General features: G+C 38.4%; 200 protein-coding genes, 7 long non-coding RNA genes and 3 pseudogenes across 317 annotated transcripts in view; 108 read left to right on the forward strand and 102 right to left on the reverse strand.

Annotated features, from left to right (window-relative positions):
• The window catches only part of LOC140789575 (trans-resveratrol di-O-methyltransferase-like), a 1,782-nt gene extending 1,680 nt beyond the window's left edge, over positions 1–102 (forward strand). The window contains exon 2 of the mRNA XM_073139334.1: positions 1–102. This exon is cut by the window's left edge and continues 397 nt beyond it. The gene's annotated coding sequence lies outside the window, so the exon portion shown is untranslated.
• Positions 103–8,774: 8,672 nt separating this feature from the next.
• LOC140788144 (trans-resveratrol di-O-methyltransferase-like) lies at positions 8,775–10,502 on the forward strand. Its single transcript, XM_073137279.1, has 2 exons — positions 8,775–9,606; positions 9,975–10,502. The coding sequence occupies exons 1-2, from the start codon at positions 8,809–8,811 to the stop codon at positions 10,272–10,274; spliced, it is 1,098 nt and encodes a 365-aa protein (XP_072993380.1). The 5' UTR covers positions 8,775–8,808; the 3' UTR covers positions 10,275–10,502.
• Positions 10,503–16,778: 6,276 nt separating this feature from the next.
• Positions 16,779–20,308, forward strand: LOC140787937 (uncharacterized). 2 transcript variants are annotated; one of them, XM_073136976.1, is made up of 5 exons: positions 16,841–17,220; positions 17,959–18,093; positions 18,512–18,598; positions 19,807–20,013; positions 20,104–20,308. In XM_073136976.1, exons 1-4 carry the CDS (start codon positions 17,092–17,094, stop codon positions 19,966–19,968), a joined length of 513 nt encoding a protein of 170 aa, XP_072993077.1. In that variant the 5' UTR covers positions 16,841–17,091; the 3' UTR covers positions 19,969–20,013; positions 20,104–20,308. The 2 variants fall into 2 exon arrangements, with proteins under 2 accessions (XP_072993076.1, XP_072993077.1); XM_073136975.1 differs by having other exon boundaries at positions 16,779–17,220; positions 19,807–20,308.
• Positions 20,309–20,934: 626 nt separating this feature from the next.
• On the reverse strand, positions 20,935–25,578 carry LOC140788258 (uncharacterized). The gene is made up of 7 exons (XM_073137437.1): positions 25,086–25,578; positions 24,474–24,701; positions 23,156–23,229; positions 22,689–22,848; positions 21,793–21,912; positions 21,594–21,702; positions 20,935–21,248 (listed from the first exon to the last, which is right to left on the reverse strand). Exons 1-7 carry the CDS (start codon positions 25,308–25,310, stop codon positions 21,067–21,069), a joined length of 1,098 nt encoding a protein of 365 aa, XP_072993538.1. The 5' UTR covers positions 25,311–25,578; the 3' UTR covers positions 20,935–21,066.
• A 534-nt stretch (positions 25,579–26,112) lies between these two features.
• LOC140789243 (transcription factor VOZ1-like) lies at positions 26,113–30,902 on the forward strand. The gene is made up of 4 exons (XM_073138857.1): positions 26,113–26,620; positions 26,695–26,874; positions 29,116–29,638; positions 29,747–30,902. The coding sequence occupies exons 1-4, from the start codon at positions 26,408–26,410 to the stop codon at positions 30,346–30,348; spliced, it is 1,518 nt and encodes a 505-aa protein (XP_072994958.1). The 5' UTR covers positions 26,113–26,407; the 3' UTR covers positions 30,349–30,902.
• Positions 30,903–31,583: 681 nt separating this feature from the next.
• Positions 31,584–34,427, reverse strand: LOC140788259 (uncharacterized). 2 transcript variants are annotated; one of them, XR_012108995.1, is made up of 7 exons: positions 34,064–34,427; positions 33,903–33,987; positions 33,324–33,432; positions 33,122–33,210; positions 32,980–33,044; positions 32,633–32,889; positions 31,584–32,141 (listed from the first exon to the last, which is right to left on the reverse strand). XR_012108995.1 is itself a non-coding variant. In XM_073137439.1 (7 exons), the coding sequence occupies exons 1-7, from the start codon at positions 34,306–34,308 to the stop codon at positions 31,995–31,997; spliced, it is 819 nt and encodes a 272-aa protein (XP_072993540.1). In that variant the 5' UTR covers positions 34,309–34,419; the 3' UTR covers positions 31,584–31,994. The 2 variants fall into 2 exon arrangements, 1 of the variants encoding a protein (XP_072993540.1); XM_073137439.1 differs by having other exon boundaries at positions 32,811–32,889; positions 34,064–34,419.
• A 319-nt stretch (positions 34,428–34,746) lies between these two features.
• LOC140788260 (uncharacterized) lies at positions 34,747–39,038 on the forward strand. The gene is made up of 9 exons (XM_073137440.1): positions 34,747–34,780; positions 34,855–35,045; positions 35,723–35,760; positions 36,476–36,550; positions 36,668–36,751; positions 37,025–37,059; positions 37,608–37,693; positions 38,136–38,201; positions 38,752–39,038. Exons 2-9 carry the CDS (start codon positions 34,979–34,981, stop codon positions 38,784–38,786), a joined length of 486 nt encoding a protein of 161 aa, XP_072993541.1. The 5' UTR covers positions 34,747–34,780; positions 34,855–34,978; the 3' UTR covers positions 38,787–39,038.
• A 2,436-nt stretch (positions 39,039–41,474) lies between these two features.
• On the forward strand, positions 41,475–53,445 carry LOC140788602 (probable E3 ubiquitin-protein ligase ZFP1). 11 transcript variants are annotated; one of them, XM_073137925.1, is made up of 9 exons: positions 41,483–41,723; positions 41,805–41,951; positions 44,004–45,024; positions 45,126–45,266; positions 49,522–50,472; positions 50,799–51,136; positions 51,918–52,013; positions 52,185–52,352; positions 53,074–53,445. In XM_073137925.1, the coding sequence occupies exons 5-9, from the start codon at positions 49,614–49,616 to the stop codon at positions 53,218–53,220; spliced, it is 1,608 nt and encodes a 535-aa protein (XP_072994026.1). In that variant the 5' UTR covers positions 41,483–41,723; positions 41,805–41,951; positions 44,004–45,024; positions 45,126–45,266; positions 49,522–49,613; the 3' UTR covers positions 53,221–53,445. The 11 variants fall into 11 exon arrangements, with proteins under 11 accessions (XP_072994027.1, XP_072994026.1, XP_072994017.1 ...); XM_073137916.1 differs by having other exon boundaries at positions 41,484–41,723; positions 45,126–45,473; positions 50,781–51,136; XM_073137915.1 differs by having other exon boundaries at positions 41,484–41,723; positions 50,781–51,136.
• Positions 53,446–54,049: 604 nt separating this feature from the next.
• LOC140788143 (ras-related protein RABA1f-like) lies at positions 54,050–56,546 on the reverse strand. The gene is made up of 2 exons (XM_073137278.1): positions 56,175–56,546; positions 54,050–54,739 (listed from the first exon to the last, which is right to left on the reverse strand). Exons 1-2 carry the CDS (start codon positions 56,390–56,392, stop codon positions 54,307–54,309), a joined length of 651 nt encoding a protein of 216 aa, XP_072993379.1. The 5' UTR covers positions 56,393–56,546; the 3' UTR covers positions 54,050–54,306.
• A 1,478-nt stretch (positions 56,547–58,024) lies between these two features.
• Positions 58,025–60,957, reverse strand: LOC140789029 (WUSCHEL-related homeobox 9-like). 3 transcript variants are annotated; one of them, XM_073138608.1, is made up of 5 exons: positions 60,837–60,957; positions 60,370–60,704; positions 59,376–60,170; positions 58,404–58,600; positions 58,025–58,317 (listed from the first exon to the last, which is right to left on the reverse strand). In XM_073138608.1, the coding sequence occupies exons 2-5, from the start codon at positions 60,500–60,502 to the stop codon at positions 58,306–58,308; spliced, it is 1,137 nt and encodes a 378-aa protein (XP_072994709.1). In that variant the 5' UTR covers positions 60,503–60,704; positions 60,837–60,957; the 3' UTR covers positions 58,025–58,305. The 3 variants fall into 3 exon arrangements, with proteins under 3 accessions (XP_072994709.1, XP_072994707.1, XP_072994708.1); XM_073138606.1 differs by having other exon boundaries at positions 58,404–58,606; positions 60,837–60,953; XM_073138607.1 differs by having other exon boundaries at positions 58,025–58,311; positions 58,404–58,606; positions 60,837–60,952.
• Positions 60,958–66,184: 5,227 nt separating this feature from the next.
• LOC140789051 (uncharacterized) lies at positions 66,185–75,380 on the reverse strand. Its single transcript, XM_073138645.1, has 19 exons — positions 74,945–75,380; positions 74,410–74,484; positions 74,152–74,302; positions 73,411–73,479; positions 73,150–73,322; positions 72,374–72,511; positions 72,111–72,236; positions 71,585–71,683; positions 71,110–71,233; positions 70,861–70,924; positions 70,104–70,158; positions 69,900–70,024; positions 69,309–69,382; positions 68,908–68,957; positions 67,990–68,076; positions 67,849–67,899; positions 67,675–67,758; positions 66,807–66,857; positions 66,185–66,525 (listed from the first exon to the last, which is right to left on the reverse strand). The coding sequence occupies exons 1-19, from the start codon at positions 75,293–75,295 to the stop codon at positions 66,442–66,444; spliced, it is 2,031 nt and encodes a 676-aa protein (XP_072994746.1). The 5' UTR covers positions 75,296–75,380; the 3' UTR covers positions 66,185–66,441.
• A 103-nt stretch (positions 75,381–75,483) lies between these two features.
• Positions 75,484–77,569, forward strand: LOC140788556 (glucosidase 2 subunit beta). The gene is made up of 5 exons (XM_073137834.1): positions 75,484–75,659; positions 75,748–75,861; positions 76,788–76,883; positions 77,024–77,209; positions 77,292–77,569. The coding sequence occupies exons 1-5, from the start codon at positions 75,536–75,538 to the stop codon at positions 77,402–77,404; spliced, it is 633 nt and encodes a 210-aa protein (XP_072993935.1). The 5' UTR covers positions 75,484–75,535; the 3' UTR covers positions 77,405–77,569.
• A 760-nt stretch (positions 77,570–78,329) lies between these two features.
• Positions 78,330–80,721, forward strand: LOC140788558 (large ribosomal subunit protein eL20z-like). Its single transcript, XM_073137836.1, has 4 exons — positions 78,330–78,670; positions 79,836–79,914; positions 80,073–80,187; positions 80,510–80,721. Exons 1-4 carry the CDS (start codon positions 78,457–78,459, stop codon positions 80,567–80,569), a joined length of 468 nt encoding a protein of 155 aa, XP_072993937.1. The 5' UTR covers positions 78,330–78,456; the 3' UTR covers positions 80,570–80,721.
• A 1,156-nt stretch (positions 80,722–81,877) lies between these two features.
• On the forward strand, positions 81,878–83,766 carry LOC140788557 (large ribosomal subunit protein eL20). Its single transcript, XM_073137835.1, has 4 exons — positions 81,878–82,020; positions 82,121–82,236; positions 82,358–82,421; positions 83,254–83,766. The coding sequence occupies exons 1-4, from the start codon at positions 82,006–82,008 to the stop codon at positions 83,593–83,595; spliced, it is 537 nt and encodes a 178-aa protein (XP_072993936.1). The 5' UTR covers positions 81,878–82,005; the 3' UTR covers positions 83,596–83,766.
• A 421-nt stretch (positions 83,767–84,187) lies between these two features.
• LOC140788199 (beta-1,3-galactosyltransferase pvg3-like) lies at positions 84,188–87,487 on the forward strand. The gene has a single exon (XM_073137365.1). It carries the CDS (start codon positions 86,294–86,296, stop codon positions 87,248–87,250), a length of 957 nt encoding a protein of 318 aa, XP_072993466.1. The 5' UTR covers positions 84,188–86,293; the 3' UTR covers positions 87,251–87,487.
• A 2,072-nt stretch (positions 87,488–89,559) lies between these two features.
• On the forward strand, positions 89,560–93,273 carry LOC140788856 (3-hydroxyisobutyryl-CoA hydrolase-like protein 5). Its single transcript, XM_073138331.1, has 16 exons — positions 89,560–89,665; positions 89,778–89,855; positions 89,994–90,077; positions 90,195–90,263; positions 90,362–90,425; positions 90,600–90,673; positions 90,763–90,846; positions 90,995–91,079; positions 91,295–91,380; positions 91,518–91,642; positions 91,749–91,809; positions 92,091–92,189; positions 92,483–92,584; positions 92,707–92,748; positions 92,826–92,935; positions 93,026–93,273. The coding sequence occupies exons 2-16, from the start codon at positions 89,826–89,828 to the stop codon at positions 93,090–93,092; spliced, it is 1,182 nt and encodes a 393-aa protein (XP_072994432.1). The 5' UTR covers positions 89,560–89,665; positions 89,778–89,825; the 3' UTR covers positions 93,093–93,273.
• A 1,053-nt stretch (positions 93,274–94,326) lies between these two features.
• On the reverse strand, positions 94,327–104,012 carry LOC140789604 (protein VACUOLELESS1). The gene is made up of 15 exons (XM_073139372.1): positions 103,098–104,012; positions 102,582–102,872; positions 100,900–101,039; positions 100,140–100,245; positions 99,961–100,053; positions 99,663–99,752; positions 99,471–99,584; positions 98,021–98,128; positions 97,811–97,884; positions 97,642–97,696; positions 95,795–95,973; positions 95,440–95,569; positions 95,248–95,350; positions 94,941–95,038; positions 94,327–94,691 (listed from the first exon to the last, which is right to left on the reverse strand). Exons 1-15 carry the CDS (start codon positions 103,872–103,874, stop codon positions 94,530–94,532), a joined length of 2,520 nt encoding a protein of 839 aa, XP_072995473.1. The 5' UTR covers positions 103,875–104,012; the 3' UTR covers positions 94,327–94,529.
• A 694-nt stretch (positions 104,013–104,706) lies between these two features.
• Positions 104,707–106,943, forward strand: LOC140788990 (thioredoxin-like protein CITRX, chloroplastic). The gene is made up of 4 exons (XM_073138557.1): positions 104,707–104,991; positions 105,072–105,194; positions 106,395–106,475; positions 106,556–106,943. Exons 1-4 carry the CDS (start codon positions 104,755–104,757, stop codon positions 106,670–106,672), a joined length of 558 nt encoding a protein of 185 aa, XP_072994658.1. The 5' UTR covers positions 104,707–104,754; the 3' UTR covers positions 106,673–106,943.
• Positions 106,944–110,658: 3,715 nt separating this feature from the next.
• LOC140788103 (cytochrome b561 domain-containing protein At2g30890-like) lies at positions 110,659–112,598 on the forward strand. 2 transcript variants are annotated; one of them, XM_073137229.1, is made up of 6 exons: positions 110,659–110,809; positions 110,901–110,997; positions 111,106–111,318; positions 111,531–111,692; positions 111,827–111,975; positions 112,074–112,598. In XM_073137229.1, exons 3-6 carry the CDS (start codon positions 111,175–111,177, stop codon positions 112,378–112,380), a joined length of 762 nt encoding a protein of 253 aa, XP_072993330.1. In that variant the 5' UTR covers positions 110,659–110,809; positions 110,901–110,997; positions 111,106–111,174; the 3' UTR covers positions 112,381–112,598. The 2 variants fall into 2 exon arrangements, with proteins under 2 accessions (XP_072993330.1, XP_072993328.1); XM_073137227.1 differs by having other exon boundaries at positions 110,673–110,809; positions 111,100–111,318.
• Positions 112,599–114,658: 2,060 nt separating this feature from the next.
• Positions 114,659–117,558, forward strand: LOC140789314 (uncharacterized protein At4g18257-like). Its single transcript, XM_073138974.1, has 3 exons — positions 114,659–115,073; positions 116,199–116,507; positions 117,183–117,558. Exons 1-3 carry the CDS (start codon positions 114,799–114,801, stop codon positions 117,382–117,384), a joined length of 786 nt encoding a protein of 261 aa, XP_072995075.1. The 5' UTR covers positions 114,659–114,798; the 3' UTR covers positions 117,385–117,558.
• A 580-nt stretch (positions 117,559–118,138) lies between these two features.
• On the forward strand, positions 118,139–120,333 carry LOC140788932 (GDSL esterase/lipase At4g10955-like). Its single transcript, XM_073138475.1, has 2 exons — positions 118,139–118,546; positions 119,029–120,333. The coding sequence occupies exons 1-2, from the start codon at positions 118,377–118,379 to the stop codon at positions 120,026–120,028; spliced, it is 1,170 nt and encodes a 389-aa protein (XP_072994576.1). The 5' UTR covers positions 118,139–118,376; the 3' UTR covers positions 120,029–120,333.
• A 627-nt stretch (positions 120,334–120,960) lies between these two features.
• LOC140788934 (tobamovirus multiplication protein 1) lies at positions 120,961–130,679 on the reverse strand. Of its 2 annotated transcripts, XM_073138476.1 has the most exons (12): positions 130,230–130,679; positions 129,307–129,357; positions 128,327–128,360; positions 127,314–127,400; positions 127,141–127,192; positions 126,252–126,429; positions 125,991–126,086; positions 124,958–125,083; positions 123,834–123,908; positions 123,653–123,728; positions 121,942–122,108; positions 120,961–121,323 (listed from the first exon to the last, which is right to left on the reverse strand). In XM_073138476.1, the coding sequence occupies exons 1-12, from the start codon at positions 130,329–130,331 to the stop codon at positions 121,300–121,302; spliced, it is 1,068 nt and encodes a 355-aa protein (XP_072994577.1). In that variant the 5' UTR covers positions 130,332–130,679; the 3' UTR covers positions 120,961–121,299. The 2 variants fall into 2 exon arrangements, with proteins under 2 accessions (XP_072994577.1, XP_072994578.1); XM_073138477.1 differs by lacking the exons at positions 129,307–129,357; positions 130,230–130,679 and adding an exon at positions 128,793–128,892.
• A 10,557-nt stretch (positions 130,680–141,236) lies between these two features.
• Positions 141,237–143,405, forward strand: LOC140788114 (probable WRKY transcription factor 48). The gene is made up of 3 exons (XM_073137244.1): positions 141,237–141,905; positions 142,448–142,591; positions 142,734–143,405. Exons 1-3 carry the CDS (start codon positions 141,463–141,465, stop codon positions 143,113–143,115), a joined length of 969 nt encoding a protein of 322 aa, XP_072993345.1. The 5' UTR covers positions 141,237–141,462; the 3' UTR covers positions 143,116–143,405.
• Positions 143,406–145,532: 2,127 nt separating this feature from the next.
• Positions 145,533–148,842, reverse strand: LOC140788619 (transcription factor bHLH144-like). 4 transcript variants are annotated; one of them, XM_073137958.1, is made up of 4 exons: positions 148,591–148,842; positions 148,044–148,135; positions 147,764–147,944; positions 145,533–147,294 (listed from the first exon to the last, which is right to left on the reverse strand). In XM_073137958.1, the coding sequence occupies exon 4, from the start codon at positions 146,987–146,989 to the stop codon at positions 146,213–146,215; it is 777 nt and encodes a 258-aa protein (XP_072994059.1). In that variant the 5' UTR covers positions 146,990–147,294; positions 147,764–147,944; positions 148,044–148,135; positions 148,591–148,842; the 3' UTR covers positions 145,533–146,212. The 4 variants fall into 4 exon arrangements, with proteins under 4 accessions (XP_072994059.1, XP_072994061.1, XP_072994062.1 ...); XM_073137960.1 differs by having other exon boundaries at positions 148,513–148,758; XM_073137961.1 differs by lacking the exon at positions 148,591–148,842 and adding an exon at positions 148,277–148,505.
• A 3,542-nt stretch (positions 148,843–152,384) lies between these two features.
• Positions 152,385–156,238, forward strand: LOC140788935 (cytochrome P450 CYP72A616-like). Its single transcript, XM_073138478.1, has 5 exons — positions 152,385–152,867; positions 153,955–154,172; positions 154,303–154,547; positions 154,714–155,098; positions 155,638–156,238. Exons 1-5 carry the CDS (start codon positions 152,552–152,554, stop codon positions 156,064–156,066), a joined length of 1,593 nt encoding a protein of 530 aa, XP_072994579.1. The 5' UTR covers positions 152,385–152,551; the 3' UTR covers positions 156,067–156,238.
• A 1,488-nt stretch (positions 156,239–157,726) lies between these two features.
• LOC140789275 (cytochrome P450 CYP72A616-like) lies at positions 157,727–160,377 on the forward strand. The gene is made up of 5 exons (XM_073138914.1): positions 157,727–158,377; positions 158,678–158,895; positions 158,985–159,229; positions 159,311–159,695; positions 159,764–160,377. The coding sequence occupies exons 1-5, from the start codon at positions 158,077–158,079 to the stop codon at positions 160,196–160,198; spliced, it is 1,584 nt and encodes a 527-aa protein (XP_072995015.1). The 5' UTR covers positions 157,727–158,076; the 3' UTR covers positions 160,199–160,377.
• An 857-nt stretch (positions 160,378–161,234) lies between these two features.
• LOC140789315 (cytochrome P450 CYP72A616-like) lies at positions 161,235–164,979 on the forward strand. The gene is made up of 5 exons (XM_073138975.1): positions 161,235–161,610; positions 162,668–162,885; positions 163,034–163,278; positions 163,440–163,824; positions 164,379–164,979. The coding sequence occupies exons 1-5, from the start codon at positions 161,307–161,309 to the stop codon at positions 164,799–164,801; spliced, it is 1,575 nt and encodes a 524-aa protein (XP_072995076.1). The 5' UTR covers positions 161,235–161,306; the 3' UTR covers positions 164,802–164,979.
• A 371-nt stretch (positions 164,980–165,350) lies between these two features.
• Positions 165,351–168,029, reverse strand: LOC140789318 (ribokinase). The gene is made up of 4 exons (XM_073138979.1): positions 167,277–168,029; positions 166,269–166,454; positions 165,723–165,918; positions 165,351–165,628 (listed from the first exon to the last, which is right to left on the reverse strand). Exons 1-4 carry the CDS (start codon positions 167,889–167,891, stop codon positions 165,534–165,536), a joined length of 1,092 nt encoding a protein of 363 aa, XP_072995080.1. The 5' UTR covers positions 167,892–168,029; the 3' UTR covers positions 165,351–165,533.
• A 2,222-nt stretch (positions 168,030–170,251) lies between these two features.
• LOC140789316 (uncharacterized) lies at positions 170,252–175,504 on the forward strand. 2 transcript variants are annotated; one of them, XM_073138977.1, is made up of 8 exons: positions 170,300–170,440; positions 172,095–172,306; positions 172,700–172,830; positions 172,943–173,045; positions 173,740–174,132; positions 174,229–174,267; positions 174,455–174,792; positions 175,073–175,504. In XM_073138977.1, exons 2-8 carry the CDS (start codon positions 172,132–172,134, stop codon positions 175,229–175,231), a joined length of 1,338 nt encoding a protein of 445 aa, XP_072995078.1. In that variant the 5' UTR covers positions 170,300–170,440; positions 172,095–172,131; the 3' UTR covers positions 175,232–175,504. The 2 variants fall into 2 exon arrangements, with proteins under 2 accessions (XP_072995077.1, XP_072995078.1); XM_073138976.1 differs by having other exon boundaries at positions 170,252–170,440; positions 173,740–174,267.
• A 286-nt stretch (positions 175,505–175,790) lies between these two features.
• Positions 175,791–177,400, reverse strand: LOC140789317 (serine carboxypeptidase-like 50). The gene has a single exon (XM_073138978.1). It carries the CDS (start codon positions 177,264–177,266, stop codon positions 175,938–175,940), a length of 1,329 nt encoding a protein of 442 aa, XP_072995079.1. The 5' UTR covers positions 177,267–177,400; the 3' UTR covers positions 175,791–175,937.
• A 578-nt stretch (positions 177,401–177,978) lies between these two features.
• On the reverse strand, positions 177,979–179,551 carry LOC140788263 (serine carboxypeptidase-like 50). Its single transcript, XM_073137445.1, has one exon. It carries the CDS (start codon positions 179,442–179,444, stop codon positions 178,110–178,112), a length of 1,335 nt encoding a protein of 444 aa, XP_072993546.1. The 5' UTR covers positions 179,445–179,551; the 3' UTR covers positions 177,979–178,109.
• Positions 179,552–179,898: 347 nt separating this feature from the next.
• Positions 179,899–186,265, forward strand: LOC140788261 (uncharacterized). Of its 3 annotated transcripts, none has more exons than XM_073137441.1 (10): positions 179,899–180,188; positions 180,283–180,449; positions 180,582–180,716; positions 180,999–181,109; positions 181,696–181,971; positions 182,306–182,505; positions 183,140–183,428; positions 183,679–183,792; positions 185,130–185,318; positions 185,668–186,265. In XM_073137441.1, the coding sequence occupies exons 1-10, from the start codon at positions 180,023–180,025 to the stop codon at positions 186,013–186,015; spliced, it is 1,995 nt and encodes a 664-aa protein (XP_072993542.1). In that variant the 5' UTR covers positions 179,899–180,022; the 3' UTR covers positions 186,016–186,265. The 3 variants fall into 3 exon arrangements, with proteins under 3 accessions (XP_072993542.1, XP_072993543.1, XP_072993544.1); XM_073137442.1 differs by having other exon boundaries at positions 183,140–183,362; XM_073137443.1 differs by having other exon boundaries at positions 183,233–183,428.
• Positions 186,266–186,332: 67 nt separating this feature from the next.
• On the reverse strand, positions 186,333–192,548 carry LOC140788262 (mitogen-activated protein kinase 10). Its single transcript, XM_073137444.1, has 10 exons — positions 192,157–192,548; positions 190,495–190,903; positions 189,861–189,988; positions 189,641–189,700; positions 188,876–189,025; positions 188,617–188,772; positions 188,247–188,458; positions 188,031–188,132; positions 187,583–187,749; positions 186,333–187,493 (listed from the first exon to the last, which is right to left on the reverse strand). The coding sequence occupies exons 1-10, from the start codon at positions 192,178–192,180 to the stop codon at positions 187,054–187,056; spliced, it is 1,848 nt and encodes a 615-aa protein (XP_072993545.1). The 5' UTR covers positions 192,181–192,548; the 3' UTR covers positions 186,333–187,053.
• Positions 192,549–203,442: 10,894 nt separating this feature from the next.
• On the forward strand, positions 203,443–206,689 carry LOC140789554 (S-adenosyl-L-methionine-dependent uroporphyrinogen III methyltransferase, chloroplastic). Its single transcript, XM_073139291.1, has 6 exons — positions 203,443–204,277; positions 204,360–204,437; positions 205,163–205,232; positions 205,320–205,389; positions 205,594–205,801; positions 205,990–206,689. The coding sequence occupies exons 1-6, from the start codon at positions 203,723–203,725 to the stop codon at positions 206,158–206,160; spliced, it is 1,152 nt and encodes a 383-aa protein (XP_072995392.1). The 5' UTR covers positions 203,443–203,722; the 3' UTR covers positions 206,161–206,689.
• Positions 206,690–207,064: 375 nt separating this feature from the next.
• On the reverse strand, positions 207,065–210,535 carry LOC140789553 (pentatricopeptide repeat-containing protein At3g62890-like). The gene is made up of 2 exons (XM_073139290.1): positions 209,827–210,535; positions 207,065–208,470 (listed from the first exon to the last, which is right to left on the reverse strand). The coding sequence occupies exons 1-2, from the start codon at positions 210,523–210,525 to the stop codon at positions 207,277–207,279; spliced, it is 1,893 nt and encodes a 630-aa protein (XP_072995391.1). The 5' UTR covers positions 210,526–210,535; the 3' UTR covers positions 207,065–207,276.
• A 3,425-nt stretch (positions 210,536–213,960) lies between these two features.
• LOC140789320 (glycerol-3-phosphate acyltransferase 1-like) lies at positions 213,961–216,266 on the forward strand. The gene is made up of 2 exons (XM_073138980.1): positions 213,961–214,899; positions 215,229–216,266. The coding sequence occupies exons 1-2, from the start codon at positions 214,171–214,173 to the stop codon at positions 216,123–216,125; spliced, it is 1,626 nt and encodes a 541-aa protein (XP_072995081.1). The 5' UTR covers positions 213,961–214,170; the 3' UTR covers positions 216,126–216,266.
• Positions 216,267–219,253: 2,987 nt separating this feature from the next.
• LOC140789369 (uncharacterized) lies at positions 219,254–220,352 on the forward strand. The gene has a single exon (XM_073139037.1). The coding sequence runs from the start codon at positions 219,267–219,269 to the stop codon at positions 220,059–220,061; it is 795 nt and encodes a 264-aa protein (XP_072995138.1). The 5' UTR covers positions 219,254–219,266; the 3' UTR covers positions 220,062–220,352.
• A 2,100-nt stretch (positions 220,353–222,452) lies between these two features.
• Positions 222,453–225,091, forward strand: LOC140787981 (uncharacterized). Its single transcript, XM_073137040.1, has 4 exons — positions 222,453–222,594; positions 223,263–223,871; positions 224,467–224,497; positions 224,603–225,091. The coding sequence occupies exons 1-4, from the start codon at positions 222,537–222,539 to the stop codon at positions 224,766–224,768; spliced, it is 864 nt and encodes a 287-aa protein (XP_072993141.1). The 5' UTR covers positions 222,453–222,536; the 3' UTR covers positions 224,769–225,091.
• LOC140787982 (uncharacterized) lies at positions 222,512–226,163 on the reverse strand. The gene is made up of 5 exons (XR_012108939.1): positions 225,828–226,163; positions 224,592–224,966; positions 224,415–224,505; positions 222,792–223,782; positions 222,512–222,651 (listed from the first exon to the last, which is right to left on the reverse strand). It is a non-coding gene; the product is annotated as an uncharacterized lncRNA (long non-coding RNA).
• Positions 226,164–226,623: 460 nt separating this feature from the next.
• LOC140789219 (major pollen allergen Ole e 10-like) lies at positions 226,624–228,235 on the reverse strand. Its single transcript, XM_073138823.1, has 4 exons — positions 227,347–228,235; positions 227,241–227,269; positions 226,919–227,153; positions 226,624–226,780 (listed from the first exon to the last, which is right to left on the reverse strand). The coding sequence occupies exons 1-4, from the start codon at positions 227,420–227,422 to the stop codon at positions 226,749–226,751; spliced, it is 372 nt and encodes a 123-aa protein (XP_072994924.1). The 5' UTR covers positions 227,423–228,235; the 3' UTR covers positions 226,624–226,748.
• A 445-nt stretch (positions 228,236–228,680) lies between these two features.
• LOC140789218 (chlorophyll a-b binding protein, chloroplastic-like) lies at positions 228,681–230,116 on the reverse strand. Its single transcript, XM_073138821.1, has one exon. It carries the CDS (start codon positions 229,606–229,608, stop codon positions 228,808–228,810), a length of 801 nt encoding a protein of 266 aa, XP_072994922.1. The 5' UTR covers positions 229,609–230,116; the 3' UTR covers positions 228,681–228,807.
• Positions 230,117–230,729: 613 nt separating this feature from the next.
• Positions 230,730–231,765, forward strand: LOC140788017 (chlorophyll a-b binding protein 40, chloroplastic-like). The gene has a single exon (XM_073137098.1). The coding sequence runs from the start codon at positions 230,809–230,811 to the stop codon at positions 231,607–231,609; it is 801 nt and encodes a 266-aa protein (XP_072993199.1). The 5' UTR covers positions 230,730–230,808; the 3' UTR covers positions 231,610–231,765.
• Positions 231,766–233,959: 2,194 nt separating this feature from the next.
• LOC140788111 (chlorophyll a-b binding protein 40, chloroplastic-like) lies at positions 233,960–234,983 on the forward strand. The gene has a single exon (XM_073137241.1). It carries the CDS (start codon positions 234,027–234,029, stop codon positions 234,825–234,827), a length of 801 nt encoding a protein of 266 aa, XP_072993342.1. The 5' UTR covers positions 233,960–234,026; the 3' UTR covers positions 234,828–234,983.
• Positions 234,984–238,100: 3,117 nt separating this feature from the next.
• LOC140789245 (chlorophyll a-b binding protein 40, chloroplastic-like) lies at positions 238,101–239,147 on the forward strand. Its single transcript, XM_073138867.1, has one exon. The coding sequence runs from the start codon at positions 238,183–238,185 to the stop codon at positions 238,981–238,983; it is 801 nt and encodes a 266-aa protein (XP_072994968.1). The 5' UTR covers positions 238,101–238,182; the 3' UTR covers positions 238,984–239,147.
• Positions 239,148–239,169: 22 nt separating this feature from the next.
• On the reverse strand, positions 239,170–245,463 carry LOC140789244 (uncharacterized). 8 transcript variants are annotated; one of them, XM_073138866.1, is made up of 9 exons: positions 245,244–245,463; positions 244,113–244,167; positions 242,977–243,694; positions 241,439–241,627; positions 241,224–241,315; positions 240,866–240,925; positions 240,706–240,775; positions 239,801–240,004; positions 239,170–239,707 (listed from the first exon to the last, which is right to left on the reverse strand). In XM_073138866.1, the coding sequence occupies exons 3-9, from the start codon at positions 243,685–243,687 to the stop codon at positions 239,324–239,326; spliced, it is 1,710 nt and encodes a 569-aa protein (XP_072994967.1). In that variant the 5' UTR covers positions 243,688–243,694; positions 244,113–244,167; positions 245,244–245,463; the 3' UTR covers positions 239,170–239,323. The 8 variants fall into 8 exon arrangements, with proteins under 8 accessions (XP_072994967.1, XP_072994966.1, XP_072994959.1 ...); XM_073138865.1 differs by having other exon boundaries at positions 244,040–244,167; XM_073138858.1 differs by having other exon boundaries at positions 244,113–244,199.
• Positions 245,464–246,108: 645 nt separating this feature from the next.
• LOC140789793 (carboxyl-terminal-processing peptidase 1, chloroplastic) lies at positions 246,109–254,013 on the reverse strand. Of its 3 annotated transcripts, none has more exons than XR_012109251.1 (14): positions 253,429–253,968; positions 252,558–252,677; positions 251,369–251,506; positions 250,270–250,374; positions 250,014–250,182; positions 249,405–249,481; positions 248,317–248,361; positions 248,047–248,167; positions 247,548–247,586; positions 247,402–247,464; positions 247,158–247,287; positions 247,029–247,089; positions 246,882–246,922; positions 246,109–246,505 (listed from the first exon to the last, which is right to left on the reverse strand). XR_012109251.1 is itself a non-coding variant. In XM_073139631.1 (14 exons), exons 1-12 carry the CDS (start codon positions 253,876–253,878, stop codon positions 247,034–247,036), a joined length of 1,476 nt encoding a protein of 491 aa, XP_072995732.1. In that variant the 5' UTR covers positions 253,879–254,013; the 3' UTR covers positions 246,109–246,505; positions 246,882–246,922; positions 247,029–247,033. The 3 variants fall into 3 exon arrangements, 2 of the variants coding, with proteins under 2 accessions (XP_072995732.1, XP_072995733.1); XM_073139631.1 differs by having other exon boundaries at positions 248,084–248,167; positions 253,429–254,013; XM_073139632.1 differs by having other exon boundaries at positions 248,084–248,167; positions 251,369–251,541; positions 253,429–253,443.
• A 755-nt stretch (positions 254,014–254,768) lies between these two features.
• LOC140788320 (uncharacterized) lies at positions 254,769–264,102 on the reverse strand. Its single transcript, XM_073137527.1, has 10 exons — positions 263,754–264,102; positions 262,345–262,388; positions 261,828–261,939; positions 261,599–261,716; positions 260,329–261,026; positions 258,549–258,822; positions 258,202–258,481; positions 257,075–257,233; positions 255,421–255,906; positions 254,769–255,343 (listed from the first exon to the last, which is right to left on the reverse strand). Exons 1-10 carry the CDS (start codon positions 263,938–263,940, stop codon positions 255,062–255,064), a joined length of 2,640 nt encoding a protein of 879 aa, XP_072993628.1. The 5' UTR covers positions 263,941–264,102; the 3' UTR covers positions 254,769–255,061.
• An 821-nt stretch (positions 264,103–264,923) lies between these two features.
• On the reverse strand, positions 264,924–269,172 carry LOC140789967 (pterin-4-alpha-carbinolamine dehydratase 2, mitochondrial). Of its 10 annotated transcripts, none has more exons than XM_073139910.1 (7): positions 268,918–269,172; positions 268,724–268,839; positions 268,221–268,306; positions 268,016–268,139; positions 267,195–267,263; positions 266,255–266,346; positions 264,924–265,393 (listed from the first exon to the last, which is right to left on the reverse strand). In XM_073139910.1, exons 1-6 carry the CDS (start codon positions 269,064–269,066, stop codon positions 266,258–266,260), a joined length of 633 nt encoding a protein of 210 aa, XP_072996011.1. In that variant the 5' UTR covers positions 269,067–269,172; the 3' UTR covers positions 264,924–265,393; positions 266,255–266,257. The 10 variants fall into 10 exon arrangements, with proteins under 10 accessions (XP_072996011.1, XP_072996006.1, XP_072996012.1 ...); XM_073139905.1 differs by having other exon boundaries at positions 268,221–268,312; positions 268,706–268,839; positions 268,918–269,166; XM_073139911.1 differs by having other exon boundaries at positions 264,924–265,390; positions 268,918–269,164.
• Positions 269,173–269,364: 192 nt separating this feature from the next.
• LOC140789321 (aspartic proteinase oryzasin-1-like) lies at positions 269,365–274,027 on the forward strand. Of its 2 annotated transcripts, none has more exons than XM_073138981.1 (14): positions 269,365–269,607; positions 269,757–270,119; positions 270,217–270,277; positions 270,519–270,613; positions 270,706–270,818; positions 271,485–271,653; positions 271,787–271,826; positions 271,898–271,962; positions 272,351–272,464; positions 272,577–272,641; positions 272,757–272,913; positions 273,043–273,162; positions 273,642–273,730; positions 273,816–274,027. In XM_073138981.1, the coding sequence occupies exons 2-14, from the start codon at positions 269,763–269,765 to the stop codon at positions 273,898–273,900; spliced, it is 1,530 nt and encodes a 509-aa protein (XP_072995082.1). In that variant the 5' UTR covers positions 269,365–269,607; positions 269,757–269,762; the 3' UTR covers positions 273,901–274,027. The 2 variants fall into 2 exon arrangements, with proteins under 2 accessions (XP_072995082.1, XP_072995083.1); XM_073138982.1 differs by having other exon boundaries at positions 269,420–269,607; positions 269,734–270,119.
• A 2,546-nt stretch (positions 274,028–276,573) lies between these two features.
• Positions 276,574–277,649, reverse strand: LOC140789740 (uncharacterized). The gene has a single exon (XM_073139545.1). The coding sequence runs from the start codon at positions 277,504–277,506 to the stop codon at positions 276,850–276,852; it is 657 nt and encodes a 218-aa protein (XP_072995646.1). The 5' UTR covers positions 277,507–277,649; the 3' UTR covers positions 276,574–276,849.
• Positions 277,650–280,421: 2,772 nt separating this feature from the next.
• On the reverse strand, positions 280,422–282,504 carry LOC140789739 (large ribosomal subunit protein bL31c). The gene is made up of 3 exons (XM_073139544.1): positions 282,307–282,504; positions 281,902–282,222; positions 280,422–280,640 (listed from the first exon to the last, which is right to left on the reverse strand). The coding sequence occupies exons 1-2, from the start codon at positions 282,379–282,381 to the stop codon at positions 281,908–281,910; spliced, it is 390 nt and encodes a 129-aa protein (XP_072995645.1). The 5' UTR covers positions 282,382–282,504; the 3' UTR covers positions 280,422–280,640; positions 281,902–281,907.
• Positions 282,505–282,611: 107 nt separating this feature from the next.
• Positions 282,612–284,907, reverse strand: LOC140789736 (putative pentatricopeptide repeat-containing protein At3g47840). The gene has a single exon (XM_073139542.1). It carries the CDS (start codon positions 284,905–284,907, stop codon positions 282,778–282,780), a length of 2,130 nt encoding a protein of 709 aa, XP_072995643.1. The 3' UTR covers positions 282,612–282,777.
• Positions 284,908–285,171: 264 nt separating this feature from the next.
• On the forward strand, positions 285,172–287,889 carry LOC140789737 (SNF1-related protein kinase regulatory subunit gamma-1-like). Its single transcript, XM_073139543.1, has 7 exons — positions 285,172–285,358; positions 285,460–285,623; positions 285,701–285,790; positions 286,078–286,239; positions 286,360–286,442; positions 286,710–286,901; positions 287,202–287,889. The coding sequence occupies exons 1-7, from the start codon at positions 285,172–285,174 to the stop codon at positions 287,581–287,583; spliced, it is 1,260 nt and encodes a 419-aa protein (XP_072995644.1). The 3' UTR covers positions 287,584–287,889.
• A 306-nt stretch (positions 287,890–288,195) lies between these two features.
• On the reverse strand, positions 288,196–295,476 carry LOC140789741 (uncharacterized). Its single transcript, XM_073139546.1, has 8 exons — positions 294,987–295,476; positions 291,206–294,419; positions 290,986–291,061; positions 290,769–290,836; positions 290,607–290,672; positions 290,422–290,511; positions 289,289–289,465; positions 288,196–288,446 (listed from the first exon to the last, which is right to left on the reverse strand). The coding sequence occupies exons 1-8, from the start codon at positions 295,322–295,324 to the stop codon at positions 288,411–288,413; spliced, it is 4,065 nt and encodes a 1,354-aa protein (XP_072995647.1). The 5' UTR covers positions 295,325–295,476; the 3' UTR covers positions 288,196–288,410.
• A 1,578-nt stretch (positions 295,477–297,054) lies between these two features.
• LOC140788612 (adoMet-dependent rRNA methyltransferase spb1) lies at positions 297,055–304,006 on the forward strand. The gene is made up of 11 exons (XM_073137943.1): positions 297,055–297,637; positions 298,237–298,284; positions 298,372–298,527; positions 298,625–298,671; positions 298,962–299,118; positions 299,208–299,269; positions 299,952–300,144; positions 300,222–300,311; positions 300,939–301,087; positions 301,220–301,349; positions 302,688–304,006. The coding sequence occupies exons 1-11, from the start codon at positions 297,164–297,166 to the stop codon at positions 303,705–303,707; spliced, it is 2,526 nt and encodes an 841-aa protein (XP_072994044.1). The 5' UTR covers positions 297,055–297,163; the 3' UTR covers positions 303,708–304,006.
• A 755-nt stretch (positions 304,007–304,761) lies between these two features.
• LOC140787940 (bifunctional protein FolD 2-like) lies at positions 304,762–307,993 on the forward strand. 2 transcript variants are annotated; one of them, XM_073136980.1, is made up of 5 exons: positions 304,762–305,092; positions 306,092–306,411; positions 306,655–306,894; positions 306,960–307,127; positions 307,605–307,993. In XM_073136980.1, exons 1-5 carry the CDS (start codon positions 304,867–304,869, stop codon positions 307,776–307,778), a joined length of 1,128 nt encoding a protein of 375 aa, XP_072993081.1. In that variant the 5' UTR covers positions 304,762–304,866; the 3' UTR covers positions 307,779–307,993. The 2 variants fall into 2 exon arrangements, with proteins under 2 accessions (XP_072993081.1, XP_072993082.1); XM_073136981.1 differs by having other exon boundaries at positions 306,658–306,894.
• A 1,084-nt stretch (positions 307,994–309,077) lies between these two features.
• Positions 309,078–313,494, reverse strand: LOC140788966 (putative glucose-6-phosphate 1-epimerase). The gene is made up of 10 exons (XM_073138524.1): positions 313,307–313,494; positions 313,097–313,210; positions 312,247–312,360; positions 311,893–311,944; positions 311,298–311,435; positions 310,238–310,336; positions 310,033–310,130; positions 309,722–309,829; positions 309,554–309,635; positions 309,078–309,468 (listed from the first exon to the last, which is right to left on the reverse strand). The coding sequence occupies exons 1-10, from the start codon at positions 313,384–313,386 to the stop codon at positions 309,403–309,405; spliced, it is 951 nt and encodes a 316-aa protein (XP_072994625.1). The 5' UTR covers positions 313,387–313,494; the 3' UTR covers positions 309,078–309,402.
• A 244-nt stretch (positions 313,495–313,738) lies between these two features.
• On the reverse strand, positions 313,739–316,127 carry LOC140789047 (laccase-11-like). Its single transcript, XM_073138641.1, has 6 exons — positions 315,988–316,127; positions 315,744–315,895; positions 315,418–315,662; positions 315,195–315,323; positions 314,147–315,070; positions 313,739–314,057 (listed from the first exon to the last, which is right to left on the reverse strand). The coding sequence occupies exons 1-6, from the start codon at positions 316,081–316,083 to the stop codon at positions 313,927–313,929; spliced, it is 1,677 nt and encodes a 558-aa protein (XP_072994742.1). The 5' UTR covers positions 316,084–316,127; the 3' UTR covers positions 313,739–313,926.
• A 1,079-nt stretch (positions 316,128–317,206) lies between these two features.
• On the forward strand, positions 317,207–319,604 carry LOC140789813 (CBS domain-containing protein CBSX3, mitochondrial-like). Of its 2 annotated transcripts, XM_073139659.1 has the most exons (6): positions 317,428–317,638; positions 318,099–318,360; positions 318,462–318,543; positions 318,982–319,055; positions 319,150–319,210; positions 319,305–319,604. In XM_073139659.1, exons 2-6 carry the CDS (start codon positions 318,106–318,108, stop codon positions 319,445–319,447), a joined length of 615 nt encoding a protein of 204 aa, XP_072995760.1. In that variant the 5' UTR covers positions 317,428–317,638; positions 318,099–318,105; the 3' UTR covers positions 319,448–319,604. The 2 variants fall into 2 exon arrangements, with proteins under 2 accessions (XP_072995761.1, XP_072995760.1); XM_073139660.1 differs by lacking the exon at positions 318,099–318,360 and having other exon boundaries at positions 317,207–317,638.
• Positions 319,605–319,809: 205 nt separating this feature from the next.
• LOC140789815 (anaphase-promoting complex subunit 10) lies at positions 319,810–322,059 on the reverse strand. The gene is made up of 6 exons (XM_073139661.1): positions 321,849–322,059; positions 321,647–321,707; positions 321,429–321,521; positions 321,152–321,222; positions 320,282–320,386; positions 319,810–320,196 (listed from the first exon to the last, which is right to left on the reverse strand). The coding sequence occupies exons 1-6, from the start codon at positions 322,025–322,027 to the stop codon at positions 320,127–320,129; spliced, it is 579 nt and encodes a 192-aa protein (XP_072995762.1). The 5' UTR covers positions 322,028–322,059; the 3' UTR covers positions 319,810–320,126.
• A 4,034-nt stretch (positions 322,060–326,093) lies between these two features.
• On the forward strand, positions 326,094–327,045 carry LOC140789291 (protein RADIALIS-like 3). The gene is made up of 2 exons (XM_073138945.1): positions 326,094–326,446; positions 326,794–327,045. Exons 1-2 carry the CDS (start codon positions 326,203–326,205, stop codon positions 326,796–326,798), a joined length of 249 nt encoding a protein of 82 aa, XP_072995046.1. The 5' UTR covers positions 326,094–326,202; the 3' UTR covers positions 326,799–327,045.
• Positions 327,046–327,587: 542 nt separating this feature from the next.
• Positions 327,588–328,335, forward strand: LOC140789603 (uncharacterized). The gene is made up of 2 exons (XM_073139371.1): positions 327,588–327,804; positions 327,906–328,335. The coding sequence occupies exons 1-2, from the start codon at positions 327,611–327,613 to the stop codon at positions 328,243–328,245; spliced, it is 534 nt and encodes a 177-aa protein (XP_072995472.1). The 5' UTR covers positions 327,588–327,610; the 3' UTR covers positions 328,246–328,335.
• Positions 328,336–328,498: 163 nt separating this feature from the next.
• On the reverse strand, positions 328,499–330,335 carry LOC140789180 (uncharacterized). Its single transcript, XM_073138788.1, is given in 2 exon segments — positions 328,499–329,990; positions 329,992–330,335. Coding segments are annotated over 2 exon segments (1,836 nt in total).
• A 1,761-nt stretch (positions 330,336–332,096) lies between these two features.
• LOC140789181 (sugar transporter ERD6-like 4) lies at positions 332,097–335,566 on the forward strand. The gene is made up of 16 exons (XM_073138789.1): positions 332,097–332,378; positions 332,467–332,556; positions 332,643–332,702; positions 332,775–332,840; positions 332,942–333,007; positions 333,103–333,178; positions 333,418–333,482; positions 333,559–333,651; positions 334,045–334,122; positions 334,206–334,290; positions 334,843–334,889; positions 334,964–335,026; positions 335,101–335,160; positions 335,269–335,343; positions 335,390–335,492; positions 335,562–335,566. The coding sequence occupies exons 1-16, from the start codon at positions 332,097–332,099 to the stop codon at positions 335,564–335,566; spliced, it is 1,314 nt and encodes a 437-aa protein (XP_072994890.1).
• Positions 335,567–336,221: 655 nt separating this feature from the next.
• LOC140789629 (uncharacterized) lies at positions 336,222–339,564 on the reverse strand. The gene is made up of 4 exons (XM_073139399.1): positions 338,595–339,564; positions 337,941–338,030; positions 336,689–336,756; positions 336,222–336,502 (listed from the first exon to the last, which is right to left on the reverse strand). The coding sequence occupies exons 1-4, from the start codon at positions 339,261–339,263 to the stop codon at positions 336,367–336,369; spliced, it is 963 nt and encodes a 320-aa protein (XP_072995500.1). The 5' UTR covers positions 339,264–339,564; the 3' UTR covers positions 336,222–336,366.
• Positions 339,565–340,242: 678 nt separating this feature from the next.
• On the reverse strand, positions 340,243–341,990 carry LOC140789023 (GATA transcription factor 15-like). Its single transcript, XM_073138600.1, has 2 exons — positions 340,825–341,990; positions 340,243–340,614 (listed from the first exon to the last, which is right to left on the reverse strand). Exons 1-2 carry the CDS (start codon positions 341,227–341,229, stop codon positions 340,348–340,350), a joined length of 672 nt encoding a protein of 223 aa, XP_072994701.1. The 5' UTR covers positions 341,230–341,990; the 3' UTR covers positions 340,243–340,347.
• A 4,831-nt stretch (positions 341,991–346,821) lies between these two features.
• LOC140789628 (3-ketoacyl-CoA synthase 4) lies at positions 346,822–349,191 on the reverse strand. The gene has a single exon (XM_073139398.1). It carries the CDS (start codon positions 348,721–348,723, stop codon positions 347,146–347,148), a length of 1,578 nt encoding a protein of 525 aa, XP_072995499.1. The 5' UTR covers positions 348,724–349,191; the 3' UTR covers positions 346,822–347,145.
• A 9,612-nt stretch (positions 349,192–358,803) lies between these two features.
• On the reverse strand, positions 358,804–362,102 carry LOC140788646 (uncharacterized). The gene is made up of 6 exons (XR_012109048.1): positions 361,963–362,102; positions 361,670–361,885; positions 361,240–361,482; positions 360,414–360,604; positions 359,516–359,670; positions 358,804–359,395 (listed from the first exon to the last, which is right to left on the reverse strand). It is a non-coding gene; the product is annotated as an uncharacterized lncRNA (long non-coding RNA).
• Positions 359,019–363,020, forward strand: LOC140788644 (polygalacturonase At1g48100-like). Its single transcript, XM_073137991.1, has 7 exons — positions 359,019–359,369; positions 360,006–360,137; positions 360,722–360,922; positions 361,181–361,225; positions 361,324–361,531; positions 362,036–362,226; positions 362,364–363,020. Exons 1-7 carry the CDS (start codon positions 359,019–359,021, stop codon positions 362,754–362,756), a joined length of 1,521 nt encoding a protein of 506 aa, XP_072994092.1. The 3' UTR covers positions 362,757–363,020.
• Positions 363,021–363,846: 826 nt separating this feature from the next.
• LOC140788645 (peptide deformylase 1B, chloroplastic) lies at positions 363,847–366,976 on the reverse strand. Of its 2 annotated transcripts, none has more exons than XM_073137993.1 (7): positions 366,703–366,976; positions 366,475–366,613; positions 366,213–366,405; positions 365,926–366,036; positions 365,278–365,340; positions 364,184–364,304; positions 363,847–364,053 (listed from the first exon to the last, which is right to left on the reverse strand). In XM_073137993.1, exons 1-6 carry the CDS (start codon positions 366,905–366,907, stop codon positions 364,203–364,205), a joined length of 813 nt encoding a protein of 270 aa, XP_072994094.1. In that variant the 5' UTR covers positions 366,908–366,976; the 3' UTR covers positions 363,847–364,053; positions 364,184–364,202. The 2 variants fall into 2 exon arrangements, with proteins under 2 accessions (XP_072994094.1, XP_072994093.1); XM_073137992.1 differs by having other exon boundaries at positions 363,847–364,085; positions 366,703–366,970.
• Positions 366,977–368,241: 1,265 nt separating this feature from the next.
• On the forward strand, positions 368,242–373,270 carry LOC140789303 (1,4-dihydroxy-2-naphthoyl-CoA synthase, peroxisomal). Of its 2 annotated transcripts, none has more exons than XM_073138961.1 (9): positions 368,242–368,654; positions 369,293–369,415; positions 369,740–369,841; positions 370,501–370,539; positions 370,636–370,734; positions 371,052–371,099; positions 371,370–371,465; positions 372,131–372,253; positions 372,854–373,270. In XM_073138961.1, the coding sequence occupies exons 1-9, from the start codon at positions 368,397–368,399 to the stop codon at positions 372,968–372,970; spliced, it is 1,005 nt and encodes a 334-aa protein (XP_072995062.1). In that variant the 5' UTR covers positions 368,242–368,396; the 3' UTR covers positions 372,971–373,270. The 2 variants fall into 2 exon arrangements, with proteins under 2 accessions (XP_072995062.1, XP_072995063.1); XM_073138962.1 differs by having other exon boundaries at positions 368,244–368,654; positions 372,169–372,253; positions 372,854–373,088.
• A 354-nt stretch (positions 373,271–373,624) lies between these two features.
• LOC140789304 (iron-sulfur cluster assembly protein 1-like) lies at positions 373,625–376,206 on the forward strand. Its single transcript, XM_073138963.1, has 3 exons — positions 373,625–374,162; positions 374,930–374,984; positions 375,769–376,206. The coding sequence occupies exons 1-3, from the start codon at positions 373,847–373,849 to the stop codon at positions 375,887–375,889; spliced, it is 492 nt and encodes a 163-aa protein (XP_072995064.1). The 5' UTR covers positions 373,625–373,846; the 3' UTR covers positions 375,890–376,206.
• A 2,002-nt stretch (positions 376,207–378,208) lies between these two features.
• On the forward strand, positions 378,209–379,935 carry LOC140788140 (galactinol synthase 1-like). The gene is made up of 4 exons (XM_073137272.1): positions 378,209–378,753; positions 378,849–379,169; positions 379,263–379,397; positions 379,506–379,935. The coding sequence occupies exons 1-4, from the start codon at positions 378,433–378,435 to the stop codon at positions 379,716–379,718; spliced, it is 990 nt and encodes a 329-aa protein (XP_072993373.1). The 5' UTR covers positions 378,209–378,432; the 3' UTR covers positions 379,719–379,935.
• A 2,011-nt stretch (positions 379,936–381,946) lies between these two features.
• On the forward strand, positions 381,947–383,419 carry LOC140788163 (MYB-like transcription factor EOBII). Its single transcript, XM_073137305.1, has 3 exons — positions 381,947–382,211; positions 382,291–382,420; positions 382,844–383,419. The coding sequence occupies exons 1-3, from the start codon at positions 382,076–382,078 to the stop codon at positions 383,139–383,141; spliced, it is 564 nt and encodes a 187-aa protein (XP_072993406.1). The 5' UTR covers positions 381,947–382,075; the 3' UTR covers positions 383,142–383,419.
• A 1,009-nt stretch (positions 383,420–384,428) lies between these two features.
• LOC140788890 (large ribosomal subunit protein bL12c-like) lies at positions 384,429–385,243 on the forward strand. Its single transcript, XM_073138395.1, has one exon. It carries the CDS (start codon positions 384,525–384,527, stop codon positions 385,089–385,091), a length of 567 nt encoding a protein of 188 aa, XP_072994496.1. The 5' UTR covers positions 384,429–384,524; the 3' UTR covers positions 385,092–385,243.
• On the forward strand, positions 384,980–391,097 carry LOC140788889 (uncharacterized). Of its 2 annotated transcripts, none has more exons than XM_073138394.1 (2): positions 384,980–385,117; positions 388,448–391,097. In XM_073138394.1, the coding sequence occupies exon 2, from the start codon at positions 388,451–388,453 to the stop codon at positions 390,920–390,922; it is 2,472 nt and encodes an 823-aa protein (XP_072994495.1). In that variant the 5' UTR covers positions 384,980–385,117; positions 388,448–388,450; the 3' UTR covers positions 390,923–391,097. The 2 variants fall into 2 exon arrangements, with proteins under 2 accessions (XP_072994495.1, XP_072994494.1); XM_073138393.1 differs by lacking the exon at positions 384,980–385,117 and adding an exon at positions 387,523–388,279.
• Positions 391,098–392,287: 1,190 nt separating this feature from the next.
• On the forward strand, positions 392,288–394,213 carry LOC140788713 (small ribosomal subunit protein uS12). Its single transcript, XM_073138111.1, has 4 exons — positions 392,288–392,433; positions 393,330–393,485; positions 393,593–393,719; positions 393,931–394,213. Exons 1-4 carry the CDS (start codon positions 392,429–392,431, stop codon positions 394,069–394,071), a joined length of 429 nt encoding a protein of 142 aa, XP_072994212.1. The 5' UTR covers positions 392,288–392,428; the 3' UTR covers positions 394,072–394,213.
• An 872-nt stretch (positions 394,214–395,085) lies between these two features.
• Positions 395,086–396,848, forward strand: LOC140789532 (scopoletin glucosyltransferase-like). The gene has a single exon (XM_073139259.1). It carries the CDS (start codon positions 395,254–395,256, stop codon positions 396,652–396,654), a length of 1,401 nt encoding a protein of 466 aa, XP_072995360.1. The 5' UTR covers positions 395,086–395,253; the 3' UTR covers positions 396,655–396,848.
• Positions 396,793–401,662, reverse strand: LOC140789533 (cinnamoyl-CoA reductase-like SNL6). The gene is made up of 5 exons (XM_073139260.1): positions 401,268–401,662; positions 400,132–400,307; positions 397,977–398,177; positions 397,574–397,727; positions 396,793–397,440 (listed from the first exon to the last, which is right to left on the reverse strand). The coding sequence occupies exons 1-5, from the start codon at positions 401,527–401,529 to the stop codon at positions 397,130–397,132; spliced, it is 1,104 nt and encodes a 367-aa protein (XP_072995361.1). The 5' UTR covers positions 401,530–401,662; the 3' UTR covers positions 396,793–397,129.
• Positions 401,663–408,454: 6,792 nt separating this feature from the next.
• Positions 408,455–409,673, forward strand: LOC140788714 (uncharacterized). Its single transcript, XM_073138112.1, has one exon. It carries the CDS (start codon positions 408,474–408,476, stop codon positions 409,407–409,409), a length of 936 nt encoding a protein of 311 aa, XP_072994213.1. The 5' UTR covers positions 408,455–408,473; the 3' UTR covers positions 409,410–409,673.
• Positions 409,674–410,971: 1,298 nt separating this feature from the next.
• LOC140788715 (phosphoglucan phosphatase LSF1, chloroplastic) lies at positions 410,972–418,323 on the forward strand. Its single transcript, XM_073138113.1, has 10 exons — positions 410,972–411,449; positions 411,575–411,681; positions 412,119–412,581; positions 413,874–413,945; positions 414,932–415,053; positions 416,060–416,275; positions 416,621–416,729; positions 416,811–416,923; positions 417,315–417,462; positions 417,972–418,323. Exons 1-10 carry the CDS (start codon positions 411,138–411,140, stop codon positions 418,089–418,091), a joined length of 1,782 nt encoding a protein of 593 aa, XP_072994214.1. The 5' UTR covers positions 410,972–411,137; the 3' UTR covers positions 418,092–418,323.
• Positions 418,324–418,401: 78 nt separating this feature from the next.
• On the reverse strand, positions 418,402–422,626 carry LOC140788716 (AMSH-like ubiquitin thioesterase 2). Of its 5 annotated transcripts, XM_073138114.1 has the most exons (10): positions 422,171–422,560; positions 421,225–421,299; positions 420,807–420,844; positions 420,453–420,735; positions 420,195–420,284; positions 420,042–420,104; positions 419,830–419,904; positions 419,623–419,685; positions 419,134–419,186; positions 418,402–418,755 (listed from the first exon to the last, which is right to left on the reverse strand). In XM_073138114.1, the coding sequence occupies exons 1-10, from the start codon at positions 422,186–422,188 to the stop codon at positions 418,575–418,577; spliced, it is 939 nt and encodes a 312-aa protein (XP_072994215.1). In that variant the 5' UTR covers positions 422,189–422,560; the 3' UTR covers positions 418,402–418,574. The 5 variants fall into 5 exon arrangements, 4 of the variants coding, with proteins under 4 accessions (XP_072994215.1, XP_072994216.1, XP_072994218.1 ...); XR_012109080.1 differs by lacking the exon at positions 421,225–421,299 and having other exon boundaries at positions 419,134–419,412; positions 422,171–422,530; XM_073138115.1 differs by lacking the exon at positions 421,225–421,299 and having other exon boundaries at positions 422,171–422,626.
• An 874-nt stretch (positions 422,627–423,500) lies between these two features.
• Positions 423,501–429,017, reverse strand: LOC140789851 (peroxisomal membrane protein PEX14-like). 2 transcript variants are annotated; one of them, XM_073139710.1, is made up of 12 exons: positions 428,802–429,017; positions 427,959–428,170; positions 427,777–427,825; positions 427,405–427,595; positions 427,063–427,249; positions 426,822–426,980; positions 426,105–426,169; positions 425,974–426,016; positions 425,818–425,885; positions 425,433–425,477; positions 425,267–425,335; positions 423,501–424,420 (listed from the first exon to the last, which is right to left on the reverse strand). In XM_073139710.1, exons 1-12 carry the CDS (start codon positions 428,821–428,823, stop codon positions 423,944–423,946), a joined length of 1,587 nt encoding a protein of 528 aa, XP_072995811.1. In that variant the 5' UTR covers positions 428,824–429,017; the 3' UTR covers positions 423,501–423,943. The 2 variants fall into 2 exon arrangements, with proteins under 2 accessions (XP_072995811.1, XP_072995810.1); XM_073139709.1 differs by having other exon boundaries at positions 426,105–426,172; positions 428,802–428,959.
• A 1,308-nt stretch (positions 429,018–430,325) lies between these two features.
• Positions 430,326–432,418, forward strand: LOC140788283 (carbonic anhydrase, chloroplastic-like). Its single transcript, XM_073137474.1, has 8 exons — positions 430,326–430,381; positions 430,487–430,546; positions 430,634–430,682; positions 431,143–431,259; positions 431,530–431,583; positions 431,674–431,759; positions 431,909–432,014; positions 432,170–432,418. Exons 2-8 carry the CDS (start codon positions 430,491–430,493, stop codon positions 432,302–432,304), a joined length of 603 nt encoding a protein of 200 aa, XP_072993575.1. The 5' UTR covers positions 430,326–430,381; positions 430,487–430,490; the 3' UTR covers positions 432,305–432,418.
• A 105-nt stretch (positions 432,419–432,523) lies between these two features.
• LOC140788280 (protease Do-like 1, chloroplastic) lies at positions 432,524–436,713 on the reverse strand. Its single transcript, XM_073137469.1, has 8 exons — positions 436,222–436,713; positions 436,034–436,156; positions 435,009–435,180; positions 434,556–434,593; positions 434,201–434,399; positions 433,923–434,075; positions 433,347–433,481; positions 432,524–432,795 (listed from the first exon to the last, which is right to left on the reverse strand). The coding sequence occupies exons 1-8, from the start codon at positions 436,620–436,622 to the stop codon at positions 432,718–432,720; spliced, it is 1,299 nt and encodes a 432-aa protein (XP_072993570.1). The 5' UTR covers positions 436,623–436,713; the 3' UTR covers positions 432,524–432,717.
• Positions 436,714–437,019: 306 nt separating this feature from the next.
• On the forward strand, positions 437,020–442,544 carry LOC140788281 (uncharacterized). Its single transcript, XM_073137471.1, has 14 exons — positions 437,020–437,396; positions 437,732–437,876; positions 438,721–438,788; positions 438,877–438,930; positions 439,027–439,110; positions 439,573–439,658; positions 440,181–440,261; positions 440,345–440,475; positions 440,617–440,658; positions 441,056–441,132; positions 441,224–441,311; positions 441,394–441,475; positions 441,809–441,881; positions 442,036–442,544. Exons 1-14 carry the CDS (start codon positions 437,296–437,298, stop codon positions 442,202–442,204), a joined length of 1,281 nt encoding a protein of 426 aa, XP_072993572.1. The 5' UTR covers positions 437,020–437,295; the 3' UTR covers positions 442,205–442,544.
• A 471-nt stretch (positions 442,545–443,015) lies between these two features.
• Positions 443,016–443,984, forward strand: LOC140789182 (uncharacterized). The gene is made up of 3 exons (XM_073138790.1): positions 443,016–443,513; positions 443,589–443,719; positions 443,915–443,984. The coding sequence occupies exons 1-3, from the start codon at positions 443,151–443,153 to the stop codon at positions 443,982–443,984; spliced, it is 564 nt and encodes a 187-aa protein (XP_072994891.1). The 5' UTR covers positions 443,016–443,150.
• Positions 443,985–445,005: 1,021 nt separating this feature from the next.
• On the reverse strand, positions 445,006–445,377 carry LOC140788284 (uncharacterized). The gene is given in 2 exon segments (XM_073137475.1): positions 445,006–445,173; positions 445,175–445,377. Coding segments are annotated over 2 exon segments (240 nt in total). The 5' UTR covers positions 445,301–445,377; the 3' UTR covers positions 445,006–445,059.
• Positions 445,378–446,217: 840 nt separating this feature from the next.
• On the reverse strand, positions 446,218–448,295 carry LOC140788282 (CASP-like protein 4A3). Of its 2 annotated transcripts, none has more exons than XM_073137473.1 (3): positions 447,814–448,295; positions 447,596–447,731; positions 446,218–446,904 (listed from the first exon to the last, which is right to left on the reverse strand). In XM_073137473.1, exons 1-3 carry the CDS (start codon positions 448,293–448,295, stop codon positions 446,713–446,715), a joined length of 810 nt encoding a protein of 269 aa, XP_072993574.1. In that variant the 3' UTR covers positions 446,218–446,712. The 2 variants fall into 2 exon arrangements, with proteins under 2 accessions (XP_072993574.1, XP_072993573.1); XM_073137472.1 differs by having other exon boundaries at positions 447,542–447,731.
• Positions 446,752–448,493, forward strand: LOC140788285 (uncharacterized). Its single transcript, XR_012108997.1, has 2 exons — positions 446,752–446,892; positions 447,472–448,493. It is a non-coding gene; the product is annotated as an uncharacterized lncRNA (long non-coding RNA).
• A 3,016-nt stretch (positions 448,494–451,509) lies between these two features.
• LOC140788717 (BURP domain-containing protein 12-like) lies at positions 451,510–453,873 on the reverse strand. Its single transcript, XM_073138119.1, has one exon. It carries the CDS (start codon positions 453,678–453,680, stop codon positions 451,767–451,769), a length of 1,914 nt encoding a protein of 637 aa, XP_072994220.1. The 5' UTR covers positions 453,681–453,873; the 3' UTR covers positions 451,510–451,766.
• Positions 453,874–453,975: 102 nt separating this feature from the next.
• On the forward strand, positions 453,976–459,887 carry LOC140788719 (protein NUCLEAR FUSION DEFECTIVE 6, mitochondrial). Its single transcript, XM_073138121.1, has 4 exons — positions 453,976–454,312; positions 457,731–458,052; positions 458,502–458,620; positions 459,564–459,887. Exons 2-4 carry the CDS (start codon positions 457,901–457,903, stop codon positions 459,581–459,583), a joined length of 291 nt encoding a protein of 96 aa, XP_072994222.1. The 5' UTR covers positions 453,976–454,312; positions 457,731–457,900; the 3' UTR covers positions 459,584–459,887.
• A 437-nt stretch (positions 459,888–460,324) lies between these two features.
• LOC140788718 (uncharacterized) lies at positions 460,325–463,806 on the reverse strand. The gene is made up of 9 exons (XM_073138120.1): positions 463,504–463,806; positions 463,342–463,397; positions 462,954–463,056; positions 462,292–462,389; positions 462,013–462,143; positions 461,796–461,904; positions 461,398–461,589; positions 461,183–461,319; positions 460,325–460,975 (listed from the first exon to the last, which is right to left on the reverse strand). Exons 1-9 carry the CDS (start codon positions 463,652–463,654, stop codon positions 460,699–460,701), a joined length of 1,254 nt encoding a protein of 417 aa, XP_072994221.1. The 5' UTR covers positions 463,655–463,806; the 3' UTR covers positions 460,325–460,698.
• A 1,277-nt stretch (positions 463,807–465,083) lies between these two features.
• LOC140789782 (serine/threonine-protein kinase 52-like) lies at positions 465,084–469,106 on the forward strand. Of its 2 annotated transcripts, none has more exons than XM_073139614.1 (6): positions 465,084–465,575; positions 466,392–466,513; positions 467,211–467,407; positions 467,607–467,781; positions 468,452–468,586; positions 468,670–469,106. In XM_073139614.1, exons 1-6 carry the CDS (start codon positions 465,323–465,325, stop codon positions 468,877–468,879), a joined length of 1,092 nt encoding a protein of 363 aa, XP_072995715.1. In that variant the 5' UTR covers positions 465,084–465,322; the 3' UTR covers positions 468,880–469,106. The 2 variants fall into 2 exon arrangements, with proteins under 2 accessions (XP_072995715.1, XP_072995714.1); XM_073139613.1 differs by having other exon boundaries at positions 465,178–465,590.
• Positions 469,107–473,798: 4,692 nt separating this feature from the next.
• On the forward strand, positions 473,799–478,449 carry LOC140789580 (uncharacterized). Of its 2 annotated transcripts, XM_073139340.1 has the most exons (9): positions 473,799–474,290; positions 475,137–475,261; positions 475,465–475,502; positions 475,735–475,845; positions 475,939–476,018; positions 476,859–476,895; positions 477,688–477,729; positions 477,965–478,099; positions 478,184–478,449. In XM_073139340.1, exons 1-8 carry the CDS (start codon positions 474,000–474,002, stop codon positions 478,045–478,047), a joined length of 807 nt encoding a protein of 268 aa, XP_072995441.1. In that variant the 5' UTR covers positions 473,799–473,999; the 3' UTR covers positions 478,048–478,099; positions 478,184–478,449. The 2 variants fall into 2 exon arrangements, with proteins under 2 accessions (XP_072995441.1, XP_072995442.1); XM_073139341.1 differs by lacking the exon at positions 477,688–477,729 and having other exon boundaries at positions 473,809–474,290.
• A 1,055-nt stretch (positions 478,450–479,504) lies between these two features.
• On the forward strand, positions 479,505–483,299 carry LOC140789579 (proline-rich receptor-like protein kinase PERK8). Its single transcript, XM_073139339.1, has 8 exons — positions 479,505–480,950; positions 481,137–481,541; positions 481,689–481,775; positions 481,864–481,934; positions 482,036–482,112; positions 482,236–482,383; positions 482,716–482,877; positions 482,968–483,299. The coding sequence occupies exons 1-8, from the start codon at positions 480,152–480,154 to the stop codon at positions 483,151–483,153; spliced, it is 1,935 nt and encodes a 644-aa protein (XP_072995440.1). The 5' UTR covers positions 479,505–480,151; the 3' UTR covers positions 483,154–483,299.
• Positions 483,300–484,052: 753 nt separating this feature from the next.
• Positions 484,053–488,068, reverse strand: LOC140788938 (uncharacterized). Of its 4 annotated transcripts, none has more exons than XM_073138488.1 (9): positions 487,454–488,058; positions 486,488–486,571; positions 486,231–486,378; positions 486,027–486,118; positions 485,683–485,808; positions 485,295–485,566; positions 484,922–485,035; positions 484,799–484,838; positions 484,053–484,488 (listed from the first exon to the last, which is right to left on the reverse strand). In XM_073138488.1, exons 1-5 carry the CDS (start codon positions 487,561–487,563, stop codon positions 485,772–485,774), a joined length of 471 nt encoding a protein of 156 aa, XP_072994589.1. In that variant the 5' UTR covers positions 487,564–488,058; the 3' UTR covers positions 484,053–484,488; positions 484,799–484,838; positions 484,922–485,035; positions 485,295–485,566; positions 485,683–485,771. The 4 variants fall into 4 exon arrangements, with proteins under 4 accessions (XP_072994589.1, XP_072994586.1, XP_072994588.1 ...); XM_073138485.1 differs by having other exon boundaries at positions 485,977–486,118; XM_073138487.1 differs by lacking the exon at positions 486,488–486,571 and having other exon boundaries at positions 485,977–486,118; positions 486,231–486,345; positions 487,454–488,068.
• A 293-nt stretch (positions 488,069–488,361) lies between these two features.
• On the forward strand, positions 488,362–492,222 carry LOC140788940 (probable isoprenylcysteine alpha-carbonyl methylesterase ICMEL2). 2 transcript variants are annotated; one of them, XM_073138489.1, is made up of 12 exons: positions 488,362–488,690; positions 488,821–488,897; positions 488,987–489,056; positions 489,149–489,229; positions 489,324–489,421; positions 489,500–489,617; positions 490,087–490,224; positions 490,473–490,538; positions 490,651–490,791; positions 491,288–491,378; positions 491,544–491,709; positions 491,861–492,222. In XM_073138489.1, exons 1-11 carry the CDS (start codon positions 488,416–488,418, stop codon positions 491,703–491,705), a joined length of 1,317 nt encoding a protein of 438 aa, XP_072994590.1. In that variant the 5' UTR covers positions 488,362–488,415; the 3' UTR covers positions 491,706–491,709; positions 491,861–492,222. The 2 variants fall into 2 exon arrangements, with proteins under 2 accessions (XP_072994590.1, XP_072994591.1); XM_073138490.1 differs by having other exon boundaries at positions 488,367–488,690; positions 489,324–489,398; positions 489,516–489,617.
• Positions 492,223–492,449: 227 nt separating this feature from the next.
• Positions 492,450–493,029, reverse strand: LOC140788941 (uncharacterized). The gene is made up of 2 exons (XR_012109116.1): positions 492,806–493,029; positions 492,450–492,660 (listed from the first exon to the last, which is right to left on the reverse strand). It is a non-coding gene; the product is annotated as an uncharacterized lncRNA (long non-coding RNA).
• A 1,008-nt stretch (positions 493,030–494,037) lies between these two features.
• On the reverse strand, positions 494,038–498,236 carry LOC140788197 (kinesin-like protein KIN-8A). Of its 2 annotated transcripts, none has more exons than XM_073137363.1 (7): positions 497,059–498,236; positions 496,307–496,580; positions 496,053–496,103; positions 495,879–495,971; positions 495,441–495,803; positions 494,527–495,204; positions 494,038–494,288 (listed from the first exon to the last, which is right to left on the reverse strand). In XM_073137363.1, exons 1-7 carry the CDS (start codon positions 497,850–497,852, stop codon positions 494,247–494,249), a joined length of 2,295 nt encoding a protein of 764 aa, XP_072993464.1. In that variant the 5' UTR covers positions 497,853–498,236; the 3' UTR covers positions 494,038–494,246. The 2 variants fall into 2 exon arrangements, with proteins under 2 accessions (XP_072993464.1, XP_072993463.1); XM_073137362.1 differs by having other exon boundaries at positions 494,038–494,355.
• Positions 498,237–499,149: 913 nt separating this feature from the next.
• Positions 499,150–501,105, forward strand: LOC140789184 (pentatricopeptide repeat-containing protein At3g49170, chloroplastic-like). The gene has a single exon (XM_073138791.1). It carries the CDS (start codon positions 499,150–499,152, stop codon positions 501,103–501,105), a length of 1,956 nt encoding a protein of 651 aa, XP_072994892.1.
• A 485-nt stretch (positions 501,106–501,590) lies between these two features.
• Positions 501,591–504,622, reverse strand: LOC140788514 (single-stranded DNA-binding protein, mitochondrial). Its single transcript, XM_073137780.1, has 4 exons — positions 504,212–504,622; positions 503,887–504,113; positions 502,703–502,803; positions 501,591–502,027 (listed from the first exon to the last, which is right to left on the reverse strand). The coding sequence occupies exons 1-4, from the start codon at positions 504,470–504,472 to the stop codon at positions 501,948–501,950; spliced, it is 669 nt and encodes a 222-aa protein (XP_072993881.1). The 5' UTR covers positions 504,473–504,622; the 3' UTR covers positions 501,591–501,947.
• Positions 504,623–504,724: 102 nt separating this feature from the next.
• On the forward strand, positions 504,725–505,921 carry LOC140788512 (probable transmembrane ascorbate ferrireductase 4). Its single transcript, XM_073137777.1, has 4 exons — positions 504,725–504,877; positions 504,963–505,014; positions 505,100–505,272; positions 505,355–505,921. The coding sequence occupies exons 1-4, from the start codon at positions 504,725–504,727 to the stop codon at positions 505,697–505,699; spliced, it is 723 nt and encodes a 240-aa protein (XP_072993878.1). The 3' UTR covers positions 505,700–505,921.
• A 394-nt stretch (positions 505,922–506,315) lies between these two features.
• Positions 506,316–509,770, forward strand: LOC140788513 (transmembrane ascorbate ferrireductase 2-like). 2 transcript variants are annotated; one of them, XM_073137779.1, is made up of 5 exons: positions 506,316–506,554; positions 507,150–507,198; positions 508,579–508,778; positions 508,902–509,193; positions 509,344–509,770. In XM_073137779.1, exons 1-5 carry the CDS (start codon positions 506,411–506,413, stop codon positions 509,358–509,360), a joined length of 702 nt encoding a protein of 233 aa, XP_072993880.1. In that variant the 5' UTR covers positions 506,316–506,410; the 3' UTR covers positions 509,361–509,770. The 2 variants fall into 2 exon arrangements, with proteins under 2 accessions (XP_072993880.1, XP_072993879.1); XM_073137778.1 differs by having other exon boundaries at positions 506,360–506,554; positions 509,482–509,770.
• A 3,170-nt stretch (positions 509,771–512,940) lies between these two features.
• Positions 512,941–515,963, forward strand: LOC140789684 (auxin efflux carrier component 3a-like). The gene is made up of 6 exons (XM_073139473.1): positions 512,941–514,267; positions 514,345–514,663; positions 514,750–514,835; positions 515,045–515,202; positions 515,410–515,486; positions 515,574–515,963. Exons 1-6 carry the CDS (start codon positions 513,121–513,123, stop codon positions 515,638–515,640), a joined length of 1,854 nt encoding a protein of 617 aa, XP_072995574.1. The 5' UTR covers positions 512,941–513,120; the 3' UTR covers positions 515,641–515,963.
• Positions 515,964–518,693: 2,730 nt separating this feature from the next.
• LOC140789387 (homeobox-leucine zipper protein HOX3-like) lies at positions 518,694–520,171 on the reverse strand. Of its 3 annotated transcripts, none has more exons than XM_073139065.1 (4): positions 520,027–520,171; positions 519,738–519,940; positions 519,553–519,632; positions 518,694–519,283 (listed from the first exon to the last, which is right to left on the reverse strand). In XM_073139065.1, exons 2-4 carry the CDS (start codon positions 519,903–519,905, stop codon positions 519,004–519,006), a joined length of 528 nt encoding a protein of 175 aa, XP_072995166.1. In that variant the 5' UTR covers positions 519,906–519,940; positions 520,027–520,171; the 3' UTR covers positions 518,694–519,003. The 3 variants fall into 3 exon arrangements, with proteins under 3 accessions (XP_072995166.1, XP_072995164.1, XP_072995165.1); XM_073139063.1 differs by having other exon boundaries at positions 520,022–520,165; XM_073139064.1 differs by having other exon boundaries at positions 518,825–519,283; positions 519,738–519,937; positions 520,022–520,149.
• Positions 520,172–521,274: 1,103 nt separating this feature from the next.
• Positions 521,275–524,447, reverse strand: LOC140788728 (protein MOTHER of FT and TFL1-like). The gene is made up of 5 exons (XM_073138133.1): positions 524,439–524,447; positions 522,159–522,359; positions 521,984–522,045; positions 521,809–521,849; positions 521,275–521,549 (listed from the first exon to the last, which is right to left on the reverse strand). Exons 2-5 carry the CDS (start codon positions 522,351–522,353, stop codon positions 521,329–521,331), a joined length of 519 nt encoding a protein of 172 aa, XP_072994234.1. The 5' UTR covers positions 522,354–522,359; positions 524,439–524,447; the 3' UTR covers positions 521,275–521,328.
• LOC140788726 (uncharacterized GPI-anchored protein At4g28100-like) lies at positions 523,524–525,936 on the reverse strand. The gene is made up of 2 exons (XM_073138131.1): positions 525,182–525,936; positions 523,524–524,210 (listed from the first exon to the last, which is right to left on the reverse strand). The coding sequence occupies exons 1-2, from the start codon at positions 525,719–525,721 to the stop codon at positions 523,875–523,877; spliced, it is 876 nt and encodes a 291-aa protein (XP_072994232.1). The 5' UTR covers positions 525,722–525,936; the 3' UTR covers positions 523,524–523,874.
• A 1,044-nt stretch (positions 525,937–526,980) lies between these two features.
• Positions 526,981–529,378, forward strand: LOC140788727 (uncharacterized). Its single transcript, XM_073138132.1, has 4 exons — positions 526,981–527,226; positions 527,315–527,396; positions 527,568–527,684; positions 528,907–529,378. Exons 1-4 carry the CDS (start codon positions 527,108–527,110, stop codon positions 528,955–528,957), a joined length of 369 nt encoding a protein of 122 aa, XP_072994233.1. The 5' UTR covers positions 526,981–527,107; the 3' UTR covers positions 528,958–529,378.
• A 414-nt stretch (positions 529,379–529,792) lies between these two features.
• Positions 529,793–534,585, reverse strand: LOC140788725 (uncharacterized). 3 transcript variants are annotated; one of them, XM_073138129.1, is made up of 6 exons: positions 534,283–534,585; positions 533,530–533,783; positions 533,155–533,365; positions 532,540–533,055; positions 530,286–530,390; positions 529,793–530,145 (listed from the first exon to the last, which is right to left on the reverse strand). In XM_073138129.1, exons 1-5 carry the CDS (start codon positions 534,308–534,310, stop codon positions 530,317–530,319), a joined length of 1,083 nt encoding a protein of 360 aa, XP_072994230.1. In that variant the 5' UTR covers positions 534,311–534,585; the 3' UTR covers positions 529,793–530,145; positions 530,286–530,316. The 3 variants fall into 3 exon arrangements, 2 of the variants coding, with proteins under 2 accessions (XP_072994230.1, XP_072994231.1); XR_012109081.1 differs by lacking the exon at positions 529,793–530,145 and adding an exon at positions 530,971–531,153 and having other exon boundaries at positions 530,152–530,390; positions 534,283–534,482; XM_073138130.1 differs by lacking the exon at positions 530,286–530,390 and having other exon boundaries at positions 534,283–534,482.
• Positions 534,586–535,281: 696 nt separating this feature from the next.
• On the reverse strand, positions 535,282–542,298 carry LOC140788729 (mitogen-activated protein kinase 9-like). 2 transcript variants are annotated; one of them, XM_073138135.1, is made up of 11 exons: positions 542,131–542,298; positions 541,241–541,646; positions 541,030–541,157; positions 540,785–540,844; positions 539,791–539,940; positions 538,246–538,401; positions 537,992–538,129; positions 537,835–537,908; positions 536,750–536,851; positions 536,353–536,599; positions 535,282–535,474 (listed from the first exon to the last, which is right to left on the reverse strand). In XM_073138135.1, the coding sequence occupies exons 1-11, from the start codon at positions 542,155–542,157 to the stop codon at positions 535,400–535,402; spliced, it is 1,563 nt and encodes a 520-aa protein (XP_072994236.1). In that variant the 5' UTR covers positions 542,158–542,298; the 3' UTR covers positions 535,282–535,399. The 2 variants fall into 2 exon arrangements, with proteins under 2 accessions (XP_072994236.1, XP_072994235.1); XM_073138134.1 differs by having other exon boundaries at positions 541,241–541,649.
• An 845-nt stretch (positions 542,299–543,143) lies between these two features.
• LOC140788652 (cyclin-H1-1) lies at positions 543,144–549,468 on the reverse strand. 2 transcript variants are annotated; one of them, XM_073138008.1, is made up of 13 exons: positions 549,264–549,468; positions 548,872–548,922; positions 548,640–548,718; positions 548,393–548,511; positions 548,241–548,314; positions 547,852–547,972; positions 547,709–547,777; positions 547,517–547,558; positions 544,750–544,827; positions 544,382–544,440; positions 544,184–544,268; positions 543,533–543,621; positions 543,144–543,450 (listed from the first exon to the last, which is right to left on the reverse strand). In XM_073138008.1, exons 1-13 carry the CDS (start codon positions 549,321–549,323, stop codon positions 543,375–543,377), a joined length of 1,002 nt encoding a protein of 333 aa, XP_072994109.1. In that variant the 5' UTR covers positions 549,324–549,468; the 3' UTR covers positions 543,144–543,374. The 2 variants fall into 2 exon arrangements, with proteins under 2 accessions (XP_072994109.1, XP_072994110.1); XM_073138009.1 differs by lacking the exon at positions 547,709–547,777 and having other exon boundaries at positions 549,264–549,413.
• Positions 549,469–550,508: 1,040 nt separating this feature from the next.
• LOC140788651 (protein CHUP1, chloroplastic) lies at positions 550,509–555,587 on the forward strand. Of its 4 annotated transcripts, none has more exons than XM_073138004.1 (9): positions 550,509–550,742; positions 550,859–550,947; positions 551,023–551,790; positions 552,494–553,873; positions 553,956–554,087; positions 554,339–554,520; positions 554,644–554,755; positions 554,890–555,033; positions 555,116–555,587. In XM_073138004.1, exons 1-9 carry the CDS (start codon positions 550,646–550,648, stop codon positions 555,212–555,214), a joined length of 3,003 nt encoding a protein of 1,000 aa, XP_072994105.1. In that variant the 5' UTR covers positions 550,509–550,645; the 3' UTR covers positions 555,215–555,587. The 4 variants fall into 4 exon arrangements, with proteins under 4 accessions (XP_072994105.1, XP_072994106.1, XP_072994107.1 ...); XM_073138005.1 differs by having other exon boundaries at positions 551,026–551,790; XM_073138006.1 differs by having other exon boundaries at positions 550,862–550,947.
• Positions 555,588–556,056: 469 nt separating this feature from the next.
• Positions 556,057–556,856, forward strand: LOC140789235 (oleosin-like). Its single transcript, XM_073138843.1, has one exon. The coding sequence runs from the start codon at positions 556,160–556,162 to the stop codon at positions 556,643–556,645; it is 486 nt and encodes a 161-aa protein (XP_072994944.1). The 5' UTR covers positions 556,057–556,159; the 3' UTR covers positions 556,646–556,856.
• A 1,422-nt stretch (positions 556,857–558,278) lies between these two features.
• On the forward strand, positions 558,279–560,611 carry LOC140788146 (uncharacterized). The gene is made up of 2 exons (XM_073137280.1): positions 558,279–558,458; positions 560,114–560,611. Exons 1-2 carry the CDS (start codon positions 558,351–558,353, stop codon positions 560,393–560,395), a joined length of 390 nt encoding a protein of 129 aa, XP_072993381.1. The 5' UTR covers positions 558,279–558,350; the 3' UTR covers positions 560,396–560,611.
• Positions 560,612–562,624: 2,013 nt separating this feature from the next.
• On the reverse strand, positions 562,625–563,535 carry LOC140789835 (uncharacterized). The gene is made up of 2 exons (XM_073139686.1): positions 563,187–563,535; positions 562,625–563,107 (listed from the first exon to the last, which is right to left on the reverse strand). The coding sequence occupies exons 1-2, from the start codon at positions 563,499–563,501 to the stop codon at positions 562,826–562,828; spliced, it is 597 nt and encodes a 198-aa protein (XP_072995787.1). The 5' UTR covers positions 563,502–563,535; the 3' UTR covers positions 562,625–562,825.
• Positions 563,536–564,329: 794 nt separating this feature from the next.
• Positions 564,330–568,483, reverse strand: LOC140789185 (U-box domain-containing protein 45-like; annotated as a pseudogene).
• Positions 568,484–568,532: 49 nt separating this feature from the next.
• LOC140789186 (amino-acid permease BAT1 homolog) lies at positions 568,533–572,284 on the forward strand. The gene is made up of 7 exons (XM_073138792.1): positions 568,533–568,706; positions 569,171–569,313; positions 569,403–569,663; positions 569,935–570,163; positions 570,244–570,423; positions 570,710–570,987; positions 571,699–572,284. The coding sequence occupies exons 1-4, from the start codon at positions 568,533–568,535 to the stop codon at positions 569,954–569,956; spliced, it is 600 nt and encodes a 199-aa protein (XP_072994893.1). The 3' UTR covers positions 569,957–570,163; positions 570,244–570,423; positions 570,710–570,987; positions 571,699–572,284.
• Positions 570,910–572,046, forward strand: LOC140789187 (amino-acid permease BAT1 homolog). Its single transcript, XM_073138794.1, has 2 exons — positions 570,910–570,972; positions 571,699–572,046. The coding sequence occupies exons 1-2, from the start codon at positions 570,910–570,912 to the stop codon at positions 572,044–572,046; spliced, it is 411 nt and encodes a 136-aa protein (XP_072994895.1).
• Positions 572,285–573,425: 1,141 nt separating the features above from the next.
• LOC140788793 (zinc finger CCCH domain-containing protein 9-like) lies at positions 573,426–575,721 on the forward strand. Of its 6 annotated transcripts, none has more exons than XM_073138249.1 (3): positions 573,426–573,499; positions 574,087–574,799; positions 574,902–575,721. In XM_073138249.1, exons 2-3 carry the CDS (start codon positions 574,095–574,097, stop codon positions 575,235–575,237), a joined length of 1,041 nt encoding a protein of 346 aa, XP_072994350.1. In that variant the 5' UTR covers positions 573,426–573,499; positions 574,087–574,094; the 3' UTR covers positions 575,238–575,721. The 6 variants fall into 6 exon arrangements, with proteins under 6 accessions (XP_072994350.1, XP_072994352.1, XP_072994349.1 ...); XM_073138251.1 differs by having other exon boundaries at positions 574,905–575,721; XM_073138248.1 differs by having other exon boundaries at positions 574,090–574,799.
• Positions 575,722–576,722: 1,001 nt separating this feature from the next.
• LOC140788795 (uncharacterized) lies at positions 576,723–578,562 on the reverse strand. Its single transcript, XR_012109094.1, has 2 exons — positions 577,945–578,562; positions 576,723–577,513 (listed from the first exon to the last, which is right to left on the reverse strand). It is a non-coding gene; the product is annotated as an uncharacterized lncRNA (long non-coding RNA).
• A 126-nt stretch (positions 578,563–578,688) lies between these two features.
• Positions 578,689–581,498, reverse strand: LOC140788794 (probable 2-oxoglutarate-dependent dioxygenase AOP1). 2 transcript variants are annotated; one of them, XM_073138253.1, is made up of 3 exons: positions 580,877–581,343; positions 580,060–580,381; positions 578,689–579,283 (listed from the first exon to the last, which is right to left on the reverse strand). In XM_073138253.1, the coding sequence occupies exons 1-3, from the start codon at positions 581,248–581,250 to the stop codon at positions 579,269–579,271; spliced, it is 711 nt and encodes a 236-aa protein (XP_072994354.1). In that variant the 5' UTR covers positions 581,251–581,343; the 3' UTR covers positions 578,689–579,268. The 2 variants fall into 2 exon arrangements, with proteins under 2 accessions (XP_072994354.1, XP_072994353.1); XM_073138252.1 differs by having other exon boundaries at positions 578,738–579,377; positions 580,877–581,498.
• Positions 581,499–581,888: 390 nt separating this feature from the next.
• On the reverse strand, positions 581,889–587,065 carry LOC140787958 (uncharacterized). Its single transcript, XM_073137002.1, has 9 exons — positions 586,858–587,065; positions 586,294–586,354; positions 586,114–586,212; positions 585,349–585,443; positions 585,024–585,137; positions 584,683–584,750; positions 583,664–583,774; positions 582,981–583,224; positions 581,889–582,263 (listed from the first exon to the last, which is right to left on the reverse strand). Exons 1-9 carry the CDS (start codon positions 586,987–586,989, stop codon positions 582,153–582,155), a joined length of 1,035 nt encoding a protein of 344 aa, XP_072993103.1. The 5' UTR covers positions 586,990–587,065; the 3' UTR covers positions 581,889–582,152.
• On the reverse strand, positions 586,858–590,272 carry LOC140787957 (uncharacterized). Its single transcript, XM_073137001.1, has 3 exons — positions 590,063–590,272; positions 587,855–589,311; positions 586,858–587,033 (listed from the first exon to the last, which is right to left on the reverse strand). Exon 2 carries the CDS (start codon positions 589,188–589,190, stop codon positions 587,856–587,858), a length of 1,335 nt encoding a protein of 444 aa, XP_072993102.1. The 5' UTR covers positions 589,191–589,311; positions 590,063–590,272; the 3' UTR covers positions 586,858–587,033; position 587,855.
• A 3,267-nt stretch (positions 590,273–593,539) lies between these two features.
• LOC140789302 (indole-3-pyruvate monooxygenase YUCCA1-like) lies at positions 593,540–595,362 on the reverse strand. Its single transcript, XM_073138959.1, has 4 exons — positions 594,639–595,362; positions 594,281–594,529; positions 594,044–594,166; positions 593,540–593,864 (listed from the first exon to the last, which is right to left on the reverse strand). Exons 1-4 carry the CDS (start codon positions 595,254–595,256, stop codon positions 593,598–593,600), a joined length of 1,257 nt encoding a protein of 418 aa, XP_072995060.1. The 5' UTR covers positions 595,257–595,362; the 3' UTR covers positions 593,540–593,597.
• Positions 595,363–598,472: 3,110 nt separating this feature from the next.
• Positions 598,473–598,895, reverse strand: LOC140789188 (protein CHLOROPLAST VESICULATION). The gene has a single exon (XM_073138795.1). The coding sequence runs from the start codon at positions 598,893–598,895 to the stop codon at positions 598,473–598,475; it is 423 nt and encodes a 140-aa protein (XP_072994896.1).
• Positions 598,896–602,291: 3,396 nt separating this feature from the next.
• On the reverse strand, positions 602,292–603,872 carry LOC140788823 (molybdate transporter 2-like). The gene has a single exon (XM_073138294.1). The coding sequence runs from the start codon at positions 603,829–603,831 to the stop codon at positions 602,464–602,466; it is 1,368 nt and encodes a 455-aa protein (XP_072994395.1). The 5' UTR covers positions 603,832–603,872; the 3' UTR covers positions 602,292–602,463.
• Positions 603,873–604,028: 156 nt separating this feature from the next.
• Positions 604,029–606,319, forward strand: LOC140788822 (putative pentatricopeptide repeat-containing protein At3g05240). Its single transcript, XM_073138293.1, has one exon. The coding sequence runs from the start codon at positions 604,140–604,142 to the stop codon at positions 606,249–606,251; it is 2,112 nt and encodes a 703-aa protein (XP_072994394.1). The 5' UTR covers positions 604,029–604,139; the 3' UTR covers positions 606,252–606,319.
• Positions 606,320–606,687: 368 nt separating this feature from the next.
• On the reverse strand, positions 606,688–610,008 carry LOC140788821 (pentatricopeptide repeat-containing protein At1g15510, chloroplastic). The gene has a single exon (XM_073138292.1). The coding sequence runs from the start codon at positions 609,933–609,935 to the stop codon at positions 607,299–607,301; it is 2,637 nt and encodes an 878-aa protein (XP_072994393.1). The 5' UTR covers positions 609,936–610,008; the 3' UTR covers positions 606,688–607,298.
• Positions 610,009–610,535: 527 nt separating this feature from the next.
• Positions 610,536–612,075, reverse strand: LOC140789066 (uncharacterized). The gene has a single exon (XM_073138666.1). The coding sequence runs from the start codon at positions 611,899–611,901 to the stop codon at positions 610,717–610,719; it is 1,185 nt and encodes a 394-aa protein (XP_072994767.1). The 5' UTR covers positions 611,902–612,075; the 3' UTR covers positions 610,536–610,716.
• Positions 612,076–614,203: 2,128 nt separating this feature from the next.
• Positions 614,204–618,243, reverse strand: LOC140788420 (ADP,ATP carrier protein 1, chloroplastic-like). The gene is made up of 5 exons (XM_073137668.1): positions 617,309–618,243; positions 616,198–616,467; positions 615,973–616,116; positions 615,521–615,868; positions 614,204–614,861 (listed from the first exon to the last, which is right to left on the reverse strand). Exons 1-5 carry the CDS (start codon positions 618,140–618,142, stop codon positions 614,478–614,480), a joined length of 1,980 nt encoding a protein of 659 aa, XP_072993769.1. The 5' UTR covers positions 618,143–618,243; the 3' UTR covers positions 614,204–614,477.
• Positions 618,244–624,572: 6,329 nt separating this feature from the next.
• Positions 624,573–629,849, forward strand: LOC140789768 (uncharacterized). Its single transcript, XM_073139586.1, has 7 exons — positions 624,573–625,226; positions 625,979–626,286; positions 626,455–627,171; positions 628,168–628,296; positions 628,414–628,617; positions 628,974–629,174; positions 629,454–629,849. Exons 1-7 carry the CDS (start codon positions 624,959–624,961, stop codon positions 629,577–629,579), a joined length of 1,953 nt encoding a protein of 650 aa, XP_072995687.1. The 5' UTR covers positions 624,573–624,958; the 3' UTR covers positions 629,580–629,849.
• Positions 629,850–631,393: 1,544 nt separating this feature from the next.
• Positions 631,394–643,694, reverse strand: LOC140788579 (structural maintenance of chromosomes protein 3). The gene is made up of 29 exons (XM_073137868.1): positions 643,549–643,694; positions 643,264–643,310; positions 643,112–643,187; positions 642,428–642,466; positions 642,247–642,314; positions 642,091–642,162; positions 641,689–641,768; positions 641,526–641,604; positions 641,311–641,428; positions 641,046–641,221; positions 639,180–639,425; positions 638,983–639,104; positions 638,735–638,879; positions 638,169–638,341; positions 637,977–638,076; positions 637,243–637,379; positions 636,924–637,125; positions 636,466–636,553; positions 636,237–636,387; positions 635,629–635,779; positions 635,317–635,508; positions 635,054–635,237; positions 634,898–634,968; positions 634,674–634,825; positions 633,175–633,343; positions 632,931–633,077; positions 632,376–632,468; positions 632,079–632,253; positions 631,394–631,850 (listed from the first exon to the last, which is right to left on the reverse strand). The coding sequence occupies exons 2-29, from the start codon at positions 643,276–643,278 to the stop codon at positions 631,660–631,662; spliced, it is 3,612 nt and encodes a 1,203-aa protein (XP_072993969.1). The 5' UTR covers positions 643,279–643,310; positions 643,549–643,694; the 3' UTR covers positions 631,394–631,659.
• A 2,201-nt stretch (positions 643,695–645,895) lies between these two features.
• On the reverse strand, positions 645,896–647,335 carry LOC140789189 (UDP-glycosyltransferase 73C6-like). The gene has a single exon (XM_073138796.1). The coding sequence runs from the start codon at positions 647,333–647,335 to the stop codon at positions 645,896–645,898; it is 1,440 nt and encodes a 479-aa protein (XP_072994897.1).
• Positions 647,336–649,895: 2,560 nt separating this feature from the next.
• LOC140789548 (uncharacterized) lies at positions 649,896–653,715 on the reverse strand. The gene is made up of 6 exons (XM_073139279.1): positions 653,529–653,715; positions 653,420–653,459; positions 653,234–653,314; positions 652,954–653,143; positions 651,441–651,708; positions 649,896–650,418 (listed from the first exon to the last, which is right to left on the reverse strand). Exons 1-6 carry the CDS (start codon positions 653,586–653,588, stop codon positions 650,203–650,205), a joined length of 855 nt encoding a protein of 284 aa, XP_072995380.1. The 5' UTR covers positions 653,589–653,715; the 3' UTR covers positions 649,896–650,202.
• A 2,045-nt stretch (positions 653,716–655,760) lies between these two features.
• On the forward strand, positions 655,761–662,417 carry LOC140789542 (3-ketoacyl-CoA synthase 11-like). The gene is made up of 2 exons (XM_073139272.1): positions 655,761–657,287; positions 662,391–662,417. Exons 1-2 carry the CDS (start codon positions 655,761–655,763, stop codon positions 662,415–662,417), a joined length of 1,554 nt encoding a protein of 517 aa, XP_072995373.1.
• LOC140789543 (uncharacterized) lies at positions 658,365–662,608 on the reverse strand. The gene is made up of 8 exons (XM_073139273.1): positions 662,444–662,608; positions 662,147–662,380; positions 661,216–661,301; positions 660,358–660,504; positions 659,566–659,689; positions 659,129–659,415; positions 658,946–659,040; positions 658,365–658,814 (listed from the first exon to the last, which is right to left on the reverse strand). Exons 2-7 carry the CDS (start codon positions 662,331–662,333, stop codon positions 658,948–658,950), a joined length of 924 nt encoding a protein of 307 aa, XP_072995374.1. The 5' UTR covers positions 662,334–662,380; positions 662,444–662,608; the 3' UTR covers positions 658,365–658,814; positions 658,946–658,947.
• Positions 662,609–664,171: 1,563 nt separating this feature from the next.
• On the reverse strand, positions 664,172–665,382 carry LOC140789071 (putative EG45-like domain containing protein 1). Its single transcript, XM_073138671.1, has 3 exons — positions 665,106–665,382; positions 664,698–664,998; positions 664,172–664,370 (listed from the first exon to the last, which is right to left on the reverse strand). The coding sequence occupies exons 1-3, from the start codon at positions 665,203–665,205 to the stop codon at positions 664,364–664,366; spliced, it is 408 nt and encodes a 135-aa protein (XP_072994772.1). The 5' UTR covers positions 665,206–665,382; the 3' UTR covers positions 664,172–664,363.
• Positions 665,383–665,603: 221 nt separating this feature from the next.
• LOC140787959 (potassium channel AKT1-like) lies at positions 665,604–671,266 on the reverse strand. Its single transcript, XM_073137003.1, has 11 exons — positions 670,814–671,266; positions 669,995–670,360; positions 669,710–669,767; positions 669,308–669,625; positions 668,960–669,205; positions 668,771–668,869; positions 668,631–668,660; positions 668,356–668,541; positions 667,892–668,089; positions 667,726–667,801; positions 665,604–666,815 (listed from the first exon to the last, which is right to left on the reverse strand). The coding sequence occupies exons 1-11, from the start codon at positions 671,008–671,010 to the stop codon at positions 665,908–665,910; spliced, it is 2,682 nt and encodes an 893-aa protein (XP_072993104.1). The 5' UTR covers positions 671,011–671,266; the 3' UTR covers positions 665,604–665,907.
• Positions 671,267–673,939: 2,673 nt separating this feature from the next.
• On the forward strand, positions 673,940–674,797 carry LOC140789190 (subtilisin-like protease SBT1.7). The gene has a single exon (XM_073138797.1). The coding sequence runs from the start codon at positions 673,940–673,942 to the stop codon at positions 674,795–674,797; it is 858 nt and encodes a 285-aa protein (XP_072994898.1).
• A 2,024-nt stretch (positions 674,798–676,821) lies between these two features.
• LOC140789935 (subtilisin-like protease) lies at positions 676,822–679,245 on the forward strand. Its single transcript, XM_073139853.1, has one exon. It carries the CDS (start codon positions 676,841–676,843, stop codon positions 679,151–679,153), a length of 2,313 nt encoding a protein of 770 aa, XP_072995954.1. The 5' UTR covers positions 676,822–676,840; the 3' UTR covers positions 679,154–679,245.
• A 1,893-nt stretch (positions 679,246–681,138) lies between these two features.
• On the forward strand, positions 681,139–683,657 carry LOC140788239 (subtilisin-like protease). The gene has a single exon (XM_073137418.1). The coding sequence runs from the start codon at positions 681,189–681,191 to the stop codon at positions 683,589–683,591; it is 2,403 nt and encodes an 800-aa protein (XP_072993519.1). The 5' UTR covers positions 681,139–681,188; the 3' UTR covers positions 683,592–683,657.
• A 2,791-nt stretch (positions 683,658–686,448) lies between these two features.
• On the forward strand, positions 686,449–689,537 carry LOC140789616 (protein DUF642 L-GALACTONO-1,4-LACTONE-RESPONSIVE GENE 2-like). The gene is made up of 3 exons (XM_073139384.1): positions 686,449–686,621; positions 688,184–688,681; positions 688,756–689,537. Exons 1-3 carry the CDS (start codon positions 686,549–686,551, stop codon positions 689,289–689,291), a joined length of 1,107 nt encoding a protein of 368 aa, XP_072995485.1. The 5' UTR covers positions 686,449–686,548; the 3' UTR covers positions 689,292–689,537.
• Positions 689,538–690,165: 628 nt separating this feature from the next.
• On the forward strand, positions 690,166–693,544 carry LOC140788592 (GTP-binding nuclear protein Ran-3-like). Its single transcript, XM_073137890.1, has 8 exons — positions 690,166–690,437; positions 690,545–690,614; positions 690,787–690,843; positions 690,940–691,057; positions 692,439–692,528; positions 692,615–692,794; positions 692,885–692,962; positions 693,191–693,544. The coding sequence occupies exons 1-8, from the start codon at positions 690,435–690,437 to the stop codon at positions 693,258–693,260; spliced, it is 666 nt and encodes a 221-aa protein (XP_072993991.1). The 5' UTR covers positions 690,166–690,434; the 3' UTR covers positions 693,261–693,544.
• A 411-nt stretch (positions 693,545–693,955) lies between these two features.
• Positions 693,956–696,249, forward strand: LOC140789191 (cytochrome c oxidase subunit 5b-1, mitochondrial-like). The gene is made up of 4 exons (XM_073138798.1): positions 693,956–694,094; positions 694,198–694,268; positions 694,367–694,417; positions 696,190–696,249. Exons 1-4 carry the CDS (start codon positions 693,956–693,958, stop codon positions 696,247–696,249), a joined length of 321 nt encoding a protein of 106 aa, XP_072994899.1.
• LOC140788591 (uncharacterized) lies at positions 693,964–701,151 on the forward strand. Of its 3 annotated transcripts, XM_073137887.1 has the most exons (12): positions 693,964–694,094; positions 694,184–694,280; positions 694,367–694,417; positions 697,812–697,868; positions 697,984–698,098; positions 699,097–699,133; positions 699,313–699,382; positions 699,573–699,677; positions 699,883–700,033; positions 700,169–700,251; positions 700,606–700,699; positions 700,780–701,151. In XM_073137887.1, the coding sequence occupies exons 4-12, from the start codon at positions 697,838–697,840 to the stop codon at positions 700,850–700,852; spliced, it is 759 nt and encodes a 252-aa protein (XP_072993988.1). In that variant the 5' UTR covers positions 693,964–694,094; positions 694,184–694,280; positions 694,367–694,417; positions 697,812–697,837; the 3' UTR covers positions 700,853–701,151. The 3 variants fall into 3 exon arrangements, with proteins under 3 accessions (XP_072993988.1, XP_072993987.1, XP_072993989.1); XM_073137888.1 differs by lacking the exons at positions 693,964–694,094; positions 694,184–694,280; positions 694,367–694,417 and adding exons at positions 697,471–697,502; positions 697,599–697,705 and having other exon boundaries at positions 697,809–697,868; XM_073137886.1 differs by lacking the exons at positions 693,964–694,094; positions 694,184–694,280; positions 694,367–694,417 and adding an exon at positions 697,298–697,502.
• Positions 701,152–704,955: 3,804 nt separating this feature from the next.
• On the reverse strand, positions 704,956–707,067 carry LOC140788040 (uncharacterized). 2 transcript variants are annotated; one of them, XM_073137131.1, is made up of 2 exons: positions 706,914–707,067; positions 704,956–706,278 (listed from the first exon to the last, which is right to left on the reverse strand). In XM_073137131.1, exon 2 carries the CDS (start codon positions 706,210–706,212, stop codon positions 705,226–705,228), a length of 987 nt encoding a protein of 328 aa, XP_072993232.1. In that variant the 5' UTR covers positions 706,213–706,278; positions 706,914–707,067; the 3' UTR covers positions 704,956–705,225. The 2 variants fall into 2 exon arrangements, with proteins under 2 accessions (XP_072993232.1, XP_072993233.1); XM_073137132.1 differs by lacking the exon at positions 706,914–707,067 and adding an exon at positions 706,498–706,897.
• Positions 707,068–707,635: 568 nt separating this feature from the next.
• On the reverse strand, positions 707,636–711,466 carry LOC140788782 (pyruvate decarboxylase 1). Its single transcript, XM_073138229.1, has 7 exons — positions 710,859–711,466; positions 710,618–710,781; positions 709,071–709,632; positions 708,723–708,811; positions 708,510–708,627; positions 708,086–708,274; positions 707,636–707,986 (listed from the first exon to the last, which is right to left on the reverse strand). The coding sequence occupies exons 1-7, from the start codon at positions 711,285–711,287 to the stop codon at positions 707,816–707,818; spliced, it is 1,722 nt and encodes a 573-aa protein (XP_072994330.1). The 5' UTR covers positions 711,288–711,466; the 3' UTR covers positions 707,636–707,815.
• An 896-nt stretch (positions 711,467–712,362) lies between these two features.
• LOC140788783 (signaling peptide TAXIMIN 1) lies at positions 712,363–713,038 on the reverse strand. Its single transcript, XM_073138231.1, has 2 exons — positions 712,791–713,038; positions 712,363–712,665 (listed from the first exon to the last, which is right to left on the reverse strand). Exons 1-2 carry the CDS (start codon positions 712,901–712,903, stop codon positions 712,542–712,544), a joined length of 237 nt encoding a protein of 78 aa, XP_072994332.1. The 5' UTR covers positions 712,904–713,038; the 3' UTR covers positions 712,363–712,541.
• Positions 713,039–717,488: 4,450 nt separating this feature from the next.
• LOC140788781 (uncharacterized) lies at positions 717,489–723,106 on the forward strand. The gene is made up of 8 exons (XM_073138228.1): positions 717,489–719,364; positions 719,444–719,545; positions 719,660–719,812; positions 720,564–720,727; positions 721,196–721,343; positions 721,862–721,984; positions 722,270–722,357; positions 722,637–723,106. The coding sequence occupies exons 1-8, from the start codon at positions 717,556–717,558 to the stop codon at positions 722,801–722,803; spliced, it is 2,754 nt and encodes a 917-aa protein (XP_072994329.1). The 5' UTR covers positions 717,489–717,555; the 3' UTR covers positions 722,804–723,106.
• A 639-nt stretch (positions 723,107–723,745) lies between these two features.
• LOC140788224 (phospholipase A1-II 1-like) lies at positions 723,746–725,230 on the forward strand. Its single transcript, XM_073137393.1, has 2 exons — positions 723,746–724,377; positions 724,461–725,230. The coding sequence occupies exons 1-2, from the start codon at positions 723,790–723,792 to the stop codon at positions 725,067–725,069; spliced, it is 1,197 nt and encodes a 398-aa protein (XP_072993494.1). The 5' UTR covers positions 723,746–723,789; the 3' UTR covers positions 725,070–725,230.
• Positions 725,231–726,330: 1,100 nt separating this feature from the next.
• Positions 726,331–729,034, forward strand: LOC140788044 (phospholipase A1-II 1-like). 2 transcript variants are annotated; one of them, XM_073137137.1, is made up of 3 exons: positions 726,350–726,609; positions 726,712–726,987; positions 728,075–729,034. In XM_073137137.1, the coding sequence occupies exons 1-3, from the start codon at positions 726,397–726,399 to the stop codon at positions 728,684–728,686; spliced, it is 1,101 nt and encodes a 366-aa protein (XP_072993238.1). In that variant the 5' UTR covers positions 726,350–726,396; the 3' UTR covers positions 728,687–729,034. The 2 variants fall into 2 exon arrangements, with proteins under 2 accessions (XP_072993237.1, XP_072993238.1); XM_073137136.1 differs by having other exon boundaries at positions 726,331–726,987.
• A 748-nt stretch (positions 729,035–729,782) lies between these two features.
• LOC140789866 (protein INCREASED PETAL GROWTH ANISOTROPY 1) lies at positions 729,783–733,279 on the forward strand. Its single transcript, XM_073139740.1, has 6 exons — positions 729,783–731,060; positions 731,458–731,589; positions 731,674–731,855; positions 731,932–732,043; positions 732,758–732,892; positions 732,995–733,279. The coding sequence occupies exons 1-6, from the start codon at positions 729,927–729,929 to the stop codon at positions 733,124–733,126; spliced, it is 1,827 nt and encodes a 608-aa protein (XP_072995841.1). The 5' UTR covers positions 729,783–729,926; the 3' UTR covers positions 733,127–733,279.
• A 2,297-nt stretch (positions 733,280–735,576) lies between these two features.
• LOC140789263 (UBP1-associated protein 2C) lies at positions 735,577–741,985 on the reverse strand. Of its 2 annotated transcripts, XR_012109136.1 has the most exons (3): positions 740,509–741,905; positions 736,021–736,116; positions 735,577–735,938 (listed from the first exon to the last, which is right to left on the reverse strand). XR_012109136.1 is itself a non-coding variant. In XM_073138891.1 (2 exons), the coding sequence occupies exon 1, from the start codon at positions 741,821–741,823 to the stop codon at positions 740,510–740,512; it is 1,314 nt and encodes a 437-aa protein (XP_072994992.1). In that variant the 5' UTR covers positions 741,824–741,985; the 3' UTR covers positions 737,165–737,587; position 740,509. The 2 variants fall into 2 exon arrangements, 1 of the variants encoding a protein (XP_072994992.1); XM_073138891.1 differs by lacking the exons at positions 735,577–735,938; positions 736,021–736,116 and adding an exon at positions 737,165–737,587 and having other exon boundaries at positions 740,509–741,985.
• A 302-nt stretch (positions 741,986–742,287) lies between these two features.
• Positions 742,288–744,720, reverse strand: LOC140789264 (U-box domain-containing protein 45). Its single transcript, XM_073138892.1, has 2 exons — positions 744,083–744,720; positions 742,288–743,375 (listed from the first exon to the last, which is right to left on the reverse strand). Exons 1-2 carry the CDS (start codon positions 744,508–744,510, stop codon positions 742,520–742,522), a joined length of 1,284 nt encoding a protein of 427 aa, XP_072994993.1. The 5' UTR covers positions 744,511–744,720; the 3' UTR covers positions 742,288–742,519.
• Positions 744,721–745,304: 584 nt separating this feature from the next.
• LOC140789268 (uncharacterized protein At1g03900) lies at positions 745,305–748,996 on the forward strand. Its single transcript, XM_073138898.1, has 8 exons — positions 745,305–745,559; positions 745,650–745,681; positions 746,549–746,649; positions 746,754–746,826; positions 747,029–747,060; positions 747,277–747,367; positions 747,767–747,878; positions 748,521–748,996. The coding sequence occupies exons 1-8, from the start codon at positions 745,458–745,460 to the stop codon at positions 748,821–748,823; spliced, it is 846 nt and encodes a 281-aa protein (XP_072994999.1). The 5' UTR covers positions 745,305–745,457; the 3' UTR covers positions 748,824–748,996.
• Positions 748,997–749,842: 846 nt separating this feature from the next.
• LOC140789266 (uncharacterized) lies at positions 749,843–752,675 on the forward strand. 4 transcript variants are annotated; one of them, XM_073138894.1, is made up of 7 exons: positions 749,843–749,967; positions 750,201–750,276; positions 750,436–750,884; positions 750,971–751,023; positions 751,148–751,185; positions 751,291–751,720; positions 752,209–752,675. In XM_073138894.1, the coding sequence occupies exons 2-7, from the start codon at positions 750,245–750,247 to the stop codon at positions 752,425–752,427; spliced, it is 1,221 nt and encodes a 406-aa protein (XP_072994995.1). In that variant the 5' UTR covers positions 749,843–749,967; positions 750,201–750,244; the 3' UTR covers positions 752,428–752,675. The 4 variants fall into 4 exon arrangements, with proteins under 4 accessions (XP_072994995.1, XP_072994998.1, XP_072994997.1 ...); XM_073138897.1 differs by having other exon boundaries at positions 749,863–749,967; positions 750,371–750,884; XM_073138896.1 differs by lacking the exon at positions 749,843–749,967 and adding an exon at positions 750,033–750,107.
• A 176-nt stretch (positions 752,676–752,851) lies between these two features.
• LOC140789265 (acyl transferase 9-like) lies at positions 752,852–754,551 on the reverse strand. Its single transcript, XM_073138893.1, has 2 exons — positions 753,985–754,551; positions 752,852–753,815 (listed from the first exon to the last, which is right to left on the reverse strand). Exons 1-2 carry the CDS (start codon positions 754,390–754,392, stop codon positions 752,973–752,975), a joined length of 1,251 nt encoding a protein of 416 aa, XP_072994994.1. The 5' UTR covers positions 754,393–754,551; the 3' UTR covers positions 752,852–752,972.
• A 1,710-nt stretch (positions 754,552–756,261) lies between these two features.
• LOC140788377 (ketol-acid reductoisomerase, chloroplastic-like) lies at positions 756,262–760,743 on the forward strand. The gene is made up of 10 exons (XM_073137610.1): positions 756,262–756,627; positions 756,732–756,824; positions 757,736–757,801; positions 758,452–758,592; positions 758,724–758,951; positions 759,102–759,219; positions 759,289–759,428; positions 759,502–759,669; positions 759,894–760,049; positions 760,135–760,743. Exons 1-10 carry the CDS (start codon positions 756,331–756,333, stop codon positions 760,501–760,503), a joined length of 1,776 nt encoding a protein of 591 aa, XP_072993711.1. The 5' UTR covers positions 756,262–756,330; the 3' UTR covers positions 760,504–760,743.
• Positions 760,744–764,647: 3,904 nt separating this feature from the next.
• Positions 764,648–768,507, forward strand: LOC140788376 (TPR repeat-containing thioredoxin TTL1-like). Its single transcript, XM_073137609.1, has 7 exons — positions 764,648–765,752; positions 766,129–766,330; positions 766,427–766,611; positions 766,700–767,033; positions 767,137–767,341; positions 767,590–767,696; positions 767,784–768,507. Exons 1-7 carry the CDS (start codon positions 764,872–764,874, stop codon positions 767,934–767,936), a joined length of 2,067 nt encoding a protein of 688 aa, XP_072993710.1. The 5' UTR covers positions 764,648–764,871; the 3' UTR covers positions 767,937–768,507.
• Positions 768,508–771,527: 3,020 nt separating this feature from the next.
• On the reverse strand, positions 771,528–772,537 carry LOC140789192 (uncharacterized; annotated as a pseudogene).
• Positions 772,538–773,857: 1,320 nt separating this feature from the next.
• On the reverse strand, positions 773,858–776,893 carry LOC140788378 (nuclear transcription factor Y subunit B-4-like). 3 transcript variants are annotated; one of them, XR_012109016.1, is made up of 6 exons: positions 776,628–776,783; positions 776,300–776,551; positions 776,071–776,200; positions 775,923–775,991; positions 775,745–775,822; positions 773,858–774,393 (listed from the first exon to the last, which is right to left on the reverse strand). XR_012109016.1 is itself a non-coding variant. In XM_073137611.1 (6 exons), exons 2-6 carry the CDS (start codon positions 776,524–776,526, stop codon positions 774,388–774,390), a joined length of 474 nt encoding a protein of 157 aa, XP_072993712.1. In that variant the 5' UTR covers positions 776,527–776,551; positions 776,628–776,783; the 3' UTR covers positions 773,858–774,387. The 3 variants fall into 3 exon arrangements, 2 of the variants coding, with proteins under 2 accessions (XP_072993712.1, XP_072993713.1); XM_073137611.1 differs by having other exon boundaries at positions 775,923–775,955; XM_073137612.1 differs by lacking the exon at positions 775,923–775,991 and having other exon boundaries at positions 776,628–776,893.
• A 5,933-nt stretch (positions 776,894–782,826) lies between these two features.
• LOC140787918 (uncharacterized) lies at positions 782,827–788,887 on the forward strand. 2 transcript variants are annotated; one of them, XM_073136945.1, is made up of 21 exons: positions 782,827–783,261; positions 784,012–784,091; positions 784,240–784,326; positions 784,870–784,920; positions 785,034–785,151; positions 785,328–785,384; positions 785,481–785,545; positions 785,692–785,775; positions 785,881–785,931; positions 786,026–786,088; positions 786,185–786,231; positions 786,347–786,416; positions 786,500–786,562; positions 786,848–786,937; positions 787,018–787,056; positions 787,191–787,418; positions 787,511–787,596; positions 787,715–787,763; positions 787,925–788,005; positions 788,099–788,192; positions 788,368–788,887. In XM_073136945.1, the coding sequence occupies exons 1-21, from the start codon at positions 783,144–783,146 to the stop codon at positions 788,559–788,561; spliced, it is 1,815 nt and encodes a 604-aa protein (XP_072993046.1). In that variant the 5' UTR covers positions 782,827–783,143; the 3' UTR covers positions 788,562–788,887. The 2 variants fall into 2 exon arrangements, with proteins under 2 accessions (XP_072993046.1, XP_072993045.1); XM_073136944.1 differs by having other exon boundaries at positions 782,851–783,261; positions 785,280–785,384.
• Positions 788,888–789,083: 196 nt separating this feature from the next.
• LOC140787919 (membrane-bound transcription factor site-2 protease homolog) lies at positions 789,084–795,268 on the reverse strand. 4 transcript variants are annotated; one of them, XM_073136946.1, is made up of 10 exons: positions 795,076–795,268; positions 794,640–794,705; positions 793,677–793,743; positions 793,017–793,085; positions 792,811–792,914; positions 791,870–792,017; positions 791,505–791,585; positions 790,973–791,425; positions 790,352–790,681; positions 789,084–789,807 (listed from the first exon to the last, which is right to left on the reverse strand). In XM_073136946.1, exons 1-10 carry the CDS (start codon positions 795,171–795,173, stop codon positions 789,640–789,642), a joined length of 1,584 nt encoding a protein of 527 aa, XP_072993047.1. In that variant the 5' UTR covers positions 795,174–795,268; the 3' UTR covers positions 789,084–789,639. The 4 variants fall into 4 exon arrangements, with proteins under 4 accessions (XP_072993047.1, XP_072993048.1, XP_072993050.1 ...); XM_073136947.1 differs by lacking the exons at positions 792,811–792,914; positions 793,677–793,743; XM_073136949.1 differs by lacking the exons at positions 793,677–793,743; positions 795,076–795,268 and having other exon boundaries at positions 794,640–794,658.
• Positions 795,269–799,801: 4,533 nt separating this feature from the next.
• On the reverse strand, positions 799,802–800,704 carry LOC140788686 (uncharacterized). Its single transcript, XM_073138062.1, has one exon. The coding sequence runs from the start codon at positions 800,647–800,649 to the stop codon at positions 800,404–800,406; it is 246 nt and encodes an 81-aa protein (XP_072994163.1). The 5' UTR covers positions 800,650–800,704; the 3' UTR covers positions 799,802–800,403.
• A 343-nt stretch (positions 800,705–801,047) lies between these two features.
• Positions 801,048–805,695, reverse strand: LOC140788685 (isocitrate dehydrogenase [NADP]). The gene is made up of 16 exons (XM_073138061.1): positions 805,408–805,695; positions 804,416–804,459; positions 804,186–804,295; positions 803,801–803,838; positions 803,612–803,689; positions 803,477–803,530; positions 803,295–803,396; positions 803,113–803,198; positions 802,913–803,016; positions 802,722–802,790; positions 802,521–802,636; positions 802,314–802,348; positions 801,850–801,992; positions 801,569–801,691; positions 801,367–801,456; positions 801,048–801,276 (listed from the first exon to the last, which is right to left on the reverse strand). Exons 1-15 carry the CDS (start codon positions 805,454–805,456, stop codon positions 801,372–801,374), a joined length of 1,236 nt encoding a protein of 411 aa, XP_072994162.1. The 5' UTR covers positions 805,457–805,695; the 3' UTR covers positions 801,048–801,276; positions 801,367–801,371.
• Positions 805,696–809,169: 3,474 nt separating this feature from the next.
• Positions 809,170–819,149, forward strand: LOC140789612 (histone-lysine N-methyltransferase ATX4-like). The gene is made up of 23 exons (XM_073139380.1): positions 809,170–810,493; positions 810,581–810,636; positions 810,714–810,924; positions 811,761–811,871; positions 811,963–812,031; positions 812,136–812,201; positions 812,301–812,392; positions 812,493–812,585; positions 813,270–813,405; positions 813,736–813,829; positions 813,959–814,058; positions 814,194–814,318; positions 814,673–814,818; positions 814,950–815,054; positions 815,261–815,325; positions 815,546–815,747; positions 816,661–816,747; positions 816,893–816,949; positions 817,038–817,127; positions 817,942–818,028; positions 818,181–818,255; positions 818,345–818,445; positions 818,837–819,149. The coding sequence occupies exons 1-23, from the start codon at positions 809,531–809,533 to the stop codon at positions 818,925–818,927; spliced, it is 3,222 nt and encodes a 1,073-aa protein (XP_072995481.1). The 5' UTR covers positions 809,170–809,530; the 3' UTR covers positions 818,928–819,149.
• A 1,057-nt stretch (positions 819,150–820,206) lies between these two features.
• On the forward strand, positions 820,207–824,865 carry LOC140788254 (probable plastid-lipid-associated protein 14, chloroplastic). The gene is made up of 13 exons (XM_073137434.1): positions 820,207–820,595; positions 820,696–820,739; positions 820,815–820,893; positions 820,988–821,104; positions 821,356–821,538; positions 821,629–821,715; positions 821,790–821,896; positions 822,014–822,101; positions 822,847–822,927; positions 823,012–823,088; positions 823,373–823,508; positions 823,792–823,854; positions 824,109–824,865. Exons 1-13 carry the CDS (start codon positions 820,401–820,403, stop codon positions 824,739–824,741), a joined length of 1,890 nt encoding a protein of 629 aa, XP_072993535.1. The 5' UTR covers positions 820,207–820,400; the 3' UTR covers positions 824,742–824,865.
• A 535-nt stretch (positions 824,866–825,400) lies between these two features.
• On the reverse strand, positions 825,401–834,051 carry LOC140788255 (splicing factor SF3a60 homolog). The gene is made up of 13 exons (XM_073137435.1): positions 833,774–834,051; positions 833,572–833,679; positions 832,941–833,045; positions 830,855–830,997; positions 830,365–830,461; positions 829,792–829,953; positions 829,244–829,315; positions 828,179–828,328; positions 827,899–827,976; positions 826,736–826,864; positions 826,354–826,500; positions 825,761–825,910; positions 825,401–825,662 (listed from the first exon to the last, which is right to left on the reverse strand). Exons 1-12 carry the CDS (start codon positions 833,945–833,947, stop codon positions 825,764–825,766), a joined length of 1,512 nt encoding a protein of 503 aa, XP_072993536.1. The 5' UTR covers positions 833,948–834,051; the 3' UTR covers positions 825,401–825,662; positions 825,761–825,763.
• Positions 834,052–836,838: 2,787 nt separating this feature from the next.
• Positions 836,839–846,710, forward strand: LOC140788836 (long chain acyl-CoA synthetase 4-like). Its single transcript, XM_073138309.1, has 19 exons — positions 836,839–837,014; positions 837,317–837,380; positions 837,496–837,585; positions 838,268–838,324; positions 838,568–838,616; positions 839,178–839,254; positions 840,105–840,144; positions 840,225–840,319; positions 840,695–840,862; positions 841,012–841,122; positions 841,207–841,294; positions 843,249–843,315; positions 843,590–843,665; positions 843,767–843,884; positions 844,267–844,512; positions 845,113–845,252; positions 845,684–845,866; positions 845,968–846,087; positions 846,313–846,710. The coding sequence occupies exons 1-19, from the start codon at positions 836,872–836,874 to the stop codon at positions 846,346–846,348; spliced, it is 1,968 nt and encodes a 655-aa protein (XP_072994410.1). The 5' UTR covers positions 836,839–836,871; the 3' UTR covers positions 846,349–846,710.
• Positions 846,711–847,846: 1,136 nt separating this feature from the next.
• On the forward strand, positions 847,847–849,643 carry LOC140788331 (large ribosomal subunit protein eL33w-like). The gene is made up of 5 exons (XM_073137543.1): positions 847,847–847,959; positions 848,035–848,070; positions 848,165–848,393; positions 848,470–848,512; positions 849,413–849,643. Exons 1-4 carry the CDS (start codon positions 847,928–847,930, stop codon positions 848,509–848,511), a joined length of 339 nt encoding a protein of 112 aa, XP_072993644.1. The 5' UTR covers positions 847,847–847,927; the 3' UTR covers position 848,512; positions 849,413–849,643.
• Positions 849,644–850,516: 873 nt separating this feature from the next.
• Positions 850,517–852,003, reverse strand: LOC140789222 (probable protein phosphatase 2C 8). Its single transcript, XM_073138826.1, has 3 exons — positions 851,240–852,003; positions 850,997–851,102; positions 850,517–850,915 (listed from the first exon to the last, which is right to left on the reverse strand). The coding sequence occupies exons 1-3, from the start codon at positions 851,876–851,878 to the stop codon at positions 850,581–850,583; spliced, it is 1,080 nt and encodes a 359-aa protein (XP_072994927.1). The 5' UTR covers positions 851,879–852,003; the 3' UTR covers positions 850,517–850,580.
• Positions 852,004–852,931: 928 nt separating this feature from the next.
• LOC140788332 (probable protein phosphatase 2C 7) lies at positions 852,932–859,123 on the forward strand. Of its 2 annotated transcripts, none has more exons than XM_073137544.1 (9): positions 852,932–853,249; positions 853,435–853,732; positions 856,318–856,445; positions 856,528–856,626; positions 856,728–856,886; positions 857,596–857,682; positions 858,191–858,282; positions 858,600–858,674; positions 858,821–859,123. In XM_073137544.1, exons 2-9 carry the CDS (start codon positions 853,455–853,457, stop codon positions 858,983–858,985), a joined length of 1,083 nt encoding a protein of 360 aa, XP_072993645.1. In that variant the 5' UTR covers positions 852,932–853,249; positions 853,435–853,454; the 3' UTR covers positions 858,986–859,123. The 2 variants fall into 2 exon arrangements, with proteins under 2 accessions (XP_072993645.1, XP_072993646.1); XM_073137545.1 differs by having other exon boundaries at positions 853,071–853,249; positions 853,420–853,732.
• A 5,347-nt stretch (positions 859,124–864,470) lies between these two features.
• Positions 864,471–865,738, forward strand: LOC140788974 (ethylene-responsive transcription factor ERF061). The gene has a single exon (XM_073138535.1). It carries the CDS (start codon positions 864,702–864,704, stop codon positions 865,440–865,442), a length of 741 nt encoding a protein of 246 aa, XP_072994636.1. The 5' UTR covers positions 864,471–864,701; the 3' UTR covers positions 865,443–865,738.
• A 432-nt stretch (positions 865,739–866,170) lies between these two features.
• On the reverse strand, positions 866,171–876,784 carry LOC140789409 (ATP-dependent zinc metalloprotease FTSH 9, chloroplastic/mitochondrial). Its single transcript, XM_073139100.1, has 17 exons — positions 875,825–876,784; positions 875,173–875,326; positions 874,775–874,867; positions 874,584–874,672; positions 873,763–873,886; positions 872,503–872,622; positions 872,269–872,319; positions 870,689–870,750; positions 870,267–870,324; positions 869,511–869,636; positions 869,353–869,433; positions 868,734–868,863; positions 868,051–868,199; positions 867,623–867,904; positions 867,452–867,541; positions 866,977–867,030; positions 866,171–866,877 (listed from the first exon to the last, which is right to left on the reverse strand). The coding sequence occupies exons 1-17, from the start codon at positions 876,373–876,375 to the stop codon at positions 866,740–866,742; spliced, it is 2,352 nt and encodes a 783-aa protein (XP_072995201.1). The 5' UTR covers positions 876,376–876,784; the 3' UTR covers positions 866,171–866,739.
• Positions 876,785–877,172: 388 nt separating this feature from the next.
• On the forward strand, positions 877,173–879,407 carry LOC140789193 (pentatricopeptide repeat-containing protein At3g53360, mitochondrial-like). Its single transcript, XM_073138799.1, has one exon. The coding sequence runs from the start codon at positions 877,173–877,175 to the stop codon at positions 879,405–879,407; it is 2,235 nt and encodes a 744-aa protein (XP_072994900.1).
• Positions 879,408–879,944: 537 nt separating this feature from the next.
• Positions 879,945–882,148, forward strand: LOC140789664 (protein WHAT'S THIS FACTOR 1 homolog, chloroplastic). 2 transcript variants are annotated; one of them, XM_073139443.1, is made up of 2 exons: positions 879,945–881,818; positions 881,959–882,148. In XM_073139443.1, the coding sequence occupies exon 1, from the start codon at positions 880,137–880,139 to the stop codon at positions 881,730–881,732; it is 1,596 nt and encodes a 531-aa protein (XP_072995544.1). In that variant the 5' UTR covers positions 879,945–880,136; the 3' UTR covers positions 881,733–881,818; positions 881,959–882,148. The 2 variants fall into 2 exon arrangements, with proteins under 2 accessions (XP_072995544.1, XP_072995545.1); XM_073139444.1 differs by having other exon boundaries at positions 882,011–882,148.
• A 258-nt stretch (positions 882,149–882,406) lies between these two features.
• On the reverse strand, positions 882,407–885,535 carry LOC140789665 (RNA polymerase sigma factor sigE, chloroplastic/mitochondrial-like). The gene is made up of 5 exons (XM_073139445.1): positions 884,903–885,535; positions 884,554–884,700; positions 883,910–884,146; positions 882,966–883,229; positions 882,407–882,808 (listed from the first exon to the last, which is right to left on the reverse strand). The coding sequence occupies exons 1-5, from the start codon at positions 885,485–885,487 to the stop codon at positions 882,614–882,616; spliced, it is 1,428 nt and encodes a 475-aa protein (XP_072995546.1). The 5' UTR covers positions 885,488–885,535; the 3' UTR covers positions 882,407–882,613.
• Positions 885,536–887,462: 1,927 nt separating this feature from the next.
• Positions 887,463–892,927, reverse strand: LOC140789466 (uncharacterized). 2 transcript variants are annotated; one of them, XR_012109184.1, is made up of 4 exons: positions 892,483–892,922; positions 891,947–891,964; positions 889,133–891,865; positions 887,463–888,556 (listed from the first exon to the last, which is right to left on the reverse strand). XR_012109184.1 is itself a non-coding variant. In XM_073139175.1 (4 exons), exons 1-3 carry the CDS (start codon positions 892,844–892,846, stop codon positions 891,681–891,683), a joined length of 567 nt encoding a protein of 188 aa, XP_072995276.1. In that variant the 5' UTR covers positions 892,847–892,927; the 3' UTR covers positions 888,982–891,593. The 2 variants fall into 2 exon arrangements, 1 of the variants encoding a protein (XP_072995276.1); XM_073139175.1 differs by lacking the exon at positions 887,463–888,556 and having other exon boundaries at positions 888,982–891,593; positions 891,681–891,865; positions 892,483–892,927.
• On the forward strand, positions 888,283–889,935 carry LOC140789465 (probable WRKY transcription factor 41). Its single transcript, XM_073139173.1, has 3 exons — positions 888,283–888,578; positions 888,677–888,805; positions 889,111–889,935. Exons 1-3 carry the CDS (start codon positions 888,283–888,285, stop codon positions 889,715–889,717), a joined length of 1,032 nt encoding a protein of 343 aa, XP_072995274.1. The 3' UTR covers positions 889,718–889,935.
• Positions 892,928–893,069: 142 nt separating the features above from the next.
• LOC140789464 (protein trichome birefringence-like 26) lies at positions 893,070–896,444 on the reverse strand. The gene is made up of 4 exons (XM_073139172.1): positions 896,064–896,444; positions 895,347–895,433; positions 894,418–894,695; positions 893,070–894,081 (listed from the first exon to the last, which is right to left on the reverse strand). The coding sequence occupies exons 1-4, from the start codon at positions 896,248–896,250 to the stop codon at positions 893,296–893,298; spliced, it is 1,338 nt and encodes a 445-aa protein (XP_072995273.1). The 5' UTR covers positions 896,251–896,444; the 3' UTR covers positions 893,070–893,295.
• A 4,709-nt stretch (positions 896,445–901,153) lies between these two features.
• On the reverse strand, positions 901,154–905,303 carry LOC140788905 (jasmonoyl--L-amino acid synthetase GH3.5-like). Of its 2 annotated transcripts, none has more exons than XM_073138425.1 (5): positions 905,021–905,303; positions 904,481–904,780; positions 904,288–904,389; positions 903,135–903,952; positions 901,154–901,931 (listed from the first exon to the last, which is right to left on the reverse strand). In XM_073138425.1, exons 2-5 carry the CDS (start codon positions 904,759–904,761, stop codon positions 901,387–901,389), a joined length of 1,746 nt encoding a protein of 581 aa, XP_072994526.1. In that variant the 5' UTR covers positions 904,762–904,780; positions 905,021–905,303; the 3' UTR covers positions 901,154–901,386. The 2 variants fall into 2 exon arrangements, with proteins under 2 accessions (XP_072994526.1, XP_072994527.1); XM_073138426.1 differs by having other exon boundaries at positions 904,481–904,785.
• A 6,528-nt stretch (positions 905,304–911,831) lies between these two features.
• On the forward strand, positions 911,832–916,320 carry LOC140789904 (mitochondrial adenine nucleotide transporter ADNT1-like). Its single transcript, XM_073139810.1, has 8 exons — positions 911,832–912,270; positions 913,251–913,299; positions 913,750–913,913; positions 914,213–914,250; positions 914,520–914,632; positions 914,769–914,882; positions 915,401–915,745; positions 915,859–916,320. The coding sequence occupies exons 1-8, from the start codon at positions 912,104–912,106 to the stop codon at positions 915,940–915,942; spliced, it is 1,074 nt and encodes a 357-aa protein (XP_072995911.1). The 5' UTR covers positions 911,832–912,103; the 3' UTR covers positions 915,943–916,320.
• Positions 916,321–916,603: 283 nt separating this feature from the next.
• LOC140789902 (uncharacterized) lies at positions 916,604–923,567 on the reverse strand. 4 transcript variants are annotated; one of them, XM_073139806.1, is made up of 4 exons: positions 923,504–923,567; positions 923,307–923,349; positions 921,436–921,643; positions 916,604–921,169 (listed from the first exon to the last, which is right to left on the reverse strand). In XM_073139806.1, exons 3-4 carry the CDS (start codon positions 921,530–921,532, stop codon positions 916,788–916,790), a joined length of 4,479 nt encoding a protein of 1,492 aa, XP_072995907.1. In that variant the 5' UTR covers positions 921,533–921,643; positions 923,307–923,349; positions 923,504–923,567; the 3' UTR covers positions 916,604–916,787. The 4 variants fall into 4 exon arrangements, with proteins under 4 accessions (XP_072995907.1, XP_072995910.1, XP_072995909.1 ...); XM_073139809.1 differs by having other exon boundaries at positions 921,436–921,665; positions 923,504–923,552; XM_073139808.1 differs by having other exon boundaries at positions 923,307–923,373; positions 923,504–923,542.
• Positions 923,568–926,343: 2,776 nt separating this feature from the next.
• On the forward strand, positions 926,344–936,424 carry LOC140789806 (protein SUPPRESSOR OF PHYA-105 1). 2 transcript variants are annotated; one of them, XM_073139653.1, is made up of 9 exons: positions 926,344–926,533; positions 927,050–928,657; positions 929,920–930,077; positions 930,993–931,836; positions 933,821–933,967; positions 934,340–934,657; positions 934,741–934,800; positions 935,609–935,782; positions 935,898–936,424. In XM_073139653.1, exons 2-9 carry the CDS (start codon positions 927,179–927,181, stop codon positions 935,907–935,909), a joined length of 3,192 nt encoding a protein of 1,063 aa, XP_072995754.1. In that variant the 5' UTR covers positions 926,344–926,533; positions 927,050–927,178; the 3' UTR covers positions 935,910–936,424. The 2 variants fall into 2 exon arrangements, with proteins under 2 accessions (XP_072995754.1, XP_072995753.1); XM_073139652.1 differs by having other exon boundaries at positions 935,609–936,424.
• Positions 936,425–936,795: 371 nt separating this feature from the next.
• Positions 936,796–938,774, reverse strand: LOC140789292 (low affinity inorganic phosphate transporter 4-like). Its single transcript, XM_073138946.1, has 2 exons — positions 938,131–938,774; positions 936,796–937,868 (listed from the first exon to the last, which is right to left on the reverse strand). Exons 1-2 carry the CDS (start codon positions 938,647–938,649, stop codon positions 936,843–936,845), a joined length of 1,545 nt encoding a protein of 514 aa, XP_072995047.1. The 5' UTR covers positions 938,650–938,774; the 3' UTR covers positions 936,796–936,842.
• A 905-nt stretch (positions 938,775–939,679) lies between these two features.
• LOC140789327 (uncharacterized) lies at positions 939,680–940,639 on the forward strand. Its single transcript, XR_012109151.1, has 2 exons — positions 939,680–939,993; positions 940,115–940,639. It is a non-coding gene; the product is annotated as an uncharacterized lncRNA (long non-coding RNA).
• Positions 940,640–940,774: 135 nt separating this feature from the next.
• LOC140789194 (uncharacterized) lies at positions 940,775–941,398 on the reverse strand. The gene has a single exon (XM_073138801.1). The coding sequence runs from the start codon at positions 941,396–941,398 to the stop codon at positions 940,775–940,777; it is 624 nt and encodes a 207-aa protein (XP_072994902.1).
• Positions 941,399–942,037: 639 nt separating this feature from the next.
• On the reverse strand, positions 942,038–946,522 carry LOC140788562 (ubiquitin-conjugating enzyme E2 5B). 2 transcript variants are annotated; one of them, XM_073137844.1, is made up of 5 exons: positions 946,402–946,522; positions 946,181–946,268; positions 944,471–944,598; positions 942,708–942,812; positions 942,038–942,457 (listed from the first exon to the last, which is right to left on the reverse strand). In XM_073137844.1, the coding sequence occupies exons 2-5, from the start codon at positions 946,248–946,250 to the stop codon at positions 942,314–942,316; spliced, it is 447 nt and encodes a 148-aa protein (XP_072993945.1). In that variant the 5' UTR covers positions 946,251–946,268; positions 946,402–946,522; the 3' UTR covers positions 942,038–942,313. The 2 variants fall into 2 exon arrangements, with proteins under 2 accessions (XP_072993945.1, XP_072993944.1); XM_073137843.1 differs by having other exon boundaries at positions 946,181–946,261; positions 946,402–946,517.
• LOC140788563 (uncharacterized) lies at positions 945,292–945,809 on the reverse strand. Its single transcript, XR_012109035.1, has 2 exons — positions 945,684–945,809; positions 945,292–945,514 (listed from the first exon to the last, which is right to left on the reverse strand). It is a non-coding gene; the product is annotated as an uncharacterized lncRNA (long non-coding RNA).
• Positions 946,523–947,764: 1,242 nt separating the features above from the next.
• LOC140788684 (uncharacterized) lies at positions 947,765–951,955 on the forward strand. Of its 3 annotated transcripts, none has more exons than XR_012109062.1 (5): positions 947,917–948,251; positions 949,062–949,380; positions 950,972–951,030; positions 951,376–951,480; positions 951,854–951,955. XR_012109062.1 is itself a non-coding variant. In XM_073138060.1 (4 exons), the coding sequence occupies exons 1-4, from the start codon at positions 948,005–948,007 to the stop codon at positions 951,414–951,416; spliced, it is 666 nt and encodes a 221-aa protein (XP_072994161.1). In that variant the 5' UTR covers positions 947,765–948,004; the 3' UTR covers positions 951,417–951,708. The 3 variants fall into 3 exon arrangements, 1 of the variants encoding a protein (XP_072994161.1); XR_012109061.1 differs by lacking the exon at positions 951,854–951,955 and adding an exon at positions 951,623–951,708; XM_073138060.1 differs by lacking the exon at positions 951,854–951,955 and having other exon boundaries at positions 947,765–948,251; positions 951,376–951,708.
• A 1,601-nt stretch (positions 951,956–953,556) lies between these two features.
• LOC140788683 (sphinganine C4-monooxygenase 2-like) lies at positions 953,557–955,800 on the forward strand. The gene is made up of 2 exons (XM_073138059.1): positions 953,557–953,919; positions 955,178–955,800. Exons 1-2 carry the CDS (start codon positions 953,698–953,700, stop codon positions 955,721–955,723), a joined length of 768 nt encoding a protein of 255 aa, XP_072994160.1. The 5' UTR covers positions 953,557–953,697; the 3' UTR covers positions 955,724–955,800.
• Positions 955,801–955,941: 141 nt separating this feature from the next.
• Positions 955,942–961,096, reverse strand: LOC140788682 (putative glucose-6-phosphate 1-epimerase). The gene is made up of 8 exons (XM_073138057.1): positions 959,973–961,096; positions 959,684–959,758; positions 959,478–959,534; positions 959,170–959,333; positions 957,944–958,078; positions 957,660–957,762; positions 956,846–956,945; positions 955,942–956,411 (listed from the first exon to the last, which is right to left on the reverse strand). The coding sequence occupies exons 1-8, from the start codon at positions 960,081–960,083 to the stop codon at positions 956,215–956,217; spliced, it is 942 nt and encodes a 313-aa protein (XP_072994158.1). The 5' UTR covers positions 960,084–961,096; the 3' UTR covers positions 955,942–956,214.
• A 2,463-nt stretch (positions 961,097–963,559) lies between these two features.
• LOC140788547 (common plant regulatory factor 1-like) lies at positions 963,560–970,068 on the reverse strand. Of its 2 annotated transcripts, none has more exons than XM_073137821.1 (13): positions 969,742–970,068; positions 967,933–968,011; positions 967,290–967,334; positions 967,120–967,212; positions 966,563–966,643; positions 966,353–966,412; positions 966,098–966,255; positions 965,929–965,986; positions 965,759–965,807; positions 965,210–965,475; positions 964,662–964,739; positions 964,452–964,577; positions 963,560–964,144 (listed from the first exon to the last, which is right to left on the reverse strand). In XM_073137821.1, exons 2-13 carry the CDS (start codon positions 967,990–967,992, stop codon positions 963,911–963,913), a joined length of 1,308 nt encoding a protein of 435 aa, XP_072993922.1. In that variant the 5' UTR covers positions 967,993–968,011; positions 969,742–970,068; the 3' UTR covers positions 963,560–963,910. The 2 variants fall into 2 exon arrangements, with proteins under 2 accessions (XP_072993922.1, XP_072993923.1); XM_073137822.1 differs by having other exon boundaries at positions 966,107–966,255; positions 969,742–970,030.
• Positions 970,069–972,259: 2,191 nt separating this feature from the next.
• LOC140789841 (V-type proton ATPase subunit E-like) lies at positions 972,260–976,733 on the forward strand. Of its 2 annotated transcripts, XM_073139694.1 has the most exons (6): positions 972,260–972,623; positions 973,208–973,308; positions 974,283–974,439; positions 974,797–974,993; positions 975,581–975,680; positions 976,502–976,733. In XM_073139694.1, the coding sequence occupies exons 1-6, from the start codon at positions 972,522–972,524 to the stop codon at positions 976,535–976,537; spliced, it is 693 nt and encodes a 230-aa protein (XP_072995795.1). In that variant the 5' UTR covers positions 972,260–972,521; the 3' UTR covers positions 976,538–976,733. The 2 variants fall into 2 exon arrangements, with proteins under 2 accessions (XP_072995795.1, XP_072995796.1); XM_073139695.1 differs by lacking the exon at positions 973,208–973,308 and having other exon boundaries at positions 972,403–972,623.
• Positions 976,734–977,128: 395 nt separating this feature from the next.
• Positions 977,129–979,252, forward strand: LOC140789842 (cytochrome B5-like protein). Of its 3 annotated transcripts, XM_073139697.1 has the most exons (7): positions 977,144–977,294; positions 977,438–977,659; positions 977,767–977,852; positions 977,939–977,976; positions 978,474–978,551; positions 978,654–978,745; positions 978,994–979,252. In XM_073139697.1, the coding sequence occupies exons 3-7, from the start codon at positions 977,771–977,773 to the stop codon at positions 979,058–979,060; spliced, it is 357 nt and encodes a 118-aa protein (XP_072995798.1). In that variant the 5' UTR covers positions 977,144–977,294; positions 977,438–977,659; positions 977,767–977,770; the 3' UTR covers positions 979,061–979,252. The 3 variants fall into 3 exon arrangements, with proteins under 3 accessions (XP_072995799.1, XP_072995798.1, XP_072995797.1); XM_073139698.1 differs by lacking the exon at positions 977,438–977,659 and having other exon boundaries at positions 977,129–977,294; XM_073139696.1 differs by lacking the exon at positions 977,144–977,294 and having other exon boundaries at positions 977,625–977,852.
• On the reverse strand, positions 979,203–980,439 carry LOC140789840 (uncharacterized). Its single transcript, XM_073139693.1, has one exon. The coding sequence runs from the start codon at positions 980,353–980,355 to the stop codon at positions 979,441–979,443; it is 915 nt and encodes a 304-aa protein (XP_072995794.1). The 5' UTR covers positions 980,356–980,439; the 3' UTR covers positions 979,203–979,440.
• A 6,901-nt stretch (positions 980,440–987,340) lies between these two features.
• LOC140787961 (BON1-associated protein 2) lies at positions 987,341–989,753 on the forward strand. Its single transcript, XM_073137006.1, has one exon. It carries the CDS (start codon positions 988,711–988,713, stop codon positions 989,422–989,424), a length of 714 nt encoding a protein of 237 aa, XP_072993107.1. The 5' UTR covers positions 987,341–988,710; the 3' UTR covers positions 989,425–989,753.
• Positions 989,754–993,500: 3,747 nt separating this feature from the next.
• Positions 993,501–996,345, forward strand: LOC140789881 (F-box/kelch-repeat protein At3g61590). Its single transcript, XM_073139771.1, has 2 exons — positions 993,501–993,943; positions 994,830–996,345. Exon 2 carries the CDS (start codon positions 994,869–994,871, stop codon positions 996,072–996,074), a length of 1,206 nt encoding a protein of 401 aa, XP_072995872.1. The 5' UTR covers positions 993,501–993,943; positions 994,830–994,868; the 3' UTR covers positions 996,075–996,345.
• Positions 996,346–997,938: 1,593 nt separating this feature from the next.
• On the forward strand, positions 997,939–999,055 carry LOC140789816 (acidic endochitinase-like). The gene has a single exon (XM_073139662.1). The coding sequence runs from the start codon at positions 998,004–998,006 to the stop codon at positions 998,883–998,885; it is 882 nt and encodes a 293-aa protein (XP_072995763.1). The 5' UTR covers positions 997,939–998,003; the 3' UTR covers positions 998,886–999,055.
• A 1,441-nt stretch (positions 999,056–1,000,496) lies between these two features.
• Positions 1,000,497–1,001,278, reverse strand: LOC140788242 (disease resistance response protein 206-like). The gene has a single exon (XM_073137422.1). It carries the CDS (start codon positions 1,001,226–1,001,228, stop codon positions 1,000,674–1,000,676), a length of 555 nt encoding a protein of 184 aa, XP_072993523.1. The 5' UTR covers positions 1,001,229–1,001,278; the 3' UTR covers positions 1,000,497–1,000,673.
• Positions 1,001,279–1,007,869: 6,591 nt separating this feature from the next.
• LOC140788241 (ABC transporter C family member 13-like) lies at positions 1,007,870–1,013,898 on the forward strand. 2 transcript variants are annotated; one of them, XM_073137419.1, is made up of 6 exons: positions 1,007,870–1,007,979; positions 1,008,133–1,008,173; positions 1,008,307–1,008,391; positions 1,009,891–1,010,055; positions 1,010,171–1,010,305; positions 1,013,573–1,013,898. In XM_073137419.1, exons 1-6 carry the CDS (start codon positions 1,007,950–1,007,952, stop codon positions 1,013,765–1,013,767), a joined length of 651 nt encoding a protein of 216 aa, XP_072993520.1. In that variant the 5' UTR covers positions 1,007,870–1,007,949; the 3' UTR covers positions 1,013,768–1,013,898. The 2 variants fall into 2 exon arrangements, with proteins under 2 accessions (XP_072993520.1, XP_072993521.1); XM_073137420.1 differs by having other exon boundaries at positions 1,010,174–1,010,305.
• Positions 1,013,899–1,021,229: 7,331 nt separating this feature from the next.
• On the reverse strand, positions 1,021,230–1,022,000 carry LOC140789375 (dirigent protein-like; annotated as a pseudogene).
• A 5,291-nt stretch (positions 1,022,001–1,027,291) lies between these two features.
• LOC140789869 (uncharacterized) lies at positions 1,027,292–1,033,341 on the forward strand. 4 transcript variants are annotated; one of them, XM_073139749.1, is made up of 2 exons: positions 1,027,292–1,027,492; positions 1,030,799–1,033,341. In XM_073139749.1, exon 2 carries the CDS (start codon positions 1,031,059–1,031,061, stop codon positions 1,033,042–1,033,044), a length of 1,986 nt encoding a protein of 661 aa, XP_072995850.1. In that variant the 5' UTR covers positions 1,027,292–1,027,492; positions 1,030,799–1,031,058; the 3' UTR covers positions 1,033,045–1,033,341. The 4 variants fall into 4 exon arrangements, with proteins under 4 accessions (XP_072995850.1, XP_072995847.1, XP_072995846.1 ...); XM_073139746.1 differs by having other exon boundaries at positions 1,027,299–1,027,492; positions 1,030,796–1,033,341; XM_073139745.1 differs by lacking the exon at positions 1,027,292–1,027,492 and adding an exon at positions 1,027,751–1,028,439 and having other exon boundaries at positions 1,030,796–1,033,341.
• A 702-nt stretch (positions 1,033,342–1,034,043) lies between these two features.
• Positions 1,034,044–1,039,107, reverse strand: LOC140789870 (plastidial pyruvate kinase 2). The gene is made up of 12 exons (XM_073139750.1): positions 1,038,737–1,039,107; positions 1,038,246–1,038,533; positions 1,037,632–1,037,797; positions 1,036,887–1,037,021; positions 1,036,626–1,036,736; positions 1,036,432–1,036,520; positions 1,036,146–1,036,208; positions 1,035,558–1,035,733; positions 1,035,231–1,035,333; positions 1,034,987–1,035,135; positions 1,034,731–1,034,839; positions 1,034,044–1,034,456 (listed from the first exon to the last, which is right to left on the reverse strand). The coding sequence occupies exons 1-12, from the start codon at positions 1,038,983–1,038,985 to the stop codon at positions 1,034,349–1,034,351; spliced, it is 1,746 nt and encodes a 581-aa protein (XP_072995851.1). The 5' UTR covers positions 1,038,986–1,039,107; the 3' UTR covers positions 1,034,044–1,034,348.
• Positions 1,039,108–1,039,552: 445 nt separating this feature from the next.
• LOC140789691 (uncharacterized) lies at positions 1,039,553–1,049,670 on the forward strand. Of its 2 annotated transcripts, none has more exons than XM_073139479.1 (18): positions 1,039,553–1,040,009; positions 1,040,097–1,040,249; positions 1,040,338–1,040,497; positions 1,041,378–1,041,696; positions 1,042,323–1,042,460; positions 1,042,557–1,042,749; positions 1,042,832–1,042,962; positions 1,043,198–1,043,416; positions 1,043,993–1,044,159; positions 1,044,651–1,044,729; positions 1,044,967–1,045,530; positions 1,045,625–1,045,980; positions 1,046,131–1,046,244; positions 1,046,343–1,046,447; positions 1,047,156–1,047,407; positions 1,048,595–1,048,711; positions 1,048,858–1,048,971; positions 1,049,125–1,049,670. In XM_073139479.1, exons 1-18 carry the CDS (start codon positions 1,039,904–1,039,906, stop codon positions 1,049,351–1,049,353), a joined length of 3,516 nt encoding a protein of 1,171 aa, XP_072995580.1. In that variant the 5' UTR covers positions 1,039,553–1,039,903; the 3' UTR covers positions 1,049,354–1,049,670. The 2 variants fall into 2 exon arrangements, with proteins under 2 accessions (XP_072995580.1, XP_072995581.1); XM_073139480.1 differs by having other exon boundaries at positions 1,048,598–1,048,711.
• A 116-nt stretch (positions 1,049,671–1,049,786) lies between these two features.
• Positions 1,049,787–1,050,521, reverse strand: LOC140789693 (3'-5' exonuclease-like). Its single transcript, XM_073139484.1, has one exon. The coding sequence runs from the start codon at positions 1,050,510–1,050,512 to the stop codon at positions 1,049,883–1,049,885; it is 630 nt and encodes a 209-aa protein (XP_072995585.1). The 5' UTR covers positions 1,050,513–1,050,521; the 3' UTR covers positions 1,049,787–1,049,882.
• An 825-nt stretch (positions 1,050,522–1,051,346) lies between these two features.
• On the reverse strand, positions 1,051,347–1,054,387 carry LOC140789692 (aluminum-activated malate transporter 9-like). Of its 2 annotated transcripts, XM_073139481.1 has the most exons (6): positions 1,053,995–1,054,387; positions 1,053,750–1,053,890; positions 1,053,366–1,053,635; positions 1,052,773–1,052,915; positions 1,052,513–1,052,659; positions 1,051,347–1,052,038 (listed from the first exon to the last, which is right to left on the reverse strand). In XM_073139481.1, exons 1-6 carry the CDS (start codon positions 1,054,290–1,054,292, stop codon positions 1,051,457–1,051,459), a joined length of 1,581 nt encoding a protein of 526 aa, XP_072995582.1. In that variant the 5' UTR covers positions 1,054,293–1,054,387; the 3' UTR covers positions 1,051,347–1,051,456. The 2 variants fall into 2 exon arrangements, with proteins under 2 accessions (XP_072995582.1, XP_072995583.1); XM_073139482.1 differs by lacking the exon at positions 1,052,513–1,052,659.
• Positions 1,054,388–1,055,162: 775 nt separating this feature from the next.
• On the reverse strand, positions 1,055,163–1,066,669 carry LOC140788879 (uncharacterized). The gene is made up of 14 exons (XM_073138367.1): positions 1,066,008–1,066,669; positions 1,065,838–1,065,924; positions 1,062,998–1,063,104; positions 1,062,786–1,062,836; positions 1,061,770–1,061,941; positions 1,061,326–1,061,646; positions 1,061,001–1,061,204; positions 1,060,394–1,060,879; positions 1,060,079–1,060,288; positions 1,059,213–1,059,401; positions 1,057,874–1,058,037; positions 1,057,221–1,057,373; positions 1,056,387–1,056,465; positions 1,055,163–1,055,809 (listed from the first exon to the last, which is right to left on the reverse strand). Exons 1-14 carry the CDS (start codon positions 1,066,425–1,066,427, stop codon positions 1,055,372–1,055,374), a joined length of 3,081 nt encoding a protein of 1,026 aa, XP_072994468.1. The 5' UTR covers positions 1,066,428–1,066,669; the 3' UTR covers positions 1,055,163–1,055,371.
• A 1,487-nt stretch (positions 1,066,670–1,068,156) lies between these two features.
• Positions 1,068,157–1,069,094, reverse strand: part of LOC140789427 (uroporphyrinogen decarboxylase 1, chloroplastic) — a 4,475-nt gene continuing 3,537 nt past the window's right edge. Inside the window, exon 5 of the mRNA XM_073139128.1 lies at positions 1,068,157–1,068,588. Coding sequence (XP_072995229.1) covers positions 1,068,420–1,068,588 — 169 coding nt within the window. The 3' untranslated portion in view covers positions 1,068,157–1,068,419. The remainder of the gene's footprint in view (positions 1,068,589–1,069,094) is intronic.

Consider the following 1,069,094-nt stretch of genomic DNA (forward strand, 5'->3'; position numbering starts at 1 on the left):
ATGTAATAAAGATTGACGTTCGTGAGAGTTGTGGTGTTCTATCATTGTCTTTGCAATTTTTATTAAGTAACGAGTATGGGTCGATATTCATTTTTTTTTAAATATTTGTGTGGCTTCTAGATTCGCACATGGGTTGAGATTAGGTGCCCTTGGTGTGGAGTAAACTCTGCTCCGCCCCCCGCCCCTCGTCCCCACCCCCGCGTCACGTTCTTCCTGCTTGACAAGAAAACAAATTCATCTGTCACGTAGTGTCTCCTTCCTCCCTCTCTTCCCTCTTCTCCCACGCAGCGTCTCCTTCCTCCCCCTCTTCCCTCTTCTCCAAGAAACTTAAAAGATCATATTATATATCTATTTCCTAGAGGTTAGAATAAATCTTTTGTAATAAGGAGTATTGATGTGGTCATAAAATTATATTCGCATCCAGTAGGTATAACCACATATGTAGATTGAATATCAAATATATCCGAACCAATTGAGAAGAAAGCCTCATAGTACCAAGAAAATGTACAGAAATTCTACTTTGATGATGCAAGGTGACAAATGCATTCTGAAGTACTGGTTTCACGGATAAGAAAAAGATGTTGCTGGTCGTTGCAGAATCATCTATCCAATATCTTGAAGAATGAAAAATAGGATTGATGGAAAATTGGAAATGGACAAACAAGCACCTGTAGCATGAGAATGAGGTATTAACATCTGCACCATACTTAGAATCAGAAAGATGGGTATTCAGCATTGCCATTGAGTGAGAATATTGAGATGGATTGAGTATTTGAACAAAATTGCTCATGTGATTGGCATTAGAAGACATTTCAATCTCAGAATCATGGTTTGCAACCTGAGATACATCGGTGCTAGAGGTAGTAGTAGAATTAGGCTTTTGTTTAAGCTTAAACTCAGGAGAATATCCATGAAGTTTGTAGCACTTATCAATAGTGTGCCCGGAATAGCCACAATATGTGCAAACAGACCTATCTTTCTATTGATTAGCTCTGTCAGAAATTTGATCACCACTGGACTTAGTAGAATCAGATTTAACAGCAAAACCCATAGAAGAAGGTTGGCTAGAAGTCCTAGAAATTTCACTAATATATATTTATTTTCTTCTTGAGAAACTAGAACAAAAACTTCGTTAATTAGAGGAATTTGATCCATAAGTAGCAGCTGGCCTCTAACTTGAGCAAAATTATCATTCAAACCTATCAAGAAAGACATGACATGCTTTATATGATAGTGATCTGCAAGCTTTTATTTCCACCACAAGAGCAAACTGGCCTATAATTGCTAAGTTCTTCCCATATTTAGTAAAGTAGGCATTAACAGATAATTGTCCCCGAGTGTGATGCATTAACTTTCTTCTAAGTTGGAAAATATGTGGTCCAATTTTTTTGTTGAAATCCGGTCCAAATTTCATTAGCAGGTTGGAAAAGAATCATTGAAGTTGATATCTCTTTGGATACAGAATTAAGAATCCAAAATATAACAATATTGTTATTATGGATCCATGAATTATGAAAAGGATCAGTGCAATCACCATAGCTAAGAATCCTAGCTTGGTTTTCACGGACAGCGCAATCACCATAGCTCGGCTCCATGAAGTGTAGTTGTCAGTTGTCACCGGCGACTTGTGACTTGTGAAACATGAACTGGGCTAGGATTATCAGAATGATGTAGGAAATAAGGACCGGGTCTATCTTCATTGGCGGAATTGCTCATTAAAGATCCAGAGGATTCAGAATGTAGAGTATAGACTTTATTTTTGATTAGTTAGTTTCGGTTTTTAGTCTTTATTTTTTAAAAGTATAGACTTAATTAAATAAAAAAAATAAAAATATGTTTAATTATTGAACTAGTTTAGTAGTTCTCAAACTAATTTAAATGGAGTTTTAAACTCAAAATAAATAAGGCCTAATATTTAAAGAATGTAGTGGTAATATTGGTATAAAGTTTAAAAATCTCAAATTACATTTTGTTTGCCTCTTATTTGTGTGGTTAGTGATAGAGAATCTTTTCTTACGTTCAAAGTGATCAGAATGATATTAAACTTTAATTTCTTCTTGATATCTGAATTGGATGTAAAATTGATGGGTTCTCATGCAAGACTAATGGATGAATGATTGCCTAATTAACTATATACATTGAGAATGATGTCTTTCATATTATATAATAATAACGAGGCAATCATACAAATGTTCCAAAATACGAGAAGTCGGCGTGGGCATTTATAATTAATTTTTGGTATGCGTATTTTGTTAGATTTTACATATTTATACATACTTCTTTATATTCTCGTTAAGATTTTATATTTTATTATATTTTGGTTCATTATAATTTAATAATCATTTGAGATATGTATGAAGTAAATAAATGTCTTTTTATAGAAAATAGTGTTAAGTCCAACTTGCACAATCCGAGCTAAAGCAATCCTGGATTGATAAAAAACCACAAAATTTTTGAGAGTTTGGGGGCATTTCAATTCCCCCCTAAGACTTGATCAAACTGCCCAGCCCGCCGGTGCTCGATCCGACCTAGCCCGGTTTGGACCGGGCTAAGTCCGGCCCTAATTCGGTTTAGGCCCGGCCCGTTCCGAGCTCGAATATGCCCATGGGCGGCACGGGCCAGCCCTTTGCACGCTCGACTCGGCTCAGCTCGCCGTTTGGCCCGCAACTAGGCCCTCCGTTACGCTACGGTACCATGTACATGCCTCTACAATAATTTATCATTGCTACGGTAAAAAATTTAGTATTGTCTGTTTTGCATTATTTTAAGCACACTTTTAAAAAAATTTAATTTATTTTAATTATTTTTAAAATGAAAAAATATAAATATATATTTTTAAAAATAAGTTAATAGTAAAAAAAATTCTAAAAATAGCTAAAATATGGGTTGGGCCGAATGATTAGTGGGTCGGGCCGGCCCGGCCCGACTGACTAGCCCAATCTCTCACGGGCCGACGGGCGATAACGGGCTAGACTATTCTAGCCCGTCCCGAACCTAGCCCGGCCCGAGTAATTGGTGGGTCGGGCCGTGAACAAATACTTAAGCCCGGTTGGCCCGAAAAGCCCGGCCCAAATCCAGCCCGGTCCGCTGTCTACCCCCGGCTATATTTGGTTGTTCAGTCAGCGGCCATATTAACTTGCTTATATATATGTACTATTTTAGCATTTATAAAAATTGATAAGATGCTATGACAATTTTAATTGATATCCTTCAGACCGAGTGGGATATTCGCATTGTTTTAAAGAAACTTTACGAATTTAGCTGAGTCCAGCTCCAAGAGCACGATTTCCACTCCAAGTCTAGCTTACATTCCTCAACCCGTTAAATATGAAATAATTAATTAACTATGATACCATTTTTATACGAGAATCAAAGCTAATTTGTTGAGCGATAAGTATACATGTAAGATTATCTATGTTTTTACTAGAGCCATTGAAATTGTCGGAGCATGTGGCCCACATGATCAATAATATCAACTATCAATAAAATGTACCCACATGCTCAATAATTTCAACTATACCTTTACTTTTTTGATTTGATCTTTGTACCATTCCTTTTCCTCTTCTTTTTTATTTCTTTATTTATTTATAGAAAAAAGAGCTGTTTTATTCAACTAGATATTTCTACCACAGTAGATTATTCAAATTAAGAACATAGATCCGAGGGAATGGGACATTTGTAAAGTTTCCTAGTTTATTGTAAGAAAATATGTTTCATTGCATCCTAACCACATCCCTCTCGCTGATGCTGTCCTTCTTAAGGCTGTAAGTGCTGCGAATTGGTTGGCTAAGCATAGTCGGACGATAGCGATTGGCCACCGGTGGGGACCGATAGATTATTGACCTTTAGAGCTTAATGATATTGTTGTATGTGATAGTCGCATGATAGAAATAGTTATAATTAATAAATTTTTTTGTGATAAAAAAATAATTTCACAAGTCACATTATCTATCATATGTTTTCTTATTATTTTTTTGATAGATCATAATCGTAAGTACTGTTGCTTTTCTTTTCTTTTTTAATATTTTAATATTTTTATTTTTAGAAAAGAGTATTCAACTAGATATTTCTACCACTTGACATGGTAGAATATTCAAATTATATGGGGAATGGGACATTTGTAACGTTTCCTTTTTTTTTTTTTTTGAAGAAAAGAGCTAGATTCACTATTTTTAAAGGTTCCCAGATGGACAACTATCCATCTCGACCAATGTGTACAACTCTGGTGGCATTGGGTCCCCCTCTCGGATCATTCCGGTCTGGGTTGCACCCAAGCCCTGCTGCGCTGCCCAATCAATAGCCCTGTTTCTTGACCTCCGTACATGGCTTATGGTGCACTCAGCCAGTTTAGCTAAGGTGGCCTTACATTCACGTACAATGCCTGGACTGCCATGGGCAAGGACTCTCATCTCTCAATATCTTCACCGGTGTTTAAAGTCAGATTTAACCTCAACATACTATTCTCTGCTCAGCAAGCCTAATCCCATTTGCATTGCCCAAGCCTCCGCGTGAAGTGGTGACACCGTTGGTGTGGGCTCCCACCGGACCATCACCATTCTTCCATTATCATCTCGGATGATAGCCCCAGCTCCCGCCTGGCACGCACCCAAGCGGAACACTCCGTCAACGTTCACCTTCACCCGTCCTCTCCGAGGTCGGCGCCACCCGACCTTCTCCTGCGTTACCTTCGCTGCTTCGACGTTCCTGGGGGACTTGTATTCCTCGGTCAAGAGCTGAGCGCATATGGCCACCACGCTAACTGCCTCCACTTGCTCACCGAACACTACTCAGTTTCGCTGTTTCTAGATGCCCCAGCATGTGGCCGCTATCAGTGCCCGGATGCAGTCGTTACCCCTCCTGCACCTCCTCCAAGCCATGGTGATCCACTCCGATCCAACCGAGCCTCCCATCTCCTCTAGCTCCGGTTGCACCTGGCATAATATGGTCCATATCTCTTTCTTTGTCTGAGACACACATAGAATAGATGTTCTATGGTTTCGGTGAACAGTCCACAGAGACTACATTTGTCGTCTTCGCCAATCCGTAACGTATGCAACATTCCTTTAGTTGGCAGTCTACCCCTCAGGAGCTTCCAACATAGCAGCCTAACTCGTGGCGCCACGTTCAGCTTCCATAGTTCCTCCCAGCCCTGTTAGGTTTCATCTTCAACAGGCCTTAGGAAGCAATAGATGGCGGCCGCCTTGGAAGCCCCAATGGGTGTGGCCACCAGATCAGTGTCCTTCGACTCTATATCCCCGGTGTGATGGAGGCCATCTCTCTGACCATCTCAACACCTACTACCTCCACCATGTTATGACCATTGCCCTCCCTCCTCTTCAGGAGCTCAGCCACTGATAGATCCGGACTTAGGAGATACGGGTGCATGACTCGCGGCTACCACCTCCACGGCACGGCCCATTTGTATTGTTTCCTAGTTTATTAGTCAGCCAAAACGTTAAAATCATTTATGCACAGAAGCCTGCAGTTCCAGGTGCATGAATTTGTTGCAGTCTATCCTTCTATTAATAGTTATATATAATCTAATCCGACTATCAAGTTCACTTACTCATATAATCTAATTAAGCATTTAAAATAATTTAGAAACAAATTGGAACATAAACTTATAATAGAATAGAATGAAATAATGCATACGGAATAATAAAATCGCAATTAAATACCGAATCTCACAACATAAAATCCAAAACTATTGTTATCTAATCTCATATATTATATTAGAGAAAAAAAAATAAAAATTAATTTAAGAATAAAAAAATATATGATTTTAAAGAGACTACGTATTATATATTTTATTTCGTCCACTGTAATAATAAAACCAAATGATTTAATATTGTAGAAATATAGGGTTCTATTTGTAATATATGGATTGAGCATTTGAACGAAATTGCTCATGTGATTGGCATTAGAAGACATTTCAGTCTCAGAATCATGGTTTGCAACCTTAGATACACCAGTGCTGGAGGTAGCAATAGAGTTAGGCTTTTGTCAAAGCTTAAACCCAAGAGGTTATCCATGAAGTTTGTAGCACTTATCAATAGTGTGCCCGGAATAGCCACAATATGTGTAAATAGATCTATCTTTCTATTGATTAGCTCTGTCAGAAGCTTGACCATCACTAGACTTAGTAGAATCAGATTTAACAGCAAAACCCATAGAAGAAGGTTGGTCGGAAGTCCTAGAAATTTTACTAATATGTGTTTATGTTCCTCTGCGAATGAGCATAGAAGCTGTGTGGTTTGTCTTGTCTTAATGTTTTATATGGCTATCGTCTTGTATCATTTGAGATGGTGTTTAGTTGGCTATTGTGACCTGCAAGCATTTCTTCACCTTCATCACAGAGTGTTGAAAAAAAAAATATATAGTGAAGATAAATGAGATCAAATGACAAGGCTCTTGTAAGAATCAGATAATAAATCTAGAAAAGATAGTGAGGTTTATGATAATTTTAAAGGTTTCAGCACAATTATGTAAAAATCTCAAATAAGTTTTTGTTCTGCCTCTTATTAATTTGTGTGGTTAGTCATCGTATCAATATCACTCTTTCTTGACCCATATTATTTGTGTTAAGCATAATAAGTAATCTTCAGATTTGGTATCAAACTCAATCTTACCTTCAAAATTCTCTTCGTACCGTTCAAGATAATAGAAGAAAGCAGAATATACAGCATTATCAAAATTCTCTTACATGCTTCATCGACTCTATAACCGTTGGGGATCGAATTAGACCGATTCGTAACAGCATTGTGTTTAATACATAATTTTCTAAGATTATCCATCTATGATATTTAATATACTATAACTATATAATCTACTATCTTATATTTTTTTTATTCTTCATTTCGTTGCCACCGTCTTAACTTTGTAAATAGACGGAACTTTAAATCATAACCGTTTAAAATACACATTAGGTATTAGTAATGAATAAATAAGTCTTCAAAATTTTGGTTTATTATAATTTAATAATCACTTGAGATATGTATGAAGTAAATAAATGTTTTTGATAGAAAATAGTCCAAGTCCAACTTACACAATCCGAGCTAAAGCAATCCTGAATTGATAAAAAAACCACAAAATTTCTGAGAGTTTGGGGGCATTTCAGAAGAGCCACTTTCTCATTCATTGTTTCCCAGTAACGGCTATATTAGCTTGGTTATATATGTGTACTATTTTAGTATTTATATAAATTAATAAGATGCTACGACAATTTAAATCGATATCCTTGAGACCGAGTGGGATATTGGCATTGTTTTGAAGATACTTTACACGAATTTAGCTGAGTCCAACTCCAAGAGCACGATTTCCACTCCGTCTAGCTACATTCCTCAACCCGTTAAATATGAAATAATTAATTGATTATTATACCTTTTTTTATACGAGAATCAAAGCTAATTTGTTGAGCGATATGTATACATATAATATTATCTATGTTTTTACTAGAGCCATTGACATTGTCGGAGCATGTGGCCCACATGATCAATAATGTCAACGATCAATAAAACGTACCCACATGCTCAATAATTTCAACTATACCTTTTCTTTTATGATTTGATCTTTGTACCATTCCTTTTCTTTTTCTTTTTATTTATTTATTTTATTTATAGAAAAAAGAGCTGTTTTATTCAACTAGATATTTCTACCACAGTAGATTATTCAAATTAAGAATATTGCATAGATCCGAGGGAATGGGACATTTGTAAAGTTTCCTGGTTTATTGCAAGAAAATATGTTTGATTGCATCCTAACCACATCCCTCTCGCTGATGCTGTCCTTCTTAAGGTTGTAAGTGCTGCGAATTGGTTGGCTAAGCATAGTCCAACGATAGTGATTGGCCACCGGTGGGGACCGATAGATTATTGACCTTTAGAGCTTAAGAATATTATTGTATGTAAATAGTTGTAATTAATAAAAAATTTTGTGATAAAAAAATAAAATTTCACAAGTCACATCATCTATCATATGTTTTCTTATTACTTTTTGGATAGATCGTAATCGTAAGTACTGTTCCTTTTCTTTTTTCTTTTTTTTTAATATTTTAATATTTTTATTTTTAGAAAAAGAACTGCTGTATTCAACTAGATATTTCTACTACCTAACATGGTAGAATATTCAAATTACAAGGGGAATGGGACATTTTTAACGTTTTCTAATTTATTAGTCAGCCAAAACGTAAAAATCATTTATGTACCGAAGCCTGCAATTCGAGGTGCATGAATTTGCTGCAATCTATCCTTCTTTTGATAGTTATATATAATCTAATCCGACTATCAAGTTCACTTACTCATCTAATCGAATTAAGCATTTGAAATACTTTAGAAATAAGTCGGAACATAAACTTATAATAGAATAGAATGAAATAATGCATACTAACTATTAATTTTTCTCTTCTAATCCAACAATTAAAATTAAATAATAATAAATAAAATTAATTGGAAGTACTGGTGATATGAACGGAAAGTGTCGCTCATTTTTTAAAATTATAAAAATAAATTAGTCATACTTATTTTCTCTCTATTAGCTATTTATTTTTTTATAAATAATAATAATAAATTATTAGAAGTTTACACTCCTATTATTAAGAAAATAATTATAAGAATAAATAATAAGAGAATATTTAAATTCTGATTTATCTATCGGTTAATCTGAGTCACATATATTAAAATATCTTATTATATACCCTTTTATTTATCAACAGATAAATATTATTTTTAATAACCAATTGGAGTGTCGACTATCGAATCATTACTTATTTATAGATAGGAAACTGCAAACTAAGAATAGTGAATCACTGAGATGGAGCTCATGACTAAAGTCAAGAATTTTGAGAGCCATGATCTCCTCCAAGCTCAGGAGCAGCTATGGAACCACATCTTCGTCTACCTCAAATCCATGACTCTCAAATGCGCCGTCGAGCTCGGCATTCCTGACGCCATCCACAACCATGGTGGATCCATCGCCCACCCCGAGCTCCTCGCCGCTCTCTCCCTACCACCCTCGAGATCTCCTCACCTACGTCGACTCATGCGCATGTTAACCCACTCAGGCTTCTTCGCCACGCGAAGAAGCCCGGGATCCGGCGACGAGGAGGAGGAGGAGGAGGAGGACGTGTACCTCCTCACACCTCTCTCTTATCTCCTAGTGAACGACAACAATAGCTTGAGCTTATCGCCGTTTGTGCTCGCGATGCTCGACCCTTACTTAGTTGATCCATCGTCCTCCATGAGCTCTTGGTTTAGAAGCTGCGAGCGCACGCCGTTCCAGATGGTGAATGGATGGGGATTCTGGGACATGGCCGGCCGCGACGGCAAGCTAAATCGGATCTTCAACGACGGGATGGCGTCGGATGGACGGTTCGTGATGGATGTCGTGGTGAAGGAGCATGGCGATGTTTTCCAGGGTGTGACGTCGCTGGTGGACGTCGGCGGAGGAATCGGCGCCGCCGCGAGAGCCATCGCCGAGGCGTTCGAAATTCGGTGCTCTGTGTTGGACCTGCCTCATGTTGTCGGGAATATAGCGACCGATGGCGTCGTCGAGTTTGTTGCAGGAAATATGTTCGACCGCATCCCTCCCGCGGATGCTGTCCTTCTTAAGGTCGTACGTGTTAATTACCTCACAAGTCACATCATCTCTCCTATTCTTTCCTTTCCTTCTTTTGATAGATAGCAATCATAATTTAAAGGTTAATAACGAGCCAACTCAAGCAAACACAAGCACAACTTTTTCTAATTTTTTCCACAGAATATTTTTCATGTGCAATCTACGTTCATTTATATATGTCTATTATTTAGTAACAATTCTATGTATAAGTTAACATAAATTTGTATTAATGCGGTATGGGCATACATATTTCAGAATAGTAGTTAATTTGAATCAAGAATCTCTAAATTAAAATCTAGATCTAGCAGATAAATCATTGATCTAAAAATCTATAATTATTAGCTTTCATATGTGGATTGCAGTGGATCCTTCATAATTGGACTGACGAGGAGTGCGTAAAGATACTACAACAGTGCAAGGAGGCAATTCCTCCAAAAGAAGCGGGTGGTAAAGTGATTATACTAGACGTGGTGATTGATTTTAACTTAGAGACAAAGTCCAAGGAGACACAGCTGTTGGTTGACTTATTGATGATGGTGGGGTGTGGGAGCTTTGAACGTAATGAGAAAGAGTGGCGTAAAATAATTTGGGAGGCAGGATTCAGCGATTACAAGATCATGCCGGTTCTTGGATTTAGGTCAATTATCGAGCTCTATCCTTGAGTCATAACTCATGAGTTGGTGGGTCAAATATATATAATACTGCTTATAGTTGCAGTCCTTATATCCGGTATATCTAAGTTAAAGTTTGATGTATTAAAGATTGCCGTTTGTGAGAGTTGTTGTCTTCAAAATTCTGGTACGTACGCCTTTCTCAAAGTGGCTATGCTTGTAAAACAAAAACGGGGTCATATGCAATAAACGTTTGTTTTCTTTGATAATTAAAGAAAAGTCGGCTCTGTGATATAGATAGAAATTTAAACTTGCAGGCAGCTAGGTAGGATGTCAACCATTAACCACTGTTATATTCATAAAAACCATTAGTTGCCCTGGGTGCTTATAATATTTAAAAACAATATAGTGACGTTTATGATATTTTATAAGGTTTCAGGACAATTATGTAAAAGTCTCAAATAAGTTTTTTGCAATTTAATAGTCATTTGACCCGCATAATGTAAAATTAATTATAATATTTATATAAAAATTTTAAATTCGCCACAACTTATCATTATAGTATTATAGTCTCCAAATCTCCTCAAGTTGACAAAGGTTGACAAAGATCACAGTCTATTAAGAGAGGAGTATAAATATAAGATTATCTACGTTTTTTATTGCGAGGACCTTTGACATTGTCAGAATATGTGATCCACGTGATCAATAATTTCGACGATCGTTAACTTTAGTGATCAATAATTTCGACGATCAATAAAACGTTTCTATGTACCTTTTCTTAATTAATTCTTTATTCTTTTTTTCTTTTTTTTTTTAAATTATTCATCAACCAAATGGCTAATCCTCTCTAAATATAGAGGCACTTAAATTCAATTAAATATTAGCCAATATAATAAATTGGCTAGTCTAGGTTTCAAACCATGTGTGCCGCTAAACAATTACTCCGAATTAAACACTGTAGAGATTTGCTCCAAGCCGTCGTGTTGCCGAGATGCTCCTTCAAGATTAACCGCACCTTTGTCGAGCTATCAACCGAGTCGTAGTGAGCTGCTCCTCCAAGAGCAAATTACATGGAGAATGGGACATTTTTAACGTTTCCTAGTTTCCTAGTTGATTAGTCAGCTAAAACGTAAAAAACATTTATGTACCGAAGCCTGTAGTTCCAGGTGCATGAATTTGCTGCACTCTATCCTTCTTTTGATAGTTATATATAATCTAATCCTGACTGTCAAGTTCACTTACTCATATAATCGAATTAAGCATTTGAAATAATTTAGAAATAAGTCGGAACATAAACTTATATATAAGCTTTGGATCTTCTAAGCTCTCAAACATTCTAGTTAGATGATGTGGCTTTTCTAAATTGAGTAAATGAGCTTAGGGACCAAATCTACTATATATAGCTTAGCTCCTATCAAGCTTTTTAGCTACGAGTTACCATATTAAAAATAAATATTTATCTCATGAGAAAACTTTTATCTTAATTAATAAAAAAATATCCATCTCAATCAATGAAAAAATATTTATTTCAATCAATGAAAAAACCTTCGTCTAATCAATGAGAAAATATTCTAACCATTATGAATGTTAGGAATAAGAGAGGGAAACGCTCGTACCATAGTAAACTAGATTAAAAGACAAAAAATGGTTACACTATCCCCATTGGCTGACAAGCTTGTTTGAATTGGGGATCCTTCCTGATGGTTCAATACAAAATTGTCTTACAAAATTATCTCAAGCGGTGGGGCCAGCAGCTCTTCCTTTAACAGGGACTTAAGAACTCTCTGCAAGGTCATTTGAAAAGGAAAGACTATCCCTTTGCTGGACGATAGAGAGCACTTTGGTACACCAGCCACCTTTGACTCCGTCTAAACGATACTCTTCTCCAAGTGGATACTTGGTTTCTCTTAGTAAGGAAAGACCTTTCTCGGGAACATCTGCTTTATTTGTTTTCTATTATGTAGACTATTTGGAAAGCCTGCAACTATTGGGTGTCCAGAAGAAAGGAAATCACCCCTATAGAAATTCTGGTTGACGCTAGGAGTATTTCCTGCCTAAAGCTCGAACGCTCTTCTCTTGAACAAGCCAGCTCTTCTATAGACCACGAGCTAGTATTAGACGAGCTGGACAATAGAGAGTGAACAATTTTATGCAGGGTGGATGCTTCATGGCAGGGTAGCCATGAAGAAGGTGCAGACATTTTCCTCAGTGAGTACCCTAGCAAATTCATCTTGGGTAGAGCCATCCACTTGCAGTAGTGCAAAAGTGCCACAATAGGCAAGGTTCTTACTCTTCTTAAAGGATTGAAAGAGCTGAAGAGTAGTAATATGATAAGTCGGTGCTATATTTTCAGTGACTCTCAGTCCTCAGCCAACATGATGAAGGGCGGCACAAACTGTGTGTGGACAATTGAGCACATAGTTCATAACTATATCCTTGCTAACCTAGACTTGGTGAGGGTTTGTTATATGAGTCTTGCAACAACTCTATCGCTAACCCGCTTAATAGGCTTACTGGAACTCTATCGCTGTGTGTGGACAATTGAGCACATAGTTCATAACTATATCCTTGCTAACCTAGACTTGGTGAGGGTTTGTTATATGAGTCTTGCAACAACTCTATCGCTAACCCGCTTAATAGGCTTGCTGGAACTCTATCGCTGATTCCAGCTTATATGAAACTTGAGAATGATGTTTTCCATACTTTTAATGTCTTCCATACAAATGTTTTAAAATATGATGAGTCGGCTTGGAGACTTGTAATTACTTTTCGGTATGCGTGTTTTGATAGGTTTTATATATGTCTATTTATTTGTTGCAATTTAATAGTCATTTGATATACATAATGTAAAATTAATTATAATATTTATATAAAAAATTTAACTCCGCCACTACTTTATCATTATAGTATTATATACTCCAAATCTCCCCAAGTTGAGAAAGATCACAATCTATTGAGAGAAGTATAAATATAAGATTATCTACGTTTTTTATTGCGAGGACCTTTGATATTGTCAGAGCATGTAATCCACGTGATCAATAATTTCGACGATCGTTAAGCTTAGTGATCAATAATTTTAATGATCAATAAAACGTTTCTCTGTACCTTTCTTAAATAATCCTTTGTACTTTTTCCTTTGTTTGTTTAATGATTTCTTTGTACTTTTTCCTAATCTAATTAGTCAACTAAAAATAAAAAAACAACAACTAATTAGTTAGTGAAAACGTTTATAATTTTGTGTACCGAAGCATGCAGTCCCAAATGCATGAAGTTGGTGCACTCTACTCAGAAGATCTGTTCATCTCCAAGAGAACCAACAATAGTTTTTGGATTAATTACGCTGAAATATCCTGAAGTATACTCAGTTTTTACGGGACCCCCTAACCTTTTTTATGTCAATGTCACTTTTTTGTTAGTATGCCATGAGAAAAATTAGACGAGTCAGCTTACATAACAGTCATATTTCCCAGAAATAACATAGATGTCCTCATAAACATTTTAATTATATTAGAATAAAAAAATATTATTATAATTAATTTAACTTATTATCAAAATTTATTGTCTTCCTCCCCATCCACTATCACCTACTTAGACATGATCATTAGGCCCGACCCCGCCCAACCACGCCCAAATCCGCCTGTTTTAACAGGGCTAAGCCCGGCCCGACCCAAGCCCAATATGGTAGTGGGCGGCATTGGCTAATAGCTAAGCCTTTGCCAGCCCGACCCAGCCCGATCCACTACTCTCATCTATAGACTATAGCCCAACCCATAATGTATGCATATTTATATAATTATTTTAGTCCCACATTGGATATTTAGTAAATTATATATTAATATATAAGTATATGAATGATAACTAAAATATCTTCATATAAGCCCATTAAATTGGGCCCAATAAAATATACTAATTTTTATATTTAATGCATTATGTTAGAGCCATTATACCCAACCCAAGCCCAATATGTAATGGGCTAGTGGGCGGTAACGGGTTAGAATATTCTAGCTCGACCCTAACCCGACCTGGCCCGAATGATTGGTGGGTCGGGTCGTGAACAAATATTTAAGCCCGGTTGCCCGAAAAGCCCGGCCGAACCCGGCCCGACCCGCTTAGATGATCATGTCTACACCTACTTCTCCCCTTCACCGTTGACCGCCCCTTTATCACCGCCGACTACCCCTTCACCATCGCTGGCCACCAACATCGCCTCCCCGCCATCGGCCTGTGACAACAAGGAACCAGCTAGCCAACCTCCCTGCTGTCGGCTTGTCTTCCTCCCTCTTCCCTCATCTCATCGACGACAACATCAGCGAGGGGCAACGCCGACGGATCTGTCGACCGACCTTGAGGAGGAGCTTCCACTTGCAGTTTTGGGCGAGGGCAAGGGTCGAGCTAGCCTCGTCCAAGCCTTCCTTGAGCCCGATAGGTTGCCCCGCTCACTGTGAAATCCAATAGTCGAGAGGAGTCCGATGACACTAGCGAAATCCTCCCCCTTCCCCTGTCTCACCGTTGGCAGCATCGATGAGGGGCAACGCCGGCGGATCCGTCCGCCGGCCTTGAGGAGGAGCTTCTGCCTGTGGTGACAACAAGGGCAAGGGCCGAGCTAGCCTCGTCCAACCCTTCCTCGAGTCCAATAGCGTCGCTCCACCCGTCGCGGAATCCGACAACGTCTGAAGAGCATGATGACAAGCAAAATCCTCCCCCTCCCTTTGTCGGCGGCATCGACGAGGGGCAACAGAGCGGATCAATTTCTTTGGCCTTGAGGAGGAGCTTTTACCGACGATGAGGGTGAGGGAAAGGTCGGCGGCATCTTTCAAGCCTTCCTCGAGCTTGATGACGTCACCTGGCCAGCCATGGAATCCTACGACGTCCAAAGAGCGGCGATGACAATGCTTTGATAAGAAAGTTAACGCCGAGTCGGCAGCAACTAAATCGCCACCTCTATCGGAGTACTCCGACGAGGTGATCTGCGTGGGTTTGGTGGAGGAGATCGATGGTTTGAGATTACTTGGGTAATTTGTTTATTATTATTATTTACTGAATTAATGAATTTGTTAACTTGTTATGTATATAGTTGGTCATTATGCGTTTTCTGTCGTCACTGTTATCCATTTCACTTTGCCCCAAAGTTTAGGGGAGACATTATAACCTAAAAAAATTTAGAAAATTCCTACGGAAACCGAGTATACTTCATGGGGTGTCAGCGTAATTAATCTCTTTTTTTAACGTCTCGTGCTATAATGAAAATTTGCACACCAAACATTATATCTATTATCTACTATGTACTGTCTAAAGAAGTGACCCATTTTTTTTTTGCATCTCAAATAAAATAATTTGTATTAAATTAAACTGGTAACTCAGATAGACCTTGGGTGTCTCCTTGGCTTGAGGGATCCGAAGGTTGTCCTTCCTCTCGGAATGAGATAGAGATGGAAGCGGGAGCGGAGAGCCCCAGCTGGTCTTTGATGCCAAGAAGGAGCTGTTTGATTTTTCTAATTATATACACACCTTCTTACGTAGAGTTCATGTGGACTAAAATTGCACTAATGATAAATAAGTTTGTAACTCACCTACTCATATATTATTTATTATGCAGGAAAAATCCTCCTTATGTTAATTTGTTAGTTTCAACTATTTTCAGGATCATTAGAAACAATTTTGCGGTGGCTTTCGTTGTGTCTTTTTCTAAACAATTTCGCTGTGGTAAAAGAGTTGTAATTTGCCAGTGTTAGTTTTGCCTAAACTTTTGGTATGAGTCAAAATCAAGTATGCTACATAATTCAGACGAGATCGAGTCGCCTTGAATCAAAATGAAAGATCGAGAGACTCTTCTACCTGACCTACTGTTTAGTTGGTAGACTTATTACATTCTCGGAAAACATAAAAAAATTTAACTTAAAAAAAAACTTAAGAAGGATAAAACACTCTAAAATAATATTCCTAGTACGCCAAGAACTGGCGCCATTACGCATGATGCGCATTAGCTCCTTAGAATCAGACTCGAGACAGAGTCAATAGCCTGATCTAACAAGTCTCAAGCCAAGCCCAAGCAGATACCTGACACATCTGTTAGTAAAGCAGACGAACCAGGAGGAGGCTCCCACATAGCTATAATGAGAATGCCATTCTCAAATCGAAGAATAGCTACTGCCCTGCCCTGGCACTCTCCCAAGACGAATGATCTATTAGTGTTTAGTTTGACCCATTGGATTGTCTGCAGTCGTGAGCGCATGAATTTTCTGTAGTCTAGTCACTTGCTAGCCTTCCGGCAAGCTAATAGTACGTTGCCAAATACCCTGATTGTTTAAAAAAGAAGAAGGATAGTTTCATTTTTATCCCTTAAACTATAAATATATATATATATATATATATATATATTAGTACTGTTTATAATAGCAGTCATTATATATCGTATATATAAGTTAAAAGTTTAATGTAATAAAGATCGACTTATATATATATATACAGTGCTGCTTATAGTAGCAGTTATATATCGTATATATAATTTAAAAGTTTAATGTAATAAAGATGACGTTTGTGAGAGTTGTGGTGTTTGTATCATTGTCTTTGCAATTTTGGTAAGTAACGAGTATGGTTTTTTGCTTCGAGATTCGTGCATGGGTTGAGATTAGGTGCCCTGGGTGTGGAGTCAACTACTCTGCTCCGCCCCCGCGTCCCGTTCCTCCTTCCTACTTGTCAAGAAATCAAATCCGTCTGTAACGCAGCGTCTCCTTCCTCCCCCTCTTTCCTCTTCTCCAAGAAACTTAAAGATCGCATTTGCGGTATTAAAAGAATCTACTCCTAATTGGTCGTGGAGATCGAACACGAAAATTGATCGAGATTCTTGAAAGAGAGGAGAGGAGAGGGGATGATACTGCCCGTGATAAAGCTCGGGTCCCTCGCGTTGAAGACCCTCAGTAAACCCATCGCTTCCAGGCTCAAGCAGCAGGCCGGCCTCCACCCGAAGTTTCGGCAGCTCATCATGAGCCTTGCCCAGGTTTCCATTTGTTTTCTGTTCTTCCTTCTTCCATTCCTTGTTGGGTTTTGATTCAAAACAAGGTCTTCTTTTTTGGGGGGGAGGGTGGTGGGGGCATGGTAGAAATGTTGGCAAGTGACTCAAAAGTCAAAAAGACGTGCTTTTAATTACTTTGTCATGTGGATTTTGGTGTTACCGGATCATTATCTCTGAATCTTGAATTCCTGACTGATCAGAGTCTGGCAACTTAAAATGGTTTACATAATTATAGTTTGAAACTTGAAAGATAAGAACTTGCAAGCTAGAACTGACTGATGGAACATACACTGGTAGATTAGTTCCAGTAAATCTAATTGCGAGTATGATTCGTGATCTCAGTGTACATCAGTCATGATACAATCTACAATATGTGACTATTCAATACAAAGACGATACTGCAAATTTAAGCAGTAAATTTAGGAAAAGGTTCACTAATATTCTCCATCATTCCTGTAAATGACTAATTTGAGGCTGTGAGCTTGTTGCTGTGAATACTTAAATATAAGATCTATAGAGCCAAGGTATCAATATCCAGGAATATTAATTTTTGAATGTTGTCTTTGTAATATCTCATATAGGTCCCCCATTTGCAAGTTTAGGAAATTGTGATGCTGTGCATTGAGATCAGTTATTTGTCTCAAGTGAGACAAGCTGCATGCTTCTACTATTCTGTTGGGTCATGTCACTTATGAGATGTGCTCGTATGTTTTTTATGATCAGGGAAATCATCGCTTCACAACAAATATGCAAAGGCGACTTTATGGCCATTCAACTAGTGTTGAAATTAGACCTCTAAACGAGGAGAAAGCTGTTCAAGCTGCTGCAGATCTTATTGGGGAGCTCTTTGTGTTCTCGGTATAATTAACTATTGAGTATCTATCTTTTCTCTTCCATCATTTGTTGGTAGCAAATGGAGTATGTATTCATGAATATGCAGTATTATTTGTTATCAGTTATCAGTATTTGAGTATGTCTGGGTGCTAATGAGCATAGAAAATGTATGTTTGTCTGTCTTATGTGGCTATCATCTTGTTTCATTTGAGGTGGGGTTTAGTTGGCTATGGTGAAGGTGCGGTTAACATATGGACCTGCAAGCATTTCTTCTTGCTTTCATCATGAGCATGTTTTATCTTGAAAATATGCACACATTTGTCTTCATGCATGAAAAAACTTCACCAGAGGGTAGCGTTTAGTATAGATTTTGTGTCCTCCTCACTGTATTTCCTTTGTGATGTCCAAAAGTTTGAAGTTGTAAGAAGTGGCCTCTTTTCAGGTTGCTGGGGCTCTTGTTATTTTTGAGGTGCAAAGAAGTGCTAGGTCAGAAGCTAGAAAGGAAGAAGTACGCAAACAGGAAATTGAGGTAATACATAATGGATCTCTATGTTTTTACTCGTCCGATATTATGCTTTTGTTTTTTCATTCTAATAGCAATGCATTGTGCCAACGCACTTTCACTTATCTGGTTTTCCTTCCTTTGTGGATATTTATTGTGGAATATCCGCAGATTCATTTGTAGGTCTTTTTATGGCTTTCGGCTAAATTCTATCTTGAAATAAGCTGGCTAGAACAAGAGTTTTGTGTGGATTAGTTAAACGAGAATATAAAGTGATAAAACACACTGTTGTAAGCTTATGTTATATGATACATGCAATAGACAAGAATAAGTAATAAATGATATTGCTCAAATCCTACGTCACCCTCAGGAGAGTGAGGCAGTTGCAGAAGACAGATAACTAACAGCAACAGTTAAAGAAATAGACCTAGTTGTTAGCTCTAACCAATGGTATACTGCTTTTAAAATAATGTCCATCAACTTATGATTGATTGCTGGATACATGAAATAAGCGAATATTGTGCAACAAACCCAATAAAAATCAATCTAGCTCAAAAATAAAAGGTTAAAATCTGATAGGGGATAACTGGGTAAGAGATCTGTGTGTGAGATTTAATAGACATTCAGATTTCCTGAAGAACATAGGAAATAACCAGCAGGATAACTACAAAAGTATTTGTTTCTCAAGAACTCATAAAACTTGGGCGTTAATAACATGTAATGTGGTTTACATGCTCCTTAGAGTTTTCTTATGAATCTAATTATTTTTGTCTTTGCCTTCCATCTAAGCAACCAATCTTCTATCAAACTAGCTCACAAATAGAAATTGTAAAAGAAATATGACGATATCAAAATTTTGATGCAAGGAGTAGCCAGATGGCTGGTGACATCATTATCAGGCCAGATTAGTACCCTCTGAATTTCATATAGATGCACAAAAAAAAAAACTATTAATAAATTTCAGTAGAAATTTTGGGAGCGGAAAATGGTAATACATATGAGCAAATAAACCATTAAGTACTTATGAGTTTCTTGTCATGGGTCTATGTGAATAGCCAAATGCAAATATCATAAACTCAGCATATTGATAAAATGTTAATGGTGTTGCGGTCTCTAATTTCTTGTCAGATGGGTTTAATTCCTAAATCTACTTACTTGACTGTTTGCATGCTACTAAGGGCTATCGTTTGAATGTTGATATCATAAAGAACTTGTTTCTTTGATCTGAATAATAGGGTATGAAGCAAAAGGAGGAGGATTTAAGCAAAGAAGTGGAGCTGCTTAAGCAAAGGATCAGGGAGTTAGAGCACCTTTCCAGAGGAAGGGGCCTTTCAGGTATTCTCAACTTCAAGCCTTCCCAGGCAGCGGAAGCAACCACTCAAATAGCAGCTGCTTAATTGATTCAGAGGCTCGGATGACAGTTTCTCTCAGTTTCCTTCTAGGTGGGTGACTGGGTACTTCTTGTTTATGTTATGCGGCTCAAACTACGCCTTGCCCATTTGTCTCTTATCATTCCATTTTGTTGATGTTAGCATTCAACAAGATAGCTGCTGGTGGATCCTACACCCATCTCCTGTACATGAGTGTAAACAGAAGCAGGGGATGTAGTGCTGATTTTTATTTCATTCTCCTTTTTATCATCTTCTCAGCCTGAATTTCCTGAAATTGAATCAGGGCCATGTTGTTGCTTTGCTGCACATATTTTCAAAATATTAAAATTTGATTTTGAGTGATTTAGATGTGGATTGAAATTGGGTTACTTGTTCTGAAATTTTGCGCGTTCTTTCTTTCTCCAAGTAACTATCAGAAGGATGTTTGCCACCTGCGAGGTCATAACCAATTGTTGATGTAGTGGCGATTGGAGACTATGTTCCCTAGTTAAGTAAAGCATCAATCACCAACCATTAGAGGATTCAAAATCCTGAACTCAAATGTCCACCAATCGGTGGCCTCTTGGGGTACAAGATCCTTGGCGGCTTGAATCTTTTTTACCTCTTTACAGTTTGCAGTATAAAATATCATCAGAGATGAGAAGATGATAATACCCAATATCAGAGTTAGCTGTTTTACCACTAAAATAGGCTTCTGAAATTTAAACGTGACAGCATGTCTCTAACTTCGGTTAGCTTTTTTTTTTGGATTATACAGCTTCGGTTAATTTGAACGTAGTTGTTCGTCAGTCCTTAAATTGCATGAATATTTATAATTCAATTATCAGCAGGTGCCCTGCACATGTATGCTTGTGTGAAGGAGACTGAGCATTCATATAACGTTCATATAAACGAATAGATGTCCCTGAAAAAGGGTTTATTCTTTTCCTTTTTTTCTTTTTCTTTTTTAATCGACCATGAGTGGCACTAGAATTTAGAGAGAGGAAGAGATTGATTATTTCAATATCAATAGCAATCAGTTTCAGGTAAAAAAAAACAATCTATGATTTACAGCGTACACCAAGATTTCTTCCAAATTTATTGTGGAAAGAGCTCCTGCAGGTATTAGTCAACTTCCAGCACCACCTTACCAGGTATTAGCCTCTTCTCCTTGACCCTGTGAGCTTCTCTTACTTGACTGAGAGGGAATGTCTTCTCCACTGGTATCTGCAACTTCCCAGATCCAGAGAGTCTTCGGATCTCATCTAATCCTTCAGCATCGGCCCTCATGTAGGTCCACCAATACCCTAATATCAGATAATGAATCAGAAGAAGGTTTCTGTAAATATTCTCCTTTTAAGAATAAATTTAATAAATCAAAGACGTAAAGGAGAGACCATCTTGTTAGTTTTAAGGCGACACATAGACTACTCTGTTATAGCATGGAAAACCAGTTTAATAGATCGAAATATGTGATCCACTTTTCAAGTATGTTGAATGGTAATGAACCAGAAATTTCATCTACCAAGATGACATCGGCTTACAACTTAAAACTAACACAGATGTGTAGAATGTCGTCAGTGATCACAGCCTTCTTTTAGTACTGATACTTTATTTATAAAGAAACTAGAGGAACACAAAAGAGTGGTTACCAATTCCATGAGAATAACGGTACTGAATTTGCTTCTTCAGTAAAATAGCTGTAGCTGAAGGAAGACCTATAGCCAATCCATATCTGTCAGCCAGGGATGCTGCTTCTCCCTAACAAAGTGAGATAGAGAAGAATGTTTAAGGAAAGTATCCCAACAAGAAGGGCTGACACAAAAACCAGCAAAGAAGATATTTGACTACCTGAAGTGTCATGTAGTTACCACCTTTCTTCAGAAGATTAATTCCAATTCTTTCAGTTTCAGGTACCCCTATAGTGTCTAGAGCAGCATCAAATTGACCTTCAATTGCTGACTCAACATCCTGCAAAATGAAGTACATGATGATGCATGTAAAGAAAATAAAGATTTAAGACAAGCAAAATCATAAAGTGTAACCAATAAATGTGTCCAGAACTGTAAACTAGGTAAGGAGACTATATCATTCCTATTAAAAATATAAAGTACTTTAATTGAACTTTCATTACTTATACCACTGTCAGAAATTAAATCTCAGCTCTTCAACAAATCAAATCACATTGTATTATTATGTATCTGTCTTTTCAACTCCTGACTATTATCCTCACATGTCTATGTTTTGATATCTAATAAGAAAAAATCATCTACTTTTGCATTAAAAAGTTATATAACAGTTTGCACGGTTCAGTACAAATAAATCACATAAAAAGAAAATAAGTACAAAAGTGTGGTGGAAGACTTGAAGCTTATAAATAATGGAGCTCCAGTGAAATTTTAGAACATTATAAGCTAACAGTAGCTAGACTTTTAAGCACCTTTGTAATTTAACAATTGATGGGAATTTGAGGAATATAAACCTTTTCCCATAAGAATTTCTTCTAATAAGTCTCACCCCATTTGTGTTGGATTCCTCCTATCTACTTCCAATCAAATGTACCACCATGCAAAGACAACGTTGACACCAGATCAAGTCATGCTAAATGCATGGACACAGTTCTGAATCATAATGGTGCTTCAAGAGAGAAGATGCTCCACCAATTTATTATGATTGTCGAGGAGCAACAAAGAACAACCCAAATTATTATGCTTGTTGAGGAGCAACAAAGAAGAGTGTTTCATTACCTCCCTCGTATAGTCAACAGCTTTCTCGGCACCAGCTGCCAGAACTCTTTCAACACTTCCGCTTCCACATGTAGTGGACACACTGCACCCTGCAGCTACTGAAAGCTGAATTGCAGCAAGTCCAACTGCTCCTCCTCCACCAATCACCAGCACCCTCTGCCTGTAGAAGAAATAAATCAATTTTTGAGAAATATACTGAAACGAATAAGGCAAGTATGGATCAGGTGCCTTTATTTGAAACCTCCAACTTAACCAATCTAAATTCCCAGAAAGAAGAGGGAAAAGATGTAGATCAATAATCTGATATCCTTTTCAACATAATTACAGAATTAATACCACGAAGGAGTAAGCGAACTCTTCTCTGGAAAGGTGGAATGCAATAAAGTATAGGCAATACATTAACCTTTTTTTTTGGCTACTTGTTTCCTATAATGTGTTTTCGAACAATGATGTATCTATACACATACCCTTTAGATATTCGAGCTGTACTGTGTAATGCACGCCATGCAGTCAAAGCAGCGAAAGGAATTGCACTAGCCTCCTGCAACATAACAAATATTAAGATTGTTAAGGAAGTCGACCTTGTAAAATGGATGCCATTAATCGAGGAAAACTGACTGACAAATAATTAGCTGTTAGCAGCTATAGTCAAAAAAATCTCAATAGCTGGGGAACTCATCAATAATACCCAAACAATAACTTAAGAAACTCCTAGAGAACTTGGTTGATAACAATCAACTTCTATTAGATTTATCAAGAGATTACATAATCATAATGTTGTATGAAGATCATCCATAAAATTACTAACACTTTACCATAAATACTCTATGCAGAACCAGCTTGTTTGGGAGGTTTCAATACTCTAGGATATAGCTTATTTAGCTTACATTCTCCAAAAAAATTCAAGATATAGACAGAAGAGAAATTAGCAGATTTTGACATTTTTGATGTAAGGTGTTGTCATAGATTTCAACACCAACCACCAACTCCTTAAGATGCTAGGATATCTAGTTATCTACAATTACCATACCATATGATGCATAGAGCCTAACACCAGCCCCCTCTAGTTAGTAGTTATAAACTTATAGTAACTATGGTCTTCTATTTTAACTGTGGAGGACTTCTAAATCATTGTCTGATGGAAAATGTACTCCCTGAATGATGACTCTCATGACTCTCACTATCTTTCACATTCTCTAGGATGAACCCCTTGAAACCAACCATAGCAAGAGAACACTAGAAAGCTGCTCATATAGATAGCCTTGTGTACTATTAGGATGATCTCCCAAATTTTCAGAGAGAGAGAGAGAGAGAGAGAGTTTAAAATTCGTCCCAATATATCGATGCAGAAAATTTAAGGTAAATTGCTTTCTTTTGTTTTTGATGGTCTGTTGAGTTCTTACCGTGGATGTTCCTAACAGTCTTCTCTAAGATTCAATAGTAGTAATACTCTTTTCTTTCCTTCCATGAATAAACTTGCCCTTCCTCCCATCTTGGCTCCGAATTGAAATGAATGAAATAAAAAAAAAAACTAAGAATCACACATGACCAAAAAAGGAACTCCCATTGTAAGAGACTATAGTATGAATGAAAATGAAAGAGTTAGAAAACAACAGATCTCAAAAGAAATACAATCATGTGCATAACTTACAATAAAAATCCTCAGAGTACATGGAAATATGTTAACCACAATAAGCATCAACCAGAAAATAGCAAAACCTTCTACTCTGAGAAGATAAGAAAAAAAACTACAATATGACAAGGAAACGGCAAAAATTTACTTACAACATGTGTCAGGGAAGGTGGTTTAAGAGTTAGCTCATCTTCTGAGAGAATGGCAAAATCAATGTACGTGCCTCTCACAGCTGTTGGATGGAGTGCACCAAATGCTTCTTGTCCAACAGTAAATGAAGAAACCGAAGACCCAACAGCTGCAACTTCACCACTAACATCCCGACCAATAATTAGTGGTAAAGCTGCTTCAAATATTGAGCGGCCATAGCCAGATCGCACCTGCAGATAGTAAATGTTAATAACTTTAATAGCACGATAACAAACTATTTCCACTGCTACTAATAATATATTACGTTACCAAAATTAGCAATCAAGTTTAGCTGCAAATCTAATTGGTATAAAGATCTGAAAAATCTCAGCTAACGATTCATTTCTCTGGCGCATTACAATCTTTTTCTTTCTCAATTCATCCACCAAACCTGCTTGTGATTATACTTGTATATCATTGGAAGAAAATCCGAACAACCTGCCCTTACCTTTAATCTAGCAAAAGACAACACCAATCTATTTGATTTATTTCCAGAAGATAAATTCCGTCTACACTTAAAGCAATCAAACTACTAGCATCGATCCAAAGAAGAAGGAACGTAATAGAGAACTCACTCTCAAGTCCAACGGATTCACAGAGACTGCACGAGCTCGTACGAGCACCTCCCTGGGCTTCAGATCGGGGACGGCGACGCCATCGCGCACCTCAAGGACCTCCGGTCCGCCGAACCGTGGCACCACCACTGCGCGGCAAGTCATCCCCGCCGTCGTGGAGGCCGAACGGAACCCTAGGTCCGGATTCCGTCCGGCCGACGCCCGGCGAACTACGAGCCCCCACATCGCCAGCGATCCGAAGACGCCTTAAACCCTGAGTAGGAAGACGACGCCTAAAACCCTGGAGGAGGAGGTTTCGAGAGATGCGTGCATGAGAGAGAGAGCGAGCGAGAGAGAGAAGTGACGGTTATTTAGGCGGCGATGTGTTCGTCTCCCATCCACGCGCTCGTTTTGCGCTATGAAACCAGTTCAGGGGAAGAGGAAGGTGTACGGAGGCGAGAGGCAATCAAAGCCGTCTATTTGACGTGAACGGCCGTCGATGCGTCTTTATGTGATGATTGGGTCGGCTGCGGGCTTTCTTATCTGAGGTATGCCTTACGTGTTAGTCAATTAATCAAGGATATTTTGCGTAAACGCTCACATTTTTTTATTAATCGTTACCTTAGTACAATCTTAGAGATAGATTTTTATTTTAAGATTATAGGGAGTTGATGTCTAAAAGATACAAATAATAATAATAATAATAATAAATAAATAAATAAATAAAATAACAAATGTTACAAATTCTAGGATTTCGTAAAATTAAGATTCTAGTTCGACCAGTTCTGGCGTTTCAAAATGCCCTAGCTGGTGAATGTTAGTTAATTTGGGATGACTTGAGAAGATTTAGTTACTTACACATAATAAACATAATTACTAGATATTCTAATATATGAGTAAAACTATACACTCTGCATTCAAATTCAATAAAAGCTTTAACAAACTTTTAATTTTAGATAAGTATTCCAGTAATAAGTATTTATTTTAAGTCCCACCTTATTCTTTTATTTTTGGATTAAGAAGCCTCATTCCTAATCATCCCCCTCTCTACCCCTTAAAACTCAAAAGTGACTCACAAAAGAGAGAGAGAGAGAGAGAGAGAGAGAGAGAAGAGAAGAGAAGAGAAGAGAGGGATACTAAACGGGAGCAAGAGCTTAACATTCTCCCCTACCTCCTCATCCTACTCTCTCCCGTCTTTAGATTTGGATTCGATCGTATCCTCGAGCACTTTTATAGTCGTCTCGATCTCGATCCTTTCCCTTCTCCTCCGTTACCAATCTTGTGCAATTCCAAGCGACTTGGGGGCGATCGGAGGGATTTGGTGTAGAGGAAAGTTAGGATTGATGGGGAAGGGTTGCCGCTCGGGGTCGCACAAGCTCTTCAAGGACAAGGCTAAGAACCGCGTCGATGACCTCCAGGAGATGTTCTCCGATCTCCAATCGGCGCGGAAGGAGAGCCGCACCGCCGACGTCGCCGTCCTTGAAGAGCAGGTCCACCAGATGCTCCGCGAGTGGAAGGCCGAGCTCAACGAGCCCTCGCCGGCCTCCTCTTTGATCGTAAGTTCATTGATTCCTTTGGGCTTTAAGTCAAAATTTGTAACTTGGTGATGGATTCATTCGATTCTGGGCAGGGAAGCGCTCGTGTCTCGTCGAATCCACCGTCGGACTTTTTGAGGCTTTTGCAGCTCAGCGAGGAGGAGGATGATGCCACGAGTAAGATGTCGGTGGGGAATCTGAAGCATGAAGTGGAGGATGTGGGACAACCTGATCGTAGTGGCGTTGGAGGAGGAGGAACTGCTGATTTCCATGAGGTCTTTTAAGTTGATCGCGATTTAGTTTCAATTCAGTGTTCTCTTATCGCATGCTTGTGATCTGTTTCGCGTAAGATAACTTCTACAACTTAATTCTGCTGTTGTGGTCTTTAATTATTGTTGACTCCAGTTCTTGAGACTTCCCAATGTAGGACTTATACTTATGCGATATGTTTATTTGGTCCTTGAATTAAACTTAGGGCACATCATTTTTATTTTGTTATAAGAATCATGTTAGGCTTTGCTGTTACTATTTATTAGAACAACCAGGTGACTGATTACACTGGTTGAGGGAAGCTCCTATTTGAAATGAATTATTGTCTGCAAAGTTCTACATTTTTTTTTTTGTTCAAAGGTGGGCGCCTAAGACCATTTTACAAGTTATTTTGTAGGATATTCTACGTAAGGGCATAAACCTATAAGCATTTGGACTTTCCTTCGTACTCGAGTGATTTGTGTTAAAACAATTATATTTATTTGCCTTAATTGTAGGTGCATTGGCTTATCATGAAAGATACTCCAAATGCTAAAGATTCTCTTCTTCTTTTTCTTGGGATGATACAACAAAAGCACCTGCTTTCAAATATAATCCTTTGTATTCTTAAGTGGATCTTTAACTTATGGGTTCTTGAACCTTTTGGAAGGATCTAAAAGAATTTTCACGTGCGTATATCTAGATGACCTTGTTATTGGCTGTGAAAGGATGAATTTTTGGAATCAGCAAATTTCACATCCATGATATCGTATTTTTGAGATTCTTATTTTGCTCTTTTGTGATCTTAAACAAGGGTCGTGAATGTTGTGGAGAGGTCTACACGATAGGGGTGTAAACCAAACGAGCTTGAGCGGCGGCTTCGGCTCGAGGCTCGGTTTGAAATGAATTTCGAACCTAAGAATTGGGCTCAGGCTCGGCATCTCAACTTGAGCAGAGCTCGAGTCTGAAATGAGTCTATTATTAAGCCTCATTCAAGCCGAGCCGAATTGAGCTGGACCGAGCTAGATCAAGCCGAAGCCGAGCACCGCGGTAGCTTGAGGACGAGGCAGCCGGCGCCGCAGCATCACCGCCCTCTGGAACGTCAATCCGATCGCCCTCATTCCCTCGTCTATTGCCGTTGTCACCTCGGCAGCGAAGAAACGGATCCATCTCGGCGGGCGAATCAAGGAGCTCTCGCATCCTCGTCGCCGCTGGAGGAGGCAGCATCATCGCCCTCCAAAACGCTGATTCGATGCCGAAGGAGGAGGAGGCGGGTCAGGGACAAATATGGGATTTAGACATTTGGAAATATGGTTTTGTAAGAACCCTTTCATGCGAGCCTATCAAGTCGAGCACAGGCGAGCTAGCTCCGATTCGAGGCTCGACTTGATATTAATTTCGAGCCAATTTCGACGACTTGAGCTCGGCTCATCTTTAACCAAGTTGAACCGAACTCGAGCTTCAGGCCGAGTCCGAGCCGCTCGTTTATTTTGACAGCCCTACTAAACAGTAATTTGTTAGGAAATTCACTAAATGTCAAAGCAAAGGCAGATATCCATAAAGTTTCAAGTTGATTTGATTTATTAATTTTTTAATTCTTGATACAGTGGAATGATTTTTTCTTCGAAAAGAAGAAAATAAGGTTATCATATTGTTCAAACTGTGATTTCATAGTAAAAGAGTCACTGTTTTCGAATATGTATGAAGTTTAAAAGCTTATAAATACGTGGAATGCAATCTTATTGATTCTAGATATCAAACTAATGATTAGCTGAAGAAAAAATAATTTATTTTCTTTTGATCTATCAACAGTTCAGTCATTAAAAAGAATATTACATATAGAGTAAGAATTTATTAGGACTTTAAATTTCTGCGTTTCTCTTCAGAGAGAAATTTTAAGATGGTGCTTTATTGTCTTGTACACATTATTTTGCATTTGCTTTGCACATATAAAGTTTTACACTCTAGATTCTGTTGTGGTGCTTTATAATGTTTATTTATTCCATGAATGTATAAGGCCTATAAATTGAAGAATGCAAAACTAATTTTTCTTATTTCCACAATTTATCTGGCACATTTTGCCAGGTATACATAGCATTCTTACTTCTAGATCTTGTTGTAAAAAAAATTTGGTAGCTGAGAGCAAATTAGTACTTCTTATTCTTCAGAAATGGTTGGTGATTTACCAGCTCTTTTCTTGCATTCTTGTTCAATTTCTTGCTCTTGTATTTATTACAATTTAGTTATGTAATTTGCTCTCCTTTCAGAACTATTATGTGAACCAGGAGCTTAAGGAAGACACGTTCCTTTTTGCTGAAAACAAAAGCAACCTTCCAACCGGGCAGCATGGGGATGTCCTAAATTGTCTGGATGGGACTACTTATCTGGAATATCAATCACTCAATATGCATCAAGAAGTGTCCCATAATCTATATCTCAATTTCAATACCGATGAACAAAATAATGGTGATGTGTTTCCCCATATGTCGGACTTGCTACCCACAATATGTCCTCCACCTTCTGCATTTCTGAGGCCAAAGTGTGCTCTCTGGGACTGTCCTCGTCCTGCACAAGGATCAGAATGGTGTCATGATTATTGCAGTAGCTTCCATGCTAATCTTGCATTTAATGAAGGTCCTCCTGGAATGACACCAGTGCTCCGCCCGGGAGGTATTGATCTCAAAGATGGTCCATTGTTTGAGGCTCTTGTTGCAAAGACACAAGGAAAAAATGTTGGTATTCCAGTATGTGAAGGCGCTGCTACTGCAAAGTCTCCATGGAATGCTCCTGGTATGGTTTTTATCTTCAATTTTTTTGGTGTCAGCTAGTTAACGATGTCTTTTAGATTCTATTAGCAAGAAAAATCTTTAATAATTGGCCTGTCTTGTGATATTGCAGAGCTATTTGATCTTTCTGTTCTTGAAGGTGAATCTATTAGAGAATGGCTTTTCTTTGACAAGCCAAGAAGGGCATTTGAGAGTGGGAATCGAAAGCAAAGATCCTTGCCAGATTACAGCGGTAGGGGTTGGCATGAATCTAGGAAGCAGGTAATGAAGGAATTTGGAGGTCTGAAAAGGTCTTACTACATGGATCCGCAACCGCTGAGCCACTATGAGTGGCATCTCTTTGAATATGAGAGCAATGATAGTGATGCCTTTGCCTTATACAGGCTAGAGTTTAAGCTGGTCGATACAAAGAAAAGTACCAAAGCAAAATTAGTCGGTACTTCACTCGTTGATCTGCAGCAGCAGATGGGAAGGCTTAATGCAGACAATTCTGTTGATAATAAACGAAATTCCAGGAGCAGGGGAAAGAACAACTACAACGATGTCAATGAGAATATGTATTACGCTTCCAACATGGTTAATCAGAAGGAAAATTCTCAAAATGCTTATCATGTATTAGATCAGATGGTTTCTTTAAATGAGAACTCTGGATATGGGCCGAATCTCCAATACCCTTATTCTTCTGAGAGCAAAAATGACTACTATGCTACATAAGTTAGGAGAGTTGAGGCAGCTGGATCCGCTTCCTTTTTCATTCCAGATTTTGGAACTGATTCAATCAACTTCAGTTGACAATCTACTGGCTGCCAAGTTCCGAATGTTATCTACCTCAGTTTTCTGTCTTTAACAAGCATGACTATTGACTCTATCCTTTTTAATTATATTATATAGGGTCAGCAGGAGAGCTTCATTTGAAGTAGGTGGTCTTTGCTCAACATAAACTTCACTAACAGTACCATGCAAATTGTAATTGAAGTGAGGTCACAACATCTGGCCATCTACTTGGTGCATATCTTTAACGTGATGCCAGGTGACATAGTATAACCGTGGTTGTATAGAGATTGGCATGTGCCTCCTTTCCTCTTATGTATAGGCTATTAGGGGAATCAAAATGAGAATGATTGTAATCATATTAAGCAGAACCACTATTGTAGTTGACAAAATGCCATGCAGTTTGGTGGCCAGTTGAGGCCAATATCAAATGTAAGTTGTTATATGCTCTAATTAAATTCTTCTTAAGGTAAACTACTTTAATATTGTTCCTCTCACTTCTTGTTGTTTTTAGCCTCTACAGCTAGACTTTGTGTTCTTGTTACAATGATAAAGTTATGCATTGTGGTTTATTAGTTCTAATACTCGTGAAAAACTTTGGGAACCTAAAAATTCAATTATGTTAGGTTGGGATATTGTTACGAATGCTTGACAGTGCCCATATACATGAATGGATGTTCTGCTCTACTGTAATAAAAATTACCTACTATTTGCGACATTTTACATAAATTTGGTTGTCATTATTTCTACTTGAATGATTTGGCTTCTTTATACGGCTCCAAGTTTATGGCCTTATGGTTGTCTTATTTGTCAGTTATAAAATTCAGATTGAGCTGCTGTTGATTGATATATTGATTACTCTATATTTTTTAACTACTTAAGCTGGCATCTTTGTATTGATTTGAATTTGTGTTGCCTCTTAGTTATCTTATGCCCAGTGATTGAAGTTCAGTACATACTGCCATGGATGGAGATCTAGATAATTTCTTATAGTAGCTAGTTAAATGAGCAAGCCCCAGCTGTCAGGGGCTGTTCGAATGTCTGAACCTGGTTAAAAAGAAGATGAATAGAACTGATGAGCTGATTCATGAATGCCATGCATGTAGCAAAGATTAATCTATTATTTTGTTAATGAATGAATAAGTGATCAGCTTGTTTGGTAAAGAACAACTTACCACTGGAAAAGCATCATGACTGTCATTTCTCACATCACCATACAAATATTTGATCGCTAAAGCATTAATTTGCCAATCCTCCAGAACATAAAAGCAACTAGGGAAAACTTTAATGATTTGCTGTGTGCATAAGTTAAAACTGTCAAAATTTCATTTCCTTTGGAAAGCTGAGAACAACAAATATTAAGGTCAGAAGCCATGCAGGAATGGCTGATTTCCTCCTCTGCATTCAGAAAGTTGTGCTCTGGCGCTCTGAAACTAAGGTAGGAAGAAAATGCACCTTCTGAGGAGAAACAGGCAGTATATCAGCAGCATGCCCATTCCAGTTACTACTCAAAAGTTTGAAATTGGTATGTGAAATGCTGGTGATTGCATCAAATGACAGCTCCCATGCTGTCTTCGAACAAGAGTTGGCTAAACATCAGCTTTCACCTCCTCTGTTGGTTTGTTCTTGCGCCTGTTCGATAACTTCCTTTTGGACCTGAACAGTGATTTGATGCTCTTTTCCCACTCTCTTTTGTGTTTGTTATAAATGAACATTGCAGCCTGGGCATCCTGAATCTGCAGGAAACCAAATTGATGATTGCTAAGACATGTTAATAGCCCAGATCTTTCTTGGTTGCAAGAGCAATAAACTTCTCACAGCTTGTAAATTCTCAATTTGAGGACAAAAAGGGCTTTTTAAAATGTCAAGAAAAATTGTCTTATGCAAAACCAAATAAAAAGAACAATACAAAAGGGAAGGGAGGAGAACAAGATCACAAAGTACAGAGAGTAATTGAGGTGATTCTACTATGCTAAAAATTAATTCCACAATATATGGAGTTCTGATTTTCTGACCATAGTGATATCATTCTTAAAAGTACATACAATAAAAGATGCTATCATTATCAAGAGGGATATACATGTTACAGATAGACATCATAGCCAGACAATCATAGTTTGTCATAGACAGCATATGTGGTGACGGCAATCATTGTGAGGATAACGACATATGTGATGGAAACAGTTGTAATAGTTAACTGATCGAAAAACAGAGGTTAAATGATGACCTTATAGCAACAAAGGATCATGCTGATGATCAAGATTGTGAACTTTGCGGTCATGCACGAGCAAAAGGAACAAAATGCCTTGGAATGACTAGCATAATATTTTCCAGCCATGCAACACAAACTTAATATAGATTTCAATTCTAGAAGTACCAACTACAGAAGGTACTACAAGACATACAGGACAATGCTCATTTTGTTGGATCTTGACACCAAGAATTTGAGCTGCAAGATCCTTCAAAGCTCTCTTCCGTCCCTCCCTGATATATTAGCTGTATATGTCAATACATGCTAATGAAAATCTTAAAGCCTGCAATACAGTCATTAATAAGACGAAAATAAAGCCTAACCTTTTAAAAGGCTCATATAATGAGGTATCCCTTATGTCCTTCTTTGGATGACTTAGTAATAATACCTAGAAATTGAATAGTTTTTTCATCGGTTAACCACCAGACTGTACTGGAGAAAAAATAAACTCAGGCGATACTCAACCTTAAGATCATTGTGCAAAGCATGGCCCACAAGAATCCGCCCTTTAATCAACTCACCCACTTTCTTCTGGACAGCCCAAAACTCCTTCGCTGCAGTCACAGAATTAGAGATCAACATGCACATGCTAGTTGCATCCACAAAAACCATCAAAAAATTATATCTCCACTAAAAGGGGGGAAAACAGTTATAGTGGATTGTCAACCTTTCTTCATGTGCTTAGGGCGAATTCCACTGATATTTGTTCGGAAGTCAACTATATGCTCTACTGCTCGCACATACTCGTCATATACAACATTCCCCCATGAATTCACCTGAAATAATATAGAGTTTCGATATATATAAGAATAATCAGATAAGTCTGTAAAGATGATAATGATAGTCATTTCCTGTCTTGGTCATGTTGTTTGAAGTTCAGGTATGGATTCATCTATTTCAGTATTTTGAATCTTTTAGATTAACTTTTCCTGCATCCTTTTGCGACTCTTATGTTTCATAAAGTATGATTTGATCTTAGGAACATAATGTTGCCATTTTCTGATATGTCATCCATGAACCCAACAATTAATTCATACACATAACGAGAACTCAAGACAGAGAGCCGGAGAATAAGGAAGAATCCAGGGAAGTAGAGAAACATTAACAATTCCTACTCCCGCCCAAGTTGAAAAGCACAATATGGTTAAACTACTTATAAACAATATGCCAGTCATAAAGTAACCATCTTTCACCCAAAAAAGGCTACCGAAGGAGACCAACGAAATGGAAAAGAAACATTACGCACCAGAGTGACCCTTCCAAGGGCGCTCTTGTTCCCAAGCGGGCCCACGCCAACCATCTCGCAATCCATAGCCAACGCCTGCGTCAAGCTGCATCGGAAAGCGACTGAGGTAAGAAGAAATCGAGCTAGACCACAAAGCAGAGGAGGAAGAGGAGGAGGAGCACCTGGTGTCATCGGAGGTCGGCGATAAACCGGAGGAAAGAGGAGGAGATGGCTCCGCTTCCGGCCTCTCCTTGCGCTTCCCTAAGCTGGGGAGAGCTGGGGTTCTAGAATCTGGGTCGAGGGGTTTTGGCAAACGGCGGCTTCTGAGCTTTTCTTGGAGTTGCGCCCAGTTAGGGTTTAGGGAGGATGGATTCTTCGGTCTGGACTTAGGATTACAGTTCGTCGCCGGCGCTCCTCCGTTGGCCATCAGTTGCCGATGGTTTGTGGAGGCGTAACCTAATACAGGGTCAAATTAAACATAGTGAGAATATAGGAAGCAAAATATAATATTTTGACAAGGCAGGGTGCAAACTAAAACAATCCCTTAAAGGACCAATACGGAAAACAAAGAGACACTAAGTTTCTGTCACAGAAAATAAATAAATAAATAAAAAGAGACACCGAGTTGACCATACTTAGAGCCGGCAGATTCGATATTAAAAGTAATAGAAGTGTTAGATTCGGCAATCAAGGACTCAATTCCCCTCCTCAAATCATGAGGTTATAATTTTCTTTTCTTTTTTTACTTTTTTTTAGTGGAAAAGTCCGTAGATTGACGTTAGAATTCATTCTCCTCCCATGAAGCCACTTGTACTCGAATCAGATGCAAGCAGCCACGAATACACCACCTTCTGCTTCGATTGGGCAGATCCAACGGCTCAGGCGTAATCAATCACCTGGTAGGATTCGTTTTCTCTTCCTTTTTTTTTTCCTTTTTTGATACAACTCCGAGTCTAACAATAATTCCTAATAGATTTACCCGATGAGAGAGAGATATAAATATAACTAGAGTCAGTTGTAGGGTTCTGGGAATTCGATAGTTGATTTCTCCGGTCGTGCTTGCGAGTAGAGGCTTTTTTCTCTCTGTGCGTTCGATCATGGGGAGAGGAAAGTTTAAGGGCAAGCCTACGGGTCGCAGGAATTTCTCGACGCCGGAGGAGATGGGTGAGCACTAATTAGCCTTCTCCGTCTCACTTTCGAGTCAAATTTGCTTCTTGGATTATTTATCTAGGGTTCGATTACCAAGCTCGTGCTTTTTTCTCGCTGTGTGTTACTCCGTGGATTTCGCTCGAATCTTGTTCTTCTTTGTCTACTAGGGAGTAGGGTTCAGTTCCAATTTCGGATTTCACTCTGTAGATTGATATTTCTGGACAAAAGGACTCTGTTCTAGTGTGACTTGTTCATGTTATATCTGTTGCAAAGTTTTGATTTTGCTAATTTTGTTGGCTTTAAAAGGACTGTAGCAGCATCAATCGGTTAGAAGGGTAGATTCATGTTTCAAAGTTCAAGCTAATGTTGCACCAAACTTAGTTGGGTTCATAAAATGAACAAAAAGAAGACTGCGAGTAGAACTATATCAGCATTTGGTAGTTCTTCTTCTTTAGGTTTTAATAACCGAGAGAGTCTTTTCCTGTGCTCGAATGGTTGTGATTTTGGACAGTCAAGCTCGGTGATAATTGGATAGTCTTTAAGGAATGAGGATTACCATGATGTCCTTGGTCCTGCATATGTTGCTTTTGCTGTTCATTCTATGTTCATCTTGTAAAAGTTCTTTTCTTTTTGTGGATTACATTGACACGTAGAGTTTCTTCTAATTGCTATCTTCCCTTCAAATGCTGCAGCTGCTGGTACATCATCTCGTCCACGCAGCTTTAAACAGGTTTGCACTTCTTTTTATTTAAATATATCTACTAAAATAATTCACCTGCTGATATTTTTTCCATCAACACGCATATACTATTAATCCTCTTAGTGCCACGCCCTCTTCTAGAAATGGAGGCAGCACTACCGTGGTTCTTATATTTAAGTAACAATATAAGAAAATTTCATGTTGTCATTCCTTGTAATGAAATTGATTCAGCATATATATGAAACATATTGTTTCTCCTCTCTCTCTCTCTCTCTCTCTCTCTCTCTCTCTCTCTCTCTCTCTCTCACACACACACACACACACACACACACACACAGATGATCAGTTGCAATTTCTCCTTAACTGATGTTCAACTTGCTGTTTCTTTAAATGAAGTTGGTTCAACATGGTGTTTCTTGAATTAATTTGAATGAATTTCTCCATCAAACCTCAATGTACAATTCAGATGGTATGCAGTGAAAAAGTGAAAATAGGTGCTTTTCCAGCCAATGTTTATCCTATGGTATCTAGCTCATTAATTCACAGTGTGCCATCATGTCTGAATATCAAAGTAATGATTGTAGTCCTACTACCAATTTATGCCTTTGTTGTTAGTTTCTTGGAAACTTAATTTATTCTATGATATGTTAATATGAAATACCATCTGTTGTTTACTGGCACGGATAAGTTTATCTGTGTGATATTACGATTGTACTTAAGGAACCTTCACTTCTTATTAATTCAGCAAGAGGAAGCTGAAGATCTGGTAAGGGAAGAATCTGAAGAGGAACATGAAGATGATTCTGGAGAAGATACAGAGGTAGTTCTTTCTTTCTTTTCTGGTGCTCCTCGACCTTATCTGATTTTCAATTACATAAATTTTTTTTAATGTTTCGGCACTTCTGCATCTAAATATTTTCTGTGATACTTTTGACAGAAAAAGAAAGGTACCCAGGGCATTATTGAAGTCGCAAATCCAAACTTGGTGAAACCGAAGATGATGAAAGCTAGAGAAGTTGATGTACGTCAAGCAGTTTCTTTTCTATTTTTCATTACCATATGCAATTCTTCTTGACTGACAAATCAAACTCTTCTTTAGTTTTGTTTGCTGGAGATCAATCTAAACAAGTTTTCTTTTTCCATCAGTTCACATACATCTATCTTATGAACTCTTCTTGACTGACAAATCAAACTCTTCTTTAGTTTTGTTTGCTGGAGATCAATCTAAATAACTTTTCTTTTTCCATCAGTTCGCATACATCTATCTTATGAACTTTTCTACATTGTGGTGCAGCTCGATAGGACAACAGAACTCTCAAGGCGTGAAAGGTGTGTTCGGCTATCATTCAGCACTTCATGGCTTCTTGCTGATAGGCATATAACTTATTTTCTTCTGTAATTTACTTACATGTGAGCACATTTATGTACATATTCCTATGGACGTTCATCTCTATTAGGAATCTAGGATATAGTGAAGCTCCTGCTTTTATCTAATCTGAGAAGTTCATTTATTTTGCTCTCTATAAGCATATCTATGGTTTTTTTCCTCCCTTCAAGATGAAGTAGCTTTCTTTTGCTTGTAATTATTCTTAGCATGTCTCGTTGCTGCATAAACATACTGACTTCTCTTATTTCAAGATACAATCCATGGTGCTATTTCTTTTTCTTCTTCTTCATGTGTTAGTTTTGGAGATAAATGATTATGTTGCTTGTATATTAGTAAAGTTGCCAAAATTCATGTCGGCTCTATTAAATCTCAGACTTGTTGATGTATATGTCATTTGGATTTTTAGCTCATTATTGCATGTTTGATGTTTTTGTCCCACATGATTTTATTTTGTTTTATCAGCAATATTGTTATGACCTTAACCTTGTAGGGAGGAGATTGAGAAACAAAAAGCTCATGAACGTTACATGAGGCTTCAGGAGCAAGGGAAAACTGACCAAGCTAGAAAAGATTTAGGTAAAAATTTAGAAAACCTGTCTTATTTCTTTGTCTCACTATCTTTTCTTCCTCTTTTTATGTGGCTATATGATTATTATTCCTAAGAACATGTCAAGAGAACCTTCTTCCTATAAATGGCTCCTTTTGCAATGTTAAATGATCTTAATGCAAGCTTAATGTTGTATAGTTAATGGCATTTCTTATAATATTCTTAATTGCCTTCATATTACTATTCCGTCTTGTGTTTCTAGACAGAACATGCATACAAGTATTTTTAAGGTACCTACATGCATTTACATCCAGTAGTGTGACCCCTAGCATCCTTAAGTGGAATTATCATTCAGATCAAGTAGTTTGTATAAATATGCATGTGATGCTTCAATATCATCTCTCATGAAGTGCCTTTTATTTTCTGTATTGCATAATACCATAAGCTTCCTTCTACTATTTTTGTTTGCAGAACGTCTTGCTTTAATACGACAACAAAGGGCTGAAGCAGCAAAGAAACGGGATGAGGAAAAAGCTGGTACAATATTCTTCTATTTACCTGCATAGTTACCAGGATATGAGTACAATAATTACATATAGTTGTTATTGAGTGAAGTTTTCAGACATTCAACAGTAATAATGAAAGATCAGGCAACTGTAATCATGAGCAGTAACATAAGGTACCTATCATAAGCAATGCCTATCGTTTAGCGATATCCTACAAATCCTCTTGATTATTCCATTTTACCAAGGGTTTTGCTTTTGAATCCAGTTTTTCTGCCATTCTTTTAAAAGACCCGATAAGTTCTTGAAGCCCAATACTCTTTCAGACCCTTGCAGGCCGCAGCCATGGGGACAAATCCATTGTTCTCATGTGCTTATGCAGATATTCTGTAACCTTTGCTTATATTTTTCTCATTTCTACCTTCTAATATAGTAAGATAGTAAATCAATATTCTCGTTTTAGGAGTGCATCTCGCAAATCAATATTCTGAATTCTTATGCCCACATAGTAACATGGCCTTCTTCCGGTCCTTTCATGTTCTGACTTGAACCATATACTGAAATTGTTCTTTCTTATTTTGCAGCCAAAGAACAGAAGAAGGCTGAAGCACGGAAATAACTTAACAAAGATGGTTCGTTAGCATGGAAATTTCCTCATAGATTTGTGAACTATATTTGTTGGTTGTTCAACAAGAATGTCAACATTTGTATTTTCTAGTATCTTTTAGTACTCTATCATCAATTGATTACTGATGACAGGAGAAAACTGTAAAGCAGTAATTGGTGCATAATTAGGGTTGTAACTTACGCCGTAAAGGATATTTATCCAACGTGATATTTCTATAGATTTCAATATAAATTCTGTTTGATATTGCTTTGAGGCGAAAATGCTATACATTCATGTGAAGCAAAACAATAGGATTACAGGTAAGATGGCATGCCTTGCCATGAAGGGCAAGGCAGCCACTTGGTAACCAAACTCTTTGCTGTCTACAGTACATAGATGTTGAACATTGTAATTTGCTAGTTGCCATGTTCTTTTCCAGGCAAAATAAGCTGGCAAATTTTAGATATACAACAATCTCCAGCTGATTTCTGAGGGACTGAATGCCGAATGAAAACCATTTGACTTTGAACTTATTATGCCTAGCTATTTCTCTTGATTATTCTATTCTATATGCTGAGACAGTAATAAAGTCCCAGACAAATGGACCTGGAATTGGTCGTAATTTATTCTAAGACATTCTTGATCTTGACTTTTGATCGAGTTATCTCTGTTCTCCTAGAAGAAAAGGAAAAGTAGAAATTTGAAGCTAAGATATAAACTTAAAGCATGTTTGGTATGACCTCGGATTACTTGAGATACTAATTAGCAATTTGTGGTGGGCACTCAACTATAATTTTGTTCTTCTTCTTGGTTGACATACCAAGATATAGTTGAAACCACCTTCCACGTAGAATTTCTTCTTGGAATTGGTTCTTCTTCTTGGTTGATCTAATTTAACTCAAGGTGAATAAGAGTTTTAAGCTCATCCAACTTCCACGTAGAATATAGTAGGACTATGATTTGACATCACAATCACTGGGGAGAAGAAGCAAACATCATCAACCTCATTACATACCCAACATTTTAATTATTGCAACACCTCTCATTTCGTCGCGTTACACCCCACACGCTTTAGCTGTCTTGCTTGTCTAAACGACACTATATACTAATTACGTACATTAATAAATCTCTCAGACTACATGCCTATGCCTCCTCAACTGCAAACCACATCATATTAACCCAGAAAATTTCGCCAACTGGTTACAGATCATACGATAGTTCTGGATATATTTATCCAGTGAAATATATATTATTCATCCTTTTCTTTTCTTTTCTTTTCTTTTCTTTTATTCATATAATTTATCTAAATTCATATCTTAAAACAATCTTCTATCTACTATTTAGATAAGCTTTTAAACACATCAAGCTTGAGAATTACTGGAGTTAGAATTGTAGGTAGGCATTTGACTAATAGTACTAGGAAGAAAAGTTACCTCAGACTCACTTAGCGCACTGAATATCGTGATCATCGACTACATTAAAAGCAGTGAGCCTTGACCCAGTTGTCCAGAGAAGCATGGTCTCGCTCTTACCGAGAAAATTAGTTCTTACAATAATGACTTGGTATCCACCGCCCAACTTTTAATTAGATTACTAATTACTTAAAGTTATTCTCACAATTCTTTATAAATATATATGGATTATGCGATAAGCGATAAACCCTTTAAGTATATAGATTAAATGATTAAGCTATTTTTTTATAAATATATATATCACAATTAATTTAAAGATAAATTATAAATTATCCTTATAGTTATGCCTAAAATTAAATTATATCTTCTAAATTTTTATTTGTATCACTTTATCCCATCCCATATGGTTTAACCTACTGCAAAAATTAACAGCTTAAAATATCAGAATTGTTCTTATCTTTTTGTATTAAATTTACTTATCATGTTCTATTCATCAAAATAAAATACACTTTCATAAATGTTTTATAGTAATTTATGTTTTTCCCATTAGTTATATGAAGATTTTAATAATTTAATATTAATTTAAATCACAAAGGGGGGGAAAATGATATAAATAAATAAATAAATTAGAAGTAGTTTAATTTTAAACATAATTACGGCCGAACAATTTGTAATTTGTCATAATTCAAAACTATACTTATATAATACTTTAAGGTAAAATTCGACACGTAACCCCAACATCAAAGAGGGAATTTGAAGGCATAATATTTGTTATATTTGCGGATAAAATTCGACCAGTGGACTACAGTCGATCTAATTCTTGCGAGTCTTAAAATAAGTAGTCTTAGATTACTAATTACTTGAAATCAAGCAGCCGCGTGCTGACTTGGCGCCTGCTCTATGGAACGCTTCGCCATCTGCTACGTGGACAAGCACGTGGGAATCATGCGGCTCGGCCCGCCGAAACGTGGGCCGCGCCATTCGACCCTTCCCCTTGCCCTCGACCACGCGCCATCTGACCACACGAAACACATTTCTCTGGGCCCCACGACTCCGGATCAGTGGGTCCCACTCCGTGGTAACAGTTTCGGGTGCGTGTGGACGACGTCGCTCCCGCCCGACCCCCATGGCTCACGTGCCGCCTGCGCTGACGTGGCATCCGGGTTCCGTTTCGGCTCCCGATTGGGGGGGTTATCCTCTCGGATTACCGGACCTCCTGTTTCTTTCTTTCTTTTATTTCTTACATGCGAATTAATACTTTTTTTTTTAAAAAAAAAAAGAACTTTGTTTCCAGGAATAGAAAGGGAAAAATTATTACTCTAAATCCATCCTCCCGTTTCCCCTCATCTCCCCTCTCCTTCCTCTCACCAAACCCACCACCCTCTTTCTCTTCCTTCCTCTTCTCAGAGGAATTGCTTCGATCCGTGGCGTAATCGGAGGGGATCCTGAGCTCCGGAAGCCCGTGTTTGGATTCCTTCCTTCGTTGCTCGGTCAAATTTTTTTTGGCTGCAAGTTGGGGGAATTTGGGCCTTTGCAGGCAATGATCTGTTCTTTTGTTTCTGTCTCACTAATTTTAGGTTAAGCAAATTTTGATATCTTGCTTTCGGTGGATGAAAAGGTATCTTTCCATGTGCATTTGGCGGGGGAGAAGTTCGTTTTTCTTATAAAAATTTGATTTTGGTGGGGATATTAGAAAGATGAGATGATGATCGGGTTGGTGATGTTGGATTGCGCCGGGGCGCTTCGGTCGGGAGATGATGGGGAGGTTTTTTTTTTTTTTAGTAGTTCCTGTATGATAGTAGAATTGGAAAGTTCAGCACAAAAAGAAACACTGCGATGCTTTTGACCATGGTAGTTGTGGTAAACGTTAGAATGGTGCAATTTTATCTTGATTATTTATTGAAGCGAGTCTGATAGGTCTGAATGAGGTAAGAAGTTATTGAGACTGGAATAGGTGCGGATTTCTGTAGAGAGGGGCTTCCGTTTGAGCCAAAAAAAAATGGGAATGCGATTGACAGAAGAAGGAAAGAATGAATTCTAAGGACTTGCTGAAATTGACAGTATTAATTTTGCAGTGCAATCGTACATGCCATAAGGTGGCGTTGGTTTTGAGTGGACGATGTTTGAGAGCGGGGTAAGCTGGTGTCTTCTGCACAGATTCCACCCTCGGAGTGTCTCTTTTAAAAAAAAATAAACTTTTACGAAGTGTGTGGAAATGCTCAGAGGAAAATTGCTTATGTTTCATCTTTGTGCTCTATATTAACAAATTTCAGCTGGACTTTTACTCAAGTACCTTTTGCATCAAAATATTTAAACCCAAAATTTTCAAATTTTTATCCAGCTATCTGATGTAGCTTTGATGTTCTATAGTGATTGGATTACAGAATTTTAATAGACATACACAGAGAATGCTTTTAAGAATATCTTCTCAAGATAATCTTTTACTCATTTATGGTGGTCTCTCATGTTCCCCTCTTTGTGAAGTTGCCTTAGAATGATTTTACTCTCCTCTTTCTTTAGTTTTAATTTGTGCAATCTTAGGGTATTCAACAAGTTTGTAGTGCTTGTTTGGTAATGGTAGGTTATTGTTCATTGCTGATGTGCTCAATTTCATAATTTTATGTTTGTCATAAAAGTTCATTTAGGGGGAAAAACCACAGGTGGCCATTCATCATGTCCACTTTACATAGATTAACTTGCTTAATCTGGAGGAAAACATGGTTTTGAATAATAAATGTCTTATAATATTATAATCATGGAAAGGCCACTCAAACAAGCGATCTTGGTGCACCAAATTACTTTTCTTTTATATACTTATAACTTGAAAGAGAGCTGCTCTCCACTTCCCAACTATACGAGGTCATTTTGTTTGTAATATTCTATCTCAAGTGCACATGCATGCCCTTTTAACTAGTACCATGAATATGTCTTCTTGTGTTGCCTTAAAAAGAAATCTTCATGTACTTCCCTATCTTCTACGTCAGATTTGGAAGTTGCTGATCCATTCCTCTCCATTCTATTCCTTTTCACGTAAATGGAAGGAGTGATGACATTGCTTATCTCAAGAGCTTGAACTCAGTTGGCATAGATGTACTTCTATCATGAAATCAAGCACTCCATATATCACATACAGGAAGACTTCCCCCGTTTCTTTTCTTTTCTTTCTTTACGTTGGTGTTTATGCACCATGTAAATAAATTTCAAGTACCCGTGCACTAGATGGAGCTATTTCTTGAGAATGATATGAGGCATAAATATTTTCTTCATAGTTTGGATAAACCCAGTGTTCTCCTCATTATGCTGCACAGCATACTAGTATAGTATTTTTAGGCAATTCAGTGCATAACCATGTAATTGTTATTAATCCTTCACCTATTCTTTCTTTCAAATACTGTATCCGATGTAATTGTTGGTGGCTGGTGACTTTATTTTTATTCCCTTATTGTGGCCTTACTTACACTGAAACACAAACTTACTAACTTGTGCATGCACAGAAATAAGGTTCAGTTAGCATTTTGAGGTGAATCCAGCCTGTTGTGGAAATAATGCACAAGGTCATGTTCCATACATATAATAAACTTACTTTCATGTAGACATGCTAATTCTTTGAGATGATGTATCGCATCTCTCTTCTGGCAAGCATCTACTCTTTCCATTTGACTCTTGTATTCATAACCTTATAAGTGGTATTTCATCAGTTCTACTATCTTGCAAGAATATTAGTTTTTTTCTCCCCATGATTTTCTTGTTATTTTTAATCAGCATGTTCTCTATTTTCAGAAGAAAAGTGAAACGAACTTATGTTTCTTTGTCACAGGGACACAGACAATTTCTCGTCAATCTAAGTCAAAGGCGCAAATTGGGTCACCTTGTTTACACAAAATAGTGACACGATATGATTTGCATAGAATTCTTATTACACCCTTGCAGATGTCCTTGTAGTTAGTTTTATATAGTTGGAATCATAGTTCCCAGTTTTGGCCGATTCGGGCCGAAACCAGCTGGTTGGCTGGTTTCGGCCCTGCTGCAGCAGTTGCAGAGAGAGAGAGTGAGAGAGAGGAAGAGGAAGAGAGAGTCAGGGAGAGAGAGAGAGAGTGTGTGTGTGTGTGTGTGAGCGAGGGAGAGAGAGAGAAAAGATAAAAAGAAAAGAGAGTGAGGGAGAGAGTGGGATAACTCAGACTAACAATTAGAGGGATAGGAAAGAAGAGAGGGAGAAAGAAAGATTTTTACTTTTTAGGCTTTATATGTGAGTAATTATTATTTCTAATTTTCTTATAATTTTTTCTAATTTTTTAGAAATTTCTCAACATTTTTAAATAATATTTAGAATTTTAATTAATTAAAATAGTCCGATCCGATACAGGCGGCCGATACGTATCGTTTTTCCGGATGGCTGATTCCGATCTCGATACCGATTTTTGGAACCTTGGTTGGAATCTCTTCTATATTGGTAGTTTTTATTTGTCATTTGTCCATTTTAGTTTGTGGTATCCCAGGACTCTTGGTAGATACTATCTTACAATAGTACATTCATTTCTGATGAATTGTGCTGAAAAAACTTTGAAATAGTTCACTTTTAATTTCTTAAAATTTTCTCCCAGGGTTACAAGTTGGTCAACAATACTTGGCTGCACTTCTTGCTTCCTCTCAGTGTGAAGTTTTAGTTTCATCAACTACTAACCTTCATTTCTGCTGACACTAAGCAAAAGAATTCAGCTGCCTGAAAGATTATGACTACTTTGGCTTTGAGAATGAGCAACTTGGTGCTTTTGAGTTATCTTTGGTTTCTTCAGCCACATGAAGTTCAATGAGAGATCTTAGCTACCTGAAAGATTAATGTAAAGATTTTAGCTGTCAATTCGAGTGGATCTCTCAGCTCTCTGTTTCGAATACTTATTTTGTTTTTTTGGTCCTATTTCTTGATATTAATGGTATACAGATCAAGCTCAATTTTAAGCAGCAATAGTGAAGTCCATCTGGACGGAGCTGTTAATCATTCATCAGTACATATGATCTATTAGTGGATTTCATTGTATACTGAATTCTCTTGATTCCCATCAAAATACCAGTACTGCCTTGTGTAAGTTGATCTCCATTACACACCTTTCAGATCCACCAGCTTTTCCAGATGAATGCTTAATGTCATAGTATCTTTTGTTCTGTTCCCTTGTGCTTATTCATGTCATTCATCAATCTTTGATATGCTCCACAAATCTTTACTTATCCCTCCATTATGAACTGCCAACTTGAACTCTGACTCATGGAAGTGCGCTTTCATGCCTATCAGGTTAAGACAATTTTATTGTTGTGATACATTTTCATAAAATTGCCAATTATGTTCTCTTTTTGTGTATCGAAATATCTTTTTTGACCATATTCACGTTTCTCTCATCTTTTTCCGTTTCTTTCCTGTAAACGTTCTTTTGCCTATATTATTTTCTTCTCCGTGATAATATAATCAATGAACAAAGTGAAATTTTACCTAATTGAAAATGTATAGAGGATTAATACAGGTTATTGCTGCTATTTTATCAACTTCCTTTAGGTTAGGAATGCCACATTTAGCTTTCTTAAGCTGTTTGTTGCGTTAGTTGTTCGAATACTTTGTGACTTAACCTTCTGGTCAGAACCATATAGATTAGAACTATTTCCTTGAGGGTAACACAATACTCCTCCCTTTTTGTGAATGCATGATGATTACCACTGCTGATCTCCCTCCTTTTTGTCGACCAATCTGCATATGTAGTTGACCACATCTTTCCTATTCAGAATTAATTAGTTTATCCCATTTATTATGCCGCCAATTAATAGACATGTAGAAATCTTTAAAGGTTAACATGGGTAGAAATATCAGGTTCTTATAGATGTTTAGCTTTCTTTAGCTGTTTGTTGCATTTAGTTGTTCGAATACTTTGTGACTCAACTTTCTGGTCAGTAACATATAGATTAGAACTAATTTCTTGAGGCTAACACAATTTTCCTCTTTTTTGTGAATGCATGTCAAACAATCTGCATGTGTAGTTGACCACATCTTTCCTATTCAGAATGAATTAGTTTATCCCATTTATTACGTTGCCAATCAATAGACATGTAGAAATCTTTAAAGGTTATAGATGGGTAGAAATAGCAGGTTCTTATAGATGTTTAGCTTTCTTAAACTGTTTGTTGCATTTAGTTGTTTGAATACTTTGTGACTTAACTTTCTGGTCAGAACATATAGATTAGAACTAAATTCTTGAGGCTAATACAATTTTCCTCTTTTTTGTGAACGCATGATGGTTACCATTGCTGCTGATCTCCCTCCTTTTTGTCAACCAATCTGCATATGTACTTCCCCACATCTTTCCTATTCCGAATGAATTAGTTTATCCCATTTATTACGTCGCCAATTGATAGACGTGTAGAAATCTTTGAAGGTTATAGATGGGTAGAAATATCAGGTTCTTATAGAAACACCATGATCATAAGTTGATGAGTAAAAATCTAATTTCTACACTTATAGTAATGCGGAGACAGATGATTACTGAATGAGTATGATTTATCAGATTACTTGAATTCATCAGGAGGAACTCCCATAAAAGTGGAGCTTGCTAGTAGTATATTCCACATAATCAGTGGGTGAATGTAAAGCAAAATAAGGGCCATTGCACATTAACATGAGAATAGGCTAACTGCTGATTTTGAGACCTTTACATGAAAATTTTACGATGAACATGGACCATGGATGAGGATGAGACTGCAAGTGACCTACAAGATGATTGGTCTTCTTCTCAGGGCTGTGAAACTGTTAGCTGGGCTCATAGCAACCTTATTTGTTAGCAAGATCTTCTGGGAATATTGCTATTATAAACTGTCAATATATAATTAAGGAAAGAAAGCTAGGCAAGGAAGCATACTCTCTCTTTTCTTAGAAAAAGAAAAGATGGAAGTAGTCTTTCCTTCTTGGTTGTTCTTAGTAGCCTTCTTTAGCAGGAGGTCGAAATTAAGAGTGTTGCATTAAGTACAACCTCATCTCATCTCTCTCTCTCTCTCTCTCTCTCTCTCTCTCTCTCTCTCTCTCTCTCCGAATTCACGTGCGTATGTATGTATGTATGTATATCATGTTAAAGTTTACATAACTGTCTTCATCACTATCAAATGGGCTTGAAAATTTTAAGGGATCTAAATGTTAGTCCTCCTTTCCCCTTCAAGGTTGACACAAAAATTCTTAACTAAGATTTAATTTGTCTTTGTGTAATTAATCATCTGCTGTTAAAACAAGTAACTCATACCTCATAGTTTTGTCAAAAGCTCGCCCACTTCAAAGGCTCAGAACATACCGGTTTCTTTGATCAATAAGAGGGATCGTAAGATTATCAGTGTTAGCAGCATTAAGGAAAGGATTAAATGTATGCATTGATTCTATAATATCCCAACTCTTTCTTGTGGATTGCTTTTTGAGATGAGATTTATTCCCTACTAAATTGGGAAATCAGTGCTCAAGCCACAACTTATCCTTCATGTCTCTTATAATTGTTTGGTATATCTCATCTTTTATGTTCTCTTACATTCAAATCATTAAAGGATTTAATGAACTTTCTTGTGGAAGGCGACTTTTAAAACTCTTGGAAGAAAAATAGATGTCTTATTTGCATTCACAATTTCAAGATTAGGGCTTTTATTATTTATTAACATTTGTTGTACTAGTATAATTGTGGAAAAGCTTGAATTTTCTAATCATGTGTATTTAAGTGCTGCAATTTTGTTCCAGATAGGAAGCACGAACACTTCAATAGCACTTGTTAGATGTCAGACATGGACACCTGTCAGACACTCGTTAGACACGTGTTGGACACTTTTATGAAGTACTGACACAAACACCTGTCAGATGTCGGACATGACACTTATCGGGTGTCAAAAATAGACACCTATCAGACACTCGTTAGACACGTGTCGAACACTTTTATGAAGTATCCGATATTTAAGAAATTATAGAATAAATTCGGCCATTATTCAAACACTTTTTTGACATAAGATTTATCACATACTATAAAAGTTTATAATAGAAATTATCTATTACAGGAATTTCTTGTATATGCTGCAGAAATATAATGCAGCAATCATAAGTTAGTGCATCCCAGAAAATTAATATTAATGCAAATTAGTGTAAAATCGTAGATTTGCCTATGCCATCCACCATAATTAAGTTATAGTAGTTAGTTATTTATTTTTATAATATTGAATTGTATTGTCACGTATTAGTACTATCATTTTTGACTTTGTGGTATTGTATACATTTTGTTTTTCTCTCATTAATAATATTAATAATTTATGCATGCCTATGTATTTATATTATAAGTTCTAGAAAAATATTTTTTAAGCATATCAATAATATATATAACACTTTTATTTATTTATTTTGTCGTGCTGTGTCCTATTCTTTTAAGAATTATTGTATCCTCATGTCTATATCGTATTGTATCCGTGTCTCGTGTCTGTATCCGTACTTCTTAGTTTTCTCGTAGTCTTTTACTTACAAATTCTGAGGCCATTTTAGACTTGCCAGTTCTATATTGCTAGTCTAATTCTTGAGGGAAAAGGATCACTGTAAACAGTATGCTTCAATTGCTAATTCAGTAATTATCTGGGGTGACAACTAAGAATGTTGCATTGACCCATGAACTTCTTTTGTGCTTTCATTTGTCCAAGGACATTGATAGTTTTCCCTCACTGTGTAAACAAAATCTGAATAGCAGTTTACCCACATTGTGTACTGATTTCATCATAGGGCCTGACAGCCTGAGAAAGCACTTGCAATGTTAAAAGTCGTGTAATGACCATGTTGTGTAGGACAAAATAGTAAGAAAAGAAGTCGTCTAAGAATTTATTGTGGAATAAAGGCCCCTTATAGGTTGTGAGACGTAGGTTCTTGAGGAACACTTTACTGACATAAATCAGAATGCAAGAAATATAAGTTACTGACAATTCTGGGTATATATCATTAAATGTGTTTGTTTGCTGCATTCATGTGATCTTACTACAAAATGCATCAGTACTTATTGCAATACACCCATACATATATTCTAATTCAACTAAATTCCAGATATTCTAAAACATGTATGATGGAGTTGAATTACAGAATGTAGTATCTGTGCTTTATGTATTTTCTCAGTTTTATAGTATTGGATGTTTGTATGTTCATGATTTTATGTAGTATGTCTTTCAAATATTTATGATACTCTTGTGAATCATCAAGCATTATAATTTATCCAACTATTTATAGACACGTGTCGAACACTTTTATGAAGTATCCGATATTTAAGAAATCTTATTTTGTTACTCATGCTTCCAAGCAGAGGCATATGGCTAAAGATGGTGATTGAGTACAGTTATTGAGTTCAACCAAGTTTACACTATTCTCTGAAGGGGTGGAAGAGTAAGTGCAAACATGGCACATAGGAAAATGGTGTGCACTCATCAGGTCATTAATCTTGAAGCAGATGAAGACCACAATCAATTTCATACTGACAACTGTCCTATTCGCAGCAGCACTGTTAATTTCCCAAACCAAAATATACAGCTTGCTGTGGCAGCTTCAAGGAATGCGTCAGATGTTGAAATCCACCATTATCAAAATTATTATGACAGGAGAACACATCCTGGAAACCAGGATGATCATATTCAGAATTGTCATCTGCTTGCAAACCATGATTTGGGTTCTGCTATTACACCTAATTTTTACAATCCCTGCATGTTTCCCTCATCTTCTGGCAGATTTTTCCAAGTCCCTTGGAATTCTGGATCTGCTGACCATATGCCACCTCCCATTGATCACCAAGCTGTTGCAACTAATATGTATAGCTATGGCAGAAATTATGATTTTGTAGAGACTACCAGCGGATCAATCAAAAGGAAAAATGTTGAAGTGGTTCCAGGCTACCATTCCGTTAATGGATTTGTTAGCTCAAGTTCATCTTCCTCAAATTTCTCTCAGAACTTTGGATTGCAACAATGGGAATCTCCCTACAATGCTGAAGTTTTACCAGATGCCACAACTTTTACCCCGGCAGAATATCTCAGGAATGGAATTTTACCAACTTCAGAAGGATCTTCTAGAAATGCAAGGAACAGATCTGCTGCCATCAGCCTTCAGCCTGAATCTGCAGGTCATGCTAACTATGTACAACCGTCAAACTATGTGGGCCAGTTTTTTCCTTCTCCCAGCAATCCATGGGTGACACAGAGTGGGAGCAATATTGCTGGAGGAACACATCAGAACTACGTCAATGCAATTACTAATCTGCAAGGTATGCCTGTGATATTTCGCTCCATCTTTTATGTTGAATGAAGGCAAGAAACTAAATTCTTGTTACTGCTTTACACTGGTTAGATACATCTAATGTTTTCTTTAGGAAACAATAGATTAATCATTTTTCCATGAAGAGTTTGATCATATTTATTTTTCCGTGTATGTTCCTTCCATTAAATACTGAATCAACAAGCCAGATGTTAACTATTGAAAGAACTTAATATTTATGTATGTTAAAGACATGCATAAAATATGAATTTTGGATCACTATAAAATGATTTTTGTGTGTGTGTGTGCTCTCACTAGGTAGTTTCCTCGGTTCAGGAACTGTGGATATGGCAAATGCTGTTGTCCAGGGGTGTCAGAATGGCTTATCCAGCTTGCATCATGGATCTTCCCCTTATTTTTATCAACATCAGCGATCTGTGCAAAACATGCAACCTCAGACTCTTATTCATCAGGCACAAACATCCGCCCCTTACCAGTATCAATTCAACAACTTGCTTCCTGGTTGTCTAAATCCTTCAAGCAGTGGTCTGCTTTTAGGTCCTAGAGTTCCATCCTTCCTGTCCAATGGTGAACATTTCTATATGCCTTCTCGCCATCAAATCCAAGCAAATGCAGAACATTTTCATGGAAGTGTAAGGACTCTGCCACCAGAGGTAATTATCTCTTTCCTTTTTTATCTGTTTTTTTTTTGGTAAGAATTCACATGAATGCAGAATTAAATGATTCATTTGTTCAGCAATTATTTTGCACAAAATAATGAACCTTGTTGTGGAATCTTCAGAATTGTTCTAGCAACTTTGTCTGCCAATAGAATGTAGAAGAACATCTACTTCATTGTACCTGCAGTTACATTTCCTTTTCTGTGGAACATGAGGATGCTATTGTGATAAGCTCCTTTACATACTGGTGACATGCCATAATTGTCATATGTTCATCTACGTGATTCCTTTTTTGGCTTTTATGGGTTAATAGTAATTCCTTTATTCATATGATATATGTTTTGAATAGGAGCTACAAAATGTATCTGACAACTTCTGTGGACTGCAAGAACATGCTGCCAGGTCTTTGTATACTCATACATCCAGTGAGACTCTAATACAAAGATATCTTTCCCCTGACCTTCATAAGTCTATTCTTGAGATGGAGTACCTTAATAGTTATCTTTTTGGCTCATGCAACTAGAGGCGATCTTCTGAAAGTTTGCTGTAGACAATAAAGGAGTCTAAATGAAGAGCAAGATAGACTTCAAATTGGGTTGTTGTCATTATTTCTTGGGCACATATGAGCCAATTAGAACATGATCACCATATGTACATGCATGTATGCTGTCAATGCTACTTCTGACAGAAAACAAAACCTATTTTTCTTTTTTTCAAAGATAAGCAAACATTGCAAAGTGCAAACTGATTTTACTAATTTTTCATATATGTATAGCATGCTGCTTTTCTGGAGTTATCAGGCTTGTATGGTGCTGGTAATGTTGATGAGCACAGAGACATGCGACTGGATATAGACAGCATGACTTACGAGGTAGATGAAGTTTGTGACTTATTGGAGGCTTTTGTTTCTTGCAACGTCAACAAAAATTTCTATCATCATTTGCATTCTTAGAGCATTCTGCAAGCATGGTTGCAGGCTTTAAACTAGTTACTGGCTTAATGTTCTTTTTATATCTTATGAGTCCCTTAACATTATTTACAGGAGCTTCTAGCTTTGGAAGAACAGATTGGAGATGTCAACACTGGCTTGACAGAAGAATCTATCTTAAAGAACTTAAAGACGAGTTTATATGTAACTGGAGCAGTATCTTCGTCCTCAGACTGGTTGGCCGAATTTGCTCCTGAGGATGAAGCTTGTGTTATATGCCAGGTCCATTTTCTTCTTTCTATGCTTGATTTATTTTGCTTGTTGGTACATTGAATATTCTTTAGATTGAGATTATCTTTGCAACTGGTTGTATTTCCTTATCAAAGCTTCTTTGACCAGAAAAAGATTTACAAGAAAGTTGAAATGCTGACAGTCTGGTAAGAAAACCTAGCTAATTGGTCACAAAATTTGAACTCATGCAATCAAGGAGCGATGCTCCTGGGTCCTTTTAATAAAGGGAAAAAAGGAAAATTTCTGGTAGGATGTTGCTTCTTATCCAAGGGTACCAATTGTAACCCAAAATGCTAAAGTAGATCTAGATCCACGTATCTGTTTTATGTTTGGTTGCTCGTGCTAATGACTTTGCTAAATGGTTAGATGTTTACTCACACTTTAGTACTCTGAAGTTCCCTAACAATAACTTTGCCCTCTCCCCACAGTTCCATCTTAGAATGATATTATTCAAGTTCTTTTTGCATGAGACTATCATTCTAGGAGAAAGAACAACTGATAGAGGTGAATGCATGATGTAAATAATCACAATTAACCAATGTGTGGTGTTTGAAATTTCTCATGTGATTAGTATGAATTATCGCAGATTACTTCAGCCTCCCAAGAAAATCGCCTTAATGTTCTTGTATCTGAACATTTTGTTAGTATTTCCATCTTGATGAATTGAATCGACTTACACTGTTCATTGATAAGACTTTTATGGATTTTGCAGGTGGAGTACAAGGAAAAAGAGACTATAGGGGCTCTAGATTGTGGTCATAAGTACCACGCAGATTGCATAAAGCAATGGTTGCTGTTAAAGAACTTATGCCCAATCTGCAAAATATCAGCTTTATCAACAGATACAAGAACTGGCTGAGGGTTATCGGAGTAATATCACTAGTTATTGCATCAACAAACATTCAGTTTATTCTCTCAAAAGAACAAATGTTCAGTTTAGTTTTGTAAATAGGGATGATAGATATCAGTACACCTGTACACCCATATATTTGTCCTTTTGTCCTAAGGGCTAAGTTGCTTCTTTTCAAACTGTATAGAGACAGGTCGCATCATTTTGTGGAAATGTAGAATAATTCTTCTGATATATGTTGTCTGATGAACAACAATTCCAAGATACACATATTTCTCCACCTAATGTTTGATAATTCTTCAAGGCGGATATGCGGTTCTAGGTCGGTCCGAAAGAATACAGAGACTGTAGGATTTAAGGAGTCAGGATGCACACAATTGATGAGTGGCGTGCATCGAATAATCCCACTTGGATGCCAACCTTCAATATCTAAGCTAAACATCTCTCTCTCTCTCTCTCTCTCTCTCTCTCTCTCTGAGCTTTCGAGAGGGGATCCGCAGCTTAAGATATAAAACGATAACATGACTCATCATTTCTTGCCTCATCAACAGCAAAGAGTTGGTGATGGGCGATTGCCTCGTAGTAAAGATATTGATACTTTTCTGAACTTGTCATATAGCTCTGTCAAAGATTGCAGGTTCACAACATTCAGATAACTTTTGAACAGTCCAGCGGTCAAATAACATGGAAAGTGCAATACATCATTAATCTGAAGTGCTTGAAGAGACGTTGGATACAAGCTTTTCAGTTTGTTGCCCAATAAGCTCCAGAGAGTATCTAGCAAAGCAGAAACAGGATTCTGAATTACAATGAATCACCAAAGAAAAGAACCAAGCAGTTATCTAGCAAAAAAAATATATAATAAGCAATAAAAAACAATGAGATACATTGTATTAAGTACAATGCTTGCATCAGAGTTTGTGCAATAATTCAACTAAGAAACAAAATATAGTGTTTACTGTAACAAAAACATGACCCATATTTTAAAACCCTATAATCTTTTCTCATCTCAGACTGTATAAGCTGTGGTTTGACAGTTATGGAATGGCACAGATGGAAATGGATTTTGTATGATCATGAGCTCAATAACTTAAGCTACCCAGAGCAGCAACCATCTTTCTTCACGGCAGGCACATCATCCTTGGTTGTTATATCGATTGTCTGCCCTCTTGACGGAGCAGCTGGGTCATCACCGATGTCAAGTCCTTTCCTGCTTACCACATGGTAAATTTGGCTAAGCACTTCGGTGAAGGAATTTTCTACATTCAATGATTCCAGAGCAGATGTTTCCATGAAGAAGATTCTCTCCCTTTCAGCAAAAGCCTTCGCATCCTCAGTAGGGACAGCCCTAAGGTGGCGCAAGTCTGCCTTGTTCCCAACAAGCATGATAACAATGTTGGCATCTGTGTGATCCCTAAGCTCCTTCAACCACCTTTCCATGTTCTCAAATGTGATGTGCCGAGTAACATCATAGACAACAAGTGCGCCATGAGCTCCTCGATAATATGCACTTGTGATTGCTCGGTACCTAACAAGAATTACACATCAGAAACCAATTTAACAGTTGCGGAACAAGGACAGAAATTTTTAGATCACAAGTAGTGCCCATATATATATATATATAGGACTTGTTATATATAACCAACAGGATAATTCCAAAGATATAACTGAAATATATAAACCAGATATATCTAAAACTTCATGTGAACACATTTTCTCCTGATATTATCTGACAAATATATAGGTATCCTGATATGGACCCATAAGTATACATATATTGAGTTACATGGATCAACAATCTTAATAATAAAAAGACCTGTCACAATGCTTATAGTTGTCTTACTCTACAGAACAGGAAACATGAGTAAAACCCGAATATATTACTTAAAACCATTCGTTCCATGATATTTTTAAAAGAAATGGGGAACGAGGAAGTGGCATGGGTTATAAAATCCGAATATTGGGCTGGTTAAATCTTGTAAAATATCCTCAAGGACATCTAAAAGATTGAAGCAATGGGACATAAGATGGATCACTAGTTCATTTTGTCAGTTCAGGAGCATCTAATATCAGGAAGGGAAAATGCCCGTCTTTCCAAAATGATCTACTATGCTTCCCTGGTCCACCATGCCTTAAGTGGTTAAAAGTGACTAGCTATTTAAGCAGCTCCTTGAGTACTTAAGAGGCAAATTTGACAACATAATAACAAAGCATCAAGTTGCTATGCTATCTCAGCATCATAAGAAATTGATGCATATACGAAAACATTAATTTCCATATATAGCATAAACCCGTCCAATGTATAGGCTATTAATGATGACGATCAAACACTAACATAAAGAACAATATAAAAGATCAGCATTCTTAAAGCGTCATAAAAGGGAACCTTAACAAAGACTATAAATAGAAACCATTCACTAGCTTGTTCCTACTTTCTAGCCACCGAAACTACCCAATACCAAATTCTAATATATCGCTCAAATGACACAGAGTGGAAAAGGTGCAACTCTATCACCAATATCAGAGCAATTATGGAAAAATTAAAAGTTAGTACGAATAGAAAAGTTGCAATAATGATTGAACAAAACTAGTCATGAAGATTATGTAAGCTAATCTTTTGCCCGTCTGGTTGTTTTCAATTAGGAACAAAAGCTTGTGCATGATTGTAGCAGGGAAGAAAAAAAAAGAAGGATATTGCAATTGCCCTGCTCGAAGAATGCAAAAGAAGGCATCGGATCATTAAATCGGCCTCCAAATTTTAATGAAAAGGAACCAAACAGCAGATTCTACGACCACTAATCTCTTTGCATAAAAAATGTGAACTTGATGAATCCTTCAAATTTGTGATAACATATGTGATCTCCTAAACCCTGCATCTCCAATTAATCACCGATTAAACAATAGATGAAAAACTCTAGCATCCAAAATCTCATCCGAATACAACATCAAGAGATAGACGGTACCTTTCTTGGCCGGCGGTGTCCCAAATCTGGGCCTTGACGACCTTGTCATCGACGTGGATACTTCTGGTAGCGAATTCGACGCCGATGGTGGATTTCGTCTCGAGGCTAAACTCGTCCCGCGTGAACCGCGAGAGGAGGTTGGATTTCCCCACACCCGAGTCACCGATCAATACCACTTTGAAGAGGTAATCGTAGTCGTCGTCGGCTCTATACGCCATGCTTCCTTCTCCTCCTCCGCCGCCGCCTCTCTCTCTCTCTCCCCCCTACGATAGAGGAGAAGTGGATCGCCTGCCCGTTTGCTTTTAAGAAGAAAATTCAGAGAACTGGGTCGTCGTCTTCTCGAGGACTGGGCATTCACGAAGAGAGGAGGAGGGAGTTTATTTTGCATATCACCCCCCTATAATTGAATCAATTGCAAAAGACTACGTCCTTTTCGATACTTCAAATTAAACCCTCTCTTTTAGATTTATTTGCAAAAAGATAGAAACTTCTTTAGCTATAAAGAAAAAATGTAGGCATTGATATGCAAAAATAAAATACAAAAAGAAGAAGAAAACGTGAACGTCCTCAGCCGTCAATAACGTAGACGAAAATGTTTTATTCCCTGTTATGCTTAACTTGGACTCGTTCACATACCTACTAATGAATAGAGTCAATAGAACACGTTCATTTTACTTGGTCCAAATTATGAATTAAGATCAGGTCAAACTCGGATAAGATTTCTCCAAATTCAAGCATCCAGTGTGCACACGTAACTTTCAAGTTAATTAAATTTCTTATAAGTATAAGCAAAAGATAATATATGATTATATGAATCTTCTTAAAAGGATCTTTTTCGAGGCAAAAAAAAAATATATATATATTTTCTCAATTGCATTTCTATGTATCTCCATATTTGTGTGTATATATATATGTGGGCTTTTGAATCTGTGGCCTTGGAAGGAGGACCAACATGCTGGTCCATTTACTTGGTCTCCACCTCCACGTATCTCAAGCGTAAACGTAGAAGTAATAAGTGATTAAATATTAATTAGCAGATTAAAAATGGATGCAAGTAGCTGTCTGCAGTTTTCATATCTAAAATAATAAAGCAGACAAAAGATGTAGAGAAATATATGAAAAATGCTTCACCTTTTGGTTTTATTATCACTAACACCTAGCTATTTATTGTTTGACTTATGAGTTGCCAAAAAAGAAAAAGAAATATTACTGATATTAGTTTGCTGAAAGTCACCGGTTAAAGTAACATAAAGATATGTGTATGCTTTGATAACTTATTTTTTTGAGAAAGTTAGCTTAAATATTCAACTTAAGTATAGGAAAGAACTAAACGAGCTTATATTCAATAATGAATGCAGTAGCTTTATGTGAGTTAATCTATTCCAGTCATAAGGATATTTTAAACATTTTCTATTTTGAGATAATAAAATAAAAATACTAGTCAAATGATTATTACTTACCTGATCGGGCAGTAATGGTAATAAGATAAGATATTAAGGTGTTATTTTTGAGAAAAGTTTCCGAAAGATCTAACCAAAGAGTAGCATTTAAAGAGACAAGACCCGGGCCAGGCCTAAGACGTGTGATGTCGTGATCCTACGTGGTGGCCCACATTAAAACCTCTCTTTTTGACGACAAACTTATCCTTTTGACGACTCTTCTTGTCGGTCAAAAACCTCCTCTTTGTCTACCTACTGCTGCAGTAGTAGTTGAGCTCTGTTCACCTGCTCGTGTTTGTCGAAATGGTCTTCCCGTAACGGCAACCCAAAATTTAATGGAACAAGAATTGATCCATCCGTAACGGCGTAACGTAAATATCTAAAGTTTCCTTAAATTAATGTAGACTAAAGTATATTTAATAGGTAATATTGCCACTGTAACGCAAAGTGCAATTAAGCAATGCAGGAAGTCTCATAGGTGAGCAGTTAATTACAATATTAGAGAACTTGATAGTTAATTCATATAACTCAACTTAGACAAACAAGCTTATATTGTCCATAAGCACCATACAACATGCATGATATCTATATATAGATATAGAGATAGAAGAAACTTCAAATTAAATCATAACAGCGCATCAGCAGTACTTCTGCATCTTTCTCCCCAATTCCTCGCTATTTTGGATCCTTAATTAGACCTGCATCTAGAAAACCAATCTAAATTAATTAATTACTTGATGATATATAGATTGTTGAACAATTAATAAATACAGTGAGGGTGAGAGAGGACCAGGTAGTAGGAAGCTCCGTGCTGCAGAGAGTGGAGGGTGACGCCGAACTCATCGGTGAGCACCGGGTGGCCGGAGGAGTGGAGAAGGACGGCTTCCTCCCCGAACGCCGCCCGCAGATTAAGAGGGCCGGCTCCGACCTCGAACGCCACCTCGTTGATGAACACCGCCAACCTCGCCGCACCACCACTAGCCATCCCTAATCCTGATCCAAATGTTAATTAACATCTTTGAGTAATTGTTAAGTAGAAGTATGAACAGGTGAAGCATGCATGGCAGTGGCATAATTGCATGCATGATTAGTGTAACAACCTATAAATTAGTATACACTCGATCGTATTTTAATTAAGAGTCTTTTCTAATGACATGCACACGTCCAAAGATATATATTTATAATGTAGGTAAAGAGCGCGCTAATGGGAAGGAAGACTCATAGGTGGGAGTAGAACTGTAGAAGATAAATTTAATTGATCACCTTAACATCTTCTCAATCTATTCAACAACGTACGCCCTCGAGAATCTCCATATGACATGACTAAACAGCACGATTTACGAGGAGTTCCCTCTTGACCTAATCCCCCCATAACTTACTTCTTATTAATTATCCTTCTACTTATCACATAGCATTTTAATTTTGATGCCTAACTTAGGATATTCAACAAGAATATATCTATCTATATATATATTTATATATTAAATGTGAGGAGGACCACATGTAAAGCTAACACAAACAAGACAATCATTCAGGATCATTCAATTACACCCAATTTTGGGAGGAAATAAGCCTGGGCATTTAGACCCACATGTGGGTAAAAACAAATTTCGAAGTAATGAGTGCAAGCATCACTAGACATGACCATGATGAGATAGATGCATGAGAGAAACTAGATAGACAAGTGAGAACCATCACATTCAATGTTACAAATCAAGAAATAGAACATATTGTGGGTGATAAGAATTTGGATGCCACATACCTTGGATCTCATTGACAGGACCAGCAACAGTGGCAGCTGAGGTAGCAGGACCTATTGTTGTTGCACCACCATCACCAACAGCAGCAGTAGCATTAGTTGCAGTAGCAGTAGGATGAACAGCAACACCATAGCCATGATGTAGTTGCATCTTAAACTTGGTGTCATCTTCTCCACTCTTGCATCCTTCTTGCCCCATGAGCTCACTCCACAGACCTAAACAAACTCCACTAGATTGCTCGGGTAGCGCGGGGATCCCCGACAAGTCGGGCGCCGCCGAGAAGGAGTATCCGTTTGGGTTATGGTTATAGAAAGGCTGATCACCACCACCAATCCCCCCAAGAAAGTACATTGGACTCACGGGAGCCGTCGGCAAAGTGGACGTGTCCATGACGCAGCCAGTGAGCGCATCGCCTATCGACGTCAGGGGCTTATCGGACCCCGTTGAACGATCGGAAGTTGATGAAGTTGATGAAGCTGGATTGGTAGAATTGACCGGCGATGTCACAGTCGGAGTGGAGGTAATAGTGGCGGCGGTGGCGGCGGCGGAGCGAGAGTGAGATCGGCTGGATTGAAGGTGTCTATGCTTATGCTTACTCCGCGACTTGCGGTTCTGAAACCAGTAGAAGACGTTTGCGTCGCCTACCTGGCCGTACTCTTGGAGCTGCGCTCGGATCTTTCTGATCTCGTCGCGCGGCGGATTCACCATGCCTGAGTTGAAGATGGCCTCCAGTATCCGGATTTGCTCCGGCTTCGGATTCCACCTGGGCTTCGGCTCCGGGCTCCGTTCCTCGCACCCTGCTACCCATGACATAGTCTCACTTCTCCTTGAACCGTGCAAAAAACCCTAACCCTACTTGGATACACATACATATATGTATATATGCACTTCTAGGAATCAAACAGTGGAAAGAAAGCTTTGTCCTAAGAAGAGATGAAAAAGGCTACTAATAATTAGGCCTAGCAGACACCGATGTAATTATGAAGGCATGCATACCTGATGTGTAAGAGGTCTTCTGGTAACCGCCTGATAAAAGAGATGATGAGTTGATGTCATGCTGCCATTGGTGGTGGGTGTTGCAAGGCTTTGACTTGAATAGGCTAGGCCAGTGCCTGTTTGATGAAGCCATGATGGTCTTTTGATACGATTATGATGATGGCGGTGGTGGTGTATGAGATCACCCAGTAAGAGTCAATATGGATACTGTAGATAGATAGATAGATAGATAGAAAAAGAGAGCTCTTTGTGAGATATCTTTCTCCTAATGAATCCAACGTCTTCTACCTTCTGTTACTGGGACCTCCCTCTCTTATAATACCTTCCACCTACCCCTGTGTGCAAATTTAATTTATCACAGTCAAAGAAATCAAACGCTAAGCTACAAGAGGAATTGAAAGGAGAGTAAAAGTGAAGAGGGATGAAGCAAAAGGCGAGAAGTGGAAAAGAGTTGTACTCTCTTAAACCTGCATTAAAACCCAAACACTGATGCCCACTGCTCAAAAGTACACTGAGAATTCCCTCGTACGCCAAGCAAGAAAGACAAAGAAAGACCCATCTGCTGGTGCTTTATTAGTACTACAATCACAGGGAGGAAAAAGGAGAGAACTTTTCAGTTTGCAGAGGAGAAATATATAGACGGTCTTTCTAGAGAGACGGGAAGAGAGAGAGAGAGAGAGAACTAGAGATAAACAGCAAACCCTAGGGATTGAGCTTCACAATAGACAAGAACTAGAAAAGGGGCATGGAAAAAAGAAATTTTACGAGCAACAAAGGTCCCTTGTTACTTCTTCCTTTAAACCAACCGAAAAATGAAAGATAAAGACTTACCTAGAAAACTAAACAATTATCTAAAAACCTCTTATAACAAAAGATTCTCTCAAAGTGTTCTTAGGCAAGAAGAAAGGTAAGAGATGTTGTCGGTTTTGGGTTCTCTAGCTTCTTGTAACTCTCACACAGTCATATGAAGGTTGAATGAGGCTTTTTATCTTTATCTATCTATCTATCTATCTATCTAGCTAGCTATCTCTCTGCCACCTTTTTTCCTGCTTGGTTTTCTATTTTTATTTTTATTTTTATTTTTATTTTTATCTATCTAGTAGAGGAGTGCTGAGAAGCTTGGGTCCTCGTTCGCTTGCACAGGAGCGGGGGGTAATAAATGGGAAGAGGGTGAGAAGAGCCATAAGTGTGGGATTATTCTAATGGGAAGAGGTTGTTGCAAGAATAAATAGGAGGGAGGGTTGGGGGATTTTGGAAGTCAAGAAGGCATGCACGAAAAGGGCGTTTGATTGGAAAACGAGGGTGGGGCAGTAATTGCGAGTTTTGGGGTTATTTCGGGCATGGTGAGGTGTGCAATACTTACAATGGATTGACTCGAGAAACTCCCGAGTCATCTCTCTCTCTCTCTCTCTCTCTCTCATATCTCCTCCATCCATCCTTCCATCCATCCATAAAAAGATATTAGTTGAATGCTTGAGAATCCTACACTTGAGGTCACTCTTTATCCTTCTTCTTTTTTTCTTAAATTAAAAACAAATTGTATTAACTAAAGAGCTCTTCTTCGGTGCCCTTCGTATACGATGATGGTTAATATACTTAAAAATATAATAGAAACATTGAAAATTTAAGTCCCACGACCTTAATTACTTATAATCTCTAAGTTGGCACTATTTAGCGAGTTTCTTTGCATATAAACCTCAACTATTTTTATTTACGTATATTTTCTTTTAAATTATATATATATACCCTTCATATTATAATTTACACTTTTTTATATAGAAGAATGCTATTATTTAATTACAATAATTGCTTACTTATATATTTTACCAAACACAGAATAAATTGTGGTTAGTTATTAAAATTGACTTTTACTATAAATTTTCACCGCTTTTTTTTTTAATACTTCCACTCCTCGTCAATCAAACACATCTTTACACGGATAAATTATGATTTTTTTTGCTCATAACATAACAGTAGTGTTCTTTTGTTTTCTCGTTAAATAGTAATGAGATAACAATAAAGGGTCATTTAAGCTACCTTTAAATACCCATTAATTCATCTTGACTTCCCCATTTCGATTTGTATGTCTCCTCGTGGGGGACTCTGACAAATCACACATCGGAAGGCATGCTCCTCATCACCAGAGAGAGAGAGAGAGAGAGAGAGAAGAAGAAGAAGAAGAAGAAGAAGAAGAAGAAGAAACGAAAGAGAGTCTCTCTTGCTATTTTGGGGCAATAAATCATAAGAAGCAGAGGAGAGAGCAGATGGGAGGAATAATAAATACGTGCAGGCTTTTAATAATTATTTCCCTGAAGCTAAACGTACGGTGGAGCAGAAACTGCGGAACCCAATCCCATCGCGCACTGGGAGGAAGGAGGTGGAGGTGGAGGGTGGAGGGTGGAGGGTGGAGGTGGAGGTGGAGGTGGAGGTGAACTGCTGAAGCAAGCAACCAAACAACCACAGTTTTTGACCAAACTACCCTCTCTTTTTTTATATGCATATATTTTCTCCTGCATCTCAAACTTAATAACAAAATACTAATAAGTTTAATATTTTATGTCCTATTTTTCTCCACGAGTTTAAGCATTTTATTAGAAAAATATAAACAAAATTAATTAATTTTAGAAGAGCCAGGCTCCTTTTTTTTGTTGTCGTAATTTTGAGCACAGTTAGTTACAGACAACTACTAAATAAAATATTTTATAATTAAAATAGATAACCAAGCATAAAATTATAATATTATAAATTTTTTCTTTATATTTTTTACTCAAATCTTTCTTGTTCAGCGTTTTACCGGTTTAGTATTTTATACAGAGACACAGTAAAATAAAATCTGTTTAATATTAAGTTCAGAGTGAAGATTATTTTGATAAATAAAAATTGAAAAATATGTCTAATTTCGTCAAAAACTCAAACAAGCAAGCAGAGAGGTGGGGGACGAGACAAGGGTGGGTGTGTGATTTGGGTGTGTACGGCTTATTTTCCCATTGTATATATGCATGGGATCACATCACACATACAGTCCTTTCAAGAGAGAGAGGGAGAGTTTGGTCGACTGAACGAACCATCATACTACTATTTAAAGCATCTGAGTTGGGAATCTTTCTTGCCGTGTGAAAGGTGACATCATTTATTAGGGAGAGAGAGAGAGAGAGAGAATGTTTTTTTTTTCTTTGCCTTTTGATTTAGATGAGCTAGATCTGCTAACTAGATGGATATAGATTCATATCATTATGAGATAGCTCGTCGAGTTTTTATTTTTATTTTTATTTACCAATGTGAATTTGGGCACTTTAATTAAATGTTATATTCGCATAGGTTTGTTATTTATTTGATTTAAGTGGCTCACTTCCATATGGATTCATGTAAGCCTGTAGATAATATCAAAATGAGTTGGTAATTGGACAAGCGATTTTAATTCATTCAACAATTTAGTAGGATGCAATAAGAACCATTCGTGGACTTCATTTGTTGGTAATATTATCTCATGTCTAGCGCCTAAAATTTATTAATTGGTCTCGTTTACTTTTTTAATTTTTGAATAAATTATTCTCAAAATAAAATATTTATTTCTTATTTTTGTTTATATTTTAAAATAAAGATGTAATAATTATATTTGATGTGATATAAAGTAAATAAAAAAATAGGAAGAAGGTATTTTTTTTTATAAATTACTATGAGTACTCTTTGATTTAATATTAAGTAGGTTGATGAGATAAATATTAAAAATAAATTAGTAATTTGATTAGTATATGGTATAATATATAATTTTGATGAAATAATATTTGTTTTCTAGAATGGAATTATTACGGTATTTAGTTATTATTCTAAAATAAGTAGTCGTATTTCATAATAATAATAAAAAAATTTATAAAGTGAATTGGGGCAAGTAAAAAAATAATTTATATCTAAAGGATAACTAACTTATATGAACTTAAAATTAAAATTAAATTAGAAAATCTCACTAGAAATAAGAAGACCCTTCCCCTCCTGTTAGTATTCAAAGGCTACTAAGAAAAGAGCATAGAGAGGTTGTTAGATTACTCTAAAAGAGAAAGAGAAAGAGAGAGAGAAAGAAAAAAATTCTAGGAGACCGATTACTATTATTCTATTTCTTCAAAATTACAACAAAATTAAAATTAAACTAGTAAAATAAATAAATTTGTAACTCTATCTCTCTAATTATATTACTTATAGTGTTCATCAAAAACTTCTCGTAGTCATGAGAGTGTGGTCGATGTCACTGAAATAAACTGTATACTATATCAATAGATTACCATCATCTAAAAATTCCAATCAATACAAATATAAATCTACCAAAGAGAGAAGTCTAGTGAATGGATTCATACTAATAATAATAATAATAATAATAGACATCACATCGATCAATCTGGCCTCAATCTCATCCTGCTTGAGTAGTCTCATGTATAAAATAATAATAAGAAAAAAATTGGATAACTTATTTTCTCATTGGCATATTGTGGTGATTAGTCTCAAATCTTATCATGAGATGTACGTGAGAGTGGAATGCCCAATTGTCTCAAGTTGTGTGTGATTTGACTGACAACACTTGACCATGCATCATACTGTATTGGAAGATGCGATCATGCTCAACATCAGATGTTTGTAATTAAATAAATTAGATTTCGAATTTATTTATTTATTTTTAAATAAAATTTTTTACTTGGAAGAGATGGTTAATTAGTGATGAACCACTGCACCTAGATTTCACATAGGGAGGGGGGGTCATATTAATTATTAAATGCATACATGACTACATTTTACCATGACATACAGACATACATGTCGCTATGCTACTGTTACGTATGTATGTCTCTCCGGCCATCGCGCTTGCAACAAACATCCAGATCGATCACATGCTCACGTGCATGACGTAAATGCACCAACATGCCATGCTTAAATGCACCAACCCACACATCCACATGCAAGCCCAAAAGAGTATTTTTATTGTGTTTTTAACTATACTAAGTGTCTAAGTACCATAAATCTTATTTATTAAAAATAAACTTCATCCTAAACTTAATATTAGAAAGGTGTCTATATTTGCCGGTGCAATAAAACGTTGTTTATTTTTTTTTTTATCTTTTATCATATCTAATCAAATTTACTCTTAAAAAAAATTAAGACTTATAAAATAGAGTTTAGGATGGAGCATTAATCAGTTAGGCATTTTTTATATCAAATAAAATACTAAATTATTCAGTAATTTTTACAAGGAGGCGCTAATTATAACGACGTCTAATCTGATACTTAAGTCCGACATAGGAAGCTCATATATAAAAACAATAGTAAGATCAATATATTGACTCACGCGGTTCATCTTCTAAATAAAACGCTCATTATCATTTTACTACCTACTTTATGACATAGATATTATGTAAGGGAAAAATATGAACCTTCTCCTGATATTAAATTTGGGGTGCGATTTAATTTGTTCAAGTTTGGAACTCCTTTTTATATATATATATATATATATATATCTTACTCTGCAGGGTTTCAAAAAAGTTTCCTTTTAAGTACGTGAGTTAATTAAAAATGGCACGGAAAAGTTTGGCATTACCGTACATTATAGATCACTCACCGTGTAGCCTATCAGATAAAAATACATTGGATAGCAAGTTGACAAGTAATACATAAATAATGAAATATGAATGCAACCATATTTTGTTAGATTAGCATCAGTACCATTATTAATATATGAATCTGCATGCTGATATAATATTGCAACTCAAACTTCATCATATAAAACCACTAGCATCCCAATTAATTATATATTAAGGAAACTTCCACGGAGTTTTTCTGAAGAGGAGGATATTTTATAGCACTTGGAAATAAGATAAGAATGCCAACATCAGCCTGGAGATGCTGAATCTTATTACACCAATTTCTTTGTATGTCAATAACTTGCAAAACAAAATTTTGGAACAAAATTTTTTATCTCATACAATTAATGTTACACTATCAAAATTATGTGTACAAATAAAATTATATGATGTATCTATTGGTGGTAAGCCAAGCTTGTGTGAGGCTAAAAAGTTCCTCTCCGTGACTTCAATCTTTTGGCTTATTTCTCATCATCTTACGTTTTGTAGCATCAAGATATCTTTTCCTCAATCGGACGGCCTTTGGTGTTACCTGGATGAAATTTTGTACATTGTTAGTAAGGCTACAAATGATTGAACAACACGGGCTTTGAAGATAAGGAATTGATATTTACAGAACAGTTTTTATTATTTACAGAGCAGTTCATATTGTTATTTGCACGTTGACTACTCTTTTGCTCGACTCATTGCTTAGGTGAACGATTTTATATCTTCTCAAATGACTTATTAAGATGTAAAAGGAGTTACTATAAAAATAAAGATTTAAATTGCGCTGTAAATATCAATTCCCTTGAAGATAACCAGAAAACTTGCCTCAATGAGCTCATCTGAAGCAACATATCCAATTGCCTCTTCCAAAGACATCTGCAAAAATTGTTTAATTTAGTACAATCTAGAGAATTAGCTGTAAAGACTGTTTTGCAAATATGATATAAATATATTTGTTGATCCATTATATGGCTCCCCAATAATGCAATTAAGATCTACAGAACATAAATAGCAAACATAATTAGCAGCTTTGGTATCAGGAGTGACCAATATTTGGCCCTCTTCTTCAGTATGTATCACATTGAAACAATAATGCAACAGGTAAGCCCTTAATAACTTCTTGGGGTCAGCTAAATGGCTCAGTCGGAACCCCATAAATAAATGACAGCATTAGCCCTGAGCCAAATTCCGTAGGAAGTACGTCAGCCATGCTAGGAAAGCAAGGGAAGATTAACACCCAGTGTTGGAATTCCAGTAAATTAAATACTTATTGCCTAACGTGAGTATATGGCTGGTATATTAGCTCTGAGGCATAACATACATTTGCTAATCTGCTCTAAGCCCCACCCCCAAAACCAAACCAAACAAAGAATATAACTGAGGGCTCTTAACTGAGGCTGACAGAGTTGAGTCAAATGCAATCAAGTTGGCTGAGTAATTCAGCCCAATGCAGTAAAAATTGGACCACTCAAGTTTTGTCAAAACACTTATAAACAGGTAATGCTAACAAATTTATGGACTCCAGTAAAAAGAAACAAAAGACAAAAGTATCTTTGGGGGATGATACATCACTATTATTACATATTGGCTCCATATAAAACTAAATTGCATCACTGCCAGGATATCCAAAAAAGAAGCCGCAATAATAGTATAGACATTCAATTTCGCTGCATTGGCTTAAAAAGAAACATACCAAACGAGGTGGAGACAGACGAACATTCTCATCTTTCCCGGGAGCTCGGATGTTCGTCAATTCTTTTGTTCGCACAGGATTCACCTGCCCAATGAATTAATGTTAAGGTAAGTTGTAACGACAAAAATAAACCTAAAAACAGAAAAATATATCTTTAAACTTCATTCTACTTACATCAAGATCAGAATCACGGGAGTGCTCACCGACTATCATGCCCTCATATGCCTGCATACCAAAAAAAAAATGAGAAGGCAGAAACATATCTTTATTCAGAAGCTGCAGATGGACTAATTATTGGTGACAAGAAGTAGGCACCTCCATGCCGGGAGACACAAAGAGAGTCCCACGAGCTTCTAAGCTCATAAGTGCATGTGAAGTGATGATTCCCTTTCCCGTCGATACCTGGTTATAAAGTAAATAAAGATAATAAAGAAAGTCCAAGGAATAACATCAGTCCATTGCATATCAAGTTTGTAGAGGAAATTACTTTAGTTGTGTACACCTCGAAAGTTATTAGATGCTAATGTGAGTGTCACATGTCTAAGCAATATTCTTGATACCATGACCAATAGTGATTCAAAAAGAATGTAAGACCTATAAAGTAATTGAACTCTCATGGAAAATCTCGCATGCTGAAAATTTTCATTAATATGAACTTTTTTTAGCCAATTATGGTGAAATTTAAGCAAGGATGATCGCAGAGAGACCATATGCAGAACAAACAATTTAATTTTATGTAGTTTAACCATTAGATAGATCATAAATCTACACTAGAAGCATAAGAATAGATCTTCAGCAGAAGGATATGATATCACATCAGAGGATGATCACCAAGAGAATATACAGAACAAACAACTGAATTCATGTAAAAATAGCAGATAACAAATAATAAGTACAAAAAAGCCATCAATAATGAAAATTATATGCAGTTAGGTCTACCACAAGCTCTTTTCTATTTATGCACCAAACTCAGGCACCTCCATAAACAGGGAATTTTATTGAAGTTCATTAAAATCTTGTATTTTCAACTTAGAAGCACATTTTCTCCTTGGTATTACATGAGAAAACAAACCAAACCATAAATTGAAGTCTCTTAACACCTATTTCAACATCTAGAACATGTAAAAAGTAATAACTTCTGCTATATAAAAGACAAGTTATCTTTATTTGTCCTCAATCAAGTAGATCTGTCAAATAAAAGAATCCTAAACAGGCAACAGAAAGGCTACTTACCAGAACCCCTTTCCTAACATTCCCAAGTAAACCTCGATATTTAGAATATGCTGCACATAAAGAGAAATGTAGTATCAATTATCATTAAAGTGCCCTAAAATTGACATCATCAATGGAAGTTCACAACCAAGAAAGCATATAGCATTTTGCTTAGTCCATCTCCCCAGGCAATCATAGTACCCAATTAATGTCTGTTCAAACTATACAAATAACCGACTCTATATGAACTGGTGTAGAAAACTTTCACCAAGAAAGCATAACATTTTGCAGATTCTATCTCCCCGTGTGTATAATACATAACATAACAACATATTGCTTATATATACATGTATTGCATGTATACATTAACACATATGAGCATACATATACAACTGTATACATGAGGCAAAGTAAAAGCATACACTGAAAAGCACGGTGCATGAACCCAGTTCCTCGTGTGTCGCTGCTAAAAACACTTCTGTAGCCAACCAGACCTCTGCACACAAGTGAAAACAAGATTAACCAAGGATAACTGAACATTGTGCACATGCAGGATGATAGAAAGAGGAAAGGTCCAAAGCAAGGATGTCTAGTCTCTGAGGTATTCTACGGAGGAAAGAATATCTTGAGAACCCAAAATCTCCAGAAAATAACCAGTAACCTTGATCTTAATAGAAGAAAATAGCACCAGCTACCAGCCAATTAATAGGTTGGAGTATGTAAACTGTCAACAGCTTTAAAAAATCAAGCGAGATCCATTTAACTGGAATTCTAAACTGCTCCTTCCAATAGATGACTAGCTGCATGCACAAAATGAAACCAAAAAATCCAGCAACTATGTAGCTTCTAATTATTTTTACAGAACTAAAGGATGACCTTGCACAAAACACTGTCATACTGACCATATAAGCAAAATTATAACCAATACGCTGTATATGCTGCATACTTTAGGTTGCCAAAAAACATGAAACTAAAGGGATCAGCAAATAACAAAAGAATAATCAGTTACTGACCTAGATGGACAAGTCAAAGACATTCGAGTCCTTCCAGTAGTCCCAGCAACAGGGCCCATGTCAACTACTTCAGCCTTTCTGTGTGAAAGGGCTTCCATGACAAGGCCCACATGCTCATCATTCACCTGAAATACTTGAGTTATTAACAAACATATTGCCCATTAAAGAAAACAATATGGGATTCCTGTGAGCTTCTATTGGTACCTCAATTGTTACTTCTTCTATAGGCTCTAGCTTTTCATTACCCTCAGTTTTGTACCTAACTCCATAAAAAGAAAGTTACAATCAATTCAAGAAAACACAGATATAGTATTTTATGACCAGGAGACTATTAAGTATACAAACAGCACAGCATACACTCAAATGGGAGAAAGAAAGTGATAATGCAAATTTCACAGACGAGAACATTAGTGAGGCAGTAAAGAGAACAAGAGTTGAGATGCGGACAGGAAAAACGCCAATGTATGTTCTTTTAAATTAGAAAAAAATCAATATTTTATGTTGCAAACACATTGGACATCATGCCAGAAGAGTTCTTATATAGCAATCTTAAGAAACCATTTGAGTTCAATCTTAAAAAACATGTTAAGTTTTACTCTTCATGTAAGATAAAAAAGACTAAAGTTGAGGGAGAACAATAGATAATTCTTTTGGCGAATGCTATCTAGATGTATATATGCTCTGGCGAGTGATGATCACAACCAAAGGAAAGTTGTTGATTTGTATATGAGAAATTAAGATGTAAATGAGAATGCACAAAAAAAATCAAAATCCTCACAATAATAATTTCATATCCCTACTAAATTATCTGCTTAATGATTGTTGCTCCACAATTTGGATTTGAGGCATCATCATGATTTTAGCTTTGCTGACATTACCTTCTCAGACTAATAAAGGATCATGATTGTAGAATAATCCTGAAAGGAATCATGCTATAAGTTGCAGAACACTGAAAACTCACATGACTCTTGGGGGTGAAACAGAAAGCTCAAAACCTTCACGCCTCATGTTCTCTATCAAGATACCTGAAAGTTCTGCAAACTGTAAATACAAAAATCCAGAGTTGTGACCTAAATAGCTAAAGCAATAACTGCATTTTATAAGCAAGGCCTTATATAACTAAATGGATAAGAGAAAATGAAAGTAAAACCAGTTTCTACATTAATTTCAAAAGTCTAAAGATTTAGAAAGTGAGTCAAATAGTACAGACCCAACTGAAGCTCGCCCCTCCCTTGAACTTCATAGGATTCTGATAATGGTCCAGGAAGAACATTAATTGCCAAGTTTGTTTCCGATTCTGCTGTCAGACGGTCACCTATTTTCCCTCCAGTCAACTGTAAATTAATTTATACATCATATAAGAATTAGCAAAGGACAGGAGAAAGTTGATCCAAGATTATGACCAACTAATCAGTGTAAGACACCTGCTAACAAATTTACACTTCAAAACAAAAATAACTATAATAAAGAAAATAAACCCATAAAAGAATAAGATGTTGCTTAAACTCGCCTCAAAGAGAATTCTGACCATCACATGATTTTAAGTCAGAAAAAAATTAATGAGTGCAAAAGCACATTTACAAGAAATATATAAGCCCCTGTACATCGACATAGAAAAAAGCTCCCCAAGGGCTTACATCAAGGAAAAAAACGTAAATCCCCATTAGATAATTATTACTACTTACATGGGTTCCATCACGGCCCGCAAGTGGAGAGTCGTTGACTCCAAAAGTCATGGATATTGTTGGGGGATCCAACTCAACAGTTGGCAGAGCAGTCATCACCTATGGTTTGTAACCATCAGAAAGTACACAACAGTCACATCATCTATCTTTTGAATTATGGTTAAAGTACATTAAATAACTAACATCTAATTATCACATATGGGGACGACCAAAGAGGCATGCAAACACATGCTCGTGCCCAAATTCAACATCTACATTACACACAACTGCATTATAGCTACATGCACAAATACAAAATACTGATGATGATTGCAATATAAAAGGTGCAGGCAATTAGGATTTCTATTTATGAATAAAACTGAATGAGGTAAGCACCTAGAAAAATTATACTAGGTGAAAGAACACTTTTTTGCTGCAGAATGAGAAAAAAAGTCTAGCAGCTTTATTTTTTTCACAAGCGCACAACAGCAAATGAATAAAATGGAGGAAAGACATAATGAAACTGTACAAAAGTAGGTCTATCTACCTCCACATTTGCCACTGTGTGACCAATTGATGGAGTCATTAATCCAGCCATTGAAATTATATCTCCGGCGCCGGCACTGTCAATCATTACCGTGGTTGTGCCCTTCTTTTTCATAAGCTTCACAACCTACATCAATTAACTGATAATTATAGGTGGACTTGAATGATGATATCAAATGTAGGATATTTTTACACCACCTAAGACAGGACTGCAAGGTACTCCCAATTTTTTCTGAATAGAGATTTTGGTAACAAATAACAAACCTTTCCTTCCTCAATCTTCTGAACTCCTTCATCTGTGTGACGGAGACCATGCACTCGGTCTCCAACTTGAAGAACGCCTGATGATATACGTCCTGTCAATATTCGACCGAGATAAAAATCTTTCTCCATCATGGAAACCTACGAGAGCATAGAAATATGTTCCTTTAGGATAGGCAGATAAAAATCAACTAAAACAAAAAATTTCATTCACACTAACAGTAGTTGCTCTCAGAAGCAATTTGGAAGTAACAAATGTATTAGTTGCAATAGTGTGCCCACATGAAAAGGAGTCCTAAAGTTTGATAACAAAATAAATCAAATATAGAAAAAGAACGAGTATCCTCCAATATTATAAAGCTGAGCTAATATCACGTAACTAAAGGGGAGAGCAAATCTATTAATCAGAAAATACAGCACAAAGATCGAGACTTGCAATGATGAACATGAAAGCACTCATCAAATGAAGATGATAACTCCATAGTATCAAACTGAGCTTCATGTTGTTCAATGATTCAAATCAATGATTTATCTATCAAAGATAAAATACAACCATGGCCTTCATTCCTACTCTAGTAGATTCTGCAAGAATCAGAATAAAAAAAGAACAAAGAGAAACAGTAATAGAATGTGAAGAGTCAGAAAAGGAAGATATTCTAGGTTTGTCATGCCTGATATACATCCCTGATGAAAGACGTAGTCAGGAATTAATATTAAGTGAAGTAAAACCTCTGTATCTTTATCACAATATATTATATCAATAATAGACTTGTACTAACCAACATTTGGAAAGGAGCCTCGAGGCTTGCTTTTGGAGGAGGAACATGTTCCAAAATGGCGTCAAGTAATGGTGACATACTCCTAGCATCATCAGGAGGATTCTTAGTGAATGATAAGGAAGCCCACCCTTCTTTCGCAGATGCATAAAGAACTGGAAAATCAAGCTGTTCCTCTGCATAGTCAAACAAATCACTGAGACTCAACAAAGAACCCAACTACAATAAAATACAATGTAAAATGAATTGTTTCCAAATTTACACCTGTAGCACCAAGGTTTGCAAAAAGATCAAACACCAAACTCTCAACCTCATTGCATGTCTCCTCTGAAACTGCAAAAATAACATGCAAAAAGGTAAAAGGAAAATATTAAAATACTCGATTGCATTTGAAAACTCTACTCATGGTTCATCTCATCACAGGTAGATTTAAAACCTTGCAACCTATAGAGTTCATCAAATTATGATTCAACATAATTTATTTATAAGTTTCAGTATTGCATAGAAAATCTAGATTTAGATGGATTTTTTTGTGCTCGAAGGTGCTATTTATTCTTTACGATTTCCAAACCAATATTCAGTGACAGAATCAATTAAACTCCAAAAATCATTTAATCAGGTATAACTTATTTTTCCAAACAAATAGAGAAAGAGCAGTTAAAAGTGGCTTGGAAGGTTTTCTGATCATTAGGGACTTAGTGTAATATCCCCTACTGTTTGTATCTGTGAATAATAGTACTTGCTACAGTCTATGCTTCTAAGGTATGATAGGTTGGCACTTTGACATGGAATCTGAAAGACTAAATCGACTATATGTGTTTTCATCACTTCAATTCCAGGTAACCAAGAAACAAAAAAAGGAGTTCCTGAATTATTTAGAGTAGAAAAAAGAAAGAGAAAAGAAACAAAAGATCTTTTCCTTTTACACACAGATCAGAAATTTGTAATGTAGCTATTCTGATGATAGAGCATCTCAGTGAGCACAGAGTAAGAGAAACTGCATACCAGAAGGCCTGTCGACTTTGTTCATGAGGAGAATTGGGCGTAGCCCATACCTCAAAGCTTTCGCAAGAACAAACTTTGTTTGTGCCAGGGGTCCTTCTCCAGCATCAACAACTAAAATGGCTCCTTCTACCATGCCAACAACTCGTTCAACCTATCCAAAAATACCATGTAAACAAATGGCACAAGAAACGTAAGCAATTGCATATTATTATTTCGTGCATCCATAAATGATCAAAGTATTCTAAATGGGTCACATACTTCACCACCAAAATCAGCGTGGCCTGGAGTATCAACCATGTTGAGCTCATTATTTCCCCATGAAATAGATGTAACCTGACGACACAAAGAAATGAGAATTTATAGTAAGCACCACCACAACAAATTAATGAGAATTCAACAAAAAGAGCTCCTAACAAACTTTACCAAAAGGACACCAAATTCCTACCTTTCAGGTATAGGTTCAATTCGCTAGACTCACAGATGCGATCTTTCGATAAGACATTACACATTAAACCATTCTAGCTCTAAAGATGCATAGAAGGACCAGTACTACTTCCTAATTCGATGGCAACGTCACCACACCGAAAAAAAAAATTTGAGCACAAATTGTTTGCCAAATGAATGCCTAGCAGACTGTATCTGAGTACCATTAAATTCTCACCATTTGTAGATTTTCTTGATTCCCGACGCCGAAAGACGCTACTCTAAAAGATAGTGAGGGTTACTACTCAGAGGCTACTTCCTCTATCTCTAAAGAACGAATACTGCTCACTTAATACTTCGACCTGGTTACCTTGGAAGCGATCGTGATGCCGCGCTCGCGCTCGAGGCTGATGGAATCGAGGGCACGCTCGTGGGGGAGTTCGGCACCGCATTGGCGGAGGAGCCGATCCATGAGTGTCGTCTTCCCATGGTCGACGTGGGCTATCACGGCCACGTTTCGAAGCCGGCTGGGGTCAAGAAAGCTCCCGGCGGCTGCTACGGCAGGAGCGGCGGCGGCGGAGGAGGAGAAGCGGCGGAGGAACTGGGAAGGGGAGAAGAAAGAGGAGGTGGAGGAAGACAAGGTTCGAGAAGGAAATAGCGAGACAGGCGAAGAAGTTCGACTACCCGTAAGCAGGCCGCGGAGAAGCAAACCGGCAGCCATGCTTCCGGACTTGCGGCGTTACAAGGATCTTAACGCTCTTGCTCGGAGTCGGTCCGAGTAAAGAGGTATGAATGGTCGAGGCCTCGAGGGTTTATCAATTAAAATGGGTTTATTTTATTATTGATAATTTACGGGCTCATTGGTGGTAAATAAACTTATAGGCTTGAACAGGCTGGGCCAGACCCGGCCCAAAAGCTAACGAATAGCCTAACTTGGCAGCAAAACCATTGCATACTGGAAATGGGAAGAACGACGACGACGACGACTCTCCTCCCCATCGTCGTTCCCGCCTGCCTCCTCGTCGTCACTTCCCTCGCATCCTCGCTCTTCCCCGCTTCGTCTCTCCTCGGCGTCGCGCCCCAAGGTACGTGGCGGATCCGGATGGTCTTTTTTCCAATTCGATCGAGTGTCTAGAGATCTCCTCCATGTCTCTTTTCCTGGTGGATTTGTAGATGAGAAGTACTTCTCCGGACCGGTGATTGCGTGCAAGGACGGGTCGAGGTCCTTCTCAAGAGATCGCCTCAACGATGGCTACTGCGATTGCCCTGACGGGACCGACGAACCCGGTTTGACCCTAGAACTCGAGTCGACCCCCTCAAGTTTCATCTAGTTTCTTGCTTCAATATGTACGGATTTGCTTTCCTGCTGGAAATCATAGTATCCATTGAGTTAGCTTTGATGTACAATGCAAATTGCACAATCTAACCTTGGATACGATCTAGAATGACAATAGTAGTATGCATTAAGCTCACCTCGAACTCGAAGCTGCATAGATTATGTGAAATGATACTTTGATGACATGGTTCTATTTGATTCTTGATTTACTGATTGCTTGTAAATACGATACGTTGAATACAAGTTGGATGGGATATACTCAGTGCCATCTTTAACTCTGTCCTGTTGAGGAGAATCTTTTATTTCTTTGTATCGTGCCTAACAAAACACGAGATTGGTCCAACTTAAGATAAACTGTGAATGGATAGTGGCTAATTTAGCTTCAAGTTGGCATCAGCCTGATGAGCAACCTGCTATCTAGATCAAGCTTAACAAAGAGGATATTCCAAAGCCCAATTTGTCCCGTGACTTTGGTCGGCGAATTGTGTTAGATATCTTGGTTTGCATCAAGTTAAAAGTCAAATGGAACAAATGATTTTAATTTGCCATTAATGTCGACAAACTAATTTTGTAATCCACATTTATTTCTTTCGGCGTATATGAATCATTGTAAAAGATCACACAAGCTCTAAAGGAAGGTCTTCTTCTAATGACCAGTTAGACTAGATATTTTTTCTGACTGTAGCAGCAAATCATTTTGTGTCTTACAGCGAGATGTTGATATGTTGTGTCAATTCATTTATAAGGATGGCATTACCTCAAAATCCAGCCTATTTCTATATCCCTAGCTGATAGGGAAAATCTTTCTAGTTCTTCCCAGAATATCAACATATAGCCTGACTTATCCCCTCATCTCCATTATACCAATGAACTGCAGGAACTTCTGCTTGTCCTGAAGGCAAATTCTACTGTAGAAATGCTGGAGATTTGCCTCGCTTCTTGTTTTCTTCTCTGGTGAATGATCACATTTGCGGTATGTCATCTGTATTGAAGGTCTTATGTTCTATTTATTTATGACTACTAAATACTGAATCTACCTTCTATATTTGGTACTGTAACAATTTGCTTTTCACTTTTCAGTTATTAATGATGTCATTATTATACATATCCTAGATTGTTGTGATGGTAGCGATGAATATGGCAGCGGCATCAGTTGTCCTAATACATGCAAGAAGAATCAGAATACTTCTGAAATTAGGACAGGTGATCATGATTCCACAGAAGAAAATATGAACAAAAATGATGCATTAGCAAGTAAAAGCCAAGTTGATTTGGAGGACCTTTTTCTGAAGTTAAGAGGTACTTATGCATATACCGAGGAGATCTATTGGTGAGGATAATTTTATTATTATTAAAGTTGCATATCCTTTCTTGTTTGCAGGATTGAGGATAGCTGTAATTATGGAGTTGGGTTTTGCTGCCTGTGTTGTGGCTTTTTGCCTGTTTTATAGACGCACTAGAACTCGGAGAAGACACTATATGTGGAAGAATTAGTAAACCTGAAAACTAGTCATGTTTCGATTCCTGTAAACGTATGTATTATTTTTCTTGTAGTTGTCACAGATTAACAGAAGTTGAAGACTTCTCGATGAGTCTATAAAACTGCAACCTCATACAAATTAATTTTGATATGCCAATATAGTGGCACATGATACCTTATCTTGGCCTTTTCTTATTCCTGCTAAATTCAATAACTTTCTAGTACATATTCCTGAAGTATGCTAACCCTAACTGATAATGCAGGATTAGTTCATTGATATCCACATTGAGCTCCTCTTAAGATCATTTTCTGCTAACCTGGCGTGAAGTAATAGACTAATAATCTATAGATGGTCAGGTACTTTGTATTCTATTGATCAAATCTTGGATTTCTGGAAACATACACAATTATATTTTTGAAGATTGGGCTTTAGCATATGTCCAGGGATTCTGTTATGCATAGGGGAAATTACATTTAACTAGTCAACCTTGCTGTTTAACTGATGCACACAGAAGGATTAGAATTCTAGTCATCTAGTTCATTTTTGGGAGTCCTTTATATAATTCTGAGGACCCCAAGTATATTCAAGTATAATATTCAACACCCATAAGTCTTAAGAAAAGAAAGAATAATTATATCTAGTAGGCCTTTCAAAATGTTTCTGTTAATTGTCTCTTTACTTTTATTTTTCGTTAAAAAATTTTTTGTTGAGAGGCACTTAAAAAATTATTTCTCTTATTTTAAAGGAAGAAATTTTGATAATAGAATGGTTACTCGATGTTTTTTTTAATACAATCGGATGATAAATATTAGACAGTAAAAAAAAAATCAAAGTGTCATAAACAAAATTAAGAGGATTGAAAAGTCTTAACTGTAATTAACCCCCAAAATATAATACCCATAAAAAGCTGCCACGTCACCCATCTCACAACCAAACAGCGTATCCGCTCTTCATCGCGAGAAAACCGTGACCCTTCCCTTTCTTCCACGACCCGAAGTCCTTCCGATCTCCTAATCGACGACTCGCAAAGCCCTAGAGAGGATAGCGAAGAAGACAAGGCCAAAGATGAGTGAGGAGGAGGGGAAGAGCCGCGGAGTCTCAGGCGATCCTCGCCACCACTACGGTACATTCCAGGGCGGGGTCCCCGACTACTCTCGACCGGCGATCGGCTTCCCTCAGCCGGCTCCGCCGCCAGGGATAGGGGCGCCTCCGACGTCTTATCCCCCTCCTTATGCTGCCGGTGCTGTTTACTACCCCCATGGCTACCAAGCCGTCCCAGGTACCACCTCTCGCCCTTCATTTCTAGAATTTTATATCAGTTTTTATTTTACGATAGATTATCTCATGGATCGTGTTTATACGATCATTTTAATGTAGTTTTATTTAGAAAATGTTGCGATTTTGTTGGTTGACCTTTGTATCGTGGCTAAAGTTGGGAAGTTTTTGTTTCTCCACCTCTAGGACGCAAAATATGTGATCTTGTACGATAATTCATAGGCATTTCATTGGCGAACGTGTTGGAGATTTATTCTGCAAGAGAGAAGGCAAAGCTGGGCATTTAAGCTGATATATAGTTGGTGAATTAAGAAGAAATTGATCCCCTTTCAGTTAATATAGTTTTATGGGATGGCAACTTTTCAGCTGCTCCGATGAAAAGTTGTCAAAGTTTTATTATACATATGGCTTATCCTCTTTTGTTCGACTTTTGACCTAAGCATTCTTATTGACAGGAAAGTTGTGCTTCCAAAATAAAATTTACCTCATTCATCTGACCTTATTAATCATTGTGGGATCCTTTTAAAATCAATATGTAAATTTCACAATGAGTGCAAGCATGGCTATCCCTGAATTATGCGATATGAACCACTTTAGTGAGCCAATCGAGAAAGTTTAGGACTTAATCCAATATTTGCCAAGGATAAGTGATCCTTGACTTGAATTGTAAATGAATGACATTTTTCTCAGAGAAATAGATGTATGAACCGCCAACATGCTGCCCAGGAAGAACAATTTTGTTTTCATATAAAATAAATCATATCTTCAAGAGATGGCTATACAAATGTGTTTGGATTTTTATTTTTTGGACTCACCATTAGTTAGCTAAATGCCATCCAGCCTTTTCTTCACATAGGTTGCTTGTTCCGCATAGGGTTCCAGATAAGTTAGCAGCTTAATGTGACCTAAAAAATTGAGTTTTCTACATGATTGCCTCTTAAATGTGTCTTCTGTGCTTCTTAAGTTGCAAAATGGGATACTCTTCCTTCGCCTCCATGAAGAAAGCTTTTGCACATATTGCTCTTTGGAGTAGGCCTTCTTCTGCTTGCACCTCATCATGTCATTTTAGATGAAAACTTATTAAGTGAAAACTTCTCTATATTATGACTTGTAAGAAATTGACTCCTAGCAGCTATTGATTTTTCATATTTCGTTTTCTGATGTTCAAGGTTATGCCGCTGTTGCTGAAGGAAGACCTTTAAGAATGCCACGTCTTCCATGTTGCGGAATTGGTATAGGATGGCTTTTGTAAGTTTCTAATCCGTCATACTAAAAACATGGAACCTTTGTTGTACTTGTTAATCCATTGTGCAACCTATGTCAACTTCTCATTATACCCTGAAGCATTCATGCTATTAGTTTGTCAAATAAAGTGGATTCTGATGCAAAAATTCTGTCTCTGGAAGGTTCATTATTGGCTTCTTTCTTGCTGCTATTCCCTGGTATGTTGGGGCTTTCATCCTGCTCTTTGTCAGAGTGGACTATAGAGAGAAACCAGGATTTATTGCTTGCACAATTGCAGTAAGTAGCTTGTATTATCTTCTCACATGCTTTTTATTACAGTAAGTAAAAGATGGTAACAAAACATTATTCATATTATCTTGTCATTATATGAACTGACTCCTATGGACTTCTCTGTTGCTAACTACTTGGATCTCTGTATGCTATGCTTCTCGTCATTGAACTAATCGCCAAGTTAAATATGAACAATTCTTATATTGGCCATCTAGTCGATTCTTTGGGCCAGCACATTCTGTCTTAAGTTTATACTGTGTTCTCTTGGCAGAAGGTGAAAGTTCAGAAAATGTTTTAATTGCTGTAAACATTTGATATTCATGAGCAGGCTATTCTTGCTGCAATTGCTATTATCCTTGGGTTGACAAAAGAATCCGATGTTTGGTGAATCCTTGACTCTGCAGCAAGACGCCATGATGTATATGTTCATCCTGATTTCTAAACCCTGAATACTGTCGGGAGATATGTATTTGATGTATGTATTGTAAGTTGATGTTTACTATTATTTTCTTGGAAGAAAGAAATGACTTAACAAATCAATTCTATCTGCCTTGTTTTTACTTAAAAGAGTGCGCTGATTATTTTAAATTCCTCATACTGAAACTACTACGAGATTGTGATCCAGTCCTACATTATTACTTTGTTTCATATCAAGATGTGGGTAAACGACTGGCTAATGACGAGGGCTTTGATGTCGAAGTTGTGTGGCTTTTCTAAATTTTCCTCTCATTCTTTTCATCTAACTATATGAATTATTAGCAGCTTTGCTACTAGGAAAGAGCTTATTTCTCATATTGTATACTTAAGGTCTCATTTGGTTCATATATATTTTATTGTTTGTTTGTAAAACGTATGAATTATCTTAAATAAATTTATATAAAAATTTGTATGTTAATCGTGGTAGAAATTCTTCTTAGAAAATATGCATAATTTTATTACATTTTTTACCTATAGTAAGATTTTATGTATAACTTATTAAGTGACTTAACTTATGTAGGATTTAACTAAAATATATATAAGTGAGTACTTTGTTATAAAATATATTTAAGAGAGTTGTAATTTATGAATAAGTTTCTGCCAACAATGCCACCCTAATATTAAACCACAAGGCTTATATATTCCTGATTTGGAAGGATACCACCTGGGAATAGTTGCACAACTATGAAAACAGTTGATCACGACGGTTTGTGTCTTGCTTTATTAGTTGATTTTTTTATATTTAAAACAATATATAACTGGTTAGCTAAGTGGAATAGACAATATAAGCACAGACCACTCTTCAAATACAATGTCTAAATAGCTTCATCATCTGCCTCATATTGTGAGTTTGTGACAACACTCTACGTTCTTTTACTATCATGCTAACTTTTTAATAAAAATGTGAAGCATACTTGCATATTTGAACTCACAATATGGGCTTTATTGTATTAATGTTCTGTTATTAGGGTAGGGTGCCGGATGGTTACGTACAAGTGAAACAAGCAGCATGTTCTTAAGAACAAACAATTATTATAATATATTTATTCCTACTCAAAAATAATATTTGATTTCCAATAAAGTTGATATATAAGTACATCAAAGCCTTCCTATGTGATTAATTAGAAAATTAACCACCCTTTTAGGGAAGTGAAAAGTGGGCGTGAGTTCCCAAAAAGAAAAAAAAAAGTTAATTACCGGTTTCAATTTGGGCTTTAGAGGCCCATTTAGTGGCCCATTAGGGTTTAGCGCCATTCGGTTCCGCCCTCGCATAAATACCCTGTTTTACCCAGCCGCCTGTGCTTGCAAGGGAGGAAAGAAGGCAATCTCTGGGATTGAGACCTCAAGATGGTGGCATTTAGGGTTAGTTGTTACCTTCGTGATGTATTCTTAGCTCTTCTTCGATTTTAGATACTTGCTGTCGATGTAAGCGTTCGATGTGGTTTGATCGTTTTGTGCGCAGTTCCATCAGTACCAGGTGGTAGGGAGAGCGCTCCCATCGGAGAGCGATGAGCACCCAAAGATCTACCGGATGAAGCTGTGGGCCACCAACGAGGTCCGCGCCAAATCCAAGTTCTGGTAAGTTTTATGAAGAGAACTCGGAGTCTTTGATCTTTTGGTCTGTTCTGGATTGCTTTCGATGTGTAAAGGAAAAAAAAAAGAATTTAATGATATATGCAACTTTTCTTTTGGTTCATAGGTACTTCTTGAGGAAGCTCAAGAAAGTGAAGAAGAGCAATGGGCAAGTTTTGGCGATCAATGAGGTTGATTTCCTTTACCTTTTTCTTTTCCTCGTATCTAAAATATTTACGTGATTTCGTTTCGAAAATAACTTGTACACTAGACAATTTTTAGATTTTGCTACCATTATTTTCATTTGTATGAGAACAGCAGAAGATTCCTAGAATCCTACTTCTAGCATGATTGACTTTGCATTTGTCTGTTGAGTATGAAAGTGACCGTATTTTTTTTCCCTTTTGGTCTACTTGGGTCTGTCATTTTGTTTCATTGAATTGTAATTTTTTTCTCCTTTAATACATTGTATGATTCTGGTGTTTTCTATATGGTATGCTTTATTTAATAACGAAGTGCTTTATCTATGATAGCTATCATATGAAGCCTACAATGACATCTTTAAGTTTGATTTTGAAAATATTTGAGGAGGCTAATTTATGTAGTCAATAAGCTGTAGATGATTAATGCTTGAAAGTGGTACATATTCCTGTTCCCGGTCTAGTGGAAGAGTTGTTATAGGCTTTTAGCTTTCACTTACTATTCAGTTTTATTTAGTTATGCAATATAACAGGAGCACTCTATTTTCAGCTGCAATTGTTACATAATGGCAAACAGTGTAACTAAAATCATAAAAAAAGCAGATGTTTCCTCATTTGTTTGTAATATGTAATTTTAACTTTTTAAGTTTACTCTATCCTAACTATTTCATGTATGTTAACTTCACAATCATTCTACCTACTTTGTGTATACAAAGTTCTGGCACTTTGATTTTTCATTTGCAGGGCACTAGATATATTTAAACTGCATTCTTTTCTTCTGTTTGATATTAATTTGTGATGGCTAGTTGGCATTATAATGCAGATTTTTGAGAGGAAGCCAACCAAGATCAAGAACTATGGCATTTGGTTGCGTTACCAGAGCAGAACAGGCTACCACAATATGTACAAGGAATACCGTGATACTACACTAAATGGTGCTGTTGAGCATATGTACAATGAGATGGCTTCTCGCCATCGCGTAAGGTCTCATTGTATACAAATCATCAAGACAGCTACCATTCCAGCTAAACTTTGCAAGAGGGAGAGCACTAAGCAATTCCATGATTCCAAAATCAAGTTTCCTCTGGTATTTAAGAAGGTTAGGCCACCTACAAGAAAGCTGAAGACCACATTTAAGGCATCAAGGCCCAACATGTTTATGTGATTTAGATTATTTCTGTAATTGGAGTTTGTTAGACCACCAGTTTTGAGGAAAGTGGCAATCCAGATTGGCCTTAAACCATATGCACTTTATTTTCAAGATCTTCCATTCTAATCTTTATTTAGTGAACTTTTTTAAATTAGTAAAATGTGCTAGAAGGTTTGCTTTGATTTATTTAACAAATTTTATTATATTTTTGTTAAGCTTTTGATCACAGTTTTTGCACAAACTTTAGATGGTGACTATTTCTTATGCTGCATTTGTGCATTTGTTGTGGGCTTATGGAACGTACATCTTTATATTATGACCTCATGAAATGGTTTTTAACTTAATATACTTCCTATTTGAGCTGCTACATTATGCGTCCTTTGTAGCTCCGTACCAGTTATTTTGGTATCATATGTATTCAATATCTGATTTTTGTTCTGAGTTGTCTTTATTTAATAAAGTCAACACATGAGTTGTAGTTTGTATGGGCATTATACTATATATTGTCAGATCATTCATTCTAGTGATATTTGTAACTTGTAAAACATTATCTAAAACCTGGATGATGGTACACTTCTGCTGACATAGTTAAAGAAGTATAATTCATTTAGGAAGGGCAACTTTGCCAAGGTTACCAATATTTTATTTGGTTTCCTTTTTTTCCCTGTTGCCTATATCACTTGGCTGTTGGGTGTTTCAGTTCCATTGATCTGTTTGTTAGATCTCTGGAAGACATCCTTGCCGACATCTAGTTAAGAACTTGACATGTTGATGTTGTCTTAGATATTCAAGTACTTTTGTTTTTTATAATGCATTTGGTTCTTACAAGTGCATTGTGGTCTATGATTTACTTGATTTTAATTATATGTTATGAACATTCCAAGTGTATCTAAAATGTATTTTTCAAGTTTTCCATTTTCAATGTGTTTGTTACTCAAAGGAATGTCGATATTGATTCAGATGTTGTTTGGATTCATGGATTTAGTCACCTTATAACTGGACTTGTTGCGTCTGGTTCTTCCAAGTGCACCACGGTCTAAGATTTACTTAATTTTATTATATGTTTTGAGCATTCTAATTGTATCTAAAGAGTAATTTTCAAGTTTTCACTTTTCAATGTGTTTGTTACTCATATGAGTATTGATATTGAGCCAGATGTTGTTTAGATTCACAGATTTAGTCACATTATAACTGGACTCGTTGCATTTAGGTTTCAAATATCTTTGCCGGAACAAAAATTTGATAATTTTTTCCGTAATCTTCTATTATAACTGAATTCATGATTTCTTGCTTAACTTTGCTGCACAATTTTCTTACATTCTGTTGGTTGTTTGGTCCAGATTACATGTCCCTTTTCTGTTTGTGCATTTGTCGTGAGCTCATTGAATGTATGTCTTTATATTGTGACCTCATGAAATGGTTAGGACTCAATATATTTCCTGTTTGCATTGCTATGTTCTGCTTTCTATGTATCTCCATACCAGTTATTTTGGTACCAAATGGATTCTATATCTGATTCTGTTTGAGTTCTTTTTTAATGAAGTCAAAGCATGAATTTCAGTTTCAGGAGGCATTAAACTATAATATTGCCTGATTGTTCTTTCGAAACAGTTTCATTCATTTGGTAAGAAGGGCAACTTTGCCAAGGTCACCAATATTTTATTTGGTTTCCTTTTTTTCCCTGTTGCCTATATCACTTGGCTGTTGGGTGTTCAAGTTCCGTTGATCTGTTTGTTAGATCTTTGGAAGACATCCTTGCTGACATTTAGTTAAGAAGTTGAACTGCTGATGGTGTCTTAGAGATTCAAGTACTTTCGTTTGGTTCTTGCAAGTGCATTGTGGTCCAAGTTTTACTTGATTATTTTGTGTCATGAACATTCAAGTGTATGCAAAAAGTAATTTTCAAGTTCACTTTTCAATGTGTTTGTTACTCTGAAAGGAATGTTGATACTGAGTTGGGTGTTGTTTAGATTCACGGATTTAGTCACGGTATAACTGGATTGTTGCATTTGGTTGTGATTATCTTTGCAGAAACAAAAAATTGATAATTCTTTTTAATTTACTTGCTTATCTTTGCTGAATAAATGTCCCACGTTCTGTTTGTTGTTAAATTTTGCTGAAATGACCCCACTGCTCTTATTTCATATTTCTTCAGCTGACTGTGCTAATCATTTATTCAGGTAGTAGTATATATTTAACTGTTTCCTAAGCCTTCTATTATTTATGTGACGAGTAGTCATCAAGAGTTTGGCTCATCAAATTGAATTACGGAATGAGACAATGTATAGGTTTATATGTTATGACCACCATCTTTATTAAAGAGAACTATATTACGTGGTTGGTCCAGGATCAGATCAAGTTGTGCCACCTACTCGGAAGTTCTTATCCGGTTGTCATAGAAATCGATAGAATCTTTGATTAGCACTCTGACTGTGCTAATCTATTCTACGGGATGCCCATACTAGTTCCCCATTTTTCCAAATAATTGTGCAGAGAAGTGTCAAACGTTATACATTGATCGAGTACCTCATTCTTTCATCCTCTTCAATCATAAACGATGTGACCCATCAGCCTTTGACCCAATCCGGGATCCATATTCATATAACGACTACTTCCGTCTCCACAAGCAATTGCTGAATTATTGTTATCGTATAGAGTTGGAACGCATCCCTTATCCTTCCTCCCCCACTTCAGCTGCCTAATTAACGAAAATATGATGTCCTCCTCCCCTTGCAGCTTATCTCCTTCCACCATACCTCTCCTCCTCCTCCCCCTTGTACTGCTTGCCCTGACGCTCTTCGTCATCCACCCTTTCGACTTCCAGCTCCAGTCCGTCTTCCCTTCCACTTCCTGCCCTCCTTCCACGAATGATAACTATGTCGCCCCGACGGCGAGGACGACAGCTGCGGCTACCCCGACTCCCGACTTCCGGCTGCTTATGGGCATCCTCACCCACCCCGATAACTACGAGCGCCGCCACCTCATCCGCCTCGCCTACTCCCTCCAAGGCGACTTCTCTGCCAACCTCGACATCCGCTTCGTCTTCTGCAACCTCACCAAGGAGGAGCAGACCGTCCTCATCGCCCTCGAGATCATCCGCTACGACGACATCATCATCCTCGACTGTGAAGAGAACATGGACAAGGGAAAAACCTACACCTACTTCTCAACCCTTCCAAAGATCTTGGATGCAACTTACGACTACGTGATGAAAACGGACGACGACACCTACTTCCGACTCGAAAACTTGGTCGGATCGTTGAAGAACAAACCGAAAACGGACATGTACTCTGGTCTCGTGATGCCCTGCGACACCGAGAATTTTTTCCCTTTCCCTCCTTACATGTCCGGGATGGGGTATATCTTGTCGTGGGACTTGGTGGAGTGGATTGCGACGTCCGAGCTAACGAGAAAGGAGACGGAGGGGCCGGAGGACATGTGGACGGGGAGGTGGATGAACATGGCGAACCGGGCGAAGAATAGATTCGACAACGCGCCGGCGATGTACGACTTCAAGGGCCCGTTTCCGACCAACTGCTTCCGGCATGACTTCATCCCCGACACGATTGCAGTGCACAAACTGAAGGACAACTCGAGATGGGCGAGTACGTTGAAATATTTCAACGTCACAAAGGGGTTGAAGCCTTCTAAGCTATATCATATTCCTTGATAAAAAAAAAAATTTCTTGTTAATTCTTATTAGTCCAAGATTTGATGCTTATTTGATTCTTGTTAATAATGTATGATTGCTAAAAAGTAGGCTAAAGAGAGAGATATCCATATGGAGGAAAAGAACACGTGTGGAAGAAAAGTCTCCATTGGTGGTGTCTTGGAACTAAACTTTTGTACGTCTTTCTACTTTGTTGATTTTAAATGAAGAAAAAAAAAAAAAAAACGATTCGCTGTATGGTGATGAAGGTATCCCAATGGAGCTAGCTACTCCACATTAGATGTTTAGTTCCCATTGGTTGATTAGTTGGTTCATGTGGTTCCCAGCAAATGGCCTGATGGACTACTGGTCTGGTCTTGGGGTTGAAATCTATCTCACCTTATTTTTATTAGAAAGTTCCTTTTTAACAAACTATGTTCAGCTATACCAATATTAAACTATTTGCAAGTCACGCTCGCATTTTGCCACAAATTGGGAATAACCATCCCTAATATCCATTTAAAATAAATAAATAATTATACATAGACCTTCTGAATTATTATTATTTTCCTGAACATGTCATATTTTGGTAATCTTGATCCGTCACAGTGAAATATAACACTTTAAAATTAACTGCTAATTTAATAGGTAAACTAAGACATTGGATTAAATTTTAATAGTTAAATATTTAATTTCATAAGTTTATTCGTTTAACCTTATTTAGAAACATTTAAAATTAGCTAAGAGACATTTAATTTATTTTATGCAACCTTATTTGATTATTTTTATATTTTATGAATCTTAGTCCACGCCAACCTTTGCTGCATATGAAAACTGGATAGTCCGATAAAATCCGACCCACTTTGGCCCCCCCTATCATTGACAGTAGTTGAAATTCATATAGGCGCAAGAACGGGTAGCCCGGCCCGTTCCACAAGATCCGCTTGACCATTTCTTATCGGGCCGAGTTGGGAATGTTGAAGCCCAATTAAATATTGGGTTAGATTTGGGCTTGTTTACAATTTTATAGACCCGACCCGATCCAACCCATCTTTATAAATTTTTACCGTTATGTCACTATCTTTTCCATTAGGAAAGAGATACCGATTGGCTCGATTAGCTCTTTACCAAGCTATTAATTTAAGCGATTAAAGAATGATACTTTTTATATTTTATATTCTAATCGTCATTATATTATCTATCATGTCTTCTCATTAAAGTACTTCCTTGACAGTTTACTTAGTTTGTGTAATGTGTTTAAAAAAGTTATTTTATTCTTGGAAGTTAAGGAGACTCTTTGGTTGTACCTACTTGTCACCATATCAGAGACTTATAGTTTTAATATGTGAAGATATGAACATACCAACCAACGACCAACCGTTACCTCCAACGAGTTAAAAGTGGAAGTAGATGATGGTCTATATACTATGCATTTTATGGTCGATTGCTGTGTCTTTATAAATGCATAGTATAGTATTCTATATAACAGGAGTAATAATATAACATAAAGAAAGATTTTCATTCAAAAAAGAGCTCGTAGGTTATATAATTTTCTCTAAGAAAAGAATCATAAATTAAGTCAAACTAGATGCACATTCTTAATATATTTTAGTTTATAAGTTTTAAGTTAATATATTTCTAGCATCAGTAATCAATATTAAAATAAAAATAAAAAATATAATATATAAAATAGTAATAGTAATTATTTAAATTAGATAGTCAGCTAGAAATTATTTATACCAGGCATGTACTATGGTTCTCCAGGTTTTTGACCAAACTAATGTCTCAAACTTCTTTTACAATCTAATATATTTTAAAATTTTAAGTACAGAACTAGATGTCTTTTGCTTACCGACTGAGATGATAACTTTCAAATGTAGACTTTATAAAAAATTTAAAAGTCATTCAAACATATTACCCGGTCTTAGATACAAAATTTTTAATCAAAATATATCACTCCCAAATTTACCTATTTTATTATTGTCCTAACTAAAATAATTAAAAAAATTATTAGCATTTTTAATTGAAATGCTTGTTTCATATTCCTTAGTTTAAAAAGGTCTTTAATTAGAAAAATATTTAACAGTTAAGTATTTTAATTACAGCATAGTGAAATAGATCCCTGCTAATATAAGGTGTTTCTATTTTAATAAATAAAATTTAAAATAGAACTAATTTAGTCCAAAAAAAAAAATTAGTAAAAGTAACTCGCGGTTCTAAATCCTAACCTAATCATCTCTTAAATCACACGTGGCCACGTATCTACCTCTACCGACTACTCCAATTGCCAACCACCAACAACTCTCTACCTAAAACATAATAATAATAAAATATTAGCCAACCTACCAGCAGCTCGTACCCAAAAAGAACCCCCCGCGCGCACTCTCCTTCCTCTCGCCCCTCTCTCAGTCTCTCTTGTTCTACCTCCTCCCTTCGGTAAGCTCACCTCTCTCTACACTCACTGCTCCATCTTTGTCTCAGTCTAGTTAAATTTTTATTATTTTTATTATTATTATTGTTTGGCGGTATAAACTCAATTCGATTTCAGATAGAGTTTTGTTCCAAGTCGAATTGGTCGTCTCCTTGCGTGCTTCAAATGGATCAACAACCATCGAACGCAGAAGAGGTACTCTCTACACTGGTATTCTCTCGTGGGTATCTGCAAAGAGATTTGGGCAAAAGTTGATAACTTTAACAATATGGCTATGCGATTGGTCTCGTTCTCATGGAGGTAGCTAAATGAACTGTGGTTGTCCTGCTACAGGTTGTGATCGGAGAAGAGATAAACCATGCGAGGGTGATCACCTTAAACCGGCCCCGCCAATTGAATGTCATCTCCTCCAAAGTGGTACTTTTCGTCCTTATATTTTGGGGTGGTTTTTGTTGCAATTTGTTAGTTGCATTCCTAGCACTAGGAAGAGTCTGATTCTTATGGAGAATGAATTGGGGGTTTATTTCATGGCAGGTTTATCTTCTAGCTCAGTTCTTAGAGAAGTGGGAGAAAGATGATGATGCCAAGTTGGTCATTTTTAAGGTGGATTTAGTTTCTAAGATAGCAAGAAAGTAGTGCTTTTTTTTTTCCTTCCCTTTGTTTCTTGTTGTATTGAATTTTTTTATTTCATTCATAATCAGGGAGCTGGGCGTGCTTTCTCTGCCGGTGGGGATCTAAAGATGTTCTATGAGGGGAAGAAATCAGGTCTAGAAGAACGGAATAGACAGCTTTAGTTCCTTTTTGTTATGGATTTCTATTCCTACTGCCAAATTTACTCTTTTATTATTTGCATCCTCCTTTTAGTTGTTTAATTATTTATGTGCTTTATTTACTTATTTAGGAGTTTCTTCTAATATCATCTTTTCTTTTTCTTTGCAGATGATTCCTGTCTCGAGGTTGTGTATAGAATGTACTGGCTTTGCTACCACATTCATACATATAAGAAAACCACGGTAGCGTTCCTATGAATTGCTCGTGTGAAGTCCTGTGTTCGTTCTGCTCAACTCTTTTTATGTGTGTGATTAATTTAAGAAGTATGCAGGTTGCCCTCGCTCATGGTCTTGTTATGGGTGGAGGTGGAGCAATGGTTGTCCCATTGAAATTTTCTGTTGTCACAGAGAAGACGGTGTGTATTTTCCTTATGGAAAATTTCATCGCTTTACGATATAAAATTTTGATTCTGATATAATCTTCATCTTTGAGATAAAAATGCCGAATGCTTCACTAGACTAATCTATTAGATGCTGGTACTTATTTTATCTTCTGATCTATAGGCTTTTGCAATGCCGGAAGCAAGTGTTGGACTCCATACTGACTGCAGCTTCTCATACATTCTTTCTAAACTTCCTGGGTATTTGGGTGAGCATCAACTAGAGATGGTATTTGCAGCAGGGAGAATTTCTCTTTATTCTTAAACTTTGGAGTCTCAATATAAAAAGAGAACCTGTAACTTTGTGGAAGAGTAGAATACTTCCTCAAAAAACTATTATTTAGGTGTAAAAGTAGAATATTAAATAGTTCAGTGGAGCAGGAAAGTACTCTGAACACTTCTCTAATAATTGGTATACTTATAGGGGAGTATCTGGCTTTAACTGGTAGCAGATTGAATGGGAAGGAAATGGTTGCTGTTGGTCTTGCAACTCATTTTGTACCTTCCGAAGTAAGCTCAACACTCACTGCTAGTTTTCACACTCAATTTTGTCAGCATAAAGAGGATCCGATTCATTCCTTCGTCGTATTTGCATTAGTTCGGTATACATATTTTACAAATAAACTGGCGCTTGATTTACATGGCAGAAATTGGATGAACTTAAGAAACGCTTATTATGTCTAAACTCTGGTGATACTAGCCCCACAGTCCAAGCAGTGATTGAAGAATACTCTTTTGATGTCCAACCTGATGAAGGAAGTATTCTAAACAAGTAAGTATTTAGCAGTTATATCAATAATGGAGAATGAGTACTCTTGATAGAGAAAAGAACTATACTCATAGAAACTGACACAGGCAAGCTCACGTTGCTTGTGCAGACTTTCAACAATTGATAAATGCTTCTCTGGAGAGTCTGTGGAGGAGATCATAAAATCATTTGTGAGTTTCTTGCTTTACTCTTGCATAGGGTTAGTTCTTATGACTTATTCTGCACTGGCTTCTTGACACTACATATTTTTGAGTCTCAAAACCTCAATATCGTTCTTTCTCTTCTGTGCTACTGATTTATATTCCTCCTCCTTTTATTGTAATTTCTTATGTTTGGGCATGCTTTCCTTTTATTATACAAATCTACCTCTAGACAAATCAAGCATCAAAGGAAATGAGTAATGAATTTGGGCTGCATTGCAGTTACAAAACATAGTTCATTTTCTTTGCAGGAAGATGAATCAAGCATCAAAGGAAATGAATGGATAGCACCAGTACTGAAAAGTTTAAGAAGATCCTCTCCCACTGGGTTGAAGATCATACTAAGATCGGTAACAACTCTTTGAAACCTCTGTAGTTGCTATGAAGCTTAAAATGTGAACTTATTATGAGATGTTAAAGATCAAACTGAAATAAGAAATTCCACAAGCATGTCCATATTTCTACATTTTTGGTGGGGTATATATGTTGGGAAGAATCATTTGCACCTGCCCATTGTCTAGTATTTATTATTTCCTCCTGTATTATGTTGGGAGGACTTTACAAAAGGAAGAGCTCTTGTTTCCTGGACTTCCACTTCTATTTAGGAATAATGTCATAAAATTTGGATATTCTTGTTATTCAGGTTAGAGAAGGTAGGAAGCAGAGTTTACCTGAATGTCTGAAGAAAGAGTTCAGAATTACCATTAACTTGTTGAGATCAGTTATCTCTGGTGATGTATATGAGGTAGGGATAAGATTATAATAAATTCTTCACCTTCTGAATTCCTATCTGTACAACAACACAATCAAGCTCTTAATTCCCAATTACATGGGCTATTCCTTACTATTTATCTTGTTTCACTGAAGGGCATCCGAGCTCTTAGCATTGAGAAGGACAATGCCCCAAAGGTAACTACCCCCCCTCTCTCGATACATACACATATCCACATACACGTCTCTAATCTATATTTTATGCAACAATGCAGTGGAATCCTCCAACACTTGAAGAAGTGAGCAAGAAGAACGTTGATCTTGTTTTCCAGCCATTCAGTGACGAATTGGAACTCCCAATTCCAGCTGGGGAAGAATCATGCAGGTCTTACTCTTGAGATGCTTCCTCTTGTATATTTTATTTTCCATTTATTTCCTAGCTTCATTTGCTGATTGCATTAATGTCAACCTACAGGTGGGGTGGCAAGTACGAGGAGTCTGTCTATCCAAAACTGATAGGAAGGCAGTTAACGCAATTCTAATGCTTGGCTGCTACACAATTTCATCTTTCCTTTCCACGTAATTCCCGCACCTAGATAAGGTTATATCCACAATTGAACTGTCTGAGTTTAGATACGTTCAGCTGATATTTTACTACTATCATGATCTCTAGTTATTATGTAGCAATGCCAGATGATAATGGAAGGAATAATCACCTCTGCAGTGTCAAGTGTCTGTTTAGTAAATTGTTTGCACGACTTTGGAGCCAGAATTCAGGGCAATTTATACCACATTGGGGAACTCAAGGATATCAATAAGATAAATTAGTGGAAGTTTAAATTTTGTAAGCAAGTTCTGTTGGTTATTACCTAGCAACTGGAAAAGACGCAACGAATCCAAAATAAGCATAAGCTAATAATAGGCAGTAAATCATTTAACGTTAGAAAGCTTACGCCACCATGCAGCAGCCTCGTATGTGCTGGATTTTTCTGCACACTCGTTTGGATCCTCTGTAGTATAGTGAACCGTAAATTAATTTTGCATGCAAACACTAGTTTAAGGTAAAATAGATTTAAAAGCAACCTACTTAAAATCCATTATCCTCTCTCCTCTCATCCATTTAGTTGTTTTACATTTACCAATAAATTTTATTATCATTTTACTCTTAAAAAGACATTTTAATTCTTCTCTCTCTCCTCTGAACATCTCATTTTAGTTATTTAATATAAAATCTCTTAAATCTTCTACTAATTCATGTCACATTAAGTGTAACTGAGCTGATTTACAATCAAACACCAAGCTTTCTCATTCAAATTAAAAAAAATAAAAGTAACTACTCCTATTCAAGTTTTAAAAATTACAAGAACCAGGTTAGACTTAAAACTACATCCAAACTCTTTAACTCTATACCTACATCCAAATACCCAAACGCCAGACTTCATAAAACTCGTCCGCCAGAAATTTCTCCGCGGATGATGGATAGCCAATACAACTGATCACGTTTTATGTTTGCTTCGTCCAAAATATGCAACAATCATAAGGTGTATATGTAAACTAACATCACGTTAGCACGTTAAATGTAAACTGACCGTGCAAAGACTCTAAAATTGAGTTAAATGTAGTTACGTACATCACGTTAGCAGCCTAACTGCAGTCAAAAAAGGCAACTTTCAAACATCATCCTTTATGTTGTCATGCAGTAAAATTATCGCATGCATTATTTGAGCTAATATAATCACGACTTTTATTTCGAAAGTAATATGAACATGACCACCATCATCAAAAACCTTGTGATTACAAAAAGATTAGTTCACCGAAACAGGGGATATCTTTAAATTACATTTGTTATGCAAACAAGCCATACACAAGAGAGGAAAAACAAAACAAAACAAAAAGAGTACATATTGACATGAGTAAGATGTATGCCTAGAAGTATTAATCATGCTACATGAATATGCAGCCAATGAAAGCCTTCTTATTTAAGCTCCCTGGAAAGACAATCGATCCAGCAGTGTGTCAAAAATGGAGGAAGCAGCTGCATTTTGTGACAAAGTTGATTTTAAACGACTAAAGAGTTCCGTATCTTTAGCCTGAGAAGCAACATCTGCAGCTTCCTTTGCCATGCCAATTCGCGCATATGCCTGTCCAAATAGAAATGTGAAATGATCAGTGATATGTGGATGCTAGTTATCAAGCTAAACTATTGATTCTGAATAATTTATACTAATGCCATGAAACTAGAGCTTTTTGGAATTTGCAAAGGCAGCAATGCATAAATCTGCAACTTAATTCTTGAGCACAAAATAATTACTTAACCAGAGATCCTTCTGAATATTCCCACATATGGATGGATGTGCAGGTACAACCAACCAGAAAGACTGAAATTATACCTCTGATCTTTCACGGGGTTCCGTAAGCTTTGGAATGTATTTAAGAGCTTCTTCTTTCTCATCAGCATCAATACATGCTTCCACAAATGGTTTATAGCCTAGAGTCCAAAGAAATATGGAGTTATGTACATAATTATTAACACATATTATTAGTCTATAAAAATGGAGCTCCAAAACAGTCTTTTGTTCTCTTCAGAAAAACTAATAGTGCGATAAAATCACCAAGTATTATTCTTTTCAACTGCAAAGTTGAAACCCAAGGGCACCAATACAAGTTACAAGATAATGTAAACTCTGAATATCTTACCACCAGGTGGTCTCTTCTCCTTTGAAAACTTCTCCAAACCCTCCCAATCTCTGACAGTAGCAAGTGCAAATGCTTTGAGCCAGTACCACCTCTTCTCAGAAACCTAGAAAAGATCTCGATTAGAAAGGATCAAAAGATGGCACATACAGCATATATTGCAGGACTTGTTTTGAGTGAAGCACAGGTAAGAACCTTGAATTCTGTTCTCACTCTCATCGCAGCACGATGATTTCCTAGAACAATGCATGTTCTGATAGTGTCACTTATGCTAGAGTCCACAAATATAGCCTGCTTTGTGGAGACTTCTAATTCATGCTGCAATCTGATAACAAGATTGGTAAACAATGTTCACTAGATAGAACCTCTGGTCTACCATAAGAAAGCAAAATTTGTCCTTTTTTAGGCCACTGAGGCCCCTCAAATGTCTAATGTTTTGGACATGAGAAGAAAACCTTTTTTAAATTCATCTTTGTCACTTTACTAGAAATCATCAAGGTACAAGTAAATAAACATAAGCTCCAAAACAGTTCATCAAACATTTCATTACCTCAACAATTTAGCATGCTCTTCACTAGCTTTCATTTCGAATGTAAGTTCCTTGGTCTCAGAAAATAGCTTCTGAGCCTGCTCTATTAGCCTTATTCGTGGACCATGAAGAGGAGATCCTTTGCTTGCCATTGGATTTTCTGAATTCCATGATTCCTTTAACAGAAGGAAAGCTACCTCCTGTAAAAGGCAATTATTTGGGATCATCATTAATAAACTAAACAATTAGTAAGAAAGGCAGAACCCTACACATAAGCTAAAGAACAACTTGTGCTGCTAAGGTGCTAGATATATATCTTAATCATATAAAAATCTTAAGGAAAAACTGAAAAAAGCAAACATTCTGACATAACATGTCGTTATAATACCACCAAAAGTAACCTTATTCATTTTTAAATTTTCTAGCAGTTATAACATATAAATAACAGGCAATTTAACATTTACTTGATTCTTTATATCAATTTAAAGGAAATTTTATATTTAATCCCCTGCTTTTTGGAGTAATGAAGTTTCTCTAGTTAAAATAACCCAATTAGTGAGTTAACTTCTGTTTCTAGTTGAAAATAGGGAGTTACTGGAAATTAAAGTCAAAAGAAAGTCATTTTGGATAAAAGCAAAGAGTAGGGCGTGAAACAACATAAGGCCATAAAGCAGGGAGATAAGTACATTTGAAATTAAATAAAAATATGCAAGTTAGAACATGCATGTCTCGTGTCTACAAAAGCACAAGCAGTTGAACAATGTCACTACCTTCCAAATGTGCATATCTGTATAAAATTTAATATATCTCAAAACAATACAAGACAAGTGCACTATCAGTTGAAAAAAGTAATATAATTTTGTATTCAATTTTCTTGCACGATGTATTTGAACTACTAAAGAGTAGTTCAAATACAACAAAATTATTAACAGTATTATTACACCAAAAAGAAGAATTACAACGATCAAAAGCATCTTAGAAGTTTTTCTTTTATTAACAGTATTATTTCAACACTGTGCCTATTTATATCTGGTACCTTGCAAGTAAACAGAAGCAACTATCAACAGTTAGTTCATCTATTGTTACATGAATTATCCAAACAATAACACTTCACTTTGGTCTATTATAAACTTTTTGAATGATCACATGGATTTCTTTTACAATGATGGGATTAAGCCTCATCTGGCTCTTTGGCTCAATTGTTCCTGAGAGATGAACACAAATCCCTAATTAAGAGTTTTAGTTTTCCCATGTCTTCACTATTTTCACATCTAGAGTATTTTTTTGAGGGTTGTTCCTGTATTACGGGAGAAAAAATTGTAACCAAGAAGGTAAATTATGCTATTCAATAACTGATCTTGTTGGTTTTATGGAATTCTTTTATCACTTGATTTTTCTTTCACGAAATCTGGTACCAGTATCTAGAGGGCTGATGTCAGGTTGATACCTACTTGTGAGAAATCTGCAAATCAGTTTGGAGCCTTCTCATCTATTTCAAGTAGTTTAATTGACTTAATATCTGAGTTTCAACTTAGAAGTAACTAATGAAGAAGATAGTCTTGCAGCATATACAGGGAAAATGGCAACAATTGTGACCGTGCGTGGAGAATGTAAAGATCAAGAAAAAATTATTACCACTGTAGAAAATGAAATGACCAACATTGGTATGATAATAATCATCAAAACTGGTCTGTAGGCATGTCATCTTCCATCAGAAAAGATTAATAATATTTTTTTCATACAAATAAAGGTCAAACTACTTAGTCCAATTGACCAGTGATTCACATTCAGAAAGTTCTACTAGAACAAAAGACTTGCTTGAAAAATCACATTAAAAGTTATAGAATGTTTCAATTAACTCAACATACTTGAAGTCGACCTGTTGACAGAAAAAAGTCCTTCAGAAATTCATGCTTATAACACCTACAAAAAGAGAGAACAAAAAAATTGTATTTAAGCTCTTAATTTTGAGACCACAGTTCATGTCCAGGAGGGTAATAAGAAAAAGGCAATCATGAATGGAACTTTTTGAGTTACCTTGCATATGTGATAAACAGATCACGAGCCAAAGGTCTTGCATTGATTGTGCCAAAGAAATCCAACGCAGGCTTCTGCAATAATATGACTTAAGTAATGTGGAACATGCATAGACGTCCATTAAGGTAATGTGTACAAACAAGCATACATTGGCACATATGTGTCACATAGAGAGATAAGGAAGTATGCTTTAAAGTTTGTAGACACCACCTTATGCCAGATGTGGAAGAGAACAAGATAGACGAGGTCAGTATCGCCACTTTCAGTTGCCTTTGCTAGTGCAGAATCCTCCTCTTCAATGCTTAACAACAAAGGCACCTAATAAAAATAAATTGCCATAATTACTCATAGTTTATCTTTCAGATATTGCAAGGAGGCAATTGCTCAAAACAAATAAAATGCTTTGATGGTGCAACAAAGCAATAATTAGTAGCTATTCAAAACAGCAAGATCTGATTGAGTTTTACAAAATAAGCTTCTCTATATGTATCTCTATTAGTAACTTCATACACCTTTATATGCTTGGCTGTCAGCTGGAAATGCCACTGAAGAGACATCGGTGTGGGGAATTGGTCATTTGGGGTGACAAGTTAGATCAGTCTCTTCTCCATCTGAAGCGCTTTTCTTTGCTCTTAGGCATGATTTTCATTGTTAGATGCTTACCTCAGCCTCAGGAGTGGGCCATACTCGAAGGCTTGATAGTCACTAAACAATTGTCTACACAAGGTGTTTGGACCAAGCAGTGTATTTGAGCCTTCTTGAGCATATAAGCTAACTCTTGGCCAATACAAGTGGCTCAGCGCACTAGGTTGGGCAGTTGATCAGGTCTAGTCTGCACCTCCGAGACCTGATTAGATCCTATGTGGCCTTGATCGATCAGAAATGATTTGATACAACCTGGAGGTAAGCTAGCAGGTGTGTTGGTCCATACTGTAGATATAAAGCCTGCTGAATTCTTTTCTAGATGTTTAAGCACATAACCTTATGGTTATAACCACACATATATAACCAATATGTGCAGCTGTGGTTGCCAGACGACCTATTAGCCTTCAAATCTTTCTGTAAAACTTTATTCTGAAATAATAGCTTTGTAATCCTTCTCAAAACTTAGTAAGATTTTTACAATTGATGCGCCTAACGCTAATATTACCCAATTTTGGGGGCTGAAATCATGTGGCCTATAATTCAACCAAGAAAAAACTCCATGTGGTCCTGCCACAAGAAAAAGAAAAGAAGAGCAAACGAGAATAGGATTATCATAACTATAATTCATTCCCTCAGATACACATACATGGACAGTTCATTACATCTTATGATCAGCTACAGGTGAAAATGGATGCAAAGGTAGACAAACAAAATCAACAATTGGCATATCCAGGGTCATCATTTACCAAGAATAATATGAAGTATAACCTATGGAAGAATTCGCTAAATAGTACATACTAGGTCTTTTCTAGTAAGTAATAATAGACTACTCAAAATTATCAAAATAAAGAGAAACAAATCAAAAGAACGTTCTTTTATCTAAAATATTTAAAATGGAATATAACCACCTATTTCGTCCATAGATTTCCACTGGTCCTGAACTGGTCATTCTAGTAGGTGCAACGGGTATTAGCTAAACATATGGAAAAGATTTTGTTTGAGCAATTTAACACACCTGCTTGGAAGATCGTGGTTCATGATCTACAAGCAGTGCTGCTAACTTTCGCCGCCCAATGTTATCTGCATGAGCAGCTACTGCTGCATAAGATATGCCTTTGCATAATTTCAGCTGTAATTCAAATACTGTTGCTCAGAAGATGTAAGATAAATACAGAGAATATATGCCCATCGTATGGAAATCGCAAACCTTGTCAAGTAAACTTTCGAGAAGGGCAGCATCTTCAATAGCAGATGATGATGTTATCTTTGCACAAGCCCAGTGCATAATAACCACCTCCTATACAAGGTTCCAGAAAAACAAAAATTATCTTTGTGAATATGGATAATCATTCACGTACTTGGAATATATATTCACATTTATTACAAATACAATGAAACATGAATGAAAATGCAATCATGTCTTTGCAACATAATTGTATAGATGTATTGTTCACTATCAATGCAAGATATAGCCAAGCTAAATGCAGGAGGCGGAAGAATATTACAGGGTTCAGGTTAAGGTACTCTGAGATTCGAAGAGCCAGGAGGTGCTTCTGAGCATTAACCAATCGCCCAACAAGAACTGGTGCAGTAAGCAACTGAGGTAGAGACTATGGTTACAAAAAAAGATAAAGGAAAAGATTTCACAATAAAAAAATAGTTAAAGTTCCAAGATGATAATTACCTTGTACTGTTGAATACTTAGTGGGATACCAATCTCAGGATCGCGAACAGCGTTTAACACTCGAAGTGTTTTGCACATTTCTTGAAAGCGATCACGTGGAAATTGACTGCCAAAGCCAACTGGATATCATTCCCGAGATCAAAACCAGAAAGAAGGTGTTCTTTCTAAACAAAATAAACTATGATAGTGTTGGGTGCACTAAAAGAAAACAAAAGACTAACAAACTTCTTTTACCAAATTAAAATAACCCACTAAAGAAAAAAGAACGAGAGGTATTTTTGACAATTATTGTGACAATCAGATCAAAAGTCAACATAGGAAGAAATAACAGCAAAAACGTAGTTTTCAACTTTACTCACAAAAATACATGCATCCACACCGTGTCAATATTTCCAACTGACCAAACATTTATGGACACCAGTTTTAACAATTAGTGCTCTGAAATGCCATTTAAGCACCCATGTATGTGCCCTACATGTGTACCAGAGTCTCCTGAGAGCACCTAAGAGAGCCTAGTTGCTCATGCAATTAGACTGTTAATTTGCTACATCAGCAACTCAGCCTCTAGTTATAAATATCTATGCTTCTCACATTGAAGAGTCCAAGGAATCTTCATGTTTGTGATGACTTGATAGAGATATCAAAATTATACGATGCACCTCTAGTGAAGTTACTGAAGACTTGAATGAAGCTAGTTAAACCCCAAAATATGATTGACATTTGACCAAATATAAAATTTAAAAAATAAATAAAACCTAACCTGCAAAAAGTATGACCATAACTAGCAGCTCTCATTAGTGTCTGCTGGCGCGAAATATCAAATTCATGACCGGAAGCATCTACACAATTCTCAATTGCTTCTGGCAGTGAGGACCGAATCAATCGTAAGTTTTCATCAGCCTGTCAAGGATCACAGCATTCAGAGTATAACTAAAGGTTAACGAGAAGGAAGTTGAGAACTCATGAGTTATATTCTTTCAACATATGGTGGAAAAATCCTCAACTTCAATAAAAGAACAAGGAAAAGTAATAGAAAAGTTACCAAGAAAGGAAAAACAAAAGAGTTCAGTTAGGAAGTTTCAACTCATACACTTGGAGGTCAAAAGCACAGTTATATGCATCAGATACATTTAATATGCTCAATTATCAATCAAGTTATAGGTTCTTTATTGCAAATAAAAAATTAGAATAAAAGAATACCTCATGGTTGGACACAATCCTAAAGGAACTGTTATCACCATATTGTATCCACCAATCAATCTTAGCAGAAGTAGGAGGTAGCAAAAGTCTCCTCCTCAATTATCAAAGTGCTGGATCCGAACAACATATCATAGAACACAAATCCTTTAACTGAATAGAAAAGTTAACTTTGCTCTTCGCTAGTTAGCTTTGGTTTATGCTGTTCTCCCTATTTTGGATTCCTCCATACTCTTGTAGCCATGTTCAAGGGATGCTGAACCTTCGATAAGACCAATCCATTATTTCTACCCTTCTTGTATGCTAATGATTCTCCACACACATCCATAATGTACCATATCTCCTTACGCATGATTCATACCAATCCATGCATCAATCCATGCATCTTTTTCTATAACCAAATCGACTACCTCAATTTCATAGCATGACCAACACAAGCATATAATCTCTTTCTATTTCTTTACCTTTTAACTTTTAAGTATAAATGCTACATTAAATCTCATTGCAAGATCCTCATGTAGCATTTAGTGCTAGGTAAATGTGTCTAAGGCACTAGTTTTCCTCCAGTGTGGGTTATGGAAGACAAAGCATACATAGGCCTATGACTATAACCGAAGAGGTTCCTTGCTGCACCACCAGTGTGCATAGAGACACCCCTCCATAATGCCTCTATCATTGCAGCAAATTCTAGCAGATCCCTGCATGAGGCATGAGCAAATGTCTACTATTGCAATAAGCTACAACAAGAAGACAAGGGAGTGTAATCTTTAAAGACAAGCTGGAACTACACATTCTCCTAAATACAAGCATGGTGAGGTGGCTTATATCAAACCCCCACATAGGATATTAAGGCCTTGTTTGGTTTGAAATTAAGTCTCGAGCTTGACTCTCATTCTTAGTTTTGATTTCTCGAAAAGTGAACTTGGTTAGCAAAAAAATATATTTGGTTACTGAACCAGTTCAGGGAATCCCTAAATTCAAAGCAAATAAAGCCTAAGATTCTACTGCGACGAAGTTCAACAATGCTACAACAAGAAGATAAGGGAGTGTAATCTCGAAAGACAAGCTGGCACTATGCTACACATTCTCCTAAGTACAAGAATGTGAAGCTGCTTATATCAATCCCACATAGGACATTAAGGTTCTATTGCCGAGGAAGTCTGAAAGCATATGCCCACTGGCCAGATGATATATCAATGAAGAGAGCCTATATGTGACTTCAGGATAATCAACTAAAGAAGATACCTTAGCGCTGCGCATCTCAAAGTGATCCAAAGCATCATACAGCAAAGCTGCTGGCGACGTGCTTCCAGTTAGAAAGATCGAGACAGTAGAATCGGGAACTCGTTGCAGAAATTCCATACTTGAATTTGAAAGTATTCTTACTCCATCACATTCAGGAATAAGTTTTATTGGTTCATCACATGGATATTGTACTGGATCTCCAGTCGGCCCCACCATCAGAAGCGTTTCATCCCAGTAAAGAAGCACACTGTCAAGTCCACACCAAGCCATCTGCTCTGGAGGTAGTGCTGACTGCAAAACAAGGGGGAAAAAGAAGAAGAAAAATTAATGTAGTTAAGAGTTCCCGAACTACATCATTACTCCAACATCTGGTCAAGAAACGTCAGCATTCACAGCTACAGCTATGTTATGATAGACAATAAACTTAAGGATACCAAAAGGTGTATAACATCAATATTAGGTATGAACTCTGAGTAACTGCCATATGCTTCTACAACTACAAAATCGAAAACTAACCTCGCAATTGTACTCCAACATGATCCTGGAGAAATCCGTGGGGATGACCAGAAGTCGTCCATCATGCGTAAAGGCTGCCAGATATTTCCCATTCTGCGACACTGCCATTCTCTGCAGCGGCCCTATCCCGAGACCGAGCTGTTGCACCCCGTCTTGATCCACCGCGAGCACGTAATCACCCACCCCGAGCAGCACCTCCACATTTCCCGACATCGTGTACTGGGGTTCGATGACCGCCACGCACAGAGGGTACTCCTCGATCCCCGGGTCGGCGAGCTTGCACGGCGTTGGGTTCTTGAAGTCGGGAATGCAAAAGATTTGATTCCCCTCGGTGACGCAGATCATACCGTTGCCCCAGAATACGCACTCAACAATGCCCTGCTCGAAGCACTCCTTACCGAGGGAGATCTGTGGGCCGACGAGCTCCGCACGGAGGTCAAAGCGGTAGACGGAGCCGTCCTGGACAACACAGACGAGAAGGAGGTCGTCGGTCCAGGCCATGCCAACGAGGCGGCCGCCGGGGCGGTCCCAGGCGGTGGAGGAGATGGGGACACCGGCGGAGTTAAAGATGAGGAGCTTGCGACGCGCGGACTCGGCGTAGAGTTGTACGATCTTGGAATCATCTCGGATGGCGGCGATAGGGCCGCCGAACGGAGCGCAAGCGACGCGGTGGCGGGAGATGTCCATGCGGGCCCATTGAAGGGAGTAGATCTCCGGCTTGCGGTAGTAGCGGTCGTAGAGTTGCTGCCACTCCGCAGCGACTGCCACGGCCGCCATGGCTAGGGTTGGGAGGGAACGAAGGAGAAGATAACGGAAGCTAATAGATCAATCGCAAGAGAAGCTGGAGAAGAAATAAGAGAGAGAGAGAGGAGGAGGAGGATTACGGAGGAAGGAGGGACCCGTACACCCTGTTTTGTCGAGAAGAGGAAACAATATTCTTTTTCTCATTTTAAATGTCTTAATATTCTTTCTTTTCTCCGTTAGAACGAACTATAATTCTACAACCAATTTTCTATAGATCTTTTATAACACCTCAATTCGTTAAACTATCTAATATTTCTTCGCTCACTAATAAATTAATAATCTAAATAATAAGAGAATCTATATACAAGTAAACAAAAAGCTTAAGAGATGTAGGCTTAATTCTATAAATTTCATTTGATTGTTCAAGTTGTAGGTACTATGATAATCTGATTAGTTTGGATCACACGATGTTAGAGTGATAAGTAAAAGTCATAGATAATTTAATTTCAGCATAATTATACAGGGGTAATTTAAATTTCCCCTTACATTCAAGGTTACTTTAATGATTGATCCGAAGACGATTTGACTTCGACTAAGAAGATCTAATTATTATCAAATGGGATACGATTCACCAAATGTCCAACCAGCTTGAAATCTATGTTCCCAAATCACCTACTCTTGCCGCCGCTAAGACGGCGGTTATAAGGCACGAGAGTGCGTGAAGGAGATTTAGACAATAGGAATCCATTTCAGCGATTAACAACACAGGGACAAGGTGCAGTGTTTCACATAATATTGGGCCGGGTTAAATCTTGACCCGGCCCATTATCCTTTACTGCTACCTTCAAGATAAGACTCGCTTAAACCCCCCCGCAAAGAACTCGTCACCGTCCCCCCCTCTCTCTCTCTCAGCATGGTGGGGGTACTTCAGAGCTCCTCCTTCTCGTCCTCTACCTTTGCCGGTGTTGGTCTAGCGCATTCGTCTCTCTCGGTACCTCGGTACGGTTCTCTTGGCTTCCCCAACAACTCGCACAAGCCCCTCTCTTCGTCTACTTTCCGTAGCCGCAGGAACAGCATTCGCAGCAGCAGCAACGGAAGTTTGGTGTCCAGTCCCCCCTCCGCCCAGTACATCAGAGAGGATTATGTCGTGGTATGGAGACCCATCTCTAGTTTTTGGCTATTTCTTTCTCTCTCAACGATTTTTGAGGTTTTGGGTGGTGGGGGTTGCAGAAGAAGGTGTCGGCCAAAGAAGTGCAGGAAATGGTTAAAGGAGAGCGGAGCGTTCCCCTTGTTGTCGACTTTTATGCGACCTGGTGCGGACCATGTATTATGATGGCTCAGGAGCTTGAAACGGTATGCATTCGTTTTATTGTTCTCTCTTAGTTTTTCTTCATGATTGGAATTTGTAGTTAAACGAGGGATTTTATAATTTTTAGTTCTAATTATCGTAGGTAAGTGAACTTATGCTTCAATTTCAGTCCTTTGGTTGCTGACTGCTTAGCTAGTTGCAAAAATTATTAAGACCATGTAAAATTTTATGTCTTGGAATTGTGGAAGTTTCCATGGTTGCTTGGTTATCTTAGGGGTTTAATTGTTTGACAATGTACCTCCAAAATGTTGTTATTGCTTGCAAACATGGACTTGACTAGCATGCTTCTCGCGTGGTATTGATTTGTTTTTCTGGTTTGCTCTTATATTTGATTGCTGAAGTTGCCATCCTGTTTTCTTTTGTCACTTGACTATAACATGTTTGAATTTAATTTAGTTTTCAAATGTGGATGATTTCTATCTCCAAACAAGGATTACTAGGAGTTGAGGGCTTACCTAGAGGAAAATGTTGGAAATGTATTAATGTTAGACAGGATACGGAGTTGTCAGGGGGAAGGGGACCTAAACCCCTACTTAGGAGATGGAAAAAAAAGAAGCAATTGGCAATCTACTGAATTGTAATTTTGAGGTTCCGAGAATACGGAATGCCAGCAAAAGATTGATCAAAGTGAGGACAAGGGGAAAGGTTTTTGTATACTTTTCTTTTTTGTTCTTCTGCAATAGAGTTCCCCAATTTCTTCTGTACTTGGATGAAAATTGAAGCATTTTGGTAATTTTCTCCTTAGCCTTTTTCTTAGGATTTGCGCAGATATCAGTTAAAATGGTATTTGTTCCACATTTCTATCTACTTGGGAGGAAAGGGAAAATAATGTACCAAACATAATATATTATGTCAATCCTTTGGTATCTGAGGTTTCCTATAATATATGGGCTGTTGGGTAATTGGGTGATCAATAGTCAGTGGATGGTCAAACCTCATTGTGCTCATGATATGAAAAAGGAAAAACCAAAAACTATGTACTGGGTTGTCCATATCCTTTTTCCATCATGTCCGTTTCCATTAATATTATTATTGTACATGACTGTGAAGCTCATCTCTTCCTGATTCATTTGTAGGATAGTATATTGTGCTATTATTCTGTACTTTTTGGTTTAGTATTTCAGATTACAACCTATTGGACAGCTATCAGGTTTTGACTCTTATCATATTTAAAATTTCTTTAGCTTGCTGTGGAGTACGAGAGCAATGCTCTATTTGTCAAGGTAGACACTGATGATGAATATGAATTTGCAAGAGATATGCAGGTACATAATCTGCTATCGATACACAATATATGTAGTTTTTATTTTCAGGAACCTATTGAATCTCAGCATTTTATTGATAGGTTCGCGGCCTCCCAACACTATATTTCATCAGTCCAGACCCAAACAAAGATGCTATACGAACTGAAGGACTTATCCCACCAGAAATGATCAAGAACATTATTGATAATGAAATGTAAAAGTCTGCCTGCGAAGCTTGTTGTTGTATCAGGTTTTGTCTGAGGGTCTGCTGTTTTTTCTGTTTAAGTAGTAATGGCATGTGATTATAGGATAGAAGATATTTAATTCTTCCTGTTGGAAATTAGTAGATTCAGTTGCACCTTTTAAGCAGTAAGGCTCCAGTCTCTTTCTCCTTGTTGTAGGTTTGATTATTATGAGGGAACAACTCCAATGAGTCATGTACAACATTACAGTAGATCAGCAATAAGAATTGTTCTATTTATGTCCTAATATCATATCACGAGGAAACTTATCAACAAATAGACTGAAACTCTGATGAAACATTCTATTATCATTCTAATGATCAATTACCAAGCTAGGTTTTCGGGATCTTTCATTGTGTCCTCTTGGCTTTCTTCCATTGAAACTTTCTTTAGTATTTGGAGTTACCAAAGGGGAATTGAAATCCAAACTCCGAATGGTACCAATTTCTGGATGAAGCCAGTATGAACTATTGCGGTATTTTGTATGCGGTATAGAAGATATGCTTTGCAGTGGATTATTTAGATCACAGTTATTCTTTTTAGGTTCATAATTTGATGACCTTGTATCCTTCTACATTGTTGAGATGATGAGACATCAGTCTGGTTGAAAGAATTATGCCTCTGTTACTCCTAAACAAAGTCATGTCAAAACAGGTGAAACAATCTAGCCAGGGTCATATTTCTACATGCAAAAGATTTTCTTTTATATAAAAGTTTCCAGTCCTGTTTCATTGGAACTTAAAATTAATTAACCTCCGTACAAAGATTAACAAACACACTAATAGTATCCCTGTGCACTATGTCGACTCTCTAATAATGGAATTACCACAACATTCAGACCACCATTAAATCCCAAACCCAAACAACCAGGAACTAAAACGATCTCCCAGAATCAAAAGGAGAGGTCAGCAGCTATCCATGATCACTTGGTCCTCCTATTCAGCTCCTTGCACCAGTCTCCTAGTCTTCTTGGTAGTAGCCTCTGCTGTCCAGCATAGGAAAAGGGAAGTTCCAGACCAGTTTTTCATCAATATATTATACCTATTTAATATTCTGTTGTGACACACTGAACACAGAATTGCTTTCACATTTAATGAAAAATTTCAACTTCCACATTTTAGGCAAAGCTCTAGAAATTAACCCTCTATTATTTAAAACTTGATAAGCAGATTTTTGCAGTAAAAATACTATCAGCAGAGAACCTCCATTTAGCAATATTTCTCGTCTCTCATTTGTACTCCTCTGTTCATTACTAAGCTCGCAGTTTGCTACTCTTCCAGCTTCAGCGTATCAGATATCATTCTTCTGTACTGTAAATTCTAATTTTACCCATCTCACACATCCGAATTTGAGACAGCCCCATCTCAAATAATTTCAAAAAGATTAGGAAAGATGATAGTTAAACTACGCTCTCTCAACCAAATATTGATCCAGAATTTTGCAACCCAAATTGGCCCAACTTTAAACACATTCCCAGTTTGAAGTACCACTCCTTGAAAAGGAGAAATTCTAGAAGAATTTACCAACCAGAGGGATTCACTTTGACTCTCCTATAATAACTTTACATTACCACATAAACCGACAACTAATTTTCAGAATTTAAAAGTCTCCCCTACTAATTCTTAAGCAGAGCTTTCTTTCTTCGTAGCCTGGAAATTAGTAATCTTGTACGTGCAAAGGTTACTACTTAATCGTTCCTATCATTGAGGGGAGAAAGGTTCTGAAAGTGAGTGGATTATTGTATCATCTTTATGTCATGCAAAAGTTTGCTTCTTTAATTCGACAAGTCGCTATAAACGGAGTAGGATTTTGTTTGACGCAACAAATAATCTAATTTCTTCATACCCTGAGAAGATAATTCTTTATCTTTTTTCTTTCAGAATTCAAATCACGTTTATAATATTCAGGGTATGTCCATGTCTTGCAAAAGATTAGTCCCCTCATTTCCAGAGACTTCAAAAAGCTCCACCACACTAAGTTCTCCTTTACCAAAAGAAAACAAGCTACTAACTCCCATGGTTTTCTCAAGCAAGAAAAAGCAGAGGATGACGGCAGGATAATGGATTCTGTGAAACCAACTTATAATCATTAATTCTTGACACCCTCAAATGAATCAGTGTATTTGTGGTCACATCATGTACACAATATGCAAGAGGGCCCCTTTTGGATCTATAAATCAATGCCTTGGAAGATCAAGAGAAAAAAAAAAGATTACTATATATTGGAAGGAGCAACAACCATTAGCAAAGTCAGAGCTCCCCATAATGCAGCTTAGTCATCCATGTAGAAGGTGCACCAGAAAACTGAATCTTTCTTGCAGTGCAATGATCATAATTTGGACATGAGGCATCTGAGATGTCAACTTCAGCACTGCAAAAAGCTAGTGTGGACCTTCTCGGAGAGATAAGGTTGACATTGTTTAGCCACAAAGGGAGCATATAACAGAAGCAAGGATTTAGTTGTTCATTTCCACTGTTTTTTTCATCATTACAAGGCTTCTAGTCCAAGATAGGTTGTTGGCACTAAGCCCTCAAGAACAAATCCTGCATTAAATTAGTCTAACTATAATTTTTTTTTTCAATTGTTGTTTTCTTTAGCTCATAAAGTGATATTCTATAACCAAAAGAAAGCATTCTAAGTGTCTAACCACTATGGTAGCTTTAGAAAGTAATTGAAGTGAAATTTGCATGAGAGAATTTTGAGGGTAAATTATAATTCACCCCTTATTGTTTGGCCTGATGTTAACTTACACCTCTATATTTTAAATCTAAGTATTTAACCCTTTGCCATTTCTACTAAGTTGCAACTGTTAGATATTTAATCCAAAATTAACGGTATGAATAACCCAACTATCTTATCATAATTGACACTAATATTTTTCATCGTAGGCAAATTGCTAAATAAATAAACTACTCGTAATATCTTCAAATCAGATTATATCTCTATGAAAGTAATTAAGTATTTTTATATTTAAAATTTAAATTTATAAAGTATACAGAGGTAAATGAAACTGGACTATATGTAAGTTACCCAAATTTGCATTATTGCCTCTGCCCACTTACCTACAAGCCAACAACTAAGTTACAAACCTACGTGGTTGAGATTTCCACTCCCAGACTTTGATGTGAATGTGACTTCTGGGCAGATCTCCCGCATAACAACTGAGAGAAACCTACGTGGTCAATTGTTGGAACCCAACAACCAGGCTAATTTGATGACAGCTCTTCCAGAAACGACAGTATGATTCACATTGTCAATGCCATACAACTCTTGTGAAATCTTTTGAACAATTCACTCCAGCCCTCTCCACTAAATAACCTTCCACACTTCAAGAACTAGCTTGTGATGCTCCTGAAGTTGAACATTCTTGACCAGCATACCACATAGATTTGATCATAAATGCCACCATGATATCACCACAAAGTTAGTGTCTTGTTCAGAAACTAGTTAAGTATATTGTTCTTCTGTTGCTGTTTCTACACCACTTTCTATAGTGGCCCCTGACAGCTAGGTAGCAATGGAAGAGGATCACAGATTATAATTCCACTTCCCTCACTTTTTAAATTTTAAGATATTTCTTTGCATATTATGAACTGTACTTTAGTATTATTATGGAAAATGACTCCATTTTAACAAAGAGGTGGTTCTCTGAAGAGCTGCAGAATATAATTCTGTCATTAATTGCAGATATACTTCAAAAAGAGGATTACTGTAACTAAGTCAATTTGAAGCATTTAAAAAGAGTGGTTTCCTGTAAAAAGTCTAATGTATGTGCCAATATGAAAAAAAAGAACTTTTTTTAAAAGTTTCTCACTAATTGAAGATTCAAAGAATGGCACCTTCTCTTTGTGCTTTCTGCAACTCCACAAAACTTACCATCATACCGGAAAGCTGTAAAAGCTCGGCATAAAGCCTCTTATTCCATTCCCCACATAAAGCTCTCTCTCTCTCTCTCTCTCTCTCTCTCTCTCTCTCTCTCTCTCTCTCTCTCTCTCTCTATGTTCAAATCATCCAAGGCCAGCTCCAATCTATTTAAAGATATCTCTATTTGTCTTGTGGGATTCCTTTATTGGCCTACAAGCTATGTTAGGATTCTTTGCATATGTGTTTCAGGTGTTTCTTTCTCTGTTCTTTTTGTTCTAGTGTGTATCTTTTATGTGTTTAATACCATTGTACTAATTAAGCTGTTAACATACTTTGGAAGGCAAGGATTTCTTGTGAAAGATCTTGAAAGGGTATTGCATTTTATAATGAGAGAGAGAGAGAGGTAGAGAAAGGGATGAGTTTGCTTGCATGATGAGGTATTGAAGCTTAAAGGTGGCTCATATGCTAGTCTTTTCTGAGTTCCGTGCAGCATTAGAAACTTAGAGAGGGTGGTTTCTTGTTGGTTATTTCATTTTAAGTCTCAGATGCAAACTAAGCCACAACAGGAACTTTTAGAATTGCTGTGGAAGAGAGAGATCCTCTGATTTGTAGCAATGGTAGCATTTGGAAAGAGAAGAAACTTTGCTATGCTTGCAAGTTTTCTGGTTCTTGTTCTTCTTACACTGTCGGTGGATGCATCTAAAAAATCCTCCAAATCAACTCAAAGTCATTGGACCAACCAGCCTAAACCCCTGAAGGTAATCAATTGGGTTGCATTATTTACTTACATTTCAAGCTTATAAATACTTTGTTCTCCTTGCTGAAATGTTATTTCAGAAACAAGTATGATCACATCTTTCAATGCTTTTCTTTTCTTGTATAGTATTATTTTGATCAATCTGAATAGATATGAATTCTTCCACACATGCACAAGTGTGAAGGTTGCTTGATTGGTGCTCTTTACTTGCAGTTGACCCCTCAACTTTCATTCCAAATAAAAGTCCATGCATTCCTCCTCTGGGCTTCCATTGGTTTCTTGATGCCGGTTGGAGTACTTGTCATCAGAATGTCCAACAATGTTAGATGTGGCAAGAGCCTTAGGATTCTCTTCTATTCTCACCTTATTTTGCAGGTACTGAGTCCTTTCTCTTCATGTTACAATGAAGTATGTTGGACACTATCCAGTTTGCTACAAGATTTAGTCTTATTTGTTACTAAAGAAAAGCTTTTTTCATATGCTAGACTCATCAATACTTGATCTGACAGATAGTAGCAGTCATACTTGCCACTGCTGGAGCAGTTCTGTCCATCAAAAACTTCGAGAACTCATTCAACAACACTCACCAAAGAATAGGATTGACACTCTATGGATTCATATGGCTTCAACCACTGATTGGTTTTCTTAGGCCAAATAGGTACATTGAACAAAATTGACTCAAAGTTAAGAGACAGCAATTTTTGTATTGCTTGTATGCTTAAATTGTTCACTTCTTCCTTTGATTCTTATCCTCAGAGGTGTACAGCTAAGGAGCATATGGTACTCTGTTCATTGGATACTTGGAACTGGAATTTGCATAGTAGGGATATCAAACATCTACATTGGTTTGCACACCTACCATGAAAGAACCACAAGAAGTGTGAAGCTATGGACACTTCTATTTACTGTGGAGGTCTCAATAATTGCTTTCATCTATCTCCTCCAAGATAGATGGAGTTATATGATCAAGCAGGGAGTTACACTAGGCGATGAACAGATCAGACCAACTGATCATATAACATCTCCAAGTAGCAAGCAGAGAGAATTAGCAGATATGTCTTAAGTGAGGGGCAAATCTCAACACTAGTTTGTGGCATTAAGTCGAATAAATTTTTTTCTCATGAACACCGAAGTTATGAGCACCTCCAAGATCATGATACTCTGGAATAGTTTTCAAGTGTTTGAGAAGTACTAGGTTTGTTAAAGTGGAGATATCTGTTGTAGCATAAACTAAAGATCTCTGTATACTGATCAAATTGGAAGAAAAAGTAGTTGCATGCCCTTCGCTTTTGCTTTCGTATCTTTTTTAGAGGTAATTTCATCGTTTTGGCAGATATATGCCTACTTTTCGACATTCGAGCTGTAGTTCAAGAAGGTAAGTAATTTTTGTCTGAACTATAAGGCAGTAAAGTATATTTAACACCGAATCAAATTTGGTGTTCCACTATATCAATACTTTCTCGAGTATATCAACGGTACGCTTAGCTTGAGGTCCATTAGCGGAGAGGATCCTGGCGCCAAAGCAGACACTTTTGAAGCTCGTCTCTGCACTAGCAAGCATGCCATGCCTAGTCCCAAGAAGTGGTGGCGGTCCATGGAGAATCCGTTCGATTGGATACTCCACAAGTGTCAGAGGCATCACTATTCAATACCTCCCTTGGAGCTGGATTTAGTACTTCTGCCAATGTCTGGTAGTTGCCTTATAAATGCTCGACAAAATGCCCCATGCGAAGATTACCGCTGCAAAGGCCATAACCAGCACACTTGGCAGAGCATTTCATACCGTCAATAGTCAATCAATTTGTAACGGCAGTAAGAATCACAAAAAATCCAGATGGGTTGAGTTGCCATGATAGCCTGTGATGGCTACCATTCTGAAGGTCTACAATTATTTAGGCAATTCCAGAGATGGACTTGCGACCCAGATGAATTCATTCTTGGAATGCAATAATTAACGGGTATCAGAGAGAAGGGTGTGATGAGATGGTTAATGAGATGACATTTGCTGAAGTTCTGAAGGCATGTACCTACCTCCAGCAGCTGGAGAATGGTAAGGAACTTCATGGTTTCATGGACAAAATTGATGGCTGCTTATGTTTCTAATATTGACATCAATGAAGCTAGTCATACATTTGATAGGATGCCAGAGAAGAACCTAATTTCTCTACCTTCAGAATGATAAAAGCTTAGAAACTGGCTTTGCGCTTGGAGCGAACAATCTATCAACAACATTCATGTATGAGATGGACCATTTTGCGCTTGGAGCGAACAATCTATCAACAACATTCATGTATTAGATGGAACAGTCAGAGATTAAACTTGACCACTACCATATAACTGAGCTCTGAGTGTTTGCGCTGGTGTTGGAGCTCTAGAGCACGCCAGGGCAATTCACTGCAGAACTAACAAAAGAAAGTTTGAATCTGATTTGGGAGTAGGGAATGCATTGATCTCAGTCTATATATATATGCACTGCTTGGTGCCTGCAAAATTCATGGAGATCATGTCATTGGTAAAATAGCAGCTGAAGAAATCTTTCATGTAGAACCAGATAATTCCTCTGCTCATGTATTAGCATTGGCTGAGACATATGCTGGAGCTGGAATGTGGGAAGATGTAGCTCAAGTGAGGGCAATAGTAAAGGCAAAGAAGCTTCTGAAGTAGTTGCATTCTGAAAGATAAACTGTAGTGTCATTGAGATAAGGTGCCAAAAGCACTTGTTTCTCTCAGATGATAGAGAACACCTCCTACTGAACTCAATCTATGCAAAATCTGCAGCATATATGATAGATGACAAAGATATGCATTCTTTTTGGGTAAATTACAAAAGAGTAATACTAAGCCTATAAAACACTCTCCAAATACTCTATAAACAAGATGATGTGATATAAATTTGTCATTGCCATCTTATAACTATTATTTTTAATAAATAAAATGATGCCACATCAAAATATTTGCATTGTGTTTGTGAACATAGCATCATTCATTATCTTCTCGGTTCGCAAAAGTGAACTGCTCCTAAGTGTTCATCTGTGTCACTATATCGAGTTGGAAATTTGTTAGGCCGACATTGTTAGTTCGAATGGGCATTAACGCATTAGTTATATACATCCGAGGGTTATGATAACGCCATGGAGTGGCAAAGTGACACAAAAGATAGTTTAAGAAGTTGTTTGATTTTGAGCATAACCAACGTAGTTTGTAATTAATCCATTATTTTCTCATGGATTATTAATGGGTCGGGTATATATTTACAATCTTTTACCCGACCCGAATTTGACCGAATCTGAGCACGATCCTAGGCCTTATAACCGAATAGTAACCCGACTCCGATTCAGTTGCCCTAATTTTCTTATTCTCTCTTCTCGCCTGGAAGTCTTCTCTGCGAAACCAGGACAAACACCTCCCCGGCATCCATTCTCTTTCTCTTCTCGGAAGCAGATATCAACACCAAAGGGGAAACGTGGAGCTCAGAGAGGAGATGGCGGCGAAGGAGGAGATGCGGAAGCGGGTGGATTCGCTGGGATGGCTAACGGAATCGGTGGTGATGCCAAAGAAGCGCAAGGCCATTGAAGGGGTGGGTGCTTCCTCCATCGTCGAGCTCAAGGCTCAACTCTACCGTACTCAGGAGGAGGCTCGCAAGGCGAAGGAGTCCGCCCCCGACTCCTCGGCCGAGTTCCACCGCGCCAGGAAGAAGCCCCTTGTTTCTGACGTCCTCTCCCAGAAGAATTCTGGAGTTGAGAGCCGCGCTCGAAGGTGCGAATATCACCCTCTTCTTCCTAGTGTGTTTTGGATTTGGCAGTGGAAAAGATTGGATTATACTTGCGAAATTGCACTCGCTGATGAAACTTGTGCTGCTTTAGTAATAATTTAGGAATAGATAATAATAGAATGTGTTTTCTCAATTTATAGTGCTATTGTTTCTAAATTATAAAGGATAGTTGATTGCCTCAAGGGGATTCAGCATGCGAAGGAAACTATAGAAGGCAAGGAGGTTCATGCATTAATTCCTTCAGCCCTTATTGTTTGTTTCAACGTGTAAGGGATAGAATAATCCGAAACTAGATTAATGGAATGAATCATTCATCCAAATTACTATCAAATAGCAGAGGTTCTTCAGCAAAAGGGATATCTGGATTCATGATTCGACCCCAATCCTATGTCAAAATTTGTTCCATTCTCCTGTTTATTAGATCTTAACCCTGTCCTTAATTCCCCATCACATCTAAGTCATCTATCATCTAGGTTCCACCAGACATAGAACTCATTTTTTTGGGCTCTGACAGTACTGATAGTAACATAAGCGAATCTTTTATGCCGCTATGAAAATTCCAAGGCCTGTATGCGTTCTTGTAATTTATTTCAGAACTTTCTGTTTGAAACTTCTAGTTAATTTTTTTCTATTGTTTTGAAACAAACAGCATAGTGGCATATGTCTTTTGTCCGCTTTCATCAGGGAATGCATCCCTGACTGAAAATCTTCAAGATGACAATTCAAGTTTTAGAAAGAAAATTCAAGGTAGTTGAAGAACTTGGAGCTAACATTAGTGGTTCTTCTTAGTTAGTTTCAGTTACACACTGATTTCAAGGCCTAAGTTACTCTTAGTTAAACTTACATCACCAAGGAGGCAAGGACTGTAGGTAATCTCTTTGTAAATGTAATATACTGGTTCTAGGCCATATAACCGTTTCCTTTAGATTATATAAACTACATTTAAAACTTATGAAGCATATTTTATTTGATTTTCTGTCAATCTGCACCTTGTTGAATTTCTTAAAACTTTTCTTTTTATTGATGCTTTCACATCTACAGATTATTGATAAGTTTTGGTCTCCAAGACCCTAAAAGTGATTTATGGTGTGTTCTTTATTAAAATCCAGGGACAAGTTGGAGATGAAGGCTATAAAAGATGGCTCAGTTAGTTACGCAGCCTTAGAGAAGAAGGCAGAGCTATATGAGAAACTAAAAAGAGGTGAGCTTCCTGATGAGGAAGAGAAAGAGAAATATTGTGTAGATTTCTTCCGTAAGAGTCTTGAGCAGGATGAACCACAGCAGCCAGAAGGTCATGACACCAATAGCAATGAATTACAAGAAAATGGAGATGCAGATGATGCGCAAACTGCTAAACCATTTGGTCTTGGTCGAGCAAGTGCCACAATCGACAATGATGAGCACAAGCGCTTCGTAAGGTATGACTCCCTCTAGAGTCTAGATTACTCTTTCAATTAATTTTTATTGTGATATAACCTTTGTGACGTGTAGCTTTTTTTCATGAACAATTGTTGATGCTTACTTGCTTAGTTTCTGCAATTTGAGTGACACTGGCTGTGTCAGGGTGAAAAAGTATTATAGAAAATAGATCAAAGGATGATGATTTTACAGGAAAAGAAATTGATTAGGTCTTTATTTATGTTCTTCAGAGAACTTCCATGTGCAATCGGTTCCAGTAGTTTCTTTTTCCTGCTACTGGTACTTTGAAAATTGAAACAGACTTGCTTCCTCTTAACAATAGAGGCAGAAGGATCCAACTTCTGCAAAATATATGATCTCTAGATATGAAAATTTTAGTCATGCATCATATTAATTTTATTTTAGTCAACTGAAATAACAAGCAGATTGATCCCTTTTTCCTGGGTATGTGAATTCAGTGTAATAGCCAATATATTCAAGTCGCTGCTGTTATCCCTGTTCTTTTCTCATTTGGCACCTTTATTGTTTTCTCACAAGTGCAGTACTTAGCTCTGGCTCATGCGGCAGCAGAAACTGTTGTTTTTTGTAGCTTGACACAAAATGCATGCATTCTTTCTAGCAGCAATCATCACTAACAATCTTCTGATTGTTTTGATGTATATATCTGATATCAGGGAAGTTCATGAGGAGGCAAGCCAGGCAAGGCAGAAGGCGACATCGCTCAAGTTGCGCCGACAAGAGCAGGAGGCTGCCCGCAGAGAGAAACTACGACAGGCTTACCTCAAAAAACAGCTGGAGAAATTGATGGCTGCCAAACAAACAGCTGCAGCCAACAATATCTCACCAACTTTAGATTCAGAGAGTTTCCTGATCTAATTGTGCTGTACTACTATGTTCTGCTGTGTATTTTGATGTACTTAGTTTTGTTTGCTCAGAAGAGAAAGTTCTCTGGAAGAGCAATTCAATTGACAATGGTGTAATGCCCATGTGCAAATGGAATTTATCACTCAGGAAAACTCAATAAAATCACTCACTTTTCGATTTCCTATAGTTCCATATTTGCTCATTTTCTCTTCCAATTCTTCCTTGAATATTTGGAATATCTTAGAAGAGGATGATGAGCCATGCCACAGAAGGCTCTATTTCTAATAATAATAAGCTCATTTAAGGCAGCCAAAGGTGAATTATTTTTTTGTTCTTACATTTAAAACCTGTTTAAGTCCCTGATATAAATTGATGTTAATCAGCACAGGTTCAAGGCTTTTACAATTTAATTATATTTAATTTATTAGTTAGCATATAAAATTGAGTTTATATATTTTTTATAGTTATTGCACATTTTATTATAATGATACGTACATAATTTATATATACGGTATACATTAGAATCTATTATATATATATAAAGGAGTAATTTCAAGTAACATCCAATATTTTAGTAAATTTGTGATTAGCACCATCTACCACCGGGTAATCTATTGGATCGGGTTTAGATCCTAAATTCTAAATGCCCGGTTTGTTGCCGTCCGTGTTATCCTCACAAAAAAAAAAAAATATGACCGTTGCGATGCACCGCCACAGTCAGAAGAAGCGAACCAAGAAAAGGACATCTAGTTCCCCTCCCACGGCTATTCTTCTCTCCTTTCTCTTTTAAAAATTCCCCCTTCCACTTGCGATATTCCAGTATTCCACTCGACCGTTGCATGCTCTCCTGCTTTTATTCCCTCTCTCTCTCTCTCTCTCTCTCTCTCTCTCTCTCTCTCTCTCTCTCTCTCTCTCTCTTCGCTCTCTCTCCTTTGCTCTGTTCTCCTCCTATCGAGAGAATCAAGTGTTGAAGACGAGAGAAGAAGAAAGATCGTTGAGTTATAATGGCAAAGAGATCGATGGAGGAGAATAGTGGCACCGGCGGCGGAGGAGGAGGAGGGCAAGGGATGGGAAATGGTGCCTTGGAAGTGACGGGGCATCCCTACGACTTCCACGTCTCGGGCCCTCGCAATCTCTCCTCGCCCAATTGGAGGGACCTCATCCGATCTAGCTGGTTAGTTTCCTCCTCTGAAGCGATCTGCATCATTTTTTCTTCTTTCATTTCTTCCATTCAAGTCAAGATCTTGATTAATCTTGTATCCAGCCTCTAATTTCTGTCCCAATTTAGTTGTTTTTTTTTTCGTTGTTCTTTAATAGCCGTTATCTTGGGCTCTCCTATAGATGCTATTTAGGGTTTTAGTATTTGATATGAAAAATTAAGAATGTCAACCATTATACCACTGATTGTTGACTACTTGATCATGCAAAGATTAAATTGGTGTTGTTTCCATTGAGCTAACCTCGACCTTCAAAATACCTTTTTTATACTACAAGTGTTTGTTTTCAAGTTCTTTTATAAATCTTTAAGTTGTTCAGCTTGGCCAGGAATGCTTTTTTTACACTCTTTCAACAAATCTTGAGGACATTTAATCTAGAGAATTTATTTTTTGTTTGTTCTTTAACATTATAGCTGTGGTTTTAATTTGGATTATGCAGGAAGGATCCAAATTACAGAAGAATGGTCATAGCATGCTTCATCCAGGCAGTCTACTTGCTAGAACTAGATAGACAAGATAAAAAGAATGGAGAGGAAGGTCTTGCTCCAAAATGGTGGAAGCCCTTCAAGTACAAGCTAGTTCAAGCACTTGTGGATGAAAGAGATGGTTCCATATATGGCGCCGTCCTCGAATGGGACCGTTCCGCCGCTCTATCTGATTTCATATTGATGAGACCAAGTGGGGCACCAAGGGCTGTTCTGGCCCTCAGAGGAACACTACTGAAGAGCCCAACTATTAGGAGAGATCTAGAGGATGACCTTCGCTTCCTGGCGTGGGAAAGCTTAAAAGGTTCAGTCAGGTTCACTGGTGCTTTGGAAGCATTGAAGACAATGGTAGACAAGTATGGCAGCAGCAATGTATGTGTAGGTGGGCATTCCTTAGGAGCTGGATTTGCTCTTCAAGTGGGCAAAGCACTTGCTAAACAGGGGGTATTTGTGGAGTGCCATTTGTTTAATCCACCTTCTGTTTCTGTTGCCATGAGTCTGAGAAATATCAGTGAGAAGGCTAATTACCTCTGGAAGAAAGTTAAAGCCAGCTTGCCTTCAAGAGGTGAAACTTTACTTGCTGGTGGAGAGGACAAAGTTTCTGCAAGTGAAGGGAAGAGATTATGCACAGAGATGAACAAATGGGTGCCACATCTGTATGTAAATAACAGTGACTACATTTGCTGTTATTACAATGATCCTGCTGGTACTGCTATTGCAACTGATGTTAGCTCAGACAAGTTGAAGAGCAATAACAATGTCCAAGGTGATGTGGTGGCAAAGCTCTTTGTGATGTCAAAGGGGCCACAGAAGTTTCTTGAAGCCCATGGGTTGGAGCAATGGTGGTCAGATGATATGGAACTCCAATTAGCTCTACACAACAGCAAGCTCATAAACAGGCAGCTAAGATCTTTATACACAATTCCACCACCCCCGTCTCCTGGAAAGTTATAATTGAAGCAGTTGAGGGGAGTATTGAGGATTCCCTTTTTCAGTTTCTTTCATTACGTTTTACTACATATGCTCTTCTCGAGTATGACTCCAGAAACTTGATTGAAAATAATAATTGTACTTAGCATTTCGCGGCAGAGTGGAATGGTGTAACTTGAAAGGAATCTCCACTTAATTTTAATGTTCATATGCTTTTTTTCAGTGAAAAAAACAGTCCTGTTCAGTGAAAAATACAGTCCTGCTCATCTGTATGTCAGTATGGTTGCTAGCCCTTGTTCGAAAGAATAATCCAGAGTTTTTATTATTGATTTCGATGGTTTTGCCATATGACTTTTTTGTTTTCTTTCCCAGATATACTTCTGTTCCAATTTGGTGCAAGCTAATCTCCAACCAATAAAGTGTGGTTATTGAGTTGGCCCGGATATATCCAAATTATCATAACGTATAAATTCCCAATTGCCGTGTAACAAAAAATATTCTCACTCCCATCAATCAGTATCAGATGAGAGAAATAGCTTTTCTACCAACTCTGATCACTATCAGGCATCAAGAGCACAAAAATCTTGGATAGAGAGCTTAATAATATGGATATGATTTTTATTTGAGATCTATACCATCGTAATCTGATGGAATCCAATTCTTCCCACAAACTGAATTAATTAACTCCCGCCTTTCCTCGCGTTGGTGTTTTTTGTCATGAAAACATGCCATCACACTTGACAGATATGAAGAGTATGCAATGTGTTTGGTAAGGATAATTTTGACACGACTTGAAGCTTGTCCAAATGGCCAAGTTGGAGAACACGCTTCTGTAACAATCTAAATCGTGAAACGAAGATCACCTGGAAGCTAAATTCTGCGAAACCATCCATGGCTTACTTATGCCACAATCATTTAAAACTGCACTGCAGCAATCTTTAAACAGAAGCAGGAGATACCAAAGAAAGCAGACTCGAAATCTTTATTAAAGAAGAGCTATGATCGTAAGCACCAGTTGTTCATACTATGCTGACATCTGAAAGTATAGCTATTTACACATGCTGAGAACAAAACGATTCCCAGCACCTCTGCTGTGGCATTTCCATCTGCAAGGTACAGAGTACATCAATTGGCCTTTCCATCGTCTCGTGAGCTGATCTTGCAACACTCAGTCATGGCGGCACTTCTTGATTGCGCCCTCGAACAGTTTGTCAAACCAGCAGCAGCTTGTATTGTTAAAATTAGGCCGGAAGCATATCAAGGGAACATGCATGCCGTCAGTACATTGTTATCAGTTAAATCGGACTTGCTTTAAGGGCCTGCAATGAGCATCAATGTCATGGATCAATTAATGAATAGCATTACGGAACGTTGTCATAGTTTTACATATTAAATTCAAGAAACTTCTTGAACAAAGGCGGTAAGGAAGTAAGATCTAAATTTTGGCATCTAAAGAGTTAAAAAGCATAGAAAAATTAGAAAGCAGTGACTTACATAATAATTAGTTCCCAAAAATTTCGACGATTGCCATACAAAAATGTGGAGCACAAAGAAATATTCCATATCATAGTCAGATGAATGGGAGTTCATGAACATAAGAATCTAAGATTGATCATCATAAGCTCAAACTAAAAGCAATTCTTAAATCGGGCACTTGTATATTATTATCATACAAATGATCAAGCTGTTTTTCTCAGAAGTCAGGTATTCAACGGCTTAAGTTGTGTCTATAGCAAGAGAAGCTAAAAATATATAACAGGGCAATCGGTCCATGATCTGAAAGAAAAAAATTATCAGCTAATTCTGCTCTGGAGTATGAACAGCAAGAGAGCATGGATGAACTAATTTTCCTCCCAACCCAAGCAGTAGATTTCCATAGTTATTGACATTTGGCTGCATAGGATTATAAGAGGTAGTGCAAAATATTGTCTGGGTACCTTATTCTGTGAGGATGCAACAGCAGTCCTCCACTGAGGATTTTGGGTAGCTGTCGTTCTATCTCTGACAAAGGTTACAACTGTTGATTGCACTGGTCTATCAGTTGCTAGCTGAGGAGGCATATCTCTCATGACCCACAATACAAAGCCGGATGGCACCGATGAGCCTGCCAGAATTTTCACAAGGCTAAGGTTCAGAAAGTACAAGTGCCATCAAAAGTACAATAATTTATTTAAGTTAATGTATTTCCAAAAATTGATTAACATATAAACATGAGCATACATCCAAAGCTAAAGAAATAATGAAAATATAGTAAGTGGATGCACACATGGGAGGAGTAACCATTAATGAAGAAAACAGGAACTAGGAGGAGGAGAATATACATGGTTGAACAAAGAAATTTACTCTGAAGCATTTAGCACTCAATGATAACTGGAGCTACATACAATAATGACACTTGGCTTGCACTAGCAACTGGAAAATGTAAGAAGTTTTATAAAGTAGTTGAACTGCATTATTCTAGTGTAGAAGACATGATCAACAAAAATGTAGCTGCAGTACTGAATAGCCAAGATACTGCATATGCGACCACCGGGTAAGAAGGAACATGTCCGGTCCATGATGGGCCAAAAATGAACGAACTTTGTAGAAGAAAATGAAACTGGTTCAAAGTTTACCACGATTTTCTAAGTATTTTATTTTACTCTCTAGACTGCATATATAAAAGAGAAGCTCATTAAAACATCAATATTAAATTTATATGAAGAGAATGTAAGAGAAAAGATCATATTGCATTTCCATGTATTGCCCTAAATATCTAGGGTGACCATTGTTCAACATGAACATCACACAGTTTCATGCAAATGTCTGGCACAAGGGTACTGCACAGATGAATTCGTGTACTTAAAAAAAAAAGGAGCCTTAGCGTATGACCTTACTCGACTCAGACCTCTACTGATATGTTGTTTGGGATCATATAGTGATCACCAACCAATCTGAACAAAAAAAGCAAACTGACCTATTAGCTGTTGGTGGAATTTGGTTGAAATTATTCACTACTCTAAAGTCCAAACTTATCTAAATATGCCAACATCGATCTAAGGAATATAATACTTCATTGGGTCTTAGTTAGTATTTTGTTAGTACCATGTGTTCTCCTCTCATTTCAACCTCTTAAAGAATTAGAGGAAGGATAAGATGAAAAATTAAGAACAGATGAGATAGGAAATATGACTTCAGTTGTAGTTCAAGGTCTCTAACTTAATTACATCTATTGATTCTCTTTTTTTTACAAAAAAGAAAAGCACACGTGATGGTGCAAGGATTACAGTTACAAGAATTATCAAATTAATCATCAAAGATTAGATTTAAACTCAAGAACTGAGCTAGTAACAGGATTTTTCTTTCCTTTTTTGTGCATTCTACTGTCCAGAACATGCAAGTAGATTTCATATCTCAAATGCATCTTGATGTCCGCAAAATTTTGAGCTTTTGCTAATACACAGAAACTTGCCATAGATAAAAATTCGATGTATCTTAAGGGAAGTCATAACTTGTCACATCATAAGACTGCAGAATCAAATTTAGAATCAATGAAGTAAATCATATATCAGCATTAAGGCAGTAACTAGAAGAAATTCATCCGTTTCATGATACACTGACAAAGATCATTATTCTATTTATTAAAACATGTGTAAGAGATAGGATTACCTATAAAATAGTATAAGAACATAAAAAGGGAGCAGCTAACACTGTCAGAATGCACCGAGTACCAATGTAAAAACACCTGCAATAGAAAGACATTTGGAAGTCTAAAAGCAGTAGATTGACGGTTGTCATTTGATTTACTCTAGAGTACAGTTGAATAAATGTGAGAAAAACAAGAACATACAGGAACACTAGTAACAAGCGCTAATACAGCAGAGGATGTGAAACATATGAGGGATACAGCAGCTAAACTTGCAACCTGCAGAGTACAGAGAGAAAATAGGTGATGTATTAAACCATTTGTTGTACGATACTTGTATCTCTCCATTATTACGACAAAAGGGAGACAGGCAAAATACTAACTTCAAATTGCACATAATCCTCATCTATGTAAAATGTAGGTATATTTAAAGAAGAATACATTCGGAATTCCATCAAGTTGGACTTCAGCTGTCCAATTTTCCATCATAAAAGCACTACATTATTAAAATTCTAAAGTATCATATAACCACAGAAATGTGCAATTTCATCTTTACGAGATCTTTAGTACTTCAAAATTTCAAGTATATGTCAATCACTCGTTCAACTTATTTTGAACAGTAAAATTTTCCTAAAGTACACCAATAGCCTTCATTCTACAATTTGTCTCTAATTTTCTCCATCCTCAATCATTCCACCGGTCTCAAGCAGCCAGCAAGCATCTACTGTCTTACCAACTACCTTTCTCCTCTCTACTTCCTCTTATCTCCTTTTCCTTTACCCATTCCAGTGGCAAATATAGAGATGCTCCCATCAGTACTGTTCTATCCTATGCTCCTCATACCAAATCCTCTTCTGAAATTGCCTCCTTGCCCATCTGATTATTACCGATAGTTCATCCTTACTCTCTTCTCTCATCTAGTTGCCTCATGGAGAAGAAAATGAGAGGATTCGCATCCTTCAGAAAACATTAAGAGAAAACTCAAGTGGCATCCATGCAAGCTATTAAAGATGTTTAATAACTTTCAAATAGCATAAATCCATGACACTTATCAAACAATTGGTACACTAAGAAACTAAATTTTGGCAAAGCTTCACAGTATAAGGAAAATTAAATCAAATTCTCATGCCCAAGTCCTGTGGCGTTGACAATATTACAGTTGCAAAGATAATTTTACTACTTATTTGTGCCAAAGACATGAAAGGACATATCAGTTATTGAGGTTCACACTCTCTGAGTTTCTCAAAACTTTAGTCCACTCAATAAATACAGCGAATAATGGAAAAAGAAATAATAATGATGTGATATGGCCATTACAGAATAAATACCTTCCACATTTCAGCTGAGACCATGTCAGACCTCACTTTTCTCATTTTTGAGAATAGCAATAGACCATAGCATGCCAAAGCACCACCTAATAAAAGATTAGCTACAGAAAAGATGTCCAGGTAGACCTGCAAAATTAACAAGTTAGATTAGTAAATATTATCTTACTTCCAAATGTCTGAATGGAATATGGAAATAAAATTCTAGAACATTGCATATACGGTATAAGATAACTTTCTGATAAGTATTTCATTACACTTGATGATATATATTAACTCTTCAAGGACCATCATGGTCCAAAACCTTTTGAAATTGAATATGAAATTCTCATAAAGCATAAGTACCATGAATCAAGTAACAAACAAGCCATTTGCATCATCATGCCACTAACTTGTGAACTGATAATGCATAATGGATGAAATTGTATGCTAAGGCAGATGTAATAAATTATATCACATCATACACCCAAAATAGAAAGGAAAAAGCTAGAAACAGAGGAAGATGAGAACTTCTCTTTGGGGATACTCGTACCAAAACAAAAGAAAAAAGTTCTAAAAGGATTACACAAGCAAATCAAATAAAAGTAGCAGCAAACTTTCCTAGGTTGTATGATTGCTAACTAAATCATGCAAGTAACGGGGGAGAAACAAATCATTCTCATTGTAGGTTTGCGCAACTCAATGGTAGCACCTAATACTTGCACTATTTTAGAATAAACAGCCATATTTAGAATGAAAATCGTCGTTCATGATATTGAAAAATGACATTGTTTCAATGAATAACAGCAGAGTAGAGATATTCAGGAGGTCACATATGGAGAGAACTTCAAGAGCTGACACTAAGTCTCTAACAAAAGTACAGGATGCATCAAATTCTGCCTTTCAAATATTGTAAGTTTTAAATGCCCTTAAGTTAAACCTATCACTACCATGGAGATGAAAATAATCTAGCAACATAACACTCAGAGGCTTTGACAACACTAGAGATGTATGAAATGAGACCAAGTACTCAATATCAATCTTAAAAGTAATGTACCCTAGCCATGAGTGAAGAATCGATGGGATTTTTCCCTCTACCAGCCCAGATCAGAACAGCAAATGCAACCATAAAGACAAACGTCAGCATAATCACCTGCAAAAAAACTTAAGATGTATCAGTTTGGATTATAATGTAAAACATAAAAGAAGAATCTTTTCTCCTCATATAATGTGTCTCAGTCCGAATGTGTATTCAAAAATTTATGTAAGAAAAGAACAAGAAAAGACAGGGTTAAAAGTTAAAATAACTGTCAATTACCAAGATCACAAATTTCTGACGGCTCCCCACATGAATGGTTCGGAATGAGCAGCACCGTCTGCGAACATTAATATGTGACAGACCTGGTTTACTTTCTGACTTATCCAACAAAGCTTCGTTATAACTACGTTCATCATCTTCCTCATCCTCATCATTTGTTTGATGACACAGGTCAACCCTGTAAGTTTTGGAGAAGCAAGGCCAAGGAAAGTCTTATATGACTGCAAGGAGAAGCACATAATTCTCTATAGAACACACTATGAAATTTAAATTATGGAATTGATAATATGGAGGGAAAACTAGAAATCTTACAAATGCTTGATCCTAATCTAGAACACAAGGACAGCAAGTGCTGATTACTTCAACCTACACATAATATCACAAACAATTCCAGAAAGTAACATGAAAGTGCTAAACCTTCTTTGGAATGGTACTACTGGGTTTAGAGCTGTTATATAACTTATATAATCCATTTAGATCTCCCACTTAGAAAGAGTGAAGAGTTCTAGTTGGAAAGGTTTAAATAGGTATGGATTAAGAACACAGTCAAGAAAAAGAACAACAAGACTCTCACATCAGGCTACTTTGGGGCCCTCAAAAGTAGAGGGACCAGCCACTTTAAAAGAAAGTGATGGGCTATGAATTTTCCCCACAGTCAATTGTCTATGCTACTATTAAATTATGTTTTTACCAGATATACTAAATATGTTCTTCAATCAGATTATATTTTTACTAGAAGATTTAATTATGGTCTTTACATAAAATAGGATGAAAACGAAGTCCAAAAAAAGGGAAAATCTACAAAGGAATGACCTGAACATTCAACCGAGTCATGTATAAACTATAAAGGCCATCGCTAGAATGAGAAAAATGACAGTAGAAAACTCACCAGAATGACAAAAGAAGAAGAAATGCTGCCAAAAATAATATTTGTGGACAAGCTGCAAAATACCAATCAGAAACTCCATTCTAAGTTCTGTATATAAATCTGAAGATGGTAAATGCAGCCTGAATAGTAGAATGGAAAAACAATCATAAAGCTCAAGATCTAAGATGACATACCCATGAGAACAAATCCACAACCATGTGACCAACATAGCCAACCCTCACAAGTAGCAAGAAGAGTACACACAAAATAGACAAAGAACCCTGCAAGTATTAAAGAGATAACCTAGCATGTTAACAAATTCTCCTAGAGATTGCATGTCAATCACAAAGTGCAGTGTTCTACGGTACGAATTGAGCTTTTCATAATCAAGAATATCGAGGGAAAAAGTAGAGTTTTACACACATTATAGGTAAGGATGCAAAAAGTAAGGATGCAGAAAGATAGCAATGCTAAGCAATGATTTGAAATCAGTTACTCTTCTTTTCCAAATGATAGCAAAATATATCTCAAAACCTTATTGTCATAAAGAATTTTATCAATTAATAAATAAATATTTTTTATAGGATAACAAGTCTGATATTCTGATGTAGATTCATATTCTACTATATCCTTGATATCAAATAAGGAAGCAAATTTATTCTTCTTCACATAAAGAGTTATTACTTATTTTACCCTTGAATTTTAATCCTCCAGAACTTTCCTCCAATAGGTGTAAGATTGCCCCCAGATGGAGCAAGATGAATATCTTCTCTAATTTGTATTATAAAATAATCAACTATAGCCTATCAGTTAGACAGCTCACAGAACAACATAATGAATGCTTTCATTTCCAATTGGTAAATCACCTTTCTTCTGAATAAACTTCTTATGAAAATCAGATCTATCTCTATAAGATAAAGAATTAACAACAAAAGGAACACAAACGAGGAGGACAGAGAAAGTTGACCAGAATATGGTGTTCTTATCCAAGCATGCAAGAAACAAAATAGAAGGGGTAATTTCCACAGTAATTAGCAGCAGCACACTTAATAGATAATAATCACAATATGCAGCATCTAAAACTACTGAAGATGATTAGGTAAAGCTTATAGCCCCTTAGAAGTAATAACTTATCAAAAGATTAAGCAGCAGGAAGTTTCAAAAATCTAAACAAAGAGCATTCTATCATCTTAATTACATGGCTCACCTATGTTGGACGAGCCAATCATGAAATGGAATATCTGCAACAAATTAAGCATTCTCCATTAAAGATCAAGAACTAATAAAACAAATATTGAAGTATATATGCAATGTGCACTAAATTCTTAAATTCACAACTCCACCTTATAGAGAGGTAAGAAACTTATTATTCATCGAGTTACTTACAGGCTGGGAGAATTGTGGAAAACTTGAGGTAACACAAGACAATCAGGTCAGACGCAAAGCAAGTTCATAATACTTGGCACAAATGTATAGCACCTATTATATTGTTACAAAAAAGGTAGGGGATACATATAGCCAGCCAATACAGAATCAGAGCCAGTTCGTGTAACTTCATATAGTATGTTTCTCAGGAAATGACGGTAGACAAAAGCCATGACAAAATAAAATTGCCTTAAACTTTAAGATATGAGCATGAAAGTCCTCATCAGAAGATATGATCATATTATCACCTCAAACCTATCAAACACTTCCATGAAATTGTTCCATACTTAATGAGGTAAAAGCAACTCCACCATAGAAGTGTTTATGGACATCACAATTTAGCCACTCCCTTCCTTCAGCTGTTCAGGGCCAAAAATTCATGTTGCAACCTTGCAGGAACATTAATGATCAATTAACACTTTCCAATTAGATACAAAAATTACCTCAGAACACTATAATTCATCACCTAGGGGAGGAACAGACCACAAATGATTGGTAGATTAAAGAGCAACTAATACATAACCAGATTTTACAGAAATTGCTTAATAACTACTCAATTACGTTGCTTAAGCAGATAAACTTCCATTAGCGCCCATAACAAAGAAATTCTTTTGCAACCAACATGAGAAGAAATGGCCATTCAAGCATGGTGGATATGTAACTACTACTAATATAAACAAAGAGCATCCATATAGTTTAGATGACAATCTGAAAATAATTGGCTAACATGTAGATTTTCCGATTATTCATAATTTCCCATACCTTTTGACGAGTCCAACCAAGATGTTGATTCCGTAAGTGAATTCTGAGTAACTGATATTAAGAATAAGTTAGTGTCATAGTGAAGTATGAATTATTGCAAGAGAAAACAAGATTATTATTCTTATGTTCAGCGTAGCACACTGCATCTTATGGAATCCATGTCAAAAAAACTGCAAGGAAAAAATTATTTCCGAAACAGAACAGCTAATTTCTTTTTAAACTCTTCATGATGTGTATATTACAGTTTACAACCTATCTCTCCACCACAATTTTAGTAAAATACCAAAGAACACCCTGAGCCACCATTGTATTTGTCGCTGGATTTCAAAAGGCAACCTGAGTAGGGTACTTTCTAGGGTTTAATGAAAAATTAAAATCAAGGCCGAATTAAGAACAATGAAAAGATGGGTATAAACTCGAACAGGCACATAACGTATGGTGTGAAATGAAAAAAAGAATCCCAAAACAAAGTAACGGTTCCTTTTCTTTTCCTACTTTTGCCACAACAACCTTAGACAATACTTTTCCTGAATAATCTAACTGCTAGTGCATTACTAAACATTCAAGCAGGAAAGCAAGAAAAGCTGCCAAGGTATAAACATATATATTGAGGAGTACTAGCTGATAAAATTGCGTACTGCCCAGATATTAAAGAAACAAAGGAGGCATTCCATAAAGAAGTGGTACTATCGTTCCTAACAGATTGAGATTTTAAAAATAAAAAAGTAGGAAGAGGTAGACAAATCGACAACCATATCAATAACCCATACATTTAAAACACCTTAAAAACTTTAAGCGGTAGACTGTTATGGTGGACCCAAGAACAGTTCTTTTTCTCATCACACAGCTTAAATCACCCAAAAACACAATAGGTACTCGCCAATCCATAAATAAATGAGACCGATTCGAGAAGAAAGGGCGACCTGCAAGAAGGCGAGGACAGCAATGCCTCCATCGACGGCGGCGAGGACGGCGTCCGCGGCGACGGTTGCCGGGGGCAGGCAACTCCGACTAAGGCGCAGCATCTCCCTCGCGCGACGAGCGAATCAAAAGGCATACGAGATTGCTAATCCTCCCTCCTGCCTCAATCTCCTCGCGACTCCCTTCCCTGCTGGGATTCGGAAGTGGATCAGGGTTTTCCTCTTTTGATTTTGTCTCTTCCTTTTTCTGGCCTTGGAAAAGGGGGAGAGGGGGAGAGGAGGACGACGAGGAGATTTGGCGTTGTGCGAGTCAACGAGTGGAGAGGAGGTGGCGGAGATTGGGTGGATCTGGGCCTTTGAGCCCTTTGACTCGAACAACAACAGCTGTTTGATCCAAAAGCGCCTGCGTAGGATTTCGGATCCCACCGCCAGGAAAATGAGATTGGGATCATCGAGTGATCTATCCTAAGTCCTAACTCCTAACTCCTCCTCCTTCAGGTGGTGGGGTCCCTCAATAATAAAGGATTGGTATTTATGAATTAATTCTTCAGTTATTATATTATACGTTTTCGTTTCTTAAAGATAAGAGATAAAAGATCGATCTAACAAACACACTTTATAATTTTAATATTTCAAAGTATTATATATATATATATATATAGTAATTAAAATTCATTTCCACTTTAACCACATTAAAATTAAGGCATGTTTTGTTCTCTTTCTTCCATATTAACTTGTCATTAATTGAAACTTTCGTTCTTTCCAAACTAGCCGCCATAATTAATCCCAAGCAAGTCTGATATTGGAAGGTTCAATCACAAGACCACAAAGACAACGAGTTTGAAAATCCATCCACAAGATTCATTTCATGATAGCACAGCTACAAGGGATTATTCTAAATTGCCAGACATACCGACAAGTTTATGAGCTATCGAGTTGTTAATCCTATCCAAGTAGATGAAAACCTCTTATTCCTGACTAGTACTGGATATCTGTCGGTCGAATACTTGTCGGATTGTCATTAACTACAGTGAGGCGATCATTGTAGACGATACCACCACCCTCATGAGTTTTGTATCTTTAAAGCTCCAATGCATGGGCTTCATAGCAATCCTAAGTTCAGATATCTTTAAATCTCCCTATTTTTATACTTATTTATTTCGCTCCTCAATGATATCCAAAAGAATGTTCAAACTGTACAAAAAATTCTATAAGAAATGTGCAAGACTTAAAAGACGAATATGTTGATTGACTCTAATGTAAATCAATTCATTTGGAAATCTCAAATTCCACATTTAAATACATTAAATATAACAATTTATGTTTAAAATTTTGTTGAAAATAAAAACCTCTTAAGAGCATCTCCAATGCTGGCTCCATATTTGGAGCCCAATATGGAGCCAAAAATAGAGCAAGAGCCCGGTGCACTCCAATGCACCGAGCTCCATATATATTATAAAATAATATAATATATATTATTATATTAGCTATTTTAAATTGCTTAATAGATTATCTTAGCGTTATTATTTTTTATTAAAAAATATATGGTTAGAAAACTCTCATCGAGATCTTTAAAATAAGATTAATATTCAATAGTTTTAGAAGTAATTTTAAATTATTAATTTTTAATTAAACGCATCGAAATTACATTACACGAAATAAACATCGAAATAAACATTACATATCATTAACTAAAAATATCAAAATTACATTACCTAAAATAAGCAAAAATTAACCAAACATCATAAAAACAATAGATGTTTAATATTCTGGTAAGTCATCTCCGTAGCCACCGGTTCCGGTTCCGTAGCCACCGATTCCAGTTCCGTAGCCACCTTCTCTTTCTTGACTGTGTCCACCTTCTTGCGATGAACCTCCGACTTAAAAATGAATATTGCTTCTTCTACAAATTTCTTGTCTTTTTCTTTGAAAGAAAGCACGTTTATTTGGATCTTTAATTTTATTTAAATCTTAATGTAATTTTAATTTTAATGTAATTTTTATTTGATGTATTTTATTTTTATTATATTTCATGTTTGATGTATTTCATATCTAATGTATTTTAATTTTTAATATTTACATTGGGGATAATTTTGAGTAATTATATTTTAGGATACATAATTTATTAGACTCATTTTTATAAATAATAAAAAAATTTAAATTTAAATTAACTCAAAAATAATTTAATATTAGACTCATTTTTATAAATAATAAAAAAATTAAAATTAAAATTAACTCAAAAGTAATTTAATATTAGACTCATTTTAAAGGTCTCGATGAGACCTTTCCAATAGTATTATTTTTATTAAAAACCGATTAGTAAAACTAATTATATACTTAGTTTAACTAACTAAATTATTTAACAAAGGATACAAATGGAATTAAAATTATTGAATATAACACTTATTGGGCAATTTTGGCATTTATTTTTGTTAAAAACCGATTAGTAAAACTAATTATATACTTAGTTTAACTAACTAAATTATTTAACAAAGGATACAAATGGAATTAAAATTATTGAATATAACACTTATTAGGCAATTTTGGCATTTTCAAAAAGTTGATGTGACAAATAGAGTCCGGCTCCATTTTCATGGTAGGGCTCCAAATTTGGAGCCCCACTATTCATGGCTCCAAATTTGGAGCCCCATATAGAGCCCGGTTAGAGCTCCACCGAGCTCCAAATTTGGAGTTTTAGAGCCCGGTTGTTGATGCTTTAAGAGAGCAAAAGCCACTATAAAAGAAGTAAGTTTTGAATAAAAAAAAAAAACAGCTATATTAATTCATAGGGTTGAGTGGCATACTGAGAAGCTCCTTACATTGGTTCGGTCAGACCATGATCGAACAAATTTGCTTATGTAAGCTTCCTCGTTACCTCAGTCGTGATTCTTAGTTGTGGGCGGCAAACCCTAAGGGTATTGCTTTAGTTAAGAATGCTTATACCCTATTGGTGGTGCAGTCGAAGCCTCATGTGAAGACTAATCTCAAATGGGAACTTTAATGGAAACTGCAGATTGCCCTAGAATTAAAACCTTCTTATGAAAGCTCACTTGGACCGTCTGCCTACTAACGCAAGACTTCTTGGTATTGATCTTGAAGTCGCAAATCATATCTTTTAGAATGTACCAATACTAAGCAAATTTGGAACATGAACATAACTACTCTTGGTATTCATATCTCGTTCAATGGTAGCCGGTTGAAGGGTGACTAGTTAAATGAGGAGAAACTTACCAAAAGAAAAACCTAAATTTATTATGGCCCTAATTGCAAACTCTTTGAAAGTCTGGAAACTCTATCAATTTCAAGGCTCAGTAATTCTTCTCTTATAATTGTTGGCAAACTATTATTACTATGACTATGAATTATTTTAACTCTAATATGAGTTCTAACTCTCTCGAAAAGTAACCTCCTCCACCTCTAATTAGGTGGTCTCCTCCTTTGCATCCTTGGGTAAAGCTCAACTGCAATAACTCTTTAGGTGGTCTTCTCCTTTGCATCCTTGGGTTGCATCCTTGGGTAAAGCTCAACTGAAAGACCCGACAACTAGTAAGGGTGGAGGAGGCTAGCTTTTCCGAGATACTGATGTCATTCTTTCAATAGGTCATCGCCAACTACAAAAGTGCACTGACTATTAAAACTTAGGCCTTGCGTGAGACCCTGGAGCAAGCCAAAAATCTTTGCATCAACTATTTGATCATCGAAACGGGCTTCAAACAGCTCACTCAGCTTTTGGTGAAAGGAGTTAGCAACCAGACTACAAAATTTTTTAATAAGAATATTATATACCTCTTTCTTTCTCCTTTATCAGGTCATTTTTGTGGACTGGCTCAAGGATGCCTAGTGAGATCTCCTCTATCTTATGCCTCAATCAAATTATCAAAAAAAAAAACAAAAAAAAAAGGTTTGTATTTACGTGCCTGAAAAAATAAATAATGGCCTTAGATTACATGCAAAGCAAAGAGACTAACACAAGATTTATTTGATCATAATTTAATCTAATTTACTTTGGTATGCCGTGACTAAGAGTGCTGAAAATATTTCTTCAAAGAATCTATACCAAAACAGATTAGTAGCTAAGGTTGGATAAGATGTAGTGCTCCAAAAATTTGCAAGATACTAGATCTTATCCAATCTTTCAATTAATTAAGAATATGCAAGACATGTTCATACAATTTTATATTCGACAAGGCATGTATCAATCAGCACAAATTAAACTTCATTTCAAACATCTTTAAGTACTTTGTACCAAAGGAACCATCAAAATCTCAAGATCCAAGCGGTTCTCATTAAAGAAAGAAGCAAGCATAATCACAAACACTTTGCTCCCAAAATTCCGAACCAACTAAAACGAAAAGAGAGAGAGAGAACATACGAGGAAAAAGAAGAGATGGATTGGGTCCGGCCAAGATCCATTTTTTAGTAAAAAAAAATGGGGGATTTTGGGATAAAATCGATGGGAGAAGAGACACCAACTAGATCAGATACGGCATCCGCAGCAAAGGAAGAAGCAGCTGAGAGCAACGATGAGGACGACAGCTTCCACGGCGTAAAGTATATGGAAAATGACGTCGTCAAGTAGAGCAAACCGTAGATTAAAGCTTTTCCACCGCCAAGAAGAAGAAGGGGCAGAGGAGGAGGAGGAAGAAGAGCCCATCTTGAAGCGCCAAGGCCAATGGTAGTCTCTGGTGTTCAGCATCCGAAACCACCCATTCCTTGCCGTCGCCATGGCTAAAGATCGGGTGGTTTTTGTTGTTGGGTATTTGGAAGGGTGAGGCGGAATTGGGATTGGATTTCAAAGTTTCAAATTTTGGAATAGGAAAAAGGACAGAGCGGCGTGAGGCAGAGAGAAGTTTTGGAAGGGTATTTAACAGGGGAAAGGTAATGGCTTTGGGAAATGGGAACTTTCGTTGGTGCGTATTTTGGCTGGAATTGGACTGGCCGAGGATTTACAGCATTAGGTTGTAGGTTAAGTTATATAGCCTAAAATCTATCTTAGATTTCCTTTCACGGCACAAAGGATTTACAGCATTTGTTCAGGCTCAGACTCATCTATTACATTCTGAGCTGAGTCTTAGCTCGACATGTAAACAAACCGAACCCAATTCAAGTTGTAAACAATTTTTCCTCCTCGGCCAAATGCTATTGTGAAACCCAGAGATTACCAAACCCTAGTAGTTCAGCCCTCTCCGGAATTAACTCATCCCTCATCCCTCATCCCTCATCCCCTCTGCTAGCGACGACAGCGACCTCCTAGTTGAAACCCTAGCTATGTCGATGGAGGATGTTGTTGCATCCTACATCTATCTTTGCATTGTCTGTCATAACTCCCTCATGTATTCCAAGCCGTCATCAATGATGATATCTCGTCTGCGCCTCGACCACAATGATGCGAGTCTCTTGTCTCCATGTAGAGGTAATGAAATAGTCTGGCTAGCTAAATCAAGCCTAAACACACTCAAAAATGAACTGAGCTAAACTCAACCTGATCTTAGCCAGGTTTAGTAACAAGAGATACATGCCATAACTTTGTCTGCTCAACCTAGCCCGATCTAAAAGCTTGACCCAATTAACTCACTTGTTGATCAGTATGTCAAGCTTGCTCGTCTATTTTCTATGCTTATTTAATTTTATATCAAAAGTTCAGTGATTGAAGATTACTATATTAATATATTTTTTATCAAAGATAATTAAAATATTTTAGTTGTATAGTAATATTATAATAAAAAAAATGGGTGCATGGGCCAACAAATGAAAGCCTAGCTCAAACTTGACTCGACTCCTCTGTTATTCACCTCTATAGATTATGAATTATAAATAGTATATATAATTTTGATATCATGGAGTCGATCTGAATAAGCCTTATCTTGTTAAGATCAAAATGGATTTTGAGTTTGAAATTTTGTTCGAGCTCAACGTATTTACATTCAAGCTAAGTCTGGCCGAGCTCAAGCTTGAGTTGCTCGTTTATTTTGACAACAATACATATCAGACAGACGATCCACTTATTTTTCTAATGAACCTTTCCAGTTTAATTAAACGAATTTGTATCGGTCGGCAAACATTGTTGGTAAACAAAATTAACTTCATCAGTTTTGGAAGAAAGGAAAAAAAAAAAACTAGTCTGCTGACCACCTCTACTTTGTCACCAACTCATGAAATCTCAGCACTCTTTGCCTCTTTGGAAAAAAAGAGAGAGAATAATATTTTAGCAGAAGAATCTACTTTCCAGATTTATGTCTCATTATGTATTTGTCTTAACTTTCTCCCCGACTTTGCTGAAGAATAAAATCCTAAAAGGCCTTGTTCCCACCTCCTTCTGCCCTCAGAGGCATCTCTTTTATCTGAAAGCATGGCATGAGTGAGGTGATATACTCATACAGAGAATTTAATCAAACATTGGAGCATGCAATAAAGGGACCAATTGCAAGTCATGAGAACAATTGTAATGGCTTGTCGAAAGACAGCCAATCCTCCACACTTCTCTAGATATTGCTAATAAACATAGAGGCCAACTTATGGAACACAATCATGGTAATCTTATCCCCATGCATAACAATATTATTTGATAAAAAGCTAATGGCCCTTCAAACATGGAAACAACATGATGGCATTGCAACTTTTCTTTTTTTTTTTGTTGTTGTCATTGATTGCTGAAACATCAAGGGCCTATTGATTCCACCGGTGGTAAAAGTAGACAGATGTTGCTCAATTTATGCCTTGATCTTGCTCAGCATGAGGCTGATTGATGGAACCACATGATAGCTTTATTATCCCCATAATTGCTTTGATTAAGTTAATGAACCTCTTTGTCTTGGAATGCTCATACATAACAGAAACAGGGGAAGATATTGAATCAGTCCCATTGAAGATTGAAACTTTTTAGAATTCTTTCACATGGCGATATCTTTTCAGATCCAATTTTTGCAATCATAAAAAATGAAAGACTAGTGGAAGGTCTATGTCCATACAAGAATCTCACACTTCCCCTTCTTGAAAGATTGGAAGAGAACTAGTTGTCATATATACATCTGCAACAATTTGATAGGTGAAGAAGGGGGACTTCAAGCACTTAGGCATCATGGGCTTCATTCACAGAAAAGGGATCATCATGGGCTAAATCTAGCTAATTGGCCCAGCTAAGTAGAAGTGCATCAATCATTAGAGAGATACATACATAGATATATATATATATATACTTCTATACTTTAGAAGGACATGCACCAACTGATACAATATTAGTCAACACCTTTTAACGCTCTTTGACATGCAAGTATTGTGTAAAGCTTAATACTAAGGCCTTCTATTTCAACCACATGAGGTTGAACACTAGCTAAAAGCTTCCAATGGCCATAAGCTTTTGAAGGCTGTAATGGTCCAGAGGAATAAACAAAGGAGAAAGAGATTTATCTACTTAGACCAAGTGCTTAGCTAAAGGTCTTATCTCTTGACCAGACTGACCTTAGTGTGGAACTTGACCAAAGTGGGGGGCTCAAATTCTAGGATGTCCCAAACAATAAGATAATGGTTTTTAACCAAACTAGCCCTCCACTAAATTTTATATACCGAATTAGATTCCACCCTAACTTAATATCAAAAGAGATTTAGCTTTGCCATATCAATATCCATGTCAATAAATATTAGTGTTTTACTTGGAAGATGAATCACTGATAAATTCAATATTTTTCTTATAATTAAGTTGTTGATTTTATTGTGGCTTGTCAAATATACTGTCGGGTTATTTACATGGGCGTTGAGCTTGCAAAATAAACACATTTTAGTATTAAATTTAAGGCGTGATTAATCTTAATAAATAAAGTTTAGAATGGGTAAGTTTGGCAAAAAAAATATATATACAAGTTAACCCTACTTGATTCCTTTTACCTTTATCTTAAAAGACCATGGTAGAATATATTAATTTGTCTTAATTTGGATGCTAGCTTTTTGGTGTTCTAGACCCAACTGACCAAGTCAGTTGCCTTATACTAATTACCACCAAGTCATACAAACCTTTTGATGATTTCTTGACTCCTTGATGGCTTCTAAGCACCAAATTCTCTTTTAAAAATCTCTAGCTATGCATGCAGCAATTATATTAATTAACCAAGCATCCTAGCTGGGCTGGTAACGTAAAGCAAGAGACTACTGAAGAAGGATTAGTAATCTATCATCCCATTGTATGAATTAATTAAGGGTTTCTTTCTAAAAAGAAAAAGATCTAATTACGTTTGCATGCACGTACAGTATTGTCCTGCAACTAAGATAAGAAGGTTAATGAAGCCACTATGCATACCTTAGTGCTTGCTTCTTACAACATAGTATAATTTAAGCTCGAGCCCATTTCTTAGAAGGGTTAATCGAGTTATCTAATCATCTAACCTATGGCTTATAAGGAAGTTAATTATATATACATAAATAATATTGTATGATATATTCCACCGACTAATTACCCAACCACTGCAAAGTTTGGTGGCTCCTCATTCCAATGAGTCGTCTTTTCTAGTAGCTATTAACGAAAGAGGAATGAATTAATGTTAATTTGCACATCCGATTAGCTCACATGCTAATTAAATTTGCGTAGAATATTAATTACTTTGGAGTCGATAATTATAGCAGAATATAATAGCGATCAACTCTCAATTCTTTAATAGTTTCTTTGAGATCTTCCATGCCACAAATTATTACCCTTCGTGTCGCTTTGCCATCTTTGACAGTTCAACTAACGACCAATTAAGACCAACACTTTTGAGCAGCTTAATTTGACATTATGAGAAGGGTGTTTTAAGTAGTGTTACACTCATGCTGACTACTATATTTCTATTCAACTATAGTCTAAACTCAAAGGTGATTTTTGTTGCCAGATCAGCCTAATTAGTGATGCTCCAAAGATGATTATTTCATCAAGTATGTACTAATTGTAATAGAAGAACCAGTTTAAAGTTTAGATAATTAATTAGCAGTGTTATTTTAGTTGGTGCTGCTTATATACTAGAGAGGATTCATTAGACGCGTTAATCACGGTGTTAGTTGAGACTCCTGCTCCCATGTCATCATGGTCATGGTCATGGTGTTTGCTAGGACTCGTCTCGTTGATAGGAACGCTACTTCGGATTCTCTGCAAACCCGGTTGTACCAATCCCCCAAACTTATACTTCACTGTAACTATCGGTAGAATATTGATAAGTCAACGAAATAAAATACTAATTTATCAGCAAATAAATTGTCGATAGATTCAACTAAAATACAATATATTTATTATGGTAATCTAATTTGATTATATATATTAAAAAAATATAAAAAAAAACTAATTTTGTTCTCCCCAAATGCAGTAACAATAACTCATATACATGAAGCCATTTTCGTCAAAGCGACGCATGCACACAGTCATCAATGCATCTCTCTATCTCCTCTCTATGAAAAGAAATTAATTAGAAAGTAGTCGTTGTCTCGTAGAGATTAAGCAACCATTAATTCCATATATCTTTATACCACCAACTCTCGTCCTCCCTTCCCCTTTCCCTTTGGATTCGACACCGTCGCCCCTCCATTTTGCCCACGTAGTTATTATTAATTCTACGTAGTTAATTTTGCAAGTAATTAACCTACGGATAAGCTAAAGGATTCTCTTCGTGAGCAATGAATACGGATCATAGTGTTACGCAGTTGAAAGGCGTCTTCTCATACGACTAAATTAATTAACACCAAATAGGAAGGAACACTAACCTCATTTATTAATTATATTTTTTATAAATATTTTTTAAAACTTTGACTTGAGTGTCGTCGTGATCATTCTCTCTTTACTAGTTTTGTCTGAAATTGTCAAAATATCTACCACTTACCAAATATAACGACAAGATTCCTACTATCATAATTCATAAATGACGAGGAGTCGATCTCACAAATGTATACAATTAATGTGTATGTATACACGTGGTTCAAGTAACACCATTTGTAGACTGGCAAAGTTGAGTAAGAACGAGTACAAAAACACAGCTTTCACCGAAGTAATCTTCACGAGTAATAAATGGGTTCAACTCTAATTTTAAAATAATATTGTAGAGAAATTATTTAGTAGTTTGGTGGCTTGACTTGATTCAGCTGATGATTCAATAGTGTTATTAGCTTGGAGGAATAGCTCGATAGCGCAACGACTTCGAGCAGATCTCAACGGCGTTTGATTCAGAGTAATTTTTCGGTAACGTATATGGCTTAAAGCCTAGACTAGTCAATTAAAAGCTTAGTGAAATTTAAGTGACTCTGTATTTAGAAAGGATACAGATTTGACTCTTTGTCCAGCTCATGTCTGTTCGCTGTCATGAAAATAATAACCTCTTTTAAAAGGAATCAAACACCATCTTCACATTAAACACTGAGCACCAAGCCCAAGCTGTTTAAATTAATTGGTACACATTTATAAATACGGATTAGACTAGTCATGAACGAAGCCAAAGCTATCACGTCTCGATCCCCCACCACATATAGATGATTAATCTTTTGGTCAAACACAAACCATTAATTGGATACGATTAGTCTCTCATTTCACCTAATCCTCCGGTGTCGACCAACCATTAAAATTCGTACACAAAATTTAATGGGTTTTACAACTACGTTATCAGAAGATACGAATAGATCGTGGTCGGCTAAAACGCAGCAGCTTTCGTCACCGACTCGTACTATATACTGCGCCGATTTCACACCTAGCCTGAAAAGCTTTAGCCACTGGTGCACGTATCCTTCGCTGTGCCATCGCGCTCTCACCGCCATTAGATGTAGATCGGACGGACAGAGGCGCACGGGGCCGACGTTTTCTTTGCCGGGCTTTTAATCTCCCGCACGTGCCGAGGTGCCGGTCAAAGCGGCGTGCGCACGTGTCGGAAGCATCTAAGGGTTTCAAAGTTTGACTGCCGTTTTCCGTTCTTTTTTTGGTTTTTAACCACGTGACCGACTTCTGCCGGTGATGGTGGTGTTTGTCTGACTCATCACCATATATACGAAAAATTAAAATTAGTTTATACGTAATTATTAAAGAAGAGGTATCGAGAAGTAGTCCATTCTTTCACCCAACCAATGTCCAAAACATTGAACCAAAAGAAAGACCAAAGCCTAAGCGTTCCTCTTCTTCTTCTTCTTCTTCTCCCTTTCCTTCGTTACTACTAACTACACCTCTCTCTCTCTCTCTCTCTCTCTCTCTCTCTCTCTCTCTCTCTCTCTCTCTCTCTCTCTTCCTACCACACTCCCCATGGCAGGAGAGAAAGGAGAGGTCTACCAGAATGACCATCACCGCTTCCTCCGAGAGCGCCTCGACGACTTCCCGCTGTTCCAAGACGATCTCCTGTCCCTCTTCTCGCAGAGGCCGGGCGGAGGTGAGGCTGGTGATCACGAGACGACCCAAGAAGGCGGCGGCGGAGGACATGCGGCTTACGCGAGCTTCTCCGAGGTCTTGCATGGCTTCAACATGCCAAGCGCTTTGGCGACGGATGCTTTCGGTGGCATCGCCATGAAGAGAGAAATGGCGGTGGATGTTAACAGTGGTGTTGGTAGTAATAATATGATCATGCCGTTGACGCCGAACTCGTCGGTGTCGTCGTTGTCCGGGGAGGAGGACTCAGTGGGGTGCAAGAAGGATCAGGTGATCAAGCAGGAGAAGCAGCAGCTGGAAGAGGACGACAAATCTAAGAAAGGGTAGGTTAATTTGTACAACCTTTAATTATTATTATTATTATTATTATTATTATTATTTCGTTTTGAATAATGAGTGTAGGTCTGTTTTATTAGCTAGCTAGCTAAATGGTTTCTTTCCATTTTTCTCTTTTTGATGCATAGAAGCTGGGACTTGTATTCTTTGATCCCTTTTTGCTTATTGATTCTTACTCCCTAGGGTTTCTCACCATGCCTAACAAACAAAACTTTCCATAAATTCCCTACTTGCTTGCTAATTAACAAGGCTTTCTATATGATTATATCTATCAAGATCGCAGACAAGTCTTGACATGTTGTGAACTAAATTTCTAGCATCCCTTTTCAACCATCAGGATGGATATATGCGATCTTATATCATGATAGGATTTTCTTAATTTTGGATGATTAATTCATCTCCTCATGAAATGAACTACTAACAATATATAAGATCACTAGCTAAGAATAATTAGGACTAATAATAATCACCTATTCTGGAGTAGCTTGTAAATTATTCTGATGGTTAATTGGAATCCAATTCAAATCAGGAACAAGCCGAAGAAGAAAGGAGAGAAGAGGGAAAGGGAGCCTCGCGTCGCTTTCATGACCAAGAGCGAAGTCGACCATCTGGAAGATGGCTACCGGTGGCGCAAGTACGGCCAGAAGGCAGTCAAGAACAGCCCTTATCCAAGGTGAGCCACCACCAAATTCTCCAACTCACAGCTCTCAATATATATATAGCTCAATCCATTAGTAACTCAATACATATATATATATATATACGTACATGACTTTCGTAACGGAACATCGATCTCGATCATTAATGGATCGCAGGAGCTACTACCGGTGCACGACGCAGAAGTGCCCGGTGAAGAAGAGAGTTGAGAGGTGTTACAAAGATCCGACGATCGTGATCACGACGTACGAAGGGCAGCACAATCATCAAAGCCCGCCGACGATACGAGGAAGCACGCATGTGTTTCCTCCAGTGCAAGCAATGCAATCAAGCTTTGATCATCTCCATCATCATCATCATCATCAACTTCTAATGCACCAAGTTCCCCTTATGATGAACAGCAATAGGCAGGTAATTGGCACAAACCCTAGCATGTACCTGCCAAGCCTACCACCTCCTCTTCATCAGCAGCAACAGTTCCCTGACTATGGCCTCTTGCAGGATATCGTGCCCTCCTTCATCCATACAAACCAACCATGAGAGAGTTTAATTAATTAGGTTACATATAAAATCTACTCTTGTTCTTAATTAGGTTATATATACATACATATATATATATATATATATATACGTATATGCATATCTATCTATATGAGTCCACTCTTCTTGTGCATGTACCTAGTTATTTTTGGGCATGTGATGAACTTAACTAGTATTGTATAGATGGAGTAGTTAATGGATGTATCTGACTCATTCTAGAGAAGAATATTCTCCGTGTTTTCTGCTTCAGATAATGGAGAAATTTTATGCACAGTAGGTTATATCTACCACACGATTGGTCTTGTTCCTTGTTTGATTTATAGTTGAGAGTTACTTATTTATTGGAAAGGAATTCGCAGTTATGCTTAATTATTTGATGGGAAGCAGCAGGATGTTTCCAAGAGTAAAGTACAGCCATTAGTCTAACCTCCATAACCTCACATCATCACTAAATGAAATATAGAAATTAAGAACATTCCTCATTGCATACGATTATTGTTATGGTATTGGTATGCTTAGTTGAATAATTATTCGTAAGAAAGATTTGAATTAATCCTAGGATGGATGATGAATCAGCAAGCTAGATATATATATATATATATATATATATACACACTGTGTGGAAGTCTCACAGGTTACCAAAGCAGGAACCCACATATACCTAATCTACTATTCAAGTAAAACGACCTTGACTTAAATGATCGAGATATGACTGGTCTCGTAGATTCTTCCTTCAGAGTTGCAGCTTTCATCGCCTTCTCTTCTTTCTGCATGCGAGTTGTTTGGCAAGATAGAAGATAATGTTTTATATTATGAGCAAGAGAGAGAGAGAGAGAGAGAGAGATGCTGAAAATTAATTTCTTAAACGATTGAATCAGAAGCAATCCGTGAAATTAAGAACATCGGTATTAGAGATTGATTGGGTCAAGTTCTCTAAGAAAGAAATAAGATCGGATGCTGCATATTCCCCGGTGCATAATTGAAGGAATACAAATTGCCAACCCTCGTGATAAGCAATTCCATCAAATGGGCCATCAAAAAGACGATTCATTGAACCAAAATTGTGGGCTTTTGCAGCTTGCTACGCGTGCAATGTGGATTCCTAGGTGACATGACATTCGATGAGAGAGAGGGAGAGAGAGAGAGGGAGACAGAGAGAGATAGATAGAGATCGAATTAATCGTGTCATTGAGCTAACGTGGATGTAACAAGATGCTATTCAAGCACATGCAATGGAATAAATTAAAAGTATTGACATGCGTAGGATTTGAACGAAGGTCGGCTGAAAACAATTGCCATCATATAAGTATCAAATCTTGAGGCAATCTTGTGGTTAGAAAAGTATTGCACTCTTTGCCAAAGTTTTTAGCATAAACTTTCTAGTTTAATATATAAAGGTTAAGGGTGAAAATGATCATCATATCAGTATTCACATTTTTTTCACTCTAAAATAATTTTGAATTCATAAAACTATTTTGAAAAGTAGATTAGAGTTTCACGTAAAGGTATAAAAGAACCTGATTTCATAAAAGGTCAAACTATTCGGATTATTTTTAGCTTATATTCAGATCTGCGTAGACTATTCAGATATGAATTCAAAATTCTGATATGAAATAGAATTGGATTTTATCTGATACATTTATACCGTCCTCGCATTGTAGAGTTCAGCAGAGGTGAAGTTTATTCCTCCACTTGTTCTCGAAAAAGGAATAGCTTCATTGAGTTGTCGTACTTTCTCCTTTTGCCCAATTGATGATTAGATGTCTCACAAGAGTAAGTTATCCATCACTGTCGGAAGTAAGAAGAGCCAAAAGTCATTTAGGCAGCAATCACATCTTCACCCGTTTTTGGCTAATTTTCTCTCCTCCATTCACACAATAAAGTGTTCAAATTAACCTCCAAAATGTGAATTTTACGGTCCTAATTTCGCACAAGATTTCCAGATAATTTCATTTTAAGAAGGTTAGAAAGTAGGATTAGAGAAGGATAGAAGCCTAATTAACCCACTAATGATCACATGCAAGGAGTAATTATGAGTACGAGTCTATCCGGTTACTGCGGCCTCCATGATTGGAGAAGTCTTGAAGCAAAACTAATGTTTTCAAATGCACAAAGCAGCAAGCTATAATTTCAAACCTCTCCTCGAGTGAATTCCACGCCAGGGATTTGTTTTTAATTTTGCAAGTAGCTTCGCATGCTATTAAGATAATGTTAATCTTAATATCTAGATCAAATTAAGGAGCTGCAATCTTTACTCAGTCGCCTACTCTTTTTGTGCACCGATGGTTTGATGTCCTTAAAATTGAAAGAGATTAACAGTTGACTAAAAAAGTAACCTTTTGTGAGCACGTTATGTAGAAACATAACAGTAATGATGCTCTTTCGAGTTTCGAGCTTGCAATAAGCTAGATAAAAGGTTAAAAAAAATTGACAAAATAATCTCATAAAATCCTTACAAACTACAATAAAAGTTCTTTACTTTGGAAAGACGATACTACAGTACAACTATCAAAATATAGCCGATCATAAGTTGTTATACATAATCCCCAGATATGTGGGCATAATTTACATCATATTTAAACAGAAGAACAGAGAGATGAGGTTACAAAAAGCAGACAAAGGTAACCTTTGACAAGAGTATCATATTGGGGTGCCCACTAAAGAGAGGTGGAGATAAAGAGAGGTAGTGCTATGCTCAGACATCACAAAAGATAAGGACGACATAATAGGATCATGCAACGGCAACCCCTCCACCCACCACACCTATATATGAAGAGGGAAGCAGAAAAGCACAGCTTCAGGGAGTCCTAACCCCACACTTTAAAGCGGCGAAATCCCAAGAGCAGCACTAGAAAGGCCCATTGTGAAAGCAAAAGCTGGATTTTTCCTGCTCCCACTATACTATTTATTCCCTTTTGCTGCTTTCCACTCTTCAAATAGAAATGAACCTCTCCAATGAAGTAATCATTCACACCAAGTAGTTGTAGTACATATGGGACTAGCAACAATAATAATTACCTTATTAGAGACACTACTATAGTGTCTTCACCTTTATTTATCTGATCCCCTGCAAAGATCATTATGAAGCCAAACAATTCTAGTCGTCGAAGCTCTGTATTCCAAGCTTCTTGACTTCCATTTTGAGGTACTTCAGATATTTAACAGCCTCATCAAGAACTGCGGAAGTATCCAACAGTTCACCACCAGGAATGATTTCCCTAAGAACCCTGACCATATCCCTTGCTCTATCTCTAGTATCTTGATTGCTGATTGATCCATTGTTGGTCCAGTTCCCAGCAGAAGAAAAGCTCGACATGCTATGTTTCAGAACTTTTGTTGAGCAAGAAGAACCAGGGGAGCGGGAGCTGCTTCCCCAGTGATTAGGAGTTCGGCCAGTGCTGACAACATCATCATCTTCTTCATCTTCTCCTTCTTCGTCCGAGCTAAGCAATGCATCAATATCTTTTGTATCCTCCTTAAAAGAAGAAGAATACTTATCATGATTATCATTCCCCTGGCTATTGTTCGTTCTGCTTGAACTTTTTCTATCTGCATCAGGTTGGGTGGGATACATGTTGTTTTTCACCGAACTGAATTTGTGGACCAAGGCAGGATGAAACATGACCCGACTTTTGTCATCAGTCTGGTCAAAGATGATGAAGTTCCTAGGGCAGTTTTCAGAAGGTTGTAACTCAAATCCACCAAGTGGGCTTGGCAATTGAGGATTTATCTCTGCTAGATTGACACTAAAGGCAGGTGAAGCGGAGACACCATAAGTGTAGTGACCACCCAAAGGTGTGTCTTGGGCAAAACCACCCGCTTCATATGCATGAGCATACCCATTTCCAGTAAAGTTTCTAGGATCCCTCTGCATAGATCCCTAGTAGTGTACCGAATCACTGGGATATTGTAGCAGAGAATAATGAACGCCCTAATGTGAAGTGGAAAGTGTATGTTTTCGGTTGTACGTCTGAAACAAAGCTATAGAATGTTCTGATTGGCAATGCTGGACAGAATAGGATTTTCTATCCCAAGCTAGCCATCTTCCTGATTTAGTGACTTCTATGAATCGTTTGTTTGCAATAGATCAAACTTAATAAGTAGGTCTTGCAGTTAACTAAACTTGTGTCAAACTTCAAACTACGTGACAGGCTTAAGCAACTGACGGAAGTATTCAGCCTGCCATTTCAAAAGAGAGAAATAATATGTCGGTTTAGTAACAAAAGAATGCAAAACAAAGACATTAAAGCAATGTACATATACAAATATATGTCTGCACTTACGAAGTAGAACCACAGTCTTAAAGAAAAAGGAAATAAGCTTTAATCTCATAATTGGATACCTTATGATCATGTCAATCTTTGCAGTTGATGAGAAAATAAGGGAGGTAGTTACAATACCAAACTCCATATAAGATGTAATATTTGTACATCAATGCAAGTGCTCAATTTTCTCCTTGTCAAGATCTTGCAACATTCTATACAAATTATTATCTCACTGATTTGCAACTGATCAACTATTTAGTATTTAATTTTTACTATCGCCACTTGTTGTGATCATTATATGAAGAAAATATGCCATGTCAACTATAATCTGATGAAGAAGATAAGATAGAAGCACACCATAAAGATGAGAAATAGTTGGTCACCTGGCAAACTTGCATCAACTGATAGTAAGCACTGATTCTAACATCCATTATGATCTCCCCAACTTCCATCACAGTACGATATCTCTTCAGCTCAACCTCAATGAACATCTCACTTCTCCAAAATAAATATAAACGAAAACTTGCAACACAAGAACCCTTCAAATCGGTTGCTTCACTTTACCTGCACAATAACAAGTAAAAAAACAATAACCTCCAAAAATACTAAGAAACAATCTTACCTTATATCAAGTATATATATTACAAAGGGCAAAGATCATACACAATAACCCGGAAAAAGACAACCAGGCAATAATTCGAGTACAATGGTGCCCACGGCATGCTGTTCTTCGATCTTGCAAGCTTCTTTTGATCCTGAGGCCACGATTGAACGTAAAGTTTCTCAAATTAACACAAAACATGACATAAGAGAACCCAATGACTAAAAAACGGTAAAATAGAAATAGAACAGACGAATGAAGATGATTAAAAACAAAGGGATGAAAAATTACTCACTGATCATAATTTAACAAAAAGGAACCTACTTTAATAAACACAAACACTGGATTTTATAAAGAAAAGCTCGTGTAACAATTAAGAACCAAATTTTATAGCTGTAAAACGAATCAAGCACGACATAGCAAATGAGATCACGGGATCTAAAAGCACCCCAGATCTAGACAGAATTGAGGAAAGCACTAAAGATTCCCAAGTTTCATAAAAAAGAAACGGAAGCTTGTCTGTCCTTAAACCTGTAGAGGCAATAAAGCTAGACGAGAGAAGACCCGGAATCGGAGCGTGACACAAGAATCCGAGAAGAGTGTTCTTACGAGAAGGACGTGGATTCGACGATGGCCAGATCAAAATCGAAACTTGGAGGCGCTTTCCGGACGAATTCGAAGGGCTCTGACACCAAGAAAGCGGCAGCACGAGGAAAGGAGAAGGTAGGAAAAGGCAAACACCAGTTGAGACACAGACCTACCGCTTTCTAAAAAGAAGCTAACCCTAGAGTTAAATTTCTTGCCCTCTCTCTCTCTCTCTCTCTCTCTCTCTCTCTCTCTCTCTTGAGAGAGAGAAAATAAACTATAATTTTTTTTAACAAAATATTTCAATATATTTTTAAAAAAAAATATAGCAATAATCATAAGTAAAATGATATCTTATACGTGTATTCGTATCATTTTAGAAAGATTGTTACCTATATAATAATGTTTGTTCTATAAATATAGTTTTCTAAAGATCATCAACCCCTTTATTAGGTAATCAATGAGCTTAATGCTTAAGCAAGCCAATAATATATTATGTCATAACATTCTAGTAGTTAAAAACTACATAATACCATATTTGAATTTAAGACCCTTTTTTTAATTTTTTTTAAAAAATTAGCTCTTCTTATCATATTATGTTATACCCATCTTATGGGTCAATAATGACCAACTCTGACATGCATCCAAACCGAGTAAATTATTTCAAAGCATCAAAGTGTGAACTAATTGACAAGTTATGCATTGGATGATTGATGTGTAAATGAGTACTGAGTAATAATGCAGTGGCTTCACTGTTTCTGGGAGGCAAGTATTTCCTTTGTGAGGGTGACCTGCTACCAACTTTTGATTAAAATGTTGACTGTTGAGGCCTCATCTCTGTGGGCAGAAATGAGACAATTTATAGACATTGACTGATTGTGATCTTATTATTTAGTAGAAGCCTTTTTTTTAAATTAAAAAAAAAATTGCCATGGACTATTTTGTGCACTTCACTGTTGTGTTCATGATGATGAATAGTTGATCCCAAATGCTGTGGGTGCATGAGCATAGGAGGGTGACCCGAATGCACATCTTATTAGCCTCTAGCATTGTGAATCCTTGGCCGCCGGCGAACGGTAGGAAGGTGCCTGAGACCTTCGAGGCTTTGGACGCTCCGGCTTGAACTCACGGGCATCGTCTCCGGTGATGTTGGTAGGATGAGCAGTACTCCAGGAGGAAGTGTGAAGGCTCCCAAATTCACTTCTTTGGTTGTTACTCTCCGGAGCATAATGACCGAAGGATACAATCGAAGGACTTGGTGCAAAATTGATGTTTTATCTGCAATTTAGAAGAGCTTGCATTCTCCGGTGACATCCTCTGTGGTCAATTGGATCCTGTTGGCCCTTCAGATTTGAGTCCAAAAGCAAGCCTAATAGGTTATCATTTTTGTCCCCTCCCTTCCTTAATGCCTCCTCTCTTTTCTCAATCATCTTCGTTAAGAGTGCATCGATCTCCTTAGAGATTGCCTTCGTTCTCCTGTTGTTCTTCGTGGGCAGAAACCTGTCTTAAAAATGAAACTTTAGTTGCTAAGTTTACTATTGTAAAAAGAAAGAAATTAAAATAGAATGAAATAATTGTGTGTTTTATTAAGATGAATCAAGTAAATAAATAAGAGGAGATTACAACAACCTCTTATATAATTAAGCTTATCTATCCAACATAGATGTGATATATGAATAGTTTGCTACTGTATATATAAAGCATCCTCACCGGTAAACATGGAGGAAGAAATTTTGGATGTCTTTCAGAATCAGGTCTCCTAGCTTTGTTTGGAGTTGAAATATGGGCTGCCCTTTCTCGAACGCTAGACATCTCCAGTAAAGCTTTGTAACTTGGGCCATGTTGCTGATTTCAGAATTTTAATTATATTTAAAATTAGTAATTAAAAAAATTTAAAAGTTTTGTAACTATCACAGCGATCATTTTAAAATAATTGATAGGCTGAATTTATTTGGAGTTATAAATTTTGAAAAAATTCAAAAGTCCTCCGATACCTATAAACCCCATTTATTTATGAGAAAAAAAAATAACAATAATATAAAAATTTTAAGTTAAATAGAAAGCTTTGGCTATTTTTAATTTTCACTTTTTTATATATATATTATTTATTAGAATTGGAGAGGTACGATTCTCGTAAAGACGCGTTGAAAGACTGTGTTATCCGGTGACGCGGTAGCGAAGTTTTAGATTGTTTTCTGAAGGAAAGATACACAGAGGGTGTCATTTTTCTTTAAGGCAATTACGCTTCGGTGTTACTTGTAGATCAGAATTCCTTGACTTTTTATTATTATTTATATTAAATAATAATTATTATCTTATTTTAAAGTATAAAACTAGATTTATTATGTGAATAAATATTTTTTGTTAAAATTATTAGAAATAAAAACTAACAGGCCACACATCAATATCCTGAGGGGGCCAATGAGCTTCTCCCATTTATCAATCAGCTCATGGCAACACATAGAAAACGCAGGCAATATCCATAATTAGTAATAAAAACTTAAGCTGATACTTTGAGCTTATCAAGATGAAAGGCAGGGTTAATAATCCTCCAGCGTTTAGCCTAGCCCACTTTTCACCTCGATGGCCTACAAGTCCAGTGACCAGCTTCTTTAATGGGCGGAGCTTGTTCCTCTCAAAGTGTCCCAACTTGTTTCACCAATTCTGGATCCATAAGGATGACCACTGGATTCGGCCCAATCCCAAATGAACAGCTTCTTGCCTAAAGAATATATATATATATATATATATATATAAATACTAATACTATGTTTGAAATTAGATTAGCGTGTTGTGCCATGGCATGATGGATGAGTGGAACAACGCGAGGGGTTGCCTTTCATCCCTTGAGCTCGAAGCATTCGTTCCAGCTTCCTTGGCTTCCACCATAACCAGTCTACTGCTCTCATGGCCATGATCACCATTGATCCCACCCCCCCTATGGAGAAGATTAAGCTCACAGTAATGCCCACTGAGGAATATTAATTCGATCGCTTTAAGAGTACTTAATTATGGAGTTAATACTAATCGATTCTTGCTTCCTTTATATAAAGAGAAGTGATGATCATTTGCCTGGAAGCAAGCTTCTAGTAACGGGATTTCTCTACAATTGAGACGTATATAATATATAAATAGAAAAGTCTACGATCGATAACTACAGTTATGTTAGTCAATGCACACGAGGCTTAAGAGGTAACTTTCTTTCTTTTCTTTTTCCTTGGAGGCAAAGTTACAAGGACTAGTAGGAAGAAAACAAATTGAATATACCGTATTAACTCGTCAACTATTAGAAAATAATATATCTTTTTAATTTTATATTATAACTCTGTCTTTCATTTAATAAATAGGCTTGGAGAATAATCTTTTAAAATATTATATTTTAAACGACAGATGTCCAACATCGGGGAGGGGTAATATTTTGTCTACTCTATAAATTAAGCATACCAGCTTAGTTACACCGAAAACTCCCTAAACTATTTTCAAGTGAAATTTTTTGTTTAACCCTGTTATTTTGTGTCTTTTAATTAATAGACTCCTTTGTTACTATCTAAATCGATCCATATTTTTCGAAGTTAATATCTTCATTAATTTTCCTCTACACTAATTTATAAAATAGGGTATAAATAATAATAATAAAACAAAACACACGATATTTTTATCAATTTTTCTTAAAAATAATGGTTTTTATTTTGTGTGGAAAGAACCTTAACCTTAACCTTAAAAAATAATGTTTGAGCTTTTCAAATATCTATTAGGTTGAAAATGGACAAGGAGACCAAGTATCATCTAGAAACTGGCACAAGTTGCAATAATTTTTTATTGTTTATGTGGACCAGACATTGAGATAGAAAAGATAGATTCTGAACGCAGGAAATTCCTACAAGGTAGGCCACGTATGATGAGTATATGACCCCCTCCAACAGCGTCTTATTTGCTCACTACCTCCCTTTCTCTGGCTCTTACCATCTCTCTAACCATCGTGGCCATGGCTGTCAGTATGGGTATGGGAATGGGTTCACTGGTAGAGATGCCATGGAGCTTGGTACTGGGCCTGGTAGGCCTTCTTCTACTACTCTCGTGGTGGGCCTTCCAGATGCTGGAGTGGGCGTGGTTTAAGCCCAGGCGGTTGGCCCGCGCGCTCCGTGCTCAGGGACTCCGCGGGACACCTTACCGCTTCCTCTCCGGGGACGTGAGGGAGAACACCCGGCTTAGCCAAGAGGCCAAGGCCAAGCCGATGCCGTTGTCTCACGATATCGCCCCCCGCGTTGCTCCTTTCTTTCACCGATCCATGAAGGAGAATGGTAAAAGTTCAAATTTTTTCCTTTCTTTTCCTTTAATTTGATTCAGATTCGCTAGTTCCGGAGTGGAATTTTTTTAAGTTCGAATTCTAGGTATCATCTATTGGGGTTAATTCTAGTTAGACAGAGGAGTGTAGTGTGGAAGCTCCTCTATTATATAAGGATCATTTAAACATTTACCCCTGTAATTAAGGTTGGAAATTTTAATTTTTGTTTCCTTTTTATACTTTTAAGTGATTGTGTTTAGAATTTGTGCTCTATACTTTATGTGACTGCAGAGTGCATTGCAATATGATGTTGAACAATATAGTAAAAGGTTTCTGTGTGGTAATAATATGGTAAAAGCCAGATTCCATCATAATATGAGTGTTTTTATTGCAATTGTCTTATTTTGGTTGTTTGAGATGAATATACTGGGAATTTATAACTCTCTTTCTTGATGATCATCGCCTGCGAATAATAGTTGTTGGGTGGACCACACGAAACTATCGTTTCCCCTTTGACCTCTTATTGTGTTCTGCAGTCTCGTGTACTGCCTTTGTATTTTCCCCTATATTGATGTGTTTGTCCTGACGTGCGTGCTTGAAGATGAATGCCCTACGTCTCTTTCTTTTCTTATGGGAAAATTGATACACTATTATCAAGATATCCAAAGTAGCTCCGTAGATTATTAGAGAATCAATTTGTATTATTTCACTTGCGGCTCTTAATAATATGATCCAATTGGATAGGGACCCTTTCGTCTTATATATGAGATGATTCCCTGGATTCCTTTGAAAATTAATACCCATTTACGAAACAGTCCTGACATACAATTCTTCAGAAATAGCAGAAACAAAGTTTTATGCAAAGTGCACATACTCAAATGTTTCCTCAATTTCTGTACCTGTTACCTTAGATCTTTTCATGTTCTTCTCCTTCTGGTTATAACTATTGATAGAATAGCATTTGTACAGCTCTTTTAATTACTAGAAATGTAGAGCTTTTCTGTTTAGAGTACATATCTACTGTAAAGGGAATTGATTGATCGGTTCTGTGCCTTATTTATACATATAAAAGAGTATTTCTGATATGGAAGACTGAAATGCAGGTAAAATTTCTTTTACTTGGTTTGGTCCAGTTCCCAGAGTGACACTTACAGATCAAGAGTTAGTAAGGGAAGTCCTGTCTAACAAATTTGGCCACTTTGCTAAACTAAAAACCCCACTTGGACGTTTGTTAATCGATGGGCTTCTGAACTATGAAGGTGAAAAATGGGTTAGACACAGGAGGATTCTCAATCCTGCTTTTCATATGGAAAAGTTAAAGGTAATTTATGCTCAACAAATATTACATATGATTGAATCTAGATTCTACCTCTCGTATTTACACAATAGACACTTATATATGCAATTACAGTGTTCTTCTCAATCAATATAATCTTTCTATTGTTTTGCAGCGCATGTTACCGTCATTCTCAACCTGTTGCACTGAGTTGATTAGCAGATGGGAAAGTTCAGTTTCTTCTCATGGACCATTCGAATTAGATGTTTGGCCTGAGCTCCGAAATTTCACAGGAGATGTCATCTCCCGAGTAGCATTTGGTAGCAGCTATCAAGAAGGAAGACAGATTTTCCTACTTCAAGCAGAGCTAGGTGAGCTAGTTATTCAAAGTTTCAGGACGGTCTATATCCCAGGATACAGGTGTCTTCTTTATCCTTTTCCTTGCTGCTAGTGTTTTTTTTTTCTTAAAGTTCTACTGTAGTTTCCTTTTCTTTCCATGAAATGATATTTCTCCAGTAAAGGCATAATCTTTTGGTGAGCATCCAATTGATCTGCCTTTTGAGACTCTTCTTCATTGTTGTGTTAGGTTTCTCCCAACCAGAGACAACAGAAGACTGAAAAAAATTGCCAGAGAGATCCGAGTACTGCTAAGAGGCATTATTGGGAAGAGAGAGAAGGCCATAAAGGATGGTGAAGCGAATAATGATGACTTGCTGGGGTTGTTGTTGGAGTCAAATAAAAAATATTTTGAAGAAAATCGGAAGTCCAACCCTATGATGACTACTGAAGAGGTGATTGAGGAATGCGAGTTATTCTACTTCGCAGGACAGGAGACAACATCGGTGTTGCTGACATGGACAATGATTGTTCTAGGCATGCATCCGAGCTGGCAAGTTCGTGCAAGGGAAGAGGTTTTACAAGTCTTTGGGAAAAATAATCCAGATTTTGAGGGCTTAAGTCGCTTAAAGATTGTGAGTACCAATTCAACTCAGACTTCCTTTTCCTTTTCATGACGAAATTAGACTTTTATACTCGAGAAATTTAAGCACTCATACAACTAAGACATAAAATTCGTTTCTATGAAATATTTGTTATTTAATGAACTAATGTTAAAGCCAGGGTTAGAGAGGCTCACACAATATCCCCAGGTATCACTGTGAAAACTGTTGTGCTAACCGACATTAATAACTCCATTTCTGATAGCCGTTACTCGCCTAGTCATAAAACAATTATGGCTTTCAATACGAAGCTAGAATTTGTTCTCTGATAGGTATAATAGCAAAAGTCTACTTGTAGATCAATGCCTAATAGCCAAGAACTATTTTAGTCTTTCAACATACTAGATCCAAAAGATAAACATAAGATGACATCAGTATTTGTAACTAGCATGAATACTAATTGAGATAATTTGGAAATGCAATTTTTACTTTTAACACAGAAATTGTCTGCATTCTATCATAATAATCTGGCATAGACAATCTTCCTGAATAATTGCAACTTCATTTGGCAGGTAACGATGATTCTATATGAGGTTCTTAGGCTGTACCCACCAGCGATTCTGCTTAACAGGATGACATACAAAACAATGCAGCTTGGAGGCATAGTTTACCCACCTGGAGTACTCCTCACATTGCCTATAATGTTCATTCACCATGATCCAGACATCTGGGGAAAAGACGCCAGCGAATTCAAACCAGAGAGGTTTGCAGAAGGGATCTCAAAGGCATCAAAGGATCATCAGGGTGCCTTCTTTCCATTTGGTTGGGGGCCGAGGATTTGTATCGGCCAAAATTTCGCGTTGCTGGAAGCAAAAATGGGACTGAGCATGATCCTTCAACATTTCTCATTTGAGCTCTCGCCGTCTTATATCCATGCTCCGCACACAGTGTTAACTCTGTATCCTCAGCATGGTGCGCAAATTAAACTGCAGAGGCTCTGATTATATGAGCGCCATGGCAATGCGCAATTGTCTGTAAATAAAGTCCACTGTTCTATGGATTGCAAACCTTTCTCAGTAACGCATCTTAAGCTTTGTGGCTTCCAGAAAAGCACAATATATACTTTGTTGAGTATCAAAGATTCAAGATGGTTTTCTTCCATCTTTGTTCTTATACAGTATACTTGCTATGCGGGACTGATGCTTGTACATCGCTAGACTAGTATTTTCTTATGCACAGAATTTTGATAGTCTGTCCAAAGAAAAGTATTACAGGCTTCAATCCTAGATTAATTATATAGGCTAAAAAAATTCAACCCAAAAGAGGACATTGTTCATGTGAATCGACTTTTTTATAATCAAATCTATTGTGTTACTTTTGATTTACAATATTGGATTTTGTAATATACTACTACTTTACACTATTATATACCAGGTTAATTACACCTAGATCTTTTAAATTATAGCTTATATTGTCTAGGCTCTCTTATTTAACTCACTTTAACTATTTAACATCTCTCATTTGCTAACAGTGTTAATGAAAAATGTTAAAGGATCATCTTACCCTCAATATTTTTCGCTTTTTTCTATTCTCTAAGGTAAGAGTAAAATGTCCTTAGATGGCCTAAAATTAGATCATCTAACAATCAAATGATATATTATAATGGAAAATTCTAACGGGTAAGTAGGTAACTAATATATATTATTATTATTTTGATAGAAAATAAGAAAGAAAAGTAGCGCTGTGATCCTTTGACATAAGTTAATGAAATATAATATCAAGTCAATATGAGAAGAATTCATAGAAACAAAATGTCTAAAGTTAGCTTCGGTTTATCTTGACAGTCAAAGAAATATAACCTTATAAATTTCTAAAGGAAGCAAAAACCTCCAACCAATAACAGAAATAAAAAAGCTAGTTTAAAAATCAAACGGAAAGGAGGAATCTATCTAATTTTCACTATACAATTACTTTATCTAATTTTTATTTTCTTTCTAAAATCCTAGCCACAAGTATAGTTTCGAGTATAGAGTAGAATACGAGTTATGTATATATTTATTAAGTAATTAGTTTAGCCTCTAACTCTTCTAACTAAGAATTCTATGTGGTAAAAAATGGTGATAGTTCAGATGGGATTAAGTATAATTATTATATATACAAGCACAAATCAACTATATTTTACTACTTAGAATTAGGCCAAATTTAAATTTTCAATTATTTTTTGGAATTTTCATCTCTGTTTTTTAATTTTCTTATAGTTGTGATGCATGCGTAACGTTAATTTTTTTTCCGTTAAAAAATTAGTGGTGAAAATAAAATTTTATTAAAATGGTTAGATCTTTAACCAATTTACTATTTATGTTATCTTTTTAGAATACTTTTAATATCCAAGATATAAAAATGAGAAAGATTAAAATGAAATAAGCATAAGACAATCAAACAATATAATCCCATGTAGTTTTAAAGTCAATATTTTGTCTAGTAAAACGCATCCTCATTTGATGCCGCCTATGTTTACTACCCTGGTCTAAAAGATAGCCGCTGGGCAAATTACTTAGAATATACGTCATTTATTTATCTTGAATAGTTGAACTCTCGAACCCTCGAGGAAACTGAGACACATTGCAATCCAAATTACCTACGTAAGTGACGATTGACATTGTCGGTAACGTGTAGCATCAGGTTCTATTTTTAAACTACGTCTCCTTATCGAAGGAAGACAAAAACTTTGAGCGAAGTGCAAACGCCAGCGGATATCGATCGGTCTAGTCTGCACGCAGACAAGATTGCAGGAATTCCCTGCAGAAAGGCATACACCTGATGACTGCAGAACGTTCCTGTATCCTACCCCGCTGATGATCCTCTCCAACAGCTTCTTATATAAATTTGCTCACTTCCTCTCTTTCCAAGACTCTATCTCTATCTCTCTATCTATCTATCTATCTATCTCTTTGTAGACCACCATCACGACGAACTTATTGGAGCGTTAGCGAAGCGTCATTCGAATAGCTATGGGTATGGGTGTGGGATCTCTGGTTGAGATCCCATGGAGCTTGGTACTGGGCCTGATAGGCCTTCTACTGGTCTGGCGGTGGGCCTTCCAGATGCTGGAGTGGGCGTGGTTCAAGCCCAGGCGATTGGCCCGCGCGCTCCGTGCCCAGGGACTCCTCGGGACACCTTACCGCTTCCTCACCGGGGACGCCCGGGAGGACGCCCGGCTTAACCAGGAGGCCAGGGCCAAGCCCATGCCTCTGTCTCACGATATCGTCCCTCGCGTTGCTCCTTTCTTTCACCGATCCATGAAGGAGAATGGTGAAGTTCCAACCTTTTCTTTTCCTTTTAATTTGATCCAGAATTTCTAGTTCTAAAATGGATTTTTTTTTTTTTAAACTGAAAATTTCAACTTTAGGGACTTATATATGAGATGTTTTCCTGGATAGTTTTGAAAATTTACTACGCATCCACTAAGGCAGTCCATCTGACATACAATTCTTTGCACTGGTGTTTGCATCTCTTCGCAATTACGTACTAGAATTGCAAAAGGTTTTTGGTCTAAAGTTCATATCCAAGTATAGAAGAGTGTATTTATAATCTGGATGACTTGAGATGCAGGTAAAATTTCTTTTACTTGGTTTGGCCCAATTCCCAGAGTGGGACTTCTAGATCCAGAGTTAGCAAGAGAAGTCCTCTCTAACAAGTTTGGTCACTTTGGTAAACTAAAAACCCCACTTGGAAGTTTGGTAGCCGATGGGCTTCTGAACTATGAAGGTGAAAAATGGGTTAGACACAGGAGGATTCTCAATCCTGCATTCCATATGGAAAAGTTGAAGGTAATTTAAAAGCATATGAATGAATACAAACTTCTATATGCAATTGTAGTGCTCTTCTCAATCACTATCATCTTTGTATACTTCTGCAGCGGATGTTACCGTCATTCTCAACTTGTTGCACTGAGTTGATTAGCAGATGGGAAAGTTCCGTTGCTTCTCGTGGATCGTTCGAGCTAGATGTTTGGCCTGAGCTCCGAAACTTCACAGGAGATGTCATCTCCCGAACAGCATTTGGTAGCAGCTATCGAGAAGGAAGACGGATTTTCCTACTTCAAGCAGAGCTACTTGAGCTAGTCGTACGAAACCTCGCGACAGTGCATATCCCAGGATACAGGTGAGTAAAAGCAGAATCTTTTGATGAGCATCCAATTGATCTACCTATATATTGAGACTGTTCTTCGTTGTGTTGCGTTAGGTTTCTCCCAACCAGAGACAACAGAAGAATGAAAGAAATTGACAGAGAGGTCCGATTACTTCTAAGAGGCATTATTGGTAAGAGAGAAAAGGCTATGAAGGATGGAGAAGCGAGTAATGACGACTTGCTGGGCTTGTTGTTGGAGTCGAATATGAACTACTTTGAAGAAAACGGGAAGTCCGTCCCTAAGATGACTACCGAGGATGTGATCGAGGAATGCAAGTTATTCTACTTTGCAGGACACGAGACAACATCTTTGTTGATGACGTGGGCGATCGTCGTCCTCGGCATGCATCCGAGCTGGCAGGCTCGCGCGAGAGAAGAGGTTTTACAAGTCTTTGGAAGAAATAAGCCAGATACCGAGGGCTTGAGCCACTTAAAGATTGTGAGTATCATCAGTTTAAGTGATCAATACTTTGTAGAGATTAATTGTACTGCAACTTCATTTGGCAGGTAACGATGATTCTATACGAGGTTCTTAGGCTGTACCCGCCGATCATGATCCTTAACAGGATAACATACGAAGCAGTGAAGCTTGGAGGCATAGTTTACCCAGCTGGAGTACTCCTCACATTGCCTATAATGTTCATTCACCATGATCCAGACATCTGGGGCGAAGACGTCAACGAATTCAAACCAGAGAGGTTTGCAGAAGGGATCTCAAAGGCATCAAAGGATCATCACGGTGCCTTCTTTCCATTTGGTGGGGGGCCCAGGATTTGTATCGGCCAAAACTTCGCATTGCTGGAAGCAAAAATGGGACTGAGCACGATCCTTCAACGTTTCTCGTTCGAGCTCTCGCCGTCTTACATCCATGCTCCCCACCAAGTGGGAACTCTGCATCCCCAGCACGGTGCCCAAATTATACTGCACAGCCTCTGTCTCTGATTATAATTTTATACAGTGGCAAGTGGTCGTATTGAGGGTTTTGTCAACCTTTTCTAAATAAAGCATCTAGGCTTTGTGGATTTTTTCTTCTTCTTCTGGCGGGTACAAAAGTCTGATCTGACATCAAAATCTGTAATAGTGCAAAAAGATAATCGCTATCCTAAGTACATCTGAAGCAAGCTAATATGCAGCTTGAGTGACTTTGAAATTATTAGTTAGATTTTTAATATCTGATGGTAATAAACCAGGGCCCTGTGGACTATAGAAAAAGCACAATATAAATTTGTATATCTTGTTTAATTAAAATATATATTTTGTACTCAAGTATCAAAGATAAATGACAAAAGCTTTCACAACATTTTGAAACAGAAACTTTCTCGTAAATTGAACAGACTATCAAAAATATAAATCTTCATTCATATAATATCAAATATATAAAAATTTCAGGATTTACTTAGCACGGTGCTCTGTTTTTTTTTACCATTAATAAGTCCGAAAACTAAATATGGACCGAGCAAAAGATCAATCCTCTCTAATAAAGAGACGCTTATGTCCCATTAAACTTTTAGTAATATAGTAAAACTGTCTAATCTAAATTTTAAGTCATGTGTGCCATTGAATAATTACTTCGAATTAAACGCTATTAAGATTTGATTCAAGTTGTTGTACTGCTGAGCTGCTCTTTGAAGTTAACCGTATAGTCGAGCTATCAACTGAGTCGAACTGTTGAGCCAAACCACTAAACTACTAAATATTTTTTTATAATAAATATTTAATGTTAGAGTCAATCTCATGCCCTCGTAGTCATGGGGCTCTGTTTTTGCTACGTTTCCTTTTTTTAAGACACATAATACTGCCGTATACAAAGACTGCAGCAATATTCTACAACCTATCCTGTACCGCTTACGTGAAAAAAAAACCAATCAAATGGATACCACGTTCTCTTGATGCAGTAAAATCCTATACTCTATCCTGCAGATAATCCACTCCAGCGCAAATTTTCTAACAGCCTATAGTCTTCTCTTCTCATCTCAAAAAAATATATTCTTCTCTTCGTTAGTCTACTCTCTAGCATTTCTCTTCTCCTCCTCCTCCCTCAAATTCCACCATGGCCATGGCCATGGCTATAGGAGCGCTGGTTGTGACCCCATGGAGCTTGGTATTGGGCCTGGTGGGCCTTCTACTCTCGTGGTGGGCCTTACAAACGCTGGAGCTGGTATGGTTTAGGCCCAGGCGATTGGACCGCGCCCTCCGTGCTCAGGGACTCCGCGGCACACCTTACCGCTTCCTCTCTGGGGACTTGAAGGAGGGCGCGCGGCTCAACGAAGTGGCCAAGGCGAAGCCCATGCCTTTCTCTCACGATATCATACCTCGCGTTGTTCCTCTCTTTCACCAAGCCATGAAGGACTATGGTAAAAATTCAACCTTTCCTCCTCCTCCTTTTTTCCCCCTTCTCTTTCTCTTTCATTTAATTTGCTTTTGTCAAATATTGCGATTATCTTATTCATCGGATGAGAGACAGAGAATTGTGGTGTGGAAGAGTTGGAATGGAAAAGTCAGACAAGTGGTTGGATGTTCTTCATTCATTTATTTTTAATTTAATTTTTTGACTTTTAAATGATTGTGTTTGAGATTTCCTGCTACCAGCTTCTCTCATTATGTGGTAATAATATGGTAAATCCTAGATTGCAGAACATTAATATAAGAGCCATATTCTCTCATAATGTGACCTCTCAATTGAATAATTAATAAACTGCCACAACTGCAAGATGTTACTTGTTACGATTTTTGTCTTGTATTCATAACTGTTGGTTCTAATTCAAAATTTTAGAGTTCCCTTGAATTCCAGGTTTTGCTTTTGACAACCTAGAGGAGTTGCAATGGACTTATTTTGGTTCTTTGAGAGGCATACACTGGAATTTTATGAAATCCTTATCCCCCGATGATCATCATCCACGAATAATAGCCATTGGCTGGACCATAGAAAACCAACGTTTTCTGTTTGATTTTTCTTGTGCTCTACCTTCTACTGTCCTGCCTTTCTGTTTTCACCGAAATCAAAATATTTGTCCTAACTTGCTTCTTAGTAATATAATTCAATTGGATAAGTATGCTTTCGTCTTATATATGAGATGACTTTCTGGATGGTTTTGAAAATTATTACCCATCCATAAAACAGTCCATCTGAAATACCATTCTTTGCCATTACCAGAAACAAAGTTTTGTACAAAGAATTACGGTTTCAATAATTTCTATACTGTTACCTTAAGTCTTTTCATGTTCCTTTCCTTCCGGTTATAAGTACTAATAAAATAGCATTTGTGTCTGCAGCTCTTTTCAATTATTAGAAATGTAAAGGATTTCAATGTAGAGTGCATATCTAATATAAGGAGAATTGGTTGATCGGTTCCATGCCTTACTTCAACGTATAGTAGAGTGTATTTCTGATTTGGATGACTTGAAATGCAGGTAAAATTTCTTTTACTTGGTTTGGCCCAATTCCCAGAGTGTCACTTACAGATCCAGAGTTAGTAAGGGAAGTCCTCTCTAACAAGTTTGGCCACTTTGGGAAATTAAACACCCGACTTGGACGTTTGTTAGCCGATGGGCTTGTGAACTATGAAGGTGAAAAATGGGTTAGACACAGGAGGATTCTCAATCCTGCTTTTCATATGGAAAAGTTAAAGGTAATTTACTCTCTGCAAATATGTACAGAAAAGCATGTGAATGGGACTAAATTCTCGCTTTGACATGTATATAGTAGACTTTTCTTATGCTTAAGTTAGTAATTACATGGTTATTTTCTATAAATATCACCTTTCTATTGTTTTGCAGCGCATGTTGCCATCGTTCTTGACTTGTTGCAGTGAGTTGATTAACAGATGGGATGCTTCAGTTGCTTCTGATGGATCATATGAATTAGATGTTTGGCCTGAGCTCCAAAACTTCACAGGAGATGTCATCTCCCGAACAGCATTTGGTAGCAGCTATAAAGAAGGAAGGCAGATTTTCCTACTTCAAGCAGAGCTAGCTGAGCTAATTATTCAAGCTTTCAGGACAGTGTATATCCCAGGATACAGGTATCTTCTTTATCCTTTTTCTTGCTGCTGCTGCTTACTTTCTTACTTTCTATTTGTAGCTTTTTTTCTCCATGAAAATTTACTTCTCCAGTAAAAGCAGAGTGTTTTGGTAAACATCCAATTTATCTACCTGTTGAGATTATTCTTCATTGTTGTATTAGGTTTCTCCCAACCAGAGACAACAGAAGAATGAAAGAAATTGACAGAGAGGTCCGAATACTTCTAAGAGGCATTATTGGTAAGAGAGAAAAGGCTATGAAGGATGGAGAAGCGAGTAATGGCGACTTGCTGGGCTTGTTGTTGGAGTCAAATATGAAATATTTTGAAGAAAACGGGAAATCCGACCCTAAGATGACTACTGAGGATGTGATTGAGGAATGTAAGTTATTCTACTTTGCAGGGCAGGAGACAACATCGGTGTTGCTGACATGGACGATAATCACTTTAGGCATGCATCCGAGCTGGCAGATTCGCGCCAGAGAAGAGGTTTTACAAGTTTTTGGGAAAAATACGCCAGATTTCGACGGCTTAAGTCGCTTAAAGATTGTGAGTATCAGTTGAATTCAGGCTTACTTTTATTTCATGAGAAAGTCCTCATTTAGACTTTTATACTCGAGAAATTGAAGTATTTTTACAACTAGAGACATAACATTGAATTTATAGGAAATATTTGTTAGTTGATGAACTACTTGTGTTCAAGCCAGGATTATAGAGCCTTGCACAACGTTCCAAAGGTATCACTGTGAAAACTGTGTTAGCCGACATTAACAACTCCATTTTCGAATATTCAATGGTCACCTAGTCATAAAACTGTTATGGCTTTCATTACAAACCTAAATTAGTATATTCTTTCTCTGATAGGTATACTAGCAAAAATCTAATAGTAGATTGAGGCCCAGCAACCAAAAACATCTAATCTTACAACATACTAGATCCAAATGTTTAGAATCACAAGACGCATCAATAGTAGTAAACATGAATCCAATTGAAATAATTTGGAATGGAGTTTTTACATATAATACAGGAATTGTCTGCATTCCATCATAATAATCTGGCATTAAGAGACAATGTTTCTACATAATTTCTACTTCATTTGGCAGGTGACAATGATTCTATATGAGGTTCTTAGGCTGTACCCACCAGTGACTCTCCTTACTAGGACAACATACAAAACTATGGAGCTTGGAGGTATAGTTTACCCACCAGGAGTAATCCTCTCATTGCCTATAATCTTCATTCACCACGATCCAGGCTTCTGGAAAGACCCCAGCGAATTCAGGCCAGAGAGATTTGCAGAAGGGATCTCGAAGGCATCAAATGATCAGGTTGCGTTCTTTCCATTTGGAGGGGGACCGAGGATTTGCATCGGCCAAAACTTTGCATTGATGGAAGCAAAAATGGGACTGAGCATAATCCTTCAACATTTCTCATTTGAGCTTTCACCATCTTATATTCATGCCCCGCACACAGTGATAACTCTGCATCCTCAGCATGGTGCCCCAATTAAATTGCAGAAGATCTGAATATACGATCATCATGGCAATGTGCAATTATCTGTAAGTAAAGGTTATTATTAGACAAATTGTAAACCTCATTAGGTAATACATCTTGTCTTTGTGGTTTGCAGAAAAGATACATAGAATATGATAAAGGACAACTACATTTTCTATTTGATGGCATAATTGACTATTTCTCCTTTTATCTGCATGGTGAAACTAGCTTTTTGTGTTCCCCAAGTATCAGAATTGTAGTTCCATCTGGTATCGTAATTAAACATGCATCGCTCGATGCTTGACATGGTAGAAGCCAGGATGTACCTGGCGTTGGTAGAATTCTTCAAGATCCTTTTGTTCTTATGCAGTAATTTTCCCATGCTTGATGTCACGGTAGTTTAATACTGGAATATACCACTCAGATAGGCAGATACGTCAATTTTTACGAGCTAGAGAAAGTGAAAAAAGAAAGATTATTTAGGTTGATCTCATATTATTTTTCTGTCACTCTTTTGCCACTTTTACCTGACCGGCAGATCATGTTATAAGACTTGTTTTTTTTTCATTATAAAGATCATATAAGGGGAAAAAAGACAAGAACATCTTCCAAATGATGTTCTCTTTTATTGATAATATCACACAAAGATGTTAATGTTAACTCAACAAAAAAATAAAAATTCTAACAAGTTAAATAAAACGTTTTTTTTGAAAAAAAAATTCTAACACATTTATTTTCAAAAGAAGGCAAATCGTTCGATTCAGTTATTGGACGGATTGGAGAAGCTCGATGACAGAATTTCTGTCAGGCATGCTTGGGATGGCGCCCTTCACTTGGACACACAGAGAGGCAGCTGCAGCTGAGATTGGAAAATATGGAACATTTGAACAAGTATAAGAATCATGAACTTAGAAATAAATGAGTTTTCCATGAATGAGATGATTCAATTGTACCTGCGAATCTCAAGCATTCCTTCTCGGACTTGCCCTCGACCATAGCCACAGCAAACGCAGCAGTGAAAGTATCGCCGGCTCCAGTTGTATCGACAACTTCTGCAGCAGGAATAGCTGGTTGTCTAACTGGTTCCTTCCCTTCAACAAATAGAGCTGAACCTTGAGCCCCAAGTTTCACTAGGACTTGTTTGACACCCTGGTAAAATTACAAATGTGATGGCTTACAATCTTTACAGTCAAGGAAGTTCTTCGACATCACATTCCCAGTGATTGTATGAAGAAACTAACTTGTTGTTGGCATGTCTTTACTGGTAAGACAGATTGATGGAAAAAAAAAATCCATGCACACACCCATAAATATGTATCTTACATTGCAATTGTATGGATCTATTCTTGAAACTATGGCACATATATATATTCACTACTAACTAAACCAATGTAAAATAATTTGGCAAGAAAAAAGAAAGACAATTTTGAGTTTCAGGTAATATAAAGTTTCACAGAGAACTTATTACAGGATAGGCAAGGAAATGTGTTGCTTCTCACCATTTCATGGCACTTAGCTGCAGCCTGACTGATCTGTTCAAATGTATCTGTTGGCAATGCAGTCAAACGTGCCAGCTCTGTTTCATTTGGACTGAAAAAATCAACATGAATAAGGAGTTCTTTCGGAATAGGAGAATCTACCCCTCCAGCATCCAAGATAACTGGCACACCAGCACTTTTAGCAGCCTGAGTTGATTGAAGGTTAATTGTCATTAAACCAGTCAAATACTTCTCATAACTATGGATCACATTTGTAGAAAGAACTGCATAATTTCTCAATCAATTAACCATAGAGAAACTTAAGACAAAATCCAACTAACTCAAAAGGATGACCTGCCATGGCATGGGTGTGACCTAGTCAGCTGTAGGAATGACAAAGAAACATTATACCTGGTGGTAAAAATCAGCAAGATCAACATATTTACTCTGAGTGGCTTATCGTATTAATTTCATCTAAAAATCATCAATTGAATACTCTCTCCACAACAAGAGTAATCTATGTGACCCTACAGTATAGTAGATAATCGAATGGATTATTCCTCTAGCTCATTTACTCAATGGGCATATGGCGATAAACAACTTACTCATGCACCCTTCAAGATCAACTACATCTTAACTCTATGCAAGGAGTCCTCGAACACGTGGAAATATATCAAGTACATGTACCAGATTTATATAATCGAAAATCATTATATGATATGCTTTAAAATTGCTACAAACTCGAGATGTTGAATGCCGAGCTATGAGAAAATATAGGTCTTACTTTAGTGGAACTGAAAGATTAATATTCTTCAAAGCAGAACAGATTGCCCATTACACGTTCTTTCTACAAAAACGCATTCAAGAGAGAAAAAAAAAAAAGAAACGAAAATCTGATCTTCGCAATCCTTTGTACGAAAACGGAAGAAAATTCTAAATGCCCTTCAAATCAAGTAAAGTTGCAATCTTTCCCACTCAATAATTCCCAAAATCCAAATTTTATTTTAAAACCAGAAGCAATCAAACTACCTGAGCGACCTGGGTGTTTACCCAATCTGGGATCTCCCTCTGCAGCAGCAGGATTCCAGCACCCCTAACAAGCTCCAGGTCTTCGCCGCGCGGCTCCTTCGGCCACCCGCTCATGTTAGCCCCACCGACGATAATTATGGAGTTCTGGCCGGTGGGCTCGAGCATAACAACGGCATGGCCGGACGGCGCGGCGGGGACCCGGGCGATGCGGTCGAGGCGGACGCCGCCGCAGCGGAGGGCGTCCTCTATGAGGCGGCCGTGGGCGTCATCGCCGACCTGGCCGACGAAGTAGGTCGGGTGGCCGAGGCGGCCACCGCAGCACGCCTGATTGGCGCCCTTGCCGCCTGCGAGGGTCCGGCCGGAGCGGGCGGCAATGGTCTCACCAGCAACTGGGAGGCGATCGATCTCGACGTAGATGTCGGCGTTGGCGGAGCCGACGACGACGACGGGCTTCTCCGGGGAGAGGGAAGCGGCGATGATGGCGGCCGCGGAGGAGGATCGGGTGGAGGCGCAGGAGAGGTGGGTTAGTTTAGGGTTGGGGTTAAAGTTATCGGGTTTGGACCAGCGGCGGCGCGAGGGAGGAGAGGGGAGAGGGAGCCGAGACAGTGCTTTCATCGCGATCGGATCCCGAATTCTTCTTCTCTCGCTGTTCACTTGCGATGTGAGAGAGTGGGTTAATCTTCGAATTAGATGACTTGAGTGGATTTAAACTTCATTTGAAGGTTTATCCGTACATTATCTATATTCATGGATAAGTTCTCCGGTAAATTTAGTAGATTAATAAGCTATAGTTTTACTAATACGACCATTGAACACTTTCACTATAAATATTTTTTTATTATATATAAAACTAAAGATTTCGGAGTAGTTATATACAAAACGGATGCCCAAAACGGGTGGGAATGGGTAGATCCGACGAACTATCTCTCTTTCTCTCTTCTCTTTCTTCTTTCTTTCTCACCGGTGACCGAGTAAATCTCTGACAACCTCAACCTCTAGTGACGTTTTCCGACGAAGATCTAACGACCTTGACCTCTGGTAACCTCCGATGAATTTTTTTCATTTTTAATTCCTCTCATTTCCTCTCTCTTTCTCTTCATGCGGTGAAGCAGCACTACTACGCGCTCCTGAGAGAGAGAGGGGGTGGAAATCGGAAAGAAGTAAAAAAAAAATTAGAAAAAAAATTCAAAGATTTTTATTTTTATAAAATTTAAATTATTTTATATTTTATTTTAATTTTTGTTTCTATTTTTTTAGTTATATAATTACAATGAAAAATATAAAATATCAATGACTCTACAAAAGAAGTCATATGATATCAATATTTGGTGACAATATTGTAGCATTATTGGGCAAGATAAAAAACGTATTAACTGCAACTGATATTGAAAGAAAATAAGTTATGGTGTCAGATAGTTTGAAATAATATTTGGTTAGAAGGCAATAAAATATAGCAGCTTGCATTCAAGTGTCATTGGAAGTTAGAAAATAGATGTTGGCTCATCTAATTAGTAAAAAAAAAATCTACACAATAGAGAGAGTCAAATGGTTTATAAAGAATTGATGTATAATTCTGTACACATTGATGATGATAACAGTGAGCAAAGTGAGGAGGATGATAATGAGAGACAAATGAGAAGGGCAATAAAAGAGAGTAAAAATATATGGAGATGATGAATAAATGAGAACAAATACTATTGATAACTTTTAGAGATCTAAATCAATTCATATACATGAAGAGAAAAGAATATATGGACAATAATTCTACCCTTATGACTCTTGGTGTTGCAGTAGTCTGAAAATATTTGACTAATATATATATATATTTTTTAAAAAGAGTCGTACACAAACTTATATCAAGACAACTCTAAAAAAAATTGGTGTGAGAACCTTGGTTACACCTAAATAATACATCTCGTCTCATCCGATAGGAGCCTCGGTGCCCAGTGTGATCAAACTTAATATCGACGAATCTTTTAATGATCCATTGGCCTCGGTTTCCTACTTCACTTCGACCATGGCACTCCTACCATTACCGATTATCATCATGTCATCTTCCATTCATCTCTCGTGGATAATGCTGTTTGAGGCACTCTTGGTCGTCGGAGGATGTTAAAGCCTTCTCTATTATTGTGGAATTTGATTCCTTATTCTTGGTGAGCATATTGAATGGGGGTGTACCGCGCCTCTTAGATGGTGGCCTCCCTGATTAAAAATTATCGTCACCTACTTACCCTCTGATTCAATCTCTCATATATATATATTTATCACGAAGCTAATAAAGTTGCGGAGCAAATTACGCTCATATCACATGAGCGTCCTAGGGCCTAGACTACTTTGTACACATTTGGAGGCATTTTGTTACGTGGCGATTAATTAATTAAAAATGTTACTGTTTTATAAAAAGAAATTCAAACGTCATAAAAAGTAATTAAAACAGTTTATATAAAATAATAATAATTCAAGGGACAAGAAATCTAGCTGTAATTACCTCAAAATTTTATATGGATTCACATTTTACTCGGTGACCAAATATTGACCATGTACCCCTCTCCACTCTCCAGACATAATTAAGATTAGAACGATAATTAATGTAACCGGCCGAGTTGGGTAAAAGATTTGATGCAATAAGAGAGGCAAAGGAGGCTCTCTAATCCTGTTTATAAATCCTAATCTTCTCTCCACATCCACATCCACATCCACATCTAATCTCCATATTAATCGACACGTGCCCCTTGAGGGGCTAAACAAATCAAATCAAAAATCCTTGCAGAACCAAAGTAAACGTGTCGCCCGATCGTGCACCTACAAGTACATCGAGCCCAACACCTAACGATTCAGTGAGCAGCTTCGTCGGCGCCCACACGTGCCGGATATCGGGTGCTGACTCGGACAGAAGTCATCCACGAGTCCTATGCTGAGAGGCTCGAGCCCAATGATTCGAGATCAGATCCTGACCGTCCATTAGATATCTCGCAGTTCTCGTCCTTTCCCCCTTTTCCGACGTAGGTCTTTATAGGAAGACACAGTCCGCGATCTCCAATTCCGCACTTCTCCTCCCTCCTCTTAACTCTTCTTCTTCTTCTTCCCTTCCTCTAATTATCGACTCCATAATTAGATAGATAGAGAAAGAGGAGGAGGAAGTCAAGAGAGCTGCGATTTTGGTATGTCTCCCTTCTCGTTGTTTGATGTATTATGCAATTATTTGTCGAGATAACTTTAAGCCTAAACTTAGAAAGTCTCGTTTCCGTAGTAGACCAATTCGTTAACATACCACCGGGACTTCGTTGGATTTCGTTGTTTTTTACTAGTGGTACTCTCAATTGGTCTAAGGTTTGGGTTTTTATAAGGGTTGTGTTGTGGATCTTCTGCTTATAGCTACTGATTATTGCCTGGTAATAAGATCCTTTGATTTGATTTATTATTTTCCTACTATTTCTATGGCTCAGTTGAGAAAGATCATAATTGTGCTCTCTGATGCTTGAATTTTAATGGAGCTGTGTATCTTTGAGTTACTCGCCCAGAAAAGTTGTTCTTTTAATGATTCTTTGCATCCTTTGCACTTTCTTCCTTTCTTTCTCCCAGTCGGTGGATTTGCAATTTTGTTAGCTTTTCTAGAAATCTGACGTTTCCTTATCCTTTGCGCATTGTAAGGACTCTAAAGTTTTGCTAGTTAGTGAATTAGTACTGATGAAATGAAATTGCTAAATAAGTTTTCTTCCAAGCATATACTTTTGGACCCATCCTTTGAAAGAGTAAGTTTGGTATGGTGTTTGTAGAGATCTAACATGGGGGTATTTACGAACATATAGTGATGCTACATTTGCTGTTATCATCATATATTGTGTGGAAGTAGATCAGCCTCCTTTCGTATATATTTGATGTCTTTAGTTCATTCCCTCTAAAATTTTCTATATTCACCTAGGTATATGAGATAGGGGAGCATATAAAGAGAATTGACCAATGTGTAAGTGTAGTGATATATTTGCAAAAGAATAACAGGACATAGAAAGAATGGAAAAAGAGAGGAAAAAGAAATAATGTAGCAATATGCTATATGTATGAACAATGACTCACTATTTCAGAATACAAAATGTAACTAAATAAGTGAAAAAGGCTTATTCTTCCTTATCGAAGCCCTTCTAAGGGCGCTTGAAAGACCTTGGCTTTTAGCTACTGATGACAGCACTGCATCTGGGACCGGAATAGGACCACGAAGCTGCTCTGTGATATTGCAGATGAGTTCAGAGACTATGATCCCCTCCCTCTTGACATCCACTCGTCCCAATGAATAAGCAGGAGAGAACTCACAAGCTTTTATCGGCACCATGGCCTGACCATGGTAGAACCATGGGATGCTTTGGGAGAAAGGTTCTGATGCCACAGCTGAAAGAGGATCTTATGTATGCCTCTCATATTTTAGAATACAAAGTGCAACTAGGATCTAGATACACGATGTTATTTTCTTATTGAAAATGACGGCAAGGCAAGATCTATTAAAACTTTCAATCCCTGCTTGGTATGTTTAGGCTAGACTTTCTTCAGACCCAGGAGAGGCAGCAAGCCCCATTGCTACTGTGGCCCTTTAACTGGATGCTGAATCAGTGCACATAATTACAGAAATGACTATAAAGTTGAAAAAAACAACCAAAAGTTGTTAATGTTCTGCTACCGGTCTAGTTGCTTGCTAAAATCTTATGATTTATTGGGCTTCTATGAGTTCACTGATGTAATTTTCTATTGTAGCTATGAATTTGTTGTTACATATCACATTTTTTGCTAATTCTGAATGGAAGCTGTGTATTAATAATTTTGCAGTTAATTCTTCTGAAGTGGTAGTGCATAATTGCACAAAATGCCAGCATTAAGGATGAAGAGCAAATTAAGCACGGAATGTGTAAGACAGGGTTCACTCCATGTGTGTCACAAGTCCAATAAAATATCCAAAGTTTCACACTCTCAAGTCAAAGCATTTCAACAACCAGAAGAACTGGACTCTTCAACTCGAGAAAATTGGATTTCCCAGAAAAGTAAGTGAACAAATAACCATATTTAATTTTCTGTACCTTATTCGACCTTCTAAAAATGGAACCTCCATTTGTACCTCTTGCACATTGCCTACAATATCAATCCTTGGAAGTTTGAAATTGTTGATGCATCAGTCATTTCCTGAAAGTTCTTTTTATATGAAGATTATTTTCTGATGTTTGATTTGACATTAGTTTAGGAAGTCAGAAAAGCATGATCAAGTAAGACTCATGCAGATATTGTCGGTAGACAATAGTTATCTAGGATTGATTATGAACATTTACCTTTGTGTCTGTTCTGTCTACAGAAAAAGTTTAAGGCTGTAAAACATAGTTTATGACTTTATTCTGCATTGATTCTGTGTTCATCTCTAAAGCTATCATATTTTACTGCAGTTTATTCCACCAAAGAAGTGTCTGGAGAGATTACTGGAATCATTGGCGCCAATGACTTCCAGGAGAATGGAGCGTCTACTAATTTGCTGATGGTGTCACAGTTATCTGATCCTATAAGTACTATGATAGAGGTACATGTTCAGTTACATTGTTCTGTTGTATATGATATGCCTTGTTGTGTATGAGTTTTCTACTAAATATTTGTGACATGCATGTTGTTTTCTCTGTGGTTTATATATCTAGGGTCCAACATCAGCTGCATCCCCTTGTGACATGGAAACGATCTTCTCACCTACTTTAGAGCACAACGATTCACAGTTAATACCAGCAAATAACATTAATGCAGGTAATCAGAACATCATATCTTTGTCCTTACTTGCAAACTGTGGCCTCCTTTCCATTGGCTTAGTTTTGTATAGTATTTAAAACCATCAGTACTTTTGATTTTCATTAAAACAAAGAATCCCTGGGAAGATGAAATTTATTTGTAAGTTTGTATGTTCTTGATAAGTATGGCTTATTGCTTCAATGTCAAAGGACAGCTTTCTTTTGGTGATGTGGACCATCTTTCTGATTATGAAAATTGGAAGTTTGCTTCTCTTTGAGCAAGACAGATAAGCTCTCTGCTTATGCAAGGTGAAAGATGAAAGATGAAACTTAACTGGGCTCTGTACGAGCTGACATTGATCAACAACATTTGATCTTTTGAGAGAAGATATTGGTAACTCTTTTGTATTGAGTTGCTATGCAAATATTCTAGATTATGTTGGACATTTAATTTAAATTGTCCCAGACAGTCAGTTTCCCTATATATCTTCCTTCTATCAATTCCTAAGGTCTAGTTTTTTGTGGTAAACCTTATATTTGTGGGACCATACGGGTCCGTCTGTTGTTATTGCACTAATTTGTTTCCTCAGGGATAGTTGATAGTATACAAAATTTCTTATTGTACACTTGGGTGCGGAAATTTAAAGTTCTCCAGATACTTGTGATTGGTTAATACTTTATTATGATTTTCTTTCTCTCTTTTTTTTTGGCAGTTAGAGATGAAAACCAAGAATTGCCACTTTTGATTGCTGATGACAGTGATGATGGCAGTTGTGACTCAAGTGATCTTCTAATTTGTGACGAACTGGATTTCTACATTTCTGAGAATGTTTCTGCTTCTCCCTTTGATAGTATAATGGGATTTACAAATGACGCCTCCACAGTTTTACATGAATGTATGAATTCAGAGTTTATTATTGATATGGCAGAGAGATGTATGATACTCCCATTCCTAGAGAAAACAGTGGAAACCTGCTATGTCAATGATGAACCTTCACTTGAAGAAATTATAAACTATGATGATACATACTTGTATCTTGCATTACATCAGATGCAATCTTCCAATCAAGAAACTGAAGAAAACTATGTGCTTGATGATTTGGAAGGTAACGAATGTTCTGATCAACATTCACTGTTCAGAGATTTACCTGAATTGTGTGAGACAAATTCATCCATTATTCCTATTTGGTTACCAAATGCAGAAGAAAGGAGGCCCATCACCCTTGTACTTGATTTGGATGGTAAGCTGATGGAGGTTTTCCGCGGTTTCTTTTATATGTGAATGTTTATCCTATATATAACAATACTTCTTTGCTTGTTTTCCAAAACAATCAACTATTTCAGTAGCTGTCTCAAACTGCCTTGCTATCTTTTCTTAGTTATCTCTTGCACCATGTTGAAAAAGTGGCCACTTTTACTTCTGTTCAGAAACTCTTGTCCATTCAACTCTGGAGCACTGCGACGATGCTGACTTCACTTTTCCAGTTTTCTTTAACATGAAGCAGCATGATGTTTATGTAAGACGGAGGCCTTACCTTCAGATGTTCCTTGAGAGGGTGGCCGAGATGTTTGAAATCGTCATTTTCACAGCTAGTCAAAGCATCTACGCAGAACAGCTACTTGATAAACTGGATCCATATGGGAAACTGATCTCTCAGCGTATTTATCGTGAATCGTGCATGTTCTCTGATGGAAGCATTACCAAAGACCTCACAATTCTAGGAGTTGACCTGGCAAAAGTAGCCATAATTGATAATTCTCCACAGGTGATGTTCCTCCGTAAGTTTCTTGTACATAGAATTAGATAACTAGTATAGAACTAGTATAGATTGTACATGATATGGCTTCATGGTCCTACTAACACTACTTTATCACATATATCATTGTTTTGGACATGTTGTTACTAGAACTTTATCATTGCTAAATGAGTCCAGAGCAGATCCATCTAGATATCAGTTGCATACTTATGTTACTTTAGTCTTTTGTCCTATTCCAAAGACTTCAGACAAACGGTGACTCAGTCTTCCCTTTTCTAACTTGATTCAGGTTTTCCGGTTACAAGTGAATAATGGGATACCTATAAAGAGCTGGTTTGATGATCCAACAGACCAATCATTACTTCAATTGCTTCCTTTCCTTGAGACCCTTGTTGATGTGGAGGACGTTCGACCAATTATAGCGAAGAAATTTGGCAAAAAAGATTGACAATTTCTTCGGACAATCATTCACATAGCTTTATTAACTCCATTCCACTCTCTCATTCTTAAGGTCACTCTTCCTTGCGGAATCAGAACATTGATACAAAATAATCTATTGATTTAGATTTGAAATTTATGGCAAGTTAGCTATTGTAAATTGTAGCATTTGGTTTTACAGCTAACTGCCTTGAGTTTGTATTCTAGTATCCTTCTTTTGTTGATGTGTGTGTATATAAAACACATTGATGAAATAAAATTGTGTGCTTCCCACTTTTTCCAACATATATTGCAGAGATCGCAACACTGCCAGATAATTTGACTTTACTCTTTTGGCCAATTATTTTCATATGAGGACTTATGACAGAGCAAGTGTGTTCTCTGGTGTCCAATGTCACTTTATACCTGCCACTCTGTAGCATTCTATAATGCAGAGATTGTAGATTTTCCTAAGCAAGAAGTTGTTAATGGTTTCATGGCATGCTTAATTGATTTCATCTATCCTGTATACCATTTTGAAGCAGTCTCAGTATGATTTCTTCAGCCAAAGTCAGAACATGCAACAAGAGTGTTACAATATGAAGTTCACATTAACTGTTTTCCTCTGCCTAAGCTTACAGAAATGATTGACAATAGTTATGACATATGTATGATAAGTTCTGATAACTTACCAAAGATAATTTCTAGCCGATAATAAGCGTGGTGGAACATTTATTTCAGTATGATCTCCTCAATCTAGGCATCTCCTTCTTTGCCTTACTGAAAAAACCAGTCTCCAACACCCAGTCCTCAATCATCACCTGAGAACTAGCCCCTTGGTCTGCCGGCACAAGGTGCCCCGCGCCGGAGATAACGACGTGGCTTAAACTCCCCGACCGCTGCACGTAACCAGCGAGTTCCCCGTCGACCTTCCACACCACCCTCTCGGCCTTCAAGAAGCTCTCCAAGCCCTCCCAGTCCATCTCCTTCATCCAAGCCTCAGTAGAGACTACCCCATCTCTCAAGTCATACACCCCTTGGTACAGCAGCACCCTACTCTTCTTGATCAATTCCTCCACCTCAAACTTAACACTCTTCATCACATCCTCGTGCATTACCGCCCCTACTTCAATGCTGCATTCCTCCCAAGTTACTCCTTTTGCGACGCCGAGCGCTTCCCTCACCTCGTCGTTGTTGAGGAACACCGCCACCGCTTCGGCCTGGTAAGGCTTCTTCTTTGTAAGATCGTACAGCGTCGCCAGCCCGGTCGCGTTCTCTAGCCAATTCAAGACCTTGCTTCTCGCGTCCGATGCCGCTGCCCACTTCTCGTCAAGCGTCAAGCTGATCGCCTCGCTCTGTAGCTGATCAAGGTAAGCCTTTTGCCTCTCGTTGATCAATCCGGTGAAGTATGCCGACGCGGCGTGGGTGCCCACCTGGGCAATCGGGTGCGTCAGCCCGTTCCCGATCGCCACACCCTTCAAATTTATCCGGCGAGACTTCGGGAGCTGAGAATTCCGATTAAGTATGTAGTAACCGGCGGCGGGGATGTATTTCCCTGCATAGCTCTCGCCAGTGAGGTAGAGCGATCTCGCACGGAAGCTGTTCGACGAAATGAACGAGTCGATCGCGGCAAAAAGATGCGCCGCGATGGTGGGCTGGTCGCGAGGAATGAGGGTGGAATTGGCGGCCACGCTGAAGCCGGAGCCGAGGGGGTTGTCTATGAAGAGTAGGCCGAAGCGGCGGTTCCAGGAGAAGGGGTTCGATTGGAGAGTGGGCGGGGCGCCGGGGGAGACGAGGAAGGGGCCGAGCTCGAACAGGTTGCCGAGCATCGAGGAGCAGCCGGGGCCGCCCTGGAGCCATACGAGGAGAGGGGTGGAGGAGAGAGGAGTGAGGGGGTGTTGGGCTTCGTAGAAGGCGAAGAAGAGGGAGGAGGAGGAGGAGATGGGGAGGTAGCCGGATTTGGTGGGGAGGGCGGAGGAGGGGAAGGGAGAGGTGGGGGTTGAAGGGAGTGGGAGGGAGGAGAAGAGGAGGAAGAGGAGGAGGAGATGAGTGGACTCCATTTCCATGGGGAAGAGTGGTACGTTGACTTGGAGAGTCTTGGATAATGTGATGCAAGAAGATAGGAGAATGGCACAGGTGGTTGGGTGTTTTACGCTGCTACTGCTCCCAAAATTTATCACCGTTCTACTGTAGTCTATAAACTACTTATCAAATTACTACAATTTGTACCAAGTAAGTAGCCACGTAAATTTTTTAACATAAATTACTCTTACAAAAAGTGGTTTTATAACATTACTCTTCTAGATTTCTATTACTTTAGCACAAGATTTTCTTTTAAGGTTTATTATTTTATAATTCGATGTCTTAAAAACCTATTTATTAAATTGCCTTTTAAAACAATGATTTACCTTACTAACATGGCGCTTATATTATAAAAAGTATAGTAGTTCGATAGATAATTTAAAAACTATAGTATAATATAAAAAAATTAACCAGGAATAGTAGATCATTAAATAGAAAAAAGTTTGGAGGAGTGCTAATGAGAGTATTGTGCTCTTTAGTTACTCACTAACATATATGACTATATGATATGGATCTATATAATACACACTTGGAATAAAATAAAAGTTATTTATATAAGCAACATGAGTTTTGCCTCATGTTTATTATCGTGATAATTAAGGTTATTTCATTGCCAGCATCAAACTGCATCAAATGAAAAGTAGTAGAAGAATTTGAATCAGTTTGACGTTTCAATATGGAGTAGGTGTATATCTATTTACCGCGAAGGTTTCTTTTTTATTTTTATTTTCTTTTTTTTACAATCTCCGACAACTTCCTGATGATTTCTAACATTAATTGTAACATCATCGAACACACACAATAATCCATGCCATACACAGGAGTAGTCAGTAAGATCTCCTTAATCTAAGCACTTCCTCCTTTGCATCAATGAATAATCCAGTCTCCAACACCCAGTCCTCAATCATCACCTGAGAAATAGCCCCTTGGTCCGCCGGCACGAGGTGCCCCGCGCCGTGGACAACAACGTGGCTCAAACTCCCCGACCTCTGCACGTAACCGGCGAGTTCCCCGTTGACCTTCCACACCACCCTGTCGGCCTTCAAGAAGCTCTCCAACCCCTCCCATTCCATCTCCTTCATCCAAGCCTCGGTAGAGACTAACCCAACTCTCAAGTCATACACCCCTTGGTACAGCAGCACCCTCCTCTTCTTGATCAATTCCTCCACCTCAAACTTGACACTCTTCATCATATCCTCGTGCATTGCCTTCCCTACTTCACTGCTGCATGCCTCCCAAGTCACCCCTTTTGCGACGCCGAGCGCTTCCCTCACCTCATCGTTGTTGAGGAACGTCGCCACCATTTGGCTCTGGTAAGGCTTCTTCTTTGTGAAATCATAGAGTGTTGCTAGCCCCGTCGCGTTCTGTAGCCAATTCAAGGCCGTGGCTCTGGCTTCCGACGCCGTCGCCCACTGCTCGTTGAGCGTCAACCTGATCGCTTCGCTCTGTAGCTGCTCAAGGTAGGCCTTTTGCTTCTCGTTGATGAATCCGGTGAAGTACGCCGACGCGGCGTGGGTGCCTACCTGGGCAACCGGGTGCGTCATCCCGTTCCCGATCGCCACGCCTTTTAGATTGATCCGGCGAGACCTCGGGACCTGAGAATTCTTCTTTAGTATGTAATATCCGGCGGCAGGGATGTATTTTCCTGCATAGCTCTCGCCGGTCAGGTAGAAGGGTCTTGCACGGAAGTTGTTCGACGAAATGAACGAATCAATCGCGGTGAAGAGATGCGCGGCGATGGTGGGTTGATCGCGGGGGATGAGGGTGGAATTGGCGACGACGCTGAAGCCGGTGCCGAGAGGGCTGTCGATGAAGAGGAGTCCGAACCGGCGGTTCCAGGAGAAGTGGTTGGGGCGGAGAGTGGGGGCGGAGGGGGAGACGAGGAAAGGACCGAGCTCGAAGAAGTTGGCTAGCATGGAGGAGCAGCCGGGGCCTCCCTGGAGCCAGACAAGGAGAGGGGTGGAAAGGAGAGGCGTGAGGGGGCGTTGGGCTTCGTAGAAGGCGAAGAAGACGGAGGAGGAGGTGGAGGAGATGGGGAGGTAGCCGGATTTGGTGGGGAGGGCGGAGGAGGGGAAGGGGGAGGTGGAGGTAGATGGAAGTGGGAGGGAGAAGAAGAAGAGGAGGAAGAAGAAGACGAGGAGATGAGTGGAATCCATCTCCATGGTTACGTTGAATTGGAGGTGACTGTTTAGTGGGACTGAGAGTAGCTATAACCGTGTTTAGCCCTAACACCCAAATTAATTAAATCCAACAAGATGTACAATATTAAAGCATTAAAAATAAAGAGTAAATATAATCATATTTATCCTTAAATTGCAACCAAACGCTACCCATATATTTTTTGCAATAAGGTAGAAGAAAAGGTGGGCCTTTTGTTTCTTTGTTAATAAGAGAGGGGACGTAGAAAATTGGGCAGAAACTATATTTGTACAAATGAAATAAGAGCAAGGTTGCATTTTTATTTTCTTCTTTTATTATTCTTATCAAAAAGGGAAGAAGACAAAGATAAATATTTCCCAAGATATTAATTATAAATAAATATGGATCAAAACCTATGTTGCTATGTTAGAGATATCTAGCAGGCGTTATAAAAGCGGGATAACGGGGCTTATCTGCGTCATAAACGGATAAACCTTGAAATATATTCCATACCTTATCCAAGGAAACCCCGAATAGTCAGTCAGTCCATTCCCTTCCTCCGTTTCCCTCTCTTTTTCTCTACCTCCTCTTCTCGTTCTCGATGCCGCGGCTGCCCCTGCGCCCCTCGCTCCTCTCTCCTCCCTCGCCTTCTCTCTCCCTTCTCCCCTTCCACCTTACCCACCTCTCAAAGTCCGCTCCTTTCCGGATTACCAAGACGCCTCTCGTTTACTCCACTTATCGCCATTATCCCGTTCGCTTGAGCTCAGGCATGTCCCATTTCGCCGCTTTGTTTAGCTTTAATGGGGTTAGGTATTGTTAGTTTTGTGGTTTCTTCTTAACTCTCTGTATTTCTCTTTCTAGTTGCACCAGTCGTTGCCGAAGCGGTTACTGGCGCTGAGGACGATGAGAAAGATGAAGAAGAAGAAAGGAATTTTGTAGAGGTTGGATATATTAGTAGTGCCCATGGGCTCAAAGGGGAGGTCCGAGTAATGCCCAGCACGGATTTTCCGGAACTTAGATTCGGCGAGGTATGGTTGTGGTTTGCAACATTGATGAGGAAAAGGGGAAAAAGATAAAGAGTTTTTGAGAACTTTTTGTTTGGTTTTGATTTCACGTTTGTTTGTTCTCTTCTGTTGTATGGTGGGTATTGGATGCTTTAGCCAGGAAGAAGATGGCTGAGAACACGCGTCGCAGGAAAAGAGTTAATATCAGAACTGGAGCTAACAGGGGGTAGGGGCCATCCTGGGCAGAAGAGTTGGATTATCAGTTTTAGTGGAATTGATACTGTGGACGAGGTCAGCTTATTTCCTCGCCAATTGTGTTTATTTTTTCTATCATAGGGATAATGAGAATTCTAAATTAGCTAAACAATGAATTCAGGTATTAAATTTGTTTGATCTTTGAAGTATAATCTAGAATGGGTAACAGAAGAGTATTACATAAGCTATTGTTCATGGTGTCATTAGAAACTTTGCAAGGGCCAGTAGCCAGTCACTATAGTTGCAATCAGTTAATCAATTTTATTTCATGTATTACATTTCTAAGTAGCCTTGCCTACATAAAATGTTGCCTTGCAGGCTAGACAAATAGTTGGTTCAACTATACTTGTGAGGGAAGGAGACAGACCGGAATTGGAGGAAGGCGACTTTTACACTCTTGACCTTGTCGGCATGAGAGTTGTTCTTAAGGTCCATGCTTGTTCTTCTCTTCAGTCATTTTGTCATGTGCCGAGTATTGTACTTAATACAAATAAGAGACAAAATATTGTTTCCAAATCTTGTCATTCCCTTGTTCCTTCTTCTCTTCTCATTTAACTTTTGACTAGGTTTTGTATCTTTTCAAGAAAGATACCTTTGTTTGACCATAAATGATGCAATCAACTTTGTGAGCAATGGTTGCATGATTCCCAATTTGATAAACACAAATTATGTAAGCTTAGTTATTGAGCTGCACTTATTTTACTTTGATCTTTGGCAAAAGTTATTGGTAATAGTGGATGCATTATCTTCCTAAATGGAGCACACTCATATACTTCTTAATTGTGGATTGCTTGATCAGGAATTCATGATTTTGCATATCCATATTAAGCTGTTTGACCAAAAAAGATTATGATTTTATATTTATACTAACTTTAATTGTTTTATCAAAGATCATTTTATTATAACCATGAGCTCTTTTGATTTCCAATTGCATTATATTATTCCATTATTTTCCAGTCTTAGAGATATTTGAATCCTCAGTAAAGTAAACATAATATATTATATTTTCTTTCAGGATACAGGCAAACTGGTAGGAACAGTCACCAATGTTTTCAACTTTGGTGCTGGTGATCTGCTACAGGTGATGCTTACAACTGTAGACGACAAAAATCATTCCAGCACATCAAATCTGGATACAAGTTCTGGTCAGCATATATGGATTCCATTTGTTGAAGCAATTGTCCCTGATGTTGATATGGATACAAAAGAAATGCTGATCACTCCTCCAAAAGGACTGTTAGAGCTGAATGTACGATCTGATGTGAGAACTAAGAAAGAAAGGCGTCTGATGGTTAGGTCTGCTCCTTCTTAGTGCATATGTAATTTTAGACATTTCCATCTGAAATATTGAGCTGAAATTTGTCAGTGATATTCATGACTGCCACCTCGAAAGGAGGTCAAAAGTTATACATGCGCAGAAACTTTGTTGCATATCCTTCAGTTTCCATTTTTTATTATGGAACTACAGTTTCCACATGCTAAAGATAATAGCAAATGTTTGGTAGTGGTTTTCTGAAGCTACTCCATTTTCTATATGGGAATAAACTTTTTGTACTTAAGTTAATACACAGATGATGTAGCAATTTCAGTATTTGATGAGCAATCTTCCTTGTGAATTCTTACAGGAGTGGAAGCAGAAAAAGAAGTTACAGCAACGTCTTATTGCAGCTAAAAAGGTACTGTCGGAGATTGGCCAGAAACATGTTCTGGAAGGATTAAGATTTGGAGAGAAAAATCAAAAGACTTCACTTGCAAAACAGATTGCAAGCATTGACTTCAAATTGTTTCAACTTGCAATACAGAGTATCAACAAACCATTTGACAGGTAGACTTACAATTCCCTCAGTGTGATTTTTCCCTCCATGTCATAAGTGAGTCTTTACTTTCAGGGATATATTGCAATGTTGTATAAATTTTTAAAAAGTTACCCTTTAATAATTGCTAGTTCTTTTAGTGGCTGTGCTTGTTCTTCACTTTTAATAAGATCCTCCTTATTTGATTCATTCTTTCCTTTTTATCCACCTCCATTTGCACAACCTTTTTGTTTTCAAATGTATTATTCCTACAATACATTTTGTTGTTTTGAGTGTCTTCCTCATGGGTCAATTAATGGCTCAGTTGAAAATGTCAAAAAGTGAGGTGTCTTGCTTCTTGCGTCCAATAATGCTAGAGGCCATGAGTTCAAGTTATAAAACAACCTTTGCAGGACTGTAGGCAAGGCTATATACAACTTCCATTTCTTGCCCACATCAGTGGGACACTCGTGCACCTGGCCACCCTCTTTTTAGTTCAATCATGTGAAAGAAAATTTTAATACATACCAATGTCGCCCCATTAGTGAAATGATTTTCTATTGCAACTCATGGGCTTTCTTTCATGATGTGAGATTCTATATTCTGTTAGCTGACATTCATGAACAATTTTGTGATCTAATTTGTGTTTTTGGAAAATTTGAACAGCTGCAGCTTGTCAGAATATAAGGATACCAATTCACCTGAATTGTTGAAGAATGTAATTAAAATATCTCGTCATAACCTCATTATTTTTGAAAGTGAAGGGAAGGACAACTTGAACTATGAAGTATACAAACTGGGTGTACAACTCCTTGCAAAATCTAAAGCTGCTATCGTTCTGTTTGCAAATGAGAAGAACTGTGCTGGCAAGGGTCTTGACACTGATTTGGTTAGAACTGAATCTATGGTGAACCAGTTTCAGAAATTTCTTCGTGATTTCAATAAGCTTTTTAAGGTGTGTCTTGTGAGTAGATATGCATTATTGTTTTTGCTGAAGCTAGTTGATAAAATAAACCTTCAGTAAGGAAAACTATCGAATTATCATTATAATCTTTGTTGAGAGGTGTTGCAAAGTATAGTTTGTTTATTATATGATCGGATCTTCATACCTTTGCTATTTCATAAAATCATACTCATATTCTATCTCAAGATTCATGAACTTGCTTGCAGAAATTGTTTTAATGGGTGGTATTTGTGCCACACAGGTGGAAGGCCATGATAAAACAGTTCCTTTCATAATGATCTCTTCAGATCCAGAAATAGAGTCATGTAAAGAGTGTTTATTAGAGAATGACTACTTCGGCTTAAATAGTGAAAGGGTAAATCATCCTATTACTGAACTTATTCTCATCAGTCTTCTTAGAAGCAATTTACCGTTATGTATAATATTTATGTGTTTCTATTCTCTCATATTGCAGGAACATTCTTTAAATATTCCTTATCATGATATCTTGGATGCAATTATAATGTTTCTCAAAATAGCACAAACAACTAACTGTTTTCCTTGCTCACTTAGTCAATTCATTTTTCATTCTTACAGACAAGGAAAGCAATCCAGACTAGTGAACATATTTCTATTACCACGGCATTACTCCATCAGGCTTTCGCTCATTACTTTTTAGTGAACAAATCATGAGCTAGCAATATTTGTTTAAATCTTTTCTAGTATATAATAAAGTGCATTTGAGGCCTTAGTTACCCCTCTATGAGTTGCAAGGTTGAATGTTTCTCTAGTTCCTAATTCTAATCATTCCTAAGTGAACTTTTGTTTTACCTTCCTATTATATATCGGCAGGCTAAGGGAGTATTGTCTTCTGCACGCTCCTTTCAGGTTTTGTGCAGCCTAGGATTTGATCTATTAGTGCCTTGTCCTTGGTAAAGTTGATGCCTTCATTATCGGCTGCCTACCTTGATCAGAAACCTTATGTCTGCTATCAAGGGGATGGGTAGTAGTGGAGAGTGAGAGATAGGCTGGATCAAGAAGGAGATAGGAATGGAGGCAGTGAGAAGAGAGAGAATAGTGGTGTTTTGGTGCATGAAGGAGAGAGAGGATAGGTTGCGACAGGCTGGGGGAGCGGAGGGAGGAATAAACCAAGCATTGATAGATAGAGTGAGCTAAACATGTTTGCAACTTCCAAAGCACTTTTATTGCTCTATATTTTGGAGTTTAATGATAACTATTGTTATATGTTATATATATGTTGTATAGTCTTTGATCTTCATATTATTGTTAGCTTAATGATGAATTAGCAGTACATAATGAGAAATCTGATAGAATGATTGACGGAATAGTTCTATAGTAACATGGTAATCAGCCTATTTTCCATGCTTTTGCTTGTGGTGTTGTTAGATGTCTGTCTTGAGAAGCTGGGCATTTGATGCCTGTTTCTCAAAAAACACACCAAAAAAAAAAAAAAGTTCTGTCTTCCAGTCTAGGTCATCTGATGCAAAGCCCGTATGTAATCACTCATGACCCAAATATGGGCTGGTAAACCCACTTTCATGATTTATAATATCGTCATATTTGCAGTCTAATTTTTGTTTCACGAGTATGCTGTTGTCCATTAACTCCTCTGTTCTTATTGTACAGTGTAATTTCAACCACGACTCCTTTATGACAATGTCAATTGATGTTCCTTTCTGCCTCCATTGACAGGTCTGGGTTTTAGAAGGAGAGAAACTTCCAATTGTCAGCATTTCTACAGCCCAAAGTGGAAACCAAATCTTGTTAAAATCTCCTTGGGAGATACTCCAAGCACCAATAGGATCTGGAGGAATTTTCAACTTACTTTCATCCCTTAAAATAAATGATGTTCTTAACAAAATGGGTGTAGAGTATGTGCAGGTTAGACATCTTACTATCGTCCATTCTTTGCTCTAGCATATTTTAGAGTACATTTGTTTCCACTATTACTTTCAGAAGATAATAATTCCAATAGGAAATAATTTATCTTTATTTTTTCATCCAGCACTAAAGAAATACTTTGCCAAGAACTTGATATATTCACAACTTAGGAAATTGGTCTGCCTGTAGAACTTTACATTGAGTTAGTTGACTAAATCCACTTCCACAAGTAGAAAAGTAGACCCTACGCTGCCGGTTCAATTTCCTTGAACTACCAAATCTAAAGCCTGGTCATCTTTCTACTTGAGTCTTGAATCTCTACAACTGGCTTCTTGATTCTTTTGTGCAGTTATGCAGCTTGGATAACCAATCCGCTTTTGGGAATCCATTGTTCTTCGGATTGGTTAGTTCCCGCAATGCAGACGTGGGAGTCAAAATCTCTGAGACCACTGGACTGGATGATCACTTCGACATGATCTTTTCCATGAAGCACATAAACAAGATCTGCAAAGAAATCAATAAGCTCAGGTTCCATGCTCTCCCTGAGCAGCATGCACATGTCATCAAGCAGGCTGACAACGAATTCATCACTGTTAATGCAGAGACGCCCAACTCGTATCACCTTCATTGTTCATTGTACGGCTTCTTGAACACTTGTTCACTCGAGAATATGTGTGTTATGCAAGTTCTTGATTAAACTTCTTTCTTATAAATTTTATTCCACCTTTTTCCCTTCAACTCTATCTAAAAAAGCTTTTATCATTCTGATATTTGATCTTTTTTTTTCTTTATTCTTTTTTGTGTGTGGCTTAATTGCTTTTCTTGAAGCATAGTGGCCGGGGACAGCTTGTTTTGAGACAAACGTGCCTCAGTCACAGCCCCCTGCATGCATTGAGAACAGTGTACTCTTCAGTCAGATGTATATGAAACTTTATACCTTGTCTTAAGTGTTATACAAGTACTTTAGAAATATAAGATCAAACACGTAATGGCAAACATCATGACGACTTGAACTTTCACATATTAATCACTTGCCATCTTCTATTAATACAATTAATCACTTTACAACGAAAACAGCTCAAGATACAGCTTTATGCCCAGAATCTTACAACAGAGCAAACAACACAGAGAAATTTGCCATCACATTATCCAAGAAAGGGAGCTAAGGTAAATGAAGGCACAAGGATTAGTTCTTTACTTTGGAGTACTTAGCAATGTGTCATGTGAAGCTGCAAATACACATGGAGAGTTTCTGTACAGAGCTTTTCTTTTCCGGGTGATGGTAAATACGACAGCTGAAAAGACTCAATACCAGCCACTACATTCTCCTGCAATTCTAATCTTGGAAAAGGCCTAGCAGATCAAGGAGCATAGAGAAATTCCTCCAGCCTCCTCACTTAAAAAGAACTTAACAGGAGCTGATACATTTGGTAATGCAGAAAGGGCATTTGCAGTAAAGCTGACAGAAAAGAACCATCTTAACCCACATGATTGTTTTGGTAAAGACCCTTCTTAGGATAAACAGTGTCCTCCATCAGAATCTTTAATGGCAGGTGATGCACAAGTCGAGGTATCACGACGCATCTCTCTTGCGTTTCGCTGCTCTCTGGTTACCCTATTTATCTTGACATTTTCTGCCACTTTTATTTTATTTTTTTTCTCCACCTCGCGGCATTTTTAGGTTAAGTGGCAAAAGCAGTGGCCGTGGATTATGAGAAACCGACCACCTTAGCAACTAATACATCCTTGAAATGCCAAAATTAACAGCACCAACCTTCCTATGAGCACCTGCAGCAGCTGCAGCTGCTGCAGCAGCAATTCCATTGAATGGTGAACTTGCATGCAGCAGGTTTGCCCCCATTGTTGAATCAACCTTTGGCCCACCTGTAAGATAGAAAGGGGAGGCTCTCATGTCAAGAGCTATCTCTGGCGCCATATTGCTGTTTGCACATGGTTGGGATGGTTTCTGCTCCACATAGTTCGCCCCTGCCATTAATTGGTCCCTCTCAGAACAGTCCAACTTGTCCGTGCTTCTGTGATAACAGTATGCTGGTTGTTGAATTGTGGGCTGCTGCGGAAGCACCGCATTCCTTATCAACCTTCTTGGATCGTAGGGATCTTTCACACTCCCGTTTTCATATGGTATAACCGGTCCAATAATTTTTCCTGGTCTAGCTGAAAGGAATTAAGAACAAGATATACATCACTAATATTGCAAGATTAGGAAAAAGTTGGTGACTACTTCATGCACTGAAAGCACGTACCTGTTGGGATCCTTTGAGGTGCCTGTGACGCCCTTCCCATATTTCCATTAAACCGCTCCATATCCCGGGTATTCTTACATGCCTCATCTGATATTGTTCTATCTCTCAAGGAACCCATATTTGACTGTTCCTTGGGAGGGATTGTAGTGGAGTGAACAACTGTAGATCTGCAAGGGTACAGCTTGAAGATTATTCAAAGATACGACAGACTGCAAACACTAGGCTAAAGTAACACTGAATAGGTAGAAAACCATACTAATGATATAAACTCAGTTGCCAAAAGACATAAGCACCAAAACTGAACACATTTTCTAATGCAACTTAAACAAATTGTAAGGGACTCTGAGCTAAATGATGTACTCGCATACTGCCTGACCATATTGTTGTCAACATCGCATGCAGAAAAAAGATGGCAACCACAGACTAAACAAGTGATAAGATAAACTACCTGGGAAGAGAGACATGCTTCCTGTCTAATGGAACGACTGGACCACCTTTACTACTGTTCTCCTCAAGGTGAGTAAATTGCTTCCTAAATTGATCGACAGCACTGCAAAATGACAAGAAAATTTTGCTGCTGACAATGAATATGAGCAAAACAGGAAGAAAATAATAATAATGAACAGTCAGCACAGAGGGAGAGTTTTATTTGGTGGGTGGGAACCTTGGATATAGAAAAGTTGTCCTTTCTGTGCCATTGACATAGTCTTTGAGCAATTGGGGATGATATTCCAATATCTCTCGAAATATAAGTTCCCTAATGTCTTCTTTTGTTACTCTTCTACGCTCAAATTCAAACTCCATTTTGCTGATCGGTTGACAAGATGGTTCTCTCTCCACCTTGGACAGGCCTTTGAAGTACGGATCTGCCAATGCCTGGAAATTTGCCATGTATGAAGCATCACAACAAGATTAAAGTTTACAAGGATAAAGACACAAACTACCAGCTATACAGTGCAATACCACTAAAATGATATGATGCCATATAATGGAGAAATTCGAAAGGGGAAACTATCACAGAGACATGTGGATACCTCTTCAGCAGTTGGTCGATCTTTAGGATCAAAAGCTAAAAGTCTTTCCAATAGCTTAAGTGCTAATGGATCTGCATTGGGGAACTTCTGTGAAAATGGTACGGGTTGTTTTTTCCTCATGCTGCTCAAATACCTCCTTGCCTTGTCATTCCGGACCTGGGAAGAGAAGACCAAAACATGGTAGATAAATAAACTTGTTCTTTCTCATTGCATGGCAAAGTGCACCTTTTCCAAGGAAAATCAGATTCACTTGCTATACCCGAGAAATTGTATCTAAGGATGGTGTCCCCAGAAGGTCGGTCATCAAATCCAACTGGTGAACCACATTTTTTCCAGGAAATAAAGGCTTCCCTGTTAAAACCTCAGCAAAGATGCAACCAATGCTCCAAATATCTATAGCCGGAGTATACTGCAATTTGAGGATTACCACATTAACATCCTAAATATAAAGTAAATACACCATACTCAAAACATAAAGTTGTCAGCAATTTCATCACAAGTACCTGAAAAAAATGATATTTCAGCTTGTAGACAAAAGTTCTACCTGGACAAGCATTTCTTTCATTACTTGAAATTTAATGTCCTTTAAAGTTAATGAAGAGACCCCAAATAAAAAAGAACCAAATGTATCATGTATAAAAACCCTTATTCAAGAGACTTAGACTTGACACAAATCACAAGGATGCGTGATAGCTTTACTATCATACTCAGTCACATGTTCATATACAGAAAATCAAGACTAGCACAAAATTTTAACAGCAACTGAAAGGCAAAATATGGCGATAAAACCATTTTATGCAATAAAATTTTCATATGAAGCTTCAAAAGAAGAGTAGACTGCAAAAGGGACAACCAAAATTTCAGGATAAATAAAATAATAAAGTACACTTTATGGCATTTTGACCATTATAATGAGGCGCTAATACTTTTTCATACAGTGTGCAACATTCCTTAAGCACAAAGATGACATAAAGTTATGTTTCTAAACACAGTAAGACAATCAGTGGAGCACTTAATAGTGTACCTTGGAGAAAAAGGATCCACATAGCTCAGGAGCTCTATACCATCTGGTTGCAACATAATCCTGCATAATGTTTCAAAGCTTAAGAATGTAAAAGAATAAATAATAACCATTTATTTTTAATAAGATGAAATAATTTGACAATGGAATATACTCGATAGACAATGCAACCAACAGTAGATATTGTTGAAGGGGGGAAAAAAAGCTCATCCTCTTGACATACCGTCCAAAAAATTGTTGTCGGGGTATCGCTGAATGCAACCCTTGCTAGTCCAAAATCACAAATTTTAAGTTTGCAATTTGCATTAGCTAATATGTTCTTTGGCTTTAAATCCCTGTGATAGACATTAGCTGCACCCACATATGCTCAATATTAACATAATGCGCAAGGTGGTTAAAAGAAACTACAGCAAATGTTTGTAACATTTTTATCCAAAATCAGATCAACAAGTCAACTAATAGAGAGGAGTAAAAAACATGGAAAGTAAATTCACATGATCAATTAACAAGGACATCTTGCATGGCAAAGAGTACAGGAAGATAAACAGTCAATCAAGAAAATAGTAGACAGATGTGAACAACTAAGACATCACATGAGCACTGAGGCTATGAAACCATTAAGAACTTATGAGCCTACAATCCATGTATTTGCATTAAGATGCAGGTTTAACTTATCCTAGTTTCTTAACAAAAAAACTGAAGCAAGCTAGTAGCAAGGAACCACCAATTAGAGGAAAGAAACAGGCATATCCCAAATGCATTACAAAATACAATGAGGAAGTACGACTGAAGGACTACATTACGGAACATCACTTCATGAAAGCAGATAAAACTGAAGATAGAATGAAGACCCCTACCTGTATGGATGTATTTCAGTGCTCGAAGCAGCTGATAAAGAAAGAACTGATAATGCTCTTTAGTTAAATCATCATTAGCCTTGATGACTTGGTGAAGATCTGACTCCATAAGCTCAAAAACAACATAAATATCCTTGAATTCTCTCCTTGATGGGGGCAACATTATGTGTTTGATCTCAACTATGTCAGGATGTCTTAGAAGTCTGAGAAGCTTAATTTCACGGAGGATCCGGGCAGCATCAGAAATGTGCTCGAAGATATCATGTATTTTCTTGATTGCCACCTTTTCTCCAGTATGCGTATCAATAGCTGAACAAACAACTCCATAGCTTCCCTTACCAATGACTTCCTGAATTTTGTATCTATTTGCATCACCATACTCCGTGAAAAAATCCATCTCTGGTGAACTCTGAGAAGGATTGATCAATTGCAATATATATAGTCAATACCGTGTAGTTCATAGATGATGGTGATCATAGATAGGTGGAAAAGAAATAGATATCTACTGCTGATTTCATTAATTGCACCACACACAGGGTCTTAATAAATTGAATATAGTAACAGAAATATTTTATGCGAACTACATGTTACAAAGTGCTCTAATTAAGATGACATAAATCAGAACAAGTAACAGAAATAATGCCAAATTATCGTTTTTACAAATCCAACCAGATCTAAACAATTAAGACAACTTAGAACTGAAGATTGTTAGATGTTCATTTAAAAGAACTGTAACCCCTTGTAGAAAGAGGATGTTAAGAAAAAGAAGCAGCACAAGCATCAACCATAAATTTTACATACAAATAATTCAAAATTGACATGTTTCTAAATCATCTGAAAATTGCAAACTATATATAAGCCAGGCTGGCAGACACTCGCATATTGTTTCTTTGTTTCTCCTTTATCATAGTTTAATCTTATCTCCATGTTATATAACTTATCGAGATAAAAGAAAATCCAAGAGAAACCACTCCTACCAATTTGGAAAACAGGGAGAAAAGGTAACTAAATTTGATTTTAAATCCAAGAAAATGAAGAGCCCAAATCCCATCAAAGGCGGACTATGAAGCAGCAAAGAAAAGCTCAGCCGTAAAGATTAGGCAAAACAAATGGTATATGATTGATGATATTTAGGTCATGTTGTAGCATGGAGAAACATGAAGATAAGTCATACCAATAAAAGTAGGAAGTGGGTATAGAACCAGATTCAGAGAAAACAACTGCGCAATAAAATTGAACATGTCAAGATAACAAAGAGGTAAAGTCGTATATCTTTCAAGAGAATTGTACCTTCTACCGCAAAGATAGAGGACAATAAAGAGGGAAGAAAGGCGAAGAAAGGCATCTAGTAAGAAGGTATATTCATAGAGAATAAATGTGTCCACAAAGAAAAGAAAATCGTAGCAAACTGATATAAAATCAACGTGATTCACAAAGAAATAGCTAGCCTTGAAACGAAGAACAAAGAGGAGAACCAAACGAAAGAAAGAACAGACGAACAAGACGAGAAAAAGACGAAAGAGAAAAGAAATGGGGGAAATAAGATCGAATTCACACACAATTTCTTAATCCCGAATAATCCACCATCACCAAATCCACAAGCCAAAACAGATCTCGGACCCCAAAATCCAATAACTCAAGCTTGGATCGAGAAATCCTCACCTTCTTCCTTTGATCCTGCTGCATTTTCCCGCAGATCTCCAAAACCAACGAACCAAAATGCCACCTTTCGCTCCCCCCTCCACTTCTCCAACCCTTTCAACTCGAATTGAAGACCAAACCCAACAAATCTACTCTCAAATCATCCGCATTGGCCACGCCTACCCTCTCCTCCTCGATCCTTTCGGCTCACCTCACTAGCCTGCAACAGCAAGGGCGAGGGCAGAGAGAGAAAAGAGAGGGAGAGCAAATAATGGAATCGGAGAGGAGAGGAGAGGAGAGGAGAGGAGAGGAGGAATGGGGGAGGGGGAGGAGAAAGGTGAGTTCTTGCCATGAATCTAGGGCGTTTTATTTTCCTTATGGACGAAACTGCCCCTCACCTTCCACCGCGTGCCGCATGCCACCGCAGTGGTAGCGCGGTAATTAATGAGCGGTTCGGATCTCGGTTTCGGGTCGGGTCTGGCAGGTACTTTGCGTGCGTGTTGGGGTTCTGGGTTTGGACTCTGTGAGCAGCCTGGAATCTTCTGTTACCGTTGCCATAGATAGTAATAATATTTCTTTTTTCTCTATTGTTTTATATCATTTTATTTAATTTATAAGTTGCATGGTGGGTTAAAATAATGGAATTAATCAAAATAAAATTTAAAAAAGTAATGGAATTGATATTGCAACTACAAATTGGGTTTATAAAAAAATTAGGTGCCAGTTGCCACTACTGTATCAAATTGATTTCTTGAAATATTGCAAGAAAACAAATTAAATTATTGGTTATTATTCTGAGGGATGGTATTTTGATCTTATCATGTTTTTTTAGTTTATCTTCTTACGGAAAGACCAGCGCATTGAAGATGGCCTCATATATAAATTAGGAGAACAAATATGATAATATCTCTTTTTAACACCGGTCTTACATTTGGCTACAACGGCAATACAACACTATAATAAAAAAATATAATATCAAGTCCTACGACACAAATAAGAAACAGTATGAAGCATGGTCCTAAGATTTATAGGATCAAAATGTTTAAAGTTAGATGCTGCTCTATCGCGATTCGATAACTAAAAGCACATAGTCCTACATATACTTGAAAGGTTGGATAAGTGAGATCCCCTATCTACAATAAAAATAGAAGAAAAGGAATGTTCCGAGAGGAGCACAACTTGCAATGTGAATCTTAAAATTGTCGGCATGCTAGCTCAGAACTACAAAGGCGATAAAACGAAAACATGTAACTTCATCATCGCCCAACACTAACACGCATCCAAGCACCATGTGCATTGGTCGACATCTCCATAACAACCGTCGATTATCACAGTAAGACAGGCAAGAGGATGAGGGGGGGCCCTCCTTGACCTGCACCACACCCATCAGATACAGTCTAGCAAGGGGAACATGCTATGCAGGACAAAGCAAGCCCTCTATAGATTAGAGAGAAAGGAAAGGGGGGAGAATCACCATGCCGGTGAGGAGAAAAGGGAGGCAATGGTGATGGTGTGTCTGCAACAGCAGTACGACAATAAAGACAGTGATAGGCGATAAGAAGGTGACACGGAGGAGGTAGATGTAGGCGGAGAGAAGGGAAGTGGCGACGGATCTAATGATGATGAAGCAACTAAAGAGGAGGACAGTGACGATGAGTGCAATGGAGATTAGAGGAGAGGGAGGAAAGAGCGATGACAAGGCACATAATCAACAGAAACTAGACGTATACCTCGAAGAAAACAACTAAAGGAGGACGGTGACAAAAGGAGGAAAGATGGATAAGGAGGAAATAAGAGAGAGAGATGCGATAGAGAATGGAAGGAGGAAAACTCTTAGGGCTTGTTTGATTTGAGGCTAAGCAATTTGATTAGTTGGTCTTATTTCTTAGTCTTAATTTTTTAAAAAGTAAACTCGGTTAGATATAAAAAAGATAAAAAGATATTTAATTACTGAACTAATTCAGGAACTCAAACCAAATGGGCCCCTAAAGAGGCGAGAGGGGAAAGTCGTCTGCAGTGATAAGGAAGACCATCAAGATGAAGAGAGAAAAAAGCTAAACCTAGCATAACTCTCAGTTAGGGCCCAAAGTACTTGATTTTATCATATATAATGTGAGATATTATGTATGTAGGTGCTAAAATTTAAAACTTTGCACTAAACTAATTTTAATATATATATATATATATATCAAACAAACATATTGAACGTTTCCTCCTAATTAACTTTATTTTAGTTTAGTAAACTCTTAATCACATTTCCCTTTCAAGAAAACAACTTTGTATCTGTAAAACACTTCATGATGGTGATTGAAAGGAGTGGTTCAATTAATTAGATTCCTAATCGGAGATAAATAGTAACTATGGGATTTATAGAAGTAACCGTCTCTTCATTAATTCCAATATAAGAACTCTATATAAACATATCAATATATCATCATGCTTCCATCACAACAATTTTGCCTCATGGAGTATTGTAAGGCTTTGTTATTTAAGTAATTTAGTTAGCTAAATTAGGGGCAAATATAAAAATATTCATCTGATAGTGTCGGTCCACGTAATTAAATGGTAAGACTTATGTCATTTAATAATTAAGTTAGTTAAGATAATCTCAATAGCATATCTACCAGTATCTCTGAAATTATCAAAAATTAATTTGACTTAGTTGTTCAATATTAATATATAAGACATACATAAGTAACTCCTTTTCTTTTATTTAATTTATAATTAACCTACGAGTTTAATTTTATAAATATATATGCAATTAGAGATTAAATCAGCAAAATATAAGTTAAAAGGCGAGCGGATTGAGTAATTTTGACCTTGTGGTAAAATGAGTGCCGTTGTTTTGAACCAAAATAAAATAAAAATAGACCGTGTTGACCATTTAGATACCCTAAAATGGTCTATTTTCTTAGCTATTTGGAGACAGGCCAACTACAATTTGGCCGTTCGGTTTGACCACGACATGCTACCAATTTGATCGTTGGTGCCGTAGTCGTTCTCATAGGTTAGTAGTCAACCTCATGACTTTTGATCAACAATCTTTGAAGGGGATAAATTCAATTAGTGAGCTTAACGAGCAAAGCCGAGAAGAAGAGAAATAATTAATTCTAGTAGAGAGGAGAGAGAGGGAGCATAGTTTAGAGCCTACTTATCAAGTCTAACATATAATACCTTTTTTTTTTTTTAAATAATAAAAGTTGCCATCACAAATATACTTGAAGCCCAGTGTAGGGATTCGATCATATCATATACTTTACCATTGACGAGCACTTAAAATCATACTAAAACGACTACCTCTTTTATGTCCATTATATAGTCATGATCACTCTTTCCATTCAAAGTTACTCCCAGATTATTTCATACTGCCCTGTTTTAGATCTAAATAATAAGACAAAAATATACATAAATAAATCTCTCTCTCTCTCTCTCCTCCCTCCTCAAAAGTGTGTGGTCTTCAGCACTCTGCATGCCCCTCCCCATATTGAGTCACGTGCCGAAAGACCTGGCATGCACGTCAAGCACCACATCCACATACCTACGTGATGTTGCTTTACCGCCACGTGCCACTTATCACCTCTCTCTCTCTCTCTCTCTCTCTCTTCTTCTCCTTCTCCGTTGAAACAAAACGTAAGAGTACAAAAAAAAAACCTCACGTAAACGTTGGCGAAACGGTTGTTGTGGTTATTGACACGCCTACGTTTTCTTATATAATTAAATGCAATTCATATATGTATATGTAATTAGCTGTGATTTGGAATAATAATTGGGTTCCCTCGGTTACACGTGACGTGAGTCATCTCACTGGGTGTCGGTGTCGGTGCCTCCGTCCACCGTCTCACGGATCAACGACGACCATTGCTTTTTTTTCCCTCTTACCTCTTTTAAGCTAGCGTTGGCCTCTCACTGTTCCTTGGGATAACATAACAGTCCTTTGAATACTATTACTGGTATTATTTAATTTGGAATGGCTCGGCTTACTGTGGGGTTATTATTGCCATTTTCTATGGTAGGTGTATGGATTGGTACACCTCAAATGTTGCTGCTATGTTAATATCACTATCCACTACTCTGTCGTAGTAATTAGAGTCTTAGTGTGAGGTCACCGAGTTAATTAAGGAGCTAAGACACGTGTATGTTCCATAATCACCGACGAAATTGGGATATAGATGTAAGGGATCAATCGATGGAGACCGGTGTTTAAGCTTCAATGTTCGAGCGAGTGGTCTAGTATACACACACAAATAAGTAAAATAAATAATTCTAACTTGGATGACATGTGAAGCACATGCCCACATGCCTTTAGGCTAATCGAATAAGAGACAATCATCATGTACCCATGCATGATAGATGATGATATATATCATATATATATATATATATATATATATATTTATCTCATGCATGTCCCTATTGTACCTAATAAGCATTACTCTTGTACTCAAGTGTGTCCTTAATTTCGTATTAGCTTTGTGATAAGATTAATCAAGAACGTGTCCCACGAGCCGAATTCCTCCCCAGTCACGTGAAATCGATATTTTACCGACCTGGCAACCTAGCAAGCATTAGTTTAATCCAAAAAAAAAATAATATTTCAGCAGTTGGTACCCGTTCCGATTAGAATATAAATATTTGTTTCGGAGGGTGGTTTTGGTCAAATTTCAAAGGGCCTAGATTTTGGACTTGAGATGAGACATTTTTATGCCGATTTCCACTCTCTCTCCAAATGGGATGTCTCTTTCACTAAAAGCTAAGTAGGACCTAATTGTATTACAGCGGGCAGGCAGTACTGGATTCTGGTTAGGGACCCAACTGCTACATTGGGGGCCAACTGTTGGGTGGAATGAATGCTCCAATTCAGTACATCTGGAGGATCGTCCAAAATTGGATTGGGTAAAGAGATAGATAAATAGGCCTTGCTTGAATGTCGGTCATTGAATCCTACCAGCTTTTTGACCATCCACCCTAGATTAATTCTTAATTCTAACGGTCCTTAACCGAGAGATATGGCTTGTTTCGTTTCAAGCTAAGCCCCCAACTCTCATAAATTAATCTCATTTTATACTCTTGACTTTTTGAAGAGAAAATCTAGTTAGATATAAAAAAAATATACTTAATTACTAAACCAGTTCAGAGAGAGTCTAAACTCATAGCAAATAAGACATAATAGATTTAGAGCTTTCTCTTCCCCTTTTCTCCTTCGATTCTCTTCCTCTCTATTTATTTCTCTCCATATGTTTTAACTCTCATGCTATTGTCTTTTCTTAGGTTCCAGTTAGTTATTGACGGTTTGATGTCTTATCGCCACCCTTTTTTCTCATTCTGTTGAGATCATTCAATCTTTATTGCATTTGTCATCATCGACCTCCCCACCATTGGATCTATCTCCCATCTTTCACCTCGTTTTTGTCCAGCCCTTTATCGAATGATATCTCCTCACTGTTCACTGCATCCTCACTACATGACTCCTATACGACTTCTACCATGTTGTGCTTGCCCTTCGTTCTTACCATTCCTTCCTTGTTGCTCCTAACTTGTTATCGCCCTTCTTGATTCAAACTCATCATCTCGCTGCATCATCCTCACTTCACTCCGATGAGAATGATTGTTAGAGGTGGCCTTTGAGTGGTTGATAATTATTTTATTTTCCTTCTTATTTTCTACCGGGTCAATAGTCATAGTAGCTAGACTGCTTCAGTGTTACTTTATATTATCTTTTTTTTTCTTTACGTATCAAACTTGTAACATATGTCCATTCCTATCATGCTTTCCCTCCGCTCTCATCACTTCTCCCTTGCTATTCCTAACTTGTCGCCCTCGTTGTTTTTCTCAATTCAAACATGTCGTTCTTGCCACATCATTCTTCCTTCTCTTTGATGAGAGTGGTTGTCGAAGATAGTCTTTGGTTAGTTCTTATTTTCTAGAAGGTCTCAATTGCTAAACTATCTCAAGATACTTGTCGGTTGTGACGAAACTCAAAAATACTCGTCAGTTGTGATGAAACTATAGTTAGCTGATCATTATGTATATTTATAGAGTGTTATCTTACTTAGATCTTGTTTGCCCATTGAACTTGTTGCTCATTTATTTAGAAGTGGGACTACTTCTAATTATTATTATTATTATTATTATTATTATGAAACTTATAATATCTATTTTAGAGTTAATAGAATTGGAAGCCAACAGGCCTTTTATTTATATTTTGTTTAAAACAAAAGTGGTCATTTATAGTTCCTAACTAGTGATTCGGGCCATTTTAAGCTATTTTTCTCTTGATAAGATTACTAGCCGACATCTAACCCCTGTTCTTTTGGTGTCGGTAGGATTATTTTTATGATTGCTCGTATCCCAACATAACTATCTACGAACTAATCGACAAGATAACAATGCGAAGTCCACGTCTAGAGTTTATTAAAATCAATTTTAAGAAATAAATGTACTATTTAACAAGCTTATAATAATAATAATAATAATAATTATTATTATTATTATTATTTTAAAAAGCATTGTGAAAATTGACAAGCCTCGGCATAGACATCGTGAAGCTAGTTGGCGTCACTGTCATGCAATCCAACTGGATTTTTGGCTCGAGTCATGTGTTCGTCTAAAGCCAGCTCATGCATCGACTCATATTGTCGGGCATTCGACTATCAATAATAATAGTAAGGCTCGTAATAATCTGGTCAAATAACCTTTGGTTCATGCACACGACCTAACTCGTCACTTAATTTGACCTAACTAATCAATCTAGATTCAATTAATTTGCTTCTCACTTTACCCCACTTACATGGAAAGCTAATTAATTTCTTTATTAATTACATAAGAGCTAAGCAACAGTTAACTTTAGACGAAAGGAAACAAGAAAACACCTAATATATGTATGCATTACAAAAGAGGGTAAACTGGTCTGGTGATTAACGTGGGAATCACTTTTAAAGTAGAACACAAAGCATATACTTCGACATCGAAGCCATTTACGCACCAAAGATCTCAAACAATTCGTAATGGAATATAATTAGGGTGGATTGGTTAGTGATGGAATCAGCATGGAGCCCATTTTTGAGTACATGAAATGGACGTTACCCAATCCTGCCTCTTTGTACATAACTTTGATGAGCTTGGAGAAGTCTCCATCATCTCCTCCAAGTGGGAGAAATGGTTCCTTTCACCTACCAATTTGCTCACCAAAATCTATCAATCTTCATTATTATTCTTCTTCTTCTTCTTCTTCTTCTTCTTCCTCATCTTATTGTTATTCGTAGTGACGTATGCACAAGGGATCGATCCTTTCTTTCTCCAAGTGGAGCAGCCGAAGGAAAGGAGAGCCACTGACCATGGCCACTAGTGGGCTTTTCTACTTGCCATGAAATGGCCTCCTTTGGTGGGATCTATAACCTAAGCTACTAAAAGGAGACAAGAGCTATGCTAGTGGAGGCATTTCATATTAGTTCTTACTTTAGGTTATGGAGTCATGGTCCTAACTTTGGGGTTCAGGGAAAGCAAAGTAATATAACATCCATAGGAAAGCAAAAGGAGTGGAGAATGGAGATGCACTCATGATAGAAATAGCCTCTTCCACTACAACTACAAATAGTACCATTAGGAACTTCAAAAGTTTAGGCCCTTGGGATGTGGACCCTGTAATGTAAGGAACTATTGTTACAAAGAGAGGTTTTATAAATTTAGTTTAGCTATTTTAATTGGGCCAAGCCCACTTTGAGGTTTTCTTGATCCTTGGACAACTCTCTTATGTACATGGTAATGTGTTATAACATGCATCTCTAGTAGCCTAGTATGCTTTGTTCTATTAGTCAAGCTCTTGGTGCCCCCAAAAATGCTACAATGGGATGTTTTAATAGAAAGAAACCTTGTTAAGGAATTGTAAGAAAATTGTAGTACCAACTTCAAATATAGGGAAATATAATAATTTTAGGTTGCGAATCTATGGCGAAGTTCGAAAAAGAAATAAAACATTTTTAATGAAAAATTTGGAAATGAAGCATCCATATGCGGATTTCTATTGCTTAAGAATTTATTATTATTATTATTTTCAACAAAAGGTAGATGCCCTGTTTCATTTGAAACAATTAAAACAGTTTTACACAGCAACAAATAAAATTGCTATGAACTATCCAAGTTATAGCAACACCATCCTGCATATCCCCTTAGCATATTAAAACACAACTACTACAAAACAACAAACAAACGACCAGAGTACACAAAACAAAACAAAACAAAACAAAACAAGCAAAAGGATCCATCATATGTAAGCAGACAGCTCCTTTGCTAATTAGTCCTCAAAATTCTGAGAAGTTCTCCGAATAGTCCAGGTCCTCTACCTCAATCGGCAGAGCCATCATCTATTGATAAATAAGAAGATCATTCTAAATTCTCTATGGCTAACAAGATAGAAGCTATATATATATATAACTTTAAGATTAATTTTCTTTGGCCTAGTAGTTCAGTCTTTTCTAAATTTAGCTTATGAGATGTCCTTGTCATACTGTTGCCTGTTGGTAGAGGAGATTAAAGTAAGGATTTCTTTTAGTACGATGATGGTAAGTAGAAGAGTGCACTTTAATTTTTTTTTTTTTTTGCAATGGCTGCTTCTCCAGGAAGATTTTGCATAATATCTATCCTTCATCAAGTTGATGATGTGTGGTTCATTCTTGTTCTCTATTAATTCTCGCCTTTCTATAGTTTATAGAGATGTTTTTCTTGATTGGAATGTGTTCTCCCTTTGAATTTGTCATTGTAAGTAACACCCTCATTCCCTTTGTTATGATTCCATTTTAATGTTTTAGCTCTACAAATTACTCAAAAATATATCATTGCAGACCCATACCTATGATTGTAGGGGAAAATTAAACTATTGTTGCATTGACCCAGAAAAGATGCATTTAAATTCAACTCATTTTTCCCTTGCATTTATTAATTCACACACTGTTCTTTTTAGATTGCTATTTGGATCTTGAAATTTGTTAAACATTCTCTATTTGCTTGACCCCATTAACGCCATCTTTTGCGATTTTTCTAACAAAAATACAAGTAGGACCCACTTAGATCAAAGATTCCCACACATGCATGCATGACTTCTTCCAGTTCATCATAAAAAGGAATCCCACAAGCATCATCCCAATTCCAGCTGAACAAATTACTTTCTTGCTAATTTTTTCATCTACCACTCTTCGCTGAGGCATACTCACAAACAGAAACAAGGCACGTCAACAAATTACGAAAGAAAAAGAGAGAGAGAGAGAGAGAGAGAGAGAGAGAGAGAAGTAAATCTCTCACCCACCCATCATTCTCTTCTTCCTCTCCAACCCATCGAGCAATCCGGCGAGGGTTTTCATCACGCTCACCTGCCCTTGGAGCGCCTCGATATAGTCAGCGGTCTCCTCGAAGAGCCTTTCCAACCCCAAGCCCTCGCCGCCGGGGACCATCCTTTGTAGCGCCCTCACCCTCACCTCGATCTCCTCTGCTTCGCTCTCCCCCTCCTCCTCCTCGACCAAATCCGCCGCCACCTCGGAAGGAGAAGGTGTCTCCTCCTCCTTTTGGGGTCTGTTGCGGCGGCAGGGGAGGGAGCCCGACAAGTGGCGGCCGTCGGAGGTCTTGATGCGTTTCCTTCGCTCGAGGATCGGGGAAGAGGGGTGGAGGAGGAGGTGGTGATGGGTTTTGGCGGCGGCGGTTGCGATGGTGTCTCTTTGGAGGCCCATGGAGAGTGGAGGTGGAGATGGGTCATAGGTGTGTGTATGTGTGTATATATATATATATATATATATATATATATAGAGGAGGGAAGGAGGTGGGAATAGGACTTGTGGTTACTTTGTTGATCATATAATCTGTTACAAGTGACACCAAAGTGGTATTACTTAATAAGCGCTTGCTTAAATGGCATCTAACTAACTTTCTATTTGTCTTTACTGACATTTTACCACATGAGCGATGGACAAAGCCCTATCATGTATGCATGTACCCATGCAGAGGACATGACAACTCCGGGCCTGCAATTAAGCACATGGAAGCATGTTAGCCCACTGAGGTAGTTATGGATGATGTGCCACGTGTTTGCAATATCCTGGACCTGGAGGCATCATAATACTCCCCCCCCATCCATGGCAATTTGGCACAATTATTGTTGCAATCTTAGTCCTCTAAATTAATCCTTTGCAATCCAAAGTCAGCCTTCTAATGCAAACTTTTTCTTGAGCATGCTAGTTTGATGGTAAAGCTTTTCTTCTTCTCTCTATAACTTCGTGCATTATTGGAATCAGACTACTAGCTCTCGTTGTTGCAAAAAAGTCAATATTGAGCTACTGGAATTATTGCAAACATCCAAAGCAACCCATCACATGAGACATGCACGCGTCCAACTCTACCATGCATGGATAATGAAATGAAATAAATGAGGATCCTACAGCAGCAGCGGCTACCATCTTCCACTGCCTCTAATTTCCAAACCAAACACACCATCTCTCCATGTGCATGGCATGGAAATATGGCATCCCCCACATGATGCCATCCCAGGCTGCGCAACATTGAAAAAACCAAAGCTGTGAACTATAACTTACCAGGCCATCCACGTCACCGTCCAGTACACAAGGGGATCCATTTCGTACGACTCGAATCCCTATTCCCCTCCCGAGTAGAGTTCAGTTATGAGGGGGATTCCTGTGGCAGGGGTTGTACAGGATCCGGTATGCGCTGCCCCTTGTGTGCAAATGGGTCCCCACCACGTGTCGAATGCGGCAATTTCGAGGCAAGACCAACATTCCCATGTACCCTGTTCAAGGGCATGTGGGGGAGATCCCCCTCATGTGTGGTGGTAGTCTTTGACAACGAGATGTGGGACTATTCCTTCCTTCCTAGTTCCTACTACTACTACTATTACTAGTTTGTGATGAGAGATTAATATTAGCAAGGAGGTATGAGGAATGGCAAAGGAGTCAGAGGTTGTCTCATGGTGGTTGTTCCCTGAGCTTCTTCTATATTCTTCTTGCCTTCTTGGTTCTGATGAAAGGAAGACATGATGTTGATGTTGCTCTGGTGATGTATGTATATGGGTCATGGGTGAGAGGGAATTCCATGTCATTCAAGCATGTGCATCACAGCCATGTGCCATCGATCGCCAAGTACAGCTTGGAATCGGCACCACCACTGCTAGAGATTTTGTTTGCTTGATTAATTCTTAATTAATCAACCACCCAGTCTTCTTATCCTTTGAGGGTAACCAGCCCACTTGGCTCATGGGCTATTTGGGCTCGGACCGGGCTGAAAGACTTTAGCCCGGTCTTTTTGTTTCTCAGGTGGGCATAGGCCGGTCGTTGACATAGGGGGAAACCAAAAGGGCAAGAGGTTAGGTTCATTGAACCTGGCCCTTTCACGACCGGAAGAGGTAGACAACTCGTTCTCTCTCTCTCTCTCTCTCTCTCTCTCTCTCTCACTTGTGGGTTCTGGCCCTTCACCCTCACCAAAAGTGCATCATCCACTCGCCTGCCTCTCTCTTGGCCGCCTCTTTGGTCTTCAATAAATATCTTCCGCGCTCCGTCTCTCTCCGAAAGTCACTTCCCAAAACTCCTCTCTTATGGCTTTCGCCGCCACTTCTTCTACCTCCTCATCTCCCATTTCCCGAAATCTGCGCCACTTCTCTCCGTCGCCATCCCATCACTCTTCTCGGCCTTCGTTTCCTCTTCTTCTACGCCATTGGCGTCGAACTACCATCTCCTCCTCCTCCTCCTCCTCTCCCTTCACGGAGACGAACTCTTTGGAGAGATACCAACGCGAAACCTGGGTATACGATTCTTTGTTCTCCACCGCTCCCCGCGGTGGTGTCTGCGATAGGGAAAACGAGATCGCCGTCCAGTTGCCCGAGCTTAAGAAGCTTCTCGAAGCGCTGCGAGCTGCAAGGAGCAATCTTGGTTGTGGGAATGGAGATTGCGGTAGTCTCGGAAGAGTTGCATTGGTGGGGACCGGGCCAGGGGATCCGGAGCTGTTGACCATTAAGGGGGTGCGGGCGATCGAGAGGGCCGATCTCATTCTATATGATCGATTGGTTTCCAATGAGGTGTTAGGGTTGGTTAAGGAAGACGCGAGGCTGCTTTATGTGGGGAAGACGGCGGGGTACCATAGCAGGACACAGGTAATATATTTGCGATTTGACGGTTTCTTTTCTGTGGATTGATGAGAAATAAGATTATTGCTATTGGATGTTTTGTGTTTAGGAGGAGATTCATGAGTTGTTACTGAGTTTTGCTGAGGCGGGTGCGAATGTGGTGAGGCTAAAGGGAGGGGATCCTCTGGTAAATTATTTGATGTTTTTGCGATACATTAGTGATATTTTGATTGGAGAATTAGGAAAGGTGTGATCTTTGGCATACTGAAAGTATCTAGTAATGTTCTTCTATCTGTCCGAAAATCATAATGCAATGATGGAATGAATTAGATCAAGTTACGAAGAGTACATGGGATTATTTAGAGAATATTATCTTGGATCTGATTATTTGCTGGAAATAAGTTGGGTTGACTACATTTATCCTAGTTAGTGGGCTGAATAAGGACTGTATATCGGCAATTTGGCTTATCAATGTATTACTAATTAAAAACCATTTGTTGGTAACTACTACACGTACTTCGTATCCTCAGTTGTTTACTTTCATTTCACACATGCATGTATTAGTACTGACATTGACAGATATAAAGCATAAGATGGGTAAGGGTATAAATGAATCATACTTCTATGAAAATTGATATGCTGTTCGTCAATGGATAACAAATTAGGGATATAAAACTTTGGCGGAAATTTTAATGTAGAGTTTCACACAGATAAATATTAACAACATATACTGTGCTTAAAAGTGATGGTATGTCCTACTAATAACATCAGATCTTATTCTTTACACTTGAGAAAGATAGTTATATTTCCCTTCATTGTGAGTAACATCACTGATATTTGTACGTCAGCAGGGGATTAATAGGTGATTGATGAGCATCTCAAGTGTTCTAACATATATTGTTGTATCTCTAGGTATTTGGCAGGGGTGGAGAAGAGATGGATTTCCTACAGCAGCAAGGAATTAAAGTTGAGGTTATTCCAGGTATAAACAAGTTCATATCTCAACAAGACAGAATGTTTTATGACTGGATATCATTAAATACAAACTAATCATTTTCAACATATGTAGGTATTACTTCTGCTTCAGGGATAGCAGCAGAGCTTGGCATTCCACTGACTCACCGAGGTGTTGCAAACAGGTAACATATGATCTGATGAGCTCCTTTCTCTGTGTAACCTCAGTTGTCTTTTATAGCTGCAATTTTTTAAAAAGTTTAATAGTTAGATGCTGGATATTCAAATATTCTGAGAATTTATGTATCAAAAGTTCCATTTCTTATTATGAACATACATTGGTGGAACCGTACAATAGATTTTATTTTGATATATGGTCCTTGCTGCAGTGTTAGATTTCTGACTGGGCATTCAAGAAACGGTGGAACAGATCCTCTATATGTGGCAGAGAATGCTGCTGATCCTGATTCAACTTTGGTTGTCTATATGGGTTTGTCAACTCTCCCAGCTCTTGCTCCAAAACTAATGAATCATGGCTTACCACCGGAAACTCCAGCTGTTGCAGTAGAACGGGGGACTACACCTCAACAACGAATGGTAAGCAATAAAATGTCGTCGTACTTAATTTGATTCTTATTATAAGTCTTCTAGAAAAATCCATGTCTTGTGTGCTTAACTCAAATTTCATGTTTTGTAAATCTTTTATATTTGATCAATGAACATTTTTTTGTTTGTTCCAGTAGCTATATATTACCTCACTGTTCTAATTATATCATTCTGTGCAGGTATTTGCGAAGCTAAAGGATCTTGTGAATGAGGTTAAATTGGCAGAGCTTGTGTCCCCAACATTGATAATTATTGGCAAGGTTGTTGCATTGTCACCAATCTGGTCTCAACAGTCTGAGCATGATACTTTGAAAACAAAACAGCCATGTGCCATGCAGACAAAAGGATAGATGTGTGTGTTTTGTGTGGGATTCCTGACTTCTGAACATGGAGAGATAATTTTACTGTACTCCGCAGGATTTATCAATTAAAATAAAAGCGGAAATGTCGACGGAGGCATTACTTGAGACAAGTGTGACAATTCTTTTGTTGACAGAAGACATTACCAAGAGAGCTGGATACAGAAGAAAAGGGTTTATGTTGCTCTGGCCCAATCAACTAAGACATGTATCTGATGCAGACAAAGCAGAGGCAGGGCATATCATGCACCATCTTTGCAGTCATGTCTGGCTTTTGCCCTAGTGATATGAAGATGGCATAGGAAAAGGTCTCACCCAGTGGTACATTGTGCTGCACAGCCTTCAGAAACACCTGGGCTTTCTGGAGTACTTAATTATATTCAATGATTTAAGGCTTATTATCTTTCCAGGCATTGGAGGGGGACAGGATTTCATTCTTTTATATTAAGGGATTGTGAGTCATTAACATTTATGCCATCTAATGTGCAACTTCAACATAGTGGATTGTTATTGGGTGCAATTTTCTATTGGCTATTGCTATTGTTGCCCTTCCACAAGGACCACATATCCATGCTTGTGAGATAACTAGCACCTTGTGTTGATTTTTCTCTTTGTTAGCAAGCTCCATGACGGTTACACTGCAAGATTCACAATGGTTTGATCTTGAATTTTCACATCTCTGCCAAATGTTTGTTCTTTATCCTCAGTGAACACTATGATAGTTCATTGTGCATTCGGTCTTTCTGTACAGAGGCTCTCAGTGCACTCAACGGTTTAATTTGAACTTTCCTGAGGAGTCCTAGGATGAATTGGGTTACGTTGTTGCATAGCATATTAGCATGCCATTATGTTTAGCTAAACCAAGATCTCTGTTTCAGAACACAACAATGAGTAGTTGCTATGAATCTAAGAATTTTAAACCAAAATTTTATTTGCTTGAAGTCGTCGCATAATTCATTTTACAAACTCTACATGAGCTTGTCATGAGACAAGTTATAAAAAAGAATGACCACTGAATAAAATCACAGTGATTGATTACCATCACTTTGTCATTGAAGGATGGTGCAGGAGTTGGCCGTTGGTTCTTCCTCCTTTTGAAGTATTTATCTACCAGTAATCATTGCAAGAACAGCTTCCATCTCTGAAGTGATGAAACCTTATTCTGTCCCGCACTATAATCTCACGATCATAAACCTTGGAGATGAATTTTGTGGCACGATGGCAATCCCTACAGACCCTCAAATTCTTTACAATTCTAATTGAGGTCCCTGGTGCTGTGTTGATTAGTCCAAAAGCAATGGCCAACTTCTCACTATGCTTACGAAGAGCAGTCTCCTTGTCTTCCTCGTCAATGTCAAGCAGCACTTCACCAACTTCAGGAACATAGCCAGCTTTCTTCAATTTTATAGCCATCTCATCCAAGAAAGAGTAGATCTGCTTAGTTTGCCGATGAGACCTATCACCAACAAGAAATTGATGGAACATTCCATCTAGTTCAATGGAGCTGCAGCCTGGGATCTTTCTCTCACCAGCTACCTCAATGTTCTTCCTGACATCCTTTGCATCACTCCATCTCCCAGAACCAGAGTATATATTTGCCAATAGAACATGACATCCTACATGCCTTGGTTCCATCTCGTTAATGAGTTTCCCAATCCTTGCTCCCATTTCTGTCTCTCCATGGATACGACAAGCTCCTAGTAGTGCACCCCATATGGCAGTGTCTGGAGCCATTGGCATAGTAGAAATTACCTTCTCTGCCTCTTCGAGGAGCCCAGCACGGCCGAATAGATCCACCATGCATCCATAATGCTCAATCTCCGGATCAACACCATAGACATTCTTCATCGAGTTGAAGTATGATCTTCCCTTATCCACCAACTTTCCATGGCTACATGCATTAAGCAAGGAGATAAATGTTACTTTATCAGGAGGGACATTGGCTGCCTTCATCCTTCCAAAGAGGTTAATAGCTTCAGCAGATCTCCCATGAACAGAAAATCCATTAAGCATGGCATTCCAAGGTCGAACAGTATGTTTCAGACTATCTTCAGTATTGAAAAGTTTCCATGCTGATTCTATCTCTCCACACTTAGCATACATGTCAATGAGACCAGCAAACAATCTGTCATTCATTTTGATCCTAGACTTATTCATGTATATGTGAATCCATCTTCCTTGATCCAATGCTACTAGATTAGCACAGGCTGAAAGAACAGCTGTTAGTGTGAATTCATTTGGTGTAACACCAGCTAGCTGCATCTTGCGAAACAGATCAATTGCCTCCATGAAACAACCCATCTGAATAGGAAACATCATCCATTATGTCTACCTAACAAACTGATCTAATTACATGAAGCAGGACGTCTCTAATAAATTTGGCATAAGAATACACAATAATAGTACTCCACTTGATGGAGGAAAATTTGCATGATATGCAGACACAAGGCTTGAATTCATTTAAATATTTGTCGGCTAAAATTGTGTGTGAACTCATGCTAATTGATAAAATCACATCCAGGAACTTGCTAGGATAGTAGCAATTCTATCGTCGAGAAAAGAGTGAGCCACTGATAATCAAAGAAAAATCCTGTTTGAACTTATATGGCAAAAGATATAGTGTCTACAGGTAATGTATAAGATTTTGCATGCATAAGATTAGGTTCTCAACATAATGCTCCGTTAAATATTTCTAGATTTTCATAGAGGAAAGGACACTTATGTAGCTAAGACTGGAAAAAGGATAACTTCAGAGCAAGAGTGAATATTGACAGAGCAAACAGAAGCTATTTTAGGGTAGAATGGCAATTACGACCATGCTTTATCCTTTTAGGGTTCTCCATTCCAACAGATATAAAAGGGGCAATTTCATCACTTAAAAATCACTACCCATAAGAAAAGAAATAATAACTTAATATTGGTTTTAGCTCAAATTAAATATGGGTGTTCGAACCCAACATCAAATTTGTGTTTTGTCGTTCTTGCATTCGAACAGGGCCACGACCATTCGAACAAATCACAATCAGAGTCTTGAGGGGCCCAATGTTTGAAGTTCGTTTGAAAAACGTTCAAACGGAGCGATGTTTCTTTGGATCACTTCGTCATGGGTGTTAGAATAGGCTCGAAGTCGTTTGAATGCGTCGTGGGTTTCTTTCCTTCAAGTCATGCCTATAAATACATTTATACTAGCTTTTAGGGCATGAAAAGAGAGAAGTTTTATAAGAGAAGATGTCTCTATTTTATTAGAGAGAGATTGAAACTTGAAAAAAAATTATATTTGCATCTTTTACTAGTGGATTGAAGCTTTACAATGACTATGAATATAGGTACATTGCTAAACCACGTAAATCTCGTCTCCCACTCCTTTTTTTTTTTGTAGTTTGTTTGAGTTTATATTCTTATTTATGGTTAGCTTACGTGATTAGTAGTCATTTACTTCTAGCATTTTTTGTTGTGCATTTCCTATTTAGTATTGCTATTATTTCATTAAATTTGCTATTTCTTGGTTTAATTTTTTATTATCCATTGCTATTCTATTTTATCTTATTGTGAGTTCACGTCCACGTCTTTGCGCAATATTTAAATCACCTATATTAGGAGATAAATGCAGTCTGACAAATACTACGATGGGAAAGAAGAATGTGGCTTAAGAGCTACCTGAATATATCCAGCAATAACCGTACTCCATGAAACCACGTCCCTCTGTGGCATTTCGTCAAGCAATCCCCTAGCGCTTTCTACATCCCCTGCAGCCACATATGCCTTGACAAGCGAATTCCACGAAAACAAATCCCTCTGTGGCATATCATCAAACATCTTCCTCGCCTCCTCCACCAGTCCACAGTTCCCATACATCCCGATCACAGCATTCGAAACAAACAAGTTGGTCCCGAACCCACTTCTAATCCCATGAACCCGAACCTGCTCGCTCTCCGCAAGCGCCATACTCGCCGAGAGGACGAAGGTGAAGGTGTACTGGTTAGGGCAAGGGGCGGAGGGATCGCGGAGCATGGAGCGGAAGAGGAGGAGGGAGGAGGGTGAGGAGTGGGCCTTGATGAGGGTGTTGTAGGAGAAGAGGGGAGGGGAAGGGGAGTAGTGGAAGAGGAGGTCGGCGTAAGAGAGGGGTGGGTTGGGGGAGATGGAGAGTAGGAGGTGGAGGAGTTTAGATGGGGGGAAGGGGTGGAGGAAGAAGCCAGAGGTGAGGAGGAGGGCGTGGAATTGCTTGATGCGAATGAGAGAGGAGGAGGAGGAGGAGGAGGAGGAAGAGAGGAGGGAGAGGAGTGGGTGGTCATGGGAGCTCAGGAAGGTGGTGGTTAGGTGGTGGCGGATTTTGGCGGGAGAGACGCTTTTGAGCATGGCGGGAGATGGAAGAATGGAAGGCTAGATGGAAAATCTTGAGGGTGATTATAAAATTGAATGGGATTTTTCTATTCCACACCCTAATTTTATTTTTTTTAATTAACCCCTGCATTTATATTAAATTATAGCAAGCCTCTTAATCCGGGCTGTTTTTGAAAATATAATGACAACTAGAATGCTTTCTCAAGATGATTTTGGATAGTTGAAAAGGTCCCAAGTGTCACAGAAATTAAAGGAGACAAACATACATAAAAGGATTAACGTGAAAGACCTTCCATTAGTAGAAAAGTGACAATAAGAAAAGCTACACACCAACTGCCAACTAAACTTCCTGTACGCCAACTCTAATCGAAGAGGATGTTATACCTACCTACTTATTAATAAGTCGGCTAATTGTACTATTCACTCCCATAACCTCGTATATATACATGCCATAATATAATCCTTGCAATAATTATACCTAAACCGCGTGATATATGTTATATGTTATTTAACAATTTAAACTTTATGTTAACTGATTATCTAATATGGTATTAGAGCTAATCTTTTAGATGTCATAGATTCAAACTTTGTTAGCTCATTTTTATTCATCAGCTGTCCACATGGCGGTAGGGAGATTGTAGTGTGTTAAATACATTATATGGATTATTAGTTCTTATTAATAGCTTAAGCTTTTAGATTAACTGACTGATTACTAACACTCACGATGTCAAATATGTATAAAAATTAACTCTTTTTAGAATTTATAATCAACAAAAGGAAAGAGGAATATGGAACTAATTTGGAGTGATTGAAAGTTATCTACCTACAACTATCATCTAATTAGAGCGTGTCTGCCTGTGCCCTTCCCTTCTTCTTCGTCTTCTCCTCTTTAGATTCTCTATCCTTTTTCTCATATTTGTGCACAAACCAGCATTTGTCGAAGGAATGGTGCTCGCGCAACAGCCCTTATGTGTGTCATTGGTCTTTTATCTCTTCTCCTCCATCATCTCCTCCTTGGATGCTCAATCTAGAACATTCTTGACTGCGTGGAGAGGTTTGAAGCTCTCCGCCTTCACTTACTCTAATCATACTAACCTTATGTTAGATTGGGGCAATAGAGGTAGGTTGGAGGGAGGCTGCTTTTTTCCTCTTTTCTGTCCAATTAGGCCAGCTCTTTGTATGGTTTCAAATTATTGTAAGTTATGAGATTATTTGTGGGGGTTCCTCTTTGCACCACAATTTCGAAGGTTCTTTAGGAATTTACCTTCTTCCCTCCTCTTTGTTAGGAGATTATCTATGTAATATTTTGTTTCATGTTACTCCTCTACAGTGGTATGTGATGAACACAAGATTGTGCGTGGCTAGGGCAAAATGTCACAATAGAGCTACTAAACATCATATATTTCTGTTCTTATATTCATGCGATGGCTAGTTTAATTATTTACAAATTTTTTATGCCAATCAAACCTAATGGCATATCATTTTTTATTGTAACATGAGTTCCATCCATGTTGTAGGGGCTTACTCAAAGAGTCGTTGTTCTACCTCGTTTATTTTCAGTTGGTACTATACTTGCATTTTTGAGTTGTTAGGTTTTGATATTGTTCTTTTATTATGTTATTTATTCGTATAAAAATCAGAAATTTTACTCATTATCTCTCCATATATCATTCTTTAATTGTAACTCTTAGATATTATAAATAAATTATTGCTTACCGGCTTTTCCAAAGGAAAAAAAAAATACTATCATCTAAGGCCATGTTTAGTTCGAGGCCAAAGTCCCGAACTCGATTAATTAGTCTTATTTTTTAGTCTTAAATTTTAATAAAATAAAATTAATTATATAAAAAAAAGATATTTAGTTACTGAACTAAATTAGAGGTCTCTAAACTAGTTCCCAACGAGTTACTAGACTTAAAACAAATAAAGCTTAATGTAATAAAGTGTAGACAGCGCGTTCTTCAATAACCTCCACAACCGTACTGATCTTATGCGTTCAGATAGTACTTGTGTTGCTTTAGGCCATAAAATATAACCTTATCAATATATCTTGAATGCCTTCTTAAACTTTGAACTCAAGCTTCAGTACGTCTCTAATTGAAGAAATCTAGCTAATTGGTGTATTAGATCTACATCACTGACTTTGACTTAATATGGAGTAGGCCATTACTTATTAGACCAGGCAGAGAATGTAATTGGCCAAAAATGGTGCAATTTCCAAGCTTTCAAAGTTCTAGAAGATATTATAAAATTTTCATCATATTAATTGTTCATTTCACTAAGAATATGTACACTTATATTTTTCTTAAATAGGAAGTCAGTGTCTTAGACTACTACTCTACCATAGATGATAGATGGATGCACGTCTATGTTTATACTATGCCCCAATTAATGGTGTGACACCATCAGCCTTATATCTTGATATATAACCAACCATCATAATGAAATCGGGAATTAATACAAAGACAGCTAGGTAATTGGAAGGTCATACTCTTTAATAATGGGACATATGATCATGTCATCATAATATTAATTAAACAGTAGTATTTAATTTATTGACTTTATTAGGATATATACAAAAGAAGAAATGAATGAATGTAACGAAGCATTTAATACTCCAAGAGTAGTCATATTGCTGCACCTTTATAGCTCATATATACTTAGTGATTACTATTAAGTATACCATGTGAATGATACAGGCGGAAGGTATGGTACATTTAAAGGGATAATGTAAAATAAATTTATCTACTATTTTATAGCTCGAGCTCTTCATACCTCTCTAAGTGATTAGGTACCTTCACAAGTTCATATTGATTTAAATAAAAGAAGAGACTTGGAGGCATGCAACACCACGATTCGTGTTTGTTTATTGGAAATATTCCTCGCATTTAGTGGCCATTAAACCCTCTCCAGTAGAGAGGAGCTCAAAAGTAATATTATTATATTTACGTTGTAGAGGTTTTCTTTTCTCATATATAGATTTGTTATAATACGAAGGTAGAAGATAATATTTATGCTCATGTGCAATTCCACCGGAAACATTTCCAAAGTTGCCGTGTTCAATTAATCTGATGCATAGAAAGTAGTGAGGCAGCTAATTTATGAGCTCGTTGCTCACAATACTAAGTTACTAACTACTACCCATATATAGGAAGCCAAACTGGCATGAAAACTCTAGCCCGAGATATTCCCAAATACCCAATTCGAAAATTTAAAACAAGTCCTCCTACATATAAATATAATATCTAATTTGTTAGTTTTACTATAACAGATGTCAGTATGCATAAATTGATTTACATAGTATATAGTTGTGGCTCTACGTGTGGACCAAATGCCATACACCCATGTATATGGCTAAGAGTAGAATCCTTTTTAGGGTTTGATGTTTGTGGGCTATCCATCTACAATATTTATTAATGGCAACTGTACACAGAACCAAACATGTGCCATGGAGTCGGTCAACGTACTCTACAACTTTCTCACCCACCGCTTTTCACAATCCTTTATTGCTTATATATATTGCTACCCTGCGGTGCTCTTTCTCTCTCTCTCTCTCAGTGCATTACTGACTCCACCATCCTTACTACTGCTGCTGCTGCTGCACTTCATGTCATCGTCATCTCCAAGGGCAAGTTAAAGTAGTTAAAGAAGAGGAGGGAGATGGTTCTTCCCAAGGTTCTACTCAAAGTAACATCGCACTGGCTGTTGACATGCCACAAGGCAGCCAGGAAGGTCAGGAGCTATGGCTTTCTCCATAGGAACCCTTCCAGATTGCATCAGATCTCTTCTTTATGCTCCAGTGTTACAAAGTGCCCTTTGGAAGGGAGAGAGGACCTGAGCTTGGTGTGTGACTTCCAAGGAACCCTGCTGAGATCTGCTTCTCCCTTCCCTTTCTTCATGTTGGTGGCCTTTGAAGCTGGTGGTCTCTTAAGGGCTCTCCTTTTGATGCTCTCGTTTCCATTGCTTTTGGCTTTAGGCCAGAACGGAGAGGCTAGTTTAAGAATCATGGTTTTTGTTACCTTCTTTGGGTTGAGAACGAAGGACGCAAAGCTTGTGGCTAGGGCAGTGCTGCCTAAGTTTTACTCCGAGAGCCTCCACCTCCATGCATATGAGGTGTTGGCTTCTACCAAGAAGAAGGAAGTGATTACTAGTATGCCAAGGATCATGGTTGAAGGGTTTCTAAAGGAGTATCTCTCAGTTGATAGGGTGGTGGCTTCTGAGCTCCAAGTTTTCATGAGAGGAAGATACTTTACTGGACTCATGTCCGAGTCCAGCCTCCTTGGTGTGAAGCAGAAGGCTCTCAAAGATTTCTACGGGGAAGTCAAAGCTGATGTCTGCCTTGTGAGCCCTTCCAATCCGCATGACCATCTCTTCGTCTCTTACTCCAAGGTTAGCCAACACTTGTCTCATCACTCGTCGCTTTCAATTTAATTTCTTTTCCCCCTTCTCTCTTCAAAGAACGAGTAAAAGAAGGGGTAGTTGGTAGTATGTATTATCATGAGAAGCCAATCACTTCCTAGTTATCTAATTTCGTATTCTACAAGCAAAAATAGACAGGACCACAAGATCTACACCAAATTAAGAGAAATTAATTGAATATGTGCATTTCGGGTAGTGATGTTGATCAGAGCAAACGCATGCATGACCTAAATGTAAATTATGTAGTATATATATACATGGTACAGTACTATGGTATAATTCTTGTGTAACTATTCCAGGAAGCATACGTTGTGAACAAGGAGGAGCCCATCAGTGGCAAATGCAGCAGTACAAGCACAATCTTACCAAGAGACAAGTATCCAAAGCCCATCATATTCCATGACGGAAGGCTAGCTTTCTTTCCCACCCCTTCAGCTTCCCTTGCTCTCTTCCTCTACCTCCCACTTGGGTTCGCCCTAACTTTTATCAGGATCACTCTTGGTGTAATAATCCCTTACCAAGTATCACTACTCATCGGTGCACTCACCGGTGTAAGATTTAGAGTAGGAGGATGCAAACCAAATAAAAAAGCTAGTACTAGTAAAGGAGTGTTATATGTTTGTACACATAGGACTCTGTTAGATCCAGTGATGCTAAGTGCGGCGTTAGAACGCTCGGTGCCGGCCGTCACCTACAGCCTCAGCCGCATGTCGGAGATGATCGCGCCGGTGAAGACGGTAAGATTAACCCGCGACCGGGAACGCGACGCGAAGACGATGAAGAGCTTATTGGAGGAAGGCGACCTCGCCGTTTGCCCCGAGGGGACGACGTGCCGCGAGCCGTACTTATTGCGTTTCAGCCCGCTGTTCACGGAGTTGGCCGACGAGATGGAGCCGGTGGCGTTGGACGCCGAAGTGAAAATGTTCTACGGCACGACGGCGAGCGGGTACAAGTGGCTGGACCCGGTCATGTTCATGATGAACCCTATGCCGGGGTATAAGGTTGAGTTCCTCGGCCGGGTGCCGAGGGAGATGACCCGGGCAGCCGGGTGGAGCAGCGCCGAGGTGGCGAACATGATCCAACGGCGGCTCGCCGACGCTCTTGGGTTTGAGTGCACCGGGCTGACGAGGAGAGACAAGTACATGATGCTCGCCGGAAACGAAGGGGTGGTCGGAGCGATCAAGGGCGGGAATTAGTAGTAGTACTGCATAGGATGATAAATCTCTTTCTGTCATTCTTGATTTATATATATTTGGAGTGCTATATTTGTTGTTTTCTACGCGTGTTATAGATCGATTAACATCAGTATAAAGAAATAATTTGTTACCAGCGGATTATATCTACGTTTGTAATCCATCTCACCTGTGATTTTTGTTTGGTTTGGAAGTTTGTTAAGTAAAAAAGATTCGTTTGCCGGAGAACAGTGATGATCAATATGAATCACTGTAACAAAGAACCTACTTAATTGCTAGTATTTGTAATGCTCTCGGGCGAAAGAAATACAACTACTTACTACAAGTTCCAATTACTCAACTCGTTTGTGTAGTCATTTGAAAATTTCTTATTTATTTGTACGACTCTCTAACGTTGATAATTATTTGTACACCCATCATAATTATTTTAAACAATTTGATACATGAATATATACCAGCTTATTGTAGTTAACTAACCATTAGATTTTAAATAAATTAAATATAAACAAATAAAATATATATTTATTTTAGTTTTAAAGTAATTTTTATTAAATTATTCATCCTTATCTTGAAGAATAACCAGGAAATATCTGTACTACGAACCAAAAAAGAAATCTTTACGTGGATATACACCGGAAAAAACTCTTAATTAATTTAACTACTAGCTAGTACAATGACTTCCAAGTACCCTACTCTTAGAAATTCGTACAGTAAATCTGAATACAAATCTATCCCAGATTGTCGGTCCTTCCGTCGATAAACTCCATGAAAACTGGGTGCATTGACTACTTTTTAACGTATCTAAGTAAAATTAAATTAAGCTATCATAAACTAACTTGTCATTAGTATAACTATTTCTTCGTATCTTTGTAAAGCTCCAAATACCCAATGTGCTGTGGAAAAAAAATAAAATAAACATGAAAACACTGGTTGGTGGAGAGCAATTACTCGTTCACATCCAAAGCGTACGTCTTTGGTGTAATTATAGGCGTACAATGGAGTGGATAGCATTTAATATTGACCGTCAACTCCGTGATCTTGCTGTCCTTATATTGCGGCATTTATTAAAAGTGTAGGTGTATTTATACAACGGGAATACGCTGGAACTTAGTTCTGTTTGTGATCCTCAGTAAGGATGTATAAACTACATAGAAAGTTTTTTTTTTTTCCCTTCTTTTCTATACATCGTATGAGTTAACAAGGATTGATTTGTAGAAAAAAGCCGTTCATTTTTTTAATTAGTAAAAATAGATTTTTCTATTATTGAATTATAAATTTAGATTTTTTTTATTAATTTAGATTTGTTTACTCTAACTCTAATTCAACTCAACCGTTTTAATGCGCATTGTTAAAAATTAAAGTGTTCTTTTTTCATAAGCGATGCGTATAAATTATATATGTGATGCGTGGCATTTTTCTTTAAATCTCAATGCACACATCGTTAAAAATTACAAGGTATATTTTGTATAGGCGATGCGTATAAATTACATAAGTGATGCATTACTTTTTTTTAATATCGATACGCATATTATTGAAAATTAGAACGTATATTTTATATAAACGTTGTGTATAAATTACGTATGCGATGCATGACCTTTTTTTTTTGTTGTAAAACACAATAATTTTTTTAAAATTTTTATTAGGGTTAAATTAGTAAAAAATAATCCAAAATTACATTTTCATAATGAGATATGTATCTTACTATTAAAAAATTAAAATATATTTTATTGCAAATCATCCGTTAATAGGAGCTAAACAAAATATTAAAAGGACTCACTAGTCGCTGCTGAGCAATAGTGTTTGTTTCTTAAAAAAAACAAGTTTAATATTTATTTTTTTCTTCTTTGAATTTTGAACTAGGGGATAAGATTAATTGATAACGAGGTATGAATGCTCTTAATATGACAAATAGTGATGCATCCTGTTGCGTCTAAATCTGGGAAAGTGAACTTGGGCCATGCGAACGGCGAGTTTCACCAGATCTGAATTGTTTACTAAGGACTATTTTTGTTCCACGCAACCAAAAACCTAGAAAAAAGATTTAAACTGAGTTTAAATTCAATTCAATTAAAATTAAAAGGATGAACAGGTAGCGAGGAACAACTAACATGGATCTCTGCACATAGAATTTATGGGGCAATGTCAATTAATTTCGCTTTCCAGAGGTGCTTTAAATTCATATTTTATCTTTAGATTTTTATAACTTTCCTTTCTTCTAGTAATGAGGCAATTACCGACGTTATAATATTTATGAAGAGAGAGTGAGAGACGACCAATATGACCTGTAAACAAGCAGCAATATTGTTGATCCTACTTGTAATCAATTAATAGAAAAAAAATAATATATATCCACTTAAAATACATTTTTGAATCAATTAGTTCAGATAGCCTTCCCAGGCATTTGCATATAGAAATGTGAACGAGATAAATACTGATTAACATACTTTGTGACTAAAATGTAAAATGTCATAAAGGATGTCAGGTTAAAAAAACGTACGAACGATTTGTGTAAGTAACTAATGTTCATTTACTATCTCTCTTCTACTGAGCCTAAATTACATTTTATCTTTCGAAAGATGTACTTTTGATGGGAATGTTCTACTGACACAACCTGTTTAACTGGAAACAAATGTTGCAGGAAATGGAGACATTGCGCACCTCTCGCAACCAATATTTATGGACACTTATGATGTTAGGCAGAAGCATACTTTAATTAGGGGTTGCCACGCGCCGGGTCGGATTTGGGCCAAAAATATCAATTCCCAGCCCTAGCTCGCGATGAACCCAATAGCCCTTTAAAACGATTTTAATTTGAGTTTCGAACTCGATAACTGGGCCGAGAGCATACGTCGGACGGGCCGAAGCCCTACCCTTATTAGTTCGAGCACAGTCGCCCGTAAGTACTAGTCATAATTAAATCTTTAACTACTCATCCATTCGTCCAAGTTATTAGTATAATGAACAAGATAAGTAGGAACTAATTGTGATTAGTTTAGCCAGAGATGAGACATTACTATAAGTCGTCACAACTTGCTCTTGTTAACAATGTTTAAACTTGTCATTAGCCTCCAATCATTGAACTATAAAAACTAAAACTAAAAAAGTTTATTTTTTATACTTCTCGTCTCTAATTGGTCAGTCTCCATGGAAGACCCCCTCCTTCCCATCCACAACTCTACCACATCTGACGTCGTCGACGGCACCTCGGCCGCCGCCTTCTCGACTACCAAAATTCTCCTCCGCCTATCGGCGGTCGTCGCCATCGCCGCTGTCTCCCTCTGGGCTAATTACGAGGCTTCGAAAGGGTTTGAATTATCCATCGTCAATGCGGCAGGCGTTGACTCCCACGCCGGCCGCCGCTTCGACCTCATGTTCGTCTCCAACGGCGAGGCGGATCGCATCGTTTACCGCGCCAGCCAATTCGTAGAGAACGCGCTGTACCCCGACGAGTCCTACCCGCGGAAGCCGGTCGGCCGCGTCAAGCTCCACTTCGCCGGCCGTGATCTCGACACCGTGGTTGACGTCATCGCCGGGAGTGACGCCGGAGACTTCGTGATCTACTTGAGTCCGAGTCTGATGTCGGCGCCGAACGCCGCCACGGCTTTGGCCGCAGCAATGCACCGCGGGATGGCACGTGTCTGGCTCTGGGACGGGCGGGGGACGGCGCCGGGGGAGTTCATAGATGCTATGGTGGAGTACCTTGCTGTGGCGGCGGGCTTCCCGCCGACGTTAAAAACCGTGGGCTGTGACGTGACGTGCTGGTCGGAGGGGCTTTTGAGGGATTGCGAGAGCCGGCGGAGTGGGTTCGTCGCGGAGTTGAACCGGGGCATGAGAGAGAGGTGGACGGAGGACGCCGCGGACGGAGAGTTGGGCTCGGCAGCGCGGCGAGCTTGCGAGGCGTTGACAACTCAGCGGATGGAATCTAATCATGCCGAGTAGGATTCGAGGCAGGCCGTTTGAGCTGGATCGAGTGGCTGTTTCGGAATTCCAGGTGGATAATTATGAAGGGTCGCTGGGAAGCGGGCCCAAGCAACGTGGCCCAAATGGAGCCAATCGTTGGTGCATCTGGGTGCCTCATTCTTGATTCGTTGTTAGAATTCCGTCTTTATTTATATACATATATATTTGAATGATCTGGAGATAAGGAAGGTGGTATAATGATATGTGTGGAATAAATTAATACAAGTTGTAGATATTCCGGTATATAATGGTAAGATGAAGCTACCAATTGTTACCGACCAAAAGTTATATTGTTAATTCTCTCTTCTCCTTCTTTTTTCCTCTTTATTACACACCTTCTAAGCCCTAGATGATACTTATTAGTTTTAATAGCTAGATTAGGCTAATGGCTCTTCGTGGAAGCTACTTATCTTGGTAATCTCTTGCATTAATTTGGGAAGATGAGCAACGGATTAGCACACAGAGATGAGGATTAGATTAATAGACGTAATTATTCCATGCACATTTGGAGCTTATCCTAGTGCTTAAAAGTGTGCAGACACGTGAAAGTGATGCGATTAAAGCTAATAATGACGGAGTTCGTCAATCATGATGGCTAGGACAATGATACTTTTTTTTTTTTTTTTTTTTGTTTCAAATTATCTGATCACCTCTTGTTGTAAGGAAGCAAATGGGTTGCGAGCTCACTGCTAGAAATTTAATTTGGGGTTAATTAATGACCAAATTGACATGAGAGATTTTACTAAAGCTGTCCTGATCTTTCTTCGCATCTCTTCAGAGTATTTTAATTTTTTATTCTCTCTCTTCTTCTTCTTCTTCAGAGTATTCTTCATAGACAAGTAAGCCAGTGAAGTAGTTGAATTCATGTGAAAATTGATGTTAACAATTTAGTCATGGAAGGAAGTCCATTATAAACAGAGGAAAATTATATGAATCCAATGGAACATTGCTTATATGGTTAAAAGAGCTTCATATGAGTGTTTTCCAGTTCAAATCTTAGCAATATCAGGTTAATTGAGATACTATTAAAGCCCTGTTTGGATGTGGTTTAGTAAGTTTAAACCAATATAGTGAGCACTAAACAGTATACTTAATTCTAAACAATGGTTTCTCGCAAAACTAGTTTATAAGAATCTACTTAAGTATATTTTTTCTCCCTCATCCACTCTTCTATCTAATCATTTATATTTACCAATAAAATTTTAATTATTATTTTACTCTTAAAAAGACATTGTTTTAGTCGACTATTATTTAAATCATTCTCTCTCTCTCCTCTTCTCATCAATTTATTATAAAGGACATCTTAGTTATTTAATAGTATTTCCTAAATTTATTATCTTGTTAATGTAACATCAAGTGTAATCATGACATTACTAAACTGATTTATGATTAAACACTATTTTCCTAAATCGATTTAAGTCATCTTTTAAAACAAATAAGCTTAACTAATTAGATTTAGGAGTTATATCACGCCCAAACACTACCTTAAGTTCTCACTTCTGGTATAAAATAAAAATGATATGAACTGATGACAAATAAAAGATTAAGAAACCATCATAAAGACTTGAACATCGCTTTTGGAACAGTAGTCTGAGTCTAATTAAAATTTCTCTGTCAAGTATAGGGGAATAACTTCTTAGGCACAATATTTATCACAGGATGTATCAAAACTAAGCTGCATGGAATTGTCAAATAAGCAATTGTCCTAAAGAAAGGTTGTAAACCAATGGAATATTTTAATCTGGGTTATTTTGTTTATTCATAAACCTACAGTGTTTGACGATTCAAGTTAACTTTCTGTGTTGACTCAATCACAGTGGAAGAACAGTGGGATCAAGCATCTGAGACTTTAAATCAACACCACTACCAGGGTTGTAGTCTTAAAACCTAGCCTAGGGAGACAAAGGAAATCTGGACACCAATCGTAATAATAAGTTTTCATATTAAGAGCTTCAAAAAGAGGAAAAGAGGCAGCAGCACCTTAGTAAAATGGGTCTGTTCCACTCACCACCTTTTTCTCCATTTGATTTAGTCCCATAAAACAGTAAAAGAGGGGCATAAAAAGAGAGGTTCCCACCCACCACCCCTCAAAGCCAGCATCAGTATCTCATCACCAAAATCCACCATCATCACCCTTGCCCATAGGAGAAGCCTTCATCACTTCCAGACCATCAACTTTGCTGCTGCAACATCTACATGTTCTCTTTCCTTTTGCCTTCTTTTCACCACCTCCTCTCTTGCGTGCACACTCAAAGCTTCTATGCTCACTTCCCAAGTTTCCTCTTATTCTCCTCCCTCATCTTCTTTCTACTACCAAAGAAGGAACCTATGATTCTCTCATTATATATATAAGTAAGTGAGAGAAAGGCTCTCCTTTTCAGTTCTCAATATTAGCTTCCTTCTTTAGAACCAAAATACTCCAGAACAAGCAAACAGAGGAAGGGATCAGGTCAGATGGGTGTGAGGGCAATCCAGTGCTTAATTTTCCTTCTGGTTGTTCTCTTCTGCTCTGGTGAGTAATAACTCCTTTTTCTTTAACGCAATTACAGTAGTAAAGCAAGCTAGTGATCTGCACAATTATGGTGAGAGGTGAGAGATCTAGTGCAAGTTTGGAGTATAGAGCTACTAATTACCAACATGGGAGATTGAGAAACTTCAATCATGATGAGGTCTTTCGTGAACCAGAGCCAAAAGTGTAGGTGAGCTTACTAGGAGTTGGTAGAACTTGGGACTCCACATCCTTGTGGATGATATCATGAGCATAAATAAAGCACCTGACAGATGTCCACCACCATTGTATCAGGTTTTCTTCAAGTCAAATTATTTGCTTTCTTCCTCTGATTACAATGGTTGAGTGACTTTCTGGAAACATGGTTATGATAACGGTGCACCAGATAGGTCTCTCAGACTACTAATTGAATCATCTGCTTTAAGAAATCCATTTGCTCTTTCTACTCTCCTCTCTGTTATTTCTTTTGGAAGTTGTCATAAATACAACATTAGGTTTAATAAAAACCCTCCCTTTCAACCTTCCAAGACCTTCATGTTGAAAATTTCACCCCGGTGAAAATTTAAACAGAAGCTTATAAAGTTCACACATTAATTACCTTTCGCCATTACAAGCTGATATCTACAATTTCATTCAGAATTCTAACAGAATGTGAGTTCACTGATGCACAGGAACACTAGCTAAAGAGTCAGATGACACCTCATCAACTTCTCCAGCATCTCTACAGACAACAAAATTATATGATTCAACAGAGAAGCCTGTGATTCAGCGATCTGAAAGGAAATCCCATAGGTTGCTGTCTGCTGGAACAAAGCTAGAATCAGAAAGTATGCTACCACAAATGGATGTTGTTACCCCAATCGCAACAGTCCCAGTTGTCAACCCATCAAATTCAAACCCCACCGTGTCAACAACCCCTACATACCCTTCATATAATCCAATTTCTACGCCTTCAAGTCCAACTCCTCCAATGATGACTCCTGTTACAAATCCATACTCGACACCGAGTACACCATCTATGGTGCCTCCATCTTCATCAGGCCAAAGCTGGTGTATTGCAAGTCAAACTGCCTCTGAGACGGCATTGCAGGTTGCTCTAGACTATGCCTGCGGATATGGAGGTGCAGATTGTTCGGCAATACAGCAAGGTGGAAGCTGTTTTAACCCTGATACTCTTCGTGACCATGCATCCTACGCATTCAATAACTACTATCAGAAGAACCCAGTCCCAACTAGCTGTGATTTCGGTGGAACTGCTGTAACTACCAATATCGACCCAAGTAAGCAGATACACCTTTTATGCCATTTGTCAATATTTAAGTACACCATTTATCCTTGTTATTATAAATCTAGTTATCTATTCTTTTTCAAAGAAATAAAGTTTTTTTTGTGATGTCTTTAAGAATATAGGCCAAAAATCTGTTTTTCAAGAATTAGGATAATTTGATCAAAGCTACCATAAAATTGAATCTGTAAAGTTCCTGCAAGTATGATTTAAGTGATAAACAACTTCCTTCTCTCAATTCAATTTAGACATTTGCTATGTTATATATATGTTAATATATGGCTGATAATTGAAAAATAAAAGCCTTCGCCTCTACATGGTAATTTAGATTCTTTCCAACTCCATGAAATAATTTCTAGCACAATTAATTTGAGGTCATATAAGCGATTTATGTTTTTATCTAAGAAATAAGCATTGTATAACATTTATGCATTATGACAAACACTTTCGCAATATGCTTAACATATTCAGATCCTCAATTATATTGTCTAAAAACAATGGATAAGCTATAAACAGCAATAATGCAGTGACATTTTACCATGCCGCTGTGATTGCTATCTGAGTGAATATTTTCTGTTTGCATGATGCAGGTAGTTCAACATGTCAGTATCCATCAACGAGGTAGGCATCTGAAATCATACTAGCTTCATGTCAGTGATTAAGTTATCTATAAATTTTACAAAGACTAACAAAAAAAAATATTTTTTTCTGGCACCTCAATAACAGCACAAGTTCATCGGTCCTGAACACAACCAACCCAACAGGATCAACAGTCTTTGGATCGGTCCCTCCAGCTACTACCAGCAGTGCCTTCAAGCCTAAGAGCATGATAATCTTCATTGGACTCATGCTTCTCCTAAACCCATTGATTTCATTAAATGTCCATAAATAGGGATCATCAAATGCCTACAGGAAGAAGACTTGAGGTCTGACTCATGTCACTACAGCAATTGCAGGTTCCCAACTTCCCATTTAGAAAAGGTGGAATCTTCAGCTAGTTGTTCATCTTCAGAGCTTGTGTTCACTGTTGTGACACTTTAAGGAAGCAGGAATGCATTTTGCCGAACCACCAGCAAGACAGTCAACAGTTCTGAATAGGTTTTAGTGGCAGAATATGTTAAGAAGTATAATATTTTTCTACCCGATCTAGGAAAAATAAATATTTCTTTTCTTACAGATCTCATAAATCATTTATACATACCTATTTATAGGCCATTGCATGTGTTTGATGATGAGGTGTCATATTCTACTACTAATCTTTCAAGTAAGAAACAGAATCTACAGCATATAATATGAGATATCGGACCGGAGAGAAAACCAGTTAACAGAGCTAACGGACCAAAGATAGTTTTTTGTAAAAAAAAAATTATATCATTGTTATGCCGGTGACATTACAACAAACATCACTCTATTCTGATACTATTTTGGAAGGTACAAGAGGATCAATTTCATTTCTTGATGCCTCATTCAATTCCTACATCACTATAAGGCTTCTTGAATCTTGTAGACCATGGACCCTTTACAAAACGCCCCTCCCTTCACAAGCTTCCGCCCTTGACAAAATGACAAAGGAAAAGAAGCATAATGCATATGGTAGAGTGACATTACCATACCCCAAGCTGATAATGAACAGTGGATCTAACGTTAAGCCGGTACCAATTCAATGTCATCACTAGTCCTTAGACAAGAAAGACATGGATTTGAGTTAAAGGAGCGGAGATCTTTAATATGAGACCCGTACAAATATTCTTCCTGTAAAAATTTCAACTTTTTCTTTCAGGCCGTCGGTGAATACCGATCAGAACCACAAACTTTAGTAATTACGCAAAGTGGGCTCTTGAGATGACCAGATTAAGCACAAATTTACACACAGGAAGACAAAGTTCTCCTATTTGCGACTCTCCTTTTAAAGTTCCGGAGGGATTGCTTTCCTGTTCTTGGGAGAACTCACCTGGCAAAAACGGCAAAAAACCATTGCGGAATTCGTGAAGAGTTCTCTGCAGCATTACAACAAACACTCCCCGGCATTCCCCTTTCGAAGCTCCCGTCGCCCAGACAAACCCGTGAGCGTAAAACCAACAAATTATGTAGAGATTAAAAGTAGGAGACTATCGGTGAAACGAAGGGGTTGGTTTTGGGTGGCGTGGAGGTGATTAGGCTTTCTTGCAGTTAACTCCCGGTGGTAATTAATAATTGTGTACAAGACCCTTGGTGTTACACTTGGACTATGATATAAGATGATCGCATTACTCTACTTTATCATCTTAATTTTATCCACTGTTAGCTTTTGAAATTATCACTAAAATTAACAGCAAAAGGGCATCTCAATGAGTTGTTCTTCATTATTGGAGATAACGTTTCTATATAGAATAAATCATCATCCTTGTATTAATTTTTGTGTATAAGGAATTGAGTTTGTTGCTAAGAAAACAATAAATATTTCAAGGAACATTTGACATAACGGGTTGATCATGCCATAAATAAATAAATAAATAAATAAATAAATAAATAAATAGGGCCTTCTCAAATTTTTCCTCTTAATTTCAGGTATGTCATGCATTAATTGTTATAAACATCTTTATATCTACGAATCTGCATTACTAATCTACTATTAAGTTTGTATAACAAGAATTAGTTGTTTTTAGGACATAAACTGGCATCCATAATCCATTCTAGCTTGCCATCTAAAGTACCATTCAGCATTGAAACAGAACTGCGGCATCATACATCATACACGGGGGTCAGTCTGATAGAATTTTTAGTTATCCAAATCTCAAACATACTCTCACTGAAGAAGAAATTTGATAGTCAGAAACAAGTAATCTAAACTAAATTGAAAGTAGAATCTAAGTAAGTAACTCTGCACTCCTCTTCAGTTGCATCCATAAATACAACTACCAAAACCTGCAAAGGCCAACAATGTAGCAATCATCAGCAGCAGTACTGGTTAGACACTGAGGCTAAATTCTAGAAATTTTTTTCCTTTTTCCAAGATTCACAGGATCATATTTATAAATGAAGAAACTTTAAATGAGAACTTACTTGGGTCTGTCATGACGATCAGCCCAGAGTTCTTGAAGTAGCAGTTCCAGAACTTCCTGCCCCTGGACTGGTAGTAGAGGTTCATGGCAACTGAAGCATGGGAGACAAGGCTATCTGGGTAGAAGCAGGGGCTACCTTTTTGCAGCACACCGCAATCCACCTGAGAGCATGCGAAGTTTATGTTCGCTAGCAGAGTTGCTTCATCTGATGAAGGTTTTGCTACACACCAAGTTTTCTGCAACAAATTTGAAGTTTAACAATCTCTTTTTTTTTTTTCTTCTTTGTCTGAAAGATTTAACGGTTAGATGTAGAAAGATGGTACCTGTCCCTGCACCAGATTCTTGGTCCCCCCTGTGAAATTTCATCAAGCTAGATGAGTGCCAAGTTAAATTAGATAAAGGCTAGAAAACAGTAGATTATGTTAATACCTGAGATGAGGCAGAGCATTAGGAAGGCTAGTGAGAGGGGCAGGGAAATGAGAGATGAGCCTACTCTTCTTGCCATTGCTCTTTTTTGTTGAAGAGTAGTGAAGTGGTGAAAGTAAAGAGGGAGAAAAGGAGGATATATAGGTGGGTATTTAAGGTAGAGGAAGTGAAAATGGCGAAGGCAACGGCTATATTCGCATATTTGTCTTGGCGCATGGTAATAGGATAAAAGACTGGCGAAGGATTCCGTTTGGCAGAGCAACGGGTGACAGCATAAAAAGGTTAAACGGAAGAAGACAAAGCGTCTCAGCTTCTTCTAATACAAAAATAAGAAGACAAAACGAGTTCATTTCGGGTTCGGATCTATTAAAGAATCCGATAAAGATAAATTTGAGTAAATATTTAATTATTTACTGTCTCTATGAAGAATGAAGATACAGTCAAAAATCAAGCCGGCTCAAATTTGAAACGAGTCAATAAAATCAAGCCGAGTCCATAATGCTCGATCAAATATTTTCACATCTTTGATATGAGAAAAAAGAAAAGGTCATATAAAATCCTCAACCATCTGCAGTACATATGGAGAACTCATTGCTCGCTGTGCAGTCACAAAGAGAAGCCAAAACAGAGGAAGAAGCAGCAGAGGGAGGCGACGATGACGACGACTTCAAGAACCCAGAGAACGTAGAACAAGACGTATTCGTAGAAAAGATCAAGCCAATTGCGATTTGGGCGATCGAGTCGTCCTCTCCATGCCCTCCACGCCGCCGAGGAGAAGGCTCGGATTCGATAACCCCAGCGCTGCTCTCCTCGCATCAGCATCTTCTTCTTCTTCATCCATTCTCGCTTCCTGCCTGACATCTCTCTCTCTCTCTCTTCTCTACGTGATGTAGAGAGAGAAGGATTCCATGCTCTCTTCTTAACCTGTCTATGTTGTTGGTGCGCTGCACGCGGTTTCCGGTTTGGTATGCTGCTTACGACTCACTCAGAGAGAAGAATAACTCAAAGTAAGCAACGAGAGTCGTTTGTTGTATAGCAATTGGGCGAAGAAGAGGAAATCGATTCGAAGGAGGTTAGAGAGAGAGTGAAGACTGACAATAGAGTGGTCAAATTCCACGGCCAAGAGGTATGTTTCTACGGGCTGTTTTTAAACAAAGCCCACAAAAATATTTCTGAAGTCAACTGGCTGATGGGCGAGATGGGCTGACCCTTTGTCTACCTGGCCTGACCCATGAACGTCTCATCTCCGCTCCAAAATAAGCTATAGCCTTGGTCGAGGGTGAGGTCGTCTATATGACTAGATCAGAGAGAGAATACGCAATCGACAACCATGAACATAGAAAACGATTAACTCTTGTTGAAGAGAGAAATTGCCAGTACAAGCTCATCAATCTCCACTAATTTACACCATTTTACAACGCCAACATCAACCAAATCCCATCGCAGAACCCATCTCTCAGACTCTCACTTGCCAGGGACGAAGTTGGTGGCGTATGCCCACGCGTTGTTGTTGACTGGGTCAGCAAGGTGGTCAGCCAAGTTCTCCAACGGGCCCTTGCCAGTCACAATAGCCTGAACAAAGAATCCAAACATGGAGAACATGGCCAATCTTCCATTCTTGATTTCCTTTACCTTCAGCTCAGCGAAGGCCTCGGGGTCATCGGCGAGGCCGAGGGGGTCGAAGCTGCCGCCGGGATAGAGCGGGTCGGTCACCTCTCCTAGCGGCCCACCGGCGACGCGGTACCCCTCGACGGCGCCCATGAGAATAACTTGGCAGGCCCAGATGGCCAAGATGCTCTGGGCGTGCACCAAGCTTGGGTTGCCCAAGTAGTCCAATCCACCCTCGCTAAAGATCTGGGAACCGGCCTTGAACCAGACGGCCTCGCCGAACTTGACACCGTTGCGGGCTAAGAGCTCGGGGAAGACGCAGCCGAGCGCGCCGAGCATGGCCCAGCGGCAGTGGATGACCTCGAGCTCGCGGTTCTTGGCGAAGGTCTCGGGATCGGCCGAGAGGCCGGCGGTGTCCCAGCCGTAGTCCCCGGGGAATTCACCGGTGAGGTAGGAGGGCGCCTCGCCGGAGAATGGGCCGAGGTACTTGACACGGTCCGGGCCGTACCATGGGCTGCCGGAGGACACGGGCTTAGGCTTGCCGACGGTCTTGCGCATGGTGACGCGGCCTTCGCCGAGGATTTCAGAGGCGGAAGGGGCCAGCTTCACCGCCTTGCCAGCGAGTGAGGGGGAGGAGAGGGCCATGGTGGCAGCCATTGAGGAGATTGGAAAGGAGTTAGGACTACCACTAAAGGATTGGAATTGAGTTGTTGGTTTGAGAGAATTGCTTGTAGTTAGAGGTATATGAAGAGGGGCCGAAGGTTAGAGTTCTTATCCATAGAAATCTCTATCTTTGATCTCATTGGTCAAGCGGATTTATGGCAATGGTTGGAGTCGCAAGCGGTGGCGAACTGAGAACCACTACTGCTTGAGATACTTTGGTGGCCTGGCTTTAGTCAGAGTGAAAGAATCTCCTTAAGAGAGTGGTGATTGGTTGTTGTAGATTTTTGCTCTTCCACCTAGCGTCGCCTCCGAGTGAGTCAGCATACGAACTGGAATTGCAACCCTCCTCTGATTTTTATCTGCAAGCATTAGGAGATATTTACTATCAGAGATATTACGGGGTCAGTTCTTTGGCCATAATACGACAGTGTATGGTATCAGACAAGTTTTTTTTTGTGCTCTTTCCTTCTTTTCCTTTGCGAAATAATATCTGCGGTCTCTTGGATAACTTGGATTTTTTATTTTAGGGGTAAAGTCAATATATAGTCTAATTGATGTCCACCACTTATATTCATATGTATTACTCTTCACTGTTAACATAAAAGAATATAATGATTATCAAGTCTTCGGGACCTTTGAGAGACGAATAATAATGAAGATGGCCATGAGAGGGCAGATACTTAAACTGCAATTCCTGTGTAACAGTTCACAAGTAATTTATGTAACGATTTCCAAAGGTATAATTTCTCCAAATCAATCAGAGAAGTTTTTGTTTTTTTGAGAATAATTAATTACACAGTGAACCTTGGCATGGCAAATATATAGATACAGGTACTTGGAGAGCACAGTTGTTAAGGTCCGATGTGGATCGACCTATCTCTGATTCATCCGCAGTGTATATGTGTCATATGCTATTTGGTAGAACCCAGATGCAATATTCCACTTCAGATTGCTGATATCCCAAAATCAAAAATCGATTGCCAAACAAAGGATCCAACGGCTGGACGAATGATAACTCCAACTTATCTAGTCATCTGCCAATGAGAAGATGCATAAAGATATAAAACAAGATAAGAACTTATATCCATATCATCCTTCGCATCCTATATAATTCCATGCACGTTCTACCTCCACTCCATCTCCAACACCATCAAGCTCAACCAATTTAGGAGACAACTACTTCCAATCTCTTCAATGGCAGCCACCATGGCCCTCTCCTCCCCTTCCCTCGCTGGCAAGGCGGTGAAGCTCGCTCCCTCGTCCACCGACATCCTCGGAGAGGGCCGTGTCACCATGCGCAAGACCGCCGCCAAGCCCAAGCCTGTCTCCTCTGGTAGCCAGTGGTACGGCCCAGACCGTGTAAAGTACCTCGGCCCATTGTCCGGTGAGGCGCCATCCTACCTCACCGGTGAATTCCCCGGGGACTACGGCTGGGACACCGCCGGCCTCTCTGCCGACCCCGAGACCTTCGCAAAAAACCGGGAGCTCGAGGTCATCCACTGCCGCTGGGCCATGCTCGGGGCGCTCGGCTGCGTCTTCCCCGAGCTCTTGGCACGCAACGGTGTCAAGTTCGGCGAGGCTGTCTGGTTCAAGGCCGGCTCCCAGATCTTTAGCGAGGGTGGATTAGACTACTTGGGCAACCCAAGCTTGGTGCACGCTCAGAGCATCTTGGCCATCTGGGCCTGCCAAGTTATCCTGATGGGCGCCGTCGAGGGGTACCGCGTCGCTGGTGGGCCACTCGGGGAGGTGACCGATCCACTCTACCCCGGCGGTAGCTTCGATCCCCTCGGCCTCGCAGAGGACCCCGAGGCCTTCTCAGAGCTGAAGGTGAAGGAGATCAAGAATGGAAGATTGGCCATGTTCTCCATGTTTGGATTCTTTGTTCAGGCCATTGTGACCGGCAAGGGCCCATTGGAGAACTTAGCTGACCATCTTGCTGACCCCGTCAACAACAACGCGTGGGCATACGCCACCAACTTCGTCCCTGGAAAGTGAGTGATCTCCGGCCCCTGAGAGTTGAGTTCTTGCCTGCTCCCTGCCAAGTTAAGATCTATCGGCAGGGGGTGTGTATCAGTATTGTATCTGATAAAAGTTCTTCCTTTCTTTAATCACTTTTCCTATCCATGAATTCAAGAGTGTGTCTGTGAATTACATAGTGAGTGCTGTTGTGGACTGCATAACAAACTATTATTTCAAGATACAAAATACGGTAAAAGAAAAGATAAAAATGAACAATTTCCAATTTTGAGTTCTTATCCCTAAATCTGACTGAACTTCACCTAATAACTCTCAGGGAATAAGAAGGTAGGCCTTTCTCAGGGATCACACCAGAAGCAGAGGAAGAGAAGTCATGCATTGCGATACCTTCTCTAACCTTTGCATGAGTTTCTGCATCATTCTAAAACGTGGAGACAGTTCCAACTTTCTCATTTGAACCTTTTATTCAGTGAGAAGATTTTGTAATCCCGGATAAAGCATTCCAGCTCCAATCAGGATAATTCATAAAACAGCGAATAAAATTCCTGCCAACAAGCCAACGTCATATGGAGAATTTTGGGCCCCTGTTATGCCGTCCACATTGATCCCAAAAAGACCTATATTTATGGAAAGAACCAAAAAACAGTCAAATTTTCTCCACGTCGGACCTTTACCGTGCTTCCGTAACAACTGGTTCTTTCAGTAGGCTCAGCAGCATTAGAGAATTAAGCTTTTGCTTTCTATTTTAAAAAACAATTTTACCTCGTCTAATCCATCTTCTATTCTTAATCACTGCCAGATTAAGGTGTCTCTGCCTACTATCCCTGAGGTGCTCGCTTCGAGCTTCTGCGATGTTCCCTTAGATGAAGACATTAGATCCATTCTCACGGGTCTTTCTCCAGACAGAGCAACCGATTCGGATAGCGTTCGGATGGCGTCCATGCCGATTCTTTCAGCTATTCCGGTCCGACCTCGAAGCCGCTACATGTAATGTTGTTAAGGACTTAAGTCCTTCTCCGATGACATAGACTTGTCTATGAACGAATCCGTCATTATTGAAAGAAAATAAGAAAGAGAGGGTCGGCTGCAAGGAAGCGATTCCTCATATATGGGCGAGTTGCAAGGAAGCAATTCCTCATGCATGTGATGTAAAAACATTCCTTTGGCGTTGCTTAGTCAATGCCCTCCTTCCTAGTGTCGAGCTCCACAAGCAGCTTCCTACTCTAGAGTCTAGACGACTTGTGTCCATCCTGTCCTGGAAGCTCTATGCCGGAGTCCTTTTAGGCTACCTTGTTCACCTGCCCTGGAAGCTCAGGCTCGACTCAAATGCTCCTTGTCTCAAATGGTTGATTCTATCAATTCGAAACCTACGCAGCTAGCCTGCTCTTTTAGCTTGATGTAGTTTTTATGGAGTGAAAGAACTTGCATACTGACTGCAAAGATTTGCAACTGAATGCTACACACTGGGGAGATGTGTAAAACCTTATCCAATTAACATTTTGAGCTGAATTTCGATCGATAAAGTGTATATATGGGACATGGACTTACATGTTCAAAACCTCCCAAGAGATCCTCCACCAGATTTTCTGTCATAACACAAAATTAAAACACACTTCCGCATTAGTCAAAGAAGAAATTGCGTTATAGCTAGTAAGTGAACTAAGTAGGCGTCTGAACTATGAGAACGCTCTCTCTCTATGACGAATCACTAACTTCTTGAGGGGTTAAAGCCTTAAAGCCTTAGAGGAGTTAGGAGAATTTCCTGGCAACAGGTTAAGCTCCTAGACCCACTTGTCTGAGTCTCTAACCCATTCAAGAACTTGTCCGTAAAGAATGGGCAAATCCACCTCCGGGTCTCTATAACCTTAAACTTGAATAAATCACATTTGTTTATGGATTCATCAAACAGAGAGAGAGAGAGAGAAGAAAACACATAAACTAATGTTAATAAGGTGACCATGAGAGGGCAGATGCTTAAACTGCAAATTTGTGCCCAATTATTCACAAGTATTTTATACAATGATTTGCAAAGATTAAATTTCTCCAAATTATTCAGAGAAGCTTGGTAGAGGTCCGACGTGGAGAAAACTCAGCCTGGGCCCAGAATCGATCGACCTATCTCTGATTCATCCGCAGTGTATATGTGTCACATGCTGTTTGGTAGAACTCAGATGCAATATTCCACTTCAGACTGCTGATATCCCAAAATCAAAAATCGTTTGGCAAACAAAGAATCTAACGGCTGGACGAATGCCAACTCCAACTTATCTCGTCATCTGCCAATGAGAAGATACATAAAGATATGAACAAGATAAGAACTTATATCCATATCATCCTTCCTATCCTATATAATTCCATGCACGTTCTACCTCCACTCCATCTCCAACACCATCAAGCTCAACCCATTTAGGAGACAACTACTTCCAATCTCTTCAATGGCAGCCACCATGGCCCTCTCCTCTCCTTCCCTCGCTGGCAAGGCGGTGAAGCTCGCTCCCTCGTCCTCCAACATCCTCGGAGAGGGCCGTGTCACCATGCGCAAGACCGCCGCCAAGCCCAAGCCTGTCTCCTCTGGTAGCCAATGGTACGGCCCAGACCGTGTCAAGTACCTCGGCCCATTATCCGGCGAGGCGCCATCCTACCTCACCGGTGAATTCCCCGGGGACTACGGCTGGGACACCGCCGGCCTCTCTGCCGACCCCGAGACCTTCGCGAAAAACCGGGAGCTCGAGGTCATCCACTGCCGCTGGGCCATGCTCGGGGCGCTCGGCTGCGTCTTCCCCGAGCTCTTGGCACGCAACGGTGTCAAGTTCGGCGAGGCCGTATGGTTCAAGGCCGGCTCCCAGATCTTTAGCGAGGGTGGATTAGACTACTTGGGCAACCCAAGCTTGGTGCACGCTCAGAGCATCTTGGCCATCTGGGCCTGCCAAGTTATCCTGATGGGCGCCGTCGAGGGGTACCGCGTCGCCGGTGGGCCACTCGGGGAGGTGACCGATCCACTCTACCCCGGCGGTAGCTTCGATCCCCTCGGCCTCGCAGAGGACCCTGAGGCCTTCTCAGAGCTGAAGGTGAAGGAGATCAAGAATGGAAGATTGGCCATGTTCTCCATGTTTGGATTCTTTGTTCAGGCCATTGTGACAGGCAAGGGCCCATTGGAGAACTTAGCTGACCACCTTGCTGACCCCGTCAACAACAACGCGTGGGCATACGCCACCAACTTCGTCCCTGGAAAGTGAGTGATCTCCGGCCCCTGAGAGTTGAGTTCTTGCCTGCTCCCTGCCAAGTTAAGATCTATCGGCAGGGGATGTATATCAGTATTGTATCTGATAAAAGTTCTTCCTTTCTTTAATCACTTTTCCTATGCATGAATTCAAGAGTGTGTCTGTGAATTACATAGTGAGTGCTGTTGTGGACTGCATAACAAATTTTGGGCCCTCTCTACTAGGCGAAATGTAGAAGGTCATATTCAAACTATTATTTCAAGATACAAAATACGGTAAAAAGAAAAGATAAAAATGAACAATTTCCAATTTGGAGCTCTTATGCCTAAATCTGACTGAACTTCACCTAATAACTCTCAGGTAGTAAGAAGGTAGGCCTTTCTCAGGGATCACACCAGAAGCAGAGGAAGAGAAGTCATGCATTGCGATACCTTCTCTAACCTTTGCATGAGTTTCTGCATCATTCTAAAATGTGGAGACAGTTCCAACTTTCTCACTTGAACCTTTTATTCAGTGAGAAGATTTTGTAATCCAAGATAAAGCATTCCAGCTCCAATCAGGATAATTCCTATAACAGCGAATAGAATTCCTGCCAACAAGCCAACGTCATATGGAGAATTTTGGGCCCCTGTTATGCCGTCCACGTTGATCCCAGAAAGATCTATATTTATGGAAAGAACCAAAAAACAGTCAAATTTTCTCCACGTCGGACCTTTACCATGCTTCCGTAACAACTTGTTCTTTCAGTAGGCCACCACCTGTGAGTGGGCTCAGCAGAATTAGAGAATTAAGCTTTTGCTTTCTATTGTAAAAAACAATTTTACCTCTCATCTAATCCATCTTCTATTCTTAATCACTGCCAGATTAAGGTGTCTCTGCCTACTATCCCTGAGGTGCTCGCTTCGAGCTTCTGCGATGTTCCCTTAGATGAAGACATTAGATCCATACTCACGAGTCTTTATCCAGACAGAGCGCCCGATTCGGATGGCGTTCGGATGGCGTTCGAATGGCGTCAGTGCCGATTCTTTCAGCTATTCCGGTCCGACCTCAAAGTCACTACATATAATGTTGTTAAGGACTTCAGGCCTTCTTCTCCGATGACATAGACTTGTCTATGAACAAATCCGCCATTATTGAAAGAAAATAAGAAAGAGAGGATCGGCTGTAATAATCTAATGTTCACCAACGACCTCTTCGTCTTTGGCAAGACCTCAATCAAAAAAGCCTCAAAAGTTGAAGGCGGTAGTTGACCTTTACTGCAGGATCTCAATCAAGCCATAAATTTCACGAAATCCGCTATCCATTTCAGCAAGTGCATGGGCACTTCCTGTCGGGATAATGTAATTGCTGTCCGTAGAGTCAAACCTCTAAAAATCCAAAATTTATCCAAAATTGGGTGGCCAAAATCTCTCTCATGCCGGCCGCCCTGTTCTCATAAAGTCAGTGCTATGCTCAGTGCCTATCTACTACTTGCCAAGCACTATCCTGCTTTGTAGCATTCTTGCAAAGCTGAAGCTCTCTTTAGTAATTTTTGGTGGGGATTTGATGATGAAGAATGCCACATCTACTGACGGAGTTGTGACCCATTTGCAAACTTATTTCTAATCGTGGTCTCGGCATTAGATCTCCCTCCTCACTCCTCAGGCAATCAAGCGCTGGTTCTCAAGCTAGGGTGGCATCTCCTCAATTAACCAACTAGCAACCGGGCTTCCATTTTGCTAAGTACTTACTTCTCAAGGACCTCATTATCAGAAACTAGTATGAATCCGAGAGCGTCATGGGTTTGATCCTTCCTCACCCGAATGAAAGATCTCTTTAGCGCTAATGTACGTTGGCTTGTCGGCAAAGGTTCAACAATCTCCATTTCTCAAGGATCCATGGTTCCATGGATGCGAACCTTAGTAGCATCTCCCTCTCGTGGCGTCTTATGTAAAACATCTCATGCAGGAGCCTTCTTGGAACAGTGACCGTGTTCGTAACCTCTTTACTCCGACTTTGCGGAGGCATCTTGTGCATTGACCCTGCAACTACTTCGACACTGGACAGCTTGGCCTAATATGGTTTTAACCAAAGGAGACTGGGCTAGCTCTGCGCCATCCAACATTAGTAGTCTAGTAGATCCCCCTTTGTATAAGCTGATATAAATGGGGCTACTGCAAGGAAGCGATTCCTCATGTATGTGCAAACATTCCTTTGTCGTTGTTTGGTCAATGACCTCCTTCCCAGTGTCGAGCTCCACAAGCAGCTTCCTATTCCAGAGTTGTGTCCATCCTGTCCTGGGAGCTCTATGCCGGAGTCCTTTTTTAGGCGACCTTGTTCACCTGCGGATTTTTCGGGATCAGGCTCGACTCAAATTCTCCTTGTCTCAAACGGTTGGATTCTATGAAAATGAAGCCTACGCAGCTAGCCTACTCTTTTAGCTTGATGTAGTGTTTATGGAGTGAAAGAACTTGCATACTGACTGCAAAGATTTGCAACTGCAAGCTACACACTGGGAGATGTGTAAAACCATATAGAATTAACATCTTGCGCTGCATTTCGATCAGTAAATTAAAACACACTCCCACATTAGTCAAAGAAGAGATTGCGTTATAGCTAGTAAGTGAACCAAGTAGGAGTCTGAACTATGAGAACGCTCTCTATGACGAGGCGCCAACTTCTTGAGGGGCTAAAGCCTTGGAGGAGTTAGGAAAGTTTCCGGGCAACAGATTAAGCTCCTAAACCCACTTGTCGAGTCTCTAGCCCATTCAAGAACGTGTCCGTAAAGAATGGGCAAATCCACCTCCCGGTCTTTATAACCTTAAACTTGAGTGAATCACATTTGTTTATGGATTCATTAAAAAGAGAGAAAGAGAGAGAAGAAACCACATAAACTACTGTTAATAAGGTGACCATGAGAGGGCAGATGCTTAAACTGCAAATTTGTGCCCAATTATTCACAAGTGTTTTATACAATGATTTGAAAAGATTAAATTTCCCAGATTATTCAGAGAAGCTTGGTAAAGGTCTGACGTGGAGAAAACTCAGCTTGGGCCCAGAATCGATCGACCTATCTCTGATTCATCCGCAGTGTATATGTGTCATATGCTGTTTGGTAGAACCCAGATGCAATATTCCACTTCAGATTGCTGATATCCCAAAATCAAAAATCGATTGCCAAACAAAGAATCCAACGGCTGGACGAATGATAACTCCAACTTATCTCGTCATCTGCCAATGAGAAGATGCATAAAGATATAAAACAAGATAAGAACTTATATCCATATCATCCTTCGCATCCTATATAATTCCATGCACGTTCTACCTCCACTCCATCTCCAACACCATCAAGCTCAACCAATTTAGGAGACAACTACTTCCAATCTCTTCAATGGCAGCCACCATGGCCCTCTCCTCCCCTTCCCTCGCTGGCAAGGCGGTGAAGCTCGCTCCCTCGTCCTCTGACATCCTCGGAGAGGGCCGTGTCACCATGCGCAAGACCGCCGCCAAGCCCAAGCCTGTCTCCTCTGGTAGCCAATGGTACGGCCCAGACCGTGTCAAGTACCTCGGCCCATTGTCCGGCGAGGCGCCATCCTACCTCACCGGCGAATTCCCCGGAGACTACGGCTGGGACACCGCCGGCCTCTCTGCCGACCCCGAGACCTTCGCAAAAAACCGGGAGCTCGAGGTCATCCACTGCCGCTGGGCCATGCTCGGGGCGCTCGGCTGCGTCTTCCCCGAGCTCTTGGCACGCAACGGTGTCAAGTTCGGCGAGGCCGTCTGGTTCAAGGCCGGCTCCCAGATCTTTAGCGAGGGTGGATTAGACTACTTGGGCAACCCAAGCTTGGTGCACGCTCAGAGCATCTTGGCCATCTGGGCCTGCCAAGTTATCCTGATGGGCGCCGTCGAGGGGTACCGCGTCGCCGGTGGGCCACTCGGGGAGGTGACCGATCCACTCTACCCCGGCGGTAGCTTCGATCCCCTCGGCCTCGCAGAGGACCCTGAGGCCTTCTCAGAGCTGAAGGTGAAGGAGATCAAGAATGGAAGATTGGCCATGTTCTCCATGTTTGGATTCTTTGTTCAGGCCATTGTGACCGGCAAGGGCCCATTGGAGAACTTAGCTGACCACCTTGCTGACCCCGTCAACAACAACGCGTGGGCATACGCCACCAACTTCGTCCCTGGCAAGTGAGAGTGATCTCTGGCCCCTGACAGTTGAGTTCTTGCCTCCTCCCTGCCGATTTAAGATCTATCGGCAGGGATGTCTATCAGCATTGTATCCGATAAAGTTCTTTCTTTAATCACTTTGCAAATCTACTACACTTTGCATGAATTCAAAAGTGTGTTTATCCATTACATAGTGCTGTTGTGGACTGCATAACAAAGCTTGGGCCCTCTCTATTAGGTGAAATGTAGAATGTCTTATTCAAACTTCAAGATACAAAATACGGTAAAAGGAAATGATAAAAATTATCTATATACAATTTGGAGCTTTTATTGCCTAAATCTTTCTGAACTTCACCTAATAACTCTCAGGGAATAAGAAGGTACCCCGTCTCAGGGATCACATCAGAAGCAGAGGAAGGGAAGTCATGCGTGGAAAGACCTTCTCTAACCTTTGCATGAGCTTCTGCATCATGCTGAAATGTGGTGACCAGCTGTTGGAGTTCCAACTTCCTCACTTGAACCTTCGCTTCAGTGATCGGATTTTGTAATCCAAAATAAAGCATTCCAATTCCAATCAGGATAATTCCTATAGCGAATAGAATTCCTGCAAACAAGCTGAAGGCATATGGAGTATTTTGGGCCCCTGGTATGCCGTCGACATTAATCCCAAAGAGACCTGTAATTATGGAAAGAACCAGCCCACAACCTCCAAAAATAGTCAAATTGTGGGTCACGCGGAGACTTCTATCCTGAATAGCAAAATGGTCAAAGTATACTCAGCTCGTAGCTTTGTTTCTCAAGAAATTTAGATGAAAAAGGAACTATAACTGATAGCTATATACCTGCAACCATGCACGAACAGTGCTCTGCATAACATCCTGAACAGTGAACAATCGGCCGCGCACAGCTTCTTGCTCCTCCAACATTTCCCTAGTACTTTTTCTAATACCATTCAACATATCTCGAGTGGCATTTCCCCTCAAATGTTGGAGAAGCTCAAATATGATTTCTTCCCTCGCATGCAGTGACCACTTCACTCTTATAACCTGGTATGGAGAATGCTCAGATAATCAACACCAGAACAATTGGAATATGCATACAGGCATAGATTGCCTTCTATACATGAATATTTGATGATAAACTTAATCAAACTAAAAGTAGTAGACATATTACTCCTTTATAAACATAATGATCAATAACAATAGAATAATCTGAAATTGACGCAACAAATTTATCAGAACAATAAGAGAAATACCTGAATTCATTTTCCAATAGAAGCTGAATAATTCCAGTCATTAGATATGCTATCAACTGATAACTGATCTTATGTAGTGTACTAACTCCTTAAATGATATACATGTCAAAAAACATGAGGTCTCCAAGAATACAAGGATCAATAGCATTTGTCAAGCATAATATATAAGTTGAGACATGTTCTAGTTGGCATATAATAGATAATCACCGTTTAATATTTTTCCTGCAGATTTAAACTGCCCACAGAATCCATTCAAAATGACATGCAGCGAAAAGCAGAACACATACAGAAGGGTTGCGAAAGTGGCACTTCACAATTTATATAATGAAGCCATAATTTATTTGTCACAATTACCCGAGCACATTTGATGCATGCCATAGATATGAAGAGAATGGTGCCTTCCCAAGTTAATGAAATCTAGCTAAAGTATTACATTAAGTGTCCTACGAATAGAACAAAGGCAATAACATTAAGAAGTGGTGTGACCATTACCTGTGTTGCCAACCTCCTTATTTCTTGATTCAGTATTAAACTGAGTAAATTCAAATCTTCATAATTCCTCCTGGTCATGAATGCAATTTAGGTAGTTAGCTTAGCTAACTGTGAGCGGCATAAAAGGCCAAAGTATTCAATATCAACCATAAAGTAGTACCTGTTGACAAACTTCAACTCAATTTCATCTGCTTCTCCAAACACATATTTGCGAAACAATCTGGAGAAAAAAATCATGCATCAGAACAGAATTCATATGATCAAATACTGACAAATTAGACTAGTCAAGTAAAATGTCTTTTCTTCAAATTTGCTGCTAAGTTGCTAACCTGATAAAAAAACTGAAGATATAATCTATAATCTACATCAAAACTAACATCAACTATGTGAACATTCCAGAATTTTATTCAACTAGAGAAACAAACTTATAGTAAGAACCCCTTCAGATCAAGACATAGCATAGTTTTTAATTATATTATGAACTAGAAGGAGGAGAAAAAAGACTATATTAAGGTCACCTATCATCCCATCGAGAAAGACGACAAGCCAAATGTGCTATGACTTCATGAACTGATTTAGGAGCTTGACTTCCGCCAGCAAGAAGAAGCTCCTGAACATAATTAAACCACTATAATAAGCAATGAGCTAAAATCCATGGATTTGAGGAATCATCTTTTAGATGGAATCATAGAATAGAAATATTATACAACTTATGGAAATTTGTTACAGATACCTGAACTTCAGTTATCCCCAACACATTTATGTTGGATGGAGAACCTTTGACATGCAATGCAGTTATTAAAAAATTCCGTGCTTGCCACGATCGAAGCACAATCGGTATGTCATCTTCCTCCTTAAATGGATCACCAGCAGATTGACCAAGGAGCTCAAAGAGTAGCCCACCTGCAACTCTAACTGGGACCTGAACAGTTAATGCAGCCATGCCCAATTAATCATACTGGGATATCCCTATCAAATAGTGGTAAGACATGAACATAATTAAAACAACTAAACTGGAGAACATTGTAGATGAATTAAGAAATATTCTTTCAAGCAGTACCACTCTATGATATGCAACCACAGATAATTGCTTACTAGTTACATATGAGGATTTTAGTAAGAATGAAACCTATTCTTCAGATGATCTTTTCTGGGAAAAAAAAACACCCTCAAAATCCCTACTAGTATTGTCTAATAAATAAACTTCATGAAGTCATTCTTAGTCAGATTCCCTGTCTACAATGCGAAAAGGACAAGGCACCTGCATGAAGCAACTTCTCCCACTTGCCAAAGAGTATTCTTTGGTGGGCTTGTGAAAAGAATTCTCACTTTGAATTAATGGTTTGTAATGACATATAAGGTATGCTTCAAAAAACTTCAAATATTTTGTACAAATCAATCAAATAAATATTCCTGGGTCTATTTCAACAGCATACAATTCTCTAGGAAAATTTTATTCAGCTGAGTTCCTGCATTACTGAGCATCTCAAAGGAGATTCTTTCTAGTGGAAAAGGATACTGTATCATGCTACTTTAAACTTAAATATTTTAAATTAAGAGGATCTAGTGACTCTAATCTAGCAGAGTTATCCTTCTTCTTCCTATATGGTTTCAGATCAAATTTCAATCTCAATGGTGCCAACTTAGAATTATGAAATCAATAAAAAAAATGCATGCTATTCTTCTTGTTCTACAGTTTTGATATGTCTGTTTTATTTGTTTGTCTTTCAACAAGAATTCAATGGAATAGTCAAGCAGGTAGATTGACGTAATCATGTAAAATTGTGCATTCATAGAAAGAGAATAATATAATATGTGGAGGATATTCATCCTCCTAGATCTAATGCAAGCAACAGAATGCCAGGATCCAAAGAATTGGTGGTATAGATGCAAAATGCATAGCCTTATCAACAAATTCATTTTTAATGACGGATAAGCAACTACACTGTGAATACTCAAATCCCAAAACAAGCAACGCAAAGATATGCGAATAGTACATAAACATTGAGTATCAAAAGCCCAACTACATAAGATGGTTTGATTCAAGAAAGATAATCAATGCTGTGCTGGGAATGATTAGAATAGATTACGCTTTAAGATTTGCATTGTGAAGAATGAAATGATGCAGGGGAAAAGAATGAGATGGTCCAGCATGTGTGTTGCTCGTGTCCACAAGAGAGTGTGAGAATGTGAGAGCGAGTCAATGTGTATGCATGTTAGAACTGCAAATATAACCACTCCATGAAAATGGTATTATAAGTAATAGATCACCTCATACAGGAGGTGTTTCATCCGATCACTGATGAGCCGATTCTCATCTCTCAAAGCAGTGCTGATGGCAGGATGCAACCAGTGAGCATTACTTAACCATGCATCTATGGATTTATGACCTGCAGTAACATGACACCACCAAGTGGGCCCTGCTGGACGCTCCCAGTAGGGAGCTGCAACATCAGCTACGGTGTAATCATCCTCATCGTCAGTAAGATCTATTTGCTGGGAGGCCCAGCTAGCATCAACCTGGACCCTCTGAACCAATTCTGAAATCCTAGACCATCCAATAGGAACCCAATGGCTGTCTGAAGTTGTCCTGTTATATATAGGGTTTCCTTTAATGTCATCAGGTTGAGAAGCTTCATTGGCATTTAACTTGGAAGAATTGTTGTTAAGCTGTATAAGTGATGTGGATTCTGATAAGCTGTTCTCATTTGAATTAATCACAGAAAGGTTACTGGGTCCACATCTTAATGTTTGTTTCTTCGGATTCAGACCTTCTCTCCGGTGTATATGATGGATCCTTGGGAAGATTTTATCTGAATTTGGTGTCTGCTGACCTCTAATAAACTCAAAAGCACAGATGAGCCCATCGGTCCAAAGCTCATTGGCTGGTGGAGCATCCTTGCTCAAGCTGAATTTGCTGACTTCTTGCTTCTTACATCTATTGCTTATATCATCTGAATGTAGGTCATTTGTCTCGCTCATTCTTTATCTGAAATGAAATGTTTATAAGGCAATAAATTAGTCGCTATATGAATAATGACAATCCAGAGAATGAAGATCCTTCTGTTGCCTAAAATTATATAGGAAATCTGCCATAAGTACCCATTTTTAGATAGTTATATGACAATAGAAACACAAGAACTTATCCAGAAATAATAAGGACAACAGCAAATGATGTACCTAAACTCAAGAATATGTGAAAAGGAACTGGAAAACAATATGTGCAATGATCACTTCATATTAACATACAAGAAAGCATCTTCACCTATTAGGAAAATTCATTAGGATAGTGAAAAAGATACTAAAATAGAGCTGAACATCAAAGGCAGTTAACCTGTTGGTCCATTATGTATGCAAGTCAAATCTTCCTGCTAGAAAGTCACCTGATATTAAGAGCTTAGACAAACCTATTCTGTTTCTTCTTTTCCGTCTTTCCTCTTGTTTCTCCAGTGATGTTCAGTACTGAGTTGTGGAGTAGATGTCACAAAATGTTCCTACAAAAATCTCATGTTATCTAGCATTTAAAGGTGCTACCTTTACAATAAATAAAATGAAACAAAACATAAAACTTGGCATGTCTGGCTGCACAATTCATATACGCACAATTCATATATGCACAATTCATAGAACAAGACATAAAGAGTGATGACAGGACGATATGCACAATTCATATATGCATATATCGTCCTGTCATCACTCTGACTAATAGTGGTATTCAAAATATCCGCAACTTTACCATAAATTTACATAAAAGCTATAAATCTGCAAGATCTACCCAGGTCATCAATTTTACTTGCATATGCATTGAATTTTTTTTTTATTTTACTTTTTCCTAATTTGTCACAAGATTTCACCCCAAACTTGGGGACACCCCCTACAATATTGAACATGCAATATAAGCGCCAATATCACTTATTTATATTTTCAAGTTTCACATAAACAAATTGGTAGTTCCACATTCCTGTGCATGACGTAAAATTTCAACCCAAAAATTAGAGAACTTCTAACCACTGAAGATAGTTAAAAAAATCTGTCCTTCAATTTACTGAAACTGACGAGCCCTTACTTTAAACATCACGCCTGAGACCTCTAGATTCTCATGGAGATTAGGTCCCAAAAAACTCATTCGATCTTATCTAGCAAGGACATTTCAATCACTTCTGCAAGAAGACGAAAAGTACATTGTTTGCGAGTAGAAAGCTAGGGTATAGGATACCAACATCTCTCGCGCGATAGCTCCCAACTCCGAGACGTCATCGTGTAACCAAATTGTAATCAACACCAACCAAATGGGGATACCAAAGAACAAAAAGTAAAAAATCGCATAGAATTAATGAAGAAACTGCAGAAATTATATAATAATTGAAGCTAACGGCCGGTATTTCTGATTTCCGAGAAGGAGATTGTCCTCCAAATAAAAGCACTTAGAAAAACTTTAAAAAGAAAAAAGTACGATAACACAAGAACAAGGATTCTACTCGAAATTTTCGAAAAAACAAAGGTAAAAAAACGGAACAAGAGACAGAGAGAAGTATTACAGATTGAATAACATCTGGAGTGGCTGCTGCTATTTACTTTTCGAACTTTTCGTCATTCTTTTGCCTAGGAGGTAGAGCCAAATATATACAGTCGGTTAGGCCACACCATTACTTGGCGACAGAGAAGAGGTGGCTAGTTCCGTGAATGGTACATCAAATGAAGGCAGCTGAGGTTCGACAAAGTTCGCCGGGACCAACCCAACCAGTAGGATTAGATACCCTTAATGATAAAAAAAGAAGGGAGAAGATTAGATACCCTTGCTAAAGAGGTTATAAGATAGAGTTTAACCATAAATAATTATTATTAAAATAATAATTTAATAGTTTAGTAGCTTAATGATTTAGTTTAATATCTCGACTTAGTTGAAATTTTGATGAAATTTCGATCATCCGATCATGCGGTTAATTTGCAAGAGCAGTTCAACAATGCGACGACTTAAAATATTATTTTGCTGACATTTAGTTTGAAACAATAGTACGACAATACATCCAATTTAAAACTAAAATTAAATAGTTTAATATATTAATTAAAATTTACTAAAACTTAAATGTATCTTAATCTCCGTAAGTCTTTGGATTTTTAAATAATAATTTTTTTTTAAAAAATCCGTATAGTGGAGATCCCGAGTTCAATATCTCGACTTTGTCTGGCCATCGTTCCTCGACAGATCTAGAATTGACGCAAATACGTAGGGGAGAAATTGGACCATTATCGGGTACAGAATCGGATCGCGTTCGAATCGTAATTTGAAAGTGAGCATCTTGCAGAAAGAAGATAATTTCCCAACTAATGTAAATAAAGATGTTCTCTGGAAAAGGCTTGCAAAAGGCACAGTAGGAAGGACGCGACAGGATAGTAGAAAACTTCCAAGAAAACACAAGGCTCAACCTGATTTCATTTAGATCTCACTGTATATTTTCTCCTACTCAACAAATTTGAACGATCAACTATACAGTTTATCAGATTTATCAGATTTACCGAACGAATATCATTAATCACTATACAGTTTATCAGCTCATTATTACATGAAAGAAAGCATGATGACGTTTTCCACGAATTATTTACTGATTACTCAACCAAATGCAGCTAGTGGGCAATACTTGTAAACCAACCAGCTTTTTCCGATAGCCATTAGAGGAAGCTATGATTCAATTATCATCTTCACATTGGAGTTCTCCTCAATGCCGGAAAGTCTGTATCCATGAAGAGCTTCTGAATAGAAGGCAAAAATGCGTCTTCTCATCTTAGGAGAATATCTTTCCTGCATAAAAGAAAGAAAAAGAAAAGCAGAATATTACTTTTCATAAGCATTTCCCTGTATAGTGGTGCTAAGATATATTCGTTATCTACCGACAATTACAGTTTAGCATGTCGAAGCCTATCTAGTTAGTGTAGGTGTCCTTAACGCTCCATTTTGCCCATGTATTTGGATTTATCCTTCAACAAGCTACATGCAGTCTAGTAGCAACTTTTTTTCCTTGATTGATGAATAACCTTTCTAAAAGTTAGATATGATGCATCTCCCAGCTTTCTAATAATGTATCAAATCTAAAAAACATGATCAAATGATTAACCAAATAGTTAAGACTTAAGAGGTCATCTCCACTTGCTAGGATAGCCATTTATTGAATGGATACCTTGATGGGGCTGCCGAACAGGTCCTACAGCAATTGGACACCTGGAAACTCTCCCAGAATTGACGGGAAATAGCCAATTATAAGAACATAGAAACAAATCAGTAGATAGAGGCACTGACAAGAGTAGATGAATGAGATATGACATACCTGGTTTATCCCACCCCTCGAAATTGGCACCGTGAAAAATAATGCGTGACTTCATTTAGAGCTGCAACCAACAATCAATTACTACCGAATGCCCAGATTTTATTCTCGAGTTTGACAAAGAAAGAATACCTGGAAGACGAAGGAAATCAGGTTCTATCCCATTTCCATTGATGTCCCTGTGACTTGGTGTGACATACTTTCCAATAGTGACCACCACACCAGAACCATCATGAAGCTCAAAAACCGATTGTATCAGACCCTTCAAAGATTCTCACATATAAAGGCACAAAAATAAGAAAAATCAGTCTTTCAGCACTTCCCATACAATGCAGATAAGATGATCCACAAAAGATGAGATAAGTATCATTCATACCTTGCCAAAAGTCTTTTCTCCCACAAGAACAGCTTTGCAATTATCATGAAGTGCTGAAGCTACCTAAGAAGAAGTTTCACAAGTCATGATTCCTTACAACAATGAAAACTTTGATAAATAAAAAAAAATTTGTTCGCAGCACTCACTATCTCACTTGCACTTGCAGTCCTATTATTCACTAAGATCTGCATAAGAAGAAGCAAGTAAATAACCAGGTCAAGATTCTATTGTGGCAAATGTCTATGCTAATACTCCTCTAGCAATACATGAGAACTAGCATTAATAAGTCAATGATTGTGACAGCAGAAAAAGTTTTCCACTGTATTGAAATTGAAAGTATTTAACTGTTTCCGTCTCATTTAGCACTTTTAACTAATTTGGTCCTCAGAGAAGAGGGTATTCCTACATATTAAAATTCTTCTTCCATGACCCAGAGAAACATAGCAGATAGCTGCTTGGTAAATCAAAATTTTAAAATAGAATAAAATAAAGTAGATAATGCTGACAACCCTCTAGTTTGTTACTATAAACAAGGATTGCACATATTATGTATTGCAGCTTATATTTTAACCATGATGCTCAGAGCCAAACATTTCTAATTTGACTTGGAGGACTTGGAGTTTAAACATTAAGCATAGTCCTTACATGTAACAGGAACTAAATAAGTGCTATATTTGCATACTATGAGAGGAGTGGTAACCAAAGGTCCAGTTTCAGCAACAATACTATTTTGGACCTGGCGATCCCTTCCAACTGTATAGATGATCTGCAGATATATGCCAAAGATAAGAAAGAATGAGAACTGCAATGTCATTAACGACCAACATCTAGGAAATGTAAAGGAAAGTATTCAGTGTACGAAGCATCACAAAATTACTGTATCTACAATACTATCAAATATTGGGAGAGTCATACTGTTTCTCCTTTGGTTAAGAAGAGCTTCGAAACTTCTATCCCAGCCTGTTAAAATGAAGCTAAGATTATGAGAAGCAATTAAAAAAATGTAGAAGTACAAGATAAATTTTTTGGGAGAAAAAAGGGATCTTTGAATCATACAGTCAATGTTCCTAAATTGGAATAACAAGTAATGAGCTACATTTGGCTCTCTGGTTTACTATTAGCCATTATTACACTTGTTTCACATGTGAATCCACATCTACACAAAGTTAAGGGTTCTTTCTCTTCACCATTCCCATATTTGAAACTGATTATTAGACACAGTACAAATTATAACATTTATTCTTAAAACTTTAGACTCCTCTTACTGAACTAAATTGTCGCCTCTATTTTATTTTTTGACCTCTTTTATCAATTTCCTTCTAACTTTATTTCCTTTTGTTTCTCCATCAATGATCTCAAATTTTGGCAGACTAGTGAATTTCCCTGGATTCACGTATTTAACCCTACAAACTTCCATAAAATTTTGGATCAAAATTGAAATAAGTTTTGATGCAAGAAGCTTTTGGTGTCAGTGTTGAGGATGAGTAAAGGTGGTCCATGATGTATAAAGGGGAATATCCAGATCTCTTATAATCCTAGAAACATAGGCAGGATTGTTAAATTCATTTCTAAAGTCAACTGACCATTTCTTTGTATACTTCAAAGCTCAAATATGTTTACTCAAAGTGCGTCATTAAAGTTGCTTACTTTCTCATATGCTTAATAGTTAATAGTTAATAATCCTTTCTATATTTCTAAATTCTGTCTTCACGATAAGTCATTGTTTTTCCATCACAGTTATTGGCAATTTGGCATCCTTTCAAGTGATTTTTGCACTTGTTTGCTGAGGTCCATCAAATACTAGTTGGTGGGTGCAGTAACTGTTTAGACTATCATGTCAGCAATCCTGATGCATGATATTGCTTAAACTAGAGTTCAGTTATTCAAGCCAAAATAATTCAGTTTCTCTATTCTGGACTCCAAGTGTTGCTCATGACATTTAGAGAAAATTGTGTGTCATAATTGATAACTGACGAAAGACAATCAGCAAGTTATCTACATACTTGTACAAGTCCACCAAGATTATCCCTTAGATCCAAAATAAAATAGGAGGCACCAGAGCTCTGAAGGCGTCTCAGTGCTGCAAAAGTCAAAAGCATGTCTCAGCAACAAAAATAAACCATGTTGAAGCGACTTCCATATCAAATTCTTGCAATGTGAGATAATTGAATAAGTTTTCAAATATGAACTTGCAAGCAGAAAAGAGTTTCAAAACTTGGGTCCTAGACTTTCTGAACTACAGAGCACAACATAAGGGGTCTTATGGACAAATGAATATTACCTGTCTACGTTCTCATTATTTATCAGGGTTTCAGGAATCAAGCTAGCATTTCAAGGTTAGAAATCATCATCTTACTGTTACATATATATATGCACACTTAAAGAGTCAAGACCACTGCACCGAAATTGAAGAGATGGAGCAACAGAAAACGGAGAAGGATGAGCATAGTTGGATGCATCACATTTAAGAAAGAAAATTGCTACAGACAATTAAATGACTAAATGAGGACAACTTGCACAGGGAACATTATTCTACTAACAGGATTCGGTGAGATTCTCACATCAGGAAATGAAAAACAATCAATATCAAGGTTAAGCGGTTGGAAACATACCGGTGACCAGATCTTTCTTTGCTAGCGCATTGAATTCTTTTATATGAATATATCCAGCTGAAGAATCTCCATTCTCCATTTTCTCCAGGCGGTAAAATACAGGAGTACGGGCAACAACTTGTCTTTCCACTTTGATAGACTGGACTGGTCCACAATCACCATGTTTAACCTAAAGTTGGACATGTTAAATTTGAACATTATAAAACAATAAAGAAGAATCCTCATGCTATACCTAACAAAATTTCTCAAACACAACCTCAATAGTCACAAAAGTTTCCTTCGGACCTTGTAGAAGAGATGATACATCAAATGCTGACTTGCCCCTTACATCTATGCCATTAACTGACAAAAGCTCATCCCCCTAACAAGATAGATAATAAAAAACAAAAGCAAAGCCATTACTTGGCAAGTATGACAACAGAAATTTCAATACAATTGAGAGCAACAATTTGAACTGGAACTAAATTTGAAAGAACATCTACTACAGAGACAAAACTCAAGAACTTCAACTAATGTGGTCAATATAGATCATATTACATAGAATTAATACATAATAAAGCACTACACAACTACATTATGCAAATTTTCTGATACAATCATAAATATTTAATTAAGATGGTAATAAATGAAAAGGGAACATTCTTTTAGCCAATGATTTGAGGAGCATTTGTCAGATAAGAAGATAGATAAGTAGTTGAAAAAAGTTTCTCAGAACCTAAATGTCTGAGGCATCCAGAATAACAAATATATGAAAAGTAGAGTATGCTATGAGAAAGGTAAAGACTTCAAAATACATCATAGAATTATAAAGATAGAGAGAACGAGTAGTATGATTTGTAATAATATCACTTTAGCTATAAAATCTAGCATTTTATATATTAGGTCCCAACGCTCAAACAATAGCATTAACAAATATAACAAAGCAGTAAAAGAGCATTTAATGAAACTGAAAAGTATTAAAAAAAGAAAAAGAAAAAGAAGAATAATGAGCACACATATACCAAGGCAAGGGAAAAAGAAGAGGCTGAAAAATCAAAACCAGTTATATTGATTATCACCCTGCAGCTAGGGTGGCTTCCAAATTATCGAAGAGTGAAAAGACAATAACCTGAACAAATATCTAGCCCCCTTATTAACATAAATTCTTGTTAGAGGCATATACACCTCCACATGTACCACATCAAATGACCACCTTTATCTAATGCATGTACGTGCTTTTAGAATCACTGGTATAGGAAGTTCACAAGAACAGCCCAAAAGCAAGGAATATTGGCAAAAACAAATTTTAACAATAATAAATTTATATGATTATTGAGTTCAAAGCGGGGTAAAAAAAGTAAAAAAGAATGAGATACCTGTCTAACACCTGCAGAATGAGCAGGTCCATCTAATATGATCCCTAATACCTTCAACTTGATAGACCCATTATCATCAGGAACCTCTCTCAAGTTTACTCCAATCCCAGTGACATCATACTTCGCCATCTTCGAGAACTTTCCTCCAAGATAGAAGAATTACATGATGAAAACTGCAACATTATTGAGTACTTACAGCAACGAAACAACTCAAACAAGTATAACCAGGCAAGATATTAAATTTTAACCAAAAGAGTAAGAAACGTGCAACCAATCAGCAGCACTGAGCATAGATATATTATTATAGGTGAAAAGAGAGGATATTGGATGAAAAATCAATTCAAATATATACGCAACCTACAAATTTATAATAGAATCTATTAAGTACTAACCAAAGGAGTAAGAAACCTGCATTCAATCAGCAGTATGAGTGTCAGAGATATTAGTGTAGATAAAATGGGTGAATACTAGATGAAAGAACAAAACAAATATATTTTTAACATGTTCACAATATAAGAAGAATATTGTAGAAACTCTGGAAAGCTATATGCTCAAACAAAAATAGTTTACAAGTATCTCTACATATTAATGGAAGTTGGAAGAAGACTAGAACACAGAAGTCCAACTATGAAATACCAGAACATTTTCGAACATATTGATGGATATCATGGGAGGCTAGGAGCATATATCCAACATATTTTCTCTGTTCCCACTAACTTTTTTTTGACTGACTGAGTATCAGTCTATCAGACTTTTGGCCCTGCAGTGTACAAATGACCACCCACATGACCACCTTTTTCATTTCACTATTGACAGGTTTCTCTTCAATATACTTATGAGAGCCAACCTAACTTGGTTGCTTTAACTTAGTGTGAAAGCAAAATTTTGGAACCTCTCTTTATCACCAATATCCAAATAAATAACTAATTGTTCTGTTGCTTGACTTGCTTCACAGAAATAGAAATTCTATGTGATACATCAATATCCAAATATACTTCCATTTCCCTATCAGTAGGCAATAGCTACAATACATGTGAAACAGCAATTATGAAGGTTTAGAATTCCACAAGATCAAATATCACTTTTCTCATGAAATGACAAACTAAAGAGTGAACCATGAGAAGGCAAGAAGAAACACCAGTTACATAAATCCCTTATCACCTTTGAAGGGAGTTAGGAATCAACTTACTTCTGCGGGAGGAAGAAACCGGGTATACGGGTCACCCAAGCTAGCCAACATTTTCCGAATGATTTCATGAGCTTTAGATCTTGTTTGGATTTTTCTTTGAAGGATATCTTGCTTCTTTTGCTGCAACATTTAAAGAAGAAAATCACAATATAGAAACAACTGGAAGATATATATAGTTAACTAAATAAAAATCAATATCAGAAGATGCTTCAACCTATGAGAAAATACAGATAATCCAAGTAAAATGCCAATGAGACAAAATGAACACAATGCTTCATGAAGTAATCACAATAATTCCAAATTATGGAAAAAAATATTAGAATATTGCTTTTCTAAATTCTAACAAGCTGGTCATCTGTTTATCTATTTCCACTACCAGAATTGCAATCTCTTTATGTCAGATAATTGCATGATCCTCTGCAATTTAACTGTCTCTAACATATTTTGGACAGTGCTAACAAGATCCAGACAAATTTCCTTGACTCAAGGCTGAACAAGCATAACCTAATCTCAATTCATTAGCTCTTCACAGTTCACACCACAATCTTCCTTTTTTTAATGCATCATGATTCTTTTACATACCTTTCATCTTTTCTATAATCATCATCTATGAATAATCTGTGGAGTGCTCTGCTTCGTCTCTGTAATAATAATTCCAATCCATGTCCTTCTCCACTAAAACAAGCTCCACATCAAGCAGCAAGAAAGGATATTTCCCAAAGATACTAGCGATGTAACTCAATAAACTGTTCCAATTTACTCTTACACACTAAGAATTTTTACAATCTCCGATCAATTACTACCAAAAGAAAACAAACAAACAAATAAACAAATTGACACGGATTCATGTAATCAAGAAGACAACCAATACCATCCACATCTCAGGCGACCAGGGGCGCCGCCCTGCGTCAGGGAGGAAGCTCTCGTAGACGACCTCCCAAGCCTCCTCCACGAGTTCCTCGTTCGTCACAGGATGCGGCGATTCCCCCACTGGCGTAGCCGCCGCCTCCTCCGCCCCGGCCGCCTCTTCACTGCAGAGCTCCGACGGAGGAGAATGGATTGGCTCCTCCGACGCGGAGGCGAAGGGAACAGGAGCGGAAAAGAGGAGGGAGAAGGAGAGAGCTCCGGCGAGAGCTCGGAAGAGGAGGTTTTGGAGACATGGATGGGTGCCGGGGAGGCGTTTGATGGCTTGTGGCTTAGAATAGTTGGTAGTGAGATTAAGAAGGGAGGAGGAGAGTGTTTTGGGGCGGTGGTGAGATTGGTGTCTTGGTGGGAATGAGAAGACGAGTGAGGAGTGGAAGCAGCAAGAGACGGGAGGCATCCTCTAATTGGAACGATAACACCCTCCTCTTGAGCTTTCACTATTGACGAAGGAGATGAGCGGCGATTTTATTATCCGGCTCTATTTATTTCCTCTTTTTTGGATGGTGATATTTATTTGCAGCGGAGGAAAAATGAAGAAGAAGAAGAAGCAATGTTGATATAGTTTCTTCTTATTTTTCAAAGATATCTACAGAATTTGTTAGAATTCATGAAGAAGATATGATAGAAATTAAATTAAATAGCTCATCTTTGTGTTTTGTCAACATTGTTATTTTTCTCTGTATATAATTTTTTTTAGTAGTGATGCTACCATAAGTCTTTCCAGCTATCACGGTGTATATGTCAGTGTTTATTTTAATATAAATATTTTAGTAAATAATTACTCATCATAATATTAGTATAGAAATACATATTTCTCTCTGTTCTCCCCTTCTATCCATTCCACCTCTTCCCTCTCCTCCTATCTTCATTATAAAAACTATTTTAATCATTTATCCAATTATCATTATAACCTTATATTACATCAATTATTACATATTATATTAATCTATAAATAAAAAAAATAAGTATAGCTTATACATAGAAAACGAAACCTAATAGGGAATCAGAAAATATCAATATCATGTGCAGACCATTTGAATTTTTTTTTAAAATAGTTGACAGGTGAATTAAAATAGTATGCACTAGCCTGCTTACATGTTTCGTGCGTTCTAGATTATTTTGCAGCAAATCTATGTAAATTATGCTGACATATACTTGAGAATACTGATATGGAAAACTTTTATTAAGTTGGCAAGACATCACAGGAAACTATTAAAAAGAAGACATCAGCAAAGAGAACACCACCGGAGTAACTATTTCTTACGCTATTACATAAATTCTGCAAGATTAGGAAGCAACTCTTGTTAGATAATTTAGGTTAACTGTTACATGAGAGTAATCTGCAGGAAATGCTCTATCAGAATAAATGAAACCACATCTGAAATCATTCCCAGATACACTACAAGTTAAAACACATCGGAACCATAGAATACATGGGCCTCAGTTCTCGAGGGCAGCAGCTAGTCTAGTACTGCTGCTACATGCACAGTTGAGCAGGCGTAATGTGAAAAACATGTGATTGAACGATATCGTGTAGAGGCCACTCATTGAAACACTAACAAGCTGATGAAGGGTGGGGCTCAATAGCTGTGTTGCCAGATCTGGTGACTTGGCTGAGATGCTGTAGCCTGAGAACCATTCAGATTCACCTCATTGGAGTTCTGCTGATGTTCCTGTGTCAACCCTGCCTGAGAATGGTACAAGTTAGGATATCCAAGAGCAGCAAATTGTGAGGGTTGTTGCTGCGCCTGACGAGTGCCACTTTGCTGCCCCTCCCTCTGATAGCCGTAAAAATTGCTGGCTGGAAGAGCTGACATCGTTCTTGAACCAGCTCCATGGAGCCACAGACCAGGGTTCTCACTCTGGCAAACAATGCCAATTAATACTAAGAGGATATGATTCAAAACAGTCAAATACATATAAAGAGTCATGCTATTACCTGGTGAAGAGACATGTAATGATTCGCATCTCTGTAATGTGAGCTCAAAGCTTCATCAAACCCAAGTGTAGTGCTAGCAGAGGCAGTACTAGAGTTCAAGGAAAAACTCCCAGGAATGTTGCTCGAACTTCCATAGCCACCAAAACCAGAGACCATCGAAGCAGGCTGAGGTAAGCTCACAACAGGAATGTTGCTTTTGTACTGAGGTAATGTATATTTCATGCCTGCACTGGGTACTGTAGCTGCAGATTGGTGGAAAGGGCCATTGCTAGAGTATGGTTGCTGGAAGGCAGCTGACGGCAGGTATGTATAGCTTTGAGGCAGAAATTGATAGCCAATCATGTTGCCAAAAGGCCCCAGAGGAAGGGTTGGTTGAGAGTAATGATGGACTGGCAGATGCTGGGGGAGTGGAGCACCTGTCGGGGTGCTGGTGCTAGGCAGGGATTGAGGTGACTGAGTGTTGGAGAAAACCCCTGGCTTCAAACTCTGAAAGAAAAGGTGCCAGCAAAATAATAAAAATTGATACGTTAAAAGAATTGTTTGGATCTAGAGTTGCATTTTCAAGACAAAATGTGAAACAATTTCAAGTAAATGATATTCACAATTCTGCATATTCAACTAGCTGATAGGTGGCACCACAAATTCAGGGAAGATAGATGCATAACTGTCCAACCCTGACAGCTAGACTCAGTTTTTTTTTTTCAGATTAGTCAGTTAATGAGATGTATTGCTGCCACTGATACATATGAAATCTTACTGAAATGCAATATTGGGATAGGATTGGTATCCATTATGGCCAAATGAGCAAAGGCAACTAATGTGACATTTGTGCTTGAAATTTCGATGTGCACTAGGGCTTAAAAAAAGTTCTGCGAAGTACAATGCTGGAAGATCCATATATCATCTTCTTGCATTACAGAATTCAATGTGGGAAGACTCTTATAGGCTTCATCCACATGGACAGTTCCAACTTCCAGAACATTGATAATACACAATAGTAATGTCCAAGACTATTTTAATGTATAGATGAATTTTATCAGGGATGCACCTAAGTTGCATGCATAATAAGTACATCATATGAGTTACCTAATTCCATCCGTCAACTAATCTATGATGTTCATGCTAGATCTCTCTTAATTTGGAAAGTAGCCGGCGGAGGGTTGTATCAGGTTAACAACAATTGTAAAATTATGTTGATTCATTCCTAGCCAATCCCAAGTTGAAATGGCTACTGCATGCCCAAGTAGATTCCATGGTTAAATATTAGCTCTTGAACCAAGAAACAAAGATGCATCAACCACACCACTTGACTCAGTGAAAAAGGAAAAAGGCACATAGATAGGCAGGACAAGTAATAGATGTAGGCACACACTTAAGATGTGCAAACTAAGCCAAGATGATAGATGTGTTGGTATAATTAGGTTGCTGATGATCCAACTTAGTAACTTAGTCCAAATGGCAGACATGTGGAATCAGTGCATGCAGCAGGACATGACCAACACTTATGCAATGCCTTCCTAGTAAAACATATAGAAGCTTGAACTTCCAATTGAAGAACTCAAAACATAAACTGGGAAAACAGTCAAATCAAGCAGGTAATAGATCAGACATCATAAATACACTAGGTTTAAATGTTCAAGAGAGTTATAAGTACCTCTTGCATGGAAATGGTTGGTCCACTGATGGATGAGACAGCTGTGCTATATTTTGTAGCCATAGATTGGGTTGTAAGCAAGGGTGAGAAGGATAAGTCAAAATCCCGCAGAGGCGGAACATTTGGTGCTAGTAAGCTACTTGGTGAAGTATTCGCTTGCTGTAGACAAAAATGCAATGAGGGGGTAAAATTTTAAATTATAAATCAAATACTAGTAAATGAGATTACTTAGGTACTTTGTACTCATTGACTAGAAATTAAAAAGTATATATGCTCAGGTGAGTAGCTACACAAGTTTAGAAGACATGGAGATTTAATCCTAGCTTTGGAAAAGTACAGCTTTTGAGATGAATTCAATTAATAAAGAACAATATTTTTAAGAATAGTACCTACTGGTGTTTATCAACATGCAATTTGATATGGCAAAATGATTCTAGATGTCCATGATGGAGGCTCACTTGTTGACATGTAGGGGACAGGGATCAACAGTCAGGAAAGCCAGTGGTGTCAGGATGGCTGGAATAAAAGCTGACAAGGCTGGAATCTGAGTTATCCAGGTGCTTAGGCAGGATAAAAGATGGCTTGATTGCTTAACAGGCAAGGCTGGTGCTACGAATAATGGGTTTGACCAGAGAAGCGTAGCATAACTTCCTTAAGTCAAAATATTTTTAATCAGAGAAGGAAGAGGGAAAATCTGAGACTGGTGGCCAGGATGAAAATGGGATAAGGAACAAGTGTGGTTTTAACTCAAAACATAGAAAATTAAAGAACAAAAATGTTATCCATGGTACATGGTAAGAATCTGTGACGGAAATGTTAACATTTCTATAGCACATTGTGATTCATATTGTTGCACCGAAATTCACAGGAGCAGAAGCATTGTGGTGCTTTGGATGGTGCACAGTATTTGCGCATCTTGCCGCACATATGCACAAAATGTTGGCTGTTGTTTATCATTGTTATCAACTATGGGGACTAATACATTACGAAAGCAAGGCATAGCACAAAAGAGGCAAATGTCAAAAAGACTTTTTCTTTAAATGATCGCAAGCATAACAATATTAAAAAAGTTAGCAACACATCAAAATCTCACATATTTATATGAACAGCAAAAGAACTGAATTTACCAGCAGACTTGAAAATGGAGAGAGATTTTGCAATTGTGCATTTGCTTGTTGATAAGTGTATACTCCAGCATTTGGCTGTGAGGTGCTTTGAAAGGCATAACCAGAGACAGACGGAAAGTTGTAATGAAGCCCAAGTGTAGCATCCAGTGAGTCTCCTCTTACTATTTCAGGCTCTGAAGCTGAAGGCATATGAAGATTATCCGGGCTTGTGCCAGTTCTAGAAGTAACATTCTCATCCGTTGCAGGCCTAAGTGGCACATTATTATGGTACTCCTGATTTCTGCAGTTAAATGCATATATATTACATCTCAAAAGCAAAACTGAGAACAAAAAACAAAAGGTTATACCTGCTATCTGATTGATCTACAGAAGAAGCATTCTCAGCAATTGGAGCAATATCTGAACTACTTTTCAGGGGCTTTGATGGAAAAGATCCAGAAAATGTGCCCGATTCAAAACTACCAAAGCTCAAATGTGCACAGTCCGCATTTGTAACCTGCAGATGGTTAGGAATTATTACGGCTGGGTTATCTTCAGAAGATCTTCCTACTAGCTCCTCCTTATGTAGATTTAATTGGTGGAGATCTGCTGCAGCTGATATCTCCAGATTGACATCCTCAACTGAAAAGGGAGGAATAATCCATGAAGTAAGATACGGATATCATAACAGAAAGAAAAAGTGATGAGACAAAACTCAAAACTCAAAATTTACACTGAAACAAAAGATCAAGCATATGTTCTGACCTAGGATTAGATTAGTCATGCTTATGATTAAGATAGAAATGGCACATACTTACCATTATGGCCAAGACATTCTCCTTATTATTATAACATTTTTCTATACAAGATCTACGTTGTTTATCTGAGTACTTCTATTTGTGTTCTAAGATACATCTAATGGATTTGGGTGCAAGTGCCAGTTATGGGCATTCAGTAAGGCCTCACAAAGGTATAAAACCAATCTGATTTGGAAATCATGTTACTTGTTAGTCTGGATAGGTTAAGATTTACCTGAACAAGATATTGTGTATGTCATACAAATTATCCAAAAAGACAACTAACCTCAACTAAATTCTGGAGACACTAAAATACTACTTACCAAAATTACATTTCATAGACATGAAATCAATATCATCCTGCAACCCTTTCCCTAATAGCATGGAGTTAGTTGGAGCAAACCTCAAAGTCTAGAGAAAGAATTGAGCAAATTATTACGATGAGCTGCTCAAAAATGCAACGATAGTCGTGCCACAGGCACAGACCGTGCCAGCCACCGTGCCGCGGCACTTGCCGGTCGTGCCGTAAGAGGAGAAGAAAAAAAAAAAAAATGAGATACTCACCTTCGTCGTCGCCGACCGTCGCTCACCTGCCGTCGCCGCTCCCCGAGTGCGTCGGGTGCCCTAGTCTCTCTCTCTCTCTCTCTCTCTCTCTCTCTCTCTCTCTCTCTCTCTCTCTCTCTCGATCTCATCTCTCCCTCGGGTTAAGGCACCTGACGCGCTCGGGCGATGGTAATCGACAACGGGTAGCTCGACGGCGAGCGGCGAAACTATTAGGAGGGGTGCCGTGAGGCACCCCTCGTGCCATGTGCCGACACAACAAGTGCCGACCTGCACGCCTCGTGCAGGTCGGCACGGCCATCCATGCAAAAATGGACCCAAAGCCCTCTGCTAAAGCAAATAGGCAAAAGAAGGGATGGCAAAAATTGACCTCAAATATCTTCATTTCATAGTGCTAGAAGGTTCATTTTTGCAAAGCATGATTTTCCTCGTGTTACACTAAAATGGATTCTTGAACAGTTAGGAATGGATACAGACAAATTGACATTGATCATAAAAAGAGAACAATAAACAACCATGGAAAGAAGTATCTTTCCTATTAAAATAGTGAAGAGATTCTCACTAATGACATTAAAAGCTATAGAATCAATTTCCCATCTTTTTTTCCTTACGCATAAAAAAGCAACCAAGTCTATTTCACACATGCCTGCAGAAATAGTCTCATCAACAAGAAATCCACAAAAGATTTGTGATTTACTTCCAAATAATATCACCAGCATCCAATGCATCTTGCTGTACTAGCAGCAATTATAAGTTAAGCAGGATAAGGAAAACCATCATTCAATAGTACCTTCAGAATGCTCAAACGGATGCCTTTGAGAGCTATAAGCATTCATGCTTTTCGATGAGCCATCATCCAAGTAAGAACTATCTTCTGAATTTTCCACTTGTATTTGTCTCTCAGAGACAGACAGGGATCTAATGGTGTGTCCTGATAGACCTCTACTTTCGACATCTCCCTCAAGTGACTCAGTTTCATCTAAAGGAGGTTCTGCATGCAAATTAACTTTACCACCAATCAAAGTTGATGATTCTGATGGGTCAGCATGGACCAGAGAGCCACCAGATGTTTCTGGCAATGTAGATCCCCTTCCTCCAGATAGCTCATCAACAAGAGACCAATCATCAGCAGATATATGATGGGTGGCAGCGATTTCAGCATCATTGCTGATATCTATAACCTGAGTTACAGGGCCATTAGAAGCAGCCAAGCTCTGATTCAGTTCTAATGACGAAATTGTGCTAGAAGATTGCATCGGTGGCATGTTGGACATGCTTGCATTTTGTGCACTGAAGGATCTGTCACTTTCCACAATAGACGTGTTAGAAGGTCTTCCCTGAGGCTTTCCCATCTTTACAATATCGGCCATCGAGACATGGCCTGGCATCCCAGACCACTTGTGGTGAAATCCATATGAAGGATGCAGGGGCATGGGTCTTCCATCAGCTAGGCCAGTTGACAACATGATATTTTTGTCGGCAGCAGAACTAGTAGGACAAAAGAAGAGCAGAATATGATACCATGACATTTTTTGTAGCTCTTACCAATTAAATTTGAAAATAAAATTACAAGCATTCATGCAACAAGCATATATATTTGATTCATGGAGATTGGTTTGAGGAGTTGGAAATTGCTTGCTTAGCTTTTCAACAACTATCTTATAGTGATAGAGGTAGAAAGAATATACAATATCTTGAAAGATACTTCCATCTAGTGATTACAAACTCCATTCATTAAATGCCTTGTGCTCTAAGTACCAGTTCACGAAAGAGAGAAACAAGATATTACAGAACCAGCAGAGTATGTCCTAAACATTATAAAGGATTCATCCAACAACCCTTTAAAAATTGGAAGTGACCAAAATTATTTAGATATATATCAAAGAATATCAAAACCTCCTTCGCATAGCACCTAGACACATATTTCATTTCATAATCCATTCAATAATAATTACAGTGATTAGCAGTTAATTCATAAAATGCAGGCAGTTAGTTGATTCAGTACAACACACAGATTTCAAATTTCTGGAAGAACATAATGAAGATTAGGAAGTATTAACCTTGGTGCTGTTGTCTTGTGATTGGAATTGCTTGCTGCCAAGCCAGACCCCAAGATTGATGAGGTAGGTAAAGTGCTTGTTTCGATCTCTTTCTTGTTTGAAGTTTTAACACGAGTAACTGGGTAACAAGATAATTAATATGAATAAGAAATACATTTAGTATGCAATATATTTCAATCAATTTTCTTGAAATCATATATAGTAAGGATATAATAGCTAAAATGCGCACCTCCTGAGCTGGACAGAATACTGCTACGTACACCACGATCAGTACCCCCCCTAGCTCCACGACTCGAAGAGCTATTCACTGTTCGAGACCTAGGCTCCGGATTATCTTTAATCTGAATTGTGTATAATGAAAATTTAGAAAATAGAAGTTTAATGACATTAAGCATTAATTTGCGAACTGATTGAATTTTATAAGAGAACATGGATTATACTCAACAAGATTAGCAATTTGTAGCCCAAACAAAATTTAAAAAAAAATGAAGAACAAAACATAGCATTTATCTCAGAAAATAAGTCTTAAAGCACATATCCTTTGAGAGGTCTGTTTAGAAAAAAGTTCATGAAGCCATGTTGTTAGAGAGTAATCCAGAATGTTGTAATGATAGCAAGAAAAAATAAATCTTCAAATAAAATGTGGCACAGAATGAAATGACCAGAGATTAAACAACATAATAAAGCAGCCTGAGTGGTTAGAAATATGACTTAGCAACATAAGTGTATCTAATAAGTGCACTCACCTCCTTTTTCTTATCACGTTTGCTCCTCACTTCATGAAAAGTATCTGCGATGTTAAAAAGAACTCATTTAGATACACAAACATTATTGAAGAACCAAAATTTTGTAATCCCTAATGATTAGCGAGTTACAAAGATCTCATAACTGAAAAAGAAAATGACTGAAGCATCAAGGATGCCTTGGGTGTACTATTAGACAAATTCATCCATGGGTAACCAACATGTAGATCATGAAGCATAGAGGCACCTCAAATAAAGTCCCAGTACGAGCCCACTACAACAAAAGAAGTAATATCTCAATCATAACAAAGGCCCATTCACAGTCTCAGCAGTTGGTAGCCAACCTTGTCAGGTCCATTGGATGTTGCAGAAGTATCAAACTAGAAGTTTATTTACAAGGAAGATCCCTTTCTTATTTTAATTATATTTCAAGTCAAGACAAGACTAATTTTCCTAAAAGTTAATTGTGTATTTGAATACTTCAATGAATAATACAAAACTAGTCTGACCAACACAGAAAGCAAGTGCATCTTTAAGAGCATAGCACTGCTAGTAGTTTCACTCAGAATAGCATAAATCATAACATAGATCCATTCATTAATAAACCAAAATTGTAACCACCTAAAAATTGCACCATGCTTAATAATGAGTAAGCTACATACATATCCCAAATGTTCCAGAATCTCCATATGAGAATGTTAGCATATAAATACCTAAAGGAACAAGTGCCAACAGATCAATGCAATGGAAGAAAGATATATCAGAAGTGCACTATGGATTTACATATTAATAGCAAAAGATATTGTCAATCAAAACAAGGAAAATAAATCCTAAGAAGATGAGATATATCTACTGAACTCAAAATACTTTGACCAAACATTCTACAATTAGACCAGTGCTAAAGCATCTACTCAAAAGACCAAGTACAGCAAAGATGATTGTTGCTATTCCACTACCAAGACGAATTCCCTGACAAAAGAAATATAGCCAAAAGATCTAGTGCAATTGTACCTAGCTTGTAAAATGTTTAAAGTTCTTTCTTTCTTCTCTGCTTGTTCTTTCCTTAATACTACAATGAAATAATGGATGCAGCAGCTTTGGAATAAAAAGTTACATCAGAAAGAAACAACACTACTATGCTCAGTTTATCTCCTTTCAGCCGGATAAAAGAAGGGGGGCCCAAATAACCAAGAAATTTTTATTTTTCGTCAGATCAGAACACGGACAAGCCCAGTCATGCACCGTCATTCCACCGAAATCACTCTTCCTACCAAACGCAGACCTAATAAACCCCCAAAGATGCCGCCTTTCTAACAATTCCTCTTAGGTTACGCTATATAGGAGCAAACCACTAGCAAGAGACAACTTATCCTACACGTGGTGGAAAAATACCAAAAGAGGAGAAACCTCACCTTGGGAGAGGAGTCGATTAACGGCCTCGTCGGGGTCCATGTCGCACTCCTTAAGCATCGCATAGATCTCTGCCTCGGGGCTGTTCACGATCTCTTTCAAGCTCTGCACCAGCTTCCTTGCCGCCGCCGGAATCACCCCCGACGCCGGGCCGCTCGCCTTACTCCCCCCACCTCCTCCGCCGCTCATCCTAGAAGAGGAAAATTAAAACCCTAACCCTCTCTCTCCCTCTCTCTCTCTCTCTCTCTCACCTTAAGAAGAAGAAGAGCGTCGATAACTTTCCCCCACGGCGGCCAAAACCCTCCTCCGCTCTTTATCTACCAATATATAGCCTCGTTCTAAAGTAATATTAACGCTATCTTTACTTGTAGAGCGAGTTTTGTGGGCTTGGATTTGGGTTACTATAGTGGGCTTCTAATCCATAGATTGTGTAGTCTACTACTAGAAATCCACGTGATTAATCATTAATTAATACAGTATTAACTCTAGATTTAGGTGTTAATTGTAATTACAGATTAGGAAAATTCAATGTTACGTAGGTCTGAATGTCTGATTTGGTCCGGATCGGGTCAAAGACAAGTATTTGATCCAATAGCTCAGATTGTGTAGTCTACTAGTAGAAATCCACGTGATTAATAATTAATTACTACGGTATTAACTCTATATTTTAGGTGTTAATTGTGATTACAGATTTAAAAAGTTCAATGTTAGGTAGGTCTGAATGTCTGATTTGGTGCGGATCTGATCAAAGACATGTATTTGATCCAATAGCTCCATAATAAGATCAACCTTAGGATAAATATATTCGAAATAATATGGATTAGTACAGGCAAAATACTTGAGCACTTTTTAAACTTTTCTTTTAGATTGGCATGATATAGATGTGCTTCTTTTTTAAAAAAATAGACGAGAAGTCTTTTTTTTTATATACTTTTTTTGTTATATTAAGAATGAGAAGAGATACCAAGTAAAATTTGGATAAAATTGGTTAAAATTTCACATCTAGGTCCAGATTAATGTATAACATTGAGGTGAACCAATGATTCTGCATCAACTTTTTGATAGTTTTCTCTTATTTTCCAACATCAGATGCGAAAATATGCAATGCTGCATAAACTTAGACTCCATGATATTAATATTACAGCTAACTACAAAGTAATTTATACTCGATGTTTCAACAAAAACCTAAGCTTTCACATTATTGCTTCTAGAGAAAATCAACATACAAGTCATAGATTCTTCTTTCGAAATATACAAGGATGGCATCTAGTTATAAACGACCTTGATTAAATGCTGAACTTATCAGATGGAGTATTCCAGTAAAATCATATCCAGATAGATCGTGCCGCACCCAGAACCTTGATTTGTAAAGATCAACATCAGAACTTAATATCTGCTTGGGATTGGCCCAAAGTTAAAAGGTGACTATTTTGGCTCTTTGACACTTCTAAATAGAAGCAACATTCCACTGCTTCCAAATTTAAGTGCTATTGTGAATTCGTTGGATCAGGTGATTGCTGCAGATATTAGCTTTTCAGCACAAAACCATTTTTGTTTGTATATACCTTAAAGACAGCATTTTATGCCTCGTTGATAAAAAAAAAGTTCCTGATTTCCAATGGCAACTCCATCAACAGATCTGCTGCAATCACAAATGAACAAACAAATTAATTAGCGAAGGAAGAGTCACTGATAATTTTGTAAGTGGTGCGAAACATCATCTAATAATCAACCCTGGAAGTAATTAATTCGGCTTCACACTAGCTTCTTGCAAGCAGAAACCATACAGTTGGCTTCAACTACTTATGGATCTGTGGTCCATAAACCTCAAAAATGTTCAGGACCTTCAGGTAATGGATGGCCAAGCTAAGACACTAGAAGGAAAACTGAATAACTTAACTTCTTAATTTCACACATGAGCAGAAATTTTCTGGAAGACTATCAGGATCACAATACAAAAATGCAGCATGAAGTTGCAACTAAACATTCTTAATTTATTTCATTGAATGTGGACGACTCTTGGCACACTTCCCATGTCTAACTCATGGACAATCTGCTTCATTTGAGCTCATTTAAAGACTCTCTCCATCCACTTTATCTCAATCTACTTGTGAATTTCAACTCCTCCAACCAGCCCTTTTTTTAACGCAGATAAGACAAAAGCACATACCAGCGAGTGTCAGGGAAATTACGGTCAGTGAGGTGTTAGCGGTAAACTGACCTATATCTATCCTGAAGCCAATTTGAAGCTTCTGGCAAAGGCGCCCATTTTTGTCAACTTCTCTCTCATCTAGTAAAGTAGTTTGATTTTAAGAATTATGCATATAACTTGCAAAAGTCAACAGATAAAATGCTAGAACATACCCCAAAAGTCATGCTTGTGCTAATGTGCAAGAAAATTGTTTTTTGAGATTCTAAGAATACCCTGACATGTACAAGTTCTAACAGCTAAAATACTAGTTCCAGTGAATCTCAAGTCAATGCAGGAAAAGAATGCACATACTTTCTAAGCAGAAGCTTTATTCCTCAGAAGATGTTCTACGTTGAGAGAATTGATCTTTGCAGCAAGAATGAAGTCATTTTCAGTCAATCCTCCTGCAACAGCAAGGCAATGACAAAGTTCAGCGGGAAGATGGCAAATAGAAAGAATAATGCATCTATCAGAAACTTCAATGTTGAGTATCATGTGAAGCGACAAAAAAAAAGGAATTACAACAGAAAACTTATCTCTCACAATATTGAAGAATATAATATGAGACGGTGAAAAGAGAATCACGAGAGAAAACAGTCCTTAAATACCAACTAACATATCTCCCGATAGTGAATATGGAAATCCTGATTTTTGGGTGGTTTAAAACTAAAGCCCTATGTTACTAACATATCTTCCGATAGTGCATATGGAAATCTTGACTTTGGGTGGTTTAAAACTTAAAGCCCTATGTTGATCATGGGCCTTTACATCTGCATATTAAGTAAGAGGTCCTATCAGGACTCATGCTACAAATAATCTCTTGATAGAACTCTAATTCCTCTATATACTGTTCTCTCTCCACCTCTCTCCTAGCTCAATCTTTACCTTCTGAGTTCTGACTTCATTTCAGAAACTGATATTGCACAAATATATCCTCCCTGTCTATATTGCAAGACAGATCGTATAAGATGACATGTAATTTAATAGCAATTATTGACGGTTGTTGAGTACGCATATTTGCACCATTAATCCAAAATATATCTGTAATTGTTAAAGTTTTCAGTTAGACAGCTTTCAGAAATCATTAATATAGGATTGATAATGTGAACACCTCAATATGTGTGGTGAAGAAAGGGAGGACCAACATTTCTCCTTTTTCGCTCAAATATCATACTAGATTGTTCCTCTTGGAGCACTTTCCAAAGTAAAAAAGGATTCAAGAATAGAACATGCAAATATAGCAATTTCTTACCAACTGAATGAGTCCATATCTCAATTTTCACATTATTCCAGCCAACCAGATGAAGGTCAGGATGATGACCTGAGAAGTAATTTGCCCATATTTAGAGTTGACCAAACCCAAAATTCACTACCATTAAACAAGCTATCATATTCTAGCCTTGATTTCTAATTTTAGTGTGGAGTACAGGGATCATTCTAGGTTAGTAGCACTATAGAATCTCCTTTTTTTCCTCTTGCATGTAAAGAAACCCAACAATTAACAAGATACAAGAATAGACCTTTCATCATGCTAACAGAAGATAGTGGATCTATGTTAAGACAAAGATTAAGACAATGAAACAAGTGTTGAACAAAATAACCAAGTTCAGCGACCCATCTTTATTTGACTCAAATAGACTTACTACATACTGAAAATGGTATTCTAAATGACATCAAAAGTTTCTAATTTCTCGATAGTACAGATTTCTCACACTTATTCTAGAACCCAGCAATCTAAATGAAATGAAGCCAAATACAGGTGAACTTATGAACTGATGAACCATTCTATAAAATATGTATTTCCCAGCTTGTAAGAAACTATGTAAACACAAAACATAAGTTAGCTTGATACCTATTCCCTAGCCAATAGGAAAATTATGAACTTCAAACATATTGTGATACTCTAGTAAGGTTACTTAATTTTAAACACACATCGTCATCCAATTCAAAGGGAAGGGAAAAGTTCCTACAAAAGGTTAGTCTCAGCAGTAAGACGGAACTACTTAATGAAGAAAGCATGAGTCTCATGTATTCATAGTTTTCATAGTTTTACTCATTTATGCTGTAATTTACCCTCTGCCTCAGCAATATCTGCTACCAGCTGAAAGAACTCCAATCCTTTCGTAAAATTCTTCACTCTCCACGTGCGCTGCAACTTCATTGTGCCATCCTCCATCAACAAGTTCCAACTTTGTATCTAGATTCAAAATTTAAGATCAGAAAGATCTACTTGAAGTAAATGAAGAGAGAAGAACGAAGCAACGTCTCAAAAGTGAACCTGTGGAAGCAGTTCATTTGCTGATTTTTCAGACATTGGATGAATATCTTTTGAGTTACAAGGAACACATTTCTTGCCAGCCAGATCTGAGACTTTCATCAATGATTTCAGATAGAAAGACCAAACTTATGCACAATTAGACCATGACCTCAACATGACAGAAGAATAACCTAAACCTTATCAATCGGAATTGATCCACAGACAAGATATATAACAAGAGAAATGTTACTATTATTGTTATTAAAAAATTTATTTACTCTTTACTTCCTGCATATGTACAGATGTAATGAAGAAAAAAAAATGATTAGCAAGGTTGAATAGATTCCCCACCCAAACTCCATAAGTTAGCATAGTCTTCTAGATAAAATCAACATACTACTGAAATTACCCAAGAGAGAGACGAAGACAACGTTAGGTTGAGAAAAAGAGAAGATTTTGGAGAGTATGAGTAACAAAATAGAAGGAAACACAGGTACAGATGTTACCTAATTCTCCGCACTCACCTTCTGATGCATTGGAACTAAAACCATAGCAAAATATCCTACTTGGTAATACTCTAATACGACCTCCATGCATCTTTAACATCCAACAATTTGAACTGTACAAATGTTGCATACCACTGTCATACAAAAAAGGGAAATATAAGAAAAAATCGAACTTAAAAGAGAATAAATTGGGAATAGGGATCTCATGATACCGTCCATGGCCTCTTGATGCCCTTTGGGGAAGAAGAGGAGTAAAGGCAAAAGCCGCTCTTTTACTAGGATTCTGCGAAGAGGAACGGGGTAGAAGGGAAAGCGAATGCTTGGTGCAAGAGACGACGGACTGCAGCACTCGGCTCATCATTCTCTTTTGCTTTCAGATCTTTCCGGCGATGAGCTCCTGCGGCGGAGGAAGAGAAGGATTATTTGGGCCTCTTTCGTGGATTAAATGGGCCGTAGCCCGTAAGCCCAGTAGTAGAAAGTGGATAAGATATAGCTAAATAAAAATACGATAATATGTTCAAAAAAATTTCTCTCTCAGCTCCTGACTCCTGTTATATTATTACCCGCGATAAACGACAATATATGGCGTCACAATCCTGCAAGAAACCAACCGTCTTTTCTTAAAAATAAATATGAACATCGTGACCCCGGCCAGTTTTGCGTCACGTAAAACCCAAGAGATGTCATCCAACTGATGAGATTATCCTAAGAAACGATTCGACGGATGAGAAAAAAAGTATGCGGCCGCGCCCAGTTCTCTGCGCACCAACTTGATATATTACTTTCGCATCGGATGGTGAGCTTTGAGTGCTGCGGACGGTAGGTCAGCTCCTTTGCTTCCTTCGGACGAGGCCTCTCTCCTCTCCTCTCCTTTTTTTTTCTATCAACGCATTCTCTCATCGGTGAGTCCTTTCTCCATAGATTCGAGTAATTTTTTGGTGGTTTCTTGGGTTTATTCGCTGAGATTCTTGTTTTCGCCTTCAATTATCGTTGGATTTAGCGATCTGCACTGGATTTCTAATTTCTAGGTTTCGCCGTTTCTGATTGGTAGCTTTCAATGGGGATGAGGCATGGAATTCTCGCGATCTCTCTTCTTCTCTCGATCCTCTTGCTTCCGCTTGCATCGGCCGATGGATTGATCAGGATCGGGCTAAAGAAGAAGACGATGGATGAGAATAGTCGGATTGCCGCACGAATTGTTGCTGGAGAAGGGAAACAACTCATGGCCCGAAAGAATGGAATTCTAGGTGGCTTCCAGGATGGAGAGGAGGCGGACATCGTAGCGCTCAAGAACTACATGAATGCTCAATACTTTGGGGAGATTGGAATTGGCTCTCCGCCGCAGAAATTTACCGTGATCTTTGACACGGGAAGCTCGAACCTGTGGGTTCCTTCTTCCAAATGCTACTTCTCGGTGAGCGATTCATTCTGTGTTAAGTTTGGAATGATGCATGCGGTTTAGATTGAGTTTGGATTGGTGGATTGATAATTAATTTCATTCTGGAATGCAGATTGCTTGCTTTTTTCATGCCAAGTATAAGTCAAGCCGATCAAGCAGTTACCACAAAAATGGTTTGTGTGCTTCAAAATCCTTACTTTCACAAGTTTTAATGTTGGACTATTTGTGATTTGACTGTCTTTAATCACATATACCGATTCAGTATGTCACTAATAATCTTGAGTAGAAAGCGAATACCTTTTAACTACTCTTGTAAAGAAAAAGTACTTGTTGACTTGCACAGATGGGTCAGAAATCTGTTGAAACTATACAATTATCATACACTTTACTTCCTTATTTCTTCGTACTGACCAGGAAAATCTGCATCTATTCACTATGGAACTGGATCAATTTCTGGTTTCTTTAGCGAAGATCATGTTCTGCTTGGCGATCTAGTTGTCAAAACTCAGGTCCTTAAATCCTGCTCTTCACTATGGAACTGGATCAATTTGTGATTTGACTGTCTTTGTGGAGTCCGGGTTGATATGACGTGTTTCCGCAGGATTTTATTGAAGCCACGAGGGAGCCAAGTGTCACTTTTGTGGCAGCGAAATTTGATGGCATTCTTGGACTTGGATTTCAAGAGATATCAGTCGGAGGTGCTGTCCCTGTGTGGTATGCTATTTTCTCTTGACTTATCTTTTTAGACATTTTGCAACGTGAGAGTGTAAATATTAGCATTGAAGAAAAGACTAGTCGTTGGGACGAAAGTCTTTTTTGCTGTTTTGAAGCCCATGGAACCTGCACTTCTTCAAAATCTAGCAAGAATAGGCAAGTGCATGATTGGACTTTTGACATCGTCACAACGTGTTAAGATCTTTTCCATCACCGCAAAAAAAAAGTGTCTTGACTTAATCTTAGAAAATCAAATTCTGTTATTGGTGATCTAAGTTGATTAGTTAATTATACTGACTTGTCTCATTACTGTTGAAGTAAATGCCACTTGTAGCAGTAGTTTAGATTTTGTATTTTGCAATTTGATTATTTATTATCTGGAGACACCAATGGTGATCAGCTTAGGTGTTCCATATTATTTGCTCCCATTTTTCCTGTATGCATGAAATACTGCAAGTTTGCTTTACTATCTGTCTGAAACTTCCAATTGTCAACAAATTCTGGAAAGACTACCAGGGACAATCATGGGGTTTTCTTTGGCTTCATCTATGAATACCATGTGCACCATAAGAAAATGCCTAGCTACAACTGATTACATGTTATTCTGCCTGTTTATCTTGGCAAACTATGGTTTGGACAGTATTGCTCATATAACGGCCTTTTCAGGTATAACATGGTTAAACAGGGTCTTGTCAAAGAACCTGTTTTCTCGTTCTGGTTTAATAGAAATGCAGAGGAAGGGGAGGGAGGTGAAATTGTTTTTGGAGGTGTTGATCCTAATCACTATAAAGGCAAACATACGTATGTACCAGTGACCCAGAAAGGTTATTGGCAGGTTGATCTCTATCTTGTTTTATGTCGTCCAACTTGTTGCATATTGAAACAGGCATTCTAACTTGGTGCAACTTTTGACCTTTCATTAAAAAATTCTGTTGGTTTAACGATGTTCCTGAAATTACTTGTTGCAGTTTGACATGGGAGATGTCCTTATTGGTAGCCAGACAACTGGTAGCACTTTATTCTTGCTGTTTGTCAAGTTTTCCTTTCTCAAAATGATTTCTAACACGCTTCGCTGTCAGGTTTTTGTGCTGGAGGTTGTGCGGCCATCGCAGACTCTGGAACTTCATTGATTGCTGGTCCAACGGTATATTCAGACATACGGAGCCTTAACTTGTGATTTAGAGTTTTTGCATTTCTGGTTTTACTTGGTGTGAATCCTAGTTTAATTGAAATAGGTGATATACCCATCATGTCATACTATTGAGCTTTCCTATTCTTATCCTAATCATATTTTCACGTCCCTTTGAAGTTAGGATACATGTTTTAAATCCTGCTATGTACAAACATATATACATATGTGGGCTTTTATGATACATGTATATGAAGACATATAAGACTATTCTGATCCAGTTATCATAGTAAGCTGATGGTAATTACATTTGATCCTAGGGGATCATTCATAATTGAAATGTTTCGCCTTAATTTGGTGCTACTTCTCATCTCTAAAAAACTCTGCTATATTTGTCATGCAGACCATAATTACTGAGATTAACCAAAAGATAGGGGCTTCCGGGATTGTGAGCCAAGAGTGCAAAACAGTTGTTGCTGAATATGGACAACAGATTCTAGAATTGTTGTTGGCAGAGGTTTGGGCATGTGCTTATCTTTTCTGTAGGTTAGGTTACCGATTTTTCTTGCATCTTTTATGCTGTCTGGGTGCATAAAATTGGATTTTGTTTCTTCTGGTTTATTTTGCAGACACAACCATCAAAAATCTGTTCTAAAATTGGACTCTGTGCCTTTGATGGAACTCATGGAGTTAGGTAAGTCAACAATTTGCATTGTTGCCTATCAATAGCTTCAGATTAGATATTTTGTTATTTTGATCATTTTATTGTTCTGCATATGTAAATTATACCTTTACTCAAATTGACGCAGTCTTGGCATCAAGAGTGTGGTTAGCAAAAGTGTTGAAAGATCTGATGATGCTCTCAGTGACGCCATGTGTACTGCTTGTGAGATGGCAGTTGTATGGATGCAAAACCAACTCAGGCAGAACCAAACCCAGGATGTCATAATGAATTATATCAATGAGGTGAAGTCCTTGTCGATGTTTGTCATTTGTATGCCATAATATAAGTGAATTATATCAATGGGGTGAAATCCTTGTCAATGTTTGTTATTTATATCCAAGAATAAGTCATGTATTGAGTTTACTTTGCAGCTATGCGAGAAACTGCCAAGTCCCATGGGAGAATCAGCTGTGGATTGTAGAAGCATTGCCTCCATGCCTGATGTCACTTTCACCATAGGTGGCAAAAAGTTTGAGCTCAAAGCAGAACAGGTAGTGTGCCTTTTCATGATTATCACTAGTCACTATTTTGTGTAATTTTACATTTGCTATGTCTGCAGTTTTTTGGCAATAATTTTCATTAATGCTACATTTAGTTGCATACATAAACCTGCTAATGTGTCTATTGGATTATCAGAGCCGACATGTGGGTCTAGTCCCTTGATTTTTTGACCTGATATAATAATTTCTCTACTACTTTTCTGGCCTAGTAATTGCTTTGATAGTACATGTATAACTGGCTGCCTGTGAAGTGATTGAGTCATTTGAATTTTCTTCTAGTTTCTTCATCACCTGTATCTATTGCTGCCAAGTGGTTGTCTTTCTTTTTTTCATTACAGTCAATGAAAAAGCAGTGGTTTAAATGCATAATCCAAAATTCGTGTTGCTATTCTGGTGCAAAATTAGTTCGGGTTTATGCTCTCATGCTCACATAATCTCATAATCTTTTGCCCTGCTTGTCAATTGTGCAGTACATCATGAAGATTGGCGAGGGCCCCGCAGCCCAGTGCATTAGTGGATTCACAGCCATGGACGTTCCTCCACCTCGTGGTCCTCTCTGGTAAGCCAACTCCCTTCTCCAGTCGTCCTTTGTTTCCATTGCCTGGTGAGTTTCATGTCAAACCATTTATTTCCAACTGCTCCAGGATTTTGGGTGATGTCTTCATGGGAGTCTACCACACTGTCTTTGATTATGGTAACTCGAGAGTTGGGTTTGCAGAGGCAGCTTAAGTTAAATCACTGGGACACTGATGAAATCATATGGATTCTGCTTTACTTTTCATATGAAGGTAAAGGAAAAAAAAACCAAAGTGTCTGTATGTATATATATATATGCTATATATGCTGGATTTAACAAGCTCTATTCTACTGGAGACTTAGCAAACGTATCGGTGTACCTGAAGCACCATTTCCTATATGGAAAAAAAAGGCATTCCCATAAACGCTTTATAAACATCTAGAATCATTCTATAAATAGTGTAGGCGTGGCATCATAGGGTTGAATTCTATCCGGTTTATGAATTGGATAGAGAAACTATCAAGGGTTTGATTAATGAATTGCCACATGTAGACGTATTATTATTTGAGTTTGATTCAAAGTAGTCTTGGATAATTCAAGCCGGGCAGCCGGCCCTGTTTGGACGTGGTTTAAGCATAACTTTAATTCAGTTTAGTGAGCATTAAATTGGTTAGTATTTAAACAATAGCTTATATTAAAACTAGTTTAGGACAACCTATTTAAATCTATTCTTCTCTTTCCTCTTTTTCTTTCATCTAATATTTTATATTTACTAATAAAATTTAATTATTGTAATGTCTCTTAAAAGATATCAATCAAATACTAAATTAACTTATTTTATTCAAGTTTAAGAGATAACTGTAGCTAATCAGATTTAAGAGGTATGCCATATCCAAAGCCACCTTAAACTTAATCAGATATATTCCCATTCAATTTTGTCCCTATCACATCCATGATGATCTATCCAAATATCGATCCCCAGTATAGTAACGCTTATTATCTACCAAGACATCAAAGGCTCTTCCCAAAGCTGGCTAAAAGCGAGCTCCAACAGCGTGAGTCCTACTAAATACTAATAATGCCGGTGGCGCTGACAAGGAGAATAAATTCTTGTGTTTTTCTAGAGGGATACATGTTATCAGTTAACTTTCACCATGGGAGCAAGAAGAGTATATGCCATGGATGAGTGGATGTCTGAGACAAACGAGTATAGATTCTTTACCCTTTTGGAAGAAACCCCCTGTAGAGAATATATGACTTTTACACACACACACACTATCTCTCTCTCTCTCTCTCTCTCTCTCTCTCTCTCTCTCTCTCTCTCTCTCTCTCTCTCTCTCTCTCTCTTAATACTTGATCATCTCTATAATCCAACCAATAAAGTAAAATTAAGAATAGTTAATCCATAGACAGTTCTTGGATTACCTAAGATATGGTGTTTAAGGTCTGCAACGTTATCTTTTGAGCTAAAATCGTATACGTACACTCATGGTCCTATAGGAGATTTGATATAGAGGACGATTTGTTTCCAATTTCCAAGTTATCAGGGACATCTTAGAAAGTGAGATATATTATTGCTTGGAAGGGGAGGTCACAAGTGTTTGCATGTTTCAGGGATGTGGCCTCTACTTTGTCTTCCAAAAATCCAGATGGAGGAGTTGACTTGTAAATATCGTGTAATTGTTGGTAGCATGTCAATTTTCCACAACTAAAGACAATCCAAAAATAAAATTAATAAACTATGCTTCAAAAATTCCATTCTGAATACTGTCTTGATGAAATTGTCCGGAAATAAGCTTGGAAAAAACAGTCAACATATTCGCTCATTTATGAGGGCGTGGCGTACGTGCATGAGAACAAAAAGGACCTAATTGTTGTATAATTCAGAATCAATTACGACAAGATGCAAAGAACTAAAATTATATTAAGTCCTCATCCACTAAACCATGCACATCCCAAAATTTGCTCATTTCTCTCTTTTTACAAGGGCCCTCTGGATTAATATAAGATGGAGGTGTTTGGAAATGATGAGGAGACATAAGTATGTTGAACTCCTCCTTTTATGTGGAACAATTAGAATCCTACATGGATTGAAAGGTGTCGTCGCAACTAGGAAAAGTAGCATCTGATGAGTGGATAATATTCTCTCCTTAGCCACTCCATTATCTACTCTTTGATCTTAGTGGAGATAACTATGTAAAACCAAGCCAAAAGGAAAGGGCAATAATAATAAATGTATGTTTATAAATGCACTTTAAAGTGGCTTTCTTTGAGCAATATGGAAAGTAGACTTTGCCCCAGTGATAATCGATTATAATGGTGAATCACCTAATAAGGAAAAAGAAAGATGCCATGATTACCTCGAAATTAAAAATAAAAATCAAATATTGCACTAACGAAAGATGTTTCCAAATGGTTCTACCTTCTCTTCTACTATTAGTTCCTCATTAATTTTGTTATTATGTATGGAACTCAAGGATGTGAACAAGTGAAGCAGACGCCAAAAAGGGCAGGCTTGGAGCTTATAGAGGAAGCCAAGGATACTGTCCCCACGACATGGATGGATCAAGCCGAGGATTGTTTGCTGAATTGCCCAACATCTCTAAAGTTGAAATTGTTTCGAGAGAGAATAAGGAGCAGGAAAAGGAAACGCTACGTGGGCTTAATAGAGAGAATATATGACATTGGTGAACGACGAATATAGAATTAATTCCCTTCACTCCTTTCCCACCCTTGTTGTATGTATTGTCCCGTGAATCGTGTGGGCATACTCGACTGTAATTTAAAAAATTATAAATTTAACGTGAGGATTAAAAATTTATGAGATTATGAGAGAGGATTAAAAATTTATAAGATTGTGACTTTAATCAAGTTTATAAGAGCAGTAGAATTTAAGAGAATGTAATTAAAATTTTATCATATATGTACGACTGATCACAGCCTGCACTAAATACCATCTTGGTGGATCCATCATCCGTCCGACCAACCCTCTTTCTTTTTTTTAATTTTTTTTTAATAAAACTCCCACGGGCATTTTCGTCCATGGTGGAAGGAAAATGGGTAGAAAAATATATTTTTGGGTGGTGGGAGTAGAAAAGTGAGTCGATAATAATTAATAACACAGGAAATTTCACTTTTATATAATTTTATTATTATTATGATTATTTTCCAAGAGTCGCTTCTGGTGCCCCTGCGGAGGAGACGATCGCCATCGACTCCTCGCGGTGGAACCTCGCCTGCTTCGCGATGAACGCCTCTATCGTGCGCCGGAACTCCTCCGCGTCCTCGGCGCTCTGAATCCAATCCTCCGGTCCTTTCGGTTCCTCCTCGTTCTTCCTCCCGATCTCCGTCTCCGATCGCCGGAGCTCCGGCGACGCCCGCCGGGGCGCCACCCTCTCTGACTTGCTCCTCCGGTACTTCCCCCGGGTCTCCACGCGCACGGCCTTCTTGTCCTCGAACGCGACGTCCGCCGCCGCCGGCACCGCCGGCGTACGATAGAGGTGATCGAGGTACTCGTGGTTGAGATCTCCGGTGGTGGCAGAGGAGGATGAGGACGAGGAGGAGAGGTGGCGGGAGTCGGCGAAGAGGAGGAGGACGATGGCGTTGCCGAGGAAGAAGACAAACCGGGGGCTGAGGAGCGCGGCAGCGAGGCGGCGGAGGAGAGCGGCGGCGTCGGGGAGGTGGAGGGAGGACCAGGAGAGGAGGAGTAGGGCGGCGAGGGCCTCGAGGAAGCGGAGGAGGCGAGCTAGTGTTTTGAGGCGGCGGAGGAGGAGGCGGGTCGAGGAGGAGGTATCCTTCTCCGCCTTCACGGATTCCATCAGTGGCTCGGACGGCTGGGAAGAGATCAAAGAGGTGGAAGGAGAAGAAGAAGAAAGAAGAGGGGAAGAATGAGATTGGGGTGCTTCGCGGTGGATGTATCGAGCTTTGAGCGGGTGGAGAAGAGTGAACTCTCGCAAGTGTGCAGCTCGGCTTTTTATAACAGCAGATAGGGATAGATGGCTTTTATTTCCTTTCCTTCGTTTTATTCCATGCACTTTTTTAAAATAATTATTTATAGGATTTAGAGATTTATACATTAATTAGTGTAGATTATCCGTAGAATGCACTTATATGACAAAAAAAAATTAAAAAAAAATATATAAACGAAAGAAAAGATTAAAAAAATGCAAGAAAATTGGATGCCAATCAGGACGAGAGACAGACCTACAGCCGATCTATAGGCACCTTTTCTGAGTCACAGATTGACATGGATGTGGGAGAAAGAGATGCAGGTAAGGTAAGTAACCTCTCTCCTTTTCTCTCTCTCTCTCTCTCTCTCTCTCTCTCTCTCTCTCTCTCTCTCTTATAATTTCTTTTTTCTTTGAGTTATTGATAGGTTCAAAATTTTCCAAAGACCCAAACTTTTGTTCTTTGTTTTGATAAGACTAAGACCCAAACTTACAAGTGGAGTTGCTAGTTGCTACTGTGAGATGGACCAATCGGAGCTCCTCCAAGTCCAGTGATCCAGATAGGAGGGGCCCCTACCAGTTTGTACGGCCGGGATCACGTGGATCTTGACGGGGGGACAGAACCCAGCCTGTACGGACGAGGGAGGCAGCGGGCTCGTGAGCCAGAGTTAGAAGACTAATGAGACGGAGGAGCAGAGCAGGTCGTCTGCAGACCTCCCCCCCTGCAGGAAATTTTTACTGCATACCCGTTAACTCACCCGATTCAATTTACTAGCTACACATTACGCAGCTGAACCCAGTCTTACGATTCAATTTTACTAAGAATTAGTTAAAATAGCATTCTTTACACACACTTCTGTGAACTTTAAAAAAAAGAATTGATCTTAAACAAGATTACCACGTCCTCAGCCCACATAAGAAGCCAGGCCTAGAACTAGAAGTGGTCGCTTTGACAAATTTTGTCCACGTCAGACCCAACAAGCACGTGCAGACACGTGTGAGGTGTGACGAGACAAGTCAACCTTCCAACAAACGTGTGAAGACGAGGCAACGATTAATTACAACGAGGACAAGAAAAAGAAAAAAAAAATGGAGATTAATAAATGTCGGTGATGAGTCGACGGGATCGGAGCTCGAGGCTACTGACTCAGAGAAAGCACTACACGCCACACGGGCAGTCGAAAGAGAGGCGGAAGAAGGATCGAGAGCGACATTTGAACGGCTTGGCCTCGGCAAAGCTAACTTTTGGCGCCTCACAAACCTTTTGCAGCAAAGTGAGGTTAGGTAGAAGAACTCCCCAAGGCCAATCTTATCATATAATGCACTCATAATTGTCTCTAATTATGAGCTTAACCTTTAAATACTTTTCCACGATTTATATTCAATCCACTAGATTTAGACACCTCTTCTTAATCATCAAATTTTATCTTGGCTTCTCTTCTCTATTATCCAACTAATTGATAGATGCCACTAAAGCACCATTAAGGTTTATTCTTTCACTAATTCCTTCTTTTTTTTCATTCCGTTTTATCTTTATCCAAATAGGATAGGATATATACCCCACCCCAAGCCCTTAAATAAATGGGAATCAGATCCCACAACCACGATAATAATGTCTACTTTGTGAGCCACTTGCTTGAGGAATCATGGCATAAAGACAGGATCCTAACTCCATGTTGATCGATCTCTAGTCACTATAACAACTTCGTCTCTTATCTCAGGAGGAATTGGGAGACCTTATAAGATGAGACATGAAAGAAGAAAGGGGGGTTTTGGTGGGCACTACTTTTTTTTCTAGAAGGTTTTAGTACGCTTTTATGGGATTTTAGGATTGGATCCTTCTAGTTTGTTTATTTGGGGTAAGTGATTCCTACTTCAATGATTACAGAATGGTTGTGATTCGAGTTATGCCTATGTGGTTCCTTATATTGACTTCCTTGTCATAAAGGCTTTAAGATGGATAATGCCTGAAAAAGATTGTCGCGGGAGATTCGAAGTTGTTTAAAGTGCTAAATAACACGGTATCTTAGTGGGCAAAGGATAGAACCAAGCTACGAGGTTCCTGTAGCACTTTGCTGAAGAGTATTATGGAAGAAATCACATGAGATTCGATAATGTCGTAATTCTAGATTAGTTCTGTATTATTTAGTACACTTGAATTGTATACAAGCATAGCTATATAACCCTTCATTTGCTTCAATTTATCTCTATCTCTTTCCTTCGTGATGTTGATTTTACTCAGATTGACTTTGTTTTTGAGAAGGAGAGAGAATCCTAATTGATAATTATCGAAATTATATGAACCTCTGCTTGCTTAATTATAATTCTGGGATCATTAAATAGGCCAAATAAGTCATTTTTGTCCCAGTTGGTTCAATCTGGAAAACAAATTCTAAATTTCTCTGTCCAAATCCTACTTGATCTGCCTCTCCCAATCTGAACTGAATCATAACTCACCGAGAAAAAAAGAAGTCTTTGATCAAACACATTAATAGCGTTTTAAATTATTCTCTCGCATATATTCTTCAGAAAGTACAATACCCAACTTCTCAGAGACTCAAGCATAAGAAATCCACGAAGGGAAAACCATCTTCCGGTTGCCATTCAAAAACTACTAGTAGCTCAGAACAGAGTTCTTATCAACCAGGCTCAATACTAATATAGTTGCGTTGTGGCCCAAATAAGGCTGATCGTGTCTCTGGATCCCGCATATAATGCCCATTCAATCACCAATATTTCCAAGATTTATATATAATTTGCAAATAACTGCATATTAACACAACATATTTGCTGAAGGATTCCACTGCATGAATATCATGACACCATGGTTTTAATTAAATGGCAAATCTTTCTCTCAGTATATTTTTGCTCTTTTTTTAACAAAGAGCATTAAATGGAAGTTACAAGGAACTAAGCTCTAAGTAAGATAACATAATACTGACACTTTGTGATCATTAAACACCGCCATATGAGTTGATCAACATTATCTGTGATTCATCTGGAACCTGCTTAGGCAAGCGACAATATCAGAACACATCACAATCATTAGAGAGGAGACATGGCACACAACTATCGTATGGAAAAGGAAAAGATACTAACATGGTCCCTCTTGTAAACAGTTCATGAAAAGAACTTCCACCATCATACTGAATAAATGACACCTCTATCAGATGAACAAATTTCCGGCAGTACTTGCTTAAACTATTGCATATATGAAGATAGAACGCTTAAGAAACATCATGACCCACATTGTCACGGCATTATACATACAAAGAAATACTTGCATATCAAAATTCAAATAATTTAGAGAGGTCTAAACAAATTCTAGAGAAATATTTTTTACATCTCAAAGGAATTATTCACTTGTTTCATTCACTTAATATTCTATCAAGTGAATGAAATAACAGGCATCCTAATGCATCAGGCCTCTGCAAATGCAGGGTCTATGACTACAGGGCTAGATATCTATAGCCTTATCCCCATCAATGGGGAGATTGTTTCCATAATCAAGTGAATGGAATAGAATATGCCAAACTAAAGACAAGAGGAAATAAAATGAAAGCAAGCTAGTGAAGAACAAATAATATAGATGATAAATAGGGTGCTTTCACCTATCCAAGGAGCACCCCTTAATCCAAATCACTCAATGGCTCCCCATTTCAGGAGCAAGTTTTATGTCAGGATATACTTTCATCATGGTCTTTCTAACAATTCCAAAAGCATTGTGATTTTCCAACCTTTTGTTGCGTGTAAGACTCTCAGTTGTAAGAATTATATTACTCGAAGCAGGATAATTAGATACAAGACATGTTATACTACTGCTACTAACTTCTAGGAGACGCTATGTATGAATTAATAACACTATTTTACTAGATTTGATCAATCTATGACAGAGCCAAGTGGAAAAGATTTTTACTGCAACTCAATGCCCTTTCCAGCCCACATCTGTGGTAGATAACATGCATCTCATAACTATCTTTCTAGACATGGTACTATCCGACTCACATCCCACCTACTGGAATCAAATTTTATCCGACCCAAAAAAGAAGATTCATATATAGTCAACAGTTCTCTACCCAGTTGAATCAATCTTAAATTGTCAATTGTTATTAGTCAGTACCACGTGTTCGCCAGGTGCAGTCTAACCTGCAACTTCCCATTAGGAAACTAGGCAACCAAATCTAGACATTTGGGAGATCAAATTGCCGAGAAACTAAATCAGGACATCCGTATAGGAAAAACAAATAAAAAAGATGGAACTTTTACCGGTGATTATTTCTTGCCCTTGCCCTTGGCGGCGCCCTTCTTCTTCTGGGGGAGGACGATCTCGCCGTGCTTGAGGTCGGGGATCTGCATGAGGGAGGAGAGTTGGCCGTACTTCTTGCGGAATTTCTCGACCTGGTCGGCGTCGACGAGGAGGGCGGAGCGGCTGCCGAGGTAGAAGGGGTGGTTCCCCGACCACACGTCCACGCTGTACTCCTTCTGGGTCCCGCCCGTCGTCATCACCAGCTCACCATTGCAATACACCTTCGCCTCATCGTAGAACTCCGGGTGCACCCCATCCTTCTTCCGGCAACTCCACCGACCCTTTAAATCCAACCAGAAGAATTAGCCGACCAGAGAGGAGGAGATAAAGATTTGTAGGAGGGGGGGATAGAGTTGTTCTTATACCTGAGAAGGGCGAGGGAGTTGATTTGGCCTCTTGGTGGTGGTGGGAATGAAGGAGGTCTTCAGGGATAGAGCCATTCTCGACTTCTCTTTGTTCTCTCCCTATCTATCTCTCTGCCTCTAATTCTACGGCTTATCACAGCGGCAGCGCCATGGATTGGGTTTCTTATGTTTGTTGTATAGGAAATGACACAATTGGCCCTCAAAAACAAGTCCATGGGTACGATGACAAATATAGGCCCAAAGAATGCTGTCTGGGCCCAGCCCAATGGGTAAATGAGTAATGTGTTTTATGACAATGTTAATGCTGTTGGTCTTCAAAATATAGTTATTTATATTTATATACATGCTTGATCCAACGGGAATCAAGCTTCTCCAAATAAATTGGGGAGTGTTCCTCTTGGTAGTTGACACTCCAAAGAATAATAAGAATCATCAATAGATTGAGGTCTCTCTAACAACTAATAATTCAATTCAACTGTTAACCGCCAATTCTTCTTCAGTTTCCAACTCCCAATCCAGCACACACCCGGCCATCCTAGCCCCAAAGTCCACCAACCTTAACATCCCATAGATCTCCTCTCCTCTTCGATGCCTCCGGTCTCCGGCCACAAACACCCCGACTCCTCTCTCTTCCCCTCCGACCGTAACTGACGACCAGGCCGTCCCCTTTACTATCCCCTTCTCCCTCATCCTCCGCCGCTCCTCTGCGGCCTCACGCCACCTCCCCTTCCCTGCGTAAAGATTCGCCATCGCCACGTGCGCCCCGTCCCCCCATGGCTCAGCTGCCATTGCCCTCTCCGCCGCTTTTTTTCCCACCTCCTCCTCTCCTCTCGCAGTGCACGCCCTCAGCAACGCGGTCCACACCACGCCGTCTCTCTCACTCTCCGGCATTCTATCGATCACCTCCTCGGCCTCTCTTATTCTCCCCGCCCGCCCCAGTAGGTCCACTACGCATCCATAGTGCTCCTTTCTAGGCTCCAAACCGTACTCTTTCTTCATCGAATCAAAGTACTTCAATCCGAGCTCCACCATCCCGGCATGGCAGCACGCAGTGAGCACGCCGATGAATGCCACCCTGTCCGGCTTCAACCGGACGCGCTGCATTTTCTCAAACAATTGAATGGCCTTTTCGCTTCGACCATGCTCCGCGTACCCATTGATCATTGCTGTCCACGACACCACGTCCTTGGTGCGGCAATGCTCGAAGATAGCTTCCGCCTCCTCCATGATCCCGGTCTTCGCGTACATGTCGATAAGCGCGCTGGTGATCATGGCGGCACCTTCAAGCCCGTCTGCAACAACACGCGCATGGAGCTGCCGCCCCGCCTCCACCACCGCGGAGCTAGCGCATGCGCTGAGGAGGCTGGCGACCGTGAACTCGTTCGGCCTCAGTTCACACTGCCGCATTTCTTCAAGAAGATCGAATGCATCCTTGACGCGCCCCTCTTGGGCGTACCCAGAAATAATTGCGCTCCACGACACAACGTCCTTAGCTTTGGTGTCTCGGAATGCCGCGTCCGCTGCGGCAAGGTCACCGGCACGTGCATAAAGCGTGACGAGCGCATTGGCCACCGACCTGGCTCCCGTGAATCCAATCCTCGTCACGTGTCCATGCACCTGTTCCCCCAGATCGACCCGTCCGAGCCCCACACAAGCGGCGACCACGGCGGCGTAGGTGTACTCGTTCGGCACGACAACGTCAGATGGGTCCCTACGCATTTCAACAAACGCCTCAAGAGCATCGCCGTCGCGGCCCGTCTGGACGTAGGAGGCGATGGTGGTCGTCCACGCAGCCACGTCACGCGACCGCATTCGACCCAATGCGGCGAGCCCTTCGTCCCTACGGCCGCACCGAGAGTACATAGATGCGAGCGTATTAGCAACGAAAGGGGTGGCATCGAGTCCTAGCTTAGCTGCATGGGCGTGTACTTCTCGTCCACGAGCAAGCAATCCAGCATCCGCGCAAGCCTTGAGAACTGTCGCGTACGTGTGCGAGTCGTACGTGACCCTAGCGCGACCCATATCGGCAAATTTGCTCACAGCCTCGCGGCATTGGCCATCGCGGACGAGAGCGGAGATGAGAGTTGTCCAGGACACGACGTTCCTCTGAGGCATTTCGTTGAACATCTTCAGAGCGAGAGTGGTGAAACCCAACTTAGAGTACATGTCGACAAGGGACGTGGCGACGAAGACGGAAAGGATAGAAGAGGACTTGAGGGAGAAAGCATGGAGGGCGGCGCCGTGATGGAGGAGAGATCGGTCGGATGCGCAGGCCTTGAAGGCGAGGCTGAGGACGAAGGTATCGTCGGCGGTGATGAGGGACTCATCGTAGCGCATGAGGGAGAAGAGAGACAGCGCGCCAAAGGGGTCGGAGGCTCGAACATAGCCAGATATGAGGATGGTGTAGGAGACCTCGTCTCGGTTGGGCATTCCGTCGAACAAGAGACGGGCATCGATGAGGCGGTCAGAGTTGACGAGGCTTTTGAGTCTGGTGTTAGCTTCATAGGGTGAAAGTTGTGGACGGCTGAGCTGAATGGGTTCGCTTGAGATGAACCGAGTGAAATGGTGGGTTCGGAGGCGGGCGGTAATGGCCGAAAGCATTGGGGTGGAGTAGGGAGGAAGAGACGGCGGCAGAGAAGGGAAGAGCCGTGGGATCCCGAGAGCATTGACACAAAAGCTGGGCCAAAATTTGCCAAAGCGGGCCGTTGACTGGGCCGCCTTCTTATGTCGTTACTTCAATCGACACGTTCAACGCACGTGCTATGTTCACCCTTGTTCCACGGCCACGTGTACGGGGTTCTCGGAGGTGGCGCGGTGGCATCAACCGTCGACCCGCGCGTCGGATAGGAGGGTAGAGAAAGAGTGATGGATCTGAGGAAGGTAGAGGAAGTGATGGAGTTACCAACTGAAGGTAGAGTGGTCGAGAAGAAGGAAGACATGATGGAGAATAGAGAAGGCAAAGAACAGCAAGTCGATTCCGGCTACGCCCTCAAATCCTTTCTTGATCACATCCCCATCACCTCCATCCCCAACATTCCTAATTCCTCAACAGGTTCGCATCTTTTGACTCAACTTCATCTATATCCGAAGTTAAAACCTGGGGATTTCTTGTCAAGTGGGGATATTTTATTACTATCATTTTGGAACGTGTAGTTTTGGAGATAAAGCACGATCACTGCGTATTGGATGCGATCAGTTTGATGCACAACAACAATGTGGGCGGTGCTATTATTATAGATTGGTGTGATTTTAAGAAATCTGTCGATCGAGATATAGGCTTCATTGAATTCTCGGCCATGGTCTTATGGTGTCTTGAGGTAAATGATACTTCTTTATATGTGCTAAAGTCTCTGGCTTCCTTCCAGTTCTATGTGTTCCTTTTGATCTTTGCTAGGAGTTAGATAAAGTGAGAGCTGAATCCAAGATTAGTGATCATGGGTTTCTTTCGGTGCTAGAACATACGTCTTCAATCGCGCAAACAAAGGTATGTAACATGCAATCAACCTTCATCCTGATCTAACTCTTTCTGGGAAAAATAAAAAATGTATTTGTCTTAATTTACAACAGGATCATAGTTCCATATATTTGGAGCTCAATATGAACAGATTTCGTAAATTAGATGATACATTCGTCGTCTGCTTTGGATGGAGATGTTGCTAGTCCTTGAATTGATTTTCCTTGATAAACTTGTATAACTTTGCATTGAAAACAACAGGGGCACTGCACTACTAGAAGTTAACAGTTTGGTATACTTTGTGGCTATTTAAGCAGATAGGGGAGTTGGCCAAGTTATTTTTATGGGAACCCTTCTTTCCCATTCACATACATGAGACACTCTTTCATGCGCTGCTGCTATTCGCTAAGCACAACAGGTTAAATGTTATACCAGTTGTTGAGTCATCGAACTCCGTCGTCGTTGGCTTTGTCACACAGGTAATTTTACAAAAGTTTCTAGAGCTATTGAAGAAATATTACGCATGTTTAGATGGTGAAATAAAGTCTTCTAAGAAGCGCTTCTTTTTAATAAAGTTGACGATGTTACTGTTGTCGTAGGATGCAGTTTTGCAGTTGCTCCTCCAGTCCAGTGGACTGGCTTGGTTTGATGAAATTGCAGAGAAGTCCTTACTGGAATTTGGGTGAGTATGGGGATGAAAGAGAACTTAGGGTACTGTACTATAGCTTTTGGTCATTTGATTGTAAAAATTCGTTAAGGATAACACACATAATGTGAATCCATGAATCAATTTTATTTGCATAACAAATTATTTCACTCAATTCAGCAAAAAGTGGATATAAATAATTGAATCTTAGTCAGTGCAAAATGTTACAATGAATATTCCCTGAGAATAGTAATCTAATTGGCAAAGAGGTGTATGGGTATTAACTTATATCTGTCCACTCAGGTTCAAGCATGCTGGTCGGGTGATTTCTGCATACTCTGATCAGAGTCTAGCTGAGACATTGCACATCCTGAGGGAGAATCAAATAAATGAAGTTGCCGTAGTTGATCGGAAAAGTGGAACGATGGTTGGCTGTGTGAGGTCTAGGGATCTTTATCTTCTATTTGAGGATGATATTATATTCAGCAGCAGAAAGTAAGTTAGATCATAAGATGGCCTTTTATCAAAATTGACATTTTCTTAACATGCTTTTTTTCTAGACTACTTGGAGGTCAACAATTAAAGTCTTAGTTCTTCTCAATTAAAAGAAAAGAAGAAGAAATTGTTCAAGCCTCTTGGCAAATTTGAAGAACATCAGAACTTTATTTTTGCAATTTAAGTTGATAGGTTATAATATGAATTTTCAAAGAAATGCAATCATGCTGTTATGTATGTGATTGCTACTATCGATTAGACAATGCTGCTATTATGCAATTGGAAACATTGTGTTTCCAGGGCTCTCACTGCTGAAGAATTCATCAATTCAAGAACGCAAAAAGGCAATCAGAGAATCAAAACATCAGCAGAAACTGATGTCTGTCGCAATGCTCTCTGCCTGAGAAATGACCTCCTTGCTGGCTTTACTACGCCGGCAACCAGTCAGAAGTCTGACAGCCTCAAGAAAGCAATGGAAACTTTGGTGGCTTCTAAGAGTGATTGCATCTTCATGGTTAATGAGTCAGGGCACGTCGAAGGTGTCATCACAATTAGAGATGTCATCTCTGTGTTCTCGCCACCGTGCATGGATTCCCGGATCAATGGAGGTGGCTTCTTCAACTCAGCGCTGGAGCAGGTGGGCTGTCGCGTGGAGAATGGAATGATGATTCAAACTTCCTAATTTTCCTCAATCTCAGGAGGTATCTATCGAGGACTCTTATCTGAAAAAAGAAATGCACCAGCGACACCTTGCTTTTCTGTTGACTGCTTCTGTGGATTTCATATAGAATTTTTGTTCCCTGCATTGAGATTGACTTTTGGAACTTCTTTATGAGAAGTTCTCGTCTATTAATTGTTAACACAAACCAGGAAAATCCGGAAGGAGAGCAGACAAAATCTATTTTCCATTTAGGTCCTTTCCTTCAGATTTTCTTTTTATGTATTAAAGAAATTGAAACATTCTCCGATTTGTTATGCGATTTGTTTAGGCAATTCCCAAGGAAAGGCCATCGAGAATTCAAACTCGCTTCTCCATCAGAATGCAGAATATATGATGGAAGAACAGGGGATCCTTTTGAACAGCCGGTTCTAATAGGAAAATCCAGTTGATCGTCCTGATCTCGTCCACTATCAACGAAACTAGACTCCACAAATTTGGGCTTACCGAACAATCGTGATTCTTTGGGATTCTTCCTTTCTTTAGATTGATTCCGAAATGCCTTCTTAATCTTCCTCAGTGTCCCAGCTATTCACGGATGATACATAAGTTAAATGATATTATAAGTGACAAACATTAAATAAATATTAAATATTAAATAAAATATTAATAATGGAGTATTGTCTTCCATACTAAATTACCTTCCTTTAATTATACATTTACAGAGAAAAAATAATGCAGATCATCCAAATAGAGAACGTAACTTGCTGTATGCAAAATTACAAATACATTTCCCGCTTATAATCCGCGAACTCTTAAATGGTGAAGAGTGACAGTTGATATGCTATTTGCTATCGCTCTTCGGAATTGAATCTGTTCCAAGCTTCCTGCAACATGCAGCCTATTGATAAGTATTTGTACGATATATTGAAGCTAAATCAAGCATGAGATGAATAGTTTGTCTGAACTAAAACAATAAAGTTGCAAGGCATGCATGATAATATGCACTTTTCTGTTGATGCACCAGCAAATGCATACCAGTAAGCACTTTTTTCTCCATGCAGGAAAATTGTAGGTGCTAATATCATCTACTTTCACTAACCGAAGTGAATATATAAACTCAGTAAAGCATAGAAAATAAAAGTCGTACTAAAAAAAACTACACATCAATATAGTAAATGTGAAGCAAATATAGATTTTTTGAAAGAACTTTAGGAACTCAACGGTGGAAAGCTTGGATTTTGAAAAAATGCATCATCATATTGTGGGATGGAAAAATGCATCATCATATTGTGGGATGGAAAGCTTTTGGAACTCAATGGTGGAAAGCTTGGATTTTGAAATGACCTCTTGATCTCTCTAAATGCATCATCATATTGTGGGATGGAAAAATGCATCATCGTATTGTGGGATGGAAAGAAGCAAGAACATACAGCTCCACTCCACTTCTCGTTAAATGAGAATGCAGAGAGTATTTAGGCCCAGTCATCCCCAGATGAAAAGCCGGGTGTAGACCAATCAGCCATACTATTATCAAAGTAAATGTATATCTAGTAGAGTTAACTGATAAAATGTATGCTCTTAACAGACTATATTTCTTGTACTAAAAACTTTTTATCAAGTACCAGGAAAGAAAAAGATGAAAGATCAACAATTGTGACTATTAAAGATTAGAGGTCCCTTCAATAAAATTAAAAAAAAAATAGAGGATCCATTCAAAGGAACCCACCTTAAGGAGATCAAAAACCTTCTCACAAATGTACTTCTGTTGGATGCTAGCACCCCTTTGTTGTAGCTTATCAGGATGAACACAAAGAGTAGCCTTCCTGTAGGCTTTCTTAACAGCAGTAGCTGTAATAACATCCGTAAGTGGGACAGGTTGCCAACCACTTTCTGGCCCAAGGATCTGTCAAACGATAGAGCAGATATCAGGTGAAATACCTACCAGAGAACTTGCATGTCCAGATTTTGTACAAATAGCACAACTTTTTCAGTTCAAGTTCCTTGAGGGAACAGATATTGACCAGAAGAAAAATTACCATCATGAAAAATTACTCAGCACCACCTTATAATTTTTATATTTTTAGTAGCAGAGTTCATTAAGACAAATTTATCATAATGTCAAGAAAAGCCAAATGAGAAAGGGGAATCTTAATCTTATTCAGACAAAGAACTATCTTATATGATTAAAACAAGATAAGAGTGGCTGAACAGTTGAACAGTTTGGTGCTCTATAATGCAGCTCGTAGGTCATAAGCCAAGCAGTCACCAAGACTAATTGGCCAGTCAGTCACCAAGGATAACCTGTTAAATTTACTTGGTCGAGAATCTAGGTGACTAGATGGTGCCTTAGCGAATCCTAAGTTAAATAGAATACATGTTGAGAGGTCGCATTCGATGAAATGGTTTATCTGAAAAATTATCCTACAATTTGGAACATATTCTGAACATCTAAACAAACAGTCGTGGTTGCCATGCACATCTAAAAAATTTAGATGAAATGGTTTTTCTGAAAAATCATCCAACAATCTAGGTACTAGATGTTGCATGAACTTGTTTTATATGCATAAAATATTTTAAAACCAATGAACAATGTGGATATGTAGCTTTGAGAAAAGAGCTTGACAATCTGGATCCTTCATATTCTGTAAAATGGCTATATTTCCAAGGAAATCCAACAGCTAACAACTACACTACATGTCCTATTTCATGATTTTAACTGCAATAGTAATTTGGTTTGTACTTGTTTGGTTTAATAGATAAAAGAAAACTGCTGCCAATGTAAACTATTAACGAGCATAAAGCTTCATTAGGATCACTTAGTTAGATCCAAGAAAGAGTTGAATAAACTAAAACGCCTACATATTGCAGCGTCGATAGCAATGCCCGCAGATTTCCTTCTTTTCCATTTGACCATCTCCTGATATCAGCATCCAGATACTCTGCCAGCCTCTGCAACCACAGTTTTATCAAGGCAAATCAATATGGAAAGGAGATCACAATTACAATTAGCCGAATATTTTCTTAATCATGACCCAGAATATTACATGTTTCTCTGCTTGTTCTCTTTGGGCCAGCATATCCCGCATATTCTTTTCTGCAAGAGCTTTTGCCTGGAAACAGCAACAAAGTGTTAGAGAAAAAAATTATGATAAAGAAATACCGACATTCAAAATTGCATGGAAAGCAGTTATACTGGGCACACATACCGCACGCTCAACTGTTCGTTGATGCCTCTCCAGTCTTGCTTTACACCTTAAAGCTGATTCACCATCACCTGCTTCAAACTACTATTAGAACAGAAACATGAAACAACTTCCTGATTTTCATATGGATCCACCATGGAAGATAGAAATCTGATAGTATTTAGAATATTTATATAGTAAGGAAAATGTAAAGAATATGCTTCCAGAAATTATTTATTACCTTGGTTACTAGAATCTCGGTAATTCTGAGAGTTGCTAGAAGATGCCTTTTGAAACTGTGGAACTTGTTGAACATCCTGCTAGTCCAATCAGAATTCGAGGAGTCAGCTAATGTATGACATACAATCACAGAGGACATTGGAAGTGTACAAAATGTAATAGCATTATTCATGTTACACCGATTACATCAAAGTATATTATAACATAGTCCCAAAATATACCTGATCACTACCCCTGGAATGCTCCTTGAAAGAGGAATTAAATCTTTCCATGCGTTCTCTTGCATCCACAGCAGCCTTCTCAGCCATTGCTTTTTCTATGGCACGCTCCCGAGCTTCTGCAGTTGCGCGTTCAACTGCTGCACGCTCTGCCCTCAATCTAGCTTCTCTAGCAGCTTTCTCAGCTAATGATTTTTCAACATCTTCAGCAGAAATCTTCTCTGATTTCTCCCTGGCTTCTGCAGATGCTCGTTGACGAGCCGCAACCACCCTCTCCATTGCAATCTTTTCTGCCCTTTCTCGAGCCTCAGCAAATGCCCTTTCATGAGCTTCACGCGTTGCTCTTTCAACAGCAAGTCTGTCTTTTTCTCTTTCTCTCTCCCTCTCTTTTTCTTCTTCTAGTTTTCTAGCCCTCTCTTTCTCTTGTTCTCTTTCTCTTAATATTTTTCTTTCCCTTTCTTTCTCGTCTTCTCTTTTTCTCATCCTCTCTTTCTCCTGTTCTTGTTCTCTTTCTATTTTTTTCCCATTGTTCTTTTCTTCTGTTCTCCGAATACCAGAATTAAACTTTTGAGATGTCACAGTACAACTTGATGCAATATCTTGAGCTGACCTTAGTACTCTCTTTTCCAAAAAAGTAGCTTGCTGATCATCCAGATTTGTATTTACCGCCATCCTGCAGATATTAGTAGCTGCATCCACCTTTTCTTCTTCTCTGAAATCAAGTGTCACTTTACCTTCTGTGAGTTCCTCATTTCTTTCTTTCTCATACTCATTTGGAGGCACTATTTGCTCTACATAACTTTCCTGCTTCGGTGGCTCCTTTTCTGCTCCTTTCTTGTGCTTATCTTCAGATAGGGCTCCCTTTGCTTCCTTTCCATTGTAATTACTCATGAAAGTGTCGGCTGTTGCCTCAGTTTTTTCCTCTAATTCTCCAGACCATCGTGCTGCTTCAAGGTTGTCCAAATCCTCTTCCAGTTCAACATCTTTCGGAGTCGCTTCAACTTTCGCAATGTTTTCAGTTGACCTGGATTCCATCTCCGTGAAATTCAGTTTTTCAATTTCTTCTTGCTCATACACCAATCCAGTGCTCTCTAAATTAACAACATTCTCTTCCTGGGGACATTCAGCTTGTCCCATTTCTTTTTCCTTAGCACAATAATCGCTATGTCTAGCTACTTGAGTTGTTTCTAGTTTCTCTTCTTCCCACAGGCATGATCCACCAGGTCCGTTATTTACCTTTTCACACTCATTCTGCATAGCAGTTTTATTAGCCAAACTACCAGTTAAATTTGATCCCTTTTGGCTGTCTTCAACTTCCCAAGCCTCTTCAGCAACTTCCAGCTTACTTTCATCCTTGACACTTCCATGGATCCCATCATACTTGCTAGCTTCTGAAGGTTCCAGTATTTTCTCACTTCCTCTGTATTCAGGAGGTCCATCACTCGCATATTGTTTCTCTATCTCCTCTCCAGAATGAAGGGCCTCTTCAGCTGTTCCTTGAAAATCAATTTCCTCACACTGAGGGTCATTAACCTCTTCTACTTTTCTGATGTTTACTTCATGCACACGAGCATCCAGCATTGTGTTTGACATCTCCTTGATTTCTTCCAATTTGGAAGGAACCTCTTGACTTGAATAAGTCTTATTTATGTCCGTTTCAGTATATTGGTTCTCTTGATTACTTCCTAGCCTCACGCCTTCCTCACACTGAAAATCATGAACCTCTTCTACTTGTTTGCTTTCCACATGTACAGAAGCATCTAGGACTGCGGTTGGATTGTCCATGAATTCTTCCTCGCTGCAAGGTGCATTACCAACTTTTAGTTCCGTATAGTTGGCATCCAGCTTACTTCTTTCATTACCTTCCCACAGCTTCTCATTCCCTTCTACCTCATGTCCCACTTCAGAAGATTTGTTTTTATTTTCTTTGTCTTTGATAATCTTTGCCATAACTGCTTTTTCAGCAATATCTTCCTTCTCGGATACCTCTATGTGTGTTCTGTACTTCTCCTCATTGTTAGTCAGCTCATAGAACTCATCATCTGATTTCCATTTCCCAGATTTCTCCAAATTATAGGATGCTTGAGACGATCTAGAACTACCTCTTTGTATTGTCTCTCGAGAATCATTGCTTGACGGTGCTTGTTCTTCTTTGTGATAGTATGGGGCTGGCTTGGCTGCACCAATGACTTTATGCTTTTCCTCTAACATAAAATCATGAATCTTGTGCTCTTTCACCAATTTTTCTGGTGAAAATGCTTCTTTTAAAATCTCTACTTCTTCAGTAACTTGACTTTCCTTATTTTTCGCATATTTGTTACTTCCTTGACCCTGATTCCTTCGGCTTTGAAAACTGTCACGTTTTCTTTCCATCAACTCTTTTGCACTTTTCAATCTAGCTTGTGCCAATTCCATTGCTTCTTTCATAGCAGCAGCAGAAGCAGCGGCAGCTGAACTAACATCCACCTCAACATCAAAGAAATAAGGTGAATCAGACTTTGAAGCCTCTTGGAGGGAATGACTTTTGGAAAAGGAGGCAGCAAAACTTGTTTGATGATTATTTCTGAGTTTCACCGTAGTAGCATCAGTGTTCACTCCCAATCCTTCCAGGTTCTGTAATACTTTTGGTGGTGGTCTTGATGGTGGTGGTACTCGCAAGGGACGTGTACGTAGATTAATCTCCGATACACTGAGAAGCGGAACATCAGGAGAAAGCACATCATTGCTGGATGCTGAATGATTACTGGAAGAACGATTGTGATTCTTTACATTTGCATGACCATTTGCAGAGGTAAGATCTGTAGCCTTATACTCTTTCCAATCTGCTTTAGAATCACTTCCTGAACTCTTCGCACTATCACTGGAAGATCTGGGAGGGCATGTCTTCCCTTGCTCCCCATTGACCATACTGCCATTAGAAGCTTTAGGAGGATTATCTTGAGGTATATTTTGTAAGGGGTTACCAGAATCCACTACATAGGTGGCCTCTGTATGAGGTTGAGCTCTGTAAGTTGCTCTGCTTACTGGATCATCTCTTCTTTCTTGGCTTGTCATATTATATGGCTCATTGAATTGTCTAACACCTTCATCTGAAGGATAGGAGTGAGATGAGAACTGATCCTCTTCCGAGTATGGCACACCATCTCCTTTCGGGTATTCTGGAGGGAAATCAGATGATACTATCTTCTGCTGATTCAGCCCCTTTTTGGCCGAAACCCTATCATTTTGTAAAGAGCAGCAACAGAAATTTAGTCAAGCAAATAAGGTTCTGTACTTTTTCCAACTACAGTGCAATAAGAGATCTTCCAGTGAAAGAAAGAAAGAAAGAAAGAAAGAGCTCAAAGAGAAACCCATTTGCACTTATAAACCAAAAGGAGTGTAGACCTGGTTGAAGTATAGGAAACAACAACCATGATGTCTCAACTCTTAATCTACTTTGTACCAGCAAAAAAGGCCTATAGAGTACTTGCACCATCTCTCATCATCTATTGGATTTCATTTTTAGATAGCACCCACTCGTTCACTTCGTCAACCAAATTGTGCATCATCTAGACTGCAACCATCAGTTACCTAAGAAAACCAACAGTCGGACACTTATAAATGCAGTAATCAAGGGTGGTCGCGAATGCCACCAAAGCTTGTCACTTAACCTTATCTCCAAACACACAACTTATCTACTATCCAGAATTGCTCTCGAAAAGGAAAAAAATGCTACTAAAGGGGTCAACTTTCCTACCAAAAAACAGCAAATAGAGAAAGAAATCAAGGGTTTCAGCAGACAAACCTCCCATTCGACGACGGAATCTCCTCCCTCTTGCCCTCGCCGAACAACTCCTCGGTGGAAACCGCGAAGTCTTCAAAGTCGAACCCCCCAAAGATCTCGCCGTAGTCCACGCCATTCCCAACGCGAGCATCTGAGCCGTCCATCACCGCCGGAGGCAGATCGAGGAAGGGGATGGAGCAAGAGCTCGCCACGTCGCCAAAGATCTCGGCGTAGTCGTCCTGCCGCCCAGCGAACGGCACGGCGTACCTCGGCGGCCCGCCAAATACGTCATCGTACGCCGACCTCGCCGCCGGTTTCTTGGACCGACGAGCGATGCGAGAGGTGGGCAGCTCCTCCATGGCAGAGAGACTTAGGGTTTAATCTCTCTCCCTCTTCGACTCTCTCTCTCTCTCTCTCTCTCTCTCTCTCTCTCTTTCTGTGGCTTTGGTCCTCGGAGGAGGAGAAAAAAAAAAGAAGTGCCAAAATAGAGCTCTTTGGCTATGGTAACAGTACGAACAGTCAGCAGCGCCAGCTTTTCTTTCTTTTTTTCTTTTTTTCTTTTTTGGTTATTTCTTAGCTTACAGGAATGAAAATAACAGTGGGTCCCAGAGATAGTGGTTGGTGGGGCCAAGATCTCTTTCTCGGAAATCGTGCTATCGACGTCGATTAATATTATCGAACGTCTGTGATCAACACACTGCCATATCCGACGGTGCTCGTCCCAAACCGTACTGATTTTTGTTTGTATATTTTGCAACCCAAAATGCCACAATAATTTTGGATTAGCTCGGCACAAGTTTTAAATAATTTATGATTAGGATTTACAAGATATCTAAAAGTAAATCAATTATTTCCCATGCTACCAATGATTAACTTGAGACGAGTACCATCATAAGATTAAATGTCATCAATGTGATTAGTTTGCATTCTTCCATCTTGCACTAATCATGTCCGTTTGTTTTCTCTTATATATCCTTTCCCCATAAGCATGGCCCCAGGAGCCTGAGGTTTCCTTTTTCTATTTAAAATCTTGCTAATCACTCACTCAAATATATATATCATTGCATAGATCAGATGTCCTATAAAGTGCATGCTTACCTAGCCTAGTGATGTTAATTGTTGTATTTATTTTAATCTTAGCGAAGGGGTTTTTTTTTCTATACAAGCATACCTGCATGCGGTTGGTGGCTTGTCTCACTTGAGTCTCCTCCTAAACAAGGATTTGAGCTTCCTGCTTCCCTCCGTGTTGGTTGGCACCAACTTTTCCTTTCGGTGGCAAATTTGTTGTCATGCATGGCGGAATTATTTGTTGACCTCATCGATCGAACACCTACACGGTGATATTTTGTATGACAAGTTAGGTGGTAATATTGACAAAGACTCATTAATAAGGGGTTTGTTGAACTCGAGTTAGTCACTGTCATGCAATAATATTGTTAACTATGCCAAACATTCCTTAAGTAATAGTCTCTTTCTTAAACGGGAAAAAAAGAAAAGAAAAGGTAAGCAAAATTATCTTTATACATTTCTCCCAAACTAGAGATTTTCTATAACTTGGGATTTGATCTTCCTTCCCTTCCCTTGCTGTGGAGCTTTTCGAATTAAGCACAAGAAAAGAAACAAATCGTCCTTAGCGACCTGGACCGAAATCCTTACGACCTACAGAAGATGATGACAAACGACATGACGGTCCTCGGGACGGTTGTGTCTGCTTGTCAGCATTTTCTTTTCTGTAGCTACGCTTCGCTTCCTATTTCTCCATTTGAATATGTATGTAGGTATATATATATATATATATATACATATCCACGTCATGCATTATTTACTGGTGGACATGTACATCCGACCAATCAAGCACCTCGTAGAATAATACCAAAAAGAAGTGTGATGATGATGCAACATAATGCTTGGATTCGTGGGCAGGGGTGGACGAGCACTGCCGTAGAATATACCTCTCAAAATAATGCTTTAAATAATGTGCATAGCTATGGTCGGGCCCGGTCGGGTCGGGACCAATCGAAGACTACTTCTCTTGGGCCTCGTTGAGCTAAACCAACTATTTGGGCTTAGTCCATGGATCCAATCAGTCAGCCCAAATAAACCTACAGCACCAACAAAACTGCAAAACCCCAAAACCCTAGCTCTTTTACTTCTCTTCCGCCAATCCTTCTCTCCCGCTGCTCTTCTCTTTCGTATCCATGGGGAAAGCGAAGGGGAAGCAACGCCAGGATAAGTTCTACCACCTCGCCAAGGAGCAAGGCTACCGATCTAGGGCTGCCTTTAAGCTCCTCCAGCTCGATTCCAGGTACCGATTTCTCCCCTCCGCTCGCTCCGTCCTCGATCTCTGCGCCGCCCCTGGTGGGTGGCTCCAGGTCGCCGTCCGCCACGCGCCGGTGGGGTCCTTCGTCCTTGGAGTCGATCTATGCCCGATCCGCCCTATCCGTGGCGCGCTCTCCCTCACCGAGGATATCACCACCCCAAAATGCCGTGCTGCGATTCGAAGGCTCATGGATTCGAATGGGTGTGCTGCGTTTGATATCGTGCTACATGATGGGTCGCCTAATGTTGGTGGTGCGTGGGCGCAGGAGGCTACGTCGCAGTCGGCACTTGTGGTCGATGCGCTTAGGCTCGCGACTAATTTCTTGTCACCCAAGGGCTCCTTCATTACAAAGGTACTGATTTGTTTGTGTCGGGACATCAAATAATGAGAAACAACTAATCTTTGTCCATTGTGTAGTAAAAAAGACTTCTTTTAGGAGTGTTGATAGTTGAAACAATTTGTATAATAATATGAAAGTAGATAGATGTATTTCTTTTACTTCATCTGGTTTCATGAAAGAAGTTTTTCCCCGGCCACTAGAAATAACCTCTTTTTTTCTGTAATCCGAAGGGTCTAACTTGGCATAGAAAGAAATGAACTTCCTTTCATTCTTAATTAAGATAAGATAAACAATTTCATACACAGAGACCAAGTAATCTCTGTGTGGGGGATTAATTTCTTAGGTTTCAATGAAACAGGGCTGTGCCCTTTTGTCAGAAAAAAGACCAAGTAATTTGTTCAAAGTCCTGTTGGACATCCAAACTATCTCTTTTTTATTTAGATTCATTTAGTTTGATGGAGGCTCTGCTTAGACTCATAACGTATGATGGATCAGGCAGTTAATTTTTTTCATTTGCAATTGTGGTTGTTCTCTGAATTGTTACAGGGAACTCATTACATTTTTTTTCTTGATGTTCAATAATTTTATCTGATTTGTTTGATTGGTAATAGGTTTTCAGGTCACAAGACTACAGTGCAATCATCTACTGCCTCAAACAGGTGTAGTTTACATTTCCTGCAGTGCCAAAATGTTGTAGACTTTCCAACTACTGACTAATGTTCCTGACTCGTTAATCTGGCTAACAGCTGTTTGAGAAAGTTGAGGCAACTAAACCCGTGGCCAGTCGTTCCACATCTGCTGAAATTTATGTTATTTGTCAGAAGTACAAAGCACCTGCAAAGATTGATCCACGTCTTCTTGATATGAAGCATCTGTTTCAAGGGGCTTCAGACCGCCCTAAGGTATTAGGGATATTTTTCTAGTAACTCTTTCAGATATCTTTTATCTACAATGACATTTTTTGTTGTTGTATAATATCACTCTGAATCCAATGTGCAGGTTGTCGATGTGCTTAGAGGATCAAAACAGAAGAGAAATCGTGAAGGGTAAGCTCTGTGGTAGACCATATTGGTTTTATATGCCACAATAGTTGTGAAATGCATGATAGGTTAACAGCAACCAGTGTATCTTTATTTTAATTTTGAATTGGTATGGGTCTTATAGCTGAACCTATATGATGTTGTTGGGGTTTAAGTTTTAAAGGCAATTTAGGGCAATCTAATATTCTAATTGGACTAATGACAGGGCCAAGAACAATGCTACAGTTTATAGTGTTTGATGTTGTAATGCTTCAAATGCCATATCACTATCTTATGACTTGATTTCTTCTCAACAGCTATGAGGATGGAAGTAGCATGCCATGGAAAGTAGGTATAGCTTCAAATTTTATATGGTCAGAGGCACCGCTAGATTTTCTTGGTTCAGTCAATGCCATATCATTTGAGGATCCAGCATGTTTGGCTATCAAGAACCACGAGTTTACGACAGATGAGGTAATGCTATCTTTGATAGCTTGTGAATTAATTGACTATTTGTTTTGCTTTGGTGTGTCATCTGACCAAGGTTTTCATTTGTTTCTCAGGTTAAATCTTTATGTGAGGATTTGTATGTCCTGGATAAGAATAGCTTCAAACATCTTTTGAAGTAAGTTCATTCTTTTCATCCACCTTTTATGTAGCATTATGCATAGCCTTTCTTGTAAGTTGCAACATTTTATGTTTATTTCCAATCAAGCGCATGCAAGGAACTTCAATCTTTTGCTTCAGAAAATAAGTTAGATTTGGAATCTTGGGTTATTTTAACTGACTGATAAGTTTGCTATTAGTACAAGTGAAGAGGTTCAAACTTTTTTTTTATGTTCTTAGATGTTTTGAGTTCATATTATAAAATCTGAAGAAATCTAATGATTTTTTATTCAATAATGTGATTCATGAGTTTATGGTACTAGAATGGATAGTTTTTCCTATTTGAAGTAACATACTTTATCATAATGAAGTGGGTCGAAAGGGTTGACTTGATTTCTAGATGCAAGTGAGGGGGCACTTTTTTGCCCATCTTATTTTAAGTGCTAAGAGATCTAAGCAGGTTCACTTCTGACACATTGGACCAAGCAGCATTTAAGAATTATATGAGCAAGAGCTCGCTTGGGATGGATTTAACAGCATCAAGCTGTTTCATATTATTAGGCATGTTCAATCAATAGCATTCAGTAGTGAATTATACATTGGTTTCTGAGGCACCGGAACATGTCAAATATATAGAAGTAAGATTTGCAAGTAACTATCCTTTCCAAATAGTGAATTATATTTACCTGTTGTTTCATTAGGTGGCGATTACGCATAAGAAAGGCTTTGTCATCTACAGAGAAAATCACTTCAAAGGCTGATGACATTGAAGTCGACTCAAAAGCAAAAGGCAATGAGGATGAGCAGCTGTTGAATGAAATGGAAGAGTTAACAAATGTTTTAGAACGAAAGAAAAAGAGAGCAAAAAAGCTCTTAGCAAAACGCCGAGCCAAGGTTCACTCTTATTGATGTTTTTGGCATGCATTTAGATATTTGTATTGAGCTCTTTTCATGCTTTAATGGGATTTCAGGATAAAGCACGCAAGGCATTGGGAATGCAAATCGATGCTACAGAAGATAGTTACTTTGATCGCGAGTTGTTTTCTCTGTCCTCCATCAAGGTTCACAGCACATCCATATGATTGTAATTATTTAAGATATTTTGCATTATTCTGAATGGTGTGGGTTGGTTAGTGGCATAAGTAATTCCTGCTTTCTTTTAAGAGAAAAAGGGAAAAAGGGAAAAATAGCTTAAGCACTATAGTTTGTAATTTTAATTGGGTAAGAGAGAATATGGATATTATGTCAATATGGTTTAAGAGAGTATTATTTGTTTTCCATCTATAAGCGAAATTAGTGGGGTTACTTGGTACCTTTGCTGTCTCTTCCTTGTTCTCACCATCACTTGTCTTAGGTAATGACAACATTAGTTGGCCTTTCCTCTAACTGGCTTGGTGCTTGTCTTTTTGTTGGTGTTTGGCTTTTGTGTTTGGTATATTATATATAGTTGGTATCACTTAGGTGATAATTCTGCTAGCTACTGCAAACATTAGCTGTTTCCACATAACTTTTCCTTTATGTTCATTTTCTACATAAGTTACAAAAAGAGGTGCTGGAACTTACTGGAAAAGTGAATTACATGGAAGTGCACGTCACCTATATCATCTTTTTCTCATGAATTATTGCTTTAGCTCAATATCTTTCTCATTTGTTAATGCTGCCAAAAATACTTTCCCTGTCTCATACAGGGAAAGAAAGAACTGCTAGCTGTCAATTCCGCAGAGCTTAATGAGGAAGAAGGTGCTGGTAATTTTGGAGACAGTGAAAATGAAGAAACACAAGCTGTACCCCATGAAGATTCATCTGATGAAATGGACTCTGATGAAGAACAGAGACGGTAAATTCAAATTCTTTAGCCAAACCTTTTGATGCTATGTTACTATTTAATGTTGGCCAAACTCTCTTTCGTTATGCTTTTCTGTTACAGTAACTAATGTATCTAATGTGATTCACTGAAATCTTCAACCAGGTATAATGATCAACTTGAGGAGATGCTTGACGAAGCCTATGAACGATATGTAACTAGAAAGGGTGGTAATGCCAAACAATACAAACGCCCAAAAAGGGATGCTTCAAATGCTGATGCAGACTTGCTGGAGGTGTGGTCTTGAACTTTCAGCTGTGACCATATTGAACATTATTTTGTGAAGTTAGAATGATAGCAGACCTTTTTATTCCTTGAACTATATGCACAGTACACTCAGGTAACTGAAATGATTATTGCTTTGTTAAACCTACCAATATCTTGGTAGATACCAGAGATGGATAATTGATTTCACTCGTGACTTTCCTGGCCGAAATTTTCTGCACAAGTTAAGTAAAAAAATGATTTACTGCCTCTAAAACTATCATATCATATTGCAACTCCATGAAACTGAATGTAGATATGAGATGAAGCATAGTTCTCTAATTAAATAGGTGTTGGTTATTGTTAATTATTGCCTGGTTAAAGCTCGTATTCTGTTATAGTAATATCTCTTATGTATTTAACGGAGAACTACTTGTATTTAGCCCCCTTTTTTCAGTGGAAGCATGATAATTTCAGCTTTGATGGGCATCATAGACATGTGCATTGATATTTTGATGCCCCTTTCTGAGTTTTTGGTATTTAAAGTCATGCATTTGAGTTCAGTGGGAATGTTACAAGTGCAAAGTGAAGGAAAAGAAAAGAAGATAGGGGTGAATTACGAAAAAGGAACCTTGGATAAAATTGTCCATTTTCCATCCTCCTTAGTTTTGCTTGATATTGACCTTAGTGGTACCACGGGAAATATTTGCATAGCAGTTCAAAGGAACAAACTGAGAGAGGAAACTATGTGATGAAAGAGAAGTAGAGGATGTTACCAAACTTGGCTGCCTCTTTTTTTCCCCCTTTGAACCACCACTCCCTCCATGTCTTCCTGCTTCTCCCACTAAAAGAGAACATTTCATTCTACCATTTAATAAGATGTCACCATCTTGTCTTCCCTGCAACCGTTCTTTTTCTCTTCTGTAAGTACCTGTTTATACTTTATGTATCACTCTCTCTGTCCACTTCTGATTCTGTCTTGTTCATGGGAATGAAGAAGTACCAAACCTTTCTAGGCTTCGCTTAAATGATGTTGGTTGCCATGTGCTGCTTGCGCACGAGGATGATACATTTCATTGCTGACATGGAAACTACGAGACTATGTTTAACATTTTTTAATTTCATTATCTGTTCTGGATCATTATTTGGGGCAGCTTCTGATGTCTTTTGAGAAATTGTTTTTTCCTCAACTGTTCATCCTGCAAAAACATTGGCATAAATGGTCATCTCTATACTTTTGTTCATATTGACACCTTCAACTTTTCTAGTTAGTGGGAAGTTATTCTTCAAATGTATTTTTGTCTCTGTGCAGGGTTTTTTTTTTTCACTTCTCTAATATTTTGGTTTCTTAATCTGATATTCCTTTTAGGGAGGTGAAGATGATGACAATATCATTCAGTCAGATCATGATTATGATCAAGATCAGGATAAAGAATCAAATCCTCTTGTGGTACCTCTGGATGAGGGAAATGAGCCAACACCAAAGCAACTCATGGAAAAATGGTTCAGTCAAGACGTCTTTGCTGAAGCAGCTGGGGAAGGTGTGTTTGAGGAGATTGACAGTGATGAAGAACGAGAGGAGAAACTGCTCAACAAGTCAAAAAAGCAAGAGAAAACAACAAACCAAAAAGATTCTAAACCCCCGAAAATTCAAAAAGTAGATTTTAAATCTTCTAAAGCAGCACGTACACAAGCAGATGATTTTGAAATTGTTCCAGCAGAGCCTATGGAAGCAAGTGACGAATCTTCATCCTCATCCTCTGATGAATCTGAGGAAGAGAATGAAGATATGAAAGCTGAGATCTTAGCTTATGCAAAGAAAATGTTGAGGAAAAAGCAGAGGGAGCAAATTCTTGATGATGCCTACAACAAGTACATGTTCGATGATGAAGGTCTGCCGAAGTGGTTCGACGAGGAGGAAAAGAAACACTGCCGACCTATGAAGCCAGTGACACGAGAGGAAATTGCTGCCATGAAGGCACAATTTAGAGAGATTGATGCTTGCCCAGCAAAGAAAGTTGCAGAGGCCAAAGCCCGGAAGAAGAGGGCTGCGATGAAGAAGCTGGACAAGGCTCGCCATAAGGCAAATTCCATTTCTGATCAGACTGATATATCAGAACGCTCAAAGAGGAAGATGATTGACCAGCTTTACAAAAAAGCAATGCCCAAGAAGCCTCAGAAGGAGTATGTAGTTGCTAAAAAAGGAGTCCGAGTAAAGGGTGGTAAAGGGAAGGTGATAGTGGATCGGCGGATGAAGAAGGATGCGAGGTCTCGTGGTACAGGAAAGTCTGCAAAGGGCGGGGTTAAGAAAGGCAAAGCTGCTAAGGGGAAGGGAAATAGTCAGAAGGGCAAAAGGACGAAGGTAGGGAAGGGGAGGAAGCATGGTTGATCCTCGTAAGGACACAATTTTCTGCTAGCAGCAATGGCTTTCTCTAACTTCTCTGGTGGTTTCCTTGATCATGTCAATTTTTGGTAGGAGAGATAAAGCAATTATCTTAGGAATAGTAGCTGTTATGGGATTGAGGGTGGAAACACAAATTATGTTCGATGTTTTTTGATTCTCTTCCCTTCTTTCTATTTTGTATTTTATTTAAGCGTCGGTGCGCATGTTGCAGAGAAACTACCGACTGATGTATTTCTTTTTGCCCTTTTCAAGCTTTACAAGTTTACAGTGCAAACATTTGAATCCGCACTTTGGCCACAGTAATTAGTCCCGCAAGTTTTGCGAAGCGCACCACATTGTATGATGGTCAAATTGGTGACCAAAGTATTGATCGAACAACTGTAACTATCCAAATTAACATCCTTATAATAATATAGTTTAAAATATTACCGAAGTAGGGATTTTCTATACTTTTGCTGCATACAATGCTATAGATTTTTTTAAAGCAGCCCCCTGTACGCATGCAGTGCGAGATTTTATTCCCAATGCGGGGTTATCCTCCAAAACCCTGTGCGGGGTCACGGATATGCGGGTTACAACATCGCAAAAAATTTATTCAAAATAAGATTAGAAAAAAATATTAAATTAGTATACTAAAATAAAATAAGATGTTTAGTTAATATACCAGAATAAGAAGCTTATTATAGAATAAACTTATTCCTATTCCACGAGTAAATCGGGCTAGTAATTAGTCATACAAGTGTTGCAGCTCCACATTCTAACGAAGAAGCAATTGAGCGAAGACTTTAGTTTGAACATTAATATCTTTATATTAATATAAATTAAAATTTAATGAATATAGTTGGCTTTTTATCTATATGCTTATTAATTATGCTATAAATTTCAGTTATAAATTTGAAATATATAGATATATTTGATATATGATCCATATGGATATGATATTTTTAGCCCATCCGTAATTTATGAGTAATATTATACTTATTTTTTGTCCATAGTTTAGATTTGTGTTTATCCAAATGACCAGCCGGCCCAAAGGCCCGAAACGGAAAAGATCCACACTTTATCCCAAGATTTATTACAGGCTACGACAGCCTAAGAAGTTAGTCCGACGCCCAGGGAGAAGGTCGGTCGTCGGCGAAGAGAAATGAGAACCCTGGTCTTCTCCAGGATAAAGAAGCAACTAGCTGAGAAGCCGAGGGTAATCCTAACCCAGTCTCTTGGCTCTCTCTTTTCCCATTACTACCGCTACCACAACCTAACTAATAGGGAGAAGAAGAGCAGCCACTACATCCTTGGCCCGGATCTCCCTGACGTCTGGCGACATCCTCACAATTCCGTCCATCCTCCTCGCCTGACCTCAAAAGTTGAAGGTGACCAAAAACCGGTTTGCAAATCTGGTCATTTCGATTGTTTGTTTGGCTAAGAATGCGGTGATTTGTTGGTTTTTGTGAGGTTTTAGGATTTTTGGTGGGTGAAAGTTTGCAACTTTGGTTTGCTGGGGATGGATTTTCTTTACTGCGTAGGATATTTCTTGGAGATACCTATCTTTTAATTTTTGAAAAGGTCCTTTTTTTGTATGCACTTCACTGGTGTTGAAAAGTTTTATTCTCGTCAAGAATAATTAATTTACGAAGCTTCATCAAATTTCACAATAGAGATCATTATTAACTTGTAAGAAACTATGAAGTAAGTACCGAGATTATCTTATATTCATGAAAGGCATTAGCGAAACTGCATTATGATATTATTATCGTTCTCTGCTGGGGTGTAATGGCTTGAATCTAATAGTATATTTGTTAGATCCACTCCACTAATACTATAACTATCCATGAAAATACTTAGACCATTTGAAGGAATACAGAGGTATTTGGTAGCTCTTTCTTTGCTACATATTGAAGGTGAGAGCGTTATTTTAGGTAGAAATAATGTGGAAGCAGATATATCAAAACTCGGAGACAGAATAGTTTCTATTAGTAAGATTTGGCATGGACTATGCTTGTGCAGTCCTGAACCTGTGGTTGATGATGATAGTTTAGTTTATTCTTCTGACACCATGAATAAAACATGAACAATGTGTTTTAACTTGTATCTCATGTAAAAAAGTTTCTTCTCTTCTCCTTTTGTGTCCGATTCTGAATCATTTGATCCAATTTCTTAAAATCTCCTAGGAGTGGAACTTGTAGTATCTGGGAACCAAGAATTTTATCCTCGATGGCTTCAATTCTAATCTTGACTTATGTTTTCTTGTGGTATATTCATAAAGCTGACTAAGAGTGGTAAAATTTTGAAACTATTGACTTCTTAACTGAGAGATCCATGTTTTTAACTTTTCATCACGTACCAGTTTCAGCTAATCTTTGTTCATACAGTGAATCATGAGCTAATCCCAACTATTATTGATGGGAAGTCTATTGCGGAAGAGATAAGATCAGAAGTTGCTGAAGAAGTTTGCCAAATGAGGGATACTAAAATGAAAGTTCCTGGGCTAGCTGTCATATTAGTTGGTCAAAGGAGGGACTCTCAAAGTTATGTACGTTTCAAAACAAAGGCTTGTCAGGAAGTTGGAATAAGATCTCTAATGGCAGAACTGCCTGAGGACTCCACAGAAGATGATGTAGTGAATGCTGTGTCAAGCTTCAATGAAGATCCATCTGTTCATGGTGTCCTAGTGCAATTACCTTTACCACAAGTAATTTCCTTTTCTTCCCAAGAATTATCATTTTCGAGCAATTTCAGTTTCCTTTCTACTGCTATTGATTGATTTGTGCATAATGTTGATGTTCCAATAAGTTTATTGGATTACTTATTTCTTAAGTGGTAATTAAGCAATGAGTTTTCTTTTATTGAGATCTTTATCAAGCAACCTGGAATTCAATTTTGAGTATTGTTGACTTGTAAGCATAATCAAAATTATATCTTAATACTGGTAAAGCAGCATATGGATGAGGAGAAAATTTTGAGCGCTATAAGTTTAGAGAAAGATGTTGATGGTTTCCATCCCTTGAATGTGGGGAATCTTGCACTGAGAGGCAGAGAACCTCTATTTATACCCTGTGCTGCAAAAGCCTGCCTTGAGTTGTTGCTCCGATCTGGTGTTGAACTTATGGGGAAACATGTGGCCGTGATTGGAAGGAGCAGGGTTGTAGGTCTGCCTACTTCCTTGCTATTGCAGGTAGAGAAGTAAAGCTCATTGTCCCTGTAATTTTGAGGAAGGAAATTGATATCTTCTTTTGTCAGAGGCATCATGCCACCGTCAGTACTGTGCACGCCTTTACAAGGAACCCAGAGGATATTACTCGTGAAGCTGATGTTGTGGTCTCAGCAGCAGGAGTTGCCAACCTGGTACGAGGGAGTTGGCTAAAGAGAGGTTCGGTGGTAATTGATGTTGGGACAAATCCAGTTGAGGTAAAATATATTTCTTTGCCACTGTATTTCTATTCCAGATAGTTATGCCTAACAAGCTTCCATGTACATAATATCTGAAACAGTAGCTGATAAGTTTGATGTGCCCATTAAACTACATAATGAGACAATAACTTCCAAGATACTATTAATGAGACAATAACTTCCAAGATAACAAGCAACAGCACATAAACAAGGGACAGCGTAGGTGTATGGTTGGTAAATCCTCACTATTATTTATCATATTACTTTTTGCAAATTCTCCTCTTTTAGTTTGATTGTTTTTACTTTTTAGTGAAAACTTTCAAGCACAATCATTTGATTTAAAGCTTTTCTTACGTCAGACTGCCTCCCTCACTGTCAGTGTTAACAAACCAGAGCTAATTGCACCATTACATAATAAAATCTATGTAGGAGATTTTAATATGCTTGGGCCATATCTTGTTTAACTTTTATGTCGATACTTGAATTATCTTGCAGGACCCTGACAACGAGCATGGTTACCGCCTCACTGGGGATGTTTGCTTCGAAGAAGCATTGCAGGTAGCCTCAGCTATATCCCCAGTGCCTGGTGGAGTTGGCCCTGTGACAATTGCCATGCTCCTTTGCAACACACTTGACTCAGCCAAACGGGCATACAGGTTGAGCTATTGATTTCTCGGACATTTCCATTTTGCCTCTCTTTTCTCATTCATCAACGATCTGTCTTTGCAGTGTTTTCATTTGTATATTTCCATTTTGTTTCCCTTCGCTTTCAACTTATCCCATTTGGGTTCATATGTGAGGCAGTTAGAATTAACTGTACATCTTCAACTACAGTAATTTTGTTAATGTTTGGCAAAATTACTCTGGCCTGTTAGGAAGCTGCAGCTGTTTCTTCTGTGGGACTGATGATTTTGCTCTTGGTCTATTTATGGACAATATTAACAGGAATGGGTTTAATGGTACATAAATGATACAGTCCTGGTTGAGGGGTAATCCGAGAGCAAGGGATGGTAGGCTTGGCTTGGGGCTAGGCTCGTGTGCAAGGGCTGAGGTTGATCTGGTCTAGTGGGTTGTCTCGGGTCTGCGGGGTTGAGTCCAATAGGTGGCTAATTGGAGTTAAGTCAATCCTTTAAAGGGCAGACAGGCGAACTTAACGGCTACACGATACGCTCGATCTAGCCTCGGTGATGCCCGGGGGTGCACGGATTAAGGGAGAAGGTTAGGGCTTGGCTTGATGAAACCCTAGCACGCGGAGAGAGGGAAGATGGACGACTACGGGGTGGAGGAGCCAGATGGGGATAGGGAGGCCGAGAGCATTTGGTGAGGGAGGGGGTTCGAAAATGTATCAAATATATTCTTTTTAATGAATAGATACGCCACTTTGAGTTCCAATTAAAAGGGGTCAAATAGGTAAAAGGATATTGCAGATAGAGAGAGAATAGGCTAGATTAAATTCAAACATAGTTGACTAGATTAGCTCGACTTAACTCAGTTAGGAACTGATCAATATAAAACATAAATTTGTTCGAACTGAACTATATGTAGATTCACCCTAATACAGTAAGTAAATGACTTAACTAAATACAATAAGTAAAGGATTAGATTCAATTGATCCACAAACTTTGGCTAGTTAAGACTCGGCCAGTGAGCTTATAGATTAAAAAATGGTTGCAAGGGTCTAACACTCTTGGTTGAGCCGGACTGATGGGTATTAGAAGCAGCAGAAGTGATCAAGATGATGCTCATAAAGTTAAATGCTCAAATTCGGTAGCATTATTTGATGCTTATTAGTTCATCGTGGACGTCAATCCAACAGCCTTCTCTTCATTTCAAAACATGGCAGCACAAACGCTGCTCGTAGAATCAAGAGCTGTATGTATAATTCCTCAGGAAATGCATAGTCCTGAACTAACAAGAAACACCGTCTGTAATATAAAGATCTGAGATTATTCATTCGAATTGACAATATTAACGAAAAACTACAGTCACGTAGGATGACTTTGTTTTCGAAAGAAGGCGGAAGGAAAGGAACAATATCCAAGTTCCTAAATTCATCGGTACAATTAAATCATATACTGGATTTAGTAGTGTTTGCTTTGTGAATACTTCACAAATACAAGAGCCAGAGAAAAAACTGAATAACATATGCTACAAAAGTTTCATTATGCCGACTTCGAAAGAAAAGGTTCTTCCTTATTGGACTCCTGCAAGCAAACTTTATGGGGATAAATTGAAATCGATATCATCGAATAAAAATTATCTGCTACATAAAGTCTGCATCAGCAGCCAGGCTTCAGCTAACAGCAATATGTTGCTCGGCCACCCAAGATTGCTCAGGCTGTAGTTGGACTTCCCTAATCTGACAATGGGAAAATAATATATAAGATAAACAGGATTAGATTTTTTTCTGAACAAAAACAAGGGTTAGATTGCCATTTGAGTACCTTTGCATTTTCCACACAGACAAAATCTCTGTAACAGGCTTCCATCTGCAAGTGTGGATTCCATAGCACCGCATCTGACCAACTACATCCACAATGCCACATAAATCAGTTTCATGCAAGCTTAGAAAATGTTGAAAAGTAAAGAGACATGGAAAATCAATAGGATACTTTGTATTTTGGATAGTTATTTTGTCACCCAATCCATTATCGAGGAGTAGCTCTTTGGGTGCATCAACATAAACACAGTCGACAAAGCCTGGAAATGTGACTATTTCCCTGCATCAGAATGAAGTTGATTAGGACTTGGGCAGTACCTTAAAACCAGTAGTACCTTATAAACAATAGGGTAGTCAACAATGTATCAATTCAATAGGGAAGTAAATTTTCCTTAAGTTCACTGAGCAACAGAAAAATGTAAGATTTTTTGTTTCCTTTCAAGAAAGTCTTGTAAAATCAATGGAAAGAAAGCTAATGCAGACCTCTCCTCCTCACCCTCCAGAGGATTAGAAGGGTCTGGGTCTTTATTTAGAGTCTTGCAACCTTTTAACCCTTTTACTAATGCTCCAGTTACAGAAGCCTGCACAAAAAGTCGTATGTTTTGCACGACAGTCAGACATTAAAGTTCCCAAATATTAAATCTAGCAAATGGAGAGCCTGTATTAATTGAAGCTAAATTGTTCTTACACTGAAGTAAGTATGGAGCGCAGTACTGAACGAGAAAGGATTCTTGTCAGTATTAGTTATAGTAAGGGATGTCGACAGACTCTTAGAGTGCAGTGTGACCTACATGACAATTTTCCAAATATAATCAGCAATAAGAACTACTTGATAACATGGAAAAAAAAAGACGAAAAATAATCAGTGCCAGGGATTGCAGCAGTGAGTATGATCACATCAAAATTGTTCAAATATAATCTAAAATGTAGACATCTAAAGAGGGTAAATCTAACCAATATGGAAGAGAATATAAAACTAGAGGAAACCAGCAACGCAAGTCAGTATTAATAGGACTCAATTATGCATCTCAAATCCCAAATCGCCACCTAATTCTGTAAATACTCCCTTTTTCTTATGTAATACATTGACATGACGGATGAACTCGATTCTTCTATGCCTTCAAATTTTTCCTGGTTTTCTAAGTCCGGTGGACTCCTCTCCTTTCATGGAGGATCCTACATGCGTTCAAGAGAGAATATGTAGATATTGTGCAAATTGATAGAGCATGGTGCTCTCCAAATTTATGAATAGGTTTGGAGGTAGCATGAAGTTGTGAACGCATGCCTAGTTATTTTTGGCCATCATGAACTCCTTTCACTCAGTTCTGTCTTTTGTTCCAGATTATTTCCTTCTCTTTTGTGATTGCCTGTGGCTTCTTGGAAAAATAGCCCATTATTAATCAATTTCTGCAACTCTTATCCAAGCAATCATCACAGTCCAAACTCCAAAGCATTTGTGCAAACAAATACTAATGCATCCATGGATGCACAGTTTCTTGAAATGATGGATAAGTGTTAAAAGCCTACTGGTCCAACCTAAGAATTGGAGAGCATTAATATTTTTGGATCATCATGTTCAAACAAAAAGCAGAAGGGGATTGAACTAAGTTCAGTTGTTACGTGACAGTGCAATGCACAGAATATCAGCGGTGCTATTTAATGAAATGTGCATGAATGCCATAACCAATTAACTTTTCTCAAAGAAAAAAAGGAATGGTAAAAGGTCTGAAATTTAAAACTTATGCAACCTTGTATAAAGCTTGGAAGCTGAAATCCCACATTGAGCGGCTATAAGAATCATCTTTTAGTTCCAAAGTAACAACTGGATCTTCTTCACTGACTTCAGAGTTAGCAATTGACCAATTCATATTCCTAGCAAAACCATGCTGTCAAAAAGAACGATGAAACTCTATTAAGGGAAAAAAAAAGATCCTGGACAAACCTCCATCTGACTAAAGAAAGGGAAAAACACATTAAGCACAATGAATAAGTATCAAGAAAGAAGAATGTAAGTCTTTTGCTTCATTTAGCTTATAAACACCCAAAAAAAACCAATTATTTGACATAATCAATACAACAAAAATTTAGAACGTTCATTATCTAATATTTCACTTCTTAGTGTGAGAAGGCTCATTTTTATGATTAAATTCTCTAGACAAATAAAGAATAAAAATATCTGTTTAATTTTTAAGCTGGCATCTCAAAGATTTCACTTTTTTATATACGTGTCAATCTATCTTTTACTAAGATAACATGACATAGAAAATGACAGAAACAGGTTCCTTCTACTAAATGAAGTTCAGTGTCTAGAAGACACGAGATGGAATGAGAATGAGAAAATACCTGCTGCATAGCGCCAGGACCAAATTGTGGGAAACAATGTGGGATTCCTCCACTGGTGAAAGAACGAATACCATCAAATGATTTTTACTCAATCAGAATCCAATTTTGACAAAGATTTTCTCAATTACAATGCAATGACTCACTTTTCAAACTACAGGTATGCAAATTAATCACATAAACAGGAAAAACGGATAAAAGCCTTATTAATGTTCATATTTTGTGCCATCAAAAGTGCACAAAGATACAGGCCTACCCCACTACTTATCAACTGAACAATTAAACAAAAGTGAAAGTAATAAGAAAAAGCAGGCAATGCTTAGAGCTGTGAACTTGTAGGTACGTAATTCATCTAACCTGATAGGCTTCTTCCCATTAAAGACAGCATCTGGTCGAACAAAGAGAAGGTCCTTCCCGTTTGAAACCTTCCAAGATGTGACACAGGCACCGAACAGATAAATCTCAGCCTCACTGCACGTAGATAAATGCAGTACTATCAAGTATCAACCTCTTGGAAGCTGGACAAGTTTCATGAACAAAGAAGCAGTTGATGGTACTCTAATGCAGCACAGAGAAAATTAGGAGCAACAAACCTATTCATGTAGGAATAAGAAACAAATTTGTAAATATCGTTGTACAAGGTAAGAGTGGAGAAAATATATGAAATGCGCATAGCCCTCGATTCCTACCCCACTTGGAAAAATGGAAGTTTGGTTGGAATAAAAACCAAAATTTTGTGATAAAAATACAAGTCCTAAATGGCTGGAATAAACCTCATGCAAGACCTTATTCCAGCCTTATGCTTCAAGAAAGCTGAAACAGTTCGACATGTACACAATTAAAACACGCCAAAATTATTGTCCCACTCTTATTAGCCGTAAGCTACAACGTAACGTTACCCTGAAATAAATAAGCTTGTCTTCCATCCAACTCGTAACAGAATGGAAAAGGAAAAGCCACCTTTTGGGTCTCAACATTTTCATAACTAAATCCCAATATTCATACAATCTAATCCTACACATCCATACTTCAATCCACATTCACTTCAATCATCTCCATTTCACCCATTGCCCAATCCAAATCGATAAAGTTCCCCTCTTTACGACATAATTGCTCTAATTACTCCTTTCCAGAAAGTGACAAACCCAAATCGCGAGCGCAATCCAAGATTTGAGAACATAGAAGAAATCAGATAACAGAGACTTACCTGCCATGGGGCGAGCTCAAAAAGACCTTCGGAAGCCCCCCGTTTCCTTCGGAAACCTGTACACCTGGGGCATAAGTTTTCTGCCCCAAGCTCGCAAAAGCCAATCTAAAGCTCCTGCGAGGAACCAATCAAGAAGGAGAACTTCAATCTTTTGCATTTTCCACATCATATTCAGAAGAATCGCAACACCTCGGATTGCTTATCGCTTACCTCCGGTGGCGGGAGCAACTGGAATTGGAGAAGGGTAGGGCTGGGAAGGAGGAAGACGACATGGTGATGCTTGACGCCATTATCGTGGTTGGCTTGAAGGCTTCTCAGAGTCCGAGAGGCCAACAGAGACGATGCCTTCGTTCTTTTTTATTAACCGAGGAAATGATAGTTAAGTTGGTCGCGCGGGTACTTTGGAAGATTATCTTGATCCGATGATCTTTATACAAATTGGTTTTATTCTGGTATATGCCCTATGAGTGGCTTTCCTACGTAAGGTTATCCAAACTCTATTAAGAAGCTTTGCCTCTTAAATTTTTTTTATGATTTTAATTTTGATATATAACTTTAAAAAATACTACTAATGAGTCAATAGTATAAAGTAACAAAACTACCCTATAAACATATATAGATTTAGTTTAACAATCAAATAAATTTATAGGATAAAGCAAACAGCCCATCAAATAATTGGGCATCTTATTAACACAAATAGCTCATTCTGGAGCTGTAGAGAAAAAAATAATAATAATCAGGTACAGGATCTTGATCACATCCACAAACTTCCTGCAACTTTTTGCAGGACATATAAAAAATTAAAAACAAACACTTGCATTCCTTGCAACTCAACAAGGTGGCAAATCTTTTGGAGGTGGTAAGATCGACTCTTCTGGCCCGTTTCCATTCTCCACAACAAATGCCATTTTTAGCCCCCACGTAGTGTGCAGCTCTAGATGGCAATGCATGAACCAAACACCTGATAGGATCATAGCATAGGATGGTTAAATGTAATTACTAGCATTCACTTGTTCTTGTTCATGATCATTAAAGTATATGTTTTCTCACCTGGATTGTTAGCTTTGAATCTTATTGCAGTCCAACCGCCTGCAGGAACTCCAACTGTGTTCCTTTCCGGAGGATCAACCAAGTTAAACTTAGCCGGATCTTTTGCCGGATCGAAATTTCCGATCCCCCTGCCGACGACAAAAAAGTTGTATCCATGAAGGTGGAAAGGATGGGACTCCGCGGCGAGAAGATTAGTATCTTGCAACACCAATTCGACCGTCGAATTGAATGCAATCTTGCTGAGTCTAGTCCCGAGCGACGTGCCTAGGTTGGCGGTCAGCGGTGCGCCGGTGTAGTTGAACGCCGTCGAGGGCTTGTCGGGGAAGTCTAGCCTGAACACTCCCTTGATATTGAAGTAATGTGCTTGTAGTAGCCCAATTTTAGGCATGACGAAGGTGATGTTGTTAAGTGATGCAGTGAGTCTAGTTCCATTCAAGCAAGTCGTGCATGGATTGACGCCTAGACCAATGGTGTAGAAGAGATGCCTATCAACATTGAGTGGCACATTTGCAGGAAACTGCGGAGAATTTAGGCTCCTGAGCTTGTCATGGAAGTTGCTAGCAAATGTTGTGTCATTCGATGTAGGCAATTGAGGAAAGATCGGTAGCACCGTATTTGGAATGCCTTTGTATTGTAAAATGGCAGTCGCCGTCTTGTTGTCGACCGGAATTGCCGCGTCGTTGAATGGCCTGGCCGCCATGAAGTACCGGCCCGGTGATCGGTCGGCGGTAACAAGTACGTTTGTGGTTTGGCCGGGGGCCACGAGTATGGCGTTGGTAGCAAAGGGCTTGCAGTAGACTCCGTCGATCTCGACGACTGTCAGGTTGTGGCCGGCGACCGCGAAGAAGAGCTCATCGTTGAGGGCAGCGTTGACGAGGCGGAGGAGGTAGGTCTTACCGGATTCAACTTCTAATGCATATGTATCTGAGATAAAAATGAGAAATAAGTTACGTACCGTGGGACTCAACCTCAGTACCTCACACACACACACACATATATATATATATATACGAGAATTTTTTTTATAATTTAGACCCAATAATCTTACGCTTCTCAGAGCATGGAAAGAGAGGCCCTGGCTTTCCATTGATCGTATGAGCATCTGACATGTTTGGTGGCAAACCAAGCATATTGCCTTGCTTCTCAATTGCTTCGACATCCGTATGCCACCATTCTCCTATATATATTTATCATCACATCAATTAGCCCAAAAGTTTGAAAGAAATCAATTAACTCGTGTTCTAACATTGGGAAATTAATTAACTACTCACCCAAGACTAGTTCAGCTTCTCCATTTGGTTGTGGAAACGGGTAAGAAACTCCTTCCTTTGGCATGATAACTATGGCACCATGAACAGTGGCTCGCAACCACAAGATATGTGCATGCCACCACAATGTTCCTCTTTGATCAGTAACATTGAAGTCATAAGTGTAGCTTGCACCAGTTTGGATTGGGCACTGTGTTATGTATGCTGGACCATCAATCCATCCATTTCTGAACTGCTTCAATCCATGCCTAAATAACATGTACCAACATAAGCCTTCAAGTTACCAAGCTTCTAAGTTATGCTTAAAAGCTTAACCCAAATGATCATACCAATGGATGGACATGTTGTATTGCGCGTAGTTCGTAACGTTGATGATCACTCTATCTCCTTCGCGAGCGTAGATCGTCGGACCGGGGAATCTCCCGTTAACCGTGACGATCGGTTTAGCATGGCAAAGCCTACTCACATTTTTCACAACAATCTGCAATAAAGAGAGAGAGAGAGAGAGAAATGTCTTTAATAAAGAGTAGTTAAGATACAAAGCTATGAGAGCTTAACTGAAGTACTACTCACATCAAACTGGTAGCTCTTTACAGCAGCTTCAGTAGGAAGTGTAACGAAGGCAACAAACAATGTGAGCAAGAGAAGACTATAGAAGGAGAAAGCCATTGTTGTGTTGAAGACGAATAGAAGTGAATGGTAGTGAGATATCCAGGTTAGGGTGTTGTTGTCTTATATAAGTAAAGCTGTGCGTGTTTGCTATCAGTTTGTTAAGGGAGAAGAGAGTTGGTGAGAACTTTTATATATTTATGAACAACTACAGGTTTCTGATGATGCTTTGAAGGAAATTGTGATGGAGACCTTGGAGGAAAGAAAGGTAGAGAGCTTGTAAGGCTAAAATGTACATGGCATTCGCCTAACAGAGTGGAGGTGTATGTTTGGCCATGACCTAACAACACTGGAACTTTACCGTTAAGATGAAGGAATAATATGTTTCTCTTTTATAATTTATACTGTAAGAGAGAGAGAGAGAGAGAGAAGGGAGAGGTGTGCAGTGGAGAATACGGATGTACTCAAAAGCATTGAGTCACTTGGAAGAGTAGACGGGATTTAGGTTGTTGATGGGTCTCTATCCTGTATTTGTTCCGAATATTCATGGAACTTGTATATATTCATAATTATTAGGATAAATTTTATATTTTACCCTATTTTGGTTCATCACAGTTGCACGTATTTTAATGTATTTTTTTTAAACTTAAGTATTCAATCCTTCCTACCTACCATTTGGATTAATGTGCAATTCTTATTGTTTTCTATCATATTTAATGGTGCTTACTATTGACCAACTTCTTCCACCGCAAGAATCCCTTCTGCCAAAAGAGACTATATTCGATCCTGACTTAATAGATAGAAACAAAATTAATATTTCATTTTTCTGTTAATAGAAAACTGTTACATTTTAATTTGGACTATAGAGGAGTTAAATACTTAAATTAAAACTATAGAAGGGTTTTATGTAATTAGGTCAAACGACATGTTAATTCTAATGCCAACGAAAAGTTGAACCCATTATCTCTCTCATGAGCTATGCCTATGCAGTACTTGGCAGCCCATGGTCGGCTGTCAAAAGTCTATTCACACCAACAGTTGGAAAGATTGAATAGACCAAGCCAGTATAATAGATCTCTAATAAAGACATACCAGAACCTTACCCAACTCAGAAGTTTTAACATTATCCTTGTAGGTTATGTGCCCAAGAGGTATAATTCCATTTTGTCTAAATGGAACTCTTCACACAAATCTTAACAAAGGCATCAAATTTTTGGACTCCTAATGAGGAGTTCCACCATGAACAGAACTCCATCCACTGCCTCTTCTGTTTTGATGAAGTAACGATTCACAATCATGAATACTTATGTTCATAAAATTTTCCAAAAAGATTCTTTTGCTTCTTCCTTAAGGTTGGTTGCAAGAGAGTTAATATGGTGAAGTAACAATACTTGGCTGAAAGAAGTTTAGCACCCTTGTATTCCTTACCTTCTTCTGAAGACAAAGCCAGGAACCATTTCCAGTGCGCAGGGTAAGGGATAGCCTTGCATGCAATAGGAATAGGAGTTCTTAAACTTCTATGGGAGAGGATCCATGGCCGCTGCAACCATTACAATTGCAAAAGGCAGGAAGTACCACTCTGCAATCTCTGCATTGGCCTCTGTTGTCAGTCACGGTATGCTTTCAATTGCGCATTATGACTTAAATAGCTCTTGTCAACTCTGAATCACCATATTGAAAATTTTGCTTTAGCCAATCAACCTGAGGAAGAGATTTTGAACAAAATGTTTGTGCCACATACTAGGATCCTCTTACTGGAATCATTCTGAGAAATGAAAACATTAGTTGGCGAACAGAGATCACAAACCATGTTACATATACTGTCTAATTCAGATCGCTGATCTTTCAATAAGCAATAACTTCAGATGACCAAATTCACCATCCAGAAAAGAAGAGATGAAAGAATAAATTTTCCTTTGCTGCAACATGTCTTCGTCTAACCAATAAAGAAATAAACAACAAGAAATGCAATTCCCAGCACAACCAATTTTGAATGCAAATTCTTTCTACAATCTGACTTATCATAGATAGGGAACAAAACACTATAATCTTGCCAATGTGTTTGATGCCAACAGGTAAGAGATGCAAGGAGTTGCTAAAGCCATACGTATTCATGGAAACCGACTTAAATCTGCAGTTCTGCAGCACATGAGCACGAATGACACTTTTTTGAACCTCATTATGCATTTCCGGAGTGCTTCTCCAACTCCATTCATACCATATAGAGGATTAGAGAACACAACTGTTGCAGAGATTTTGAAAATAAAAGGAGAGGATGAGGCTGGAAGAGTATACTGGTGTAACACCAGTGACACAGTATATGATGCAGTTAAACATGTAAACAACTTCAAATAGAAGAAGATAAACAAGAAGGCATGATTTGCATGTGCATAAAGACAGACTGCAACAATACTGACCAAGGAATATCTAATTTGCAGATGACACAACATCATATTGGAGCTCTGGTTGTTATTAAACCAGGGGAACAAAATTTGCTTGCAGGAATTGTGACTGAGAGAGGTAATATTCATTTCACCCTGCTGTAAATTATTTAACTTCTCTTTTCATAGTACTCACTAAATAAGAAGATTGATTCTAATTTGTTTCATACCATTATATTGTACAAAGTTTATTTATGATACATCTTAAATCTATTTGGTTACATAATATTGCACATTGAATCCTGCAACATACAAGATTGGTGAAGTTTTTTGGTTAAGGAGGTAATTCCAACAGTATCCTGGAAGAACAGTAAAACAAATATTGAAGCAATTGACAGTAATGAAACTAATGGAGATTATAAATGTACTTAACTAGTGATGATTCTCTGCAGTCCAATTAGTTATATATAAGTGTAAAGCTTGTGCAAAATATTAAAGGTTAACCAACATATACTCTGATTCTGGCTCAGCAAGAAGTCACTGGCCTATCTGATATTCTAAATTAAAACTGGTGCAGATTATCTCCAAAAGATAATAGTGCAAGGAAGATCCTCCAAAATCACAAGGGTCGGAGAAATTATGACAGAAGAGGTGAATTTTTGCACTTAAAGTTCCATATCTTTTGAATTGGATTACAAAGTTTGAGATTTTATTTTCCTTATGCTTATTTCAAACTGGATTACAGAACAAGCTTATTGCAGTTTCCTCTGATACAAAAGTTCTCCAAGCAATGGAGCTAATGACAGGTAACCTTGATTATTTCTATACCTATCTATTACATTGATCATCAATTAAACAAGCAATGAAGAGGGTGATAATTTTGTTATTTGGAATTGACAGACAAACATATCCGACATGTCCCTGTCATAGATCAGAAGGTAGTCGGCATGATTTCTATCGTAGATGTTGTCCGAGCAATTGTAGAGCAGCAGCATGAGGAAGTGAAGCGTATGAATGAATTCATCAGAGGAGATTACTATTAGAAGTTTCGCACATAGATAATGAATAGTCAAATCTATTGATTCACAAAAGAAAACTTTGATACTGAAAATTGTAATCTACAGATCTGCTCTGTATATTAACAAATTGTTATATGAACTCTTTAACCAAATTAAGAAGAAAAACAAGATATTCAAATCCTATCACCACTCTCATACGTTCATACTTCATGCCTTATCTGGAACTTCAGATTCCAGCCAGCCTTCCCAAAAAAAGTATCAGCCATAGATAGGTATTCTAATATGTAAGATGTCGTAAATTTGGTTTAGTCAGACCAAATAAACATAAGGTTAAGAGTTATTTCAAGCCAAATAATAGTCAATGTTAAAGACTCAGAGAGTAGAGCTACAGTGAAAATATATTTACCATTATATCAACACAACCAACACAAAAGGCCACATTACCCGCTGTAGATCACCAAGAATTGCCTCTGTACATAGAATGACCATGAATACTCAAATGAGAGGACCTCTGTTTTATAAAAAATTACCATGTTTATCAAGTTCTATTATAGCATGTCAGTTATGGACTAGTTAGAGATGAGGACAAACTGCTTGCTTATAGTAGAATCTTGTGGCTAAAGATTTCTTCGCACCACAAGTCCTACTTGTACTTGTCATGGCCCTATTTGAAGGCTCTTCAGGTAACTGATGCCTGTAACAACTACCTAAGAGTTGAGTAGGTGGTAAACTCTCTTGAAGTAAAATGAAATGGTTGATGAGGAACAGGGTTCCTGTAACAGACCACAAGAAGAGAAGACTCAGTCTGAAAATTCATAAACTTACAGGAAAAAAAATACCAAATAAACTATGACTTACGGTCGAGGCCCATATATTTTAATCTGGCGCACATGAGTGTCCCTCCCATTCAGGTGATTGGACAGCACGGCAAGTTGGAGCATAAAGGTGTGAATGAATGTCTCCCTACAAGATAGAACAAAAATAAAGATAATGTTTTGTTCTGATCAAATAAGATCCATTAATTACATGATTATCTCTTCTCACAGACTAGACCAAGTCATTTTACAGCAGGCAGCCAAAATGTGAAATCCTTAAAGAACTTAATAAATGGATAGGGGGAAATTAATCAGTTTTAAGATCACAGCCAAGGTAGCTTCAAGATCAACCTCTCCTATTGAAGTCCAACTTATGATTTAGTAAATAAGAATATAAGATCTCATACAACACCAAGGATGTGTAGCAGCCATAATGAGGCTTGAGTCTGTTCCTACAGTCTAGAATGTACATGATACATACAAAGATGTAAAGGGTTCTATGAGGTATACATTATAAAAGTGATACAGTTAATTTTTGTTTCATCCAAATGTTGTGTCCCATGAGTTTGTCTACTGCAGACATATATTTGAGCAATTGAGCCAAATGCTGTCTTGGTTCAGACTTGTGATTAACTAAGAAGCACTCTTCATGCTACCACTCGAAAAAATAAATATGTGCTTCCTTCAAATAAACGTCATTTAGCACACTTAGTTGGATAAAAATTAGAGCTTTCCTCAATAATCAAAATGTGGTACTAAACATCTAAAGATAAGAAGGATATAAAGTTCAAGCACAAATATTTCCAGCTAAAAGAAGAGTTCAGCTTAAATGATCCAAAAAGCTAGAATATCCATGTTCACTAGCATAGTACCAGCACATATAAAAGTAGAATTCTGCAATTAAAGATGATACCGGGGATCGGTTCCAGATAATGATATATGCACCCAACCAACTGGCTTTACAAGCTCCACAGTTTTTATTTCCTAAAAACACCAAAAACAAAAACAAAATAAATTTCAGAAAAGCAACAAGCATGAAATCAGATGCCAATACAACAGCCCAAAAAATTGATCACCATAGATGAATTCCAGAAAATTATATCATACTAGATATGTTCAGGGTCTCCAGAATCCATCTTAACACTTCAACTAATACACTAGAAAGTCTTACACAAGAAACAAGAAGCCACCTTGAGATTGTGGAAACCATCTCCTGCCCGAACAGAGATCTTGCTCGGCGTGTAGCTCTCATCGAGCTTGAAATCGACATAGAGTACCACAAGCTGCAAATAGAATCCTGCATCACATTAATCACCAAGAAAGAAGAACACTACATACAAAACCAAACAAATGGGTCCATTCGATCTAAACATCAAGAAAGAGAAGGGGAAAAAAAAGAAAACCTTACCTGCAGCTTGACCTTCTTCTGGAACTGGATATTCACGAGATGGGGCTGCGCTCCATCCGATCTAAACATCAAAAACCATCATCATTTGATCGACTTTTCCAAAACCCAACAAAAAAGATTCCACCTTTCTGCAAAATATCTTGTAATTTAATCGATCAATAGATATTTCTTTCGATAAACAGTGGGAAAAGGAGAAAATAACTGCCAATAGGTGTCGATGTTATCGTCCCGGAGGGAGAGCACGCCATTCCCGGGCTTGCAAGAGCTCACGCTCCAAGCCGCCTTCTTGGCCATCTCGCGAAGGTCGTCTTCCACCGTGAGTTGTGGGCTCCCCGTAAGCTTCCCCGCCGTCTCTTCCTCCCCTTCCGACTCCGTCGCCATTAGAGAACAAAAGCCCTTCTCTGAAAACCTTTCAGTAGAAAAAGGGCTTGTTTTGCATACTTATCATTTAAGCCCAACAACTACAGAGGCCCTTAAGACTAGCCCAATTAAATTGAAAAGTTTGGGCTTAAATAATAAATGGGCTTTAACTAAATCCATCTCTTTTATCTCAAATGCTTCCGTTCTTCATATCTACGTAATATCTTTGACCATTCAAAAGATAATCTTTATAAGCAATAGTATCGACCACTTATCAATCAATGCGATATACTGCTCCGGTAAAGCAGCCTTCCATTCTCAGATTCCATATATCTACCACTTAGTATTGTTATATACTGCCTATGTAAAGTACCGTTTGTTCTCCCAGATTCCTCCCCAACATCGATCAGTTGTTAAACTCCAGTGCCTGCTCTGGCGGCTAGTTCCTAACAACTTTATATAGATTTCTTTTGGAGGATCTAAAAGCTAAGGGTTAGATGCGAAGACCACCATAGATTCCTACAACTTGTGAGAAAGGATACCATCTTAAAAGGGAAGGAATCAACAGCCATTAGCCCATTACTGTGTGAGATATATGATAAGGATCTCTGGGAGGATAGATTCTTCCATTTGCTTGAATCTTGTCAAAGAAAGGTTCAACTTGATGGGGGGAGGCGGGGACCTTCTTCTTTCAGTGGATCTTAGCCTTCCACATCTATAAAGGGTAAGGGAGCACCTCATGATGTCATGATCGCAAATCGTGATAGATTCCATAGCCGACTTACGTTATTGTCATGGGATATAATTGCGTAAAATGAAACAAATTTCTTTTTCCTAGGTCACAGGAGAAGCAGCATGTACGCCTTTTTTCATCTTTATGATTTTCTTCTTCTTCTTCTTCTGTCTCATGGGATGTTTACCGTATGTATGTGCGATTATAGTTGCCCATGTTGTACATGAAATCTAGGACTAGCAGTACCTGTATAACTCGTTGGTTGTTAAGTGTTTAAGAGCTATATAATATGGCTGCAAAACTTTCCTCCAGCCGGAGCTGCAGATGATCTCTGTATGTTACCGTCGACAGCCAGACAGGATCCGGTTGACCAGTTGACCTTATCGCTTCCTTGAAGGGAGGAGACAGATATGGTTCAGAGAATGAAGCTTTCTTCTAAATAGAAAAGTATTGTTTAATCCCATGTGAAGATTCTTTTTCCTATATATATATATATATATATATATATATATATATCTCCTATAATGGAATCCCAACTCTCTTAATTACCGTCCGATATAATCCACCTAACCAAACAATTTGGATTACTATATAAAAAAAGAATTAAAAATAAAAATTATCTTAATTCTTTACGTGATCACAGGCTTAACTGGCTATTTCTCTCATTTAATATAGCCTTAAATTTATTCCTTAACTGGTCCCACCTAACGCAACACACCCTAGCCTTCGGTTTATAAAGAGCCACAACCTTGGCAACTACCTTCTCATCTCAATCTCCTCTTTAGTTTCAAAACTCCTTTCCCTCCCTTCATATCCACTAGCTAGTAGCTCTTCTCCTCTTCTCCTTAAATAGGAAAAAGAATGGCATCTGGGTCGAAAAGCTCGTCCCGCAACTCGAGCTCCCAATGGACTCAGAAGCAAAACAAGCTGTTCGAGAAGGCCCTCGCGTTCTACGACAAGGACACGCCCGACCGGTGGCACAACGTCGCTCGTGCCGTCGGCGGGAAGTCGGCCGACGAGGTGAAACGCCACTACGAGAAGCTCGTCGAAGACATCGAGAAGATCGAGTCGGGCCGAGTACCATTCCCACAGTACAACTCCTAGGAGGAGAGGTATAACTAGTTCAGTACTACTCCTCTGTATGTTACCGTTACATTCCCATTTAATCTAATACTAGCATGCATGCTATTTAGGGCCACAGTCAACTAAAACGCTTGTTGTACTTTTAATTTTCTGCCTTAAAAGATGCGTGTATTTATTGGTTCTGAGTAGATAAGTTTAATGAGCATTAACTATGACTGCTATGTATTTGGCAGGGACGTGAAGCATCTGAAGCTATACAGAAGAAAAGCTACAAGTGCATTGTGTGGATTTAGTTACTGCTACTGTCAGTGCCTGGGATTGAAAGTCTGAAGTAGAAAGAAGTAGATGTGCTTTGTAATTATAAGATTAGATACCTCTGATCTTATAGAAAGCCTTCTTATATCTCCTCTCGCATCTAAGTTTCGATGTAAATTATATGAAACTATGCCATGGAAACCAATTAATGGCTACTACTTCTAGCTATTGTGCTTGTTTCTCAATGAGAATAAGAATTATTGAACTCAATATTGGCCTTTATTATCATAGAAATCTGTTTCGCATATTAACTATATTTGGTTTGTGCGTACTAGTGAAAAAAGTTAGATGGGTTGCCCTACTTAATACTTTATATTAACTGCATTATCAAAAGTAAAAAAGAAAAGAAATAGAAGCCTTTTCATGCATATCTTTCAAGGCAAAGGATTAATTCTATCTTGCATGGGCAATATATACTTCATTTCTGACACCTAAAAGGTGGACAGGCGAATATTTTGCAACTATATAACTCCACAAATCAAATGCTATTTCCTTCAAACTTATTCGTTAAATAAATGGCCTAATAGCAAAAATCGAACGATTCCCTGAATTGATGTACTTGTAGTTCCTAAAAAGGCTTTGATTCTCCCAATAAAGCGAACAGTGGTACCATCAGAACAAGGCTATATCAACTAGTTTGTATAATTTCATGCACTAAAGATTGCTTGTCGCTTATATAGAACGATTTGTAGAATATAATCATACATATTGCATCTAGAGCTAGATTTACTAGGATATATATATATATCTAGCTCCATGGCAAGCTTATAGGTATTTCCAAGAAGAGATGAGCAAATTCTAGGGGCTTGGAAACATAAAACAGGCATCAACTTATGGGAATCAGGATTTGACATGACCCCAGGGGTTAGGGCTCTTTAAATCAAGTGGCATAAGAATTCCGGATCTATAATAAAGGAATTGCAACACGTAAGAATTGCATCAATATTCACATCGTAAAGATTCCAGTTTGATTTTTAAAGTGAAGTGTATCTCATGTAAGTATTACTACAAAGTACACAGAATATACATGTTGAATTTAATGCTTTATTCTGTCTCTTTTGTCTAGCCAGTGACGAGGCCAATTTTTACTTGACAGGGCACGATCGATGTTGATATGGCATGCACTATCTCTTTTGACAATATTTTCCCTTCTTTTTTTTATCTCATTTGTTTGAGAAATATAGGAATGCATAGTGGCTACCCTCTCAAACTTTTTGACTCCCTTAAAAGTGGGAGAGAAAAGTGATTAGATTCAACAAAAGATAAGCAGGGCACACGCTAATTGCCATGAGTCATTATCATAAGTTTACTTAGGATTAGAAAGCGAATTAATTTTAAACTACAAACATTTGTACTAGGTTGCGGAAATAATATTAATTTAAAGAGCATGCTTGTAAAATGAGTAGCTTCATTACTAGGCTGGGCAGGGCATGCCAATGTTTCCTAGGACTATTTTTTGTTATGGTCGATTTTATTGTGAAGTAAAAAGGAGGTACGTTTTATTATTTCTCTTAATCTTATTCCGTGGTCCCTGACTATCAAATTGATATTTAGTATGCTATGTTGGTTAATTTATAAACTTAAGTTATTAGATAATTATTTGACTCAAAAGCTCGGTATTATACTATTGTTTTGATAATAAGATACGTAAATGAAGCAAGGATGGCAAATTAAGAAAGGACGTAGACAAAAAGAAATTCATGACTGTGTATGGATAATCTACAGATAAAAAGATCCCCCCACTACCCTGGACAAAATCTTGTTCCTTCTCCACACTCTTCGTGGCTCTCCAAAGGCCAGGAGTTGTACCTTATTCCTTATGTTCCCCTCTTCCTCCTTTACACCTTTTGCAAATATACCATTCTCCCTCTCACCACCATCCCCATTTGGCCCTAGATCTCCTTTCCTCCCTATAAATACCAACCACAGCAAACTCCCTTCTCATACAAACCAACAACAGCTCTTAAGATTAAACAAACACCTTGCCTTCATCTCTCTCTCTCTCTCTCTCTCTCTCTCCGCTCTCCATCAATTACCTCCTAGGTAGCCTAGCTTCCACTTGACAATGGCATCGTGCTCGATGAGCTCCTCACGCAATTCAGCGTCCCAATGGACGCCGAAGCAGAACAAGCTTTTTGAGCAGGCCCTGGCGGTCTACGATAAGGACACGCCCGACCGCTGGCACAACGTAGCCCGTGCCGTCGGCGGCAAGTCTGCGGAAGAGGTGAAGAGGTATTATGAACTGCTCGTAGAGGACGTGAAGCACATCGAGTCAGGGCGAGTGCCATTTCCTATGTACCAGAGCAGAGGTAGTAGTTCTTTCTTCTTCTGCTATTTTTAGAGTTACTGTTTCATTCCTTTCTCCGACTCGGGAAACTATTCTTCTTAAAAGATGATATATATATTTTTCTCTCCTTTTGATTCTCTTACGTAAGCTTATGGCAGCTTGACCTTGGCTTTGTGGATCTCTCTTTAGATCACAACTGTAGCACTTTATTCTTTCTAAAAGATGCTCTTGTCTCGTAGCATCTACTCATCGTCATCTACCTTTTCGCGATACCGCCAATTAAAATATATAGCAAAGATCGGTCACTTTATATATTCAGAGGTAGCTCATGGTTGGTTCTTTGTTTTTGGGGGGTGGTTTCTTTGACAGGTTGAAGCACTTGAAACACAAGGGAACGAAGCCATGGAAGACGGGGGGCTCTGCTGAGATGACCCTGATTTCATCAAAGTGCTCATGTGGATATATCCATGTCCTTAGCCTGTAATTTTATCCTCCTAGCATACATATATATATATATGTCTGTATGTCAAAAGACTATGCTTTGAGTATCAGAGCTAGTCATTATGTGATGTTACATCTCTGTAACTTGTACTTATTTATATAGTTTGGATGCTTGCATAATTGATTTGCATTGAGATGCCCTGTCTAGTAATTATATAATTCAAACTTCGAAACCCAGAATAATAGTAAGTCATTGGGCTAGAACTAAGGCCTAATGGTCCAAGACTAGGCCCAAAACATGGGATGCAGCCTAATATTTTCGGCTTCTGGACCATTGGGCTTTCGTGTTTTATCGTAATTTATACTCTTTTTATTTTATTTTTCATTATTTTTAATTTAACCCCTGCGCTTTTATTAAAACCCGAGTAGAGTGTTTTCAGGAGTAAACTGTATATAAATATATGTAAAACAGGGTGTGAAATGAAAAACAAAATCTAAAAAAATTGTTTCCTGGTCTCCTGGGCATATGCTCGACCTCTGGTCGAGCTAAGGAAGCGGCCAATACGGCAATACCCGTGCAACGTGCCAGTCTCTGAAATAACTACCCCAGCCCACATAGCCACGTCTCCCTCGTTCCACTACTCCACCGCCACGTCTCAAGTTTACGTTACTATAAGTATCGAACGGAGCCTTTGATGAAATCAGTGATATCTGAACCCAAATACGAGAGCAAAGAGGAGAATTAATGGCTACTTACACGGCGAGCCTGCTGCTTTTGGTGGTAATCTTATCTCTATGGATGCCTAAGCCGGTGCTAACATCTGGTTCGACCGTAGAGAACGCCATGGATAGAGCAAACGTAGCCAAAGACGAGGCCATGCAAGATGCCAAGGAAAAATCCGAATCTTGGTCGGATTGGGCTCGGGATAAGTTAACCGAGTACGTTTCTGATCTCTTCCTATCGCACCGTATCTTATTAGCTAGCAAAACGGAGAAGCTAAATTCCTAAGTATTGACATGGCTAACATTATTGTACGCAGTACGCACTATGGTAGTGGGCTGGGACTCGGTCAGGATCAAATGAAGGACGAGGCCGAAGACATCGCCATGAAGACGAAAGAGAAGATGGAAGAAGCCAAGGATGGCCTCAAGAACAAGGCAGAAGGTGCCGAGGACGAGATTGGTTATGGACCTAAGGACGCCACCGGCACAGCGGGGAAGGCGTTCGAAGGCGCGAAGAAGGCCGAGAAGGCGTATGAGAATGCGAAGGACACCATGACAGGAAGTGCGAAGGCTAAGTACGAGGAGGCGAAGGAGAGGGCTTCGCAGGCTACTGGTGATCTGGGGGCTAAGATGAACACGAAGGCGGGGGAGTTGTGAGAAGCTGATGGAGCTGAAAGTTTAATTTCCCCCTGTTTCATTTTTTGTTGCCCCAATTATTGCGTGAGATCTTCTGCAACCTCGTGTGGCGTAGTGTCGATGTAATATTTCTTTGTTAAATTGTTTGTTGTTTTATAATAAAAAGTATTCTATACTGTGGAAAAATAGAACCACAAATAAACTCCCAATATTAGCAAATTTATTAGGCAACTCGATCCTGGTACAATAGACAACCTTAATTCTGATAACTTTTTTAAAGAGATGAGAGCAACGATAATCGTCGATTTGAGCTCCCAGAACACGAAGCAGCTGATTCCCCTTCCTCTCCTAGTCCCACTCTCACCTCAAATACCACACGAAATTTCCCACCCAGTAGTTTGTCCTTCGCTTCCCACCTCTTCAACTTCCCGGAAGTCGTCTTCGGGACACTCCCACTTTCCACCAACACAACCCACCCAACTCTTACACCCTCTTCCTTCATCACTCCCTCTCTTATCCCATCGCATATACTCCTATACACACCAATCTCTACACCCCTCTCTCTTCCTTGCAGCTCTGCAACCACCACAAGAACACTACTTCTCTTGCTCAAACTCGACGAATCCAATCCAAACGCAGCTATGCAACCTCCTCTTAGATGACTCGGGCTAGTGTAGTACGCTGCAGTCTCGATATAATGTGGGTGCACTCGGGTTCGACCATGATCGAGCCCAATCACATCTGTGGTCCGACCAAGTACGTATAGATATCTCTCCTCTCCCTTGACAACTCCACAATCGCCAGTTCGAACGAAGCATTTCCCTGCAACTCCTCTTGGCCTTCCATGGAATACCTCACGAGTTAAGGAAGGATGCCCGAGGTAGCCCGCCGCGTTGCTCGTCGAAGACACCCATATCTCTCCCTCAACGCCATCCTCCACAGGCTCGCTGGTCTCCTCGTGTACCACCATGATCTGTACCTCTTCATCATCATAAGATAGCCTGGCCGAGGGCAATAGCTTCTTGTAACATGGCAAATTTGTACCCCAACGCCACGCCGTCGACACGAACGTGCAGTTCTCCGCGAGGCCATAAGATGGAGCGATCGACGACAGGTTAAGTCCGACGCAAGCAAATTCTTTAACGAACTCGACGACCGGAGATTCGTTTATCGGCTCGTTGATGAGTACAAGGTTCTTCAAGCTACCTAGCTCAAGTTGTAGCTTACCATGGCTAAAATTGCCTCTTTTAAGTACTAATGGTATAGCAAAGGAAGGAACTGGCGTGCAAGTGGCTTTGAACTTGGAGACGAGCTCGAGCCAAAGGCGAGGTCGGCGCAAGAAGGCGGCGGGGGATGTCAAAACGCACGTCGCTCCGGTGATCACAGTGAGGAGAAGGAACATTAGGCCACAGTCATGGTATTGCGGAAGCCATGAGACAATTATACTACTGGGCTGGAGGTCATAGGCCTTTCTTGCGGCCCGAACGTTATGGGCTGCAGCGCCGGTAGTAACTACGACGGGCTTCGGTATCCCGGTGGTCCCCGAAGTATACTGTATTAGATAAGTTTCTTCTGGGCCACAGCCCATATAGGCCCCATAAGGAGAGTTGCATGTCTTGTCATCAAATTTGTCGGTCGGTAGCCACCGGAGCTTATTAAGCATGTCAATTTTAGACTTTGTGACGGCAGTGATGTACCATGTATCGGCGACGGCAGCTTTTGGGCTTGTCTGCAAAATGGCCCGGAAGAGGTGGTGGTGAGCCTTGGTTCGAAGGAGAGAGAGAGAGAGAATCAGGCGGTATGATGGGGACGGCAACAAGGCCGGCGCGTTGACATGCGAAGAGGAGCTGGACGAGCCGGAGCCCCGGGGAGCAAAGGATGAGTAGAGTGTCTCCTCTGTGGAGAGTGTGGAGGAGCTTGGAGGCAATGCATTGTACTGATGAATTGAGCTCAGAGTAGGTTATGGAGGCCCAAAATATACCTTCGGGTGAGTCACTGGCCCATATAAAAGCAGGCTTGGATTGGAAACTTGGTTGCTTGCCCCAAATGGGGAGGTACATGTCCACCACTGGTTGGTCTGGGAAACATGGGTCGTAGTTTTCATGGGCCATGGTTGCTCTCTTCAATCTTTGTAGGCTTGTAGCTCTAAGATGGCAGTAAGGGATTATTAGAATGGCTGTGAGTGTATGTGTATATATATATAGAGAGAGAGTAGTTTCATCTCCTATAGAGAATTAGAGACTGACGTTGGAGAAGACGAGAGCACATTGGATATGCTCAGAAGAATATCCCACTGTGGTAAAGAAATACTATTAGGGCGATGATGTCAAGGAAATTCTATCCTTCGTAGGTTTAATGACAGAGTATATGCGGATAAGACGTAGATTAGATGCTAGAATAAATTGCATAATTCGTATGAAACAAACATTACCTGAAATGTTCTTTGTATGAGACAAACACAAGATTTTGACCTGAAACCAGAACATGCACCAGATATTCCGCAAGCCCACGAATCCTCGCATATATATATATATATATATATATATATATATATATATATACATATATATATATATTGATTAAGTAATCAAATTAGATCTGTAATCAATGTGATAGAATTTATTAACTTCATGAATAAAGAAAATAAATTACCTAGTGAAAGAAAAATTTGGGATATAGCACACAAAAGAAATCCAATTTCGGTAATTCAAATCAATGTAATTGCAGTCATGTAAATTTAGTGATTTACTCAAATTGTTTATTAGAGCTCCAATTGATAAGTCACAATTGGATGGGGTGCTTGTTAGATCTGGAAGTCCTTTCAGAGGTATAACCTTTTTCTTTTATCTTCACAACCATTATTACTTCCAACCATCTATCATCTGCTGGAAGACTACTTGATACAGCGATTAATTCTTTCAGTTTTCTGCTACTCAAATCAAGGCTTAGTTACCCAGAAACCCAAATTAATCGTAAATACTCTTGTGTAACTTATATCTTATCTTCCTGTTAGAGGTGACGTCGTCATCTGGGTAGATGATGCTACGGACGAGGCCGAGGAAGGGGGGATCTGGGCAGTGGAAATTAGGAGTTTCGAAGGAGTCAATGAGAGGGATGATGGCGGCGGACGGCGGCGGAGACTTCCCCGTAGGCGGATAATGGGCGATCAGATGAGCGGAGGGAAGGGACAGGCCGGAGATGATGCCGGGGGAAAGGGGGTTGTTTGAAGTCGGTGGTGGTGGGAGGAGGAAGGGGACTACGGAAAGTGGGAGAGGAGGCGGCGGTGGGCCATGGGTGTGAGTGCGGAGAGTAGAAGAGTCTTTATTTATTAAAAGGTTCTTAAGCTTAGCGCCAAAATTAAAATTGCACTAAAATTTGAAAAATATTAATTAACAAATTGGTGGCTTCCTTTGTATCTCACACTTATTCCCACCCCATCTTTTACTTTTATTATCATTACCGTCCTATCGGTATCTATTTTTCGATCCTTGTATTTATAATAATTCGTTTTGTCACATTATATATTGCTAGAATTTTCAGAACATGATTTAATATTGAGCAACAGCTTAAATAGTTAAATACGCTCTGTAGAGAAATATTTTGGGAGGGTGTTATGTGATATTGGTTCATATTCTGAGGATCAAAGTGCAATTAAGTGGAAAATTTCCAACCAGCTCATGTAACCGTCACGGGCCCGCCCCTTCTCCATAACAAACTCCTATAACAACCTTCGTCCCAACCCTTCTCCTACGTCGTCTCGCTCCCTCTTCCAGTGTCCCCACTCACTCCTCCACCCTCTTCTCCACTCTAAGCTTACATCTAGAGCTCAACCAATAACACGATCCATACCATACATTGGAGTAGAAGAAGCCATGAGCTCTCGAGGAGACGACGCTGAAAGGGAGGGTGGCGGCCCCGGAGACGACAGTACTGCGAGGAAGCATGGCGTCTCCCAAGACGAGACTGCACAGGAGGATTGCACAACTGATTTGCAAAGGCCGTTGCTCGACAGTGGGATCCGCGGCTCCTCCAGTCACGCTATCTTGTGCACTCTAATCGTCGCCCTCGGCTCCATCCAGTCGGGTTTCACCAGTGGCTACGCCTCGCCGACCCAAGACTGCATCCGTGAAGACCTTAATCTCTCCGTTCCCGAGGTCTTAATCCCAATACACACCTTAAATCTCATCTTTCTAGTGTAAATCTTGAATTGAGCTGGTCTAATTTGCTTTAGGTTTCTGTTAGTTTTCGCGCTTTGGGTCGTTCTCGAACGTCGGAGCTGCGCTTGGGGCTCTTTTGAGTGGGCTGATTGCTGAGTCTCGAGGGCATAGAGTAGTAAGACATTTGATGGTTTCTTTAATATGTTAAAGATCTAATTACCTCTATATGGATGAGAAGTTTGATGGCTGTTTTCTTTATAGTCGTTGTCGATCGCGTCGATTCCTAACATCATCGGTTGGCTTTTGATAGTCCATGCAAAAGTGAGCTGAATATGAATTCTTAGTTTCCTCAGATATTGCCCAGTTCTGCCGTTAAAATTTTGATTTCTCCAGGACTCTTGTTTCTTGTATATTGGTCGATTGCTAGAAGGATTCGGGGTTGGCATAATAGCCTACACGGTTGGCTAAAACTTTCTTTTACCTCATTTACACTGAGAAGATTGTGTAATCATGGCGATTTTGCAGATTGTTTTACTATGTTTTATGGTGTACGCTTTCAGGTGCCTGTGTACATAGCAGAGATAGCTCCTCTGAACATGACAGGAGCTCTTGGTTCAGTGCATCAGGTCCGCTTCATGCTTTCCAGTATGTCGATGTAGCCCTAGGAATCAGAATGTAATGGCTTCTCGTTGCATTTACGATGACCGACCTTGGTTTGTAGTTGTCAGTGATGATCGGTATCTTCTTGGCTTACCTGCTGGGGATGTTTGTCCAATGGAGATTGCTTGCAGCGATCGGTAAGTAGGAAATTTCTAAGAAAATTGATGTGGAATTGTTGGTAGTGTTTTGGTAGAAACTAATAACTTATGCTCGACTAAGCTTATGATATACAGAGAGCATAAAGAAATTGTTTAGGCGATTGCATTATTATCTTTCGGTGATTTAACTGATGTTCATGCCAATGGATAAGGAAGAGAAAGATGTCAGTTCTGCTATATTTGGATTTCTGATCAAGAATCTCTCTGTTGTACCGCAGGATGTCTACCGTGCACAGCTCTGCTAGTCGGTCTGTGCTTTATCCAGGAATCTCCGTGGTGGCTGGTGAGATTCAGGATATATGAGCTCATTTAAAATAGGTGGAGCTCCTTTGAAACAATTTTGTATCCTCTATATTCAGGAGAAGCGGAACAGGACGAAAGATTCCGAGGATTCTTTACGAGTCTTGAGAGGAGATGGTACTGCAATTTCAGATGAAGCTGCGAAAATTAAGGCGAGTACTACCTTTCTTCTCTTCTGAGTTCTGATCTAGAAAAATCATGTCATATATGTATGTTTATAAGTAGAACTCTTTGGCGTTCTTTGTAAGATATACTGATAATTATATCTACTTCCTCTAAACTATCACATTTTTTTATATACATCTTTTGAAATTTTTTATTATCCATATAGACATCTCAATTGAGAATTAATTATAAGGACCTTTTGAATTAAGAACTTTCTTAGTCATGTCTATAAGGTAATATATATATATGAAAAATAATAATAGTTCAAAAGGGCAAAATGTAATTAACTCTAAGATATCTATGCATAGATAATTGAAAATCTACAATTTGTTCAGCTATAAGTAACCTTGTCAGACTATAATGTGTCTTGTTTTGTGCAGGAAGAAGTAGAAAAATCACAGAGAACCGTGTTTCAATTTGCAGATCTCATGGAAAAAAATTATCGCGATCCTCTCACGGTTCAGCAGGCTTCTGTTCTTTCTTCGTCTATTTACGTATGAGCCAGCAGTGCATTCTAATATTTCATGTTTTGAATGTTCAGATAGGAATTGGCCTACTTGTACTGCAGCAGCTAACTGGAATCAATGGCATCCTATATTATGCTAGCACAATTTTCAAAGATGCAGGTAAGCCTCCAAGGTCATTTACATTTTATCTTCAATATAATATTCATTCCCAACAATATGTCTCCAAATATTTTAGCTATTTACCATAACCATTAATCTGTGGTAAGTTCTTCATTAGTTTATTTCATTTGTCTGATTTAGGTCTAGTCATCAAATTATGCTATAATCGATCCTCTAGTAAAATGTTGCAATTTGCACCAGGTTTTGCCTAATGTGTGTTCTCTTCAATTTTTTTACTCGATAGAATTCCAATCATATTATGATCGTTTATATTGTTATCCTCTTGGTCTTCTCTATTTTCTGTTCTTTCGTGTTATGTGAATCTCATGGGGCCCTTCTGAATTTCATATTTAAGAACTAGCATCTCTTGATGTCAATCCTTAACTCCTGATGCCCTTATATGACAAGTCTATTTCCCATGCAATAATAGATAATTGGTCAGCGTATCATACCATTATTTTACTGCAATCTTCATATGCGTCCTTAATCCCTAGACGGTGGGAATTGACTCCTCAAACAAGTCTAATTCTTAAAATTTTCTCTGTTGAACAGGGTACGAAAATAGTAACGTTGCAACTTGTGTTCTTGGAGCCATTCAGGTAACGATCAAGCCCCTTAAATGTGATGATCTATATTTACTTATATATACTAAAAGATACTATATACTGTTCAGGTTGTTGCCACTGGGTTTACGACTTGGTTGCTGGATAAAACTGGTCAAAAAAAGCTTCTTCTTGTAAGTACTGGCATTTTTCTTTGTGCAGCTGCTCAGCGACTATTAGATAAGTAAACTTGAGTCCTTGGTTTCAGATTTCTTGTGGTGGAGCGACTGTTAGTCTTTTCCTCGTTACACTTGCATTTTTTCTGAAGGTCAGATTGTTTGTTGTCGTATGGTTATTTAAATGAACAATCTGATTTTTTCCCTTTTGCTCTTATTTTATGTTCTTTCATGTCTCTTCAATCTTTTATATTCTACAGGACCAGTGCATCGTTCCTACAGATTCTCACTTTTATTGTGAACAAATCAGTAGTCTCTCATCGGCTGGAGTTGTGGTATGTTTTCCATTTAATTCCGTCTTCTTTAAATTCTGTGTGCTAGAAATACTTCCTTCAATCCATTCGAACTGCTTATGCTCCTCCAGCTTTACGTGATCGCATTTTCTCTTGGGTTGGGAGCTATTCCGTGGATCATAATGTCCAAGGTAAGTAGTCGAAATCGAGTGCATTTTCATCAAGATTTAGCTGTTGAATTTTGATTGTTGCACTTGAAGGATAGCCTGGCTGAATTGAACACCCCCACTCTAGTGAGCTGGTCCAATTTGGACGGTAGCATTTTCAAATGGTTTTCTTTTTTATGATCAAAATGTTGTCTTTAATCATTGGCATGAATGGTCTTCAGCCCAGTAGTTTTAAGGAGTCTAGGACTGCTTATTTTCACTAAAATGCACTTTTATCTTACCAAAGGGTGCATTCAATTTTTTGTCCTAATATGTAGTAAAACTCTAACTCATCATATACTGCCCATACTAGCTAGTCTAAAACCAAATTCATGCATTTTCGAGTGTTTATTTGTTTTCCTTTTTTCAATGCGGAGCCTTCACAATGCAATATTTTTCAAGTTCAGATACTTCCTCTCAATATTAAGAGTTATGCGGGTAGTCTTGCAACCTTCGCACATTACTTGGCATCATCGTTGGTTACCATCTCCTCAGGCACGATGTTGAAGTGGAGCGATAAAGGTATCTATCTATCTATCTATTTATCTATCTATCTATCTATCTATATGACTATATGCAAACAGATAATCTAGCTTTCCTCCTTCAATAGGAACCTTTGCCGCATACTGTCTTTTTAGTGCCTTAACTCTGGCGTTCGTGATGCTGTTGGTGGATGAGACGAACGTAAACACTCTCAGACAAATCACAGAGCGCTTCCACAGAAGGAGGAATAGTCAATTGAGCAGTCTCCATGTTACATGATTGATCCCATGAATTGGAACCAGACCATAGTGAGCTAGCTAGTAGCAGTATTAATCTGCAAGATATAGTAGCTCTGCGAGATATATTGTATATACGATCAATCTTGGGAGACATCAGCATGAACATTTGCCAGGAATTCCTTAAGGTGGCGGTTAAAGACACAAGGTCTCTCCAGGTGAACAAGGTGGCCTGCCTTCTTTATGCTTTGAAGTGCTGTCTTCTCTCCCAGTTGCCTATATCAGGAAAAATAAAAAGCATAGAAAACTAAGAATTGTTGATTGTTAGATGATACTGTAATCTGCAAGATGATCAAGAATTTCAATGTTCGACTACTGGATTAAATATTGGTGGACTAGAGTTTTTTCTTTCAGGTGATCATAAGCCCACCAAAAAGAAGATTTTTAGTGTGTTGGACTTACTCTTTCATATCCTCGGCGTGCTTGATCTGGAATACCTTGTCATTCTCTCCCCACAGTAGGAGTATCCTCTGCAAGCAAAACATGAACCATTTAATCAAACGAGTTATTGACATAATGCAGCAATGTGATATAATATAGCTTTCATGGAATCGTATCATGTTGATTGGAGCCACACTAGATAATAAATTGCTAGCCTTTCTCAAAACAGAATCCCATATTGTGGCCTTGGATGAATTGTATCATATGCGGCCCCTTTAACACTAAAGGTAGAAAATATTAAAAAAAAATCATTTTAATGTTTTATCTTTTTAAGCTATAAAATCATTAATTAAATATTATGTATTCATCTCTTTTTAACATACCTGACTGGCACGACAAGAACACAATTGCAAATTTATCTAAGTTTTTTATTTTACAGCCCAATGAAGAGCGGACAACAGCTAGGAAAAGAAAGTTAAAAAAAAAAAACAGGATAAAAGAGGATAATTGCTCATTTTAGTCATGAAAATATATAGCAAGGTTTTTTTCATCCCTAACACTGGTTAACTCTTATGTTTAGTCTAAATAGGAGAGATAACTCATGATTGCTGGTAGGACAAGCAAAGCATAGGTAGAGAGATGGCTAAAAGCCAACATTAAAGTAATTTTAGAAGCGAGTTTGGTATGACCTAAAAGTATTTTGCACCGGTTGGACTTCCTCCTCAAGAGTACGCAATAGGGCAGTTGGATGAGTAAAACTATGACCAATTAATGAGGCCCACATAATGATATTTCCCTTCACAAGGGTCCAAATATGTCACAACTTGCACACTTGTAATCCTAATATTTAAGCCCCCATTTGGTTCATAATTAGGGTTTTTTTTAGTTTAGATTAAGAAACACTGCTCTAAATTTATAATTAAATATTAGATTAAATTATTTATACTCTAATTAAAAATAGTATTAATAGTAATCCTTTATTTGAGTGACGACTATGGAGACCCTCCTCAGATCTGTTGTCAAAATGAACCATAATATTATCTAATTGCATGTCTACAACTAAAACAAATACTGCATATCGTACTGGTTAAGAAAGAAAAAGACGAGATGTCATGACATATCTCCTGTACCTTTTTGTAGCCAGAGAATTAACAGTTAATTAATGCAAGTAAAAAAACTTGGTTGGACAGAAGAAGATGTAGCAGATCCAAGGAAAAATGCAGCTCCAAATGCTCATACACACAAACACACACACACACATATATATATATACCTGCGGCAAGATTGTGATTTTGCTATCTTTATCATTGATCAACAACCCTTTCAATAGCTCCAGCTTCTCCTTCCTGTTCTTAAACATCACCTGCCCAATTACCAGCACCATGCTGTGATGATGTTTTATTGTTTCAATGAAACAGGTACTCTCAATTAAGATTCAGATTTTAATAGATGATCATCAAAATGCAAGCATAAGTGTATAAATGCAAAAGGTATGCACTCAATTATGAAATTTAGAAGTCAGGGAAATACTTCAATACCCGGTTCTAATTCCTAATTTAAATCCGACGGACAATATAATTAGTTTCAATTTATCTCTTGAACATAAGGACACAACCATTCAATTAGTATTGTATTCAAAATAGCTAAATTCAAATCTATCTTATCGGATTAAAAATTGATAAGAGTCTGCTTTAAATCTCTCTCCTATCAATACACATCTCTTTTATCTCATGATATATTTGAAAATCGAATTTTCTTTATCTAAAATATATTAATTTGAAGTTAACAGAGAGCTTAATATAAATAAGTTAATGTCTCTCAATGTTCGAAATAATATCTAAAATAACAACTTTTCTTTAGACTCTCTCTCTCTCTCTGTGTGTGTGTGTGTGTGTGGCTGGTTTAGGAGTTACTTAACTTAGCATACCTTGAGGAAGTCCTTATACAAGAACTTAGGAATCCACCAACCCTTATAAGTCGTGATCAAGAACAACGCCTTGACTCCCTCCACAGTCTCAGGCAAGAGCAACTCCGCCGACGACGAGACCCCAAGCCGGTCCATCGTCTCCTTATTGATCGAGTGGGTCATGTCAACGGCCGATCCCGACACGACCACCGACCGGACCAAACCCGGCCTCGCCTCCGCCATCTTAAACGCCACGAACCCACCGTAGCTAAACCCGACAACCGCACACTTCTTCACCCCAAGCCTCCCAAGCGCATCCATTATGCACTCAGCTTGGAACCCAGGAGTCCTATCCGAGCACTTCGTCGTGGACCCACCGAAGAACAGCAAATCCGGCACGTACACGTCATACTCCTTCGTCAAAGCTCCTACCTGGAAATTCCAGGTCACGATGCCATCGGTTGCAAACCCATGCACCAGCACAACCGCTGGCTTAGGCTCCTTCCCTTTGCTCCTCCCTTGATCTGGTGCCACTTCATTTTTGATAGATTTGTTTTTTGCCATCTTCTCCTTTGGGATCCAAAAGTTTATGGCAGTGTCGGAGTCGAGCTCGACTAAGTGCTGCCGGAGTCCTGCCTTCTTAGCGAAGAAGTGTATCAATGGCTTTTGTGCTTCCACCCAGTTCACCATCTTCGTTGTTACTTTTTTTCTCTACTCCAAGCTAGAACTATTGCACTACTAGTAGTAATACTAGTAGTAGTATATATATGGGCTTTAATTTAGGTTCCAAGGAAGAGTGAAGCAATCAATGATGTGACTGGAGCTTACTTTCTGCATGGATGAACCATTTGTATATCTAGTAGTGCGAGAGTGGGCAAACTAATGGGTTCCACTATCCTACCTCAAATTCTATTTATACAATTGATACGATGGTGATTGAATCCAAAATTAGAAGAACGCTGACGGGAGAATACATTCCTAGAGAAGAGCTAATGTGAAAGTTTGCAATGATATCCTTGTAAAAAGAAATAGAATTGGTATATGATATAAATTAAAGAAATTAAGTTAGGTAACACTCACCCTTGCTTTTATACTCTCACTATACTTTCAGACTTAATATATGTTTATCTAATTGATATAAAATAGTAGTAGCTGCACGAAATCTATAATTTAAAGTGATTTGGATCAACCGCTGTGCCTACTTAAAAGCAATCCAAGCCCACCTACAGATTGATGCCACGTCTACATCGATCATTGTAGAATGTTTTAAGATCGATATTTTTTCTATCTTAATTTGTCCAAAATTCCAGCTGCAATAAGATAAAAATAAAATAAGACAGCTGTGGAATTCACGGTACTGAGAGAGGAATCTTATATGCAAAACAAGACACAAAACTCCTGCACAGCTCTGAGTTGGCACGTGAGAGCAACACTACTACGTACCATTGCCTCATCCTCCTCACATTATAATAACACCTTTCTATATAGCCTTCTTCTATCACTACAAGTCATCATAATTATGCCCAATCCAATCAATCAAATAGCCAGACGAATGATATCAATAGTAGTAGTGGTAGTAGTCGTAGTAGAAGTAATTAGTTAAAAAGAAATGGAAAGAAGAAAACATTAATTTTAATAAACAAAAGGTATTCGGGTAATAGACTAGTAGTAGTAGAATATCAAGACATGAATACATAGATATATTAATTAGGGTGTCACAAAAATAGAGACCGGCTAAAAACCGGTTCAGCAGCAGACCAAAACTGTTTGTGATCTAGTTGTATTGGAACAGGCTATGCCGGTCACGAACCGGGAACGGCTGCGGGGGAACGACGTTGAGCCGCCACGAGAGGTAGGGCACCTCTCCGTCTTCCGCCGACGAATCCTCACCGTACATCGAGACGGATGGAGCCTTCCCTGCCGTCGATCCGTAGCAGCCCCACTGCTGCGCCGTTACCGCTGACGTGGACGCCGTGGAGGTCGTCGCAGCAGCTCTCCTCTCTTCCTTCTTGTACCGGATCCCGCAGGCGTTGCAGAGCGACTGCATGCCATTGCCATATGGTTCACGTAAATTAAGAGTTTGACCCGGTAAAAGGGGGGATTACAGTAGGGCGATTTGCAAATAACACCCTGTTACGTTTGCTATTTACAACATCGACCACTTTTCCGTAGAATGATGGGAAACGAAAAACTAAATGCTGAAATGTAGAGAGTTAAATGCAAATATCTCATTCTAGTGTTATATTCGCACCTTTGGCCCACGTGGGCCGTTCCTCCAAAGAGGAGTGGAGGTGGTGTCGCAGTTGGCGCAGCGGCGAGCGAGGAGGTGCGGATCTGCGCCAAGATTGGATCCGGATCCGTTGGAAACGGCAGTGGATACTTTGGATCCCATGCTCTGGTGCTTGTTGGAATTAGCGATCACATCCCAACAGAAGGTGGAGACGTAGGACGAGTGCTGGGCCATGCCGGCCTTCGGCTCCATGGCGTCGGTGTGGCGAGTGGACGGCGTACCAAGAGATAGAGTACAGTCTACAGAAGAGGAGGTGAAGGAGTTGTGGGTATTGGAGGCTTCTTCTATAGGTTGTTTATCAGACATGGGGAAGAGAATAGAGAAAGCCATGCCTCCGTTGCTATGGGTTCTGCACTGGTGCAGCATGTTAACGCTGAAGATTTGGAGGAGAGGAAGAGAGGAGAATGTGGGGTTTTAAAATAGAAGCACAGCACGTAGTGGTACGTTTTTATTGGAGTGCATCGGGATAGGGAAAACTAAGATAGGAGTTTAGTGAGTGGAGTTATGGTAGCAAACGAGGGACAAACAGTTTAGTAGAGCAGATTAATGGAGGGGTTGGGAAGTTAAATAGTGTTTAGTAATGGCGGGTGTGGGAACTAGGGAAGTGGGAGATCGCAGTTTGTCTGTTTCTAGGAGAATATGGATCTAGCTTGAACAAAGTTTTTGAAATGGAAATGGTGATGCTGGTGTGATAGATAGTTAATAGCCGGCAGTAATAAATGCTAGTATATATAGGGGTTGGAGGAGACCAGTCAGCAATAGGACAATGGTGGTATCATGCAACATGACACACAAAATTAAGAGAGAGAAGCAGAGATAAGAGTTCCTCCGGGATGGGTGCAATCTGAGTCGGTGAGCGGTTTGGGATATGTGTTGATGTTTGTACTCTCTATCTAGATCTCTATCTAACTCTAACTCTAAGCTCTATAAGTATTGACTACTCCTTGGAATTGGCAAGGTCACCAAGTTGGTGTTGGTGTGTATTATTCGTTGGCACTGCTCTACTACTTAGATATATATAGAGAGAGAGAGAGAGAGAACAACGTCATATGAATGGTCTGGCTTATATGATAGCAAGACGATGCATTAGAGAGAGAGAGAGAGAGAGGAGAGAGAGAGTGGGGCGCAGGAAACCAAGTGGGTCAGAGGAGACAGATGGGTTTGGTCATAGGGCGGTCAAAAGAGACCACGTGACTCATGGAACACTCTCCCATGCAATCTCACACTTACCCGATCACGAGGCACGTAGAGGTTTTTAGGGACAGGGAAGAGGAGGTGCGAAACCAGACACGAGGCACGACCTAATTAACCGTACCCAAATCTATGTAGAGCCATAACGTCACTCGCTTACGTGTCAAACCGGTGGACCCCAACTACAACTCCAAACCAAAGGATTAGTGAAAGAGAAGACTGGTCATGGACCTTCAGGGTAAGCATACCATGACCGGCCAGGAGGAGCTATATATATATATATATATATATATATATATAAAATAGATCTCTGATCCGCACGTGCCGGGCTCAGTGTAGACACGTGATCTTCTCTAAAGAGCAGTACATTACTATCTGATGGCAGTAGCTATAAGCTAAGCTAGGCTTAGTAGTCATTAAGGAAAAAGAAAAAGGGAAAACTAAAAATAAAGAAAAAGAGAAATATGATGGCCACGCGATGGATTCCGTGATGATTACCGATGCTTCGGTTTTAGAAGATCCCGTCTTTTGACAGCCAAAAGAGATAGATAGATAGATGGATGGATGGATGGATAGATAGATAGATAGATAGATAGATGGATAGATAGATCTACACAAATATGTGCATGTTGTTCTCGATCTAGAGCTAATAAAGTAAGAATAAGAAAGGAATAGCGGGACCCAAACAACTCTATCCATATGCTTCCCTATCGATCTACGTATCAGACAGTCTCTATCTAAACAGAGAAAAGGGTTAGAGAGAGAGAGATCACTGTGTTTAAACTAGGCAGTGTTTCCCAGGTCAAAGGAGGGTCAGATGAAAAGAGAAAGCGAGAGTTTAAGTGGAGCCCCCCCCTCATTCCATTTGTAGCAGGCCAACAGCCAAATCTAGCTTAAATTTGTGCCCATTGGGGAGCCACCACGTGGCACTAAGGTATTAACATGCTGTGTTGGTTCGAGGGGTGGAGCAGCAGATCCAGCGGAGGAGATCTTTGCTCAAAAGGTTGCCCCGACACGACCAGAGGTAGTAAGCCCAGAGATTGCCGTCCATTATTTGGAATACAAGCTCCAGATTTAGAGAGAGAAGCATCTTTTGGAAAGCGGTAGTCGCCCATATACTTCTCTCTCTCTCTCTCTCTCTCTCTCTCTCCCTCTCTCGCGTCTTGCAATTAAAAAAATCTCTAGCAAAAATACGAGCAAGCGCCGTCCCCGAAAAAGGAAAAGAATTAACCACTTGAGAAGAGGAGAGAAAAGACCAGACCCAAAATAAAAATGGCGTTCAAAATTAATCATACCATCCGTCTCTTTCTCATCTCTCCTTCTCCCTCGCTCTCCTCGGTCTCGTCTCATCCAGTCACCCTCCTTTTCTTTATCTTTAGAACCGCCCAACGAGAAGCTGCCAAGTAAGCACAAAAAACAACGGTCGGGCACCTGGGCAGCCCTCATTGGATCTAGCCGATGTTGTATGTACCACCTAGAAGGCTACGACGTCCATCATATCTACGATAAATCCAGCGTTACGATCGAAGACGCTGTCGTAGCTTTACGTGCAACGTTTAATGGACCAAGATGATATGACCCATCCGACGTGGGCCCTTCTCTCCTGGGCCCACATCATATCTTTTTCCCCATGGATCGCTGGTCCGAAACGGCTTTTTAAAACGGGTACAACTATATGGGTGAAATCGAGATTGACCGAGATCTCGGGCCGCGGGGATGCAAACAAGTGAAACGTTGAATTATAGGGATATGCTCCAATGACAAAAAGTTTTTTCGTTGCCAAATTTCTTTTCTTTTCTTCTTTTTTTTTGATTGCCAAAATAAAATAAAAAAAGTAAGCAAAGAACATTTTATCTGATTTGAATTCGAACCGACACAAATCTAAGATCTCGATTTATGGATCCACACAAGCCCAACTACTAGAACAGCAGGTTACTCAAAACATACTAACACAACTGGCTTGGCTTTGTACTCACTTTCTCAACTTTTAAAAGATTATGAATTCAAATCCCATAAATTGTGCCACATGCAGGGGAAATGATTTTGAGAGGAATGATTGATTAGCCTCGAGCTCTTGGAATTGTAGGGGAAATGAAGAATCTAGACACAATTTTACTGGCTATCCAAGTGAGAGAGCAACATAGTTTAGGTTATTAGGCATCATCAATGAAAACGTCTAGAGATCGTTTGATTTTACGTAAGATTTTATTTTATTTTATTTTTTAAAAATGTACTTTTAATGTAATTAAAACTGATATCTGTGAGCTCCCGACGAGGATCTATTTCCAGCAAACGCAGAATGAACTCGTCTTTGCACTTATAATTATGCAGTTGCAGCACTAACGAGAAATAGCAATATAAAATTTATAACTTGATCCTAATGAAGGCAAAGCATCAATCACTAAATAGTAACATAGGACCTAATTGATAAGAGATATTCGACACGACAGAACGAGATTTGATAAGCTTCGCACAATCACCTAAATCTGTAGACTGACACGTAGTCCAATTATACGTAAAGTAGAATTTAATTCGATGTAAAACTGATAACAAGGACTAAAGCAAGCACCTAATGACAATATCATTGCCGATTCCAAGATAGCATATAGGATACTATTGATTCTCTAGCATCAAACAAACTTCTTCATATAGATTTCAGTATTCTGCATATAAGAAATTCTAAGTCTTTGGAAATTTTATTACTCTGCTTGGATTCTAAGTAATAAGCCAACTCAAGCAATCTGAATCACTCTCTCATGACAACTTGATTCTCCAGCTCTTCAGCTTATAAGTATTGTCTTAAAGATATGGGATCCTCAACTCTTTACTTTGTCCATCAATGTAGTCTTATCATGTCAGCGACATAAGTGAAGACATTATGGAAGTAAGATCCAAAACTGATATGCAATTCCGATGGCCTTTTAATCAATTTTCATGCACTTATCTCATGGCATTATGTCGTGAAAATGGACTTCAAGACATAAAAGGATCTGAAAAGAGGACAGATGTGCAAGACCAGAAAGAAGGATCTACAATATAGCACAGTAACACATAAAAGAAGGATCTGAGGCCATACCCATCATGTCATTCCAACTCTCTTTTCCCAGTTTTCCTTGGCATCATGTAATTCTTCATGGCTTCCTTCCTGGACCTCTGAAAACTACAGCGAACATTGAACACATGGGAGGTAATTTTAGCATATATCATGAAGATGATGTTTAATAGCCCTCTGTTTGCTTTTACAAACCAAATCTGTTGCTTTTAAATCTACTCTAACAAAATTCCACATATCGTGTCACAATGTCTAGTCAGATAGTAGGTATGAAAGATACAACATGAAAACTAGAGATGCAGTAGGATTGAGTTACAAGGGACCAGAAAAAAGAAGAAGCAAAACTCGAGAAACTGAAACAAAATTACGATTTCATTACATTACAACATTTAGTAATTTGAAGCAATATATAACTTACATAGTTGAAATGCACATCTCCTAGATATCATAACAAATGAATCGAATTTAGCATATATCCAGGGAGAAACGAGCACCAGTATAAATAATTATTTTGATTCTAATAAATCTAGTTCATTGTTTGCATCAACAAGCCTAAAATGCAGCTTCTGGTTACTTTAAATGAATAAAGCATGAGCACTGAACATCAGAAGTCAACATAAATTAGTTTTTGTCAAGGCAATTGAAGCAAAATGGAGGCCTACTGGGTTAAATTAAGTATTAAAGTGGAGAATCTCATGATAGAGGATGCTTTGCCCTCTCAATTATTAAAGAAAACAATAAAAGAAAAATGTGGAGCATCTATCAACAGTGGACCATGATTGGGAGGTAACCTAATAAAAGGTAAAAAGAACTAACATGCTGGTCTACATCCACCTTAATGGTTTGTATTTTTATAAGCAATAAAGCAAAAGAACAAGTTCAGACAGCCTGAATAAATTGGAGCATCTAGTTCCTGTGCAAGAAGTATCATATGTACATGCATCTCAAGAAATTCTATATAATAATATGAAGGAAAAAGGCAAACTATGACAAAATATTATTTTCTTATTGCTGCATGACCATTGTCGGTAAGTCATCACCATTGTATGTATTCTGTCATAAGTCAACTGGGAGATCAAAACACTCTATACAGAACAGCACTGGTGTCAGGGACTCAGGATAATAAAGACAAGTAGGCACAGGGCAAGACACACGAGTATCATCAACTGACATAAAAGGACTAGGACAGTATGCGGCTATGCGCCAACTGGAAATCCAAACCGTGATTAAAACCATGTAATGTTAATGTTCACCTGAGAAGGAAATCCTAATAAATAAGGAGATTAATTCAAAAGGAAAAAAATTGCCAAAATTAGTCGGCCACTTTGGTTGATACACCACTAAGAAAACACTTGGATTCCAGCTAGCATACAATCATCAGAAGCATGATTGTGGCGACCAGTCCAGTATATGATGACAAACAGTTGACTGGGGATTGCAAAGCAACTGGTTCCACAATGCTACATAAAAGTAAGCATGGTTTTGGACTCTTTCATGGCTTAGTTGTCAAACCATAATAATACCAGGGATTTCAAAAAATAAAAAATAAAAAAAACATTGGGCCACAACAGCTAGCATAGAATGATCACGGCAAATATCCAAAAACTGATACAGTTAGGAACAGAGACTCCAGGTAATCAAAATCACCGCCATAGATAGTCCTCAATACATAATAACAAAGGGAACAATAAATAAACATCACACACACAGAGAGAGAAAGAGAACAAATTAGCTACTATTCATTTGCATCGAGAAATTTCAATAGAAATTTACCAGGTGAAACATGAGATAGTTGCCACCAGAGAACTTGCATACTATCAGGAGTACATGAATAACAATCCGCTATTCTCTTGCACAGACACATAAAAGACGCTACAAGAGAAACAGACGTTATATAATTTCCACGATCAAATTGACAGATCAACTAAGAGTGGACGAAATTAAAGAGAAGAATAGCCCCAATTGCATGCTATAGGTAACAAAAACCATTCTAATTAGATCACAAGCAATCAGTTGCAAACTAAAATTTCCAACAGCAACTATTGCTGTTGCTGCTGAGAAGGGATCCCGTCGACAATTTCGACAGGGTACCTATCAATGCAATCCCTCCACGGGCTGTTTACCGACGGCTTAACAGTGCGAAGTGCCTGCCACACAGCACTGTTGCATTTGAAGCCACTACCGAAGGCAATCTGCCAGATCCGGTGGCCGCAACGGATCCGGCCCTTAGCCTCGATGTAGCCCAGCTCATACCAGATCGAGCTAGAGGACGTGTTACCGAATCGGTGCAGGGTCATCCGGGAGGCCTCCACATGGATGGGCTGGAGCTGGAGGTTCTTCTCCAGCTCATCGATCACCGCTCTTCCGCCGGCGTGGATGCAGAAGTGGTCGAACGCGAGCTTGAAGTCAGGGATGTAGGGCTTCACCTTTGCATTGAATAGCTTCTTGGCGACGAGGGTGGCAAAGAAGAGTACTTGCTCGCTTATGGGTAGAACTAGGGGACCGAGGGTGGTGATATTGGTCTTAAGCGCCCCTCCGGCGATGGCCATGAGCTCCTTGGATAAGGAGACACCAACCTTCCCCTCGTCGTCCTGCTCCTGATAGACGCAACGGAACGCCCTGTCGTCGGCGCCGCTGTGGGTGCGAACGACATGAACGAGCTTGTACTTCGCGCGGCGACGGTCTGCGGAGTGGTTTGAGAGGAGCATGGCGGCGCCGCCGACGCGGAAGAGGCAATTGGGGATCAACATCGACTTCCGATTCCCAAAGTACCAATTTTGGGTGATGTTCTCCGTGCTGACGACGACGGCGTAGGTGGCGCGGTGTACCTGGAGGAGGTCCTTGGCGAGGTCGATCGCGATGACCCCGGCGCTGCAACCCATCCCACCTAGGTTAAAGCTCCGGATGTTACCCCGGAGCTTGTACTTGTTGATGATCATGGCGGAGAGGGAGGGGGTGGGATTGAAGAGGCTGCAATTGACGACGAGAATCCCGATGTCCTTGGTCTTGACATTGGTCTCCTTGAACAAGTTGTCTAGGGCACCGAACATGACTTGCTCGGCCTCCGCGCGGGCGTTGGCCATGGACGGCTGCGGCGGGAGGGCATGCATCGCCTCGGGGACGTACGTCTCCTCTCCGAGACCGGACCGCTCGAGGATCTTGCGCTGGAACTCCAAGGCGGATTCGTCGAATCCACAGAGCTTGGAGTGATCCATGAATGCCCGGTACTTGACCTGCAACTCGGGCGGCGGGAGGTAGCAGGAGTAGTCGATTAGATAGACGGGGCGGGGCCGGGTCATGATGTAGAGGGTACAACCGAAGACGAGGAAGGCGGAGAGGACGAGGACGGAGACGAGGTTGTACTGGAGGTGGAGCCAGAGTTGCCGGATGTCGTCGGGGTCGGTGCGGCTGGCCTCGAGGAGGATGACGGCCATGAGGGGGATTAGGGTTAGGGTTAGGAGGTGGGTGATGAGGTGGTGGTACCCGAGCTTGACGTACTTGAGGTTGACGCTCTGGAGGAAGTCCGGGAGCCGCCGGGAGGGCGAAACGGGCCGGACTCGGATCCTATCACCGCCTCCGCCTCCGCCTCCGCCAGATCCATCTCCGCCTCCGCCCATGGTTGATGGTTTGGATTGGATGCAAGACTAGTATTCCGTGTTTGTGATTGGTCAACTGGGCGGGGGTAGTTGGTTTCCTTTCCTCCCCCCTCCCCTTCCTCACGCACGACTCTGGGGATTTGTGTTCAACTGGGTCTGGGGATGATAAAATAGAGAGGGACGGGGGGCGAGGGGGTGGGGGTGGGGGTGGGGGGGTGATAGGGGACCCACCGAGAAAGGAAAGGAAATTGGAACCGCCTGGAAATAGCAGCTGTCGCTGTCGACGAGGAGAAGGGGATCGTCGCCCTCCGGCACACCGTAGCGTCGTGCACCAGAGAGAGAGAGAGAGAGAGAAACGCGGGGGAATAAACGAAGGAATAGAAGAGAGGATTGGGATTGGACCAGCGATCCACAGGCTGTCCCTCGTGATCGCGGTTAGCAAGCAGGAAAGACGCCTCGTTTTCGGAAGGGAAGGAATGAAAAAGAAAAGCACGTATGCAACAACCCGGTATACGTCGTTTTCTTTAATCAAATCCCATCATGCTATTACCGTAACAATTATTATATATATTATCTCATTGCTCATGAAAATTATTAAATTTTTTTAAAAAATAAATTAATTAAACTTATGATCAATTAAATTGGAAATCAAATCTCACGAACTATACTCAGGATGAGTTTTTCTAATAAATTTGTGAGATGAATTAACGCTAATGCTTAGTATTATTCTCCCCCCAAAAAAGAGAGGGCCCTCAATTTTTCAAACTTTTTTTTTTTTTTGAGCCACTGTCATACTTAATAATACTTCTTCTTATCTTACCCTTTTCAAATCCATGGAATCTGAATGACCCACATACATTAATTGTGTGGGGGCCCACCTACTCTGAAATCCTCGAGTTTAAAACATCTATCTTCATCATCCATTTTCACTCATTCTAGTCAATTAAAACAACAAATTTGACACTGCATCAATGCAAATTGCATCAATCTTCTTCTGATCACCAGGAGAGGAGCCAACATCATAAATTAGGACATTTTAATGAGTTACTTCCAGAATGTTGGATTTTCTTTGGCTTCCGTAGATAGTGAAAAAAATAGTCAGCAGGTTGGTGATATCAACAAAAGAAACCAATCTCTCATATAAATTTATCCTCCCCATCTTTCTGGGACCCATAAAGGAGGAATCCAAATGACTTACGTTCCACGAATGCGATGGCGACCTCCGTGTCATCGTTTATCATAGCTGATAACATTATTATATAACGATGATATGGTGGTCGAGATTTAAATTGGAATCCAAGTCAATAAGGAATGCTCGTAACAAGCTGCAGAAAATTTTGATTTATTAGAGATTATAATAGAGTAGTCATATACATTGAATCCAAATCGAGCTACCAGTAACTACTTTTTTAACACAATTCTTATGGTAAATACTTAGTCTATATTATATAATATTATATATAAAAATTAGATAATTATTTTAATATTTATCTAAAATTTATAATCATAATATAACGGGTATAATAGCCTCTTATAGGTTACGAGGTTTTTTTTTTTTCTTTTAAAATTTCTCTCGCTTAGATATTATTAGACTTTAATTATAGGAGGAGATATCACTTAATGTTAGATAATTTAAATTTGATATTTTATCTTTATAGGAGATAGATAGATAGATTTTAATTTAAATATGTTAAAAAAATATTTTTGAATTTTGGTGAGCTATAATTAAGTATTTCTCCTAAAATTAAATAGGATACACATATTTATCAATTATTCTCTCAGTTGGAGGATTATAAACAAGTTACGTTTTCTTATCGTATAAGAAACGGATATCTGAAATATATTCTATTTAATTATACAATAAGATTAAAGATATACGTGAAAATTTAAAAGATCTATAAAATAATCCCTTAAATGCTAAAATAATAATGGAGTGTGTGAATCGTTTAAGTCAACTAACGCATATGCAACCAGTTTATATTAAGAAAACCCTTCAAACTTGGCAAAATACATCACCAATCACTAAATTAATTGTCATAGTTACAAAAATAATTTATAAAACATCCATTGGACTCTCTTTTTAATGGCCTATGATATACTATTTCTAAAGAATATTTTTTCTAATCTCAGTGACTCTTAAAGGTTAAAATTTTTATCTTTGAAGTACTCTCAACTAAGCCATTTAGTATATAAAGTAAAAAAATATTTAGCATAATTCATTCCGAAACTTCTCAAAGTTACCACGAAGATATTAAAATATCTCTCAAAAATGACGAAATAAATACCATACTGTTAGGGTATAACCCTCTTATATATTAGTCCACAATAAGTCCATACATTCTTTCAAAATTATCAACTATTTGATTTGTTTTCAGGACTGCTAGAACTATTCTTTCAGAAGACGGCAACTAAAATACCTCAGACTTTCTTGTTCGAACCATAACCTGAAATTTTAATTTTCACTTTAAATTTTTTTTTATAAAACTTGTGCATATGGTAATATAAAAATTGTAGACAATTTTTTTTACACATTTATCACATTTTCAACCATATTATCAATTACATAAAATCTTACGGTGCGGTTTAAACTATAGGGTTTCATTAAATATACTAATTCGCAGTTGTAGCCTATTAGTTAGTTCTATCAATTGATAACTGAGGTCATAAGTTTGATCTAAGCTAGTCTTAATTTTTTGTGAGTATTTTGCTATTGCTATGTATTACCTAGTTTCACTCTCTTAGTTATGTGAGATATTTTCAAATTCAATTGAGCTTTTCTTTTTCCAATTAAAATAAATACATAATTATTTTTTGTTTTATAAATACATTTATTAGAGAAAAAAAATTGAGAACTCACTAGGCCCCTTTAAATATCGATACAGCTAGAATTCCAACTCGGTTGCCCTCGTATACTTCCTTAAATATAATTTAAAAAATAATTTAGTGTCCACCAACTGTCATTTAGATTAATTATCCAAATCTCATGAGATCTTCTAATGTGGAAATCATCTTAGAGTTGGAAGAAGTTTAGCTCATAATGATCTTGACATTGATATGGACACTATACCAACATCAATTTAGCGTACCAATTACAATAATTTGAGTATGGGTTAAAGCATATTTTACGTCCGTACCTCTACTCAAAATTACTTTATTTTTAAGCTTCAAAAAGTTTTAAATCAGTCTTTATACTTACAATTAAAATAAAATTTTTAGTTTTTTTCATCTAAATTAACAGAGCGTGCCAAAAAAATTTAAAAATTAAATGACGGGCTGAATAATCTCTATTTTTTTTATGGACAGGAATATCATTCCCCTCTTATATAAGTATTCAAAAAATACCCACATATTTAATCTCTTCCTTTCTAGATTGTGTCGATTATATAATACATTTTATTAAAATAAATTTTTTATGAAGTTTAATAGTTGTATCGCATCTATGAACAAGACAAATATGGGTTTAAAAAAATCTGATAAAAGCCCATCTATTTTGCCTAATAAACACAGCGATGATAATTTGATCGTTTTGACATAATTTATTAATTTTGACAAAAAAAACTGACGATTTTACTTTAGTTATAAGTATAAGGATTAGTTTAAGTAGTTTGAGACATAAATACAGGAAAATAAAATATATTTAACCCTTTTGAGTATTTATAAGTTTCTTAAGGTAAAAATAAAGTTGGAACCATATTCTAATGTCTAATTAAGAGTATTTTAGGTATTTCATTTTTTTCAAGTAACGAAAATTTCTTTATTATTTTAGATGCTATTAGGTAAAAATTAAAAGTAAAATACTATTAAAGAACTATCTTAAATGATGTGGCAGAGACTATCGCATTCAATTGCTCACCAAATGGTTTTAAAGTTTTAGAAATGGATTAGGTATTAAGAGTTACGTGACACTCCTCTTTCGTGCTAACAAAATTTTGATTGCTTTCACTTTCTAAATATTTGCATTGCATGATTGCTGTAAGACATCGAGTTCATTAACTTGTTCTAGTTGCGTTGATGTCGACAACTAACAGCAAAGAAACAAATTAAGGTCTTAATTCAAGTTATTAGTGTCGTTAATTAGTTAACAACATGCAGTTAAAACAATATTATATAATAGAGGGTTTCTTCCGTGCAATCAGATTAATTCTTTATCAATCAATTTGATGAAGATCTAACGGTTAAGATCTTTAAGGGTATAATAGGAATGAAAGATATTACCGGTTTAGCAGGTAATTTTTTTTAGATATATAATCTTGCACATTATTTTTTAACAATTATATTATCTTAATATTTTATTAAGTAAAAGACATATATATCATTAACTGAGAGTAATGTATATATATTAAAATAAGGGTATTGATGTCTTTTATAATTAACTTGATGAAATTTTAATTACATTTTATGTTTTTAATTATTTTTTATTATTTACATATATCTCCCATTAGTTTAAGATTGATTTAAATTAAATTTAATAGATAGAGATAGAGAATTATATTTAAATTAAAGTTTATCTCCAAATAATCAAATTTAAATTATTTAATATTAAATGATATCTCCTATAATTAAGGCATAATTATATTTAAGAGAGAAATCTTAACGGAAGAAAAAAAACGTGTAGAGCGCTTCTTGCGTACCGTAAAGTTAATTGTTTATCAATCACTTTGATGAAGATCTAATGGTTAAGATCTTCAAGGGTATAACAAGAAAATTGGAAAATTAGGCACACGTAATTAATCTTCTTAACTGATATACTCTTTTTCTTACGTAATGTGATTTTGGATTAAGATTATAATTTTTAAAGGTGCATTGAAGTATTTGCCTATATAATAACTTAGCCGAATCATCTATCTTAAGAAGTAAAGTACCTCTATCAATCTAAATAAATTAGATATAAATTTTGAACAAATAATAGTATTTGGATTAGGTCGAGGAAATTAATTAATAGACCCACAGCTTTCAGTGAGCTTTAGAATAGACTTTGAGGCCCATGAGCCCATGGGCCTCTCAGGCCCAGTAGGATGGTTTGGCCGAATTAATTAGGCGCTTTTAAAATTTAAATCTAATTAATCATGATTAAAATATAACTTAGATCTAAAAAGACCATTTTATCCTTAGATAAATTATTAAAAATTGTGTAATAGCTATCTAATATTATATCCAATACTATAGACAATGGAATATATCTTATTTTATATGAGACAAAAAAAAATGATAAACATTTTGCATTCTATATTTAAAAAAAAGGAGTAGTTTATCCATTTACATATGCTATTAATTATAATTATAATATGTTAAGAATACTCTATTAAAAATAAACTATAATTACAGATTTTGAAAGAGTCAACTGATATATTAAAGAATGTAACAATAAGTTATAATGACAATTTAATATTTTTACATGTATATCCGTCTAAAAGTTTCTTATTGGCCTTCAAAATTTATAGTTTTTAATTTTTCCAGGATATACTTCCAGTTGCTTACCTTTTGACATCTATAAGATGAAATCTTAGCAATTCAATAGACAAAATGATATAAAAGTATTCTTGTCATTTTACAGTTAAATTGACGGTTGGTAATACTTATATATATATATTCTATTATGGATAACAAGGTAGGTAGGCCCTTATAAATGGAATATTTTCGTGGTGGTTAAGCAAAACAAAACAAAGACGTGACATCAACTCGATCAATCACAGCATGCATGCATGCATGCATGCGTATTGAATACTTGGTTTAATTCAATCACCAAATATCACAAGCAACCAATGAATAATTTGAGAGAGTCCCCACTTGGGTCTTCTTGGGATTTGGGCTTTGACCTATCTCGGCCCACAAAAGATTCATATTCCCCCATGAATCCCCCCTTGTAGCTAGCTAGGGTTTATATTAATTAGCTTAATTGTAACCCAAAGTATATATGCAACTTGATCTAGGGCGAAAGAAAAGGGGAAGGTAGATATTATTTTATTGGTTTCCTAAGTTGGAGTTTTCTTATTATTGGATGTTCCATATTAGCTTGTGTCATTTTCCCATTGAATGAGGAGGAGGAGGAGTAGTGTCGTTTTTAATTTATCCAACATAACTTATGCACACAATCTGAACTCCCTAAGCAACATATAGATGTGTGCAAATTTAATATTAGGCAGGTCAACTTATTTATGAATATTGTCACCCTTATTTATGTATATATATATATATATATACCTACATGATTGGTCCTTTATCTACTAACCCTTTTTTTTTTTTTAAGATCAACCAAACTTTCACATAGGAAGTAATCCAACCAAACCTTAAAGAAAAAAAAATAAAATAAAGTGAAGATTATTTTAAAGAGAGATGGAAAAAAAAAACCCCACTAAATTACTACTACCAACCCTTCTCTCCTCTCCTCTCCTCTCCTCTCCTCTCCTCTCCTCTTCGCAGCATCTCATCGCCACAAACAAGAGCAGGAGCGAGAGCAGCCAAAACGATGGTCGGAACATTCACGTGCATGCAGTACACGAATACCACCTATTATTGCGATCCATCCATCCATCCATCTATCCATCCATTCCAATGTCGACAGACAGGTGGTGGTATTTAGATCACACCACCAATGGCGATAGCAATAGGAATAGCGATGTATATGCATGGAGAATTTAAATAGGCCAGAAGAGTACATTATTAGTGCGTGATTGGTCCAACCCTTTCTCCTCCTCTACTTGCTTTCCCAGCTGCATGCCATCCCGTGATCGTTAAACTCCATATCCCAACAAACCCAAGTGGGGACTGGGGACTACCTAACCCCCCTTCCCTCCCTTCTTTGTCTCCTAAAAAAAAAAGTTTATTCCAAGATACCTTCTATATCTATCTATATTACCATCCATTCATATATGTAGGAGACTCAAAGTTAGAGAGAGAGAGAGAGAGAGAAGGCCAGGAATCACATGAGCAACAATAGCCATTAGATGCCATCGGAGAAACAATGAGAAGAAGACAACAGCAAAAGTTTGTGCGGTGGAAAAAATGCCTGCCTGCAGTCTTGTTTACAAATTACAACTAGTAGTAGTAGTAGTACTACTACTACTACTTGGATGGGGAATTTCTAGAAAGATCCGTGACTACTCCCCCTCTTACTTTCACCTTAATTAATTAGCCAGCCTTTGGGTCAATCAATCACTTTCCATAAGAAAAATGTTGATGTGTATATTATATGTATACTGGGTTTGTTGTTCTGGCATGAAAAGTATGCAAGTGTTGGATATCTTTTGTTTCTGGTCCTCCTCACTCCTCAGGTGACAGCTTGGCATTTTAAGAGAGAGAATCGAGGGGGGTGTATATATATATATATATATATAATATACGTAGGTTAATAATGAAGAATTAATTGGATGAGGGGACCAACCTCGTTTCCAGGAGTTCTTGGATTGCTATTTAATTCTGTGTCTCTCTGAGTTCTTCACCATTGGCGACCTAGATGAGATTATAGACTCTAGCTAGCTTTATATATAAAAGACTCAGGAGTAATATAAACTTAAGGGATTTTTGTTTTTCTCTTCTCCCATATAGGCAGGATCGATCTTGTCTTTAATTTGTTTTTATCAATTTTGTCAAACAAATTTACCCAAATAATCGTTGAAAGTCTCAAGAGAAGATGTACCTAGCTACTAATTAACTTCTAGCTGGTCAATCTATTTTTCACCAAGATCCACATGCATCTTTTAAAACAAAGATGACTAATTCTTAACTTATCCACTGTCCTTTATCGCTTAATCCAAGATTAAAAAGAGAAAAGAAAAGCTAACCACCCCTCTTTGTTTTTATTCTCTTCAAGGTTGCTTATTTTCAAACTACTCCATGTCTTGAGGCCAGAGAACAATTAATCAATATATATATACATGCATGAACAAGAGCTGCAAGTCTGCATCCCTAGCTAAAATTCTTCTATGCATGGCTGTTCACGAGATTTGCAGTGTTCACGAGCTCACCAATTGTACTATAAGACGGCTGCATTGCTCTGTAAAAAAGACATCCATATCTTATTCATTAATGCTGGTAACCACCAACCACAAATCCAAATTATTACAATCTCCAAAGCAACACTTACTCTCTACCACTAAGAATCATTAACACATTTGTAAACATTTAAGCTCATGGTGTGGTAGAGAATGGTAATAGATACAAAGTATCATGCAAGACAAGCTTATAAATTGGAGTCTTCTGTACTTCAGATTAAACTAATTCACCTAACCAGTACAATACAAGTCCAGTGATCTAAGGATTGGCTGCCACTCAAAATTCAGAGGGCATTGTTCTGCGAAAAAATTGGCGGCTGCCGCCCGGTAGGAATTGACGACTGTGTCAGAAGGATTATAACGGTTTTTCGAAGAACATATAGTTAAAAATAAAATAAAATAGGTATAATAAGAACAATAAGAAGAACATATAGTACAGCCATGCATGAGCTAGGAGATTCGATATATATCCCTATCTATTCTAGAAATATATAAATTTTTTGGTTGTTTGGGTTGCCATCTACCTTTGTCTTTGCATCAATTCGCTGACACGCAAACGATTCTATATCTTAAATAAAAAGCCAGAGAATTAATGAAGTTTTATATCGAGTTCGAGAGATTATTAGGGTTTAGGCCGTGCACAATATCTAAGATAGAGCTGGATGAAGAAATATAACTTATATATATATAATACTTCGAATAGTTTCATAATTCATCAATAATCAATGAGCAATTGTCTGAAGGTGGGGGGTTCAATCATAAGGGAATTTTAGATTCAATTCATATTGAATCTAGAATTAATAGAGAATAAAAACGTATTCATTACAAAGTTAGACGATCTTTTGTACATACATTTGGAAGGTACATTTAGACAAAAGAATTGGATTTATTTTTAGCCACACGTACACATCGACGTCCACATAGAGACACACACACACACACACACATATATATATAGTTACGTAATTATTTCTTCATATGATTATAAACTACTATGCGTCATTAATCATATATTATAAATTAAGTAGAGGATATATCTTGATACGTACAAATTGCTGGGTTGGAGGTTAGGGATTTAAATAGAATATTTATCAGGGAATTATGCATTAACAACCGAAGTACCAATGTATAATCATATCAATCAAATGTTAGTCTGTCATGTAAGCAAGACAAACGAATGGAACTTAGCAGAAGCATCGTCACCACAAGATTCTAAAAAGAGGCTACCAGAATATATATATATATATATAGAGAGAGAGAGAGAGAGAGAGAGACGTACACAAATTGCCAACTTAATGTGCGAAAATATATGATTAATTACCATTAGTTTGGTTTCCAGTTGAAAGATTCACCCACATTTTGAGATCCTAATTCTCGCACATGCTGGCGATTAAGAGTAAGAAGAAGTAATTAAATTACTTAAGTGCGAGGTGGTGGTGACCGGAAGAGTCTAAAAATTTGAGGTGGGAAATACTTGGTACGGTGGGTAGGTGGGCCCCATTTATTTTTAATTAATTAATTTATTATTATTATTATTTTCTTCTTCTCATCCTCTGTGTTTTTCTGGCAGTTGCTTGGGAGTAGACAAAGTACGGTACTCCCCGCCCGTGACCGTTGCATGTGATCAGGAGGAGCTGTTGATCGTCTGTGATCCCTCCCTCCCCCCCCTCTCTTCCTTAGACCCACTCACTCACGTGTCTCTCTTCCATGATTTTTTTTTAAAATTTTTTTTTTAATTTTTAACATTTGAAATTTGGGTTTCAAAATTATCCACTACTATTCAACCCGTCGTTCCCCTTCCAATAAGTTTTCTTTCTTGGAACCTTTTGCTATGTCGCCAACTGTATTTTAGACTTACGTGCAAAGCTTGTTTTATTTTATTCTATATCGTTTATCTTTATGCAAATGAGTGTTTAAATTTCTGGCGAAAAAAAGAAAAAGGAAAACTGGTTACCTTTTGATTCAATTGTTACATTAGCTGCTGTCTTTATATTTGTATTATTGGATAGACAACTTGGTCTAGTGGTGCAAAAGCATTTGGGACTAAATTACTCCAACCACCAATCACAAAAAGGGATGGCAACAAAGGGCTGATGATAACAGAGCAAAAGGCAATAATGGGACGTTTAAATTCCTTGGCAGTTGTAAAACTTAAAAAGAGGGAGGAGGAGTCAGGGGTTTGAGGTTGGTTATTTAAACCCAAGCTTCCCTCCTTTCTCACCACTCACTCAACTCGCTCACCCTCTCCTACCTCTTTTCCGCATACACACACACACACACACACACACACTCTTCTCAATACAACACACAGAAGCAAACAGCAAGATGAGAAGATTGAGGCTAAAAGGCTTTGGGCTGCTCCTTCTCTTTGTCCTTGTTACCCTGTGCTCCACCTTTGATGTCTGTGATGGAAGGAGAGGCAAGCATTGGAACAAGAGGAGGTTTCCTTATACCTCCATGGCGAAGAAGAAAGGGAAAGGAAAGGCCGGCGTCGGCAGCCACCACCATAGTGGCAGCACTCGGGTGAAGCCATCGCCGAGTTTGACGCCGACGCTGGCGCCACCTCCGGCAGCATCGAAACCAGTGAAAGGAAGCCCGCCGTCTAAGCAGGCTGCGGCAGTCTTTGATGTGGTCGACTATGGAGCTCAGGGGGATGGAGTCACAGATGACACTAAGGTTGAAAATATTATCCTTCAGATGATCTGTTTCATTAAAAAAAAAAAGAAGCGAACTTTTTTTTTTAGATAGGATACTTTTGGTCATTGATACAAAGATGCATGGATAAAAAGTAGGAAGATCTCATAAGAAATGCTCTTTACCACCTGCATTGTCCTCTTCAGAAATTCAAGTGTTGAACTTTGAGTAGATCAAATGCTCTCTCACACATAGAGAAAGGAATATTTTTGTTGCTCTGTCTTGCTCTACTGGCATCTGGCAGTCATAAGCTGGAATTCTGCTAGTACTTTCTGTTTCATTACTGCATAATAGGTAGAGAACAAATGAGCCTTTTTTTATAAATGAAACGTTTTAAGAGAATCATGTCACACTTCGTAGTACATTGTAGAGGGAATAACATGCTTGTATAAAATGCCAGTATCATGCCCATTTTGTTCTCTTATGATAAAAAAAAAGAAGGCATTTCTCCTGGCATCCTATAAGGAACCAATTTTAAAAATCCTAGCATGCAATAGACAACATCTAAGATGCAAGATCTGGATAGAAGCATTTATTTTATCAAATATTGATCCTTATCTAACATGTGCAAGGAATTCTCTTCTCATGCTAACAATTCAAGATCACTGATGAATCTAGGCATTTCAAGCTGCATGGGCTGCTGCTTGCAAGGTGGAGGCATCTACCGTTCTAGTGCCTGCAGAGTACGAGTTCCTTGTTGGTCCAATCTCATTCTCTGGCCCTAACTGCCAACCGAACATTGTTTTCCAGGTAATCCTGCATTCCCACGCCTCTAAGTAGGCAACCAGATTTTACCACAAAATGTTCCTTCTATAATACTGGGTGGGTGATGACAAAATAATTTGTTCTAAACTTTCTCAAAGACAAAGGAAATAGTCTAATTAGAGGCTATATATAATTATGGTTGGGCATCGAATACTTGTACTGTGCCATTCTGATGGTACGGTTCAAGAAAGGCATGAAAAAGGTTCTCCAGTAAAAAGTATTGAACTACATAAATCTTTCTCTCTCATGAGCTAGGCATACCTTTTTCAAAACAATTTGGTGGCAGTGTGCAAATTTATATAGGCCTAAGTCAATATTGGTCTGTCGACAGCTCTCCAGTTTTGCCCATGGTTCAGGTGCACTTAGCTAACCTGCACCATTTTGTCGGTTTAAGCTGATCTTTGCAACTTGCATGCATAAATATGTTGAATTGAGATGATTTTCTATGCCACCTGAAAATAAAAAAGTCACAATTTCAAATAATAGTGACAGAAAAGAACTTCTCACCTGCATGTCAAATTCAAGATTGCAAAGAAGCATCATGAGAACAAACACTCTGTATCTTGCAGTTGGAGGGGACGATCATTGCTCCAACAAATGCCAAAGCATGGGGTTCAGGCTTGCTGCAGTGGCTCGAATTTACCAAGCTAAGAGGAATAACAATTCAAGGCAGCGGCATCATAGAGGGGCGAGGCAGTGTCTGGTGGACTTACTATGATTATGATTATGAATCAGATATTTTTTCAGATATCGACTCAGATGTTGATCCGGTAGGCCTTAACATCTCCATCATGTTTATTTTCCTGGCTGTGAAATTAAAATGAAGGGCTTGTTTTCATGTACTCCACTCCACTAACTAACCCCATAAAGTACCAAGTAAAAGTGTAAAACCAATCCTCCGCTACTTAGTAATTAGCTGATACGTGTGTACATGCCATAATTCCACCGTTAATTATGCATTTATGGAGATAATAACTTGAACTGCTATATTAGTAAACTTAAAATTTTACCTCTTTTATTTTGTACAGGTAAATGCAGAGTTGAGTGGAAATATGCCACACATTAAACCAACGGTAAGAATTCTTGCCTGATAAACTTCCTGTGAGCAACTGAGACACTTTTTTGCCATCATGATTTAACATTAAAATCTGTTCACCTTTTTCTCTTGCAGGCTCTAAGGTTCTACGGCAGTTACAACGTCACAGTGACAGGCATCACAATCCAGAACAGCCCCCAGTGCCATCTCAAATTTGATAATTGTGAAGCAGTTGCTGTCCACTATATGAACGTCTCTTCCCCAGGAAATAGCCTGAACACTGACGGAATACATCTGCAGAACTCCAGAGATGTTAACATACATCACACTAACTTGGCTTGCGGTAATTCTGTTACCTTGCTTGTTTAAGATTTTACATTTACTCAGGCAGGTCTTCCATCTCAAATATTTACATCAAACAGATTGCCATAAAATAGCTAGTAACTAACTAGGAAAGTTGGTTGGTAAAAGATATTGGAACCTGAACCTGGCACCTTCTGTTGTTGTTAGCACTGCAGATCCAGTCTCAGGACTTTTACCATTGAAATAGTCAGGTTTTTCCTGCCTTCATCAAATATAATAGTTCTGGAAATTGTCTAGGTCTTTAGGGCCCTTAGAAGAACTGAAGTTCCCACCCACCAAAGATCAATGAAGTTTGATTAACTCTCAGTGACATATTACATTGGCCTGCAAAAATCTAAATTAAAAAAAGAGTAAAAGAGAGTAGTTAGAAAGCAGGAAAAATTAACTTTTGACATAAAGCAGTAGAATTACCTTTACATGTCCTCCATACAGTTGGCAGATAATGCTCGAAACATCTGCTGATAAGAGTTGCTTCTTTAAGCAGGCGACGATTGCATCTCTATCCAAACAGGATGTACAAATATAAACATACACAATGTGAACTGTGGACCAGGCCACGGGATTAGCATAGGTGGACTAGGGAGGGATAACACCAAAGCATGCGTCTCTAACATTACAGTAAGAGACATCAACATACACAACACTATGACTGGCGTCAGAATCAAGACCTGGCAGGTAACATGACTGTTTCTCTCTGAAAATATCCTCCTCCAATCAACCATTGTCTTGCTTATAAACATAGAGATCCTTCAAGTAATTATGCTACAAGACATGCTAAAACCTGAAGTACAAAATAAAAACTCTTGCTGCAGGGAGGCTCAGGATCTGTTCAAAGTGTAAGATTCTCAAACATCAAAGTGTCCGAGGTTCAAACACCTATCATCATAGACCAATTTTACTGTGACAGAAGCTCTTGCAAGAATCAGACATCAGCAGTTGCACTAGCAGGCATTGCATATGAGAACATCAGAGGGACCTTCACAGTTAAACCAGTCCATTTGGCATGCAGCGACAGTTCACCTTGTTCAGACATCACACTAACTCAGGTAGAGCTTGAACCACTGAAAGAACAGTACCACATGTATGACCCCTTCTGCTGGCAGGCTTATGGGGAGCTGTATACCCCTACTGTCCCTCCCATTGCCTGCTTGCAAAATGGAAAACCGGCGAGCAACAGAATTCTGTCGGATCACGACACTTGCTGAGAACACCGCAGGCCAATGATATTGGTGTTAAGCTATGAGCGGTCGTGATTTTTCGACCCCTTCTCACCATTGCTTCAGCGTAAATATATGTAATTATACAGCTATTGTCATAATGCTATTATGACAGTTTATTCAGCTTCCTTTTCAAGGGGTATACAGCATTATTGTTACCTAAGGGAAGTGCTGGTCAGCATCTTATAAGATGCATGCAGATAGGTGAACTCCCTACATATATGAGAAATTCATAGATATGATTTGGATAGACATCATTTATCTCAAGTTCGTAGAAAAACAAATTACATGAGCATAATCAAAGTATAAAATTTGAACAGATGCACGCAATGCAGCTCATTCTACATCAATTGATTACTAGTAAGTTTTCATGTCAACCATAGTAATCCAAGATCATGTACCAGTGCAGAAAATTCTCCAATAGCAGGAAAAGGCACATCAGAAGAAAAAGGAGACTTACAGGCAAATATGCCATCTCAAGCCTCAACAGTCTAGCTAAAATTAAACTAGAGAATGACATGTCAGTAAAACTGTAACAGGGCATTAACTTACCAACAAAAATGAAATTATGTGTAAAAGATTAGCAATGTCATAAGAGGAACATAAAATATTTTCCAAGAACATTAATTTTTGGCCTTTGGTTTTGAATAAATTTCAGTTGGAACAGTTCCATTTCAGAGGATTAGACCAACAATTGACTCTGATTCTGATAGCACTCAACATATGAATGAACAGGGACATTTCCTGACTTAATATTTATAATTATTAAGATTAAATTATTAAGTGATACCTTATTTTTCTAATAGCATTCTTGTGATAAGCTTTCTACTCCACAGGCCAATTCATTGAAAACCACAGGTAGTCAATATTCCTAACTAGGGTGTTAGGATTTCGATAAGCTTGTTCTCCAAAATGACCAAGAATTTCCCACCTTACACAATACAATCTTATAATATTAGCATTTTGTTTCATATCAAAGAAGGAAAAAAGAAACAAGCAAGACAAATGACTTATTTACCTATACCAACTTCAGGGAAGAAAAGGAAGCCACACATTATTGTAAAGAAAATTCACGAAATGAGAAAGCTGATCACCATTTGATTTTCTAAAGGAAAGTTCATTAACTCAGAGCAGAATATGCTGTTTCAATAAATACATTTGCATCTTCATATGCAGGCAGAAAATTATGGTCAGCAAGGCTGGCATTCTAAAGAAGAAGACAATTTGTGGAATCAATTCTCTATCGCTCCAGACGCGTCCAAAGCAGCAGGATATTCAACAAGCTCTGAGATAGGTTTAACAGAAGATATCAAAATCCTGCAGGTAAAAATCCTTCAAGAACATCAATACCACAAAAGACAAAGTAAACATAATGAGATAACAAAAGGTACAATATGTGACCAAGTAGAAGAAACCTTTTGGTCGAACAGCTCGTCATCGTCCAGAAAAACCAGCAACTTCTTTTCTCCTTTTATAGTTTTCAATTAGTTCAGGGCTTGGCAACCCAGTTCTGCTTTCATACTTCTTTTCCAAATCCTGTTGATAAAGTACTGAATTGGTAAGGTAAATTATTGAACAACTACATGCACCAGGAGAAGCTGATAAACCAGAGGTAGGCACATAAATGCATATCTGCTCATATATATACATTTATGTATACATATTTTTACTGCATAAAAGCACAAATAGGACCCAGCAAGACATTTTTTCTAACACTAAGTCCCCATTTGGCTCTAGGTTATCTTTTTTCCTGTTCTAGATTAGAAAACAATACTCTAGATTTGTAACCAAAAATTAAATTATTCATATTTTAGATTAGAAACATTATTCAAATGATTCCACACAAAAGTCCAATTATAATTTTACCCTTAAATTGACTAAAGTTATTTAAAAAACTCTCTCATTTTTCATACCATCCACTTATCGCATTTCATAAACCAAAAGTTTCTGCTCGATTTTTTCACCTATCACCCCTCTCCTACTACTCACCAATCTCATTTTTTACTCAAGTATGCAATACATACTTACAAAAATGAAAATACTTTCCACTTATTATTTTATATGTTGAATCAAGGATATTTGAATCAATTTCCACTTATTATTTTAAAATTATACCTCAATTTTATGTCACATCAAATATAATTCTTACACTACTATTCTAATTTACAACCAAACATCTACCCTCTTCTAAATTAGAGGTAAAATTTTAATAGTAAAATATTAGAATAGCTACTCTAGATTTTCCCCTAATCGGAAGCCAAATGGGGAGTAAAGGTGTTGAGTGACAGAAAGCTCCTATCTCTATTCCACCCTTTATGCAGATAGTTGTAATACGTTGCAATGTTATCATTCTAATTCTCTCCAATACCATGCATATAGTATACTTGCCTACAAACAAACTGTACCAACTTCAATTCGAATTCAAGCAGAGTTGATACAGCCAAGCAAATGGCACCTTAGTAGCATAAAACCTGATCACTAATATAATTTTACAGACTTGTTTACAAACCTTTAGTTGTACACGAATGCTGTCAAGAACATCTTCAGTCATCCTGTCAAAGAAAAGAACTCCCTGCAAATCCACATAAACACACATTTGAGAAGAAACCAAGTACATATGACAGATGCATGCTTGATATATCCCACCAAATTTGTACAGATTCGATATGAAAGGGAGAATATCTTCTCACCAAATTTATGCACACACTGTCAAGTATGAATGACGAAAAACATACCCTTCTAAAAGAATCGATTGGTTTTGTGCATGAAGATGTGTGGATTGTGGAAACGTTTGGCAACCGTGAAATATATGGTGATCCAAGAGTTTAAAGTAGATAAACCACAAAAGAATGTGATAAATTCTTTGTAATCCAGAAGAGTATCAGACAAATCTCACTTAGTCTCATTTGAAAGTCCTTACCACAAAAAATCTACCCAGAATGAGACGCTGAAAAGCCCCTCAGATCTTCAATTTCATCAATTTGCACATAAACATGGATGAACCTAATACCCTATAAGAGGTGGTAAGTGAGCAAAAACATAGTTTTCTCACCAACGCATTGATTTTGACCTAGAAATTATCATCATTTTTGCCAAGTAAAGATGTGAACTAAGTTCGAGAAAGTAGTGGGCAGCGGATCATGATTAAATAAAATACCTGCAGATGATCAAACTCATGCTGGAAAACTCGAGCAGGAAGGCCTGCCAAATTAACTTTGAACTTTGCTCCTGTTATATCACGAGCATCAATCTTGACAGTTGCAGGTCTCTGAATGGATAGAGCAAGAAATGTAAAGAACTTGCTTGTCAACCCTAAACTAATAAAAAAAAAATTTAAAGCGTAGAACAAAAATGATGGGAGTGGAAATATAGAATTGCCAGTCTTCTCATCTATTGCTTTCTGGTATCCTAGCAGCGCATAAAATTGATCACGGTGACTCTCACCTCTACATCCGCATATATTCCTGGAAACGATAAGCAACCTTCATCGAAAAATAAAGTCCTTTTGGAGGCCTTGTACAACACCGGGTTCACAAGAACAATTTCCTCTCCTTCGCCACGCTCACCGGCAGGATTAAACACCATGAGCTGAACATTAATTCCAACTTGGGGAGCCGAGAGACCAATTCCATCAGTCCTGCGGAAGAACAAAATAATAAATTTTCCTCACTCAGTCCTAATTAAACATCACACGCGAAATCCTTACTTGTACATAACATCAAACATCTCTTCGACGAGCCTCTTTAAGTTCTCATCGAACGAATTAATGCGTTTATTTCTCGCTCTCAAGATGGGATCGGGATACTCCACAATCCGCAGAGGTGATTCGAAGCACAAATCGGCAGCTGCGTAAGTACAAAAATTGAATTATAGAAAACAAATTCTAAGAGAAGGATTGGAGTGGAGTGCACTGGGAGGTGAGATGAATGCTCACGAGAAGCGAAGTCGTCTTCTTCGAGTTTGAAGGAGAGGCCGCGTCGGGCATGGGCGGTGAACTCCATGGGAAGAGGTCTTAAAGGCATGGAGAAGCGGTGGAAGGGAAGAGAGGTTCTGTGGAAGGGGAAGGCTGAGCGACGAGAGAGATGAGGGAGGAGCGTCGAGAGGGAGAAGGCGGCCGAGGCTTGGAGCCGCGCTGCCATTAGTTTCTTGTGTCCCGAGTTCTTCTTCGTGGCCTCTTTGGCTACCCTGGTGGAGTTCGAGAACAATTTTGCATTAATAGAAGTCCTAAAATGCTTATCTTATCACTGATGAGTCCTTTTACCGATTTTTTTTTATTTAATACTTTAATAAAAATATTTCTTTTATTTTAATAGGCGGTTTAAATTTATAATTTTAGAGAAACTAAGTCATTGGACAATTTAAAAAAGACGAGGATAAAAACATGGTAAATACTTTAATACCCCTTAAAAATTATAATATTAATTTAAAGGTTATAATAAACAGTTTTTATATTCAGTACTGATTTTAAAATCACATTATGTAAAAATAAAATAGTTAAAAATATTTAATTATGTGTGTCTAATTTTTAGATTATAAATTTTCTTTTTTCGTTAAGAGTTCACCGTTAAATATGAAGCGCTATAAAAACATAATAACATTGATTTGAACTTTTGGAAGAGAAGGGAGGGAGCTGATTTCCATAGTGTATGGTCGTGGTACCTCTCCTTAATCCTGGTGGAGGAGGTGACGGCTAAGGATGTAAGTGTGGAGATGGCCGGCTTGGAGAAATCAAGGGCTATGGCTTTAGTAACTGCTAGCTGTGACATCAAAGGTGGTAAAGGCTATAGCTAATTGGGGAGCTTTCCGAGGCCACAACGAAAGCAAGTGTGGCCACTACTGCAATGCAGAATGGAGATAATCTTATTAAACTTTGAGATAGTTAAACTAATGATCTCCTTGTTGTCGAGCTTACAAAGACTCCTCTAAAACTTCAGATGGTGTTGATGTTGGTTGTGCGAGAGCCGGAAAAGAAGTAGCTCAGGATTACTGGATAGAGCTCTATCTCGGATTGCCATATCCATCTTTGAATACCCTATCAGATTAACTATCATCCTTTGCTTATTTTTGAGTCAGTTGAATGATTTAGTGTCTCTAAAAATGCTAAAATACCATTTACAACCCCAAAATTGTGTTAATTGGTATGCCGACCTTTTACTCTCTCTCCTACGTGAAAAATCGAAATCCTCAAACTATAAATATTCTAAACAGACTATTAAAAATAATGTTAAATAAGACAATTCCCTTTTACCCGACAAAGAGTTTGCATCTTCTTTAAAAGAAAGAGACAGAGAGCTTGCATTATTCCTCACAAAAAAACCCCCAAGATTCACGGAAAATTCTATCTCGTGATAAATGGGGTAGTTTGTGATGACTTGTCGACCTTAAGCCTTTTTGTAATAATACAAAATACTCCGAGGTTGTATATGTAAAAGATGAATTTAATTCAAATCACTTTCTTTTTCTCCCTCAATTCGCACTCGAGCCTTGGCTTAGCTTATCCCTCTTCATCCCCATACCGACGACCTTATCCAAAAACCTCCGTAAACCCGTCTGTACTTGTTCTCTTTTCTTCTTGTTTGATAACCCAACTTGGTTCTTCCACCGAACCCCTCGATCGAAGCTTCTCCCATGGCGGACAACCAAGAGAAGGAGCTCACGTCCGTCGAGAGAAGAATAGCAACCATCGCTAACCACCTCATTCCTCTCCCTCTCCCTTCTCGCTCGCCTCCAATCACACGATCCGTAGCTTCGTCGGACGACAGCTACCACCGCGTTCATGGTGAGGTCTCGACGAAGCAGGCCACGTGGAGAGCAGCGTGTGATGAATCCGGAAAGGAATTTGTCGACATTATCTATGAGAAAGCCGTCGACGAAGGCATCGCCAAGGTAATTTGAGCGATGGGGTTTGCATTAGATTTTAAGCAATATTGTTCGTACGATGATTTTGATTTGTAGCAATCTAGTGAGAATCCTACAAAATTTGTTATAATCAGGTAATATTAAGGCCTCGATCCTCCATTGATCAAGATTTATGCACACAGACATAAGTTTTATTCTGTGGGTTAATGACATCAAAGTAAGCCATACTGGAAGGATTAAATAATTTTTATTTTGCGACCAAACATTAACCTTCTAAAAGTTGGCTAGTTCCTAACCAGGGTAAATGTTGGTAAGCAGGGGTGTACCTTGTAAACTAATCCCTCTAATAGAAGTTGCAAAAAAAATACCACTCCTTATAACAATTAACTTTAAACCAACTCTATTGTATTTCAGTATGATGGAATTCTCTAGGGTAAAAAAATGAAGTAAAAGCATTTGTAGGCTTACTAATTGCCCAATAAGCTGGAATTAGATTAAGATTCCCAGAATATGATTGCATTATTAACTTATATATCATAATTATAGCACGTTTTATACCTGGGAATGCACATTTTTGTGCATTAATTGTTTGTGATGTGGCTCTTTTAGCTTTGTGGTGCTCTGGAGCATGATACATATTTTCAGTGTTTAAAATTTTTCTGCAGATAACAATCAATCGTCCAGAGAGAAGAAATGCTTTTCGGCCACTCACTGTTAAAGAGCTTATCAGAGCATTTAATGATGCTAGGGATGATAGTTCAATAGGAGTCATAGTTTTAACAGGAAAGGTATATATCCCACTTTATTGTTTTTCAAATAGATGTCTTAATTCAGACAAAATTTCTGTCCCTAATTCCTCTTATCTTAGCTTCTTGCTATTTGACACTTCAGGCTCTCATATATGATCATCAAACTATATAGAAAGTATTAATTGCCTTGAAGTTTTGCATAAGCATCCTGTGATAGTTGATATTTAATTCAGCTAGCTTTAATGTTGCCACTCTCGATATTCTGTGTTCCTCTTGTGAGTAGGTATTGAAGATAAAAGACATGAAGAATTTTCTCTTTCTTTTTATGCAAGTACTTTGATCCATATCAATTTGTTATCTTAGGGAACCAAAGCCTTCTGTAGTGGTGGTGACCAAGCATTGAGAAGCTCTGATGGATATGCTGACTTTGAAAGTTTTGGACGTCTAAATGTGTTGGATCTCCAGGTAAATATATTCTCATTCACTGCACCTTTCTAAATCTGAATGAGATTCAAAGCATCTTAACTATTAGCATGTGACTTGTGAAAAAAATATGTTTACACATTATGATCATATGCTTTCAAGTTTCAACTTCATGCTTCAGTCCATCAAGTAATACTATATTGAAATGCTGGTAGAATTTCCACTTTTCTGATTGTTCCTGATACTTTTTGGCCCCAGAAGCTGGCTTGCTAGTGTGAAGCAAGTGTTTGTTGCCTTTTGTGGCAGAACAACAAATAGAGGCCTCAAAAATCTTTCTTAAGTAGAATGTCCATAAGTAAATCAAAGATGTATCTTGTGTTTTAAAATTTCTCCTAGTTGGTTACCCTCCAGCGGCAACAATCTTTGTAAGTGGGTTAGTTTCTCTATCCTTTCTGCAATAATAAGGAAAAATCTACAACAGAAACACAATTAGGTTAATTCGTAGAACGCATGTAATTCTGCTACTGCTACAAATATTAAGAGAGTAGGTAGTTAACATTGAAATCCTCATTGACGTCTGCCTTCAATACATGGTTGTTGTTGGTATACCATTATTGTTGGTCATTTTATGTCAAAGACAAGCTCCCATTCATTACATATATCCAAGTCATATTTTAACCCATTGCTATTTGTTTCTTCAGGTGCAGATTCGCCGTCTTCCTAAGCCAGTTATAGCAATGGTATATATAGATCCCTGGTTCCCTGCTATTCTCTCCTTGAATTCACACACTTTGTTTTTCCCTTGAAGATAAAGTATACATGCTATTTATTATCAGGTAGCAGGTTATGCTGTTGGTGGTGGGCATGTATTACACATGGTCTGTGATCTAACAATTGCAGCTGATAATGCAATTTTCGGTCAAACTGGCCCTAAGGTTAGTATAATTACCTTTTATTTCTTGATCCTTTATGAGTATGACCGTGCCAGATTTATTCCTGTAACATGTGAACTTCTTGAAATCCCTCGAGGTTAATATTCTTCTCTCTCTCCTCTCTTTACCTCATTTTCTTATTCTATTGTCAGATTAGGTTAGCTGTATGATCATTGACTATTCTAGCTTATCATATTGTAATTTCTCCCTGACATTCTGATCCACCAAGTCCTTTAAGTCTGATGCTGAGATTTTCTTCTTCTTTTTTAAGGGAATCTCAAGTAACTATATTATCCATAATCTGTTCTTATATATTGCAGGTTGGAAGCTTTGATGCTGGTTATGGTTCCTCGATCATGTCTCGCTTGGTAAGATAAACATGTTATGTAGGAAAATTTCATAGCTTGTACTACCTCTTGCAACTAAAAGAACAGCATTATGATTTCTAGCGAGTCTTCTTTTGGTATCCTAATAGATGCTGGAGACCTTTTAATCTCATTGCACACAACCCATTATTTCCAGAGGTTGACGCACTTGAATTTGTTAATATTTTTTAATGAATTACTTAAACTTAAGTTTGATCTATGGACTGTAACTAACTTCTGCCTTTTCTACTGTACTGTTTTATGGTTGACTAGGTCGGACCGAAGAAAGCACGTGAGATGTGGTTCCTGTCACGATTTTACACTGCTTATGAAGCAGAGAAAATGGGGCTCATAAATATCGTAGTGCCGGTAAGTTTAAAAGGAAAAACTAGTTTTGCCAAGTCTTTCAAAGAATACTAGCATTTCTAGGGGCTCTTAACTAAAGAAATGCAAATCAGGGTGTTGTGAGATTTACCAATTATTATTCTGCTTCAGAATAAGTCCTCAAATAACTGAGAGTTTCGACTTTATCAATTGCTATTTCACTCAAAAACAATTTTCTTCTGTTAGTCGATTTTTCCAGCTTATCCTCATGATATGATCCAGATTCTCTTTTTTTTCTCTACTAATTTGCAACATAATAGTCAAGCTGGAATTTGGACCTAGTTTGTCTTTCTGTCTTAAAAGGTTTTCCCTCACATCCTCTCTATCAGCATATCAAACAAACCCTTGAACAGTATGAGCTTTAGCAGTATCCTTTACTTAACCTCCTCTTCATATGCTTTGTTGTCTTTTGGCAACTAACAAGAATTGCAGATTCTTGAATACAATTTCATTTTTTGCTTAAAAAATGGTGACTTTATACCAAAAGAATAGTCACTTCTTGGAGCCACTTTTGCATTAGGAATGTTATTGCCTATTCTTAAAACTGACACAACTATCTAATAAATGTAATTTCACTGTGTGCGATGACGGGAATGACTGGCTAATTATGTCTAATAAATGCCAACTAATGATATCATTTATCTCTGTAGCTCGAGAACTTAGAGACAGAAACACTGAAATGGTGCAGGGAGATCTTACGCAACAGTCCAACAGCCATTCGAATTCTGAAATCTGCTCTTAATGCCGTAGATGATGGCCATGCTGGCCTTCAGGTAATATATGCTATATATAAATTAGATATTTTGATAAAAAAGACACTTCTGGCTTCTTGTTTCATTAAAAAAAATCAGTCAAATATTCTTTATATGAACTAATGAAGCTGCAATATTTTGGGTGGATTCTTCAAATCTGGGCAATAGTTTCTATCCCTTCATAACCAATTTAACATCCGCACTGGCCAAACCTAGGAAATTATAGAAGTGCAAATGCTAAAGAATGATCTCATCTTCATTATGGTAAATCACAAATTCAAACAGCACAATGATAGAGTATGGTTGAAGGTTGGAAAAAAAAAGTATTAGTGTTTGCTTTAGTGTCTTACACGCGATGTGTACTGTTTGAGCTTATGCTGGTAAGCTGCTGCATGTCTGACCAGTATTTCAAGATATATAACAGACATGATTGTGCAAAATTTTCTATTAAATTCTCTCTCGTGTATGCATCATCAGGACTTATTTTTTTCTTAGTATAACCACATGCGAGAAATGCTGATGATCTTAGCTGACCAGATATTTACATGAAACCCCTACAACCCTTCGCGTTCTTTCTTCTGGATTGAATTCTTCGGAAGGTAATCATAATCATTGTTTCAGGAGCTTGGTGGAAATGCAACACTGGTCTTCTATGGCACAGGTGAAGCAAACGAAGGAAAGACTGCATATATGGAACGCCGTCCTCCAGATTTCTCAAAATTTCCCCGAAGACCTTGATGTGACTTTCTGATATCCTTTTTATTTTATTTTTTTTCCTATGCCTTCTGTTTTACTGCATTGGCCATTTGGCCGTGAGAATAATAATGGTCGTAAAGGAATTGGGAGTTGGTGCGAATGAATCAGCATCGATGGTGAAATGACTGTCAGACTGAAATCAATCATTCGCAAATTTCAAGCAATTGCACAGCAGGAGGGAGTCTTATGATCTTATCAAATAGAATTAATCGTTACGCTTAATTGCTGACAATTTGCTTTTGGATAAGTATAATTTATCATACAACTTATTCTCAGGCCTTCTACCTTGTGTTTCTAAAATATCTCTTATTTGAAATGGCAACAAAGAAAAGAAGAAATAGAGGTAGTCATCTGGATACCCAATAAGCCTCCTTACCGGGAGGTTTATAAAAAAACCTACACGCATCTTTGTTAAATAATGCTTGTAAATAATCGCAGCTGTGATAGGATTCTTCATTCATAAATAATATAATTCAATGTCAAAATTTTAAAATATCTTTTGTTTAAGTTGATGAGATCTGCTGCATCATCATGCCACACCAGCCATCGTGTCAACTGCAACTTCGTCGCGCTATGGGATCTATATCCACTTCAGAGTTTTCTAACCGCCTTTAGCTCCGGATGTAAAGGCTATTTGCCACGTATCTATTCCTAATAGAAAAAAAAAACATCAACGTGGCTGTCCAACAGTCGTCAATGATTTATTTCATGTTCTACGTAAAACAGGGGATCGCATCCTCCCATTCCACCGCCATTTCTTCTCCTCCATCTATTTATAAAGCTTCGTCCACCTGCTCGTAAGAGCAATAAAAGTCATTGATAGAAATATAGTGGATACTAAGAAAGGAAGTAATAGTAATGATGCTTCGCTTTGCGGGAAAGAGATTTCTGGGATTAGGATTAGGGCATCGGTCCTCGGCTTCTCCGGCGATCGCCGCGGCGTCTCCGGCGGTTCGATGCTACCACGAGAGGGTTGTGGATCACTACAACAACCCGAGGAACGTGGGATCCTTCGACAAGAACGATCCGGCGGTGGGGACAGGGCTGGTCGGCGCGCCGGCCTGCGGCGATGTGATGAAGCTCCAGATCAAGGTCGATGAGGAGTCCGGTAAGATCGTGGATGCCTGCTTCAAGACTTTCGGGTGCGGCTCTGCCATCGCCTCCTCTTCCGTTGGTTCGTCTTTTCTTCTTCTCTTTTATGTTCTGAATTCTTTCTTTTATTGTGGATGTTTGATAGATTGTGTTTTACGCAGTCCTTGTTGGAAGTCTATCCTCTAGATTACAGAATTCTTTATTCATCCTGAAGCTTTGAGCGAATCAAAATATATGTCATATGACCATCAATTATCCAATGACGAAATTGTTATTAGTTTGTTACCTGATATTAAATAAGATAGTAGGGAATAAAGAAAGAAAGAAAGAAAGATAGATGAACTACCTTCTAATTTTCCGTCCCGCTCCTTGAATAGTGTTCTGTTTTTCTTCTGTCCTGAATTTGATTAAGAAGAATATTTGATTGGATAAGGATGGTTTCGAGAATTGCTATGCTTTCGAGCACGATATGACGGGAGCATGAATTTTAAAATCAGGACTTTTGGAGAAAGAAGCTTTTAGCTTCCTTCCTTGTAAATTATGTGTAAATAATCTCAAGATGAGCTCCAACCAAATTAGGAAACCTGTGATTCTGATTTGCTTTATTCTCCTATGGACTTTGTTCTATGCATTAGTATCTCACTATAAACTCCAATCAAATTAGGAAACATGGGGTTATGATTTGCAGTGAAGAAAAGGAAAAGAAAGAAGAGGATTTGTTATTTAGAGTTTCAGAGATATAAGAATTCTATTTTGTTTTAGTGCATATTCCCTAGTATTCCCTAATTGAATTGCTACACAGTTTAAATTGCGTGTTGGCATAATGAGCCATTTTTTACTTTGATGCAGCTACTGAATGGGTGAAAGGGAGACAGATGGAGGAAGTAGTATCCATTAAAAACACGTAAGTTGTGCTCTTGTATTATGCTTTCTCTTACATAAACAATATGTCTGTGATTCCGGCTACTTCATGTCGCACTCGAAAGTTCATATCAGATTGAATATATTTATGCCACGAGTTGAAAAGAAAATGTAGGGACTATATCCAGTTCATTGTGCAATGCGTTTAAGGTTGTAATAAGTTTTTAGACTCGAATAGTTGTCAAATTGAGATGGTTTGAATTTGGAGAGGATTCACGGAGATAATATCATTCCAAGACAGCAAAACACAGAAAAAATGGAGTAACCTCAAAATTTCAATGGAACAATAGATTTGTTCCATGCCCTGTTTGCAACTATTGCTATAATTTCAATGGAGAAAATGGAATATAGATTCATCAAATTGGCCAAAAAATACTGAGATGGTATGTTCACTACAAAAGTAGGGGGTCTTAATCTTTCAGAAGGTATTCAGATTGCTAGCCACTTCTTCAACCATATTATTTTGCGCACAAAGAAAAAAGAGAAGAAATTTTTTATGATGAATGTATATTTGGTTAATAGGAACCATTATCTTTTTGCTATTTTATGATATTGAAAGAAGTGCAAGTGTGAGTAGTGGTTTTTATGGCAGCTGTTATTGTCTGTAAAAGTGATTTGGAATACTTGGCTAATCAAAAATGGTATTATGGTGCTCTTCGATGGGAGTCACTTCTTTATGATCTCTAAAGATAATGAGTTTCTATTACATTTTCAGAATATATTGTTCTTATAATCTGTATCATATCTCATGTTGCTGTATGATGCAGAGAAATTGCGAAGCACCTCTCACTTCCACCAGTGAAGCTCCATTGCAGTATGCTTGCAGAAGATGCAATAAAAGCTGCTGTGAAAGACTACGAAGCAAAGAAGAGGAAGTCTCAAAATTGAAATACCGCGCTTCCGGATAGCGCATGCGATGCATGAAAATGATTTGGCTTGTAAGAAAGAGTTGCTGCTCTGTATGTATGTTTCGGACAATAGCTAGCAATTTATTTTGTTGAACATGTCTGTCTCCCATTGTTACCATTAGACTTTGTCGAGTATGTGGTGCAACAGGGGATGTGATTTAGGTGCCTCCTAACCATAATATTAATTATGGTAATGCTTGCAATTTTAGCTGTAGTAAGCTTTGTATCCTAATGACTGAAATAAAAGAGGTGCACCAATCGTCAACGTAATAATGGAGTATGTGATTTGTTGTTGCCTGGGCAATCGTTCTAATGCTCGTTTCTTACCTCTGTGTAGTTGTGATATGTCATGTTTGGATCTCTTGACGAGCTTGTTTTTCTGGCTGTGCGAGATATCTGTCGTTCGATAATACTGTTGACAATTTGCAATTGCCTGTTAGAGAGCTTGTATTTATTTTGTTAATTGTGGCAAGAACTATACCAGGTGCTTGATCAAGGAAGAGTATAAATGTTTGCACTAAATTTTTATGCTGTGATTGCTGCAGAAGCTATGCCCCGGATGAAGTTGTACTGTCCCAATGCTTCAGGTTTGATTCTTCAGTATGCAAGGTCTTAAAGTTTATATCTGAATCTGGGGTTTACACAGGTCATAAAGGGTCAGATGGATAGTCTGATTTTTTTTTTTTTCATCCATAGGTTTAAAGGTGAGTTAGTTATCTTCGTTTACGTTATCTTTTTTTCTTGTATTTAATTGTTAAAATATAGAATAAGGAGCATGATTAATGCGAAATATTCGAAACGGGCATTAATAAATATTTAATTTCCATGTTTTTTTCTCTGAAACCGTAGCATTTCCTTGAGATTTATTATAGTATATACTCCATACTTTACGAACTTGCACGCTTCTTGATTAATTTGATACCCTTTATCATGCTGTCACGATCTAAGTGCAATTAATTCATGCTGATAAATTCAATTGCTACAAGTTACTTGCCGAGGAATTTGGACAAAAACCATTGACAAGGAAACTCTCAGATATTATTTACGGGCCAAGAGAGTTCATAACCAAAGAGTGCTGCAATAGCTATGGCTCTTCTACATCCACAAGGACCACAACTGGATTCTCTGGCCTCAAGCGTCTCTACTTTGGAGTTCGGATTCTGGTGCACAAACAAAAATCTTATCGTATCACCTTGTGTTCTTTTCCCATGGAAGGCAACAAAATGTCCATATGCAACGTGGCATTGTGACTGTGACGCTTGTTAAATAAAATATAAAATGGTTTTTTTTACACATAACCTTTAAAAATATTAATCTATACATCTCTCTAAGGTTGATATATATATATATATACCTCATGAAACATACGGTTTTTGCATGTATATATTCTTTAAACCTCATTTTTTTTATATGGATATCGCTTAAGGTATCTAATTGTTAAAATTTAAACAATTTAGTCATAAAAAAATATAGTTATTTTAGTTTTTATAAATTCCTTTTGATTGAGAGTATTTTTGTTTTCTTTTTAAATTAATCGGGAGAATATTTATGTAACTAATATATATTTTAAGAGATATACACATAACTTTAAAAGAGCATATAAGCAAAAAATTAATAATAAGAATATATATATATATATGTAAAAACAGCTTAATTTAAAAATTATTATTTTCTAATATTTTGAGTTTTTAGAGTAATTTATGAGTTAACATAGTATTAAAACAAAGTTCTTAAGTTTGTTTTATATCTTAGAGCGCTAGCTCTTTTTTCTAACTCATCATGATTAATTATCAAAAAAATGTAAAAGAAATAAAAATTCGTGATAGAAATTCTTCCTAAAGAGGGCCAAATAAGATCCATAAATGTTTCTTTCAAATCTCTAGAGTATGAGTTTAAATTTGTTTCCTGACTGCATGTTCTTTTAACAAATCATTAAACTTAAAACCATGTGGAGCAATTTTGCTATCAGTTTCTTAGGAATCCTACTACTCCGATGTGTACCCAATGTAATTTGTTTGTTAATTTCTAGGACTTTCGAAAACGACTTCATTTTTGGAACTTAATACTACCAGCCATTAGGATTCCATGGAGGGTGTCTAATAAACTCCCAACCTCTTATAATGATGGGATATATCCTATTTAAATATTCACACTTTCTTTAGAACCACCACATTTCGATTTTCTCATCCATTCAGTGGATTTTGATAAGCCTTAGTCAACAGCCACTCGCTTTAATTTCTTTGCTTTGCATTTTTAGTGTTGGAAAACAAATAAAAATAACATTCCTTGCAGTAATGTGCCACGAATCCTCATTTGGGTTTCATTTGCCCATCATGTCAACCTTATTTCACATATAATTCGAAGCCTATAAAACCATGAATAGGCTTTCAACTCCCAGGATCCACTGCAACAGAATCTTTCATTCCAGAACACCACCTTTCTCATAGTTTTAAGCCTTCTTTTTGTCTCTCTCTCTCTCTCTCTCTTTCTTTCTTTCTTTCTTTTATACAATTCGCTCCAAATATGGCATCTCGAGATTCAGGCAAGCTGTTTGCCGGGACGGCGAAAGGCCAGCCAAAGTCTAGGGCATACGTCACGTTCCTGGCCGGCAACGGGGACTACGTGAAGGGGGTGGTAGGACTAGCCAAGGGTCTACGGAAAGTTGGTAGTGCGTACCCTCTTGTAGTGGCAGTGCTGCCCGACGTGCCGGAGGATCATCGCCGGCTCCTCGTCACGCAGGGTTGCATCGTCCGGGAGATCGAGCCGGTGTACCCTCCTGAGAACCAGATAACGTTTGCCATGGCCTACTATGTCATCAACTACTCAAAGCTACGTATTTGGAACGTAAGTGATATATATATATATAATAGTAGTTTGTTAGTATTGCAAGTGTTTGATGAGCTATATGTGTATATATTCATGATTTATAATGTATATAGTTTGAAGAGTACGTCAAGATGATGTATTTGGATGCGGATATCCAAGTCTACGATAACATCGACCATTTATTCGACACCCCTGATGGATACTTCTACGCCGTGATGGATTGCTTCTGTGAGAAGACCTGGAGCCACTCTCGTCAATACTCCATTGGCTACTGCCAGCAGTGCCCTGATAAGGTGACGTGGCCAAAGCAGATTGGACCACCTCCTCCTCTCTACTTCAACGCAGGCATGTTCGTGTTCGAACCGAGTCGAGTCACGTATCGTAGTCTACTCGAGACTCTACGTATCACACCACCAACTCCTTTCGCCGAGCAGGTAAAATTTTTATGCTCATCTTTTGAAACTTACTAATTACTAGTAGAATTTATTCATAATTTCTAATTTCTTTTGTTTTTAATCATTTGGTAGGATTTCTTAAATATGTTCTTTGAGAAGGTCTACAAGCCAATTCCACTGCTCTATAACTTGGTTCTAGCCATGCTCTGGCGCCACCCCGAGAACGTTGAGCTCGATCAGGTCAAGGTGGTTCACTACTGTGCTGCGGTAAATGCTAGGATTCGGACTCACGACCTCTTAGTTCTTCTGTTCCAATAACATAATTAAATGTCATAATTTTATTTTAATTTGTTTATCTTGTAATAATTGTAATAGGGGTCTAAGCCATGGAGGTACACTGGAAAGGAGGCTAACATGGATAGAGAGGACATCAAGATGCTAGTTGCAAAATGGTGGGAGATCTACAATGATGAGTCGTTGGATCTCAAGGCAGAGGATGGAGGAGAGAGCTTCTCACATTCTTCAATCATGGCAGCAATTCCTGATCAGCCATCCATTAACTACATCCCTGCATCCACTGCAGCCTAATAGATAGATAGAGAGAGAGATAGAGAGAGAGAGAGAGATAGAAAGAAATATCTAGCAGATTGTAGTGATAAAAATGGACATAAATTTTGTCCATTAATTGGATGACTTAGAGTTCTCCAATCCCTGTAGAGATAAACTCAAAGGGTAGCTAATCAAGTATTAATCATGTAATCTTGCTAGTATTCTCAGTAAGATCAAGAGTTATTAGTTATATACATATATCATGCTTTGACTCGTTCATAGGTATATTATAGTGAAGCAAGAAAAATGATAATAAAATTAAGAGAAATTTATATTTAACATCTTTGTTTTTTTTTACCTATTTATGATTTACACTGTGCAATTTTAATATTCCCAAATTTGATTTAGTCATTTTAAAATACCTTGTTGTCAGGTATATTAACTTAACTGTACTAATAAGATTATCAAGATATCCTTAGCTTAGCTTAAAATATCTTATGCAACCCAAAATAACTCTACCCAACTCAAAATACCAAGCCCAGAATTTTTTCACTCGGCTTAAAGTTGGACATAAATTTTGCCCAAATGATGCTAGTGTTAATCTAATCTAGAGTAATTTTTATACATATTTGATAAAATGGTAAATCAAAACAAGGTGAAAATATAGGGTGTTAAATATTCCTAAAAAAAATATCAAAGATTCAGATGGGTTTTCTTCTTAATTATGGCAAAACCTTTTCACACTGGGCTTAGCCCAAGAAGCTCTTGCCTTTGCGAATCCATCTCACATACATTAATTGCTAGATATTACCTCAATTAACCAAAATAGTTTATGAGAAGATCCAACTTTGGCAAGAACATTCTCTGTCACACAATAAACCTAAAAGTAGGCAGTAATTAAGTCACACAATTAACACAACTAATCCCATTGAATCATGCATGCTGCTATAAATTTGATACAAATTAATGACCACTTTCCAAACTATACCAACTTGGTTCATTTTACTCAACTAGCTATATATGAAGTGCTCTAAATTGGGTTAAGTATAAGATGTGAACACTTATATCCCTTTGATGCTCACTTATAACCCTCCAAATGATTGCTAGATCTTAGACATGCATCTAGCTAGAGACATGGGTTAGTTATTAATCACACTATATTGGATAAGATGACTTGACTTGTTTGATTTCTTCTTTGCTTTATTCTTGTACTTTGTTCATGAGGAATCTAATCATAAGCTCTGGCTAATAAACACCTCTCCAATGAAAAGTACCATGGTGACCAGGACCTTACCAATATATAGTCCTATTTTTTCAAACCTTCGTGGGCCAAGCCTTCTTTATTTCACATTGGCTTCTAACTCAAAATGTGATATTATACTTTGAGTTGCACCACTCATAAACCCCATCCTTGCCCTAAGAATTAATACAAGGGCCAATAATTCCAGGAGCTAGAGCTAGGTAGCACAACAAAGTCTTCTCCTCTTAAACATTGGGGTTTTCATTTTTTTTTCCAAAGTTTTCATATGATTTATCTTGATCTAATATCGATCGTCTAACATCTTGCTCTTCTAAAAATTGCATTGGTAAGAGACTCGTGCACTGGGACGCCCTTTTCTACTTGATATGTAATTTAGATTTTTAGAATTTATCGATGAAAAAAATAAAGTAGTTGCACAAATCAATGAATCAATTAATCTAGGCTAGCCCATGTTGACCATAGTTTTGAGCAAATGATCCTGATGACCATGTTAGTGTGTCTGGCCATAAAACCCTAAAAGGAGTAGGACACTTTGGGTGCTAAATTATGCTTGTGTTGTCATATATGAACTCATGACAACTAACTCCGGCTTTAATTTTGCCCTATCAATTACATGCCTCCATTAGTCAAAGTGGTCCATCTACGCAAACGCACCTGAGTTGCTTCAATATATATATATATATATATAGATTATATATTACATCATTGAGATTGAATGTACAAAAGGGATCAATGCCTTTTTCTCAAGACCAAGCACAACGTTTCCTCTCTTTTTTTTTTCCTCCTTTGTTTGCTAATAAATTAAACTAGACCAAAGGCAGGCACATAAACTAGATCTTGGGGATAGGCCTTATTTACATATCTTAATTTAATTAGGATATGGCAAAGCAAGACATAATTAAAGTTAGTTATACTATTACGTACGTCCATTCTTTTGTAGGAACTCATCAAAACACATATGTTGAAGAATATATACAAACCTCTCATTAATTATTTTTTTCACTATAAAAACCACACCAACTTCTCACATCTCTCCCTATCCTATAGAATACTCCAACATCTCTTCTTCTACTACTTATCTCCCCCTCTCTCCCTCCCTCTCTATCTCTCTCAGAGGTTGGAGGAGAGCAACACCATGGATAAGAGAATAAACAGCAGCCAAGAAGCTGAGGTGAGGAAAGGGCCATGGACTATGGAGGAAGACCTCATCCTTATCAACTACATCGCCAACCACGGCGAGGGTGTTTGGACTAATCTTGCTCGCTCTGCGGGTAATTACTTCAACAACCTTCTCCTCAATTTCTCGCCTAGCTTGAAAGCCTCTCTCTATCTTATACTTTCTTTGTCAAGGTCTCAATCGCACCGGGAAGAGCTGCCGCCTCCGGTGGCTGAACTACCTGAGGCCGGACGTGCGGCGGGGCAACATCACGCCGGAGGAGCAGATGTTGATCATGGAACTGCATGCTAGATGGGGAAATAGGTGAGCTTAAGTTTAAGAGAGATATTATATATAGAAAGACTAGGGTTTTTGTTTTTTTGTATCATATTATGACTCGAATTGTTAGCAACTTAGCAAGCAATCTATCTCTCTATAGAACTTTGTCTTTCTAGATCTCAAGAGAGTGAAAAAAAAAAATATACGTATACGTGCAATATTATTGCAAACCCTAGAACGTATACAAAGAATTATCGCAAACCTTATAATTTATTATAAATTTATATTAATTAATCACATGTGAAGGTGATATTTTTCCCATGATACGGCATACTAAGTCATTGTATACCATATGCAACCATGCATTGCATGTGAAGGATATATATATACATATACATCCTTTTTCTTTTTCTAGCTATGGCTTATCTCTGCAAACTTTTTCTCTTTTTGCTTCTTTCTCGCAACGAGGTGGTCCAAAATTGCAAAGCAGCTCCCCGGGAGGACGGACAACGAAATAAAGAACTACTGGAGGACTAGAATACAAAAGAAGCCCAAGCACCGCGAATCCTCGTTGCCTGCTGACGAGGCGAGCACCAGCACGAGCCAGACCAATAGCGTGGAGGACGGCGGGACCCATCCTATCCACCCGGACTGCCACGTGGCTCCTGACCCTAACGCTCTCCCGCCTCAATTCTCCGGCGAATCCAGCGACAGTTTCTGGACCGTTGAGGACTTCTGGTCCATGCAATCACTCCATGGTGACTAGATACATACATGCATTCATAGATCATGACCCATGCATAGACGATGATGTTGGGGGGTGTCATGCATGCTTGCTAGCTTATGGGCATCAAAGGGGAGGTGGTGATGGTAACTTCCTTTGTTTTAGTACCTATATATATATATATATATTAATATAGTTTATAATTAATTACTGCATCCTCAAGTATTATATTATTCCAAGTAAGCTTGGCTGCTGTACAAAATACTTGTGCTGATCTTAATTAGCCATATGTAATAATTAATCAGGGGACTTTCTGGTCATATGCTTATGTTAATTGTATGAGTAGTAGTGAATCCTCCTCTTCAGGAAGTATTCTCATTAATTAATTAATTATTAATTCACAAAGATTTAACAAATAAAAAGAAAAATTATCCGAGCTAGTCGTGACTCGTCACACACGTCAATCCAACCCATTAATTTACAATGGCCGTATGATTTGAACACCGCTTCCCTTTTCCGAGTAAGAGACCTCACCGCTTTAGCTTGTGGTAGAAGTTTAATCACAACTTAAGAGATATTTCTTTTTCCAATGTAATTAATTCATCTAGCTCTCCTAAGTCCTTTGGCGAAACATATACGCATGCATGCACATGCACACATGCATGCATGTCTCCTTGAACAAAGTCGCATTGCCAAAATAACCGTTTAGGGCATACCAGATCTATCCTTTAAGAATCTCTCAGTCAGTTTTATGCCAAGCGATGCATAGTTACTTAGCTTACTATTATGTGACAGAAGCCTAACTGTTAGGTAAACTATGGAGGTTTCGCCTGTCCACCTAACTAATCCTGCAGATCTCGGCCACACGAGGAGATATATCCGTGGAGGTAATTTATTGTAACCCTAGAAATTAAGGGGTTTGTGAGCTTTAATTTATGGCGGTGGGCAAAGGCACATGCTGTATTTGGGCAATTAAGGTAGAATTAGGTATCTATTTTTCCGTAAGATAGAGTTGGTACAGGATTTTTGACATGGCATGGCATGGCATGGCATCATGCTAATTTTAGAGGTTGTGTTGTTTCTTATGAGTTACGAAGTGTGATGTAAATTAATTAAAAGCTAACACGTGGGCAGTGTGGTCATTTTCTTGGTCACGTTTTCTGGGTGGGCAAAGGTCCCCATCATATGATGATTGTTGCGTACGGGCGAGGACTATATCGATGGGCTTTTGATTAAGGGGTTATTTAAATAAAGAGCATTTAGTAATGGGCCACTTGGAGGCCCAACAGTTGATTGCAAAAAGGAGAGGCCCAGTTTAGTGTGAGAAGACAAAAGCTCGCCTTATCTTATCCCCCTCGCTCTTTCTTTCTCCTCTCCTCTCCTCTCCTCTCTTCGCTTCTTCTCTCGCACAGCAAGAACTAAGAAATGGCGGCAACTCTTTCCTCCGCCCTCTCCCTCGTCACCTACCGCTCTTCCTCCTCCTCCACCTCTTCCCTCTCCCCTCCTCAAAACCTAAGATTTCCATCCCAACCCCTCCCCCGCCGCAGCGCCGCCGTCTTCTTACCCCCCGTCGCAGCCTCGTCCGTCGCCGTGTCCCCCAAGATCGAGGAGCTCGGCGCCGCCATATCCAGCCTCACCCTCGAGGAGGCCCGCGGGCTCGTCGACTTCCTCCAGGACCGCCTCGGCGTGTCCGCCGCCGCCTTCGCCCCCGCAGCGGTCGCCGTTGCTCCCGGAGCGGCTGACGCGGCCGCAGGCGCCGCCGCGGTGGTGGAGGAGAAGACGGAGTTCGATGTCGTCATCGATGAGGTGCCGAGCAACGCGAGGATCGCGACCATCAAGGTGATCCGGGCGCTGACGAGTCTGGCGCTCAAGGATGCGAAGGATCTCATCGAGGGTTTGCCGAAGAAGTTTAAGGAGGCCGTGACGAAGGAGGAGGCAGAAGACGCTAAGAAGCAGCTCGAGGAGGTCGGCGCCAAAATTTCTATTGTATGAGATGCGGGAATTTCTCCAGTACTTAGGTTTGTCCAATTTCATCTCCTTTGTGTACTCTTTATCTGTCATTTTTGGTTTTATCAGTTGAAGCTATGAATTATTGTGCTAGTTTGTGGTATAACATTCTTTTCAATATATCTTTGTCAAAATTATATGGTACTTAACTTGGTTCGATTATGTTTCATTATATGTTACTTATGATGCTAATCTTTGTAGTTTTTGCTGCTAACCTTGTACAGAGTTTAGTATAATATCTACATTGTTCATAAAAGGGAGAATTGAGGAAAGCTATCAGAATTGGATGTGCATTTTCCTCTAATTGCTATTATAAGTTTGTCAGAAACAATTATTTGTCTGAAAAGTCGCCTGTTTGTGACAATGGATCTGGAAATTACATCAATTTCCTTGGAAGTGAATCATTACCTCCATTGTAGGTTGGTATATCGATTTCATTGACAATTTTCCTCTTCTTTTTGGTGAATTAGGTCTCATCACTGTGAGCGTATGTTTTTTTTTTTTAATCGATAAATTGGGGAAATGGGGCAAAGATGCAGAAGAAGTCTTATTGTCTTTACGAAATAACATCCTCACAATATCTTTTTCTTTTATTTTTTGAAAAAAATAATCAAAACTTAGCTAAAATGTATCCACCTGTAGCATATTAGACATCCTCACAATATCATTGTAATCGATATACCAGCTATGCTTGTGGCAATTGAAAGATTATATTCAAGGTTGCCATTGAGTAGTTACAGATGAAGCATCTGGATTGTTAGTGTTAGTGGCACGATTAGTTTGGTAAACTATCCAGTCCTTCTCGTTTGCTTCAAAACCTGGTTTATTACATTACCCCCTAGGTATTTGGTTAAACGGCTTCATATGATTTTAAAGGCAGCAGATATACAGCACAGATATGTTGAACAAAAATTAATTTATTTGCAGAAACCTTTAGAATTGGTTTCTGAAATAGATAAAAAAAAGTGTTTGTTGGAAAGTGTTGTAACCTAGTTTTCTAGTCAGCTAACTCTGTCACAAGCTCGTTGACGGTAACAATTTGATTCCATTATTCATAAGAAATTCGATCTAAAATAAGTAAATAAATTAAATAAATTTACAGATTACATAATATAAAATTATGTATAGTTAAGTCTAGTGTTAGACACTATGTCCTTAATCCACCACCTTCCACCGATTGCTTCTGGAATAGTGAACGTCGGTTTCTCAGAATATAACAACTGTTTTGCACTCGAAAGAAAACAGTTATTCGTTATCAAACATGAACTGTGTTGTACTCTTTCTCAAATGCAGACAGAAGACTCGAACCAAACTTGAATTGAATGAACAAAATTTAGTAAAAAATAAGGCAAGTTGGCAGCCTATTTATAGGATTAAATAGACTTAATGAAGGGATGTGAACGGTTAGATCTGATCACGAATAGATGCACTATTCGGATCTTAGCCTGAATTGATTAACAATTTTATCAAGCAAAAAATCATTTTGGGCTTGACTCAAATCGAGTTAGGTTGGGCGGCGTCTGTGTGTAGTTAATTTGCATAATATCATTTATCCACAAAATAGGTACTCATTTTAGAGCCCAAAGTCCATAAGAAGTTTAGCACTTATATACCATACTAATATTTTTTTAAATATCTATTATGATACTAAATTTATTTTTCTTTATTTTTTATTATCATAATACTCACTTTAGAGCTAATTTTTATTTACTTCTTTTCATAAATTTGAATAGGTGAATATATGATAATAAAATACTCTTTGAACTAAATTAATTTCACTATTAATTCATCATTAATAATGTGTAAAGTCTACTTATAATTTAGTTCAAAATTAATAAAAATTCATGTCAATTATATGATATTTTTAACAAAGCTTTCCTTTTGTGACAGTCAATCTAGATCAAGAGTCTCAGTCATGGTTTAATAATTTACTAGGATTTAGGCTGGAAGGAGTCTTTTAAGGAGCGTGCATTTGTAAGTTGCATTATCTTAATTCTGCATTTTGCAATAGTAATTTTCATCATCTGCGACACGGTATAAAATTATGACAAAGCTATTGCCAACAAGAGTTTCATACCCATCAGTATCATGTTCTGTTTTCGTCTAAAACTCTCAATTAGTCACCATGTATTCCAAGGATCATCTCCATCAAATTGACATGCTATATGCTTCTTGCGTGCATCATGCACTACAAAACTGCCTCTGTTGGGGTAAGCCAGCATGTTGTATATAATCAATTTTATCACCTAATCACAGACCTTTATTATTATTATTATTATTATTATTATTTTATTCTTCTTGTCATTTTCTTGTTCTGCTTTCTTGCGTACTATCATTTTCACGTTGCCGCTCGCCCGTTCTTTCAGTTTTGTACCGCTGGGCGTCTTGTCTGATAAGATTTTTTCTCTCCTTTAGGATTATCCGCTAGAACTAATTGGCCGCAAGCCAAAGGAGATAAAAACTTGGAAGTTGAGAGATGTAGTAGATGTTGATGCTTTCCTCGCAACTGTTCTGTTGGTATTATTTTCTGAGGAGGAGGATAGGTCTTCAATACTAAATTTTCGTTGAACTACTACTGTCTAATGCTATTCCTTGACATGAATTTGTTCATCTCCTCATTATTATTATTTATGTCTCCTTTGGAATTGCAAAACATGGTGCATTTTGTCGACAGCTTTTCCTTCGCATGCATCCTAGAGTACAATAGAGTCAAGAGACCAAGCTCTCATACTAAATTAATCCACCATCCAAACCTATTTCTTCTTGCGGCATGAAGAAGAAGCGGCAAGTCAGCAGACCTGAATGCTGTTCGGATGTAATTGCTGATGTCTTTGTGGGTCCCGCGGCTGTTCTATTGTCTAACGTGGCGAGGACACCGTTTCTGGTTATTGCGCGACGCACACGTTGCCCTCGCCTTCCGAGAATGCTTTTACTAAACGCACCGATTTGTCTCACAGCCCCATTCCACTTGGCTGTTTTGTGTAATGTTATATTTACTCGTTAAAACGTGGTCTCATTCGCGAGTCACAAGTTGGGTTGTATCGACAATTACCTTATATATTTGTGAATGCTCGGCTCTCTCTCTCTCTCTCTTCCCTTCCTGTCGGCTCTTCTCACCCGCTCTCGCTCCTCCGCTCTTGCTCGCAGGAGAAGAAGATAAAACAATTTTGCAGGTATTTTTCCCCTTTGCCCCTTTCTTTACCTCAGTAATTTTGCACTTTAGTCCCTCAATCCCAGCTCCTTATACTCGTAACCTCTCGTCTCTTCATCTATTCACTTCTCTTCTTCTACCATCTATTGTCTACTGTACTATAACCCTTTTACTTCCACATGACTTTCAGGAAATGGAAACCCTAGAAGTGGTAGCCGGCGCCGCTTCTTCTCCTTCTCGGCGACGGCGGAAGGCGGCAGCTAGCGCTTCGAGATTAGGGTCAGCTCAAACCCTAGTTCCATCAGGGTTACCTTCACATGGGCCTTCTGCGGATTCCAGTTTAGGCTCCGGAGAGAACCTATTTCGTGTTGGGGATTTCGTTTGGGGCAAGGTTAAGAGCAATCCGTGGTGGCCTGGTAAGGTTCTCGATACGTTGGAGAATGCTACAGGAAGCCAACGAAAGACTCGACACCTTCTTGTGTCCTTCTTCGGTGATGTAGCCTCTGCTTGGTGTGAGCAATCACAGCTCAAGCAATTCAGAGAGGAATTTGAGCAGATGGTGAAGCAGAGTAGCTCTCTGAGCTTTGTTGGCGCCGTGACGGATGCTTTGGATGAGATAAGAATATGTTTGGACTCGCAGAACACTTGTTACTGTGTACGGGAGAAGAGCCCAGCTAAGGTTGGAGAAAGTTATGCATTTGGAAGATTGCCCATTACTAATTACTCGGTTGCCAAGTTTCTTGATCATCTTTGCAACGTTGCACGAGATGTTATGGTTGCTGATGCGCTTGAGGTCACTATGCTCCTGAGCTGGGCCATATCCTTCCGTCAGTCAGATGGGTGCTCCATCGACCTAGTAGGGGACAATCAGATTGATGATCAACCTGTTGATGTGGCTAAGGACAAGATGGAAGAAGAGTTCCCTCTTTCTGATAAGAGAGTGATGAAACGGCCAGAGATATCAAAGGAGTCAAAACCGAGGAAAGAGAGAAGCATTGCGGAGCTCATTGCTGGACCAGATATTGGAAAAGCAGAGCATTGTGTTGACAGTGGGGAGAAAGTTGTCGACCCGAATAAATTCGATGCATCAACATCATCGTCATCACATCGGAAGCGAAAGAAGAAAGGTGAGAGTAGTAAGAACTCCATTGTGGATAATGGTGAGTATAAGGCTGTACAGAATACTGGATCAGGTGGATCCCTACATGACAGTGTGGAGACAGGCTCACATAGGCGTGTACGTAAGATGAGCAAGTATTTATCGCCTCCCTATCTTTATTTAAGTGGATATAGCAAACGCTCATTTTTAACTGATGATGCCACTCTCGGGATACCAGAGGAGTTTAAAGCTTCTGAAACCATGCCTACCGAGTCCCCACAAAATTTGGAAGGCAGCCAACAAGTCTCTAGAAAGGAAGGGGATAAGATTGGCCCTTTATTCATTGATGATGGCACATCCACTGACAAGATCTTAAATGAGTTACTTGCCACTGCAACCAATCATCTTCATCTGAACTGGAACCTTTCAGCAAATAAAGTTAGGAACTTCTTCGAAAAATTTAGAAGCTATACACACATTGAGGGTTCATACTTTGCGATGTACCAAAAGTTCCTAGATAGTTTGAGCAGTGTTGATAGCAGTTCCATAAAGCATCATGACTTAGGTGATGGATCTGGAAAAGGTAAATTATCATGGAGAAGAGTAAAGAGAAAAATTGATGCCAATCAGAAGACGCCATTGGAGAAAAGCAATGAGATTTCCAGGAGATCTCCAAAGACAAGATATTATGATGAGAAGGATAAAGTCATTGGAGAGACTCATTTAACAGTAAACCTTGGTTCTGTGAATGGTGGGAAGGAAGTTTATGAGAAGAAGAGGCAAAAAACTAAGGCTAACGCTCATGGTCAAAATCTTCCAGAACCTAGTCATGTGCTTATCGATCCTTTAAAAGAATGTATTACTAGGAATACGACAAGTAGAGGCAAGATGGTAGACAGTGTTAGTACTCCAGTATTTATAAGTAAGAAACTCGCCAATCATTCTGAAGCGAGTAACATGGATAGGAGGAATAGGAAAGCACTGAACGGCAGTTCTGTAGGTGTGGTTCAGAAACCTGCCAATGGATCGGAAGAGAGTAATTTGAAGCAGAAGAGAAAGACAAAAGGCAGGGCCAACTCTGAAAACCTTGGTGCTCTGAACGTGACATTTGCTCCGGGCTCTACTCTGCCTTCAAAAGATGAGCTTGTATCTGCATTCGTAAAGTTTGGGATATTGATCGAATCAGAAACTGAATTACTAAAGGATTCTCACTCTGCTTGTGTAATGTTTGCGAGAGCAATTGATGCTAAAAAGGCATTCAAAGGTTTGGGGGAAGGTGGCGTTTTGGGAACTTCTGTTGCTAATTACAAGCTTTATTTTCCACAAGGAAGCACCAATTCTCCATCACCAAAATCACCTGTTCTAAAGACCCCACTTCCATATATAAAGAAGAACCTTGAGAAAATGATTGCTAGGTTGACTGGATCTACTGGGCCTGATAAAGATATGAGATCTTCCAATCAGTTGAGACCAGAATTAGCATCAAAGCTGCTTGGTGATATGGAGGGGATGCTCAAGAAGGTTAACAAGTTGCTGACTGAACCTTCTTCTGGCACTCTTGTTTAACTAGGATACAGAGATATGCTCCTTATGCTCTCTTAGCTATAGATACTCTTGAATTCGGTGACCTTTGTAAATCTATTTGAGAATATGTTGTGTGTTAATGTCGGCTAGCAACATCTATATCACTGAGAATGTTATCTGAGCTAATATATAGATCCTTGCCGATTAACCTTCTGCATATACTCTGTTAGTGATCAAAGTCCTGCGCATTCATATGTTGCGACTGTTCTTGATGACGTAATTCTGTTAACAGATCATAAAATATAATTCTTAATAGTATATGTGCATCAGAGCTTACATTTGATGTTCTTGATTTGGTCCACGCGCTAGGAGCTGGCATATAAAACGATGTATTCATTGCCTTGGTCTGTTCTGCTGAGTTCTGATATAGAAATCTGTTATCTGTTGATTAACTGATCGATTCACACAAAAGGAGCTCTTCAGGTTGTACTTGTAAAACGCATTTGAGTTTTTGACGGCCTTAGTCTTGGATTTGTGTTTCCTTAAATCTGTGTTTCATAAATTATGTACTATGCTGCGTTAAGAACATTTTGGTAACAATTTGGTCATCTGGTTCTTGTTAGTTTCAAAAGGTTTTTCTTTAGATTGTTACTCGAGGATTCTTTATTTTATTTTTTTTAAAGAAAGAAATAGAGCTTCCATTTTGGTAACACATGTCATACCCGTAAATCAACTACAAAAAGTCATGGCTAATTTATATTTTTTGCCGAAAAGAAAAGCGTGTGCTAAACTTATTATGGCTCATTGTTTGGAACTATTGACTTAGTTATTTAATTTATATATTACGAAGATTAAGATTTTGTCCGAGTTATTCTCGTATCGGTTGCTTTGAATGCACCGCCGGATGCACACCTACAATTTAGTCATGTATGGCTTCAATTTTACCAACTTATATTCTATAAATTTTTATATTTCCTTCTGAGCATAATCATAGTTGTGACATTTGATGCATTATCCCTACGTTTTTTATGAACTTCTATATTTCTTTTTGAGTGTAATTAGAGTCATTACGATTAATGCATTGGCACTTATATGGATTAATCTGCAATGATTAGTTAGGACGAAAATCGGCTAGCTCATTTAGCTAATCAATAAATAGACTACAGGATTAAGCTCTTAATCCTCTCTCTATATAACATAATCCGATTCTAATTGGCCGAGGTATAAAAGTTAGATCTCGATCCGAATCCAGCAACGCCAACCAGCTCCAGAGTCCAGACTCAATTTCACTAACTATCTGTCCCGGATCAAAAGGCCAAATCCGATCCATTCCGGCAACGGCCGTAGTGCACCAAGGGGATAGGGAGAGCGAATTACAGATATGCCCCTAGACGGGGATAGAATAGTAAAAGCATCCTAATATAAAAGGCCGAGGATTTTGTCACGCCCTCTGCCTCTGTAAACCCTAGTCACCGCCGTTCTTCGTCTTCGCCGCCTGAGAGCCAGAGAAGGAAGAGAGAGCGAGGAGATCGCCGGAGGCAGAGCAAGATGGGGTGAGTCTCTGCTTTATCTTCTGAAATACGTTTTCCTTTCCTCTTCTGGTTGAATCTTTTGATGCAGCTGTTGATCTACTGGAACACTAAGCGAAATTTATATATTCTGTTTCTTTAAATTTCTTTGTTGATTGGTTTTGGGATCTTTCTCTGCTATTTGGAGTTTGCGACTGGAATACTTACTCTCGCGATTTGTTCTGGTGGGGAAAAGAAGATGTGAGAGATTGAAAAGAAGAGCACCGAGAAGGTGCTCTTTAGGGGAATTCGATTCGCTTAGTATATTCTACTGGCGGGGTAATGTTAATGAAAGAAGCGTGAAATAGTTAGAACATATAGATTTCATAGTACATCTCATGCTTATTAACTATCTCAGGCTTCTTACATAGTCGTCATCACACCGGTAGAATACATTAACAGCACCAAGGAGTTGCCTTGATTAGGCGTTGAGATGTTTTAGTTCAGGAACTTTTAGCTTATTATTTAGATGTTCACCATTGTAAAAAAGTTCTCAATGAAGAAAAGTTTGGGCCTTTATGGTTTTTTGAATTATAAAATAGTGTAGTCTATGCATTAATTAATCTCCATGATGTTTAGCTTAGATTGGGGGAGTGCTGGGTGTTTAATTTTCTTTAATATTGTGTTTGAATATCTAGGCACTCATTAGTAGACTAACATTGTTTAGCCTTTAATATGCATTATTAAATTTGATATAGTAAGCATATTCTTGTTATATCATTAGGTTTCTTTGCGTCTTTATTGTCATAAATTCCTCTGCATCAAAGTTTATAACTGAAGAAGAGTGAAACTTAAACTTTTATAATTCGTCCAACAATTCACGCTGTCTCACTTGTATACTTATAATGTATGACATGATTGATGATCCTCTTGAATGGCAGGAAGACTCGTGGTATGGGAGCTGGTCGCAAGCTCAAAACACACAGGAGGAGGCAGAAATGGGCAGATAAATCATACAAAAAAAGCCATCTTGGAAATGAGTGGAAGAAGCCCTTTGCAGGTTCTTCACATGCCAAGGGCATTGTTCTTGAGAAAATGTAGGGCTTTGTAAAATATTTTCTTTTTTCTTAATTTGGTTTACCAGTTTATCTTTACTTCTCCTTCTGTATGCACTTTTGGTAGAAGTAATGGATTTTTGTTGCAGAGGTATTGAAGCTAAGCAGCCGAACTCTGCCATCCGAAAGTGTGCTAGGGTCCAGCTTATTAAGAACGGGAAGAAGATTGCTGCTTTTGTTCCAAATGATGGTTGCTTAAACTATATAGAGGAAAATGTGAGATTTTGTTTTCTTATTTGTGCATCTTCTGGTCTATGAGTTATCCATTTAAATCAAACTTTAGTGCACTGGAGAGAATGGTGCATCAGAACTCATTTGTTTTAAGTATATTTTGAACTTAATACTGCAACACTTGTTTTTTGTTTTCTTATAAATGGTGTTGATGATTGTTGATGCTTATAGTTGATATGCTTTTTAACTATATCAGGATGAGGTATTGATTGCTGGATTCGGTCGGAAAGGTCATGCTGTCGGTGATATTCCTGGAGTGCGGTTCAAGGTTGTGAAGGTTTCTGGTGTTTCGCTATTGGCATTATTCAAGGAAAAGAAAGAGAAACCTAGATCTTGAATTCTTTCTTCATTTAGTGAGGCAGATGCAGGCAACTTAATATATTTTTCACTGTGTTAACTGCTAGTTCTGTTGTTTATGAACTTATGTACTCAAGTTGCTGAATTCGTATTTAGTCATTGCCAAAACAGTTTCCTCTTTCTTTGCTTTGATGTAATTATTGCTGCTTGCCTCCTTTTGCTTGCGCTAGATGTTGTGAAATGGGTCGAAAATGCATGATCTCGATTGTATTTCTGATCAGTTAATTTTTTGGTGCAAGAAAATGGGCCAGTTTCTTTGGACTAACCTAAGTTTCTTGTTCACCATCAGTCTACACTGGCTTTCCTAGAGCTTTTTATCATAGTTATTCAGATTTCAAACCCAATGGTTGGACCGGTGAACTAAAACACCCAACAGATTCGGTTTTGTTTTGTTATCAGACGGGATAAGCAGTCGTTGATAATAAAAAAAAATGATTAGCTCAACCGATGAACCAGTGATTTGTACAATCTGATTCTTTTTTTGCGATCTGAGTCACCTAAAATTATCTAATTATTCTATCATATATCATTACAGTATCTTATCTTAGTCCTAAAATTTTGAAAATATTTAGTTCATAATATATCCATGTTTTAAAATTATTATTTTTTTACAAATATATCCTTACAAAGGTTTTTACTTACTTGTCTTTGGAGTAAATTATCATCAAAATTTAAACAATTTAAATGTAAAAATTAAAAATATTATTAACTGATAAATACTTAAAAACTAAATAATAATAATAATATAAAAAGTAATCCTGGGATATCTGTATAAATAACATATGTTTTAAAAGGTACACAGATAATTATACTACTTTTGTAAATATATATTTTTTAATTAAAATTATTTAAAACTATTCATATATTATTTTAATTATTATGTTTAAAAAAAACCTTAAATCAACAATTCAGTGACAACGCTGGTCCATTTCAGATTGCTGGGTTTTTTTATTGTGAATGCAACACCATGAGAATAAAGAGAGGGAAATGAGAGAAGCAGGAAGAACCCTTCTTTATTGCTTCAAGGGATTTGAAACAGTCATCGCATTGAACCTCCTAACGTAAGCAACGACGAATTGGCTGAAAATGCTGAGATATCTGTAGCGTTCATATATCTCTACTTTGCAAAGCAAACTAATTCTCAACTCATTGCTCCTCAGCAATGGAAAAGCATTCCAAGGCTGAACCACTTCACATCCTCTTCTTCCCCTTCTTCGCTCCCGGCCACATGGTCCCCATGGTCGACCTCGCCAAGCTCTTCTCCTCTCATGGAGTCAAGTCTACCATCCTCACCACCCACGCCAGTGCCCCATTGAGTCAACCCACCATTGACCACTTCAATTCCAATTCTACCCACCACCACCACCTCCTACCCATCATCGCCCTCCAACTCGTCCCCTTCCCTTCCGCCGAAGCCGGCCTTCCTCCCGGCGTGGAAAACGTTGTCTCCGTCACCACCCCGGAGATGCGCGCCAAGATGATCCAAGCCATTTCCTTATTCCGCCAACCGTTCGATCAGATCCTCAGAGAACAACTCATCGACGCCGTCATCACCGACAACTTCTTCGTATGGTCTTCCGACGCAGCCGCCGAATTCGGCGTGCTGCGCCTCGTCTTTAGCGGCAGCGGGGTCTTCAATCACTGCGTGGGTGATAACCTTCTGAGGTACGACCCCATGAGTGCTCTCCAAACAGAAGACGAGACGGTAGTCATACCCGGACTACCGCACAAGATCGAGATGCTCCGAACCCAAATGCTGGATCCCAAGAAGAGGCCAGAGCTCTGGAAGTTGGCCCTAGATATGCGTGAAGCAGCTGAGAAGAGCTTTGGGGATGTGGTGAATAGCTTCTACGATTTGGAGTCGCATTACGTCGAACACTATCGGAATTTTATCGGCAGGAGAGCGTGGCTTGTCGGCCCTCTCTCGCTTTACAACAGAGACGTGGCGGATAATTCTCGGAGGGGGAATAAGGTTTCCATCGACTGGGACGAGTGCTTGAATTGGCTAGATAGCAAGCAACCTGGCTCGGTTTTATATGTTTGTTTTGGGACTTTATCTCATATTTCGAATGCCCAATTGAGAGAAATAGATGCATCTGGCAAAGATTTCATTTGGGTAGTTAGAGATACTGAAGGAGGATTAGATTGGCTACCAGAAGGATTGGAAGAAAGGCGAGGGTTGATCATAAGAGGATGGGCGCCTCAAATACTTATACTAAATCATACTGCAGTAGGGGCATTTTTGACACACTGTGGGTGGAATTCTTGCACCGAAGGTGTGAGTGCCGGGGTTCCGTTAATTATATGGCCGCTTTTTGCCGACCAGTTTTATAACGAGAAGGTGGTGGTGGAGATAGAGAAGGTGGGAGTTGCGATTGGTGCCAAGGAATTCGGGTTTTCTCTGGATACGAGGAGTTTGATCATGGCGGACGTGATAGAGAAGGCGGTGGAGAGGGTGATGGGCGAGGGGGAGGAAGCGGCGGCGGTGAGAAAGAGGGCGAGAGAGCTCAGGAGAAGGCGAAGAGGGCGGTGGAAGAGGGTGGATCATCTCCTGCTGATTTGAAGCAGCTGATAGAGGAGTTGAGTGCTAGGAGGAACGCAAAGGTGAAATAGATCTTGACGATGCCTCTATTTCTTGTGTACGTTTAACAGCAAGTTGGGAAATTTGAATATGTTGAAGACTCAAAAGGAGATCGATATGTATACGAAATCCTACAAAATTGATAATTTATCAAATTGCATCGTCACTGTCTCAATCTTGTAAAGGAGTTTGCATTTGATCATGGAACGATCCGATGATGGCGAAGAGCTACTAGACATGGAATTTAATATAAAATAATGAAACTATACTAGCTTACAAAAAAAGATTATGTACAAAGATGCCGATTCCCTAAATTCTCATCATCCCCCACCCCCCTCACTGCATTCTGATGGAAGATTGCTTTACAGCTCATCCAGGTTATGTGATAACCTCAAGAACCAGACTTCACAGATAGCTCTGCAAGCATCTTTAAACTTGATCGCAGATGCTTCAAGTTTTAATCATATGCTATCGAGTACATGTCATATGTGCATCTTCTTCTCAAAGACATTAATCTGGAAAGCTTCCTATTGTGAAGTTCAAACCAGGTTGGGTGGTCCTCAGATGCCTCTCTAGATATCCTGTTTGGAATTCCTAGCTGCCGGGCCAATTCAGCAGCTTCTTCAACTCTTTGGATGACATGATCATAACAGATGTACCGTCCACCTGCAGTGCTGCTCATGGCCTCATAGACGCTAACATGGGCCTCCGCTACTTTGTCAACGGTGACCGTCGCGAGCAAGCCCTCTGAGAACATCTCATGAGCTCCTGCAAGTATTACAATGGATTTCAGAATGATCATGTAATGCCAATCAAGTTGGTTAAGGATGGTATTGCACTTGACACCGATAAGAAGAATAGATATAGGAGGACAAATATGGTACCATCTAAGAGACCTTACCTTTGAGGTAGGCGATTGATGCAGTAGAATTGCGACGGCGGAATCCCGGTCCGGTGACGAGGGCAGGGCATATTGTGACCAGCTTCAAATCCCTTCCTCGAGCAGCCCTCCATGCGGCTTTCTCTGCCATTGTCTTGCCCAGAGCAAACCACAGCTGAAATTGTTGAAGACAAGTAATCAGTTTGCAAATTGAGGCAGACTGCAGCATGATAAACTTAAAGTTGATAGTGCTACAAATTAATTTTACATTTTGTAGTAAACTAGTAAATTTGATTAGAAACCGAGGTATGTAACTGCGCTGCAAACAAATGGTTTCCTCACATTTTTAGAAAAGTTTCCTGCTTACAGAAAAATGAAATGTCTTTCCCTGCTACTCTAGTTGAGATAAACTTAAAAGTCCTACCTTTTTATCACGACAGAGGCTTTCATCACTCCAACAATTCTCATCAACAATAGTGGGAAGACGGCGGTCACGAGGATAGTTTTGCCTCCAGACACAAGCCAAAAGCGATGAAGTTAAGACGCACTTCCTTACAGTTTGGGTTCTCACACAGGCTTCAATCACCCTCTCTGCTGCCTTTGCTTCCAAGTCTGCCATGTGCTTCTGTGGAGATTAACATCACAAACAAGGTGAGAGGTGAGGTTTGTTTTGTGTACAAGTTACTTTCAAAACAAGGTATTGCCAAATTTTTCACTTAATAGCTAGTTGACAGAATCCAAAATGAAATATGCATTTGATTATTCCAGAAGTACCATTAGATCTATAAGATCTTCTGCTCACTTGACAAATAGTTGGAAAAAAATTTTGACTACCATGTAGCAGAATTTGGAATGTCCCTGCTGAGCACAGAGCACATCATTTCAGTTTGTTGAGAGGGAGACATCAGTACCAAACTGAGGATACTACAATCGGCAGCATTGATGAGACAGTTGGGAAGAAAATTTTAATTCGTTTGGCATTTTGCTAGCTGTAATTTTCTTTGTTTACTTGCATAAGGAGAAACTTTCAGGCAGAGAAAGAAATATCACCCAATAGATAGCTACATAACATTAAACAAGCATTGAAAAGCCAATATGAGGTGACACCATTGGGTAGCTCTGTCTTGGTCACTTCATGACCATGCTTGATAATAGATTTGTTCCCCTACAACAAGGATCCACATTAGGACTCCAGAATTTACACTGGTAAATGGTAAAGGTGGTCCATGTCTGAATGTGACGGGTTTGGTAGAACAGCTACCACTAATTTATTGCGGGGTCCACCTGAGAAAGAAACTAATGTAGAGTTGAGGCTAGTAAATAGCCATGTTTATCTTGCTACATTTAACTCTCTATCATTAAATAGCAGAAAATAAATATCGTTCTAACTTCCTCTGTTCTGAGTCAAAAAAAGAAAATGTAATGTTTTCCAGAAAACAATGACTTGGCTTAAATGAGTTGACGTGTGCAGAACAGTCACCACCTACCAAAATATATTCTTACCTTGGACTGGCTTAAAAAACTTGTCCAAAAGTTGATAAGGCAACTGCTGCATTCAGGATTGGATAGCCGTGTCCTAAGGGATGACATTAGAGCTACTATTGATCAAAAGAATTAAATATCATAAACGATTAAAACATTTCATTTTGTTGTTTACCGGTTAAATCAAAACTTGATGAGCTCAGAGTTGGACAATGAGTCACATAATGAGAGGTTCATCAAGCTGACCTAAATAGCTTTAGCAATTAGATTTGCAATTAGCTTCAATGATATCCTCATATCAAATCAATGCATGTCCATGTGAAACTAGTTTGGAACTCAACTCTCAAATGCCTCATTCCTATCTTTTGATATAGGAGAAACTGACCAATTCCTGTTACTAGCTAACTACAAGTTAAAGCACCTACCACCACCTAGAAGCAGGTCAAGACTCATGAGGCTGGAAAGGAAGGGTAGGTTCAACTAAATCAAAAGGCCTTAATTGCTAAGTAGTTGCGTGGCACAAGTATCCTCCAATCTAGAGTAAGTCAAGTAGCACCGTCCAAAATGTAGAAATTTAAGAATGAGACTCTCGTATTTGCTCATAGAGGGTACACCATAATGATTGATGGGGAAGGCACCTATGTGTGCGATTCCAGACCATGCATACTAATAACTAATAAATGACATTTATTAGACAAATGCATTAATAACTATGATGAAGTTGATTAGCCTGAACGTTAAGACAGTGGCGGCTTGATGTCTCTGTTAACATAGATGTGCATCTTTTCTTCATGAATTATATAGCGACACGATGTCTTTGCAATTGTTTCAATTGTGATCCGTGCAAACTTTAAGTTATCACTTTATGAAGCATGATAACAGAATACCTACTCGTTCATCTCTACAGGAAAATTTCTCTCAAAATTTAAATGAACTATTGTCGCCACCCATATATACTCTTCGTATGAATCTTTATAAGTTGTATTGGCATGGCTATGGTCAAGCAAGTACAATTAGATAAAGCAAGTGATGACAAGCAAGTACAAGTGATGATGAGATAAAACTACAATTGGAAAGAAGAGGGATTGATAGATTACCGAGTAGCCCGAGATGCCCCCAGGATCCACAAAAGCAGAAGTGTGGAACACTCCGACGCATCCATCAAATGCTTGGCACAGGCTATCGAGGTCCATGACATTCGCCATCACCGTCCATACCCCATCTCGACCCAGCTCCCCAAACATCTCCATATCTCTTAGCTTGTCTAAATCCTCTGCAATGTTGTTCCATCCATCTTGCTAAAGTCAGGTGTTGATGGCATTAGCAAAAAGGAATTATGCATGCAGAAAAGAGAAAGAGCTGCATTACATCAAAAGATAGAATTAAGCTTTAACCGATCACTTTCTTACCATGTAGAACAACTGGGTTAGATTTCTCACCAGAGAAGCAAAAGATAGAATTACTTTTTTAATCATGCAATTCTGCCCATTGGAAAGAAATATATTTTGCGGTCCCACGTATCAGAGTATTTATTTAATTGTTCTTTTTTTTTTTTCCAAAGACAGAGTTGAAGCTACGGTTGCCCCATTGTTTCTTGAATCAGGGGCTACTGCTTTTTTCCGATTAAAAGAAAAGTATAATATTGCTGCTCCATCTAAAAGTCTAGAACAGAGAATTCGTTCTTATCCACTGAAACGGTGGATAAGAAGTTGTTATCCGAAATTGGGGAGAACTAGTTACAACTTACAAGTTACTAGACGACAAAATAATGAAGGCATAAAGTTATTATTCTGTCGGTAATCTTGTCCGTGTTTTAAGACGAATCAAATTGTACACTGGCTTGACATCAAGCACAAATTGTTGATTAATTTGTAGAAACACCCAAATCTAAGTGGTGCAGATCAAACGTAGTTTCAAAAGGAGAAATAAGTAAAAGATAAACAACAAGGTCTTTTTTAAAGTTTTGACAAATTAGGGAAGAACCACCAAAATAAATTAGTGAAAAAAGTCGCTGCCTTGAAAGCTCATTTCTCAGGCTCAAAATTTCCAATCTACGTATCTAGCGGTAGGAGTGATGTCTTCTTCCAAACAGCATGCCATTGACATCTGCGCGTCTAACATTACTCGAGGCAACGGAAATAACAAAACACACCCGGTAGAAACTAAATATACGAAAACCGCCCATATTTTATCCAATTTCGCAAAACTACGGGCGTTGTTTTGCAGAACTGACCTTGGGTTTCGAGGGCGAGGCGAACGGTGTAGCCGAGGGCGAGGAGGCGATTGACGACGGCGAATCCTACGAAGGAGATGCCCCCTGTGACGCACACCATCGTCCCGTGTTCCGCCCCTCCATCGCCGTCCATTTCCCTCTTAACGGCCCGTGATCGCATCTTCCACTCGCCGCCGCCGAATCCTTCGCTTCCCCTCAGAATCATCGCTCTCATCTCCTCCACCTCCGCCTCCAAGCTCTGCGTACTCCTCAAAACCCCCATCTCTCCTTCTCTCTATCTTCTCTCGGCTAGTGGAGAGGGATGGGTTCTCCTACGGTGAGGGCGAGATATTTAAATAAGACTAGAGATATTTGATATTCTCACTCCCAAAAAATAACTAGTCATACGGATGGTCATGTAAAGAGCATGGGTAGATGGGCGGTTTTTTTGGGAGCTTTGGCTCGGCTCGGCTCGGCATATAGCTCTTTGGCCTTATTGGGGCATGGGTAGATGGGTAGTTAGCTGGTGACATGGAAGTCAACGTATTGTGCTACACGGCAACCGGCAATCGATAGGGAAGTGGCGAGATCCTATGCCAAGTGTCCAGCTATTTTTGTATTAAAAATTAGGGATATTTACCAAAAACACCCTCAAATTTTATTTCTACTATCATTCACACCCTATTATATAAATATAATTTTTTAAAATAATTATCACTGATTTTTTTTTAAAATATCATAATTATCATAAATTATTTTTTAACTAACACCATAATATTTTTTTCAAATCTTATAAGTGTTCCTAAGATCTTTTAACTCTTTTTGAATTGTTATTATGATTAGTTTTTAACGAAATATTTACAAATAGCTCATTGTTAATATATATATATATATATATATATATATATATATATATATATATATAAGATTAAAAACCTTTTTTAAGTTTACGGTATAAAATATTTATTAATAATTTATCTTGTATAAAAGAAGATATTTCCTTTGTACGGGATATTGGATAAATTACTAGGTAGCTTTTAATTATTTTAAATAATTTATACAAAAGCAAATAGTATTCTTTAGTATAATTTTGGTTTTAATCACAGTGATTTAAAATTAAAAAACAAATAATACCATTGAATAACTTACAACTATGTTACAACTTTACCTTACAAATTTAGTTTTCTTAACTTACAATTAACAAATAAGTTAAATTAACTATAGATATAAAAATAAACCTAATACCATTTGAATAATATATATATATATATATATATATATAAGAAGGATTTAGATTTTAAGGTTAAATGAATAGTATGTTAGGTTAAAACTAACTCATTATACTTCTTTATGTGCTAAAAATAAAATACAGTGGCTAAACAATAGGTACACACCCCAATGTTAAGTGTAAATGGTAATAAATACTAAAAAAAATAGTGTTTTAATAAATTCTCTAAAAACATCATAAAATACTAGTGACATGTACAGTAAATTTATAGCTGACCATATATGAATTAATAACCACCATCGATCTCTTGTGCATTATAAAATATTTTGCAAGTATTATTTTCAATGGCACATTGACGAACCTAAAGAACTAGATATAGGGATCAAATTATAGGCACCCACCCCCATATTGTAACTATAAACGATAATATATATTAAAAAAATAAAGTATTTTTTATAAAGTTCTTTTAAAAATATTATAAATGCTACTGACGTGTATAATAAATTTATGATTGACTGCGTTACTTCGCTAATTACTACTATCTCGTGGTATATTATAAAGCATGTTGAGATTATGAATTTGTCAATGAGTTGGTCTTTGTTTGATTAGTACGTTAAACATCACCATCTGCAGGTTATGTGAGGGATTAAAACTGGTCTATGTGAGATCTTCAACTTCAAATTTTATTTCTCCTTCTTTTTATCTAATAAAAATTATAATTTATCATTTATATTATATTTTGGAACCTTCGAGGTTTCCATGGGGAAGTGATGAAAAGAAGGAAAAAGCTAGGAGATTATATTCGTTTTTATTTTTATTTTACGGTACTAATTGGTTGACCATGGTCCAAGGCTAACTCGTGTTCACCTACGATTCAACGGGGTGGGCTCGATTTTGAATCTGGGTTGGTAGATCCCCGCGTGCTCCCACCAACCAACCTCCTGCTTCATTGGCTCGTTCTACCTACCTACCGGCTCGGCTCGGCTCGGCTCCAACGAATCCTTGCGGTTCTAATTGGGTCGCCGGGTATTGTTTAGAATATTTAGATAGGATGTGGTTCCGGCTACCGTGACATCCTCGTGCATCTGTTACTTTGATTATGCTCGTTTAAATTCTATAATATATTACATTAAATGCATTAATAAAATTAGATTTAGACTTGGGATTATAGGTCAAGTTAACTAATATGTTACATTATTTTATTTAAATATATTTTAACTCTATGTACTTATGCATAATAAATTAGTCTATGTACTTCTTCTGATTAAATCAACTTAATAGGTCTATCCCAAGTTATAAATTTGCAGAGTATCCGCATAGAGATGCATCATATGACTTTTAAGTCGAGAAAGTTTTCAGAAGTCAAAATATTAATCACGAGTGATATACTAAGATCTAACATCCCTAATTTTATTTTTATTTTTTGGTCTTGTTCTAAATCACATAGATTGGAATTTCGGATTCGTTTCATATTGGCAGGCTTTAATCTAATCAAAAGTCCAAACTACTCTGAAAGAAATGAATCTAGGTACTCCCACTTGTTCACAAATGAAATTTATTTATACCGTCACTCATGTAGCACATGTAACCATTATGTTTTAGAAAATAATACTACTGACTATTATTTACTGTGAGATATATATTTATTATTATAATTATTATTTTTGTAGCCTATGTAACCATGCGAGGTAACATGTCCCCTCCCAGGTCTCAGATATTATAAAAACCCTACCCAATTCATTATACAACAAGACCCAAAAATAGTCTTTACTTCAGTGGGATTAATTAAATTTTTGGGTCTTGTTGTATAATGAATACATAGTCTAGTTTAGTTGATGGAGAAAATCATTGAAAATACCTTATATTTTGTTTATTATTATTATTATGAGTAAAATTCTCTATTTATGAGGCAGGTCTCGAGTTAAGTCTAAATTAAAAAGCACACAAAGTGAGTGATGGAATAAAATATAGAATATTTTTATCTTTATTAAATAATATATATTTTTCTATTTTCTAATTATTCTTGTCGTGATATAATCTTGGATTCATTAATATTGTCAATAGAGTTTAGTGTTTTAAAGACTTGATTTAGTCCCATGACTAAGTTAGACTGATGGTCAGGTTTTCCTATCTATCAAATATAAAATGCAACTTGACAATAAACTTTTAGCATACTGGGGCTCTATTTGCAAATGAGATGCTTTTATTTGCATTATAGTTAAAATGTAAGATATTATTTCTAATTTTTTCTAGTTTATAATATTATATATATATATATATATATATAAAGTTAATTACACTTAATACTCATGAACTATCATCATTTTTATATTTCTCTTTAAAAAAAATTTGTGACACATAGACTCCTCGAACAATTAAAAATATTTTAAATACTGCTTTCATTAGGTTTTTATTATCTTTGATAAGTTGTCACATGTAAGTTACCTATATACCTATATGATATTTTTTTTTCTTCGTATTTTTTAGGGAAGGAGAATATATTTATCAAAATACCTTTATATTTTCTGTCTGATAAGATATTTTTAATAGTTTATAAAGTTTATGTCACAATAAAAAAATTATAAAAAATAGTAATAGTTTAAGAGTTTTAGTACAATTATTCCTATATAAAATGATAATAAATAAATTGGACAATTTCCTATCTAACCGGAGAAAGGGGTCATTAGATAATTATAAAACTGCAAGTTGCATTAACCTACGTTTTTAATGTTTTTATTATTAAATATTATATATGAATTATTGAAAATTCTTGTACAGTCAAAATAAAATATACACGATCCCTCTCCATCGACGGCACTACCTCTCCGATCTACCTACTCTTGTCAGAGAGAGAAGGCATTAGCTGGCTATAAAATTAATAATTCCATGTCACTAAGCCAAGGTTATAATCTTTTTATAATTATGAGCCCATAAACAGAGCCAATCTCAGCTCGGCTTGGGCTGGAGCTCAAATCTCACCACTTTTTATTTAATATCTATCTGGTTATGAGTTATGACTAGCTTATCCAAAAAGATCCCTTTTGATCTCGTGCTTGTATAATTGGTATTAATTAATAAATGCTAGTATTGTTAATTGTTTTAATAAAAAAAATATATGGGCTCTCATGGACATCGTTAAAATAAGAATAAAGTAAATAGTTTATAAAAGTAATTTTAAATTACTAATTTTTAATTGGATAAATTACAGAAATTTATATTGATATATTTATTAAACTTTTTTTGAAGATATTGATGAGATATTTCTAATAATAGTATTTTTATTAAATTAATTAATGAAACTAATTATATATACTAGATTAAAAATAATTAGTTTGCCCTATTTCCCGTCTTCTCTGCTCTATTTGAAAGAAAAAAAAAAAAACTCTATCGTAAGCTAAATAATCTTTTTGAATTCAATATTTTTAGTGATTAACTAACAAGGTGGTTTACATACAGGGCTTCTACTATTAGGAGAGGGACCCCAGTGGACTATATGTTGGGCCGGCCCTATCAGCGAACTAGAGCCCAGTCTAACCTTTCTTTTGACCCAAGGAAGGAATGTGGACGTGGAAACGATCTCCCGTGTCCGGTCTTCGTTTAGGTAATTGACCACACTTGCCGCCACTAATCTATCTGTTATCTCGTGGTCAACTTGTCACCTACCATTACCAAATACCCGTAATTAACAGTTCTTTATCTTGGAGGTCTTCCATTAAGCCAGAAGGAAAGTCCACTTGTCAAAAATTGAAAAGGTGAAGGGTTCTTCGCGTAAAAATTGGAAGAATTTTTACTGACAGCTCGCTGTGAACTTTTAATTTTTTTTTTGAAATTATTTAAATACAAATACATAAGTTTTGGTATGTCCCAAAAGTTGTTTCTAGAAGCTGGCGAATAATCCCACTCGTAGACGACTCAGGAGGTCTTTATATGCTATCGTTTCTTATTATGAGTTCGGATTCCAACCAGGAAACCAAGTTAGGTGTGCTTCCGAGATTGCTTGGTCAAAAGGCAAAACTAGTTTTCTTAGAGAGGTCAACCTTCAAACATAGATATTCTTTTCTCACATCACAAAGATTTTTTTTTGTTTTGTTTATCTATGCATCATTAATCAAGATTATTCTCGAACACTCTATCCTCCAGATTCGCTCTAATCATGTGAGTATATACATATATATATATATATATATATGTACATAAGAATTAAAGCCTTTTGGCTTTCTAGAAAGAGTAGTGCTTAACCTTTGTTGGCAATTAAAGGTATCAATGAGATTGTCACTGTTGCTTTAAGCAGTGTCCTGCTTGTTTAACTTATCCCTTGGAACTCCAATTCCTCTCCTTGAGCTGTATCCGAGGTTGTTGTAACTTTTTCTGCAAGTATTATTGGTGGATTGGAAGGCAAGGCAATTGCATCAGCAGCTTATACCACTCGTTCCTTATTCAATAAGGAAGTTTATATACTACCAACTTCTTGACCACTTCCAAGCTGTTGACCTTGCACTCTTGCAGGGCCTTATTATTGAAACGATTGCCCAAAGGGTAGTGATAAAGTTATTTGTTGACTGTTGTGTTATTCTAAATACTATCAACTAGGATAATATCTTCTTCTTCTTTTTCTTCTTTTAAAAAAAAACGAATTATTTTTTAATTATAATATTTTAGGATATGGATTTTCTATACGCTATCAATAAAATAAATATGAAAGATAAAGCGTTAAAAAAAATTGCAAATACAAAAACTTTCATGTGGAAAAAATCTAAGACCGAGTAAAAATCACAGATTCAAACTTGAATTGAAAATAATCACTCAAATAATTTAGTAGTTATAAGAAGGTTATAGATTATGCACTAATCTCCACTGTCCAATTTGTAAGAATTTTGTTCTCTAGATTTTGTGATGCATTATTTTTTTTTCGAACTTTAGTGATTCAAGACATTGATCATTTTATTTCAGTAACCCTTGATACATAGTTATTTCAAATTCGATATAGATGCATTGAATTAAAAATGATTTAATATGTTCCATCCAAAGTTACTAGAATTCTTAAAAAGTCTCTCCAAGATAATAATAGATGACTTCTAGGATTAGATTAAAACTCTCCATAAATACTCGATAAAACAAAATTATCCCTAAACATAATTTTATGACATTCTTAAATCTAAAGAAATTTTTTTATACACATAGAATATATTTTCTGTACACATTATCAAAAACCTTATTTATGTGATAAGAATAAATGTAACACATAGTTAAGCGCTATACTTGCAAGTGAAAATGAGATAATTAAAGTCATTTATCCAATTAATCAATCACCAAACAACTTAACCTGCCCGTACTAGTTGAGGCTTCAAACAGTGGACTTCTAGGTTTAGGTTTGGGTATTATTGGTAATTTGGTGGTGCACGACTTGACTTTTTGGAGATCTCTCCCAATTAGTTCATATCAGTGCGGATGGGTCTTCTGTCCCCCCCACAACCAAAACATAAATGCAGCTGTCGTCGTCTCACTCGTTGCCTATCAACAATTAGGTGTTATCTAATATTGACAGGCTATTAGAAGTTTCTATTCATTAACTAGGATTTACGTGGGTGGATTTGATCATTTACTTTGAACTACAATAACTAATTACTAGCTTCTTAAGTCTTAACGAGGTTTGATTTCTTTTGATTTCTTAACTGGAAATAAAAGGAATCAAGCACGTAATTCCTTTTATTTCCAGTTGTTATATTCCTCTACCTTATCTAGAAGACAAAGCATTATATTTTACAGCTTGTAATTAGTAAACATGAAGATTATTTTTCAAATTACAAATTCTCTACTAGAAGTAAAAGATATATGTTTCCTATTAATATTTTGCAGGTAAATGGACGGTGAGATATCGATCTAGAAGCCAAGATCCACGTGTACCTTCTAGAAGCACAACTGACATGCTCCCGTACGTATGTGCTACACGTGTGGCTTCTCCCGCAAGGCGGTAGGGACTTGGGGGTGTTCTCATCTCAATGCTTACGTCAGCAACGCTCTCACACTCTCTCCCCTCGCCCTTTATTAACGCCGATCTCTATCTTAAACTACCCAGCTTAAATTGCCCGGCTTCGTACCCGCAGTGTCAGAGAATGGAGGATAGAGAGACAGCAGCCTTGAAGCTTCTCGATTCAGCGAGCTTGCGAGAAGCCAAAGGCGGGGATGACGACGATCGCGCCACCAGCGCCGTCCATCAGGATCACGACCGCGGCGATGGAGACGACGGCGACGATGACTCAAGCGATGACTTCGAGTTCGCGTTCGTGATCAAGGATCCCGAATCAGACCCCGCGATCACCGCCGATGAGATGTTCTCCAACGGACAGATTCGCCCGATCTACCCTGTATTCGGCCGTAGCTTCCTCGTCGACGAGGAGGCGCCGCGGCTTATGCCGCCGGCGGAGACTTCGGCGGCAGAAAGGTTGCCGCTTAAGCGCCTTATGCTCGAAGAGCGGAACTCGTCGATCACGTCGACCTCGACCCCGTCGGATGTAGGGGGCGAGTTAGATTTAGACGGAGTCCCGCCGGAGACGTACTGCGTGTGGACCCCGGGATCAGTGCCGCCATCGCCGGAGCGGTGCCAGAAGAGCGGATCGACGGGGTCGCTGGTCCGGTGGCGGCGGATAAGCGATCTCGTCATCCGGAGGAGCCACAGCGACGGGAAGGAAAAGTTCGTCTTCCTCGCAGCGAACGGTGAGAGGAAGAAGAAGAACGAAGAGAAGGAAGCGAAGGGGAAAGGGAAGGGCGGTAAGGTTACCGAGGTGGATGTGGTCACCGCCCACCGGGTCTACTACGGGAAGACCACGAAGGGCGGAGGCAGAGGCGGGAGGCAATCGTTTCTTCCGTACCGGCAGGACCTCGTCGGGCTCTTCGCTAATGTGAACGTGTTTAGCCGGAGTCATCACTCGCTTTAATATTCTATCTTCGTCAGTATCCTTTTCTTTTACTACTTTTGGATTGTATGAATTTTTTTTTCCCTCTCTCCCTTCAGTTTACCGAGTTGTTGTTGTGATATAGTCAAAAGGATGGTTGGAAGAACACGAGAGGGATGTGGGTCTCTTTTTGCTTTTTTATTTGTTGTTTTTAAAGCTGTGGATTTGTGTAAGAATACTTGGAATAGAGAGTTGACTGTTCACATTAGGAGTTGATAACTTAATTAAATTTGTAGATTTGTATACCTGTGGGAATTATTTATTTTAACTTCGTTTACTGGATTTCCAACTATTTGACTTTGAGCTCAAAGTGTTCGTTCGCACTTTGAGGGGATGTTTAATTTAGTTGCAGCCTCAAAGTTGAGGTCTATATATTCCTGGACGATCTAATGTTGCCTTGATTGGCTAATGGTGTGAGATGTGAATAGTCTTGAGAAAAGAAAAAGGAAAATCCTTGCAAGTAGTTTGGGCCAACTTTGGATTTGAAATAGACATCAGTGACAATTCCTTCCAACCAAAAGTTTTTTATCCATATTACAAGTTAAATGATTAAAAGCTTATAAAATACTAATCCAAATGCTTCAATGACTTCATACTGACACTTTGTCCCACCTCAATACTGACAAGGGATATGAACAATGAACTATTGGCACAATTATGATCTTTTGAATTTCTACAAACTTTTTGGTTCCTTCTTTGACATTGCGTTTTGGATCGAAGAGGATAGTGGGGTAGATGGAAAGGAGGGTCCATTTGATCACAGTTTCTGGCACACTGAGGTTGCTATCTGCCAGTTTGGAAGCTTGCATACCTTTTATTCATTTGGAGAGGGACATCAATGGATGCTCAACGCCTAACGCGTTCCTTTTTTAATGTTATCCGGGCCCAGGATGTGAGCTCTTTGGAAGCTTTCCTACCTTTATTTATTAAGGTATCCATGGGCCAGGATGGAGGTGATCTAAGCCTGGGCCCAAAATGTTATGCCCAAGCCTCATTGAGCCTAAGAGAACATAGAGAACTTTGCACAATTTTCAAGACATTGAAATATCTGAAGACCAAAAAATAACATTTAATTATTGGCTTTCTTTTTTAAAAAAATTCCTATGTTTCTTCTTTGTGTCCATCTTTCTAAATTATATATTTATACGTATACTTTTTAAAATCTACGGATCAATGGGATGTCTTCGAGATTAACTTTTGACACCATTAAAAGCTTAGTAAATTAGCAGATGAAAAGACGCATATTATTTTTAAATAAGACACGTGAATAAAAATAAAAATATTTCTATCTTTTTTTATATATAATTTGATAAATTTTAAAATTTAAGAGGTATCTATATAGGAGATATCTCATACACATTTCTCAAAAAGTAACGATTTTTGAAGGGCTATGCATGTAAATAAGAGTTGTTGAAGGATATGCGTGCAAAAAATAAAATAAAATAAAATAAAATAAAAGATATTTTCTCCTCACCGTCGGTTACGAGTTACGACCCCACCGATGGGCGATGGGCTTGGTCACGTGGCCTTCTTTATTGGCGTTTGCGAACGACGCTTCTCCGCGCCAAACTCGCTCCGGCCACATCTGGATCAATAAACAGTGGAGAAGTATACTAGTAGCTTCTCTTCTTTCTCTCTCTCTCTCTCTCTCTCTCCCGAAGCAACGAGTATAACGAACAACGCCTACTCCAATTCCGAGAAATCGCATCCATGGCGCTTCTCCATTCTCCTCGATCCCCATTCCGCTCTTGCACTCGTCGCGACAAGGCGATCGAACGATCGGTGGGTATCTCTTCTCTCAGGGGAAGCAATATTGGCTTCGCCTATGGCGAATTGAGGGGTGTAAGGGCTGGGAGGAAGGGTCGATTGGTGCGGGTAAGTGTGAGGGTCAGAGCTCTTGCGGATCCGGGTCTGCAGAAGATGAATCTAAACGAGTATATGGTGACTCTGGAGAAGCCGATGGGAATCCGCTTCGCGCTCTCCGTGGATGGGAGGATCTTTGTCCATTCTCTCAAGAAAGGGGTATTTTTCTTTTTCTTCCTTTTGATGTCTCAATTTCATTGTTTTGATGTGGTTCATGTTCTTATAATGGAAGAATGATTTCCCTTTAAACTTTTCTTTTGAAATTTATGTATCCTTGCTTGAAGGGAAATGCAGAGAAATCGAGAATAATTATGGTCGGAGACACTTTAAAGAAGGCAAGCAATGGATCGTCTGGTGGATTTGTTGAGATCAAGGACTTAAATTATACAGAGTATGGTATTATATTGTCTTCTTTTTTTTCTGCTCGTGTGTCTTAATTACTTTCTTATGGACTATTTGATCTTCGAGTTTCTTGAACGGCCACGTGCCGAATGTGGCATTGTTTTTACGAATCTTTGCACCGTTCTGGAGTGGCATAAGCCACTTCAGCATGAGTTTGTATAGCAACATGCACATCTTGATATTTCCTTAACTTTGTTTCGATCCACTTCTGCTCGTATAACGGTTGACTAAGACTTAAACAACCTTCCAGAACGAATATTTCAATATTGACTACCTAATACATTTCATGTTGTGTCTGGTGTATGTTAGAAGCCCAGGAAAAATAGTTTATTCCAGGTTGCAGAGTGTATGTTTCAACATTCTGAATTGGTTGTAGCAGTGCCTACAATTTTTCTTTCTTTTATTTCTCTCTTATCTCTTATCCAGGGTGCTGCTAAATATGTCAGGATCATGTAGTCTTGTACTTGAAAGGCCATTTTCTCCTTATCCTATACATCAGTTACATCTAAATGGAGATTACCATAATTTATTTAATAGAGGTCGTGTTCCTCTAGCTACTTGGAATAAAACCGTGTTGGCATCGAATCAGTCATCTTCCGAGGGGAGTGGAAACTCTGGATTTGCAATTTTTAGTCCTAAGTTTCTGCAATCTGAAGGCTGGAAGCTTCTCTTGAGTGAAAAAGGTGAAGATATTAACACCCAACTGCGGAAAGGTGCAAATACTCTTCCTAAAAGTACAAGTGAAGTTATTAGCATATTTTCTGAGGAAGACAGTGAAGATGTTGAATGGGCTTATGGTAGCTTTCCTCTGGAGGAGTATATCAAGGCACTTGATCGAGCTAAAGGCGAACTATACTACAATCACTCACTTGGTATGCAATACAGCAAGGTGACGGAAATTTGCATTCTTTATCCTCCATGTTGTGTTAAGTCAAGCCTGATTGATCTTCTTTTTTTTCAGGTCACTAATTTGAGATGCCCTACATTGTGCACCTTATGATTATTATTTTTCTTCTGTAACATGTTAAGATTAAGCTAACTACAAACTACTAGAGCTTTTGATATATTAGAGATGATAGTAAGACTGAACCAGTAAATTAGTTGTTTTTTCCAAAAGAAAAGAATATATTGTGATGTTGAGACTGTTGAGCAACCGACAAATAAACTGAGGTTGCATCTTAGTTCCATGAGTTCATTTTGTAAATGAAGATGGTTGTACACAATGTTAATGAAAATTCAGCGACCAATTTCAGTGATGCACATTATTGCTGCGTGACACATGCATCCTCCTGAGAATTGGTTTATCATCTTTTTATTAGTAATCTATTGTCTTAAAATTATATTCTACTAATCAGAAATACTCATGTAATTTTTGATAGATTTCCTGTAATGGGCCATGTTATATGTCAATTGTTCATATAAGCGATTTTTTTAATCTTTTTTTTTCATGATAGTTGGTGTCAGAGCTTTATCTTGGCAGCCTGGTTGCATTACATGTGTAGGTGCACAACCACTGGATGTTTTGTTTACCTGAAATTGCCAACATCTCTTACCTGATAAGTTGACCAGATATGCAAGGATGCTAGGAGAAACTTCAAGGTTGAAAGAAAAGTACAGCCTTATTATACATCTTATCCTTTTCAGTATCAGACACATTCTATCAAAAGTTTAAGAAGATTAAGCATGATGGAAGTATTCAGAATATCTCCATTTTCCAGAGTTACTAAACAGTGTAAAAAGGAGACTTTATCCATATGGTTATCTACTTTTAGAAACACAGAATCTTTATTCAAATTCTTTTGATGCTTTCTAGCTGATCAATTAACTATGTGTCTTAAAATGATCGATCAATTTAATGTATTAGCTATGATTGGTTAGTGTAATGTTGCTATGATCGTTAGGCTATTAGCTTCAGGCTAATGCACGTACCACACTCTTTAAGTTATAGATTCTTCATTTTCATAATACAGAAAGCTTTCACCTTAAATTTTACAATTTGCATGGTTATGATTTATTTGTTTTTCTTGTGAAATGATTGGTTTTAAAATAAACTTTATTTTATCCTATTTATGGAGAATATAATTGTTATACTGCACTAACACCTTTAGACATTAGTGCCTAGATTTTGTACATGTCTCAGTATGATTATCTTACATTTGTTTATATGCTAATTGTTTGCAGATTACTGAGCAGATATATGTTGGATCCTGCATACAAACAGAGAAAGATGTGCAGACCTTGTCGAATGATGTGGTACTCTAATGTTCAGTTGAATTCTAACTGTCTAGAAATCTGTCACCCAGTAGAGATATTCACTGCTTTAGTATTCTATTATATTCAAACATGCTTTATCTGGATGTTAAGTCAACAGATTTATACATTGATAGAATCTTGAATTTGGCTCATCCGTCTTCGATCAAAGCTGATACGACTGTAAAGGATTTTTGATCTTTATAATTCATGAATTGACATGGGTCACACTGAATATAGGCAAAATCAGTTCTCAAACTTATTGAAGCATTAACATAAATTTGGATAACAGAAATCTGTCAAACAATCAAGCAAACTTTGATTCTCAGAGAAAAAAGGAGCAAATTGACATATTGGAGCTTTTCATTCTTTGGATGTTAAGCTTCTTATGTAGCCCCATATGCATTCATAATTATGGTCTAACAAGCGTAGTTAGCATAGTTTTCCTCTTGAAATCATATGGTTATCAAGATTATCTTTCTATGAAATAGCTCATTAGTTTACTGTTACTTGTTTCCTAGCACTTGTTATTTCTTATGATTACCCATTCATGCATTTCAATTCTTTTGGCCTGTTCATAAACTGATAAATGATAAAAGAAATCCTTAGGCAAAATGCTTATTTGGTTGCTTCACGAATGTTGAATCTCAATGTAAAAAAATGTTTTAGTAGGAATCTGTTCTAGTATTACCCTTCTCTTTTTATCCTACTTTTACTCACCTTTTGCATTTTTACTACAGGAACAATTAATTATAATCTTTTTGTGGACATATTCATTTTTGGTCTACAGGATCTGCATTCTTCAACAAATGTCCATCTGTAGCTCTCTTTTTTTAAAGGCCTTTGTGTTTGTTGTAGTTTTCGTAAGGATTTCCAAGTGATGTCCTGTTGTATGCCAGTATAACCTATCTGGGGGTTTTCATGGTTTTTTTGGGCATCTAAAGAACTTCTTTATTAGATAAAATAATCATTAGGACATGTTTGTTCAGGGGATCACCGCTGTTCTAAATTTTCAAAGTGAAAGTGAGCGAGCCAATTGGGGAATCAAATCAGAATCCATCAACAATTCTTGCCGCGAAAATAGCATCCTGATGGTGAACTATCCTATAAGGTAGAATTTTGTTTGTCTTATTGCTGTCTAAATTGAATTATTCTTATGCATATTTTTCAAGAAATACCTCTAATCCTTTGAACATTTTATCTTCTTAAGAAAACCATCTAATGTTAGCTTCACTGCTTCATGTTGCTTGTGTAGGTTCTATAGTTGACAATGCCACTTATTTCGGTTTCCTTTTTTACCTGGACATTTTAGCTTGCAATATACTTATGTTTTTTTTTTTTGACAATGCCACTTATTTCGGTTTCCTTTTTTACCTGGACATTTTAGCTTGCAATATACTTGTGTTTTTTTTTTGTTTGTTAATCCACCAGGTAACTACTAAGCATGTGCTGCCAGTCCTCAGAGACTGGCCTAATATCTTTGTGCTCATTCATTTTGTTAAAGGACTCCTATAATAATATCCTGATGTTGGCTCTTATACTGTTCTTTTCCCTGGTAGTAGTATTGGATTGAATAAATTTGATGGAATTAACCAGCATTTACTGTAACCATGTGTGTAGATCACAGATAGATCGTACTTCTTTTAAAAGAAATTGTATGTCTCATGTCCATCCGTTCTGTCTATATTATAGTTTCTGTCTACATATCCTTCTTAATATTATTGAAGTTTTTGCAAACTAAGGTATCGTCTAAGAAGCACGTGTACTCCCACACTTCAGCCATCTCTTTACAGATACAATACGTTTCAGATACTTTAGGATATGTATATGATACTTCGATTATTCAAAAAATTTATTGAAATTTTGGGTACTTATAAGATGACCTTAAATGGTATTTAATGAAATTTTCTATATCCATATTGTGGTGTATATATGGCCATGCTTCATAATCTCATTCTTTTGATTTTCATTATTATTATGCTTGAATTTGGTGAAAATAGAGTGATAACTCTTAACTGGTTAAAGGAACTCTAAATTTCTATCAGACATAAACAAAGTTTATCACTGGAGATATTTTTTTCCTACTTTGAATTTTTGATTCTTTACATGCTTTACAGAGAGGTGGACTCCATGGACTTGAGAAAGAAACTCCCTTTTTGTGTGGGGCTTTTACTACGACTTCTAAGGAAGAACCATCGAATATTCGTGACTTGTACTACTGGATTTGATAGATCGCCAGCATGTGTGATTGCATATTTACACTGGATTCAAGATACAGCTCTTCATGCTGCTCATAACTTTGTAACTGGGTTGCACTCATGTAGGCCTGACAGGTATTTTCAGGTTTAAGCTAGCAAAGCAGACTCTTATGTACTTAAATTATTAGCTGTTATCTGTTGTACTAGTATGCAGGCAGTGGCTGTCTGCTTTTACAAAGAGATGATTTAGTGAACTTGAGCTGATGGATTTTCCTCAAATATCTAATCAATTTTTTATTCTCTTGAGACACATATTATTTATGATGTAGATGCACAATTTAGGCACACCTTTTCTTCATAAAGCCAACCAATTTCTGTTTTTCTCAGTTCTTTTCGCAAACCTAGTGCAAGTTGATAGAGACCATGTGATGATTTTTCCTTGTCTGGGAGTCAACACTCAGTTACTAATTTTGAATGCAGAGCAGCAATTGTCTGGGCAACTTGGGATCTTATCGCCATGGTGGAAAACGGAAGACATGATGGACCCCCAACCCATGCAGTGAGCTTTGCCTGGAATAATGGTCGAGAGGTAAGTTTTAAACATATTAAATAATTAATCAAAGAATCTAGTAATTTAACTGAGTGCTTCTTAATTTTACATTTTCTACAGGGTGATGAAGTATACTTGGTTGGAGATTTTACAAGTAATTGGAAAGATACTGTCAAGGCTGTGCACAAGGGCGGATCAAAGTATGAAGCTGAACTTAGATTACGGCATGGAAAGTATGTCACTTTCTCTTCTGTTCCTTGGGTCAAATGAAGTTATTCTATCTTTTCCTTTTCAGTGAGCCATTTTTCTTCCCAATGCTTAAGCAGTAAAATTGCTGAAACCAAAGCAAATATTCTTTATATTTAGTTTATATAACAGCTGAAATATTCAGCCATCACTAAGCAAAAAAATATTTCGACTGAACAACTTTCAAACTGAGCTTGATAGACCCACAAGATGATAGCCTGTTCATGTATAGTTATTATACACCTTCAGTGAGAAAATGCAGGTGACCAAATTGCCAACGTTTTCGTAGAATATTTTTTTCTGAAAACAAGCATATTCTACTGTCATACCTAATGGATTCTTTATGCTGTGATCTTACTATGTCATTCTGGTTTTCAGATATAATTATAAATTCATAATTGGAGGCCAGTGGAAACATTCGACTGCATTGCCCACTGAAACAGATGAAAGTGGGAATGTAAACAATGTTATTAGGATTGGAGATATTGCTCGCATTAGACCTGCTCCTAGCCAGCTACATATAAAGGTATACATTTGCACCATAAATTTCTATGATCAATCTTTTAGCTCGACTCTCTCAGTGCCTTCTTTTAATAAGTTGTAGTTTTCATTTATTGGATATAATTAGGCAATTGTCAATTTGAACTGTAATAATCTAAAATCTGAAAAATATTCTTTCATTCTATTAAAAGAACTAGCTACCATGAGTCAGCACCTTATAGCCCTATGAAGCAGGAAACAGAGTCGCTATTATTGTTAGGGTATAGTTTAACCAATTCTAATGTAAATTAAATATAATTAAATAGATCACATTCATCTTCATGCTGCTTGGCGTACTAATGAATTATTATGTGGTTGACCACCACCATCATCATCCAACCCTGTGTCAACTAGATGACAACCCAAAAGAATTAGCAGATATCTGTGTTTAGCTCTCAAGTCGCATGCCTTCTGTCATACTGCCCTAAGTTACAATTAACAACTACATAAAACTATATCTCAGGCATTAAAATTTGTTGCTTGATAACATGACAGGATCCAACAGTTGTGAAGGTCATTGAGAGATCATTGACAGAGGATGAACGCTTCTTATTGGCCTTTGCAGCTCGTCGCATGGCATTCGCTATCTGCCCAATCAAACTCACTCCGAAATAGAGATCTGGCTCTTGGCTGGATGGCTCATCTTGCTCTAGTCGAGAGGGGAGAAGAAGTTTGCAGTAAATGCTCATTACTCTTCATCAACACAAAGTTACGGGCTTTATAAACATGTTAAAAATATGAAAGTTATGTTTATAGCTCTCTCGCTTCCTTTTGCTAGTATGTTACCAAGCAACACACGAGTTAACGGGCTAATATATCACGGACATAACATGTGGGTACCCTGAACGTGAGCTATCAATTGCTAATGTGTAATAATATGCAACGCAGCATCCTTAGTGTAATTAGATAGGAGTCACAGAACAAATACGCACAAGCATCTTTTACTCCCCATTAACAATTAAAAGAGAACAGTAAATCATCTTAACTCCAAACAAAATTCCGTAGCTACTCGCTTTAACATTTACTAAAATAGATCAGATTACGAAGATCCTAAGAAAAAGGTACGAGATGATTAACTGCGTCACACTTTCATAGTATCTAAGAAGTGCGGAGATCTATAATCTCAAACCTAAGATTAGGATTGATGTAGATGTTCGAGGAGTGTTCGAAGAGAGGGCTCCCATCAGCAGTTTCCTTGTGTGAATGGAATCCGCTTTCTTTGCATTCTCTCAGGACTTGAATCCCTCCTGGGTCTGTCACCCGGAATATTCCAAAGCTCCTGCAGGGGGTTTAGGAATGAAGAGCATTCAAATGTCGTGCTCATAAATTATTCCCAAACAACAAAACCATGAAAGAATTTCCAGTTGAGAAAAACCTAAAAACTAAAGGACGAAAATCAAATTTTATGAACCTATGGACAAAGTCTGGTCAGCAGAACCTCACAAGGGTGATCAAGAACACATGGCGCAAAAGGCTCAAAGATCATGTGCTTTAATATGCACAATCACATCAACAGCAACATAAGGGGTCGCATAATATTAAGTCCGAGAAATTTTCCAAGTATACTAAGTTTTACATTGCTGAACAAAGAGAAAATTTTATAGTATCAAGCATTGGACATGTATTAAACTTTTTTAGCATGGGGAGAAGCACTTGCCTTGTAGTATCTGTTGGAGCCATGACAATAGCTATTGCCTCTGGTAGCATGACCTGCAACAAAGTTGATAGTAAATTGGGGTTTCCGTTGATGAGACCAACAGAAATATCTAGTTGATCAACAGGATAACTGGCGTATAACTACAATGGCAGAGGTGTGAGATTTTCTTTTTTTCCCCTCTCTCAGTTGCTGACAAGTTCATATAACCTGCTATTAAATATTGGTAGTCCCGGGGACTGTTCCACAAGGTTCATTTTGTCTAAATATAGATGATATATCCTGCAACCAGGAATCCCACTTCAATGTGCACATATATGGAAATACAATAAGCTTTTAGGACTAGCAGAATATATGGATCCAGAATAATATAGAAAACTGTATTCTCGTGTCACAAATGAGGACACAAAAATTACTCTCTATAACTCAGTTGAGATGAACATACTTATTTCTTCCTCTTGAAAAAAAATTAAACAATGTTTGATCTCGTACCTGGTAAGAGTATTGCGTGTGCAAATCGATTGATGATAGGAAGCACGTCTGAGAAGGGTGCGTCTGAAATAGAAGTGTTCAGAATATAAAGTAAGACTGATGGAATGTTGATGAGGCATTGAGGCATGATAATTCTATTGTCACAAAGTATGTAAGTTTAACAAAATGCATTTTCAAATTCACATAGATATAGATTGGTATATGTACATGTATCCATCCAGCAGGAAACAGTGATTGTTTGTCCAGTATGGCATGTATCTCCTCCTCATTCAATGCCTGGCACTGTCATTTGATACAAACTAATAATTGCTAGGAGAGTTTATGAAAAAGGAAAAAAGTGAAAATGACAAGGGGATAGTATCACAAAGAAAAAAACTTGAACATCTTACAAACAAATTATCAGTTAAATAGTGACATACCGAATGTGCAGTACTTTCCTGCTTTGGTACTATTAATGTAGTTACATAAAAAGTTTGATTTTTCTGCAAGTCAGTTGGAGTAATGGTGTGAAGATTGAACATTGTACAACCAATACTTCTTGCTACAAAGTCAAAATAGTGTATCAAACTTACAAATGAAGCACCAAGAATCCCACAAGTTTCCAAATTTTTGCTTGTATTGTCTTTTGCAAGTTCCATGAACTCTTCCATCAATCTTCCTGACTGCGGGAAAATCAAATCATCATGAATTTGTCAATTTCAAAGGTAAAAAGTTTCCGTATCTCTATCAAATAAAAATATACCACCTCACATTCTGCTTGTTGGAGATGCAGAGCATTGATATGAAGCTATGGAAAAGTATCAGAAGAGGAACTAGATGTCTATACTTACTATATGCATATCATGGACAGCATTCGAGGTTGAAGAATCAGAACAAGAAGGTTCCAAATGCTCGTTTCTCAATTCAGGGTCAGTGACATGAGAAACATGGCCAACAAGCGGAATGTCCTCTATCCACGAAACAATTGGGGAACTGAAGTGGTGCTTAACAGCACAGACATTTGTATTATGGTGAAAGGCTGGAGCAACGACTGCTGGAGAAAAAGTTTGTGTTGGTGTACGACTGATCTTTGCATCTATTGATGCATTGTCCATGCTCCCATTGCCTTCAAATCTGTCAGTTTTGCAACTAATAAAGACACTTTAGATGGAAATAATAACGATAGACAAGAATGTATAGGATACCTGTGACTCTCTTTTCTGACTGAACGGGAACAGTTGGTCTGCAAAATGCATGGGATCAAAAGATAAAATTCAGTAAATGAAGTAAATACAAAATGACAAACATAATTTAAAATGATAAGATCACATTTCTCTCTAGATAAGTGAAAACCCTGTTAAATTTGATAAAAAAAATAGTTTTGAGTGAGAAGAATGAATTATCCAATTGGAAATGCACCGGAGGAATAGCTGGCATGTGCTATATCGAAAGCATAACCAACCGTGCTGTTTATTGGCGAGGTGTATACCATGCTAGCCTTCACTAAAAAGGATACCTTGCCAGAGCAAGATAATCCACTGTCTTCAATATCAAAGAATGGCTTATATCCAGAGGTGTAAAATGTAATCAGTTACATCTTCAGTTTAAGTCTACATTAATTACCACGGAAGAATGTACTCTTGAAAAGAAACCACAATCGTGGGATCCTTCTGCATAAATACGAAGAAGTATCCCTACCTACAGTTCAAAAAGAGAGAAGTTATTTGACTATTTGAGAAAGACATTTTTTTAGTTTTCTAGATATAGTTTGACTTTTTTCCCTTGAAGTAATATTCAACAATTATTTCCAGCAAGACTCCTGTTGAAATTGATCTGAGACCCGCATCAGTCTATTGATTGCAACCAAAAACTATTCGGTCCTTTGCATACACACCTAACAGAAGTTATACTTGCATATTCTACGTACCGAGACAAGTGCCATTATTAATCCTCTTGAGATACCAAAAGAAACTCTACACATTGATGAATCAGACACCTTCCAAGATAACCAATCACTATTATAGATGAATAAACTCATGGTACGAGAAAACCAACTCTCTTTTTCCCTTTCAAGTGGACATCACAACGGAAGAAAATGGACAAGAACAAGAAGACAAGTAGGACATATTCAAACTTCACACACACACACACACACACACACACACACACACACACACACACACACACAGAAAGAATGCTTTCACAACACTCGGTACTCAAAAAGGTTTACTTTTGCAATTTGAATATTTTACATGGGTTGGCAAGAATAAATCCGAGTGTTCATCAATTAACAGACATAGGTACTCAAGACAGTGCCATCTTTAAGTTAGGTTCGTCATCCATCCTTCTTGTATAATTAATATTCTCATGGATATTTCAGCTCATAAGACTTCAAAACCAAAGTCTCCACAGAGCAATCAGATCTTTCCTCTCCCCAAACCATTTCGTTTTACTGCGCTTCAACTGTATCGACTGTATTTGACCTATTTCGAACAAATCTAAAGAAAACAGACATCATCTAAAGAAATTCCTACTAGTATACTAGACCAGTAATAGCAACAAATCCTACCTTGTTGAGAATAGGCATTTCGATTGCCGTGATTAGCTTCAATCCTTAGAAATTATCTCGGACATCAATCTGTAGAGCAAAAGATCGAATGATTCAAGAAAACCTCCATGGAGATCAGAGAGTACCACTTGCTCGACGATTGCTAGCGATCTCCAGACAAAGGAATCCGATCGTATGCGGATATCGTAAATACCATTCTAATCCTCTTTATCTTAGAAATGAGATATTTTAAAACCAGCTAATATTTCTATATTCTTTGGTATTCTGGTGGCACTAAAGGGAAGGAAATAAATGGACGAGATTGCGCGCGATTGGGAAATGAAACCTGAAAGGGAAAGCGAGGAAATGAAAAAGAGTCGCACGGGAATCGCGAGGCAAGGGGATAAATATGAAGAGGAAATGCGTTACATCGAAGTCATCATGCACGCAAACCACGCACCCAGGGGAACATGCTACGAGCCTACGACTGAGAGAGTCTTAATATATTATAGGGTTGTCATAGATTATCTTAAAGGGAAACTTACATTTCACACCCTGCATGACCAATATCTTCGGATTTGATTTGATGAAATACTCTATTTGGGGTGCGAATTATGAATTCTACGGAACATGAGGCTTAAAATATAAATACCAAAAGGATGGTGGTGTGAATTATAAATTCCTAAAAATTAATGGAAACATTCGAGTTTTTTTTTTTAACCAAAAAAAAATTATCTACTATTCTAGTCTGCCCATGATTATTGGATCATTTGTATAAAAAAGTTTTTTAATAACATTTTAGGTGACTCATGACATGAGAGTTAAATAAAGCTAAAATACAGTGATAATAAATTTGATAGGTGAACTGGGATGGTAAATATTTTTTATGGAAGGAGACTCATTTTAGTGAAAAACTTTAAAAATGTGCCTTTCAAATAATAGGTGTAGATAATATAACATATTCAAAAATAATTACACCGGAATATAGAGGTTGCTATCGATAGATGTGACCGTAAGAATTTTGTGCCGAAAGGCCATCTAAAGACCTAGGAATTGCGTACATACTATAAACAAAGTTGCTTATCGTATTTTCTTTACTCGGTGTCACTGACATCAGAATTTATTTTTATTATTCCTGACATCATCGGATATAAAGACGGAACAACTGACTTTGATTATAAATTTGTCCATCAGCTTCTTAGTTTTCCCACGTAATACATCATCTTTTCTGTAGTATTCTCACAAAATAACATTTGTTACTCTCTCCATTAAGATGCCCTTGCTCAACTTGATGTACAAGTGCTGCAGCATATACCTTCGACTAGCAAAACATCACAGCATGTACACTTCCTACAACTGAAGTATACTTCCAACTAACATTTGAGAGAAAAGGGTTATACCAATTCCTTTCCAACAACATTAAGGAGGTTAGAATGAGGCAGAAAAGGGGATTACAAGAAATAAAAGAGGGTGAATGAAGAGTTACAATTGACACAAAGCGGAACAGGCTTCAAAGGATGAAGTATACCTCCAATTTTGATAACTTACAAAGATATATCCAAGGCATGACTGGATATCTGTTCCTGAGATCCAATATGAGGGATTAGAACGGACAACGGAGCAATTCTCTCACACTTCCGCATTGTTTATACTTCATGAATCTCCTTCAGATTGGTGGTAATATGAACTATCTCACTCATCATCCATATGAACAGGTACCAATATCCTTTTATTTTCCCATCATTGATCTGACTTGTTATAGATGTTACCAGTGACTCTTACATGCTCTCCTCACTAAACTTCGAGGCCGAAATCTTGTTTGTGTAATTCAGTTGGATTGAGGTCCATCAAAACACTACCAGAGCTCTCTGATGAAACTACTAGTTCAGATGCTTTTAGATTGTAATCTTCTCCATTAGAGCGAATGATCAAACTCTCATCACCAGACTGCTGCTTCTGAAGGGATGATTTTGGCTCTCTGATAGAATCTGCAGCTTCTGGCATCAGTGGCTGAAGGGGAACCCAACCTTCATTAAGGTGCTCATTGGATAGCACTGCAGAAGAGAACCACTTTGTTTCCTCTATTTGTGGTTCTACTTCTGTGATCCTCATAGTCTTCTTTCTCCACTGTGGTTCTGAACTATCAATAACATTCATCTTTGAATTATCTTCTCGAACATTAGAATTCAGTTGTCCATTCCATGGGGACTCGAAAACGTAACTAGAACCTTGCTGCTGCTGCTGCTGCTGCTGCTGAATGACCTCCCATGGCTGTTCAACAACAGGTTAATTGGTATTAGCCCATAAATTTTGAAAGAAATATAAAATTCTAGCTTTATACTAGTGTTTTTCTTTAGACAACATTACTGTTGTACTAGGATCAAGATTTGACTACTATATAATTAAGCAGTCAAAAAGTCATCTAAACATCTCCACTCATTTGGTGAAAGCACTTGGACCCTTTTATAAAACCATATGTTACAAATTATTTATTCATTTAACCATCAAAATCATGGTCATATAAACTTTTTTCCATTGCACAAATTAAGGTTGCAAGGACTCCACATTTCAGGGTCAGTTACCAAGTATCAACCATATCGCTGTTGGTCTCACATCCTGGCCAGGCTAATCGAAGAAAGAAAGTGCCTTGTTGGAAACCAATGATGCTAGTAAGAATGTAACAGAGTGCTTGCTTTGTTGGAAACCAAGGATGCTTGTAAGAATGTAATGAGTGCTTGGCTTGTTGGAAACCAAGGATGCTAGTAAGAATGTAATGAGTGCTTCCATTTTGAAGTTTAAATTCATTCAAAATGAAAAAAAAAAAGAAGAAAAAGAGAATTCTTAATCATATGCAGCTTCTAATTCAAAAGATATTTAAGTTACACAAGCACAATTTCAGCATATCTATTTGATTAGTACATATGTGACTTGGTTATGATAACCTTAACAAATAAAAACCACACCTTGTGAATCCTACGTGTTTTATCTTCAAGGATCCAGACATGATCAGCTAAATTTTGTGAACATTTGCAGATGATAGTGAAAAACTGACATAGTAAAATTAAATGCTCACAGAAACAAAATGAAAATACATGTAAAAATATCTGGAGTCCAAACCTTGGGCTTAGGTGCCAGAAGAGGTTTCCGTATTGGCTGATTAGGATCTGGGGGCATGTCGTCGATCACCTGACATCAGGTGAAGGAGAAGAAAAAAAAAAGAAATGGGTAAACCTAAACTATTGAACAAGGACAGAAAATGTATGTAATTATTCAAGCAATATACCCTGATGTTAGGAGGTTTCTCCCCTCTTTGCACCATTTCTATGATCTGCAAAGTAGAATCTGAGGATTAGAATGTCACTTAGAGACAAGTAGAAGAGTTTTTGAGCTTTGGCTTCATGCTTACGCATTTGAAACAATATACTTCTATTAGGCATGAGTTGTAGGAAGCAACACTAAAATTTTAGGACAAAGTTTGTCTAGGTCAGTACTATAAGATAACATGAGTTGTGTCCTAGAACTTATTAGTGAATAAAAAATCATACTAACTGTTTGAACGAGAAGTTTAAATAACTAATATAATTCTAGGCAAGAGGAAAAAGTATAGCCTCTTCAAAATGAAATTTCTTACACAAGAACAATACAATCAGGTAAGATGTGAGAGATACCTCCATACAAGATTTTGAGTAGGGTGCCATCATAGGCTCCATTGATGCAGGTGCAGATGATGTCCTCACTACACAGGAGCATTTATTCAGACAACAGAAGGAAAAAAAATCAATTGTTAAGTGAAATTTACTGAGAACTAAGATTCAGATGATAACCTGAATGAGAGTCCTTGCTATTTGTGTCATTTACTTTCACTAGCTGTAAAAGGACAATTGATCGATAAATTCAGCTAAAAGGAATCCTATATGCATGCACACGAATGAGACAGCAAAGAAGTTAATTTTACCCTGGTAGAAGAAAGGGCTGAATTTGGCAGGCTGACCTGTGGAACTCCCCAAGAATTGGTAGTTGCTGCTGAGATATGCACAGTCAATATACAGTAACCAAAAATGAACATTCTGATTAATAATATAAAATTTAGTTCTATCAAACAAACTTTTCCATAAGCAGAGGAATTTTTAAGGAGAAAAGAAAGTTTTTTTTTTTTTAAATTCCAATCTATTTGACCAAACAAAAATGAGAAAAGAAATTAAATTTTGTTTCTTCCGCTTATTTGTGCAAACTTTAATTCATTTTAATGTGCTTCACAATTAATAAAATGGTGTTGAAACAATAACTTGCATTGTTCCCATACTGCATGCTAGACATCAAGTTCGAGTACTACATATATGAGCCTTGCTTCAAACTACTGTTGAATCATTAGTGGGATTATCTGAATGTCTATTAAGTAACTGACTTGTACCAGTAAAAGGTGGAATGTTTTGTCATGGTTCCAATAAACTTTTACTTGAAGTCGACAGTAGAACCTGACAACTTCATACTTGACTGCTCAAAATTTTCTTTCATAATATTAGAATATAATCTGATAAAATCTTAATCAGTGGATGACACCAGTAAGTATGCCAGAGTTGACATTTTATGAGTGGTATACAACAAAGAAATATAATTTGTTTAGAATAATGATTTTGAATAGAGGATAAGTACTTCTATTCAATTGACTTACTATTCCATGATTTAGACTGAATATACTCTTCTCCTCTAGTTTCCTGTGGGGGTTTTGTTTCCCTTGAATTCTCCAACGCACGGATAGAACTGCCCATCAATTTCATCTCTTCCACTTGGGATTTAATCACACTGAGAAGTGCCTCAAAATATCTCTTCTCTGTAAGAAAATGGAGAACAGGTTTACAAAATTTGGAAGCCAATGAGCATCCACGCATTGACGCAAGAAAAAAAAAATAAACCTTCATTTTTTGCATTCAGGAGTTCTTGAGTAGCTTTAACCACAACAGCAACAGCAGAGGCAGCTTCTTTTGCAGCTTGTGCTGCTGCATCGGCAGAGCTTTGTCTTGATTTATCTTTCTTCTTTAAAGCACCTTCTTCTTCTACAACCTTCTGGATCCATGCTTTTAGTCTATGAATTATCATACTCTGCAAGAATGTTATGCACAAAGAAATGCAAAACAGGCTGATGAGTAATGATATGGACAAATTCAGAGTGAATAACATAATAAACACATCAAAAGCATCCAATAGGTGAAATTTGTCCTGGCAATATCAGAATGGCCGAGGGAAACATCTGGCACCTTAAAAAAAAATGCTGTTCCAGCTACTGAGGCAGAAAGTATCCCAACAGAAAGAAAAGCACGGGACCAGCGAAACCTGGATTGCTGCAAGCTAGGCGCTACAGATAGAGCACTGGGAGGAACAGTTGCAGATTGTTGAATCTGAGCAATTACTTGAGGCTCCAAGACCATTGACGACCTTGCCTGGATATCTGCTCTCACAGATGTTGAAATCATAATAAGGTTATAGACAGAGATAAGAAAGTATCAAAATACCAAGTAGCTAAATGCAAAAGAAACATGGCAAACATTAAAAAGGGAAAACTTGCGAACAATGAAAACTCATCTAAGCTTTTTCAAATATCTGATAAAAATATCATTAAATATCTTTACCTTGATTCTTAGTAGTAGCCCCAGCACTAGTAGCATTTGAAGGTGGATCCTGCCGAAGTAATACATTTCCAATTGATTAGAGAAAAAATGGAATGAAAGAATAGGACCTTCAGCAGTGAGAATCAAAACAAACAATCTAAAGATTTAATAGAACGATGAAAATAAGTATAGACAAGTCTTACAGGAACACGACGAAAGGCTTCATCAATTTCCTCCTTTGTTAGTCCTTTCTTGTCAAGGAAAGAACGTCTGTAAATGACTGGGGAATCCCTTACTTTTGGGTGTGACAAAAATTTAACAGCATTTTGCACTTGCTCCTCCCTCATTGATTTGGATATTGCAAAAGCTGATTTTTCTGTGTCAATCTCGTCCTTGAACTCTTGCTGTGTTCCACCTACAATTTTGCACACCTCAGACCCTAAAGTTACAAAGGAAGATAATATAATACACGTTTAAGTTCTAGCATCTTAGTTAACTAAACAGTGAGCATAGACTGGTCATGCATCTCCAAAGCCAGGACACCAAAAAGATAACAATGTGCCAAGCTAATTCGGTCACAAGTGACTATTTCAACAGACTAATTCTTCCATCAATAGGGCAGGCAATATTGATGCCTTGACATATTAATATATTATCATATATAGCAGAAAGAATAAGCATAGCCCTTCTCTCCCCTGTATTAGTGGCGCCATCATCGAAAGATAAATTACATAAGAAGTGAGAGAATATCATGGTAATAAAAAAAAAGTTATTTATATAAATCAAAATCAACTACCCATCCGTGAGCTAATAGTGTGATTCTCCATTGAATAAGTCTACGACCGCTATTACTATGCTCTTTCTATGAACCCATATCCATAAAACACTGCACAACCAGATCGAGGACGGCATAATTCCAAGGGCAAGAGTGAAAGTAAAGGATTGCATCACGTTAACCGTTCGCAAAGATAAGAAATTGCCCATGAACCCTAGGAGGATCACATCTAGGATTGGAGAATTAGGGATTACGGCGCGAGAAATAAGACCTTGGTCTTTGGAATCGTCCATGGCGACAGCAGGATGGATTAGATTGGCTCGCTATTCCAAACTTCCTCTCCGAGTAGGGACGTAGAGAGTTGAGATCGTTGGGAGAAAACTCGCGGAGAGATTAAGTCATAAATAGGGGGAAAAAAGTAAAGCAGAGAAAGAAAGAGCACTTTTTAAGGTTAATATTAATTATAAATATCTATATAAAAAGATTTGTTGGGTATGAGGAGGGTAGAAGGTAATATATACTACCAAGTATTGAATAAATTAGAAATAAAGTTTTTTCTCCTTGGCCCATGAAATTTATATGGGCTTCTTTTAGATTCGATCCAGTCCATTAACAAACCCAACGTCTCTAAAAATAATATGGGCTTCAGCAATTTGATAACTACTATACTGCAGTTGATGGCTTGGCATTGTAAAAGACTATGTACCTATAACTGCTGAATCGCGATCGAGCCACAATATGATCTTAGATCTCTTTGCATCTATATATAATAAATATATTTACCAGGGTTGTGCTTATTGATGTTTTTTTTTTTTAAACTTTAGGCCCTTAAGTTAGATATCTTTTTTTTTTCTTTATTGTAAATTTGTAATGCTTACTGATATTACTGTAGCTAAGTTGGGAGCTTATGTCAAATGGCTCCTTTGAATAATTTTAGTAATTATCCTAAGAAACATATTATAGCATATTCAAAACAAGGGCACACGATGAGTTGCTAAAAATTCTACTACAAATATAATCATTTTTAAAGGCTCGGATCAGGTCGTATTTATTGAGGGAGATGGATACGGTGATAAATACGAGAATTATCTTAACCCATTTGCATTAATTGGAATCCATTATATAATATGCGACGAGTGCGGCGACCTTTGGGATCTCAGGTCAGTTATTAGGTAATTTGGCCCTTGCATTATTATATTTGAAGGCATACAAATACTTTCTTACTCTAGTTTAGTTTTCTTGTCTCTTTCTGTTCATTAAAAAAAAATGTACATCATTGTTCACAAATGTCATTTGATGTTATCCAAAGACATATAATATAGCCAAGTTATACTTTTTTTTCTATTATGAACACATAAAAATCCTTAGCCTGCAACATCATAAACTTTAGCCTTATTCTATTGCGTGTTGTATGTTTTGTCTCATTAAAAAGGAATAAAGATTCAGTGCAAACTAATCCTGTGTCTGTTAGTCCAAGCTCGCTGTTGAATAGGATTGAATAATTACAGTAGCACCTACTTTAATTCTCTAATGTTTATATAATCTTATATATGATCAGGATGCCACTCTCAAAAGAGTATTATTCCACCACCACCTTATTACCTATCGGCCAATTTCGCCGCCTTTAGCGCCAGTAAAACAGTGAGAAGCTGGAAAGTTTTCACCAAACTCGGCGACGAATACGGGGAAGCTGATACTAAAACATTCAATTCCAGGGAAACCAAAAGGAATATAGTCAGTCATATATCCCCCACCTCCTCCTATAAAAAGCCTCCCAAAGGTAGCACCTTTTGTCCCCAAATCTCCACAGAGAGAGAGAGAGAGAGAGAGAGAGAGAGAGAGTCATACAAGGTACGTGGAATCTCAAATCTTCCAATCTTCCTCCTCTTTTCCAACATAACTCCGATTGTTTCTGAAACGAATCATTCAAGTGAATAAGACTATGCAAATGAGCAGGAGCATGGCCGTGGAGAGGATGAAGTCCGGATTCGAGCACTTCAAGAAGGAGGTCTACGAGTAAGTAGTTGATCGCAGTAAGAGCTTGTGTTAATTCTTTTAGTTTTTGGATCTCTCCTACCTTCGTGTTAATTCGTTTTTTTGCAGGAAGAACCCCGCGTTGTTCGGTAAACTTGCGGAAGGACAGAGCCCCAAGGTTAGTATATGAATCACGGTGACACATGTACATAGGATGAGTGTAGAGATTTTTTCTATGCTACATCAAATTCACCGAATCCGTGAAGAAGAAGAAGAAGAAGAAGAAGAAAGAAGAGAGAGAGAGAGAGAGAGAGAGAGAGAAGGCTCATGGAAGCCTCCAAAGTCCAACCTCAAAGTCAAAAAATAACAATTTGTTTATGCATTAATCTTCTCCCCATCTAGACTCCAAATTGGAACAAACTTTAGACATAACACACCATGTGCAGGCCCTTAGATTTTTCAAAGTCAAATTTTGTCTCTCTTCCATCCATTCCTACCCCACACTCTCACCTAAATCAATTTCTAATGAAGCCGGCTCTGTTTCGTTACGGAATAAACCAAGCATTAGAGTGTGGATAAAATTAGGTTATTCCATCGTTTATTCTTGTGACCGCATAAAGTTTTTTTTTTGTTTCCAGTTCATGGTGTTCGCTTGTGCGGACTCCCGCGTGTGCCCCTCTGTGGTGTTTAATTTCCAGCCTGGAGAAGCCTTCATCGTGCGTAACATAGCCAATATGGTCCCACTTTATGACCAGGTATATATAATTTCCAGCATTATTATTAATTAAAAATTATAAATAACACCCTATATTTTAAATATATTACAAATAAAATTATCTCTTTTTATTAGTTACAAATACAGCCTCAACATTTACTAAGAAAAGACTAAGCCACACCCTACCATTTCATAGATAAATATAATTAATCCAGTCATTACATTAATTTAATTATAAAACTAAATTAAGACCCCCATTTGCTTATCCAATTTATTAATGATATTTTTTTTTCAATCTGTGTCGTGGTAGACGAAGTATTCGGGCACTGGGGCAGCTATAGAGTATGCTGTGCGCCACCTACATGTCGGTAAAATAATCTCATTATTAGTTCTTAGTTGATGTTTTATTTTATATATCTAATTAAATTAGAGTTGGCAATTATTAATTTGACAGGTGGAGAACATCGTGGTGATCGGTCACAGCCGTTGCGGTGGGATCAAAGGGCTCATGTCGGTCAAAGACGACGGAACTATTAACACGTAAGCTTATTTCTTAAATTTACTTATTAATCTGAAAAACTTTTTTGCGACATAAAAATTACAAAAATGTATTCTTTTTAGTTTAAATTTCCGATGCAATTCTCTCTTAGTGGAGAAAAAGTCAACGATAGTTCTTTATTTTGGAGCAGTGAATTCATAGAGGATTGGGTGAAGATTTGTATTACTGCGAAAGAAAACGTGAAGGCTGCCCACGCTGCATTGCCTTTGCCCGAACAATGCGCCAAATGCGAAAAGGTACCCGTATTCTCCCCCATCTTCCAGTAAACAAAGATGACTTTTTAGGGGCTAAATTATAATAAAGAAATAATTCTTGGGGATAAAAGAGAAAATTTCCCTCCAAAGTAGTTAAACTTGAAATTGAATGAATTTAATTTTGCAAATGTTTGCAGGAGGCAGTAAATGTATCCCTCAAAAACCTCAAGACTTACCCCTTCGTCAAGGAAGGTTTGGAGAAGAAGAGCCTGAAGCTAATTGGGGGATACTACGATTTTGTCAATTGTAATTTTGAAGCCTGGGAGATTTAAACTGAGTGCCGGTTTATTGTTTGGCCGTAAATTATAATAAAGTTAAGAGGGTTTGTATGATGCATGATTTTTTTTATTAAAATAAAACATCAATACCTAGTAAGTTTTTTTTAAGGAGTTCCTTTCTAAATTTTGGCATTATAGGCAATGTTTGAAGCTTTATTAAATGTCAAGCACTCAAAACAACCAAAGAAGTTTCATCAGATGGAAGACTACAAATTTGGTAATCTCTGCTGCATGACTATATAAAGGAAAACAATATATACAGAGCTCTGTAGTCTGTTCAATAAGCATCCAAATGATACAAGATATATCCAATATTCCACGGTTTTCTTAAAAAGAATTCTAATATTCCATGGAAGAGTTGTATACACAAACGTAGAACTTAAGAGATTGTAACATATCTTTGATGTCTATGATTCATCAGGCTTAGGCTCGAGGATTACAGGGACTTTCTCCTTGTGGTCGCCTCGTAGGACTTCCACAGTCACCTAGGACAAGGAGAAACAGAGATTATGAGGAATTACTTACCACTATTAGTTTAACAATACTAATCTTACAGATAGTCATTACCTAACAAGTTTAGGTATTGAGACTGGGCGACATGAAGTTTGAGACAGCATCAGTAGGTGCAATAAATTTAAGAATTACATGCTTTATAGACTAGCTTTATTCAGGCTAGAAGTGCATGTAAATATCAGGAAAGGTGTTCAATCTATATTGCACAACATATTATATGTTATACACTTATACTACGGTTGACTATCATCAACTATTTGACAAAGGGATGCAGAGTCGAGCAAAGGCACCTATGCCAATGGAAAGAGTAGGCTTTTACCAGGCGATACGGCGATGACTTTTAACTGAAGTGCCTCCAATAAAGATGGAGTAACACTTTCCTTATCATTTCCAGCAGAAGTAGAAGAAATAAAGAAATCGCTCATAGTCTAAGTAAGAGAATATACTTGGGTTGATGTAGCATGCCAAAAGAATAATTCAAGCATCAATTTTCTAATATATTAACAGAGACAGGAAAGACTACCGTTTCACCAACTTTACACTGGTCCAAGATTCGATATAAATCACTTCCATTTGTAACCTTTTTACCATTCACAGATGTAATAATATCTCCCAATATAAGCCGACCATATGCATCTCTTTTTGTTGATTGGAGACCCTGCAATTTTCAGGAAACAAAGTATTTGAGTGAAAAAGTTGTTGTTTATCAAGTCTAAGTTAAATCAAGCACTTGATGCTTTCCACAACCCAAAGCAACATAATTTGGACTCAGCATAACCTTTGAGAAGTTATACGCTTCTAAAGCTTTCCTGAAGACTTATTTAGGACATTTTCTAGAATCTCCACCTTATCTAGGGCTGGAAACAGGTCAGATCCATGCAATTTATCTGTATATGGGTAGTGCTTCCTGGATATCTAAATCATCCATGGGATCTACCCTTTAAACATGGTATTATTTCCATCATCTGGAATATATGCATAACTTTTTAGAGATATGGCATGCCAGTGGAAAAAGCAGACGAATGATAGCTATTAGGTTAAATATTTGTAAGAACAAAAGATAAAAACAACAGTATTTAAAGAAAAAACTATGTGATACCGCTTTGCCTGCTGGTCCATTCGCAGGAGCATCTAAAACAAGCACTCCACTCACTCCAAGCTGCTCAACTGACTGATCTGGTGCAAATTTAATCCCTAAAATAGGTCTTGTAACTTTTCCATATTTTACAAGCTGGTCTACAATACCACCGACCTGGAAAAATATATAATAAGCACAAATATACGGCCACAAACCATAGAAGAAATGAAAAGCATGGAAGAAATGAGCTAATATAATAACTTATAACAGTACAATATTTTCAAAGAAAGAGGACACACTGTATCAACTGGAATTGAAAACCCAACACCCGAGGATGCTCCTGAAGGAGAGTAGATAGCAGTGTTTATCCCTATCAAGCTTCCGGAGCTATCTAGCAGTGGTCCACCACTGTTACCAGGGTTAATAGCTGCATCAGTCTGTATAACATCTTGTATAGGACGTCCAGTGGCAGCAGAACTGATTTCTCTCCGCAGACCACTGAGAAAGGCAAAGGTATTTAATTATTATTAAGAAGCCAGTTTATCACATAAGTAACTTGCAAACTTCTATTAGCAGAAATCAGGTTTGATACTCTGAGAACATCTAAACAAAAAAACAACTGTGTAGAAATAAGTATACAAGAAGACTGCCAACCTGATAACACCTGTAGTAAGCGTGTGGTCAAGACCAAACTGCAAGTTTCACATAAATATAGAAGAGCATAAGTTCTCTTGTCAATTGTTAAAAATTTATGTTTACATAAATTCAACTTTCTTCTACATTCTAACAACAAAATATAACAGGTAAGCAGTCAAGTGAAAGTCAGGAACCAAATATACTAATGCAGAACTTCATGTTATTAAAAGTTAACTTGTTTTAACCAGCATCAGAATTTTATCATAATTGTTCTACATTATGTAGTAGCTATTTAGTTTTAAACAAGGAATAAGTAGGATAATCATGTATATATACATATAGTGTAGTAATCCTTTTAAATGTATTGAAATAGAGAATAGGATAATCATGTATATATACATATAGTGTAGTAATCCTTTTAAATGTATTGCAATAGAGAATATAATAATCACAGCCAGAGGACATACTTACTGGATTTCCAATGGCATAAACTTTTTGACCCACTAGTAGGTCAGCAGAGATACCTACTGGTATGGGTCTTAACTTATCCTGTGGTGCATCAATACGCAAGACAGCAACATCTTTGTCTTGGTCAAATCCAACAACCTTTGCTTCGTAAGTTGATTGATCAGCAAGCGTGACCCTGTATAAAACTAGCAAGTCTAGCATTACCTTCATTGGGAACTAGACAAATAACAAGAAAACAATATATAAAATTGAATTATGTAAATTATAAATGTTTAATACTAAGAGAAGCATATATGTAGGCAAAAGATATCCACTAACTTTCTTACTTGCGCTTGTAACATTTGAAACACAAGCTAAGCTATGCACCAGGATTCCATGACTTTCTTCTCATCTCGTACTTCCTAAAAGGTAATCTAGTAAATGAGAATGTTGACTTAGTTAGTCCACCTTAAATCCAATCTCCTTATTTCTACAATAGATGTTGTTGCAGGCAAATTCATCACACATCATATGTGATTACCCCAGCTTCATTCTACATGCTATTTGATGCTTAAGATTGCATTAACACCATTTTAATCAAACTAGAGTGTTCCAGTGTCAGCATCCATATATCATCAACTCATAAAATGTGCTGTAGGGGTTGAAAAAAATAGGCAATTCCATTTATTTAGCTAATTAAGTTGCTTAGGTGAATTTATGAAGAGTTACGTAAATATACAACTGAAATAATGTCATTTCAGTGAATAGTTAAACATCATCGCAGTCAGGTAAAAAAAGCATCAAGCAATGTTAATATGAAGCCATAATACTACAATTCAGTTAACACCACGCTAGGTAGAAATTTCTTGCTATTATATAATCTAGGAAAACTGTGTCCATTTTCATACTTCAATGTGGAGATTCTCATGCGACAATTCAAGTCAGTAATGCTCTAATCCCAAGAAACATTCAAATCAACATCATCATGTTTTGCATAAAATGTAAACCAAACGCGATTACTTTCTAAGAGGAATTAGCCTCAGACCAACCTGAGATCAGAGGCTCCTCGGATAACATGGTAGTTAGTGACGATATGCCCGTCCTTATCCCACACGAACCCCGACCCTGACCCTTGCGGCACCTCCAACACATCCAGAGTAAACGCGTCCTGCCTAGAAACCCACAATCCAGATCAAATCCAACCCAAATCCACCAATCCAACCATCCAATTACTCACCGGACGGCGAGGTTCGTGATGTAGACCACGGATGGGGTGTTCTCCTGGAAGAGCCGGACGGTGGCTAGCTCGTCGGTCTGGAGCTTCCTCGGCGACGTGACCACGAACGCCGAGGCGGGAGGGATGTCAGCGATTAGGAGGGAGAAGGAGAGGGACAATGAAGCGAGGAGGACGAAGAAGGAATCGACGGCGGAGGAGAGGAGGTCGGTGTCTAGCTTAATTTGGGGTAGGAGGATTCGAAGGGTGGAAGAGGAGAGGAGTGGGGGAGTTTTGGGGGTAGCGTTGGGTATTCTTGGTTTGAGAGGAAGAGAGATGCGGCGAGGAGGAGAAGGAGAGGAGAGGAAGAAGGAGAGAGGGGAAGAAGTAGAGGCAGTAACAGCAGCAGCACCACCACCAGCCATTGATGGGAGGACAGCTGAGATGCTGTGGAGTGGGGAATTTTGGATATGAATTTTTGGTTTAAATGGGGACTATTTTTTCTGCTCTGGATTGTTCCAGGGGAATAGAGTGGAATGCGGCGGGGTTGGGTTTGATAAATTGCGTGCTGATTGGTTCGATTTGGTTGCTTAATTCTGTCATGTGGAGTAAGTCTCGTGTATAGTTTATTTATTTTTTTTATTTTATCATTGAAGAGGTTAAACAGCTAATCCTCCAAAAATATAAAGATACTAATATTTTCATCAATATTTAGTCAATATATTAAGTTATTTAATTTAGATTTTATTAAGTCATTATGCCATCGAGTTGATTCTCCAAACCAATCGCCTTTATAATGAGTTTGCTAACAATAGCAAAACTGTAGACATAAATTTATTAATCATATACATACGCTGACTACAATTTATTTTTTCTCCCTCGGTAATTTTTCATTTTCCTTTTCTTTTCTTTCATTACAAGTTTATTTTATCGGAAGCGGTAGAACCGCATCGCTCTGCGTTAGAACCGCATCGTTCGGGAGAAAAGAGCGGGATTCGAAAACCAAGCGAACAACCGACCTCCTCCTCTCTTCAGTCTTAACAATTCTCGATTTCTATCTGTCGGAGAAGAAAGGAGGCCAAGACATAGACGACCGAGATGGGCAACATCACAAGTTACTTCTCCAGCGAAGAACCCCCTCCTCCCATGGTTCTCGTTCCTCCTCTCTTCGATTTCCCTCCCCTCGCAGCCCGAACGAGGTATGGATCGACTTGTTCGTCATAATTTTAGGGTTTCAAATGGGATTCGGTTCCGTTTGCTGCTTATTCTCAGATATCGGAAGTAATCCATATGATTATTCTACTTTTTTATGTTTAAGTGAATTATTATGTAACTGTATTTCTGAGGTCACAAGCTTGGATCTTGGTATTTGAAATCACGAGCCTGGAATATATTCATCTCAATGCTGGTCCTTAGTTGATTAAATTGGAATTATTCAAATGTTTATTCAAGGAAACAATTTTTAAGATCTTATTCATGCAACTAAGTCCATTATTGAGGAGACTATATCTAAGCTTTGTTTACTGATGCACAGGATGCTAGTCCCAGCTTACGACTTGCTATTTGGGAAGCTTGCATTGCGTTGTCTTTTTGAGGACTACATTGAGCAAGCAGCGCATCTTAACACTAGGATAATGTTGAAGCCCTTGGAAGATCCTCATGTGGATTTAGTTGCAACTGTATCCTTAAAAACATAGATTGAAGTCAACTTAATATATTTATAGTTTTCTTCTTTTCTGGTCTGTTATACTTCTCGTACACGGCCCTTGCCAAACAAGAATGTGCTTGTGAGTTTACATATTGTATCCTCAACTCCTCATGCATGCCTCTTTTAATCTTCCAAATGATGGTAGTACTAACTTTTTTCTGCTGAGCTAATCACTTTTCTTTTGATCATTGGCATATGCGTACTTGTTAAAATAAATGATAACATGTTCTGCTCTGATTATGTGTATCCCTGAATATGGGCACAGATAATTGAACTTAAGGAGATTATAGTGTTATAAACACATGACCTTTTTATAATCGCTTTCCAATATAACTAAACAAATGTTAGTTAACGTATGATGTATTGATATCTAAATTATCTGGTATACATGTAAGTGTTCTATACAGATCAATTAGTCTTTAATGGGACGAATTTCCTTCGGGACATGTATTGATTGTGGAAAATAATCTTGGAAAATTATTTCTTGCTTGATCAGTGATGCGATAAACTTTTTCAGATAAAAATATGCTCATGCAACTCCTTAAATTGTTGTCGATTCAGAACTTTTTGAAAATTGACACAGGTGGGCTACATGTATGTAATGTCTCTCACCTACCTTTTTCCTCTAACCATGGTCCATAATATCAATAGGATGCTTTATGGCAATATTTTTGGAGATACTTGACTTTGTTAAGTGTGTGTGCGCACATACATATTCAGTTGGAATAAGGGTTCTTGTAGCCCTTTTAGGTGACTAAGAAGAGTGGATGTTGGGTTCTTGGAAGGAAAATATTTGCCTACCTTAATCCTTTCAGGTCTCTGCCCCACTTGATGAAAAAGCTGTGAAGGTTGTTGGAGGAAGTGCCCTGTTTCGCTGGCAGAGGTTCTTGCTTTTATTGTTTATTTTAGCTTTAAATAACCAAAATCATGTTTTCGGAAGTGCATCATTCTTGTTGCTTTTTATATTATAGGGACTTAGATCATCCTCACACTTTTATGGACCTTCTGGTATCAACTTCTGAACCGTAAGAATCGTTCTTGGAAATAATTCCTTCTTTAAAGTTTTCATTATTAATATAATTTGTTGCAGTTTCTTATCCACCTGTTAACTTGCTTGTTAGGATGTTGCGGTTGAGGTCGTGTGCTTACTATCCAAAATATCGATTTGGAGCTTTTGGTGTGTTCCCTTTGCTGACAGCAAAGAGGTATGTTTCTATTACCAAATCTAGATTCCTCTTTTTTCATGTCTTTGCATAAAGATGGGAACAGAATTATGGGAGAATATTAGACCTACATGAGTGCATCTCTGATTAGTTCTTACTTCTTGCTTCCAATTCAAAGCAAAAGTAGTTCGCTTAGGTGTGCACAACAGTTTTCTATTAAACTGGTTGCTTTTGATCAGTCATCTCTCACCTTTTTGGCATCAAATTCATATTATTCTAGAAAAAAGAACATTTTCAATCTGTGTTTGAAGTTTAGAGTTTTTTATTTTATTTATCAATATGCTGTCCAGTGATGTTCTTACTTCCTACAGTTATTTCCTTCCCCTTATAATATAACAATGCAATTTGTGGTTCTATTTGAACTTTTGAAGTGTATCACTTCCTAATTATAAGTTGTCTTAATTACTTAGCAATGTGGTTTTCAAGTTCTGCTCATATATGCAGGGTTCATCTAGAAGATTATGGTATCATGGGCTTAAGATATGGATCAGAGAAGTTATCCTTTGGGACTTCCTTCATGCCATTCCCTAGTATGTAATCATCATAATTGCAACTAAATCTTCGTGTGAGCTTTGTTTTGAGTTCCTTCCGTGTGTCTGATTAAACAGCAAATATCTGTGATTTCTCATGCAAAGACTTGCAATACTATTAGCAAATACAAAGCATTACTTGGATGTAAGTTGATGGAGTTCCCCCTTAAAGTGTTGCAAAGCATATGATAGACCTACATTCACACATTTGCATTTACTACAGTGGAATAGAATCCTTAGGCGATTGCCTACTGGGAAAAGTTGCTCTACAAATACGTTTTTATGGAATTTCCAAGTCACATTGTTTCCATTATGGGGAAAACTTATGTGTAGAATGCCAGTTATTGACTAGAGTTGAACAAGTAATATGTTTGGTAAAGTACATATAGCACATCTGTACATGATTGCAGGCAATTCTTCTTTCTTCTTGTTATAATGGAAAATTCCTGCAATATATATGCGGTTCTCAAATCTCAATATAACATAAATTTCATTCTAGTCGTTGCTATTCTTCTTTTGCAGTATCTGGTGAGAAGCCCATTTGTGCATGGCTGGTTGGTAGAGCAGGAAGGTTATGTGCGGGAGTGCAATACAAGCCACCTCGTAAGTGCCTGTGTATGTTGTACATAAATATGCGCGCATTGCAATTTTTTTTATTGTTCCTTGTTCATCTTATATTTTGTTAGATGATAGCAAGCAACCTATGTGCTTAAAGGATTTAAAGAATTGGAGTTACGCAATCAGTTATGGAGTAGGATCAAGCAGCCCACTATGCCCTTCATTTAATTTTGCCCTTGAGCTTGTTAGAAGTTCACAGGTTTGTCGTTATCATTATTCTATGCTATTTCTCTGGCTTTTGGAAACAACTGTTATCATTTAATTGCCTTTTACCATTCTTATACTATCATGACTCAAGATATATTCTGCAATCATTAATTCATTTTCTTTTCTTGTGCAGTTGATTGCATCCTTCTATCAGCATATTGTGGTTCAACGAAGGGTAAGATTATATGTCATTCTGTAAATGTACTATAGTGGTAACAGTAGTAGCAGCAGAGACAAATATTATCAGAGGGCACTGTAATCATATAAATTCCAAGCATTCACTTTTTCAACCAGAGCTAATTAACTTTATGTGTGCATGCCGTTTAATGAATATCTGGAAATGAGGAAATCCATTTCAGACAAGGCATGCTTACATTTTGTGCTTCTCCTTGTGACCAGTTAAAAATTTAACTGTACTCATGTGGGAAGCACTTTTTTCCGTGCATGTAACATGTCGAGATGTCTAATTTTCCTTATTAGCTTGGTTGCTGGGTGATGAGATTGCATGATGTTTAGAGTCTTTTCTGTGGATGTGAAGTGTCAATTAAACTTCTATTCCTTATACCAAACAGGTGAATAATCCATTTGAGGAAAATCAAATAGTTGGAATTACGAATTACATTGACTTTGGTCTTGAATTGTCAACAAGGTATCTTGCTCTATGGACATATCTTTCTTTCTCTTACATAGTAGTTTATTGGAGTATGGATTCTGAGATTCTATTTGACAATGACCTCAAGGATTGAAGATAAATCATTGGGCAAAGTTGATTCTTCTTCATTTCAGTTAGCTGCGAGTTGGCAAGCTAATAAGAACTTCTTACTGAAGGTAAGAGATTTTCCCTTTGTTACATTTTTTTAATAGATTGAAAGTATGTCGATAAATTACTGTCATTTTTTTCCTATTTTAGGGGAAATTGGGCCCGTTCAACTCTTCTGTTTCTTTGGCATTCAAGTCTTGGTGGAAACCTTCATTTACATTTAGTATTACAGGTATATTGAAGATTTCACACCGATTACAGTAGGCCTTTTTTTTACTTGGATAGCCTTGAGGAGTTACACGCATCACTATTGAAATACACAAAATTTACATTTTTACAACTCAAAATGAGTAATAGTGACTACGTTTTATCATGCTTTGTTTGAAATGTTAGCTGTATTGCTTGATCATTGCTGCTTGGATATCCTGAAAACTGAAAGTCAAGTCCATGTTTCTTGTAACCTGACTTATTTGACACATATTATTTATTCTGCAGAATTATATGTTCTCATTGATATGAGTAAATAACTGTTGCTGAAGTCACCTTTATTTTATCGTCTTTTCAGCTATTAATGACCGCTTGCATGGGACAACATCATACGGATTTGGAATCCGTGTCGAAGATCTAAGGGAACCCAGGTTTTGCCTAACTAATCTTTCTTTAAGCATGTCTACATAAGCTATCATATGTCTAATGACGATAATAGGTTTCATTGATGCTCTTCGCAAAGAGCTGCCAGTGGCTGATCAGAGAAAACTAGTTTACTGTTTACGTCCTTCTCTTTTTTCACAGTTATCAAAGGGCAGATCCAAATTATGTGATGCTGACACCAAGCAAAGAGCACTTGGCTGAAGGCGTTATGCAGAATTTTGGAAAGCGGCCTATGTACCAAGCAGATATAGATTCTGGCAATTACGATCATTTGCCACGGGAACTGAAACCTATTGGAAGAATCTTCTAGTTCTATGCTTTGTTCTTGGAGTTTCAACACCTTGAATACTCCAATACAAAAGCTTCAGTACCTTGAAGCTCCAGAGACGTGACTCTGAAACACCGATGCCCGTTAATAAATCCTACCTGAGGATCAGCTCAAGCAGGATTGTCGTGTACGTGCTTACTTATTACCTACAAAAGCAGCTCAGCTCAATTTTGATCTTCTTATTCACCGTGGCTTCTTTGATACCATTTTCTCTTCTTTTTTTGAGAAGAATTTAAAATATATTGTGAGAAGAAATGTTTCTTTGATACTTATGTAGTAACCTTTTGCAGATTTATGAGAGTGGTCCTTGTTATTCATTTGGGTCCAATCTAACCAATTAACTCCAAATAAACCCTTTTGTTTTCCAACCAAAAAATTAAAATATGCAGATGATATGTTTAACGCACTTTCTTTTCAAAAGATCTCCACTTGCATTAAGCTCTTAGCAGACCATGTATTTGTCCTCTCTAATCTCACCTATTAATCCACTCTATCTCTCCTCGCTTAAACTAGCACATCAAAATCCAAATACCAATCTACCAGTGTATAAGCGCCAAATAATCCACCAAAAAATCCCTGACCTATCTCCATACTTGTCACTATAATCTATTTAGCGATAGAACATGGCAAACTTTCCAGCTCAACTATGCTGGCCCTGCTGGGGGGACGTTCTTTGGCGCGTAGCTTTGAGTGACTACTTATCCAAAAAAACGAACGTCTTATGCTTACAAATGGTCAAACTGCATCCTGTCTCAATCCCTATCCCGTTCTTTCCTCTCCCCCTCTCCCTCTCCCTCTACCATTCCTTTCGCCTCTCTCTCTTACCGTTATAATCTAATTTGAGAACTACCTCTATTCTCGTCATGCTATCTTATTCCTCCTCCTCATCCGTCCCCGGATTTCTAATCCGACCTCTGCGCCACCTCCCATGGCGGCTCCGATCCGTTCATCCGCCGGCGATCTGAGAACCTCCCGCCGCCTCCGCCGCGGACGTGCTTTTTCCGGATGGAGGCGGCGGATCTTGGCGGCCGCCGTCCTCACCACTGCCATCACCGCTCTTCTCACCTTCTACATCCCTTATCCATTGTCCATTGGCTCGTCCCAATCTCCTCCCCCGCCTCCAGTTCTCCAGCCAATCCCGTGGCGAGCCACCTCTGTTCTCGACTCCATCAGCACCAATTCGTCCTTTGCGTGGTCGATTGCTCCTCCTCCTCCTCCAGTCCGGAGTTCTCATTCCTCTAATGTGGATTCTAGTAATGGTGGCAGAAAGGCGACACCGTTGCGTCGAGAGGTAGGTAACCGCTTCAATTTTCTAATCTTAATCGGATAAATATTGAAGGTGACGGATACTTAATTTTCTGCGTAGATAGCTTATTGGAGGATGTCGCCAGATGAGGCGCTTATATATGCCAAGAAGGAGATCGAGAATGCACCTTTAGTTGTTGATGATCCGGATCTTCATGCTCCATTGTTCAGGAACGTCTCAGTTTTCAAGAGGTAATATTAGGAGAATTCAAATGGATGTTAACTTGGAGTATGAAGTCAGTAAGTATTGTGTGTTCTAATACCAAAATTTTGCATGCTAATAATTTAGAATTTTTAGCTGTTTGTTTACTGGACTGCAGTTACAAATTGTAATATTTCAGGAGCTATGAACTGATGGAACGCATACTAAAAGTTTACATCTATCAGGATGGTCAGAGGCCAATTTTCCACACACCTGATCTTAAAGGAATATATGCTTCTGAAGGGTGGTTTTTGAAGTTGATGGAGGAGAATAAGAAATTCGTTGTTAAAGATCCAAGCAAAGCTCACTTATTCTATCTACCATATAGTTCGCGCCAGCTAGAACTTGCTCTTTATGTGCCTGATTCACATAATCTTAGACCACTGTCACTTTTCTTAAGGGACTATGTAAACAGGATAGCTGCAAAATATCCTTTTTGGAACCTCACTAGAGGAGCAGATCATTTTCTAGTTGCTTGCCATGATTGGGTAAGTTTACATGCGTCATCAAATAACATATATCAATTTTCTGATTTGTAGAATAAAATTTTCCTCTCCTTCAAAATGATCATATTTTGTAGGCTTAATTTCTGATTTTTTCTGCTTGTGATTATCATTATTTTGTTAGGTCTTTAGGAATAAAATGCTGAGATACTCTGCTATTAGTGATCAACTATGAACCACTGAGTTATGTATGTAATATCCCTCCCTAGTAATCAACTACAATGAAGAGTTAATCATTGAAAAGAAGGGTATATTTGCCAATCATGAATGCAAATTTGCACAGTATTAGCAAATTCATCAATTGGGTAATAAATCTTACACATAGAACTTCTCTAATTCTGGCCTATGTGAGATTTTTTCACTTTGGTATCCTTTTTGCTGTTAGTATATTCGTTAACCATTCCCACATTCTTTGCTCAATTTTTTCAGGGGCCTTACACAACAACGACACATGATGAACTGTGTAAAAATACCATCAAAGCTCTATGCAATGCAGATAGTTCAGAAGGAATATTTGTTCGTGGAAAGGATGTATCCCTCCCAGAAACAACAATCAGGACTCCGAAGAGGCCTCTCAGATATGTCGGCGGACGACCAGTTTCTCAGCGATCTATTCTTGCCTTTTTTGCTGGGAACATTCATGGCAGGGTTCGACCCATCCTTCTCAAGCATTGGGATGGGAAAGATGAAGATATGAAAATTTATGGCCCTCTACCAAACAGAGTCTCTCGACAAATGTCTTACATCCAACACATGAAGTCGAGTAAATTCTGCATCTGTCCTATGGGATACGAAGTAAACAGTCCTAGAATTGTGGAAGCCATATATTATGAGTGTGTTCCAGTTATCATTGCTGACAATTTTGTGCTACCTTTTGATGAAGTATTGGACTGGAGTTCTTTTTCAGTAGTTATTGCAGAGAAAGATATACCAAATTTGAAAAATATACTTTTGGGAATTTCTTTCAGGCGATATATTTCTATGCACAATCGTGTGGTAAAGTTGCAGAAACACTTCCTGTGGCATGCCAAGCCACTTAAATATGACCTTTTTCACATGATTCTGCATTCAATTTGGTTCAACAGAATGAATCAAATTCAACTCCAGGAGTGACGGTAATGTTTGCATGTTACATAGAGGAAATATTTGTACTTTCAAACTGGCAATACACTTCTCATTTCCAACCTCAAAGCAACTGATTTGAAGAGAAGTTTTTAGTTGAGTTGAAGCCTTCTCTCTGTACAAATGATGAGTCACATTTTTTATGAAAGAAACCCTGTTAACAAGTCCGCTTCTTTTATAGTCTTTTCAGATGGGAAACCTGGATAGCATCCACAATTAAGAATCCTGGAGATATTAGAACATGGATTAGAGGATGCTGTTGGAATGACATTTTTTTTCACTTCGGATATGGTAACCTCTATTTTGTTGCCTTGTTTCTGGTTCTCTTGTTCATAGATTGGGGCCAATTATTTTTTGTCAGCAAAATAGTGACGGCCGTTAAGCGTAGTGAATTTTCAATATTCTCCTGATTAGCAGACTTTATTTTTAGTTTTTGTACATATAGTGGACTCTTTTTGCTCTTTATTTTGAGATATCTTTGGCCATGTTTTTAACTTAAGTAGAAACAGCACCATGTCTAATTGCTACGATGATAGTTTTTGAATTATTGGGCTTCTCACTTACAGGTCAGAATAAGAGGATTGGAAGGAAGATGGTATACAATTTCGTGCCAACTTCACCCTGGCACATATTAGTGTGGAGGAGAATTCAAAGGTTACTCATTTACATGATCTTTTTCTTTTGTTCAAGTAAAACTGCCATTTACTTGATGAAAGATAGGCTAATTATTTTCAAGATTCTGAGTAAATAAAAAACTTCTTAACTGGCATTTGATATTTATATGTAATCTTTTACTCTAATCACATTCATATACCCGTTCAAGTTGTTGTTTTGGAAGTCCCAAGTACTAAAAAAATTCAAAAGGCAGGAGAATCACGTCTATACTTTTATTATCATAATCCAAAGACACTTAATACACCTCTGTAAACAACTCTGAACCTCTTTAATCTGTTCTTTCTCCCAACTGGAAAAAGAAAAAAACAATGAAACAAGTTCACGAAATATTGTGATACATTCATACAACTTGAAAAATAAAGACAACTGAGATAGCCTGACACCTTTAACTTAGGTAAGTCCGAGACCTTTCAGCTTGAAATAGGCTTGCATAACCACATGCCAAATAATATCTCCTTTTAAACTGCACCAGAATCAAGGGTTTGCATCTGCAATGATAATTTGATAAATAATTCTGCATTCTTTACTGGGTAAGCTGACATTGCATATTGCTAGGCTATTCTTGAGTTAGATCACATCCTTCAGTATTCTATGGCCTATTAGGCACAGGTATAGGGATAGGATAAGGAAGTTCTTGGTGAGGAATTCTTAGTTCCTGAACTGCAAATCCATCAAAAAATCACCTATGATTTCCCTCTGAAGATATTATAAGCAGAGATAACCGAGCTAAGAGAAAGAGTGGCAAACGCCAAGAATGACATGGCGACTGAAGCATCAATCATCTTCGTGAAGTCATCAGCTCCAAATCTTGTCACCCATATGCTGTTACGGGAGGCAGCCGCTGACGATGAAGACATTGAAAGGTAAGCGAGTATCTGCAGTTAGATTGATATAGTTAAAGGACTTCTTTTTCCAGTTAGCTATTTGCTAGTACTCTGCATGCAGATGAGCCTTTCAGCTGCCCAAAAGTATGCCCATAGTTATCCACTATCCATCCAAATATGAGAAACTTAAACTTACTCTGAAAGCATTGCAAATTGTAACTAGGTAATATCATGGTGATACATAGGCAAGGGTGATTTCATAGTTATTCAGGGATTGTTGCGTGGATCAGCAACAACAGTCCATGCATACCAAATAAATTATTGATACCTCAATACTCCGGCCACCCATACTAACGCATGAACATATCTTACTTTTAACAAACTGAAATTAGAGACTCTCTTTTGATACTTAATTATATTTTGATGCATAATTTATATAGATTATGCTTTACATTTTTTACTGTTCCGAAGTTTTGTCCGAACTTGGAAGTTCCGAAAAAGTTAAAAAATAATAATGAGATTAAAATCTAATTGCATATATTAAACTATCAAAGAACTTTATATTAACCTTTAAAACCTATTCTAAGGCACTAAAAAAGTTCAATGGTTATTTTTTAGTATCAAGACTATTAGTGCACCAACAGTACATCGGCCCGGCACGAGCGATACCGATACGTGCTTTGCCTACCGGAGATTGGCACGGCCTTTGGCACAAGAATCCTTTAATCAAACTTTGACTTGCCTGGTCCATCGTAAAATCGAGATGGTAACCTAACGAACGGCCGGTGATGTGACTCCCCGTGATCGTACGGTAGACCTCCGCATACACCTGGAACCCCGAATAGGCACACGCCATCACATTCACAACGAGCGAGTACCTGCCCGTTCCGATAAAAAGCATCAATCACCGCTAATTCTCGATCGGACGGTGGAGAAGGAATTGAGGATTTCGTTACGTACCGGTACTCGTCGTAGCGGGCGAAGAAATCGCCGGCCCAACCTTGGGTCTTGTCGGCCGACATGATCGAGAACGATACCAAGGACAGCACCATCGCCGAAACCCTAAGTCCCACCGCGGCCATCCTCACATCCTTCCGCCTAACTGTCGCCGGGACCGGCCGCCGCCAGCGCTTCACGCCGCTGCCGACTCCAACCTCCTTCACCGTCTCCGCCGACGGATCTTCTCGGGCCAGAAGGTTCCCGATCGTCAGGGCCGATTCCACAACCGCAGCCGCCGGTTTCTCGGGCGGCGACGGAGAAGGCGGCTTCTCCAAAGCGTCTCGCGGCGGCGATGGGCTCGGGTTCTCCGGGTAGTAGGTGAGGCGAAGCGGGGATGGAGGAAGCGAGGGGATGGGCTCTTCGTTGGGTGCTAGGGTTTCCGAGGCGAGCGGGTTCGGGTGCTCCGCCGCGTCCTGGGGCGGTGATCGATGAGGGGAATCCATGGCTTCTCGAGTTAGGAGATGGGGATTTGATTTGGGAAACAAGGTGGGTGTTTCTGAAAAAAAAATTTCAAATAGTATTATGAGTCTTAGGTTTTATTCAGTGGGGGGTTTTGGAACTTTGGACCACCTGAGAAGATTCGAATATTATGTTTATTTATTTATTTATTTATTTGTGTTAATAGATTTTCTAATTTAACCCTTCCTTTTTTTCTTATTTTCTAATAAATTGTGCGTTTTTCATTATTAAAAAAATATACAGTTAGTATAAAAATAAACACATCCAATTCAAAGTGTCTAATATTATAATTACTAAAATTTAAGGGTTTTTTTTCTATAAATTTAATCCTGGTGGTCTGGTTTAAAAATTTTCAGTATCTATTGACATCTTAGTTTTATTCTTGAAAGCTTTTATAAATAGAACTATAAAAAAAAAAAAAAAACTTTTTGGAAGGCAGCGAGTAGGAGAGCTCTCGCTTTTCGTTGTGGGGTGCAACGTAGCAGAGAAGACGGACTTTTTGATTAGATTCACCCGATTAAAGCATGAGCCAGTTGCAATCCACTCCCTGATAAGATTCCATTTGGTCATTAACAATTCATCTCCAGTTTCAATTACTCCTTAGCTATTAAAAATTATCAAAGTACAGGATTTCGTTTTACATATAGCTAAAATTCTCTCAGCCAGAGGGAAAAAATGGGTAACTTATAGTTCTACTCCATGTAATTTAGTTCGATTTTAACTTGCGTCTATGTACTTTAAACTGAACTATTTAATCTTCTTGTGATTCATATTAAGTGGCAACTATTCGTCAATCATTAGCAAGTATATAAAATAAAATAAAATTTTCAAATAGTATGAATAGTTAGTTATTTAGCTGTTTAATGATGGCATAAAATATTGATGCTAATGAACTATATTTATTTAAGAGCAAATTTTAAATTAGGCCAAAAACGACAAGTGACAAATATAATTTGGCGAAAAAGGATTCATAAAAGTAGCTGCTAAAAGTGCCACTTCCAGACCCTATGAACTTTGATTTGCCCCCAATGGGCCCAGTTAAAGATAAGGCTCACGGAGGCCCATCTTGTGGCCTAATAGTCTAGTGGGCCCTACGGAAAGCCCATTTAGTGAGGCCCAAACTCCGGGCTCGGTTGCCGACGTGGCCTCCGGGAAGCCAGGGCCCAGTCAGTACTAACCTCAAAGCACCGGTATTTAATTGACTTTGATTGTAGCCTTGTAGGTACTCCTCTCCTGGTTATATTGTAATTCTTTTTTCTTTTTCATAAATTATGTAATCGTATGATAATTGTAAATTAAAATCTTTCGGCTATTTTCTGACCAATTATAATTCTAGAATGAGTTTAACTTTTTCCTAATCTTTTTTTATTTTTTTACAGGGGACAGGGGACATTAAATTCGCACTCATAGGACAGTTCAGATCATTTAATTATCAGAAGCCAAAGAAGTCCCTCATCCATTTCCTCTTTCTGACCTACCATAAAGATAGCATCCAGATGATCCAAAGGAAAGGAGTTAATACCCTCAACCAGAACCAATCAGTACAGTTGAAGAGAGGCATGAAGAGTTGGCATCTCCCCACATTTGTAGCTTTAAATTCTGTGGAAAATGTAACATGTGCCTAAGAACAACACTCCATGTGCTCTGCTACTGCCTTCACCTTATACCCCTCTCTGTCTTCCACTTTGCCTCTCTGTGTGCCTCTTACTCTATATTCTGGCCTGCTGAAATAATGAGATCCAATGATGAGCTTTAAGGCCATTAGAATCTTTTTGCAGTACTATGGTGAAGAGAGCTCAGCAAATAAAGATAGCATAGAAGGCAATAAGAAGACCTTAGATCATGCTTAACATATGGACAAGGGGTCCTTTCATTTGTTGTTTGTTGTTATACTCGTGTTCGATCTTTTGCTTTGTGTCTGGACTATGAGCTGACTTTATTGGCCAGAGCAACAAGAGTCAAAAGCAAGAAAAGCAAAAGAAAAGAGGAAGAGAGATTAGTTGAAAGGAATCATGTTTTTTTTTTTTAAATACTAACTTTGAATTAAAGAAAAATAGGGAGGAGTTATGATTGGAGAAGTTGGAGTTCCACTTTTGCTTTCATGTCTCTTGTGATGATTGGAGAAAGGTCCATTGATGCAACTTGGCACATCATGGTATTTTTATGGATCATCATGACTGGCTTGAGATGAAGAATACAAAGAAACATCCTCTGCAGACTCGCCAAAACATATCCAGATTTGAATCCAACTCTGGCATCTCCAAGGAAAGAGAGAGAGATAAAAGCACCCAGAGTCACTGGCAAACACTCTCCTTTTCTTTTCTTCTTTACCTCTACCACCAAATGTTAGTGCCTGTATAAGTGGGAGGCAAAGTTCTTTGTTACCTTTTCCTCATTGTGGTCAATTCATCAAATGATGAAGAAAATGAACATTTGCTAGTGCAACACAACACATTGTCCTGACACAATGAGTACTGAGGATTATAATGAGCAGTAATTCAGTAGGGCAGGCAGGGCCACATTTAGACAAGTCTTTTAAACAGTGCAAGATTTTGATATAGCTGCAACTTGCAGGTGGAAGTAGGTATATGTGCATCATTCTGATAATTTTCATATCAGGCAGGATTGAAGTTCTACTGGGTTACAGTTTTCAATACCTTCTCATCTTTAGTCATAACAAAAGATTTATCTCTCAAGACTTTTAGACAAGCATCAAAATCATGTTCCCCTGACAGAACCCAGATGAGTAGCTATCAAAGAATGCATCAAGAGCCAATGACAAATACTAGATTACAATAGTTAGTTGGGCCTAGGAGATAATTCTATGATTTCTCGTTTTATCTATTTGTCAAGAAACACATAAGAACATCAGTACGGAGTACCACCTCCCCCCAATAACTAGTATTCTATATATATGTTTTAGATTCTTAAGCAACCTAATTACTTTCATATGTTTTTCAGAACAGAAAAACCAAACCCTCCTTTTACATTACAATACAATACATTTATACATCTGACTCTGTCCGAAGCCACAACGTGATAATAAGAAAAACCTCACAGTTAATGCAAGAATAGCACAAATTAAACCCCACAAGTAGTGATATTGAAGAACAAGATTAGTATTAGTATTTAGTGGCATTTTTAATCTCTGTTTCTTTGTTTTCCTCTAAGTTTCTCTTCTCAGAGCAGAAGCAGTAATTATAGAATGATCATATCTTGAATTAGAATTCATTTCTAAAGATATTTAACATAACAAACAAATGATTGAGATAATCAACCACCCAGAAACCCCCAATTCTCGGAGATTTACACTTCTGAAGTAGAAATGTACCATAAACTCTACCACCCACCTTAAACCCCAAACCCCCAAATCCCCAATTTTCCTCTCCCCTAAATTCTTTTTTTGAGAAGAGAGGAAAATTTGAAGAGCGGCCAAAACGAGATGAGTCGACCAATCAATCGGCGACGGCCCACGTCATATCCCCCTGGAAGATCCAATGGCATACCTCGATCTCCCCTGGCTTCCCACCGAGCGCCACGAATGCCCCGTGATTCGCGCTCCAGTCCGACGTGTCGAGGTGACAGATGGCGACGCCGTGGTTGATCCTGGCCTTCGTTTTGACGTCCAGGATGTCCGCTTCGTATACCCGCACCTTGGGCACGGAGTGGCAGTAGTAGACGAGGTAAGGGAACAAGCTCTGGTGGCACGACACCGACTTAGTAACCTTACCGCCGTTGATTCCTTTCACGTTTCCGATGAGGATGGGCCCCTTCGAGCCGCCGGACGATTCGGTGCTCCGCACAACAACGTCGTTCCCGAGCACCTCCACGGCGAAGTCGATCACGTCCTCCGCCGACGCCGCGCACCGCTTCGTCTCGCCGCGGCTCGGCGGGCGATTGCACTCCGCCACCGTGTCGGCGACGGCCTTCCCCATCGCAGTGTCCGGGAGGATGCCGAACACCCGCTGGACCTCGCTGGCGGAGAATGGGATCCGGCCGGCGATCGATCTTGGGAGGAACGATCTCGCCGGCATCCGGTCGCGAATGTCCGGCATCGGCATCACCGTCCCCTTGGCCAGATCCTTCTCCCGGAAGAACTTACCCGGCTCCACCGCCCACCGGTTGTTAGCCGCCGGCGCCGCCTTCTTCTCTCCGGCGACAGAGAGGGAGGCGGAGGAGGTGGAGTTGTGGTAGTCCTTGAAGCTGACGCCGGACTTGGCGTAGCCTTTGAAGGTTGTATTGTCGCCGAAGTAGCCCTTGAAGGAGATCTGGTGGTTAGGGTTTGTGCCCTCGCCATAGCCCTTAAAAGTATCGCTCCCTTCGTTGAAGGACTTCCCGTAGTTCTCGAACCCGGCGTCGCCACCGTTGGCGTTCTTCGCGTAGGAGGTGAAGCTGTCGTCGCCGACGTTAGCCTGGTCGCGATAGCTCTTGAAGCGATCGGATCCGGCGTTCCCGCCGGAGCCGTACGACCGGAAGGTGTTCTCTGGGACGTTTCCGTTGCTGCCGTAGGCGGTAAAGGAGTCCGTCGCGCCGTTCCCGTTCTCGCCGTAGTTGGCGAATCCGGATCCGATGACGTTGGACTCGTTGCCGTAGGAAGTGAAGGAGACGGGGACGCCGTTGCCGGACTTGCCGTAGCCGGCGAAGGATTGGGATCCGGAGTTGGCCTCGTTGGAGTAGGAGGAGAAGGATTGAGACCGGCCGTTGGAGTTGGCTTCGTAGTTGGTGAAGCGGAGGTCGGGGACGTTGGCGGAGTCGTCGTAGGAGGTAAAGGAGCCGGCACCGCCGGTGGCAGAGGAGCCGTAAGAGGTGAAGTTGGCGGTGACGACATTGCCGTCGGGGGCGTAGGAGGTGAAGGAGTCGTTGTGGCCGGCGGCGTCGCGGCTATAGCGGCGGAAGGTGTCGATGGGAACATTGAGGTCGGGGGAGTAGGAGGCGAAGGAGTCGGCCCCGCCGCCTGCGCCGGTGCCGTAGCTGGAGAAGTTGGAGTTCTCGTAGGAGGAGAAGGCGGACGGGGTCGTGGATTTGGAGAGGGAGGCGTCGACTGGGGCGGAGTAGTTGCCGCAGAGGAGGCGGCCGGCGGAGCAAAGGGCCGGGAGGCGGGCGGAGAGGTCGCCTGCGGCGGCGAGTGAGGAGAATGTGGCGGAGTCGAGGGCAGAGAGTGGGGAGACCTTGGAGACGAAAAAGGAGGGGTGGGGGTAGTTGTTGGGAACCTTGCGGTTCCAGTACCTGATTAGGGCCGCCTTGGCGGTGAAGGGATTCACGGACGAGTTGGACAACGTGGAGGAATGTGAGGCCGCCACGTACCACACTAGGAGGAGCAACAGGAGGAGACGGAGGCGGAGATGGAGGTAAGGACTGGGTATCGCCATTGGAGTGGAGTGGTGGTTGAGTGTTTTGGGGGAAAGCAATTGAGAGGGCTGGTAGGGAGGGAAAATAAATAGATGTGCGCATGAGTCTATTTTTGGTTCTATCTCTCTTCCTCTTGTCTTTTTTTTTTTAAAAAATTTTTTTTTTAAAATCTAACCTTTTCTTTTCTTACCAAATTTTATTTAAAAGAAAAAAAAAGAACTTGTAATCATAAATTTATTATTTTTAATCCGTTACATAAACCACAAACCGTATATCTTTTATGCAGTTAATCCGAACCTTTTGTGCGAGGTCGGTAAGTATTTTGGAGCAATTCCTTTGTTAGTTGTCACGTGACAATTGTAACTTTTGTTAAAAAGTTTAATTAGATTTTTGTTTGGTTTTGTGTTTTGTGTTTTGTGTTTTGTGTTTTAGAAAACGAGATAAGATTCGCTGCGGAAGAGTGCGATCCTCCGTGACCACCAACCACCGTCTGGCTCTTTCTACTCCCCCCCCGCGGCCCCGCCCCATTGTAGTGACTAGTGATTGCGTCTCTCCATCATCTGGGCCCACTTCGGCTTAGCAGCAAGGATATACTACCACTCATAGAATTTGGGCTTCTCTTGACGTAGATGCCTCTTCTCTTTTATTTCAGGTAATTTTTTTTTACATATTTAATTCTCTTAATTAATTCTAGATTCTGTCTTGTTTTAATTATTGCATTGATGATGACAATATTCTTTCTTTGATTGCCAGCATCTTTGTAGTGCTACTAAATAATCCTTCTAAATTAGGTAGTCAGTGTCATCAAGCATGTGTATAATATTTAACAAAATTGACCTTCTGGATTTGGCTAGTTATGAGTAAATAGCAATTAGGAAGGATTGAAGACAGTATAGGTTTCATTGTCATAGGTTTCACTCTCACCAATTTACATTATCCACAGGATAGCCAGCCTCCCTTAAGGATGGTCTAAATAAGACAGTAACATAGTCTTCCTTTTGATTTGACTTGTTGCAACAAAAAAAAAAAAAAAAAAAGTTGCAGAACTTCTTTTTGCTGCAAATCCAAAAGTTTTGTCTCTCTTTACTTCGTCAAGTTTAAGTAACTGACCCATATTTGCAGACATTATTATATATATACTTTGGATACTACTGCAACTAATTTACATTATAATTATACCCAAGAAAAGAAAATAGTTGGCAAATTCCACTGTTTGCAAGGGATCAAACATTTTGGGTCAACTACTTCGTAACAGTTCGTCCTGCATCTTAGTAGTAGAAGTAGGCGTTTGGGTAATCAGGGAACAACCGACACAAATTAGAAGTAGTCCTGACATTTAGAGGACTATACACAACTTATCCAACCATATATTTTATGCTCGATTCCCAATGTTGTTTTAGAACGAGAAATATAGAGAGTAGTTGAGCGAATGAGTGAGTGAGTGAGTGAGTGAGTGAGTGAGCCAGCGAGTTAGATTTGTTTGGTCTCAGGCACAAGAGAATCGTTTTCTGAATCACATGAAGCTTGTCGGTCAGAGAGAACTTTGACTCTCGGACCACAAAGATCACACGGTTGACACTCTTCCCTACAATCTTTTTAATATTGTTTTCACACTGTTGGATCCTACTCTTGTGACATTGCGTGTAGTCAATCCCATGTTCACATATTGAAGAGATTAGGCAGATCATAAACAATTGATTCGAGCCGTGTGATCGCTCATTTTCACCAACCACATGAGCATAAAACTATGTTAAAATTGTGAAGTATTCAAAGAATATTAAGCTATATCTTAAACTTTACTATGAGGAAGTTGTAGGAAGAGAAAGCCAATTAAAGGAAAAAGATAGAGAGGGAGCTTTAATTGGCTATTTAGTTTTATTGGGACCCAGCAAATTAGATAGCCGTAGTGAGAAACGCGTTCCTGGCACTGGTAAGGCATCCGTTATCCCAAGTATGGACGAGTCCCAAAAGCTTGAAAACGCGTTGAAAAGGATTCAGTCTCTTTCTTTGTATTCTTCTCTCTTCGCCGGAACCAATGCCAGCCACTAGACTAAGCCTACTACTAGTGGGATCAATCTACTGTAGCACCTCACAAGGTCTCTCTCTCTCTCTATATATATATATACTTATATATACTTTTATATACTATATATATATATGCATGCTTTTGACTTTAATATTGCACTTCTGCCGACTGAGATATATAAGATAAGTTTTTATCGTCACACCAAGTAATATACCTCTTATATATACTACTAGGAGGTCTTAACTATATATATATATAAAGGCGATATAAATGCTGATCTTATTCTGCTACCTAAACCGCATGTTAGTTGCTTAAAACCTGGCTGTTTTGAACTTTTGAGAATGTCTGGATCTGTGGTAGTAAAAAAAAATGTAGCATTAATTTTAAAATACGGAGCTGTAACTAGGTGATATCTCCGATACTACAGAGGAGAAAAAAACAAGGCAAGGAGAAAGGATGTGACTTAGACTAAATAATAAAGTTTGATTTTATAATAGTTGCTTAGTTAGGAACCCTTTACAAACTTATTATAAAGGGTATATATGTTGGCGTAGCGTTGCTCGTGATAGGATTGTGCGTGGCCTAGCAAACTTCATCTGCCCATATGATTTATTCCAACTTACCATTAAACTCTATTATAGTCCCAATAAGACGTTAGAAATGAATTATGCAATAATTTCCTCTACTCTTTGCTTGTATGGCTATCTTAAATCATATTCTTTGTGAATTGATGTCAGCAATCATCAGGACTTTTTGGCAATGCAAATCAAATTAGGATTTCTTATTCCATTATTTCGTTATTATCTTGACAAATGGAATCTATGACATTGTGATTTATTTATAGAGAATAAAACTGCAATACCCATAGTTTGTTTTCTATATAGGGATATAAGCTTATACGCCCCCTGGAATATAGGAGAACTCTATACTGTAGAATTAATGGCAAATCAATCAGTCAATCAATCAATCCTATAGATCAACTCTTTCTGGGGTCTGGCCATGGTCTCATTCTAACACCCAGGATACAAATAACACACACAGTTGGAAGAGAAAAATTGAAACACACTTGGAATGTATTTTTCTTAAGCGCACCCAGTTCAATAAGCAATCCGATCTTTTACCCATCTTTGTATTCCTCATGTAAGATATCATCTCACCAAGAACAGCATAGTTCATGTGGCTTTTGATCATATATGAGAGAAGATGGGGGTAACTCTAACTCTGTCAGGACTCAGGAGAGTACCCAAAAGCTTCAGACATGCAAAAGAAGGGGTGAGATGCCTTCCAGGAGAATGTTGTAGAACTTTTTGTTTTTCCCCTACTGTCCTCATGTTTGACATGTGAGCCCTCCTTGTTTTTTCTCTTGTCAATCTTCTTGCCCACTAAAGATTGTAACTGGGTCTTTTGCTCTTTTCACTGATCACTTCATTCCCTTCTCTACCTCTCAGTTAGCAGCTCAGCCATGCATGGGGCCAAATTTACAACAACATGACGCTTATGACTTCAAACTACTTACCACTTTTCTCATCTCCAAAAGCTTGACAAGTGCCCACCAAGTATATTTTTCTTTGTACACACAGGCCAAAAACCAGGCAAATCGTTTTATTCTCCGTGGGCTTTTGCACCTTGGGTGACCACTGGGGTGTAGGGTATTATAACAGCCAGTGAGGTTGCTCTTTGGAACAGCGAAAAATACAAGCCAATGTCACGCACATTCTTAGGGTGGTAAGCGTGTGGGGTAGCATCTCTCTTGGAGCCTAAATGGTAACCGTAGCTTGGAGCTCATGCATTCATTTTGGAGAGGATATATATGGCTGCTTATTTAGTTTGCAACTCACATCATCTCTTCTACTAGGTTCTCTCCTTAATTAACTTGTAGTTAGTTTTGAACAGCCACATAGAGACATTGCTCACATGCATGCTTAGTGTTTGGAAAAGGCCAGGTTAATTTGAGGTTTTATTTCCATATGGGAAAAAGAGCTCAAGGGAGAGGGGTTAATATATACTTACTATAATGTATTATCTTGTATTTGTATTGGGCCAGGCCCAGTAAATGTTGTAGGAGACTTGGCATATATGAGCCCTTAACCGAGCCCAATTAGGGGTTTATGATATTGTTCCGGCGGAGTATCATAACAGCGATCGGGACTCGGGAGAGAGCCAGAGAGGTTTATAGCGTTCGAGAGGGAGGGGAATAAGTTTCAAGGGTTAAAGATGGCGGCCATGGGCGGCGCCCGAAGAGCTCTTCTGACGTTCCGCTCTTCTTCGTCAAGTTTCTTTGCGGAGAACTCCAAGTCGTTTACTTCTACGTCTACTTCGTCTCCTGCTCGATTCTTTCTCCGGAGGCGTCCCGTAGCGATCTCTAGGTATAAGCCATCTCTATCCCCATTTTAATTTTTCTAGTTTTCAAGATATCCATTTGAAATTTTGATTGGTTTTTTGGTATCCATTGTCTTCGTGCTTAATGATCTATAGCTTTTACAATCAAAGTCGTGATTTTTATTCTTGGTTGTTATTATTGCTGATATGTATTTATAAAAAAAAATCATTTTTTCACATCTGTGATCTTTGTTGATGTGATTTACTCCTCCGTTTGTTGCCTGTGCTAGCTTTTTGGAACAAGCCCTTTTGATAATCTTTTTTTTTTGGCATTTTTTATGTCCTTTATGATCCGTTTCGATATTTTAGGAATCCGCATAGTACTATAGAATACATGAGTACCATAGATACGCAGGTGGGGACCTTAAGTATGTCGTGACAATTGTTATATACATTTACTTTTATATGATCTGCCCTTCTTTGTTGGAATTTTTAGGCTTCCCGTCGAGTTGGGTTGTTCCCAGTCTTTGATGCCACTGCACAGTGTTACTGCTTCAGCATTGCTCACTTCAATGCTCTCTCTGAAGCCCGGAAGTTGGGCTTGGCTTTCAGAAGGTAATACTCCCTTCTCCATTTTTTGGATTTGGGAACTTGCTTTTTGAATTTCTTTGGATTTCGAATGGGCACTAGTGTTCATGTTCATCCTTAATATGGTTACGGTGTAGTGTACATTGTGTCCTTTACTCAACCACAACAATTTGCAAAGTCATCTTCACACATATCAGTAATGCTGTTGATTGAAAGAGGTCTATATGTTCTTTGCAAGTTTTCAACACTTCAGTATTTGATAACAATTGACCATTTTGTGTTGCTTTCTTTAGAATTGTTAAGTGAAGAGGACATGTTTAGTCAGTGAAAGCATATAAATTTGGAAATGCTATAGTTTCATTTAAATCTTAAAAGTTAATTCCCTTTTGTGATCTTGTAATATGCTTCCCTGATATGCATGACTAATTATACCTACAGGACACTAACATAAGAAAACTAAGCAAATAGATCCTTAGGAAGTTTAATGATAGATGAATGGAGAAAATAGATCTTGTAATATGCTTCCCCAAATAGTTGGATTGAAGACTGTGTAACATATTGCTGACAGGGAAAAAGAATTCTCTACATAAAGTTCAATCTTTATATTCACCTGTAACTTAGCATTCCTGAGAATGAAATATGCCCTTGTTTCGCTAATGTATTATATGCATTTTTTTAACCAGTAGCCAATACAATAACTGTGTCTCATGTGAGTTGTACTGTATGGATATCATACCGAATGCAATTTATCTTTTAGACCTAAACGGTCAGCAAGCCTTTCCTATTTTGGTACTTACTGACGTATTTGCCACTATTTCTGTTGAGTTAATCTATCTACTTCTAGTCTTAAGTTGAAATCTTATGCACACCCCATATAACAAATATATTCTTGTTCACTCAATTTTGAGTGTTATCACTCTTATATTTAGTGAATTTAAAGTTTATTGATTTGATTGGTGATATCTTGTAGGATTCGCAACTCCTCTATAGCAGAAGTATATTGGAGCACTGCAGACTTCCACTTTTCTTCTTTTCAAGATTTCAGGATTTTTCCTGTCCTATCATTTTCCTCCAATTTCATTTTCTAAACAAAGTGGCTGATGTGCTTAACTTTCAACTTCTGCGAGAGCTGGTTAAGCTCACCTCTGTATCTGTTTATCTCTTTTCTGAATTGATAATGTGGCTTAACTTTTCACACTATGCCACTATGTGAGCTCTAGTTATGCTCATCTTGTCAAATACCAGATGGTACTCTGTACAATTAAGGGATGCAATGCCATATCATCTTTGACTATGAATTTGAATCAATGAGCTAAAAGACACTTTCTCAGTGATTGTTAAATTTTAAAACTTAGCTGTTACCTGGTTACTTATGGGTTTCTGCTTGAGAATATGGCATGAGAATTACATTCCATATATAAATTTAACACCCATGCTATTCACATGATTTCAGGTATTTGATCATGATAATCTTTCAAGAACTTTTAGCTTGTATTTTTGCCTGAATCGATGCAATATCTTAATAAAATCAACAAGTTCTTTTAACCCATGGTACCTGGACGCCAATTGTATCATGGCTCAAGTTCTACAGTCAGTGTCATTATCCAACATATGCTCAAATACTAAGCCATAATCATTGTCAGATAATGAAGGAATTCATACATGCAGTCATGCAGACATAACTGTCTATGCATATCACTAGATGGGCATGGAACCAGCACAAGTGCAAAGTTGAGTTAAAATGAGAAAAGGACACTGAAACTATTTCACAATCCGGACTTGTCAATACAGCAAACATGTTAGCAGACAAGAAACAATGATCAACCAAAGTGACCAGAAATAACAATTCACCTAAGAGGTCTTCAGCACTCACTACAGCCAAAGGAACCCAATGAACCAGATGTCTAAGCTACTGACACAAATTGTGGAGCTGCAACCAAACGCAACATTGAGGAAGTTATATGGATTCTAATTCAGCTGCTTGAAGCTTTCTGCAGATTTGCTTGTCATCTTCATGTCTGCTTTGTAAAGTTTAGTATTGCTTCTGTGGATCCTAATATGCTCCATAAGAAGCCTCTAGGAATAAAAGTTGGCATCTACTGATGTCACAAAGCCATTTGAAACTGTTCAGGAACACGAAGCAGAGGTAGCCGAAATTCTCCAGGTTCCCCAAGCTGACCACATGCAGCCATCTGATCATCCCCACGGCTGGGTCGCAAGAAAACAACAACTCCAGCTTCAGCCAGAATGTTGCGGAACTCAATCATCTTCTCGTCAGATGTGGGCTTGAATTGAGATCCAGAATGAGGATTGAATGAGATGAGATTGATCTTGCAAGGAATCCCTTGAACGAGTTTTATGAGTCTCTTTGCATCGTCAATGCTGTTATGTTGGTGAATCAATTAAAAGATATCAGGGAAAAGAAATAAGAATATTACCTTTAAGAAGTGGTGACTATGTGATCAATACAAAATTATGGGAAACCAAATAATACTGTCATTCATTTTATTGAGCAAGTATAAAATGAATAACAAACTACTGCTAGCATTGCCCAAAGAAAATTGTGATAGCAATGATAAGTGATAATACCTATCATTTACCCCAGCAAGCATCACATATTCAAAAAACACTTTATACTTATGCTTGAGGCGTAGCTCCTCCCTTAATGTCTCTAGAAGCAGACTGAGATTGTACTTCCGGTTGATAGGCATAATCCAATTCCTTACCTGCATACAAAGTTGGCTCAATAAATTGCACACAAGTTATTCTAGGGAATTGATTTCTTAAATCACATACACGATCACCTCATCAGTAGTGGCATTCAGACTCACAGCCAGTGCACAGTTCGACTCTCGAAGGAAGCGTTTTAACTGAGGAACAAGTCCACTTGTTGAGACAGTCACCTTACGAGGACTAAACTGAAGGCCTTGCTCATCAACCATTATAGCTGCAGCCCGTATCACATTCTCTATGTTGTGTAGCGGTTCACCCATGCCCTGGAGTGAGAATAGGGAAAGGAAATAGTGAGAGATACAGCGAAAAAAATCTAGCAATGCTGGTCAAACTAACATAAAATACAAGCAGAAAGCTAATTGGAAAGATGGTCTCATTCCTGGACAAGAAAGTAGACATCACTAATACGAATCAGTCCTATCAGGATATACATCCTTTTAATTATTTATAATAAACAAATCATGCTTACCATAAATACTACGTTTGAGATTGATCCAAATTCACTTGAGAACAATCGGCGAGCAAAGACAGCCTGTTCAACTATCTCAGCTGTTGATAAATGCTTCCTCAACCCCATCCTGTAAGATTATCCAGACTACTCAACAACCAACCAGCGTAGACAGATAAAATCAGCAGCATGAACAAAAAAGCCAAAAGAGAAGTAGGTTTTGAGAAGGTAGGCATGCCTCCCAGTGTAACAAAACTGACAATTCATGGCACAACCCACTTGACTTGAGACACAGACAGTGGTCCTCCCCCTATCGCAAGGTATCACAACAGTCTCTATCACTGATTCATCTCCCAAAGCAAATAAAATCTGCAACCTCCTGTGTTTCATCAGTCAGAATATTCTGAGGAACTTAAGATAATCAGCTAAGAAAAACTGGGATTCGTTTTACAAGCTTCTTTGACTGCAAGCAAAACAAAATAAAACAAAATAAAAACTAAAGATCAAGGAAATGTACCTTTCGAGTTCCATCTGATGCAGTTAGAATATCTTTCACTGTTAATGCCTTGAGAGAAGCATTTTCACTTAACATTTTCCTAAATTCCTTATTTAAACCTGCAGAAGTTTAGAGCATTTAGAGTAACAACTATTTATGCTAGTAAACTTGAATGTACTGATGAGACAACAAGCAAACAAGTAGGCTTCAAACCTAGGAAAGCAACGTCAAGTGGTAAGGGTAAATAAACTGAACAGTTTTACAAGAGAATTAGGTCTATACAATGGCGTAAGTCACTACTTTCAGAGTTCAGATGTAAAAACCAATTTAACATTGAAAATACGTAAACCATTTCATATCCTGAAAATAGTCTACCATGTTAACATTGAAAATACATAAACCATTTACCTTTTCCTACTTTAGCAAGTTTAAGGTCATAAAAGAAAACCCAAAACCCAATACTGCATCCTAGAACCAAGACTATATTTATATGTTTATAATGGCTACCTGTTGCTTGGTGCTCCATTAGAAAATTATCTCCGAATCTCTTAACCTAAATTTTGTCCAGTCTACGTTGCTTTATCATATATTATCTTCTTAAAACTAGTAAAAAGTAAAATTGCAAAGGTTCTTGCAAGAAAAGGGCAAAGCGGCAGCTTGTTACAAAACTGATAGGCATATACCTGCCAATTCATCGTGACTATGAGCCCAGACATTGTTCCCATACAGGCACTTCCACAGCATCAAGGCCTGCCCCGACCTAAATCCATGCGATTGAACCCATTTCTGTTGAAATTAGTTCTGCCTAATGTCAGAAATGAAGACCAAGAACTCTCAAGTTCTACAATATGTAACCTATGCATTTTCGCCTCTTCTACATTACATAATAAGCTAGGACAACTTCATCTAAACTAAGAACAAGTATTTGAGTTGAAAAATGCCTTCAGATTTTGCAAGATAATAGCTTTAACGCATACCGCAGTATACATCAAAGTCAATACAAGTACACGCTCAAAAAACTATTCCAAACGAATTAGAATTAGTCAAGGAATAGGCGAAAGTTATTCTTACTTCAAGCTCAGGGAAGTCCATCTCCTTCAGCAGAACCTTCGCGTCGGCAGTATTACCTTAAACCAAAGATCCAAACGTTAACAACAAAAAAACGAAAGAAAGAAATCACATCACAGAATCAAATAAACCAAAGGGCTTCGAACTGAGGGTTCCCAAGAGTACCCATCTCACAACGATTCGCCGAGGGGCGAAGTGGGCGACGGCGGAATCCGGATGAGGAAGATAAGCGAGCGACAGCGAGGCGAGGGTTGGAAGAAGCAAAACCAAGAGTTGTGAGAGACGAAGCGCTCCATCGAATCAGAGGAAGCGCCATTAGAAGAGTTGAAGCCGTGAAGAGGATTTGGAAGTGGTGTTCGGATTTCTTCTATTTTCTCCCGGTTTTATCTCTTTTGGGTCGTCGGGCGAAGAGAACCGAGTTTGGTTTATCTCGCGTATTCGAACCGGTCTACCGCATTCGCGGCATCCGGATTCACGGGTTCGTCCCCATGATTTTTGAGCTATCTGCACATTTATATATTAGCCCCTCTATATTCACTAAATTACAGTAAAAAAAATCTTTTATACGTTCCTTTCTTTTATTTTTATAAAAGTCCTCGTCAATCGATGTGCTAGGTTGCTCTCCTAAGAAAATATCCTCTTATGAAATAATTTTATAGAGAAAAGGACAATATATTAGTCGAACATATAATTTAACTTCAGCAGTAGTTTCAAAGATTGAAACATCTACAAACAAACCTCCCCTAGATAACGATAGAACATCCCCATGCACATATTCAATTATTGGTGTGCAATAAATCCAACTCTTCTCCATCCAGGATGTATACCAAAGAAATTTTTCTAATTTTAAAAGGAAAAGTCCGTAGCCACTTCATTGATTGATTGATTGATTGATTGGTACACATTACAGATTTTGACGGATTAGTCCAAATAATATAGCAGAGTTATATTTTTAAATAACTAGTCTGACTAAATTTTGAACAACAACAATACTACACCTTCTCACGTAAGACATCTTAAGGTTGGCATTCCGGTTATTGGATCAATAGCCCAATTTATGCCAGAAGAAACACCAGTGACTGCCTTGATAAGAGCAAGACAATCTCTAAACACCCATAGTTTGCCATATTCTTTAACTATCCTAATTTCTAAGCACCCAACACCCATACAAAACCTATAGGGCTCGTCCTGGTCAGAGCTTAGTAGTAGTGGTGCCAGGGAGGTCAAGGATTGATGAAACAATTGAGGTTGTGATTTGGCAAGAAGAGACTTTGAGAAGAGGTACAGAAAGCATGAACATACATCGAAATGAAAGAGAATTTGATGAGCACTAGTGTGCCAGTGTGGGAGAGAAGTTTTGTCTTCCAGTTGGCGAGCTTGCACTTACATCTGTGAGTTAAGAGAGATTCTCTTCTTTTCTAGTCTATCTAACCGTGGAAGTTCTTTCATAAGATAATAAGAAAGAAACCATTGGTTACGTTACCAAATTTTAATGGACAAGAAAGGAAGTCGAATTATAGCTAAAATAAAAAAAAAAATGGTAAGGTGCCATTTGCAAATGTTAAAAGTATAGGGTTTAAAATGTAAATTAAGGTGGGGTGGGTGTGGGGGGGGTGTTATATGCGCACTTTTGTAACAAGAAACTAAGAATCCTGGGCCGTGGGGTAAAAGGCAAAAGCCGATCGAAGCCGTGACCACAGTATCTTATCCTTTGTGGAAAAGATGCACTAATAGGAAGGGAAGAAGAAACGATTAAGGAAAAATAGAGGGATTCAATCGAAAAAGGGATAAGAACCCAAGTGGGTCAGCGACATACGTCGCCATGGGCAACCCATGTGGTCACATGAAAATATAATTGTCCGACGAAAAATAGCAGCGGAGAAAGAAGAAGAAGAGTAGAGAAGCAACGCGACGAGCAGAAGAAAAAAAGTAGTCTTTTTGATTACTTCTTCCCTTGTTGCTTCCCCAAATCAAAGGAGAGAGGATGAAGGAAACCGGAGATGGGTTTGTGAGGGCAGACCAAATCGATCTAAAGAGCCTTGACGAGCAACTAGAAAGGCACCTCAGTCGAGCACGGACGGCGGAGAAGAAGAAAGAGGAGGCGAGGAGTGGAAGCAGGGGGAGAGAGAGGGAGGACTGGGAGATTGAACCCTCTAAATTAATCATCAAAGGGGTCATTGCAAGAGGCACTTTTGGGACAGTCCACAGAGGAGTCTACGATGGCCAGGACGTGGCAGGTGGGACTGGAGTAGGTGTTATTCGTGTTCTTTATAACTTTTTGGATCAATTGCAATGCCCATATGTTATCTTGACGAAGCTTTCTTTCTTGTTTTTATTATTTTGAGATACCCAATTGAAGTTTCCTTCCCCAGAGCAAGAAAAGTTCCAATTTTGAGTTGTTTGAGGTTAACTTCTTCTATTATCCTTCGCGCATTTAACATTTTAGTTCTACTTATGCAAGTTTTGATTTTAGATTGCACATAGTTGATGTTGCGTTGGTTTCATGTCTCCTGGAAATAAATCCTCTACGAGTTCCTGATTGACTATTTTGTAGAAATATTTTGTGTATTTCTACATAACGATATTCCAGAATCAAGATGAAATGTGGTCAATATTTGAGAATTGCTTCTTTTTGGGACTCCAGTTGGGGCCCTTTCTCTTTCTATGTTATAGCTTTCATATAACCAGATGCACTCCGTGACTTTTGTTGGATATGTATTCTTTTGGAACTTTCATGTGATCCCAGAAAGCCACTGTTTGATGATGATGCTTGTCTTGTGATACCTTGAGGGTAGTGTTAGAAATAAGTCAGATTAAGATAATTGAACTCTGTGGCACAACGTAATTTAGAATAAGAAATTCTTCAGTTTAGATTATGATGATAGTTAAGACTGGACCTTCTTTACTGGTTTGGTGTTTAACATATCTTAGAGTGCTCTCTAAATCATCTCCATTTAAGCATAAGATCATACTCGTTAATACCTTACAGAGCTTGTTATTGAACAACACATTGGTTGCAATATTGTACTCAAAGTGGAACTTTCTTCTTTCAGTGAAGTTGCTTGAGTGGGGGGAAGAGGGTAACAGGAGAGAAGCCGAAATTGATGCACTAAGGGCAGCTTTTTCTCAGGAGGTTGCTGTTTGGCATAAGCTTGATCATCCCAATGTCACTAAGGTATTGCATATGTTCGTCTACTTCTCAGCAACTCTATTTGATCATTGACTTGCTTAGTCATGATTTTGTTAAATATGTATTCTGTGAATCTGCATCACCGCGTTCTTTTTTATTGATGATGCCTGCAATAAGGATCAACTGCACAGCATTTTGTGTAGGAAACTGCATCTAAGCCACTGGTCAAGTACTTGGAAGTTTGTGTTTTTTTTTTCATCTTGAACGTGGAAACAGTTATATTACATCAATGACTTCCACTTGACAAGATGATATACGGCATCAGGGCTTACCTACAATCAGATGCTATCATCTTAATCCTTCTAGATTACTTGCATGTTTGGAGGGATTTGAGAGTCCACTTTTAAGTTGCATGATCCTAGTTCGATGTGTTTTCAAAGATATGCTTTATACTTTTATCAAAGACTTTATTTTCGAAAATCTTACTCAAGTCTTCTGGTTTGGTGACCCAATTTAGTTTAATTGAATGCAGTCAGCGCCTTGCAGAAGGGCATAAAGTTTTTTTCCCTAGCTTTACAATTGAATGAGAAATTAGTACTGACCTTATATTTCTAATGTGTGCTTGTATCCTCATAGTCAAGTTTTTCATATTCTTTTGATAAAATCCTCATAGTCAAGTACTATACTTCTATTTACTCCTAAATGGAAAACCTAATGTTAGTTTGTATCTGTTCAATAACAGTTTATAGGGGCTACAATGGGCGCAAGAGATTTAAATATACAAACAGAGAATGGATATATTGGCATGCCAACTAATGTTTGTTGTGTTGTGGTTGAGTACCTTCCTGGAGGTGCACTGAAAACATTTCTTATAAAAAACCGGAGAAGAAAGCTAGCCTACAAAGTTGTTGTTCAACTGGCCCTTGATCTTGCAAGAGGGTGAGTATCATCATCTCTGCATTTAATGAACCATTACCTGTTTTCTCACTCTTTTCTTCTCCAATTGATTTTATTATTTTATTTGGGTTGTCTTGCACATAGGGGACTAAATGAATGTGTATTTGTACTTTTCTAGCTTTTGGCCTTACAAGTCCTCCTTGTTAGCTGGAAAATGAAAACTTGCTACTTGTTTCTGTAGATTGAATTATCTTCATTCAAAGAAGATAGTGCACCGTGATGTGAAAACAGAAAATATGCTTCTGGATAAAGCGAGAACTGTTAAAATTGCCGATTTTGGTGTTGCTCGAGTTGAGGCTCAAAATCCCAATGATATGACTGGTGAAACAGGAACCCTTGGTTACATGGCACCTGAGGTACGACACTTCTTGCCCTTCTTTTCTCGGCACTTTGCAACTGGAATTAATCATGCAGGCTAACGATCACTGCGTATCTGATTTCAATGCTGATTGTCTCCTGATTTCCTTTTACCATCCTGATCTTGCACATCCGTTAAGCTCTGGTAACATGTAGTGATGTAACCCAGGGATGCAGTTTTTTGTATTTCGAATCTGTTCTTTTATTTTGATTTACTTTATTCAAAACTTTGGACAATAAATGATGGTATGCCTTAGAGGTCAAGGTAAAGAAGATTGCCTTTATATAATCTCATATGTGTGTTGCACAGAAGTAAAGAACCACCAATTGGAGAGTGAATTTGTAAGTTCAATGGTAAGTTAAGGTAAAGAAGATTGTCTTTATATAATCTAATATTTGTGTTACAAAGAAGTTGAGAACCAGCAATTGGAGAGTGAATTGGTAAGTTCAATGGTGGAGGCTGGGGAGTGCTGGAGATGATATAAAAGGAGATACTAACATAGATATATAGTGAATTTGTGACAGTAAGCTTTGCATCTGCATATCTTGGTAGCACATATATATACATATATAATAGAACACCAGTGAAACTTTAAATTATGGAACTATTACATTCTCTGGATTCTAAAGTTCTGGTTACCAGTGATTCTGCATCTGAACTAATTGCAGGTTCTCAATGGCAATCCTTACAACAGGAAATGTGATGTCTATAGCTTTGGAATTTGCTTATGGGAGATATACTGCTGCGATATGCCGTATCCTGATCTAAGCTTCTCGGAGGTTACATCAGCAGTTGTTCGGCAGGTATAACAATTTCTTCTGTCATATTTGCTCATGATCATTACTAGCAAGAAGAATGCTCTACTATCCAGCTCCTAAAATTGCAGAACTTGAGGCCAGATATACCTCGCTGTTGTCCAAGCTCGCTGGCGAATGTGATGAAGAGATGCTGGGATGCCAATGCTGATAGGCGGCCAGAGATGGATGAGGTGGTGGCCATGTTGGAGGCAATTGACACATCTAAGGGGGGAGGTATGATACCACTTGATCAGCCCCAAGGATGTCTTTGGTGCTTCGGTAAGCGCCGAGGGCCTTGATGTAGTGGTTCTGGTTAATAGAGAAATAAGTAAGTGTAATGCTGGTTAACAGAGCTTACTTCTTCTGTGGTGTAAAGCTTTTGCTTTCATTTTTGTTTTTTAGGCAAATACTTCAATACCCCTCTAAAATTTGTAATTCTAATTTAACAGTCATAATAACCAGCTTCTATACGCGGTATCATTTCCAACACTACATTTTATATAAAAAAGTCAAGAAGATTAGATTACGTGCACATAACCCTCGGGTTATATGTTCTTTTATTCCATTATGATTTTTTTCTTAGGAATACAGATTGATTGTACTTTAATTATAGGAGATATTATTTAATACTAGATAATTTAAATTTAATTTTTATAGGAGAGATTCTCTATTTCTATCTGTTATCAAATTATATATCTTCGATTGTGTTTCAATTGCTTACATTTATCTCTTATTAGTTTACATTTATATAATTTAATTATAAAAAATATCTATATGCTTTATATATATATATATATATATAATACTCTCAATTAAGAGGTATATGTATTTTACTTGATAAATTACTAAGATAATCAATTTTCAAAAAATGATATGAACGGTATATATATAAATATAAATATGAAATATAAAAGAATATATATGTAAATAAAAAAAATTAAGGGTCTACATGCAAAAGAATTTGTTAATAATCTTACATGTAAATATAAATTTTAGAAGAGTATATATATAAATAAGATAATTTTAGAACAATATACCTGTACAAATATTATCTATTTTTAAATTAAAATTATAATTTAGAAATAAGTAATCACAACGTTAATATCTGCTTTCATATTTTTGCCCATCAATTGTTGACTAATCAAAAAACAAAAACAAAACATAAAAAAGTCTAATTTGCCACGTGTCGTGGCCCACTCGTGGGAAGCCAAGGACTGGGGAACGAGGAGGCGAGGCCGCGAGGGCGATCCCAGCCATGTCGAGCCCCTTGGCACCAAAATCCGCCACCGGGACCCACCTCCACTTCCCGTCAGCCCTATCGTAGGACAGCCACGTCATGTCCCACCATTCCTTCCACCTGGACATACAGAGTAGCCTCACGACCCCCTCCCTATCCTCCAAGCACCCAATCACCGCTTCGTACGGCTTTATCTTCTCCACCATCTCCGCCGGAGCCCTCGATGCCAACTCCCACTCCCTCCCCTTCGACCCCATCACCCACAACTCCACCCCTACCACTATCTTCGCACGTGCACTCTCCCCCTCCGAGATCTTCGTCCATCTCACCACCGCCGCGTTCCCATGGCCGTACACGTGGAAGCCGGGAACTTTTGCTGGAGCGACGTTGGCTCTTTATTCTCCGGCCCGGCGCAGACGATGATGCTCTCGTTTAACATGAGACGGCGTTGAGGTATACGCTCCCGTCCTCCGGACTGACACGTTGAGGTGGATCCTGATCCGGCGCGGGTGACGACTGCCACGCATCTGTGTCGGAGCGGTACTCGAGTAGAACCGGGAGGCCTTGGTGGATCTCCGCGAAGATGAACCGGAACTGATCCGATCCAGGTGGCCCGCAGATGAGCTTTAGGGCCGCCCGGCGCCACGAACAGGTGCCATGTGGACCGAGTGTGCTCGCCCGGATCCGACGGGCGGATCTCTTGGCAAGGTTGACTGCGACAAAGTCGCGGCGGCGGTTTGAGACAAAGAGGAGGAAGTCGCCGGAGGCAGCAAGGAAGTAGAGGGCGTCGCTCGGGCTGATCTCCGGAGAAAGGGTCTGGTCGACGAGGTGGAACCAACGGCCGGAGCCATCGCTGAAGGCTTTGAGGACACCGCTGCGAGTGTGGCGCTTCATGAAGGCGAAAATCCAACAGCTGCGGGCGCCGGCGGAGCGGAGGTGGTAGTGGCGGTAGAATTCGTCGCTTGCGACGATGGAAGAGAGGCGGTGGGAGACGGAACGAAGGAGGAGGACATCGGGGAGGGCGAGGCGGAAGAGGATCTCGTAGAGGAGGTCGGAAGGGAGGAGGTGGAAACCGACGGCAGTGGTAGTGGAGGAGGTGGGAGTAGTCTGATCATCTTTAAAACGTAACGAGATCAATCACGATTTTATAGGTAACTGAGCAAGAGCCAAGAGATATCATCTATCTTTCGGGTTTCAGTTCAAACCATGCACGTAACTCTGGCTCACAACGCACAGAGCTGATGCCCGTGATAGAAAATAATCTGGACGATGAAATTCGGGACCTGTCGTGCAAAACCAACAAATCTTGCAATCTAACATTAGAATGGCGAGTTAAATTAAGCGAAAATATTATATATATATATATATATATTCATTTTATTTTATGTCACGTCATTCTAATAATAAAGATATTATAAAATAATAAATAAAAACAAGCATATAGGATAGACAAAATATATTTATCAAAAAATTAGAAATATAAAATATGTAATCTAAGTTTTAAGATTAAAATTATAACTCAATATTAAAGAAAAGGAAGACGATCAAGCAAAAAAGTTATGAAATATATCAAATTGAAGCATAATAATAACACGTTAATATTATTCACCAGCAAAAAAATATATATGAATCCAGTCAGCTCGTATCACATCATAGGGACATTAGACTCGATAGATTGAGTCTAGTTATTTTATTTATTTTACTTATGTAGTTGATTAAAGTTTTAGTATGTTAGAATTTATTAATTTAGCTATATTAAGTTCTACGTAGTTTCGAGAAAATATTCGGCATATATTTATCTGATATCCAAATATTATGAAACTAGATGGAGAAGATCGACGACGTTATAATCTAAAACTTTTATATCCAAAGTTTCCTATTAATCTCGGCAAAAATATTTGCCCTATCTCATCCCTGTGCAACCTCCTTCGTTGGCAAGGTTTTGTCTAACCCACAATCTACCTCGTTTGCCGCACCACCATTGTCTCTAAAGGCTGTCCTCTTCCTCATCTTCTATTCCTCTCGAGTAGTGCATAATTTATCCTAACATTCATTCGCTATTTTATCGATAACTACATATCTAATCTGCTAAATTATAATATCTTTGATCCATTTGAAAGCTCTCTTTATAGTGATAATATATCTAAAATTTAAAAGGATCCAATAATTAGATCGTCCGGAATCACCTTTAGAAATTTCATGCTCAAAATCTGTCCAAAATCCAGTATGAATCAAATCAAGCCAGTTCACATCAATTTGGTGTCAAAGATTTGGTACCCTTAGGCCGGTTCGCATTACTAAATTGATACAAACTAGCTTTATCTGATTCATATTAATTTTTGGACAAATTTAAGTACAAAAATTTAAAAGGTGATTTTGGACGATCTAACCGTTGGATCCTCCAAAATTTTGAATATATTATTGCTTTGGAAGAGAGATTTCCAACGGATTTAAGATCTTAGAGTTTGGCTGATTAGAATAGGAGATATCAACCAAAATGTGATTGAAGATTAAGATAAATTCTGCGCTACTCAAGAGTAATAGAAGATAAAGAAGAGGAGGCCGACGCATAGCGACGAGGGTGGTGCGGCAGACGAGGGTAATTAGAGGCTGAATGAGACTTTACCAACGAAGAGTTGGCGTTGGTTAGTGAAGGAGGATAAACATGACTAAGCTAAATCAACTTTCTTTATCCTTCTGCCGCATTTAGAGTTCGAATATGGAAGTTCTAGATCATGACGTTGCCAATCTTCTTCAACTAGCTTCATAGTATTTAAATGTTAGATGAATATTTTCATAATATCTGCTAATATTTTTTTAAAGTTGCATACAATTTAACTTAATTAAACTTAGCTAATTAAAGCTGCACACAATCGATACGTTGAGCTCAATATCCTTATAATGTGATCATCCGAGGTGATCTAATTCATGTTAATAGTTTATCATAAAATTTTAAACCAAATAATTTTGCATACTTTAAATTCAAATATTAGAATAAGCACGTCTCTCGGTACTCTTTGTCCAAGACTACAAAATAATTAGTTAAATTTCTTTAAGTTGATTTAGCCTTATTTGCTTTGAGTTAACGGGGGATCCCTGAATTGGTTCAGTTACCTTTACCCTAATTTATTTCAGTAACTAAACAATATTTTTTTAATATAGTTTAGTACCCAATCCCTAAATAATATAAATTCTAATATTATTTTAAATTAATTTCAATTTTATCCTTGATATGACTTAAATTTATTAATTTTATATCTTATCAATATTATCTCTCATCTCTCTTTCAAAATATTTATATTTTATATTTAAAATATGTCAAATAATGTTCAATTGAGTCTCTCTTATATCTCTATACCATATAAGAGAGTAAATATATATTTAAGCTCGCAAATGACTATTATAGACATTATATAAATATGTAAATATACACTTAGCTCACAAATGACTATTATAGATATAATATAAGCTAGCAAATATATACTTAAGCCCTCAAATAACTATTACAAATAATATATAAGCTAACAATTATAATATTATAATATATGTAGTATACTATCGACATGAAAATAGTATTCCATCCATCAAATTTGAATTTTATTAATTTATCTCAAAAAATAATTTTTTAAACTTTTTCATATCACATCATAAATAATAAAAACATTCTTAACTATTTTAGAATCAAACACTAAATTACCTTAAGAAATGAAGCTAGCTAATTAAGTTCAAAGCTTAATCACAAACCAAACAATACCCTATAAAGTAGAGTTCATTGTTGAGAAAAAAACTATAAGATGCTTACTGCCGTAGCTACTAGCTACTCGGTAGCCTAAGATGGCTACAAAATTTGTGACGTTTTAAAAAGTTCTTGAATACTTCAAATTTATTCTCGCTGTTCGTTTATTATAAGATTAAAAGGAAAAGTATATACCCGAAGTTCTTGTACTTCTCATCATTATACGTATCTAATTTATTACTTCCAAATGTTTTCCTTCTATTCTCGTTTTTTCACGTGTTCTCCGGTCCTACAGTAGCACGGAGGATGACGACACGACACGGCTCCTCTTTCTCTGCCCTCTATTCCCTCCCTCCTCTCTAAATTGCCTTCAAATTATCAACTCTCGACTGCTACCCCAAGCGTATCGCCTTCGTCACCTTCCTGCCCTTTCTTCTACCTTTGCAATGGCAGTAAGATCACCTCTCTACTCCGCTCCTTCTCGCGACCTCCTCCACCACCCATTCTCGCGATCTCTTCTCGCCCCGAAGTCTCTAAAGCTAGGGTTTCCCACCGAGATGCCGCGGCCTCTCACTGCCGTCTTTGCTCGAGGTGGAAACCCTAGCTCGGATGGATCCGTTTCAAAGAGATCGCTGGAGACGGTGGACGGAGCTCCGATTTCGTCGTCGACGTCATCGATCTCGTCCTCTCCTGCTTCCTCCGCCATCGATTTCCTCACTCTGTGCCATCGCCTCAAGGTACGCATCGATCAGATGCTCGTGTTAATCTAGATTGGTGATAGATTGCTTCTCAGCAATTGCCTTTTATATTTCGTTGAAGTAATTGGAGTCTTTTGAGGGATGAGCATGTGATAAGTATTGTCAATGGAATAAAAGACAAAGGAATAAAGTATGTAATATAGCATCTATCCTTGACCCAAATCCAAACTTTCTGGATTCCGGTCTCCATGGGCCGAAAAATGGACTACAGAGCACTCACTATGCAAGGAATCTATATTTACATATCATACTAGTGTGAAAGCTTTGAGCATAGGATAGCAAGATTCCCTTTTATTGAGGTCAAGTACTTGAATCAGTTAGGTAATATAAGAATTTTGATGACCTATTCTGTTAAAGATGCTTATGTCATAATCTAACAATCTAGCAATGTAACTAATTATTTTAAGTATCGATTAAAAATTAATTAATCTATTTCTCTTCATCCTCATGTTATTGCATGCGTGTGCGTGTTTTTCATGTTCTTTTCCTACCACAACTTTAATTTGCCTGTGTGCCAGGGGGCACTCTTTGACTGAGATGCCATCACACAAAGCCTTTCCGTTGGTCTGCATATATTGGCATATGATATTTTGGTTTGAAAGGGGTTTGCACATCATGAATAATAATTTCTTTTTGTGTTAAATACCCCTTTCTCCACTTGACTCATTTATGGTTGACCATGCATTACTTGTAGTTCTGAAGCATGATGAAAATTTGTCCCTTAATCCTTTTCACAATTAGTTTTTATCGAGTTTATACTTTGGTATGCTCCTGATCAAATCAATTCTTGTTGTTTGGTTTCATCTTTAACCTTATCATGTTCAGACAACCAAGAGGAAGGGATGGATCAACCATGATATCAAGGGTCCTGAGTCTATTGCTGATCACATGTATCGTATGGCGCTAATGGGTTTGATTGCTGGTGATCTTCCAGGTGTAAGTCGGGAAAGGTTAGTTATTTCAAATTTTTTCTGAGCTTTGTTTTCTGGACATAGATGGCCAAGATCTGGTGTTAATGATAATTCAAATAATTTCATTCTTGGATGCGTGCATCTTAGTTGATTTTCTTAATTTTTTTGTAATGGTAATATTCTAATCATTTCTTCTATGTGCACTTGCTGCTGGCTGACTGCACTTTTATCATGTTGAATAGGTGTATCAAGATTGCAATTGTGCATGATATTGCAGAAGGTAGTTAACTACAGTTTTCTTCTTGGTGATCTTTCACTATATATTGGCTTGTACATTTTTCCAAGTGGCTGGAACTTGGGTCTGAGCCATTTGTAGCATATCCATTATCTGCAACTCTTGGCCAACCATTTGCTCATTAATTTGTTGTAAATCTTTCTTCCTTTTAATTTTAAGTGCTGCCTAAGTATAATTCTAGTAACTCAAAGTTGGAGTGAATCTTTGGTATTGGCAGCTATTGTTGGGGATATCACACCATCTGATGGCGTGCCTAAAGCAGAAAAAAGTCGTCTTGAAGAAGAAGCTTTGAGTGAAATGTGTGAAGTCCTTGGTGGTGGACTAAGAGGTTTACATTGATTATGTTAAATCTGGTGACAATAATAGCTGCAGAAAAGTGGTCAGTATTTAGTTGCTAATAGTTGGTAATCTGTATTTGTAGCTGATGAGATAAAGGAACTTTGGGCGGAGTATGAAAACAATTCTTCTATCGAAGCTAATCTTGTGAAGGATTTTGATAAAGTAAGGATACATACTGATTTTCTGATTTCTTTATTTTTACTTTGCCTTATTTTGAGAATCATGTTCCATTTTGCAAAAGGGTGTTTTCAAATGATAAGCTGTGTACTTTTTCATTAATTCAAGATCAGGTGATGCTCCAGGCAATCCTAATTGTAGACCCCTTTCTTTAAGTGTGAGTTAATAAGCTTCTCTATGATTTAGGCCTATTTGTGCTCCAGGCTAGCTAATTAATCTAGCTGATTTTATCCGCAGACCGACCTTTTCATAGATGTTAGTTGGGCTTGTCTATGATTGAGCCTAATGGTGCTTGACCTGGTTTTGGAACTTTATAAGCAGAAAATGAGCTTTTTTCCAGTGGAAGAAGTTCTATATGTAGGCGCGTCATGTTGTCCTAGTAGATCCTCACCTTTTGTTTCGACAAGTTGCTGCACTCCTCCAAGCTCCATCCTGTTTAGAGCATTTCTTTCATTACCATAGATTTCTTGATGGTGTGGGGAAGTATTATCCATTGTCACAATTTAGACTCAGTCATAGTTTCGTTTGGCTTTTATTGATGACCAGGATGAAACCAAAAATAGGAAAAAAAAAGACTTTACTCCTTGGACTGAGAATAAGGTATTCTGATTTGAGCATATTTAATTGGTTTTTTTTGGCTATTATAAATACAGGATTCTGAAAATTTTGTCTCGTAATTTAAACTCAATTTTAGCTGTAGTTTTCTACAGATTTGTCTGACTTTGATGTGCTCCTTTTTGTGCATAAAAGAAGTCATTTTTGTTCTGGAATGATATTCATTTAAACCTTGGTTTGGAACTCTTACCAATGTTCATTTAATTCCAGGTGGAAATGATTCTTCAGGCTTTGGAATATGAAATTGGTATGTGCTTCTAACCCTGGAGATGTCTCTAGACTGGTACCAGAAGAGTAAATTATCATTAGGATTTGCTAAATCTGGGAGTACTTAATGTGTTGGTAGAAGAGCTCCATTTTTTTAATATATATTTTGAACCATATATAATGTCAGAAATACATAAATTGTTGGAGAATACAGATGTAGTATTTGGAAAGGCATTTTGTGGTTATATAAGTACTAATGAGTGAAATACTAAACAATGGAGGCTTCTTGTCTATGCTGTGGACAAAATAGGTAGGGTACTGATGGATCATGTATATAAGTATATTGGAGTTTATATTATCAGCATATAAATGGAGGGTCCACATTGTTGAGCAATATCTGCACACAAAATAGTTGACATGTCTGCAAGAAAAATACATGTAAGCCTGAAGTCAACAATTTGGGTGCTCCTAAACAATATACCTAATTGTCAAGTTGTCAAATCAGATGAATCTTAACTTTTCTAAAATTGCATGCCTAAATACTTTTTCTACTTTATATACTAGCATTCTATGCTCTCTTAATCCATGTACAGTTTTTGTAAAATCACAAAAAAATGTTACTTTCTGGAAATATTAAGCAAGCTGAAAGGTTCATGTGGTACATCAATAAATATTTTCTTTCTATCATTATATATGTTATTTCACCTTTTAGTATTCATTTATCAATTTCTCATGTTTACTGCCTTGCGAGTTACAATCCTATGTCAAAGCATTTTCCTCTCCCTGATAATGGTGTAGGCAGTAGGCCTCATTCATCTTTAATTTCTTGCAGAACATGGGAAGATTTTGGATGAATTCTTTCTTTCTACAGCAGGTAATGTATATAAAATATCTTTCAATAGAAGATAGTCTAAGACATATTTAGGTAGCATCCAATTCATAAATATTTCTACTAAAAAAAGGTTCCAGTTTCTGTGGGACGGAGTTGTGTCTGAGCTATGGCTTTGCGCTCTTGCTGGTTAAGATAATACCTTTTGAAGCAGAATACTGCATTATTCTCAATTTGACTCCTAAAATACTGCAGCAATAAAAAAAATTCCTCCTTGCAGGCAAGTTCCAAACTGACATTGGGAAGAGTTGGGCTGCCGAAGTGACTGCAAGAAGAAACAAGAGATTAGCAGACCATGCATAATCTTTCAATTTTAGCTTATTTTTCAACATATGCTGCCTTCCCTCCCCTTCTGGTAAAGATGGTTTTGCAGTTCATTGGTTGTCTTGCAAGTATTTGGCTATAACTAGTCACCTGAGAAACTGTCTCATGATACCAGATGGAAGCAGCTAATTTTCAAAGACAAACAGAGAGGATGATACCAAGGTCTGATACTCCTGGGATCTGACTTTTACGTTCTCATCTGATTACGGGAGGTTTTTGCCTTTTTCAATTTCATAATAGTACTGCAACAACAAAATGTGATCAAAGTTATTACTTTCACACCCTAAGATGTAGCAAATAAGTGCATAAGCTTGAACACATCGTGGCAGGATATGTTCTTTGAATAATCCTGGGAGAAGCTACACCAACTATTCGATCTCATACTGTTTCTTTCTAATCGCCTCGAATTTAATTTCAACTTGGTTCTATTGCTTTTGGATCCATCGGTTCTGCATAATTGTACCAGTTTTGCTGATATATTATTTGCAACTCGAATCTTCGTGTCTAAAGGTAGCAGATAACAAAGTCGTCCCCTGTTAAAGACTTGATATCATTGGACGCAATTATGATCTGCTCCGCTGTGCACAGCTTATTTTAATATCAGAGCCCAGTTTTGAATTGTCCGCATATTTTTAACATAGAACGAGAAGCTCCCACCTCCCAATATCTCCATCGTTGTGCCCCTTCGTTGACTTGGCCGTAGGCCCGTAGACTTAAACTGAACTTGTTTTCTATTTCTTTGCTGGTGTCGTTTGCATTTTTTGGGACGATGGTTGGTCATTAATTTTATCGAATTACCTCTTCTACCCCTTTTCACAGTACCTCTTCTACCCTAAGTCAAGTCTTTGCTCATATTGTACATAATTACTTTCTTCTTACGTGTGGAGAGGACGTGTCATCAGAAGTGATTCAACCAGATCTCAGTTGACTTTGTATCGACCTACTGGTTGTTAGAAGTGGCCAAACAACAATACCGGTTCACTTGTGGTCCAGCCGTATTATTCGTAGCATCGAAAGTGAACAGAGGAGTTAAGACTTCCGCAGAGAATAGAGATATTTGGGTATCAACACCTTAAAAGCAGTTCGAACCATGTTCTATAAAATGAGCAGAGAAATCTTGGGTCAGTTTGACGAAATTTTTGCGCGTTAACCACCACCGCAAATTCGTCTAAACGTAGGGTGTTTTATGAAAGAATTTTCATGAAAGTAAGGAAACATTATGTAGATTAAAGCGGCGTTGGGTATGAACTCATTCATATGAAGCGAATTAACAATGTCCGGGAGCTGTTAAAATATTGGAAGCATATGAGCTGGTCTTCGTTCCAGCTAGCCTATCACTGTTCACAACTATCTCATCTCAGAGCACCGAAAGACAAAAATAATGGAAAAAGAAAAACTAAGCCCAACTGAGTCGCTGTCACGTTCTCTTTGGTTAGTAGAGAGAGGTAGAAGAAGAGGAGGAGAATGTGAGCGTGGGTCCTTCTCCAGCCCGTGCGCATCTGGCTTGAGTTTTAACGTCCATTGTTCCTTCTTGCTTCAGGAATGCTGCATTCTAACAAGACAAGCTCCGAGGTATAAACCCAAGCTGTTTTATGGTGTGAGTCTTGTTTGTTTTGGGTGAAGTCTGCCTCGTGAAAGATTGGATCTTGAGGCAAGTCAATAGTTTCTGCTGCATTTGTCTGGTTGTCAGGAAAATCTTTCATCTTTTGGTGGTTCTGCCATTGATTCCTGTTGTCAAAACATGGACTGAAGATTAGCTTGGTTGGGTACTGGTCCTACTGGAGCAGTGCAGGGACTCTTGATGATTTGGTTTGAAGAATGAGACTGATTCCTGGTTTCAGATATGGGTTTTATCCCATTAAAAAGGAGTTCTTATGATCTTCCAGGCTTCTTCTGATCACGGATTTTAGAAATCTATTTCTCTGGTAGTGGATTGCACATTGTAGAAGACTATCACTTGCAGTGTCAGTTTCCCTGCAGATGGGTTTCAAGATTGCTGATTTTGTGATCTAATTGGAAAAAAGGAAGCACCTTTAAGGTTCTATTCTGGAAAAGTTGGAAGGCTTGTGCTCTGGAATTGAAGATGGTCACTGGCTATGGTTACTCCTATCTATCTCCTCCGCCGCCGCCTGCTTCCGACGCCTCCCCACCTTCGTCATCTCAACCATCACCTTATCTCTCCGATTCCCCAGTGCCCGTGGCCTCACCGCCCTTACCTTCCTTTAATTCCCCTCCTCCCACATCCTCTTCTCCACTTCCTCAAGCACTATCACCTCTACCCCCTCCTACTGCTTCTCCGCCGCTTCCCGATCCTTATCCGCAACCCTACTATTCACCTCCACCGCCTTCAACGATTTCTCCTCCTCCTCCTCCTCCATCACCACCACTACCACCACCATCGCCACCTCCACCTCTTGTTTCAGCCCCTCCACCAATTCCGAAAAATGATCCGCATATGTACCTGTCTCCACCACCACCACCACCATTTGCTCTCCCACCTATCAATTCACCTCCCCCTGCTGAGACACCATACCCACCCCCAACTCCATTGGCGCCGCCACACAAAAGTCCACCTCCCCCTTCTAAGCCACCGGTACCTTCTCCTCCGTGGCATAGTCCTCCATTTGCTCCTCCACTCCATAAACCACGTAGTCCACCTGCACTGAATTCTAGTCAAATTTCGACAGGACATCGAAGCAGTGGCGCAAATAACATTGTAATTTCCAAGGATGCCGCTGCTACAATTGGTGTTGTAACAGGACTGGTGATGCTTACTTTTATTGGAGCAGCTGTGTTGTTTGTGAAGCAACGGAGAAAGCCGGTTGGCCATGTTGCATTTCCTGGGGGTTTCATGCCTTCTCCAATTGGATCCTCGCAATCGGGTAATGTCTTGCTCATGTCTTTCACCTTCCCAGTTGTGTCGCTATAGGTTTATTATGTGTTGATAATTTGGTAACTTATATTCATTGCAACTTGGACTATTAGATGATTGTATGTTACATCCATAATTAACTTAGATTTTTATCCACCATAGCCATTTTTACTGATCTTAGTTGTTTTCTTACCAGATACATCCTATCAGAGGTCTCCCGTATATCCTCTTGTAAGATACAGTTCGGGAAGTTATGCATTTGCCTCCTCACCGTCAGAAGCAGGGCTAGGCCTTTCAAAATTGTGGTTTACATTTGAAGAGCTATCAGTGATTACAAATGGTTTCTCAAGTCAAAATCTTTTAGGTGAAGGTGGTTTTGGCTGGGTGTACAAAGGAAGCTTGGTAGATGGTAGAGCAGTGGCTGTGAAACAGTTAAAAGGTGGGGCGCACGGGGAACGTGAATTTAAAGCAGAAGTTGATACTATTAGCCGTGTTCACCACCGGCATTTGGTTTCACTTGTTGGGTACTGCATATCTGAAAACAACAGATTGCTTGTCTATGATTATGTGCCTAATAATACACTTCATTATCATCTTCATAGTAAGAAACTATCAATCTTTAACTTCATTTTTTTCTAATTTCCATGATGTTAAGAAATAATGCTGTTTGGTTTGGAAACTCTGTCAGCATAATGATTAATTTTCTGAATCCTAGATAGTTAATGTCTCTTGAAATTTGCATTTGCAGGGAAAGAAAGGCCATTTATGGATTGGCCTACAAGGATTAAGGTTGCTGCTGGGGCAGCTCGTGGAATTGCCTATCTACATGAGGATTGTAATATCCAATTATCCCACCTATGTTTTTACCAGGTTACGCTCACTTTTCATTTTTCACATTTCTTGATGTTATGCCTGTTGACCAGGTTACCCAAGGATTATTCATCGAGATATAAAATCCTCCAATATTCTTCTGGACAATAACTTTGAAGCTCAGGTTTGCTACAAACTGCAAGCTCAGTCTTGTTGCCTTTACTTTTATCCGGTCCTTTTGTTATATTCCTTGAAGATCACCATTTACTCATGGTCATGTGATAGGTTTCTGATTTTGGACTTGCAAGGTTAGCCCTGGATGCTAATACGCATGTTTCTACACGTGTAATGGGCACATTTGGGTAGGTAAACCATGTGAAATCTGGAAATGTCTTGCTAATTTTAAGCAAGATGTCTTGAAGTACCTATTTGATCTTCTCCATAACTTTCAACTTTTCAAAGCTACTCTTCTGTTTTACTTGCAGATATATGGCTCCAGAATATGCGTCATCTGGCAAGTTGACTGCCAAATCTGATGTTTATTCTTTTGGGGTTGTTCTATTGGAGCTTATTACTGGACGAAAGCCTGTTGATCCATCTCAACCTTTAGGAGATGAGAGTCTTGTTGAATGGGTGAGCTCTCTGGTGCCAAATCCCATCTCAAGTTATTTTTCTCTACTGCATGTTTCATTAGTAGCTTAGGAAAGTTGTCTATCCAAAATATACTCAGCATCTATCATAAAATATATATAACCAGATTCAAGAACATAATTGAGAATGTCATATTATTCTTTCATTGGCGTAAAAGCATATGAATATTGATTTCATGGATGGATTTTCTTCTCTCTTTTTTTCCTTAATATGACATATTTGAATTTCTCATGGTAGAGGATAAGATAAGTAGTCAAAGCCAATGATATCTTGAAATCTTGACTGTAGTCTTAATTGAATTGCCAATGTCTCAGGCTCGACCTTTTCTGGTTCAAGCACTTGAAAATCGAGATTTTGGAGATCTACCAGATCCTAGGCTTGAGAGAAGATTTGATGAAGGTGAGATGTATGTTATGGTTGAAGCAGCAGCTGCATGCGTTCGCAATTCAGCAGCAATGAGGCCTCGAATGGGGCAGGTAAGTCTGAGCAATCTGAGTGAACTATATAGATATACAATATTAATTCCCAAGTTTTTGACATGCGAGTTAATATGCTCTAAATATCAGGTGGTGAGAGCTCTTGATAGCTTAGCTGATTTGGATCTAACCAATGGTGTCACACCGGGTCAGAGTCAAATATTCATGGAACCACAATCCGAAGAAATTAAGAATTTCCAGATGAGGTCATACGGCAGTCAAGACGATGACAGTGACCTTAGCCAAACTAGATGGAGGAACAGGAGAGAATTGTAATTTGTAAAGAGGCCCCTTTCACCTTAACATAGAGTTTTTTTGATTTATTTCTTGTAATTATTATTATTTTTAAATATGATTCGAGTGATTCAGCATTCCCTCATTGTTTACTCGGATGAATAAATCATATACTTAAATTTGTCAAATCTCTTTTTATGTTTATATTCCTTGAGGTAGGGAACTGATTGTAGTATTCAGGAATTGACCGACAGAAAAAGAAAGAGTTTCTCTGGATTAAGGTTGGTTGGTAATGCTTAGTTAAATAAGTCCGAGTTTAATGCTATTAATTCTTCTGTTGTGTTCAATACCTTACGGACTCGATGCATGTGAATTATCATCCCATTTTCTTTCAGTTCACTAGGAAATGGGACTTTGCAAGAAAAAACAGCAGGGAATCACATTAATAACCACATAAAAGATTGGTCTAGAGAGTAATCAAACAGATGTATATTTGTGTTTTAATTCTAACCCATTATGAAAAGAGGCACAAATATCAGGTAATCTGATGCTCACTTTGAGGGAGTCATACGCTATTAATCAGCAAAGCAGATGCAAGTTTAAAACCATCATGACTTCTTTGGTTGTTAGAAATTGGGAAAAGAAACGAATAAATTAAACAAGCAACTTCCTTACCTACGAAAAAGATAACTTCATCATTTACTAAAATAAGATACCTTATTAGAATCTATTTTCTAGCAATTAAACATACTTAATATAACCGCAGGATCCACATCATAGAGCAGAGAAGGGTAAGATATAAGAACATGATCTTCAAGGATACTGGTTCTGTGGCTACCAATGAAACAGTTCCTGGTTTCATTATAACATCCTATGCTGGAAACACAAGTTAACGCTATCCAGCACCGATAGTCGGGTACCAGAACTAGAACTGATAGGTCTATCTAATAAGCGGCATCAGCAGTATGTATGATTTTAATTTGTGAAATGGTTACAAAATTGGTCCGTGAGCAATGAATTAACTTCAATCATTGACTACAGCACAAGAAGGAAAAAAGAAAACAAAAAGAAAAAGGATCATCTGTAGAAGGAAAAAAAATTCGAGCACTAGTTTCTCCATTTGTCTTTCCATAGGCGGCAAACACCAGCTTGCAGGTTTCTTCGCATCTTCTCCATCCTTCTTCTACCGAAACCACCATCCATGAATAGAAGATATAGGGGTGTTCAGGAAAATCACCATCCATGAATAGAAGATATAGGGGTGTTCAGGAAAATTATGTAGCGGTATGTGTAGGGGTTAATTGTCCGCCCAATCTTCGCCCACACACTTTGGTGATAACCAGCAGTTACAAGAGCATGGTACATGAGTTTCAGCAGCTGTCCATACAAACACATAAACAACGGATACATTTAAGAGGTCAATCATAGAATGCCTAGAATAAAACACCTTTCAACCCAACGAGCAACGGATGCTAACAGTAATCTGTCATCAAATATGATAAACAATATATCACCAATTGTAAGGAGTGTGGAAACATGTCAACAGGATGACAATGCTGACAGTAGCAGGTATAGATTACATCCTAAAATAAATATGACCCTTATCTCTTTGCACGTTATATCAATCAGATGGAATGAATAAAAGAGAATTAGTTTTTGCACAACAAAAGGGGAAATAGGAAATAACCTGCCAGTACATAGATGTTTAAATTATGTTGCTATGCCACCTGCATCAACAATGATAAGAGTTTTAAATGGAGCCAGGGTCTGAAAGAACAAGATAAAATGACAAAGAACAACATTGACTTACGAGAACAGAGATATGATCAGAAGAAAACCCAGCAGAATCTCTGTGTTGGAATTCAGGATACTGAGTGCAGTGGTGTTTGTCTCTACCCACAGACAAGGTTTCTCCAAGTATTTCCTAAAGATTAAAAAAAAAAAATCTCCACTGACTTGCTCAGAATTTAGAAACTGTAACATGAACACGTTATATATGATGTATTGGCAAAGATAATCTCCACTGCTAGTAATAGATAAACAACCAAACAGCAGGTTTCCGTGCTAGCCTGGTCACTTGATATCTCATCCATCCCAGTATTTTATGACCATAAAATGAAGACATCACATCAAATTTTAGACATGGGCTACCAGTGAACTGCTATTTAATTAAGTTCATGTACCTGTACAAAGAAGATCTTGTAAAATATCTCTTAGAAATTTGGTAACATGTTCAAGCGCCCAACAAAGATCTGGTATCAAAGGACTGCCATGAAAATAAAAAACAAAAGATGATTACACAAAAGGAAACCAAAAATATTCCAACAAGTAGATGTTCTCTTTTTCACGATTTGAAGTGTTAAACATCCAAGTAGACAAAATGGATGAAATCCTTTGCTGTGATCATAGTCTGAAACCATGATTTAATGGCAGACAGATTCCATGCTCTTGGTTTCTGGAGAGGGGAAAAAGGTCAGGTGTCATACAAACATTACACTGATGCAGGGTGTTTCGTCCAAAGAATGTCAAGCAGATAAACTAACAAAAGCTAATGAGATCATAAGATGTTACCCCATAAAGACTGTATAAAGAACATAATGAGGAGCATGTGGTGCCCAGCAATGACAGTCGATATGCCTTGTTCAAAAGATGTCTTGGTACTATTGGGAGGATGCCAAGAAAAGCAACAAGTAATACCTGCCAAAGGCCAAGTAAGCACATAATAACGAGTAAAAATATTTTTACATATGCTATTCACAAGTGAAAGGTCTGCCTGTGAGTATGAGGTTATATCATTGTGTCACAAATACACAGATATATGCACGGAATCCGAAGGCAAAAACATTGAAAATAAGCTCCACATACATAAAATTTTACAACAATATGGGGGAGCAGAAAGGAATGCATTCTTGTACCCAAGCATAGACAGAAAAATGTATTGGCAATTTATCCAATCGCAGTGAACCTGCAGCCTTGCCAGTTGGTGCAGATGTTCCAGCACTAGATCCTACCAGAAATCACAGTTCCAACATAAAAAATACAAAGACACAAAAATATGTTAAGTTTCTTCTAGAAACTAATAATGTAAGGATCAAGAGCGGTTGAGTACTTCCTCTCACCTGATTTATGTGGTCTGACATCTTAAGGTGTTGATGTAGATGAAGATCTTCCTGATGCTCTAGATAACTGAGAAGAACTAGTCGAAGATATTCCTTCAACCACAAAATCAGGATCCTATGGTAGATGACATGAATCTGAGAGCTAGAACTAAAGAGGGGAAAAGGAAGCTTTATATAAGAAAGCAAGTCATAAAGATGAATAATCAAGTAAATAACTGATGGTTGGTCATAAGTATGATCTGTAGGGTTTATATGACCTGTTGGGTATTTGCCTGGTTGGTCGAATTTTTATCTTGTAGTTATTAGAAATCAAAGAAGATCGTTTATGTAAATGGAAGATGCTGCATCCAAACAAACAAAAAGAATTATCTATTATCTAAGGATTAAAAGTTTCTCATAATTTATTCCGAAAGCATAACAACCTTACATAAAAAGAAACAACAGCTAGGAAAACAATTTTCTAAAACAGGAAGATAACTGCCAAACAGTCAAAGACCTATGACATGGCTCAGGCAGGAATATGCCACATTATCACCATATTAAAGTGTCAAAAGCTATCAATTAGTGCCCAAAAAAAAAGAAAAAGATCTTGTAATAGCATTATTATCGTCTTGCTCTATGTTTAGAGGAAAGAAGGAGACAGCAAGCATCACGCAACTATCAGAATCACATTATTTCAAATATGCTCCTGCATAGTGGATGCTTGAATGAGCAACTATGTCTTGTGCTCACATTTGACAGTACCTTTACTACCTACGAGTGTATTCCTCGGCTCTTCTCTTTATTTTCTTTAGGGTCGTGGTTAACTTCATATTTCTTATCAACAACTTGATCGTGTACCAAGTTTCTCTATTTTGAGTACCACTCTGAATCTTGGTTGATGAAGCGACTAGGGATGCAGTCTGTCCTAAAAACAATCCGAGAAACCAAACATCATTCAATTCAACCTACTCAGACAGAAGTCTGCATGGAAATCTAACAGACAAGAGACTCCAAGATTTTGCCGATCATATTGCTTCATCATGACTTCCGAGATAAACAGAGGACTAAAAGGACCCTGAATCAAGCATCAAAATCCAATCTTTTCGACGATTTCAGAACCTAGGAGCAAAACTAGACAAAACCAACGGAGGGAATATTCGAATTCCTTCCCGGACAGAATACACGCGTAGATAAACGATCGGAAGAGTAAAGAAAGACAAGGCTAAGAAGGTGAAGCCTACGATGAATCACTGGTAGAATCTGCGCTTGAATTGGTCGACGACGTCGGATCGAGACTCGAGAGGCCATGTGAGTTGGGATCATCAAGATGTTGGACCAGTACTCCGCCCATCGTGGATCCTTCTCGTAGTCGTACGCCGCCGCCGCGATCCTCTTCAGCCTGTGCGTGTCGGTGTCGCTCTCCTCGCCCATCTCCTCGCTTCAGAGATCACAAAGACGCGCGAAATTTACCAAGAAAACCCCCCACGATTTCAGAAGACTAGGGACTGTCCGTCGAGTACTCGATTCGGCTCTTCAGTCTTCTCACATTCTCAGCGCTCCATTCGGATCGTCGGAATTTCGTAAACGGGTGAGGTCCAGAATCCAAATTCGCGTTTACTACTCCACTAGGTTCCGTAAAATCTGAGTCTTTATAACGAATTTACCAAATCTCGAACAAAATTTCGAATTGAAGCATTGTAGCATGGAGCTAAAATTGCCAGCCTAAGATGCATCGAGAATCTCGTATAATTAAAAGCTGCACTTTTGTAGCAAAATATATCTATGCTGTTTAATTAAATTTATCTTCTAGCATATCCTTGGGCGGTTGGCCCTGGCCCCTTCTTTAACCCCCGCCCACTTCCTTTCGGCTCCACAGCTAATGCCATATTCGTAGGCTGGCCCACCTAGTCTACAACCTTCAAGATGCTTAGCTGGCGATCTTATTACCAACACCGTGCGAGATCTCCCATACGAAATCCTATGCATCCTCAGGATCAACCGTCAGAGTCGCTGGTCGATGCTGGTGCACCAATCTTGATGCGTGTACACATAGACTTCCACTCCCTCTATATACGGATAAATCTATAAAAGCGATAAACGGCTACCTCTTGCCTTCTCCGGCTCCCTCCCTCCAAGAATTCCAAAAAGCGAAGCAAGCGCGGCCACCAACTCCACGTGGCCCCAAATTATACGCGCCTTTTAAATGGAACCCACTCATTTCCTCCCCCTCTCCTCCTCTCCTCCTGCCGCGCCAATGCAGTCGGAGGTCGCGAATCCCGAGGCTAACGGTACCGCGCCGGATGGCGGGAACCCCGAGGCGCCCTTCCTACGCCGGACCTCTTCTCGGAGCCGGCGACGGAGGTCGCCGGAGGACCACGCCGCCTGCGGCCGGCCGTCCTTCCGGCGCGACGTCGGGCACGCGGCCGCGGAGACCTACCTCGTCAGCCGCCTCGCGTTAATTCTCCTCCAATACCTCGGGTAGCGGTGATCTGGCTTTCTTCCTATCCCCCAATTTTAGACATTTTTTGCTTACTTTTGGACATAATGCGTGTATATCCGAAATCGAATCTTTAATGTTCTCTCCCATTTGTTTTCTTTTTCTTTACAGGGTAGGCTACAGGTGGATTTCACGGTTTCTTGCACTCAGTTTCTATGCAATCTTGCTTATGCCAGGCTTTCTACAAGGTATTATGAGAAGATGGTGATGCTTGGTTGGCTTGTCAGTGGATTCAATTTGGTTTTGTACTCAAGATAACTTGTTTTTATTTGTACAGTTGGATATTACTATTTCTTCTCAAGCCAGATCCGAAGAAGTGTAGTTTACGGAGAACAACCAAGAAATCGGCAAGTTATCCTACCTCTGAATGGCATGACAATATGACATGAATCTCTTTTATTTCTATTAAGTTAGACCCGATAAAATTTCGATTTTGTAGGTTGGATTTATATCTACCACAAGAGATCGATAGGCCAAGGCCAGTGGTGGCATTTATAACCGGTGGGGCTTGGATCATTGGGTAAGTTAATAAATGCTGCTATTAAATGGTACTTCATCAGAAAATAGACCTTCTGAGGCACTATTTTTTTTTTTTTTTTGGTTTCGATTTCCAGTTACAAGGCATGGGGTTCTCTCCTAGGGAAGAGGTTGGCGGAAAGAGGAATTATTGTTGCTTGCATCGATTACAGGTGTACTTTTAAGGCACTGCGATGTTAGTATCTAATTTCATATTCATATTTGTGCATATAGACTCTTTGGTTATATCATTCAACTTCATTTGACCTTCTAGTTGAAATTTCTTGCAGAAATTTTCCTCAAGGGACCATAAGTGATATGGTGAGAGATGCTTCTCAAGGGATTTCGTTCGTGTGCAACAATATTGCTAGCTATGGAGGAGACCCTGACCAGTATGCATATGTCAACGCTGCTTTATATTATTAAGAGAAATTTGCATTTAACACCTTGCATGTTCACCTATTTGTGGTTTATACCTTATATTTCAATATTTGTAAATTGAGCCATATGTTTTATTAGAAGGTCAAATCATAGTTTACATTCTGATAGCTAATTGACATGGATCGTCATTGCACCCCATGGTGAGTCAATTTTGGTTCAAAGCCAATTTTGATGTGGCGGTTCTGCACATTCTTTTTGGGATTAATGGCATTATTTGGTGTGCGAATTTCATTCTTTACCATTTGGCACCTTAGAAACCTAATTAGTATTCTCTGAGGATCCTATTCTCAATATATTCTGGATTCCATTTGGCAACTTAAAACTAATTGCTTTAGGAGAAATACTTTATATTTCTAATATTTTAGTTATTTTTCATTGGTATTACATCTTTTAGTTATCTTTCCATTACCTTTGGTGAAGGATCTATTTAATGGGACAATCAGCGGGTGCACATATTGCTGCTTGCACCCTCGTGGATCAGGCAAATAAAGAAGCAAGAGGAGAAAGCACTACCTGGAGTGCGTCTCAGATAAAAGCCTACTTCGGTTTATCTGGAGGGTGAGTTCTCAAGTGCTTAATATTCTCCAGGTGGCCTCATCTTTTGGCTCCATTATTAATTTGTGCGTCATATTTAAGCTGGTAACGAATCCAAGTGATACATTCTAGTTGCTGAAGCAGAAATATTTGGACTTTGGAGTAGTTTGCCTTTCTTGCCTGACTAAGGATGCACTTTATGGTTATTCTCTTTTAAGATTTTTTTTTAATATTGTGATCACAACAAAGCTAACTTACACTTGCATTAACAGATATAATATGCTAAACCTGGTCGATCATTTCCATGAACGAGGTCTTTATCGCAAGATATTTCTCAGGTAGTCATACCACTAAGATTTTTTTAATCACTATTTCTTTTGATGATACATTAATTTTGAGTCAATTTACCATATAGCATTTTAAATACCGTGATTTGATCTTTTGTGTCAGCATAATGGAGGGAGAACAATCGTTACGGCATTTTTCTCCAGAAGTTGTGGTGCAAGAGTCAAGTGTACAAGTAATATCTATGCTGCCTCCTATTATACTTTTCCATGGAACAGGCGACTATTCTATACCATCATCTGCCAGGTTGACCTTAGTGGAACTTTACTATTATAATTTTCCTTCCATCTTCAATTTAATTCAATTTCCGTACATTTTATTATCTCTACTGATTAAGTACAACTTTTCAATATAGTTTGAATGAATGTGTGATGCTACATGATTAATGTCGTGTAAACCATTAGACCCTGAACAGTTGGTTTTAACATTACATAAATTGTATGTTTGAGTTCGCTAAATTAGTCATAAGTAACAGTAACTTCTCAAGTCAGGTTAACTTATGGATTCTCATGTACTAGGGTTTAAGATTGTTAAACATGATCTTCTTATTGTATTATTTGCAAACATCATCTACTTAACTTATTTTATTCCTTTTATTAGTAGTCAACTTAATTTCCCACTCCATTATTGTAATTGGATAGGCTTTTTCTTGGAAAGAAATTGATCTTAATTACATTAAGTTGCTTATGTACTTTTCTTGATATAACTCATACTCGCTGATTACTTCTAATATCATATGTAGCCAAACTTTCGCTGATGTGCTTCAGAGTGCTGGTGCTCAAGTTAAATTAGTCCTATTTGAAGGCAAAACACACACTGATTTATTTCTGCAGGTAGCACCTTTTGTAACTCAGATTGCTAGTTATTTCAAACTTATGTGGTTAAACCTGCTTAAGTTTTATTTTTGTTGTGTTATTATCTAAGGAGAAAGACTACAAAAAATTGTTTGACATGGATGTTTCTTTTAATGCAAAACATTGGGTAATCTGCATTTGTAGGATCCTCTTAGAGGTGGTAGAGATGAACTAGTTGAAGATATTGTTGCTGTCATCCTTGCCAGTGATGCAATTGCACTTGCCAAAGCTGCTGTAGCACCTATACCACAGCGCTTGGTTCCCGAATGGCAATTGAAGTTGGCTCGTCAAATAAGCCCCTTTTGAGAAGGTGGTGATGGTTTTACCTCAGCCTTCCTACTAATCATTTTTTAAATCTTGATGTGACAAAAGCATCGAGGTGTTTGAAGTATAAAAACGAAATGGTGCTGAATTCTAAGTGATAAACTAATTATTATGCACATTTGTGTGGGGTCATGCAGGAGAAGGATAATTTATTGAGTTTGCACAGCTGATCTATGTTTAAAACAAGCAGCAGCAAAGATAGCACATAAAGAATTGGCAAAACTGTACAACACGATAGCTCTGGAGAAAAGTGATGGATGAACAACGGTACAATACCAGAAGACTTCTGGAATTTTTGTTCCAGTATAAGGGATTAGAACTCGGGCATTTGATTAGGTAGTTGTATATATTTTCTTAGCAGCTTCTCTTTCATATAGATTCTCTGATGAAACATCTGAAACTGGTCGAGAAGTTGACGCTGATGTAAGTGAACTGTTATGTCCAGTTTTGTGCAATATTTTGTTTTTCAATATGCGTTAATTTCATTACGATATCATAATGCTGCGTATGATAGTAAGTTTTTCTTAATATCCGTGGCGTCCGTCTGCAGTATATTTCTTACAGATACTGTTGATTGGATTATACTTAATTTCCTATCCTCACTAAGCACCAGTATATAAATCCTGGTTATTGTGGAATATTTGTTGTTTATCCTGCACAGTATTTTTGTCTCTGCTTGCATGATGAAGCCTCTCCTAGAACCAGCTCAGAGTGCTTGCTAGTAAATAGAGTCAATAAGAAGCCACTTTATTTGGCACAGTCAAGCATCCAACTTGGAGTCTTAACATCCAGACTCACCATAACACTGAGAAGGAGGGGGGGGGGGGGAAAAGAAAAAGAAAAACCGAAAATAAGAGGAATTGCAACTCTGGATGCAAGCGAAGCTCCACGTAACCAGCTTCCGTTAATTCTTTACTGTTGCTTTCCTACTCCTAACCTGTTTGAGAGTAAACTATACGTCAATTTGATGCAATAAGTGTCTCCTTTTTCTATCATAACTTTTTTTTTAACCTCATAATTTGTTGAAAAAGTAAAATTATATGGAATTAGAAGAGAAGAATTATAATAATATGAGAGTCTACCTTCTTCTTGGGCTCCTTGGGCTTCAGCTCGGCCTTCTTAGGGGCCGGCTTCGAGGCTGATGCTTTTGGTGCACTCTCACTGGGCTTGGTAGGTTCCTTGGGTTGGCCCATGAGCCCAACTGGTTTCACAGCCTTCAAGGATGCCATTCCTGCTTCCTGGATCTCTCACCTCTTGCACCACAGAAGAAAGAGAGAAGCTTTGGGAAGTGGACTTGTCTTGAGTTTCTCGGAGTTATCCAGGCAATGGTATTTATAGCAGACACCAAGAGCTCAAATCCTCAGATTTGTTTTGAGAATCTAAGAACAAAGTGGCTTGAATTATTGTAGCTTGTGGGAGTGGAATAACTAGTGGCTATTGGAAGCTTTTAACATGGAATTGGATGCATTTTCTCGTATGGGTCTCACTAGAAGCATATGTTCATGAGATCAAGTGACGAAGTGGTTGCATGGCTATTCTTTTTTCACGTTCGACAGTCTCAAATTTGCATACTAGTTGGTTAGGATAGATGAGAATATGAGATACCGCTCATTCCAAAAGCAAATAGGTAGAGATGTAGAGATGGTATAAGAGAATAATGCTCAAAGCTTGCACTTGGCAAGAAAAAGCCATGGCCTGTGGATGTCGATATAGAAGAAAGTGATGATGTTTCAGATTATGATTAATCTAGGAAGCAAGCATAGTGTTTAGAGACTGTTCTGTTATTACTTATGGTTGATTGGATAACAAAAGAATTACAATGGTCTTTTAAGTCCTTATGGATGTTATATTAGAATGTTGATATTTGCTGCTTGCCGATTTGTTGTTATAGGTCTATGTTTTCCAGTGAGAGAAAAATAAAACATTATTTCATGTCATTCTACCTGAAATTGGATAAGCAGAGCACTAATCATGTAAGTAGCTGATTTGATCTCTTCTTTAATCAAGAAGTGGAAGAATATTTTTCTTTTCAAATTTGTGCCTTCTTGCCATAGATCTCATTTCCTAATGATTTGTTTGTCGTCATGATACACGCATGGCTTGAATGGCGAATTATGAATTTCTCATGTAAGCGTAGAAATGATATGATTTCCTGGTAATGTATTTGAAAGAAAGATGAGTTTAGTAGTTACGGGGCACAATAAATTTAGAAGATACACAATAAATTGTGTATTAACTTATATTAAATAATTCAATAAGTTCTTCTGACGATTACTTCCAGAGAGGACATCTCATATAGGTGAAGAATTTGGTGTTTCCTCTTGTAAATGAATGCATTATATTCTGAAGAATTTGAATGACTACAATAATAAACAGAAGAAAAAAAAAAAGACATCCCAGTTTGTTCAAACAAACTGTGCCTAAAAAATAAGAGATATACGTTAATGAACAAGCTGCAGTGTAGCGAATAAAGAGAAGAACAAGTACACCCTCTTTGCTTCTTGCTCCTCCTCATCATTGTTCTTAGAGCTTGAATGGATCAACTCTCTGACGAGTGAAGCCCGGCTGAAAGGAAGTGATTTGCAATGTGAGGCCCCAACAAGAACAGAAACCAGAAACAATCATATGCAAGCTGCATCAGTAGGGGAATACTCACATACAAAAAAGAAAAGACAAAGAAAAGGAGACTGGGAAAGCCTTCTAGGACATACATTTTGTACGAAACATCAAATATTTCCTTCTATGTTAATGCTTATTCTCAAATGCAATCAATGTATGTGTTGCTAATTACAAGAAATTATACCTGAAGTAGCATTGATGGGGCCTTTGGTGTCTCGGCAGCAACATGGCTTCTTGTCTTCCTGCCATTAGCAGCAAGAACCGATGGGCTATTACCAGTTGTTATATCCCAGAAGGTGCGTTTCTTGGCGGTTGGCGCAGGTGATGCGAAACGGTGAATTGGGCTCTTAAGCTCACCATTTTCTACTGCATCCCTTTCTCCTTTACGCAGACTTGCTCTTGTGACAATTCTTTTCTCTCCTCCTTCTGAAGGCTTTGAAGAATTCTTAGTAACCAACTTGCGAATGAACTCATCCTTCTGCTTAAGCTGCAGTATGTGTTCCTTCTTCAGCCTTTCCATCTCAGTCTCTAAATTCTTCACTTTCCTCTGTAGTTCATTCACTTGCACATCATCGGCAGGCTTCTTTTTTGAGTCGGGGGTGAAGCAATTTCCAGATAAGATAGAGCGCTTAGGCTTCCGTTGGGTTGAATATGGCGAAGAGATGAGAGAGGAGGGGACTGCATGAGGTACTGGTGAGGAGTTAGTGGCTAGTGATTGAGCCTGGACTGTCAGTAGCTTCTGTTGATGCCGCATCAATTGCTGCCTCAGCTCACTATTTTCTTTCTGCAGCTCTAGTACTAGTTTTGCTTGATCAGTTTCCGATTCTGGTACTTTGATTCCTTCCTCATTCGCAGCACTTGCCTGGAAAAGACAATTTTGAGTTCAGTCTGCTACTTATTTAGTATGATATATTCAAATCTTGCAAGATTTTATAGCTGCAGTCATATGCATACGACACATGAACAACTTGTACAACAATATTGCATTCTGATCATTGAATGTTACACAAACAACATTAAGATTAGTTCAAGTAAGAAATCGTTTGATATAGAACTATATATCTTTCCTCTACAACTGAAATTTGCTTTTCAACAAACCTTAGTTTTTATCTCCTTGGCGCGGTCTGCCCAATGGAGAGTGTTTTGCGTCTCACTGAATGAAAGATTGCAAGGGCTGATATTGGCAATCATAACAGTGTTACATTGCCCACCAAGTGAATCCTTGAGAAGCTGGGTCAGCTTAGAATTGCGATAGGGTATGTGCTTTTTCCCCTCCACAAGAGCATTAATACAACTGCTCAGTGCAAGGAGGGAACGATTAATGTTGGCACCTTCAAGTGATCTCAGTGTTCGTTGATCGGTTGCTAAAGCTCTCTCTGATCCAGCAAGATCAATGAGTGAAAGCTTCCCGATTCTGGTCACGATGTTTCCTGCTTCTTTGACTTTATATTCTGCAACAACCTATAATATTTAGCAGGTTAATTCAAAAGGTCCATATTCAGCAGGACTAAAGGAATTTTCGTTGGCGAAAACAACCTGAAGTATCGCATGAGAGCGTGAAGAGGTCTCATTTGCTCGAGTTGGTTCAGTCGTTCTATTTTGATTCCCTCGCTGAAGTAATTGCATTACCTGCAAGGAGATAAACAGAAAACCTATCTGTGATTTTTTGCTCCACAGTTAACCTTACATAAGTGATTGAAGAACAATTACTTCATCTGTTGAGTAAGCTCTGTACTGAGTGAGGCCTGCAGCAATTATTCCCTGAAATGATTAACAAAATGTCATTTCCTTTTACTCTCTGAATAAATGTCAGTATGTAGTATATCTTACAGAGAATCCTAGCAGAAAAATATATTCCCAGGAACTGCTGCCGATTATTGAATCAAAACAAAGATATATGAGATAATCTTCATCAAAGCAAAGTATAGAAAGTGTTATTCTGAGAGCATGCCAAGCTGACCAACCTGCTTATCTTCTCGGAGGACGAGAGGTCTACCGGGAGAAAGCAAATCTCTGACAGTTTCATTGTAGACCTCAAGGTAAGAGAGCTGAACAGAGTGGTTCCCATCGTAACTCCTCTGTCTAATCTTAAGGAAGAGGTCCTTGATGGCTAACACCATCACTCCTGGGTTCTCCATAGTTCCCAGCATTGTATATGTTTTGCCAGCTCCTGTAGCCCCATAGCAGAATACTGACCCATTCCGCCCTTGGAGAACACCCTCTACTAGATCTGATGTACTGCAGAACACAAACATGTATAGAATTAATACCATGAAAATTATCAAAGCATGTATCTGTGAACTGTCTAATGTTATTTTAATTTAAATCGATCAGATTATGCTATTGAATTAGTAGAAGTTTTGGCAGCCTAAAATTGTCCCAGAAGTTGCGCATTGAATTGCTTATAAAATTCCTAGTTGTGGATAATTTTCAACAATTTAGCCAAAAAAATAATAATAACGCAACTTTTGTATACTTTTTGGTGGTTTGATCAGGAAAAAAAAGTTCGGATGGAAGATATGGACATAATTACACGAGATAATTTTGTTTTTTTGCTAATATGATTACACCAATCAATTACTTCCAAATAGCAATTAATGCATACTAATTAGAATTCCAATTTACAAGTTGATATGTGCGACTTTAATAAATCTACTACCATGAAGAAAATAAAGATGAATTTAACGAAGCATCGAAGAAGGATGAGAAAAGTTACGTGGTAGAATAAACTTCTCGTTGCGTCGTCGAATCCGGAAACGAGGCATCGAAGCAGAAATGGCGGCCTCGGACCCTCTTCAGCCGGAGGTAATCGGTCTCCAAGGCGAACTCCGTCAAGTAGACGTCTTTCTTGTTCACAATCCTGACGCAGGGCCTCGACCCGGCGTCTTTCTCCTTCTTCGCCATTGGCCGGAGCCTGACGAAGACAAGAATCCTACTTCCCGTCTCGGCATTCTCCGACGGAACTCCTAATTCCCAGCAAACCTTGGTCCTTCCTACCCTGATTTCCGACTGCGTTCCTAATCCTCCCATGGATAACTTCCTCGCCGCCGTCGTCGTCCGCTTTGTTGGGCAGGAGATGCCCAAAATGTGGTTACTTTCTTGGTTCTCTTTTGCGTCTATTCTTGGAAACACAACGTGATTCTTCGCAGCCTTTTGCGGGCTTGGCAGCACGATATTTTCTTTCATTGGCAAATCGATATCCCCATCCGCTTCCTTCCTCCTCTTGGCTACTTCTTCTTGCTCTTCTTCCCTCTTCTTGAGGTTGGAGTTGAGGAGATCGACGCTCGGATGGTGGGAGGCGAGAACTCTTTCGCTCGAAGAGGCTAGTTGCTGCTTGTGCTGCTCGTAGTAGAGGGTGAGGGCCCTCAACTTCTCCTTTAGGCCATGGTGAGGATTGCGAAGAAGCGACGAGCCGGGACACGGCGGCGGCAGTTGGGACCGATCGCCGGCAAGATTTGCCTCGTTGCGGTTGCGGTCGATGGAGACTTGCGACCGGGTGGAGACCGGCATGGTCTCTAAAAATTCCCACAAGAAATGAATCAAGAAGGCCAGAAGAGGGAACGAGAAGCTATTCAGGCATGGAAATTTGAAATTTTTTTCCCCAATGACCCAGGTACCAAAATCCAATTTTTTTGACAGCGAGATCAGATCTTTGGATGGAGGTTGAGAAAAAGAAAATGGAGTTTCTTGAGATGGTGGAGTATCTTCTTGTAACAGTAGAATGCAGGAGATGAAGCAGCTGGGATAAGGAGAAAAGGGGGGGAGGGGAGATTTGAGAAAGGTCACGGTGGACGCAATCTGAGGCGTTGGATGGATGTCGATGGACGGCGGTCAGGGATTTGAGATGAAGAGGTTTGGGACCTTGGATGGTGCAACGGTCGAGAAGATGTCAGGGGGCTCTAACGGTCGGGAGATTTGAAAGTGTTCTTTGACTTTAAAACAATTAGGATCAGGAAAGGAAAGGAAATAAGATGCATATATGATATATGCTATTTGATCCTCTTGGATTTGTGTAACAAGGGAAAGATGCTCTATTAGTGGGGCCTTGAAGAGTTAACACAGCCTCATAAATAAGGACATATGCAAGTCATTAATGGCTTGACTAAAGGTAAATATGTCGTTTGCTTCGTTGCCCTACGTTTAACTATATTCATATCTGTCCAACCACTCTCTTGTAGTGTAGGATTAGCATCTTGCTGTTTGATCAGTGGTATTTTGGTTTTAATTTTTTTTTGTTATTATATGCTTTGTTGAATTATTTTTTTCTCCAGCTTGAAGATTTGCATAGTCATGTCTTCAATTGTCTAATTGCGACGAAGTTGCAATCTAATTTTAGGCATTTTGTGACTGTGTGAAATTTTCTGGATTGTACTTAGTATTATATTTTATTTGTATTTTAAAACTTATTATCTTATATTTTTATTTTTATATTATTTTATATATAATCAAGTGTGAGATTTGTGTTAAAAAATTATAATTTTATTTCTTCTCTTTTATTATATATTAAACTATCGAATGAATAAATCTTGCCAACGGGCTTCTATAAAAATAGTGCAAATATTGTGTTCTTACGAGGGCAACCACTTGCTCCATCAATTATTTCAGATAATGAAGATGATTCAAAACCTATTCACTATTTATGGCATAACTCTCTCGGGTAGTACTTTTATACGATCTGACCCGATACTGCCCGACCCAATTTGATCATACTTCGATACAAATATAGTCTTGGAAGTAAATGACTGTGGATGCCATCTCTGTGTTTGATATTAGTTTCAGAAATTAGTGGGCATCAGAGTCGGTATCTATGCAGAGTAGCAAATTGGCATTCCACGAGAAGTCAATTCATGCCATAGGCAAATTATCATCATGTTCTCTTTCATGTGTAGAAGTTAGGCAGTACACTGCCTTCTCTCTCAATTTCACTATAAGATCTCATCTTAGCTCCGGAAATCCCATAAAGGCACTTACCCATTTCTTGGAATCACAGAAGCGAGGCACTAGACCAGATAGATTCACTGTTCCGTCTTTACTCAAGCTATCTCTAGAGCTTGAAGAGCCTCCTCTCCATGGAGAGCAAATCCATGCTTTTGCTATCAAATCTGGCTTCATGTTTGACCTCTATGTCAGCACCGGACTGATAGAGATGTACTTCAAATATGGCTACTTTCATGCCCCATACAAGTTGTTTGACGAAATGCCCAAAAGGGATGTGGTTTCGTTTACTGCTATGATCGGTGGACTCTCGCAGAATTGGTTTGGCAGTCAGGCTGTGGATTGCTTCTTTAAGATGATGGAAGAGAAAATTCGGCCAACAAGGATTACCATAACGAGTGTATTAGCTGCTTGCTCGCAATTAGCTGAGATTAGAGTGGGAAGAATTCTTCATGGGTTTGCTTTGAGATATGGTCTTCTTGACAACGAGGATATGATATTGCAGACTGCATTTCTAGACATGTACGGCAAATGTGGAAACTTGATTTGTGCTAACAGAATATTTGATAGAATGAGAAAAAGAAACTTGGTTTCGTGGAATTCAATCATCAATACCTCTGTTTCAAATCGGTTGTTTGAGGCTGCTCTCCAACTATTCCGTGACATGGTCTTAGAAGGTTGGCAGCATCCTAAACCTTCTACGCTCGCTGCAGTGTTGAGTGTATGTGGGTTAACTAATGACCTTCGGAAAGGGAAAGAGATACAAGGATTCATCCTCAAATGTACTAACAAGCACAGTGAGCTAGAAACACTGGGGCTCTACAATGCTATCATCGACATGTATGTAAAGACAGGGAATATCAAGTCTTCTATTACTATTTTTGATAGCATGTCCACAAGGAATGTGGTAACTTGGACCACAATGATCTCCGGCTATGGTTCCCATGGCTTCAGTAGAAAAGCTTTACACATGTTTACGCAAATGAAAGAATCAGGAATTAAGCCAGATGGAATTGCCTTTGTTTCTATCCTATCAGCTTGTAGCCATGGTGGGCTAGTTGATGAAGGTCGAGAGCTGTTCCATTCCATGGAAAGAGATTATAACATTGTCCCAGGGATGATGCATTTTGTTTGTATGGTTGATCTATATGGACGTGCTGGCCGTCTTGAGGAGGCTCATGAATTCATAAAGAAGATGCCTATTGCACCATCCAAGTTTGTATGGGGTGCACTTCTTTCTTCATGTAGGACACATAAGAATCTTGAGTTGGGGGAGTATGCAGCTAGGAAAGCCTTAGAGCTAGACCAATATGATGTAGGTAACTATGTGCTATTGTCTCGCCTCTATGCTGAAGCTGGTAAGTGGGAGGATCTTTCTAGGGTGAGGTCAGTCATGCAGGATTTGAGGTTGAAGCCAGATACTGCATGTAGCTGGGTGGAAGTGAAGAAAAAGGTATACAAGTTCACAGTTGGTGATCACTTGAGGACATTCTCAAAAGATATCTATGACTTCTTAGACAAATTAGGTCTAATGATGCAGAGGGCTGGAGTTGTGCCAGATACATCAAATGTCGGTCACAGGGTAAGTGAGAAACAAAAGATGACTGATTTATGTGGTCATACAGAGAAACTGGCTTTGGCTTTTGTTTTCATACAGTGTGGAGGAGAAAGAGTGATCCGGATAGGCAAGAACCTAAGAGTTTGTAGAGATTGTCATAAAGTTTTCAAGTTTGTATCGTTAAATTACGATAAAGAGATTATCTTGAAGGATCCAAATAGATATCATCATTTTGTGCAGGGACACTGTTCTTGTGATGATTTTTGGTAGTTGCTCCAAAAAGTCTTCTAATGTCATTCTGTAAATCATCCAGTAAGTGTGAATTTTATCAATTATTGCACAGTGGTAATCTTTTTCAGCATTGGGTTCTCTTTCTGGTTTAGTCATGTGTTGCGTGGATTGGAGATGAGAGCATCAAAACTTCCAGAAGTGCTTTTGGCTGCATGACGTTCTTGATAGCACACATAAACTTTGTAAAAAATTGTACAGGCGAGATAGATGCTCTATCAAAATCTTCCTATACCTACCAGAAGATATGTATACACAAACAGAAGTACATCCAATTACTAAAAGCTCAAGCTCACCTGGCTTCGTTACTCCCTACCAATATTTTGGACGGGCACTGACTGCAAAACATTTGTTTCATACTGCATCCAACTATTGATAACATTCTGCAATAAAGCTCTTCAAGATGTTACTCGCCTTGCCAATCAAACTTGGGTCTGAATGAACTACCAGAAAGCAAAACCTATATATATATAACACAAGTTCCTTTATGCAACATACCTTCCAAATATAGTTGGATACAGTGAACTCTGAAGGATGGCTAAAGCATTTACATTGTCTTGTAAGAGGAACAACAACATATAATAGTGCATTATCCAATTTTGCTTATGCTCACACTGTAGTAAGAAAGGTACCCCACACTGCAGTTCTAAATCAGTTACAATTGTTCAATTGCAGCCAGAGGCTGTAAGAATCTTCAAGGCTAACTGAAAGTTACAACCGAATCATCTGATCCTGATGACATTTCTCTTGCACAATGAGGAAGAGCTGTCTTGAATTCCTTTATCTCTGTGACAGTGCTTCCTCATCTTTTCAGGCTTTTACCTTTAGTAGTAGCCAACACCCCTTAGCTCCCCTTGTTCTAACTGAGCGGCATTGCAGTCGTTACCAAGAAAGACAAGGCGACCTGCTCAGGAAATGGATATTGTTAGAGGTCTAACTCAACATTGTGCATGCAACAAAACAAATATATGTAGCAAATCAATATGGCAATATCACTATTAGGCCAGCAGATGACATATCCTGACAAAAAGAAAAGGTTAAATAATTGACTCTGCTTTAGTTTTGGTGTGAATGGTGTCTGCAAATGAGCTCCTTTCACTATTCTAATGAAGCTGTTCAACTTGCCAAATACTAACTTTGCAGGAAAATTCCATAATTACTACCTCAAAGATGCATTGATTATTAATAGTCTCAAATTGACCAGCAACCATGCAAAATCCTAACAAGCTTCAAGAAAAGAAACCTTCAAACATATCTCACTGTTTAATTAAAAGTAGTGCCCATATGCTCCTTTATGAAAGGTATACTAGAATTCCAAATACCACACATAAACAGATTAATAAAAGACTGTTGTTCCAAACTCCTCCAACTGGAATTTTCTTATTCATGCTTGATGGGCACTTGGTGACAATCTGGTGAACAAATTTATCAAGCACAAAAGCGACAAATTTACAGTTAAATTGCCTATGTTAGATGTACCATGTTCCTTTATTGTCAGCTCTACCTCAGCATGCTGCACCAAATACAGCACCAGCATGGAAAGTCAAATGGAACAACAAAAGAGCCAGACAATACATACCATCTCGGCGAATAGCTATTTCCCTTATGCGCCTAACAAGCCCAGTAATTGGATCGCTGAACACCTTGGTCTCAAGGTTGCCTTCCAAGTATAGAGTGGATCTGTAATAAAGCAAACAACAAGTGCATTATTATATGATGATGCATTTTTTAACAGGAAAAATAACATAATCAAGAGAACAGGGTCAAAATATGAGTTCTACAAAACAAAAGGGAAGACTGGAAAACAATATGACTTACAACAAGTGCCAGATCATTTTGTTGTTCTATTGCCAAATAACACTTCATTAGTTACCTTATCACAGTTACCACTATCATATTCTACTCATAATTTGTTCACATCATATAATCCAAAACTACTCTTATATTCACTCTAAGAACTATCATCTTATCAAAAGTTGCATTTTAATTATTAATGCACCACAAGAAATATTCATTTCCTAGGTTAAAAAAGTATCAATCATACAGGCCTTTACAAACATAATATTATCCCTGTGTGATTATTTACAAAATTGACATTTTAATCATCTTAGTCTGTCAAAATTATGAATAAGTACATAGCATCATTAACTTTCTCAAACTCTATTTTTCCAATTGTATATAAGTGTCAGATATTGGATTTATTACTTTTACCAAAAATCCTAGCCCACCACCCTTTGCTTATAAATCCCAACATAAGACACTAGTTATGAACAAGAACTAAGTTGTAGATAACCAATTCTGGAGCAATACGACCAATGTTTAGGATTAGCTACTTATAGTTTAGACAACAAAACCAAGCTTAACTCATTTTTCGGTTTCGGATCATAAAAAAGCCCAGCTTGAACAAGCCTGAAAATCATAAGCTAGCCAAATTTGCTCTGTTCATGTTTGATTAACCTCAAAGATCCTAAGTCAAGCCTGAGCAATCTAGTGTTTGGGCAACGTTCTCTTTGTAAGAAGTAAGAACAAGCTTCTTTCTAAAATATGGTTTCATATGATGCTGAAATTTCCGGTTCATTGATCACCAGGATGGCGAAGACTACAATCAACCAATTTGAAAAGGCCTAATGGACCTTGTTCGTTTAGGAAAACGTATCAACACGTATCATTGAACAGGGTAAAAGAAATCTTATGCCTGAAACGAATTAAAGGACCACACACAAAATCCATTCTACAGGAAGAATAATAAGAAGAGGGACTAACCCGGGCTTGACGTGATTGAGGGCAAGGTCGCCAAGGCGCTCGGGGTAGACGCTAACGCGGTGCCACTGCACGGCGCATCGCTCGGCATACTCCCGCGGGGCCTCGTTCTCCAGCGGCCGGCGGTTGTTCCGTATCCCTCCCGTCGCGAGTGAGAACAGGACCACCGCCCGCCCGCTCTTCAGCCGCTTCTGCACCGGCTGCTGCCCCACCTTACCCACCATGATCGCCTTCCGTACTCAAACACATCCAAATCAATCGTCTCAAAACCAATAAGAAAATAAACAAATAGGAGCAAATTATTTGGTGGCGAGATTGAAGTTAATACCTTGTAAACACCGGGATCAAGACCGTTCTCGAGAAGCCGCTGGAAAGGGACTTGCTGCTGCTGCTTCTGTTGCTGCGGGGACGAGGAGGACTGGGAAGAGGAAGTATTCTGGTCGGGTTTGGGAGAGTCCGGAAAGGATTCGTCCCCGGAGAGGTAAGAAGAGCAGAAGCATCGACGTGAGGAGGAGGAGGAGGAGGAGAGGATGGAGCGAGAGAGGAGGAGACGCCTCGAAAGGAAGGAGGAGGACGACGAAGCCGCCATTGTCTCGGCGACAGTGCTCTCACTCACTCTCGTTCGTCTCGGTTAAGCCTCTCTAAAGCCCTAGGCAGGTTCGGCCCATTGTTGAATCCATCGATCGCCCCCCACGGACTCCAATTGTAAAGATAAGAGGAATATTAAAACAAGACGAGGGTAAAATGGGAAAGTAAAAAAGGAGCTGTAAACCTCGATAGAAGTTTCCTTCTCGTCTGCGGGAGAGAAAAAGGACAGGAAGCAACTTGTACGATCGATCGCATGGCCGGCGTCATCGTGTCTCTTGCTCGGCTCGCGTCTCTCCTCGTCGCCGTCCTCGTCCTCGTGTGGTCCCTCGCCTTCCGTAGCACCGTCCTCCTCTCCACTTCCGCTGCCGCCGCCGCCGCTACTACCCATTTCGACCACCTCTATTCCGTAAGTATCCATTCAATCTCTTTCCCGATCGCACCCCGTAAGAGGACTAAAATGCCCCAATTCTTTCATCTTAACTTCCTCCCAGGTCCTCCACCATATCCTCATGGTCGTCGGCTTCATCCTCCTCGGAGGCGAAGGTAAACAAGCCCCTCTTCTTTGATTCAACTCATATTCTCTCTCTGCGGTAATCTGACGGGGAGTAATGAGACTTCGAGATGCCAGCTCTATTGGCGCAGAGGCGGAAGTCGGCGCGCCTGTTTCTCCAGGGAGCCGCCCTCTTGTTCGGGCTTTTCGGGATTTGGGCCAAGTTCAAGGGTAAAAATGGAATCGTGGCCAACTTCTACAGCTTGCACTCCTGGATCGGCCTCCTCTCCGTCTCCCTCTTCGGCGCCCAGGTCTTCCTACTCCATTCCCCTTTTTGCTATTTTATTTTTATTTTTTACTTAATTTGCTCCGCCGGCTAACGTGCGCGCCCAGTGGTTGAGTGGTTTCCTGAGCCTCTTGACCCGATCCGAGGGGCGGCGATCGAAATCAATCGTTCGACCACAACCGTGGCGTGTATTTGCGGGGCTGTACACGTACTCCCTGGCCGTGGCCACGGCCGAGATGGGCCTCCTGGAGAAGATGACCGTACTCCAGACCAAGCGTGGGCTCCCCCGGCGCTCGATAGAAGCGACTCTCGTGAATGGCCTCGGTCTCGTCCTCGCGCTCCTGTGTGGCCTCGTCGTCCTCGCCGCTGTCACTCCGAGGCACCAACGCAACGCCAAGAACAACCACAGAGCTCTAATCTGCCCAGTGGATCATGATCATCTTGATGAGTAGAATCTAGTAACATTGGTCTCATACGGAAAAAGTTTTCTTTTTTATTGTTATCCTTCACAATAATAAAGGACGGATCTAGGATTATTAGAAAATTTTGTCTCGTGTAGTTGTGTATCCTGCAACAGTGTGACCACTCAGACAAAGTTTGTTCTTCTGTTTCCCTACTTTAGCATATCTTGCTGATGTGATGTCTAACGAATGGGAAAGAATCTTGATACAAAAGCTCAATCTAGCTCTGTCGTGTAGTATCCAACGAAGAATTATCCAGCATTTATGCAGAGAGACTTTACCCGGATATTTAGTTTTGTAGTTTCGCATGACAAAATTGAAAGAATTTGGGCCGTCCCAATGTATTGGGCCGTAAGGAGAACTAGATGTAAACATTTTATTCGAGCTCAGAATATCTAATAGCTCAGAAGGTAACCATGCTTCACAAATCACAATTCCATGAGAAAATTTTATACTTGCAGTTCTCTGCACAAAGTTTCAAACAACAATTACAAACAAAAAAAGCATCGCATTTTGTGCTTTTGTTGTTTTATTTGGGGTTGTTTTTGTACGCAAAGTAATTGGTTGTAAGATTCTTTTAATTTTTAAGTCGAGCAGTCAAAAGATTGGAATGGAATTTGACAGTTGTACACAACGCAAACCCTCCCCCCCCTTCTACTTCCATCTCCCTCTCTCTCTCTCTCTCTCTCTCTCGTCGGGAAGATGGCGATTCCCGTAGTCCGATTCCCCATCGTGACCCTGATCCGTCTGATCGGCGCCGCGGTCGCTGCCCTGGTTGTCGTCTGGGCCGTCCGTTTCCGGGGAGGGATGGCCCTCGTCTCCGAGAACAAAGATCTCATCTTTAACGTAAGAAACCATTTCCCTGCCTCTCCATTACTTCTCTTAAAACTATTCATAACAATATGATCTCCATCTTCCATTTCCACGCAAAAATTGTATATCTATTAGTACTGGTTGCTATGCTCATATTGTTTTCCTCTGCACTTTGGGGATTGCAGGAAGCCCTCAATGAAATTAAGCTCTGAATCAAAGACAAATTGTCTGATCCATTAGTTGATGAACTTTTTTAGTACTGTTTTTATATAGCGAATTCAACCAAAATTTTGATAGTCTATGAAATGGGATCCTTCTCTGTTTGTTGGTGTAATTACAATGTTCCCTTAAAGAAGAAAAGAACAATTAAACGACTTAATTTTGAGAAGAAATAGGCATTAGTTGGCTTTAGAATTCTCTTAAGCAGAGATCGACTTAAATATGCATAAGTAATTGTCTGTCATCTAATTAGAATAGACTGAACATATAATATATGCATAGAGTTTTTAAAGCGTTATAATTTTACTATGTGCTAGTTACGGATGCATATATTAGATCACAACAAGCATGCTTAACTATCTAAAAGTGGTCTGCTAAAATGAAATGAATTCGCTTCCCATTGTTGTAGGTCCATCCTGTACTAATGGTGATTGGCTTCATACTTTTGAATGGTGAAGGTGAGTGATTATCTGTCTTTAAACCCTCATTAAAATTAATTCGGAAAGGTTTACTAGGATATTCTTCAATTTAGCAGATTATGCTTTAACGATGTATTAGTTGCCGCTAAAACATGCACCTTGCTGTAGAAAGCATGCGAATCTGATTGGATTTCTGGTACACAAGGTTATGTCAGAATACTCCAATGGTAACCTAATTGATTATCTCACTTATTTGTGAATGCACGAATTATTTTAAATGTTGTAATATGGTTGATTGCACTAAGATTAGATAGCTGCTGCGGTACACTATATATAACACATAAAATTGTCTCAAGCTTCTTTAAGATGTTTATTTGTACTGACAGGAAACATCTGAAATTATTTATTTCAGAATTAGGAATTCCTAATCCAATGGGTATCTATTTATTTCTTCTTCTCTCTAACTCTTGAGACATCTTTTTATCTTGGATCCAACATAATGAGAGTTCCAAAAATTTCTATACAAATCAGCTTCCAATAAAAGCTTGACCGGATTTACTTAAAGCTCTTCTAGATATACATTTCCTAAGATGCCCATGACATTGGGTTGTGAAGCTTAATCTAAAACTAATTAGTCTGTTGAAAATTTCTGAATTTCCTAGATTCAGGGAACTCAACCTTACGTAGCAAGAGAATATGGCAATGAACATAACGTGAAATCTATAGATATGCAATTTGCCTTGTGGATGGCAAGCTCCACTGGTCCCTGTCTTCTCTTCCTCCTTTTCATGCTAGCAAGCCACCTCTGAGAAGTAGTCAGCATGCCTAGTGCTCAAAATGCTTATACCTTTGCTTCTAACTCTAGTACTTCAAAGGTAGAGAATAAATGTTTACATACCCTTAAGTTTGTTGTGTATCAGTAAAATGAATGGACCTCCTGTATGATATGTTTTCTTTAGAACTGTATAATTCTTGAAAACATTTGAAACAAGGTTCACAAGTGAATCTCTGTGAACTGGATAGTGATTGTGATGATACTAATAGAGTGCCAACTTTATAATTTATATAACATCGTTCAGCTAAAACTTGAGAGCATGCCACCAGAGAATCAAGTTCATCGGCTGGATACCATATTTTTCCTATGGACTATAGTGGAAAGTATAAAGAGGGCAAAATCTGCTGGTGCGTAGGAAATGCTAACAGTTTGTCTTCCTTCATATATTTCTAAACAGTGAGGATGGATATTGCATAACACTGTCGAGTTTCCTAGTAGGTTCTCTGAAAGTGTATCAAGTACCTACTGAGTGTAATAAAATACACAGCTAACCTTATTAGAATGTCCTCAGTACACTTCAGTTTGGCTGTTTTCATACTGTAATTAACTTAGTCCTTGGAATCATTGAATTTGTTTGCCTGCAGCTATATTAGCATACAAGACAATGTCAGGGACAAAGAATCTCAAAAAGTTGGTGCATCTTACATTACAGTTCTTTGCCTTGTGCCTGGGCTCAATTGGCATATGGGCAGCCTTGAAGTTTCACAATGAAAAAGGAATAGACAACTTCTACAGCCTGCACTCTTGGTTGGGACTGGCATGTCTCATGTTGTTTGGTATTCAGGTTATTACAGAACTCCCATTCACACACTACAGTTGTATTACTTGAAGATATGGCTTCTTTTATGCTCCATTTTCCACCTGATTGATGATTTAATTTTATATTTATTTTTATTCTTTTGTACAGTGGGGCACTGGATTTGCAACCTTCTGGTATCCTGGTGGTTCAAGAAATGGCAGAGCTTTCTTGCTTCCTTGGCATGTCTTTTTTGGTGCATACATATATGTCCTTGCTGTTGCAACTGCTGTTACAGGCCTCCTAGAGAAGGCCACTTTTCTTCAAAGCAGCAACACAATATTGCGATACTCAACTGAGGCTTTCTTGGTTAACTTCCTAGGCATTTTGCTAGTACTGCTGGGTGGCATTGTAATTCTTGCAGTTGCTTCTTCAGGTTCCTTCAAAAGTGATGCACACAAAGGTACTATACAGTAGAGAAGAATTCTTATCCAATTCTTCTCGATAATTTCTTTTTGGAGATATTTGTGTGCTGCCACTTGATCTTTTTACTTGATAGAATTTTGACATAACTCCTCTGTCTATCAACTTTTTCTTCTATACCTCAACTTAGGGAGTCAAAAAGAATAGGCGGGTAAGCGTGCAGAAAAGATTAGTGATACTTTTTTAAGCCTCTTCAAGTGTGGTTTTCTGAAGTTCTGGTGGATAAATCAAGTGCTGCATATCATGTCATAATTTTTGGATTTCTCAGATTCTGATGCTACAGCAGGTGAAGCATAGATGACTGATGAGTAAGATACTATCAAATTCACCCACTGATAGTGAAAAGAGATTGTATCAAGGTTTATTTTGGGTGTCATCTCTCGACAGAGTCAAACTTTTGTATCTAAATGTTCTATTTACTAAAAGATACAGTTCCTTTTAGGATATGAAAATTCTGGTAGTGAAGAGTATAGGTGTATTAAAGTAAGTGTGATACTTGAATCATGTTTTACTCTGTATCCTTTTTTACTTATTATGAAATCATTATGCTTGGTAAATCAATGTCACTACATGAAGTGAACTAGCTTAATTTTAGACAGTCTGTTTGTATCGCAATATCGTAATCAAAGCTTTTCCGATTTACATGTAGTTGTTATCGCTGCACTTCATGTTTATGCATCATTCTATACAAATATTTGAATTAATGTTTCTTAGTATTATCATATAAAATTAAATATGGGATTATTCTGTTGAGATGATTATGTCAAAGGATTGAAGTCCTATGACCCTACCTAGTGCCATATATTATTTGTCTGTTCATCACAAGACTTAGCAGTAACTTCACTCAAAGTTCAGAGGTACTAATAGATGTGTCATTCCAGGTCTAGATCCTTTAGTTGACATGTAGCCAGCCATGTAGGGTTTCCTACAGTTTCCAATCAAGGACAAGGCAAAAGCACATAAGGGGACCCTCATGGCCCATAGTCCACCCAATGCATTGCATCTGAGTCATTGAAAGAGCAAATATTGGTTGTGATAATCTAATCTACTAAGCAAAATAGTTTCTTCTGAGACATCACAGCTAACAGTTCTGAGCTCAGGCAGCTCAATGGAAAAGAAAACCCAGTGAGACATTGAGACATTTGCTCTGACTCATGTCTCATAGGCAGCAGAGTGACTGGAAGCACCACCCAACTAATTTTGTGTTGGTGCCTATGCCAAGAACTCCAGCCTTTAAATGCAAGGAGTTGTGTCTCTAGTCTTGTTAAATCAAAGGTAGCCCAATTCAAATCCAAGCTATATCTTGAAGCCCCTTGCTATACCATTACTACAATAATTGATATGGTCCTACAAGTCTCAAAAGTGTTCTTTTTTTTGGGGGGGGGTCATGCAGCATTGTTAAATTGAGCCACACATTTCTATTTATTGTGAGATGTGATTATCTATCTATCAGTTGGACGAGTTCTACACACAGTGGTGAGAAATTTTATCTGAACATTAAAAATATTAGAAGTTCTGCTTGGCCAAATTGGTCAATGGGCAAGAGTGGTCAACAAAAGCAGCATCCCAAATGCCAAATGGTTGAAGACAAGGAGAGGGTGGCCATGTGATAATGGGCACCTCTCCTTATTGCCCACAAATGCCAAAGTACTCTTTTATTACAAGTGTTTGGATGTATCAGGATTTGCTCATCTTCATATCTCCTTGGAAATGTAGGTGGGCCCATTGGCTTTTGTCCACTTTTGGGCTCTTTGAATGGTTGCATCAAGGTTAGTAGATTAAAAAGGAAAAGAATTACTAGACTTAATTCCATTAAAATTGTGAAATTATTAACTTTTTGACGATGGAAGATAGGAGTAGAGTAAGTTTGGATGCATTTTGTTTATGAGAAGAGGTTATTCCTGGATCCTCTCCTATCCTTCCAGTATTTAATATGGTAAAAGAAGTTTGTATTATTATGGGGTTAAATAAAAGAGTCTCTCATATGGAGTTATATGGAAAAAAAGTTTGAGTGTGATTCACTACTCACGAGTCATGCTAAGGGGGGCCAAGTGGACTATTTAGTCCTTTAAGATGCACGTGCGACTACATTTTAAATTAGTCTATCAATTATTAGTGGAAGTTCATTGAGCCAGTGGTTGGGACAAATCTAAACGCATAATTAATGCCTACTTGAACATGATTAAACCTGAAAGAATTGACGTAAACTTTGAAAATAAACTCAATCGAAAATTTTAAACTATTAAAATATAAATTCGTAGTGAAGATATAATTTTCTTTTTATGAAAATTATTGTTGTATACTTTTTTAATCTCATTTTTTTCCTTTCTCAAATTTACATTTTACACATTACAATATTAAAAAATAAGACAATATAAATGTTAATTTTTTTTTTCTTTTGATAGGGGACTAACCCTTATATAATGCTCGATACTTAGTAGTGATAGAAAATAATAATAAACTAGAAGGAAAAGTGAACTTATACTTTCTAATAGAACTGGCCAAGTCGCACTTTGGTTCTTCTGTGGTCCTACTAAGTACTAACTAGTCTCTAGCTAGTGGGGGTGCCTCTTAACTTGGCATCTCTTTATCAAATCTTGACTAAGATCAAAACTTTATTATATAAATAATATAAACTTATTAGATTTCAACAACTTAGCTTTAAGTTAAGCTCTAAAAGTAATGGGAACAGTTGTCCTCGTTGGGGCCCATGCATGACGGATGTTTGAGTGGTGTGTTCAAAGCTCGTCGCTTTCGTTAAGACTCTGACTGCATTTTCTAGAAGCTAGCCATCTAGTTAATTTCATCCTTCTCTCTCTGGTTAAGAAAAAAAGAAGTTATCTATCATTAAACATTGAAAACATTCTTATTGCAGACTATATGCCTATGGTCAATTAAATACTTCTAACAACTTAAGTCTTTAGATTAATTGTCACTTTAACTTAGCATCTTTTAAAGGTTGCTGCATTACTTAATCAAAAGTTGATGCGTCAAAAGATGTAGACTAAAACCATATGAACTGTCACTTCTTTGTTAGGTCTATATATTGATGAGAATAGAGTAGAAGTCTCACTTTGTAGGATTCTTTCTAGCTCCCACACTTATAAAGTTTTGATGAAAAGATAAGAGATGGTTAAAAAAGAAAGAAAGCCATCTAATTCTTTTCGAATTGATGGTCCAATTAATCACGTCCAAGTTGCTAAAGCATGTCGCCATGCACGTGTACTCTCATGACTCATGGGGAGTGCATGGAACAAGTGATTGATGGTGATAGGATGGTCCTTAATATGATAATTTATGATCATTAATTCTATATGGAAAAGTTACCAAACAAGTCAATCCAGTTTGATATTTAGGTAGATATGATACTTAATAAAAATCCAAACAAATAAAGAGATGAGATGATTGCAAGTACCTGGAAGAGCCAAGAGCTAAAGAGGTAGTAGCGAGGAATCGATCACAGTGCCAGACTTGTCTCGAGTCATTGGAGTTTAATTATTTGTCAAAGAAATATTCCTTAAATCATTTTGGTTTGGGTTAAAAGAAGTAGATGTCTTACTCTTGGAGTTAGTTCATGGGCCACCAATCTGGGTGTCGTTGAGGCCCAAATCCAACTACCAAGCTGTTTGTTGTTTGATACCGAAGAAAGAATCACTTCCCATTCTCAGTCCACCAGAGGAAGTTATCCGAGTCAGCAATTCCCCACCCAGTAGCTGCTATTCCTCAGCTGGTATATAAATACCCATCCGAAAGGAATGGGTTAACTTCACAGCTCCAGAGTAAAGTAATACTTCTCAACTTGCTTCACTTCCCCACTCCACCACTTCCCCTCCCAACCTTTCGTTTCTTCTTCTTAATGATCGCATAGAAGAGGCCGCAACGAATAGCCATCACCAAGACCGACCCGATGATCTCGTGGCACGACCTCTACACCGTCCTGACGGCGGTGGTCCCGCTCTACGTGGCGATGATACTGGCGTACGGGTCGGTGCGCTGGTGGGGGATCTTCTCACCGGATCAGTGCTCCGGCATCAACCGCTTCGTCGCCATCTTCGCCGTCCCCCTCCTCTCCTTCCACTTCATCTCCACTAACGATCCTTACGCCATGAACTTCCGGTTCCTCGCCGCCGACACTCTCCAGAAGCTCCTCGTCCTCGCCGCCCTCGTCATCTGGTCCCGCCTCTCCCCGCGCCGCCTCGCCTCCTCCCTCGACTGGTCCATCACCGTCTTCTCCCTCTCCACCCTCCCTAATACCCTCGTCATGGGTATCCCCCTCCTCATCGCCATGTACGGGCCCTACTCCGGATCCCTCATGGTTCAGATCGTCGTCTTGCAGTGCATCATTTGGTATACCCTCTTGCTCTTCTTATTCGAGTACCGCGCTGCGAAGCTTCTGATTGCCGACCAGTTTCCTGATACGGCGGCGTCGATCGTGTCCTTCCGGGTGGATCCCGACGTGGTGAGCTTGGATGCGGGTGGGGACATGATTGAGACCGATGCGGAGGTCGCGGCCGACGGGAAGATCCACGTCACTGTCCGGCGGTCTTCGGCGTCGAGGCGGTCGCTGTCGTTGATGACGCCGCGACCGTCGAACCTCACCGGCGCCGAGATCTACTCGCTGAGCTCCTCGCGGAACCCGACGCCGCGGGGATCAAACTTCAACCATGCCGACTTCTTCGCGATGGTTGGCGGAGCGCCGCCTCCTCCCCATCGGCATTCCAATTTCGGCGCCGCGGATCTCTACTCTGTGCAGTCCTCCCGTGGCCCCACTCCGCGGCCTTCCAATTTCGAGCCGATCTCCTACCCCTCTCCGAACCCCGAGATCTCCTCCGCCTCGACGGGCAAGAAACCGCCGCCGGCGGTGGCTCGGACAGCGGCAAATCACGACGCTAAGGAGCTCCACATGTTCGTGTGGAGCTCGAGCGCGTCGCCGGTGTCGGAGGTCGGCGGGCTCCACGTCATCAACGGCCCCGATTTCGCCTCCTCCGACCAAGGCGCGAAGGAGATCCGAATGATCGTTCCCGCCGACCTCCCCGCAAACGGCGCCACGAAAGGTTCCCTTATTTTTCAAATCCATTTGAATTCAAAATATAGCGGAATTATACTCACGCCGATTTCGATTTAAATTAAGGGATGGCGATACCGGAAGGTGAGGATTACGGAGCGGTCGTACGAGGAGGAGACGATTTCAGCTTCGGAGGAGGGAAGGGGTTGGGAGAGGGGGAGGAGGTGACAGGACCCGAGAGGCTAACGAAGCTCGGATCAAGCTCCACCGCAGAGCTACACCCAAAGGGAGCAGGAGGACCGCCCGATGAAGCGAGACTCCATCAGATGCCCCCCGCGAGCGTCATGACCCGTCTGATCTTAATCATGGTGTGGCGCAAACTTATCCGTAATCCCAACACCTATTCCAGCCTCATCGGCCTCACCTGGTCCCTTATCGCCTTCCGGTTCGTCTAAATATTTTATTTATCCTTTTTTCACTTATTAGAATAGATCAATGGATTAGTAATATATTCTCGTTCAACTGGAACAGGTGGCACGTCGCCATGCCGAAAATAATCGAGAAGTCCATCTCCATACTATCTGACGCGGGCCTCGGAATGGCAATGTTTAGCTTAGGTGGGTGGGTTTGGACGTAGGACCCCTCTCCGTATGCTCTGTTCTCTTCTAACCGGACACGATCATTGCCACTAGCTATCCTATCCGCTGTATTTGTTCCGGAATAAGGACGCGCTTTATCCGTTAGAAGATGGGGCCCAGTCTTCTTGCAATGTTATCGGTTTTTTTTTTTATTAAAAAACTGTGGTGATTGGTCTTTTTCTTCGCAGGGCTATTCATGGCGTTGCAGCCAAAGATAATCGCGTGCGGGAACTCGGTCGCCACATTCTCGATGGCCGTCCGGTTCCTCACCGGCCCTGCTGTTATGGCCGCCGCATCCATCGCCGTCGGATTACATGGGACCCTTTTACACGTGGCAATCGTCCAGGTACGCATCCAGAAAACTAATAACTTTTATAGTGCTCTGGCACGTCCGTATGCACGTACCGGTTCCTGTTTAGGAATGTTAGCTCTGTCCTCAATGGCGGACAACGGATCAGCGATGGACAGCAATGCCGTCCGATCCTGATCCGACAGCCGTATGACTACGTGTATGTTATTTCCCTATGAAACGTTTACACTGTTTCTATTTTAGGCGGCTCTTCCTCAAGGAATAGTCCCCTTCGTGTTCGCCAAGGAGTACAACGTCCACCCCGCTATTCTCAGCACCGCGTAAGTCGTTATTAATTATCTAAAACCCTCCAATTTATACATATGGTTATTCGTGACAATGTAAACAATCTTCGGATAAATCTCCAGGGTTATATTCGGAATGCTGATAGCACTCCCAATCACGCTTGTCTACTACATAATCCTCGGACTATGACGACGTTAAACGTACGGCAAAAGAATCCTGAGCTAATGGTAAAGAGTAAGCCGTGTGGAAGTCGGCATGCGAGTAGCCTTCCGGTTGGATAACTAAGCTAACGAAGGAATCAAACTGGTACACAACCGACTTATTTGAAAAGGCAACTAAAGAGGAGCAAATGCAACACCGAATTATTCGACTTGGAGAAAGAAGAAAAAAAGGAGTACTTCCCTCTGTATTAGTGTAAAGTGTGCATCTTTCTCGAACGGGGAAAGTTTTTTTTTTTGGTTTTTGTTTTCTTTTTCGCCTCCGTATAATATAAAAAGTTATTTATTGGATCACCTGTATGCTGTCTACTAAGAATAAATGGCGGATAAGCCGCTGAGTTATCCGGGTTTCAGGTGGATATACAACCGGCCGAGCCTAAAGTGTCTCATCCTCGTTGGACCCACCAGATCATGACACGTCGCATCAAGACGTGGGTCATGCAATTAAAGAGGGTGGTACTGAGGGCCACCCTTAATGGATAGATCCATCAGGTTCTTAGCTGTAGCAGGTGGTCGCTTCGCCTCGTTGTCTCTCAGGACTGGGGTCCCCCAGAGGTGGACCAGATCATGGCGTGCACTTAATTTTGATCGTACGAACGGTCGGTCTTCCGGCTGGCTCGTGGCTGTGATCAAGTACGTTACGCATTGAAGGATTCACCCCAACTCTCCTAGAAATTACACTCATTAATGGTTACTTAGTTTGGAATCTTTCTTTTAATCCCACTGTCATAGAGGACGAAGACGACGATGGATTTACATCATGGCACTGCACATGCATGTACAAGCACGAAAAGCGAGGCATCTTTAGAACGGCGCCTAAAACTAAAAGGAGTTCCCTCGTGTGTCAGCCATTCAAAGCTTTGAAGAGAAAAGAAGAAAAGCGTGAAGCTGGAAGCTACAAAAATCTGAAGAGAAGAGAAGAAAAGCGATCGAGGAAGCGGAAGAGCTTTCAGTAGACATACATCACTTTCCAATGCTATTTCATCTCCCCAAACCCACGTGCTGGTTGGTCTTCTGTTGCTTTCTAGCTAATTAATATAACATGGACTCCATCGATCGCAGCCATATTCTCTATCGACTTTTAAGTTGATAGAATAATTGACAAACTAATTCATATGATGTTAAAATACGATATTATGAGTTTGAATTCCACCGCGTGATCCTCGTATCTCTCTCTGTTTTCTTTTAGTGGTTCCATTGGGATTGTATATTGCGCTCCTTTTTACACACTATATATATATATATTTTTTTTTTTTTTTTTCCCGGGGAATAATCCTATAGATGATTTTGGTGTATGTTTGAAGCGATCGCAGTATGGTATTGGGTTCGATGAAATATTTCCCGGGAATTATGGAGTGGTGCTCCCGGGCCAAAGATTTTCCCCCAAATCCCACCTTCCATCGATTGCCCCATTAGTGTTGGAATGAAGGGGAACATACGTTCCGGCAGATTTAAGAATTGAGGAAATTAATTGCTTAAGGTGTCGCGTTTTGATTAGTTAACAGTGGTCGAGGAGGATTAATTAATCATAATGATTTTGTATCTAATGTGCTATCATCAACGTGTTATTGAGAAGTTGAGCTTAATTATATGAGCTATGGTTTACGTTAGTTTCTCTATTCATTGATAAGATTATACGTCCTCTTCGATGTGACTCAGTGTGATGGAAGATAGTGGAAGACAAAATGTAACAAATGAAGAAGTCAGTGGATCATAAAATTTCTTTTCCGATATGGTAAGCTTATTATGTGGCAATAAGAATGTGACAAGACCCAGCAAGTGACCGTTAAGGTAGTTACCTAAACTGATGTAGCTAATGATTTCTCGGATCCTCCCCAGGGTCAGATGTAGGGATTTTATACAATCCGCCCATTCTTTACTTTACTCTCTTTTATTTTTCGTCCTTTTATTTATCAATTTGAGAAGTAAAGAACGAAAAAGAAAAGAGAACAAAATTTAGTTATCTTCCTATATCTCTCCTTTGGCTAGTGGGCAAAATCTTGGGGAAATCCCATGGATGCCTTATTTTTTTCACACATGGTTCTGTCTTCCAAAGTGGAGGCATCAGTTAATTCATACACTTTAAAGGAGCAAACTTCGCAAAGAAAGTATACTTAGCTTGATCAAACTTCGACCAGGACGAAAGCAGAAAGTAGTGGACCAAAGCACCAAATCCGAAGATTGAGAGATCCCTCTAACTTGAAATTATTTTTTTGATGATTAAAGGTCCTATGATTACAGGCATAAGAGTATTGGAGTTCACTAAGCTGGGCATTGTCCATCTCTCAAGTTTTAATCAAGGGGACCTCTCCAAATCTGCCATTAGATATCATTAATGTAATCGAGTAGAGGTTTGGCCTTCAAGCACTTGCGAAATAGCTGAGTTTGAAAGCGAACCACAAATTATATATAGCTTGGACTGAAGACTTCTGTTCCTATTTGTTGCTAAGATAGTCTGAAGCATCAAACTTTTTATGAAGATCAAATGCCGCAAGGCCTAGGTCACTGCCTCCCTCGTCGAAGTAAAGGCCACGGAATGTGACAGCATCCTGAGGACAACCAATGAATCAAAGTAAGAACCCCAAGCATGGGGATGAGCCAATAACTCCTGACAAATGGAAGACATGAGGTAGTAGCTACAGTGTTGGGTTCGGTGTGGGGTCTTTGTTAGGTAACCATTGCCATGCCGAGTCCATGTGAGTATTGGGTCCAGTTTGGACGTGATCCGATCGCCATACTGATCGATCTTTGTATAATTGAGGGTGAGAGCTTTTTGATTGCTTTTGTTCCAGTTCTTGTCGTTTGACTTTGTACCCATGCAATTAGATCCTTGTAGTTGTAGATTTAGGTGATTTATTTGGTACTCCCATGATTGAGGTAGTTTGCATGCAACAATCATAGGCTCATAGTGCTACCGAGTTCTTCAGTACATTTGGTCCCGAGAGAACTAGGGAGGGGACCAAGCTTCGTCTAGTCTAGTGATCTAGTGTCAGGCTTTTTGACAAACAGATGGAGTCCTCCTGCTTGAGAAATATCAATCAAACTTTATGTAGCTTTCCTGTGCAACTCTCCTCCATAACAACCAGTACAGGAAGTCATCCGATCCTTTCTCCTTCCTTTTCCTATTCTTAATATAGGTTTCGTAGTTAAGAGTGTTGAGTTAGAGGCCCAACCCACTGAATCATCCGTGGGCCTGATATGACTATTTAAAGCTTTTAAGCAATTAACATAGCAACAAGAGAGGAGCAGCATGCTACCCTTAACTCAGCCCACCAGCCCAGTCCAGTCAACATCTTCCATTTACAAAGTTTAATTGTTAACGGAGCGACTTTATTTATCTACGGCCCGATAAATTGCTCGACGGCGAGGGCGGCGGCTTAGTCGAGCAGCGGACAGCGGTGGGCGCCGCCGTCACTCGCTGGCATCTCGGGCACATCGACAGGGAGGACGCCGGCAATGGCTGCCGAGAGTGCGGCGAGAGAACGGTGGGGGGCGCAACCCGCAACGCTCGCAGCTCCTCCACCTCCCGCTGGAGACGGCGGTTCTCCTCCGTCAGTGATCCGAAGCATCTCTTTAAATACTCGCACTCCATCTCCGTCTGTTTCAATTTAGTCCTGCATCATATATTATATAGATTTATTTATATCCTTTACCCAATTTTGAAAGACGAAAACATTTGAAGTTGAGCCAGACTCCTCGTATTCCCTTATTACTCACGAATAAGGTCATTTTATATTAATCGAAACGCCTTGCTTCGTACGTCAGAGATGCCATGCAACAGTACGAAGCCAGACTAATTAATGGTACTAATATATGTGCATATATTGCCAGGATAAATAATGTTGAGAGAGAGAGAGAGGGAGGGAGATGGGCATGCATGCACCTTGCCCTGCGGTTCTGAAACCATACTTCTACTTGTCGTGGCCTCAGCTTCAGCTTCATCGCCAACGCATCCTTTTGCTTCTGCCGTTACACAATATTCCATTCGTTCGTTACTTTTTATTTATATTTTGCATTTCACATATCTCGGCAAATATTTCGTAAACTGACAAGAGATATTTGACTCACAGAGTTCAAGGTGTGGTTCTGCCTAAAGCTCTCCTCCAATAAACGTGACTGCTCCTTTGAGAGACGGAGCTTCTTGGGCCGGTGGGTCCCGCCTTCCTCAACCTCCTCTTCTTCCTCCACGCTTCCCATGGGGAACTCCTCCTCTTCCATGCTCGCAGGCTGGTTCATGTCCAGCTCCCTCACGTTATGGCATCCACCCCCTTCTATTTATCACAATTTACGAAGTAAACCCCCGGGCACATCAAAGTAAGGTAAAAGAAGCAGAGCAAAAAAAAGTTAATTACCAGACCCAGAAAAAGAGCTCAAGCCAGGGACCCCAATGGTAAGCTCCAAACCTGAAGGTGGAGGGGCCCCTCGAAGGTCCCCCATCGCCAAATTAAACTTTACCAGGGGACGGGTAAAAGTAAAATAAAACAACCGGAGGTGGGGAAGGTAAAAGGTAGGGAAGGGGTTATGGGGGTTTATATAAGAACCAAGGAGAGTGAGGCTAGGAGAAAAATAATAGAATTTTTATCTAGGCAGTAAATGAGGAGCTGTGGTCCCCAACAAAGGACTTGGCTCGACTCGTCACGTCAAAGGGGACAAGAGGTGTGATAGCCCACTTGAAGGCGACACGTGTCTCTACGCATGGGGGCTTTTGCAGGAGATTTGCCGGCAAGTCTCCCTATTTGGCGAAGCTGATTCGGCTTGTCGTGTCGGAGGTCAGCCGCCGTAATCATTGGAGAAGACTAAAATGTTGCTATCTGAGTGTGTATATATATATACATATAACCATCATTATATATGCAATGTCCATGTAATCTTGGATTAGATTGTTTATAATACTATCATTACCTATATAACTATCAAATATTGGTATGCTTACAAAGTTTATGAATGGAGTGAGGTCGCATGGCAAAGTAACGCACGAAGAAATAAATGAAGGGCAATTTTGGGAGGGAGGGAAGTGGGGAAGAAGTAACGCCTCACGAGGTTATGACTTCTACGACTGAGACGGGTGAACGTTTTGTCGCTCAGATACCCCATCAAATCATATCTGTTGTCATTTATTTGTGAGTTGTTTCCTCGAAGCCAAATAGTGAACTTGTAATATACTCTTCCTTTTAAAAACTATTTCTCAAATTTTTAACTTTCAGCCACCACCCAAGAAAGAAAGAAACAAAGAAAGAAAAAAAACATTTATTTATTACTGGTCGTTGAGTTTTTTTGGGTTTAATCGTTCGAAAGCCCGTAAATTAAGTTCATGTTTACCAGTGGGCGGGTATCCGCAATTTCACTGAATAAAAGCATCTCATATACCAAATATATACTCCCAAACTTTTATATGTATATATATATATATATATATATATATATATATATATCATGGTTTATGTCTCATACATTAAGTCCACCGCTTAAACTCCATATATAACCATGTTGTATTTGAAGACAAACTGAACGACAAGCACACACTAAATAGGACTCCAGCACGAAGACAAACAAAGACAACTGGACGTACTTAGGTCCATAAACAGACACTTTGACTGGCACCACTGCATTAATTTAGTTCACTCACAGGATGCAGGACTTATTCGGCAAGGCCAGGTCATCAACGGCGGCGGCTAGCCGGCTCCTTCTGGGAGTTGAAGAAGACGGTGGCGACCGGCAGGCCCAGGTCATACTCGGAGGCGAACAGGCGGGTGTTGAAGTGGGCCCTGGTGTGCACCGGGCCGATCACCGGAAAATGACCCCTCTGCTGGAACAGGACGAAGACGTAACGGTGGATGCCCACCGGCGGGTGGGGCCCCATGTATGGGAGGATGTCATGCCCTGTCCAAAGATTTCCTTCCATTTTAGATATATTTAGGCCCATGGGCCTTTTCTTAATCAGGCCCAATAGCTTACAATATTTGGTAGAACCTATACCTAGCTAGGTTACCAAAATTGATAGAATGGCTACAATTGAGAATTGGATATGTCCAATTAACCTCACAAAAAGTTATTTAAGAATAACAATTTACACAATTTTAGGAGAATGTTTCTATCATAAGTTCATGAGATGTAATATGTGGGAAAGAAATTATATTACCTTTTGTTGGATCTGTCCCACCAGGTATGTCGACGACCAGCCTAAAATTGCAAACAAATGAGTATGAGAAAATGTTTAAAAAAATTGAAAATATTGAAAGAATTGTGGAGTCCACGCATGATACAACAACAACAGAAAAAAATCAACTTAATTTTTTGCTAATATTGGCCCATACCAGTGGATCACTTCCTTCATGCGAGGATCGCTAGGGCTAGGTGCATCAGGATCCGTCATCACCTAAATATAGAATTTGTTATATGTTGATCTCACTCAAATACACATGTACATAATTTTTTGTATCTAACTATGCATGTAATGGCCACTAAGTGTATGTGCATAAATATACTAACCAGGGTATATAGATCGGTACGCTTGCCGGAGATGTGAATTGTTGGGGGATTGACGGCAATTGATGGCTTCACCTCACATCCATTATTCACATGCTTTGAACCATAGTTGACTGACATGTTTATGGTGGGCACAAAGAGGTCCACCACCTCTCCGATTACCCTTCCTACGACGAGGGGCTCGATGAAACTAGCCATGACCACTAACACTTTGAGAGGTGAAGAGTGAGGCTAAGGGTGGTGATATAAGAGGGATTTTATAGAAAACTAAAGTGGTTATTCTCTTGCTATTTTTGACCTAAGAAAGGTTACATTGTGATTAATTCAGTACATAAACGTGTCACATAAGAGTATCCGAAGATTTTGACATTTGTATCACAAAGATTTGCTAGTTATCGTGGCAAAATACTTTCCTTTTATTTGAAACAATATTACCATGATGTCATGAGGATATAATATTATGAAAATGTGGTTAGTGATGACCTCATTTTGTGTCTCCAAGTCTCCGAAGTTCATTTGGAAATTAAAAACATAGAGTACGGCTAAGATTAATAATAAGAAGCTCCTTTGTAAGGAAATTAAGTACTTTCTGCGTGAGTATTCTACAATTGTATGGCACACAATTTAACACTTAAGATGAAGGCAAATAGAGTTCTTAGGTTATTTTTCCAACAAAATTAGATGAATTATGTACTATAAGATTTAGAGTAACAATATTACCATGTATGTAGATTCTCGTGCGTTGAAATATAGAAACGGTTGGAGTTACTCTCTAGGATTGTGGCGAAACACGTGAAACACTGCTTATCGAAACGTTTATGTAGAAAAGGTTCCTACTTAGCTAGTGAGAATAAACTTAGAACACGAATGCAAGTAATGGCATAAATAATATTGATGTATATCCGGCAAAACAAGAGCTAGTTTTGGGATATTAACTCAATACTTCCTTTCTTAATTTCTTGCAACTCATGTTTTGTATACCAAAACATTTTCTCTAAATTGCAGAAATGTCTTCTAATTATTACAATGAGATTCTTAAGAACAGTAACTCCAAGCATTAATTGATTTCTTATATACCTGTGAAGTTTTGATTCCTTTCCCCTTGGTTCTAAGTGATCAAGCTAGTTTAATATCTTGAATTCGAATATGTAATTTAAGTACTGCTATCCACGCCTCTATAATTGATTCAATACTTAGTCAATTACTCAAGGACATTTTTATCTATGAATGACATTCGAAATCTCTCCATTTAATTTGATCTATGTTGCAAAATGTCGTACATAGTAAGTAGGTATATAACATAACTTAGTTCTTGAAATATATAGTTGTGGTGTTGAAATTAAGCACTATATGTTACTGTATCAAGAATTAACTCATCTAACGCATGGAGGAGGCCTTAATATATATATGTCTAGTTACTAGTATCCAAATATGCCCTTAGATTAGATAGATGTACAACAGTTGATAGCACTAGATCTCTGAGAAGAAACTTGTCCTCATCGACCCAATTCGAATCAATCTTTGGTCTTGTAAGCCCACTTGCCGAGCTCTACTGCTCCAGACGAACGAAACGCCCCAAGAGAAACTCCAACGTTCTCCAACCCCCGAGGCCCGAGGGAAATGTATGTGCGTTTTCCGTTACGTAAGACACCACGTACCACCTCTACCAGTACTCTCTCTTTTTTCTTTTCTATGGAACTTTTGAACGAGTACTTAGAATCAAAATCGAGCGAAAGCGAAAACGACAAGCGGAGTTAGGAGGAGGGATAACGGCAGGCTCCATCTGACGGCGGAGGACGGGCCCATCTGGCCGTAGAGGAGGGGGAGGGGCAAGCCGCCGTCGTCGTCGCCGTTAGCGGCGCAGGTGGTGGGGTCCGCGTCGGGGGACAGCATGAGGGCGCGAATCACGAGGGCCGCGGTGGGGAGGTAGCGGGCCCGGTCCTGCGCCAGGAGCCACGTCAGACCCATGAGCTGGCATTCCCTGTCCGGTCGCACCCACGCCTTGCTGAGGTGCGCCCCGGTGAAGTTACCGCCTCCGACCGACTCGCTCCTCAGCTGTCACCAATCACCATGCAACGAGGCCAAAGTTAGGCACTGTGTATTAAACTATTAATTCACCTCATCAAAACTATATCAAGTTAACCTTGTGAGTTGTGATTGATAAGCCCGTCTGATTGATTCCTGACACTCTGCTCTCTAAGACGTCGTCTTTAGTTTTGGTGGTTTCTAATAATTTCTCTAGCTATGTTTTCATTTCCTTTCAAATCAGTGAATAGAAGAGATGAATGAGATGCATAGGGAATGCATGACTTTGCTTGCTAAGTAACGGAGAAGCCTAAAGATTAAAACTTCCTTCCTTGCGTTCACGACAAACTTGTTTACATACTCTGATATAATTTTTTTTACATCATGATCAGCGAGGACTCAGTGCCAGACTCAGTATGGAATGATCGATCATGAAAGATCTGCCAACTTGCACTTAATTAGCTGCATGACAAGAGGCTAATGGCAGTACCCTATGCATTAATTAAACTTTATAAATATATATAAGTTTATATACACACAAACTTTATATTTATAGACCCAATATGACCATGGTGACTCCCCTATCAGGTAGCTAGGCGGGATCTCAATTTCAGAAACTGAGAGGGTGAAAGTATATTATACTGGACAGGTAACAAGTTACTAGATTTTTAAACCCTTTAAATTTAACTTAACCCGTGACGTACTGCAGAAAATGTGTGTGCGTATATATATACACGTCTAAGTAACTGCATGCTTGATTCCAACATATAAACATATATCTTCGTCATGGAAACACTGTGGTCGAATCGGACGCCAGGTAACGTCCAAGGGTGTCTTGCACGAGTGGGAAACAAAAATTGGGGCTTTGAAATTAACACGGTGGGTGGGATTTAATACTATATACTACGTTACTACGTAACAGTATACGTGTATAGATATCGATGACATAATAAATTATATAACCATCAAGATGTTGGGCACGAAGTTTGAAGCAGGCTCACCTGGTACAGCGCGCGGAGGCACCTATCGCACCCGCCGACGCCGGCCTCCACGCACTCCCTCTCGAGCCTCTTCCCCGTCTCCTCCGCCGCTACCACCCACCTCCACTCATCGGATGCCACGTGGAACGGCCCGGGGCAGGTCATCGGCCGGAGGCGGACTCCGCAGTAGCAGTACGCGACGTCGCACACGTCGCTGGGGCGCGGCAGCGTTACGCCTCGAGCGGCTAGGGCGTCCTCGGCGGCGGCGGCGCAGAGCTCGGAGTCGTCCGGTGGGAGGGGGAGGGAAGCAGGGCGGGCGGCGAGGAGGGCGGCGGATCGGGCGGAGTAGAGCCAGGCTGCGACGGCCGGGCAGCAGAGGTAGTGGGAGAGGGTGGAGCAGGCGGCGGAGAGGAATGGGAGGAGGCCGGAGGGGAGCTCGAGGGGGCACGGGATAGTAGCCACGGATTGGTCCGGCGTGGCAGGGACGGTGGCGGGAGGAGAGGATGCGGCGGCCGAAAAGAGTAAGAGGAGGAGGAGGAGGAGGAGGAGGAGTGGGGGCATTGCTGTCCTTGGGTTTTTGAGGTTGGAGAGTTAGTGAGTGAGTCTTAGTAGTATTCATACGGTCGTTTGATGCATAGGATTCTCTGCATTCCGGGGACTAAAATTTAGATATTACGTCACGTTAAAATCGTCTACATCAACCCGGCAAAACCTCCATTCCCAGATTTAGGAATCCCTCGCTAGCGAATTTTTGAACAAAAAAAAGGGGTCTCCTTGGCCACTTATTTACGATTGTCCACCAATCAAACTAAATACCAAAACGGTCTTTTTACTATGTCAACTTCCAGGTAATTAGTTTAACAAAGAACCCTTTGAAAATTTTAGTCATTTATGTATGAGAAAAACAGCTCAAGCTGCTCAACGTTCCTTTTCTTAAGGGTAAATACTTTATATTCCTCTAAAATTAACGATCATAATTTAACGGCTATAATAACATATTTTTATACTTGATACTAATTCTAACATCATGTTACGCAAAACAGAGAGATTAAATTATGTGCCTCTTACTCACGAGTTATATCGTCCTTTTGATTCATGTCTCTTAAATATAATTGTGAGAGATATAATTAGGCCTTGATTATAAAAAATATTATTTTATACTAGACAATTTAAATATAAGAAAAATAATATAAAAATATACATATAAAATTTAAAATTTAAAAATATTTATGTAAATAAATTTTTTTGAGAGTCTATGTGCAAAATAACTCGTTAAATAGTGGTAGACTTGGAATGGTATATATATATAACTTCTCTATCATTATGATCTCTTATTAGCTCATTAGTTGTCTTCCTAGCCTTTAAGCCCCAGTTTACTTTATGAATAATTTTTTTTATTTAAAAATAATAGTTAAATATTATAATAATTTTATTTTAAAATACAAATACTATTTATTAAAACTATATATTTATATTACATACCAACCTATTCTAATATACAAATAGACATAAGAATGACTATTCCTAAAATAAAGATTTATTTTAAGAATAATAAAAATAAATATCTATTCAAGTTTCTAATTCGAAAAAAAAAATACTGAAGAGTTTAGTGCTTCTAGTATTTAGGAAAGCGCTGAACACTTTTAGTAGTTTTTCTATTAGAATGATAAATAGGTTTACAAGGAGACCCATTTTGATTAAAAAAAAGGTCCATGCTAGTTTTGGCAATTATTTGCCATACTGTATACACAGATACACTATTAAAAAAAATAGGCCTACCCCAGTCCGTTAGCTTTGTATCCGAAAAGGAGGAGGAAAAAAAAGGGCCTATTTTACTTTGGGTTAGACTCTTGTTAAGTCTCGTCTCGTAACGGCGCGCGATATATCGTGGTACGAATCATATATCGGTCGGCAAACACCGACCGAGAGACGAGTCGTAGCGGTGAGATGGAGCTGTACGAGCAATGGAAGGCGATTTTAAAGATCCAAAAGTTTCGAAGGATGGTCTCCTACGCCGGCTTCTACGGCTTTGTCACCCTCATCACCTACGCCTACACCAGCAACACGTTCGTAGCCATTTCTTCCAGAACCTGCTCGAAATTTCTACTAGTTTAGCATCAATTTGTTATCTCTCTTTCTTGGCCTTTATTCCAGGACGAGAGCTGGGTTTTCGAGGGCCGATCAGTACTACGCTGCTTACCCGGCCGGGATCGAGCTGCTTACGGACACCGCGAAGGTTTGATTAATTTCTTTGTTAAGGAAGGGAATTTTGAGAATTTAGTGTTGTTTTTTTCTTGCTTGTTTCATGTCCGAAAACTGTTTGTTGAAATGCCTAAGTTAACTTTCAAGTAGTAGAAGAATAAGTACGAAGGGTTTGTGCTTAAGTGTATAATTGTGAATCTGGCAGATGTACAAGGCGGCCCTGGGGTATTGCTTTGAAGAAGAGGAATGGGGTCCGATAGAGTTCTCTGTCATGGCAAAGCATTTTGAGCGCCAAGGCAAACCTCCGTATGCTTATCATGCTGTGAGTAACAATTCTGCTTCATGGTTTCTTAATTGTCATCTTTCTCAAGGAAAACGATGTTTCATATCGATTGCTATTTGGAGATCATTAAGATTTTTGTGCTAGGATCTTGAAATTAGTTGTACCATTCAACAAATTTCAGGAATTTTACCATGACTACACATGGGGAAAAAAAGAAAGAAGTATATGAATTAGCAGTAAAAAATGTAGGTGAAAAGACCTTGTAAAATGCACTTCCCTAATCAGCATTCTGGAAAACGTTGGATGCAACTGCATAAGCTGAGGCATTACCTCGACTCCTTGAATAGAACGCATCTGCATTTGGTATAAGCGTAATCTGGCCAAATAACGAGTACATGGGTGATTTTAATATAGCCTCGCACTGTTGGTAGATATAAATGGGTTAAGCATGCAAAATAAATGAGTAGCTATTTGAACAATTAGGTATTGAACATTATATGTAGATATAGCTCTTGTTTTTCTTGTTACTTATTTCTTGAGAAGAACATAAATTGTTGCAAAAGTTCTCTTAGAAATTCAAGGCGGTATTTATTATGTTGCAATGTCCTAATATAAACTTAAGTATATTTCAAAGTTCTCTGTTTTTTTCTCTCTTAATCCTTTTATCCCATTTTTCTTGTTACACTTTATACATTTCTAAATTCTACCATGTTCAATGTGTTCTTATTTGTGTCTTGTGTAGAGTATGTCTGCCTACAACTTGGATGCTGTGCATTTCCTTGTAACTAACTACAGCCGCTTCTCACTTCATTTTCCCTATTCCTTAAACCTTACTTTTTTACCAGTTCCTAGTGTTATGTGTGTGCCCACATTGGGCAAGTTTATGCTACTATGCTAGCTAGAGGTCTGAAAAGTTTTGGCTAGCCGTTTCCATCTATCTAAATGAGTGAAAAAAATGTTCATATTAATCATTCTTTTACAATACTAGTCCTTTTCTGCCATTGCACCAATAAACATCTGGAAGTTGGATGATACTAACATTTCTCCTCTATGTCCATGTATGCTAGAGGAATCATTAAAACTATGAATAAAAGCATTCCATGTTGTAGTAGAGCATCGTGTAGGCACTTGTTGGGGACACATGCTTGTAAAGTTCCTCAAAATGGCCATTTATTACTGTGTGCTTATTGGATATTGTGCATGAAGCAAAATAAGCAATAAATTTTCTAAAATGAATGTTTAAGCACCATCTTTTTCCCAGAAATACATGGCGCACCTTCTTTCCCATGGACAACTCGATGGTAGCGGCTAAGGTGGGAAACTATCGAACTCCTATTTCATCATATTCAAAGTCATATGGATGTGAACCTTGTTCATAATATTATTGATGGAAGAAGATTACTTTCATGGATACGTTAGCGGTAACTGCACTGAGTATGTGGCTCTATTTGATCAATCTCCACGGCTGTAACTCGGTCGTGTTTTCTCGAGATCCGTATTGTTTGCTTCAGACATTCTAATTGAAATATCCTATTAAAGCAGGGTATAAACTGTATATTTTACACATATTGTTGATAATTATACATTTCTATTAAACTTTTGCTAGATTGTTGTAGCCTGTATTTTGACATACAGGCACACTATATCGGTACAAAAGTTACCTCGCTGCTACTTTTCTCTGCGGTAAAGATACCCTGCAGGTTTTCTATTTAACGCTTTCTTTTCTGGCAAAATATCTAGCCCTTTCTGCTGTAGTCCTTCGATCTGCCTTTAAGGAATTCTTTTTTCTTTGAGAAGAAATTAAAGAAAAGTTAAGAGAGCATATAACATATTGCATATAATTATAGCCCTTATTAGTGTAGCTCATGTTACCGTTTACTTAATTTAAACTATCCTTACAGAACTAATTTTCGGTAGTCTATCTATGCAAAGGCAACATGTGATATGCATGCTAGATTTAATTTGTGCATAAAATTGTGCACCACTTGTCTGACACTTGCTACTTGATCTGCAAGGAAGAATAACTCAGCTTATAGATCTCAACTTTGGTGTGGGTGAGAGTAACCAACCTGTAATGCTGTCCCAGTAACGCAGGCTGCAGTACCATAATACAGCAATGGAAAGCAAAAAGACATTACTTGAGTCTCTGTACTACCAACATAGCTTTCTTTCTTTCTTTCTTCCTTTCTTGAATAAAAAGAGCTGTAAATCCAACATAGCTTTCGATACGATACGCCGGACGATCAGTTAAACTGAGATGCATGGGGGCAAAGACAGTCTGAATAGCTAGTTATACAAGGTAAGTAAAGCTAAGTCAAACAACAGTCTCGATCATCTCAACAAGAAGCAATCGATACATTTAAGCAAACTTAGTATCAGCGAGTCACACGAACCCACTAGCTAACGTGAATAGTGTGCTTCAATATGTCGGCGTATGCTCCAAACTTTCTCCAGCAGCATTATGTAGAACAGCGCTAAACAGGAAGTTTCCAGAAGCTACCTGACGATGGCAATAAAATTGTCACTCCCTGCTTTGCTTTAAATAAAGTAAGACTTGTCAATGTACGTCAAAAGTAATTTTCTCAAGAAAATAGAAGGAAAGGAGAAGTTTCAGAGGGGCATCCGGGACAATCACTCAACTCCTAAAACAGTGCTGGAGAAATTGCGAGGACTAGCTCTGTTCCAACAGCATATCTTGACCATGCAATGGGTTGATAACAGGTAAGGCAGACAGCACGGGAACATCTGAGAGGGGAAAAAGAAAAGGTACACTATAAAGAAGAAACAAGAACGTATGATGCCAACAAGATCTTGCCGTGCAAAGAAAAGTAAATAAATCCAATTCAAGAACCTAAAACTAGATTTGAAAATATTTGTTTATAAACAATCTTATTCCAATGATATTTTCTCAAAATCAGATAGAAAGAAGTACTATGTAAGTTCCGAGTAAAAGAAACACAATCAGTAGTGGAAAGCACAAAGACAAATTCTACAAGGCTCCAAATTAAAGTTTCCGTCATTTTAATTTGTTTTGAACCATATGAAATAAACCATTTTGACCTCCTAAATGAAAATCAAACCAGCAGCAAAGTATACGACCACTCAAATGTCAATGATGATGGTATCAGATTGGCTTCCAGTACTTTTATGTAGACCAAACTCTTCTATAAGCTTTAATGTCCAACTCCTATAGGCTACTGTCTCGTTCACTGGTTAAACCAAATGAAAACCATTTCCATATACTTACCATGGCCTTGCTAAAGTAAACAAGATAAGATAAATCATGACATCCTAATAATATTCATCTCTCTGGCAGTACGCTCACCGCTGTTTCTCCATAGACATACAGCTAAATCTGTTTGAACCTGCATGGAAGTTCCTGAACACTTCATGCACAACTGAGGCAATTCCAGAAAAGACCCAAGAGCTTCTTTTCCTCAAAAGGCTGTATAGCTCAAATAGGAAAAGAAAATTCTACAAGGTTCTTAAGCTCTCATTGACCTCAACACTACACCAAGTGAACCAGAGATCAGTAAAGAATAAGAAATCAAAAGAAGAACCAGTAAAGCGAAAAAGAAAGAAAAAGGATCACGCTGCCCATTCAAAAAGAGGAAAGATATACATAATCTATACATCAAGAAAACCAATATGCTTTCTAGTAAGAATGATCTATAGTCCATCAGTAAATCCAACCTAAATTGACAATGATACCAACTTATTTATAAATATGATAGAATTTTCTACTTTTAGAAGCAAACTTTAAATTACTGTCTGATGCAAATCAGAGTTGAGCTGAGTAGCACAAGGTGATTTTGGCCATATTATTTCTTTCTGAGATCACAATAGATCCCTAGATATATTCTGGAAAAGAAAGGAAATGAGGATGCCACATAAAAAATGGGGGGCATATATACATATATCCAAGAATAGCTCCTCCAAGGTATCTCACTTCAGGGCTACAGTCAGTGAGGTCCTAGTAGTCACCTGCTCACCTGCATACCTGTCAGGGAGTTTTACTGGAGAGCTTCTTATTAGGGCTCTCCAAGCTTATCTATAAAAATTTTCAAAGTTTCAAAATTTCATTTTTAATCCTCGCAATAAGAAAATGTCAAAAGCAATTGAATAAAAAGTTGTCCTCTTCTCAACTGCCTTAAACTTCAGGATATATTACTATTTACCAGCTTATTAGAGACAACTTTTCTTAAGTTTCTTTCCTATTTTTGTACAAATATTTGGATCACTATTTCAAGAGTGTAAAGACTAGTGAGGAAGAAACTATTTGTACATAGATGAAATGATAAACAAATATGCTTCCTTCCAAGCTTTTTGGAGAAAAAAAAGCTGGTGCTGAAATTAATCAACTATGCCATATTTAATTGCGTCTTTGAGAATTTAATAAAGCAATGTACTGTGGGGTCACCTAGAAAATTTAAGTTGAATGACACATTGAACTACAAAATTTCAGTTCATAACAAATCACATTCACCTCACACAAAATGTCGTAAATCTGTCAACATAAAATTGATATGAGGAGCTGAACTACTTTTCACAAAATGAAAAATATTTTCACAGGGGACTGGAGGAAGTATAAAGGTTTTCTTCAAGGATCCGTTTCCTCCCTGTAAAATGAGGATATAGAAGATGTACTTCTTAAAAGAACTATGTAATTGCCTATTAACAAGTTTGGATTAAGAACTCAACACAGACACGCATAACATTCATACATATACATACATGTATGAAACTATGTAAGTCAGCTGATATGCATGGATTAATCTGTTACTTGGAAATATATATATGTACATATGTTAGAAAATGTATATGTACTTAAACATATATATGACAGAACCAAAAGAATGCAACAATGATAACTGACAGAAACCATTCTACAGACCAGTTCGTGCTTGCTTTAATTGAGATGCTCCTTTCTGCTTCTTCTTTGAGCGCTTTTTGGAGTTACTGGAGCTAACAGGTTGAATAGATGGCCCAACCAGCACTGCTACATCTTTAACTTGATCTTTTTGTGCATGACAAAACTCATCAGATGACTGGAATGTTGCTGCTATTAAATTGCCCTGAGCAAGATTTGGAAGTGGCATGTCTACAGTTGCCTGAATATTATGGTCACCTGAACATTCTTCCTCTGATTTCTTAGGTTCAGAAGAAACTGTTTGCATCCCTGCAAGTTGTGCTGGAAGGGATTGCAGTGCAACACAAGGTAACTCAGCAGTTTCTTGAGTATCTTGAACTGCCTTAACAGGGAAGCTGCTCGCTTCGTTCCCCACAGGCACATCTAATGCCAAATTTCTGCTCTCCAGTGTGGTGGAGACACTATTTGTGTGGGTCGCAAGATACAACCTTTCTTTTGATTTTATAATCTGAGACATGACTGTCCTTGTATTGGAGCTTTCTGCAAGATTATTACAACACGTCAATTTAAGTTTATTCTGATTTCATAACAAATGTTCTAAATATCCATATCTTCTAATTAAACACAACAAAAACGAACCTAAAATGGACTTAATAACAACACGTGCCGCCCTCTGTTCAGCTTCTTTCTTGTTCCTTCCAGCATCACCCATATAAGTTTTTCCATCAAATGTTACAGATGATACAAATATGGGAAGTAACCCTTCCGATTGAGAAGTTGAGTACGTTGGTTTGCTTATATTCACCTTGACAGCATGCTCATTGAGAATAGACTTGCAAAATGTTGTATCCTAGAAGACAGTACAAAAAAGTATGATTCCAAAATATTTCTGTAACCATTTACATACTATTTAAGAATCCATTGACTATCTACCGTATGTCAATATAAATACTAAACCAGCTAGTCTATCCCCAGAAAAACTTTAATAAACCACATGATAGCAATGCAATATACCTGGAGAATTTGGAGGATGCTTTTATCCATTGTCTTCCTAGAAATAGCCTCAAGAGCAAGTTTTGCCACATCTTGTTCGGCTTCTTTTCGATGAGCAAATGTTCGAGGTGATTGGAACGTCTCACCGTCAACCAGAACAGTAGATCTGAATTTTGGTGCATGGGGATGCCCTTCATTAACAGTTTGATAAATTGGCATGGGAATGCATGATCTTTGAGTGTACTCTTGCAAACGGTTTTTATGCATGAGTTGCTCTGCCAAACCATGAAGACAAAACCTAAATTACGACCCTTGAGAAAAATAATAATAATGTAAAGATGCAATTAACAATACAAACATAATTATTGCCATATTATCTACTTTTATTAGGCCACTCACTTCCAGGCACTGTTAGCTAATTTCAATAAATACCGTAAAATAGAGGAAATACCAGATTACACTATCAAGTGAAAAGAGGAAAAAAAGGGAAAAAGAACGCGATAAAAATAAATGCCAATCTGAGACGATAAAATCTTACACCACTTCTAGTTTTGACGAAACACCGAAACGAATCAAAAGGGACAAACAAACCAAATCATAGACAAAGCGTGAAAGGAGTTCGTGGAGCTACAACGAGAGGAAATATATGCTATGATTCTTCAATCCACAACCTAGGGTTTACTAAACTTACCAAGGTTTAGTTTTCATTGAATGAAATCACCAGAAGACCGTAGAGAAATCCAACATATTAGCTTAGAAGTAGAAGGGACTCACCAGTAACAGATCGCGCTGCGATCTCCATTCCTAGCGATGCAGCGTAGAACAGAGAGCGAAGAGGGAGAGCGGAGGATAAGAGTGTGGGAGGTGAAGGAAATAAGAACGAGATAGAACAACGGCAGCGTTAGAATTGTGGTTCCGGACATGCGGTTTGTCCTATGTACGAGATCATTCGGGAACGAGGAAGAAGGCTAAAATGCGCCTGTGGTTAAGGATTCAAGGGCCAGTTTTAAGTCATCTTGATTTCTAATTAATTATAAGGTTAGAACCGTCGGTCTTTTTTTTGTAGTTTTTAGATCCAAATCATAATTCATGTAATTGGTGCCGAGTTGATGTAATTAGGATCCATATATTATATAATTTATGATTCATAAAAAAATTGACCTAATTATGTAATTTAATTATGTCCATAAAAAAATTAGTTCACGAACATCCATGCACATTTTCTTGCCGTGAGCCTATTCATGAACTTTGCGGCGATTTAAGCAGTTGGTAGTAGAGTACAACATGAAAAATAAATCTAGACATCGATTCTTGGCCCCAAAGGACATGAGACCAAGGAGTTTTTGAAGTTGCCAGATGAAACATGCCGTGAAGTCTTGCCACGAATCTGGCAGTTCTCATTTTAAAACATAGAGATGTTTCAAAAACTATCGAGGGATATTATACGAATAAGAGATCAACAAAATAATGGTTAGATGACTTACTTTTTCTGCAATTAAGCGTGTTTAAAACTTTTAGATCATGGAAAATTGAACATCCACCCAACATTTATAAGAACATAGATTAGATTGCATTTCACAAAAAGGATGCGGGGGTACCTACTCAAAGCTGGGTTACGTACGCCAACAGCAGCAGAGACATCCATCCACTACCTCCAGGAATAATGTCTTCACAATTCTCTCTCAAAAAAGAAAAAGGAAATTGATACAAAGGAGCTGAATGATGCCATCAGAGAATAAAGTGGCTAAAAGTATTGGTAACTTCTTGAAAGAATTTTAGCTTCAATGAGGCAAATATGAATAAGGAAATATTGGTAACATTTTGGGGGCTAACATCCAAATCCTTTACCCATTCATAATGATCTAAAAAAGAAAATTTCCAGGCCTTCATGCTATGAAGCATATAATTCAGCTACTTTCTGAGAGAGCTCATCAACCCCCTCATCTTTCTCAGAAATGCGTTCCTCCTGAAAGTGCAGAATATAATTCACATTATCAATTAGTTAATATATTTTATACTAAGGAAATCTGGGGAGAGGTTTCCCGACCAAAGTTGGTCTACTAAGGAAATCTGGGGAGAGGTTTCCCGACCAAAGTTGGTCTTAGAATTAACTTATCTTTTGCCCGTAGAATATCTGCTGACAGTTACATTGGAAACCATGCAACTCCAGTTTATGCTCTTGTAAATGGCAACAGCTGGTTCACAGGACACTGTGACAGGTGTATTCCCTTACCAGCAGTTACTGGAAAAGGCCACTCATAACAGAATGGTAAATTGAAATTGCCAAGAATTTGAGCAAGCAAGTAAAAGTATTTGAACCAGAATATAAACGACCCAACTATCTTAATCAAGTGTTTCCCGTTCCTTTCACGAATGTGCTCTTCGATCCCTTTAGCTAGTTCAAGCAATGCTAAGGACAAAAAATGAACTGCTACTATGTGGTAGTCCAAGAGCTGTAAAGGGCAGACTTAGCATGAGCTTGAACTCATGAGGTATATTCTTACTACTACAATGAGCTTACTGAGCTTTGATAACAAGGTCAGCAAGTTTGGATTTATTCTCCTTTAAGCAAGCTCTGACCAGGCTTGTTTTGCTCACAGATAGGGCCTCGACATGAGGTCTGAGCTTGGTTTATCTAGTTAGCAAGGGAGACCCACGTTGTTAATAAGCCAAGCTATCATGTTTGTGAACAGCTCGTTTATTATTTTCTTTTTGGTTCACTCACAATGCTAAACCATCTTTAAATTAACAGTCAGCGCCTAACAGTAAGTAAAATCAAAAGGCTCATATTTTGCTTCAAGGGGATTGACCAAAAGACATGCAAGTATAATGTCAAGAACTTACTTCTTTGTCTCTTCTTCCCTTAACAACTATACACTTAGAAGCGCTGATGCTAGCACTCTTCAGCAAGCTACGTGCACTGTAGTTTGGCTTGCTAAGACCATCTGTCACGGATGCATGGTCTGATCGTTCACCTTGCTGTAACCTTGTAGGACTTTGAAGGACAGTGCAAGCGACAGAATCTGTGGTTCGCTTTTCAAAGTCATCATTGCCATTAGCGGTTTCATTCTTATTGGTAGATACCCTCTCCCTGAAAAGAGCAAGAAACCGTAAGTTACATTTAAATGATATGAACCATAAATGGCCTCCAAGTCTTAACTGTCACTGTTAAACAGGAGAGAGGAAAGTAAAATGAAATTGGCACCATCCACACAAGTATCTTGTGATAGAATATAATTACCTGGGCAACGAGGCATGTTGCCGCAACATCGGAGTGCTTTTTTCACCCTTGCTGTGATGTTCTTCAAGATGAGCAAATTGTCGTTTAAAACGATCCACTCCACTATAGACAAAAAAAAACCCAAGTTAGATAAATGGCTATCCAACTAACTAGGTCTTTTAAAAGTTTTAAGATATGTTTCAACTTATTGGCTGTATAACCCAAAAGCGAAAGCAACATAGGTCCAAAGAAAAGCATTTACACAGTCAATGATGAAGCCAAGATGGACCTAGAGTGAGCAACTGTCCATCTAAAAACAGTGGTTTACTGTGATCTGGTTTTTTCATGCCTTGACATTGTGAACAATCTTAGTCTGTGCTCCAGATATATATCCATCTGTTCTTAACTCATACTCTGAGCTATTCCAAACATAAATAGGAAAATTAAAGAACAGGACATTTCCTCTTTTCTTGCCATGATTTTTCCTGTCCAGAAACTCATTGCAACTTCAGGAAATAAGTTCTGCTAGTTCAGAAAATTTGTAGTGGTAGAAAGAAATTAAATGAGCAGTTAAGTTGCTTTAGCTTGGGAGAAACATGTGAAGAAATTCCATCAAGTATGTGTTCTTCAACTATTATTGCACCAAGGATATGCAGTGCCTGTTCACAAGTAAAATGACAAGCGGACTTAGGTTATGTTTAGTTTGATTTATGGTTGCTTTCTAATTTCAATGCTTAGTCCTTCTTGCTTTCTTTCTCTTAGTTCATCTCATCTAAAGAGAAAGAAGGCATCTCAACCCAAACTTTCCTATAGATAATGGAGTATTATCTTCTTTTCTCTTAGGGAAAGCCTAATGCAGCTATCTTGTTAGGGTCTTTTCAACTTTGAAGCATGTTCTAGCTAGGGAAAGAGTTGAAACACTTCAAATTGTTAGATAGGCATAATCATTTGCCATTCCTACACCCTCCAAATAAATTTCCAAAAGGATTAGCCATAATCATCAACCAACTGATAGAATGAGGTATACCAAGTGTAGAACACTCCATAGTCCATTATGGTGATGTTCTTAAAGTATGCATGTGTCTGAAAGTATTCAATAATCTCACCTAGGGTACATGAAGCTCATCTGATCTGCACCACATAGGTACTCCTGCAGCATTTGAGGATGATACTCCAGAATCTGCTTGCTTGGAGAAAAATCAACCATGAGAAAAGTACAAGGTAAAAAAAAAGATAAGCATTGCAGCAGTTATGCAGTTGTACCTCTCGATAAATTAACTCGCGCACATCATCTTTTGTCAATTTCCTTCTCTCAAATTCAAATTCAAGTTTTGAGATGGGTTGTGTTGAAGGTTCACGGTCAACATTCGCCAACCCATGAAAGTATGGATCCGCCAGAGCCTGAAGAAAAGAAAAACAAGATTATCAAGAAAGACAATTGTGACCACTGATACTTTCAGAATTTTAAATTTTTTGCTTTTCATGTTCAAAAAACGATTATGGTTACTGAATCCTATCTCTTCAGCGGTTGGCCGATCTTTGGGATCAAAGGCAAGAAGGCGCTGAAGTAAACGGAGAGCTAAAGGATCTGCACCAGGAAATTTCTGAGAAAATGGAACAGGTGGTTTTTTCCGCATATTAATTAAATATCTTCTAGCTTTCTCATTTCGAATCTGCAGGTAGTAAGAAAAATGACAGTAAGAAACACATAATAGATCAAACACAAACTGACAGAATATTAGAAAAAGTACTTAAATTAATTTGAGAAGAACTGAAAGAACAACATAGGATGCAGAATTATTCAAATTCATTCCTCCCTTGGTAGTTTCTCTGAATTATTCTCCCAATTGCATGCTGCCCTCTCCCTTCTCTTTCATCCCTAATACTTTCATCTTCCCTTCTCTTCTCTGTAGAGGAAGCCATACTTTCTCAGTTCTCTCTTACCATTCCTCCTGTTCCCTTCTCCCTCTCCCTTCTATTGAAACCCAGTTTGCTTTATTGTATCCATCAGTCTGTAAAATCTATTAAAAAGAGAAGGAAATATTTTTGAGGCATGGGGTTGGGCTGGCCTGCTCTGGTCTGACCTGACCAAAGCAAGCACTGGAGGTGGCCAGGATTCCAGTTCAGACCTGGGTCAGTGTTACAGGCCTGATCAAACTCAGGTCTAGTTGTGCCACAGGCCCACAGGTAAGGTCTACCCCTCCACCAGCTGAGCTCAATACTGGGTAGGCCAGGCATAAGTGCCTAACAACTAAGTAAAACTTCATAAATTTCTCTAGACATAGAAAGAACCTTTACAAAGAAGAAAGATTATAATTGATGTATGGAGTTTTTTCCATCTCTAATGCAGAAATAAGCAAAACAACCAAATTGAGCATAGTTCCATATAGCCTTCTCAATTTGGCTGATTAAGATTTGCTATTGGTAGTAATGCTGCTTTTAACATCTTCTCTAAGTTCCTGTCATAAAAATAAGAGGCAATTTCACTTAGATTCCCTGAATTGTTACTGTTTTATGCATACACTCCATAAACTTTTTTATTACCCAAATATACCACTTAAACTAAGAAAAATATCCATATACACCTCCTTAAACTAAGAAAAAAAATTATACGGATCTCTAAAACAAAAAACTTTTTGGATCAAGGAATATATATGGTAAAAAATATTTAAGGAGTGTATGTAAAAAATAGTGATAGTTCAGGAAGTCTAAGTTAAATTATTCCTGAAAATAAAAAAAAATTTAAAGATAAGGTGACAGTATGAAAAAAATTGCATCATAGAACATTAGAATATACTATGTGAATTCATTGTGTCTATACAATTAGAAACTAGAGTCATATGATAAGTTCACACAACCAGAAGAATGTCAAGCTAAAGACAAGGACAGCTTTAACATGCGAACGAGTGAAAATCATACCTTTGCATCATAATGAATTAAGTTAATTTGTATTGAATGTTATGATAGAATGTAAATTGAATATGCGAATAAATTACAAGTAAAAAAGCAATAAAGTTTCCATTTTATGATTTAGTTAATTGGGAAGGAGATATGGAGCTAACCCTAGTGATAGACTCTTGCGAAGGAGTGCCAAGAAGATCAGTCATGAGATCCAACTGATGCACCACGTTCTTTCCAGGAAACAACGGTTTCCCTGTTAGCATCTCTGCAAATATACATCCTATGCTCCAAATATCAATTGCAGGAGTGTACTGCAAAATTAAACGCCAAATTCAGTAGCAACATTGCATTAAAGATTTACATATATAGGTAAAAAAGAAGAATTTAACTAAACCTAAACTAAGTTCAATAGTTGCACAACACACACAGAGTTAGAAATTCGGATATAATATGCATGCCAAATGAATCATTCAAGAATTCTATGTAATAAATTAAATTACCAGGTTTAAATGTTATCAGCAATTAGAAAGTACCAACTCTTGGCAAGCAGAGGTTGTAAGGTACTCATTTTACCTTTTAGCCTCTCCTTTCATCTTCTAATCCTATATGGGTCTAGTCCTACTTGTAAAAGGTTTAGTTGGAATTTTGGTCTATAAATAATCTGTGAGGTCATGTAAAATTGATGAGAAGAATTTGCAAGTTCAAGTATATTTTGTCAATAATCTATTTTCCTTAGTTTTTTTGCAAAGAATCCCATCTTCATTCTTACATCCAATTTATCCTGAATCTCATCTTATCTCAGATCTGAGTTCAGACACTAAATAAATAGCCCATAAAAAATGACAGGTCTCTATCCACTATATCCTTATCATTACTGCCAAAATTGGTCGTTTAGAAAACACTTCATCTCATACAACGTCAGACACTGTTAAATCAGACATGAGAACAGAAACCGCCAAAATCCTAGGTGCTAATCAGATGTGCCTAATGTCAAGAGTTAGGACATCCAAGAAACCGCAAAGTACCTAATAGTACTAAAGTGAAAAGGTCAAATAACTATAGATGATTCCTACTGCCTAAGTCTAAAGGAACAAGACAATGAAAAGCTTTAAAAGTTATATTACTCAATGCAAAAAGAAACTCAAATCATCTCACCTTGGAGAAAAAGGAGCCACATAATTCTGGAGCACGGTACCACCTCGTTGCCACATAATCCTAATAAACAAGAATATTGTGTAATTCACATTTTGTTTACCAAAAAGAAATTGTGGCATGTTCTTGTTTATAATAAATCACAAATATACATTAAAAAAATCAAGAAAAGCAAAGGGAAAAAAGGAGTAATTTCCAACCAGCTCCAGAATGGAAAAAGTGCAAGTAGTTTGGAAAAATCAACATACTGTCCAAAAAATAGCTGAAGGAGCATCATTAAAAGATACACGAGCCAAGCCGAAGTCACAGACTTTCAATTTGCAATCAGCATTGGCAAGAATGTTTTTCGGCTTCAAATCCCGATGGAAAACATTTGCTGAAAAATCAACATAAGACGATCAATGTTTGCAGCATGCATCATAAATCTAATGGATCACAGCAATTCCTTCAGATATTCACCTGCATGGATATACTTCATAGCTCGTAGAAGCTGGTATAAAAAGAATTGGTGGTGCTCAGGTGTTAGATCATCATTTGCCTTTATAACTTGATGAAGGTCCGATTCCATCAGCTCAAAAACAACATAGATATCTTTGAACTCCCTCCTCGATGGAGGAAGCATTATATGCTTGATTTCCACAATATCCGGGTGACGTAACAGCCTTAGGAGCTTGATCTCCCGAAGAATGCGAGTGGCATCAGATACATGCTCAAAGACATCATGAATCTTCTTAATTGCCACTCTCTCCCTAGTGTGGGTATCAATTGCAGCCCCAACCACTCCATAACTTCCCTTGCCGACGACTTCCTGTATCTCGTAACGGCTTGCTTCACCATACTCGGTGAAGAATTCTGTCTCAGCTGTCTTCTAGTTAGACAAAAGAATATGGTAAAAGCCATGCTACAACGAAATTTGTTTATAGAGACAAAAAAGAACCAATAGGACACAACAAACAAAAATTAGTAACGGAAATAAGAACTCCGGTTCCTTTGAACGAAATATATAGAGAGGATTAAAAAGGAAATCTCAAATGGCTTAGAAAAATAGAACGTCAAGATTCTATTTTGACAGGGAATTCAATGGAACGGTGAATAAATTGGGTATGGAGACATAGATGCCTACACAAATTAAAAAGCAAGAAAGAAACCAAATTTCTTTTTTTTTTTTAAATCCAATTTAAAAACTAACCAACTAAAAGGACAGAATCAAATAAGAAAGCGACGCGACATATAACAATCTCTTCCTAACAGAAACAAGTTACAAAGGACAGAATCAAATAAGAAAGCGACGCGACATCTAACAATCTCAAAGTTCGTAACAGATACAAGTCCAGGGGTTATCGTGGAACCTTCTTATACGGATCGACCGCGGCCATCTTCCTCCGCTCCGGCACTTCAACAAGTCTAAGCTCAGAGATCCCAAGGCACCCGAAAATGTACTCCTCCTCTTCTCTCTCTTCTCCTTCCTATTCCTCCTCCACTTCCTCTTCTCTCCGGAATTCGCGCTCCTGGGACGTCACGGGCGAGGTGCTGACGACTCGGTGCGATCGACGACGCAGCCAGCGACGGGCGCCATGGAGGAAGTGGGACCCACTCCCCATATAATAGCAGCGACGACGACGGCGACGGGTTCGGGTTTCGATCGCGGCATGGATTGCCGTCTCCCACGCGCCCTAGCTTCGCGCCGCGATCGCCACCTCGGCTCGTTGAGATCGGTGCCTCCGAGAGGAACGGATGGGCGGGGGAGATTATCTAAATTGGGAGAGCGAAAGGCCTTTTTTATTACTTTGGATTTACCTGCCACGTATGAATAAAAATTCTCGTTTGGAAAAAATAATAATATATATATATATATATCGCAGCTTAAGGTTTTTTTTTTTTGGCTCTTAAATATTAACCTTTTCCAATAAAAAAATAAAAATATTCTCCCGTAGCTATTCGATTTCTTATATATTTGTTCGCTAATATTTTTGGAAAGAGTACCAGAAGGACGTGGAGATTTATATACTATTGCTTTATTACGTTATAAAAGAATAAACGGAGACAAAGACCGACGTTTTTTGGACGTGCAAGGATGTGCTGCTTCTAATCAATAAAAAATAAAGGATGTGCTGCCGTGACCTTTTTATACTACCTAGTCAAAGTGGGGAATTCGAAAATTTTCGTCCTTCCAGCTTGGCTTGGACAACAGCTCTTAGAATTGAAGGTAAATCCTTGAAAGAAACATCGTTAGAATTACAACCCTCAAATTACATCTTACTCTCAGCTCGATTGCATCTAAATAAAGAGCATCTTATAGTACATGTAGCAGAGATAAAAGAAATATACATTGGGAGATGCCATAAGAATATATGAACGAGTATTTCCGAGAATAATAACTGGTTTACAAAAGATTATAAATAGTATTGTCCAGACACACATCATATAGTAATATTTCCTCGCTTGCCCTCTCTAATGCCACCCAAACTTTTTCACTGATCCTCCCATGGAGACTAGACTTCCCTAACTAAGAAGGTAAAAGCATAAATTATAAGGGAAGAATACCAAACAGAGAGAGTTTGGTTAAGTTCCATATAACAAAAGGGGCATTCGCTTAAAGTGCTGCTTCTTGCATCTCACTCGCTGTCCTTTTCGATTTGTGTTTCGATCTCTTCTCTTTTTTCTTGTTTCTGCAGGATGACATAAGAAGAAAATATACATGAATAAGGCATGGGGAGAGATGAAAGATAACCTGGTACAGAAAATAATTACTCGTCCTGTGAGCTTGGATCCCAACAATTCTTCAATTTTCGGTCGATATGCCTCATGTCCTTTGTCGTCGGTATTTTGAGATTCCCAACCTGCAATGAAAATCAAAGGTAAGGTGGTTAATACAAAGAGAACCAGTAAAACCGATACAACATAGTATCCCGAGAATGTGGTCAGAAAATGGCCCATTAAAGAGTCTTCTTCCATATTTGTTGTGTGTGGATCAGTGCTTGCCAAAGGGTAGAACTGCATAAAGAGGTCTCATCTGGGTGGGGGTATTGAAGCTGAAGGCAGGTTAACCATATATCTTTGCAAAAAGCTGTTGAATGATTCTAAGAAACAGCAATATGCAGATTAATTGATAACAATCACTTATTCAGAGGTTCTTTAATGTTCAGACTGCTAAGCTGTTCCATTTGCTACTGTTCATAGATGAATGCCACATTAACTGTCCATATCTAGAACATGAGGTTCTTCACCCAAAGAAATTAAGCTGTTCAACACCAAATGAAGCTAAATTTAAGTTTACTAACTCATTTGAGTTTCCACAAGATCAGGTATCATACTGTGAAATCATGTGAACCATCATTGTCAGAAGACTTTTGAAATGTTGAATTACATCACCAAATAGGCAACACAGCAACTAGTGCTTACCAAAAAATCAATGGTCCTCATTGACTCAGCAAGCTGTGAGATAGAGTGATCAGAACGTTGGCGTGAAAATATGCCATCTAAGTACCTGCATAAGTTTATACAGTTCATATGAAATTGAAAGGCCAAGAAAGACTCGGAAAGGTAGAGCTAAAGCAGGTTGACAAAGAATAATAATAGGAAAAAGAAAAGCTTCAAAACCTTTCAAAATCGAGAACTCTGTGTACCTCATTTGACCTTCGCAGAGCAGCCAATGCCAACTGCACAACTTAAATTGATGAGGCAGAGAACTTAGAAATTAATATTGAGTCAACGATAGAGATAGCTTGAATATTTTCAAATACAAATTCCTCCACAAATGTTTGTTATGATAAGACATCAATATACAATCAAAACATTTCCTTACAAGTTCAATCACTACGAACCCAGTAATTTGAAATTCAGTCATCACTAGCATTAGTAACACATATGTGTAACAGATTAACGAAGAAAGGAGCTGTGACAAATTAAACTCAAATCTAGTCTCTAGGAATACGATTTATCTGCTAATTATATTGATCGGAATTTACCTGCCCAGGTGGGTAGAGAAGAGGTGCATCAGTCAGCAATATTTTGTCTACCTCCGATATAGCAGTTTCTCGCATATCCTATAATAGTGATTGGGTCAACAAAGAACATTAAGAAAGAAAAGTTGATGCCTGTAGCCCTATAAAATAAGTAACAGTCTTAAATTTAATGTACATATTGCACATGAAACTAGTCTCAGATATGCTAGAATCACCAATGTATGCTAACTATCTGTAATTGTTAACAATCTCATGGATAGGATATTCCTATTTGATGATTGCAGCAGATCATGGTCTTAAAAGTGGGTTTGCATGTTTTCTTCAATTACTCCCAAAAGAGCTCATTCTCTTCCCCAAATATTTATATTATGTAGCAATGCAAGTAAGGCCCAAATGTAAAGAGAAATTTGGAAATTTAAGCTTCAGTACGGAATTTGGTTTCTTGATAGCTTATAGGAAGCTGATGAAGTTGCATGAAACAGGGAGAACAGTGAATGAGCAAGCTATTGCATATTCTCTTGAAACAGAGTATCAAAGACATGGAAGTCTAGCATCACTATGGAAGGAAAAAAAACAAAACAATATTGTTTCTAGAAACATAGTAAGAACCAAATCATTTCAATATATTAAAGACTTGAAACTAAAAACCACTAATGACCAAGATGTGAAAGAGAAGATTGAAAATCAAAGACATGGAAGTCTAGCATCACTATGGAAGAAAAAAACAAAACAATATTGTTTCTAAAAATATAGTAAGAACCAAATCATTTCAATATATCTTACTTGAAACTAAAAACCAGGACCAAGATGTGAAAGAGAAGATTGAAAATCAAAGACAAGGAAAAAAACTGCAACCCAATAAATAAACAGATTTATAAGGTTCACTCAATCCCGACAAAAAGATTAACTGGATTAGATTCACGACTATAGTCTCATATAGCTCATGTTCACCAACTAGAAGTGAGGCCAATGAAGCACGGACACGGACACGGGACACGGACACGACACGATACGGACACGGCGACACGGCAAATTTTGAAAATATAGGACACGGACACGGCATAGGACACGGCGAAATAAATAAATAAATAAATAAAATAAAAAATTATCTAAAGTAAAAATTTGTAATCTAGTAGTGTTAAACATACATCAAGCTATAAGAACTAAGAAGTAACATATCCTCCACCTTCTCCCAATTTCTCCATCTTAGTAACATATCTCCACAAGGGAGCATTATCATCCACAGACGATACAGTATTTTGACTAGAATCAGAATTATTTTCAGTATTCATTTTTCTTCAATCGCAATAAAACTACATTAGTAAAGAGATATGTATTAGCATTTAGCAGATTAACAATTTAATAGACAGAGATTAAAGAAGCTTTAATATAATTTAACAATTTAATAACGAGAGAGCGGTGAGAGAGAAGAGAGAGAGAGAGACGAGAGAGACGAGAGAGAATGAGAGAGAGAAGAGAGAGAGAGACAAAGGGAGACGAGAGAATGAGAGATTGAGGGAGGAAGAGACAAAGTGAGAGCGAGAGAGAATGAGAGAGAGAGAGAGATGTGGGAGAGAGAGAGAGAATGAGAGAGAGAGAGAGAGAGACGGTGAGACGAGAGAGAGAATGAGAGAGAGAGGTGAGAGAGAGAGAGAGAATGAGAGAGAGAGACAGTGAGACAGAGAGAATGAGAGAGAGAGACAGTGAGACAGAGAGAGGGAGGGAGAGACAGTGAGAGCGAGAGAGAATGAGAGAGAGAGAGAGACAGTGAGACAGAGAGAGAATGAGAGAGAGAGAGACAGTGAGACAGAGAGAGAATGAGAGAGAGAGAGACAGTGAGACAGAGAGAATGAGAGCGTGGAGTGAGACAGCGAGAGAGAGCGAGAATGAGAGATTGGGAGAGAAGGAGGAAGAGACAGAGAGAGACAGAGAGAGAGTGAGACGGCGAGAGAGAGAGAGACAAAGAATGAGAGAGGGAGGAAGATACGGGGAGAGAGACAGAGACAGGGAGGGAGAGACAGAAAATGTGAGAGAGTGAGACATCGAGAGAGTGAGACAGCGAGAGAGCGAGAGAGAGAGAGGGAGGGAGGAAGAGACAGAGAATGTGAGAGAGAGAAAGGGAGGGAGGAAGATACAGGGAGAGAGAGACAGAGACAGGGAGGCAATGGAGGGCGGGAGTGAGGAAGAGACGGAGAGAGAGAGAGAGAGACAGAGACAGGGAGAGAGAAGAACCTGCGTCCTCGCCGTACTCAGCTCGCCGCACTCGCGCCCGCACTCGCTCCGTCGGCCGTCGCACTCGCTCCGTCGGCCGCGCACTCGTCGCGTCGCTCGGTAGCCGCCGAGGGTTTTAGGGCTTCGATCGCTCAACAGTGAAGGTAAGGTTTATTATCGGGTTTGGATCCGGGTTGATAACATTCGATCGAACCCCGACCCGACCCGTTAAACAATATCTAAAATACCGCCCGTGTCCCCGCCCGTGTCCCAACAGTGTCCGATTTTCTTTCTTTTTTTTTTTTTTTTTTAGGAAACTCTGGACACGTGTCGGACACGTGTCCCATGCGTGTCCGACGCGTGTCCATGCCCGACACGTGTCGGACACGGACACCTCTTCCTGGGAGAGGTGTCGGTGCTTCATTGAGTGAGGCGCAAGGCACTAAGGCTTCAACACCAACATGTAGTCACACCATATATCTTAATAGTAGAAGCAGGCACAGTAGAGTTCGCAATATCAAAGAGCTGCTGACATTATGGAACTAAAAGCAGCACGTACCTTGAACTTTTCTTGTGCATCATTCATTGTTTGGAAGGACTCCTAGACAACCAAAACATAAAGTTAGATTATAAATGTTTCACAAACATCTGTTCCTACTCAAAAGGTGGAAAAAAGAAACCAGATAACTATATCAAGCATAGTGCTTCTTTGCTCACTTTGAACAAAAGGCATGGATTAGATATGAATTACCTCAATGTCCTCCAGAAAGCCTTCAACAGATCGATAAGGTGCATAAATGATTAGATCAAAATCTAAACTCTGAAGATAAAAGGGCATTTTAGAAGAAGGCAAACTAGAGGGGGGAATGAAGGATATAACGTGGAAAAGCTTACCTGAAGAACAATCATCTCATTATTGAGAATCATCTGATGATCTTGCTGAATACCCTTACCAAGTTCCTCAGCAGAAACATGATTTTCTTCTACTTTGCATGAAGCATATATACATGTTAACCTGTAAAGACAGAGGGAATCCTCTGAGTATATACAAAATAATGAAATATATTGAACACAAAGGTTCATATTTTAAGGATAGGCTGTGAAGACTTCTGTGAAACTGAAGGGTAGGAGTACAACAAGGGAAAATAATATATAGAGGTAAAGAAAGACATCTGCCATAAAGGATTAGGAACCACAAAGTTTCAATAGCCTATAATGACTTCAGTTGAAACTCATAACATTATAATTTATAACCACAACTATTACCTGATGTGATGACTTACATTATATGCTTCGGATGATGCTCCATTACAGACCATTGCAAATAAAATCTTTTGAAGTACATCATTGCTGTTGCCTGCATAAAACAAACTAAATTGTCAAGGCAGTTCTGCACCCAAGCATAAAGATTAGCTACACGAGAAATCTATTCTACCTGGATTTTATGAGGGAATTTGAATGCTGAACAAACTTCTTGTATTTTTTGCTCATAAAATACCCGCATAAGTTGCTCCTCTTCACAATTAAGAGGCTTTGCAACAGAATGTCGTTCAGCTGAGCAAATATGAAAGTTGAATGTCAATTAAAATAATTCACAAAAGTAAATAAAGATACAAGAGACAATATCAGCATTCATATCAGGGAACAATTTATTACCAAGCAAGAAAAAAGAGGAAACCTACCATTGTCTTTTTGATCAAATAGAGGTTCAGGATACGTCAGTGACCCATCAACATCTACTTCCAAACGTGTCACGCCATACTTTAGAAAGAGGCAAATCAGATCAAGTGATAGAAAGATGCAATTAACAAATCTTCCAAAGAAGCAGAAACATGGCTACTTCCTCCAAGTGTAAAGTTATAAAGCTGAAGAGTATAAAAACTCAAGAAAGGTGTCCGCTAAAGTGAATCCAACCTGTTCGAGCATTTTCACAGCTCTTTGGTTTGCAGCTTCATGCTTCGCCAACTGCAGATAAAAGATGTGCTCAATCGATCAACCCTTTTGAGCTAAACTTAGATTTAGGAGACGTAAATTAAAAAAGGAAAAACATCAAGCCACAAGGATCAAAGGTAAATAGAAGTCCTCTTAGAAATAGTAGTAGTCCGCATAGACCTAACGGCAATATAATTATAACGCCATTAACCTAGGGGATTCTCCTAACGAACTCGACTTGAAGGTAATTTTTGACCGCCAGAGGCTATCTCGGTTGGAAATATTCAAATTTTCTTTCTCTTTTTTCCAATTTCTCGAATCAAACTCGGCCGATCGGTATGGGAGGAGAAAGAGGAGTGAAGTGAAGGGATTACCAGTTCCTGAGGGGTAAAAATCCACCTCTCCCGATGAGTAGAAGTCTGGAAATCCGCCATTCCTGCTCAGACCGCGGTGGAGATCCTTGAAATAGAGGGCTTAAGGAATTATTTATACAGGGAGGGAGGTGCGAATGCGATTACTCGAAGTGGGTGGGGGGGGGGAGTTTTAGCCGTTTAGGTCAGGTTCAATTCATGTTCGTACAGGGAAAGCAATGAAGTGCTAAATTTTTAAAAGAATCGGCACACCGTTTTGAAGTCGTCAACGTTTCCCGTCCATTCCCTACTTTCCCTCTTCATGACCGACTTCACTTTATAGTAGATTGGAAAAGAAAAAGAATCAATAAGATGGGTTGACTTGGGCCGGGTGGAGTTCGGGTAAACTTCTGGCCTATGTCTGGCCCGCGCCGAAACGAAGGCCCTTCGGTCTGTGGTCGAACTTGGGCTAGGTCTCCGAGTAGGAAACTCGGACCCAAAACCGGGGAGGAGAAGACGCGGAAGAGGAAGAGGAAGAGGAAGAGGAAGAGGAAGAGGGAGAGGGAGGCGAAAGAGGAGCAGCAGTGTGGGAGGAGAGGTTAAATTATAAATGAATTGATCTAACAATTGGTGAAATTACAACAAAAATAGCATATTATGATCCATTACCAATTTAGCATAGATCTTTTAAATCTATGTAGGAATTGACTTCACATATGCGAACTCAGACAGAGAGCAATCCTAGTATTAACAAATTTTCCTTCTAACAAACAGACAAGTGAAGGGCTAGTCCTCTAAAGATAGGGCGATCTCAAGTGACTGCCTAATCCCCAGAGGGCAGAGGATTGACCACAACATTGCTGTCCTACATGGCCATGGTGGGTCCCTAACTCATCAATCCCCTCAGGATTTGCAGTCTTCTTACTTCTCTTGAATTGGTTGGACCTTCCAATCCCTCCTATCCAATAAGCAAATGGCTAAGAATTAAATGACAGACCTCACTTTCTAGCATAAATAGTCACTAAACTACCACCCATTCATGTGGTCAGGAAATTGCTTTGGTAGGCAGCCAGGGAGAGCTTTACCTATTTTTCCTTCAGAAGATAAAAAGTTTGTCAGTTTCTTAGGTTTGCTTCTGTAGACTAAATAGATAGATAGAGAGAGAGAGAGCCATGCAGTAAAACTAGATGAAGAAAGCCAACCACATATTCTGATGGTGCTCTCCTATACCAACTAGAAGAGTTCTAGTCTTCCACTCATCTTAAACTATACCTCTACTGCAGAGAATTTGTAACAGATATATATTAGTATGGCTTGATGAGATGGATTAATTAGTATATCTTCTTGGATATTGGAGCAGTGAGGGGAGTGATGAGAGAAGGAAAATTTTGGGCAAACATCTCTTCATGATTGTTAGATTAAGCTTACTGGTTGCGGCCTCCGTCGCAGCCTATGCAGTTAAGCAAGCTAACTCTGGAAGACCACCTCGCGTAAGGCCTTCAGGTAACTCTTTATTCCTTTCTTTGTCTATGTAACAGAGAATTTATTTAGAAGAAAGGAAGAAGAATCTGATGTGGTTTTGATATTTTGATGTAATTGTGGTGAAAATTTGAGTGCAGAAGATGGCGAAAGAATCAGAAAGCTTGAATTGGATGAAGAAAAGCAAAGAGAGCAGGTCGAAGATTATGATGTTAAGGAACACGACCATGTATGTAGATATTATGCCTCCTTTTATCACTTTTACTAGTCATGGCCTTCATCTCTTTGCTTTCGACCTTTGCAGGAGGAAGAAGAAGAAGAAGAAGAAGAAGAAGAAGAGAAAGTTAAGAGAATTAGCAGCGTGATTAGCCCACCTCAGGGCAAATCTGCTCCTGCCTTCATCGACGACGATGAGATGCTACCGGAATTCGAAAGTCTCCTCTCTGGAGAGATGGAGTTTCCAGTACCAAATGATAAGTTTGATGTCAAAGATAAATCGCAGTACGATATCAACATGGCTCACAATGCGTCTGAATTAGAGAGGCTACGGAATCTAGTCAAGGAGCTGGAAGAGAGGGAGGTGAAGCTCGAAGGCGAATTACTCGAGTACTATGGGCTAAAGGAGCAGGAGTCAGACATAACAGAGCTACAAAAGCAGCTAAAGATCAAGACAGTAGAGATTGATATGCTCAACATTACAATCAACTCTCTGCAAGCAGAAAGGAAGAAGCTCCAAGAGGAAGTCGCGCAGGGTGTTACGGCGAAGAAAGACTTAGAGATAGCAAGAAATAAGCTCAGGGATCTCCAAAGGCAGATCCAGATTGAGGCTAACCAGACCAAGGGACAACTTTTGCTATTGAAGCAGCACGTCACTGGTCTCCAGGTGAAGGAGGAGGAGGTCTCAAAGAGAGATGCAGAGGTGGAGAAGAAGCTTAAATCTTTGAAGGAACTGGAAGTGGAGGTGGTGGAGCTGAGGAGGAAGAACAAGGAGCTGCAGCATGAGAAGAGGGAGCTGATGGTAAAATTGGCCACAGCTGAATCCAGAGTAGCATCTCTCTCCAATATGACAGAGGTATGTGAGTTTTTGTTTGGTTGTATGCAATTGGGACCATTCTACTCTTCTAAGAATACACAGCTAAGTGGTTCATGATTCTTCTGTCTCAATATCTCTAAGAGGGTTTCTTTGCAAACTGCATAAAAATGAAACTGATTTGCAAATAGGTTTAGCTTAAAATGCAAATGAAGCACGAAGATAAATAGTTTACTTCACTTATTGATGAAATTTATAGTCTAATTAGGATTTCTTTGCAGCAATCTCTTTGACGTGATATTTTTAAGGCCCAGCTTCTCAGTTTTGTGATTTTGTCTCTATCTTCCACAATTATAGAACAAAATTTGTGGCTGTGGTTTACAGCAATCATAGAGATTGGACTTACTGCATTATCCTTTCAGCTTTATGCAAGACAAATGTAGTGGAGAAATAGTACCTTAAAGCACAACTTGACAATCTCTACCTTTCCCCTTGCATACTACTTTTGTGATTGCTGATTAAAAATGTTGCATCTTTTATGTCAGTAATTCACATAGAGGTGGTTACAGAACAAAATACCAAACTTAAAAAAAGAGAGGCATGAAACCATGTAATCAATAAGAAAGCACATTGCAAATAGTACAATTTTGGCTTATTGAATGCAACAAGAATAAAGAAAACGTAAATATATGGAGTTGTATCATAGAGGATAAATATTTAGTGGCATATTGTTCTCATGATGCAGACTGATATTGTTGCGAAGTCATGGGAGGAGATTGGTAACTTGAGGATTGCCAATGAGGACCTCTCCAAGCAAGTGGAAGGCCTGCAGATGAATAGGTTCAGTGAAGTGGAGGAGTTGGTATACCTTCGTTGGGTTAACGCGTGCTTGAGATACGAACTTCGCAATCATCAAACACCATCAGGAAGAACCTCGGCTCGAGATCTGAGCAAGAATTTGAGCCCCAAGTCTCAGGAGAAAGCTAAGCAACTGATGCTAGAGTATGCAGGATCTGAACGTGGACAAGGTGACACAGATCTTGAGAGTGTCTCATCACTGCCTTCATCACCAGGAAGCGAAGATTTCGACAATGCTTCCATCGACAGCTCTTCGAGTAGATACAGTTTTCTAAGCAAGAAACCAAATCTAATTCAAAAACTCAAGAAGTGGGGAAGGAGCAGGGATGATACTAGTGCGTTGGCTTCACCGGCGCGGTCTATTGGCAGTAGCTCGCCGATGAGGACTAGTACCAGCCATAGGCCAAAGGGTCCATTGGAAGCTTTAATGCTTAGAAATGCCGGAGATGGTGTTGCCATCACTACATTTGGTAAGAAAGAGCAAGATTCAGATGACCTCTTTGAAGAAGCTAATCTTCCACGCATAAAAACACAGTCATCACCAGGAGAGCAACCGAACAGTGTTTCTGCTTCTTTCCAGCTGATGTCGAGATCGGTGGTAGGTGTTGCTGATGACAAGTATCCTGCATTCAAGGACAGACACAAACTAGCATTAGAAAGGGAGAAGACCATCAAAGAGAAGGCAGAGCAAGCTAGAGCAGAAAGATTTGGTGATGGCTCAGGTTTTAGTTCAAGTTTTGATGCTAAAGCCAAAGAAAGAGATCTGAAACCTCTTGTGCTGCCTCCAAAGCTTTCTCAGATTAAGGAGAAAACTCCCATAGCCAGTGCTAGTTCTAACGACCAGACTGGCGAAGGCAAGATTGAGAACCCTGTGATCAGCAAGATTAAGCTTGCAAATATTGAGAAGAGAGAACCAAGAGTGCCTAGGCCACCCCCTAAGTCATCAGGTGGTGCTACTACTTCTCCAAGTACTCCATCGCCATCTCCACGTCCGCCTTTGCCCCCAGGTGCTCCTCCACCCCCACCGCCACCTGGGATGTCTGGCGGACCGCCTCGTCCCCCTCCGCCTCCTGGCGGTCTACTGAAAGGTCCTTCTGGTGGTGACAAAGTACATCGGGCCCCCGAGCTGGTTGAATTCTATCAGACTCTGATGAAGCGTGAAGCAAAGAAGGACACTTCTTCTCTGGCCTCTACAGCATCCAGTGCTTCAAATGCTAGAAGCAACATGATCGGAGAGATCGAAAACCGATCGACATTCCTCTTAGCTGTATGTATACTCCATGCACATATTGAATCCAATAGTAGAGTCTCAAACTTGTTGACAATTTGCTAAACTGGCTCTAATTCAGGTGAAAGCTGATGTGGAGACACAAGGTGATTTTGTCCAGTCCTTGGCCACCGAGGTCCGAGCAGCATCTTTTATGAATATTGAAGAACTCCTTGCATTCGTCAATTGGCTAGATGAAGAACTCTCCTTCTTGGTGAGCAACCACGATAGCAATCTCTAACCACTCTACTTGTTGATTGACATATACTGACTTTGGTTAAGACATATTTTTTACTGAATCTAGCAAATGTTTGGGACCATTTCAAGCCAAACTTTTGCCTCACTGACAAATTGCAGAGTGGTCTTTGCTTTTTTCATCTTCATTCTCGGATGATTAATGCAGTAAATTGCATAGTATAGAATTGCATTAGTACTTCTGTTACCCACTTTAATTCCGTTTTGTAGGTCGACGAGCGAGCAGTTCTTAAACACTTTGATTGGCCAGAGAGTAAAGCTGATGCATTGAGAGAGGCAGCTTTCGAATTCCAAGACCTGATGAAGTTAGAGAAACAAGTTACTAATTTCGTTGATGATCCAAAACTTCCATGTGAAGCTGCCCTCAAGAAAATGTATTCATTGCTTGAGAAGTAAGTCTCCGATACCTGAGTAGTATCGCTCACTAACAGCAAATAATTTGTTATGCAAGTAACAAATATGATGAGTTGCTATGCATGTTGTAATGAATTTAAACCATATAACATTCTCTTCAGAGTGGAACAAAGTGTTTATGCACTCCTACGCACTCGAGATATGGCTACGTCGCGGTATAGGGAGTTTGGAATTCCAGTAGATTGGTTGTCAGACTCAGGTGTTGTGGGCAAGGTATGCATGATTCCAGAATCTTAGTTACTTGATTTGATACATTAAGTGACTAAAAACAATGAAACTAGAGAACATTAATGCATCTACAAGGAAAAACACAATCTTAATCAAAGATAAATTTTGGAACGTGGCAGATCAAACTATCATCAGTTCAGCTTGCCAGGAAGTACATGAAAAGAGTTGCATCCGAGCTAGATGCTCTGAACGGCACCGAGAAAGAGCCCAACAGGGAATTCTTGCTCCTCCAAGGAGTGAGGTTTGCCTTCCGGGTTCATCAGGTAAGAGCTCTAATGAACTTAGCAGCAGCTTCTGTCAAATTTAAATCTTCTTCCGTACAAACTAACCTTGTAATGTATCTAGTTTGCTGGGGGATTTGACGCGGAGAGTATGCGAGCTTTTGAAGAATTAAGAAACAGGATGAACACACAAGCATCTGATGCTCAAAAGTCCAGTGCGTAGACACATAGTCATCTTCTGCTCAGTCTTATCTGACCTGATGATTGGAGAAGTTCGAGATAGATTGATTCCTGATAAAATCTGGGCATGATTTGATTTTTGTAAAAGATAGTTCCAGATGCTAATGGTGGCTGGGACGAGCAAGATCGATGAATAGGCAACATGAATCGCTGATCAAAGTTTAATCATGTTACAGAAAGGAAACCAAGTTTCTTTTACTTGTGCATTTAAATGTTTCGAAAGATCGAAACTTGTATTCAATTGTCTTGCTTTCTGGTTTGAGGATTGTAAACTGTAATTTTATACAGACAAAGTTTCACCGTTGGTGATCCCAGAGGTACCTAAATATACAAAGTTACATGTTTTTGGTTCTTAATAGCTTTTCTTTTTCTTTAAGCAGTTACTGTGATTCCAAGATGACAGTTCGAGTATCTAGATAACGATTCTAACTCATCGATGGATTTAAATTATACATTGTTTTATAGCATTGAGTCAGCAAAACAGAGTTTTATGTGAATCTGTTACTTAATATAAATTGATTACCACTCTGCAAATATTACTTATTTGGCAAACTGTAAATCTGTAATCAGAGAAAAGAAAAAGATTACTCATTACTCTCCAAAAAATCCATAGAAGTATACGGTCTGGCTAACCCAGCGAGCTAATCGGATTGCAGCCCAACTCATTCAGGAGACTCGATCAGTATCTCGAACCTCGTAAAGCCCCAATCCAAAGCCCATAAGAAAAGGTCATCCCCTCCCCCTCAAATCTCACACGTGTTCCCCTGCATGCCCCTTAAAATAGAACTCGCCTCACACGTGTCATCCCATCCCCATTCACCTCTACCCCTTTTAACCCTCCCCCCCTTCCTCCCCTTCTCCTGTCTACACTCTACACTCTACACTCTACGGTCTAAACCACTCTCTCTCTCTCTTGAAACCAGTATAGATGGCGGATCGTCAATCCGGCCCGATCCGGTCGACCAGATCCGGAAGGGCCAGCGCCGGTTCGAGCCTCCTCCGCCGCCTCCAAGAGCACGCCCCCAACTCCACTCAAGTCGTGGGCTTCCTCACCCTAGTGATCTCCGGCGCCATCCTCCTCCTCTTAACGGGCTTGACCATAACGGGTACTGTCATGGCTCTAATCTTCTTGGGCCCGATATTATTGCTGACCAGCCCGATCTGGGTGCCCGTGGGGACGGTGGCGTTCGTGGCCGTGGCCGGGTTCCTCTCCATGTGCGGGTTCGGCGTGGCGATGCTCGCGGGCGCCACGTGGATGTACAAGTACTTCACCGGGCGGCACCCGGTGGGTTCAGATCGGGTCGACTACGCGCGGAGCCGGATCGCGGACACCGCGAGCCACGTCAAGGATTACGCCAGGGAGTACGGCGGGTACTTGCAGAGCCGGGTTAAGGATGCGGCGCCCGGTGCGTAAGATCCGAATCCGCTCTCGCCTCTCGTGCGGTCGAGTGTTATGTTTCCGATGCAGTTTTTTTTTGGGTTTTAACGTGTGGTTGTGCGTTTGCCTTAGGAAGCAAGTACTAAGTTTTGGTGGTGAATAATTTATTTGGATTTGTTTTACGTTTACTTCGGGATCTATCTAACGACTGTCTCTTGGTATCCAATAAGATTTGCTGCTCTTATTAGTAGTTCTTCCTAATCTTCCATTCCAATCTCTTATCATCTATCCCTCGCTACAGTATGGAAGCTTGACCTGCTGAAAGTCAACGTTCCGCGAAACAAAAGAGCCGCACGCAAACTTCTTCGCGCCTGCCTCGTACGTCACAATGCACTCTCCTGATGGTGATCCGGAGGAAAAAAAAGGGTCAACTAAGACAAACCCTATCTCTTCAGCTCCTATTCTTCTCCATCTAACCAACTCAGTGAACACTCCTCACAATCTCACAACAAAAGTTTCGATCAAGATCATCTATTTTCTTACAATTAATTAAGCAAATATATGAAGGAACATAAGAAGAATCCAATAAGCTAGCACACAAAGTACAAGCACACTCAAACAGACGAAACCGAGTTATATACATACTTATTTTTGTGATCAAACTTTAAAAATTCTCGGCCACCTTCTTGGAATCGGGCGCATGATAAGCAAAGGAGCTCATCTGGCTCCGAAACGGCGACCGCGGCGTGGGGAGCTCCGAGAGCTTTTGCCCGAAGCTATCGTAGTGTATAACTCCCGAGAAATCCAACGGCTGGCATTTCTCCCCCATCAGTATCGCGTGCCGCCATAAACCGTCGTCGTCCTCCACGAAATCGATGTTGTTATCGGTGCTCTTACTCCTATCCGATAGCTTATCGGGCTTCTTATCGCGGCCACCGACGAAGGGGATGATGAAGGAGAGGCCGGCCTTCTTCGTGACGAGGCCCAGCTTGGCCGGGCTCGTATGGGCCCGGAGCCTCCTGGTGGCACGTGAGACCTGCCTCGTGCACGTGGAGAGGAGGGCCGATACTGTGTGGAAGAGATCGCCCATCGCCATGATCGCTATTCGCTACTTAATTAGTTCGTGCTTATTGGCCTTTGCCCTTTGGAGAGGTTTCTTATAAATGGATAGGAGCGACGAAGGAGATAAATGGTACAAGGGATCGATTTTTTTTCTTCAATATTAATCGTTTCATATTAGAATGTGGCTTCTTACCTTTGGAAAGGTTTGGACCGGTTCCAAAAGGCAAACGGCAATGTCACGGGGTTGCAGATGAGAAGAGAGTAGTAAATTATACGACCGGTTCAAAGGAAGACGAGATGAGGATCGCAGCATAGATATTTAGAATTACGCGTTTCCTTGTCAAAGTCCTCTCTTTTAAGTCTTGTCTTCGTCCTCTCTTTTAAGTCTTGTCTTCACTAACTACACTCATTTGCTTCAGTAACTAGGAAGGCTTTTACTTTGAAATTTCCCCATTGGGACATAATCTCCTTGAACCTTCAAGTTTATCTTATATTAGACAACAATATTGACCCATATCTTTTAGTCAAACATAGACACGACTAAGTGGATCGCGACTAAGTGGATCGTTGCGGGTCTTGTAAGATTCGGGTCGGATTTCTGGGTCTTAAAATTGACTCGGACGCAGGTCCACCAAGTAGTGCTACATTCGCAAGAAACTTGAGATTCTGAGAACCGACAATGGCGTCTTCCTCTCTAATGGCGGCTCCACCACTGCAATTTACTGCCGGAAAAAACTCCGTTATCAAGCGGCAGGAAGTGGTATCGATTAGGGAGAAAGATCTCCAGGTACCCAACAGATATTCACTAAGATATCTCCTTTAGGTACCCAATAGTTGTTCACTAAGATATCTTCTTTCTTGCTATTTAAAATTGGCCATCTTTACCATATTTGCTGCCAAATTTCTCAAATTGGTATTTGGAGCATAAAAGGCCTGGTAGGGTGGAAGCCTGGAAGGAGATCTCTTGATGTTGACTCTTAATTTGGGGAAAGTTGGAAGTTAGGTCTTGAAGTTTGGTTGAGAATTCATTATATCAAATTGAGGCAATTGGGGTTCTTGAAGAAAACTAGATTGACTTGACCATTGAACCAAGTAGATAAAGTGGTAAACTTGAGTACCTGTACTTCTTTTCCTCTCTGATACGTTTGATTGCAAAAAGAAAATATTTCATTGGTAGCAGAAGATGGTAAGGAAATTGCATCTTTAAAATGATACGATGTCTTGGAAATTCCCTTAGTAGAGAAAGATAAACTACTGTGGTCTACCAAGTGTGCCTTTCTGGCTTAGAGTTTTTATGTTAGGTGGAGAATTTTGAAGAAATGGAACAGAATCTGCTGTTTAAGAAGGAACTAGTAAACCTCATCTGTTTTTTCTATCGAAAACAGAGATGCAGAATGATATGTGTTGCTGTTGTTTGATCATTTTCGACATTGATTAAACATTTGCAAGTTGAAGGTATTCATGAAAGAGAAACTATCATTGTGATTGTAGTTCAGTAATCTGTATGATGTCCCAAGTCTTATGCTAGTTCAAAGAATGATCTTGTTGTGGTTGTATAATTGAAGATACTTATTGTGAAATGTGGAAGGTAAGTTTCTCAACCACCAATGTCTTTGGGGTTGAGTTTCACTGAACGGCCCACGGCTTCCTGAAATTTTTGAGGAATTTACACCCATTGTTCGATGGATGATAACATCTCGTCACAAAATTTACTCAATCTTGTTGTGGTCTTTATAAGCTTGTATTTGTGATCCATCGCTCCACCTTTTACTTGTTTAATATTGCTATTAAGATCTTTGTGCTAAAATGGTGGATTCTGTTGTATCCTTTATTTTTATTTTTATTTTCTCTAGGATGTACTGATGACAAATTCAGAATATGAGATGCCAAAACGTAGAAGGATGAAACATGCATGTATACTTTTTCTAGACCAATAAATTTTGGTATGAATTAGTTAGTTTTTGGAATCAATGATTCAAAAATGGGAATGTATTTCGCTCGTGACAACTAATGTTATCTCTAATCTAAAGCAAGAACTCTTTTAGTGTTATGTCTTGCTTTAATGTTTCTTTTCACTGCTGTCTACATTTTCTTCATTCAGACGTTTTTAGGAAATGTCGATGTCTTCTTCTCAAACATTCAAACAAATCATTAAGCTTTTCCATTGTCTAGTCTATTGGTACTAGAGAATCTTGAGGCTTCTTGAACAACTTAGCTGCCTGACTCCACTTTATCTCGAAACTGTTCATCAGTACAAATTCTTTGTCATTCCTTTCTTGTTGAATCTCTAGCTTCCATTACCATCTCTTGCGAAATTTCACCTAGTTGCAAAGATTTTTATCTCCATGTAGCTTTACTTCCAAGAAAAACATGATTGCCATATATATGAAACATATTTAGCCTCTTTTTCTTATTTCTAACATGCTTTTAGTTTTTATACAGTCACGGAGGAAAATACAAGAATCAAGACTCATAGAAAACATATCTCGTAGAGATGTGATGTCATGCATGTCAGCTACCCTGCTGACAACCTTCGTACCTACTGATCATGCTGAAGCTCGATCTGTGAAACCAGAGACTAGGAGAAAAATTAAGGAGAAGCTTGACAGACTCCGGGAAAAGGCAGGAGTGCCAAAAGAGAAGACAGATTCAAGTCCTGAGATCAAGGAGAAGTCAGTTCCTTTGGACAGCTTAAGACTCCCTTTGGTTGAGGCATCTCTATAGTGTAGTAATGTTTATTTCAGCTCTTCTAGCTTCTTTTGACTTGACAGCAGTTTCTGCTAGTGTAATAGACTTGAGACTATGATGGTTTCATTGGCTTCCTCAGTGCTTGTTTTGCTTATAATTCATGCTGGTGAGATTCCATGAACTATGGGAAGAATATATTTGAGTTGTATGAGTGAAGCATTCATTTTATATTTAGATTCCTTCTGCTTGCCATATTCTTACTCCAGTTATTTGTTTATGTGGAAAATCCCAAGCCTCACCTACTTCACTGCATCCCAGTTGATGCTTATTGCAACTAAAAATATTTGGAGGGTATTGGCATGGACTTCTGCTTAGCATCATTTCCAGACCTATTACTTCTACTTTATAATTAATCATAGAAACATGTAATCGTCTTTTCTTTCCTTTCCTAACAAAACGAAAAGATAAATACTCGTTTTAGCTAAAGAGTAGTTGAATCTTCCACCAACTATAAGACTCAACTGTTAAAAGGAATCAAAGAATAAGCAATCCAGACTTCAATTAATTTGATGCGTCTATATATAACTATACTTTTTTGTCCATGAAAGTTTTAATTAATTTGCAATCTAGATAACAGCTTGGGTGCACATGATCAAATATCAACGCTCGCATTGCCAACCTAACCACCCCTTAAGATGTTTGATGGTCTCATGGACGGTTGAGTCATGGGTCCATGCAATTAGAGCACCCACATGCTCATCGCTTTCACGACAAGCTATAGAGATGGAAGAAAAGAAGAAGGCCGTAATAACACGTCACCCCAAGTTTGCAACCACGCATGCCATGCATCAAAACGTTACTACTAGGATAAAAAAAGTTTTAAGTAACAAAACCTAACGCTTAGTTGTATCCCTTCCTAATCCATCTACAGGCATTGAAACCCAATTAAAGCTTAGCCTCCTCCGAACAAGAGGAGGAGACCAAACCAAGAGTAGAAAACAAAGCTAGTGAGAAAACGATCGAGTGCCATTTGCGAGATTGGAGAGTATGGGAGTGTCGGTGCCGTTCAAGTTGACGGTTTTATTCGCCGTGGCGGCGGCGATGTCAGCGATCGTCTGCTACGCGGCTGTAGAGCGACACGATACTGCGGTGCCGTCGACACCAGGCACGGAGATCAAGTGTGGATGTATTCCGTGTGGTTGTCAAGTTAGTCCGCCGCCTCCGCCGCCGCCGTCCCCTCCGCCGCCGAAGAATCCTTGGGTCTCTTACTGCCCCCCGCCTCCGCCGGCGCCATACTTGTACGTCGTCGGAACACCGGGGGATATGTACCCGTTGGATCCTAACTTCTGGCCGTCGAGTGCTTGCCGGCATTATGTCACGTTGCTGCCGACGGTTATGGTATGTGGATTGATAGCCTTGGTGGTTTTTTGGTGATTAATCTCGCTTAATTCTACTCTATGGATTCTTATTTCTTAACCCTTCAATTTCCATGTGTTCTTCGTTTGTTTCTAGTTGCAAAATGGCAAATAACTTCTATGATTCATTTTAACTCTCTCTCTCTCTCTCTCTCTCTCTCTCTCTCTCTGCTCTTTAATTTGTACGCTATAATTAACAAATTATTATCTAAATATCTAGGGGCTAAACATGATGGTTAGCTTGATTCCAATTAGAGGGGATGCATTATTAGTGTTTAATTTTCTTTTTGGGCCACGCCATTAACTAGTAAAAGTGAACCGGTGGTTGGATGATTTAGGAATCGTCATGGTCAAAATATAAAAATTAAAAGATGAAAGCACCAAACAATACTATTTGCAATGTCCATCTTTATCCTTTGGCATGCAATTAATTAGTATGAATGGCGTAAGTGTCCACACTGGATAGAAATGTTGAAGAAGTTTCTTAGCTGGAAGGCTTAGGGAATGTAATATAGTAATGCCTCTGATAGTTTGATATCTCTCCACGGCCTAAACTATCTAAATCATACGAATAATTATATAAGATATGACCGCCGACTTTTCTTTGTTCAACTTTTTCTAATGAAGCTATCATTAGAGAGAGAAGAATAATACATGTAGGCCTGGTGGAACTTTAATCACTGACCACTATTCCTTCATATGATAGTTTTAACTACTAAATTGTTATGAGGGTTCTTTATAAGATTGGTGTACTATTTCTCTCATAATATTAATAGACAGACATAGACCAATTCCTTCGCCCAAAAAGCCTAACAAGCTCACGAACATTTGTGCTACAGTATATAACGAATAAAAAAAACTCATTTTTAATTAATTCTCTATATAATTTATAGCCCTTGATAAAAGTAAAATTTTCATATGGTTAATTACATTAAAACTTACTAAAAGGAAACATTCTAATCTTCCTGTACTCCTTACCCGTTACCGTGCGATAGAGAAGACAAAAATTGGAGAGGTGGAGGAGGTGCGGGGGGAGAAGCAGCGGTATGAGCTAAGAATGGAAAAGGATACCAGAAGAAAGCGACATCAATAGCAGAGCCGCCTCCGCTTCCTCTTCTTTCCCCGCCGCCTTCTTCCACTCCTTTCTCTTCCTCCTTTGCTCAATCACAAGCATCAGCATCCTCTCTTGCTTCTTTCTCTGCATCTCCTTCAACCTCTCCTCGATCCCTACCTTTGAAGGGTTCGAAATGGGCTTCGTGTTAACGTACTCTTCATGGCATTCTGCTGATCTCCTCCTCTTCCTGTACTTGATACCGCATGCGTTGCATACAGACTATCCGAAAAAGAAACAGTAGATGAAGAGAAAATTTGAGATATGGTTTTTTAGAATCAGAGGTAAATATATAATAAACCTTGGGGCCATTGGGACCGGTCCTCCATAGAGGGGTCGTCGATGTCCCGCAGAGCTCGCACGCCTTAAACGGTACCGCTTCCTTCGTAGTTGTCTCCCTTGCTGCTTCCTCTTCCTCTTCCTCTTCCTCTTCCTCTTCATCTTCTTCTTCCTCTTCGTTGGGTAATTCATCTTCTTCTTCCACCTTCCTCTGCCTCACGTACTTCTTCGCGACATCGAGGCGACGGTAGCCGTCCATCGTCGTCATCGGACGACCGTTGACGGCGCGTTCGTAGGGAGACGCCCAAATCGGAGACGAGATCGCGGAAGAGATCATCGCCTTGGCATTCGTGCTAGAGCGGTGGGAGAGAAGGAATAGCGAGCAGGAGGAGAGGGGTACTTTATACCGCTCTTTTGTGGTCATCCTTCACACGTGCCACCTAGAGGCGGTAACGTTTCTTTGTCCCTCTCTGCCATGTTCTGGTCACCTTCAGTGAGAATAAAAATACTCTGAGCCCCCGGTATCGAGCTCCTAATGGGAGATTAATTCGATTCGATAATCGGTTGGAGGGGTATGTTTACGGTCGGAGTGATGCGATTCTTTAAACTTTTAAGCCGTTTTGCTTACACGTGCCATTTGAACCCCAATGGCGGCAAGCAAATTTATTTCAAATAGATATTTCAATAGAGAGATATCTAGGTAACGGTGGCTCAAATTATCAATTATTAATTTCGAAAAATTAAATTTTCTCTATTCGCATTAATGTTCCTATACGAGAGATTAAGTCGCGTTTTTATAACTTTGTTGTTTTAATTTTTAAATGAGGAAGAGGAAGAAATCTTCTAATTACCACTCAGAAAATAATATTGGCAAGGCAAATAATTTTATTTTGTTATTTTTATTTTTTGATGAAGAAGGCAAATAATTGTAGAAAAATCTACTAGCAGAATTTCGTACTTGTTGACGTGCCAATTTTTTTTATAGGAAAAATTATATACTTTCATTTATGAAGGTTCTTCAGTATCATATGATCTGACAAGCATATGCAATTAAACAAAATCAAAGCATCTACCATTTTGACAGCCTATTCAATTAAGTAAACTGTACTATTTTTCCCAAGCATATATGATCTTACAAATTGTAGACATGGATCTTAGTACGAGCTAGAGAAGAAAAAGGAAACCTTCAATTTATTCTTCTGTTTATTAAACCAAAAGTACATGGCCAAGGATACAAGATTTCAAGTAAAAAAGAGGAACGAAGTTTAATGTTACATATCATAGTGCCCAACTGGCAATCGGCCAACTACGAACAGAAAGAGAACTCTTAACTCAAACACAGTTGTTTAAGATATTAACAGTTCACTAGTCACTTGTTGCCACCATGGCCTGGACTGACATCTTTATTCTATCGATACAATTTGCTTCCCTTGCTCAAAAGTAGGAGGAAGAAGTAATGCTTGAGCTGATTTGAAGGGGGATTCTGGAAGGAAATTTTTTTTTAGAGGCTTCTTAGTTGGACTGCACACTAAAGCCCTTTGCTGCAAATGCCTGAGGCTCTGCTCCATACTGAACTTCACAATCTCATGCAGCATCTCCTTTGTCTTTCCTGCACAACTATTCTGATCAAACCGAGATACAATGTCGCTAACAATGTCTTCAAGAGAGTTCCCCTGGAAGTCTGGCATTGAGTATGTAGGCATCCTTAGTCTCTGCAGGAGCACACCATCTCTAGACCTAGATTTCTGGGTCCCTCGAACAGTTAACTTGTGTAGACCAGGCATTGCCCTTCTTTCAGAACAACCTCTCAATATTTGTTGTGATCGCTCTCACACATTGTAAAGGGTGCTCCTGTTGCATGTTCTCTGCTTTAGAGAGAGACTCCCTTAAGAATCTCAACTACTGTGAGCACTCCGTGTTCCTCTGCCATCAGAGAAGCCCTCCTCCTCTCATCAAAACTGAGCAACAATTCTAAGAGAGCACTGCACTTCTTCTCAGCTGTTTTTGAGGTTTTGTTGCAGCTTTTAAGTAAATCAAATACGGGAGGGATAGGCTCTGATGAGAGGATGGTCTTTAGTTAAACTGGAAGTGTTAGTAGATTGTATAAAGCCATGACTGCATCAACCTTAGCTTGTTTGCTTCCATCTCTTAATGCCATCACAAGGAGAGGGATGGCACCTTAGTTGCTGATGGTTGATTTATTGAAGGAGGAAGCAGTGAGAGTGAGAAGCACAGCGGTAGCATGTTCTTAATCTGCCTATTGTAGAAAAGTAATAATTTGTTCCAAAGCTCCGGGATCCAGAATACTGATCTTCTTCCTGAAATTGCAACAATAGAGATGAATCAGCATCCTTTTCATTTTCATTTGGACACAGATCATCAAACTAAAATCAGCTGTTCTGCAATTGCATTAATTACCGTTAACATAGGAGCCAAATATAATAAGCAGCTGAAGAAACTTATTCTATCATGGATTAGAGAATAACTTCCTCCCATACTTTCGTATTGAATACAGAATCTAGTTTAAAATTTAAACTTGGCTGAATAAAATGTGTGCATATTCCTCACTGTATCATGCCACTACTTTCACCTAATTCGTGGAATACTTAGTTCTTAAGTATCAAAAAGGGTTGTAAATACTTTTGGCAGTGGCAGTGTAAGGATTCTTTCGCAAATGGCTCGTAGAAATTATCACAATACATGAAGATATATAACCAAAAATAACCGATATATTCCAGAACTAGTTAATTTCACAAGAAAGTGATAGAAAGCAGATAGTTCAGAGAATTTATCATGCCCTGAAGTCTTGCTAGTTTGTACAATCAGTTAGGTGATGACTTTAAGGAGCACTGCAGCAGTGACATCTGTATTTGACCCCCAAAAATATTTGATGTACAAGGAAGCATCATCAGCTGCAGAAATTCCCAAATAGCATTGATACTTCATCAAATACAGAAGTTAGTCATTAACTCTGAATTTCACCAAATTCTAATAAGCGGCCAAAATGATGATCTTTATAGGATACACTTTCTCCTCTATTAGAACTATGATTTAAGTGATCTTCACATTTATAAACTATTAAAATTTTGCTAAGCCTCCCACTGAAAGATACTCAATTCTTCTATGGGATCACTCATAAAACTCACAGGAGCTTAATCTGCAAAAGTATCTTCTTCAAGATACTACCAATCATACATAAAATGTGAAAATTAAAAAAGAATGTCCAATCTATCTAACTTATAAGAATTTATATAAAATGAAAAGTATTCAAGATATTAGCCAAATACAAAAATTATAAACAGATCAACCACTGCTAAAAACAATTTAAATGACAAATATACCCTTGTGCGGTCCTTCTACCACCAAATACAATATCTCTTCACCATGGTACTACTGTCATTTCATATGAGTTGTGCTCTGTCAATGTCATCTATATCTTCTTAATATTCCGACCCTGTCTCTCATGTGCTCAATTATTTAAAATATCCCTAACAAGGTTGACAAATAATCTCTGTCCTACAACTTGAGCAAAGTTTCAACTATGAAGCAGAAATACTGTTTATTTAGAGCATAAAAATCCTTTTGAAATCCGTAAAGTCAATTCTTGTGTTAGAAATTTAGAATAGTCAAGTCTACCAAAGTTTAGTAATGCTGTATTAATTTGACTTAGGAATAAAGAGCCTCCTAAGTCTTCTCTCCAACCTGTTCCAATATGACCCTGCTTCCTTTCCTCAGTTATCAACAGATTTTCTATCTTCTACCATGCGTAGATGTCCCTCTTGACAATTCATCCCGGACATATGGATAAGGATGTTGCTATAAGTGGTGCAACGAAATTCTCACCTCACCAACATGGGAATTTTCCTGTTTATAGCATACTGCGAAACTAAAATCTTTTGATCATCAGAGACCGGATTATTCTCATTCAAACACCAAGTTGTTCGTAACAATTCATATCTTTTCCTCAACTGAAGTTAACATAACTCAGTTAGACTAAATTAACGCTTAAGCTTACTTCAATGGAATAAACCCCAAAAGTTGAAGCTCCATTAAATGGACTTCCAATCCCACTTTCATACACCCACGCAAATCTTATTGGCTTGCACCAGGATCCGGAAACATATCACACTCTATAGACCAATCGTTTATCACTTGAATCACTGTAATGCAGCTTATCAAAACCAAAATAATATGAATATTCTCTATCAACTCATAAAAAATTAGAAACGGAAGCAAATCCAACTTACTAGAAAAGCAATAAACAACGTTATTTTGTTACAAAGAATGTCAATATCAGATTAGATGGGCGTCATAACTGCAAAGTTCTCACCTTTCGTCCTTGACGCCGAGATTAAGAAGCGCGAGGAGAGCATCCTCCGGTGCTTCACCGACGTCTTATCCAGCCGTTAGATCTCCTCCGCCGCCTGTATCCTGACCTCCCTGTCGTCCGATCGGATCCGCTCCGTGATCTCGTCCACCATCACCGCCGCCTCTCTCCTCTCCTCTATCCTTCTCTCTTCTCATCGAGCAAGAAAGCTAACGGCCAAGATTAAACGACGCCACAACAAGAAGCGACGCTGGACGACCGTCTGATGGGATTCAATTAAGATCAACGGCTAATGGACACATATGCACCTTAGACTAACAATGGATGGCCCGAGAAGTGAAGTGGGTCAACTGTAGCTCTTAATTAGGCCGACTACGAAATCTAAATTATATATTAGCATAAATTAGCGAGGAGCAAAAGGTAGTTAGTTAGTTAATTAGTTAGATGGAAAGTAAATCTTATATACGTGTAAATAACCAACCGCTTGTAGAAACCCTCACGTTAAAAGAGAAAACCAAAAATGATAACGACGCACTAAATGTCTAAATGTAAGGCTCATCCACCTGTCGTTACTAATAAATATTTATAATTGTATTCTTGACTCATTCTATAGTCTATGGCTCTGGTCATGTTAGGCCTACAGTAACATATCAAGTAACATCTAATTTAGCTCTCCTCATTCTCTGCCGTCTTCATTGACTGGGCAACATAAAGTATTTACTAAAGCCAGTCATGTTAGACCAGAACTAATGCCTATATATACCTCCCATGTTCTATTCATCACTCACCCAAGTTAATTAACAAAAAGAAAAGGTAATGGCAAGCATCACTTCTCAAGTATACCGAAGCATCCACCATTACTGGAGGCATAGGACATACCAAAGACTCGAACCTTCGTCGAGGCAGGTAAGAGTGGTCAGGCTCGGCGTAGGAAGCGGCCGCAGCTCCAGCAACCGGCAGCTGACGTGGAAAGTAAGGGTGGTCCGGCCCATAGTTAGGCTGAGATCCAAGCTATGCTCACCTTTCCGGCTGCTGACTAGGATGAGGGACGCCTACGTGGACGCCATGCTGGCGTTGGCTGGCGGCCAGGGCCGGCCGGCGGCGTTGCAGCTAAGCAAGAGCAGGAGCGGCTCGGACGACGGGCTATGGGGTAGGAGGATGCCGAAAGCACGTCAGGTGACGGCGAGGCGCGGGGATTTCGAGAAGAGGATGATGGTTCATATATATAACTCATTGATCACTGCGCCGGAGTTGCCCGGGGTTTAAAGTACTATCTATATATGTTGAAATCTAAAGCTTTTGTAATTTGTAGTGAGTGTGGATCTGAGTTTTGTTGTTCAATTTTATGTACTTATGTCCAGTTCTTTATCTTATGTTTTGATTATAAGGAACCAAAACTATAAATATGAAACCTGTCGAGTTATTAATCACATCTAGTAAATTTTACTTTTGAGTTTTTTGCATTGCTCCAGTTTATATTTGAGCCTAAGATTTTAGACCAATATATCCGATTTGCTGGCTCTTGTGGGATCATGAACCTAACAAAATCAAGTCAATCTTGATGCAATCCTACAAGGCGGCAATCCAAACCCAAAGAAAACGCCCAGGAATCGGTCATTAAACTCATTATTTGCCATTTTCTTTAACTCTCCTAATTCTATTTTGTTGATTAATCTTAGAATAAAAAAGAATGGGAGTTGGGGCCCGCCGCTCCTGGTTTATGGCTGTACAACTGGTCAGCAATGCCATTACGACCCACCTATTCCGGCCGTGCACGGCTCCAGGAGCTCGGTTACAAGCAGGAACTCAAGCGTGGCCTCTCGTAAGTCGTAACTCTCTCTCTCTCTAAATCCAATCTCTGATACTCAATTCCTATCTCATTTATTCTATCTAATCCGTGAATTTTCACAGAATGTTATCCAATTTTGCCTTCTCCTTCTCGATCATATCCGTGCTCGCCGGGATAACCACGCTTTACAACGCGGGGCTTAGTTTAGGAGGGCCTTTAACCATGACGTTTGGATGGTTCGTCGCCGGAATCTTCACAGTGTTCGTCGGACTGGTGATGGTGGAGATTTGTTCGTCGTATCCGACGTCCGGCGGACTCTACTATTATAGTACTCGGCTCTCCGGCAAAGAAATGGCTCCCTTCGCTTCCTGGATAACTAGCTGGTATTACTCGTTTGTTTCTTGACTAATTGGTTTGATTCTAGTTCCTAATATCGATACATTTACCTACAAAATTGTCACTTTGATTAATTTTTTTTATCACAAACTATGTAATCCTTAATATTTAACTTCTCATCTATGATTGATCATTTATCTTCTTCTTCTTTTTTAATTTCTTTTGGGTATAACATTGTTGGTCAGGTCATTGAAGCTTAAATTACTTTATCATTTGTTATTCTTCTAAGCTAGCTGTTAAAGGATTTCTATTTTGCAGTGGGCTGTTACTACCAGTGTAGATTTCTCATTGGGAAAGTCGTTAAATGTGATTACTTTACTTTGTTCTGGTGGAAGAAAAGGGAATGGATTCACAGCTACTAGATAGTCTAGATTTGTGGTCATTGGATTCCATGGAGGAATTCTTCTAATCCATGCCTTAATCAACAGTCTCTCCATTATTTGGTTGTCCTTTTTCGGACAGATTGCTGCTGCATGGAGTTTCTTAGGTAAATCTCTCTCTCTCTCTCTCTCTGAGGCACAAATAAGCTAATTATAGAATTAATCTAGCTGAGTTTGTTCTCCTCAGGTGTGTTTGTCCTCATGATCCTTATACCACAGTTGCTACAGAGAGGTTCAGTTCCAAATTCGTCTTTACTCATTTCAACACTGATAACAATGAAGGATCCACAGCAAAGTTCACATATTTGTTTTGGGTCTCTTGATGAGCCAATATACATTGACAGGATATGATGCATCTGCTCATATGGTAAGAGATTTGTTTAATTTCTTTTTACCTGCTACTAAGTATGCATCACTGAGTTAAGTAAAATTCTCAAAAATGTACCATATCCGCCATTGGTTTGTTGTGAATTCCATTCTTTTATATAAATTTTTGCTCTGCTTATCTTGTAATAATTCTTGTTACTACTATTGAGCCATAGGATCAAAATCTTGCTTATGTAGAACAATTTTAGTTTTGATGTGTTGCACAGACATTTCTTATTAGACTATTGCAATGGTACTCAAGCATGACCTCTACTACTTATGTTCAGACAGAGCAAACTAAAAATACGGACAAGAACGGATGGACAGGGATAATTACTTACATTGATATATGAATTCTTGTTGGCTGGGGTTACCTACTTGGCATCCCATTTGCAGCAACAAACATTCCATATCTTTTGAGCAGTCAAAATGATGCTGGAGGATATGCAATTGCTAAAAGATTTTGTCTTTCCTTTTAAGAGTGGGTATGGCAGTGGAACTGGCGGTATCATTTGCTTGGGAGTGGTTGCTGTTGCCATATTATTCTGCGGTATGAGTTCCATAGGTGAGCAATTTCTAGGTAATTCTGTTGTCTCTGTTCTCTCTTAGCTGTAAGTCAATACCTCCTTTCTCGTGCCTAAGAACGACGACCGGAATAGATATTTCTTTGTTATATTCACAACTTTACGATGGACTCAAGAGAAGGAGTAATGCCACTGTCAATATTTTGGCATAAAGTGAACAAGAAAGACATCCGATAAATGTAGTTTGACATTGATAGTAATGAATCTGTTCTTTTGATGCCTCCAGTTCTCATCACCACCATAATTACATTTTGTTAATGCATATGGACTGTGTTTTTCTTGTACTTGCTCATATATTTAATAAATGCCCAGGATGCCTCCAGACGATTAGATTAGTGTTTCCTAGCAAATCCATGCGACTAGGTCAGTGCTTGAAACTAATTCTTCAACCAAAACATAAAGACTGTCAGAGGTAAAATTCAGTCATATTACATAGCAATGTGGCTCCATCTATTTTAAGAACTGCTGTCCATTTTACATGTCTTGGAATTATCAAACAATGAATTGAAACAACAGAGCTTAAATTTTCTAGCTCTATATGTAGACAGAAATGTTGAGTGACTCAAATTTTCTCCAGTTCTATAATTAAATTTTCTTAACTAGCCAATTCTGATTACTTCTCTTTGCATTAAATCTATAGTTCGAGAATACTTGCTCAACTGTCTGACATCTCAACTATGTTAAACTTTCAGTCTCTAGGAAGTCTGGTGGCATTCCAAGCAATGGTTTCAATAGCTACGGTCGGACTCTATACTGCTTACACATTTCCAATCTTCTTTCGGGTGACACTAGGCAGGAAGCCCTTCATCCCAGGACCATTCAACCTTGGCCGCTTCAGAATCCTGGTTGGTTGGATCGCTGTTCTTTGGGGTGCAATCATCACAGTTCTGTTCTCCCCACCTGTTGCTTATCCAGTTACAAAAGATACTCTCATCTATGCACCTGCTGCTGTTGGTGGTCTTTTTCTTCTGATTGTTTCATCTTGGATTCTGAGTGCAAGGCACTGGTTCAAAGGTCCCATTACAAACATAGATACTTGATTGAAGAACTGGTACACTATTGATTGGCTAATACTCTTCCTGGTGCAGTCTTTTAGCCTGGTTTCCTTATTTTTCCCAAATGGACAATAGATTCTGGGGAAAGTAGCAAGAGTTGTACTAGTTCTTAATGAGATTCGACCCAACTCTTATGTAAAAACTGGTACACATTTGACCTATTTTGTGAACAATGATTGATGTAAAACTTGCATCTTCCAATGGTACAAATATTGATTTGGGTGTAAAGGAAACTACCTTCCGAACTTTAGATTCACATATCTGTACGTATATAGCTCACTACTTGCAAATTATCACTCTATTAACTTCACAAAAACCATCAAATTTGTTCACATCTTGTCACCACTTAACACCTTAACTATTTTGACAGGCAAATTCAAACAGCACACCTAAATTCGTTTAGACGTCAAATTGAAGCACTTGATCAGAACTCGGGGCAGCAATTTTCTCTAATTACTAGTCACCACCTAACCCAATCTTGCATAGTTTTGTACATGGGACCAAAACCATTAGACGTAGAACGTGATTGATGCTAACAAAATGGGCCAAAGTTAGTTAAAAGTTTGACAAGCAAGCAAACATTATAGCATCATTTCTTTTCTAAAGGCGTCCTTTTAGTACACAAGGTGGTTAACTCAGAGAGGTCAGAGCCTTTGAAGCAAAGCTAAAGCAATCACAAGGCAATCCCACTTCCAACCACATCCCCTTACGTGCCCACCCACCCTTTCTCCTTATCCGGCTCCTATTGAGTTATTCAGCATCCACCAAACTTATCCCCGATAAGTACTCAACACTATCCGATGCATAAAAATCTATCTCCATCAAGCAACCACTAAACTGAAACTAATAATGCTTCCCTGCGAGATAATATTGTTTTAACTGGGGCAAATTGGTAAATTTCGAGAAGTTTACTATTTATGGAAAAGAGAGGTAGGATGGTAGATGGCCTAATTGGACGCGTCCTCCGTCCCGTGCCATGATGCCAAAGAGGAAAAGGTTTAACTTATTCCAACTAGGATGAATAAATCTCACTATTCACCAGTTTTGGAGAAGAAACAAGTACAATTTAAATCAGAGCCGTCCGATATTTTCCGGGACCCACCGTTCCATCCCTCAAGAACGGTGTAAGAGATGCAGGGGAAATTACCGAAGTGTACAAGCTCAGCTCGCTCTTCAGTACCTCGTACGAGGGTGAAAAGGGAAACTCGTTAATGCCACGTCAGAGCGCCGGGGGACCCAATTCTGTTACAATTCTTTGCAACCGTTTCGGTGGTCCCCACCTGGTCCCCCTTCGCAGCGACCATTTGCTCCCTTCGAACTCCATTATATATAATCCATCGCTACCCATTTCTTGAATCCTCTCTCTCTCTCTCTCTCTCTCTCTCTCTCTCTCTCTCTCTCTCTCTCTCGTTTAATCCTTGGTGCTCTCGTTGCTCAGGTGAGATATCTGAGATCGTGAGAATGCGATGTTCCTGAACGGATTTGCTCTATCTCGCCGGATGTTCTTATGGATTTAATCGTTTTTGTGGAAATTTAGGCGATTTGATGAAGTTTCTAGTGTATAGCTTTATCGTTAGCAGATCTTTCGATTGCATCTGAGTTTATATTAATTAGCTCTGAGGAGCTAGATTATTCCGGTAAACTTCATGGTTTGATCGGATCATCTTCATTTTTGTGGCTGTAAAGAATGCTTGATTAGAAGATCAGCAACGATCATAGTTGTTCACTCCATTTTCTAGTCTATTTTACCTGGGAATTTAGTCGAGTAAGTATGTAATGGCAATCCAAAGATCCACTAATTCTTGCTTCGATTTTAGCTAATTTACTTGTTGTCTCCTTTTCTATTTTTTTTGTTTGGTTTATCTCCATTATTTACACTTCGCTAACCTGAAACAATCGATCTATGATCGGAAGGTTTGAAGTATTAGCTTATTATGTTCGAGGTTTTCGTTTTCTTATTTGTTTCAAGGAACTCTGCTATTCTCTGTTTTTTCTTGATATCTTTCTTTTGTCCGTTTTTCCTAGCAGATAAGATGCAGCAGGAGCTGATCTCTTCAACCAATGGCGGCCGCCTCATGCCCGCGATCGAATCTGGAAGTTTCGGACCTCTTGATCAACGGCTCTGCTCACCTCCATACCTCACCAATGGCGGCGATCTCTTCTACCCATACACCTCCATCTTCTCCAACCCCGAAGGCGCTCCATCTCCTCTCACTCACTTCCCGGTCCCCTCCTCCCTCTCGCTCTCCCCCTCCTCCGCCTCCTTCGATGGTGACGACGACCTCGCCGCCACCGACAACCGCCTCTACCTCGCCCGCCTCACCCTCCAGTACCAGGAGATCGCCGATCGCTACGAGCTCTGCCTCTCCCACCTCCACGAGGCGGCGGAGGAGGCTGAGGCCCTCCGCCACGAGAACGTCAAGCTCCGCATCGCCAACGGCGAGCTCACCAAGCGTCTCGCCTTCTTGTCTGTCAACCAGAACAGCCGGATCCCGTCCTCCGCCATCTCCGCCGCCGCAAATTCCCTCGCGGAAGAGTTTCGCCGTCTCGGGATCGGCGAGCCGACAGCGGAGATGAGCCCAACGAGTGTTCTCGAGGAAGAGAAACGCGTTTCGCTTCCCAAGAGCATCTCAATCCGATCCAGTGGTTACCTAAAGCTCAACCCCACTGGTGTCCCGGGAACGACGTCCAACCGCAGCGGCCGTCTACGCGTATCCAGCCCTGCCGTTGTCGGATCAGTGAGTCTACTACTCTACTCTCACCACTCCCTCTTCCATTTTACTATTTCCACTCAACAACCTATACTATCGTTATATTGCGTTTTCTCAATGTAAATAAAGCAGCAGAAAGTTTACGTGGGAGGCAAGAAGGAAGAAAGGGGAGAAGCGAAAGCAGTGGATGGTGACGAGGAAGGCGCATTGGAGTTCGAGGTATACAACCAGGGGATGTTTAAGACCGAGCTTTGCAACAAATGGGAGGAGACCGGTGAATGCCCATACGGGGACCACTGCCAGTTCGCCCACGGCATAGCGGAGCTCCGACCCGTTATCCGCCACCCGCGTTACAAGACCGAGGTCTGCCGCATGGTCCTCGCTGGCGACACGTGTCCCTACGGCCATCGCTGCCACTTCCGCCACACCCTCGCCCCATCCGACCGCCTCCTCCTCCGGCCATAGATATCGTCAGTCGGTAATTTTTCTCTCACAAATACCAAAAGAAATACTAAATAAAAACAAAGTCAACTATTCAGAGAAAGAAACAAATGGAATGTTAAGATTAGTGGCGAGGCTATGTGAATATATATAGAGCAGAAGATTGATGATGTGGGAATATGAAATGAAATGATCAACTTTTCCCGCAGAGGATTTAATAGGGTAAGTAACTAAGTATGTTGCTAAATTGCTTTGTATATTCCTTAAATCCTTGTAATAACGATATATAAGTATACGTAATAACTTTTTCCTTGGGCGGAATATTATTATTGCCTCTACAAGGTAATAATGGAATTATGTAGGAATGTATTGATTCGATGAGGTCTGGTTGAAGGGTTGGGCAAGACGGCTCGTTCGTGGAGTCCTTGATTTTGTCATTGATCGCTATTCTTTTCTGCTGTCACTAATGCTACAGTACAGATGTTCTACTAGTTGGTAGCATCTATTGGTCATTTTATACTGAATTCTTCTTTCCCCCCAAAATTCTCTTAAGAGAAAATGGATTCCTTTGGTTATGAAGAAAGTCTCTCTCTCTCTCTCTCTCTCTCTCTCTCTCTCTCTCTCTCTCTCTCTCTCTCTCTCTCTCTCTCTATATATATATATATATATTTATATTTATTTATTTTTTATTTTTTTCTGTTTGGTGGATTTATCAAAAGCGGATGAACTAGTACTCAGGAGCACACCCAGTTCAGGGTCAAGTGGAACCCGGTCGAGCATTCAAAAAGCAGGCTCTAGCCACCAGCCTTAAATGAGATGTTCGATTTTCTACTTTGAATGGACAAAGCTTGCTCAAGTTTATTTCACGCGTGATGCAAGATTTGAGTCAATCCCCACTAGTAACGTCTGATCCCTTGATTTATATGAATGTGTCCTTAACTCACTCGAGTGATAAAACCGAGACCTGATCATGCTTAAACTTAGTTGGATCCGAGTTGAGAAGCTAGAATTAGGGAGCATTTTTTGTAAGGCCAGTTACCAGGCCGACATCAAGCTCATGCGGACAATTAGCTGATCGATGTGGATGCATCTGGCAGAAAGTGACCAGTCAGTCAGTGAGTCAGTCCGATGTCATTATTTTTTCGTTCCTTTTTTTTTCCCTTTTGTTGGCAGAAAGTTTTGTCAATTGAATCAAGATATATGAAGTTTTGTCAATTGAATCAAGATATATGTTTTATATACAAGAATAACTCCCTCCACTGCTTGCTCCGTCTCGCGACAAGGCAACCGTAGAACAGGATGCACAATCAACAGACGATAAAATTGGTTACTCCTTTATCTCGTCAGAATCAGTTGAAAACATAAGGAAGCAAGACAACCGGACTCTGTTCCCTTCCTTTTTCATCTTCTTTTTGTTAGGCGTATTCAGAATATTCCTACCACAGGTAAACAAACTACAGCAGAAGGGTAAAACAACATTTTACAAACCCAAACCAAAGAACCAGCACGTCATGAAGTTATTTCATCAATTAAAATAGAAAGCAACGATACAGTTTCTTTTTTCAATTAAAATAGAAGGGTAAAACTGATCTATTGCATTTTCTTTTTTCAATTAAAACGATACAGAAAGCAACGAGATCCATATTCAGTTAAGAAGCGCATCCCTGATTAGGACTTAGTACTAACAGATATAGTGTGCCAGATAAGTACGTTGGCCCTCAGGTGTGCACAGTTTCAGATACTCCACAGAAAGCCTCTAGCTTATGCTCTCTCTGTCCACCCTCCTCTGAGACACAAAAGCGTTCACACTCATTATAATCATAGGGCTTGAACAGGGTACAAGTTCCCTGGATCATGAAATTCTCCCTTGGAAATGTGAAGAGGATGGCGGAGCATCAATCTATCTATTTGACATCACCAATCTCCTGAAGAAAAGCATTACTAGTGAATAGGGAGTGTAATAACATAAGCATTACTCGGAAAGAGTTGCCAGCAATGACAATCAAGGAGGTCTGCGAAGGTGTGACAATGATCCACTGCCCATCCTTGGTTTGAACCTCCAGTCCATCAACCTGGTTCTGTCATATGATGCTTAATGTATTAGTGTCTTGATGTGAAATATACCCGAGATTCTTCTCCTCAGGATTGGGCTGTCTTATATTGTGAGAACCGCAACCGGAACAATGTAGAGTCGGTTTGTCATGCGAGGTACTTAGGCACACCCAGGCTCTCCAAAACCATCCTCTGGACCAATCTCTTCCAACTGTGACAGTTGTTCGGCAAAATAGAGTGCCTTCTCACTGTTAAGTACAAAAAAACACGGTCAATGCACAAGATGAAGCAATTAATTCCTAGTGGAGAATTTTCAATGGTTAATATCATCAAACTATCTAATAAGTTACTTGTGTGATTACTTTATTCAGTTTAGAATCATATATGAGTAGAAAAGCTTGCTTTGGTTCATAAAGTAAGGTGAAATTTGATCTGTTATACTAGCAAAAGATACTCTCCTTAATAAAGAAGAGCTGATGAGGACCAGGAGGGTAATATATTGGGGGGTGTTAAAAAGTGATTCACTATAAATCTTCTTAGCTATTCTATTTTGATGACTTAGCATGATCAAGCCACTTGATCTTAGTAATTCTCTCAGAAGCACGAGATCAAACATGTAGCAGGTAATTCGTTAGAAGGTAAATAAAATAAAAACTGATCTATAAAAGAGAGTTCTTACCAGAAGCTAGGGTTTCCATCAGGCCATTCATGATGGCCAAGCTCTTGAAGTTGTGGAGACCCGGGATGTTCCCCAAGTAGCCATGGAAGGGCTTCTCAGGGTCAGGGGGGGTCGAGGAGCTTGGTCTCGAGTGGGAGAGCGAAGAGATCCTTGGCAACGCCGAATAACGAGTCGCAGAGCTCGGAGGTGGCAGTAGAGTAACGGGCTCCGAAGCAGCCCATGGAGGTGAGAGCATCCATCAGTCCATCACCCGGGTTCGTACTGTGTTCCAGCTTCGGGCTCCCGGGTTCGATGGATCCGCATCCGAGAATCGATCTTGCCAATTTGGGATTGCTCGGTGGCCGGTGGGTTGTGTTGTGTGTGAGCTGATCGTCCTCTCTCTCTCTCTCTGTGAAGATAGTAGTACATAGGGATTAATGGTCGATTGGGTTCGTCCATTGCATTAATCTTGTTTACTATTTAACCGTCAATTGTCATTTTCTACATAAATTGCGACCTTGTTTGATTGGTTGGTGCGTAATTATGCTGAATGATGAGGAGACATCTCTCTCAAGATTTAAAGCCGCCCCTACATTTTCCGCTTTTTGCGACTCCAATAATTTTCTACATGATTGATAATATTACCTGATTAGGATGCCCGGACTCTGCTATCCTTCCGTTTTATTTCTTTTCATTTTGATATCATCTCACGTGCAAAACTGATCAATAATAAAATAAAAAAGAAAGTTAACAATTAACAGCATGTCCACTCAGAAAACATTTGACATAAATAAACAAGCTACAGCAGAGGAGATGAAGAACTTACATGATAATTATACATGATAATTATACAACAGCAGCAAGACAACCAACATATTATCAAGTTATTACATACCACTATATACTTCCATGATAATTATACATTTGTACCTTTCTTCATATAAAAAGCTACAAAAAGAAAGTGAAATCTTTATTAGGATTTCCAGTAGAGTGTATATAGTCTTGGGTTTAGGGCAGGTTTTACGCCACTCAAAAACACCATAACAACCTAAGCTTCAGCTGGAATAAGTAGTTGCAATATCATCGCTTCATTAACTACACAACTACTCCTTTCGCAATAAAAGCCAAGTTATGGAGCATACTGATGTGCAAAGGTAGAATACCAAGGCAAAGAAGTCAGCAGGGCCTCAGCTAAGCCTTGTCGCAGACACTCCGCAGAAGGCCTCCAGCTTATCCTCTCTCCCTGCACTCTCTTTGGAGACACAAAAGCTTACAAACTCATTGTAATCATAGGGCTTGAACAATGAAGGGTGCTCTTCGTCTACAAGCTCCTCGGGCGCCTGGATCATGAGGTTCTCCCCTGGAATTGAGAAGAAGATGGCAGAGTATCTTGTCACTTCTCCCCCCACCAATATACGATGAAATGGGGCATAAACTCTGCCATTGGTCCAAGCCTAGATCATCACGAGTATAAGAAACATACTGAGCAATATAATCAACCATTGGCTGGATTAAGGGGAATGGTTAGGTCCAAGCTATTCTGAATGAAAACAAAGTGTTGATCAATTACAGGACACATCAGCTACTTATGGGTAAATTGCCTCTTCACTGGTTCAGTTCTTTCTTAATTTATATCCAATCTGTTTAATCAAAATCTTATGTTGAATTGATTTTTTCAAGCTAAAGATCGTTCTCCATTATAGTCAACTTATTTATACTTTGTGGATGGTGACAGTCTTTTAGTATCAGAGCTTGCCATTTCCTTCCTCCATGATTCTTTTGAATTTGATATATTTTGTATGACAGCTTGAATTTTGATCCGTAGATGTCTACTTTCATGCTGACTAGCTCCTGAGTTTTAAGAAAGATCCACTCATGCATATAATCTTTTTTTGATTGAACATCTCCTTGATTGCCACTTTCAAAGATTTCTCTAAATAACAAAGGAATCATCCAACATTTGAGATTCTAAGATTAAGAATCATCAAAAAGTCCTATATTTGTGTATTACTAAAACATGAGGTACTCCTAATGTGAGGCTCAATCTATCTAGTTGACATCACCAAACTTGATTCGGCATATCATATAATATCCTCAAAAAGCATTAATATTGATCTGAGTGTAATAATGCTTTACCCGGAAAGCGTTGCCAGCCATGACAATCAAGGAGGCCTGTGAAGGTGTGACAAGGATCCACTGCCCATTCTTTGTTTGTACCTCCAGCCCGTCAACCTGATTCTGGCATACAATGCTCAGTGTATTGGTGTCTTGATGCGAAATATACCCAAGATTTTTCTCCTCACCATTGGGAGCTGTATACTGTGAGAATCTTAGCAGGGACCAGTTAGACTCCGTTTGAGCTGCATGGTAGTTAAACACCCCCAGGCTCTCCAAAACCATCCTATAGACCATCTCTTCCAATCGTGCAAATTGTTCTGCTAAACGGAGCGCCGTCTCACTGTTATGTACAAAAGAACATAGTTATCAACTTATCCCATAAGATGAAGCAATTCATAATGGAAAATTTTCGATGGTCAAAAACCAGAGGGCGATTTAATATCAGCAAACTATCTTACAAGTGACTTATGTGAATACTTGATTCAGGTCCGCATTATATATGAGTGTCAAAGCTCGCCTTCGTTCACAAAGTAAAAGGCGAATCATAGTCTGTGTCGCGAGAATTGAAGAAAGCTAATGTATTAATTTTAATAAGGAGCAAAACTTGATGAGGACAAGGTTGGGTAACGCATCGGGTGTTTAAAGCCATTTCTTTAAATCTTCTTGGCAGTGCTATTTTGATCTATGATTAAACTCAATATGAACACCTTCTACACACTTTATCAAGCGATCTGAGGGGTTTTCAACAACAAAGGCTTCTCTACGAAGCACGACATCAAACACTTGGCAGGTATGGAAGAAAAAAAAAAACCAATCCGGTAGAGAGAGCCCTTACCAGAAGCTAGGGTTTCCATCAGGCCACATGAGATCAGCGAATCTCCTGACCTCTTGGGGACGCGGCGCATCTGTGATGGCCAAGCTCTCGTAGTTGTCGAGCCCCGGGATGTTGCCCAAGTAGCCATGGAAGGGCTTCTCGGGGCCGTAGGAGTTAAGGAGCTTGGTCTCGAGCGGGAGGGCGAAGAGATCCTTCACGGCGGAGCCGAAGAGCGCGTCCCGGAGCTCAGGGGTGACAGATGGGTAAAGAGCCTCGAAGCAGCCCATGGATGTGAGCGCATCCATCACCTGGCCTCGCACGGTGTTCCAGAGTTTGGTTCCCGGGTTCGAGGGATCCACATCCGAGAAGTCAATCGTGGGGATTTGGGAGCTCATCGTCTCCTCTCAAACAGGAGAGACAACGTGGTGAGCGTGGAGGTTATGGTTGATAAGGTTTACTTTTTTTCCTTCATGCCATTGTTGGCTATAAAACTGGAAATTATTTTTCCATTAAACGCGTAGTTCGGTATTCTCCGTCGATATTAAAGCTCATAGAGAATTTTTCGCTTGAGAATAATACGCATATGATTTGATATGACGTATTTCTAAAACAGAATTTATCCAGAATGTATGAGAATTAGCTTGTTTCTCTAAAGATAAGAGGGCTTATGATATATACAAAAGAATACTTGACGACACACGTGAGAATGTGAACTACTGATCGACCTGCTATTAATGTGAGTATAAGATCCGTAGCGATTCGGAGAGTTAGAAGCCATGCCTGAAGAGGTTGTTTCCTTACCTCAAATTTGTGGCCATTTTGGCAAAAGAAGGCAGGTTTTACATCCCTCTTTACCCCAGACACTATTCGAATACAACAAAAAAGAAACTATCATTAAGATAGTGTTGAATTTCTAAAGTTCGTGTTCTCAAATGCTAGTGCAGGTTGTACAGTGGCTACTTGCTTCTGGGTTTACAGACAGACAAACTGATCTGTCCACAAGAAGAACTACAACAGGCTCTTCAGTTAAATCTATAAGAACGAGAAGAAAACCAAATTTATTGACCATTCTTACAACACAGCCAAGTTTGTTTCTTTCCCACTCCCAAATTAAGGTAACTACAGTCAGGCTAGCCTGATAACATGAAATGAAATTACATCTTCAATACTGAATTAAATAACTAGCCAAACTATGGAGATCAACCTACCCACAAGGTAGGCATTATACACATGGCTACATATATTCTACATTAAATCATTTAAAAAAATGTAAGAGCCATAGAGGTACACTTGATCACTAATTTGGGGAGAGAAAATGAACACGGGCAAGAGCATACTCCTTTCCCGCTACCCAAACCCCAGTTTGGGACCACTGGACATCTTCCCAGTCCAAGTTCTCCTCCAATACCTGCACCGTTAAAAGGAAAGTTTGTTAGGAGTGTAACTCTTACTGTGTAAAACTACCAATGAATACCATCTCAACAAAGGACAACATATCAGATTATGAGCCATAGCTCAATATTATGACTAGTCCATAATATACTATTTGAGAACACCAGCTGAAAGCTCACTACATAAATGGACTACTAATGAAATGCAGTCATCTGAAGTACTATTAGGTTCCTCATGCATAACTAGAAACAGCATGTCAACTGAAAAATGTTTATCATCATTTAGCGGATTAACTATCGACATCACATAAAATGCATTAAACACAACTTAATTTGTTACTCAATTCCAGGAATCATCCCACTCCAAAACCAAGCAGATCAAATCTGGAATACTTGCTGGGAGTTTTAACTCCAGCATGCAAATATTATTGTAAGAGGCTTGTAACATTTATCTCATATCTCTTGAAGTTCAATATCAAGCTTAACAGAAGTTTAGAGAGTGATGGCAAATCAAACTTTGATTTCTATTCAGTACAATAAGCAGTAGTTGTATGGAAAAAAGAAGACCTCATTAGGAACTCTAAATGACTAGGGATTTGGGACAACCTACAAAGCTTGCCAGTGTCCTATGGTGGGTTAGCAACACTCTTTAATCACAAATGTATGCCACTCTCGACAATTGGAAACTTGACTAATATTATGTAGATATCAATATATGTGGTCAAACATAGTACCTCCAAATGTTCCATGGGCAATGGGATTCCCATAGATCGCATAATTCTCTCGGGCATAGCCTTCTTACAACGAGACCACCGGAATACATCTACAAGATTTTCACGATCTGCCGAACTTCTGTCCCCATTGTGAGCATGTGAGCTGTGGTTCTGAAGCTTCTCCTGTTCAGTCTCTGCTGCTTGAGATGAATTAGGCATTGTTCCATTGCAGCCAGCCTTCTCCCCATTAAAACATAGCTCGTACCTGCAAGGGAGAATAGTGAACAAGCGAAACAGTCTGATAGAAACAAGGAAGATTCTACCATAAGAGCAGTTTTATCAAACAAAATATGGAACAATAATCTGAGAAATTGGTAACCGAAAAGTCAAAAGCATTGACTGATACATTGTTGCTTCCATCAAGTAGAAGAAGAATAAAATGAAAAAATGTGGCAGAAGCACATCAGCACCAAGTTAAACGTAAATAACTTTGGTACACTTGTGGGATTTCTTTCCCTAAAAAAATTTAGCAGCCAGGATATCCAGGAGGCAAACAAATCGACAACAGTAGCTTCATCAATAATTATGAAAGACTGAGATAGTAGATCAAGAGATGGCAACTAGTGACGAAAATCAGAACTTTTCAAATAATTATATCAACAATTTAAAAAGACAAATAAAAAAGGAATAATTTAGGACAATACCTATTAAAGTGTGTTTCTAAGTATATAACTTCTCCCTTCTTCAGTCGTGCTGAAGTATAAAGAGGCTTCTTTAATCCCTTATCGGCAACAATGCTAATACTGTATTTCAACCTGAAAATTTTAGCAAGAAACAGAGGAAAAGCCATCACAATATAGATCAGTCTGAGAACATAAAAGAAAAGGTTATCTCATTTTAAAATTAAACAACGGTGTCCAAGTGCACAAGCCACCAACTAAAGGGTGGTTTCGTAGTGCAAAATGTCCACAACATTACTATTGTATAGGGTGTTTCAAAACCCTAGCCACCTGAGCACATGGAGTAAGCCTTTAATCATCACACCAGGTGACCCTCTAAGGATAAATAGTTTAATTGTAAATTTAACTTCCAGAGCTACTATTAAGAAGCATAGGACATCAATATCATTGTTTTAATATTACCCGATCAATAAGAAAGATGCAAGCATGCAACATGTTATGAGTGAAGAAATGTACATCTGCATCTTTTTCTGATAATGTCAATTTTGCAACATAGATATCCTTATTCAGCACTGAAAGAATACAAATTTGTAATCTGATAGTTTTCCTTTCCCATAATCTATGATTTATGGGGAAATTCTGCTCCTAACCCCATGGGGCATGTAACTCCCTGTAACCTCTAAAGACCAAGGCACAAAGGTAGAAGAGACAAAAGGAGAAACAGAAACAGTACCACAAGAATCTGCTACTACAAGGCCAAAGAAATCAAAGAAACATAACGAGAAGCACAAACATAATTAAGACATCTAAATGGGTGATCACAAAATAGATGGTTATGGTAGCTAATACATACATAGTAAGTGAAATTATAGCATATATAGCACAGAACGCATTTGGAATGCAACATTACATCTCATTTAATCCACAGCACATATAATGGTAGACATCAAAATATCTTGAAATATATGATTTGCATAGTTAAGTAAGCCCCTAAAAGAAAAGAAATCAAAGAAAGAATGATGGGAAATGAAGTTGAAGAATACCATGGTTCGTTGCAAAGATTGTACTGAATTGTGACTTCACGGACAAACCTTTGTTGACGCAATGCATTCTGCAGAACCAAAGCCATTATGTAACATCTTAACATAGAAAATCCATATAGAAAGAAATAAAAATAAAAACACAATGCTTGTGTTAGCCAAAATAGAAATGTAAATAAGGAATTAAAAGAGCTTCTGAGTGGTAATCATATCCAAGCACTTAAGGAGCCTCATATGGTTATTCTTGAATATGAAAGAAGAGCTTAGTATTGCAGTGGCCAAGATATAAATGATCAACAAAAAACAAATACTGCAAGAGGTTACCGAAAAAGGGGAGAAATTACCGAGGCAGCAGCTCTTGTCGTCATAGTGCGTTCAACCGATACAGGAGCAAGAGTTGGCTCAACTGCTGATGTATGGGTAAGACGAGGCTCAAGATCAATTGCCCCACCACCTTTCTGTCATATACAGTAACAACAAAACAAAATGGATATTGAAAGGAAGAACATTATACTTGAAATTCTCAAGAGTACTAATTACAGGTCATCAATTAGACAATAGTTCATTCACTAAACAAAAGATCATAAAACTAAAATAGCAACTTGAGCACTCCAAGAATCACACAACCTAAGTCCAATTAAAGTTGGATACAGTAGCATGTCTTACTACCTTCACAATGCAGCAGCGCTCAATCCGAAAACTACATCCAATACCAGCCCCCCAAGCACGTGAACGAACATTGTTCCTCAACGTTGAACTGTAGCCTGCAAATAAAATAGAATTATATAAAACATGATGCAATTGCCACAGATTCATGAATAGTAAACCATCAAAAAGTGAAAATGGACAAATGAAATATGATATTCAGGTAATAAGATAACCATATGAAACTAATACAGTACATGCTTGATGTAGATTGGACTACATAACCTGCTTTAAATTTGAGGAAAACTGGAGGCATATGGATCCATAACCAAGGATAGGAAACATAGGGTGCATCAGGATCCTTTTTTAGCCTCCAAATATCTTTTACAGTTTTACACATTAGCACAACAAAACAAGTAACAATTTCCCTAGTTAACCTCATCTCCAAAAGAACTAAGATTTTAAAACTCCTAAATCGTTGAGTTTTGGATAAAACGGGAGACTCCAAAGTTATCTAATTTTAAGCTACAAATTAATCCAAAATTCTGTAAAAATGAAATACTACAAATATTATTTCATGTCAAACCTCAGAAGAAAGGTGCTAGCAAATTACTATCATAGAGATTCTTCTCATAAGAGGGTCCATGGATGCAAGAAAAATGTATATCTTGATAACTACTGTCATTCTGAATATCACAATACTTGGTATTTCAGTTAAGAGAATATTCATCATTCAATGCAATTATCACACAGTTTACGATTTATATATCATAATGAAATTAGACGTACAATCCTGGGGTGGCAGAACTCGAATTGTTGCCCGTAACTCTTGAATTGCAGATGGTGGGGGGGACGACGTTGTGCAGCAGTAACCAGTATGCATGAGAACTGACAGACAGAGAACCACAAATGAGAATCACGATCAAGGAGGGTGAATGAAACATGCAGCAATAAATCATAAATTAGTACCAGCAACAAGATCTGAGTCGTTGGTATATATATCTGTTCCCCATAGTTGGGCACCTTTGACCTGCATACAATGACCATTAAAAATCAATTAAACACTAAACTGAATAAGAAGCTAATGTGCCCATCTTCTGCATCAAACCAGTAGCTAAATGTATATCCAATGATTCTCCTTTCATACTACAGTCTAATCAGTTCTGATATACCTGTACACAGCTGTAAGTTATATTACTTCCATTATTAGTAACCATAAGAAATGCCAAGATCAAAGACGGGCTTATAGAGCCATGTAACAATACGAGCAGGCAACACAAGTTCCACATTCTTTGAAGACTATGATGTACTCCATGGAAATGGTCAATGAATCCTTTAGAAAGATTACATTCTGAAACAGTCTATATATAGATTAAATCACTAAAGGTCAATGGGCACTCCAATTTTCTTTTTTACCCAGAGAATATCACTTATGGAAGTCTTCATGCAAGGATTAATATATTGTGAGACATGGGGGATATTCTTCTTAAAATCCATACAAAAAAAGATTGCCAGGATATGAGGTTGATTTACTTGGCGGTTTGTCGAAGTGACATATTCTGCAGGTATACGAATCTCCAGGGTTGGACCATTTTGCAGGCTTTCATCACTTTTAGTATCTTGAGATGCTTCAAAATCTTTCCAAGATTTTAAAATTTCTTGCATGCATTCACCAGCTTTGTAAACAATTGCAGATATCTCACTTTTTCCTGCAATAAGAGAGAACAAACAAATTGAAGAGAATGAAGAAGAGAAAAGGAAAGGTAATAAAAAAACAATCCATGATGGTTTTTATAAGCAATATTATGATATTATGTCCTAGAAAGCAAACGTGGCTTTCCACCATGATAATGCTTCTCTTGAATCCTGTATGCAAGTATTCAGAACCTGTTAAAGTAAATGTAAGGAAATAGATTGGCTGACCTTGAGATCTGCAAAAAGAGAAAAAAGGAAAAAAAAATTAATAAGCACATGTCTGAAGAAAGTTAAGACTTGTATAATTGAAAAAAAAAAATGAAAGAAGCATAGAGCCATAGACAATATCAGTTATGTAAATGTGCCTCTCCAGGTACTTAACTAACAAGATACATGGATTATCAGTAAAACAAAAGCTAAAACGAAATTTGAAAATACAATCTTAAGTACAGAACTGAGAGGAAACCTTGTTCAAAATATATAACTTGAATATAGATACTTTATCAGTCCAGGAAATTTTGTAATAGAAATATCACAGAAAGACCAAAGATGTTGAAATGACTCGAGTAAACTAATAGCAGTCATACTTAATAGCAGGCAAACTCTAGGAAAATAAAAGTAATGATGCAACAGATTACTGATTCTGATTCCCAACTTGAGCTCCTAAATAACAAATTGAATGCTACAACTCCAGATAGTTTTAGATTATTATCAACCAGGGCATGTCAGCACAAAATCGAACAAGGGGTTTGGGCATGGGTATATATTCCCTGTACAAAACGTTCCAAAGCAACATTATCGCATATCAATTTTTGCACAAATGGATGTATAACACCTTACCCCTCATTGTCATGCGTTCTAGATCGAAAACGAGGTTCCCTGTGAGACGCCTGAGGAGTCCCCCTTGGTCGTATCATTCTTCTACGTTGCTGAATGCCACTAAAGACTTCCTTGTCCTTTTCTGTATCACCCTCTGCACAAACATCATCAGATTCCTTTTCGTGATACTTATTGCGCTGTTCGTGCCTATCTCCTACATCCATATCCCTTTCTCTTTTCTTCTCCTTAAAATCCTTATCAGAAGTTTTCCAGTTGTCATCCTTAAGCCTCTTAGGTTCGAATGTCATATTTTCCTGCTCAGTAGTTTTGGCAGGCCCATCAGCAAGCTCCTTCTGGGCATGTAAATTCTCCTTTTCATTTGCATTTGATAATTCCCTCCTAATAGGATCCTTCTCCTTCTCATTTCGTTCCTTCTCTTTCTGAGGATCTTTTCTTTCTCTTTCCCACCTATCAGCATCTTTGTCTTCTCTCACTAGCTCTTTGCGTTCAGTAGTAACAACACCAAGCTGTATATTGCTTTGACGGTCATTTCTATCTTTATCTCTCTCCGCAAAATCTCTATATTTTTCATCTTTTCTTTTCCTATCCTTATCTCTGACTTTTTCTTCGCTTTTCAGGTCAATCTTGTTCTCACCAACAGCCTCATGTGTATCTGCAGCTTCCCGCTTTTCAACTGTTGAGGGATCCCTTGCAACATCATCTGTGTTATGTAAGCCAGGCCTAGCAGCACGCCATGACTCTAAGCCATCACTTGGAAATTCGAAATATCTTTTACCCCTATTATGATGCTCTTTCGTATCTTTCCAGCTCAAGTGAGAACTTGTCCCGGGGTGACCATCTTTTTCAAATTTGATGTCACCCTTGTAGTCAACATGAGACAATTTATCAGCTTTCAATTCTTTCTCATCCCCCCTACTATCTATCCTTACATCATTCTTAACCTTACTGGCTTGGGAGTCAATCCTTGTGTCAGTGTAAGTATCCCTAACCTCAGCTTTAATCTCCCGATTTTCACTCTTACTTTCCCTAGCATCTTTTGTAACTTTCAGTTCTAACCTGCTGTCAGGTGTGGCAAGATGGCCTGCAGAGTTGTTAGAAGCTATGGGCATCCGATGCAGTAGAGATGATCTCTTATCATCATGAGATTCAACTCGTTGGACTTTTGCAAAACGTCCATCCTGCCCATGGTCAAAAGGCAGGTGAAAATCATTGCCAACTGGTTGAATCAGTTTACCAGAAGGACTAGAAAACATGCTGGTCTCTTCATGTGGTCGTTTTAAAGGTGTCGAATGACTTCCATCCTCATGCGATCTCTTTGGAGCACCGCTCATAGTGTTGGGTTCTGACAAGTTACCTGTTCCTTTGACAGACAGAGAAAACAAAGAAAAAGGAGAACAATGGAAGCAACAGCTCTTGCGTCTTCAATAAACATCTGTTGAGGAACTCCTCCTCCTGCAGTGAAAAAAAAAACGAGAGAAAAACTCAAATCAGCAACCTATAACACATAGATTAGGAGTAACCGTCCATATTGCCATCTGATCAACACATATTGGTTATCTCGGAAAGACTCAATGAGCCATATAAGGCAACAGTAGCATCAGCATTCTCTAAAAGGAAGCACAAATAGCCCTAGTTTCAAATAAAAAACACATTACTCAGTAGATCTCTGACTTCGCACAAAGCAACCTCAATAAAGCAGTAAACTCCCTCTAAAATTTTACCAAAGGACATCATGCAAATCATATTCACAGATAAAATCGCGATCACCCCAAATTTACCACCATTATAAGTAAAACACAATCAAATGTCACAACTAAATAGAAATATGAAACCTTTACCGCGACTCCCTTCAACTATGCCACCGTAAACAATAAATCATAAGCATAACAACGTCTAAAACAAATTATATGAAACAACACCATCTTTACTTTGCATCGATTCACATACCGAGAACAGCAGCAAGAAATACCTAACAGATCATTCGATCAGAGAAATAAACAATTCATATCCCAAATCAAAGCAAAAGAAGAAAAAAAAAACACGGCGAAAAATTAGGCGTCAGGACCGTGAACCCCAATCGACCTCTAATTAAACGAAAACACTATTCCATGACTCGATCTACGGCCTCTAGCCGTACGATTATTTTAGAGTAGTAAGACGGGTATAAAGATATGAACAGAGATTAGAAGCAGGAGAGCATTACTTAGAGTAAATTGTGAGAATAATTTAGCCGATGAGGAAGTCGCGCCGAAGCCGGAGAGTAGGAGAGGGAGAGATCGGGTTTCGCTTGCTCGATTTCGCCGTCGAGGAGGAGGAGAAGGGAGGAGAGCTCGGAGGAGGAGGAAGAGGAGGCCGCGGTTGAGAGTTAAAAAGAGGTGCGGGCAGTGGAGGAAACGAACGGGAAATAAAGGGCGAAGGGTCAATCGGGTCCTATCGCGATGAAGCCATTGGAAACGGACGGCTGTGATTAGATTAGCCATCGCCACGTGCATGCCTTGTGCGGTGTGGATTGGGAATTTCCCTTGGGTTCGGGTTCGGGTTTGGTTTTGGTTGGACACTTTTGTGCGAGTAGGAGTCGGACCTAAGCAGGTTGTAGGGATTGAAAACGGATCGGATTCGTACCCACTTCTTTTTGGATCCGAATAGCAATAGTAAATGCCTTAAGGTAATAATTCTTGTAGCACTCGTTCATAAGGCCCAACCTTGGATCCTACGTTTGGGTTGGGCCTTCTAGACTATGCTAGGGTCCAATATAACTTAAATCGCAACAAAGCTTCCTTAGAAATAGCAGGAGCTCATGGGCCTAAATATTATCGGTCCATAGCCCCAATATATGCTGTCTCTAACTATAATTTGATACAAAATGCCCTAAGATAAACTAATTAGTGGAATTTGATACAAAAACCATATAATTAAACTTTATTTAGGCCATTTCTAAACCACTTTACCCAAGATTCAAACGAGATATCTATTCTTTTGGCTTTTGATTTCTTCTATTTGGATGAGGCAGTGAATGAAATGAGACGAACCAAGGTCACGGTAATGATTGGAAATCGATGGAACAAGAGCTTCTGCCCTTCTTTCCCTCATTCTGTGTGCATGTCTTTTATTAGCAACTTGCACAAACGGACACTTCCAAGTTCCAAAAGATCTCTCTCTACGGATTAGATAGCTAAACTAGTGGCCAAAAGCATTCATCTAAATTAAACCAACTAATAACGCATGTAATAAAATCATTATGTTGGTCTATCCAGTTGAAAATTTTAGATTAGGAACTCAAGCAAGCCAAAACTACAGAGAAACAAACATTGGATGCCATCCCCCTCTACCTCTCGTCTGAAAAAAGTTTTGAACTTTTGTTTCATTGGAGTGCAGCAAATTCCTGAGCAATTCGTTTGAATACATCCGTTCAAACTCCCAGAACTCCATTGTAGTGAAAGAATATCACTGTGTTTGCTATCTGAACATTATTTATTTTCATTCGTTCCGACTACCAATAAATTTTAAAAAGTCTGGAAGTTGTACTTGAAAATTTTTGAATGAGATCTTTTGAGTTTTCTTGCTCATTTGAAAGAGGTTTTGATCGCATATATAAAGATAATGAATTATATTTCGTAGACAATGGTTTGGAGAATTTTTTTTATTTTCACATTGAAACCCTGTGAGCTTTATTATAGAATATTAAAGATTATTTTTGTTGTATCTAAGATTTAACTCACTATCGAAACAATAGCATAAAGATATTGGAGTTTCTATAAATTATTTTCGCTTCCACTCGTATGTCGAATGAGATATGAGAATTTAAACTCCATGGTTTCCAGTGGAATTAACAAATTATTTATCGGGTTCTAGTGAGTTAAATGGATTTTGAGCAATAGTTTTTTTTATATATTTTTTAGTTTTCTATTGTCTGTTGCCTCCACTAAAATAAATTAGATTGACTTAGAAAAACATGTTATTTATATCTTTTTCACATTTTTAATGGTTGCCAAATACTTCCATACCCTTCTATAATTATAATCCTGAATCTAATGGTCATATTAATAGAGATTTGCAGGTGTGCAAGTTGCATGGCCCATAATAAACATTAATTAACACTTGCTTGTATATCTTATTAAAATTTATATTTCTATGTACTCTCTTCAAAAGTCTTAGAAATTTAATAAAAAAGAATGACATAGATACTTTTAATTTTGTTTGAGGTATGTTGATCCAAAAGAAAACGAGAACTTTAAAAAATACCAATAAGCAAATATTAAGTTTAGAAGAGATATATATATATATATAAACTTTAAAACGATAGATATACAAATACAATATTTTAGAAAAATATACATATTAAAAAATAACTGAATTTATAATTTTGAAATACAGAATCTGAATCAGCACCTATGAAATAGACATAAGCTTATTTCAGTGTAAACCACTTTATATCAGTACATTAACCTAGCAATAGTTTACTAAAGTATTAATTTATTAATACCTATTTTTTCTGCTCTACTAGTACATCTAATATTCTTATTTTTATCAATTATTATTTTATTATTGAACTTAACTATTATTTCAATCATCTTTTTTCATCTTTATTTTTTTCTCTTCTCTCCTCTTCTCATTCAAAAATTAATTATTTATTAAAATAACTCTACTTCTTATGTCACATAAGGTATAATAATTAGGCCACCAGACAGATTTATAATCACACACTATAATAAACTAAATCAGTATAAGTTTTCAAATTTAAAATATGAATATATATATATATATATATTATTTATTTAAAAACTAATATGAAAGTTATTCCGCGAGTAAACACAACACCTTGGACTATATCAATTACCATATCTCTCTCTCTCTCTCTCTCTCTCTCTCTCTCTCCACCCCTCCGCCCAAAACGATGGATAGATACGAATGACAGGGAAGAAGAGCTCAAATACTTTATTTGACTCAAACTCCGAGCAACAGAGACAATGACGTCCTCTTCGCTAGGGGTGCACTGATCCCTCGTGTCCGCCCCGTGCTCGGGGAACTCGAAGCAACCATTACGACAACTCTAAGGCCCAGGTGTGATGCCATCCCTTCGTCCTCCCCTCAGTTTGTCTCCTTCTCTCCCACCCCATTGCAACTTGCAACCCCCTCTCTCTCTCTCTCTCTCTCTCTCTCGTCTTTTGCTTTCTTGATCACCCTGTGGCTTTGTGATGAGATGCTACGTCACAAGATCTGGCACGTATGCGTACGCTCCAAAGTCCCAGCAGCAGAGCTGTCACTCTGGCTCTGATGCGAACATTAAGGCGTTTGCAGAGCCCATCATTGTCCACTTAATCCTCACATCAAAACGCTTGCTTGACCTTTTGTTTGCAACTCTTTTTTTTTTTGAATCGCCCAACGAGTCAACGATAGTAATAGACAATTAATCCTAAGTTTAATGAAGCTTCATCTCATTACACTTGCAAGTTTTAATGCGCAGCATATGGAGTGGTCAGTAAATGATCTGCACCTTGAGGATGCAACAGGACATGGATCACAAGGTTTCTTTGAACCCATTAATATACTCTCTGAGTCGCTACTGCACTCTGCAGTCAAGTACCCGCATGCTATCGATCACAGAAGCGAGTGCCGATATATATTAAGTAGTAATTAGGACCATGTTGATTTCTGTAATTAGAATAAATTAATATACAATACACTTTGGAGAGGATTAATTAAGGGCCCCATGCATGCAAAATTGGGTAATGTACAAATTAATTAATTAAGGCCAAGCTCAACTGGAAGAGAGGCAAAGAGGAGGAGGAGGAGGAGGACAAGGGCCTTTGGAGGTCGGTCTTAACTTGAGTACTACTCCTCTTCCACTGGAGATGGATGTCCTTCGCAATGTTGAGGGCATCGGAGGAGGTTCCGAGGAGCCCTCGCTGCGTAAAGCCGACGGAGTAGAGGCCCTTCTCCCCTCTCCATCCGTGGGGGTATTGAGCTTTTGGAATGCCATCTTTGGTAAACATACCGCCTCCATCCTGAATCCAGAATAATATTAAACGACAATTAATATTTAAGTAATTAACTCAGTAGCTAGCTATGTGTAACGTGTTGTCATAAATTAATGGGACCACCCTATAACTTTTAGCTTTTAGCTCCATTTTCCAATCCTTTGTCCATAAAGGCAAGTTAATAGTTAAAAGCAGGTCACGCTTACATTGAGCCACGAAGGGACGTTGCTCTTGTAGCCCGTGGCCAGGATTATCGAGTCGAACTGCTCCTCTCTCCCGTCCGCGAACTTGGCTCCTCCTTTCGTTATCTCCTTCACGCCTCCCACCACCTTTTTCACGTATAATTAAACGATCGACTTAATTAATGTGAGAAGATTTTGCACCAGTAGAGTGAGGAAGAGGACAAGAGTTGATAGTCCCAAGATCGACGAAGGGGGCCCCACCTTAATCTTGCCGGATTTGATCTGGGCCAAGGCGCCCACGTCCAAGACTGGGGTTTTTCCGGTCAGGTTCTTCAGCTCGATGGGCCCGGTCTTGGGCCTTCGTAGGCCGAGCCGGTCAGTGTCGCCCAGGGTGAGGTGGGCCATGCCCAGGAGTAGCTTGTCGACTAGCTTCACAGGGAGCCACCTGAGAAGCCCCACGGCGATCCCAAATGTGGACATCCCAAGCATCTCTCTCGGCAACACATGCACCTGCATGTGTAAAACATATACTAGGAATTTTACAAAAGAAAAGAAAAGAAGAGAAAAGGCAACCTTTTCAGAAACAAATATTAGCCTTTAAACAGTTAGTTTAGCTTACGGTGTTCCGGACCACCATGGAGGGCCTCGCGTTGTGCCTGCAGAGGTCCAGGCTGATCTCCATACCGGAATTCCCGCACCCGACGACTAAGACCTTCTCGCCTTTGAAGTCCGCGCCAGACTTGTATCCGCACGTGTGGATCACGCGCCGCGGGAACCGGTCGAGCCCATGCAACTCCGGAACTACGGGCTCGGCGTTCTCCCCCGTGGCCACCACCAGCCACTTGGCCACCAGCTCGTCTCCTTGGCTCGTCTTAACTACCCATCCCCCTACGGCCGAGTCGAACTCGGCGTTCGCGACCTCGGTGCCGAACCGCGGCTTTATCCCGAACGCGGAGGCGTAGGACTCCATGTAGGATACGAACTGGTGCTTGCTCGGGTACTGCGGGAAACGGTCGGGGAAAGGCATGAAGGGGAGCTCGCAGAAGCGCTTGGGAAGGTGGAGCTTGAGGCGGTCGTAGGTCCGGTGCTGCCATAGCGAGGCGACGCAGTCGGACTTTTCGAGGACTACGGAAGGGACGCCGAGCTCGGCGAGGCAGGCGGCTACGGCAAGGCCGGAGGGCCCGGCGCCGACTACGATGGGGCCGTTGACCCAAGTGCGATTTGGGTGCGAACCCATGGCTCTGCTCTCAGTTCTTTCTTTTGATTCGCTAGCTAGTGAGCCTTCGCTTGGTGGCTGGCTATTTGCAGTGGGAGTGTTAACGGAAGCTGTGAGATGGGTTAGTTTTTATAGGTGTAACTTGGATTCTTTTTTCTGGGAACTTGGATTGTTTTGGGGCGTATTGGATGCGATTTTTACTTACTGCAGAGGAGAGAGCAGAGCAAACGTATGAAGCGTGAGGACTAAGGCAAGGATTTGGTCCACTACCTATATAGGCATTCTTAAGAAAGAGCGAAAGAGGAGTAAATGAATACGTGAAGGAAGAGGAGGAGGGGGGATTTATTAATAGGCTCGTATTAATGGCGATCCTTTCCAGCTATATGTGAGATTGCTCATTGGTGGGGGGGTTATTAGAGAGGGTATAATAATACCAAAACTATGCAGACGCAATATCGACTCAGTACTGTTGTAAACGCTGCCCTTTTAGGAACAGTTTGAAAATGCTGTACGTAGACCTATCTGTAATAAAGCCCTCGCAGATTTTACAACTTGTGGAAGAACGGTCAAAGGAATTAATTACAAAGTGGCGTTATTTGTCTTTTTTTTAAAAGAAAATAAGACGAAAAGATTTACAGGTATTTTTGTATATGTCAGAAGATATAGACAGAAAGATCTTTTGTGGGCCATCAATATATGCAGGCCCAGCCCAAATTGAAAGCTAGGATCACGTTAGGCCCAGTTCTTTAATGGGACCACTTAAGCCTACGGTACTAGTAGCTTAAGTATGCCGTACTAATCATTGATGGATAGGGGCCTCCACTGAGAACTCTGGACTGGGGCCTTCTGTTCCTCGTAGGGAGCCCAATTTAAGATGATTTTGTAGGACCAGAAGAGTAATTAAAAATGCCCCAAATCATCCCCAAGTTAAAGTAGTACACTGGTATATTCTTAATTGACCTTTGTCGTATCCCTGTGGTGATCTAAGAAGCCATACATAATAAATGACTCCAAGCATTGGACGAAGTAATTTCAACAAAACTTTGCGCATCGATAGATATATGCTTATCTTAATCCCACCCCCCACCACCCCCAAAGTTGGAATGTGGAAGTCGAAATATCGAGATCTAAAGGGAGGAGATATCTCGGGAAGTTGCAACTGCCACATCCCAACGATCCAATTAAGAAACGTGACGTAAAGCGGTCACGGGATTTATTTTTATCGCCCTTTTTCATCGGATTAAATATTTCCAGAAACGGCAAACAAACGGCAGCAGGAGTACCTCGAGCGTGCGACTGTTGCCACGGCGGAACCCGTTCCCTCGCTTGCGTCACCCTGACCGTGCACAGAGTAGCTCAATCATCCGCCGTACGTTACTGGGCCCCGGTGCGATAGACGGTGTCAGATCCGGAGCTGTGGTCGTATGGTGTGACGTCGAGCGAGGGGATGCGTGGTACTTGTGGGGTGGGGAGGATGGCTGACGCGCGCGTGAGGTCACGTGACGGGAGCAGCAGTTGGCGTGGGGTTAATCGACACGTGCCGGTGAGGTGACCCTGGAGGATCGTATTCGTACTCCAGGATCCCCGCCGTGGGATTGGGATATTCCTTCTCTTGCGATTCTTCGAGAGGAGGAGAGAGGAGGGAGGAGGGAGGAGGGAGGAGGTGGAAAAGATCGGCGAGGTCAGTTTAAAGCTCGATTTGACCGTGGTGGGAGTGTTAATTGTAATTTGGGCAGCGTCATGATGACGCCATGATCTCCCGACTTGACGCCGAGTGAAGAGATCATTACGTGGCGTGTGGACTTCGTAATGGGTCAGTCGGGGAGTGAGGAGTTTTGACTTGATCGACCCTTGAAGTCGCAAAGCAGTTCGGGCCCCACTGGATCTGAGATTTTTAGGTGGGTCCGACGTCCCTCGCTCAGTACTGCAACTAATTGCCGCATGTCCCTCCTCGCATTTAAAAGATCAGAGGAGTTTTTTCAAAAAAATAAACACTTCTATATTAATTTGTATTATAATTGGCACTTTACGTCTCATTTTAATTTAAGTAACAGATTAATTTATCATGTCAAAAACCTGCTGACAGTATTTTCCTTAGTAGTCAATTCTCACATAAAAGGAATTAAAATGGTTTTTATGTCCTTAAGTAAGTTTTTTCTAGTTAAAATTAAAATAAAATTATGTCTAAATATTTTTAAATAAAATGCAGGGTTCAAAAGATATAGTGTGAATGATAATAAAACTAAACAAATAAACCGTGTTTAATAAATTTCTTATAAATAAAAATCAGGTATCTAGGACCGCAAAAGAACAATAGTATGGGCCAGGAGGTAGGGAATGCTTCATGAGGCCCATCACTTTCCATCTAATATGAAGCCTTTTGCAAACTAGTATGCAGGCCTTGACCCTAGTAACGGAAGATGGGCCCAAATTCTATATTCATAGGCTTTTTTCTGAGTTTGGTTTTCATAAACATTAGAACTGGTAAGTTCAATCATAGAAATATTGAATTTATTTTTGTATAAATATTAGAATTGACATTTGATACTAAAATAAAATCTATCGAAACATTTATGAGTATTAAACAAAAGATTTAGATTTCTCAAAACAAACGTTTCGATACCCAATCATATTCCTGCACCCAAGGTTGCACGAGATCTACTTTTCCCCCATTTGTGTTATAGTACAAGATAAATAAACCTGCAGGTACTGGATCCCTCAGTTGTACTACAACAACAAATCATTGTACTGCAAACTAATTGCATGTCTGCAAATAATATTTGCCTTTTTCTTAGTGATTATGACCCCACATGGATCTGGACCTTCTGCCGAGATCCACATCGATTACTTGCCTCCTTGTGTCCTGTGTCTCTTTCAATTTTTCTAACTCAATTTCTCCTTCTATGATTCCAATGCCATTCTAGCTTTCTCATAGAAAATAACTATGCTATTATCCATGAATTATGGTTTTGCCCCTCTTAACGGTTGAAACATTGGACTAAAGAAGTTTTTTTTTTCTCTTTTGTTGCTTAAACTAATTAATCTAAAAGTTTAAATTGTGAAGTATATTAATAATAATATTTATTCTTGAATACAATTTTTTTTACCAAGTACCCATGTTAAGTATGATACATCCCAATTGGGAACGAACCAGTGTTTCTTCTATCCATCTACCACTTTCTTTATACAACCTTGCCTTTTCTAACATACTAAAAATTACACGAGAGATTCCTACAGCTAAAGAGAGAAGCAACTGGTGTTATGTTTAGCCAAGAATCCAACATCAGGAGCAGTCTGATCATGAGCAGCAATACTATTGGATCTCCGGCGGGTCCAAGGCCGAGGAAGATTCTCCGGCACGATATTCTCCAAGGAATTCACATGCCAAGGTGGGCACTTCCTCTTGTCACTCCACCTCATCACCCTCCCCTCTGCCACCTTCACAGCCGTAATGTCCCCGGCGAGCACGGCGCCGCCCTCGCCGTCCGTTAGCCCGATCGCGGAGCCAATTATGACGCACGCCACCGTCGACACGCACCCCCTTCGCCAGCTCGGATCGCCGCTCGCCGGCCTGAAATCAGAGTATGTTAGCTGGACGATCGAGAAGTACTTATTAATTGATACTCTAATTATTTTGGTATTGGAGGTTTTAATTACCATGGAGTTAGAATGGTTTTGGATTTAGGAGAGAGAGACGGAGGAGGAATTGGAGGGGAAGAAGGCTTGAGACATGAGTTGATCGATAACGCCATCTCTCTCTCTCTCTCTCTCTCTCTCTCTCTCTCTCTCTCTCTCTCTCGGTTTGGATGGTTATAGAGTTGAAGTTAAAGGACTCAAAACTTAAATAGGAAGGAGAGAGGAAGGATGCAAGGAGATTGGAAGTTGTTGGTCAGATCACGGTGGTTGATGCGGACGCGGACGCGGACGGCGGATGTTAGCGGAAGTCACGTGGCGTGGAGATTTACGGTGACGGAGGGGGCTTTCCTTGCCTTGGCGTATGGAATTAGCTACCAATAGCGTGGGGGAGTTTGGTGCCACGTCGGATGTGTGGGCCCACTTGTTGAGATATTTGGTAACAGGACAGACGCGGTAGTTTCTTCGACTGGCCGTGCGATCAGGATCTGATGGTGATTAGTGATCGTATTGGTCGATGACGATGGGTCTAAGTAGGTCGGAAGGCGAAAATGGCGATTCTTGATCACATTGTTTAGAATGGGTCTCATGCACGTTTTTCTATGCTCTAGATGATAGGTCAGCCACTAGGGGTGGCAATTGGGCCGGGTCATATTCGGGTCAGATCATTTTTACTCTAACACGAACACAATTCGATTAATAAACATATTGCATTTATTAGATACGTACATGATACGACTATTAAACGAGTAACACAATACGATTCGTCTAACCCGTTTAATAAACGAATTGTATTAACACAACTCATCTAACTCGTTTAATAAACATATCGTATTAACACGATCCGATAAAACAACACGTCTAACTTGATTACTAACCCTATTACCCTATATAAACTTTAAAATTTATTAATTTATTCTATATAAATTATGTGTTAAACAAACAAACAAATTAACCTATTGCCATCTCAAAACTCATCCAAACATAAAGCTGCAGTAATTAAAGCAATCGATGTTCAACAATCACTTCATTCTTTCGTCCTAAATAACAATTTCTTCGGCAATTAAAGCTGCAGTAGGCTTTCGTGCACTAGAAGCACTAAAGTTTCCAGCTAATATGGAGTTCGATGTATGTTCCAAGAACTGCCTGCGCTTTGAGTTCTTTGAATTGTATCGAAATGCAAGGTTTCTACTTCTAGCTGGTAATGTATTGATGGCTTCAACAGTAACTCCAACATGTTTAGCTATTTTATAAAATAAAATGATGAGATTTAGAATGCAGAACATAAAAATGTTAGAACTAGATGTTATTGTACAAGCCTGCATAGCGTAATACAATAGCAAAGTAATAACAATGAACAAATTGTAAATACATGTTAAAGCAATACGGCAGCCCTAACCAACGAAGTGAGGAACTATTAGGAATACATGAACAAATGCTGCTACCTCGCTGCAATAATCTCAAGCCAAAATACCAAATTGTTAAGCACAAAAGAGGAGACACATCTAGAAAACATGAAGCAACACATCTCAACTAGACTGTCGACGTAGCAAGTGCCACCGACAACGATCATGTTTGGCTGCTGGTTGTAGTCAAAGGAGAAGACCATGACGAGAGGCTTGCATCGGGAGAAGGAGAGGGGAGGGGAGGGGTTGTCGTCCACGGAAGAGAGCAGAGGATGGAGGCTAGGCGAAGCATGAGGATGAGATGGAGGCAAAGATGACGGACGGAGGCAGAGGCAGCAGATGGAGGCAGAGAGAGAGGCAAAGGCAAAGGCGGAGGCAGAAGATGGAAGCGGGCGAAATTTTTTTCCCTCGTTCGTTGAGATGGCCGGAGAGGAGTAGAGAGTGGAGAGGCAGCGTGTTAGGGTAGACGTAATTAGATTTATATTTTTAGTTTTATATATATATATATATTATAAACGGGTTAGCGAGTTGACCCAACCGTATGCTTAAACGGGTCAAAACGGGGCAGCAGTATAAACTCAAACACGATCCAATTATTAAACGGGTTAAGCGAATTACCCCGTTTACGACCCAAACCCGATTAAGCTAAATTCAAACCCGATTAAGAGTCGGATTATCATGTCGGGTCAAAATTTGCCACAGATCAGCCATTACGTTAATTAGCAAATTCTTAATGAATTCCGTCACAAGTAAGGACCGTTTTCATTTCTAAAAAGTAAAAAAATAAAAATAATTATGTTTATACTTTTAATATTTAGTTATAAAAAAATTATTTTACTTTTTATTTTAGAATTCCTTTTTATAAGAAGAGAGTTATTTTAGTAATGTCAATCACTTTACTGTGGCCCACTTTATAGCAAATAAACAGATCATAAAAAGATGTTATCGAATTTCGTAGTTCTTTACAGATGTATTTAGTCGATGAAAAATACGAAAAAATTAGTATAAAAAAAAAAGGAGAGGAAGATAGAGCCAGCACCAGCCGAGGTAGGGCTGGCGCCAAGAAAATAAAAGATTATTTTACTCAAATCAATATTTTTATTTTAACTGTTTTGCCTTCTCATACTAATTTTTGATTGAAATATTTATTCTTTTTCTTCTTATCACTAAAGAGAGCAGAGCGAGAGTTTTGGAGTTAACTCATTTCAAATATCATCATTTCAAGAGATCAAACTTTCATCATTCAAAGAGAGCATAGCAAGAAGTTTGAAAGCGGAAAAGAACTAATGAATTAAGTCATAGCGTGGTCAAGAGCAAAGTTTTATCGTGACCTTTTTGACGTCTTTATTATTGTTATATAAAGAACTCATGAATTAAGTCATAGCGTGGTCAAGAACAAAGTTTTGACTGAGTGTTGCTGCTAAAGAGGAGAAATTCATGTAGAAGTGTCACTCTCTTGATGCTGAGTCGAGAAATTCATTTTCTATCCTATTATCTTTATTCAAATACCGTAAAATGGTGATCTTGTAGAAAATTATCAATTTGCTCTCTTACTTTCTCAATAAACCAAACATATCCTAACAACAAGATATCGTTATTGTTTTATGAATGTGAAAAATTAATTTGCTTTTCTACTTTCATATATACAGTAGTAATTTAGAAGAATCAATAAAAGGAAAAGGGATCGGACTAGAGACTTCATTTTAAATATCGGTAAAAGATTTAATTACTTTTCAACTAGTCGATCCTAAAGTTGGAGAATTGACTACCTACCTCCATCCACAACTAAATCCTGTGGACAGAGGACTCTGTACATTTATAGTCAATGTAAACTATGCTTATTAGCTTGAGATGCATGTAGTTAGATGGAGGTAATAGATGATTATGACATCCGTTGGATATTTGGATCTATCCAATAAAATCCGACGATGAAAACTACACGGGAGAAGGTGCTGAAAAGTGTTTGGTTCACAGACACGTATAGAAAATAGCTTGACAATTGTCCAGTTTAACAACATTTGGTTGCTAATTAAACATTCTAATTTATATATTTGTAATTACACCCTCGATTCTGTAACAAAAGTACACATAATAAATTAACAACTCACTTCCTCCTCCTCCATCCCAAAAACAATTAAAGTAACGGAACAAGAGAAGTAATTAATACTGGTAGTATAAACCCATCGATCTCATACACCTTCACGACCATCTATTTCGGGCCCTTCTTTAACTACTCGAATCCCGATTAACGCACAGTAATCTACCTCCCTCAGCCGCAGCAAAATGTACACCAAAATCCCACATCCAAACCCGAGCGCGGCGCTCGACCCGGTCAACGAAACAGCCGCGCAAACCAACATCACGAAGGATTCCTCCTTGCTCCCCATATCCCTCGACGCCATGGCGAGCTCGATCCCGGAGAAGAGCAGCAAAACTCCGAGGATCCCAATCGGAAACTGGCCCAAGATTCTTACGAACGAGTTCCCGAAAATCAATCCCAAGGCCAACTTCCCAATCGCCAAGAACATAACGGAGGCGCCGCTCCTGCCCCCAAATCTGTACTGCCCCGCGAGACCACCTGCTCCGTGGCAAACCGGCATGGCGCCGAACCAGCACCCGACCAAGTTCATCAATCCGACGCTGATGGAGACGGACGTGACCGAGAGCTCTTCCCGGTCGGGGAAGAGATCGGAGGAGAGCTTGCAGACGGCGATCACGGAGTTGAGAACGGAGAGCGGGATCTGCGGGATTGCCGCGCGGAAAAATCCCACCTTGAAGTCGTCCCAAGTCATGGGTACGAGTTTGAGTGGTGAAGGGCCGAGACTGAGGTGTTGGATTATGGAAGGGTCGCGGATGAAGCAGAGAAGGAGACCCAGGAGGAATACCAAGAGAGCGGAGGGGATGCGTGCGGACGTATTGCGGCAATTGGGAGTTGGGCTTTGGTTGGTTTCTTCTCCGGCGCCGGTGGAGAGGGCGAGGAAGAGGAGGGCGGAGACGGCGAGGAGGAGGCCGTCGAGGCCAAGCCAGGGGCGAGGGCCGAGGGAGGAAGAGGTGGAAAAATCTTGGTCGAAGCGGATGTATTTGATGGCGGAGAAGGCAAAAGAGAGGCCTTGTGAGAGCTGCACGCCGCGGACGACGGGGAGGGGGAGGAGGCGATAGAGGGCGGACATGAGGCCGGTGACACCGAGTAGGATGAGGACGGAGGCGGTGGAGATCCCGGCGGCCATGATCTGCGGGATGGTGAGGTGGGGGGCGGAGGAGATGGCAACGGCGGCGATGGACTTCATGGGCTGGACGGGCATGGGGATGCCGAAGAGGAGGCCGGTGACGGCGTTGTAGAGGGCGGTGAAGACGAGGGTGGTGCCGAGGTCGAGGTGGGATACTAGGGAGAGGGCGAGGACGATGGGGATATAGGTACCGAGGTCGCCGACGGCGCCGGAAAGCTCGGAGGACAGGGTGGTTTTGAGGCGGAGCGCGGAGAAAGCAGAAGGGAAGGAGGGGAAGCGGCGGTGGGAGAGGAGTGGGGTGGTGGTGGAAGAGGAGGAGGAGGAGTCCATGGCGGAGGTTGGAGGAGGAGGAGGAAGGAAGATGCTTCGATCGACTTTCGAGGCGTCGTATACTTGGGATTTAATGGTGCGGCCCAATTTTTAGAGTTCGCGAACGAATTACGTGGCCCTTCGATCTCTCTCTCCCTTCTACGGTGCGGATCTTCTACAATCCCGGTTGTAGTAGAAATGATTATCTCGTGCCCACTTGACAGTCAGTGTCCGTAGTAAATAGTAATGTTGGATCATTATTTATTTTGATAACCTCACACCTCCCTGTTTTAGCTCTCTAATTGAACGCCTTTCTTTCTCCACATTACATGAGATATTTATACTTCCAACCAAAACCTACTCTCGCAACCTACAACAACAAATGGACCAAACCGCACCATCAAAGCATCGTCGCCCTTCTCCAGAGCTGCTCCGAGAAGTCCAAGTTGGTTCAAATCCACGCCCAAATGATCCGAACCCAACTCATCTTAGATACCTTCTTGGTCAGCCGAATCGTCGCTTTCCTGACTTCACCCTCCACCGAGTGCAATATGGGCTACGCCCGTCGTGTATTCGACCAAATTCCCCACCCAAATTTGTTCATATGGAACTCCATGGTACGAGGTTACACCCATAATGATAGCCCCGAAGATGGTTTATTTCTTTACAGGTTAATGCTTCGGAGAGGCATATCTCCTGATACTTACACGTACGCAGTTGTCACGAGAGCTTGCGCTCAGATTAATAACAAACAGTTAGGCGAGGCGGTCCATGGCATGGTTAGAAAATGCGGGTTCGACTTGGATATGTTTGTCATGTCTGGACTCGTTAATTTATATGGGAGTTGTGGGGAGATTGAGATTGCAAGAGAATTGTTTGCCAAAATGCGTCAAAGAGACATTGTGTCGTGGACTTCCATGTTATCTGGTTATGCTCATTCAAACAGATGGGATGAAGTTTTTGTTTTGCTTGATGATATGAAAGCAGAAGGCTTTGAGCCCAACAAGGTCACTATCATGAACCTGCTCTCGGCTTGCGGGCATTGGCAAGCTGTTGAAAGAGGGCAATGGATTCACACTCAAGTTAAAAAATATGGATTGGAGTCGGATGTAGATATTGGTAACTCCCTGATACGAATGTACGCAAGATGTGGATGTATGCCAAATGCTTTGGAGGCTTTTACGAATATGCCTGTAAGAAATACTATGGCATGGAATTCCTTAATTGGTGGATTTGTTCAGAATGGATTGCATAGGGAGGCCTTAACTATGTTCCAAGAGATGGCTTCCTCTGATGCAATGCCAGATGAGATAACCCTTGTGAGTGCTTTGTCGGCATCTGCGCATTTGGGTGATCTGCAGCAGGGAAATTTTCTTCATACTTATATTAAGGATCTCGACATTGTTTGTGACACCTTTCTCGGAAACTCTTTGATCAACATGTATGCCAAATGCGGAGATCTAGCAACAGCTGAGTCCATTTTTCACGGTATGACAGAAAAGGATGTGGTCTCATGGACAGCCATGATATGTGGCTATGTGCAAGGAAATCAGTGTATGGAAGCATTGAACCTCTTTGAAGAGATGAAGCTTTTAAATGTGGAAGCAAATGAAATCACCTTAGTTAGTCTTCTGTCTGCTTGTTCGCAGCTCGGAGCTCTAGACCGAGGAAGAGAGATACATGCTTATATAGAAGAGAGGAATGTATATAAAGATGTGTGCCTAGGTAACACGCTGGTGGATATGTATGCCAAGTGTGGTTGCATTGAAATTGCATCAAAGATTTTTCATGGTATGCCACAGAAAGATACTCACTCATGGAATGCAATGATTGGAGGTCTTGCAACTCATGGGCATGGAAAAAAGGCCATAGATCTTTTCAACCAAATGCAGAGATTAGGTGATGTTAAGCCTGACAGTGTAACTCTTACTGTAATTCTTTGTGCCTGTGTCCATGCAGGCATGGTTTCTGAAGGATTCTATTATTTTGGTTCCATGTCTACTTTATATGCTGTGTTCCCTGAACTGGAGCATTATGGGTGCATGGTTGATCTATTGAGCAGAGCTGGGTTAATAGAAGAAGCATTTGATTTTATCAAGAAGATGCCACTAGAACCTAACTCTGTGATTTGGGGGTCACTTCTTGCAGCTTGTCGAGTACATCGAAATATCGAATTAGGAGAGAGAATTTTACAGCACACCATCAAGGTAGCTGATGATGATGGGGCACATGTTCTCATTTCAAACTTATATGCTGAGACAGGTAGGTGGGATGATATTGGTAGGGTGAGAACCCTGACTCGAAATAAGGGGATGGAGAAGTCCCCTGGATGCAGCTCTATTGAAGTGGATGGGATTGTGCATGAGTTCCTTGTTGGAGATGGCATAGTCCATGAACATGATACAATGTTTTCCTGCTTGATGGCCTTGCACCTCACATGAAGCAAATAATTTGTAGATTGTTCAATTCCAGCGTATATAAAGGTTTTGATATTCCATTTTAAATCTCAGTAGCTTGAAACTAGAAGAGATAAAACTAAACTTAAGCCACATCGATACTAGTGCGACTCCATAAAATAGTGCAGTTGTATGACCAAATTATTTAGCCAAATTGCATGATAAAGGTAACATATTATGAAAGCAATGTGACCCGGCCCAAGGAGGATGACAATCGAATGAACAAGTAACCCAAATTAGAGCGAAAAACAAGTGGGATGATGCCACCAATTCTTCAGGCCAATCCATAGCCACACTTCAATGCAAGGATTCAGCAGCTCAGCGTACCCTGTAAGCAATTTATAGAGTCCGGAGTTTGCAACATGGCTATTAATTCACAGATCTCCAACAATGTTATCTGAGATAACCTCTGATACAGTACTACAGCAATACCACCATAGAATCGATTTTATTGAAGTTCAAACCTAGAGTGTATGACAAAACATCTGATGTAGAAGACCTTATTAGCAACAATTTATATTTTACAACACAAGTGGCAATAAGCCAACGAGTTACCTTTTGCTATAAATAGAGATTTCCTTGGATGATTGGTGCCCTGAAAAATAAACTCGTCCTTCATCACCATTGTGAGGAAGCCATGATAAAGCTTCAAATTACAATACTTTTGAGAAATGTGCAACGGCATCGCCTTGTAGAGATATCTTATAGTACAACGAGCACATAAAAGAGCCTCCGCTGCTTAGGCGGGAGCCTCGCGATGCCCTTTTCTTAGAGTGCTCAATTACAGGTATGTTTTGAGCTATACTTCTACCTTTGATCAAGTTGTGCTATCAGCTGAACTCCACCTGGTAATTTATGTACCTACACCAATATGCTATCATGCTTCTCATATTCTCATAAGTGGCACCTGTGTCCATCTTTCCAATAAAATTCAATGTCAGTCAAATGTACCCCAATACTTATAAGAAGCACCTTCAGTGTACTATAGCAGAATGATGATGAGTACTGTTTCATAGTTCTCTATTTGGTACTTCACCAATACCCCTCATCTCCACAAGAACAGTTCCCATCTTTGAAATTGTGGAACTGCTCAGTGTCCCTAACTGTTATGTCTCTTCTGACAATTTTTGAGATAAATTTTAAAGTTCTATGGCAGCTCTGACACATATACAGGTTTTTGGTAACCCAAATAGGCGTCCCTGGTATACTATTGATGAGCCCAAAGGCAACAGCTAATCTTTCACTGTGACCACAAAATATATCAGCTTTGGATGCTTCAATCTCATCTAATGATCCATCCTGAGGAGGAACAAGGCCTACTGCCTTCATTCTCTCATATAACCCATTTAGAATTGCATTAATCTCCTTGATCTGTGGATGCGACTCATCAGCACTGAGAAATGCATGAACAGTTCCTTTCACCTCAATCCAGCTGCAACCAGGATCAACCTCTAGTCCCTTCTCCCGCATCACTTTTCTCACCCTTGCCACTTGATCCCATCTTCCTCCGTCAACATATAAGTTGCACAAGAGCACATAATACCCAACAGTTTCCGACTCTAGTTGAAAGATCGATTTAGCAGCAAGCTCACCGAGCTCAATATTACGGTGAATCCTGCACCCATTCAGCAAGGCTCCCCATATGGCAGCATCTGGCTCAATAGGCAAATCTTTTATGAAGTTATGTGCTTCTTCCAAGAACCCAGCACGACCCAAAAGGTCCACCATGCAGGCATAATGTCTTAGATTTGGAATAATTGAGTACTTTTGAGTCATGCTGTTAAAGAAGTCCCAACCTTGACTCACCATTCCAGACCTACTACAAGCACACAGGATGGCAACAAATGTCACCTCATCTGGATGGACTCCAGCTTCAACCATCCGACTGAACAACACAACAGCAAGATCCCCATGTCCCCGCCCAGCATAGCCAGTAAGCATGATGTTCCAAGATACCACATCCTTCTCGCCCAGTAGATTGAACTGTATCCAGGCATATTCTGTCCTTCCGCACTTGACATACAAGTCTAGGAGTGCGTTCGCTAGATAACCTTTGGATCCTAAACCATTCCTCAGAGCTTGGGCATGAATCTCCCTTCCACAACTCAAAGCCCCAACAGCAGCACAAGCAGCAAGGGCAGCAATAAATGTGATTGAGTTGGGTTTTACATCTGCTTGCATGAGGCGAAAGAAGCTCAGAGCTTCAAAGCTCCGATGATTGATGCGAAAGCCTGAAATTATTGAACTCCAGGATATTACATCCTTCTCAGGCATGCGTTTGAAGACTTCAATAGCTTTATCAATGCATCGTGACTTTGAGTACATATCGAGGAGGGTGTTTCCAACAATAGTGTACGGCATGAGTCCCTTGCTCCTCGCAAGTTCATGTAACTTGACACCGATATCTAAACAACCCAAGCATGCACAAGCCGCAAGAACACTCGCTATTGTTACCTCGTCGGGACTCACATTGTTGGCTTCCATCAGTTCAAACACTTCCAAGGCTTTCTCCGGGGAAGCATTTTTCTCGTACCCTGATATCATTGCTGTCCATGACACAACATCCTTAGACTCCATCCTTGAGAAGATCTTTTCAGCTTCTCTCATGCTCCCAAGACTAGTATACATCTGAATCAAAGAGTTATGAACTGAAACATTTGCAACAAAATTTTTCTTTATTGCATAACCATGAATCTCCTTCCCTAAACTCTTGTTACCCAATGACCCACAGGCAGAGACCACGCTCGTAATTGTCATGAGATCAGGCTCCAATGAAAGATCCCACATAGTGAAAAACAGTCCTAACCCTTCAATATATTCACCATTCGCAAAATACCCAGAGATCATTGCATTCCATGAGATACAATCCCTCCTCAGCATACCATCAAACACCTTTCGAGCATTGATTGAATCACCACACTTCGCATACATCGTGATCAAAGCATTCAAAACATCAATTTCCAACCCAAAATAAAATCTAATCACATGGGTATGCACTTCTCGACCCCTCCGCATATCAGGAATTCCACCACAGCTCCTCAAAACGCAAGGAAAAGTATAGACATCAGGTCTTATGCCTGCCCAAACCATTCGCTGGTATAAATCCAAAGCCTCATCCAAGAATCCAGCTTTCCCGTACCCACCCACCATAACATTCCAAGAAAAGACATCTCTTTCCATCATTTTCCCGAACACCGACCACGCGACGAGCAGATTACCAAATCGGACGAACATGCTCAAAAGAGCGTTTCCAAGACGAACGCTGAGATGGGTATTTGACGAACTGACGTGGGAATAAACCCGGGAGCCATCGGCGACGGCGCGCTTCCATTCGCAGAGCCTTACGAGCGCTATATAGGTGTCCTCGTCAAATGGGTACTCTACAGATGATTCGAGGAGTACGAGGGCCTGGTCTAAGTGGCCATGGAGGCAGAGGTTTCGGATCTTCGGATTGGGATTGGAGGAGGAAGTGGAAGTGGAAGTGCTAGTTGGATTGGTGGAATTGGGGCTGAGAGCAGAACGGTCATGTGTAGTTTTTGGGGAGATTTGTGAGAAGCTGGGATTGGGAAATGGATTGAGGGATTTGAGTTGGTGGAATTTGGACGGGAGAGGGAAGAGGTTGTCTGAGAGAAGGGGATTTGCGGGGTTTTTAGTAGAAAAAGCTGCCATTTTTGGAGGAGCGAGAACGCATGGCTCTTTAAAGGAGGAGATTTTAGTAGGGTTTTTCTTTTTTAAAAAAAGAAGAAGCAGGTACTAGAGGAGAAGTAGAGCCGAGTCACCGAACTGGGGGAGTGGCTTTAGTGGTCACTTGGGTTTGGATAAGCCTGGGAATCGGTGCACTTTTGGTCCGTACAAGTGGTTGGTCCGTTTGGTCTTCTTTTTAAGTGCATACTAACAAAAAATTTAGCAAAAATCCTCGCACCGGCACTAATGGTCTAATACCTTTTCCAATTTGTCCACTAGTATTTATAAATGAAGATATATAGATTTGTTCGAGGAATTATTAGTGGTTGGGCTACCGCTGGCCATTCGCAGCGTCACACTATTTTTTTCTTTTCTTTTCATTTTTATACTTGTCATCTATTTGTACAAATATACATATCTAATCCCTTATTACAAACTGAGACTCTATTATTCATTATTTAAAGGTATAAATCTATCGTTAATTATAAAGTAAGGAGATAGATAGACGTAACTGGTCCGGAAGAGGAGCGTTAAGCAGTTGGTTGGGCTAACGAATTAAAGCATTAAACTAGCAGTAGAAGCATCTAATACAACCTCTTTCTTGCTTTCACGACTTGACAACAAAACACAATGGAAATCTCAAATTCCCCGGCACAAATAAAATTATGTACAAGTGGAGCGACCAATTTGCACACACACACCAAATAAACCCACCCGTTACCAAACAACTAAACGACCATGTGAGCAAATTCGTGCCACGTGTCGTCTACCTGCCGTGTCCAGGCCAGAGCCTGGAGAAGGTGGAGGAGAGGGCGATCCCAGCCATGTTGAGCCCCTTGGTCCCACAGTCCGGCACCGCGACCCACCTCCACGTCATACGGCCCCTGTCGTACGAAAGCCACGTCAGATCCCACGATCCCTTCCACGTGGACATCAGGATTAGCCGGACGACCCCCTCCCGCTCGGCCAGGCACCCCATCATCGCCCCGTACGGTTTCTTCGCCCCCTCCTCCATCACCTGCTCCGGAGCCCTCGACGCCAACTCCCACTCCCTCCCGTCCGATCCCATCGCCCATAGCTCCACCCCCACCACCACCCTCGCGCGTGCCCTCCCGGCATCCTCCGACACCACCGACCTCACCACCGCTACGTTCCCGTCGCCGTACACGTGTAGGCGATCGCCGGTGTTTAATTCCAATGCTGGGTTACCCGCAAACCTGGGCCGGAACACTCTTGGCTCGCCGCTTCCCTGGGCGGCGCAGATCACAACGCTCTCGGTACCGGCTGGGACAGAGTTGAGGTATACGCTCCTGCCTCCGGGGTTGCCACGTGGTGGTTGGTGATGGTCCGTCGCGATCGACGACTGCCACGTGTCGGTATCGGACCGGTACTCGAAGAGGACCGGGCTGCCGTGGTGCAGCTCGGCGAAGAGAAAGCGGAATTGGTCCGATCCGGGCGGGTCGGAGATGAGCTTTAGGCCGGAACGGCGCCACGAGGCCGTGCCACGTGGACCGAGGGGGCTCGCCGGGATCCGGCGGACGGATCGGGCAGCGAGGTTGACGGCGACGAGTTCGCGGCGACCGTTGGAGGCGAAGAGGAAGAAGTCGCCGGAGGCGGCGAGGAAGTACAGGTCCTCTCCGGGGGGGATAGCCGGAGATAGGATCCCGGCTACGGGGATCCGGAACCACCGGCCTGATCGGTCGTTGAACCCTCGGAGGACGGCGTCGCGGGGGTACCGCTTCTTGAACACGAAGAGCCAGCCTCCACCGGAGCCGGCGGCACGGAGGTGGTAGAGGCGGCGGAAGTCATCGCCGGCGACGAGCGAGGAGAGGTGGCGGGAGACGGAGCGTATGAGGACGACGTCTGGGATGGCGAGGCGAAAGAGGATCTCGTGGAGGAGCTCCGACGGGAGCAGGTGGAATCCGACGGCGGTGGTGCGATCACCGTCCATTTCGATTCCCCCCCTAAAAAAATTTTTATTTTCTCTAGGGATTGGAGAGATTTGGGGGTTTTAGAGGGGGTTTTATAGAAGGAGAGGGGAATTTAAGTGACGGTTGGGGCCGGTGTTCATAGTGTTTGTTAAGTATTTTGATCTCATCCTAATATTTTCCTCTCGGCTTTCTTTTGTGTCAAGATAAAGAAGCCTCTTTAGCTATCTGTATAGTGTTACAATTAAATTGATGCATGACTAATTTAGATGAGGCCATAAAACAAAAATAAATAGTAAATATGATGTTATGTTTCTCTTCTATATTTCTAATTATAAAATTCCAGGGGTTCATATCAACCAACAGAGATTTAGCGAGAGATTAAGTTATAAATTACTTATTTTGTGTTAATCAAATCCTCGTTGACTTGACTAATTTACTTAAATCATTGGATCGATAGAAATTTTTTTTTATTTATTAGTCGATAAAAATTAGTTATCTTAGTCTATCATATTTCATTTAACTTACAATCTAAATAGGATGTTTAACTGAATTTAATATTGTTACTTCTTTTTTTCTTAATCCAAAAGAGAGATTCACTTGGGGAGGCACCAAAGGGGCCCTACAAGTTAAAAGTTTATTTGGTGCCACGTCATCATTAGTGCTAATGCGTCCATAGTTTAATTAATAGGTGTGATCAAGGACATTGTTTAGGGATTAGGTGGGATTTTTTCTGGATAATCGCGTCTTCGTAGACAAGGAAAAGTTTCATATTTCTTCTGCATCCATAGAAATATAACTAATTTGACTACAATCCACCGGATTCAGCTAGCTGGTTTGCAAACATAACTAATTTCACTTTCAAATTTTTTTTTATACAACGAACATATATCTATATATTTATTATCACAAAAAGGGTCAAAATTACTTTCAAGTATCTAGCGAGATATTCGAAGCATCCCTGTACACTAGACTAGTAACATTATTTGGCTAGGTATTAAATCAAATCGTAGAAAAAGACTGAATTTTCCCTTAGTTAGCCAGCCTATCAGCTACAAGGTTGGCCTCTCGGTAACGGTGGGAAAAAGTGTCGAGCTTTAAAACAAGTAAAAATCAGCTACTTCATAGAATAAGATTAGTAAGTTTAAATATTTTTAAAAAGTTATATACTAATATTTAGCCGTATATGTTACTAGAGTACATAATAATTATATTTGATATGATATAAAAATTAAATTATTTTTTAATTAAATAATAAAATAAAAAAAGAAAAAAATAGTCATTAAAATAATAATCAATTAAAGTAATGCCTTTTTAAGAGTAAAGTAACAAATATTAAATACAAAATATAAGATAGAAGAAAAAATGAGAGAAAAATGTAGGTATTACTTCTACTAGTATACACTTAGATAATTATTTAGTTGATATACGAGTATAAGGAGGCTTCTATTAAAATAAAATTCTATTAGTTAAAACTATGACGAATGCAAGCATGCGCAAAGTCATGAGGTATGACCACCCAACTTTGAGGCTATCTCAACCATTGGTGGTGGGAAGAGCAATAAGCCAATAGCTGATAGCCTTCTTTTGTTTCTCCTTTTAAACTTTAATTAATTCATTCTATGAGTCATGCCTTGGCCTACCAAAGATTTTGTATTACATAATATAGACTACATTATGAATATATTTGACGAACTTGGTGGCATCATCATCAAGTGACTACTTGAAATAGACTATGAAGACACGTTGGATTGTTGCAGCATAGAAAATCTAGAGAAAGGAAAAAAAGAATCTTGCTAATCCTTTGTTTGGTTGCTTGCTTACAAGCATCAGCCTCTCCTTCCACCAAAATAGTGCCAAAAAGAGTACCTAACTTATCCCACTGTGTTACCTGCATGTTGTCGTCTAAGATGGTGCTTAAAAATAATTTAAAGAGGCTCATATTGAATGAGTGAGTCGAAATTTAAATTAATATTTACGCTGTTAGGTTGTAGGAAAAATTATAATATACATAAATTATAGAGGACTGATAAAATTTAGGCTTAACTAAGAGGTAAATTTAATTTTGATAAGAAAAACTGAGCAATAACTTTTGTGGTGGGGGGGAAGTCACATGCTAGGATTATACGGTAGATTGGCAGGCAAGCATCACGTGATTGATTGGACGGTATAGATTGGATGGCCCATCAAAGGTTCGACTACCAATCAATGGAGGATCTTTTCCTGTCCTTGACCTACATGCCCAAAGTGGAGACTTTGTGTAGATAATCTTTTGCTACCTCAAAATGGCACCCCAAGAGGAAGTACAGAGAGAACATTACAATCTTAGAAAGGAGGCAACATTCCACTTATGCCAAAGAAACGGAATGGAGAAAGAATGTTTTGGAAAAATGGAACAACAACCAGATATTAGAACAGCATAGATAGATTGCTCACAGTCAAAAATTGAATGCACCAAGAACCAAAAGAGCAGTTGCAATGCTGCATACTTTCCTATGGCATGTAATTTATCGTCTCTAAGATGCTAGAAGATTGCATCACTTAATAATCTCGAGGCTGCAGCCCTCGCTCTCTTGTTTAAGAGTTCAGACTCAGCAGTTTAACTTTGTTTCAGGGGAGATCCATCTGATGACTTTTTGATCGGTATATCTTCCAGAATAGAACCATTCCCAGTTCCTTCAATTTCAACCTTTCCTATAGAACCATCGGTCTCCTCCTTGCCCGTCTCAAGCAACGCTTCCTTCGCTTTTTCTCTTGAACTTTTTTCTTTCTCAAATTCTTCCTTAGCCAAGGGAGAGAACTGCAAGTCCAAAGACCTCGCAGCGCCTAACCAAGCAAGAACAATCACCAGAAGTATCCCTCCGAGATAGGGAGTCGAGTTGGCGAGAGAACCAAAAGTGAGAATCATGAATTGTTGGATCAGGGCACCTCCTGACTTTCCCAAGGGATTGCAGACAACATCAATGGCTGCCTTCCCTTTAACCTATAAACAAGAGAGAAACAGAAGTATGACCAGGCGAAGTTATTCTGCTAGTATCGATATTAGGTAAATGCTCAACAGAATTAGGGCAGAAAGCAATTTATGTACTTGTATTATGTATCTTCACGTAGATACTTTCTCTAGATGTATATTCAATTATTCATGATGCCAATGCCAAAAGTCAGCAGTTCAAAGGAATTCTATTAACGTATATATGATAGAAAAGGTGTAGGACAACAACCTAAACTGCTCATCCATGCCTATTCTAGGCATAAGCATCTTGATGTGCTGACATGAAGCATCTTCTAGTCACCATTTTTTTAGTTCTAACAATAAAACATTGTGAATTATAATGCATTAGCTGCCAGACCATCATTATTTATAACGTAAACTGGATATTAGTTTTATAAATTTCTCTAGCCTGCCAATCTCATGAGTTTGGTACAAATAAATTCTCATGATGGGCTATTGGGTGGAATGATGAGACCAACATGCAGAGCATTCACTATATGCAGGTAATGTCAATCTATACAAAGAACTAGCATTTTGTTATGGACAAGGATTATGGAGAATTACTGTACTTATACACAATCCATGCTGAGATGCAGACATAAAGCATGCAGATGCACATAAATAATATAAGGGAGGAAAAGCAAACTAACCTTCATATCTTCATCCAAAGGAATATAAGCCATTTCCTTGCAAGGATCAAATAAACTGTATTTGGCACTCTTACTGAAGATGTTCTGCATTGCACCCACATAAACGGCTGCTAGAAGGGGAGTCATACCCAGACTGCCCAGCAAGGGAGTCAACGGCTCCCCAAACAAAAGTAGAGAAAAGAAACCGATGCCAGTGATTAGCAAAACTGTGGGAGTGATCATGGCAGCAACTCCCCAGCCAAATTTTCTGAGTATAAGACGGCCAAGTAACATCATTGTGAAAGTTGCAATTCCGGTAGCAGTTGAAAAATCACCCATAAAAGATGAGTATTCATTTGGACTAGGAAACTGCCATGAACAAGCACAAAGAGAACAAATTATGGAATCTCAGACAGCTGGGATATGAGAAAGAAAGAATACCATAAAAGTTAGGACAAAACCAAATGATTTACCTGCGCCTTGAGCTTTGATTTCCATGTGACTTCGACAAGATTGATACTGATACCATACGCAACCACCAAGGTAGCAAGATCCCTCACATATCTTGAAGAGAGCAAAACCTTCAGACTCTCTTTCATACCTAGTTTGGGTTTCTCCTGCAAAGATGCAACTTATAAGTAACTTGCAAGAAGAAAGAAGTTAACAGAAAACCATGCAGAATGAATTGAGCTGCTTACCTTCTTCTTCTTGCGATCAGATTTTGGAAGAGTGGGATCATTCAGAACAAATTTATTCACTCCCCAGTAGATGGCACTAATTATAAGACCAAGAAATACCACGATACTCATCATTCCTTTCAGAGATACTGCCCAGCCATCAACTCCTGGACCCAAGTTCTTACGCAGGTTAGAGAAGTATTTCACTGTTCGTCCAGAGAAGATAAGAGCGACATTAGCCCCAAGGCCAAATAGGGGATAAAATTCTTTTGCTTCCTCAACAGTAGTGATCTGAAAAGGGCAAAGCATAACTGTAAGCCCAGTCAAAGAGTTACAGGATTAAAAAGTTACTTTTGATATAGCTACACAAAAAAGGAAGTACACGGCATTCAGTACAGTAACGAAATAGCTCAGAAAAAGTCGGGCACTTGGAAACTCTAGATTCAGACAACATAATCTTCTCCAGTAAAAGCAAGAGTAAAATTTCTCATAAATGAATTAATAAGGACTGGCTGCAAAGTGGTCTTTGATTAAATGATCGGATTTATAATGCAACACATATGTTTTGCACAGAATGTGGTGCTTATTAATATTATGATCAAGTCTTCAATTCTTACTCCAAACTAAGTTTCAGATTCAAATAACAAAGTTTCTGATAATAAAACCTACTACTCTCTTCCATAACAAATTACTGCATAAATTAGTTCTAATTTGATCGCTAAGATTTGTGTCAAAGAAAAGAGGAGAAAGAATCCTTTGGAACATAAATATGTGAGTACAAAAATAAAACAGGTTGTCTCACATGAGATTTCACAAATTCAAAACACTTAAATCAATTTGAAATTGAGGCCCTCTAGACAAAGCAAAATTACAAGCCAGGAATAAGTTTTAAGACCGAATTTTAATGAGGAAACAGAGGTACAATCAAATTACACTCAGTTAATCTGAAGTATGCACTGTATTCGTATTAAATTATGAATAAGGATAGATGTTACTAACCAAAGACCATGATAGTGCATATCATGACATACTTCTACAACAAAAGCACAATTCTTACAAATAGACTGTTATAATTCAAACATTGAAGCTTATTTAACGACATGAGATGAAAGAATCAGTAGGCACAAGTTACCTGGTTAGCAAATCCCCAGAAAAGAACCGAAATTACCACACTTCCCCAAAGCTCTGCCATGACATAAAAGAGGCAGAAGCTCCAGATTCTCAGAATAGCAACGGGCCCAAGAAAGCTAGGGCCAAGAGCGGCAAGGAGCCTGTCGGCCAAGGCAGTGGGGTGGATAACATCCCTGAGAGGATAAAGGACAAAGGCAAAGGCTCCAAAGAAAGCAATAAAGGGAAATATAACGGTGTAAAAAAGAGCCTCCTTGGAGAGCACATTCGAGAGCTTGGTGTACAAAAGCATGAAGCCAATAGCCATGGGCAAGTTAACCCATGTCTTTAAGAAGGGTATAATCTCAGCACTGCTCCCTTTCGCGGTCACCACCAGCACATCCTTGGTATCTCTAAGAATAGTATAGTTGAAAAGGATGCAGAAGAACATAAGCCCAAGTGGTACAATCTTCTTAAGAGTCGCAATCTCCACTCCCAAGAACTTGGGCTTCTCCTTATTCTCAATAAAACCACCACCATCAGCCGAAATCGAGGCTTCGGCCCTACAAACGAACCGACTCCTCCTTTTTAACGAAAGCCCATGTACCAAATTCCCATCTTTGCAGGAAAAGAGCAACCTTTCGGATTCAGAATCTGATAAAGCTCTCGCCTTTCTGGCGAAGCCATGAGAATTCTCACCGTGGTTTCGGATTCCGGTGGTTGTCGAAGGAAATCCACCGAGTTTTGAGGTGTTCCGCAAGGAGACATGGCTTCTTAGGCTGGGGAGGGAGCGGAAATCTCTGGGTTTGGGCTTAAGGTGGAGGGATAGGAGGCCCTTGGCGTGGATAACTCCCTCCATATCTCCTCAGAGGAGCTTCTTATCCCCTCGTACTTATTCCGAGAGGGGAATTGGAGAGGAGATACGGAGGGAGAAGCGCAAGAAAGAGGAATAGTCTCGGAGACCCATATCTTCATCTATATCGCACTTGATAAGATATTTTCCTCCCACTAAACTATTTCATATCCGAACAGGTTGTATACGACTGCATTAGATCCGCCGTTGATTCTGCCATGTATCCATCTATACCGTTGGTAGAGAGAGATGAGATACGGTTGTATAAAGCCCACTAGGAAGTCTCAAGTAGGGTTTTTCCGCTTCAATTCGTAGTGGGTTTTGGTATTAGTTTAAAGGGAAATTGGCATTTAACACCATGCCTTATAAACTTTTACGATTTAAGTCCTCTATTTTTAATACTTATAAATTGACTCTTACTTCGGTGAAAAATAATATTAGGTAAACTATAAATAGTTTTTTCTTTATAAAATATCCTTACTTTCTTTCTACACATATTTCTTCTTCTTTCTTATACAAGAGATTTTAGAGCAGAAAAAAAGAAAGAAAGTAAACTAGACTAATATATAGATTAAAATGTAGGATGTAAAATGTAAATTTTTCTAAGTTTATTGGCCTAGTAGCTGATGTTTAAATTTTGCAAGGGTTTAGGACTGGTGAGGTAGGTTTGTGGCCAATTAAGCTAATGCCTGTCTAATTTAATAAATATTCACACTACCACCAACCCCATCGCTTGTGAAAGTGCCCCTTAAACGGCTTCTAGTGTAGACTAATGCAACTTGGCAACCTCCAAAATAAAAAGTAAAATAAAAGGCCAATCCACATGGATTTTTTTCATACGGCTACTTTTTTTTCTCTATATTTAGAGAAGCACTCTAATGACGTAATAATTGGCTTATTAATATAATAAATGGTATAATAATTCCTGCTTCTCTATCTAATATCTTATTTTTTATCAAATCTTTTTATATTTACTCATTTCTATTCTATTATTAAAAAAATATTACTTTGATCAACTATTATTTTAAGTACTTAAATTTTTTTTATCTTCGCTTTCTCTCTTATCTTTTATCTAGCATTTTAATTTTATGTCATATTAAATATAATATTACGTACTATATTAATATACAACTAAATATTGAAATAATTTTGAATGGATTAGAACACACGAGTTTGTGCTTTTCAAAGAAAAGGGTAGGTGGTGGACTGCACACAGTTTCTCTTATATTGACAAGCAATAAAAAAATCCAATGTAAGCTTCAAAATCCATGAGTTAGACCTTTCTACTAGTCTGACTATGTTATCTAACTTTCAAAAACAAAGTTTGTTCAACTATTTCATTTTCTTTCACTCTCTAAACAGTTATTGATCTATTGCTAATATAAAAATAAAAGGGTAAATTATAAATTGTCCTATTTGATAAAGCTCAATATTAAATTGCATCCTTTTTTTTTTTTAATATTTGCGTCGCTTTAATTTCCAAATAACTATTAATAAATTATTATAGGTTAAGCAAGCATAAAATTATGGCCGAAATTTTGAGTTAAATGAGACATTTTATTGCTAATATTTTCTCATCTTTAGAGGTAAAACGACAGATTCACAACATCCCACCAGTTTAAGATTTGGCATAGAATCAGAAAACTTGTGAGATAGTCAAATTTCTCGCACGGAAAACATGGGCGTATAAAATAAATCTAAGAGGACCAATTTAATTTAAAGTTTGAAACCGTCAACGCCACCAACCAATTCAAAATCCACTAACCATCCGTCCATCGTCATTAATACGATGGCGTCACGTCCCGAGACATCCAACTCTTAGAATTACTCAAACGTGGCCCTAAACAAAAAATTATAAAAAACCGTCGTACTTTCTTCGTTTCCGTACGGTCACGCAGCAGGGGCGCAGTCATAGTCGTCGTCGTCGTCGCCTTCGTTAACATAATTATAATCTTCATGGATAGCCATTGGAGTCTCGGAGCGGAGGCGAGAAGTAAGTGGAGGAGCTAAGTGGAATAAAGCGAGAGAGAGTGGCTGTTCCTTATCTTTTGGGCTGGAATGGAGGGCTGAGATGCGGTGCTCTATATAGGCGTCGGAAAATGTGGACACCTCGTTCCGGCACAAGATTGGCACGCGCAAAGTGTGCCCGGCTCAACGCCGGGGGACGACGTGGCACGAAAAGGAGGCGCCACATGTGGTCTGGAGTATACACTTGGAAAGGGAAGGCCTTTGGCCCTTAGGGATTCTTGGCGAGCTTAGAGGGAGATCAGTGGGTAAAGATGTGAGGGTGCTTTTGGGTGGTCACTTTGGTTAGCATTAATTTTTAACTACAAACCCGGTCTAAATAATAACTGGGCCTAAGGTTTTGAGCCCAAGGTTCTGAGCCCAAGGTGAGATCCAGCGTATATTTATGCTTGCAAGTGAGGGTATCAAAATAAATGAGCGTTGAGCTGAATTGACCTATATAATATTTTGAGTTCGAGCTCAACCTGAGTCGACTTGCATAAGCTCGAATAATATATATATATATATATATATATATATATATATAAGTATAATTATTACCATTAGATTTTTTATCCAATGATCTATCTCAGCTTAATAGATTTAGGTAGGCTTAGCTCAAAAATAGTCATAGTTTTTAGACTTTGAGGAGCAACTTAGTAATGCGATAGACTCAGAGTGATGACTTGGCGGAGTTTAGCTTAGAGATATAATTTGATCCAATAATAATTTAGAGCTTAGATTAGATGGCTTCGTATGTTGGCTATAACTTAGTAAAATCTGAGTGATTTTTTTATTGAGAGAGAGTTAGGGATATATACAACTCATATCTAATTTTTAGTTTTAAATATTCTTTAAAAAAAAAAAGCTGTAAAAATATAGACGCATAGACTTCTCTTTTCAAAACTAGTCGAGTCTTTGCTAGACTACTACGTGATCATCCTACGGTCCCTATTGACTGCTACAATTTCGTCGAGTCGAATCGAGTCATCACATCCATCAACCCATATAAATTGGAGGCAAGCAGGGCAAACTTTGATCTTGTGAATCCATAGCAAGTGATAGAATCTCCTCAAATGCATAAAGAATAGGATCATATTATATCCATACTTTTACTTTTGTTGATATCTTCCACATGCAAGGAGAGTAGATAGATGTCCAACCTAACGACTAGTAGCTTCAATGCTCACCAAATATAAAATGTCGTCAACTTCATCTCCTTCACCAAATATGCACTTCTTCCACATCTAGTCTCACTTTTTATGTGGATGGTTTGGCTCTTCTCATCAAATTTCTCACTTGCGTCTAATCATCAAAAGGCGCAATTCTTGATAATTATATGGTAGATTTTCAAGAATTTTTCTTCTTCTTTTTTATATGAAAAAAGTAATCGATTGTTTCAAAACATTCACCTCTGTTTGCCTAACAGAGAATCTGGAAAGCAAGATGGGTCCCCACAGATATGGTCCTGTGATGTAAAAAAGATCTCAGCAGTGAGCCACTGAGCCTGAGAAGACCCCCACATGAGTTGTTCATCTCCTCTGAGCAAGTGGTCAGAATATTGAATTCAATCTGTTTGTTCTTAGATACAGATTCTGGTGATAGGAAGAATTAAAATAACTTCAGGAAAGGTTCAAAATTTTGGCTCCCCTCTTCTCTTATTGTGATTTGCACTGATTATGGCCAAGAAAGGTGTCAACTGCTATATACTTATTTGGTTTTTTTTTAAACATTTCAAAATTAAATCCCTTATTTAATCGTATATCTTTTGGAGTTAACTGACCATTTAACTTTCAACAATTTAAATATGAAAAGGTAAAATAATTCTTATTCTAATTTCTAATCTCATATATTTATCTTAATTAAGGATATTTTAATTTTTTATTACATTTTAATTGGGAGTGTATCTATATAAATAAAATATGTTTTGAGAAGTATATATATATATATATATATATATAAATATCGAATTTAAAAGTGCATGCAAACAAATAAGAGATATTTTAAGGATATACAAACAAAATACCCTTTGTTGTTCTGTGCCAAGATTATCCTGTGACTATTGTTTAAGTAAAAGAAACCCTAAATGTATATAAATGAGCTGAGTATGTAATTAGTTAATAGATTGTGAACTTAAATATCTTTATGTATCAAAATGAGCTGACCTTACTATCGCTTTTGAACTTTCAAATCATGTGAGATATTTTGTAATTCTCAAAACCTTTTTAGATGAATTTGCAATGTTGGGGAGGGAAATTTTTTGATTTCTGAGAAAGGACTGTTTGCATTTAATCATGGATTGTCTAGGCCCAGAAGTTAAGTTGGTATGAATAGTGAAGTGTACTTAAGTCTTTTATATCTCTTTGTTGGCAGTTGGCATTGAATGATCCCAACTAGTAGGAAACAAAGAGGGACGATTGCCTCTGCTCTGAATTACCTTATTAAAGCCTTAAAAAGCATTGACAGATGCTGGCACAAAAACTAGTTACATCTTCTGAATATATTTTCTAAAGCTAACAGCATAAAGCCATGTGGAGGTTAGCCTCCCCTGTTCATCTTTGATAGTTTATCTCTTGTCATTTTCGAACCACTGGGTGATTTGCTTATTAAAGAAAGGAAAGCATGTGTGATCAAAATGCATGGAGAAGATGTATGCATTGGAGTTTCTCGCAAACAATTTTAAATGCTTAAGTACTTCTGTTAGATAATTATTTAACAAACGATGTATATTATATTTTAACAAACTTTCACACATTATAAGCAGCTCCTAGTACTATGTTAGATAGTCAGTCAGTTGATCCAAAAGGAACTTTGCCATCTAATTGTCAAAAAATTTAACATCATGAAGCACTTAACATAATTCAGATGTTATTAAGAGGAAGTCTAACCAGCTGATGCCATGGGTGAGTAAGTCTAACCGAAACTTAGCTTGGTTTTTTTGTTTCTCTCTTACATAAATGATGTTGGTATTCTTCGTAGGATTAGGGGTCAGATAGTAGAAGAAGGTGGAACATAAATCCCCCCTCTAATGATTGCCTTATGCAATTTGTGGGCCTTAATGATGATAATTACCAGAAGGAGACATAGAGGTTAAAGAAGAATCTAAAGAGTTATTGTTTTTCTTGTTTTACTATAGAAGCTACACCTAAGAAATGGGCTCCAGTTATGGCGTGGAATGACTGGATTATGAATCAGATACTATCATTTAGTCGTCCCTCTCTCCATCTTGTTTCCAATTTGAAACTCTGCAGTATGGACTACCAAAAGAAGTGGTCCTGAAGCCAAGATTGCGAGACTGCAAACCCCATCCAATTGTCCCAGTAAGGATACGGGGAATATAATCATATAAAACTTTACTAGCTAAGCTGCTAATTATTGCTACACTTCGTTGTCGTCGCCAAAGAAAATGGAGACAAATCTGGCAGAATTTTCTTCTATAATTTGACTTTATTTCCATCCATAAAATCAGACGTTGCAGTTTGCTTTTGACGCATTGCTCACTAATTTAGGTTTCATACCTCTTAATTTATCTTTTTAGCTATTGAAACAACACTGGCTCTGAGAAATAGTGGGCATTTGCACTAAAAAGTTGGTAAATTTTAGAAATAATTTGCACTTAGTTTGAAAAACTTCATTTTATTATCCTAATTAAAGGGGTTTTTTTTTTTTGGGAGAAGAGTTTTGAGAGGATAGGTTGAGGTTGGTGCGAAGGAGGAGTCCGTCAAAGTACTCTGAAACCTGCCTTTATTCTCGCCGCGCGTGAGGTGTGAGCCGGAACTACCCCATCACGAGTGGCGCCATTCTTTCCTTCCGTGGTCGGATAGATGACGGTTTATACGAAATTTCCTCCTACTGTATCATCATCATACGCCGCTCCACGTTCGGCTTCGGCCCCGCGACCTCCACGTGTCAGCTAGAGCATACATTATGGACCAGACTCTCTCGGGATTCCCTGGTGTGAGCCCCACAGCCCCTGAGACGGTTTTCGGTCCGACCACGATCCAGCCCACTAACCAACCGTCGCGTCCTCGGGACCAGCACCCGCCTGAAATCCCCAGATGGCCCCTCGCAGTCCCCCCTTAATCTCGAAACTGCCCTTCAGTTATCTAAACGGACCCGGCCCACCGGCAGATCATTTCAGGCTGTCACGGCCGCGCAGCGGGGCCCACTAAATTGTGTGGGTTGCGGTACGCTGTCCTCGATCGCAAATCTCGAGTCTATCGTGGGGCCAGCGGAATCTCGATGACACCAACGACATCGATAGACACGATCGAGGCCTCGATCCTCGATCAGACGGTGCAGCTTTATCCTCGGAATGATCGAGCCACTAGAGAGGGCGTTTTCGCCATTTCACTACAGTGCCAGGCGCGCGACAGCGCCTTAAGCAATAAGCTTGTTTAATTACAGGTTGTGTGTGTGTGTGAGAAGACCCAAAGATATCAAAGTTATTACAATAATTAATTAAGTTATTATTAGCGACTTATATGGTGCCATAAGAATCCTCTCTTCCTCTCCGTTCCATAGAATCTAATCGGAGTTCATCGTTGTCACTTGAATAACTCTTCTCTCGTCTTCCTCTTGCTTCCTTCGATTCGAAATATTCGATATCGAAACCCCGATCCATGGAGTTACCGATCGATCCGTCGCGTGATCGGCTTCCGGTTATACAGCTTCAATCGTCGGGAGATGGCCGGAGTCGGCAGTGACGACTAAGGGTTTTGGTTGCCTCGTTCTTCTTACTCTTATTCTTGTTCAGGTCTTTGTCTCTGGTGTTATCCGAGTATAAGACGATTGATCGATCGAGTTATAGCTCCGGCCATGGCACCCGGGGCGAAGGGGAATCTGGAGAGGATTCGCAGGGGATTCCGCACGGCGGCCTTTATGCTGACGATGGTGGCGTCGCTTCTCCTCCTGTCGGCGCCGGTGCTTGTGGCTGTGGGTGACGTGGCGGCGTCGCTTGCACTTGCGTCGAGATTCGCGTGCGCGAGGTGCTACAGTTTGAGGAGTCACATGGAGAGATACGGGTTCAAGAGCTCGTTGATGGATATACCTCTCGTTTCTATCGTTAGATCACTCATAATCACATGTAACTTTTGCTCATCTTTCTTTTTCGTTAACAAAATCTTTCCTGTTCCACTTGAAATAGTTGAGTCTTTTACCTGGGAATTTTCGTGAAATTTGCGCATATAGACAGCTTTTTGGGTTTTCCTAGGTTGGTTAGATTTTTTTGCAAACGATTGAAAACGAAATGCTCCGTTGCCTATGAATGAATGCATATTGCTTCCTAGATTTTAAAATAAAGATGAAATGTCATCTAGTTAGGGTTTTGTACAGAAGATTTGCTATTCTTAAAAAAGCAACGAGAATCTTGTATTTGCTCAGGTATTTTGTTTGTTATAATTTTGTGCTTCTAATAAATGAGATTACTGAAATTTGTCTGGGAACTGAGTTGTGAAATAAATTTGCTAATGTGCTACCGTGTGATAATTTTTGAGTTAGATGTCGAAGAATTTTCATTATCTCATCTACTGATTTCATCTGCTTCTGGAGTTGGTCGATTATTTTTGAGGTTATGACTTTTTCTTAAATATTTTGTGGTGAACTTTTTGAGAATATTTTGTAAAACTATGTACTGAATCTACATATTGAGTTAGAAAACTTTCGTTTCTACTTTTCTTCTAGACGTTAATTTATGATGATTATCTTCCCTTTCTTGTTCCTATTGACCTTTCACTTAAAGGTGATGATGAGTAAAAAGTAGAAGTAAATGAAGTTTCACACAAATTTCTTAGTTATGATGATTAAATCTTAATCATGGTCATATGTTATGCTTTGCAGGTGTTTATTCTTTGTGTGATGGTCCTGGGCTTTCTCAGGGTCCTTATCTTGGAATAGCAACACTATGTTCTGTAGCTTCTTTTCTCTTCCTGTCCATTAAGGCTTGTGTTTATACTCCTATATCTGACATTGGACCTGAAGCTCCACCATCTTTGTCTAGTGAGAATCTTCATTGGAGGAGACCATGGGGGATGCCTGTTCTTTTTCTTTCTTCATTGGTTTTCGCTCTTGGTCATGTCCTAATTGCCTACAGGACAAGCTGCAGAGCACGCAGAAAACTTCTGTTTCACCGTGTAGACCCAGAATCAGTATGTTCATTTCATGTTTCCATGTCTGCTATGTTTTCTTGTTCTTCCTTTATGTCTTTGGGAATTGGGATACAATAAATATTGTAGTGCATCCTCCTGTTAAAGTTGGAGTCCTGATGATCTTCTATTTCAGTTATTATTTCTGATCTTGTCATATTTTTGTTTCAGGTGTTGGCAAGCATGAATGTCTTTTCTGGATATCACAAGGTTCCTAGATCTCCCACACCCTGTAGTGGAAAAATTTACTCAAAGAGTGACACCGAAACAAAGAGAAAGTCCATATTTCGTTATGAACGTGATCTTCCGATCAGTTTCCTTGCAGACACTGACAGTTTGTTTGTTATCTGCCAAGGAATTACAATACATTACAAGCTTAACCTATTTGAGTCACCTCCCTCTCTTAGTTTAGCCTCCTCTCCCTTCCATGGAAGCCGCAATAATGCAAATCCTTCAAACCTTTCCTTAGGAAGGGTCAAACTTGAAAGCCCTCCACCAGTTTCACCTCAAACCCACTATCCTTTCAATAGGAGCTTCAGTAACCAGAGTCATAGTAACTCTCTTTATGCTCCACTATTGACAGAATCACCCAACTCATCCACTTTCTTATTAAATGACATTCCTCGGTTGAGTCTTGATGGTGGCAATAGTGATTTATGTTCATCTAAGTTGGTGAATTTTGAAGACAAGAGGAAAATTGCTGTTGTCTTGGTGCATGGGTTTGGAGGAGGTGTCTTCTCGTGGAGACATGTGGCTAGTGTGCTTGCTAGGCAGGTAGGATGCACAGTTGTAGCTTTTGATCGACCTGGGTGGGGATTGACATCTCGACCACGCAGGAAGGATTGGGAAGACAAGCAGTTGCCAAACCCATATAAGCTTGAATCTCAGGTGATTCTCCTACTCTTATATAAGATACTATGTTATCGATTCTGGCCTGTTGCATGCGCAATTAATTTATCTGTTTCTTGCATGTACATGACGACACATTTGTTCATTAGTTGTCCCTCAGTAATTAAAGATGATTTATATTCACTTTGTTGAGAAATAGGAAATAGAGAATCATTTTCTGAAATTGTGATTCATGCCTTGTGATGGGATAATGTTATTCTCCACATGATTTCGTTATGTCCTAACTTGTTGCTAAGCTTTTGTCTTTTATAAAGGAGATTTTGTCCTAGTATACTATACTTTTAAGCTTTCAATTTCAATGAACTATCATCTAACATGCTCTTTATTCTTTTCTAAATTCAGAAAGCACTTCTATTTTCCTTTAGCTGGTGCAGGAAATTAGGTTCATCAAACCGGAGGACTGGGAAAAACTCCGAGAAAAATTTCTTCAAGGAGCTTATTTGTGAACTAGAATCCCTTAAGCCTTATGGGCAACATATTCTGAAGCCTGTCTACATCTAATGCTTACTTTTGGAACTTGAAGTGTCTATCATTAGCTTTTCGTTTATCTTTATAGACCAAATACTAGCTTTGGACTCTCTTGCCTCTGGACAGATACAGAAACACTTGAAATTGCATGACTGCTTTAGTATGTTTTAAACCACATAAATGGCCGATTGGACCACTCCATTTGTTCAGATACTTTTTCTCTAGATTTGATTTACATGCATCATTTGTGTCATGTTCAGCCAACGTATGAGATCATAGCATCAATTGGTTACTTTCTGCTCGACTCTTCTGTTGGCCTTTACTGTTATAGGGCCAAATTCTGCATTACTTTTAGTTTTGCATCATTTGATGACACTATGGTAATTATCTTATTTCATCATCTTTAACTCAGGACAAACACTTGTTTGTATGCTCTGTACGTTCTTATAGATTTTCAAATAATGTGTGAAACTTCTAAACCAAGGTCTGCTTTATATCCTTCTGCAGGTTGATCTTCTTACCTCATTTTGCTTAGAAATGGGTTTCTCACATGTAATTTTTGTTGGTCATGATGATGGAGGCCTTCTTGCCCTCAAGGCGGCTGAAAAGCTCCGATCTTCTGCAGATTCAGCCAGGGTAAGTAACTGCCCCAATTGCAGTTAGTTTTTATTATTATTTGCATAAGTGTCTTTCTAGCCTTATGAAAGGTGCTGTCCGAGATTGCTAGATTTACAAAATTTGTTTATCTAATAGGTAAAAGTTAAGGGAGTGGTTCTAGTAGGTGTCAGCTTATCTAGAGAAGTTGTCCCCGCCTTTGCCCGGATACTGCTGCATACTCCACTGGGTAAGAAGCACATGGTCCGCCCACTGCTGCGCACTGAGATCACTCAAGTGATTAATCGTCGTGCATGGTATGATTCCACCAAGCTAACAACAGAGATTTTGAACCTCTACAAGGTGAACTTTGACATCATATTCTCTGTCCCGTTTTGAATTGTATTTTCAACTCCACACGATATCATCATTTTTATGGTCTAGGTGGGGTGGTCTTGTGGATGGTTTTTTGAGATATATTACATTAACTGCTAAATTCATGATTGTCCTTTCACTAACTTTTAGGAAATAGAAGTACTTTTGATCTCTGAAAATTGCTACTTTTCCTTGAAGTATTGGTAATGCTTGTTGAGAATTGAATCTGCAAACAATTAGTGGCAGATATATTTCTTTTATAGCAATTGTAGTATTTGTGGAGGATATAGAAGAGGTCCAAATTTTCCGTCATACTCAATTTAAATAAAATGTTTTGCATTTAGGCGCCACTATTTGTGGAAGGTTGGGATGAAGCGCTTCATGAAATAGGACGGCTGTCATTTGCAACTGTCCTCTCGCCACAAAATGCGGCAGCATTGTTGAAATCAGTCGAAGATCTTCCTGTTCTGGTTGTAGTGGGTGCAGAGGATGTGCTTGTTTCTTTCAAGTCAGCTCAAAACATGGCTTCGAGACTTGTAAATTCTGTAAGTATTTCTGATCTACCCTATTTGCCATGTGCTATGGCTACTATCTGATATGACTCTATTTTGTCCCTACAAAGATATATATATATATATAGGCTCTGTTTGATGATTTCATCAGTGATTCACCTCGGGGATCCCACCTTATTCTCAAACCTTCAAAGAAAAAATGCATCTTGCTTGTGTAGAATATTCTTCCAAAACCTGCCGATTTGGCCTGTTCTGTCGAATATATGTATCTGAATAATCTCTAATCGGCCTTATTATTCTTTTATTTTGCAGAGACTTGTAGCAATATCAGGATGTGGACATCTTCCACACGAGGAGTGTCCAAAGGCACTACTTTCTGCCCTATCCCCTTTCATATCTAGATTGCTTTCATCTGAGGACGCCTTGCAAAGACAGTAGCATATTTATTTCTCCATTTTTCTCTTTTTTTTTTCTCCTCACTTATTTCTCTTCAAAGAGAAGAGATCTCTAACCTGTGTTTTCTTTGGCTATTTATAGTTTGGTAGGGTTGAGTTGTGTGGGTCAGGGTTGAGTGCCTGGTTCTGGAGCCAGACCCGGTAGTCGAGGGTTACTAGTGCTCCCATAATTTTGTTTCTATTTCATCTTTATGCAATGTCCATGGGAATGATTTCTATTAAGCAAGTCAGATTTGCACAGCTTGCAATAGCACATCAACTGTTTGTTTATTTGCTTGTTAAATAATTAGTTGCCACAACGTCTGATTAAACAATTTGTTGACATTGCATAGAGTTGTAAATTACTCAGCCGGCAGCACTTAGCAGGTGACATGATACACGTTGTCAGGAGGATTCGTTCAGCTTGCTGTAGAACATGACTATTTGTACATATGCTTTTTTGATAATTAGTTTACATCGCATTGATTAAATAATTTGATTGACTTCGCATAGAGTTGTAAATTACTTGGCCACGTGCACTTGAAGCCGTTGACAATTTGACATTATACGGTATACTATATATTGCCAAAATTGCTTATATTTGTGCCTCCAGGACTCTTACAACTGTTGCATATGGGAACTCTAGTCTACTTGGCAAATCCATTTTTGCTGAATTAAAATCTTCTACATTTATACTTGAATGCAAAAGTAGTGGCGGTCAATACATTTGAAGATATCTCTTGCAGAAGTTATCGCTCAACTGTTGTTTCAATTACGCGCTTTTCCTTTTTCTTCTTAAATTAACCCGGAGTTTGTAATAACCTTCACTTTGACGTCTTCCTAATTCACGTCTTGTAGTGGATACGAACTTACGCACATGTTTAGTTTTCGAGTAACTATTTTAAACGCTTTTAAGTTACTTCATACACGCTTTTAGTTCAAGCTAGGGTCTCATCCTCCCCATTAGACCTATTTCTCATGCTGAGCAATAGAAATTTTCATCTGTTTATATACTTTTAAGTAATGGTCACTGAAAATTTTCAAATTATCAGGATTACCACTAAATATTTTGGCTCTTCAACAATTATCATTATGATTAATTTTGATAATTTTTCACATAAAATGAGATTTTTTTTATTGTACTGTGGTATTATGTATAATGTTAGATAGCTTGCAGACCATTTAAAATAATTTATAAAAGGAAAATTAATCTCTTTTTTTAATCTGTCGTAATCATATTTAAATAGATTTAATTAACAAAATAATATTTTGAAGAATGAAACAGCAACTATGATATTTTAAAAAACTTATGTGATACCGAATCAAAGCAACACGTTTTCGCAAGTGAAAAAGGTATTTTATTTTTACTCAAAACAACGTTCAATAACATGCAGCAGGTTCGTCATATTCATAGCAAAGCAACACGTTTTCGCAAGTGAAAAAAGTCCTTTATTTAACTCAAAACGACGTCCAATAATATGTAACAGGCTCGTCATATTCATAGCCAAGCAGGAGAAATGGCAAATCTGCAGCACCTATTAAATATAGAAGAGCCTCTGCCCAAGGAAAAGGTCTTAACAATATTCTACCGATGTCTGCATTATAGTGTCGTAAGTTAACCATTCGATGCAAACTAAATCAACTTATATTGGACATAGATACTATCCTATGAATACGATATTATATAATTTGCACTTATACATGCCAAGACAGGGCCAGTGTAACAGTTATACCCTCCATTTCTCTACTCTAAACAGCAGCGTATATATCCCATCAGTCAAAACCATAAACATTACTACTATAAGAAGTTCCCTGCCATGATAGAACGTGAAATATACTGAGAACAGGTAATTACAATAACTAGGTAACATAATATTTTCTTTACACAGGAAATGACATAGATGTAACCTAAATAAGAAAAGCAATGGTTTAGTATGCTTTTCATTTTTCTGGAGTAACAGGTAGACAAAGATACATAACAAGGAGCTGCTGGGAGGGATCTTGGATAGTATGTAACTGGATAAAGCTACTGCTAACTGGAAAGATCACCTTCATATAGGTTGAGTATATAAAGAACTTACATATTAGTCAGTATTGTGTGTCTGATCATGCTCAATAAAATCAAGGGCCTCCTCCTTTGACACCACATTGACATGGCTAACTCTGTTCTTGTGTGTCACTCCATAGATCTTGTCTGCAACTTTCACAAGCTCTGACCGGAATGTGGTGGTTATGAACTGGGTATTAGCCATGTCTGCAAGACGACGAATCATATCTAAAAGAAAAGTTAAGATTTACAAGAAATAGGTTAGATCAGATCAAGGAATCTATATATTTAAGAGAATCTCCGGACTGTCAATGCAAGGAAGCCAATGAAAATATCTTGACTTCAAATACAAGAGGAGCTATTGGTAATAAATCACACATCTTGTAATTATCCTGCAGGAGAGCACCCGTGACTGTAAAAGCACGTGTTATTGCAATTTGGAACTAAAAAGGATACTACCAACAGCTGTTCTGTATTGGGGATCTAATGCAGCATCAATCTCATCAAATAAATAGAATGGAGCAGGGTCACAACGCTGGATAGCAAAAATCAGTGTTAATGCCACTACAGTTTTCTGACCCCCAGACAATTGTTTCATAGATTGAGTTTCTCCTTGGCCCGTAAAGGAGACCTATCAGCATCCAAGGAAATTTGTTATACAGGTTTTCAGAATGAAAAAGGAGAAGACAATCAGCTGTAAAAATTAGATTCCCCATGGATCAAGCAGAATGAAAAAGGAGAAGTTATACATGCCTTCACTTTAACACCAATGTACTTTTCCACTCTTCCTTCAGGATCTGGTTCACGAGGCCCATCCTCATCATCATCTCCGCCACCATCGCCATCCTTAAGAAAAGAAAACAGACATGCTAATCAACAAAGTCATATGAAGATAAGACTAGGTAAAGGTAATTTACAATCTGCTTCAAAAGACTTTCATAAATGCTGTTGATATTGTAAATGAATCATAATATGTGGTTGATTTTGTAAATGAATCATAAGATGCAGTTGATAAAAATGATGAATGAATAAGTTAACGTGAAGATAGCCAATATGCTAAAGGAAGTTCACTGTTAAGATTTACAAGCTAGAGCTAAAGAAGAATCCATAGATAAGTTCAGATTTAAAAATTAAGTGTTCTCTATGGAATGTGGATATAGAATATATGAAGCAACTTCTGTCAGCAGAATAATCTTGTAAAGTAGGAATTAACATGGAAATTCATAGGTGACCATTTTAGCCATATACAGAGAAATGTACTTCAACATCAAGAATACAAATGAAAGCAAATAACTAAATAAAGGGTACCTTTTTCTTCATCATAACCAAGTAGCCATGGCCACCTTGCACAAGTTCAGCAAATACTTCTCGGAAGTGCCTTGCTACACCTTTGAATGTTCGTTCAATTGACTCATCCTTCCGTTGATCCAATACTGAAATCAATTCTCTGATTTTCTGCAACATTACCAATGATATGACAGTAACTTGAGATGCTATAAAATCTTATGGCAATCAAGAAGATTGAACATGACTTTAACCTTGAAAAGGCTACCTGATCACCTGCATCAAGTTCAGCCCGTCTTCTCTGTAGTTGTTCACGTTGATCCGTGAAGTTCACATATTGGTCGAGAGCCTTCTTGTTGACGTGGCTAAACTGTTTTAATTGTTCATTGCACTCATAGAGCATTTTCTGCAATTGCTTTTTGCTTTTCTTTTTATAACTGTCATTTTCACAAGGAGAAAATATATGTATCATCCATGACACAATAGATATGACATGGTACTATGGAAAAATAATGATCAGAAGGTTATTTCACAAACTACTGTTCTTTCACATTCTAATTGCATTGCTTGAAGATGGAGATGTTGGACATTTGAGACAATAGATAACTCCATGTTATCAGATTCTTTATTGATTCATTCTTTGATTGATCAAATAAAAGAAAGACAATTTCAGAAGTCAGAACTACTGTGACCCCAACAAATACAACAATCTTATGGGCTGTTCAAACAAGTTCTTTAACTGTCAAATAATGAAGTTCATGCTGATGGTTACAAAAAAGTTTAGCCAATAGTGGTTATTGAATCTATATGCCAATAAAGTAGGACGGTAACATTTCCATGATGAATTCAATAACACAACCTATGCCACAGATAATTTCTCCAATAAAAAATATACTAATTGAACAGACTGCTTTATTCATGTATACTTTGATATAATGTCAATTTCATAAACCTCAACAATAATCCACATGCTTAATTATTCACAAGAACTATGACACTGGTCAATAGATAATCACTAAACAACTTTCATCTTAATGTGATTGCAGAAACAGATAGAACACAATTTCAACCTTTTATATTAGAGCGCTAGAAACTAAAGCTCAATTTGTTGACTTGTTGAGACAATCACCAAAATCATATCAAACTTATCCTGTTATACATTTCGAAATCACAATAAAAAAATGTCTTTCAAAATTAGAAATGATTGTAGCATCAGAAATATCTTTATGAATATTGACAAATTTTCTCCAAAACTTAAATACCTGTAATACATCTTGACAACTCTAAGTCCAATGAATATAAAGATAATTTGATGTAAAGAAGCAAACAAAAAAAGAATACTGCCAAGTAGGTTTTATTTTCAATTTTGAAGGACTAAAGTGGCCTAAAGATAAAACACTAGGATGTTCTATTTCCCTTTCTTTTGATATCACATATCAGCTATCAAAAGGATTCACCAGACACCAGAAAGTCAAAAGTCTTAAACCTCAACATAAATATCACTAAAAGGAGCTATCCTAAAGAAAACGGAGAGGAAACAAAAAAGTACAAAACATATATTTTGTAATTAAGAGACATTTTAAATAAGAAAGAAGATAAGACTTCATGGATTATAGCCAGACAGAAGAGAGAAATTCTGCAGCATTAACACACAAAAAGAACAATTAAAATGAATCTAAGGCTACAGATATCCTTCAGCTAAAAAAAATCAAGTTCAAGTATATGTAAAGCTACTTGTAATAGAAAAAATTCAAGGAAAACTTCTACATTTCAAAAGCATCAGAAGGCAGTGAACCCAAATCCCGGATCTTTTTCATGCATTCCTCCTGCTTGGCTATATGCATACTTCGGTTGTTCATCAATTGTTCCAAATCTTTTCCTCCATCTTGAAGTGTTCGCTCATATTTTGCTTCAAGTGACTGCATCATAAAGAACAGTCATTAAACAACAAACATGACCATGAACAACACACCCAGGTTAGCACTGCTTACTTTCAGCTCTTCCTTTTGCCTTTTTATTGCCTCTGTTCTTTTAGAGAGGCCATTTACAGCTTCAACACTTGCTGCAGAATGAAAATTTTCAACTAGGTGAGGCATACAAAATTGAATTCATAATAGAAGAGAAAGAAATGCATTCAGGTGTTCTGCCTTTGAGCTGCTGGGTGATCTCTTCAACAGTTGCTTTTGAGTTTCTCAACTCCTGCCTTTTTGATTCAGCTTCCATTGGCAAGGTTTTAGAATCTGCAGACAAAATGATAGCTTCCAGCTCCTGCTGTCGTCTTACAAGGTTTGTTGACAAATTAGTTTCCAATTCTTCCTTTCTGGTCTCGATCTGCACAGAACAAATGGATGATCAACAAGGATTTTATAGAGCGAGCCAGTTATCAAAAGGGTAAGTTTTCTTCATTGACCTCTATCCGATTAGTTCTACATGAGAGAAGTGTCTCTTTCAATTTTGTAATTTCAGGATTTAATCGTGAAAGAAGATTCTTTTCTTCTGGTGTAAGTTGATCAATAAGGTCTGTGCCCATTTCAGCTCGTTTCATTGCAATGCCAGCTCGAATTTGATCAATTTGATTATGGATATTTGCAAGTGATTTTTCCTGCAAGGAAACTAACAGACTCCCATCACATTGTCATGTATAATCAAACAACTGCTACCATAAAGGAACTATCAATGAGCTACGGAGAAGATCATCAGGTCGAAAAATATTTTTGCGCACCTTTTTCTCAAGAGCTTTGGTAATTGATTGCTTCTGCTTGATTGAACTAAGAATGTCATTTTTAAGCTGTTCCAGTTCAGATTTGGCATGATCACGGTCAGCATCCATTTTCTGTTGTTCAGTAACTAGTTTTGTAATTTCCTGGTCTATCTGTAAGGGAAGTTAAGGAAAACAGACATACCTGACATTTATGCTACTTGCATAAATAGGTAAAATTTGTCGGAGGTAGATTGAAGACAACTGTTACCTCATTGGCTATTATAAACAATACATTAGGAGCAATCACATATGGTACATATGACATGCTACTGTCTTGACAGTGTTAGTTTCCAACAAGAGATTAACGACATAATATGTGTGCCAGTAGCCTGTTAAAAATTAAAGCTCTAGTTCTTTACTAGCATATAATAATTCTGGCTTCTGCATAATATATGCATGGGAAACAAAGCTTCTGAATTGCATTTGTACTTCCACATGGCAAAGTTCCTTGTGACAGTAATAAAAAATAATTATTACAAAATAATAAGAACTGATAAAGGTAGAAAGACCATACAAGTTATCTGGACTGACTCCAGGAACTGGAGACAGTAAGCAATATACTAAGGATATCTTTCAGTTTCTTTCCAATCTCCTCTAGCTCCACTGTTTTTTTGTGTATCAATAACTTACTTTCCCTAATGATTTTCACAAATTTCAGTTTTGAACGTCTAAAATCGTAGAATCCTCCAGTCATACCACCTTTCTTGCTTACTTGATCACCTGATATATTATTTAATGTGTCAACAAATTAACAGATAAAAGAGAACAGCAGATTGACTGAGTGATTTAGCCTGGCACCTTCCAATGTGATGCAATCAAGACTGTTAGTTCGAGCGACTTTTGTAGCAATATCCAAGTCCCGACATATCACTGTCCTTCCAAAAACCTAATATGGAAATCAATGAAGGATAAGCTCCAGGATCTCAAGGTAAAAAAATTTGAACTTCTATCAGGGAATGTCTAGAACTACAGATCACTTGACATAACATCCAACAACTTTGAGATGAGTAAAACCAGTCACAAGAAGGAATAAATGCACACAGATTTAACTAAGAGGCAGGTCAAGGATATATAAAAATTGCATATAAACAGGTCGAGAGCATTTATAGATAAATAAAGTAACTGATGGAATTTGGTATGTAACATATAGTCGAGAGTTATAAATAGACAATAATGTACAAATGGCACGAAAAAACAATTATGGCAAACTCGTCAACCAAGGCAGATAAACACAAAATGAATAATGCAAAACATACCTGTGAAAAGGCAGGAACATAATCAGAACGGAATTTCAATTTCTTTAACATAGGGACAACATCTGAACTTTGTGGATAAGTAATCTCTGGAACTTTTACCCTGTTCAGTGGTATAAATGTCACCCGACCACCTTTCTCTGCAGTCAGATATCTAATTATCTTAGTTGAAATATCATCTGATTCGACCACCACATGGAATAAGCTGAGACAGTGGAAAAAAACATAGAAAAACCATCAGAATGAACACCAAAACAAGACAGAAATCAACATATTATCAAGCTGTGAAGAAAAAAGGATTCCCATGTTTGATCCTTCGGACCTGTTTCCAGCGGTGACCTCAACAGCAGTAAAGAACTTCTCCTCACATTCAACTAATTCTAATATTGGACCAAATACTCCTTTAATGTTGTGGTCCTTTATGATCCTATTGACAGAACTCAGTCCTCTTCTGGTATCCTAAAGAAAGTAGGGCAAGAAGACTTAGCATCATTTAACACAAATTGCTTCAGGGAAAAAAAAAAGAATCAAGCAAATCAGATGATTTAACCATTCTCCAACTTATTCACAAATGGCAAATTAACAGAACATAATAACCAAGTTCCAAATAGCTTGTCAGATCAATCTGATAAGATTAAGGATCAAAAATGAAAAAAGAGATGATACCTACAGGTAAATCTCATTCAGATTCATTGGCTGGATTATGATTTGCTTAACTTTTATTAATTGGGTTTGATCAGGTTTAACTTCAGTAGGAGTGGCCAAAGTAGGCCTTAACAGGGAAGCTTATGCAGTAGCAAATTAAATAGCACTAACAAATGAAGTAACAACAAGAATATAAGGCATCTTTGAATAAAAGGTGATTTGGTAAGTTTATCAACTTTCAGAAATGCCAAGCTAGAATGGAGAAAACAAATCAATTCCCGATGTTAAAATCTGATAAAATATTTTTTATTACATGAACTAACAATCCATATACATCAGAAAAAACTTAAAAACAAATCATATACATCAGGAAAAACTTAAAACAAATCATATACATCAGGAAAAACTTACACCAGGTGTAGCATGATCCAGACTCTTTTGTCCCTTCACAAGATCTGATCTAAGCCTGTCAATTTCAGCTGAAAGCTCCGTTTCTTCTTTCCAAAGAGACCTGGAACATGATCACTCCTAAGCAAGAAGAACACCTAGAGAAGTTCTTGTTTCATCAAAAAAAGTAGTCACTAACTTTAAATGAAACCTTACTTCCTGATATCTTGTAGTTCGTCCCTCTGTTTCCTTAAACTACTAGAATCATCTTGCCCCTTGGTAATAAGAGATTCAAGCCTTCTTGATTCACCTCTTCGATCCTCGATGTATATTTCTAACTTATGTTCCTCAGTTTTGAGCTCCTGGATTTCATCCTGAAGTTTTTTCTCCTATAAACAGATACAATCACATGTGAGGAGGCAAACATGTCAAGAAATACACCTCTGCTTTGACGGTCTATATGTTCCAAAAGAGAGAGAAATTAGCAATTGAGGGGCTCCTCAGAGAGTTAAATATACAGAAAGCCAGAAGATTGCTTTTCTTAACAATTATGGTGAAACTATTAAGTAGGACGTCATTCTGAGTTGGTGATAAACAACAGACATGCAAGGATGTTTTAGCATCTCTCAGGTGGACAGTAATACACCACTGTCTTTCACTTGACTCTAGATTATTTGGGCCTAGGGTAATAAGAGAGTCAAACAACTTCTTACATCAATGTTTACTTTGTTTTCTCAATTTTTTATGTTCATACTATATCTATCATCAACCTGTTTAATTACCTGATTGATATTGGATGAAAGCACACGTTCAAGATCATCAATTTCCTTTTGGAGCCATTTATCACGAGCAGCTTTGCTCGCAAACTGGGTAGCTCGTCCTTGCTTTTGGTATAGGATACTCAGCTGCTTTTCTCGATCCATTATGCTATCTCAAGGAAAAGAATATTAAAGGATTATTATTTAAACCCATATATAAGTCCCATGGCTTAGTGATACAGAAATGGAAGCGAAATTGTGTAGCTTTATACCCTTTAGTTATTTCCTCCTCTTCAGCTACTTTTGACTGGTGCAGAGGCCTGATTGTGCTGAGCTCATTCCTAGATTCTTGTATCTCTTTTCTGAGGATTTCCAACTGCCTTGCAGCATCATCCTGCTAGCAGTGACAGGTGAATATATATAGCAAGAGAATTTAATAGACAAATGTGTAACACCACCCATTACAAACCTTGCTTCGGACTTCTCCAGAAATTCTCTCTTCTAGGTCTCTCAAATCGAGTTCAATTTGTGCATGCATCTTCAATGCCTCTGTTCGTCTCTTCTCTGTCCCTTCTTTCTTTTCTCTCAAGTCATGAATGCCTTTAGTTGAAACTTTGAATTCCTTCTCCAAAGACTTAATCTTTTCACGAACATCTACTACTTCATTGTCCGCACTAGTCATCTTCTCAGAAATTTTCCTCCGGTTCTCTTCTATCTACAAGCAAGTAGAGGAGATCTTGAATAACACATCAGAGGAGAAAATAAAAATTAACAATTGAAAAGTAAAAAACCAGTGGTTCTGAAAAAAAAACTCTCAATATGACCATTCCACCGTAAGAATACTGTTACATGAATTCATGCATACATATAAACACATACAAATAATATTTGGAAAGAAAGACTAGAAAAAAAAATATACTATCATATGTAAAAAGAAACCGACATACAGTGAAACACGATTGTTCTAGATAGTAAGATTTAAATGACAAAATCATTTGGGAGATGCCACTCATCAGAACTACAAGCTATATACATTCCCAAAAGTATCTACTATGAAGAATATCACAGAGAACTAATAAGTATCACAATGAACAGCATGCAACTGTTCCAAGGGAAACCACAAAAGCACAAGACATTTTTTACACCAGATGTTTAGATCGAAGGTCATACAACTAATAAGCAATGATGCAAGAATTAGTTTCCACACCAAGAGTCCGTCATAATATCAACTAATAAGCAAGGACTGTTTAACTACAGGAAAGAAAAAAAAAAAAAGAAAACCTTATCTAATTTGCATGCTAAAAGCCTAAAACAATGGCCCAAAAACACAAAAAATAATAATAATAATAATAATAATAATAATAAATTCCAAAGATGATCCCAAATCTATCAGGTTCAATCCGGTTATTGTCTACACACAGTCTAAATATCTATCTATACATAAATACCTGCATTCAGCATCATATATAGTAGATTGCTCCTTGTGCTTATAAGAAGCATATGAAATGCCTATATGCAGAGATCTCCTTTCTTTGCTTTCTCTTACAATTCAGTCTGTTCCTAGTGACCTACATAATAATCGGTAGCCCTATCCGAAGTTAGTAGGCTGCTAGCCTTGCCTAAATAATGTAACCACAATTAAAGTACAACTAAACCAACAGAATCATATCATCGATCTGTCCAAACTAGGAAAATTGCAACAAACTACCAGAATCAAACTTCCAAGCTCAGCCAGACAGACTATATATATAAAATTTACGTCATGTCAAATAAGTCAAACCTCACCACCTAGAAGAATTACTTGCCTCTCCACTGCTCAAGAAGCACATAGTAGAGACACAGGTGAAAACTAACTTTAAGCAAACAAGGTCATCAAATGCTAGTCAGCAGTCTTGTCATGAATGGAAAATATTAATAGAAATGTGCAAATATCCTTATGCAAAACTCTGATGCTTATGGTTAGCAACAAAATAATGTAGGATACAGGGCAACTAGATCTTCATCTCCGTCAAATAAGTTGTTTACGTAAATACTACTTCCTGCTCATGGTGATTCAAGATTTCTAATCAGGTAAAATTCTTGCTTCCATACTACATTCACATGAAGGATAGATTCATAATATGTGCTATAACTCCCACAATTAAATGCTTTCCTAGAGAAATATGTTTCCTTCAGTTGCCCAGAATATATTCATGTCCTACCTTGTATGTATATAAATCCTATCTCAGCTGCTGTTTAGTACCAAATTTGTCATGAAAAGGAAATTCAATCATGTAGTATATGTAGCTTCTTACGAAGGCTACATGTTAAAATTCATTTGCTCCAAGAAATTGACCTCTGCTAAATCGTCCCTAGCATCATTCAGTTCATGGTCCAAGATGGTATACTCAAGTGATCTCCGTTGCTTGTCCAGCTGCTGATACTTTTTCAGTTCTTCTTTTTCTTCATCAAGTTCCCGTAATCTCTCCTCCAAGTATTGAACAACTTGATCTATCTGCTTTCTTTTATTACCTGTTAGCAACTAAGATTAGGCAAGTCCTGAACTTAGGCAACACAAAGGAAGTAAAAGGAAGATAAGTCAACAAAATATGTCAACTTGCCAGTTTCTTGCATTATTTTCAAGCTCTCACGTCTTCTCTCCTCATAAACACGGGTCCCACCAATCTCCTTCAGTAGATCCAGTCGCTCAGAGTCTTTCATTAATGTAAGAGATGCTATCTGCATATTATGACAAGCTATACTTGTAAGAACTAAAATCTTGAACCGACAAACAGCAAGAAGAAAGGAAAAAGGAAGCAAACTACAAGCTACGAACCTTCCCTTGCTGGACAACATAGTATGGATTTGAGCGAGAGAAACCAGCACTTTCCAGCAAATTCATCACTTCCGTCTTTCTAAGTACACAATCAGGTGCAAAATATGGTCAAGAAAAAGAAAATGACATTGCTGAATCAGTTTAGTGATATAGAGCACCATACGTGACATGCTTCCCATCCAAGAAATATTCATCCTTTTTCAGACCAATTGTTCGACGCAACCTCACCTCTTCCTTATCAACCTGCATAACACAATGTTCCTTAGATTTACACGCAACCAGACTACAAATATTCTTCAGTACAGTTGTTAAGAAACCATCATGGAAAGCAGGCTGACTGAGTCAAAAGAAAATTATGGCTAAAATTCACAAATGTTCTACTCAAAGATATTAATGCCAGCCTTCTTCAGATGGGACTATTAGCACCTAAGCAAAGGTAACTTCAAAAATCATATACATCATACTATACACAATAGTGTGACCCATTAGTTTCACATTCATAATTGTCCTTAAAGATTCACTTTTAATTAAATAAAAAATTCAGAATTGGGCACTAGAAACTTACAGGAATGCGATTATCAGAATTGTCAAACACTATCTCCACAAAAGCAGAGACAACTTGGTGTCCAGCGCCTTCCTGATCATTATGGAAGAGGGTTGACGTCAAAGGCCCTTATTAGATATAACATGTAAAAAGGCCAATCAAGGAAAGAAACCATACATGGAGAAGGGCATGCCTATCTTCACTCCGCAAGTTCTGGAACAGATCACTAAGGACAAATCTTATGGCTACAAGTGTGTCCATATCCCAGAAAAGAGGAAAAAAAAAAGCAGTCAAGCAAAGGTAAGAATGCTAACCAACTGAGACTGGAAAGTTTAATAAGTAAAGGTTAGCAGGTTACCGTGGAAAAAGTTTGTCTTTCCAGATCCATTAGCACCAACTGGCAAACATGTAAAGAACTATGTCATGTATACTCACAGAAGTAATCAACAACCAATGAAACCAAAATAATTGTAGTGAGTCACTTTTCTGCATATTCAACCTTCACTACTCATCTCATGAACTTTTGGGAATAATTTTTCATTTTTCCAAATTGCTCATTATGACGACAGGAAAAATTCATATGTGGCCACTACCAGGAGACTATATAAGTATGTATATTAAAAGGCCAATGTTTTAGGTCAGAAATACCAGTAGACAGATAATTGACTGGAGGAAACACCTCAATTGCCTCAAGTAGGCCTTGCAGTGAATAATTGATACCTTGATAGTGCTGCCTCTGAACTCAGCTAGAGTTGGTTAACCTATTTAAGATATCAAGTGAATGTAACATTCAACCTGCTGAATCATGAATTTGTCACACAAGGATTATCATACTCTCACTACTCGCCTCTATTTATTATCGGAACTATGGATGTTGCAATAATTTGACTCCTATTCAAGCATCCAATCTTAATACACCCCATTTCCCTGACTAACCTACAGATGCTCTTCTGGAGCTGAAAAGGCATGAAGAGCGTTCATAAATTGTTGTGTGCAACTTAAATGGTTATTGGCAACTTCCTAAAGAGGAAAGAAAATTTACCAACGCAATTTACTTTAGGGCTGAAGGGATCTGTAGAGATTTCTTCCTTGTAGCTCTTGAACCCTTCGATGATAACCTGCTCAAACAAACTTCATAAATAATCACAATAAAAACGCACCAAATTGCAAAATAAGAAACAAAACAGATACTACCTTCTTTATGTACATCTTAGAACTCGAGTGGAAACACCATCAGAGACCTACAAAGAGAAAAATCAGCAAGTATGGGAGAAAAATCGAAAACCTAGCTAGCTACCAAATTGACGAGAAATTAGCAGATCGAAATTGGCGGCAAAAGCAATAAGTGGAAAGGAAACCCTAATTCCAGCTGAGTAAACCCCAGATTCGCGAGCTAGGGTTTCTTCGAGCCGCGAAGAGAGGGCAAGGGAAGAGAAGAGAGAGGACGGGGTGCGGAGAGAAGGGAGGGAGGGAGATGACCTCGTCGAGCGCAGTTGTGACCGGCAAGCACGGAGTCGTCTCGAAGAAGGAAATGGAGAGCGGGATTTTACAGCCAAACTAATTGTATAGGCGGGAGGGAGCAGACGAATATACGATGATTTGGACTGCTTTTAATGTCGTACCGTATTTTTATTTTTATTTTTATTTTTATTTTTTGTTCCTGAAAAGAGTTTAAAACATTAATTACATTTTGGCCCCCTAAGTTATTGTTTATTTTCACCGAGACTTCTTATTTATTTTTTATTGACATTTTAACTGCTCGATTTATCTAATATGTTTATATGTCTTCTCTCTTCTAAAATAAAAAGGTAAAAAGCCCATAAAATTTATCGTGTCACGATCGAGTGATATCTTTTTAATTAAAAAGCAAACAGACAAATACCATAAAGTCATTTGGAAGATTTTATATAGTTTTATTTTTATTAGAGATAGTTTATATTCGAAGAATTCATTCATTATAAGTTGAGGGTTTGATACACAAAGAATATAAGATAGTTTAAATAAACCTTATAACTTAAGTAAGCTTCAACGGCACAATAAAAAATATATTGTATCAAACCCAATGGTGTAGAAAACTATAGTAAAACAAAAACATACTACAATGCCGACACAGAGGGTATTCTAGTGGTTCCGTCATGATTCTTGCATATCTTGACCATTCTTAAAGCACACCGTCATAAAAAATATATACATGGAACAGCAATCGACACAGAAATGAAAAAAAAGGGAAAAATAACAAATATCATGAATGCCTCATCTAGTGCTAAAATAGTGATAACACCCAATCCAATGATATCATGGATAGAATTGATAGTGGCAAGATAGGTTGGGGCAAAGAAAGAGGCAATATAGCCCATAGAAATAATGAGCGATCCAATATATTTATCTTGGAAGAAGAGCAACTCATTGTTGGAACCGATGTTGGTTTCCTAGTTGTCGAGGAACAAATTCTCAGGAACAAAGAAGGCGACGTGGAGGTAAATGAGTATAGATTTGATGATGAAGATGGAAATGATAAAGGATCTCATGAATATGAGTAAGATAATCAGAAGTGTGAGAAAAAAAGGTCACAACTAGGCGTTATTGAATACACTATAATCAAGGAGGACATGAGTGGAGAGTCATTAGGGTAGAAGAGGTATAAAAGGATCGCACAACGAGGAGAGAAGTGATAAAAAAAAATAAAAAGAATATGCCATGTGAAAGCGAGGGTTACGAGGAGTTGGGAGGAGATATGGAGTAAAGAGAAACGGGAACACCAATAAGCTGGGAAGGAAGAACAAGAAGAAAATAAAAGAAAGGAAAAAATAGACTATTTTTAGAGAGAAGAAAAAACCCCTCTTAGCTAGTTAGGCAAGGTGAGGAGAGAGAGGAGGAGATCATCTGCAGTAACGAGAAAAAAACCTTAAAGGATAGAGGAAAAAGGCAACCAAAACCTGGCAGAGCTAAGACTGGTGTCTACAAATAATAGTGTGACATTCTATATAGTTAAGGAATCAATATATCACTAAAAAAATATGCGAGTCTATGCAAATATAGATAATAATTAAAAAATATATAGATGTAGTTATTCCTTAAAAATACAATTATAGTATCAACTGAGTTCTCGTGTAGTTATCTAAGAATATAACTAACTAGCTAGTGTGAAGCTAGCCAGTGTTAGCTCAATTGGATTTAATATTTTCTAACAACACGTCTAAACCATTTCATCTTACTGCATAACAAGTATCACGCCTTCTCTGCTTCTCAACACTATTCAGGCTTCATTAATATGGAATCGTTTTGTTTGTTTGTTTGAATCTTATATAGTATTATGGACAGAAGAAATAATGCGATCCCCTCAAGGACACCAACATACAAAGAAGACTAGCATGACCTCTCGGAAAGGATGACAACTACAAACGGAGAGGTAGTCCAATCTTTTATGTGGATATTAAGCTTGGGTTCAAGAAAGTGATTAGATTAATAAAAAAGGGGCCATTGGAATATTAATTGGCTAGAACTTTGATTCGGGTTATATATACAGATTAATTTGGTATAGAAAGTTAGATGGGATAAATAGAGAAAGATAAAATATGTTTAGTTTAAAATGAAAGTTGGCGGGTAGTAACTCGTTCACTAGTCCACAGTATCGCAAGAGAAGCACTCTACTTAATTAATAATTTGAGAGCATAGAGATGTTCACTGAAATCCAAGTTATAAGCTTGTGAAGACTGAAGACAGACAACCCAAGTTATTACAATATATATGGCGACTAGCGAGACAAAGATAAAAAAAAAAGGTTCCTAGGAAGTAGGAAGTGATAGCGAGCTAAAATCCAATTAAGTTAACTATCGCAGTGCGAGATGAAGCGGAGCAGCTCGGTCAAATCTTTATACGACGACCCACCATCTTCCAACGCCTTCCTCGCCGCCTCTCCGAGCTCCTTCGCTTTCCTCCTCCTCTCTTCCCCTTCTTCTCCTCCATCCATCAACTCCCTCACCGCCTTCTCCACCTCCTCTCTGCCCACCGCCTCCACGGGCTTGTCCGCCATTATCCCCTGCTCCTTCCTCACCCCGGCGTCCACCCCGATCCCGAGAACATCCACCACCAGCCTCTTGTTCAAGAGCTGGTCGGCGAAGTGCGGCCATGCGATCGCCGGTAGACCTGCCGATACTCCTTCCAGCACTGAGTTCCACCCGCAGTGCGTCACGTATCCCCCCACCGCCGGGTGCGATAGGATCAGCGCCTGCGGCGCCCAACCCTTTATCACCATCCCCGTCTCCTTGTTCCTCTCCTCGAACCCCTCCTCCGATAGCCACCTCCTCACCGGCGGCGACGCCTCGGTGTTTTTTATCACGAGGATGAACGGCACCCCGGACGCTTCCAGTCCCATCCCGATCTCAATGAGCTGGTTCGGGAAGAGGTAGGTGAGGCTGCCGAAGCTGACGTAGATGACGGATCTGGGCTTCTTTCCGTTTAGCCAATCGACGCATTTCTGCTCGTCGACCGATGCTTGCCCGCCTCTTCTGACATGTGCAGCCAAATCCTTGCTGCTGAGGCAAAGCGGTCCGATGCAGAACACCTTCTTGTTCACTGATTCGATGTACTTGGCGATGGAGGCGCCTTCCAAGAAGTCGAAGCTGTTCAGGACGAAGCCATCGGTGGCTTCCTCGGACTCGAGCGTCTTCGTGTTGAGCTCCTCCCAACGCTGATCGACGAACCAGAAGGCCACCTCGTTGTTCGTGGCGACGATGTGGTGCGGGATTTCGGGGATCACGAAGGGCTCGGGGTTCTTGAGGAGGCCATGGGTTCGAGCCGCGTGGTAGCAGAGGAGGGCGAAGCAAGAGGTCCCGTGGAAGATTAGGCGCGGGATCTTGAGGTCCGAGGCGACGTCTTTGGTCCAGGGGTGGCACATGTCGGAGATGAGGCAGGTGGGAAGGGGTTGGCATTGGCGGAGGAGGGAGGCGAGGGGGTTGCGGAGGAGGGCGGTGGCTTGGAAGAAGAGAACGAAGTGGTCCTCGTTGTGGAGGAGGTCGAGGTTCTCGCAGCCGTCGGGGAGTCCCACGGAGGAGGCGGGGAAGGGGAGCTCAGCCAGGCGGAAGGGGAGGTGGGCGGAGAGGAAGCGGGCAGAGTTGACGGGGGTGGTGACGACGGTGACGAGGACGCCGCGGGAGGCGAGGAGGGTGGCGATGTCCATGGCGGGGATGAGGTGGCCCTGCGCCATTAGAGGGACGATCACCACGTGGGTCTGGGGATTAGAGGAAGCGAAGCCATTCGTGGCCATGGTCGAGCTCGGAGAGAAAGAAGAGGAGGGTTGGTGAGGAAGAAGAAAGAAATATTAAGTTGAGATTGAGAAAGAAGAGTAGGGTTGGTGAGAAAGAAGAAACAAATATTAAGCTGAGATCGCTGGAAGACAATACCTAAAGCTACGTACTACGTCCCATTATTATCTATGAAGATTTCAGAGGGACCCTTGACTGAATCAGAAGTTGGAAGATGCTGTCCCTGTTCATATATGATTAAGATGTAAGATGACTACTTTCCATGCTCTACTGACTACTGAGAGCTTAGTTTATGTTTGGCCTGGAGTTATCGCATTACAAACAAAAATGACCTTTTTTCCCATTTTGCAAAGAACATGCAAGTGTGATACCAAGAAATACAACCTAATCATCCCAAATTAAAAGGTATATAATTGTAAAACTAAACTAATACAGCAGTAAATGTGTCGGACTGCAAATTCGATGTAGTGTGGTTCGAATATGTGTATTTAACTCGTCTAATAATTTTGATTGCATTCAATGTGTGCATCTACTTATTTATCCTAATTTTATTTTGAGAAACTATATAAGATCGTCGAATTTAAACATGCGTGATAAATATTACTATTTATTCAACCGCTCGTCCAGATCAACGTATATAAGATCGGGTGCGCGAATCCCAATTCCTTATTAGTTTATAGCATCACTACCTATCTAACCACGTGTTATAATATACCTCTCATATAGTGCACAACATGTGATTAAAGATGCCGTAGACGTTCTCCGGTTCGAACTCTAAAATCATCAATTTATTTAAGACGGCACTAAATTTCCACTTCTCCCAGAAAGAATTACTACTCTAGTGTTTTTTTTATTACAAAATTGTCTCAAAGTTAATCATGTATACCGGAGGCAAAGGAGCAGTGAGGGTTTTCACTTTATTAATTTTTTTTCAATTAAATAGCAGGGGCAGCTGTTATATTTAATAAATAATTTGATTAGTACGAAAGAATATTTATAAAAAAAAAAGATTCCCACTCTCGAGCCATTGCATAAAGGCAAATAGCATCAAGTAAGTATTTTGTTATACATATATTGTTTTGCTTATTTACATATAATTGTTATAATTTTTAATCCAATTAATTCTTCTTTATTATTGCTAGGTTTTTATTTCCATTATAGTGATCGAATGAAAATTGGTTATAATGAAACAAATATTTTGAAAAAGAAGTCGTCAAAATTTTGATATAAAAAATATTTCGTCAGATCAGATCAGATCCTTGATCAAGGATACGATGTCTTGACAGATATCGACAACGATATAATAATGCAGCAGCAGCATTGACTAATAATAAAATTTCATAGAGGGCAACTATAATCTTTGGTATAATTTAAATTGACGAGAGCTACTGTAATTTATAGTTTAATTTAAAGAGGGTTTCTTCCGTGCTATAAAATTAATTTTTTATCAATTAATTTAATAAAGATCTAACAGTTAAGATCTTTAAGAGTATAATATGAATGAAAGATATTACCGATTCAGTAGGTAATTTTTTTTAGATATATAATTTTGCACATTATTTTTTAACAACTATATTATCTTAATATTTTATCAAAATAAGAGTATTGATTTCTTTTATAATTAACTTGATAAAAATTTAGTTACATTTTATCTTTTTGATTATTTTTTATCATTTATATATATCTCCTATTAGTTTAAGATTGATTTAAATTAAAATTTAATAAATAGAGATAGAAAATTATATTTAAATTGAAATTTATCTCCAAATAATCAAATTTAAATTATTTAATATTAAATGATATCTCCTATAATTAAGGCATAATTATATTTAAGAGAAAATCTTAACGGAAGAAAAAAAAAATGTAGAACTCTTTTTTCATACCATAAAGTTAATTATCTATCAATTTTGATGAAGATCTAATGGTTAAACTCTTCAAGAGTATAATAAGAAAATTAGAAAGTTAGGTACACATAAATAAATCTTTTCTCGGTACCGGATATAAAAACTGATTATTATAGCTATTGGATTAAGATTATAATATTTAAAGGTGCATTAAAATATTTGCCTAATTTAAATAATCAAGTTTTATTTTCTTTTTATATCATCCATATATGTAAAACATTGATTAATACTGATAAAATTATATAGTTTGCATTTTGATTATAATCTAAATATAATATGATTTCTTTTTTATATACGAGACTTCACCATCTTACCCTCGTAAGAATTTCGAGCTCTGCCACTAAATTCTAAGTACTATACAAAAGAAATCATAAACCCTGTATATTTTAGAAATATATATATATATATATAATTTTAGAATACAACTTCTTATTCCAAAATAAGAATTAAACATCATTATAATTTAATTATAGAACACAAACACTATTTATAAAAAATTATATTTTATATCACACCAACATAATTACTAATTTATCCTTCAAATATATTCTATCAATTTACTTTATATCACATCAAATATAATTATTACATACTTATTTTAAAATAAGAATAAATACAAATATAGCTATTACTAAAATTTTATTTTATTCAGAAATAATTTAAAAAATAACTATTCTAGAATTGATATTATCTGTAAAGTAAACCAGAACTCAATGTCCTCCATACATACATAACTAATGTATATTTACTTTCATGAATACTCCACCAGTTCCCAGCCTCTCGAATGGGTCACATGCAGCCGCCTGTAACTTGAAATATAAAAGAATGGCGTTTCTCAAGGGGGAGAAAAAAGGCAAAAGAGAGCCTCACGAAGATTCTTACAGATGAAAAGGAAATCTCTCTCATATGCGATATGTGCTAGACCTAAATTTTCTTAAAAATTTATACTAGCACGTCTCTCTGTCTTACTGTGTACCTACAGTAATGGTGAAAAAATAGAGCTTCAAAATGACAGCCAGAGCCAACTGCAGCAGAAATATCACAGCCACGATAAGGAACCATCGCTCCCCAGCAGATACGATATGGGCACGAAGGTTGACAGCAACAAAAGTTGCTGACATGAACCCGGCGACGCCAGCAATCACCCATCTGAAGATTTCCACTGGTACAATAGAGAGGCACTGCGACAAAGAAAAGGTGCTAAAAACGACACAGAAAAAGGTGCAAAAGGAACTGTTTCGCATCGAGACACTTGTATTAACAATATCAGATTGTTCATTTTTCTAACCTTACATTACATAGTTCCTCTCACATCCACTATATATTTCTATCTCCAGTTCTAACGAAGATGTAACATTCAATTTTTTTAATACCAGATTAACATCTGATGTAGTATAAAATCTAGCCACTTCAAATGTTACTAAACAATGTGTTTCTACCAAAATTTATATTCATCAGCAACCTTAAAAACATGCATAAATACATGGACACATTATTTTGATGCAACAGAAGGTTTCCTCTTTTTACAGTGTCAGTAATCATGACAGGATGCTATTTAAACATGTTAAAGCAGTTTTTGAACGCATAAGCTTAAAATGAAACATTCAATCAACAATGATTTATTCAGAGGATAATAATTTCAAGTTCTGACGAGTGCTCGTGAAGGATATCTACAGACTGAAATAAAGAACTCCTGAGAATGAGAACAGCCAAATCATCTGAATATAGAAGCTTCCACCTAACTACTATCATCATATAAAAATGACAAAAAAAACATTTCCCTACCCTGCGAAGAATTTTCTTGAGATTCCGATTTTAAATGTCATCAACGAACAGAAGATGTTGTGAAACATTAAAATGTAGCAATAACTCATTAAACTATAGCAATAACTCTTCAATGATACTCAGGCACATAGATGGTCATGATTTATCTTAACCACATTGTAGACAAGATTTTAACCGACAACCTCAAAAGTCAAAACAATACATATGTCATCTATGTGTCATGATTATCGATTGCAAGAGTATATGAGCTATTAATCAGATCTAGCCTTTATTAATTGGTACTGTCATGGCCAATGCCCGGGGCCTCATGTGCAGCCTCAGCTGCTTGAAAAGAAGTGGGATGAGAACTAGCTAACTAATGTACTCAGACACGAAATAACAGAAAATGAGAAAAAAAAATAGTATAGCTATAGCTTACCGAGGCTGGAATGAAGACAAACAGGGAGTATCCGTAAAGACACCAAAGTTGAACGAGTCCAGACGGCGCGGAGAAGTACTTAAGAATGATATATAAACCAAGAGGGACAAAGGTAACATAGCCATAGAATAAACCGGCAGACCAAGTGACCAGGTTGATATCATAGTTCCACTCTTTCTTCTGTAATTTGTGCGCCACATAGGTAACAAATGTTCCAATGGCAGCTGCTACAAATATCAGGGTAGTGCATATCCAGAAAGGTCCATATCTAACCAAAACATATTAAAACTGTAAGCATATGAGTATAAAAAATTACTTTAGGATGTTCGGCAAGACAAGTGGGATGAATATCTGCAGAAGGACACTGTAAGAAGATGGCATGAATTTCAAATAAATAAAGGACTCACAAAAATATAGTTAAATTAGAATATCAAGCGTGATCATGCTTTGACTGGTTTATTTTATTAGATAAGAAAGAACTTTCTTAGTCAGAGTACTAAAAATAACAGCGAGATGGTAAATATACTGATTTCCAAGCTCCAAAGTGCAGCAGCACAGATGACAAACCAGACTAGCCACGAGATGAAGGTACAATATAACGAAAATCACCAAATAAAAGAGTTAGTATTACATGAAATACACAAACAGACTAGAAGAAATATAAATGATTTATTGAGGAAGATAAGCGCAAGTTCACAGAGTCCTGAAGAATGAGCAGGAAATAGGACTCTTTATCATCTTTCTTAAGTCATTTCCCATATGAGTTGCATCTCAATCTCAGGCCAACGGTTCGTGCATATATCCCAATCTCTATCAAATTAAGTCAAAAAATATGATAGATGGCCACAAAATGTTTGTAATTATCGCTGCCCTTGTAACTTTTGTTGATAATGAAAATCTATCAAACAGTATTGTTCTGAGTGCCAGAGCAAAATAAATGGAAATAGAGCTGACAAATAAAGGTAAAGAAACGAAATTTGCAGGTTCAATATGCCATGGCATATGCTGCTGACCAATTGATATAGCTATGCAACTAGAACATATGTACCATTCTGCTTGTCAAGAGACTCAAAACTACGGGTGTGGAACCTAGAATGGTGCAATATTTTTCTAGCCTTACACAAATCTAAGCATCCTAATCTTACTATGCATGCACTAATCATCACTTAAGTTCTCTCGTCCATCCTATAAAAGTTCACATTTCAATGCGAGATTGTTATTCAATGAGTTCTGAAGTTTAAATCGATTAGTTCTATGAATTAGGGGGATGATCGATCATCTCGCATTAACCATTCACCAAACAAAACTATAGTAGCATAACAAAACAATTCATACAGAAATTAAAACCAACAAATAGAGGGGAGGAAACAAAAACAAGAGCATGAGACCGTAGTACCATACAAGGTAATGCAAGGTATACCACGGATGTATATAGCATTCTACAGCCTAATGACATCATAAAATCATGACCAAATCTATGCGAGAGTAGATCGATAGAGGAATAGATACGTACAAGTCCGGATTCTCCGACGTCTTCTCATTGAAGGCTCCCTTGAACGGGAAAAGCGAGTCCTTAATCCGCTCCAATACATCCGAAGTATCTACGTCAAAATAGGGCTTGTAAGCCCCTACCGTGAACCTCCGGAACCACCCGCTCTGCTGTGGCTCGTCGGAGCTCCCCTTCGCTGGCTTCGAGAAGGTATCTGCCCGATCCAATCAAAAACTCCAATTCAGATCTCGATCCGGAACACAAGACGCAACAAGAGAAAGCGATCTAGATCTAGGTATCGTACCATCGGCATCTTGCGGGGGGCGGAAGACCGCGGATATCTTGCCCTGGGCCTGGGAAGGCGGGAAGGTCTGGAGGTTGGACTCTGCAATGGTACCAAAGGAAGTAAGAATCGAGAATGGGAACGAGTGAGATCTGAGGAGATGACATGCGGGATCGAGAGGTGAAATCCAAATCCTCAAATCCTCACCTTGGAACTTGACGGGGACGTGATCCGGGGAGGAAGCAGCCTGATGAGAGAGAAAGAGGTGAGAAGGAGATCGGAGAGAGGGAAAGGAAGAGGAGGGAAGTAAGCATACCGGGACGGAGTCGGAGACCTTCTGGTTATCGATGGTGCTGTAGCCACCGCCGGACATCATCTTCGCTGAGGCTTCTTCTCCACTCGGATCGTTTTGTGGAGAGAGAGAGAGAGAGAGAGAGAGAGAGAGAGAGAGAGGTTTCTCTCCAACTCGCTCTGTAAACCAAATTGGTCTGCAAACGAAGTAAATAAATAAATAAATATATTACGGTGTTAGGGAATAACTAAGGCACGCAAACTTACTGTTGTTCATGAAGTGAACCCCACTAAGAAAGCGGGTTGGGTTGGGCCGGTGGGAGTTAAAATGGTTTATTGCAGCAATTTTTAAAATAAAAAAAATTGCAAAATTCACCGGAATGAGGAAGCAAACTTGATTTTAGAATTTACTAGGAATAGGTGCTGAGCTCTTAACTAGTTGTGTTTCTGAGTTTTATGGGTTATTTTATCTTAGTTTGATGTTTATTTCTTCATATTGCGTTAGAAATGGAGCTGTTTTCAATATTATTTTTTATTTAAAATCTATCTATCTATCTACCTAAGAAGAAGAAGAAGAAGTAGTTCCAAACAGTTAGTGAAATGCATTACTTCGTGACAGGAGGTCATGGCCAATTTATTGAGCGGCGGAGTGCTGGCCCGAGAACTAGTTATTTTGTCTGAGTCTATGAATTAGCCTACGCCCTTTGCACTTGTAATCAATGAAATTAAAAATAGAAATAAAAGATGCATTCACTCATTTTCAACTCATTTCATCGGGATCTCGCATGAGTATATAAGTGTAGTAGTTGAAAATAGAATCTTAACAATGAATTTTAATTTCTCAATTGAAAATGAAGCAGAGAGAACTCAGAGAAGCAAAAGTAGTACGTCTGCCACCAGTAAAATATATAGTCAACACGCATTTGGGGCATACATAATGGAGTGCTCAAATGCCGACCAATACCCTGAAAGATTTCATCTCAATATGTTTATGTACTCACGTTTGTTAACGATCGAAAATTGTATTTATATTTCTCTCCTCTTTTGTTACTCGCTCTTGTGGAGTTAATTATGAATCAAGAAAACGACCAGCTAACTAAGAATGGAACCCACCTTGTTTACAGCTCCCACTCAGTCCGCTATCCTTTCACAATCAACGTTTTTAATAGCTGTATTGTTATTATTATTACTACTACTACTTTAAATGAAAGCTGTAGCCCAATTTAAAAGTCAATCTGAAGATCTAAACTCAGCACATCGCTTCATTTGAATCTTAGGTACAATGTTGATTGTTTTAATCCTCCCAAAATATAAAATTCTCTACTCATTTAAGTCACTTTTGGAGTCTTTTCGATTCTCTATTAGTTTAAGTTTTTAGAGCAGATCACCACGAGTTAAAAATTATCAGCGAAGCAATTGTGAGACAGCATTTGATGAAATGGATTCTTATATGAGTTATTGGTTGCCATTTTGACTGTTTCATATGAGCATATAGGATCGATTTAAAGTCATCGACTTACATTTGCGAGTACTTTCGATGCAGACGTGACTGCTGTTCGTATCAGCAACGCACGTCCGTAATCTAAAAGATAAAAACGATGCTGCTTGAAGAAAAGAAGAAACAACATGCGATGAACCCGAAATACGCGGAAGGCGTTAATTTCCCGGCAGAGGCCGACCGAGAATTCGGTCAAAGCCCAACTGCGCCGCCAGATTTCAAATAGCTCAGCCTTTTCCCGCATTAATCGTTAAAAACAGCCCCTAGAAAAAAGATGGAGAATTAGTAAACTGGAAGCTAGAAAGAAAAAAAAAAAAAAAAGAGAGAGAGAGAGAGAGAGAGTTCCTCTTGAGTGCTATAAATCTCTCTCAGATCCTCGTGATCTCTTAACAAATCTTTAGAAGTCTTTTGGCTTTCTGTGATCGAATTGGTCATTTAAGGTTAGCATTAGGATCCTGGTTACTGCAAAGAAAATTCTAATTTTCATGAGATCTTTTTTTCTGACTTAATTGTGTAGACTGCTGTATGATTTTTTTTTTTTTTTTTTTGTTGTGGGTTATATCTCAAGTTCGTAATATCTGCTACAGTTCTTATAGGATTCTCAAATTCAAAGCTCATTAATCGTGAATGGCTTGCATGCAAATGTATTGGTAGCTAGGAATAACTAATATACTGCAACTGATCTGGGTTTGTGATTATCAAATTAAAACTTCTAACTTTCTGCAGGCCTGGTGATTAATTCATTTATCCTAGCTAGACATGGCTGAATCAAGTGATGAACAGAGATCACAGACTCCATTAATCCAGAAATCCTCAAACGATCTCCCGGACTTCAAACAATCCGTCAAACTCAAGTACGTCAAGCTTGGCTACCAGTACCTCATAAACCACGGCATGTATCTCATCCTTCTCCCCTTCCTGGCCTTCGTTGCCACCCACATCTCCACCTTCTCCTCTCAAGACTTGCATGATCTATGGGAAAGCCTCCAGTACAACCTCGTCTCCGTCCTCCTCCTCTCCACTCTCCTCGTCCTCTTCTCCACAGTCTACTTCCTCACCAGGCCCCGGCCGGTCTACCTCGTCGACTTCTCCTGCTATAAGCCCGACGAGAACAGGAAATCCACCAAGGAGATATTCATGCAAAACACCAAGGATCTCGGCGCATTCACCGACGCAAACATCGAATTCCAGAGCAAGATCATCAAAAGGTCCGGCCTTGGCGACTCGACGTACCTACCGGAGGCCGTCTTCAACGTTCCTCCTACTCCTAGCATAGCCAAGGCAAGAAAGGAAGCACAAATGGTGATGTTTGGAGCTCTTGATGACCTCTTCGCGAAGACCAACGTGAAGCCTAAAGACATCGACATCTTAATAGTCAACTGCAGCTTGTTTAATCCCACTCCATCTCTCTCTGCTATGATTATAAACCATTACAAGCTAAGAGGTAACATATTTAGCTACAATCTTGGTGGAATGGGTTGCAGTGCGGGCGTGATCTCCATCGATCTCGCGAAGGATCTCCTCCAATCTCACCCGAAATCTTATGCTGTCATCGTCAGCACGGAGAATATTACGTTGAATTGGTACACCGGCAATAACCGGTCGATGCTTCTCCCGAACTGCTTGTTCCGGGTCGGCGGCGCCGCCATTCTTTTGTCTAACAAGTGCACCGACCGGTGGCGGGCGAAGTACCAGTTGCTCCACACTGTTAGAACCCACAAGGGTGCAGACGACAAATGCTACACTTGTGTGACCCAAGAAGAGGATTCTGATGGAAAGATTGGTGTATCTCTTTCAAAAGATTTGATGGCAGTAGCAGGAGATGCTCTAACGACGAACATCACAACACTGGGTCCTCTTGTCCTCCCCATCTCTGAGCAGCTGCTCTTCTTTGCCACAATTGTAGCTAGGAGGGTCCTTAAGATGAACGTGAGGCCATACATCCCTGACTTCAAATTGGCGTTTGAGCACTTCTGCATCCATGCAGGGGGGAGAGCCGTTCTTGATGAGTTGGAGCATAATTTGAACTTGTCCAAGTGGCATATGGAGCCATCTAGGATGACGCTTTATAGATTTGGGAACACTTCGAGTAGCTCGCTTTGGTACGAGTTGGCTTACAACGAGGCTAAGGGAAGGATCAAGAGAGGGGATCGGACGTGGCAGATTGCGTTCGGATCCGGGTTCAAGTGCAACAGTGCGGTTTGGAAGGCTCTCAAGACGGTGAATCCGAAGGAGGAGAAGAAGAACCCTTGGATTGATGAGATTGATGATTTCCCTGTGGTGGTAGCGTAAGGTGTTTGTGCTTAATATTTGTTAATCTCTGAGTGGTGAACGTTACTGTCTTTCTATTTCTCGTTGTGCTGTTGTTGTCATTACTTTGATTGTCCAATAAGCTGTTTGGATATTTAATTGTAAAAAAGATTACAGTGGCTACTTCTTGCTTATAATTAATGATATTTTATTTTTGCAACATTGATATGATCGACCAGTTAAGTATTTTGCACGTAGTGTTCTCTCCGAGGAGGGGAAATTTAAACTAAGCTTTTTTTCTTTCCAAAACTTGGCTTCCTCTCGCCACGTAGTTGACTGCATGAGAATATAGTAGCAGAGGTTTTTTTAAAAGCAAGCAGGAAGCCTATGACTATAGCTGGTACGGTCGTGGGCGAAAAAGGACTGGATCGTCGGATTGTTCGAATTAAATGTCTGGGACTGGGATACTTGTGATGCATGTGAGAGGAAGTTGTTCCTCAATCCTGACTACTGAGGGATTGAGAACTTTTCCGATCTCTATTGAATTTATACGATATTTTTCTTTTTTGAGGAAATTTATGATGCATGATTACAGGAATCAATTTATTTATTAAGTCATTGTTCCTTCCCCAGGCGTTTATTCAACGGTAGAATATTCATGTGGTTTTACGGTACAAAAATATCTCACCATCTTTCTCAATTAGCATATATAAATATACAGAGCAATGATTCCATTAGTTATTGAAAATAATTTTAATCTTTTGTTAACTTAAAAGGATATATGAGATATTTTACATATGTGACTAGATTAATTGATAAAAAAAATTAAAAATTAAGTATTTTTTATTGCTTAGTCTTATAATTATTTTCTTAATAATAAGAGTGTCAATTTTTATTATTATTTTAGTTTTTTTATAAAAAAATGGATAGCTAAGAAATAAATAAAATATAACTAATTTATCCTTATAATTTAGAAAAGTGATCTGATTAATTTTATTCGATATCATTTAATTTCAATTATTCGATTAGGAGAGAGAAATTAATAGCTCTTATTAAATCATTTAGCAAATATATATTATATATACTAAACGATGCTGAAACAAGTCCACAGGATTAAGAACTGGCTTCGCCACCAAAAATACTAGTGATAAGATCTCATAACAAAAGGTACGGATAGGATCCTCAATTTATACAAGAGTAATACTGAAGAAATATGTTGTTTCAGAGAGTACATGGAGAAAAATTATCCCAGTAAGAATCTTGAACATTTACAGAGCGATCACATGTTAACTGGGCGTCAAGATTTTGTAGCCATACCAGTTAATCAGTGAAATTCTTCTAGTGCCCACTGGCACAAATTAAGAACTCATTAAAACAGCTACAGCGAGGAACCACGTCGTACTTATGGAGGCTTTCAGAATGCTATTACCAGTATATCTGGCAATTCATATAATTGAGAGTAGAATCATGGATTGCTTCATTATAAAGTATACTCAAAGAGGCCTCCAACCATGAACACCACGGAGACTTATCCAGCACAATTAACCAGCAGATCCCACTTTCCTGATACAAGCACAACACATCCTGATATTTATTTGCCATACAACAACAACAAGAAGCTGTAGATCCTAGCTATTTGGGGTCTGCATGATGCTTTTCTGACATGAGAAGGAAAATTATTTTAGCACAATTACCTCTAAAGTAGCTTCAGCAACTTCAGACGCTCTTCATGCTCCGGATCCAACTTTGGTGGCGTGTAACACCCATGAAGGTCTTCTACCACATATTCCTACAATATTAAAAGGTGGGTTAAAGGCACATGATATTCAAAATAAAAGAGAAGGCAGAAGAAAATCAATGTTAGAGAGTATTCCTGCCTTGGTAAGCTCCCTTTTGGTCAGGATGTGATAGTGTCTTTGCCAGATCCTTTGGATGGCCATAGTTGCTGCTAGGAAACCATAGGCGATTCCAAGGATGGCAAAGACAACAACAAAAATAACGACCAGGGCAAAGCAAGCCTCAATTGAAGCAGGGAAGCAGTCCAGAATACCCCACCCATAGCAGCAGTTACGGCATCCAGTCATGCAGGGATCATTGTTATTAATTGATGAACAGTGAAGTATCAGTCCAAAAAAGCCAAGCAGCACAAAGAATACTAAGACACCTGCAACATTATTCTCAAATCAAATAATGACTAGACAGTGCAAACCATGCAATATGCTTAGCAGGAAATGATTGCCCAAAACATCTGACTTTTCCAATTCATAAGAAAATGCTCAATGAATTTCCCAAGAAGAATCATATTTGTCTGGACCTATGCAGTAGTAAAAGGGTATTGGATGCTTTGATAGTATTCGATCCCAACCATCAGTGAAGCTGTTCCTGAAGCTGCCGTTTTGGTCTAAGAAGTACGCAAAACCACCAATGGTAGCAATGGTCTGTATAATAAAATAAGAAAAAAAACAGTGCTCACAATTAAATCAGAAATGCTGACCACGTAGACAGCATAGTCACCTTAAGATTAGAAGCCTAAATACATTAATCCATACACACTAACATTATTGCATATTCACAAATTTAGAAAATAATGGAACACTTACATACTTTTTGCTATCACAGACTTATCAAGAAATTCAACTACCAACTAACCTAGCAAACACAATTTCAAAATTGATGTGCAATAGTTCAACAAGACAGTTACTGGAAACAAACTACAGGCTTTGTTATAAACTGTTCATTACATTATAGATGCAAGGTATGCAGCTGGAATGTCACACCAGGGAAAAATACTCATGTCCAAATCAATTATCAACAAATTTGTTATACTCCTAACTGAAGATTTGTTGTACTTTAACGGCTACTATGGTGCAGGATAAAGCAACTGGACTAGTAGTTCATCCTTCCATTGTTCTAATGGATGCAATCTATTTGTGGCTTGTTAGAATAAATTTTTGAGGCCAGAATGTGTTCTTTATTTGACAAGGAAATTCAGCCATTTTCATCACCTGTTAATTAATTAATTAATCATCTTATAAGCTAATATATCAGAGTTTAACCATCAAAGTGATCTGCATCAAAAGATAAATTCGTCAGACAGTTCCCTTACAGTTTGTACAGCTAAGAATACAAGGAGTACATCTCTTGCAACAAAGATCCGAAACTTCATTTTACGCCAGGAATAATCTTCCAACAGTTCTACTCGGAGATGGAACTGGGCCTTGCATGTTGTGCAGTGTGAGAAGGCAAAACCTTCCTGCAAATATGCAATGTGATATTAAAGATTGAATTGCCAACTAACCAATATAGAATAATTAATAATAACTAAGTGTTTGTAACTAACAAAGATAAAAGTGAATGAGACTTAGTTAAGAACAAAGAAAGAACTACCCTCCGTCTCTATCGTGAACCTCATCTTAGTTGATATTAAGCATGATGACCCAACTTAAGTCTCCACAATTTACCAAACATGGAGGGGCCATCAGCCATTTTTGGGGTTTTGGCTCGAGGCTCATCCTCGATCTTTATTTGAAAAATATGGCCCAGAGTTGGTGGATGGTTGAATATCAGTCATAATGGAAAGTAAAGGAGACTCCCATTCTTGTAACTGTATCAGCAGTCCTCTCTATCAGCTAGAATGCACCACTAATTTGGTGATTGAGATTGAGCTGGTACTTGAGAAAATAAGGACCCTTTCCGTCAAGAGATATTATAAAAAGCCTCCATAAACACTATTAGAATAGAGTTGTTTCACTAATTTTACATTGCCTTCAGATCTCAGTACATCCAGTCCCTCAATGTGTTCCCTCGGGAATATTGATGGTTTTCCTTGTAGTGATGTAATCGATATATATCACTTGGCCATGCATTAATTTTCTTTTCTATATGAAAACCTTGCATCCAAGATGACTATTTGGATAACAGAAGGGTGGTATTGGTACAATATAGACCCGGGAAAGAATGTTACCTTCACTGCCCGCCAATGGTCAAGGCATGAACGGTGAACAAATTGCTGAGTGCCTTTGCACATGCAAGGAGATATTAACTCATCACCTACATGAAGCAACAATAACACTGGTCACTAGCACACATGAAACGGATTGTAAATACCAAGAGTTTATCTGCAGAATAACATTATACAAATTACAAATTACCAAGCATGTATTGAACACCAAACAAGTTTTTGTAATAACATTGTAATATAAAGTTCAAACAAATCTATAACACTACATTCTAGAAGTGTCCCATGACACCAAGATTAGACTTCCACATTGTTCCTCTTATTTCAGCCATTGCATGAAGCATCCCAATCAGAATACCCTCAACCTTCCTCATTCTGTCTTCCCTTCCTTTTCCTATATTTCCTCAAGTTTCAACACTAAATCAATAAACATGATCTGACAAATGTACTCCATTAGCATGATATCGGTGACACATGCTTCAGTCAAGATATATTTTACCAGCACCAAAGAATGACCGCTGTGCAAGGATCATAATTCACCCGTTCCACAATAATAGATGATTCACACCTAAGTAGGTAAGAAAAATAGAGAATCTTTTTATGACACAATTTGTGATGTGCTCGTGACATTGCAGGATTTTATGGTATAAACAATTGCCGTGTTGCTCGTGTCAGAGATATAAAATACAATTCTACAATTCATGATATGATTTTTTTTCTCACCGAACTTCATCTCCATAACACGCCATTACCGACTTCCAGTTAAGGAAATACTATTTCCTTGAGCTAAATAAAGAGTAAGATATCCGATACATCAGAATTTTGACTGAATAGAAGCAAAAAAACTGCAGCTAAACGCATTAAAATTAGCTCAAACTATATGAATTCACAAAAACCTAATCGGAATCGGTCGAGATTCCAAAAAAAAAAAGGTTACCAATATCTGAATCGGATTCTAGGCAGATACGGCAGCACGCAGCCGAAGACGCCTCGATTTCCTCGTCCTTTATCTCACTCGAGCTCCCAATAGACGATTCGGCCTTCTCGGCATTCTTCTGGAGAAGGGGATCCGAGTCGTTCGGATTCGCCTCCTCCTCTCGATCCATCTGCGACTCCTTTTCCATCCAAACCTATTCAATTTGCACCCGAATCCCTACGATTCCCCGCAGCCCTAAAAATAGCCGAAATTAACCAAGCAAATCGGATGAAATGAGAAAAATCAAATTGATCCTACCTTCTGAGAAATCTTCGATCGTATGGAGAAAAATTACAATTTTGGGAGGGCTTGAGAAGAGAAAAGAGGATTTCGATAAGGTGACGACGAGAAGAAGTCAGGACTCGGGAGACGACCATGCTTGGTCTTGCGGTTTTGGTCTCAGGCTAATGCATGCTAACGTGCGCTAGGCGAGTGCGCACAGTAAGGAGCTTAAAAAAAGCCCGTTCGAACCCGGCCCAATACCATCCCCCATTCGGGCCGGGCTTTATTGGTACCCTTTTCCTCTATTGTGAGAGGATTTCATATTTTCATCTTTCCAGACTTTTATCAAAGAAAAAAAAAAGAAAAAAAAAGAAAAAAAAAAGAAAAAAAAAAGAAGAATCTTTACATAGACTTCCCAGTTGCCACCTAGGAATAGAAGACCATTTGGATGAGAACTTTGATAGTGGGTTAATTACACTACACACCTTTAACTAGTATCTTATTTTTATATAGATTCTAATTCTTCTTATTTAATTTTTTATAATATTTAATCTTGTTAACTATCTAATATCTTTCACTCTCTTGACGAGGTTAATAGAAAATATTAAGGAGATATTTAGTTGAGAGCTTTTCTAAATACTGCATTAACTATTTAATCTAAAAATTATTATTTGATTTGGTGTACTAAATCTAAAAAATAATATTTTTAAAAAACTAATTAGACCTAGATGTAGTTTTTTAACATTCACTTGGATTGAATGATAGCTAAAAGACTGCATCTAGCCACCCCAATCTAACTCATGTTTATTCCAACTCCGACTCCAACCATCTCTCTCCTCTCTTCTTATTTCCATCTTAAATTCTAACTCTTCTTTCATTTCCTCTCCTTTTGTTCTCTTTTATGAAATATAACTAACAAAATATATGTCTAATAAATACAACGTTATAAAATATAATCAACCAAATAAGTCATTTATTTGTTTAGAAACAATATCTAGAAAATATGTACATCTTAATACACATAATTTCTAAACACAATAAACTAGACGACCCATAAGTAATCATTTTATCATCGACATTTCTTTTTTCCCCTCTAAATTTAAAGTAAAATAATCTCTAGAGCATATATAATTAATCACGTGACAATTATTTAATAGAAAATTTTAATAGATAATTAATGAAATGAGTTTTTAAGAGGTTTTACGTAATAAAGTGAAGATGCCGTAAAAAGATAACTAAAAAGGTGTATACGAATCACTGAGGAGCGATAGTTCGAGAAATCTAAATATAACTACTCATTCAATAGTTGACAAATATCCAATACTCCAAATGAATTTTGAGATGGGTAGGATCCGTAGATATGTGGAGTATGAGGAGCAGATCCCTTGCAGCCACAAATGTATTACGTACGATTGATTGCAAATATTATGCATATATTGGAAAATTGATTAAATGTCAGCTAGAGTATGTATGATGGAAATCAAACTCCTGACTTTTCTCGTTACTGTAGATTTAATTTTACATGGATTCCTATAGAACCGGACCAAGAAGAAGATTTTGGGAGTGCAAAGCAGAATTATAATAGACTAAAAACCATGCTGGCCAAATGGGTGGAAGTCAATGTCCCCGTTCCGTGTGGAATACATCTTTGAAGTTCTGTTCGTTGTTTGGCAAACGTCCAAACTAATTTAATGAGGCCCATGTGAGCTTATTTTGGTGGCATTATGATTTATGGGTGTTGGAATTCCATTTCAAAGAGCTCAATAAACTGAAATTTCATACATTTTGCAAAATTTTATAATATAATCTTCATGGAAGAAAGCAGAGTACAGCCAAATAGATGCGAAGAAATCAAACAATACAAACAAAGACAGAGAGAGTAGCAGCTCCAAGCTCTTGAAGCAGAGAAGTCTACAAATGTATTACAACTGGCCATTTTGGATCCCTTTTCTCAGGTCAAACTCTGCACACAGGGAAAAATATTTTATATTTGTTAATGTTCCTCAAATCACGTCGATAAAATAGACGAGCAAGAAGGAAGATAAGAAAAGATCAATAAAGAGCCTTATCCGAAAATAAATTGGTCTCAGACCAAAAGAAAACGCGAGATGAGATAGACAACCATATCTAGAGGATAGCAGCTGAAAGATATGTCAGTAAATTTGGGCTGCTACAATTAATTACTTTACATCGAAAACTACAATAGGATATTGTTGCAGTAGTACCATTCCAGCACCTAAGTTTCGAATGCAAAATTGCAACTGAGGGGAGAGGAGGCGACCAAACTCACTGAGTAAATTCTATATTAATCTCATCCACCGTCTGCTTCGCTATCAACCCATAAGCGCGTCTAGAAAGCACCAAGGTGGTTCCATAACTCGACGGCGTCGAGTGCAGTTCAGTAGCCCGGTCGACGACGACGATCTGGACGCGCTGGCCCTCGACGCACGCGTCGGGGGTAGCCGAGCTGAGGCACCTCACGATGTACTGCCTCCCGCACGACGCGCCATTGTCCCAAATCCCCTCCCCGGCCGCGGCGAAGAGGTTGTCCGGAGGAAACTGGCTCTCATCGCCCCCAAAACAAACAGTTGCTGTGCACAAACGAAATTTGAAGATATTGAACAAAAAGATCAGCGGAGAGCACCTAGGAGAGACTAGAGAGCAACGATGGGAGGGGTAGAGACTAGCGGGGGCTTACGGAGGAAAGGAGGGCCGTAGGATGAGGCGGTGCCGACGTCAGCGGTGGAGAGAGAAGGGAGGAAAATGAGGAGGAAGGAGAGGACGAGAAGATTACACATGGGTGAGTGAGGAATATGGAAGAGATTGGATCATAGGATTCTAATCATACTAAAAGGGCGCACATTTTATTATCGGGAACGATTGCTTTCGAAGTCAACGGAAGTGGATCTAGTGAGGAGGTCCCCATCGACGGGCCGATACAGCGGAATCTGGATGCCTCCTTCTTTTGACTAGACAAAATATGGCAAGAGGCAAGGGTACTCTTTGGGTAGGGAATTTTGGACGATCTGAAAAGTTGATCTTATGCAGTATAAGTTGCAAGTATTTCCTGCAATCGCTGTCAAATCTGATCCATTTTTTGTTTTCCTCTAATTCAGATTTGAATGTACAAGCTTCCTGCAGCAAGGCAACAGAGAGAATCCCCCCAACACTTCACAGACATTCTAAAAAATAATGATGCAGCCTCAATAATTTATATTGTTTTTTTTAATGATAAAAAAAAAATATATATAACTATGCTCATCCATCAACAAGAACAGATTGCATCAAACTTTTGTAGTGGTCAAGAGATGCTCTACATTGAGTATTTCCTATTAGTCCTTCCATTAGAATGCCCGCATTTCGGATATATACAAATACAACAATGAAAAATAATGGATCTTCTAATAATGTATCAGAAGATCCCATCATATATAGTAAAATACTCGGATTTAGGATAGGCTCCCTTAAAACTTGATATAGAGCAAGACGCTTAAAACTCTTTACTTGCGCACCTTTTGTGTGTTTACTTCTCCCACCCAATCATTACTCACTAGCACAAGATGATCGCCATCTCTTATAAGCTTCACATCATCAATCTCGGCTCCATGCTTTGTCAGGACTTTAGTAGGCACAAATCCAAATTTTTTAGCACCAATGTCAAGAAGCTCTTCAATTGATTCTGGCAGAAGTACAAGCTTCCCCGCAGTATTGCCCTTCTCGGGACAGCTGATTGTCACCCGAAGTAAGGAGTTGTGATGGTAATTGGCACCATTGAACATTCCCATTGCTCTTGAAGGACCAACAGATGAGAGTAGCCCACTGTGATGCTTGTTTGTTTGAGCTGTTCTAAGGATGCCAAACAGTGAGTTGTGAAAGCTAGTCCTCTGCCGCTTTTGGTCGCTTCTCTCCAGAGATCTATATCGCAAAAATGGTGCGTCTTCATGTCTCACATGGGAGACTACAGGCTCGCTATTAAATTTTCCAATTAAAAGAGGGGCAGATCTGGGGTTAGTTAAAGAAGAACTTCGGTTGAGTGCTTTTTTAACTTCAAAAAGAGCTTTTATCTCCTCATGGCTTTGCTGATCAGCTAGACTTCTCGGGGTCCAACCATGACAGTCTGGTCGGTCTATGTCAGCACCTTGTTCCAGCAAGAATTTAACCAACTGAATATTCCCCTCACAGACGGCACGGTGTAGCGCTGTACTTCCATCTTTTCTTGGTAAATTTACATCTCCACCATAACTTATTACGTCTTCAAGCAGTTTGGTGCTGTTCTCCTCAGCAGCTCTGCAAGCATACAAGCCCATGTCACCTGATGAAAGATCTGCACCATTATCTACTAATAACTGGGCAACAGTTTCATGCTTCCCAAGTAAAGCCTCCCATAAAGGGACAATTCCGTCTGAATCTGTCCATATTGAACAATTTATTATACATTAGTAGACAAAACGAGCCAATCTGCAAAGCAGATCACCATAATATTGAAAGTTTTGGACTTAAATGACTAATCAGAATTCGATAGCAGTTGAGAAACATTCAGTCACAAAGAACATTTAGAATATAAAGTATAAGAGGCCATATATTTAATAAGTGATGGATGTGGAAATTTAGTTAATTTCTATTCTTGCTGAAGATCATTTGGTATATTAAGCAGGTCTGTCGAGAAGTTACAGTTCTCCTTGAACCAAAGGAAGCATGTTAACTATCTGAAGCAATGGTTTCGTTCCTAGAAAAGTGAAAGATGTAAGATAGAATACAATGAATCAAGCCAAATTCCAATTCTTGTTGAACCAAACTAAGTGTGCCTGACTTCGGAGCAATGAATTGGATTTCTGGAAAACTGAAAAGTGGAATACAGAATACAATGAGGCCTGTTCCATGTCCATATTCAAATTACTAGAAAATTTCCTGTTGCACAGGCCCCAAAATATGACTTTGTGCATGCCTCGTGATTAGGATAAGAATAGTGCTGGCATAAGAATAATATTTTAAAAAATAATTATATAGACAAGAATATCTAGATAGTCAACTCTTGCAAGAGATAAGTTACATTAAATGGAAGCCTGAGAGCAACTTTTAGAGTTTGATATTCAAGGACCAAATTAACCTACCGGAATAGGTACAGAAAGAGACCCAACCAATGGGCTCAAAGACCTGTTAAATCCGTCAAGATGTATTAACCATAATTCAGCTGTAGCCTTCTAATGGATTGATAAGCTATTTAAAATTTTGAGTACAAAAAGAGAGATACAATTACTAGATTGGGTTTCAGCTTTACTTTGGAAGGAGTGCAAATTATATTCAGTTCGGCAACATACCTCTGCTATTAGGATCTGCCCCATAATCTAGTAGGAGACGAACACAGTGCTCATTTCCCTTTGATGCGGCTATATGCTGTTCATCATTCAAATAAAGGAGAAAAAATCATTACCTACTTCAAATGGTAAAAAACGAGGTGACAGAGTATGTATGTATATCCCTGACCAATGCTGTGTGCCCGTTGTTGTCCGATTCATTTGCATCCAAACCACGTCTGAGAAGTTGATGTAATAACACATCATCTCCTCTAGTTACTGCAAAACATAGAGTAATGGGTAAATCCAATCGTCCACGTGTTAACATGTTCTCTATCTCTGTCAGGACTCCTTCCATTACAGGATCTTCTTTTTTCTCTTTCAGATACTGCACCAAATAGAAAGATGAATGAGCTAAGGCCTAAAAGGTCCTAAATTCCTCTTAAGGCTGTACTTTGTAAGAAACAGTCAACAGCACAGGGGGTCTCCTATATGATATTGTCAGTTAACACAAATAAGCTGCACCTAAGCATTTAAATCTTAAAAGAACAGATAGCCCCTACAAGAATTATCGAAAAGACAATATTTCAAAAAAGTATGTATTCACCGAAAGAAAATTACACCATAAACATATGAAAAAGATGGCTTATGAACCTGAAGCAGATTGTTCATGATTATTGTTCCATCTCCAACATTTGACTGAACGATACTGAGAAATTGAGTACGGTTTAAACGTAAAAGCTGGCTCAATGATTTGGTTCTGACTGTGAATAGTTGTGGTCTATAACAGAGCAAGCCAACCTCTCCAACAACATCTCCTGATTTAGCCACTCCAATTTTCTGTAGATGATAACAGGCTCTATAACGGAGCTTATGTGATGTAAAAAATCAGCATTCTTTTAGAAATTTTAAAGAAAATAAAAACTTGCCTGGTCCCCATTCTTGGAGTCTATTAAATCCTGAAAAAAGAAGGTTCACACATCACCTTCAGGAAAATTCATACCCTTGATTTGGATGGTATATCTTTGTGAATTACAAAAATTACATCTTAAAAAAAGAGTGTTCTTACCACACTGCCAGTGACTATTATGTAAAAGTCTGTGGGTGCTTCATTCTGCAAGATCACATCCTCCCTTGGAGGAAAGTATTCAGCCCTCATCTCAGAAACCTTCAAATTTTTGATATAGATACTAACATGAGAGCTCAAGGAGAATAAACCATGAGTACTTGAAAAGTTAGCACTCTTGTAAAGCCTTACCAGTTGGAAGAGTAGATCATCAGAAATCCCTTGAAATAAGTAAACCCTTTGAACAAGATTGTAAAACAAAAAATGAGAAATGCTAGATCTAATAGCTTTTGGAAGAGCATCAAGAGTCTCTTGTTGTTGAAGGCCTTCTGAGTCTGTCCGGAACTTCAAACTCAGATGAGAGATCATCTGCTCTTGAAGCTGAACAGGGAGCTGGTTTCTTTGAGCAAAACCAGTGGCAGCTTGAATTGTGTCCCTCTGTAGTTCAAAAAATCCGCCAGAGGAAACATGAAATTAGTAACAAGTACCCAGAACTTTATACTCATGAAGGCAGGGTCCCAAATTCCAGATAGTACTTACATATTTTCTAGTACGGCTAGTCCCATGGACAACAAGATGTGTCATATTTCCAATCAAATAAGCTGTCAATCCGAGGTTAAAGAGCATATAGAAAATGTCAAATATCATTTCTCTCGTATTCTCTGGATGCAAGTCTCCATACCCAACGGTTGTTAGAGTAGTGATTGACCAATACATTGATGTGACATACCGAATCCACAAGCTTCTATCATGGAAATCAGGCATAGAACTCCCAATCCATGTGCGGCTGGGGTCAGGATACCTATCAGCGAGAAGATAATAGAAGCATCCAGCACAGTGGACGGCAAAAAGTGTCACCTATAAGATCATCGCAAAAATGAGAGAGGTGCAGCGACAAATTATGGAAGTATGGATAAGAAACAAGGTAATTAGACTACTTACGCAGACAAGCTTTACACACCGAACCCAGAAGTAATTAAAATGCCTATCTTTCTCCAATCTGGCAAGTAAAACAGAAAGATATATGTAACTAAGCTGTGTCATATAAACAGTACAAGAAACGATAAAAGAATGAGATGCTTCAGAACACCATGATGTTCAAATCCTGAAGATATGGGATCTCTTTCAGATCCCATCATTAAATCCATCAAAGGATAACAAATATTTCAGCGTTAAGTAAAACTATATTTATTTGGAATTCTCTTCCTTTCCTAGATCTCAGCATACCTAGCGAAAAGTGCACTGACTCTTCGAAGACGCCAAAGCCGAAGCATGCTGAAGAATCCATAAGATTGGAGATTTGGAGGCAGAATCTTTCGTGCAGCTTCTGTAGGGACAGTTGAAGCAACATCCAGAATAAACCAACTGGTCGTATATCTCCAAGCAATTTTTTTGGGGCTATCTACGAGCAGATAAGTTGCTCTATCGAGGTAGGCTACAAAGAATGTCAGGATGATATCAATAGCAAAGAATCCATTAACAACGTTGTCAGCTATTGTTAAACCTCCTGTTACTTCCTTAATGAACCCAAACTCAAATGGAGATACCCAGGCTGAATAGATCACCAAAACGATAAGAAATGTCTCCCAGATTCTGCACAATTTCAGCACTACATTTAGAAATGATGCTTGACTTGTAAAATTAAATGACTACCAGAAATTGTCTACTAGATGAGAAATGAAAATAAGAGAAGAAAAGATTAACAGAACAGCACATAAAATATCGTGTTGTTTCCAGATTAAAGAAAGTATTTGAGAAGCAAAATCATGTTACTAGTGCCCAAAGGAACACTGGATCTTTTTGTTTCAATCTGAGATGGCACCAAATCCGAAACCAATATTGTGCGTAATAAAAAACAAAAAACAAATTCAAGCCGAACAAAGAAACAAAGGCGTCACAATCAAAAGCGCATCTATCTTATTTCATTGCAATTTTAAAATTAAAAAAACAAAAACAAAGAGAGAAGCTGGAATACATCAAACGCAAAATTTCGTAAAAGAACAGTAAAAACCCTAGGCCAAGAACGAGATTGAAATGTAATAATACCTATATCTCCGATCATAAGGGGATACAATGAACCGCCGAAGCTTCACCCTGCGATTACTCCTCGCCCCAAGCGAAGGGAGGATCCCAGTAGACAAACTATAGTGGCTTCCATCCCTCGAAAGCTCCTTCTCCGCCGCCTCATGTCCGCACACCATCGAAGGCACAGCGAACACCCCTCTCCTCCATTTCTCCGCCATTACCTTCTCCTCTCCCAAGAACTCCCTACTCTACGTCTTCCCCGCCTCAATTAAGCCATCGTCGGCGAAGGTAGGGATAATTCTCTGCCCCCAAATTCCACCATTTGCGACCTCTCTCGCTGATCTCTCGAGCTGGGGGTTGCTTTCCGATCCACTTCGTGCTTCGCGCCTAGAGTGTCTTTATAGGTTAATATACGGATTTAAGTGATTAATGGGAGGATATAAGCGAACCAAAAAAAAAAAAAAAGTAATAGGAGGATAGTCAACGAGAGGAATTTATGATTCCAGTGGACATCCTAATCTATTTATTTATCTTTTTGTTTGTCTTAACTTCTCTCTTTCCAATACTTGTAAAATATTAGGATGTTTCTTTTAATCACCTGTGAGCTTTTAACCTACTTATGTTGGATAATTAGAATAATCTTCTCATTAAACAATGGGTTTATACTTTATCTTATTATGAAATTTATACTAAATATCAATCCAGTATTTATATAGGTCAAGGGGTCAAGTGGCGGAGTCAGAAATTTTAACTAGAGAGCCAAGATCTCATATTATATCTTATTATATTCTAATTAAAATATTTAGGGTGAAGAAGAGGAGAAAACATATCTATTTTGTTACTCCAAATTTAGACCTAGTTGTTAAAACTCAATCAATACTTGTTACAAAAGTATTAAAGCCTTTACTAGATTGTTCCTTTCTGGCAGCTTAAGAGGAGGATGTCAACTGTTGGGCAACTGTTCTTATACAATAAGTCTCGTACGCATGGCATTGACGTAGACTTTTAGCAATTATTAGAAGACAAAACTATTGGATCCAACTACGACGGGACCAATAAGTTAAACGAGATCATGACAAAATTAATTTAATTCACGCTTGAGAGTTGAAAGCATCTTAAAAATATGAACTAAATGTTATATAAATGATTCTTTGTTCGTTGTGACGAGCTCAAAGGATTGTATAATGACTTGGATCAGAGGCTGGTCATTGACCTCTCTTTGTGGTCCCAAATCTGTCACGTACTAGTATTGATGAGATATTAGTAATTAAGTTAGTATGTAATATAAAAAATATTTTTAAGAAATAATATTTATATTTAATATATAGTTATCATACTGTTTAGTTGTTATTTTGAAATAAAAGATTGTATTTTAAAATAAAAAATTATTTCTGATTTGTTTCTCCATTATAATTCCCTTATAATTAATGGCTTGCTGGTATTCTATCATAGTATTAAGCTGCGTTTATTTTGGTTTTACTATTGTGGTTAGATACTCACGGGAAAATAAATGATTTCGTTGACTCTTTTCATCCGAGCATATATATATATATATATAGAAATCCTCATAAATTTATTCAATTATTGAGTTGAAATGTGCTCGAATCGTCATCCATCCGGATTACCAATTGCCGACTTTTTCGATAAAATTATCCAATTTTAGGTCATAGACTCATAGGTGGTAGATATAACTTCGATTTTATAAGAACTAGGGTTTTGTCAAATAAACATTAGGATCTATTTTTTGACCCAGCTAATATATTATTATAGTTTTTATATATTTCTCTTAGTTAAGAAATTTTTTATTTTTAATTAGGTTATTGAGACTTAATCTTATATTTATTGAAAAGTAATAGAAAGGTATATATTTAAGAAAACATATATTTTGAAAGATATATATACATATATGAGTATTAAAAGTTAATTTTTTTATAAATTAAAATTTATATTACTTAACTATCTCGATTACCGTATGAATCCCTTTAGTGGGTCAGTTTTATATCCTATATTTCTACTTAAATTAGCTAACCGGTCTTATTAGCTTCTCGGTAAATATGTGTAAACTTAATATAGACTAAAAAATGTACAATATTAAGTGAGGTGAAGCGCAAAAATTTTTTTGATTCCTAATCTTGTTTGGTTTGAAATTAAGTCCCGAATTCGATTAGTTAATTTTATTATTAATACTAATTTTTTAGAGAGTAAACTTAGTTAGATATGAAAAAAAATAAAAAGATATTTAGCTACTAAATCAGATTAAAAGTCCCCCTAAACTCAAAACAAACATAGGCTAAATAAATAAAATATTTTTCACAGAAAAATTAAAAAGAAAAAGAAAAGAGAGTAGGCTTTTACTTAGATCCTTCCTTGCTGATGCTGCTTACCTTTGAGAGTGATAGAAAGCACAACTGGGGCACGAAAGCACTAAACTAAAGGTGCAAGTACTAATTAAATCACAAGAAGGAGCTGGGAATTCAACATTGTTGTGCTTTTCCAACCCTGGAGAGCAGCAGCCGCTATCGATTAAATCTCCACATGATTCATGAAACTTTATCATCAGATTCAGTGGGTGGGTTTAACTTTGTCAATTTAGATTATAACTTTTGACCTAAAAAGCGTGATTCTTGTGGCCTTTGTAGGCATCAAATGTCCAACTTTGCTACTACTGGAATCTGGCAAAAAGATTATGAAGCTGAACTGAATTGCTTACCAAGTTGAGAAGTCTGTGCAAAGATGCTTGTCATTCATAGTATAGTTATCTGAATCGAATCAGAATAATTAGTTGGACCGATATTTATCGGTGAATTGGCTACTAGTTGATTCAATTTGAATTAATTTGGTTATAAAGCTAGAGAAATATGATTGTTAAAAACTGGCATTTGGACAGGGTTTTATGAACCAATTGAGCAGCTTCTTTTTTGTTTTAATTTTAAAAAGCCTAATTAGTCTTATTGTTTAAATAATTATATTTAATCCTAAAGTTAAAACTAATTGATTTTTTTTAGAAAAATTGAGATGGTTTTTCTACAGATTATATGACATTGTTTTTTAGAAAAAAAAATTTTAAAAAAATATTTGTTGATGTGTTGACCATGTATATAATTTAAAAAATTATATAATTTAAAAAAATTATATGCATGAGGGGCCATGCCTTGGCAATCGCAGGCATGGCCCCTCATGCATGCGATTGCCAGGGCGGTTGAAAAGGAGATATGCGACGGCGTTGATGTGTTGACCATCTTCACCAACGAAATGGCGCAGGCACTATACCATAGCATCGTCGCCATCACCTCATCCATGGCGATGGAGAAGGGAATCGTCGCCAGCGCCTGCACCGGAAACGCCAAGGGCATCGTCCAAAAGACGGTGGCGAACAAGGTCCCATGGATACTGACCGTCGGGGCGAGCCACAACAACCGAAGGATGCGCGCCATTGTGAAGCTCAACAACGGGATGGAATTGTACAACGAATCGAGGTCTCCAATAACAAGCGGCAAGGCAAGTAATAGCCCTGGCAGTGTGTTGCTCATCAAGGCTTGCCATTGCCTTAATGGTATCGACACCGGGAAGATCATTATATGCCACAGGAGGGGTGATCGAAAAGGCCAAAAAAGCGAAAGTTGTCAAGGCGGCAAGGGTCTTGTTTATGATATCCAACACGAGGATTACATACGTTACCTTTGTGGCATGGAAAACTACTCGAGCATCAAAATCATTAGAATTACTAAACGCACAATTAATTGTTTGCATTTCGGGAAGATTAGCGTCGAGCAGCTGAATTGTTGTCCGTCAATATCGGTGTCATTAGACACGATCCAGGAGAAGATTATATACAGGAATGTGACAAACGTAGGAGAGGCCAAATCGGCTTACACTGTTCAAGTTATTAAACCCGATGGAGTGAGCGTGGTAGTTTCTCCTGCGACGCTCCAATTCACTAAAGCTAAGGAGCAAAAGAGTTTTAGGGTCAACTTTACTACCGGGAAGAGCCATCCCAACACTTGAAACTACTCCGAAAGATTTTTCTATTGGAATTCCTACGATAACAAGCACGAGATGGAGGCGTCTTTGTCCAGTTATGAGGTTTGTGTGTGGATGTCACCATAAATGTTAAGTGTTTATATATGGTCTGTGCGCTCTGATGTGAATCATTGAACTAAATGGTTTAAAATAAATTAATGGGAAAATTTTATTTCCCACCCTCCTTTTGACGGAATTTTTATTTCGACCCCTCATTTTTTCGCCTTTCTAAATTGACTTCTATTTTTTATTATCAGTCTTTTAAAAAAAACATAGGTTAGTTTTAACTAGACAGAACATGACAGAATGCTATTTTTAATATATATTTTTATTTTTAAAACATAACTTTTAAAATACCAAAAATACTCATCATACTTTACTAACCTGGTGATTTCTTCCATTTTTCAACTTTACTGTGAAGCTTCTATACCATTTTCTCTCTTTAGGGCAAGAAAGAAGAAGATTATTTCATCACCTTGTGTGAATGAAATTTCTCTTTTGAATGCTCTTTTTTTCTTTATAAATTTATCTTTAGAGATCAAGTACCCATCTTGAGTTATTGCTCCAAATCCTGCACCTTCACATTTCTTTTCTCTTAGTGAGTTTGAGGAAAATGAGGTTTTAGTAGCGAAACAAGTGGATTGGGGAAGAAGGATTTGAGAGAATTTTTTTAAAATTTTAGTAAATGGGTTGGGTTTACTAACGTTGAATATGAGTATTTAAGGATATACTAATAATTTGAGCACCTTGGGTTAGTTTAAATTAAAGTATAGTTAGTCTCCGTCATGAAAATTAATAGTGGAGAGTTTAGTAGATAATAAATGTAAAAATTGGGGTCGATTAGAAACGAAAAAAAGAGGACTTAAAAGGAAATAAGTCAAAAAGGAGGGGGCAAAATAAATTCTTTCCTAAATTAATTGGCGCTTCCTGAATTAATTTAACTTCGGCTTTAAATACTTAAATGTGACTAATTGGGTTTCAAGTGAAAACCAGATAGGCTATTGACCATACTGTTCTATAACATTCTCGATCTAAGTTATGTGATTCTGCAATAAGTTCGGTCTTCATAATTAATGGTTTCATAGTTAGGATTCCTCACATAATCGTTCGTTAATCGTACGTAGGAAATGGTGGTGTACTCCCTAATTTTTGCCAGTCAAAGGTGTATTAAAAGTTTTTCGATATTATTGTGTCTGTCATTATTAGATCAGAAAAATAATAATATTAGAAGGATTAATTATACGAAAACCTTCTAAATTATCACTGTATTTATATATAGATGTGGAATGGCTAAACTATCGAGAAAGAATCCTAGATTCGTAACTGGTCAGGCATGACAAATTAAAATCTTAAAGGACACATAACTAGGATATCATTGCAAAATGCTCTTATAAAATCATAACTATGAGTCCAAAAATAAAAATAAATGTAGATGTAAATATTTTTTAAAAATTTTAAAATAAATTTTTTATTTTAAAAATAATTATTTGTATGTTCATTTGTATTTTAAAATATGAGTGTAAAAATTATTTTCAATATGATATAAAATAAAATAAAAATATGAGGAAAAATTATATTTTATTTTTCTTATAAAATTATTATGAATGTCTTTGATTTGACATGAAATATGTTGATTTGATACATATCACGAGTAAATTAGTAATTGAGTTAGGGTGTGTTATAAGATGTAATTTTTTATGAATAGTATTTAGATTTTAGAATAGAGTAGCGATAATATTTAGTTGTTATTCTAAAATAAGGAGTCGCATTATAAAATAATAAAAAAAGTTATTATTGAAATAAACGGATGCTTAGTAGACATGGTCCTAGGCAATATATTGCCACATAGTATATCCCGGTGCAATATATTACTCAGAAGTTTGTTCCTCTCTGACAATTAGGTCGTCAATCATTTTAATCAAATAATTATAGAATCCGAAGAGCGGATGCATATAATATTAGATCACGACCACTATATATTCACTCTCGTAGTTCTTCTCCTCAAGAACCAAAACAACACCAATCACCATGGTGACCAAAAAGAGTTCGGCATCCTTCTTCTTAGTCCTTGCATTTGCCTTCGCTACTTGCGCTCATGTCATCGCTGAGAGCCATCTCCTTTCAATGGTCGATCCCCGAGCCAACTCGAGTGATCAAACCCAAATCTACATCGTTCACGTCCTCCCACCATCCAACAACATCGAACTCCTCGGAGCCCACGAATTAGAGCAATACCATCTATCCTTCTTGCCCAACACCACCCTCGACTCCGGCGAGCCGAGGCTAATCTATTCATACCGTTACGCCGTTAGCGGCTTCGCCGCAAGACTAACGCCGGGGGAGGTGGAGACCATGGAAGCTATGGATGGATTTATCTCAGCTCATCCAAATCGCATCGACAGGCTGGGGACTACCTACACTCCGACCTTCTTGGGCTTGGATCAGTACGATGGCATTTGGTACAAAACCATGGGTGAAGGCGTCATCGTCGGCGTCGTCGACAGTGGCATCTCCGAGAACCACGTATCCTTCGACGACAACGAGATGAGTCCGCCGCCGTTGAAATGGCGTGGCTGCTGCCAATTCAAGGGTGCATGCAACCCCTACGTGCCGACCATCTGCAACAACAAGCTGATCGGCGCACAGAACTTCTTTCCCTTCCAGACACCGACTGACAAATCGGGGCACGGCAGCCACACTGCCAGCACGGCGGCTGGCAACTTCGTGAGTGGCGCCGAGGTCCGCGGCCACTCGGAGGGCACCGCCTCAGGCATGGCTCCTCGTGCCCACGTGGCGTCCTACAAAAGTTGCTCCGACTCACGCGGATGCCCGACGTTTGCATTGGTCAAGGCGATCGAAACGGCGATAAGCGACGGCGTCGACGTGCTGTCCCTCTCGATCGACAATGACCCGGCGAAGCTCGATCTGAACGATATAGCCATCAGCACCTTCACGGCGATGGAGAAAGGAATCTTCACCAGTGCCTGCTCTGGAAACGCCAAGGAACCCATCCGGAAGGTGGTGGGAAACGAAGCCCCGTGGATACTAACCGTCGGGGCGAGCACCACCGACCGAAGAGTTATCGCCACCGTAAAGCTCGGCAACGGAATGGAATTCTACGGTGAGTCGGCGTATCCGCTAGAATTGGCGTCGAGCACCGGCATGGTGCCGCTCGTGTACCCGGGCGCCGTTGCCGGCACCACCCAAAGACTTGGTTGCCTGAAAGGCAGTTTGGATGATTTAGATGTGACCGGAAAGATCGTGCTATGCGGCATAGGGGTCAGCCAGCCACACGAAAAGGCAGAGGTCGTCAAGGCGGCCGGAGGTGCCGGTATAATACTATTAAACCAGAAATGGAACGCATACACAACTGAATCCGACTCCCTTGCAATTCCTTCCGTTATGCTAACGAATCGCGACGCGCTTAAGCTGGTAGACTACACGACGACGACGACCGATCCCAAGGGGGCTATAAATTTCGAGGGCACGAAGATGGGCCACCGCCCAGCTCCCGCGGTTGCCTCGTTGTCAGCAACGGGCCCGAACCCCAACAACGGCGGCATCATAAAGCCGGACATCCTCGGTCCCGGCATCAACATCCTCGCGGCGTGGAACAAACAAGTCGGACCTAATCCGACCGGCCCCGATGAACGTGCATTCAATTTCGGCAGCGGTTGCTCCATGGCCACGCCGCACCTCGCCGGGATCGCCGCGCTGCTCATGAGCGCCCACCCCGACTGGTCGCCGGCTATGGTCAAGTCGGCCATAATGACGACGGCGCGCACCGTGGATAAGGACGGGAATAAAATTGTCGACGAAAGGAGCCCGGATATGAGTCCGGCGACGTTCTTCCAGATGGGCGCTGGACAGGTGAACCCATCGGCGGCATATGATCCGGGCCTTGTTTATGATATCCAACCCGACGATTACATACGTTACCTTTGTGGCCTCGGATTCCCGGACCAGCGAGTTAGTAAAATTACTAAACACCCGATTAATTGCATCCAGTCCGGAAAGATTAGCGCCGAGCAGCTAAATTATCCATCGATATCAGTGCCATTAAACTCAGCGCAGGAGAAGATTATATATAGACAGGTAACCAACGTAGGGGAAGCCACGTCGACTTACACTGCTCAAGTTGTTGAACCAGAAGGAGTGAGCGTCGATGTTTCCCCTGCGAAGCTCCAATTCACTCAAATTAAGGAACAAAAGATGTTTACCGTCAAGTTTACTCCTGATAGAAGCCAGCCAAAGAGTGGAGAGTACTCGGAAGGTTTCCTCTACTGGAACTCCGACGATGGCCAATACAAAGTGGGGAGCCCTATCTCTGTCAAGCTCTGAGGTTAGTGCGTACTTTGATATCAGCATAAAATAATGTACAAGTGACTCTTGACGTGAACCAATGAATAAGACGGTTTAAATTAAATCGGTGATACAATTTGTAGATATGCCTCCTGAATTACTTTAACTTCGCCCATCTTGTTTAAATAGGTAGTTAACCGTTTTAAATACTTACTTAAATGTGTCTATTTAGATTCCGAGTCTCTTTTCGAAGTCCATAATCTAGGGTTCTTTTCTCTTTGTTTTCGTTCTTAAAATTAAAATAAAGTGATCTTCAAAGAGACAATATTAATCAATTAATAGTCACGTTATATGTTTTTTTATTGGAAAAATTAATCGGACAATTAGGAAAAAAAATTAAATTATTTTACATATTTGAAAGAGTTAGTGTGCATAAAAAGAAGTAGAAGATGAAGCCTGTGAAAAAATAAACAATAGTTAAAAGAAGATGCCACGGGGCAAGCAACTCTATAGCTCCTTGGTTGTACATCCCCAAAACAAATATTCACGGTATCAATTTATACACAATCTCACAGTACTACACGAATTTATTAATTTTATATCCAAGATAAAGGGATTACAGTGGAATAAAAAATTTAGTTCACCGAGCAAATTCTTTTGATAACTTCTGAGTTTATCTCAAACTGAAATGCTTAATTATATATTTACTTATATAGGCAAATATTTTAATGTTTTCTAATTCTCAATGTTTTTTTAAGGAAACGATTATATTGAGATATTAATTGGGTACAAAATCTCCTGAGCAATCGGAGACCAAAGTTTGAACAAGTTCAGAAGAAAATCTTTCATCCCAAATACACCCGAAGCGAGGCTTATTTCCTTTTTGCAAGCCAATCAATAGTAAGATTAGCTTGACGAGATATATGAGTAACGTTATAATTGTTAAAATTGCTAGTTAGGTTTTTTATATTATTGATTATAGAGGCAACTAACTAAGGCGGCTGGTGTCCATCTTTCAAAATGCCGAACAAGACGGTTGAGTCAGACTCAAGGCACACCTTGAAGTAACATTTTCTGACTGAGTAGAGCAGAGTAGAGCTTCCTCTAGGGCCATGGTTTCAGCGATGAGTGCTAACTCGTAGTGTCCGCTTCTATACCCTGCAAGAATGACTTTACTGTCAGTCTGTCGAACAATGAACCCAGCCTCATTAGCTATTGATTTGTTATCAAAAGACCCATCAATGTTTATTTTTACCCAGCCATCAGATGGGGGGTCCCATTTAACAGATGTAGGGTTAGGGCCTAATTCTCAATGTTAATCCTGCATATGGACAATATAGGTAGAATATATTGATTCAAAATTAATATAGAGTTTAATATATAAAAATAATATCTAAAATAGTAATATCACTTTTGGTCGCTCTCTCAGCTGTCTTAGAGATAATTAGTACAAAATCTTCCTTATATCTTAGATCCACCAATAACTACATTTATATTGTATAGAAAGAAAAGGAGTATATATATTTCATATATAGTCCTACAGTATAACAGTGTTATAAAAACTAAACGGGAAGATGATATTTTCATTCTCGATGTAAAGGGATTGATAGTTATTTGCATAATGGCATAATTAGTTGGGAGTCCGTAACGGCATCGGGTTCCTTATGGCATTATTCGCCTTGGGGGTTTCATTTATTAAAACAATGTCGAAGTAGTTCCATTAACTTAACTGCATCTCTCTTCTTATGTGCTAGAAAAATTTCAGACATGATTGATTGCAATAATGGGATCATACTACGAATTAACACAAAAGACGATATCCTCGTGATAAACAATTAAACGTCAGGTGTGAGAGCAGATTTCCCATTTCCCACAATTTATTCTTCAACAAGAGTATTAATACTTCTAATGATCTATACTCTTTCATTGATGAACGGATCTCGCTTCTGTGATAGAATGCAAACGATTAGAGAGAAAGCAGAAACAATGTGATTTTAATTAGAAGAAGAGTGTGTATAAGACAGACAGTAGAGAGAAAGAATCCAAAGCTTAATTGGAGGTCGATGCATGATTCATGATCGTTTATAAGTTTCCTCACGTTTCTCCTTACGAACCAATCAACACAAAGGTGGTTGGTTGGATCGACATGGCGACCAAGAAGACTTCAGCATCGTTCTTGTTAGCCATTGCATTAATCATGTTCACTAGCAGTAGGCACATTAATTATCTCACCACCGCGAGCGATCTCCGATCAATAGTCGATCCCCGAGCAAATTCAAGTTGTCAAACTCAAATATACATCGTCCACGTCGACCCACCATCCGACGACATGGAACTCCTCGGAGCGGAAGAGTTGCAGCAATACCATCTATCCTTCTTGCCCAACACCACGCTCGACTCCGGCGAGCCGAGGCTAATCTACTCCTACCATTATGCCTTTAGCGGCTTCGCGGCAAGACTAACCCCCGACGAGGTGGAGACCATGGGAGAAACCAAGGATGGATTTCTCTCAGCTTTTCCAAATCCCGTCCTTGAGCTGAGGACGACCTACACCCCGACTTTCTTGGGCTTGGATCAGTACGATGGCATCTGGTATAAAACCAAAGGCGAAGGCATCATCATCGGCGTCCTCGACAGTGGCATCTCTGAGAATCATGTCTCCTTCGACGGTGCCGATATGAATTCGCCACCGTTAAAATGGCGCGGCTGCTGCGAATACAAGGGCCAGTGCGACACCTACATGCCGACCATCTGCAACAACAAGCTCATCGGCGCACAGACATTCAAGCCCTACCGGACACTGACTGACGAGAGCGGGCACGGGTCCCACTGCGCAGGTACGGCGGCTGGCAACCTCGTCAGTGACGCCGAGGTCCGAGGGCACGCGAGAGGCACTGCCGCAGGCATGGCCCCTCGTGCCCACGTGGCGTCCTACAAAGTTTGCAACGCCAAATCCAAATGTAACTCGGCTGCGCTCATCAAGGCGATGGAGAAGTCGATAAGCGACGGCGTCGACGTGCTGTCCCTCTCGATCGGCGAAGGGGCGAAGCCATTCAACACGAGCATAATCGCCATCACCTCTTTCACGGCGATGGAGAAGGAAATCATCCCCATCTCCGGCGCTGGAAACGATGGGCACGTCCGGCTGCCGGTGGAGAACGACGCCCCGTGGATCCTGACCGTCGGGGCGAGCACCCACGATCGGAAAATAATCGCGAAGGTGGTGCTCGAGAACGGAGTGATATTCTCCGGCGAAACGGCGTATCCTTTCGGCAGGGAGACCAGCACCGGTACGGTGCCGCTCGTGTACCCGGGAGGCGTGGCCGACACCAATGAGAAACTGGCCTGTCTCACAGGAGGACTAGATGATATCAACGTGACTGGAAGCATCGTTATGTGCGGTCTCGGGATCAACGACCCGTCAGAAAAGGCGGAGATCGTGAAGGCGGCCGGAGGTGTCGGGATAATACTACTAAACCAAATATGGGATGGATACACAACGAAGGCCGCATCGCTCGCCATTCCTTCGGCTGCCTTAGACCACCGCGATGCGTTAAACCTGATAGACTACGTCAACACGACTAGTAATCCCAAGGCAGCTATAATTATGGAGGCGGCGCGCTTGGGCCATCGCCCGGCTCCAGCTGTCGCCGCGTTCTCGTCCCATGGACCGAGCCGCTACAATGGCGGCATTCTAAAGCCCGATATCATCGGCCCCGGCGTGAACATCCTCGCGGCGTGGCACAAGCAAGTCGGCCCGACCCCGACTGGGTCCGACAATACGGCGTTCAATTTCGCCAGCGGGTGCTCCATGGCCACTCCGCACCTCGCCGGGATCGCGGCATTGCTCAAAAGCGCACACTCGGACTGGTCGCCAGCTATGATCAAGTCGGCCATAATGACGACGGCGCGCACCGTGGATAAGGCCGGGAAAAAAATTGTTGACGAGGGTAACCTGGATATGAGTCCGGCGGGGCTCTTCCAGATGGGAGCCGGACAGGTGAACCCGTCGGCGGCGTATGATCCGGGTCTTGTTTATGACATCCAACCCGACGATTACATACGTTACCTCTGTGGCCTCAAAAAGTACTCGGATCAGGCAGTGAGTAAAATTACCAAACGACGTCACTTTAATTGCACGGAGTTCGGGAGGATTAGCCCCGATCAGCTAAATTATCCATCGATATCGGTGTCATTAGACTCGACGCCGGAGAAGATTATATATAGGAATGTGACAAACGTAGGCGAGGCCATATCGTCTTACACACACCAAGTTGTTAAACCAGATGGAGTGAGCGTGAAAGTTTCCCCTGAGAAACTCGAATTCACTCAAGTTAAGGAGCAAAAGAGTTTTAGCGTCAAGTTTACTGTTGATAAGAGCCATCCTAAGAGTGGACAGTACTCAGAAGGATTCCTATACTGGATTTCCGACGACGGCAAGCACAAAGTGGGAAGTCCCATCTCCGTCAAATTCTAAGGATATCCTCAGTGATCGTGTGATAAGATGGAGAAAAATCAAGAAATAAAATGGTTTAAAGGAAAATAGCACATCTTAACATCTTAACTATATATATATATATATAATCATCGTCCGCTGCGACTTTATGACGGATAATTGATTTACAATACTTTATAATCACATTGAAAAAGATACTTTTTTTTTGCTCGTTTCATAAAAAAATTGCAAGTCCGGTGCTATATGAGTTTTTCCTTTTTTTTAATGATCAAGTCCTAATTTGTTTACATTGCTTGTCAAATAGGACTATATATGATGGGTCAAAGTAGTTGGACTACTAGATCTGATTCCAGCCATGGAATGAGGAATATGCAAATTGTTGTACTATTTACGTCTGTAGCAAGTGAATGGCACGTGTTGTAGGGTCTAGGACCAGCAATTAAGTGCACCCTGCAGAGAAATATCATAAGATTAATCATTAATGCAACACGATGATTCAACCAACAAATAAATCTGTGTGAATTGTAATCTTAATTCTACTGCGTGGAATCCAAACTTGATCACACGATCATCTTTTAATTTCACCAAATATAAATCATAAAATTCATAACAGTATTATAATAAAATATATAATCTATGTTATTAATTAATATATAGGACCAGACTAGTGGGCTACAACTACAATCATTGCCTTTTATCCCGTCATTTTCAGTATCCCACCTTAGCTAACTGGCCGCATGTGCACTAATTAACCAGCTAGGAGACCGACACTAATCCAATTAACATTCCTTGATGAAGCCAGGGAGCCAAATTATGCTCTCACCGTTTTGTTGTGATTCGTGCAGGCAACGCGGTTGGGAAGGTACCACCCAACGACACGACAGATTGCATGGTCAGTCTACTCCATGCAAATATTTGTGGAAGCAATGAATTTGATTGACAGTATATTAGTTTGAAAAAATTAGTTGGACGACTTTTGATTTAAAGTAGTAGTTCAGTAATACAGCAACTTAGATGTATGTTTGACCAATGCGTCACCAAGCCCAGTGAAACTAGTGATAGCTAAATTAAGCTCATCACTACCTTGCAATCATGTGTCCTGTGATTGACGCCGAGCCCATGGCCACCTGTTTGAAACAATGAATAGGATGGCATCTCGATTTTTTCTGCTTTGCATCTTAGCATTGACTTAGAGAAATATTTTGATGATGTTTAACTCGAAATAATGGTTCGATGATACAACAAATTGGAGGTTTATTTGAATTGCTCCAAGTGTTGCTCGGTGCAATAGTGAGCCTATTTGTGACTCAATTGATAGGAGTTATCTCTTCTGATGTACTATAGGATCTAAATAAAACAGCTAGTTTTTTTGCCCTATCTATATTTAAACAATGGGCTCATAGATGATTAGAGAGAGAGAGAGAGAGAGAGAGAGAGAGAGAGAGAGAGAGAGAGAGAGAGAGAGAGCGTGTGGATCCCATCTAGTTATATCCAGGCAAGTTCGCCATTTATTTTCGTTTAATCGCTCACCTGTACTTCTCGACATTCCATGTGATCACATGACAAGAATCAAACTACTTGGTTACTATAAATCTTATTTAAACACCGTGGTTGGTTTGGTTTCCATGAACTAGATGTTGATCGAGGTTACTTTGTGACAGTTATATTATTATTAATGGATCGCCTTAGTGATGCGTGCGCTTGCTGCTTTGGGTTTTGGATCCTCTGCATCTCCAATGAACTTGGCAGGGCTTCTCTCAATTAGCAAGCGTTCTATTGGCCATTGATGCCCATTTAATCTTACGAACCACTGCCACCATTATTAAAATTTTCATCTCTCCCAGAGACAAAATTAAAAAATAAATTTTAAAACTATAATTTTTCTGAACAAGCTTAGATAACGATAGATTTGATCCATGTGCGACGTGACAGCGCCGAGCGAAGGACTCTGTGAACCTTCAACTGCATGGCCGAGGTCGCACGTTCCCTGTCTTCTTCACGTCGAGACAACATAAATCCCGTTCCATATTTTCCACCCTAATTCCCCGGAATCAATGCTCCTGATCTCAGCCAATCTACCTAGAGATTCGGATCACATTTAAAATTATTCTTCATCCAGTAAAAAAAAAATCGCATTTCCAATTGGAATCCGTGCAATTTTGCCCACTCCTTTTTAAGTCATACTTACACAACAACACGTGGATAAATTTCAGACGACAGCCGTTTAATCTTTGCCCTTTTACCGTGGAGATCGGTGGGTATGAATTGATAGTGTTCCTAGTCGGCGGATGCATCCAAATAAGTGAAGACGTGGGGTCCTTAAATTATGGTAGGAACTACGAACCCCACATGAGGTTCTCAAGGCGGCCCAAGGGCCCACATAAGGAGCCCACCAATTAGGAAATATGTGGGTCCCATCTCGCGTGGTTTGTTCCCCACCTCCCGGGTTCGAGTTGAGGCCTAGTTATAGTAAGCTCTCCAAAGGGTATTTTAGTCCACGGAGTAGCAAATGAACCAATAAGCCCGAGAGATGAGCGGCTCAGTCCATGCCACCTGAAACGGTAAAAATAAAATAAAATTACTATAAGACCCTCGCATGGGAATGGGAGACTCTGGCGCGCAAATGCCAGTCTGCGACCCCGACGGGGAGGCCACGTGACCTGACGCAGCCACTGTCTCCTGGACCGTAAAATAGGGGCAAAAACGTAATTACCCAAACGCCATCTCGTGGCGTCATCTCGTCGCCGCGCGAGAAACCGCCGGATCCTCGCCATCCAGCCTTGTCCGAGACACGTGGGCGCGCCAGAGGTGTCTTTAATGGCTTAGAGGGCGTAGTGTCATTTCCGCTATTATCGCGAAATACGATGGCATTTGGTTCGACTTCCCTCTTTATAACTCCCCCCACCCCCTGCCCATTTTGAATCATCTCAGTCTGTGTGGATCTCTTTTTCGCAAGCTCACAGTACGATTGCCAAAACATGATGATGCGTTATGCTGCGCCAATCCTGCTACTGTGCGCGGTGGCTCATCTCACCGTAGCCATCACCGATGGTGAGACTTCCCTTCTCTTTGATCTCCTTGCTGTGTATATATGATTAGTTTTAGTTCATGTAAGATCGATACTACTCGTTTAGTTTATACTTTGGAGATATGATCTGGGAGTAGTGAAGAGATTTTGGTGGATGTTAGTTTTCTTTTCTTTTATTTATTTTTGGTACGGCTGGTCTTCTGTTTTCGTTTTAATATCTGACAGTTAAATTCGAAACCATTTAATGCTAAAAGAGTGAAACCTACTCCTATGGCGTTGATTAAAGTTATTCTACCATCAAATGGTTCATATGTGAGTTATTTGGTCATGAAAGGTAACCTTGCTAAAGAGTAGTACTGGAGCTAGCGACTTTAGAACGGGTACAAACTACAAAGGCCCATTAAATCTTGGTTTAGCTTTTAAGTATGTGTTTCTTGGAGAACGTGATAGATTAATTACAATATAGTTTGTAGATTAACTCGTGGGTAACATTAATTTAATTAGAGTTTAGCGTTGGTCTGCAGGCTTTGATTAGCTTATAATTTACGTGGAACAGTCACCCAAAAATAAGCACCTTTCATCAGAATCGCCGATCTTTAATCCATCTATTATTGTAAGGTATATGAGGGATTAGGCAAGATTAGGATATGTTTGAGTAATCTGTAAGTTGGATCGACATGCACGTATCTATAATATTAATAAATATTTTTCATCTCTTTATACATGTACACTCCAAGTTGTATTAATGTTACAATCAGATCTTGCTACCTCCTAGCTGTTGTTTATTATTTTCTTTTTAAGAGGGGAAAGCACGTACCTGCAGAGCTTCATAAATTTCATATAAATTATTACAAAGTCTAAAAGAAAAAAAAATATGGAGGGGGGTGGAGCGACCCCTGTTCAATAGACAATAATACTATAAAATAAATATATTATATCAAGCCCAAAAACTAAAGTTTTTAAAAAATAATAAATTTATTAAGCTTTAAACATACTGTGTAACTAAGGTTCCAAGAGGGATACTTATCATGGATAATATTGGACTACTGCCGAGCCATTTATGGCTTACTTGGTAAAGTATTCCTAATTTGCTTTGCTTAGTAGCGTCTTGCTTTGGTCCTCTTGTCGCACTGCTATTGGTCGATTTAGATTAAGATCTGGATTTAGGATCTTGTCGGGCAGATCATGCGGGGTTAAAATTTCTCCTTTAAAAAATCATATCCAAGACTCGTGCACTGCTCTCATATATATATATATATATTCATCATACAGAGAAAATAATATCAAAGCATAAATGGCCTAATGGGTAGTTGGAAACACTCAATTCGTTGTGTAATGTGGGGCCCTAACTAATTGTCCTATCTGTTTGACAGCCTGACGACTGTTTGATTCCCCCAGTTCATTATTGACGAGGAACAAGCTTTTTTGGGTTTATGAGAGCGGATATATATCTACCTTAATGTTTTTAATCAATATATGCATATTTATAGTAGTGTATGGGAGTGAGACCGTATCATAGATGGAAACAAATTGACTGAGTGATTTAATAATAATAATAAATTAAACAAGCCGTGGTTTTGTGCAGGATTGCTACCAAATGGTAACTTCGAGAACGGGCCGAAGCCCTCCGGGCTCAAAGGGACGGAGGTGATCGGCCGCCACGCCATCCCCAACTGGGAAACCTCCGGCTTCGTGGAATATATCGAGTCCGGCCACAAGCAAGGCGACATGCTCCTCATCGTCCCTGAGGGCGCCTTCGCCGTGCGCCTCGGCAACGAGGCGTCCATAAAGCAGCATCTCAAGGTCACCAAGGGCATGTACTACTCCATCTCCTTCAGCGCGGCGCGCACTTGCGCGCAGGAGGAGAAGCTCAACATCTCCGTCACGCCGGACTCCGGCGTGCTTCCGATGCAGACGATGTACAGCAGCAGCGGATGGGATTCCTACGCGTGGGCATTCCAGGCCGAGTTTAATGAGGTGGAGATGGTCATACATAACCCGGGCGTCGAGGAGGATCCTGCGTGCGGCCCACTCATTGACTCGGTCGCCATTCGAACTCTCTACCCACCTCGCCACACAAACAGTAAGCATTTCAATCCTTACTCGGAGTACTCTCTGTCCCAAAAGCTTCTTTGGTTAATAGGAATTAATATGCAGAGAACCTGTTAAAGAACGGCGATTTCGAGGAAGGCCCTTACATCTTCCCCAACACGTCATGGGGGGTTATCATCCCGCCCAACATCGAGGACGACCACTCCCCGCTTCCCGGATGGATGGTGGAATCCCTCAAAGCCGTCAAGTACATCGACTCCGACCACTACAAGGTCCCCCAGGCCAAGCGTGCCGTGGAGTTAGTCGCCGGCAAGGAGAGCGCCCTAGCCCAGGTGGTCCGCACCGTCCCCGGCCGAGCCTACGCGCTGACGTTCTCGGTGGGCGACGCGGGGGACGCGTGCCCGGGCTCGATGTTAGTGGAGGCGTTCGCAGCGAGGGGGACGGTCAAGATACCGTACGAGTCGAAGGGGACGGGCGGGTTCAAGAAGGCGGTGCTCCGGTTCACGGCGGTGGATGCGAGAACGAGGGTGGTGTTCCTGAGCACGTTCTACCATAGCAAGACGGACGGCGCGCTGTGCGGGCCGGTGGTTGATGATGTCAGGCTGGTGAGCATTCGGCGTCCGGGCCGCCGGCTCCTGTGAGGAGGAAGGAGTGACTGCAATGGAAATGGAAATGGAAATGGAAATGTAACAGAAGAAGAGAGGAAGTGGTAAGAGAGCGAAGAGTGTGTGACGTTGTTGTGTACTCTAGTAGTAGTTTGCCCTGTGGCTATCACTAACTCGTGCTGGCATGTGTGGCGGGTGCGTGGAGAATGAAGAAGAGGAACGAGTATATCATTTAATTATGGATTTTATCATATCAGTAATACAAATAAATAAGGTTTCATATTTCTTACTGTTTTCTCAATTCAATATTTTTACAATATCTTACTTATTAGAAGAATTTTGCTTTGTTTGTCGTTTATATTATTTATTATTCGACCTATATATTTACATTTAATGGCTCACAAACAACTTCAACGATAATCTTTTTAATTCACAATCATTATATAAATAAATTAAATTAATAATAATATAAAATAATATTACATTCCTAACTGAATAATTCATCCGAGTCTAAGTTAAATGCCACATTATAAAATAATTCTATCTCTAATCACAACCCTAGATTATCTACCTTTTCTTTTTTAGTCGCCTATGTTTTTTTATTTTTACTTTTACTTTATTAACCTAAGGCTAAAGGGGGGGAGGAGAGAAAGAGAGAGAGGGGATATTAAGTAGAGTTAAAAAGAAATGATAAGGTGGCTTATGATGGAATGTTGTGATTATTTTAGTTTTTTAATTTTGAAAGTAATAAATTATTTTATATTCAGTTAATTTTAATTCAGAATATTTTTAAGATATTACACCTAAAATGCAACAATCGAATAATAAATATGTATAAATATAGTACGTAAATAAATTACGATAAAAACAAAATTACGGTGTTTTCAATAAATTTTATGAATTATTCTTAGAAGCATAGCAGAAGCCGAACCTCGAAGTTGTAGGCGCAAGCATGAAATTTAAAGGGGCCTTTCAGAAGGTATCGCTACGATTCAAAATCTCAAATCCAACGGCTCTCCTCGTCGTTCGTTCTCATCCGACGACTCGGAGCCTCGCGTTCATCCGAAGCTAAACGAGGAAAATCCAAACACCAGTCGAAATAAAACAAAATAAGAAGACTAAAACCTTCGAGATCTTTCATTTCTATCGGTCGTGAGTTCTTTGGGTTCTAAACTTCTAATGGTAAGTGTCGAGCTCGGCTTTCGTTTCTCTTCTGCCGTTTTAGACCGGATTGTTAGGGTTTTGATCCTCTGCTGATGGTTTTGTTGCTTCTATACTCCTCTCCCCAGGCTTTGCCGAACCAGCAGACGGTCGATTACCCGAGCTTCAAGCTCGTGATAGTTGGTGATGGAGGAACAGGTGATGATCCTAGTTCTATTTCTTTTGAATTTTGTTGATGATTTTTGAGCTTTTATTGTATGTATTTGATGGAGAATTTGCGGTGCTATTGGAGTGAGTGACCCGTTCATAAATTTCGTTATTAATCTTGTTCTTGTCTATTTATTTTCGGTTTAAACTTGTAATTGTATAGGGAAAACGACCTTCGTCAAGAGGCATCTCACCGGCGAGTTCGAGAAGAAGTATGAGCGTAAGTATCATATGCATTTTCAGTAGCAGTGCCTATCTTCAATGGATTTCTCTTAAGAATATATCGTTACAACTTTCTTCCATGATTTATATACAGCTACCATCGGTGTGGAAGTCCATCCGTTGGATTTCTTCACCAATTGTGGGAAGATCAGGTTTTACTGCTGGGATACAGCCGGTCAGGAAAAATTTGGTGGTCTTAGGGATGGATACTAGTAAGTCTTGCTACACCGTCTCACCGTTATGTTTTTTTATTTTTTTAAAAGAAAATTATTATTATTAAGAAGATGTTTTTGGGTAATGATGTTTCTGTTTGAAAGAGTTAGTACATAATTCTGGCTATTTCCTGTTTGCCTTAATTGTGAACTCTTTTATGAATATCGATATCTGACCTGCCAATCTTCAGCGCGACCAAGTTGACATCTTACTTGTAGTTTCAGGATGTGCTCGCTGCTATTAATCAGCATAGTAGAAGTGCAGATGATACTGCTATATCTGAAGGGCATAGGTATCCTTTGAGCATGAGAGGCATAGTAAATTCCTTTATAGGAATTAACATTGTCTTTTGGAATTGAGATCTCTTTCTGCTGTTAGTAAGTTACATGTTATCTAAGAATTGCCCTTAATGGTTGTAAAAGCTAAAGCCATAGAAAGAAAATGAGCACAATTTGATTCATTGAGTGGATTGGCAGTGAGAAATCCAAAAGGGCTTGAAGGCAGTATAATCATCCCATGAATAAATAAGCTTGAGAACATTCCGCACCCACCCTGCCAGAGTTCTGTTGCCCAATTCTTGGTATGTCATGTTTCCTGTGCATAAGAGAATTTGAGGGTGGTCCTATAATGAGTTAAAAAGAGTAGATAGAGAGGCTTACGGTCTATGGGTAGACAAATTTCTAAGAATTTGAAAATTCTGAACTTGTGCATTGTATGAATGTGCATTATGGGAATGAAATTAGCAAAATTCACATTTCATAGGTTATTTCGTGTAATTAAAATCTAATAGTTTATTGCTTGCCAAATTAGCAAAATTCAGCTTTAAGATATTGTTTGTCTATTGCAATCTATTTAGAATAATGTCATGTGCCTTAGGTAACAAATTCTATCTTGCAATGCTACCATTTGAACGTTTTTCTTTATGAACAGCTTCTGCACTGTTCCTTGAGTTTTAGATTCGCTGGTATATATAGTAGAGCATTCTTCTTATGTTATTCTGAGAACAATTTTCCTTTGAGAGATGTGGGGTTACTGTCCCTTTAACAGTTACTAACCACTAGAGGGAGTCGAACTACCATTCTCCTAGGTGTTGATCAGGTTTTACCTTCGGATGTCGGCATGTTTATTTTCCAAACACGCAACTCTTAAATCATCATTAAATGTTAGATAGTTGGCATTACATGTAAAAGAGATCATTTCTTTTCAAATGTTTTACTGTGGTAGTTTATTTGTTGATTTTGTTGCAACAATGAGCTATTATCCAACAATAGATCCGCTTGCAAATAAAAACAATCACTTTTTAATCTGTGTTTTCTTCTATTTTACTTTTCTTCTTTTTCTTTGAGAAAAATCTGTCTGATATGCCGTTCTTTCATGCAGCATCCATGGCCAGTGTGCTATTATCATGTTTGATGTAACTTCCCGATTAACGTACAAGAATGTTCCAACGTGGCATCGGGACTTGTGCAGGTCCAATTACAATCTTTTTGGGACTAAATAGCAAGTGCTGATATCTTCATTGTGCTTCTAATATTTCTCTACATTTGTTAAATCAGAGTTTGTGAAAATATCCCTATTGTGCTCTGCGGCAACAAGGTCGATGTGAAGAACAGGCAGGTCAAAGCAAAGCAGGTTACATTCCATAGGAAGAAGAATCTACAGTACTACGAGATTTCAGCAAAGAGCAATTACAACTTCGAAAAGCCCTTCCTGTATCTTGCTAGGAAACTTGCAGGGTAATGAGTACTTTCAACTTCTCTTGGGCCCTAGCCTTTGTGCATCATGTCATGCAAACAATGAAATTAACATGCTGACAATATTGTCAGGGATTCAAGCCTTCACTTTGTTGAATCTCCCGCTCTTGCTCCTCCAGAAGTTCAGATCGACTTGGCTGCACAGCAGCAGTGAGTGTTCTATCCTCTTGTTACTGTTTTACATATTTATTCTGATTTTGTTTCATCTGCTAGCTGCCGAACATTGAAACTACATATCTTAACACTAACTGCTGAATATCAAAACTACAGATCTCGATATTCACCATTATAATTAATTTCTTTTCTTGCAAAATTTATGGTATCCTTTGGTAGCTCTAGGATACTGTTTCTCTAACCCAGGTTCTCTTTCTTCCACAGGCATGAAGCCGACCTTGCAGCAGCTGCAGCTCAACCTCTTCCTGATGATGAGGACGATATATTTGAGTAGAATTTCAGTGTCGACTTTCAAGTATGCAACATAGCGGGCTGATAAGTCTCATGGGTTCTGTTACATGGAGAGCATGACATCCGACAACATCATTTGCTCATAGCGGCAACTAAGAGTGTGAACACCTGATATGAGAAGTGTTAAAAGAAGGATCTTTTTTATTAATTAGTTGTAACCCATTATATTTCTGTGATTACTAATCCATGTGCAATGTGGTATAGTCTTTCTCTTGTCCTGGTACAGAGGTTTGCACTAATTGATTTACATCTTCTTTGTGATGTTAATATGCACGATTCCTTTAATAGTCTTTGTGTTGATGCTTGTCAGTTTTGTATCAGGGTCGGCTTTATGTTTAGTGCTGTGAAACTTTGTGGTGGTTTAAGAATTAATTACTTGTAACATCGTTATCAGATAACCTATGATATGGATGGTCAGAATGGCAGCTAGGTAATTTGAGATGTTCTATTGTGCAGATTTAATGAATCTTAAGACTTATTTTTATTTAATTTTGAACACTGTTAAGATTTTGATGGCTTATCATTTGAAAATATTTCATTAAAAACAATAAATAATAATGCGTGAGAGTCTGAGAGAGGAAAACCAGGCAACTCGAGAATAAAACTTTGAATATATTTATACTAGCAGAGCAGACGGCGACCTGAGAACACACCTCACCTCGGCGGCGCGATATCATGATGTGGCGGAGCGCCTCCTCCCTCGCCTCGTGTCGATCCACTCTCCACCGCGAAGCCCTTCGCCGCCGCAATTTCCTCTCCTCGGCAGCCTCCCTCTCCGCTTTCCGGCGAACCTCGCCTCTCCTCTCGTCAGAATCCAGTGAGCTCCAATCCCGCCTTCATGCTCTAATTTCCCTTAGAGTTTCTTATACCCATTCTCTTGTTGCTCTGATCTGATGTTTTTTGCAGTCTTTAAAAACAAGGCGCGGCCCCGGCGAGGAGAGCGGAGGACGTCAAACCGATCACCACCGGGCACGAGCGGGAGGAGGTCGAGGCAAAGCTCTAGGTGCGTCTTTGGTTATTTTCTCTTATTTATTATTAATTTCTCCTTTTTCTTTTAATATTTTTGTTGATATTTGGTTGTTGATTTAGGGAAGGAAGCGGCTCGACATGGATCTTCCTGTAGGTCCGTTCGGCACCAAGGTGAGTTGGATTCTTGAGTTTCAATCTACAACCAGTTCTTGATCTATTCCCATGTTCTTTGAGATTCGTCAATCTTAGGGCGTTAGAATTGTCTATTAGGCGACGGATACTAATCCTTCGGCATTAGTCTCGACTAGAGGATGGGAGTGAGTACCTTGTAACTGATACCTGACAGTATATCTGGTGCTTTGTCCAGTACCAGGAATATATGTTACTATTTATTATATCTCCTTACATAATTATATGCAGTTGTTTGGGTGGTTTCATTGTTTGTGTTATCAGGAGTAATTTATTGTGGGATGTACTGGAGTTCTGAAGGTGCATTGATCATTCATTGACATCAGACAAAAGTTTCAACAATTTGCTTGTATAACTGAATTTTGGTTTACGCCCTTGGCCCCTTGCAGTACTATATATATATATATATATATACACACACACACATATCATAAGTATAAATTCTAAAATTTGTTTAACTGTAAATAGATGTCTATCTGTACTGAATTATGGTTTACGCCCCATAATATATATATATATATATATATATATATATATATAGACGTCTGTATTGTTAACAAGGCATTGACAATAAGACATAAGCATGTCGCCATGTAATCATCAGGTTGATTGTGGTAGAGAAAGTTTAGGCATTATTATTTGCTCTGGATGCTACTTGGTTGAATTGGTATGTTGGACTAGAAATCTAGATAAATCATAATCAATGTGGGAGAGGATTTTTAAGTAGATTGAGTTTCTAGTTCTGCAGCTGCATGATCATTCAGTTGATCATTGATGTTAGAGAATTTTAACGATTGGTTTCATCAATGTAGGCTGCAAGCAGAGAATCTCTGCATTAGTTCTCACCATATCTAGGTTTGCTTGAGGTAAGAAAACAACAATTAGAGTAGGTTTCTTTAATGCGCTGCTACATATTGAGTCTCATGCATGGGAAAGCCCTTTCTTACGTGGGACCTTTATTTCCTGATCTAAGTTCTATCACTCTATTTCCTAAATTTAGAGTAATGGAAGGGATAATTATCTTTCACAGGTTCAGTTGGAATTTTTTTTTCCTCTCTAGACGATGCAACAAGAGGAGAGTGGATCCCTGTTCTATTTATGTTCCTTACAAGAATAATTTATTGCTTAATTGTGTGGAACATTGATCACATTATTTGCTGGATGGAATTAATTGCTTGGTTGTCTTTTACCTGTCGGATCTGTATGTTACAATTGTAATTTTGAGTGGTTTATTGGTGCCTACTTTATAAGAAACGCTTCCTGCCCTCAAGCATCTAGTTGCATATCATTTATATAAAATATCCTGACATAAAATTGTCCAGTCATTTTGCTGCATCTCCTTTTTGTTTTTAATCCAACATCTTATTGTGCATGGGTAATAATGCCTTTTAGTGGGATACTTCTACTAATGGCTATTGGTTTTGTTATAACTTCAACTCTTAAGGGTTTCATGCTTGTTAGAAATCATCATGTTGAATAATATGATAATGCCCTTCTCATTTTCTGTTGACCTGCTTGACCTGCTGTCATTCCGTCCTACCATGACAAGAGAATAGTTGGCTGCCCAGGTAGCGAAGGTGGTAAGTTACTATTCAAGTAGCTTCTCGCTCTGCTGGACTCTGTTTTTAGTAGTTTTTGGAGTTCTGGCTTGAAAAGGGCAAGCCACATGAATGCCCTGTTTGTTCGCAGTGCTTTGTGGTAACTTAGATGGACTTGCAAATCTTTCCCTTTTTTCGTATCGTAATTTTATGCAGCTGAACGTTATTGGTGAGGGAGGCCCTCCAGATGGGCATGGTGATGATGATCATCACTAAGCGTGGCCTTGTCAAGATTGGATAATTTTTTGGTAGATGATTTCCTTTATACTGTGTCTAACTGCAAACAACTTTAGGAAGTTCTACTTGATTAACATTCCTGCCCTTGGCATCTTTTAACTTGCATGGGATAATTTCATGTATTTTACTTGTGGATTGTCATGCTTCTCGATTGAACATTTAATAATCAACAAACGCATTGATTCGGTCTCTTTCCTTTTATTTCTTGATGACCATTCAGCATGATGGATCTTTTTTCTTTTCTTTTTTGTTCTGTAAAAGATGTGGCATGACCCATATATTTCCATACAATGATGTTTTTGTTTTCCCTAGCAGCTTTTGTTCAAATTGAAGTGCATGGAATTGCTGCTGTTAAATTGAAGCTACACCTAATATTTGCTGTGTTTTGTAATCTCAGAGGGGTTTTCCACCTTCCAGATGTCAGGATAAGTAAATGATGCATCTTACTAGTTATTTAAGGGCCTGTGTTAAGGTAATGAATATTTTCCTTTAAAAAATTTTAAAATGTAGGGAAAGGAAGGATTTCTTTCAAAATTTATATATCCATTTAGAAAAGAAAAATCCGAAGAAAAGCCAATATATATATATATATATATATATATATATATATATATATATATATATATATCTAAGAATTTAGGCTATCGAATCAAGCCCTAGAATTTTCATGACATGTAGGAGAATAAGAAAATTATATTTTAGTAGTGCTGCCGGCCATCATCTCCATTCAGTTGGCACAAAATGAACAATGCATAGTGCGAAGGATTCTTTATGCATGAAGTGGGGCTGACAAGATTATTTTGCCTGCAAACTTTTCCTATATTCTTCTCCCAAAGAGGCAAAAGCTAGCTAATATAGGGGGTCTGACTCCAGTTTCTTTATAGCTCCTTTAAAATTTCCATCGTCCGCTAGGGTTCGATCGAAAGCTACAAGTGTCCCAAAAGGTGCAATAAGAACATACAAAAAGTTTCTCCCTTTATTAGCAAGCCAAGCTAACATGGAGATTTCTTAGTAGAAAAGGCAACCCACTTCTCATTCCTTCATCTCCTCCTCCTGTGTGATCTAAAGAAAATCTTCGAGAAGGTAAAAACATGGCTTGATTCTTGGGTACCAACTCTATTGAGAAAACAATCCTAGGAAATGACTGGTTTATGGTGACATATATTCTTGGGCTGCTCTTGATTCCCTCTCCACTGCCACGAAGCATTGATTCCTGCAGGCCAGTCCAAAAGGCATCACTCTCTTTCTTCATTCCCACCTTTTCTATTGCATTTTGTCTCAATTTGCTCACAAACTCATCTGCATGGAAGTGAATGACGTGCTCACAGAATCTCTGTCTTGGGAACAAGAGCCTCTCTGGCTATTTTTTTTCCTCCTATCTTTAGATCTGCCTACTGGGTATATCTTTGTAACAACAGCTTGCAGGTACTGCAAACAGCTCAGTAGTGGGATTCGAACTCATGAGTCTTATTTATATTCCCCTCTCTCTCTCTCTTAAAACAACTATATATAGAGGTCATATAGACTACTCTCCATTGCAGGAGAGCTAAGTGGTGTTGTTTCAGTTATGAGCTACGGGAGCAGCTCTTATTCTTCTGGTTTGTAATTCAACACTGTTATGTTATAGTGTTGCAAAATTTAGAGATGAAAGGCCTATATGATGATCTTCTTGTGGTTTGGTATAATTATATTGATATTGAATCATCGGTGCAGGTGCTAGAACTACATCCAGAAGACCTGAGTTTGGCAGGACACATGTGGTCAGGCCCAAGGGAAGACATCTAGTCACCATTGTGTGGCTCCATGGTATAGGTGATAATGGAGCAAGGTATTGTCATGCTTATCTTCCAAAACTTTCATTAACCATCAATATACTTAGCCAATATGTAGCCTAAGTTATTGCATGAGTACGCAAGTTGTTCTTAGAAGCAAATTTCTCCCATGGACTCTGTAATCATGTCAAACTGTTGGTGACATGAAGTTTCTTTGGCATTTGCTGTTTCTACGACTTTATTCCCTCTTCACTGTAAATGGTTAGCCTGGATTTCCACTTTCTTTTCCCTCACATATTCCTAGTATTGCTTTAACCCAAATGATTAATATCTTTTTCATTGGGTATCAGGCATGTACTTTGGTATTGATAGTGCTCTCTTTATAGTACACAGAGGGAAAGGAAGGAGTTTTAGAATGTCAATGCCCACTTGACAGTTTAAAGAAGACTAGTCTTCACATATTAGTACTCTGTGCAGTTCATGCAAAGATTCCTATTATATTAATTCGATTATTGGGGGTTAGGACAGCAGTTGAACATGGCAAAGAAGACTTTAGTGGGGCAATAAACTAAAATTACAGTATCCTACTCTTGCCATGTTCTGGACAAGAGGAGGATAATGCTTGGATGCTTGATTCTAGACAAGTTCAATTCCCGTAGGAGGTTACTGATTTTATCTTTCCTTTTTATAGGTTTCATCAACGAACTCGGTAAAGTAAGAACTGGCTATTCTTTTGCTTTTGTTGATTTGTTTTTCATGTCAAGATTTTCTTGACAACTAATTTACGTCAACAAAGTACTAGCATATTTTTGGGTAAATAATTATATACATCATGTTCTTGCTGGTAATGCAGTGAGCTCTACCTTAAGACTATTGTTCTTTTAGCATTCTATTCCTATTTTCCCTCTGTTTCAAGGTAGATGATTCATATCTTAGAACTACAGCTATAACTTTTGACATTCATTTAGTACCAGGGAAAATGATATATCAGCTTCAATTAATACAAGATAGCTCACTAAGTGCATAAATAATCTTGTTTTTTGTTTCTTTTCAGCTGGTCCCAGGTCCTGGACTCCCTTCCACTTCCAAATGTAAGTAGAAAATGACTTTGCTTTATTTAAATCTTGATTTCTCGTTTTCCTTACTAGCTGCCAAACATGTTATGCTCCATGTTGTCTTCCAATTGTTATTTTATTAACTTGGTCAGCAATCATTTGATGGTTTCCTAGAATAAATTTCGTTTGATTAGTTTTACTGAAGTTAAGTGCAGATTAAATGGATATGTCCAACTGCACCAACTCGAGCTGTGGCAGCTTTTGGTGGATTCCCTTGCACTGCATGTAAGAGCCCTGCTTAGTTGCAAACTTCTTAACTTTGTTTGCTAAAATCATAGAACCAAAGTTTTTTTCCCACTGCTAGAATTGTTTTAATGCCTTACTCAAGTTTATGATTGAATGTGCTACAGCTACGTATCGGAATTGATCATTTATCGTAAGTAACAGGATGTTCGTCATTGTGTTTGTTGTGCAGGGTTTGGTGCTAGGGACCTTTCTGATGATGGTTCTGATGATCTTGAGGGAATGGATGCTTCAGCTGCTCATGTTGCAAACCTATTGTCAGCTGAGCCACCTGATGGTAATTTCAGTTTCTTTGTCAAGCATAATATATGAATCTTATCTTTTCATCAGTTTTTATTATATGTAGCGTAACAAACTCTAAGGTAGCAGAGAAAAAATAAATAAATTTTTGTGAAGTCATGCTTTCGCATTTATATGGTTTAATAGCTATTGCTCCTTCCAGAATTTATCCTAACTTCATGAATCACTAAACTTTTTAATAGTGAAACTCGGTATTGGTGGCTTCAGTATGGGTGCTGCTACTGCCCTGTACTCTGCTGCTTGCTATGCTCAAGGAAAATTTGGAAATGGTAGTGCATACCCAATCAGGCTTAGTGCAATTGTTGGCTTAAGTGGCTGGCTTCCCTGCTCAAGGTCTGGTTTACTTTCTTGAGACTGCATCTTTTCAGCATTGCTAGGTTTAATCACCATCTGCATTGTTACTGAAAGAAAGACAACCAATTTGCATTAAAATTGTGTCCATGTCAATAATCTTGTGCTGTTGTCTAGGTTCTTGAAGAGCAAGATAGAAAATTCACAGGGCGGCGCAAGAAGGGCAGCTGCATTACCACTTCTTCTTTGTCATGGAAGAGGTAATTAGATACAAGAAAGTACGTTTATATATGTTTGATAATAGTGGAAGTGGAAATTTGTAGATATGGGGATTTAATCAGGTAGCACAACCATTACATCTTAACTCATCCAGCATTCTGCCATCTATTTCATATGAATATTTTAAGGCAGAACATATCAATTTCAACAAGAGAAGGTCTAAATCATTCTCAGCACTTGTCATTCCTTCACTAGTTAATTTGCGTAAACTCGGCTTGATTTTAGGCCTCAGTATCACTAACCAAGTTTAAAGATCTTAACCTATTGCTGGATATGATATCTCATTTCTTTCTTGTGTGCTCTATTTTCTTTTTTCTTTTCGTAATTTCAAACAGCGGATGATGTTGTCCTCTATAAACATGGCGAAAGATCAGCTGAAATTCTAAGATCAACTGGGTTTTCAAATCTTACTTTCAAAACGTTTAACGGGTATGTAATCACTTTATTTATCAATTTTTCTCTTCCCAATTCATGACAATTGTCCTCTCTAATATCTCGGAATAATGTAGGCTTGCACACTATACTGTTCCTGAAGAGATGGATAATGTCTGCAAATGGCTTACAGCATTCTCAGGGGCTTGATAAGTTGCACAATTCCCAGGGGAATTTGCTGTTAGAATTCTAATGACATTTCATATAGACACAGATATAAATTTGCCTTTGTTACTATCATTAGCTTCTGGTATATTCCAGCCTTCACTCACAGGTCCTTTTCTTGCGTTTGTTCTCCTTTTTGGGGCTTGGCAGCCTCTTCATATTGATATTGATGTATTAATGCCTCTAGACTTCATAGTTTTACCTTGTAACTGGTTTGTATTTAAGTGACCTAATCATGATGTAATTTAATTTTGGTTGATTGTTTCCATAATAATGTTCTACAAGGCTTGTTGACTTTGTGACTGTCCTGCATAACGCTTATTTCTTTGATGAACACTGAAGGTATCATATATACAGTTATATTTAGATAATTTTCCACAATTTACATCTCAAAGGTATTTAAAGGTCAGTGGGAAACATCCAGCCTCGAGCTGCCAAGAAACTTTGTTTAACCTTTGTATATTGCTTTAACAAGATTATCCTGACTACACTTAAAGCCATCTTTTACTGATAATTGAAGATATACATGAGTATTTTTTGATCAACTTTTGACAAGAGATTAGTCAGTCTTCTAAGCCTCTTCCTATTCATAACAACTTAGAATTTCTGAGGAGCAAAGAGATGAAGCCATACAAAGCATTGCAAAATCTGTGTCAGATTTGACAAAAATGTTGTCTTTATTTCATCAGCAAGACAGCAAGATGCACCTGAAAAACTTTTGACAGTATTGGCTATGCACATAACTTGGATGGACAAACCGCTATTAAATACCTCCAACTTACGCCACCAGGCAAATGAAAAAGGATTTAATTGTGGATCATTCTTAATACAGACTTGACGAAGAAAATCTTCATGCGAAACCCTTATTGATAACAAAACATAAAGTAACGCTTGAATATATTGCAATCTTCTAAGAGGCTGGAGGTGATGATGAGATTCCTTCCTGCACATTGTCTTGGGGCGGCAGTTGCTGCTCTCCCAGAGAACTTGCATTTACTTCAGTACAAAGTAATTCCTCCAATATCTTGGGATCAATTTCCAACATAGTGTAGCTGACTCGATTGGAATCACGCTGAGCTACTGATGTTTCAGTAGATTGTTGTGGAACGGCTGGAAGAGGAGCAGCAGAAGAGTTGTGGCCATTTCCTTGAACTAAATTTGGTCCCAAAATTCTATGAGAGCTAGAAGATGGATTCAAAAGTCTCCCTAAGCTGCTCCATTCGGTTGCAAAATCACTCATAGTTGTTGCGTTGCAATTACCCCATGATTGTTTGCCAAGGCCCAGAACTGGAGGCACTCGTCCTGTTTCTTTAATCATAACTGTACTTGAAGATGTTGGAAAAGATGCAGAATATGGCAGCAATGAGTTCTGAAGATGGTTTACGTTTTGCATCGAAGGCAACAAATTAGTACTAAAATCAAGATAGTTTTATCAAACATACTCTATAGGAGACAAAACATTGTAGAACAAATTAGGCAATGTTAGTACATTTGCTGTTTGGTTGCCAGGATGCGGTTCCTCGCTGCATGAATCTCCTACCGGTCTCCATTGGTTTTGTCGTAATCCACTTCTTCTAATAGATTCTGCATCTACAAACAATGAAATGACCTTCATAAGATTCTACACCCTTTCTCCCAGTGCAAGTAAAGTTCAATGTGGATACAAATTACTCAGGACCTGAAATGTCCAAAACATCTGCAAGCTCACTGGTAGTGCTTGAGAGAGTTCCTTACCGTTTTTCCTGCCAAAGTTATTCTGGCAGTCATTGCATCTGCAAAGAACTGAGCATCCAACACCAGCCTAGGGAACAAAATGTAGACAGAGACACCCATTTAGAAAATCTCAAGGACAAAAATATATAAATTACAGAGCATTCAATGGATAAGAGAGGGCACCTTGTAGCATTCACAGTATCTTTTGATGCATTTGGATTTTGGGCAATTGCATCCTGTTTTATGCCTCCCTGAGGGGCTAACTTGATGTGTTTCATCCTACAGAATATAATTGAATGGCTCTTATACATTCAACAATATAGGTTTTCAACTTCACAGAGCAAAGCAATCCTCACCCTGCTAACAATCTTAGAATCAAACGCGTCTGGTTTCTCTTTCAGTATCTCTTCTCTTCTCTTAAACACTTCTTCTTCATGTTTGTAAGTATTATGACATTCATGGCATGTACACTTATCAGTACAGAACGTTAATATGTTGAAGCAGTCACAGTAGCTGCTTACAAAATAAGAGGCAAAAGATAAGAGCAAGAATAAATTGCATCTAAAGCACAACCTAGGACGAGGAAATACCGTTGCAAGCATTGTGATTTCTTGCAGTTGCAGTAGGAATGCCTCATGGTGGGCTCTTCCTCATTCCTGAACAGCACAAATTCGACATTAATATGTCAGAAAAAGGCATATATTGGTATCATTAGACAAGCAGACTTCCCTCCTTTAACTCACTTGCATACTGGAAATGGATCTCCATCCCATACCGCCATATTCTCTTGAGGCAACAAAACATTACCATGATTCTCCATTCTTTCACTAGTACATACCACATGAGCTAGGTGCTTCCATGACAACGTTTCTTCTTTTATTAACATTGTATAGCTACATGGCGCTGGATTTGAAGAGTTAAGCATTCTGGAGAAGGGAACCCCGTATGACGCAATAGCCACACGTCCTGGAGGCGTTGTAGACTCCACATTGTAGGAACCAGCGGGGAAAATTGAAGTATTTGCAGTTGCAGCAGCCATGGGTTGAAGATGATTCTGTCTGCTTCTTGGGTCTTGAGAACCTTCCTGCATTGATTAACAGAATCTATTTTACGGCTAAAACTTGTTCAAAGTTAGCCTAAGATCAGATTAAGAGACAATGAGATTCTTAAAAAAAAATGCAAGTCCATCATCAGAAGTACAGAACGTAAAGATATAATTCTACCAAGAACTTCAAGATCGTAAGCCTCACGACAAGGCAAGAAAAGAAAAAGGAAACCCGAACTATAGATTGTGTTTTACATGAAACAAAACTTTCAGCTTTGGATCGCAAATCTTCAAGAAAAGACAAGTATTCTCAGAGACATAGATGCGAACATGATGTAGTAGCAGCAAAAATGTCACAAGGAGAGACGAGAGTAAAAGAAAAAAAAGTCAAAAGAGAAAGAAACCGGCGGATCATTGTTGGTTTGGTTGCTTTCTCGAGTATCCATTGCTCCCGTCAATAGCCGATCGAGACTCTCCGTGACAGAGAGAAAGAGATTAAAATGCTGAATGATATACCCTAATGCGATCGAGAAAGATAACAGAGACGCAAAAGTGGTTAAATTTAGTGGTCCCCGACAGCTGATAAGCGGTTTATCAAATCAGGGATAGCTTATCAGATTCTATATTCTAGAAAGATAAGGCGCCAACTTAGCGTGTTAGTAAATTCTGGAGATTTGTAAATTTAGCGGCGCTAATTGGGCCGGGCTTGAATCAGGCCGGACCTAACGATGACTGAGACTGGGAGAGGGAGGAGCAAACCATGTAGATATATAGGCCAGCTCAAATCATGTACGTATATATAACACTGATTAAGAATTTATTAAATATTAATATTAACGTTATGAGAGAATTAAACTTATAATCTCAGCTGTCGAGATTATGGGAGAATTGTGTACTTAAACTTCCTAGATTACATCGATCAATGGAACCTAAACTACTATTATTTTTTCTTCTCTTAAAAACAGAAAAGAAAGAAAATTATCTTATGGACGACTAAACCTATTCCACTATATTGCTAGGATACTTAAAAGTTAAGATCTTGGGTTCTGCTCCTCTTCTTCCCTCCAACCATTTTACTTCCTCCCTCTTTAACTACAAACAATGATATTCTTGCAAACCTGAAAAAGATTTAGCAATCATCACACAATTAAACATAAAATTAACCCGTACGTGGCAGAACAAGTTTTGCACCAATACTTGCCACTGCCTCGATTTTGCAATACAAACAACCTGTTCGGATACACCCAACCCGATGACATCAATCTGATCTTGCCTACAAGATGAAATAGGAAGGTCTAACCAAGTTCATCACACCATGAGAACGATAACAAACAAGAATTCAGATATTCAATTTCAATTTCTGAATGAACAGTTTTTTTTACTACCATTACTCCTCACTCTCTTTCCAACCTAGGCGGCAGGGTGTCCTGCTTCTACACCTCTCACACTCGACCCTCAGTGCTTTAATGGAGAAGCAATAGAGGATATGCAACAGCAGAGTGACCTCTAATGTATAGAAACAAGTGATTTACAAATTCCAACCAGTTCTGCACTCTAGCAGTTAATACAAAGAAAACTGATCGAGTGAACAACCTTGGTGTCACAATATCTCATCTTCATCATCATCGTCGTCGTCATCCAGCATCCTCAACTGCCGTCTTCGTCTCCCGCCGTTGTGCTGGTCAGAGCCAGCAGTTGCGTCTTCAGATACACCATCACTGTCACCATAATCACCGTTATTAGAGTGATTACTGACAACACTGCTTGCCTGGTCAGGCTGGCTTGCGGTCTCCCCCCAGATAATCATCCTCCTTCCCCTTTGGCTCCCTGATGAAGCCCTTGTAGAGTTCCCAGAAAAACGTAGAGCTGATTGTCCAGTACCTGATTGCACGATTAAAAGAACAGTGATCGAGGGAAATGCATACACGGTGCCACCAAATTCTTCCTCGTCCTGACTATCCTCAACTCTATTCGTGTTTGACTGCAACATGCTGAAGAGATCTCCAAGATCCCGCTGTTGCTCCATTTGATGCCAGTCTCGTTCTCGTTCAGGGTCCACCTCCGATGGTCGCACAGAAGGGTGCTCCTTCCTTGCATGCTTCCTCAGTTCCCCATAAACCCCAGAGAAAGAACATGATTCTGTAGAGCAGCTACGAACTTTCAAATTCATATAATGTCGAGCAGGCTCCACCACCGTCCAGCCAGTAACAGTCCCACGACATAGAGGGCATGAAAGCTGACATGGATTCTTCCCTTCATCATTAGCCTCTGATGATCCTGGTCCGGGGAAGGCCTTCCGATATTGGTCAAGGCAATTAGAGTGCCGGTAGCTTGTATCACACATGAAAGGGCGGCAACCCGTTTTGTAAGAAGAGCATTGCAGGAGAACAGCATTGTGGGGGTGCTCCATGCATACAGGACAGCGAACCTCTTCCCATTCTTTACTGTCCTTGTCTACCACAGCTGGTTCACTTGGATTTCTCGATGACGAAGAACAGTGACTTCGTCCGCTAGACGAACTGCAGCAGTAAGGTGATGCACGCGAACACCGCTCAAAGGAGGCAGAACGAGTCCTGTTCTTCGGCATATTATAATATCTCAGGATACAAGAAACACTAAGCAAAGAGTTGAAGTTGAGCCGGATTTCCAATCACTGAAATTGTAGAAGGGCAACGATCGTCAGTAAAAGCTAGCAAAGTCTACAACAAAGCAATAAGATCTTTTACTGAATTTCTTTCACAAGAACTGAATCATATCTGCATCAATTCATCTTTTGATATAGAGGACAGTCAGGAAAATAATAAGATACCCAAAAAGACCAGCTTGGGATATACCCCGCAAGAATTTTCCTACAAGATATAAACTTGGTTACCTTCAGCTGAACTTTGGGAAAGTTAACAACCGATCAACCATCATCATTTTATAAACCTTTTTGGCGAAGATTTATAGAATTGGAATCAAACAAGCATCTTTAAGGATTTATTTTCCCAGTCCAACTATGTCAAAGTAACAAAACATAGCAACAAAACGATTTCATCTCCCAACAAGCGAGCCCTCAACCTACAGGCTTAGATGTCAGAAAAGGTTCGATCTTGTTTACGGGATGAGCGTAGTTGACACACCAAATCATACATGAATTGCATCAAGAAACGACACACCAAGCCAATATACGAAGTAGCAAGAACACAAGAAAGAACAGAATAGAACAATCCGCTCGGAAGACCAAATCGAGACAAGAAAAGGGGCGACAAAAGCGCAGAGGATTCGGTTTGCGCGAGATATAATTACCGAAAGGTTTCGGAGATCTGAGACACAAGAAAGAGAGAGCTCCTGGCGCGGGTACGGATTAAAGAGAAGCCCTAAATCGCCGACAGAGGGAGAGCGCAAGAAATGTGAACAATAAGGGGGGTCGATGGTCTATATATAAAGCGAAAGGGTGACGTGGATGATGATGTGGAGCGGTAGGGTTCTATTAAATTCGGAGTAGCGGCTTAAGTCGGCAGGGGCGTTTTAATGGGAACGGCGGGTGAATGCCGAGACGAATCAACGGTGGATGATGGATAATGACCACACGATCAGATCAGGAAAAGCATAAAGCTACTTCCTCGAAGAATGGACAGTTCAGACTTTCAGTAGAAAATGTTCAGAAGATTATATGTAAATAGAGAAGTAAAAATAAAATTAGAGGCATCATCGTCCGCAAAGGACAAGCTGGAAGATGTGATTAAGGGTTCATAAAATATATCTTTATATAGTTAGTTATATTTAGAACTTCTGAACTATTAATATTAAATTTTTTATAACATAATTAATTTATAAATTATTACATGCAAGTTATATAAGCAATTATATTACATATTTATAATTATATTTAAAATAAATAAAAAATTATGTTAGCGATAAGTGAAATATCTTTATTAGTTTAGAGATATATATGTGTCACCAAAAAGAAAGTATAATTATATCCTCAAATATATATATATATATATATATATATGAAGAGTTATCAGTAATTCAATAACCATCGATTGAAGCAAATTATTTCGAACAGTTCACCAGAACAAAAGGGATAGCAGATAATGCAAGAATACCCGCCTACATAGATTCTCTAAATATCCTTGCTTATTCAACAACTTTTCTCTACCAGCCTAAGTAAATACGCACAGCATTTACATCATCCAGCCTAGCCGTCATTGTGGATTAGGAGGGCGGCTATTGGCAGCTGAGACTCTTGATCCCCACTCGAGTAGCTCCTTACTCGTATCATCTTTGTGCACTATGACCTCAATAAAGCACAAGCTATCCTTCTGCTCTCCTGTAGCAGTAGCAATGGCATCTACGAGTTCCTCCTCCGTGCGCACCTATGTTATTTAACAAGGGAAAGTTATTTCTTCGACCGATTGCATTTAATGAGAAAATTCTGGGATTATCGCCGAGACAGATGGTTTTAATATGCTTACTTTAGCAGTCCAACATCGGCCATCCCCGTTATGAATGGCATCTACAATGCCAGTATAGTTCCAGTTCTTTATCACATTGTAAGGGCCGTCGTGGATCTCAACTTCTATCGTGTATCCACCATTATTTATGAGGAAGATGATGCTTCGTTGACCGCATCGTATCATAGTGGAAATGTCCTGGGCGGTCACCTGAAGGAAGAAGAACAAAAGCAGAGGACAGCATTAGAAGAAAAGGAGAACGCCGCAGTGAACTTTATTAAGGGGTGTGGCGGTTTTCCACATCTCATATTCATTCTTTCATTTGGGTAACTCATGAACATCATGTTGCATTTAGTTGATTCTTTTTATTTGAATTTCAAAGCAGAAGGCTCATCTTTAATAGAATTCCACTTAACAGGTGGAAAATAGGCAATTTAGAACATACCTGGAAACTGCCATCACCGATGCAAGCAATAACACGTTTATTCTTGGCAGCTTGAGCATACCCAAGAGTGGCACCAACTGACCACCCAATAGATCCATATTGCATCTGGAACTCGTATCTGAATGAGATTTTTCAATGAAAAAGACGGAAGAACAAACGATGAATACAGTGTTGAAAGCAGCAGAAATTGCAATCTTCTCTATGATGACTTACCCACAATTCTCTGGCAACCGAAGCTTTTGACAATTGAACCAAGAGTCACCAGTCTCTGCAATAACTGCAGTTTCTCCACTAAGCATAGCCTGGAGTAAGAGCCAAAAAAAGAGAGCTCAAATGAACTAAATAAGAAGGAAAACAGCTGTGATATCATATCTTCTAAACTGAGTCCCTCAGTGATTCCATTATTAGATTTGCAATTTATTATATTGCCAAGGTTACCACTTTTATGTGATTTTTTTTTCTCAAAGAAATTGAGAGCTGATCATGCCCCTTACAGAAGAAGAGAATATACGCTTATTAAATCATTAAAAAAAATGCAAAGGGATGTTAGTAATTCCTTGCCTGGATATGCTTGAAAAGAATATTAACCCTTAGAGGTTCATTGTTCTCGCGTTTAAGAGGAACACTTGGTGGGACAAAAATTCGCCTATAGTTCTCAAGGGCTGTAGTGTTCTTTTTAAGCTTTGATGCAAGAGCAGCCAGGAAGTCAGCCATGAAAACCCAACCAAAAGATGGTCCATTGCCTATAGTCACCCGATTGGGTTGCACAATTACTGCCTTCTCCTTCTTGATCAACAAAGAATAGCCCACCGAGCTGTAGTCATTAAATATTGGGCCAGCAAAGACATATGTGTCAGCTGACTCTACAATCTCCCCACAGAAGTTGGTGCTAACTGCGCCCCAATATGTTCCAATGAACTGAGGATGTTGCTCTGGCACTAATCCTTTGGCTGATGGCATTATGGCTACTGGATACCCAGTTACATCAGCTAGTTCTGTGAAGGCTTTTTGAGCCTTGGCAACTCTCAGTTTGGGCCCTCCAACTAAAACAGGCTTTACAGCCTTGTTCAGAAACTCTGCTGCTGCTTCCACTGCAGCCTCTAGACCCATTTGATTGCTCACCCTGCAAAAATGTAAAAATAACTTAATTCAAACATCAACAACTCAGATATCTGAATCATGTTATTATCTTGAACATCTTCGGTCATACAGACTTGGAAGTCTGTTTCTGACATCTAGAACAGTAAACGATGGCAAATTTACTAGCTAGAAAATAATTTATCCAGTTCAATAACATATATTCAATGGATAGCAGTTCAGTATTCAATGACTAGAGCACGCTTCTCAAGTTCTGACTAATATCAGGGCATAATGATTATAAGGAAATATCAATTCAATGTGCAGTATAACCATTAATCTCTTCAGACAGAGAAACCAGAAGTCAACTGTAACAAACTAACAACGTACAATAGTTTATTACTATGCCTTCAGATATTCAGATGTGAATCTATGAATTCTTCCAAAATAGTATCTGAAAGTTGTTAACTCTCACTACCATTGCAAATATTTTGGCAAAGCCACTAGTTCACAGAAATAAATAGGGCCCTGCAGGTCCCTATGTATAATCAAACTGATTATATTACTAATTTGCACAAGCGCTTGATTGATTGAGCAATCAGGGAACGGAGAATGTGAAAATATATTGGTCATTCTTCTAAAATAAAGAGCAAAATAGTGGTTTTGTATTAGAGATTGTCTTTTCTTTTACCTGCGACACAACCTAGATTCTCGGGAGAGTGATGCATTAAATAGTGATTCAAATAAAAGAACAAGTGCTCAAACCTCACAAGATACAAAATCTATCTTGTATCTAGTTTTCCATTAATTCTACTACATGGTTAGCTGCAACTCAATCACCGTAGTATCTGCTCCTTATGAGCCATAAGATAATTCATCAGTATATAACAGATGCAAGTATGTTTAGGGCATTCCACCATCAAAATTTCGATATTGTCATCAATTGCCAAAGTCATTAGCACATTTGATCATATACCACCAGCTAGTAACTACACAACAGCAAACACAAAGAAATCAAAGGAATAACCTACTTGGGCGCGAGAAAATACGGAACCGGATCATTGGCAAACGTCGGGTGGGGAATCCCTGGCAAATTACAGCCAATACTGATGTAAACCGGCTTACTCTCCTTCAACGCCGTCGAGATCGCCGTATCGATCAACTCATGCGCATCATCCAAGTGATTTACCACCGCCTGCAAATCAAACAACAGAATTGAATAAACGATTACCACCAATTCCAAATCCAAACACGAAATCGCCATCAATAAACCTGGAAGCAGGTGATGGCTTGGAAACAACGCAGCTCCTGCGAGAAATCGGGCAATCCGATGGTGTGATGGAGGATCCGGTTCGTGCCGTAGTCGTTGGAATTCGGACCGCCGACGATGCAAATGATGGGTAGGTTCTCGCTGTAGGAGCCTGCGATGGCGTTGATGACGCTGAGCCCGCCGACGGTGAAGGTGACAACGCAGGCTCCGACGCCGGCGGATCGGGCGTATCCGTCTGCGGCGTATCCGGCGTTGAGCTCGTTGCAGCAGCCTACGAGGTTGAGGCCAGGCTCGGCCAGGAGGTGGTCGAGAAGCGTGAGGTTGAAATCCCCGGGGACCGAAAAGACGTCGCGGATGCCGATCTGGACTAGACGGCGCGCGAGGTGGCGGCCGAGAGTGCCCGCGCCAGCGCCGGGTTGGCCGTTTTCCATTTCTGGTTAAGAATACTATAGTGAGAAAGTGGGAGAGCGAAGAGAGGAGGGTGGAGCGTTTTTATATATGTGATCTATTCGATGGTTTCTTCTAAAACGACAGCGGCATGCTGTGGGCGATGAGCGGTAGGTTTGCAGGATGCTTTTGCCGAGTGCTGCCTGACAAATTTGTATTGTTTAAGGGGGCGGGTGTGAATTTAGACTTATGTTATGCTTACTATTGACGCTTGGCGCCATTTTAGGATTGCTAATCGAACAACATATTAAGATTACGAGCTCATGTTGGGTGGCATCATCATCTTGGCTTGGGGATAAAGCTTCAGGATGCGGTCCAAACTCCAAAGTCAGATCAGGTGTGCGGTTTAAGACTTTTCCTCGCCCAAGGTCTAGGGGTAACATTAGTCCAAATATGATTGTAATCTATTTCTTAAAAAGATTAACTTAATTATCTACTATATATATAAAGTTAGCCTTTTAATTTGGTTTGTATATAGTTTAAGAACTCAAACTATATTAAAAAAATTGTTTTTGATTTTGGAAACGACAAGAGTCACCAATTTTTTAAGCTTACAAGTCCAGTATGGCGTGACGTGGTAGTAATGCTAAAACGTAATCGCTGACCTCCTACCGAGGCAGTAGGCAGCCCTCCCTGCACACATTACGACGCTCGGGTTTTTTCATAGAATGATAACAAGTACAAATGTCGATCACGCCTCTTTTAGCAGCCCAAGGAGCCCATGTGGTTAAAGTGGAACCTAAAATATGAGAGAATCGCAGATGCCCAATTATTGTCTCGCGAGCATTTACTTTGCAACTGCATTGGCTCATGGCATATTGGCATGGCGTGCCACGAGCTTAATAATTAATCGATCGTTCTTTTTCTTCTCATCTAGTAGATCGCCAACAATATGAACCTATGGAGTTTCTTCCGGAAATACAAAAACTTTCACAAGATACTCCTTTGCTGATAAACTCCAAAGTAAGAATTTCTTGTAGAAATCACCAATTAAATTGACAAACTTTGGTAAGAAAAAAAAAAAAAGAATATTCAAGCTCTCAAAAAGTTTCAGCTTCCTTGGGGCATAAACGTAGATTTTGATCCAATCGAATAAGTTACATATAATAACTATTGATCCAAAGTTTCTAACAACAGAAAGTGAGCAATTATTTAGTCGCACAAAACAATTCCTGATGCATTAAAATACCTAGGCGGATTAATACACAACAAGAAGAATACAACCAATAATACTAACATCAACAAGGGATCTTGGATGTGAACCACTTCATGACATGAAGAGGTGCCTTAATAAGCTCGATCGCCAACTCCACCACCACCGTCACGCACAAGCAGCAAGGGCAGATGCACGAAAGCAGCAACCTGGAGACCAAATATTCTCAAAATTTCCCCCCAAATATCTCAGATCTAAATAAGAACTAACTAGCGCTATCCACATATAAAAGTTCGATCTTAAATTTTTGGATCTACTGCGCCGTTGTTCTTACCCGACGATCCAGACAGCGACGCCGACGATGGAGACGAGGAGGGAAAGGAGGGCGAAGGGGAGGCCGAGAAGCCATCCGAGAGGCCGGCACTCGCAATCGTCGTCGCAGCACATCTCCTTCTTCTTCCTCCTCCTCTAACTAACTTCTCTTTGATGCTAGGGTTAGGGTTAAGGGGAAAATGATTGGATTTGGATAGGGATTCCGGAGAGAGTAAAGAAGGAAGTGGGGATTAATTTGAGGGCGAATGGGCGATAGGTCTTCGACTAAGAAGTTTGCGAGAAGTGGGAGTTGGTGGTGGTGTTGATGAATGAACTTGCACTTATGGTTGTTATTGGTTGCTGTGCGATTTGGACCCATCTCGTCTGTTTCACTATTAGTGCTTGCTTTAGTTCCCGTCCACTTTCACGTCTCCTAATTCTACACGTCGGGGCGGTGCTCGATGTTGGCGATTATTTACTGACGTGGAGACTCGTCCTAGCAGATTAGGTGGCTAATTTTGAGTTGTTGATCGGACTAGTTTTTTTTCAAAAATTTATTTTCAAAAAAGATAGATAACACTCAATTTTAAATATTAAAAGAGATTTTTTTTACTGTAATGCTAACTAAAATGCTTAACTATTAAGCATTTTACTCATTTAAAAGTAAAAAAAAACATCAATTAGATTAATATTTTTAAGTAAAATAATAATTTTATCAATGTTTTTATTGAAACAATTTTTCACTTAGAAAAACGATGATACTATCAGTTTTAGTTTTAGATAAATAAAATACTTAATAATTAAGTATTTTAGTTATAGCTACAGTAAAATAAATCTCTTTCAATATTAAAATTTAGGTATTGTCGAGCTAATTTTGGCAGACTAGATGCTTTTTGGTGTTCAAAGAAAGAATCTAATTCCAATCGCACTTCGTAGCATTTTGTGTCTTTACTTATCGTGGACCACTCCATGGTATAATTAGTTCGATTCTCAGTCTTCTATTAATATGTGAAAAAGAAGATAATTATAACTATATATTTTTATTAAAATAGTATAGTTATCATTGAAATTATTATTCTTTTTAAGAAAATTATTCTATTAATTAAATATAATTAATTACCATTAAAACACAAATCCAAAAAAGATTATTTTATCTTTGCATAAATTATTAAAAAAATATTTAAAAGTTATCAAATATTGTATCAAATATCATAGCGTAATGAAACATATCTTATTTATACGAGTCAAAAATTGTTCATAAATATTTTATACTCTAAACATTTAAAAAAAAGTTATCTATATATATTTATTAATTTAATAATTAGTTTTTAACCATTATAATTAGTAATTCTGAAAAATTCGTGAATCGTTTATTTATTTATTTCAGTAGGTGATCACTAGGCCACACGGGCGACAGGTAGGGTGACGTGGACGTGGTGATTTACGTCCGGCTAGACCTCATCATTGTGTGAGTCAGGTCGAGTCCGGGCCATCTTTTCTTTGGCTGGACTGCATCAACTTTATATTCACCGCACTGCCCAAAGGACTATTAGATAGGGATTGGCTGTAAGGTGATCAAATGGCCCGGCCACTCCTAAGGCTCAGCCCAAATCCATTTGAATTTCGCCTGCAGTGCGGCCTTTATATTCTCAGCTTCCAGGTCCGGTATGCCAGCCCGCGCTTAAGTTGGTATTTTATCGAACATGTTTAGTGCAACAAAAGTTTGTGCACATATGCAATGCGACCATTTATTTGGGGAGATCTTGTACAGTTGCTTGGATTATGTATTAAAAATGCAAAGAGCTCCAGTGCACAAAACAGCTTAGTAATGCAGAGTTGATATCGGCGTTGCGAAAGAGAAGTGAAAAGGAGTAGAAGAGGCTAAACTTTATGTGCCAGAGCATAGGGAGGAAGGTACGCACAATGATGAAGGAGAAGAACACGTTGACGGAGATGTTGATGCTTTCCCAAGCAGAGCGGATCTCCAAAGGGAATATCTCGCTGGGCACCAACCATCCGACGATCGCCGGTCTTGAGGAGGCCCTTGCGAAGTAAACGTAGGAGATTGGACGATGCGGATAAAGAGAGAATCTCGGAGAGGCGGGTGTGACAGAGTAGGTGACGTCGTGACGACGATGATCGAGCGGTGAAGGGGCTCATTACGCCTGGCTGCTTATGCGGGGCCGAGCCCAATACCCTGTGGGCTAGCAGACGGTAACGGGTCGGCGATGCATATTTAGATTAGGATCCGTAGTATGTGTGGCAGATGGTGGGCTGGAATTATAGAGATAAAGACATCTGGCACTAGTGTTCTCTAAGAAGTATGTGTATAAGAAATTCTAAGCAATAGTCCGAATGCTTAGAGTGTAGACATCACCCATAAGGCCAAGCAAGCATCTTGTCCAAGCGACAGTGTCTTTATCTTAAATCCAAGGTTCAAATCTCCTACTTCTATAACAAATCCCTTCGTCTCGCTATTTCTTATTGCTGTTAATGTATTCATTCTCTCGTGGTTGGCGGAGTATAGTAATGGTTGGTGACCAAGGTTGCTTAGTAAACTTACTAGTACCCGTTGATATATGTGTTATTCGTAGTTTATTTTTCTAAAGTTCTTCTCTTTTATGGTTAATCGAGTGATTATGGATGGTAAATAGAGCACTTGTTTCGTATTCTGTAAGTAATATCAAGCATATCAGATGATCGATGAAATGCGTGTTAGAAGTATTTTGATCCGGGCAGCCACAGAAAGAACTTTGCCAATTTGCTTAATGCTACTTTCGTGATTCTCTTGCATCCCTGAATTGCTTTTGTAGATATCGAATGAAGGGCGGCAATGGACTCCCGCAGCCACTGCGCGTATTGGGTTCTGCTGCAGCTCTCTTCTTTGGAGGCCTATTCACCATCTCGCTTGCTTCCTCCATAACCATCCGATCATTGCAATCATTTACAGAAGCAAAGAAGGTGAGAAGAGTAGTCCATTCTTTTACTTCGTTTAAATCATGTAATCTTAATCCTTATTCTTATGGGATTGCAGAGAAAATTGTCGCTCCCATGTAAGGTATGTAAAGGAAAAGGCTTTTATGGCTGCAAATTATGCAAAGGGAATTCGACCATTGAGTGGTCTCCTCTCCATGATCCCATTGTCATTAACCAATGTCTCTGCCCAACTTGTGATGGAAACAGGCCAGCTTCTTCACTTTAATCTTTGTTGCTCAGAAGTTATTGGATTCTAGGGTGGGATATCCTGTAAGATACGCTCATATATATAAATATATATATACTTTTCTTTTCAGAGTGCAACGATGTCTGAACTGTCTTGGCAAAGGCTATGCATGATTTGAAGAAGGCTGTGAGTGCTCTTGATCACATGTTGGGCTTATCAAGGATTTTCTTATATCTCAACCCAATGCATCTATAATGGTGATTGCTGTAAGATTTAAGCTTTAAATATTTCCTCATTTGTTATGTTCTACTAATGAAGGAAGTGGACTGTCTTTGGTTTTCTGGCTCTTTGATTTATCAATCATTGTGTGTTTGTCTGATTGGAAAGCGGTTCTATGCGGGTCGGTCTGGTTTGCTGTAAGGTTTTTAAACTACATCCAAACACCACCTTAGCCTACTTTTCTGACTTAACTATAAAAAATAGAGCTTTTTACATAATTGCTACTATTTTTTTATCACTACGTATATATCATAATTGCTATCGTTTAGGATTCTTTTTTATTATGATTAAATTTTTACCAGAATATTTCTTATAGATAGTTGTGAAACTGAATATGTAGTTTCACTAAATATTTCTCTTAATAAGAATTTCTTTTTTGTTTGGCTATGATAACGGTAGTATTATATAGCTTTAGAACTATAATAAGTAATCTAGTCTTTTGTTAACAACGATTAGTTGGATTGAATTAGGATAACATTTTTGAAAAAGTTCACTGATTTAAAAAAAAATCCGTGACAATTATGTAAAGATATTTTTTTTAAAAAAAATATCACATGGTCGTCGCAAACTTTAGCAAAAAGACTTGTCGATCACGGAACACGACGGTAGCTGCTTTAACGTGATACTTGGCACCGGGAGACAACTGGCGAAGCGAGATGCATCGTCTAGTGACGTAGCAAGCTTTGCGTCCATTCAGTGAGGCCCACAACTGAATAATATCTTAATAAGAATGCCAACTTCCATACTAACACCTTGCTAACGGACTAAAGAATTCAATGACGTGGACTTGGACAAAGGATCCGCAATTCTGGCCGACGCTCTTATGTTTGGATATTTTATTTTTCATTTAGAATCTTTGCCATTGATCGGCTAATAATAGCCCAGATGAGCAATTCTCTTTTCTATCGTCCATTTGTTTTAACTTTAAAGCATTTATACTCCTAGATGATTGGTTAACTATTAAGGCGACGAATTAAACGAGGACATTCTCGCCCAAATTTGCCACATCTTTCATATTTATTTATTTATTTATTTATTCACTCAGTAGTCAGTAGTTAGATAAATTGGAGTTTGGTGAATTCTAGCTCTCTCTCATACTTTGCTTATTTTAAGCCATGATACTGTGAAAAATGAAGAACTCGGAGTCTTTCCAAACTTTAATTCTAATAGCTTATTGGTGGTAGAGCCGTTTGACAAGGATTTTTTGGTACTCACTCGCATAGTGGCATTTCCGAAGTAACAATCAAATGAAAGGGCCTTTGATACATTTCCATAACTCCTTATAAATAAGAGTAGAAAGTTCCTCCTCCTTTTCTCCATCTCTCTTCTCCTCCTCCTCCTCGTCATGAAACCCTCTGTTCCTCCTCGGCCCAAGAAGCACTCTTCCTCTCATAAGCTAAAGCTCCTCTGTGTCTTCCCCGGTCTCCTCGTACGCCTCCACCCTGCCGGCCATACCCGGTACGTCGACGGGGAGAACCGGCTAATATCCATCGATCGCCGCGGTGGGATCGGGTTCTCTAAGCTCGCGTCTCGGCTCTCAGAGCTCTGCCCCGGTTTCTCCTTCTCCATCAAGTACCACCTTTCCGATGCCTCCCGAATTACGAGGCTGGTCCCTATAACGACGGACGAGGACGTGAGAAAGATGATTGAAGACCATGATCGGGTCGCCGCGGAACACGGGAAGGCTCCTCGGATCCGGATTTATCTATGCGACGTAAGGTCCTGCTCTCTATATAGGGGTTTTATTGAGGAAAGGTGGGATTTTGAGAGAGGGGATGCTCTGGGGGAGCTAAACGAGAGGACCCATGGGAGAAAAAATGGAATTTTTTGTCAATCTTTTGGTGTAAAAGGATTTGGGACTCGTCTTACGAGTACCCATGTGAATGGAATTGGAAAGTCTGAAACTTGTGGTATGGTTACTTCAACTGGGATAAATCACTCAGTCGGATCTTCTTTATCGGATTCTTATAATATTAAACTGTTTCCTGCCAAGGTTGACAATGTTAGTGCTACAAACACGAATAGAGTGAAAGTTCCACCGGTAAATTTTGATCACTGCCCAGCCGAAACTAGTTTTGCCCCTGTTTCATTCAGCAGTCAATCACATAAAAGGCATTTCCATTCGAAGTGTTGTGGTGGAACCAGTGGGCTCTCGCGAATTTCTCACTGGAGGTCTAGAAACCATCGGTTTGAGGGTAATGACATTCGACAATGTTGTAATAGATGTTGTGATATTTGGGGTCGGTGGATTGGATTAGATGATATTGCCATCCAGTGCTTCTGGGAAGAAAAAATCAGCATGCCCAAGAGTCATTCAGGGCTGAAAGGGAGATGGAGTATTTCAAAGTTTTCACAGGCCAGAGTTCACCAGAATAACTTGTTAAAGATGATAAATGACGCTAGCCATAATGCTATATTGAGAGAGCATCCCTTGCAGCCAAAGCTTGGACAACGTCAGGCAAGTCACAATAATGTGCAACAAAATCTTTTCGTCATTGGATTTGGTCAACAGGAGCTTCGAGGGGATTCAGTAAATCAAAATTTTTCTCAGGTGCCTTGTGATGTTAGCAAATGCCAAGCTCAATACTTAGGTCCCATGAACTTTGTGGATCATACTTCTGGTGCTGTAAATCCACCACATCAGCCTGATGCTTCTTTTAGAAACAACCCATTTGTTAGTGCCTCTGAGTGCTCGAGTCTGTACAACGAGAATACATCCTATGTCATTGGAGAAAACCATAAGTCTCATTATTTTAATATGTCAGGCTTTGAGGAACCAGCAGTGCTGGGCATGAAATCAGAACTTTCATCATCGTCCTCTTCATGCATTTTGTCAAGAAAGAATGAAGAAAATGTTGCCATGAATATAGGAGATGCTGACCTCTCCACTAAATTGGATTTGGGACATGTAACTGGGATGTCATATTCTGAAGTCTCCACCAAACTGGATAATGTTGCTGAACCTATTCAGACATTGGACGATAACAGCTTTTCTGTTACATTACAAAGCGATGAGATCTTGCTGGATCTTTCCAATAAGACTGCAGTAGATTTGGGATTTTCACAACAATTGTGCTCTTTGCTGGAACGAGTATCTCTTGATGCCGAGAGGCAACTTCCTCCTCCTAGCAAGGAAGACGATGCAGATGAGAAGGTAGTTACCATCTATTTCAATGTATTTAAACACCATCTAATTTCTTTGGCTCAATTAACATACTGATTAACCTTGGCAGGTTAATGCAGAAAGTGCAACAGACATCTGCTCCAAGGAAGTTGGTGAAAACACATGTGCTCTTCCATCTATTTATTCTCTTTTAGTTACGCAAGAATTGCAGGTAAAAGTTATTGTCCTTAGATATTAAGAACTGCCTCCACTTAAGGTCTTGAGACAGTTTTAGGTGTGTTCAGCTTGGATTGTCTTAGCTTATTCCAAAGAGTTCCATTGGCAGACAATAAAAACTTCCGATTTGGAAGAACTGCGGGAGCTAGGATCAGGCACATATGGAACTGTTTTTTATGGTAAATGGAAGGGCTCGGATGTTGCAATCAAGCGTCTCAGACCCAACGTGTTTGGCGGAGGTGGATTTGTGGAGGAAAGAATGGTGAATACTTTTTCTCATCCCAGTTTCTAGCAATCTTCAGAACAAGTCCTCACCCCGTCATGTTCATTACTTTCTATAGTATTGTTAAGAAAGATTTGCTTCTATCTCGTTTGTAGATAAGCTGTTTTGTAGGTATAATCTCATAGACAGGCTTGGGGCGCAGGTAAAACATCTGTAGAACAAGTGAATATATCAAGGATATATCTTATTTATATCTAATAAGTAAACTTCTATAGTTTTCTCCTTGAATCTAATTCCTTTTGTGTCAATCAAGAAGGTGAAAATGCAGAATAAGGCAACCAACCAAATTATATTTAATGTGACACATCATATTTGGCAGAACACCCCTGTTCACAGGAATACTGTTCTTAATACTAGAGTGGTTAATTTCTCGTTGAGGACTATATTTTGTAATATCTTATCGAAACTTATTCAGGTAGCTTTCTTTCTGACAGTATATGATCGTAAGAAATTAAGAATGATGGTTGTGATGGATTGAACTGATTTTGGTTTTGGTTTCACAATTATTTCCGCTGCTGATAGTTGCATACTTACTTAAAAGTGAAGATTAATTGGAAAATACCATGGATCTTCCTTTACGAAATTTTTTTACTAGCACGCTTGAGTTCGATTATTGACTTTATTGAGCAATTACTCCATAATTTGATTTCCCACAGCCATGTTAATTTATTCAAGTTTGTTGCATGCCTAGATTGCATTGTATACAGAGTTTTTGCAATGTCATTGGCAGGTTGCAGATTTCTGGAAGGAGGCTCACTTACTGGGTCAGCTTCACCATCCAAATGTGGTGGCATTTTATGGAGTAGTTACAGATGGCCCAGAGTCAAATTTGGCTATGGTCACGGAGTACATGGTAAATGGTTCTCTTAAACAAGTCCTGAAAAGAAAAGATAGGTACAATCTCATTATCTATTCTTGTGCATTCATTTCCCCCCAATCCTGCTGAAGTTATTCATTTGATATATATGCTTGTTTTTGACATGTGGACTGACAGTTGGTAACTTGTTATCTCCCATTTCTGTTACTTCAGGAGCATCCAAATTTAAACTTCTTTGCATGATAAACATCGTATATAATATCACTGCATGCCACCATCTTTTTTTAATTTTGAACCTCAGGGATAGTTCAATTTATATATAAGAATTAGCTCACGTGGATTCGGGAACAACATGAGTTTATTATTTCCAAGAGAATTTCTTTTTCAAGCCTTTTCTTTGACTATATGAAGGGATATATTCTCGAAAGTCAAAATGTCAATTTTCACAGGGCAACTTATGGTTGAATTCCTGCTTTATGTGACCATGCAGTTTTTTCATGTTTCATCCTTGTGAATCATCTTCTGCTGTGATGCATCTTTTACAGAACTATTGATCGTCGAAAGAGAATGATTATAGCTATGGATGCTGCATTTGGTATGGAATACCTTCATGAAAAGAATATTGTTCACTTTGATCTGAAGTCCCATAACTTCTTTGTGAACATGAGAGATCCTCACCGACCAGTTTGTAAGGTAATCAAGCATGATAATTCATACATTTGATGCAACTTCTAAGTTTATACTTATATGCATATAGTGAAATTAATAAATAAGTGTGCACACAATATTGTCGAGATGTTACCTAGGAGGCAACTGAAAAAGTTCTCATAATGCAAGTTGCCGGTATTTAATTTATTTGATGCTTGTTTCTAAATAAATGAAACAAGGGTCAAGCTGACCTTGTTGATCTAGACTTGGATAAAAGTATAGTGCTGTCAATCTCTTGAGGTATCCGGTCTGATCTGCACGCAAGCATTTTTGTTGAACTTAAAGAAGCTTAAATTGCTGGAAGATCTGGTCCTTGATGAAGCATTTTATGTTGTAGTATATATATATATATATTTTTTTTTTTTTTTTTTTTTTTTTGTGGAAACAGACACCTGACAGTATTTTTGTCATATTGTTAATTTTGAATAATTGGGTATATTTCTGGCATCACTTTGTTGAGAAAGCTTGTCGAACGTAGCTCATATATGCCTCAAATCTTTCAGATTGGAGACTTAGGCTTGTCAAAGGTGAAACAGCGGACACTAGTTTCTGGTGGAGTCCGAGGAACAATTCCATGGATGGCTCCTGAGCTTTTCAGCAGTACAAGCAACACTGTAACAGAGAAGGTACTTATGGAATTCTAATTACTACTAAACTATTAATATGATATTGTAAGGCAATAGTTGCTGTTCCGTTGATCACATACATAATAGAGCATGCCACCATCTGACCATTTGACAGTCAATCACCAACATCCTGATTGGGTGGTAGTGGTAATCGAAGTTGAGCTGAATGGCAAACTTATTTTCTTGCATGTGCTGCTGACTAAGGAATAGAATGTTTCTTCCACAATTTGCATTGTATTCAAAGCATGATTAACAGCTTACGAAAATTCTTTCCCTTTCTTGCAGGTGGATGTATATTCATTTGGGATTGTAATGTGGGAACTTTTAACTGGGGAAGAACCTTATGGGAACATCCGGTCCGAGGAAATAATTGGTAACATCACATTCTGCAACCTTAAACATCATACCTACGAAGAACTTGCTTCGTGATGCTTCCATACATATCTTTTGCAATTAGTGTTCTTGCATCTTGTGCATATCTGAAGTGCAAATACCTTTTCTTTCTTTCTGTTTTTCTTCAAGTATGCTTGCTATTTCATTTGGTCTTGCTTTACTGACGATCGACTATTTAATATTTATCACTAGTTGTGTTATGTCAATGGTACATAATGTATCATATTTTGTGTTCTTGACATCTCGTGCGATTTTACAGCTGGTATAATTAAGGGTGACCTGCGACCGGAGATTCCTAATTGGTGTGACCCAGCATGGAGGTCATTGATGGAGAGGTGCTGGTCATCTGATCCTCATTCAAGACCACCATTTTCAGAGATTGCTAAACAACTGCGTGGAATTGCAGCATCAATTAATATCAAATAACCAGACGCTTCTTGACCTTCGGTTTTGTGTGTATAGTTTCAGCATGTCGGCAATTCAATTCAATGCCGGTCTTGTAGGTCTATAATCTAGAAAGAGATTCCTGTGAATATCTCCCGACCACCGTGATGTTGCTGTTTTTATGTTTTGCCATCCGGCGGTGAACAATGGTGTGGAAAATTGGGTGTTCTTCTAGTCCAGTGGATCTTTTGTTGTGAGGTTTGAATACTAGAATGTAGGCATCTTGTGCCCATATACTTTTGTGAGACTGTAGGCCTTCTCATATGGGGACTGTGTTGTGATTAATCTCAAGTAACTTTTGGGTTGTCTTGGGTGTGTTGAAAACAAAAATATTATGATTGGTTTGGTGGCATCACACTAAACCTATATGAAAACAAAAAACCAAGAATAGTTATACATTTATACCTCCCTAATTCATGTAGCTTGCCATTGTAATCCATGTCATGGTCATGTTGTACATGCTTAAATTGGGTCATCAATATCAAGTTAGGATGGTTTAAACGTAAGAGATAATGCTATGTTTCCGAAAGAGACAGTCCAACTCCAAACCTGGACCTTGTCTACAGCGATGGATAAATAAGGGAAGGAAGGAATAAATCTTGGGATAGTTGGATTGGGCGTGAAGTATTAGACTCAAACTTGCAAATTAGACTCACAGTTGCAATGTCATGGGGCCAAGAAAATTAAAGCTTGCACGCAAAACTCCCACTTTCTTTTTTACTCTTTTTAATTAATCAACAAATTGCATGAAAAATTATACATTGGATAGAAATTATAAACTCATAACTTGCCATATACTTCTTAATTGAATCGTACAAGCATCTAAAATCTTAGCTCATTTAGAGGTGATCTAAAAAGGACGTGGCAACGAACCTATGAGATCGTTAGGATTCTTCAAGCATCTATATATTACGTACAGATATACATGTAGCTAGTAAGAGACAAGTGCAGGATTTAACATAACAAAGATGTTTGGAAACATCGCAAAGAGGTGGAGGGAGCTCAACGGCAAGTACAACTGGAAAGGCCTCATAGACCCCCTCGACGTCGATCTCCGGCTTAATGTCGTGAACTACGGCGAGCTGGCGCAGGCGACCTACGATGCGTTCAACGCCGAGAAGAGATCGCCGTTCGCCGGCGCATGCCGCTATGCGCGAGCGGACTTGTTCGACAAGGTGCAAGTGTCGCACCCGAGCATGTACCGCGTCACCAAGTTTATCTACGCGACGTCGGGCGTCGACCTCCCGGAGGCGTTCATGGTGAAGTCGCTGTCGGAGGAGGCGTGGAGCAAGGAGTCGAACTGGATGGGCTACGTGGCGGTGGCGACAGACGAGGGGAAGGCGGCGGTGGGGCGGAGGGATGTGGTGGTGGCTTGGAGGGGGACGATTGAGGTTTTAGAGTGGATTAACGACTTAGATTTCACGTTGGTTCCGGCTTCTGGTATATTAGGACCAGAAGCTAAAGGTTCTGATCCTCAAGTCCATGCAGGATGGTTATCTATCTATACCTCTGCTGATCCTAAGTCGCCATACAGTAAACAAAGCGCCAGAGAGCAGGTATTCTTTTAATCCTTACCATCTTTGAATTCTTTTCTTACAATCTAGGATTGACCCAAAAATATTGCATTATTCCCAAGCAGGTTTTGAGTGAGATTGGAAGACTAATGGACGAGTACAAGGACGAGGAGACAAGCATCACCATAACAGGCCACAGCCTCGGCGGCGCCGTAGCCACCCTCAGCGCCGTAGATATCGTATCCAACGGCTTCAACAAGCCCAACGAATACCGGGGCAAGAGCTGCCCCGTCACCGCCATAGTCTTCGCCTGCCCTCGAGTCGGGGACTCCAAGTTCAGGAAGGTGTTCGACAAAATGCCTGGCTTGAGACTGCTCCGTGTTCACAACGCTGTGGACGTAGTTCCAATTTATCCGCCTTTCGGCTATGCGGATGTGGGCGTTGAGATAGTAATTGATACACGCAAGTCGCCATACTTGAAAAGCCCTGGAAACCAAGCAACATGGCACTGTTTGGAGTGCTATTTGCATGGGATAGCAGGGACACAAGGAAGCAAGGGTGGGTTTACATTGGAGGTGGACAGAGATGTTGCTCTGGTGAACAAGAACTTGGATGCGTTGAAGGATGATTACTCTGTTCCAGTGGCGTGGAGGGTGGTGAAGAATAAGGGTATGGTCAAGGGTGAGGATGGGCATTGGAGATTGATGGACCACGAGGAGGATGATGAAGTTTAATTAAGTTCACGTTTGTAACCATACCTTAATTGATAATTAGGAGTTCATGGTGGTAGTATTAATTGCATGTTTTCAATATTATATCATTGTATTGCATTCACCTTTATATATATAACTTGCATGGTCGAAAATTTTCAATGAAAATATTGTGATTCACTGTACCTTCAGCTATGTCGTTTGTTAGAGTTAGTGCTACACTTGCTTAGAAAACTTGTTATGCGCAGCATAACATCAATCGTCAACAGAAGCATTCTTGTTGTGTAATCCATTAAACACTAGAAGATAATAAAATAATTACACCAATCTCAAACACAAAAAAACACATAAAAGACTCACTAAACAATAAATTCACTATGCAAGATACAAAATATATATATCAGACTTTGAAATATCTCAATAAACTAATCCAATTAAGAAACACACCTCTCTCTATATATATTAGCTAGTGTACAAAATTAATGCATGACAATTGCTAGCTTGAAACTCTCTCTTACTGTATTTTCCTATTGTATTGGCTTTTACTGGGCTCCCACTACTCGTGATCTCAACACCTCTATTTGACTCATAATGTACCATTGTCTCCCTTATTTTGTCTCTCCCACACCTACCATAAACTCCAGTGTACCTACCAGGGGCCTATGTTTGCCATCTGAAATGCTAATTCTCTATGCCTTTACACATATATTCAAAGTTTATGTCATTCCCCTAATCAAATTAGGATCCGTTGTCTCTTACTTAATTAGGGAAACTAAAGACATAGTTAAACTAATATTATCAATTAGACTAGGGTTCCTCGTGGGGAAGGTTTAATATAACACTACACCTAATTAGACCACCAACTGGGTTTTGAAAGAAACTCCAACTTATTTTACACCCAAGACTGCTGACTTTGGATATATTATTGATATCGAAATAAGGAGCCTGCCCTATAAAACATAAAGTTTAACGTACAAGTATCTCCAAGCAGCTCAATGCTTAGCTCATGACAACCAATCTAAAACGAAAGTGGCAATAACCTAATGCGACTAACCCATCTATATTGGAATTCCTGCAACCCAAGTTGTAGTAATTTGCTGCTATTAGCTACTTGGCAGCACGTAATACCCACATTGCAGCGAATTCATTCAGCCGAGGATTCAGATGATAATGCTGCATGTCAGCACGCATGCCTTAGTCTATCTATTAGACAGTCAGCATGCATGCCATTAGAAGAAACTTATCATACACGTATATAGATGTAGTAATATATATGAGTACGTGTAGGCTAACACAGGGTACAAACAAAAGCAAAAGATTGCAAACGAGGTACAACTCTACAGTACCGAAGATGTTCGGAAACATAGCTAAGAGATGGAGGGAGATCATCGGCGAGAACAACTGGAAGGGCCTACTAGATCCCCTCGACATCGACCTCCGCCTTAATATAATCAACTACGGCGAACTGGCGCAGTCGGCCTACGACGCCTTCAACAGCGAGAAGAGGTCTAGATTCGCCGGCGCGTGCCGGTACGGGCGACAGGGCTTCTTCGACAAGGTGCAGGTATCAAACCCGAACATCTACCGAGTCACGAAGTTTATCTACGCGACGTCGAGCATTGAGTTGCCGGAGGCGTTCATGCTGAAATCGTTGTCGTCGGAGAAGTGGAGCAGGGAATCGAACTGGATGGGGTTCATCGCGGTGGCCACCGACGAGGGGAAGGCGGCGCTGGGGAGGAGGGATGTGGTGGTGGCCTGGAGAGGGACGATTCGGACGTTGGAGTGGGGGAATGATCTGGACTTCACCATGATCTCGGCTTCGAGTGTATTAGGAAGACAAGAAGTAGAAGGTTTTGATGCACAAGTGCATAGAGGATGGCTATCTATCTACACTTCTACCGATCCCAACTCACCTTACACTAGAGAGAGTGCAAGAAATCAGGTAATTATCATCTTCTTGCTCTTGTTAATTAACTAGAAAATTAATATAATCTTTTTTAATAAAACACACACACACACACACAACAAACTCTCTCTCTCTCTCTCTCTCTCTCTCTCTCTCTCTATATATATATATATATATATATATTATAGTTAGTAGTTTTAACATACATTTATCAAATTAATCAATTAAAAATTAACTACGGAAGTAAGATGATCTTAATGAATATCCCTGAGTAAGTATTTTTAAGATTTAAGATAAAAGCAAAAGCTAAATAGTATTTTCAAGTATTTAAGTATTTTATTTTTATTCTGTTGCGTTAGCTATTGTTACAGGTTGATTTGGACAAGCTTTTCAACGAAAGATATTCTTACAAGATAAAGGATATTGTGAATAGGCTGACAGTAATTTACTGAATATTACATCAATTGTTTGATTAGTGTACGCATCTAATTATACTATCATATTCAACGAATAGGATAACTTGGATAAGGTGGTTAAGTACGGAGATGTGTTTACCAATTATGGATGATATAATAAACGTACGTAAACTTTAGTACGTACTGATGTTACTTCAATAGGGACGTAGATGCAAATGTGATGGTATAAAGTTGTTCTAATATGTAATACGTAAAATAAAAATGGGACTTTTACATAATGCCATTTTAATTATTCAAGTAAGATATTATAATTGTTGATATATTCTTTAAAATATCATAATTGATATTATAATTATAGATCTCACTTATAGATACTAGTTAAATCTAACTAATCTAAAATAAAACTGAACTTAGTGTAAAAACTATCTAATACTATCCAATATCACGAAATTTTTATTTTGTGAGAAAAAATGTATGATAAATATTTCACACAGTAGAATATTTTACTTATTTTAATATATTTATTAATTTTAATAATATTTTGCATAGATTATTTTATCGAAAAACTAACCATGATTGCAATTCTAAAAGAGTTTAATGAAATTTTAGAAAATACAGTAGTAATTATGTAAAAACCCATAAAAATATATATATATATATATATAATATTGGTTGGATAAAAATCTGGTTATATTTATGCGAAGCAGGTATTGAATGAGATCGGAAGATTAATGGACGAGTACAAAGACGAGGAGACGAGCATCACAATAACAGGCCACAGCCTCGGGGCTGCCGTAGCCACTCTCAACGCCGTAGATATCGTAACCAACGGCCTCAACAAGCCCAACGAATCCCGAGGCAAGAGCTGCCCCGTCACCGCCATAGTCTTCGCCAGCCCTCGAGTCGGCGACTCCCAGTTCAAGAAGATGTTCGACAAAATGCCTGGCTTAAGACTTCTCCGTGTTCGCAACGCCCCGGACGTAGTTCCAATTTACCCACCTATAGGCTACGCCGACGTGGGTGTTCAGCTCATGATTCGTACCACCAATTCGCCATACTTGAAGAAACCTGGGAACTTTGAGTCATGGCACAACATGGAGTGCTACTTGCATGGGGTGGCAGGGACGCAAGGAAGCAAGGGTGGGTTTAAGTTGGAGGTGGACAGAGATGTTGCACTGGTGAACAAATCCTTGGATGCATTGCGGGATAAAAACTTTGTTCCAGTCTCATGGATGGTGGCGAAGAATAAGGGTATGGTGAAGGGTGATGATGGGCATTGGAAATTAGTGGACCATGAGGAAGACAATGGTGTTGCTTAATCCAAAGGTAGAAGTTGTAGAACACTTAGATGGGTTGGATTGGGTAAAGGAGTGCTTAAAGCCCAAGATGTCAACGAAAAGATTGCAGTTAATCTGAACCTAGGCCCAAATAAATCACATCCTTAGTGCTCGGTAATGATAAGGACATTTGTATGTTGTTTCCAAGTTATAATCTATGCAGCTCCACAACAATTCGCTTTTCTCACTCTATAGTAAAGCTTACTTCTTTTCTTCTTTAGCTTGAGTACGTGCCTTTCTTTTGTGTAGCTCTTCCAAACACTCACTCTCATTGTGCATGTACGTGTAATAATGCTAATCCTAAGGAAATATACTTTGCTTCCATTCAAAGCTCTTCCTTTCTTGTGCATGGTAACGTTGACAACAAGCTATATTCCACCAAACTCTATTAATAGAGAGTGATCAAGAGCTTTGCTTTTATGAGAACGCCACGTGGTGGTACCTCACTATAGTTTAACAGATCTAGATGATGTATAGGGACCATTAAGATAGAAACTTCTATAGTAGTACTCAGCTCCATGCTTCTATGGAGTTTGCACTTGAATGGTTGAAAGAGAGTCTAGAGATTAAAGATCATGGTTTCGTTTGTTAATGTTACAAATCGATCCAAAAGATCACCATCAATGGAGTGGCACAGCCAATGAGACAATTAATCTGTATGGACAAAGCTAGCCTCATCTTTGGATCACGCATCCTCTTAACTCTCATCAAAGTTTACTTTGCTACCATTCGATATATATATACACACACACACACACACATTTGAATACTTGATATAGAGGAAGGAAATAAATTAATGTTAGGCTCCTCCAAGAAAAGTCTCACCAATCCAGGCGACGAATGTGTGTAGTAAAGTATCACGTGAGATCGTCTACCGTTGTCTTTAATAACCCAGGGGTGTTAATTGCAAAAAAATCGGTACTTCTAAAAGAGTAAATGTAAAAGAGGCAGTTTTTATTTTATTTGGCGTGGATTCAAACTAGACCACTGTTATCTATAGTGCGGATCCAAAAAGAGAAGGGACCGTTCCTCGCTTTCCGTGCCCACCTTCTCCCTCTTAAAACCCCCCTCCTTTTCCTTCTCCCCACCCCTTGTAGAAAACAAAAGCAAAACCCCCCTCTCTTTCTCTCTCTCTCTCTCGTCTTCACCTGGAGAATCCCCAGCTATGCTTCTGAGTCCATCTTAGTCATCCATTTCATACTGAGTGATCTACATTCCTCCGATGGTGGCTGGACGCGTCAAGGCGGCGATGGGCTTCCAGAAGAGCCCCGCCACCCCCAAATCCGAGACGCCGCGAAGGTCATCGAGCTCGCCGGCGTCGCAGAAGTCTGCGACGCCGGCGCAGGCGCCGACGTCGAACGGGAAGACGGTGGGCTCCGCCTTCGCCCGGTCGTTCGGGGTCTACTTCCCCCGCGCTTCTGTCCAGGTCCAGCCGCGGCCGCCGGACGTCACCGAGCTACTACGGCTGGTGGAGGAGCTCCGCGAGAAGGAGTCCCGTCTCCGCACCGAGCTCCTCGAGCAGAAGCTGCTGAAGGAGACCGTGGCCATCGTGCCTTTCCTGGAGCGCGAGATTGCAGCCAAGGGCGAGGAGATCGAGCGGTCGAGGGAGCGGATCGCGGATCTCGAGGCGGAGAACGCCGCGCTGCGGGAGGAGCTCGAGGGTTTGCGGTCGAGGGAGGCGAGGGTTGAAGCGATGGAGGCGGAGATCGAGGATCTGCGGAGCGCGATCTCCTCGACTTCGCGGAGGTTCCAGGGTTTGCTCGACGCCTCCTCGCGATCCGATCTCGTCAAGAATGTGAGGACTCGCTCCTCCAAATCCCCCGACATTTCCCCCAATGTCGAACTCCCGAAGCAGGGGAGCACTAATCAGAAGGAAGAAATCGAAGAATCGCAACAATCTCGCTGCACAACCCCTCGGATTCCAAAACCCCCTCCACTACCCTCTTCTTCTTCTTCTTCTTCTTCTTCTTCATCCAACTCTTCTTGCTCCTCCTCCTCTTCCTCCTCCGAGACAACCGCCGGATCGAAGACAACACCGCCGACTCTAACATCATTACCGCCGATTCCACCACCATTACCGGCACGAGCGATCAGCTCCGGCAGCAGCGGATCACGACTGGGCGCACCTCCTCCTCCGCCTCCACCGCCGCCTCCCGCGGCCAGGGGGCCGAGGTCATCATCGTCGACGACGGGGCCCTCGGTTCGCCGCGTGCCGGAAGTGGTGGAGTTCTACCACTCGCTGATGAGGAGAGACTCAAAGAGGGAGACTGGAAACGGAGTCGGCGACGCGCCGGCGGCCGCCTCCGCGCGCGACATGATTGGCGAGATCGAGAACCGGTCCTCTCACCTCCTCGCTGTGAGTGCACTTAACTACTTAATTTACGAAACTGCCACTATTCTTTTCGTTCTCTTTTGTTCGATATATTACTACATCCACAGCGTTGAAAAAAAAAATTAGGAAGTAAACAAAGGTTAGTTGTTGCATAGGATCCAAACTGCCATCTCAGTAACGTAGTATAGACTAAGTCGTCTAAAGTAGCATTAAAGATATTAAAGAGACTTGAGAGACATAATTATTATTTGGTCGTCGTGAGACATCGTGGATACCTGGGTCAGCGTTGGTTCGTGCGTTGAGTCAGTAGCCGTTGCATTCTCTTAGACTAAACTACCCTCCTTGAGCCTTTTTAACGTTCTCTCCCGCTCTGTGCTTTTAATACTAAAGGGTACGATAAAATTAATTATAAAATTTGCAGATAAAGACGGACGTGGAGACGCAGGGGGATTTCATACGGTTTCTGATAAAGGAAGTGGAGGGGGCGACCTTCACCAACATCGAGGATGTGGTCACTTTCGTCAAATGGCTCGATGACGAGCTCTCTTGCCTCGTATAAATCTTATCCCCTATTCTGAAATAACCTTATCCGATTACACGAATAAGCTTCTTCTGACTGCGATTTGATCTTGTCCAGGTGGATGAGAGAGCGGTGCTGAAGCACTTCGAGTGGCCGGAGAAGAAGGCGGACGCCTTGCGGGAAGCGGCTTTTGGGTACTCCGATCTGAAGAAGCTCGAGTCGCAGGCGTCGTCCTTCCGCGACGACCCTCGTCAGCCATGCTCTTCTGCCCTCAAGAAGATGCAAGCTTTACTCGAGAAGTAAGCAAGCTCGTGTTTAAGATCGCTTTCTCTCTCATTTTCTTTTTTTCGAATCTGACGTGGCGACGCATGATAGGTTGGAGCACGGAGTGTTTGACCTGGCACGTGTGCGGGAGGGTGCCACGCGGCGGTACAAAAGTTTTCGGATCCCCTGGGAGTGGATGTCGGAAAATGGAATCATTGGGCAGGTAATAATAAGTCCACCAGCTAAAACTGTCGTTTTGATTGGGTAAGAATTAGGATGGGTGAGATTAGCGGTTAATTAATACGATAATTAAGAAACTTAGAAGGGCGTTTAGAAAGAGCCAAAGAAGTGGCTGCAAACAAATAGCGACGGTCAGCGGAGGACAAACAGAAAAAAGAGAGAAAAAATCGTAGATCTCGCAGCACGTGAGCTGAGTTCACGTGACACGAATCGTCTTGTCACAGATGAGCTGGCGATTTCTAGACAGACAAAGGAATCATGTGAATGAATGCGATCTCGGAGGTTTGTATAAAGAACGTTTGGTCTCTTATCTGCGGATTCTTCTGCTCTTTGAGAGTGGAATTAATGTGTTTTCCCACGGTAGATTAGTAATTTCACCTAGGGTTGTTGTTGCTGCTAGTAAATAAAATGCTAATACTCGTAGCTAAACTGTTGTAATATCTGGTGGATTTCATTAATTCTTAATTACGTTTGGTTTCTATGCCATGATAAAATTGTGCTTGAAGTTTTAATATCAAGAATGTTGATATTTATATACATAAAATAAGAATATTAGTGATGGCTCAACTTAAATGCATCTGATAAGAATCTTTCTATGCGGAAACTTGTCCTGTTGATGAATGATCAAACTATAGAGACATGAAAGCAATGTGTCAATATTGCATTTTTTTATTATTATTATTTCTTTATGATTCAGATTAAACTAGCATCGGTGAAATTAGCAATGAAGTACATGAAAAGAGTTTCCTCTGAGATTGAGGCCTTGGCAGATGGCCCTGAAGAAGAGGATTTGATGCTTCAGGGAGTTAGATTTGCATTTAGGGTGCACCAGGTAAATATCGGCATACTATTTCCCCATGTTTATTGCGAAATTAGTACTCCATTCTATTGATTTATCTTAAAGACTACAATTTTCTCTGTTTATTTCCTCCAGTTTGCAGGAGGCTTCGATGTGGAAACCATGCGAGCATTTCAAGAGCTTAAAGACAAAGCATCTTCATTCCATTCCCAAACCCAACACCAAAGTCAACATCAACACCAAAAGCTTATTTGCACGACTACTTAGTATCTTAATTTTGGTATTAATTTCCATGTATCATATCCTTACATTACTTTGGAAGCAAAATCTCTCGATTGTTTTGCTCCGGATGCTTTATTCTGCAACATTTATTTTTCACATTAATTAATTAATTATAAGGGACTTACATTATTTGGATAACTATTTGCTTGCTATGCTACTCGCTAGTTTATATTGGACGACAACAGTACGTACTTCATGCAATTGGATAAGAAGCTTGCATTGCAATGCCTTCAGCAGCATCTACATCTCGTTGCATTCTTATGTATCCATTCTTACCCCACGTTTTTTCCCCCATGAAGTTCTTAACCAACCAGTACTTGGCTCCATCATCATCGGTAGTCAACCAACGACTGTAGGAGCATGGGCTAGATCAGTTCCACGTTTACCTTTGTACACGCCGCTTTTGTAGAACTGGAAGTCCGAATCATCACCATCAATGGCGACGGACAGACACCGGCTGGTTGGCGACTGCGTTCGGTACGTCTTCCTAGCAGCTAATAGTTGTGGCGGCCTTGCACGATGGTGATTTGCAAGTGGTGCCGTCGGTCGTGGCGTAAGGCTTTGTAAGAATATAATAGATATAACAATTCTAATTTTTAATATAAAAAAAAGAGAGCTAATAATAATATAAGTTGTTCTAATGCTTAGTTCAATATTAGTATAAAAAGTAATAATTATATTTAATATGATATAAAATTAATATTATTTAATAATGATGAATTTATATTATGAATTGGTAATGATTTATATCAAATGACAAAAATATCCTTGATTGGCTTATTACAACAATAGTAGTAATATGTATTTATCTAAAATTATAATATTTTTCTATTATAACTGTGACTTAAAATACTTTATTTTCTCGCACAAGAAAAAAAAGATAATATAGAGTTATAAGTCTATACTGTCAAAAAATAACTCTGCATTCTATGTAAAATAATCATGCACTATAAAAAATTAGTTAGTTTTGACCTCATATTTCCAGTTTTCAGCAGCCTAGTTGGCTGATTCGATGTACTGGACGTTGGCTTTAAAGATCTCAAGTGGGCGACTCTTGTCCGGTAGCTCCATCCTGATACACTCGCCCGTACTGTGAAAGAAAAGATAATACCTATACTAAAATAATCATGTACTACAAAAATTACTTAATTTTGACCTCATATTTTCGGTTTTCAGCAGCCTAGTTGGCTGATTCAATGTACTGGATGTTGACTTTAAAGATCTCAAGCCGGCGATGCTTCTCCGGTAGCTCCATCGCGATACACTTGCCCGTACTGTGCCATCCACCTCTCATGCCTCACGGACATAGGCACGTCGTTCCCGATAATAGTTCGTGACTCGGCTCGTGAGGTCCAAATGGTGAAGATGAACAAGGCATTAAGCCATACGCCGCCTCGGCTAGTGATTCGTACTGCCATTTTGGTGTACAAGTGAGTAAGGTAGTTTGGAAGGGTGGATGGTTCTCTGAAGAAAAACTAGAGGCTGCTGCCTTTTATATAGAGATTGGGCTATATGTACGTATATATATATATATATATATATATATAGTGTGTGTGTGTGTGTGTGTGTGTGTGTGAGAGAGAGAGAGAGAGAGAGAGAGAGAGAGAGAGAGAAGACCGTAGGACAATTAAGTTTTCTACGTACCCTGTTATACGTTGCTTGGATTTCTTGCTGTATGGTGGCTGTGTGGATCTTTCTGCATCATGATAAATGAGATGTTAATATCTCTGTGATTAATGAGATATTGATGGTCCCTAATTAGGACAATTGGCATGGCTTAATCGCTTCCCCATGTCAATGAATTGTCGTGGCTTAGTCACTGGCCTATATCTGCCTACATCTCGTGTTTATGCATGCTCCATTAGGATGCGGTTTAGATATAATTTAGAAAGAGATCACTCCAAATATCAGTTTAAATTAAAAATAAATTTAGTGTAATCTACTTAAATTTAATTTTCTTATTGTTCTCCTCATTCATCTAATTATTTTACATTTACAAACAAAATCTAAAGAAATGATGAGATTTCTTTAGTTACCACTTTTCCTTAAACTCGTTTAAGGCATGCAGTGCAAATCTACAAGTATACAGTGTGAATCTATAATCATCGAATCTCCCTTTGCACATTTGAAAAACCGTCGAATTGAAATCCCATCTGCGGGTACGCCATCTACAACCGGCTTTCTTTCTTGCTTTATCACACAAATAACTCAAAAACTCTTAATACAATATAAACACTTTAACCAACCTGCACTATCTCAGCTCCAATATAATTTTCAACCCTTACTCTTTGGCTAATTATTGAGATCGGTGGAGTAAGGATCAGAGATTGGCATGATTCAGATTTTAGGCTCGCTTGAAATTTGTTTATCTTATTAGTTTGGCGGCTAATTTAGAAGGAACAGAATAGACAAATCATCAACTAGGAAGCTAATACTGAAGGGTTCAAAGCCAGAATCAAAACTATGAATTGTTGGCTCAAGCAAAACAGAGTTTTCTTCTTCCAATTTTACAAACAATAAAATAAAATAAATAACACCAAATTCATGGAAGAAGAGGAGAAAAGAGAGCACTAGATCAGAATTTCGACATTTTCAACATTGCAGTGGGAGTATTTTTATGATCTTCATTTTCACCAAAGAGAGGTTACACTACGTCACTCCAATTTGAAGCTTCAATTTTAAATTTTATCACTTCGCCCTTGCGAGTTGTAAGTAATTACCAAGATTTTTCCAATCAGCACATACCTTCTGGATCAGGAAGCTCATCAATTTGCGGAAAAAGATTACATCGGAAGACCTGCAAGCAAATCGGAAAAGATAATACAAATGAAGGGGAAAGAGGACAACTATAAATTCGAGATAGGGACAAAGAAACAAACCAGATATAGCAGCAGAATCTTGGCAAGCCTCAAACCTAGCCGGTACTTCCCAATAAACTTACCAGCAAAGCAATTTGTTACCAACCTTCTCTCTACCTGTACCAAATTATCATGACCAGGAACAAAATGCATTCAAAGGAATTAACCCAATCGGAAGTACTGAACCAGTCTAATTGAACTGAACAAGCATAGTGGAATCAGATGATCCTGGTTGATTCAAAACTCCAAAGTTATCTTGCAACAATGGGAACTACACTATAACACTATCTGACACACTACTTTGCAGAATTGACCGACTATAATGCATTCTTAGGAGAGAAACAAGTGAACAGCCAAAGTAGATTTGTTCTCAATGACAACAGGGTGGGGCGTTAAACGAGAAAAACAAACAACAGTCAGTAGAGAATATATTTTGTTCCACTGCACACAAAGCTCTCTTCATCAGAAATACATCGAATCACAAGATCTGGTCAGACTGCATAATTATACAACTAAGTGTACAACTAATTGGAAACTAAGTCAATTTGATACCACACACATATTTCTTAGTCTGATAATATGCACTACAGCTGCTGCTGGTCTGTGCTCGGGATGCCAGAATATACATGCCAGTCCATAGGATTTATCATCAAGGGTAGTATTCACAATAAAGTTAAAATCATACAATGAAAACAAAACATTGATGTTTGACCACAAAAACAGCCAAAAAATAAAAACAACCAAATCAACACAAAACATGAAGATATACAGATCAGCTTGCAACTGAAAAAGAAAATGACAAACTTCAATCAATATATCACATGTTGGGTGGAACTAACAACTAAGCAACAAACCATATGTCAACTTTCCTTCATGTACCAACATACAAAATCATCAGATATTCTATGATAACATATACTATGGATCATGCCCAATATTTCTTTAGGCTTCCTTCCAACTGGAAATCTGAAAGGAGCCTGACCAAACAGACATAAAAATAGGAAGATAGGGAGCTCAACTTAATATGGCAAAATAGATCATACAATCATATATTATATGACAGATGGAATAAGGACATGCCCATGAATAACCATTAACGTATCTTCTTAACAGTACCAACATGCATACCAACTGATAATCCATAATGGTGAACAGGAATGGGTCATTAACCATAACAGAGCATCCTTCATTCCAGTTGGGAGTGTTCCAACATCATAACACAAACGAGGCACTGTCATAATATTACAAAATGCAGAAAGGAAGTAGAGGCTACATTATTCTACATTAAAACCTAATGCAAGCAAAAGAAAGATCATTTCAGAAGAGAATCAGAGGCAAGAAATTAGAAGGCTATATCCATAAGTACAAACACAAAGACAAAGCACAGCTATAGCTGCAGTTTTCTCTTTTTTTCTTCTCGGACAGGAAAAAAAAACTAATTTTACTAACTCCCAGCAGCTAACATCAGAGAGCAAACCGCATTTTCAGATCAGAAGTAGCCACAAATTGCAAGCCACATCAAAGTAGATAACAAGTCTCAATTCAGCACAACCATTCAAAGCAATTGCTCCCAAGAGTTGTCATAGACCTGAACAACACATCCATTATAGCTCAATCAATGATTCAACTACAGACAAATGAAATGACATGCGTTACTTTAAAGTAGGACCTGGTGATAAAAATTCTCATATTGGAATAAGCAAAACGCAGAAACGGGAAGTCAAAACAGTAGAAAACTCAACCCCAAGCAGAACTGCCAGCAGCATTTGAAATTGGGCATGCACGCAATCATAAATTTAACATACAAAACAAGTAACTGAACATTTCAGCATATAGAGAAATAGAATGTAGAAGAAGCATTTCAAAACTCAAGAGCAAGCTTTGTACAAGTGGGGATACTTGAGGCTCCAACAGTACTTGCTTTGCTAGAATAAGGTTTATCTCACATGCCCGGTGCATAAGCCACATATCCAACTACATAAGGATTGAAAATTGCTGCATATTTACACAGTCAAAAGAAAAGAAACACTACATCCATTAAAAAGGACCTGCAAGTGCCTCACATGCATGATTTTCAAGTGAGACACAAAATGAAGAAATTCCATAAGCACCATGAATAGCATATGAACCTAATAGCATATACATGCACAAAAAAAACATATACTTAAGAAAGAGGCCTCTTCAATAAGCAAACTCAAGATCAATTAAACCTAATAGGCACAGGCAAAAGAACAGAACATAAGATGCCCTAAACATAATAAAACTTCCTCTAAAACAAATTAGAGTCACAAATAAGAAGTCATCCCATTACGTCCTAAGAGGACTTCCCCTATCAGAGACTTAAGTTGCTCCACCCATGAGCAATTTTGTATCTCTAACATTAATAATGAACATAATTCTCCTCTGAGATAGTACAGAAAAACTTGAAGATCAATTACATTTAAAATGAGAGCAAAAACATGAGGCCACATCCCAACAAGAGAAAATAGCTTGAGCGAGCACATAAAGGAACAATTGGAACAAAATTAAGCACTTGAAAACAGAGGCATTAATCTGAATCATCATGTCTTAATCTAAACCATCCTAGAAGCACACAATAGATGCAGCTGCAGAATGGGCATCAGAAATTTCCAAAAAGTAATTGCAAATACCAAAACACCATCATTTGTTAGCTAAATATATGAATCCTCCTTTGCTTGATTCTGCTCTAGACAAACTACATAACATTTTTCAGATGGTTGATGTCAGGATAAAGTTGGCTCTGGAGATCTCTCAAATGTCTAATGAAAACTTTAACTTTGGTTTAAGCTGAACCAGATGCCTTAAAGGTGGAAAAAGCTAGTTATATTTAAGTTACCATAACAATTGCTTTAGGACATTACATAATGGAACCTTGACAGACATAAAAAAGAAAATTTAAACCAGCAGAATAAGCCAGTCATGCCACAAAACCAAAGCAAAAGACAGGAACATAGAATCAATATAACATAGGTGTAATCCATTAATGACAGTACATCCACCTTTTGGCTAAAAGGCAAAGAATTCTAAGAAATATTAGACCATAGAATCCTCACTATTTATAGAAGGGAACTCAAAAGCAAATTAGTACAAGAAATGCCCGAAGAAGTATCCAGTCTATCAATCCAACCTATGAATCTTAGAGGAAAAATAAATCACCGGGACTGAGTTAGTCATGCTACAAATCGCTGCAATCACCAAAACAATACAACCCTCACACCAGACAGCTACTCCAGAACAACCAAAACAACCGGGGCAAGGACACCTTTGTAAAATTTGATTTTCTGAATGCATAGCAAGTGTGATACAAAAGTAACAAAACCCAAGCCATCCCTTTCCACAGTATACTCTAGCATGAGCTAAAAGACCAGATGAAAAAGTCCCATCTTCCATAGCTAAATCGTGGACCAAGCAGTCATGTGATAAAGCATTACCATTATGCAAAGGGAGGCAGAAAGCAGAAAATGACATAAAAGGAGTTAAATTCCACACGCGCCCCTGCTGTTCTATACTAGATGATCTGGAGGAAGAAAACACATCCAATCTTGCTCCAGATTTTGTGCAAGATCATTGCATATATGCAATAGATAAAGCAATTATCTAACAAGTCACATTTCCAATACATCCTTTTTTCAGATACATTTCCAATTATCTAACAAGTCACTGAAATAGTTTGGTTAAAAATTTAAATCCAATACATCCTTTTTTCAGATGATTTAGCTTCTACCAACATAAACAAAAAAAAATACTGTTGTGCTGCCAAGACTCAACTTTCTTGTGAAAGCATCGAGGTTCTGTTTATTGGAAAGTTACACAATGAAGAAGCAAAATGCTCAAAAAAGTTTTCATATCTGGTAGAGCAGAGCCTTTTAAATCCATATGTTCTTAAGAAGATATCATGATATAGTACAAAAACACTTGATCATCTTGTCACATAAGTTATATAAGTTGCATATTTCTTAAGAGAAACTTAGTCCCAACTGTTTGGGGTTAAACGGAAATGGAAACATAAAGAATATGGGAACATAAGTAGAAGATAACATTATTCACACCAAGTCATCAATTATTCCACAGATAGCTATTCTATAGATCAAATTGGCATAACAGTAAACCGCTTTTAGCATTAACATCAGTGCTGACAAGTTCTTGCACCCAAGAAGATCTAGGGGGTGCACATTTGCATGCATACAGACAACCACACCAATTCACATTGAAGTCACCAAGAAGACAGAAAACATATATACAGAAAAAACATGACAACAAATTAACCAGATAATAGGCATGATCATTGAGTTAATAGTTCCACATTTAGCATAACAGATGTCTAATTAGCTAATTGCAATGGGATGAAAATCTTGACATGCAAAACCATCATATGATATACTACGCCATAACCAAAATTGCTAAAAGCAAATATGCAAAAATAAATAGTACTTAACAAACATTAAACATACACTATACTGACAAAAAATAAAATTTGAAGTGAATTACCTTAGTAATAAGGTGGCATGTTCGGGTAAAGCCCTGCACCACCTGGAACCCTAGGGCCAGGAGAAGAACCTGCAGGCTGGTGATGCTGGCCCGGAAATGCCGATGATGACAGAGGATAGTGCCCACCTTCCTGATAAGCTCCAGAAGGCACCCCAGCCGAGCTGGGTGGCATCCGATACAGAGAAGAACCCATGCCTAAACCGCCATATCCACCAGAACCAGGACCGCCAAACTGAGAGGAAGACCCATAGGGGCCACCTAGGCCTGCCCCATAACCTCCAACCCCGGCGCCACCCAGCGACGAAGGCACCTGGCTCCCAATAGACGACAGTCCCGGAGTGCCCCCTGCCATAGACGATGGCAGAGATGAATGATGGTGGTGGCCCAACCCCCCAGCACCAGCAATCGCACTTCCCGAGAAACCACCATAAGCAGAGAGTCCACTTCCAGGACCGCCATACTGGCTCGACAATGAGTTTGGGCCGTGCCCATCCCCACCAATATCTGGGCCGCCGCCCATTGGCTGACCCTGACTTCCAGTAATGGGGGCCCCACCGGCCGCCGCTGGAGCACCAGGCTTCCCTTTTTTTCCCTCAATCGCGAGCTTACACACCAAATGGTGCCCGTCGATAGTCTTGGTGGGATCAACCAGCGATGCCCGTGCTGCCTCTGCCGTTTTGTACACAAATAACGCAAAACCCCGGAACTTCCCTGTCTGTTTATCAAACCCTAGCGGCCCCTCCTCAATTTCCCCGTAAGATGAGAAGTGCGCAAGCAACCGATCCGATGGCATCTCAGCGGGCACATTCCCGACATATATCTTGCGAAGCGACACGTCAACTGCAGGGGCCACCGGCGCGGTGGGTCCCGCGGTTCCAGCCGCAGCGAGCTGGGTAACGGTCATCCGACCGTCGATCTTCTTCGACGGCTCCTTCAGTGCGAGAAGGGCGCCATCGATGTGGCGGAAGGTGATGAAGCCGTATCCCTTGCTCTTCCCGGTGGCCTTGTCGACGATCACGACGGCCTCCTCGAGGTCGCCGTAGGAGGAGAAGAGGGAGCGGAGGGTGTCGGTGGTGGTCTCCCAGCCGAGGCCGCGGATGAAGAGCTTTCGCTGGGCGGGGTCGCGGTCTGCGATGGCGCGGACGGCGTCAAGGACGGCGACGTCGCGGCAAGCGGCAGCGGCGACGATGTCAGCGAGCTGCTCGCGGGAGAAGGAATTCAAGATCTTGAGGGTGTCGTCGCGGGTGAGCAGCGCAGTAGCCGCAACGCCGACGCCGTTCTCGTCCGACTTGCGCTTCTTGTTGATGGGATCCATGGAGAGAAAGGGGCGGCGAGGAGGAGAAAAACCCTAACCCTAAACCCGAAAGAGAGAAGAGAGAGAAATAGACAGAGAGGGATCAAGGCCAAGAAGAGTGGGGCTTGATTATATAGTGCCTGCATGGGCGAATTGTTTTTGGGCCTTTGTTGGGCTTGTACTAAGGAGATTTGAGGATAACGATAAGTTATATAACAGTCCTCCTGGGGTGTAACTGACAGCTCTGTTACGCTCAAATTGAAATTAGTTTTAAATCTAACCTAAAATATCAACTTTAAATTGATTATATGAAATTCGAACCTATTTCGAACTAAAAGTCAGGCCGAACCTTTTTTTTTTTTCGAGCAACTTAATAAGCATATTTAAGCTCAAGCTCGAATCAAGCTATACTTGATCAAACTTGAATCAAACTTGAATTAATTTTAAATAGTTTACACTTGCTATTATTAAATTAAACTTATAACTAAATTAAAATAAATTTATTATTTCCTCCAATTCTTATGAAAAACCAACAAGTGGCATGAAAAATACCACCAATTATTTTTTTTTGTACATCGCGGCACTTCTTTTTCAAAACAAAAAAAAAAAGAAAAAAAGAAAGACAAAAAACCAGCATTTGTACTTTTTCTACAATCTCATCTGAGTTCATGACTTGATGCACTGCTGCAGTACAAAGATCCCAATTCTTGAAGACCTTCAGTAAGGCAAGCTCTTAGAGCTAGAGCTTACAACCAAAGCTTTAATCCTAGATAAATCCTCTGAAGCAGTAGCCCTCCTCAGAATAGATGCCATGTTCCTGTCAAGGCTTTGCTTAACCATATTTCTCACAGCTCTTCTGCACTCTCTTGTCTCTCTCTCACTAGAAGGATGAATGCTAGAAAGACACATCCTCTCAGTTCTAGGCCCAGAATGCACTCTTATTTTTGTCTGCCCCTCATCTTTAAACCACTGCAGCATCTTAAGTGCTCTCCTCTGTGCAAGTGAACTACTTGTCAATGCCACCTCTAATAACACTTGCACTATACCTAGTTCTGCCATCCTCTGCCTTTGTTTGTCACTCCCATGAGCAAGAACCATCAAAAGATATGCAGCAGACTCCTGTGATTTAGTATTCTCACTCCATGACATGACCTCTACAAAGGCTTTCGGCACCATCGGGTTCTCCTCGATCTCGTTCTTCCCTATATTGCTCACCACCAAGTTCCCTAGAATAGCCAGAGCTGCATCTGAGGTCTTCTTGTCCAGTGACAAGGTTAATAGAGCATGAACTGCACCGCTGGAAACTATAGCTCTGATGTTATCTAGCTTTGTTGAGAAGTTGTACAAAGTTGCTAGGCATGCTAATTTCATGTCCACTGTTGCATCCTTGGAATTGAGAGTCTCAATTAGGAAAGGAAGGATGTTAGAGGAGTTAATGGGCACATCAGTTTTGGTTAAGGAGGAGATGGATAAGAGGAGGAGTGCAAGTTCTTGTCTTCTTGAGAGCTCCTTGTCTTCCATGAGTTGTGGCAATCTTGCAAGGAGACCAGCTCTTATCATGAGCACCTTGTTCCTGGAAATGAGTATATTACACATATCAATAATTGAATTAACCACTTGCATAAACTTATGAAAGTTAAATAATCTACGGGTCTTCCGGACTAAATAATCCTTTGACAATTGCTGATTGAATTGTCTGATAAGACTTAAAGTCTGGATACCAACAAAGAGAGTTGAAAACTGGGAGGAGGTCTTGATAATTGGAGGTCAAACTTTTGTCAGATCATGAGCCTTGCCTACTGACCCAGAACAAACTCGGCCTACTCCTACCAAATTTGCAGACCTAATCAGGAGCAAAAGTCAAACTTATCTTCAACTCTGGAATCTCTTGACTTTCTACTTTCTTCTAATGTTTAGATATTAGTTTGCTATCAGCCTTTTGCAAAAGGGTTGATTTGTATAATATCATAGTTCTTAGAAGTGCTCTGTTTCATTTACTACAAGAACTATGATATTATACTAAAAGGTCCTGGTACTAATATTTTCTTATCTTATCTTTTAAGTGGAACTAAACCTCAAATGGAAAAATGACTATGTTGATCCGAACAATTGAAATCATCTAACTGAAGGTAATTACTATTATTCTGTTACTAGCTAGTTCAATAAGTGATAAAATAGGAGAAATAGGGAATGCAATATAAAGTCAAAATGATATATAAAGAAAGTATCAAAGTGGGATTAAAAAAAAATGGCAACTAAGATTAGAACCAAAATACTCACTTGAAAGTACCCCTGCATAGCTCGATCAAAGCTTCCACGGCCAAGACACGGCTATGGAGATCACCACGAGTCTCCACAAGCATCGCCACAAGCGACGGTATAATCCCGAGCGCCGCCAACGACCTCCGCGTGCGGCCGTCGAACTTCGCCATCCTCCTGATCTCCGCCGCCGCCGCTCCTTTCTCTTCCCACCCGCCAAAGTTCAGCTGCTTGACTGCCTTCTTCATGGACACCATGTCTACTTCTCCACCTGTATCCTCCTCCACTACTATCATCTCCATTGGCTCTTCTACCACTGTAAGACTAAGGTTAGGCTCGCACTGGGTGGTAATGGTATAGATAGGGGAGGAGAGGAAACAACTAAAGATTCTAAAGAGGAGGCTGGTCTTATTCTTGTTGTTGGAGAAGGGAGGAGAGGAATCCGACATGTCTCTGCTCTGTCTCTGTTACCATCAACTCAATCGATATAGTTGTTAGCTAATTATATACTACGATAGATTATAATAGGATTCCAGAGCAGGGAGCACATGGAATGGGCTCAGTTTCCCTCTCTCTCTCTCTCTCTCTCTCTCTCCCCCACGAGCTCGGGTGGTTGCAGGGATGGAAGAAAGGGTTTAATTATATGGCAAAAAGGCAACAATGGTGAACGTACCATATTTGATGGGTTTTGGTATGCAAATATCATCGCGGTGGCTCCGCTAACGTGTATCGCACTAGCTCGAGGGAGGGGTAGATCGTCTGCAGCCCCGGCTGCAGGAATCTTCCTGCAATCATGCAAGTGAAAGAATCTCATTAGCTTGACTAGCCTAACTTTATATCTCGCTAGAATGCAGTCTGGATCTGGTGGAATGTCATCACGGATAAAGTGGTGGAGCATTCACTTCTATGGGTGGAAATGTACCTCATTAACAGTATCAATTTTAATTAGCCTATGATTTAGGGTCATTACAATTTATTTCTTTTTAAAAAATTAATTTAATTATTAATTAAATCGATCTTAATCTTAGATACCAAAAAAATACACTTGGTGTGGTCCAATGGTGCCACGTCAGCTTCCACAACTTAGTGTGTTTGCTCCTCGTGATGCACGTGCCAATCTGAGTTTCAAGTTAGGTTCTATTATAGTCTCTCTCTCTCTCTCTCTCTCTCTCTCTCTCTCGTGTGTTTGTGTGTACAACTTCGGCCCGTTTAAGCCCAGCCCATAACGCCCAATGTAACCAGTAACCAGTTCTAGTCGTCTCCTACCGCGTTGCGGATTTTGGTTCCAACCCCAAAACAGGAGCAATCTCTACTTCTGCTGTAAGTTACTAAATAAGATTCCGGGGTACATTCTTCTACCAAAATTTCGTCAATTCCTATCTCTTGGAACAACCGCATGGATCAAGAACACCAAGATCCGTCCGGCGATCTCGTCGCCGGCGAGGCCGACGCCGTGGAGCTCGTCCTATTCCACGTCAACGCGTGCTACGTTTATTTGGTACCGCTTCTCCCCCTTAATCTCACCTCCCGTCGAAGTCAATCCGTTTGATTAAACGATCGCTTTCTGTGTTTGGTTGGTTCTGAACAGATCCCGCCGCGGAAGACTGCCGCCTCTTACAGGTTTCCTATTTTTGCATCTCTTTCTTCTCTCTGGATCTATTACTGATGCTTGCAGTGCAGAACAAATCCGATGTTGAAGAATAACTTAGCATTGTTTTGTATTCGTACTACTGAGTATTTTGCGACTATAGTTGATAGCTCTTAAGTTCATTAGTTTCTCTCACGAAGTTGCAGAATTGGATACTCTGGAAGCAATTCTTGCAGTCTAGAAGGGTTCTGGAATTTGTGGATTTTATTGGAGCCAGAATTGTCAAATGCATTCCATAATTGGATGGTCTTATCTAGCCCTTACTTGAGTGACACAAAGTTTTACTGAATCACTCATGTACTGCTCGCATTATATCAACAGGGGGCACATCTATTATCTAACGAAAATAACAAACACGGAGAGCTTGTTAGGCTAGAGATTTTATTGTGTATTTTAGTGCCGTATAGATTTTTTGTTATTATTAGTCTTCATTAGATTCCCTCCGCTCCTGTCTTCATGCTCAATCGTGACGCTATTTTGGGAATTTGGTCCCATGAATTGCAATTGCTTGTGGATAAAATTGAAAAATCGAAGTTAGTTAATATCTGAACACTTATTATCTTTTCTATTAGTTTGTTCTGTGCTCAAGAGTATTAACTCTTAACAATCATGCATCCTTGCAGCTACCTGTAGACCACTTTATGTGCTGTTTAACTTCACTTATTTTCTTTTATTAAATTATCTAGAATAATTTTCCTGTCTTTAGCAATTAATACTTGCTTGCTCAGAAGACTGATAAACCCCTGGCTAATTTTACTTGTCTGATATACATACATCTAAGTAGCAGTCTCATCGGAAACAACTAGCTAAAAAGATATGAAATGCTCTTTGATTTCTAGGGCTGATGAATGGAATGTCAACAAATGGGTATGGGAAGGGGCACTAAGAGTTGTTAGCAAGGGGGAAGAATGCATTATTAGACTGGAAGATAGCAAAACAGGTGTTGCCGTCTTTTAGTTAAAACCATCAAATTAAATATTAGTACTATTTACTGATGCTTATACTTGTCAATACATTAATCGTCCATCTATCCATCTAACTCAGGGGAGTTATATGCTAGAGCATTTCTAAGAGATGGAGAGCCACACCCAGTGGAAGCTGTAATAGATAGCAGCAGGTTTGTCCTTTTTCACTACTATATTTAACGATGTTGTAAATGCATTTAAATTCATCTTTTTGGTGTTCACTTATATCACTCTCTGCAGATGTTGCTGCATATGCAAGCGAGTTTTTGATAATTTGTTGATGTATACAGTACTACTATTTTTTGAGTCTATTAGATTGGTTCCTGAATTATAATTATTTTATTTATTTTTTAGATACTTTGTGCTTCGGATTGAGGAGAACATTGGTAAGCTTCTTTATGCTTTATTTAGTGTATGCTTCTTCTTCAGAATTGTGACTTTTACTGAAACCTTTTGTATATTGTTGTTTGTTCGTAAATGCAATTAATGTGAAATCGGTAGCAATTTACCTTTTTCTTTGGACATATTGTTATCTTTTATATATTAATCTTGAGGTGATTAGAAACATCAGTATATTAAGATGAAAATTTTTCTATATGCAGATGGTCGTCAACGGCATGCTTTTATAGGTATAGGTTTCCGAGAAAGACCTCAAGCATATGACTTTCAAGCTGCTCTTCATGATCATATGAAGTATCCTTTTGTATAATCTTACTGTCCCCTAATTTCTTATGATACGTAAAGCGGCTATTCTTATCAAATTTCTAACAATAAATACTTGGGAATTGGTCTAGTTTACATTGCAGACTCCAGTCACTCAGACCTACATGGTTGACCAGAAGTGAAAATTAATGCCAAATTATATCTTAATGTTGAAAAATCTGGAGTACAAAGAAAATAGTTTGATTTTGGCCACGTGAATTTAGTCCGAAGCTTAATAATAATTATTGGAAGATGAGGTAAGTATTTATTTGACCTGCATATGCTAAAGACTTATACAACTTGATTAGTTCAGCTTTTTCTGGGAGGATGTGTTCTTACTACAGTGGACAAGTGGTCAAACCTCTTGCTGCCTTACATCCATCCTTAAAGATATCTGAACAAAAAGAAGACTGCTGAAGAGATGGAACAACATTATCAGACGACATCATCTGTTGATTATAGTCTAAAGGAAGGGGAAACTCTGGTTCTCCAACTGAAAAATGTAAGTTTCCTTCTGATCCTAACCAGTGTGTTGAAATTCGTTGGACTCATATTGTTAAATGCTCTTGTTATATATGTTTAGCCACATCTTATCCCCAAAAGGTTTGTGCAATTAACAAAGTCTCTGCTGGATCTTTTAGTATACAATTTAAGAAACTATGTTTCACCACATAAAAAAGATACTTGTTTGAGTGCTTATTGATATGATATTCAGATTGGCAATCGATGTGCTAATTCTGACTTAGTATTCCATCCATTTGGATGATCTAATGAAACTAAATAGAGATAATCCAAAAAATTCTCTGTAGTGCCATGTGTATACAACACACTTTTGGCGCCTTCAGCAATTCCCTTGATCATGACATTCAACAATTTTCTATCTCCATCTCTAACTTTGTTGTTCTTCTCATTATTACGATAATGTTGGAACCTAGGAATGCTTGGTGCAGCTACACACCAAACCATTAGGAATACATTTTAAAGCAATTTAACTACTGCATAGTCATTGATTTATGCATAAGCTAAGCCTAATAAATTTGGCCTCGAATTAATTCTCCAAATTTCTTTGATTTGCTTTTACATTCATAACGGCATGTGCATATTTTATCCAGTAACCATGTTGACTGAACACACTTTTATGCAGAAAGGAGGTCATCGAGTGAAATCAGCATTCTTTGAGCAAGGCCTGAACAATCTTTCATTGGATGAGAAAGAAAACACAAAAGATACTAAAATCTGCCTAAAACCTCCGCCGCCGCCGCCTGCGCCCCTTTCTCCTGTTAGCTCTATTCAGAGATCTCCAACTTTCTCACCACGAGCTTCCGTAGGGGTTGGCAGTTTGCAAGGTGGAGAAACCTTTGCAATCAAAGAACCATTATCAACAGCAGAGAAGAATGATCAGGGGAATGCGGAAGATGATTTTGGAGATTTTCAGGCAGCTGATTGAATTACTTCTGTGTACATTATTTTCGTTTTCTTTTTTTGGGTACATCCACACTGAAATATGCTACTTCAGTTGATGCATTATGAACTTTTAGTCACACCAGTATACATATGCTCTAGTTATGTATGTTCGTGGCCTTTCCAATGAATTGTAAGAGTTGATCTCTTTTATAAACATACGTCACTGTCTGCATCGCCTATTACAGTATTAGATAAGTTTAGTAGCGAAGGGTAGATCACCGTATATGCCTGATGGTACAGAGTATATGATTCGAGGTGGTTATTGTCTTGGTGGGTATTCGATATTCCATTTAGTTCTGTTTCAGTTTTGGTTCTTTTTAATTTCGTGGGCTATTGAAATCCAGATTTTATGTCGTTTTGCTTTCTATGAACTTGCTTTTGTCGTGGGAGTATTTGTGATTTCTATTGAGTTATCTCGAAGACCTCCAAAGAATTTAATTGGGTGCTCCTTATTTAAAATAATACTCGCAATTTGCAAAATGTGTTTTACTTCCGTTTTTATATTTGGGAGATTAACCATTAGGTCTCTTAAATCTTTGTCTATTTCAATATAGACTCCCTTATTTATCTACTTGTTTATTATGACATATTAACCTTAATTATAGAAAATGTCTTGTCATTTAGTCATTCATTCGATTTTTCTGTTTAAAAAATGATATGAGTGTCATGTAATTAATTTTATGCTCTTGATGAACTATCTTACTTTATTTGAGAAAGTAGAGAAAGTAAAATTAAAGAATAAATAATTAGTTAAAATACTTTTTATTCACACGGCCGGGGTTGAAATCAATGTATATAAAAAAAGTACGAGAGGTGCATAAAAATGAGCAATAATTTAGAGGATCAGTGTAATTATCTCAAAATAAAATGCACCCCCAAGTCCAATAGACAGCTCGATTCGGGCCAGACTAAGCCCGGCTCATTTCCTAGCCCGAAAGCCCAACTTGTTCCCCAGTCCAAAGCCCGACCCCAAAAATGCAAGTAAACTGCAATAAGCTTCAATTGTTCTGGAGGAACAACACACCGCGGCTAATCCTCCTCAACCTTTTCTCCCCCACTCCCCGAGCGGCGAGGAACAGACGATAAACCCATCCTCTCTCTCTCTCCGGCATCTCCTTCCATAGCTCGTAAGTGTATTCTCCCATCTTTACTTGCTCTTCGAGATGTTAGCATACCATTCTTGGGCATTTCCACAGTAAAACGAAGGGAAAAATAAAGAAAAAGAACAGAAGATTCACGAACGTTATGCTCTCTTATATCCATCGCTGTTAGTACTACAACAGTTACGATCTTGATGTTACTGCAAATATATCAGCCGTTGTTGCTCTACTGCCTAATTTTGTACTACTTTATTCTTCAGGAAGTTGCGAGCCGTGTTGTTGATGGATTAGCTTATACTTGAATATGGAGGGCTTCTATATTTGCGGAGGTTTTAGGTAATACCAGAATTTAGCATTTTCGTTTTTCCAACAATGGTTCTCTGAATGGTCGACATATGACTCTTGGGTGTGATGTTTTGTTCTTCTTTAGTTCAATCTGCAGTTTTTTATATTCTAATATGGATAATTGGTTATGTACTGGCGTTTTCACGCCAGGAGATGCGCGTCTTCTGTATCCGTCTACCATGCCGCCAGTACTTCTCGGCAAATTTTGATGCACACCAAGCATAGAATATACTATGAACGAGGACCGGGTCGGAAAATTTATCGAGTGGTTTGTTTAAGGAATGCGTCTCGATTTTCCATTCTCACACATTCCTTCTCAGAAAAGATAATTGGAGGAGAATTTGAACATGCGATAAATGACGAATCTTTTGGTATTTGTCGTCCCCTGTTGGATATGAAGTTATCGCAGAGCAAAAGGGGAACAAAGATTCTAGTACATGAAGACCAACAATTCCTAGTACATGATTTAGATAATAGTCCTTATGATTCTGCAAAGAGCGCTGTAGATATGCCTAACAAGGAAATTGAAAGGAGGCGGAAAATTGGAGTAGCAAACAAAGGTAAGATACCCTGGAACAAAGGCAGGAAACACAGTGAAGGTATGATCTGGCTATATTTTTTGCGTTTACTTTTAAAATGTAAGTTTATCTCTAAATGATGATGGTTATTATTGTTTAAAAAATAGAGACGCGAGAGCGCATCAGAAAAAGAACTATCGAAGCGTTGAGTGACCCAAAGGTGATGTCATGTAAGAAATCATTACATGCTCTTCTTCTGTGGATGCTGATGCTCTATTTGGTAATATTATGTCTCTGCCAAGTAGAAATTTTGATGATATTTTGTTTTCCTTTTCTCATTTCAGGTTAGGAAGAAAATGCTGGGATCACCTCGTTGTCATAGGTATGTACTAAAAGATTCGGAGAAAATGTCTTTGATGCCTCTAGATGCATAGCTAACTATAGAGTGCTGGAATTCATTACCAAGTTAACCTCAATATCCGTGCAGCGACCAAAGTAAAGCAAAAATAAGTTCTGCCCTGAGAAATATCTGGAAAGAGCGCCTCAAGTGTAAGAGGTCACAGGAGAATTGCTATATGATGTGGGCAAGAAGTGTTGCAGAAGCAGCCAAAGAAGGTGGTCATGGACAGCAGGTGCTAGATTGGGATAGCTATGAGAAGATTAAGGTTGATATGATATCTCAACTTCTCCAGAGAGCAGCTGATGTATCAAGGTCAAAACAAATTGAAAAGCTAAGGGCAGAGAGACTGGCAAAGATTAGAGCAGAAAATGCAGCAAAGAATGCTCATCGGACGAATGAGAAAGAACAGAAGCCACAATGTAAAAGAATAAATGCATTGTCACGAAAAAAGACGGAGGATGAGAAAAAAAGGATTGCCCTTACTAAGAGTTTGAAACTTAAGGAGCGACTCACTAAGGTAATTGATTATATGATTAACTTGTAGTCTAGAATACCATTATTTGCCAGTTTGTCATTGTTTTTCCTTCCCCTGTCTAAGACAACAGGATTCTTTTTCCTCGGCTTCATATAGATAGGACACTTTTCTAGCCTTTAAATTTGCTGATTATTATCTCCAAAATTATTTTTTGTGGAGGTCAGAGATCTGCATCTCCTCTTTCCATGCCAATCACCGCCTTCTGCAGGATGAACATCATTGTCTTCTACAAGGATGTGATTGGCATGAGAAGAAAAGTCGATGTCCGATATCCTCATAGGTTGCTGGCTCTTTAGAACAAAGCTAGTTTCTGAATTTTTTTTCTCTATCTTGTCTTCTGAGTCTCTGACCTTCATTTTAAGTTTTCATGGCACATGTGGGAAGTGAAGTTCATTTTTACTTTGCTAATATATCCAAATTCTGCGTTTGACGAGATTTTCTCTTTCATATTTGTATTTTGGTGGTGAAAGTTCCACCATCGCAAAAAACAGCTGGAGAGATTAATCAGTTTCAAGGAGATGACAATTGACCCTAAGCAAGCGATCGACGAGTCCGACATGGAGATTGTCATGGCTGAGGGAGCCTCACTTACTGACCAAATTCAAGCAGTTGAAAGCAGAAAATTGAAGATCTCAGCTGAGGGTATTCCAGCATCTGTATCAATTGATAATTCTAGGGACAGCAAATAATCGACCTTCTAAATTTACTCGCATTTACTGCAGACAATCGAAGTGCAGTAGCCGGACAAACCAGCTGATACTCTCTTTAGTCTAATTGCTGATGTGCACTATTAATATTTCTCTTCAGTTAATTTGAGGCTTCTTTTCTCTTTGTATACATATATATAATGTAACACTTCCTGGTTTGCAGAAGTGTTATTGGTACTGGAGATGCTTTTGTTATCGATATCTAAGGCAGTCTGCAAACTTCCCAACAACTATTCTCAACTTTTTCTTCAGCTTTATGTTCATGCATGCTTAATACCAGTTTAAAGGCATCATACAATCATTTTCTAGCCTTGTTTTCACAAGTATTGCAGCATGTTCTTTCCATTCGGAATTAAGCCAAATATCTTGAAATAGCTTTTGCCATATAATTCATCCAGAACCGAGGTAAATAAGAACTCCATTATATTGAATCAATCTAAGGAGGCACAATTATTATGACAACATAAGCATAATATCACCGTTACAAGCAAATCAACATGGGAAAGATAGCGAAGTCTTGAATACGTCTAGGCCAACTTCATCATTTCCTCTTGGAAGACTGCCGAGTGCTGCTCTTCCACGCAGCGCAGCATCAACCTAATCCCCTGCTTCGGAAGAGGCGGCTTGAGATAGATTGCCGAAGCCACAATGTTGACGTCATCGTTCAACGTGAACACGTAGTTGGGCTCCCCCCACCCAAAGTCAACCTCATTGAACCCAACTCTACTCCAGTCCGACACGGTCAACGTACCGTAATCTAATGGCACGTTGTAGTGATTGTCCTTGGCACCTCCATTCATCCAATCCACAAACTTAGTGGTCAACGCTTCTTTCGCATCTCTGATCAAACCCACAATCTCAACAAGTGAAGCATTCTTGATCTCGTCACTGCTCCTTGTGATCCCTACGGGGTACACACAGTTTCCGTAATAACCTTCCACCGAGGGTAGCACATCATGCAGCAAATGCCGAGTGCTCGCCGCAAAACCGAGGCGGACTTCGGCATCCGGCGCTAAGTTGATCGCGCGCGCACGGCACCGCCAGATCACCGCCGTCACCACATCGAAGGTCGAGCATTTTTGGCCCGTTTCGGTGGCAAATTGGTTCTTGATGTTGTCGATGCTGTTTAGGGAGATCTCGATGACTATCGTCTCGAATTTGAAGGCGGTGAACGACGGCGGCGGGCCTCGGGGAAGCTTGGGCGGGTTGGGGATGGATTCTCTAGACCAAACTGGCTCAATAGAGGGCTTTGGGAGGCCCCTCGCCATCTCTCCAACTGCCTTCAGGAACTGGGCTGCTCCCTGCCCATCGAAGACCAGGTGGCTGAAGCAAATGCCAACGGTAAATCCTCCACAGGTGAATTCGGTGACCTGGGTTCAGATCGCGAAGGGTGTGGGATCATCAGAGCAATCGCAGATTAAAATAAATAAACAGGAGTGAAAAATCCAAACTTCTCTGCGACAAGTACTCTCGGATTAAACTGGATCTTGAACTGGAATAAGCCATCGGAAGAAGAGATCCGGATAGGATGAAGCTAACCTGAGCCATAAGAATAACGTCCTCGAGATTTTCCTCCGGCGGAGGTCTAGGGAGCAGCTCCTCCTTAGGGATCATTAGAGGCCGCTCGAGCTGGTTGACATCTCGGAGGCTGCAATTGGCGGCGGCCTCCACGAACCAAATCCCCTGACCCGTGCACTCCACCTCGGGCTCGCCCGGATTAGGCTCGACGATCTTACCGCCCACCGGGTAGTACGGGACCAGGGCGTCGGCGAAGGCCTTCTTTATAATTGGCGCCGGATCCTGGCCGTGCCCGAACACTTGTATGAAGTCAACTGAGACGCGCACCGCCGCTGTCTTGTCGATGGAGGATAGGGGGAGGTGGCCGTGAGGGGTCGAGGATGCCGGGGTTACGATTACCGGCGGGGATTTGGTCACGGAGTAGGCCATGGCGATGGTGGTCGTGGTCGTAGTGATGAGATTATGGAAGCTTTTTGGGGGGATTGTGGAGGTGGGCTCGGTTGGTGGATGGCGTTTAATAGGGAGGAGCTTCGCTTACAAATTTTGTCAACTTGCTTTGAATTGTATTTAAAAAAATATATTATTCACAGTGATTGTTTATCCACGTAGGAGTGTAAGAACTCTCCCAGGACACATCATACATGGCGGAGGAGGAGGGGTAGAGACTCAGAGACCACGTTCGTCGACGTTTACGAAAATTAATTGGTGGGTTGGTGGGTGCGTACCGAAAATTGAACCCGTACCCGCTATAATTTGTACGCTGGTTGCTGAGAAAGCTCCTCGTCCAGGAATGGGAATTATATCTCAAATTATTATTGGATGATTATAATTGTCTCTGTTTGATGTTTCCAAAGATTATTAAAACTATGGAAATTTGGATTCACAAGTTTTACCAAAGTTGCGTAGATTGTTCAAATAATAAAGATACATGTAATTAAATAAAACAAAAGAAATGAAGGTTGGAAGAAAAATATAGGAGGAGAGTTTATTTTCCATGACACTATTTAGGATGACTGTATAAGACTCGGCACTGCAGTATGTAATATTGAATTTAGATAAAATAAATAAAAAGAGATATGGAAGATGATTAGAGATCCGCGACAAAGCAAACACATCTAATAAAATAAATTCAAGCACTACACACATGCATCCACAAAAAACCTATGAGTAAAGTATGACGGCTATCCACGATAATAGGGCGGGAAACTGAGGGGACGAGGAAGGTGGCACAAGGGGCGACATAGCATCATCTGATGGTGGTGGGGGCCAAAGAGGAGGAGCGAGGAAGGGAGTCCTCAGATCATAGAGCTTAACGACAAGGGATGGATGCAAGCTTGAGGGCTGAGCAAACTGGTCGAGCAAGCGAACTCAAAGTACTGCCTGCAGCAACACTAGGGAGGAAGGGACAGAGACAAGGATAACAGTATCGAGAGGAGAAAGAGTTAGCTGAAGTAAAATAAGAACCAAGGAGATAGTGAGATCAATGATGCCAATAAAAATTTAGCCGAACTCTAAATTAAGCTCTATCACTATAAAAACACGATAACCCGATGACCTAAGAGTGGCCACAACGAGATAAACTAAAAGAGAGAAGAGAAAGACGAGATGAGCATAAACGAGAAAAAGAAAGAGAGATAAGAGAAAATTAAAAATTACAATTACGCCACAAGAAAGGAGGGGGAAAAGTCTGACAGAGGAACCCTAACAGAGCTGCCTGTATCTTTGTTACAGGCGTGGGCATTGAATTGGTTCACTGGAAAGTGGAAAGCACTCCAATTGCACATGGCTGTCTCAATCGAAGCGTGGCAATACAATCACATTGACCATAAGTTTTGGTAGCTGATAAGATCCTTCTTAATGAGGACTTATTAACGGACAATTTTATAGGATAGCTATCATATCATATACCCACTTCTTTTTAATTGTCGTAAACTTTTTTCGACAAGAGATATTATTATTCTGTTACATGTTCTGCAGGAACTACCGGATCCAGCCAGAATTCAATTTCTAATGTAGTTATTTTATTATTAATGGATAATACATACAGACTATTTGAACTATTCTTTATTTTTATACTTCTCTCTTTTTTTTTCTCTGAAAATAATTAAGTAGTTCCTAGAAGGCTAAAATTGATTATGCAATATTAATATGTTAATTTTTAGGAAAAAAAATCTAATAAATAATTAGCGAAAGAGATTTTTTTTTCAAAGATTTTTTATACTTAGAAGTTAGTGTGCCAAATAAATAAATAAATAAATAAAGAGGCTTATTAGGTAGTCTAAGTGTAATTATTTTTCTATTATTAATTTGCCACAGGAATAAGCTTGTCAGGTTTCTCTCCAATCCTACCCACTCCACTCCGCACGAATGGCAGCCGCCGCATCCTCTGCTCCTTCCCTCTCTTCTCTCCACCCTCATTCTAAAACCCTAAAAGCCGCACCTAAAACCCTAGCCGTTGGCTTGAGATTCTCCTCTTCATCCTCCTCCAAGTCTTTACGGCATCTCCTCTATGCTGCGTCGCAGGCGGACGGAGGTCCGCGAGGCGGCGGTGCCGTCGGAGCTCGGATGGTCTCCGCACCTTCCATCGGTAAGACGTTGCCCGTGCTTGACTTCGAGACCTCCGTCTTCAAGAAGGAGAAGATTACCTTGGCTGGCAACGACGAGGTTTTGTTCAAAATCCCGATTTTTATCTTTTCATTATGTATTTGTTTGGTTTTTTCTTAACGTGTTCTAAACGTATGTGCATTTTTACCTTTCGGTATTATTAGTTCATTGTTAGAGGTGGGAGGGATCTATTCCATCTATTGCCGGATGCGTTCAAGGGAATCAAGCAGATTGGTGTGATCGGATGGGGCTCCCAGGTGATAAAAGTTTATTCTTTTCGCCATTATCTTCTATTTTTTATAGTATTTTTTTGTTAATTGTGACAAAAGTTTTTCTTTTCTTTTTTGTTCCATGGTTTGTTTTGTTGGTGTTAATTGAAAGCATGCCAAGACAACCGGTAGCATGTCTCTTCTAGGTGTAGTTCTGTTTTGCCGCTTTGGTCGCTGATTATTTAGAACCACGCCCTCTTTGACAGCAATCGTTTTAGGCCGGGCTCAACTTGACTTCAGAAGTAGAGCGTTTTTTTTCGAGTGATTAGATCACTTGCTTGCTTGTGTTAAACTTATTAGATGGCTTTCTTAATAACAAAATGTTTGGTGCAATGAATCCTAATATTGATTTTGGGCAGTAAGAAGAGTTGAGAATTCTCATAAGATTTGTCAATCTCCACGCTTTAAATCAGTGGACATGGTTTACGGTTTTTGTTAATTGAACAAGTGGATTGTTTTATGTGAACCAAATGGCTTATCACCAATGAAGGCTATCTAAGAAGAGATTGAAAACTAATCTTGTATATATCCCTCAATGATTGTGCATGATATGGAGTATTTTGTTCATTTTCTGCAGCAACCAGGTACGCCATCAAGGTTGCATTTTTTTTCTGGCTATGCAATAAATTTATTAGATCTGACAAACTAACTTGCCCATCTCTCTTGGAGTTCTAACGGTAGAATGACAACATTTCTTTCTTATCTTCATTCAAGTCAAATGTCATTCCTCTAGGTTTCTCTGTCAACTGCCATTCATTCAACTATCTTTCTATGAATTAGCATGAAATATTTTCAGAGTAAAACTTTCTTTTGTTCTTCCTGCCTTTCAGAAGCTGATGTTTTGATTATTCACCTGGTTGATATGTTAATGCTTAAAGTTCTTTTGGTTTCTTTTTAAGGGTCCTGCTCAAGCACAAAATTTAAGGGATTCACTCGCCGAGGCAAAATCAGACATTGTTGTGAAGGTTAGGCTTCTTCATGTATTCTATTCTTTTGATTTAGATGGCAGCTTTGTTCAGAAGGATTTGCTCAATTGTTATATGAGAATCAGCTTACAAGTGCTTACCACAAACATCACTGCAGCTCATGGCATTAACTGATGAACTAATTCTGGATTTTATAAAAGAATACAATCTAAAAATAAAAAATAAAAAAAACCTGATGCATCCCAGATTGGTCCAAGATTCTGGTTTTTGGTTCTGGAGTGCTCTATCCTGGCCTTAGTCTGGCTTTGAACTTGACCATGCAGATTTGTTGTGTTGGCCTAGTTCACTATAACTTTAGGTTTAGTACCTATTGCGACATGTTACTGTACATATGCTAACAAATATTGATTTAGGAACAGAGAGCAGATGATGAAGTTTTTGCTTTTTATGTGATTAGTCACATGATACTGTTTCTGTGTTTCAGATATAATGTTCTCTTTTCTTGTCGAGACTAAGAAACTCATTTGATCTCCCCACTCTTTACAGTAGATGTACTGTTTTTCCTTGGCATACACTTCTTTCTTATATAAATTTTGAACAAATAGAGACCTTCATTTGATTCTCTGTTCTTTCAAGCATTTACTTAGTTCTATCTTAATATGCCAATGCTATGATGTTTGTATTTGCAGATTGGTCTTAGGAAAGGTTCTCATTCTTTTAATGAAGCACGTGCTGCTGGATTTACAGAAGAAAATGGAACCTTGGGGGATATCTGGGAGATAGTTCCAGGAAGTGATCTTTTATTATTGTTGATATCAGATGCTGCACAGGTTGGCTGTTCTGCAGACTGCATATATATATTGTGCTTCCCCTCATTCTTTGGTTCAATCTGTTATTGTCTATTATATGATTATATCACATTGCAAGAGTATCTGAACTCTAGCTTTCGTGCTTTATTTAGGCAGACAACTATGAGAAAATATTCTCTCATATGAAACCAAACAGCATTTTGGGTTTGTCGCATGGATTTCTTCTTGGACATTTGCAGTCTCATGGCCTTGATTTCCCCAAAAATATCAATGTGATTGCAGTTTGCCCCAAGGGAATGGGCCCATCAGTTAGAAGGCTATACGTTCAGGGAAAAGAGATTAATGGTGCTGGGATCAATTCCAGTTTTGCTGTTCACCAGGTATGATTGAAGTTATTGAAATTGTACCACTTTAAGCAAATTATTTTTATATTAGATTATAATAGGTGGAAAAAATATCGATATTTCATGTTTTCTTTGTCAAGTGGATGTCCAGGAATGATGTTTGATCATTTCAATTTGTATCAATAGGATGTTGATGGCAGAGCTACAGATGTTGCTCTGGGATGGTCTGTTGCTCTGGGATCTCCCTTCACATTTGCCACTACACTAGAGCAGGAGTATAAGAGTGACATCTTTGGGGAGCGGGGTAAGCCTAGCAGCCTGTTCTATGTTTTGTTTGAATATACAGTTTTTCTAACTCTTTACTTGTTTTTAGGCATTTTACTTGGTGCTGTGCATGGAATTGTGGAAGCCTTGTTTAGAAGGTACACTGAGAATGGAATGAGTGAAGAGCTGGCTTACAACAACACAGTGGAGTGCATCACAGGAATCATTTCAAGAACTATATCAACAAAGGTTACTGAAGATGAGATCTTTTTTAAGGTATATCTAGTGGAATTCACTCACTGAAGTGAATCATGTTTAACAGGGCATGCTTGCGGTGTACAACTCTTTGACAGAGGAGGGAAAGAGGGACTTTCATGCTGCTTATAGTGCAGCTTTCTATCCATGCATGGATATATTATATGAGTGTTACGAAGATGTTGCCTGTGGAAGTGAAATTCGCAGTGTTGTGTTGGCTGGAAGAAGATTTTATGTAAGCTCCCAACTTTTCCTTTGATTTACTATCAAAATTAATCTGAATCTGGTGGGATACTGACGACAGCTTTCTAAGTGTCTGTAATTCTGTTATTGGGGAACCTATATGACTTCTGATTTCCAAACATGTGATTCCTCTATAGTTTTCTCTCAGACAAACAGAAAGGAAGTAAAATGTTAATATCTTTGTTTTCTTCCTTTAATTTTGTTTCCTCTTGACAGGAAAAGGAAGGGCTTCCTGCTTTTCCAATGGGTAAGATTGATCAGACACGAATGTGGAAAGTTGGTGAGTCAGTACGTGCAACCCGGCCTGAGGGTGACTTAGGCCCCTTATATCCCTTTACTGCTGGAGTTTATGTGGCACTAATGATGGCTCAGGTATTGTGTTCCCTCCTTTCATCTTTAGATGTATCTTCTGCAAATCTGAAGTTATTTAAACCTTTCTTTTGTGAACTATATGCAGATTGAGGTCCTAAGAAAGAAGGGCCATTCTTACTCTGAGATCATTAATGAGAGTGTAATTGAGTCGGTTGATTCCTTAAATCCTTTCATGCATGCCCGTGGGGTGTCATTCATGGTGGACAACTGTTCCACGACAGCACGACTTGGATCAAGAAAGTGGGCACCACGTTTTGATTACATTCTCACTCAGCAAGCATTCGTGGCTATTGACAAGAATTCCCCAATTAATCAGGACCTCCTCAGCAATTTCTTCTCTGACCCAGTTCACAAAGCCATCGAAGTTTGTGCCGAGCTGAGGCCAACGGTTGATATATCAGTGCCTCCTGATGCCGATTTCGTGCGCCCAGAACTGCGACAATCTAGCAATTAGACAGGTTAAAATTTTAGACGCTCTGAAGCTATTGGTCTTTAGACTCTGTTTTAAGAATAAAATGGTGCTTAACCACTCATTTGGTACTTCATTTATTTACATTTTACATCAGTGCAATACAAGTCCAACCAAACTAAACAGACAGGTTAAAAAAATTTATTCGTTTCCTTTTTACGTACTTATTATGGATGTAAGGTGGTAATCAAATCCAGTAAGGATATTTTTGCTACTTTTCCCCAATGGGCCAAAATTTGTTCCTCGTTCTTCCCTTTCAGAAAAGAAGAAACTGGTCATATTCTTACAACCATTACATCACTCTGTTGTGGTACAGAGTGATGTCCAGTTATCTGCAGTGATCACCTGCACCATTGGTGTAACAGAATAGACTGGCACATGGTAACACAGTTAAAAGAAAGAGATAAGATGATGGATAGAGCCCAACTCATCCATTAAGGAATCAGCCATGCAATAGGAAGGTGGGGGGGCCTTCCTTTCCTCTGTAATTAGAGGTCAGATCTCTATATACAACCAGAAGAGCAATAAGTGAACCCAAAGCCCATCCTTTTCATGCAGCATGCATTCTGATAGTATCTTTTGGCAGCATTCTTAATCAAGAACCCCACAGTTACTATCACCTTGGATTGATTGAAAATCTTTTTAAGAGTGAGGTTATTAAACCTTCATGGCATGAGGAGTAAAAGCCAAGCATTAGAGAGGCAGTCATAGGACAGAGTGGCAAACTATGAAAACAGAGCCTCATCCTTATACACAACATATATATATCCATAATATTATTGAGAGAGACGTCCGTCTTCTCCTCTTCCATCGTAGAACACAACTTTACTTTCACGTGACTCCACGCCAACCCATGAACTCTGGAGATTCCCTGCTAAGGGGAAAAAAAAAAAATGAAGTCATTAAGCATTTATGAAGATAGATAAGTTGTTGTAGATATTATCATAGGAATTTATTATAGTTCCTGCATTGTTCCTAAACAATGACACTTTCTGAGTAACAGAGCTAAAGCTTTTAGTCCCATTACAATAAACTTATAGACCTTATCAAAAAGAAGCAGCCCTCTTTTGCCCAAAAGAAAGGATTAGTACTGTAGTGAGAATTTAAGGAAGGTACAAATCACACCAATGGCTGCAAAGAAATCCAAGAAACTCTCATTCCTAGTAAGAACTAAGAAAACTCACAGCGACTGCAGGCACTAGAAAAGTTCACAGGATCTGACAAAAACCACATGGGCTTCTGCACAAAACTCTTCTCTTTTAGCGTTCTAAACTTTTTCTTTAAAAAAAAAAACCATTTATGAAGTACATAGCTCAATATCTACCAAACATTACTGTTCACAGATTTAACTAATGGTAGATAGCAACCATAACAATTAACAACATCATATATATGTATATCTGCAAGCACATGCTTATTGCCATCTTCTCAATAACATAGCCATATTGTATATAATATATAAGGACCACCTTTTAACTTCTCTCTTCTTCTTCTCCTGTCCTCTCTCCATGGTCTTTACTACATCATAGCTAGTAATGGCCACTTTTTGGTTGGATGCATTTACTCAATGGTGCTCAACATATGTAGACAATCTTAGGTTTCAAAAAACTTGCGAAAAAAAAAAGAAGTTTGAAAAGAGAGAAGAAGAGTGACGCCCACATGTATTTTGTCCATCAAATTTTGTACTGGATTGCAGGCATTGATTACTTATTCCAGTCCAAGATCATACATTGCTCAAAGGAATCCAAAGCAAAGTGCAGAAGTCCATTATTATTCCATCCTGCAAATTTGACCAGAAATATATGTTATTATATGAGAAGAAAGCACTATGTCTCCTTGAAACAAATCATTATATGACAATCTTATGCCCAGTATACAAGTAAGTATAATACAGTGATGATTGACTGAAATCTATGTGCTGTTTGTCTCACAGCACACAGACATGTACTCTATACTCAAGAATACAACCCATAGTAGATATATAATATGCATGCATATTAACATATACCTAGAGATTTAGTATATTTGCACGTGCATTAATAATGCTTAGTAATTAAAACCACAAATGATGATGAAGGCCCTAATTAGGGAACAGAGTTGAGGATATCAAGTAGACAGAGGAAGATGGAGAAAGATTAAGTATTTAACTAATGTTAGTCTCTCCTATTAAACGATTATTTACAGTTTATTAGGTCGATTTTAATTTGCCCCTATGCATTTTAAACTTAAGCACTTAATTTTTTTTCGGTATGAATACTTAATTACCGTCCATAAAAATCAATAGAATTTAACGATGGAGAGATAATTTGATTATTTAGCAATTTGCTTTGGTTATTTGTATCGTTACCCTGAGAAGTTAACCAATACTTGAGTTTGAAGTACTATGTATAAACCGATATCGGATCAAATAATAAGGGATTAAGATTTCATTTGCCCTATAATTATGATAAAAAAATTACTATTTTTCCACCACAATCATTAGTCAAAGTTTAGGTCCACTGTGTCCACTAATGGCATGCATTATTTTCTACCATCATCGTCAGCCGTGGGGGGTGAATGGAATCACATTTTAAACCTGAACACTGGCAACAAATCCGAGAGCATGCCATGTCCCTAATCAAGCGTACGAAGACTGATGGGATCGCCGACCATCGTGCCTCGAGATTCGCGAAGTTGAGATTGATGGGATTATTAAGTCTCGGCCCATCTCTCCTAGGTGGGCTTTGGTGCTAGAGCCCATCTTAATTATGCTAAGTTCACCACTTATTTATTTAAATTATTCTAGCATAGTTATAAATTATTCTTTAATATGATATTGCCAAAATGATAAAAATGATACAAAATAGAAATTTTGTGGAGTAATTTAATTTTATGCAAAACTAAAGGAGCAAATTGTAAATTTACTATAATAAATATAATTCTTCGTCCCCGAGCTAAGTAGCTATGAGAACTAGGGTGGTCCTTGTCTCATAGTGAACAGTTCTTATAAATAATGATTCAATAATTTATTGGGTAGAATTTTTTTTTCACCGATGTGGGCCTCAGTAAATTAATATTTATTGAAATTGACTAAACTCCAAAACTTAATACAAAAAAAAAAATCTATTTTGAATATATAATTTTCTCGTAAAGATGAAAGAGAAATGGACATAATAATTCTCATCCGAGCTTAATTATACCTCAGATGAGAAAAATATATTCTAAAAAAAAATTAAAGTATCGTAATTTTGCGTTGCGTTATTTATTTAAGTAATAAATAGGTGGTGTTGCAATCAACAAAAATAAAAGACTTAATTTTATTGCTTAGTTTTTTTTTTGTTTAATATTGCATAACTTTGTGTTAATTTATTTATATTGATTGTATAATTAGTTTTTAAGGAAGAACTCATTAAGTACTATGGATAAAGATATAGTTAGGATGATCATTTTAAATATGGATAATGTCACGAGATATATATTTCGATAATACGTAGTATAAAAGATCTAAACCTTTTTTTTTTATAAAAATAATAATAGGATGGCTTTTAAGTTAGGCAAAGGATAAGTTGGTAATGATGATCACTGTTCCGTTACGCAACGATCATACGGACATCCTTACGCCGTTCAATGCCGCCGTTAACTGCTGAGCTGGAGGGATGAGCCAGCTGGCACAGCATACCACACATGGCCAGCTGCCCCTCTCGCGAGGGCGTTCGAAATACTAGATCACCCCTCCCCGTTACTAAAGGCGAAGGTTATTTACGTACATGTACCGAGCAAGTCCTGGGAATTGTGGTATTAAATGAGGTCATTTGGGTCATTTTGCGATGTCCCCAGAATTTTCCCTTATTAGCTTCTCGCTTGCGTTTGGAGATCTCCTCTCGAGCCGAAACGAGGAGTGAAGGATGGATAACAAATCGAACGTAAACTGGGAATAAAATCGGAGGCAATGGGAAGAAAAACGAGAGCTTTAATTAGTAAAACTAAGGAAACACACGTCAGCTTGATGCAATAACCGGGTTGTGATTGGATCTTGATTTATACTCCAAACTTCGCTCCGTGAGAGAGAAAGGAAACAAATCCATAGAGAAGAGAGAGAAGACGACGAGATCTCTTGTGAAGAGAGGGGAGAGAGAGAGAGAGAGTGAGTGACGGGGTGGGGTGGGGGGGGGGATGCAAGAGTAAGCTTATTATTTTGTTTCCTTCCACTCGCCTCCACTTCTCTTTTTCCTCTCTTCGCACTTCTCCATTTCTACCTGCCAGAGGGAAATCTTGCTCCGTTATCCCATTATATATCCAAAGTTGCGAACTTGATCTCATTGAAAGGGTTCTTACACAGATCTAAACGGAACCCAAAAAGCGTTTTGGTCCCAGATGTCGCATTCCATCGATTCAAACGGCAATGCCCACGACTCCCTTTTGGGTTCCGAGCTCGACCCAGATCGATTCCGCTCGTCTCTAAGCTTAGAGGTCGACAAGCCCGATTCAAAGCTCTTTCCCAATCTGGGCTCGCCCATCTCTCCTCTTCTTCCCCGCCCGAGCAACACCAACACCAGCAGCAGCTCCAGCTCCTCTGGCTCCTTCACCGGCAAGCCCCTCTGCAATGCCGCTGCGGCAGCAGCGGGAAACCGGAGCCACTCCGGGGAGCTCTCTGCTTCCGCTGAGAGCAGCCCAAACGCTGCCGATACCCAAAAGGTGAGACCTTTGCACCGGCGCACCGGCTCTGGTTCTATGATCTATTCAGGGAGTAGTGGTGGCGGAGGTGGTGGCAATAGCACGGCGAGCTCTCCAGTGAGCAATGTGCTTCCGGCGGGCAATATATGCCCCTCGGGGAGGATTGGGAAGGTGGGCATGATGCCTCGGAACTCACCGAGGAGCGACGTGCTCGGATCCGGGACGGGGAATTATGGCCATGGGAGTATAATGCGAGGTGGGGTGGCTTCCGATTCGGGGAATTCCGGGAAAATGCCGGTGGCCGTGGGGGTGAGAAATGTGGCGATGAGTGTAAACAATCTCCAGGAGGTTACAAAGGCCGGGAATGAGCATTACAAGAAGGGGAAGTATGTAGAGGCCTTGAGGTTTTACGACAGGGCAGTGACGATGTGCCCGGAGAATGCTTCCTGCCGGAGTAACCGGGCGGCCGCGTTGATAGGGGTGGGAAGATTAGGGGAGGCGGTGAAGGAGTGCGAGGAGGCTGTCCGGCTCGATCCGACGAATGGCCGGGCTCATCACAAACTGGCTTCTTTGAATCTTAGGTGAGGTCAATGATACCATCAAATTCATCAAAGTTCCTCTTCTTCTTCTCCTCTTCTTCTTCTTCTTCTTCTTCTTCTTCTTGTTTGTACTTGTCTTTGCTGGTTGAAAGATTTGATCTTTGTGAATAGTAAATTCCTATGGTGATCTCTGTGATCTTTAGTTAATAGTATGCTATGAGATGATAGAGTGACATCTTTGTTCACATCTATGCCTTGTAGTTGAAGTGAGCTATGTTTAGTTATTTGATAAATTTTCCTTGTATCACTGCATCTGCGTTCTTCATTGGCTATTGTTTGGCGTTTAGTAACTTTGCAATCATCTATATCTTTCGATTGTTCTTTTCGCATGACATTGTGTGAAATTTTCCCTTTATAGGTTAGGATTGGTTGAGAACGCAAGGAGGCACTTCTTCTTAGCTGGATCAGGGCAGCTGCCGGATCCTGCTGCGTGGCAGAAGCTGCAAGAGGTGGAGAGGCATTTGGCGAGGTGTGCCGATGCCAGGAGGATAGGCGATTGGAAGGGTGCACTGAGGGAAGCTGATGCTACCATTGCTTCAGGAGCAGACTCTTCTCCTATGGTAAAACTATTTCAATCCATAGTCTGTAGTCATATGGATTATTCTTTTGTCAGCTATAGATTAAAGAAGTCCTACTCACTTGCAATTAATCTGCAGCTCCATGCTTCGAAAGCAGAAGCACTCCTCCGTCTCCATAAGCTTGATGAGGCTGACTCAAGTTTATCGTTTGCCCCAAGATTGGAGAGTTCATTTTTGTCTTCCTTGTCGACCAAGTTCTTTGGTATGCTATCAAACTCCTACGTCTACATTGTTCAAGCTCGAGTTGATATGGCATTGGGAAGGTAAAACAAAAAAAAATTAGAATTTTTATTATTATTTTGATATTGTAACAAATCTTAGGTGACTGAGGATTGAAGGCGGATATCGCAGGTTTGAGAGAGCAGTTGCAGCAGCGGAGAAGGCCAGGCAGCTAGATCCTGGAAACATGGAGGTGGCAATGGTGGTGAACAATGTGAGATTGGTCGCAACGGCTCGAGCTCAGGGAAATGAATTCTTTAAATCTGGAAGATTTGCAGAAGCATGTATAGCTTACGGAGAAGGACTCAAGTATGATCCCTTGAATCCTGTCCTCAATTGCAACAGAGCAGCATGTCAGTCCAAGCTGGGACAGTGGGAAAAATCTGTTGAAGACTGTAATGAAGCACTCAGAATCCAACCCAGTTACATGAAGGCCCTTTTAAGACGAGCTGCCTCCAATTTCAAGGTAAAGAATCTCTCTTATCAACTACAATACCTACATTTTTATCAATGGACATTGTTGTAACTGGTGCGGCTTCTCTTGATCCTTTTCTTCAACTACTCAATAGCTTGAGCGATGGGCTGAATGCGTGCAAGATTATGAGGTTCTCAGGAAGGAGCTTCCAGGAGACACCGAGGTGTCTGAAGCCTTATTCCATGCTCAGCTCGCATTGAAGACATCTCGTGGCGAGGAAGTTGCTAATATGAAATTTGGTGGTGAGGTGGAGAATGTTACTAGTTTGGAACAACTAGAAGCAGCAATATCTTTGCCTGGTGAGGTTTCCTTTTCTGTTGTTAATCGCGTATTTTTTAATTTGGTCATGCTATTTGCTCCTCGCTCTTAAGCTCCTTTCTTGTGTTAATCTAGTTGCTTCTTACGCTTATAGATTAAGAAAGTTTTGTCGATCCGGTTTTAATTTGTTATATCTAAAAGCACTCTTATAGTCTTATCAATGATATATCTTTCCATGTTTGCGTTTGTTTCTGTGATGATTTAGCGATGTATGCTGCTAATTTTGCAGGTGTTTCCATTGTGTATTTTATGGCAACTTTTAACCCACAATGCACCCAGATTACCCCATTTGTGGATGCCCTGTGCAACCAATACCCATCAGCAAATTTCCTTAAGGCAAGTAGTAATCTTCTTTGCAAGTATGATTCCTTTCTAAAGAATCACCTTTTCTGTTCTTAACTTTGTTGTTTGTTCAAACAATAGGTCAATATCAATCAGACTCCTATTGTCGCCAAATCAGAGAACGTAAGGATTGTCCCAACATTCAAGATCTACAAGAACAGGATGAAGGTGAAGGAGATGATCTGCCCCAACCAGCAGGTCTTAGAGTACTCAGTGAGGCATTACAGTCTCTGACGTCAACAGTTGAATCCACACTATCATTTTTCATACATATCAGATCCGGTAGTCTACGGGCTACATTTACAATTCTTTGACCCGAACATGAGCCAGATCGAGAGGGAAATATCTCAATTCTTTCTGTTTCCATTCCTTTGTTTACTCTTCCCATTTTGTTCGATGTTCGCACACTTTATTCATTCTTTTCCTCTCTCGCTCTCCATTCATTTCAACTATTTCTCGCCCCTCCTCCGATTCCCTCATTTAATCAGTCATTTTCTTCGCTCCAATTTTATAGCAACACATTATACCTTCTGCACTCGAGGCTTGTCAGTAGTATTTTGATGTAGTTCAGAGAGAGAGAGAGAGAGAGAGAGAGATTGCATGTATATACCTTATACCAAACATCAAAAGCCATTGGGGAAGATTGGTTATGTGGTGGTAGCAAGCAAACTTCTATATGAGTTAGATACCGGGTTTAGAGAGAAATTTGTCAAATTGCTGCTGCTAGTGTTTACTCTGATATACATGCTACAAATTTATTTTATGAATAAGAACTCAAAATTCTTTCTCCTGTTACTGCATCTAAGATTTGTCCACTAGACTCTGGATGTGGTTGTTGGGTGCATTCATTGCTGTGAAAAGACCATCTCCTTTGTCAGTTCTCTCCTTCCAAATTTTCACAACTCTGTTAGCAATGTTCTTATACACTGACAGCAAAAGAAGTCAAAAATAAAAGGACTATTGGTGGGGTTACATGGAAAGTATACTTCTGTATCATTGTGGCTTCTTATGATCTTTCTTTTTCTATTCCTTTAAGCGGCTGTTTGGTTTGGTGGAAATAGTGAGATTCAATGTCAAAGGTGGGATAAATTTTTAAATAGTAAATTAAAATTGATAAAAAAAAATTTCAAAACTATCTCATCCACTTATTCCAAAATGTTAGTGACTAATTCACCCTTGTTTATTTTATGTACTACTTATAGTGTGTTAAATTATAGTTTAAATTTAGATTGAAGTAATATATTAGAATATATTCATAGTGAATAAGTGCTCTCTAGCGTCGGTTCCAACTTTGATAATAAATACTAATGTAGACATAATTAAGCACATTTACAAACTGCATGAAAGTTGAAACCTTTCATAAATTCATAATTAAGAGGAGGAGGAGACAAAGGCATGGCCCTCTTGGGGACATCCAACTAACTTCGAATCCAAAACCATGGAAGCCAGCTTGGAGAGAAGACTTTTTAGTACCCAAAAAAAAAAAAAGTCATAGTAGAAGAAAGAGCCCCAAGATTTGTTTCTTTTTAGTCAGGAGAGGAGAAGAGCCTTCTCTTTTTATTATTTCTTCTCTCATTTTAATTCCTCCACCACTCTACTTGTGTCCTAGTTATGTCGGCAGGGATCCAACCCGTGACCATTGGAGACCCCACCACCTCCAAAATGATATGAGACCCATGAAGTCTTCTTCCTCTTTGAGATCGATTTCAGAGAGAGAGAGGGAGAGGATTTGAAGCTTTGGATGCATGGAATTTAATGGAAGTAGAAAAGTTTTGAGGAGTAGTAGTGGGAGTGGCATCCAACCCGTGACCCCACCCTCTCCCCCTTTGGTGCACCATTATGGAAGGGAGGGGTGGATCATCCATTTTTCCTACTTGCCAACTGTCTCTCAAAGTATTTGCTCACCTTTTCATCTCATTAACAAGACCTTAATAATGTTTATCCACTATGAGGTTTATGGTAGCTAAAGTTTATTAACAAGATAGGGAAACTACATTTTACTACGCCGACTTAGTTAGGTCTAAATTTATTTCATTTCCTATAATTTTATTTTATATTACTTTGATCCTTTATAATTATAGTTTAATTGAAAATACTATCTTTTTGTAACATTTGATTAGTCTACTGGTCGAATTTTAAGATACTTCTTAGAGATAAAATTATAGTTAATTAGATGAGCTTTACAATGCATCAAAAATAATATTTATTAGATTTATTTTTTTCATCCGTAATCTGATCAGTATTACTTTAAATACGTTAAAAAATTTATCAATTATTGACCACTTTATCTTTAGCAAGTATCTTCAAATTTGACATATAGATTAATTAAATATGAAAAATATAATGATTTCAGTATGAATATAAATTATAAGGAAGTACACTAACATAAATAAAATTATAGAGGATGAAGTGAACTAAGGCCTAATCACATAAAGTTAAAAATATAATTTATCTTAAGAAGAATATTTTGTAATATGATGCCCTTTTATTAATCAACAATAGTCAATTACCATAGTCTAATTGAGTCTCAGTCTGTGCGCATGAACGATGGAAAGTAATGTATATATATAGTTTAGACTTATTGTAGCCCATTTTTCAAAAGATCAATAAAAACTAGTCTTTCTCTGTAGTGATTTTATCTAAAGGCATACAATTAGCTTTGACATTAATTAAGAAAAATAAATAATGGTTTTAGAGAGCTCCAAACTGGCCATATCCTCTAAAATATACCAACCCTACATATAGGGGTAGTCTAATATAATGTTCTAGAGAAGAACTTCCATATATGTGCTTGGATTACCTTCCAAGCAGCCAAATCTTCCTATATCTCTTCCACAATCTGTTCCTCTTTGTCCTACTAAGGTACCCTAATTTCAAAGGAAGGTAGCATGAAACCCTAGCTAAGGTCTACATTAGTGTACAAATCGGCAATGGGATCCATAAAAGAAAGAAATGATTATTACTAGGTCAAGCAAACAGTCCCATCCTAACTCTTCCTTTTGGGGCCCAAAAGATTATTAGGTAAGGTAGGCCGGCAAATTAATTAGCTTAAGATTGGTTTAAGGGCCATGGATTGGAGGGAGACATGGCCCTTTCAAGACAAATTGTGGTTGTCCAACATTAGAGCAATTAGGGTAGTGTCCAAAATTATAGGGCATTTGTTTAGTTATATAGGCCCTAGCAACTTGTTTTGGTCCAAGTTGGTAACAGTAGTGGAAATTAATTATGGGTGCTGTCTCCTAAGTTTTCTTACACTGAAAATCTGAAAATATTATTAGTGCTGCCGTATTCTATTTTTTATCATTCATGAGTCCGAAAATTAGATATGAGCTAAACAAAGAGTTAAGTCTCTCTAAATACAAAAGCACTTAAGCTTCACCGAACTTTTAACTACCTAATCTAGGCTTCAAGCTATATGCGTCGTCAAACAATTATTCTGAATCAAATGCCATCGAGACCTACTCCAAGCTACTGCGTTGTCAAGCTGTTCATCCAAGCTAACCGCACTGTTGAGTCATGTGCCGTTGTATTCTTTAAAATCTTATAATTGTCACTATTTTTTTAATTCTTTGAGAATTATCATCATGGTTAAATTTAAATGAATATTCCAACCAGATTATTATTAAGGTTAACTAACAAAAAAGAATAAGATGTAAAATATACTTGTACCTCTCATAAAGAATGTTTTTATCGTTGTACTATAGTAACATGATGATTTTCGGTGGAAGTTGCAATATTTTGAAAGTTTTAGTGGCAAATATGTAAAAATCCTTTAAGGGCTTCAGTGGCTTAGAAGTTACAAATGTAGGCCCAACTCGGCCCAAGTATAAATTCTAAGTAATGATAACAATCTACTGAGGCCCAAAGTTTTGTGCCCATATATATATCATAGGTTTTAAATAAATAACCAAAGTGCGACGTTATCCACCTAATTTAAGCAAAGGCCTCAACCGGAAAAGTCTTAGTAAACCCAGCAAGACTCTTGAATCGAATCTTCTCCGAGTCGTCGACGGCGATCTCTTTGACCGGCGGCCAAAGAAGCAGCTCCTTAGCCTTCACGCCCTTAAGCATCTTAATGCACTTGTTGTCCAAGTATCCATTGATCTCGGTATCATAGCTCACTAACTTACTTGCCATCTTAAAGTTGCGCTCCACCTTCTTCCTCTGGAATCTTGAGGATCCACATAAATCCGGTGACCCTCGCGAAGCCGACTTCGATCACGTCGGCGAGCGGCAGGAGGCCGAACTCTTCGACGAGGGCGAGGTCGAACTTTATGCCATCGTCGTGGCCTTTGCTTACGATGCTTGTTCCTTCTCGGCCATGGCTAGTCTATAAGGTAATTAAGGTTTGGATTAGTTGTGGTTTAAGGAACCGAGAGTTTATGATGGATGGTAGAGAGGGAAAAGTGTCTCTCTCCCTCTCTGCATTTCATGCAGATATATTATTTGTCGAATTAGAACTCAACCATCTAACGCGGAATATTCTTGTACATATATCTACGATATTATAAGGTTGCACTAACAAAAGAATGCAATTTAATCACTCAGAAGATCTAGAGAGAAAACGAATATAAACTTATTGGTTACTCTCGTAGCAACTCATTCAACTCAGCAATGGTTGGAACCTTTCTATCCCTCTCTTCTCTAATTACTCCATCCATAGATGATTTCCCACTCGCTTGTGTCTTCTGATCAGTTAACCCACTTGTGCTCTCAATCGTTGCAGTCTTCCCGGTGAGCTTCTGGACGATGGATTTGAAGCTCGTGGCATCCGTTTCGACGAACCTCGTCTCGATGATCTTAACCGTCACCGGCGGCTGTTGTTCGCCGGACATCGATCGTATGGAGTTGATATCGACCTCGCCTCTAATGTGATCACAAATGTGATCGAGTCCTTCGAGCTAGCCATATATAAACACCGTACGTGGCAGTTGTATTAAGGTAAGTTAAGTAGATGGTTTAGTAATAGACGTGACCAAGAATAGTCAAACGATTGGCCAGGGAAGGAACATCGGCCGATACCTTGTTGGTCAAAGATTTTGGCTGGTTTGACTATTGCTCATTTTCATATAGACTCTTTTATCTATTTTTAATTGTATAAAATCTGAGAAATAAGTGAAGTATCTCTCCTATTACTTGTTTGTTTGACTATTATTTTTGCTATAAAATTATAATATTAGCAATCTAGGGTTATTTTACCTTAATTTGAGGGGGGGGGTAAAAAAGAGAGATAAAAGAGTAAGTTGAATTAGCACTACAAAAGAAAGATGAGAGACATCAGATTTGTTGAGAAAGGTCAAAGTGTCACAAAATGTAACGTGTGAAAATAGATAATAATTTAAGAGTCTAGGTGTAATTAACCATTTTCCTTCTAATTGTGAGCTTTCATAGGTAATCAAGGGCAAGAAGATTCAAGCACACTCCAGCTTTAGAATAAATGCTTGACAATTTCTAAATTTGCTTATCCTAATTGCGTGGCATCTTTTACTACTCAACCGTGAAGAAGAAAACGTCTGAGTAACTCAAAGGACAGCCCACAAGAAGAGTTATTGAATTACAATAACAGTGATAGAAAGAAATGTCTATAGAGAAGAAAAAAAATATATTGAATCACCTCTATTAGATTCCAGAAGTTGTCAAAAGTAGCAATGTCAAAAGAGACTAGTCAATAAAAAGTTTTCAAGAGTGAGAGGGCAAGACACATCTTTCAGAAACACTACATAGATTGAAAGAAAGATTACTATCAAACAGAAGTATAAGAATATAAAAGATCCAAAATTAGGATATATTTTCCCTTTAATTATCATTATCCAGTACAACCCATGCATCATGCACGAATTAACAAATCGTATCGAATAGAAGAAGTTAGGTAGGAAACAGATGAATAATTCCAACCAATAACGGGTTAAAGATAGAAAGGTAACTTCGGCTACTGGAGATTCGGCAGCTGACTAAATTCTTGCAATTTCCCCCAGAAGAGTGAAGAATATTATATGAAAATTTTCCGAAAAGGAAAAGTATATGAAGAAATGATGGAAAGGAAAGGGTATCCTAGATAGATGAGGTGCAGGATGCATAAGTTTGTGAAGAATAAGGTGCATAAGTTTCATCAGCATATCCTGGTTACCTTTGCTGCCAGAATTGATATAGATCCGTGCTGTAATAATAGACAGTTTGTAATATTATTCAATAACTGGATATCTAATAGAGATCCATAATGTAACAATAGACAGTTGTGAAAATAACTTTATAGTTTGAGCAAGCTACAGCACAACATAAAAGCTTCACTCAGCACACATAAGACCAGGATTTCTACCCAGCAGATTCTCATTAAGTTTAACAATCCATCTCTCAATAATACCTGATCTACATACTATGCTAGGAATCGAATTGCACTGACAGACTATCAAGCCTGCCGAAGAAGTCAATGCTAAAGTCTCATATCTTGATCTCAAAAGGTAGTCCACAGTACCTTGAAAGCTTAGATGGTCACACCTATTGCAGTTAACGCCAGGATGAACAGTTACAGCAGTCACTGGATATCTCCCATTGGAATGACAAGGTAAAATACATCAAAAGAGTAAAAGGGGAAGAATAATAAGCAGAAGGAAGACTTGATTGGCTAGATTAAACATTCCGACAGAATTATGAAGTTATTTTTCCTCCTGCATGCAGCAAATCAGAGCTAATACTGCAAAACAAGTAAATAAATACAAACTTTTATTAGCTAAAATTGCATATCTCTCAAAAAAGGGGAAAAGGAACAGCTTGAATAAAATCAAATGCTGTATGAAATTAGAGTTCACAAGATCATCATGTTATATAGTATTAGGATTAAAAATATACAGGCAGAAAGCTAATCCAAGCAGTAACAAAAATAGTAAGGAACCGCTTTGTTGCTAAAAGAGGAGCTTCCTGGTACTAGTGTATAATTCATGTTTATTTGAAAAGGGGAGGATACTAGATTAGTTTCCACTTCTTAATTTCCTCCATTCTCACCAGGTATCTAGCACAAATTCAGCCATAGCCTTCTAGGCTCTAGTGGAATATAAAAAATAAATAAAGAAGATCCACTAATGCAGACATAAAAAGTTCGATGGCTTCATCTCTCTTTTCCCATTCGTGTTCTTATATTGATTATACTCATTGACCTAGGTATGCCATGTATGGGCTCAAGAAGTGAGCTTGTCACTTATTAATCCCATGATCCAAGCCAAGCACAAGGGTTCTGCAAAAGAACTCTAGCAAATTTAGGTCCCTAGAGAAGTCATCATATTCTTATATTCCTTCTATTACCAAAGTCCACACCTTTCAATTAGAAAACATGAGTACGCTAACAAATATTCTTGCTTCTATAAGGATGGAAAAGGACTCTCATTTGGCCAACAAAAAGAGCTACTACACAGGGCAACTTCATCAACCATTGCTTGTTCCAAGCAGGAACACAGCTTTAACAAAAAAAATCATAGTATAGCCAATGAGCTAAGTATAACCAGAAACAATTGTAATACCAAGACAACAAATTAAATGAGATCCAGCAAAAGAAGCAAAAAATATAACAACTATAATGGGGAAAATACAGATGTCATGATGCTGGTCCTCCGTCCATCTGCCTGTCAGTGATGGCTGTCTCAATAAACCAAGAGATTTTGTAGCACGTCAAAGCATTAAGTGCTTGAGTAAGGTAGAGGGAACCCCAATATCCTGGGAAGTCTCTAACAATATTTTCTCTATGTTGAAAAGGGAAACCTAACTTTCCCTATCATCCTACTGTCTGTAAACAACTTGACCAAATCGCAGGATAACTTAACGGAAAAAATATTTATTGTTTTCAGAGTGTAATATCCACTGATGCAGAAGGGTAGCCATCGAATATGAAGATAGCATACAGCCATTAGTATTCTAAGCAGATATAAGAAAAGGAGAGGATAGAAAATTTTTGAAGAGGCGTAGTTAAGATACTGCATTATTCAAAAAAATGAAACAATAGCACTAGTCGTTACTGATCAAACTTTGATTTAATGAGGAAATGAAGAACCTACCGAGGCCCCCGGATCCCCATTAACAACACCTTCTCGCTTTCCTGATTGATCAGAAGTTCGTGAGCCCTTGCTATCTCCCTATAAGATTGCATGAAGAATGAAAGCAAAATCACTCAAATGCACCGAAGACAGCACTTGGAAAAGATAAACATATAAGTTTGATGACCAAAAATATTACCTCCATCTGCAGCAACAGCATGAATGCCATAATCCATTGAGATTCACATTAAAAAGAAAAAGTAAACAACTACATATATAAGTGAACTCTATTATTAAAAAAAAAAGGTGAACTTTACCCGAAAAAGGAGAGAAAATAAATAAACTACCTCTCTATAGAGCTGCAAGTAGAGCTTGAGTGGCTCTACGTAATCTTCGAACCCTAATGTTCCCATCGCCCAGAGCAAATCATCGCCATTAATCGTCTTCCTCTTCTCTCTCTGACACTTATCGCTTGCCCTGCACCGGAAAAAAAAAGCCTAGAAATCACCACGGAAACAGGGAGAAGTGAACAAATGATGGACTAAAAAGAAGGATCTACGATCTATCGGCCCCAACTCGCTTGTGATGAAGCTGATGAACTCGGAGACGCACTCCTGCACCGACTCCTTCGCGTCCTTCGCAATCTTTCCATTCTCCGGTATCGCCTTCCTCATGATCCGCCCTATGTTAGCAATCGGGAGGAACCGGTCCTGCTCCCTCGCCCCGCCGCCGCCGGCCGACGCGCCCCCGTGGTCGCCGGAGTTGCCGCTCTCCGGAGATCCCGGAGCACCCGATTCCGCCATGTATAAGCCTCAAGAAGCCCTAACCCTAGCTCCATTCCAAGTCGAGAGAAGAAAATTAGAGTTTCTGAAAATTCCCGGTTGGAAAATGCAAAGTATGTTACCTCAGAGATGGAGATGGAGATGGAGATGGAGGCGGCGAAGTCGAAGGCGTCTTCTTCTCCGACGTCTCCGGACCGTTGATTTGGGCTCGACTTCTATTAGGAGTCGTTCATCAGAAGTAGGAGACCTCACCGCGGCGACTGGTAGGTAGTAGGTACAGTAGTAAGAATGCTTCCGAGCGGTTGGATTTTTTTTTTTTTTTTTTTCTTTCGAGGCTGTTAACCGTAGAGAAATAATTACTAATAAAAATTAACAAATGTTTTAGGACATTTGGCGATAGTACAGAGTTCCAATCCGTAATAAATGTTTATTTGATTGCTCGCTAAAAGTATAGTTTAATAAAATGACTCACCTTTATTAGAAAAATAAAAATAAAACTACTTTTTAGTAGGTAAAGAAACTATTTTCTTTAAGTATAATGATTTTTTTTTTTTGGCTTAACTTTCTGGTAACCAAATAAGCGTGATCGGTAGTGCACCACAAGCGCGTGAGTAAAATCATAAACTAGTTAGGCACCACGTGCTGCGCACATGGAGGATATTCAAATTTCTTGAGTTATTATTTTATAAAATTTATAATGAAGATGGACAACTAATGTTTAATTTCTTTTTAAAAAAAAAAAAACTTTTAATACTTTTGGCCCAAAGATAACAATTTGGACCTTTTGCTTGCTAGGCCCATCCTAGCTAGAGAAGCCCAACCATGTATAGATATTGGGCCAAATATTTCCAAGCCTTCGACCTCTGTCCAGTAATATATATGTGTGTGATAATATCTTATGGTAAATCCTTATATAAAAAGTTATTACTACATTCCACCAGAGGAGAGAGTGGAGGACTTATATATTCCTGCACCCATAATTAATGACAAATGTCACCCTACGCAGAGCCACGTGTGATGTCGGGCAACGTGACCAATTAGACCACACTTACACTTCCATGCGATCACATGCCATGACACCCATCACCATCACCCTCTTAATTACCCTAATTAATTCATACGTCTAACGTCTCCCCTCCCGAATAGGGTACCGAATAATCCAGCTCCTTATTCATGTGCAGGATAACTAAAAGCCACGTATGTCCACTGCATGGCCGGGCTAACAAAGGCAAGCTAGCGAAGTGCCCGATAAAGTTGTCCACTTGTCGAACCCACCAACAGCAACGAAACCGTCCATTTGTTTTTCTTATCCAGATTTCTTATTCCGTTTCTCTCCCCCACCCACTTCTATTCTCCCTAACTCGTCCGATTGCGTAATAAGTCAGCGCACGTGGCGATAGGTTAGACGTAAGCTGGTCGCGTCCTTGGCTTACTCATCCCCGACGAATCGCTCGGATTCTAGACGTGTCATCGACGTGGCACGACAGCGACCGAAGACTATTACCGGACCAAATCGTCCTACTACGAAATCAATACCTTTGGTTTTTATATACGACTCCGATGCCACGTGGCCGGTGTCCCCATCTTAAGACCTTCGCTGGCCTAACCTCCACCGTTACGTACAAATTAACAATGACGATTAGACTAGCATGTCCTGTTATTTGATTTATTAACCGCAATTTTTCTAAAACCACGTCATCTAAAAAGTCCCCCTCTAGCTACGTCGACACGTTACATCAAACGTGGCTAGAACCAAACAATATATATAATATAACGTCTCTTATTGATAAGTTTTACAGAATGGTCATTATTCGACTAATTCCATACATTTTTTTTTTTCTATTTTTTTAAGTGTGGAAGTCTTATTCATGGACAGCACTCTTAACTTAAGATTTACTCTAATGTATCAGTATCATTGTCCAACGGTCCAGATCTGCTTCATCCGTGTCGATCCTGCGATCGAAGTGCTCTCGGCTCTAAGTATAACGTCTTAATCTCTGATTTAGATATGTTATCCACTCACCTAATTTTCCTGTTGAAATGCCTCTTGTTGGTAGTTGGGGATTTAATTCTTCCCCTTAATCGTAGGGTCAAAAGATCACCAAGGCAGTTTTTTTTAAATTATTTATATCGGAGGGGGGTAGATTTGACATTTGATATATTATCCTCGCTATAACTACCAAACGGTCGTAGCTGCCGGCCACGTGGGTGATACACGTTTCGGGCTGTCGGGATTAGGTGCAGTCTGGAGGAGTCCACGGTCTCTATGCGACGCGAATATTAGCCCGCCACGCGGGACCCTGTCTGTGTGGATCCACGAGGTCGTGACGTGGCTACGAGTACGGGCTAGGATAAGGTGGCAATGGATCCAAGCGGCCCCGCAGCAAATCCTTTCGAACAGTAGAATCTCGCACCGGGGAATTTAAAAAGATTAGTGGAGCTAACAACGGCGTGCTTATGCCGCAAATCACGGAGATATGAAACATATGACGTCTTTTTTTTCGTAACCAAATTTTCAATACACGAAATATATATATATATATATATATAAGAGTTGGTAAAGGGAAAAAAAGAAATAAAAAAAAACTGTACCCTTGATGCGCCACCTACTATTGTATACCTCGTGCCGCCGGGCGATAAAAATATATGAATAAATAATTTTTTAGAAGTGCTATAGTTTATTTTCAAGTTTTTAAAAAGAAGGTGATGTTAGAGTAATTTCTGAAAATAATGGAGGAGTTGCTTTCGTTAATTTGTACGTGAACCAAACGATACGTTGGTAACGTTTATTGTTTGTACAACTGCAATAAGTGGATGAGAACTACACAACACCGTATTATGGGTAGAATTTTGACTGTTTGAGTTTTTAGGTTTACTTGGAAAGAACCTTTCTTCAATCCTTTATGTATATTATTACTTTACACCCAAGTAAAGTAATACTCAATCCAAATCAAAGATAAACACTGTTCTCTTTTCACACTAGCTAATTAATTCGCTGCATTGTTAGTTTTTCTACAATAGCGAAAGACTGACAAAATTATAATAAAATATATATATATAAAGTACATCAGAAAAAATATGTTTAAAATGTTTCGGTAGCGTAAAATAACGATGAGTATTTAAAAGTCATCCTTAATAGTAACTCGACTCATGCCTAACTTATTTTTCTTATTAAAATATAAAATATAAAAAAAATTATTGCTCTTTAACAACTTATGCTTTTAGAACAGTCGTGAGTTACTATAGTATTAAGAGTTAGAAATCATAAGTCTCAAATTCTATATGCTCTTTGCTTCAAAATATAAAACTCCACAATTTAAAATTAAATCTATTTCTTAGACATATTAAAATATCTCAACCTAAAAATATAAAATATAGAAAGATTATATTCTCTTACAGTTAACATTACTTCTGAGATTCAGTAATATGAACAACACTCAGGAAAGAGAGATCTAGATCCAACTTTTCTATTCTGCTTGATGAAAGAGTCATCGACTTGATCTTAATATTGTCACAGTTCAAAGCTTGCCATTATATTTTAACCCTAGTCTACGTCGGAGTTCCGATGGCCCAGCGTGTCACTAATGTTAAAATTAGTTTTTCTCTTTTTAAGTTGTGACAGTTATTAATATATGTTTTATGTTTTTAAACGGGGGGAAAATATTCTATTCACCACTAGAACGAAGTTTTGACCGTTATGGCCGTTTGAGGGGTTAAATAACCGACACGGCAGTTAAGTGGCATTGGATCTATAGCTACAGACAAATTTGCTTTTATTTATTGCTTTTTTAATATATATATATATATATATAATTTTTTTTTGTGGGTCCTATCACGTGCGACGCGTCACGAACTCGAGAGGCGTGCGAGGCGTACTGCGTGGGTCGCTCTGCACACTCGCATCTTTTAAGCCATAATTTGAGGAGAGTTTATGCCGTCGTTCTTCCCGCTAATCTTGATTACTTTTCACAATTTAAATCTAATTATTGTTGGATCGAATGCATCCGTATAAATAAAATGGAAATTATTGTTTAGAATTCGTTTTTATGTATACCCCTCTAAAATTGACATCTGAATATATTATAAATATATTTAAAAATAAATTTTAATTATATAAGTGCAATACTAAGGGCATACACCTTTTGACTTACATTTGTGAACAAGTTAAAGCCCACTTGAGAACTATAAAATTTTAAAGATGTACATATAAATACAAAGCTTAAAAAGATATTAACATAAAAGAAAATGTCCTTATTTTATATCACCCAAATAATCTCTCGTTCTCTTATCAACCATGCGTAACGTATATATTTTCTAGTAGGCATCCGCGTGTTTGGTTGAAAATATAAAGCGAGTAAATTACAAGGGGCAATGGATTTGGTAATATAAATATGAGCACGAACAATCTATTAAGCGGAATAAAATTTTAAACTAAGTTAAATGCTCTAAGATAATAAATACAAATACGACTTATTTATTCGTTTATAATCTATACACAATTATATTAAATTTAAATCCGTTTAAAATATTTGTCAAAAATTATAACCCTAAAGTCAAATATTATATGTACTTAATTGACAAATTATGTCCTTTATGATAGGTGAAGCCATAACTAACGACCAGCAAACAATATCATAACCACTATTTATCTTTATCGCGTGACCACTTATTTTTTTTACTACTAGTGCTAGCTAACAGTGGTATGATGTTTAATTGCATATGCTTAAAGCAATCCAGATTTGTTAGTTAGAATGTCAATATGCAGAAATTCACAATCTCTTCCTTTTATTTCACTCTCCTTTATATTTGCAAGCTTAATTTGTTAGTCATCGAACTGTATAAATTATTAAAAAATCTAAAAAAAATGTCATATAGTCTCATAATTAGAGTATTATTATTGTTATGGTATTTTATAAATTACATTTTATATTTTATAATTTATATTTTGTCTTTGATGATTTTGTATTTGTTTTTGATCTTATTTTGACTAACTGATATCGATTAAATTACTAAAATATTCGCACCATTAAAATAAGGATTTAAATAAGAAAATAGATAAAATAGATGATATAATTTTTAAAATTATATTATTATTATTATTATTTATAAATTAGCAGGCGCAAATAAAATGTGACAGTTGGGCCGGGCATCATCCAATAAGGAGGGTCCTTTTTGGCTCAGCGCCGTAGATATCGGCAGAGAGAATCCCATTCTCTCAGGTAAAGTCGGTGCCCGTGAATGTCATGATGCATTGGACGAAGAACGACCTCCTCGTGCCACGCACATGCTTTTCATGTCAGTGCTGTAACATGCACTTTCTTCTATTATTTATTTATTTATTTTATTTTATTTTACACGTTGATTCGTTCCTAGATTTTTTACTCCCTTAAAAATAGTTAAAAGAATATAATCTGGCTCTATTTACCAATTACAAGCTTAATTTTTGGGTAAAAGAAGGGAAAACATGGAGATAGTCAAAAAGAATTAGGCTGGGCTCGGCCAGAATCTTTTTGACTCTTGCCATGCCGTACGAGCCGCCTTGAGACCGAGTCTCGGCGAGGCGAATGGGACAGGAGATACGTCAGGGGCCTCTCCGAGGAGAGATTAGGAAAATGCCAAAGCTCGATTCAAAGGTTTTAGGGGTTGGTCATGTGTTGTTAACGTTTAATTAATGCGGATAATCTAGTTTAACTCATCATTAGTCACATCCAATTAGGATTTATGAGTAATAATAATTTGTGGCGATTAGGTTCGTACTGTTCACGTCTTCTTTAAAATGAGCAACACTAGCGTTCTAGATATCTTATCCAATTAGAGAGCCCAGGATCATATGTTACATCAGGTAAGGCATGTGAATTGAGAGTTGATGATGTCCTCATCCACGCCATGCTTATGTTAATGCAGACAACTTGATATTTTCCCAACATCATGTGACATGAACATCCATCTACCAGGCCTAATGGGAATTTTATGTGACTGTATTTTGACTGAAGGTAATTTGTGAATAATAATAAGGAGTTTTTTTTTTTTTTTTTTTTTTTCGTTGCAAAAGTTAAGGTTAAGAATGTCCGAATATATTCAAACGGAGCTCCTTATTTTCTCATTCTAACTTTGAAGAGAAGATACGCTAAAGTCATTTATGACTATGATCGTTATCGGTTAATTGCATTTAGAAAAAATAATATTTATAATTGATAATATTTTTCATTCTCGACTTAAGCTTTTTAGAGTAGATTATAAATGATTATGTTATGTTTATTTTAGAGATAAAAAAAAAGGTTTAAAAAAAAAGAACTATTTAAATTTAGGTTTAATTTAAGAGTTGCGAGGGAGCACTGTGGCACTGTGCACTGTGCTCCCGGGTTTGGAGAGGGAGAGAGGTTTTTGGGCTTCGGCGAGTATTTAACACCCCCCCGCCTTCGCCTTTCTTATTCGTCTCTTCCTTCTTGACTCTCTCTCTCTCTCTCTACACGTAGCCAGGACGCGCTTTTGCCGCTGCTACCTTTCTCTGCTCTGTCTCCACTCCAGTGACCTCTCTATCTCTCCGCGCCGTGGAAAGAGTCGTATCTTTTGCTTACTGCGCTCTTGGGTTGGATTTTTGTCTTCCCAATCCTGGTCTTCGTGAAGCGTGGAGGGAGATGAAGTACGTATTGGTAACCGGGGGAGTGGTGAGTGGGTTGGGAAAAGGGGTGACTGCGAGCAGCATCGGGGTCGTCCTCAAGGCATGCGGACTCCGTGTTACTTCGATAAAGATTGGTACTTGATTCCAAATACCTTTTCTTTTGTTGTTGTTGTTGAGAGTTCTGATTCAAAAAACGTTATTTTTAGCACTTTCCTTTGAAAAGGAGCCGACCTTCTGTGTAGTGAGGTCTTTTAACAGAAGTTATGTGTTCTTCTTGGCCAAAATAACCGTTACTAAAGTGATAATTGTTTGTTATTTCCTGTATTTGGGAACTGTCAACTTAGGATTTTGTTCCTTGGTAATCAAACTTGTTCCTTCGGGAAAATGGTTACTGTTCTTCGCCTTTTCTTCAGTGTTCGGCTGAGGAAATCTATATCAAAAGGTTTAGAGCTTGGGATGTACTCGTTTTTTTTTTTTTTTTTTTTTTTTTTTTGGTTCCGTTTTTATACTTAGCACAATCGAAGTGCGTTTTTGCTCCCTCCTTTTCTAGTCAAGATGAGCCACTTTCTCGTACTTAGAATCTTCTCTTCGTCTGCAATGTTTTGCCCTTTTTTCTTCTCTTGACTAGAATCAGATATTATTAGTTCTCTGATAGGGTCAGAATTCATCCTCCAGTTCCGTCGTAAGTATTCGTTTTTGACATAATAACTGAAATATAGTATGAAACATATCTGTAGGGACAAGTCAATAAATTTGTAGTACTTTGATTTGTTTCTTTCCTCGATTCTCGATGTAGGAGTTAGTGATTTGATGCAAAATTTATTTGTCTTGTTCAATCTTGATGAGGATAAGTCATGCTTGCTCTACATGTCGCACTTGTGCAGATCCCTATCTCAATACTGATGCTGGAACGATGTCTCCATTTGAGCATGGTGAAGTGTTTGTTTTGGACGACGGTGGCGAGGTAAAAAAAATTGTGGCTGATCGTGTTACTTGCCTCTAATTATTTTCTGTACAGAGGTTTTATAACCAAAACGCTCTAACTCTTCAACACTTTCCCTCTTTCCTCTATAACAAACTGTACTTATAATTAGATTTATTTCATTTTGAAGGTGGACCTGGATCTTGGAAATTATGAAAGGTTTCTAGATATTAAACTGACTCGTGACAACAATATAACCACCGGAAAGATTTATCAGGTACTCAAACTCTTCCGCCCCTATTGATGATATGAATGTTCTGCATTTAGTCCAATTTTAACCAAAAGTTATTTTATGAACTTTTGTGTCTGAGGTAGCTTATTGCCACTTGAAAAGAACAACTCAGGAACCATTCAGATGAGACACAAAATGAATTAATTACATATCTTATACTGCTGGAGGCATTTGCCATCTTGAGTATTTCAATAAGAAAAACCTCCTTTTAAATATATTCACTACTTGGGTGTTGCATTGACAACCCAAAGAAGAATGGACGTCTTAACTAGTTATTTGCAGTCAGTACTGGTTCTGTTGTATCCCTCTATATTAAATGAGAAATTTGAAAAACAATGCTTTCGGCAAAGCTTGTTTACAACTTACAAGTCCTTGATACTGAAACATCAGTGGATCTCACATGAGAAACTGAGATGCAAAGTCATGGCTTTGGTATCTTTATGACTAGTCACCGGCTCTTGGTCTGCCTCCTTTCCAAGTTAGTTAATATTTTCTTTTTTCCCCTTTTGTATTGGTTCTCAATGACAGTCAGTCATCAACAAGGAAAGGAAGGGAGATTATTTGGGGAAAACAGTCCAGGTATGATTTGCTTCTCACATCAGTTCTGTTGATTCATTGTGTGCTTTTTGGGTGTCTTGTGCATGGATATTTTTCATGGTGTTCTGAATCTGTATTATTGTTTCTACTTTAAGGTCGTGCCGCACATTACAGATGCCATACAAGAGTGGATTGAATGCGTAGCAATGATTCCTGTAGATGGCAAAGAAGGCCCAGCTGATGTTTGTGTTATAGAACTGGGTGGAACTATAGGTGAATATAACTTTAAAATAGGTCAAAATGTAAAAGATAAGTGATATATATTTCAATGCTATTTAAATTCTTTTGTGAGTTTTTAATTTGCTTAGTAGTTCCCATAGTTGTGTAAGCATGCGGTGCAGGAGCTACGTTCTTTTCGCCGCATAACGACAATGGCATTCTTGATGCAGGGGATATTGAATCAATGCCATTTATTGAAGCTTTGGGTCAATTCTCTTATCGTGTTGGTGAGAAAATTGCATGACAATAGTTTTTCTATATGTCACATTTGTTTTCTTACACCATTACGCATTATGTTTTTCTCCTAATGGTTATTTTTCCAGGCCGCGGTAACTTCTGTTTAGTTCATGTCAGTCTTGTTCCAGTTTTGAATGTTGTTGGTGAACAGGTAAGTCTCAATGCTGTTTATAACTATATATTGGTGTTAATGCTGGAGTTTACATTCTTTTTGCTGGAACTTAGTAGTTGTCTTCACCAGAATAGGTATGATATATTGGTTTTGGACTTTTAGTGATAATTCATACTTTCTTGCAGAAAACTAAGCCAACGCAACACAGCGTGAGGGGGCTCAGAGGACTTGGGCTGACACCAGATATTTTAGCTTGCCGCAGTGCTAAGGTTCCAGCTGGACCCTTTTTTCGCTTCCATAACCTCCCAAGTTCTGCTATTTCCTTTGGTTCCGTTATTGTGGTCTATGACAGTTCCTTTCATTGTTTTTGATAGGCGCTGGATGAAAATGTGAAAGATAAACTATCACAATTTTGCCATGTTCCGGTAGTATACCAACTAATAGTTATTTATGTATGTATTTTTTGCAACTGAAGTCTTCTGGGTTTTTTGACACTAACTAGCATTATTCATTTCTCAGGCAGCAAACATTGTTACTTTGTATGATGTTTCAAACATTTGGCGCATTCCTCTATTGTTAAGGGTATTGTCCATCTCAGTTCCAATATATTGGAGGAACTGTTTCAATGGATTTGAAGCTATTCCTAGTTTATTTAATTTAACTCTAATCCCCTTGCAGGACCAAAAGGCACATGAAGCTATTATGAAAGTATTGAACCTCCAAAGGTTTGTCTCGTCTACTTGCTTGATTTTTTTTCTTTCAATCTCTTCCAACAATCAAAATTGTGGATTCTCTCTCTCAGTGATATTATGTAAAAGGCACTTGTATGTGTGTTGGCAGAGCTGCTCTGGAACCCATGTTGGATGAATGGACAGAAAGGGCTAGAATTTGTGATGGCTTACAGGATCCTGTCAGTTCCTTTTTCATCTGCTCTTTTATATATCTTGAATTGTGATTTCATATCATGATATTGACTTGACTTTAACTCTTCAGGTCAGGATTGCCATGGTTGGAAAGTATACCGGCCTTTCTGATTCGTACCTCTCTGTCCTAAAGGTGAAAGGCATCCCTCAGTCTCTATTTCTTGCTGCTCAAATTTGAGATATACATACATACACAAAAATCTTTCCTTTTCTCCTACAAGTGAACCACAATAAGGAATTATTGTTATTTTTTATCTTTTTACGGGGCCTACTTATCTTTTCACCATTCCAACTCACCCTGCTAGCCAAACAGCGGGTGCATCTCTTATGTTTTATTCTCACACTATCTGGTATCTGCTACCTCAGGTTCATTGTTTTTGTTATTTGATTTACTTGTCAAATTGTCATTGTATTTCAGGCCCTTTTGCATGCATCTGTTGTTTGCCGTCGGAAACTTGTGGTGGATTGGGTTCCTTCTTCTGATCTTGAAGATGAAACTGCCAAAGAGGTCTGTACATTGTCTGACTTCTACTGTTTATGTCTTGCTGGATCTCCTGCATTGATGATTGAGATGGTTTCATTGTGCAGGCACCTGATGCTTACAGGAAAGCATGGAATCTACTAAAGGTGAGGAGCTCACTTGTACTTATTTACAGAATTATTCTTTCTTTCTAGAATGGATGGAAATCTATGGTTCTTTTTACTACAATAGTTATTAGATGTGTGATTTTTTTTAGCCATCTGAGATTTTTCCAACTCAGGGTGCAGATGGGGTACTAGTTCCAGGGGGTTTTGGAGACAGAGGGGTGCAAGGGAAAATACTAGCAGCTAAATATGCCCGTGAAAACAATGTTCCTTTTCTAGGCATTTGTCTTGGCATGCAAATTGCTGTAATCGAGTATGCTCGTTCTGTTTTGAATTTGAAGGATGCGAACAGCACTGAGTTCGATCCTGATACAACGACACCATGTGTTGTTTTCATGCCAGAGGTATTGTTACCATTCTTCATAAAGTTAGCTTTGATATCTTCCTTGACACTAAATTAAGATTTTTCCTACGTATCGTGCAAACTTTTTTACAGGGTTCCAAAACTCATATGGGTGGAACAATGCGACTTGGGTCAAGGAGGACATTTTTCCAAGTTACTGACTGCAAATCTTTTAAACTGTGAGAACACACATCCTTTGAACTCTAATTGTCTTGTTATCTTATATTAGTTTGCATTTGAAGTATTCCTTCAAATTTATTTGAAATCTGTAAACTTTATTTAAACCTTCTTTATTAGGTACGGTAAAGTCAGCTATGTAGATGAACGACATCGACATAGATATGAGGTTTGTCCAAATAATTTTATCGTTTGACATCTGGTTTAAGACTCGACTTTTGAGTTGCATCATTAAATGCCACGTAGATGATGGTACTCTCATGTACTCTTACTTTTATTATACGATGATTTCTTACCTATATTTTTCTGTATCGTTACATATTATTATAGGTAAATCCTGACATGGTCCCAGAATTTGAAAGAGCAGGTGTGTTGTTTGTTGGTAAAGATGGAAGTGGAAGACGTATGGAGGTATGGATTTAAAGACTTGCTAACTTTTAAGAAATTTATGATTTGCGATAACATTATCTTCTGATACTCATGGATATAAATTAATGTGTGCAGATTATTGAACTCCCTGCTCACCCATTTTTTGTTGGCGTCCAATTTCATCCGGAGTTTAAGTCAAGACCTGGATATCCCTCTGCACTTTTCTTAGGTAATGCTCTGTTTAGGAATTGCCTGCCTTGCATAATCGAAGGTCTAATTTCCTTCTCAATTAAGACGTTCTTATAGATTTAGGTGGGAAAGTTCTTTGTTGATGCCAAATTTCAAAATTTATCCTATAGCGGAGCACATAGTTTAGTTATTTCTCTATTTGTACTTTCTGACAGGACTAATAGCTGCATCATCTGGACAATTGGATTCCTTTCTGCATAATCCGAGGCCTGGTATTCCGACGACTAGAAGTTCCCCAAGCAATGGTAGTCTAGCACCAAAACCTTATCAAAATGGACACGTAAAGAAGCCCGCAAAGAGCCTAGTAAATGGAAACTACTACGCCAATGGCAATGGTGTGCATGTCTAGCATGAGCCGAAGTGACATGGATTTGTGGCTTTTGGTTTGTTTTCGGGTTTTCAACGTCAATTTTGTGCTGTCTTGCTTGGATTTCTCTTTGGGTCGATCGAGCAGCGAAAAGTTCTGTATCTCTGTGTACTGTAGCAGGGATGGTGCTTGTTCCAGTGTTTTAGGAAGGAACGGCTTTGGATCTTTTTAAAGTGAGACAGTAGTTTTTAGTGTGGTTCAGTGTTCTGCTTTTTGGTAGGCTGACATGTTTTCAGACGGACTTTGGCATGTTTACCTGTATATTGGGAGAATTTATTATAGCCACCAAATATATGAAAGTTTGTTAACTTCGCAGGAGAGTGCTGTTGCTGATATTTTATTTTTAAGCTGGACAACCTCTCTAGTAATTGATTATGTTTGCATAAATTTTACCTTCTGCAGACCTTGCATCAATGGCGTCTGGACAAATAAACACGTTTATTGCTAGTTGCTAGTTATCTTGTAACGGCTTCTGTTGCACTATAAAGCTGAAGACAGGACAGATTCTAATTTTAAACGTTGAACCTCTTTCTAGATCTCAGAATTATACTTACAGAAGGATTTGGAATTACATAAAAAATGTAACAATAATTTACACTGAAGCAAAGCCAATAATTTCTTAATACACTTGTTGAACAATATGTGCATACATTTCCTTTTTTAATTCGGATATCAGATGGCTGCAAACGGAGTAAGAACACAGCAGATTCATATTTGTTCTACAGTACTGATGATGGAGCACCACAAAAGGAAGAAGCCTGAGATGTCTGACAAAACTCATCATAGAGGGGCTCGATCATTAAGATTCTGTTTCAGCATAGGCCGTTGCATGAAGCATCCAGTTCGGAAAGCAGTAGACTTCTCCATTAGCTGCACAGTAATGCTTTTGGTAAAGTCAATCTGGAGCTGAACACCTCTTCATAATTGTCTAAGTCATGTATTTACTTTTAGGGAGTAAGCAATTCAAGAAAGAAGAACCGAAGAATATCATGCTACTGTAAGTGTTTCGATCAGAGAATCAGCTTCCCGCAAGGTTTAGAAGTTAGCCAAAAAATAAAAATTATGAAATAGCCAACATCGAGTATAGGAACTTTGAGAAGACAATGATGGATAAGACAGTCCCTCCAAGAAGGCAAAGCTGAAGGATTTTACGCTGCTGCCTTCGAGTAAACCAAGTGACATAGCCAAGGCACTTCTCTAGGATTGATTCACCATCCAAAAAGTATACCTGCAAAACTTTGCATGCTTAGAGAGCCGATCAGATTTTATGTAGAAGTTTTGCAGGCTAAACTATTTGAATGAGCAGTGCGATAGAGTCGAGCATATAAGCAAAAAATAAACAGCCTAATAGAAGAGAACCACAGGACAAAATGTTTTCAAATAAAAGACAAAAGCATCAACATAATAACAGACAAAATGACTTTACTATAGAAAGAGAACTAAGCCTACTGCTAAAATAAAGAACCAACTATCTTGAAAATTGTAAGTTCATATTGTATGTAGAAAGATTGCAACCAAAAGTCTGGCGTCCCTTCAATTTTCTCCAACTCAAATCTAGTTCATATTAATGTGTCAGAATATTTACACCTAAATTTAGTTCTTTATAATGTGGTTCTGATGCCTCAAAATTTTCGCTTTGCAATTTGCTCTATTTCTGGAGAGAATATCAACAAAACTTCTTGGAAAGCTTGAAATCCTTCCACAGTAGAGGAAGAGTATAACACATGCAATTCAATAGTGATTCGAGAAATTTACAGAATGTTACTACTTACAGGCAAACAGTTTAGATAGACCAAAGATGCAGACACAAGGAGGGTACAGACAAAAGTCTTCTCCAAGATAAAAGGAATATGTGCACTGAAAATAATGAGTGTTGATTGAGGCCGATAAGATGATAACTGTATAGAATGAGCCACGGATAACACATCACCAACATAAACAAAAGTACCACCACAGGAACTTGATCCTAGATAAGGATTCTCAGGATCTGTCGATGATAAATTTTGCCTATGCTGCAAGCACTCTGAAGAGTAGGGGCTTGTGTAGGATATTTCAACCCATGAGATGCCAGGTATCTGAACAGGTGTCATGCAGGACTCTTCCTGACAAATAATGATAGGATTTCAGATTAGATTTGTTTTTCTCAACAAAAAGAAAAGAAACTAATTAACACAGACAATCTTCTAAACTAGCTAAAAGTGTTCTTAAAAGTCAAATAAGCTCTTAACTGTATCATCTCAACTGGATGATAACCATGTGAAATTCTTCTGTACTTGTATCGTGACACAAAGACAATTTATGAATCAAATGAAAAATCATATGCACAGTTTTTCATAGAGAAGAGAAGCCTCGAAATATCGAGAACTTGCTACCTACATGAGAATTCAGTTTACCTCTGAGCAAAAACAGTTGATTCCGTCAGTTTCAGTCATTTGCCATCCAGTTCCACATTTTTTAAGCTTGATAACATCTTTAGCGGTCAAGCAATATTTATCTCCAGTTTCCTTTATTCTATTTCTGTTCCCAGCTAAGAGGCTTGAATTGAAGCAGGACATGCTTTCAAAAGCAGCAAGTTTGTTGGGGCAAGAGAACTGGTCACCTTCTTCCAGGAGAGTCATGCTCCTCTCTAGCCACGAATAAGGGACACAATACCCCTTTCTAGCACTAATGGCTCGATAATTTTGAGCTTCAAGGGAATGAGGTTTTGAGAATGTTTGGGCATTAATTTGAACCATCATTTTCATCCAGTCATCAGAAGTTCTGATCTTTGAACCATCCACTGACACAATAACATCATAAGATGATAAAAATCCAGACAAAGAAGAGGTTTGTTGTACCTCCAAAACCTGTTCAAACGTTGAATTAGAACCAAAAATAAAACTACATGGAGACTTGCGTAACAAAAATAGAAATAGAGAAACTTACTATAGGGCCTTCTCCATGAATATATATAGGACATAAGACCAGAGGAAGTGAGATTAACATTAGAGCACAAACTGCACAAAGCTAGCAACAAAAAATATATCATATATCATATTCACAAGTATTAAGAAATATATAAGCATCATAACAAAACAGCATAAATTTTGAAAAGAGGACTAGTAAATACTTAAGCTAGCTTGCTTTCTCATTCATATACAGCAGAACTTTACAGGAAGAATAATGTACAAAAGAGGACAAAAAGAAATATAACAGCTGAAAGCATGCACTTTGTAAAGTCAAAGAAAGCAAAAAGAAAAAAGGAGTCGGGGGTGGAGGGGAAAGGGGTGTGGATGCACTACTTAACTTACCACCACATTATGCCAAACACCAGCACAATAAATTCGGAGAGCAGCAAATGAAGGTAATGCTTGAAGCAGATCATAATTCAATGCAACCAAAGCACCAGGAAACAGGATAGCTAGGAATATAGAAATGTATTCGATCTGTAGGCCCTCACTGTTGCATGTACAGTATATGGATTAGTGATACTAGTATCTCACCTCATGGGTGTCCAAATACTCTATAAATAGATGAAGAGATAGATAAAAGATACAAGATTAAGTGTCAGAACCCTTCTAAACATAAAGTTTAAGCCGAAACATTTAGAACCCTGTAACAGGAAGCCACAATATAAAGCACACGGACAATCAGACAAATCACAATCTCTACAACTAACATAGTGCTATATGATATGATTTCTAGTGTTACAGTGTTATTAATTGAAAATGATTACCATAAAGTTGAAAATTGACTGTTATATGTTGTCAATTGTCATTTATACAGTTATTTGACATCATTTTTATAATGACAGGTAAAGGTCGTTGTGGTCTAGCTTCTTGTTATGCATGATCCTACCGCAAGGTTCATGGTAGCAAATCAGAGTCTTTCTGTTACACATATATCCATATTACAAGATTCACGATCCTACAGCAAGTACTATTTTCAAAAATTGCCTTACTTTCTTGTATACTGATATCTTAACTTTTCTTATTCTCATGGATCGATTGAAATATCAAGAAATGTCCTAGACAAAAACGATGATAAAGATTACTTAAATAAAGAATTTGCATGGCTATCATAGTTGTAGTAAAAGGACTGAACTTGACACTAGAGCTCAGACAATAATGAAAAATAATTGGCTCTACCTCACGAGATAATAACAAGGCATACAATATGCTCAAAGATATCAGAAAATTTCATTATGCATTGAGAGAAAAGAAACAAAGAGGGCTATAGTGATTAGAATGACCTTGCAGCAGCAATGCCATGCCCAAATTCATGAAAAGCAACAGACATCAATGAAGATAATATCATAATGCCAGCATCCATCATTGATATGCTCCAGCTAGAAGCCTACATTTACTAAGTGAGAAACTATTCACGAATTACCCAGTTGGAGAAACTACATATTCCAAGCAATACTAATTAAAGAAAAGTGTCAAACAATAAACTTACCAAATAGCTGTCAAACCCAAATGATCCATTTTCAAGACGGAAAGAACCAAATGAATACCAGAGTAGCATCTGAAAATTCAAAAGGAGAAAGTACGCAGGGCATGTGATCGAAGAATAGGATTATGCTCTAAAACAAATAAAATGGAAATAACATGGCGAATGTTGTACTGCTACTGATAATCCATAATATGGACTCATGGCATGGACTTTTACTTTAGCTGAACAGAGTACAACAGAGAGTCAGTCATAAGGTGTCCTGCTTCATGCAAACAAGGCTCCTTATATACCTAAACATTCAAATGCACATCTATCTAAGGGTCTGAAGAAGTTGAAACTGTACATGTTACTTTAGTTAGAATTCAGAGAAAATTCAGTCTGCTCCTTATAGTGCAGTAGAAACTTCTGAGTTAAAGACTCCCAGCATGACCTGCATTGGAACTCAAATCACAATAAGCATATAAACTTATTATGAACTCTCTCAAGGAATTTTGATCTATTTACAGTGACAATTCTCTAGACATGGCTAGCCCAAAGGTCGCTTTAATTTGATCGATCCAATAAATCCACAAAAAGTAAAACTAAAGAAGAATGAATCCACAATATACTACAAAGAAATAATTTAATATACATAAAAAATTAAAGCTGAAGTCATGCACTAACCATTAAAACTCCAACAAAAGCAAAGAGACTGAAGCATACACCCAGAGAAAACCATTTTTTTAGAAACCTGTAGAATAATAAACATACCTATTCCAGTAAAACTTTAACATATGAAATCTAAGACCATAATAATTTAACAAAAGGGGAAGCAAAAAAATATAATATGCAAAAGTACTACAGTTCAGCTAGATTATTTAGATAATTTCTCTCACCAGTTTGGAGTAACAAAAATAATAAGTTGAACTGTATCAGAAATGCAGCAGCCATATCGAAAGCTAGTCAAGAAAGTAAGTTCTTCGTTTGATGCAACTTATTCAGCATTGATATGACAATGCATAGAAACAGATAATAAATAATTTGCAGATTGGCCACCTCCTTTGCCATCAGTGACGAGAAGCCAAGTGATGTGTCCCAAGTTCACAGAAGACATAAGCTGATAAAATATACCATGCTTTTAAGTTTTAACCTTTGATAGATTTAAAACATTGTTAGCACATATGCAAATATGGTCTCTTAGGTTCTGAAATCGTAGACAACTACATATTTCTCAGAAGTTCTCACACAGATCAATGATGGACTCCAAAAATATTCAAGTAAAGCTGCCAATAGGAAGCAGATGTCCAACTGGGAGTTGCAAGAGAATCCAAGTTCTGCAGCACACTAGGTAGAACAGTCTACCTTAAGTTCCGAAAAAGAAAAGCGGAATACTGATTAATCTGATTTTGCTTTCCCATACTCTGCAATCGTTTCCCTTTCTTCTCCTATATTCATTTTTCATTTTTCTATCTCCCTTTATCATTTTTTTTTTCTCGTTTCAGGAAGCAGAAATAAGAACTCGATTGGCACATAAAAACATACATCTTATGCATAAAAAACTCAATCTTTAATCACAATAGCAGTAGCAATCACCAAACATGCTCTTGAAAGGAAGAAATCTTTTGAGAATTTGCAGATGCCAGATACCTAGAATTTTGCCATCCGAGATTAAACAGAAAGTCATTGAACGCGAAAAGCTTGAAGTCGCAGTACCTGTCAATTGATGAAAAAAAATACAAAAAGACCGTAAGCAAAACTGCAGCATGACAAACAAAAATTCAACACAATGCGGTACGCCAATTTTTTTCTCCACATATAAACCATGACAAATTGAGCATAAAATAAGAACGAATAATATAAGTACTTCGATGCAAGTAATAATGAACCAGTTAAAAGAATTACAGAATTACAATTCTTCAAACATAGGCCAAAAAAAAAAGAAGGAATACTATAAGTAATAATGGAAGGCCAAAATGATCCCAAAATTTATTAGGTATTCCCAGTAACAGATCAAACAACTCGTCCTCCAGATCGAGTGGTAGAATTGAGACACAGAAAGAAGAAAATAGAGGATATATTGTACCAGCAGGAGATGGAATTGGGTCGATCGTAACTTGTGCTTGAGGAGGGTAGAAGTGACTGCGTCCTTCCCCTCCTCTTGTTGGTGCGCTCACCGGCCATCAGGGTTTAAGCGTGCGATGCGAGGACGAGGGATGAATAGGGTAAGAGAAATGCCCATGGAAATGTGCACCCCTTCATTTTTGCACAGAACCCCCTAAGCTATAAAAATTCTCTCACCTGGTTAATAAAGAATAATATCAAATAACTATTTTATCTTTTAACTTTCCTTTTTTCCCCCTAAAATAACGATAAAATAGTCCCTCACATGACTAAGATGTCAAAAAAAATTTTAATAGAAAATCTAACAAATAACTAAAAGAAGGGACATTTCGCAAAAAATATAGTAGAAAATACAACTTACACCAATATTTAGAGCAATCTCATTGAACTTTTATCAGTGTTACTTAGAGTTTTTTTGACCGAATCGAATCGAGTCTACTTAGAAACTTATTTATCTTTTACGCTAAATTTTGCATCAAGTTCAGCTAAATAAAGCTCAAATATGAAATGTTACTTAATTAAATCTTAATTATAAGAAATCTTACTTAATTAAATCTTAATTATAGGAGATATCACTTAATCCTACGAGATAGTATTCAATTTAAATTTAATTCTCTATTTTATATATATTCTCAAATTTTATACAAGTAATTAAAAATAATTTAAGAGAGAGAATTCAAATTTTTTTTATCAAGTTAACTATAAATATAAATACCTTTATTCTGATTTTTATATTCATTACTTGGTATACATATCTTTTGTCTGGTAAATAACTAAGATAATATTGTACTTAGAAAATATCGTGAAAGATATATATAAAAAATTTAAAATTTAAAAAGATATTTAAGCAAATAAAAAATATTAGAGGGATGTAGATGTAAAAGAACATGTTAAATAGTCACAGGTAAAAACAAAATTCTTTTTACGCATCTATGCCCTTAAAAAATCTCTCATTTGCTTACTGTATACCCCCATAGAGTTATATTTATACATTTGCCTTTCTAAAAAGGTAACACGAAGGGTATATATGTAAATAAAAGATTTTTAGAAGGGTATATTTATAAATAACAATTGAGAAGGTTATCTATACAAATAAGATATTTTTGTAGAATGATACAGGTATAATTATTAACTTAAGAAGGGTATACATGATAAAACTGAAATTATAATTTATAGAGCTCTCTCCCTCTCTTTCCCTCCCCTGCCCTTCCCTCTCCTCGTGTTCTTCCATTTTCTATTATCCATGGCTAATCCACGAAGAAGACCATCGAGAATCCCGTCATGAGACGTAAGAACCGAATTCAGAAAATCACAATGTGAATACTGCGATCGTATTTTCTCTCACAACAAAACCAAGGAATTCATCGATCACAGTCGACAAGAAAGTAAGTGGATCTCCCAAGAATCCCATTTTTCACCTTCGCCCTCTCTTGATAGTTTTCTTGGTTGTATTCTTCTGCATAAGAAGAGGTGGACCGCAAGAACGGGACGAAGGAAGAGGTTGTGAGCAATAAAGGCGGCGCCTTTCCTAATGTAGCTGTAGCTGATATCGAGTTAGAGCTATCTAACAACGATAAAGGCGAAGTCTTGTCTAACGTCGGCGAGGCGGTGTCTTTGCCACAATCTTTCGTCGACGTGCGGGGAAACGCAACAGCCTATGATAGTAACAAGAGAAATACAGTCTCAGTTGCAGAATACCATTTATTCAGTATGTTTTCTGTCTAATTTTTATTACATTTGAAACAGAACGTATGGAGTGATCGTTCGGAAGAGAGCTAAATCGCCATGGAATAGAGGAGATACTGGTGATTTCCCCTTGCAGATCTTATCATTCTCTTAAATTTTGAAACAAGGTTATTGTTAGGATGTTATTCCTGTATAGTGTTTATCTGGTTATCAGTACCAAAACCACGAAGAGAGAAAGATCGGATAAGCAAAGATTTCCACAGAAGAACCCTCTCCGGTAGTACGAACGGGCGCATCACCATTATCTCCTACATCATCATGTTTCTCCTGGCTCGGTAATTAAGCTCTCTTTTCCTTTCTTTTTTTCCTTCTCTATAATCTTAGTGTTCATTTTGTTGGTTTTGTTAATAAGGTTCTGTGGGATCTTTCGTTGACCATTGATCGTTGATTGGTAACAATTAACATTTTCGTTCTAGTTTCATAATAGCAATTTCTTTTATGGTAGTCTTGATGGTAGTTCCTAGTTCCTTTCTTCGTCTTCTTTTTTTTCTTTTTCCTTCTGAATAATAGTTTAATTGAGTTAAGTACCTCATGTTGAAGGAAAAGAAATTTTTTAATTAGGGCTCTGTATTTTGTGAAAAGGCTGTAACTTGATCTGATGGTTAAGGCTACACAGGTATTTTTGTGTCGTAGGTTTAATTCCTTCTTATTTTCATTTCCTATAAAGGTATCTAGCAATTACTAAATTCATCACCATCTCCTCTTTTTCCATCCCGACCTTTTATTTTAGCATCAAGTGGAGATTTAAAGAACATGATTTTGTTACTAAAGTATAGATTATAGAAATTTACCGTCATGAGATCGGGAATTTATTTTAGCAACAGTGAATTGAAAATATTACTTACAACAAAAATTGAGTTCTATGATCCTCTAAATTTGTTCCTCTTTCCATAAGCTTGTGTGTGTTGAGTTTTGAAGTAACTGTTTATACGAAACCGCTCGGTCTTAATCAACATAACAATAGTAGTTACTGGCAGCATTTTGTTTAAAAAGAAAATTAAGTGTAAAGGAATATATTTTTTTTGAAAATAATATATTCCTTTACAGACTTAGGGGTCATGAGATTCAATTGGATCACCACCACTCTGATACCAGCATACTTAAAAGGCCTCAAAAGCATCACAAGATTTGCATTGATCTCTGTTATACTATGAGTATGTCAATATTGTTATCTTAAAAGGGGTTCATATTCTTGAAAAAGTGCTTCCAACTATCATATGCTGCACAATGGAGGTTTTTCTGATACTGACTCCCTTCATTTCCTGATACCATGACTAGCTTTCAAAGTGTTGATGTGATATGCTCATTTATTATCTATGCAGTTGCTCTCTGTTGAATAGCATTCAGAATAGAAAGACCAAGCCTATTGTGGGAAAGCAATGGTCCTATTGATCCAGTGAGGGTAAGGTGCATATACATCCTGATTCCGTGTCTTTTCTTAGATATAAGGCAGCATTTTAATGGTGAGAATAGCACATACGTTTCAATATGCCAAACCTGGCAGCACTGTTTCCAGACAATCGAGCAAATTCGCTGTTACATCATTTATTTAAATCTTAATCAGATAGATAGATGCTCGAGTCTCCGCTCAGCTCAGTTGACTTTAGAGTGGAGTCAGAGTTTAGAATTAGTCATCCTCAAAGCAAGGACTCTAAATTTGAGATGATAGAACTACGGTTGACGTACATAAGGACCGGAACAAAGGATCAATCGTCTGATAGTCTTGGTTCAAACCAGATGCTATACAGGTATTCATTTGAACCAAAATATTCGGAATATTTTCGGTTCTCTAAATCACAGCAACATATACTACCGTGATCACCTTCGTTTCTTCTCCTTGTTTCATCATCTCCTTCTCTGGAGGAGCATTTTGGTACGAAGAATATCCGATCCCCCGAGCGTTCCACTTCGGATTCGATAATCTCGGGCTCTCCATGGACTCTGGGAAAGTATACTTTGTTGTTCATCCTGTGATCAATTGATGGAGTTGATGAAATAGACATAGCCGATCTCACAAATAAGCTCATCTTCCTCCTCCTCCCCACAAGGCTCTCAATCTTTTCCCAGACCATGTCCACCTCATTCAGCCTAAAAACACGGACACGCCGTCCAAACTTTCCGGTGAGAACCGACAAGAGCTCCCCCTCCGACTCGATCAAAAAGCTCTCGCCGCAGTTACTACTCTTGGCAGGGTAAAAATTTGTGGGCTTGGCGAGAACCGTCCACGTATCCTTCTCACCTGATTGTTCCTCCGGAGCATCAGCCATCCATCTCTCGCGGAGCAAATCTTGGTCCCGGACAAGTCGGCAGGGCAGTGGAGAACGAAGGTCTTGTTGAAGAGAGGGCTGTAGCAGTGGAAGATCCCGCTTCCCCATCTCTTATAGTGCAGTAAGACTGGGCTCCTATCGGCTGGATAAACTTGTCGTACGCTCCGCCGCCATGTCTTGCAAACTAAGCTCATGTGTGGATGATCTGGCAACGGAACTCGAGAGGCGACCAATCGTAGCAAATCCAACGGGAGATCGGACCAAGATCTAGCTGCTGCGTTAACAATTCTGTGCACATCCTCTCGTCTTCCAAGCTTGTCCATAACAAGTATTATGAGATATTAATTGCTTTTCTTTTTTTCTTACCAAGATAGCTGATATCAACTTACTTCGAGGCTAAGAACAGAAGACTGTTGTGCTCAGCCTAACATAGATCTCCTCTCTTTATATAGGCTTCAAAACTCATATTCTTCTCCTAATTGTATTAGGACACAATCCTAATCTCATTAGGAGACACCTCAGAATAAAACGAATTAATAATTCTAGTTAGACTAGATTTAGGAGAGAGATGATACTAATCGCACTCCTATTCGGATTTTATACCCTCTCTTATAAAATGATCAGACTCCTCTCCTAGTATTACCGCAAAATTTCTCTTTAATAGTTTTTCTCCTCTTTTCTTTACCAAACCTAATCTATATGGGAGAGGAAACTGACCCTGCACCTTGGCTTGTGGTTCTCCATAGGAAGAAGAAACAGAAGCACCAGACTTTCTTCAGCTTGGCCGCAAACACGGCCTCTAAGAAAAGCATAGCCGAGCTACAGAACTGGCTATAATCCACAGCTCTTCTCGGAGGTGTTCTTTGCTCAACCCTTTAACCTCCGAGGAAGTTGAGCTACCACAGAGGGAATGGGGTAGCGAGCCCGATTCCCAGAGTCTCTGCACCCTCTCTGGCCCCCCAACTGATCCAAACTGCACGGTGCTGTACGCCGACTACGAAGGCTGGATCAATGGATGCGTCTGGCTCTGTCACCCCAAGGGTGACAAATGGTTTATGCAACAACTACATCCCGGCGGTTCAGACGTTTCCGGGGTCGCCGCCGTCGGAGGCAAGCTCTATGCCCTGTTTTGGCAGGATAGCATAGTGACCGTCGACTTTTCAGCTTCTCAAGAAAAAGAAGGAAGAAATCAAGTATACTATTATTTTACGTATAGATAACAGTAACGCTCCCACATCGCTGTCTGAGCCATCCTTCTCTCACTCACAATGCTGCTCTCACTCGCCGGTGCCGGTGACGCCGGGGTCGTCCTTGGCATCCTTCTTGACGGCGCCGAAGGCCAAATTGCCCATTCCGACGGGGTCCTCGGCCTTCTCCTGCGCCTTGTCGATCTGAATTCCACCTTCGTCCTCGGTGGAGTAGAGACTCGTCTTTGTCCGATTCTCCCCTCCCTCCACCGACTCGTACGTCGTCGGCGTTAAAGACCCCCCCGGCTGCGCTCCCTGTGCCCCTGACATACTCATTTGTACTCGCTTATTCACACTCTTATTTACTTCTCCACTTGGTTGTTCTTTTCCTGCTTGATTTCCAAAGTGGTAACACTCGGAGAGTCTAGAGAAAGCTCCATATAAGGGAATTTCAGCACAGTTAGACGCCACGTCATAGTAGAAGATATGCCACGTGGAGGTGAATATTGGCACCGAGAGACAAGTATAAAGATGGAGAGTACAAGGAACCGAACAGAGTGCATGCTACCAATCAGTATACTTATCCGAATGCCTGACGAGGACATCCCCGTATACAATCTCTAGTAAAGCTATTGCTATATTAAATACCACTATTTTAGCATCTGGGCACCTCGGAAACCAATGAGAAATGCGCAAACAATAATTATAATTAAGTCAGCTTGTAGATGGAATAATAAGCTCAAAGGAAGAGGAAAAGATTAATTTCCGAAAGGTTTCACAAAATGATATAGCTAAGAAAGTCTCGAGCAATAAATAGTTCAGCTCAACGGAACAATGACTCGACATATTTCTATCTTCTTTATTGGAATCTCTCGGTGACGCAACCCAAGAACAAAAGTTTTCTGCTACCCAACCGTCCACGCAAAGCGTCAGAAAACCGATCAACGTTCACATGGAATCAACCTGAAGAGAAGCCAAGAGCTATTATCGCATTAGCGAATTGTAAGGTTAAGAAGAGCATAAAAAAAAAAAAAGTTTCTGAAGGAGGATTACAGGCTTCATTTTCCTGCGAGTCTTGCTCTCAGCTCATCTGCGACAGCATCAATGAACTCCTCTGTGTTCAGGTAGTGGCTTCTAGTGACTCTGGTGAAAGAAAGGAAAAGAAAAGGACATTAGAAGGTGAGATCATCGACTTCAGCTACATGGACAGCAATCAAGGTAAACAACACGGGCTGTGCACAAGTGTCTGACATACTTCGATCCATGAATAAGAAGAGCGAGATCCTTGGTCATCTTCCCAGACTCTACTGTACCAACACAAGCAGCTTCTAGTTTCTCAGTGAAGTCAAGTAGTCTAGCATCGTCATCCAGCTTTGCCCTGTGAATATATTGAAATTGTTTTAAGGCTCCGAGTTTCCATTAGAAATATAATTATGAACTTGATCACAACAAGAGAGAGAGAGAGAGAGAGAAGTCATGAGGATTGAGGTTTTAAGACCTTCGACAGAATTGTGAATGAATTAACGAAATCAATACCTGTGTGCAAGTCCTCTGGTCCAGGCAAAGATTGAAGCAATGCTGTTTGTACTGGTTTCACCACCTTTTTGGTGAACCCGGTAATGACGGGTTACGGTGCCATGAGCAGCTTCAGCTTCAATGGTTTTGCCATCCGGGCACACCTAAAATAATTTAACCGTTATTATGGTTAGACGGTACTGGCATACATCCTTATAATGAAGTTAAGGGTAAAAAATTAATCTAATAGGACTAATGGAAACATAAATGGTACTTGTGCACACTTGCCACGCCACAAAAACGGATCCCGAAGTATAATGTGTCATGCAGTAAGCAAACTGTGTCATTACTCATTGGAGTCACTAGTTCATATTTTTCATGTCTCATGAAGGTGCTGCTAACTTGGCATAATCATCATAGAGAATTCTAGCAAAATAATCATTTCTCAAGCACAAGAACGATAAAGTTGCCACAGAAGGACATACCAGCACAGATGTCATCAAACCCAAAGAGCCGAATCCTGCAGTCAGGAAGAAAATTACCCACTGATTAGAAAATATGGTAAACCAACTTCATTTATCTGAAGGCATCAGTTGGTCAGTCATTAAAGTTCCTTTCCATTTTTGCAGAAAAAAAGGTTAAAATTGTAAAATATCAACGAGTTCCAGCAAATAAAGGTATTGTAGTTCGACCTTGAGCTAAGAAATCACTCTGCACATCTCCATCATAGTTCTTGCAAGCCCATACATATCCGCCTTCGCTCTTAAGTGCATAAGCAACCATGTCATCAATAAGGCGATGCTCATACCTGCCAGAGATCAATTATTCAATATACAAAAATAAAGATCAAGTGAAGCAAATGATAGTAAGCAGTTGGAGACTAGAAAACTAACCATATTCCTGCAGCTTCATATTTGGATTTCCATCCAGCTTCATAAACCTCCTGAAATATGTCCTTGAACCTGAAGAATGGAATTAGTAAATGTAACAAAATAGTATGTCACAGGAACGTGAAGAATGTTATGGAGATTATTAGATATTAATGCACTACTGAAAAAAAAGCGAGGCTACATATGTTCCATACCTCCCATCATATTTTTTCAGAATTGTATTTTTGGTGCTAAGATATAGTGGCCACTTCTTCAGGTAAGCAGTGTTCATTGAAGCCTCAGCAAAGGAGCGAATTGACTGTAAAGAATAGTGTGACAAATAATAAGGGCCAGCAAGGGAAGAAAATCATATTTCTATCTGTTGACCAATTTATTATATGTCAAGTTTTTAAACCTCATCAGTGTTATACATAGATAAGGCAACTCCTCCAGCACCAGTGAAGTTGAAAACCTCTAGCTCAACCTCCTCTTCTTTTCCCTCTGAAAGTAAAACATAGATGCTCAAATTATATATAGCAATAGACCAAGCACATATGACTTATACTGTAAAGCTAGCAGCTGAAGCTTTCTTCATACCGAAGACTAATTTGAGCTTTCCAGGCCCTTTGATAACTGCATCAGTTGCTCGATACTGATCCCCAAAAGCATGCCTTCCAATGCATATAGGTTTTGTCCATCCTGAGAGCATATTTACAAGGTTAGACAGCAAAACTCTGGTATTGCCACACAAATAACAACCTGATATCCTTCTTTGATACCTGGAACAAGCCGTGGAATGTTCTTACAAATAATTGGCTCTCTAAATACAGTACCTGGAGGGAAAGATGAATTAATTGGAAACTATTGATATTCTACAGGGAGCACTAAGATGCAATCTTGGCAAATTATCTAACCATTTAAAATGTTCCTGATTGTCCCATTTGGGCTCTTCCACATGGATTTCAAGTTGAACTCCTTAACTCGAGCTTCATCTGTCACAATCCAAAAGAAAGGTTAAGAAAATAGATTTATCATGATGAACATTTTCACTGTAGGTCAGCACTGAAGCTGGATTTAACATGTCCCAGTAAATTCAATTTTACCTGGAGTTATTGTTGCACATTTGATTGCCACGTTGTATCTGCAATGAAGTTCAAGTATGAGCATAACACAGAATATAGTGAATACAGAATAATAATGACATAAAGAAAAGCAATCAACAGCCAATATCCTTGTCAAGTTTGTTCAGTAATGAAAAATTTAACTACATATAGGTTGTAGATTGATAATGGAATAAGTAATAGATTTAAAAGTCTATACTGGCTCAATAGTTGAAGGAACAAGAGAAAGTTCCATACTGAATAAAGGTATTGCAACATACAGTTAAATGATGGGTACTACATAATGTGACTTCAGAAAAGGTATATCCCATTGAAGGAAGAAAAGATGGAGCTATTGTGGCTGTAAATTTGAAAAAATTAGTCTTACTTGAGAGCAGCCTCTGCACTTTCTACTGTAACTTTATCATCTGTAGCATCACGGTGAGGAAGGCCCAAGTCATAATACTTTATATCTAAGTCCAAGAATGGGAAAATGAGCTGCATGATCAACAAATGCATTAGTTACAAAAATGATTCCAAAGAAGGTGTAACAGAATGGAGTTACCAGAGAAGGACAAAAATTCAACATGCTGAATGAAGTAAAGGTGCATCAATCACCTTATCCTTGATAGATTTCCAGAAGATTCGAGTCATTTCATCCCCTGTGCATCAAAGTAACAAATAAACTAACATAAGGCCAGTTACTTTTATAAACTCAGTCAAATGCAAATGGAGTCATCAGGATCCTGCATGACTGTTGCACAAAAGATATTCTAGAGTGATTTTTTATTCTAACATAAGGAAGCGCTACTGCATATGTACGCTTCAAGTGTGCAGAACATTGAATTTAACAATTATATATAAAATTACCGAAGACGTACGTAACAAATAGTCAATACAATTGCTTCGAGAGAAACTTAGGAAATAGAGAGAACAAATAAATAGAATTTCATTGCACAGGAAAAAGGATTGCCGTGCTCTTCTTTGGCAATGCTGGGGAGTTATGCTAAATCCATCTGCATATACGCTTGTCATGCGTTACAAATTAGTGAAATACAATCAGATTGGATCTGTCCACTTTTGATCCTTCACCAACAATCAAGACAATGCATCAGTCAATGATCGGCAGCTTCTAAAAGTTCTAACCAAATAGATCTACATAAGTTATAAAATGGAAATGATACCACGAGGACCACAGCACAAAAAACATCTAATCACAAGGAGACAAAAAAAATGATAAGTTCCCATGTCCCATGAATTAGCTGACACCAAAACTTACGAACTTGTCACCAAAAAAAAGAAAAAGAAGAAGAAGAAAAAAAGTAGCATGCTATTATCGACACACACACATCAGGTCTTTCTCATCTGTAGATATCGTAAACCGACACATCGAAATCTTCATCTGTGCTAGGGCACAGATTTGACCAATCGGCGAACATATATCTATCTATAAATCTCAAAAAGATAAAACCAAAAGACGATGCACCCGTAAATCCAAGTAGTCAACCAAGATCCAAACACGGTTGCACTCAAATCCGCATATGAATCGAAAGGCAACAGGAGATCCAGACATAGGGAGATCTCAGCACAGAGAAAGAAGGAGATCTAACCGTCCATCTCGACGATCGGATTCGCGACCTTGATCTTTTCGAACGCCATGTTCTTCGAGGCGAGAGGAGCGATACGGAGGCGTCGAGGAGGAGGACTCTTTTCTGAGGACGGGAGCCGGGGTTGGTGAAACGGAAGAAAAAGAGTATTTATAAACTCGGACTCGGATCCAATTGGAAAAATACTAAAATGTCGAATTGGTACACCGCGGTGATGTACCGTTTGTTTTATTAATTTAAATTGAAATCTTTACTTCAGAAAACTGAAAAAAAAAATATTTAATTGAGTCAGACATGGACTAAATTGAATTAATACTTTTATATTTATTATGGATGAATTGGATAAGAATGGTCCTTCTCACGAGTCTTTGACTGGTAGTAGGCAGAGCTAACTCACCTAAACTGCGGATCCGAACTTCCAACGCAATGGACGTCACGTGAACCTAACATCAGATGTCAGGCTCACACACCTATTCTTTAATTCCATTACACCAACCCCACTATTTTTCATAATAATTGCACCCAGATCCCTAAATTATTGCTCATCTTTTTCTTTAGACACACATTATTTTTTTCAACTAGAATAATAAGGTGAAAGTAGATGAGAAGAGGGGAAGCATAAGTAGAGTTTCATTTTTTTATTATATGAAAGATAATTATGAAAGTCTAAAATTTGGTTGAATTACAAATGAATTCTCGTGAAATCACACGTCAGAATTATTTGCATCCAAATTATTCTAAATCAATTGAGTTGGTCTTATTGGACATTCCAAACATACTAAATCAATTTACTCTTATTGTGACGTTCGGAAGTGATTAGGAGTTTCTTTAAATAGAATTTCAAATCAATCAAAATTCTCGGTGTTACGTTTTCGTCTTCGGATATCTTTTTAAGCATTTCTAATCGAACTCCAAATCTTTATATTTAAAATTCAGTTGTGCTCTAATTAAACTTTATTTAGGGCTCTAAATCTGAAGCCAACTATGGTATAACTCTAAATTTGAAGCTCATCCCATGGATTTGGAGTCCAGCTCTATTTCACTATTCACCTCTTTAAAAATACTAATTAGCCTTTTAAATGTTTAAACCATCATTTAAATTTTCATATGTATTTTTTATTTTATATTCTAATTATTTAAACCTTCGTGAAGGTCTCATTGAAACCTTTGAAACGAGTACAATATTAAATTTTTTTAGAGTTATTATAAAACTTCTATTTTTTTAGATTATATAATAAATATCTTTTCCTAAAATTATCCTCTAAATATAAACACAAAATATTAAAATACATCAAATATTACCATCAACATATGATGATGACTAAATTAGAAAATAATGATAAAATGTTAGAGCAACTAGCTATGTAAATGAATCTTTATCATATTATGAGGATAGACAAATTTTGTCAATTTATTTAAATAAGATTGTCGATCTGGATGAACATGCATTCTTTTAAAGAAAAAGACTCAAAATTATTAGGAGAAACAAAAAATTATCTTAGCTACATAAAACCTACAAAATAAATTATCAATTAGATTTTATTGTTAAATAAAAATCAAGTGATTGTTACGTGATCAATTTACTCTTATCTAGAAAAAAAATTATGAGGAATTTTACAATTTAATTGCATTTAATTTTTAAAATTTATAATAATAAACGCGGATGTAAATTATATGCATTCTACTATAACAAAATGTCCATTGATTATAGAAAACATATGCACTCAATTTTATGTGCTAAATCTAATAGCTAAATACAATTAAATTACAAAAGTCCCCACCATTATGAGTATATTAAAAAAAAAAGATCTGTAAAAATATGCTATAGTTGAGAGTATAGTGTAATTAATTCTTTTACATATCCTATTGCGAAGTATCCTAATCTCTTCCAAATATTAATTGCACTATAGTCTATAGTGTACCATTCTATGTTATCCATATCTGCCATGGTATGGTCTTTCATGCGACCAGATCTGAGAGAAATAACGATAGCCAGGCATTATTTGTCTTATAACTATTGGATCTCAAATCTAACAAAAATTTCGAATGGACTTTGCAGTCATTATTAGTTAATATGCCATGAAAATAGAATCCAGAAAAATGACTGTTATTCATATATCCCTTTGCAAAGTTGCTTGTGAACATTATGTTGCGGCGAAGCTATAACCATTCTTCTCATCCTGTTACTCCTTTGCCATCTTGCTCATGCTCATGGAGCCATCTCTAACTCCTTGCTTCATGGAAGGAGCTCTTTGCAAAGGTTGACCCTTTTTTTTTTTTAATGGCGTTGAATAAATAGTAACTTCTGCTTGTAGATTTCCACGGTTTCACATTAAGAGCTTAGCTATACAAGGCTTCAGTTAGATGATCTCTTCTTCCCCTGGTAGGAGGACTATTGCAAGGCTAGTAAAATAACCCAAAAGGGGAAGAAGAGGTCGACCGGAGCGGCGGATAAACGGTGGCCGGCTTCGGCTTCGGCTGCCGTCGTCGGATGGCGGCATCGGAACCTTCTAAGATCATGATCCGGGATGCACCAAACGGATCGACTCGAGCTTTGGTAAGGGAGAGAGAGAGAGAGAAAAAAAAAGAAAGAATTGCCACGATAATTACTTATTAGCCCCCATGCCAGAATCAATTAGAAGCTCATGGGCATATGGTAACTGAGAAGAAGATGAAATTGGAACAGTGTGTTCCTACTAGCCTTAACTAAATTGGTTCCCAGATCAAACAACACGACTGACCATATCAAGCAACCGAAAAATACTAGAGAGATAAAATCCAACAACTCGTAGTATCTCATGAACACAAAAGAGAGGTGGATTTCCACCTTGATATGAGAAATAAAGAATACGAAAAAGAACTCCTTTACACAAACATACATTAATGAAACGCAACCCTTGTAACCCATCATCAGCATCATCCTGACTGGTTTCCTCTTGCTCGAAAGACCATCAATGGCTAGCTTCCACCATCACCATGGATGAAAACCTCTTCAAGCAAAGCACACATACTAAACAATTTCTTCCACCTCCTTTACCAATCTCTCTCTCTCTCTCTTCCTCTTGTTTGGATCACAAGCTACACCCAAGACTGATCTAGACCGTGCCGAAACCATGCTTAACCTTAGCCATATCTGTGAAGATAAACATTCACAATCATATCTCCTCCCCACTCCCAGCATACATCGACAATTTGCAATTTCCACCTTAATAGAAGAGAAACTAGATATCAAAACTAACAACCCCATCAACCACGACTCCATTTTTGAGTTTGACCATTGTAATTAGTACATAAAACGGTAATCTAAAATAATCCATGGCTACCTCCATGGCAACGCTTTCGAATTCGCATCCCATCTCCTCTTCGCACCATTTATGGCCGAAAATCACAAAAAGGTACCATAAAACAACAACTATTTTCTATAAAATCCTAATAGCACTCTGCACTCGAAAACAAACCCATCGATCTCTTTACCCAGTTGCAACTCTCCTATTAGCCATTTCCACTACCATCACCACCACCTTAGCTAACGGCAAGGCAAATCCATGGGAACGCACCTCACCCTGGATTCCTCTTCACGCAATCACAAATTATACTTTCCATCTCCTCCCTGGACTCGATCACACACTACACTTTATACCGCCACTAGACCGTGCACAAATTATAGGCACAAAATGGTAGCCAAATTCACGAGGAAACACGCATTTGTTTTAGAGAAAACACCCGAAAAAGAAATATAATTACCGGAATTTGCTACTTTGCGTCGAAGAAAAGATGGGGGCGGGGCGGGGCGAAAATGAAAAAAAGAAGAAAAAGAATTACATTTTTTTATTCCCGTTATTTTCCATAGGAGTTGGAGTCCATTAGAACAGAGAACCAAACGCTGATCTCTTTCTCTTTCTCGCTCTCGCTCTTCTATTCTTCCCGCGGCCGCTTCTTGCTAGCCCGTCGACTCAGATTCTATTTGGGGAATTAGGGTTTCTTTTCTCCTTCTTGGGTTCTTTTTTTTACCCCAATTTGGATCGGGAATTCGTGGGATCTTGGGTTGGATTTGGGATCTGGTACTCGTGTCTGATCTCAATTGGGGCTCCCGGCGGTGGAAATTAGGGTTCTTGAGGTCTCGGAGATGATAATTAAGCGGAGCCAGAGGGCTCATATGCCGACGCTGAAGCGGTGCAATGCGGAGGAGGCGGCGGCGGATACAACGGCGGGGGCTGTCTGCGACGACGATGGGGAGGACGGGGGGAGGCGGCGGAAGAGGAGGAAGGAGGGCGGGGACTTTCCGCTCGAGGTTCTTGGGGAAGTCTACGCCGGGGGAATTCCTTACGTGCCCTTCGGATTCCAGCGAGGTTTTGCCGGGGAAGAGGGTTGCAGCGCTGCTGCGGCGTCTTCTTGGGGTACTGAGGTCTCTTTCTGTTCCGGCGAGATGGAATGGGAATCCATGAATAGCCGCCGGAGGGAGAGGGGCCGTGTGTCGTCGTCGGCGCTGGAGGTCCGGCCGCCGGTGGTGCGGACGTCGAGAGGTAGGGCTCAGGTGCTTCCGTCTAGGTTTAATGATTCGGTCCTCATCGACCCGTGGAAGAAGGAGAAGCCCAAGGCAAAGGCAGTTGACCCTGATTTTGAAGTCAAACCTGAGCTAATGTTGCCGAAGAATAAAGATATAATCTATAAAGATTCAAAGTTTAGCTCAATTCTGTCAAATTCAGCGGTAATTCTTGATGAAGAAGAGCGCTATCGGGCGTGCAGGAATTTCAGTTCGAGGAAGTATTCGACTTCCCGGAGCACTATAACTTCGTTACATGAGAGCTCTGCAGGACTGGAGGAGAGGTTTATGAGATATTATTCCGAGAAAATAGCATTTGAAAGAAGATTAGCAAAGGAGAGAGCTGAACAGAGGAGGAAGGATTTCCATTGGCACGAGTTTGTTTATGGTGATATCGTCTGGGCCAAGTTGGGGAAGAGATATCCTGCTTGGCCTGCAATGGTTGTTGATCCAATGCAGCAAGCTCCTGAAGAAATTATGCAACCCGACATTCCTGAAGCTATACATGTCATGTTCTTTGGGTACTCTGAATATGGAAATGAGAGGGTACATCTAGTTAGATTGAAATTACAGTATTTGTGGTTATTCATTTTTATAACTATGAACTGATTGTGGGTAATTAATTGGGAGCAGGAGTATGCATGGGTGAAGCAGGGGATGGTTTTTCCATTTATAGACTATTTAGACAGGTTAGTGATGTTGCTAAATTGTATGATGGGAAATTCTCTGCGGCTTAGGCTTAAAACATTATTAAATTCTACTTCAGGTTTCAGGGGCAGACAGAGTTATACAGGAGCAAGCCTAGTGATTTTCGGCTGGCTATAGAGGAGGCCTTCTTAGCTGAGCATGGTTTCTTAGGAATTCAGGCAGATGGGACAAGCACCATCAGGCAATCTGCAGATTGTCGGTCTTTTCCAAGAGGCAGACAGGAGGCGACTGATTCGAATCATGAACAAGAATGTCAATCACAGATTCAGGCAAGTAACCACAAGTCTTATTTCTATCTGCTGTCCTACCATGGACCGAGTTTATTATTTAATTATGCTAGGCTTGATCTTAATAGACCTAGCATGTTTAAGCTTTAAGAGTTTAGTTTTTGTTAGCTCAGGTTTTATAATCTAAGGCCTAAGCCTAATCTGGCATTTTCTTGGCTGAGCTTCTAGGTTTGTTCAGAATTCAGACTATCATGTTTGCACCTTTACTTTCACTATATAACTTTTAATATCATTAGGTGACAAAATTTTATTCTGCTATTGAGTCTCATTCTTGAAACCTAGAGATAGGGTGTTGCACCATATGTCATTATTAAGTCTTTATTGTTTGTGTTCGCTTATTAGAGATGTTCCACGTAGAGTCATACAATATAATTTGCTTACTATAGAATATATAATGTCTTGGTCTTAAGAGTTCTTTGGAAATGAAAACATGGCTGCTTAGACTTATCTTGAAGGTTATTAACAGGCTTTTAATTTTTCTTTCTCATCTTTGTAACTCTTGTTTGAACTGCATCAAATTTTCTGATGTTTTGCAATTTATTTATATTTTTCTTCGTTATGTAAGGAACTTATTTGCATATGGTTGATTCATTTAACACATTTCTATATATTATTTGTAATTCTGGTTTTATTTAGCTTTCTTGAGTTTCTTCCTCTATTGATCTGTTATGCGTAGCTAATTTGCTTTCAAACAATTTGAAGTAAATATAAAAGCTTGCATTCTATAGTTCTTTTATTGCATGTATGGAATGTTAACTCTGCTGAGGAAACCAAGTTCCTCATATACTAAATTCATTCATGTGTATTTATATCTCTAGGCTGATAAATCAGGACTCCATTGTGAAAGTTGTGGGTTAAGCCTTCCAATCAAAGCTGCAAAAAAGATAATTTGTCATACGGAACAATTAGTGTGTAGACCCTGTGCTAAGGTTTGAACATGCAAGAACTATCTCCCTTTTGATAATTATCTATATCTCAATATTTTCAATGCTTACATCATATCAATTGCCTATATTGCAGCTTTTGAGGTCAAAACAGTTTTGTGGAATATGTAAGAAGGATTGGGATAATATAGATGACAAGAAATGGGTAAGACAATCTGCATTATAATGGAGTAATTTTGTAATACTTCATTCTAGGTAGGAAGTAACAATTTTAGCGTATTTAAATGTTTTTGGGCTAAACTGTGTCAGGTACGCTGTCATGGATGTCAAACTTGGATTCATGCAGAATGTGACAAAATGTGCCGCAAGCTTAAGGTTTGGCTCATTGTGAACCTTTTGTTTTCTATGACATAATTATATTCTTGCATATGTCAGGAGAAGGAGTTTTACTAACAGATTATTATAATCTCGTAGGATCTTCAAGGAATCGATTATCATTGCCCTGAATGCAGGGTAAAGTATGGCTTTGGCTCATCAGATAAAGAGAGAAGGCACCCTCATGTGAGGTACATAAACCAGTTGCTTAGTATCCACACCTTTTGCCTGCATATAAGATTTTCATTTTAAGTTGGATTTTGTGACCAATGCTGCATGTCTTCTGTCCAGATGTGATAATAACAACTGGCAAGAGAATCCACTAGATGGGATTACAGTTTGTTGCTTTGGCATGGAAGGAATATACCTACCAGAGCAAGAGTTGTAAGCACAATACTTTGTGAATTAGACTGACATAAATATTCTAAATACAGTCTGCTGTTCTTAAGCTGAATATTGCACCATTGTTCATTGCGTACTTTGTTTGCTCTTACAATGATGGAAACTGAACGTAGGCTTGTAACTTATTGTTGGCTTTTGACTTTATGACAATTTCATTCATTTCAAATAATGCATGGAACAAGTGGTAAAATAGCTCCGTCATTTTTAATTTCTTTTTAAAGTTAACAGAAGATGCAAATGATTATAATGGGTAGGGACTACTTATTGGCCTTTAGGCCTAACTTGTATAGAAAGGACAGAAAGGGGATAGAGCTAGGCATTTTGATATTTCCTCTATTTTAGGTTAAAACCATATTGATCGTGGTTCATGCTTATAGAAATCAAGCTCATGCTGTTCACATCTTAACTGGTGTGAAACATAACCTATGGTGAATGAGATTATTTTGGCATGTGAGTCTGCACCTTAACTTGTTTCTTGTTTTCAATGGCAATGAAACATTTAGCAGTTTCCTTTAAGTAGTAGCTTTTTGGCTGACGCTAGATTCGAGCATCAGCCAGTTGAACTATTTTTAGTTAACTTAATGGAATTATGTGTATTACATTCATCCAGTTGTCCATCTTAAGAGGACTTTGATTACATCCTTACAATTTGTGTATCTAAGACAGGATTTCATGTTGCTGCGGGCCTTGCAAGGGGCAGAAATTTACATATAATGAATGGGAGCGGCATACTAGTTGCAAAAGTAAAAATTGGAGGTCCAGTATTAAAGTGAAAAGTACCATGACGCCATTGGGAAAATGGGTTTGTACAACTTCCCTATATGGTTTTAAACAATGATCCAGATAATTGTTGTTTTCCTGCACTCATTTTACCCTTTCTCTTCGGCATTTCCACATTATTTACATATCCTTTAATGACAAAGTTCATATTCTGAACATATTAAGAATATTCTCATTACCTATACATGTTTCATGGATTTGATAGCTCCATTTTATTCTCATTCCACATATTTGTCTCCATATATAGCTCATTTAACTGTCAGAGTTGCGATTTATTTCTGCATTTGGTGGTTTAGTAGACATTGTTAGAAATTTGATATGTGGATTAATTGTCAAGTAATTCAACTGCCAGGTAGATAAGTATCAAGCTAGTATGTGTCTTTCAAACCATGCTAAACGTCCATCTCCAAAAATGAAGAAACAAAAGCTACTTGCCTCCTTGCGTGGTACATCTTCTACTGCTTCATTTTATTTAGACAAATTCTTTTTGACATTTGAGCCAAGAACATTCTTCTTTCAGTCGATAAGTATGTTCCTAGTTAGCTTACAATTGTTGCAAATGTTTGTCTTTATAGAACCATATGATCCTGTATATGTTAAGTGGACAACTGAACGATGTGCAATCTGTAGATGGGTTGAAGACTGGGACTACAACAAAATCATTATCTGTAACAGGTAATACATATCCTCTGGACATACCATGTGCTTCTTATCTGGAGACATGGTAATTTGCCTTGCTTTGTTATCATGTTGATACGTTGAATTAGAATATATCACAATTAATCATAATGATATGGTTGTAATATCCAGATGTCAAATAGCAGTCCACCAGGAATGCTATGGTGTCAGGGGTAAACAAGATTTTACATCATGGCTTTGTCGGGCATGCGAGACACCTCAACAAAAACGGGAATGTTGCCTTTGTCCTGTAAAAGGTATGGGCTCCTGAAATCGTCTATTTACAGCTTGTCTTATCTGTTATATGATGTTTGATTTTCTATAATTCTTTCTTATGGCTTTTTTACTGTATGGATAGTAGAATACTTTTAGATCTAGAATCCCAAACTGAGCCATCCAATTAAGCTACTTCACTATAGTCCAATTCGGATTGAGAATTAATCATCTTTGATTGATAAGCATAAGCACAGACATAATTTTCTACACTCTTAGATGACTGGTCAACTGCTTAAGTCCATAAATATTCTTTATATATGTTTGTTCTACATATTTTATAAGCTTATATTTGTTTCAAGAATTGAAACTAACTGCCTTAATAAAATTTCCTTTAGGGGGAGCTCTGAAACCAACAGATATTGATACATTATGGGTCCATGTGACGTGTGCATGGTTTCAATCTCAAGTCTCATTTGCTAATGATGAAATTATGGAGCCTGCTATTGGCATATTGAGCATTGCACCGTTGACGTTTATGAAGGTTGAGATATGACTATGGATGACATATATTGATATATATCATCTCTATTCATTCTATCTGCAAAGGTTTTTTTTATCTTTCTTCTTCAATTATGATGGATTTGACTTGGTCTATTTCACATGTATATCCAGATTTGTGTCATATGTAGGCAAATACATGGTTCGTGTACCCAATGCTACAGATGCTCCACTTATTATCATGCTATGTGTGCATCAAGAGCAGGATATAGAATGGAGGTAACTGCTGCTGATGAATTTTATTACTCCTAGGATAATAAGGATAATAATACTAATCAATATCAGTTTTTGGAAATCATTTTTAAGCTTATATTTTTAATTTTTATCTAATTGAGAAGTTGTACATTCCTCTTCTTTAGATTAAGTTTGATAATGATGGGATTGTGACTGACAAAAGGAAACTAAAGGTTTGTGGCTTAATGCAGTTGCATTGCTCGGAGAAAAATGGAAAACAAATTACCAAAATGGTTTCATATTGTGCAAATCACCGGTAAGCTTTTTAATATGGTAAAATGGTGTTGACTTATGTGTACTGTTACACATTTCAGCCCCACTTTTATCAATGTTGTCCTTATCCATTTGTTTTTAGTTTTTACTTATATCAGGAACAAAAAATTTTCTTACTTTCATGTGATCTACATGAAGCATATGCATCAATTATGTTTGCTTCAAGGGAAAATGATTGCAGTTTTCCAAATTTTCATTTGCAGGGCTCCAAATCCAGATAACGTTTTAATCATACAAACTCCTGTAGGAGTGTTTTCTTCCAAAAAGCTGCTCCAACATAAGGAAAAGCAGACAGGTTCAAGGTTAATCAGGAAAGAAATCCTCCAGGATAAGACATTACCTGCTCAAAGTTTGGAAACTTCATCTGCTGCAAGGTGTATGATCTATAAAAGAATCGAAGTTAAGGTATGCACTACTTTGGGTAATTTTAAGACTTGCACAAGTATCACATGTAGCTCAAGTAGGTCTAACATATTGTTTGTCTCATTAAATGATTAGTTCAATGGTTATTCTTAGTTTCTTACTCTGTTATTTTCTCAGATTGTACAACATTGGTATCCTGAAATTGCAAACATAATATGCCATCTCAAAAATATTATGCCTTCAATAACCATCTTCATAGGACAACTCGGCCAATGGTTTGTTTCTGAATTTATTGAGTGTGGTATGTTTAAGAAAGGTATGATAAAGGGTTTTAGCCTGCCTTGGGGTTGTAGGTGTTGGCTTCCTTTCTACAGAGCCAGACTAGGTTGAACTAATAGGAATTGACCCATTATGGTCTACACTTTTTGGCCAAAATGAAAGCATACTAATTATGGTGGTCCTGAAACCCATTCAGAAATCAGGATCTTGCTTGTGTGGAACCCCAAGGCCTCCTTGGACTCCACTCAGCTCAATCACATTTTTGCCTGACACACAAAATCATTCACTGATAAAACTCCACTTCTCTACTGGGGTGAGGGAAGGCACCAGTGAGATGGACAGATGGTACCCAAAGGTAGGAATTGCCGAGATGTTGATAAGTTGGGCTTATGTCTTTCTTTGGGCCTGCTTTGGCTTGGGCCTAACAGAAGGGTCTCAGGCTTTTCTGGATGTGTTTGCAACCAGATTAAGGCACACTGGGCACAGCTCAGCGTAACCTGGACCCAACCCACATGGACTGTTATATACTATAAAATAATGTCATTATACCGTGATACTGTTCTTAATTTATTCTTATGAGTTTTTGCAAATCACTTAATTGAAGGCAAATTCCTGTTTACTTGTTCCCTGATGTAATGCCATGGTAACATTTCTTACTTGCTTCTCTGCTATTTAGAGATCGCAAGAAGGGGCCATTGCACACCGAGTAAGGGGACCTCGTTATCATGCTCTGGATGAAGTTGAAAGTCTGAATGCACCGAGGGTAATTTTCTTGTTTTCTTTATGATTTGGAAGTCTGAATACACCTAGGGTATTTTTTTCCCTCTTCACTATTTATAATTTCTGCTTTCTGGATTATGATATTCTATTGGAAAAGTTAACAGGAATTTTTCTTTCTTGCAATATAGGAGGAAAAGGATCCTGAATCATTTGCAACATTCAAGGAGCGACTTCACTATTTACAAGTAAGCAACTAATTATCCATCCACATTTTCTAATATGTCTTCTGTTATTGCTATATGGTTGAAAGTCTTCCATTTTCTTCTTTTCAAGTCAACCGAACAAAGTAGAGTTTGTTTTGGAAGATCTGGAATTCATGGATGGGGCCTCTTTGCTCGTAGAGACATTCAAGAAGGAGAAATGGTAATGGTGCAAATTTTAAAGTACTGCATTCTTTTTTTAAGAATGTTTTTAGTTCATCTATCAATTTTTAATGTCTTTGTGATCATTGTAGCCTTGTGATACCAAGACAAATAATTGCAGGGTTGCTTAGTTCTGTTGCGGAATGGAGTATGCATATCTAGTAGTATAGAATATAGATATATGGCATCAGCACTTACATGTTTTCATGTCTTATTTTTACCAGATAAGTTAATTAGGATTGGATACTCTCTATTCATGGGTAAAAAGAAACTCCTCTTGCTATTGGAAACTGGGAACTATTAGCACTATCGCTTTTCTGTGGAGGAAAAAGAGGGTTATTTGTCCCAAAAAGTTACAATTTTCAGTGTGCTTTCAATGATGATTTAGGGACCTGATACATATTTCTTTACTTCTACTTTTACCCATACAGTTATGTTAGCGTATCATATTCTGTATTACATGTCTTAAAGGCCCACGTGGTCTTGTCTCAAGAACACATATATAACTACTGAGATATTTATAATTATTTTATGTGTAAGCTTGCAGTCAAGAATGAGGTGGACATACATGAAATCAATTAGGTATTGGTTGGACTATGAGGAATGAACACAGTGTTACTCCTTGATTCCATTTGTTCTCTTTGTAGTTTGTACTTTGTATGACTATGTTCTTGCTGTGGACTATCTTGTTTGTGGTTAGATTTGCAAATTTAGTTGGGCATACTGCTAGCATTGCTGCTATAGAATCTTGTATGGACTTCAAAAGGTGCCCGCTGATTCAGCAATAGAGCTAACAGAGTGAAACATGTTATCAGGTCATTGAGTACCGTGGTGAGCAGGTTAGACGCAGTGTTGCAGATCTTAGGGAGGCACACTACCGTTTGGAAGGAAAAGATTGTTACGTGAGTTTTTTCTTCCTGTGCTGTTGCCATGTTTGCTCTTTCTGTGGACTGCTGTTCATAGATGCGGCTCTCGGATTCCTTTTTTTGTTCCTATGTAATGCATATTAAAATTTCATAATTCAATATTTCTTATATTTCATTCTGTACTACAGCTTTTCAAAATAAGCGAAGAAGTAGTAGTTGATGCTACTGATAAAGGAAACATAGCACGTTTGATTAACCATTCTGTAAGGCATCATATCTGTGACTTCTCATTGAGTTCTTTAAAAAGGAGTTCCTCATAATACTGAAGAAACTTCTATTATTTTGGATGCAGTGCATGCCCAATTGCTATGCAAGGATTATGAGTGTGGGCCATGACGAGAGCCGGATTGTTTTAATAGCAAAGACAAATGTTTGTGCTGGCGATGAGCTAACGTATGTCCAAGCACTAATTAGTTTCTTACATGCACTTGGCATATTCCTCTGTTCACATGAGTTTTGAAGTTGTGCAACAATTCTTATCTTTACAAGTTGAACCTAATTATATTATCATCTTCTTGAGACTGAGGAAGGGGGAAAATTTTAGTCATATAGCTGGTTTACAAGTAGTAGATCTTTAGCACACGGAAATTGGGGGGAAAATATGCTCTTAAAAGATTTTAAAGAGTTTTATTGTTTACGAGACTGTAGATGGTATTCTATGGTTAATCTGAACCAAGGTGGCATCTATATGTTTGTCCTAAAAATGTCTCTGTTTATTGCCCTGAAATCGTAGATAGCTTGCTTGTGCTAACTTGGAACCTCAACTCTATTTACTTTTTTGCAGCTATGACTATTTATTTGACCCTGATGAAGGTGATGAACGCAAAGTCCCCTGCCTCTGCAAAGCTCCAAACTGCCGTAAATTTATGAATTAGGTTGCTGTAAATGCTAATCGATTATTCCATAGTCTTATCCTGTATACCCTTCATCAGGGTTCCCATCTATATAATCTTTAAGCATGTCTCCAATTTTCCATTTTTTAAAATAAGTTTCAATTTATTTAGAGCGCAAGATCACGAGGCTTCCATTCTTTGTAAATAGCATTAATTTGATGTATTAACTTGTTCAATCAATGTATCATTTTCTTTCTTTTTTTTTTCCTTGTCTACTTGTTTCTTCCATCTTATCTCATTACTGAAGTTATTGGAAATTCAGAGAGAAATGCTTATGTTCTGGGATGTGTACTTTTTTTTTCTAGAGATTAAGTACTGTGGTAGGATATGTACCTTGATGACTGACTAATGAGTGTGCATTCCTTAGTTTATTTGAATAGTTTGAGTGGCGGAACCATATCTGTTTAGTTATTCTTTCTATGTGGCTGGCCTTCAATATTATACTGACATCTGGGCAGACGCCTACACCACAAATTGTGAAAGGCCCACTTCATTTGAGAGGAACCATCTTTGATCTTTAAACTGTACGATGGTAGCAACTTGCATAACAAGCTAGACAAATCAATTCATGGTTTCATCAATTAAGGCCTCGAGGTTTACGGTTCACTTCAGAAATTCCTAAGATCAATTTCAGAATAAGTTTTTTATTTTATTTTTAAAATAAGGTTTTTATTTTAAAAATAATTATTTTTTATTTACTTGTATTTTGATATAAGAATGTAATAATTACTTTTGATGTGATTTAAAGTGAATAAAAATATAAAAAATTATTTTTTATAAAATTGCTATGACTACTCTTTGATTTAATATAAAGTAAATTTATGGAATAGATATGAAGGTTAAATTAGTAATTGAGTTAATTTGTAGTATAAGATGTAATTTTGATGAATAATACTTATATTCTGAAATTGGGTTATTATGATGTTGAGTTGTTATTATGAAATAAAGAGTTGTATTTCATAATAAGAAAAAAAATTTTGAAATAAACTGGGCTAAAGGAATTCATATTTTCGTTCTTTTTAAAATAAAATAAAAAGATTGCCTCGATTCTTTATAAATAAAAGATGGTGGTATTAAAAGTTCCTTTAATAATAACATGAGAAGTCCCTAATTAACGTCCTTATTTTGTCAACCTTAGATTCTTAATTTGCCGCTTGTTGAAAAGGATGTAGATTTATCACATTCTCCTCTACGCGACCCGAAACCCGAAACCCAAAACCCGAAAAATTGAGCACGTGTACGAGTACGAGTACGAGTACGAGATATTTCTCGTCCCCACGTCCCGCGGAGAGAGTGAGGTGGACGCGCGGAGAGCTCATGGAGAAACGACGCCGCCGCTCTCTTACACGCAACTCCCTCGCGCTTCCTTCTATTTATGCGGTCCGCTCACCGCCCTCCTTCCCAACTCTCTCCTCCCTTCTCCTCCACTGAAACCCTAACGTGATCCCTTCCGCTATGGCTCTCTGCGCGATCGCCGCCCCTCCGGCATCGGGCGGCTGCTGCAAGCTGCGGCCGCGGTTCTCAAGGAGGACGGCGAGGTGCTCTCTGGCGTCGGAGACGGCGGAGGACAAGGTGGGGTCCCCCGTGCTCAAGTTCAGGATGTCGGACTTCGCCGTGTCGGATCATGTCAGCGTTGGGCTTCAAGGAAGGGTGCGCCTTGATTTGGCGTTTCGTATTTCTGATTATTGAGTTCTTGAATTGGTTTCTCTATTTATTTATTTTGTTTGGATGCATGGATTGTGGAGTGCAGTCGGACGAACTGATGTTTGAAGCCACGGTCTGTGATGCGGAGAGGTGAGTCAGTAGCTCGTGTTCGAACCAATTTGCTGAGGTTTGAGGTAAAGATGAGATTTTTGGAATTCCTTTCAGCCCGCTTTATAATTCGAGGGTGGTGCTTCGGCAGCTGACTAGTACGCAGGCGAAGCGCAGAGGTCTGCGTGCCTTGGAGGTGTTTGCTGGATTGGATTCATACAATAAATTCATCGAATGTGTAATAATTGAAGTACCCAAGCGTTTGACTTTGTTTCTGTGGTGTTATTTAGGTGTTAAAAAAGCTTGCCCGGCGGCAGTTTATGTACGACGCATATGCAATGCAAGTTCATGGCTACGTCTCTCAGATAGGCAGCGGCAATGATGGCCCTTTTATTTTGGTGCATGGGGTTAGTTTATATTTGTTCAACATTTTTCTTTTGTCATTAAGCCAAAGAATGAGAAAGTTTGAAGATAGTTGTTGGATTGAACAATTTGTGCTAGATATGGTGAAGCTCTCTCGACAAGATTTCTTCTTTGATTTAGTGATATTTGATGTCAAACGGGTTGGTTATTTGCTGCTGTGGACTATGGTGTGGGTTTTCATGAAAATAGTCTGAGAAAGAAATATTTGACACGGTGTTCTGTTTTGCTTCTGCAGTACCACGGAAGCTATTCCTTGAGGCACTGGCTACAGCTCTCTGATTGGCTTCCAACATTAGAAGCAACACTGGCATTGGATGAAGAATGGGTTAGGAGGGTGGGAGATGACACGATTGGAGGTCCTGCTGTTACCCGCCAGCTGCGCCTGACGAGGATTTTGATGAGAGACCTTTTGATTGGTGTAAGCATTTCCAATGATTTCCTGAATGCAGCAGTAGAATTCCCATTGATCCATTAGAATTCATATTAAACGATGTCTATGGAACTACAGGTGAATTATTTGCACAGCCATGGACTGGCCCATACTGAGTTGAGGCTCGAGAATGTTCATATCAGCCCAGTGGACAGACATGTCAAAGTAACCTAGTCTCCATCTACCTCTTTAACAAATCTATTCTTTATACTACAATGTATAATTGTTTTTCTTGATAGGTAGGGATTCTTGGAAATGCTGTTGATTTCCATGACAAGAGTCCAAGTGAAAATGCTTTAGAGGGCAACACCGAGAGGAGAAAAATGATGATTGCATTTGACATGAGGTAAGATGGAAAACCAGGTTTGTTAAAAGCAATAAGTATCTAAACTATAAAATAGTGCATGAATAATTCTGCTGGGCCAGTTTGCAAGCAATGAAAATTATATCTGCTGATTCCCAGATGTGTTGGTTTCATCATGGCAAAGTTGGTGTTAAGTGAGCTCATGGACGCTTCCATTTTTCTGAAGTTCAAGACTTTCTTGACTAAGGTCTGTTCCTAGTTTCATTTGAATAACCTGCTTTTCCCATATAAGTAGCTCCTAAGTTGGTTCCTTCTTTTGTTGGGTAGCATTATAATTCTTCTTGCATAAGAAAACTGAAAACATTTTGAATGCCTGCTCCTGACTTATGTAGCAACTATTAGTTGTAGCACTTGCATGATTGTTAATACTCTGAAATTATATGATTTGACTCGTTCTCAAGAACCAGGAGTATTACTTACTTGCAAGAATGTAATCTGATTTTCGTCGGCAGCATATGCCATTTCCATAAACTGAGGCTGTTTTAAAGATACACTAATACATTATCTGTTTGTTTTGGTAAGAGCTATTCAAGGAATTACTTCATATATTCTAAAATTGGAAAAATGAACAACTGGTGGCTTAAGGAAAATTATTATATGGAAAGATAAGTAAGATTTTTTATGTTACAAAGACTTTGTGATTTATCTTTGGCCCAGAAACAAGTGCCAAGTTTTGTAATTTTTATCTATCCCAATAGAGTTTGGTCACACGTTTGATTGAAGTAGTAAAAGACCTTAAATCCTTTTTTTTAGTAAGATTGGTAATTCTGATACTAAATGGAATCATCTTTTAAATCGTAGAAGAGTAGCTTGAACAAGGATTAACTGTTGTCGGATGAAGAATAGTCCTCTTTTTGACATCCATGTTGTTGATTATCTGCATATCCATTTCTCTTTATTTATGGAGCCACAAAAATATTGTATGCATGCAGGGAAATGATCCATCATGTTTACGTGAATTCCTTTTGCCAGTTCTGAGCCGAAATTCTCCATCTGGAAATGCTGGTCTCCAAGTAATCATATACCCCCTTCCTCTAATTCCAACATACTAAGAATTTATTTTTTATTGACTATGTGGTTGTTTTGCTCTACTTCAGATGTTGGATAGGAATTGGGGTGCAGGTTGGAATCTTTTGTCACTTATGCTGGCGACAAAGTCTTCTGAAAGGATAAGGTGAGACATTTTTGCATGATTTAACAGGAACCATTAGTACAATTTACAAAAATCTCACTAATAGTACAAATTTGGCTAGATGCGTCCTTTATTGAGTGGGATTGTATTTTCATGCAAAATATTTTGAAAATTTGTGCTTATTGTTAAGAACATTATTTTCTCTTTCCTTTCTATCATAATTGACAAGTGAATATCTTTGCTTTATGTGCAGTACTGCACTCCCCCTATTTTACCTTTTCTTCGGCATTACCTAGCTATGACAATTCTTCTGTATCTCCATGCAGTTGCTTGGATGCTCTGAGGCACCCCTTTCTATGTGGACCAAGATGGCGGGTTAACTCATCTATGGATGTCATTAGGTGGGGTCTAGGTTCTACTGCTGTCAGGATGGCTGAAGATTATATCTATAATCCTCATCAGGTTTATGAACCTCTATCATATGCAAATTATATTACAATGCAGTGTTACCCTTGCATTTATCTCAAAGCTGATAATATTTGGTTTTGGGAGGGTAAGGCTCTAGTTACCTCAAAAAGGAGAGCCTCGCAGAGGGACAATTGAGGCGATTAAGTGTCACCCTAACATTTCTTTTAGCATCTTATACTCTGTCCTTTACTTTCTGTCTCTAGCATAAGCATAAAGATAGCAGTATACAAAGTTTAACTTCTGATGCTCATGATTTTTTCTAATTTATTGCGTACAGCGTAGTCGGATAGCTTACTTCATTGAATTGATGGAGTTTCTGAACCCCCATCCTAGATCTAAGGTATATCTGACATTCAATCTCATCCTTCTAGAATATCAGATAAATTGTGGTGTACTTTTTTTTTCTTCAGATATTTTCTGATTTTGATTTGGGAAAGCTGGAATTTGTACGTCTGCTTATCCAGTAAACTTCTAACAATGATAATATTTCCTCGTGGTTCATGAATCATAATAGTGTACTACAGCTTTTCTTGGATGTTTTCTTGATTGACATGTTTTATGCTTCATTTGAGCTGCTTGTTTTGATATATGCAGAGCTGGCTTGATCTCCTGCCAGGTAGATGGCGCCTCTTATACTGTACTGGAAGGCACATAGGGCTTACACTTCGTCAACCTTCCCCAAGAGTCCTCATAGGCAACGTCTACCTCTCTTTCACACAAGCTTCTGGTTCAGGTTACCCCATCTTTTCTCTTGCTTCTGAGATTAGTTTCAAGGCTATGCCAATACCTCAGTGGCCACATGACAAGTCTGGCAGTCCCGGAGGTCTGCACGTTAAATCTTCAGTCAGAATATCACCGGGGAGATTTTTCTTTAGAGAAGACGACAGTGAAGTGAAACGCGTTGGTTCCCGTAAAACTTCAGTTGAGAAGTTGTATGGTAGCACATGGAAGAAGGTGGGCAGTATGAAGGAACTACCATCCAGCCTTCCTACAGTAAAACTTGTAGCGGATGATATTGATGTATCAATGAGTTTTGAATCGTCGCCAAATATTGATACTGCCAAAAAAGTGCTCCAGGAGATCCAGACTCAAATTCCGCCAGAGATGTTTGATGTGTCCAAACTTGTATGTGGGACTTACATCGACTCGAGGATAATGGTTCTTCATGGGGCTAATGGATCAGCTCTGCTATTCATTAGATCATGCCCTTCAACTAGCTGTACATGAAACTTAGATTGCTCGAAAGCTTAGATTTCTTCTTTGGTGCCAGAGGAGAATGTTGCTTTCATGAGCTGTACACTATCGGTTGTATCATTGTACATTCATTAATATGATTTCTTGTCTAATCAAAGATCCCGTAAGATAGCTATTCTTCACATGTCTACAGGTTCATATTCTCGTTGGAAGTTTGATCTCTATTTGTCCAGAAGAGTATGGAGATTTCTATGGTTTCTTTAACTAACACAAGTACGACTAACCCTTTGAAGTAGACCCAATATGAGTGTGCTTCTTGTAAATCCTCTTACGAGTTGCTTTTCTTGTTATCCTAGGTACAACTGAACTCGCCCTACATATAGATAGTTTGCATTACCTCGTATACAGGTTACGAAGAAGCATAAGAGATTGCGGCCATTTCTCTTATGCTTGGAGTATTGAAGCACGATACACCGCTAGAAATATTGCACAAAATCCAAGTTCGATGCAAAAAATAGCTAGCTGATAAAACACACTGCAGCTGCATAACTGCTGAATTTTAGCAGAGAAACCAAATTAGCTAGAACGCACTTAAACACATCAGCAAGCCATTGCTGCCATTCAACCAAAATCAGTCAGGCTGGGTCAACTCTACTAATACTAAATGGCAAAGTGGATAAAAGCAGCTAAAGTGAAAGAAACTGCTGGTGGATTCATTCAAAAATTTGATAATTGGATCAATTTTGATAGTCTAAGCTACATGTTTTGAAGGGTACATCAGCAGTTCAGCTATCAGATCTAAAGGAATCACAAAAGTTGGTCCATCAAAAGATACAACGCTACACAGCCCTCCCTGCTTGATATGCGTCCAAAAGCAGGTCAGTTCGACAACCCGGAGTTCCATCTAGAGATCTGCTCAAATCCACCAGAGGACAGAAGCAGAATGCAAGAAACCTACAGAATGTTTTAGGATAATGTGGTGTTAATGCTAATATGATATACAAATATAAGGGAAAGGAACTTAAAACAGGTGATTCAGGAAGGGCAACTACCTCTTAGATCAGGCCTTGCCGTTGTAGATCAGCATATGTCTTCTTGTTATAGATGTTACCTTCCCTGTCTTCATACTCTTCTTCAAGGTCTGGCCGCCACTTATTCAATCCTTGCCGCTCTTGTATTCTCTCCCACAGTTCTTTCGCCTCCTGATCATCCAAATCAGGACAATTCATGAGCTTACAACTTTATTGCAGTTGAATTTACCACTTCAATTTCTTTCATACCAGAGAAATATAAATCATTTAATCAGCTGACATAGATACAGATTTGCATGCTTGTAGCATCTATGAGCTATAGATGTGGACTACATAATAATAATTAGATCAATATTAGGGGACAGATCATGCATAGGAACACTGGCAAAGCACATAAGGCAAGAGAAAGATGAGTACTCGGGCAACACTAGTGCAAATGCATATAAATGTAGGATAGCATTCATGCATCTAAGCCTTGAAACATGTGGCAACTAGCAACTATGAGCATGCTATCTTCAAAATATTCTTTTACAGAATTGATGCTCGGCAGATACATAAACACCCCCACACAGAGAATCTAGACAAAGATTTAGTAGAAAATGAGAAAAATATACCTGAATGGATGTTATTTCGTTGAAGTTTTTGGTGTTAGGTATACCAAGACAACGCATTCCATGCTGGTGCCGCCACTCCTTAAAATGACGCTCGTATGCCCTCCTTCCCCAATAACTATGGTTGCCACATATTTCACACTTAAATTCCTGAAGAAAATAATGTAGTTCATCAAGCAAAAGATTGAAGACAATATACATTATCCATCCATACTGTATATACATTTCTTGAACTAAAGAGACTCTCAATGGTACCATGCAAAACTCGCAATGTACATTCGAAGCTTATAGGATGTAGATGATATGCTCATCAGATAAATGTAACAAAGGAAAGGACAGGATATAGCAGCATCAATATGCAAAACAGCACCACACTACTGCAGACCTGACCAAGACCGTGAAGTTTGTATAGCCAGTAAGGGATAGGTTTGCCATCCCAACCCATAGGTAACTTGAGAGGGTTGTAGATCTGCTGCTCTTCGTCATCACTTTCAGTATCAGCTTGTATTTCCTCCTGCTTGAAACAAGTCCACAATAACCACACACATTTAAGAGAAAAGTTAGATAGGAATGTGTAACACTATAACAAGATATAAAAAGACTCAAGAGGCAGCTTATTTCAATATAATCCTATAAATTATGCACTGCCGCTTAATCTAAAAAACTATCAACCTCACAACTATTTATTAAATGGCATACACATCCGGTACATTAGAGTATTAGACAATTTCTGAAGCTGCTGTTAATTGTTCTACTTTGTAAGACGACAAATTGTACATCTATTTTATTGATATATTAATGAGCTCTGCATTTCTCATGTACCTGTATAGATTGAATAAGCTGGGAACATTTTCATTTTTTACCTCTTCCTTATCTTTCCAATTTGACTGTTATTTTTATGTTTTGCCAACCCGACAAAATGATTCATTTTACTTGTTCTTTTTCAGCACTGCATTTACATTGCTAGTGATGTATTGGTCAAATGTAACTCAATCTTGAATAAATAGTTCTGCATAAAAGCAATGAGAAATATGAGCTACAGTCCTACTTTGTGAATGGTTTAGAATTTTAAATGGTTTATATATGGATGTTCTGCAAAGTCAGACAAAGTTTTAAATAGCACTCTACATGGAACTAGATGCAAGAAGCCGTTTCTATTAGCAACTATGTGAGCTTGCCTGTTTGCGTGGTACAGTAAGGTAGATTGGGCATCCAGTCAGTCGTAAGATAAAATTGGCTATGAACTGATAACGTGGGTATCAAGTCCAATCTAAATATCTTGATTTTGAGTGGCATTGCATTAACATGACCAATCACATACAATTGAATGAATTTTGCACAACTATTGACCACTACACATCTTCCTTAACACAAATGATCATATAGACCAAAAATGATGACCAATCAGACAAGAAAAGCATTGAGGATGTCTATCTAACTAAAACAATATAGAAACTAGCAAATAAATCGAGGAGATTCCCAAGGGCAGCATGCAATAAGCAAAAACAATACAGACATATGCAGTCAAAGAGAGAAATACACGATTACCTCTTCACGCTCTGCTTCCATTTCTTCATACGTCAAAGCTTGTTTCTTTTCAACATTTTCTTTTGTCTGAATAATGGTCTGTACAGAAAATTCACAGAACATTTATTAAAATGCTAATAAACAATAGAGTGACTAGATCTTCTAATCCAGGAACGTCTATAAAGTCAAACAGAAAAGCACTTGGTAAAGAAGGAACCACAAGAAAACTGCACAACTAAAAGGTAGATATTCAAAATAAGATGTCTTCTCAGAACAAGCATACTAAGGAAAAGAAACTGACCTCTTTTAAGACTTCACAAAGTCGTTGCATCTTAGCTTCCATCAAAGCAATTGCCTTCTTAGACCCACTCTGTACTGGTGCTCCATTTTGCACCAGAGTACGTGAACCTTTGACAAAATGCTTTCTGTCTATTTGATCTAATGGTGTATGCTGCACAGCGTAAAATTTAGTAATTAAGAGAAGAAACAGATGCCAGCCAAAAGAGCATGACAAGATGATATTACAATCGGCCCTAAAACACATTGGTTAGAAAATTCTGACATACTAAGATTACCAATTTGCTTGCTTCAAGTAAATTGATATGCATGCTCAAACACAGTCCAGCCAGTTACTAGTAATCTCAGAGAGTGAGACAACATGCAGGACGGCACGCATATTGAACAAAAGGAAAAAATGTGTTATTTCATGAAGTAAAACTATACTGCAACTGTTTCAAAGAAAATACACCCTACAGGGCCACAGGCAGAACTGAACTATTGAAACCACTTGCACAATAAACATCAGCCATCATCTTCTAATTTGCTGGCACACAACTTAAAAATGTTTATCCTTATTATCCTTATCTGGAGAATTTAATCAATTTACTATATATGAGTGGGAGGTACTTGTTATCAACATTATTGAAATTGGCCTTGTCAGACCACGACAAGTAACGATACATTCATAATTCACCAAGCAACTGCACATTGGAACTTTTTACATACAGAAAAAAGGAGCACGAATATGTTGGCTTGGGAACTTTTGACAGTAGCTGAAGGAAGGACTAGAAGACCTGGACCCTACCAAGTAGCACCATTGATAGCAAGAACACAGTCAAGATATTAATAAGAGAAATTTCATGTACTTGTTCATCCTTTGATCAGCAGAATCAATTTGAAGCACTATTCGATATCATTGAAACAGACATGGTTATGTATGTTGGTCAGTAGTGGCATATAAATGAAAGAGAGATAGTGCCACTAACCAAGAGACACCAGCTTAAATACTAACGTACGTTCAGATAATTACAGAAATGAACCTGGAGTAAAGGTTGTATATGACTAGAAAGTGGTTCAGCATAATTACCTTTGTTAAGAAAAGCCGCTCTGCACGCTGCTGAATTGTACCACCTACTTTCAATCCAAGAGCAACCAAGGCCTAGCAAACAATCTCCTCATTCAGTAAACACAATAACCCTTAAAGAAGGAAGATATATAGATACTTCAAGACATCTAATTTTTTTAACTTATAAATACTAATCATGTAATAGATAAGGTAGCTATCCAGAAACAATTTACAAGAATAAATATCTGGCATCTTCCCCCAACATATTTTCTGCATGCCCATACTAACTATTAAGGCACCATAATGTACCTTTAAGCTTAATCACATTTCAAGCATTAGTCATAACAGAATGAAAAAGATGATAAAACCAACATTGGAATAGAAGATCCACCAAAGAGAACATCCTAATGGAAACCACAAAATTTTGGCTGCTGCTGCCCTCATTTGCTCTTATAAATTAATGGAAGTAGTTATATGAAGGAAACAAATTTATTATCTGACTAATATCGGCTTGCTGGACAATAAAAATTCTCATTGAAATTTTGAACAGGCAAAATAAACTTGCTAACCTCTTTAAGCTTTTCAGGACCCACTTCCATAAGTTCTTCAACGGTATTGTAGTAATCAAGATCTATCACAGACTCTTGTGAAGCATGGCCATTCTCCAAATCATTATTCTCCCATCCAGGAACCTTACCATCAGCCCACTGCTCATCAAACTCATTCTCCAACTGTAACAGGACAAGAAGTGTTTTGACACATTATTTATGAACAAAAAGAAACCAATGTTGTAGATATCAAGAGGAACATATCATTTCTTTAAATTAGAAAAATGTTCATCAAGATCCCATTCAAATGATATTGAGAGGCTTTATCATCTCTGTCTAAGAACTGCTCAAGGAAACCGATAATAATATAAGAAGACAAAAAATATGACAAACCTTAAGCACAACTTATATATGGGAAGACAACCAGAAAAGGAAACAAAAAAAGATGTCAACTATGTTTATGTGTATATATGTATAAACGTCCTATGTACCCTAGGCATTTAGCATTCATAATCTGAAAACTTCCATCAAATAATCAGATCAAAGCTGGTAATAACAGAGCACATTTGGTACAAGGGTACAAAAGATGGACACCTTTGAAAATATTCTCTCAAGATCTTGCAAGGGCTGAGTCCGCTCTAAAAATGATATTAAATATTCCAAAATATGCTCCAGATATTCTCTGTATTGCCTGCAATTGCACAGATACTTGGTTATCAAAAGTACTTAGGATTTCAATATAAGACGCAATGCACAATTTGCTCAAATGTCAACAGTTACTACAGAGATCAGAAAGTCATATGGCCCTTAGAGATCTCTACCTATTATAGTATCCCCCTATAACATCAATCTGTAAGGCACCAAGGGAAAAGCATAAAGAGGAGACACAGAAAACCTCAAGAGAATACTTAGCAGTTGAAATTTGAAAAAAATTAAGAAGAAGAGTACACTAGCAGCTGCAATTGTTATATGATTGGAAGATATTAAGCCTATCCATTAGATGAAAACAAAACTTTCAATACCTACTTTAAGAACTATACTGGTGCAATAAACTGTGAGTTTAACATTAGAAATAGTCTCAAACCTTGTCAGCTTTAGATTGAAAGGAATATTGGATGTCTGAGAAAATGAATCCAAATAAGCAGTATACTCCATAAGTGCTCCAAATTTAGAATTGATATACTCGTTGTATAACTCATGCATGTCGAGGTACCGGCCAAATGCTTCCTATGACATTCAACAAAATGATAAGTTACAGTGAGAGAAATGAAACAAGCTGAACATTAAATGCATTGCATGAAACTTCTCAAGAGATCTTAGCTTATATTAGGCATACCACACAAATATGCCAACACATAATCTAAGAAAAAAAGAGAAAACCTTTGTTCAAATAACTAGCAGATCTTGGAAGCACTCACATAAGAAAAAAGCAACAAATTTTGATAACTAGTCATGTGAAAATAAGGATAAGGGAACCCTAGCCTACATCTTACCATGCATGCCAGCGTGATCCTACACGCAAAATCATATAATCCTGCAGAAATTAAATACATGTATCACAATGGAGGTTTCTGTCCAGGTCTTATTTTCGGTAACATGAAAAGAACTATCAGTAAAGACAGTCACCTAAGACATAAGCCTCAATGATTAGAAAAGGAATGTAGTAGCCATATCTTTCCACCAAAATCACAGACATAATCACAGAAATATACATAGAAGCAAATATTTGCAGTGGAAAAACCAATTAGAACAGGAAAAATAAGATATTTATGCCTGCATTTATTTATTTGATTTTATAAGGAATTATGTGAATCTCACTTTTCAGTCCAATTTGTGTTGTGTAAGCTATTTCCTGATTTTAACAAGAAACTGAGCCCCATAGTGATCCCTAGAGATTTTCACCTTTCTGACTACTGAAATATATTTATGATTTTATCAGTATTTCAAAATGACTCTTGATTCCTTAACAATTAGAACTCCTAAACCTAACAAGTTGGGAACTCCTAGATTGTTCTCTAATTGGATACCCAAACTCATACACAAAGTAAACCCCAAAGCTCATAACACAGAACACCAGACACGAAATCACCTTGTGATATACCAACTAACCCCCAGCCACCTCTAAATAAAAATAAAAGGCATATATACTTTCATACTTTCACCTATGATGTTAGGTATTCTTCTCCACTCTTCTCCTCCTATATAAACCCTTCTTTATCACGTCTATTGTTGTGTTGCTGCTTGATGCTTCTATTGCTGCCATCTTGATCATATTCGGAAAAAAATTGATGAATTAAACAAGTCTGATTGATCCCAACACAAATAAAAAGTAAAGGTTCCATTTTGCAGTCTGGATATTATACTTTGTCATATTCCCAAATTTGAAAGACTGTTCTACAAAACTTATTTCAGAATCAAAGAAATGTCAATTTGCTGTTTAATTTCACATTCTGACAGACTTACAGTCTTATATTTTAAAACAAGACAATCTCTCTTTATAGTTATATAACTTAATTAAGCTAACAACCCTCTAATCTTACCCTACATGCTAATTCAATTGATCTAAAGTTGGTTTTAGACGTTGTGGTCTCCTAAAATAATCCTAGCCACCTCGATCTTATATACCATTCTCATCAAAATATCTTCCCAGCAAAATCGGGTTGGCTGGAGCATCACAATTAGGTGCTGGGTAAAGGCGAGAGAAAAATGCAACCCACTATCATGTCACGTATAATTAACATGCTACATGCATGGTGAAGTTTCACCCTACATGGAAAAATACCGGGAAAAGCTCAATGAAAACTAAAACCGAAAATCATTGGTTAAGGCTGAAACTATGAAGATTTCTGGTTTTCACATTTAATTTGAACCACAATGGGCTAAAACCATTCTATTTCAGACTAAAATTTACATTTTTCTAGGAATCAAAACCGAAACCAAATGAAACCGAAACTGAAACTTCAAAACATAATCTAGTATCAGACTATCAGTAAGTTTGTCATTGGATTCATACAATGAACTAGGTTGAGTGACCTGAGTTCCATAATGAATACAACTAGAGATATAAGAAAAGACTGCAATCTAAAGATAGATGATATTGGTACCCCAAATGCAGTGCACCAGAAAATATCTGTTATACTTTCGTTTGCAATTTTAATGCAGATGATTACCTCGCCACTGAACTCAATGTGTGGTTCTTCCTTGAGTAACTCTTCATAATCTTCAGTTGCATCAACAACACGTGCAGCCGGATGACGTCTATGATAATCACGAATCTGTCCAAAGAAAGAAGTCAGGGTCTTAGCCAAAGCATAACAATGGCTCTATCAGTCACCATTAGGTTGGAGTAACAGTTATATCAACTTGCTTTTAGAGTAGCTTATACTTTTTATCTCTGAAAACATACATCAACTGTGCATATAGAAAGATTTATTAATTTATGATGAACTCAAGATGATTACAGAAGGATCTTGTACGTAAATTTATAGAAGAAAGGCCTACAGTTTTGAGGAAGGAAAAAAGTCCTTAAATGCATGATGTTTCTCAGAAGACCCCAAATATGCATACATATATATATATATATATATTACTCGAAAGACTCTATAGCGGGATGAACTACTAGTAATTCCAGTGTAAGAAAAAACCCAAAAACGATAAAATTTAATCGGCAGAACTCATAGTCTTAAGACATAATTTGATCGGACATGAGTATAAAAGGAAAGAAAAATAGCAATCGATTGCTTTGAGATGTTTTGAAGTGCAATCAGCTACTTGCTGTTTACATGGTTAGACAAAATTCACCTCTTTCAGGCGTTCGTAAAAAGCGCTAAACAACCCATTCGCCCCCTGTCCTCCAAGTGCCGCAATCTCATCCTTCCTCGCATTGTCCTCGTCCTCGTATATATAAACCTTTAAATCCAACAAAAGGATAACATTAAAAAAAATCAATTTCTTCGGGTTGGGGGTGGAGGGGAGGTAAAAATGAACAGAGGCGACGGAGTACGAGCTTATCAGTAGTGGAGATGACGAGATCGATCATGTGCCGGACGCGGTGATTCTGGAAGAGGCGATCCCGGTTGTTCTCCGCCTCCCGCTGGAGCTCCCTCGCGATTAACCGCTCAAGCCGCTCCACATCCTCGTGCGCCGCCCGAGTCACCTCCAAGAGAGTAGAAGACATCCCTTCTTCTCTTCGATTCGAGCGAAATGGAGAAGAGAGGTGAGCCGAAGACGAAGCTAGGGTTTATCAGACGAGCTTGAGAGAGAGAACGAGAGTACTCGATCGTGCCGCAACGTATTACGTATCACGCTAAACCGAGCCAATCCGGATCCGCATTAACTTTTTCAGATCCGAAACCCGATATTACACGGGCTGGCCCAACCTACGCAGCCCAATTACTGGCCCAACCCGTTAAAAGGAGGAAAAATAAAATTATTAGAATAACAAATTAAAATTAACGTCTTTATTAGATGCGACAATATATATTAGGTGGTATAGTGAATGCTCTAAAAATCTGAAGTAGCATATTAGTACTTCATATGAGTTAAGCTTAGGCTTACATTTAATTCTATCTCAGCTACTAGGCACCCAAGCTAAGGGCATTTCTTCTTGTCCTTAGTATCATAAAAACAATTAGTTATACGTAACGTTACATTCCATCTCACGTTACAACTTGCCGTACCTTATTGAAAGGCTCTATTTAGACACGTGGCTCTTTAATCCACCAAGACATTATCTCCACAGTGCTAACATAAATTATTAATTAGGTTTTGAGCCCGCTACGCCATTTAATGTAATTCGATAACTAACTTCTATCAACTGCTTATGATAGAGATCGGATGTTTAATGTTTCCGTGAATATTATAGTTAATAGTTAGTAGATTTTCTATTTAAATATTATGTATGTATGATTTGGACTTATTGTGGCATATTTAATAAAATATTAGTTAACCATTTAATTTAATATATTAGATGTAACTAATTTATTTATATAACTTATATTAGCTTACGGTCTCATAGTAGATATCTTTATTTTTAGCCCAGTTAACATAATACAATTGAATGTATACTTAGATTAATAAAAAAATCATATTATGCTTATTTTTATTTTAAATATATAGAATTTTATTGTTTTTAATTCAATCTACTAACTGGCTTATCAAAATGTCTCCCATTCTCTCTTCCTCATCCCCTCTCTTCCCTCTAGTTAATAGTGTTATACTCCTTTATTATCCATGATTTATATATATATATATATGAGCTATGTATTTTATTTTTTTGGCAGAGGTACACTGGATGGAATAAAAAAATAATTATTACATTGCATTAGTAATATTATTGAAATATAAATTATGATATTAGTTATACTAAATTTAGTAGTTTTTTACTATAAATTATAAATATAGATATTTAACTCATGGACAAGGACTCGTTATTTCTAACCAAATAACCACTTTTGAGTTTTTAACCAAAATAATCGTATACTCTAAATTTATACCACGCCCAAACCTAATGCCAGAGGGGATTATAGTGTTATACCGTCTCATAGATATTATGGACATCATATGCAAGCTTAAAATGTAAAGTTGTCAATTCAATAAAATTAGATATATTATTGTAAATTAAAAGAGTATGATACAGCATTAAAATGTTAAAGCTAAGCCATTGTATATATATATATATATATATATATATATATATATATATATATATATATATGTACAAATTTACAATAATTTTACAGCCTTTTGTGTACAAATTTATTATCAGGAACTATTTAACTTATATATATATATATTTTTATATTTTCTTCCCTCTTTGAAATATTAAGTAGAGAGAATTTCTCTCTAATTGGGATTCAATACACATAACCATGTGGATTCGGTCAACCCAAGCCTACCATTGGAACTATCGTAAGTTATAACCCATTAAATAAGCACATTCCACGATTTTAATTACACGTTTAAATCCTATAATTTATGTATTTCATTTCAAACCCAATCGAAATCAAATAACGTGTCGATCATGCTTATTCGATTGCTTCGATCTTACCACTTTAAATGCCACTTCTATCATACGAATTAGAATGGGATCCCAGTCAAGTGTGTTTATATTAATGAATCAGATGCCAATTTTATTTATTTGCTTTGATGGTACTCATTCAATTCCTATAATTTATGTACATTTTTTATGCGATCGGGTCGGAGTTAGATTGATATATTAGCATATTAATCATGTATATTTTGAAAGATTTAAAGGATTACAAAGCAATCGTTTACTGTTTTAATATTCACTGGAGTAACTGGAGGTCCATAAACAAGCTAATCTTCAGCAGTGAGAAGCTTTGTCTACGACGAGTTATAGCCCCAGTCGAATCCCTTCTTCTGGTTGAGGTGGTTACTTTACCATTGCACACGGTGGATCTCTTGGGACAATTATCTACATTCTCTTGGAGACATTGACGGGTAGTTGGACCATCGCCTGGAGGGGCATTAACGAGGGTGGTGCTAGTCTTATCATGCCAGAGTCCCCTGCATATATTAGTATTAGTTTAGGAGAAGCTGTTCTTCTAGAAAAACTGCCGAAATGCTTTGCAGGGTGAAAGAAGTTTATCTATCCCTAGGGCAAATGAGAGGAGTGCAGCCAAGCTCTAGTTAAGATGCTTAATAAGAGGAGAGAACGTCAAATATGCTAAGAAATAACCCCTCTAATTAATGAGTTTCTTAGGTGGATTAAGAATTCTATTAGCAAGGTGTGGCTGGACCCACCATCTGATTTATAAAGAGAATAAAAGAAACGGATCGACACAAATAGGGACCGACCGAATGAATCCACGATTGCTCCACTTATCCGCGTCTAAAATCTAAATTCCACGCTTAGCTCAGCAAAATTCCTATGCGGCTCTGCCAGCTAGGCGATATAGTACTTTATTAGGTTAGATTTTTTTTTTAATATAAAATTTATTGGTGACGAAAAGGCCAGATATGTTTTTTAATTTTATTTTTTTATTGGAGTCGTGATATGAGAAAATTATGCAGCACCCGTCTATTTAAGGCTTCGAATCGGCTAAAGTGGGACGGAGTAATAAGTCGTTGGAAGGAAAGATGAGGTGTTTGATTGAGGTGGAGAAGGGAAGGGAGGGCGTCGATGGGAAGCCATCGGTGGGCGCCACTTACCGGAGCTTATTGGCCAAGGACGGGTTCCCGCCGCCAATCCCCGGCCTCAATAGTTGCTGGGATGTGTTCCGGTTCGACCTCGTTCCTCTTTCTCTCTGGGCATCTGGTTTTATAGTGAAATAAGCGGAGCGTAGTATATTTTATAGCTTTTATGATCTTCTTCTCGCCGAAAATTTTCGTATTTGGAGATCTTTTGGATTGATTTCAAGGTGTCGGTCTTGTCTCCTGGTTGCAAATCTGAGTGGGTTCTCTTATATTTGTCCTTTATTTGATGCAATTACTTGAAAATTTCGATCTTTTAAGTGTCTATGAAATCTTTTAGATCAAGTTTTTTTTTTTTCCTAATTGTTTTTTATGTTACTTGTGATTGCAGTATGTCCGTGGAAAGGTACCCAAATAATAGGATGCTTGGTCGCCGAGAGATTGTTAATGGGAAGGTGCATGATTCGTACTTAATTGATTCAGTCAAATATTCATTTATAATATTATATATTCATGCCTTGTTTGACTTTTGACTTGGACTGGTTTTTGTGTTTTTCTTTTCTAATTCAGGCCGGTAATTATGTATGGATGACCTATACAGAAGTGCATGAGAATGTAATGAAACTTGGCGCTTCCATCCGGAGTTGCGGAATCGAGAAGGTAAGAACTATGGATTTTGTTGGATTTGTTGATATATCGATCTGACTATTTAAGAAGCTAGGCTGTGTGACTGGAAGAAAGATATCTAGTTGATAAATTACATTTATTCAAAATGGGGAATAATGGAAATAAAATAATATATTATATCTATTCATACTTCATTTTTGAGTAAATAGACTTTTGATTTTTTTTTCTGTTGGCAAAAATTGCTGCTTGTGCACACCCTGCTGTTCTGTCTACTGGTATAATGTCATATGATGATAATTGTACCTTTTATTTTCTAACCCAGATTGCTTCGTGCAAGCGATCAGTAAGTCACTATAAATTTAACTATGACTAGGTGTGCATCGTATGGATTAATAACTTATTGATGAGCTGAGCTCTATTCATGTCAATATAACAGATGTTTTTAGTGGTAGATCAAGTGTTGCTGTTTTTTGAGACTTAGTAATTCTAATGTCCTTCTTTTTCTATTATTTTTCTTCATGCAAACTCAAATCCCTGTCATGTGTTTTGTTCGAATGTCTGAAATCTGAAGTAGTTGGTGTGGCCAAGCTAAAGATTCTTTGTTATAGCGAAGGGCCGGTTTCTTCAGTGCCATTCATTGGTTTATTGAAGTGAACTATAAATTAAAATCAATTTGATAAAATCAGTGGTTGAGCTCTAAATTTTTCCTTTGCAGGGAGGCCGTTGTGGTATCTATGGTGCTAACTGTCCAGAATGGATCATTAGTATGCAGGTACAATCCACTTTATGTGCAACTTTCTTAGTTTAGAACATTTGGTTAGACCATGATTCTTAAGTCTATGGTTTTGTTACTGCCTTTGCAATTTCAACCTTTTAAGAGTCTTGATCTTTAATCTCCACTATGACGCATTACACTATCATATATTTCATTACTGTTATACTGGTGAAGAAATCATTCTTAATGGTGTTCTGTGATTTTAACTTTTCCCCTTGTTATTCTCCATGTCATCTGCAGGCTTGCAATGCTTATGGCATTTACTGTGTTCCCTTGTATGATACTCTTGGTATGTATCTTTCCCTTCCTTTAATGGATTTTCATATACTGTGTATTCTCAGAAGGCACAATACATAAAGCAAACTTTTAAGCATGGGTGGACATACCAGTCATGTGAGCCATGGCTATTGGCATATACATTTCCCATGCTTTATCAACATTCAATGTATGGGAGTGTCTTGATAGTCCCCTTATCGAGTGTCTGGCCATGCGGTTTTGCTGGCCTGCAGTCGGCTATGTAACAAGTGCAGGTTTTCATGGCAATCAGATCAGTCTACTCAGGACAGGGATATGCAAGCTATGCTAGCTATGCCATTTGGTATATTAATATACCATGCTGATAAAATCACCATTTATGACTAATGATAATTGACAAGACAGTCCATGCCATGACAAGACTATTCTTGTTCCGAGTTACGTCAATCACCTTGGTTGCATACAAAGTCTTTCCAAGGATGTTAGCTTATGTGCCTCATTGGAAGTCTTAAGTCTTAACTATCACCGGGGAAATTAATCTTAGAATCTGAATTTGATGGGATGTTTGCTGCTTGATTTTTTGTCTTGGCTATAGGTGCGGGTGCAGTTGAATTCATTCTATTGCACGCAGAAGTTGAAATTGCTTTTGTGGAGGAAAAAAAAATCGGAGAGGTACCTTTCATGCCTTCCATATAAAAGCTTGATTTTTCTTGAAAGATGTTACTGTATTAGACATTAATGTTATTCCTTTCAACAGTATATATAGCTGAATGGGAGAGAACCATATAGCTGAACCCAAATAGTTTTGGAGTTAATGGCTTGTTGTTGTAATATATTACTCTTAGTCTAGTTTGGAAATTTGGTGCTACTTTATGCTCAAAAGATGGACCTCAAAGTTGTATTTTTATTTGGCAAGATATACTAAGTTTCCGTTCTGTAAAGTAGAATCATTTTCTCATGCGAACATTTACAGCATTATGTGAAAGTACCTTTCCTATGTAGTCACAATCTAATATGATCTTTTTTCACACTATTATCAGAATTTCTAAGGTCCACTCTTTTCTTATGTGTTTGACATTACTGCTTGTACTGCAGTAGCTACTGTAGGCTTTCTTGCCTCATCTTGCCTGGTCACTCTGAAGTTGGGATCTTATTTTGTCTGAGATTAATTTGCTCTATATTATCAGCGATTAATCTATGCTAAAAGTCATTTGCACTCTGTCGAGAGCCTTTTTACCATGTGTGGTAGATACAAACTATAAGCATGCGTGATAGATATGCCCGTATCATATGTGACCAAACATTATTTGTTTTATTTTAGATAAAGATACAATGGTTAATTAGTTGACGTCAAATATATGTAACATTAGTTCACTTCATCTGAACCTCTTGAATGTTAGGTTGAGGATTATAAGGATTTATTGCAGTCAAGTTAATCTAGCCAAATATATACTCTGTGTTTAATAACTTCTTTTTGTCTTTTCGTTGTTACGATCTTTTAATGTATCTTCCAATTTCGTAGGTGCTGAAGACCTTTCCAAATTCAACCAAATTCTTGAAAAGTAAGACACATATGGTTTATCACTTTATCTATGTTCATCCATATAGATACTTTCTGATATCAGCCATCTCTTGTGTGCAGCAATTGTGAGTTTTGGCAAGGTCGACCCTGAACAGAGAGAAGAGGTTGGGAAATATGGTTTGGCAATCTATTCATGGAATGAATTTCTGCTGTTGGTAAGAGCATCTTTCTTTTGTTTCTTTATCTTATAGTTAGGTCTTGGAGGCAAAATTTCTGCGATTGATGATGGATACTCTAACCTGAACTGCTATACGAATATCATACTTAGGGATCTTTGTGCGAGGGGCTCGATCATGCATTTTATAAGGATTGTGGAATTATTACAGTTTATATTTGATGCAAAGTTGTGAACAAATGGGATGAAACTTTGGATGAACTAATATCTTTGCTCTTTCTATAGCTTCATGTGCCATTTGAACTTTTTAGATCAGTCTGCAATATTTGATTGAACCTATTATCTGTTATCCAATACAATTTAAAGTTACTCGATACACCACACAATTTATGTTCATATGTTATCCTACCTACAGGGTGTTAATCAGCAGTTCGATCTTCCAGTTAAGGAAAAGAAAGATATATGTACCATCATGTATACAAGTGGAACAACTGGTGACCCCAAGGGGGTAATAATCTCCAATGGGAGCATCATGACTCTTATTTCTGGTGTGGATCTTCTGCTCCATCACGAGAATGAGCAGGTGAATTATTGTTATGATTCATTCTAACATGTAGTAACCTTTTCCAGTACCATTATTTGTAGGCTACTTAATAAATTTGGACGGTTTTAATTGTGGTCTGATATACTTCTATATGTTCTTTGTTTTCTCTTTCATGGGGCTAAGTACAGTTGACTGAAGATGATGTTTATTTATCTTATCTTCCTCTTGCACATATCTTTGACCGAGTGATTGAAGAGTTGTTCATTTTCCATGGTGCCTCAATTGGATTTTGGCGTGGGGTGAGCTTCAATGCTAAATGTTCCCTTTTTGCCATATGAACATAAACCGCTTGACTATTGACTATTTTGAACTTTTATCTTCAGGATGTCAAATTATTAGTTGAAGACATTGGAGAATTGAAACCAACAATATTCTGTGCTGTTCCACGTGTGCTTGAACGAATCTATGCAGGTAAATGTTTTTAAAATTGAGGAATTCCAACTCAGTACAAATGGAAAAAAAATTAAGAAAAAGGTAAAGAAAAAAATTCGTGGTTGATTCAATCAATTAAAGGTACATGTATACTTCTTGTTAATGTATAAATTTGTTTTTCTTCTGGAATATTTTTCGGTCTTTGAGTTGAGGGACTTTCTAAGTTTTTTCGATAGGAGAAGTCCTAGTACATTTCTGGTCTATATTCATGCATGCAATCATCTGCTTAAATGTGACTCTAAGAAGAAATTTAGCTTCTTTCTTATTAATAGGCTTTCCTCTATTATTTGACCTTGCTTATCCTCTGAAACTGTATAACAGAAAGAAACAATCAACTCCACAAGTTCAATAAGTTTCTTAGTTCTTATATGACAGAAAATTCTGTGAACCGATGTTGTAGCACAAGCCCATTTTTCTTAGTATTGGGTTAGGTGCTTGCAAATTGTTACTAGCCTGATTTTAGGAGAGTAGCTTATTAATTTATGTTTGGCCCTTCTAGTAATGTTCACATGTCATAATAGTAGACATTTAAATCTATATAGGTGGTCAAGCTACTTTAGCCTAATATTTAAGTGGAGAGCACTTGTATGAATTGTTGCATGATTTGCATCAATGCTGAAGCTTCTTGTAAGGCCTTTAATCTGAAGTATTTTGCACTAGAACTGACCTAATTTTGATAGTGAAATGTTCAGTTTAGGGTTTAGGGTCTAATATTTAAGTGGAGAGCACTTGTATAAATTGTTGCATGACTTGCATCAATGCTGACGCTTCCTGTAGGGCCTTTTTATTCGTAGTATTGTGCGCTAGAACTGACCTAATTTTGAGAGCAAAATATGCAGTTTAAGGAAATATCTTAGTTCATCTTGATGAACTTAACCAATCAAATGTTATCGGTACAGTAAGGAGATAAAAATTAGAAAACTCAATTTCGGATGTCTCAGTGAAATATTGAAATCTAACTAGAAGATAGTTTTTAAAATCAAAATCAGTAATAATATGCGAAAGGCATGATAAAGAAAACTATGCAAATACAAGACATGCAAAAAACATTTATGTGGAAATATCCCTTTTAATTAAGGGTAAAAAACTGCGAATTCTCTGCATGGGTTAAATTCAATGCACTACCAAATATAAATACAAGATATAATTACAACCTGCCCTACTGCCTGACATTGTGGCTAATGGTTGAAGTTGTTATTACAAATTAGATCCCATAGTGAATTATTCTTAGTGTACCAAATTACTAACTATGCTAAAGCCCACAGAGTTGAACAACCCATGTCTCAGTACTCTCTTGAGACATTGATGTAGATGGATATATGTAGAACCTCTAGGATCTTCACATTGTAACTTCGACAATGAAGTAGATCTTGAACAAAAGTAGTCTCCACTTTCTCAAGAAAATTCCTAGGATTATTATGTGGAAAAAGCCCCTCCGTAAGATTTTGTAAAGAGTTTCTAGGAGAGTAAGGGATTCAATAGTTTTTTACTCCTTATATAGGTGAAGAACCCTTCCTCCAATAGGAAAAGGTTTTACTAAAATCTACTCCACCCTTTTCCAATAGAAAAAAGGTCTTTCCAAAATCTCCTTTAAAGGTTATTAAAGATGAACTAAAGGTTTCCAAATACGGTCATTCAAGGTTTTCCAAAAACAATCCTTCAGAATGGCCCAACTTTTTCCTTAATGCATTAGCCCAATAACTCCATCAAGACTAGTGCCATGACTTTACATTGTTGCTCTAGACATACAAAATTATTTTGCTCACAAACCGCAAATAGAAAAGCTAACATTTTGTTTACACATGAAGTTAACCATTGTGTTCTTTTCTTCCACTCTGAATAACATTTTGATCTCAAGTATAATTTTGACTTTATCTTGTGGTTAATTAATCAGTAAGATTTGATATTTTATTGTGTATCTGCCTTATTTCAGGACTGCAAGATAAGATTTCTTCTGGAGGTGTTCTGAAGCAGACCTTGTTTAGCATTGCTTATAATTAGTAAGTTGTGTAAAATATCCAAAAAAACTAACTGTAATTCATCTTCAGTTTGGCACTTTTATAAATGTCATCTATATGTGTGGTTCTTATTCTATATAATCTGGCCTTTACCTTATATTATGGTGTGCTGGGACATTGATATTTATTTCATGCAACGGAATTTTGTTTGCTCAGACAGATGTGATCATTCTGGTGAATTTGACTTCTCTCTAATTAAGTAATTATATATGTCTATGCTGTGATTTATAATTATTATCCTTTGAATTTTTTTCAGCAAGCAACGTAACATGCTGAGAGGAAGTAAGCATGATGAAGCCGCTTCAATTTGTGATAAGATAGTTTTTAATAAGGTAACTGAGAATGAGAGGAAACAGCTTCCCTTAATTTGTCTGGCTGTAGTCTTTCCAGCAATTTTGCTTGGTTTATATAACTCGATCGCATATATGCTTAGGTAAAACAAGGACTAGGAGGAAGAGTTCGTGTTATTTTATCTGGAGCAGCCCCTCTAGCGAATCATGTTGAACAATTTTTACGTGTGGTGACATGTGCTCATGTTCTACAAGGATATGGTATGTAATCTGCAGTCTGCACAACTGAATCTGGGAAGTCCCATTCAAACATATATTGAATTATTCTTGTCATTGATTCTATAATTTATCTGAAACAATATTGTGCTTCTGGTATTATTACTTTGAAAACTTTCTAGATTCTAAAAGTAAGTGGTGAAGAGTGGACATATGATATGATAAATAGCATCATGTGCGACATAAACGAGTTTTGGTTATCTTTAATCTTGTTTAATTTTAATTTATTTCTATTAAATGGTCAATGTGTTTTTGTTAAAATAATTTTTCTGATATGCATGCGAATATACTAAAACTTTAGGTTCAATTCAGATCCAGTTATGTTGCATATTGTTTAGCTGCTACTGATGGCTTTTCATGTTTTCAGGTCTTACGGAGACCTGTGCAGGGACGTTTGTGTCACTGCCAAATGACATGTCTATGTTAGGATCTGTAGGCCCTCCAGTACCAAACGTTGATGTGCGCTTGGAGTCTGTTCCTGAAATGGGATATGATGCTTTATCAGATACTCCTCGTGGGGAAATCTGCATCAGGGGGGATACCTTGTTTTCGGGCTACTACAAACGTGAAGACCTCACAGAGGAGGTAATGATTGATGGATGGTTCCACACAGGTAATGTCTTTTTCATGATATACCTACTATGGATGCTTTTATGGTACATCAGACACAAAGATAATTATTTTGTATCCAGAAATTCGTAGACTTGGATTTGGATCAGGTACCATTGTAAAGATTTGTGGGTTCAAGCTCTTAACTTTCGAGAAACTTTATTCTGCCTCTCAGTTTATGCTGTAGGTCTCTGTGGTAATGATCCTATTATGCCTAGATAAGGGGAATGCTACCCCCCAAGTTTTTGTCTGGTAATATCTTTCTGGTGAGCTGTATCAAAAAGAATGAAGAGAAATAAAAGGCAGAACACTTTTCTCTAGAGATGTTTTAGCTTAGCTCGGTCAATTCATCAAAAGCAACTTATTTTTCACCTGTGTAGACTTTAGTACTGATGTTGGTTATATCAAATGATAATATGTTTAAGACTGCATTCCTTTACCTTTAAGCATTGCAGGCTTCAAGAAGGGAATAGCAATTTCTAACAAAATTTTGATTCTAGTCATAGATCTGTCTCATTACCTGGGTGCATCTCTTTTTTGCCACTTATGTTTCTTCTCTTCAATTGGAATCATCTGATGTGTGTTTTATGATCTCTATTTGTAGGGGATATTGGTGAATGGCTGCCAAGTGGAAGTATGAAAATCATTGATCGGAAGAAAAATATTTTTAAACTTTCACAAGGAGAATATGTCGCAGTTGAAAATTTGGAGAACATCTATGGTCTTGTTCCTGATATTGACTCGGTATATTTTTTGGACCAGAAGGAATCATTGGAGAAAGAGTTACTTAATTGCATCTGCAATAGTCTTCATTAGGAAAGTTGATCCTTGTAGTATTAAGAATCTCTACCTAATGTCTTTTATGAGCTAACCGTTTAACAGACAGTCTAAAAATGTTTCTATGCCTTTTTCTGTTACTTGTCTATGTGATATCATAGATATTACTGTTTCCTAAATATGTAAATTCTGAAAAAGAAACCATCTCCAGCAGCATCTTTCAGCTGAGAAAGGAAAAAGATATATCTTGTGCAAGACATGTTAGTCAATAACTCCATGTGTAACTCACTTTGCTTTTTAGTTGCTCGCTAGTTTTCCTGTAAATTCTGGAGTTCTATGATTGGCATATTATAGTCCATTCACATTCTCCTAATCCTCTTTTTAAATTGTTGTCGCAGATATGGATTTACGGAAATAGCTTTGAGTCTTTCCTTATTGCGGTAATTAATCCCAATAAACAAGCTCTTGAGCATTGGGCTGAAACAAATGGTATAAGTGGGGATTTTCCTGCACTATGTGAGAATCCTAAAGCAAAAGAATACATTTTGGGGGAACTTGCAAAGACTGGGAAAGAAAAGAAGGTGAGTTTGCTAATTTGAAGTTATGTTGTTTCTTTTCATGTTATAATGAGCTTGCAAAGAATCTGAAATAGATAACTGCCTTCCTGTTCATGTTCTGGCAGCTTAAAGGATTTGAGTTCGTGAAAGCCATTCATCTTGATCCTGTGCCATTTGACATGGAACGCGATCTGCTTACTCCGACATACAAAAAGAAGCGGCCACAACTGCTCAAGTATTATCAGGTACCTCTACGCCTTTTCTCAATAAATTAAGTATGTGAAGTTGAAAATCTGGGAGAGCCAGAGGTAGATAATGTCAATCTTGAAGCTCAATCCAGTTACATTTGAAAGTTTGTAGAAGAAATCTGCCAAGCTAATGAATAATCTTGTGTAGACGAGAGGCACACCGTAGCAACGTAATGTTTTGATTCTTGATAAATGTGATTTCTGACTTTATTCAATCTGCAGAGCGTAATTGACAGCCTATACAGAAGTGTTAAATGAGTTATCATTCCACACCATCGACCCGTTGTGATTGAAACAGCTTGTGGCACCAAGAATCCGGATACCCTTTTACTGCTTCATTTGCTTGAATGATCATCAACAGCTGCAATATTGTAATCAATGTATATATGGTTAGATACCAGATGCTGAAATTAATCCTCATTCCAGGCAGTTATTTATGATGGCTTCCATGTGGAAGAACACTGCAATCTAATTTATAGCAGTCAGTCAGTCTTCTTATAATGTAAACAGAGTCTGCATTTATTTTTATACGGCATTATCAGATGGCAAATACTACTCAAATACATGCCACATTTGAATTTCTGATTGAATAGATTTATGTCGGAGACTTTTAGCCTTTACTTTGTGTGATACTTTTCTTAGTAAGGGTTCATAAGACTAGGTTAATTTATATATGATAAGATTAGATTATGCTCACAACCTTAGGTGATTCCTTTATTGCATTTTGTAGGTTAGGAGGGTGATCAATTCTCACCCATTATCACATGAAATTTCTGTTGCTGAGTCAAAGAAATAATTACTTGGCATGGTTTCTTCCTTTTGCTTTTTTATTGGGATTCAGGAAGCAATGCTAGCTAGCTAGCTAAGATGATGCTTATCCTTCAATCTCCTGGTGCTTTTTTTTGGTTGATATTAGACAAATGAATTGAAGAAGTAGCCTCCTTAATTATCCAGTCAGATGGCAGATTAGTTCTCTAATTCAAATCGAGCTGGCCACAGGTATTAACGAACTGCTAAATAATAGTAATCAAGGCAAACTCAAATCAATCTGAATTATATCAAATTTATGAATTTATTTCCAAAACAAAAGAAATTAAACTTGGATTCGGATCGAAGTAGTTAAACTAGTGAATCGAAAACTGACCCTTGACCTAGGGGAATTGAATCAGTTTTTGGCGAACCAGATACATCAACTATTTTTGCAAAGTTATTTAAAATTTTAAAAATATATAGATAGTTCTAAGTAATTTCTAAAACCTAAAATTTTAGTTTATAAATATGTATAAATATGCTTTTCAATACTTTTCAAGTTAAGTTATTTAATATAAATAAAAATTAAAACACTCTTGACCAAGAGAAATACTAAAAAATTAAACTAAGAATATCATCTTTTTTTATATTTAAATTGTTTAAATTTTAGTGTTAATTCACTCTAAAGGGTATTCATAAAAAAAAGTATTTTAAAAGAGGCATAGAATCAATAAGGAATTTTTAAGGGTATACAATACATGCAAAAAATACTAATTTTTAGACACAAATATGTTATTAACTATATATTTTCAAAATTTTAGAATTAAAATATCTTTAGAAATAAAGAATTTAAAGAATTAATTAGTAAAAATAATTAAGTAATTCGATCGGGTGAATTACCGATTGATCCGAGCTCTAAACAAGCTGACCAAGCCCGATTAATGATTTACTTATCCCTCTCGACGAAACGATCCTGACCGTTCGATTCATCACACCGCTCGGTATATATATCTCCGTTCTTCGCTCCCTCTAGGGTTTTCTCTAGCCGTCACTTCCATTTCCTCGCTCACTACTCTTCCCCGCGACAATGGTGAAGGGAAGACAAGGCGAACGCGTGCGGTTCGTATTTATTCCTATCTCTCTCAATCCTTCCTCCTTCAAACCCTAATCTCTGACTCTATTCTCTGATCGCAGGTTGTACGTCCGCGGAACGATTCTTGGTTACAAGAGGTAATCTCGATAGCCCCTAAACTTACGATTTGTTCTCGACTTTCGCTGTGTTTTATTGAACTATTTTGAATCTGGATTTGGCGGGGATGAACAGATCGAAGTCGAACCAGTACGAGACTACCTCGCTGGTCCAGATCGAGGGGGTTAACACCAAGGAAGAGGTCGCCTGGTACTGCGGCAAGAGGATGGCATACATCTACAAGGCTAAGACCAAGACCAAGGGAACCCACTATCGTTGCATATGGGGCAAGGTTGCTCGCCCTCACGGCAACAGTGGCGTCGTTCGCGCCAAGTTTAAATCCAACCTCCCTCCCAGTTCCATGGTACCAATTGTTTGAGATCAAACACTTTTTGTGGATTTTGTTCGTCAATTGATTGTTTTGTTTGCTTGCATTGCAGGGTGGAAAGGTTCGAGTTTTCATGTATCCCAGCAACATCTAAGGTGAATTTCCAATATTAAGTGCTAAAGTAATCTTTAATGTTTCTTTTCGTCAAGGTTAAGTTTTGTTTAGATTTAAAGGAAGACAATATTGTGTTAAATGCGTGAGTTTGTTAAATAAACAGTTCAAAGACTAAATGCAACAGTTTAGACGCATATATTTGGAATTTTATTTTCTAGTGAATCTTTGTATGCTACGAGATCAAGTGAAATAGTTGGAGGATCAATGTATTGGGATTTGTATGAAGGGCTCAATGCCAAAAGGGGAGAGCTTTTTTGTAGCTCCGAAATACCTGTAGGTTCTCTGCAGGGTGCCCTGCACTTGGAGCCCCAAACTAAGATCATGATGGTCTCATAGTACAGAATTGTGCTTTGGTAGAAAATTTCATATTTTTCACCATGTTTCTCACAATCCTGCCTCCAAGGACCATTACATGCATTTAATCTACCGCATCTATGAGTACCACTCTTATATCGACCACCTGAATTGCAACTATATGTTATGTTTTCCTTTTATTGGTTGAAAAAAGATCTCTGTAGTATTTAATATTTGTCATGCTTCCCTTTTTCATGCTATTGCACTAATGTGCACTTCACGACGATCGAATATCTGAAAAGGATTTGAGTGTTGCAATTTTAATTTTTCATGTTTTCATCCTCTGATGATTTCTTCAATCCTATTGGTGTATTGCAAACCTACTATTCCTACTTTTGCTGTGTTTTCTGATAAATGATGCAGTGGTGCCTATGTTAGAAATTAATTTTTTCATTATATCGGAGTCCTACAAGAATTGAGGTCTACAGTCCATTGTGTATTAGGAACATCATTCCAAGTTATTATCTGCATTGTTTCAGTAGCTATAGGTCTTGGATTATAATATTCTTAATTTTTTAATGGTGCAGGTTCCTCTAAAATCTAAATGCTTCTGTGCTTTCGGCTGTTCTCTGGCACGGGTATGATTGAAGGCGAACTTTTAGCATAAGTGGAAGATATTAGAAAGCATTGTTATTATTGCTCAGTGATTTCAAAGTTTTGGTACCATGTGGCGGGACACTGTAGTTTCTTATTAGTTCTGTTGCTTCTATATGAGGGAAATTTGCCTTTCAAAGCATAAATACGTAGTTCTTTTTTTATCTCGTTCTTGATATTCTGGTTAGTCTGTCATCTAGCTCTCATCTTTGGCCTGTTGAGTGATTTTTTAGGTTTATGATCTCATATGATTTTTTAGGTTTATGATCTCATACAGATCACAATATTAGTTTTTAGGTACGAGTATCAAATATTCTTTGAGCTCGAAGCTAATCCTCTGACCCTGTTTGGTTTGCGATAGCTAATCTAATTTGTTATTCTTAAAACTATATTTCTAAATTAGAGTAGGGAATCTGGTTATAAATTAGAATAGGTGTAGTAAATATTTTTGATGTGATAAAAATTTAAAGATAAAAGTATTAAGAAGTGAAAGTTACCTTTAATATTCTCGGATTCAACTTAAAATTAAATTGTTATGTTTTGTAGATATGTATAACAAGTATGCAATTTAATAAGATAGATCCGTGATGGGAGAGGAAAGACGGATTGGATTTGTGAGTAGAATAAATTTAACAATATTTTTTTATCTAGAATATAATTAATTTGATAATGTAATATTTGATTACCAATTTAAAATAGTACTTTTAATCTAAACAGAGAAATTTCCGATCTGGAAACCAAACTGAGCGTGCGGGCCATAGATATTGTGATTGACGCCTTCTTTTCCCTGCTCTCTTATATGTACTGCTTGGGTTCTGATAACTCCCCAATTATTGTAGTTTTACTTAAACCGTGGAAACGTTATCCTTTCTACCCTCTAAAATTCTTAATAGTTCCTCCTGTATGATAAAAAAACATAAACAAAGATAACAGAGCCTAAGCAGTTTTACCAGACTAACGCAAATAAGTAAACACCCTTATTTGTGTGTAGAACGTAGGGATTAGTGAGGCATCCATCTCTCTCTGTACACATCAAATTCGTCAACGGTTTTGTTCACATGGATGGTTTTTATTTTTATTTTTTATATGTAAGCCTCCTCATCATGTTTCAACCCTGCCACTGCCCCTGCCCCTGCCCCTCCCTATTCTTCTCAGCTCAACTACAATAACACTTACATTGTCCTTGCTACCCTGCGACATTGCGACCTCCACAAGCAGAGCAGCAGCATGCTCCGCTGTACTACCATTAACAGCACCAGGGAACATCATGGCTGCTCGCCCACTTAGACAATTTCTCGTAATCTTGCAAGCCACGTCGTTGGATACAACGTCCCACAATCCATCACTTGCCAGGATGAGGAACTCGTCGCCCTCCGTCCGGTCGGTGACCGTCACCTCCGGCTCCGACGTCACGTAGGGCTTCAGGTAGTAATCCCCTGCAACAACATCGATCAATCCAGGAGATTTTACTTGTCGCAATAGTAGTAGAACAATGCCCTTTGCAAGAGCCTGCATACCTATAGATCTAGAGGTGGCTAGAACTCCTAAGACACGGTAACCGTTCCAGTTTATAACTCGCCCCCCTGCGGCTTCCACTCTTTGCATTTCGTCGGGCCTCTCGGGCTGCAAAGTTTTGTAAAGCTTTCTTTCGTAAATATCACATACGACCAATTTGTACAATGATGGGAGGTGAAACTAATGCAGATCAATTAAACGATTAACTAAACTAACAGACCTAGCAGAGAATAAGTCGTAGTTACCTTGTGGTCCGAGGTGAGGGGCACGGCGACGCCGCCACGCGACAACACCGCCCTCGAATCGCCGCAGTTCGCCACCACGATCCGCCGCCTCCCCACAACTGCCACCACCGCCGTCGACCCAACCGTCATCTCGTCCTCCTCTTCCTGTCCCTCCATTACCGCCGACACCTCCCCGTCCACCCTCGAGAAGCTCGCCGCCATCGCCTCTCCCCATTCCCCCTCCTCCCGCCTCGCTATCTCCTCCGCCAGAACCACGTGCATCCTCTCCCGGCACACTTGCGCTACGCCCGCCCCGCCGTGCCCGTCGTAAACCCCAAAGAAATCGTACATCTCCTCCGGCCCCGGAGATCCGGCTGCGAACGCCGTCGCGATCGCCACCGTGTCCTCCATCTCCCTCCTCCGCCCGATCACCGATACCGACCCGTACGAAAGCCTCGGGAGCCCCGCCACCGCCGCGGAATCCTCCTCCTCCGACGAGGGGGGGAAAGCCGGAACCCCATCGCGGGCACGGATCCGCTTATCGGGTTCGGACTTGCCGCCGTCGGATCTCATCCTCCTGAGCTGGATCCGCCTGCGACGGCCCGCGCCGGCGCCGGCGCCGGCGGCCGCGCCCGCGCGAGATGACTTCTTGCCGTCCATATTGCCACCGTCACAAGTAAGCAGCCCACCTTGATCGTTTTCCTCTTCCGCTCGTCTCGTTTGTTAGAGGATAGCAAGAAGATTGCGGAGAAGTGAGCAGAGGAGAGGCGGAAAGTTTAAAGCGTATTATTAGATAGTAGCAGAGGGTTCAAGTACAGCCGTCCGATTCTCCCGGAGGTGTGGGTCGATGACACGTGTGGTCGCGGTGGGGAAGGCGTACCTAGACGTGGGTCTCGCGTGAGAGAGACGTGGACGGCAGAGATTGAATCCTGAAGCGCACGTGGCGCCGTGGATGGGAAGTTAGTGATTCGGCGTTCTGGTGTGGCTCCCCGATCTCTGATGGGATGGGGGGTATGTTTCTTACTGACTGGAGGATATCGAGGATTCAGCTATGGGACGCGTGTCAACCGCTTCGGGACTCGGCGAAGAACACGCCGGGGTCCAGGTACAAAGCACCTCTATGACTACGGTCACTGTGGGAGGAACGTGGACCCCCAGAGCCCCTGTGGCTCGTTCCAAACATTGTACCCACCGATATCGTCAAATTAATCAACTTTTTTCTATTAATTTGTTATTTATACTAACTAAATATACCCTAGATTTTATTTGGACTAAAACTCATCTAGTCACGTACCAATGAAATTGTACTGGAACACTGCCAATATTAGAGGAATAAATGTAGCAGCGAGTGGCATTTTTATATTCATTAATTATACCTAAGATTCCCTGGATTATTGCTTCGTTTGGTCATAGGATAAACTGGTGCTTTACAATTTATTGGATTCTATCTATTTGAGATCCTCTCTGGTCGTTTAAATCCAAAGGGACAGAGCACAATATCGATTTTGGGCCTCAAAAGCCCACTCAGAGGTGGTGGTCTAAAGAAGAGGATTATATTATTGAAGATAGTCTTCGCCAATTAAATCTTACTTTTAATCTTCTTATCCAAATTTAAGGGTATTAATCCACTTAAGGTCTCCATTGTTACCAATCGCAATCCAATCTCTACGTTTGTGCCATATATAAGTGCTAATCTCTTAACCTAGCCAGACCGGTGATGAGACCCAAGTTTGAAGTATACCCGAGCCGAAGCGGTCGTGCCACTTTCTCGCTTTGCCGCGTGCCAGCCCACCGGCCCCACCGAAGCGGAACGCTCCCCCTTCACTCTCCTTCCTTCCTTTCCCTTTCCAGCAGCTTCTTCTTCCTCTCGATCGCCGAATAAGGATTGAAGAAATATCGAAGATCGCTTCTTAATCTACTACGTCCATCTCGAGCTAATCGATGGCTCTTCGATCCTAGAGCTCGTCTATTTGATCATCAACTACTTCTACTCCGTACGATCTACCTCTTATCGATCGATCGTCACCAAAGGTTTGCGTCCTTCGATTTGAATCGAATTCTTTCGTACTTTCTTCGATCAAAGTGTTACGAGTGATTTAGGTGTTCGATAAATTTTGAGAACCGATAACGATCGGATCTGAAAGTAACAAAGGGATCGTTTTCTTTTCCCCTTTTTCTGTTTGCCTTTTGACGGAAGAAAGGTTGTGGCAATGTAGGCTATCGTTGCGAATCTTAGATGGTTTCCGATGGCGGTTTAAAGAATTCGGTAGTTGGAGCTGGAAATCAGCGGGATACAGCTTCTTCCCGGGCGGAGAGGCATATTAGAGGCTCGCGTGGAGATCTGGATGAGAAGCTTGGGGTGAGGCATCCTTTAAAACATCGGAGGTTCTTGGCGGGTAGAAAGATGATGGTGGGCTCGGGTGCGGCGATGGAGAATGGCGCCGTCACCAATGCGTCCTCGCACGACAAGGATCAGGTGGATGATGGTGGATATGCAAGTGGAGGATGGAAAAGGTAAGGACTCTGGAATGATGGTTGTCGTGGAGCTTGTACTCTCTAAGGTTGCTTATTGTAATCTTATTTTGGTAGTTAATGCTGACTTAGTTGTTTTAGGCTATGAGACATGCTTGATGTTCCTCTTTCCGTTGAGTAAATTAGGATCCTTCTTCTTTGCTGTTTTCTAAGCTTATCATTCCTCTGCTTGAAATTTTAATGGTCTTCAGTTGGCTTCCGTATAATGCAGTGTTAATTTCAGCAATAGGTTTTATAGACGATGATCTTACTGCATAATGTCGGGCTGGCATGGTCATTCATTCCCATAGAATATACATAATATTCTCAATTTTACTCGGCAAATATAAAATGGTGTCAATTTTGAAAGTCATGGGAGCATCCATTTTCAGCAAAATTTCAATCATTTACATATATAATATGGATGCAGGATAAGCAATATTGTTCTGTTCCATATAATTGGATAAATTTTGTGACAAATTTGGTCAAGAGAGAGACCTCAAGAATTCTGGAAATGTTGAAGGCTGCTTAATACATTCAGAAAGTTTGAGGACCTCAAGAATTATTTACTTATTTAGGAATTAAGTAAACTTGAACTGGCCAATTTTATCGCTAGCAGAGTGGACAAAATATTAGGGATAATATTTTATTAAAAAGATAAACAGTCCTCAAGCTTAGGATATTAATCTTTTATAGCAGCTTGTAGTGTCACCACTTGCACTTAAGCATGTACAGCATATGTCATATAATACTATCTCAAGAGAGAGGCAGGAATTACTCATTGCGTCATTGTAATTGAAAGGTCACCTTATAATGGTAGTCAACACAATGTTTTGTGATACATCAATTATTGTCTCTACAAATTTGTTGATGTACCACAAAATAATTGCAAATGGTTTTGTTCAAGAAAAAACTGATTGGAGTTGGAAAAGTAAAAACTTACTATTCCACAATACATTGATGCTTGGTTTAGCAGTTGTGATTTTCTATAAGAATGGTATAAGATCTAAAGAAGGAATCATCGATGGATGGATTTGATGTCATCATGGTTTGAGATGGAGAAGTTCGTTCTTTTATCTATCAGTATTCTGTCATCTGTTAAAATGGAATTACCTTAGAGTTCCAATAGCAGGAGAAATCAGTTATCTTGATTTCAAATTGTTGGATGGAAGAAAAATAATTAAGCTACTAATACAAAAATAGTTGCGTAACAATTTATTTTGTCTTAAATATTTCATGAACTATAAAACACCATATTCCAGATATCTGTTTCTGTCTTGAATAGGTCTGGTGATAGCATTGCCGTGAAGTAGCTTATGCCAACCATACAAAAATAGTTATGTAACAATTTATTTTGTCTTAAATATTTCATGAACTATAAAACACCATATTCCAGATATCTGTTTCTGTCTTGAATAGTTCTGGTGATAGCATGTGCCACGAAGTAGCTTATGCGAACCAAATATATGTCTATAAAGCTACAACAACTTTGCACTATTAATTACTTGCAAGCAATAACTGAAATACACATAAGCAGTAAGGTATGCTCTAGACTTGTCCTCTATTAATGTAACCATTATTATTTACGTCTTAATAATCCTTCAATTTCTAGGAGCATGATGCTGTATACCAAATGCACTTACAGTCCATTTGGGGAAGTAGTAACTTTTACATGGTAAATTTGCATGATGCATTGAAGAAACATGTTATTGTGCCGCATCACTAATAGATATTCAAGTAAAACAAAGATATGATTGATACTTTTAGTACTTAAGTTGAAGTTCCACCAGAATCGATCCTTTCAGCCAGCTGGTGGTCTCTACTACCAACGACTTGTTTCCAGACATGGACCAACAATTTCAGTCAATTTCTTCTGGTTCCTTAACTGTATTGGCAGCACAAACATCCTAAAACCTTCTGAAACGGGTCACTTGCGAAATTTTAAGGGTTTAGTCTGATCAATAAGTTAAAGAGTTGGATTTGTTACCAATTTCGCTCCATATTAAAACCTGACCCATTAAAGATAGAATTATCATTTCTTAGTCAACTATCAAACACACGCACACAGAGCAGAACTCTCTGCTGTCATTATACTGGTGTCTTTTTGTGAGTTGCCACCTATATGCCCAGTTACCTGCAATTTGTTCATCTTAGACAGGCTTGGCCAATGGTGTCAAGTATCAGCACCTATATATTTTGTAGCAACCTTTCAGCATGCAGAAAATCTCAAAGATAAACACAAGGCTGTCCATCTGATGCAAAACCAGATTTTGTTCAGAATCTGATTAATTCATGAATTATTTTATCAACAAACTGACAACTTGATACAAGCCATTGTCTTACAATTTCCAAGCTTTGCTTAGATCCTAAAGATCTGTAGCTATACGGAGACCTTGATTTGCTTTATAAAGGTGTTCTCCCTTGTTAATCCCATGAAATTTTTTATTTTATGTTTCAAGTTTGGCTATATAACATTAGAGTTTTCTTGACTGATCTTTTGCTCTATATAATCTCATTTTGCTTATCTATCTGCACTTTTTTTGAAGGTTGGACCAATTGGATTTATGCATCACTTGACTTATTTGCAGTGAGCATGGAAGCTTGAGCTATGGATATTCAAGCTTCAGGGGAAGGAGAGCTAGCATGGAAGACTTCTTCGATGCAAAATTATTGAAAATTGATGGAGAAAATATTAATCTTTTTGGAATTTTTGATGGTCTGGAATTCCTTTCAGTCTTTCACTATAATTTTAACAGCTCTGCTGGAAATAAGTAATTATTGATGATATGGTACCACAGGACATGGTGGATCACGTGCTGCTGAGTATTTAAGGGAGCACTTATTTGAGAACCTCATGAAGCACCCACAGTTCATGACAGATACAAAATTAGCCATAAGTACTTTCAAGTCTATGATTTAGTTCTTAGGCATGCCAGAAATTTTTTTGTGGGCTAGAGTTTAATTTATTGAACATATGTTTCTTTATGAAAATTGGCAGGTGAAACCTATCAAAAAACTGATTTGAACTTCTTAGATGCTGAAAGCAACAATTTGAGAGATGATGGGTCGACAGCATCAACAGCAGTTTTGGTTGGCAGCCATTTATATGTGGGAAATGTTGGAGATTCACGAGTCATAATATCAAAAGCTGGGAAAGGTATTTCTCACTTTCAGTTGTAATAATCAATTCTCTATTCGTTTTGCATAGGTTTATTATTTGGAGATTCATGACTAAAGATATTGCTCTGCTTTGGTGACTACTGTACTGTTTTAACTACGTGAGGTTTAATCCCCTTCATGAGTGTGATTAATACTTTAACTATGTGAGGTCTTTGATACTCGCAAGTCGTAATATCAGATGTTCTGCTTTGGTGACTGCTATACTGCTTTACCCAATATCCAATACATATTAAGTTCTTACTCAGACAGAATTTAAGTACACAAAATATGTTGAACTCTATCGTTAGTAGTTTGTTACCTTTACTGGAGACAAATTGTTAAGTGAAACTTCTTATATGAGCTACTTAGAAATAAAATGGCAGATGTACCATAGCATATCATTTATATTACGGTTCCTTATAACATGGATCCTTTTATTATTGAATACTACACAAGAGAATGGGTGAATTAGTCATTCAGTCCTTTTCCCCTACTGTTGTTTTAGACCTTTGCAGCTTATGGAAGTCTTATTTTGATATAAATCCTTGCTGTAACTTCCCCCTGTTTTGGTTCCTTGTTTTGATATTGTCCACAATTCCTTATATGCACCTCCTCCCATTCACCTCTCGGACATCTTACATACCTGTCATTGATGTTATAGCACGAGTTGTTCCCCCCAATTAACACATCTTTCTTCTTGCCTGTAGCAATTGCGCTCTCAGATGATCATAAACCTAATAGAAGTGATGAGCGCAAGAGAATTGAGAATGCTGGAGGAGTAGTTATATGGGCTGGTAAGTCTTATTCTATAGGTATTCTATCCTTTCATGCTACTAGTTGATTGAAGTGTGTAAATCCAAGTAAATCTAGCTATTTCAATTTCTTCTTTCCAGTCGCATGTATCAATTGATGTTTGAAATATTAGCCTCACAATTCACAAGGTACCCTGTTTAATCCTCTTTTTGAGATAAAAATAGTGCACTTCATGCTATTGTGCTTCCCCTGTCTAGGATATTGCTGTGGACAAAAAATTGTTCCTCATGTATAAGATGGGCGCCCAGAATGATCTCGTGTCAAATCGTATGATAAAAGTATGATGACACACATAAAGTTACTTAGTGCATATGGAAGATTTTAAGTTAGCTAATTAAGAGAGTAATTGACATATTTTGACTTCTCCTTGCAGTCAAACTCTAATTGGAACGGATATTATTTTCCGTTATTTTCTTCCCAATGGAGAGTGGACATGTTGGACAGTAGAATGAAGAACTGTTTGTTGGTTGTTGGATCTTGCTTTTGCAGGTACTTGGAGGGTGGGAGGTGTATTAGCAATGTCACGTGCATTTGGAAACCGCCTTCTGAAACAGTTTGTTGTAGCAGAACCAGAGATTCAGGTATGTTAATGTCGTATAAAAACTTCTTTCTCTCAACTTTGTAACAACCTTGATAAATGCTGTGAACTTTGAAGATTTGGCAAGAGAAAAGCATTTTACTCGTAATTTGCCGTTTGCCTAGTGAGCATTTTGATACTTACAGCTGAAAGTTAACAAATTCTGGATATTCTTCTGAGGACTTCCTTTAGCTCACTTGGTTGCAACAATCACTAGATAAATTGACAGCTGATGTACCCAAATAGTTTCTTGTGCCGGATGTTTATAGCAGCATGGTTTTTTGAGCCACAAGCAAATCACTTCAATAACATTTTTATCAGGAACAAGAGATAGATGATGAATTGGAGTTTCTGATTTTGGCTAGTGATGGACTGTGGGATGTGGTGTCAAATGAGGTATGCTTTATTGTGGTCTGATACCGTTGGTTCACTTATGCAGATCTGTGCATTTACATCTGTGTACAAATTAATTTGAAACCTTTCTTTGCCTGGATACCTCGGACAATAGTCATACTCATCTTGTTCTTAAACCTGTCAAACAGGAAGCTGTTTCAGTTGTGAGAATGGAAGAGGAACCAGAGGCTGCAGCTCGGAAGTTGACAGAGACCGCCTTTTCCCGTGGAAGCACTGACAACATAACATGCATTGTCGTAAAATTTCACCATGACAAAATGAATGTTACTTATCCATCAGGTGATCATAGTTGATATCACGGTTCCCAGTATTATATGTGTGTTTTGCAATCACGGTAAGGCATATGCCACGTCTGTGTTTATATCTTCTACATGAACCAGACCTGCGTCTCTCATGGTTATTGATATCTTTATTCAGTTTGTTGTGTTAAATGGCCATCTGTATAATACCCGTTCCTTATACTTATGATCTCGAACCTAATTGTTTGCAAGGCCATATATTCATGGCAAATATTGGCCACAAGAGCTGCCTGATAGATTGATTAAAAACTATATATATATATATATAAATATATATTGTGCAACTGGGCCTCATTTACTTTAGAAGTAAAATGTAATTCTAGAATAATTATTTTTATTTGTTATTATAAAAATGAGTTTCCATTTTAAAAATAATTATTTTTATATTTACTGATATTTTAGAATAAGGCTGTAAGAATCATAATACATCAAAGTCCATAAAAAATTAAAAAAATGTATTTCATTTTTTTTATGAATAAATATTTATTGATATGATATAAAGTAGATTGATGAAATAGATATTCAGAATAAACTGATAATTAAGTTAGTGTGTGATATAAGATATAATTTAAATAAATAATGTATACATTCTTGAATAAGGGGTTGTATTTTAGTTGTTGAAAAAAAAAATTTATTCCTAAGAGCGACAGGGAGTTTGATGAACTAGATCTTGTTTTTGAATGTGGTTGGAAGCAAAAGACGGTGACAACTCGGCAGCTCATCAATCTTATTAGATGTTTAGCTTCTCAAACTGGTAGGTTTTGATAAATTGACGTCAATTTTTGACAACCTTGGTATGCTTCCATGGGTCAAAGGCTTTGATTTTATAAGTCCCAGTGGACCCATACCTAGCCGTGTGCTCTCCAACAATCTAATCCTAATCCAGTTGTACTTCTACTGCAACAGCACCTATAGAGATGCAATTAATTTCCCTGCTATGACTAGTCTCAGTTATATCTCCAATCAAATCTATCGATCGTTTGAAACATTCAAAGATGTATATGAAAATCCCTTATTTATATACTACTTCTATGTTCTAACTATTTTGCAATTAAAAACTGGACCCAATTCCCTCTATCAGAAATAAGTTCGTCCCTGCTAATATTAAATATTTCGTCCTTAATTAGTACTCTGACTCTCCAATTAATCTTCGCATTTTGTTGCATTCCAATGTTCTGATGCTCATTCTTAGCCAATTAAAGATCCTTGAAACCTTGTCGGCCATCTATAACATTTAAGGTCTAATCTTTCATTGAAAAGTACTTGATGAATATAATATTATCCTAAACAGTCTGATGCCAACTACTAATTATTGCTGTTACTGTTGTGGTAATAGCTCCTGCTACGACGCAAAGTATTAAACCAGCTACTTATCTCCTGGACGTATCTTTAGTGTCTAACCACGCACTTGATACTAGATCGAGTTCAATGAATAAAATACACTATACAGTCGACCCAAAATAGTTGGAACTAACAACTTATCATTATTATTTATTCCTGATACATTTATTTAGTCCACCCTTTGGCCCAAATCTAATGAACATATAAGTCGATTTTGACATAAACCCTATAATTTTTTTTTTCTTCTTCGAAGTAATTAATGTTTTGAATGTGTTAATATACTATTTTCTTCACCTGGTCATATATACGGAAAAATAGTCACATTTTCCGAATCTCCATGCACCAACTAAGAAGTATGGGTTACGAAAAGTGATCGTTTGGCTCTATGCGGCCAGCGTTTGCCACGCGGTCCTCGTTGTTCTCACCGCGTTGAGATTCGCCTCTCAGAATTCTCGCGTGGACGGTGGATGACCACCACTCGAGGATCAACACGTCGGCATTCGTCTTCCTTCTCCAGTCCTCATCATCGTCTTATCTTACTTATCTGCATTCCGCCATGCATTTACCCAATTCCACCTCTTTTGAACCCAAAGAATTTTTCGTCAATCGCCGGTGCGAAAGCCGCAAATATAAATGTCAGACTACCTAGATCGACTAACTTTTGACAGTTTTACAAGGAGAATAGATTAATCTCTTTACAAAAAGTCAACGCGATATCCATAGAATCACCTTTCAAAATATCTAGAAGGAGAAGAATTTTCGTAATAACTTCAAAATGTAGGTGAATAAGGAAAACTTTTATATATATATATATATATATATATATATATTTTTTTTTTTTTTTTTTTTCTTCCAATCATTCCTTTTCAAATGGCAAAAAAGAAGTCAAAACGCTTTGCACCCAATTGTCTTCGTTGAGAAGACAGTCCAAATGCGCAAGACAAAAAGAAGAAGAAGGTTTGGCTTCACATGCAAGATGGGTCCCAAAACCGGTAGATTTTGCTTTGCTTTTTGTCTCCACGTTCTTAATTTGGTCGTTTTTGCAAACTTTGTATTATTAAATGGTCTTGCATATATATAGAGTTCTCTAGTAATAATTTATATACCTATTGTAACCTAACAACTACTTAAAAAGAGAGTGAGAGGATTAATCATAACCTAATATGCAAGATATGGTCCTGTGGACAATTAATGCCAAAGTGATGGGGGAAGTTTTAGTGGACTTTGCTGCTCTTTGATGGAGATCTAGAAGAGAATTAAAAGTCATTGTTTGGAGGATTATATTTGTGGATGTGAAAGGGTTGTTTTGGCTACTCGGCTCAACTAAGCCACTCCATTTGACTCGGCTTGTGAGCTTCTTGGCTAACAAGAATAAAGGTTTAGATGCATTCAAAATTGTTTGTTAACACTATTGGGAAGCCTCCAAGAAAAGATAGATATATAGTTTCAATCTATTAATTCGCGTAGGAGTATAAAAAAGAAGCTCTTTTTTACTCCCTTGATTGTTTGTGAATATTAGATTAAAAGCATCATCCTTGTTGTGAAACACAAAAATTGAAAGATTGAGAAAAATATTAGCTTTTAATTAAGAAAATAAACTGACTTGAACTGTATCATTTGCCGACGATCTATATAAGATGACGATAGATAGAAGACTCAAATTATCATTTAACAAAAAGACTGATTTTTTATTTAGATTTATAAAACTCTATCTTTAAACAAATAGAGTGGAATTTTGAGTGCTAGAACCGAAAGATATAAGCAAAACGAAATTGAATTTACTGATTTCGATGCTTGAATGTATAGAATTAGGTCGAAATCCATTTTGCAATGTAACAACCTTTGATTGTGATGTGTTTTTATCGATCACGTCTCTCCTTTGAATACCAAAATATTCACAACTTCTTTAACTTTATAAAATAATATTATTTTCCTTATCGAGCATAGATGTCTTCGTAAGATTTGATTTTCGGTCATCATCTTTAAATTAACTAGTTGATAAAATTTTAATCATATTCTAATTTTACTCACCAATTATTCTAAAAACTTAAACTAATAGACAACAATATTATTAGAATAGTTAAAGAAATATAATCAAACTTCAAGAGGTATAATTAGAATGCTAATTAATATTTGCTGCCACAGTTATCTCTCTCTCTCTCTCTCTCTCTCTACACCATATAGGAAATTAAACTTGCAACCATCTCCCATTGTCATTAATCATCATATATATGCATCATATAAGCTAATAAGGTCCACACAAAAAAGTTGTGATAGAGCACTGAAGCTGTGAAGCAGATGAATTAAGTATTCCATCAAAGACCATGTGGGGTTTTAATGGATGTATTTATTTTCATCATCTTTAGGATCCTATCAAGATTTTATGCCAAGGGTTAGCTACATTGACATTTGAACCACAAATTCATGACCAGGTTTCCTAATTAGGAAATTATATGGCATATTCCTCTGATAGTAGATTTCATTGGCAAAATCAAAAAGAAAAACCCAATACTTGCAAGGACAAAAGTGTTACTAATTAAGATCTAAGTGAGGGCTCTTTGCATTCACACTCAGTGCTTCGAGAGGTCTAGATGTAGCAGCACCGCGAGTTATAGTGTCAACTATAACTTGCATGTCTACGTATCATTCCATGGCAGTAGGAGCAACGTATCTGAATTAATACATTTTACTTGGTTTATATTTGATTTGGTGTTTGTTCATTGGATTCAGATTCTGTCCTCAAAGAATTATGTTGGATTTGCATAAGTTGGTTCAAACTAAAAGAAAACGACCTTTTTTTTAAAGGAATTTTTTATACATAACATATAGTTGTAGAAGGTTATCCTCAGGTCACACACATCCTTAATATAATATGTAGTAATTTTCAAACAGTGTATCTGGATATGATGGAAATTCTCATCCTAGATATCATTCAATGTTTTATTCCTTATATTCAATGTTTCAAATGTTTCATCTATTTCACTATCTTAGTTAGACGGGAATTCGACCTGATAGCTAGCGAGTCCAATAAATGAATTCTTGGAAATTTGAATCGAATATGTATAAAAAAATGTTCATGTATCCATCAAGAACAGCGTTAAATGTTTTCCAGTAAGTTTGTTAGATGGCCAGGATGCTGGATGTGAGACGACTAAAATTATAATCCATAGAGATATATGGTGATCATTAATATGATATGAATGTTAAATAGAAGGTAGTTAATGTTTAATTAAACCGATATAAGGTTTGTTTTATTTTACATTAATGTAAAAAATATAACATTAGTGGATAATTATTGGAACGCAAGTCCCATACTTTGGTTGAACACTTGGCGACGACCCTAACAATAAGCCTCTACGTGGGCATCGTTACTAACGCCACAACGGTGCAAAGGGTCAGAGTCTCGCGGCTTCGTCGAGTGCAGCCATAGACTTAGACACACAAATATACCACGATAGTAACAAATGAAGGAGATCACACTGAAAAGAAAATAGGCATATGAGGGTGAGGGAATACAATACTTGGAGGAGGAGCCACGGCTAGAGAGAGGACAACATGGTTGAGAATGTAGACGGTGGTAGTAAGTAGGAAGGAAGGAGATGAAAGAGGAGGAATCCGATAACGTTGAAGGGAGAGGAGGGAGATCTCCAAAAGAAGAGAGAAGATATAGCTCCAAATCTTAAGAGGAACAAATTGCCAAAGGTCGAGGAAAAGTTGACAAATTATAAACCAAGCTTGAACTTAATGACATCTTAAAAATACATGTAGTCAAGAACAATGAAAGAAGATACGGTATAGATAGTAATTTTACTCATCATGATCTTAGAGCCGACTGGAGCTAAGCCGAGCCGAGATGTAGAAGGAAGGACGTGGCACACTCTACGGGTGATACTTTAACTTGGAGGAGGATAGGTGAGAGAGTATTTAAGATGCCAAAACGTTTAAAACAGTTGATGCGTCCAAAGTGGGAAGTGGGAGAGCATGGTTGGATTGGTTTCTGATCTTGGGACCCACACATACTTCGTCCCTTTCCGTGGCCCCACAAGATGCCACGTCGGCCTCATCCCACCCTCCTCCTCTCTAACATCCCCCCCTTTTTTTTTAAGGCTCTCTCCCTCTGCCTATAAAATCCCACCTCCGTCCACACAATCTGGGAACTCCAAATATACCGGAGAATTCTCCCACCTTCTTCCAGCAAAATAAATAAATAAATAAATAAATAAATAAAATTTTCCATTCCATTCCCGGAATACACCTCAATCTCCTGCCCAGAATACCCCTCCTCCCATCTCTCGCCCCGCTAATTCTACTGCATCTTCCTCCCACTCCTTTGGCGGGAAAAGGATAACCAACCTTTCTCGGCGGAACCATGGATGGACTCCTAGAAGCCCTAGCACCGCCGTCGCAACTCCCCGCGGGGATCGGCTCCGCTGTATCCGATCTCCTCCTCTCCGGTGCCAACCCCCTCGACTCCCTCTTCTCCCACCTACCCCCGCCGCCGATCCCTGCCTCCCTCGGCTCCGCCGTCTACCTCCGCCAATCTGAGCTCCTCCGCCGCTTCACCCTGTCGGGGTTACCGTCGATCGAGCGTTACCGCTATTCTCTCCCCGCTTCCGAGAAGAAGAAGCTCTACCGCGGGGTTCGGCAGCGGCACTGGGGGAAGTGGGTCGCCGAGATCCGCTTGCCCCAGAATCGGATGCGGGTCTGGCTCGGGACCTACGACTCGCCCGAATTCGCCGCGTACGCCTACGACCGCGCCGCCTACAAGCTGCGAGGCGAGTACGCGCGGCTCAACTTCCCGGCTATGAAGGACAACTCCGACTGCCCCGAGCGGCTTCGCGCGCTCCGGTCCGCCGTCGACTCGAAGATCCAAGCCATCTGCCAGCGTCTCGGGAGGCAGCGGCGCGCCAAGAAGGCCAAGGGGAAGGAAAAGGTGAAGACGGACGAAGTCGCGGTGGGGCCCGAGGCACCGTCCGATACATCATCCTCATCCTCGGGTTCGTTCGAGAGCACGGGAGCCATCGGATACATGGAGATGGACGGCGAGTGTTCGTTGGAGAGGATACCGTCATTTGATCCCGATTTGATCTGGGAAGTGTTGGCTAATTAAGTTTTAAGGATATAACCAACCACTTGTATTAAGTATTAGCCTATTAGGTAAATAGATAATTATTCAAAATAAGAAAAAAAAAATATTGCCCTATGGGAAGCAGGGTATAAGAATTAGAATTAGATATTTTTGGTTGGATTTAGTTTGGGTTACAAAATCTAAACTTTTTAAAAATTTTGGATTCAATAACCTCAATGGTGCGTCTTTAGTATGTATGCATGGTTTATGATCACTACCTATAGTTTAATCTTTTGGGACATAATGGTAGCTCTTATGAATACATTTGTTGCATCCTATTGATCCTGTCTATGTTGTTTCCTTTTTTTTTTTTCTTTTAAAGATCGTAATACTAACAATAACTTTGATGCACTGGACAAACAAAGAATTGAATGAGCAAGTCGATCGATATTTATGTGAAGATGATACCATGGGAGGAGCTTGTTTGAAAGGTTTAAAGCTTTATAAGAGATGATTCAGGAACTCATGTTGTATATCAGAGGGCCAATCGGATAAATAATGCATCAATGGATTTAGATAACATGAAGATTACTCATGTTGTATTAGTGTTTTGGGGGTTTAAATCTCAGAAATATTAATTTAATTGAGACATGTTAGATTTTCACTTATCTCTCACTGACAGAAGAAAAAACAAATAAGAAACCACCTGTGAGTAGAGAGGATCTATATTCGAATCAGTTAAATAGATATCTTGGAAACTATAGCACAAATTAAGAACTGTAGGCAGTCTATCTCATCTTTTACTCAGTAATATGAAGTCATAATAACAGTAAGGCCATTCAAGAGGCTCCAATAGAAAAGAAAAGAAAAGAAAAAAAGCCTTAACTACATACAATAAATATAGTGAGTAGCAACAGAATGCTGTGCAGCACTTTGAGGCAGCTTCTTCAGAACATTTTGTAAATATAACTTCTTTTTGATAGTCTTTAGTGTCACAGTTTCCTTCTAAATCCTTTCGATTAAGAAAGAGAAATATTACTCTTCAGCAGACTCAGCAGACTCAAGCTCTTCCCTAAATGATGCTCCTTTCTGCAGTTAATAGTGGATAAGTGAAACAAGTAGATTCAGGATTTCACAGCCCAAAGCAAGGTACTTTTTCCACTCCGCAACACTTGCGCCTCGCTCGAGTGTGAATTTTGATTGAATATGCTACTTCCAATATATCCATTTGATGACCAATTAGAGAAAGAACTGATGATGTGTTCCAATATTCCTGAATTCTCATCACTGTACACTGCTTCATGGTAGTGGATGATTGCATGCATATACTTGCAAAATCTTAAGTCAATGCAAGCTCTTCTTGTTGATCTGAAAGCTGAACTTCTCGGTAAGGATTGAGGATTTGTTTTATCTCCTCTGAATTTAGTGTTTCATATTCAAGCAGTGCATTTGCTAGCAGATGTAATGCATTTTCATGCTAAAAAAAGAAACAATTGAATTCCAGTGAGAAATAAGTTAAAGCAAAGAAGTTTCAAGCACTTAGTACAAAGAATCACAGTATTTCACAGGGACAAACCTTCTTTAGTAACTGTTTCACTCGATCATAAGCTTCTCTCAAAAGTCTGACAACCTGCATGAGAAAAAATATCAAAATAATAAATAATAATGTTCTTCATGGATCAAGGCTTATAAAGCTGATAGAATAACAGATACCAAAATGAAATCAATTATTGGCATATTCAAGATATCCTCTGGATATTCAAGTAGCAATAAAGGAATTAAAGTATCAGCCAATACATTGTGATTGAGATTAGAACCCTTTTAGTACTCAATCTCAAAATTAATCAACAGCAATCGATTTATACTAGTACTCAGTTAAGTGCATCATGAATAAAAAAGGAGATTAAAAAGCTCAAGCAAATGTTTCGGTACTCCATCAGCTTTCAGGATAAATTACTAATGTACTACTGGTTAATACAGGCAGGAATAGATTAATAAAAAAAACATGAGTTATACGCTTACAGAAAAGACTCAAGGTTCAAAATACAAACCTCTGCATCTATACGCGATTGCATCTCTGAACCTGGTCGTTCTTTGACATGCACGGGACCAATCATATCACTCATCCCACAAGTTGAAACCTGAGAAGCAATAGGAAGTTCAAAAAATTGATACTTGATAAAAGAAATCTGACATCATTTAATAAACAAGGAAACAAGTACCATATAATGGGCAAGTTCTGTAGCTGTATGGAGATCGTTACTTGCACCAGTCGTAACATAATCTTCACCAAAGATAAGCTCTTCAGCAACCCTCCCTCCCATACAGACATCAAGACGCGCTAATAGCTGTTTCTTGCTAATGGACGTCTCATCTTGAGAAGGAAGCTGGGTCACCATCCCAAGGGCAGATCCACGTGGCATAATAGTAGCCTTATGAAGAGGATGAGCACCATCAGTGTTGAGTGCAACAATGGCATGACCACTTTCATGGTAAGCAGTAAGCTAGCAGGAGGAGATGTCACTGTTAGTTCAAGTACCATCTTTCGTGGTTCTCTTAAACTAGCCCAGCAAAGCCAGCAAAAGATCAATTAAGGCCAAAGGCAGCAGTGCCACTGGTATGGCAGAAACTAAAAAGATTATCGAAATACCTTCTTTGATTCTTCAGATATGAACATAGTCTTCCTCTCAGTTCCCATTATTATCCTGTCTTTTGCAAACTCCAACTGAGCAGCAGTTAATTTATCACCACCATCAACTGCAGCCTTAATAGCTGCAATATTTACCAGATTTGCAAGATCTAGCAAGTAGTAGAGAAATAGTTTTAGTGTTGTTCCTTTACTTGCTCAACTGGAAAAGCATACTAAAATATTGATCCAGTAAAAAAAAAAAAAAAAAAAAAGCTGATCAACACTGTCACATAGTATATATCATTAGAATTTGCATACATACCCCTAGTCATGTTTTTCCCAGTTTAGCACTCTACTATTAGTTACTCTGCACAGAAGTCTAATCAGCAATATGGATTGACTAGATTCGTGAAGTCTAAAAAGTTTGAGGCATACAATTGTATGCTTCAATCCACAGTCTCATCAGCATGTGGATTGCCTACAATCTGCACGTGTCATCATATTCTGATTTTTAAACTATGAACTCATCAGACACAATTTTACAGGTTTTTGAGGGGCATATATGCTGGGGGGATATATGCAATTGCTAATCTTTTGAAGAGTGAACTACAAGTACCTTCAAAGGTTTCATATGGAGAAAATTCTTTGCTACCTACCTACACAAAATGACAATGATCTTATGCATATGGAGAAAGAAAACAAACCTGCACCATTGAAACCAGGAGTACCGCGAGCAATTGCTTTGACATCTACATCATCCGCCAATGGTTTATCCTGCAAGTAGAGGTCCAGAATCTCTTGACGGCCTCTCATATCGGGACTTGGAACAACAATCTACAAAAGGGTATTGGAATTTGTTATGCCTCCAGTACAGAAATAGAAAATCAGCACAAGAAACACAAACACACAAGCTCACTGCCATAAGATGTGCCTTCAGCCTGTTGGCACAATATATGAATCTCAACATGATATTGTGCCAACCGGCAGAGAATGGCTTGCCTGCATCATACCAGGTTGTGCTGGTGCATTCATGCTGCAACAGGTGGCACAAAATATGTTGTACGGAACTTATATACTCATTCATGCAGATGACACACACATGCAGGCACATAAATATGAATCCATAAACACACAGGCACGTGTGGGGGTGGGGGTGGGAGTGCCACCCACCCACAAGTATCCTCACACCACCATCACACTTGCAAACACTACACATAACAGTAAGGCGCAAACATGTACATGCAAGCAAACACACACAAAGGCTCACAGGTCATGAGCATCATAAAAATAATGGTTGTCTATTACACTTCTAATAGCACTTACATGCCTGTCAAATCTACCAGGTCTTGTCAATGCTGGATCAAGAATGTCTGGCAAGTTTGTTGCAGCCATCAATATTATGCCCTGCATGGTACATCGATGCAGTTAAGAGTGGCAGTAATGATTCATTTCAAAACACTAAATGTATCTGCAGATTTAACCTCATTCTGCTCAAAGCCATCCATTTCGACGAGTAGCTGATGCAATGTTTTCTTCGTATGCCCTTCCCATTGCTTTCTAGTGGAACCCACAGCATCTATTTCATCAATAAAAATGATGCAAGGAGCCTGTGATAGGCAAACGGAAGTGGCACAGATTTAATACAGATTTTCTTGACTACAAATCCATAACTTTATGCTTTTAACATTCAAAATGTAGCATATCCAAAGCAAAGTGAAAATAGAAGGCACAGTTTATGAAAAACAACAGAAAAAGCCAAATGGTTTTGATACTAGTGACTTTGGTTATCATGTCGATAATGATGCATTGATCAAAAGTCTCTTCCTAAGTTCATATGGATAATGGAGTTCTGCATTTCTGGTCACATATGGCACTTGCTAGAGTGGAAAGGAATGCCCCTGGGTAAGAAATTAAACAAACAAAATTGTTTTGGATATTGTTTGACATCAAGTTATCACCATCTGATAACATCAAATTGCATATCTGGAGAAAGATCTATGATTTGAAACTACAAATGTATACTTGCAAAATCAGCATGACTAGCTCTGTTATATGCCTACAATCAAAGGAGTGGATAAATCTGAAACAGGATAACCAACAAAAAAGTGAACAACAAAATTAAACATACAGTAAAGACAAACAAATTATGATTCGTTTTTGCAGAAAGGCTATCAGACATCATACACAAAGTTATGCCAGACTACGAACTTCAAAGAGAGAAAAAAAAAGAATTTCACCTTTTTCTTTGCAGCTTGAAATAGAGATCTAACTCGTCGAGCACCAACTCCAACAAACCTGGTATGATAGATCATATAGAAAATCTCTACAATGTAACATGCAGTATTATGAAACCAATAATTTTTTTTTGAGCAGCATTATGACAGATCAGGCTTAATATATTAATGTAATTGCCCAGTATCAAAAAGGAAGCTCAACAAAAACAAGAAAAGCTTTCGTTTGTTAAAAGACCTATATTAAGGAGGGACTAACTCATTCGGGAAGACAGAAACCAATTGGAGTAACATACAAAATAAAGGATTGACTAACTTGGTACATATGACAAAAAGGGATATGCTAATTAAAAATAAATTGGAGGGGGGTACCTACAGATAAAGGAGTTTATATTAATCAAAATAAATTGCAGAGCATGCTAGCTTACATTTCCTCAAACTCAGAACCTGCTCGATAGAAAAAAGGAACCCCAGCTTCTCCAGCAATAGCCTGGAGACAAAAAGGATACCATTAAAATTAAATGTTTTTGCTATAAAATAAATAATTGATGTATGTTCATATTAGGACAATTTCATTGGAACAAAAATGAAATATGGCATGGAGCACATAAAGCAATCACATTGCCTTGGCCATAACATATTAGGTCTTTTAAAATGTTTATGCAGCTCTTCTCTTCCACAATAGTGCTCTATTCAGAAAGTCAGCAAGAAATGTGTACCGAAAATAATTGCCACAAATACATTTATATGATGACTAACAATTAGTAGATGACTCTACTGATGTATGTGGAATTAAACCAAGTGATGGCAACTCGTAAATTGAGAATATTACGACCTCAATCTAAGATAATGAGGAAGTAGTTAGATTTGTCCATCTATCCAAAGTTATTCTGTTCAAAGTTTATCTGCTTCATCATCACAAAGTTGTCTCACTCTAAGAATAACATTTATTAGAGCATAGTCAAGAACTGTAAACCCCCATAAAAAGGCATGTTGACATTTTCCAGCATAATAAATTCACGTACAATATTCTTCTTTCCAAATAGGCATGTAGTTACCAGCCAGCAATGTATCACACTCTCGCTTCACTAACCCCCCTCGACTTCATCTGCTGTTGTGACTAGATCCCTATTGTCCAGCGTAAAGTTATAAAAATAAAGGTGTTAACATGTGAAACTATACCAGCCTTTGACCGAGAAATCAAGTGCTTGATACAACACTACTGTAGAATAAGATCAATATTCTTTCCTAAAGAACAACCGACCCCTGCCCCCATATCAACCTTGTGAAAATGGAGTGACATTATCGTCTCCCTCATACTTCCTTAAGATCCCTCTGCTGAACTGTAGGTCCACTCATCTCTTCACAGATATATTATAGAAGGACATGAAAAAGATATGTGCATGTAGTATACATGCACCCAAAGCCTTTGGGAGGAGGAGATGCCATGATCAGGTGGCAGAGTTACACTAACTAATAACTCAGAATTATACTCACTAATGGCTCTTCCCATTTTAGTAAGAGAAGGCTTAACGCAAGATCACTTGTGCACAACCAAATCAAATCATTGCTAGGAAGTAGCAAAAATCACTTTTCCTCAGTAATGACTCTTGCCTAAATAGTATACCAGCACTGGCACTAAGCCTGTTCCCTTGCCCATAAAACAACTGGACCAGCTTCAAGACCCAAAAAGTAGGCATGAGGTGGAGCTGAGACTACTTGGTTGCTTGTTCAACATGATTATAAACAGGTCAGGCCCAGATAAAGGATCTTTCCACCTAAGCCTTTTCCATCATGAACAAACTCCACAAATTGCCATCTTACCACAAGTATAAGCCAAATACATCAAGATTAACATAAGGAAGGTAATTAGTGTTCTAAGAAATTGCTCAAGGCACTTGAACTGGCATATTCTAAGATGACTTCTAATAGGCTAAAATTGATTATGAATTATGTAACTTAATCATGGAACAGAAGAAAATTATAATTATGCAGTAAATAACCTTACCTTGGCAAGTAAAGTCTTTCCAGTTCCAGGCGCGCCAGTCAAAAGAATTCCCTATCAAAAAAGAATACATAAAAACTCTATTTTAAGTTCATGTAGCAGCCTGAAGAACAGTGGCAACTGTGAGAACAAAAGAACTCAACATAAGCATTTCAGAATTCTTATCTAGAGAAATTGTTATCAGGACTCTGAAACAAGAACAAGCAAGAACCAAAAGTAACAAAAATCTTGGTATACCTTTGGCAGCTTTCCTCCAAGGCGAGTAAACTTTCCCGGGTTCTTAAGATATTCGACTACTTCTTCGAGCTCTTGCTTTGCATCATCACAGCCCTTAACATCCTTAAATGTTTTAACATTCTAGACAAAGAAAGACAAAAACAGCACAACCCATGAATAAGCAATACGAAAGAAACTTCACCCTTTTCATTTGACGGAGTTAAGATTTGAGATGCAAGATACTAAACGAGAGGGAAAAAGAATATTGTTTAAACAGGTGGAATCAATTTTTTTGTAGAACAATCATATGTTGAGCAAATTCTGTCCAAACAATCCTAAACAGTTTTCCGCCATATTATCTACAGATGCTGCTAATTACTACCTCTAAAAAGCCTAATTTGATATCAATTACTTTTAAATTGTTTATTAATAGCAACTTCCTTTCCGACATCCTTGTCTCAGCTTCACCATTAAAAACGTTCTCTTAACTGCCAACACTCTGCCACATAAAACATAGGTCTAACACTCAGCTTGCGCAAGAATAAATTCAGAGTAACAAAGAACAATAGCATGCAGCTTGAATTAGTTCACTCCATCAAAATGAATAGCATGGACAAAAGCATATGGGGATTTAAAATTCAAAGATAGTATCAAAGCAAAATATCTTTATAGTTTATAGGGCACAGGGATCATAGAAATAGAACTATACAGTCTTACAAACTAGAAAGTATATTTGCATCATTTACAAAGATGGGAATTGTACTAGAATAAAGTACTCATATCAGAATTATGTGGTGATACAAAATCATTCAAATACTTTAGAAAAAATATATATTAGATGACAAATATTATGCAGTGAAATAAATCTTATCAAATGCTTCACAAAAAAAATTCTGATTAGATGACAGTCTTCCACAAGAAACAGTATGGAACTATCAACAAAAGGTCCCTCAAAACATGCACGATTAGCAATAGTAGCATGATGCACCAAGTTTCTTGTGGGTGTCATAGTATTGCTTTCAGGGAAGAGGAGTTCATGCACATTAAATTTATTCCACCAGATATATTAAACCAAGAAAAAGTGTCATTTCTATTGTTGATTATCGTTCTTAACTTCTTGTCTTTAAAACATATTCCATCTCATGCAATCATTTCCTCGGACAAGCAAAACAATGTAGTAGAACATTTGATTACTATGGAGAAGTACAACACGGGGATAATTTAAGATTGAGAATAAAAAAAGTTCTCTCGTAAGAAAGCACAGATAGGAAACCACATTACCTTTTCTGGCATGATTTCTTTGTTCAACTCTTTTGGGGTATACGTAGAACCAGAACCAACACCTGATGTCCCTATGCCACCTAAGCTGCCAACATATTTTTGGAGAGCAGCTGCACCCATTACCCTGGCAATGAATGATAAAAAAAACAGCTGAAGAACCACAAAGATAAAGGAAGAAATTAAAAAGAATGCCATGGAAGTCAAAGTTGAGCTAAGTTTCCAAATCCAAACTATGCACAAAGGTTACCAGCAACGTTAAAAGATAATACTGAAGTTTGAATAAATCCTCCTTACTTCCAAAAGTACAAATTTCAAAAAAAAAAGGCCAAATATATGGTTAACCGTTATTTTATTTTGTGGCAAAAAATATTGCATAAATTTCCATTGTGGTATAAATGCAAGATTCTCCCACTTATCATCATCCACAACAAAGGAATGACTTACAAGAACAATTCCAGAGGTCATACAAAGAAGAATGCACAAGCAAAGAAGCTCATACAACTAGGAGCAAACTAACAAAGAATTCAGTTAAATAAAGTGAGGAAAAGAGAATCATATATTTGACTAAGCTGACGAACAAACTAGAAATGGAAGGAATGATTTAGGTGATCTTAAAGGATGATTGTAACATGTCAAAATCACCCTAGTGATTGATATGTCTAGTTGCATCAGCATGCTAGATCAAAGGCAAAGATATTATGGGAGGAAAAAATATAATAATTCAACTAGACATGAATAAGTACTAAGAAGACATTTTGCATATGTATAAGATACAAAACTTTGACAGATTCAATAGTTACTTAAATGAATGCGAAACATACCACATTAAACCGACAACAACAGTGAACAGGATGGTCGAGAAGAGCTCTTGTGCAAACCTTGTAGACCTACTTGATGCTTTAGGGTCAACCTAATGAGAAATAACTCAGTAAAAGACAAGAAAGAACAAGAATAAAAGCTTATCATCTATTAGATACCCTACCTAAATATCCTACTAACATTACATGCTTACCATGACTACATGCAGCGGCTGCTTCTCTGATATTCCAGGGTTCAAAAATGGTTCATCCTCATTCCCAGAGACACGCTGCTTCAACTCTTGCAACTACTGACATAAAAGTATATACAGGAAAAGTCAAAAGTTCATAAAGTGAAGTCATTGTCAATGGAGAATGATATATAACTGAAGTTAATGATAGTAGCTTTCCATAATGGTGTGTAGACCAAATTATGTGGTATGAAAAACTGAATAGGTTAGTGTTAGTTTCATCACTCCCAGTTCCTAGAAATTTGTACTTAAAAGAAATGGAGAGCATGGATTTTAACATCAACAACAGCATTTTAGCTTTTGGGGCCCCAATAGAGTGACTGCAGAATATCCAACATTGAAGATGTAAGAATTTAAAATACCAATGTTGGGAGACTAGAAGGCTTTCCCAATCTCTCATCTGGAAGATATTCTGCTATAGCATTAGTGACAACCAGAGCTCGAAGATATTCTGTGACTCCTTTACTATCCACTGCATGGCTTCTTTGCTCAAAACGTCTGATAACTGATTCAGGGCTGTCAGGAAGCAAACCTTTTTAAGTTTCAGAAGGATAGAAAAGATTCGTACAGTTCAGGTAAATTGAAGCCAAAATGAAAACTAATTGACAACGTACTAGCTAAATCAACCACATATAGGGAACCCATAGTTAAAACTATTTCGAGCCTCCCTTGTTATTACTTAATGATGGCAATGGATCAATTTCCATCCTCTAAGCTGGCTAATTCTCATGGTTGTCTAGAAGATGGCCATAAAGCACTGTTTTAGAACCGCTAGATAATTGATTCTAAGGACAAGAACATATCATATAATAACGAATTGGGTCACATTTCTAGCAAAAAGATGAATCCTCCAAATGAAAAGCAATATTGAACTCAATGCTTGCAGTACCCTGACAAAAGGTGTGGGACGGAGAGGATAAGTGAAATTTTCCTAGATTGCTGTATCTCCAAATTGGAATAGATAATTGAAAGAGAAAGGGAACTAGAGCAAGAGAAGAATTCCAACAACCAAACCTGTGCTTATTGAGCTCCGCAAGAAGAGCACTCTGGACATTAGCATCTCTCGGGTTCGCATCAGCCTCAGCAATAAGCCGTTCTAACCTCTTCTCGTGCTGCCAGAACGGCCACCAACTGAGCCACTCAGACATCGCCAGCTTATCAAACCCCTTCCTCGTCGAAGCCATCACTCCGACAAAGAACGCCGCGATAGGCAATTCACTTTCCACGCCCTTCTTCTCACCCGTCTCCACCATCGCCGATTCCACCGCATCCCCAACCTCTCCAACCTCCACCACCACCTCCGCCTCCTCCGCAGAACCCAAGGCGCCGTTTTCTCGCAAAATATCAGAGCTTCCCAGAGTCCTGGGGTCCAAGATCGGATCTTGTCCCGATTCCGGCGCTTCCTGAGGCAATGCACGGGGAGAGAACGCGATGCGGAGACGGCAGCGAGATCTAAAGAGGGGATTGGATGAGAAGAAGGCGGCGGCGGAGGGTTTCCTGCGGCGGACGATAGGAAGAGAGGGTGGAGAAGGGCGGAGGAGGAGGGAAGCTTGAAGAGTCGACATGGTCGAGAAGGGTCCCGAGGTATTCGACTCTCTCTCTCTCTCTCTCTCTCTCTCGGTGGTGGGGTTGGGAGAGAGGAGAGAGGACGAGAGAAGGGTTTTGGAGTTAATAGCCACACGATGGGAGAGGAGAGAGGAGAGGAGAGGAGAGATTAAGAGAGGAACCTTATCTCGAGGGTTGAAGCGTCCTCTATGGATTGGCGTTAGACTTAGGAATAGGAGAGAAAAAGTTTGACTCGGGGAGGAGGATGGCAGCTTGACTTGGCTTTAGCCCTGGGAGCAAGGAATTCCTTATTAGATACTTTAACTAGTGTGGCTGGAAATTGAGGTGCTCTTTTTTGCCTTTTTCTCATCAAACCAACCAAAGTATTCCGACCACCAGCATGGCATTGGCATTGGCATTGGCATTGGCATTTGGCAGCACAAGTGGTGGTCCTAACTAAGTTTTACCTTAGATTTGGGCTTCGAATCCTTAATTATACGCCTAATAAAAATTTAGCCAAATTTGTTCAGAGCCTGTAAGTTGTAATTTAGACAAAAGCAATTGATAAGCAATTTCTACAAGTATTTATAATTATAAATCAGTAAGTATAATGAAAAACAATGAGAATAGTTTACAAAGTGTGTAGGTATACACTGTTAATATAAAATGGCAAAGACTCACAGAATGGTTAAGTGATTTAAACTGATATAGAGGGGGATAAAATGAGATATATATATATATATATATCCAACTTCTAACTCCTACTTTATTTGTTATCACAGTGGGCACAAGAGACCTCGCTTAGCTACATGATACAATGTTCGTTAAGCACAAATTATTCCCTTTAGGGAAGAATAAACGACGCCATAAAGCTAATCTCCTATCGAGTTTCCAACAATCTGCAGATAGTCTTCTACCTGAAACGGTGGCCTATAACATCAAGTTAACCTACTGCCTGAACAAAGGCGACCTCAGGAATGCCCGCGTGTTGTTTGACACAATGTCCCGACGAACAGTTGTCTCTTGGAATGCCATGATCTCAGGCTATGCTAAGTGGGGAAGAAATGAAGAAGCGCTAGACATGGTCTCCCACATGCATCGCGACGGTGTTAGACTCAATGAGACCACCTTCTCTTCCGTTCTTGGCACGTGTGCTCGATCAAACTCTTTTGATGCGGGGAAACAGATACACTGTCTTGTCCTAAAATCTGGATCCGAGGATTTTGAATTGGTTGGATGCGCCTTGCTTAATTTGTACACCTCATGCTTTGATATTCATGCTGCATGCCGGCTTTTCGAGTTGCTGCATTGCAGGAATCCACTGCTGTGGAGTCCGATGTTGGTCGGCTTCGTTAGGTGCAATCTAATGGATGACGCTTTAGATTTCCTTGAGAGGATGCCGACCCAAGATGTTGTCTCATGGACAGCTCTGATATCGGGATATGCAAGGAGTGCGGACAAGTGCAGGAAGGCTTTGGAGCTGTTTCTTCATATGAAAGAGAGTGGTAATACAGTGCCCAATGAGTTTACTTATGATAGTGTCCTGAGGGCCTGTGCGAAATTAGGATTCTTGAATTATGGGAAGATGATTCATGGATGTTTGATTCGATGTGGATTTGGGTCAGATAAATCAATTGGAGGATCTCTTATTGATCTATATTGCAATTGTGATGCTGTGAAAGATGCCATGTTGGTTTACGAGCAGTTGGACGTTCAATGCTTGAGCATTTCAAATGCACTCCTTGGAGGTCTCATATCAATTGGCAGGATAAGAGACGCTGAGCTGGTCTTTAGTCAGATGGTTGAGCATAATCCAGTTTCCTATAATTTGATGATTAAAGGCTATGCTCTTGATGGTAGGATTGTAGATTCTAAGAGGTTATTTGAGAAAATGCCTTGCAAAAATATAGTTTCTGTGAACACCATGATTTCAGTCTGTCACCGCAGTGGTGAGTTTGAGGAAGGATCCAAACTCTTTGAACATATAAAAGAGGTAAAGAACACAGTAACATGGAATTCTATGATTTCAGGTTATATTCAAAACGAGCAGCCTTCAGAAGCTCTGAAACTATTTGCTGTCATGCGTTGTTCATCGATTGAATGCAGCCGTTCTACATTCTCTGCTTTGTTTCGCGCTTGTGCAGGCATTGGAACTCTTGAGCAAGGAAAAATTCTTCATGCCCACTTGAGTAAGACACCGTTTGATTCTAATGTCTACGTTGGGACATCTCTTGTTGATATGTACTCTAAATGTGGTAGCATAGGTGACGCCAGGACTGCATTCAGCCACATCATTTCACCTAATGTGGCCTCTTGGACATCACTAATTAATGGGCTTGCACACCATGGACGCGGAGTTGAAGCTATATTACAGTTTGGAAGGATGCTAAAACATCGAATTCACCCTAACGCAGTTACTTTCGTTGGACTTCTTTTAGCGAGTTCTCGTGCTGGAATGGTTGACAAAGGCATGAGATTCTACTACTCTATGCAGAGTTATGGATTGGTTCCATCACTGGAACACTATGCATGTGTTGTCGATCTTCTTGGCCGGTCAGGTCGTCTCAGTGAAGCGGAGGAATTCATACATGAAATGCCAATTGAAGCAGATACAGTGGTGTGGGTAGCCCTTCTCACTGCATGCTGGTTTTCCATGGACTTGGAAGTTGGCCAGAGGGTGGCTGACAAAATATTATGCTTGGATACAAAGCATATGCCTGCTTATGTTATTATGTCAAATATCTATGCAAAATTGGGGAGGTGGGAGGATGTGGTGGAAGTGAGGAAAAGATTAAGAGGCCTGAATGTAAAGAAAGATCCTGGTTGTAGTTGGATAGAGGTGAATAACACTGTTCATGTGTTCTCTGTGGAGGATAGAAATCATCCTCAAAGAGATGACATCTACGTAATTTTGGAGGACTTAGTAGCCAATGTCTCCTCCTATTCTGGACTTAATCATGTTTTATGTGGCAATAGTAATTGTGATTTATTAGTCTCCTCTTTGATTATCTCAAGTGATAGTCATAGTCTTAATGCTTTATTTGATTGCTAAAACAAAAGATTTTGGTAGGCCTACTGGAGTAGTCTTGGAAAATGATGGTGGTTTGGTTTGGAAGTTATGGTTTATATCTCCAGAAAAAGAATTTTGTGACAAAAAAATTCCGTACTTCTTTTGTTTTAGACTATTAGTACACAAAGATATTAATCTAAACAGATATAATTCTGTTTTCTATTGTAACATACTCTGACTTCATAAAACATATATATAAATTGTACAATTAAATTATTCTTTATCAAAAAAATAAGCTACAATAAATTTAAACTATACACATATAATATTCTAATAAAAATAATGATCAAATGTTAACCCCAATTAAACCCACGATAAGATCCAACCATTTAACAATTGTGTGATGGTTTTCCTTTTTCTCTCGAAGAAAGACTACAGAATTTGCTTATATTTTGCTAATTGGTACACAGATCGTACATGGGTAATTTGAACTCTATATGGGTAGTTCCGCAAATAAAAGGCCTTTTAGGGGGCATATATGCAAAATCCTCTTCTGAAATATCAACTCGGGTGAAGATTTTGTTCTCAAAACCCTCTTGAGCCTTCTCCGCTGATGCTCAGCACCCGAGTAGCAGCAGACCAATCTCCTCCTCCGAAGACCAACCCTTCTTGGTATGTTCCTCTTCTCTTCTTCGGTTAGTTTTGCCTCGTTGCTGTAATCTACAGACAAATTTGCTTTCTACTGCCATTTTCTTGGATTCGACCGCTCTCATGGATCCAAAACTGCTCCTTTCTTCCCAAAGGCCATCCTCTCCAAGCCCTTTTCCACTCTTCCTCTCTTACCCATCTTCTTCTTCCTACCTAAATCTTCGCAACTCGACTTTTTCCCCAAGGTCCCAGTTCTCTTTTCCCCCCACATCCCATGAAAAATCATCCCTTTTTGGCAAGAACCTCGTTTTCCATGAGAAGAAGCTAGGTTTGGGCATGCAGAAGAGAACCCATTTGCCCTTTCATCCAATTACAGCCGTTGTCAAGAGAAGGAAGGAACTCCCTTTTGATAACGTGATACAAAGAGACAAGAAGCTCAAGTTGATATTAAAGATTAGGAACATCCTTGTGAACCAGCCTGATAGGATTATGAGCCTGCGAGACTTGGGCCGCTACCGGAGAGACCTCGGGCTTACCCGGAAGCGACGGTTCATTGCTCTTTTGAAGCGCTTTCCAGGTGTTTTCAATATCGTGGAGGAAGGTGTTTACTCTCTTAAGTTTAGGCTGACCCCCGAGGCAGAGCAGATTTACTTGGAGGAACTGAGGGCGAAGAATGAGATGGAACAGTTGCTTGCTGTAAAGTTGAGGAAGCTTCTCATGATGTCTTTGGACAAGCGGATTCTTTTGGAGAAGATTGCGCATTTGAAAACTGATCTCGGTCTTCCAACAGAGTTCAGGGACACCATATGTGAAAGGTATCCTCAGTATTTCAAGGTAGTTCGGACAGATCGTGGTCCGGCACTGGAGTTAACTCATTGGGATCCTGAGCTGGCAGTCTCAGCAGCTGAGATAGCAGAGGAAGAGAACAGGACTAGAGAAATGGAGGAGAGGAACTTGATCATTGATAGGCCTCCTAGGTTTAACAGGGTGAAGCTTCCTAAGGGTCTAATTCTATCCAAGGGAGAGATGAGGAGAATTTCTCAGTTTAGGGATATGCCTTACATATCCCCATATTCTGATTTCTCTGAGCTGAGGTCTGGAACAGCTGAGAAGGAAAAGCATGCATGTGCAGTAGTTCATGAGATATTAAGCCTCACCCTCGAGAAGAAAACGTTGGTGGATCATCTCACACATTTTAGAGAAGAATTCCGATTCTCACAGCAGTTGAGGGGAATGCTGATAAGGCATCCTGATATGTTTTATGTCTCATTGAAGGGGGATAGGGACTCTGTGTTCCTCCGTGAAGCTTATCGAGATTCTCAGCTTGTTGAGAAGGATAAGTTGCTCCTTCTCAAGGAAAAGCTGCGGGCACTTGTTGCTGTCCCACGATTCCCTGGAAGAGGTGTACGGAAGACTGATGAGACAGATAAAGGTAAGGAAGCATCAGAAGGAGATGGAGAAGAAGATGATGAGGGGTGGTCAGATGTGGATGGTATGATGCTCGATGGTTCTGGCAGCGAATTAAGTGAAGATGATGAGGAGGATTATGATGGGGATGATGATTGGAGCGATGATGATGAATCACCACCAGATTTTGAAGATGGTGAAAGCTTACAGTTACAAGGAAGCAGAGCACAAACAAATAATGCCCCGAAAACTACTGAAGACAAAGTGCTTCTTCCCATGTTTCCAGATGGCAGACCAAGGGAAAGGTGGTGAAAATGGAACTCCATTTATTAGTGGAAGTCAATTCTTGAATAGAAAAGTGAAACTGGTTTTTGCAAAGTAATTCTATTATGGCTCATGTAAGTCCAGGACTCCAGATTGGCTTTTTGAAGTAATGTAGTGAGAGAAAAAAAGAATATATTGACTGTTCTTACAAAATTCAATTTACAATCTTCTTTAGTGCATAAAGTTAACGCATTTATTTATTTGTAATTCACAGATATCATAAACTTATGTGTTGTTGTGGATGTATCTCTCATACGGTCTTCTAGAACAGGAAATCCTAATAAGCTTGTGTTGCTGTGGATATGGTAAGCTTGTGTTGCTGTGGATATGGGGGTACTCTGTAATCGAGACAGCAGCTTGTTGATTCATATTAGATTGTTTCTGTCCAAAGATGGGTTACTGCAGCTTATTCTCCCTCTTAGAAAAGGTTTTTTAAATCTCTCTCTCTCTCTCTCTCTCTCTCTCTCTCTCTCTCTCTCTCTCTCATGAAGGATCAATGATTTAGCTGCAGTGTGCTATTTTATAGTCCCTCTTTCTTACAGTATGGATTGAAGTGATTAACCTTTGCAGGGTCCTCAAATGTCTGATTTGTTGCATATATTTAGCCTGCTGATAACTGGAGGTTTTTATTGTCGTGAGATGTTACAGAAGAGGAATTCAGCTTAACTATGTGAAGATTCATCTATTCATAAATCTTGGAGATACAAAGTTACACTTGATGTCCACCTTGCGTGAACAAAGGTTGTACATGACAATACTCATTGTATATGTTACTGTGTCTATGCTACAACACAAAATGTGTATCATGGAGGGAATATACATCAAAACTGCCATGATATCACAAATAAATGAGATCAAATTTGTCCACGTCAGACATATCTGCGGAGGTAGTCAACACGAACCGGATGCTTGAGCTTCATAAGTGCCTTCAATTCATGCTGTTGGACCATCTCTCTTGAAATATTGAGGTTTCCTGCAATCTCTCCCAAAGTTCTGTCACCCTTGCCGTCGAGCCCATATCTCTGTCTGATAACTAGACTCTCCTTGGGCTTCAGTGAATCTAGCTGTAGAATTGTCGTAACTAGTGAGCAAACTTTCAGTTGTAATGTCCACTAGTCTATGCAGCAAAAGAAAAATATGACCGTATTGAACTCTGGAATAGATACACTTATAATGCAGTAACTGGAATACTTTCAAGACAAGTTGTCTATAGACATTTACCACATCATCAAGAGCAAGTCGGATAACTGCTGGTTGTCTGCGTTTGTTACCACCCACGCTGTCGATATCAGTGATTCCCTTGATAAACTCTTCTTGTGTCACACCATGCTTGGAATTAAGGGATAAGACTGGTTTTGAGGTCTTGATGATATCATAATATTTCTCTTGTGATATTCCTACATGGTCAATGATTTCTTTCTCTGTCGGTTGTCTTCCAAGCTCAAATGACAACTTTAGTTTGGTTTTTTGGATCTCTTGTCTGAACTGCATGATCAGTAAGTAATTATTGAAAAACCAATAGTAGGATGAAAAGAGAAAGGCAACAACAACATTGATTTACAGGGAAAATTTCTCCCAAAAAAAAAAACACATTGCTTAACAGGAAAACAGATCCAGGTCTAGAAACGACTCTGTTATTTCATAAAATTATACAGAATAAATTTGCATTCCAGAATCTTCAAACATTGTTTTTGTTCGCATAAATAAAATATAATTACTTATCAAATTTATAATCATACAGAAGGAACAATTTAAGTCGAACTACGAGGTCGCGGGCAGGCAGTGAGGAATTGTCAGAATGTAGCTTGTGTTTTCTATTACTTTTCTGAGAATTCTGACAAAAATCTTTGACATTAACTTTTATGTCATATTTGCAAGTTTCAACTCTGATAGTTCCTACCACTGCACTTTGTGGTATGCAATAGAACTCAATTTGTTCAAATAATACTTAAAAGCAAACAAAGAACTGTGCATCCTTGGTAAGTAATAGTTTCAATCAACAGCCAAATAAAAGATAAGACATTCAGGATAGCTGGTGATATAAGATATAATCACAACAAATGGGAGTACTAGAAACTATAAAAAAAAAAACACCAAGTATCATGTGAAGAAAAGCAAGAAGATGCAAACAATCCTAGAGTAGCATGCAACAAAGTTTATCATACCGATTGGATCCCAAGGGGGACTCTTGTGAAGCTTGAGAGTGTCATGGATCGGATTATGGAGTGCCTGATCCAGAAGAGACCATATGTGGATAGACGGCAGCCACGCTTTGGTTCAAACCTATCAATGGCCTTAATGAGCCCCTCTGCACCAGCTTGACAGAGATCTTGGAACTTCTGGCCATTCGCAATCTCCGGGTAGTATTTGTTGATGAAAAATAAGACTAAGCGGAGGTTATGCTGCAGTATATCCCATTACAAGTTAGAAGTAGACATACATAAACATCGCATATCTAAATACAGAGAAGATTTGATGAGCACTGGATATGATAGTTTCTGAAAATTATGAAGATGTTAACAGCATGGTGCAGCTTTAATTCTCCCAGACATAAACAAAGTAGTTCTATATAGATTACAATCTGCCATCTGAATAGATATCTGCTTGGTAGTAGCGAAGAGCTAAATTTAAGATACAACATGGTCATAGTACTATATAGAGAATCTAATACCAGATATTGTGAAACTATCAGTCTATCCATCCAATGAAATGATAAAAAAGGAGTACAAATTAATTCCCCAAATGACCCCAATCAATAAATAAATAAACCTCAAGGATTGACATTGCACGTTCGAGTAGTTGTGAATACCTTAATTAGTTTATTCCTTGCTGCTCGACCAACCTCAACTTGTCGTCTTAACTCTGAGACACTCATACTCAGTACAGCAGCCATTTCGCCGTGTGATGGTTCCCGAAGCAGATCGTTATGCAAATTTTCCTTCACACCATATATTGCCTACGTTGAATGGAAAAAAATTGGATTAACCAATGAGTAAGTCACAGATAAGTAAGTAGATAAGAACTTATTTGGATGTCTTCTGGGAATAAGTCTTGAATACCAAATCCTCTATTGGGAAATTTAATAGAAGAACAAAAGCTACATTCAAATAAGGATTGTCTTCAAACTTGCAACCAAAAACAGAGACCCTGACGCTCACCTTCATCGGTTGCATCATCTTAAACAACCGCATTTGCTCTGAGGAACTAAGCACAGGTGGAATTTTCGTCTTCTTCCAATCTAAGCTACCCAGCTCGTTCGAAGCATATTGATCCCTCACCACACCGTCCTCTTCTTTCCTCCTCCTCCTCCGCCTCTTCAAAGCTACCCTCTTCTCAAGACTCAACCTTTCCGCCCTCCTCTCACTATTCCTGACCACCTTAACAAAACCAACGTCTTCATTTCCCTTCTCGATCCTTCCTTCCTCTACGTCGGAGAAGTCTGCAGGGCTGAGCTCGTAGATGCTCTCGAGCGCGGCGGCCACCTCGTTGTAATCGAACTCTACGGCGAAAGACTCGGAGGGAGGAGACAGAGGAGAGGTAGCAGCGGGGGCTTCCTCTATCGAGACGGCATTAACTCTCGTAGACTGCTTGGTGGAAATGGAGAGGACCAAGGTCGGACATTTGGTGGGCGCATTGGAATCCAAGGCCGAGAAGACGAACAGTCGCCGGAACGGCGCCGACCTCCGTCCGCCTGCGGCGAACGGAGCCTGGGAGGCCGAGCTGGGGACGGCGGCCGCTCCCATGCGAATATCGCGGCTACGCACGTATCTCAAAGCGATAGAGACATCCCGACGAGGGCGAGAGGGCGAAGGAAAAATAAAATAAAATCGGGTAAGCTATATCGGAGCACGGCGACCACAAGCTCGTGTTGCTTGTCGGGATCTGACGGCCATGATTCCTCTACGCCGGTTGATCGGACGGTCTTTAATGGAGAGCGACGTGGAAAGGGAGAGAAACGAGGTGGATGGCGACTGGCGGGATACACTTGCGGTTGAAACAGGAAATCAGTGGACGGCGTTAGTGCCACGTGGACGAATTCTATAGGGTGCATGATATTTCATAGGTCCACGTGGTAGGTGAGGCGAAGGATAGGGAATACTGTATATGGACATCCATATCCAACTCTGACACATTTGGGCTCGACTTTGGGTTTGTATCTAGCAAGCATTGCAATACTAATGATTGTAATTAAAGGAAATTTGCATAAAAACCCCTACATTATACAATTTGTCTTATTTTGAACTCTTAACTTGAATTCTCCTAATCCTAGGGTTGTTTCTATCATTTTTCGTTTTATTTCGTGCATCCTTTGAGCTTGATATAAATTTTTTTTTTACGCCGTTGTTTTTTTTTTTATCAAATAGCAGAGTTTGTTCAAACTATCAATTATTTTTCTCTGTATATTAAACATATAATTTTTTTCTCAACAATAAAAAGAAATATATCTAGCACTTTTGGTTAATCTTAGCATTACACTTTTAAAATTATCATCATTAACGACTACAATGAGCTCACATGTAATAATTTTTGTTTCAATTCATTCTAATTTAGAAAATTCTCTTAGCAAAGGTAGTGTTTTTTTTATTAAAAAATAATCCATAATATAATGAGACTCAATTACTTCCATGGTCTACTAACATAATTAATTAATGCAACCTTTGTTTCTTAGAAGATACTTCGGAATGATTACTTCTCAAAAAGTAAGTTAGTTAGGCATTGAATTCCTTCATAGAAACTTATTTTATGTGATTCTTTAATGATATGCTGGCAGAATGGTCGACAAAGATTACAAGTGATTGGAAGGTGATATGAACTCAAAAAAAGTTTTCTTTATTTTTTTTTTCCAAAAAAAAAAAGTGATATGAACTCGTTATCAATTCATAATTTCAAACTCGCCGTGAGATTTGGGTGAGGTGACTCGGTCGTACTTTTAGTGACACGAGTACGCGTAATTGAGTTTGGTTAATTTATTTATTTTTTATTTTGTATCTTCGAGTGCGTCCAATTAAGTGATTAACCAAGCTTTTACAAAAGAAAATAGAATTATAATATATACTGTGTGGTTAGGCTAAAATTTAAACTGCAACTATAAATTTTTCATTTGTATGATTTGAGAGGTCCATACAAAATTAAATAGATTGAAATTTTATATTTTAAGTTCAGAATTTCTGCTGTGATATTATGTTCTAACAATCTCACTGTTATCTCATTTTGTAGAATATTTATAAAGAGTTTTGAGGGTAAAATTTATTCTAATTTAATAAGAAAAAACTAAAATGCACCTTTTGGTTTATATCAATTAACTACAAAAGTTTTTTTTTATTATTGTGAATTTTGTCTTAAATTATACTTCTTCCGTCTTAATTTTTATCCCTTTTCTATTTCACAGGTGGCAAATATTTTAAGAATTTAATTACATTTACCGTTAGTTTTGAATGAAAAAAAAAAACTAACGATCCTCTATAAATTAGAACTACATAAGAATCAAAAAGTGCAAATAAAAATTTAGAGAAGCATTTCGGAGGTAAAATATATTATCCCGTTAGAGACAATCAAATAAAATGCTGCAAAGACGACTCTTGCATTTAATATGAATTGCTCATCAACATATAGTTCATTTTCGTTATAAACACATATATATATATATATATATATATATAGAAAGAGAGAGAGATGTCTAGTGCCATCATCAAATAAATTAAACAATCCTTGGCATGATGCACGAAGCCCAAATCTAATCTCAGAAGGACAAGAAGTAAACATCCAGGAAAGGTACAAAGGATGGAATTGTCGAAGAAACCGTGTGTTTTTTTTAACTCTCCCTTCAGAAGACCATATCAAACAAATCAACATCTCTCTCTCTCTCTCTCTCTCTCTCTCTCTCTCTCCACTTATTCCCTCGATCGCATGTAGTTGTAATGCTAAAATCCCATCCTTTGATTAATCTACCAAACCGTAAGCAACGGGCCATTTAATGAAGTCACTATTTCTTAGAACTCCCTCTCACCGTAACGCGTTTAGATGTTTGAAAAATTCTTGGTCAGTTTCGAAGCATCTTCCCCTTCCAATGTGGCATCCCACAGAGTGCAATAGGATTCAAGACTTGGTCCTACGATTGGCTTTTCTTACGTCCAATCACTAATCCTTCTGCTGAAAAGAAGAAAATCTAATCTAATAGGTGAAAACAATCATAGTTGTGGGCGATTCCATGTTCATGGTCAATCCCCATCACTTAATTAGTACACAAGGCTAAACGCGCAAGCCTCCTCTCTCTTCTCTTCTATAAGAACGCCACCCATGCTTATTTTCACATCTCAGTATCTGTCTTGGTCCGGGAGGCAAGGGAAGAGAGGAAGGTAAAAACCATTGATGCTTACCTTTGTTCTTGCACTGCTGCATTTGTCTTCTATACCCACTTCAAAATTTAGCTACTTTAAAGCTTTGGAAAGCCTTTTTCCAGATACCCGCTTCCCAATTTAGCTCCTAATATCCTCTGCTCTACTCAATTGTTGTATCTTCCCACTGCTTTTTCAATATTATGGAGAGCTCAGGGAGTGATCAATCCCTTCTAGTTGCTGAGCTATGTCATATTAAAGAACTAGTGAGGCAGCTGGAAGACCACATGGATCAGCCTTCTCCTATTGAATTCTGCAAATCTTTAACACCAGAGATAAATCTATCGCTTGAGAAGTCAATCAGCATGGCGAAGAAGAGCAACTCCACCTGCCGCGACTCTGGCGTGAAGTCGCCGTGCTCTGCCATCGGGAGCCCTCGCAGCGAGACTTCTGATCAGCCATTTAAGTATCATGATCCTAGAGAGAAGTCCAAGAAAAGGTACTAATTTAGTAATCAAACTAAACAAAACCATGAATACTTGTAAAAGAAAGGGACCTGCATGGTGACTGAGATGAATGATTTATATCTTAATGTAGGAAGACACTGCCCAAATGGAGAAGTCAGGTGAAGGTGAGCTCAGGGGGAGGAGTTGAAGGTCCCCTGGATGATGGCTACAGTTGGAGGAAATATGGGCAGAAAGATATTCTTGGAGCCAAATTTCCAAGGTCAGTATACACAACCTGGAAAGTTAGGTGCTTTACCGCGCTCACACATAAAAAAAGTTAGGTACTTTACCTTCTAGATTGCATGATGACTTCTGGTTAGCAGCACTTCAAAAAACACATGTACAGTTATGTATCCTAATTTATTTTCTTACGTCTTTTTCCACACACAGTAAAGATTTGAGTAAAATTAATCCTTCAATTACTTCTTAACAAGATACAAGCATATACAGATAATACTTTGCTACTATCTGTTCCATATCTGATCCTTATTCACCCCTTACTCAGAAATTTCTTATACACTGCAGAGGCTACTACAGATGCACTCACCGGAACACCTGTGGTTGCCTGGCGACGAAGCAAGTACAGCGAACCGATGAGAACCTGTCCATCTTTGAAGTCACCTACCATGGGACTCACACATGCCACCAGAGGCCCAAATCTGTCCCAGCATCAGCTACTGGAAAACAAGAACAACAGCAGCAGAAGCAACAAAAACATCAGCAACCAGACCTGCTCCAGAGTTTCCGAGCAAGCCTCGAGGTTAAAGCTGAAGACCTGGATTCAGAGGCCAAGGAATGGAATTCTATGTCTTTCTCACTTTCCTCCACACCAGCTGGCAGCAGTGTTATGCCTGATGATAACATCTTCTGTTCACCTTTGACGCTTGATGACTTGTCTCAATTTCTCTTGCCTGCGCCTTCTGAGTTAAACTACTACTCAATGTCGGCGTGCCAGATGAGTAGCTGCAGAGGAGGGCCCGGTCTTCAGAAATCAGAATCTGACCTCACTGAAGTGATATCCGCAGCCACCTCAACAAATGATTCTCCGATGGCAGACATGGATTTCATGCTTGAACAACTCAATTTTGATCCAAATTTTTTCCAGATCGATGCTTCTAGTTTCTTTCCATGAGATTGCAGGAAGCAATAGGTAGGAATGGCCAAATGGTTTCAGTCATAGTTTGATGTAGGAAGGAAGTTCTGTATTTTTCAAAGAAGGCTAAAAAAACCCTCTCTGAATTGTAGTTGTAACAGCTAATTTATGCAAAGATGGATGAAGATTATTTCATCATCCATTTAGCAAACTATTTTGAACAGAATGAGTATACGGAAAAAGAAACTTATGTTGTATACTTGTATTAGTATTGCAGAGTGAAGAAACATGTTAGCTAACCTGAGCACATTCTACAAAATTAACAGGTATACATATCCTTCATCCACTCATCCTACTTTTCCTTTATATAAAGTATTTTAATGAATATGCAGGAACATGTATGTTAGATTAATATCATCCTTTAAGGCCTAGAGGGCATCGAGTTTAAGTCATTTTACGTGATCAGTCAATTCAACACACAGAACAGATACACAAGATTTCCAGATGCAATCATTTTTCAGGATATTTCACTGATATGCATGGAGTAGCTCAAGAAATTAAGCTGTCAAGACTGATGACTTATTTTGCTAAGACAACATTTCATAAAGAAATTAAACATATTAGATGTATAACTCCTATGTATGTGGTAGCAGATAAGCATGAACCCCCTAATAACTAATCCTGTAACCAAATTTACTGCTAATAATCTCAAAGATTATACGCCTCGGCACTATCAGCATATTCCATTTGTAATGCTAACAAGATGCAACAATTATGGCAGTAATGTGCACATGTTAATAGATGATATGTGGCAGCTATCAAAGGCAACAATGTAATTCAATCTAAAACTACCATAACTAACAAGCCTTGTTCTGTTTTATGACATTAAGAGAACATGTAATTTAAATTCGGTCAAAGTATTTTTGTTTAGGAACTTTCCATTAAGTTGAAGAACTACCAATAAATGTCCTCATGTTATTGGTGCCATGGATGGCCGTGCCGGTCGGCACTTGCCGTGCCAGCGGCGTACCGGCACATGGCACTCCTAATAGTTCCGCCGCTTGTTGATCGCCATCGCCCGAGCACGTCTCTCTCTCTCTCTCTCTCTCTCTCTCTCTCTCTCTCTCTCTCTCTGGCTAGAGCACCCAACGCGCTCGGGCGACGGCGAAGGAGAGCGACGATTGGCGACGGCGACGGCGAAGGCAAAGGTGAGTATCCATTTTTTCTCTCTCCTCTAACAGCATATGCCGTGCCATGACAGCCAGTGATCGGCACGGTCCGTGCCTGTAGCACGACCATCGTTGATTAGTGTCATTATTGTTATCCAGAATTGCTCATCCAACTACCCTACGAAGAAGCCATAGGAGGCCATCTATAGCTTGTTTCAATTTGATCGCTTATAACGCATGACTACATGAATCAATCCTTTGAGCTTTGAACAACCTTACCAAAACACTAACCCAAGGGATGTAACTCAGGCCAAATATGAGGAAAATGCATCTGAAAAATAAAGGCTGCCATTTGTAAATGGTCCATTTTTACATTAAAATATAAAACATGTAGGTACAAGATCAAGGCAAAAGAATTCTTAGTTTACATCAGGATAAAAGTGTAGTAGGTATTGCCTACTTAATCTCCTAAAATCTACTGAAAATACTTACTACATAAGATCCGATACAAGTTCATTTGGCTGATAAACTAATCTTGAGTACCGTAATGGTAAATTTCAGTCTATAAATTAAACTTTAAAATACATACGGACTCGAAACATCCCTTAGTAATAAAGATAATCATCTTGGAAAGTGTGTAGAATTAACCATCTGAGCTACATCTACTAGTAATTTCATTATGAAGAAATGACACACCATCTGACAACAAGGAAATCCAGTTACTGGGATGACAGATGGAGGTCTGACTGCAAGATAGCAAAATCCATTCATTCATAGAACAAAATAGTAATAGCATGTTCAACAGGGAAGGTCAAACGAGGCAGTACAAGTACCTAGACAGAACTTTTCTCTTTGATTTCTGAAACAGGTTCAGAAGAACTGTTGTTTGGATCTTTCAGTTTCCTCAAAGCTTCTCGCAGCCCCAATACAATAAACAAATTGGTAAGAGTAAGTAAGAACTCTGCACCACCATGAAGCCAGTCAACATTGGACAAGGAGGTTCCATAGTGCACTTTTGCTGCCAACAGTATCAAGTTAATTGCCACATGAAAGTAAACTTAGGTACTGCATGAAACGGAATCTTGGCAAAGATAGTTACCATAAATTCCAGCAGGTACTGCTCCAAGAACATGGAGTCAAAAACAAGAAAGAAAAGAATAAGTTAGTGAAGAGTGGAAAATTAAAAAATCAATCAGCAGTATTTCGTATAATTAAATTAAAATGAAAACAACAACCTAACAAGTGTTTAGGAAATCAATTAGCATTATTTTTTAGTTCCTTTCGCTCCTTTTTTTCCAAAACTAATTTTCATAGAGTTCCGTCTATAATCTGGACTTGAGAAACTGGCAATTTTTAATAACGGGAATCTCGTTTCCGGAAGAACTATTGTTGGGTATGGCAGAAATTTTTGGACGAACCAGTTAAAGATAACAGTTTGACGACTAGAAGGACAGAAAATAATTTAACTGGTTTGGACATTTTTGACTTTTTCTTCATCAAAGCAAATTCATTTATTCCTCTTTTAATCAGGATAAAGAACACGAACACTGAGTCGGCCACGAAATTATTGTTCATCGAACATAAGAATTCACCAAACACTGAAACCCCAGAAACCCAGAAGAGATTGCAACATACTTGTGGCGCCAACGAAGGCGAGAAGGAAATAGAACCCGAAAAGTGTCAGCTTTGGCGCAGTCTTTGACCTGGTGATGTAGTACAAGAAACCCAAGTAGGGAAAGAGGGAGACAGCGAAGAGCTGAGATGCTATGCTCTGGGAATCGACGGTCGGCGACCAAGGGTCGACGGGAAGAAGCCCAGACAAGGCTCTAAAGTTTGATGAAGTGGGTGATCTTCTCTTGCTCCTGCCGCTGAAGCATTTCTTGGTTCTAATTGCTTGAAGGGATTGGGGAAAAGTGTGTGGGATAAAACCATGGTGTTTGGATTGGAGAAAGAGATGGGGTTTAGATCCGGAGTTCCAATGGCAACAATTTGTCATCATTTTTCCCCTACGTTTTGGATATCCAAGGGAACAGTGCCTTCTTTCGGACCTCTTATTGGAATCCTGTTGTTTTGCATATTACCACCTGCGTTTTAGTCTTATTGCAACAAAGGCTTCATTCAACTTTTAAAAAGATATAACTGCAAAAACTACCTTCGATCGATTCATTTTTGTAAACATTGAAGTAATAGAATGAAATGCATCATCATCAAAGATCTACACATGAAATCCAATAATATTTTATTGCGCTCTCCGCTTAAATATTGTAATTCGACATTCTTGATACAAAGAAGCAAATAGGTAAAGACTTGATGAACAATCCAATCCATAATTATGTATGACATGAACCACCCAAACGAATTACCATCAGTTCCATTTTCCGAACGAGCAAACTCTTAAGATATGGTGTCTACTTGGATGGAATAGAATGCACAATAACTGTGATTAATTCAAGTTGAGTACCTCCAATCTTCTTCATTCAGAAGCATCTCCATAACTAGATCATTCCAAGTGTCTATTGGGCCAGGCAGGCACCAATGCAAGCAGTCATTCTGAGGCTTCTTGCGTAAGTCAGGATGGAATCTCCTGTAAGGGCCTGGATGTCCATCAGGCCTTAGCAAAGAAAGATGGTGGGTATCCAGGAGTTTAAGGCGAGTTCCATTCTTAGCCCCCACTGCCGCTGCATTTGTGAACTCTTCAATCTCGACCCCTCGCATTAAGCTGTCCTCTGAACCGCCGCTGAATTCACCTTCTTTGTAGGGTCGTGTCCTGTTGCAGACTCCTCCACTAAACCACTCGCCATGCTCAAAGTGATCTGGTGTCCAGGTCCTAAATAAAACAACAGGCTTGTGATCTGAGTTAGTGATGAAGCGAAACACCAACTGGAGAGCTTTGCGGTAAGAGTAGTCCATCCCGAGTTCCTTTATGTTCTCTCCAGAACAGTAATGGCACCCGACCACTGTGTTGTTCTCCCAGAATATAGTTGTTTTGAGAAACCATTGTCCCCCAGAGATCACTATGTAGTCATACTTTTGATATTCGCTTGTCCATGTTCTTTCCAGGGTGTCAAGATAAAGTTGGATATCATGTTTTGACTTACCTTCACTGTTCTCAGCGATCTCAGCTTTGACTAGAAAAGGAGCCCAGATGATTGACAAAGTGAAGTTGTGGGAAGAGAAGTACCATGTTCTAGTTTTGAATGTTTTGTCATGATAGATCTCAACAGCTTCCTCCACCTGTGGACCAAAATAATTTGCTTGATTAATCAGAGGGTTACTACTTACTACAGCGAATAGATGTGTTTCTTCCTTGCAGAGAAGAAAAACGATCATGAGACTACAGCCTGAATGTAATAAGATCAAATATCTAAAGAAAATGAATAGTACTAATATGCAAAAAATCAGTTTACTGCCCCTCCACGAGCGTAAGATGGGAGCCATAGTTAAGTTCAAGGTCTGAGAACCATAGTATTAATGAAAAACAGGGAAAGAGTTTATCCCCATCAGCATCTTTAGAGTACCAATAAGACGAAGTACAAATCATTATTTTCAAGAGAATCATCTGAATTGCACCTTAGAGAGAAGGCAAAGCAATGACTCGATCTGGTTTCGAAAAATTGAATCACCAATGAGTGCCCAGCCTTTGTTTCTCATGGCACACAAGAACTTCTGTGCGTCAAATGGTGGTAAGTCGCAACCATATGGTTGCCATCTCCAGTGAAGGTACTCAGTGTCAGGCCGTCCATTTGTCATACAATTTTGAGGAGGATCTATGAATTTGCAGCTTGAATTTGTGTAAGCAGGTTCAGAGGGGTTTGGAACCCACTTTCCATCGAAAAGATCACATTGTTCTGCATCGCCATTCATACAGACTTCGTTTATTGACAGATTAACACTTGTAAGACAAATATATATATATATATATAGAACTTTGATCAATGATTAGCATATCAGATTGCGTCCCACCCTTTCAATAAATTAGAACAAAATATATATATAAATTGAAGAACCTAAAGTCACACAATTGTTTATTTAAACCAAGACGATTTCAAAATATCAGTAGAACATTTCATAACTATGTTCTGTTCTACTGCAAGTAGCAGTCTTATATTTCAATTTATACTTCAACTCGAAGTACAAACCACCATAGAGCATTTGATCTAAAAGAGTTTCAGTGACCTCTATATCTGACTCAAAGAGTACATGACATATTTTTCACTTTAGATCATAAATGCTTCAAATGATTATCAATATATATTTTTAGAGACATCCAAATGACAAAATAGAAGGGATAACATTACAAGACGATCGTATGTTCCTAATAGTCTGCAAAATTAACTTGGCCGCCTGGCGAGTATGTTGATGCATAGAGGCTTTAGGGTATAAATGACTCACATAATCGATGAACAAATTAAATATGAGAAACTTTCTCTTTGATATGATTTCTTGAAATAATTACCTCAAGCAATGATAGAGAGTAACTATCTCTACAAATCAGTTACCTTTTAAAGAATCTCCTTTTCCAACATGCCGTGCCATCTCAGGAAGCAGAGTAAACGAGGCATCTGGTTTCTCCATCAAAGGCCTACCTGAAAGGCAAAATACCCAACGCAATCAGAAGAGAACAAATTCAATTTACCTGCTTGAAAAGAATGGCCATATGCCAATATCTAATATGCCACAATTCTTCGGCATCTAATTAAATAAAGCATTAGTCGTTTCTCAGACCTTTCTTATCAAAAGAGATAACAAAACCAGATAATGTCAAACATTCTTCTGCACTTTGATTTTTTCTCAAAAGAGATTGCTGGTTATTGCAAAGGAGCAGTATAATCAAACAACTTGAAAGTTATTCTCATTAGATATGTTGTGTTCAAGATTCCATAACATAATTTCACGAACATAATTAAATTTCAGAAGAAACAATATAAACGCTATTTCAAAGGTTGTAGTGCAACAAAGATCTATTAAAATCCGATAGACTGTAGATACTACAGATGCTTTCCTAGTTTCATGGGAATTCTTCAACAATATCATACAAGACTATTAATGTAATTAAGTCACTATAATTCAACACAAATCCCTCACTTAAAATATTCCAAAATCATATTTTTATATTAACCAACGAAATTAACTTGAAGGAAGGAACGATCTTTCCACGGTTTGAACAGAACCCAACTCACAAAAACGAAGAAAGACCCAAAGGGGTAACACCGTACCTCCTCTCCGCTCCCCGCCATTGGCGTTCACCCTCTCCGCTTTCTCCACCCCGGATGCATTAGAGAAGAAGACGAAACAGAAGGAAACGAGTAGAGCAGCGCCAAAGAGCTTGGTTAGGGTGTGGTTGATCTTTTCACGGGGAACAGGGCGCGGATCCTCACCTACCTCTACTACTTCCGTTGCCATGGGTATGGCTCTATAGACGATGCTCTATAAGGAGGAAATTAATACGGAGGGAGAGAGGACGCCACTCTACGGAGAAAGGAGAGGGAGAGGAGTTTCTTAAATAGAGCCAAAGGCGTTGTCTTTGAGTACATGGGTAACAGAGTAAGAAGAAACGACTTTTTGACCAAACTCTTTTTTTTTTTTAATTTTTTTTTTTTTACCAAGAGAAATAACACCTCAAATTTAATATAAAAAATAATACATTCCATTATAGCTCTGAGTAAAAAAGATAAGTATTTTATACCAGCAAAATTTTGCATTTATATATATAAAATAATGAAACAAAACATTGTAGATTTATATATATAATTCGCTAAATGCTGATAGATTCAATTAAGTTTATCTTAATTTTCTTTATCACATATAAAATATTGATCATATAGTAATTATACATAAGAAGAAGAAGATGTTTGTATTTATTTTTTTAGATAAAGTAACAACTATAATGGAATATATAATATTTTTTTTTTGGTATTAAGTTTAGTATGAAATCTATTTTGTTATATAAAATTTAAGAGTGTACTAGTTTTAGGAACAGTCTCTAGTACTCTATTAGATGATCATGTTAAAGTATCCAGTTGAACTAAAAGTTTAAACTCATTGTGATTAAATCTTTTGTTGCAAAGAAGATAAATTTTTTTGACACGAAAATCATCTTCTTCTTTCTTCTCGGATTCTCTATTTTATGGGTTAGCAACAACAGCAATAATAAGTCATGAATTATAGGACATTATAATTGCTTACATAATTCGTATATAATAGCAATGTTTCATTCCAAAAAATCAACAATAAGCATTTATTTCCGTTGGATGATTCATGGGAACTTCGCTTTACCATTGGATGCTTCTCTAAAATAATTGAAATATACAATCATATGCATGAGTAGCAATTCATTGAGCTCATGTGATAGGTGCATAATAGGGGTTGTGGGTTACTAATTTATAATGAAGTTTATGAGTTTAATTTTTCTCGTAGATATTAAGATTGATATTTAGTGAATTTTTTGTTGAAATATTTTATGCCTATTTATAAGAGAGCTAACAGAATTGTTCAACATATATATATATATATATATTATGTAGTGCTAGTTTTTTTAGAGCTAGTAATTAATAGAAAGATAAAAATTATATTATATTTTACTCTCACGTGGTTATGGTTAGGCCTAAATTCACTCCACCTCGTAGTTTTATTTATATCGTTTTAACCTCTTGTGGTATTCACTAAAGTGCCACAGTTATTTTTCGATGTCTTTTAACCGGACAACCGATTAAAATTTAAAGATACCTATTAGATATTATATTGTAGATGATTTGATAAGCTTTTCAATATATCTAAAATAATACCCATCGAATTTTAGAAAACAAAATATAATAAATATATTATATTAATGCATATTTTTGTTATTGAAATTCTATTAGTACTTTTTTAGATGCATTAAAAAACTTATTAAATTTTTTAAAATTTTATCTCTAATAAATATCTTCTAATATGACTTATGAATTAGTCCAGTAGTGAAGTAACGCAAATAAAACCAAAGAGGTGAAGTAAATTTAAGCTTCACTCATCCCTGCGGTAATATGTAATTTCCAAGGTAAAAAAGGAAGTTTCAGAACTCAGGATTGACTATAAGGTTTCTTTAGTTTTCCCTTGTCATAATTAAAATTCCCATGACAAATTGGCCATTCTTCAAAATAGACTAAAATTAGCAGGAAGTACTCTAGTAGGTAATTAATCTAATGCATTTGACTCGTCTTCTCTCCTCTCTCTCTCTCTCTCTCTCTCTCTCTATAAGTACTACATTAAATGAAGTACTTGCTGTTACACCATCGCCAAGCAAACCAAATCAAGGACTAGCAAATTTGACCATTAATCCTCTATAAGCTCTATAGATGGGAAAGAGATGGAAGGGGTGAAGCATAGATTGTCTCTATAGATGGAGTCACTTGAGGAAGAAGAGAAAGAAGAGGAGATAAGAGAAGGAGAAGAAAGAGAACGTAGTCTTTCTATATGGGACTGTGGGAGTCCTCTCTATGACTCATTTGAGTTGGCTTCTCTTTGTCACCTTCTCGACCGGCATGTCATGGTGCTGCCGTTCTTCATGGGCTCGCCGTCGGCGAGGTTTCAGAGCGCGCGATTCGAGAAGCCAAAGATGGCAGCCATGGGGTGGAAAGGGAGGAAGGAGATGGCCAAGAAGAAGAGGAGCAAGGTGAGGCTGCTTGCTTTCTTTAGAGCCTTTGCTTTCTCGAGAAAATTATGAGTGTAATACTAGCTAACTCATATATATATATATATATATATATGTCTATAATATCCTTCTTTATTCAAGTTTATTTGTGTGAAATATTTATGAGTCTTTTTTTGTCTCCTTCCCACTGTGTAGGGTAATATTAGATATCTTTCAAATTATTTTAATCAATTTATACGGTAATAAAATGATCTTTTCTTAATATAAATTCAGTTTTGATAGGCACTCGTTAGATTTAACTATAAAATGATGTTTTCGAAAGAACTCAATAATTACAAGTATGATATTTTATAAATTTTTAATCAAAATTTTGTAAAATTCTCATTATCTTAACAAACTTATATAAATTAGCCGCCCATTTACACTAGAAAGCTCATGAGTTTTGGTAATAGCTATATTGAGCTTTTGAAAACTGAGTGCATTTGATTTATAGGAAAAATAAGGAAAGAAAGTGCTAACTTTTACTAATCTCATTTTATAATATTTAGAAATTTAGATGAAGAAAATAGAGTAAGAGATGAGTACTCTACTATCTTAAAAGAAAAGGACTAAGCTTTTCACATTTTTATATATCATGTCATCATTGATTCTAATAATTACTCAAATTTCATTCAACACTTTCAATTTTTATCAAACATTAATAAGTCATAATTACTTACCAAGAATTTTCACTGCTTCCTTTCTTTCACTTCTCATCAACCAAACACATCTTTACCAAAACTTAAGTTAACCTAATCCAATTGAAAACTATATACTTTGCAGAGAAGCTCCTAAAACTTCAGTGCAACTGTTGATGGGCCAAGTTTACCAGGATCACAAGCCTGATCCAATTAAAACTCAGTATAAGAGTAAACTTAGGGAAACCCAAAGTGTAAACCAAATGGGCCTCCCAGTCTCACTGCCAATGGTTTGTGGCCCCTGTACTCTAAATGTTATGTATGGTGGAAATGAATAGTGACCCATAATAGTGCATGCCCAATTGCCCATTGATAGGAGAATAGCTTAACCACATGATGCCCATTTTTCTAAGTGGTCCAATTGATGCCACATAATGCACATGCCTTAATAATGCATGGAAACATCTCACCTACCAGACAAGAATTAAATTGGATAGTCTTACTGTTATAGTGTGTATTATAGTGTTATCCAGAAGGAGACGTATAAATCTCACAAAAGATAGAGAGAGAGAGAGAGAGATTATAATGTTATTATTAGGTAGCTGGAGCTGGAAAAGTATTGGCAGAAATGGCATAATGTTGATTGAAGCTTTTTCACTAGTCTAACAAAGCTTGCCTATCTATTTAACAACCATCATAAGTTGAGGTGTTGTCTTTACAAAGGAGGATGGAAAATTTTATGACTCAATAATTAACTTTAGCTCTCAATTAGTCAGAGAGAATTATGAGTTTAACATTTTTAGCTCTTGGGTCTCATGATTTGAAGTCTTAAAAGTCATTGAATAGGTGACCTTTTTTCAACTCTAATAAGGGAGGGCAGCCCTGTGGATTAGTTTGGGCCAGGTGGAGATCCTTTGAGCACTTTGAACTCCTCTTAGCTTTCATGTTTAAAAATATTTTATTATTTTTTTCAAGATAATAAGCTCATAAGTTAATTATAAGCCACATAAAAAGGTTGAATAATGGTTAGAGGTTACTATAACAAATCCAAATTATATAGATATAATTTTTTATTAAATATCAACTCTAATATTTATGAGGGGATTGGAACTCATAACGTCTGTCATAGGCACAACGTAAAGATTTTACGTAGTTGTGAGAATTAATATGCCTCAAAAAATAAATACATAATCTATGATCAATAATTTAATGTGTCTAAGTATAATTGTCCCTAAAATTTTATGTGGAAACTTAGTACCATAACTAGTGAGGCTAAATCACCAAATATAACTTACTCAAATAAGAACAAAAAAGGAAAAAAAAAACACAAAAAGATATCAATCTTTGGATAAGATTGGGCCAATTAGGAGTTGACATTAGTAGTGGTGTGAACTTGCTTTGGATGAGTCAGAATCACACAGCACTAAAAAAGAAACAATTAGATTTACTTTAACAGGCTTAAGATGCAAAGTACTTTGTTAGGCCTTGCAACTATGGCCCACTACTTTTAAGGCATCAAGTGCACTGGAGGGGCCCATGTGCTGGATAAATATTTATTTTTTATTTTAAAGAAAAAGAAAAAAAAAAAAGAAGAGGAAAAGCGCGGCCATGAATCGGCGATCAACTCGCCGAATCCACGCAGCTTCCCACTTCCGGCCGCTTTCACACTGACCCCATCGGCACACTGTGGAGCCCCCGATCTTGAAACTCCCGAGCACGTCAAAATCGTGGCGACGAAGATAACCACCTAGATTTACAAAAGGAGGAGGGCTTTTTCATAAAAAATGTAAAGTAGAAGCGGTTATTTGCAAATCATGCGCGAAGAAAAAGAATAAAAAATTGGTGCAGGATCTATCGCTGGTGTTGTCGGTTCAAGAGAAGTTAACAGGAACAGCGACGACGCATGCCACAATTATTCTAAGCTAATGACATTTCATTTCTTTTTCGGAAAATAAATGTGATCTTTTGAGTGTAATAACTATGAGAGGTGAACACTTCAATATATGAATCATTGATCTTATCCTTTGAATAAAATAGGAAATATCTGCGTATCAACCTGATAAGAACAAAGACCTGGATAACTAATCACATACTACTCCTTATGACAGAGCTAGACGTGGAAATTTACATAGGAGTTATACCCCCCAACACTGACAGAGTGCCTAATTGTTTAGGAAGTTCAGATAAGATGCAACAAAAGCATAGTTACAGTATATATATATATATATATATATATCAGCGGTCGTAGGCAGTACTGAAGTAGCTCTTGATCACATTCCTGCATAAGATCTGCAGCACCTTGTTGTTTGTTGGACCCACGAATCGAGGAGTCTTGAACTGGCTTACCGCAGCGCCAAGGCCTAGGAAGTGGTCCAGAATCTTCTGGAAGGTTCCTCTTCGGAGAACACGGAGTTCAAGGGGACCAATGGTGTTCACCTTCCTCGATCCGACATAGCCTGCGTCCACGAAGGCCAGGTCTAAGCAATTGCAGCAGCTGTTCAGAACCTCATCACTGGCATCAGAGCTCAGCTCCCAGAAGATTACATAGTGGCCAGGGTCGGTTGAACAGTCGACATGGCTCGTGAAGTCCACGACCTCGAGTTTATCTGCCGCTAAGAGCTTACCCGCGTCTTCAACTGCCAGCTGCAGATCTTTCTCAGTGTTCTTGTCGATGTTAATTGTCAAAAGTAGGCTTCTCCGGCATATGAACTGAAGCTCAGGTGTGGAATTATGGAATCCTGCTATTTTAACAACATCTCCCAGTCTGTACCGGTACAAACCTGCCATCGAATGCCAGCAACACAAATTGATAATAGAACTTAGGAGATTAACATTTTACAATGTGAGATCCCTGCATCAATTCATTCTGAAGGAATTCTTCCATTTCCTGCTACTTTAGTATCTCAGTGGCATACTAGAATCTTGCGCTAAGGTCAAACACCTAATACTAACAGAATGCTAATGACATATATGCAAAAGTTGTGCAGTCATGCTCCCAAGGGATTCATTTGCCTTTTGTAAGGAGGAGAACTAGAGTCATGCAATAAGTTACATTTTCCATTTATTTGTGGAAACATTATGCAGACATGCACGATTCACTGAATGCTAACCAACACCACAAGTCTACCATATATGGATAAGATTGTGCTAAGCAACAAAAATTTAACAAATCCATTAGACGGAAAGGAACCCAGTCAATAAGACTAATATACTGACTGGCACAAGAAAGTGACTGGTAAAAAGTAGTATGCTTCTAACTCCTTTGCTTTTGTTTTCATCTTTTTGATTTTTTTTAGTCATTATTCTAGTGACAGTTTGTTTTATGCTTGCCCATCATCCAGACATGTGATACCCCTGAAATCAGTCAATAAGTGGAAGATAAACGACAAAAGCAAACTTATCGGCTTGAAAAGAACTTTAAAAAGGAATCTCAACAAGAACAGTGACTGGGCAGCTCAAATTTCATAAATGAGAAATTAGGGATTTGACAAGAAATTCAGGGCATGAAATTGTCACAAATTTCAGTATTGCACTAAATTCCTATCGTACCCCAATTATCACATACGTAAGTTGAAGGCAAATAATTATTTATTTTAATAAGCAACAGAAAAATTAACGAATAACTAGTTCACAAGAGCTAATACAATTATACACTGCTGTCTTGACTCTTGAGTAAACTGCCTACATATTTGACGAATGTCAAGAATAACTATCAATATGCTTTGTTTTTTTTCAAAGAAATCAATATATTCTCTTTCCTGTAGGGTAAAATCTGTCTCTTATACATCTTACTCAAATCTCCACTGTGTTAGCCCTTTTTAAAAATACTTTTTATTGCTGTTGATAGAACAGGAAAATATATTATCGCTATATATTTTTTATCTCTAGAAATTTCATGACAGAAAGATAAATACAAAGTAATAAAGACAGGAAAACAGAACCTAGAAAGACCAAAAATATGGGATAAAGAACTGAAGAAGTACCTGCGAAATTGGTTACTACAATTTCATACTCTTTGCCAAGCTCAACTTCTGTAAGGCCAACTGGCTCTGATTCTATATAATGAATAGAAGCATCATTCTCCAGCTCCTCTCCCTGAGGTCTCTCCAAAGGGATAAACTCAAAGTATCCAATATTCGGAAGAACTGCAAAGGTTGCTAACTCTGGAGGCAATGTGGGATTTACATTAGAACCAATCCATCCTTCTGAAGATCCATAATCAGCACTCATCAATGGTAAGCTTCCGGCATAATGTCTTAGCTTGTTCAGATATGGCTCCATGGATCCTGTCATGATGCCATAGACATACTTGGCATTGGGCCAAAGTGCCGGGATCACACCATACCAGTTGCTTAAAGCCATGCACTTCTTGTGTATAGAATCTGCCAAAATGGGATTGGGGCTTAAAATTTTAGAAAAAGCTGCACGGATTGATGGAGCTGTAATTCTGCTCGAGAGAACTCCTTCTCTTATATCAGTACAGAGTTCCTCCCAGATTTCTTCAAATGTTCGGAAAGCATGAACAATGCTGTGGGCAAATGTAGAAAATACAAACTGCACTTCGTCTGAGTAGATGAGTCCACACAGCAGGTGACAATAGAGAGACTGGTGGAAATCTGGGCCAAAAATGACTTCATCAGGACTACAGCACTGTGACTGGATTTCTTTCATAGCATTCTTAAATTTTTCTTCTCGGAATAAGTTTGTTGTCGCAGTCGTAGCAATGAGACCTCCTTTTGTATGAACCTGCTTGCTGCCGTATATGAACTGCAGAGTTTTTCCATTAGCAATGGGGTATTCCCTGCAAAATGGCATTCAATTCAACCAAAAAGAGATATTCATATCAAGCCTAAAAAAACCAAATAAATCCATATTCCAATCTAATGTGTGAATCTGACACTGGAAGCAACATATAACCAAATAAATCTACTGGTTCCACTGCTTTCATTCAGACTTTCAAAAAGAAAAGTTTACCGAAGAATGATAACCTGCAGACCCATAATTCAAGAAATGGACAGCTGACAAATTACCGAGCTCTTTCAATTCCATCTTCAAACAGTTCGGGCGGAGAAGTGAATGTCTTGCAACTCAATTGCGTGAAATAGAGAATAAATTTGGCGCAGTCAAGATCCTCACCTGTTCCTGAAAGCATATGAGGTGCGGTAAATCTGTATCGTGGAGTCAAGTAGCTCATCATTGAAAGGTAAAAATTTGGGCTTCCCTTGTGTTGTGCCGGAACTGTTTCAGAACAAAGAAACAACCCAATTACCAACAACCCATGTCTAAACCACCCAAATAAGGAGAATGCAAAGAGAGCAATTAATACTACCTCAACGAAATCGAAGTTATCGGCTTCCCAGTGAGGACAGGGGAGTCATCCCCATCAACAATCCTTTGGATGTAAGGCTCCAAATCGCTATGGGTCACCAGGGGAACACAAGATTTGAAGCTGCCAGGGTCGGTTCTCCCACCTAGGCCCAAATTTCTCAAGTACTCGGCTTCGCCGTTTTCTTGGAGGATTCTACGAAGTGTCTCGGTTTGGACTCGGGCGGCGTCCTTAGACAACGCCTCGAATTCCGCTATCACGCTATCGGCGAACGAAATCGTCATAGCCCCCCCGAGTTAAAGCCTTCGCTACATCGAAAAGAGTTGAGTAAATCGCCACGAAAAAGAAGGAAAAAAAAAAGAAGAAGAAAATTTCTCGATAAAGTTCCAATCTTCTGTACAAAAACACACTAATCAAGACGACCCACAAAATAAAATGAGAAAATAACTTCAAAAAAGAAAACACCGATAAGAATAGGAACAGAATCTATAAAGTGTACCAAGTAATAAAATTCAGAAGAAAATTTTTACTCCAGATTCTTACTCGAATCGGACTGTGAGCTCCAAACTCGATCTAGTACGAGCTACGGAATCAGCCGCCAAGAGCGACCGTGGTCGCCGAGCAGAATTCGATAAGCGAGAGCGAGGGGGAGAGAGAGAGAGAGTCGAGGAGGAGTAAACTAATATCAACTAAAGAAAGGAAAATAAAATAATAATAATAATCCAACCACCGGGGGAGGGGGACCAGGGGAGAAGGTCTTTTTTTTTTTTTACTATAAACCCCCCAAATTGCCTTTAATTTGACTCCATCTCTCCGATACCGCAACGAGCAGAGGAGATGCTCCCCTTTTTATAGCGCGGGAGGAGCGACTTGTGCGAGTTATGATGTTGGTGCCGAAGTGGAAATTATCCCATACACTGCCGACTTTCTTCTCAGGTGCGGAGGATTCCCTAAGAGGCCAGACGCAGCAACTTCCTATATCAGAGCTGACAAAATTTCATCAGCACTTGGACTGCATTAAATTCCTGCAATCACAGTTTTAGAAGATCAAATCCTCACTTCGTTTTCAAATAATTATCGTGGGAAAAAGTTAATTGGCGGTTGTTGATAGCTTAGCCTAAAAATAGGTGGCTTAGCATTGGCTAAAGCTCGATAAGACTTTAGTGTTTTAGTCTTTTGTATTTAAGTAGCTTTGAATTTTTGTTCGGCCCAAATCTAGCCTCAAAACTTTTCAATAATAAAAAAGAATTAACGATAACATTAAATAATTATTGTGAAAAATATTGTGACTTAGAGGAACGATTCGACGGCGCAATGACTTTGAGCGATGTCTCAACGGCATTTAGTTTTGAGAATAGACAACGCACATAACTTAAAACTTAGACTATGTAGTCATAATATGTCGGCTAAAATTTGGTGGGGTCAAATTACATTTGTATCTAAGGAAGGCCAGCCTTAACCCATATTTAATATTCGAGCACTTGAACGATTAAAAAAAAAAATTCCTGCATGTTATGCTTAATTTTTATAATTAATATATACGTTCTTTGTTTATCTCTGAGTGAGCCAGCCAGTAGTATAACAATGAAACTTAATTATCGGATTTGGTAGGGTCATTATTTTAATTTTATCCGAACGCCGTCATGTTCAAAACGTGGGCACTATTTTTTTGTGGCTAAATCTTATAAATAAGGTAAAACTCGCTGTGCGAGTGTCTTGGAGTACACCATTATTTAGCAAAAGAAATTGTTATAGTCGCTGGGCAATTATAAATTCAACTTCTCTAACATTTGTGGACAGTAGTTAGACAAGCGCGGGGAGTTGAACGTCGTAGTCTGCAACGAGTCCGATGGGATCCAAATACGGCGACGATATCCCGACCGGCCGCACGGAAGCGACAGTGCTCACACAAGGTGGAGAAGGAAGTAGTTGACATTCGGCATTGGAGACAAAACGGGGGAGCGGGAGGGTGAGGGGGAGGGTGAGGGGGAAGGGGAGTGGGTGGCGCGAATGTCAAAGCAGATGGCATCCGGATCCGGTGGGGAGAGACCCACCACTCGTATCCATATTAATATATCATTGTCGAAGAAGGTTGCGTTGTTTCAAACGTGGTCTCTGTCACGCACCTACGCAGAGCTCAACTTGTTTCTTTTTGTAAGAAATTCCCTTTCCATTTTGGAACGCATTCGGCAACTTAGATCTATTATTATTATAATAATAATAATAATAATAATAGAAAATTTGTATATAACACCATGTATTCTAATAAAATTATGATTCATATCGCACATTAAGCTCTAAGTTAGGTTAACTATACTATGAAAATATCATCGACCATGTCATTCTAACAACATTTTAGTCATTTTGAAAATAATGATCTCGTATTCTCCCAATCACGTAAAGGTTAAACGAGTAGTTTGATTTTCTCCTATATCGATCAATAGAAATCTAGAATTATGTCATAAATGTAAAAGAAAAGTCCTTATATATCTTAGTCACACCCCCACTGATTTTAAATATTAGGTAAAATTGCATATAACACTCTGTATTTTAATAAAATTATGATATATATTTTTTACTAATTTTAAATCGAATCCTATCATTTAGCAAATATATGAGTTAAATTAACTATATTATAATAATTATAAAAATATTCTTAATCAAGTCATACTAAGAGCATTTTAATTATTTTAAAAATAAAAATTTTAGTTATTTTAGAAATAAAATATCTCTAATGAGATATTCTTACGATATTAGTTCAAATCTAACACAGAATGTATTATGCATTCATTTGCTAAATCATAGGACTTAATTTATAAATAATGAAAATATAAGTCATAAATCATAACTAATATATATATATATATATATAGGCCATAGATAAGAGGGTGGTAGTGTAATTAAACTATTTTTTAAAATAATAAAGTTCAATTGTTTTGAATCGATCGACCTAACTCCCACTTGCATTCCTGACATATTTGGCTCTTGTGAAGACTGTTCGCAATGTTTTAGTCCTCAAAAAGAGCGGCAACTTTTTTTAATGCTTATTTTATTAATATTTTCGATTTTGGGGTGGTTGACCATTGTTGCAATGCATTATATTTCCACGAGCGCTTCTTCTTCGGGTTAAGATTCTCAACGTGATAATCGACGGTATAATAGGAATATAAAAAAGAAATTTAAAAATATTATCTATTCAATAGATAATTATTTTATTTTTAAAATATATTATATTGGATATTATTTTTTTAATAATTATATTATCTTAATATATTCTTAGATGATAGTAATGTATATACGACAGAATAAGAGTATTGATATATTTTATAATTAGTTTAATGAAAGTTTAATTAAAAAAATTCTCTTTGATTAATTTTTTAATTGTTTATATATATCTCTAATTAGTTTAAGATTGATTTAACTAAAATTTAATAACATATAGATAGAGAACGTGTAATCATGAAGCTTGATACACGTAATCTAATCTTCTTGACTAATATGTCACTTTTGTTTATGTAATGTGATTTTGTAATTGGAATCGAGTATGAAAACTGACTATTATTATTCTTACACTAAGATTAAGATTATAAATTTTAGAGAAGTATTTGAAGTGTTTGCTTATTTCTTTTATAGAATTTAGAATTTATAAATATATTATGGGACTAGGCATGTTACGAAAAAACTATTTCTTTTAGCTGCGTATCATTTTAAGAATAAATATTTTTATTATAAAATATAATTATTTATTTTAGAATAATAACTAAACGTAATAAAAAATTAATTCTAAAATATAAATACTATTCATCGAAATTACATCTTATACCACAAACTAACTTAATTACTAATTTACTCTTAGATATTTATTCCATGAATCTACTTTATATCAAATCAAAAGTTATTTATGATAATTTTATAAAAAATAAAATATTTTGTTCTCATATTTTTATATTTTATATCATATTAAAAATAATTATTACACTCTTATTTTAGAATTAAAAAAAAATTAAGTAACCACAAGAATAACTATTTCTAAAATAAATATCTCATTTAAAAAAGAATAAAAAAGAATATATATTTTAGAATTTACCTTATTACTAAAAGTAAACGTATGTTATAATAAGTGCAGAAGGATTAGGAGTTGCCAGCTTTTACAAGTCTGTTTGTGGTTCTGAAATAAAGTAGAACAAAGTGCAGTACTAGAGAGGCCATGATGAGCCATTTCTATTGGCATTAATTCGTTCAGTGGCTAATGACAACTCTGCCAAACAATGCCGCCTTTTCTTTATTAGTAGTAGGTGTCTGGGAAATGAATTGCACCTAGGGTTACAATTAACGGCCATTAAATAGTTTCAGCTGCCACCTAACATTGAGCGAAGTTGTGTAAATATTTGTCTCAAGATTATTAATAGTTCCAGACTTTGATGATCTTATCCAGCATTGGCATCATGTCGTGTCGTTAGTTAGTTACATCAAAAGGCATTAATGTATTGCGTGAAGATGCTTATTGAGATGGGGTACTCAGTAGATACATACAAGCACTCCTTCCTTGAATCTGGGCTTTTTGTCAGATGAACAAAAGAGACCTGAGAAAAGGACAGCAATGGCTTTGTTTTCCTGGTTCATAGTTCCTGGGCCTCGAGAGAGACTCTTATTAGTCCACCTAATATATATATATATATATATAGAGAGAGAGAGAGAGAGAGAGAGAGAGAGAGAGAGAGAAGAGCCTGAATGCAAACAAGGCGATTTGGTGGGGATCAGATTGCACTGAAGGATCTTTTTAGGACCAGAGCAGTGTCTGGGAGGACAATTATTACGCAAATATGCGATCTTTGTGGAATCCAGCACAGGAACCACTGGGACGGTTAGCCAAACAGAATATGCCATCTCTTGTGGTCCTGTTGCGAGAAACTCATGTCTTGTTGTTGTATGTCAGACAATGTGCAATTAGAGAGATTGTAGCAATAGTCTTATTCATTTATGTTTGTTTGTTGGTAAGGTAGATCAGGAACAGCTGCATGTAGGGTCTTTTTAGAGTACAGCAACGGGCACAATTATTCTAGTTTTACCTACATCAATGTAATCTTTAGTCCACATTTGATATTCTTTCTTAGGAGCTCACCTTCTCCAGAACGAACGAAATGTCACGATGACATTGCGACTGGTTTCGAACGATTTTTTCTTTTTTTTTTTTCAAGAGCATAAGGTACACAAGGCGTTTCCCTGCCTCCCTATTGGGTGTTCAAATGCCTCAGCGAATCCATGGCGGATTTAGTAAAGTCTTTTAGAAAAGTTAATTTAGTAAGATCTCCAAATAAAATGAGTGGGATCTCTGCGAGCATAGTTCTAGTCAGGTGAACTATATTTCCTTACCTAATTCATTTTTTATTTTTAGTTTCTTCTTAAATTTCACGTGTTGTCTCCCGACATTGCCAATATTTTAACTCGACTTTCATCTGGCATTCAATCACCTAATGCTGCCATTACTCAATGTACAACCATTGTTCAGTACAGTTATTAAGGATAGTTGAAGAGAGCCAGCCATTTCTTATCTGGCGTTCACCCTGTGATGCATGATGGAATAAAACTCCAATAGATGGCTGAATTCTTGATTCTGGAGAGGAGATAAATAAATAAAAAATGCTGCAAATATTTCCTCCACATCATTCATTCCATTTTACTCCTTCCATAAGAAATGTATCATCATGGAGATAATTTTTCACCCTTCTAATTAAGAACACCGAAGAAACTATCAATCATTAGCAGTCCACAAATCATTATATAACTACTTGAGACCGACCATGTTCTTCAGATCTCGACATTCGGCAGATTTTTCAACTCACCCGGTATTGTGTTTAAGTTTCAAAGTTCCCAAACGAAAACTATCGGTTTGGCGTACCTAACCGGTTTTCTTTGTCATTGACAGCTCTCCCGTAAGAGACAAGACTGCCACGAGATTAGCGTGCCACGATTAACAGAAGGAAGAAAACCCACGTAGTTGACACAACTAATCTACTATACCTACGACACTCCAAAGTACTCATGCACGGAACGAACTTAATAAAAAACCGTACAATCCTCATCTACTGTAGTTCAAATGGCAGTTGGAACTTCTCTCGTATGCCCCCTTCCTTCTTCTTCGCTTTCCCCTCCTCTGTTTGCTCGATTGTCTCGGTAGATAGATTTGGCGATCGACGACCTGGATTCGTTTTGGACAGGATACATCATTGACATAGACATAGCCCAATCTTGAGGCCAGATGATTCCTTTATGAATTCAATATCGTCGGCTTGTAGTTACAAAAATAAGAACCAACCATATTATGCTCCCAAGTCGCTCCAAATTTATTACGATTGATGGATATGGATGACGACGACGTAAAACAATTCATTTTAATTCTCTTTTATAAAGAACTTTATATTTACAAATTGCAAGCTCTCAGAGTACTGCTTGCCACAGATGGGTACATTTCTATATCAAAAACGTTCAAAAATCAAAAGTCCTATTTTCTTAAGTATTTGAAATTTTTACAAATTCACACCCTATGTTATATATATTTTATAATTCGCACCCCTCTTTGAGTATTTTATAATTCGACTATTTCATTATTTCTATAATTCTTATTTAGCACCATGACATTATTTTAACTAACTAATATCACCAAATTACTAATATACCCTCGCTATTTCGTCTTATTTTTTATATCTCTCCATCAACTTTCCTATCTACCTCCACTATCGTTGTCACGACAGCTACCTTTCCTCATATTCCTCCTCATCCTCCTCCTCATTTTCCTACTTTTCTTCTTCTTTTTTTTTTTGAAAAGAGAAAAAGAGGATAAAAAAAACACGTGTAATTTAAGTATTTATAAATTTTTTTATATATTATTACGAAGTATTTTTTTTTCTAGTACCATCTGTGTTTATAAATAAGAATTATAAAAGAAAATAAGGGATCGGATTACATATCGTCATCCAGGGATTGTGAATCACAAAATAACTAAAATGCACAAAATGATATACAAAAATTCTTAAATATTTTTATATCTTCCATCACTTATTTATTATATCTAATAATTTTCATTTACTTCCTTTTTTTAATCCATTTCTTTTTTTCTTCGTACGACTCGGTTGGTTGCACATTATGTTAGATTTACACGGAAAACTTATTTTAATTTGTGGTATCTAATAAAAATTCTCTCATATATATATATATATATATATATTTTAATCTCGTCCAAAGAAAGCTTGAATTGGGCCTGTTGCAACGTTTAGGCCCAAAGAGAACTTTCATCAGAATTACCTCCATACCCCTGTCATTAGCTAGATATCGGCGACGACTCACTGAAAGTGCCGGATTTTTTATTTTTCGGTTGCATCGGAAGCCCGAAAAAAAAGAAAAATAGCAACCGAAACCCCACTCGAACGACCACTCTCTAGTCTCTCCTCTTCTCTTCCCCGCCGCAACCAGCGAAAGAAGTGGAATAGAGGTGAAGAGAAGAGGAGAGATTAAACCTCCCAAATCGGATCGGGTCCCTCTCCGGTGATCTCATCCCCTCTCCCGACCACTCTTCTTCCCTTCTCGCGCTTCGTGTTTCTACAAGGGTTTTGCTAGGGTTTTCATTTTATGGCGTCGGAGGATGTCGTCGGGAAGAGCACGGGGGAGTCGGCGGTGACGACGATAGTTAACTTGGCGGAGGAGGCGAAGCTCGCGAGGGAGGGGGTTGGAGCCCCCGGCCACGCTATCCTTAGCGTCTGCAAGTCACTCGTTGCCGGAGGAATCGCTGGTGGAATGTGAGTTCTTGATATCATTTTGAAATAACTTTTTGTTTTTGTTTACGTGGTTTCTTCGTTCGTATCCACTTCTTGATGCTGGCCAGCGGAATTGGTAGTGCATTGTTTAGAGAAATGTAGGTGCTATGATCATAAACTACTTGGATCATTGCTTTCCCTGGTGCTTGTTTTGGTGTCTTTATTGAGTATGGCTACAATAACCACAGGGAAGGAGTAACGCGTTTCGATTTGATATTGTATTTTGATGTCATGTGCCATCCAAGTCAAATCTCTAATCTTTCACATTATGGAGATGACCCTAAGGTAAGCTCGAATTAGCGGTGAACTGAACTTGATATATACGATATCATAGAGACGCTAGGGCTTTGTAAAAATGGTTGAGCTAAACTTAGTATTAGCTACTGAGCTATTTAAGTGACAAATGGGACTTCATAAAACCAAGATGCTAGTGAAAAGTTTAACTGAAGTTAAATTGCCTTTTTGTAGCTTTTAAAAGTTAAGGCAAACCAAGAGGTGAGGTATCAAGATTGATCATGAGAATGAGTGGTTTGTGGAGTGCTCAGCTTGGTTCAAGGTGTTTGCTGAGTCAGACCACGAGTTTGTGAGGTTGATCTTGATCTTGGCTTTAGTTTATTTGTTCCACGTATATGTTGAGACTGTTTGATTTAGCTAGTTTACAACTATCTAGATAGTTTACAAGACCTACCTTAGAATTATATACGTACAACCAAGAAGCAACTATCTGAGATAACAATGGACATGGAGGATTTTGTATTAAAGTAGGTGATAACTTTTGATTATTTAACTATTTATGTCTATGTATGTACATCTTAGCAAAAGGCATATTTCTTTTTATCTTTTTTCACATTTCTATATTGGATGTTTTTTAATCTAGCAGGAGCTTATATATATGTCTGTTATTGTTTTGACGATTTTGAGCATTTTTTCAATTATGTCATGCTATTGTCTTTTTTATGCAGATCGCGTACTGCTGTTGCTCCACTTGAAAGGTTAAAAATCTTGCTCCAGGTAAAATTCCTTTTTCACAAACTTGCTTCTTGAGATTTTGACTGTTTTGACTGTTCCATTGGGTGGTGACCTTCCCCCATCTCTCTTGGCTTTTAAAACTGTCAGTAATTTTTATTTTGGCAAGTATTTCATCATCACATGCATAGCTTAATAAAGCTGGTTTTAAGCTTGAGTTAGGTGAGTCCTTAGTTTAATGATGTTAAATTTATTGGGTTACCATGCACTTTAATGCATTTTACATGCTATTTCATTGGATGATTCCTTGCTTGCTCATCCTCAATGTGGAAGTTCTGGCAACTGATTTGGCATGGCCTATGTCTTGCTACTGTTATGTTCTTAACAGAATTCACACATATTCTTGTCTTCCATATGATGGCTCATAACTGAAAATGTTTGTATGCTTGTAACTATGGTAATTTCCAGCTTGTCTCTGTGAAACTTATGCTGCAGGTTCAGAATCCTCACAATATCAAGTATAATGGAACAATCCAAGGTCTTAAGTATATATGGAGAACTGAGGGACTTCGTGGTCTTTTCAAAGGCAATGGAACTAACTGCGCAAGAATTGTCCCTAATTCTGCAGTCAAGTTCTTTAGCTATGAGCAGGCATCCAGGTAGGTTATAGTTTTACAAGAGCACATTTAGGAAGTTTCGTTAGTAGTACATATATTCTATATTTAAAAGGTTTTTCTGGTGGTCATATCCCCATGATATTGTAATGCCCTCCTTCAGAAGCATGAGATACTTGCAGAGTAAAGGAATGTGCAGTGATACACTTAAGATGTGTTTGTATCAAATTTCTTGGACTAACAAATGATTATCATTAAGAAAGTCCAGAATGTTGCTATTCTTTTTCTTCTTTCTTTTAAGCTTTACATGACCAACCACCTAAGAACATTTCCATTTTTAACAGTGGAATTTTGTGGCTCTACCGGCAGCAATCTGGCAACGGTATGACCTGTTTTGCCAGCTTTTGCTTTCTTATCATCCTAATGACATTTTTTGCGCTAATATAAATAGCTAGAGACTTATAGAATTCTTACATTTCTCTTACTTACAATTAAAATTTTTGGCCTTTGGTTTTTACGCACTTTCCATGTTGTTGAATGGAGCTGTTGAACATTATGAAACAGAATATTTAGAATCCATTTCATTTGTATTTTGCGCTGTTACCTTATTAAGGAAATGCCTTTTCCGTCTTTCTTCCTAATTTCTTGCAGAAAATGCTCAACTCAGTCCAGTATTGCGCCTAGGGGCTGGAGCATGTGCTGGAATCATAGCTATGTCTGCTACTTATCCCATGGACATGGTTCGAGGAAGGATCACTGTTCAGGTTCTTTTTTTTTGTTTTCCTTGATGAGATCCATTACAGCCCAGCCTAGTATGGGGGCCCCAGAGCTTGTGTAGACCTTTTTCTTTTCAAATTTCATTTTCCTTAAGTCAGCATTTTTGTTTATCCTTCTCTGCAGACTGAGAAATCCCCTTATCAGTATAGAGGAATGTTTCATGCATTAGGCACAGTATATCGTGAAGAAGGCTTTCGTGCTTTATACAAAGGCTGGCTTCCATCTGTTATAGGAGTGGTGAGTTTGCTTTCCGCAGTATGCAGGGTAACTGTAAATATAATTGATACAATGTTGATTTCAAATTCTGCACCCTAATATTGTGTCCCATACACCTCTACTCATTCAAAGTATCTGAGCCATCATTTTTTTTTCCTCCATTTTGTGTTGTTAATTTGGCTATAATCAGTATAAGTTTAAATAGACCAGAAGTTATAGAGTTTTGGCCAGATCGCCAAAAAAGTTAGTAGGATCACATTCATACCTGATCTTCTTGGAAAGAAATCCAAAACTGATTACAAAACATACACCATGATAGATAGATATATAGCTTAATATTGATGAAGTTCTTTAAAAATTGGACATTCTATTCTCCTTATAATGGAGATTATGATTTAGAGATGCTTGATGTAAGTTTTAGCATTTTTACTTGTGAGAAAGCACCATTGATCCTTTAGAGTTGTTCGATATGCAAATCAAAACCACTTGTTCTCCCACTCCTTATATTTTATAACTTGTATTTATTTGTATACTTGCAGATTCCATATGTTGGCCTCAACTTTGCTGTCTATGAATCTTTAAAAGACTGGTTAATCAAAACTAGGCCATTTGGCCTTGTTCAAGACTCAGAATTGAGTGTGGTAACCAGGCTTGCTTGCGGTGCTGCTGCTGGTACTATTGGGCAGACTGTCGCATACCCTCTCGATGTCATTCGAAGACGAATGCAGATGGTGGGTTGGAAGGATGCTGCTTCAATTATTACTGCAGAAGGAAGAAGCAAAGAGCCCCTGGAGTACACCGGGATGGTTGATGCATTTAGGAAAACAGTGCGTCATGAAGGCTTTGGAGCATTATACAAGGGTCTTGTTCCCAATTCAGTGAAGGTATTCTACTATCACACAGTTCAAAATCGTTAGGAGCCATCCATTAGAATATGGGACGCCGTAATCTTTTTCGATTTGCCTTATGCGTAATTGTTGCTTTATTGCTATTTCAGGTGGTGCCATCTATTGCAATAGCTTTTGTAACTTATGAAGTTGTGAAGGATGTCCTCGGAGTAGAAATGAGAATATCGGATTGAAGTGAGGGTGATGAGAGTTTGACCGCTATTTGTTTAGGATGTTTGACTTCCTAATTTTGTAGATGGGCTAATAGAAGGATGAGATAGGAATTTGTTCAGTATAAACCTCCCAACCCGTGCTGATATTGCCAATATATTATTTGCAGCTGGACGTCTTAAGTTCCACCTCGGCATGTGGAGGAATAAATTTGCTGCAAGGCAGGGAGGATCATTTATGTTATTTATGCAGCTTGTGTGAAATCTTTCTAGTTATATTTGAGATTGCGCTGTGGAAGAATTTGCAATTTCGAATTTTATTTTCTCCTGACCAGGAAAAACTGCACAATGTAGCTGTTTTCTGTTTCAAGATAATTATACCATGTCTAATGTAGATCAGTAGATGAACATCTTGTTCTATTCTCATGTATGCCGTTATGAACAAGTATATTGACAAAAGGATGCTCCCGCTCCCTTATCTGAACAAGATGAAACAGCAGTACAGCACACCCATCAATCATAGTTATCACCTTTTATTTTCCCGCTGTGGCGAACTGTGCTGAAAAGGGAAGGGAGAGTCTTACCTCAACCTTCCATCTGTTTATCACACTGATCATTCAAAGAAATAAAGCAAAATACATTTCTTTTCTTCAGTCAAGAAATGAACCTGGTACAAGAAAGTACGTAATTTCCAAAGACCAGGTCTACTATTATTTAACCTTGAAATAGAGATTCTCAAAATGAATTGATGCTTTGTGTTTTCAATAATTTCTCATCCACAATTTGTACATTGAGATAGAGCACTGACAGCCACCATCCCATTCGCAAAATCAATGTGAAAGAACTGATAAGGAAACTAAAGAATTGATTTAGGAACTTCTACTTCTAATTGTCGGAGAAACGTGCCGAAGAAGGTTGCTGCAATTCTCACGGTGGTACTCGATCAATAGGCAAAGCTGCCTTATGGCCTCACGTTTCTCCTCATTCTTAGCCATCAATTCTTCTTCTTTCTCTTTCACCCTCTTCTCTAGCTCCTCAATCTTCTTCTCAGACTCAAAGACAGTCCTCATCAATTTCTCCAAGTCCCTTTCTTTCTCAGCCAACTTAGCTCCCCTGTAGCTGGCCTCATCCTTCAAACTCGAGATGGCCCCTTCTTTTTTTTCCAATCTGACTGCCAGTTCATGCTTCTCCTTCTTTAGTTCTTCCTTCTCATACAGTTGATTTTTCACCATCTCTTCCAGGATTTTGAGAATCCCAGTACATTCCACCAGTCGTCCTATGAAGTGGGTAGACTTCTGACTAAATATCGATTCTAGCTCACGGATTCGGTTACCTAAAGCTGAAGTCCCCAACTTGGCATCTTCTTTCATTTGCATGAGCTGGCCTTGCAAGGAACCCAACTCTCCATACAATTTCTGCATTTTTTCTTCAAGCTCCTGGGCTCTTGTCTGTGACACTTCAACTAGCTTTTCGTATTTTTCTTCTTTATCCCTACTTTCAGTCTCAGTGATTTTGACCTTCTGGTTTGACAGGCGGACCTGGACTTCAAGAGTTTGAACTTGACCATGCATCCTTGCAATCTCCTTCAGTGCATTCATCTTTTCATCTTCAGAAAGTACAAGATTTTCCTCAAGTTCCTTGCAGCTATTCTCTAACTTCATCATATCTTTATTTTGGTCTATGCTAAGATTCTCCAGAATTGCAAACTTATGTTTGAATTGCTTAAAGTTACTGAGAAATTCATTGAAGCTACCCCTGAGATCTGCCAATCGAGTTTCTTGATGAACAATTTTGCTTTTTATTTCCTCTTCTAGATTTTTCATCAAAACCAGGTTTCCTAAGCATCTGTCACTTATTATGTTCCTCTCTTCTTCTACTTTACTTTTCTGGATGGATAGCAGATCTAGCTCCTTCTGAAGATCATCTGCACAAATAGTCATAGCTTGAATTTTACTGTCTGACTCTCTCTGTATCTCTTCAAGTTTTTGCTGGAGAGTTAGTACTTCAACTCCCATCACTTCCAACCTTTTCTCCATGTCGGAATTCTTATTACGCAAGCCTGCATTAGTCTGTTGCAGCATGGAAACTTCCTCCCTTAGCTGCTCCAACTCACTCTCAAGTTTCTGCTCGTGAGCCAGTGCCAGTTGTAATTCTGTGGCTGCCGTATTGTTCCCTTCCCTCAGTACTGCAACTTCCTTGTTAAGATCAGTAATTTGACAATTTGCTACTTCCAGCTCAAATCTTGCATCATCAAGCTTGGTCTGCAACAGTGCCTCACCATTTCTTAGCTGCTCTATTTCAGCCTTGCAGTCATTAATCAACTTCTCGGCCTCCTGTAGCTTGACCTTATTCAGCTGCAGGACTGAATTTTCATTTTTCAACTGTTCCAGCTCCTTTTCTAGTTCTTTTACACTAACATCTGCCTGCTCTAATTCACTCATAAACCTTGAATTTTCAGATATCAATCTATCCTTTTCTTCTGCCATAGCCCCAAGTTCTTTGTTCAATTCATTCATCTTGTTGATTTCGCTTTCCAATAGAGATATATCAACTATTAACCGCTCATTCTCTCCTTTGAGGCCATCTCTTTCTAACTCCACCTGTTGGACTTTGCTTGCAAGTAGAATGTTTTCCTCTGTCAAGGACTTATTTTCCCCCCGTGTTGCTTCAATTATCTGTTTTAGGTTGGATACTTCTGCATCTCTAGATTCTACAGTCAGATTCAGATCAACACAGTTAGCCAGCAACCTGGAGCACTCATTCTTCCTCGTCTGTATTTCGGCAGACAACATTTTTACCTCATCCTCTGCCATCTGGGCCTTCTCTAACTGGGAAGCGACTTCATCTTCTTTAGCTTTTACCAGCTCATATAGATCATTGTTGCTATTCAATAATTCTGAATTTTCATCTTTCAGCAGTGCAGAGTCAGTGGTCAAGTTATTTATGGTGCTCTCAGCCTCTTTTATCTTGCTTGATAATCTCAGAATCTCTGATTGCAAGCTTTTTAGTTCATTGAAGCTACCCCTAAGATTTGCCAGTCGAGTTTCTTGATAAACAATTTTGCTTTTTAGTTCCTCTTCTAGGTTTTTCATCAAAACCAGGTTTACTAAGCATCTGTCACTTATTATGTTCACCTCTTCTTCTACTTTACTTTTCTGGATGGATAGCAGATCTAGCTCCTTCTGAAGATCATCTGCACAAATAGTCATAACTTGAATTTTACTGTCTGACTCTCTCTGTACCTCTTCAAGTTTTTGCTGGAGAGTTAGTACTTCAACTCCCATCACTTCCGACCTTTTCTCCATGTCGGAATTCTTATTACGCAAGCCTGCATTAGTCTGTTGCAGCATGGAAACTTCCTCCCTTAGCTGCTCCAACTCACTCTCAAGTTTCTGCTCGTGAGCCAGTGCCAGCTGTAATTCTGTGGCTGCCGTATTGTTCCCTTCCCTCAGTACTGCAACTTCCTTGTTAAGATCAGTAATTTGACAATTTGCTACTTCCAGCTCAAATCTTGCATCATCAAGCTTGGTCTGCGACAGTGCCTTACCATTTCTTAGCTGCTCTATTTCAGCCTTGCAGTCATTAATCAACTTCTCAGCCTCCTGTAGCTTGACCTTATTCAGCTGCAGGACTGAATTTTCATTTTTCAACTGTTCCAGCTCCTTTTCTAGTTCCTTTACACTAACATCTGCCTGCTCTAATTCACTCATAAACCTTGAATTTTCAGATATCAATCTATCCTTTTCTTCTGCCATAGCTCCAAGTTCTTTGTTCAATTCATTCATCTGGTAGTTGACTGCTTTGAGTTCAACATCCAGATTGTTGATTTTGCTTTCCAATAGAGATATATCAACCATTAACCGCTCATTCTCACCTTTGAGGCCATCTCTTTCTAACTCCACCTGTTGGACTTTGCTTGCAAGCTGAAGGTTTTCCTCTGTCAAGGACTTATTTTCCCCCCGTGTTGCTTCAATTATCTGTTTTAGGTTGGATACTTCTGCATCTCTAGATTCTAGAGTCAGATTTAGATCAACACAGTTAGCCAGCAACCTGGAGCACTCATTCTTCCTCGTCTGTATTTCGGCAGACAACATTTCTACCTCATCCTTTGCCATCTGGGCCTTCTCCAACTGGGAAGCCAATGCATGAACTTCATCTTCTTTAGCTTTTACCTGCTCATTCAGATCATTGTTGCTATTCAGTAATTCTGATTTTTCATGCTTCAGCAGTTCAGAGTCAGCAGTCAAGTTATTTATGGTGTTCCCAGCCTCTTTTATGTTGCTTGATAATCTGAGAATCTCTGATTGCAAGCTTCTGTTCTCCTCCTCTATGGTCGTCAACCTCTGGGTTAGGTCATCTCCTTTTGCATCAGCAGCTTTAAGCAAACGTTCCAAATTTTCAACCTCAGATAACAGAAGTGCAGTCTTCGAAGATGATGACTCAGTTGCCAATTTTAAAGCTTCCTTCTCCTTAATTGTATCATTTAATTTCTGTTTCATACTAGCCACTATTACATCTCTTTCTTCAACTTCTTCCTTCAAATTCGTGTTTTCTAACTTCAATCTCAACATCTCATCAGACATGTGATCTTTCAGTAAGGAAAGTTCTTTTACACATTTTTCTGCCTGACTTAACTTGTCAGAAGTTTCTCTGTTTTCTAACCTGAGAGCTTCATTTTCTTCATTAAAAATTGCAATCCTTTCCTTCATGTCAGTTTCTTCCTTCAGGAGATCCTCCGCTTTTTGCTTAAGAACCCCGTTCTCAGACTGTAAGGCCTCAATACTGCCTCCCATCATTAGAAGTTTGTTCTCCAAAGTTCCAATAACTGAATCCCTTTCTCTCAATTTGGCTGCAAGATTTTCAAGTTCAGCAAGCTTTGAACAAGTAGATTCGATTTCACACTGGAGTTGGTGGTTTTTCCTTTCTGCACACTCAACCTGCTCCTGCAGATTTTGGTAATCTTGCAAAGGAATTACCTGCGCTTTGTCTTCTTTAACCTTCCTTGATTTCTTCTTATTATCTGAATCTGAATCCGATGAGCCTGAACTTGATGAGTCAGAAGGGCCCCCCTCATCTCCTCTATGAAGCTTCTCAATCAACTGATAATAGTGTTCGTGGAGCTCTTGGTAGCTCTTGTGAAAATCCATTACAAGGAAAGTTAGTTCAGACTTATCAAATGGATTCACTGAGTTATCCATGTTGCTCTCCTCTCCTATTATCTTCAGTATTTTTTGCACATTTTGTTCGATATCTGCAAGGAAAATAGGATGACCATGGGGAAGAGGCAAGATGAAAATGACACCTACAACCTCAGATGAGCTATTATGGCAAATGGTACTAGTATAAATGAAAAATGAAAAAGCACATTTAATATTGTGCACTTCTGGTGAGCAACAGTGAGAGAAGGTAGAGGATAGATATCATTCTGATTCATATTAACAAAATTGAGAAAAACTATTGATGGAAGCCTCTGGTCTCCTTTCAACAATCAAAAGATAATTTATGCAAGACAATTACCTTTCTTACTGTCCAGTACTTTTGAGTTATCAGGATGATGGATGTCGACCCCAATAATAGAAGATAACATTTTTCTGAATCTGTGTTTCTTTCTCATATTGAAGACCTTATTTTTGCTACTTCTGAAATTGTCCTTGAGAAAACTTAATCCATCAACTTGGCTGTGTTTGAGTTTCTAGGTCCAATGAATCAACAACACAAGAGTCTTCTGCATGATTGAAAGATCAAGCCTGATTTAAGTACATCCATAAAAAATCATGTTATGTAGAAATTTCTAATAAGTCACTGTAATGAATTAGCTACTTTTTCTATTAACTCAGTTATGCTTGAATAACAAGATTAGATGCACCTGAACTGAGAACCATTTAAAAGTTTGAGACAGCTTCAAATCAAATTTCACTACAAAGATAGTTAATCACTTAATCCATTCATACTAAATATAACCTATGTCAAGAAGAAAGATACTCAAGGACATCAGAAACCAAGGTTCAAAGTTTTGGTTTTGGTATGACACATTTCGATCAGTTCCGGCCGTTTCAATTCTAGTTTTGCTGTTGTGTCGATTTCAGACATTTTTAATGAGCAAAGTTCACAAAATTATAAAAGAATATCAGAAATTTAGAAAATATGAGAAAATTAAGAACAGAAAATAAAATTATAAAGACCCAAAAAATTGTTGGTCATTGTCACTATGCAAAGTGAAACTACGAAATATATCAAATTCCTATCAAAACCAACTTGAAACTTGTGTAAATACTTTTTTTTTTTGTCTTATTGCATTATACTAGATCTAATAGCACGTAAGCAATTGGGTTGCCCAAGTTGGATTTAAGTCAAATCCGTCCTGGAGTGCGAAACATACTTAAAACAAGTGTATCAGAGCTGTTTTGGTCAGATGCTGGTTTTGGGGGCAATTTTGAATCAGATGGGACCGAGATGCAAAACATGTCAAGTAAACATCAAACAAAGCTTCAAATTCTCTTTGAAACCATGTTTTGGCATCTAGTCAATTTGATTGGATATCAAAATATTGCCCATGGATCTTGTTTAAGAGACGAGTGCTACTAAATGAAAACAAATTTTCAAGACTATAAAGAATCATAGGACTTGGACTGGGATTTAGTGCAGGCCGATTCCGTCTGAGTTGGCCAGAGTGGCTGACTCACAGAGAGTTCACATTTGACGGCATACCAATATTGGAATTCTATGCAAAAAAGTCAGAGAGGTGTGGGAAGTCCAGCCTCAGCCCAACAAAGAAAATGGGCCAAAATTAAGCCCAAGAATGCCTTGCAAGCCTGACCATGTTGCAAGCTCACATGGAAACCTACGTGGATTAATCCTCAGTAAAACCATAAAAAGCCACCAAATTCTTCAATAAGATGTCAAGATTTAACAAGGAAGCTACAAGAAGCAACATCATGGATTAACTACTCCACATCAACCAACTCCAACATGCAAAGGTCAATTTTTTTTTAAAGAGAGAGAGAGAGAGAGAGAGAGAGAGAGAGAGAGAGAGAGAGAGAAATAATCAGATAAACGGATTAGGAATTCTCGCACGACTCTGTCCCCTTGGTCAATACGATCTCTCCCTCTAATCTCCGCTTGCACCCATCTCAACTCAAACAGTCAAAATTCCAGCCCACATCCACGTTAAGAAACATAAGAAAACGCATCCAAGATCACATACCGCTGACGCACAAACATAAGCAAACTACGCAAGAGCAAAAGTATTTCCGCTTAGATTCCTACCAGTTAATTTCGAAAGCAGAGTAATCTACTGATCTCAATCCCCTATTCGATAAATAAATAAACCAATAAATCATATAAAAGTTTAAGCAAGAACTGAAACGAATCAAGAAACAAAAACGTACCAAAAAGCAAATCTCCTCTCCTCTTTCTGCCGCTCCGAAAGATCTGAAACAAATCAAACGCCGGCGTCTGTTAATCCCGACCCGAACGAGAAAACGATCAGGAGATCGGAGAGCTATCGATGATAAGATCCAAGAAATTGAACCAAAAGTACAGAGAAATTAGTGAAAAATAAAGGGGGGAATTGGAAGGAGGAAACCTGAAGCGTTTCTTGAAACAGCTGGGAGTTTCTCAGTGGAGTGGAGAGAGAGATAGGCGAACTGGTGGCAGGGAGAGGGATTATATTTTTGGAACTTAGCGAATTATAACAGCCATCCGAGTGCTCATTATTTACGGTTCCGCCATTACAGGGCCGGCAGGCTAATCTCGTGCTTCGAGATCCCCTCACTCCCCGTGTGATTACCTCCCGTTCTCGCCGTACGGAACGTGCGCCTACGTGGTTGCTTGTCAAAGCTTCCCGCCACACTTGGGAAGGTTGACGAGCCGTCCGATTCGGTGGTCCGTGATCAGACGGTGTAGATTGGTGGAATCTCGTTGTCCTTACTTTGAGCTAAATTTCAGGAGACTGCGAGGCATCCACTGTGATCTCCAGCTCAGATGTCTGAGATACACGTGGAGTGTTGCTTAGCCATGTGATTAGTGGGCCCCCAAAAATTAATTAAAAAGATAAATATTGTTTTACGATAACTTTCTTTTCGCCATATCGAATGTTAAATTAGGAAGAAAATAATTATATATGAAAATAAAATGTAGCAGATCCCAGACAGGCAGGCTGCACATGAATTGATGCTAATGACAGCAACCAATGGAGTGTCGTTTATGGTCTTCCAAATAATAAACAACATTAATTAATATAAATTGATGGTATTAGAGCCAAAACCTAGGAGGGAATGAAATTAAAATATTTAGCTTGGAAGCTGATGTATAATCTTCTTGATGTTTGAATCAATCGATGTCTTCTAAGCTGCTTCACAGTGATGTCAATATAATTTTTTTGAGTCACTTTCAACTTGAATTTTAGTAAAATCATGCTCCTATGTTTTTTTTTTTTTGAATTAATCACACACTTAAGGTTCTAATCCCCACTGAATAGAATAGGACATAAATAACTGGGATAGGATATGCCCCTGCAAAAATACATCATCCAGATGAGTTTCTTGAAAGAAATCAATACCAAGCAAACTAGACTTATCATAATCCATATGAACTGTGTAAAAGTGCTAGAGGTGGTAGTCACCTAATCCGGTTAAGTTAGCGAGTTCGGTTCAGGTCAAGCTATGATAGAACAAACATAAATACGATCCATTTAATAATTGAATTAGATAAGTTTGGCTTATATACAACTTAGACATTTTGAAATAATAACTCATCTTAGCCTTTCAAAGATACCAAATATCATTAAAAAGAAGAGTAGGAATGAACGGATTATCTTGGTCTTCAGGAGCCGGTCATCAACATTCACAAGAAGCACTGGAAATATTGAATTGAATTCCCACCACCTACTCACATTAATCTCCACAACTTTGAAGCACAGAAGCAGCCAAAGAACAAGTAATTAATGGATTCCTCCTGAAGAGAACACACTGGACAGAGTGTGAAAGGGACAAGAGAAACATGATATAAATAATCAGCAGTAGGCAATCTCTTCCTAACAAGTCCATCCAATCTTCAACGCCTCAAAAAATGTTAGTCACTGGCTCAGGCCCAAAGAGTTTGGGCTGGGCCTAAGCCCACACCTCAGACATGACCATGAAACAGGCTAGGCCGCTACCGGACCACTAACAATATCATCTTCGAGCCCAATTAGGCATGTCAATGCCTTAGTGGGTTATTATTTTTTCTCTAATAACAAATTATTAATCCGTAGACAATATATAAGTTTGACAATTAAGTCAACTCTTCTAAATAACAAGTTTTAATGAATCTAAATATTTATAGACTAGTTTGAACCCAATTACTGAGCTACAAATGATAACTTATTTTAATTAAAAAGATGTGATTTATTAAATTTTATTTTGAGCAGCATGAGAGAAGTATCTTGTTGGATAAGGATCGACAAGTTATTAGTCTAATCTTTTCCAATTCAAAAGATTCAAAGTGTACGAACAAAATAAACAAAATCCACCTAGTTTTTAAATATATATTAATCCAATAATTACTCAATAACTTTTACTCTTATCCAGCCATATCTCACCAACTTCAGCTGCATTCTTATCGCAAGCAACATTTGGAGCTTTGCGGTCAGCCGATCCAACGTGAAACGCACGTGCTCCCTCCCTCCGATGCAGCCTCCCTTGTCGAGTTTTCACGTGCCGCTTGATATCCTTAGGTGGTCGATCACGTGAGCTCTCTCCCGCGTTGGTTTCGAGTTCCAAATCTTTCACCGCTTCTGCTTGGGGACCATATTTTTAAAAAAATATAAAATAATAAATATATTTTTCCTACGGATTAAAAGCTAAATGCATGACGTGTCAGATTGTCAACCAATACGACATGCACCGGAAGATGACGTCACCCTTACCCCCCCCCCACACACGTCTGCTGCACGTGCCGTTCCGTGCTGACTACAACCGTTTTGATGGCAGGGAGGGCGCAACGTGGCTGCGTCTCCACCACCGAAGCCTCGGCGCCGCTCCCCCTGCCTCGGATACCAAACACAAACAGCGACCCAATTGGAGGGCAGCGAGCGAGCGGGTCCCACCTGGGATCAAACACCCGCCCATCTATTTCCCTTGCATGTAGGCTGTAGCCAATCGTTCCGGTGCACCGCCGCGACGGATAAGATATTCGTCCAGCCCCGCGGAACACCGGGAATGTCGGATTAATTTATTCCCCTCTCCTGCCACAGCCTCACGATCAGGATCGTGCGGTGCGCCTTCACTTTGACTCGCTTAGAGAGTCTTGGTCAGCACGAGCCCACGTCAGCGGATTTATCTCGATTAGGTGGATAACTTATAACTTATTCTGTCCCTATTCGACGGGGCCGTTGTTTGGTGCTCGTCTTCACCGGAATATAGCACACAATTTCCACGCTTTTTAAATAAAACAAGTCTCCTTTCTTCTTTTTTTACCTTCTTTAGTATCCAACTTTGAAGTGGAATATTTATAATGGGGAAATCGGCGAGACGCGAGTATAAGATGTTTCCCTCTCGATATTTCCATTAGCCGACTTGAAAGGATTAATTGGTTTTGCTCTCTCTGGGACTCAGTCGGTAGCTTCTTTTTCGAGGTAAACCTCGGTTGTATTCTAATTTTGGAAATGTTAGGGTTATTGAAGTTTGATTTGGGGTTGGTGGTCCGGACACGGGAGCTGGAGAGATTGTGCCGATTGTTCGTGAAGAAATCTACATACTTGCTCGAGTTTAGAGCTCTTTCTCTAGGGTTCTCTTTTGTTTCACGTCTTTGATTTTGATTTGCTCGGTATTTGTTATTTTTGTGTTCTTTTCTTAGATACGTGCTTGGCGACTATTTTGTTTGGTAGCATTCGATTAGAATATTGTTTAACTCTCGGATCGGAAAAGCAATACTCTGATAGGGATATCGTACTGTAGATTTCTGAGATTTTTTTTTTCTTTGGAAGGAAATTTTGAATGGGATCGATTTTGATTGAGTTGATGGTAAGCTAACGTGATGATTTTGCTTCCCTTTGTCGTGGTCTTGTTTCAGATTTTTGTACTTAATTCTGAGGACCTTGGTATAACGTAGATGCTTTATTCTTACTCTCTGTTTTGTGATTTCTGAACAGGATCTCGAAGAAGCTGTGTACTTGAGTTGCTGATTCATATTTAAAACTCGGTTCTTTTCGTATTGCCTTAAAACTTATCTGCTTCTAGGTAGATTGAACTCTTTAGTGTGGTAAGTATACTTCGATCTCATGGGAGGGGCAACGGAAGTGAATGAGAACATCGAGGGTTCGACAGAAGGTTTCCGCTTTAAAAGCAAAGAGAATGGTCAACCGCAGCTGCAATCGATCAGCTGCAGTGCATTAGAAACGCCTGCCCTTGTCTCCCGAGATGCTGATTGGCCTGAGCATTTCCCTTTACTTCAGTTGCCTGAGACGTTTCTGGAAATGGTTGATGGAAGGAGTGCAAATTACAGTAATTTTTCTCATTCTGGGTCTCAACCAGATTTTACCGACCCTAAGTCTTCGAGCATTCCTGGAATGATGGTGGAGGAGTTGACATTAAAAAACTACAGGATCCCCAGTTTGTCTATAGATGGTAACCCAGGTAGTGGAGAGAGACCTTTCGCTAGGAAAGGGCTATGGCATAATTTCATGAGACTGGCAGGGGGAATGAGGGATGCTCCACCACCTGGGGACATTAGTCATCAGGATGATGCAAGCAATGCCTTGCTTCCCCAGTTTGGGGCTCAAAGGCCTTTTTTGTGCATGACACCAGACAATAGTGCACAATCTGCAGAATTTGATAACCACGCGGCCAGCAATTCCAGTAGTAGATTTCCTGATAGGGTCCGGACTACGCTCCTAACCTCTGAGTTTCCTGAGATTTTAGTCAAGAGTACGTTGAAGGGTAAGGGTGTTGCTTATCGAGGGGCCCATGAAAAGGTGTTCAGAGATCAAGCTGTTGAAAAGCCTAATGCCAATGCAGAAGTAACTTCTACTTCATGGCATAGAACCAGTGCAAAAGCAGATGGCATCTCTCTCTTTGGTGGAGGCAATGGTGGTGTTGACTTGGATACCCATCACGACGAGATTAACCTGAGGGAACATCTTAAGGTTAGACACCAAAAAATAAGTAAGCCTGAGAGGCTGCATATATTTAAGCAGATCCTGGAGCTTGTGGACATCTGTCATTCCCATCGATTATTTTTGCAGCAGCTACGACCATCATATTTCCTAATCTCGCCTTCAAATAAAGTTAAATATATTGGTTCTTTTATCCCTCATGAGTCACCAGATCTAGTCAAGCAGGATAGTCAATACATGGAGGATCATTTGAATAGGAAACGGTACTTGGATGTAAACATATATAATGGTGCCCTTCCGAGACTAAAGCGTCGAAAAATTGGCGAGTACAGTGACGTTGGTACTTGGCATCACATATGTTCTCCTATGCGTGACTCCAAAAATGATCAAGGTGAAGAAAGTGGAGCTAGTGTTTCCAGATCTGCAAATTCTGTGTGTGACTTAAGGCAACTATTGAGACAGGGTGAACCATACAATAGAACTAGTATTTCTCACATTCCAAGTGTATATAATCATAGCAGGCAGAAACCCATGTTTGAAATGCATAAGGTGGAGGAAATGTGGTATACTAGTCCAGAGGAGCTACATGAAACTGTATGCCCTTTCGCGTCAAACATTTACAGTCTGGGAGTTCTTCTCTTTGAGGTATTCAGATGTCATTTGGCTCTGGCACCAAATTTTCAATTTGATTTGATATTTTATTTGCAAAGAACATATTTTTAAGATTAATCATCTAAATGCATTTGTATGTAGTTCTGGCATGTTGCCCGTGTAGTACATTGGTGCTACTGCTTCACTGATATGTTAATTGACATGCACTGAAGTAGCTTTGATACCTCTTGGACTTTTGACTTGTTCCGGCATGTGTGCACCGAAGTAGCTTTGATAACTTTGGACTTGTTCTGGCGTGTGTGCACCGATGATGCCTTTCGGACTTGTTCTGGCATGTGAGAAGATCATAATCATGGAACGTGGTGACTCATACTTCATAAGCATTATTGGTGCTTGATGGAAAAGATTTCTCAAGATTCTCTACTTTTCCACATGTTCTTCAAAACTTGAATGCTAATTTTTGAGTGTTATCTGCCTCTTTTACTCTAGTTGTCAGAAATCAAAGGTTGAATTAGAACAATATTAGGATGTAAGATTTTGCAGAGTTTTAAATTGCAGACAAAAATAGGTTGTGGCCTCTGTGAGTCATTTGATCATGGTCAGTGGTTATTTCTAGTGTGGGCTATGGCGGCATACTCTTTTGGATGACAAATGTGGATGTGCGATTAAATTTTGTTTGGTTTTGCTTAAACTTGATGGCTCATAGTTACACATAGGTCAATAAACACGAACTAACTAATTTATCTTTTAGATGTTATCTTATAGAGTATCCTAATTGTCCATCTATCGAATATATGTTGCAGCCCATCTCATCTAAAAACTTGTTGGATAATATCTGATTTGCTCCAGTTATGTACCCGATCATTTTCAGATGTAGACATGGATTTGCCCATCTGTTGGCTGCCCGGATTCTTATGGTTTTATGGGTGGTCCTACTGGATATGGATATGGGTTTAAAATACTATATAAATATGTACTCGGTCTAACTATATAACTTAATATAAGAAAATTAGAATAAAAGAATAAAATAAAGCATGTTTTTTATGTGAATCTATAGTCTGTTTTTCTTGAATATTGTGTTGTAAATTTAAGTAATTTGTACATTTCTCTTAGCTTTATAATTCAAATATGGATATCACTTTGTCTCTATCAATTCGTTTCACCCTAAAAAAAGAGGACAACTTATCTATTGTATCTTTCATCATCATTCAAGTCCTAGCGGTGCATGTAAATATGAGAAGTAACCTTCATGCTGTCAGACTGACACAATGCTGACTTCCGTTTCCACTTTCCAGCTCTTCTGTTATTTTGAATCATGGGAAGTGCATTCTGTAGCAATGTCTAATCTTCACTATCGGATTCTCCCACCAAATTTTCTTGCTGAAAATCCTAAGGAGGCTGGTTTCTGTCTTTGGTTGCTGCATCCAGAACCGTTTTCTCGGCCAAAGGCAAGGTTAGTGTTTTAGTACAATACATTGATGAAAATGGCTAAGATCTATGAATCTGGTTGAATTTTTCTCATTTGTTTAAATAAAATATATACAAGCATGGCTCCAACTTTAATTAACCTTTATGCCATGGTTTAAGTTCCTCTCCTTTTCTCTTTCACAGATTGTATTCGTCTTTTTTACTTTCGGGGGTGGGGTGGTGGCTGGGGGAGGTTGGGTTATTATAATTCATAAGCATGTAATTCAAGATCCACATTCATATTCGGCTGAAGTTATCATTGCATGAATTGGCTCATCATATTGACCTACTTAGCATGCTAGATTATAACTTTAAGGGAAAAGACAATCTTTTGACTTTAATATCTATGAGAGAAAGCAAAGGTGCAAACTTTATTCACTAAGTATGAAAGATTGAAGAGGGAGGGCTCTTGCCTTTATCAAGCAAGGCAGGAATGTCTTATTTATTGTGACAGCACTTAATTTTTGGACTTCATGCCACACAAAATAATAGTTACCGCAATGCGAGTTACTGTAGCCCAATAAAGGGGCTTCACTATTGAATTTGCATTCGAAATCACTTCTTATGGAAGTATATCTAGCTTATTTATATAAGATAACTAGAGTTCTTACTTTCTTTGGAGAATTTGGTGTCTTCATATACTAAAATGACTTCTACTTTCTTGAGCTTCTTCTACTTTGGTTTTTTCTCAAAAAAGTGGACCAAGAACTAAAGATTTCCCATAAATTTTCATTACATAACACAGGTGTAAGTTACAATGTTATTTTTGGTAAAAGTTTCACCTATGGATCTTCAGATCTGGAGAGGGTTATCTGGCTTTAAGATTAAAACTTGAGTAATGACACATTTTCAACTTGAACATAAGTAGATGAAGATTTATCTATTTTTTCTCCTTTACCAGAGAAATTGTCCTATGTGACTTCATAAGTGAAGATCGGGATCTGTCAATACTAGATCAACCGACAGTGTCAATTGATGAAGAGGATGCAGAAGCAGATATGTTATTGCATTTCCTCATATCTTTGAAAGAACAAAAGGAGAAGAAGATTGTCAAGTTAGTAGAAGATCTTGGATGTGTACAAACTGATATTGCAAAGGTCGAGAAAAGGACCTCATCAGGAGCTGAGTTTAATCTAGATGTCAGGGATCGACTAGCAAATTTTGCTCATATATCTGATATTTTCCCTCACAGACAGGTGGCAGGATCAGAGATAATACCAAGGTTGACCAAGGCAAGCATATACGAGGAGAGATTGTTGAGGAATATTGAACAACTTGAAAACACATACTTTTCCATGAGATCCAATGTTGAGACCTCTAAAGCTAACCCTGCACCACGTTCAGATTGCGATGTTTTGAAAATTCGTGACAGATGTCACCAGATTGAGAACAACGCTGATGTTGGGAAGGAATCAACCACCCATTTAGGAGCCTTTTTTGAGGGTTTATGCAAGTATGCTCGGTATAGTAAATTTGAAGCGCTTGGAAGTTTGAAGAATATAGAAATGCTTAACTCTGCAAATGTCATCTGTTCGTTGAGTTTTGACCGGGATGAAGAGTACTTTGCTGCTGCAGGGGTGTCAAAGAAAATTAAGATTTTTGAGTTCAATTCTCTCTTGGATGACGGTGTTGATATTCATTACCCATTGATTGAGATGCCAAGTAGATCCAAGATTAGCTGTGTCTGTTGGAACAACTATATCAAAAATTACTTGGCCTCAACAGACTATGAAGGAGTTGTTCAAGTAGGTGCTCTTATGCTATTATTGTTCCTTGGCATATCACTGGACAAGCTATTTTTCAAAGCTCAATAGATTTTCCTTACTATCTTTGATTTGTTTTGGGCCTTTCCTCATTGTTATAAGAATGTGTTACACCTTATTTTCAACTGAATTGCTTGATTTTTTTTAATTGTTATCGGAGATAAATTTATCTAATGAACTTTGATTTTTCATGCTGTGTATGATTCTCTTTTCCTTTAAATATTGTTTACATTTACCTTGTATTAGGTAAGTTCAATCTTTTAGTCATGTCATTTATCCCCTTAGTTTTGAATTTGGAACGTTACATGGAATCAGACTGATGCTTGGACTTGGATGAAATTTTTTGATACCCTCTACCATCCACCTCTTACTCTTTCACCCTCTCTTTCTACTATAACATTGGAGATCTTTTATAGAGAAATGTGGTGCTTTATGTATGGGTTTCCTTTTTCCAAGTTAATTGCCACCTTTTCGGTGGTAGTTCGTAAGTTGCATAAATAGTATACATGAATTTATAATCTGTTGAAGGTGTTAAAGATGTCAAGCCTGTTGATCCACTTCTTAATAATTGTGCACAATGGCTTGTGAAGGTTGCTAGGTGTTTAGTCTATGCTTAGGGGTGAAAACAAATTGGATAGTGCTCAATCCGCATTCGGATCCAAATTTTTTGTCTGGATTCGGATACTAATATTGGACGAATACCAAAATTTAAAATCATATTCTAACTAAATAAGATACGGATAATTTTCGGATAGAAAATCAAATTTTAAATGGATGCCGGTCAAATTTTAAACGAATTATGACATTTTATTTAAAGATAATTAACACAAAAATATTAAGAGTTTAAAATTTTTTTCTTGCATGTCAATTACATATAAAATTAGTAAAATCAATCTCTACAAATAATATAGACACATCATTAGTAACAATATCAATATTTACTATTTAAATAAACAAACTAAAAATTGTAAATTATTTAAAAATAGATATTTGATACCCGTATCCGTATCTAAAAAATTATATTCAACTTGTATCCAAATACGTATTCGATTTTTTCTCTTTCAAAAATTCTATCAATATCTGTATTTGTATCTATATCTAGATAGGGTAGAAATTTTTTATCTGAATCGAGTCGCGAATAGTGGGTCGGGTTGGAATTTATCTGACCCGTTTTCACCCCTATCTATATTGCTTTGCTTTGAAAATGTGTTGTTCACAGTTGCAGTCTTTGTTAATATCATTATGAACTGATAGGCTTCATCTTTTGATCATTTGCAATAACATATTTACCCAGTATATGCTGGCATCTTTCTTCTTTTTATGGGGAGTGTACCACTGCAAGTAATCATAAGAAAGGTCTGGATTCTTGAATAACATATTAGATGTTAGATAAACCTGCTTTGGAGTCCCAAATTGAACATATATCAGGGAACAAATCTTTGGGATGGACATTTTTTCAGCTGTTTATCTGTATTATTGTGTTGCTTTCACTGCTCATGCATGATGTACTTCTAATTCCACATCTTCAACTGCAACAAGCATGTGCTGATCCTAGTTTATTGATATTACTTACATAGTTACATTTATATAGGAAAGCATGGAGCTTTTGAGGCCTTTTTGTAGTGAACTTCCCTTGAGATTGCAATTATTGTTAAACTTTGGTAGATAAATATGTGATTTATTATATTAAATTCGATGTTTGTATTTGTTATTTGGCTACTTCAATATTTTATGACTTCTAATGAATAAGGCATTTCTACTTCGTTTCTATTTTGTAGGAGACTCAGATTTATCTTCATTTTGTCTTTTTAGGAATTTAAGATATCTTGCTCATCTTCTTTCCCTATTTAATCAGAGTTGTGCCACTTTTCCTTTTTGATGTCCTCATAACTGACAGAATTGTGTCTCCATCAAGTACTTTTTACTATGTTTTTCCTTGTAATTTGACAAACATTGTGGCATGCAGTTATGGGATGCAAGCACCGGTCAAGGATTCACACAATTCACAGCGCATAGGAAAAGAGCTTGGTCTGTCAACTTTTCACAAAAGGATCCAACTAAGCTGGTCAGTGGAAGTGATGACTGTTCTGTGAAAGTTTGGAGCATTAATGAGGCATGTTTTCTATATCCCTCATAAATGATTAGTAAACTTCCTTTTTTTTAAACACTAACAATGTTTGCCATAATTGTTCAAGTCAGTAATTTAGTGATCTCTGTGCCATTTTCAAAACCGTATTACTTCTGGCAGTTTTTTCCCCCAAAATCTGCTCTTGTTGTTTTGCTATTTTAGCACCCTGCCTCTTGACTAGATAAGGACAGTGTTTATCCATAGCTGGCACTTTGTTAACATAGATATTTAAAATGAGTTCATGGGCTGCCAAGGGGGGAAACAGCTATGTGAATTTACATTAGTCATTACTCACTAGGTTACTCGTTTTTTTCATTATCATACTTTGGTACTAATTATTGTTTATTTTGTTGGCAGAAAAATTGCATCGATACAATCGGGTGTGTGGCAAATGTATGTTGTGTTCAGTTCTCCTCATACTCCTCCCATATGTTAGCTTTTGGTTCTGCTGATTACAAGATATACTGCTATGATCTACGGAACACAAGGATTCCTTGGTGTACCCTTGGTGGACATGGGAAGGCTGTTAGCTATGTGAAATTCTTGGACTCTGAAACAATTGTTTCGGCATCAACTGACAACACCTTGAAGATATGGGATCTTAATAAAACTAATGCGAGTGGATTATCAACTGGAGCTTGCAGCCTGACATTAAGTGGACATACTAATGAGAAGGTCTGCAGCTTACTCTTTATTTTGGATTTTATTTTCTGTGCCTATAAAAGTCACACCTGACAATTGGTGGTATCTTCCTGCAGAATTTTGTAGGATTATCCATTTGTGATGGATATATAGCATGCGGGTCAGAAACAAACGAAGTAAGTATAGTAAGTTTTATTTTTATTTTTTAAATTTCTCCAAAGATCTTGCACTTCATTAGTTCCAGTTAGGTTTGAGATTAATCTAGCCTTGATTGGAGGAAAGAAAGCTGGTTTAAGAAGGTGTTTAGAGATCTCAAGGGATCCTCACTATTATGGATGTCTTGAGTAGGTACTTCAATAAAATATCCTGAGTAGGTAGTTCAAGGGAAAAAAGGCAATGAAGGATGGTTGTTACATTGTGCAATCAAAATCTGACTATTTAAAATCCTTAAATCATCCTCCTATCTAGATGTGTGAAACATCAGATACTACTATGGAGTCTGCTGGGATCCGGATCAATGAAACTTTAGATGCCTAATATGATTTGGTCTCAATCTGGATAGATACCTAACCAAGTAGTTGCGTATGGTCAATAGCAATATGGAATCTGGTCCAGACAGATAAAGTTCTAATGTATATCTTTGGTTTGTCTTTGTGAGCATTTCCTTTTTACTTTTTATCTCACAAATTGGGATCCCTTGTTGTATTCATTTCTAACATACTCATGCATCACTTGGTTAGGGCACACTTTAAAAGTGCATCAACTCCAAACTGTCATCTGAAAACTGAGCTCATATGACTATAAGATTTCGTTCTTCCTAATGAAATGGTTGCACAGTTGCATGTTCCCTCGCATTAACCAGATTGGTTATCTGTGATGACAAATTTGGACACCCTACTCAAAATGTTCTAATTTTTCTGCTTATCTGAACTGAAAGGCTCAGAAGATATGTTTGCTAAATGGAGATTTTGTCTTTCCCTGCAGGTATATGCTTTCCATAGAACTTTCCCCATGCCAATATGTTCTCACAAGTTTGGTTCCCTTGATCCAATTACCGGGCAAGAGACAAGTGGCAGTAACGCACAATTTGTATCCAGTGTTTGTTGGCGAGACAAGTCAAATATGGTAGTCGCTGCCAACTCTACCGGCAGCATAAAGGTACTGCAGCTGGTTTAAAGGAATTGATTGCTGTAATGAGGAAGCTGAAAGTACAAACCAGCAGAGCTAGTCCCTGAGCTGACATATCTGGAAGATTTAATTGCTTATTTTGCAGCTCCATGGATAGTGCATGATGATCATCCATCAGATGCAGCTCAGACATTTACATCCCAATGTTCCCAGATGACGAGGTGCAATATATTTTTGTCAATGTTTAAACAGGATACAGGCATCATTAATAGCTGATCTCAAGAGCATGTTTGTGAGCTATTGCCTGCAACTTCACCATGTTTGCTGCAAATTTTGTTGCCAAGCTGATGCCTTGGATATGGCGACAGCTGCTAAAAGAAACAGAGTCTGGATTGTAGGAACTGCACAACAATTATATTGCTGGCAAGATGAGTGTATATCAGGCATATACATATACATATATATATATATGTATTTATGTATGTATGTATGTATGTATGTATGTATGTATGTATGTATGTATGTATGTATGTATGTATGTATCAAGAGCAGTCAAGCACATGCAAGCATTGCCTGGAGTGCATGTACACAAGGTTTTTTTTTTTTCAGAAAAATGTACACAAATTTTGTAAAGGCCCTAGGTTTAACATGAGAGTGAAAGGTCATTCTTCATTGTGTTGACTTAGCTAAATACTGGAGCAAACAAAGAATGTAGATCAGTACTATGTTGACCATTCTTTAAAAGGATTAAAGTAGAAAAAAAAAAGAGACTGGATCACTTAAATCTGTTTGAAGCATGCTGTGGGAGTTGATGCAAAAATAATGCTTACTTGGTTAAAGGAGTTTATTTTATACGAGTGTTCAGTTTACTGGATACTATTAAGTTTTGACTCCTAAAAATTGTGATTGTTCTAGTAAAGGAAATTGTAATCTGAGTGCTAACAAAGGTCCTTATTTCATCACGTATCAATTTATTAATTTGTACATAGCCATTACAGCATGAGATGATTTATTACCTCAATCATCCTTATGTAGTTTATGAATTGTTATTATTACTATCATCATCCTCATATTATATATATCATCTTCTTCAAGCTTTCTCTTCATTTGTTCTCCCATCCTCCCCAGAGATCTCCTCCAACGACAACCCTTTCGTCTCCTTCACCAAGAAGGTGCAAAAGAACCCCAACATATTAGTAAACGCCAACACGATAAGAGCCCTTCTGATCTCACTCGTATTCTCATCCAACGTATAGCTCTGCACCACGAACGCCCCGACGATAGCCCCCGCCTTCCCCGCCGCCGCGCTGAGCGCGTGACACGTGGACCTCACCCTAGTCGGGAACAGCTCGGCCGGCAGCACGAACGTGGTACTATTAGGTCCAAAGTTGGCAAAGAAGAAGGTCAACCCATAGAGCGCCGCGAAGAGCATGTGGCTCTCGTTCTTGAGGTACTCGTACTTGAGTCCTAGTATCAACATGAACACCGACATCATGAAGAATCCGACGAGCTGGATTAAGAACCGACCCAGTTTCTCGATGAAGAGGACGGTGAACCAGTATCCGGGGAAGGTGCCGACCAGGGCGATCAAGAACATGGCGCGGGAGGTCTCGAACATCTCCCGGAGCGCGTTAACTTGGTCCGCTGGGCTGGTTAGATGGATGGCCGGGAAGATGTCCTTCTGGGTCAGGTTCTGGCTGTAGAAGGCGATGTCGAGGAGGAACCAAGTCGACGTCGTACCGACGAGGTGGAGGCCGTGGCGGCGGAGGAACTCGAAGGACAGGAGCGGGTACTGGTTAGAGGAAAGGAACCGGGAGAGCTTGTCTTGGTCGGCGTCCAGCTCGACGTCGAGGACTTTGTTCATGTCGAGAGCCGCCTGCTTGGCGTTCCCGGCGATGAAGGCGGTGTAGCGCGCGGTCTCCGGCATTTTCATCCGCCAGTAGAAGGTGGCGACGGCCGGGATGGCGCCAAGCATGAGGACGATACGCCAGAGGAAGTCGGCGTCCGGCTGGGTGGAGTTCTTGCGGTCGGCGACGTAGGCCGGGGCCGGTTGGAGGTGGAGGAAGAGGCCGGAGAGGGTCATGGAGACTAGTCCCGCAAATATGATCCCAACTCCCTGCATCGTGGTAGTAATTAATTTTATAATTATGTTTACTTATATAATTTTCATATCACACCCCTAGTGATCAATCTATATTGTGATTAAATCGGTGGATAAAATTACTAAAATATTGGTCAAATGTTTTCTAATTTAACGAAGGGTATTATATAAAAATGGAATTTGTTACGAAAATCTCAACCATACGACGTTAAGAAAAGAAAGCCATTAGGGTGTTATTGCATGAAAACAAATTTCTAACAGAAGTTTTGACATCCACCTGCATGGCAAAGACGGCGGCTATGAATGCCCCTCGGGTCTTCTTGTTCGCATACTCCGACATGATGGTAGCCGAGAGGGGGTAGTCGCCGCCGATCCCAAACCCTAGCCAGAACCGAAAGAAGCAAAGCGTCCCAATGACGGCCTTCGTCGTGCGGCCGAAGGAGAGACCCGAGCCGACGGCGCAAACCGCCATGAGAATAAGAGTAACCCCATACACGCGCTTCCGGCCAAGCTTATCCCCGAACCACCCGAATACCAGCTGGCCCATCAGGGTTCCGACGAGGGCGACGCCGATGACGAGGTTGTTGACAGTGAGTGGAAGCTTCCCGGGCTTACTACTACTCTCGTCGAAGTAATAAATGCGGCCGAGGAGCTTGGAGACGGTGGAGATGCAGAAGAGGTCGTAGGCGTCGGTGAAGAAGCCCATGCCGGCGATCACGATCGCCGTAACGTGGTACCATTGCGTCCGGGCCGAGTCGAGCGCGTCGAGGACGGCGAGGCTGGGGGAGGAGGACATGGTTGTTTTCTATCTACCTTGAAGGAAGTTGGGTTTTATATAGAGTGGTAGAAGAGGTTGGTAAACTAAGAGAGACGTTTATAACTAAGAGGTGTAGTGAAATTAAACGAGGGGGATATGGGATAATGGACAGCATATTCTGGTAGTTATATATGGAGCTGGAGCTGGCTAGCTATATATGTTTGTTTGTGTGACTGTTAGTTACATTGTTCTTCTCTCCTTGCATGGTGGAAGGTTAGATTTGTAAGATGTGGACTTGGAATTGTTTGGGCAACATTTAAATTAAATAGAGAGAATCTGGTTAGTTAAACATAGTCCAACTTAATGGCTAAGATTATGAGTTTGAATTCTCGCAGAAATTTTGGAATTGATATTTAATATTTTTTTTTTATCGAAGCATTATCTTCAGATGATTTGTGCATATTTCTTAGATGGTCGACTTAGTTGTGTAATATATATATACTTGTTTCCTATAATTAATTAGGTAATGTTGTAAATTATCAAAAGTTTGATTTGATTAAGGTTATTATTATTAGTATATAATAAAAATAATGTAACTTCATAGAATTAATATATGCATTCTAAATCAAGTAAAAAGGCAAAAGGTTGTAGTAAAATACGTAGCCAAATGTAGCTTTTAACATGCAAAATTTCAAATTAATCATGCAATCCTATATACACTAATTAACGTACCCAAATTAATTCTAGATGGAACCAATTAATGCAATTGGTGACTTGGCTCAGTCCAATTATCCTCCGTGAATTACGAGCCATACTTCTAATTAGCCTACTAAAGCTGCAAACTACGCATGGATAAACTTTTCTTTCGGTAATACAAATCGATCAACACCACCTCTTTTAATTGCAAGAGATTAGCGGCTCATACATAAGAGCAACGCTGACCTTCCCAATTAACCTAAAAATAGATGAGACCTGACGTGTTTGGTGGGAGTTATGAACTTGCGATGGGCAACGAGACGTTAAATTTAGACAGACGTACTGCACCAATGATAGAAAACGGACCAGCATCTACGCCATTGCAGCCTCACTTTGTCCTCCGAGGAGTTCTTTTCTTTTCCATCCCCCTACCCCCACCCAAAGACGCACAACGCACGGAGGAGGAGGAGGAGGAGGGAGAAGAAGAGAACAAACTTAGGATGGCAAGAAATATTACCCATGCCTTCTTGTTCCTTTCAGCAGTCGTTGCCTTCCTTGTGATGGGAGGATCCATGGCATACGTAGATCACATTGTGGGTGGCAGCGAAGGATGGAGGCTACCTGAGAACTCAGCCTTCTACGTAAATTGGGCCCAAACAAGGAACTTTAGCCTTGGGGACAAATTGGGTGAGAACTTTTTCTTCTACTTCTTCTTCTTCTTCTTCTTCATTTGAAAACCTATTTTATGTGTTTAATTATTTCAAAATCCTAACCTTCCAATGCATGCGGTTTGAATTTGTTTTCGCAGTGTTTCCTTTCAGGAGTGGGGTTTACAACATCATGGAGGTATCGGAAGAGGATTTCTACAACTGCACCCAGAAGAATGTGAGCAACTGGTACCCAAAAGGACCCACCATTATTGAGCTCACGGAGCCTGGCAAACACTACTACTACTGTGGAGTAGGAAGGCATTGCGAGGCTGGCCAAAAGCTAAGCATCGACGTCTCTGCCACTCCTGCTCTCGATCCCTATAACACTGCGTCTCCTCTCCACAGTCCGACCAACTCGGCAACGTCTCTTTACGTCAAGCCGACTACGGGGCTGCTCGTCTTTCTCCTGTGTATGTTGCTCATGTTCATGTAACGATCGACGACGTACATATGGGAGCTTAACTGGGTGGGAAGATAATAATAATAATAACAACAATATTTTGGATTATATTTTTAGTTTCTTTTTAATTTGGAAAAAAAATTACTTCCGAGGTTGTAACGTTGCTGTTCTTTTTATCTATCTGTACTCATAATACCGAAACAACCAAGAATTTATACTAGAAGCTAATGTCATATATATATATATATATATATTCTCTCTTTACGTAGTGGATAAATTTTACATATAACATCCATCAAATCCATCACAATATCACATTCATAATATAACTTGGAATATGATTTTAAATATAACCCTGTCAGAGTACGGCCGAAAGCGAGTCGAGAACGAAAAAATCGCGCATCTCTCCGAAAAAATCGTCTTCACACCACGTCAACGATCCTAACGCCTCCTCCCAGCCCGTGCCGATCACCCACGTCGCGTCCTCGAAAATGGCCGACTCCGTCACCCGGAGGTCTGAAAACTCGTTATACATCGGCACCTCCTCGAAAACCGTGAGCAGCCTCGGTTCCTCAGTGAAACTTAACCCGCCGGTGTCCTTACCTCCCTTTGCCTCGCCGACTAGTTTATTATCGAAAGGTGGTGATAAAGACGACACCTTTCGAAGAACGGAGTTGGGTGAGGTGAGGGTGTTCAACTCGTCGCCGGACTCGTAACCCGCAAAGACCGAGTTGGGTATAACATCCTCCTCTGCAGCCGCCTTTTTCGATTGCCACGTGGCGGAGGCGAGCTCCTTCTTCCTCCCGGAGCCTCTTCTGGCCCGGCGCGGAGGCGTGGCCCCGTCACCGCCGGTGGCTCTGGTTACACAGCATGATATCTCCCTTACCACCACCCGCCTCACCCGGCGGAAGGATTCGTCGCCGGATGAGTCCGTGGCGTCGGGGTCGTGCCATGAGATCCGTACCGTTCTTGGTTTCGCCATGGTGAATAAAGACAGGAGGGAGCTTTGAAGGGTTAAGCTTGACAGCAACGGATAGGTTTTAAAGCGCAGTAAGAAGAAAGATGCCTCCGTTCCCCTTTGGTTTCCATGTGTAAAACCTGAAATTTAGCAAGAAAAGGTGGGACTTTTACCATTGCAGAGAGCATAAATGGGGTGGATAAAAAGAAGAATTCGAAGGGAGCGAATAAAGACTAAACGAGAGAGAGAGAGAGGGGGGCGTTAAACACGAGGGTAAAGATGTAATAGTCAAGCAGCAGGAGATACTGGCCAAGTCAGTAGGTACTTGGGCTTTATGGAAGTTGCAAAGCAAATGCGAGAGAGAGAGAGAGAGAGAGAGAGAGAGAGAGAGAGAGAGAGAGTAGATTCTCCAACCTAATACGGACTCGAATAATGAGAAGAGAGGAAATATTGAGGAAGGTTACTTTGGGGGCAACATGAAAGAGGAGAAAAAGAAGGAAGAAGAGAAAATTTGCAAGTTTTTTCCAAACAATAACACAGATAATAAATCAAGAGTGAGCAAAATATGCCGCCTTGAACAAACACTTCACCCGTTCCTAATCAGTTCTGCAAATTTTCTCCAAAAGAAAACTGCAAACATATAAAAGTTACAAAGAGGATATCTGCTGTCATATGTTCCTTCAATTATGAAAGGGGAAATTGAAACAAGGAAGAGAAAGCTCCGATGTCCAAACACCAAATTCCATACAAATAATTAAGTACAACAGCATCTCTTTGTGGAGGGCTTGTCGAGAGGTTTCCCTTCCTAGTTCTCCACCAAGTTCACAGAATATTTCTCATATATATATATATATATATATATATTAGACAGACATCGAACTAAATTAAGAAAGCAAATAATACGAACAATCACCCATCCAGCCACCCCCTCCTCAGACGCTAGCCCATTGCATACTTCTGAGTCCAGCTCCTTGCCGTGGTCTCATACTTGTTCCTATCTGTCTTGTACATATGTGCAATCTCTGGAACCAACGGGTCGTCTGGGTTTGGATCTGTCAACAGGGAGCAAATTGACAGCAATACCTGAAAGCAGACAAGATGAATCTCTCTCTTTTGCTTGAAATTTAAGTAAATTATAGCGAGGCACAAAGCTAATTAAGAAGCAAAAGTTCAGAGGCATGATAAAGATTAGTGCAACACAGAACATAGACCCACAACCCTGCTTTCCATGTCATCAAACAGTTACCCGATCAGCTATACCAGTCCACTCCTGTCCTTGCAGGTATTATTGCTTATGAACTACAGTATTAGTTGCACGGAAGAAAACAATAACCTTTGAAATGGTTAATGCCGGACTCCATTGGTCCTTTAAAATATCGAGGCAAATGCTTCCATTGCTATTGATATTTGGATGGAAAACTTTTGTCCTTAATGCCACCTGCATGAAGCAAAAAATAGTCGGATTTGCAAAATCTGATAATTATTGTTCAATAAATTAAATGCAGCATGCTTTAAGTTATAATGCAGTATGTGCAAAATATGACATATGGGCTATTGCAGAAACAAGCTATTGAACGTGATTAAATTATCTAAGTCCTAATTAGCATAATAAAATGATAACTCACCTTCTTATCAACAAGTCATCCACAGTTCCCTAGCGTGACACAATTTCACCTCATTAAAATGAATATCCAGTCATAATCTTGCTCTTATTGTTATCGCTAATTCTGAGTATATCTGTTGCAAAGGATTTAAACCTTTATTCCTCCTTGTCATCCAAGTCCATTCACAATAAACTCAGACCATCTAGAGCTAACTCAAGAGGATCTATGGAATAATTCACAACTTTTCAGACTAGGAATCAACTTGAAATTATACCTCTGCATATTCATGCTCACTGCACCAATCGTAGTCAATTGGTCAAACCCAAGATTAAGCAGTGGAGAGATTGCCAGGAACCTATAGTAACACTGGTTGGAAGCTGGGGATATCTACCAAGTAGCCCATCCTTTTAGTCTTGCAAACAAAGAGCAAACACCCAAATTTCTCCAAACATAGCCTAGAGAAAAGAGAAAGACCATAGCTCTTGAATACAAGTGCCTATCAGTCCTTATTTTCACTCTAACCCATACAATAACCTCAGCTATGAGTCAGAAATATATCAATCAGCAAAATGGTTCATATAAGACTCAAGTATTAAGCCTATACATCGCAATAAAACCTGGTGGGAAACCATTTTCCACAAGCAATAGGAAATTGAATGTTTTCTTCTTTACAGTACTTGGATAGACCTCTTTGTTCAATACGAGGGACTCTTCCTCTGTCTAAAATAACCACCTTCCTAGAGAATGAAAAGGCATTTTTTTATCTTATTTGTCACCGGCTCACCGCTAATGAATGCAATTGTTGGATATATACCACAGCCATTTGTATAAGTTAGAGCAATAATGTTGTAGGCCCACCTATCACAACTGTGTGGCAACACTATGCCTTGAGCTGCAAGATCTGAAAAGGTCAACAAGGACAGAGTAGACAAGGCAAGGTGACTGCTGGGATCCCATCAAGAGGGTTACAACAAGGAAGAAGGATATAGGGAAGGCAGTGGTGACCGGTGATAAAGACAGTTAAGGGATCAACTTGCAGAGGCTGCAACAGTTGGCTGGCATACAAGAAAATAAAACCAAACACCAATAGATGGATGGGTCTTAGTTTTTTGTCATTCATAAGTCATAACAATAACTCATACAGTAGTACAAAAACAAATATTACACTATTTTGCTAGATTGAACATATCTAGAATTTCAAATACCAGCAGACATCTAGCATTGTTCTTCTAGAACTTAGAATACCAGCAAACAAGAAGCAATAATTGCTATTAGAAAACAGCTCTAAACATAGTCAATCAATGAATCGATATCCATTAAAAAAAATGGTACGCTTGATGAAAAAACAAAAATGTTGCATATGATATACTAAAACAGTGTAACATATAGTTAAACTAACACATAATAAACCAGAAGGAATTTCATGATTTAAACGGCACAGAGAAAAGGATCAGTAAACCTAATATGAGAAAAGTTGAAGGCACTATGATACCTTGGGTGGCTTAAATGGATAATCTGGAGGAAAATGGATGGTGACTAGAAAGACTCCACCAGCATAGGGACTGTCTGGTGGACCCATTATCGTTGCTTGCCAATGAAACATGTCTTCAGCCACTGGGCCTACAAAATTCATTATATGCAGATAGCAACATCTACAAGCACTTAAATTCAACTCACTCCAAGATGCTGTCTGGAAATTATTTAACTCAGAAAGGTTAAAAAAAAATCTTGCACATGAAACTGAGCAGATATAACTTATTCTAAGATGCATTGTTAAAATATTTATGAATCCAAGGGGTAAAATACTGGATCTCAGAGATCAAACTATTGATAAGCATAAAAGAGATGAAATTGGGTTCTTGTTCCAGTTCTTGCAGATTAAGTACCAGGACAGTGCAGAGACAACGCACACAGAATTGCTCCATGCTATCCTTGTGCCATGCAGTTTCATGACACGTGATGTGGTACACAAATCAGCATAGACATTCTAAGCAAGCAATAAGTTACCACAACAATGTTATTTCCAATTAAACTATTATCTACTTATTTTTGCATCTGAGTATGGTCAAGAATCTCAAGCACAAAGAAAGTGGAGAATACAAGCAGTCTACTTTCAAGAAGATCAAAACCCTCTACTGCCTTCCTAAAAATTGACATTGACAAACAAAAAAGACAGACTAAACAAGAAAAAGGAAAAGGCTGATCCATGTTTAGCTGTTTGTGAGCAAGCACACACAGAGTACACTCCTGAGATGAATTGCAGCTCAGCTTCCCCCAACACACACACACCCAACACCGCACACACACAAAAAGGACATGAAATGCACAGTAATATGTGCACAATTTACTAATAGCTTCTGTATGAATTTTAAAGACTACAAGTCAATAAGCTGCGTCTATGCATCTCAGAATAACAAACCACCATAGCCTCAAGTAACATATATTGGCTGAAGTAAAAGCCTTAAAACTTGGGCTCCAAAAGACTGTTGAGTTAAAGCTCGATCGTCTTTGCATTGAGGGAGATACTCTTCTTGCCCTGAAAATTTTGCAAGATCCAAAATCAGCCCCTTGGAGTCTCCACATTACAATTTGGGACTCTCTCTCTCTCTCTCTCCGCCACTTCACAGATAACAAAATTAAGCGCATCTTCCGGGAATTGAACCAGCCTGCTTTCTGGCTAGCAAGCACAGCTAAAAAAAGATCACCTTTTGTATGTATGGCACTGCTCCGCCGGACCACCGCTCTCTTTTGTCTCAATGGTTCCTGCTGTCTTTTTTGCGCTGTCATCTTGGCGATGTATCTTTTGTGGAGTTGTCATCCTCATTCTTCTTTTAATGCATTTTAATTATATTAAAAAAACATATATTGCCCCCATAGACATATGCTTACACAGAGCAAGCAAAGAGACAAGAAATAGGTAGGATCAAATATAGCACAAATAAATACTGAAGCAACTGACTCCGTCCAAGGATCCAAGCAAAACTCCCTCTTAGACTATATTAAATCAACCGAAGTTTCGTATCTCTCGATGTAGCAGCTAGATCTTTCCTTGTAGAAGGAAAAAGGAACTAATCCATCAACAACAAAGCTCAGCAGCTAGATCCAGACAAAACACCCAACACCAAGACCTCAAAGCAAGCAAAATCTCGGCAGAAAGAAACAAAAATAGCCCGGAATACAAAAGGACTCAGATCCGAGGTACCTGCGCTGCAAGACGTGGGGGGATCCTTCTGGAGATCCTTCAGCTCCTTGAGGATCCGCTTCGACGCCATGGAACGATGACCTAATCACTTCCAAATCGCAGATCGATCAGAAGAATACTAGTAGCAGACAGAGGAAGAGATAGAAATGAGAGATATCTCTGAGAAGGAAAGATTTTGGGGATTGGAGGAGGAGAGAGAACGAAAAGAAAGGGAATCGTACCTGAGGCTAAGATTTCTTGGATGCTTTGCTCTCTCTCCCTTGGACGCGAGAAATGGAGGAGGGTAAAGTAAAGGAGGGAGTCTTTTCTTTATATATATGTATACACGGTGGATTTACGCATAAAAAGAAAAGAATCGTGCTTCGAGGGCAATAATGGGGATGGGGACGGTGATGATTGTGCAACTCACGGCGGAGGGTTAAGAGGCGGGCCCGCACGTGTCCGCGCATGGATAAACGTGCAGCTCGATCGAACCGTCGTTAAAAGAACCTTGTTGAATAAGAATTTGGAGCTCACGGATGAATCAAAAAGCCCACAAAATGTACAAGAAAACAACCTTTTTTTATCTCCATTACGCAACTACAATCTAAGAGGACATCTTTATTCTTATAAAACAGCTGGGATTTATGAACTAAAAGCAATGTATCCAAAACTCCAGTCCAGAAAATAAGGGAATCTCTAGCATCACGCACATGCCAACATTTCATTCATAAAAGCATTGGGAATTGCAAAACAACCGAGGGAGTAGAAACAGTAACTGGAATCTTGGGCTGAGATCGATTTTGATATATTTTAGAAACTCCATAAACTGATTTAAGGACTCCTAGACGTGATCATCGGGTGGGCCGAGCCGGGCTAGACTTTTCGAGCTAACGGGGATTGAGTATTTGTTCACAACTCGACCACTAATCATTCCGGCCAAGTTAGATTCAGACCTAGCTAGAATAGTCTGGTCCGTTACTGCCTGTCGACTTGTGAAAGATTATGTTGGTCGGGCCGGGCTCTGCATCATAATGGGGATTTCTTTATTGAGATGGATTTTTCAGCGGCAAGTTCTCCTTCTTGTTCACAAAGAGGAATTTTTTCGGCTTGAGATCGTGGTGGATCACGCAATGTCAGTGGTAGAGCTGCACAACCTCAACGATGGTCCTCGTGACGGCGGTGGTTCTCTCCATATAATCCCCCTTTGCCACGATCCGATCAAAGAGCTTGCCGCCCTCGTAGAGCTCCATGACCAAATGCACCATGCTCTAATCCTCGCACGCATCCTTCAAGCTCATGATGCTAGGATTTCAAGGCAAATGGCGTATGATGGCAGCCTCGCGACGCACATCCTCGACATCGACAATAGTGTGCAGCTTGTGCTTCAAGATCGACTTGCAAGCTAGGAGCTCTTTCGTGTTGCAATCCACGCAGAGATAGATCACGCTAAACGGGTGGGCAAAGGGTTAGCTTGTGCCGTCCGGGGTAGTTCGGGCTAGGGCTGAGCTGGACATGGGCGGGTTGGGCTTTTAATAAGAAAAAGATAGAGAGAAGGATAGAAGTACATCACTTATACTTAAAACACAGCGAACCAATTCCAATGGATGCAAACTTATAATTTCCAGAAGAAGGAACATTCAAGAAATGGTGAAACTTTGAAAGCCATAAACGAAATCTCAGGAAAAGATTAGCCCTATTATTTGTTGTAAGGAAGATTCATCAAACAGGGGGCTATATATATCAATACGCACAATAGGAGGGAGTGCTTGCAAAATAGTCATTATAGCGGGTTATTTATGGAAAAGTCCTAACGTAACAGGAGCTCACGACCGGGGAGCTCCAATGGATCAATTCAAGAATCTGAGGCGACTCCAGATCGAATCCAGGGAAGAGAACGGAGGCGTCGGCGGCAGACAGGATCCAGCAGCGGAAACCCTAGGGGGCGGCGAGATGGAGGGTGCGGCCGCGGATCCGGTTTTGTTCATTGGGATGAAGGTGCGGCGGAGGGCTTCGGCCCAAAGGGATTGCAAGGGCGATTACATTGGAGTACCTTCCGATCCCTATCTCACCAAGCTTTTAGCTAAACAAGGTGTAATTTTCAGACTGAATCCTCCTTACATTTGTGTTCTTTTTTTATTCTCCATAATTGTTTATAATCCGAGGCGGTAATGTGAGATTCTTAGATGGGAATTGCGTAAGATTGATCCCTGTAGGGTTTTCCTGAATTATTTTTTGCTCTTGCTACTTACTACTTCCATTCTTGACCCATTATACGTTCATTTCTCATGTATGGATTAGGACATTACAACTCATTCCTCCAGTTTATTTTGAATTGTTATCGACTTCATTTTATTAGCCGATTTCTCTGTCCTTGTTTCTGAGATGTGTCTATCTACAATGAAGTAGCCAATAGCAATGTTATTTGACCTAAGTTTTTGGATAATTATGAATTAAGAATATCAGCATGCCCAAAGTGTGAAGCCTAATGGAAAAGTAATAACTACTCTCATTTTAGGTACTCAGGAGAGGTCTGTAACTAGAAACAGAAATTAGAACTACTCTGTGGATTCAGTATCCAGAGAGTACTGCAATAGGTCTTCAATCTGCGGAGAAAAGTAACAAAAAATACAACAGTCTGCTGAAATTGATCGATTATATAGAAATTTGTAGCTGATTCAAATGTTGAACAAAATTGTTTACTCGCACCTTTGTCACTTATAACTTTTTGTTGCTAAATCATAAAACACATCTCCCAGCTTAGTCAGCTTTAGGTGGGAAATGTTCAGGTAGGTATTTCATTCTCATTGAAATGATCAAGTTCAAGAGTTATTTTGGTTGCTAGGTGGCATATGTTTCATAAAAGACGATTGATTCCTAGAATAATTTTCCATCTGTGCAGGTGACAAGAAAGTTCTGTTTGCAGATACAGTTTTGAAGTTTACTGGAACAGGAAAGATGAAAAGGCGTATTCTAGTCATTACAGATTTTGCTATCTATATCGTTGACCCTGATGCGGATATCTTAAAGCGGCGTATAGCGCTGGCAGCTGTTGATAGACTTTGCTTAAGCAAGCTGAGTGATAATTTCCTTGCAATTATTATTCCAACTGAGTATGACCTTCTTATGGCTAGCACTAGAAAAACAGAAATCGTTAATGTGCTGCTTGAAGCTACCAAGAGTATCTCGGACTATCAACTTGAGGTGGTTTTCTCCAACAGGTAAATTGAGATTCACAACCTCAGTGTGTTGTGCTTCCAACTTTTCACTCATGATCATGAGAAAAGAACTCAACGTAGGTGATGCAAATCTAGTATGAATGCAATGTTTTGAAAAACAATCGACCCAAACAAGTAACTGAAGTAAAATAAAGTAAGCAATAACTAATAAGAAGTTAATTGATTAAAAGGATCACTATTAGATGGAAAGAGAGAAAACCACTCAAATAAGGCAGTAGCTTCCTCAACTCTCAAACAGGTACATTGATACTAGAAATGCCTAAAATATGATATAAGAAAAGACTTTAGAGTTTATGTTTACCAATAAATAAAATAGTAGTGCTTTTACTTTGAAACCAAGTCCTCATTTTCATGTCCGGGCACCCAAAGATTCTCTTTTACTATTAGAATCTTCTGGACAGTAGCAGCAGTAACCAACGAAAAAGTAGAGATTGAAGGAGAGGGGTTTAGAGAGGAAATAGAAGAGATTAGAGAATAATCTTAAGACTGAGTAGGAGAAAGGGAGAAAGAGAGAGAGAGAGAAAAAGAAGACCGCATAAGAGAAAATAAGAGATTTCAAATAAATTTTATTCCAATCGTTCCTTGTTTCTCATGCAATAACTCTTAAATAGGTTAACAACTTTGATTCTAGCTGATTCTAATAGGAACTTATTTCCTAATAGGACTCTAATTAATTAAGTCTTACCTAAATTGACTAACTCAATTTAGATAATAAATCAATGCGAACATCCCCCGCATATAGGCTTACCATATCTATTAATTAACTAATTCAATTGATTAAACTCAACAAATTAAATGTGAAAATAAGTTGAGCCTAATTAGATCAATTAGACCAAAATTGGACTCAAGCAATTTTATTTTGGTCAAATTGAAGATGATGCCCACATCAGTAGGCCTTCAACTTAATTTTTTGTCTTCTGCTGCTTGTAAACTGAGCTTAATAACTTAATTATGATTTGAAATTCAGCACAATGGCTTTGTTATCTTTACCATTTCCTTTCCACATTTTAACTCAACTCATAGAAAAGCCAGCTGCCTGACTTAGTCATTTTCAGCTACAAAATATAGAAGATATGCAAACTCAATGCATACTTGAAATTGTGTAAGCTGCAGCCATAATTGGAATACCTAGGCCATTCAGTGCAAAATTAATAATTGGCATAATTTCATTAGCTGACAGAGCCTTTTTTCACCTATTCCATATTTTATGCTGGGGGACTGAGAAACTGTATCTTGATCAGTTTGTTTGTACTGATAAGTATAATCTGATAGAGACTGAGATAGTTTTGATAGAATTGCAAGATGTCTCCATGTGGAAATATTTGGCTGTACAGGGTTAGGTTTGATTGAATAATATAAAGTTATAAACTCATCCATTGTCCACACCTGATTGTTCGGACTCGGCTAAAATTAGACTGGATCCTTCTTGTCCCAAAATTTATCATATATTTTTTCTATATGCTTTTGCAGATAACTTATTTAATAGACATGTTGTGTATCTTTTCCATTTGCTCAGTCTATAAATAGAAGTTTTGTAGAGAGTGCACTACCATTTATGTTCAATGTGCTGCAGTTTCGAGTACAATGCTGCTGCTGACATGGTGAAAGAAATCAATTTTGAGGAAGTGGATGGTATGTCACCCCTATTTCTAGTTTATTTACGTCAGATATTTAGTTTTGTCTCAGCGAGGGATCGCCCTCCATAATGTGTTAAACAGTCAGTGGGTAGATCTCCAATTTGTGGACAAATTTCATGCTTTAAACCTTAACCAGATGCTGTCATCCATTTTATTTAACACTAGGCAGCCTACCACAAGAATGCTTATTTGTTATGAATTGTGTTTATTGGTAATGGTTGGCTATAAATAAAATGTTAGTACTTCTCTGATCTCTAGCATCAATAGTGCCCGTATGCATGCGTGATAATACAAATTCTATGTCTCGGAGAGCATTGAACTTTTCTGATTCTTGATGCAGGAGGCATTAAAACAAGGTTCGCAAAGAAGGAAATTGAATGATTCAGTAATTGTTGGCATTTTCAAAGCACCTGTGTCCTTTGCAGCGATAAATTCCACAGTGAAGGTTGAAGATATTTACTTCTAATTTACATGTTCATGTGAAATGTCTAATATACATATCTACTACATAACAATCATCCATTTTTCATCAATTTGATCTCTTCCATTTACTTCCTAGTGATTACTTTTCTTTCTAATTGTTCCAGAGCCTTGTTAACATTCCTGAACATATCACTTGGTACGTGCATATACCTATTAATAATATGGTCGGTGAATCAATTGGTTGCCTTCTTGATTTGGCTCACTATTTTTCATTCAGCATCAACATTACCTAAAATTATGGTACCATAGATTATAAATAATTTCTTTTCTTCTCCATTTCCAATTGATGTGGAACCACTTGCGCCAGACACATCATAGACTATGATTGATAACAGGGCAAGTAGCATCTGACAACGAATTCGGGTACTATTTTATGGCAAATAAATTCTAGCAGATGGGATCTTAACAGAATTCAAGCAAGATTATGTCTTTCTGAAGATGAGTCAACTTACCAACCTACTCGAATGCCGCTCATCCTTTCTATCAATTTAACTTGGCATGAGAAATTTAATGGCATTCTACTTCACGTAGGTGGGTGGCTGTTCAAATGCTGCTTTTCATATTGATGAGAGGTATGGCTTGACATGCCTGTGGAAATTCAAGTTCTGAATGGTTACTTTCGATTTAGAAACTTATTATAGATTTTCGGAATCTTACAGTTGTATGTATCAATCCCCTTTATTTAAGTCTGACTTTGATAGCATGTTTGGTTGATAAAGATGCTGCGTAATGGAGTGTATGTCTGACTTTGACTAGTGTACTTGGTTGGTTAGCAGAGAAGGGAAGATGGTGATGAAAGTTTATAGCAAAATCACTTTTAGTAAATAATTATAATTTATTAGTGTTTAGCCAAAATTAAAAATATCAATGAAAGTGAATGATTATAATAATTAATGATGATATACAGTATGTAAAAGTGGAATGCGCCAACATTAGAAAGGTTCAATTTCTTCGTCCAAATGTTATCAATGAACTTCTAGGAAATAATCATTTTTTCTTCTTTTTATTTGCCGGATATAATACTGCAACAATCAAACCTCACATTATTATTCAGCAGAAGATTGGTGTGCTACGGGGGTAAATTGTCAACAACTAGAAAACGGAACAGTCAAATAATCAAATCATTTCATGGGAATCTGTTGAAATCTTTGTCATGTACTTCAAATTTGATCCCAAATTGGAATATTGAAGTATTTTTCAATGAACTGGACATTCAGATAAACACCTTGGTAGTGTGGACACCAGAGATTGATTTTGCGGCGGTATCTGGTGCAAAACTTTGCATGATTTAAGTAAGAACATATAGAACTTAACATAACCTTAAATAAGACCGTTTCTTCGTAAGACTAGTCTTCAAGATCAGCAGAATAACAACAAATTCCGTTACTGAATTATCGTTTAGGAATAGGAGTAGGGCTGTCAAAATAATCAAGCCGGATCAATCTTGGCCCGAACATATATATGTGTGTGTATATATATATAATACTATATTTATGTTATATTCTAAAATTTACTTAAGTGGATGTTATGTATTCTAATCTTGTAGAGTTTAGTTCTTAATTTTGGTCGGATCATATTTTTTTAAATATATAAATATTTCTATTAATTTATATTTTTGAATTATATCTTAATTTAAACTTAATTCAAGCATAAATCAAGCTTGATTAAATTTAAAATTTAACTTAAATTGATTAAAGCTTAAAATTACTTATTGAGCGGTCTGTTTAGGTTTGAGGTCAAAATTAGTTTAAAATTAATTTAAATTAAAATAATTTTAATTCAAGCTTGATAACAAATTTAGATTCAAAATTGCGTAGTCAATTTGGAATTCTATCCATATATCAACACTATATAATATTCTACAAAGACAAAAAGTATTAATTCCAATTCAAAAGGGTCATAATCAACAGGGATATATATCTTCCATTTTGACATTTCTAGTTGGAGTTATGGTGGTGGGTCTGATTTGTTTTCTTTCTCTTCTTCTTATGTTCATATTTTTAATCAATCTGAGAATCCATACTTTGAACCAAATGTAGCAACTTGTAGCAATCTGTTCTGGTTTATATAAGACCTTCCTTTTCTTATCAACTTCCTCAGCCAAGCTCTACTTAAACTCACCTAAGCATTTGCAAGAGTATTCAACCATCTCTCTCTCTCTCTCTCTCTCTCATGCAAGATGGAGTTCATTGGATCCCAAGACTTGTTGGTTATGTTCGTGCCGGTTGTGGTTTATTGGGTTTATTCTGGGATTTATGAGCTGCTGGGCTGCATGGACAGGTATAGATTGCATTCTAGGAGAGAAGAAGAGACCAAGAACTTGGCTTCTAAGAAGGAGGTGGTGAAAGGAGTGCTCTTCCAACAGGCCATACAGGCAACAATTTCTTTCATTTTTCTCAAGGTATGCTTCTTCTTCTACTTCCTCTTCTTTTTGCTTCTCTTTTACTCACGTTAACTCACCGTTTATATTAAAAAATTAAGTTTTTAGTTCAATTGATTATCTAACATTGTATTATAATCTCTTCTTCATTTCTAAAGTACTTCTAATGAATCTAACAAAATTTATACTCAGAAACTTTGCTTTGATAAGCTTACTGATCATCTAATAAGTACAAAAATGGCTACAAACAAGACATAGACGAGGCAAAGCAAGCAGGCCACTCCTAAGATGACTTCTTTTTTTTTTTAATTCAAGAAAAAAAAAGAGGAAAAAAAGAAGCTGATCTATCGTTTACCTGTTTAATGAGTCTTTACGTTATTGATTTGATGACGATATTAGGTGTTAGGTGTTACGTAGCAATATATCTGCAACCTCAGGACAAAATATAGAGCAAAGTCTTTGTCTCTCTCTCTCTCTCTCTCTCTCTCTATTTTTTTTTAGTTGAGTTACAAATTTTACATTTTATAATTCAATATTCTTTTAGTCTTTAGGGTGATCCAGCTCATATGGTTACATAAGCTTATATTGTATAATTGGGATGTTTTCACTTCTCTCACACAAAAAAGAAATTATAATTTATTCTTATCTTGATTTTAACTTACCTTTATATATTTTAAATTTAAACACTTAAACTCTCTTCTGATCTAGACTAAGTTACAACAGTTAGTTAACCATTAATTGACATGTAAAAAGACTTAATTACCTCCATATGAATATAGTTTGATTTATAGACGAGAGGATAGTTTGATCACTTTATTATTTATCAAGGAAACATTGTTAATTTTAAGTGCTTAAATTTAAATTATAATTTGCTCTTCTAGTTTTTTTATAGACTTATATTTTGATTCTCTCGAGAAAAAAGAAAGAAAGAAAAGAAATCTTAATTTTAGTCATCAATTATGTATTGAAATAATAAAAACATATATATCCCCATGAGTCAGTCGTGACAAATATATAAAATATAATCTTCGGATTGGTATTAGCCGACATATCTTTAATTTGGGCATTAATTCGAGACCAACCACCAACGAGTTCTTGCATGATTCATGGCCTGGCACGTTTCTTCACAGCCTGCCTGTAATTGATCATTCTCATGCATGCACAAAGTTAATGCTTGATTAATTTACTCTCTCTCTCTCTCTCTCTCTCTCTCTCTCTCTCTCTCTGTTTTCCTCTTTTTGTTCAAGCTCAAATAGCTTGTTTATCTTTGTGTTTGTAGATCTCAGGTAATAACAATGAAGCCACTGCCAGTTTAGATACAAGTTTGATGGTGGTAGCAAGACAAATCTTCATTGCAATGCTTGCAATGGATACTTGGCAATACTTCCTGCATAGATACATGCATTTCAACAAGTTCTTGTACCGGAAAGTGCACTCGTGGCACCACCGGATCGTTGCCCCCTATGCCTTTGCAGCTCAGTACAACCACCCCATCGACGGCATCCTTGTAGAAACCCTAGGGGGTGCGGTCGCCTTCTTTCTTTCAGGAATGTCGCCTCAAACTTCCATCTTCTTCTTCTCTTTCGCTACGATAAAAGGAATCGACGACCATTGCGGACTAATGATACCTTGGAATCCTCTCCACATTCTTTTCACTAATAATGCAGGGTATCATGACACCCATCATCAACTTGGAGGGGCAAAGTATAATTTTTCGCAGCCTTTTTTTGTAATGTGGGATAAAATTCTTGGATCCTACGTGCCTTATACGATCGAGAAGAGGATGGACGGCGGATACGAAGCCCGTATCAGAAAAGATATATAATTTTCATCAACATATACCTCATGTATTAGATTAGATTGCAAGTTTGCAGTGAAAAGCATACAGAATTAATAACCAAATGTGCAAGTTATAGATTAGTTTCAATTACTTGGACGGGGGAACACTAAAATATAATAATATTAAGATGGTTCGATTGTACCTATATCCAGCAACTTTTCTCTTATATTTATTGTCACTTGGAGGAAAAAAAACGAAGAAAGTTTGCCTCAAGAAAAACTCCCTTGACATACAATTTTCTAATGGAAATATATATGTTCTTCAAACAATCCAACAACAAAGCATCATCCCTTTTGAAGTAGCAGGTTTCCCTGGTCAAAGCTGTACATTACATAAACTTGCAGTAATTAGAAGAGATTAATAGTAATACACTGACACTAGCTGTAATTATGCGCTAATCCGTCAGTCATAACTCTGCTACACATTACATAATGATCATAGGAAGGATTCTTCACAAAAGAAGGCAAAATATGCCTTCAGATGCTTCCTAGATGATCATTGCAATATGTTGAAGGGACTGCAGAGAGCTCCAGCTTCCCTGTCCACTCCTCACCAGGTTTTAGGGTGATTGCTCTCTCAATCACCGCTCCATCAACACACAGCATCTGCTTGTACTCCTCGTCCCCGAGATCTGTCATGGATTTTGATTTCTTCTCCCATGGGTTCCACACAACTGCAAATAACTATTTCAGAAAGAAACAAGGAATAGGTCGAAATAATAATCGTAGTATAAGCTCAAATGGTGCTCTCATGATTGGAAGAATTCGATATAATAATACAGGCAAAAAATCGGTAGGGTCATGTATCTGAGGATGTATAGTAAAACTGTAAAAGACTATCTCATGTTTCATATGCAAGAAAAAATATTATAATGTATGAGAAGTTGGAAGAGGACCCAAATGGTGCTCTCATGACTGAAAGAATTCATATAATTATTATACGGGCAAAAAATCAGTAGGGTCATGTATCTGACGATGGATAGTAAAGACTATCTCATGTTTCACAAGCAAGAAAGAATTATTACATTGTATGAGAAGTTGGAAGAGGACCCAAATATAAGATGAAAACGCTGGCTTGAATTTTTTTTTTAAAACAAGGGTATATTACCAACATCAGGAAGCCCTTCTTTTCTAATAACAAATGTGCGCTTCTTTTCATGGTCAAGAACTGCGATTACATTCGGTGAGCCAACATAAACTCGATCAACCTGAAATATCATAAATATCATTATTTATCATTCCAAGGCTTGCGACTCCAAGTATATAGAAAGACACTCTGCATTTAGAGACATGCCCGATCATATATTCTATGTGCAGATAATCATATTTGTTACACCGAAAAGGTGGAAACTGACAGTAGCACCAAAACAAGACGTTTTCTTTTTTCTTTTTTTGTTCAGGGAGTGAAACTGAAACTGAAACCAAAAGTTAGAACCATCTTCTGTTACTTAAAACAAAAACAACCAGGTCTCTTGCACAATTTCCTTAAACTTATGCCTTGAGCCAAAATAACCAGGTCTATTCCACAGTTTACTAAAAATCATGCTTTTCTATCTCTGCAATCATCAACAATTAATTATTAGATGACAAGTAAACTTCTTCATCATGTTTTCCCACTTTCCTTGTAAAATAGCATCCGCAGATGTGCTTTCAGACTTAAAATAAGATGATAAAGCATGAAATTAGTAGAATCAAAAGTAGGTCAACTAATGATTATTGAAGGAATCTGATTTGGCAGAATTTGCATGTGACCTTTTGATTTTTAGTCACCTTACTTAAACAGGTTGATATCAAAATATGAGCATGCCACTTCTCAGATCACAGATTGCATAACTCTTTGTTGTGTGGTATGAATTGCAAGGTGAGCACCTAGTCTGAGTCTCCTAAATGATGAAATTTGCCGGAATCCTGGACGACATTACCTCAGATTCAAATGTAATGGCGTCGCCTTGTTCAGTAGAACGTTCTCTTTGGCAAAGATTATCCAGATAGTCAAGGGTCTCCAGACCTTCTATCCTCACTTCGCTGTATGCACAAGGTATAAATATATTACTAAATCTAAGCAATTTCGTAGTGAAATGGGTACAGTACACAAGCTCTACGTCAGCAATAATGAAATAGAATTTGCAACCTGGCATACTTTGAACACTTATTAATGTCAGAAAAGGCAGATAAAGAGTTCTATCTGATAAGAACTATATCATACCTGATGTCTGAGACAGAAAGATATGTGTGATAAGCAAAGGAGAAACTAAATGGCTTCCCATTGATGTTTCTAATTCGTGATATCATCGCAAGGTCTCCATCCATCGAAAGCGATACTCTGAGGCGAAACTCAAAGCTGGAAACCAGAACGAAAAGTTTCTTAACGATTTTACGTCAGCCAAATATACATTAACCAATCTGACAAAACATAAACATATGAATGAAAGGCTAATATAAGGATGACTCAGTAGAAAGATGTCCTCACTGACAGAGTTGAAGGGAAAACGCTGATAAAAGTAAAAAAAAAAAAAAAAAAAAAAAAAACAAAGATTCCAAAAATCTGTACTCACTAACTGCACATGTTAGTATCACCATGATGTTTCTTATTGCTGGCCTTTGTTAATATGTAGGATTTTGGACCTTGGTTAACTAGTAAATTTCACCTTTAATTGTGCTTCTCTACTGACATGATCGCTCAATCACATGTAATCAATGAAATTTAGAAGACTGGTGACTGCTATCTACAATCTACATCATCATTGTTATCATCAACATGTCAGCTCTTCATTCTCTCCTAAGTGTTCTGAGTTATCTGAAAAGTCCTAGATTGAGCTTAGGTTCAGATTGGTGTATGTAATTTGATGGATCTTTATACTTTTCAGGCCTCCTTCTCCACTAACAATCTTCAATTTATATCAACTTGTCAAAGGTTTCTTTAGTAAGGGAGAATTAACGCTGCTGAGACAATTATTTCATTCAGAATTGGAACATTTTAATGAGTGCCCTTTCTAGGTACCAAAGGTCAAAAGTTCTGACAAGTCCAGTGGCCATGCTTTGCAAAAAGAATAGGAAGGAACAAGGAAAAAAAATCAAAAATAAGATATTAAAATTTAGGGACGTTTCCTAAAACTATCTTAGAAAAAGAATAGGTTTGACGTGTCATGTTACCTATAAACTTGCAATATATTAATTATGAACATAGCATGAGAAGTTCTTCAAAATGTACTGACAACTCAACTTTCACAAACAAAAGACACAGTACCACTGTATCAAGCAAGACAAGAAGGCTTATAAGAAAGTGCAAGTCATAGATGCAACTACGAGAGCTTTTCACTTATATATCATGGACTTGACAAACCACTATCTAATTTTTAAGAAAGCAGAAATACATGGCCTTAGAGAATCAAAACAATGATATTCAACTAATAAACTAAAAGTATCTCATACCAGTGTGGCCAGCACTTCAGATCATCTTCAGATGGTTTAAGAAGAAGATCAACATAAACTTTGCCATTGCCGTCATTGGACTGTAAGGGTGGAGGATCACTATCTATACTCCAAATTCTGTTCCTTGCAAAGCCATGTTGCTCCAATGAACCACAGTTACCAAACTACATAGATATCGCAGCAAAACATAAAAGGTCTGAGATAATAGGTTGGTTGATTAGCAAACTGAAACATTAAAAAAAAAAAATTTACTGCTCCATTCTATCCCAGCCATATGATAACACACTGTTGAAGTATGTAAACAATACCTGTGGAAAGCAGATAGGTATTCCACCCCGCATTGCTTTTGGTGGCTTAAAGATGGCCTACAATGTAAGAAATCAGCGAATTTTACCGAGCTCCTAGATGATAGAAAAAGCTACTAAATTCTGCAGAGTTTCTAAACTGAGACTCCTACACATATTATTTTAAAGAACAGATAGATGCACACTAAGCAAGATTCTCAGTACAGCACCTTACTGCTAGTGAACAATAGTTCTTCACCCCGCTCATTCCTCCACGAGATTACCTGTCCTCCATGCAGGCTAACCTGGAATGTTGATAAAAAGAAAAGGAAAGGAAAATCCAAATTAACCAAGAACTATCCAACACACAGAAATAGCGATGTAGAACAACCTTGGCAAAGTAAGCATAAGCATTTCAGCAGAAAAACTAGAAGCTAAGTAATTTCATGCAAGTGTGATAGTTACAGTTTGTCTATACTAAGTATATCAGTAAGAGAGCGAAGAGAAAGAGGATGTCACCCTAGCAGAAGCTCCTCGCGGTACTCTAAGCAGGACTTGATCGATCCCATTCCAGTCCTTTGTAACTTCAAAGTCCATTTTTTTATCCCAGGTGGTAGCTGAATGACCCATTTCAGAACAGCAATAGAAACTACAACCTCCTGAAACCACCCAGAATCCCAAATACTCCTCTCACAACACACAATAAGTAAGGCTACAACTTAAGAACCTAACTCAAAACAGTCATCGTTAAGCAGCTAAGATGTGACTACTCCCCAACACTTTTCTTGTGACTACAAGCTTATATCCCGTGAACGAGGACCCAACTCCAGTATCTATCTTATCTGTCACCAAAACTTAGCTCAACTAAGTAAAGTTGGACGCTTCTAAAACTAGTAAAAAACCAAAAAAAGAAATCTTAAGAACAAGCTCTGATCTAAAAGCAATAGCTTAAATCTTAGTACTTCCTAATTTGGTTGTATGAAATCCAAATCAATACTAAATAAGTCAAGTCCGGAATTAACAAAGCACTGAATCAAATGGAGTTCTTCAAATGTTGCTCACCAAACATGCAATACGTCTGACCACACTATTGAAACTTGCATTCAAGGGTCACAGGCAAGAAGAAAAGGAAATAATATACTAAAAAGCCTATGACCAAGAAAAATTATAGTAGTCCATAGAACCAACTGCTCAACCTTAATGGGTACACCTAAAAGATGGAGGCCATTAATCCAAGTAGCACAGGATGAAATACCCACTTGGAAAATGTCAGGGATGAGCCAAAACAATCCCAAATCTGGTACTAACAGGATCACAAGTATGAGCTAAATTGATAGTTTACTAACCAAAAACTCTATAAAGATCAGAACTTTACTGGACAACAACACAACCCCATCCCAGCGAAGCCTAGATCTCAGCACTTGGGGTTAAAAATACCCCTAGAAAATGCCGTACTTCCGGAATAATTCTCCCCAGCTCTCACACATTGCCATCAAATTACACCACCCCAGAACCCAAAACCAATGCCACCGCCCAAAACCCAGATCCCCAAAGCTCCCAAATCTCCACTACCAAAAAGAAGGAGAAAGAAAGAAAAAAAAAAAAACCGATAAAGGGCTCTATAAATCCTCGGCACTACTCCCAAAAGCGACTTCGGAGCAGAACCCACTACCAGAATCCGCCCAAAATCGCAACGGACAAGGAAGATCCGAGAACAACGACACGTGCTTGACGGGGAAAATGCACCGCTTTATATGCAATCCCCGAAATATAAGTCAAAATTGGTCGAAAGAGAACTAGAAAAATAATCGAAGTCGAGAAGGGGAAAGGGGAAGAAAGCGGTGGCTCTTTTGCAAAATTTCCAAAACTTTTCCTCGCCATCTCTTCACTCTTCCTCGAAGCATCGATTCCTATATTCTCGCATCGCCTTCGACCAACGGTCAAAATTCAAACTTGGGAATGCTCCCTCTTTCCCGCCGGTATGCTGCTCCGCGAGTGAGCAGAACTGTACTTTTATCTTTTGAACAAGTACCATTTTTACCTATTATTACCTTTATATTCCCAAACCACGTCAATACTCAATACAGAAGAAAGATAAGGTTTTGTAAATATACATAAATGGAGGTTGCGATTTGTAACAATCTTGAAAGAGAAGTTCGTTATAATAAGTCTAAGATGTAGGTGGCGATATAAAAAAATGACCATCTTTTTTTGGCGTGCTCGTGTATTGGGTCATAGATTATGAGGAGTTACAGGTGGGAGGAGGAAGGTGAGCGCGGCGACCGAGGACCGAGAACCGAGGGCAGCACGAGATCACGTGGAGGGTTAGGTAGGAAAGAAGGGTAATACTTGGGATAGGGGGACCCACCGGGAGAGTAGTACTGGTGGGTCCACCGATATCGTACGCCGTAGGATGATTCTCTTTCTCGTTTGCTAATTCTCTTTTCCTTACATTTAATTATATTTTCACCTCCTAGGGTATTATTATCATGTAGCACCGAAAATATGTAACAATCTCTCTCTTGTAAATGGTGAATATTATAACGCTTTTAAATAGTTTAGAAAGCAAGTTATTTATTCTTAATTTTCTTTTATTTCTTAATTTGGCGTTCACATGTGGAATTTTTTTTAATAAAAGATGTAGGAACTGTACTTAGTACCCGGGTTACATAAGCTTCACTGCTATCAAAGAAACAGAAGTCGTACCGTTTTAAACGAGCTGCTCTGTTAGAGCTAAGTCGAGTCCGAGCCGGCTTAGAAAGCTCAAAAATAAATTCGAGTCGAGTATGAGCTAGAGTCAGCTTGCTTAAGCTCGACTCGATAACCTCAGTATAAAGAAGATTTCAAGTCAAACTCTAATTCCTAATTCTCAATCTTCCTATCACAACTTTCCAAGTCGACCTAGCTGCTCAAAGCACTCTACCTAGCTCTCCTTGTAGCTCAAAACCTTGGCTCGCCTCCTCCTCCATCGTGGCCTACCTCCTCCTCCTTCTCTAACCCGACTCCTCCTTATTCCTCCTCCTCCGTCTCTAACTTGGCTTCTCCTCATTCCTTCTCCTTAAGCTGCCGCCCTATACTCGTCTTCCTCCTCAAGCTGTTGTCCTCATCCTCCTTCACCAAGTCCTCTCGCCTCGTCCTTCTCCACCATGGCCCACCTCCTCCTCCTTCAAGCAAGCCGACTCCTCCTCCTTCAGCAAGCCGGTTTCTCCTCATCCTCCTCCTCAAGCCGTCGTCTTATCGTCGTCATTTTCCTTCGCCAAGTTGCTGCCTCATCCTCTAGGTTGTGGCTCAGCTTGGGCTTGATTTGACTTAATTCGGCTCTGCTTAAATAAAACTTGATATTAGACTCAATTCAGCCTTGAGCTTGGCTCGGGTTTGGTCTAACCTGACTTGAGCTCAATCCGAGTTGAGCTGAGCCGAGCCTGAGCAAAATTATAAGGCTCAAAAATAATTTTGAATCTAGTCTGAGCTAAAGTCGGCTCGTTTACATCTTACCAATGGTGGTGAAAAATCTCCTTGCTAAGTATATCGAAAACTATTATTTTACCAGAGCTAGCTTTCCAATAAAAATATTTTACATAAATATAAGGAATACAAATTAAAAGCCACTTATAATGTTTTCTGTTCAACGCATTGATCAACAATTTCGAGTCTGCTACAACTCGTATAGCTATGGTAATTTTTTATGCTCACATAAATAAGCTTATACTAATATAAATTAATATAGTATTTAGTTGTTAATGATATAAGTATTACAATTGATTTGACATAATAAAATGATGAAAGAATAAAAAGAGTAGAATAAAAAGAAAAAAAGTATGAAGAATAAAATATAATATAATTAAATGAAAAAGGAGAGAAAATTTATATATATATTAGTACAGAGCTAATATAAACAATTATTTACTTACTAGTATAAAAAAAGTATATATTAGAAAATAAACTTCTTATTTGAGGAAGGGGTACAATATAATATTAACTCATAATTCGGAGTGAACACATAACTAAATTCTTTTTTTATTTATTTCTAATTTTAATATTATATAAAATAATTATATTTATTTAATTTTAATTTTTTTATAATTTATATATAAACAAGTAAGATCTCGCAAAACAAAACACGCATGATCACATTCATAATAAACTGGAACATTTCTTATCTATCCTCAGTTTACAGAATTTATCGAGGATATGATCTCAATAACACGGACACTAAAACACTCCAACGCCACAAATGGATCACAAAAGTACATTATAAGTTATTGATAGTAGTGCAAAATACAGTAAGAGCATCACATTAAGGGCTACCATAACTTGAAGGTTTCTCTCAAGAAGGCCACCTCCATGCTGATTTCTCTTGATCGAAGGCAAGTTGAATTAATTCCTACAATAACGTAAAATGTTAGGTGTAGTCTTGGCTGATAATTTCGCCAAACTACATATAAGTCAACTGGATATCAGCTTGCAGCCACAGCATCTGTTCTAGGACTGGAGTTCAGAAGCTGATGAAGCTTTGTGCCGGAGTTACCAGGTTCTTGACTGTCTACCTGCTCACTTCTACTAGAAGTGTTAGGTTTATCTATTATTGATAAGAAGTTCTCTACAACAACAGTTGAATTTCCATCAGTCTCTATGTTGTTAGGAAGAGGCATCTCTTCGGGTTGACTTGATTGTGCATTCTTCAGTTTCTCCTGCAGAAGCACACATGTAACAGGTTTGCACAAAAACGGAAGGCACCATGAGAAAATTAATCTAGATATAGATGCTGAACATTAGTTAAATGTGACATGAGTCTAGTGGAAAATGTTTCCACGGTGCTATAATGTGAGAACAGCCTCATGAATCTAGTGGAAAATGATTTCCACTGTCCAATCAGCTAAGAACAGTGATGACTGTTCCAAACATGCATGTATTTTCTGAAATGCGCATATTGAGAACTACACATTTAATAAAATCTTTGAGTAACGCATCATACTCTACCAGAACAATCTAAATTACCATAAGGGCAGAATTTTCTAATCTAATCTTCTCAGCATTTTCTGTTAGCCGACTTATTTCAGATCTTAGAGTTGTGTTCTCAGCTTTCAGTGCTTCAACTTTTGTAGCAAGTTCCTCGGTCTCAGCCTGCAAATGCAGAGAACATATGACATAACAACGAGTAAATGATATGGAGGAGATATTTACTGTCAATATGCCAATATGTGATACCTGCTTCCTCAACCTCGACCTTCTAGCAGACTCTCTGTTGGATTGCTTCCTCTTTTCTCGCTTCAGTTCTCTTTCATCCTGGAGAAACACAAAAGTAAAATGTAAAGTAATGTTAGAGAAACCATCATGCTAAGGGAAAAAACATGTCAAGGTGATGGATGTCTTGACATATAGAGCTACTGCTTATTATGTTAGTGACCAACCTGCAGCATATCGTGATAATTAGTCTTAAATAGAAATTGACCTTCACCTGAACTTCTCTATTGTCTATCTATTTTTCATTTCAAAGTAACCACTAAGTATGGAGATATCAGGGAGTATGATGGGAGGAAGGAGTACAGGAACAGTGGTTGTGTTAAGATCAGAAAACTAACCAGGTTCATTAAGAAGAGATAAATGAAGCAGAACAAGAAATATAAAGGTCAAATCAAGATGTGAAAAATGGTCAACATCGTAATGAGGAAGATGAAGTAATCTTAAGAAGTAGAAATTGACAATACAATAGCATTTTGAAAAATGAAAGCAAAACTTTGCAGGTGCAAACATGCCTTTCCCCATAATTCAGCAGGTACTCCATTACGACCAGGCATGATGCCATTGGTTGACGGTGGGATAGGGGTGCCAATAGCCTTCGCTTTACTGATACTAGCAACACTGAAATCCATCCCTGGAGCTGAATTACATGAAGGCACAGAACCTAGTGGCTTTCCAACAATATTTGCAGGGGCCACAGTAACTCCTAAAGGCAGTTTTGAGGATCCATTTGTTTCCCCACCTTGAGCAGCATTAGCCTGCTTGTCAAACTTACTCTCATCTGTAAATATTAAACAAGGATTTCTTCAGCCATGACCACGTGATTCCAAAAGAAAGATTCATGATCGTTTGCAAATACATGCTCAGGTGGAAGGAACAGATCGGTGATTAAGAGAAGATAAATTTGTTGGCCCCTTATAACGCCAACCAAGCACAGTTAATCGAAGTTCCCAAAGAAAAATTATCAAACAATCATCCAAAAATAAAATATGAGTGGCAGCTAAGTAATGTCATTGACAGGCTTAGCAAATATATAACAGTATTTGCAGGTTTCCGGAAAGTACCTGACATTGGATTACCCTCCAAGCTTCCATTTGCTTGGGTTTTATTTCCCTAGAAAATTGAAGGAGCTCTATTACAAAAATGCAGTGATGACTCCAATTGCATGAGTTAAAGAGAAATTTAGAAGCAAAAAAGAAAAGAAGAGTACTAAATACTGATCAAAGAGCAATACCCCTGCATCATTGCTCCCACCACTTCCATCACTTGATCCTTCTGCACTATTGTACCCACTGTGCCAATTAATCAAAATCAAAAGCATCGGTTCAGACAAGACAAAATTATGTACTGCAGAAGGTCAAAAGATATTCTGAGAAGTAAAATTCTAGCAGAAGAAAATAAACCTTTCTGACCTTCCGGTAACATCACCACTGGGTGTACTTTCAGTATTGCCATTTCCGATTGACATTGCAAGCCCATCACTTTTATGTTTTTTACTTGGACCTTTATCCTTATTGCTTGCTGACTTGCCAGGGAATTCCGTGCTTAAAGGATTCGCCGCCTTAGCAGTAGTGGTAACAATTTTAGCAAAAGTATCAAATGCTTGGAATATGTAAAGCACCTAAATAAGATTCACATGCTCAAGAAATTATTATTACCGCTACTGCTTCATCTGTAGTGGGGGATGGTGAGATCCCCTGGTACTGCATCTGTGAAGCCTGGAGAAAATGCAAGTAACATTAAATTAGTTTGTTCCACATCCAGACAGTCCAGCATGTGTATCATTATAGAATCCTATTAATCATGGAAATAGATATTCAAAAAGCTCATTTAGAATTTGCAAAATATGGAACAAATCAATAACTTACAAAGGGCACAGATGGATGAGAGTAAACCCCTCCATGCGGATATATTGCAGCATATGGTGACCCAAATGGTGGCAGCATAGGCTGATACAGGCAAATACAGTCCATAAGAAAAGCACACAGAACAATAGTAAAGTTGATTGCTTGCAGCAATTTGCGGTGTCTCAAACATAGTCTATGTTAAATTTGACATTCTAAAATCTAAAACATTCATCAATAACACCCACTATCAAGAATACAAATATGTAACAGGAACATCAAAATTAAGTTCAACCCTCTATCATGAGCACCACATCATCCTCAAATTGTAATTATTGAAGCATAAATTTCAGCATTACAACTTATATGTCACTAATTGATACTCTAAAAGAGGCTGCTTGAAGATGTCATTTTGCCTCTTTTTTGGACAGTATACATACTTTTCCATCTCTCTCTCTCTCCACCCATTTCAATTGTTAATTCCACACCAGTTCAATACAAATATTCTATATTGAAATGTGATGATCGAGTTGATTCCATAATGAAATATAGCTCATTAAAAGAGAACAAAATACAAGTACCTGAGGGCCCCAGACATATGGATGAGGTGTGTGACCAGGAGCGACAGCAGTGCTGAAATAAGGAGGTGGCAATACACCAGGCCCATAATATGCCTAAACAGAATAAACTAATTAAAGCACATTACTTTATACACTGTTTTGGAGGCAAGTAGAACTCTAAAGCACCCAACCTGAATAGCTGACCAATCAGGATATGGATAAACAGCTGGTTGGTCCTGCATATGACATATAAAATATACAATCACGTGCTTTTACTTCACAAGTATCTGACAAGGAAATAAAGATAATTATTTGTCAAATAGTTGTTCCACTTATTTGCTTTGTTAATCTGTTGAGCATAGGGGAAAATGCATGCTAACACATCTCTTGGGTTTTCGTGATAATACCATGTATATACTTAGCTTTTCTGACATATGAGGAAAATAAGCTTAATCTTCCGAGTTATCCACTCCTGCAAGGCTGCAGCCATCGACTACTCATACTAGATCCTTCACTCAATGGCAATGCAACAAAGTGCATTACCACAATCTTGTTTTAACACAATCAGTTATTCTGCCAGTTTGACAGAAACTTGAAACAAATGGAACTTATGTCGTTTAATGGTACCTTGGAGCATCACACTCAAATATTTGGAATGATCAATGATAGAGAACAGGAAGGTGCATGAATCTCTCTCTCTCTCTCTCTCTCTCTCTCTCTCTCTCTCTCTCTCTCTCTCTAATGTCTCACAAGTGGGATGGTCCGAAACAGCACAAAGATCACATATCCAGTAACATGAAAAATCCAGAGAATCCATCTGGACGTTGTAATTACCTGAACAGGTGAAGATGACTTGTCAGACTTAGGAGGAGTTGCAGCTTCATCATTCCCCATAGAGGTCCTTTATGGGCACCTAAACAAGATATTTTGAACATTATTCCATTTGTCAGAGTCAAAGATCACAGAGCTTCCTTACACATGATTGGATCCATAACCAAGAAATTATTAAGTTCAAGAGGAAAAAACCAAGTTGGATCGCCTAAGTCATTATGGACAGCAATTCCAATCATATAATCCTTATTATTGCTCAGCTGGTCAAATAAGCACACATGGCATATGATTTAAAAAGAGGAAGATAAACTGCATGAGGAACTTTGACTAATTTGGTACTATCTTTGGTAAGTCAAGAACTTGACTGATCATCAACACTGCATTTTTTTCTGCTTAATTAAAGGATTTAATAAAATCTAGCAATACAAAGAATGTTACAGTGAATCAACCTTACAAAGTATGAATTACAAGATCTATCAAAGACAACAGTATGGCAAAGCCACAAAAGAAAACGATAGAAGTAGTGCAACAAAGTAAAAAAAAAAATAGTGAACTGCATAGAAATATCATCATATCAAAGAACTGTAGGACTGTACACCAGTAAAAGGTGCCAAACCCAGATTATCATAGGTAAAAGTTGCAAATTCTTTACAATGTGTGAACTGCTTGGTGATTTCACTTTCTGATCACCACTAATTTAACACGCGTATTTTTTGGCATAACCCAAAGTGCAGTATATGCATTATTTGGAAAGCAGTAAAATTGAAATTGAGAATCACACATGGCGCAACATGAAATAAAGATTAGAACTCAGACGGTTGATATATGATATTACGTTCATAAGCTTCTACATTGATCTAGATTCCACTATAAATATCAATTCCTAGTTTTGTTACAATTGTAGCTCCGACTTTTTCTTAACAGGTACCAAAGCTCAAGTTTGATGTAGTAAAAGTTCATTCATCGGTTGCCTAATCCGAAATGCATTTGCTGCTTACTAAGTGAAACTGTTTCCATCATTAGCTTGACTCGTTAAAGTACTTACTCGTAGGTAGTTATGTGCAGATTTCCTTCATTCCGCTCAAAAGACTATATCTGTTACACTAGTGAATTGCAGATATATGAAGCACTCACGCAAATGAACAATCCCTATAAAGTTTATCTCATCAATTTGTCCTGAATAGTAATTCTATTCTGCAACACTGATGCAATCGTCCTTTCTAATTCCCAAAGCAATTACTCTGCAGATGGGCTGTCTATTCTCTGGCTTCTGCGCACCAATCTGGAATTGAAATGACAAGTAAAACCCCGGAGAACTTGGAAAATTACAAGCTTGCTGGTAGAATGCATATTTCCAACGGAATCTGGGAGGTTTCTCCGCGTCTGGAAGAAGATTTCCGTATTTTCGCAAAAGGACCGATATTTCCAGGCTTCCAGCGCAACCCCAATAAATCTAAAACTTTCCCTACCTACTTGTTTCTTCCCCATCTATCCCTATATTTTTCACTTTTTATTTCCCGCTTCTTCCCAATCTACACCCACCTTTCCCAATATACCCCCACCTGCCTTTCTTCGGCTCCCTTCTCTTCTTTCCCTCGCTAAACACCCCCTGTTCCTCTCAACTCGTAATTATACTAATCTTGCTCGAAATCTTAACAAGAACACGAATACGCTAATTCTAGCTAAATTCACGGAATAAAAGGTTGTGGATTTGAAGTTTCAGAGCATATACTTCTAAAACATGGAACTATCGAGCATCAAACTGGGCATAAGGAAAGCATTCTACGAACAAATTAACAAATTTCCACGTACCTGAAGTCTCTGTTAGCGAAATCCTACGTCTAATTTCTCCTTGCGTGCCAAATTCAAACGGAAGAAGGATGCTTCGGGTGGAAAGGAAGAGCCCAACACTAGAAACTCAAATTTCTATTCATCTTCCATTTGGGGGGGGGGGGGGGGAGAGAGAGAGAGAGAGAAGGATTAGAGAGAGAAAGAGAGGAGCCAAAGGGAGAAGAAAGGGAGCGGGTGCCAAGCCAATAGCCACGTCACCACACACGTGTCCGCCGATGGGACTGGGTAAGCGGCTTACGAGTAAGATCCTACAGGGACTCGAGAACTGCGACCCCTATTTGTGACCATGGTACAGTGATTCATGGGGCCATGGCTTTGTGAGATTGGCAGTTCGATCTTTGGGTGCCGACACAGGGGCATATCGGTAATTTCAGAAACGGACGCCGGAGTGGTGGTTGAGTTGGCGTGGGTGTTGGGTGTGGGGCCAATATTATATTCCCCGTCACCGCAGCGCTACCACGTGTCCGATCGTGAAGCGGTCGACGCGTCGGATGGTCACGGCTCTCGAGGGCCAGCTAATATCCAAGTCATGTGGCTGACGTGGTCGGAGCCGTTGTGGGGACCGCCTTCGAGATTTTTAAAAACCAAATAAGAAACTGTAAATCGACGAACTCGTGACGACAGAAGACCCCATGCTAGAGTGAAAAACTAGACGTCTGATTGGACCTCGTTTTGATTAATATCCAGTCGGGAGAGTTCGTGAGAATGGTGTTAACGTATTGTCAGCCGCCGCATGGTTCAAATATTTAAGCCAATTGGAGCAGCGGTTCACGTCCGGAAAACGAGTAGCTTTAGATCTCAAGATCCCGCGTGCTACGTCACACTTTAAAAGGACGTTGTTGCTCGTGCCACTTAATTTTGCATCTTTGTACATAATATTAACATATAATATTTATTCGTGTTTCTGAAGAAAAGCTACTCGATTTTAACTCAACTCGACTCGCCAAAAACATGTAGCCTTTTTCTTATTATGTCGTTCGGACTCATTTTAAGTTTTTATTGCATATAAAAATATATTTTTTTAACTTTGCCCTTTAGTGCTCCCAAGGCAACGTAGAGAGAGAAATTTGTTATTCAATTAATATAGTTTAACTTTAAATTTTTATAAAAATATAAGTATTTAATAATTATGAATTATGTAATAAAATAGCGAAACATATAAAAATACTAACGTTCAATATTTGTAACTTACATAATAAAATTATAAAATTGAAATTCAAGTATTCAAATAACTGTGAATTGAGTAACAGAGATACTAAATAAAACAATAAATATTTAATAATTAAAATTATAAATTTAAAAAAAAATACAGAGTACTTTTTCATGTTCGGTGTCTTGTTTGTTTTAGTTGAATATGTGATGAAAAAAAAAGAATTTATATTATTTTAGAAGCTAAATAGGTGACATTAAACAAAAACCGGGTCGGGATTATTAAAGCTCCGCAGTTGGTCCTCGTGTCGAGGTGATCCATCTCACCGTAGCGTCGACCCACGTGGTCCTCCAGAGCACTTGTTGTGGGGCCCACGCCACGTTTTCCACGGATCGACTGCCAGCTCACCCTCAAATACTTTTACAAACTATTGTGCTATACGCATCTGAAGAACTTCAAGAACCCCGAGCCTCCATTGGCTGGATGCCACCGCAATTAAGTAATTACAAATCTTTTTTCGTGTACGAGTTAGGTGTATTAAATGACAATATATCACACGTGGCAGAAGTAATCGTTGAAATGAAGGCAACTAATACCTATAATCTTCACACGCGGCATGATTTGAGAGGTATATTAGTTCGGTTAGGGTAATCCAAAAATTAAGATAAGGCAGCGAATCAACGGCTGCAAATTAAACCACAGGAGGAAGTTCGTGTATTCGGGATTGCAAGCGATCAGTTACGACAGACATGCGTAACACCAAAGCTACGACGCGACAGCTGGCAGTGGTCACTTTCGGCGGTCCATATCGCCACCAAAAGCAAGTCGTTTGACCGTGCGAGGGTCCGACGTGGCCTCATTTTCCGAGTACGTGAGATCCTTCGGGTCGGGTTGAGCAGCATGCAGCGGTGAGTCGACTCCTGATTGGTCCATTCCTGGGCCCGAAAATATTTCGCCAGTCGAAGAGCGGCAGTTAAGGATGCAAAAGCTGGATGCCAGGAGAGGCGGCCGACAAGGTGACGTGGTGCTCAGTGGGAAAGAGTGCGATAAGGCGAGGCCGTGGGTCCCAGAAGACGTGGACGTGTCAGTAAAGGGAGGGGAGCGGATCCGGTTTCGGATTCGGGTTGTCGTTTCATAGAAGGTCAATGGAGCCCAAGATGTTGGAGTTTCTGGGCCAGGACGCTTGGGCCTCCTAATTATATAGGATTTTGCATGGGCCTATTGAGACTGGACCACAATGGGAAAGGAAAGTGGCCCCAGTTCTATGCGGTCGCTTCATCTGCCGTCCATCGCATCTAGATGTAATATCCAACCGATGCGGAGGCGTAAGGGCCTTTTGGTCATTACGCCCCAGCAAGAGGAGATAGGCGAAATAAAAGAAAGGAGAAAAAAAAAAGAACCAATCACGTTCGCCTCGTGGCTATTCTTCGCGAACATTTGATACGGACGCACTCATATAACGAGGATACGACCATCAGCGGTGTCCGCTTCTCGGTCCACCGCTCCACCCCCTCTTCCTTCTCCCTTCCTCCTCCAATCTAGGGAGAGAGCACTCGAATCATCGATCGAATCCTAATTCGTCGGATCCAAAATGAACGACACGGATGTCAGCAAGCAGATCCAGCAGATGGTGCGGTTCATCCGCCAGGAGGCAGAGGAGAAGGCCAACGAGATCTCCGTCTCCGCCGAAGAGGTTGCGTCTCCTTCTTTACATCTTTGATCGCTTCGTTTTAAAGTTCTAATCGGAATTGCGTGAGGAAACGATGAGATCAATCTACGGAGATATTTTACTCTGATCATCTTTATATGGTCATTTGCATATCATTTTGTTCACTTATTTAAACCAAATAGAACTGCGTACTTGATACTGTACGAAAACAGTTAGTGGTTCATGCTAATAATGAACTAAAATTATGAAAAGACACAATCTCCAAATATTGGACTTTTACTCTGATATGGGTATTAACTCATGTAATGTTAGGTGTAATCCATCCATGTATGTGATCTTGCATCTTGTCTGGTTAAAGAATAGGAGAAAGAAAAGCTTCTCATGTTTATGCCCAGAGAATTTGCTAACTGGGTTGTTGCTTTTAGATGTATAGACCCTAAGAGCCTATATTAAGTCTCTTAAGCAGTGGGTATTACTAGTTAATCGTCTTTGTCCATGTTCTGGTTCATAATTTGGAAATTTGTACTGTGTTGATGCAATTTTGTGGTGTTATCTTAATTTTCTGTTTGTCTTCCTAAAGTCTTGGTTCTGTGCTTTGAGGGTTCTAGGAATTCAACATCGAAAAGTTGCAACTCGTTGAGGCTGAAAAGAAGAAGATTAGGCAAGAGTATGAACGAAAAGAGAAGCAGGTTGAAGTTCGCCGAAAAATGTAGAGTACTGCATATTTTCTCCTCTTATCTTTCTTTTTATTCACTTTTCTGGAAAAATATATTCATAGGTACCCACTCCATGTCCACACATTAAAGCTTGTTTCCTACCAATTTAGACTGTAAGATTATGTTGGTCCATCTAAACTTTACGTATACTTATATGAAGTTATATTCCTTGTCGTAAAAAAACTTCCGCCTTAACGGCTCCCGTCTTAGATAGAATATAATTAGGCTCCACTTTGGTTCCACCTAGGTGACTCTTTTAGGCCTCGTTCACATGTGGAATAAGGTTGAAATAGGAATAGAATTTATATTTGTTATTATCAAAATGAGAGATTTATTCTAGAAATAACTATTCTTATATTCACTTATTCTGAAATATGGGTATAATAATTACCTTTGATGTAATATAAAATAGAAAAAAAGTTTTATTTTTTATAAAATTATGATAGATACCCTTTAATTTGATATAAAATAGAGTGATAGAGGATAGATATTAAGAGTAAATTGGTAATTGGGTCGGTGTATAATATAAGATTTAATTTTGATAAATAATGTTTGTATTCTTGAATATGATTATTATGATGTTTAGATGTTATTCTGAAATAAGGAGTTGTATTTCATAATAAGAAAAAAAATCATCTCAGAAGTGAACATGGGCTTACCATTTCGTATCATATTTAGTATGTAAATTAATTCTAAAAATTAAAATCATTGTGTATCTTGATGATTTAATGGATTATAACAGTTCATAGCTTATTATAGTTCTTAACAAGAATCCATTAGTATATTGTTTAGATTGTAAGTATTAATTTAACTTCTTATCTACGTATTATTTATCTAATTATTAACCGTCTTGAATTATGGGCACCTGCCTAGGCACTTGCCTAGCAATTAGGCGCTACATGATCCCTAATTTGCCCGTTTACTTTCTGATTATTACTTTCTGACAGTTTTCCTTTACTTTCATCAGTGAGTATTCTATGCAGCTAAATGCTTCTCGTATAAAAGTTCTTCAAGCTCAGGATGATTTAGTTAACTCCATGAAGGAAGCTGCTGGGAAAGAACTCTTGAATGTCAGCCATGGTCACCATGAATACAAGAAACTTCTAAAAGAGCTGATTGTTCAGGTTATAGATTTTGAGCATATTATGGTCTAGTCAATGTTTTTCTTTCTGTGATACTGAGAATAACTGAGAATAACCACACAACAAAAGGACAGAATAATCTTGCAAATCTGAAGTTCACAGAAGGGAAAATGATATGTATGATATTTTGTTCTAGCGCTGTACAAGAGTGATATTTGCCATTGTGGTGTATAATAAGTTGTTTCTAAATGATGAAATTTTATATCTGAAATATCTTAGATTCGGGTTATTTAATTAGGTAGATCTCTGTGATTGTATCATTTATTGATGCATGTATGAGCCATATGTTAAATTTCTTTCCACTGAACGAATTTTCTCTTCTTTTGCTTTTTTCTCCAGAGCTTGCTTAGGTTGAAAGAGCCAGCTGTATTACTTCGCTGCCGCAAAGATGACCTTCACCTTGTGGAGCCAGTATTGCATTCAGCAAAGCATGAATACTCAGAGAAAGCAGCTGTTCACTCTCCTGAGATCATAGTCGACACTCATGTATATCTGCCACCTCCTCCAAGCCATAATCATGATCATGGCCTCTTTTGGTAATACATCTTCAATTTTCAATTAGTCTCAAAGGAAGGCCACACCTTTGTTTGTAGGAATAGAAAAATTATACAAAAGATCAGGGTTGTTTTAAATTAGATACAATATCGCATCCTTCAGATCAATGAATTACCTTGCTTATACAATGTTGAGCTATTTAGATACAGTGGTCTGCAAGGACACCTTCTTCTGAATAAAATACATAATTAAGTGGCACATCATGCTATTTCCTGCTCTCATCATCTTGGATAGTGTTTCTCAAGGGTAATATTCAAACTCCTTAATCTATTCTTTCACGTGACTTATTTCTCCACCCAAAGATCTAAATTTTTTTTATTGAGACTTTCTTCTATATATGGTGGCAAACACTTCTGCTCTATTTTTTGCACATCTTTGGTCAAGTGTTTATCTTTTACTCTAGATGCTAACCGACTGCATGTCTGCACTGAAGCTCTTCCAACCATAGGGAAAATATTGCTCTTTAATATGACAATTCAGCTTTTTTAAACTGTTTTAAGAGGTGTGTTCCTTCTATATTTATATCCATGCAGTCGATTTCACTGTTGACTATTTGTATATAATGCAGCTCAGGAGGCGTTGTGTTGGCTTCCCGAGATGGGAAGATTGTCTTTGAGAACACACTTGATGCAAGACTGGATGTCGTCTTTCGCAAGAAACTGCCAGAGGTTTGTCCTATTTATGTTTACTTGATACCATTTCTTCCTTATGCCTCTCATGGTTCTTCTGAAAACAAGGCACCAATTAGCTGAATGAGTAAGAATTTAGTCTAAATGGTTAAATACTAGATTGGCAGCTGGACATGGACTAACCGTGTGTTAACTTTATTTCCCCAGAAAGAGAAAAATTCATACACAAATATGTGCCCAAGGGTATTTTTGCTCGTTGAACAATATTGTTGCTAAAATAATATGTGAGATCTTATGAAATTATTTTCGGACATTGTTAACCCACTCTAGAGTTTCAATATGAGCTACTTCAGTGGTCGATAACAGACAATATTAAACCAGCCACTCTGAAGAGTAAGTTTTCGTTTTAGGACTTGGAGAAAAAGATCTTAGGTCCACTCTGTTAAATTCTTGTTATCTAAATGTGAAGTTTGCATTCATGTTGCAACATTGCAGAATACTGTGCGTTTTGTAGATTTTGTGAGACATGCTAACTATAATAAATAAGAGAAGTTTTATTGGAAGAAAACTCTAGCCCTAAATTACCAAGATTTGGTCCGATCTTTGAGTTAAACATCTCTCTTGCATATTCTACTGATCCTTCATGGTTCTCTTATGGTAAGCTCAGAGCTAGTGGGATTAATTCTATGTTCCTCTTTAATTCAAATCCTGTCAAACTCGGTAGAAAAACATCACCAATAAGAAGGAACATGGACTGAAAGTATAATATGTAAGAGTATTCCAGTAATGCGTTGCTTCCATTCTCATCATTTTGGTTGTTTCCTAATATTTAGATCCATTGACTGTTTCTTTCCATGCAGATCCGGAAGCTTCTTTTTAGCCAAGTTGTTGCTTGATCGACAAACTTGATACTCGGATACAGCTTATTTGTTATTCTGCAGCTATAAAAGCTTATTATGTTTTGTCAATTGAGATGTTATCCAGTAAAGTCTTACTTAAATATACTTATTTATACACCAGAAACTTATTAAGTTCAATATATGTATGTCATTCACTATTAAGTAATATTCACGACTTTCACTTTCCTGACGATATGATTGAAATGAATCGTGTAATAACCGACAAGAGTGATTGGTCTGATCAAACTGTTCCAGGATCTACAACCCAATCTTCATTTTATTATGTTACAAAAAATCATATATAATTTTGGCTTTGACTTCAAGATTTTCCTGGGTGCACTGTAGAATTAACTTATTATTGGTACAACATATATTGATCGAGTGAATGTGGAAATAATTTTTCCTAATGTCTATTGTAACCTTTCTGGGGCATTTATTAAAGAAAAACTAAAACCACGGGCGGCTCAATGACAAGTGGATCGGACTATTTGACACTTGGCAGCATGTTACTGGCTCAATATTATGTGCAGCAATCTAAAGTATAACCAAAAAATAATAATAATAATGCTGCCAAGTAATCGACTGCAGGGAATCTCTACAGTCGAGATCGTAGATGATCTGATCCCCGTGACGAAGACAAAAGATTCCCACTCCTGCTAGTGCTTCAAAACTAGTAAAATCCCCGACTCGGCGATTCACGTGATATCGCCGTCGTATCTAGTGGTCTCTCGCCGCCTCTCTTCTCCTCCGCTCGGTACGTTCGTCTCCCTTCTCCCTCCTCCCCTTCTCTTCGCAATGCATCATCCCAATCCGCCCCTCTTTGGTTTGGTTTTTTACCCAAAAGTGACCCGGAAGAACTAATATTGATTCGTGAAGCAATGTTGAATCTTTGCTCAGCTCCTCTTGATTTGAGTACTTCTATGCCTCATTGGCGGAAGCTAAAAGCTCTTCTTGGGTAGATACTGTATCGCGTATTGTTCAATTTTGCACTCATTTTGGATGATACTGAGCTCCAGAACAACCTTAGCAGTATAATCTTGGTCATGATGAGGAAACTTTGGATCCAATGATGAGGGCAAGATGTAGCGAATAAGTAGATCTTGCTGCCGATTTGAATTGGTTGAAGCCCATTCAATTTGTATCCTTTCCGTCTTTAAATGCATTCACAATCAGATTTTTTTTTTTTTTTATCATCAAGTGACATCCTTTTAAGTATTGTTCAACAGGGAAATGATGGAAATTGTTGTCATTACCTTGATCTTTCTTATTGCATTGGGAGCCCTGTTCATCATTCCAAGATCACGAAATCGAAGTACTGCCAAGACACACTTGCTTTTCCATTCTTAAACAATCTTTTGAGCAGTTTTGTATTATATGAAACTTGTTTCTGTCCAACAGGTAAAGCAAAAGGAACACGTTCAAATGTTGATGGAAAGGTACACCACTTGAACTAGTATTTTTTTTTTTTTTTCACTTGCTTTCTTGTGTCTTTATGCTAAACATTTAATAGCATTGTAATAATTGTCGACATTCAATTTCAGCATCAATTTAAACTGTTTAATCATGCTAAAATCAATTAAAAATTGTAGAGCATATACTTATTAAGGTGATTTTTTCTGCAATAGTGCCTGATTTAATTTCTAATTAGTTACCGTCAGCTCTGTGGAATTTTGCAATTTTGGTCCGGTATATCTGTGGCAAGTAAATCGCATATCAGGATGGTAGAAATATGAAATGCTTCTTATCTGTATTTTGTGTTGCTGATTACATACCAATCGCATCTAAATTGGAAGTCGAGATGATAAGATGCTTCCTTATGTGAATTCTGTGTTACTGATTAATTCGTGTTTTCCTGGTCTTTAGAAGCAATCTTGCTAACAGAAGAAAGGAAAGTTTACTGCTCTTTTGTGAACTGCTCATACTTTTGATACAGATATTGAGGACTTACACTAAGGAAGAGGTCACACTACATAGGACAAGAAAGGATTGCTGGATCATCATCAAAGGGAAGGTCGTATGACGTAGTCTGTTTTTTCTTTCTAATTATTCTGATCCAACTCAAAATAGGAAATTTTGTTTCTATCAAAAATCAATAATTTGGTTCCAAATGCAGATATACGACGTCACTCCGTATGTGGAGGAACACCCAGGAGGCGATGCGATACTAAATAATGCTGGAGGTGATTCAACAGAGGGCTTTTACGGGTTTGTAATTTTGACCGCTATAGAGAAATTAGAAGCATTGTTAGTTTGTTAATGGACCTAGATTATTTGTAAGTACTCAGATTGCAACTTTGGTGGCAGCTTCTGTTCTCTTTCAGAATGGCCATTCTCTAACAAGCTTACTTATGATTTGCTTTGTTTTCTCATACTTATGTTTTACGGTAACCTGTTGAATGTTCGATTATTCTGCTAACTGATCAATCTCCCTTTTCTGTTTCCTTAATTTGCAGGCCACAACACGCTACTCGAGTTTTCGACATCGTCGATGAGTTCTACATTGGTGATCTGAAGTCCTGATGTTGAAGCTTTCTGAATAATTGTGTTAGAATTTTATGAAATCTGTGTCAAACTCCTTTGAACTATGATGTTAATTTTGAAAAGCAGCTTTTCTTGTATTTCTTTTCTGATTAGGCTTCTTTAAGCCCTTGTTTTTCATATCGCAGATTAACATTTTTAGCTGTTATACATATCTTTTTTCTATTGCTGATATATGCCAGATTAAGTAAGAATGTAATGCACTAACTTCTTGTATGATTCAGCAAGGCCATGAAAAACCTAGCTGCAATTTGATACACTTATCCAAGAAGGGGAGGAAAAGAAAAAGAAAACTAATTAAAAGAATGTACCAGTGCACGATTTGCACAAATCTAAGTAATTCCTCCAGAGACCTGGGAAAGCTACCTCATGGTGCTCTCGTTCTCAAGAACAGGCTGCGTTCTGATCATTGCTGCAGTAGGCATTCTGCTCTTCCCAATCCATACAGCCTCCAAAACCTCCCCATCTTCTGCTTCCTTCACCATCTTCTTCATTCTCCTCTTCTTTGATAAATTAAGCATTCCCATAACCATCAAAATCAATAACAGGAATCCAAGAACTCCACCTAAAATCTCTACCACAAGAATCGTCTTACTTTTCCCTCTTTCCGCTGACGAAGAATGTTCTGAATGTTCTGAAGGCACGATGACCGTGAAGTGTCCTGTACTCGTCGATGTACAATAACTCGACGACGACGACGACGACATATCATCGACATGCATGGATCCATCTAGCCCGAACCTTACGCATTTTACCGACGAATTCAATCCTTTTCGCAATGCAACTCGAGGGAAGCTAATAGAAATTTGATCGCCCAGGGCTCTCAGATCAAGCTGCATGGCACTGCGTAAGCTTGTACTGTTTGATGTCGCATCATAGGCTAACAAACTCACAACAGGAGAAAGGAGTTGATAACCTGACACATCGTAATAAGTAGCAGATAAGTTACCCCAGCTCTGGTAGACAAGTATCAATCTCCTTACATGAGGCAATGGCAAAGTTCTTGGAGGAATATGAGCTGCACTCACATTAGCCCCCATGTTCCAAAATGTCTTGCTCCTTAGCCTCATGACCGAAGCCACCATGCCGGAAAAATTCGTGGGGAGGGGTACGTCGTAGACCTGACTGGTACGACGACCGACCAATACATCGAAAGCACGGTCCCGAATCACAGAATCCACCGAGTTGATATTATTCAAGAAGATTTGGCCATGCGAGAAGAGAAGATTAGAGAAAAGAAGCGAACCAAGCAACCATATGGCATGTCTTATAGCCATTTAATCCTAACCGACGAGCTCAATCCTCTCCATCATAATGCTTTGTACGAAGAATTCTAGCTTTGTGAAAAACATATGTATATATCAAATGGTGCGTCGGTCGCGTTGGAATGACCTGTAAAAGTGGGAGCCTAAGACTGGCAAGACCAATGAGGACGGCAGGAAAGTGCACGACGCCAACGAGGAGGGTTGTAGTACGTAGAAAGAACACGCAGAAGAAGACAAGAAACGCCTGGCTTTGGTGCAGTTTGTCTAATTCTGACAGCGGCATAATTACAAACAGGTGGATGGTAGAATGCATGATTTCTATAATAAAGTGGGAATAGTTGGAACTTTTCTTTAATAAGAGTTGGAGCACTATGGTTGGTTGATGCTGGATTAGGTGGGGGTTAGGTTACAGGTCGATAGCTCCTCAGGTACAGCCTAAGCAAAGCGAGCCTTGACCCAAGTTGATGAATGTGCTCTGAAACTTATTAAGTTCTTCTTTTTTTTTAAGTAATTTCTCCTATTTCACTGGATGAGTTTTCCTTTCCCCATAATGTGGTGAAGGAGAGAATTAAATGGTAGTTGGTCATTGACTTTAGTCTCCATATAGTTGACTCCCGCTCAGAAAGACATTCCATTTGAACTCGGTAATCAGACATAATCATAAACACAATCTACAGTAAAGTACTTGGGATCCAGAGATCCCATGCCTCCACAACCGCAGGAATTGCTACAGCCGGGTAATTGGGAGCCAATGGTTGGTCTTCACAACTCGACTGCAGCAAATTCCTACATTAGAAGGTCCTCTTATCGGGTCAAACTTCCTCCGGGACGTTTCTTTTGACCAAGATTCGCCTCCCTAGTGTTATATATATATATTAACCTCTTTAACTATTCAAAAAAACTTTAAAATATGTTTTCAGACTAAAAAAATGACATTTAAGTGTCATGATCAATTTTAAATACGTTAGGAATTATTTTACCTGTTTCTAGAGGAAAGAAAAAAAGATAAATGAAAGATACAATAATTAATTAACCATTTTTTCATTAATATCTTCATATAAAAATAGACTATAATTGTTTTAAAAATGAATCAATTTATGCCTAGGAGAAGATGAGTATACATTGGCGTTTTCTGCTTAAATATGAATGACAAATATATGATAATATATCCAAACCTATATTAATAGCATATAAGGAGTTATATCATCATAGAAAAGGATATATATATATATATATATATATATATATATATATATGAAGAAGATGAAGAAGAAGAAGAAGAAGAAAACTTATTGGTGGAGCTCCCTTCACTCCAAGCAAGAAAGGACGAAGCTCTTCCCCATCATCTTCTCTCCCTCGCATGGTGAGAAGTGAGCCCCAACAACAAACAACCATCCTTGACGGGAGATAAACTAACAAAATAGGATTAGGATTAGGATTAGGATTAGAATGAGAGGAGAGCAGATTAAATAGACCGGAGAATGTGTCGTAAGCCAAAATAGGAATGTAGCCGGAATTACGGTAAGGCGAATCGGGCCGGCGGTAACGTACGTTGGTGGGAATCTAATGCTTCCATTCTCTAAAAAGATTCGATTCTGCACGCATGCTTTAATTGCATAATTAATGCCGGTGTCGACGTGTTAATTAAATATCGTTAACCTCTTCCTTGCTATACTTTTACATGCAAAAAATACGATGCGTATTAAACTGGGCCCTCGCAGTGCTGAACAGTTGAGACTCCTGGGCCGGCCCATTGAGCTTGAACAGGCCGATTAAATACCCTGTAGAAATGTAAAGACATGAAAATTACGACTAGACCCTGATCTTCTCGTTGTCAATTTTTTAATTTCTTTTCTTTTCTTTTCTTTTCTATTTTATATAAACAAAATCTCACGTTAGAAAATTCGAATAAGTGGTTATACACCGACGTGAGAAGCTCGTACCAATTTAATATCTAACAAACATTTTTCTTCTCTTTTTTTGTGACTAATATTCATCTTTTGTTTCGGAGGTCCCTACTTCAGTTTGAGACCAACCAAAATTTTATCCATAATTGATAATAAAAAAAACTAGGATTTAACTAGTATCTATCAAAGTCAAATTATTAGTCTACAGTATATTCGGATTCTAAGATTACTAATTATGGATTTCGAATATATTAATTACAAATTTCATACAAAAAAGAATATTCGAATACTTCTACGGATACTAACTTGAAATTTCATAGATAGTATTTTATAATTCTATCAAATAACTTTGAATTATGTAAATATTAATTATGAAGCCTAAAGATATTAATTATTATGAATATTATAGTTACTAATTATAAATTCTTAATACACTAACCGCATATTCTAGACATGCTAATTGTGAATTCCAAAAATTATATAACTAAGAAGGTAACTTAGATTTCCACACTAGGCACTCAATTTAACACCAATTACAAAATAAAATAATATATTCCATGGACCAATCTAATTCTAAATTTCCAATTACATAGCCAAAGATTTTGATCATAGCATATTAACAAAAAATCTTAAAAGCTCTAGCTCCCAATATAAGAACCATAGGAGAGAAAAGTTGATATAATTATGTCTTTTTAGTGTAAAAGTTGATACAATAATGTTGTGCAATATTCACAGAAACAAATGCAATCAAAGAAATAAAAAAAATAAAATGCACAAACAAATTATATCATGCCTAAGTCTAAAGATTTTTCTTTTGTTATACTCATTTGTTGTGCCAAATTTATAAAATAATTCTAACCGTTACTAGAATTATATTACAAGGGCTTTATTGTTGGCCTCTTGTTTTGAGATCTCTCATTGGATGTAGGAAATATATTCTCAAAATCAATGCAGGACGACCTTAATATATATATATTTTTTAAAAGTGATGTTGCAAATAAACAGAAATAGATATACGTGCGAAAAAATAGTATTAGTATACGATGCAAATCGTTCATAGTATTTTATCTATTATCAATAAATTAAATTAATAATAAATTACAATTATTTATTGTATCAGTAAGGGGCCTGACTTTTTTACCTAACCTATGAATAAAGTACTCTCTTTTTTCCTATGAATAATGTACTTGAGCTCCTAAATAGTATAGGAAAGTGAAAAATTTATCAAAAGTAAATGAAAGAGAAAAAGAAAGAAAATCTTTTGGCTTTTGGATTGGAGGAATCCATGCGATGGGACCTTTGAGTTGACCAGATAGACCTTTTACGTACACCAATATCGCTGTGTGATAAGACCATACTATGTACCTCCTTTTTATAGGGTACGTGAAACCTTTTATATATATATATACATATATATACATATACACTATATATATAATATATATATATTAAGTTATTGCTATCACCTCGCAAGAGACTTCTCCACAATTTTATGATATTTTATCGAATTCGATAACAAAACAAATCGTAGTTTTCATGTTAGTATGGTTGGCCGAATTGCATTCCATTCCTTCAACATTAATGATCAATGTAAGTTATAAGATTGTTTGTTATGAGCTATCGATATATTCCAATTGACCTAGATAGTTTGCCTCGTATATTTTCAGACCGACCTTCTTCATCGCAGCTGAATACATATATATATATATATTACATTACACTATCTATGACTTTTAAACTATCTAAAATATAATGACCATGCTGCACATTTGTCTGAAAGAATATATAACACGTATTTGTCTGACTACCACTATTATGCAGGAGTAGTTGGAGCATTTCTGAACGTAAAATTTTTCATAGAAAATTTTAAAATGGATTGACTAATATTTGTTTTTAATCTAAGATTAGTCTATAAACTCTCTATATGTAAAATAAAATTAGTCTCGAGTAAGAGAAAAGGATTAAGAATAGCCTGTGAATTTGGGTGGAAGCTAGAAAGAATTGCAGAGGTGACTGCAAAGAAAGGCCACGAAAAAGAAAGATTGGAGACAAAACCAGCTGTAGTTTAAAGTCCCAAAACCCTTTCCAAGATACATCCAACCTCCTCTTGCATGGCTACTTGCATGTGCCCATCACTCCTCCTTGCCTTCTGGCTAATTCTAACCCTAGACTTTGCTATTTAATTGCCATAGTAAAGTTAACTGGATGGAAAGAAAAAGAAAAAAAAATAGATGAAGAGAATTAACTAACAGTTAGATTCCCAAACTTTTCCATATTGGGAACTAAAGTAGACAAAGCTTGTATGTTTCGATTACTGTTTCCTAGTATGGAAAGATTATAAAGTCGATTTATGGATTAAGTATAGTTTTGGGCTAATAATTATTAGCTCTCTTTCTCATCTAAAAGAATGGAATGAATGAAGTACACATATTATTCTTCTCACTCATGCACTTTGCCTCTCGTGTGTGTATACATAAGAAAATTACGTATGTAATATAAAGTTTGATCAATTATGTTTTTATTTGTAGATATTAGGGGTTGTTTGGGTTGAAGTTCTGGAATTATGTTTATTTTTTCGGCTCACCGGAAGCCTTTGGAAGCTAATTAAGGCTCCTTCTTTCAAGCAGTGGAGTTTGCTAATGCTAGGAGTTTTTCTAAAGTTAATTTTAAAGGTGACTCTAAGATGGTCATCATTTTATTTAATGCATCAGGATTATCATATTACAGTAGAGAAGTGATATCTCATTTTAACTTATATATTTTTTATTTATCTAAATTATAATCGAGTTGTTAATTGAGCAGCTCAAAAGAGCGGGATTAATAGTTTTTTATACCCTAAAAGGTTTAATCTCATTCCTCCATCAGTAATCAGAATCCTTCGTTTTGATTTTTGCTCATGCTATCAGAAAAAGGCTTTTTTATCGTTTGAAAAGATGGTTTGCAGTGAGGCAGAGGGAATCTTACGTTCAATCAAAAGGGCAAGAATGACTTCCACAGACGTACCCAAGAGGAAAAGAATAGATCGAAATGTCTTGTCACACATATTGTTCAAGTTGAAACAACTCTCTACTACTCTCAATCCTTCTTTTTTTTTCACATTTTGAAATGGTTATTTTCCCATATATAGCTGAAGCTAGATCAAATTTGCTCTTACTAACTAGAAAGCCATATTTCACCATAAAAGTTCTAGCAAAGGATTTCACACACACACGCACACCTGTTAATGATAATTAGTGCTGCCCTCCTTACCAGCTTCATTAAGGACAATAATCATGAGATTATATCTAAAATATATATATACAAGTACCAACGTGTGAAAGTAAGTTATATTCAATTCTTGACTTCTTGTCGATGGAACGAATGGATAGCGAGAGACATGGAGAAAGGCAAAAGAAGGTTGCAATCTTTCTTGAGGTGGGGGACTAATTATTATTAATACCATCTTTTTTTTTAAAAAAATTCTTTCTTTCTTTCTTTCTTAGGGTTCATAGCTAGCTAGCCTTAGTTGTTTGCACGTTGGAAGTGTTGAGATGGAGAACCTGAGAGGCTGAGAAGACCCAATTTGTATAAGCCCTGTGGTCTCCAGTGTAAGAAGGACATGGAGTTGTCAAGTCTGTTTACCTTAGTTGGGAGCACAATGATAGCTTTCACGGACCCAAACATGGCGGACTTTATCAACAGTAGCTACTGCCAAGCTATATCTAATGGAGATTTGTCACCATAATCTAGTAGGAGAAGTGTTTTAGATATGGTCGAAATCTATAACTGATGTCGTAAGGGAACAGTGTAGCTCTTTTAATATATTAATGAGCTACTAGAGATTAGTGGGCATTTCGTTGGAACTTGTTGCAAGCCTAACAACTACTAGTATAAGATTTATTGGCACATAAAAACTGCAACCGAGGAGCTTGTCCTCTGAGTGAGAAAAAAAAAATGATTCTTTGGACCAAGTCTTAAGGAGAGTTAAAAATTATAAAGATGTGATTATAGAGTTCACCTTAATATAAACTTGCAAGTATTTCCAATCGCTGCACAAGACAAAGACATCTTACACAAGTGGGAGAACATATTCTAGTTTTAATTAATTAATAATAGCAAAGGCAAGGCTTTGGTGGGGTGAAGAAGAAGTGGATTATTATAATCAGATGGATATTCAAATGTTGCTTAGAAGAAAGAGAGAACATAAACAGGTTTGCTGGTGCTCTTTTTTTTTTTTTCTTTTCTTTTTTTGTTCTTATAAAACTCTCTTTCCACCTGTTTGATTCTGGTCTAACCCTAATATTTTATTATATACTCTGTACTCCATGATATGATGTCAGCCTTTTCCTTAGCTATTTAAGGGCTCTCTTCCTAAGTTGAGATCCATGAGCTTCTTCCTTCCTTTATCTTTGCTATGAAAGCTACTCTCCTGTGCCTCCCCCTTTCCCTTATTCTCTCATCTCTAGCATTTATAGTCTACTTAGGCTTGTGGATTTTAAATCCGACAAGTTCTAGGTCTTCTTCTAAACACGGTACCAATTATATGTTCCGAAGAAGAAGATGAAGGAGAAGAAGAAATTAAGGTTCTATTACTCATGGATTCTTAGGGTTTTCTATTTTATTTAAAAAAAATTGTTTGGTGCTAATTAAGGTTAATAGTTATATATGTATATGGTGAGATGGGTGTGGTAAAAGAGAGCTTTCTTCAGTCCACTCATGGATGGCTACATGGTTAAATTAGCTGCCGACTCATTCATCCAAATACTAAGAAGTTTTGTCTTGGTAGCTGAGTGAATGATGCGGGAGGTAAGTGATCTTGAGCTGCCTGTGCTTGGACTGAAGGGAGCTCCCTTCCTCACAACTCCATCACGCAAACAGTAATATTTTTCCCCTCTTTTATTCCTTCTTACTTCCTTAGATGCCTTTATTGTGAGTTTATATGCTCAAAGCAGTGGTTCTTGTGATCACCTTAGTTGAAGTTTACCTAGATCTACTAGATAGAACTATTTATTCGGTAGGAAAAAAAACCATGAGCTGATCTTTGCAGCAAGCTTAAAGCTTTTGTCTAGTTGCTTTGGTGGTATAGGTTATTACTGTGGTGCAATTGGAAGTTAATAGGTTGATATATATACTTCAGCTGATGCTTCTTTATGAGTTCCTAGTTTTCTTCTGGTATCTTTTGTTTAGTTTCTCCTGATAGCATGCAGGGAAAGACGAGATTGCTGATAGCTTTGTTTGTATGATCTTCTATCTTGAATTATGTTGCTTGTTTCTTTCATTTCCTTCAAACAGGTTCAATGTGCTGCAATTTTTTCTTTCTGTAAATTTTGCTTTTCCTGGTGATGAAATATTAGAGAAATTATCTTGGTAAGATTGGCACTGGCTCGAATCTATCATTGTACTACACATAGGAAGTTGCTTGATTCTTATTAATCAATGGAGCATTTTCTCTGATTGGATGGTCTTACCATTCAACTTTGTAATATCTGTTTGGATTCTTCCATGGTAACTATTGTTTTACCATTATACATCTTTGATCTTGTTACCTTCCATGCCCCGACAAGATTAATTAAAGATAATTCACAATGTTGCAGTTATTAGTTGTGTTCTAATCTCTAATTATAGCTAGTAATCTATGTGCACTCACTTCCAACACAAGTTTGTCTTTGATTCCTTTTGAAAAGATTATGCCTATGTCTTTTAGGGGATATGCAGTTCCAGTTGGAATAATATATAGCTACTTCCCATCTGTTACATCTCTTCAGTATTAATACGTTTTGTCACATGCAGATCTGGGAGTTATTGTTCTATTGTTACTAATTATTCTACTAAAAAAACAATGCTAAATCTCTGATATTAGCAAGTTGTTATCAGACTCTCCTGTCTTCTGGTGGAATGCTGCCAAACAAGTGACTATCAAGAATTTTGCTCAACATTTGTAGGTGGTTGTTGGTCGGTCATTTTGTCTGTGTTTATTACTAGCAACTGACCTAAAGATGGTTTCATACTTTCTCTCTTCCGTTTCATAATTATGGTCACGTTACAAGTGTTTGTAGGCGTAGTATTATTACTCAATTCTTACTATGGTAATGGGCAGGGAAGTGGGGAGGTGAGTCTTCCCAAAACTCACTTCCTCACTCTTTTATGGTTTTTTAAAACCCACTAGGAATAAAAAAAAAGAAAGTTTGGGCCCATGGGCTTGGGCCCGGCCCGGCTGCTCATTTAGTGCTGTTAATATTTAATCACCTCTCTCTCTCTCCCTCTCAAGATTTGAACTGATTCACTTCCCCCCTCGAAAACACGTGGGCTCTCCCTGACCGTCCGGTTGACGTCTCTCCCCCCACTATCACCGTTGAGTCTATTCGCCCTCTCCTCTATTTATAGTTGGAATCGTTTCCCTCTCTTTTAAACTCCAAAATCTCTTAGTCTCGCACTTCGTTCTTTCTTCCGCTTTCCCCATTCTTGAAGTCGTAGAGGTTCGATGGATTGGCACCTTCTTGAGATCAATTTGATCTCGGCGCAGGGTCTGAAGCCGCCTCCCGGGCGAGGAGGCGTGCAGGGCTACGCCGTCGCGTGGATCGATCCCTCCGCCAAGCTCAGGACACGCGTCGACCGGGTCGGCGGCGAGAACCCGACGTGGAATGACAGGTTCCTTTTCCGGGTCCCGGCTAGCTTCCTTGCCGACGACTCTCCCTCCGCCGTCTCTGTCGAGATATATGCCTCCGGAGGCTGGTTGATCCCCGACTTACTCATCGGCACCGTTCGATTCCTCATCGGCAACGAGCGTCTACTCAGCCGCCCGCTGGACTCCCCGTCCTTCGCTGCAGTCGGGATCCGCCGCCCCTCGGGCAGGTTCCACGGCGTGCTCAACGTCGGGGCCACGCTCCTCGGCCGCCACGTGTCCCTACTCGCCGAGGCCCTCGCCGGCAGCTCCGCCGTCGCGTACCACGACCTCAATTGCCGCCGCCGCCGCCGCACGGCTCAGACGCCGGGTCCGCTCAGGGACGTCAACCGTGACTTGGCGGCCAGCGGCCGTGGGAGGAATGAGAAGGCGGAAGAAGTGGAGGAGATGAGATCGGACGGTGGAGTTGTGTTCTGTGGGCCCTGCCTCTTGCCGTTTCCGAGGAGGATCCATCTCAGCCCGTCTGATCAGAATCTCCAGATCACGATGCCCGAGCAGAACCCTAGGCAGTGATTCGTATTGTTTCCTCCCAAGGTTGATTGCATTCTCTCTGTTTGTGTATGGATTCTTTCAGCTAACTGATTTCTTGATGCCGTTCTTTATGTAAGGACTTCAATTTCTTGAAGGTCGTCTGTAAAGTCGAGTTCCAGTGGTACAGAGTCTTTGATCTTTGGGCTCTCTTCTTTTCCTTTTGAAACTTAAAAGAAGATTTTTTTGAGGCATTAAAGATTGGGTGACCCCATTATAAAGTTCTGCAGATACAATTTACAATTTTACGATTGTAACAATTGGGCTTGCAACATTCTTTCTGTTACTTAATATGATATTCTTTCAGTTTGTTCTGACTTGGGTTTGGCAAATTACTTTGACAGGTGGAGTGCTTGTAGTTAGTTCTCTGCCTGGTTGGTGCAAAATTATCTTTTGATTACTAGGTTTTTATAAAGGATTTGATGAGATTAGTGATTCTTTGACAGGTGGAGTACTTTGTATTTCCCGCACTATGCAAGATACCAAATTATTTTTAGTGCAATTTGCCAGAAACGTTTTATTCTGCTGGTTATGATCTGTAGTCCACAGCCAGAACCTTGAAAAAAAAATCTCTTTTTTTTGTTCTTCAGTAACATTACATGTAGTATGAACCATTATATTACTGCAACATATTTAGCATGCTGAATTGTTCATATGATGTCCAATGCACAAGCTCATTAAATATTTAATTTATTGTACTTATACGTATATATGTAATCATCTTTTGGTGCAACTTGCTTACTTCAATTTACCTTAGGATAGATGCATTTCCTACTCTGTTCACTTCATGGGTCATGAACCTGTTCCATTAGGGAAAAAATGCTGTGAATTCGAATATTGGAGTAGGCATTTAGTACGAATGATTGGTAGAAGAAATTGCAACATAGTATATAGCATAGTAAAGTGGGTTTGTATAACTCATGACCAATTATATGGATCAAGGCCTTCTGTTGCTTATTCCTATCTATTTGGTGGATACGCTCTGTTTAACATTCTCATTTTCCACTAATAATGATTGGGTCTAGTATAGGATATCTGTTAACTGCAGCTGCACTGCTTCTTGCTGCCGTCTTTCTTTATTTCATTGATATTTTGGATCTGATATGTTATTGTTTACCTTTCTTTATCTGACTCCTTTTAGTTCTCACATAAAGGAGTTATATAGAACGCCTTTTTTCTTTAAATTTTCGCTACGATTTGCTTGTAATTAATCACAGTTTGGTCACAATCTGAGCAATATTTGTTGAATTTTGATTGATTTGATCTTTTTTGTCTCGTTATTGTTCAAGATGCATTGGAAGTACTGGTAAATGTTACAGTCCCGTCTGTTGGATGCTTGTCTTTTCTCTGCTTACGCTGTCTTCGGCGTGCTTGCGTTCATTCTTTAGATGGTTGTTTATCCAGTTGCACGTAAAAAGGCAATCGTTTGCCCTTAGGATTCAAAACATAACAATGATATCTATCTATACTGTCGTTGTTACGGTTTAATGGATTGTACTAGATTTCTGATATCTTTAGATACAAGAAGTAGAATTCTTTTTCACTGTTCTAACTGCTTTCTGAGCACACGTCTGTTGCCAGTTGTTTTAAGGCGTTCCTTTATACTTGTCATACGTCCTGATCGCATTCCATTACAACATCATCTCGGAGTTAAAGAGTGCATCGAGGAATTATTGTGCCATGAATCAGCTTCCTCTCCCAGTTACTAGTGCTAATCTCGTAGTCCAGAAATAGGAAGTCAATAGGATCCAAGAAAGCGATTCAATTGACGTGGAAATGAGTCGCTTCCGTTGGTTAATGCGCTGATTGGATATTGCATGTTTCTCTAAAGACGACCTTTGAACAATTAAGAGTGACCCTTCACCTTCCATCCCCTGGTGCCATTAGCATTTTTTTTCTCTCAATCTTCTTTCTTTCTTTGAACAAATCACTCGTCCAATTGCTATCCACGTAATCTAGATTCAAGGTTTTATTTTGTTAAAAAAAAAAATTAAGTTGGGTGTGCATATTCTTATCTTTCTTTATTTTTAAGCATTTATACCACTCTGTGATCCACCTAATCGTATTGTGATCCCATTGTCAACTTTTGACTCATTTAACCACTCATCCTCTTCCTCACCGTTTAATCTATTTTAATTGAAGCTTTTGCCTTCCTCGTGGCATTGTGAAGCCTTTCCATCTTGCAGATGTTCCACTTTCTCGAGTTGGCCCTTTTCTTTGCCTCACTGACTTTTGAGCCAATTGCAGAATTTATGTTTTTATCATGCTTATTATTCTGATTTAATTGATACTGGCTGCATACACTCTGTGTCATTCCTTGAATTCTGTACGGTGCTTTATACTTCTTTTCCTCAATAATAGTAGATTATATATATATATATATATATATATATATACAACTAGAATTGAACTCTACCTTCCAACTAGATAAAATATTAAGTAAAATCTATAGTGGAGCTGTCACTAGCTTTCATTAATCTATCCTCTCCTCACAATTTCCATGTTCTAAAATTCATTCTTTCTCATAGATTTGGTGGACTTGATTTGTCTTTAAACTGGTTAAATATGTCTATCTTAAAGACCCTCGTACATCTTAATTTGTGTACATCAAGATCACACTAAAAATAGAAGGGGAAAAAGAAAGAAAAGAAAAGAAAACAAAGAAGAGAGAGGATCTGAGGCTCTGAGCCCAAGGTCTGTTGCAGACTGGCATCCTTTATATCACCCAACCATGCCTATCTTTGTTCCTGTCTTTATCTTGGCCTCATTTATGATAGCTAAAAGGCATATCACTTCACATGCCAAGATGGGTCTCATCTCCTATCCAAGATCAAAGATTGAAAGAAAAAAATCATGTGAAAGGATGCAGGCCTATATGGGTAGGTAATAAGATAAAAAAGAAGAAGAAGAAGCAATGCTTCTGCCTATCAAAAGAGGAGCCCAACTAGCCCTAATAAAAGCTCCATGAGCCACTGCCATTATTTGCCTTTGAGGAAAAGAAAAGGAGTATGATCACTAATGGAGCACAATAAAAGATCTTTGTACCATATCAAACATTTCTACAGTTTGTAACAATCAGAAACCTTTCTGCTCTCATAGAAGAATGATTAGGTTTGATTAATTTTGCTTTCAGAATGAGCTCTCAGATAATTCTAAAAACATCTTTGTCAGATAGAGTGTGTATATATATATACATATATATATTAGTGCAATAATGCAGATAGAGGGAGGGGGGGAGGGATAAATGTACATCAATTCACATCATGTACAAGATGCTAATGTTCATGCTTCATCAGCATTTCAGTAGGGTTGCCAAGATACTGAAGATAGTAAAGTTTCCAACAGGATGCCATGCAATTAGCTAATTTATCAAAAAGTAATTGTAAATTTTTAATTGTAAATAACAATTTACTCATGTGGTTTGATGGCCTTTGCTTGATTTTAACTAAACCTATGTACTTAAGTACTCTTACATATAATTTGATTTCATTATAATTTGATCTCGATTATAGATGTGTTTTTCCATAAAACCGCATAGCGGTTAAACATTTAAATTTAAACTACAATCATATATAATTGTGGGAGATTATTCTTCATTGCCATTTCAAGTCTTCACCAGCATTTCTATCATGAAAGAATATTGGGATCGAAGGCGAAAAAATAATATTCTGACAAAGACTAGAAAGATTTTGGATTTTCTTCTACAAGTTATTAGCATGCTATTCAAGCCGAAAGCAAGCAAGGGCTGCTCCTAGCATAATCTCTGATATTCTTATGATTTGTTAAAAGTGAGAATTATATTATTTTAAAATTTATATTTTGATTTGTTTTTGTACCCCTTAATTTCTACATAAATTGTTCTAATTAAGGCTCTGCCCCTTATTTTCTCTAAAATAATTTGAAAGAAAAACATTTATAGATTATATATACTTTTGAGAATTTGCTCTATGTTTCATTTTGTCATTTTTCATTTACTTTTGATTAAAAAAAAGAGTTAAACTACTAAATGAGGTTCCTTTACTTTCGAATGCATATAAATAGTCCCACAAACATTATAGATTACAGCCTTTCATCTCTCTCTCTCTCTCTCCCCCCCTCTGTAAGCAAAACAGCGAGCTACTAGAGAAAGAAAACCACCTTCGATGATCCATTTTGCTGTTCCCCTGCCTGTCGTCTTCCACTCCTTGCCAGAGCAAACCCACTTTTCTCTTTGGCTCTTTTCGTTAACATCCTATCCATCTTGATCCCAGGCCTAGTTGGTCCTTCGTCGTTTCCTCCGCCAAATCCAAAACCGTAGGTTTAGATGCGGCCATAATCCATATTGCTACCCTTCTTCTACTCTTTCCCTTCGAGGGTTGAGGTGGCATATAAGAGAGGCTTCTCTGGTTCATCTCTAGAGCATTTCTCCTCCTCCATTGTGGAATAAATCTGGGAGATTTCCGTGAAATTGGGAAGGACCCATCTTTTAGCGAAGAGTTTAGAGCGCGCAAGGAAAGCAAAAAAGGTTGGATTTTGGGGGCTCCTTCTTTGCTGTAACCCCATTTCTTTTATTGCGTCTATATATTTGGGAGTTTGCAAAATTGCCCCATTTGTGATGCATTAGTCATCCGTTTCGGTAATGGGTGATGCTACTGTGGTTAGTTTGCCGATGATGTCATGATATCATGGGGTTTATTTGTTAAGTTTACTAGCGGACATTTGGATAAGTTACTGCGATTTTTTGGTTCGATAATTGGAGCAGGTTACTGATTTGTCTCCTTTGGTGGTCATCCTAAATTATAAATTGCATGGAATATTCAGTGGTTGGAGGTGAAAGCTACCTTTTTTTTTTATGGCTACGCTGTGATCTTAATCATGCTCTCCTTGTTTAATCTGTTATGGAAATGATTGTGTCCATGTCTTGAGTTGGCTGGCTGTGCTATGCCATGGCATTTGGAACATAGTGCAGTGGTCATTTTCTTCAAGATATTTTGTGTATCTTTTGGTGGTATATATATTGACATTATAGCTTAACTCAAATAAAAATAAAAATAAAAATATTGATATTACAGCAGCATGAAGATTTAATTATTTTGCGGTTTTATGGAAGCGATCGAATACTTAAACAATTTATGCCACCGGCACTTGGTTGGAGATGCTTGAAAGTTATTGCGGAACTATCTGTTCAATTTTTGTTTTATTATCCTGTATGCTTCTTCTGACCAAGAATATGGTGTGCTTGACATTTATTAATTAACTTGCTAAAAAGGTATTCGACCAGTTCATTAAAATGTACAGCATATTTAATTACTCAAATGAGATTGTAGAATGATGTCTTGCAACTTGGGGTTCTTCCTCTGTCTTTCATAATCCAAACCTTTTTCTATGCTCTTCATTAATTTTTCTTTCAGGTTTGCACCATTACTTATGTTGGATATATCTGCATTCTTATGGAGGAGGAAACGTCATGGGAGTCTCTTTACATTGATCACTTTGGAAGTAAGATGACCAACTTTGGAATGATTTCGGAGGGAAATAATGGAGGCGAAGAATTCATGGTTTCACTGGATAGCATTCTACCTGATGATATTTTGGAGAGAATACTTTCTTTTTTGCCTATTGCAAGCATTCTTAGGGCTGCATCTGTGTGCAAAAGATGGTGTGATATCATCCAGTCAAGGAGGTTTTTGTGGGCCATTAAGTTACCACAGAAGCCATGGTACTTCATGTTCACTTCTAATGAGGCTGCTGCTGGATATGCTTATGATCCAATTCTTAGGAAATGGTATAATTTTGATCTCCCTTGCATAGAAAAAAGTAATTGGTTTATCTCTTCTTCTTGCGGATTAGTTTGCTTCATGGATAATGATAATAGGAACAATATATTTGTTTGCAACCCGATTACCAGAGATTGGAAGGAGCTGTTGGAACCACCAGGGATGGAATTCCCTGACTACACCACACTAGCCATATCTGTGGACAGGAAGTCTTATGATTATACTGTTGTCGTTGCAAAATCTAAGCAGGTCCCTGATGATTTTCTCCACTGGAACTTCTCCATCCACATATACAAGTCAGAGAGTAGAACGTGGATCACTTCCATTAAGGAGGTTTTTATAGGTTGGAGAGGAGGCGATGATAGTGTCATTTGTGGTGGGATCTTGTATTGCTTGGTTCATTCTACTGGTTCTTTGCGTGCTGATTTTCGTCATGGCCTTGTCGTGTATGATCTCTCAGCAGGATCATCTCACAATTCTTTAATGTGCACATTGATACCGGTGCCTTGTTTTCTTACCTGTGGCCGTTTGATGAACCTGAATGAGAGGCTGGTCATGGTTGGCGGGATTGCAAAATATGACAGGCCAGATATAATCAAAGGGATAGGAATCTGGGAACTTCATAAGAAAGAATGGTTAGAGATTGCTCGAATGCCTCACAAATTTTTCCAAGGATTTGGTGAGTTCGATGATGTCTTTGCAAGTAGCGGCACTGATGACCTCATATACATTCAGAGCTATGGATCAACTGCGTTGCTTGTCTACGACATGAACCAGAAGCAGTGGAAATGGTCAGTCAAGTGTCCTGTGACCAAAAGGTTTCCTCTCCAGCTTTTCACCGGTTTCTGCTTTGAACCTAGGCTTGAAGTTGCCTCCTGATTTCGTGTCGTCTTGCTACTCTGGAATTGATGGAATCACAGGGATCTACAAATTGAGTTTCTTTCTTGGAGATATTCTGAAGTTGTTGCTCTCAAGGGGATATAGAGATTGTGATTACTATATATATAATTATCTAAGTGTTTGATGTTTTTTTGTTCTTTTTATATCTTAATGGATGTAACAGTTATCTATTGTTTCCCAGCATTACAGTGTTGATCTATGGAATAGGAAAAGATGCAGTCCTACATCTCCTTATAGCTGTTTTCTGCAATGCATGCATCAGCCAATTCCTTTCCTGATGAAGAAGTTCACTACATTTCCACTGCTCTGTAGGGAGATAGATGACTTGTTTCTGATATTGCTGTGGTTTATTTTACTTTCACAGTAGTTATTGCAGCACAGCCTTAAGCAGGTCTAAAGATTCCAACCAAATTGGCACTCTGTTTATTACTTCAAACCCGGATTGCAATTCCAATCTGAATAAATTTCTGAACTTTGCGAATACATGAATTCCATCAATTGTTCAGACAAAGATTGCTTCGTATCTCTGACATAACATTCTGCATACTTTACATGGAACAAAAACTTTTTAACTACTCTTTGCAGGTAGTCCAATTTGCTAGAATCTCCTACGATATATTCATCATCAAATTAAAGTTTTTAAAATAATTGCTCATAGAATTTCTAAACTATAAAAAATATCTCAATAAACTAAAATTTATATCTACTCTTTTTTTTTAAATATAAAAGTAAGCATAACTGCTTACGTGATTTTTATGTAATAAAGTCATAGATAAAAATGATAACGAAAACGTAATGAAAATGATGTTTAAGATATTTATAATAGTTCCGAATTGATCAAGACTTGTGCCTAACCTATATCATTAGGTTGAGAATTGTAGATCCAAGTGGAGAAATTATGGCCTCAGTGAAAGTCTTCATTGTGGAATTTTTTTGGATGCACATCATACTTTCTGTGGAAAACCTCGCTGCCCTAATTTTAACCTTCGTCTATACGTTCGACTGCAAATTTCTTCCACGGTCGGCGTGAAATTTATTAGACTACTCGTGGGTTCAACTCTGTAATCGTATTCCCTTCTTCTAGAACTAGGTAGCTTTTTTATTATATATGTATATATTATTATTATTAATTGTATTGTGCTCACTTCTTTAGAGGAGTTTATGTTGTCCGAATAACACTCTTAGAGTAAATTTAATTTAGTTCTTTTTAGAATAAACAATACTAGTTTTAAGTCTGTTGATATTGTATGATTCGGTTTTTCCGATACACTTTTAATATTTTAATTGCTGACGATCGTTGTTTTAATTTAAGCTTAAAATTAGTTTGAAAGTTTAATTTAATTCTATAAAATATGTGTCCTGATAGTTAAATTAAATTACATTTATTTTGGCAAATAGAGAATTTTATTTATAAATTTGTAATCTAGCAGGGTGTTGTTTGCAATTTTGTGTAGATTACCGGGCTTCTCTGCACGAATCTCGAGAAGCGGTAAGTCCAGCGGCGACCTGTCAATACGGTCTTCGTATTGATGATCTACTTTCAAGTTTCAACACGGCGTTTACACCATATACGCGTGGCGCATTAAAATTTCCCACCCATGACCCACCATTAAATCCATTGACTTTAAACGTCCAAAAACATCCCGGAAGTCGTGCAAGAGTCTATAATCCATTAATCAGACGGAACGAACCTAATGGTCTTGTGTAGATTTCCTAATGAGTCATATATATATATATATATATATATGTATATAGAATAAAGGATTCGTAAACTTCCACGTAGCTTCGGAAATTAAATATAAGACTCTTCAAGTCTCTCCCCGAGCCCTCTATATAAAGGGCATAGCTCCACCTCACTCTTTCATAACAAAGAAATCTATCAAGGCATAGACTACTTCGTACGTAGTTATGGCTTCCTACCTCTTGATCTCTCTCTTCCTATCGGCCCTCGCTGCCGTCGCCCACGGCGGCAGCATTGCCGTCTACTGGGGCCAGAACGGCAACGAGGGCACCCTCTCCGACGCTTGCGCCACCGGTAACTACGCCTACGTCATCCTTTCCTTCCTCACCACCTTTGGCAATGGCCAGACCCCCGTCCTCAACCTAGCCGGCCACTGCGACCCCTCTTCCGGGGGCTGCACCGGCCTTACCTCTGACATCCAATCCTGCCAAAACAGCGGGGTGAAAGTCCTCCTCTCCCTCGGCGGCAGCTCCGGGAGCTACTCCCTCTCCTCCTCCGACGACGCCCAGAACGTTGCGAACTACCTATGGAACAGCTACCTCGGAGGCAGCTCCTCTTCCCGGCCCCTCGGGGCCGCCGTCCTGGACGGCATCGACTTCGACATCGAGAGCGGCAGCGCCGACCATTACAATGAGCTGGCGCAGTTCCTGTCCCAATTCAGCAGCCAGGGGAAAAAGGTCTACTTGACGGCGGCGCCGCAGTGCCCCTACCCGGACGCGTTCCTCGGGCCGGCGTTGCAGACCGGGCTGTTCGACAACGTCTGGGTGCAGTTCTACAACAACCCACCGTGCCAGTACTCGTCCGGGAGCGTCGACAACTTGAGCAACGCGTGGAGCACGTGGACGAGCGACGTGCCGGCGGCCAACATTTTCTTAGGGTTGCCGGCGTCGAGCGATGCGGCGGGGAGCGGGTATATCACGCCGGACGATTTGACGTCGAAGGTGCTGCCGGTGGTGAAGGGATCGAGCAAGTACGGAGGGGTGATGTTGTGGAATAGATTCTATGATGTGCAGAATGGGTATAGTAATGCTATACGTGGTAGTGTTTGAATAAAATTACTACTACTACTACTACTACGTGATAATAGATATAATTATACTCCTTAAATTGGTTGAATAAAGGCAAGCATCGATCGTATATTCCTTGCCTAGCTTCTTGGTTCTATGTTTGAAATGGTGGTTTGATTAAAGAGAGCTAAATAAATTTATCATTTGGATCACTTGTTTTATTCTACACATATTTGGTTACGAGATTAATTATATATATATATATATATATATATATATATATATATATATATATATATGAAAGTGATGTTTAGAGAGCAATTTAAAGTTCATATTTTCATATTGATTATTTTGGCTCTTAAGGTAAGCTACAGATTCAAAGAATATTTGACTCACTACTCTTGTCATTACTTCTATTAAGGGGAAACGAATTAAAACTCTCAATTACGTGATCACTTTATCCACTTTGAATTTGGAAAAGGGCTAATGGATATTCGAATTTAATTTAATTGCACGCATATTTGGTGGTGAAACGATAATTATGTTTTTATGCAAGGAGATGCAATAACTTAACTCTACGCATTTGCTACGTACGTAGTGCTGTCGTATATATGCTTAGTTGCTTACTACTCTCCCATATTATACTTATTAGTTAATTAGCATTTGCCACGTAATAATATACAAGATTAATTGGTTCATGATTTCTTTCTCTTTCGGACCATTTGCCTATATATGCCAATAAAATCGATGGTGGAATAGTTTGCCTAAGTCGAAAAGGGACAGTTACACTGTATGCATATGATGCAATAGTTTGCTTACAAAATAATGAATAAAAAAGTCTAGTATAACTGTATAAGGCGAGCAATTGCATTCAGACACCTACATGAGAAATTAATTAATAAAAAGTTGTAGTATAACTGTGTAAGACGATCAATTGCATTCAGATACCTACATGATCTTGTTGATTTTTTTTCAATAAAAATACTAAGATATAGGGCATTGAAGTCTCGTCTATTTAAAAGAATACTAAGAATAATGGAAAACAAACCTCCAATAATTTTATTTTAATCTTCCATAATCTCAGATTATAATATTTTAGCAGTGTAATTAAGCTGATCAGGACAAAATCAGAATTTTTTTTTTGGTCAAAAATACCAAAAACTAGATAAACATAGGAAAAGATATTAATCGTAGATATTCAAAAGAATTATCCACACTCAAAATCTCTACAAAAAAAATATTAAGAAAATCAAAAGGTTAATTTTCTGAAATAGAAAAATTATGATTTTTGGGGTCTACACGATAGAATTTAGCCAAATAATCGTGGGCTCGATGCTGAAACAGCATTGAGTTTTGCTTGGAGAAATGTTTCACCCAAAATAAGATATAATTTTGCCCAATTTAGTGGCATCATCTTCATATATACTCTTTGATTCAGTTTAGACGGCGATCTTTCCAACCTTGGAGCGTCATGAATTATTTTGGCGATGCGTGCTGCTATCATTAACCTAACATATATAGAATTTAGACGATAACCTTTCCAAAATCCTCACCTTAATTTATAAACAGTGTTAATACTTTTCATTTTAAGTTTAAAGCAATTTCTAAACTACTATCTCGATCATTATAAAATATCGAAAATTCAAAGCTACGTAGGCAAACTGCAATTTATTTAATAGATAATAATTCAAACACCTTCAGGCTTCAACAAACAAACAGTAGCACTCCAGCATCACAAAAGACAGCCACACTCTCGGAAATGAAACCAGACAAATAATGAACCTGGTCGTTATTCCAAACCAAGAACACAAACTAATTAACATTGGATAGCTAGTAACATTCATAGATCTTGATGTCCACCTTTAGCCGGAAGTAGACTTCTCCTTCAACAGCGTCAGTCATCAGAGTAGCGACTCCTCTAGCCATGAAGAAGTCACCAGTCCCACCAACCACCGAGATGTCCCTCGTCTTGACCGTGGTGGGATCTGCGCCCATGAAGTTTATCGTTCCCTTGTGGTCCGTGGAGTTTAGCACTAACGAGAATGCAAACCATGCAGTGTAGGTCTCCTTCGTGTCATACAAATAAAACCCTTGAGCTCGACCTACTGGCTCAGAATGGAGGTCGTTGTCCAGCGTCATAGGGTTGTCGAAGACGACGACGTCGCCGAAGTGCTTCAGATCGGCGAGGATGGTGCGGTTACCCCAGGCGGGTGCGCCGACGATGGCCGACGTGGAATTGGCTAAGTTCCTTCCGTTGTAGAGTATGTCGTGGAAGTAGAGCACCAGGTGCTTGCATGGCTCTGGGCGTCGCTCGCCGAGTGCGAAGGAGGAAAGGAGGAGGAGGATGATAGGGAGAGTGAGAGGAGAGGGTCTTGTTTTCTCCATAGCTAGGTTTTGTTCTTCTAGTAGATAAATTAAGCTAAGCTTTCTGGGCTTTCTATGCAGCATGTAAGTGTTATTAGAGGCCAATATATAGATAGATGTAGAGTTTGAAAAGTCACGTAATTACGTGCTCGGCTTCATGCCTTCATTTGGAAGGCATCTTTAATTGCAGTGATCACTCGAAGAAAGCAGCATGAGATCTAACCTCCCAAATCTAATATTTTAAAACTAACAATTTATTGAGTAACATATCGACTAACAGTTTAGCACCCATATGAAAATTAAGGTACGGAAGAAAAGCTCTATATATTTTACTAGTAATATTGTCAATTTAAGGCAAAGGTTATGAGTCTGTATCCACGTGGGCTTTTGGGTTAAGTAATAGGGAAAATATTTAATAAATTTTTTTAATTTCTCTTTTCTAATTGAACGATTGAGATTAAATATATAGATAGATGTAGAGTTTTCACTCATGTTTGACCTCTAGGTAATATATTAGATTATGTAATGTAACTATAATATATTTATAGTGAAAAATGTATATTTAATTGTAAACCTATTTCCTATATTTCTCCAAAGAAGAAAGAAAGAAATAATAAATTTGTATTTTACATTCAACTAGGAAAATGATAATAAATTTAATTTGATTATTTAATCACTTATTCCTTCTTTTGCAATCAAATATGAAATTAGAATTGAAATAAAAATTTTCCTTATTTCAAAATAAATCCTCATTTTATTTTTATTCTAATTTTTTCTTATTCTACAACCAAACGTCAAAAATTGCTCATATTCTATTCCAGGCGGCGCAGACGTGTGAATATTATAAGGCATATTCTATCCCACATACTGATGCAAACATGTTAGCATTCTACAAAGTAGTCAATGGATCTTAGAAAGTAGTAGGAAGTTTTTGATAACTTACCTCTTTGTTGCACACTGGCCCATATATCTCAATAATCTAAGGTATGAAATCTAGAAGAAAGCTACAAGGTTTGATATGGTAGTCTTGGCAACACTCAAGTCTTAAGTACCAATCAAATGACCTTTAATTACCTGAGATATCATGTACATTGTAAGATAGAAATCATTGCAACCATGAAAGTGATCATTATACATATATTTAGGTGGCTGTCATCTTCAGGGTGGTGGAATGCATGCCTCCACTGGATAGATTGTCTCTTTTCTTTATATGTTAGGTGTTTTGATTGTAGATGTTGATATAATTTAATCAGTGATTAAATTTAGGTTTAGAGGACAAAGATAATGATAGTTGTACTATGTCTTCAGATCATATAAGATTAAGGGCTTTTGCCATGTAAACTCTTTCTAAATTTCATATTTACATGTATATTTTTTGTAATAACTATGGTTTTTAGCGGAGAAATTTTTATGTAAATTAGAACTTTAGTAATTAAAAGATGAAAAGACACAAAAAAAAAACCTTATCAGCAAGGAATATATGCAAATCAGAATAAAGATATTTTTGTATTTCTATTTTAAACTTTGCTGAAAACAATGATCAATTAAGTTTGGAAGGCATTCATTCCTACAGGAAAAAAAACTTTAAAAGGTATCTATATAAAGAAATTCACATACATTTGGAATGGCTAAAATATAATATAATATATTCAAAGGTAAATTAAATAGATTGGAACACAAAAATAGAGAGCTGAAGAAGTCATAGGATTATATATTTTTATATATAATTATTAGTATGTGGGCTAATCATAAGTAAAAGAAAGAGAAAAGCTAAACAATATCCATATAGATGTAGTGTTCTTGTGGAAAATTTCACACTAACGTTTACGGAGAATTGAACTCATGATTTTTATCATGCAACCAATGGGCCATATTAGCCAGCTTAGTCATAGATTATACTTGTCACCTTCTACTTTTAAATAAGGAAAAGTTTGGCAAACTAAAAGGTTGGGAAGAAGATAAACCCTAACAACTAAAGCATGAGAAATAAAAGTCTCCACAACTTGGTATATAGTTCACATCTAACAGCTGAGACTCTGGACCACTTAGCAAATATATATCTTTCATTCTTTCTTAGCATGCATTATCTAAAGGAATATTAAAAAATGTTACACCATTGAAGCATATCTTTATCCATTGTCCACACATTTTGGAGTAATATAGGTTAATAAACTACGGTCTGTTTAGTAGACGAAAGATTTGTTGATACCCATCTGTAGGAGATTCCCAATTTGGAAGGTTAGATGTTGCTAGCTTATATGCATCATGCATGGACCACATCCACCATCTGCATGCATCAACTTCGCATAGTAGAAATTAGGGTAAAGGTTTAGATGCTGAATAGAAGGCCAATTTGAGATAGTTGCTTAAAGGAAGAAGGAATGGAAGAGTTAAACTTACTTGATGTTCTAAAAGCTTAAACACTCTCTGACTTGACTTCGACTTCTGAGCTCAAAAAACATTTTATAGAGCCAAGGAATGGATTATGAATTATATAAATAAAAGCTAGATAAGTCTAATGTCACATTAATGTATCAATATTAACATTAAAAGCTTAAGCTAATAAAGAACATTCGTCCTATTATTTTATACTCCTTATAGAAAGCAACACTTATACTTTTTTTTTATTAATTTGAAATGGTCATGCCCCTCAATTGCAAATTGCCTTGCTCACATCTGACCTGCTCCTAAGTATCATTCTTTTTACCTTCTTTTGAGAATTTTTTGATGACTTCACTTGATGTGATGCAAAGCTCATCTTGTCTGGAAAATTATAGTATTAGTAGTAGTATTAGTTGGGCATGCATTAATATGATTAGACTCTTATTCTACAAACCATTCTATTGCCATGTTAGGTAAGTTACAATACCTTTTAATCATAATCAAATAATGGAGAATAAGTTGCCAAACTATTTGAAGATGTCATGATAGAGAAGGTTTGTGTCAAATAGTGATAGAGATGAGACAATGAGGAGTGTTTTATACTCAAAGAGCAATCACTTGCTTACATTAGGTAGTAAATTAATTCAGCATATGGTCCATGACATGCTTTGAAAGTCCTTAAGTGAAATATGCATATCCATATTATACTAACTAGCTACCACCCATATCTTCTCATAGGTTCTTTGGAACCTAGAAGGCCCATGACTGTTAATTATATGAAAGAGGCTTCAAAGACAACATCTTAAAAATAAACAATTTCTTGTTATAAGATCATACATTAATGCATGCAATAGTTACTCTTATATGTATATGTGCTAACAAAGATTTATCGCTAATGAAGTTAAGTCTGGCTGTCAATTTTATCTGCTAATGAAGCGAGATATAAAATTTAAAAAAATTTATAAAATCACACTCTACCTTTTGCCTTTATTATTATTAACATTCTATCATATGAATAATTTTTATTAATGGACCATAATATATTTACTTAGTTAACTCATCTCTATAATGTGTCGTTATCCCCCCTTAGGCAAATAACATAACCGACGGGTATTTTAGATATTTTTATTTACAAAATGCATCGGTGATAATAATGTTAATTATGAACATGAAAGGTACGATGCTTCTTAAATATTTGCCTAAAATCTTAGCCCGAGCCCACTTCAAGAGTATTGGAATAGATTCTGATTCATTGCAGTGGAAAATAGCCTGGCAAATGGCATTTTTGTATTCCTTTTCTCATGATTGGAACTACTTATGATCATCACTCAGCCATTGCTTCAACCAAGTACTAGATTGCAACAATCATGAGCAATCATACATTCCCATCTGCTAAGGAATATATGTTGAAAGTGTTAATATAAAACAACAAGGCTTTGCTTTCCTATTGTTGATGTTGGTTAGTTGCCACCATGTATGTGTTATGGTCTTAAAGAGGACTCACACTATAAGATGAACACATTGCAATTCTGCACTTCTTTACTCTAACCTAAAATTGAAGAAATCCCTTGAGGTAGGATTTAAGCATACATCTACCTAATAAAGAGTACTTCGAAATTAAGGCGATAAGAGTCATCGAGACTACTTTCGATTAAGCTCGACTGGAAATTAATTTCGAGATCTATCCAAATTAATTTCGAGATATGATAGATGGTCAAGCTTGGCTTAATTAATTTCAAATATCTGAGTATGGTTGAGTTGCATCTAATTTGGGATTGATTTTATTTATGGCTTAGTTTATCAAGCTTGAATACAATGCTGATACCAACAAGAACAACTACTAAATCCAACAAAATATTCTTTGGACCTCGTTAAGAATGGGCCGTTTTGTCTTTGGGCCTCAATCATTTTCTAAGTTGTGATTAGCCCCTTGTGTTAGCCTACCATTTAATGGTTTTACTTTATTCCTAATCAACTTATAATCTTTTTTAACGTGAGAATATTTTGTTACCTAAATAATACCGATGTGTTAGCATCTAACGTGATAAAGATAAAATTGTAAGTAAATATTTAAATTAAATTGAGTCAAGATAACATCAAGCTAGTTTTCAAGATCATAGTTTTTCAATTTTAGTAACATTTTTTTAAGTTACTATCTATTTTCTGTAAGGCGAGTAATCACTTTATATTTTACTGTCTATAATTTGTTCATATGAAATTTATAAAATAATCTTCTACGGTTCTACTCATATTTAAATTAGTCATTTTTAGGGTTGAAAATAAGTTTCAATCCAAGATGTGCAAAATTTGGCTTGGCTAAACTTAAATAGAGCTTGAATTTATTTGATATATAAAACTTGAATTGAACTCATTACTAAACTATTGAAAATTTATATTGCAGAAACAATTTCACCAATCACTGGCCATTAGGTTTAATAACCTAATAGTATTATCCATCGTCGCACACTAATATGGTTTATGTTCCCCTTAATTGAGGTAAGTGAAACATTGACAGTGTTATCTAACTATTAGGTTAAGATTAAGCTTGTATGTACCATTAAAGATGTAATCGAGCCTAGCTCTAATAAAGTTTGAATTGAAATTAATTTCGAGCCTATATTTATAATTAAGCTTTTAATTGAAATTAATTTTCAGCTTAAGCCTAAATGAGTCTATTAATAAGTAATTTCAAGCATTAATAACATCAAGTCAAATATCGAACTTAAATTGAATTAAGCTTAATTAAAAAGTATAAACTAATAGAATTAAAATGTAGAATTAAATTTTATAAGATTAAAGTACATAATAGTCTACTTAAATAAATCTTAAAATATAACATAATAGTATAGTATAGTATATATATATATTATAATTATTTCAAATCTTATCCAGTGTTATTGAGCTTATTGATCAAGCTTAGCTTAAAATTAGGAATAATTCCTTTTTCACTCTCTGAACTACCACTAATTTCCACAATAACCCCGTAAACTTTTTTTTTGTATACCATGACCTCCTGAACTATCAGAAATATCCCACCCCCTGACGCCTTTGACAGAATAAGTTAATTGACCAAGTTGTCCCTCCACTCAATATAGCAAGTTAATTACGTGGTAGAGCTAAAATTAAATATAAAATTTATTTTTTGAAATGCCTTCATTGCCCTCTGCCCTAATACTCTTTTGCCCCATTTTTTTTTCATTCTCCCTCTCTTGCACCCCAAGAAATAGGGGGATCAATATAATACAAAAATTCACAACCTGATATCTACACATATTTGAAAACCTAACATAAAAATCAAACTATAGAACTAAAATTTAACTTTGAAATAGGCACATCCAAAGAATCTCCTACCAGGATTGTTCTCCATGAAACTTGTTTGAAGTGCAGTAATAATTTCAAAGTGGCATACCACTTCGATTAAAGGGGGCCTTCTTTGACTATCAATGCTACTAGTTAGAGAGCTTGAAGGTGCCATGAAGGTGGGAGATTGATGATACCGGTAGGGAGAGAAGCTTTATTGTGTAACGTGTGGAGGTGGGAGGTGGGAGGTGGGGAGTTGGAAAGATTGGAGAAGAGGATGAGATGCAGTAGACTTTGGAACAAAAATAATAGGAAATCAGGTATTTTGATCATTATAAAAGCCTATTTTAAGTTGTTACCAGCACATGACAACTTATTAACAGAAATGGGTAACGGAATCCTAACGGAAGGGGTCAAGTTGGATATTTATGATAGTTCAAGTGGTGTACGAAAAAAGTTTAGAGGGTTATTATGAGAATGGGTGATAGTTTAGGGGTGAAAAGGGAATTATTCCTTAAAATTATTTTTGAATCTATTTTGAAGATGAAGGTCTGCTTAACTTGAGCTTTTAAACTCATTTCGGCTTTGATTATTTTTGCCCCCTATATCACTTAGTGGCTCTCCACGTGTTGCTGCACTCCAACTTTCCTGCGCGAGTGGGATGGATTCTTTTCCAACTTTATTCCTTGTTCTTTTCGATCTCTGCACCTTCTCTCAACGTCTGTTGTCCGCGTACTGCTTTTCTGCGATCTCCATCTCTTTCTACCGTCAGTCACAAAATGGACGGTCGATCCAGTGACCGCATAATAATTTTCCTATAAAGTTATGCGCACTAATTTTCTATTCTTATCCGTCGAACTTTGCGCCGCCTTACAAACGACGATTCCCATCGACATTTACTCAATTACCGAAATACCCTTCTCCCTTTCCTCCTCTGTGTATGGGCCCCTTCTTTGAAAAAAAACCTCTCCCTCCTTCCTCGCTTCCATTCTCTTCCTCTTTCTTCTCTTGCACTGTCCGCTTCTGATCACGTCTTTGGTTCACGGTGTTCTTCTCTCCCATGGATTTCATATGCTCTAAGAATCCCACAGTATGCACCCATTTCTGATTCTTGTGACCCTTTTGGTTTCGTTTTTATACTTCTTTATAGCTTCTCCATTTGGTCTCTCCGAGGATTTCATAGTGTTGTGCAAGGGCGATGGCCTGATTGTAGTTAACGAAGGATCTTTTTCTTGGTTTGCAGGTGTGGGATGGGAAGGGATTCACGCCATGCTTCGCAGATATATATCTTATATATATAAGCTCTTTCTAGTCTTTTTTATTGGTTCAATTGTTGCTTCGTTGCATTTGTTGGTAGAAAGTTGATCGGTTGTACCTCTTTCTTCGTTTGTGATGTGTTTTCCTTAATATGTGGTACGGTGTTAGGATTTGGAGGGAATGTGGTCACTGTAGTTGCTGTCCTGGTCCTGTTCTTTACCAAGCATAATGCTTCTTGGAATCTGGTAATATGCTCTGCTTGCTATGTTTTCTTGCTCTTGCTTAATTGTAGTAATTTTGGAATTAGAGCAGTTAAGTTTGGAAATTAGTGTTATTGATTGATATGGACTTACAGTAAGTCAAGGAGAGTTTTTCTTCTAGTGAAATGTGAGTGTATACATGGGGCAGCAACAAGATCATAGGTTAAGTATGCCTTATACTTGGGGACTGGGGAGAGAATTTCTTTTCGCCTCCTATATTAGTGCCGACTAGGATGGGATGACTGGCAGAGAGAGTTTTGGCCTTCCAATTAGTTAGTCGCCCCTCACTTTTGTCAAGCATTGGGAGCCAATCATTGGTGGAGATAGGTCTATGCTTAAGCAGCAAACAAAGTTATTTAATAGGGAAGGTGCCATCGTGCAACCCAAGGGACCAGCTCGTCTTATAGCATTAATGCCTTGCCAGAGGAGGGGGGGAACTAAGCAGGATTTGTCAAGGTTGATCAAGAGATGGGCGATAAGCTCGAACAGGAGCGATATGCTTGAGGTTGTGGTTGCATGATGTGTTCTCAGCGGAGAGAAGGAGGGTGTCATCAACAAAATGAAGGATGAGAATAATAGTGGTATCACTCGGTCGCAAGCTTTTGACGAGGTCACCTTTTTTGCTCGGTGAAACAGCCTAGTAGGAGGTTAGTAAAAAAGAAGAAGAGAAGGGGGAAGTCGGTACCCCTTGTTTGTCTCAAGTGGAGACGTTGGAAGGCTAGTGTATTAACCCAAAAATTTGAAAATAAAAATACTTAAACAAACTAAAATGAGAGAGAAGCTTTTTGGCCTTGTTTGCTTTGAGTTTAGGGACCAGTCTGAAATGGTTGAGGGACTTGTACTAGTTCAGTAACTAAATATTTTTTATCTTTTTCAAATCTAATTAAATTTACTCTTCAAAAAGTCAAGACTAAAAAATAAGACTAATTAATTAAGTTCGGGGCTTAGCTTTAAATCAAACAAGGCCTTTGAGAATAGGAAATTTAATCCTTTCCTATGCCTTTTAATCGTTGTATATATCCATTAATTTCCATAAAGTGCTTATCTAGCTATTCAGCATTGTACTACCAAAAGCCACATAAACAAAGAAACTAAACAATATAATACATTTTAAAATAACTGTTAAAAATTAATATTTATCCTAATTTTCTATTATGAATTTCTTTAATTTCTATTGTAACCTCTGAAGCTTGGACTAAGAATAACTTGCACCACCACAGCTGCTGAAAGCAATGCTTCTCAGGCTTGGGTGAAGCCAAAACAGAAATCAAATTTTGGAATGTTGATATTTGGCACTAATTTTACTCTTCAGTACGAAAGAAATTCTTTTCTGCAGTCACAATCTTAATTATTGTTTATCAAGCTCTTTTACCCACGACCAAGTTCTGCAGTATAAGCTAGCCGGAGTTCTAATTTTATCTTTTTCTACATTTACTTTATTTATGCATGTTATCTGTCAACCATAACGATCCATAATTCCCTAGAATATCAGGAAAGGCCTATTGGAAAAGGTGTTTTTACATATTGTACCTGCTTTTGGAGCTTGCCTTTCTTTCTATGAATTAAACTTGCTTCTAAGGAAATGCCTCGAAGGACATAATGCCGAAAGTCATGAGTGGTTTATCAGATGCTCTCAATTTGTTGACTGGGTAAGTTGTGTGAATACGAGATTATCTGCACATACACTCTGTAATTAACGTTTTCACTTTCCTTTAGTCTTGTTGAAAGCAGACTCCGGATATCTAATGTTAATCTTCACTTTAGCAGATGGTCATTGTTCTTATCTCATTCTATGAGTATTGGTTTGATATATTTTGCAATCCTCTCCTATGCTTTTGGTGGATTTTGAAGCCTCTTTTGGAGATCCCTCATTTGCAGTACAAATTTTCATTACTAGAGGTACTATGTTGAAGTTGAACTGTACTTTGTTAGTTTTATATCTATTACTTGATTTGCAATAGTAATTATCTCCATTTTTCTATTTAATATTGGTGATTGATTGGATGTTGAACGTAATCTTTTATGTGATTGGATTTAGTTTGCTTTACCAGAAATATATGTTAGCAACTAAGCATATTTAACAAATGGTTGTTTTCTTTCCTAAAAGTCTAGATTCATTTTCTGTCTATCTCAAAATTTTGAAAATGAGAAATCTTATTATAAAGGAAAATGCATTGTTGTATCATAACACCCAAAAAGTTATTTCTCAAATTTTATATCATTGCTTCTGTATAATATTTTACTTCTTATTCCCTGCCCACTGTTACCAACAAAGGAATATCCCTTCACCTTCCAATATTTCTGGCATTATCGTCAAAGTTGCCCTGCATAAATGTTTTGTAAGTCACTGTTGTAACCACAAGAAAAGAGGTGCAGCAATTATGCTGCCACCTGTATACCTGCATAGACATTAATTATTTGCTAGACTTTCAAGTAGACTTGAGTTATGCTAATCAGTTATGCGATTCACCAATTATGTTTTTCACTAATTACTCATGGTCAATAAAATTGTTATTGCATAAAGAATAGCAATGTACTAAGTCATATATTTTGCTCACAGAAAGTACGATATTTAATTTGCATGAAAAATACATGATATGTAAAAGCGCTAAGTACAAGCCAAGTAAAAACATGAGTGAACCCACTAACATAAGGCTGTGTAATGACTAAAATCTCTAATCCACATGCTAAGAAAACTCCACTTTTAATATTGAACAACAATATATTTCCATTTAAACAACATTGAAATTTTTGGAATTCAAAACTAATTAAATTACTAAATTGGGCTAATTCAAGCTTAAGTACCTAGGCTAGGCTACAATTGGCCTGCTACCCACACAAACCAAGTAAATGGGATGGGCTCATGACCTAAAACCTACTAACTCAGGGCTAGGCTACAGCTAGCCCGCAGCCCAGACAACCCAAATGGTAATCTGTGGTGGGCGACGGCTAGCTAATAGCTCAGGTTGGATCTTCACTAATCCAACCAAACCCGAACTCGAAACCCATTTCAACTAAAGGGGAAAGATGACTAAATTCGTTAAGCTCAACTTTGTCCTTTTCTTCCATGAGTGACTTGACAAGAAGGGGTGGGTAGGGAAGACCACCGGCGACAACCGTAGCTAGCTGTCCACTAATTGCACTTGAAGGCTTCTCGCCACTGTAGCCACTTGCTCAAGGTGAGAGGATGTTGGTTGACATTGCTCGAGAACAACTATGGGACCAATTGTAATGGAACTCACCTCGACAACAGTCCGTGCCATGAGGTCTCCAAAGGAAAAGGCCAATGTATGAGGGTGGCGAGGTAGAGCGTCTCGCACTGGAGTGGTGGCAACTTGAAGCTGCCGGCCGACGTATTTCGTAGATGAAGCTGCGAACACAAAAACAAAGGTACACTCTCCAATAGCTCCGGCGTGGGGAAGGGGGAGACGACTCAGCGATAAGTTGTGTTGCACTCTTTGGTAGCTCTAGGCATGGATGGCCATGCTGGCGGCATACTGGCATGTGGCACGAGAGGTGCCGCATGGCACCTCTCCTTATAGCTTTGCCATCGATCTCATTGTCGAGCTCGCCGTCGCCCGAGCTCGCGTTTGGATCTGAATCCGAATCCGCAACTTAAGTTTATCTGTTGAAACTTAAGTTGCGGATCTGGTTTTTTGCCTAACCTAGTGTATTTTTATTTGAAGGTATAAGTACCTATATGGATCTACTTCCATGGAACATAATATCTTATTACTTTATTTTACCTCTGCTCTGACTAAAATTGACGAAAGACTGGTGAATTAACAAATATGAAGCAAGACCTACTCCCTCCCATCCCAGGAAGAAAAGGTAACAAAGATAAAATACGAGCTTGTTTTATAGTTCCGCAACTTAAGTTTCAACCGATAAACCCTCTCTCTTTCTCTTTCTTCCCCTCCCTCGGGCTAGGGCACTCGACGCGAACTCAGGCAACGTCGATCGAGAGCGGCGACGACGACGGCCAAGGTGTTACCTTTTTCTCTCCTTTTCTTACGGCACAGCCAGCAGGTGCCGCGACACATGCCGTGCCTATGGCACGGCCATCGTTAGCTCCAAGCAATGCTCCAATGCTCTGATTCCATGAAACAACTCCTATGGGGAAGAAATGAAGAAGAGAAAGAGGAGGAAGGAAGTGGTTTCGGTGTGAGAAGAGGAAAGTAGGTCACGTGCACTGCCTATGATGTTTTTCTTATCCTGTTATTACACTCTATTCCTAAAGAATCAAAAGGAAGGGCTTTATTTGTAGTATAGTCCAAATGTAGGGTATTATTTATAATTTTATCTTTGATTTTTGGCCTCCTTTCATAAAGGAGGCCTGCTCGGCTGATACCAAGTAGCTTGAGCTTTGCTTCAATTGCGCAGCTTAGGTAAAAACTGTCATTACTGTTTGTTTTCCCAAATGATAGAAGCATACCTTTTTTTTGGGGATGCCAGTAGTCTCCACACTGATTTATGGGCTTCTAGCATTCACCAATATTCTTTTGGACCGGGATGGATTTTGAGGAATATGTTAATTGAATTAGCATGTCAATATATGGGCATCTGATGACTGATTATGAGCCACACCTAGCTGAGCTCGAGCCAGCGAAGTATTAGAGCGAGTTGTGCTTCGAGTTGCTTGTCCTAGGTTATTCCTGTGAAATTTATTTGTGAGCATTCCCCAATCTCTCACACTCAAAACCATGGATTTAATCATATTGAAGCGCATACACTACGATACAATACCTTTTGTTTGATCTCTCCATTGTAAGCTAGCAGCTAGATTAAAGAAGAGGTGCCACAATAAGCTACGTAATCCATTTTTTGTGGGTTGATAAGTTCAACATATCCATTAACGACATCCTCTGAAGCTGCTGAAGTTGTAGATTAGCTCTAAGTGTAAAGTTAGTTTGTGATGAACAATCTTGACTACATCAATGGGACTTTATATTCCTACTAGTCTAGTTTTCTTTTGGGATCATGTCAGGAACTTGAGCAGACAATATATGGTGATTTCCTAGTTGTTTTGTTAGGTATTGTTGAATTTTTGTTGTTTCCTAGTTCCTTTCGTTACAACATGTTTAGTTCCTGCTTTCAAAAGCTTGCTACTTTTACTTTTATCTCCCCATTCATTTTATGCGGAACTCTGTGTTTCAAATATGACAGTGCCTACACATCAGTCTAGCAGAACGCTCAAAGTTCTCTGAAGGAGAAGTTCAAACTTTTATGTCTGTTGATGCAGATCGGACTATAAACTTGTGTAACAGCCTTCATGATGTGTGGAGGTACGAGGATTTCTTTTACCTCTGCATATCTAATCAGATACTATACAAACTTTTGAATGAGATTTTATCCTTTTAAGATAACTTAGTAGGTTTCAACTTCAGATTAATATCTTTACTTGTATGTAGATATTGAAGGTTGAACCCTTATCTAAACATGCAGGAAAATTTAAGATATATAAATATTATATCATTTGTGTTTCTCAGAAATACTGTTGTCAGACATACCATTTTCTGATAAACTAGCAACCAGGCAGCCAGTTTAGTCTAACCAAGATAATTTACTGCTTACACAGTTGAAGGCCTTTTACATTATTTTCTCTGACATTAAATTACTGAGGCAGTTCCAAAGTATTTCATTTGGCAAAAAGTTGGAGGTTTCAAATTTCGAGGAGTTCTATTCTTAAGAAGATTTTGCCTTGTTCTTACTCTTAACCATGGGATTTTGCAACTTGTTTCTACTTCTATGGATATAAGACTCCGCGTATGGCTCTGCTTGCTTTCTTAAGTGTGCAGCACAGTTTCAAAGTAACTCCGGATGCTTAAATAGAGAACCTTTCCAGAAGACCTAACAATCATTCTTGACTAGTCAATCTTCATATTTCTTCTGCATCATGAATCATAAGACCCACTCCCCAAATGTATTAAAGCATGTCTATAAGACAACAAGGGATTTCGTTAATCATCAAATACACTTCCTAGATTGAGTTTATGCCCTATATTATGACATATAAGAAGCAACATAGCCATTTTTTTTTTTTTACTTTCTATAAAATATGTGCAATCCTACCTTTCAATGTGATGCCTATAAGAAAATAGCAGAGTTTGACCTTTCAGTTATTACTAGTTCCATAATACTAATTGGAAAGTGCATGTCTTTTAACTACGGAATTAGTTTAAATGGGATGAGCCCAGTTATGTTTTATTATGAGAAGGAAGGGGTTACTAGATTACGAGGGAAAAATAAGAGGAAAAAAGTGTGAAAGGCATAGATGTGGAAGAAGGGAAGTGGAACTGCCACTTGTTCTAGATCTGTAAGAATGAGATTTGTTTGTGCAATGCTTTGCAATGGCAAACTCATGGGCACAAAACACTAGTAATTAGTGATTATGCTGTACAATTTTGTGTTTTATGTATGATCTAAGTTTCCACTATTTATGGAAGAATTGTACATGCGAAGAAATAAAAGATGAACACCAAAAGAGCAAAACTCAAAAATACTGTAGAATTGATTTGAAACCAATCCTAGCCGATTCGGACTTTGGCATAGTTTTGATGATAGATCATATAAGGAATATAAATTAGGTGTGTACCGAGCCCAAATTAGTTCGAATCAATCACAGAACTTATCAGGCTTGGTTTTTACTTTTAGAATTCTTTTAGCCCGAATTGTAAATGTTCCTCCATACTTATTCAAGGGATCCAGAGGTTAGCCAAAAAGATGCATCTCATCCAATAATCCTCCCATAAAAGAGGTTTTACTTTCTACCATTGTGTGAGAAAATATATTTTTCCGAGTTCTTGTCAATTATTAATTATGTCTTGAAGCCATTAGATGAGTTAAGCCAGAGGCTTAGAGACTCCACCATCCAAAGACAACTCAAGGAGCTTCAAATTCATCATCTATGAGTTCTTAGTTCTCGTACGAAACATACTTTACATTGTGTTTGGAGAGCCACTTTTATATGTTTAAGTGTTGAATCTACATCACTGATTGATCATCAAGAGTATCAGAGGAACTAAACTGAATCGTTGACATCAACACCTACATCCGTAACTCAGTTGCAAACCAGAGGCAATCTAGTTTCATGTTGTAATTAATTGAGAAGGAGTTCGACAAAGAGAAAACTTTAATCAATGGTAATTGATAGTGTGGTAGGAGCAATTATAAGTAAATCTTATTTCTATGATTTGAGTGATATAGATGGATTTGGTTTAAGTTGGTCCGTGGCTTTTTCCTCTCTTTGGTGATAGAGGTTTTCCACATTAAAAAATTGTGTCATAATTTTTGTTTATTTTACTTTTCCTACTCTCATAGGCTTTCTTGCTTTTGATTTCCAAAGTATAATTCTTATTTGATTTATTTAGACCTAGTAGGATTCGATTTTCCCAAAGCTAATTGAATTTCATTGACTTTCGAGTTTTACTTAGTCTCTATATTGACTTTCGAGTTTTACTTAGTCTCTATATTGATTTTCGAGTTTTACTTAGTCACTATATTGACTTTCGTGTTTTACTTAGTCTCTATATTGATTTTCGAGTTTTACTAAGTCTCTATATTGACTTTGACTTTGATTTTCCATATATTTTTTTGATCCATTTAGACTAGGATTTCTATCTTCCCCGAAATTTCAAGATTCAAAAGCCAAAGGCTATCTGAGCTCTATGCTTGAAGGTCTTATTGTTTCTCTCCTTCCAAATGCACCACTAGAAAAGGCTAAGCATGAAGTCAATGCCTCTTCAAAGATCGTGGTCGATATGAGTGAACCTCCAGGTCGACCAATAGTCTTGCATAGAGGAGTGGGGATCCTTCAAATGTCGAAGAGATGAGAGTTGATCCTAAAAGCTTTTAGCAATGAAGCACTTAAATAAGAGGTGAGTAGCTGACTACGGGTTCGCAAATGCAAAGGGGACAAACTGTGGGATCTGCAAGTCTTTGATGGCCAGATTGTTCTAGTGTGAATTCTCTTTAGAATGGGAGTCAGAGGATGGCCTTAACCTTGGAAGGAAGAGGGGCTTTCCAAAGATAGTTGACTCTAGTTAGACCTAATTGATGCCAAATGAAGAAAATGGTGAAGAGACCTTGAAGCATAGGCTTAGGAGGAGAATCTCTAGGAGAGAAGGGCAAATTGTTTGAGCGAGAGGGAGACTGGATTAAAAGGAGACCAACATCTTGAGGGAAGCCTTTGTTCTACAAATTCACTAGCACGAAATCTATGGAGCTATGCCTACGGATATGGCAATTTATGTACTTTTGTAATTTTCTAAATTACACTATTTCTAGTCTACTTGTCAAAGTATAGATTTAGATATCATTCATCTTGGAGGAGAGTAGGAATAATGAAATTGTTTGTTTCACGAGTTATGCACTAACAAACAGCCTTTGTATCACATGCATGCTGTGTTAGTTTGACCACTAGGAAGGACGAAGCGATTAACTGCAATGTAAAGCAAAAGGAACTTGCACATATGTATGATGCAGATCGGCCTAGGTGGTACTCGAGCTTTGACACCAATTGATGTAAACCGATTGATTCAATCCGCAATGGTCTATGGACAGGATCTAGTACGGAGCTTGTGATGGCATTTCTAGGAGATCTACTCTTTGGATCCTTTTGAAATTTGGATATGGATATGTTGTTCTGAAAGTGAGATTCCTAACGAATCCAAAAACATAAGATTTGGATGATTAGGTCTTGAGATATAAACCAAACCGTGGCGAAAGGACGAAGAAAGACTGTCTTATGAGATGGAGGTTTAGCTATTGATACAGACTAAATTTTGGTGGATAGTAAAAATGAAGTTAGTGATCAAGAAATAGAGGAAGAGGGAGAGGGAGAGGAGGCTGGCCCTTGGGGACAAGGGTGGCGCGGCCAGACGAAGAAGGGGGTTCAGCGTCTAAGATAGAAGGCCCAAGTGGGACGAGTCTAGTGAGAGAGGGGATAGATTGGAGATTAAGAAGCTTAAGCTCAATATTCTGTTTTTGATAGTAAAAATGAAGTTAGTGACCAAGAAATAGAGGAAAAGGGAGAGGATACTGGCCCTTGGGGACAAGGGTGGTGCAGCCAGACGAAGAATGGGGTTCAGTGTCCGAGATAGGATGCCCAAGTGGGAGAAGTCAAGTGAGAGAGGAGATAGGATTGGAGATCAAGAAGCTTGAGGTCAATATTTTATTTTCTTTGCTCCTCAAATGGGTGCTCACCACATATATATAGGTGGCTACCCAAACTCTCTTGACTCTTTGGCTATTCTATAGGTGGAATACAAAGCAACAAATAAAGAGAAGACTTTGACTAACCCAAGGAGAGTCTCTTGGCTATCCTAAAAAGAGACTCTTGGCTACCCTAAAGCAACCAGAATTTAAAGACTAAAGATCAATGATTAAAGTGCAAAGTGGGTCGATCAAGATACAAGTTACTATGGCAGGGAAAGATGATGAAACTAGTTAAAGTAAGTCATAGGTGTTATGACTCGAAATTGGTATCATGGCTAATTATGTATCCCAATATACTTAAGATACATGAAGCCTTAATATTAACTTTTCAAAATTCACAATATAAAAGAACTCAATATAAATTAATAGAACAAGAGATCAAGTTGGTTAAAGTAAGTCATAGGTGTCATGACTTGAAATAGGTATCACGACTAACCATGTATCCCGCTATACTTAAGATACATGAAGCCTTAATATTAACTTTTCAAAATCCATAATATAAGAGAACTCAATATTAATTAATAACTCCAACTTAATCAAATAAAAACTCTCGAGGTAATGAAGAGGTTCATATTAGACGATCAATGTCTTTTGAAATAATACTAAAAACAACTAATGTAACAAAAGGGAAAACCAAATCGTAAGTAGAGGTAAAATATGTCCTGGTTCACCATGTTCATTCGCCATGCCATTCAACTTCTAAGATTTGTTAAAAGGGTTCTATGAGTTAATTAGTAGATGAATCCACCCAAAAGCCAGTAGAAACCTTAAGCTGTAAAGTGTGATTTTAAATTCCAGAGCTCAACAATTTGCAATACACTAATAATACAAAGCATGCTCATAACAAGAATAACATGGCACAAATATACTAATGTGAATGATAAATTGATAACATGCTCACGCAAAACTTCTCAATCTCTAACAAATGTCATATTTCTCATTTTAGGGTTGTGCCTGTGGATCCATATCCTTAGTTTGAAGTTTCTCTTGAGACGGAATAGTAACGACGAAGCGTAATGAAAACTAATGCTAATACTCATTGGTTAAGGCGGAAACTATTAAGATTTCTAGTTTTGACATCTATTTTGGACCATAATAGTCCAATATTATTAAAAATTGGCCAAGGTTTGAAAAATCAGGATCAGGACCGGGATTGGCCTTTAATGATACAAAAAATTTAAATATTATTTTAAAAAACATGACAAGAATATAATAATTATTCATATATGAGCCTTAACAATTAAACTAAAGTACTTACTCAAAAGTTAAAACTTCGATGAATACCGAGTTGGCTCTCTTAAATCCTTGTGGTCGCCTTTATCATATTCACCATAAGTTTGTAAATAATGATGTCTAGGCTCTGGTGCTCCAAAGTGTGATTACATCATATCATTCATATTAAATAGATCTTGTTATCTCTGAGGAGGATAATAATTAATATGTGAATCTTATGTTTAAGGATACTGAGGAGGATACTAAGGACACTGAGGAGGATGATAACTGGCATATGGATCATGTGATTGTTTCAAACAACGAATACTTGATGAACTATAGTCATTAGAAGTAACATCTTGATAATGATGTCGCTGATATATATATATATATATATATATATATATATACATCCTTAGTTTCTCTATCTTCAATCCGTATACTTTCTTGACTTTCCTCAGTAAATGTGGAAAGGACAATCTCATCACCAAGTGTATTATCAGGATCATTAGGATTATCGCTGGCATTAGTAGCTATATTATCTCTCGCTATCGAACTTGTTTCAACCTCTACTCACGTAATTACGTGCTCGGCTTCATGCCTTCATTTGGAAGGCATCTTTAATTGCAGTGATCACTCGAAGAAAGCAGCATGCGATCTAACCTCCCAAATCTAATATTTTAAAACTAACAATTTATTGAGTAACATATCGACTAACAGTTTAGCACCCATATGAAAATTAAGGTATGGAAGAAAAGATCTATATATTTTACTAGTAATATTGTCAATTTAAGGCAAAGGTTATGAGTCCGTATCCACGTGGGCTTTTGGGTTAAGTAATAGGGAAATTATTTAATAATTTTTTTTAATTTCTCTTTTCTAATTGAGCGATTGAGATTAAATGATACTAAATAAAATTAATCGGAAGTACTGATCATATGAATCGGAAGTAGAGATCACTTTTCTAAATTATAACGATTAATTAGTCATATTTTATTTATCTCTTTTAGCTATCTATTTTTTTTATAAAATATAAAAATAATAATAAATTGGTAGAAGTTTATACCCCTATTATTAAGGAAACAATTACAAGGATAAGCAATAAAAAAAATACTTAGATTCTAAATTTGTATCTATTAATCTAGTCACATATGTAAAATATCTTATATACCTTTTAATTTACTAACAGATAAAAATTATTTTTAATAACTAATTGGCTAGTATTGAATCATCATGGGTCCTTGAACTTGATCGGTTAATTAAACATATTTTTTTTAAAAAAATTCTATCCAAATTTAATCACTAATAATATAAATTTAGATTAATTTTAATTTTATCCTTAATATATACTTTAAATATATCAATTTTGTATCTTGTCAATATTATCTTTCCTTTCTCTTCTCCTCTCTCTTCAAAAGGGACATATTTTACGCATTTTGCTACGTAGTGCTGTCGTATATATGCTTACGTACTACTCTCCCATGTTATACTTAGTTAATTAGCATTTGCCAGATAATAATATACAAGGTTAATTGGCTCATGCATGATTTCTTTCGCCTATAATAAATAAACAAATCAGTTAGCCGCCTAGGGACAGTTACAATGCATGCACACGATGCAATCGTTTATTTACACAATTAATGAATAATAAAAAAATCTAATATGTCTTGGTGAAGAATTTTTATAGGAGTTGTTGTAACAACTCTATGGCCCACTCGCTTGCTAAGTTTATTGTAACCCTAGGCGGCTATCTCATTATTATTATTTTTTAATTTTCAATAAGTACTATAGATCTAAGGCATCGAAATCTCGTGAAGAGGAACCTTCAATAATTTTATTCAATCTTCTATAATCTCAGGTGGTGCAGTATATTAGCAATGTAAGTTAGCCTAACGGCGAAATCATATATTTTTTTTGTGCCAAAAATAACATAACCAAGATAAACATAGAAAAGATATTAATAGTAGAGATTCAGATTATAAAAGAAATCCTCCGTAACCAAAATCTCCACAAAAAATTATTAGGAAAATAATTTTCTTTTAGATAGCAAAATTAAGATTTTGGAGGTATATGCGATAGAATATGGCTAAATATTCGTGGGCTTGATGTTGAAATAACATTGAGTTTTGCTCAGAGAAATGTTGCACCTTAAATAAGATGTAATCTTGCTCAACTCAGTGGCGTCGTCTTGATACCCTTTGATTCAGTTTAGACAGCCATCTTTCCAACGACCTTTGACCGTGTCATGAATTACTTGGTCGATGAGTTCTGCTTTTATTATCCTAACGTAGAATCGATAAGCTTTCCAAAATCCTTACGCTTGATTTATAAACAGTGTTAATACTCTTGTCTTTCAAGTTTTAAGCAACCAAAGAGAAAGTGCACATCTCGATCATATAAAAATTATTTATCCAAAATTAAAAGCTGCATAATTCAAACACCTTCGACAAACAAAGAGTAGCACTCCAACATCACAAAAGACAACCACACTGTCGGAAACCTAACCACACAAATAATGAACCTGGTCATTATTCCAAACCAAGAACCCAAACTAATTAACATTGGTTAGCTAGTAACAGTCATAGATCTTGATGTCCACTTTTAGCCGGAAGTAGACTGTTCCTTCGTACGCATCAGCCATCAGAGTAGCGACTCCTCTAGCCATGAAGAAGTCACCAGTCCCACCAACCACCTCGTCTTGACCGTGGTGGGATCTGCGCCCATGAAGTTTATCGTTCCCTTGTGGTCCGTGGAGTTGAGCACAAACGTGAATGCTAGCCATGCAGTGTAGAACTCCTTCGAGTCCCACAAATAAAGCCCTTGAGCTCGACCTACTGGCTCAGAATGGAGGTTGTTGTCCAGCGTGATAGGGTCGTCGAAGACGACGACGTCGCCGAAGTGCTTCAGATCGGCGAGGATGGTGCGGTTACCCCAGGCGGGTACGCCGACGATGGCCGACGTGGAATTGGCTAAGTTCCTTCCGTTGTAGAGTATGTCGTGGAAGTAGAGCACCAGGTGCTTGCATGGCTCTGGGCGTCGCTCGCCGAGTGCGAAGGAGGAGAAGGAGGAGAGGAGGAGGAGGAAGAGGAGGATGGTAGGGAGAGCGAGAGGAGAGGATCTTTTTTTCTCCATAGCTAGGTTTTGTTCTTCTAGTAGATCGATTAAGATTTCTAGGCTTTCTATGCAGCAAATAAGTTGTACTAGTGGCCAATATATAGATGTAAGTTGTATTAGTGATCACGAGATTATGTGCTTGGCTTCATTGGGAGAGTATCTCTGCAGTGATCACTCGTAGAAAGCAGCCTACGATCTACCTCTCGAATCTAATATTTTAAAACTTAAAAAATTATTGAGTTAGATCGATCCTAACTCTAAATAATTATTATGAAAAAAATTATTTAGTAATTTAGTAACTTTAACTCAACGGCTCGACTTGATTGATAGCTCAGCGGTGCGATTCAAACCAATTATTAGACAAATGATGGGGGCAAAGCATATCTAACTTTCAAGCTCTTAAACGATTAAAAAAATAAAATATTTACTAACAGCTTAACACCCAAGTAAAAATATAGGTGCAGAAGAAAAACTCTATATAATTTAGCTTTACTATTATCAATGTATGACAAATGTTATGAGTCGTGAATCCCACGTGGGCTTTGGGTTAAGTAATAATCATTACATTTCAATGAAATGCAATTTAATTATTTCCATAATTGCAAGGTAATCAAATATATGAATAAAATCCAAACTAGTTTGGGTTTTAAAACTAAGTAAACGACTGGGCCCAAAGGCCCATAATAATGGACCAAGATTCGAGTGCTATGGCCAGCCCAAAGGCCCATAGATGCAAGAAAACTTTGTAAGCCCGGTTATAGGCTTACATGCAGGTCTGTAAGGTTATAAGCCAGCAAACCATTAATATTAAAACTTTTTATTAATTATAAATAATATATTTAAATTTGATCATCAAAGTGAAATTGTATTTTAGTCCATTATTTTTAAATATCATCTATTTCCCTTTAGAATCAACATATTTTTCACTTTTTAAAAAATTAGGATACTTAAAATAAGAATAATTTTATAATGGTGGGTAATAAATTAGGGACTTTAATTTAAATATTCCATAATGTAAACATAGAAGGTGGGTTGAGCTTTTAGGCCAATGATAGCAGTTATATAACTTTAAATTATTTATCCAAATAAAACCCTGCCCAATTATCTAATCTAGTAAGTATGCAAGGACCTAGTCATTTCTAACTAGGTTTTCTTATGTAAGCCTACATTGACTAATAAAAAGAAATACATACATGCATCTAATCAAATTTAAAATGATAAAAGTGGCATAAGGATCAACATACTTCTAATCTCTCTGTTGGATAGATCTTTATCTTTAAGATAATAGATTTTGAGTCCTAAGGAATTAGATACCATGGAAGAACCTTTTGGACAACTCCAATGGCCAGAATTGTTTAGAATCCTTGGACCAACCATTCCCAAATTGACCGCATAAAATTCCACTCACCTCCTTCTCCTTTTTTTTTTTTTTCTTCTTCCTTTCTTTTTTTTTCTCCGCGGTCCATTTAAAAAAAAGAAGAAAAGAAAAGATAAGGCGGAGGAGAAGGAGGAGGATCCAATACCGAATCGGATACACCATAACCTAATGTCCGGATCCCCTACGATACTTGTCGAACGTTTTTCCTCCTCCCAAATTACAAAGCTTTTAGAATGATCGTATATTGTAATTAATTGAGGGAAAATAAAATTACAATTTGGGCAAATATATAGATTTATGAATTTTGGCTTCCACAAAACTTTTACTTATACACAAGCCAAGCCATTTAGAGAAAGACAATGGGACTAAGAAATGTGCAAGTCTCGTTTCCACTATCCAAATTTTAATATCTTTAGTTGTATATCAATGGCTATGGACTATGGCTTTGAGAGAGCATATGCCATGCATTTGTCTTTTAGGCATAAAGGGCACAAAGGCATTGAGAAATATTCGTTTTGTTACACTTATATGGAGGGCAAGAAACGTGTAACCTTTGCTCACCTCCAAGAGTTCGATGACTTGGTATTTTTTTTATATATTAATGAGCACTTTGGCCAACTTGGAATTTGGAAAGGGACTAATGGTGATGTGTAAACTTCTATATAATCACCTATATATATATATATATATATATATAGTTGGTGGTGAGAAGTAATATTAATTATAGTTTTTATTGAAGGAGTGTATGTAATAAATTACATTTTCCCTTTGATCAAATTCTATGTATGGCCACGTAGTGCTGAGGTATGTTAAGCCAAATAATATTCGAGCAATTGACCGAGTATAGATTTTCCAAATCATACTATAATAATTAATTATTTAGAATTAGGTCATTACTAATATAATTATTATAATTTTTTATAAAAACATAAGAGAGTCTATACCGGTATATATAAGTTATTATACTATTTAGTTGTATTATAGTAAAGTGCGTAATAATTATGTTTGGTATAATATAAAATTGAAACATAATTTAATAAATAATTAAAATACTATTTAGTAGTATAAACATAAGAAAAATGTTTACTTATTATATTAGTATAAAACAAATCTATATTAAAATAAAATTATTTTTATTCTATAAGTGAAGGAGATTTTTTTTTCCCAAAGTTAGTTTAGCATTGCCACCTAGGAATGCACAAAGTTAAGGCTAATTTCTTGTTAGATTGATCTTTTATGGTGGATAGCCTACTCATCCTTACCTTCATAAAGTATGTGGGAGCCCACACGTATAGAACTATTTTTTAACCCACATTGCTTCTTTTTTCTTTTTTTTTTAAAGAATAGATTAAATTACTTGACCGCCACCGTTAAAAAAGGAATAAAAAAATTGTACAAATGTAACGGGAAAGCTTCGCCCCATCTAAACTCAAAACTCATAATTCGAGCAGTATTTACAAGCCAATCAGTAGTTTTATTAGCCTCGCAATAAGTATGAAAGATTTAAAAGTATAGTATAGCTGCTATCACGAGCTAATAATCCTTCACCAAGGAGGCTAAGATCAGAACAGTTTGTGATTTGCCACTAGACAAGGGTTTTATAGATATATTTTTTTATCATCAAAACACATTTTACTATAATTGAATGCATGAAATTTATATTTACATTGCACACTAATTTCTATTATTAAAACTTAAATATAATTAAATTAAAAAAGCCCTACCTTTGAAATTGCTCTATTACTTTTCTATATGAGTTGATAGCTACAAATTTGTAAATAAGTCTCTGTCAAAGCAACCAATGATTAATTTAAAAACTCCCTATTCTCTAACCAGGTGACTCAAATATTTAAGTTGTTAAATTATATACTAATAGCATACATCGTATTTTGATACGATCCTCCTAGTTGTTAGTCATTTTCAGCTACTATTTAAAATCTCGGCTCTGATACTTGTATACAGAGTAGCCGATAACTAGTTGACTCAAAAATCTTAAGAGTGGTTAAATAACGTATCAATAATATACAATATATTTTGATACGATCTTTAAAAGAACATACTTTTTAATATGCGTATATAACAATTGATACTACAATTATGGCTAAGAGAAACAAATATAGGTTTGCAATGTGTTTATTAGCACTTTTTTCTTAAGCTAATTAGAAATGGGGTAGGTATTGTTTGATATAAGAGGTGCAATGTCTCAATCAAAATATATCAATCCATTTTTTTTGGAGACAAACATCATCTAAATGACAATGATAGGGAATCAAAGTAGGAATAAGTATAACTCATCCCTATTCTCTAACCATTGCCCTCTAAATTTAAGGCACTTTTCCCTAATTAAAATATAAAGTCTAACCCCATCATTTAATTACAAGTTAATGGTCGATTAAGACCTCTTGCCATCGGTTTCGAGGCGCCCATAGCTTATTTGTTCTTCCGGGTTTTCACATAATTGTCATTAGATTTTTTAAATATCATAAAATCTACTAAATCTTTTGTCTCTTTCATACTACTGTTATGGTTAGTTTTAATATAATATTACTAATAGATTATTACCAAATTTAATAGACATATTAAAAATATTTGTCAACTATTTTTATCTTACGTAATAGAAGATTTTTTTTTCTTGTACTAGGTACACAATTTGATAGCTTTTGAATTATTTTAAATAATTTATATAGAAGTAAAATTATTGATTAGTTAAATTTAACAATTCAGTTTATTATTTTAGAAATAATTTTTTTTTATTCCAGAATATAACTCCTAATTTGATAATAATAGCGAAACACTATTTATTAAAATTACATTTTATACTGCACACATTAACTTAATAAATAATTTATATAAAAGAAGTAAAATATTTGATAGCTTTTCTACCATTTTAAATAAACATAATTTTTTAGAAAGTATAAATTTTTTTTTTTTGAAATGATAATTACGATATTTTGAAGTTTTAAATGGAAATTATGGATAACAAAGACATACTTGTTAAGAACCAATTAAGAGGATTGCTCTGTCACAGCCTCATCATCCTTCTTAAATCGTGATTATTTTATGAGTTGATTCCTCCTGCTTAAGCCTTTTTGATTAATTATACAAGTGTTAGTAATTAATTAAGTACAACCAGCTGTACCCTGTACTATATACTATGTATTTTCCATCGGACTACTTGCGGAAGTGGGTTCTCTGTTGTGCGCTGTAGGAATTCCTTGCATCCAGTCGTACGTGGCGGGCAGCGATAGGCCACAAAACCTATAGTCATACTTTAATTGCAGCACGCAGATTGACAGCCAATCCACCAAGACTCCAACGATTATATTTAATTTATGCAATTGGGTACTAAAAAGAAGGTGATTAACCAAAATCAACTCACTAATTTCTTTCGCTAATTGTGTCTCAGGCATTTGTGTTTCCTGATTTTATAAATGTAGATAATTCAAGGGCCTATCTGCAAAACTTCATGTTAATACAAAAGGACCACCTGGATGTTTAGATGTTAATCACCCCCCCATGGTGATAGCATTTCGTCTGCAGCCTCGGCTATAGGATTTGCTACATAGGGTGCTTTGGCAGCTTCCTATTGGTAGCCTGGGAATTGGAAATTGTTTTGGCCGTGTATGAAGGAAATATCTACATCCTGAAATGCGGACGATCTTGGGATGGGTTGTTGGTGTGGGGCCCTGGGGGGTATGCACCACGGAAGGTGGCGAGGTGCTGCTGACGTGGGATATGACGCCGGAGATGACTTGTCCTCGCAAATTGCCCAATCGAATCGCCACGGCCAGGCCCCGCCTGATCGCCACGGCCAGGCCCCGCCTGATCGCCACGTGGGCTCGGTCCACAGCGTACACCGCCTTGACCTAACCTGCGCCACTCCTCCCCCTAACGTGCGCGGCATCCCTTCCTCGCCTCCCGTCCCTTTCACTTATGCTATTCTTACGCCCGCATCCACCCAACTTGCACCCCACCCCCCAAAAACCTCTTTTTAATTCCCCGCATCGTTCTCGGCATTTTCCTCTCGTCGCGTTTGCCTCCAACCTTAATTCTCTCTCTCTCTCCCCCACACTTTACTCCTTAAAACCCTAGCTCTCGTCTTCTTTAGTGGTTTCTGTATTGCTTCATCTCCTGTGCTCCTCCTTGTTCGGAGACGACGATCCAAGGTGAGTACCTCTTTGGCGGCCGGAGGTTTGGATCTTTTGTTTTCTCTCCTCGCGTGCTTTAATTTGATGTATTCGTCCTTTCTCATGGGGAATTATGATTGGTTCTACATCTATTTCGATCTCCATGCATCCGTATCGGAATCTCGTTTGGTTTCAAGAGATTTGATTTACTTGAGTACGAGTCTATGACTACGCAATTCTCTTAGCTGTATGCTTACTTTGTTTTTCGTTTTTAGATTTTCAATAATTTTTAGTATTGATTCTTCTCTCTAAAAGTGGCGAAACTGCGAGTGCGAGTTTGTTTGAATTGACATCGATGTTCCAGTCCGTTCTTAGTTTCCATTTAATCTATTGTTTCGCGCTTCAGTTAGTACCTTAAGATTTTGATCGTCTTTTACCTTTCGAATTTTTATCTTCTTTCGCTTTTGATATAGAAATCTTAGACTATGAGTTTTCTGTTTTTTAATATTGGTCCTCTTGGAAGAGATCTATCTGTTAGAATTAATTTGGATTTAGAAGGTAATTTCGAATTGATGGACCAAAAGGGAATTCTTTTAAGACGTGATATAACTTTGGCGAAACTGGAATCAATCAATAGGATTCGGCCTACTGCTAATTGGATTTGCTGTCGTTCGAGCAAATTTGGCGTTACTCGATCTATTTGTTTGTTTCCCTTACTAGTTTCCTCGTAAACAGTGCAAATGGTAGATACATCATACATGTGTGCTCTATAGTAATTCTTGCCTCCAGAATAGTAAGGAAGCCGCTTCCTTAACTGCTTGGCTGTCATTTCCTGCCATGAGTTGAACCGATTCAATGTTACTTGGGATTGCACCTTTCTATTACCGGTTCCTTTGAGCAGTAGAAATCTCCTTCTTGTGGTTCTCCTGCGGCAACCGAGCTCCTTGTGGTTTTGGGTGGCTTCCCCACTCTTATCTTTTTCATTGGTGCGTTCTGTTAGTTTGTTATGTTCTTTTTTCCCCTCGGTCTCTCTAGCATTCTATCCGCATCATTCATTTCATATATTACCCCTTTGATGATTATATATGAGATTTGGGCTTGATTTGGTACTTCTTATTCTTGTCTGGGTTGTTTTGTGGATTTTTCAATGTTTTCATTCTGCATCTAAACCTTGTCCGTTTTGATTGTTTCTTTTTTTTTTTTTTTTTTTTTTTGGCATAGAATTACGGTTTAAGTCTTATAGCTTGTTTTTGCTGTGGCATCAGTTGGCCTAAAACCATGTGCATTTATTTTCTTCTTTTTCTTTCCATTTGTTTTGTTGAATATTGTATCACTTGTTGTAAGATCCTCTTCTTCTTACTTGTTTTTGTGGTTGGTGGCTGACCAATCTACTAGAAATGCCATAAATATAGTAATTCTTATACTTTATTGATATGCTATTTTAAGATTTTTAAAGTTTTTACCTGTTACCTTTGATCTGTATTGTTCTGTCTCTGAACCTTCACATGCTTGTATAGCTGTCGTGGAGTTTCTGAATATATGTGACCGATAGTTGTAACCATGTGCAGAACTTCTTGTTCAATATTATTGGATGTACTGGAAAATCTTAACTAATAAGCAATCGGGAAACAAATTTTATTCCTAGCTAAAAGCAGGAACAAGTGAAGTTAGAAAAGAATGTCAGGTGGTACAAAGAAGAACTTGATCTGCTTTCTGTGTGTTTTCAGTTCTATCTTCAGTAATCTTGCAGTCTTCTCCCATTTTAGAGTTTACCCAATATGGACCTTCTGCCTTTCTTAAGCTTCTGGCTTTACTGAGAACATGAAAGGGATACTATAGCAAAGTCAACGAAACCACATAAAGAAGCATCTGCCGCCTTCCTAAGAGAAATGATATTCCCGGCAGTTCTCACTTACTTTTATAACTGCAAAGAATAGTCTTGCTGAATTTAGCGTCCAGTTTGCAAAGAAAAAAGCCTAATAAAGTATCTACTGAATTGTCTTTACATTAGTTTGAACATTAGATATTATGTGTGTTAATTTTATCATTAATCTTGCTTTGCCACATACTGCTGCAAATTGCAGCTTCCAGTTTAATGTCAGATGGTTGAACATTATATTAGAGTAATTCAAGCAAATAGTTCTAATTTTATCAAGCTCCTTGCTTAGTTTGATAAAGACCGTTTTTGGTTGTTGAAGGTATGATGTATCTTAGTTGTTGAAGATGAATGCGAACTGTCAAGTAAAATGTTGCTGGCAAACTCTCTTGAGATTTATAGATTGTTTGAGAGATTTTTTTGTCTGTTCTTTTTTCCTTCAGTTTTGGTTTTTCTCCTTGACATTTAATGGTTCAAATGTCATACTATTACTTATTATTCTTCTTTTTAAGCTGTTCTCTTAAACTAAGTTTAATTGAGTATTTGTGCTTCCTATTGACATGGGCTGTTGTTTAAGGCAATGAAAGGATCAGCACCTTGAGATAATTTTTCTGCAAGTTGCTAAAAACATTCAATGTTTCTTGTTATTATGCTTGAATCTTGATAGGCATTCAGAATGGCCATGTAATTCTATAGAGGCAAAAGGCATATGCACTTGTTCTTTGGTAGCTCATTATATTGTTGTGCCTATTCTTATGTTTTTCAAGTACACATAATACTTGGTATATTGTCCAGAAAAAGGTTCGTGAAACATCTATTTGGTTTACTCTGCCATCTTTACAGTCTTGCAGACTTAGTTGGCATAGTATTATTTATTTTAGCTCTTTGATTATTGGCAACTTGGCAATCAATCTTGTTGTTGATAGGAATATATGACTCAATTGGAATGCTTTGCCTTGAAGGGGCAATTTATCATTGTGAATGCATTGATATTATTTCAAAGATATCCTTTATGTGTATCGCTTGCCAACAAATTTTGTATCTAGTCACTGAGACTTCTTTGTTGGAGTTAATGTCATAGTTAGATTTCTTATCTATCTAGGTAAATAGATCAATTATACTAGCTACACATGATCAACATTTTTAAATATCCATTTTTTTTCTTTAGTTATTGTGGTGCCTTGTTTTATCTTGGTGGCCCTTATAGCGGCACTCTTTCCCTGTACTGAGAACTAATATGCTAAAGCTACAAAGATGTGTGCAGCCTTTGCTTGGTTTGTTATGCTTTGATAACTAATACTGGAGTAGTGTTGATTAATGCTGCAGTAGCCCAACCACGTTATTTTGCAGTTGCTGTATTTATCAACAATATCAGTATTTATTTCCTTTCAGACTCGAAGTCGATACTAAGATATTTTTTGGTTTCTGCATCACTCGTTCTAATTTTTCCTTGAATTGCTCTTCAGCAGGAGTTGCTTCAGGTTGGATGATATCAGTCAGTTAATCAGGAGAAGTTGTAGCTTGACTTCCATCTTACTCAGATTTGTCCTATATCAAGATTTTTGAAATGGATCGCCGTGATACATCGGGATTTGTTAGTGGAGGTTGCAACATGTGCTCCTAGTGCTTCTAACATATTTTATTGTCATTAACTTGTGAGTCCTGGAAGTCAGGCAATCTGGTTCTTTTCGATTAAGATTTGGTTGATATAGGTGGTCTTTTTCTTCTCATGGATATGAGTACTCAAAATCTGGGCTTTCTTGGCAATATTAACATTCCAAATACTTTTGGTCATTGGAGCAAAGTTCTACCGGGAGCTGAATCTAGCGCAGACATTGCACGGCGACTTGACTCGCCTGTCCATTCCAGTCTATATAGTTCCAACTCAAATGAAACAAAGATGAAGTTGAGTGACACCAATGGAACTGATGGTTCAGAGTACCCCTCACTCTCCCTGGGCTTAGGGCAGTCACCTTGCTCCTCTGACAAAAGCAATCTGAGCTCGAGTACTGCTTGCTTCAATTCTCCAGTGAAAGTAACTAATGAGGAGTCATCTGTGGATCTAGGATTGGGTTTTCAACTTCATCTTGGCAATGTGAATACATATAGTGCAAAGATGCCCTCTGGTGATGTTCACCGGCTGTCCAATACTGGACCCTACTTTGACCTTGAGTTGAGCCTATCAACTGGGCCATCTGAATCTGTTGTTACCAATGTTACTCCTGCCTCAGACCTTTATCAGAATCTCTTAGAGACTGTTCCAGCCATTGATGAAGAGGGATCAGAATCATCTTGCTGGGCATTTGCAAATCATTTTGCACAATATGCTACAGACACAAGTAGTGTGTTATCTTATCAGAAGATTCCTGTCAATGCTGATGCAGCTGCAATCTTTGAAGAACTCCCATCAACCATGATAAAAACTGTGAAAAGCCCAGTTGCCTGTACTTCCGGGATTACTAACTGCCAACAACGCAAAATTATTTCTAAGAATTGTCAGTTCCCAGGATGTGATAAAGGTGCAAGGGGTGCTTCTGGACGATGCATAGCGCATGGTGGAGGAAGAAGGTGCCAGAGACCTGGCTGTAGCAGGGGAGCTGAAGGAAGGACCATTTATTGCAAAGCCCATGGTGGTGGCAGGAGGTGCGAGTACCTTGGCTGTACAAAGAGCGCAGAAGGCCGCACTGACCACTGCATAGCTCATGGTGGTGGCCGCCGCTGCACTCATGAAGGCTGCACCAGAGCTGCAAGGGGAAAATCTGGTTTATGTATCAGGCATGGAGGTGGCAAGAGGTGCAAGAGGGAGAATTGCACAAAGAGTGCAGAAGGCTTCTCGGGTCTCTGCATCTCTCATGGAGGTGGCAGGCGCTGCCAATTCCCAGAATGTTCGAAGGGTGCACAAGGAAGCACAATTTTCTGCAAGGCACATGGTGGAGGGAAAAGGTGCACATTTCTGGGATGTACCAAAGGGGCAGAAGGGAGCACTGCATTTTGTAAGGGACATGGTGGAGGGAAGCGCTGCTCGTACCAGGGTGGTGGTGTGTGCCCAAAGAGCGTCCACGGCGGGACCCAATTCTGTGTTGCACACGGTGGTGGGAAGAGGTGTGCTTTTACTGGGTGCACTCGAAGTGCTAGAGGCCGAACAGATTGCTGCGTCCGTCACGGCGGTGGCAAGCGATGCCAGTACGATAAATGTGATAAGAGTGCTCAGGGGAGCACTGACTTTTGTAAAGCACACGGAGGTGGCAAGCGCTGCTCATGGGGCCATCCAGGTTCCAACATAGGTAAGGGTGACCGACCTTGTGATAGGCTTTCCCGGAGCAAAACTGGTCTCTGTGTTGAACATGGTGCACTAGTAGAAGACCGTTGTGTCCATGGTGGTGGCTTGTTGGGACCTCTGGCCGGCCAGTTCCTGAATACCGTTATTCCTCAGAGTATGAAAGAGATCACAATTGATGGAGAGACACTTGTAAAAACGAGTAATGAAGGGGAGGGATTTTTGGGCTGTGCTGCTTTCAGTACCAAAAGGATTGCCCATCCTCCTATTAACCTCCAGTATGGCTCGGGTTCTATTCCGGAAGGAAGGGTTCGAGGTGGAAATCTGATGGCATTTCTGTCTGGCAATGCAACCTTTCCAAGCAACACTGGAAGCCAACAGGATGCCAGTACCTCGGAGCATGGTGCGTCGCTGAACATCTTGCACAACTGGATGTAATTTGTGAGGCATGCTGCAAGCTGTTCTGAACTCTTCTTAATCTGTCTTCGGTTTTGATCTGGTTTCCCTATGCTTGACTCGATTGAGGAATTGTTGATTTCGCCTCTAAATTTAAATGCCATCTCAATGACCCCCTTGTGAAAAAAAGAAAATAAGGGGCAAGACGTTAGCTATACTATCTTGGGCATGATTGCTAGTTTTCTTCAGTTGTAAAAATACTTATATATGCTTGTCCAGTTTTGTGGTTTTTTCCTGTGAAGACAGTCTCCATTAGATATAAAATTATGGTTTGTGCAATGTGCTTTTTATATTAGTCTTGTGGTGTTATACATGAATCATTGCATGATTTTGTCTTGTAAATCTTGTTACATACTCTTCAACAAAGCTTTGGATATGCTAACTTCACATTTGATTTTCCAATCTTATTACACTTTGGAATAAGGTGTTACCTTACCAACCTGTAACTAGGAATGGTTTCCTCAATTGCTGTCTTTTGCTGCTGCAAAATGTTATTTTGTGGTAAGTTCTGGTCAAATTGTGTAGTAAAATAAACTTGGCTTGAACTTGTTACGATTGCCACTATATTTTGGTTGCTCTATTCTCTCTAACTTGCTACCAGCTTATTGGAGCTCATGAACTTTTTTCTTGCCATTTTGCTTGTTTATATTGTGAGGCCTGCATCATGTCATGCAGTTACAAATCTCTGTAGTTTAAAAGAGTGTAGATACGCAACAGTATGTCTACTTTACGAACTGTTTCCTTTGCCTCTCTCTATATATATATTGATTCAATACCAAAAAGCAAGTTCTGTGATCACTTGTCATTTGAGTTATTCTTGCATGTAATACTTTTTCATGTGTTTCGAGCTATTGTAGCCAAAAACCCAACAGCAATGTTAGTATAATGATTATGATTATCGTATTGTTGCTTCTCGATGCTGTTTCCCACAAAGGCATACTGCAACAAAATTGTCTTAAGTCTCTAATACCTCTCATGATATTTGAAATAAAATAACAATAATTTAAATCATTGTTCTGTCTTCATAACATGCCTATCAAGGTGTGGATACATGGATAAATTCTGAGACCGTATGATGATACTTCAACATAGGCACACAAAATTGCCACGTAAAAGAAGTCCAGAGACTAACACAACCAAACACACAATTATCTGGCACACTGCTGAAATCCTTATATATCCAGAAGGCCCTCTCACTTTCTGTCAGAGGGATGTTGCTGATCTCTTGCCTTTGGTTATTGCAGGTGACAAGCATAGTGAAGGAAGCCCAGCATAGTGTTATTGCACTAGACCTTCCTGACCTGGATATTGTGAGTGGATTGGGACCTCCAAATGGGTTGTCTGCCACTCTGAAGAAGAGCTACCTCTTCACCTTCCTTAACCATGCCTTGCTTCTGAACAAGTATCATACAGTTCAAAGGATATTAGAGACATGTTACAAGCAATTAAGATTAATAATGCACTTGCTACAAATGATCACTGTATAGTTCTGCTTTACAGACTAAGCTCATGCCATGCAAAACATTGATGGATGAAGAAGAAACTTAAAATGGAGTTACCACTGGCCGCTTCTTATAAGATTATATGTTATAATGGTTTAACGCTCAGAATGAACTACGCTAAAATAGTAAAATTTAAACAATATAGGCATGAAGCAGATAAAATTACCAGCAAGCAAGATAAGGCCTCGCCAAAGGTTTTCTCAGCATCATTTGAAAATTGCATATATATGGGGCACACACCTTGGTAGAGGGCCAGCCTCTGCCTCACCCTCTCCCTACTCAATCATTTACATTTGTCAGAACATAGGCATATCTTTCACAACTAGAAAACAGTAATAGCATAACACAGCAGATCCGTGATCTAGATATAGTAGCATCTACTTCAGAGCAAGGAATACAAGTATATAACTATAGCCACATACTCATCTGTAAAGGCAAATATGGTGCCAGAGGGCCGATAGTGGCTGAGCAGGATTGCCATAAAACCGGACCTGGTGAAAACTACAATTGATGTTCCAAGCGTGTTTGACATCATTGTCGCGTGGTAGGCAAACATTTCACTCATGTGATTCTACAGTGAAGTAACTTTAAAGTTTCAGAATTGACAGCATAAACAATGTGACAGTAATATTTATGAAGCATTGTAATAGGGTTTCTTTGTGGAACCTTGAAAGCCTGACCAAGGTTAGAGGGTGTCTCTCCTCCAATTATAGTTGCCTCAGTCCTCAAAGATACTGTATGCATGACCTTGACAGCTTTCAGAGGGAATCTATATGACAGACAAAATGATTAGCCATTGAAAAGAGATGGAAAAGACTAACTTCAATAATTGATGAATCAAATACTAGTACCATACCTATGATCTCTCTAATTCACAGGACAGAATGTAAAACAAAACAATTAGAGATCTCAAAAGGCAGTAATACGTGTGTCTCGCGTAAGTCTAGTGATATGTACTAGGTAACAAACACCACTGAGAAATAAGTATCTTACTTTCCATGAGCAGTTTCCCCAGAGAGCATAACTGCATCAGCACCCTCACGAACTGCAATTGCAATATCTGAGACCTCTGCACGGGTAGGAGTAGGATGAACAATCATGCTCTCCAGCATGTTTGTGGCAACAATAACAGCTTTCCCCATGCTCCTGCATATTCTAATAATCTCTTCCTACACATGACGGAAAGATCAGAAAAAGAAAAGTGATTACCAAATTCATGCTGTAGCCAGTTTAGCAGGTCTAACTGTTGTTACCAAATACCAAATTCAAATTGGTCTCTTGCATAGCAGTGTAAGTGATAAAATATCAATAAAACTGAAAGAAACAAAAAAAATCTTCTGCATAGAGGTAAAAGGAAGATCACCATTAGCGATGTTGATGATCATGATGAAATATTTATTGTCCATTGAGTGATCTTTAATAGACACAAATAGAAGAGAAAAGTAGAAAACATATGTGCTTAAAAGATAAAAACATCAAATTTATACTCGTCTTCAACTATTCTTTTCACCAGAACTAGCCTAGAATTTTTTATAATAAGTCACTGATCTTTGGACAGGCTGGAGACCAAAGAGAGTATACCTGCAGCAGTGGGACCTCCTCAATTGGAAGCTCAGCCCCAAGGTCACCCCTAGCTACCATAGCCTACAAAAAAAGCAGAAAGAGATGACTTGATAAGTTGATAACAGTCATTTTTACCAGCCAATACAAATTACTACACAGTAGCATATGATTATTTTCAGGGCATGTGGAATCACGTGTTTCTCTATGCAGCATCTAGTACATGACTTATCTGCTTACCAAGCAAACTTTAGCAGCATAATATTTATGAATCAAATCAATTAGACAGTAGATAGTAGATACTCACCCCATCAGATGCAGTAATAATAGAATGAAGATTAGGAATGGAATCCGCACTCTCAATTTTAACAATCACGTGTATATCAGCATCACAGCCTAACAAGAAAATGCAGGTATTCTTGGATGTCAACAAAGGCAGCTATGAAACAAATGTCAAAAATTACTGTATAATCTGAACATGAAACCTCCATGAGTAGTTACTTTTGAGATAATCCTTCAATTCATGGACAACTTTAGCATCTTTGACAAAAGAAACAGCATAATAATCCACTTGGTTTTCAACTCCAAATTTGATATCATCCCAGTCTTTATCTGCGAATGGAAAAGAAAATTAAATGCATTATTAAACCAGTTTATAGTTTGGGTAAAGAACAAATAAGTGACAGTAAGACCAGATTTTCAGAAATAGGAATTCAGTTGAACATGATTACGGACACTTTCTAACTGGTCCCATTTTCTTACCGGTGATGGATGGCAAGGTTGCACTCTTTCCTCGAACATTCAGATGCCGCCTGGACTTAAGTTCACCTCCATCAACAACTTCACATTTCACAGAGTCTTCAGTTTTTGACGTGACCACTAAAGACATCATTCCTCCTAAAAGGATATCACGAGAATTTATTTTAACACTTATCAGAACAGAAAATCTCATAGATCACACAATAATTACACAAAAGGATGTTTAGCTTTCAGGCCATAGTGAAAATTGTTACCCAAGGAGAACATGCGAGAAGCTAATTTAGTAGCATTAAGAGATAAAACACAAGTAGAGTCAAATTGAAATTATTGTAATAGACAGTAAATATCAGCCTAATGTTTAAAGAATAACCCTTTCCTGTCAAATAGAATCGCAGAACATCTTAAGCAACAAGCCTCATCCCAGCCATTTATGTGGGTCGAAGGAATACTCTATGTTTTCATCCTGCTAGTATGGGAAGAGCTAAATTGGAAGACATTGGAAACTCATTACTTCCTTAAAAGGCAACTTCCTAAGTATAATACAGTACAGACAGTCCAACTGGCTAACCTACCAATAGGTTATCAGCTCTCCATCCCGCACCACCTTTCAATGATCAGGATAAGTTCTAAAATGTATATATACACAAACATATGAATATGTACTCTTCGAAGGTACACGTAAGCTTATAGTTGCATGGTACAACTGCACTAATAGGAGATTGCATGACAGAGAGGACATTAAATATACCATCAACAAGAAGCATGTCACCAACTTCTACATCATTCACGAAGTCATCATAGTTCACACTGACACAGGTTTCCGTCCCAACTCCTCTTTTTATTGTGAAAGTGAACTCCTGGCCACTTGCCAACATTATTGGCTGTGGCAGGTCACCACTCCTAACCTCTGGTCCCTGTGGCATGAAAAAATAAATATGTGAAAATGAATATTCAGATAAGAAATATTGATGGATACTACATATGTGACTTCTGGTAATACATCAACATAACTACATAAGTAAAAATATTTATCCAATTGCAAACATAATAGACTTCATAGGAAAAAAAAACCTGAGATTATTTCATATGTAATAATTAACATCAACTGAAGAAACTTCAACACAGGACAATTACCGAAATTAGGCAAACTAATAAAACTAGACTAATATGAGAATGGGCACAGAGGAAACAGATAACTTCCGTTATGTTAAGCACCAGATGGGGTTCACCAAAGAATAAATTTGGCATGCAATTGTTGTAAACTTTCCAGTTAGTGTTGCTGTTTCAAATACCAGACACTTGGAAGCTTCAGATCGAAATGCTAAAGTTGGACCAGTATGTGGAAAGAAACAAAATACCAACCTTGGTATCAAGCATGATTGCAATTACATTGTCCTTTGACTGAGCATTGTACTCCTTCACCAGATCAATAACTTTCTGATGAGATGCATGATCTCCATGCGACATGTTGAGCCGAGCAACATTCATGCCGGCCTCCGCAAGCTTCCATATCATCTCCTTCGTATTCGTCGAGGGGCCGATAGTGCACACGATCTTCGTTTTTCGCCTCACGTTCGGCTTGGACCACACCCCAGGAGTCGCCTCTCCAAGCTGCTGAATAGTTTTCAAATGCCGAAAGCTCTCTTCTTCCTGATGACCATCAATTACCAAGTTCCAAATAACATCCTTAAAAACAACCAAATTTACAGCAAAAAGCAAATTTCATTCGAATTTCTGGGCATCTATCCGCAAATTTTCCAAATTCAGACAACAAAACAGAAGCTTCTGTTTAAAAGGCCAAATATTTAGTAATAGAACTACACGAATGAACTAAACAGGGGAAAAGGAAGTACCTTTGAGATGTCCTCCGGAGAAACAGGAAGGACCTCAGTCTCAGCCCGAGGCCGGCTCGCTACGGCGACGACACGAGAAGAGCGAGCACTTCCTCTGCTTCTCCTCAGCTCCTTCTCTTGATAGAATCTAATCGGAAGTTTCGAGGGCTTCAAAATATCCGCATGGCTCCTCTGAGCTCCAGATCCGGAACTAGAACACAGGAGAGTGGTCGCACCGCCAATGGATCGAGCCGCCGCCACCTGAGCCATTGCCTAGTGAGCTTTGAGAGGATTAGAAGAGAGCGAAGAAGAGAGAGAGATTGCCGTTGAGGTAGGAGAAGGGACTATTAAGGCGAGAGACTTCGATTGTATCGAATCTTGTTGTCTCCGTCAGGTAAACCTATTCAAATTAGTATGACTTGTTAATGACAGAAATGGGTCTCACGTTGTCGCTTAATGACGAAGATGCCACTCTCCAATGCGGTGCGCCGCGGTGTATATAGAGAAGAAACGCCGACGCTCGATGGCGTATTTTGCGCATTGCCAGTGAGGTGGTTACACGGTTGTTGAGATGTTCCGATGGCATAATATATTGGGACGCAACTTGTGCTGAAACCGTTCGATCGATCTATCTGGACGGTTGGCAGATTAGATCCGATGCTTCGTAAACGCCGTAGGTGGTAGGGAGGGTCAACTTTCACGTGAGTGCGGCCCACTTGTCACGTGCTTAGATCGTGGCCGTGTTGATATTAACTCGTCCGTTCCAAATTCTTAAACCATCCTACAACTACAAGGGTTAAGGGGTCTTTATGAGGGATAACCGATCATTTGGAGGATGTTAATTTCTATGGGTAGGTAGAAACGGTCGAGATTCTCCTCTGTAAACGTGGACGGTAGATGATCCTTCCTCGCATACAAATGAACGAGAAAGGAACCAAAAACACGTGCTGAAAAAGGGAGCGCGGGAAAGTAACACGACAAGCTTAAATTGGCGGGAAGATTTACAACACTCTAAAAAACCCCGATTCGCGACCGTCCGGTTACTGTTTCTCCCTATCCTCTTCTCCTTCCCCGTTCTCGCTCGCTCTCACGCTCGCTACCCCCATTCCATTTCCAAACCCTAATCCCTGCATCTCGAAGCCACAAATACAAGAACCGTAGCCTGCGCCTTCCAATCGAGAGGAAGAAATGGACACCGAACGGCTTTCCGCCATCTGTGCTGGCCTCGGATCCGCCAAGGAGGAGGATGAGAGCGGGGCAATCGTAGGTTATACCAAGAGTGAGATCTGTCTAGGTTTGGATCCGATGCTTGGCTCCCTGTTCGTGATCTATTCCCTACTAATATTGACCTTGGAGTTTCTAATTCTATCTAATTCTTCAGATAATTTGAAGGATCTGCAACGATTTCTTCGGCGGGATAATCCACAACGGCGGGACGTCTTCAAACAGATTTGCAAGTGGAAGACGGTGTCTCACGATCTGATCCCGATCATAGAGTATTACCAGAATGATCGGAATTTAGTGATTAATGCCGGTAATTTTTGTCTCAAATATCTCGATGTAAAACTTATTATTTTGTTGCATATTATTCTGATTACAAGTATTTTAAATGTGCCGTGCAGTTAAAATTTTGGTCTTCCTCACTATGCCCGTGGACCCTAATTCGGATGATATAGCACAACAGATTGAGTACTTGTGGGATTTGAAGGCTGCAATGGCACGTAATGTCACACTAGCAGTCATAATCTCGCTTCTTGAAGACCCACTGGATCATTTGGAACGGTAAACTTTATTTTTCCTACATTTTATTTTTTTATTGTTTACCTTCCTCGACCCTCATTGTTGCAGAAGCTTGTTTTACTGCTACCCATTAAGTACGAACTCGTATATTCTGCTCTTCTTTGTGTTCTTCTTATGTACTCGTAGATGACATAATATGCATTTGGAAACAGATACCATATTGACTGAGATTATCAAAATTGGGGAAAAGAAAAAAAGAAATTAATTTTCTATAATGCTTGTAGATCGAAATTTTATTGCATAATTGATCTGAGTTCTGTCTGCGCTGCAATTAAAAAGCTCATTGCTCTTGCCCTATATGAGCTCCTTGCCATGGTCCCACAGTTTCTACTTGCTTATTTCACATGGGCCTACCTCTCTGCATATCAATCATATCATTTCTATTCTTTTTTCCTTTTTATAAATGTGAGAAGTAGGGTGGTATCGAATGAACCATCTGCATAAATGGTGCAAATATATTAATATGTTTAAGAAGAAGCTTGAATTGGACAAAAAAAAATTTGTCCGAGCGAAGATTGGTTAACAACCATAGGGTAGACATTGGTGCTGATCTTAATATAACTCTGTGACTGTTAGATGCATGAGTATATTGTGGTTAGGTCTTCAGTTAAGATATTCTTGGGGCTTATTTGAGCTATAAGACATGAGAAACTAACATGGAAAATTTCAGGTTCTTAATCTAGTCTACAGTTTTCATTTTCTATATCCTGCATGAAATAGGTTCTTTTGCTTTTCGGTCCATTTATTGTTTTTCCATTTCTTTGACTTATGTTTTGTATTAGTTTGTTGAGTACTATTTGTTGCACAATAGCTTATAGGGTACTAACTTAGCTTCTCTGATGCGCTATCAAATGCCAACCAGTGATGCATTTACAGAAGACGATTGGAAGTTAGTTCAGCTGGTGCTAACTTTGTTTCGCAATGTCTTGGCCGTCCAAGATATCACTTTGCAGCAAAAGGCATCTGGATCAGCCACACAGTTTTTGTGCTTGACCGATAGTTTTCTTGAGCTCTTGTTTCAAGAGAATATTATGGACCTAATTTTAGTGCTGACCCAGCATGTTGATGAGCCATCTGGTTATCTTCAGCAGGATAATTTGCTTTTACTGGAGATCTACCACAGTATTTTTCTTGGCCGAGATCCAGAGCTGATTGCTAAAGCTCATAAAAAGAAATCCATGGTGTGTTTCCTCTTCTCCTTTAGGAGTTTTGTCAACTTTGTTTTGAGCTTTATGTCTTCATGTTCATCAATGTTGTTCATAAGTTTAGCTCTTGAAGAAAACGAGTTTTCAAATTTCAACAGGAAGTAGCAAAGTTTGTTGATGATCTGACTTCACAGTCACTAAAAAGAGGACTTCTGTCCACATGATGACTGAAGTTTGGTATTCTTTAAGTATCTGTTGTTCTTTGAAGTAGTTTGAGTGTTAAGTAATGCATAATTAGCTACACTCGAGCAAGCAATATACATTCTTATATGTTGAAGACATAGTTATCAACTTTATATACTTACTTTGAACAAAATCCTGTTAAGCATGTGTTTCTCCATTTGGTTTCTTTTCCCTACATCTGTTGGTACCATGCTTTGCGCTGTCTAAAGAGATATGGGGTTTTAACTTTCTCACAGTAAATATATGATTTTGCAATGTCACTGAAATCAAGCTTTAGTTCCTGCATTTTGTCACTGAAATTCAGAGATGATATGAATTGTTCCAGGTCAAGACTATAATATCCAATATTTAGATTTCTTGTGCTGTCTTAGCTAGATGGCAATTTCAAAATGCCATGTAAAGAAAACTTCTATGTGCAGATAGATGAAGATATCAGTACGTCTGTAGATTCACTCAGATCAATTATTGAGGAGGAGCATGAGACAAGAAGGATAGTTGGGCTAAGGAGCTTGGAGCGCCATTCACTATTCAGTGGAACATTTACACGGCAATCAGTGGTAGGATATTCTTGAACAGCCATATGCCATGAGGAGATTATCGTGTATTATGGCCACGTAGAACACTTCTGATTATTATTCTTTCTCCTTCAACAGGATGGCTCTAGAACCTTATTTAAAGGAAATCCAACTTCTGCCTCTGGCAATGGCTTCCTCAAAGTCCATAAGGTTCAAAGAGGTCCTCTAAAAAGAATTGCATGGGACCAAGGGAGATTGTCCTTGCCCAAGCAGAATATATTGGGCTTGCTAAACAATTTCTTGAACCAATTCCTGTCAGGAGGGTATAATGGTGGGATTAAATAAATACCACATTTCTATTTTATCCCTTTCTAGTACATTATCATATCTAGTGCTAATAGAATTTCAATCAGTTCTTATGCAGTCTATTTGTAATGATATCACAAAAGAGCATCAGTCCATTCAGAACAGTGACATTATTTCATTTTTCCAAGTTGCTGATTTTGTTTTAGCTTTTCAGCATCAAAAGGCCTCAATTTCGAAGGTCAGAACAGAATTGAGAATCTTCATAATCACAGCATGTACTTTATGAAACTAAAATATTGTGTTATATCAAGTGCCATTTTATCTAGTGGTTAGGACTGACCTAGTACCATAGACAGTATTGGCAAGAGGTCTACTGAGGGAGGAACAATCAAGCATGTTTTAAAAGTTTATATTGTGTATTTACACACATATTGCTAACTAGCAGCATTTAACTGTATAATTTGTTTGATCAGAAAGCTGACATGGAGGGGCCAACATCTGAAACTTCAATTAATAATAAAGATGTTGATAATTCCTCGTGCCATTGGGACCTATGTGGATCTGTTGCATCGACGATGAATGAGGCTATGTTCAATTTAGTCATAACTAAGTGGCGTGAGACTTTTGAAGCCTTGAAAGAAACTAATGATTACAAGCCTCTATCAGCAGCAGGATCTCTGATTAAAAGAATGGTAATTTTACATGATAAGTTTCTTTTTTCCATCATTTAATATATTTTGCAGCTTGTTAAAATTGTGATCTTGCCCAAACATTTGCCATTTATCTCTCTAGCAATGTTGTTTAACCTTTAGGTCCTTTTAAATCTTCTTGTGTCATCAGATTCAATGGACTTAATAGAAAATATTTACTTTACCCAACAAAAGAGAATAATAGAAGCCTTTACGAGTATCATGGATGGCCAATGCCAAGCGCATCACCATGCTAACAGTACACACATGCCTTATCTGCATTGGTAGATGAGCATCAAGGTATTGGGCTTTGCTGTTTGCTGACTGCTGAGCCATTCAATATTGAGCAGTTTTGATCCATCTTCTCAGCAATATATATTCCAGCCAAAATAATCAATTGTTCTTTTCAGTAACAGATTGAGTTTTTAGCCAGTTTTGTATTTATGGTACATTGTATGCATGTATTTATGTAGATTGCTTTATACTCATTCATTAATTATATATCCTGTCTGAATCAAACATGGTACATGTGGCTTTCAAGAACTGTAATGTCCGTAACATTTTCTAAAATTTGTGCAGATTCGCATGATAGATTTGGTGCTAAAGCTCTTTCCTGAAGATTCAAAAGAACCTCAAACAGCACGTGTTCTTCTGTATAAGTTGTTTTATGATCAGACAGATCAAGGTCTGACACAGTTCCTTTTAAACCTGTTCAAATCTTTCGACACGCATAAGCAAACTAAAAGGTTTGTTGAGACAGTGCCTTTTGAAATTAAAGTTAGTTCTTGACTATTTAATTCCATATTGTACGTTCGATTTGTAACATATTACTCTTGTTATCAAGTTGCTGAACATATGGAATCATGGGAATATTGCATATTAAGGATTATATTTTGTGACATAATCTTATTATCTCCTAGGTTTTGTGATGCTTTATGTTTTCAGAATTGCAATTTCTGTTTCATGGGCATGTATAAAGTAAGAATTTGTGTGAGTTGGCTACAAACTAAATTAAAATGTTAACATTGCACTTCCAACCAACATTTGCTATGTGTACATTTTGTAAGTTTCTCTTGGTTTTCTACTCAATTGTTCGTAACCTTCAGCTGATCCAAATACTGTATTACTCTCATTTTCTTGTTATCTTTTTCACTAGTTTAGTTGCTTAAATACATCTATATTCTTCCATATATTCAGAATGCTTTTAACTGCAGTTCTTTTGTCTGGCTTTATTCAGTGATCTTGCAGATTTGTTAGAAATTATACATGTAGTCTTACGGCTCATGGAGAAGCTTCAAGCAAGGGGCACATTAAGGGTACGATCTACTTGTTTCTGAACTTTCAGTTACTATGTATGGCTGATGAAAATCACAGAGCACTTTAAGACCATGCACTTGGTTCTTCTACCTAGTTTATTGGTTTCTGTAAGTGTTAACTAAATGGCAGAAGAGATCACGTTTAGCCTGCAAAATGCTTCTAGCTTATTAGTGTACTTGTGACAAAGTATGGTTGGTGGGATGGCTAACTTTTATGGGCATATTTCTATCTTTTAGGTTTCCAAGAAAATAAGGAAAGGCAGAAAAAGGAAGACAACAAAAGACAATGGTGAGATAAAAGCTGAAAAATTGGGAGAAGTACATGCCAGTCCAAAAGATAATGAGACAAATGAAACTGGACTGCCAACTTCTCAGTCATTCATAGATTCAGACAACCTACTTGAACAGCACTCGTCAGAGTCAAATTTTATAGAAAAGGAAGCTGCTGATATAGAAGGCATTCCAATTACAAATCCAGTTGTAGAACCTGTAGCGCTTTTACAAGCAGGCCACCTTATGGGTGATTCATCTTATATGGACAGTGAGGAATTGAAAAGAAAGCTTGTTGATCTTGCAGATGAAACATCAGATTCCTCAACAGGCGATCAGATGCCTTCTACAAGTGAAGTTGATTTCAATGTGTCCAGATTGATTGCTAGTCTTGCAAACAATGCTGTTGTACATAATTTATGCTGGTTACTCAAATACTACAGAAGCAATTCTGCTAGTACAAATCACTACATTATATGCATGTTACGAAGGTTTTGTGAAGATTTGGAGATGTCCCCGATGCTCTATCAGGTAAATTACATTAAAAGTTCAAAATTACCGGCTCTCCAAGTCCAAAGAGTAGAAAAGTACTTCTGTTACTTAATATACGATTGTGCTTTTGCAGCTATCAGTCCTCATCACATTCTATGACATTCTAGCTGACAAGAAATCGACTTCTAAGGAGCACTCAAACGTTATAAGTTTCCTTGCCAAGTTAGTAAGGAAGATGTTGGTTTTAATGAAAAAACAGCCTCTGCTTTTTGTGGAAATACTCTTCTGGAAGACACGCAAAGAATGCCATTACATCAATGCGGAAGCTTTATCGTGTGATATGGCCAGCTTGAAGAAAGATATCAGGAACTTAGATAGTGATGCAAATGGTTTGTCAAATGAAACAGGACGAGGGCAGAAAAGCATAGCAGACTCTCTTGGTGATGACGAAGCTGATTTGGTCATTCCTCATTATCCTAATAATCCAGAGTAAGTTACTTTTGCAGTTCTCTTTGTCAATTATTTTTATTTGATGAGTTCATTCTTGCATCTGATCAAAGTCAACCAGTACCCATGTTAATAAGACTTGTCTTGCTAGTTTATATTTGTAGCCAATTCATTCATTCTGTTATTGCACAGGGAGGAAAGTTCATCTGATGGTGGTGAAGATGACTTGCATACAACCAACAAAATTGTAGACCAAAGGAGCAGTGTGAGATCCCCTTTAGGCAGAGATCCTGAAGTTGGCACCAGGTTTACAATCACCATGATTGTATCTTGTTGTCTTTAAACTGCAAATTTTCTTGGGTTCTCATTTGTGCTTTCATTTAATTAAACTGTTATTCATCCAGTGATGTCGTATCATCTCATTTTCAAACTATGAAATCTTCCAAAAGGCGGAGAGGTTCTGTTTTTAATGAAGAGCAGGAGAATAGAATTAGGGATTTGTACAAAAGGTAAGTGGACTTTCTACAATTTCTTTGCTCAAAGAGTTTCATTTGAAGGTTTGTTTCTTAGGGGCTATTCTAGTTTGAGAATAGCCAAAGGAGTTTCATTACACAGTATCCATATTGAAACATCTTTCACTTCTAGCAAAGCACTAGAATTTTATTTGACTATGTATTACGGAAGCAATATAAATAATTAGATGTTTATTGGGATGGTTGAAAAAGAAAATAGCTGCCAATCCTACATCTTGGATGTTAGTATGTGAGCTCATACAAACACTTGTCAGATCTTTCGAGTTAGACATTGTAAATTAGAATAAATTATAGGGACTTTGAATCTTTTCAGTAGTTCCTTGATATCCGCAAAAACTTACCTTAAGATGAGGAGGTGAGAGTACTTTGTCACACTCCATCTTTGGATTATTTAATTTGTACTCGATGGAAGCAAATTTTTAATTTTTAGAACTTCCTTCCAAGATTTGACATAAAGTTTGTTGTCTAACTTGACTCCTTTTTTCCCACATTCTTAACTGATTAACTGTATTATGGATATTCTTGAGTCAAATAGTACCTGATGCCAATAACCATAGTACTTTGCCCTTAAGAATGGCAGACTATAATATAACTAGAAAATAATGACTTTTTTAAGAATATCTTGTCTGTTCCTTTTCCTCATTTTGATAGCTTGATTCTGATGTGATTATGTTGGATATTCAGATTCAGGGATGACCGCAGATGTGGCCATCTAATTGCAGAAGCTTTAGACCCTGATGGGAAGATATCTTCTACTCAAGTTTATCGGAAGCTTAAACAGCTTGGCCTCAGGATTGCCACAAGAAAAAAGTGCACTAGTGATGGACCTTTGTCAGCTACAGATGATCCAGACATTGTAGCGTATGATGCATTTCCAAGTGATTACCCTCAAAATTTGAATGAACAGGAGAATGGTCCTAATCTAGAGAGATCTTTGTAAGTGTTCTTCTCATTTGTACATTCAACTACAACCTAAGTTTTCTTTGCTGTTATGTTGTAGTACTTGTCTCTCTTTGTTTAGTCAACTTGTCGCTTTCAGTTTATATAATCTTTTAAAAAAATATTTGATGCTTTTTAACTCTTGGCTGTTTCTTCATCTGAAAGTTCAATTTTTTGTTACTCTGTCTAATGCAGTTATGGTCATGTTTTTATATATATTTGTATTATCCATATCAAGGTGCTAATCCTGTGCTGATCTCTTTCCTGTAGCTGGACCTATTTTAATAAGTCTAGCCTTTTTCCGAATTGTACATATCCAGATCATGATAACCACGACGACTCTTATTTTCACCTGAATATTTTGGTGCGGCTATATTATTATATACCCTTCATAGCTTGCTATAAATGCTAATTAACGATTTAATGTATAAAGTATAAACCCTCTGTTGATAGAAGCTATGTCTGGATCACCATGCATTAATGTGAATAAATATCTTTTTGTCCAAGTTTATCATTTAAAGGTAAGTCTCTTATTTTGCATCAAAATCCTTATTTTCGTAACACAGCAGATCTTTGAAAATACTTCAATGTTTCCAAATTTTAGTTTATTCTGTACTTGATGTTTCGTGGACAATCTAATACATGTTTAGGCTTGGCTACAATTAGACTCATGGACGTAGCTGTGGTGGAAGAGGAGTTGGGCTTTTGTGCCACCTCCTATAGGCCGGTCCGAGCTCGTTGGACGAGCGCTGATTCATTATGCGCATCCACAGCTTTGATCATTCCCATTCAAAATCTACAGTCCTAACGTATTCTCTATTGAATCTGATTTGACACGTCTGGTGTGCACTCAACATGTTGATGCTCATCCAACAGTGCGCTTGGAGAGATTTGCACTAAAATCATGCTTATAAACGAGCTGAAATGATGGAAAAGGATTAAAGCAACCAACCACCAATATTGTGGCAATGCTATTCTGCATGATTTAATTTGGTGGATATAGAGATTGACAGTGACTTCTGATTGTAGAACATAATAACATTTGAGAGGTCAACAAAATGTAAATTGCTTGGCTTCGCAAATCCCTTTAACTCAGTAACTATATATGTCACTTATTTACTAAGGTTATCCTCTGCATTTTTCTATTATAAATATTTTGCTAATCTGCCAACTGTATTTGTTAGAAGCCAAAGAAAGAAGAGAAAACTGTTGATGAAGGACGCTACTGTGACCATATCTCAGCGTGCAGCAGCACTGGAAGAGCATGATTCTGATAATGAGACTTTGAGCACTTTGCTCAGGTAAATTCACTTAGTTTCGTATGTTTAACCCCTTATAAGCAGTTCTAAACTCTGAATTTGACTGCAGTCCACAATCATTGTCCTTGGTTGTGCTTTATATATCTTATCTAAATTTCATTGATATATTATCTCTATATTTCCTGTAGAAGCCGAAGGAAGGCGAACAGATCACCATCAAACAGAGTGGAGAGCACCTCTCACAGTAAGGAAACATCAGTTGATCTTGAGTCCGTTGACGAGATCCCAGGTTCCAATTTCGAGTAAGTAGTCGACTTCGCAATTGCAGTTTACTAGCACCAGTCCTAAAATTGGAATTGACCTCATACGTTTCCAGTTGCTATGATTAATCCTTGCAAAAATCTTGAAGAAACTTCAGTCTCTTTCAGCTATCAAATAATCTTTCCTCTGTGCAGAGATATCACTGTCCAGCATGAGTCTGAACAATGTCAAGAAAATGGACCTGAAGCTGGTGTTAATGATTCTTTGAATAAAAGTATAGAAGCTGCAGTAGATAATGCTAGCAATAGAGTCCAAGACATTGCCGAACTGATGGATTCTGAAGATGATAACGATAATATTGCACCCAAAAGGATTGGGTTGAAGAGGCACCTCAAAATGGTTATTGACGACGATGATGATTGAGAAGGAGATTAGAAACAAATGTGAAGAAGGTACAAGATTTTATCTGACACCTGGTTGCAGAATAATTTCCTTCATTCTTCTCTGCTGTTTCAGATCAGGGCTCTTCTAGAAACTATAGCATTAAGTTCTTCCCTCGGGATAATTAGAATTATACCAAAACAAGTAAAAACTATATCTGTAGATAATGCCAGCGTGATCCTCCATTTCTATAATACTTGATGTCTCCAAACGTGGGTTGCTGAAAGTACACTGAGATGCCAACAATGTATATATATATATATATATATATATATTAAGATGTTTGGTTTCTTATTGAAGCTTTAACAAATTATGTATGAAAATTACGGATGTGGAAGCCTGCAAGGAAGCATAGGCGGTAAGTTATGATCTCTACTCTATGTGCTACTAAACACATGGCTTAACTAACGTTTCGATGCAATGACACTATTACCATCACTTAGATTTATCCCTTACATCATGGACAGAAGACAATCGGAAAGTTAGAAGATAGAAGCAAACAACGAAACCCTCAAAACTCCCAAGCAAACAGCCTCCTTCCAACCTCGAACGATGCGAACGCGTCCACGCACGCGTACTTGATCTGATCCATGGACAGCACGTGCTGATCCCAAGCACTCATCCTCACCCTCCTCTCCTTCTCTACGTGCACCCCCATCACCTCCCTCACCAGATTCTGCAACCCCGCCTTCCTCAACTCCAACTTCCCAACCCTCTCCGCCGCCAGATCCCTCAAATCCACCGTATTCTCCACCTCCAGATCGTACTCCTCAACCAACCTCTGCGCGTCATCCTCCACCCCGACGCCCACGAACCGGAACCGGCCGTCGGCGAGGAACTCGGCCAGCGAGTCCGGCACAAAGTCAGCGTAGAGTATCTGGAAGACGAGGCACCGGCTGCCGACGCAGAGCTGGAGGACGGCCACAGGATTAGGGTAAGAATTGCGGGTATAGTTGGGGCGCCACTCGACGTCAAGCCCGACGATTAGGTGGGAGAGGCGGCGGCGGTGGATGAAGAGGATGGTGGAGATCCAGGAGGAGACGGCGGCGCCGGAGGATGTGACGGTGGTGAGGATGAAGTCGTCAGAATCGAAGGTTACGGTGTAGGTCGAGTCATCGTGGCGGTGGATCGCCGTCGTCATCTCTCTCTCTCTCTCTCTCTATATATATATATATATATTTGTGATTTGGTGGTTTCCTTTTACTATTTATAGGGAAGGAGGGAGATGGAAGAGAAGGGATTCGAAAAGGCGCGATTAAAGTAAGACAGTTTCGGTTTGTGTTTTTACTGTTTACCGTGCGGTGATTATAACGTTTACAGGGAGGGAAAGGAAGTCGAGACGTGCCTATTTGGCGGGAGATGCGCCGTTTGGTGTTACACATTACTTGCACTACTCGATAAGGTCAGTGATTTAAATAAATTATTCTTATCCAAATATATACTTTTAATAATATTATATTCTTAAGTATTATTTAGGGATAATAGTGTAATATGTTGGATGTTGATTGATCTGAGTTAAGACTGTATAAACTTGTGTTAGTAATTTATTTATTTTGATACAAGTAATTATAATAGGGTAGAGACGGGTAGTGGGCTGTTAATTGCTACAACAAAATGCAGTCGTGGAAGTGGTTAGTTGATTGGTGGAAGAGGATTAGTGTGCTAGTGACCAATTAATTTGTAGAACATGTATTAATGGAGATCGTGGGATTTTCTCTGGAACCAACTTTTAGTTGCACTTTTGAAGTGATTACATAGACGGCATCCTGTTGTTTAATTATCAATTTATTAGCCAAAAATCTTTAGAATAAGTTTAGATGTTGCAGGGAATTAACCTATACAAAATTTTGAAGGAGTGAATCTTTTTGTCGAAATATTCATGTTGATGAATCTTATCCAAGTTGTGGGCAATCTTGCATTTGCTTCATACAAATATGTATGCTTGAAAGCTAGGAGGGGAAAAAAGGAGGCTAGATTTGATGGTTAATAAGAGTTCTGTTCCATATGCAAACTAGAACACCTTATACTTCTTCTACTCCCTTTTCCCTTGCCAGAATCTTAATCACAAATTCCCATCCTCTTTTTCTAATTTGACTGTTCCTTAAACTTGGCCATCTTGGATAGCTCATCAACTGCATCAACCAAGTGATCAAGCCGAGCAACAAACTCAATGAGCAGGGAGGTGAAGGTGGCAACAGACAGAGCTGCAGTGCTCTCCAGAGTACACATCTTTGGTATCAGGCCTGTATCAATTCCTCCATCTTCTTCCAATTCATCTACTTCTCTTGAAGGCCATGAATGGAGCCTCCTCTGCTGCTTCCTCATGGCCTCATGGTAAGACTCAGCTTTCAAGGGTTCTACTCTTGCATTGATTCCCGCATTGCCATTTGCTAGCAGATTAGAGCAGTCTTTAAGGGTTAATGAGAGAGTGTTGGTTGATTTATCACAGCAATCAAATGGATGATGCGTTGAGGTTAGGAGGTAAGAGTGCAGTTCTATGGAGTGCTGCAGGCGATAGATGGAGTTGTGAACTCCCTTCAATAGATTTGTTTGAACACTATGATTCATGTTACTAATATCACTTCCCAAGCTGTGAAGGAGCTCTGCGGCTTCAACCGTCGCCTCGAGGATCTCCGTCTGGAATGCCATTCTAAGATTGTATGGAGCCTGAAAGAGTAGCAAACTATTATCAAGTAACCTTTTCTATCTAGTGCTTTTTTTGATTGAAAGATACTTGTTTCTTGTAATTATGTCAGTGTACTCATAAAAGACCAAGGAGACATGCATGACGAATTAGAGGTTATGCTGAAGAGTTGTCATAATGCAAGAGAATATACGCAAATTATGGACTCTTTTCAGCGGCATATGTAACTATGAAGGGCAATTCATATCACTAAAGAAAATATCTCTTATGAGGTGGCCTTATCAAGAATAATACTTTTGCAAATGATATGTACATGATATTGTCAGTGGTGGTTTAATGTACTTTATTCATCATGTCCCTCAAGTTTCCTAAAAGATTCCTGGCCACTTTATGTGACATGTAAAATAAAATTTAGGATTATTATTATTATTATTATTATTTTGAACCCTCATGAGATGCTTTTAGAATAAATTCACATGAGAGCTCTATAAATTGACCTGAATCTCTGAATGCAGGCAACCATGGAGTGCCATGACCTCATAGGCACAATGGCGAAGCACAGCTCCCACTCTAACATACTGTGACCATGGGTAGAAGAAATGGGGAAATTTCCCATGGGGTGGCTCCCATTTTGCAGAGCTCGCCTATCCATATACAAATCACAAAAAAGGCCCAGGAATAATATATCTAAATCGATGCAGGCATTACATCTATAACATTCAAGATGTACTACATATATTTATTTAGCAGAGCTTACCAATGAATCGAATCTTGCCGATGAGTTCAATATTCCTCGACATTTTCGGAAGGCGGGCTCGTCTGGGAAGTCGTCGGTGATCGTCTTGGAGAACTCCTCGTTCTTATTGGAGCCATAATCGCTTAGATACTTCTTCACACATTCTAAAGGCAAAGAGAAAACCAAATAAGGTTCTACTTCTACTATTTGTATTCTATAGAAGTCGAACGTCCTGGGGATAAATTAATTAGGGATACTTATACTTAGATCTCCTGAATTTTTTTTATTTTTTTATTTTCATGATATGATGTTCCCTTAGCTACAAGAAACAAACAAAAAAAAAACCCTACAGAATTCCTCTTTTGTTACTTATTTGTTATATTTTCTGTTAAAATTTGATACCATGTGTGACTGTAACGTGATTAATTTGTTTGGTTCTATAAAGATAATTTTGCTCTTGTTTTAGAGAATTAAAAGATAGAGATGAAAGCTTTTTTCCATTGTTTAGGGAGTTAATGTGTATATATAAAAAAAAGGTTTATATAAAATAAAAATGAATGATAGTTCATAGGATATTAGTGTAATAGTTATTATAATAAATTATTTTGCTTCACCTTCGAGTGAGTCAGCGATGGTATCAAAGCTACCGACGAGCTCCTTATGCAGCTGCTCGCCGGCCCATATCGGGAAGACGAGAAGGTTAACGAGGACGGCGATGACCGCCCCAATTGCAATCGAGTAGAGGCGTTCCATGCCGGTCTTCATCGGATCTCCGATCCGGTAAACCGAGACGATGATAAGACAGTAGGTGAAGAGAATAACCCTAAAGCCATACTCATAAGGGGCTAGAGATGGCCAAAGTTTCATGAAGGACGTTATTGCACCTGCATGCATGGTGATCATCTTGTTAGTTAATTAGAACAATTACGTGAATCGATCAAATCATTACATTTGTATCATTTTCTTACTGGGAAAAAAGAAGATAAAAGAATCCATACCAACAAGAAAGATGCTAAGGCCAACAACGTACGGCACCGCCGCGCCGCCGCTGCTCAACGAGATTTGGATCACGAGGATAGCGAAAATTCCAGCAATCAAACTTCCGACGGCTCTGTTGAATCCTCTGTTCAATGTAGCACCTAAATATGCATATATATATATATATATGGAAACCTTTGGTCAAAGATTTTGCGACAAAATTGAAACTTAGAATTTATAGCAGTAAAGTTGTGTCGATACAAACCGACTGTGTATTCGAACATGATGCCGACCGTTAGGATGGACCAGATTATATTTGTACCGAAGTGATTGAAAGGTGCAGTTACAAGTATCAGCAGCGAGACTAGAAGCATGGCTAAGCCAACCTTCAGTGAGGAGGTGACCCTATTCGTGTCCTCCATGGCGAATTCCCACACTTCTCGGATCCATTTACGCAGCGAGAACCGCTCTTTGCTCGCCGACCTCTTGAGGAACTCAGGCAACACGGCGTTCGGCGACAAGCTGACGTCGACTTTGACGCTGCTCTTATCGTTTCCATTCATTTCTCTTATGACAATGATGAGAAGATATTTAGAAGTAGAAGGGCAGTGGTATCATAGATACTAGTAGTTAGTTTCTGAAAGTGAAGGGGTTGATAAGAGGGTGGGCATTTATAGGCAGGTGGGGGTGGTGCAAGTAGGAAAGAAAGTATTGGTAGTGGCAAATAATTTTAATGTTAAGAATGCATGAAGGGAATTATTCCTTATTAATAATAGAATAGAAAATGCTTGGAAATGGCAGAGTAAAAGATGCTAGGGTTCAATAATGGTTGGGGTTGATGGAGATCTAGAATCCAGCTTTAGTTCACAAACACAATATGGAGGATTTTTGGGGGCATTTACACGTTCCGTAGAACATAAGAAAAATTGATGGTTGCAAGCTCAAACGACAAACGAAATGAGAATGTTCCGTGGATAATGCTGTTGCATAAGGACACTGGAGCATGAGGTGGGGGGGACCGTAACGAACACAACTCGGTGATTGAGAAAATGTTCGGATTCTCTTGACACGAGAAAATTATGACACACAAGTGAGCATCGGTGCAAATTAGGGCTCTGTGGGAACCTTGTGCTTCTCTGTCGTGTTATAACTTATAAAGGCCTGGTAAGACATCACTTTATCTAGAATAAGAACAATATTAACTTCCCTTTTTTTTTCTTTTTTTTTTTCTTCTGGAAGAGTTTGTAGAAACGGGATTTATTGATGAATCAAAATACAGCAGAGATCCCCAAAGAAACCAGACAATGCCAACTGAGTTGTGATCTGGGGTAGTATTACACCGGCTAGAGATATAACCGAATTGTCCGGATTAACTTATAATTTGCTGAAGTTTGCTGAAGTTTTGGATACTTTTTTTTCCCCACGGGTTCAGATTGAGAGTCAAAGAATGCTAAAGTTTACAGATTTAATCGCCAATGGATCTGTTAAATGATACAAAGCCGCAAAAATTAAAAAGAAAGAAAAGGGAAAAGTACAATGTAATCACTGCAACAATGGGGTAGGAAAGATAAAAGAACAGAAAGAAGAAGAAAAAAAAAAGTGGAAGAAAGAATCATCGGATGATATATGTGGTAAAGAATAATCAACTAGTTCTTGTACTGTTCAAGTCACCAGCATCATCAGGTGGTGGCTTTATGAATTTTCCAAGTGTTTTTTGGCGCGCCCGCTTCTTTATTCTTTGAATCTTGTCCTTGCTCTGTTGCTTTCTTCTTTCCTTTTGCTGTTGTCGCATGTTTCGCTCCCTGTCATATATACCCTGCCAGTAAACCTCGCCAGTGGCTGGCCAAAGCCATCTCCTGTCAGGTCGGTCAGCATCTGATTCTTCTGCCAAATCCTCGTCCATGCTTTTTAGTGTGGCATAAGAGAACCATCTGACCCACATCTGACCTTTCCTGCTCTTCAAACTGTGCTGTTCCTGCAATGCTCCAGTCTCAGGGTTCACATACACCATTCGCCGTGCACTGTGGAAAGCCCACACATTCACAAGCAGCTCGAGTACCCGGGAATAGCAGTGTCGATCCTGCACAAGCATATCAGACATGATGATTTAAGTATGCCGATCCTTTCTGAAAATTGTATATTTAGTTGCGTGTGATCCTATCAGACATGATGGTTTATGTATGCCGATCCTTCCTGGAATACTATATTTAGTTACATGTGATCCTTTGTCAATACAGCCAAACCAAAACATGGTAAAGATTAAAAAAAAAAGATAGAAAACTGATTGTGAGGGTGTTGGCATTTGCAAACTGACAGAACGCCAAACTGAGGCTGGTTGTCAAGTGAGTTATCAACTAAAAGAAAAATGCAAGTGTAGTATAGAGAATTGTCAACGCCTCTTTTACAACAAAAAAGAAAGAACAAAATATAACTTATTCCAACTTTGTATCGACCAAATATCATAAAAAGAAACACTTCAATAATTCATCAATAAAAAGATCTTACTGACACTGATATATGTGAACCACTAGACTGGAACTTACATCCATTTAAAGTACTTCAATTTATTGAAGAAGTCATATGGGACTGTTGAACTAACACACTGAAGGCCCTAAACAATTGTAATAGAAAAACTGAACTGAACTATGACAACTTACCTTATATGGACTCAAGTAGCAATTGCCAGATCTGTGATGCTCATCATACATCTGTGCATCCAGTGCATCCACGAACATTCTGAAAAGTATGGAACAACAGTTAACACCCCACAACTATTATAGCACATCAAAAGTCAAGCATGCAAGTAGATAAATCGGATATCACAAAGGGAATAATTTGCAAAATCAGCTGTTATTCTCACAGCACAAAAAATTCAAAACTTTGACGCGTCAAACGATATCACAAAGAAAGAACTGAAAAGGGAGCAATACAATGCTCTTCCATGTGCAGCAAAGAATAGTACTAAACCAATATAAATTCAAATTAAAAAGGTGTTAGATGTATAAAATAATAATATAGTGGCCCCAGAGACAAGCTCAAGTGGGGGGGTGGGGGGCTGTTATCCTCCTACTAGCTCTCAGATAGCATCTAAATTAACCTCCTATGCTATAGATCCTCTTGGATTAAATCACATCTAAGAAATCAAGCACACTTACCCAACAAGTGGTACCAGAGGTATGCACAATAAAAGCACAAATATTTCATTTTCTAATTTCTTCACAAGTATGGTAACTGATGTAATTAAATGGCTAAACATTGATTATCAGCTATTGCTGTGTAACCCAATTTTGTTTCCTCTCTTACAAAGATTATTAGAGACCAAATGAAGAGATGTTACTATAAAATTAAAAGCATATTATGTAAGTTCTCTCAGCATTACCACCGGCTTAGCACTACAGACCTGAAAGTAAGTTTGAGAATCTACGCAAGTGGCAACTTAAAGCATATAACACAGGTAAGCATAACGAATTGCTTAGACATCATATGCACACCTTGAAAACATGACGAATTCAACAAAAGACCTCGTTGGCAAAACCCAGCTTTGCATAACAGACCAAGTATTTCCATCATTAGGCATCGGTGGCAAGGACTTCCAATCATGCTGTAGACCATACATTCTACGAAGCGCCTCAGAAACAGCAAACCTTCAAGAAACAAAGATATGAGGAAATAATAATTTATCAATGTTCAATTGGTGGCATCCAACACGCCCAGAGAATTTCAATTGGTGCCATCCAAAGTTCCAAGAGATGGCCAGAAAATTTTGTTTCTCTATATTTTATTTTCTTTTGTTTTTACTCAGTTGTTTTTTATAATAAAAAAAAACCCCTTTATAGCATGTTTATCTTGTGGTTAACCAACTGAATTATGGGTATTTGCAAATTGCCTACCACTAGACAATGGTTAACCTTACACAAATAGAGCTACTTGGAATAGAAGGACAATCACAAATAGTTGGAACTCAGCTTCTTCTCTAGTTGTTGTAGATGGTAGCAAACTTCAGGAGTCTATAAATTTTGTAACACAAATAGAGGGGTGTTTGCAATACCTACGACAGAAAATTGAATGTATACTTTTTTTAGGAACTTGTGATGCTTTAATGTAATTACAAGGGAAAATAAAAAGACAAATAGAGATATCTAACCTGCAGTTTCCAGCATTTATTGCATCACAGAAGGTCCAGAAATCTAGATGCTCAGGATTTCTAGGATCCTGGTCCATTCGGACCCAAAAGTAAAAGGCATCCCCATGCCTTCGAGCTTGAATAGAATCTAAGATTACAGCTTCAGCTTTCTTAGATAAGCCAGCCTGATAAGGAAATTAAGTACTTTGGTAAGTAAAGATGCATGAAAAATGAGTTATTGTAGGTTCCATATAGACTTTTTGTCCTCACCACTAGAACAACATTTACCTGTTTCAAGCAATTTAAGGACCTGATATTTTCAGGGTTTTAAGTGTAAGCTAGATAAACATATGGAGAAGGAGCAGAGGAATAAGCAAAACTTAACTTTGTAGCCACAAGATATGGGCGACTATTACAGACTAAGAGAATTGGCTACATCAAGGTCAGAAGCTAGAGCAAACATAAGCAATGTCACATTCTGATTACTACAATATCCAAAAATGGGTGATCATGTCCATGCATGTGCTACTCTGATGACCTAATATCAATCAGTCAATTTTCTTCATTACTAAGTAGAGCAAGAAAAAAAAATGTGACCACTGGGATTTACTTGTTCATATCTGGATATAAGTATGCAAGATGATACAGGTAAACCATCAGCAATAAAAATGAAACACAAATTTTGAAACTGAAACTGAAGATAATACAAAAGGTACCCCTCAAGGTGTGCCTGACATCATTATATTCATCCATCAAGGTTGCATGCACCAAATTTTGAATTTGGTAAGACAAGCAACCCAAACTAAGTAATCTGTGTGTTCATTCTGATGGTGAATCTGTGTCTTCACATGGACCTTAATGATATACAAAGATGGTATCATTAGTTCAATGCATTATTAAGAAAATACTATAGGCATCCCATCATAAAAATAATAATTAAATAACAGTAAATTTCAAGACAGAGAGAAATCAAGAAGGCACAGAATACTCTAAATAGACTAACAAGAAGTCTAGCCAGATGCAACTACACAAATTCCTTATTGTAAATCTAAGGCACATACTTGATGGAACACTATACTACCTAAATACTTGTAGAAATAAGATTGAGATATCAGTAGGTAGAACAGAAAATAGTTAAAATAGATGTGGCCACTTGTCCTCTGCATGAAGCTCTTTGTAGAACTCTAAGATTCAAATATATTTTCAGCGACTACCTAAAATTAAACTCATAAGGAAATTACTACCATAAGTAAAAGAAGCCATAGAGAACTCAGGACAAAAGATCCAAAAGTAATTAAGGAAGAACTTTATTCTAGTAAACCTTAAATAAGAATTTTAATTAGACAGCAATACTACAAACCTTTCCTGCTGACGCTCTCCAAGATTGAAAGCCAATCCAGGCATTTCTGTGTATCCTATCAATCCGATTAGCTAAAGCAAAGAATGCTCCATATTCACCAAGAACATCTCGGTAGTATCCACTATTTAATAGTGGAAGACGAGAAGAAGCATCGATATCATCAAACCCGGGTCTTCGGCCTCTGAACATCTATCAACATATTTCATGGTTATAAGAGGATAAGGATATTCTTCAACAGAAAATTAGTAGCTGCTAGACAATATAAACAAAATAAAGTATCCTATCCTGTGCAATATCATATGAAGCTAAAAATTTTAATAATGGCGAATAACTGCATCAAATTAAAAAGACATAGTATATACTAAAGGAATCTAATATCAACTAATTATGAAAAGAAAAGAGGGCACTATCCCTCAATTGAGTATCACAAAAACTTGGGTTTTCATGACAACAGTGAAAACAGAATGTCATGAGAAGCGTACATGTAATATGAATAATATTATCCAGTCTATCTCAAATCTATGATCTTTCCTTTTCTCATTAAATCAAAATACTCCAAAAAGATATACAAATCGTCAGAATTAGAGAAACATGCTATGGTTTCGAATGTGTCATATCCTAGACTGTGTGAGGCAAACGGAGCTGTTCAATTTAAGTAGATAATAAAGTGAACAAGTTTTAATTTTTAAATTTTCCAAACATCACTTTCTAATAAAATTTTTAAGATGAAGCATGGGTTGACAAGTATATTTAGTTCATTAAGCAATGCTTCTGTTGGTTCACATCAAGAATCTTTACATAAATTTAAAAATAAACTATTAGCAAAAAATATATCCCATAATGGTTAATACTTAATAATGACTTACAAAGCCAATTCCACGGTAGAGTGAGGTTTGATGCAAAAAGGGCCACGTTCCCTCCCCAAAATAGGGTTCATATATACATAGAGGTTGACCTGTCCGCTCAAGCTCCCTATCATCTCTTTCATGCAATTCATTTCTTGCCCTATCAGCTCTTTTGACATTTCGATAAACTTCCTCCCAAGATCCATGAGGTTGATCACTCCTGTCTTTCAACTGCATTGGTATGATCCAGTAAGATACAATTGAAGTAATAGGTGGTTACAGAGTACAGAATTTGAGGTAGAACACAAAATAATAGATTTTATACCCAGGTGTTACCTCTTCCTCTTCTAGTCTCCTTCTAGTATTCACCATCTCAATCTTTTTCTCTTCTTCCCATGCTATAGAGGAGAAAACCTGATCAGCCTTTGATGTATTATTAGCAGAAGTCTCCATTTGATGTTGCAACCACTCCTCCTCAAGCCTGTCTAGCATTTTATAGCTTATAAAACTGCTATTCAAATATATATCTCTTATATTCTCAAAATTATGCCACTGCCACTGCTTTTTTAACTTAAATGGGATATCCTCAGTAATCCTTGGAGATGTGACTTCTGATGGAAACTTTATAACATTTTCAAGCAATGATGCATAACCTTCAATAGTTTCAGAAGCCATTAGGTTCCTAGCATGCTCTTTTCCCATCAGTGCAATTTTCTGGGAAGACTGAGTTATCTTTCCATTTCTTACTGCTTGAAGAAGAACCTGAGTTAGCATGCCAACATTCTCCTTTGGGAAAAGATATCCACTTACCTTATCAACAACCTAAGTCATTAAGCCATGGTCGGGACATTTGTCAGAAGATGAAATCAAAATTGAATACGAAAAATGCTAAGAAAAATTAATAGGAAAAAAGCTTAAATAACAGCTGCAGTTAAGAACATACATATTTTCTAATCATGCCAAGGTCAGGAGCAATAACTAGTTTCCCAAGACTCATAGCTTGTGTTAGTACACTGGGAAAGGCTTGCTCCTCAAGAAAGGATCCATATATTACCAGGTCCGCAATACTAAGAAAACTGATCATGTCTTCATCAACAGTAGTATGCTCAACAATGCCCTTTGGGTAGCCAGCATTTAAAGCAACAGCCTACAACAATGGAAGTGACAACCAAGTAACTAATAGCCATAGAGAACTCATCCGCTGAAAAGAAGAGAGGGAAAACAAAGGAACTATGGCAAAAGGAAAGCAAATCAATACAATATAATACCTCTATAGCCATCTTATATGCACCGGTTGAATTTCCATTCAATATATTAACTCTCAGCCGAGAGTAGGAATTGTTTTCAGATAGAAACTGTTTGAGTAGTGGTGGCAATGCTTGCAAGACAAGTGCATGTTCTAGCCATATACCGCTGTACCAAAATTGGCTGCCAGCAATAACAATGATAAAATCTTCTGATTGAAAACCCAGAGTACTTCTCAGATCATGGCCACTATGTAAAGCAGAAAAAGCATCTGCTCCCAATGCTGCAGCAGGAGAGCCTGGAATAACAAAATAGTTACCCGCATCAAGTGCAGAATACATCATCTGGAAGCACAAAAAGAAAACATATAAATATCAAGAGATAGTCACAGACAGTACTAAAATTCCCCATCAGCATAATTATGTCCAGAGCTAAGAAATTGCTTTAGATCATAAAGAACAAATTACCGGCAATAGATAGTTCGAGAAAACTATAACAGTTGCTCTGTTAAAGACTTGTTTCCAGCCATCAATAAGCTGAGCCCAGCCATTCGTAGCATATTGACTTAAGCGAAGAGCTAGAGACTTTTCATGTAAGGTCCATATGACAGGTATGGATTTGAAAGGCTCCTGCAGAAGACTGTAAAAGCAGTATGACTACTCAATTCTGGAGAGGGGATTGCAGCAAGAGAATTATCACATCCAATATTAAAGTCCAAAATATAAACCAGATGATCATCAGCACTATAGTTTTTTTCAGCTATCATTTGCTACCAAATTATCATTTCCAAAAGAACAAAACTTTTTTCATTTTGGCCAAAATATTTTTCTAGTTTTTGTCAGAATATTTACCTAAAACCCTAGTTAACTCCAGATGAATTAAAAACAATAAATAAAGAAAATCTTCTTAATATAAACAAGAAGAAAGTTTACTGGGATGCATAAGCTGTCAGCCAGAACAGAAAAGCAGGAGGCAAAGCTTTACTATGCAAGGTTATTCAACACAAGAATCAAAGAGGCACAAAATCTGACAACTAGACCTCATTTTCTCCACTAATTGAGGATAAAGTTATATACTTTTTTCCATACTCATGAATGTCAAAGGGCAAGCCTTGATATTAGTCGAAATGCAAATAACTATTGCAACAATAACAATATGATGAGGCAACAGATAATTTGCAGATATTCATCTTCAGTGTCCATACTAGTTGGAAATTGAAATTAATATGCTTACCTTTTAGTCCCAACTATCCGCAGTCGACTTTTAACAAACTAGTAGAAAGGAGTAAGTATAACAACTATGGCCAGAAACATCTACAGACTTCAGAACAATCAAAGATAAATTATTCAAACTGAAAGACTAAATTATATGAAAAAAAATCCTTAAATTTGACACCAACTATGCAGGATCATGCCAACTTGCTACTACTAAACCACTACACTAATAAGTAATCAATAGAGTGAAAGATGGAATATACATTTACCATGAAATGACAGGTCTCCCTTCAAGAGAACTCACAAGTATGCCATTATAGCTGCACAAAGCATGTAAAGAAACCTGATCAGAAAACGACTTATTCAGTATCATTACGATAACACATGATTTAGGCAAAAGAGGATATGGTTAATTAAATAAGAATGGAAGAACAAAGATAAGCAACTAGTGTTAGCAGTACTTAAGATCTTTATGCCTTACTTCAACCAATCAACAGTCATTTCTTTCATGCTTGTAGGCAGGACATCGACGGCAATTCCTATAGCTCTCCAAATTCCATGAGCAGGCCCATCTTCCAATGAGAAAGCCTGCATGATACCATAAACAAAACAACCATGATCTGAGATCAATGAAAAGTAGTAAAATCTTAACAACTGCAAAGCTAATATATTAGAAGTAAAAACTTGCTAATTGGATGTAAAGTCGTTAATAATAGAAATGAGACTTATGTAAGTGCCCCTAAAAATATACTTGCAACTACTCCTAAGGAACCAAAGAATAGGACATGTTTTTCCTGAATATATTGAGATGCTTCCAAAAGGTCGAATAGGCAGTTGGAGTAATAAATAATAGGAAATGCTGACTTGTGTAGGATACATCTATAGTACAGTATTGAAGGGCGAGATCTATCACAAACCTAGGTGCTGGTAGACGAAACGAGGTTCATGGTGTGGATTTTATTAACATAAAGGAATTAGGTTGGGAGACAAAATGCGGAAAGCAAGACGAAAGAAAGGAAAAAAGGAGTCACAATCAAAGAAGACGGATTTTTCATGGTTCACCCAATAAGGGATATGTCCATAGAGATCCCACCGATTTACTATATAGCATGGTTCAAACATTGACTAGGATCGAGTGGGAATGATCGATCCTAATCCGGATTTTCTCATCTCTTTCACTATTTCTCTGTGATGTGGGCATCATCTTCAATTTGACCAAAATAGAATTACTCGAGTCCAATTTTGGTCTAATTGTTGATTTTTAATACAAATAATCAATTGGATTAGTCAATTGACAGATATGGTAGCCTATATGTGGGGATGTCCGTATTGAGTTATTACTTAAATTGGGTTAGTCAATTTAGGTAAGGCTTAATCAATTAGGATCCTATTAGAAAATGAATTCCTATTAGAATCTCAATTGATATTTATGGTAAGCTTATATGTGGGGGATGTCCACATTGATTTATTACCTAAATTGAGTCAATCAATTTAGGTAAGATGATCAATTAGAGTCCTATTAGGAAATAAGTTTCTATTAGAATCAGCTAGAATTAAAGTTGTTAACCTATTTAAGGGTTATTGCATGAGAAACAAGGACAAGTTGGAATAAGAATTTTTTTGAAATCTCTCATTTTCTCTCCTGCGGTCTTCTTCTCTCTCTCTCTCTCTTTCTTTCTCTCCCTTTCTCCTACTCTGTCTTAAGATTCTTCTCTAATCTCTTCTTCTTCCTCTCTAAACCTCTCTTTTTCTTCAATCTCTACTTTTTTTTGTTGGTTACTGCTGCTGTCCAGAAGATTCCAGTAATGAAAGAGAATCTTTGGGTGCCCGGACGTGAAGAGAAGAACATGGTTTCAAAATAAAAGCAATACTATTCCATTTATTGGTAAACCTAAACATTAAATTCTTTCCTTACACCATATTTTAGGCCTTTCTACTATCAACGTACCTATGTGAGAATTGAGGAAGCTACTGCCTTACCTGAGTGGTTTTCTCTCCTTCCATCTAGTAGTGATCCTTTTTAATCAATTAACTTTTTATCAGTTATTGCTTACTATATTTTACTTTAGTTACTTGTTTGGGTCGATTGTTCTCCAAAACATTGCATTTATACTAGATTTACATCAATCTGTCTTTCTTTTCCTACCATAGTTATTACTTCTCTTATTCTCTTCAGTGTAGTTTTTTTTCTTCTCTCCTTTATTGCCGCATTTTTTTTCTTCCACACTCTCTCTCCTCTTCATTGTTGCAGTAGTTTTGAGTAAATACTTTTCTTATTTTTGTAAGTAATTGTTATTTTCTTATTTTTGTCTTTTTAAAAAAAAATAAAAATCTTCTTGCATATTTAAATAATATTTAAAATTCTATATAATTAAAAATAGTCAAATCCTATCTAAGCTGCCGATAGGGCTGATAAATATCATTTTTTGTAGGTCAATTTTTCGAACATTGCAAAGTAGAACCAAAAGAAATTACAAATGGGAGAAAATTCTCTCAGCCCAAAACCAAAAAATCTACGTCCTTCCTCTCTTTTCTCTCTCTACAAAGCTCTCTAGATTTTTCACAATGTTCTCACACTTATACAACTGCTTTAGAGATGCAAACAATGTATAGGTTTTCAAGAAAACCTAACTCGACTCACCGGGATTCACCAATTATGTAGGAGAGGAAAACTTGACAATCGAATGCCCAAACAATATCAGCTCTTTGGAAATCTGTTCGTTGCCCATTGCGACGACTCTCAAATGCTTGCTATCTAGAAGTGGCGTTGGAATGCCTAGACGTCCACTTGGATGTCTCTCCATAACTCAACACTAGGTTCCTTTTAGTTTTCCCTTAATATGTAAATGTGTAATTCTAGAAACTATTTTGACTTTAAGGTAGGATTTCTCATCCAATCAAATGAATTGGGACCAATGAACTAGAGAACAACAGTAACATCAAACCACATTTTGAATTGCTTCTTCTCCATTTTCAGCACTACATGGTTGATAATAACAGTCCTCTAATACATGCAAGACCTATAAAGAGATATTGATATCTTTCAGATCCTACAGATTACATAAAAATACATATGTAATATGACTGAGCATAAGGTAAATAACCTAATTAAAAATTACTTACGCTAATTCTTCCAAACCTAGTCACGGCTTATACTTACGTTTCTAGTTATATAAAGCAACACAATAAACATACATTGCAAGGAACATGAAGGAAAAAAAGTTAACTAAATTTAGGAGCTACACAAAAAGAAATCAAATCAAAAGAAAGAGAAAAGAAGAAGCCAGTCCATAATAGCCTCTTCAACTCTGCACTACATACCTGAATCTCATAGCCAATCTCCTGCAAAGCAGCTGCAATGCTCACCATCTGCAACTGCGTCGCATCCGGCAACAGATTCGCCACCACCTGAAGATCAAAATCCACCGACAAAATTACTAAAAGCCTAAGAAACATACCACACAAACGCCTTCCAAAACCTCAAGACCCACCATGGCAAGCCGCGGCTTCCTAATCCCCATCCTCTTCACCTCCCTCCCCAACGCTGCCAAGCTCGAATTCCTCTCCCTCCTCTCCCTCTCCCACCTTTCCAGAAGCTTCGTTGGCACGAATTCGATCCCCTCCCCAAACTCCAACTCCCCAAGTCCTCCATCGAGAAAGCCGCTTTCTAATGCTCTCCCGGGCTTCTCCACCACAGATCCCGGCAAGAAGGCCTGGAAGAGCACAACTACCAAGAAAAATGCCGCTACGGTGAAAACCCACTGCAAGTAGTCCACCTTCTCGAAGAGGAGGAAGCGTGCCAACCTAGATCTGGGCCGGTGGAAGAATGGCCGGCTACCGGTGGCCAGAGACGGCGATGACCGGAGCGTTGGGCCCCTCTTTAGCGTCACCGCCGCTTCTAAAGACCCCATCTAAGGGAAGGAGGAGGAGACCTTGGAGACCATTAAACTGAAGCTGAATATATGACAAAGCTGAGAGCTATAAAGAAGAGAGAGAGAGAGAGATAGTAGAGTGGTGAGACAGCGTAAGCACGGTGTGGAAGCGGAGGAAGAAGGAGGATACGTGGACGTAGGAAAGGCGTCGATCAGTGATCGTATGGTTCGCGGGGTTTTGGGAAAGATTTGAGGCTTTTTTCGACAGGGGGGCGAAAGAATAGGGGGAGGGCCGAGGGGGGAGGGAAGGGATAGACATCCAGGGTTACTTTTCCTAAACTGCCCCTCGACAGTGGGTATTGTCGTCATTTCGGTGGGCCTTCTTGGCGAACGCGTGAGATGTTTTACATTCTTTCCACTTTCCAGGGCAAGGTGATGTTCGTTCCAACGAAGGTGAAACGCGAATCGATAAATTAAAAAAAAGGAGAATCTCGTTCATAGAACAACTACTGCCTCATCCGTTTCCCATTCCTCGGATCATTTTAAAGTCAAAGCGAGGGAAAGGTAAACCGATGACTTGGAAATTTTCACTAGACTTTATATTTCATCTTCCGGAATTACCCCCTAAGACGGAGTTTGCTGTTCGGTGCCGCTCAGCAACGGAGTAGGGAGGCGAATAGTTAAAGATCCAGTTGGATTAACGAGGAGACCAATTAACTTCTTAATGTTTTTGTTTTAGGGAACAGAGTTAACCAGACCTTCTATAATCTCTCCCCAAATACCTATAAGATCACCGGTTACTTAATTTGATTCGATAATTAAATACGGTAACGTTGCCGATATCAGTAATAGAATTAATTACGTTACACTTCTATGGGAATCGATGCATCGATGTACTTTGTCTCCAAGGAGATGAGAACCAGAAATGACGTCGCTCTAATGGATCCAATGCTAATGTGTCGCCCTCGAAATATGCTACCGTTACAACGATATCTGCGTGCATTAAGTTTTTTTTTAATATATAGATTACGAGTACGGTAAATGTTCATAAGGGATACGCATAGTATGTTAGTAAAAAACTCTTCTAAATATTTAGGAAAAAAAATCGAACCTATAAATTATTAACATCTACTAATGGTTTGATAGGCTCAGAAAGTTTGCTGGGTTTATTTAAATCCAAGCTTAAGTCGACGTGATATGGGACCGGCATGACCTAACCCGCCAAGTTATTACCAAACCTACTAACCCATTGAATCTAGATCTAAGCCTATATCTCAGAGCCGACATAGATATATATATATACATGAAGGCAGGGACCTTGTGAAAAGTTGTGATAGATTATTGGATCTAGAAAACCGGAAAACTGTACTGTTTCTTGATAGTTATTGGCAATGAATTGTACAGGTGATCCTGCAACAACTGTCGTTGGAGTACTGACGTCTCCACTGTCTTTACATTTGGAGTACTGACGTCTCCACTGTCTTTACATTTGTTTGGTCTGTACTCTGAACCCTTTAAATCAAATAAGAAAAAGAACTTTCAACCCTGTGTGATAAATTACAACTTGTTACACATGCCTCCTGGAATCTATGCTAGTTTGACAAATTGGGCCCTATACTTGTCTCTAATTAAGTCACGGCTAGTAAAGATTTAGGCCACTGCATTTGAACACAAAATTATCCCAACCAGACAAGCCCTGCCTGAAGTAAGAGCTCAGCAAATTTTGATTATAAAAGCAATGCACAGGACTAGACAAAGCCGCAGAACGAGTCAGAAAGATGGAACTTTCATTTATATCATGAAAAAGCAACGACAGGCATTAAAGTACAGTAACGCAGAATAGGGCAGCTTTACATTAACTACTCGTTATAACTTTCACCAGACTCTCGAATGAGATGGGATGATAAGCCACCCACCCATTATTAATCTACACTTCCAACTCACCGACACTGCGTCTGCAAAAGAATTCTGAGTATTACATGCATTAATAGGTAGATTGGGGTTGTTTACTCGGAAGAAAAGTTATCATCTTCAAGCAACGGTCTCTAATTCTTCTGACTTACAATCTTCAAAGAGGGTGTCATATCTCAAGCCTCTTGTGACATCAAAGAAATGCTTCACAGCCTCTTCCGGTGTGTTCACAAGGACACCATGACCCAGATTAAGTATATGCCCTCTCGGCCCAGCAGATTTCACAACCCTGACAGATACAATAACATTGATGATGTCAGGCTACAGACATGAAGTAGACGCATGCGGCTATATAGTGGCTGTCTATGCTTTTAAGTTTTGACCTTGAGAGAGGAGAGATTCAGCTAGAGAAAATAAGTAGCACTAATTAATGTAACAAGATGTTTCTGACCTATGCTAGTTATGAATCTCACAAACATTCCATGCAATTATAGGATCTAGTCCCTGTCGACACTAAAAGAATCTCATAATTACAATTATCTAACCAACTATTCACATTTGAATACAGGCATGCTAATTAGTATCAGTTTCCTATTTGTTTGGTTAGGTCATTTGTTCAAACTACAATAAAGTCAGCATCTATCCACATCTTTGTCACCATTGTTCACCAAATGACAATTATATTTTCTTACTACTTTTCAGGATGGAAAATGCCACCCAGCCTTCCTACCTCACTTCCCCATTATTTCTACTCCAGATGAGAAGGCCAGTGAAATTAAATGTACAGGAAAATTA

This window comes from Typha latifolia, chromosome 5 (assembly GCF_019914945.1).
Source record: "Typha latifolia isolate L0001 chromosome 5, TyphaL0001v2, whole genome shotgun sequence".
Classification (NCBI taxonomy): domain Eukaryota; kingdom Viridiplantae; phylum Streptophyta; class Magnoliopsida; order Poales; family Typhaceae; genus Typha; species Typha latifolia.

What these genes read in the sequence shown, in the direction of transcription:
- LOC140788144 (XM_073137279.1), top strand. Translation starts at nt 8,809, where the DNA reads ATGGAGCTCATGACTAAAGTCAAGAATTTTGAGAGCCATGATCTCCTC. An exon ending in CGGATGCTGTCCTTCTTAAG is followed by an intron (nt 9,607 to 9,974) that starts GTCGTACGTGTT and finishes TGTGGATTGCAG; the next exon opens with TGGATCCTTCATAATTGGAC.
- LOC140787937 (XM_073136975.1), top strand. Translation starts at nt 17,092, where the DNA reads ATGATACTGCCCGTGATAAAGCTCGGGTCCCTCGCGTTGAAGACCCTC. An exon ending in TCATCATGAGCCTTGCCCAG is followed by an intron (nt 17,221 to 17,958) that starts GTTTCCATTTGT and finishes TTTTATGATCAG; the next exon opens with GGAAATCATCGCTTCACAAC. An exon ending in TACGCAAACAGGAAATTGAG is followed by an intron (nt 18,599 to 19,806) that starts GTAATACATAAT and finishes TCTGAATAATAG; the next exon opens with GGTATGAAGCAAAAGGAGGA.
- LOC140788258 (XM_073137437.1), bottom strand. Translation starts at nt 25,310, where the DNA reads ATGTGGGGGCTCGTAGTTCGCCGGGCGTCGGCCGGACGGAATCCGGAC. An exon ending in CTGTTGACTATACGAGGGAG is followed by an intron (nt 21,913 to 22,688) that starts GTAATGAAACAC and finishes TTCATTTTGCAG; the next exon opens with GATGTTGAGTCAGCAATTGA. An exon ending in CCGTTATTCTCATGGAATTG is followed by an intron (nt 21,249 to 21,593) that starts GTAACCACTCTT and finishes ATCTGATATTAG; the next exon opens with GGTATTGGTGGACCTACATG.
- LOC140789243 (XM_073138857.1), top strand. Translation starts at nt 26,408, where the DNA reads ATGGGGAAGGGTTGCCGCTCGGGGTCGCACAAGCTCTTCAAGGACAAG. An exon ending in CGCCGGCCTCCTCTTTGATC is followed by an intron (nt 26,621 to 26,694) that starts GTAAGTTCATTG and finishes GATTCTGGGCAG; the next exon opens with GGAAGCGCTCGTGTCTCGTC. An exon ending in GAACTGCTGATTTCCATGAG is followed by an intron (nt 26,875 to 29,115) that starts GTCTTTTAAGTT and finishes CTCTCCTTTCAG; the next exon opens with AACTATTATGTGAACCAGGA.
- LOC140788259 (XM_073137439.1), bottom strand. Translation starts at nt 34,308, where the DNA reads ATGGCCAACGGAGGAGCGCCGGCGACGAACTGTAATCCTAAGTCCAGA. An exon ending in CTTTGCACAATGATCTTAAG is followed by an intron (nt 33,045 to 33,121) that starts GTTGAGTATCGC and finishes TTCAATTTCTAG; the next exon opens with GTATTATTACTAAGTCATCC. An exon ending in TTATATGAGCCTTTTAAAAG is followed by an intron (nt 32,890 to 32,979) that starts GTTAGGCTTTAT and finishes CTAATATATCAG; the next exon opens with GGAGGGACGGAAGAGAGCTT.
- LOC140788260 (XM_073137440.1), top strand. Translation starts at nt 34,979, where the DNA reads ATGGGGAGAGGAAAGTTTAAGGGCAAGCCTACGGGTCGCAGGAATTTC. An exon ending in CTCGACGCCGGAGGAGATGG is followed by an intron (nt 35,046 to 35,722) that starts GTGAGCACTAAT and finishes CAAATGCTGCAG; the next exon opens with CTGCTGGTACATCATCTCGT. An exon ending in TGAAAGCTAGAGAAGTTGAT is followed by an intron (nt 36,752 to 37,024) that starts GTACGTCAAGCA and finishes ATTGTGGTGCAG; the next exon opens with CTCGATAGGACAACAGAACT.
- LOC140788602 (XM_073137916.1), top strand. Translation starts at nt 49,614, where the DNA reads ATGGCACATAGGAAAATGGTGTGCACTCATCAGGTCATTAATCTTGAA. An exon ending in TGCAATTACTAATCTGCAAG is followed by an intron (nt 50,473 to 50,780) that starts GTATGCCTGTGA and finishes TGCTCTCACTAG; the next exon opens with GTAGTTTCCTCGGTTCAGGA. An exon ending in AAGCTTGTGTTATATGCCAG is followed by an intron (nt 52,353 to 53,073) that starts GTCCATTTTCTT and finishes TGGATTTTGCAG; the next exon opens with GTGGAGTACAAGGAAAAAGA.
- LOC140788143 (XM_073137278.1), bottom strand. Translation starts at nt 56,392, where the DNA reads ATGGCGTATAGAGCCGACGACGACTACGATTACCTCTTCAAAGTGGTA. An exon ending in GACACCGCCGGCCAAGAAAG is followed by an intron (nt 54,740 to 56,174) that starts GTACCGTCTATC and finishes AATTCTTGTTAG; the next exon opens with GTACCGAGCAATCACAAGTG.
- LOC140789029 (XM_073138606.1), bottom strand. Translation starts at nt 60,502, where the DNA reads ATGGCTTCATCAAACAGGCACTGGCCTAGCCTATTCAAGTCAAAGCCT. An exon ending in GAAGACCTCTTACACATCAG is followed by an intron (nt 60,171 to 60,369) that starts GTATGCATGCCT and finishes CATGGGTAGCAG; the next exon opens with GGTGCGAGGAACGGAGCCCG. An exon ending in TCCTGTCAATGAGATCCAAG is followed by an intron (nt 58,607 to 59,375) that starts GTATGTGGCATC and finishes CATTTGGATCAG; the next exon opens with GATTAGGGATGGCTAGTGGT.
- LOC140789051 (XM_073138645.1), bottom strand. Translation starts at nt 75,295, where the DNA reads ATGGCTGCCGGTTTGCTTCTCCGCGGCCTGCTTACGGGTAGTCGAACT. An exon ending in TGCAAACCTTGGTGCTACAG is followed by an intron (nt 73,323 to 73,410) that starts GTGTAAATTTGG and finishes TTGACTATGCAG; the next exon opens with AGGAACAGCTTGATTTTCCA. An exon ending in TTGTGTCTCCCGGCATGGAG is followed by an intron (nt 67,900 to 67,989) that starts GTGCCTACTTCT and finishes TTTGGTATGCAG; the next exon opens with GCATATGAGGGCATGATAGT.
- LOC140788556 (XM_073137834.1), top strand. Translation starts at nt 75,536, where the DNA reads ATGGGAAGAACGACGACGACGACGACTCTCCTCCCCATCGTCGTTCCC. An exon ending in GGTGAATGATCACATTTGCG is followed by an intron (nt 76,884 to 77,023) that starts GTATGTCATCTG and finishes TACATATCCTAG; the next exon opens with ATTGTTGTGATGGTAGCGAT. An exon ending in CCTTTTTCTGAAGTTAAGAG is followed by an intron (nt 77,210 to 77,291) that starts GTACTTATGCAT and finishes TCTTGTTTGCAG; the next exon opens with GATTGAGGATAGCTGTAATT.
- LOC140788558 (XM_073137836.1), top strand. Translation starts at nt 78,457, where the DNA reads ATGAGTGAGGAGGAGGGGAAGAGCCGCGGAGTCTCAGGCGATCCTCGC. An exon ending in TGGCTACCAAGCCGTCCCAG is followed by an intron (nt 78,671 to 79,835) that starts GTACCACCTCTC and finishes CTGATGTTCAAG; the next exon opens with GTTATGCCGCTGTTGCTGAA. An exon ending in ATTGGTATAGGATGGCTTTT is followed by an intron (nt 79,915 to 80,072) that starts GTAAGTTTCTAA and finishes TGTCTCTGGAAG; the next exon opens with GTTCATTATTGGCTTCTTTC.
- LOC140788557 (XM_073137835.1), top strand. An exon ending in CGCGCCAAATCCAAGTTCTG is followed by an intron (nt 82,237 to 82,357) that starts GTAAGTTTTATG and finishes TTTGGTTCATAG; the next exon opens with GTACTTCTTGAGGAAGCTCA. An exon ending in AAGTTTTGGCGATCAATGAG is followed by an intron (nt 82,422 to 83,253) that starts GTTGATTTCCTT and finishes ATTATAATGCAG; the next exon opens with ATTTTTGAGAGGAAGCCAAC.
- LOC140788199 (XM_073137365.1), top strand. Translation starts at nt 86,294, where the DNA reads ATGATGTCCTCCTCCCCTTGCAGCTTATCTCCTTCCACCATACCTCTC.
- LOC140788856 (XM_073138331.1), top strand. Translation starts at nt 89,826, where the DNA reads ATGGATCAACAACCATCGAACGCAGAAGAG. An exon ending in ATGTCATCTCCTCCAAAGTG is followed by an intron (nt 90,078 to 90,194) that starts GTACTTTTCGTC and finishes ATTTCATGGCAG; the next exon opens with GTTTATCTTCTAGCTCAGTT. An exon ending in ATACATATAAGAAAACCACG is followed by an intron (nt 90,674 to 90,762) that starts GTAGCGTTCCTA and finishes AGAAGTATGCAG; the next exon opens with GTTGCCCTCGCTCATGGTCT.
- LOC140789604 (XM_073139372.1), bottom strand. Translation starts at nt 103,874, where the DNA reads ATGGCGGCCGTGGCAGTCGCTGCGGAGTGGCAGCAACTCTACGACCGC. An exon ending in TGTTGGAGTACAATTGCGAG is followed by an intron (nt 102,873 to 103,097) that starts GTTAGTTTTCGA and finishes CTTGTTTTGCAG; the next exon opens with TCAGCACTACCTCCAGAGCA. An exon ending in AGTACCTTAACCTGAACCCT is followed by an intron (nt 99,753 to 99,960) that starts GTAATATTCTTC and finishes AACCTTGTATAG; the next exon opens with GAGGTGGTTATTATGCACTG.
- LOC140788990 (XM_073138557.1), top strand. Translation starts at nt 104,755, where the DNA reads ATGGTGGGGGTACTTCAGAGCTCCTCCTTCTCGTCCTCTACCTTTGCC. An exon ending in TGGCTCAGGAGCTTGAAACG is followed by an intron (nt 105,195 to 106,394) that starts GTATGCATTCGT and finishes AAATTTCTTTAG; the next exon opens with CTTGCTGTGGAGTACGAGAG. An exon ending in AATTTGCAAGAGATATGCAG is followed by an intron (nt 106,476 to 106,555) that starts GTACATAATCTG and finishes TTTTATTGATAG; the next exon opens with GTTCGCGGCCTCCCAACACT.
- LOC140788103 (XM_073137229.1), top strand. Translation starts at nt 111,175, where the DNA reads ATGGTAGCATTTGGAAAGAGAAGAAACTTTGCTATGCTTGCAAGTTTT. An exon ending in ACCAGCCTAAACCCCTGAAG is followed by an intron (nt 111,319 to 111,530) that starts GTAATCAATTGG and finishes CTTTACTTGCAG; the next exon opens with TTGACCCCTCAACTTTCATT. An exon ending in GGTTTTCTTAGGCCAAATAG is followed by an intron (nt 111,976 to 112,073) that starts GTACATTGAACA and finishes TCTTATCCTCAG; the next exon opens with AGGTGTACAGCTAAGGAGCA.
- LOC140789314 (XM_073138974.1), top strand. Translation starts at nt 114,799, where the DNA reads ATGGCGGCGAAGGAGGAGATGCGGAAGCGGGTGGATTCGCTGGGATGG. An exon ending in GTTGAGAGCCGCGCTCGAAG is followed by an intron (nt 115,074 to 116,198) that starts GTGCGAATATCA and finishes ATTAAAATCCAG; the next exon opens with GGACAAGTTGGAGATGAAGG. An exon ending in GAGCACAAGCGCTTCGTAAG is followed by an intron (nt 116,508 to 117,182) that starts GTATGACTCCCT and finishes ATCTGATATCAG; the next exon opens with GGAAGTTCATGAGGAGGCAA.
- LOC140788932 (XM_073138475.1), top strand. Translation starts at nt 118,377, where the DNA reads ATGGCAAAGAGATCGATGGAGGAGAATAGTGGCACCGGCGGCGGAGGA. An exon ending in GACCTCATCCGATCTAGCTG is followed by an intron (nt 118,547 to 119,028) that starts GTTAGTTTCCTC and finishes TGGATTATGCAG; the next exon opens with GAAGGATCCAAATTACAGAA.
- LOC140788934 (XM_073138476.1), bottom strand. Translation starts at nt 130,331, where the DNA reads ATGCTGCGCCTTAGTCGGAGTTGCCTGCCCCCGGCAACCGTCGCCGCG. An exon ending in CTGTCCTCGCCTTCTTGCAG is followed by an intron (nt 129,358 to 130,229) that starts GTCGCCCTTTCT and finishes TCTTAATATCAG; the next exon opens with TTACTCAGAATTCACTTACG. An exon ending in GTTCTTATACTATTTTATAG is followed by an intron (nt 122,109 to 123,652) that starts GTAATCCTATCT and finishes AAATTCTGGCAG; the next exon opens with GCTCATCGGTGCCATCCGGC.
- LOC140788114 (XM_073137244.1), top strand. Translation starts at nt 141,463, where the DNA reads ATGGCAGGAGAGAAAGGAGAGGTCTACCAGAATGACCATCACCGCTTC. An exon ending in GACGACAAATCTAAGAAAGG is followed by an intron (nt 141,906 to 142,447) that starts GTAGGTTAATTT and finishes AATTCAAATCAG; the next exon opens with GAACAAGCCGAAGAAGAAAG. An exon ending in AAGAACAGCCCTTATCCAAG is followed by an intron (nt 142,592 to 142,733) that starts GTGAGCCACCAC and finishes AATGGATCGCAG; the next exon opens with GAGCTACTACCGGTGCACGA.
- LOC140788619 (XM_073137958.1), bottom strand. Translation starts at nt 146,989, where the DNA reads ATGCAGAGGGATCCTAGAAACTTTACTGGAAATGGGTATGCTCATGCA.
- LOC140788935 (XM_073138478.1), top strand. Translation starts at nt 152,552, where the DNA reads ATGGCTGTCAGTATGGGTATGGGAATGGGTTCACTGGTAGAGATGCCA. An exon ending in GTCTATATCCCAGGATACAG is followed by an intron (nt 154,548 to 154,713) that starts GTGTCTTCTTTA and finishes TTGTTGTGTTAG; the next exon opens with GTTTCTCCCAACCAGAGACA. An exon ending in GCTTAAGTCGCTTAAAGATT is followed by an intron (nt 155,099 to 155,637) that starts GTGAGTACCAAT and finishes TTCATTTGGCAG; the next exon opens with GTAACGATGATTCTATATGA.
- LOC140789275 (XM_073138914.1), top strand. Translation starts at nt 158,077, where the DNA reads ATGGGTATGGGTGTGGGATCTCTGGTTGAGATCCCATGGAGCTTGGTA. An exon ending in TCCATATGGAAAAGTTGAAG is followed by an intron (nt 158,896 to 158,984) that starts GTAATTTAAAAG and finishes ATACTTCTGCAG; the next exon opens with CGGATGTTACCGTCATTCTC. An exon ending in GTGCATATCCCAGGATACAG is followed by an intron (nt 159,230 to 159,310) that starts GTGAGTAAAAGC and finishes GTGTTGCGTTAG; the next exon opens with GTTTCTCCCAACCAGAGACA.
- LOC140789315 (XM_073138975.1), top strand. Translation starts at nt 161,307, where the DNA reads ATGGCCATGGCCATGGCTATAGGAGCGCTGGTTGTGACCCCATGGAGC. An exon ending in TTCATATGGAAAAGTTAAAG is followed by an intron (nt 162,886 to 163,033) that starts GTAATTTACTCT and finishes ATTGTTTTGCAG; the next exon opens with CGCATGTTGCCATCGTTCTT. An exon ending in GCTTAAGTCGCTTAAAGATT is followed by an intron (nt 163,825 to 164,378) that starts GTGAGTATCAGT and finishes TTCATTTGGCAG; the next exon opens with GTGACAATGATTCTATATGA.
- LOC140789318 (XM_073138979.1), bottom strand. Translation starts at nt 167,891, where the DNA reads ATGAAAGCACTGTCTCGGCTCCCTCTCCCCTCTCCTCCCTCGCGCCGC. An exon ending in TAAACACCCAGGTCGCTCAG is followed by an intron (nt 166,455 to 167,276) that starts GTAGTTTGATTG and finishes CAATCAACTCAG; the next exon opens with GCTGCTAAAAGTGCTGGTGT. An exon ending in GGAATGCTTGAGATTCGCAG is followed by an intron (nt 165,629 to 165,722) that starts GTACAATTGAAT and finishes TTCCAATCTCAG; the next exon opens with CTGCAGCTGCCTCTCTGTGT.
- LOC140789316 (XM_073138976.1), top strand. Translation starts at nt 172,132, where the DNA reads ATGCCAGCATTAAGGATGAAGAGCAAATTAAGCACGGAATGTGTAAGA. An exon ending in AAATTGGATTTCCCAGAAAA is followed by an intron (nt 172,307 to 172,699) that starts GTAAGTGAACAA and finishes ATTTTACTGCAG; the next exon opens with TTTATTCCACCAAAGAAGTG. An exon ending in AGCAAATAACATTAATGCAG is followed by an intron (nt 173,046 to 173,739) that starts GTAATCAGAACA and finishes TTTTTTTGGCAG; the next exon opens with TTAGAGATGAAAACCAAGAA.
- LOC140789317 (XM_073138978.1), bottom strand. Translation starts at nt 177,266, where the DNA reads ATGGAAATGGAGTCCACTCATCTCCTCCTCCTCTTCCTCCTCTTCTCC.
- LOC140788263 (XM_073137445.1), bottom strand. Translation starts at nt 179,444, where the DNA reads ATGGAGATGGATTCCACTCATCTCCTCGTCTTCTTCTTCCTCCTCTTC.
- LOC140788261 (XM_073137441.1), top strand. Translation starts at nt 180,023, where the DNA reads ATGCCGCGGCTGCCCCTGCGCCCCTCGCTCCTCTCTCCTCCCTCGCCT. An exon ending in ATCAACAAACCATTTGACAG is followed by an intron (nt 182,506 to 183,139) that starts GTAGACTTACAA and finishes AAATTTGAACAG; the next exon opens with CTGCAGCTTGTCAGAATATA. An exon ending in ATTTCAATAAGCTTTTTAAG is followed by an intron (nt 183,429 to 183,678) that starts GTGTGTCTTGTG and finishes TGTGCCACACAG; the next exon opens with GTGGAAGGCCATGATAAAAC.
- LOC140788262 (XM_073137444.1), bottom strand. Translation starts at nt 192,180, where the DNA reads ATGCAGCAGGATCAAAGGAAGAAG. An exon ending in CGACAACAATTTTTTGGACG is followed by an intron (nt 189,701 to 189,860) that starts GTATGTCAAGAG and finishes AACATTATGCAG; the next exon opens with GATTATGTTGCAACCAGATG. An exon ending in ACCTCAAAGGATCCCAACAG is followed by an intron (nt 187,494 to 187,582) that starts GTACGTGCTTTC and finishes AATTCCTTTCAG; the next exon opens with CTAGACCAGGAAAAATTATT.
- LOC140789554 (XM_073139291.1), top strand. Translation starts at nt 203,723, where the DNA reads ATGGCTTTCGCCGCCACTTCTTCTACCTCCTCATCTCCCATTTCCCGA. An exon ending in GGTACCATAGCAGGACACAG is followed by an intron (nt 204,278 to 204,359) that starts GTAATATATTTG and finishes TTTTGTGTTTAG; the next exon opens with GAGGAGATTCATGAGTTGTT. An exon ending in CACCGAGGTGTTGCAAACAG is followed by an intron (nt 205,390 to 205,593) that starts GTAACATATGAT and finishes TCCTTGCTGCAG; the next exon opens with TGTTAGATTTCTGACTGGGC.
- LOC140789553 (XM_073139290.1), bottom strand. Translation starts at nt 210,525, where the DNA reads ATGCTCAAAAGCGTCTCTCCCGCCAAAATCCGCCACCACCTAACCACC. An exon ending in TTATTGCTGGATATATTCAG is followed by an intron (nt 208,471 to 209,826) that starts GTAGCTCTTAAG and finishes TTTCCTATTCAG; the next exon opens with ATGGGTTGTTTCATGGAGGC.
- LOC140789320 (XM_073138980.1), top strand. Translation starts at nt 214,171, where the DNA reads ATGGTTCTTCCCAAGGTTCTACTCAAAGTAACATCGCACTGGCTGTTG. An exon ending in TCTTCGTCTCTTACTCCAAG is followed by an intron (nt 214,900 to 215,228) that starts GTTAGCCAACAC and finishes TAACTATTCCAG; the next exon opens with GAAGCATACGTTGTGAACAA.
- LOC140789369 (XM_073139037.1), top strand. Translation starts at nt 219,267, where the DNA reads ATGGAAGACCCCCTCCTTCCCATCCACAACTCTACCACATCTGACGTC.
- LOC140787981 (XM_073137040.1), top strand. Translation starts at nt 222,537, where the DNA reads ATGGGTGTGAGGGCAATCCAGTGCTTAATTTTCCTTCTGGTTGTTCTC. An exon ending in AACTACCAATATCGACCCAA is followed by an intron (nt 223,872 to 224,466) that starts GTAAGCAGATAC and finishes TGCATGATGCAG; the next exon opens with GTAGTTCAACATGTCAGTAT. An exon ending in TGTCAGTATCCATCAACGAG is followed by an intron (nt 224,498 to 224,602) that starts GTAGGCATCTGA and finishes CCTCAATAACAG; the next exon opens with CACAAGTTCATCGGTCCTGA.
- LOC140789219 (XM_073138823.1), bottom strand. Translation starts at nt 227,422, where the DNA reads ATGGCAAGAAGAGTAGGCTCATCTCTCATTTCCCTGCCCCTCTCACTA. An exon ending in AGAATCTGGTGCAGGGACAG is followed by an intron (nt 227,154 to 227,240) that starts GTACCATCTTTC and finishes AATTTGTTGCAG; the next exon opens with AAAACTTGGTGTGTAGCAAA. An exon ending in GATCGTCATGACAGACCCAA is followed by an intron (nt 226,781 to 226,918) that starts GTAAGTTCTCAT and finishes TGGCCTTTGCAG; the next exon opens with GTTTTGGTAGTTGTATTTAT.
- LOC140789218 (XM_073138821.1), bottom strand. Translation starts at nt 229,608, where the DNA reads ATGGCTGCCACCATGGCCCTCTCCTCCCCCTCACTCGCTGGCAAGGCG.
- LOC140788017 (XM_073137098.1), top strand. Translation starts at nt 230,809, where the DNA reads ATGGCAGCCACCATGGCCCTCTCCTCCCCTTCCCTCGCTGGCAAGGCG.
- LOC140788111 (XM_073137241.1), top strand. Translation starts at nt 234,027, where the DNA reads ATGGCAGCCACCATGGCCCTCTCCTCTCCTTCCCTCGCTGGCAAGGCG.
- LOC140789245 (XM_073138867.1), top strand. Translation starts at nt 238,183, where the DNA reads ATGGCAGCCACCATGGCCCTCTCCTCCCCTTCCCTCGCTGGCAAGGCG.
- LOC140789244 (XM_073138866.1), bottom strand. Translation starts at nt 243,687, where the DNA reads ATGAGCGAGACAAATGACCTACATTCAGATGATATAAGCAATAGATGT. An exon ending in TGGGGATAACTGAAGTTCAG is followed by an intron (nt 241,316 to 241,438) that starts GTATCTGTAACA and finishes AATTATGTTCAG; the next exon opens with GAGCTTCTTCTTGCTGGCGG. An exon ending in TAAGGAGGTTGGCAACACAG is followed by an intron (nt 240,005 to 240,705) that starts GTAATGGTCACA and finishes TCTCCATACCAG; the next exon opens with GTTATAAGAGTGAAGTGGTC.
- LOC140789793 (XM_073139631.1), bottom strand. Translation starts at nt 253,878, where the DNA reads ATGCCTCCCGTCTCTTGCTGCTTCCACTCCTCACTCGTCTTCTCATTC. An exon ending in ATCTTGGTGGACTTGTACAA is followed by an intron (nt 248,362 to 249,404) that starts GTATGTAGATAA and finishes TCATTTTAACAG; the next exon opens with GCTGGGATAGAAGTTTCGAA. An exon ending in TGGTTACCACTCCTCTCATA is followed by an intron (nt 247,587 to 248,083) that starts GTATGCAAATAT and finishes CTTCTTATGCAG; the next exon opens with ATCTTAGTGAATAATAGGAC.
- LOC140788320 (XM_073137527.1), bottom strand. Translation starts at nt 263,940, where the DNA reads ATGAGCGGCGGAGGAGGTGGGGGGAGTAAGGCGAGCGGCCCGGCGTCG. An exon ending in TCCGTTTGAGCATTCTGAAG is followed by an intron (nt 258,823 to 260,328) that starts GTACTATTGAAT and finishes CTCCCTTTTCAG; the next exon opens with TTGAGGATGTCAATCTGGAG. An exon ending in GTAGATCAATCAGATAGCAG is followed by an intron (nt 258,482 to 258,548) that starts GTATAACCTTTT and finishes ATTTAACTGCAG; the next exon opens with AAATCAGGAGTACCATAATA.
- LOC140789967 (XM_073139905.1), bottom strand. Translation starts at nt 269,066, where the DNA reads ATGATGAGCCGAGTGCTGCAGTCCGTCGTCTCTTGCACCAAGCATTCG. An exon ending in GCATCAAGAGGCCATGGACG is followed by an intron (nt 268,840 to 268,917) that starts GTATCATGAGAT and finishes TTTGTATGACAG; the next exon opens with TGGTATGCAACATTTGTACA. An exon ending in GATATGGACTCATTCAGTTG is followed by an intron (nt 266,347 to 267,194) that starts GTAAGAAATTGC and finishes TTGCTGTTGCAG; the next exon opens with GAGGATTGACTGAAAATGAC.
- LOC140789321 (XM_073138981.1), top strand. Translation starts at nt 269,763, where the DNA reads ATGGGGATGAGGCATGGAATTCTCGCGATCTCTCTTCTTCTCTCGATC. An exon ending in CCCAGAAAGGTTATTGGCAG is followed by an intron (nt 271,654 to 271,786) that starts GTTGATCTCTAT and finishes TACTTGTTGCAG; the next exon opens with TTTGACATGGGAGATGTCCT. An exon ending in TAATGAATTATATCAATGAG is followed by an intron (nt 272,914 to 273,042) that starts GTGAAGTCCTTG and finishes TTTACTTTGCAG; the next exon opens with CTATGCGAGAAACTGCCAAG.
- LOC140789740 (XM_073139545.1), bottom strand. Translation starts at nt 277,506, where the DNA reads ATGGAATCCGTGAAGGCGGAGAAGGATACCTCCTCCTCGACCCGCCTC.
- LOC140789739 (XM_073139544.1), bottom strand. Translation starts at nt 282,381, where the DNA reads ATGGCTCTATCCCTGAAGACCTCCTTCATTCCCACCACCACCAAGAGG. An exon ending in AACTCCCTCGCCCTTCTCAG is followed by an intron (nt 282,223 to 282,306) that starts GTATAAGAACAA and finishes TTGGATTTAAAG; the next exon opens with GGTCGGTGGAGTTGCCGGAA.
- LOC140789736 (XM_073139542.1), bottom strand. Translation starts at nt 284,907, where the DNA reads ATGCTTTCGGCCATTACCGCCCGCCTCCGAACCCACCATTTCACTCGG.
- LOC140789737 (XM_073139543.1), top strand. Translation starts at nt 285,172, where the DNA reads ATGGATCTGAGGAAGGTAGAGGAAGTGATGGAGTTACCAACTGAAGGT. An exon ending in CATTCCTAATTCCTCAACAG is followed by an intron (nt 285,359 to 285,459) that starts GTTCGCATCTTT and finishes TGGAACGTGTAG; the next exon opens with TTTTGGAGATAAAGCACGAT. An exon ending in TCGTTGGCTTTGTCACACAG is followed by an intron (nt 286,240 to 286,359) that starts GTAATTTTACAA and finishes CTGTTGTCGTAG; the next exon opens with GATGCAGTTTTGCAGTTGCT.
- LOC140789741 (XM_073139546.1), bottom strand. Translation starts at nt 295,324, where the DNA reads ATGGAGGAGCTGCCCACCTCTCGCATCGCTCGTCGGTCCAAGAAACCG. An exon ending in GAGAACAAGCAGAGAAACAT is followed by an intron (nt 290,512 to 290,606) that starts GTAATATTCTGG and finishes CTGTGGTTGCAG; the next exon opens with AGGCTGGCAGAGTATCTGGA. An exon ending in AGGTTTTTGATCTCCTTAAG is followed by an intron (nt 288,447 to 289,288) that starts GTGGGTTCCTTT and finishes TGCATGTTGCAG; the next exon opens with GAAGCTTGGAACAGATTCAA.
- LOC140788612 (XM_073137943.1), top strand. Translation starts at nt 297,164, where the DNA reads ATGGGGAAAGCGAAGGGGAAGCAACGCCAGGATAAGTTCTACCACCTC. An exon ending in TCATCTACTGCCTCAAACAG is followed by an intron (nt 298,285 to 298,371) that starts GTGTAGTTTACA and finishes TCTGGCTAACAG; the next exon opens with CTGTTTGAGAAAGTTGAGGC. An exon ending in CTGATGCAGACTTGCTGGAG is followed by an intron (nt 301,350 to 302,687) that starts GTGTGGTCTTGA and finishes TATTCCTTTTAG; the next exon opens with GGAGGTGAAGATGATGACAA.
- LOC140787940 (XM_073136980.1), top strand. Translation starts at nt 304,867, where the DNA reads ATGAGAACCCTGGTCTTCTCCAGGATAAAGAAGCAACTAGCTGAGAAG. An exon ending in CTACTTCCTTGCTATTGCAG is followed by an intron (nt 306,895 to 306,959) that starts GTAGAGAAGTAA and finishes TTCTTTTGTCAG; the next exon opens with AGGCATCATGCCACCGTCAG. An exon ending in TTGGGACAAATCCAGTTGAG is followed by an intron (nt 307,128 to 307,604) that starts GTAAAATATATT and finishes ATTATCTTGCAG; the next exon opens with GACCCTGACAACGAGCATGG.
- LOC140788966 (XM_073138524.1), bottom strand. Translation starts at nt 313,386, where the DNA reads ATGGCGTCAAGCATCACCATGTCGTCTTCCTCCTTCCCAGCCCTACCC. An exon ending in AATGGGAAGAAGCCTATCAG is followed by an intron (nt 311,945 to 312,246) that starts GTTAGATGAATT and finishes TTCTTTCACCAG; the next exon opens with TGGAGGAATCCCACATTGTT. An exon ending in GCTTCCAAGCTTTATACAAG is followed by an intron (nt 310,337 to 311,297) that starts GTTGCATAAGTT and finishes ATTGTCATGTAG; the next exon opens with GTCACACTGCACTCTAAGAG.
- LOC140789047 (XM_073138641.1), bottom strand. Translation starts at nt 316,083, where the DNA reads ATGGCTTTCTCCTTCTATAGTCTTCTCTTGCTCACATTGTTTGTTGCC. An exon ending in AGAAGCTGAACTAGTCTTGG is followed by an intron (nt 315,324 to 315,417) that starts GTGAGTAGTTAA and finishes AAATATATATAG; the next exon opens with GAGAATGGTGGCATACGGAT. An exon ending in ATTCAAAGCTAACAATCCAG is followed by an intron (nt 314,058 to 314,146) that starts GTGAGAAAACAT and finishes TGATCCTATCAG; the next exon opens with GTGTTTGGTTCATGCATTGC.
- LOC140789813 (XM_073139659.1), top strand. Translation starts at nt 318,106, where the DNA reads ATGCAAGGAGTTGCTAAAGCCATACGTATTCATGGAAACCGACTTAAA. An exon ending in AGGAATTGTGACTGAGAGAG is followed by an intron (nt 318,544 to 318,981) that starts GTAATATTCATT and finishes AAACTGGTGCAG; the next exon opens with ATTATCTCCAAAAGATAATA. An exon ending in AGCAATGGAGCTAATGACAG is followed by an intron (nt 319,211 to 319,304) that starts GTAACCTTGATT and finishes TGGAATTGACAG; the next exon opens with ACAAACATATCCGACATGTC.
- LOC140789815 (XM_073139661.1), bottom strand. Translation starts at nt 322,027, where the DNA reads ATGGCGACGGAGTCGGAAGGGGAGGAAGAGACGGCGGGGAAGCTTACG. An exon ending in AGAAGAAGGTCAAGCTGCAG is followed by an intron (nt 321,522 to 321,646) that starts GTAAGGTTTTCT and finishes TTCTATTTGCAG; the next exon opens with CTTGTGGTACTCTATGTCGA. An exon ending in AAAATATATGGGCCTCGACC is followed by an intron (nt 320,197 to 320,281) that starts GTAAGTCATAGT and finishes GGTCTGTTACAG; the next exon opens with GAACCCTGTTCCTCATCAAC.
- LOC140789291 (XM_073138945.1), top strand. Translation starts at nt 326,203, where the DNA reads ATGGCATCGTGCTCGATGAGCTCCTCACGCAATTCAGCGTCCCAATGG.
- LOC140789603 (XM_073139371.1), top strand. Translation starts at nt 327,611, where the DNA reads ATGGCTACTTACACGGCGAGCCTGCTGCTTTTGGTGGTAATCTTATCT. An exon ending in GCTCGGGATAAGTTAACCGA is followed by an intron (nt 327,805 to 327,905) that starts GTACGTTTCTGA and finishes TATTGTACGCAG; the next exon opens with TACGCACTATGGTAGTGGGC.
- LOC140789181 (XM_073138789.1), top strand. Translation starts at nt 332,097, where the DNA reads ATGAGCTCTCGAGGAGACGACGCTGAAAGGGAGGGTGGCGGCCCCGGA. An exon ending in CTCTTGGTTCAGTGCATCAG is followed by an intron (nt 333,008 to 333,102) that starts GTCCGCTTCATG and finishes CTTGGTTTGTAG; the next exon opens with TTGTCAGTGATGATCGGTAT. An exon ending in CACTTGCATTTTTTCTGAAG is followed by an intron (nt 335,161 to 335,268) that starts GTCAGATTGTTT and finishes TATATTCTACAG; the next exon opens with GACCAGTGCATCGTTCCTAC.
- LOC140789629 (XM_073139399.1), bottom strand. Translation starts at nt 339,263, where the DNA reads ATGGTGAACTGGGTGGAAGCACAAAAGCCATTGATACACTTCTTCGCT. An exon ending in TGTATAAGGACTTCCTCAAG is followed by an intron (nt 338,031 to 338,594) that starts GTATGCTAAGTT and finishes GTAATTGGGCAG; the next exon opens with GTGATGTTTAAGAACAGGAA. An exon ending in AAATCACAATCTTGCCGCAG is followed by an intron (nt 336,757 to 337,940) that starts GTATATATATAT and finishes TTTTGCTTGCAG; the next exon opens with AGGATACTCCTACTGTGGGG.
- LOC140789023 (XM_073138600.1), bottom strand. Translation starts at nt 341,229, where the DNA reads ATGCTGCACCAGTGCAGAACCCATAGCAACGGAGGCATGGCTTTCTCT. An exon ending in ACGGCCCACGTGGGCCAAAG is followed by an intron (nt 340,615 to 340,824) that starts GTGCGAATATAA and finishes AATGGCATGCAG; the next exon opens with TCGCTCTGCAACGCCTGCGG.
- LOC140789628 (XM_073139398.1), bottom strand. Translation starts at nt 348,723, where the DNA reads ATGGGCGGAGGCGGAGATGGATCTGGCGGAGGCGGAGGCGGAGGCGGT.
- LOC140788644 (XM_073137991.1), top strand. Translation starts at nt 359,019, where the DNA reads ATGAGAAGATTGAGGCTAAAAGGCTTTGGGCTGCTCCTTCTCTTTGTC. An exon ending in GAGTCACAGATGACACTAAG is followed by an intron (nt 359,370 to 360,005) that starts GTTGAAAATATT and finishes TGATGAATCTAG; the next exon opens with GCATTTCAAGCTGCATGGGC. An exon ending in TCACACTAACTTGGCTTGCG is followed by an intron (nt 361,532 to 362,035) that starts GTAATTCTGTTA and finishes TTCTTTAAGCAG; the next exon opens with GCGACGATTGCATCTCTATC.
- LOC140788645 (XM_073137993.1), bottom strand. Translation starts at nt 366,907, where the DNA reads ATGGCAGCGCGGCTCCAAGCCTCGGCCGCCTTCTCCCTCTCGACGCTC. An exon ending in GAATATATGCGGATGTAGAG is followed by an intron (nt 366,037 to 366,212) that starts GTGAGAGTCACC and finishes CTATCCATTCAG; the next exon opens with AGACCTGCAACTGTCAAGAT. An exon ending in ATGAGTTTGATCATCTGCAG is followed by an intron (nt 365,341 to 365,925) that starts GTATTTTATTTA and finishes GTGGATTTGCAG; the next exon opens with GGAGTTCTTTTCTTTGACAG.
- LOC140789303 (XM_073138961.1), top strand. Translation starts at nt 368,397, where the DNA reads ATGGCGGACAACCAAGAGAAGGAGCTCACGTCCGTCGAGAGAAGAATA. An exon ending in TCATAGTTTTAACAGGAAAG is followed by an intron (nt 369,416 to 369,739) that starts GTATATATCCCA and finishes TTGTTATCTTAG; the next exon opens with GGAACCAAAGCCTTCTGTAG. An exon ending in CTAAGCCAGTTATAGCAATG is followed by an intron (nt 370,540 to 370,635) that starts GTATATATAGAT and finishes ATTTATTATCAG; the next exon opens with GTAGCAGGTTATGCTGTTGG.
- LOC140789304 (XM_073138963.1), top strand. Translation starts at nt 373,847, where the DNA reads ATGATGCTTCGCTTTGCGGGAAAGAGATTTCTGGGATTAGGATTAGGG. An exon ending in CATCGCCTCCTCTTCCGTTG is followed by an intron (nt 374,163 to 374,929) that starts GTTCGTCTTTTC and finishes ACTTTGATGCAG; the next exon opens with CTACTGAATGGGTGAAAGGG. An exon ending in GTAGTATCCATTAAAAACAC is followed by an intron (nt 374,985 to 375,768) that starts GTAAGTTGTGCT and finishes TGTATGATGCAG; the next exon opens with AGAAATTGCGAAGCACCTCT.
- LOC140788140 (XM_073137272.1), top strand. Translation starts at nt 378,433, where the DNA reads ATGGCATCTCGAGATTCAGGCAAGCTGTTTGCCGGGACGGCGAAAGGC. An exon ending in CAAAGCTACGTATTTGGAAC is followed by an intron (nt 378,754 to 378,848) that starts GTAAGTGATATA and finishes TAATGTATATAG; the next exon opens with TTTGAAGAGTACGTCAAGAT. An exon ending in TGGTTCACTACTGTGCTGCG is followed by an intron (nt 379,398 to 379,505) that starts GTAAATGCTAGG and finishes TAATTGTAATAG; the next exon opens with GGGTCTAAGCCATGGAGGTA.
- LOC140788163 (XM_073137305.1), top strand. Translation starts at nt 382,076, where the DNA reads ATGGATAAGAGAATAAACAGCAGCCAAGAAGCTGAGGTGAGGAAAGGG. An exon ending in TAATCTTGCTCGCTCTGCGG is followed by an intron (nt 382,212 to 382,290) that starts GTAATTACTTCA and finishes TTCTTTGTCAAG; the next exon opens with GTCTCAATCGCACCGGGAAG. An exon ending in CATGCTAGATGGGGAAATAG is followed by an intron (nt 382,421 to 382,843) that starts GTGAGCTTAAGT and finishes TCTCGCAACGAG; the next exon opens with GTGGTCCAAAATTGCAAAGC.
- LOC140788890 (XM_073138395.1), top strand. Translation starts at nt 384,525, where the DNA reads ATGGCGGCAACTCTTTCCTCCGCCCTCTCCCTCGTCACCTACCGCTCT.
- LOC140788889 (XM_073138393.1), top strand. Translation starts at nt 388,091, where the DNA reads ATGTTATATTTACTCGTTAAAACGTGGTCTCATTCGCGAGTCACAAGT. An exon ending in AAGATAAAACAATTTTGCAG is followed by an intron (nt 388,280 to 388,447) that starts GTATTTTTCCCC and finishes CATGACTTTCAG; the next exon opens with GAAATGGAAACCCTAGAAGT.
- LOC140788713 (XM_073138111.1), top strand. An exon ending in GGCATTGTTCTTGAGAAAAT is followed by an intron (nt 393,486 to 393,592) that starts GTAGGGCTTTGT and finishes TTTTTGTTGCAG; the next exon opens with AGGTATTGAAGCTAAGCAGC. An exon ending in TAAACTATATAGAGGAAAAT is followed by an intron (nt 393,720 to 393,930) that starts GTGAGATTTTGT and finishes TAACTATATCAG; the next exon opens with GATGAGGTATTGATTGCTGG.
- LOC140789532 (XM_073139259.1), top strand. Translation starts at nt 395,254, where the DNA reads ATGGAAAAGCATTCCAAGGCTGAACCACTTCACATCCTCTTCTTCCCC.
- LOC140789533 (XM_073139260.1), bottom strand. Translation starts at nt 401,529, where the DNA reads ATGGGGGTTTTGAGGAGTACGCAGAGCTTGGAGGCGGAGGTGGAGGAG. An exon ending in GGGGCATCTCGGGCTACTCG is followed by an intron (nt 398,178 to 400,131) that starts GTAATCTATCAA and finishes TAATCTCCACAG; the next exon opens with AAGCACATGGCAGACTTGGA. An exon ending in ATCAATCGCCTACCTCAAAG is followed by an intron (nt 397,441 to 397,573) that starts GTAAGGTCTCTT and finishes TAATACTTGCAG; the next exon opens with GAGCTCATGAGATGTTCTCA.
- LOC140788714 (XM_073138112.1), top strand. Translation starts at nt 408,474, where the DNA reads ATGCTTACGTCAGCAACGCTCTCACACTCTCTCCCCTCGCCCTTTATT.
- LOC140788715 (XM_073138113.1), top strand. Translation starts at nt 411,138, where the DNA reads ATGGCGCTTCTCCATTCTCCTCGATCCCCATTCCGCTCTTGCACTCGT. An exon ending in TCCATTCTCTCAAGAAAGGG is followed by an intron (nt 411,450 to 411,574) that starts GTATTTTTCTTT and finishes CCTTGCTTGAAG; the next exon opens with GGAAATGCAGAGAAATCGAG. An exon ending in CCTGGAATAATGGTCGAGAG is followed by an intron (nt 416,730 to 416,810) that starts GTAAGTTTTAAA and finishes CATTTTCTACAG; the next exon opens with GGTGATGAAGTATACTTGGT.
- LOC140788716 (XM_073138114.1), bottom strand. An exon ending in GGATTCTTGGTGCTTCATTT is followed by an intron (nt 420,105 to 420,194) that starts GTAAGTTTGATA and finishes ACTGACTTGCAG; the next exon opens with AAAAATCAAACTTTTTATGT. An exon ending in ACACGCAATACTCTTACCAG is followed by an intron (nt 419,187 to 419,622) that starts GTACGAGATCAA and finishes ACTTTGTTGCAG; the next exon opens with GTCATGCTACCAGAGGCAAT.
- LOC140789851 (XM_073139709.1), bottom strand. Translation starts at nt 428,823, where the DNA reads ATGGACGATTCCAAAGACCAAG. An exon ending in GGCTACTACTAAGAATCAAG is followed by an intron (nt 427,596 to 427,776) that starts GTAAAGATATTT and finishes CTGTGAGAGCAG; the next exon opens with ATATCCAGGCAAGGTCGTCA. An exon ending in CCTGAATGCAAAAAATGAAG is followed by an intron (nt 426,981 to 427,062) that starts GTTTATTTTTTT and finishes ATTTTCTTACAG; the next exon opens with AGAAGAGATATTTTGAGGCA.
- LOC140788283 (XM_073137474.1), top strand. Translation starts at nt 430,491, where the DNA reads ATGGCCGTGGAGAGGATGAAGTCCGGATTCGAGCACTTCAAGAAGGAG. An exon ending in CGGAAGGACAGAGCCCCAAG is followed by an intron (nt 430,683 to 431,142) that starts GTTAGTATATGA and finishes TTTTGTTTCCAG; the next exon opens with TTCATGGTGTTCGCTTGTGC. An exon ending in TGGTCCCACTTTATGACCAG is followed by an intron (nt 431,260 to 431,529) that starts GTATATATAATT and finishes GTGTCGTGGTAG; the next exon opens with ACGAAGTATTCGGGCACTGG.
- LOC140788280 (XM_073137469.1), bottom strand. Translation starts at nt 436,622, where the DNA reads ATGGCTGGTGGTGGTGCTGCTGCTGTTACTGCCTCTACTTCTTCCCCT. An exon ending in CTTACTACAGGTGTTATCAG is followed by an intron (nt 434,400 to 434,555) that starts GTTGGCAGTCTT and finishes TGCCTTTCTCAG; the next exon opens with TGGTCTGCGGAGAGAAATCA. An exon ending in AGTGTAAAGTTGGTGAAACG is followed by an intron (nt 432,796 to 433,346) that starts GTAGTCTTTCCT and finishes TCCTTGTCCTAG; the next exon opens with GTGACTGTGGAAGTCCTACG.
- LOC140788281 (XM_073137471.1), top strand. Translation starts at nt 437,296, where the DNA reads ATGGGCAACATCACAAGTTACTTCTCCAGCGAAGAACCCCCTCCTCCC. An exon ending in ATATTGTGGTTCAACGAAGG is followed by an intron (nt 440,659 to 441,055) that starts GTAAGATTATAT and finishes TATACCAAACAG; the next exon opens with GTGAATAATCCATTTGAGGA. An exon ending in ATAAGAACTTCTTACTGAAG is followed by an intron (nt 441,312 to 441,393) that starts GTAAGAGATTTT and finishes TTCCTATTTTAG; the next exon opens with GGGAAATTGGGCCCGTTCAA.
- LOC140789182 (XM_073138790.1), top strand. Translation starts at nt 443,151, where the DNA reads ATGGCGGCTCCGATCCGTTCATCCGCCGGCGATCTGAGAACCTCCCGC. An exon ending in CGACACCGTTGCGTCGAGAG is followed by an intron (nt 443,514 to 443,588) that starts GTAGGTAACCGC and finishes TTTTCTGCGTAG; the next exon opens with ATAGCTTATTGGAGGATGTC. An exon ending in AACGTCTCAGTTTTCAAGAG is followed by an intron (nt 443,720 to 443,914) that starts GTAATATTAGGA and finishes TACATCTATCAG; the next exon opens with GATGGTCAGAGGCCAATTTT.
- LOC140788282 (XM_073137472.1), bottom strand. Translation starts at nt 448,295, where the DNA reads ATGGATTCCCCTCATCGATCACCGCCCCAGGACGCGGCGGAGCACCCG. An exon ending in GCCCGCTACGACGAGTACCG is followed by an intron (nt 447,732 to 447,813) that starts GTACGTAACGAA and finishes CGGAACGGGCAG; the next exon opens with GTACTCGCTCGTTGTGAATG. An exon ending in AAAGGCCGTGCCAATCTCCG is followed by an intron (nt 446,905 to 447,541) that starts GTAGGCAAAGCA and finishes ATCTAACTGCAG; the next exon opens with ATACTCGCTTACCTTTCAAT.
- LOC140788717 (XM_073138119.1), bottom strand. Translation starts at nt 453,680, where the DNA reads ATGGCGATACCCAGTCCTTACCTCCATCTCCGCCTCCGTCTCCTCCTG.
- LOC140788719 (XM_073138121.1), top strand. Translation starts at nt 457,901, where the DNA reads ATGGCGGCCATGGGCGGCGCCCGAAGAGCTCTTCTGACGTTCCGCTCT. An exon ending in CGTCCCGTAGCGATCTCTAG is followed by an intron (nt 458,053 to 458,501) that starts GTATAAGCCATC and finishes TGGAATTTTTAG; the next exon opens with GCTTCCCGTCGAGTTGGGTT. An exon ending in TTGGGCTTGGCTTTCAGAAG is followed by an intron (nt 458,621 to 459,563) that starts GTAATACTCCCT and finishes GATATCTTGTAG; the next exon opens with GATTCGCAACTCCTCTATAG.
- LOC140788718 (XM_073138120.1), bottom strand. Translation starts at nt 463,654, where the DNA reads ATGGCGCTTCCTCTGATTCGATGGAGCGCTTCGTCTCTCACAACTCTT. An exon ending in CAGTTTTGTTACACTGGGAG is followed by an intron (nt 461,905 to 462,012) that starts GCATGCCTACCT and finishes ATAATCTTACAG; the next exon opens with GATGGGGTTGAGGAAGCATT. An exon ending in TCTCAAACGTAGTATTTATG is followed by an intron (nt 461,590 to 461,795) that starts GTAAGCATGATT and finishes TTCTCACTCCAG; the next exon opens with GGCATGGGTGAACCGCTACA.
- LOC140789782 (XM_073139613.1), top strand. Translation starts at nt 465,323, where the DNA reads ATGAAGGAAACCGGAGATGGGTTTGTGAGGGCAGACCAAATCGATCTA. An exon ending in TTGGTTACATGGCACCTGAG is followed by an intron (nt 467,782 to 468,451) that starts GTACGACACTTC and finishes AACTAATTGCAG; the next exon opens with GTTCTCAATGGCAATCCTTA. An exon ending in CATCAGCAGTTGTTCGGCAG is followed by an intron (nt 468,587 to 468,669) that starts GTATAACAATTT and finishes CTAAAATTGCAG; the next exon opens with AACTTGAGGCCAGATATACC.
- LOC140789580 (XM_073139340.1), top strand. Translation starts at nt 474,000, where the DNA reads ATGGCAGTAAGATCACCTCTCTACTCCGCTCCTTCTCGCGACCTCCTC. An exon ending in CTCTGTGCCATCGCCTCAAG is followed by an intron (nt 474,291 to 475,136) that starts GTACGCATCGAT and finishes TATCATGTTCAG; the next exon opens with ACAACCAAGAGGAAGGGATG. An exon ending in TTGTGAAGGATTTTGATAAA is followed by an intron (nt 476,019 to 476,858) that starts GTAAGGATACAT and finishes ATTTAATTCCAG; the next exon opens with GTGGAAATGATTCTTCAGGC.
- LOC140789579 (XM_073139339.1), top strand. Translation starts at nt 480,152, where the DNA reads ATGGTCACTGGCTATGGTTACTCCTATCTATCTCCTCCGCCGCCGCCT. An exon ending in AATTGGATCCTCGCAATCGG is followed by an intron (nt 480,951 to 481,136) that starts GTAATGTCTTGC and finishes TTTTCTTACCAG; the next exon opens with ATACATCCTATCAGAGGTCT. An exon ending in CGTGTAATGGGCACATTTGG is followed by an intron (nt 482,113 to 482,235) that starts GTAGGTAAACCA and finishes TTTTACTTGCAG; the next exon opens with ATATATGGCTCCAGAATATG.
- LOC140788938 (XM_073138485.1), bottom strand. Translation starts at nt 487,563, where the DNA reads ATGGGCGGAGTACTGGTCCAACATCTTGATGATCCCAACTCACATGGC. An exon ending in ACCAGGCAAATACCCAACAG is followed by an intron (nt 486,379 to 486,487) that starts GTCATATAAACC and finishes TCCCCTCTTTAG; the next exon opens with TTCTAGCTCTCAGATTCATG. An exon ending in ATATTGTTGTAAAATTTTAT is followed by an intron (nt 485,809 to 485,976) that starts GTATGTGGAGCT and finishes GGCCTTTGGCAG; the next exon opens with GTATTACTTGTTGCTTTTCT.
- LOC140788940 (XM_073138489.1), top strand. Translation starts at nt 488,416, where the DNA reads ATGGAACCCACTCATTTCCTCCCCCTCTCCTCCTCTCCTCCTGCCGCG. An exon ending in TATGCCAGGCTTTCTACAAG is followed by an intron (nt 488,898 to 488,986) that starts GTATTATGAGAA and finishes TTATTTGTACAG; the next exon opens with TTGGATATTACTATTTCTTC. An exon ending in GGAGAACAACCAAGAAATCG is followed by an intron (nt 489,057 to 489,148) that starts GCAAGTTATCCT and finishes TCGATTTTGTAG; the next exon opens with GTTGGATTTATATCTACCAC.
- LOC140788197 (XM_073137362.1), bottom strand. Translation starts at nt 497,852, where the DNA reads ATGCCGGTCTCCACCCGGTCGCAAGTCTCCATCGACCGCAACCGCAAC. An exon ending in CGAGAAGTTTATTCTACCAC is followed by an intron (nt 496,581 to 497,058) that starts GTAACTTTTCTC and finishes TGTGTTCTGCAG; the next exon opens with TACATCAGATCTAGTAGAGG. An exon ending in GAGCTTACTCAACAGATGAA is followed by an intron (nt 495,972 to 496,052) that starts GTAATTGTTCTT and finishes ATCTCCTTGCAG; the next exon opens with GTAATGCAATTACTTCAGCG.
- LOC140789184 (XM_073138791.1), top strand. Translation starts at nt 499,150, where the DNA reads ATGCAGAGTAGCAAATTGGCATTCCACGAGAAGTCAATTCATGCCATA.
- LOC140788514 (XM_073137780.1), bottom strand. Translation starts at nt 504,472, where the DNA reads ATGGCGGCTTCGTCGTCCTCCTCCTTCCTTTCGAGGCGTCTCCTCCTC. An exon ending in TTGATCCCGGTGTTTACAAG is followed by an intron (nt 504,114 to 504,211) that starts GTATTAACTTCA and finishes TGAGTACGGAAG; the next exon opens with GCGATCATGGTGGGTAAGGT. An exon ending in AATAGCTATTCGCCGAGATG is followed by an intron (nt 502,028 to 502,702) that starts GTATGTATTGTC and finishes TTTCCTGAGCAG; the next exon opens with GTCGCCTTGTCTTTCTTGGT.
- LOC140788512 (XM_073137777.1), top strand. Translation starts at nt 504,725, where the DNA reads ATGGCCGGCGTCATCGTGTCTCTTGCTCGGCTCGCGTCTCTCCTCGTC. An exon ending in CATCCTCCTCGGAGGCGAAG is followed by an intron (nt 505,015 to 505,099) that starts GTAAACAAGCCC and finishes TCGAGATGCCAG; the next exon opens with CTCTATTGGCGCAGAGGCGG. An exon ending in TCTCCCTCTTCGGCGCCCAG is followed by an intron (nt 505,273 to 505,354) that starts GTCTTCCTACTC and finishes GTGCGCGCCCAG; the next exon opens with TGGTTGAGTGGTTTCCTGAG.
- LOC140788513 (XM_073137778.1), top strand. Translation starts at nt 506,411, where the DNA reads ATGGCGATTCCCGTAGTCCGATTCCCCATCGTGACCCTGATCCGTCTG. An exon ending in ACAAAGATCTCATCTTTAAC is followed by an intron (nt 506,555 to 507,149) that starts GTAAGAAACCAT and finishes CCATTGTTGTAG; the next exon opens with GTCCATCCTGTACTAATGGT. An exon ending in TCATGTTGTTTGGTATTCAG is followed by an intron (nt 508,779 to 508,901) that starts GTTATTACAGAA and finishes TCTTTTGTACAG; the next exon opens with TGGGGCACTGGATTTGCAAC.
- LOC140789684 (XM_073139473.1), top strand. Translation starts at nt 513,121, where the DNA reads ATGATCTCGTGGCACGACCTCTACACCGTCCTGACGGCGGTGGTCCCG. An exon ending in AATGGCAATGTTTAGCTTAG is followed by an intron (nt 514,836 to 515,044) that starts GTGGGTGGGTTT and finishes TTTTCTTCGCAG; the next exon opens with GGCTATTCATGGCGTTGCAG. An exon ending in CCCGCTATTCTCAGCACCGC is followed by an intron (nt 515,487 to 515,573) that starts GTAAGTCGTTAT and finishes ATAAATCTCCAG; the next exon opens with GGTTATATTCGGAATGCTGA.
- LOC140789387 (XM_073139063.1), bottom strand. Translation starts at nt 520,106, where the DNA reads ATGGGGGACCTTCGAGGGGCCCCTCCACCTTCAGGTTTGGAGCTTACC. An exon ending in AGAACCACACCTTGAACTCT is followed by an intron (nt 519,633 to 519,737) that starts GTGAGTCAAATA and finishes GTGTAACGGCAG; the next exon opens with AAGCAAAAGGATGCGTTGGC. An exon ending in TTTCAGAACCGCAGGGCAAG is followed by an intron (nt 519,284 to 519,552) that starts GTGCATGCATGC and finishes TATATGATGCAG; the next exon opens with GACTAAATTGAAACAGACGG.
- LOC140788728 (XM_073138133.1), bottom strand. Translation starts at nt 522,353, where the DNA reads ATGGCTAGTTTCATCGAGCCCCTCGTCGTAGGAAGGGTAATCGGAGAG. An exon ending in ATGAAGGAAGTGATCCACTG is followed by an intron (nt 521,850 to 521,983) that starts GTATGGGCCAAT and finishes TTGCAATTTTAG; the next exon opens with GCTGGTCGTCGACATACCTG. An exon ending in TGGGACAGATCCAACAAAAG is followed by an intron (nt 521,550 to 521,808) that starts GTAATATAATTT and finishes ATCTTTGGACAG; the next exon opens with GGCATGACATCCTCCCATAC.
- LOC140788726 (XM_073138131.1), bottom strand. Translation starts at nt 525,721, where the DNA reads ATGCCCCCACTCCTCCTCCTCCTCCTCCTCCTCCTCTTACTCTTTTCG. An exon ending in GCCTCCGCGCGCTGTACCAG is followed by an intron (nt 524,211 to 525,181) that starts GTGAGCCTGCTT and finishes GATTGGTGACAG; the next exon opens with CTGAGGAGCGAGTCGGTCGG.
- LOC140788727 (XM_073138132.1), top strand. Translation starts at nt 527,108, where the DNA reads ATGGAGCTGTACGAGCAATGGAAGGCGATTTTAAAGATCCAAAAGTTT. An exon ending in TACGCCTACACCAGCAACAC is followed by an intron (nt 527,227 to 527,314) that starts GTTCGTAGCCAT and finishes CCTTTATTCCAG; the next exon opens with GACGAGAGCTGGGTTTTCGA. An exon ending in TGCTTACGGACACCGCGAAG is followed by an intron (nt 527,397 to 527,567) that starts GTTTGATTAATT and finishes TGAATCTGGCAG; the next exon opens with ATGTACAAGGCGGCCCTGGG.
- LOC140788725 (XM_073138129.1), bottom strand. Translation starts at nt 534,310, where the DNA reads ATGGAGATCGCAGCGCGATCTGTTACTG. An exon ending in CGCAGCGCGATCTGTTACTG is followed by an intron (nt 533,784 to 534,282) that starts GTGAGTCCCTTC and finishes ATGGTTTGGCAG; the next exon opens with AGCAACTCATGCATAAAAAC. An exon ending in GCATCCTCCAAATTCTCCAG is followed by an intron (nt 533,366 to 533,529) that starts GTATATTGCATT and finishes ACTGTCTTCTAG; the next exon opens with GATACAACATTTTGCAAGTC.
- LOC140788729 (XM_073138134.1), bottom strand. Translation starts at nt 542,157, where the DNA reads ATGGCCGCGGTCGATCCGTATAAGAAG. An exon ending in CGCAAGAGTCTATCACTAGG is followed by an intron (nt 538,402 to 539,790) that starts GTTAGCTCCATA and finishes TACTACCTGCAG; the next exon opens with ATTCGAAATGAGAAAGCTAG. An exon ending in ATCGGCCAACCGCTGAAGAG is followed by an intron (nt 538,130 to 538,245) that starts ATAGGATTCAGT and finishes TCTTTTCTTCAG; the next exon opens with GCTCTGGCGGATCCATACTT.
- LOC140788652 (XM_073138008.1), bottom strand. Translation starts at nt 549,323, where the DNA reads ATGGCGGATTTCCAGACTTCTACTCATCGGGAGAGGTGGATTTTTACC. An exon ending in AATTCCCTCATAAAATCCAG is followed by an intron (nt 548,315 to 548,392) that starts GTAGAATAGATT and finishes TGTTTTATGCAG; the next exon opens with GCAACAGCAATGATGTACTT. An exon ending in CATCATCCGAAGCATATAAT is followed by an intron (nt 547,973 to 548,240) that starts GTAAGTCATCAC and finishes CTGTCTTTACAG; the next exon opens with GTTAACATGTATATATGCTT.
- LOC140788651 (XM_073138004.1), top strand. Translation starts at nt 550,646, where the DNA reads ATGATTGTTAGATTAAGCTTACTGGTTGCGGCCTCCGTCGCAGCCTAT. An exon ending in ATGTTAAGGAACACGACCAT is followed by an intron (nt 550,948 to 551,022) that starts GTATGTAGATAT and finishes CGACCTTTGCAG; the next exon opens with GAGGAAGAAGAAGAAGAAGA. An exon ending in ACTCAGGTGTTGTGGGCAAG is followed by an intron (nt 554,756 to 554,889) that starts GTATGCATGATT and finishes GGAACGTGGCAG; the next exon opens with ATCAAACTATCATCAGTTCA.
- LOC140789235 (XM_073138843.1), top strand. Translation starts at nt 556,160, where the DNA reads ATGGCGGATCGTCAATCCGGCCCGATCCGGTCGACCAGATCCGGAAGG.
- LOC140788146 (XM_073137280.1), top strand. Translation starts at nt 558,351, where the DNA reads ATGGCGTCTTCCTCTCTAATGGCGGCTCCACCACTGCAATTTACTGCC. An exon ending in TTAGGGAGAAAGATCTCCAG is followed by an intron (nt 558,459 to 560,113) that starts GTACCCAACAGA and finishes GTTTTTATACAG; the next exon opens with TCACGGAGGAAAATACAAGA.
- LOC140789835 (XM_073139686.1), bottom strand. Translation starts at nt 563,501, where the DNA reads ATGATCTCTTCCGCGATCTCGTCTCCGATTTGGGCGTCTCCCTACGAA. An exon ending in CCGGTCCCAATGGCCCCAAG is followed by an intron (nt 563,108 to 563,186) that starts GTTTATTATATA and finishes TTTTTCGGATAG; the next exon opens with TCTGTATGCAACGCATGCGG.
- LOC140789186 (XM_073138792.1), top strand. Translation starts at nt 568,533, where the DNA reads ATGAGGGACGCCTACGTGGACGCCATGCTGGCGTTGGCTGGCGGCCAG. An exon ending in GAACTCAAGCGTGGCCTCTC is followed by an intron (nt 569,314 to 569,402) that starts GTAAGTCGTAAC and finishes GAATTTTCACAG; the next exon opens with AATGTTATCCAATTTTGCCT. An exon ending in GCTTCCTGGATAACTAGCTG is followed by an intron (nt 569,664 to 569,934) that starts GTATTACTCGTT and finishes TCTATTTTGCAG; the next exon opens with TGGGCTGTTACTACCAGTGT.
- LOC140789187 (XM_073138794.1), top strand. Translation starts at nt 570,910, where the DNA reads ATGGCAGTGGAACTGGCGGTATCATTTGCTTGGGAGTGGTTGCTGTTG. An exon ending in TGTTGCCATATTATTCTGCG is followed by an intron (nt 570,973 to 571,698) that starts GTATGAGTTCCA and finishes TTAAACTTTCAG; the next exon opens with TCTCTAGGAAGTCTGGTGGC.
- LOC140788793 (XM_073138246.1), top strand. Translation starts at nt 573,996, where the DNA reads ATGTTCGAGGTTTTCGTTTTCTTATTTGTTTCAAGGAACTCTGCTATT. An exon ending in GCCCTGCCGTTGTCGGATCA is followed by an intron (nt 574,800 to 574,901) that starts GTGAGTCTACTA and finishes ATGTAAATAAAG; the next exon opens with CAGCAGAAAGTTTACGTGGG.
- LOC140788794 (XM_073138252.1), bottom strand. Translation starts at nt 581,250, where the DNA reads ATGAGCTCCCAAATCCCCACGATTGACTTCTCGGATGTGGATCCCTCG. An exon ending in GATGGAAACCCTAGCTTCTG is followed by an intron (nt 580,382 to 580,876) that starts GTAAGGGCTCTC and finishes TGTACATAACAG; the next exon opens with TGAGACGGCGCTCCGTTTAG. An exon ending in TGGCTGGCAACGCTTTCCGG is followed by an intron (nt 579,378 to 580,059) that starts GTAAAGCATTAT and finishes GTGATGATCTAG; the next exon opens with GCTTGGACCAATGGCAGAGT.
- LOC140787958 (XM_073137002.1), bottom strand. Translation starts at nt 586,989, where the DNA reads ATGCAAGAAATTTTAAAATCTTGGAAAGATTTTGAAGCATCTCAAGAT. An exon ending in TCACTTCGACAAACCGCCAA is followed by an intron (nt 586,355 to 586,857) that starts GTAAATCAACCT and finishes CATTGTATGCAG; the next exon opens with GTCAAAGGTGCCCAACTATG. An exon ending in CGACAAGAGCTGCTGCCTCG is followed by an intron (nt 584,751 to 585,023) that starts GTAATTTCTCCC and finishes TTGGTTCTGCAG; the next exon opens with AATGCATTGCGTCAACAAAG.
- LOC140787957 (XM_073137001.1), bottom strand. Translation starts at nt 589,190, where the DNA reads ATGAGCGGTGCTCCAAAGAGATCGCATGAGGATGGAAGTCATTCGACA.
- LOC140789302 (XM_073138959.1), bottom strand. Translation starts at nt 595,256, where the DNA reads ATGGGTTCGCACCCAAATCGCACTTGGGTCAACGGCCCCATCGTAGTC. An exon ending in CCATGGTGGTCCGGAACACC is followed by an intron (nt 594,530 to 594,638) that starts GTAAGCTAAACT and finishes TTACACATGCAG; the next exon opens with GTGCATGTGTTGCCGAGAGA. An exon ending in TCAAATCCGGCAAGATTAAG is followed by an intron (nt 594,167 to 594,280) that starts GTGGGGCCCCCT and finishes TACGTGAAAAAG; the next exon opens with GTGGTGGGAGGCGTGAAGGA.
- LOC140789188 (XM_073138795.1), bottom strand. Translation starts at nt 598,895, where the DNA reads ATGGTAATTAAAACCTCCAATACCAAAATAATTAGAGTATCAATTAAT.
- LOC140788823 (XM_073138294.1), bottom strand. Translation starts at nt 603,831, where the DNA reads ATGGACTCCTCCTCCTCCTCTTCCACCACCACCCCACTCCTCTCCCAC.
- LOC140788822 (XM_073138293.1), top strand. Translation starts at nt 604,140, where the DNA reads ATGAGATATTTATACTTCCAACCAAAACCTACTCTCGCAACCTACAAC.
- LOC140788821 (XM_073138292.1), bottom strand. Translation starts at nt 609,935, where the DNA reads ATGGCAGCTTTTTCTACTAAAAACCCCGCAAATCCCCTTCTCTCAGAC.
- LOC140789066 (XM_073138666.1), bottom strand. Translation starts at nt 611,901, where the DNA reads ATGGACGGTGATCGCACCACCGCCGTCGGATTCCACCTGCTCCCGTCG.
- LOC140788420 (XM_073137668.1), bottom strand. Translation starts at nt 618,142, where the DNA reads ATGGAGGGAGTTATCCACGCCAAGGGCCTCCTATCCCTCCACCTTAAG. An exon ending in TCTGGGGATTTGCTAACCAG is followed by an intron (nt 616,468 to 617,308) that starts GTAACTTGTGCC and finishes TGCCCTTTTCAG; the next exon opens with ATCACTACTGTTGAGGAAGC. An exon ending in AATCAAAGCTCAAGGCGCAG is followed by an intron (nt 615,869 to 615,972) that starts GTAAATCATTTG and finishes TGTTCATGGCAG; the next exon opens with TTTCCTAGTCCAAATGAATA.
- LOC140789768 (XM_073139586.1), top strand. Translation starts at nt 624,959, where the DNA reads ATGGCACCCGGGGCGAAGGGGAATCTGGAGAGGATTCGCAGGGGATTC. An exon ending in CATATAAGCTTGAATCTCAG is followed by an intron (nt 627,172 to 628,167) that starts GTGATTCTCCTA and finishes ATCCTTCTGCAG; the next exon opens with GTTGATCTTCTTACCTCATT. An exon ending in AGATTTTGAACCTCTACAAG is followed by an intron (nt 628,618 to 628,973) that starts GTGAACTTTGAC and finishes TTTTGCATTTAG; the next exon opens with GCGCCACTATTTGTGGAAGG.
- LOC140788579 (XM_073137868.1), bottom strand. An exon ending in GATCACCCAGCAGCTCAAAG is followed by an intron (nt 634,969 to 635,053) that starts GCAGAACACCTG and finishes TTCATTCTGCAG; the next exon opens with CAAGTGTTGAAGCTGTAAAT. An exon ending in CCTTCTGATGCTTTTGAAAT is followed by an intron (nt 633,344 to 634,673) that starts GTAGAAGTTTTC and finishes TGAAAATGACAG; the next exon opens with TTATAAAAAGAAAAGCAAAA.
- LOC140789189 (XM_073138796.1), bottom strand. Translation starts at nt 647,335, where the DNA reads ATGGCCACGAATGGCTTCGCTTCCTCTAATCCCCAGACCCACGTGGTG.
- LOC140789548 (XM_073139279.1), bottom strand. Translation starts at nt 653,588, where the DNA reads ATGATGTCCGGCGGTGGCTACAGCACCATCGATAACCAGAAGGTCTCC. An exon ending in AGGTCTCCGACTCCGTCCCG is followed by an intron (nt 653,460 to 653,528) that starts GTATGCTTACTT and finishes CTCTCTCATCAG; the next exon opens with GCTGCTTCCTCCCCGGATCA. An exon ending in CCCCCCGCAAGATGCCGATG is followed by an intron (nt 653,144 to 653,233) that starts GTACGATACCTA and finishes TGGATCGGGCAG; the next exon opens with ATACCTTCTCGAAGCCAGCG.
- LOC140789542 (XM_073139272.1), top strand. Translation starts at nt 655,761, where the DNA reads ATGGCTGAATCAAGTGATGAACAGAGATCACAGACTCCATTAATCCAG. An exon ending in ATGATTTCCCTGTGGTGGTA is followed by an intron (nt 657,288 to 662,390) that starts GCGTAAGGTGTT and finishes CCCTAAAAATAG; the next exon opens with CCGAAATTAACCAAGCAAAT.
- LOC140789543 (XM_073139273.1), bottom strand. Translation starts at nt 662,333, where the DNA reads ATGGAAAAGGAGTCGCAGATGGATCGAGAGGAGGAGGCGAATCCGAAC. An exon ending in TATTCTTAGCTGTACAAACT is followed by an intron (nt 659,690 to 660,357) that starts GTAAGGGAACTG and finishes TTTATTATACAG; the next exon opens with ACCATTGCTACCATTGGTGG. An exon ending in CCAAAAGGGAGCTTACCAAG is followed by an intron (nt 659,041 to 659,128) that starts GCAGGAATACTC and finishes TTAATATTGTAG; the next exon opens with GAATATGTGGTAGAAGACCT.
- LOC140789071 (XM_073138671.1), bottom strand. Translation starts at nt 665,205, where the DNA reads ATGTGTAATCTTCTCGTCCTCTCCTTCCTCCTCATTTTCCTCCCTTCT. An exon ending in CTACGGCCCTCCTTTCCTCC is followed by an intron (nt 664,999 to 665,105) that starts GTAAGCCCCCGC and finishes GTTTGTGCACAG; the next exon opens with CAACTGTTTGTTTTGGGGGC.
- LOC140787959 (XM_073137003.1), bottom strand. Translation starts at nt 671,010, where the DNA reads ATGGCGGAGAAATGGAGGAGAGGGGTGTTCGCTGTGCCTTCGATGGTG. An exon ending in ATGATCTACTCTTCCAACTG is followed by an intron (nt 668,870 to 668,959) that starts GTAAGGCTTTAC and finishes AAAAATTTGAAG; the next exon opens with GTTTCTGAGATGAGGGCTGA. An exon ending in ACTCCAAGAATGGGGACCAG is followed by an intron (nt 668,542 to 668,630) that starts GCAAGTTTTTAT and finishes TATCATCTACAG; the next exon opens with AAAATTGGAGTGGCTAAATC.
- LOC140789190 (XM_073138797.1), top strand. Translation starts at nt 673,940, where the DNA reads ATGCCTTGGCAATCGCAGGCATGGCCCCTCATGCATGCGATTGCCAGG.
- LOC140789935 (XM_073139853.1), top strand. Translation starts at nt 676,841, where the DNA reads ATGGTGACCAAAAAGAGTTCGGCATCCTTCTTCTTAGTCCTTGCATTT.
- LOC140788239 (XM_073137418.1), top strand. Translation starts at nt 681,189, where the DNA reads ATGATCGTTTATAAGTTTCCTCACGTTTCTCCTTACGAACCAATCAAC.
- LOC140789616 (XM_073139384.1), top strand. Translation starts at nt 686,549, where the DNA reads ATGATGATGCGTTATGCTGCGCCAATCCTGCTACTGTGCGCGGTGGCT. An exon ending in CACCGTAGCCATCACCGATG is followed by an intron (nt 686,622 to 688,183) that starts GTGAGACTTCCC and finishes GGTTTTGTGCAG; the next exon opens with GATTGCTACCAAATGGTAAC. An exon ending in CCCACCTCGCCACACAAACA is followed by an intron (nt 688,682 to 688,755) that starts GTAAGCATTTCA and finishes ATTAATATGCAG; the next exon opens with AGAACCTGTTAAAGAACGGC.
- LOC140788592 (XM_073137890.1), top strand. An exon ending in TGGCATCGGGACTTGTGCAG is followed by an intron (nt 692,529 to 692,614) that starts GTCCAATTACAA and finishes TTGTTAAATCAG; the next exon opens with AGTTTGTGAAAATATCCCTA. An exon ending in GACTTGGCTGCACAGCAGCA is followed by an intron (nt 692,963 to 693,190) that starts GTGAGTGTTCTA and finishes TTTCTTCCACAG; the next exon opens with GCATGAAGCCGACCTTGCAG.
- LOC140789191 (XM_073138798.1), top strand. Translation starts at nt 693,956, where the DNA reads ATGTGGCGGAGCGCCTCCTCCCTCGCCTCGTGTCGATCCACTCTCCAC. An exon ending in ACGAGCGGGAGGAGGTCGAG is followed by an intron (nt 694,269 to 694,366) that starts GCAAAGCTCTAG and finishes TTGTTGATTTAG; the next exon opens with GGAAGGAAGCGGCTCGACAT. An exon ending in TAGGTCCGTTCGGCACCAAG is followed by an intron (nt 694,418 to 696,189) that starts GTGAGTTGGATT and finishes AATTTTATGCAG; the next exon opens with CTGAACGTTATTGGTGAGGG.
- LOC140788591 (XM_073137887.1), top strand. Translation starts at nt 697,838, where the DNA reads ATGAGCTACGGGAGCAGCTCTTATTCTTCTG. An exon ending in ATAGGTGATAATGGAGCAAG is followed by an intron (nt 698,099 to 699,096) that starts GTATTGTCATGC and finishes GTTTCTTTTCAG; the next exon opens with CTGGTCCCAGGTCCTGGACT. An exon ending in TGGATTCCCTTGCACTGCAT is followed by an intron (nt 699,383 to 699,572) that starts GTAAGAGCCCTG and finishes TTTGTTGTGCAG; the next exon opens with GGTTTGGTGCTAGGGACCTT.
- LOC140788040 (XM_073137131.1), bottom strand. Translation starts at nt 706,212, where the DNA reads ATGCCGAAGAACAGGACTCGTTCTGCCTCCTTTGAGCGGTGTTCGCGT.
- LOC140788782 (XM_073138229.1), bottom strand. Translation starts at nt 711,287, where the DNA reads ATGGAAAACGGCCAACCCGGCGCTGGCGCGGGCACTCTCGGCCGCCAC. An exon ending in CCGTATTTTCTCGCGCCCAA is followed by an intron (nt 709,633 to 710,617) that starts GTAGGTTATTCC and finishes ACATTTTTGCAG; the next exon opens with GGTGAGCAATCAAATGGGTC. An exon ending in TTCTTTTCAAGCATATCCAG is followed by an intron (nt 708,812 to 709,070) that starts GCAAGGAATTAC and finishes CTCTTACTCCAG; the next exon opens with GCTATGCTTAGTGGAGAAAC.
- LOC140788783 (XM_073138231.1), bottom strand. Translation starts at nt 712,903, where the DNA reads ATGTGCTGCGACGACGATTGCGAGTGCCGGCCTCTCGGATGGCTTCTC. An exon ending in GTCGCTGTCTGGATCGTCGG is followed by an intron (nt 712,666 to 712,790) that starts GTAAGAACAACG and finishes TTTGGTCTCCAG; the next exon opens with GTTGCTGCTTTCGTGCATCT.
- LOC140788781 (XM_073138228.1), top strand. Translation starts at nt 717,556, where the DNA reads ATGAAACCCTCTGTTCCTCCTCGGCCCAAGAAGCACTCTTCCTCTCAT. An exon ending in TAGTTACGCAAGAATTGCAG is followed by an intron (nt 719,546 to 719,659) that starts GTAAAAGTTATT and finishes TTCCATTGGCAG; the next exon opens with ACAATAAAAACTTCCGATTT. An exon ending in GTCCTGAAAAGAAAAGATAG is followed by an intron (nt 720,728 to 721,195) that starts GTACAATCTCAT and finishes CATCTTTTACAG; the next exon opens with AACTATTGATCGTCGAAAGA.
- LOC140788224 (XM_073137393.1), top strand. Translation starts at nt 723,790, where the DNA reads ATGTTTGGAAACATCGCAAAGAGGTGGAGGGAGCTCAACGGCAAGTAC. An exon ending in AACAAAGCGCCAGAGAGCAG is followed by an intron (nt 724,378 to 724,460) that starts GTATTCTTTTAA and finishes ATTCCCAAGCAG; the next exon opens with GTTTTGAGTGAGATTGGAAG.
- LOC140788044 (XM_073137136.1), top strand. Translation starts at nt 726,397, where the DNA reads ATGTTCGGAAACATAGCTAAGAGATGGAGGGAGATCATCGGCGAGAAC. An exon ending in GAGAGAGTGCAAGAAATCAG is followed by an intron (nt 726,988 to 728,074) that starts GTAATTATCATC and finishes TATGCGAAGCAG; the next exon opens with GTATTGAATGAGATCGGAAG.
- LOC140789866 (XM_073139740.1), top strand. Translation starts at nt 729,927, where the DNA reads ATGGTGGCTGGACGCGTCAAGGCGGCGATGGGCTTCCAGAAGAGCCCC. An exon ending in GGTCCTCTCACCTCCTCGCT is followed by an intron (nt 731,061 to 731,457) that starts GTGAGTGCACTT and finishes TAAAATTTGCAG; the next exon opens with ATAAAGACGGACGTGGAGAC. An exon ending in ATGCAAGCTTTACTCGAGAA is followed by an intron (nt 731,856 to 731,931) that starts GTAAGCAAGCTC and finishes GACGCATGATAG; the next exon opens with GTTGGAGCACGGAGTGTTTG.
- LOC140789263 (XM_073138891.1), bottom strand. Translation starts at nt 741,823, where the DNA reads ATGGATCCCATCAACAAGAAGCGCAAGTCGGACGAGAACGGCGTCGGC.
- LOC140789264 (XM_073138892.1), bottom strand. Translation starts at nt 744,510, where the DNA reads ATGTCGGATTCCTCTCCTCCCTTCTCCAACAACAAGAATAAGACCAGC. An exon ending in CTATGCAGGGGTACTTTCAA is followed by an intron (nt 743,376 to 744,082) that starts GTGAGTATTTTG and finishes ACTCATTTCCAG; the next exon opens with GAACAAGGTGCTCATGATAA.
- LOC140789268 (XM_073138898.1), top strand. Translation starts at nt 745,458, where the DNA reads ATGGATCAAGAACACCAAGATCCGTCCGGCGATCTCGTCGCCGGCGAG. An exon ending in ACTGGAAGATAGCAAAACAG is followed by an intron (nt 746,650 to 746,753) that starts GTGTTGCCGTCT and finishes CATCTAACTCAG; the next exon opens with GGGAGTTATATGCTAGAGCA. An exon ending in TGGTTCTCCAACTGAAAAAT is followed by an intron (nt 747,879 to 748,520) that starts GTAAGTTTCCTT and finishes ACTTTTATGCAG; the next exon opens with AAAGGAGGTCATCGAGTGAA.
- LOC140789266 (XM_073138894.1), top strand. Translation starts at nt 750,245, where the DNA reads ATGGAGGGCTTCTATATTTGCGGAGGTTTTAG. An exon ending in AAGCGTTGAGTGACCCAAAG is followed by an intron (nt 751,024 to 751,147) that starts GTGATGTCATGT and finishes TTCTCATTTCAG; the next exon opens with GTTAGGAAGAAAATGCTGGG. An exon ending in GGATCACCTCGTTGTCATAG is followed by an intron (nt 751,186 to 751,290) that starts GTATGTACTAAA and finishes ATATCCGTGCAG; the next exon opens with CGACCAAAGTAAAGCAAAAA.
- LOC140789265 (XM_073138893.1), bottom strand. Translation starts at nt 754,392, where the DNA reads ATGGCCTACTCCGTGACCAAATCCCCGCCGGTAATCGTAACCCCGGCA. An exon ending in ACGTTATTCTTATGGCTCAG is followed by an intron (nt 753,816 to 753,984) that starts GTTAGCTTCATC and finishes ATCTGAACCCAG; the next exon opens with GTCACCGAATTCACCTGTGG.
- LOC140788377 (XM_073137610.1), top strand. Translation starts at nt 756,331, where the DNA reads ATGGCAGCCGCCGCATCCTCTGCTCCTTCCCTCTCTTCTCTCCACCCT. An exon ending in CCAGTTTTGCTGTTCACCAG is followed by an intron (nt 758,952 to 759,101) that starts GTATGATTGAAG and finishes TTGTATCAATAG; the next exon opens with GATGTTGATGGCAGAGCTAC. An exon ending in TGACATCTTTGGGGAGCGGG is followed by an intron (nt 759,220 to 759,288) that starts GTAAGCCTAGCA and finishes ACTTGTTTTTAG; the next exon opens with GCATTTTACTTGGTGCTGTG.
- LOC140788376 (XM_073137609.1), top strand. Translation starts at nt 764,872, where the DNA reads ATGTCGCATTCCATCGATTCAAACGGCAATGCCCACGACTCCCTTTTG. An exon ending in GAGCAGACTCTTCTCCTATG is followed by an intron (nt 766,331 to 766,426) that starts GTAAAACTATTT and finishes ATTAATCTGCAG; the next exon opens with CTCCATGCTTCGAAAGCAGA. An exon ending in AGCAGCAATATCTTTGCCTG is followed by an intron (nt 767,342 to 767,589) that starts GTGAGGTTTCCT and finishes CTAATTTTGCAG; the next exon opens with GTGTTTCCATTGTGTATTTT.
- LOC140788378 (XM_073137611.1), bottom strand. Translation starts at nt 776,526, where the DNA reads ATGGCGGAATCGGGTGCTCCGGGATCTCCGGAGAGCGGCAACTCCGGC. An exon ending in ATCAGCTTCATCACAAGCGA is followed by an intron (nt 776,201 to 776,299) that starts GTTGGGGCCGAT and finishes TTTCCGGTGCAG; the next exon opens with GGCAAGCGATAAGTGTCAGA. An exon ending in TGCTGTTGCTGCAGATGGAG is followed by an intron (nt 775,823 to 775,922) that starts GTAATATTTTTG and finishes GCAATCTTATAG; the next exon opens with GGAGATAGCAAGGGCTCACG.
- LOC140787918 (XM_073136944.1), top strand. Translation starts at nt 783,144, where the DNA reads ATGAAGTACGTATTGGTAACCGGGGGAGTGGTGAGTGGGTTGGGAAAA. An exon ending in CCACCGGAAAGATTTATCAG is followed by an intron (nt 784,327 to 784,869) that starts GTACTCAAACTC and finishes TCTCAATGACAG; the next exon opens with TCAGTCATCAACAAGGAAAG. An exon ending in CACAATTTTGCCATGTTCCG is followed by an intron (nt 785,932 to 786,025) that starts GTAGTATACCAA and finishes TTCATTTCTCAG; the next exon opens with GCAGCAAACATTGTTACTTT.
- LOC140787919 (XM_073136946.1), bottom strand. Translation starts at nt 795,173, where the DNA reads ATGGCCGGTGAGCGCACCAACAAGAGGAGGGGAAGGACGCAGTCACTT. An exon ending in CTCGGATGGCAAAATTCTAG is followed by an intron (nt 793,744 to 794,639) that starts GTATCTGGCATC and finishes ATTATTCTACAG; the next exon opens with GTTTCTAAAAAAATGGTTTT. An exon ending in CATGGCATTGCTGCTGCAAG is followed by an intron (nt 792,018 to 792,810) that starts GTCATTCTAATC and finishes TACATGCAACAG; the next exon opens with TGAGGGCCTACAGATCGAAT.
- LOC140788686 (XM_073138062.1), bottom strand. Translation starts at nt 800,649, where the DNA reads ATGAGTATGTCAGGGGCACAGGGAGCGCAGCCGGGGGGGTCTTTAACG.
- LOC140788685 (XM_073138061.1), bottom strand. Translation starts at nt 805,456, where the DNA reads ATGGCGTTCGAAAAGATCAAGGTCGCGAATCCGATCGTCGAGATGGAC. An exon ending in GAGTGATTTCTTAGCTCAAG is followed by an intron (nt 802,349 to 802,520) that starts GTCGAACTACAA and finishes TCCTGACTGCAG; the next exon opens with GATTCGGCTCTTTGGGTTTG. An exon ending in CTTCTTATTCATGGATCGAA is followed by an intron (nt 801,457 to 801,568) that starts GTATGTCAGACA and finishes TTCTTTCACCAG; the next exon opens with AGTCACTAGAAGCCACTACC.
- LOC140789612 (XM_073139380.1), top strand. Translation starts at nt 809,531, where the DNA reads ATGATAATTAAGCGGAGCCAGAGGGCTCATATGCCGACGCTGAAGCGG. An exon ending in AAATGTGCCGCAAGCTTAAG is followed by an intron (nt 812,202 to 812,300) that starts GTTTGGCTCATT and finishes ATAATCTCGTAG; the next exon opens with GATCTTCAAGGAATCGATTA. An exon ending in TCATATTGTGCAAATCACCG is followed by an intron (nt 815,326 to 815,545) that starts GTAAGCTTTTTA and finishes TTTCATTTGCAG; the next exon opens with GGCTCCAAATCCAGATAACG.
- LOC140788254 (XM_073137434.1), top strand. Translation starts at nt 820,401, where the DNA reads ATGGCTCTCTGCGCGATCGCCGCCCCTCCGGCATCGGGCGGCTGCTGC. An exon ending in ACGGTCTGTGATGCGGAGAG is followed by an intron (nt 820,740 to 820,814) that starts GTGAGTCAGTAG and finishes AATTCCTTTCAG; the next exon opens with CCCGCTTTATAATTCGAGGG. An exon ending in ACCCCCATCCTAGATCTAAG is followed by an intron (nt 823,855 to 824,108) that starts GTATATCTGACA and finishes TGATATATGCAG; the next exon opens with AGCTGGCTTGATCTCCTGCC.
- LOC140788255 (XM_073137435.1), bottom strand. Translation starts at nt 833,947, where the DNA reads ATGTCTTCTACTCTCTTGGAGGTGACTCGGGCGGCGCACGAGGATGTG. An exon ending in TTTACGAACGCCTGAAAGAG is followed by an intron (nt 833,046 to 833,571) that starts GTGAATTTTGTC and finishes TTCTTTGGACAG; the next exon opens with ATTCGTGATTATCATAGACG. An exon ending in ACATTGAGTTCAGTGGCGAG is followed by an intron (nt 830,998 to 832,940) that starts GTAATCATCTGC and finishes TGAATGTCATAG; the next exon opens with GAAGCATTTGGCCGGTACCT.
- LOC140788836 (XM_073138309.1), top strand. Translation starts at nt 836,872, where the DNA reads ATGAGGTGTTTGATTGAGGTGGAGAAGGGAAGGGAGGGCGTCGATGGG. An exon ending in ATAAGATAGTTTTTAATAAG is followed by an intron (nt 843,666 to 843,766) that starts GTAACTGAGAAT and finishes ATATATGCTTAG; the next exon opens with GTAAAACAAGGACTAGGAGG. An exon ending in TTGTTCCTGATATTGACTCG is followed by an intron (nt 845,253 to 845,683) that starts GTATATTTTTTG and finishes TTGTTGTCGCAG; the next exon opens with ATATGGATTTACGGAAATAG.
- LOC140788331 (XM_073137543.1), top strand. Translation starts at nt 847,928, where the DNA reads ATGGTGAAGGGAAGACAAGGCGAACGCGTGCG. An exon ending in ACGATTCTTGGTTACAAGAG is followed by an intron (nt 848,071 to 848,164) that starts GTAATCTCGATA and finishes GGGGATGAACAG; the next exon opens with ATCGAAGTCGAACCAGTACG. An exon ending in ACCTCCCTCCCAGTTCCATG is followed by an intron (nt 848,394 to 848,469) that starts GTACCAATTGTT and finishes CTTGCATTGCAG; the next exon opens with GGTGGAAAGGTTCGAGTTTT.
- LOC140789222 (XM_073138826.1), bottom strand. Translation starts at nt 851,878, where the DNA reads ATGGACGGCAAGAAGTCATCTCGCGCGGGCGCGGCCGCCGGCGCCGGC. An exon ending in CCCTCACCTCGGACCACAAG is followed by an intron (nt 851,103 to 851,239) that starts GTAACTACGACT and finishes AAAACTTTGCAG; the next exon opens with CCCGAGAGGCCCGACGAAAT. An exon ending in AGCCACCTCTAGATCTATAG is followed by an intron (nt 850,916 to 850,996) that starts GTATGCAGGCTC and finishes ATGTTGTTGCAG; the next exon opens with GGGATTACTACCTGAAGCCC.
- LOC140788332 (XM_073137544.1), top strand. Translation starts at nt 853,455, where the DNA reads ATGGTTTCCGATGGCGGTTTAAAGAATTCGGTAGTTGGAGCTGGAAAT. An exon ending in AGGAGTAGTTATATGGGCTG is followed by an intron (nt 857,683 to 858,190) that starts GTAAGTCTTATT and finishes TTGCTTTTGCAG; the next exon opens with GTACTTGGAGGGTGGGAGGT. An exon ending in TAGCAGAACCAGAGATTCAG is followed by an intron (nt 858,283 to 858,599) that starts GTATGTTAATGT and finishes CATTTTTATCAG; the next exon opens with GAACAAGAGATAGATGATGA.
- LOC140788974 (XM_073138535.1), top strand. Translation starts at nt 864,702, where the DNA reads ATGGATGGACTCCTAGAAGCCCTAGCACCGCCGTCGCAACTCCCCGCG.
- LOC140789409 (XM_073139100.1), bottom strand. Translation starts at nt 876,375, where the DNA reads ATGTCGACTCTTCAAGCTTCCCTCCTCCTCCGCCCTTCTCCACCCTCT. An exon ending in CTTCTAGTCTCCCAACATTG is followed by an intron (nt 874,868 to 875,172) that starts GTATTTTAAATT and finishes TTATGTCAGTAG; the next exon opens with TTGCAAGAGTTGAAGCAGCG. An exon ending in AAGAAATCATGCCAGAAAAG is followed by an intron (nt 872,623 to 873,762) that starts GTAATGTGGTTT and finishes TTCTTTGTCTAG; the next exon opens with AATGTTAAAACATTTAAGGA.
- LOC140789193 (XM_073138799.1), top strand. Translation starts at nt 877,173, where the DNA reads ATGTTCGTTAAGCACAAATTATTCCCTTTAGGGAAGAATAAACGACGC.
- LOC140789664 (XM_073139443.1), top strand. Translation starts at nt 880,137, where the DNA reads ATGGATCCAAAACTGCTCCTTTCTTCCCAAAGGCCATCCTCTCCAAGC.
- LOC140789665 (XM_073139445.1), bottom strand. Translation starts at nt 885,487, where the DNA reads ATGGGAGCGGCCGCCGTCCCCAGCTCGGCCTCCCAGGCTCCGTTCGCC. An exon ending in AGATGATGCAACCGATGAAG is followed by an intron (nt 884,701 to 884,902) that starts GTGAGCGTCAGG and finishes CATTCAACGTAG; the next exon opens with GCAATATATGGTGTGAAGGA. An exon ending in GACTTGCTCTTGATGATGTG is followed by an intron (nt 882,809 to 882,965) that starts GTAAATGTCTAT and finishes ACAATTCTACAG; the next exon opens with CTAGATTCACTGAAGCCCAA.
- LOC140789465 (XM_073139173.1), top strand. Translation starts at nt 888,283, where the DNA reads ATGGAGAGCTCAGGGAGTGATCAATCCCTTCTAGTTGCTGAGCTATGT. An exon ending in AGAGAGAAGTCCAAGAAAAG is followed by an intron (nt 888,579 to 888,676) that starts GTACTAATTTAG and finishes ATCTTAATGTAG; the next exon opens with GAAGACACTGCCCAAATGGA. An exon ending in CTTGGAGCCAAATTTCCAAG is followed by an intron (nt 888,806 to 889,110) that starts GTCAGTATACAC and finishes TATACACTGCAG; the next exon opens with AGGCTACTACAGATGCACTC.
- LOC140789466 (XM_073139175.1), bottom strand. Translation starts at nt 892,846, where the DNA reads ATGATGACAAATTGTTGCCATTGGAACTCCGGATCTAAACCCCATCTC.
- LOC140789464 (XM_073139172.1), bottom strand. Translation starts at nt 896,250, where the DNA reads ATGGCAACGGAAGTAGTAGAGGTAGGTGAGGATCCGCGCCCTGTTCCC. An exon ending in TGGCGGGGAGCGGAGAGGAG is followed by an intron (nt 895,434 to 896,063) that starts GTACGGTGTTAC and finishes TTTGCCTTTCAG; the next exon opens with GTAGGCCTTTGATGGAGAAA. An exon ending in TGCTTTGCCTTCTCTCTAAG is followed by an intron (nt 894,082 to 894,417) that starts GTGCAATTCAGA and finishes TTTGGTCCACAG; the next exon opens with GTGGAGGAAGCTGTTGAGAT.
- LOC140788905 (XM_073138425.1), bottom strand. Translation starts at nt 904,761, where the DNA reads ATGACGATTTCGTTCGCCGATAGCGTGATAGCGGAATTCGAGGCGTTG. An exon ending in ATAACTTCGATTTCGTTGAG is followed by an intron (nt 904,390 to 904,480) that starts GTAGTATTAATT and finishes GTTCTGAAACAG; the next exon opens with TTCCGGCACAACACAAGGGA. An exon ending in TGTAGTAACCAATTTCGCAG is followed by an intron (nt 901,932 to 903,134) that starts GTACTTCTTCAG and finishes ATTCGATGGCAG; the next exon opens with GTTTGTACCGGTACAGACTG.
- LOC140789904 (XM_073139810.1), top strand. Translation starts at nt 912,104, where the DNA reads ATGGCGTCGGAGGATGTCGTCGGGAAGAGCACGGGGGAGTCGGCGGTG. An exon ending in TTCCATCTGTTATAGGAGTG is followed by an intron (nt 914,883 to 915,400) that starts GTGAGTTTGCTT and finishes GTATACTTGCAG; the next exon opens with ATTCCATATGTTGGCCTCAA. An exon ending in TTGTTCCCAATTCAGTGAAG is followed by an intron (nt 915,746 to 915,858) that starts GTATTCTACTAT and finishes TTGCTATTTCAG; the next exon opens with GTGGTGCCATCTATTGCAAT.
- LOC140789902 (XM_073139806.1), bottom strand. Translation starts at nt 921,532, where the DNA reads ATGAGAAAGAAACACAGATTCAGAAAAATGTTATCTTCTATTATTGGG. An exon ending in AGTACTGGACAGTAAGAAAG is followed by an intron (nt 921,170 to 921,435) that starts GTAATTGTCTTG and finishes TTTTCCTTGCAG; the next exon opens with ATATCGAACAAAATGTGCAA.
- LOC140789806 (XM_073139652.1), top strand. Translation starts at nt 927,179, where the DNA reads ATGGGAGGGGCAACGGAAGTGAATGAGAACATCGAGGGTTCGACAGAA. An exon ending in AAGTTTGGAGCATTAATGAG is followed by an intron (nt 933,968 to 934,339) that starts GCATGTTTTCTA and finishes TTTTGTTGGCAG; the next exon opens with AAAAATTGCATCGATACAAT. An exon ending in GCGGGTCAGAAACAAACGAA is followed by an intron (nt 934,801 to 935,608) that starts GTAAGTATAGTA and finishes CTTTCCCTGCAG; the next exon opens with GTATATGCTTTCCATAGAAC.
- LOC140789292 (XM_073138946.1), bottom strand. Translation starts at nt 938,649, where the DNA reads ATGTCCTCCTCCCCCAGCCTCGCCGTCCTCGACGCGCTCGACTCGGCC. An exon ending in CCGCCGTCTTTGCCATGCAG is followed by an intron (nt 937,869 to 938,130) that starts GTGGATGTCAAA and finishes ACCACGATGCAG; the next exon opens with GGAGTTGGGATCATATTTGC.
- LOC140789194 (XM_073138801.1), bottom strand. Translation starts at nt 941,398, where the DNA reads ATGGCGAAACCAAGAACGGTACGGATCTCATGGCACGACCCCGACGCC.
- LOC140788562 (XM_073137844.1), bottom strand. Translation starts at nt 946,250, where the DNA reads ATGGCGTCGAAGCGGATCCTCAAGGAGCTGAAGGATCTCCAGAAGGAT. An exon ending in CCCCACGTCTTGCAGCGCAG is followed by an intron (nt 944,599 to 946,180) that starts GTACCTCGGATC and finishes TGAATTTTGTAG; the next exon opens with GCCCAGTGGCTGAAGACATG. An exon ending in CGGCATTAACCATTTCAAAG is followed by an intron (nt 942,458 to 942,707) that starts GTTATTGTTTTC and finishes GTCTGCTTTCAG; the next exon opens with GTATTGCTGTCAATTTGCTC.
- LOC140788684 (XM_073138060.1), top strand. Translation starts at nt 948,005, where the DNA reads ATGGATCAATTCAAGAATCTGAGGCGACTCCAGATCGAATCCAGGGAA. An exon ending in CAAGCTTTTAGCTAAACAAG is followed by an intron (nt 948,252 to 949,061) that starts GTGTAATTTTCA and finishes CCATCTGTGCAG; the next exon opens with GTGACAAGAAAGTTCTGTTT. An exon ending in GAGGTGGTTTTCTCCAACAG is followed by an intron (nt 949,381 to 950,971) that starts GTAAATTGAGAT and finishes AATGTGCTGCAG; the next exon opens with TTTCGAGTACAATGCTGCTG.
- LOC140788683 (XM_073138059.1), top strand. Translation starts at nt 953,698, where the DNA reads ATGGAGTTCATTGGATCCCAAGACTTGTTGGTTATGTTCGTGCCGGTT. An exon ending in TTTCTTTCATTTTTCTCAAG is followed by an intron (nt 953,920 to 955,177) that starts GTATGCTTCTTC and finishes TTGTGTTTGTAG; the next exon opens with ATCTCAGGTAATAACAATGA.
- LOC140788682 (XM_073138057.1), bottom strand. Translation starts at nt 960,083, where the DNA reads ATGGGTCATTCAGCTACCACCTGGGATAAAAAAATGGACTTTGAAGTT. An exon ending in CGCGAGGAGCTTCTGCTAGG is followed by an intron (nt 959,759 to 959,972) that starts GTGACATCCTCT and finishes TCAACATTCCAG; the next exon opens with GTTAGCCTGCATGGAGGACA. An exon ending in TACCTATCTGCTTTCCACAG is followed by an intron (nt 959,334 to 959,477) that starts GTATTGTTTACA and finishes ATATCTATGTAG; the next exon opens with TTTGGTAACTGTGGTTCATT.
- LOC140788547 (XM_073137821.1), bottom strand. Translation starts at nt 967,992, where the DNA reads ATGGGGAATGATGAAGCTGCAACTCCTCCTAAGTCTGACAAGTCATCT. An exon ending in CTGATTGGTCAGCTATTCAG is followed by an intron (nt 967,213 to 967,289) that starts GTTGGGTGCTTT and finishes TATTCTGTTTAG; the next exon opens with GCATATTATGGGCCTGGTGT. An exon ending in TAGAAAATTCTGCCCTTATG is followed by an intron (nt 964,145 to 964,451) that starts GTAATTTAGATT and finishes GTGCTTCTGCAG; the next exon opens with GAGAAACTGAAGAATGCACA.
- LOC140789841 (XM_073139694.1), top strand. Translation starts at nt 972,522, where the DNA reads ATGAACGACACGGATGTCAGCAAGCAGATCCAGCAGATGGTGCGGTTC. An exon ending in GTTGAAGTTCGCCGAAAAAT is followed by an intron (nt 973,309 to 974,282) that starts GTAGAGTACTGC and finishes TACTTTCATCAG; the next exon opens with TGAGTATTCTATGCAGCTAA. An exon ending in CATGATCATGGCCTCTTTTG is followed by an intron (nt 974,994 to 975,580) that starts GTAATACATCTT and finishes TATATAATGCAG; the next exon opens with CTCAGGAGGCGTTGTGTTGG.
- LOC140789842 (XM_073139698.1), top strand. Translation starts at nt 977,771, where the DNA reads ATGATGGAAATTGTTGTCATTACCTTGATCTTTCTTATTGCATTGGGA. An exon ending in GTTCAAATGTTGATGGAAAG is followed by an intron (nt 977,977 to 978,473) that starts GTACACCACTTG and finishes CTTTTGATACAG; the next exon opens with ATATTGAGGACTTACACTAA. An exon ending in GGATCATCATCAAAGGGAAG is followed by an intron (nt 978,552 to 978,653) that starts GTCGTATGACGT and finishes TTCCAAATGCAG; the next exon opens with ATATACGACGTCACTCCGTA.
- LOC140789840 (XM_073139693.1), bottom strand. Translation starts at nt 980,355, where the DNA reads ATGGCTATAAGACATGCCATATGGTTGCTTGGTTCGCTTCTTTTCTCT.
- LOC140787961 (XM_073137006.1), top strand. Translation starts at nt 988,711, where the DNA reads ATGGATTGGCACCTTCTTGAGATCAATTTGATCTCGGCGCAGGGTCTG.
- LOC140789881 (XM_073139771.1), top strand. Translation starts at nt 994,869, where the DNA reads ATGGAGGAGGAAACGTCATGGGAGTCTCTTTACATTGATCACTTTGGA.
- LOC140789816 (XM_073139662.1), top strand. Translation starts at nt 998,004, where the DNA reads ATGGCTTCCTACCTCTTGATCTCTCTCTTCCTATCGGCCCTCGCTGCC.
- LOC140788242 (XM_073137422.1), bottom strand. Translation starts at nt 1,001,228, where the DNA reads ATGGAGAAAACAAGACCCTCTCCTCTCACTCTCCCTATCATCCTCCTC.
- LOC140788241 (XM_073137419.1), top strand. Translation starts at nt 1,007,950, where the DNA reads ATGGATTTCATATGCTCTAAGAATCCCACA. An exon ending in ACGCCATGCTTCGCAGATAT is followed by an intron (nt 1,008,174 to 1,008,306) that starts ATATCTTATATA and finishes AATATGTGGTAC; the next exon opens with GGTGTTAGGATTTGGAGGGA. An exon ending in ATAATGCTTCTTGGAATCTG is followed by an intron (nt 1,008,392 to 1,009,890) that starts GTAATATGCTCT and finishes ATAATTCCCTAG; the next exon opens with AATATCAGGAAAGGCCTATT.
- LOC140789869 (XM_073139749.1), top strand. Translation starts at nt 1,031,059, where the DNA reads ATGGATATGAGTACTCAAAATCTGGGCTTTCTTGGCAATATTAACATT.
- LOC140789870 (XM_073139750.1), bottom strand. Translation starts at nt 1,038,985, where the DNA reads ATGGCTCAGGTGGCGGCGGCTCGATCCATTGGCGGTGCGACCACTCTC. An exon ending in CTCCGGAGGACATCTCAAAG is followed by an intron (nt 1,038,534 to 1,038,736) that starts GTACTTCCTTTT and finishes GATGGTCATCAG; the next exon opens with GAAGAAGAGAGCTTTCGGCA. An exon ending in AGGAGGTCCCACTGCTGCAG is followed by an intron (nt 1,035,734 to 1,036,145) that starts GTATACTCTCTT and finishes CGTCATGTGTAG; the next exon opens with GAAGAGATTATTAGAATATG.
- LOC140789691 (XM_073139479.1), top strand. Translation starts at nt 1,039,904, where the DNA reads ATGGACACCGAACGGCTTTCCGCCATCTGTGCTGGCCTCGGATCCGCC. An exon ending in CAAGAGTGAGATCTGTCTAG is followed by an intron (nt 1,040,010 to 1,040,096) that starts GTTTGGATCCGA and finishes CTAATTCTTCAG; the next exon opens with ATAATTTGAAGGATCTGCAA. An exon ending in GATCCTGAAGTTGGCACCAG is followed by an intron (nt 1,046,245 to 1,046,342) that starts GTTTACAATCAC and finishes TTATTCATCCAG; the next exon opens with TGATGTCGTATCATCTCATT.
- LOC140789693 (XM_073139484.1), bottom strand. Translation starts at nt 1,050,512, where the DNA reads ATGACGACGGCGATCCACCGCCACGATGACTCGACCTACACCGTAACC.
- LOC140789692 (XM_073139481.1), bottom strand. Translation starts at nt 1,054,292, where the DNA reads ATGAATGGAAACGATAAGAGCAGCGTCAAAGTCGACGTCAGCTTGTCG. An exon ending in CATGTTCGAATACACAGTCG is followed by an intron (nt 1,053,891 to 1,053,994) that starts GTTTGTATCGAC and finishes ATGCATATTTAG; the next exon opens with GTGCTACATTGAACAGAGGA. An exon ending in CATCGCTGACTCACTCGAAG is followed by an intron (nt 1,052,916 to 1,053,365) that starts GTGAAGCAAAAT and finishes CTTTGCCTTTAG; the next exon opens with AATGTGTGAAGAAGTATCTA.
- LOC140788879 (XM_073138367.1), bottom strand. Translation starts at nt 1,066,427, where the DNA reads ATGGGGTCTTTAGAAGCGGCGGTGACGCTAAAGAGGGGCCCAACGCTC. An exon ending in GGAAGCCGCGGCTTGCCATG is followed by an intron (nt 1,065,925 to 1,066,007) that starts GTGGGTCTTGAG and finishes TTTGATCTTCAG; the next exon opens with GTGGTGGCGAATCTGTTGCC. An exon ending in GGGAGACCTGTCATTTCATG is followed by an intron (nt 1,061,942 to 1,062,785) that starts GTAAATGTATAT and finishes CTGCTTTTACAG; the next exon opens with TCTTCTGCAGGAGCCTTTCA.